The sequence below is a fragment of the Aedes aegypti genome, chromosome 3, assembly GCF_002204515.2.
Source record: "Aedes aegypti strain LVP_AGWG chromosome 3, AaegL5.0 Primary Assembly, whole genome shotgun sequence".
NCBI lineage: Eukaryota > Metazoa > Arthropoda > Insecta > Diptera > Culicidae > Aedes > Aedes aegypti.
In genome coordinates this window covers 240882214-241990648 of record NC_035109.1, presented here as the reverse complement: position 1 = coordinate 241990648, position 1108435 = coordinate 240882214, and the positions used below count along the sequence as shown (strand labels likewise).

Below are 1108435 nucleotides of genomic sequence, written 5' to 3'. Positions count from 1 at the left end.
ATATCATTAAACAATTATCACGATTTAGTTGAAATCAAATTTTGGATTTCTGACCAATGGAGGAACCACTGTGCGCTGAGTACCCGGCTCTGTCCCAGTCCAGTGGTGGAAAGAATCATGCCGTTTACGCAAAATGAACCAATATTAAGCAGGGTCCACGCTCACACGCTCACGAACCAACAGCGACCGATTTGGTCACAGATTCTTGCATCGGAGAACCAGAACAAAACAAATGTAAAAAGAGCGTGATTGCTGGATGAGCAGAGTCTGCTCACAGCCGTTCTTTTTTCCGTTTATAACTATTTCTGTGAATAATTGGATGGATCATGATTATAATAGATAGATTACAAACTAATGTACGACAGTATTGAGAAAATTGACCGATATGTGGTGTTATTGTAGAAATATCACACGGAATCGGAAGCGTGATTGCATGTCAAAATAAAATGTATATGATTCTACCCCATTACCCCGAATCCCATTACCCCGAATGCCATTAACCTGAACGCCATTACCCCGAATTCCAAAACCCCGAACGTCCCATCACCCCGAATGACATTACCCCGAATTCCAATATCGCGGGGAAATGTCATCAATATCATCATGTCATGATAATTGTAAATTCGGGGAAATTGCATTCGGGGTGATGGAATTCGGGGTAATGGTACATTCGGGGTAATGGAATTCGGGGTGATGGCAATCGGGGAAATGGCATTCGGGGTAATGGGGTAGAATCAATGTATATGTATATGTGTTCGGGCGATCGTGAGCAAAGAAAGCAAGAACGCAATCGCACAAAATGAACCACCGATGCGGTGGCATTTTTCTGGTGTGCATGAACAGACTCTGTTCACCGTTTTACAGCACTGGTCCCAGTGAGGACGTTAATGCCAAGTTGAAGGTATAATAGTATGAAGCTCGCAGATTTTCCTTGAGAAATCTCTTCAAAAACCTCGAGAGGAATTTCTATAGTAATCATCAAAATAATTGTAAGGAAAAAAATTTCGTCGGTCAGGATCTAGAGAAAATTATTTTTTATATTGTAAAGCAGAGGCTTGGTTTACCCGTACTACTAAATTTAAGAAAAGAAATTATTGGAAACATTTCATTGAAAATCTTGATAGAGACACTTCATTATCCACATTGTGGTCTGTAGCAAGAAATATGGGAAATTATAATAATTCTTCTCCTGTTTTATTGGAGTATTCTGATCATTGGATTGATCAATTTGCATCTAAAATTTGTCCTGATTTTGTTCCTCAATCTATAAATTTTAGAACAAAACAATCAATTAACTATTATCCGGAGCTTTGTTCGCCATTTTCGTTAGAAGAATTAGATATGGCATTATCTATTACAAATAATACAGCACCAGGTATTGACAATATTAAATTTATAGTACTCAAAAATTTACCTTATGAACGGAAAGTTCATCTACTTGCAATCTACAATTCATTTCTTTTACAAAATATTATTCCATTAGATTGACGTTCAGTTAAAGTAGTTAGTATACTTAAACCAGGAAAAGATGCTTCTTTGGCTGATATTCGTAGACCAATAAGTTTATTATCCTGTCTTCGTAAACTTATGGAAAGAATGGTTTTAAATCGTCTTGAGATACGGGCTGAACATAACAATGTTTTATCTTCATGTCAATTTGGTTTCAGAGAAGGACGTGGTACTCGTGATTGTACAGCACTTTTGGCTTGTCAAGTTGAACTTGCTTTTAATAAAAAAAAACAGGATACTATTTCTACTTTCTTAGACGTGTCTGGAGCTTATGATTCAGTACTTATTGATTTGCTTTTCAATAAAATGAATACTTATAAAATTCCTTTAATTTTATCCAATTTCATATACAACTTATTTTCATTCAAAATTATGCATTTTTATCACAATGGGTCGTCTAAATTTACTCGTAATAGTTATTTTGGTCTTCCTCAAAGATCTTGTTTGAGTCCTTTTTTGTACAATTTATTCACATGTGATATTTCATCTATTATCCCAAATGGTTGTTTCTTAGTTCAATTCGCTAATGATAAGGTTATTTCCGTAAGTGGACATAACAGAGAAATCATACGTCATTATATGCAAATTTGTTTAGATAATATTGGTTCGTGGGCTTTCGATAATGGTTTTACGTTTTCAGTGCAAAAAACTAAATATATTATATTTTCACGTAAACATTCCGCAGTAAGTGTAGATTTATTTCTTAATGGATATGAAATCGAACAAGTATTTGATTACAAGTATCTTGGTATTTGGTATGATTCAAAATTAAATTGGAACTTTCAAATTAAATACATCCAGAAAACTTGTTCTAAAAGGATTAATTTTCTTCGTACAATTACTGGTACTTGGTGGGGTGCTCATCCTTCTGATATGATTATTCTTTATAAAACTACAATACGCTCAGTTTTAGAATATGGTTGTTTTACTTTTGGTTGTGCCACTCAAACTCATTTTTCTAAACTTGAAAAAATTCAATTTCGTTGTTTAAGAATTTGTTTAAAATTAATGAATTCTACTCATACTAAATCTGTTGAAATTTTGGCAGGAGTGGTTCCACTCGAAATTCGTTTTCATGAATTAAATTGTAAATTTCTAAGTCAATGTTTCACAAATCAGCATCCTCTTATTCAAATTTTAAGTGATTTACACGGAATAAATCCTTCTAGTAAAATGTTAAACTCATTTAATCATTGTTCTAACGAAAACATATTACCTGGTTTTCCAAATACATTTTATAATTGTGATATTAATGTACATTTTTTTAAGACCTTTGTTGATAAATCTTTACATTGGGAATTAAATCAAATACCAAGACATATGTGTGATCGATATGCCAAATTATGTTTTGAACGAAAATTTTGTGGATTCGACCAAAAATGTATTTATTACACAGATGGATCATTAATTCAAAATAGTGCAGGTTTTGGAGTTTATAATATTGATGTAGTCCATTTTTACAAATTGAAATCTCCTTGTTCAATTTTTGTAGCTGAATTGATAGCATTGTACTTCACATGTAATATAATAAAGGATCATCCTCCAAATATGTTCGTTATTTGTACTGATAGTTTGAGTTGTATTAATTCCATTGAATATTCAAAATTTAATTATAAAACCCATTATTTAATTTTATTGATACGAAAATTGCTATACGATTTGCATTCTCAGGGGTTTATAATTAAATTTGTTTGGGTTCCAGCCCATAGTAATATATTTGGTAACGAACAAGCGGATTATTTAGCTAAACTAGGAGCTACTCGCGGAATTATTTATGAACGAAATGTTTTTCATTCGGAATATTATGCTAAAATCAAAAGAAATGCTTTAGATTCTTGACAAATTGATTGGGATTCTAGTGATAAAGGTCGATGGTGTCATTCCATTTTTCCAATTGTGGATGAAAGTACCTGGTTTAAAAAACTGTCTGTTGGAAGAAATTTCATTTACATGTTTTCGAGACTTATTTCTAATCATTATATTTGTAATAGTCATTTATATCGTATTAACATAATAGATTCAAATTTATGTGATTGTGGTGAATCTTATCAAGATATCGATCATATAGTTTTTTATTGCAAAAAATATATTTTGCCAAGGAATAAAATAATAGAAAAATACAAAAATTTACAAATTACAGTACCATTATCTGTTAGTGATATTCTTGGTAGCAAATCACTTCCTATGTTAAAAATTTTATACAACTTTTTCAGAGATATTAGTTATATTGTTTGATACTGCTTTGCTTTTTATCTCTTTCGTTTCAGAAATCAAGAAAATAACCTTCCCTTGTACCCTGCAATAATCCTCCCTTTTTGGTTACTTCCTTTCCAAGAATTCGGCTCTGATATGGATAACTTCCGGTTGAGCCTTTAGTTTTAAGATTTATGTTTGTAACGTAATAAGAAAAGATAAAGAGGTTTTGTGCCCTTTTGAGAACGATTTCCAATTGATATCACTCAAAGGGGTTTTTCCCTCTTTCAAAATTTTTAGTTCAATAAATAAATAAATTAAAAACTTAGTTCTACGATTTTGGTCATAACAAACATTTTTTTTACTTCCATTTTGTATCCAAGGTAACGTTGATCAGTTTCTTGGATAATAATTATAAATTTCAAATTTCAAAAATGGCCTATGTCATAATTGACTTTATGCACCCAATATTGCCAGTATATACGTGTTTAGTCTGATTAAAATGAATATAAATTTTTGGCTGACAAAATCGAGCAAAATAGTATGCTAAAATCGGGGTAGACAAAATCGGGTGAAAAAAGGTGCTAAAATCGAGGTAGAAAAAATCGGGGGCTGACCAAATCGGTTCATTTTTGTATTACGTTTCATGCAAAAATAAGAAAAAAAACTGTACGTTTTTGAGGAACATGTAAAAAGTTGTCGTTTTGCGAAAAAATATGTAAAATGACACTGCGGAACAATTGGTTGTCTCAAGCTCCTAAATACCGCTATTTAACTGTTGAAAATGTCATAGTACATCTAGTTTTTGAGTTACTGATTATTCAAAATGCTTTATACATAGAGATCACAGTGAACTTGCATGCAAGTTTACTACAATCTGGTTGTTGATTTTTGTGCATAATTTTCTACAGAAAGCAGTGTTTTGGTACTGAAGAATACGAATCATAGTTTGTTAAAAATGTGATCAAATCGATATTAAATCGGGAAATTCCAATAAAACTATGTCTCATATAGCTTAGCTTAGCTTTAGCTTAGAATCAACTAGAAGTTCGGCTGGGATTGACCATAATCTTCTTCAGTGTGCATAATTCAGTGCCTCTATTTATACAGGGTCAATAACGGCGCCGGCCCCGTCCTTACAGTCAGGTGGGATTGGGGGAAGGAATGTTAGTGTGTAACCTTTGCTATTTGGAGACCGCGTTTGCCTCTGAATCTCCACAAAGGCTACTGGGAGGGATGTTTGTTAATGGGGAGGATCTTTGGGTCACAGGATTCACTTTGAAAAGCGATTAGACCATGAGAAAAACATATTTGTGAGATATAAACATTTTTATATGTAAAAATAATATTTTCATTTGATTGAACAATTTCTATGTGTTCTATGTGTTGAGTGTTCTAACCACTACACCAGGTCCGTCCCCATACACTTGAAGTGTCGAACCATTCAAAGTTTTTTTTTTAATTACAAAAATAAAGGTAAAAAAATGGGGTGTCTTGAAAAAATAAATTAAACATAAATAATTCATCAATCAGAGTTTTTGTCGACACTTACAGTGACGAACCATTCATAGTATGTTGAAAAATCATATTTACGATTAAATGTGCAGTCATACATATTTCATAGATTATAAATAGTAGCATGAAACGAGCTCACCAATTGATCCGTCATCCTTGACTGAGCAGCAACAATCCACTTTCAGCTTCACTCGTTTGCTCAGCAATATAAAAGCACTCAGAGAAAATAGGCGCGCGACCCGAGAGAGAAAACAACCGACGACTTCTCGGGCTTTCTTGACGCGCTGCCCAGGAGCAAGCGTCAAGGTCGAAGGATCAAACAGTACTAACGGACTGCGCAATTTTTGACTCCTAACTACCGACGCGCGACATGTTCGATCCTGCCCTCATCGCACGCCCCCGCAGAAGCAAGCCTCAAGGTCGAAGGATCAAACACTACTCCCAATAAAACTATGTCTCATACAAAAGTTTAAGTCCTGTTTTGCAGACTCGGAGAATTTATTTACCGAAAATATTAATTAATCATGGTTTTGATTTCCTTTTAATCAGTATTTTATCGAACATGGTTTAATTTTCCTTTCAATCAGCTTTTTATGCAACCTCGACGACCAGTAGCAAAAAATTGTGACGTGCAGGAGCATTTCTGAAGGCGGTAACTGATTCAGCAACCAAAAATTTAGTGGAGACACATAGTTTGTACTTTGAGACACTCGAAAAGGTTATTTTTGTTCCGCTATGGAATTGAAGTTTTGAGGACCCTCTCAGATGAAAAACCAAACTACGACCATGCTAGGATACCCCTAAAAGTTCATTCTATGTTTTCTTGAAACTTTCTCAGCTAATTACTCCAGAGATTGTTTTGAAAATAACTGCTACACAAAAACAACAAGGCTACCCTTTCCAACTGTAGGCTACTGACTGATATTGCGGCCATGTCAGCAACTCTCTTTTATTCCATGTCTAGAAATCTCCACGGCAGGGTGTGTGATGTACCTGCTCTTCAAATGATTCGCCCGTTAAAATTCCTTTTCGATCCCACCAGATATTTTTTTAAGTATTCCTCTAAGAATTCAGAAGTTCTTCTAAGAGTAGTTCTTCTAGAAAATCTTTCAAGAATATAAGAATTTTCTATGGAATTCCTCTTGACTTTTTTTCGATCGATTCTCTGGATAGAATTTTCCAAGGGTACTTGGAGAATGGGAACAAAATTTCATCTGAAAACACCTCATGTATTATTGAATTAAATATTCCATTAGGTACCGTTTTGTCTCATATTCCGATCAGTGGTGATTTCAAGGGTAAAATTTGATATTTTCACAACTTTCAAATGTAGAAGATTTCAGACATAGTAAAATTGATCACCCTGTAAAAAAAATTGAGTGGCTTTCTTGAAAAATCTCTGTAAAAAGTGGAGTGTTCGGAATATCACTCATGTTCGGAATTTAGAAAAGAACGGTATTCTAGAAATTTCCTAACACCAGAAATAACTAAAGCTAATTTTTCAATTTGCATACCGATAGACTAAAATGTCAACACTAATTTCTGCCGCACGTGAGTCGCTACGTACGGATTGGGATTCGAAAGCTATGTTTGGGATGGTAAACAGCGCTTGAAGTTTTGTAGAGAATAGAAGCAGTTTGCCAAAATCGGAGCATTGGCCCTTGGTAAAGACAATTGATACTTTTTCCAATCATTTCGATCGAATGCGGAAACTTGTTGACAAGCTTGTAGAAGAAGGTCATGGTAGTATATATTTTAGCCATTGTAGCATTCCAATGTTAGAAGAGCGAAAATAACAGGGAGAAAGAGAGATAGCTTGGGTTGGATGACCGGGCGTTTGCTAGTATAAGCAATTGAGTACTAACAATTTCCAAGATCAGATCAAAACAGTGAACGCGTATTTAACGAACCTAAACGTCTTTGATATTCCGAATTGTGTTCGAGAAGTGCTACTGTTTGAGCCAATTATTGTCGATTAACGTCAAATAATATTAATATCGCAGACGAAAACATCGTCTAACACGTGTAACAAAGCTCCAAACACAAACAAATTCGCCTATTCTGGGAGAAAAAGCGGAGTGCCAGCAGATGGCCTTGTTGTTCCACTGTCAAGAAAGGTGACTGCAAAGGCTTCGTGTCGTGAGTCAAATGTGCAGGGATAATATCGAGAGATTTTTTCAGAGGGACGGAAGGCGATTGAAAGATGAAAGCAGCCTTACGATAAACACCTGAATGACGCAGTATTCACAGGTATAAAGTTTCATGGCGAGGAAGGTTAAGGAAACCAACCAGATCTTCTCCTTGCAGCATATCTTCCAGGGAAACATTGAGCACCTGATCCTTACTCATCGATTGTCTCTCACTAGAGAAACTCGGATGATCATCTGTCACCTCTAACATGACGAACTAATGCTGTTGTTAGTCGCTCCTAGCATGGAGTACAGACTCTTCAGGTTTGCAGACCTTTCCCTGTCAGCATACGACTGAAGTTCCACAGTAGTTTTCATTACTCAATCTTCTCTAAGGTTTCTCGTACTTCTGTCGGTATAGCCAGATGGTAGGGATAGAAGATGCTGAGCATAATGCTTAAGACACTGAACCAAGTCTAGGTTGTTCTGCACATAGTAACCTTTTTAAAACATATTGGCCTCGGAATTTGCATGAATTTTCTTTGTAAAAAGCGCATATTGATGTTGAATATCAGACTCTTTGTCCAACAAAAACCCATAATAACTAAGATAATAAAACTTTCTACTATAAGTAAAAAACAAACACATTCTATCATAATCTGGTGCCATTCGCATTTTGCAATTCCAGATGCCTGATGGCTCTAGCCAGGCGCTCAACGCATGTGTGTTACTTCTGATCCGATATCCGGTTTGCGCCAGCAGCAGCTTTGGGCGAAAAATAGGCAGCTAGTGAGTGATCGCACCCCGCCGTCGTCATTCTTGGCGTCCGCAATATTGATGGCCGACTTGCTCGGCGACGGCATCGTGAGTTACAGCTAAAAGAATTCTGCGAGGAACGACGGTGCATTTTTTTCAACATTCCTTATCCTCTACTCTTCCCGGTTTTAGACGTTCATCTCGTACTTACCAACAGAATGTGGAAAGTTGGCGAGGCTGTTGCCCAGTCTGTGCGTGCGTCCGGAGCGATGGGCAGATGTAATGTGACGGGGCCATCGTCGCGAGATGTTTTCGTCAAATGATGCCTTCTGGGTGCAAGAGTTTGAATTTCTGAACTATAGCCTATGAATGTATTGAGCAGCTTCATTTTTGTATATTTAATTATGGATAATGACATGTTATCATCCAGCATGTGTTCAGTTTGATATGTACTTATATCAAGCGTGACATATTATGAAAATTGCTATTATAGAATTGTAAGTTCCGTAAAACGGGGTAGCATCCATTTTGTTTCCTTTTGTTTTTTTTTTTTTGAAGAAAATACGATTATTTCTGCATTTTGTCTTAAAAATTTTTATTTTGTATTTTTGAAGTTATCTCGATATCACTTGAAATATTGCAGATCGAATAATTTTAAATGGACCTATTTAAATTGATTAATCCAATTCAAATTCAACCCAAATCCAACTAAAATTCGATTCAAATCCAATCTAAATGTAATCCAAATTCAATTCAAATCCAATCCAAATCAAAACTAAATCAAACCGAAGTCCAAATCCAAATTCAAACCAAATCCAATCCAAATTTAATCTAAATCCAATCTAGAATCAATTCAAATCCAATCCAAATCTAATCCACATTCAATTCAAATCCAATCCAAATCTTATCCAAATTCAATCCAAATTCACACCAATTCCTGTATTAAATTGAACCATATAAAACAATCAGACTTTACAAAAAGTTTCGATTTCTTGTGTTTCGCCTACGTAAATCAGGATTTAAATCGATACCAGTCCAACATTAAACGAGAAATATTCAAGTACCCGTCCAGCAACTCATATCTCGAGGAGCTTGCATTGATTTAATGAGCAAACATTCACTCTCATTCAGGACGTTCGCCCCGAAAATAGGTCAGATGTGTATATCAAAAAATGGTAATGTAAAATACGGCAACGGACATGCCGTTTGTGGGTAGCCACGTTGCCATAAATACTTACCCCGCGCCGAATTTCAGCCATATTTTACATCGCTGCGCGTTCTTGTCAACGCAAATGAGCTTTTACTAACATGGCTAACCACTTCCAATTTCCAGTCGTCTCGCGGACTATACGAACGCAGGAATGTGCATTCAGCCAACTAAACCATTCGCGGATGGGGACCCCTTTCTGCATTGAGATGACGAATATAACAAAATTTACAAAACTTTCCTCTCTTTTCTCTTTCAGCGGATGAGGAGCCCCGCGTCAACAATGCAGAGGGCAGCAGCAGAAATCCAATAAAGTATTTTCCGTCGTCCCTTCGTATTATAAAGTTGACCAGTCAGTGGTCTTCTGTCCGTCCGTCCGTCGTTGGGACCCATAATGCGATGGAATGTGCCCCATCGACTCTTCGCCTTGCATACGTACGATAGGGTGTCACGAAAAATTGAAAAACAAATTTTGAGTATATTTTCGATAAATTGTATTTTCTACAGAGTTTGTTCAGATTTTTAAACTTTACTTAACATGAAATGAAAAGTATGGTCTTATTACTGAATTTTGTTTGACTACTTGTGAAGGGGTAAGGTGATCCCATTTTGGTTCCATAACAACTACACCCGATTTTGTTTTTGCACGGGGGATGCGTACCGTGCAAAAAAAGTTTTCAGTTCAAAATTTCAAAAACCGTGCCGCTGGTGGTTCATCCTTCGCCGCCACACATCGTTCTCCTATACGCCGCCGAAGATCGTCCTAAGCACCCAGCGTTTGAAAACATCAAGCCCGACCAACCAGTCGTCATAATTCTTTATAGATCTTTGACCAACGATGGCTATCGCTAACGGTTCAAAACGAATCTATATCGATCGCTATCGAAAATCACTGACTGGTTGACCGGGAGAGCTTACAGATTCTCCTCGAGCATAGTGCACGTTTCATGCCCGTATAGGACTACCGTTATAATTAGCATTTTGTACATTGAGCATTCGGTGCGGGGGTGAATCTTTCTAGATTCTTCTGGTGCCCATAGTAAGAACGATTTCTACAGATGATGCGCTTTCGTATTTCACAAATAACGTTGCTGTCAGCCGTCAGTAAGGATCTGAGGTGAACGAATTCGTCAAGAATCCCCGTCTATCGTGACACTGCTTCCTAGGCGGACCCTGTCGCGCTCAGTTCCGCCTACCAGCATGTACTTTGTTTTCGACGTATTCACCATCAGTCCGACTCTTGTTGCTTCGCGTTTCAGGCGGGTGAACAAATCTTTCATTGTTTCAAATTTTCTCTAATACTATCCATCTCGTCTGCAAAGCAAAATTGTGCGAACCTAGTCAAAATCATGCCTCGACTGTTAAGTCCGGCTCTCCGCATGACACCTTCAAGCGCAATATTGAACAACAGGAACGAAAGTCCATTATCTTATCGTAGTCCCCGGCGAGACTCGAACGAACAAGATTGATCGCCCGAGATCTTCACGCAGTTTTGCACACCGTCCATCGTTGCTCTAATCAATCTTATGAGCTTCCCTAGAAAGCTGTTCTCGTCCATGATCGTCCATAGCTCTACAGGTAAATACTGTCGTATTCCGCTTTGAAATCGATGAACAGGTGGTGCGTAGCAACCTGGTACTCACATCAATTCTGAAGGATCTTCGGCACGGAAAAGATCTGGTCCATTATCGACCGTCCGTCGATGAAACCTGCTTGATAGCTTCTCACGAACTCGTTTGCTATAGGTGATAGACGACGGAAGATAATCTGGGATAGCATTTTGTAGGCGGCGTTTAGGATAGTGATTGCACTATAGTTTGTCGCCCTTTTTGTAGATGGGGCATATAACGCCTTGCTTCCACTCCCACGATAGCTGTTCCGTCTTTCAGATTCTGGCGGCCAGCCTCTCCGGGTCCATTTTGATGAGTTCGGCTCTGATACCATCCTCGCCAGCGGCCTTGTTTTTCTTGAGCTGTTGGATGGCATTCTTTACTTCCCTCATAGTGGGGGCTGCTTGGTTTCCACTGTTCGCAGTGCTGACGTAGCCATCAGCTTCGCTGTCCTAACCCTCTATGCCTGTGTCCTCTGCGCCAGTCAGGTCTCCATCGTAGTACTGCTTCCACCTTTCGATCACCTCGTGTACGTCTGTCAAGATGCTCCCATCCTAATATATGCATATTTCAGCTCGCGGCACGAAGCCTTGGCGTGATACGTTGAGCTTCAGAACTTCCGCGTTTCTTGAGAACGATATACAGCAACTGCATCTCATTCCACCTCTTCCAAGCGACACTTTTTGTCCCGGAATAGGTGGGTTTGCTGTTTCCGCTTCAGTCTGCATATTCTACTCCTCCAAAACGTCCTGGCACTTCTCGTTGAACCAATAGTTCCTTGAACTCCGTTCCACGTATCCGATAATGCTTTCGACAGTTCGTTAATGGCTGCTTTAACTGTCCTCCCGCAGTCCTCAAGAGGGGCTGCATGGAGCTTGCCCTCATCCGGCAGATGCTGCGCGTACACATTGGTGACATCTGGTTGTTTCAGTCGCACTAGATCGTACCTAGGCGGGCGTCGGTACTGTACATCGTTGATGACAGATAGTTTTGAACGCAGTTTCACAATCACCAGGTAGTGCTCGGAGTCAATAATGTTAGCGCCACGATAGGTTCTGACGTCGGTTATATCGGAGAAGTGCCGTCCATCGATATCCTTCGTCAGCCGGTTGACGCTGAACTTTTCAATCGTCAGTCCGAACTCCTTCTCCTGGCCAACCTGAGCGTTCAAATCTCCTATGGTGATCTTCATCTCGTGGCTTGGGCAGCGGTCGTACTCGCGTTCAAGCTGTGCGTAAAATGCGTCCTTGTCATCATCAATGCTTTCAGAGTGTGGGATATGCATATGTTGATTAAGCTAAAGTAAAATAATCGGTCTTTAATTCTCAAATTGCACATTATTTCGTTGATCGGCCACCATCACCATAAAAGCTGTTCCCAGCTAACGTGTGTTGTCGCAGCTCTGGTAAATGGTATGGTTACCTCTAAACGTTCGCTCCATCGAACCTGTCCAACATACCTCCTGCAGCTCTACAATTCCGAAACCGCGGACCTTCAGTATATCGGAGAGTATGCGTATACTTCCGCTGAAGATGAGCGATTTGCAGTTCCATGTACAGAGCTTCCAATCGCTATTCAATTTCCGTCTTTGCCGATTGTTATGGTCCATATTCTCTTGTTGACGTTCCTGTGCTGATGTAGTTTTACGGATGGCTTGCAGGAACTGACACCAACCCCCAACCAAGGTACGTGAAGTACCAATGGTACGCCATGTCCAACATTTTCCAACCTTGATAATATTTTTTATATCTTTATCCTTTAATGTTATCACATTGAAGGCAGACTACGTATAATTTGAATCAATTTAAAATAAACAAGTATGCTATAACAAATACCAATATCAATATATGTTATTGAGTAGGTACCATGCTGCTTTGAGTTTTTATACTAAATTCTGATATTTTTTGCTGGAATTCAGACCAGTTGACGAAATAATAATTTGTTGGGTGTCCGGGATTCGAAACGTCCGGGCAATTTGAATAAAAACGGTACTAGTAAACATATTTGTTTATTGAAATATTTTTTTTTATGTGAATTTGCGCAGTCTTAAAACTACGACAAGCTCACCCTAATTTTCATCCACTCATATATTAAGCTCTTAACTCAATGATATCTCCCCAAACAGCCAAGGGTCGACACTTCTGCTGTTGGTGGTTGCAAATCGCGACGAACATTGGTTGACTATAACCGTACAGTGTCGGGCAATCGGAACCAAAAAGTACAAACCTCGTATGAGATCGTTATTCTCATCTTTATACAAAAAAGGTTTATTTAATAACATCATAATAACATATTTTCAAGTTTTGTAAAAGCTAAGAAGCTAAGAAATCTTAATAAATTTAATATTTCGAGATATTTTAGATTTTTCTTAAATTAACATGGTAAGTACGCCATTCACCGCTTATTTTTCAGCATTTCAACATGTTAAATTCTTACGAACTTACAACTTTTTGCGCTAGACAAAAGATAAACATTTGTTTTTGTAGGAAAAATGTTGAAATGTGAAAAAAAATGTTTAATTGTACCGAATAACATGTATGTCAATGATACAGGTTTAATGCGCCATGCACCGCTCCTCCTTAGTATGAGGCCCTATATACAGCACTAGTTGGAATTAATTTACTTTTGGGGCCTTCCTTAGCCGAGTGGTTAGAGTCCGCGGCTACAAAGCAAAGCCATGCTGAAGGTGTCTGGGTTCGATTCCCGGTCGGTCCAGGATCTTTTCGTAATGGAAATTTCCTTGACTTCCCTGGGCATAGAGTATTATCGTACCTGCCACACGATATACGAACGCGAAAATGGCAACTTTGGCAAAGAAAGCTCTCAGTTAATAACTGTGGAAATGCTCATAAGAACACTACGCTGAGTAGCCGGCTCTGTCCCAGTGTGGGACGTAAATATCAAGAAGAAGAAGCTAGTTGATATCTTTGTACTATAGTACGACAACATATTAAACTGTGGCAGCTAAGAAGCATTTTTCGATCTGCCATAATAAAATCATTGTTAAACTCCTATATACCGCCTTAAACAGCCAAACTTTTTTTACAAATAATATATAATATGAAATCAGATAAATTTTATACTTATACAATCTATTTTGGTACACTTATACATGCTGATAACTTTCATTGCGAAAATTTGTTCAGATTTTTCAAAATAATTCAATGAGCGGTGAATGGCGATTTTACGGTACTTTTGTCCGCTCCTGTATCCACTTTCAATTGTGAATGCGTACGGAGGGAGAGAAATGTAACAGAACTCTCTCGTAAATATCGCTCGACAGACAAGTTTATTCCGTATTCATAAAAATCATATTATTAATTGATTTTGCGTCGTTCACTTTGGTGGTGTCCCTTATTTATACATATGATTCAACCGTTGATTGGAAGGCAATATTGTAAGCTGCCTGCCGGGACACAGTTGAACTTTGTATTGAAAAGCTGTATTTTCACTCTGAAATCTGATTCGCTTAAATGAATGTTGGGTATATTAAATATGTTTTGAAAACTATTTCAATGTTAATAGAAATTTCTATTGTTGATATTGATAAAGCAAAGCCATGCTGAAGGTGTCTGGGTTCGATTCTCGATCGGTCCAGGATCTTTTCGTAATGGAAATTTCCTTGACTTCCCTGGGCATAGAGTATCATCGTACCTGCCACACGATATACGAGTGGGAAAAATGGCAACTTTGACAAAGAAAGCTCTCAGTTAATAACTGTGAAAGTGCTCATAAGAACACTTAGCTGAGAAGCAGGCTCTGTCCCAGTGAGAACGTAATGCCAAGAAGAAAAATAAGCTATTTTTACACTAAAATTTAAAAAACAATATTCATTTCTTAGTATACTATATGCTCTCCTTAGGTACTACTTTTACTGGATGGTTTTTGAAGGAATTCATGAAAATATTCTGCCAATGAAGTATTACTATAAGGAATTATTTCTTAAGAGTCTACCATAAAGTGCCATAATTCAGTATCGCTGAGATCCTAATTAGCATTAACATTACCTACCTTATACCTTGATCGTCACAGCGTGCCTCACGCCATTGCCGGGCGTATTGCAGAGCTCCATCTTCGTCGGTCTTGGGCGATATTTCTGCAGTTGCCCCGAAAATTTAGGGTCGCCAGATTCTCTTCCACTGCGTACCGTCAGCCAGCCATGTTTTCCGCGAAGTCGCCGAACTTTACCTGGTTCCCTGCTGAAAATTATTTTCACAATTCTTCTGCCGTATTTCATTTGTGCACGTATACAACTCGTGATTCATGCATCTGCGCCACAAACTTTTTTCTAGTTTCCCACCGAGTATTGTCCGCAGCACTTCACGCTCGATAACACAGAAGACTTTTCGTTCTGCCTCTTTCAACGTTCACGCTTCCTGCCCGTAGAGAGCCACTGGAAGAATCCAAAATTTTATACGGGGCGAATTTTGTTTCCGTTTGCGAGTTGCGAGATCTATGCTGGTTACGTAGTCCATAAAAAGCCCTATTTGCAGCCGCAACACGTCTTTTCACTTCGTGGGACCTTGTCTGTAATCCGAACACTTAATTTCGAACCATCCAGCGTATCACGTATCAGCCTAATTACTTTCGCCGGAAAACAATGTTCGGACATTATCTGCCACAGCTCATTTCTTTTCACTGAATCGTACGCCACCTTGAAATCAATAAACAGATGGTGAGTCTGCAAGTTATTCTGCCGAAATGTATTTAGGATCATTCGCAAGGTAAACATCTGGTCCGTTTTCAAGCGGCCCTCACGAAAACCAGCTTGGTATTCGCCGACGAAGGACTCCTCGAGCGGTCTCAGTCTGTTAAACAGTATTTTGTACGCCAACAGTTTGCGCAACAGTATTTTGTACGCCGAATTCAGCAGGATAGTTCAAATATGATATAGAGGAGGTGAGGAGAAAGTCACTTTGTGCTTGTATTAGTAAGGTGCAAAATCAAAATAAACTTTGAGGGGAAGATTTGTGACGTCATACCGTTTCAATGAAATGTTATGAGTGGGTACAAAACGATCCATAGCATGGAAAAGTCAAGATCAGACCACAAAAAAATCTGCAACTAACGCCTAAACGCTAAACTCGTTCAAATAGATTTAAGGCGACACGGGAGACCGTGTTATTTTCCCTATCTTTCGTCTCACTCTAGCAATAATCATCAAAACTTTGTGGAAGCAAATCTCGAGTTTTAGTGAACCGATGAAGCTGAAAATGTATTGGCTTGTGCTCTACATATATAGAATCATAGTGATACATTTTCGTATCGATATATGGAGTGGTTCTTGGGATTTGCTTCTTGAAATGGATAGGGTGATTATGATGACGTCCCGTGCGGCCTTTAGGAATTATGTTTCTTGGGAAAAAATTCAAGGATTTAACTTCTTTTACTAATATTGAATTTCAACACTGCATTCAGGGACACATTATCTCACGTAAGATACTCGTAAAACTAATGCACATCCATCAACTACCAGCATTTTACGGGTTAGTATTTTACGTTGCCTTACATGGTTCTATCGCCTGGATTGTATTTTTCTTCCTAAAATAAAACAAAAATTTAAAACTATATTTGGTGCATAAATTACCTCCTGTGCCATCTCCCCGTGCCGATTTCTTTCCATGTTATTGTTTGAGTAACAACACCCGATCAGCCTTGGAAACGGAAGGGTGGTTAGCAACGAAGCCCCAGAAACCGTTCGTTAACGAACTGTATGACGTCACACATAGTCACAATGCAATGGGTTGCTGTGTGAAAACTCAAGCGACTCACTAATACAATCAAATAGTTATGTAATATACAGAATCATCTCCTCACCTCTATTAAAGCACATTGGGATAATTCCTCTGTAGTTGGCGCACTTCCTTTCTTGTAGATTAGGCATACCGTTTTGATTCATATTACGGACAGCTACAAATTCCGGACACTCTGCTTTGTATGGGAAAGATTTCACACGAAATGTTTCAATTTTTACTGTACTCACTTTCAAGGTTCGTTTTCATAAGCATTTTCTATAGATATCTATGAATATTTATAATGGCCAGCAACCTTAGGCGTCTCTCTAGTGGTTTGAGTATTTCAATTGATGATTTGACATTTCTTTTAATGATTTGTTTGACCTGTCCGGAATTCGAATCCAAGTGTCCGGAATATGAGGCAAAAGCAAGAGAGCGTCCGGAATAAGAATCATGAAAAGTCCACACATTTTCTTTAATTTAAAATTATTCATTCTGCGTATTCAAAATCTTCTCTCACCATTCGAATGTTAAGTGTTTTGACTGTTCGATAACGCGGAGGAATCATATAGAATGATTTATTTTACATGCTTTTTGATGAGTTCTACTTCACTGAGGCCTTAAGTGTCCGTAATATGAATCAAAACGGTATTAGACTATCAAACCAACCAGTAGGCATTTCTTCGTCCTCCCATACCTTCAGAAGTATTCGGTGTATCGACTGGTAATGGTCACTTCCGTGCTTGAGAAGCTCGACCGGGATTTCGTCCTTCCCAGCAGCCTTACAGTCCTTCAGCTCGCTGATTGCACTGCGGAACACGGTTTTGTCTCAAGCACCAAAATACCGCTATTTACTTAATTAAGGGTTGTGGCGGTACCACGAATAATTGAATTTAAAATGAATATTAGTTGTACAGAATAATTTCCGTATGTTGAATTATACCATTGAATTACCCCCTGTATATAGACCACTCACTTTGAGTGAAATACTGAATTCGAGTTCATTTGTTCATTTGCTCCACTCCGCATACCATTTGTAGAATGAGTTCCCTGTTCGATTCTGGCTCTGAGCGTAAATCGACAGCCAAGCGATCCTGTTGCCGAAGACCGTGATCTCGGTTCGAGGCTCGGGCATCGACCTGGGTTCAAGTTTCGTTGACCCCTTAAGTCTTTTATAAAACTTCGGGTGGGCAGCGAGTTGGATGATCCAAGGGTGGAGGGCGGCTGTCAACTGGGAGTAAAATTGAAAAGCCGCCAACCTAAGTCCAGAACCAGTTTTAAGGCTTAACGCGGAAAAGTGAAAAAAATAATTCGCAAAATTACAGTTAATCAATGTGCTTGAAAGATAATGTTTGTAAGCAGTTATTTGCTACGTGCTACTGCAGTGCGCTGTTGGCAATTTAATCAGCAAATTCGACTTAATTCCCAAAATAGATGTTTTCTGGAAAATTGATTACGCCTTCATCATTGTTTGGTCGGAATTTTGTATGCTTGTTTACTTTTTAGAACCAGCGACACTTTGGGGTAGCAGTAAAGAGCCGCCAGTTCCACCCTTGGGATGATCGTGCCCACTTAGGGAAATTGAATGCTTTCTCCCGACGGGTAGAGAAAGTAGTATGCGTGAAGGCGATTTTTGACCTTCGCGAAATTCTACTTCGTAGATTTCGCGTAATTTCCGGCGACGAAGATTTGCAAATCTCGCGCCTATTCTGAGGATCCTTGAACTTGACTCCTTCACTTCGTTCTGGTCTGCGGAAGAGGCGAGAGCGGTCCAAGTTTAGTTTAACCGCGCCGTGGTGTGATAGTTCAGGTGAACTAAAAGTGAACGTGAAAAGCCTTTGAATTTTACTAATTTAGATTTCTTCCATATCCCTCAAGTAGCTTAGAAAGGCAAAGTCAAGTGCGTTAGTAGCGATTTGTGCGAGTTGGCGGTTTTAGTGCGAGTAGTTGATGCGACAGGTAATTTTGGTGCTTAATAGTGTGCTTAGGGGGCAATTGCTAAAACTCACTCATCGTGTGACCGTATTCTTAATACAGATTTGTGGCAAGTTGCAAGGTCCGTCACACCACACCCCCAAGTTAGCGACCGTTTTCGACCCCGCTTTCCAGCTTCGGAGTTTTCCCGGCGGTACACGTGGGCCGGAGAGGGCAAGCGTACCATCATCCCGCGCCCTTGGCAGGGCGGCAACAGCGAGCGAGTCGGTTTCGGACCGACATTCATCAACCCAGCATAAACCCGTGCGAAATACAAGCAAAGTTCCGTCGAGCGTCCCGAACCGGTAACCCCCCGTGAGAGTCAGGCACGCTACCAACTGAGCCATCGTTGGTGACGACCACCGATGTGACGGCTGTACCCCGTCGAGCAAGTCCACGAATCCCGTGTGAGGCGCCGTTGGGAACGGCAACCTGATGAGCAAGTAGAAGAAGCGAAGTCCGGAGGAGATCCGCGTGTCGGCCACGTGAGGTGCCGCAGCAACAGAAGCAACCGCCGATGCCTCCACGCAAGTAACCGTTCAAACCGTGAGTACTCATTTTTCTATCCCATGCGCATGGTGAATTTCGCCCCTAGCCCGAGTTAAACCGCTAGCGTGGCCACACCGTTCATTTCGGCCCTACCGTTCGTTCCGTTTATGTGTCGGTAGTCGGCAACATAAATTGAATCCCCGATGAACACCACCCGTCGCACCGCACACAAATGAATTAACCGCACACAAATGAATTAACCGCACAGACGAGAGAAAGAGAATAGCTAGAGTAAAGAGGGAATGCAGTAGTAGAATAGGCCTAGAGTTTAAGATTGTAAATATGGAATTGTCGGTAAAGTAGAAGTTAAGAAATGAATTGAATATAGCATGAAACGAAAGGGAGGAAGTTTGAATTTGAAGTAGATGCGTTTTCAATAAATGAGTACACTACAGTCCAAAAGTGTTTTGAATAGCTTTTTCTTGGGAGAAATCTAGAAAGGTAAATGTAGAGGGATTTTCACGTTTCGGGTATCTTTGTTTTTGGTAATTTTTTTGGATATTTTACTGGAGAGGTTGACTCCGAACTCAACCAAGGGACCGCTCTTTAATCGAACGAGGATTCGTTCGAGGTGTTTGAGTCTTGTTTTCCCGTGATGATAACCATCGCGAGCACTACTTTGTCGTCGGCGAAAATCACCTTTACGCACTCTAATTTCTTTATTTGCACGACTTCGGTCGTGAAGCATTTCGTTTCCCTGATCAGCCAGCTTGTATCCCGCCCATTCATTTGGGAAAAACCAGAACCCTCCCCTGAAGGGTCTCAGTTCGGTCGGGCAACCTTTCAATCTCGGTAAGTGGTCTCCCTCGGGAGTGGCGCGTAAGCCATTTTTACTTGTTTCCGGGAAACTCGCAAGGCTGTCGGGTTACAGGGTTGCTGAATCCATTACCATTTTCAGAAATGTCCTAGCACGTCTAGTTTTTGAGATATTGGCTGTTGAAAATGCTAAATTTGACTATTTCAGGCAACTTGCATGCAAGTTTGCCAGCTTGTATGGCAATTTATTTACTTAATTCGCCTCAGAACTCTAAAATCATGTGTATAACAATACTTTTCTACAAAGTTCATCATAATTCCGATGCTCAAAAGTTATTTTTTGTTGGTTTAGAAAAGTATTGTATTTTTCCATATAAGAGAAACTAAGAACTTTATATGGAGACTGCAAGCATGTTGAAAAAATCGATTTAATCTAAATTTAACCGTGCAATTCCAACCAAATAATATATGAAATGAAAGTTATAGTCTTATTTTGCATGCTTGGTGGATTAGATAATAAAATTTTTCGATAAATCTTCGTTTAAATTATATGTAAACATCAATGAAACCAGTGTTTTATGCAACTTTAGCGACCTGTAGCTAAAAATTGTGACGTGCTGGAACATTTCTGAGAACGGCATCAGATTCAGCATCCCCAAATCTACTAGAGACACATAATTTGATCCTTGAGACACGCAAATATGTCATTTTTGTTCCGCTGTGTTGCCTTTTCAATCTCTGATACGGTCGGTGGGTCCACAGCTTGATCGTCGTCATCTGTGTTCATCATGTTTCTCGCTACATTTCCATTTTCACCGTTCAACAGTTGCTGAAAGTGCTCCATCTGGCAGCCACCGACGTTTTATCGGTCATCAAATTCCCTTCTCGATCATTGCACGGGGTCATGCACAAATCACGTCACGTGACAAAGGGGGGGGGGGGGTGTCAAAAAAGTTGAAATTTAGCGTGACATAATTTGTCCATCCCCACATGGCAGGCACTGGAAGGGTATTGTGCCGCGCACCATTGACCGTTGCATAGAATCTCCACATATCGTTCCGCTTCATGCTATTTTGAGCTTCAACTACACACTCTTCGTGCTGCCTTTTCTTTTGCGCTGATGTCGCTTTTCGTCGACTCTCGCTGCCCTGTACCGCGCTCTGTTCTGTCAGGTACCGACCACAAGCATACGGCTTCTGGCGACATTCTTCACGTCTGTCACTCTCTGGCACTCTTCATCGAACCAGTCGTTTCGTCTTCGTCGTTAATCAGTGCCAATCACTTCCAGCGCCTTTGTTGTCGCAGCTTTGTGGATAGGGTCCCACAGGCTGTTCACTTCGTTAATTCTTCCCAAGTGCTCGTCTAGATGTTGGCAGTACTGTGCAGCTATCCCATCAGCCGACAAGCCATTTATTTTGAGGCGCAGCGTTCTGTTAATTCTGGAACTTGTGACGCTGGATAACTGCGCTCGAATTTTAGCAACAATGAGATAATGCTTCGAGGTGATATTAGGGCCTCGAATGGTCCTGACATCCATGATATCTGAGAAATGTCGCCCAGCGACTATCACGTGTCCTATTTAGGCTCATGCATCGGAACTCGGATGTCGCCATCTGTGTTGGCAGATATTCTTGTTTCAAGCAATCTCCGTAGGCCTTATATAGGCTTTCATAGAACTCATCCTTCATGTCATCGGGCTTATCTTTTGTTGGCGCATATATGCTGATCAGGCTGTAGTTGAAGTACTTGCCCTTTATTCTCAACACACAGATTCGGTCGCTTACCGGTTTTCACCGAATAGCTCGCTTTATCTGCTTGCCAATCACTGGAAAGCCAACTGCACGTTCTGCATTTTCGCCGCCGCGGTAGTAGATGTGGTACTTGAATGAAGTGTTGGTGATGGGATCCATTGATCGGAATTCACGTTCTCCGGTTTTGGACCATCGTATTTTGAGCGAGGAGCTCTAGACGCGACCAAGGAAGTTCAAGAAACCCAAGATCAAGAAAGGTAAAACTAGAGCAAGCGGATTGATTTTACGACAAAAGACTTAAGAGCTTAAGAATCTGCTTAGAGGGTTCGAGGGCAGGGGATGGAATTGTTCACTTCAAATATGAATCGATACTTTATATTTATATATGTACTATTTTATTTACGATAATTTAAATTAATGCGACAAGAATCTTTACCTATACAAGCTGCATCTCGCATTGTAACACACACTCTTCCCTCTCACGATGCAGCTCGCGAAGGACACAGAACTTTTTTTCGATTTAGTAGGGGCGCATTTAAATTAAATAATGGTTCGCTTTTCTTTGTCTGCGGAAGGACACAAGGATGATTTAATAATATTTTAACGAAAAATAAAACATAGCTAACGGTTTACTTGGGCTACTCATTACTTTTACCACGTTTTTCGATGGATAATTGAATACAAATGTTCTCATACGAAACGGGACGTAAACCGGGGACAATAAATTCTGCTTAATTACTCAATGCTGGTTTGTTTCGCTTTATAGCCATACCTTTGCACGTGCACACACAGTTCTCAAAAGAGGGGTAGTGTTGGAATGGGAACGACATTCTTCCCATTGTTTGTTGCTCTTTTTTGTTTTGAGGAAGATATCTCGTCGATAGCAAACTATTTCCGAGACTGTAACGCATTCGCTAGCCAATCCATAGCCTGGTCCAATCCTTCACCTTTGGTAGCCGAGGTTTTAAATATTTGGAACGTTCGGTTTTTCAGCGCCTCCAGTCCGAGGGCTTGGTGCACTTCGGCCACACTCATGCATCCCTCCATGTCCTGTTTGTTCGCAAGCACTACCAAAATTGCTCCTGCCAGTTCGTCTTCCTGTTCGCGAAAGAATGGAACGATAATTTATGTTTATTTTATCAGAATCAAGGTACAGAATACAGAAATCAAACTCCCTGATATATTCAACCCTTACAAGATAATTACAGGTTCAAGAAACACTATAAAATGCAAAAATGATCATCAAATAGTTAATTTTGAATGACTGCTAATCCCTTTGTAAAGGTTATTCTTAAACGTATTCGAAATACTTATAAAGTCTACTATTAAATTTCAGTGTTTTCAATATAATGATTATTCAAGCTTTCAGATATTTGTTAAAATCCCTCTCTTTTTCATGGTAGCTCTAGAGCTACATTGGTTTTCGACGAATATGATTCCATAATCATTCGATCAATCAATTAACTGTTTCAATAGTTAAATTGAGCATGAGCATGAGCATGATTGTACCGCCCGCAGGTGCTACTCCGTTATTGCAAGAATATCTGTACTTACACAGGAAACCAACAGACACTACTCGGGATCAGTAGCATCCTCAATGAGTATGTACTGGTGCTCTCATTATTATAATAAACAATAACGGCGCCGGCTGCATCTGAGTGCAGGTCAATTTGGGATGGGAGGGAAATGTTACGTGTTACTTGCTTTATGTAAGCCGAGGAGTCCTCTGAACTTCCACAAGTAAACACTGGGAGTATGGATATGGAGGAGGGATTCGTTTTGGTAAACGATAAATACATAATTTGAAATGAATGCGTCTAACCGGATTCGCGATATTACTCGATAAACGCGTTGAACGCCAAACAAGTGTTTGTCACTCGCCCCCTCAGGAGCAAGCGACAAGATCAAAGGATCAAACACTACTAACACGTTCCGCGACCCGACACTATTCCACCGTGCTACGCGAGCGGCGCGCAATACAATTGGTCCTGCCCTCATCGCCCGCCCCCGCAGGAGCAGGCGTCAAGGTCGAAGTATTAAACAACACTCTCACTAGTTAAATCATTAATAAACAATCTATCAACTATTGAAAATAAAAAATATATAAAATGATTTAAAAAAATATCCTATTTAAAACATTGTTTGTTAAAGCACTATATATAAAAGACTTGTTTTTTTTTAACGAAATAGACGATCAAGGTCTTACACGCAAAAAATAAATGTGCTGTAAAAAATACCATCTTAGGTGGTGAACTTAAACGCTCGCACCGGCAATTTTCAGCAGAATAGAAATGTTGGAAAATGGAATAATATGCACCACGTTTAAAAAAATGCGTCTGCAGGATTTTTGAAAAAAAAATCCATAAGATATTTGTGAAGGAATGAATGGAGGAAAAACTAGAATAATTTTTATAGTATTTAATGTTGTGAAACCATAAAAGAACTTTTCTAAACTCCATTTGATTTTTTTTAGAAATTACTGGATAAATGTTGAAAATAACTGCCTGCTAAAATGATGGAGAAATACCTAGAGAAATTTCGGAGTGCACTGATAAATTACTGGTTGAATTTATTGAGGAATTACTGACAAAGTTCTTAATAGATATTATGGAAAAAACCGCTGAAAACTTTTGAGCAATTACTGGGAAAATTGGGGTTGAATTCTCGCGTAACTTTTCAAAACGTCCTAAGTAACAAATGTAAACAAATCGAGATTATCATTGCAAATCATTTGCGTTGCACCACTTAGCAGCACACTAGAACACTCGTTCTGATATATTAACAACAAATTAATCTATTCAAAGCTTAACAAAATGACCAATGTTCAAAACTGCATCGCTTTTAATCAATTGTTACATTGGACCTTTGATCAGAGAACCAACCACATGTCCTATATAACATTTATGAATAAACACGATTCTAATGTTACATTGGACATTCCTGAATAAAGCTTTGGAATGGAGTTTAAAAGGTAGAATGATTTGTAGAAGCGTGTCTGAGACACTACTTAGATGCATAGAATGCCATAATAACTGCTTCTCAATAATTTCAGTCGATATTTTCAGAGTCGCACTGCCTCGCAAAATTGAAAACGCTCAAGTGACAAAAAGAGAATGAGTTACACAAAACTGTATTTTGGTCTTTTTGCCAAACCATGTTTTACCGTTTCGCTGGATTGGATCAGCTGCAACATCTCTTTTCATATTATTACCGCATTGCGTGCATATAGGGGAATGATATTGAGCACAAGATTGAGCATCATGATGTCATTGTATCAATCTGATTCAGATGCATGGTCGATCAAGCATATAAATATGCTTCCCGGCAGCAACACGAGCAACGTACATGCGCGACTTGCTCACACATATTTGCAGAGCGATCAATCACCGAAGAGAGGAGAAGCTGTATGTATTTGTTAGACGTGGGCTCCTTTCTCGAGTTCCTACAACAAGATGGACGGCGTCGTCATCGTCATCATTCCCCACCGCAATTTCTTGTTTCAACCGACGGCTGCTGATTGCAACACAGCCATCACCACCACCACGTCATGCAGTGGGGAACTCTCACATGATCATGTGGCCGAAACCGTCATAAACACGGGGGGGAAATTAAGGGAGAATCAGTGAGAGAGCAAAATGTCCTACATACAGCTCAACGTTTCCCCTCCTTCTGTTGTTACATAGGCCACATAGACGGATGGGAAGAAGTGACGTCGTGGGATTGAATGAATCAAAACAAAGCACAGCTGGTGTCTCCGATTAGCACACCGCAACAAAATGTTGATTATCAGCGAATTGAGTGCATATAGGGAAATGATATTCAGCATCATGATCTTATTGTATCAATCCGATTCAGATCCATGGTCGATGAAGCATATACATATGCTTCACGGCAGCAACACGAGCAACGTGCATGCGCGACTTGCGCACATATATTTGCAGAGCAATCATTCACCGAAGAGCGGAGAAGCTGTATGTATTTGTTTGGCATTGGTTTCCTACAACACAATCGAACGGCACCGTCATCGTCATCATTTCCCACCGCTATTTCTTGTTTGCGCCGACGGCTGGTGCCGAATGCAACACAGTCGTCACCACCCGTCGTGCAGTGGGTAACTCACACACGAACAAGTGTGGGTGAAACCAGCATTGAAACGGTTCAACTTGAATGTTGAAGCAGTTCAACGCACGTGGATACAAAATGAAATAAAACATGATTGTTGTGTGCTCAAATCAAAATATCCGATGTTACTATAACTGAAACAAAATGACAGAAATGAATGTCCAATGTTACAATTGTTGAAACAGAACGACCTATGTGATTTATCCTATGTACATATTTTTGGTCAAAACGTCCTATCTGATGTTTTTATAGATTTCAGTGTTATTTCCAAATAAATTGACAAAATTTCATTTCATACGTTGAAATCTATTACACTGCTTCCCTCTACAAGCAACACAGTGGGGAAAAATTGTTTCGTTTTGATACAGTTTCAAAATATATTTTCACAACCTTCAAGCTCGGTTTACTCGAAATGTGTGAATTGTTAGATAGGCCGTTTTGAAAAGTTACGCGAGAATTCTTGAATAACATGACTAGAAATAAACTGTAGAAAAATTTTGATTGACAGCCTGCTATTGTAGCAAACGGTCACGTTTTTTATTCGTCCCCGTGAGTAAACACTTGTCAGGCGTTTGAAAGTTTAATTATCCGCTACGTGGACTATCATAACTCTAAGGCTATACGAGAAGAGAAACAATTCGCTTTGTTTTCCACGCTCAGACAGTGCACTCGGTGAGTGCAATCTCGTTCAATTCGGATCAATCCTCTTCGTGTGTGGGTAAATAGTAGTTCACGCATTAAGTTGCAGAATAATTGTTTTTACAGCACGAGTCGCACATTTATCCAACGAGGCTTGCCGAGTTGAAAAATTACGACGAGTGCTGTAAAAATTGAGTTCTGCAACGAGTTACGTATAACATCTTTTGCAATTTCGTAGAAGATGATGAAAAACAGCCTATAACGGATTTCACGCCAACTCGACACGCGATTGGCAGCACCCTTTCAGAATTCAATGAAACTTTATGGAAGTCAAAAGCATATTTTGTTCTTTCAAAATCGATCTAGACTAACATTTGGAAAGTTTTTTTTTTCTTTTTTTTATAAACCCGTATAACTCGAAAACGGTAAGACCTGAAAAATTTAAAAATTCGTTGTTAGCAAAACTTTTTTTCCTTAAATATGCCCAATTTGCAATGTATGGATGACGTTTAGTAAACTTAATTGCGAAACTTTTTGCCTAAGAACGATCAAAATCTGAAATGGCCTTTTTTCAATCGATTGTATAATATTGAAACATTGTTTTTTCAGTGTAGATTTTTTTTTTCAATATTTTTTTCTAAAACTTCAGGAATTTTCACGACAGTCACCCATACACCACTTTTTTGTAGATTTTACCGTTTTCAAGTTATACGGGTTTATAAAAAAAGTAAAAAAAAATATGACCCTATCCAAATGTTAGTCAAGCTCGATTTTGGAAAATAACAAAGTATGTAAAGTATCTTAGTTTCACATAGTCTTCACACCCAGAAAGTTTCATTGAATTCTGAAGGGGTGCTGCCAATCCCTTTGTCGAGTTGACGTGAAATCCGTCCTATGAGACATTGCAAAAAATAATAATACGTTAGGATTGATATCACCGAATAGTGTTTTGCTAATCTCCCGACATGGGATCGGGAACTGACTCCTTCTCCATTGGGGATATGGGTCTGTGTAATCGCCATGATCAGGAATTTACTGGGCCGCTCTTTTCCGAGTGGGGAGACCCTACTGGCAGTCATGGACAACTAGTGATGCTACGTATGGAAGCCGTTAATACTCCTACTATCATCCTAACAATAATCGGTACAGTTGTTCCGGAGAGCATCTTCATTTCATAGGTTGGATCCGATGTCGTACTCGACCATTTTACCCCTCACCAATGATCAGCTACTGTTGTTGACAGTTTGGGCACACCCGTACCCGCAAAACACGGCCAACCCTACATGTAGCAACTGCTCCGGCATGTGAGTGGTAAGGAGCATTCGTGTACAACTGGTGCTTTTTTCAAGAGATGCAATTCTGCGAGCCATTTAATAGCGAGTCGAAACTGCCCCGCCCACATCAAGAAAAAAGAAATTCAGCACATACGAGACGGCATTGGAATTTCATACACAGCAGTTAAAAGACAACCCGACTTAAGGCGTAATCCACAATCAATCTATCTACGATTCCCAAGATATCTCTTAATATTACAGCAAACAATACCGCAAGCCCCCCTGCGGCAGATTCCGAATCCTATGCCGTCAATAAAAACAACTCAACAAGCAAAAAAAAAAACGGTCAAACTTGTGCCTACGAACTACTTAACAAGCGCTCTAAAAAATGTGTCTTGCCAATAGATGCTCCGGAACCCACAACATCGCATATAACTCTTTGGTGGAAGAAAGGACTCCAAGGACTGTCCTGCCAGAACTAGCAAAATCCAACGCAGCAATATACGATTTACTTAAGCTAAACCAATAAAACATCGCCTTTCAAACAGCAAGCACTTCCGGTCAGCTCCTTCAAAAAGAAATCTTCGAAGAAAATATTCGGTCAAAGTTGTAACCCAGTCGACTCCAGACAGGCTATCGCAACCTACTACGGCTCGGCACAGTCAAAACGCTTACACAAAAACTGAATATGATCAGCTACTACAACAACCTAGCGGACCTAGAAGTTCTAATCAGAGGCCAAGAGCCGTTGGTCCTAGCAATACAAGAATCGCATAAAATTAGCACCAACAGTTTAAATCACTCTTTAAGAAGGAAATATACGTTGAGTCTCAAATGCAACCAAAATTTCTATCATTCAACCGCGATAGGATTTCTAGTATCTGTAATTCGCACGCCACATCAATTCCTATAGTGGGGGTAATACTAGGTTATCCGTGGCCTTTAACTGTTATATCGGGATACCCCCCCCAACGGTAATATCCCAGATCTGAAACAAAAACTCGTTTATTTAAATCAGGCCCTAGATACACTGATACTAAGTCTGTGGGACACCAACGGACCATCCTGACTGGGGAAGCGCCACTGCTAATGCCAGAGGTTCACTAATCTTGGATATTGCTCAAATGTTCGATTTAGTCGTCCTCAACGACGGAGCCCCATTCTTTATTAGAGGCGAACTAAGCTCTACAGTTGACATCCGTCTAGCTAAATCAAGTATGGTTAATCGTCTTTTTTGGGCATCAGGCGAGGAGTCAATTCGCTCCAGGGGGGGGGGGGGGGGGGGGGGGGGGTATACGCAACGAGGTGCGCCTACCGTTCATGTTTTGTGGGTGTGTTCATGTGGCTCACAACGCTGCTAGACTTCCCGCAGTTTGAGTGTTGAAAAGCATCAGCATTTGCTGCCTGGCATGGCCCGCGTTTTCGACCTGTGCTGTTTGGGTCGGCCCGCGTGAGAGATGATTGTTAGGCGAGCATTGTTTGTAGTTGACAGCCGTACACCCACCCTGATTCGCTCTAACGTAGGTACGGTGCTGCCATCTGGAAAAAGTTTACTCTATGCGTGAAGCGTCGAAAATTTAACCGGGAAAGTAAAGGAAGTGAAATTTCAAATGCTTATATAAAATTAATTACAATAGCTATTTAAATTATTTTCAGTACATGTTGATAGACTATTGATGGGCTACATTATAGACACATTATTTTGATTTTTATATTTTTTCTTCAATATTATGCGTGTGGGGTTAGATTCACCAAGTCTCAATAGCAAACTCGAGGTTGTGGTATGTGCGCTTTAAGCTAAAAATAAATTGTATTTAGTCATATGGATTGCATATAACTCAAGAAGGCTTACATATTTGGTGTACTGTTTGAAATTTGGAAGGGTCGTATCTAACGTCTACATACTAATTTCAGTTGATTTCTGTAAATACAATATCTTAGCTTCTAAACAAGTTTGTATGTAGTTCATCGTACTCACTTCGTTTATATGGAAACAATTTGTTTAAATAATGTAAGCTAGTCTCTTTAATGAATGTTCGAATCCTCTGAGCAGAATCTCAAATAGAGAAACTTCAAAGTAGATGGAGTTCCGTGTACCTTTTAATTCCGCTCCTAAATGCTTATCTTTGACAGATACGCGTATTTCGACTACCACTTGCAGTCTTCTTCGGTGTCAGTTACTCGTATCCACTCTACTACGAGGCACGAAACGCCTTCCTAACGACCACTCCTCCAAACATAACACGCTAAACTTGTCACGCTCAGAAATGAGTGCCGAGTACACAAAATCAGCCTCTCTTCATGCAGCACAGATTCTGTGCAAAGGGGGCTGTACACAGTTTTGTGCAAACGGTGGTAAACAAACCGAATGAGTGAAATGCGCACAGAGGAGGAACGCTTGGAATGCGGAATTCGCTTCCATTTTTGTTTTGCTTCTGAAAACATTAAAAAATATTGAAATTTTCAAGTTTTCAGAGATTTTTTCGTTCGAATAGCCGAAGTGTAAGCAAATGGGGAAAAAACTTCCACATTTGTGACCATCTTCCGGCTTTTCGCCTGAAAAAAATACAGAAAACTCCCCATCTTACCAACGGCCAACTGTTTGCTGCCGCGCGGGAGAGATTGACAGTTCTATTTCCATCGATCCCCGCACAGCCGAAGGCCAACACATCGGCTACACACAGCATGAGTGCGACTTATACAGAATTTTCACTCAGCCAGAGAGTCCTGCATTGGTTGCCTCATTCTGTGTAGTTTTTACACATGCGCTGCGTTGAGCAGGCTTAGCGTGAACGCCTTGGAGGCTTATCGCTCAAAGAGAAACTTATGTCGTCCTGATTTAGCAGGACCTGTGCTGAATTCTAGCTTTTTCGCCAAAAATTGTTTAACAAATGCAGTGTATCTTATCAAAATTTCCAAAAATGTGTGAAAATGTGTTTTTATGTTTAGTTAAAATTTAAAAAAAACTTAATACAGAGGTCTATAAGATTTTTTGAGGAAGAAGTTCGTTTCTTTGGTTAGTGACAATTTAGATGAATACTATCTCATAGGTTTTTAGCAAAACAGAGCCGCTTATCACACATTTATGAAGCTTCAGCCACAGCTGTCCAGAATGAGCCAGTATTTTTTTTTTCTAAAATATGTTTAAGGTGCAAGAAAAAATGGATCAAAAGTCAGAACTGAAAAAGCAGTTTTCTGCTTTCAAAACAATAAATTGATGAAAATGCAAACACACAGCCTTTTTATTTGACAAACAAAAGAGCTGTGTGTTTTTATTTTCTTCTATTTGTCTATTTAAAAAGAGAAAACTGCTTTTTCAGTTTGAACTTTTGCACCATTTTTACTTGGGCCTTAGATTCCAGCGCCCAAGTGTAAATCCATTCTATCATTTGATATGGGCGAATGTTCGAGTCAAGGCCTGTGAAGAACCTTAAGCCCTCAGTACACTCTTTGCCAAGTGTGCAAATTTTTCCACACGCATAAACTAACACTTCAATATCCACTTGACACTCCAGATGTTTTGTCATTGTTGAGACCGATTTTTGCATGTTGGTTTATGCGTGCGGAAAAATTTGCACACTTGGCAAAGAGTGTACTGAGGGCTTTACTCTACCGTTGAAGATTTTTTTTCTTTGTGATGATAGACAAAGATATTGAACTCAGTGGCTACATAATAAAATTTGAATTTTCCTCTCTAGTAAGGAGAAAGTGACAGATACAAATCATGTCCAAAACGAAAAACGAAGTCTAAAGAGATTCAACAATACCAATAATTAATAACTTTTTTTTTTCGTTTCCATTTTCAATATAAAAACTACCATATAACATGATAGTCGGTGAAAACTTTTCGTTAAACGAAAAATTCATCACTGGGCTACTGGGTGTTTCGTGTTGTCCGTTGCCTAATGTTAGTGATCGTTCAGTCTGTGCAGCCTATGTGCTGAAGACGGTGTAAATTGTCTTTTTATGATAGGGTGCAGAGCTACTTGGGCACCTCCATGATTCACTTTGGCATGGGGGGGTTTTTCTCGGTTGAATTGTCTGAAATTTTACCATAAAAAGCATTTCAATGTGACGCATATTGTATCCAAATATGAGCTTAGAAGCTTTCAAAAAACCCCGAAGTGCCGAAGTGAATCAAAAGTGCCAATAATAGGATCCAGCTCCCTATGACGATTTACGCATTTTTTCATAGACCATACTGTACAGTTGTCAAAGCTGTAGCTGATGAATGTATCTAACAGTATCAACTAATCCCCAAGAGCACATGGGCAAACACTATGACCGACTGAATGAATTCCTTGCTTTTCCCATAGTAATTCCCATATAAACTTCAAAGAGCTTGTGCTGTCTCAGTTTTCATCCGAATGAGCTCGAGGACACTCAGAATTTGAGCTAGAATAAAATGAGCGGTGTGGAGCAAAAATGATTTTTTGAACCACTCTAATATCCCATCGCTCCCATCGCTATAATCGCTCGATCCGATATTTTCCGATATCGATACAGGTATGTTCCGTTTTTATCAACACGATCGGCAATTTTCAGTTGATAAAAACGGAACCGTGACAAAAACGGAATAATTTTCTTAGACAAAACATTTTACAAATTTGAAAAGAAAATTGCATATTTGGCAGGATAATACATATTTTCATCATATTAATGTACAGTATTGATGTTTAGGAGCTGTGAGGAGCATTGAGATCGTTAATTTTTATATGTTCGTAATGAAAGTTGATGGCAGAATATGATTTTGTAATAAATCAATAATAGTTTTAGTTTTCTTGGTTGGAATTTTAATTATTGTAATATAGAATATTAAAACTATAATCACATAAATGTCCTTTGCATCATAAGGTGTGTCATATTTGTAAAAATGACTATTAGGAAGTGAGTCATTGTTTTTTTTTTAAGATAGTTCAAACAAGAAACAACTTCTTTTTCTACTGTTCATCCTCATCTTTCTGGTCCTTCTTCTTCTCTATGGCTTTACATCCCAACTGAAAAAAAGTCTTGTTCCCAGCTTCTTATAAATACTTCCGCAGTTATCTATTGAGAGCTTTTTTGCCAAGGTACATTTTCTGCATTTTTGGCCACACTATTGGTGATTAAATTTAATTTATTTATTTACACCATCTTCGACCTACTAGGTCGCACAGATTGCTTGTTTAACTTAGTTTAAATCATACATTGCATCAGAAATAACGAATAGAACACAATTGAAATTAAACATACGAATCACATATCACACGTTGGACAATACATTGTTGCAAAAGTAAATTAAACTGAAATTTGGGTTATTCGGGTTGCAGGTCGCCACGCTGAGCTGGAGATATCACGAAATTCCCTGCATCGTACTCCACTTGGCCAATTTGCTATCTTGAAGGCAGTTTCACGGAACTGAGCATCGACGGAGACTTTATACGAAACGTAGTTAAGGTCGGAAATATTCATCCATGAAGGCACCAAGCATTTGACACGCAGCACCTCCGGGTCTCCTACGGATTCGCATACCATTTTCTCGATCTCATGCTCGGTAACGTCCGGTGCGATATTAGACACGCACAAATGAAGAATATCGTTGCTCAATGTACGTTCTGCAAAATCCACCGCATTGCGTTTCGTAGAAGAAAGAGGCGAGCTGTGTTTGTCAGATGCAGATGTCCAGATGACGTAGACGGATTCGATACTGAAGTAGAGTTAATTTCAATTTGGGATATGGTTTCGCTAATCCGTTTCACTTCGGTTTTCAAACAATCCAGTTCACTCCTCGTTACGTAGCTACCATTCTGCTTATCATTGAAAGCCTTCCGAAAACGAGCATGCTCAATTGCATCCCGGCATGAATTGCACATCCAAAAAATGTTTTGGTGTAAACATGCGCATCCTTCGTCGTATGACAGCCCAACACATTTCGCATGAAAAAATCGTTGCACCTCACATAGTCCTTCGCATGACACAACTACATCTTCGGCAACTATTTCGATGTTGCAGACTTCACATTGTTGAATCATTTTCGGTAGGTATGATAACGCTTACTGTTCAACAGCTTCCAATATAGACGGCAGATCGATACGATTGAAGGCGAGCGCACCGTGATAAAACAAAGAAAATCGTTGCTTGTATTGTTTGGTAATGAAGATCGATGATCACTACGTTCTCGCACGATAATATCAAACAGGATGTAGCTTATGAATTACTCGATAAACTAAACGATTTTAGTACGTTTGCTTAGAGAAACAGTTCACACGATAGATGATAGAAAAATTGGCGATTTACGAGCACAACACACAACGTAATTTGCGAAAAAATCAAGCGACAAAACGACGTGGCGCTAACGACAAACGACTCACTCAACACTTAATGTCGAGATATTTTGCGAAAGTTTTGCAAACTAAAAATAATATTTTTGGTTGTCTGTGCTTTGAATTTCCAAAATCTTATGAGTTAAATAATTGTGGTGATCTTTCTTCTAAAGTTATTACTACTAACTTTGACAGGGATGCACTAATCGCCAATTTAGAACAGCGCCATCATCTTTTTTTAGCTTTACGTTAGATCACGAATAGACTGACAATAAAGTAACCTAAAACTAAGTTCTAGTTTTTTGTAAACTAAAATAATATTAAATACTAGTGGTCCCGTCAGTAGGCTGCTGAAAAATGACATGCAATCTCTCATACAAAACGACAGATTAGTTTTTAGTTGTTTTTCCAGTTATTCCAGAGAATTTTCTAAATCATTCCCTTCACTCAAACACATCGGAACACTTGACCAAAGCAACAGTGAAATAATCATGTAAGTCTATTAGCCCGTTCTTAAGTCTTTTCGTGACATACAAACACCATTTCATTTTTATTAATATAGAAGTTCATCAAAAACACAAAAGTATACAAACTCTAGAACAAGCATCACCAAATTAGAACTTTTTGTAAAGTTTTATGAATAAGCGTATGGCTGTTGGTATATGACTTCTTATTGAACTTTTAAACTTCATGTGGGGAAGGGGTTCTTGTCTGCTCAAAGATCAAGATCGCAGCAAATTTGGGATGGCAACGTGCGTGACGTAGGAACTTCCGGTATCAACAGTTTCTCAAATTGTCGGCCATTTCATCCCTTTACCCACTTCCTCGATGCAAACATATTGTATGGAGATAACAAATTTTTCTATAGATTGCTTAGTTTCGCTGGACCTCTTCCCCTACCTCTTTGAACAGGAGCTAATCAATGGCTGTTTGCTATAATATGTGCAATGCTATCGAGTATGAGAGATAGAAGGTAGTGTCCAAATTATGACGGGATCGACAGTCTTATCAAAAATAAAATGAACTCGATCATGTCTCTTGCCGTCACCTAAACATTCTTGACTTCATTCCCATGTGCATACTATATAAAAAAGAACTGAACATATATGGGTACATCCATTAATCTCGTAAGAGGTAAGGGGTTTGAGATATTTTACCTGCCATACAAATTATTTTTTATTTTCATACAAAAAAAACATACTTTAGAGGGAAAAGGGGTTGAAAAATCGCCAAAATTGCCTTTCGTAATTAATGGACAGCCCCTATGTCTATCAAATTTACGTAGAAAATTCTTTGATGCCATATTATATAAGAAAAAGAAGAGGTCTGTTCAACTCTCTTAGGTACGTAATCAACTATTCATCAATTCCAGTTGTTGCTAAGACGTGGCCAGAGCAACTCTCGATTGCTAAAGGATGATTCGATCTGGTCCAACAGACCATGCTAAGTTTGAAAACTCCAAATGATTAGTGGATAAGAAGAAGTCAAACCTTATTGAATCGTATATGACTTGACACCTACCATGTATCGTAGGTGCTCAACATTAACATAATGTTGAAAATTCAACTCTGAGACTATTGAAAAGCATTTAAATTGCTGGAAAATAAGTATTTAATTTATATTCTAAACATTTTGAAAATAAAAATAAAACTATTTTTGTGTGTTGATAAAAACGGAATAATTTGTTGACGAAATCGGAACGTGACAAAATCGGAGCGTGACAAAATCGGAACGTGATAAAAACGGAACATACCTGTATAACTAATGACGGTCCGCAGCTATTCAGCATGACCATGCTGAGGGTCGTGGTTTCGAATCCCGCTGGTCGAGGATCTTTTCGTAAAGAAAATTTTCTCGATTCCCAGGGCATAGAGTATCTTCGTACCTGCCGCACGATATACACATGCAAAAATGGTCAATCGGCAAAGAAAGCTCTCAGTTAATAACTGTGGAAGTGCCCATAAGAACACTAATCTGAGAAGCAGGCTTTGTCCCAGTTGGGACGTAACACCAGAAAGAAGAAGAAGAATGACGCTCCGATAAGGTCTCATTCGAAAATTTCATAACGCTGAAGGGGGTGGGTGGGTGTCCTCATGGGTGGTAGGTCATTTGGCATAAAGTCGATTGGCATAAAACCGTTTGGTATAAAGTCGTTTGGCATAATGAGTCTGAAACCACGAATTTCTTAAGATGACATTCGTTTTTACGTTATTGATGAAATATGTCCAAAGCAGGAATTGCGTTTCTTCTTCTTATATTCATGAGCTAATGAAAATTAAGATGTTTTCGTAAATTGCATTTACTTCATGTGTAGATTTAACAACTTTTTGAAACAACTATTTCAATGGTTAAGAATGACACTACTAAAGATTCATGTCTCACATAAGTTGTGCAAGCGATATGAACAAGAAAAATGTGATTCTTACTAAAAATGACATCGCCGAAAACGATTCCATTGTCAAAACATTCATAAGAATGTTCAATTAGGCAACATTAACAAATTACTGTTAAGAATGTAAAATTTACATAGGAAATTGCCTGTCTTTAGGCGTATTGCTTTAAAATAACTCAAAAAGTAAATGACTTGTAAGAGTTTGATTTTCATATTCGGCTTCAGGGGCCATGATTTCAGTAAGTAACGACGTTGTATCTGGGTGATCAATGTTACCCCATATTAGCTTTAAACATTTATTTAAACATACTTAAATCTTTAAAAAACAAAAATACAGCATATAGACATGAGCGGTAGGTACCAGTACTTGTTTTTAAAATACCAAATTTGCGATATTTGAATTTTCAAATGAAAAATTTAAGAAATATCTCAAAAACTGATCAATGTTATCCCGGATTACGGTATTTCAACAAATTTGGTCATAAATGGATAAATCACTAAAGTGTGTCAGAGATCGGTGGCAAATTATTGGTGGTTCTGAAGCTCTACCTTCAGAAGAATAGCAAAGGATTCCAACATACAATTCGTTCATAAAAATGAAGATTTTTGTTAGGCGAAACATAATGTTTAACTTTTAAAAACAGCTTTTTTAGAAGCTTTTGGAAAATGTATTTAGTTCTCCAATCAAAAGCGTTTTTTTATCTTTTAATTGCATAATATCGTGGAATAGTAGTTGAACAATGCACAGAAAACCGATTACGATTACATTAATAATTGGAAAATATATAGCATAAACAAGGTGTCCACTTCATAAAATGAACAGTCCATAGTACACGCCCTGCAGAATCTAGAAATTTACTTACCCTTAGCATGTACAAAAGTTCGTCCTTGGAAATCCCTATCCTATCCTTATCTGCTGAATCCACTACGTAGATGATAGCGTCTGTATTGCTGTAATAACATCGCCAATACGGCCTAGAACAAAAGGAGTGTTTTAAAATAACACTTCAATGTATTTTTTTTTTTACTCACCTTATGCTGGTCTGACCGCCAAGATCCCACACCTGGAACTTGAGGTTTTTGTATGTGACCTGTTCGACGTTGAATCCGATGGTGGGAATCGTCGTGACCACTTCGCCCACCTGCAGCCGGTACAGGATTGTCGTCTTGCCGGCGCCGTCCAGCCCCAGGATCAGTATGCGCATCTCGCGGTTCCCCAGAAGGCCACGGAAGTAGCTGAATAATCCTCCTGGAATCGGAAGTCAAATTAGTTTCAGAGCGACTCGATAATTGGTCCCCTCGAATTAAAGAGCAATGGACTCTGGTCGTCAGAGCATAAACGATACCCCAGCCATTGGAGGGAGAAAGCCCCACCGCGGTCAGACAACACTTTCCATCGCCACTCAGCGGAGGACTTGTAAACATTACTCACCCATATTTTTGCTGCTTGCAAATTCCCCAAATGCACTTTACTAATCTATATAGCCACTGAATCCGATAATCTACCAACCGAATTGGTCCGTACCGTGGTCCGGCTGCTTAAGGAGTTTTCCGGTAAGGTTCGGTATGTCGGGAAAATCCTCGGAAAACGGCTGGAAAGAAAAGAATTAATGACGAAAATCCTGATGCGACTGCAACTGCGCTCGGGGGGTGAACTTTTGACAGCTCCGGCGATGACAATTTGACGTGTTCAAAAATTGTTACTGCTGTGGAAGAACTTTTAAAAAGAGTCCGTTGTTGATTTTGGCGTTAATGTGTTTGGCATTAATGAATGATTCAAAGTTATTTTTGTTAGTTCAAACATGTATTTTAAAGCTGAAAAGTATATGTGGAACACGTTTATTTATGTCGAATTCGTTTTTGAACCTAGGTTGGAACTGGCGCAACCCGTTCTGAATCACAGTTTCAACCCCAACCCGATTCAGGTTCGACCGGACTACAATTTGCTTGACGTTTGTTTGTTTATGTGTTGATCACCGACCCAGTTCCTAAAAACGAAAACGACATTAGTAAAAATAGGATTTAAAGGGCTTATATAGTTCCAAGCTCTGTTACAAATTTTCACAAATTTCCAGTAATGAAATATTTTAGGCGGTTTTAGGATGTTATCCTGCCAAAGTAGAGCTGTGCGATATCATTGTTGTCAGAAATTTCTGCACTCTGCCGCGACATCTGAGAAGAGCGCGGTGAGTATTTGGTGGTCTCAGAGATTTCCAACTCAATGAATTAAGGTTCACACATTTCATAACGCTTTAAGGGCTCATTCATTTATTTCATAACGCTGAAAATGACCATTTTTGACACCCACCCACCCCTTCGTAGCGCTTTTTGTATGAATATTCTACAAATTTTGTATGAGCCGTAACATCGTGAGTACACCCACCCACCCCCTTCAGCGTTATGAAATTTGTGAATAAGCCCTAAGGGGTGGGTGTGTGTGTGTCCTACACTCAGGCAAAAGTACTACGAATATCCATTGTTTCTAGGCTGACCATACGTACCGTATTTAACGGGACAGTACCGTTTTCATCCCCTCGACGGACTGTCCCGTCGTTTTATAGAAAATGCTCGAATTGTCCCGTATTTTAGGAAATGGCGAATTGGCACATAATTTTCAACACCAGTAAAAAAAACAACAACATAACAAACAGTTCTTAGAAATATTTCAGAGTTTATTGTCTTACTCTTCTATTTTACAAGCAATAATTAGTTTTTCAAACAGAGTTAAACTTGATCCGTACATGCTTCTGCTTAACTTTTTGCGTATCTTTACTCATATTTATGCCAAATTTTGGTTGATTTCCAAAATACGGATCTTCACAAGATCATTATTCATATGATACTGAAATGAAAAAAGTTTACTTCTGATACGCAGTTGATTGTATTATCTGGTTCTGCTACTTTCGCTCGAATGGCGGTTTCCGAATGTCGTTCTCCCAACGCCAGTTCTCATAATGCTAGTTCCCCGAAAACTCCGTTTCCCCGAATAGCTCAGTTCTCCGAAAAGTTCTAACACTCATAATTGAACAATATGTATTTTTGGCAATATGTATTTAGTCGAGAATGATCGAATATCTCCTTCTTTGGTAGCTTATCGATCTTTCTAATTCAATACTATCTCACTACCCGAGCAGAAGCAATGTTCTGACCATTAAATCGAGATATTGATTTGATTGAAATAAGAGATAAAAGATCTGAAGATAATATCAAAATTTTATTCCTGGAACTTCTGAGCCATAGCTAAATTTTATGTTGCAAGATCTAAGGAATAGATCGCTGGTATTGGTGAGATCTTGTGAAAGCTAAATATGATATGCTAAGGGGTCGTTCAAAAATGACGTCCATCATTTGGGGGAGGGGGGAGTCTACGAAAGTGTGACAGCACGTGTATAAGGTATTGGAAAAAACGTGACAGAGGGGGGAGGGGGGGTCTAGATATCCAGAAAAACGATGGACGTCATATTTGAATCGTCCCTAATAGTATTCCAGAAGTAAATTTTAGATATTATTTTCGGATCTTTTATCTCTTATATCTTTCGAGTTAATATCACTTTTGTATGTCCATATCAAAATTTGCTATTACTTAGCTTTTTTCGCCTGCTCGGGTAAAGACTATTATTGCACTTTTTAGAGCTGCATTACTTTACAAGAAAACGGGTCATTCGGGGAAATGGCTTCGGAGAAACGGGTCTTTCGGGGAAATGTAGCACAATCGTATAATCTATGTCTTTTAAAATTGTCCCGTTTTTGTTTTTTATTTGTCCCGTTTTTATCTGGTTGGCTTATGGTCAGCCTAATTGTTTCCCCTTATGTTTATTTGCCACAAGAAATCGGTATGTATTTCATTGATTCACCTTATGAATTGAACTGAATCATGCCAATGTGGTGTCTTGCTTATTTTACAAAACAGCCTTATGAATATTGATATGATATTTTAAGAATTTCTTCTTTTAGTAGTATAAACTTCATTACTTTTCATAACACTAATTATTATTTCTTCATTCATTTTGTATACCTCGTGGACTATGCATTCCATTCTGAATATTTACAGAATTTCCAATGCGTTAATTTACTCAATATTAGGTTATTGATTACCTAACGTGCAGAAATCGAATTTCCACCTACTTTGACATGTTGCTGCTCGAATAATAATGCAGTATTATGCAGTAAAGTACTATATGGTACTATTGAATATCGAGCAGTGATGCGGCGAGAAATGAAAATTCGATTTCTAGTTAAGTTAGTTAAGCCATTTTCCAAGGTAAAATAGATATTAATGTAATATGCTATTGAATTGAACCATTACTTTTAATTTAATACTTTTTAATAATCTGTCTATTTGTTCCTTTGTTTTTTTTTTATTTGCACGATCATCCATTGCCGTATGCCGATCATGCTGCTCTCCAGTCGAATGACTGGTCTGTCAATGGAATTATACCTGAAAATTCAAATCCGTATTAATTTCAAATCCTCTGAAAAATAACCAACTTATTACCTTTTAGAATATTCTAAAAAAATATTATGCTTCAGTAAATGAATCCGCAATCAGCGTCCAATTATGCTTCCATTTGCAAATTTTCATAATAACAACCTTATGAGTTTTTCACACCGATGAGAGCTATGAGCTTCATAAGGTGGCTTAATGAAATTGATATACGTTAATGGGGTTTAACATGCTTCGCAATTATGGTTTTCATTGGACTAATATGAAATCTATAAAAGCCTTATGAAAGATGGTATCATTAAGGAAATAACTAATGACAGCAATGGAAATCATAAGGCGCGCAATGAAATTTGTGAACGTTCATTATACTTAACTATGTTATCAATTATGGTTATCATTTCAACGGTATGAAATCCATAATAGCCTTTTGAAATAGGTTTTTATACATTTTTCAATGCTTCATAAGGGAAAATTTATGAAATTCGTTAATTTATTTGCCTGAGTGTAATGTTGTTACGACTCATACAAAAATTGTAGAGTATCAATACAAAAACGTTATGAAATATATGAACAAGCCCGTGGTGGTGTTTTGTTTTGAGAGGGACCGAAGGACTAAAAAAAGCTAAGTATGCTGTTCCGCTCAAGAAAAGTAAAAATTTCTGCCCAAGAAATGGTCAAGAAATTTCCTACAGTGAACTCCATTTGAATAGACCATTTCCGTCAGACCTTACCCCATATTTTTATATTTTTCTTCGAAAGACGACCATTTTTAATGATTATTGGCGTTCCAATATCTAATTTATATGAAGTCCTTATTTTCATACAATTTTTTGAAAACTTGGAAATTCACCACTTTTTGATGTCAAAACTGTCGTGCGGCACAGTGGTTTCAACCCTGTGGGTATACAAAGTGGAGATTTTTCCACAACTTTTAGTCATACCCCTGCGTTGCGTGTTTGTAGACATGATGAAATGTCAATGTCAAATCGAACAATCACGACAATAGGCCTATTCAAATGACGTCTCAAATCAGCTGATCGGGAAGCACTTTGACATTTCTTCTATGAAAATGACAGGCCCGTGTTAGCACCTGTCCTCCACCGATGTAAACAAATGCATAGACGGATCTGTCACATGAAAAGGCCTATCAACAGAAATGGAAAAATCCATGTTTTGAATCTACTCAGATGGAGAAGATCATCGATGCGTGCCATGGTTCCTCGCTCTTATTCACCCGCTGTGCTTATGCCGCGCAGATTGTGACGTCACTATTTGCTCTGAATAAGCACAACGGAAGAATAAAAAAGAGAGCTAGTGGCTCGCATCAATTATATTTGCCACCTGAGTAAACCAGAACATTGCGGAGAAATCTGTCGCAAGCTCAGATGCATCTCTGTTATCGAACTGCCACCGGAAGGCTTTTGGTTCCGCTTCCTCATTTATTTTCCGGAACCATGAGAGCTTCCCCGTTTAATTTACCCCTCTCATAGGTCTTCCTGAAAAAAATGTAATTCTCGCAGTTTCTCCAGATGGTTTTCCTACACAACAAAAACCTTCACGATCACAACAAATATTTTCCCCGTCCGCAGCCGCTGCGGTGCTCCACAATAGTTCTCAAAAACGGTTCTGCTCCCCACCAGCCCCGTGGACGGCGGTAAACTGGAGGGAGCGACGAAGATTTCTCCATGCGACAGCATTTTGTTCTGGTCACTTAATAACCATGCATGGAAGCTGGGGGAATCTATACTGAATGATGGATGTGCCAATCGAGGACATCTTGTATAGTATTCCGGATTAACAGTTTCAAAAAAAAGTAAGAGGTTGTTTCCGAGATACGACCGCCAAGTTGACGTTGGATAACGTTAGCTTCTTTTATTTTCTGGTTTGAGACCGTCACGAACCTATGGAAGATTTGTACTGCTAAAAATCTGATCAATTTTCACATGTTGCATGTCAATTTTGACGTATTGAGGACAGGCTTGATAATACTCCTCAACATCATCAGAGTTCGGTGACATACTCTAATGCCGTGTGCTGCCTTTGCCTCTTTGCGAAAGAGCAAACAAATTTAAGCAGAGAGGCAACGAAAATTGAGCGAGGAAGATGTAACACAAAACACACCAGAGTCAAATTCCATCCAAAAAGAATGCTCTCACAACTCCCCGAGGACTGCCTTGTTCGGGCTGGGTGCTCAAGAGTTCTTTTGAAGCATGAGTAAAGGTGAGCATCGCAACAAGAGAAAGAGAGTACCAGAAAAAAATTCTCGCATGTTTTTGCACTCTCATTCGAATCCAGGTGCAGAGTTTGCGAATCGTGTGTGCCACAGTCATCGTTGTTGCGGAGCTGCTGATCCGCAAGTTGTCATTTCAGCGCCTGGCCGTGAAATATCTACCAATTAGCTCATAGGTTGAAATAATTAAATATTTGTTAGATATCAGGGATTTCCTAAGGAAATCGCCTATTTTTAGGCGTTTTCATTGCTATTCATTATTTCTTTGTATATTGCATTATTAAGAATTTAGCAAGCATTTTCGGATTCAGGGAGCTCATATTCATTATGTAGAGTCGTTTCAAAACATAACAACAATCGCATTAATATTTCACCCCGAAATGGGATTCCCCGATTTTTTATTTAAGGGATGAGTTTTAGCACTAAAAACACATTTGTTAGAAAATTTTGGCACATGAGCCAAAGAGGCTGACCGTCGTACTTCTTTTCCTGCATTCAGTTGTTTGGCATTTTCAAAACAGACAAGAAAAACCATGAAAAATGATCAATTTCACCCGAAATTACGATACATGTAAACTTTAAAACGTCAAAACCTTATAACAGCAAGAAAATGTGCTTTTATATGGAAAATAAGACATGCCTCGATTTTTACCAATTTTTCAATAGTTTAGTCATGAAAATCAATAGTTTTCATTATTGGAATCGATTCGTAGAAAGATTTCCAATCGATCGGTGCAAGAATCTCGAAAATCTATCCGGGCGTTAGTATGTTATTAACAGTCAAAATCTAACCACTTTTCGTGACGCGAGCGATTTTCGTTTTTTTAAATTGTACCCCAGTATGTTGCCGTAAGACGTTATCCAACGTCAAAAGGTTCAAACATTATGGTGCTACGCTCATCGCCAGCCCCCGGTCGACCACAAAACCGGAAGAGAGAGTTCTTCGTATATCCAATTGGAGCATCACAGCAGCTTCAGGCAAGGAGATGGTATGATCGCGAAAGATTTCGTCGTGATCTTTCGCGTCCACCAAATTAGTCACCAGCAAACCAAAACAGCATCTAATATATAACGTATTAAAACATGAATAAAGCTATAGATGGTTGTACGGCTGACATAACCTCGAAACTCCAACATTTCCAGCAGTGAATGGCAACTCCTTATAAAAAAAAACAATTTCAGCAGGAAAGTCAAAGAGCGGGACAGTCAATACAGGTTAATGAAAGAGGGACTAAGATGAAAAGTTTTCCGTGATGTCACCATGCATACTGTCTCTATCATGATTGATCCGAACCAGCTGATCAAATCTCGCGTAACTTTTCAAAACGTCCTAAGTAACAAATGTAAACAAATCGAGATTATCATTGCAAATCATTTGCGTTGCACCACTTAGCAGCACACTAGAACACTCGTTCTGATATATTAACAATAAATTAATCTATTAAAAGCTTAACAAAATGACCAATGTTCAAAACTGCATCGCTTATAATCAATTGTTACATTGGACCTTTGATCAGAGAACCAACCACATGTCCTATGTAACAAGTATGAATAAACACGATTCTAATGTTACATTGGACATTCCTGAATAAAGCTTTGAAATGGAGTTTAAAAGGTAGAATGATTTGTAGAAGCGTGTCTGAGACACTACTTAGATGTATAGAATGCCATAATAACTGCTTCTCAATCATTTCAGTCGATATTTTCAGAGTCGCACTGCCTCGCAAAATTGAAAACGCTCAAGTGGCAAAAAGAGAATGAGTTACACAAAACGCCCAGACAACCAGAAGTCGCATAACAGTTTACGAACAAAGTCGTTTATTTATACAAATTGCATCACACCCACACTACATGGTGGATGAAATCGTTTGATTGATGAGTTTCCTCGCATAATACGTTATTTTATGAGTTCATATGTACATTTTGTTTCCTCCCGTATACTCGTACAAAGTTAGTCCGGGGGACGGACCTGGTGTAGTGGTTAGAACACACGCCTCTCACGCCGAGGACCTGGGATCGAATCCCATCCCCGAGATAGTCACTAAAAATTCTGTGACGACTTCCTTCGGAAGGGAAGTAAAGCCGTTGGTCCCGAGATGAACTAGCCCAGGGCTAAAAATCTCGTTAATAAAGATACAGTGGGAATTCGCTCGTTGGGGGTCCGCTACATGGAATGACTCGATGGTTGGATGTTCGCTGGTTGGAAAAAAATCCAACTAAAAAGCACTCGAATGTCAGGAGAAGATGTCAAACTAACTTTGACGTCTGACTACCGTCGCATTGAAATCTCCATATATAGAACAAATGTGTATGTATATGTGCGTTTCGTGACGATTTGCGTTCCGGATGCGTTAGTCTGGAGCAATTTCACCAGCTGTCAGTCGTTCCAACTAACGGGTCGGATTCGTTAGATGGAAGGCAATCGTGTTCCAACCAGCGAATCCCCGCTGTAGAAAAAAAAAAAAAAAAAAAGTTAGTCGGATCAATCCGTAGCAGCTGTCAAATGAACTTTGTTATCATAAATTAAGTCGCATAAGAGTACAGATTAGTTCGCAATAAAATCGATACACTCGCATTGCATGCTATTTTCCATCATATAAAAATGCACGTATATCGCCTCCACTTTTGTACGTATAAGGCCTTTTCACACCATCTTATACGTGAAACTTTTCACATATAAGCATCGCATAATCCAAAAGGTGATTCCGTTATACGTACATTTTGGTTGTGTTGGCGGTATTTTGGTCTTTTTGCCAAACCATGTTTTACCGTTTCGATGGATTGGATCAGCTGCAACTTCTCTTTTCATATTATTAGCACATTGCATGCATATAGGGGAATGATATTGAGCACAAGATTAAGCATCATGATGTCATTGTATCAATCTGATTCAGATGCATGATCGATCAAGCGTATAAATATGCTTCCCGGCAGCAACACCAGCAACGTACAGCGCGACTTGCTCACACATATTTTCAGAGCGATCAATCACCGAAGAGAGGAGAAGCTGTATGTTGTTAGGCGTGGGCTCCTTTCTCAAGTTCCTACAACAAGATGGACGGCGTCGTCATCGTCATCATTCCCCACCGCAATTTCTTGTTTCAACCGACGGCTGGTGCTGATTGCAACACAGCCGTCACCACCACCACGTCATGCAGTGGGAAACTCACACATGATCATGTGGGCGAAACCGTCATAAAAACGGGGGAAAAATTGAGGGAGAATCAGTGAGAGAGCAAAATGTCCTACATACAGCTCAACGTTTCCCTTCCTTCTGTTGTTACATAGGACACATAGACGGAGGGGAAGAAATGACGTCATGGGATTGAATGAATCACACCGCACACCGCAACAAAATGTCGATATTTTCAGAGTCGCTCTGCCTCGCAATATTGAATACGCTCAAATATTAATAATAATATTAATATTAATAACAAAAAGAGAACGAGGTACACAAAACTGTATTTTGGCACGGCAGCAAAACGAGCAACGTGCATGCGCGGCTTGCGCACATATAGGTATTTGCAGAGCAATAATACACCGAAGAGCGGAGAAGGTGTATGCATTTGTTTGGCATTGGTTTCCTACAACACAATCGACGGCGCCGTCATCGTCATCATTTCCCACCGCTATTTCTTGTTTGCGCCGACGGCTGGTGCCGAATGCAACACAGTCGTCACCACCCATCGTGCAGTGGGTAACTCAACACGAACAAGTGTGGGCGAAACCAGCATTGAAACGGGGAGAAGATTGAGAGAGAAACAGCGAGAAAGCAAAAAGTCCCATGTACAGCTCAACGTTTTCCCTCCTTCTGTTGTTACATAGGACACACAGACGGAGGGGAAAAAGTGACGTCGTGGCATTGAATGAATCAAAACAAAGCACAGCTGGTGCCTGCGATTATCACACCGCAACAAAATGAGCAGTTCAACTTGAATGTTGGAGCAGTTCAACGCACGTGGATACAAAATGAAATAAAACATGCTTGCTGTGTGCTCAAATCAAAATGTCCGATGTTACTATAACTGAAACAAAATGACCGAAGTGAATGTCCAATGTAACAATTGTTGAAACAGAACGACCTATGTGATTTATCCTATGTACATATTTTTGGTCAAAACGTCCTATCTGATGTTTTTATAGATTTCAGTGTAATTTCCAAATAAATTGACAAAATTTCATTTCTTACGTTGAACTCTATTACACTGCTTCCCTCTACAAGCAACACAGTGGGGAAAAATTGTTTCATTTTGATACAGTTTCAAAATATATTTTCACAACCTTCAAGCTCGATTTACTCGAAATGAGGGAATTGTTAGATAGGCCGTTTTGAAAAGTTACGCGAGAAATATTCACCACGACGTGGAGAAAAAATCATAGGGCAAAAAGGGGTCGCATAAAAATCGGAGAGAAATAAATTGTAGGGGACCGAGGGGTGAACTAACGTGCCGCAAGTTTTTCATTGTTTTCTAATAGTTAGAGGCTTCAAAACATATCGGTTTCTTTGGAAAGTCTGTTCAGTAAATTGACAGAAAGCATATAAGCCAATAAAAAATTTTCACGGAAATGGTCTATTGACATTTCTTTTCAACTGCGTACTGCGATCAAAGAAAAATGCTTTTCTTGAGCATTTCTTGCAAGAAATTTCCCACGCATCGAGATAGGCGATTACTTTTCTGTTGAAGTGCATACTTCGCTTTAAACCTGATTTGCTGCAGAACAGGAATCGCTAAAGAAATTTCTCGCCGATTCCTTGCAGAAATTTTCTACAGCGACTCCCGTTTGAACTGACTTCCCTTTGCAACTGCATAAATACTGCGATCAGAAAAAGCACTTCCTTGCAGGAATTATGCATCAAGATAGGCCAAGAAATTACTTGTCAGCAGCGAATCAGGCTTTAAGCTAGGTATGCTGTTCGGCTCAAGAAAAGGAAAAATTTCTGCCCAAGAAATGGTCAAGAAATTTCCTTTAGCAAGCTCCATTTGAGTTTGCATTTCTTTTCAACTGCGTACTGCGATCAAAGAAAAATGCTTTTCTTGAGCATTTCTTGCAAGAAGTTACTCACGCATCGAGATAGGCGATTACTTTTCTGTTGAAGTGCATACTTCGCTTTAAGCATGATTTGCTGCTGACAAGTAATTTCTTGTCCTATCTTGATGCATGGGAAATTCCTGCAAGGAAGCACTTTTTTCTGATCGCAGTACGCAGTTGAAAATAAATGTCAGTTCAAACGGGAGTCGCTGTAGAAAATTTCTGCAAGGAATCGGCGAGAAATGTCTTTAGCGATTCCTTTTCAAAAGCAAATCAGGATTTAAGGCCGGTTTGCTACTGACAAGAAGAGGATTCGCCTATCTCGATGCGTGTGGTCTCTGAAAAAACTCCTGGACTTTTGAAGAAGTCTGGGAGGATTGTATAGACAAGACTTATATCTGGCCACTTTCTTCAAATGGGCGCAATTGACATTCTGGTGAAACCGAGAAATCGACCATTGAAAATTCTCAACCTAAAATCTATTAGCTATTTCCTATGAACATATTTTTTGACCTGTATTTTTATCTAACACATTCAATATGAGTTACTTAACAATTTTACCAAATCCTATAGTTTCAATTCAAATTCTACATCTTTTATTTAACAAAAACATCGCTGCGTCCTTTTTGGAACATCGCATTGATTACGCCCTTTATGATTACCGCCTTTTGACAAACCTGATTCCTATTAAGCCCGCTAGTCGATTCCAATTGGAATATCAGCTGTCAATGTCGCCCCTTTGTTTTGTCTTCATGCTATCAACAATGTTAAGTGCGCCCTTCTGCGCAAAGTTAGTTTTTCGCGTTTTTGGTGTTTATTAGCCTAGGAAAAGTTCCGAAAAAGAAATCCGTGCTCATTTCCTGCGAAGGTCAAACCGTGGAGCAATTAAGGAGAAGGAAAAAAACGTCTGCACCTCCAAGAGCAACGATTGAACGTCTGTATCTTGGTGGTACTTTAGAAAAGTCCGCTCTGATAGTTCTGCTGCTGTTGAGGATAAGCTTTGGGTTCCGGCCGATGACCAAGAGAATAGCATTCCAGACTCCTACATTATATAGTAGGTTGAATGATATAGGTATGTTGTTATATGAAAACCAAAATGCAGTGCAGTGTCCGTAAAACCCTCCCAATCACTCCCACACCATTCAGCACATTCTCATCGAACAGTCGATTATTTATGTTAATGCACCAACATTTTGGTATTGACAATCATTCCTCATTTATCGGATAAATCCGTATTCTTGCTGTGTGGTATTCAGGGACGATTGATCAATACATAATTACTATGTTACGTACGGTGAGGTGTGGGAGGTAATAACAAGTGCAGCACAGACGTACCTCATGATGTTATTCACAAAAACGAAATTATGGGGGGCCCAGTTACCAATACAATTGAAACAATGGTCTTTACTATCATTAATACAATTTATGGATCAATTATTGAATATATTTGATGCAAATAGACACAAAAAATGCCAAGTGCCCAAAAATGAACTGGTTTCCCAGATTAGCCCTTTTGCTGCTGTTGGTTTGGTATGCAAAACAAAGGGCGAAACATCACTCTAAGACATTTTCACTCAAAGTTCAATTGCGCCCATCTGTTTTTTATGTTTTATTAATGAAAATTTATATAAATTTGAAATTGCGTGGTATTGTATTGTAACTACGTAACAAGCAGATTGCATTTCTGCTGCTAACTCATTTTGTTTATTTTTGTCAGTTACGCCCCTTTGAAAAAAGCGCACAGATATAAGGATTGAAAAATACAGGCCAACCTCCATCAGTCGATATTGAAAGGACCATCGACTCATGGAACAGATATTCTTTGGAAAGCTGTTTGAGGGGACCATCATAGTAACCATGTTTTTTTGAATTTAGTGTGGTTCCATGAGTCGATATCGAGTAATGGAACATTGACTCATGGAGGGTTGACTGTATTCAAAAATACATATGAAAGTGGTAAAATAATACTGTGAAAACCAGCGCAGAAACTTCTGGAGGAACACTTGTAAGAAACTTGTTTCAAATGATGAGGATTTTTTGGAATTTTCGGAAAATATTCTAAAGTTACAACAGGATAGTGGAAAAATCTCTGGAGAAAATACACCCGATTCTGTTTTTGCACGGATTTTTTTACACGGCCGTGCAAAAAAAGATTTCCAAACATTTTTTCTCGGTCAAACTTTTTTTTACATGAAACGTCGACAAATGGGGTTACTTTTTTTGCACGGTTTTTGAAATTTGGAACTGAAAACTTTTTTTGCACGGTACGCATCCCCCGTGCAAAAACAGAATCGGGTGTACTAGGATAGCCCTGCATAAGTTTTCAGGGTAATCCCAGAGGACATCACTGGAGGTAGTAGTATTGGAAGCTCAAGAATTTTTCGGAATTGATTCTGAAGAAATTCCTCAATGAACGAATTCCTGGAAGAATTGGTGATGATGATGATGATGATGATTATTTAGCCACCATCAGCGCAAGGATTACCTATGGCTGCAGAATCATACCGGGATGGAATGATCTACCTGATGGTTTGTTGTAGCAGGACTAGTTAATATCTTTGAAGACCTTTGGAAGACAACACTAAGGCTGTTTTCTCATGATAAAAGGCTGGCGACCCCACGCACTTTCATCCAGTCAACAGTTCAATTAACTCCCTTAGGCTACCCCTCCCCAATACCCAATATATAGTAATATATCATATATAGTGTTATTCAAGTATCTTACCTCTGTTATTAAAGTATCTTACCTCTTCGTACCTACAGTTTAATAATATGAAAACTGCGTACATAGGTACAACCAGATTACCACTATCTACGTGTCCAATACACAAATTATATGATTACTTTCCCCCCATGAAATGAAAAACGGCTGAGTAATCATGAGGATAATCCTCACATGTTTCATGGAATGTTTAAAAGCAATTGGCACGACCTGGACAGCTTCCGGTGGTGTGGCAAAACTTCGAATCTCTGTAATGTCCGACTTGTCCAAATCGGACAGGGCTAGTCGGGCTATTTCCAGAGCAGGGAGGGCCGCCGCCAAGGCTTCCTCGGCTTCCGCCTTTTCGACGGTAATAATCTTTTTCTGATGTTCCACCTCGATGGATTTCTCCGAAGCCTCAGCTTTTTTGGCATTGGCCTTCTCGGTAGATGTTTCTATTCCGACGAATTCCTGGAAGAATTGGTGTACAGAAACACTTTCTGGGACTGAAATGTCTAGAGGATTTCTGGAGCAGTCTCAGAAAGTGTTCTCAAGAAATTACTAAAATTTCTATAGCTATTCCTTGGGCTATTCATTCGGACATTCGCTATAGATTGTAACAAATCCATCAAACTCTTTCTTCGAACCCCCTTTGCAATTCATCGTTCAATCGACAGTCCAACGAAAAATTCTGCACTCGGGAACGCAAAAACTAACACGCTGGTTTGGGTTCACATTTCGAAACAATCAGACACAACAATTATTTGTATAACACATGGAAAAAACGTTGCTTTATTGAACGCCACAAAATATTCTTACCACAACGACACCGCGTAATACTCGAAGAAACTCCTCTACCAGGACGGCACTCCGAATCGCGCCACCCGCTTCTGCTGCGTGTCCAACTCCATCTTGATCTTCGTGCGCATGTAGAAAATCGGACAATCCCTGCTGGTGCAGATGACCTCTTCGTGGAGCGATCCCTGACAGCGTTGGCACTGCGTCCACAACCGACAGAACCGATCCTCCAGCGAACATTGGGCCGTAAGTTCGTTCTGGTATAGGACCGCTTCGCGCGGTTTGCAATGCGAACACAGCGCCTGTCCTTCGTAACCTGCCGGGAGGAGGGCCTTGCAGCCTAGACAAGCGTCGCGTTTCTTCGTGAAGGCTGCCAGGGCTCCGACCTTGGACGTTACGACCGATCGGGTGCGGGTGTGATCACCTCGCAAGAGAATCGATTCCGCTTTGTCGCCCAGGATGGGCTCGAAGATTCGGAGAAGAGGCTTGGACAGTTGGTTTTCCAAGTAGTACTTTGAATCGATCGGCACGCAGTTCTCCAGGACGTAGATCGGATCTTCGGCTTTCTGATAGGCGGGGGTGTTTTTGGCCGCATTTATGATAACGTAGGGCACGCGATCGCCCAGTTTGGGGGCACTGCCGGGGTCACGTTTCTTCATCTTGTTGGCCAGCTCGACGTGAGCTTGTTTGGCGGCGTAATCGCTTTTGGCCAGTTCCTTCGTGATGACCAGCTGGGATATGTCGATGCGATTGCAGAGCAGGTCGGCGATCGTTTGCTTGGCGAATTCCACGGCGCCTTCCGGGTTGCGCTCGATCAGTAGCTTCTGGAGACATGAGTTCATGAGATTCGCCACTAGGGGAGAATTGTCACGGCGGACAGTTTCGATACCCTTGCAGTCCATCTTGTCGTACTTGTCGGGACGGGTAAAGTACAGCCCGGCGTAGCGTTTCTTGTTGATCAAGAGATACGGATAGTAGACCTTCTCGAACTCCAGCTTGATAGGTTTGACGAATTTGTGGCTGACGAATTCGGCTGCTTCCCGGCCCAGTTCCATGCTGCGCTCGAGCGTTTTAACGCCAAAGTTAACCATGACGGAATCGGTATCGCCGTAGATGACTACGGCGTCGTTTTCATACCCGTTCTCAACCGTGTAACGTTGTTCGACTTCCTGTTTGGTTTGTTCGATCATGGTTCGACCGTAAGCCGTGACGGAACCAGAGATTTCCAAACACGGGAGTTTACCGACTTGAGCTCCGGTGAAACCGTACACAGAGTTGGCGGAGATTTTCAGAGCAAGCTGACGACCGTCCAGAACGGAGCGCTTGAAGGGATCTGTCTCGACTTTAAGATCGGCCTTGGCACGCTTACGAGCCGCAAGGAGCGATTCGAGAATTTCCGGAAGAATACCTTTCCGAACGGAGGATTTGACGAATACGTTGTTTGTCGGTGTTCGGGTTATCTGGTCATCGGTGAGATGGAGTTTCTCCTTATTGGCCGGCTGAAGTAGCGTCGTGTAGCAGAGATTGTGAGCCATCATTATACTGGGATACAGTGAGGCGAAATCCAACGTCGAAATTGGATCCGCGTAGTACCCTCGCTTAGGTTCGATAACCGTTGCTCCTTCGTACTGCTCGTCCGAGCCGGAACCATGGTAAGACGGAATGAGATAGCCACATACTTTCGACTTGCGAAGAAGCTGACTCATGACTTTGATCTGTTGGCCACGTGTCAGGAGGCAACTCAGGGGAACTCCGGTGACACGAGCCATTTCCATGTAATTCACCACGCACATCAACTTGTTCAGCAATCGAAGTGGGAGATAGGCATCCTTGAGACAATACATGGCTAATCTTCTACGGGTTTGCTCGTTCTCGTTCTGAAGATCGGTAATAATGCTGTGATGGACATCCTCTTTCTGCTCCTGCAGGAAATGATAACTCACGGCATTCAACGTGTAGGAACGCAACTTGTAGTCTCTGAGCAGAACAAACAGCAGATCGAACGGAACGCGACCCTCGAAGTTCACGTATTTGTTCTCCCGTTTACCCATCTGCTTGGATTGAATAACTGTTTCCTTAATCACCGAGCGAATATTAGTGACCCGTCCCAAATATTCAAAGTTCTTCACTTTGAGATGACTCGCCCGATTCAAGAGATAAGGGATATCAAAGTTATTGATGTTGTAGCCGGTCAAGATGTCCGGATCCAATTCTCGCACGAAACTTGCCCATTTGTCCAGCAGTTCTTGCTCCGTCTTGTAGCTCAGAACTTGAGATCCAACGATCGGAGCGCAAGTATTCAATGTGAAAACGTTCCTCAAGAACGGTTCCTGATCTCCCTGTCGGATCACCATGTTCGCTATCTGAATGACCGGGTCATGCTGCGGTTCCGGAAATATACCCTTCCTTCCCGCGCACTCAATATCGAAACTCAAGATTCTAAACGGCGCCACTTTGCTCCACTCTCCTTCCGGTTCATGAGCAATAAACACATTATAAGCCACATCAACTTCGATCTGACACCTTGTCTCCGGCGCTGGAATCTTACCCTTCTGCCTCATCCTCCACGACCCAGCCGGAAGTTCAATCCAGCTGCATCCCACAACACCGGTGTCTACCATAAACCGGATGTCGAAATCAATATTACTCTCGTAAACCCTGCAATCCTGGAAATCCATCGACGGCAACATCTGTTCCTTCTCCAGCAGTCTCTTCACCGCCGCCAGCAATCTGGGAAGGGCCACGGTCACCTTAATAAACGTAAACTTATCCTCCCCATTGTACCCCAGAATCGATTGCCTCTCAACCAACTCCACATCCAGCACCGCTTCCTGGACGTTCTCCTTATTAGACCTCATATCGTTCATCACCGACTTGTCCAGCGCCTTCCGGAACTCGCACAGATGCGACCGGTCGAATCCCCGCGGAGCGGCCACGTACAAATACGGCGCAAATCCATGCACGTGCGCACAAACCGAATTGCCTTCTTCCGTGATGCCGAACATCCGCATCACCGGAACCGGTTCGATCTGCAACCAGAAAAAAATAAGTCAATTCCCATCTTTCTTTCACGAAATGGTAACTTTACTATGCTGAGAAGCAAGCTCTAGCTGAGCACCCTGAAAACCCGAACTAACCTGAGCTCCGGGCATTCCCGGCAACGGTTTCCCCACATAGTGGTCAATGTCGATCTGCTGGAACACCAATTTGTCCTCATCGGGGCGATATTCCCGTGGCTGCGGACGGCTCCACCGGGCACATGTGTTTTCCGCTTCCGGTCCCTGTCCGATCGGAGCACTGTCCACTCCGGCCTCTTCCGCCTCCAGGGCGGCCAGCTCGGATTCGAAATCCGGCTGATCGAAGTCTTCTTCGTCGTCATCACCGCCTCTGAAAAGCGGAAATGAAATCCAGTTTTATGGCGGCTCCATACAGCATTTATCCCGCATTACCTGAACTTTTTATTGAATCCCGATGCCTCATTGGGTTTGCGTTTCGTATTCATGTTGATTTACTTAGTAAAAACGATTTTACAGACAAAAATTAACAAAACCGCACGATTCTTCTGCGTCTGAAGTTGAGAAAATTCGCTTCTCGCGCCAAACAACTTCGGAAAATGCAAAACACAGGAACCGGTCTCGGTCAAATAGGTCAACACACTGATAAAAATCCACACGCTCGATCTGTGTGTTTAAAATTATGGATCGATTCATGAACGTCCATATCGATTTGCTATGATTTTCTTGCAAACTTCGTGTGTGTTACACATTAAACTCCTTTGTTTTGCTTCATGGATTGATTCATCAACCGACAACAGGGATTCCATATTTTTTCCACATAAGTTCCCGAAGCTTTCTCTTCAGATTCGTATGTGTCAACCTATGGACGCATAGATCATCACTCCAACACGGATTCAGTGTGTTTTGCTTATGGTTATCTTGTGTCATAATCATCATGTTCAAGTTGGTCGATTCATTGATATGCGCAATGAGATTGTTATGATGAAATCCATGAGCTATGCTATCGATTTCCATGTTCAAAGCTTCTAAATTGTTTGTGATCAACCCATGGGATGCATAGTGAACTGAATTGCGGTTGAACCTCGTGTCGAACGACAGTCATCATCATGCTTCCAAAGAGAAGAAGCAAATTTTGAAGCTGAAAGTGTTAGATGAAAATTTGTGAATTTGATTTTTCTTTTATTAGTGAAGATGACCGATGTACGAGAATTCTACCTTTCTATAAGAAAACATTGATTATAATGTATAGTTTAGTAGAAAAATCGGATTCCACTAACAGATTTTCCTGGCTTTCAGTTTCGAAAAAATGGAATATGCTTATCCCTGGCTTCCCAAATTATGGATTTGCGGCGCCCCGCTTGTTGCTGGCTCACGGGTTTGAAAAAAAAAATCAAGAGAGCTTGCGACAAGCAGAGGAGCCTCGGATCCATATTTTGGGGAGCAAAAGTTCTTCTACCAAATTTCTTCTTTCAGTCCCATGACATTTATGTTCTATCACACATGACTATCTAAACCTACTACATTTCGAATTCAATAAGCTAATCAGTTGGTTTTCATGATTTAATATTTGGAAATTAATGTTTGTTTCACATGACAACCTAATGTTGATACACATGTTATCATACCGTGAAATCAATGATGAAATCCATATGGCTACCACACTCAAATCATGTGGTTTTCCTCATTGCGCAAATCTATAAGTAAAACACACGACCTTGACGTGTAGATTTTTCTCAGTGCAGCATGGATGTTTTACTTGTCTAGCGTAACAAGTGGAAAGGGTGTCATTAGCATTGCATTACGCAGATTGTTCAAACACTATGGCACGACGTGATAATGAACTATCTCTCATCGCGTGTCTTCTCCGTTATGAGTTCCATAATGATAATAAAAGTACATGAAAACTGTTTCAATTTACGTTTTATTCTCGGTATGAATACGGAATATTCAAATACAGACTCGTCATCGAATTAAGTCTCCGACAGGAAGTAGTTCCTGCTTCTAGCCCGGATTGTGAACGGCCAATTCGTCTTCGAACAGACGTTTTTCTTCCTGGCATTGGAGATTCATCTTATTTGCAGTTTTGTCCTTCATGGCTATCGGTCTTGTGTCTTTCTCGGGCGAATATTGTCCTTGCTGGATTTAATCTTCAGGCTTGTCACTCCGTAGGCGTAGATGCGGCAGGATAACCGTTTGATAGTTGCAAAAAGCATGTTTTTCACACTGAATCCATTGCTATATGCGGCTAAGACATTTTTCCTAGAAAAAAATAATCATAATAAATTATTGAAATTTAAAATCATATAAATATGGATTAACTTACTTTACAATCAGATATTACTTCAAAACTTTTCATCTTCATTATTTATCGCTGTTTAGATTCATCAGACTGAGTTTGGGAACCACTTTGCCAAAATCAAGATGATTCAAGGGTGTGAATTTCGAATCGCAAATTCCTCAGAGTTGCTCAGAGCTACTCTGATCTGCTCCAGATTCACTCTGCTTTGAACACTGTCTTGCCCCTTGCAGTGCCCCTTGTTTGCTTACAGGCATGGGATCGTTTTTTGCAACAGGTGTTTACCTATCCAGCTTTTTACGCTAGCCTTAAAACAACCAGGGATGATTCGACTTCGAAGTTTCTTGTGTACAGGTTTTATGGCTGGATCTTAGTAGGCCGTGATTCTAGTTTGGGGTCGTCCATTAATTAGGTAAGGGTTTATGGGGGGAGGGGGGGTTTGAGATTTCTTACGCGCCATACAAATTATTTTTAATTTTCATACAAAAAATCTTACTATGGGGGGAGGGGGGTCTAAAAACCGCCAAAATTGTCTTACGTAATTAATGGATCGCCCCTTTGTTGATAGAATTGTCATATTTTTTCATCAATATTTGTTTCGGATATTTTCATATCTCAAATCTTATATTCTCATTTCTAATCTCACGGAACGGCAACGGAAAATGGAACCAATTCGCCAGCATGAATCACACCATCTCGACCGACCCGTCAACGAATGGAAGTGAACCAACACAAAGTCGACAAGCATGTTGTAGTTCGTGCTGGCGAACCGATTCCGCTTTCCGTTGCCGTTCCGCGATCATTACGATAGGGCCTAAAAGGTTTTGGTTACTTGAGAAGTTTAAGTGCAATTTTGGCTCAGTGCATCCCATTAGGTCAACAGATCCTTAGTTGAATCACCCCTCGCTTTTGTTTTTCCATCAACGCGAAAATGTGTAAATTTTTTACTGTGCGTTGACTGGCTGTCATTCATCGCGCTGCTCTCTGCTCGGTTGTCATTCATCATCCATCAGTCTGGCGAGAAGTGGGGGAGCAGCAGAAAAAAATCGAACTTTTTCGCGAGATTGATAAAACGCTATTATTGTGGACGGATTTCCGCGAGTGATTACAGAACAAAATCTAATTGTTGTTGGAAGTCATTGTTCTAACGGGTTAGCAATTACATGCCCTAATTGTGCGTGTCGTTTTCGCTTCGCTAGTGAAAAATCCGCTCACAGGCTGAATGGCGATCAGATTCTGAGTTTGTTTTGGGAGTGATTTTTCTATCGGGAGTTTCTCCGTCGCGAAAATTGGCGTGAAAAGTGACACTTCCCCTGAAAAGTAGGACAATTATCGTGGAAAGTAGAGAAACGCAGCCGGAACAATGTATCAGAGCGCCTGCAGTGCCGCTGCTGGTGGCTGTGCGGAACCGGAAAGAACCGATCGGGATGGGTTGATAAGTCACGAATCGGCGGTGGCCCCGGTGGAACACGATTACAGTGGATTCGACATCGTAAAAGCGACCCAGTACGGTGCCATTGGTCGGGTGAAGGAATTGATCGAAGCCGGATGGGATGTGAATCAACCGGACAGCGAAACGGTCACACTTTTGCACTGGGCGGCCATCAATAACCGGAAGGACATTATCAAGTATTTCCTGGACAAGGGCGCAATAGTGGATGCCGTGGGAGGGGAGCTGAATGCTACACCGTTACATTGGGCCACTCGGCAGGGTCATTTGGGAGCGGTCGTTTTGCTGCTGGCAGCCGGAGCCGATCCCAGTTTACGAGACGCGGAAGGTTGTTCCTGTATTCATTTGGCGGCACAGTTTGGACACACGGCACTGGTGGCCTATTTTATCGCCCGAGGAGTTAATCCGGATCTTCAGGACCGGGGAGGAATGACGGCACTGATGTGGGCCGCTTGGAAGATCTCTGCCTTGGATCCGGTGCGATTACTGCTGACCCTCGGAGCAAACCCAAGCCTTGCGGATCACACTCACGGAAATACGGCCCTTCATTGGGCCATTCTTGCACGCAATGCCACTGCCGTCAGTACCTTGATCCTGAAAGGCAAAGCGAGTCTGGAAGTTCCTAATTTGCGAGGGGACACCCCACTAACGATGCTTCAACCGCACCTGGGTTCAATCTGGATCGGTTCGAAAGTATCGGAAAAAGTTCGAGACCTTACCCAACAGTCCCAGCGTCGCAATTTCATCGTCCGCTTCACACTGGACAAGCGATTCCGCTGGTGGAGCATGATTGCCACCCCCTTCCTGGTGTTCTACCTGGCCGGATTAATCTTCTGCGCGGAAACCCTGATCATCATCAAAGTTTTCCTCCTCGGCTGCTTGTACGCCCTGTCTCACACGATCGGTCAGACGCTGTTCGACGAAACGCTGATGGCACTGCTGCCCCTCAGTGTCTACATGGCCACCAAGGCGTGGTTCTACGTGACCTGGTTGACGTATATTGCGCCCACTGTATCCTTTTTGGCGTCGCTTTCGTTCCTAACGTGCAGCGCCGGGTTGTGGGTGTGCTTCCTGAAGTCGTGGCGAGGCGATCCGGGCGTTATTCAACCGACGCAGGAGCAGAGATTCCGAGTGAGTATTTTTCATTTTCTTGTGATCAGAGATTCCTTCAAAGGTTCCTATACAAATTATTCAGGATTTCCTCCACTGATTCCTTCAAAGATCAATCCAAAAAAATCTTAGATGATTTCTTCAGAAATGCTTCAAGGAGTAAGCCAAGGCTGCCTCCAGGAATTCCTCAACACATTATTATATCAATTTTAAAAGATTTTCAGCGATTCCTCTACAAGTTAGTTCCAAGGATACCCTATACTACATCACGCATTACCCAGGAATCACATCACGAATTCTTTCAAAGACTCTTTGCAAGGGATTCCTCGAGAAATTCATCACTAGAAATTACACCAGGGATTTAACCAGGACTTTTTTAAGGGCTTCCTTCTAGGATTCCTCCAGGAGTTCCACCAGAAATTCTACCAGGAATATCTTCTGCAATTCCTTCTAGTAATATTTGTAAAGATTCATCCGGTTTTTGTTTTAATTCTAAGGGAGTTCTCCATTGCTTCATCTATAACCATTTATCCAATGCTTCCTTCAAGAATTCCAGAAAAAAAAACTTCCAAATTAAGAATTTCTACAGCGAATCTTCGGGAATTCTCAAACAGATTATGCGATTCAATCAGGCATTCCTCTAAAATTGCTTAAATAGATTGCTCAAGAAACCACCAAATTTCACCAGCAATTTCTCCCAGAATTCCTGATGAAATTTATCCATCAATTCCTTCCAGTATTTCTTGCAGTTTTTTTTTTTCATCCAAGGAATCCACCAGGAATTATTTTAGAGAAACCTCTAGTTCTTCCAGAAACATATTGAGGAATTTCTCCAGTAATTTCTTTGATGATTCCTTCAAGGACTTCTCAAGAAATTTCTCCATGCATGTTTTTTCCAAAAACATCTTGGAATCCCTGGAAGCTTCTATAAACTTCCAACAAAATATTCCTAGCAAAACCTTTAAAGTATTGAGTATTTTCGGGTAGAACTTCTAGCGAAACAATGGTAGATTTTTCTGGTGGGAGTGTTAACCCTGAACAATTCCTGGTGAAATTCTTTTAAAAATCCGTCTCTCGAAAAATTACTGGTGAAATATTTAAAGAAACTGATGAAGTCCTTGAAGGGAATTACTGGTGGAATTTTTTAGAGATGTACCGAATATTCGGCCGACCGAATATTCGGGCCGAATATCTCGATTATTTTGATTTTGCCGAATATTCGGTCTGCCGAATAATGAAATCTGTTATTCGGCCGAATAGGCCGAATAGTGACCGAATAATAACAACATAAAATAAATTGTAACAAAACATTATGTTTCATACGAAGGAAAATTAAAAAAAAAACGATTAATTTATTCAAGTGATAATACATCAAATTTTCCCTTTGGTGAATTCCATGGATGGAGTTTGATACTAAATGTTTAAAAATGTGATAATTTTTCCGTTCTACGGCATTGCGATGCTGCTCAATATACAAGCCATTCAATATTTCACTCATCTTGCATGGATTGTATTGTGGCATTATTTTTACGTAAACTGAAAGTGCTTTTCACCTGGGTTTTGTAAAAAATATGGAAACAACGAAAATTCAAACTTTTGCTTTTATTACCGCTTGTGCCTATAGGAACACATGCACTATTTCTAATTCCTGTTCCAATAGCTTTACGGCGTAGGCAAAACAAAAAAAAAACAAAATCATATGTTTATTCAAAAAAAAAACAAAGTTTCTCTACTATAGGAACAGTCGGTGTACTATAGGTGCAAGGGAGCTAGAATTTTAAGCATAAAATCATTTCTTGAACAAAATTGAGCTGTGAATCTATGGTACTTAGATAACTCCTGACATTCATGTCAAAAAATATTTTGCAACGATTTATAGAAAACGGTCGTAAAAAGCTACTAGTGCGAATATAGGGGACTGACTAAGGAAACACCGACCCTATGCGATGTATTAGCTCTAATTAATATGAAGCACTTCCAGAAGTCGGATGAGAAATAAAGCGACGTATTAACCTAGTTCCTTAAAAAGTTAAATGGATCAAAACTGCAATCAAAAAGATACAAATCCCTTACTTTAGAAATATAAATCCTCAAAGCTTTTGACTTTTGTTTTTTCTTCGCACGGTTTCAAAAGCTTAAAACGATCATTCCGATCAATTCTTCACCGTAGAAGCTATCCCTATTTAAAAACTAGGTGTTATTCGACCGCAATTAACGGTTTTATACGGCCGAATATTGAGTCATTATTCGGCCGAATGTTTAAGGGCAGATGTTTGCGAATCGCATCGAATGATAGCATTTCCATTATCGTTGAAGAACACATCTTTAACGGCATGAACGACGGGGTCCAAATCGCTTTTTATCTCAGATTTCGTCGTGTCTACGTCCTGTGATACTTTCGGTACCATTGTCCCTCATCATTTGTAACGTCATCATCAGCAGAGTTAGGTTTCAGCTTCTTTGCAGAGTTTTGAGAATAAGTATCAGCTACCTTGCGTTTGTAATTTTCAGTTCGTTGGGATAAGGGCACTCCAGTTTGAACCAAAGCAGCATACGAAGGACCGGCAGCGATGTTAGGTACAGCATGTTGGACATAGCTTTTATATCCTGGAAATAAAGAATAAAATAATATGTTAATCAGTCCACAGTCCGGGAAGTCTCTTTTCTGTGCCTACGGTAGTCAGTATTTATAGCTCAGAAATTCCGTAGGTACGAACAAGTGCCAAGGGTACCAGAGTCATAAGGAATATCACTTGAGATAGGTAGACATGACAATAGCAAGCAGAATCACAGAGGTCGGTTAATAATTTCTCAATGTGCAATTTTACGGTTCATCGAAAAGCTACCGCAGCAATCACATCACTGATTTGCACTGGTCAATCTAAGATACCTTGGATACCCTCTTGATGATTGTTGTTTGTTGCTATTTTCATAGCGTTTTCCCTTTCAAGCATACTATGATTGAATTGTTTGCTTCAATGATAGAATAGCTGTGTTCAATGACTTTGATCGAACTTGCTCGGGGTTGGTTGTACTAGCTCGTATTTTTTGTCAACAAATAACTGTCAAAGCTACTTCGAGCAACTCCAAGCTGCTTTCTCAATGAACGCTCTTTTTCGGTCACCTTCGGTTTGTTATGAAAAACTGTCACTCTCCGCACTAATTTACCGGAATTCCACGTGAAAAAAAATTCGCGCACTTAACAATCCGTATCGCTTCGGAATTTTGCTTTTTTTTCTCAATGTTTACGTTTTGAACGTCAAAAACACGAGCTACTGCGAGCTGGTTGAACTAGCTCGGAGTCTAGCTTCCAACCTGTTTCGAGCGACTCCGAGTTGGTTGGACTCGGCTCAATGAACACAAACCCGAGCGACTCGAAGTAGGTTGGAGTGGCTCAATGAACACCAAAAGCTGACTCGCAAGTGGTTGCAACCAAGTTCGAGCAGCTCGTTGAACACAGCTAATGATTCCGAAGCCTGCGGTAGAATTTTGACAGCTGTGGTAGAACGCTGCGGCTACTGCAAACTGGAAAATTTTCTTAACAACCGTAATATTTCGAAACATTTTTTTCGCAAGAACTTGATACCGAATCAGCAATAGAGCGCTCGAGATTAACGATCCTTTCAGTGGTACTTTTTTGTATGCTGTGCAGCTCATTAACGGATTTCAGAACATACTCACATTTACTTTGAACATCATTAATAGACAATTGATTCTTGCTGCAATCGAAGCAGATGTAACGAAGTGCTGGATTCTGTCATCGCTTTCGCTCCAGTTAAATTAATCTCAGCACATTTCTCGCATACTCTGAGATAACGCCCTAAAAGCCATTGGTAGCCACGTGTGTAGCTCGTTGTTTCTGAGCAAATGAAAGAATAAGCATCCAAACCAACCTCACGGGCAGGTAGATAATGATCCTTTCTTCCACATAGTGTTGTTAAATAACATGAAAATCCATTCAAATGCTCAGAAACAACGAGCTACACACATGGTTACCAATGGCTTTTAGGGCGAGATCAGAAGTTATGCGAGATTTAGAGTGCAAATTTTATCGTACACTGAAAGAAGGTTGATGGTGGAAATTACTACAATCATGGTTAGAATTGACAGACTCGCACCTACGATTTTCAACCGAAGTGATTTCATTATTGATATGAGAACAAGAATTGTATATTTTACCATTATGGCAAGCGTTTTTCGAGGTTGGTGCCTCTGCTAATAAATCTACTATGGCCCCGTTAAATATACTAGAAAAAACGGTTATCTTGATTGTGTTGCAGCATGGTAATATCATTATGGTATTTAATGATAATTAAATTGTTTCTTTGCAAATATTAAAACAGAAAACAGTTTTATTTAACTTTTTGTATTTATATGTCATAGTATTTAATAAACTTTTCGAAGTATGGTTAGCGTTTGTCGAGGAAGTGATGAATCCATCCACAACTTAAAAAATAACAATATCACTAAATCAGTGGTCATGTTTTTCTCTCAATATGCGAATCGAAATTAACTTACCATTTTATATTTATATATATATTTTTCATCAGCGTGTGTTGATAATAACTGCTATCTGCTCTGCTACGATCGAAGAGCGAACTGAACTTTATTTACTGTAAAGAAATATCGCCAAATGTATTCTGAGCTGAGACTAATCGAATTGTTTTCCTCTATAATTCGTTCACATCAACAAACAAATGAGGATTGAAGCAATTCCTACGAAATGTTTACTTACCAGCAATTACTGTATATTCTTCCCAGTCTGCGCTACTTATTGAAATGTTTTTTAATGTTTTTAAACACTTTTTAGATAAGAAAACTTAAAAGCTATTCCGGCGTTGCAATATTTACGCAACCAGATGAAGGACAAAATGGAGGACAATGTATGAACAAAAACGGATGAGAAAATTTATTTCGATTGTAAACATTGTCAAATTGAGAATTTCATTATTTTGTGAACAATAAAAATAGTTAACTGAGCCATAAATTGTCAAAATCTGTATAATGTTTTCAAAGACTTTGTGTTGTTAAATTTACCGTAATAGAATGACCTGAGAGAATGTTAAAATAATGAAATCATGATAATTTTAATTGATTTTATAGTAATTTCGACACCTTTTGACCATTGTTCATTTTACTACTCGGTGGTCGTTCATTTTACGATTGAACTAATTTCAGTGTAGCCAAAAAAGCAATACCGTGTACCCCCGCTAATTTGAACGGTACCTCATGCAAACCATCGGGGTTTATTTTTAATTTGAACATCTAGGTACCCTAGAATCGTGTTTCTGGTAACCTTTTTCACTGTTTTGTTTTGATTTTGCGTTCCGTTCCACAGCGTTCCATTTCACTTTACTCCGTTCCATGAGCTGAATGACGTTTGAACCATTTTTAATCTGAACGATGTGCAAATTAGCGGGGGACAAATTAAAAAGTGTTCAAATTAAATGTGGTCAAACCAACGGGGGTACCCGGTACACTCGATCGCTCTCTGTTGTGATTTTTTGCACACAAACACTGCAAACCACCGATGCCATGGTAGCAAGCGGTGATTTATTCTTTGCATCTTATTCGCCACACGGGCGATAAACAAAGCTTTTTCTGCTATGGACCAATGCACGGGTTCATTAATTTGACATTTGAGCAGTGCCAAATTCACTCGTTGCCATGACCACATAAATAACATGGCACCGCTCAAACGTCAAATAGTGAACTCATGCGTGGGTCCATATGCAAATCGCTTGTTTTGAATCGATCAGAACAGAATTTATTATAAAATCAAGTATCGTACATCCAGAAAACAGAAAATTATGATAACTTCACGACGCGCGTATTTAGAATGATTTTCGCTATCCAGTAATAAGTCATGTCACGCGGAAAATTCACGAATTCACATTAAAATCACACGATGAAACGACACAATAAATCACACCATTGAAGCGCGCTTTGTATTGTAGTTGATCAATTTCTGATAATATGCCTGGCGGAATTCCTTATATAATATAATTTAATTTCTAGATAAATTACAGGTGCAATCTCCGAAGGAACTTCTGATGGAATCCATAGTGAAACTTCTGGAAGAACCCCTGTAGGAACTACAGGGGTAATCTCTGAAGGAACACCTGATGGAATCCTTGGAGGGACTCTTGACCTGATGTCATCAATAGAAGAACTTTTGATGTATTCCCTGTAGGAACTCCTAATGAAATTCATGGAGGCACTCCTAATGGAATCCCTGGAGGAACACCCGATGAAATCCACGAAGGAATTCCTAATTAAATTTCTATAGGAACTCCTGACATAATCCCTAGAAGAACTTCTCTGGTGGAGTTCCAGGTGGAGTCTCCTTAAGAAACTTCTGATGTAATATGTAGAGGAACTCCTGATGGAATCTATATAGGAGGTCCTGTTGAAATTTCTGAAAAAAATTAGTGATAAGATTCCTGAAGGAACTTCTGATGGAATCCCTAGAGAAACCTCCGATGAAATCCCTAGAAGAACTTTCGATGGAATCCATAGAGGAACTCCTGATGGAATCCTTCGTGCAATTCATGATAGAATCTTTGGAAGTACTCCTGATTGAATTATTGGACGAACTTGTGTTCAAATCCTCAGAATAACTCCTGACCCAAAGAGGAACTCCTGATGAAATCCCTGGAGGAAATTTTGATGGAGTTCCTGGTGGAATCCTCACAATAACTTGTGAAGGAAACTCTTGAAATTCTCCTGATTGAATCCCTTGAAACCTGATGGAATCCCTTGAGGAACTATTGATGAAATCCCGTGAGGAATTTAATTTTCGGAAGGAATTTCTAAAGGAATCTTTAGATGAATTCCTAGTTAAATCACTGGATAAAATCTTGGTTAACTTTTTGGAGGAACACCTGGTGGAATCATGAAGGAATTACCGATGAAGGTAAAATTTCTAAAGAAAATCCTGCAGCATTACCTCAAGGAATTCCCGATGGAATCCTTGTAGGAATGCCTGGTACAATTCCTGGAGGAATCCCTAATTGCTCATGAGTTTTCGGTGGTCATTCCGGATCAGAATAACCATTCGTGCATACTTTTGGCAAAAGAAACCAAACATTAAAAATCATAAAATGTAGCGCCATTCATTTTGGTTTTAAGACATAAATACGGGGAATATTATCGAATTGTTCTACCGGAATTCCACGAACCTGTTCCGCATGGACCATGCTGGACCGAAATTTCCAGGGAATGTGCTCCGGTTACATGTTATCTATCAAACCATATGAGAACGGTTCAGATTACTTTTTTGGTTACGAAATTACAGGTGGAAAAAGTTAGGGTCACAAAAGGAACTTTTCCCAGATTAAGCAGATTTCCTGTGACGAAAGTGGCGAAATCCAAATCTCCCGAAGAGTTTCTGAAACTAGATATGTGTGCCTTTCGTTGAAGCCAATGGTGATCTTTGCAATCTTCAATAATCGGCTAAATCAGTTGAAAATCGCCGATTGTTGCACCGACGCTCATTGGAGATTAACACACTGTTCTTTTATGTTAAAGATTGATCTGGGCTAACTTAAATATTGACACAACCCGAACTACGCAGGTTTATGCTTTTAAATCTCAGCACTAAAAATAAGAGCTGCAAAAATAAAAACACATCGGTCTGCATTGAGACGCCAAAGGCAAAAAAGCTCAGAATACACTGTGTAACGCGTAATGCAAACCTTATGGGTGATAATTCAATAACATATTGATAATCTCACATACAACATAAATAACATGAAACTTTAATCAACCCACCTTTTACATAACATTTTTTTCACGTTTCGTTTCAGACCATCATCGAACTGTCCGAACGCGGTGGCGGAGGCTTCGAACCGTCCGCTTTCTGCTCGGCTTGCCTGGTGCGCCGTCCGGTTCGATCGAAGCACTGCTCCGTTTGCGATCGTTGCGTGGCCCGTTTCGATCATCACTGCCCGTGGGTTGGCAACTGTATCGGTAAGTAGATATTTCGTGAAATTGTATTATGCTATATTCATTCATTCGTATCATATCATATCCAATATTGTTTAAAATAAATCGTGTTAAGGATCGAAAAACAGGCTGCCAAACAATCCTGTAATTAGGAAATTTCATATAAAAAAAACTCAAATATTCAACTAGATAGAAATCGTGTTGACTGTAACACAATAAGGTTTGTTACAAACCCTTGAAACCAATCGCACTCAAAATCATCGTCACAAGAACATTATTTGCCCGATGCTAAAATGACAGTGTGTAAATGCTTAGCATGAACAAAGATGACTATCGTACAATCAACCGTTAAAAAAGTTGGTCAATGAATAGTGACAAGATTGCGACGTCTGTTTGTCTGTGGTATATCTTTCCAATTATTATTTCTTATTTTTTTTTTATCGTGTGATGTCATGCTTACACCGCGTTCACATCTAAATGGAAAATGAACCATTATACACTGATGCGAATCATCGTCCTCATTCTCATAAGATTTCGTTCTCAATGCTTGTTGGAAAATTTTAGGCGCCAAAAATCACAAATACTTTATGGGATTCCTCTGGATGTTGATGATCATGTGCGCATGGATGTTGTACGGAGGAGCGAACTTCTACGTTCAGGCGTGCAGTGTCAATATGGAAGAAGGTAGGCTTTGTGCGGACATTCGCCTTTGCTATTTTTGCAACTAGGTAGAGAAATTTATCGTTTCAAGTTTTGTCAGGTCTGTGGAACGCCATTGTCGCGATCGGGTCCTGTAATCCGTGGGTTGGCTGGGTAATGGCGAACGCCCTGCTGCACATGTCCTGGGTGACAGTGCTGACGATTTGCCAGACCTACCAGGTCGTGTGTCTGGGAATGACAACGAATGAGCGTATGAATCGAGGACGTTATCGTCACTTCCAGGCCAAGGGTGGCAAGAGTCCGTTCACTCGAGGTCCCATCAAAAATCTGTTCGATTTCATGGAATGCAGCTGCTTTGGCCTGGTACAGCCACTGAAAACAGATTGGATGCAGTATTTCGACTTCGACAAGCACGTGGAACACGAACCACTGCTTCGACCGGATAACTTTCAGTACGTCTGAAGAAAGCGAACGGAAACTGCGGCGGGAGAGAACGAAACCGAAAAGAAAGCAAACGAAGAAATCGCAACTGGAACAGAGCTTGGAGTCGGATCTGAAACGACTGGTAATCGACAGGATGCTCCAGAACGGTTTGAAGCGCAAACTGATCTGACAATTGCAGTTGCTGATGGAATAGCGATGGTTTGAGGGTATAGAGAAGGCATTTCGTTAAAGATTCTTTTTTCCTTCACGATTGCTTCTCGCTGCTTGGTTTTCCATTTAAGATTGTGATTTTAAGTTGTATCAGGTGAATGAAAGAACAAAGAAAGGCTTTAGATAGTATAGTAGGGTAAAGTTAATTGAATGTGCTTAAATGTGTAGAAATCTGTATTGAGAAAAGCCGATCAACCAAAAAGGCGAGAAAAAGACACGAAGTATATATTTGGTATATATTTATCGTAAATGATAGTACAGATGTTTAAGCAATAGAAATTTAGTTGTAGCACGTTAGATAGATTGTAAATGTTTTCCCAAAAAGTAGTTTTATTAGAAATAAAGACGTACTAGTTTTCAGTTTCTCTCAGAATTGATCACAGTACTATCCTTCTGAAATACATGTATTATGTAGAAACCGGCATATAGATACAGATACCTTTCCAAGAGTGACCATTCTAAATGCAATATACATATGTAAATCTGATTGACAAACCATAGCAACAGTCAAGTGACTGATTATTTGTTTCGGATGAATGTTTTATTTTTTACTATGCGATGATAGTTGCTTTGGCTTGGTAAACCATTAACGGTTTTGCGAATAAAATCCTTGAACACCACCTTGCACCTTTACTGTAATGATAGAAATTAAGTCTTTATCCATGCTTATATTTTTAGAATGTAAGGAAAAGCTGTACTGTATCTATTGCATCTAATCCATAAAACGTTGTGCTTAGGGAAGCACATTTTAATTCCCACTAGCCAGAGACAGCTAAAAAGAATGGAAAATCCAATTCTTCCGAATTCGTAGATCGTTAGAAGAACAGCAAATACCGATTAGCACTTTGATTAACACATAAATCTATGCGGATTATCGAATACTGTAATAAGTCCATGTTGAATGTTAGAAAATCAAGTGCGCAAAATAAGTTCAATTCCGATTTTTGTAGTTTTGTCACAAGACAGTATACCATTCAGAACAATGCGAAATCGGTGCCGTTCGACAATCAATAGACTGGCATAATTTCATTAGTGTTTTTTATTTCGCATTTTGAGTTTTGCTTAAGAACTCAAACGTAATATGATGTCGCTATGCAAATGATACTGGAGAAATGGTTCATTTTAGATGCACTGCAGACTGCTGAGAGGTTGCATTTATGATCATATTCATAAAGCAAACAAATTCGCAAAGCCACTTTGTCCAACGTTACACAGTCTAGTCATGTATGTAAGTTTTACACTGTAGATGCGGGTGTGCGTTATATGGATCGAGTAAAATATACAGACAAATATCGTTGAAATTTATCGCTAATTTGTGTACTGAAAACATCAATAAGATTAGATCATGGTGATACCCACCCATAGTTTTGCAAAAAAAAAAACTGATAAGAAAAGATCAAGAAATCACTATATTAAACAGAACATTTGTAAACTACAACTTAGTGTAAATTGAACCTTAAACAAAATCCTAAACAAAGCTACCGAAGAAGCAAGCAAAATCGATTCAAACGACACCACTCAACGAAAACCAACAGCACTCAACTCGGAAAGGTATATATCATAAAAATGAAAACAATTACAACAAAATAACATTCTCTTTACCCCCCAGTATATGTATAAACAATCATAGAATTGAATTCCTGACTTCAAGTCCACAATTTCAACTATTATGTAGAAAGTGAATTCATCACAGAGAGAAACATATAAATGCATAGTTCTACACTTCTATCCGCACATTGATTGCACACACGTATGTGTATAAGTTGAATAAAACTGAGAAAAAAACAGTTCACTTGTGGTGTTTCATTTGCTAGAGAAATTCTTTTCCCACAAAATATCCAGTTCTGATTTGTTTAACCCCTCTACCGGCAGCTTTTTTGGAAATTTTTGGCTTCGAAACATTTAAACAAAAAATAGAATGATAAATTTCAAAATATTTTTCATTCCAATAAAAAAGCTATTTCTACTAAATGTGTAAAGAACTCAAACAAATATGGCGAATATCTTTTAATTTTCCTGAAAACCAAGAATGTTTATCAAATGATCTGAAAGTGCCTTCAATAATCAAAGTCCGATATGAAGTAAATACATTGTCTTTTCGAACTTTAGAAATCAAATAGCCTTTCCCTAAAAATGGGATTCAGATTTATGGACATAAGCATCGCACCCAGAAAATTTCTCTGGACGCCGTTTTGTATTTTTGCATGGATGATATCTTAGAGTAATCAGGGTAGTGACTGACCGTCTTGAAAAAAAATCAACTTTAGAGACGTGTTAGTTGAAAAAAAAAATCAACAAACAAAAAGATATCTATCAGGAACCACGACATGAAAGTTTGATTCCTCATTTGAATGGGAAATTTTTAAGAGTACCTCTAAGATTCTTTTGAAAATTCCTCTGACATTACGACAATTATAACAGATCGCTTTGCTGTAGATTTCTTTCACATAGGTACTATGCCACTAAGTTTGCTATATGTTACAAGGGATATATGAGATACATCACGTGAAGAAATAACCAAAATTCATAAAAAATGGGCTTTTTTGCAAACTGTTTAGCTAGCTGGCGTACTAGGGGTCCACCAAAGGACTACCCTTAAGTTTTATCGAAAACTAGCGACGAATGACATAAATTAGGAATTCTAACGATGGGTGCCGATGGCGACCTGGTTTCAGCGAGAATTGCTCACTTCGATAGTCATTTTCCCCTCAAATGGTTTAAATTATCTTCGCGGTCAACCGATTTCGATTTTGACAGACGAATAATATTTCTGAACAAAGTTGACAAATGATTAGTTACTCTCAAATAACGGGGAGCAGAAAATAGCTTTTTAACTGTCAAGTTAAACCATGCTTCGGAGCATGCTTTAATATATAGTTGGCTTGTTTAAGTGTATCCAGTTTTTGACAAATTCTGATTCTACGTTAAAAATTGAGACAGAATCTAACGTTTCATAGTTTTCCGTGTCCTGTAACTATTTAAAACACATTTGAAGTTAGTATGGAAATCGTTTTTGAATCATCCCTCGTCAAATATTACTGCGGCACGAGCTGTCATTATGAAGGGCCTGTTCACAAATTTCATAACGCTGAAAGGGGTGGGTGGGTGTCCTCGAAATGTTACAGCTTATACAAATTTCGTAGAATGTTTATACAAAAAGCTTTACGAGGGGGTGGGTGGGTATCAAAACTTGCCATTTTCGGCGTTATGAAATTTGTGAATGAAATGAACTCAATTGAAATGTAATTGTATCTACAGTGTGAAATCTTCATTTATCATTTATAATGTCAAAATTAAGATATTGAAGCGCAATAAAATTCTCGCGTAACTTTTCAAAACGTCCTAAGTAACAAATGTAAACAAATCGAGATTATCATTGCAAATCATTTGCGTTGCACCACTTAGCAGCACACTAGAACACTCGTTCTGATATATTAACAACAAAATAATCTATTCAAAGCTTAAAAAAATGACCAATGTTCAAAACTGCATCGCTTTTAATCAATTGTTACATTGGACCTTTGATCAGAGAACCAACCACATGTCCTATGTAACATTTATGAATAAACACGATTCTAATGTTACATTGGACATTCCTGAATAAAGCTTTGGAATGGAGTTTAAAAGGTAGAATGATTTGTAGAAGCGTGTCTGAGACACTACTTAGATGCATAGAATGCCATAATAACTGCTTCTCAATCATTTCAGTCGATATTTTCAGAGTCGCACTGCCTCGCAAAATTGAAAACGCTCAAGTGACAAAAAGAGAATGAGTTACACAAAACTGTATTTTGGTCTTTTTGCCAAACCATGTTTTACCGTTTCGCTGGATTGGATCACCTGCAACATCTCTTTTCATATTATTAGCGCATTGCGTGCATATAGGGGAATGAGATTGAGCATCATGATGTCATTGTATCAATCTGATTCAGATGCATGGTCGATCAAGCATATAAATATGCTTCCCGGCAGCAACACCAGCAACGTACAGCGCGACTTGCTCACACATATTTGCAGAGCGATCAATCACCGAAGAGAGTAGAAGCTGTATGTATTTGTTAGACGTGGGTTCCTTTCTCGAGTTCCTTCAACAAGATGGACGGCGTCGTCATCGTCATCATTCCCCACCGCAATTTCTTGTTTCAACTGAAGGCTGGTGCTGATTGCAACACAGCCGTCACCACCACCACGTCATGCAGTTGGAAACTCTCACATGATCATGTGGGCGAAACCGTCATAAAAACGGGGGGAAAATCAGTGAGAGAGCAAAATGTCCTACATACAGCTCAACGTTTCCCCTCCTTCTGTTGTTACATAGGACACATAGACGGATGGGAAAAAGTGACGTCGTGGGATTGAATGAATCAAAACAAAGCACAGCTGGTGTCTCCGATTAGCACACCGCAACAAAATGTCAATTATCAGCGAATTGAGTGCATATAGGGAAATGATATTCAGCATCATGATCTTATTGTATCAATCCGATTCAGATCCATGGTCGATGAAGCATATACATATGCTTCACGGCAGCAACACGAGCAACGTGCATGCGCGACTTGCGCACATATATTTGCAGAGCAATCATTCACCGAAGAGCGGAGAAGCTGTATGTATTTGTTTGGCATTGATTTCCTACAACACAATCGACGGCGCCGTCATCGTCATCATTTTCCACCGCTATTTCTTGTTTGCGCCGACGGCTGGTGCCGAATGCAACACAGTCGTCACCACCCGTCGTGCAGTGGGTAACTCACACACGAACAAGTGTGGGCGAAACCAGCATTGAAACGGGGGGAATATTGAGAGAGAAACAGCGAGAAAGCAAAAAGTCCCAAATACAGCTCAACGTTTCCCCTCCTTCTGTTGTTACATAGGACACAATGTGTCTATGTCATAGACGGGGGGAAAAAGTGACGGCGTGGCATTAAATGAATCAAATTGTTGTTGTCAAATGAATAAAAACAAAGCACAGCTGGTGCCTGCGATTATCACACCACAACAAAATGAGCAGTTCAACTTGAATGTTGAAGCAGTTCAACGCACGTGGATACAAAATGAAATAAAACATGATTGTTGTGTGCTCAAATCAAAATATCCGATGTTACTATAACTGAAACAAAATGACAGAAATGAATGTCCAATGTAACAATTGTTGAAACAGAACGACCTATGTGATTTATCCTATGTAGATATTTTTGGTCAAAACGTCCTATCTGATGTTTTTATAGATTTCAGTGTAATTTCCAAATAAATTGACAAAATTTCATTTCATACGTTGAACTCTATTACACTGCTTCCCTCTACAAGCAACACAGTGGGGAAAAATTGTTTCATTTTGATACAGTTTCAAAATATATTTTCACAACCTTCAAGCTCGATTTACTCGAAATGTGTGAATTGTTAGATAGGCCGTTTTGAAAAGTTACGCGAGAATTATATTATAATTAAAAAAATCTCGCGTAACATTACTAAAGGACCTATCTAACATTGAGAGGCTCTCTTTGTTTACTTTCTCTTTCAATAATAACTGAGTCACATCAATCTCATCTATTGCGTTTTTTGTATGAAACGCTAGTCAAGGAAATTGACTTTCGATCTATAGTGAAAAACTTCCCAAAATCTTTAGTGTTCCACTGTTATAATCGAAAGAGAACGAGAGAGGAGAGAATCTCTCATTTGTACATAGGTCCTTTAGTAATGTTACGCGAGAAATGTGCTCTTTCAATCAATCTACGAAAACCTGCAAAGCGATGAGAAACGCTAAACAAGCCAATTACCCGCGGGTATCGCTGTAGAACTTCAGATCATCAGCATACATGAGCATCGTGCAAAGATCGTTGACGGATAGCACACCAAGGGTCCCAGGATACTGTCTTGAGGCATTCCGAAGCCAATCTAGAACAAATCTGAGTGCGTCTCACCAATTTTTTTTTGATGAACTGCGACCAGTGAGATAAGGAAAAAAATACATTTTGTCAGCCAGTCTGGAAGTCCCATTCTTTTGAGTTTTTTAGCTGCAGCAACGTGCGGTACTTTATCTAAAGCTTCAGCAAAGTCATCGTGCACAGCGAAGACTTGCTGTTTTTTTTCTCCATTTTGTCCAAAAAATGTGTATAACTCAGCATATTGGTCGTAGTTAATCGCTTCTTCATAAAACCGTGTTGATCAGCAGATAACGATATTTATGACGGACTGGTACGCAGAACATCATGCACTGAAGCTTTCAAAAATTTAAGTAAACAATTGAAAATATAGGTATATGTAAACAATTGAGAAACATATATGTTAAAATTCAGGTTATGTCTGATGTCCTGTGAAAATTTCATTCAAATCAGTTCATGAATAACTGATATCTAGCCTACCAAATTTGACCATTTTGTATGGAAAATCGAAAAATTTGCATATTGCGCATTTCTTTACATTTTTAAAAGTGCGGAAACGCTCATAAATTCACACTTTCGCACTTATGAGGCCGCACTTCACAGTTTGGTAGCGAAAGAAATACACAATATTATTGGCCAATACTGTATAATGCATTTGGAAATAAGAAGAACGCGTTTTGCGATATCTTTATATCCGGAAGCACAATTACCCTTTACACACTTTACCCTGTTCCAAACGATAGACGCATCCCCAAACATGAAAATCGAGTAATTCTAGTTCAGAGTGTTTTCAGAAGCGCGCAATAATTTTTAAGTTCAACAAAACTATTCCTATGTATCGAAAAGTGGAGGCATTAGTGGTTTTTTAATAGAAAATTAGTGTTACTGTGCTATTCTAATACTTCCTGATAGGCTATCATACAGGATTTTGAGTAAATCGTGAGTATTTATTTGATTTTTTCAGTGGCGATTCCCTAACCTCAAATCTACCTGTTCCACGAATAGAAATTCTTGGTTTTATGCAACCAATTTGCATCTATCAAGTGAAGATTTGCTAGAAAGGAACATTCCAATCATTTACTATTTGCTTTATGATCTCAATTTTTCGAAAAAGGCATTTTTAGATGCGTAGAACAGGTAAAAAGCACAGAGAAACAGACGTAACACTTAGAACAAATCCCGATCAAAATCATAGTCACGATGACATGTACGCCCAATGCTAAAATCGGTATGTTTGGCCGATGGACCAACAGATGGCGGTAGTGTGTAAACGTCAAACGCGAACAAAAACGATGCGAGCGCTGAGGGTGGTGGATTGGCCACCTACAATATATTTGAATCGGCCGTTAAAAAGGTGGTCGATGGACATCGGTGAGAGTGTGACGTCTGTTTGTCTGTGTAAAAAGTGAGGTTACGAGTCGCCTCTGGATTTTTTTATTTGATCGATAAAAATCTATTTCTTCCGGTGATGTCACGTTTGTGTTCCGTTTACCACCCGTTCCCAAGCCGTTTATTGCATTTTTCGTTTACTCCCGATTTTGACATTTCTCGCTGTCAATCTGTGTTTACGTTTTCACAAAAGTGCAAGTGCTGTTTGGTATCGTTTGCTTCCGATTTCTCACGGACACACCGAGTTTTGTCTTGATTTTTGGTTTCCACTACATTGTTGGTTGTGTAATTTCGATAAAATGCCGGCCGATATCTGGGGATTTGCCTACGCAGCAACGGTCGCTGCCGGTGGCATTCTAGGCTACGTGAAAGCAGGTAATAGGAGTGCTCTTATCTTAGCCATCATCTGGCACGTAACTTTCACTTATCTATTCACTAAACTTTTATGACCCAAGGTTCGGTCCCTTCTCTGGCGGCCGGCGTAACGTTCGGTGCCATTCTGGGTTACGGTGCATTCCTGACGTCGCAAGATCCGTCACGTCCTCTGCTACAGGTCGGCACTTCGCTGGTGCTGGCCGGAATGATGGGAGCCAGATGGGCCCGGTCCGGCAAATTCATGCCCCCGGGTATTGTGTGTGTGCTGTCCTGTGCCGTCTTGGCTCGGGGCCTGCTGTTTCATAATCGTTATCTGCCGATGATTGGCAAGAGCGATTAGAAGGGGGGCGGGATTATTCTTTTTGCAACGACATTATTGATGCATTATGGGTGGAGGTATTTGATAGTAAGAAATAAGATGACACAAATTCTAGACTTATTAAAATTGTATAGTGCATTTGTTTAACGAAAGAACGTCCTTGTTAGATTTTTTGACTACTAGTTTAGGGGTAGTAGGGGCTGCTTCGCCAATGCATTATAATTCAAGTCTCTAAAATCTATATTTATGATGGAAGGTCTCTGAAGTCTTTTTACATTGAATACTGATTCAAAATACTTGATCAGGAATTTCCAGAGGTTTTACCCTAAAAAAAATCAATATGCTGTCCCTGAATTTGCTTTACAGATTTTCCCACCAACTCCAGTTTTTCATCGATTTTTAAGTAGTGACTAGGTTTAGCAGATCTGAGAAAAAATATTCCTACAGGAGTTCTTCCAAGAAAATATCCAAAGATTTATTCCAGAGTTTTTTTTTTTTAAGAAATTTGTTAAAGGTTTATTAAGGGACCCCTACAAGAAAACCTTAAGTGGTTCCTGCTTTCGATTTTTTCAGTTAATTCTCTAGCCATTTTCTTCTGAATTCATCTACAGTTTAGATAAAACTTTTTTCAAAACAATACTCCAAACTATTCCAGGAAATATATTAGGACCTCTTCTTTATTAATTATATCATCATTAAGTTTCTCCAGACCTCTATCTATACATTTCTCAAACTTTTCATTCAGGAATTAATTCTGCAGTTCTTACAAAAAAATGCAAGTACCTAACTTTCCTAGTAAAATCTCAATGGATTCTTCAATGTTTTATCCGATCTTTTTTATACTCCGGCCAATTCTACACAAGTTTCTTCAGGGATTTTGTTTAATGTTTTTCAAGGCACGTATCCAGAAAATCCTGCAGGTTTTTATCGCACAGCGAATACTTAACGGATTCGAATAATTATATATCCATATAAAGTTTCTAGAAGTGGCCAGAGGAACGCAGTAATATTCATGTGGCCGGAGTTATTCCGGTGGGTCATTGGGTCAAGTCGGGCGAAAAAGGGCTAGTTTTTGGGACATGCCAGGTTATCTTCAATAATTTGCAAAGACATTCATTTGAATTCGCATAAATCATTAGGATCCGATATTCTACACTATAAATGGAGAGGTTTGCGCCATTCGGATGTTGCCATTCGAATTTAATGCCCTGAAGGCCCGGTTATAGTTTTGATAGATATTAAACCTTTTCAATTCTCGAAAACTAGAGATCAAACATAATAGTTCACTAAAATGCGTTCCAATAAGCTTGGCACACATGTTTAGATACAATTAGCCACTCGTAAATTTGAGGCGTTCCGGAGACCCGCAAGTGGCAAATTATAGGGCCAATCAAATGCAGGACACATGATTGTCTAATTCACTTGTTTTTAAAAGGTTTACGCAGATGCGTTTTTCTTGAAATTCCATGACTGTCCATATCTCTGTAACTACACGTCCAATTTAAACTCTCTGTGGTGCATTCAAAAGGCAATGAGTTATTCTTACTTCATATGTATTTATCCAAAAACCTTTTTCTGAATTTTGTATACTAAATTTTTACTTAAAGCTGTGACATTTTTCGAAAAACACTTCTAAAAAACATGGCTAATTTTCTCAGCATTGGATCGTCCAAAATTTTAAATCAATGTGTCAGTAGAATCGTAATCTTGTATTTTTTGAAGAGCGTTCACCAAATTTTGGCTAAAAAAACAGAAAACTTTTTAAAATCAATGAAACAGTCATTCAAGTCATCGTGCAAAAGTTTGGGTTCACCCCTCAGTATGGTGTATCGTGTGAAAGTTCGGGTTCAGCAAATTTCATAGCTTCTGAGAGTGTTGCCATATCGTTTGGCATTGGGATAGAAATGACGGATAAAACAAATATAATCCCATGCTCGTGTATCGATGTTAATAGAATGGAAACAAAATAGATCGTTGCACGCCTGACATAACCTCAAAACCCCATATAAAAAAAAATCAATTCCAGCAGTAAATGTCAACTCCTTATAAAAAGTTCTAAACAATTCCAGCAGTGAATGTCAAAGAACAGGACAGCCAATTGAGCGTGATGAAAGAGGGACAGAGAAGGAGAATTTTTCGTGACGTCACCATGCACTCTCCTATCATTTTAGCTGCTTTGGAATCAAATATTTTTGATGTTGGTATGTTGCATCAAATGAATAGTTCTGATATTTGACCGTGCAACGGAACTCTAGTCGTATCCTTGTTTCGCTATTAGATTATTCCCAGAAAAATTCTGGACAAAAGAGCTTGTACTGGCTTCCAATCTGATAGGTAAAATAAATTTTATTTCAGAAACTGTTACCAGTAACAATGAATTTGTAACACAAATCTTTGTATAACCTAAATATATTACCCTAGCCTGACAAACTACACTACCCACCATAAGTATGGAATCGCATATTGCAACACTCATACTGAATATTGCAGCACCTTAAAAAGTTTAGCATTACCTAAAATGAATATTATCTCGTGATTCTGAAGTGCTAGATCAATGTTTTTTTGAGGTCATCTTAAAAAATACGTCTTTGAGTCCCTGCCATTTTTTATTTTTGTTGAAAAAACTTTTATCACTGGATTTTGGGTGATGCTAAACATAAAAGTGCTGCAACGATTCCATACTTATGGTGGGTAGTGTATATCAGAGAGACTCGCGAAGAGGAAAAATATCAACGTCATATGCAGCCCAGAATCCCCTCTCACGAAACGTCAAATGCAGCCCACCGTTTTTATGGCTGAAAAAGTGAAAAATATTGTGTTCAAAGTAAACTGTTATTAAAAACCTCAATCGGCGGAGCAGTTTTTTCCAAAGTTGCTGATAAATCTAAGCAGAAGATTAATTATTTCTAATGTCTGCTACGTTTGCTGGCATGAAATTTCACTCAAACGGCTATTTATGATTCGATGTGATGCAAACTCAATCATTTTTTGCTAAAAGGTTCATGTGAGGATTTGAACAGCATGCGCATAATAGGTATAAACACAAAGTGGAATAAGAAAAAAACTCAGCAATCACAGAAAAGAAGACCGTCTTCGCGAGTCTCGTCTCAGGTATATGAGATTAGGGTTCAAATTTGTAGATCTTATCTTGTAAAGGAAGATTCTAATATGACGTCCTTCGTTTTTCGGGATTCGTAGACGCCCTCCCCATCCCGCCAACGATGAACGTCATTTTTGAATCATCCCTAACACATAACGAAAAGGTGATCTACCCGCATTACGGGATAAGAGGGTCGTTTGAGGTGAGACGAGTAGAAAGAAGTGACGAAAGTTGACTAGTTCTATTTGATTAACATAAGTCGTTTTAGGTCACCAATAAAAATTCTAGTAAAATCAACCTGACACTTGCAGTTCATGAACCGGGTTATGTCATAGATTGTTTGTTGGGTGTTATGAGTGTTATTTGGCGTGGTAGTGGACGAGTCCCGAACAAATGCCTATAATGGGACTATGTATAATCATCGTTTATCGTTGGTCTCTATATTACGGACCCTGGGGAAGACAGTATCAGGTTATGTTATGAATATCTTTTAAGTTTATTTGATTAAATTGAAATCTACAAATCACTCAAAATCAAAGGGGTCGCGTGTCTAAATCAACCACCTGTGTAACAACAAGAAATTCCTTCCCCGGATGTGTGGACATAGCATCTACGGATGAACAATATGTCTTTTCATGTAGCTACGAGTCTCTGGCCTCGGCTCGCAGTATCGTAACTACTGAATCGGTTCAATGGGCACTTAATAGCTTTGCTCCTTTAAAATCTCCAGGAGTGGATGGGATTTATCCTGTTCTGCTCCAAAAGGGATTTGAGTTTATCAAACATGTTTCGAAAAAGCTACTTGTAAGCAGTTTTGCTACCGGCTATATTGCCAGATCCTGGCTTGATATTACTGTAAAGTTTATCCCGAAAGTAGGACGTGCGTCGTACGAAGAAGCGAAGAGTTTTAGACCAATCAGTCTGACCTCTTTTCTTTTGAAATGGAAAGCATTATCGATCATCACATCCGTGATGTTCAATCATGATGTGAATCAACATGATTTCCAATCTGGAAAGTCCACTGTGACTCTTTTACACACAGTTGTATACGATATCGAGAAAGCATTCGCTCAGAAGCAATCCTGCTTGGGTGTTTTCTTGGATATTGGAGGGTGCCTTACGTGTCTTTCGATGCCATATTGGAAGCCGCACGAAACCATGGGCTACCTACAATGATTACCAATTGGATTCATCAAACGCTCAAAAACCGACATCTCTTTTCGACATTGCGTCAAGCAGCGATTCGAAAATTGAGTGCTTGCGGATGCCCCCAAGGGGGAGTCTTGACACCACTTTTTACAGAATTTCGTAGCAGATAGATATTGAGGCAACTCAATAATAGCGGTTTTCCCAGGGTGGGTGTACGGCTGTCAACTACAAACAAAGCTCGCCTAACAATCATCTCTCGGGCGGGCCGTCCCAAACAGCATAATCTCTCACGCGGGCCGACCCAAACAGCACAGGTCGAAACGCGGGCCATGCCAGACAACAGATGCTAATGCATTTCAACACTCAAACAGCGAGATGCCTAGTAGCGTTGTGAGCCAAACGAATACACCTACAAAACATGAACGGTAGGCGAACCTCGTTGCGTATACCCCCCCTGGGTTTTCCAACTTATGGATTTGCCGACGACTATCTAGCTTTGATAGTTGGTATGTGCATAAGCGCCCTATTCGACCTGATGCAAAGTGCTCTTCAGGTACAGCCAAATTTCGTTAGTTGCACTACGCTTAATTGCACTTCGTTTTAATTGGGCTCCCGTTAAGTGGGCTACAGCTCACCTAAAACGAAGGCAAACGTCACTTTCCGACATAAACCGAAATTTGTCAATGTTGGTAGCTCTGAACTTCTATTGTAATCGGTTATTTGACAGCTCAAAACTCAGCCCGATTAGTGAAAGTCTTTCACTAGGTGGGCCACGGGTTTAGTGCAACGTACGAAAGTTGACTGTAGTCGAGAGTTGGTGTCGTCAATATGGCCTTCCGGTTAACCCGAATAAAACATCTATTGTTTTTTTACGGAAAGACGAAACTGCGATGGAATTCGACCTTTACGTCTTTTTGGCACTGAGATTAATGTAACTGATCAGATAAAGTATGTCGGAGTCGTTCTAGATTCCAAACTTTCTTGGACACCTCTCATTGATTTCAGAGTCAAAATAGCTTGCATGGCCTTCGGTCAATGCCAGCGAACCTTTGGTAAATTCGGTAGGCCGAATATTCGGTACATCTCAACAATCATGTACCTTAGTCTAGTGGAAAGTCAAAGCAGATAGGCAGTAGCCCGAAAGTGCATTGATATCTTACATTAGCAGATTAGCTGATTGGTTTGATTCGAACTATTTTTACAATGTCACAGAATGAAATTTCGGATAAAATCACATAAATCGCTGTCATTGTCTAAATATACTTTATTGGTCATTTCCTTAAAATTAATCTTTTTATTACAAAAAAAATATCTCGTTCAAAAAACCGGAACGACTACTCAAATTTGTTGTACGCTTACTTGGTAGATTGTTCGTGGTCAATTGGTTGGCTCAAATCTTTACACCAGGTTTGTTCCCTCCCTAATGGGTAACTCATTTATTGCTTGTCGCTTATCAATAAGACACTTTTTCAAAGCATATAACCACGTAAAGCAATGGTATTCTTTTTTCGCCTTCTATCAAGGGCACCCAAAAGCTGGAAGGTTCCATGGGTTTGTCAGATGTGAAATTCGCTTACTCTCGGTAGAACTTATCCTGCAGCTTAAATTTAGATGGAATGACACGTATAACAATTCGACAAACGAAAAGTTGAATTATGGACTTTTGGCTTCTTACTTAGCGAGAGCTTTACATCAATCCCGAACAAAAAAGACAATGAAAATGTATTGTCACACAATATCTTATGAACAGTTTGGTCAACCACTAGAACAAACATTTAAACCTAATCCTAACCGTAGAAAAATGGTACTAAAGCTAGCAAAATGTGAATCTTTGAATGTGTTTCCTTGTGTTGATGTGTGTCTTCCCCTCGTTCTGGGTGATTCTCGTTCTAGACGAAGACCTAACCAGGAGGGACGATCTAGTCACGGCATCATGGCGATGATTTGTATGAAGTTGATCACGGTAATGGATGTTGTGATGGGGTGCGTGTGTGGGCGTGGACTGATGACACGATCCTTCGAAACTAAGAGTACGGTGGCGCTTAGCTGAAGAAGCCCCAAATCGTAAAGACCAGCTTGTACACCACTAGAAGCGCAATCACCTTGGTAGCTTGGTGCAGCCAGTATAAACTGTGAAGGAAGAATATCGAGGACATTAGTTAGCTGCTTCTGAAACTAAAATTAAAAGGTAACCTACCGATTCCATCGGACGAGCGCTTCCGGTACGGTTTCCATCGGGTCATTCAGCAGGTACTTCCGGATGCCGCAGAAGTACTGCTCCAGGAAGAAGTCCCAGTTGATTTGGCGCATATCGAAGAAGAACACCTTCTGGTCGGCCCGGGACAACTTCCGCCACAGTGCGTTGATGTTGTCCATCTTGAACTCCCACTGGCGCATGGAGAAGTACTCGATCACGTCCATGAAGCGGTGGATCTTCTTGTAGGTACGCATGAGCCTGACGGGTGAAATGGAAATTATTTGTGATTATTTAATCTAATCTTTAATGATTATTTACTGTTTTACTTGGATTGAAGTTTAATTAATTCTGTTCTTCTAAAACATCAAACAGAATTGCATGTGGTTGTATCAATTGTGATGCGTGTCTACCACCTATTAAGGTGTTAGCAGGAAACAACAAAACTAGATCGAGTACAGATTCTAGAATTGAATGTTCTGCTATCATTCCATAATGGGCGTGGCTGAATTATTTCCTCTTTAACAATGTGAACGCTAATTCCAGTTTCATTTCAATTTGTGCATGAAACAATGCATTGCAATGCTAGGAAAGTTTATTTTTGTTATGATGTGATAAGTGTCACGTGATAATCTCTTCACACTTGATAAATAACTCATTACTTATGCTGTGCACGCGATCGAGTAATTAATGGATAAGAGTTATCAATCATTTTGTTCGAAGTAGCACTTTGGCGAAATGGAAACATTTCTGTTTGCGTTTTTAAAGATGTAGTTAAATGATTTCAAACTTCTAGGAACTGTTTTGCTTTGGCGCCTTTATTGTACACTCATTGAATATCTACGAAGATGTACATAATAATCATTTCATACTAATGATTCGACATTGGCTGTTCAAGGCGCATGAGATGTCGAGCAGTTATCCAATAACTCCAATGGAAATTAAGTTGGTAAACGGCTCCATACAGACACAAAGTCGAAACACTATCATAATTATCAACGATATGACAAAATGATGACAGTTGACTCTTTACAGGATTGTAGACAGGTCTTTTTTCCAGAGATTTGATCGTTTTTAAAACACAATTTATTCGTAATGAATGGTATATGAAATTTATTTTTTAGACAAAAATCTTGTTGAATCAAGGAATTCATGTAAGAATTCGTGGAAGTATCCTTGCACAGGACCCTGGAGTAAATACTGGAAGCTCCAGATATTCTTACGTTCTCCAAGTCTTACAGGGATTTCTTCAAAAACAATGCTAAAGGTTTTCATAGGTAATATGCAGCATTTTTTCGACTGATTCCTTGAGTAATTATTGTCCTAGGATTACTCCGGAATATCCAGGGAATACTGCACAGGATCTTCCATGATTTCTTAATAGCCGCAATATTTTGCAAAAGTTTCTAGAATAATTTCTGAAGTAAATGCTCCATGTATTCTTCATGGCGCGCCATATGCCATTTACCATGGCGTTTAAACGGAATATGCGGCAGAACTGTTCCAGTTATTCCTTCGATTAAGCCTAAAAAATTTCTCCGTAGATTTTGAGGTTGTTGAAAGATTCCTTCAAAAAAATCGTTTGGAGATCGTCTATAAATGACGTATCATTTCAGGGGAGGGGGAATTCTACGGATTGGGTGACGAACCATGTCTAAGATGTGGGAAATCGGCTAGAATGGAGGAGGGGTGGCAAATATTGACAAAAAAAAACGCTTCGTCATTTATGGACGATCCCTTGTTAGTTTTATCTTCAATAATTCAATCAATTAACCTCCCACAGCATATTCAGGGATTCAGAAGTATCCTGCAGACACAGGGTTGGTAGCAGGTTTCTTTTAAGAGACTCCCTATTTTCTTCAAAAAGTCTCTATTTTCAATGGAAAATCTCAAAAGCCTTTATTTTAACCATAATGGTCTCTAAACTTTCTTTTTCCCTTATTCTGCTTGAATTCAATCCCAAGCAAAAACCTTCAGAGACTATAACGGGTCAAACAGGCTCTTAAAGAATTTCGTATCAGATTTTCAAAAGATGTTTAGGCGAATTTCTACAGAATTTGCTGCAGAAAATTCTTGAAAACTTCAGAGCTTCAGTTCCTCAGGCTTAATTTTGATATTTTTTTATCAAGATATTTTTTCACTAATCCTTCAATGAACTCTCCAGTTGTTACTCTAAGAGATCTTCCAAAGATTTGTCCCGAGGAAATCCTCAAAGGTTTATTCCAGAGTTTTTGAAAGAAAAAAACATAGAGGGGGTTTTCAAGAAACCCTGCAAGTAATCCTCCGTTGTTCATGTTGATTTCTTCAAGAATTCATCCACGATTTCTCCCAAAAATCCAAAATTCCTTGAGGGGTTCTTTGAACACATCTATTTTTTTTCTAGACATTTTTCCAGCATTTTATCCAAGTATTACTCCCGCAAATTTCCCAAACATTTTTTAAAAAATTAACGAAAATTCCCATGCAATATTCAAAAGTTTATTTATGTATTCAAACCAGTTAATATTACAACAATGTTCCCAATAGTTCCTCCGATTATTCGTACATAAAATTCTCTTAAGATTCTGTCCTATGATTTTCTATAAATTCCCTTAGAGAAAAGAAGAAGTTATTTCAGAGATTTTTATTCATTGAGGGTGACTTCAAAACTTACATAAGTTTTATCATTTTCTAACGGATTTATTTTTCAGAAACAAATCCTTGGCATTTCCCTGGAGATATTAATAAAAAAATTTTATAGACCTACTTGAGAAAATCTCAAAGAATTACTGGGAAAATATTCCGTAGAAACCTTAGCAGAAATCTCTTGAGCAAATGCTACACTGAAAATAATCCACACGTTCGATCCATATTCTTTTCAACGTGAAACTGTCGTGACAAATGGCAAGGTGAAATAACATGTAAAACTTGTAATTCTGTTAAGGTTTGTCTTTGGTTCGATAGCAAAGGCTTCTACATACAATTTCAACGTGTTCTACAATTGCGATATCAATCACGAATACAAACGTTTCAATCACGAATACAAACTTTCCAATTTACGAATACAAACTTTTCGAAAATTTGTAAATTAACGTGTTTTACATTTGAATTCGGATTGCCGATAGCAACTGGTTTTACACCATCGATTGATGTGTTTTACAATTAGTGAAAATTCACGTGTGCAACACATTGATCGAGCTTGTAGAATGTTGTTCTATAGATAAATCCCTAGTTGAAATCTTGTATAAATTCTGAAAGGCAACTTTATAGGAAATTCTCAGAGGAAGAACTTGTTGATTCATTTTTAGATGTTTTGACCGAGAATCTTGGATGAAGTTCCAGGGAAATCGATGGATGAATCACTGGATAAAATCTTGTACAAGTTAGGAATTTCTTGAACAATGTCACAAAAGAATCTTTGAAGGAATTATGATGATTTCTAAAGTAATCTTTGGAGAAATCCCATTTCTTTGATTAGCATATAGGTTGAATTCTTGTGGTATCCTAAACAAAATTCTTTGAGAAATTCCCTAGGAAAATTTGTCGTTTAGAAATTTCCGGAGTAATATCTGCACATTTTATTTAAAAAAAATACCCGATGAAATTTCTGGATAAAAAATCATAAAAAACAGTACCTAATACGTAGTTGCAAAAAAAAAATAGATCTTAGAGAAATATCTGCTCTGATGCTATGAAGAATCGAATCGAAATCTTATCTCCTGGCTGCTATTAGGTTTCGTTTAGTTCTGGCTTGTAAGTCACTTCCGGTGAACCAGGAGACAATCATGGATGAAGCTCAAAGCTAGGCATAAGACTGCTCAAACTTCATGAAATAATCTCAGCGTTGCTGTAAGAACCTGAGAGAGAGGAGACAGCTGGCTTTGATCACAGCAAACCCGAGAAACAAACATACATAATAGGCAAAACTAGAGTGCCTGTAAACAAGAGTGACGTCTTGTTCCAGTTTTGACAGGTCTCCTGCTCGATTGGAACGAGAATTTGTATGGAAATGACAGTCCGATGCTGTTCCTTTTGTGACATTGACGCCACTCTTATTCAAAACCACTCTGGGTAAAACTATACATGCGACTGTAAGAACATGCTTCTTGTCTGTTATGATATTATTTGTTTGTCTCCTGATTCTCCGGAAGGGGTCTCAAAATACGGTGTTTGTATGGCTATCTGAACAAAAAATCAATACATACAAAAAGAATGTTCCAACAAATTTACGTATGTTTCTGGGTCTCGGCACCTAACCAAAAAGTACTTCCGGAATCAGGTTCCGGCTTTCGTCCCGTGCAGGAAAATAAACCAAATGAAGATACTACTTATTGAGGACTTTTTTTTGGCTAATTCCTTAAAAAATTGTCCTGAAGGTATTTCTGAAGCGCTATATCTATAGTAATTCCGGCATAAAGTTACCAGTTGAATTCTTGAATCTTTAAGAAAATCCTATAAAAATCAACGCCAATCGACATATTTCTTATTGCTTTTTTTCCTTGGAAACTGGATTTTATAGAATTAGAGTTTCGTGGAAACTGATCGATTTCGCTCGAAAATACTGCTGCTTGAAGTATTTATACACATTGGCTAATATTCGGCATCGATTGATACAAAGCCAAACTAATGTTTGACATTGCAAAGTTTTTGTCAGAGTTGAAATTGATGTTGGTTTGTTGATGGCTGATGTATATTTGGCTATAGCCAAATATTCGCACATTTGGCAAAGCGGGTGACTGTTGGACTAATCGTCTACTAGAATATTCGATTGAGTCCAACAATTACACACCGTAACAAAAATGACTTTTTGCGAGTCTCAAGGATTAAATTATGTGTAGATTTTGGTTTGCTGAATCTGATACCGTTCTTAAAAATGTTCCAACACGTCACAATTTTGAGCTACACTTTGCCAAAGTTGTATAAAACACTGGTTTGATTGATGTTGAAATGATATTTAAAGTGTGATTTATCGAAATTTTTAATGATCTAATGCATCAGGCATGCAAAATATGACCTGGTTTAAATTGCATGATTAAATCGATATTTTCAACATGTTTGCCGTCGCCATACAAAATTCTCAGTTTCTCTAAAATGGCAAAACACAATACTCTTCTAATTCATCAAAAAATAAATTTTGATCATCGAAAATATTGTGAACTTTATTGTTAAGTATTGTTTTACACATGAAGTTTGAATTCTGACAATTCTGAATTGTGACAAATTAAACAAATATATTGCCTTACAAGCTAGTAAACTTTCACGCAAGTCAGAAATAGTCAAATTTGGCACTTTCAACAGCCCATATCTCAAAAACTAGACGTGCTATGATGTTTTTGAAAACGATAATGGATTCAGTAATTTTTAATTAATGGTATTTTGATGCTTGAGGCAAACACGCGTTCCGCAGTGTTATGAGGTAATTGCTCAGTTTAGAGTGCTGGTACTGTGTGCTTTGTAGATCATTGACTTCAAGCGTAACACGCGCCTCAACTGCATATCATTAGTGCTAACAAAATATATCATGCTCAATAGTTTGACCACACGCAACGTCAATCTGTTTACTGTTTGTTTTATAAACAAGCAGACTCCAGATAATGCGTGCTGAGAGGCATGAGTCCAAGCACTGAGACGCAAATAGCCCCTAATAACTGTTGATCGATGAATCAGAGTTACTTATGAAGTTTATTATCAGAGTGTCAAGATTGGCGTTGAAAATCTCGAAAGATTATTTTATGACGTCCTAGCAAGTTCATCGCTCAACTTCGAATTCTACAGGAAGTCCACTATTTTCTCTCTTTGACAAAACTTTTTACTTTAAGTGGAAAATCTTGAAGATTTTCTATTAAAAGCTTCTAAAGTAATTAAATGAGGAAAAAATCTGTAAAAAAATAGGGTAAATTCCGAAAAAAATATTAAAATATCTGAATGGCATCTTTAATTAATTGATAGAGATATTTCTTGATAAATTTGACGTGAATCATTCGTAAAATTATTTGAAGATATTTCTCCGGAGATTTCCTTCAAGAACTCCTCCGAGAATTAATCCGGGGATTTCCTTCCGTGATTCCTCCGGGGATTTCTTCCATAATTTTCTGCGATAATTCTGCCGAGAATTTCTCCAGAAATCGCTCCGGAGATTCGCTCCAAACATTCCTCCGGGATTTCTTCATGACATTTCTCCAGATTTGCTCCAGGAATTCATCCGGGGTATTGCTTCAGAAGTCCCTCCAGAAAATTGCTCCGGAGGTATGCTCCAGACATTCCTTCGGGATTCTCCAGTGATTTCCCCTAGCAATTCATCCGGAGATTTCCTTCAGAACTTTTTCATGGAATTCCGCCTGGATTTTTCCGAAGAACGCCTTTTAAGGCTTTCACAAGGATTTCCTTCGGGGCCGAGGATTTCCGCAAGTAATTTCACCGGAGATTTTTTCCAAGAATTCCTCCGGGAATTGTTTAGGAGCTCCACCAGGAATCCCTTTGGATATCCTCCATAGTTCCTCCTGGATTTTTTTTCGGAATTTCTCCAGAAATTCTCCAGAGTTATTCAAGTAATTCCTCGGAATTGCTCCGACGTTACACTATAAATTCTTCTGGAGTTACTTCGAAAATTCTTTCAGGTTTCCTCCATAGTTTCTCCAGGAATTTCATCGAAGTTCTTCAATCAATTACCTTGGAGTTCCTTGGAACGCTTTCGGATTTTCTCTACCGATTCCTACGCAGTTAGTCTTGGATTTTTTTCCGGAAAGTCCTTCGGAGCCCCACCGTTAAGATTTCCTTCATCCTCCAGCAATTCTTTCGGAGTTTCTCTTAAAATTCTTCCGCAGTTCTTTCAAGAATTCCTTTAGAGTTTCTCTGCTAGTTCTCTAAAATACTCCAAAGTTCCTCCGGGAATTCCTACAGAGTTAATCAGGAAATTCCTCCAGAGTTTCTCCACTTTTTCTAGCAATTCCATTATACATTCCTACAGCTCTACCGCGAGTTCCTTTGGAGTTCCTTCGGCATCTTGCTGGTTTCATCAATTCTGCTGTGCATTTCACTAGTTGTTTGTTTTTAGTGATCACATTCGAAATGGATCTAAAAAAATACTTCAACCGGTGCATGCGCGTGCGATTTGGTCTATTTATTTCTGACAGGTCCAATTTGGTATAAATTTTACGAAAAATGGACCATCGGTGAAGTTGTTGGAGTAGTTCTTGGAAGAAATTTACAGACGATTTGGATAATGCAGCATGGATTTCTGCAGACATTGCTGCAGGGAGTCTCAGTGTAGTCTACCGAGAAATGCCCTAGAATCCTTAGAGGAACCATGAACTGGCGCGTTGATGACGGTTATACTCATAGCGATCATCACGACTTAAATTTTCAATTACACAAAAACCCCATTTCTAATATTTTTTAAATTTTCACCATAGAATCTTTATAGTAAAAAGATGTTTGGGACAAAGTTTCATGATGGAAGAATTTTTAATAGAAAAGTTTTTCCAAGAACAACTTTTGGTCGATTTTCAAAATTTTGATTTTTTGTCAAAATAAATACGTTCTGATGATTCAGTAAGCATCGTAAAATGATTCTAAGCCATAATGATTATATGAATAATTTCTCTAAAAGTAGCCATTTTTGAATTATTTCGTGTCTAATGCAAAAAATATTGTTTTTAATTTGAATCGTGGTTTACGGCTAACCAGCCGAGTGGAAGTTTAACAACTACCGAAAAGCTAAACATTACATATAATTTGCAACTGGATTAGATGGACAAATTGATGTGAAGATTTGCGAAAAAGTTACACGTCTTCTCAGTGAGAATGGAACTCACGACTCCCCGATCTCTAGTTGGGGCGCGTTAACCACTACGCCCTGAGAAGACTCATGAACGCAGAATGTGTAATATGTAATGTTTAGCTTTTCGGTAGTTGTCAAAAAATATTGTTTAAATATTAAAACAGGTTATTTTCATTAGTTTTTTTTTAATTTTTCTATGAAAATAAAGAAAATATTTTTTCTTATAGTCCAAACGGTTCACAACAACTTCTTCATAGAACATTTTGCTCTAAAATCAACAGTTTCGGAGTTAGAATTTTTCAAATAAGTTGCATGCAAAAATTTATAGGCCATTTTCAAAATATACACTTGAGTCAAAAGGATCAATTTTTCTGTGGAAAACACTTATTCTACCATACCAAAAACATGTGCAAAATTTAATCCAAATCGAATGCTATCGAGCACGATTTTTATTTTTTTCAACTCATTCTGGATGGAATTCGTCTAGTGTAATACCAGGCGGGCCGAGGGCAGTGTGATGTAACTTGACCCAAGTCCGAGGTCGGAAAACAGCGCGCTTCGACGGCGAAGTATTTACTGAGTTGGGCATATACGGTGAAGAGCTAGTGATATAACGAGCGTGTGATGCTTCCATGCCGCGGAAAGCCTCTCCCAGAGAGGACAGGCCGCTGGTGTACTTGTGGTGCGAATCAATTGTAAACTTTCGGGCAATCTGGCTTCGTGCTAGACGGAGATTGCAACGCGCACGAACATAAGCACAAAGAGAACAATGCGGTGCAGCATTTAGAGAGGCAAAGTTAGCTTTCTAAAAGCAAATCAACAGTCGAAAACGGGCATGCTTTGATAGTCTATGCTAGAGTGTCAACTCGAGTCCGTAGAGTGACGCCTACAGAATGGTAATAGCTAAAACCAAAGGTGCCATAGCACCCAAAGAGAAGTCACCCGAGTTGCTGCGATCGATAATCGATGTACTTTTCCCGCATCATCCCACAAGTCCATGGCCCCCGGCGCCGTATGCGACAGATGACGGAGAAGAAGTGGCGAGAGTGACGAACGAAGAGCTGGCAGCAGTCGTGAAATCATTCGCGTCAAACAAGGCACCAGGACCTGATGGTATCCCGAATGCGGAATCTGAAAGCGGCTTTCAATGCGTATCAGAATCGCGATGCAACGCTGCATAGATCAAAGAATTTTCCCGGATGTATGAAAGCAACAAAAATTGGTGCTACTACCAAAGGCGGGGAAACCACCAGGAGATCCGTTGGCGTATAGACCTATGTGTGTACTAGATACGACAGGCTAGTACCGTATATGGAAGGTGCGGACGGCCTTGCCAACAACCAGTTTGGATTCAGGAAAGGCAAATCTACTCTGAACGACTGGATAGTCGGTCGTTCAGACAGCTGAGGTGGCAATCGAGCATAAAAGGATCGGCATTAGACTGGCCCAGCTCAGTATGGGAGAAAAATTAAGTTGTATTATTCCACGGGGCACCCCCAAGGATTATTCCTTAGGGTTAGAGGAAGCCTTCCTGAAAATTTCAGCTCATTTGGTCGTTTCATGAGCTGGCGCATTTGAATTGAAGTTAATATGGGATTTTAAGCACATTATCTCCTGTTTGGGTCAGGAAAATTTTTGATCGCGTTCAATTGAACCCAGAATGTCAAAAACACTACTCGATACCATAGCGAACAATATTGTAGAAGGTTATATGATGATTAAAATTGAGAAAGTTGGTGTTTTAACTATCTGAAGTAGATTTGCAATATTGCTTAGTATTTCTTCAACTTAGCTGGGTGGAAGCCACTAAGCGCATCAAAGCCACCTATGACGCTGAGCGAGATGCGGAACAAGGTGCATGCACAAATGTGATTGTACGGAAGTGCTGATCTAAGCCTAACTTTCAACAACTGAAAGGTTAATGAAAATTAGCCTAAATCCAGATACAACCTTCTGCAACTATGTTCATCAAAGTATCAACTAGTGAATTTGTCATTCTGGGCTCAATTGAACGCGATTAACTAGTATACGGAACGAAACAGTGACATAGGATCAATTTTCAATATATTTGAGACGAATATTTCATACAAACTTCGAATTGAATGCGCCAGCTGGGGGAGCAACCAAATGAGTTGAAATTTTGAGAGAGCTTTTTTCTTACCCTAAGGCACATATCTAGGGGGTGCCCCGTTAAGTTTTACAACTTTTTTGTTTAAGGGCCAGTCTAATCGGCATTCGTTACTGCGCGGTTGTCACTCTGGATGTACAGAATGCGTTCAACAGCGCAGGCTGGGAAGCGATGGCACACGCACTTCACCGCCTCAAGGTACCGGTGCAGTTGTGTAAGCTCCTTGAAAGCTATTTTGATAGTAGGATTCTACTGTATGACACAGAGGAGGTGCATAAAAGCGTTAGAATTACCGCGGGAGTACCTCAAGGTTTAATCCTGGGCCCGCTGTTATGGAATGCGATGTACGATGACGTACTGAGGCTGCCCCTTCCGGCGGGTGTTAAGATTGTTGGCTTCGCCGACGACATCACCGCAGTAGTCTATGGTGAATCGATGTAGGAAGTAGAGTTGACAGCAGCGTACTCTATTTCCATAGTTGAGGAATGGATGAGGTCTAGGAAATTGGAACTGGTCCATCACAGGACTAAGGTGGTGTTGCTCGGCTAGTCCGAGCAAAGGACGCTTATCTCGGTAGGTGATTGCACCATAGAGTTCAAGCGATCCCTTAGGCATCTTGAGGTATTGATTGATGGCAAGTTCAGCTTCGCTAGCCACATTGAATATGCCTGTAAAAAGCATCTACGGCTATAGCGGCGCTTTCGAGGATGATGTTGAACAGCTCTGCTGTTATTGCCAGTAAACGCAAGCTTCTGGCAGACGTGGCCATCCATACTGAGGTACGGAGGACCAATCTAGTCAAAAGCGCTTAGAACGAGCACAAACCTAAAGCAATTGGACAGCACGTATAGACTTATGCGCTTAAGAGTAGCAAGCGCATACCGAACGGTTTCTAAAGAGGTCGGCATCTTAGGCAGGATGATGACTATCGGGCCATTATCAAGGAGGGTGTTCAATGCTTCAACCAAAGAGGTACTAGAGGAGGCCTCATCCACAACTCGTTCAAAGGGACAACATTTAGATGTTGAGGAATGGGATAACTCCACTAGAGGTAGATGGATCCATTGGCTCTAGGCTGGTCCCCTGTAACAATGTTTATGTCGGCAAGGAGATGCAGTTTGCCTAGGCTAGTGAACCTTACCTTGGTTTCCGTCCGATGAAGAGCGCTATGACGTCGAAGAATATCGCCGGGGCGTAGTGCAGGAACAGTATCGACAGGTAGTGCAGGACTTTGTTCGGGTTGCTCGTGTAGCACAGGTACCAGATCGACTTGAGGGTTGGGTACATCGACCCGAACTTGATCGTCGTGTAGGTGAAGTCGCCCCAGGTGATGCAGTTGCTTCGCTCCGTGCAGAAGTTGTACACTGGAATGTCCGGGTCCGGCATGATTTCCCTGTGGGGGATGATGAGACGAAATGGTTAATCCACACTGAATCAGAATCGTAGTTATCCGAAAAGTGACTTACGTGCGAAACCGTTCGGCGATATCCCAAGCCGCCGAGATGATTCCGTTGACGCACAGATCCACCGGGACCATGTTGGCAACCTTGGTAGGGTCGGCTCGGAGCGTTCGCAGCACACCGGTGCCAGCACCGGCAATCACCCCCGTCGGTCCGTAGAAGTTATCGATCCATCCCGGTACCGGTTCCTGGTAGGTGGCGATGACTGTGAAAGTGAGAAATCAGAAAGAAATTTTGTCGTTATTAATCGCCGAATGACCTAATTGTTGGAATGACTTTCAAAAGAAATTTACTTTCAGTGCGCGTATTGTCGCCACTGCCTGACCATATTATCAGCTGTTGCCGTAGGGGCATCGTTTATCGATCGGGTGGATCAGAATGCGTCTGTGGGGGAGACGGTAGGCTCACGTCCCACGCTGAAGGCGAGAAGGGGACGACACTCACGCGCGGTGCGTTATTTATTTTCTTCATGTCGGTAATGCGGCGCGTTCGAAAAATAAGTAGCAAGGTGATGGCAAATACAGTATTGGCCATATAAATGCACGATATGCACGACTCGGTATGTTCCGAAACGAGTTTCGTCTAGTCGTGAGGCAACTGTTAATTGCGTTAGCAACTGAAGCGTGAGTTCTTAATGTGTCACCAGTTCTGAGCAAATGCTTTTTCGGAATCATTTCGCAAAACAGAACCAAACAATTTGGTTTTCGTTGTCGCTTCAAGTGTTGAAGTAAACAAGACTGCTATTCTATTATCGGTGATGAGAGATCTATGATTAATATGAATATCTTGCAAGCTATTCATAAAGTCTGGTTATTTTGAAAAATAAAATGTGTTCGATTCCCAATTCCATACATATATCTTGACTGGCATCCGCAAAAAAGTCTTAGTTCTAAGCTGATTTCGTTGAGATAAAGAGGTACATCAAATCGATTTAAAATTTTTGGACCATTTAAAAAAGTGACCTTTTGCTTGTCTTACTAGTGATGTTTAAAGTATTTCATTTTATTTTTTCTTCGCAAAGTGAGTGGTTATGTGAAGTGAGGTATTTAAAATTCAATTAGTGTTCATAAAAAACGAGTTAGCTTTGCCTTTTCATGATTTGCTTCTAAACGAAAATCAGTGCTGAAGCGATTCGCAAGACTGCGCTCCGATGCACATCAGAGATATGCATCGAAGCGTATTTTACAGGCGTTAGCGGCGAAGAAACCGTCTATGATACAAGTGTTTAACGTGGAAACCAACCAGCTTCCAAGAAACTGCTACCAAGAAAGATTCACCCCCGCACCAGATTCACGATACGCTCATAAGACCAGTAGTCCTCTCCTCTGTTCGAGGAGGATTTGCAAGCTCTTGGGGGTTTCGAACGCCGGGTGCTAAGGACGATCTTAGGCGGCGTGTAGGAGAACGGTGTATGGCGGCGAAGGATGAACCATGAGCTCGCCCAACTGTACGGCAAACCCAGTATCCACAAGGTGGTCAAAGCTGGAAGGACTACTCAACGCTTCTAGGAATATGGTTGACATTTTATTTCCTATGGACGAAAAACTATGCTTAAGCATATGATAATTGATTGCGATGCAGTATAGATCAATACTGCCCGAAGATAAAATGTGTTCTGCGTAATTGCAATTCTATTTGTTAAGATATTCTCCGTTTAATTCAACTCTGATCCGTATCTGTGTGCTATCTATAATTGCGGAACGACTGTATATAAATTCTATCCGATTTCTAACCTGAATTGCACCATTTGTTTTGAATATTAGAATATCCCAAAAAGTTTAGAGTCACTGGTAAGCACAAGTTGCTTCTGTAGTAATTTTCGAAGGATGTTGCAATATTCGATACGCTGCCTTCTATGTTCAGTACTTTGGAAGGTTTGGTACGCTTTCCGAATCCCCATTACGGTTCCAATTAGAATGCACACCACGTGAATCATCACGGTACCATTTAGACGCTTTGTGTCCGTGCATTACTTTCGGACCCCGGTGCACCATGTAGCCGTATATACGTAGGCTCGTAGAGGTACATATCACACGTCCGTTGTCGTAATCCGTACGCGACCGTTCATCCGATTTCGGGTGTCGAAGAACGTAGACATTGCCGACGTCCACCGCTACTTAATCCAACCCTGCAGGCCGTTGCGCCTGCTGGTGATGAGGTTGAGTTTGGCGGTCGCGGTGCAGTTCGTCCGCAAGACGTGTTTGGCCATGCCTGGATTTGAGTCATGGGCGTTAAATTGTAAACTTGACTTTTGCCTACGCTGCGCAAATTTATGGCTTTCGGATGTGCCAGCCAGCCAGCAGTGGAATGGAATGGAAGCGGAGATAGCTCGGGCAGTGATAATACCTGCCTACTGTTTTGATGGTTGGTTATGGAAATCAAGTCACGATTGGCCATCACAATTTCTAATGATTAACGCGATCAGACTTTGGAAGTATGAGAAGTTGGGAAAGATGTGGGGATAAGTTACACCAACACATTAGTATATAGGTATGTGTTTCATCAGATGCTCTGATAGCTTTTTGATAATCATGATCATTTCTGCTGATAATCCTGCTTCGGAGATAAAACAGTGTTTGAAACTGTTCAAAAGCATTTAACATGTGCTATTGTCGTATTCATAGGACTTCCCAACTCATAAAATACGACATCAGCACAGGCTTAATTAGGGGGTTTGAAGCAAAGGGGCCTTTAGCCTAGTCGTAAAGTCCGTGGCTATAAAGCAAAGCCATGCTGAAGGTGTCTGGGTTTGATTCCCGGTTGATCCAGGATTTTTTCGTGATCGAAATTTCCTGAGTGTCATCGTACCTGCCACACGATACACGAGTGCGAAAATGACAACTTTGGCAAAGAAAGCTCTCAGTTAATAACTGTGAAAGTGCTCATTGAACACTGAGCTGAGAAGCAGGCTTTGTCTCAGTGGGGACGTTATTCCAAGAAAAATAAGAAGAAGTTGTATTCATAGGACTTCCCAATTTAATACTACAACAGAACAGGCTAAATATTTTTGGAGGCTAAATGAGATCTGAATTCGGAGTCAAGAAAATAAATTCGTGAACTCTTCATATGAGTGCAAACTAGGAACTATTTTCTATTGAATGCTTGAAGTAATTGTTTGGGAAATTTTTGGTGAAATCTCTAAAAAAATAAGTGGAAACATTTCTTCGAAGAATATGTGAAGAAACTTGTGGTAGGTAGAGTCCGCAAAAGAATTTCTTGGGACATCTCTAGTGAAATTCCTCAAACAAAATTTAGTAGGAAAAAAGTAGGATTTTTTTGTGTTTTCAAGGAATTGCTAGATAGATTTTTTAAATACAGCTGAAAGTATTCATAGCGGAGTTCCTGGCAGGATTCCTTAAGCAGTTCCAGGAGAAGCCCTTTAAGCTCCTGGTAGAATTCCTGGAGGACTTACAAGAGTATTTTTTTTAATATTTACATTTACATTAAATGAAGAAATTTAAGGAGGATATTCTAGAGAAATTCCAAGATTTATCTTTGAATGAATTCCTGCAGAAACTGAAACGCAGGCTCCTTTACAGTTGGAACGTAATACAAGGAAGAAGAAAAATATCATTAGGGAAGCTATATCAGAAGCAGCTGAAAAAATTATTGGAGGAAATTCTTGAAACATCTTTGTAAAAATGATTTTCTTGAATATTTTTGTAAATAAATATCCTGTTGAATTTTCTACTGAATCTTCTATAAGTGGCCTATGATTTTTATTTCCTTAAAAACGGCAGGAATACCAAGACTGTTTGTGAAGTTATCGTAGAGAAAAAATATACGATTTCCAAAAAAGAAATTCTGAAAGAATTTGAAGTGAAATCTTTTGATTAAATCTTGGATATGCCTTGAAGAAACATAAACATAAACATATAAAAACTTTAAAGTTGTGTAAAGAAATTCACGAAAGAATAACTGGTAGTATACCCAAACCAATTTTATGAAGGAAACTTTGAAGATCTTTTTAAACGAATTTCTGCAGAAATTCCTAGAAAATAAGTTGATATAACCGATATAAGGAATAAGAAAAATCGATGCAAAATTCCAAATATTGAAAGAAAAAAAATATTCCGAAATTATTTGCTGAAAACCGGTACAACTGTCAACGATATCTTGGTTTAACTTACAGAATTTCGATTACATTTGCCGAGAACTCTGTAAAACATTTAGATGGTTGACAGTTCTGTAAATTAGATATCTAGATTCTGTGGTGAAAATCGCCGAATTAACGACTATATAGGGGTTATCGGTAACCCTTTCGGTCGAGGCCGACAAAATTGATATGTAACGAGTTTTTCCTAGATTCAAAATCATTTTCGGGTACAATACAAATAGAGAGCTGTTACTATCACCTTCAATAAGACATAAAATGCAACTGTTGGAGAATTCGGTGTAGTATTACACATTAAAAATGAAGATACATGAGGTGAAGATAAATCGAAACCAAACCACAATTTTCAAAAGCATACATCTTGAGAGATTTGGCTTCGATGCATCTCCACCATAAGAATAAGAAATCAAGCAAAATTTTTCAAAACGACGTATCTAACACTCAGAGAAAATACGATGCAATGTATTGTGAAGCATTCTAAATCCTGTTAAAAATATATTGCATTTTTCCTACTGTTTTATCTACTACAAGTTGAAAGAAGAATACTTTTTCTAATCACTACTAAACAATGCCGTTTTGTTTTGAATTATATGGTAAAATTGACATAATTATCAAATGAACCCTTTTGCTTTGTGTTGATTGTCAAATCACCTTGTTTGTTGCGAGAGTTTGTTTTGCACTTGCGCTACATCGGTATTTTCTTTTCGAATTTGCACATACGTCGGTTTGTAAATTCCCATTAAAACATAATAAAAATAGATAATTTGTCAGTTGCTATGATCAGCTACAACGAACATTAGTTTTCGAATGTTTCCAATTTCAACTCGACTATGGACCGCAAGGAGCCGTGAACAACAAAAGTAGATGGAGAACTAACATTTGTGAGAAATATTGCCTAGAACCGAATACTGGTGATGTTCCACATTAGTTAGCCGACTCGTCAGCTGTGGGAATCCGATTTCCAGCATGTTTAGTGATTCACAAACAGTATGTTTTGATTCTGCACATAGGTCGTTTTACTATGGGCGTATGTACGGTGTATGTGCTAGTATGAAAAATGTTGACAGTTGAGTCGCTTTGTATGTAACCAAATTAAAAACACTGAATAAAGTGCATTGTGTCCTACAATTAAAATTTATTAAAAAAAGCTATAAATGGTTTTTGGAATACTTTTGTAAGCCGTAGCGGTAAACGCGCAGCTATTCTGCAAGACCAAGCTGAGGGTCGTGGGTTCGAATCCCACCGGTCGAGGATCTTTTTGGGCTGGAAATTCTCTCGACTTCCCAGGGCATAGAGTATCTTCGTACCTGCCACACGATATACACATGCAAAAATGGTCATTGGCATAGTAAGCTTTCAGTTAATAACTGTGGAAGTGCTCATAAGAACACTAAGCTGAGAAGCAGGCCAGTGGGGACGTAACGCCAGAACGAAAGAAGAAAGAAAGTTTGTCGTTCTCATTTGACTAATTCATGAATGCGGTTCAGGGGTAGATCTTAACCCCGTAATGCATCACGAAAAGGTGATCTACGGCTAATGTTGGGTCATTTACAAATTACCATCTACCTGAATTGGTTTATGGTGGTATCAATGCCACAAATTGCGAAATCCTAAAAAAATGCATTCTTTAGATGCAATTCCAATAAAAGTCGTCAGGTCAGTTCGCTTCCATCTAAATGTCCTCTAAGTTTGAGATTCATCTATTTATACATCGCATCCCACATGCACAATCAACATGACAAGTTCATACGATACTGTTGATCGTAGGCTATTATGTAAAAGATGCTAACTGGTTAACTGGTTGGCTTGGCGTTGAACGACCGCCAGGGAATAAATGCCGGATTCGTCTGCAGCAGCAGCTTGCCGACGTCGCGTCGCGTGTGTGGTTAAGATGCAGGAGTGACGCAAGTCCAAAGTAGGTTTGTGTGTTATGGAACGGAATGTCCACCGCGCAGATTGCTTCAGGTTAAAACACGCTGATGAAAGTTCAAGTTCATTTCACGCGACGCGAGCCGAAGAAGAAAGTGAAAAGAAGCCAGTCGTTGTAGTAGGTGAAATACCTCGTACCGGTTGGAACGAGATAATAAAATTTGAAGCCTTTGGTATACTGAGTATACTGTGTACTGATCGTCATGTGTAATTTAAATTTTTGAAGTTAAGTTTTAATATTAGCAGATGTTTAAGATGACGTTCTTAGCTGACTCTGTAACGGTGGTTATCTCATCCAAAAATGACGTTGACAGAGGAGTGTGCTTGATTTATAAATATAGACCAAACGCAAAGTAAAATAAAGAACAATATTTTCTTCCATTAGCCCATCCCCCAAAGCGACCGCGGAAATATGCGAATAAGATTGTCAGTATATTTTGGGAACGCTATTCGTTGACAAGCCTACACAGATTCTTATCCTTTTCTTTTTGGCAGTTTTTAAATTCCTACTGAGATAGAACTCTCTTCGCAGCTTATTATGAGATAATTTGTATTCGAAAAAAAAGCAATGAAGATATGGTGTCCTAGAAAGTATGGGTAAGACTTCACCACACTGCCATTTCAAGACTAGTGCAGATAGAAATCTGATTTTCACATAATTTACTCTCGCACTCATCAAGATTAGATTTTGAATTTTGATCGATTTCGTCTGGGTTCGATTCCCGGTCGGTCCAGGATCTTCTCGTAATGAATTTTTTTTTTACTTCCTTGAGCATTGAATATCATCGTGCCTGCCACACGACATACCAATGTAAAAATGTAAACAAGTTAATATTATGTATCAATTTCATGACGCCTATCCGATTTAGATAAACAACTTAAAAAGGTAATCATCCGCTAAATTGTTTCTGCAAGGCATTCAAGGTTGCATCCCCTTTTTTGAGTAGGTGACCACCCGGTCGAAAGTGAAAGACGTTTCGGATGTGAACTTGAATTTGTTCGCGATGGATCGACATGCAACGGACTCTGTAAACGGCAGTGCCGAACATGCGAAATACTCCTAAAACTATAACTACCGTGGAGAACGATCTCATTTTTCGTCGCCACTCGCATAATAAGACAGTGCCAGACAGTTTAAACTATAAGTAGGAGATTCTTCATGGTCAACAGGAAGCGAACCTGACCTGCTCACCCGGTTCTTTCCGATGTACTGAACACTACCGCCTAGTACCCGTTTGAAGCAAATCAACAACTTTGAAGGCATGAATGAAGTTTAAGTTCGACACGGGGAGACGAAACCGAGAAATATTCGAGACTGAACCTTCTTTCAGCCGGAATCCTGTTCGGTGGTATTCTCTGATATGTTGAATTCGTAGATAAGAGTTTGATTGACATGTCATAATATAAGTTTGATTTGGTTGATTTCCTGAACTTGAAAAGTGAAAGTCAAATACATTTTTTAGCATGAATTAGGATAACGGTTGGAACATTTTAGAAAGAGATTCCTATGTCAAATTATTGATAGCACAATCTTACAAAGTTAATAAACATGCCAAAATGTAGAGTAAATCTTACTCTGTTTGTTAAAAAGGCTCACATGGTTATGTATCGTGCTACTTCTAATTACCGGACGCTTCAAAAGCCCAAACGGCAATTTTGGACAAAATCACGATTTTTTTCGCTTGAGATCTATAATTATAACGTCTTCTACATGCTGCATTAATAAAAGTTGGCAAAATCATACTTTTTGGGTGATTTAAACAGTGTTGATAGCCTCACACTCAAATATCAATAAATTAATTCTCCCGCGAAAGCAAAATTTAGAGATCTGCTCCGCAAATCTAACGCTTGAGATTTTATAATTTAACCAGGCTGACAAGAAATTATGGTTTTGTAGTAATACGAGTAATAAATACGAGAAAATGAATCAAACAGATGAGCCAACTCATCCATGAGTTTTTGACTGCTGAATTGCGTGATTGAAAACTCACACATGATAAACCTCAAGCATGAATTTGGAGAATTTGAGTTTTTTACAATTCTGGATTTAGAGCCACTCTCCGGGATTCGAAGCTTCCAGGTAATTTGTATGAACTCGGAGAAGTCTGACAATTACATTCTTATGGAGCACCTTTTTTCACTATTTTGAACACTCCAAAACATTTTGGACCCTCAAATTATTTATTTTCATTTGAAAACAGCCAGTTAGGTAATGAAAATCTGCTTTGACCATTTCTGCATTTGTATAACGTGTTTACCACACGATACTCTATACCCTGGGAAGTTGAGTTCTTTAGCTTTCTCGAGCTATACTTTCAGATTTGTTGCCAGTGTTTTAAATGGGTTCTGCACAGGATTTTCAGTGAATCAGTATCACAAAACATCCACCAAGAATGATTCGAAAGATCTGGTTCAGATATTATCTAGAATTACGAAATCGTTGTAAATCCTCTGGTATTCGGATATAAATTCCAAGAACACGACGGTTTTTCCTAAAAAAAATCACTCACAGTATCTCCTAGGATTCTTTTAGGAATTCCTCCAAAAAAATATTCATGGCTGTACTATTAGTATCGGACACAACATGCACAAGCAAGTACTCTAGCCTAGGTATTCTTTAAGTGGTTCGTGGAACATCCTCTTGGAGTAATTCCAAGAGGCAGTTCTGAAACATTTCCATGAGGTACCTCCAGAGAAGTTCCCTGTGGATTCTTAATTTTTTCGATCATTTCCTATTCTAAAAAAAGAAAAAAACAACTAAAATTTCAATAAAATTTTACGGAAATTCCATGAGGGACTCCTTAAGAAATTGTACTGAAATAATTCTTCAAGCAATGCTTTGAACAATTTCTGGAGAAATTCCCACAAGAATCGCTGAACGAATGCCTGGAGTATGTTCTAGAAGTATTCAAAAAGGTTATAAACAATCTTCGACCTGTTTAGTGAAATACCTATAAATAAATGACAACCGAATTTAGTACTACATAGATGATCCGATTTTGTCAGCCTCCTTTTTAAAACTTCTTTTTGCCTCCTCGCAGTAATTTATCAATGTTATTTTTTTCTATGTTATATGTATTCAGAGTAAGTTCAATAGGAAATGGCGACAACAAAAACTTCTCCTCGAAAAGGGGTTGGCAAAATCTGGTTAGTACTGTATACCGTTTAATTCCACTAGTGTTTGTATCCTTCGACTGATACGCGTATTTCCACCTCAACTGTACACGGAAAAAAACAGTTAACCTAATGCACCTGCACGCTGCACCTACCTAATGGAGGTAGTTTTGCCCAATAAGCTAAATTTGGGTAAATGGAGATCGTAGCAAGCTACGCGTGCAAACCCAAGTAACCATAGGCACTAATAATAAGCCCTTAATCAGCATCATAGATGCGTACATGCATTATAATAGCCCCACAAATGCTTACACACCTTATAACAGCACTTCCGCTGCATAGAAACTTTATTACAGCATCATTAATGCTTCTAAGCCTGATGCATACAGGCATTAAATAAGCACTATATTGGCTTTATATTCGAATACAGGGCATGTTTAAATGCCATCCAGTGTTTTGACAGATATACCACGTGCTTTGTGTTTGCATATAGTGGTAAGAGGGAGTCAAACATAAATCTTCTCACTGCTACAATTGCAAGTTTTATGACGGGGAAAAGTGATAGTTTAAATTGGTCACTTTTCTTTCCAATACTATTCATCTTATGTGGCCGTAGGAGCAAAGGAGCAAGACAACAACTCAACAATACAGGTGTCGCAGGTTCGAGACGCAAAATGAGGAATTTCATCATCATAAAACGAGGATCAAAATGTGGCAATTGCAAGTCCTCAAAAGGATGAAAACTACCAAAACGAATATGTCTGATACGGAGAAGTACTACCTGTATAATTTTATTACATTTTTGCATACTATTAGAGGTTTCCGATTTCATTCATTCATTTATTTACCTCGTGTACCAGTTGCTTGGCCGCATACGCAAAAGCTCTCTGGCTGCGTACGCGAAAGCACAAGATATTCGCCCTAAAAACTTGGCGAAAAAAACTGACGTTTCTAACGTGGTCTTATATCAGCATTAGTGGTGCAGAGAAGCACGGTTATATCTTGGCACTATAATGGCACGCTATTTCGCCTTTTCTGGCATTATAATAGCATTAAAACTGACATGCATCAAATGGTTACCCTATATGCACATAATGCTGTTACCGTGCCGCATTATCGTGCTTACTGGTTACTTGGGAACTGACGTGTTTTTGAATTTTATGTCGCGTTTTTTCTCGCTCCGCGTAAATTTTTGTTTCGGCTGCCGGAATTACGAAACGGCTGATGTGGGTGTAGAGTTTTACTAATCAAATTTCTATTAAATATTTAAAGTTCCATTTTTTGCGTTTTACAAATAGTGCTGTTTGAAAGTAACAAATATTTTTTGTCAATTGTAGTTTAATGGAAAGCACCGAGAATCGATTGGACTTCGTCGTTTTGTACCGCCGTGAGTGTACAAATTGATTTTGGTAATTGTGCGTTAGATTATAAATAGAGTTCGTTTGATAAAACCCAAGCAAGCGGGATCGTTTTATTTTTACTGCGTCGCCGGAGTGGTTTTTTTTCTCGGTTTCACATTTTGCTGGGCAGTGCTTTGCGAACGCCCAAGCCTAATAATTCGTTTTCGTGCGTCGTCGGAGTTATTTTATATACCAGCTTTTGCATGTTGATGCCGATATTGTTACTTCAGTCGTGGATGGATAACCAACTGGTGAGTTCGTTTCATGCTTGTGAATACAAATGTGTGTAATCAATGGCAATGTTATATTTATTTAATCATTAAACAATGTATGGATGGTTCGTCACTATAAGTGTTGACATAAGCCCTTTATTCTGTCCTATAAAAAATTAGATACACGTATCTATTCTCTTAATAATAATCGCTTTTACTAAAAATAACCTTTGAATAGTTCTACATTAAAATGTTGACGCACTGATAGATAACTATTTAAATTGAGGTTACATGCATCGCATCACTTACCTAGGTGAATCCTTATCATGTAGCTTTTGAGCCCTCCCACTAACAAAACTCCTTCCTGTGAAAACCATGGAGATGCAGTGGTGATCTCGGTCTCTAGTAGCAGTGGACGTCACACTAAAATCCCTTCCCTCCCTCAATGACCTAAGGGCGTGGCAGGGGCCGTTATTGACATTACTAAGTTTGGAGTTCTCGAAATTGTACATTGAAGATGATATGCTACTCCCAAGCTGCATCTGTTGATTCCCTATACAATTTTGATTATTCCGGTTAATCACGGAGTAGCATCTACGAATTGTGCGGTTATCAATGCTTATAAGCTAAATGTATTATTCTCAAGCTTGGGTTGAATTAATTCAATTTTGCGTTGAATCAAACCAAATTTAAGTAAATTTTTCTTATGGCTTCAAAGGCAAAGTACCTGATGGTGGCCTTGGAAATTTTACCAAATTTGGGTTATTGGGCTCAACTACGGTTTTTTGTTGAAATAACTCAGATTTGAGTAGATCCGCGTTGCCGTGTAAGGATTTCTTCATTGTCGTATACTAGACTCGACTCGTAACGAGCGGAAGAGTGCTAAACAGATAGGAAGAACAGATTTCACACCTACACAGGAAGAAGCTAGCTAATCTTTGATCCAAGACGACGGTAATCGCGTTCCTACTCTGGAGCATTTAGCATTCCACAGTGAAACAATTGACACACATCAAAAAGGGGTTAGGATATGCGGTGATTACGAAACCTGACGTGGAGAAAATCATCGTGTGAAACAGCGATTATGCAAACCGTTTCAGTGAAGGATCAGAACTTAGCAAGGAACATCGTATCAAAGGCCATTAAAACAGGACAACGCAGCAGGGCAGACCAGGACGAAACGACGATCGTAAAAGAACTTAAGGAGAAAGTTATATATCAAGGTGGATAAAGGCAATGTGATCGTCATCATGGACAAGACGGATTACGACGAACAAATGGAAAACATATAAACGAAGGCCCCTACCGGCATTTTGATCCACTACTCGGCCTCATCAGGCTTACAGACAAAACTCTGAAGGACTGCAAGGCGATCATTGGTGAAGCTCGTTTGAAAGAGACAACCCCCACCCCCTCTAGGAAAAGAGATGCGAGAAATCATTTCGGCATACGGATCCCCCACCCATTAACTGGCGTAATGTTTAGTCAAGGAATTCCAGAGTATGCCGAATCCCTTCCCCACTAGGTCAGTTACAAATACCCAGGAGTACTCTCAGAAACTATTAGAGGACACATAGAGGATGACGAGATGATGGTTTTCGACGTTGCGATTTTTTTCCCAGCGTTCCAGTGAAGGATTACCTAAATCTTCTCGAGGGCTGGTTATTACCCCAAAGACGGATGCAACATGGAAAGGAAAGGTCGGGACATACATGAGGTTGGCAAGGTTATGCATGGACGGAAACTACTTCCAATTTCTAGGAAACTTCTACAAGCAGGCAAAAGGAGTCCTCATGGGAAACCCTCTTTCATCGTTTTTGTGCGAGCTATTAATTGGGAATCTCGAGAAAAATTTAATAAGATGGTAGCATTTCACCACATGCTTCACAGGATGCAGACTCTACCTATCAGCGAAGACGGAAAAACTAAGGAACTGGAATATATTTGCGAGATGGCAAGCATCAACGGATTCAAAGAAAGGACCATGAGAGCTATTATCGACGAAAAGAAAGACAGCATATTCGTAGACACTCATTCCTATCACCGAACCCATGGCTCGATCTTATAAGACAGACACATCAACAGCTCTGCCCAAAGCTGAGGACTTTCGGAATCGATTTGGTGTTTTCCAGCAGAGACAACCAACTCAAGACTTCGTTAGGCTCTACCAAGGATACGGTTAACACACTGTACAAGGGTGGCGTTTGCAAAATCATTTGTCCCCAGTGCAGCAAAGTCTACGTTGGTCAAACAAGGCGGTCTCTCGATGTTAGTTTCAAGGAACACATAGCGGAAACAGGAAAAGCTCAAATGAAGATACACAAGTGGAGATGACTCACGATTTCAAATCTAAGGTAGCAAAACGTGTCGTTACAGAGGATCATTTGCGAAAGGTTTCTGCACCTTGAAAATTGGATGTGGTTGAAAGTCTGTAAATTTGCAAACAGGTCAATCAAGTCAAGGCAGCGGCAATACGTGACTTTTCAAAATAATACCTACAAATCGTTCCCGTGATGTACCTAACAGCTCTTAAATGTTAAGTTTCTACAAAAGAGGGAAGGAAATTAAACTAGATATAATGTTTAAATAAATAATGTGGGAATACGATGAATACGGATTTCCTCAAGTCGAGTCTAGTACACGACATTGAAGACGGCCTTAGAATTGAGGTCGGAATACGCGTATCTGTCAATGGAGCTCTGTTCAGGGAACTCTAGAGAGTCGTTTGCTTACTCAGGAACTCAGATTGATTTTAACCTATTACGAGCCTTGTGTATACCAGGATGATTTTATTGAGAGTCGATCATCAACGAAATATCAACCAGGAGAATCCCTATTCGTTGATTAATTTCAAGGATGTGTTCTACTCAGTGAAGAAAAATAAGCATACATCAAGGCAAACACCAAACAAATCCCCGGCCTCGAGTTTTTTGTCGGTATGTCCCGCATGGAGGTTCCAGAAAGGTTCCGGAAGATAAAGATGGACAAATTCGCGAAGAAGTACCTGTTGTGGCAGGCGATCTGCGAGTGCGGACGTAACAGTAAGCCGTTCGTTACGACCTGCACCATAAACGGGCAGATTTATGGAGAGGAATGCTTGCAGAAGCGCTTGCTGCCCTTCCTCCGCTCTCACCGTGGTCCCATGCTGTTCTGGCCGGATCTCGCTTCGTAATGGATTGGTACGAAGCAAAGGACGTTAATGTGGTCCCGAAGAAGTAAACATATTATGTGCATAACAGGTTTGTCGCGACTTGTTAATATTTCCTCACATAGGATTAAAAGGCATAACATTGAAAAAATAAAGAAAACGTGAGTGTCTAATACAGTCTCGTTCGATGGCACCGTTGCAAATCGATTCTATTTTTTTTTATCGAAACAACACTAAGCATCAAATCAAGTTTGTCGAACGAAATGATGAGATTTTGATTCATCTGCAACGTGCACTTTATCTCAATCGAATTGAACTCAGCGAGTTGCATGGCTCTAAAGAGTAACTTCCAAATTTATTTCTCCAAATACCTACGTTAAAATGACAAAGCTGTTTCCATGGTTTTGTACCGAGTTTTTCGCAAATGCATTTTCCCCCGGTACGATCCCAATCGTAATTATATCAATAAAATGACGTGAGATAATTTTGCTAAAAATCGGCCATCAATTGTCGATTATCATGTTTTTTAAATATCAGGAAGCAATCAGCCACAACTATTATTATTTTTCATATGCGCTGCATCAAAAACCACTCTTCGGGTTCCACCTTTCAATACAACTGCGTGTCCTCTACGGGTCTATACAGGGGGGGCACAATCAGCCGATCGAACCGCTCATCTACTTCCTTGCTGATTTATTACATTTAATTTCTTCTCCATTCACTTTACCACCAAGCAAACATATGTCCTGTACTGGGAAGTAGCCATCACCTTGTGCGTGTAAAATAATATTAATTGTGCATCGCGGATGCATCTAGAAGAAGCTTCGAACCACCACCAAAGTGCTCGCCGTCGATGCTTGCGATGTCCTTCCGCTTTTTCTTCTCGCTTGCATCTTGAGATGATTGGCTATAATTAGAAACTTATTGTTGAATTGCCGCTTTAAATGGCTAACAGTCGTAACCTCCCAATGTTTGTATTCCGGGTGGTAGTCGAACCGAAGATAAATTACCAGAAATAGCATGTGGGGTAATATCGAGAAAAAAAAGGTGTAACTCAACGCGTACGCAGCACACATCAAGTACCTATTAGTGATTGATTATGGAAATCCTTCACGCGCACCTCACGACCTGCATACATAAATAGACTCGGTTTGGATGCTGTAGAAGTGAAGGCCCCTGCTCTCCAAAGTCGATGGCACTTGACAGTGAAAAGACACATGCTGCTAGAAACAATCACGTGCCAGATGAACTGGACATCCGAGTTTCGTGAAACTCTAGCAAAATGTTAATTTTGGGATAGTTACGTGACTAGAGTGTGTCCGATGTGACGTAACATTGCTGTGCAAAAAAAATGATCGACGGCGTCGAGTACTGTATGAGCAAAGCACCTGATGAGTTCCCAAGGTTAAAGAGCTGTTATTGTTGTCTTAGCCGGCAAGTTTGGTAAAGTTCAAGATCAGCCTTTGAACTTCAAACAGAAAAGGCTTGACACGATCGGGTACTTTTACACGTATTACGCGTCGGATCGAAACTTGGGAACAGGTTCCCAAAGTCTATAATTGACAGGGCGAAATCTTAGGAACATACTTGTTTTTGATGTACGGAACAGGCGGCGACCACTTTTTGTTAGTCGCAACAATGAGAATCGTGTAGAAATTGGCGTGACCGGTTCTTAGCAGTTTTATTTATAATCATTAATTGGTATGAATAATTGTTTAATTTGAGTCCAAGAACAGTAAGCTTGAGAGTGGTCTTGTAGTAACGCAGTAGTTGATGATTGGGTCATCCACAAATATTTTGTAGAGATGGTCGGGTTTCACATGTTTCAAACCCGAACCCGACCCGTACCCGACTTATTTCATATCTTAAAACCCGGAATCGACCCGAACCTGAGACTAATTGAAAAGCAAACCCGGACCCGACCCGAACCCGAAAAATTTTCGCTGTTCAAATCCGAACCCGACCCGAAACCCGAAAAAGTTTTCTAAGAAAAATCCGAATAGAACCCGAGTTTGAAAAGATGATAAATTCATCGTTTCTGATGCATAGGGAAGCTTTTAGGTTGTTACTCTGTTCACCATTCTCACCAAACCCAACCCAAACCCGACTGAATCCGACTTTTTTCAAGCTCGAACCCGACCCGCACCCGATAATTTTGTAGCCTCCATACCCGACCCAAACCCGAACCCGAAAAATTTGAAATTTTCAAACCCGAACCCGACCCGAACCATATAAGAGGTCAAAAAGGCTATTAGCGAGATGAAGAACCGTAAGGCTGCTGGGAAGAACGAGATCCCGGTCGAACTTCTAAAGCACTTACTGAAGCACAGTTCTTCTGAAGGTATGGGAGGATCATGAAATGTTGAATGGCCTCATACGACCAATCTACATGAAAAGGCATGGATTGTAATGTGCCAATTACAGAGGGATTAACTTGCAGAATTTGGCGTACAAAATACTGCCACGCATCCTGTTCAACAGACTGAGACCGCTCGAGGAGTACCTAGTCGGCGAATACCATGCTGGTTTTCGTGAGGACCGATCCACAACGGATCAGGTGTTTACCTCTCGAATTTCATTCATTTATTTAGTTAACATCTAAACAGATAACACTGAATCAACAATTTAACGCCACAATACTCGGTTCGTGGCCGCATCTCTCCATCCTCGGTTCTGCCCCACGCTCACCAAATCGATACGCACTTGATCCGCCCACCTAGCTCGCTGCGCTCCACGCCTTCTTGTAACAACTGGATACAAAGCGTACTCCATATTTGTATGGTTGCTGTCCGGCATTCTTGCAACATGTCCTGCCCATCCCCAGTAAACACAAAATCGTATAAGATAGCGCATAAGAGTACAAATGTGGAGGCAATATACGTACATGCGCCATAAGGCTGCATGCAAGATGTGCGTATATCGCCTCCACATTTGTACTCTTATATCTCATCATTTACGATTGTGTGTTTACTGGGTCGTTTCCAGTTCCCAGCTTTGGCCACCTTCTGGATACTGGGTTCGCCGTAGAGTTGGGCAAGCTCGTGGTCCAAAGATCGTCCTGAGCACCCGACGTTCGAAAACTCCAAGTGCTTGCAGATCCTCCTCGAGCATCATCCACGTTTCATGCCCGTAGAGGACTACCGGCCTTATGAGCGTTTTGTACATGGTACATTTGGTGCGGGTGTGAATCTTTTTTGACCGCAGCTTCTTGTGGAGGCCATAGTAGGCCCGACTTTCACTGATGATGCGCCTCACGGCTAACGTTATCGTCAGCCAAAAATCTAAGGTATACGAACTCGTCGACCACCTCGAATGTATCCTCGTCTATCGTAACACTGCTACCTAGGCGAGCCCTGTCGCGCTCGGTTCCAACTACTAGCATGTACTTTGTCTTGGACGCATTCACCACCAGTCCGACTTTTGCTGCCTCGCGTTTCAGGCGGATGTACAGGTTCGCCGCCTTTTCAAATGTTCGATCAACAATGTCCATATCATCCGCGAAGCAAACAAATTGACTGGATCTCTTAAAAAATGTACCCCGGAAGTGAAAAGAAATGGGCTGTGGCAGTTAATGTTTGAACATGGCTTTCCGGCGAATCTAATTAGGCTGATACGTGCTACGCTGGAAGGCTCGAAATCAAGTGTTCGGATTGCAGACGATGTGTCAGCCTCGTTTGTAATGTTAGACGGATTGAAGCAGGGAGACGCACTTTCGAATGTACTGTTCAACATTGCACTTGAAGGTGCTATTGGGAGATCTGGCGTGCATAGGAACGGCACTATTATAACACTGTCGCAAATGCTCCTTGGCTTTGCTGACGATATCGTCCAACATTGCACTCGAGGGTGCTATTAGGGGATCTGATGTGCAGAGAAACGGCGCTATCGTCATCCGATATTGACCTTACTGGTATCGATCGCAGGTCAGTGGAGGAGGCCTTCGTGCCTCTGAAGAGGATAGGCCTGACCGTTAATTCTACCAAAACGAAATACATGGTTGCAGGTAGAGACAGTGGTTGGCCTAGTGGTGTTGGTGCGGAGGTAGATGAATTGCGGATGCGAATAGGGCCTTTTACGGACTACGTAGCCAGCTTAGGTCCCGAAACTTGCAAACGGAAACAAAATTCGTCATGTATACAACATTGATTCTTCCGGTGGCTCTCTACGGGCACGAAACGTGGACGTTGAAAGAGGCACACTATACCATAGTTGAGGGAATGGATAAGGTCTAGGAAACTGGGACTAGCCTATCATAAGATTGAGGTAGTGATGGCTAACAATCACAAGTCTGAACAAAGTGCGCTTTTCTCGGTAGGTAATTGCACCAAAGATTCCAAGTAATCTCTTAAGCATCACGGGTTAATGATCGATGACAAGATCAGCATTACAAGCTACGTTGAATATGCTTCAAAAAGCCTACAAGTATTGCTGTGCATTTGAGATTGTCCAGCATTTCTGCTGTAATTTTCAGTAGTCGTAAGCTCCTGACAAGCGTTGCGCTATCCATATTTAGAATTGGGGGCTTTGGTCAATAGCGCTTAGAATGAACAAAAATCTGAAGTGATTGGAAAGCATGTATAGGCTTATATGCTTGAGATTAGCAAAAGGATCTAATAATCAAAAGGATTCCGAAGAGTCCAACGGAACTACAACTAAACTACACGAACTTCCCTGACAAGTTTCGATTGCATCAAAAATCAGGCTGTAATTCAAGTAACCTCAGCGACCGTAACCACGCCTCTTCTAACTATGCAACCTGGACCTCACATTAGAGGAATTATATGGCTCTAGAGCTCATAGTAGGTCCAGCAACTCAGTATTGCAACGGATACCACTCCAGAGTTGTCGAACAGGATTTTCCGTGATCAGCGTAAGCTAGGAACAATAATGCCAATTCTCGAAGCTGATGCAGATCGTAGCAGAGTGGACAGATGTAGCTTTCTAAAGTTCTTTGGGTAAAGTTTTTGGGATAATGGTGAATTGTCGACTCATCACTGAACTCCAAACGAACAACAGACTGGACTCACGACAATACGTAAAAGTGTTGATTGTCAAAACTAGTATCCTTGTTCAGCTCTGAATGAATGATTTAATTGTAGCCCTCGACATATTGAAGGCCTCAACCAGGCCAGCTGGGAACATAACATTCTTCACACTTTGAAAGAATGGAAAATCCCCGATCGGATGATGTACATGTTGATAGATGTCTTCAAGTGTTCTCACAATGGTAAAATGTACCTTAAGTTAAAACAAACTTGGAGACGGCGCTCCTCAATTATCTATTTAGTCCGTTACGTGATTCCTGCTGGCCATGTAACCGATTTTCAACACTATTCCAACAGATTCTGTAATTATGTTATAGGTACGCTGATGATGTCATTCTCGAAAGTAGAGGGGAAGTGTTGTAGATATCTTTCCATCTAAATTCAAGTGACCAGACGACAGTACAGTGTCAATATTTTTCATTTCTATTATATTAGTATATAATATATTATATTAGTATATAACATGTCTTAGATCAGGCCTGCCCAACCTTTTTGGCTCTTTTTCGACATAAATGGTTGGTGCGTTCCCAAGAATTGATCGATATGGACAAAATTACTCTCAAATGAAAGCTTGGTAGTATATTTGTCTAATCCATGTTGCAAATTGAAAATTTATATCAACCTTTTTGCTACCGATGCAATTAAGTCCAAAAAATGATCCGGCCCGCGGGCTGGACTGATTTTTACTTTTGCTTGTATCGCTAACGAAGAGTTTGATATAAATTTAAAATTTTCAGCATGCATTAGACAGATATACTACAAAGCTTTCATTTGAGACTAATTTTGTTCATATTGGTCTATTTTTGCGAACGCACCAACCATTTTTGTCGAAAAAAAGCCTAAAAGATTGGGCAGGCCTGTCTTAAATTGAATATGAATGCAAATTGCACATCAAACATAGGCAGCGCTTCATTGGGGATGAAATCTGACAAGCGTCCTGGATATTTTCCGGGCCACATCTGATCACATTAATCTAAATCCATGTTCATACACTGCTATCAACAACGCCACTTTTTTCAGACTGCTTGAATCATAATTTACACCAACGTTGCCGTCATTTCGGGAGAAGCGATGCCATCGCAAACAAGTAGCAATCATGATTATATACCCTGATATCATGATTCCAGTTTGTTTTCATCTTATGGAAATTCACCATGATTTGGGCTGATCAGATTGCCGTAACGCAACACAAGCGTTATGTTTGTGTAGCTGATTCCTCAAAATCGTTCATCGAATGCACGAAAATTATGACTCGCACATCCATTTATAATCGGTCTATAGTTCTGTCAGTCACTCGATAAAATTAGAAAAAAAAACAAAAAATGCACCAGAGTGAGATTCGAACTAATAACCATTGGATTGAGAGTCACGTACTTTAACACACTACCAAATTGTCGTGTTGAATTGTGTATGTTTGATACGAATAAGTTTAGCAAAGCACAACGCTTAGAGTTGTCACTCTGGTTGTAACGCCTATGAAGAATCATGATTATGATTTCAGGAACCATGATTTGTCGTCCTGGTATCATATCCTAGCCAATTTATGAGTTTCATGGTTTGCGAATCATGATTTGGGAATCTTATTTTTATCCATGCAAAGCCATATTTCTGTAGATACACCAATTGCAAAAACCGTTGCTATCAGTATCAGTTTCCTAGCTCCTTCTGTAACAGTTTAGTACAAGTTTTCATCAGGTGCTTAAAATTTATGATGAAACCTTCCGATATGTTACCAAAACAAGGGTGCGTCAGCTCTGATAACTATTTGTGGTTTTTTTTTCTGGCATAAACTATTCTGTTGCATGGCTAAAATCCTCTATCAGACCAATCGAACTCAATGCCAAAGAAACCGACTCGCAGTTGCTTGGGCCTTTATCGTCCCGCTTCATATATCTTTGATTTGTCTAATTCATTCAAAAAAATTTCCGCAATCGGAGACAATCCTGCACATGACTAAATATAGCCGTGAATTGGTTTTGAATAAAACCGGATGGCATCAGCTGATGCCATGCGGTTCGTTTATGAGTATTAAATTCAGAAAAATCATACTAGAATGCAAATGAAGCGAGGGTCAAGAATTTTGAATTTTTCGGTACAGTATAAATAGATATCGCCTGACGGCCTTCTATCATCGAGTCTTTCATTAACCGATTTGATATGGTTTGTGCACAAAGTGTTGGAACTCTATGCCTAAAATCCTATCTGCTCATCATTTTATGTAAATAAACGCAATTGGACAAATGAATCGAGATATGAAATAAAAAAGGCTTATATCTGTGTAAAATTGATGATTTTCCTACATCATATGGTCGGTGTTCAGACAGACCGGACAAGATGATTTTTTGGAGTTCTAAAGATACGTTAAAAACTCCATCAGTTTTTATTTTTCCGATTTTATTTTGATACAGATTAAATAGATCAAATAGATAAGTTCCATTATTACAGCGATTAATATCGATTTGATATTTTGAATGCCTGGGGTACGTTTTCCGGTACCGTAATTTCGGGTGAAATTGATCACTTTTCACGGTTTTTCTTGTCTGATTTTTATAATGTTGACAATGCCAAACAATTGAATGCAGGAAAACAAGTATGAAGGTGAGCCTCATTGACTAAAGTACCGACATTTTCTACTAAATGTAATTTTAGTGTTAAAAAATATGTCTAAAATAAAAAATCGGGAGATCTCATTTCGGGGTGAAATTGATCACTTAATAAATAATAAATTTGAGCTCCCTGAATCCGAATATGCTTGCCAAATTCTTAACAATACAATATTTATAGAACTAATGCATATTCAAATTTCAAGAATAACGCAGAAAACGCCTTAATGTATGCAATTTCCTCAAGAATTTCCTGATATATAACAGAAATTCAAATATTTCAACCAAATCAACGAATTGGTACGAGTATTGGTTATGAAATCTAGTTTGGGAATATATCTTAAGTATCCTCATAAACTTTCAGGATTATACCATGTCCAAATCCTTGTCTAGAACTAGAAGTTATTGATGTTTGTCAACACTGCACCCTACAAGATTTTGAAATTTTACATTATTTTCATAGAAATGAACATTTTTGAACGCAAGAAAATCACAACACACAATTTGGACATACTTACGACAAACAACGTTCATTCACTGCTGGTTACATTGCTATTTGTGCTCCATTAGGAAGAAATAAAATCAAGTGACACAGTGATCAATTTCACCCGAATTTACGGTAATCATGAAAAAAACACGGTGCGGTAAATGGCTGGGCATGGCGTACCATTGGTACCTCGCGTACCTGCAGGAATAAAATAGACCCCTTTGTGCGGTCCTTAGCCTCTTGCCCAGCAACTCCTATCCCTACCTCCTCGTGGTACTGGCCGGGGTACGAGTAACCTTGGGGAAGATCGGGTAACCAACCCCCGGTGGGAACTTTGGTCGTATGCTGACAGGGAAGGGGGGGTTTGCTTTTGCAAACCTGGAGCGTCTGTACTCCACGTTAGGAGCGGCTCACAACAGCGTCTGTTCCCCATGTCAGGGGCGGCTGATCATCGTCCGAGTGCCAGAGAAGGACTCTAAGCTAAACTGCGCACTATGGCCCTCCGAACATTTAGGGGGAATGGTCCTCCGGAAATCTAGGGGGTTGGTGTCAGGCCCTGCAAGCCAGCCGTAAAAACACATCAGCACAGGAACGTCAACGAGAGAATACGGACCGGAACAATCGGCAAAGACCACAGCGACGAAAATGGACTAGCGATTGGAAACTCGGTACGTGGAACTGCAAATCTCTCAACTTCATTGGAAGTACTCGCATACTCTCCGATGTACTGAAGACCTGCGGTTTCGACATCGTAGCGCTGCAGGAGGTGTGCTGGACAGGAGCATTGGTGCGAACGTTTAGAGGTAATCATACCATCTACCAGAGCTGCGGCAACACACGCGAGCTGGGAACAGCTTTTATAGTGATGGGTGATATGCAAAGGCGCGTGATCGGGTGGTGGCCGATCAATGAACGAATGTGCAGGTTAAGAATCAAAGGCCGATTCTTTAACTTCAGCATAATCAACGTGCATAGCCCACACTCCGGAAGTACTGATGATGACAAGGACGCATTTTACGCGCAGCTCGAACGCGAGTACGACCGCTGCCCAAGCCACGACGTCAAGATCATCATAGGAGATTTGAACGCTCAGGTTGGCCAGGAGGAGGAGTTCAGACCGACGATTGGAAAGTTCAGCGCCCACCGGCTGACGAACGAGAACGGCCTACGACTGATAGATTTTGCCGCCTCCAAGAACATGGCCATTCGTAGCACCTATTTCCAGCACAGCCTCCCGTATCGGTACACCTGGAGATCACCCCAGCAGACAGAATCGCAAATCGACCACGTTTTGATCGATGGACGGCACTTCTCCGACATAACCGACGTCAGAACCTATCGTGGCGCCAACATTGACTCCGACCACTACCTGGTGATGGTGAAACTGCGCCCAAAACTATCCGTCATCAACAATGTACGGTACCGACGCCCGCCCCGGTACAATCTCGAGCGGCTGAAACAACCGGATGTCGCCAATGCGTACGCGCAGCATCTTGAGGCAGCGTTGCCGGATGAGGGCGAGCTCGATAGGGCCCCTCTTGAGGACTGCTGGAGGACAGTCAAAGCAGCCATTAACGACGCTGCCGAAAGCATTGTCGGATATGTGGAACGGAGCTCAAGAAACGATTGGTTCGACGAGGAGTGCCAGGAGGTTTTAGAGGTGAAGAATGCAGCGCGGGCTGCAATGCTGCAGCATGGTACGCGGCAAAACGTGGAACGATACAGACTGAAGCGGAAACAGCAAACCCGCCTATTCCGGGACAAAAAGCGCCGCCTGGAAGAGGTGGAATGCCAAGAGATGGAGTTGCTGTACCGTTCTCAAGAAACGCGGAAGTTCTATCAGAAGCTCAACACATCCCGCAAAGGCTTCGTGCCGCGAGCTGAGATGTGCCGGGATAAGGATGGGAGCATCTTGACGGACGGACGCGAGGTGATCGAAAGGTGGAAGCAGCACTACGATGAACACCTGAATGGCGCAGAGAACACAGGCACAGAAGGTCAGGACAGCGAAGGCGATGGCTACGTCAGCACAGCGGACAGCGGAAATCAACCAGCTCCCACGATGGGGGAAGTTAAGGATGCCATTCAACAGCTCAAGAACAACAAAGCCGCTGGCAAGGATGGTATCGGAGCCGAACTCATCAAGATGGGCCCGGACAGGTTAGCCGCTTGTCTGCATCGGCTGATAGTCAGAATCTGGGAAACGGAACAGCTACCGGAGGAGTGGAAGCAAGGCGTTATATGCCCTATCTACAAAAAGGGCGACAAACTGGAGTGTGAAAATTATCGTGCAATCACCATCCTAAACGCCGCCTATAAAGTGCTATCCCAGATTCTCTTCCGTCGTCTATCACCTATAGCAAACGAGTTCGTGGGAAGTTATCAAGCAGGTTTCATCGACGGCCGCTCGACAACGGACCAGATCTTTTCCGTGCGGCAAATCCTCCAGAAATGCCGTGAGTACCAGGTCCCTACGCACCATTTGTTCATCGATTTCAAGGCGGCATACGATAGTATCGACCGCATAGAGCTATGGAAAATCATGGACGAGAACAGCTTTCCCGGGAAGCTCACAAGATTGATCAGAGCAACGATGGACGGTGTGCAAAACTGCGTGAAGATCTCGGGCGAACACTCCAGTTCGTTCGAGTCTCGGCGGGGACTACGACAGGGCGACGGACTTTCGTGCCTGTTATTCAATATTGCGCTTGAAGGTGTCATGCGGAGAGCCGGACTTAACAGTCGAGGCACGATTTTCACGAGATCCGGACAATTTGTTTGCTTCGCGGACGACATGGATATTATTGGGAGAAAATTTGAAACGGTGGCAGATTTGTTCACCCGCCTGAAACGCGAAGCAACAAGAGTCGGGCTAATGGTGAATGCGTCGAAAACAAAGTACATGCTGGTTGGCGGAACTGAGCGCGACAGGACCCGCCTAGGAAGCAGTGTTACGATAGACGGGGATACCTTCGAGGTGGTGGACGAGTTCGTCTACCTCGGATCCTTGTTGACGGCTGACAACAATGTTAGTCGGGAAATACGAAGGCGCATCATCAGCGGGAGTCGTGCCTACTATGGGCTCCAGAAGAAACTGCGGTCAAGAAAGATTCACCCCCGCACCAAATGCACGATGTACAAAACGCTCATAAGACCGGTAGTCCTCTATGGGCATGAGGCGTGGACTATGCTCGAGGAGGACTTGCAAGCTCTTGGGGTTTTCGAACGCCGAGTGCTAAGGACGATCTTCGGCGGCGTGCAGGAGAACGGCTTGTGGCGGCGAAGGATGAACCACGAGCTCGCTCAACTCTACGGCGAACCCAGTATCGTGAAGGTAGCTAAAGCTGGAAGGATACGCTGGGCAGGGCATGTTGCAAGAATGCCGGACAACAACCCTGTAAAGATGGTGTTCGCCACGAATCCGGTCGGAACAAGAAGGCGTGGGGCGCAGCGAGCTAGGTGGATTGACCAGGTACACCAGGACCTGGAGAGCGTGGGTCACAGTCGAGGATGGAGAGAAGCGGCCATGAACCGAGGGAATTGGCGAAATATTGTTGGCGAGGCTTTATCAAGATAATTGATGTAAAGCCAAATAAGTAAGTAGTATGAAAAAAACACTTGGTCTAGTCTGTCTGAACCAGAGGACTGACACGGCTGTCATCCTGCATACATTTCGGCTCATCCTCACATCGTTTTTGAAACTTCGCGTTTTGGTTCCCACTTTCTGGTCAGTTTGCCCTAACTTGCTCCAGATTTTCGAGTATTCGGCTTATGTGCTGCTAGTGCTAATTTCTGGCAATTCAATATATTGCATTGAATCATCGTAATTGATGACGCTTTTCCTCTTTACAACATTTTTTTGAATGTTTTACGCATCAGTTAGGCGTCATTGATGTCTCCTATCCAAAAAATAATATGTTTTGTCAATTCCAAAAGAATCAAAACAAAGACAATGGACGCCATGTTGAATCAATGTTGGGTAGCTAATTATTAACTCATTTCACCCCCCTGGTCTGAACACCGACCATATGACAGTGAAAGACATTGGCAAACTTTGGGTTTCAGTAGTTGCCTAGAATAGATCCTCAAATTACTCATCATCGAAAGTTGTACGGATTTGTTCAATTCATTAAAACACCAGATTTTTTTTCCTTTTCAACTAAAAATGATCTATAAACACTATTTAACTTTTTATCTTTGCAGTGAAACTTGGTGCGAAATTCAAGAGGCTCCAGAGTAATTTCAGAGCAAAAGCTTAAGGAAGTCTATTAGCGATGTATCCAGAGATTTCATCTGGAATACTTCCAGAGACTTCTTCTGAAATTCTTTTAGACTTTTAGAGATTTTCCACGAATTCTCTCGGGAACCCGTACAGAACCATTTTGGCAACCGAGTTCCAATCTCAAAGTACCTTGAAAAGATATTTTAAAACGAGATTCAGCAATGTTTTAACTGCTTTCAGACGTAAGTTAACAATTACAACGCGCAATTTCGGTTCAAAATTCCCGCCTGCACAAGGTTTCCCACCCATCACGTTCACATCAGTTCGAAAAGTGCAAACATCCTCGACACTGCTTGCCCACGGTAAACAGCAGAAATTACCCTCTTAGTGAAAAAGCGCGCTTCAACATCCGCCGCCGATTGGTTGACATCGAACAAATCCGTAAGGTTATTGTATCTTTGCAATAGGACTGTCCAGCTGGACGTTGGGTGGTTTTTTTTCGCAACTCGTCGCATTTGTTTAATCTCGTTTATAAGAGGTGCCTATTCAGGGGCTGTTTCGCGGAATACGACAATGATGATCGTCGTTTTACTCATGGCTTGTCAAACAATCATCACACTTGACACAGTGACATACCGCTTGTGTGTCTGCTGATGGCTGAGTCGTAGCTAAAATGTGTCAACAAATAATATCCTAAGGATCGTGTTGGCGCTAAACACTTTGGAATGCCCATGCATCATCATCATTGTCGCCGTCTCGTTAACTCCGAGGAGTAGGGTGCAACTTATTTTTCTATAATTTGAATAAAAAAATATTCGTGTGCTTTTTGAATTAGATTTAGAGGTCGCGCTAGCGACTTGAAGGTGAATTTTTATATTAAAAATGTGACCTTCAGTGAAGTTTACAAAATTTGTTAGTTTTCAATCAGTTTTAAATCCTGTAAAACTATTTTCTTCAAAATTAAATTTGTAAAAATGTGTTTAATATCAATTGTTTAATAATAGTATAAGCTAAAAATAGTTTTCTTCCAATTTCTCCTAGTATTACGAAAAAAATGAATTTTGTTTGACCACAATTTCATGAATAATGAATTCAAATCTTTCCACATGTCTTAGAACATATTTCGATTGGATTTTAACAACTCGAAAATACCATAGATTTTAAAAATAGTTTTCTGATTTTCAGGCCCCTTCCCCTTGTGATCTTTTTTCATTACAAGTATTTTGAAATTTGTTTGGACCGCGGCCTTTGGCCAGACCTCCCTCTCCCGTGGGTTATGGACGGCCCCTTAACGATGAAAATGATAATTCTACTAATGTTAAACAGTTGATCGGCAAGATTGGAAATTAGTGTTAAAAATCTTTAATTTTGTATTTTGTTTGGTTTTGCTTTTGCCATCCAATGCAGACTTCTGGGTAAGCAGCATGAAGCACATCGAAACTTTGGAAGATTACTACTATGCAAATTAGGATATTCTTCACGGGTAGAAATCAGAATCGAAAAACATGATATGACTCATGATATCCTGATTCTAGTGTGTTTTCATCTTATGAAAATACACCATGATTTGGACTCATGATATCATGAGTCAGATTGCCGTAACGCAACACACGCGTTAGTTTTTTGTTGCTGATTGCTCGGAATCATGATTCAAATGCCAAAAATGCTGAGTCGCGCATCCGTTTATGATCGACAAAATAAAAAAAAAGTTAAAAATAGCATACATTGAGATTCGAGCCAAGAACCTTCCGATTGTAAGCCACGTACTCTACCACTCAACCGCTTCGTCATCTTGAATTAAGAGTGATTAATACCAATGAGATAAAGCAAAGTGCGCCGCATACTGTTTTCACACTGGATGTTACGCTTATGAGGAATCATGATTAAAACTCCAGGAACCATGATTTGTGATCCTGATATTATTACCTAACCAATTTATGATTTTCATGATTTGTAAATCATGGTGTGGGGATCAGATTTTTATCCGTGTTGGTAGCATATCATACAACAATATCGTAAGAAATCCAAGGTTCATACAAGTGATCAGCAAACTATTTTATTACGAATCCACATTAGAAGACTTTCGCAGGATATGTGCCAAAGGTTTCAGAAGTGATCCATCAAATATAAACTAAAAAAACAGTATATTTTTTATTCTAGAATCTTTCAGGAACAGCATGTGGATTTTTCAGAGCAATTCATGAAAAAATCGGATCGCCAATATTCGCCTTAGGACTTAAGATAAAACTTGCCAACAACATCAACAGTTAAGGGTCTCTCTAGAAATCCAGTAGAATACTAATGAAATTTGCTGAGAATTGCAAAAAAGTATATCATCGGATTGGCCTCTCGATGCATTTTCTAGGACTTTTTAATGAACATCGCCTGTAGCATCTACCAAATAACTTGTTAGAGATTTGTTAAGAACACTGGGAAAAGCTGTCGACGGTCTCAATAAAAATAAGATTGGTGGAGCAATTGCCAAATATCTTCCCACGGACATATACAGGAGCCCCCATGAAGTTTGTCAAAAAACATCCCAAAAAGGATGTTGCCAGAAGTATGGAAATACTGATATCTACTAAATAATATGCTGCTAAAGATTTGAATCCTATATAGTATAAATACTAGCCAATGGCAAGTATTGCCATATAAATAAAATAACAGGAGAGCAAATATTGACATTGGTACTGAAAAAGCAGAAATAATAACTAGCTTTGTTTGACAAACGAACAAAGCAATATTTAAATTTGTCATAATGAGAACAAACCAATGGCAAAAGTTCGGTAAAATAAGAACTGTAAAATAAACCATTAAAGTTAAGGATATAAAAATAGCAAAATTAGTTAACTTTTTGACATAGGAAGGGATTGTTCATAAATTACGTAGTTTTCTAGGTGGAAGAAAGCGTCTCGGATATTGTAAAGAACCTTACATCAGATATAGGAAATTATGATATTTCGAGCTTTTCGTGAAAGCCTTGAAAGTATCTAAATTAGTTCTGATAGCAAATTTGGTTATTATTTTGTTTCTGATTCGCCATTCACCTCTAATCGGGATTAGCTTTCTAAGCCTGAATTTAACACCATAACCTGATGGTAAACATAAAGATGAATCTACTTAATCCTTTCCCAAATATTCGCACGCGAAGTCAAAAAAAATTTACGAAGGATATCCCGATCAATCCAATTTTGAAAACATTCTGTGGTCAACCTCGCGACGACGAGAAGGTTAAAATAGAAAAAAGTGTGACAAAATGTTCTAATTGTGAATGTAAATGTGATTTTGGTCGAAAACCTATTATTAGCTGGTCAAGAATCTACCGAAGGTCTTGTAAGGAATTTGGGTGAGTTAAAACCTTCTTTATGTCACCAATAGTGACTTGCAGTGATAAGCTTCAAATTAGTATACCATCGTTTTCTTGGTATGATCTCGAATGACCATTTCTTGGTCTTTCGGAAAATCCGGAACATCCGTAAAAGTGGACATATCCTGAAAGCTGACGTAGAGAGCTGGGATTTTTAAAAACAAGTTGCAATGATGAGCTTCAAATTATTACATCAATCGTTGCCTCGGTATGATCTCGAATGACCATTTCTTGGTCCTTCGGAAGATCTGGAATATCCGGTAAAGAGGACGTATTCTGGAAGGATCAATAAAAGGCCATTCGAGGTCGTATCGAGGCAACGATGGTATGCTAATTTGCAGATGATCACTGAAAGCCGTTTGAAAAAAAAAAATCCCAGGCTTCTAGGTCAGTTTTCAGGATATTGACACCTTTAAGAACCTTCTAGATCTTCCGGAGGACCAAGAACTGGCAATTCGTAGTAATATCGAGGCAACGATGATATACTTATTTGAAGCTCATAACTGCACGACGTTCGAAAAAAAAAACAGCTCTCTAGGTCAATTTTCAGGATATGTCCACTTTTACAAATGTTCCGGATCTTCCGAAGGGCCAAGAAATCGTTCTTCGAGATCATATCAAGGCAATGATGATATACTAATTTGAAGCTCATCACTGCAAGCTGTTTAAAAACAAATCCCAGCTCTCTAGGTCAACTTCCTGGATATGTACACTTTCACAGATGTTCCGGATATCCCGGAAAATCAATAAATGGCCATTCGAGGTCATATAGAGGCAAAGATGGTATGCTAATTCAAAGCTTATCACTGCAAGTCATTTGAAACAAATCCCAATTCTGTGGGTCAATATTCAGGATATGCCAACTTGACCTTATGTTCCGAATCTTTCGGAGGACCAAGAAATAGCCATTCAAGATCATACCGAGGAAGCGATGATATACTTATTTGAAGCTCATCACTGCACGTCGTTTGGAAAAAATTCCGCGCTCTCTCGGTCAATTTTCAGGATTTGTCCACTTTTACGGATGTTCCGGATCTTCTGGAGGACCATTAAGTGACCTTGACCACAATCGGTTGCCCCACGGTATTACATTATTATCTGACCTATCCACCCGAGACGCGGTCAATTCATCGAAGTGGTTCGTCCATGAAGCGAGCTGGGCTACGTGTTTTTAAGGTCAGGAAGGCGCCAAACTGGACTGACAAGCAAAACACGGTGGCCAAATTGCGTGCGCGGAAGCAGTATCGTAAGTAGCTGGTCAAGCCAGGCTGTCTTGTCATGGACAACGAGACATATATCAGGACGGACACCAAACAAATCCCCGGCCTCGAGTTTGGTACGTTCCACATGGAGTTTCCGAAAAGGTTCCGGAAGAGAAAGATGGACAAATTCGCGAAGAAGTACCTGTTGTGGCAGGCGATCTGCGAGTGCGGACGGTACAGCAAGCCGTTCGTTACAACCGGCACCATAAACGGACATATGTATCAAGAGGAATGATTGCGGAAGCGCTGTTTGTCCGCTCTCACCGTGGTCCCACGCTGTTCTGGCCAGATCTCGCTTCGTGCCTTTACACCAGAACTTCTCCGATCGAAAAGTTTTTGGCGATAATGTAGGAGAAGTTGAAAAAAAGAGGAAAAACATTCAAAACCGACGAAGATTTGAAGACATACTGGGAGAAATTGAGTAAGACATCCATATTACACAATTTCTCCTAGTTTTTCTTCAAAGCCTCGCCCAAGATCTCATGAGCAGTGTTGGGAGAAATGTACAAGTATTCAGCTTGTGGGAGGAAATTCAATAAAAGAATTACGACAATACATAGCTAATACGGTGCCGGTACAAATGGTTGTAATGTACCAGTAGATTAGACTAAGGAATAAAACGTACATTTTTTGATAAAAACGACATGTGCTATTTTTGGTGAATAGATCGCCTCTAGTTTAGTCGATTTGCAAAATTTCAGCTTTCTATTTTATCAAAAAGTCATATAAATTATTAGGTTTACGCAAAAAAAAATTGCTGCCTTGCACCAGTAGTTGCCGCCGTGTTTTTTAAATAGATATAAAAAATGAAGAAATGTCTCAGAGATAATCTTTATACTTCATTCGAAAGATTTTAGTTGCTGCTTCGAGGGAAAAATGCCAAACCTGCGTAAAAATCAACTATTTTGTTCAAAAATCCTTATATCATTCCTAAACGTCTACTACTGGAGCGCTAGCGCAACTACTGGAAGACATGTACCAATAGTGGCTCAAGCGATTTTATACATAAAACATAATTTATCACTCTTTTTATATTTTTTTCATATAGTAGAGGTTCAAATCTTTCTGTTGACGCCAAAAGATCTCTGTTAAGGTTTTTAGTTATTATTTTATGATTTTTATTGCTTAGGTAGTCCACTAATGGCACCGGCACGCTATATAGTTATTCAATCCCTGAAAATTTAAGAAATATCCGATTTAAAATGAATTTTTGGTGATTATTTTTGTGTGTCTCACTTTTTTCGAGTCCAGTCTTAATTGGATTGAACTACTTTTAACTACTAACCAGCCGTATGGCCCTTTTGATTCACTTCAGCAGGGTTTTTCAGAAGCTTGGTTACAATTTGTGTCGTATTGAATTGCCTTTTCTGCAAAATTTTAAGCAAAAATCGTAGAAGTGTTTAAATAGCTCGTATGTCTACTTATTATTATTTATTTTTTTCTAATTATTCATTATTCTACTTCAACGCTTCCAAAAAATAAGCCGCACCCTACTGAGGAGGACTTTGGTCAGCGCGGCAAAACGGCTTCATTGGCGAAAGTTATATTGTGACAATAAAGAGGAAGCGATTTTTTCACTTGTCGCAAACAATGCGACGATTCGTACGACGGACCGATGACGACGCGGAGGCCTGTCCCACCACCCCCGTGCATTAACAACTTTCTCCGATTTGGGCGAAAGACAGTTCAATTGCTGGTACCTACTACCCATATAGCTAGGTGTACAAATGTGACGAAAAAAGGTGAAGGCGGCAATCGCGTCAACGCGTCAGTAACGAGTTTATTGGCCTTGGGTTTTGGACTTGAATTTCGCTCGTGCGATATATTTGGTCTTGAAAGCGGAATGCGGAGGAGTTGTTTACGAAACTGAAAACTACCCCATAACAAACAGTATTATGTTTATCAGTTTTTGTCGTAACAGTTTTCGTTTTCTCTCTTTTTAATTTCAGATTTCTGGAGAGACACTATTCAATTGAGGTAAGACCAGTTATGAGGATAACTTTTCCCAAACGTTTCTACAAGGGAAACTAGTTCATTGTCCTTTTTTGGTAACGGTGATGCGATACCTGGGGGTTCTCCAGAGACTGGAGCTGACCAAAAATTCGTGTCTTCAAGGACGAAAAACATCGCTCGAAAAATACCCGGCGCGCTTTCTCATCATGCATGCTCGAGAGGCCTATGGCCCAGAACCGGTTATCACAAGTCCTCAAGGTCCTCCCTCTGCGCCAGAAGATGTTTGTAGCAAGAGGGCCGATCATCTGGCCAATGATTTTAAGTAGTTTTCGTACACCTACCGGTTTGGATAAAAAAAAACGAAACCGAAAGTGAATGGATCCACACGACGTGCGACAAAAAGCGGTTGATGTTGTTGCGTTACAAGCGGTTTTATCGATGGCGGCTTTTCTGTGTACGAAGCATGAGTTGCAAAAATGTGATTTTTATAGCTAGCTACTGTTTGCCCTCATACGCAGCTCCTGAAATGGCGGGAAAGGAGGGTTAATTTTGAACATTCCATCGTTAGCAGGCGTTGCAGAATTCGCTCTCATTTGAGAATGAAGCATGATCAAAGCAAGCAAAGAAAAACATCCCATCTGTTGCGGTCCACGATCGTCATTGTATCGCAAGATGTAACAAGTCTGATAAATTGAAGCAGCGAGCGAGAGCCCCAACGAGAGAGCGATGATAAAATCCATTTTTCTCGCTTGTTTACCGTTGGGGATAGGTGTTTTTCTTTACTGGCACGTTAAACAATCCACGAACTTCCAATAACAACAGTGTCCCCCAGGCTTGGAGCATGTTTAGAGGGGTTTTATCATCCACTACTATCCCCCCAATCTGATCAAACTTGTAGCAGTATACGATAAACAGTCTCTCATAATGTGCAGCATGTTATGATAGTTACAGAGAGCGATACGTGAGAGATTCTCTCAATTTTCTCAGGATTCAATCCCTGATCGTTAGTCATCATTTGTAAACTTAGAAGAGAATAAGTTCTCAAATAGGGTGACTTGTTGTATCATGGAGTCGTATTCTCAATGCTGCCTACAAAGTATTATCCCAGATTATCCGTCGTCTGTCATCAACAGTAAATAAGACTGTGGGGAGCTATCAAGCTGGTTTCATCAACGGTAGCTCAACGACGGATCAAATCTTCTCTGTACGGTGAATCCTCAAAAAATATCGTACATACCAGCGCATGTTAATCAATTTTATATCGGCGTACGAAAGCATCAAGCGTAAAGGGCACAGCTTTCACGGGAAGCGCACAAAACTGAAGAGTAACTGTAGACAGTGTGCAGAAATACGAGAACCTTTCAAGAAAACACTCCACTTTGTTCGAATCCCGCCGTAGGGCTAAGACAAAATGATGGATTTTTGTGCATGTTCGAAAGAGCTGGAATGATATGTTGGACGAGGCATACAAGAAGGAGGGCTCTGTGCACGAAGGGCTGACCAGATGTTGAAATATTTATAATTTCTACTAAACTAAACATGACCACCTAAATTTGCCAGAGAGATAATGATGATCAAATTTTCGACAGTACCTTCTGATAGAGTTCTGATAGAAATTTCATTGGAATTTCCACCAGGAATAACGTTAATATAAGTTTTGAAGTGGGTAAGTCGGTAAGTGAGTCCTTGCTACGCCCCTTCATTCAATGCTCAATAAGTGGCCGTGCTGATAACCACACGTCGACCAACCGCGATCAGATGAATGAAAGACGTGAGGTTCACTCACTTGTCAATGTGGCCTTCACTTCATTGACCATATTTGCCGATTTGCCGCAAAACTGACCTTGAAGCGGCAGCGGCAACAAATTTGTTTGACGGGTTCGCCGAATGTGAAAAAGTGAAGTATTTTTTTTGCCTTCCTCACCTCTCTCCAGGCTGAGGTGCGATGCTGTCTGGTGATGATTTCCACAACATTCAAAACGAAAACACAGCCACGGGTGCTACAAGTGGCTCAATATCAATTTGGCTGACCGACCACGTTGTTTTTAATTGCACTCTCTATCTGCGACGCTGACAAATGGATAACGACACTGCACAGTGGCCGTACTCCATACAAATGTGCGTGGCAACGTTACTTTTCCAACAAACTATGTACGGTTCGTCACTACAAGTATCTACATAAACTTTATTCATATTTCATATAATTTTAATGTACACATACCTTTCTGTTTTCCTCATTACTAGTAATAATCTTTGAATAGTTCGAGATTATGAATGTCGACGTACTTTTTCAATCTTCTACCAATATCTTTACACTACAAGACAAAAATGCAAAACTACTTTAAAATAAGAGTCGTATTTTTCCTTCTTATCCACGAGTCGCATCATCGACCAAAGGTGATTCCCAGGTCTTTTTCCTCCTTCACTAATCGACACCCTTCCTGTGGTGATTGTTGAGATGCAGAGGTATTCTCGGTCTCTAGCTGCGACAATTATTCCACACTAACATTCCTTCCCCATCCCAACTAACTGTAAGGACTTGGCCGGCGTCATTATTGATCCATTATTTTAGATCTGCTGAAATGTACACTTCGAGAATAAGCGGAAAGTTTCATTTGGATCGAAGTGCAATTTTTACCAGTTACGATAAATGGCTGAGTAGCACCCACTGACATGTACAGTCAGTTTATGCTATGCTAATACTAGAGCAAGCAAAGAAAACCATCAGTAAAACAATTACAAACTTATTTCTTTAACTTTTGGCCAGTTATGGGCCACTGTGCACCGATGACGGAGCGGCTTGCGTCTGTTGGACAGTATGCTGAAATGCGCTGAAGGAGAGTGCGGACACATTGTGCAACATCATCCGAAGGAGGTAGGATCGCGGTACTCGGGCTTTTTATGCTTGGCTCACTCGTCAAGTTGGCTGTTTGCGGTTGTGATTAATGTGATCTTGGTACGGCGATTGCGGTTTTTTTTTGTAATATCGGTCAAGTTGAGTAAAAGAGGTAGTTCAATTAATGTGCGTGGTAATCAACGGGCTCATGAATCACTATCTGCATAGTAGGTAGGTGTCCCTAAATTGATTTTCAAAGGCAATTGTTTGCAGAGTTTAGTACACATAGGCGTCTTAACTATTGTGTCGTGAGATGAACCAAAATTTCACCTCGAATTTCCAGAAGCTCTGCTCTGGAAAAACAGACATTTTTTTGGGCAGAAAACTTGATCGTGATCACTTGGTGACCAACCAGTCATGTTTTCGCTTGATTGACCGTCGAATACCCAACCCCGCCTTTAGACGGGGTACACTTTGGAATTTGGAGTATTTTTTGGTACCTCGGAAATCAAAATAATTTTATTTTTTGTTTATACCATGGCTCATAACACGTATATTAGGTAAGTTTTTTTTTTGACTTTTTGAAAAATGTTTAAAAAATTGTATTTTTATTTAACCTACAATGCCTGGGTATCATACAACGTGTTATATAAAAAATCGTACCTTTCATATTTTTCTACAATCAACCTATTACAGAAGCAGAGCCTGTTTGTTCGTTAGGTTTAAAATGAAGTTTTTGAAATGAATGTATTGCTGTTTGCATTTGAGCTGCAAATCTCGACTAAACGTCCTCCAAATGCGGTAACACTAAACAATCATAGGACACCTAGCAACTATTATAGAATTCACCGCCCCCATGTATGAAAAATCTGTATTTGACATCGCATTTCTTGTGAGAAATCTTACCGCGTTTGGTATTCCCGCATTTGATATTTGCATTTCAAACGCACCCAGCAATATAAAAATGAAGAAAAACCCTAGAGATAATCTTTGGGGCCGTCCATAAATGACGTAGCATTTTTTCACTGATTTTTTAAACCCCCCTCCCCCCTCGTAGCATTTCGTCACAAATGCTGGTACTCCCCCCTGGAAAATACGTAGCATATCAAGAACCCCCCCCCCCCCTCTATTTTTATTTGTTTTCCTTAGTGACTGGGTTGAAACAAAAAATTGGAATGCAGAAGTTCAATACAAAGTTTGATATTAATTACTGACTGAAATGTACATAAGGATAATCTCACTGTTTCTCAACCTTGGTAACGGCGAAAAAACGACTCGCTGTAAGGTGTTCATTTCAGCGTGCTTTTTAAATGGTCGGGGGTCCGCGGACCCCCTGTTGAGAAACATGGAATCTAACAGTTTGATATATGTACAGTAGTGCTCAAAAGTAATTTGGAAAACAGTTTTAAATAAACATTTTCCTTGGTTTTAGTTTCAGTTTCATATAGGCTAAATTATATTACTTTTGCTGTTGTTATCATGAAAAACAAGTTTACTATAGAAAATGTGAAAAAATGTTTGATTAGAATGATGAAGCTCGTTACTGTCGAGTTAGGGTGCAATATATTTTATAATATATTGAACTAAAATTTCGTTATATAAGAGGATTTTTTTTTTAATTATTCGTTGTTAGGAAATAGATTTCAATGAAGATGACCAAGAAAATACCCAGTAAACACAAACTCTTATATGGTAGCATAAATGAGTATAAAAGTGGAGGCGATATACGTACGGGCGCCATAAGACTGCATATAAAATGTACGTATATCGCCTCCACATTTGTACTCTTATATACGTTTATATACGATTGTGTGTTTACTGGGTATTTTAATTTGAAATTAATCATCGTTAATATTATCCAATTCCAAATCCTTTTAGCAGACAGTGGCCAGATATATAAAAGATTACACTTGAAATATTTGGAATGTTTAGAAAATTTTTGCGATCATTATACAAATTATTATATTAATACAATTATCCCTATTAACATTGAAGGCATAATTCACGAAATAATTTTATTGTTTTGAATGTAATATTTGCCTAGAAGAGTATATTCTATTTTCTTGAAGAAATGAAGCCCCAACAGAAAATATGGATAAAACTAAAACGGCTGACTCTATGTCATGTTAACAAATGGCAAAACAATGTACTCCAAGTAGTTAAAGCATTAATTTTTAATCAGTTTATTAAACTTTTATTTTGTTTATTTATAAATTTATTATTTTAGACACGAATATGATATAATATTCACAAAATTATTTAAAGCTACAAAACATCTGTTTGATTGCATTTATCAAGAAAATCTAAAGTTTCATAGATATGTTTTTCAATTTTGTCATATGAATGTTTTGAAGCTTAATCATAATTTTATAACCCAAGTTTATAAGTCAAAAAAAAAAAAAGGAGTTTGATAAAAAATAATTGTATACAATGTTTTCAGCGCCTTTCTTTTTACGGACTTGATTCAAAATGCTACGTCCACTAACTAGGACCCCTCCCTCCCCCTCGTCACACTTCGTCATAAATTCGTGACGACCCCCCTCCCCCCTAAAAAGCTACGTCATTTATGGACGACCCCTTTATGCTTCATTCGAAAGATATAAATTGCTGTTCCGAGGGAAAAATGATAAACCTATGTAAAAATTTACCATTTTGTTTAAGGTGATTATAAAACGAAGCCACACCTCAAAATTTCAAGAGCACAAGACATGAGAATTAAACAGCGCTCCGCGTTGAAAATTTATCCCATTGGTCACCACCAGCAATCAAGCAGTTTGATTGATTTTCAACGCGAACTGTTGTCAGATTCTCCAGTCTCGTGCACTTGAAAATTCAAAGTTTTATAATAACCTTAAAATTCATTGTATTATACCCGAACGTCTACTATTGGAGCACTAGCGCAACTACTGGAACACGTGTACCAATAGTGGCTCAAGTGATTTTATGTTAAAAAATTAGTTTTATCACTCTTTTTTTTATTTTTCCAATATAGTAGAGGTTGAAATCTTTCTGCTGACGCCAAAAGATCTCTGTTAAGGCTTTTCGTTATTATGTTATGATTTTTTATAGCTTAGGTAGTCCACTAATGGCACCGGCACCCTAGTTACACGGAAAATAAGTTATTTTTTTTTCTATCTTTATTAACGAGATTTTTAGCCCTGGGCTAGTTCATCTCGGGACCAACGGCTCTACTTCCCTTCCGATGGAAGTCGTCACTGAAATTTTTAGTGACTATCTCGGGGATGGGATTCGATCCCAGGTCCTCGGCGTGAGAGGCGTGTGTTCTAACCACTACACCAGGTCCGTCCCCCAAAATAAAATAAATTATGTTCCAGGGCAAAAAAACTAAATTTAATATTTTTAAAACTACCGTAAAAACTCGAATTTTTATTATTGCCAAAAATCAGTAACAAGAAGAGGCTTCAAGAAAAAATGAAACAGGATAGGCATGTTCAAAAATAAAAATTATAAAAATCAAAAATTAAAATTCATATATTCGCAAACAAAAATAAATCATTTCCCAGAACGTGTTTCTAAAATCGTTGAAAACGAGAAATGATATTTAGATCAAAAATAAAAATTTGGGTATTAGAGGATTAACAATCATACTCATCACAGAGTTCATAAACAAGTTGATTTTCTTCCTATCCATGCTGGCCGGGGAACCGTACGAATTTTGTCAATTCAAACCTATGCCAATGTCGCTGCCGGTACACATTATCTGAATCTCGCCTCTTCACCAACGGAATTTCCCCGATTTTTACCATAAGTAGGTAACATGTCTGTCTCTGATTCTGATACCTTATCTGAACAATTGCAACAAATGGTCAATGTGCATGTAATATGGTCATGTTCTACCAGGTTCGTTCAGAAGCTTGAAAGCAATTTGAGGCAGCACTGTTTGGTTAACAAATTTGCTGCTACGTTTTGATAGTTTGGTTACAATACATTTTAGGTTTGAGTACAATATATTTTAGGTGACATCGGGATAGTGTCACCCACCGTAAATATGTAATCGCTCCATCAAGTACTGCATCACTCCAATTGAACATTTTCAACACTCTTAAAAATCACTAGGAGGATATGTACGATAAAATATCTCAAAACTTTTATAATTTGCAATGTTCTGGTTTTGAACAAACTTTACTAGAAATGTGGATTCAAAAGCATTATGCATAATTTTGTCGTTTCTCAAGCGACATTTCATGATCCTTACTTCCCAGTTCTAGAAGAATAGTGCTTTTATAATAGTTCTTCAGAATATCGACTTGCAAAAATAAAGTAAACTATAGCTGTTATTCATATAAAATGGTTTGGAGATTTTCAGGAATAACTTGTAGTTTAGTTTATGAAAAACTAATGAAATCCTGTTTAACAATGTTAAAGATGTTAAAAATACCATTTTGAGTGAAATGACTAAATATTCGAATTGAAATATATTTGAAGTACGAATATTTCGAAGAAAAGATGTTTCTATGGGTATCAGGTCACTAGTATGAGGTCATTAGCGCCACATAGCGACAGAATTGCTAACTAAACAGTGCTGACTCAAATTGTTTTCAAGCTTTTGAACAACTTTGTTAATGACATGAACTTTCTTGGTTCCTGTCCACCATGTGCTAGAGTCTACGGGAATATGACCAAAATACATGCACATTAGCGCCACGTAGCGGCAACAGTGCTGTTTGATATTGCTTTCAAGTTTTTGAACAACTTTTCTGAAGACACGACACGATGTCCGATACTGAATGGTCGAGATCATGAGCTAGAGCCTACTTAAATATGACCAAATCCCATGCACACTAACACCACGTAGCGGCAAAATTACACATTAAAAATTACCTCTCGTGAACGCCATAAGGCTTCTGAATAACATTGCTCAAGACCGCAACTTGAGCTTGAGCTTGAGCTTGATTTGCCGCCCTTGGGTGCTATTCCAGTATCGCCAGATCAGCTACACTTACACAAGGAACCATCTAGATGACTGCTTGGGACTAACAGGTATCCTCAGTGTACAAGTGTTGATCTTTTATTTTTAAGCAACAATGGCGCCTGCCACGTCAGAATGCAGACCGATGGAAGGGGGAGTAATTGATGTTGCACTTATACTGACCCACTGTAGACCATGGAGTCCGAATCCATCTACGCCAGCTCTTGCGGTAGTGTATGGGTTGGGGAAAAGGTATGGCAGAGAGGTTTGCTGTTTGGTTAGCAGAGGCGGAAGGGAAGGCGTGCTATAATGATAGAAAATGAAGCGTAGGGAAACGGTTTCTTGTCCGAACCACCAACCCCGTCTAACTTTGCTGAAGAACGCAGCTTTGTAGAAAGCATGGATCCCGAGATATCACATTATTAATATTATAGTTTTTTGGTGATGTCAAACATTTATGGGGGTACTGAAATATTCAACTGTGGTTTTACAATACTAAGTGATGCAATTTCATACTTATGGTGGGTAGTGTACATCTTTTATGTGATTTTTTTCCCGGGTTCAATGATTCTCCTGATTAGGACTTTGTGTAATCCTGCTAAAAAATCTGTAGGAACCCTGCTCCAAAAACTCTGAATATCTTGCATAAGTTTTTTTTTCAAATTAATATCAAAGATTCTGTGAGAATCCTACGCTAGAATTTGTGAGAGGTACATATACCTTATATTCGTGAGAACACTCTCCAGGGATTCGCACAAATGCCTCTAAAGATTGTGTCAAACTGCACAAGATTATGGTAGAAGTCAGCTTTTACTCAGTAGGAATGCATTTTCTTAATTTAGACCTTTTGTAAATTTAATTTAAGGTCCATAAATTTTATCTATCAAATAAAGAAGGAAGCTTAGGAAGAGGAACAGCTCTTGTACTCCTTAAAACAGTCAATGACCCTGAAGTCTTCGCAGGCAGCACTATATAACATTGTGACAATACCTTGGGCAGGCCTGACATATAATATCATATAAATTAACATATAAGATGTACCATATCCGTTTCCCATACAAAATGCTCATATAACCATGTCCCCGCCGTTTCTTAACCAATTATTTTCATTTTTCGGTAACGAACTGTCAGTGAAAACTAATGAATGTCAAATTAGTTTGATGTCTTATGCACATTTGTTCTTTATCACGCAATAGATAAGTGCCATGGAGACACCAAGATGATTTGACGCCTTGATTTTCTGTAACTTCACTCTTTTTCTTGGTGCATAGATATAGCTAGCTGATCTTTTTGTATGTAAAAGACATATTCACATTACACACATAATGAAAACAAAGTTCTAAATGCAGTTCTTGAATGTCTTGGGTTTTGACAGATTAGTTAAAAAAAAAATGAAGTTACGCCCTTTTTAATGTATAACTAACTCCGAAAAAATTGCATTTTTTTACAGTTTTTGGTCATTATTGATGAACCGTTTATATTTTAGCATGACTGTCTTCCACAAAAATATACTCCTAACCAACATAAGCAACATTGCTAAACATGTTGATTACTTACAAACGATATGATCAAAACAAGAAAAAGGATCGTTTGTAGCTTATCAACATGTCCAGCAAAGTAGCAAAGCATCTGATGTTTAGGAGCATATTTTTGAGAAAGACAGTCATGCGAAAATATAAACGGTTTATTAATTTTCGCCAAAATAATGTAAAAATGCAATTTTTTGGAGTTTTTGTACCAAAACATTACAAAAAATGAGAATACTACCACAACATGTTCACAAAAGCTTTTCCTCTAGTTTTAATTTCCTAACTGAACAATTGAATCTAATGATTGATGTAATGTTCAAAACCAACACTATGACTGAAGCAGTCCAAGTTGGTGTAACATTTACTAATAAAATTGTTATTGAATTATGTTTCTCCCTTGGATGCAAATATTTTCTTTTAATATTATTTTAAACTAGTGGTCCCGGCAAACTTCGTTTTGCCATCAAGTAGGCTGTTGGAAAACGTCAAAAAATTCCCCATACAAATTACACCTTAGTCTTCTCCCGTTTTCCCGATAAACCCGGCGACTTTCCTACATTTTTTCTTCGCACGAACACGTCGCATCCCTTGAGGAGTGCAACAGTGAAAATCTTGCGGTAATCCGTTGGACCGTTCTCAAGCCATTTCGTGACATACAAACACCACTCCATTTTTATTTATATAGATTGGAATGGTCGTTCTTTGAATGGTAAAGAGCATAATCTGTTTATTTTTCTACCAGCAAATAACATACATATAGCAGTTATTTCTGAAACTTATTAGAAACCTGGTTCCAAACTTTTTTGTTTATCGTAATGATCGACTTGATGGGGCATGTGGGAGAGTTGTAATCATCATTCATAGGCGTATAAAACATCAACTTTTTTCGTCATTTGAAACTTTAGGCGTTTCTGTTGAAATAGGGTCGATGTACCAATAGTCGCATAGCTAAGAACAAATATTCGTATAAAATCGAAAAATAACGCTAGCGTTATTATTTTTACATTATCTGAAAGCTTTTTATCTTGGTTTTGTGGGAAAAATATGAAAACTGCGAAAATTCATATGTTTGTATTTATTATCGCTTGTGCCACTATAGGAAGACATGTGCCTATAGTAGCACTATTTCTAATTTCTGTTCCTATAGTAGCACCAGCATCACGGCGTTGGCAAAATACTAATCAAAACCGTATTTTTACAAAGCTTTTATATTTTTCCTTCAAAGTGTGGATCAAAAGCTTTCGTTTGATGTAAAAAAGTACTTAATTCATTAATTATTTGGTATAATAAAAAATAGTTTCTCTCAGTAGTGCTACTATAGGAACAATACGTTAACTATAGGCGCAAGGGAGCTCAAATTTTAAGCAAAACTAATTATTTCGATCATTTTTTGAACAAAATCAAGCTGTGTATCAATGGTACTTAGATAAATAGCTCCTGACCTTCATGTCAAAAAATATTTTGAGAAGATTCATAGCAAAACGGCCGTAAAAAGCCACTAGTGCGACTATAGAGGACTGTCCACTAAGGGAACACTGACCCTACAGCTTAGTAAATATACTTTCTTAGTTGCCTATTTGCTTTTCCAATGCTCTGGGCAGCAAGTTGATTTGCTCCAAACTGACTAGCGAAAATTGAATCGCAATAAGTCATTTTTTTATCATTGGTGGCTTTAATGCCAAACATCGCTCATGGAATAATTTGCAAAGTAATTCCAATGGTAAAATTTTATTTGATGAGTGCTTTTCAGTATATTTCTCAATTCAATACCCTGAGAACCCTACTTGTTTTTCCTCTTCAAGAAACCCTTCTACCATTGATTTGGACTTAACCGACTCTAGTCATTTTTGTAGCCAACTGGTTATACTCATGCTGATTTTGATTCTGACCATGTCCCTGTTACATTTTAAATACCTCATGAAGCGATTCTCAAAGCTCCACTTTCAATTTTAAAGAGCCGGCTAGAATACTTATGACCTAGACATTGATAGTAATCTTGATGTTAAAATTTCTTTGCCAACAAAATTTGATATTGACAATGCTCTCGAAACATTAACAAATTCCATTGTTGAAGGAAGGGGTATTGCAATACCAGAATGTGAGCTTGTCATTCTTGGTTGATATATTTAACAAATGTTTTCAATTGGCATATGTTCCTGACAAATGGAAAAATGCCAAAGTTGTACCAATTTAAAAACTAGACAAAAATCCTGCAGAAGCTTCTAGCTATCGTCCAATCAGCTTGCTCTCCTCCAACAGTAAACTCTTTGAAAAAGTCAAAATTAACATGGTTGCATCGTGCACTGAATATACGCACCACGAAAACATCCGCTTGTCCATACACAGCTGACGTGACCGCTCTTGAGTCCATAAATCTAAGCGATTACAATGTGGTTCCCAGCTCAGCAACTATCCAAAAACTGATGCAACGTGACTTCGATCACGCCATCCAGCTTCCCGAACCGGATCTAGGTTCGACTTTCTCGATGCCTCAATCAAGCTCAAAAGTGGCATAGTAACCCAAAGTTGTTCCCTCCTGATGTTCATCCAAACCAGCAGCAACTGGTCAGGCTGTATCCCATTTCGATCGGTATGCAAATTGAAGACGCACCTGATTTCGGCCAAACTAATGATGCCGTGGGAAGAGGTCCTCTGCATCTAGATAGATATTAGTGAATGCATATACGATCCGAATTTCGACATTTCAGAAAGTGGAAAAAACGGTTATATGACTTGCGAATTTCACTGTTGCAAACTGGTTTTACTGCATCGCCGTTCTGAATGTGTCGCGTTGCTTTGAAAACCGTTTCTCTAATGGCTCGGGTTGAAACGAAAGTCATGGAAAATCATACAACGATATCGACACCGGACAGGTATATTTGTACCGTTTTGATTTTGAATCCCTAGAAATTCTAATATTGTCAATCAATGAATGAATTGGTTGAAGACATATAGCAATCGCTAGGAATGACCAGTTTTTTGAAAATGAACTGTCCGCGAATTGTGTCTACTACGGTACTTGTGTGCGTTCTCCATCTGTGGAGGTAATCGAAAGTTGTTCTCCGTAAGAATTTCCCAAGTTGCTCACCGGGGGAGAAAAACTCGTTTCTCCAAGCAAATCATACCGCTCAAGAGTTTGAGGCAATTACAGTACATATATCAACAGTAAGCTTAAGAAAGAGCGCGGGAATAAGCATCCCATAAAGTTGCTTATGGTTAGATTAATTATTCGATCGGTTGTGATGCAGAGGACTTTTTGCCACAGAACCACTCGTGGTAAGATTGCGTTCTTTTTCTTTTCGATTAAAAGGAAAATGATCATGGTTGCGTTCGCTTTTGTTGCATGTTATGGTCAGGCTGTTGACGCTTGTTCGTAAAAAACAGGGTCTCTACTTACCGATGCCCGGTCGGAACATGCCAATAGGCATACCCCTGCTGTTCTGTCGTACCACATCCTCGGCGATTGCCTTCGTGAATGTGTAGGTATTTGGCCACTTGTCCAGCAAGCTGTAAAAAAATCGAAAAGAAAGAAATCGTGAGATGTTTGTTTGATATGAAATTGAAAGCTTGTTAGTCTTTTCGAACCAAATCTTTTCGAATTTTAACAATGTAATAGTTTTAGATAATTTTTGATTTATACTGTGAAAAATTTGAATTCGATGATGGTTCCGGATTTATAGTTGTGGTCAGAATAATAATAGTGAAAGCCGATTTTCATACAAAATGCTCATCGTTGGCATACTGTAACTTTATTTCCACACGGGCGATCGGCATGAAATTTTGGCAGAGAACTAGAAATATCAATTTATTATCAAGATTTTCACAGCATCGTTTAAAAAGTTAGGCATCAGGTGAAATCGCTCAAAAAATAATAATTTTACTTTTGTAATTTTCTGTTTGTAAAAAATGCCTTGTTTATACATTTATAGCTTGAGTGAAACTTGTTGAAGCGATATGTAAAGAATCAATTAAAAACTCCAAGTAAAGTAGATATTCGAATTATTAAAACTGTTATTATTTTAAGCGATTTCATCTAGTGCTTAACTTTTTGAACGGTACTGCGAAAAACTTGTGTGATAATGGAGTTAAGGATATTACTAGTTCTCTGCCAAAATGTCATGCCAATTGCTGACAAGGAAACAAAGTTACAGTATGTCAAAGTTGAGCATTTTGTATGAAAATCGACTTTCACTACTGTTACTGAACACAATTGGTAACCCGAGTTGTTTGGGATACCTAAAGTCTGTTCCACTTAGAGTTTAGAAGCAAAAAAAAAATGAGTGATTCCTCCAAGCAAAAACGCACAAAAATCTTACAAGTACAAGCTTATAACCCCATAGTGAAAACTCATTCTTCAAACCTTAACCCTCTAATACCCATTTTTTTTTATTTTCAATCAAAACATCATTTTTAGTTATCTAAAATTGTTCTAACCACGTTTTGGCAATGATTTATTTTTCGTCGCAAATCTATGAGTTTTGGTTTTTGATTTTTATAATTTTTATTTTTGAACATCCCTTTCCTTTTTTGAAGCCTCTTCTAGTTTTAGCAATAATAGAAATTCAAGTTTTAACGCTACTTTTAAAAATATTAAATATTAAATTTTTGAATTTTGAATGACATGCAGTTTTTGGGGCAAGAATTCTTTTTTAATGATCAAGTGAATATATTTGAGCAGAAATAGTCATTTTTGGATACACTCATTTTTTTTTTTTACTTAAATACTATGAAAAAACTTATTTGTTTCAATTGTGTGCCTTTAAAACGAATATCAAAGCGCCGACATGTAGTTTTTCTACATACATTTTATAATACAAGAACAGAACATATGTTCGAGCAGAAAGAGGAAAAAGACTGAAAACTTTTTTTGCTTAAAAAAACAACTAAATCTTTAATTTCAAACCTATTTGTCTGTAAATCAGGATTGAAATCTACGAAATATAGTTTTTTAGCATTAATTTTTTTGTAAGTTTCGTTAGTTAAGCCTAGAACATGTTTAAGGTGAAATAGACATTTTTTGAAAATACCTGAAGGTCGTAGACACAAAAGTCAATTTGACTTTTGTGTCTACGACCTTCAGGTATTTTCAAAACACTGTCGGCTGGTTAAGCCGTAATAGACATGACAACCCTAGTTGAGTAGACATTTTTTGTTGCACTCAAAATTTCAACAATTAAAAATAACACTCTTAGTGCAGCGACTTTTTAAAATTGTTACAGCAATGGATCCAAACTTAATTCAAAATGAGCGCACACTTAAAAAGTTCTCGGAATAGGCCGTCTATCTTATGTTATTGAGCTGAACTGCCGTGAATCGCAAGTCAGTCCCATCTGAATTTTCGTCAAAATTGAGTTGAGTTCAATTTTCAACATACTTTCCAATGCTCTTTCAGCTGCCCAAATGAGATAATAAGATTTGTTCGGAAAAAGTAAGTCAGCAAGTCAAATTGTCCCATAATGAAAAGTAATCGCATATCAGTCCCACTACAGAATTCCGCACCGTGTAACACAAAAATGAACCGTGTTTTGATAATCTTTATATTTTTCTCAGAAAGACATCGTAAAGAAATGCAAATTGTGAAAGTTTCATTAAGATTTGAAAATATTTTAATCCTCTGGGATTTTTTTGAATATTCGTATGGAAAACGAGTTTGGAAATTTCACACCCCATTTTATCAATGCTTACTTTTTACAGATGAGACTAACTTGCGATTCAGAGTCCGATTCATTGTCGCGCGCTCGAAGTGTTTTTTCGCTGGCTTCGTTCGTTTGCCCAGTGCTTTGCGAAGACCCGAGCTGTAGGATTCATTTTTCGCTTGCTAGCCCTCGTGCGTTAAAATACACTCAAATAAAGATTTAAAAAAAAAAAAAAAAAATTTTCGCTTGCTCGGAGTGTTTTTTTTCTGTTAGCACTTCATTTGCGCGCCATCGGAGTTATTTTATATTCCAACTTATACGTGTTGTCGCTGCGATTGTAACTGTTCAGTCGAGGATGGATTACCAATTGGTGAGCTCGTTTCATGCTTGTAATAACACATTTGTATCATAACATGTATTTTTTTAATGAATTTGTGGAACAAACTATGAATAGTTCGTCACTTTAAGTGTTGACATAAGCGCTTATCCATGTTTTATAATATTTCGAGATTCAAACCTTTGAATAGTTCGATGTTTAAGATGTCGACGCATTGATAGATAACTTTTTAAACAGAGGTTACACGAATCCCATCACTTTCCAAGGTGAATCCTGACCATGTAGCTTTGAAGCCCTCCCACTAACAAAACTCCTTCCCGTGGCAACCATGAAGATGCAGAGGTATACTCGGTCTTTAGTAACAATGGATGTCACACTAACATTCCTTCCCTTCCTCGATTATCGTAAGGACGGGGCCGGCGCCGTTATTGACATTACTAATTTCAGAGTCCTCGAAAATGTACATTGACGATGGCATACTACTCCCAAGCTACATCTGTTGGTTCCCTGTACAATTTTGATGATTCTTGTCAATCACGGAGTAGCAACTACGAATTGTACGGCCATCAATGCTCATGCTCATGCTCATGCTCATGGGACTAACTTGCGATTCACGGCAGTGAAGGTATTCCCTAATTTTATCCGCTATGGCACAATTTCAACAATGCAACACCATTCCAAGCCATGAAATGTGATATTTGTTGATAGTTGAACATGTTTGGAAGAACAAACACATTTTTAGATTAACCTCAACGTTCGCTTTACTTAAATCTAATATTTCAAACCTGTATGCCTATGAAACAAACTTTGAACCGATAACATGTAGTTTTTTTTTGTTTCAAGTTGTGGAAGCCCAGCGAACATGCTTAGGACGAAAAAGAAATGTTTGATTACAATCTGAATTTCTTTTAATTAAAATACCACGAAAATCCATAATTTCAAACCTGTTTGCCCATATTAACATATGTAAAGCGATAAAATGTAGTTTTTTTTTACATAAATTTGAATATAAAAGACTTGTGAGTATGTCTAAGCAGATATAAATATTTTTGATTCCATCTTGAAATTAATTTACTTAAAAACTACGGAAACTCCTATTTTTAAATCCTTTTACAGGTAAGTCAATATTACTAGCGAAAACTTCTTAGGGAGCTGGATCCTATTCTTGTCACTTTTGATTCACTTCGGCAGTGAGTTTTTTGAAAGCTACCGAGCTCATATTTGGCAATAATACGCGTTGTACTGGAGCGCTTCTTATTGCAAATTTTCAGACAATTCGCCCAAGAAAAACACCCCATGCCAAAGTGAATCATTGAAGTGCCCAAGTGGTTCTGCACCCTACAGGTCCGTCCCACTCGGGCTCAGATAGGGTACCACTTCTAGTGTTGCATTTGGTCCCTTGGCACTGCAAAAGGTACCCAAGTTTGACAGATCGCAGTGCTCTAATACATTATGTGCCATAAAATTTTGGGCAACTCCAAGGGACATGGAGGTCTTTGAAATTCATGAAGCATATTACAGGGTGTCCGCAAATTATCCGTACAAACTTTGAAGGCATGGCTCAATACAATTAGGTTGAAAAATTTCAGTATTCTTGCATGGTATAATACATTGACCTATTATAATCTTTAGCAGTAAGTTTCACTCATTTCCGATTTCGAATATTTGTAAAATCAAGATAAAAGCGTTGAAAGGTCTTAGAGAGAGCCGTTTTTAGAGCTTTTTGACGGAAGATAAAAGTCCACAGAACGCACAGAATTTGAACTGATTCATTTTCTAATTCCAGCCTAGCTTGAAGCCAAGGAACTGTAGATTACTTCAAACAGTAATAGAAAATTTGGAATAATCTATTTCAGATTTTAGGGAGAAAACATCTCTAAAATGACTAGCGGCCCTCAAGAATAACGTCTCCGAAAAATTAAAATTTGCGTATCTCAGAAAGAAGCAATTATTTCTAAATTATTTGAAATTCTATTTTGTGTCAACATATGGATGTATTAAAAAAGGTACACGGTCATTGATTTTTTATCGTTTTAAATGTAAGATCATCTTTCCCATATTTTGTTGTTCGGATAATTTACGAACACCCTGTATACTTATTTTGTTTTACTACAAATTACGAAAATCTTACTTGTAACGACTGTCTGTTTTCTGTAAGTTTAATTTTAATGCGATGTCTAGTTAAAATTTTTATTCAGAAAAAAAAACACATGCCATCGCTTTGTGTTTTGCTTCACAGGCAAACAGGTTTGAAAAAAAAAAAAAGAATGGTTCTTAGATTTTGAGTGTAAGAAATGTTGAGTGCAATCTAAAATTACAATTTATGCTCAAGGAAATTTTAGAGATTGCCTTAAAAGTTGATGTTTAAGCAAGTTATTTATGAATTCAAAGTGTATTAAAAATCTATCATTGCAATCTATTTAATTTTGAAAAAAAAAAAAATACATGTAGCAATTAATTTCGAGGTTAAAAACAAGGTTAAACAAAATTGCTTATTTTTTTCTATGAAGAAACTTTGAAGTATACTTTAAAATTTCTATTTTATCCCAATCATGTACACTGGACTATTGCAACTTAGTTGGTGTCTTCGGCAAAGCTATTTACCAGATTGAAGGCTATCTAGCGGTGAAGGAACTGTATTACAGTTTATACGCTAGGTGGCGCTAGTGACAAATTTTCTTCAATTGTCTGTATCTTAACATCCATATCAGCTAGGAAGTTGGTGTCCTCGGCAAGGCTGTTCAGCATATGAAGGGATATCTGGCGGTGATTAGAAATTCTTGAGATACATGCAATTGTAGAAAATGTGTTGCTAGCTTCATGGCTAGTAGATGGTTGAAGTACAAACAGTTCAAATTGAATATAAGTACACGGGTAAAAATGCGGCACCCAAAACAAGGTTAGGTTTGCACGAAAAATGTCATTCCAAACATCAGTTGAATTGGCACATCGTCCCTGGGCTGCAAAACGCTTGTGGATTGTATTGGCGATGGAAAAATAAACGACTCTGCGGGCGTGGAAAGTGGTAGAGATCATCCGGCTGCCGAAGGTTTGTGTGAGCTGCTCTATTGTAAGATGTGGAGAATGCATCACACCGAAAATTTAAAATCGCCGACGAATTTGTCAAGCAAAACCTTCGTCAATCATTGCCCGGTACGGAATAATCAGTGTGAAATCTTGCAAGTACATTTTCGCACATCTAATAGCAATGGCAGTCATTGGGTCATCGGGAATGTCATCGATATGATGGCAAAGTTCCGACGAGCATGATATTCTAATTAACCTCTTCCGTAAACAAAACTTATTCATAATTTCACTGGAAAAAAAACACTACCGATCGCAAAAGACGTGTTGACTTAAATGAAAAAAGTGACAGTTGGATTTATGTAACGCCCTGAGCACACAAATTCTTGAATAATAGCCATGGTTTCATGACTTGTAGTCATGATATTATGAAACATAAAATTTTATGATTTCATGACTTTTTGTTCATGATTCCGGCAACGGATTTTTTTCCGTGTATAACTAAATTTATATTGATTTCGTGGAATTGAACCATTGTAGACATCTGCTGAATATCTTTGCCGAAGACACCAACCTTCTAGCTGTTGAGAACCTTGAAGTATTGAAGATTGTAAATTTCTTTTTACCAGCGCCATCTAGCGGATGTATTCTTAATCAAACTGTTCTCCGCAGGATAGTCCTTCATATGCTGAACTTCTCTTCCGAAAACAAAAGCCTTCTAGCTTTCAAGGTTCTTAAGATACACACAATTTAGGAAAATTTGTTGCTAATGCCACCTACTGGATAAATTCTCAATCAGGCCCTCTACCTGTAGCCTTCAATCTGGTGAATAACTTTGCCGAAGACATCAACCTTCTAGCTGATAAGGCTCTTGTGGTAGAGAATATTGAAGATTTCTTTTAACTAGCGAATAAATTTCTAATGAGACTTCTCACTGCCAGATAGTCCTTGAATTGCTGAATAGCTTTGCCGAAGACACCAACCTTCTGGCGACAGAACAAACGACAGAATTTTGAAATATGTATTTTCGATGTCGGCATCTAGTACTGTAAAGGTTAACTAAGAACTATGTTTGCCAATTCAAGCGTGTGCTAACAGTAACATGATCGATTTCTCTTCTGCGAATGTAAGTGACAAGATGCAAATTTATTAGCACATTTTTACTTTAGGACGCTAGTTAGGGAAGCAATATTGCATCCATGCCAACAAACTTGCAGAGTGATGTTTATACTTGATAAAAGGTCTATTTTTGCTTACGGTGTTGGCTTTTCAGTCTTTTAGGATCAATCACAGCTATATTTTCCTTTTATCCGATATTTCGGTCCTTAATAGACCTTTTTCAGGGGCATTTAGGTTCTTATTAGACATTTTTTGACGTTTGTTATTTTGTCATTATTGTGTTTTTTTTTTGAACATTTAATCGTGATATTGCAGTTTGCGCTACCGCGAAAAAGTGCAGTGCGAATTCAAATTAGCTTTCTAATTTATTTTTTTCTGAAAGTTAAACACACGAAACAACAGACACATATGACGCTTAAATGTCCAGAAAAAAAAAACACAATAACGACAAAACAACAAACTTTTTTGACTCCTTGAAAAGGGTTCAATAAGAACCGAAACGTCGGATAAAGAAAAAAAATATGGCTGTTTTCGATCCTAAAAAAATTAAAAGCCAACATCAGAAACAAAAATAGCACTAACAGTCGACAAATTAGTGATCAATCCTTCGAAACTGGAATAAGAATCAACTACAGTCATACATTGAAATTGTGATTGGTATACTAAAAAAATTCTTTGAGATATTTGTAGCCTTCCCAATTCACGAAACAGATTCCTCGAAAGATCCTGATGAAGTTGCAAGATGAAGTCTTGCATATAATCTTTTTTGGACATGCATATCAGAGAGATATGCATAACTAATAAACATGAAAATGAATGATATTTTTGATCTAGCGTAGACATTGATTAATATGACATGTAAAGAAAATTGTAGAATGGCTATTGTTTGAATATGAATGGTCAATTATTCAATTGAAATAGAACTTCCCGGGAAATACGCACCCAGCACCCCACCACAAAACAGCCCAATCTTTCAGAGATTCTTAGAGGTCGATACAGGGACGTTCTTCCTCTGGATTTTTTGTTCTGTGATAAATTGACTCTCTTCGTATAAGTTTCCCAAACTGAGTTTCTTTGCATGCTGGATCAAGGTTTGTTAATATTCTTACGAACAAGCACAACATTGCTGCCATGTTTGTTTTGTGGGAAAATATCGATATATGAGGTGATGAGTCATAATTTAGCTATCAATCGCTCATCACGGCAACTCACGAGCGAAAATGTTCAACTATGAGATTTGAACTTTTAAGAGTTTCAACGGTAAAAAAGTGTTGCCCATCAGGCTGTTTCTTTTATCTATCAAATCTACGACAAATGGTCAAAACACTATGCGTTGACAGGACAAAAGGTCGAATGGAAAAAGTTGAAAAAGAAAAAGATGGTAGAGGAAAAAAGGAGTGACTACAGGTTTTTAAAACCTTTCTAAGGAAGTTTCTCTCGCGAAGTATTTAACGATTTCGACGTTTCATCTTTTGTCCTCAAACCTTGTTGATGGAAATATAATTTAACCATTTATGAATTGATATTCCTCGTCAAGATAGAATTTATGACAAATGGTCGTAAGACAAAACATCGAAAGGACAGAGGATCGAAAGATATAAGGACGAAAAGTGAAAAAGGAGATTATTCTCAAGTTCATGAAATTTTCTCTCAAACAAATACTTTTAACTTTTTTTTCCTTTGGCCCTTTAGTTTTTGAACTTTAGTTCCTTAATCATGTGCTTTGAAATACTCGAATTTCTCTGTATCGATGGTAGTAAAAACCTTGGATTTCTTCATGGCAAAGAAGTTTCTTTTACATTTTTCAATTATTCATAGAAGACATTACAGTTATAAGGTCAAGTTGGAGAATTTACGTCAGAACATTAAATTTTAAACGACGGAAGCTAAAAAAATTACCATTTTTAAATACTTAGAATTGGAGATTTCTTGAGCTCGAATATTGGACCAATACAAATCAAAAGTTTGTCGACGTCATTGTACATTTAGGGCACCTACTGAAGATTATTTCGGTTACGCATACCGCACCTACAAGAATCAGCATATTTGTTTAATTCAATACTCGGAAGATAGTTCCCATACGTGTCTAGCACGCGTGGCACCACAGGCAATCGCAATCTCCAAGCAAACGAACAAACCAATTCAAATTAGCAGCAAACTGTGAAACTATGACGACACGGTGTTCTAACTTGAATTTACCCTCAAATCAGTCGCCCATGCCTTTCTGAAACGCGTTCCCCGGATTAGCTTCCTACCCGACCAGAGTCACATAACAAGAATTTAACACTTTTCTATCAACAACAGTTAAAAATAACAGAATTTAACATGATTGTGTTATAATGGCATTGTTTTTAACTTGTTACATTTTTTGGAACATTTATTTTTGGATTTATAACAACATGTATCATAATTTTAACATGACATTTGTACGATTGTTGTACACAATATCCGGAGTTGTAAACAGTAACATAATTTGAAAATTTTTTATACCAATTACGGATTTCCATACTAATAGAAAATAAGTGCTAGATCGAAAATTGGAGCTCCTATTTATAACAATTGGTGATGTATAAAATCATATCAGAGAAACACATTCTATCATAATCTTGTTTCTCTCATCTGTTCGGGTATGTATAATATACTCACATGGGTGTGATGTTTTCCATCATGGTATCGCTGACGCAATCGGTGAGCGATATCATCTTCTTCGAGTCGATCGGCGGTTCGTAGAACCGTTCGTCCACCACCTTCTGCGGGCACTGGGTGTAAGCCGTCGAGACGTAGATGACCGACTTGAGGTGTTTCATCTCGTAGCACAGGTCCAAAATGTCTCGGCAGGCCTTGACGTTGATCTGCATGGCGGTTTTCATTTTCTCGTCGAAACGCACGGTGGCTGCCAGGTGGAACACGATGTTCACATTTTCGACCAGGACTTCCCGATCGGAAGGGCTGATGCCCAGGTTTGGAAGCATACAGTCGCCGGCGATGGCTCGGATTTTGTGGTCGTACTTTGGGCAGGCTACTTTCATTTTGTCGAACATCTAATGATGAGAGGGAAGGATGTGGGGATGTGTATTAGTTTAAGACCTTGTTGGTTTACGGGTTCATGGATTTAGAAACTTACGGCATCGTCGAAGATTTCTTCTACACGTGAAAATATGTCTTTCCCGCGTTTACTTCGCACAAGCAGGAATATGTTTTCAATGCCCGGACAGCTTGTGAGCAGTTTGTAGATCAGTGCTGAAAAGAAGATAAAGCGATTCATTAGAATGTATTATCTGAATCTACAAGAGTTCAAATTTCGGGAAGCGTATAGGGTAGGTCCGGGTAAGATGACAATCAGGACAAGATGAATGAGAAACCTTTAGTTTAGCGTATTTTTGGTACTGATGGTTTTTGAGTATTTTTTTCCGTAATAAGGTGTAACGTCGTATCTGATCAATATTATCAGATACGACGGGTTACAGACTGACGGATACTACAACTGGAGAATATGAACATTTTTCGTTTGAAATAATTGACTTCCGTTGATGACAATTCACTCTTTCCTGGTTCTTTTGACTTAACCTTCCAGTCGTCGCGTGGTTGATCACCGTCATAACCACGACGCTGCTGTTGTAAACGAAAAGCGTTTTTTTTACCAGTGTTGTACAAAATACAACAACGCAACGACTGAAGTGTTAAATAGTGTTCAATTTAATCAAACTCAAAGCACAACTTAAGTGTATGAAAGGTTCCAGGCTTGTTACAAAAATATAATAACATTTTATCAGAATTTTATATCGTAATATGATATGCTTTTGTTAGCCTCCTTTATTCACAGAACATATAGAAACAAAAATATAACATAATGTGTTTTGTTTCTGCTGAATATATTTTTTTGTTGTTTTTAAACAATTTCATAACAATTTCAATAATATACAATGAAAGGTTCCAGGCTTGTTACAAAAATATAATAACATTTTATCAGAATTTTATATCGTAATATGATATGCTTTTGTTAGCCTCCTTTATTCACAGAACATATTGAAACAAAAATATAACATAATGTGTTTTGTTTCTGCTGAATATATTTTTTTGTTGTTTTTAAACAATTTCATAACAATTTCAATAATATACAATATTTAAAACTTTTTCTTTTCTTTTAAACTAAAAATTATTTGATATTAAAATGTTGTATCCATTTCATTCAACTTGAGGTTTTGATTTACAAATCGAAATACCGCTCACTTGTACATTAAACTTCAATTTAAATAAACATGTTTAACTTTATCACTAATTCGATCAGTGCATATCACTATTTAAATCAATTATTGATAAATATCTGGACAAACATTTCAGAAGGGCACATTGACATTGGTAAACATTGGCTTTGCAAGACGCTGTTGAGCCCAATTCAACTCGGTCACGCTCACCAATACCACTATCAGGAAGAGCTAACACCAATCTTTCTGATAGTGGTGTGAGTTTGCGTGGGCAGGTTGAAAAGGGCTCAACAGCAACGGCAAAAAAGGCTTTAGACCTCTTGGGCCCTTGTCCAGATATAATCAAACATTTTGAGCAAAAAAGTGTTAAAATTAGAGTATCTGTATTTTTCAGTGCCGCGCTCATTGAAAATGACAGAAGCGTCATGTTGTTGATGTTTTGGTTAAGAAGTTAAGTTCGCATAATTAAGCATTTTAGTGAGTTTTCTTCGATGTTGAACCATAAATTGTTAACATGTGAGTAATTTTACGCATAATACTCGATAGTACAGTGTTCTTTATACGATGGAAACGTTTTTCATGAGTTCAAATTGAAAAAAAAAACGATGAGTGGTTTCTGGGCCGTCGAAAAACTAACTGGTGCTAATTGCCGCTCAATGTATGTTTCGTTTTTATTAAACAGGATGCCGGCAACTAAAAGAAACAAAATACACTGTTCAAGCAGTGTAACTTGCTTTGGATACAGCAAAACGTGGTACATCTATAAGACAAGCTGCGGTCCGCTACGGTGTTCCAGCAGGAACCTTGCGGGACAAGCTTCGTAACGAGTATCGCAAGAAAAAAAAGGATATCTGAGCATTCTAACTGATGGTGAGGATACTCGCATAGTCAGCTGGATGAAGCTGGCTGCTCGCACTGGATTCCCTGTAACTGAGAAGCACCTGAAAACAAGCGCCGCGCAATTCGTCAAGTTGACGAAGAAAATAATACCATTCAAGGATGGTAGGGGCTCCTGGGGTAATATGCACTGCCGAGGCAAAACGCACCCTGTCAGTTTCTCTGAAATCAACGAGTTTTGAGAGAAAAACACTATGCGAATCGATGAAACGTTGCAAATTGTTGACACTCTGAAAATTTGATACATTTTGGAAAACTTAACAAGGAGATAGAGCAATAAATTCGAAAAGCACGATTCTGATGTAACTTTCCAGATCTTGTTGTTTTGAGAGCGATGAATTGAGAATTTTCACAACCTTTCACCATAAAACAGATGATTAGAGACTGGGTAAGTTGTTGACTACATGATTTGGCGAAATAACACAACGATTTCTATTTTTCATAACATTTTGTGTTAAGCGCCCGGTTGGGGCAACATGCACTCCATCGGTTGGGGCAGAACGATCCAGTCCAAAATAAACTACAATCACGAAAGTTAGGTTATTTGAAGTCTTTACCAACGTATTTATGCACAATTATATCATCTTATACACGAAAACTATCAAAAACTCGTGTTTTTACGATAAATAAAATTACGTTTAAAACACGATGGTGCATCTTGCCTCATTGTTGTGGTGCATCATGCCCCTTTGTTTAGGTGCGTCTTGCCTCAATGTTGTGGTGCGTTCTGCCCCAAAAAGCGGTGCATCGTGCCCCGCATCAATCTTAATTCACGCAAAATTAGTGTTTGAAAAAAGTTAAATTTTCCAACTATCTAATTTAATTAGGATGAAAATTCGCTCAACACCAAGTAGGGTGAACCCAAACCAACTAGATTCGTGTATTAAAACACTACATACATGTTGTTTAGTGTTCATTTCGGCACATTTTCCTTAAGTGGTGCATATTACCCCAGGAACCCCTATACCAGGTCGGAAGTGGATTAGGTTGTTCATGCGACGACACAAGGAAATTTCGCTGCGAAAACCTAGTGTTTTTGCAAAACATCGAGCCATTGTTACCGAATCCCAAAGTTCCTGGAAGTTCAAGACTACTTGAAGGAAACGAATGTAGAATATTTATTGGATCAGTCCGCACGAATTTTTAACATGGACGATACAGCCTTTCAACTGGTGGTAAAGAACCAAAAGTGCCGTGCCCTAAAAAGCCTGCGGCACTTGTATTCGATTAACGCCGACAACGATAAGGAAAGCTATACTGCACTGTTTACGGCGAGTGCCGACGGCTGCCTTCTTCCTCCATTAGTGCTGTTCCCTTGCAAGTGTCGACTTCCTGCAGAAATTAGTGCCAGATTGGGGAATTGGAAAAACCGCTAGTGAATGGATGACCAGTGATGCTTTCTACGATTTCCTGAAAAATATGTTTCAACCGTTGCTTTTGAAAAAAATCATACAACTACCGGTTATCTTGTTTGTTGATGGGCACAAAAGCCACACGACCCTCATGACTTCGGAATTTTGTAAGAAAAATCAGATAACACCCGTTGCTCTGTTCCCTAATTCAACCCACCTAACTCAGCCGCTTGATGTCAGGCAAAGCCAATCCCTGAAGTTCCAGGCAGAAAATGGAATGGTTCCAATCAGCAAATCTAAAGAATGCTCTCTGATGCAAAATGCTCTAATTAGTTTTGCATCAAAAAAGCAGTTATCCGGAGCGGCTTTATGCGTAGTGGAATTTATCCGTGGTCACCCTATGCAGTGGATTACTACTCTCTACCATCAAATGCGAATAAAAACGAATCCGGAAATGAATCGCTGCTTTCAGATTCACCAGAGAAGAGGTTGATTCGACTGTTAGAAAGAAGACTCACCATGGAGCAATTTGCGGAATTCCAGCAGCACGAGGAATCGGTTACCTGCCCGGCAATATCTCGGACACCAACCTTTCATACGTATGGTGGAATTTAAAATCAGTTGCAATGATCTCTGCAGCAATGCTAAGTCTGACAATGCGGCCAATGATGAAGTACAACAAATAAGGGAAGGCGAACTTACGGATGAAGAGAGCGATTTCAAGGGATTTTTAAAGGATGAAATGAATCGTTTTCAAAAAAACCAACGGATTTAATATTTTTCAATCTACCGCAAAACGATTCTTCCCGTATTACATCTCTAGCTCGTCCACCCATGAAAAATGCTGAACCGGAGCAGAACAACAGCGATAAGGAGAACGACGTTGATGATGTGGTATTCAACAGTTCGTTCAGCCTACCGACGACTACGAAAACAACTCAAAAGCGGAAGGTTTTGCGTCCACTGACTGTTGCAACAAGCAAAGAATTTGCTTTATTCGTGGAAGCAAAGGTGAAGGAGAAAGAAGCAATCGAATTTGGAACAGCGAAAACGAAACGAGCGTGAAATTGAAAAAAACACAAAAGCTAGCAGTTAAGGAGGACAAGAAAAGAAAGCCTAAGAAGCCGCGTTCATTTTCGAAACCACAATTGCACAATGTGCGAAACTGAAAAGGCTAACAGAAAAAAATCTAAAAAGCCTTGAAAACAGCTTCCACAGTCAAAACACAGAAAATCGTACATTTTTGTAAAGAAACATTTGAAATGTTTTAAATAAAAGTTAAATAAATAAGTATTTTGCTACTTTACTTTCAAATTACAGAAACATCATTAGACATCAAGCAAACAGACAATATTGGTATTCCTGTTATTCGGGTTTAAAAGTTGTATAATGTCGCTACTGAACAGTTGTCTGTTGAGCGGAAACGGGTACACTGATGGTATACTTTATTGTGTGTCCTTGATCACTTTGATTCTTCATTGTTTAAACATTTACACAAAATTTAAATCTATTTTATTGTTGATCACATCATGTAACTTTTTGATAAATATTAGCTAAATGAAGATAAAAATGAGTTACTTTGTTTCATTTGGGAAGAATGAAGAAAACCTCTTGGATTTGCCAAACTTTCAAAGGATTCACAGAATATTATGATCCTTAACTCGTTGCGACATAAGTCCAATTTTAAATTGCTTATTTTACATCAAATCCTACAGTTTTCTGTCAATTGCACCAAGTATCATGCTTTGTTTGAATTTGTTATATAAATCAAAATATAAATCAAAAAGTTTGCAACTGAATAAGTTACTCCGTATATTAGACAGTATTATAATTTTGATACTTTGTATCAAACATTTTAACTTGGTTTGATATAATTTTGTTAGAATTAAAACACATTTTGTTATGTTCATGTTACCATATATTCGTGTTTGAGTGCTGATGAGCGCTCACTGAATGGCAATACATCCGATGGGATGAAATATCGCTGATGCTAGGAAATTACGAAGAAGTGAAACGTGTTGTACGAGAGAAGTTCCCTGTTGGTCATATTCCACAGCGTTCGTGGAGTGTACATGAACGTGAAGCACCGCTGGCGATTTATTTCCTCAATTGGAAAGGTTATGTCTTTTACATTGGAAATAAGGAAAAATGTTTTATTTGTGCTCAAGAAGGACACAGAACGGCGTCTGTCCCAGGAAAAAGATTCAACGTTCTAATATGGTTGAGGAAAGGACCTAAGCTGGAGTGCTGAAGGTGCGATGGATAAGGAAAAAGAAATGGAACTTTCGGAGATCGAGGTCTTAGAAACGGAAAGCATTCAATCGGAAGAAGTATGTATGGAAATGCAGGAAGCTGAGGAACCTAAGCCTGAACCGGTGCCGATAAGATTTTGGAGGTCCAATGTGAAATACGTAGTATGCAGGGATTGCAAAGATTAGAGTGGAAGACGATACAGAACCGCCGAAAAAACGGGACTTGAAGGTCAAGGCGTCAAGGAGTTCTACACCATCCAACGAACAAAAGCAGAGAGATTTTCCCGACTATCTTCTATCGACTCAAAGTCCGATATATCTGATTAGTTCACCTGTTAGTTTTATTATAGTTTATTTTCTATTAAATAGTATGAAAACAATATGATTTGAAAGAAAATTGGCTCCGTAAAGTGTTAAACACGCATGAGCCCAATAAATAAACATCAAGAAAAAAAAATCGTCGGGAACTAGGTTAATTATACGTTTCTTAATATCCTGATCCATTGTAACTTGTCATAAATTACGGATCTGTTCACTTTTTGTACAAAACAATTTCGTTTACAATTGATGAAATAGTTTGAAAAGGATGTATATGTGAATTTGTTCTGGAATAACTTTGTTCACAATATTCCTAATCTATATTTCCCCGATCTTCGAAAATTCATTCAATTGACTTATGCTCAAATACGATCAATTTTAAATTTGTAGGTTTGTCAGCCCCGTAGCCTACGGGTCAACAATGCCTGGAATCATTACTTTAGCTTGATTGTATCTGTTGTGTAAATTGTTTATAAAATTCTTGTAATAGGAAAAATGAATTTGAGATTTCACAAGTGTAAATAAGTTCAGGTGAACCCAAACTTTTGCACGATTTGCATCATACTGAGGGGTGAACCCAAACTTATGCACGATGACTTGACTGACTATTTAATTGATTTTGAATACTTTCCAGATTTTTCCGCCAAAATTTCTTGGGGTCTCTTCAAAGAATATAAGATTACGATTCCAATGACACTTTGATTTAAAATTTTGGTCGACCCAATGCTGAGGAAATTAAATTTAATTTTCCAGTGTGTTTTTTGAAAAATGTAACAACTTTAAGTAAAAATTTAGTATACAAAATTCAAAAAAATGTTTTTGGAAAAATACGTACGAAGTAAGAATTACTCTTTACCTTTCGAATGCAGCTTAAAGAGTTTCAATTGGACGTGTGATCACAGAGATATGGACAGAACACTTTTGTATGTTTTTGAGGGGGTGAACCCAAACTTTTGCACGGGAGTGTATATTTTACTACGCATTTTTAAAATAACACACTTTTTTGAAAATGTTCTGGTAAAATCTGGAGTTGTTGCAGTCCCATATTGAAAAATAAAGGCATAACAGCCTCTATATGAACTTTCAACCCAAATAACAGCTGCAAAACGTGAATTGTATTCAAGTTTATATATTTTTGCTGGGCAATAGAAGCAAAATGAGGTTTCTGAGCGGTTGTTTCAAATGGATATGACATACAGAAATGTGCTAGAAAATTATGAACATTTGTATGAGAAGACAAACTTCAAAACTTTAACGCTATTATATCAATGGGACAGTTATGCCTTTATAGGCAGTATTTTACCCGTATAATAATCCTATAATTAGCGAATTAGCGGACTAGTGGTTACTTGAATAGTGTGTGCCGATGCTAAAATCGGTTTGATTGGCCGATATTCTCACAGATGGCGGTTGTGGGTAAACGTCAAACGCGAAAAAAAAGTCAATGGAAAATTATTTGTTTGCCTGGGTGTATAGCTAGATGTAGGATCATCTTCCTCTTCTTGGCGTTACGTCCTCACTGAGCCAGAGTCTGCTTCTCAGCTTGGGTGTTCAAAGAGCACATCCACATAACTGAGTGAGAGCTTTCTTTGCCAAAGTTGCCATTTTCACATTCGTATATCATGCGGCAGGCACGATGATACTCTATGCCCTGGGAAGTCTAGGAAATTTCTATTACGAAAAGATCCTGGACCGACCGGGAATCGGACCCAGGCACCTTCAACATGGCTTTGCTTTGTAGCCGCGGACTAAGGAAGGCCGATATGATATGCGTATAAATGATAAACCATTAGTAGTTAAAAGAATGTAATATTATGGACTTGCTCAGAAAGGTTATTCAGCATGCCCGCAGCGTATTTAAGCCAAATAAAAACAAACAAATTGTGTTTATTAATGTTTGAGAACATGATAAAGAAAAGAGTTCAAATAATGTGAAGAAAAAATAATAGCAAACATTGCTAATATTGCCCCGTCCTCTCCTAAACACGAGATATTTGTTCAAATCAAAAGCATACCGAAAAACTTCCGATAATCACAGTTTGAGGCCCATTCAACTGATTTCGGATGATGACTAGCTAGTCGAAACAAGCAACATTTTTATCGCCAAATTTTTATGGTGGTCCAAAATCGCGATAGCTCCGATCTCGTTAGCAAATTTACAGCCTTGTATGCTTTATAATATACCCCCATCGTCATATCTGTCCTTGAATGTAAATTTATTTCTTTGTCTAAAGTATATACCGCGCTTTACAGTAACGCTCTGGAATCAAATTTGCATACATTAGCCAACGCGGGGTAGATTTGTTATTAAACAGGGATCTTTTGATCAGCGAAAAAGTTGAATGATCTTTCAGGCAGGCCCCCTTCTTCGGAAGATGTGCGAGATGGGCGCCCATCCGGAATCGAAGGGGTCATGTACAAATTCTGTCACGCTTTAAGGATGGATTTGTTCTTGAAGAAATGTTTCGAGAACATATTATATGTATAAATTTTGCGTGTCGCAGTTTGTGAATCGTCTCAAATTATGGAGATGATTATTCATTAACATGTGTTTCCTCATTTACTGCGATTTAGTTGCTGTGTCCATCCAGATTAAAGCGTCCAAAAATACCTGCGAAATCGAATCGCTGCATGCAGCGAAACAGCCACAAAACGACGGCGATTGTGGCTGGGAAACAGTCACGCCATACTGCGCCAGTTTGGGGCCCCGAAACGGACTTCCCGGTTGGTTCGTTTGCAAAATGTAAATTTCCTTCTCACAAAATGACATATGACATCATGTGATACCGGTTTATTTGCAAACTTATACGCGAATATTGGACATAATTCCATCACAGGTTGTCTGAAGAAAGGATTAGCGACGAGATTTACGACTATTGCGTTTCAGCATTCAGGAAAGTCTGGAACGGAAATTTCCAAGAAAAGGGACCGGTTGAGACTGAATGATTTTTTGCAATAAACTTGTTTACTTCACACTTAAAATCACCTTAACCCGTATAGGCCTGAGTGATAGCAACAGAGGCGAGTCGTAACCTTACTTTTTACCTGTTCTTTGAATCTAAAAATGTTTATTTTGGAAAATTTAGATTATTGCATTACACTCTTAAAAATAATGAAAATTACTGCGGACGTTTCACATTATTACTGAAGTGATGAAATTACGTAAAAATTTGTTTTGAAAGATGTATTGAACGAAAAATGTAATTTTACATGATGAAGGACATGAAAACAATGGCACTATGATTGATATTTCCCGAATCAGACACCATCGTATTTAAAATGTGACACAAATTCACGTCATTTGACTCGCTTCTTTTATGTGCATCCAAAAGACGTTAAATCACATGATTTTTTTGGAGTGTGTGTAGATTTGCATAAATCATCAAGATCTGATATTCAACATCATAAATGAAGAGGTTTGTACCATTTAGAATGTACCGGATGTGGCCACTAGGACTTAATGCCCTGAAGAACCGGCTACAGTTTTGATTCCGGAAACCATCTACGACTTGAAATTAGCCTATCTATAGGGGCAGAAAAGCACAGCACCCTTTTCATCCGACCTGACCCAGTTAATGAAATAACTTTGGCCACAAGAACATTCCCTAGATCCTGCATATTTTAGCTGTTTTTTCTTAGGTTCACTTCTAATGGTTCATTTGCCGTATGGAATCTCTGTGAAAATGTATTTTCATAGCTTCTTCAGTCCCAAATGATCCCTTCACTTACCTTCACCCATCTACACAGATATCCAGTTCTGCATACCGTGATCTCCCTATCGTTATAATCCACTCAATATCAGGATGTGGAGAGTCGAATTCAACAAAAAAAATCGTTTCGGCTGTTAGCCGGCTATGAAGTCAGTGGAAAGTTCCATAGCCTGCCAACGTAGGTCATTAACCACTTTGCTCGACCTGCTATCAATCTTAAGCGAGCTCTATCATGTATGGCACTAACCCTTCCAATCCTCTCTCATACCACCAACGCAGACCAAACCAACCAGCGCAGGTGTCAAAAAAGGTTCCAAATTTCGATCATGCCATATTACGAGAGTGCCGCACATGGGGTCGGTCGATGTTGTAAGTAGGTAAACCGATCCAGTTTGGATCGAGCTCACCTTCGCCAAGTCGGTTCGGCGGTTCGTGTCATAAACCGGCCACCGATGCCGACCTTGAGCAGAAAGTTAACTGCAACCCGTTCATATCCGACGGCTATCATCGGCGCGTACTCGTCGACGTTTCGTCATTCGCCATTTCGGAGAAGACCCTCGCAAATTGGACTCTAACGGCGGCCTGTCCGTCACATACCTACCATACACCGAAAGCTGAAAATCCGTTGGCCCAGGTTTCAACCACTCTGTGCAAATTAGCCGTCGCACCGTGGTCGCGCTCCATGCGAATGTTGGCCAAAAGTGTAAAGCTTACTTGAAGAGTTTAAGAAATTTAATTCATTGGCAAAACATGGTTATTGAAGGCAATTTTATGGAAACGGTAGATGAAACAAATAGTCGATATTTCATACATTACACAGTGGTCCAGCAAGCAGATTTACATGGAGAGATGCAAAATAATAACAGTTGTCATACAATGAATGATATTCATTTTGAATTTATTGTTTTATTGTTTACTAGTGGTCCCGGCAAACTCCGTCTTGCCATCAAGTAGGCTGTTGAAAACCGCTACGAATCGTCTCATACAAACTGACAGTTCCGTTCACTCTCGTTTTTCCGACTTTCCCGGTGAATATCCTGGAACTTTTATACACACAAACACGTCGGAACCCTTGACGAACAAAATGCAGAAAGTATCATCAAAATCCACTGACCCGTTCGTAAGCCATTTCGTGACATACAAACACCATTCCATTTTTATTTATATATTATATATTATATATAGATAACTCATTCTACACACTTAGCTCTTACGGTGAATTTCACCGTAATCTCAACAGCTGAACAACGTGCCTAGAAAATCCGGATCTATCTCATTATGCCATCAGCAGAAAGCTGGAAATGGTAAATTCTACGGTGTCTCGTGTTTTAAATCGGTACCATGAACGTAGCTTTTTCAACCACAAATAATGGCGCGTACATGATTAGGTTGAAATATTACAGAATTTTCGCGTTTTCGGTAAGTTCAGGTGAACCCAAACTTTTGCACGATACACCATACTGAGGGGTGAACCCAAATAAGGGTTTTGAAGAAATGCCTGTACGAAGGTAGATTTCCAGAATAATGGAAAATTCAGAAACTAGTACTGTTGCCGAAAACCGCCCGGGGATCCAGGATCATATAGGCCTATATGTTTGGATACACTCGATAAACTCTTGGAACGGGTTATCTCCAGCAGGGTGATGACATGCACAAAGAGCGAGAACGGGCTATCGGAAAGGCAGTTTTTGATTTCGGAAAGGAAGGTCGACAGTGGACGTAATCCGGACAGTGCTGGAGAGGGCTGAGAAAGCATTGAAACAAAAGCGTAGAGGGGTTTGTTCTGTGCCGTGGTTACGATAGATGTGAAGAACGCGTTCAACAGCGCCAGCTGGGAGGCCATTGCGCTGCACAGAATGCAGGTTCCCGACTACTTGTGCCAGATTTTGAAGAGCTATTTCCAAAACCGTGTACTGAGGTATGAAACCGACGCCGGCCCGAAGGAGTTAAGAATAACGGCTGGAGGCCCACAAAGTTCCATACTGAGACCAACGCTGTAGAATGCGATGTACGACAGGGTCCTATCGCTGGAGCTACCCAAGGGGGTCGAGATTGTCGATGACGTCGTCCTAACGGTAATAGGCAGGAGGAGGTAGAAATGCTGGCAACGGACGCAAATGGTCTGGTCGAAGATTGGATAGAGGGAGTCAAGCTGAAGATAGCCCACCGCAAAACGGAGGTGCTACTAGTTTAGCAACTGCAAAGCAGTCATGCAGGCATGCCATAACATCACAGCAAAGCTGAAACACCTGGGGCTAATGCTAGACGATCGGCTGAACTTCAACAGTCACGTCGATTATGCATGCGAGAAGGCGGCAAAGGCGAGCAATGCGCTCACAAGACTTATGCCCAACATAGGTGGTCCTAGAAACAGTAAGAGGCGTCTTCTGGCTATCGTATCAACATCGCTACTAAGAGACGGTGCGCCAGCCTGAGGCGCGGTGGTATAGACCAAGCGAAATCGGGACAAGTTAAACAGCACGTTCCGACTCATCACCATGCGTGTGGTGGGCGCGTACAGGACTATATCGTCAGAGGCGGCGTGCGTAATCGCTGGGATGATCCCGATCTGCATCATCCTGTCCGAAGACATCGACTGTTATTAGCGAAAAGAAACCAAGCAGGCGAGGAAGTTGGCAAGAATTCGTTTGCTGGCTAAGTGGCAGTAAGAATGGGATGCCTTCGAGAAAGGAAGGTGGAGCCACAGGCTCATCCCGAATCTATCGGCCTGGGTGAACAGTGTTCTTGTCAAGTCACGGCAGTATTTGTATCGATACGGCCATGCGTCTTCGCCATTCTGTCCTGAATGTATGGAGATTGAAGAAACGCCAGAACATGTTGTCTTCGACTGCCCGAGGTTCAACATAGTACGAAACACGGTGTCGGCTGCTTTTGGTGAGTACTTCAGCGTAGAAGATGTGGTACAAAGAATAATAAGCGATCCCCATCTTTGGAATATGATGACCAACATGGTGGTGCAAATAATGTCTGGCTTACAGCGCAACTGTCGAGCAGGGCAGCGAAACGAACACAGAGAGCAGCGCTTGACGTCGGGTCGTCGGGGCGCTGGTGAACCGGAAGCCAACCTACCACCGGAATTGTCGGACCGACCTCGGCACTCGACAAGTCAGTCTGTTGATGAGAGGAGACTATCGGGCGCGATCGAAGTAGGCTTGATCCTCCGTCGGGGACTAGACCGAGTAGAACGAGCGTGACGTAGTCTCGGTAATAAGTCGTTGAGGCGCCTGTGAACCGGAAGTCACCCTCCAACCAGAATTGCAGAACCGGCCCTGACACTTGACCGACCACCATCGAGTCGGAGTTGGCTAAATCCTCCGCTGGGGACTAGCTGAGTAGATCGCAAAACAGCACCGGTAAATGGTTGTCGGGGCACTTGCGAACCGGAGATTTCCTTCCACCGGAATTGCAGGACCGACCCCGGCATCTGCCCGGATAGCTTCGGTTTGGAAGATCTTCTGCCGCCGGGGAAATCTTCGTCGGAGTTGGACAGATCCACCGTTGGGGTCTATTCTAAGTAGTACGAGCGTATCACCGGCTTGAGTCGTCGGAGCGCCAGTGACCGGAAGTCATCCTCCAACCAGAATCTCTGTGCCGACTTTGGCACTCTACCGGACAACAACGGAGTATGAACAACGCGTAACGTTAACGGTTTCGGGAGATATTCCTCGGTCGAGGTACTCTCCATCGGAGTAGGGTAGCTTCATTGTCGGGAACTACGCCGAGTAGTATCGATCACGACGAATTGTCGGAAAAGTGGCATTGTACAGAGTTGTTTTCCCCTTTTTTTCTCTGTTACCGCACTCGAGACGTGCATCCGCAGTAGACCGTTGAGTAAATAGACCGTAAAAACCATTAAGTGAGAACCACATAGCCTAAACCCCATGTTCTCCCCAGATATCCGGGTTAGGTAAAAGTTTCCAGCTTTGCTAGAAGTGCGAAAATTCTATCAAAAAAGGCGCTTAATTTCGATAAACGGCAGAATACGGTAGGTAGAACACAGAACCACATTGCCTCGTTATGGATGATGAGATGCATGTAAAAGCAGACTTACGGCAGCTTTCGGGGTCCAGATTTTCACTGCTCATCATAAACTCGATGTCCCTGAGGACATTAGAAAGCAGAATATGTCAAAGTTTGCTAACAAATATATGATTTGGCAAGCAATTTACTCGTGTGGAAAGCGGAGCACTCCATTCATGACAACTGGACAGGTATACCTAAAGGAATACCTCCAAAAGCGTCTAATTCCTTTTCGTAGGTCACACGATGTTCCTACGGTTTTCTGGCCGGATTTGGTGTCGTGCCATTACTCGAAAGAGGTTTTGGTGTGGTACAAGGCTAAGGAGGTGAATTTCGTGCCGAAGCATCTCAACTCCCCGAACGCCCTGGAACTGCGGCCAATTGAAAAGTACTCGGCCATCATGAAGCAGGCATTTCCGAAGCATCCTAAGAAAGTGAAATTGGAGGAAGATCTGAAGAAAAAGGGACTGTCACGCAAAAAAAAAAGATGGTCCAAGTTTTGTACAAGACCTTATAAGTAGTGTGAAGAGAAAAGTTCGTGCATTTGGATATGGAATTGAAATTGAATAAAACAAACATGGGAAAATATCCATAACATGTTTTATTTTACTCCCTGAAAGTTTCAAGATTGGTTCAAGTGCGAATTTTCTAGCGTAAAGTTCTTCTTCTTCTTCTTTATGGCGTTAGGTTACAACTGAGACAGAGTCTGCATCTCAGCTGTCACAGTTATTAACTGAGAGCTTTCTTTGCAGATTCACCGTTTTTTTATATCTTTCTGCCTAGGGAAGCCGAGTAAATTTCCAACCTGAAAAGATCCTCGACTGGTAGGATTTGAACCCTCAATCCTTAGCTTAGTCTTGCTGAATAGCTGCACGTTTACTGCTACGGCTATCTGGCTCCTCTCTCTCGTAAAGTTAGCTAAGAGAATATTTCAAAATTTAAATTGGGATCTAAGGTTTTGTATGCTTCTGATGAGTTAAACATATTTACAAAATTCTTTATTAGGACAACGGTGTGAATGTTACGCTTATGTATTTATTATTTTATTCTTAGTATGAAAAGAATCTATATACAATTTTTTTCGACTTTTGGCCACCTCTGAACCACTGTATGCGCATATCGGACCCGGGCGATGGTGGCGGTGGTGCCGATGTGCGAAACACGTTACGAAAGCCAAAGCGACGGTTTCCTCTTCACCTTAACCCACAATTGATGACAAACTTGTGTGTGTAGGTCGGTGTTTGGTATTTACAAATAAAGTGGTTTGGTGGTGCATGCCCAAAGCACATGCAAACCCGTAAGAAGATACCTTCATTTTTCGACACTGACCCTGAACTGGAACACTGTGGCCGCCGTCGCCATCATCGCTGTGGCCGTTCCCAGCATCGATGGTAAAATGTCGTTGTCGCCAGCAAAACGTTTCACACCGTAATAATAAATGTTCGATCCATTGCCGTCAAGGTCTTATTGGTGGAGATTTCGATTTGGTTTTCGGTACGTGGTGGGTGACTTTGCCAGCCGGTTCGGGTGGCTTAGACTTCCTCAATGATATCGAAAGAAATATTGACAGATGGTAATGTGAGCGATCTTAGCATCGAGAACTTCTCAAGAACTAATGAATATGCATTGGGTATTTAAACCACAATCTCTCGGTTCTGTAAGTGCAGTTCAAAATATTTGCCATCGCCGTCTTTAGCTGATGAGATCGAGTCGGTGGTCGATCCAACAGAGTCGCTCCAATTCTACATACTTTGCAGTTTTGTGGGTCTGTCTACCCATTAGGGAAAAGTAAACTGTTTACGGTTGGGATAATAATTATAAACAAAGCACGAAATCAAAATAAACAGTTTGTCTAAGTTTTGTTTTCATTTCTTCAATTTTCTACGACGTCTGGAATTGGCTTGTTGTGGATACGTCCAGTTGACGAGCGTCAATCGCAGCTTGTAATTCGTTAGCATTTATACCTCATCATCAAGCGTCAACATTACTATTTTGGATAATTTATTAGCGTCAAACTTCATCTGCGTAATAGCCTCAATTTGGAGACCAGATCGAGCTGATTTAGCACCGCTGTAAAAGGAAACGTTAACGTAGGTCGGACAGCAGTTACAAACTGCACAATGCTTTGTGGGAAATGTAGTTTGACGATAAGGATCGGTGTGAAGAGTTGGTATGAGTATTCGGCATGTCATAGATGACCAGAATGTAGGGTAAAATGATCCAAAATGCCACTTTACGGATTTGTGTCGTTTTCTTCCTAATGAGATCCACATTTTAACGCCATTCGAAGTCTTAACAGTAACTTTACAATATTTGCTAGCTACCATAATGAAAACATTTCCCAAATTTGAACTTTTTTACGGTTTTAAATCGTGTCGAAAAGTTGGTTGAAAAATGGGGGGTTCAAAATGATCAAATGGGTGGGGTAGAATGCCATTTAGTATGGAGATCGAAGAGTCAGCAACCATGCTTTCCCATAAGTTTGCTCTGTGGCATGGAAACGCTTATTTATTTATCTATCTATCTATATAAATAAAAATGGAATGATGTTTGTATGTCACGAAATAACTTGAGAACGGGTGATTGGACTTTCATGAGTCTTTCACTGTTGAACTCGTCCAGGGCTCCGACGTGTTTGTGCGAAGAAAAAATTAAGAAAGTCTTCGGGATAGTGGGGAAAACGGGAGTAAACTAATCTGACATTTTCTACACGGGACTTGCATAGTGTTTTTTCAACAGCCTACTTGATGGCAAGACGAAGTTTGCCGGGACCACTAGTTTGTTAATAAAATCATCGGAAAAGCTTACGACTTAGGCAAAAAAGTGAAAATTGTGGAATTTCACCGGGAAATCAAAGGAAAATCTATGAGTTTATGTCCAAGGGTTGTAGCGGCAACTCTTGGGGAATTATATTTCAACATCGTTTGGTAAAGAATACTGATTGAAACATTCTACGAATGATTTAATGAGGCAATCCATATCACCCAATCAGTGCGTATTGGGCCATGTTCCCCTACGTTTATTGAAATCACCTTTTGCGTTATGCGATACTTATGCATATGTGCAAAGTTTCCGTACAAGAAGTCGTCAAAAGGCCGTACAAAAGTGGAGGCGATATATGGGCATATTTTAAATGATGAAAATTAGTATGCAATACGAGTGTATAGATTTTCAGTCATTTTATGCGACTTAATTCATCATAAAAAGATATATTTGACAGCTGCTCCGCGTTGGTCCGACTTACTTTGCACGTGTATGTGGAACAAAACAAATTGCAGTAATGAACTCAGAAAATGACGTCTTATGCGAGAAATATCGTCAATCATCGTGATGTGCGGGCGCGATGAAATTTATATCGTTAAACGACCTTTTACGTATTTTTTATGCGACTTCTGGTTGTCGTAAAAAGTCGTTCAATTATACAAATTGATCACATTCGCACTACATGGTATATAAAGTTGTTTGATTGACGATATTTCTCGCATGAAATGATATGTTCTGAGTTCATTCCTGCACTTCTTTTTCGTCCCATATATTCCTCTTCTTCACCTTCTTATTCTTCTTCTTTTACTTGGCATTAGGTTCTCATTGGGACAAAACCTGCTTCTCAGCTTAGTATTAAATGAGCGCTTCCACAGTTGTTAACTGAATGCTTTCTTTTTTTAAAGCCGCCATTTTCGCATTCGTGTATCGTGTGGCAGATACGATAATATTTTATGCCCAGAAAAGTCAAGAAAATTTCCATTACGAAAAGATCCTTGAACGACTGGGTATTGAACCCAGACACCTTCAGCATGGTTTTGCTTTGTAGCTAAGGAAGGTCCCGTATATACGTATAATGTATACTGTTGGATGGCTAATCAATTGGTTAGTCAATTATTGCTTGTTAGGCATCTAGTGCTTTGTTAGGCATCTGCATCTAGTGTAGTGCGAAACTTTAGGCTTGGATTCAGCTCATTCACACCGAATGTACGAACTAAGGTTTCGATTTACTTCGTCGCAAGCGCTAATATTCGTCGTATCCAATAAGAAATGCTCCACTACGGCGGGTATGCGAATATAGTTTCATTTTCCAAGTGTAATTTTGTGAAAGCTCTTATGGTTCGTCCACTTGTATACCATAAATGCAATAAAACTACTGTATTTCGATAAATAACTTCAGTTCAATTATCCACTTTGCACTTTTTCACCGAAATCGCATGGACGAAGAGGTACCGAGCGCAATCAGCGACCACGCCACATTAAGATTTCTTCCCGCCCACACAGTCACACAGAGGATTTACTTCACCGGGCATTTATTTACACTATGGAAAATCCTCGTGCACCTTAACTGAAGGATTTCATTCCAATCTCACACCGTAAATCTTCTATAAGAACGAAATTTTGAGAAATTCCCTCAATGACCGCATATAATTGAGAACGTTTTTCATCCGTCAGGATTGAGAAAATATCTTGTGTGAATCAATGTGTGCGTGGTGTTCGGCGTAAAACATGGTTCCTTTAATTGAGGTGTTTTTGGTGTGAGTAGCTGCTTATGATTGTTTGGTCAAAATAAATTGTGCTTATATGGTTATGTTGCATTATGATGGCGCCAATGTATTTTAAAGGAAATTCATATATTTAATTATGCGGAAGGAATGGAGGGAGATGCCCGTAGATCTAGATATTGTAGTAAACATTTTATTAAATATGACGTTGAAGAATTGTATTTTGACTCCTCACTATATCACAATGAGCCGTTACCTAGTTGTGAGACGAATCAAAACTGATTACGATCAATATAGAAAAAATAAACGATTAGGATTTATCAAAACCTTTTTGCACAATGCGAAAGCCGACTTTTTGTTCAAGCTTGAACAAAAAGTTTTGCAATTGCTCACTGAATTTTGGGCATGTTTTTTCTACAATTCTTGATAATTATAATGCCTAAAAAATAAAGCACATTTCTCACAATAGTTCGGATAGTATTCTCACAGAATCCTGGTCATGAACTTCAAGGAAAACTTCGAAAACGTTGAATTCCAAAACTTCGAATGCCAAAATGTCGAAAGGACAAAACATCGAAGGAACAATACTTCAAAAGGGTAAAACTTCAAAAAGAAAAACAATGGAAGGGAATTTTTTTTTTTGAAAGAATGATTCTTTCTTGAAAGAATAAATAATTCGATGTTTTGTCCTTTAGAAGTTTCGTTTCTTTAGACATTTCGGGATTTCTTTTGTTTTTCGACATTCGACATGAGACGAACCAATGTATTCATGTTGAGGGCCCACATAGGCCTTTTCACGTGACGTTTCAAACCAGCTGACTCAGAAGCTATTTGACAGTTCTTCTATGAAAATTCCAGGCCCGTGTATGAATCGGTCCTCCATCGTTGTAGACGAACCTGTCTCATGAAAAGGCCTATAGCCGTATCGCAAACAAGATGAGAGTCGTGGGTTCTCAATTTTCTCGACTTCGCAAGTTATAAAGTATTTTCCTGCTTGCCACACAATATAAAATGCAAAAGTGGTTATTTGGCGAAGATAGTTCAAGTTCATAATAAGCTGAGAAGCAGGCTCTGTCTCCGACGGTACGTAACGACAGAAAAAAAAACAGAGGAAGATGATACCAAAGAATTTTCTTTTGATATATTTTAAATTAGCTAAATTAGCCTACAATGTTCCAAACACTTGAAAGACAATAAGTTCAGAACTCTAATGTAACGTAGGGTAAGGGTCGTATTTTGGAATCTTAAGGAAGTGATTTTGGATTTTTGTATCAATTTATGATTTGCACTGTGTAACCAATTTTGGACCCTCAAAGTATATATTTTGGACCTCCGGCATTTACATTCGATTGGAGACAAAGCCAGAGAAACTGTTTGTTTAGTATGCTTGCGCATAGACAAATCGACCGATAAACAATGGAAAACCGAAGGAATTTTGCGCTTTTAGCCCAGAAATTTCAAAAAAGTTTTTTTTACGCTCGAAAAGTTTTTGACGGCTTCGATTTTTTTGCGTGTAATGTGTTGTAACGGTAGCATGGATGAACCGATTGAATTAAGTTAATTTCAGTCAGAACATAGACATTTTCCATAAACAAAGATTGATGCAAGTGAAAAACAGTCTTATCTATCAAGACAAAATGCGAACTAAGTGGACAGTTTGATTTGAACTGGGAAATTTGATACAAAATAGACCAAAGGGTAGAAAATATATAGGTTACCCCACGGTGTACTATATTGAGAAGGTTATATATTCCGAAAACTGACAGCTACTTGACGACGTCATTCCTATCCACCTCGAACAAATTTGCGAAGAAAAATGATCTAGTGGTCCGGATATGGTGAGATAGGAGTGACGTCACATGTTTACAATCAATGTTTCTAAAACCCTACACCTAATGTAGATGATCGTATCCGATCGCCAATTTTTAAGGGACTGTAGCATGACGTCAGCAATTTTAATATTTGCCTGTAAATCTAACTTTTCATTAGCATACACGCTGGGCTCGTATTGTTTGATTAGTCAGGTCATTAGCCTGGTAGTAGAAAAATTTGCACGTGTGGCGCCATATTGGTTATTCATAAGAACATAAAATTTATTCTCAAGGCTAGTCCATTCAAATTTTCAAGATGTATCTTCCTGAAGATGACGGGATCATTTATGGTCATAAAACATTAACATCCTCTGCAATATTCCGTTTTCGTAGACGGAATAGAAACTCTTCAGAACATGCATCTTGAAAACAATGAACACCTCTGTTAGCATTGCCCAATTAACATGGTCGAATGTGCGACATCGGTTTTCACCGAAGAGGAATCATTCCACGAATTTGCGTCGCTTGTGCGGAAATAAAAGTTTTGTTTTTATCGCCCTTGGGAACCGGTTCCCGGGAATGAATCTCTTTCAGAGACTAGCAGACGGGACAAGACTGCTTGACGACAGAGAGGCATGTTCGATTAGTGAGACGGTTTGCCTGCCTGGCTGGATTGACGAGAGAAACTACTGGTTTTTGTCTAAACCAGATTTGTGAAATTAGCACCTTCCTCGATCTGCAGGCGTTTGACATTTTGGGAAGAGATTTGAGAACAGAACGGAACATTTCGCCGTTGAATTTGCTGGCGGTGAAGTATTGTGATTTGACTTATGGTTGCATGCATTTCATCCTAGGTGTTCAAAGACCAAATTTCCTATTTCTAAGAGATTTTAAGACCAGAACTAGTTGGTTACGGGATTAGTTTCATTTCCGCATGGCTGCTAGTAGGTCTCCTACTAGAGACTTTGTCACAATTGAAATTCTCATATCAAGAAAGTTCAGTAGTGCCATGTTATTGAATTTCCGTGAATTCCCCACCCCATCCCCATCTTGCTACTTACTTTTTCCCAGAAATCCGGTGCCACCGGTGATGAAAACACTCGTTCTCTCGTAGAACTGCTGAATATCGGTCAGCTTCTGCTCGACCTGTGCCACATTGGTGATGATGGTTGGGTCCACTGTTGTGGGTTGCAGCTTTGACGCCGCTGCCCCGTCCTGATATGCTGCCACGGTCATTTTCGTAGATGTGTGCTTTCGCTGTTCTTCTGTACTGTTTAGCAGTGGTTTTTTTTCCTTCCTCTACTAACCCCACTACTTTTCGTGCCGGTTTGCAATTTTCACGGTTTCAGTACCCACAAACACTGGAGATTGTATGACGACACGACTAGTAAATATTTTTTGTTTTGTCGTCTTCTCGCACACTCACTAGACTCACTTTTTTCTCTCTGCCTGCCTGCAAGATTGCACCAACGAGCGAAGGTTTCGAAAATTCGTATGTGTAATAAGTCGCGCGCACTCTTGGATAAACTTTCAACTCTTGCGCTTCGCTTCACTAATTCACCACACTCGAGTTATAATTGCTGCGATTTTCTTCGTGTTGGCATTTCTCACAGCACCGGCGACCACCACATCAACGATTCCGACACTAAGTTTTTCCTTTGCTCCTAAAGGCGAGAGGTGGACCCAGATATGACCACAGCCAAAGGGGGTGTTGGATTACTGGGGTTTCTGTTTCTGTTGCCAATGTCGAGTTGTCGTCCCGTCTTGCTGCTGCTGCTGTTGTCGCTGTTGAAGAAGAAAATTAAACATGTTACAATGGCTTTTTAATGAGTGTGCTGTGTGCGGGGCAGCTTTTATGACTTAACACTTAGGTTGGCTCAATCGGTACTGGTGCCTGGTCATGATCTATTCTATTTTCTTTAACACTGTTAGTTTCGGGGTTTCGCAAATTTTTATGCAGAGTAAAGTGGGGTAAAAACTTCTTTTCAATATTTTTAGTGCAATTCAAAACAAATGTTACGAATGTGATGGCTGTTCGAATGTTATTCAAGTAAACTTTCACTCATTGGTTCAAAGTATGTCTGTCATAAAAGTATCGATATTTAGCGTTTCTACCAGTGATTTTTTGTCCCACTGGTAGGGCAAAGGTCGTTTAAGATATTAAATTTTAGAACTGTTATAACTAAAAGGGATAAATATTTTGACCCAAATTTGTTTAGCATAATTTTAGCCAATGTGTTAAGGTCCACTGTGTGGTGGATACGAGTAACTGATACTGAAGAAGACTGCAAGTGGTAGTCGAAATACGCGTATCTGTCAAAGATAAGCATTTAGGAGCGGAATTAAAAGGTACACGGTACTCCATCTACTTTTAAGTTTCTCTATTGAGATTCTGCTCAGAGGATTCGAACATTAATAAGAGTCACTGTGTGGTATTATTTCTTTTCAACTATTATAGTTTTTTCTAAAAACATTGATCATTCCTTTAAGGTCGAACTTTCGCTCCACCTTACTCTACCCCATCTAGGTAGTTGTTGCCCGACATGGAAACCATTGAAATCAACCGCGACTAAACCGCGTAGATGAAGAACGTCCTAAATCGTAGGATAGCTGTAAACAGATTCTACACATTTTGATTAGGGCAAATTTATCGTTCTACGAGATTTGTAGCCCCTTTTTTCCCCTCTGTTACCTTATTTTTCAATGAGGAAGATTCCCCAGTACCAGACATGTAAGCGGACTTTATTTTGCTCATCTTAATCTGATAGATGGACTCGTACGCTCACAACAATTTTGAGTCAGCATTCGATGTTCATTGAATAATCCGTGACTGAGAAAGTGGAGAGGAATGTGGGCTCTAGCCAAATGCACATCTTTCATTTGACAGCTCTTGCTTACTGCGAAGCTCTGCAAGCACATCATCATTGCTTTTGGGATGAACTGAGGTTGGTTGCTCCGTCAACGCAAGAGCAGAATTTCTCGTTCCTCTTTACTATTTTGAGCAAAGAGCTGTAAAGAGACAACGAAGAGCTGTCTGAAAAGGGAAAAAACAAATCTTTTGCTCTTTGGAGCACTGGGGTTGTAAAACATACTCTTCACAACTGTGGGAATGAAAATAAGCAAACACAAACGTGTAAACTCTTCATGCCTTAGAGTACGGACGCTCAGTTTGTGTGTGGGTGGAATCGCTTCTCTTCTGTAGTTGATCGTTCAAAGGGGGTGAAAGAGGCTAAATCAAGAGCAAGGAAGAAGCCGAGTTTCTTGAAAGCAAAAGCAATATCAACAAAGGGCTTGAAAGCAAGTCTACTGAAATTGCTACAATCAGTCTTAGCTGAAATACAGGACTACGAGAAATGTCATGGCAGAAAGCTGAACGGGCACTACGTCGTGCCAGACTGAAGTGTTTTCCGCTACTGAGAACGTGTTTCTCCGTTACAGATAAGATAGTTCCGCGATCGAGAGGACGTGGCAACAGTGAAGAGACCAACATCAAGTCTTAGATCAAGAAAAACAGCCCGAACTAGACAGCGCTTCCACAGGTACCACGGGCACAAAGCAATTGCACCCCGCGTATACGAGTTGAAAGGATCGGTCTTGCAATTCTGGATGGAGGATGATTTCCGGTTTGCAGGCGCCTTAACGATTTATTATCGATACTACGCTACGCCCGCTCAACTCGGTTTAGTGCACGACAGAGGATCTAGTCCACTCCGGTCGCGCCCGTTGGTCTTCTTCGTTTTCACGCTCCAACAGACTGATTTGTCGAGAGCCGGGGTCGGTCCGACGATTCCGGCTGCCCCAACGACTGAGAGCCATGTGCTGTCCGCTGCGTTAAGTGCCGCTGCTCCTCTCACCATCTTCGTTGTAACAGAGACATCAGTTGGACGATTGTCCTGTTTATCGCGTCCCATTTTTCTTCATCAGCACACTTTCGTCGGACAAGATTGTGAACATTTACGTCATTGCCGACGACGGATCTCATCTCGAATCGCCCATGCTCGTAGCGCGGACTTTCGAAGAGCACGTGCTCAGGGGTTTCCTCAACATCGTCGCACCCGTTGCATAAAGGCGAACTTGCGTGTCCAAACCTATACAGGTATTTCTTGAAGCAGCCATGACCAGACAAAAACTACGTCAAGTATTTCCGTATTTCTTGTTTACCCACATCGACAAGCACGAATTAGTCGGTGGGTCCATCTACCATTCTCAGCGCTATCCCACTGCTGTTGCCATTTCCTCATGGTTTCATCTCTTGCTCTTTTCCGAATTCCGCGCGAGCCTCGGTCCCAGTAAAATTTGCTGTCCTCTTCGAGTTGACGGCTTATAACAATCAATTCTGCAATCACATTATACTGCCTTCGATGATATCGTACGATCTGCCTGAACGTACCCGTATTCAGCCTGGAGCGATTTCTCTTCGTATGCAGTGCTGTCAGCCACACGGGGCCAGCGTATCTAAGTATCGATGTTGACACGCTCGCCATTAGTCGTTTCTTGCTGCTGCTGATCGCTGAATTGATGGGAATGATCCGGGACAGAGTTGTTAAGTAGCCTTCACGACTCTCTCACATGCATAATCGACATGGCTTTTGTAGCTCAGCCGATCATCACTCCCTGGTGTCTGACTTCTGAGTCGATGAGTAGCTTCTTCCCTCGCATTCATTCTTCCACTGCGTCTACTGTCTCAGTAGCAAGTGCCTCTACTTCCTCTAGTGATTCGCCGATGACCACGGTGCTCGTACCACGTCATCCGCAAAGCCGAAGATCTTCACACCCCGGGGGAAGCTCAGCTTCAACACTCCATCATACATAGCGTTCCAGAGAGTCGGGCTAAGAATAGAACCCTGTGAAATGTCCGCCGTGATTATTGTACACATTTTCCCAGCAGTGATGGAAAGTGGATAACATTTCTGCTGAACTGAAACAAAAACGCTCCCGAGCGTCAGAGCGTTGGTATACTCGCATCTGTCGTGCTCCCGAGTAACCGAAGCTAAAAGTGATTCGTGAACGTGTTCGGAGCTATTCAGAGTCATATTGTGCTTTTAGGAAAAAGCTGCCTCTCTTCTGCGATTTGTAGTGTCCAAGGGTTTTTGACTACAAACTAGTAGTTTACTGTCAAATTGATGGTTATACAATTATTTTGTCTGACAAAACCATAATAAATCACACCTTGCTCGGTTACTCGCGAGTAAACGTTCCCGAGTTTGTTGATACTTTTTTTTGGCATGTTCTCCCGAGCAGACTGGTGCGGACTTACTCAGCCAGTTCGGGAGTCTGTGATGTTTGTTAAGCGTTAGTATACACTCGGGAGCTGCTTCATGATGCGAACTTTTCCATCACTGTTTCCGAGCGTCTGTTTCGTATAGCAGTTTACGATTTTGAAAGTAGATTCTCGAAATCGCACAAAAATACTCGGGGACCTCCAGTCTGTGCAGCGATTCGGCGATCGCAGCCCACTGGCACTGTTGAAGGCATTCTTTACGTCTACCGTGACTACTCCGCAGTATCGATCATCTTTCCGCGCCGTTCCCATAACTTCTACGACCATTTGAATGGCATCAACGGTGGATCTACCCTTCAAAAAGGCATTCGTGTGCATGTCGATACCGGCTCCTTCCTGGTTTTTAAGGCTTTCGCCACCGCGATCAGGTCATCGTTCGTTACCTGGACTTCTTCTTCATGGATATGCTGAGCTTCGTACGGTGTCGTCTGTTCGTGCCGCAGGAATAGCGCTTCAATGGTAGTCTTCATCTTCTCCGGACACCTATCGAAATGTAAAGCTGGGTCCCTTCACTTCGCCATTGCAACTCTATAGGTGTCACCTCACGGATTTGAATTGGCAGGTTTCCCTGCTGTGTCTGATTACCCTGTTGAGAGCGGTTTTTGCCACCTTGTACGCTGGTCTTCGATCTGCTCTTTCAGTCTCGTTGCGGAATCTTTGCATACTTCTCCTAGCCCGAAAGCAGCTTGTACACAGATCGGCAATCGTCGAGTTCCACCAGTAGGCTGGGCGGCGACTACGTCTCGGTTTACCCTCCCTCGGCATGGTAAGCTCGTGCTAATGTCGCTGTCAACTCATTCACAGTAAAGCGCTGAGCATTGCGCTCCAACCTCAACTCCTAAACGAACACCTCCTTGTCATACTGCGACGTTTTCCATCTCCGCACCTTTGATTGAATCGCACGCGCTTCCAACTGCCGTCCGCTACCAATATTGTACCGAATCGCTGTGGGTATACTTCTCACTCACTCGCCAGTTCAAACTTCCTGACAGCCCAGGACTACAGAAGGTTACGTCATTAATTGTGTTGTGTTCGCTGCATGCTGCATTCGCTGGACCTGTCTCGTTGACGGGAGCGTCATTGTGTTTCTTGGAATCACCCGATTTTGCATCTGCATGATGCTCTTGGTCTCTTCGGCATGAAAGGTACGCTTCTCGTCCTCTGGGCTTTGTCCCTCTTTGCTTTGGTTTCCCTCGTAAAAGTGATTGGCGTCGCCGTTTATTGAGTCGGCGCTTACCATCTTTCTAAGGCAGTCTTGAATGCCGAAAACTCTGCCGCTTTCTGTGCAACGGTCGCCCATTCCTTGACAGCTAGTCCAAGGGTGCCTTGGATCTTGTCGTGATGTCTTTGTGCACATTGCTTCTTTTGTCGACGAACTCGTCCACCAGTTTCTTAGCTGCTGCAGCTCTCGGTAGCTTTGGTACTTTCGACCATGCATTGGCTTGAGCCTGTTGCTGCGGCTCTTGATGCTGCTGCTGCTGTTGAAGCAACTGTTGCTATTGCTCCTGATCGCACTGCTAGGGCAATAGCAGCGATGGTGGTGATCTTACTAAGTCACCTTTAGCGAAAGGGTTCGCAGCGCCTTCTCCGATTTCAATTAGGCTCTCTTCCATACTTCAGGGTCCCCCGTCTAGGCTACTATCATTTCCAGCCGTACGTAGTCGCCTTTCATGATCCCATGGTTATCTATGCAAGCAGGGAGGCCACGCAAGGGTTGGCACGATCTCTTATGAGAATCGTGTTCATAGCCGGATTGGCGTAGATCGGGGTTTGGCCATCCGAGCCCAGCACTCATCACTCACGACAGATGGGTTCTGAACGTATGCAGAGGCCTGTCAAGGTTTTACCGGGACAAGGGCAATCGCACTATTAGCCTACTCGCCGTAACCACCAGGTGACCAGTCGGCGTATAGACCTATCTGTCAACTAGATACAACGGGCAAGTTATTGGAGAGGTTGATTCTCAACAGGCTAGTACCGTATACGGAAGGTGCGTACTGCTTGTCCAACAACCAGTTTGGATTCAGGAAAGGTAAATCTACTCTGCTATCCAGACGGTCGTTCAGACAGTTGAGGTGGCAATCGAGTATAAAATGAGCGGCATCCGTTACTGCGCGATTGTCATGTGGATGTAGAGAAGGTACCGGTGCAGTTGTGTAAGCTTCTAGAAAGATGTTTTGATGGTAGGATTCTACTGCATGATGCAGAGGAGGGACAGAAAAGCGTTCGAATTACCGCGGGAGTACCTCAAGGTTCAATCCTGGGCCCGCTGTTATGGAATGCGATGTACGATGACGTATTGAGACTGCCCCTTCCGACGGGTGTTAAGATTGTTGGCTTCGCCGGCGATATCACCTTTGTGGTCTATGGTGAATCGATGGAGGAAGTAGAGTTGACAGCAGCGCACTCTATCTCCATAGTTGAGGAATGGATGAAGTCTAGGAAACTAGGACTGGCCCATCACAAGACTGAGGTGGTGGTGGTCAACAACCGCAAGTCCGAGCAACGGGCGCATATCTCCGTGTGTCGGGAAAACGCCCATCGGACTCATCATTAAGCAAGATGTTCATTGCTTCAATCAAAGAGGTACCAGAGGAGTCCGCGACACGTGTAAAGGGGCAACGCTCAGAAGTTGGCAGCATGATTAAGATGATTCCACTAAGGGTAGATGGACTCATCGGCTAATACACAATGTGTCAGATTGGTATTATTCATGGGGAAGTGAACCTCCACCTGACACAGTTTCTATCAGGACATGGTTGCTATAGACAGTACCTGCATAGGTTCGGACACTCAGAATCTCCTGCGTGCCCCAATTGTGCTGGAGTGGAGGAAACAGCGGAGCATGTCGTGTTCGAATGCCCTTGTTTCATTGTTGTGAGAGTTCGCATGCTCGCTACATGCAGAGGGGACACGTCCCCCGACAATATAATAGAGGCTATTGATGTGTGTAGGCTGGTCCCCTGTAACATTGTTTAAGTTGTCTAGGAGAAGCAGTTCTGCTACATGTGTTGTGCTATATGCACTGGTTCCTCCCGAAGAAATACCGTAAGGTGGTTCCGAGAAGATAAGGGTCTGAAGCCAAGGATAATGTCAATGCACTGTACACCACTTGAACAGTTCAAAAAAAAAAAAAAACTCAAGTACAGTGCATGGGCTAGTTTTAGCTGGTCGTCGTTGGTGCGTCATCCACGCATTCCCTGAGTTACCTTCTCAGGGGGTCTATGCGACTTGGAGAAAATATGTTTTATGTTTACGTGTATATTTTGAGCGAGTTATTCGATATTGAACGCCAAACTGATCCATAACTGCATGTGACCCACAACTGTGCGAGCATGGTACCTATTAATGTTTGTGTTATGAAAAATATTCGCTCAGACATGCCAAGCCTATTTTTTTCACCCCAACAACCTTGATGTCTTCAGCAACAGGAAAATGTGCAGATTCCACTTGACTCGAATTCGGACAAGAACTATCTAAATGTTATAAAAAAAAAGAAAACCTGTCTGAAACTTGAATGTATTGAACATTATTTTAAATGTTATACCTGGTGCACGCGGTGCAGGGATGAATCCAAAGTGCAATTGACCTTCGATCATTCTGAAAGCCATCCGTTTCTTAACATTGTCACCGTACATTGATCTTGCAGTGCAATTGCCCAATCCCATACCAATCAGAGTTTTCCTCCGCTCACAAGCCAGGTATCGCATTCAGTCCTGACCGACCAATCTCTTGGTCTTCGCTCTTGATGGTAAGTTCATAGTCCGACGATCGACGCCGCACAGTGGTTCAAATAAAAAAAAAAATCATTACTCAATACTTATTTTCAGTCTTGAAAAAAGCTTTTGAAACATGATTTCGCGTCCAGATGATGATGAGACATATTTTTCCATTTAAATTGTAGATGAATTGCGTTCATACCAACTTTTTTCAAAACTGGACTTCTGTTCGCCGCCGGTCGCTTTCATCAACAGTTGGACAGCTCGAAGAAGCAGATCAGTAAGGTAAGGTGGATTGTTGTCTTTGCCACTTAGCATAGATCGTACCTCAGTAGAGAGGTGGTGACAGCCCAACCAACGACGACTAGCTGCGGTGCGCTGTTGATATTTGCAACTTTTACATAACCGATATTTTTGCGGTGTTTGGCCTGATCTGGCCTGACAACAACCACTAACTACCTAGTAGAGGTCGGCTTCGTGGTCCGATTGCTCAAGTGTAATGGATGTGTGTATGATGAAAAGTGACTGTCAGGTGCACAGCACTAGATTGGTTTACCTAGGTGACTATTTATTCTAGGTATGGATTAGCGATTGAAAGCAATCATCAAGAAAGAAAGCTCAGAAAAATACAACTTTCCGGATGTGGTAACGATTTTGGTCGACTAATTACAGTACTTAATTCGGTTTCAATGTGCTTATAGGTATTCCACAAAACAGTTAGGAGATTTATTAAGAAAAAGGTATTACAGTAAACTTCAAAATCACTGATTGTATTTAAAAAAAAACTGTTCCATGACTGTACGGCTCCTGCTTTGTCTTGGTTGGTGATGATTTCCAATAACCTCGTCCAACGTCATCGGAAGCGCAAAATTGTAAATTAATTATTTTATATGTGCAAACAGCGTATGTACACATTGCACTACAATCGCCGATGCCGCAGAATGACAACGAGAAAAAAACGACGGTACAGCCTTTCCATCGAACTAATCACGAACACCATCTGCAATCGCTTCCTTCTTCTGGTTTTTAGCACATGTCAGTGCGTGTAATTGCGATTTATTACACCGGACCCCCTCTCGCGGGGGACGGCCCAAAATTCGCAAATAACACCATAACTGCTGGATTTTTTTCCTTCATTGCTGGAGTTGTAGACCTTCGATGGACCGGTAAAAAGTGATTACTGGTTGCGCACATCCACCATTAGTGCTGTATAAAGTGTTCGTTCCAGGATGTGGATCGTATAAATGGATATATTGGATCAAGAAGGTCTCAAATCATCGAATCCGAAAGATCATACCACTTGACTATCTGACCTCACACGGGGAGTACAACGTCTTGAAGTTATAAAGACGCTAAGTTTATGAGCGTCAACTTTTGAAGTGTTCATAGAAATACTGGTTATAATTTATAATAATTAATCATATTGGTGTTCATGATCATTTTTTGATCATGTGTGCGCTTGCTTTCAATTATATACATCACTCGATATTGTAGAGCTGGTGTCGACTTGCCTCCAGCATATCCATTCACTTTTTTGTATTTTACTTCTGATTATAAATTGAATTCGTGAGTACTGACTATTGGACCGTAATGATATTGAGCAGTTAATTGATATCGAATAAAGAAACCGTGTTGGGAATTCTAATCTTCTTTTTGTTCAGTGCGTTCTTTACAAGCTAGACGATATCAAGAGGACATTTATTTCTTTGCTTATAAAATTATCCCCCCATATGGAACAGTGATTGGTACCCCGTGAATGGAGTACAAGTAGCATATAGATTTGGGTTTAGGGGGAAGAGAGTGTTGTGTATACAGCGATAGGGGCTGATAAGTATCTCAAAAAAAGATCCCACCAAAATTCACTAAAAATCTTGCAGGTCAGGTAGCCATGCCAACTTCCGCAAACAATTTGTCAATAATATTTAAAATAGGGTGATTTCTTCAAGAATCATCACAAAAAGTTTTCATCAAATTTGAATACGCTGCTGATAGATTCGAGAGAATTCCGCCATTGGTGAAAACAGTTAAGTATTTCGAATTTCTAAAAACTCGCCAATAGTTCACCAGAAAAACTTACAAGTAATTTTTAAAGAAATCTGGCAAAAAATAGTCAAGTATTAAACTAAAAATTTTCCTTGTGTACCTCTAGGAATGTTGTAAGTAACATTTTCAAATTCGCACTGGAATAATATACAAGCACAGCCGATGAAATGAAATAAGACTCGAAATTTCTTGTTATATGATTTTTTATAGTTTCGGCACCATTTAACTATTATCGGAAACCAAATTTCAAACGCTAAATACACAGTATTTTCTCTCAAAACATTAAAAATGATTCTTTTCTTTGTTCTGTCTGCTTCCCGCTGACGAGATTTCCGAGACAGAACAAAAAATTTGGCCAGAGTTGTCATCTATTCAAATAAAGGCGCCTAAAATGCGGCTGATTCGAAGCTGCCGAAGTGATTTGCCTGCAGTTTTTATGGGAAATCTGCCGAAGAACGCAATAGGTCAACAATATGGATACAAATCAGATTTGAACCGCGTTCCTAAAACGTAAGCATGACTAATTGCTGTTGACTACTAGTTTGAAGCGAAACAGTTGAATTAAACAGTTTTAATACAAAATTAACTTAAAGATTCCAAAAAAATGGTTTCAGAAGTCTAGTATTTGTACCAATTATGGCGATAGCGTTCCAATCAGTCGACATAAAAGTGTATCAATTATGGACTATCGAATATTTGCACGAAAGGAACTCAACTGCCATCTTGAGCGAATGATAGTGCAACTCTAATAAGTAATAAGGTTCACGCTAGCAAAAATAAATCGAAAAGGAGTCGAAATGCATTGAAAATCCAAAATATGATACAAAACAGCATTAATGAACTCACATTACCTTTCAAGTGCCTAGTTTTGAAATAAAAAACAGCGAAAATTAAAAAAAATCGGTTACCTTTGGAACAGCCTGTATGATTTATCTTCAAAAACAAAAAGATGTATTATTCCTTTGAATGTTAGCCGTTATATTCTAGTGAAACAATCAGAAAAATCTCTTTCTGTTCTCACTATTGCCATAATTGGTACTTCTACCCTTATTCATCTGCTGATGCCCGAGAAAATTACAAAAGAAGCGTGGCATCCGCTTAAACTGCTGAGAATATGTAAATTCCCTTTGTACCTTAATCCGGGGACAAACCGATCACTACTTTACAGCTTCTGTTTATGTTGTCTTTGGGATTTCAAATGTTGTCAGATTGATTTCGAAAAAAATAATACTTCATTGATTTTTATCAGTTTATGTAATCGATTTTTTATGAATAACATAAGCATTTGATTTCATAAAATTAGTTTTAATATCAAAAATAGAAAATGACACTGGCGAAATTGATCACCATATAACAAAACAGCTTTGAAGTAAAAAAAAAACTCTATTAACTAAAATTAAGGTCTACTGATACTGAAAATTATGTCAAAATTCTTAAAACTCGTGCACTTGATGTACAATAAAATTTAAAATTTAGCTTTGAAAATCTGCATAATACACCTACATGTAGACCATTTCCCTTGAAAAAAGCACGTTATTCAAGAATAAACGGTTTTATGAGAAACTTGAGGTCTGTAGTGAATTTGTTCAGAAGATGGAGCGCTATCTGACGGTACCTCATTTAACTCGGAATTTGACCACTAGGTGGCACTAGTTTTTACTTCTGTTTTGCAGATATCCCAGGAACCTGTTCATTTAGAAAGACGGCGTCATCGGAAAAGTAGTTCAGTAACTCAAGAGCTCAGCGTTGACAGACACTCGTTCAAGTCTCAATCAATGAGCTCTCCCGCAAGAGCAAATTCATTGGATTATCTTGCTTAAGTTATTCGTGCAAAATTACTCAATCACAATCAAGCCGTCAAAAATGATTCATTCAAAAACTCGTGGAAACCGAATGTTGTAGTTTACATTGGATAGGATTACTATAATTCTACTAGACTAACAAGAAATCATTGCTTTGTGTGAGTAAACTGTGGAAATATAAGAAAATGAGTGAAATGGATGAGCTAACTCATCCATGATTTTTCGACTGCTGTGTAGCGTGATAAAAAAGTTCAATCGTGAGTAATGATAATTTGAGTTTCTCACAGCACTTGAAGGGCTATAATTCAAAATTTTGCCACCAGGCAGCGCTAGTGAGCATGAAACTTTTGTTTTGCAGATATATCAGGAGCCTGTCCACTTAGAAAGATGACGTCTTCAGCAAAGTTGTTGAGTAGATCAAGAGCTATCATTATTTTAGCCAATCTCTAATTTCGAGACTTAAAGAAATATACCGCTTTAGCTACTGAACAACGCTGCTCAAGGCGCCATTTTATTTAAATGGTCGGGCTTTTGAGATATTTGCAAAACAAATGTGTCATGTTCACATGGTGGCAAAATTTCAATTCAACTAGCTATATCAATAATTGCCCTTGACTTATTAAACAACTTTGCCGAATGCGCTATCTCAGTATTCTAGAATATCTGCAAAACGAATGTTTCATGCACACTAGCGCCACCTGTTGGCACAATCTCGAATCTGATAACCCTTGTAAGACTGAACAACTGTGCCGAAGACGCCACATTTTTAAGTGGCTTTCAGGCTCCTGAGATATTTGCGAAACAAAAGTTTCATGCACATTAGCGCCGCCTGGTGGTGGAATTCCGTACCTGAATGACCTGAACATAAAAACCAAGGGCGACTACTCGCGTTATAAAAATTTGTGCGACAACCTTACGTTAAACATCCTAAATTTACTTATAGGCTTAACACCATTTGCGGATTGTTTACTGCCCATATTTGCATAGTCGACGTAAGCGTCAACATGACCAACATGCAATTTTTCATAGATATGCATTCTTTACCTATTAATACACTCGTTTAACATGCAAACGACAATTATTTGTTCTAAAATATTTGTCTTACTGATATTAGCACAAACACCAAGTTATCCGAACAAACACCTGGTCTTTATTCGGATAGTTTAGCATAGGTTGATATGATAGTGACCCGGTGCTTACGTCAATTCATCCATATAATCCTCCATCAAACTCACAGATTGGATGGATAAAATGATGTATATGTTTGCAGATGACAAAAGAAAAAAAAAATGACCGAAATTGTTGAAAGATTCAAGAACGCAACGGGGGAAAGAAAAACACATTACATGGGCTGTTTCACAGTTCAGTTCAAACATCCGATATTTCCAACAGTATTGCTTCATAAATTGAATATTTTTATGCAGAACTGACCTTAATTAAAAAGGGGAGAAAGGACTCTCATAAATTGTTTCCACCTGACCGAGGAACGATTTTTTTTAAAGACAGTTTACTCCGTCTTCAGCCAAAGGTTGCTCAGACTGAATAATCACGAACATTAGGCAACGGATAACACTAAACACCCAGTAGCCCACCCAGTAAACACACCCTCGTAAATGATGCTATACAAGAGTACAAAGTTGGAGACGATATACGTACATCTTGCATGCAGCCTTATGGCACACGTGCGTATATCGCCTCCACTTCTGTACTCTTATGCACTATCGTATACGAATTTGTGTTCAATGGGCAGTGATGATTTTTTCGTTTGTCGAAAACTTTCCACCGACTTGGGGCGGGAATTGAACCCACGCTTCGTGGCACTCACAATACGCCTAAACGACTGACGCCGCTAACCGCACGGCCACGAAATCTGGTCACGCATAGATTTGATATTTAAACTTTAACTTGTAATGCACTTTAGAAAACACGTAATGTGGATATCAATCAGTCAAGAAAAACATTTTTTTTTTTAAATGGCATCGCGGACACCTTGGGAAGTCGTCACGGCCCCCTATGATACCGCGGACCACCGATTGGGAAACCCTAGCGTAGATAAAGTACGTCCCTCTCGGGGGATAGCTGTATTTACGACGAAAAAATACAATTTTCATATTCAGGAAGTACAGTCCATGATCTTCATTAAGGCAAACGTGTTTGCATTCCACTTTTAAGAGGTAATTAGTCATCGGTTGAGAAAAAATGGAATGTGTGAATATGTACGACATTAACCTTTTTTTTATTGTGCGTTAACATTAAAGTGTGACGATTAAAAGGCAATTAAAGGATGATCTTTTCCCTTACAAATTGACCAAGGGTGCCGTGTCGTGTATAACATCTTCTACTTTTGTTTCTTAACATAAAGCTTGTTCACTAATTGCTACACAGATATAATCAAGAATTTCTCTACGTAGATTCCCAATTATTAAGTAAAAAATCTACTATAAATTCTGGAAGAATTGTCAAAGAGTTAATTTGAATTACTCCAATGATTCTTAAATCTTAAAAATTTTCATCTGTTTGGTTTTAAAATTTTAAGTAAAATTGTCTGAAATTCGGCAATAGGAAACATATACGTAACACATTGTAGCCAATTGAGCGTCCAACCGCATTCGAAAAACCCCCATGACAACCCCCACACAAACTGCCGGGATCCGGATTTTCTCGCAACCATCATAAATTTTGCTCTTCTTTTGGACACTTCCGTGCTTTTTTATGCACTGAATCCAAAAAGAAAAAAAATCACCGGCCGTTCGAAAGAAACATGCAAATTTATCTGCCGTAACCTGTTTCTTTCGGATGATGGCAGCAAGAAATATCCAAATATTCAAATGTTTTCCGCATTCTAAAATGGCGTCCAATCGCCCGATATTGCATTTTTAATTTTAGAAACAGCAATTCACTTCCTCATTTTTTTCCGGTTTTGTATTTAAACCAAAATGGACAGTTCGCTCATCTTTATTCTCCTATCATAGTCAACTCTCCATAACTTGACATTAAAGGGGGCATTGAGATCTTTTTTTTTTCTGGCGTTAAGTCCCAACTGCGACAGAGTCTGCATCTCAGATTAGTGTTCCTATGCGGACTTCCACAGTTAGGGATCCGGATACTATTCTTGATACTTTTGATTCACTTCGGCAGTGGGGTTTTTTGAAAGCTACAGAGCTCATATTTGGCCACAACATGCGCATCTTATTACAAAGTTTAAGAAAATTCGTTATTTTCGTTGTTCATTTATATGATGCAGCGGCGTAGCCAGAAATTGTTTCTAGGAACATTAGGGGTTTTGAGAACAAAAAAAAAAATGACCAGCGCAAACAAAAAAACCCTTTTTAAAATCTCCCTTTTTGCACCTGCGTCCAAAACTGATAAACCATTCATATTGTATATCGCAATACTAAATTATCTCAAAGTTATGCATGAATACTGAAAAACAAGAATATAGCCTACACCCACAAATCAGCGCAATTATTCCATGTATTTTAACCAATCTAAATTACAGTCGACTCTCCATAACTCGATATTCAAGGGACCATCGACTTGAAGAATTATCGAGTTATATAACATACCGACACAGAAAATCCTAAAATAAAAATATCAGATTTCTGTATTTTTAAAACTTGTATGATCATTTTTGTAGAAAAGCAATATTATTTTGTTGATAGTTTAAAAAAAAAATCAATACTTATTTTTAATGCTCGAAAATCACATTTTTTTTACTGAAAGCCAATATTTGTATTTTCATATATTTTTAACTTTCATTACAACTTGTAAGTTTTTATTCAATTCCAAAATAAAAGAAGTGCTTCTCTGTATGAGTTATGGAGGTAAATTTGCTTCACACATGACATCGACTAGTGGAATCGTGTTATGGAAATATCGACTTATGGAGACCATGATGTATAACAATTTGAAGGGACCGAAAAATCCATCGAGTTATAGAAGATATCGGGTTATAGAATATCGAGTTGTGGAGAGTCGACTGTATTCGGACTTTAATTTAATGGTTGAATTATTTGATAAGTTGTTGAAAAGTTGGAACCAAGCTGTAAGAACGCAATAATCGTTTAAAATTTTTATGGAGTGAGATTGGTCAATATAGTATAAACAAACTATTCGCATCACCTGCAAAACATATTTTTTTTATTGGTAAATTTTAAATTCATGGTTGGTAATTTTTCCATTTGACGTAAATAGATAAAATTCATTACTTTTTCAAATACGATTGAGTTCTCTAAATAGCATAAAATAGCCGATACGATCATATCAGCAGTTTAACAGTAGCCAATGATATTCAAGCTTCCTCATTTGGATACTCATGGATACTGGTGAAACCATTAGAATATACAATAGATTATAATGTAGTTTGAAACCATGGAGGTTTTTTCTGCATACATTTGCCTCTGTCATAATAACAGAAGCATAAGAAATGAACATTTTTTGAACTAAAAATTGAAAATATTTTTCCTGTTAACGGTTTAGAATCCTATTCATTTCCACAGTGTTGTGTATTTTGATTATTTACATAATTTTGTAGAGCATTGTTACCAACAAAAAATCCAAGTTATGGAACCATTCGAATTAAACGGTATTTATTTATTTATTCCTTTTATTAAATATCTTTGTACTTTGCTAGGGTGATCAGATAGAGAGTTGGTGTATTCATAAAACTTGTTTCAATTTCATTGATTATCAATTTTGTTAAAACCTGCATATTTGAAAATTGTAAAAAAAATAAATGTTAAGAAGTTTAAACATATTTTTTCGACATACTTTTCATAAAATCAACCAAAGACACTTACACCTTATTGCTTTTGAGGTTTAACATAGTATTAATGAGTTCATTTTGTTAAAATAATAGAGTTTCTGTGACACATTTTGAAATTAACAAAAAATATACGCACACTTCGGTATTTATTGTAGTAATCTAGAAATTCAAATTATTTCAATGTATTTGGGTCGATCTCACAAATTATTTTATGCTTTTAAGTGATGTGTACATTCTCAAAATACAATTCCACTGATTTGTTGTTCCATTGCTTGACAGAATATTGTGAAGCCTTTCAAAATAACGAGCATATGACTTAAAAAATGTGCAAACGCCTAAAAAACCTGAAATTTGCAAAACCTGTGCGAAGATGGCTGATTTTTTTTTAGAAAATTGTGCTTAAGGGTCATGCACAAATTACGTCACGCTTCGAGGGGGGAGGGGGTCAAGCTAAGCGTGACAAGCCTTACAAAAGTTTCGGAAGACTCATACAAAAAACGTGACAAAGAGGGAGGAGGGGGTCCAAAAAGTTGAAATTTAGCGTGATAGCCGGACCACATCCGGCGACCTCATTTTGTGTGGCCTGCGGAGGGATTGAAGATTCTTCTCATATTCTACAAACTTGAAGTTGGAAGATACTTAATTGTTAATTTTAAATGTAAGTTCAAGCTTAAACATTTTCTCTAATTATTTTAAACACATAATTTATAATTTATTCAAAATATGATTTTAAATTTGAAACAAACTCTAGATTGTTTCGAGTTTTAATAACGGTAAAAAGTTCTACATATAAATCTAATTTGAGTAAACATATTTAAGGTTCATTATAAAAAACAAGTTTACGAAATTATCCTTGTTAGGATTACAACATTTTATAGAATGCTCACATAATCAAATAGCTTTTTAATTCGCTATGGGTGCGAATATAGGGCTATTATTGAGCTTCAAAATGGTGGAAAAGCGGGCTTGGTTGACTTCCGTCATTATTTGACAAATAATGCTTGAACAGAAGTAATGATCAAAAGACTAAACAGTCCTACATAATTACATAGAATCATAAGCTAACATTCCCACACATTCCTAGAAATGACGCTTACCAAATTCTGGGAGTGATTATTTTTGCATATTTTTGGCAGGTTTTTAAAAAATAGACTATTTATCACAAAATCTTGGACACAAAATCAACGAATTGTGGACACGACCTTCACGGATAACATGGTCAGGATTCCCACAGAATCTTGAATAGGATTCCATAGGCTTCCATTATTTCATAGAATTATGAGCAGGTTTCTTTTGAAATCCTGAACAGCATTCTCAAATATTTCAAGTAAGAGTTTTGGAATAAATACTGGGGAGATTCTGAAGGAATACTGGGCATAATTGTAAAATCGTGGACAGAATTCTCACTTGATTCGAACGAAAAGCTTTCACATTTTTTTGATCAGCATTATCACACATTCCGGATCATTATTCCCAAAATAACCTACGCAGGATTTCGAATACTAGACGGGATTCTGACAGGAGTATGGTTTTCATAAAATTCTAGGAAATATTCTCACCGGATCTAAAGTTGGGATAGATTGTTCAAAATATCCTTGGTAATCTTACTCAAATTCGAAGCGACTTTCCTTAAATCCAGCAGAATGTTCTGTTTTCGATTTCTCCAAAAGAAAATTGCTTTAATTACTGACTTTTGTCAGATTTCATGCGAATTCATTTAAAATCATGGCCCACCACATAAAATCTGTTCTGCGATTTGGCCTGCGGTCAAAAAAGGGTTGGGCAGGCTTGTGCTAATCATATGGCAAAATTTTTTTCATCAAAAAAATTTCATTTGCATATTAGCTCTATAACAAAAAATTGAAGAAAGTGCTATTTTTAACACACTTCTTTATAGCTACTGTATTGATTCACGTATATGATAATAACGACCGCTTAACAGGAAAATAATGTGTTTTTTTTTCATTTTTAATTGAAAATTTTTCCTAATATATGCTTAAAGCAAGAGCAAAAAACGACTGCATTCAACTGTTTTAGTTGGTTATAATAGTTGAGGTCCTACACAGATTGGAATTTTTCAAACCTATTTTTAGTGGTTTATAAATTGAACATAATTCCATTTTTCAAATTTATTTTCGTGTAGCAATTAGTTAATGAATTTCCCGAAAATCACAATTTGTACAAATTTGAAATGGAGAGAATCGGCAAATCTAAATCTATGTCAATACAACAAATCTTTTCATGGTGAAAATGAATCAACGCCAAACCTCATTTTGTCAAGAGTACAAATCTACAGATCCGAACACCGCGAACAGGCTGAAAACTTGATCAATTGGTCATTCGCTGGTAATGACCTATCGATCAAGTTGTTATCTAAAACGGATGTTCGATTCTCTCTGGTTTGGCTTCATTTCATCACCTTATGAAACTTTATGCCCTACCGAGAAGGTTTGCCAGAAATTTTGGTACTAACAGATGCAGTAGGCTTGGAGAACAAGCATATTGAATGTTGTTATTTTCGATCGGTTCTAAGCAAACATATTTAAATTTAAGGAATTTTTTATCATAGAGTTCAAACTATCTTCATTTCATCGGATGATCACTGACCAATTACCATGAAGTAGGATCCATATTTTTTGCTATTTTAAACATAATTTTAGCACCAGATTTGATGCAAAATTGCTGTACATAAACCAATAAGGTTGATCTCTGTTCTTATTTTCCTTTATAGTATTTGTTATAATAGATTACATTTAGTATACATTTGTTTTGATAGATTACATTTAGTATACATATAAAAAGCATCAGATAAAAATAAAATTGTAAAGGGGAAGGATCATTGTTCATAGATATAGATCATCACTTAAGTAGTTATCAGATTTATCATTCTTTGTTTATCACTCAATTATCATACACAGTCTCTTTTTTGCCATATCCCAACATATTGCATCATCTTTCAGCTTTCTTCATTGTACACATAATTTTTGATTTTTTTCATCGCTCACCATAGATTTCTATCTATTCAGATAGATATCGGTTAAGAGTCTTAGTTTCTCTGTCACTCTAAGATATCACAGTTCATTAGCTTATCACAACCATCATTTTATCCACCACCATTTGAATTTCTTACTTTTTATCAAACTGGGAAATCACAAACTGTATTGCACATCCAGTAGTTTGCTTTAATCAGTTCCAAAATGTCACAGTAGAATAGCCGTTTATCTTTTGTCACTGTCATTCACCAACAAACGCTAACACTGAGGGCAGATCAGAACTTCAAATAGCTTTCGAGTTCGCCTCAACTGTCCAACAAAATCGCAAATCGATCACCCTTCCGCACGCGCGTATGCCAATCGCAATCGAATCGCACTTCCGAATTAGCAAAAATGAGAGCTGCTTGCTTCACCGCTAGACCGCAACTGTCTAGAACGGACAACAGCCCGTCGGATCTTATACTGCGATGTAGTAGATCGATAATACATGCACGCGAATCTCTGACGCAACACAACACTCAGCCAGCCAGGAGACTTACGCACGATTGAGCCGAATGCGAGCTTCACCTCAACAGCGGAGGACGACGACGGAAGTAAGTTTGGCTGTCCGTGGACGGAGACTGAAGAGACTACTGAGCGCGGCGCGAATCGCTGAGACGATCTGATCGACAGTTGGTCAGAAACTGATTGGGCAGGCGGGTGGGCGACAAAAACAGCTGGTCGCACTGCTCTGCGGTCGAAGCCGGTCTCGGAGAGTAGTCGCGCGTGCTGTTTTTGGCACGTTGGTGGTGGACAGTTTCGATCTCTCATGTATGTCTGTTCGGTGATTCGGCGATTTCACTGCGGTCGAATATGAAACAAAAGCTGGTCAAAATAGTGAACGACTTTAAAATATATTGCAAATGGCCATTCAACGGGTTCAGATATCATAAAAATAGTAGATGAAAAAACCGAATTTAGTACTATACCATTTAATTCCACTAGAGTTTGTATCCTTTGACAGAGTCTAGTACACGACACTGAAGACGGCCTTACAGTTGAGGTCGAAATACGCGTATCTGTCAAAGGATACAAACTCTAGTAGAATTAAATGGTATAGTACTAAATTCGGTTTTTTCATCTACTTATAGGTATTCTACTAAACAGCTCGAAGATTTATTATAAAAATAGTATTTGTTATATCAGTGCGCATCGTACCCTCGTGCTGTGCGTACACAAATTCTTTCTACTCTCGGAAGTTTTTAAAACTATCTTATGTAATACAACAATACTTTTTAGTGCTACTTTTCTAACTATTGATCCCTTTTCGATCCTTGTTTGGATTCTTGCCTTCGATTTTTCATGGGACTCTTTAGTGAAAGTTAGTGGTGGTAATCCTTCTTGGACAACGTCTTGAAAAAAAAAACTCTTAGAAGGTCACGTCTTTTTTCTCTTATTCACTAAACATGGTTGCCACCACGAACAAAAGGAAGGGTGAATCTCGAAATTGGCAACTTCCTTCCAAAAAAGTGGTATTCAAAACTGTCCATTAACGCAAAGCAAAAATGGAAGAAAGAACGTTTCTCCGGAATGTAAACTTTCTTTCAAAGTTCATATGGTTAATGTTGATAATTGCATCGAAATGACATATCAGTTCGATGCTTAAGATAAATTTTCCGAAAACAAATCGAAGCAGCGCCTAGGCTCTTTGATTCAAGGGACGAAACAAAGGGTGCCGCCAATCATGGTCAGTTGTTTCGAATTTGGAGGATTTTTTTTTTTTTTTTTTTCCTTCTAAGCAATGGGGGGATAATCTGCTCAACAGACTCCGGACCGAGGTCCGGGAGTGTGGGGTTGGGGACCATTTACTACGTACAAGCAGTAAACAGGACTACACCCCCGACCCACTAAACCATTTCCATTGCCGCCAAACCCTTCGTCTCTCCGGGACCACCAAGAAGGCATTGCTTCGGAGAGGGGCTATTGCACATCGCATCCTCCAGGTTAGCTGCGTAGCCATGCAGCAACGAACATCGATGACACGCTTATGGGGGTCCACCAAGGTAGCATGCTGGCGCATTGCCAGCTTCCCGGGTGGTCCTCACCTCCCGTTGTCCGCTGAAGGCGGGCAGGGTCGACCACTAAGCCCGCGCCCAGCTGCACCGCAGGTATCAAGAACTGATACTGCGGGCTTCGCAATTTGACCTACTGAAGGCTCAGGCCCTATCAGCTAGCACCAGCTGGGATTGCTGACGAAGGGGCCTCCACCTGCCCCGAACAACCAGAGGCTCGTATCCACCCAGTAGGCCGGCGCCACGACAGCAGCGCTACCAGGATGTTCTCCCCGCGGCCACTTAATCGCTGTAAGGGTCGATTTCGACCGTAGGGCACCGGTATGACCTACGTTGCCGACTGCGAACCCTTGGACCACCTGATTAGCGTCTGCACTAGTCACTCCTCGAGTCCACACGCCACCTCCTTTGGAGTTCCGAGACGATGTGGGTGATAGCCGATGAAACGGCATTCCAGCCAAACTCGTCTGCACACATCCTCTGGACCAAATTGTCCGGAGTCGTGTCCCGACCGCATGTGGCAAACATGCGGTCACGCATTGTGCGGAAACGCGGGCACACGAACAAAACGTGTTCCGCCGTTTCCTCTAAACCTGCACAAACTGGACATTCGGGAGAACCCGCATGACCGAAACGGTGTAGATATTGTCTAAAGCATCCATGACCCGAAAGGACCTGTGTTAGGTGGAATGTTAGTTCCCCATGGCGCCTATTGACCCAGATATCTAACCTCGGAATCAACCTGTGAGTCCACACTCCCTTGGTGGAACTGTCCCACGCACGCTGCCATTTGACCATGGAGGCCAGTCTGGCAGTCCTGCGTATGCCTCTTGTGCCGCGCATTTCGAAGCACTCTATGTCTTCCATGATAAGGATACCAATAGGCATCATACCGGTGATGACACAAAGTGCATCGTGTGACACGGTACGGTACGCGCTCGCAACCCTCAGGCACATTAGCCTATAAGTACTCTCTAGCTTGCTACGGTAGCTATCGGTACTCAAAGCCGTGCCCCAAGCCGGGCCACCATACCTCAGTATGGACGAGGCGACACTGGCCAGAAGCTTACGCTTGCTGGCGTACACCGCAGAGCTATTGGACATCATCCGGGACAGTGCCACAATAGCTGTGGAGGCTCTCTTGCAGGCATAATCAACATGGCTACCGAAGGTAAGCTTGTCGTCGATCATCACCCCCAAGTGTTTGACGGAGCGCTTCGAAGTGATTGTGCAGTCGCCTACACTGATCACCGCTTGCTGCACCGACTTTCGGTTGTTGACAACAACAGCCTCAGTTTTGTGGTGAGCCAATTCCAGTTTCCTGGAGCTCATCCACTCCTCCACAATTGCGATCGAGTGGGCTGCAGTCAATTCCACTTCTTCGATCGATTCACCGTAGACCTCCAGCGTAATATCGTCGGCAAAGCCAACGATGACCACACCCGCCGGGAATTTTAATCTCAACACCTCGTCGTACATGACATTCCATAACACCGGACCCAGGATGGAACCTTGCGGGACTCCTGAGGTTATGTGAAAGCACTTCCGACCCACCTCTGTGTCATAGACTAATACCCGATTCTGGAAGTAACTTCCGAGAATCTTGTACAGGTACTCGGGTATCCCCAGACGCAGGAGCGCATCGGCAATAGCCGCCCAACTGGCACTATTAAATGCATTCCTTACATCCAGAGTCACTACTGCGCAGTAGCGAATACCCCTCCTCTTACGCTGGAGTGCTATCTCAGCGGTTTTCTTAACCGTCAGAATAGCGTCTACAGTGGACCTCCCTTTCCGGAAGCCAAACTGGTTGCCTGAGAGACCATTTACACCCTCGGTGTACCTCGACAGTCTGTTGAGGATGATCTTCTCGAGCACTTTCCCCACCGTGTCAATCAAGCATATTGGTCTAAACGCCGACGGGTCACCGGGTGGTTTCCCCGCCTTTGGCAATAGTACCAGGCTCTGCCTCTTCCACGCATCTGGAAATACTCCCTCGTCCAGGCATATCTGCATAGCAGATCTGAACATACCGGGAGCCTCCAAGATTGCGACTTTGAGGGCCAGGTTTGGAACTCCGTCCGGACCTGGTGCCTTCCCCATGCTTAGGGATTTTGCAATCCCTACAAGTTCCTCATCAGTTACTCTATCCTCATCACCAGCCCCAATCCCCGGCTGTCCTACAAAAGGAGGCCATGGGCTAGGGTTGTGGCGCGGGAAGAGCCCCTCGATGATCCCCTCCAGCATCTGTGGAGACTGCTCCGTAGGAGCAATTGCACCTCTTGTCTTCGCCATTACGATCCTGTAGGCATCACCCCACGGGTTCGCGTTGGCACTCTGACAGAGTCCCTCGAAGCAGGCCTTTTTGCTTGCCCTTATCTCAGACTTCAGCGCGACTTTGGCAGCGGTGAACACCGCCCGTCGTTCTTCACGCTCCTGCTCGGTACGTGCTCGCTGCATCCGTCTCCTGGCCCGTAGGCAGGCACGGCGCAGGTTCGCAATAGCTTGAGTCCACCAGTATGTCGGTGGTCTCCCATTCCTAGGGTGGACTTTTCTAGGCATGGTCGCATCGCATGCACGCGTAAGCACCGCTACCAGTTCGTCCCCGCTTAGTCCGAGTAGGTTACGCTCACGGCGGAGCGCCTCCCTAAGTACTTCATCATTGAAGTACGATGTCTTCCACCTACGAGGGCTTGGCCTTGACCTAGCCGCTTCCTCAACCCGCTGCCTGCTGTTGTTGTAGTCGATACTGTAGCGAACCGCCAGGTGGTCGCTGTGAGTGTAGGCATCGTCTACCCTCCAGTTCGAACTACTCGTTAGGCCAGGACTACAAAAAGTAACGTCGATAATCGACTCCGCTCCGTTACGGCTGAAGGTACTTTTGGCACCAACATTAGCCAGATCGACATCTAGCACGGCCAGTGCCTCTAGCAGGATTTGACCTCGCTGGTTCGTGTTACGGCTTCCCCATTCCACGGCCCAGGCATTGAAGTCACCCGCTATTACAACTGGCCTTCGCCCTGTCAGCGCGGTCGTCATACAGTCCAGCATCTGCGTGAACCGCTCGGTCGACCAACTCGGAGGCGCATAGCAGCTACAGAAGAGGACCCCGTTTACTTTGGCGATCACGAAGCCCTCGTAGGTAGTAGACACCAACTGCTGGACAGGGTATTTACCCGTTGTCCATATCGCCGCCATTTTTCCGGATCCATCCACGACCCAGTTGCCGTTGCCGGCGGGTACTCGGTATGGGTCCGATATGATGGCGATGTCCGTCCCCCACTCAGCAACTGACTGGTACAGCAGTTGCTGAGCTGCGTCACAGTGGTTCAGGTTCAGCTGCGTTACCTGCACTGTGATTTTTCGTTGATGGCTCGTTTGAAGGTCGGGCACCTTGAGCCTCCCGTTGGGTGATTGTTGTTCACGGACTTGCCGGAACAAATCAAGCACTTGGGAGGGTTCTTGCAGCCTAGTGCCTTATGACCTTCCTCACCACAACGCCTGCACAACTTAGTCCTATCAGGGCCTTTACAGCCCCAGGACTTGTGTCCAGGTTCCCTGCACCTAAAGCAGATCACTGGTTGCTCATGTATGTTCAGTGAACATACTGACCAACCAACCTTGATCTTACCTACCTTAGCGGACTTATTTGCGTCTGCCACAGGTAGGTGTACTAAGGCCACCTGAGTACCTGCCGGACCTTTCCGTAGCTGAACGGCGGTGGTGGGCACCTGCACTTCGCACTGTTGCCGCAGTGCCGTGACGAGCTCTTCTGCGTTAGTGATCTCATCAAGGTTCATCACCTTCAGAGTCACTGACTGCGTCAGAGCCCTCACTTCAACACCAGCGCCAAGGACCTCTTCCGCCAAACTTTTGTAGGCGGCGCCCTTGCGCTCCTTGTCGCGCTTAAGCTCGAGGATCATTTCACCTGTACGAGTGCGTCTGACACTGCGTACGTCGGCTCCTAGATCCGCAAGCTTCGCGTCACTGCGCATCGCCTTCAGGACTTCCGAGTACTTGGACTCTTCCGTCTTGATGATGATCGCATCACCCTTTTCGCGCTTGGCACCTACCCTCCTACCTTTCTTAGGTCTGGTATCCCTGCGCTCCTGTTTCTCCTGTTTCTTCTTCTTCTTCTTCCTCACTACGGTTGTCCAGGGGGCGTCCCCCCCCTGCTCCGCCCTGACCTGTGGTGATGGAGGACCTCTCAAAGGTCGCAACCCCCTGTTCCCATCACTCCGTGAGGGGCCAGCCTTTTCGGGCCCACCCTTCTCGGCTTTCCGGGACGCCTGGCTGGGGTCCGATTTTCCGGCACTTCTGCCGGTTTTCGGGGTCAGTATCCGCCTGGCCTTACGAGCGCCGCCGGGTAGCTCCTCCCCTGACGGCTGCCTCGCGCGCTTCTGCGATTGCTTGCTGTAAGCATTCGCTTCCACGCTTTTGGGGCTGCCCGCGAAAACGAAGGGTTCCGTCTGGGTAGACTTCGGCACCTTCAGTTCCACGGGTTCTGCCGCAGCCACAGTCACCATGGGTTCAGCATGGTTCTGCTTGGCCGCCAACATTGACTTACGAAGTCTAAGCAAGGCCTGCTTGAGGTCCTTGCTGATGTTAGACTTCGAGGACGCAAAGTCAATTATGGAGTCGAGCTGCTGTGCAGCCACTTCCATCGCAGAGAGCCCATCTCTACTTTTATTGATGGCCCTCATCAACCACGCTCCATCCATAACTTCACCCGATGCGTTAGCCGGGGATGAAATATGGGTTCCAGCACTGGCACTACGTGCACTGCTGCCTCCTCCTGCTTCTACTCTCCTCAACGGAGATCTAGCTAGCCCACTTCTTGCGAAGGGGTTCGCTTCCCTACTACTGCTACTACCTGCACTACCACTACTAATTTGATTGTTGTTTGAATTTGTACTCATTTTGGATCCCACGAGTAGCACGGGAAAAGAGGTCAACCACGCCAGAGCCCTGCATTAACGCGGTAAGGGACAAATACTGTGAGGGGTGCCCAGGTGCCCCACAGGCTCCGTTAATGGCCGAACATCTTTTTCACCCCTTCGACCATTCATTCCTCAGCACGGTTTTTCGCATCACACCTTGAATTGGGGTTACCCCGTTTGGTGGACTCTTACCACCGGAACGGGTTGTCCGTAGTTCTATTCTGGACGCCGGAACTACACGGCCAGAATTTGGAGGATTTAGGCAGGAGCTTTTGTACTCCATTAGGAGAATCAAAGTTTCCTTCTAAATAGCAAAAAAAGGAGACTGCCGCATTTTGTCGGAAACTTTTAAAGATTGTGAACTTCGTTTCAAGCATCTTGAAGAACTGAAGATTTTTTACATATGACGACACAACTGAACGTTTGTTTAATCGCCTTGAGAGATCTTTCAAATGACTACTTATAACTAACCTGGAGAGATCAAAAATGACTTGTTTGTCCAAAAAAGTTGAAATTTTGCGTGACATAATTTGTGTGCCATCCCTAACGGATGCTTTCTTGACCCATAACCATTAGGTAAATTATAATGAGCATGATTAACAAGCTAATTTTCTTCCGTCGGATAACCGTTCAAATATTTACATTTCGAATTGTGTCAATTCGAATACTGTATGCATGGAAAACCCGGAAAGATCACCTACCGGTGAATATTCGAACCCATGTCCCTCAGTTTGATCTTGCTGAAAAGCTGCGCGTTTACCGCTAAGGCTATATGAGCCTCTCAAACATAATGTTATCATACTCGAATTGTCGGGGACTCTTCTAAGCATTCCTTCAAGAATATTTCTACAGGGTTTAATGCAGAGATGTCTTGAAGGCTTTCTCCAAGTTAAAACACGACGATTTCTTCAAGGAATACTCCAGATATTTCTCCAGAATATTCTCTGATAGTGTTCTCGAGATTCTTCTACGAGTTATTCCTGAGATTTCCTCCAGAAATTGTCCTGAAGAATATCTAGAGATTCTACAAAAAATAACTTCATGAATTCCTATATGGACACCTCAAAAGTTTACTTTAGAAATTCTCTCAGGCATGCATCCAGGAAATCGCTACATGAACTCTTCAAAGGATTTTTCGGGTTATCTTCCTTAAAATTTTTCCAGAAACTCGTTCTGGGCCTCCAAAAACTCCTCCGGGGAATTCTTCAAGAATTCCTCTAGAAATTCCTACATAGATTTACTCATGATTTCCTCCAGAGATTCCATCCGAAATTCATCCGGAATTTCATCTGCGTTTTTTTTTATAGATTCCTCTAGGAAATCCTTCTCTAAAAAAGTTTTTTTAATACCCAGATATACTCCTGAAGAGATTCCTTGAGCAATCCCTGGAGAAACTATAATTCTATAATTCTTAGGAGGATGCATGCATTATCATCCAAATATTTTTAAAACCTGTACTGGTTGGATGTTCATCGAATTATACAAACAAAATTTTGACAAAATGTAACCAAAAGCTTGAGCTTGAGCTTGATTGGCCGCCCGTGGATGCTACTCCAGTATCGCCAGATCAGCTGCACTTCACAAGGAACCAACCGAATGACTGCTTGGGACTAATAGGCATCCTCAGTGTATAAGTGCTGGTGATCTTCTATTTTTAGCGACAATGGTGCCTGCCACGTCAGAATGCAGACCAATGTGAGGAAGGGGGAGGAATTGATGAGGCATTAAACTGGCTCCCACGTTAGGGAGGGGCTTATTTCCAAAAATCTTCCGTAGTCAGGATTTACAAAGTGGAAAATGATCATCGGTCCCAAAATAACATCCTGTGAAAAAATGAGAATTTTCGGTGAAGGTTTAGAGGTGGCGCAAAGGGCGTAAGTGCAATTTTCCCATTTTAGTGAACTCTGAAAAAATTTGGTATGCTTTTCAGCTTGTTTTGGTGATTTTAGGACCCTTAAGGGCAAAAAATCACCTCAAAATTGCGATATCTCCACTCCTTTAGATGATATTTGACGAAATATATTTATGCATGCGATTTTTGACCCTTGTATAGGTTACGCTGACTGATTACTATGAACCCGAATAAGCATATGATTAGCTGGGGAGAATTCCTATGCTAGTAAAATGGAGCGAAGATCAAAGAAGAATGAGAGAAAGAACAAAGAACACAGAAGAATGTAAGGTGGGGTGGGTGAAACAGTTGGGAGGGTGAAACTAGTGATGTGTTGAGTGTAACTGAGGAATCTTGTAAAATCTCGATTTTACGCAATGGAGAAAAGTTCCAGTAGAAAACGATAATTATATTGACTTCTATTTAATATTACCTACTTCAGAAATATTTCGAGCAATGTTTCTTCAAGTAGGGGAAGAGCACCAATTTTTGAAAAATTGCAGTAACGGCTAAAATGTCCTCAACTCCATGCGAAGTTTCATCATTATTCTCCTGGTAGGTATAGATAAATGCATGTCCACTTCACTGATTTAGTTCAATAACCGTTAGGTTTTTGTTTCCTGGATGTTGATAGCAATTTATTGAAATGGACCGTTGCAAAATATACATCCTGGAAATTCAGCCTCACACAGTATAAATTAAATTCATAACAAATTTATACAAGCATTTATACATACATAGGACATCCTGTGAAAATTCCTTCATGTAGCGCTGTCGCAATTCCTAAAAAAATATGTTTCAGAACTGTGAAGCTTAAATTTTGTTTAAATTCGAGAGGTTTTCAACCTGAAGTGCTTTATCTCTTGCACTCTATAGAAGCTCGTGCACTAATTTGAATTTTGACTACCGATTTTTTCCTTCTGCTGTTGTTTATATACATCGATTTCATATACAGATGTAGAACGATGTATTGAACTTCAACTGCATTTTCGTTTGTCCGAACTTATGTTGAAGGTGTTGTGGCAAAAGTGAGTATTGGAAGCCCAAACGCAATTAATTGTTGAAATGGCATCATAATCCAGAAATTCCTGAGGAAATTCTAAGAGGAAGTGTTACTGCTAGAAAGTAGAAATCATTTATGAATTTACCTAATAAGGATATATCGTGCGGGATCAAAATCCGAACACCTATGAAATGAATCTAAATCCTTCCACTTCATATAAAACTCCTTCTATTTGTATGAAGTGTACGGATTTTGAGCCTGTATTGGTTTAGGCCCCTCTGTAATTTTGTTCAGATTATAAAAGCAATTGCTGGAGTTATATAAAACGGGCATTCTAAAATACAAAATTAGTGTTGAACGTGCATATAATCACATCTCATACATCCAACCGAGATATTTTCATGGTTCCGTAGTTCATTCTAATATAATATCATCAGTTACACCTTCCCTTGTTTAACTCACCCCATCTTACATTCTTCTGTGTCCTTTGTTCTTTCTCTCATCCTTGTTTGCTCTTTGTTCCATTCTACTTGCATAGGAATCCTCCCCAGCTATTCATATGCTTATTCGGGTTCATAGTAATCAGGCAGCGTAACCTATACAAGGGCCAAAAATCGCATTTATAAAATATATTTCGTCAAATATCATCTAAAGGAGTAAAAATATCGCAATTTTGAGGTGATTTTTTGCCCTTAAGGGTCCTAAAATCACCAAAACAAGCTGAAAAGCATACCAAATTTTTTCAGAGTTCACTAAAATGGGAAAATTGCACTTACGCCCTTTGCGCCACCTCTAAACCTTCACCGAAAATTCTCATTTTTTCACAGGATGTTATTTTGGGACCGATGATCATTTTCCACTTTGTAAATCCTGACTACGGAAGATTTTTGGAAATAAGCCCCACCCTACTCCCACGTAGACCGTATATACCACTGCATCTAAGCCAGTTCATGCGGAGTGTATGGATTGGGGTAAGGCATGGCAGAGAGGTTTGCTTTTGTGGTTAGCAGACTGCCTATGTATCAGGCGTAAGGAAAAGCATGCAGGAAGAATGGAAGCGTTAGGGAAACGGTTTCTTGTCCGTCTCTGGTTCTAGCGTTTGCCATTAACGAATAGTTTGAGTGTGATAGATTTCGAATGGAAGACAGAAGCAAGTGAGAGATATACAACTACAAAGTACGAGGAAAGGGACGGGCCTGGGATTGAACCCATGACCTTCTGCTTATGAAGCAGAAGCGGTAGCTATCAGACCACCGACCCAGTTTTTGGTTATTTTTGAATTCGAATAGTGACTTTTTTGATATCTGAGATATGCTATTTACTCAATTTGAAGTCACTGAATCTGAATCAAGTCTTCAAAATCTTACAACTTGATGATAAATCGGTCAATTTTAAAATTCAATGTTGTGAATTACAGAATACACAACATTAAACTCTTAAAGATATGCAATTTCCTTTGAAAATAGCAACTCGCCCACAAAAAGAATATTATTTTCTCTGAAATGAATGTTCACCCTCAATGTAAATTCAAAATTTCAGAATATATCTGGAATGTATGTAACAATTTATCTAAATGGTATCTTGGTATAGCCTTGACAAAAGTCGATTGTTTCAATTTCACCATCGGAACACGTTCCTGACGAAAAGTTTACCGAACTGAAGCGGGAATCAAACCCGCACTCCTTGGTCGATGCGGCTTAAAGCTTTGTAATTCCTGAAAAATATCTAGAGTAACCCCTTGAGGAATCCCCGGGTAAATTCCTGGAAAAATCTCTGAAATAATTCTTGCAGGAGCTCATGGAGGAGGGAATCTCTGAAAGAATTAATTAAAAAATCCCTGGAAAATAAAATAAGCTCTTTGACTACGCTGTTTTTTTTTTACAATGGCTTTTTTACAATAAAGACTGTGTTGGCATTTCATTGAAATGTGCAGTTGATTTTCTATCAGCTCATCCCTGGACAATTTCTAGAGGAAATCATTTATAGAGTTTTCTGAAGCAATCCTTTATGATATTCCTGATGAAAAAGCTGAAGAAATCTCTGCAGGAATCGCTGTAGAGATTTAACTAGAGAAATCCCTGGATGAGCCTCTGAAGAAACTCCTGTAGAAATTTCTGAAGGGCTTTTGGATGAATTTCTGGAGAATCCTTGGAGAGATATTTCTGGAGAATTCCAAGAAGAGATTTCCCAAAAGGAATTAATGTAGAGCATTAACTGGAGGAATTTTTGTAGTGATTTTCCTAAAATAATCCCTGAAATAGTTCTTACGATAATCTCTGAATAAATTCCTGCAGAAATACATAAGAGAATCACTGAAGAAATTTCAAGAAGAACTCTTGCGAAGAATTTGCTTGAAACTGCCCTTGCGAAGAACTTGCTTGAAACTGCAGAAGCTAAATGACTTCCTGTAAGAGTTGGTGTTTCTCAAAGTAGCATTTTGGGACCAATATTATACATTATTTTCACATCTGACTTCCTAAGTTACCTAAGGGATGTTAAAAATCTTTGTTAGCGGATGACACAGGCCTCTCCGCCAAAGGACGAAGCCTGTGTGTCATCTGTAGTAGATTGACAAAAATGTTCGAATATGTTTTGAATCAATCAGTCGTTACAATTGTTCAAATGTGCAATCGAAATCAGAGGCAGACATCGTACCAGAAGTGAATACAATCAGAAGATTTTCCGTTGATGAAGAAACAGAACTGAAAATATGGATATACACTACCCACCATAAGTATGGAATCGTTGCAATACTGAGTATCGCAGCACTTTTAAGTTTAGCATCACCCAAAATCCAGTGATAAAAATTTTTTCAACATAAATAAAAAATCGCAGGGGCTCAAAGACGTATTTTTTAAGATGACTTCAAAAATACATTGATCTAGCACTTCAGAATCCCGAGACAATATTCATTTTAGGTGATGCTAAACTTTTCAAGGTGCTGCAATATTCAGTATGAGTGTTGCAATACGCGATTCCATACTTATGGTGGGTAGTGTACGCAGCAATATTTCCATAAGTAGCTCCGTTAGAATTAACAAAATTCGGACGATGTCTTTGGAACAACCGAAATAAACCATTCCTTCACTACTGTTGTCGTCAAGGGTTCCAACGTGTTTGTGTAGAATAATATTTGTGAGTTGTCTTCAGCCATTTAGACAGACTGTAACTTAACATTAGACAACGGACAAGCATGCTCCAGTGGAACAGCCGAGAAACATTCATGACGAAAAGTTTCAATGGCTGAAGCGGGAATCGAACCCACGTCACGATACGCTTAAATGCCTGACGACATGACCCGCACGACCACGAGCCCCACAAATTTTACGTAATGTACACAATTTTCTTCAAAGCCTGTAACACGACCTACTGGGCAACACAACGTTTGCTGGGTCAACTAGGGTACCCAGACAACCAGAAGTCGCATGAAAGTTTACGTAATAACTCGTTAAGTCATACAAATTACATCAAACCCGTAAAACACGGAGGATAAAATCGTCAGAGGAGTTTCCTCGCATAAAACGCATTTTTTCTGAGTTCATTGGTACCATGACCCCACAGTTATGGATCAAATAGTGTGGAGTCCAACCTATAAAATTCAATAAAACGACATGGAAAACGTAAAATTGTAATTTAAAAGCACGAATTGAATCGTTTCACATTGGAACTTCGGTTAGTAAACTGTTTTGTGTGTAATATTTACATAGGATTGCATAAAAATTAAAAATTGCATCGGTTTCTGAAAACCATATTATGGATCAATTTTCATATTATGGATCAAATTGTGACATATTACGAATCAGTGCGCAAAATCAAGAAATTTTAAACTCAATGCATCTGTATTGCATGATTTGGTGAAAGTTAACAATGTGTCTCATATTACTGCAAAAAATAGCATTGTTAGAGCTGGAAACAAGGGTAAAATGTCCTTTTTTGTGATATACTGCATTGTAGTAACTGAGGCATGAACTGTTTTCGCTCCACACCAAGTTTTCCACCCATTTTTGTCTGCTAAAAAATGAAATTTACCAACCTTGATGTTGTATTAGTTTTATCCTTAGCGCGATTGTGGGAAAATGTCGAATACAATGCTTTAAGGTGATTATGGAACGAAGCCAAACCTCAAATTTTCAAGAGCACAAGCCTTGAAAACCAAACAGCGCTCCGCGTTGAAAATTTATCTTGTTGATCACCACCAGCAAGCAAGCGATTTGATTGATTTTCAACGTAAACTGTTGTCAGATTCACCAGTCTTGTGCATTTGAAAATTCAAAGTTTGGCTTCGTTTTATAATCACCTTAAATGATAGAAATCTACATTATTTGCTAGTGATCCATAACCGTGGTAAACAATCATTTCCTGGTCCATATTATGGATCACTAGTTAGAAATGCTAATATTCGGTATTTAGAATCAACAATCAAGAAAACTGTTTTCTAAAGATGAGTTCACACTAAATCGAAGCGAACGAGCATGTTTAATGCTATAACATATGAATTTTACTACTTGTGGGAGCTTATGAATGCTGACGGCACTTCTTACAGAAAACGACCATATAATGATAGCTGTGTGGTACCAACTAAACATTTGTCAAATACACCATTATTAAGCGGTTGAATGTTATGCTTAACTTTAGAAATGCTAGAAGACAAATAGTATAACATGGGAAGAATATGTTTTACGTCAACTTTTATGTTTTGAGCGAGTTATGTTGAACGCCAAAGTGATCCGTCACTGTGGGTGATCCGTAACTGTGTGGGCATGGTACGTTTTGTTTCGTCCCGTACACTCGTACGAAGTAAGTCGAATCAATCCGTAGCAGCTGTAAAATAAACATTTGTTATCATAAGTTAAGTCGCAGGTTAGTTCGGTAGAAAATTTATACACTCGCATTGTATACTAATAGTCATCACGTAATATATGCACGTATATCGCCTCCACTTATATGCGTAGAAGGCCTTTTCGCGACATCTTATTAGTGACATTTTGGTTGTCTGGATAGTAGTACCGGTTTTGGTCACAGAACTATGTTTCACATTAAAGAGCTACATTCATTTATTCTACCGAATTCATTTAAATATTAATGTAAACAATTAATTTTCCTTTAAACATACACTCCTGTACACTTCGCAATGGTATTGCAAATTTGGCATTCTCATTTATTTTGGTATTTGCATTCTCATAAGGAATCAATGTGATATTAGAGCTTCCCATATAGGGTAGATTGTCAATTATTGCACACCACCCAATTATTGCACACTTGCCAATATTCGGGAAATATTACACTGATGGCAATGAATTGAATCCCTAATATTTATGCTAAACACTAATAAATACTGCATTACAGCTACCAGCAGTTTGTTTCTCATTAACAAGTTCAAAATCATGCACTTAAAACGAAATTAAACTATCGCGTACAGCGTTATTCAATTGGCACCCAAATTGTTGTAATGAATCAAATATTTCCCGCAATGAAATCGCTTCTACCAAAGTCAAATCTGAATGAATTTTCTTTTTGTTTCAACGAGAAAGAAGATTTATATTATGGTTTTATAATGCGAGGAGAACTTACTAGAAAAACATGGTTTTTCTTTGTAAAAATTAAAGCGTTCAATAATTGGCGCACCTCCAGCAGCTGTAGCCTAATTTATTGGCTATGGAGTAAACGCCGCGAGGTATGCAATGCCCATTGTTACAGAATATAAACAAAACCGACAGAACAAAATGGAGTTTTTTCTTTTAATAAAATCATTACTGCATCGAATTATCATGCAAACATGCGATTCGTTAAATGTATTGTTAAGAATGTTGTATCACGTAGTCTTCAATTGTACTAGCGAGTCAACTTCAAGCGAAAAGCAAAATTAAATATGTGTGTAATATTTGGGCTCAAAGTGTGCAAATTCCTGGGATTCATTTAACGTGTATTATAAAAAATCGTACCTTTTATATTATTCTACGATCAACCTATCACAGAAGAAGAGCCTGATGGTATTGAAACGATTTCAAATCTGTTTTTCCTTTAGTTACACGGAAAATAAAATATGTTCCAGAAAAAAACTAAAAAAATCATATTTTTAAAAGTATAATAAAAACTCAAATTTTTATTATTGTCAAAAATCAGTAAACCAAAAGAGGCTTCAAGAAAAAATTAAAAAGGATAGGGAACAATAAATAATAAAAATAAGAAAAAATCAAAAACCAAAATTCATAAATTTGCGAAGAAAAATAAATCATTGCCCAAACCGTGTTTAGAATGATTTTAGATAACGAAAAATAATATTTAGATCGAAAATAAAAATTTGGGTATTAGAGGGTTAATCGTGCAATAATTGGCAATTTACCCTATGCTGAAAATCAATTTTCTCTTGAGCTTGCCGAAACCGATGCTTCTACCCTAGTTGTACAATTAAAATTGCTGGAGATTATACCTACAGAATCACGGGTACGGTTAACGTTTGATTATTCACGCTAAGATAGAACTGCTGCACCTATGAGAATTTTTTTTTGTGTTAACTCAGTACCGTCAAGCTACCATTCACCGTGCATTGAAGAAAAAAATGCACTCCAAAAAAAAATATGACTTTTCCAAATAATTTGAAGCGTACTAGAATACAACTACGTAGCGTGCAGTTATATAATAAATCAGGGAAACATATAAAACTAGGGATGCATAACAAAAAATTACTCAAAAATTATGTTTGAAAATGTCATGTTAAGGTCGCCTCGTACCGATCTATGTCACCATTTACCGTGCACACTAGTGCACCATTCACCGTGCGTATAGTTTTTGTCATGATTTAATTTTGTATCTTGAAGAAACGTTGTTGATGGAGCAACTATGTTGCTAGTAGTGTGCGCACTCATTTTTAATCTTCATTTACAATAAAAACAATAAAAAGTTTAAAAATTGGCTAAATAAATATTTTTTCATTAAAATCGTTATAGGAGGTTTGACTGTATTGTCCAAACAATTCCATATTCACTCAAAAACTAAATATGAAGTAGTTTAATGACGACATAACAATAAATCTAATTTTGCCGAATAATTTCATGCCTTTTACACTAATGCACGGTAATAGGAACCATATATATTGAAAAGGATCCATTCACCGTGCATTTGGGTATCTACAGCGAAAACTTGTTGAAATTTTAAAAATTTCATACTCTATCGTTAAAATGAAAAAATGGGATTTTTTGGCGTTTTTACTAAGTGTTGAAAAATCTCATTATCAAACAGAATTCACATGATTTTGACTACATAAACTAGGTTTTTGAAAATGCTCCGTGACAAACACTACTTCATTTCATCAGTTTTATCTTATTTTGCTGATAAAAGAATAATTTGTGAAAATTGTATGAATATTCTGTAGGAATTTGTATATGTGCACGGTGAATGGAGGCCGCACGGTGACTGGTGACTTAACGGTATTCTTATCTCAGTAACGCCAGTGTCATTCAACGAAAACTATACAGCTACAAGTGGTTTTTGTTGCGATTATTGATATCGAACGATATTTAGTGATGTTATCACTTCATACACTCGGGCCACACGAACTTGGTCCAGTGAGAGAGATAGAGTGAAGAATTACGCGCCAATAATAAATAAGAGAGAAAGAGGGTCGAACACTTCTGGGACATTTGGGAAAACATGCTCAATGGAGCACACTCGAAACTTGCTCATAAAATGTTGAATGTTATCAGTACTAATTAGTGTCTGTATGACCATAACATCTGAATGACAAGCTTCCGAAAACTAGATCAAAAAACCCGTAAGTACCCTCCACGATCTCGTTAGGCAAAACGACTCAATCGTAATTTCCACCAATTCGAGAAATCGAGAGAGTGAGTTCCACCGCGCATGATCCTCAACACGTTGAGATATGCTCTGGGAGAGGGCACAGCTGATCACGATCACGATCGAATCTACTGGCCGCAGAGACGATCAATCTCAGACTCAGTGATGAAAACACGTGGATATGTGGTTGATGTGGGACCACGAACGGTGTTTCTAAACAAATTGATCGATCGTGATGTGAATAGGCAAAGGCTAGAAGAAAGAGTGGAATCACGCGATGCTGTGGCGCTAGTTGGTAGATTTTGGTGTTTGAACTAGGAGAGATAAACATAACTCTATAATTGCGGTAAACAACAGCGCGTTTGATATGCGTTTATTGAGATCTCTAGATAGATGTGAGTCGCTTTCAGTAAACAACTGATCATTTCCTGAAATTTTTCGATTAGTAAAGGAAGTCTATTTCTACTTGAAGAATTATGTTAATGGTTTGTCTCTATTAAAAAAGTTTTTTTTTCTCATTCACAATATCAGTCATAACATCAATTCAGCTGATTTAAACTATTGAGGATAATAATATAGAAATAGATCTTTACCTGATGTACAAAGTTTATTTTATAGAAAAGGTTTTGGAAATTTGAATTAGAATGCATATTAGTATGTAACAAAAGTAACACTTTTGTCACCTTGAGCCTGAACATATTGAAGCGCGCCGAAAGCTAATTCATATCTATTGCCCATTTGAGTCATCGAGACAACGTGTTCAACCATCGCATAACCGCGCGACACGTTGTGGTCGTTCGAAGTTGAATGAGGTTGATACCTACTTGTTCTATTTTTATCTGCACTGACAATCACTCGAAAATCAGCACAGTATTAAACATGCGGGAAACTTGTATTTTCGGCAGTTTTGTTTTCTTCTTCATGGACATTTTTTGGTGCACTGAGTCGTTTTAAATTCAGCAACGAGATGAAACGCTTTCATGCATCGATTATTAATGCAAATTTTACGCACAATAAGTTTAGGAACCAAAAACCCAAGACGAAGATAGTGAAGATGCCGGAAACAGGAAAAGTTCAACTTTTTCAAATTCATCGGTAGACTTTGATTTGGGGAAACCCTGGTTCTATTATGGTCTAGTATTCATGCTCGCTCTTCTGTAGCATCAGTTTCAATATTTATTGTGAGATTTTTTGAGCTCCAAAGCAGCTCGTTTTTGGGGGAGGGAAGGTGTTCATTAGCTTCAAACGTCAGCAATCAAGACTTCTTTTTTGCTAATATCAGCTTCGTCACTGATTTGTTTGAACATTTTTATTATACCTCTGTATCGGTGTTTTCAAGAAATACAGTGGATTGAATTGCAGATTTTTATGACATTTGTGTAGCTGTAAATGTTTTTCCCGGAACACGATTTATTTTTCGAAGATTTGAAAATCTAAAAAAAAATCCAAGGAGCGGAAGAGTTTGATGATGTATTCATTGATACTGTAGGCGAGACATACCGTTTTAATAAGTATTTTCCATAGATATCTATGCAAATATATAATGCACAACTACCTTAGACGTCTCTTTAGAGGTTTGAGGATTTCAATTAATGATTTGACTTTTCGATTTATGATTTTCATGAGCTTCGAATCAAAGTTTCCGGAATTAAAATTACGAAAAGTCCACACATTTATATTGTGGTGTAACAGTTCGTGAACCATAACAGTTCGTGGCACATCGCAATCGGATGTAAACATGTAAACATTCATTCTCTCGTTTGGTTACATGGCGCGAGAGCGTTCAAGAGTAACAACTCACACAGACTACGACAGTATCGAGCCGTGGTTTGTGTTTTGCATAAAAATGGTAAAAACCCTAAAATTTTCTGGTAATGCAGCCTTTAACAACCTAATTATAATCTATTGGATCATGGAACACCCCTTTGGTTCACGGAAGCACGGAAAATGCACAGTGTGGTGGTGGTATCTGTCTTGTTTTCGTTACCTTCCACGAACGATAAATGCAGGCGGATAAATGGTATGACCACGGTAGACACAACAAGGTAGGCTATTCCCACGTGTAAACAACGATTTTCCATCAAAAGATGTGTCGTCATTCCTATCGTCAAGCATGAGGCCTTGAGAATAGTAAAGAAGAGCAGGCCTTGCCTTCTTTTGCACTCGTTCGAGTTTGCGATAGGAATGACGTCACTGCCAAATGTCATTTTTCGGAGTATAATACCTTGCTTCTTTTTACCGTGGGTATGACATTATGGCTCGTGTGTCAATGATCGTTAAATTTTCCAAAGCCTGCTTGCTTCTATCTTCCACTCTTAATCTATTCGTTCAAAGCGTTTGCTAGAACCAGAAACGGCCGAAAAACCGCTTAGTGTAATTCAGCCGTATCTGCAGTGATTGATTTTTCTTCATCGACTTTCTCTTGCGATTAGTATTGGGAATTCAATCGATTATTGGAACTTTTTGCGATGCATTATGTCGAAGGACGATGAGTACCGTCTATTGAACCATAAATATTAGTCGAAAACATTCTCCCGGTCAAGTATATAGCTAAAGAGAAAATCGATAAAGAGGAATCGATCACTGTAGTTACACTCTTATGATGCTGAACGCAAGAAATGATTTATTAACTGTTAGGAAAATGTGCTAAAAAATAGCGTTACACAGATTTTTGGAGAGGCATAACTCTTAAACTACTCATTCGATTTTAAATTTTCTTTCACAGTCGTAAATCTTGACTCTTCAACTCTCGATCTCTTTTTCAAATCGACGTAAGTACCTTTCATACGGTTTCGAGAAAATAAATTAAGAAGAATCACAAACTAAACTGTTTTAAAATAGATCCCTTCTTTAACATTTTTGGTCTTGTACATCGCTTAAATTTTGTATGCAACCAACTCTCGTTAAAATACCAGGTAGGTTTCTATAATTTCCCACAAATATTGTATGACAAATGATAACCAGTTTCATTCAGTAACTTACGATATTTTTGTACCAGTGTAAAATCGACTCAAGTAGTGTCTTACTTACGCCGTTTTGTAAATACTGTAATTAAACGTCATAAAAGTGAGAAATCTTGTTGGTTCAGAGCAAAACGTGTAGAATTTCGGAATATTGGAATGTACCAAACCCATAAAAAAAAATATTTCGGTGCCGCTATGCAATCAATTTTTGATTATGTTTCACGATTCGACATTTCTAGTGTAGATCTGCGATAGGAAATACTAAACATAATCGTAGCTAGGAAAAACAGTAGTAAGTGGTTTCCATTAAGAAATTGCCTTATATATTCAAAAAATTATAATTTTATAATGAATAAACCGATTTTTGATTTTTTTGTTCACTATTAGAATGCTTAAAGTTATATCTTTCCGAGATAAATTGGTTCCGCTTGCATAAAAATCAAAATTCTAAGCGATGACAAGTAGTTTTTTCTCCATAAACTTGATTGTAGAAGTCAAGTTAATCCATTTTAACAGAAACATTTTTGAAAACTCATAATATATTTTACATAAAAACTACCAAAGAACCATTTTTTCACCTGTTTGTAGCTCAAAATTCAAAGCAATTACATACATGTAGTTTTTTATTTATGTCTAAAAAAATCTAATTGTAGAAGTTAAGTGATGATGTAGGAATCAAAAAAGATACTTCTAATTACACTCAAAAATTTTTTTAACTAAGAATGTGCTAAAATCCCTATTTCATAAGTCTATTTGCTTGTTTATCGTAATCCAAAGCAAAGACCAGTAGTTTTTTTTACATTAATTTGCTTATAGAAGTGAAGTGAACATGTTTGAGAAAAAATATAAATTTTCAGAAAACACTTCAAATTTAGATAACCTAAGGAACTATGAAAACCCCAATTTAATGAGCTTATTTGCCTGCAAATCTTAATTCAAAGCGATGGCACGTTGTTTTTTCGAAATAAATTTACTTATAGAAGTAAGGAGAACATGTTTTGGTAGAAATGGAAATTTTTCATTACACTCGCATTTTTTTACCCAAGAAAATACGTATATCCCTAATACATGAACTTATATGTTGGTAAATAAAAATTCAAAGCGATAGTTTGTTATTTATTCGACATTAAATTATTAAGTAGATGAAAACCAAAATTTAGTACTATACCATTTAATTCCACTAGAGTTTGTATCCTTTGACAGATACGCGTAATTCGACCTCCACTGTAAGGCCGTCTTCAGTGTCGACTAAAGTCTAGTACACGCAACTGAAGACGGCCTTACAGTTGAGGTCGAAATACACGTATCTGTCAAAGGATACAAACTCCGCGGACCCCCGACCATGTAAAAAGCACGCTGAAACGAACACATCACAGCGAGCCGTTTTTTCGTCGTTACCAAGGTTGTAAAACAGTGACTAGTGGAATTAAATGGTATAGTACTAAATTCGATTTTTTGTCTACTTTATAGGTATTCTACTAAACAGCTCGAAGGTTTATTATTAAATTGATTATAGTAGTCAAGATAATAAATTTAAGAAGTTATGCAAATTTTTGATACAGTGAAACCTCCAATGAGTCGATATTGAAGGGACCATCAACTCATGGAAATAACGAGTCATGGAACAGCAATCCTTTGTGAAGCTGCTTCTAGGGACCATCATAGTAACCATGAAATTTTGTTTTTAGTATGGTTCCATGAGTCGATATTGAGTCATGCAACATTGACTCATGGAGGTATCACTGTAACACCTTATTTTTTTACCCAAGAAACTATGTAAAACCGTGTGAAATAAACATAAGAAAAAATATTTATATTTTTAATTTTTAATATTTATATTTTTAATTTTTAAAAACATAATTTTGAGTTTTTACAAAAATGTAAAACTCTTTTCAATTTTATAAACTTGACATGGATGGACAGTTTTATGGAGAAAAAACTACATGTCATCGCTTTGAATTTTGATTTTCAGGCAAATGGAACTAAGAAATAGGGAATACCCCTTCAAAACCTTATATCTTGCTGCGAATATGTCCAATATTATTTTTCTCGGAAAGACTTTCACATGTTAAAAGAAAATCAAAAATCAGTTTGTTATATATTAATTAACATTAACATTATATTGCTATGATTTTTTGAAGATATTGGTCAATTTTCTAATGGAAATTTCTAAAATTCTAGTAGTGAGATCGCTGATGGCTGATTTATGTTTGTGACGAAGTTGTTTCAGATCGATGTTTGTTCGATGTATAATTGCCAAAGCTATCGATTGTTTTCGGAGTGAGAGCGTTCACGAATCGGACCAGATTGAATTGGTGAGATGGGTGAGATTTCGCTTAGATGCAGCACTGGATTTCGCATCGAGGGCCGCAATCCGAGAGGGAGTGTTTTTGATCGAGGAACTGTCACTTTCGGTTAGGGAACATTATAGTTAGCGAAACAAAACAGAACACACCGGGGCGGTCCATTTATTACGTAAGACAAATTCTGGGATTTTACAACCCCCCTCCCCCCATGGTAAGAGTTTTGTATGAAAATAGGAAATGAATTGTGTGGCGCGTGGGAAATCTAAAACCCCCCTCCCCCCATAAACTTTTACAAAAATTAGTGAACGTCATCTAAACGGTAGGTTGTATGTTTTTGCTCTAGTTTAATTCACACTTTTATCTAGCTTATAGCTGTTATGACAATTATAATATTTTAGCAAAAGATTCCGGACCGAATGGGACAACAATGTTTCACAGGGGAAGGAAATTGAAATAATGTTTGCGTAAAACGATCAGAGAAAAACATTTTACAGAAACTATGTATGGAGTGGTACACATTCTTGTCACGCTGCGTTGGGACTTCAAGCGTCTCGTTCTCATGAATGATTCCTTTAAAAAATATAGTTAAGACCGCCAAGAGGGAGCTGCAATTAGTATTTATATGTGTATATTATTTTTCAGGATGTATCAAGAAGTGTGATTCTCAGAAGACATCGCTGTAGAACAATTCTTATTATGTAAATTAGGCTAATATTTTTTTTTCCTTTCAGAACTAGTAGTTGCATATTACCTCATTCCTTGATACTTTGGTATTATTGTATTTAGTATTTAACATAACACGATCAAGGAATTAACGTTGGCCAGTCTATCCCAAAAATACAGTAGAGTCCTTGACGAATGGAACAGCAAAAGCACATTATAACATAAAAAACGCAGCCTCATTATATTATTTTTTTGGTTTATGTTATAATCTTATTTATGGTTTTACTTACAGGGGCATTATTGGATTAAATTCTCTATTTCAGAAACTTATTTCAGAATCCTGAACAAAATCATCAAAGATGCTGGTTAGTGACATACAAACATAAATACATATAATATTGTGTTAATTCTTATTATATCATGCTATCATAATATAATATTCACTATTTTGTTTTAATACATTAATGCTAGATTATTTATTTCTATTTTATATTGTTATTTTTGATATTTATATTGTATTACACCATATAGTTTTTTTATATTATTTTGCATTGCGTTATATTACATCATATTTGTTGCAAGGATCCAATTATATAGGTTTTACTTCTTGAAGAATTTTGATGTTTACATATTGGTGATACCAAATTAATGATTGCTTTGCATCTTTCAGCTCTTTGTTCATCAATACGTTCATCTGTACTACGTACTTATTTTGGAGTGTGATCAATAAGGTTGAAATCGTCATATTCATTGATATTCATATATATCATATATGAACATAATTTACATTTTTATATATATATCTCATTACATTTATTTCATTTCATCATATGTTAAGATTTGGGAGGGTGCAACAGAGCATTATTTAAGTTGCAGCTGGATGCTGGAGTGGAGAGCCAGCCGGATTCTAGGAGAATGTGCCCGTAGCATCCTTGTAGATGGATGCGAATCTCCAACAGTTGCAATGGATTTGGAGCGCCCTACTTATAACAAACCATCTCGTGGAAAGATGGACAAGTATTGCAATTCTCTTATTCTATTTGTTGGATTTTATTGTTGGAAGGAGATTCTCTTTTCGCAGCAGGTTTCACGTAAGTGTCTCTGCTTACGGATCCACCATACCCCCTTTTAGCCCTTCATTTAACGGTATTAAAAAAAAATGAAAATTGACTCTGCTATCCAGTGGAACTGCATGCAGAGCAAGACTCAAGCTATCTACATACATACATACATTGTCATTGTTTTTTCTTTCAGGCTTGTTGGAACAATCTGTTATTGTCTAATTAATATCAATCATCTTTCATTCATAGATTCTAGGTCAAACCATCGAGTTATAGCATGATTTCCTAAATTTGTATATATTGAATTATTGCAATTAATTCTATTACATAACAATCATTTAATTGAATCATATAACATGGGTGATATTGGGAGGGTGCATCAGGGCATCATTGAAGTTACAGCTGGACAATGGAGTGGAGTGCCAGCCGGAGTCAAGGGTTGAAGTAACCGTAACATCCTTGTAGATGGGTTCTTCTATCCCAACAGTTGTAATGGATTTGACGCGCCCTTCTTATAACAAACCATCCCGTGGATAACTTGATAGGTATTGCAAATTTCATTATACTTTCCGTTGGATCATATTATTGGAAGGAGATTCTCTATTTCCCGCGGGTTTCGCGTAAGTGTCTCTGCTTACGGGTCCGCCACACCCCATTTTGGCCCTTCATACAATGGTATGTTGAATTCAGATTGATAATGAAAATTGACTGTACTGTTAAGTGGAACCGCATGCAGAGCAAGACTCAAGCTAGGATGGTGGCTACCTACATACATACATTGGTCAATTTTCTAATGGAAACCCCTTATTACTGCTTTTCGTAGCTACGACCATGTTTAGTATTTTTCTATCGAGTCGTGAAACAAAAAGTGCTATGCATTCACCGAAATATTTTTTTTATAGGTTTGGTAAACATTTGAAATGGAAGGCTACCATTCTTCATTTGCCTTGCTACGGCTCTGTTTGAAATTTTTCCCTGCAATGCTGGTCTTGAATGTGTCCAACGGTGAAATAAAATTATAATATTTTGTCTGATGGCTGAGATAGGAGCGCTGAACCATTGTAACGCTGTTTTCTAGGGTTGCTAATCTTTGATCAGCCCCTTACGGATCGTCTACCTTGCTACGATGCGCTAGAAGGATGCTTCTTTTCTGTCGCAAAGCACATAAAATGACGTTCTCTATAACCGGTAAACACATTTGGCTAAGTTTTACAATTATTTGATATCAGAAATGTGTCACACTTAGGTCAAGATATTAAACCATTTAGGAATGTTCTTTTTTTCATCTGGTTGCATTGCAGAAACTCGTGATAGAATTTTAAGCGATATCCCTGTTTAAGAGATATTTACTGGCCATAATTTATTGAAGATTTCGAACGGAGATCGCAGTAGGCAGCGCGCGCGAACGGATGTGTTGTAAATTGATCTGTCAGGTTTTTATCGTATCCGCTAATTATTAGATTCGGCTGGTGCAGTTTAGAAAAAAAGTGTGTATAGCGGAAATTAGTCGGTTTATTCTACACGCGTTCTGTTGGGCAGTGCTTTGTTAAAGCCCAAGTAGAAGGTGGAGATGCAAACCTCAGATTTTCGGAAGCACGAATCTGGAAAGCCGGACTGAGGGCTTGATGGATTGGTCACTCGCTGGTGGTGACCAGTTGATTAAGTTTTCGGCTTGAGCCGCTGTTTGTTTCTTTAGATATGTGCTCTTGAAATTTTGAGTGTTGGGTCCGTTTCATCATCGCCAAAAAAAAAAAAAAAACAAAATCGTTTTGTTTTGCATCGTTGTTTTTTTCGCGTCTCCGGAGTGATATTTTGCTTTTGTGAAATGAACACGCTGATCAAAGTAGCTCACAGCTGCTCAATCAAGGATGGATGATTAATTTGGTGAGCTCGTTTCATGCTTCAATTTTATATGTACAATTTATTAAGAAACGCATTTTTGTCATGACAACGGTGGGAATGTTACTTAAATAAACTGATTTAACAAACTATGAACAGTTCGACATTGTAAGTTATTTTCGGCATAGACTCTTGTACATTGACATTAAAAACCTCATACCTTTCCTGATTTTTATCATTACAAAAATAACATTTGAATGGTTCGACGCTAAAAGTGTCGTCGTACCGTATGTTCACGTTGGCCTTAGATTACTGTTAGGTGGTTTTTTGAACTGAGGTTGTATCCCAAGGAGGAAAAAATAACTCGCAATAACTTATGCATACCATATTTTGCTATCATACCTTAATTAGGTATTGTTCAGTTGTCAATACCTCAACACCAGGATTATGATGGTATTGGAAAAAAATGTTTAAAACAATTGAACTACCCGAGCAGAAGAAAATATGTATGAATGAGCCCTGCATAAAAGATTAAATACCTCAAATTATATCTTCTGTATATTCTGCAAACACCAAGCTGATTGAAAAATTTCACTTTTATATGAAAATCCATCATGTATTATTTAGGTATTACAATACCTGATCTAGTTATCAGCTTGGTGTTTGTAGAATATGCAGAAGGTATAATTTGAAGTATTTTACCTCTTATGCAGGGCTCATTCATACCTCATTCAGGTTGTAAGTATTGGAAATTATCTGGTATGGAATACCTTAGTATGGTATTCAACAGTTATTCTTTTCTGCTCGGGATGGATCGCATCACTTACCAAGGTGAATCCTGATCATGCTGTTATGATGCCTCTCCACTAACAAAACTCTTTCCCATGACAACCATGGAAATGCAGAGGTGATCTCGGTCTCTAGTAACAATGGATGTCATTCATTCCCTTTCCCGATGACCGGGAATGTTTGGAGTACTCGGAGGTGTACATTGAATATTGAAAGCTTCTCCCAAGTAGCATCTCTTGGTTCACTGAATATTGGTATTTTGGTGCTTGAGACAAAAACGTGTTCCGCAGTGTTATCGAGATATTATTTAGATAGTGGATGCCATCCACTAGCTCAAGAACAACAAGACGGCTGGTGAGGAAGGTATTGGAGCTAAACTCATCACAATGAGCCCGGAGAGGTTGGCAGTATGTCTGCACCGGCTAGTTGTTAGTATCCGGGAAACGGTACAGCTACCGGAGGAATGGGAGCAAGGGTCCGCATGCCCCATCTATAAAAAGGACAACAAACAGAATTGTGGGCATTGTCGTTCGATCACTATCATAGTTGCCGTCTGCAAAGTGCTATCCTAGATTATGTTCCGTCGTCTATCGCCAATAGCAAATTAGTTTGTTGGAAGTTATCAAGCTGGTTTCATCAACAGCCGCTCGAAGACGGAGCAAATCTTCACTGTCTTGCCAATCTTTCAGAAATTACGTCAATACTAGGTCCCAACGTACGACTGCATCGACCGCATAGAGCTATAGGAAATTATAATCGAGTACTGCTTTCCCGGGAAGCTTACGAGACTAATAAATGCAACGATGGACGGTGTGCAGAATAACATGAAGATTTCGAACGAAGAGCGAACAATTCAGTTTTTTCGTATCCCGCCGTTCGTGAAGGTTGATGTACTCTCGTGCCGGCTGTTCAACATCGCGCTAAAAGGTGTTATGTGGACGAGTTTCACAAGATCCAGCCAATTTGTTTGCTTTGCGGATGACGTGGATATTTTCGGCTGAACATTTGAAACGTTGGCAGATCTGTACACCGGCATGAAAAGTGAAGCGACAAAAGTCAGATTGGTGCTGAATGCGTCCAAAACAAAGTACAACTTTCGAGATTGTTGATGAGCTCAACTACGTCGGATCCTTGCTAACGGCTGATAACAACGTTAGTCGGGAAATACGGAGGCGCATTATCTGTGAAAGTCGTGCCTACCATGTACATAACGCTAGTAAGACCGGTGGTCCTCTATGGACATGTAGCTTGGGCAATACTAGAAGAGGACCTGCAAGCACTTTGAGTGTTTGAATGATGGATGCTTAGGATTATCTTTGGCGGTGTGCAGGAGAATAGAGTGTGGCAGCGGAGAATAAACCTCAAGCTTTCCCAACTCTATTGCGAACCCAGCATCCAGAAGGTGGCCAAAGCTAGAAGGATACGATGGGCTGGGAATGTTACAAAGCTACCGGTCAACAACTCTGTATAAGAACTGTCCATTAATTACTTATTTTTGGGTTTCATACAAAAAATCTTACCATAGGGGAAAGGGGATAGAAAAATCCCGAAAATTGTCTTACATAATTAACGGACAGCCGCATAGATGACGTTCGCTTTGAATCAAGAAGGCGTGGATCGCATCGAGCGAAGTGACTTGATCAGGTGCAACAGGATATAGAGAGCGTGGGCCAAAATCGAAGTTGGAGAGACACAGCCATGGACCGAGTGAATTAGCGGAATTTTAATGATGTTTTATCAATTTAATTGATGTAATACCAAATAAATAAACAAAACGGTATAATGAGTAGATTTTAATACAAGTACAGATTTAATGTGAATCTGTGTTGACCTTATAGACCTTCAAGTACTGATATTGCTTATAGTTTGGATGGCGTATGAAATCCAACAAATGGTTAAAAAGTGTAGGGTAAAACCATCTTCAAACAAATTTTCAAGCCAGTCATGTTGTTGCCGTATCAATATGAACTAGGAAAAGTGTACCAGTTATGGCCATAGTAATTATCTATTTGGCCATATGTGAATTTTCCATAACTTTCACATTTTAAATCTTTTTGAATATTTAAATATTAAGATATATATTAAATCTTACTACTACAACACACAAATCTTTTAATCAGGCTAGCATGTTTTGGTAAGGCGTTCAGTAATTTATTGTCGTGTCTTAGTCTCAGCTGTTCGCAAAATACAGTACATTAGTCACCCGCAAATGTTAACTGTCACTAGCCCGACTAGATATAATTGAACGGTAGACACTGTTACCCTTCAAAACTCCAGTCTGACAAGTTCATACCATTCCTCTCAATGCCATGAGTATCAGAGGGCAAGCAACTGATTCTTTCGAAATATCCGCTTGACCAAAATGCGCTCTGAGTCTCGTTGACCTTGGCTTTGCCGCTGGCTTACCAATCTTAATGAGCTTTGAACCGATAATCGATATGGACTATTTAAGTGCATACGCATTTCTATCTAATTGCGCATTCTAATTCTAAGGCTTGCATAGCGTTCTACAGAGCATTTAGCTCTTTCATAGCGGCTAGCGACTTTGCAACAAGTTGTATGCCCTGTGACAACCTTCGGTGACAGGTTGCCATTAGACGAGAAAACTGGTTCTCACAACCAATGCAAACGCGACGATGACGACGATGGATTTCTTTTTTCGGTTCGATGCACCCTTTCCACTAGTTGTACGCATAAGGTCACGTAGGCACGCCGATTGCATTGGAAATAGAGAGTTCTAGAACTATCTGTTCAATCCGTTAGTCATATTAAATTGCTACTTGGTTTATTATCTCACAAGCATCTCTTGGTGATTGATTTGACATTAAGACAGAAATAAGGAAAACGTTTCCACAAAAAGATGCTAAAAGCTGAAGATTCTTTTCCGCATTTATAAAATTAGCATAAATTCGAACACTTTCATTATCCAAGGCTAAGATTTTATAGTGTGCAGACAAGGCACAGGTGAAAACTCAAAAGAACTCGCACTTCCTCCTGCTGGTGCCCAAATCAGTCGAGAATCCGATTTTAAAGGTTAAACAGCGAAACCATCGAATCCAATGGATCCTCAAATTCTAAAGGTGAGCCAATCAGCAAAGAACAGAACGCCACCAAAAACTGCAACTCATCGTGAATGGTGAGCTCTCAGCTTGTCTCTCTTGGATTAACAAAAACTAAGGCGGAATTTCGTCCTGTCTTCTGCAGGTTCGTTGGACGAAATGTGCACAAAGATAGAGCAATTAGGTATACCGCGTTTTTTATCGCGAGATTTTATAATTTGATCGCTACGGCGAAATAAGCACAGCGTGTAAAGGACGGCGTAATGCAGCGATAATACGTCAATGTAGGGGAAGGGGTGGTAAAATGAACACCTTAAGGAAATCATCTTGTTTCTGATAGAAAAACGAGGAATTTGTATAGTTCTATCGCACAACATCAAAAATAGGGATGTAATCTATAGCAGCGACATGGATTCAGACTAAAATAGCTAAATTTTCACATATTTTCATCGCTATCAAAAAGCGATGCAAATGTTCATTTTACCAGCACTATGTGGGTAAAATGAACAGCGGTTGGTGGTAAAATGAACACCACGCAAAAAAACGTGAGCAAAACAAATATTTCTGAAAGTTTTCATTGCCCTACCGAAAATACATCCATTAATGATTGTAACCCATTCAAAAAGAATTCTAAAGGTATCAGATTTGACATCATATCATAACGATATTCACCTCACTGAAAAACCTCAAGTCTTCCGAGCTTAAAGTTACGTCAGTTCTAATTTTAAAACGTGTTTTTTTTTAAATCTAAATTTTCATAGATATTTTCACTTCAATTGACTTCCGTATCAACTTTAATACTCAGATTTATGCTCTAAATCGTCCGTGCGTGGTATAAATTCATCGAAATTTGTTTTTTCTCGGTAAAAGGAACGGTGTTCATTTTACCACCCCTGTTCATTTTACCACCACTTCCCTTATATCCGAAAGCAATTTGGTATCGAACAACCTGATTATAAGAATGTAGCCCAAAGCGGATAATTACAGATGGAACATTACTTATTGCTACGTACAATTTTGCAAAGGCCAGATGAGAAGGCACAAAAAATTGCTGACTAACCATGTTTAGGGTTTTCCCAAAACCAGTGTGTAAGTCATGCTGTGTTTGGTTTTTATCCACGGTTTCACACCTTAGTTGTTTGGGAACTTTGTTTGTGGTCACGAGTAATCAATGTTTCTTACTCAGAGAGTATGGTCTGAGTAAGAAAATCAATATAAGCCATTGAACGGCGATTTAACTAGTCACAAAAACGATCCATATCGTGGAAGACTAGTTTCAAGAACCAATTTATTATGAAGGTTATTTACATTAACTCATACGCACATGACTTATCATGGTTCTTTTTATACACTCTTAATCCCTGAAGTTTAAATTCCGTTGTCCCCCCCCTTCGAGCGTTACGTAACTTGTAAATGCCACCTTAGACTTATTTATCGGAATAATCGATTAGTTTCCCATTTTCTTGGATTTGAATTTCAAATTTTCACTAAATTGTGTTACTTTTGTCCAGTTATTATACGGCGGGTGATAAAAGTGAGTTATTCGAAATTATTGGACTTGTCGGCAAGTGGAGGAGGCTTTACTGAATGTTATTGTATTTCGTATACTATTTTCAGTTCTCCTTATTCGTCAATATCAGTTACTCTTAAAAACACCATTTCTTCGTTTGGATTTTTTTCAAGATCTAGAGAATTAAAAGTTGCAAAAGGATCATTTCACAATAGAAATAAAATATTGAATTTGTGTGTCAACGTTAACCTTCGCAATGCATTAAGAAAGGGTTAAAATTATGCATTCAGGGTAAAAAGTGGTCGATGACCTAAAACGCTCTTGAAAATATTTTTTTCTGGGCGATTTTCATTACGAAACCCTGATCAGTTTTCGAAAATATGTCAATTCTGGACATAAGGGCACTTGGAACCTTTTTCAGAAGAAACTAATACACACCATGTTCGATGTATCGAAGTTCAGAAGTAAAAAAAACGTAAAACCGCTAATCCGTCAAACTGTTAGCTGTCGGTTCCAAATAGACATTAGATTTATCTCAAAAAAAGATCCTTGAGAGGTTTCTCAAGAAATTCCTCCAAAAATTTCTCCAAGATTTTCACGGGAAACGCATTAGCAATCCTACCAGAATGTCCTTCAATAATTGGTCGTTGTTCAGACAGACTGGACCAAGTGCTTTTTAATGGTTTCAGTAAAACATACCCCAGGCATTCGAATTATCAAAATATTTGCATTATTTGCTGTAATAATAGAACTTATTTATTTTATGATATATCTGTAACAAAAGAGAATCGGAAATAGAAGAATTGATGGAGTTCTTAACGTATCTTTGGAACGCCAAAATATCATCTAGTCCGGTCTGTCTGAACACTGACCAATTCTACCAGATATTTCAATTGGATTTTCACCACGATTTCTTACAGGAGCACTATCGAGGATGTATTTAGTAATTCCACCAGAGATTCCAACAAGAGTTTTAACTGGTATTGCTTCTAGAGCTTTAAACGGTATCGTTTAGGTATTCAGCCAAAGATTTCTCCAAGAATCCCATCAGAGATTCCTCCCAGAATTCCATTAAGGATTCCTCCTGAAAATTCACAATGAATTCCTCCAGGATTTTCACCATGAATTTCATCAAGTATTACACTAGAGATTCCTCCAGAAACTCCACCAGAGATTTCTCCGAAAATTCCATCTGGAAATCCTTTAGGTATCCCTACAAAAAATCCTTTAAGAAGTTTCTTCAACATTTCCACTAAGAATTCCAACATGGAATTCTTCTTGGGGCTCTCCCAGCAATTTCTATCAAAATCTATCTCTTCAAGAATTCGTCCAAGTGTCCCGTAAAAATCTCTTCAGAGCTTTTAACTGATTATCAAGAAATTCTCCAGTGATTTTTCAGGATTTCCTCCAGAAAAACCTTCAGTGATACGCTCAGAAATTGCTCTAAGTGTTTTTCCAGCTATTCCTTCTGGAATTACTTCCTAAGACTCCTACTAATATTTTTTCATGATTTTTTCAAAGGTTCATCCAGAGATTTTCGTCAGAACCTATCGCGGCGCAAACATTGATTCGGACCACTACCTTGTGGCGGTTAAAGTGCGCTAAAGACTTTCCGTTATGAACAACATTCGGTACCGACGCCCGCCGTCGTACAATCTGGAACGACTCAAGCTAACTGAAGTCGCAAGTGATTACGCGCAGAGCCTTGAAGCAGCGTTGTCGGATGAGGGAGAGCTCATCGAAACCCCTCTTGAGGACTGCTGGAGTGGTGTCAAAGCAGCCATTAACAACGCAGCGAAAGGTGCCATTGAGTTCGTGGAAGGAAATCGACAGAACGGTTGTTTCGATGAAGAGTGTTTGAGCGATTTTGGACTAGAAGAATGCAGCGCGGGCGATTATGCTGCAACAAGGCACCCATCAAAACGTGGAACGATACAAACAGAAGCGACGACAGCCAACCCATCTATTCCGCCGCCTGGAAGAGTTGGAGTGCGAAGTGATGGAGCAACTGTATCGTTCTCAAGAAACGCGTAAGTTCTACAACAAACTCAATGCATCCCGCAAAGGCTTTGTGCCGGTATAAGAATGGAAGTATCTTGGCGGACGAACGTGAGGTTTTTGAAAGGTGGAAGCAGCACTACCTGAATGGCGCAGAGGAGGAAGACCAAGGCAGCAGGAGGAATGGCTTCATCAGTACGCTGGATGAGGGAGTCGTGCCAACTCCCACAATAGGTGAAGTTAAGGATGCTATCAAACAGCTCAAGAACAAGAAAGCAGCTGGAAAGGATGCTTTTGGAGTGGAACATATTAAAATGGGCCCGGACAGGTTGGCTATTTGTCTGCACCGATTGATAGCCAGGATCTGGGATATAGAACAGCTACTGGAGGAGTGGCAGAAGAGAGTAATATACCCAATATACAAAAAGGGTGACAAGTTAGAATGTGAGAATTATCGAGCGATCACCGTACAGGCCTGAGTGAAAGCAAAAATTCTAAAACCCTCACTGTTGAGCGAATTCTTAATGGATTCAAATGATTTATTGTCAGTGTACTGGCATATATATCTAGTTTCTATAGGTGGACAAAGGAACGCGGAAATATTCCTGTGGTCGGAGTTATTCGGGTGGATCACTGGTTCAGGTCGGGTGACAGTACCCTTACTTTTTTGCCCCTGGAGGTAGGCAAATTTCAAGACACAGATAATTTCCGGAATCGGTTATAATGTGGCCATTACATGACGGGACATTTTTGTGTCCCGGGATGCCTCAAACTTACGATAAAGTGGCCAATTTGTATCTGAACATCTATGCCAAGCTGATGGGAACGCAGTAGTACACATGTTTGATTTCTACTTTTCGAGAATTGAAGCGGTTTAGTATCCGACAATTCTATGGCCGGTTCTACCGGACATTACGTCCGAATGCCCACATCCGGTATATTTTTAACTGTGCAAAACTCTTCATTTATAATGTTGAATATCAGATCTTAATGATTTATGTAAATTAAAATGATTGTCATTGCAAATATATAAGAATAACTTGGCATGTCCCAAAAAACAGGCTTGATAATTTTCCTCAACATCATCAGAGTTCGGTGAAATACTCTAGAGCAGCGTTCTGCCAGTGCCTCTTTGCGAGGGAGCCAAAAAATGCTAAGCAGCGAGGCAACGAAAAATGAGCGAGGAAGATGCAACACAAAAAAAAACCGAGTTAAATTCCATCAAAAAAGGGTGCTCTCACAACTCCCCGAGGACTGTCTGTTCGGACGGCAGACTCGAGAGTTCGTTTGAAGTGTGAGTGATGGTGAGCATCGCAACGAGAGAGAGAGAGTGTCCGAAAAAATCCTCGCGTTTTTCTGCACTCTCACTCGAATCGCTTGAGGATCTGTGTTGAAAATTTTGAGTTTATTTTTTTCTCCTCAGAAAAACGGCAAAATAGCCTCCTCTTTGCATCGCAGAGGAGTTTCTATCAAGCCTGCCCAAAAAATAGCCCTTTTTTACCCGACTTGACCCAGTGACCAACCGGAATAACTCTGGCCACAGGACTATTTCCGAGTTTCTTTGGCCACTTCTAGAAACTAGATATGTGGGCCAGTGAACTGACAAAAAAACATTTGAATCCGTTAAGAATTCTCTGAGCAGTGAGGGTTTCAGTATTTTTACTGTCGCTCAGGTCTACACGGGTTAACGCAGCCTATAAAGTGCTTTCCCAGATCATCTTCCGTCATCTATCGCCGTTAGCAGATTTGTGGGAAGTTAACAAGCTGGTTTTGTGGACGACCGATCAACAACTGACCAAATCTTTATGTTGCGGCAGATCCTCCAAAAGTGTCCCGAATATTAAGTCCCTACGCACCACCTATTCATCGATTTCAAAGCGGCCTATGATACCATCGACCGCGAAGAACTATGAAGATACCGGGTGCGTAATCGGACCCGTTTGAAACACGCAAAGGACTTCGACAAGGCGATGGTCTTTCCTGCTTCTTGTTCAATATTCAATATTGCGCTAGAAGGTGTTATGAAACGGGCGGGCTTCAACATGCGGGGCACGATCTTCAATAAATCCAGCCAGCTCATCTGTTTCGCTGACGACGTGGACATTGTTGGAAGAACGTTCCAGGTGGTTTCTGAACAGTATACCACGCTGAAATGTAAAGCAGACCGGGTTTGATTGAAGATAAATACGTCGAAGATGAAATATCCGCTGGCTGGAGGAACGGAGTGCGATAGAGCTCGCATTGTCAGACGCGTGACGATCGACGGAGATATCTAGATGAGTTCGAGGAGTTGGACGAATTTGTCTACCTCAGATCATTGGTAACGTCGGATAACAACTGCTACAGAGAAATTCGAAGACGTATCATTGCCGGAAGACGTATCATTACTACGGACTCCATAAGACCTTACGGCATGGTAAACTTCGTCCCCCGTACTAAGTGTACCATGTACAAGACGCTGATGAGACGGGCTTGAGACGTGGAAAATGCTCGAAGAGGACCTGCAAGCGTTAGGAGTTTTTGAACGACGTGTGCTTATGAGGATCTTTGGCGTAGTATGAGAGAACGGCGTATGGAGGAGAAGAATGAATCACGAAATTGTGCAACCCTACGGTGATCCCAGTATCCAGAAACTCGCCAAAGCTGGAAGAATACGATAGGCGGGACACGTTGTGAGAATGCCGGACAACAATCCCGCAAAAATGGTGTTCACCTCGAATTCGGCCGATACAAGATGAAAAGAAGCGCAACGAGCTAGGTGGTTTGACCAAGTGGATCAGGATCTTGGAAATGTAGGGCGATCGAGAAACTGGAGGTTAGCAGCATGTCTTGAAGGACATAGCGCCATCAAAAGTAAAGTGAGTAATCCAGGGATTGTTTCAGGAATTTTTAAAGCGGTTTCTCTTATGATCCTCTAGAATTTCCTTCTTGGATTTCTCTTGGATCCGCTTAATAGGAGATCAATTTGGGGGTGTTGTTGAATATCATACACCAGCACAACAGTTTATTCAGCTGAAATAATATTTAGAGTGGTTTGATGAACTGTTATTTCACTAATATGTTTGTTGGGTATATTTGGAGATTGTTGGAAAATATCAACGATCTCCAAATATAACAATCGCCGGTGACTAAAACCCTACAGAAGATGGTGGAAAATTATCAAGCCGACTTCGTGGACAGCCGATCGACAACGGCCCAGATCTGCAACTGCTCTGCCTACCTCCTCGTGGTACTGTCCTAGGTACGAGCAACCTTAAAGAAGATCGTGGATACCCGGGTGGGAACTTTGGTCGTATGGTGACAGGGAAGGGTTTTGCTTCTGCAAACCTGGAGCGTCTGTATCCATATTAGGAGCGGCTCACAACAGCGTCAGATCATCCCCATGTCAGGGGCGGCTGATCATATTCCGAGTGCAAGAGAAGGACTCTAAGCTAAACTGCGCACTATGGTCGTCCCCGAACATTTAGGGGGATTGGTTCTCCTAAAATCTAGGGGGTTGGTGTCAGGCACTGCAAGCCAACCGTAAAAAACCACATCCGTACAGGAACGTCAACGAGAGAATGCAGACCGGAACAATTGGCAAAGACCACAGCGACGGAAATGGACTTAGTATGCGACGGATTCGAAACTCAGTATGTGGAACTGCAAATCTCTCAACCTAATCAGAGGTACACGCACACTCTCCGATGTACTGAAGGTCCGCGGTTTCGGATTTGTTGCGCTGGATAGAATCGAGGGTGCGAACTTTTAGAGGTCCCATCTACCAGAGCTGCGGCAACACACGTGAGCTGGGAACAGATTTCTAGTGATAGGCGATATACAAAGGCGCGTGATCGGGTGGTGGCCGATCAACGAAAGAATGGGCAAGTTAAGAATCCAAGGCCGATTCTTCAACTTAAGCATAAATAACCCATACTCCGGAAGCATTGATGCATTTTACGAGCAGTTCGAACGCAAGTACGACAACTGCTCAAGTCACGACGTCAATACGATTAATATATTGCGCCGCCTCCAAGAATAGCCATTTGTAGCACCTATTTCCAGCATAGCATCTCGTATCGGTACACCTGGAGATCACCTCAGCAGACAGAATCGCAAATCGACCACGTTTTGATCGATGGACGGCACTTCTCCGACATAACCGACATCAGAACCTATCGTGGCGCTAACATTAACTTCGACCACTACATGGTGATGGTGAAACTGCGCCCAAAACAATCCGTCATCAACGATGTACGCCCTCGGTACAATCTGGTGCGACTCAGACACCCTCACGTCGCCAATGCGTAGCACTTTGAGGCAGCGTTGCTGGATAAGGGCGAGCTCGATAGGGTCTTGAGGACTGCTGGAGGACAGTCAAAGCAGCCATTATCGACGCTGCTGAATGCATTATCGGATATGTGGAACGGAGCACATGAAACGATTGGTTCGCCGAGGAGTATCAGGAGGAGTATCAGCGCGGGCTGCAATGCTGCAGCATGGTACGCGGCAAAACGTGGAACGATACAGACTGAAGCGGAAACTGCAAACCCGCCTCTTCCGGGACAAAAAACACCGCCTGGAAGAGGTGGATTGCCGAGAGATGGAGTTGCTATACCGTTCTCAAGAAACGCGGAAGTTCTATCAGAAGCTCAACACATCCCGCAAAGGCTTCGTGTCGTGAGCTGTGCATGGGAACATCTTGAGTGACGGACGGTCGCTAGGTGATCGAAAGGTGGAAGCAGCATTACGATGAACACCTGAATAGCGCAGAGAACACAGGCACAGCAGGTCAGGATAGCGAAGGTGACGGCTACGTCAGTACAGCGGACAGTGGGAACCAACCAGCTCCCACAATTGGGGAAGAAAGTTCAACAGCTCAAGAACAACAAGACCGCTGGTATCGGAGCCGAACACATCAAGGCCCGGACAGGTTGGCCGCTTGTCTTCGTCGACTGACAGAATCTGAGAAACGGAACAGCTACCGAAGGATTGGAAGTAAGGTATTTTATGCCCCATCTACAAAAAGGGTGAGAAACAGGGATTTTAAAATTATCTTACAATCAATATCGTAAACGCCGCCTACAATAGCACTTTGTTGCACCCAGATTCTTTTCCGCCATCTTTAACCTATGGACCGATGCACGAGTTCACTATTTGACGTTTGAGCGGTGCCGTGTTATTTATGTGACCATGGTAACCAGTGAATTTGGCACCGCTCAAACGTCAAATTAGTGAACTCGTGCATCGGTTCATAGCAAACGAGTTCGTGGGAAGTTATCAAGCAGGTTTCATCAACTGCCGCTCGACGACGGACCAGATCTTTTCCGTGCGGCAAATCCTCCAGAAATGTCTTAAGTACCAGGTCCTTACGCATCATTTGTCCATCGATTTCTAGACAGCATATTGACCATGTAGCGCTATGGAAAATCATGGATGAGAACAGCTTTCCAGAAAGCTCACAGAATTGATTAGAGCAGCTTTGCACACCATATTTCCGAAAATGGTCATTTTCAGGATCATTCGAATGCAGAAAACGTGGTTATCCAATTTAATATTTTTTTGAAAGATTTAAACTGGTGCGTTTTTTTAAATTCTTCGATATAGTAGCCACATTATAACCGATTCTGGACTACCAGAGCCCATAACTACCACAGCCCATAAGGCCAACCATACCACAAGGGTAAAACCGCTATGAAATCAACAAATAAAACAAAACAACCTAGCAAACAAAGATGAAGGACCACTGGGTCAACCACTTGAATTGTAAACTATTACCTCCCTCTGTAAATATAACCGATTCTGGAAAATATTTTCTTCTTTTTCTTCTTATTCTTCTTCTTCTTGGCATTAACGTCCTCACTGGGACAGAGCCTGCTTCTCAGCTCAGTTTTCTTATGAGCACTTCCACAGTTATTAACTGAAAGCTTTCTTTGCCAAACTTGACATTTTCGCATTCGTATATCTTGTGGCAGGTACGATTATACTCTATGCCCAGGGAAGTCAAGGAAATTTCCGGATCGACCGGGAATCGAACCCAGACACCTTCAGCATGGTTTTGCTTTGTAGCCGCGGACTCTAACCACTCGGCTAAGGAAGGCCCTGGAAACTATCTGTGATTTGAAATTTGCGTGCCTCCAAGGGCTCAACAGCACAGCACCCTTTTTGTCCGACCTGACCCAGTGACCCGCCGAAATAACTCAGGCCACAGCAACATTCCTGAGATCGTTTGGCCACTTTTAGAAACTAGATATGTGTACGAGGATTCTACCCCATTACCCCGAATTTCATCACCCCGAAAGTTTCGGGGGAATAACATTCTGGGTGATGGCATTCGGGGTAATGAGGTAGAATCGTTTACGAGTATACTGACAAAAAATAATTAAAATCCGTTGAGTATTCGCTGAGCGCTGAGAGTTTTAGTATTTTTTCATTCACTCAGGCCTATACGGGTTAACAGCTCCAGTCAATTTGTTTCCGTGGTGGTGTAAAATTTTTCATCTGCATTAAACGTAAACCCCAAAGCATCGGTGAATGCGTTGAAAACAAAATAAATAAGGAGCGCGACAGGACCCGAAAAGGATGCCGTGCCACAATATAGGACATGGCACAAATCTCCCAAATGGCGCGGAACATGCCTCTGGAGCTGGCCTTCTGATACGTAAAACGCTTATGAGATCGGTGATAATTTTGAGAATGAATCCTGAACCATGTTGAAGCACTTGTAGTCTTTGAGTGACGATTTGTAACAATCATCTTTGGCGATGTGCAGGAGAGTGGTTTGCGGCAAAGTATGAAGAACAAACTTGCTCAACTCTACGGTGAACCCAATATCTTGGAAGAGTAGCATATACAATATTATACATATGATATACATGCCATATAAAAAAAATATTAAAAGAGGTATTGTTAAAAACTGATTTTTTTATGAATAACTTTATGCTTTGAATACAAGCCAGAATTTTCGAAAGACATAATTACTTCAATTTATCCACCACTGTAAGCCCATTTCACACAGCAACACCTATGGCGAGGGAGAAGGAGAACTATCGGAGGCACGCGAGCAGGGTCCACTTCGATTATGTAATAGACCTGATCGCGCGCCCACAATTAACGAACGAAAAGAGAAAAAAAAAACCGGCGTCGCGAGACATACCTATACATTGCATCGCATTGCGGTTCAGCGGAGGTGAAGGTGCCCGCGACGTCATATTAACCTGATGTCGAAGACAACGACGCTGGTCAACGCATTCATGATTATTGTTGGAGGTTCACCACACCGCGCAGTCAGTCAAAAAAGATTTGTTTTGTTTGTGGTACGACGAGTGTTTACAGCTGGACGGACACAAATATGCACATATTTTCGCTGATGTTGACCCAAATATTATTCACCGAAATATGCGTCATGCTGCAGCAGCGGAATGGAGGTGGAATGCGGCGTCGCCATCGACGTCGTCGACGCTCAGTTTTTGAATGTCGCGGTGTTGGTGATTTTTTGTCCACTGATGACGCAGGACATGTGATGCGCTGGTCGGAACCTTGACGGATGAAGCAATTTCTTTGTGCAAGGCAGTCGATTGATTGTTTAAATGACAAATCAATTACCTAATTACATTTGTCCGTGGACCAAACGGTGGTTTTGAAAATTTGAAGAGACATATGTTCATACGTTCAGTGTCTTTGGGATAATGAGTGATTTAAATTTCACTTTAATGATATAATGGAATATAATGAGTGATAATGAGGGGCCCAGATAGCCGTAGCGGTAAACGCGCAGCTATTCAGCATGACCATGCTGAGGGTCGTGGGTTCGAATCCCGCTGGTCGAGGATCTCGCTGAAACCAGGCCGCCATCGGAACTCATTGTTAGAATTCCAATTTTATGTCACTGATTGCTAGTATATGCTAAAACTAAAGGGTGGTCCATTCGGTTTTCTCAAATTGGTGGACCCCTCGTAAGCCAGCAAACAAAGCAGTTTGCGAAGAAGCCCATTTTTTGATAAATAGAAGGTATTTCTTCAAGCGATATGTCTCATATTTCCCTTGGAACACATAGCAAACTTGAAGGCATCGTATAGAGAATGGATATAGCTTTGATCTGAGACTAAAATAATTTAAACTTTCAATTGTGCACATTTTTGCTGAAGCCACCTAGAGCTATCTCGATTGTTTGTCAAGATATAGACGTTTTTCGTTCAAGAATATATTATCTAATTCCGGACACTTTCATTTAACTGAAATGCTCATAAATTTTATCTATATTTCAGTCAATTGGCATTTTGCGCACTTCATCAAAGACACTTTCACTAGTTTTCGGTTTAAGTTTCAGTCAAATTCACTATCATACAGCCAAAAATGATGTGAAAGATGAGGGTGAATTACACAACTCCCATCAATAGCCGCACTTGGTTTCACGACATGCCTCATCTATTCCCAGACAACCAGAAGTCGCATAAGAATTTACGTCAAAAGTCGCTTACATGTACGAGTTGCATCACATTCGCACAATACAGAAGATAAAATCGTTTCATTGACGAGTTTCCTCGCATAAAACGTTTAATTCTAAGTTCATCTGTGCATTTTGTTTCGTTCCGCATAAACGTACAAAAAAAGTCGAACTGATCCGTAGCAGCTGTCAAGTTAATTTTGTTATCATGAATTAAGCCGCATAAGATTACAGATTAGTTCACAATAAAATTTATACACTTGCATTGCATGTCAATTTTCATCATATAAAATATGCACATATATCGCCTCCACTTTTGTACATGGCATTTTGACGACATCTTATATGGAATCTATGCAAATATAAGCTTCGCATTACGCAAAAGGTGATTGTGTTTCACGTACATTCTGGTTGTCTGGATTATATAACAGGTCACATTTCTTTCGAATAAATATACCAAAATGAAAGGCACCGCTTGAGGTTTTCGCTTTAAAATTCTTGGGAACATTTCTGTGACGAAAGGCTGTTTCTGATCATTTTGGTTCAAATCAAGCCACATATTATTCCACAATCACGGGTGTCCGGGTTTCGAAGCAGCTGATAATCATGCTCCGTAATACGGATACTGGCATTTAACTTTAAATAACGACATTTTATCGTGTTTATCAAGTAAATTTTACTAGTTTTGCACGAAAATACACATTCCTCGTTATGTTTATCACTTTTTATGGAAATGAAACAGATACTGGCTATCAAAACACTGTGCACATATCCAAGCACCATTCTTAGAAAAATGTTTACCAGGCTAGAAAATTAGCAGATGACTTGACACGAAATTCATTTTTATTTTTATTTTAACGTTTTTGAAGCCTACTGCGATGAATTGATATTTACAATAAACTTTAAAAATAAAAGAATCGACCTGTGAAATAATATTACAGTTACATTTACTAAAACTTTACAAAAACATAAGAAAATGTACAAGGTGTCCTGCTTTCGAAGCGTCCGGCAATTCGAAGCAAAAGCATAATCTTCACCCACCATTCGAAAGCTAGGTGGTTTGAAGGCTCAATAACGCGAAGGAATCATACAGAATTAATTAATACAGATTAATACATACAGATTAATTTTATTTTTATATGCTTTTTGATGAGTTATACTCCAATGAGGCCTTAAGTGTCCGTAATATGAATCAAAACGGTATTCTCTTCTAAGAAAAAACGTCCTCACAGTTTTCTCACCATTAACAGAAAAATAATATAATCTTTCTTATGACTTAAAGGTTTAAAATCCGTTTGTTCCTTTTAGAGATATCGACATTTGAAGACAACCATTTTTTCGAAGAAATTCTCTGATAACTCTGCAACTATGAGAGAAAAAAGTTGCGAAATCAAAAGTACCAAAAGTGCACGGAACAAAATTTTGGCGAGGGCTTATCTCATATCTATAAAGTTATCGAGGAAAAAACTTATTTTTCAGTACCACCCTAACTTATTTGTTTATAAAAATTATAGCTCGTGAATCATAAGAGAAAGAAATTTGGGTTCTTAAGCAAAGTTGCTCCAAATCGATTGTTCTAAAACATTGTAAAATAATTCATTGGTCCAAATGCTCCAGCAAAAAAGTGTATATTCTGATCTCCAAAACTACTTGGGCCACATTAATTTCACATCACTGAAAAAAATGTCTGAAACATATGGAGAAACTTTCCCGAATTCACCATATATCTAAAACTGACGGTTTAGGCGCAAAAAAAAATGTCTTCCTAGATGTGCATTGGCAGACTACTAAATATTGATACTTTTATGCTAGGAGTTATTTTTACCAGCAATAAACCTTGAGTTATGTTTGAGTCGTTTGCTCCTAAGATTTTACAAATGTTAGACTACCTGAACACAACTTTATCTATTTTATCGTGAGATACAGTATGGACCTGAATTTGTCAGCTTTTAGGCTTGCATTTTAATCATAAAATGTTTCAAGCTCCTTATACCACTAAAATTTGAAACTGTGGCAAAAAGTCGAAAGCCAAAAGGTTGAAGGACAAAACGTAGGATGAAAAAAGTCGAATGGACAGAAGGTCGAATAAATAAGAAGTCGAATGGACAAAATGCCGAATGAGAAAAAGGTCTAATGGACAAAAGATCAAATGGACAAAATGTCGAATAGTCAAAAGATCGAATGGGCAAATGACAGGGAAATTGTACGCACAAAATATGAGAATAACTAAAACAGGCACTGATAACTTGATAACTTGATAACTTGAGCCACACATTCGCCGGCATTATACACAGATTCGGATTACAAGCCTTTGCTTAAAACTAGAGAGGGCAACAACGTGAGTATCCGATTGATTCGAAGACTTCCTCGAGTCTGAGCTCTTGCTAATCCCAAGTTTTTGGTTATTCTTACATAAACATACACAATCAAAACAAAACAGAAAACATTAATTCCGTTTTTTTGTGCATATCGGACAGCGCCATAACCCCAAATTAAAAAAAATGTTTTTCAACACTCTAGAGAACATTTAATTTTGAAAGAAGGAACAATTTCTGATGAAAATATTCGCAACCAAACTTCATAGCGTGGCTCTAACAAACATGACACTTAAAACAAATATCAGCTTAAGTGTCAGCTATCATTCTAAAGCGTATCTCCAGAGAATAGCTTATGTTTAAAAGAATTACATAACTCACAGTTGAAATGCCATTAATATTTTCAACAATATTGTTTGAAATAACAACCGTTGTCAAAAGTAGCAAAAATCTGTTAAAACTAATAGCAATCACAAAACTTCAAATCAGTTCAATAAATTTGAATAAGATCAGCTGTTCTGTTGAAAAAATAATAGTCTTAAAACCAATGATCTTTATGAATTATACAACTATAGAACATATTTTATCTAAAAGAGAGAGAGAGAGAAACTTTTGATGAAAACTTGTGCAGTCCAAGATGTCAATTACCACAATAAAGCTTAGCTTAATGCAACATGCCAAATTAGTCAAGAGCAACCTCTCCTTCCTTTGATATCACAAATCATGATCCAATATAATTTTTACTATTTGGTGGAAGACATATCTAACTCTTAACTTCCTGGAGAAACATATTTAGACGTAGAATTCCTACTGCAAATTATTGTAAGTTTAGCAGTAATCGCATCGATAATTTCTCTTAGTGAAAAAGGAGAAATTATCGATGCGATTACTGCTAAACTAACAATAATCTTTCCAAGACCCGCCTATGTACAAAGGAAGGATAAATCTTTGAGTAAAATTTAGCAATCACTTTTATTAACACATTCAACACATATTTCCCTATCATTTCCATTGTGAGCTTAACTGCTCATACTCGCATAACAGTCCCATATTCTATGAGATCTCTTATATAAATAAGACTGTTATGTGAGTATGTCTGTAATGATCTCAATTCCATCAGGAGCTCATTCACAAATCTTTTTCTCTGAAGAATTCGTCATAAAGTAGTCCAGAGAAATCTCTGAGTTAACTTCTAAGAATTCTTTTAAGCTTTTTTCCAGAAAACCAAGAAATCCTTTGAGAATTAGAATTTAGAATTAGAAACTGTTTGGAGGAAAAACATAGGGCAAATGTACCATTAGTGGTGCACCTAAGGGAAAACTGCTAAAACAGGGTGATAAAATCATAAAATATATGATTTTAATGCATCAGTCGATAGATTTCAAATCCTTCTATCATTCAAATGTATAAAATCACGATTCATTGGAAATTTACCTGCAAAAAGCCTTGCACCAATAATAGGAACACTGTTCCTTTAGTGGAGGTATGTTTTAAAAATGGTTCCTTTAGTGGCGCAATCCATTGATTTCTTATGGGATCCTCCACTATGGGTACTGATGCACCACTATAGGTGCAAAGGAGCAAAAATCTTAAGCAAAATAATTGTTTTATATAGTTTTACGATTAAATTCCATAAATATTATTCGATTACTTATATTATTTTCGCATATTACATCACAGAAAAATATCACATAATCATTTATTATTGCGTAACATGCCAAAACACACTACCTGCACTATTGGAGCTACCTCCATTAAGGGAGCGTTTGCCCTATGTAAATCTTAACTTCCTGGTGCAGAAACATATTTAGACATGTTGTTGTAGTGCATGTTGCTAGTTCTAAGAAACCGTGATTTTTTTTATAGAAATATCCAATTATCTGAGGTTACCTGACATTTGTTGTAAAATGCATAAGAAACACTTCATGCAAATTCCTAGTAGAATCCCTACAGTAATTTTCAAAATAATCTTTGGGAAAACTCTGAAGGATTTTTTTGGAAAATCACTCCGAGTAATGTTGGGAGTGGATCCTTGAGATAATTGTGGAATGATTTCCTGTAGAAGCCTTTCAAGAATCTTTGGAAGAATCCTTGTTTGAAATAATGTGCCGAAATAGGATTTTCTTGTACACTTTTTTGACGAATTTAATATTTACCCTTAAAGTAATTGCGTAAATTCAAACAGCATGCAAAAATAACTGTGTTGACCGAATTCAGTTCTATTGGGCTTAAATGAAAGGCACACATGTTTAGTTTCAGAAACCCTCCCGGAGATCCGGATTTGGTCACTGTAGCCACCAGGAACCTGCTACATCTGAAAAAAGTCCCTTTAGAGACCCTTACCTTGACAACCTGTAGTTTAGTAACTAAACAAGTAATCTGAACCTTTCTCATATTATTGAATAGGCATTCACGTGGACTGTGAATAGAGATTCTCAAAACACTTAGTTATTCATGCCCGGTTCCGGAAACCGGGAAAATCCGAAAAGTAAGCTTCCATCGCAGTTTTGTATATGTAATTCACATCGGTACTATTCGGTTGATGGATATTTTGGTATAATTTTTTTTCTGTAATAAGGAACCAATTACCGGCGCAAATCGGTGACAAATTCGATCCAATATGGTCCATGCGGAACCGGTTCCTGGAGTCCCGGAAGGTGGCCTAAACCAAATGAATTGTGTACAATTCTTTATGATTATTTTATGTTTGGATGTATTTTGCCAAAAGGATGAATGGATGGCTTTCTGGTCCTTTTGGAGCACCGCAAGGGCACCAGGAAACCCGTAATATGGGACCACTACGTCCCAACACCAAAAGTAGGCAGGCGACGGCTCAATCTTCATGATTTTGAATCTCTGTGGCTCTTCTAGTTCAATTATGGATAAATTACCATTTTGGTTCTTTTGCACCACCGAAATAACCAAGGAATGATAGCCGTATTGTAGGACATTTCAGTTTTTGTACCAAAACTAGGCAAGCGACGGCTCAATCTTCATGATTTTGAATCCCTGTGACTCTGGTAGTTCAATTATAGCTGAATGACCACATTGATTCTCCTGAAACACCAAAATAACTCAGGAATGGCCACCGGAGATACTCGTATTGTGGGACATTTCAGTTTTTGTTCCGAAACTAGATATGCGACGGCTCATCCTTCATGGTTTTAAATACCTGTGACTCTTCTATTCAATTTTTAATGAATGGCCACTCTGGTGTATTGTGACCACCAAAAATGCCCTGGAATGGCCATTGGAGATACCCGTATTGTGGGACATTTCAAGTTTTGATGACGATGATGCTATGGTTCTACATCTATTGTAGCAAGGCATCTGCCTATAGCACTGGAATAATCTGAAAAGCGATTTGATCAAGATTGTACTTTTGTTTGTGAGCAGTCAGTCTTCTGTATGAAGGGCCAAAAATGGATGGGATCGCACATCCATTTTTGGCCCTTCATACAGAAGACTGACTTGCACGAAACCCGCGGCAGGGGAAAAGAATCTCCATCCAGAAGAAAGTTTTCACGTACAACTGTAAAATCAAGCCCTCGATTGACAGAATACTCCCAATAGATGGGGTTGAAGAGCCCGCCCTCAATCCATAAAATTTTAACAACAGGGATGAGGCAGTCCCAGGCTCCCTGTCCAGATCGCTTCAATCGGGTGCCGTGTTGGTCCCTCCCGTACCCCGTTATTTATAGTAGTACGTTTATGTAATATACAGTCGGTTACAATTCATCTTACCTTTATTTGTGTGTATTTAAGTACGATTGTTTTGTGGGACTTTTCAGGTTTTGTACCAAAACTAGGCATGTGACGGCTCAATTTTCCTGGTTTTCGAAGCACGTGACTCATCTCACATAAAAATGAATGGATGGCCAGTCTAGTCCTTTTCTGTCACTGAAATAACCCAGGAATGATTACCGAAGAAACTCGTATCGTGGAGTACATTAGTTTTAGTACCATAACAAGACATTCGACGGCTCTGCAGAATAGTTACCCGTTCTGTGGCGTAGTTGGTTAAAGCGCACAGTTTAGCGTATTGGGAGTCGTGGGATCGAAGCCTATCAGAACGATTCCATTATTTTTCACAATTCTACATCTCAATTTGTCCAAATTGACTTTTGTGTCTATGAGGTCAGGTTCAGGTCACAATTAGGCCAATCTGGCGGTCATTCATCCATAGTTGAACTAGAAGAGCCACAGATATTCAGAATCATGAAGAATGAGCCGTTGCATGCCGAGTTTTGGTGCTAAAACTTAGTGGTCCCATATTACGGGTTTCTCGGTGCTTCAAAAAGATCAGAATAGCCATCCATTCATCCTTTTGGCAAAAAAACATCCACACATAAAAAATAGTAAATAATTGGACACACTTCATTTGGTTTTGGGGCATGAATCTGAGTAATTTCATGGAATTGGCCAGATTGGCCACCTTCCGGGTCTCCAAAGGGACTGTGGTGGCCACAGTGGCCAAATCCATTCCATTTCATTCAAGCCCAACATAACTAAATTCGGTTAACACACTGATTTTTGCGACCTGTTTAAATTTTCGAGTCAAAAACGACCCTAAGTCACAATTTGTCTCGCGATCCTCGGGAGGCACCCCACTTATTTGCGTTGCAAATTCAATTGGATTACGTTTAGAAGTTCTCCTAATTGATCAACAATAATATGATTGTTTTTATCTGAACAAAAATGTAATTGCACGCCATACTTGCCGTGTAGTTTTTTATCATTGTTGCTGTTTAATTGGTAAAGTCGCAAAAGTCGCAGGCTACAAGGTGCCGCGACATTTGCGAAAGGTGTCGATATAGACATAAATACAATTCGAATCTTTTATCTTTACAGCGTCCTTGAAATATTCACGAGAGGTGCTAATTAATTATGCAGTTGGAAAGTTAACACCTACGGGATAATAATGAAATTTGTCTTTGCTCTGTAGATCCCACTCGTGATCAAGGACAAATAGCCTATATCGATCCGGTGGTTTTTCTAAGATGCTCTTATTGATTGATTTTGATGGTTTCGGATTGGAGCTTAGCGTTGCACAAATCAAGCGTGTGCTAGAATAAGATCGTAAGTAACGAGATCGATTTCTCTTCGTCGATCCACTCTTTCGTGAATAAATGTAACAAGATGCATGTTTTATGCTATTTTTCAAACCAGAATACAAGATTGTATCGTTGTCTAGCGTTCTAAGATGAAAAAGCTTAATTAAATTTGCATCTTGTCACCTTTATTCACAAAAAGAAGAGAAATCGATAATGTTACTTACGCCCTTATTCTGGCATACACTTGAAATTTTTGAATAATTGTAATCAAATCAGTTGATCGATGTTGTCATCATATTCTTAAGCATTCTACCATTCATCACTAATTACTCTGTAGAACGTATAGGTCATTAGGTTGTTCAATTCTTGTTGGACGCTTCACATTCTTTCAATCGATTAGTAACGGGTTTTCCAGGTAGTTTCATTCATCCAAAAGTCTTCAATACTTATTACTTATTCCCAGCAGTGACACATTCACTGACCAGTTCCATTGAGCACTAACCGCACTTTCAAACCGTAAGTTTCCAATTGCAACCACGTGCCCACCCGTTGCTACCTTCTGAAATCATCCCCATACACTAAATACTATTTCCAGATAAGGGCTCTTACACTGTTAGGCAAATACGCAGGCACAGCACAAAACGAGTTAGACCTCTAGTCTCGACGCACTCTCTGTTCTTCCCGTATGGCTAGACGACCTGTTGCGCACACACTTTTCACTGTAGAACGAAGCTCACCAACAGAGGGACGCGTAATAACCGAAAAACTTTTCGGGCAAATTATGTTGTTATGCTCGAACACCAGTTCACCGCAAACCAGAGACACTTAAAACTGAGGTTGGGGGTTATGAGAGCACGCGTCCGCACCGCGACGAAGGAAACTTTCGACTGACTCGGGTCGACCCGGTTGAGGTCCAGAGCGCGAAAAATTCGACAACCGCCACCGCCATACATTAATGCATTACCGGGGGACCCTTGCGGGGAATGTTCGAAGCGGTGACAGAGACGGACGGACCGAGGGTGGTGTCAACTTTTCTTCGTGTGCGCAATGCGCATAAGTGGACCAGCCAAGTTTGGTGCAGTTAGTAGCAGGGCACGGTGCTCTCTGAAACGTTGTTATCAGAAAAAAAAATCACCATCAAACCCTTGCTCATCGATTGTTTTCTATGGCTAGATTGCATGCCTGCGCAAAATTTAAAAAAATAAATAAAGTAGTGGCCGTTTTAAGTTACGCCCTTATGATATAATAAGTCCAAAAACTATCAGAAGAAGTAGGTATATCATCAAAATTGGTTTGAAGTTGGTTTCGTTAGTTTATTGAACCTTTGGGAAAAGTTTTATATAAGAAGATCGACATTTTTTTAAGTTACGCTTTTAATGTAGCATACCAATAAGGCAATAATTTTAGCCAGATCGCAAGAGCTGCAACGTCTTCTTATATTGATGAACTGCAAGAAAAAAAATCATAAATTGTGATAGGGATTCCTCATGAGTTTCCTTCAGAAATTCTCCCAGTGATACCAGGAAAATCGCTACATGAATTATTGTAGGGATTTTTCCAGGTAGGGCAAACGCTCCCTTAGTGGAGGTAGCTCTAATAGTGGAGGTAGTGTGTTTTGACATGTTTCGCACTTTTTTATGGCTATGTGATATTTTTCTACATCATAGAAATGTGATAATGATACAAGTTATCGAAAAACATTCATGAAATTTAACCATAAACCTATTTTAAACAATGATTTTGCTTAAATGTTTTGCTCCTTTGCACCTATAGTGATGCATCAGTACCTATAGTGGAGGGTCCCATAAGAAATCAATGGTTTACGCCACTAAAGGAACCATTCTTAGAACATACCTCCACTCAAGGAACAGTGTTCCTATTGTTGATGCAAGGCTTTTTGCAGGGAAATTTCAAATGAATCGTGATTTTTATACATTTGAATGATAGAAGGATTTGAGATCTAGCGATTGATACGCTAAAATCATATAATTCATGATTTTATCACCATGTTTTAGCAGTTTTCGCTTAGGTGCACCACTAATGGTACATTTGCCGTAATAGAGATTTCATCCAGCGTTTCTCCCGCCTTTTTTTTAAGTGGTGCCTCCAAAAACTCCCTTTCTGTATTTTTTTTTTTGAGAAATCTCTGGATAAGTTCCTGGAGGTATTCCTGGATCAATCCCTGGAGGAAAAAAAATCTAGTGTAATTCCAAGAGGAATTCCCGGTTAAGTTTCTGAAAAAAATCCCTGCAAAAATTTTTGTAGGAGCTAACTGACGAAACTCTGAAGGAATTCTTGAAGAAATCCCTGGGAAAGCAAATATGCTTTTCAGCTTCGCAGTCTTTATTTTTTAACGGCTTTGTTTATAATAAAGAGACTGCGTAGACGGAAAGCATATTAAATTAAAATATACAATCGATTCTCTACCAGCTCATCTCTGGAAGAATTTCTATGAGATTAAAGAATAGAGAAACTCCTGTAGGAATCTCTGAAGAATAAGTCCAAAAACTATCTGAAGAAGTAGGTATATTATCAAAATTGGTGTATCCTCAAAAATGGTACAAAGTTGATTCTTTATTTATTTGTAACCTTTGAGAAAAGTTTTATATAAGAAGATCGGCACATTTTTGAGTTACGCCCTTTGTTTAGTGCACCCGTAAGACAATAATTTTAAAAGTCAGATAGTAAAAGCTGCAACCAATTCTTGTATCGATGTTCTCCGTTCAGAATATAGAAAAAGTACTTTGAAAAATTTCAGATTTTTATTTTAGGAAAAAAATGGACAAAAATCTCAATAATTTCATGCCATAAAACTAGCAAAACCATAACCATAGACCGTAAAATTCGTAGTTGTTAGTTGTTATTTGTTAAATTTGCTTTGGTATATCAGGAAGATAAATCCTGGTTCCTGGAGTCATAATCATGATTCTTCAAGAGTGTTAAGGCCCAAACGCAATGATAGCGGAACGGCAACGGAAAGCGAAATCGGGTGTTAACATCCAGAGTGACAACACTAAGCGGAGTGCTTTGCTTCAAGTCATTCGTATCGGTCACCATAATTCAATACGACAAATTGGTAGTGTTGTATGTAAAACGCCAGCCTGCGCGTTTCGAGGTTTTAAGTAAGGTGGCTTACGCGCCACTCCTTTCGGAGATCACCTACCAGTTTAGGGCTTGCCCGGCCGTAGAGACCCCCAGGGATTGGGTCTAATTACTCCCGATCAGAGATATTTACGAGTCGGCTGACGTCCAACTTTGGGAAGAACAATTAAAGGGGAAAGGGACAAGATCTCAAATTACGTGAAACATACGAACGAAACGACAACGCAAAACTAACTCGCTAGGTTCTCATCACTGGCCGACCTGACAAATCATCGATCTAACCAGAGGAAAAATAGGGAGCATCAATGGTTGTTTCGGGGAACCGCCCCAGTAAAGTTAACATAAATTAAATACAAAAAACTACGACTGAATTAACATGCAAAATCTTTACGCAAACATTTATTGACGACTCTTCACTATTCGACACTAAACAACATAAATTTTACTATAAATTTCGCCTACATTTATTCTTCCCACATTACTCTACAACATATATTCTGCCGTTATACGCATAATTGTCCCATGTTACTTTTTGTGCATTTTGACTTTTTGTCATCAAACAGTTTATTTTTACGTATAGTTTTTGAAAACACTTACCAAAAATTAACTTTGTTCGGAAACTCAATGAAAAGCAAGCCAAGTCAATTTGTCCCATTGATGAATTTCCACGCATAACTGTCCCACTACGGTATTTCTACGCATAACTGTCACACTATACAATTCGCTGCGCTGATCTCGAACAAAATATTCAGTAGGAAGTTTTTATTTCGCTGGAGTTTGGGAAAATCGTTTTGAATATATTCCTACGTTGGATTTACAACCCATGTGGAAAACAACCTGTTTTATGTGTTTGTATTATCGGAATGCATTCATCATTCATGCGAGCCCAACGTCAAATTTGATTGAAATTTTTCAATATCAAAATATTATTTCCCATCCGTTTTTCAATTAATTTCAGTTGGATTTTCAGGGTCAAAATTCTAGTTTTTGGAACCGTGGTCATCGATTAGAAATTTACCGTAATTTTGAATTCATCGCGGGGAGTACTGAAATAATCCCACTTGAAGATTCAGTAGCCATTTTAATTTCGAGTCCATCGCTTGCGACCTTCATGATTTAGCAAACCAAGTCTAAATTAAAATGGTTTTACCATTTTTTGATGACTTTGCCACATGCTGGGTTGTTCCGAATACCGGTTCACTGGTGGAAGTGACCATTATATTGGCGAATCTGAAACCTGGCTTGCGACATATCAATTTTCATGAATTTTCAAATTAAATCTAAAGGTAGTTCAGATGTATTTGACTGACTTGACCACATGTCGGATTGTTCCGAATTCCCGGTTTCTTGGGGAAATGGCCACTCAAGTTCCCAAACTTTATGAATTTGCAAATCAAGTCAAAAGAAGAATAGTTTAAGAGGTTTTGGATGACTTGGCCACATACTGGGTTATTCCGGATAACTGGTTCTTCGGTGCAAGTGGCAAATATGTTGGCGGTTCTAAAACTTAATTTTCGATGATTTTGCAAACCAAGTCCAAAGAAATGTCAAATCGTGTGAAGATTTGTGTCGTGAATTTTGAGTTGAATATTTACTCCGCAGAATAACCTGGAATTCGCCAATGAGTTTCTGTCAAGCCTGCAGCTGGAAGAGCCGATATAGGAACTTAGTACATCTTATAAACTCTCTAACTTACTCATCCACTCTTTCTTTCATTAACTCATACATTTTATCATTATCACACAAACAGAGAACTTTGCTTTCCATCCCAAACTATAAAATCATATTTTTTCACTTCCCCACACGTGGCTCCGTTTGGCACATGTTACTTGAGCCTTCATTAGGTGCCTTGACGTAGTTTTGAGGAGATACGTCCTCTACTTTCGGTACAATATATGCATAAGAACGGTCGTCTACAGCAGTATGCTTAGCACATAATTGGTCACTACTATCAGTGGGACTGTTATGCGTAGAAATTCACCAAAAACCTCGTATTTCTAGGCATAACAGTCCCACTATGAATTTCGTAGCTAAATTTACGTTTTTCCCATAACACAAACTCTTGGCTCTAATGAATACACTATTGTTTATACTATTGTAAAGATTTCAATTTAATTTACCACACACCTGGTCAATACGAGGCCTAAATGTGTTAAAATCTTTAAACGCGTTTTTCTCGATTGCACATTTTGGAACATGGGACAATTATGCGTATAACGGCAGTATACAGCATAACATATATTCATTTGCTCATTTTATTCTCCCTCTCTTCGCATCTTCATTACACTAGCCTAGGCCTACTCTCTGCTTTCCCTTCTATCTTTCTACTTTTCTGTCGTCGTCATTTGGATGGTGTGTTCATCCAGGGGTGTGTGTGTGTGCGTGCTCAGAATGACTACCGGCGTAAGCGCGGGAACTAAGGGTAGTCACCCCTGATTCTTACAAAAGGTAATATTGTAACCTTGTCCAGGGTTTCAGAAAATTACATTTTGAATCCGTTGAAAAAATAAAACCTGACAAGAAGCTCATGGAATCCTGTTGAAGATTTTGTGAGAATCCTGCCCATGTTATCAGTGAAAGTCGTGTGCAGAATTCTCAAAGAACCAGTTCTAGATTTTGTAAAAAGCCTGTTTCATTTTATAGGATTAGCGGCTTTGGGGCCCAGATAGCCGTAGCGGTAAACGCGCAGCTATTCAGCAAGACCAAGCTGAGGGTCGTGGGTTCGAATCCCACCAGTCGAGGATCTTTTCGGGTTGGAAATTTTCTCGACTTCCCAGGGCATAGAGTATCTTCGTACCTGCCACACGATATACACATGCAAAAATGGTCATTGGCATAGTGAGCTCTCAGTTAATAACTGTGGAAGTGCTCAGTAGAACACTAAGCTGAGAAGTAGGCTCTGCCCCAGTGGGGACGTAACGCCAGAAAGAAGAAGAAGAAGAAGAAGATTAGCGGCTTTTCAGTCTCATGGAGAAATCAAGGCGCTACGTTTTTTTTTAATTCAACGTTTCGACCATTGGACTTGGCCTTCTTCAGGAAAAAAAATCCCTGAAGAAGATCAATGGCCGAAACGTTGGATTTAAAAAAAAACTTAGCGTTTAGATTTCTCCGTAAGACTGAAAAGCTGTTAATTCTAGAAGTTGAACAACAGGTCGACACTTATAGTGACAAACCATTCATAGTTTTTTGATTAAATATACGTAACAATATAAATAACAATCCTTTCGTTTCCATGACAAAAATTTGTTTTATAATACATTATACATTTTGAATGAAAGCATGAAACGAACTCACCAAATTGATCATCCGTCCTTGCCTGAGAAGCCATAAGCTTCTTCATCAACATGCTCCCCCAGAAAAATCTATACAGGGATTTTTGCGCTTGTCTTCAAGGATTTCTGCAGGTTACAATGCGACATTTTTTTCATTGATTACTTCAGATAGGGTGCAGAACCACTTGGGCACTTCCATGATTCACTTTGACATGGGGGGTTTTTCTCGGCCGAATTGTCTGAAACTTTGCAATAAGAAGCACTTCAGTACGACGCATATTGTGGCCAAATATGAGATCTGTAGCTTTCAAAAAACCCCATTGCCGAAGTGAATCAAAAGTGCCAAGAATAGGATCCGGCTCCCTAGTTCTCAATTTCTCTAGAAATTCCTCAGGTAGTCCTCTCAAGATTCCTTACAAGGATCGCTCCCGAAATTCCATCAGGATTTTTTTCTGCAGATTTCACCGGAAATTCAACAGGGGATTCTACAAGAAATTGCTTCTTGAATTCATAGAGGGATTCCTGAAGAATTTACTTCAGAATTTCTCCCATTCTATTTTAAGGATTTCTCCAGGTAATCCTCCAGCGAATCGTTCTGGGCCTCCAAAAAATTCCCTCTGGAGGAACCTCAAGAAAAAAATCTAGAGTGATCCCTAGATGAATCGCCGGTTAAATTCCTGGAGAAGTTCTTGCAGGAGCCTATGGAGGGTTTACCGAGGAAATTTTTGAAGAAATTCCTGGAACATCAAATATGCTTTTCGGCTCTGCAGTCTAGCAGTAGACGAAAAGCATATTTTGGTGGAACCTGGAAAAAACCTCTGCAGAGATTATTCTGAAGAACTCCCTGGAATAATTATTGCAGGAACTACGGTGAAATTTTTGAAGAAATCCCAGGAAAAATCTGTGGAAGAATCGAAGAAAAAAATTTTTTTAGCGTGATTTATGTATAGATTTTACTGGAGAAATGTTTGTAGAGATTTTATTAATGTAATCCCTGGAACTATTTTTAGGAAAATTTTTGATGAAATTCCTAAACAATCAATAGCAAAAAAGAGAGCGACATTTATCTGAATGAAATAAGTATATTTGATAAATGGTGTAGTAAAAGCTTACTTAAATTAAACGTCAAAAAATGTATTCTAATCACATATAGCAGAAAACGTAATACACCACAGATTACTGTATTTTTAGAAAACCAAGACGTTCAAAGGTGCGATAAGATTAGAGATTTAGGTGTTATATTAGATTCTAAACTTACATTTACTGACCATTATAATACTATTGCCCATAAAGCAACCAATATGTTAAGCTTTATTAATCGTTTTAGCTTCAATTTTCGGGATCCATATACGATTAAAACCTTGTACATTGCTTATGTAAGATCAGTTTTAGAATATTGTAGTATTGTGTGGTCCCCACATATGAAAACACATGAGGATAGAATCGAATCAGTACAGAAGCAATTTCTTTTATATGCCTTACGCAAATTAGGCTGGACAACGTTTCCACTGCCATCATACGAGGCTCGATGCATGCTTATTGACATCCAAACTTTAAAGGAGCGTCGCGAATTAGCCATGATTTCATTTGTCAATGGTATAGTATCGCATCGTATTGATTCCACCAATCTCTTATCTAGTTTGAATTTCTACACGCCCGCTAGACAGTTGAGGATTCGGAATTTGTTCGCATCAAACAATCATCGAACTAATTATGCCAAATTCGGCCCAATAAATCAAATGATGTTTCTTTATAACCAGCATTACACAGAAATTGATTTGACCATGTTGCGAACGAAGCTTAAGCAATATTTTAATTCCCTTAGATATTGTGTGGTATTGAATCTGCAGTATTACAATTCTATGCTTACAGTGGCGTTCTGATTACTCTAAGTGGCATCCTAGTAGCCAAAGAATGTGAAGTTGACACCCGATTATTAATCAGGCAATCAAGTAGGCATAGCGAACAAACCAACACCTCACTCTTCCAGTAACGTCAAAGCAAAGCGTCAACCTTCGGTGGCGCTCCCGTTTGCCCACATCTATACTGAACCACACATTTGGCGAATCCTGCCAGTTATTTTGTTACGGTAACAAATTCGAGAGTTTCCAAGGAACAATATTCATCACCCATGAGCAAACGGGAGCGTCCACTTTTTTTTTTATGATGCTGTGTTCAAAGGAGAAATCGTATCGAGAAAAGATAAGTGAGTGATGTTTTAAAGAAAAAAAAAGTGAAAGTGGGTGTCAGTGAAGTTGTTTTATGATGTGTGATTGAGGATCATTGGCAGTTACGTGAATATTGATAGTCAATAATTTAACCCTGGGTAGGCAATGGCCGACGAATCGAAATGTGGTTTTCGTAAGTAAAAAAAAATGTGCTTCCCCTATTTTGTGTAACAAACCTGAGTGAAACTATGATCTGTTGATTTTTTTTAACGAAATATGACATTTTAATGTTTTGTTATTGTGTTTCAAAGTAAAACGCCAAGAATTATGCATTTCACGGAAATCCTATACTTCATGATATCATCAATCACCACATTGACTCACCTTATGATGAACTTTTTCTAAAAATTCCGAAAGATTAATACGGAAATTTGGAAATTATGTCAAACACGCAACAGGTAGCCGTGCGTGCAAGCAGCCTACTTGGATAAGTTTATTTTTTAAACACGGTATGATCATCGTCGAGAAAAAAAATTGAAAAGCACGGTTGAAAACAAGTAGATAATATTAATTATGAACAGTAATTTAGATCGACCATTTTAACTTTTTCTCATAATTGAAGGAATTAAAGAAATGCTAATATAAATTTCTGATAGAAAAGTCGAGTTTAGAAGAAACAAAACTTGTTCTTAATACTCCGATATATATTTTCATCATCTGGATTAGTTTGACTGCTGGAATAGTTGGATTTTGCTTTACTACATAGATTATCGACAGTTGAATAGACAATAATCACTTATTGCGTGAGTAGCTTTGTTTTAATTTCACTTCACATTGAGATTCTGGATATTTTTTTTTCTGAATAGTGAACAGTGAGATTATGTCCATCTGCTTACGTCGAGCCATTTAGTTTATTCAAATGTTAGCACATTCTAAACTAGTTACACAATGCTCTGGTCATTTGAATAAATTATTTAACAGATACTAGCAATTATATAACAAGCTACATAGCAAACTTTTCGGTTCAACTTGATGGAGCAGAATAAACCATCTTGAAACCTGTTGTAGGTAAAACAGCTGTCTCTAGGTTATATTGTTTTGTATTATGCTTAGTTACTACAAATATTTCAAGTATTCATAATATCGATTGGAGAGAATACTAGATGTGATTAAATTTCATCTAGAAAAAAAAAAGAAATTAGGTGTACATAGTTACATCTCCTACAAAAGTACATCTCCCAAAAGCATGGATGAAGTTTTTCAATAAATCATAATAAAATATTTATAATAATAAGTGGCCGCAGTGTTTAAGTAAAAAATAATAATAATAATAATAGGGCTCTGCACTGTTTTGATTGTGTATGGGATTTTGACGTTTACTGGCCTTGTTGTTTACACATTTTATGTAAGAGTGAAAGAGAGAGGAAGATTTTTGTGCAGTGACCCATACATTCAAAAGGTGATTGTTTGGTGATGATAAATAGTGTGTTAAACATTGTATGTTGAAAAAAAAAAATAATGTAGATAGCATTTACATTACATTTGATTGTTTGAATAATGTTAGTGTTTGGATTTTGATCCGAATAAGCTAATCGAACAATATTCAGAGAGTGTAACAGTTCGTGAACCATATCCATCGAGGTAGCTATGGAAGCCAACTCTTAATATGATTCCTTAATTCGATGTCGAGATACGATATATCAAGTTCAGGAAAATTGACTAAAAAGTAAATATGTAAATATATTTGAACCCACATGATATGCAAACACAGCAGATAGAGAAAAAAAAGTTCTAAAATTATCGCCGCGGAAACTTGTTTCTAGAAAATATGTTTTTCAAATTTTAACGGCGACTGCTAAACGCAAATTTATTCCTTACAAGTGTTATTGATGTTGCTAACATGACTGGTGGTCGCAAATTTGTTCTGAGCAAACGTTTCTGATGTTGCTAGTGCGACTGGTGGTCAATGGTGGTGTACACTTGCTACCGCGACTGGTGGTCGCAAATTTGTTCTGAGCAAACGTTACTGATGTTGCTAGCGCGACTGGTGGTCGTATATTGATTATAAGCAATGGTGGTGTACACTTGCTACCGCGACTGGTGGTAGCAAATTTGTTCTGAGCACACGTTACTGTGTTGCTAGCGCGACTGGTGGTCGTATATTGGTTATAAGCAATGGTGGTGTACACTTGCTACCACGACTGGTGGTCGTAAATAAGTTCTTAGCAAGTGTGATTGATGATACTAGCACGACTGGTGGTCGGAAATTTGTTGCTAGCATGTGTTATTGATGTTGCTAGCGCGACTGGTGGTCACAAAGCAAGCGTTGCTGATGTTGCTAGCACGACTGGTAATCGTATATTTGTTATAAGCAATGGTGGTATACACTTTCTACCGCGACTGGTGGTCGCAAATTCGTTCCTTGTAAGTGTTATTAATGATAGTAGCGCGACTGGTGATCGAAAAATTTGTTATAAGCAAAGGCGGTGTACATGTGCTACCGCGACTGGTGGTCGCACATTTATTCTTATCATGTGTTATTGATGTTGCTACAGCGACTGGTAGTCGCAAATATGTTTCTAACAAAAGTGATGTTCACATTCGTGCGAGACTGGTGGTCTAAAATGTATTCATAGAATAAAGGATGTAAGCCAAATAATGTGTAGAAACTTAAATTGATGATCAAATAGAACTAGATATGTTATACCAAAACAAGTAACAAAAGTCAAACAAGTCTTTGAGTGATTATTTCCGTAAATGTAAGGCGGATTGTATGTCTAGCAAGATGAAAGTCAAACGCTGATGCTACTCTGTTGAACACGAATTCCAGTCCATTAGTAACAACATTTTTCCAAAAATACTTCATCTTAGATACAGTCGTAGCATATAATTAGCCTGCCGGTTCTAATGAGTGGAACGACATTCAAACGATTTAATAACTTCAACGCCGTTCTGATTGCGTGGGTAGAGATACTTGAGGCAGAATACATAAAAGAAGTCCTTAGCGATGTAGAGGATATATCCTTAAGGTGACACGGGAGACCGTGTCCCTATCTTTCGTCTCGCTCTAACAATTATCAACAAAACTTTGTGGAAGTAAATCTCTAGTTTTAGTGAAGCTGAAAATTTTTTGGGTTGTGTACTACATATATAGAATCAAAGTGATACATTTTTCGCATCGATATATAGAGTGGTTCTTGGGATTTGCCTCTTGTAATGGATAGGCTGATTATGATGACGTCCCGTGCGGCCTAGAAGCTTTCGCGATGACGTAGGACGAATGATTGTTGAATGTTAGTTGGGCATCCAGAATGATACCCAAATCCTTCACGTCATCAACCCGTAGAAGTATTTTTCCAAACAAATGGTAGTGTGAATAGACATGTTCTTTTATCAGAGCACCATGCAATCGAAACTACACCATCCAACAAAGGCACCAAATTAATTTGCAAAGTCATAACATCCCGAATAGAACGGATACGGAGATATATATATATATATATATATATATATATATATATATATATATATATATATATATATATATATATATATATATATATATATATATATATATATATATATATATATTATATATATATATATATATATATATATATATATATATATATATATATATATATATATATTTTTTTTTTTTATCGTCGGCATAGGCTAGTCATGGACCTTCAATTACATAGTTCGGATACAGAAATATTCTAGTTAGAATGGTTCCTGACTAACAATCCTTCGACTTTGAGGTCTCGATTTGAAGACACTGAGAATATTTAGCTAATTTCGAGTCACGTCCATTGAATCTTTGTCAATTACGGAACAGCAACTAAGAACAAGGTCATTTCTACTCATCTCATGATTATCTCACCGATTGAAACAAAGTAGTCAACAATTGTTACTCAGTTATTTATCTTATGATAATTAATAGTATGTTCCATCAACAGGTAAAGATAAACTGTTTTGATTCCTATCCTTGGAATAACCGACAATACTTCACCCCTATGTGAAATTTTCAGAATGTTAAGAAGGATTTCTCGTAATCGAATGATATGGCTTAGGAATCAATCATCATAATATATAAAAAAAGTTTATTTTCGTTCAAATGTAAAAACAAATCTTCATGAAAACCATTTACTGCATTTCAGTTAGCAAGTAAGTATTTAAGTATTTCAAGTAGTGATTTGAAGAACATAGCTTCAAATTATGAAAAACAAGAAAACAGCATACTGGTTTAGAAAATCCGTAAAACGATTAATTTTTTTTTTTTTGCATTTTAAATCCTGAGAAGAGGGAGGATGTGTGGTATTGAATCTGCAGTATTACAACCCTATGCTTACAGTGGCGTTCTGATTACTCTAAGTGGCATCCTAGTAGCCAAAGAATGTGAAGTTGACACCCGATTATTAATCAGGCAATCAAGTAGGCATAGCGAACAAACCAACACCTCACTCTTCCAGTAACGTCAAAGCAAAGCGTCAACCTTCGGTGGCGCTCCCGTTTGCCCACATCTATACTGAACCACACAGATATAATACAACATAGTATTAAGCAAACATGTAGTCTACAATTGATTGACGAAATAAATAAATAAATAAATAAATAAATTCATGAGAGAATCACTGTAAGCATTTCAACAGGAATCACGGTGTGTTTCGTAGAACAACTTTATTACAAAAAAATAGGTAAGTCTGAAACTTCGCCACAATAAAGTCTAGGTCTCTCGCGTTCATTTGCTGCCAAAACCAAAATAATCGGTCGGGGGGTCTGGAGTAATTTTTTTTTGTTTGATTTTGAGTGACTTGCACATATGTTTGTATTTGCCTATCTATGTGTTTATGTACATTAGGGCCATTTAAAATTTAAAAATGTTTGAGAATCCAATCTCCCATTTGTTTCTTACCATCCTTACTATAAAAATAGTGTTCTGTGAAATTTTCAGCTTTCTAGGTGGTGATTTAAAGGTGGCCCAAAGATAATGTAGGTTTATATGGAAATTACTATGAAGAAATTTTGAGATTTGTTCCAAACATGCTTGTACTGTAATGTAAGTACAAACTCATTATCCCATTGTAAAAACTCAATCTTCAAACCATAATAAAGAAATTTGCTGAAGAGAGAAATTCAATCCGACCGATAGCAGAAGAAATATTCATGAGTTTGATTGGTATTACGGTTAACTCTCCCTTACTCGATATTCTGTATCTCGATATCGAGTTAGAGAACCATATTAAAAGTTGGTTTTCATGACTAACTCGATGGTCCCTTGGATGGCAGTTTTGTGTTCTGTTACTCGATATCTCTCTAACTCGATGGTCCCTTCAATATCGAGTAAGGGAAATATGACTGTATTTAGCTTAATGTGGGATTATAGCCCTGCAAACATGTACACAAATCTTAAACCCATTTTAGCCTCATGTTAGTTTCTTATCTTTTCATAAACACTGTGCCATTAAGAAAATAACGTAAAAAATATAAGATTTGAAGCTTTTGAAATACCATCCAAAATAGTATATTTTTCAGCACCAAGAGGCAAGTATGTTACAAGGTTTATCACATGCGGAGCTCTCTACTGGTCAATTCGAATAACTGAAATTGTGTTATTTGAAAGGCGGATAAGTCACTTTTGTAGCTACGACTAAAAAGAGAAATCTCGCATAATTAATGACCTCGTCCTAAAAGCCATAGGTGTGTACCTTGTTATTACTGAGCAAACGAATGGATTTACCGTCAAGTCATTGATCAGCGTGCACATATACAGATTCCTACAGAATATTCATACAAATTTCACAAATTATTGTTTTGTTGGCAAAATAAGATAAAACTGATGAAATGATGTAGCTCTAGCCGCAATGAATTTTAAAAAATTTGGCTTATGTAGCCAAAACCATGTGAATTCTTTTCAATAATGAGTCAAACCTCGAATTTTCAAAAGCACAAGTCTAGAGAAGCAGACAACCGGTAACTCAGTGGTCACTCGCTGGTGGAGACCAATCAATAAAATGTTAAATGCAAAAGGTTGTCAGGTTCTCTAGATTTGTGCTCTTGAAAATTCGAGGTTTGTCTTCGATGCATCTTCACCTTAGGACGAGATCATAAGTATTGCGAGAAATATTCCCTAATAACTTCTAACATCATTATGACCAATATAATTATGCTTATTACAGCTCTTTTGACCAAGAACAATTTTACCTTCCATGCCAAGCTATTCAAATGGTTTGATCTTGCAGTTTGTTCCGTATCTCCATACGTTCAACGCAATGTGCGTCTGTACAAAAACACATAGGGAGTCGGATCCTATTCTTGGTACTTTTGATTCACTTCGGCATTGAGGTTTTTTGAAATCTACTGAGCTCATATTTGGCCACAATATGCATCGCGTTGGAGTGCTTCTCATTGCAAAGTTTCAGACAATTCAGCCGGGAAAACCCTCATGCCAAAGTGAATCTTGGAAGTGCCCAGGTAGCTCTGCACCCTATCCATAAATACTTCACACAAAATAAAAAAAAATGTTCTAGACCCCCCGACCGATTTTTTTGATTTTGGTCTCAAATGAAAGAGCAAAGTCTAATTGTTTTTAGTTCGAAATTTCAGACTTACCTATTTTTTTGTAATAAAGTTCCTCCACAAAGACACCGTGGAATTCTTGAAGGAATCCCCGAAACTAATCCCTGGCGAAATTTCTGGTAAATCCCTGCAGGATAATCTGCAAAAAATCATTGGAGTAAGTCATGTAGCGATTTTTCTGTGGGAAAATTCCTGGGGAAAATTCTTGAAAAATCCTTTGAGGAATTCATAAATTCTAAAACACCTAGAGGAATTCCTGGTAGTCCAAAGTCAATCTCACCGGAATAATTCCTGGACCTCGGAGAAAATTCTAGAAAAAATCTATAGAGAAATATCTTGAGTAATTCTTGAAGAGCTTGTCCTAGTGTAACTCTTGGAGTAAGGCTCGAAGATAACTATGCAAGAATCCTTGTACAGATTTTTCAGTAGAAATCCTTGGAGGTTTTCTAGAGGAATCTCTGAAGGAATACCAGAAGAAATTGCTTGAAAATTCACTGGAGAATCGTCCGGATAAACTGTGGAGTATTTCTGGAAAAAATCCCGAAATGAACCTGAGGCAATCCTTGGAAAAAATTCTGGAAGAATCACAGTAAAGATTGTACTGGAGGAAACACTGGAGATATTACTGCAGAAACTCCTTGCGTAATCTTCAAAGGATATCCTGTAGATATTTTCATGCAGGAAACCTTAGCCGAGTGGTTAGAGTCCGCGGCTACAAAGCAAAGCCATGCTGAAGGTGTCTGGGTTCGATTCTTGGTCGGTCCAGGATCTTTTCGTAATTGAAATTTCCTTGACTTCCCTGAGCATAGAGTATAATCGTACCTGCCACATGATATACGAATGCGAAAAAAGCAACTTTGGCAAAAAGAGATCTCAGTTCATAACTGTGGAAGTGCTCATATGAACACTAACTTGAGAAGCAGGCTCTGTCCCAGTGAGGACGTTAATGCCAAGAAGAAGGAAGCTTAGCCATAGAAAACAGCTGGTGAACACAGATTTGAAGAAGATTTTTTCTGATAACAACGGTCTGAGGAGCACTGTGCCGGTCGTCAGTCGTCGGCCCAAAACCAAGAAGCATTCGCAAGAAAGCAGCACTCTGAGAAATTGCAGCTATGCCTCCTGGCGGCGGCGGTTGGTGGCGATAGCGACGAAAGCGGCGAAGTTGTGGGATGAATGGAGACATAAGGCATAGTACGGCAGCTAAATAGTTGTGATATGCACAGTCAACCTCGATGTATGAGGTCTCCGAAGGGCTGACTGGGTGAATGGGTGAAGGAGCTGCTGTTTTGTATATGGCACACTGTGACAGGCTGTTTGCACTGCGTTCGATTTTTTGTTTTGGGCCAAGGGAGCAGTGCTGGCAGAGAATATTTGTAGCGCGACAATACATTTTCCACTAAGTCTAGAGAGACCCCTAAGGCACTCAACCAAATAATAGTATTTCTGAAACGATTGTGAGTTTAGAATGGAAAAATTGATTAAATTTGGTTTCATGTTTTTGTTTAGACGCACCGATGTAGCGTCATACAGCCATTCAATAAAAAACCGATCTAGTGGGTCACCGAATTCCGTGAACATTTGCTATTTTGTTCCTTATCCGAAATAAGGATACACGTGTTTTTGGATTTTTTGATTAGAGTGACCATTTACGAAAAAGAGTGACCAAAAAAACACGGCTTTGCAAAATTTTTATTTTGAACCGCTTTACCGATTTTCAATTTTCTTGGACGAAATGAAAGCTTAACATTTTAACTTTTCAAGAAAAATATAAAATTTCACAAAAAATTGTTATTTTTTACATAATAAAATAATTAAAAATTTCCGTTTTTTTGTGTTTTGATGGCCTTGGGACAAGACTAGCTATTACTGCTCTCATTGTTTCTAGAAAGTTCAGAAAATTTTACGTTTACTTTCAAATTTTCAGCGATGTTTGTTTTTTTTTTAGTTTTTGAGATATATTTTTTAGAAAATAAACAATCACTCATTTTTTATCGGCACACACTGTAGGCGTGTGCGCATTAGATTTTTTTATTTAAAAAAAAAATCATAACTTTTGATTTTTAGAATTCAATTTTTCAGAAAATATAAGTTGCGGAATGGCTACAGTTTTCCACGAAATACTCTTTATAATAATCAGTCTTTAGGCGGCATCCATGTATAACTTAATACTAAAATTGACAATTTCGACCTCCTCCCCCCGTACGTAACGCTTTTTGTATGAAAAATTTCAAATTTTTGTATGAGCCGTAACGCTTGAGCCAACTCCCCCTCCCATTAAAGCGTTACGTAATTTGTGGATGGTGCCTTACAGTTATTAGATTTTCCTATTGAGAGCGCAATTAGGCCTAATAAGGTACAATGGGGTAAGTGGATACAGAAAAATCATTAGTTAACTTTATCTCTATACTCGGCTAACGCAAATAATGTAGTTTTTTTTTTGGTTGATAACAAGTAAGGGACTAATATACTTCAAATCGTTATTTTTTGATTTTTCTGATTGATCTGTGTTGAGTATGAGCAACTTGCCCCACCATGGGGTAAGTGGATCACCAATAAAAAAATAATCTGTTCTCAAATCAAATGTGAAGTAATTATGAATAGTGAAAATGATATTACATGTTTTATTGAGCTGCTGTATGACATCCTTAACTTCTTTCAATGCTCTAGCAGATTGATTTATTTCTTCCGCCGAGCTGACGTAATTATGTCCTCCGCAGCCGTGTCTGTGTCCTTTTTGGAATGTGTTTAGCTTAATTTCTCGTAGAACCTTCGCGTTTTTTTGTGAACGATGCAGAAGCACCATTTCTTGACATTCCGCTTTTTTCCGGCTACGCTATTTGTCCCGGAATCAGGTCAGACAATCTTCGTCGTCTAATGGAAAAAGTACAATAGGACTTCCGGTTTGTGGCAGTCTTTTTGATTGATTGGAAAATCTTTGAATCAATTATTCAACAAATTTGTCAAAATGCAATTGTCGGAAATGCAATTAGAACCGTTTTGAGGATTTTTATATATTTGACAGATTTTTTTCTGGCAAACTTCATGCTCGATTAGCCCCTCCTTAGAATTGATGGATTCTGCTCAAATTTTCATAAAAGCTGTTTGTAGTCTGACCATTAAGGGCCATCCTAGTAAACACAGGCTACAATCTTTTGTAGCTATTCAGTTTTGCTGCAAAATACAATTATAAAAGTCAAGGGTAATTTACTGGTATACTTGTGCTTAATCATTCTACAAAATTACAGGGTGTCCGCAAATTATCCGTACAAACTTTGAAGACCTGGCTCTATACAATCAAGCATAATAAATTCAATATTCTTGCATGGTTTTAAACATTGGCTTTTTATATTCTTAAGAAATAAGTTTGACACATTTCCGATTTCAAATGATTGCAAAACCAACCCAAATGTATTGAGGTGTCTTAAAGGGAGCTGTTTTCTGAGCTTTATGACGGAAGAGAATTGTCCATAGAACTCACTGGAATTGAACCGTACAATTTTCTATTTCCAGTCTAACTTGAAGCCACTAACCTGTAGATTACTTCAAATAATAATAGGACATTTGGATTCATCTCTTTTAGGTTTTAGGGATAACACATCCCCAGTATGACTAGCGGCCCTCAGGAAAAACGTCTCCGAAAAAATTAAATTTGCCTATCTCAGTAACAAGCAATCATTTCGAAATTTTTTAAAGTTGTGTTTTGTGTTAACATATAGATGTATTATAAAAGGTACATGGACATTGATTTTTCATTGTTTTCAATGTGAGATCATCTTTCCAATATTTTGCTGTTCGGATAATTTGCGGACACCCTGTACAGAGACAATAAACCTAAGAAAAACAGACAATGTTCAAAAGAGGGTGAATATGCAGAAAAAAAAAAACAAATTCCATTAATATATTTTGTGAATACAAAGAATATTACACAAATGTTCATAATCCTCTCAAAAAGCAACTAGAAAGAGCAGACATTTTTTAAAGAAGGAAGAATAACTATGAAAACAAAAAACTCCAATTGCTTGGGTCAAGTTTGATCATAAAACATAGTATGTTATATGTAAGAGCAGCTAATCTTGAACGGTTGTGCTACTCTTCCCTGAATGTCATTTCTCCGAATACTCCGTCTCCCCAAAAAGTCCAGTTCCCCGAAATGTTTTAACTCTCATAATTATCATAACATTTTGTGTTTCAATGTGGTGAACGAACGGGCCATCTGATATGAAACCTTCTTTACATGGTTGGCGGTTCTTTTGAGTGTCACCATCCTCGGTATTTTTGCCAAGATGTGTTTATTAGAGGATGACTTTATAATTTATAATATCTCCTTCTCTTGATTGCTTATCATTCTTTCTAGTTCACCACCTTGTTCCTAAAGACTATTCATGTACCTGTTTGAGCTGTATCTCTGTTTGGGGCAACGGGTCATTCGGGGAAAAGTGGCACAATCTGAACACATAAAAACAATACTCAACAGCTTTTAAATAGCGTTTTCCCCTTAAGATATTGGTCGGGTATGGCCATGAACCACGTAGTCATTTTTTTGGACTTTCAAGACCATCTCCTTGACCAAGTGGTATATAGACGGCCCAATAGATTGTTTGCCTGAGGCAAGGGAAGCTAACACTCGCCTTTTAAAAGTTTTTTTTTTGACTCAGTTCCAATTGTATTCGCTTGAGATCTATAATAATGATTTTGGCGAAATAATATTTTGGATGAATTGACGTCAGTGTCCGGGATTCTAAGCTTCTGGATATTTGAATCAATTGAGTAGGTACAGGTTTAAACGAGACAAAAATTAAACTAATTTTTTTCCCGCTCTTTGAAAATGCATCAAAACGATTCTGGGGAATGTCCTTTTATGGGAAATGATTTTCTGATGAATATCCCATCCTGGAGAATGGGATTCTGGGGAATGTCGTTCTGGGGTTTGACTTTCTGGGAGATGTCCTACAACCGCTACGTTCGGTTGTGTTAGTTGCGCTATGGTCTACCGAGTCGGGCGTCGGTACCGTACATTGTTGATGACGGAGAGTTTTGGGCGCAGTTTAACTCCGTTTAAGCTTGCAAAGTCTGACACCAAGCTTATAGATTTCTGGAAGACTATAGTGAGCAGTTTGAAAGACACTACACGTTAATGCTTCCAGTGGGCTATTTGCCCTTTGAAGGAAGCACCACACTAGACAACGGACTAGCATGCAACGCCCAGTGGCACAGTCAGAAAACATTCCTCTCGAAAAGTTTTCGGCCTGAGGCGGGAATCGAACCCACACTCCTTAGCACGATGCGGCTAAATGCCTTGGTGACACTAACCGCACGGCTACGAAGCCCACAGTTTTGCTTAGAATTCCTCGCTGGTACTCGAACGATAATCAGCCGCCCTTGACATGGGGAACAGATGCTGTTGTGAGCCGCTTCTAACATGGAGATCCAACGCTCCCCTTCCCTGTCAGCATACGATCAAAGCTCCTACTGAGATTGATTACCTCATTTTCCCTAAAATTGCTCGTACCTCGACCAGTAAAGCGAAGAGGTTTGAAAAAGTTTGAAAATCCAATCTCCCATATATTCCTTTCCATCTTCGATAAAAATTGAGGCGTTGTAGTTTAATATGAAAATTACTATGGAGAAATTTTGGAAAATGTTCCCATTTCGTTAGTACTGTAATGTAAGAACAAACTTATCATCCCATAGTGAAAACTCATTTTTCAAATCATAATAAAGAAATTTTCTGAAGAGAGCAATTCAATCCGACAGATAGGAGATGAGATATTCATGAGTTTGTTTGATATTATTTTCTTTCACATGAGATTATAGCTCTGCACACACCTATTGAAATCCCAAAAAATATTTGCTCAAAATGGATTTGTTTCTTCAGCAATATCCTTCATTAAGGTTTGAAGAATGAGTTTTCACTATGGAATGGTAAGTTTGTACTTACATTTATTACTGGAATGTGTTTGGAACATTTTTCAAAATGTTTTCATAATAATTTCCATATAAACCTTAATTGTCTTTGGGCCACCTTTAAATTACCTACTAAAAATTTCACAGAACACTATTTTAATGATAAGGATGAAAAGGAAGATATGGGAGATTGTATTTTCAAACTATTTTTAAATTTTGAACCATCATAGTGGGGATATATGTTGCTGGGCATGTGGCTAATGGCCACTCAAAGGAAACTATTTTATATTTCTGCAGTTGAGCAAGGTATCAATGGTACGCCATGCCTAGCGTTTATCATCCATTTATATATTGTAATCAAACTTTTTAAGAGAAAATTTTTAAACGCAATTATCTATGAAAGAACAAAAACGCAACACCCGATGCTATTATTAAATTTGTTTTTGTTTCTCTGTCTTGGCTTCCCCGTAGTCTTTGGGCATTTATTAAAAGCCTCCCATAAAATCCTTCCAGTAATTGAAATACAAATACGTATCGATTTTTATGAGCCTTTCATTCACAGCATAACCGTATTCACACACGGCAAAGTAATTTCCCTGCCGGTTTGCAAACACTTGCAAAATAAACTGCCGCCAGCAACCCTGCCACTGCCAGGTCCTAGTTATGGTGCGTTTATGCCACTCTTGAAAGTAAGAAGGCCAAAGGCTTTCAGCAGTAGGTACCGAGAGTGGTGTATGCTCTGCAAGGCACCAGTGACCACCAGCCAGTCAGCGAGTTTAGTATGTTGCAATGGCAGTGGCTTTTTTCATTTTCGTCGGATTTCAGCAATGCCATATACTGACCAGCCAGCCGCCAGTCAGTGGTTGGTTCTCATAATTGCCAACTCTGTGTGCTGATCGTTTTGTGGCACTACAGTGTTGATCGAATGCTGACTTCTGTCGGACCCACACACGCGTGCACTACTGTCGGCAGAGGTTTGAAGAGGACGAAGTGGATTCAGCTGGTCAACCACGCGACCCCAGCAATAGAGTGTTCGAGAATTGCAATTGGACATAAAACGTAGGCGGTTGAAGAGATTCTTAATCCTATCAGCTTAATTTTTAATTATTTACGAGACGACTGGAACACATATGAAACATATATCGGTAGTAATCTTGATGTTAACCTTTCTTTACGAACAAAACTTGATATTGACAATGCTCTAGAAACTTTTACTAATTCCATTGTTGAAGCAAGGGGCATTGCAATTACAAAATGCGAAGTAAAATTTGAATCCGTGATTATATACTATGATATTGAACTATTGACCCATCTAAAAACATGAGGAGAAGGCAATTTCAACGCACTCACGATCCTGCTATGCAAATGATATAACAGGATCTGCAAAAAGAAATTAAAAAACGTTTTCTCAATTAAGGAACAAAAATTTTGAAAATAATAATTAACAATTGGACACACAATTAGAGCCCTTTTTGGAAATAATCTAAAACTTTGGAAAAAGTTCAGAAGCCAATTTCGACCTTGAAAGAGGAAAACAAATTGTTACTAACTAATTGCGAAATAGCCCAAAAACTTGCTATGCAGGTTTAAATGGCGCACAATTTTAATTTAGGTCCAACAAGTCCAATTGAAAACCAAGCTACTCAGGATCAATCAAGAGAACGTTTTCATAAATTCCTGGAGACTGATTAATAACTGTAGAAGTGCTCATAAGAAAAGACGAAACGCAGGCTCTATCTCGGTAGGGACGTACCGCCAGAGAGAAAAAGATAAGGAAGGCAACCTTTAAACGTCAATGTACAGAGTTTCTCTCATACAAAAATTTGTTTGTAGCACCTTTAACTATGTTTTGATGATAGAGCCCCCAAGTTTCATTAAAAAGTGCAATTTTGAGACACCCTATCCTGCGATCACCAAACCGACTTCGATAAGTCGGTAATAAACTCTAATACGCAGTGCCCTCAGTATTGTGATTGCGTAAGTTTTCAAAAATACCACTCGCTGCTCTCCGCGCCAAAATATCGCCGACCGAAAAACAATGACCTACAATGCGGATTTTTTTCTCCTCGCACTCTCGCCTCGCTAGGCGGCAATTTATGATACCAGTCTTGTCGAACAGGATTGGCAAATTTATGTTCGATCAGCAAAAAAAAAAAATGATCAAAGAATCATAACCGTTGCGGCAATACGTACTCGTTTATCGATTTACTGGTGGTCCAGAAATTGATCCAGCTGAATGATTCCGTTTTAATATTTGAACAAGTGCATTCAGAAGGTGGTACGGTTTCGATATTTTCGGAGAGTGGATATTGATGTAGTGTTCAGGGACACCACCTCGATACCACCAGCAATTCTAGCGAAAAGAGCATACATCGTGCACCACTAAAACATGATCTCTTGTGCCAGACGTTCTAAAATTTTGGGCAACTAGCTCAAATTGTTCCTATTCAAAAGGTCTCTCCGCTTTTTTCATTCATCCGAACTGGTCTGTACTATCGGCTGCTGTGAGTTATCCACGTTACGACAGAATAATGTGTCGATGATGAACGTAAAATTAAGTGAATGAGTAGAGTAAACAGAAAAGGTGAGACTACTGCTCTTTATTCCGCCAGCATCATTCTCTTGGCCTGTAACTGAATCTCTGAATGGCCGAAACGAACAAAATCACTTCGGCCGAATGATAGGGGCTTAGTGTCAAGCGTAGACGAAATAAACTATGGTCTAGAATTCAGCATCACACACAATCACAGAAGAAACATTATTCAATTATGATAAACTTCCCCAGCCGTTTAATTCAGTTATGCTTGACAGCTTCGGTGTAACACATATGCATTTTAACAAGTACGTCATCGCGACCGGCTTAAAATTATGCTCGGCAGATCCCATGTGCCTGCCTTAGCTGAGTGGTTAGAGTTCGCGGCTACAAAGCAAAGCCATGCTGAAGGTGTCTGGGTTCGATTCCCGGTTGGTCCAGGATCTTTTCGTAATGGAAATTTTCTTGACTTCCCTGGGCATAGAGTATCGTTGTACCTGCCGCACGATATGCGAATGCGAAAATGGCAACTTGGACAGAGAAAGCTCTTAGTTAATAACTGTTAATGTGGAATGACCACCAGAAATCGACTCCACGCAAATAAAAACAAAACAACATCATGTTCCAATTAAGTATCATCTGCGTAGGCGTAGATGCCGTAGGAACAGCGGGCTAGCCCCCTCAAAATCATCCCCTCCCCCAGAATTTTGGATGATAATAATTATAAAATAAACATCATTTTACATGACTGTATTGTAAAGAAGAATGTTTTTCATCAATTCACATAATTTTATATGATTGATAAAACAAATTTATTTACTCTGTTTTTTTTGTACAATAAATGTTTTAACTGGAGGTACTCGTTGATGATGATTTCTCTTAATAGAATGTACTCGAGAAATCCGTGTATGTATAATGTCCGACAAAATTAATTGCATAAGGCAGAATTACTCAATTTGGCGAAAAATTTGGCTTAAATCAAAGATCTTTCCAAAATTTTTAATCTGGCTAAGTTTTCAACAGAAGGATATTTTTTTGCAATTTACTCTAATGTAAAAAATCCTAAAATTTGACCATGTAGAATTAAATGTTAGAATTTAAATAACAATAAATTTATTCTTTGTTCTCGTTTTTTAAGTTTTGAACTACACTTTTTTCAAGAAATTCCGAATCAGGTAATACTAAAATTCTTCAAGAAATAACGAATATTGGCTTCAGAAGTTTGTCACAAATCTAGCGGGAGTTAGTCAAAAAGTTTTGTGAGATTTGTTCAAACTTTCAACGTTAATTCTTCCAGCAGGTCAGCCATTCTTTCCAACTAGAAAAATGATACCTTTTAAAAGTTCAATAGTTTCCTTCGCAATTCCTGTTCATCCCAAGTTATGTTAGAAATTTTCTTATGAATTCATTAAAATGATGTTTCCTTCCGAATTTCATCAAAAGTCCTCCAGAAATATTTACAAAATCATCAAAAATTCATTTATGGCTTTTTTGCGAATTCAGCTTCAAATCCTCGGATTATACAAGCAATATCTACAGAAATGTTTTTGAAATTTCTGCTAAATAGTTGGCTTCGCATTACGTTTTGCTGAGAAAAAATATTTTAAAACTTCAAAAACGAACAAGAAATTTAGTAAAATATTTTATGACGAATTACACCATAAGACATGTTTTTATAAGAATACCGCCAATATATACGACCTACACTTGGACTTGGAAAAAGTTAGGTTGAAATTTCCGCAAGCATAGAAAAAAAAAATTGTTTACGCATCCATCTATCTATTTGTCATAGTATCAGGGAACTTATGAGCTCTTGCAGAAAATATGCTGAGTTATTAGATACAAATACCTTTATTTTTAACGCCACTCACAATGTTCGGAAAAAAATAAAGTTTGAAATGGAAGAAATATGTTATCTGAACATGTTATTTGATGTTTTTATTGTTTCAGAAGGAACTATCCACAAACCACGTAATTTTAGTTGAAACGATTTTTAAAACTCGTTTTTATTCAAAATGCAAACAAATTTGCTTGAAGGCAGAAATTTTGTTTGTATTTAATCAAGTTTGATCAAAATGCGTATGAAGAGAGGATAAATATATATTAAATTATCTTAATTAAATTAACTTGAACTAAACAATATCGTCAAAATATATGTGGAATATTGAATTATTCAATTATTCAGCTCTAACTTGCAAAGCAGTAAATTTCTGCAAAAAAAAAATAAACGTTTTTTGTAATATATAAGGATGATTTTTGATATCTCGCGGAACATTACTAAAGGACCTATGTACAAATGAGAGATTCTCTCCTCTCTCGTTCTCTTTTGATTATAACAGTGGAATACTAATGATTTTGGGAAGTTTTTCACTATACATCGAAAGTCAATTCCCTTGACTAGCGTTTCATACAAAAAACGCAACAGAAGAGGTTAATGTGACTCAGTTATTAATGAAAGAGAAAGTAAACAAAGAGAGCCTCTCAATGTTAGATAGGTCCTTTAGTAATGTTCCCGAGATATGCATTACTCGAAAAGGCGGTGACATCACGCGACATGAGTTGTTTTTCATGTTGAAAATCACCAAAATTACATAAGTGAATAGTAATAAAACTTCACCAAATATCTGTTCCAATGTTATGCTCGATAAAAGTGTTGAATAATAAGCTTTCAGATATTGCATAACATTAGGGAAACATTGCAAAACTAAATTATGAATTTTATAAATTCACATTTTGTCACATTTTTAAATTTGTTAACTTCAGCCAATTTGACGGCATAAAATCAAAAAATTTTTAAATTTTGGTTCAATTTTGAACCAGGGTCATAAAAATATAATATAATACTCAATGTGGGCATCGTAGCCTTGCGGTTAGCGGCGTCAGTCGTTTAGGCGTATTGTGCTACGGAGTGTGGGTTCGATTCCCACCCCAGCCGGAGAAAACTTTTCGTCAAACGAAAAATTCTTCACTGGTCCACTGGTCGTTCTGTGTGTCCGTTGTCTAATGTTAGTTATGTTCAGTCTGTGCAGCCTATGGCTGAAGACGGTGTAAATTGTCTTCTTTTAAAATGATAAAAACATGAAAATCTCAAAATTATTTTCAGTAGTTTTTACCGCCTCTTTATATGGAGCCCGACCAATGCACATTGGGAAAATCCGAACCCAAAGGTGGAAAAAATTGATAGCTTTCTTAATTGAAAGATTAAAAATAAGTTTTATAGCTAATTCTAGAGGAAATTTTCTCAAGAATCGATTGGTGATGGTTTCATGTACGTGGAAAAGCTCGGAGATAAGCTATGATGCCCGTTTTGCACCCTTTCCTTGGAAAGGCTAGATTTCATGTTGTATTGTGTGAAAATGTTCCGGAGAATCTTCTTCTTCTTGGCATTAACGTCCCCACTGGGACAGAGTCGGCTTCTCAGCTTAGTGTTCTTATGGGCACTTTCACAGTAATTAACTGAGAGCTTTCTTTGCTTAAGTTGCCATTTTTGGATTCGTATCTCGTATGGCAGGTACGATGATACTCTATGCCCAAGCAAGTCAAGGAAATTTCCATAACGAAAAGATCCTGGACCGACCGGGAATCGAACCCAGATACCTTCAGCATGGCTTTGCTTTGTAGCCGCGGACTCTAACCACTCGGCTAAGGAAGGCTCCCTTGGGTTATGTCAATATTTTATAAATAATAATGATGACAACAAACTGGATTCGTAATGCCTTACATTGCATAAGCCTTTGAAAAATTAATTTATTTTGACAGACGTTGGCGGAATGTAAGTGCAATGTGTCATTGAAAACATTGAAATATGCTGAAAGATATTAGAATGCTAATTATTCTATTTAATATTAGTGTTTTCAATGGTTACACTTCAAAAAAGGGCGTAAATCCAAAATTCGTCTATTTTCTCATCTAAAACTCCGCCCAAAAATTACAAATAACTAAATAAACCAACTTTGAATCAAATTTTGATGGTACATTTCTTCTGATCCTCACGGCTGAAACCCCGTTTAAATATCACAGATTTACTTTAAATGTGTGAACTTATACAATGAAAAGGGCGTAATTTCAATACGGGCCCTACGTTTTTTTTTCTCAAAATTTTGCCCAGAAATGCAGCTTAGCGGTAGAAAACGACAGTACAGATTCGATGAAGATTTTTTCTGATAATAACTGTCAGAGGTGCACCGTGAACGTCACTGTTAAAATCTGTTGTGCTACTTTTCTTCGAATGTCGTTATTTTTAGATCATTACCCTACCACTAAAGAAAATTCTTGCACTTTTTCAACAGCATCACTAAATGGAACTAAATGGAGATTCGGAGAAAGAAGTTCGGGAGGGAGTAGCACAATCGTTAAAATTATTGTTTATCGTAAAAGACTAATATCTTTAGTAAGTCCAACCAATCACCTCAGTCTATCTGCGGAACATATCTGCAGGAATTTCGTCCAGAAGCTCTAAAAATTCTAAGGTAAATTGAATTTTCCGACAGGAATTTTGTATTTTTTCGAATTCAATTTCCACTGAAATTCCTCGCAAAATTATCCAACAATCCCAGAAAACTTTCCGAAACTTTTATTTATTTGTTTCACTCTAAAAATGTATTATAAATAAGAAATACTTAGAAAATGTATGGAGTAATTCGCTGAGTAATTTGTTTATAAACAGCTCAGATATTGTAGTAGCAGTTTTTGAAACAAAATTAGGACTGAAAGGATTTCCAGAACAGCTCAATATATGTTTCAATACACATTAGAGTGTACTGCCTCTCTGTAGTAACCATGTCGTCATTTGAATTCGAACGACACGTTGATAGCCTTCCCACCATCTTATACACTTCTCCAATACAGTTATTGTGGAAGCGATAGGCAAAGAGTTTCAATACTAAATAAATCGCACTCGCTCTGTGCGCATGTGTAGTATACATGAGACAGATGGATATGAGTTATGAAAGGGTCTGCGTGAACTGTTGAGATTTGAATTAGAAACTTGTAATATTTTTTTTTCCTTATTTTATTTAGGTGTTTTCTGCCGTAGGCAGGTTCATCCCCAGTCCGGTAGACAGAGCGAGCCAGAAGGGCTCGTCTGGAAACAGCTACAAAGTTTTTTAACTTAATTCTAGAGTTTTCACATTCGCAGCGTCTTTAATAGATAATAACCAAGACATAAAAATTACATAACAACCACACATTGACTAAAAATCGGAACGAACAAGAACTAAAAGGGCTTAAAAAGTACAGGGTAACGTATAACGGGATAACTAAAGCAAAACAATAAATTCGGCTGCCTAAAGCTTAAATTTTAAAGTGTAATCCGGCGTCTTTGACGATGTATATTAACGATGCCACAGAAGATGGGTCGTCTTAAAGGGCATCTCGAATGCTGCCTGGGATTCCGTACAATTGTCTAGAATGTTTGTACAGCGGGCATCCGCAAATGACGTGCTCGACTGTATTATTTGTGCTGCAGACCTCGCAGACCTGGTGGAAAGGTACCCCTCCTAGGTTGTGGGAAACCCTCGTATGACCCGTTCTTAACCTGGAGATTAGTTTTTGATCCTTCAATGACTTTACGTCTGCCATGCTCGGCGAAGTTACGCCCTTTTGAATGTGTGAGTTCACTAATTCAAAGGAAATCTGAGATATTTAAACGAGTTTTCATTGGCCGTGATTATCAGAATAGATATAATATAAAAATTTGAATCAAAGTTGGTTTATATAGTTATTTGTAACTTCTGGGAGGAGTTTTGAATGAGTAGATAGACGAAATTTGGAGATAAGTCCTTTTGGAAGCGTAACCATTGGAAACACTAATTTCCAATAGATTAATTAAGCATTCTTATACCTTTGAGCGTATTCATATTTTTTTAATGGCACATTGCACTTATATGTTGCCAAAGTATTTCACAATCAACTGATTTTCCATAGGCTCATGTGTTTTAAGGTATTACGGAGCTAATTTCACCATGTAACCAAATTAGTTCTTGTAACACAATATTCTGGCTAGTTTGGTGAACCCATGTACTCACCATTCAGATTATTTTACATGCAATTGTTTGTTACCTGTTGTACATGGAAGCTAAGTATATGTCAATACTTTACGAGTAAAGTTTTCGGTTATGGGTAACAGTGTATGAAATAAAATAAAATTAACAACGTAGAAAGCAGCGATACAAAATGGAAGAAAACAATGCAAAGTTTAGAACATCCGTTGTTATTTTGTTTAACCCATTAACGCCCGAATTATTTCACATTTGTAGTAATCACCTGATTCTTTCTGGAGTATCGCATTATGATAAGAGAATACTCAAACCGTCATTCAAATGGAAATCTACAGTCACATTTTGTCACAGTACACAGTGGGTCATATGTACGCAAAATATTGAAAAAATTGAAATACTTGATTATTTTTGCAAATGTTTGAAGGTGGTATGGTGCATTAAAAAGTGACAAGATATTATGAAAAACATAATGTAAGCGGTAAGAACATGATACCATAAATATAAATAACAAAACGAGGCTTATTTGAAAACTACACCACAGAATGATGCTGAATGTGACACGCGTACGAAACACACACACACGATCACATACACGTACATGCACAACACATACTCGTTTGCACATACAAACATGCATACATTCATACACACATAGCCGCAGTAGTCGCATTCTCCTCCTTTATTTTACGCCAGGCTCGTTTGTATCAAATGGTTACGGGGTACACACTTATACTAATTTCCATGAATATGATATTTAGAGGAGAATATCACAAAATCCCCATTGGAATTTTTCCAGGATGCTCATGAAAAAACACACTGAATTCTCATAATGTTGACAATTCCCGCAGTATTTCTACACAATACCCAAATAATTCTTACAATTGACTCTTACCAATAAGACCAATCCAAATTCCCAAAGTATTTCTACGTGATTCTCTTAGGAATACTAACTGTTTGCCATATAACTATAAGATAAGATTTCAACAGGGCCATCACAAGAATCTCAGCATTCTCGTTATATTCCCAATGTATTTTAAAACTTTTTGCTCACTATTTTCGCATTTTTTTTTACAAAATTTGCACAGACTTTCAACATAACTCCAACAGGATTCCCTCAGTATATCCTTGGGTTACCATTTAACAATTCTCACTGGAATGCCAGAATCCTCACTGGAATACAAGCATCTACACTAGAATCCCAAAATCCGCACTAGAAATCCATGATCTATGCTGGAATCCAAAGATCCACACTGGAATTCAAGAATCCACACTGGAAACTCAAACTCTTCACTGATATCCATCAATGAAACTCTAGGATCCACATCTAAAATCCATACTGGAATATGCCAGGATCCGCAGTGAATTTCAAAGATCTACACTGGAAATGCATAATCTTCACTGGTGTTCAAATATCTACATTGAAATCCTAAAATCCACACTGAAATCCCAGCATTCACATTAGAAACCAAGGACCCATGTTCCAATACTGCGGTTCACACTAAAATCGCAAGATCCATACTGGAGTATCAAGATACTGAAACCCCAAGGTCCCTACTGAAATCTCAGGTTTCACATTAGATTCACACGACCCATGTTACAATCCCAGGATCTAAACTGGAATTCCAGGATTCAATTCCAGGAATTTATATGCACAAAAATACAACAAACCTAGTGGAATTCTAATATCCACATTAGAAACCAGGGATCCACAATGCAGCAACACTGGATTCCCAGAATCCACACTGGATTCCCAGAATCCACACTGGATTCCCAGAATCCACACTGGATTCCCAGAATCCACACTGGATTCCCAGAATCCACACTGGATTCCCAGAATCCACACTGGATTCCCAGAATCCACACTGGATTCCCAGAATCCACACTGGATTCCCAGAATCCACACTGGATTCCCAGAATCCACACTGGATTCCCAGAATCCACACTGGATTCCCAGAATCCACACTGGATTCCCAGAATCCACACTGGATTCCCAGAATCCACACTGGATTCCCATAATCCACACTGGATTCCCAGAATCTACACTACAATCCCAGCGTCAACACTGAAACCCAACACACAGGAATCCCAGTATTCTGCACTAGAAACCCTGGATCCACTTTGGCATCCCAGGATATATTCTGAAATCTCATAATTTACTCTGGAATCCCGGAATCCACACTGACTTCCGGCACAGGAACCATTCTATAATTGTTCAGGAATCTCTGATTTGCAAACTCCGCTTATGGTAGTGTAAGACGAGTGTGGTGATGCCGACAAGAGCTGGTGACAAAACAGAAATGTATTATGCTGATAGCGCAACCTAGTGGAAGAAATATGAATTATAAAACCTGTCATTAGACTGCCCATAATGTCTTTCACAACTTTGCCAAAGATACCAACCATCCATTTTGTCTAAAAAATTAATCGTATTCAGAAATGTAACTGATCTCAAAATAGATCACTGGGCGTTCGAGGCATCTGATCTCAAAATAGATCACTGGGCGTTAATGGGTTAATGGAGTTCAAAATTGTAGCATTTACAGAGCTTAATTTTAAGTGTTTGCCTTTGTCAATTTGGAAAACTTTGTGAAGCTCCTACAAAATATTTTTTTTTTCGTTTGTGATTAGTCATAGCAGCTGGTGAGTTTTTACTTCACAAGCACAGTCTGCGATGGAAAACAAATAAAAGTTTACATGGAAATCTTCAGTTTGTGTAGGATTGAAACCATATTCTTATACAGTCAGTGATATAAGTTAGTAACCAAATGATGTTTTTCCATACAAAATGCCCAAGTTTGGGGTGCTGTATATCAGCTTCTGGTGGATCGTATTGGCTGAAATTTGGACGACGAACTACAAATAACTTTAAGTTTTGCCTGTAAGGGAATTATTACATTGCTGTCATTTTACATAGAGTTTCAGAGGGTTGTTCAATGACAAAAGTAAGTAACCGAGAGACTTTTTAATTTAATTCGAAAATGGTAAGTCGTGGAAAGATGGAGTGTTCTGCAAATTTGCGTGACTTCTGAAATTGAACAACTTTGTGGAACATACCAACAACCCACAACTTACCGTTTACGAATTAAATTAAAAAGTCTCTCGGTCACTTACTTTCATCTTTGAAAAACCCTCTGAAATTCTATGTAAAATGACAACTATGTAATAATTCCCTTACAGGCAAAATTTCAAGTTATTTGTAGTTCGTCATCCAAATTTCAGCCAATTCGAACCACCAGAAGCTGAGATACAGCACCCCAAACTTGGGCATTTTGTACGGAAAAACATCATTTGGTTACTAACTTATGCCACTGACTGTAAGTAGACCAGCAGGTTATCAACAAAACCACAGAACAATTTACGATTTTCCGGTAATCAAAACTGGAATTTACGTTAAATCCATGAACAATTCTGATTTAACCATATTTTAATTTTGTTTTCAAAATTATACCCCTTGACTTTGAACTTCATTACCGCGAGTACCCGAAGACCATCTCCACTAGTTCCAGTTTCTTGAATGGCATTACTTCGAATTCCATTATCACGGGACAATGTCATGCAAGGTTCGGGACAATAGCATTCAGTGTAATAGTACGTTCAGGGTGATGACACTCGGGTTAATGAAATTCGGAGTTAAGGTACAGAATCTTCTCAAGAGAGTTTGATTTTCAAAAGAGACATGTAACATAAAGCTCTAAAAGTGTTATGATTTTATTGACCATTGCACGAATTTTTAGATTCTAATGCAATTGTTCATTTGCTAGATACAATTTACACACTCACTAAAACCAGTAGGCGTGTGCTTAAAGAGCTATGACGTTTCAAACCTGATCAAAGTAATAAGATAGATTTTATCAAAACTTGTTTATTTTCTCGGACATTTTCACTTTAGCATGTTTTTTTTGGAAATGTATTAAACTCATATTTAATCGCAATGTGATTCGTATTGAGATTGGTTAATGCTGGGCATGGCGTACCATTGGTACCTCGCGTATTTGCAGGAATTAAATAGACCCCTCCATGTGGTCCTTAGTCTTCTGCCCTGCAGCTCGTATTCTTACCTCCGCGCGGTAATGGCCGGGCTACGAGCAACCTTAGGGGAAGATCTGGTAGTCAACTCCGGTGGGAACTTTAGTCGTATGCTGACAGGGATGGGGGAAGACTTTGCATCTCCAAGCTGGAGCGTCTGACCACCATGTTAGGAGAGGCTCAAAAAAAAAGCGTATGTTCCCCATGTCTTAGCATTCTCCCGGCGGCGTTTCTGGCTAAGTTCATTTTGCATTCCAAATCTTGACGATGATGACTAAAACAAAATATGAGAGTAAGAAATCACTCAAAACACATCGAATTGCAAACGAAACACTTACCACTATAGCGATCATCAACCCAATAAAAAAAACAAAACAAAGACGGAAAACGTTGGTATCTTAGCAGCTGTCAACTGTTATGCAGGTGTATGTGTGAGGTGTGAAAATATTCACTGTGCAAAAATTTTCTGCACAGTAGTCTAATAAGGTGCAAAATGCTCAATAAATTCAATGAAACCAAATAATAACGAAAGTTTCTTACTTTTCCCTTCACAAATTAGAATGTGAATGGATTGACTGATTTTTACAATTTTTTTCACTATTGTATTTATACAGAGTTTTAACATGTTTGTGTAATCGAAAAAACCGAGAAACCCAAAGGTAAAATTGTAGATTTTTGAAAAATATAAATGTAGTAATGTAAGGGGCCCAGATAGCCGTAGCGGTAAACGCGCAGCCATTCAGCATGACCAAGCTGGGGGTCGTGGGTTCGAATCCCACCGGTCGAGGATCTTTTCGGATTGGAAATTTTCTCGACTTCCCAGGGCATAGAGTATCTTCGTTCTTGCCACACGATATACACATGCAAAAATGGCCATTGGCATAGTAAGCTCTCAGTTAATAACTGTGGAAGTGCTCATAAGAACACTAAGCTGAGAAGCAGGCTCTGTCCTAGTGGGGACGTAACGCCAGAAAGAAAGAAGAAGAATGTATGCTACAAATGATCACAAAAGTATTGACAGTAGTCTAGAGTTCTATTCTATCTATATTCTACAAAAATAGCTGCAATAGCCGGTAGCTTCTGCTTCTTCTTATTGGCATTTCGTCCCCACTGGGACAGAGCCTGCTTCTCTACTTAGTGTTCAATGAGCACTTCCACAATTATTAACTGAGAGCTTTCTTTGCCAAAGCTGCCATTTTCGCATTCATATATCGTGTGGCAGGTACGAACATACTCTACGCCCAGGAAAGTCAAGGAAATTTCCATTATAAAATGATGCTGGATCGATCGGGAAATGAACCCAATCACCTCCAGCATGGCTTCGCTTTGTAGCCGTGGACTCAAACCACTCGACTAAGGAAGGCCCAAGGTAGCTAGTTGGGCCATAACAATATTTTATGAATAATAATAATGACACTAAAATTGCTCCGTTATGCCTTACAGCGCTTGAGCCTTTGAAAAATCAATTGTGAAAGACTTTGGCGACATGTAAGTGCAATGTGTCATTAAAAACATTTGAACATGCTTAACAGAATGCCTGCTTAAAAGAAGAATGCCTAATTAATCTATTGAAAATTAGTGTTTTCAATGGTTACGCTTCCAAATGGACGTAACTCCAAATTTCGTCTATCTTTTCGTCAAACTCCTCCCAGAAGTTACAAATAACTATATAAACCCACTTTGATTCAGATTTTTATATTATATCTATTCTGATAATCACGGCCAATGAAAACTCGTTTAAATATCTCATATTTCCTTTGAATTATTGGACTTACACATTCAAAAAGGCGTACCTTCAAAACGGGCCCTACGATTGTTTTAAAATTTTGCCCAGAAATGCAGCTTAGCTATAGAAATCGACTGGTGAACACAGATTTGATGGAGATTTTTTTCTGATAATAACGGTCAGGGGAGCACCGTGATTAGGCAACGGACAACACGAAACACCCAGTAGCCCAATGAAGATTTTTGACGAAAAGTTTCCACCGACTGGAGCGGGAATCGAACTCACACTTCATGGCACAATACGTCCAAACGACTGACGCCGCTAATCGCACGGCCACGAAGCCTACATGTATGTTTATGCCTCGTATGTTTATTGGAAGAAGTTTCCAAGGTTTTGTTTTTACACACAAACAAATACAATCTCTACAATGTATGCAAACTACGAAATTTGTAAAAATTGTGATTATTGGAACCGAAAAACAGAAACTTGTAATCGGAAGGTGAAACCAGCACTTCGACGAACACCTGAATGGCGATGAATCGAGCCCAGACACCTTATGCATGGTTTCACTTTGAACTAATAGATGAAGGGGGGTCCCAAGAGAATAATAAATATTCACAAGAATATCAGATTTTCGCCATTAGATGGCGAGACGTTTCAGAATCTTAAAAAATGTAGTTTTATTAGACATTGTACCCAATAAGGTTAAGATTACAACCTGCATTGCAGAGTGTTCTTAAACATCAATCAATAAATTACATAAACAATGACGAGTATTGAAAAACTTTCAGTTTAACATTTTTTGAAACTCAACAAATAAACGATTGCTACAAGATTCCGCCGAGAAAATCGTTGGGTACGAATTCACACAATTTTCGTCGAATTCAGGAAACTGCAAGGAACCATTTCTGAGCAACTTCAATTAATTTGCATTGAATGTTTATCATCCAACATAAAGTCCATTCATGGTAACATCAAACAAACCTAACCTGGCAAGAAATAGCAAGCTGTCCCACTTATAATCAATTCGCTTTATTTGAAGTACATGTTCGCACAAAAACACTCTTCTCTCGTCAACGCATCCCCGATCAGAAAGGCATATCAAAAACTTAACAAAATTATAACAAGGTTTGATATTTTTATCAAAGTATGTTATATTTAGATATTTTTTTAAAATGTGATGTGAAAATAGTTTTGAGTCGTATCAAAATTATATCAAAATGAGTTATATTTTTGAAATATATTTGGAATTGCTTTATATTAAAATTTTAACAAGTTTAAATTGCTTTTTATTTGAATTTAATGAGTATGGGGTTGTGCATAAATTATTTTATACTTAAAAGAGAGAAGGGTAGGGGGGTGGTGGGTCATTTATGGATCACCATTTCAAGCGAAGGAAGATATTGCGATACAAAACATAAACCATTTTTGAACCGACCATGCATGTCGAGAATTACCAAGGTTTGCGTGATACAATAAGACATTTAGCCATGAAATAATTAGAATCGTTAACACCTTTTTCCTGAATGCTCAAATTTATTTAATCTACTTGCGTTCTAGATTTACAAATTGAAATAAAACTTTTGTTCTCGGAATTTCCGTCATTCGGCTTTACTGTTACGCTTACACATTGTTTCAATGTATTTGTAATTCTAAATAGTACAGTGCCTTCTGAATATTTATAAGTAAACATATTACCGTACAACTTTTTAGTTACTAACTTTTGTCCCAAAATATAAGCCTTATCGTCGTTATCAATTAGAATACGTAAGATATGAAAGAATTTATCGTTAATATTTACGAACGAATCGTCGTACGAAAATCTGGCACATGTAGACTTAGTGCAAATTTTGAACCCATTACAGTACCATCTACCAACATCGCTAAATACTTTTTAGGATACATCTTCATGACATTTCATGTCATCTGGGAGCACAGATTTAATTTTATGATTATATGCAGGGTTTTTCCGAGGTGAAGACCAAATATTTTTAATCCAATTTTTTGTAGCGCTGTTGCTAGCTATTTGTGTATGGTGACATATGCGATTCAAAATAAACTTTGAGGCAACTTGGATGACTGGATGAATGTTTGACGTATGGAAATTAATGAGCATGCCATTCCCATTTTCGTAAGGAAAAAGAGAAGGGTTCCACAGTGCTCCCAAATTCCTAACTGACTCTACTAAATGAGTTGCCAGATGAATGTTGTAGACTACATTTTCTACACCAAAAGTTTTCTGAAACTCTTTGACAAATTTAACTAGATTTTTTTCACAGTTTAGCAAAGTACTATCAGAAATCTGAGATTGTAGGAGCTCAAAAATATATATTTTTCGAATTTCTTCGAATTTTCAATATGAAAAAATAAGCGGTAAATAAAACATAAACGAAAGTTAAATATTTTTTATCTGTATTAATTGAAAGAATATTGAACCTAGAATTTGATCTCATTTATAACAAAATTAGTTATAAAATGTTTTATCAATCCTTGATATAATGTTGTTATTTTAAAGCAGTTTTTATATCTCATTTGTAACAACAGTTGTTATGACTGCCTTTTTTCTATTTGGCGTATCATATCTCAATATGTTTTAAATTTGATAAAATTATATCAACGCTTGATATAATTTTGTTTCTCGTAGAGGTTTTTTTGTTATAATTTTTGATATTTTATCATCTAACGAGGTATACTTTTTATCAACCTGTGTTATGGCCGGTACGCTGATCATAAGTACTGTGCAAAAGGATAGGACAAGAAACGGTCAAGGAATGATTCCGCTACCGAAATTACTTGAGCTGTACGCTGCTGAGAAGTAGAGCTGATTTCATAACATCGGTAACGCCTGCTGTACAAATCAAATGGAGCTGTCACTTTTCCGTACGGAAAAATGTGCCGCTCAATTATTCCGCAAGTAAAAGTGACATTTCGCTCATACTGGATCAGCTGTCAAAATTACTTCGGTAAAAAGGAGAAATTTTACTTGAGCCGTTTACGTTTCAGGTGCATACTACGCATTATAAAACAATTTTTGATAAAAATATCTCAGGTTGTTATAATTTTGTTATGCCTCTCTGATCGGGTCCATCCACTAATCCAGCCGCCTGCATCGATCTTCTCAGCACCTCCTCAGTTCACGGTAGGCGAAGTTCAAAACGAGAAAGAAGGCAATCTGCGTTCATTACGCTTCAGACATGTGTCATAACACATCTTTCTGCGGGCAACTAGTGAATCAACCAGCGCCGTTTGGAAGACGCTTAGAGTAAGGTGGAGTGAAAGTTCGGCCTTAGTGGAATAATCAATGTTTGAGCATAGATGATTGTACAATTCGTAGTTGCTACTTCGTGATTCGATTCTCAATGCTCAAAATTTAAATGTCAATAACGGCGCCGGCCAGGTCCTTACGGTCATCAGGGAAGAGAAAGAATGTTAGTTAGACAACCATTGTTACTAGATATTTATGCCAATCTCAATAGATTTCTATAATGTTTGGCGTGGAAGTCTTTTATTTCAATAGCGTTCCACGAATCACAATTACCTCTGAAACATTTGTTTTAAATTACCCCATCTTACCCTACCTGTAATCTATTTGCTCGGCCCGTGGTTACTCTCCACCGTTGACCGACCACTCGACGGCTAGGCCTTAGTTTTATCAATTTTGCAATTGAAAGCTGCTGGCTGCGTTCATATGATCCAACAGCAGAAGAGAGGTGATAAACGAAAAGTTCGCATACCTCCGGGTGTGGTTGGCAGTGGCCTATTCTGCTGTGCCAAATATTAAATCTCTTCGGTAACCTTCAAAAAGGTGGTTGACACCATAACCCAAGTCGTCGTCGCCGTCGTCGCCATTCACTCACTCGTTCGAGCTTCACATAGACCACGTCAACTCTCGCCCGGCCGGACCCGTTAACAGTGCAGCTATCACACCAATTAGCACCGATCGGCAAAAACCACCGCCGCCACCGCAATAAAGTGAACAGACCAGTGAAATTGCAGGAGATCAAAATTTGTCGATGTGTGAAACGAAATGAAACTTGAGGCTGCCTTCGGTTATCCCCACATGATTTTTACCCGCCGAAGTACTAGTTACTCTCTTATTCGTATCATTGGACGAGGTGGGGAGTTGTCTTCACTGTAGACATGCTTCTAAAAATTACTGATAAGAATTTCTGCACAATGAATGATGATACACTTACATTTAGCTATTTTAAAATACCACATTTACAATCGCTGTGGTTTCCATAAATTATTTAGATTATTTTCGCACCATTTTCTGCAGCATAAATGGCTTGCAAGTCAGCCATAATGTATAAGGTACCCCGGGGCAAGTGGGACATAAAAAAGCGGTAGTTCAAACAGATTGTTCAATATAATTTAGATATGTCAATTTTTTGCAAGTCCAACAACATGGTCACATTTTGGCAACATATTTGCTGGTGTGTGCATGAATTTGATCGAATAATTTAAAAATTGTGAAAACCTGAGAAGAAAGATGGACAATGAGCCATTAGACGCAGTTACCTCGCTGAACGGGGCAAGTGGGACACATCCAGTTTCAAGCGTCAAACCACATCAGTAAGTCAACCATTGAAATAATAGGGTTGATAAATCATAGATTTTCAATTTTGAGTACATATTTGATGCACATAAGGGATCAACCATAAAATACGTAACGTTTTAGGAAGAAAACGTAAATGTAAGGTTATGTCACATCGCATATAATTTTAACTGAAAATTCCTCACTAAAAGCATAAAGAGGTATAAAACATATTCAAAATACATCATTTATAAGTTATCAATCGAAATGCAGCACGTAAACTTTCAACAATTGACGAATTTTTGAATATTTTGTTATTATTTGTTACAACTGTTATGCAAGGCGGAAAACCATTTAATGGGATGGAACTGTTTTCCGCAACTAGTGAATTTAGTAGAAGTATCAAATAAAGTGCAATAAAAATAGTATAGTAATTGTTCTCATGATGTATTTTAAATTTTAACTCTGCCTTTGTTCAATTTTAAATTCATATTTGAAAAATAAAAATAAAAAAAAATATTTAGAAAAATTGGTCATTTTTTCTCCCTATTCAACAATTACGTAATATAAGATAATTATTTGTTGATAAAAATCATTCGTTTGAATGTTTTAGAGCTACTCTTTATGAAAATGTTTGAAACGTGTAGGAAAAGTTTTGATTCTGGTGCTTGTTTCGATAGGTCCCACTTACCCCAGGTACAAAGAAATTCTAGGGTAAGTTAGACTATAGAAATTTTCATATGAAATGAAAACAAAATACCTGTTTAACGTAAGCAGCTTGTAACAATACTTAAAGTTGTAGCTTACCGATGGTAATTCGATTTATAGCACAATTATTTTTTGCGAGCCAATGCAGAACGTGTAACGTGTCACAATTTATCATGCAAGTTGAAAATAGTGCTGAGCTGACAATTGTTACATGGAGCACATGGTATTAAAATTATCAATATTTTTTGTACTAAATACTTTCATTATCATTGTATCTTCTACTTTCTAGAAGAATACCCCCTTAAAAAACTTTTCATAAACGAGCTATGACGGAATGTCCCACTTACCCCAGATTCTCACTTGCCCCGGGGTACCTTAGCTATAATTGACATTTAATATGACCATTTGATGGTGCAGATCATGCGTCCTGCTAAGAATGTGTAATCAATGCGATATATCAGGAAGCCGGTTCCTTTGGCACGTTCCCCTTCATTTGAAAGAATTGAAATATCTATGCCATAGAGAACTCCTCTTCTACTTCTTCTTCTTTATGGCGGTACATACAACTTGAATGCAACCTGCTTTTCATTTTTTTTACGAGGGGGTAATCTGCAACCAGACCCCTAATAAGATAATTCAGGAAGTGTGGGGATGCCGCACCACCAACGATTAACTAAATCAGCAATTACATGTGTACATAATGCACAGACATTACCCTTGGAATCAGCCCTTTTCTCCCCTGAACCACCTTGAATTTCTTCGGGAGGGGCCAGTGCATATATCACTTAGCAAATGTAACAGAAGCTTCCTAGCCAAACTGCTCCTTCTAGCCGACTTAAACAATGCTACAGGGGATCAGCTTCGGAAGGGCTAATCCTCTGCATCCAACTCTTGATCGGCACGCCATTGGCGCTGCAATTCTTGCATAATTTGAGTGCCAGCCGTAGTTACTACATTCCAGCACTCGGCATCCGCAAACATTCTCTCTATTATATTGCCGGGGAACGTGTCCCCTCCGCATGTTGCGAGCATGATTCTCTCACAACAATGAACACGTGGGAGATTCTGAGTGCCCAAACCTATGCAGGTACTGTCTGTAGTAACCATGTCCTGACAGAAACTGCGTCAGGTGGAAGTTCACTTCCCCATGGTTTCTTCCATACTGTCAGATTGGTATTAGCCGAAGGGTCCATCTACCCTTAGTGGAGTTATCCCTTTCCTGCTGCCAGCTTCTGAACGTTTCCTCTTTACACGTGTCGCGGACTCCTCTGGTACCCCTTTGGTTAAAGCATTGAACATCTTTCTTGATGATGAGTCCGATGCGCGTCATCCCGGCTATGATGCACACGGCCTCTTCGTTTTAAGCGCTTTTGACCAGATTGGTCCTCCATACCTTAGTATGGATAGCGCCACGCTTGGCAGTAGCTTGCGTTTGCTGGCAATTACAGCAGAGCTGTTAGACATCATCCTCGAAAGCGCCACTATAGCCGTAGATACCCTTTTACAGGCATATTCAACGTGGCTAGCTTGTCATCGATCATTATGGACTCTATGGTGAAATCACCTACCGAGATAAGCGTCCGTTGCTCGGACTTGCGGTTGTTGACCACGACCACCACAGTCTTGTGACGGACCAGTCCTAGTTTCCTAAACCTCATCCATTCCTCAACTATGCAAATAGAGTGCGCTGCTGTCAACTCTACTTCCTCCATTGATCACTAGGGTCGATTCACCATCACTAGGGTGATATCGTCGGCGAAGCCAACAATCGTAACACCCGTCGGAAGGGGCAGCCTCAGTACGTCATCGTACATCGCATTCCATAACAGCGGGCCCAGGATTGAACCTTGAGGTACTCCTGTGCACAGGAACCATGGTTCGAACGCTTTTCTACCCTTCTCTGTATCATACAGTAGAATCCTACCATCAAAATAGCTTTCTGTCGCTTCCATACATCCGGGACAAGATTCTCGGAAGTTACTTCCAGAATCGAGTATTAGTCTATGACACAGAGGTGGGTCGGAAGTGCTTTCACATAACCTCAGGAGTCCCGCAAGGTTCCATCCTGGGTCCGGTGTTATGGAATGTCATGTACGACGAGGTGTTGAGATTAAAATTCCCGGCGGGTGTGGTCATCGTTGGCTTTGCCGACGATATTACGCTGGAGGTCTACGGTGAACCGATCGAAGAAGTGGAATTGACTGCAGCCCACTCGATCGCAATTGTGGAGGAGTGGATGAGCTCCAGGAAACTGGAATTGGCTCACCACAAAACGGAGGCTGTTGTTGTCAACAACCGAAAGTCGGTGCAGCAAGCGGTGATCAGTGTAGGCGACTGCACAATCACTTCGAAGCGCTCCGTCAAACACTTGGGGGTGATGATCGACGACAAGCTTACCTTCGGTAGCCATGTCGATTATGCCTGCAAGAGAGCCTCCACAGCTATTGTGGCACTGTCCCGGATGATGTCCAATAGCTCTGCGGTGTACGCCAGCAAGCGTAAGCTTCTGGCCAGTGTCGCCTCGTCCATACTGAGGTATGGTGGCCCGGCTTGGGGCACGGCTTTGAGTACCGATAGCTACCGTAGCAAGCTAGAGAGTACTTATAGGCTAATGTGCCTGAGGGTTGCGAGCGCGTACCGTACCGTGTCACACGATGCACTTTGTGTCATCACCGGTATGATGCCTATTGGTATCCTTATCATGGAAGACATAGAGTGCTTCGAAATGCGCGGCACAAGAGGCATACGCAGGACTGCCAGACTGGCCTCCATGGTCAAATGGCAGCGTGCGTGGGACAGTTCCACCAAGGGAGTGTGGACTCACAGGTTGATTCCGAGGTTAGATATCTGGGTCAATAGGCGCCATGGGGAACTAACATTCCACCTAACACAGGTCCTTTCGGGTCATGGATGCTTTAGACAATATCTACACCGTTTCGGTCATGCGGGTTCTCCCGAATGTCCAGTTTGTGCAGGTTTAGAGGAAACGGCGGAACACGTTTTGTTCGTGTGCCCGCGTTTCCGCACAATGCGTGACCGCATGTTAGCCACATGCGGTCGGGACACGACTCCGGACAATTTGGTCCAGAGGATGTGTGCAGACGAGTTTGGCTGGAATGCCGTTTCATCGGCTATCACCCACATCGTCTCGGAACTCCAAAGGAGGTGGCGTGTGGACTCGAGGAGTGACTAGTGCAGACGCTAATCAACAGGTAATCCAAGGGTTCGCAGTCGGCTACGTAGGTCATACCGGTGCCCTACGGTCGAAATCCCTTACAGCGATTAAGTGGCCGCGGGGAGAACATCCTGGTAGCGCTGCTGTCGTGGCGCCGGCCTACTGGGTGGATACGAGCCTCTGGTTGTTCGGGGCAGGTGGAGGCCCCTTCGTCAGCAATCCCAGCTGGTGCTAGCTGATAGGGCCTGAGCCTTCAGTAGGTCAAATTGCGAAGCCCGCAGTATCAGTTCTTGATACCTGCGGTGCAGCTGGGCGCGGGCTTAGTGGTCGACCCTGCCCGCCTTCAGCGGACAACGGGAGGTGAGGACCACCCGGGAAGCTGGCAATGCGCCAGCATGCTACCTTGGTGGACCCCCATAAGCGTGTCATCGATGTTCGTTGCTGCATGGCTACGCAGCTAACCTGGAGGATGCGATGTGCAATAGCCCCTCTCCGAAGCAATGCCTTCTTGGTGGTCCCGGAGAGACGAAGGGTTTGGCGGCAATGGAAATGGTTTAGTGGGTCGGGGGTGTAGTCCTGTTTACTGCTTGTACGTAGTAAATGGTCCCCAACCCCACACTCCCGGACCTCGGTCCGGAGTCTGTTGAGCAGATTATCCCCCCATTGCTTAGAAGGAAAAAAAAAAAAAAAAATACATCCGGGAAGATTCCATGATTTATGTAGCGTTGCATTGTGGTTCCGATCATGCCCGGATCCGCATTCACTGCCGCCTTCAAGGCAACATTCGGGGTACCATCGGGTCCTGGTGCCTTATTTGACGCGGATGATTTCACGACTTCAACCAGTTCATCTACCGCATACGGCGCTGGGGGCCATGGGCTTGTGGGATGATGCGAGAAGAGTACATCGATTATCGATCGCAGCAACTCGGGCGACTTCTCTTTAGGCACCAAGGCGCCTTTGGTCGCCACTCTCAGGACGCCACGGGTTCGAGTTGTCACTCTGGCTTAGACTATCGAAGCATGCCCGTTTTCGACTTTTGATTTCCTTTTTGAGAGCTAGCTTAAAGGCAGATTGCTCAAAGATTTACACCACCAGTACACCGGCGGCCTGTTCTCTCTGGAAGGAGCTTTTCACGACATGGAAGCATCTCCGGTCGCTTGAGTTGTTCTGAAAGAGTAAAAAAGGGGAAAAATTAAATCACACCACATATAATCGGCTTTGGAAAGAAGCCTGTATGTCCCCCCTCGTGGAACTACCTTATGGTATTACTTCGGGAGACGCGACTTCAAATTTTTAACGCAGCCATACGTTAAGCTCTCCGCTTCTGTTTATTGCTTTCTTAAGCTGGCTCCCGCTCGCTCTCTTTGATCCTTCTATCTCCCTCAGGCGACGGAGGCTGTCCACTAGTTCCGGTGGGGGAAAACGGCCGCACTGTGGGCTCCGTCTACCGGCGGATATCGCAGGGGAAGTTTCATGCTTCATCGCTGTTCTACTCTCCACTTCCGCTGTAGTGCCGACATTATCTGTGTCACTGTCCTGTTCACCGCATTCCACTTATCGGCGTCGTTGCACATTCGTTGGATGATATTGTCAGCGTTTACAACGTCACCAAGAATGGTTTTCATCTCCTCTCGTTCCAGATCGTACTGCAAGCATGCAAAAATTATATGCTCCATTTCCATGGTGTTTATGCATTCGGGACGTCCTTGTGTGACCGAACATATGCACGTATTGTTTGAAAAAAAAAAAAAAAAAAAAAAATATGTCCAGACAAAAACTGCGTCAGGTGAAAGTTTACTTCACCATGTGGTCTTCTTATCCACATCGACAGACTTGAGATAAGATTATGTGTCTATCTGCCAGTCGTAGCTTGATCCCACTGGTGTTGCCATTTCCTGATGGTGTCAGCACGTACTCTTTCTCGGACTCCTCTTGTGAGGCGCTCCCTGTAGCATTCGCTATCTTCTTCGAAAAGAAGGCTGATAGGTATCATCCTTTCTATCACACGGACTGTCTTCGATGAAATGGAGCGATACGAACTTGAAACCCGCATAGCCATCAACCTATACGTGCTGCTCAGACGATATCGATTCCTTTCGGTCTTCCATGCAGTCACCCATACTGCATCTACATATCTGATGATCGATGTTGTGACGCTCGCTAGTAGCTGCTTCTTGCTGCTTTTAATCGCCGAGTCGTTTGCCATGATCTGGCATAACGCAGCTATCAGCTTCGCCGCTTTTACACAGACATAGTCGATATGTTTGTTGAAATTAAGCCGATCATCAATCATAACTAACGTCGCGCTTCCGGTCGATGATACAACCACCAACCGTGATTTTTGCCTGTTGCACTACCTTACGATTGCTGATCATAATCACTACAGTTTTGTAGTGGGCTATCGCCAGCTTCTTGTCCCACATGCAATCTTCTACAGTATCGATCGTCTCGGTGGCGAGGACCTCCACCTCCAATCTTGATTCATCGACTACCAGTAGCACCACGTCGTCAGCAATGCCAACAATCTTTACGCCTCTGGGAAGATACAATTTCAAGATACCATCGTACATAATATTCAACAGAGTCAGGCCAAGAATAGAGCCCCGAGGAATGCCCGCCGTAATTTGAGTACTTTTTACTCCTTGGTCTGTTTCGCACATCAGTAACCGGTTCTGAAAATAGCTCTTCAGAATCCGACAGATGTACTCAAGTACTCCGATTCTATGCAACGACTCGGCGATTTCATTCCAGCTAGCGCAGTTGAAAGAGTTCTTCACGTCTAGTGTGATCACCGCACAATAACGGTTTCCTCTGCTTCTGAGTTGTCTCCATAGTCTCCTCAACAGTTTGGATGACGTCCGCTGTAGACCTTCCATTCCGGAAACCGAACAGCATATTCGACAGCCTGTTCTCGCACTCCGCATGCTTCTCAAGCCTGTTCAGGATTACTCTCAAGCAGTTTGCTGGACGTATCCAGCAAGCATATCGACCTATACGCTGAAGATTCGCCAAGCTGTTTAGCCGGCTTTGGCAGCAGCACCAACTTTTGACGCTTCCAGGAGTCTGGAAGGTTGTCAACGACAATGCAGTTCTGCAATGTGGTCCTGAACATATCGGGGTTCTCGAGGATGGCTGTTTTCAGAGCCAGATTTCGGATTCCGTCTGGTTCTGTGGCCTTCTTTGTGTCCAAGGCTTTCACCACACCGATCGACTCCTCATTTGTTACTCGAGATTAATCGTAGTCTCCATTCTGCACTCCGTAAGGCTGTTTGTCGCAGATTTCTTGAAGACAAGCTTTTTTGCTAAGCCTGATTTCGCTTTTAAGTGCGTATCTTGCCGCTCGAGTGCGACGAGCCTACGTTTCTCTTTTTTAGCGGGCTTCTACATCTCTTTCTGGCTCGGAGGTAGCTTCCACGTAGATTGGCTATGGTCGAGTTTCACCAATATGCTGGACTGCGACCGTTAGTTGAATTCCTAACTCTCGGCATGGTTGTATCGCACGCACGAGTTAGTGATGCCGTTAACTCGTCTGCACTTTGATTCAAAGTGATGTGTTGAAGTCTAAGCACTTCGATGAACACGTCCTTCTTGAAGTTCGCCGTTTCCCACCTTCGTTCGTCTGTCAGACTTTTGCAATATACTGGCTAGAGCCTGCCCTCGATGCGGTACCGGATAATCTGATAGTCCCTGCCAGTATACTCTTTGTACACTCTTGTAGTTCTTGTGTCTTGCTAGCCCCGGGCTGCAGATAGTGAGATCGATGATGGACTCTCTGCTTTCCCGACGATATTTATTTATTTATTATTTTATTATTTATTATTTCACAATTCTTGCGACGTAAGACCTAGTCTTTTTTGTTGCCACAAAATGATTTCAAAGAAGAAAATTTTCAATTCAGTAACTTAACATAACATTACAATATCTAGTTCCTGAAGGTTCCATATAATATCTAATTCATATTGGCGAATCTGGAAAGAAGTTCCCGTTTAAATCCAACTAATGATGTACACGATTTGAGACTAACTGGTAACGAATTCCAGTGTACAATGCTTCGCACCAAGAAAGATTGCCCATAATATATAGTAGTGTGTTGAGGTATATTGAAGTTCATGGTCCTTGGTAAGCGTGTACGAGTTATTTTAGAAAATAAATAGTTTGGTGTTTCAGAATTAATTATTTTGTAAAAAGTCAGACATATTCTATATTCCAAAAATCGCCAGAAAGAACACCCGAGCAATATTTTGTGGAAGTGCGATACTCTTGAAAATCGTGACAAACAATAAATGTAGCGCACACATGCATTAAGAGCCAAACGCAACTTGTTCATTGCAGCCATAGATGCATTACTGTAAACAAAGTCACAATAGATGAAATGTGGCAGTATAAGCGCTTTGAAGAGCTTAATCTTCGTTTGGATGTCCAGGTGCCTGGTTGTTAAGTTTAACTGTTTTAATGCGTAATATACATTTCTACACTGCTGATTACCTTGAGCATCCCACGACAGGTTTGAAGTCAAAATCAATCCTAAATTTGAAACTTGATCTACAAATGCAACCTTTTCACTGTTTAGAAATAAGTCTGGGGTTCTTATTGTAGAACGCGATCTATTAATTAGCAATACTTTTGTTTTAGTTTGATTTATCATCAAGAGATTTCGTTTAGCCCATTCCAGTAGTTTTTGAAGGTCGGAATTAATTTGCTGATGGTACCTTCGTTGGCTAGATGAACATCTAGATATTCTAATGCTTCTAATAGACTGCATCCTCTTGCGTTGGTGAGGCAGCTTCCCAATCGATCGCCCAAGCATTGAAGTCGCCGGCTATGACGAATGGTCTACGATCGTTAAGTTCTTCCGTTAATCTGTCTAGCATACGGTTGAATTCTTCTAACGGCCAGGTGCGTAGCAACTACAGATGTACACACCATCAACTTTGGTGATTACAAAACCTTCTTCTATAGGCTCACTGTTTCTCCATTGTGAAAGGAAGAAAACAAAACTTGTGGTTGCTAGAACTATGATTAAATTTGCTTAGTACGATTGGAAGGATTGAAGCAAATCTATGCCACAGAAGGACTCATGAGTCGTAACTGACTACAAACGCAATGCATAAACCCCCGGTCAACAACTCATTGATTTTTGATAGTGATTGATATCAATTTGTTTTGAATCGTTGGCGATCGCTATCGTTGCACGAAGGCCTATAAAGAAATTGTAAAACTGGTTGATCCAGCCTCTGCAGAAGTGAATAATTGCATACATTTAGGTTGTACTTATTAAACATTGACTCAAACGTCATTCGGCCAAATGACCCTTTCGGCCAAATAGCATTTGGCCAAATGACACTTTCGGCCAAATGACGTTCGGTCAAACGGCATTCGGCCAAATGGTTCTGGGTCCGTACAAACTATGGTAAAAGTGACCCTATAGGTTAAATGTGTGTCTCGTTCAATAAATTCTCTGATTTTTCGACTTTATGTGTAATAGATCCATGTTCAGGTGTAAGATTGATATTATTAGGGTTTTACACAATTGATTAAAGATCATTGTTCAATTAGACATAGGATTGTTCATTGAATGTAAGTATATTGTTGTGCTGTTGTTATAAAGATACAGGTTGTAGAATCCGGTTTGCTGTTTTTTTTTCCTGTCACAGAAGAAAACGAATAAACAAATAAAATGATCAAATCATCCAAATCTTTTGTGCGAAAATGGTATCAAAATAACTAAACTTTTCACTTCTCGTGAAGTCCTCTACAACGGACAATCATATTCAAAAATCTTATTTTATATGAAACGTGTGTTTTTAATTATTTAAGGTTTTTCATTGCATCAGGATGACAACAGTGTTCAGATAGAGCTGTGGTATTTAGCTGAAGTTTTTCGCTAATTCATCCGTAACGTAAACAAAAATCGACTCTAGAAAATTGCCGAGTCCAAAGTCCAAGACCTGCCCCCAGAAGCTGCTCGCATCACGTAGCACCTCGACGTAATGGCTCAATCTATGGAAGCTTCGAGGAGCATTTTTCTCTCGAGCCGATCGCCACTCCGGTACGTATTAATCAGCATTACGCGTTGTCTTTGCCATACCACAGTCCGTTTCTGCATCACTGTCGGCAAATTGCGAATCTGTTATTTGCGTTGATTGAAAATGTAGTAAAGCAGCAAGTGGTGATTTTTTCAAGTTGGCCCTGGCTGATGCACAGATGCAGGAACATGCAGAACTGATGCTGTAGAGCACAACGACCCACCTCAACAATGATGCACCGCAGCTTGTTGGCAAATGGCACTTAGAAACCATAGCCACAGATTCATTCTGCTCAATCGGATGACAAAATCGATCTGTGGGGCAGAAATGGTTGTGCTTTGGAGCGTTTTACGTGTTGTGCACATGAGAGAAGAATAATTATTCAACATTTTCGAGACAAAGGCTCATGATATTGCTTGAAATGAAATGAGGAAATTGTGGGCAAAGAATTTTCTTTTCATTGTCATCTGGTATTGAATTATGTAGCGTGAGTGTCGTTAATTTTTAAATTAACTTTTGCGATCTTGCTAATGGTGTCAGTGCCAAAATATTTAAAGAAAAAATAACATGTTTTATGAAACCATCTCGCAGAAGAATGTCTTATATACAAATGCAAATCTATTTGGTTTTGAATGAATTATACTTTATTCTTATAAGAAAATTCAGAAATACTGACTACGACTGACGGCACGCTTTGCATTTTTTTTTCTATTTTGTCACGTTCAAAGACAGTTCTAGAAGACACTTTTTGGAAATTTTATTTGATGTAGGGTAGATGTACCAGTATTCGTCATCTAAGGGAAAATATTTGATGAAAATAAGTCATATCACTTTTGTATACTGTTGATATGGTTAACGAAAGCTTTCAATCCATGCTGAATAGGAAAAATACATAGTTAGCAGGTAATAAAATAGTCATAAACATTGTTTTTGTAGTCAAAAGTGGGCTGCCAAATACTGGATCACCTGCACCAGTATTTGTCATGTTTTTAATTTCTGTTCATGAGTTCGCCTCCTACGTTTATTTCTTATGTGAGATAGAGAATTTAAGAAAACCATGGCGTAAAGAAGTTAAAATTCCAAGGAAATTTTTTTTTATTTTCTAAACAAAATTTTAGGTTCATTGTCACATTATCTCAAAGTGGTGAATTTAAAACTAAAGGATTTTTTCTACTATCATCATGAAACGTTATTATAAAAGAAAATTGTCCATCAAATCTGAGCACAGGCCTCGATTCCTGAGGTCATTCTGCATCTCCGGGCCAATTTAAAAAAAAATAACTAGGAGGAATCTAAAGAAATCTTGATTTGAAATTTTTGACTAAAAATTTCAATAGTCCTTAGGGTTTATTCACAAATTTCATAACGCCAAACTGCTCATTTTTGACACCCACCCACCCCCTCGTAACGCATTGTGCATGAATATTTTTCGAATTTTATATAAACTGTAACATCATAAGGACACCCACCCACCCCCTTCAGCGTTATGAAATTTGTGAATGGGCCCTTATTGAAATTTCGCAATAGCACTGAAAAATCCTACAAAACACTCAAAAAGGTCAAAACTGTTCGAAACTAGTATAAAATTGTTACCGTTGTTATAATTAGAAATATTTACAACTAACTAAACCTACCGGAGTGGCTTAAGTATGTTTTGTTTCCAAAGTTTACTGGTTTAAAAATTAAACTGATTGTTGTTTTCTATGTTGACCCGAACAAAAGGCAAAACTAATAAATTGACAATTAGCTAAAAAAAGCTATGTGATCACTTTTATATTCGACTAGAGCTAGTATCAACCGTTTGTTTCAAATCTGGAATGATTTGGTTGCTCTGGTACGCTCACGTCAATATCAGAATGAACATACGCGGATGTCTTCCACGGGGCTGCTGATCTCCACAGTATAGAAATGTCGTTCTCCTATGCAAGTTGCAGGTCCCTAAGCTGGTTACATAATTCGTAAAATGAGAAAGACAATTTACACCGTCTTCAGCCACAGGCTGCACAGACTGAACAATCACGAACATTAAGCAACGGACAACACGGAGCACTCAGTAGCCCAGTGATGAATTATTCGTTTGACGAAAAGTTTTCACCGGCTGGAGCGGGAATCGAACCCACACTTCGTGGCACAATACGCCTGAACGACTGAAGCCGCTTACCGCACGGCCATGAAGCCCGCCATATTCGCAGCTAGAACACGTGTTTTTACAACACGGGAAACATTATTATCATACGTCATAAGTGTTATATGGCTCTTCAATAACTTCAACTACATATTCATCAAGCGCTGCCTCAGCACCAACACATCTGAATCTGCTTCTTTCTCTACATGCAACCATATACGTTTGGGTAGAGTTAATGGCATTACAAGCTTACCCTAGTTGCCCATCTTTAAAACAGTGAAACCCTGCTTTACTGCATTGCGATCGATTCCAAAGAAGTCATTGTCTGCAAAATCAAGGAATATATGGGACAAAACGCAATATTGAATAATAATTCTGGAAACTCATTTCCTTTTCATTCCATGTGATTTCACAAAAAATAGGCTTCGTCTACAATTCTTACACTTGATTATATTTATGAGTTTAATCAGCTTTAAGTCTTGTTTAAGTCTTCGATATTACCTGCCACAGATAGATTTTCGTTACTGAGTCGAACGCGACCTAGAAATCAATAAACAGATTGACGATGAATTAATACGAAATAAATATTAGCAGGTTTAGAAAGTGGAAGTCCTAGTGATGTTGATACTTAAGTAGTACTTATTGGAGATTTGATTGAAGTTGTTAATGTTAAAGTTGTTTGTAAACACAAAAGTCAAAACACCGTCAGCTGGTTTAAGCCGTAATATACATGACCCTAGTTGCGTAGAGTTGTTAGTCAATCTTCGAACGCTTGTGACATATGACAATCCTGTTTCCCGTGTAGTTTTAATCCTGTCGTGGCTTAGAATATTGAGCAGGATATTTGTTACGTAGAATGCTGAGGGCAATACTCGGTGGAAAATAGACGTAAATATCTAGTGTAGTACCTGATGTACAAAGATGCATCCAAACACAATGCTTTCTACTGTATATACAATGCCTAGCCGAGAGCGTATTATTTATTAGGTATTGAAAGACAACGCACTGCTTGCCAACGAGTGGAAATTTTAACAACTACCGGGAATTCGGACAAAAAGCGAATGTTTTGTATCGACATATTCAGGATTTAGCCTTAATTTCCTGTGAAAAGTTGTGGTTGAAGTCCTGGTAAAAGTGCTTGTGAGAATTTCCAATAAGAGTCTTCTACTACCTTATAATAATTCGAAATATGAGTGCGCGGAAAATACCTGAATTGAACAATTATACAATAAAACAAAACATCACTTGAGTGGATTTTACACCGGTTAAAAACGTCACAAGTAATTGAATAAAACGGAGTTTTATGCTGTCACCAAATTTTTCGGTAAAATCCCTAATTTTTGAACGCGAACTGTTTAGATGTCAAATTTAAGCGATATACACTCCCGTGCATAAGTTTGGGTTCACCCCCTAAAAACATTCAAAAGTGTTCAGTCTATATCTCTGTGATTACACGTCAAATTGAAACTCTCTAAGCCGCATTCGAAAGGCAAAAAGTTATTCTTACTTCGTATGTATTTTTCCAAAAATATTCTTTGAAATTTGTATACTAAATTTGTACTTAAAGTTGTGACATTTTTCAAAAAACACACTGAAAAAACATAGCTAATTTCCTCAGCATTGGATCGTCCAAAATTTTACAACAAAGTGTCATTGAAATTTTAATCTTATATACTTTGAAGAGCACTCAATAAATTTTGGCGGAAAAATCTTAAAAGTATTCAAAATCAATAAAACAGTCAGTCAAGTCATCGTGCAAAAGTCACGATTCACTCCTCAGTATGGTGTATCGTGCAAAAGTTTGGGTTCATCTGAACTTACATAAATCTATGAAATCTCACACCAATCATGTATGCGCCATTATTTGCGCTTAAGAAAGCTTTAAACTATTAAAATCGGTTGAAAAATGGCCGAGATGTTGACAAAAATTATGTGCGTACGGATCAGGTGAACCCAAACTTTTGCACGATTTGCATCATATTGAGGGGTGAACCCAAACTTTTGCACGATGACTTGACTGACTGTTTCATTGATTTTGAATACTTTCCAGATTTTTCAGCCAAAATTTCGTGGGTTCTCTTCAAAGAATATAAGATTACGATTCTAATGACACTTTGATTTAAAATTTTGGTCAATCCAATGCTGAGGAAATTAGATATGATTTTTCAGGATGTTTTTTGAAAAATAGAACAATTTTTATTAAAAATTTAGTATACAAAATTTTAAAAAAATGTTTTTGGAAAAATACATGCCAAGTAAGAATAACTCTTTGCCTCTCGAATGCGGCTTAAAGAGTTTCAATTGGACGTATAATCACAGAGATATGGATAGAACCCTTTTGTATGTTTTTTAGGGGGTGAACCCAAACTTTTGCACGGGAGTGTACATAGAAAAAATAAAAGGGGCCCAGATAGCCTTAGCGGTCGTGCTGAGGATCGTGGGTTCGAATCCCGCTGGTCGAGGATCTTTTCGTAAAGGAAAATTTCTCGATTCCCAGGGCATAGAGTATCTTCGTACCTGCCACACGATATACACATGCAAAAATGGTCATTCGGCAAAGAAAGCTCTCAGTTAATAACTGTGGAAGTGCTCATAAGAACACTAATCTGAGAAGCAGGCTTTGTCCCAGTTGGGACGTAACGCCAGAAAAAAGAAGAAGAACACAGCAAAAATAAAAAAATAAAAAAGGGTTTCTGTTTAAAACAGTTTTGGAAGACACCATATGAAAGTAATTTACATCGATTTGAAAAAGTAATCGAGAATTGGTGAGCTCGTTTCATGCTTCTATTTCCATTGAGTGAAGTGTGTCATTGTGAAAACGATATCAACACTAACATTCCTTCCTTTCCCTGATGACCATATGAACGTGGCCTGCGCATAGGGAACCAGATTCAAAAAATCATGGCATAAATTCCACATTCTAAAAAAATATTAGTTTAAACCCTAAAAATGTATTATTTAGGGTTCGAGACTCTATTTTGGGCATAGTAATTTTTTTCTTGGTTCTTGTAGAACAAAATTCTAGCAAAATTGCTGGAAAGGCTGTCCTTTAATGACACACAGCGACAAAAATGACATTTTTGCGTGTCTCAAGAATCACATTATGTGGTAAATGAGTGGTTGTTGGATCTGATGCCGTTCTCAAAAATGTTCCAGCACGTCACAATTTTTAGCTACTAGTCGCCAAAGTTGTAAAAAACACTGGATTAATTGAAATTTACATGAAATTTAAGGTATTATTTATCAAACTTTTGAAACAAAACAAAACTATAATTTACATTTTAGATATAGTTTAATTTAAATTGCACGATAAAATTTAGATTGAATCGATTTTTTTCAACATGTTTGCAGTCTCCGTACAAAATTATTCGTTTCTCTTATATGGCATAATACAATACTTTTCTAAACCATCAAAAAACAACTTTTGAGAATTGGAAGTATTATGACCTTTGTTGATAATGATTATTATACACATAAAGTTTTAATTCTGTCGCATTGAGCAAATAAATTGGCAAATTTGCATGCAAGTTGGTTGAAATAGTAAAATTTTGCATTTTAAAAAGCCAATATCTCAAAACTAGACATGCTATGATATTTATGAAAACGGCAATGGATTCAACAAGCCTTAATTAAGTATTTTGGTGTTTGAGATAAAAACCTGTCCGCCGAATTTCAGTGGATTTTTATAAGATTTCATTGTTTCTAATTAGCACGGTAGAAAGTAAATTATTAACAGATTTGTCTAACGTACTGTTCATCGTGAAACTATTCAAATGTGTAAGTTATTGCGGCATTTGAACGACAAAAGTATTTAGTTTGGTTGAAATCTATACTTTTTGGGGCCACCTATTTGGAAAACTAAAATTTTTGGAGTGAAATTTATGAAAATGAGAACATCATCAACAAAATCAAAATGATGTACCAGTAGTGTTTTCTAAAGTATAGTAGGGGAATAGCTGAAATTTTTGCTCCCAATGTGATTTTTTCTTCAAATGTTCAATGATAACACGTTGTTCGGCGTGGTTACTACTGTTTTACTTGTCTACATCAAGATTTTACCGTTATTCAGTGCTGATGTAGTTTAAATGTATACATATCCGCCGTAATAGAAGAGTAATTAATATATCGTATTAAATGGAGATAAAAATAACCATTTCAATTATTCAAATTCACAAGAAGAGAGTTCTGCATTTGATGAACCTTGTTATAAAGCATCCTCGTATGACAGTAAACTTAAAATATTTCTAAATTATCAAATAGCCTCTGCATTGTAAGTAATATTATAAGGAAATAAAAAAAAATCATTACAAGTAGAATTACATGCGATGTTCATTCGGTGGTCGTCTTGCCCCATAGTGTTGAAAAATAAGTTATTTTGGATGATATTTGAAAAGCTCTAAAACTAATACTTTTTGAAGATATTTTCTTTTTAAATGGCACAGTGCCTATGAAAAGATGCGAAGCTAACATCATGAGACAAAGTTAGAGAGAAATTTGCTTAAGGTAGCATACTTGCCCCAAATCCCGCTAAGAATGAGTCATCGAGCAGAAAAAAATATGCTGAAACCCAAATTTACACTAGTTTCAGTGATGATGCATTAGTTGAGTTTTGGAGCAAAAGTTAATGTTTATGGACATGTGCAGCTATGTAGCGTCCAAATATGTAGAACATTATTTTTCATTCTCAATTCTCGTATGCGTGCTTAGTCATCTGATATTGTAGATCAACATTTGACTTTTTTTTTCAACTTAAAACTAAGTTGAAAAACTAGGTTTTTACCAGCTTTTTTTAACTAGAATTTTGTGCGTCGCCGTTATTGACTTTATTATTTGGAATTCTCGAAATTCGACTCTGAAGATGATTAGCTATTTCACAGTTCGGTCTGTTGATTCCTTGTGCAATTGTGATTATTCCGGTCCATCAAGGAATAGCAACTACGAATTGAAGGTCATCAATGCTCATTCTCATGCTGGAAGTAATGAATACTGGATCACCTGCTCCAGTATTACACATGTTTTTAATTCCAGTTTCCTGCCATCTACGTTGATTTCTACGCGATTTTAAAGAGAATTTATGGGAACTATACGGGTTATGCCTATTTGCATCATAAAACGATTTATAATCTAAGGTGGTGAGTACCGGTATATTTACCCAAATTATCAAATGAAGGATTCCGGAAAACGCGACAGTTTTTTTTCCTTGAGTCTCAAGATCTCCTGCCTAAATTCATCAAATTCGAAAATCCTGAGCACGATTAGCGACACCCTTTGCTTCTTCACTTGAATCGAAAAGCCAAGGCTAAAAGCTCTAATTGTACATGAAACGTTCTTTTAGATCATATTACGCAAACAGATGAAGTGCAGTTTTATCAAAAATAGTTCCCAAAGCACCATGTTCGATTGCTAATTAGAGTAATTCAAAGCACGTGAAACGTTTTGACTTGAATGCCATTGATGCCCGTATAGAAGATGATCGGACACCCGCCTCCGAATCGTGGTCCAATCCCGTACTCTGTAAAAGCACGAAAGGTAAAGAAGTGGGGAGGGGGTTTAATACCGATTTGTAGTTATGTAAATCGTCATCGGTATGCTCTCACGCGCGCTCACACACCCAATTGCCGCTATCGATGACGGCCGGCGGCGACGTGTTCGGTTTCATTGCTCGCGCTGCTCTTCTGTGTCGCATTGAACTTCTTTCAATTTATGGCCGTTCTTTTTCTTGTCAGCACTATATTGTTACTCTCGCGTTGTACCATGATCTCATTCACACTTTTTTTTTCGCAAGCAGTAATCGATTTTATTTTGGTTCCATTAATGGCAGAGTGTGTGGTGTGAATCGCGTCTTATCCTTGACTTACCGAACGGCGCATATACAAATAGGCACCTACCTTATGTTGACCATGTTGCCCCTTGAGAGAGCTAGTGTTGTGTTGCGTTTAAGTCGTTTGAAAATGTGTTTACCTATGTCTCGTTTGATTGGCGCCAATATCAAAGTGCTGCCATCTGATGGAAACGGGCTTGAAACAATAATCGGACAAAAGCGCTTAGAAGCTCAAAATGTAGCATTTAAAAATGATGAAATTGCATACAAGTGACCATGGCCTATTTTTTATTTAGCTTCAAAAGGGTTTATTTTCTATCGCTTGTAAGTTTGGGTAAACGATCATTTGGGGTTATGCACAAATTACGCCACGCTCCAAGGGGGGGGGGTCAAGCCAAGCGTGACAAGCCTTACAAAATTTTCGAAGGACTCATATAAAACGTGACAAAGGGAGGGGGGTCGAAAAAGTCAAAAAGTGTGACAATTAGGCATCCAAATAGAAATGGGTTTTCGTCAAAAACTTCAAAGTTCGTGACATGAGCAGAATTGCTTGGTTAAGAAATTTTCCGACGTTTGTTTTAATCCAAATAGCTGAACGAAGTCTGCAGCAAATGTTTATTTTTAAACCTATTTTAATGTGTTTAAATGGAATAAACACAACGTGGGACGTTTCGCATAACTTTATGTGTGGACGTTTCGCATAATGAACGTTTGGCATAAATAAAATTATAAGGCTTCTTTAAAATGCTACCTGTTCTTATATGAAACTGCTTCATGCGAAACGTCTTTATGCGAAATGGGTCACTCCGAAGTTCAACAAGTTAAAAAACATTCATTTTTTTATGCGTGAAATATTCCTAATTTTGTATCACAGTGTCCAAAATTCGTGTTCCAAAAACTGAATAGACTTCAGTGCCGGTATGAGAAGAACAGAATTTTTCTCCTTTACATTATTTGGAGTATGAATTTTTAGGAGTGCCATCCATAATCAAGGAAATCATTGTTTCGAAAAGATGAAAAATTTACACATGAACAAAACTTGTTATTAACTTGTTAGAAAAAAACAATTTTGCAGCTGAAATTGCCCTATACCATATGTATGGAAAAATTTCAACGGCAGAATATGTTAACCTTCCTACAAAATCATAGCCCAAATGCAGAACGTTTTCGTAAAAGTACCCAAGGTAAAGTTCGGTGAAAGTTCGATAATGTCGTCATTTTGGCTCCGTATAAACTGTGTTTGGGGCTGTTCATTAACCTCGTGATTATTTTTTTTTTAATTTCAAGTACCCTCCTCCCCATCCCCCGTGGTAATTTGTTTATTCAAAATTTTTAAAATTAGTTTTTTCGGATAATAAAAAAATAAAAACACCAGCAGCTTTTGATTTTCACTTCAAATACTTTTGCAGTACTGTTTTCAATATTCGTTTCTTTATTTGTGGATATATTTTACATTGAAACGATACAAGATTCTTCCCTACAAAACGTCACATTGCCTTTAGGGGTTCTTCTATCTATTTTTGTATGCGTGTTGCACATCCATTCTCTTCTCTTCTCAGTTTCTTCTCATAGTTCTTGTATTTTGTATGTTCCAGCACTCTCTGAAAGAGAACCTTTCGCGGAGACAACCTCTCTTAAAGCAGTACGTCTTTTTGTGTAATAGCTTTTCTCCTTCCGTCTAACAACTAACAGCGCTTAAAAGTGATAAATTAAAGATATCTACCTACAGTATAGTGGAGGGAAGGGTTCTAGGGTGTCTTGTGTTTGTGTGGGGGGTGTTTCCGTCTTTCAAGATTAACAAAAATACACATCTTCACCTTAAGAGCAACAAGTGTGCCCTCTTCTTTTTCCTCAGGAGCCACATGCATCAACATGGGATTGGGTTTTGCTTTTTCTAATTTGTTACTTTTTGTGCAGACTTTTTTCGTTGTTTTCGTTTATTTTTTTTTATTTTCTTAATTCTGTTGTTCTGAACTTAGTATAATGATCGTGTTGTCTCATTTTTTTTATAAAAATTATAATCACTAACAATTGTTACATATTTACAAGGGGTTTGTTGTTTCAATAGATTTTTTTTAAGTACAAAAGAAATAACAAGACTTCACGAGTTTACGTTTGGGTTCTTGAAGATTTTGTTGTTGTTGTTGCGTGTGTATTTGTGTTCGTTTGGCGGGCAGTTTAGCAGTTACGTTAGTATACTTATACGATTCGTATTTTTTGTACAACACAATAATACCGAAATCAACGTTAAGGGCAGTTTTCAGTTGAGAAAATGACTCTAGAGTCAAGTGCCATTGGAATTGTTCGGTGGTGGTCGAGGCCAAACGCAGTAACAAAATTTGCTAAGTTGGCTGTATTCGGTTTCGGAGTGTCGGTGCACTGTGGGTTGCCTACGTTGAGGCGTGACGATCACATTCAGTGGTGAGATCTGTCAGTGGGGGTTTGGGCTAAGATTGGGGCGTTTTTGTTCGTTTGTTTGCGTTCGATGTAAAATCACAGTAGGCCATCGCGTTGAGTGACAGACTTTCTTTGTTGAATTCTACAAATTATGGCAATGCTTGCTACGATGACACCGTGCCTTCACAGCGGGTGATCGTAATCGATTTTTACATTTTTTTAAATTTCTTAATGACACGTCAGGTTGTTTGCAACTGAGAAAGATGAGTCAAAATTTTTTAGTTGGATATTGGTCAATAGTCGATACCGTATTCACATATTTTCTAAAAAATTGAATTGAATGAATTTTTCCGGTGTTGTTCCGAAAGCTCAAAATCACAGATAATTAGTTGTATAATTTGGGGCTCATCTTTCGACGGTGACTAATTGGTTCAAATAGTTGCATTTCGTCACACTTTTCGTAAATCGGTTCTATACGGTTGCTTTATGTGGAAATGTTTCGCTATGTACGTCAATAATGCGATTAAATCGCGATCATCTCAGACGTTTTCTTAATCCTACAGTGAAATGTGACCACAATTTCTCAAAAACTGTGTCACTTTGTTTATAAACTACAAAAATAATATGAAACAACTATTCTGTAGAAGTAAATAGTTTCTTTCGCCTATTTGCACAATTTTATATCACAATTGTATTTTGAAGATAGATTCTGCTTTCTGTATAATTTAACATTTCGTGTGGATTGTATTTTGCGCGTTTGAACAGTAGTTGTTGAAGTGTGACTTGTGACTCGATAGTTTACAAATGATTTGCTGTCACTTTCTTCATAGAAGAAGAAAATACAAAACAAGAAAACTAGCAGTTTTTTATATTTCTACGGGTGGATATCGGATGGACTTTGGGTTGGCAGACTGCTTTGAAAAACAAAAATCCAAGCAGTTTCAGATGGTTTCGAACTCGGGTCAGTCTCCTGTGTGGCCTGCCGCGATCTAAGAAGATGGTGCTCTGCGCTGCCTACTTATCCATGGTTGCCAATTTATGTTTCTTTTTTATGGTACAGAAGAAAGACAGAATTCTATTGGTTTCGGGGGATCTGCTACTCTAAACTACTGCTAATTACTACTGCTGATTGCTGACAATTTCCTGCTGCTGCAGTTGCTCCTTTAGGTGTTGTAATCGCTTTCGTTTGATGGCATTCATGAAATTCTTGTATCGTCTGTCCTCATCATCCACTGTTGGAGTCACGAAAGAGAAAACGGAAATGGAACGGAAGAAAAGAGAAGACACATGATTAGTAAAAACGAATATGATGTCGGATTCCACTAAATGAGAGTAAATATGCTGGTTTTAATAGCGGCGAAAAACGAGCGAATAGATTACATGGCAATATTATAATGAAAAAAGGTTGTTTTTGATAGGAAACTGTTATATTGTATGCTACGAGATTGTTCCTACTGGCAAAAAGTTGGGTGTACGTATTACTTCTACATGGGTATAATAGTGTATGTGTGGAGTTCTAATAAGTTTTTTGCTAATTGACTACTACTAGGATCTACTCAAGTGCGTTTGAAGTATACGGAATTGTAGAGTTCGAACTAGAAGCGAAGAAGTTTATTTGTTACAAAGTACAGATAATTGGAAGACTATTTTGAGATATTTTTGTAAGAGAAAGAAGATACTATACATTTTTAATTAAACTTAGTTCAATTTCATGCACATGGTAAGATAAATTGTTATACTGATTACAATAATATGTATCTTATAACTAGTTATCAAAGTTTTCACAGTTAATATTCATAATCACTTTTGAGATCAATTTTTTCATTACAACGTACTTTGCAAGCATTTACAGCATCAAATAAGTAACCTGGCATTATATAAAAGTAATTTACAGTTTTCCCGAACTTCAAATCTCCTACAGCGTAAATGTGAAGCAATAAATTACTTATGTTCTATAGCTTACAATTTAAATTTAAGCTTTATTATTTTTGTACAATGGGAAAATGAAGATCGATGTAAAGTAACGATTATCTAATTTTATTTGATTGTGTAAGATTTGAGTCTAGGATGGATTGCCAATTGGTGAGCTCGTTTCATGTCATCTTTTCAAATAGCTGAAAATTTTATATTTAATATGAAACACCAGCACACATTTTCGCTATGAAATTCTTCTTCTTCTTGGCATGACGTCCTCACTAGGACAAAGCCTGCTTCTCAGCTTAGTGTTTTTATGAGCACTTCCACAGTTATTAACTGAGATGGTTTGACTCTTTATTAAGGAGAAATTCAGCCCGAGGCCATTTTCGCATTCGTATATCGCTATGAGATCTTTTTACTAAATAAAACCAGAGACTGTATATACAGAGTTGCACGTAGAGACTTCTTCGAAAAATTATTTTTCTTCGTCCTCTATCTGTTTTGCTGGTATGTTTGTTAACCCTTCCATTACCAACCCCCCTAAACGAGTGTTGGAAAAAACACGTTTTGGGCTGTAACTTTTTTGTTTTTTGATATTTTTATACCAAATTTTGACACAAGAAGCGCATATCCTTCTAGTTTGAGGGCTTGGACAGAATTTTAGGATTGGTCACCTGGTTCCGGAGTTATTCCGGAATCAAAATGGGTGTTTCGAAATGGCCACTTTCGAAAAAGTGAATTTGCAATATGAAATCAGCTGATTTTTTACAATGATCAGCTCTATAACGATGAGGACGGATGTCTACAAGGCCATCATGGTCACTGCGTGCCACGGATCACAATTTCCAGATGTTCCGGGGAACCGGTTCCGGGGCCATTTTTGGAAGCAAGTAAATACTATCATGCGACACATCAAATTTCATGATTTTTCAAATAATTGCATTCCATGACTAAGCTGCACAGTCCAGAACCCATTTGGCCACTTTGGAACCGGTATCCGGGTTTCCGAGGAACCGGTTCCGGGGTCAATTATCAAAAATCAGTGAACATCGTCATGCGACACATCAAACTTCATGATTTTTCAAATGATTACATTCTATGGCTGAGTTGTACAGCTCAGAACCCATTTGGCCACTTTGGAACCGGTATCCGGGTTTTCGAGGAACCGGTTCCAAAGTGGCCATTTATTAAAAATTATTAAGTTTTTAAGTTCCGGAGTCAATTATTAAAAATCAGTGAACACTGTCATGTGACACATCAAACTTCGCTATTTTTCAAATGATTGCATTCTATGACTTATCTGCACAGTTCAGAACCCATTTGGCCACTTTGGAACCGGTTCCGGGGTCAATTATTTAAAATCAGTGAATATTGTCATGCAACACATCAAACTTCGCGATTTTGAAAGCTATTACATTCTATTGGTGAGCTGCAACGCTTGGGATCTATTTGGCCACATAGGAACCGATTTTCGGGATACCGGTTCGGGGACAATCTTCAAAGGCGACTGCACTGTTCAGAATCCATTTGTTTACTTTGGAACTGATATCCGGGTTCCCGAGGAACCGGTTTCGGAGTCAATCATTGAAAATCAGTAAACAATGTCATGCGACATATTGTTATTATTAATATATTGGGATTCTGTGGAAACGGTTCCGGAGTAATATTATTTTTTAGATGAGTCATCGAAGGTAAGTAAATACTGCCATACATCAAACTTCATGATTCTGCAAATTATTGCATTTTATGGCTGAACTGCACTGTCTTGACCCATTTGATTTTCAAGGAAGCGAATAAATCTTTGTTAATTTTTGAAGATGAGTACACGCTGTTATGTGATACATTCTGGGGGAAGAATGCTATCAAGCGACACATCAAACAAAATTATATACCAACAATTTTTGCGTCATATGAATAGCTTGAGCTAATTCTTGAAATTGCAACACAAATTGGTTCAAAAATTCATCAGGGAATAGCTTCAGGAATCTTTTCAGGAATCACAAAAAAAATCTCTGATTCTTTATATAGTTTTTCAAATATGACATCTTGCAATCTAATGAAATTTGACTGCAGATTTTTTGCAGAAATTCTAAACATACCTTAAATAAATCATGGAAATTTCTGAAAACATTTCTATAGAATTCTGAATTATCACTTTTAGTGCTCTAAAGAATTTCTAAAGAAATTGCTTCACAAGAGAAGATTTCTCTATAAGTATTTCTAGAGGAATTTTTCAAGGACATCTTTGTAAAACTGTGATACAGTCTACTCTCCACATCTCGATATCGAAGGGACCATCGATATAGGGAGAGATCGAAACAAAGAACATTTGTGTAAATGAACACTCGATTGAAAATCACTCCGTTACCAGGAAAATGATAAACAAACAGACGTCATTTCGTATTTGAAATTTGTTTTGGATCACTATCTAGTAACCTTTGATAATGGGCATATCGGTATATGGACAGAAAACCTGGAATGAAATTCACATCAAGATAGGTACCCAAGTAACCATGCTGCTCAAGCTGCAATTTATGCATATAAACTGTGTATATAAAGCTAGCATTACTATATATGTACAATTAAAGTTGATTTAAAGTGGGAAAAGGCCCCACTAGAGCCATATTGAAGTTATAGCTTATAACATTAATTCGACATTTGTGGGGCCCTTTCCCACTTTAAATCAACTTTAATTGCACATATATAGTAATGCTAGCTTTATATACACCGTTTATATGCATAAATTGCAGCTTGAGCAGCATGGTTACTTGGGTAGATATCGAGATATGCAGAGTGAAAATGTTTGCAAAATGAAGGGACCGAATCATCGATATAGGGAGAGATATCGAGATGTGGGGAGTCGGCTGTAGTTATTCCGAACAATGTCATGATCAGCTGAACTCTCCTGATTAATTTCCTAAAATTAATTCAATTGAGGGTGTTACATGTTTTCGACTAAAAAGTTTTAAATTTTGCAGTATTGCTACAGTATACTAAAGTGAAACAATTTGTGGGCTTCGTGGCCGTGCGGTTAGTGTTACCAAGCATTTAGCCGCATCGAGTCAAGGGGTCCACACCCCTTCGCTGACCCCTTTGATTCCTGCTTTAGTCCGGAAAATTTTTCGTCAGGCGTTGCATGCTAGTCTATTGTGTAGTGTGTTGCTTCCTTCAATGGGCAAATCGTGCACTGGAAGCATTACCGTGTTGATGTTAAAAAAAACAGCTACACGGGTAAAAATGCGGCACTCTAAAACAGGAGAAAGAGTCATGATTTCGGGAGGAAAGTGTGTTTTCAAGTTATGAAAATACACCATGACCAAAAGTCATGAAATCATGAAGCATTTTACCGTAACGCCGGCTGTACGTTACGTTTTCAATTTTTAGCGAAGAAAATGGCAATTAAAATCCTCAAATCATGAACCATGTATGCTGGAACAAAAGAACTATTCATGGATTTAGTCATCTGTCATTTATGATTTCTATTTTTGATACGAAAAGTGGCAATTTCGGTCATGAAATCATGAAGCAGGATCTGATATCATGAACACAGGTCATGAAAACATAAGCACTTTTCATGTTTTCAGATGCCTGTCATTTATGATTCCAATGAAAAGTGACAAATTGAGTCATGAAATCATGAAGCAGGATCCCTGAATCATGAACTCAGTTCATGAAAACGAAACATTATACGTCAATTAAGATCTCAGTTTATATTTGCCATTGGTAAACAAATAAAATAAAGACTGAAATTGTTACTGTTTTTGTGCCGATAGTTTCGTAATAAACCATGAAAACTTTCCGCAAATTTCAACCTAACGAGTGTGACATCTTTAGCAGGAACGCGAACATTCGGTGGCTAGGTTTGTACGCAAAATGTTGTTTCGAGCATCAATTGAATTGGTAAATGGTCCCTGGGCTGGTGGATTGCATGAGTCATGGAACACTCCTTAACAACGGATGTGGAAAGTGGAACTGGAACATCCGGCTGCTGAAGGCTTTTTGTGACCTGTTCTGTTATAGGACGTGGGGAATGCATCACTTTTGAACAGTTAAAATCGCCAACGAGATTGTCAAGCAAAATCTTCGCTCAAAATCAAACATTGCCCGGTTCTGCAAAGTCAGGATTAAGTAAGTACATTGATTGTGTCGTGAAACAATGTGGGAACTCACGAGAATTTCACCAAGAATGTCATCGATATGATGACAAGGTTCCGAAGAATTGAAACTTTTTCAAAAACAAAACTTTTTTTTATAATTTCACAAGAAAAGATCACCGATCGCCATGAGACACGTTAACTAAGATGAAGAAAGTGACAGTTAGATTTGTGTAACGCCCTGAGCATACGAATTCTTGCATAGTAGTCACGATTTCATGACTTTTAGTCATGATATCATGAAACATAAAATTTTATGAAATCATGACTTTTTGTTCATGAATCCGGCAACGGATTTTTTTCCGTGTATATGATACTTGAAACAGAAACTTTCCTATGGAACCTGCGTTTCAAATTCTCAAGAGTGAGTTAAGGAAGATCAAAAAAATATATAAGACATCCATTAAGTCACCAGACAATGTTTACTCACCTTCGAGACGGTTCCTCGGAAACCCGGATATCGGTTCCAAAGTGGCTACATAGGTCCCAGACATTGCAACTTATTCATGAAATATACTATCTTTAAAAATTTTAATGTTTGGTGTATCGTATGACAGTATAAACTCATATTTTGATACCGCAAACGATTCCCCAGAAACCCAGATAACGGTTCCAAAATGACCATATGAGTTCTACGCTATTCAATCCAGCCACGGTATGTGAAATTTGAAAAATCATGAAGTTTGATGTGTCGCATTGTAGTATTTAGTCACCTTTGAAGATTGACCACGAACTGGATTCTCGGAATCCTGGAAATCGGTTCCAAAGTGGCCAAATAGGTCCCAGGCGTTGCAGCTTACCCATAGAATGTAATGACTTTCAATATCACGAAGTTTGAGGTGTCGCATGACAATGTTTACTGATTTTTAATAATTGACCCCGGTACCGGTTCCTTGGAAACCCGGATACCGGTTCCAAAGTGGCCAAATGGGTTCTGAACTGTGCAGCTTAGTCATAGAATGCAATCATTTGAAAAATCATGAAGTTTGATGTGTCGCATGACGATGTTCGCTGATTTTTAATAATTGACCCCGGAACCGGTTCCTCTGAAACCCGGATACCGGTTCCAAAGTGGCCAAATGGGTTCTGAACTGTGCAGCTTAGTCATAAAATGCACTTATTAGAAAAATCATGAAGTTTGATGTGTCGCATGATAGTATTTACTTGCTTCCAAAAATGGCCCCGGAACCGGTTCCCCGGAACATCCGGAAATTGTGATCCGTGGCACGCAGTGACCATGATGGCCTTGTAGACATCCGTCCTCATCGTTATAGAGCTGATCATTGTAAAAAATCAGCTGATTTCATATTGCAAATTCACTTTTTCGAAAGTGGCCATTTTGAAACACCCATTTTAATTCCGGAATAACTCCGGAACCAGGTGACCAATCCTAACATTCTGTGCAAGCCCTCAAACTAGAAGGATATGCGCTTCTTGTGTCAAAATTTGGTATAAAAATATCAAAAAACAAAAAAGTTACAGCCCAAAACGTGTTTTTCCAACACTCGTTCAGGGGGGTTGGTAATGGAAGGGTTAAGTTGACGATTTGATATTTCGATAGGTAGATTAGTTTTCATTCGTTTCACGACTATTCATGTATTGCATCTGGATGAACTCATCACAACTATAAAACATTTGAGGAGATCCGTGGAGATAATATCAATCTTTATGTCACACTAGCATTCCTTTATTTCTCCAATGATCAAAAGGATGATTTTTTTCTATCATATTTAGTGTCGTAAAAATTCAGCCGAATGATTCACGATTAGCGCGAAAACAAACAGCAAAAAAAAACTCCGCTAGCACAAAGCCAATTTGACTATGAGAGCGAATGCGACGAGAGAGAGGGTGGGTGCAACACACGCACACATTCAGTTTCACCCACTGTTGGTGTCATTTCAATATTCAATTTCACCTAGAAGCACTGAAATTGAGAATTGAATATAAAAAATACAAATGATTTTTTTGCAATTTCTCATCGTAATAGGCTGTTTTTCATCACGCCCATCTGTCATGAAACGGCCTACATTCCTGCACTGAAGTATGCAGTGCGGGAATAGTCATTACGCAACTGAAACCAATGCTGTAATGGTTCATTACGCAACGCTTTCTCGTTAAGCAACTGTTTTGAGATGCGTAATAAATCATCGTAAATAAATCATCACAACATTTTCTCCAGAAATTGTAAAATAATGCTAAATGCATTCCGATATGGTTTCTGGTACCCTCAAGTGGTCTTCTACGTAATTGCAAAAAATGTTGTACGCAACTTGTTGCAGAACTCGATTTTTACAGCACACGTCTTAATTATCCAACTCGGCAAGCCTCGTTGGATAAATGTACGACTCGTGCTGTAAAAATCATCATTCTGCAACTAGTTGCGTGAACTACTATTATATTACTGGTGTAAGAAAACAGCAATGTCAGTATCAGGATTGCAGAACTGAAAACGCAGTTGCCTGTTCAGTACTGCGACCCGGATCGTTTTCGGATTTCTACTCCCGTATAGTACCCGAACGGGGAATTCGTTTTATGCTGTTGGACAAATGTTGTCTATGCTGTGGGCAAACGATAAAACGGAACACAGCTAATCCTTGAAAAAGGCACAATAAATGTGTCCGAAACGTCGGATGTAAGCAAAAATCCGTTTTTGAGTTTTATTTAAGACTGAAAGCCATGACCTCAAACATCAACATAACAGTCGTACCTCCAAGAAAATAACTACTGAATACCAAACTAAGGTATTCCATACCAGATAGTTTCCTATACTTACAACCTGAATGAGGTATGAATGAGCCCTGCATAACAGGTAAAATACCTCAAATAATACCTTCTGCATATTCTACAAATACCAAGCTGATAATAAGATCAGGTATTGTAATACCTAAATAATACTTGATGGATTTTCATATAAAAGTTATTTTTTTCAATAGAAGTTCAATACCTCCAGCAGTCCTCAATAGCTATAGAATACCAAAATGAAGTATTTTTAATTGTTTTGAACATTACCATTATAATACTTAAATGAGATATTGACAACTGAACAATACCTAGGGGTCTATTTTGTAATTCGAGCGGATTCTCGTGACTCGTCTGAAGTCATTGTCGATCAAAGCAAGCATGCATATTTCAGATGTCACCCGTCGACTCCCATACTAATCCAGTCACATAGAGAGACAACAGTCGATAAACTCGAGTGACAGAGTCAAGTCGAGCGAAATTTTTGGTCGACAGTGACTCCAGTCGAGTCGTTTTTGATCGACTCGACTTATAAAATAGGGCCCCTAATTATGGTATGATACAAAAACATGGTATGCATAAGTTATTGCAAATTTTTCTCCTCGGGTACTGAAGCTCAAGATAGCATAATCCGGAATGATATGCGGAGATTTTATGCAAAGGTTAATGGCGTGCGGCACAATACCGTACTAGTGGCAGCCATGTGCAATGATCGAGAGGGGAATTTGTTGACCGATGAAACGGCGGTGGTGGCTGCCAGGTAGAAAGAGTACTTTTAGCACCTGTTGAGCGGAGAAAATTGAAATGTAGCGAGAAGCATGGTGAATAATGATGAAGACGGTCAAGCTGTGGACCCACCGAACATTGGAGAGATTGAAAAGGCCATCAGCGAGCTGAAGAACTGCAAGGCTGCTGGGAAGGACGAGATTCTGGTCGAGCCTCTTAAGCAGCTTAACCAGTCGATCCATTGAGTTCTTCGGAAGGTATGGGACGACGAAGAAATGCCTACCGAGTGGTAAAGTGGCCCCATACGCCCAATCTACAAGAAAGGGCACAGAGTGGTGAAGTGTGTCAATCACAGAGGTTTTTTCCTGTTGAATTCGGCGTACAAAATATTGTCATGAATCCTGTTTAACAGACTGAGATCGCTCAAGGAGTCCTTCGTCGAGTACCAGGCTGGTTTTCATGAGGGCCGCTCGACAACGGACCAGATGTTTACCTTGCGAATGATCTTAGATAAATTCTGGGAGTATAACTTTCAGATCCATCATCTGTTTATTGATTTAAAGGTAGCGTACGATTCATTTCAAAGAAATGAGCTGTGGCAGATAATGTCTGAATATGGTTTTCCAGCGAAACACATAAGGCTGAAACTGGCTGGTTTGAAAACCGTGATCGAATTGCAGATGAGTTGTCAACCTCTTTTGTGACGATAGACGGATTGAAGTAGGAAGACGCATTTTCGAATTTGCTGTTCAACATTCCACTCGAGGGTGCTATTAGGAGATCTGGCGTGCAGAGAAATGGCACTATTATCACAAGGTCGCACATGCTCCTTGGCTATGCGGACGATATAGACCTAATTGGAATCGATTGTAGGTCAGTGGAAGAGGCCTTCGTGCCTCTGAAGAGGGAGACATCGAGGACAGGCCTGACCATTAATTCTACCAAAACGAAGTATATGGTTGCAGATGGAGGCAGAGGTAGGCTTAGTGGTGTTGGTGCTGAGGTAGTGTTCGATAGGGATGTGTTTAAAGTTGTTGAAGAGTTTGTTTACCTTGGAACATTTGTGATATGTGAAAAACTTGCAAACGAAAACAAAATTCGCCCTGTACAAAGCACTGATTCTTCCGGTGGCTCTCTACGGGCACGAAGCGTGGACGTTGAAAGAGGCAGACCGGAAAGCCTTCGGTGTTTTCGAGCGTAAGCTGCTACGGGTAATAGTCCGTGGTAAACTAGGAAATGGTGCGCAGCGCATGAATCACGACTTGTCTGAAGTGTATAAAAGTGCGAATATCAAATATTAAACGTGTAAAATACGGCAGACTTCAGTGGGCTAGTCACTTAGTGCAGATGTCGGAAAAAAGAATTGTGAAAATAGTGAAAAAAAATGGTGAAAATTGTGAATAAATTCGTGGAAGACCACGAATACTGTACCCAATGGAGAGGATCTAGAGACCCCAAACGTTCGGAATAACTGGAGCAGTATCATCTAAGTCTGACGAAAATGGATCTCTATGGTTTCAATGTATCCGTTGAAAAAATAATTGGAGGAATCCTACGAAGAAGTTTTTGTGGAATGCCCGTAGAAGTGCTAGAATGATTGCTGGAAGAAAAGCTGGAGAAAATCCCTGCCCCTAATTTGTTTGAATTCTTTGCAGTTTTACTGAAAGATATTTTTTCTGTTGTAAATACCAAAAAACCATGGACTTCTACTATCTGCCGGGATCTGCCCCTTGCCGTGCCGTCCAGATGACCGCGGCTGCCGTTGGCGTGGAGTTGAACCTCAAGCTCACCAACCTGATGGCCGGTGAACACATGAAGCCCGAGTTCCTCAAGCTGAACCACACTGGTGGACAATGGCTTCTCCCTGTGGGAATTCCGCGCTATCATCGCCTATCCGGTCGAAAAGTACGGCAAGGACGACAAACTTTATCTGAAGGACTCGTGAACCAGCGGCTGTACTTCGACAAGGGTACCAGCGCTTCGTCGACTACCCGCAGGTCTTCGCTAAGCAGGTTCCGTTCTGGACTACGAGAAAAAGATGCTGGACGCGGTGGAGTTTCTGTACAAGTTCCTCAAGGACTCGAAACACGTGGTCGGTGATAAGCTGCCGATCTGAGCATCTTGGCGACGGTCTTCCTCCTACGAAGGGGTCAAGGTTGACCTGAGCAAGTACCCGAATGTGGCCAGCTGGTACGACCGGCTGCGCAAGGAAACCCCGGGAGCGGCCATCAACGAAGCCGGCTGCAAGGAGTTCATCAAGTAGTTTGAGAAGTGGTTGAGTGGTTGTTGGATGTTGATTTTGTGTACAGTGACCCCACAGTTATGGATAGCACACAGATATGGATCAGAGTTGAATTAAAACGGGAATATCTCATCAAATACAGCTGCAATTTCGCAGAACACAGTTTACCTACGTGAACCATAAATCTGTACAGCACCACAATCAATCAAAATATGTTTAAGTATATTTTTTCCGTCAACCTTATTCCCAGAAGCGTCGATCCATATCTGTCGGGCATTGAAACCCATACCACAGTTATGAATCAATGATAAGACGATTCCGAAAGAAACGCCAAAACGTATGCTTTCACTAACACACCATTTGTTTACCTCGCAGATAAATTGCTGTTATAGTGTTTTGATCCATAATATAAGTTGATTTGATTCATATTAGGGTTCATTCAAATATTACGTAACGCAAAATTTGTCAATTTTAGACCCCCTCCCACCCCCACGTAACAGCTTTTGTATGGAAAATTTTAAATTTTTGTATGGACCATAACACTATGTAAAACCTCCTCCCTACCCCTGTTGCGTTACGTAATATTTGAACGGCCCCTTAGGGATCCTCCTCTCCCACTGATCCACATCTGTAGGGTGAACATCGTTTGAAATTTCTATTTAAATCGACACTTTTTGATAAATAACCGAAAATTTTGAGCTGTGTTCTCAAAAACAACTATATTTGTAGCGTCAGGAAGGTAATTTCAATTTGTACCACGACACCATGTTTTTTAATCATATTTTGTTCTGAAAAATGATCCTTAGTTGATCCATAACTGTGGGGTGTCTGTATGTTAAGTTTGAAAATAAATCTTCATAGTTTGTGAGAGACTAACAGAGTTTCCTACGCATTTCTTCAGGAATAGCTTGTGTAAGTTTTATTGAGATTCGTTCAAATATTCGTTCAGAAATCTTCTCCAGCGATTCCGCCAGAAATCCTTTTAGAGAATTCTTCATTGATTCTTTCATGGATTCGTCCATAAACTTCTCAAATGGCTTCTCCAGGATAAGGAAATCCTTCAAATTTTCCTACTGGTAATCCATTGATATCCTCGTCATCTTCATCGCGGTTGCTTTGAAAATTCCTTAAGAAAGACTTCCAATGATTAATTTTAGGGTTGATGTTTGATCTATTAAAATTTCAATATGTAGAATAGACCGCGACCGCTGAAATCAATCAGAGATAGAAACAAGGTGGTTGGTGAAATTTACTGGTTTACCATACCACTTTTATGAGAAGAATTGACACAAGAGAGATCGGCGACTTCAAACTATCCTCCATCGTTCCAGATGGCGAAATCGGCAGCTGAACGAGAGTCCATGAATTTTTCGTCCAATACCGGCGATGTGTATAACATCAATATTACCCTAGCCGAACTTCAGTGAGCTCTCGACAAAGTGCGAGGTGTCTCAACAGGTGCCGATTCGATAGGGTAGCCTCTTCTTCAACGCCTACCGTTGTCTGTGAAGATGACCCTTCTTGAGCTCCTCAATAAAATCTGGCGAAGTGGCTATACTTTGCTGAGCTAGAGAGATCGCTGCTAAATATCGACGAACACTGCTTGATAGCTTCCCTAGACTTGTCAAAAGCATACGATACGACATGGCAACACAGCATATAACGTATACATAAGTCGTGGCGAATACGAGGTCGGATGATCAACATCGCAAGCAGAAGAAAATAACTACTGAATACCAAATCGAGGTATTCTATACCATATAATTTCCAATTCTTACAACTTGAATGAGGTATGAATGAGCCCTGCATGAGAGGTAAAATATCTCAAATAATACCTTCTGCTTATTCTACAGAAAACAAGCTGATAACTAGATCAGGTATTGTAATACCTAAATAATACATGATGGATTTTCATATAAAAGTGAAATCTTTCAACAGCAGTTCAATACCTCCAGCAGTCCTCAATAGCTATCGAATACCAAAATGAAGTATTTTTAATTATTTTACACATTTTTTTTCAAATATCATTATAAAACCAAAATGAGGTATTGACAACTGAACAATACCAAAACATGGTATGAATAAGTTATTGCGAGTTATTCTTTCTCCTCGGGATGCTGCACAAGTGGCTTCCAGGTGGCTGTTGGAGGACGATTGTCCCTCGAACACCAGTTGGAGAACGGACTGCCACAGGGATCAGTGCTATCCGTGACGCTGTTCCTCGTTTTACGATTCTATGGTGTCGGCCAGGGTAAACGCGTCACGCGAAGCGACGCGAAAATTACCTGGGAAGGAATAACAATTATTAATAATGAAATGTCAAACTCCAAAGGATTTCCGCGTCGCTTCGCGTGACGCGTCTACCCTGGCCGCGCCATAATGTAGCCCGCATGCGCGCCGGGAGCCGGCAAACGAAAACATTATCGATTGGACTGCCTTCCCGAAGATTCTACCCCATTACCCCGAATCCCATTACCCCGAATGCCATTAACCCGAACGCCATTACCCCGAATTCCAAAACCCCGAATGATCCATCACCCCGAATGACATTACCCCGAATTCCAATATCTTGGGGAAATGTCATCAATATCATCATGTGAAGATAATTGTAAATTCGGGGAAAAAGCATTCGGGGTGATGGAATTCGGGGTAATGGTACATTGGGGGTAATGGAATTCGGGGTGGTGGCATTCTGGGAAATGGCATTCGGGGTAATGGGGTAGAATCTTCCCGAAGCCCCATTGGCAGAAGATCCTGGGTATTACCATGAATCGAACACTAACGTTCAAACCTCACCGTCAAGCGGTGAAGGAAGCGTGCGTGTGTCGACTTCGGATTCTGCAAATGATCGGTGTCAAGCTTCCCCGTGGCAATCGATCTATTCTACTGCAGGTTTGTTCTGGCTTTACCACAGCGAAGCTGACCTACGGGATAGGACTAGTGAGCCGAGGAGGACCAGCAACTCTGCAGATTTTCGCTCCGGCTCATAACAAGATGGCCCGGTTTACTTCCGATAGTATCGGTCATGGCCGAAGCGGGAAATCTACCATTCGAACTTCTAGCCACACAGCTCACAGCTTGGACGGCAAGTCGAAACTCACAAAAAAAAACATTGAGTGAATGTTTGAGGAAAGCGCTGTCGAATATCAGCGAAAAAGTAACGACTACCGTGATTGCGTATAACTCTTAATAACATGTTTTTAAGTAAACTGATACTTTTTCAGCCAGGTCGGTGTTTTGAACCAACTGATTTTCATCAATTTTTAATTGTGGGATGAATTCGCCACAATCATTGACTATGCGTACAAATTTCAATGACGACCTACTTCACCTTTTCGGCGAACCATTGGAATTTTGACCAACTTTTCATACTAAATCGAAGAACGAATTTCTCAAGATCGAAAGTAAGCTGCCTACAGAGAAAACCTATTCATTCGTAAGATAATCTTATGACTAAATATATACAAAATTTACAGTGAACTTTTTATGTACAGCGGAGTTTTCGACAGTTCCGATTGATCCTTAAGCATCTGCTGCAATTTCCGTGACAGGATTCTTTATTTTTCATGCAAGCTCCAATAATTTAAATGGATGTTTTCCGCTTCCGATACATTTTCTCCGTTTTTTGTTGTTCTTGCAGTTTTACAGAAGCTTTGTGTGTTTGCTGAAGTATCCGCCGATACATATGCATCTGCTACAGTCTCTACAATACTATTCTACAGCTTCAAAGGGGGTGTTTTACATTATGTTAGTTCTTGTGAGCATCTAGTGGTGTTAAGAAGCGCTGTGTTATCATTTTTCAATGGAAAATTAGTTAATTGAATCAAGAAGCGTGAGTGCGATAATTGTGTGTTAGACTTACATATTTTTTGTTTTATTTTTGAGTGGATTAGTCAGTAAAAGTAAAGTGGTCAGTGGAAACTATAGTTTGGTAGAGTAGAGTAAGGTTCTAGTATCGGGTGCGTTTTAGTCAAGTGAGATAAAGTGGTAGTTTTCAATTTTAGGTATATTCGTCAGTTGAAGTGCTAGTTTGGAAATTGTTTGAAAAAGTGTCAGCTTGGTTTGACAGATTGGGTTCGTTAGACAGAGTCTGCTTCTAGAACGAGACGATGGAAAAAGTTTGGAAGACTATCGAATTGAGAAGAATGCTCAGTGGAAAATGACTTCAAATCTACAAGAAGAAATTGTTGTTTGATGAAGTTTCGAAAGGCAACTTCAATGTTGGAAATAATAGAGCTAGGTAAGAGGAAGTGCCAGACGCACTCTCGAGTAGAAGATAAATGTTTCGAAATGATGCTAAAAGAGACAGCATGTAATTCTCGGTGATATTCTTAAAAATAGCAAAGTGCAATTCTTACCCGTGATGCGCTTGTGTGTCATAGATGTAGTGGTAGAAGTCGTAATATACCGCGCGTGTGTCATTCTCTTACATTTGTGAATAATGTGTATGTGAAAGCTCTATTTTTCGTAATCCCGCGAAAAATATGCTTCTTTTATGAAGGAGTGCACTCTCTCTTCCTTTTCTTACTTTGCTAAGGTAATTAAAGATGGCAGACTTTTTCATTATTTGTTCAAAAGACGAATGTGTGCTCAGTAGATTATGGATTTTAAATGTTAGATTAAAATTTCTTTAGCTTAAAAAGTGATTGATTAGTACTTTTTCAGAACGCGTAGAAAAAAATAACATTGAACACGAATTTCATAGAAACAAATAACAATGCATTTTAACAAAACAAAAAAGTTCAACAAAAACGAAAAGGTAACTCAGAGAGAGAAGAAGAGACAGAAAAGCGGCAGTGAACACACAAACATATAGATAGATAGTAGGGAAATCATGGTTCCAACTTGTTTGAATTTGTGCATTAGCGTTCAACAGAACAATGGCGACGCTGCCTGGCGCGTTTTCTATTTTTCTTGTGTAAAAAATGTGTTCTGTTGGCTTGAGCGGGTATCGAACCCCGGTGCGTTTACTGCAAACCGTGTGCATGCGCGTGCTTCTACTATCCACTAACAGATCCGCTTCCACCACTACTACTGTTGGGCGGCGCTTGACGGTTGGAGCTGATTTGGCTGTTGGCTCCTACGTAGTTCAACGCATAGTTTGGACTCTTGGTCGTGCGTTTGACGTAGAAGCTAAAATTGTACGGATTTCGCGTCGTCGTCTGAGCGATCCGATTGAAGTACACGTCGAACACCGGATGATAGGTGGACTTAGGTTTAATAGTCGTGGTGGTCGTATGACCATTGTTGTAAGCACCGTCACCGTGGCTTTGCTGGTGCTGATTGTTGTAGTGTTCATCCCAGTACGGAGAATGTGCGGTGCTAGTGCTAGTGGTGGACGGTGTCGTACTACTCGCCGTGAACTGACTGTAAGTGTACGGGCTCTTGGTCGAGCTGAATGTGTATTTGCTGAACACGTACGGGGTCTTGGTCGCTTTCGTGCGGTAGTAGTCAGATTCGGTAGTCGAATGTTGTTGATTATCGTTATTGTTGTGGTTATAGTGATTACTGTTACCATTATAACTAGAGCTAGTAGAATGGAAATTACTATGATATGTACTCGTGGACTTGTGGTTGAAATATTGGTAATAATTCCTCGTCGATGTCGGTGGCGGCGGTGGTGGTGGTGGTGTTGTGGTGGTGGTTGTCGTTGTGGTGGTGGTGGAGGTGGTGGAGGTTGTGGACGACGTGCTACTAGATGATTCATAATATTCATCCTGCTGACCTGACTTGTCGTCGTAGTTATATCTAGAGAAGTTGATTCGTTAAAATTTGAACGTTTATCATTTTTTTTCTTGAGATATATACAACAACACTATCAACGATATCTACGCTTGATGATCACTAACAAATGTAATGCAATCGCTATTTTACTGACAATTTCAACGATGATTGAATACAAGTTCTATCACAAACACAAAGAACATCTCAAGTAACCACTAGCCCGCGTATTCGCCTTTTCGTACTTATAAAACTATTATACGGCTGATATAAAACATGTCAGCTGTACAATAATACTATATTTGTACTCAGAGTGAATTAGAACGCTGCTTGGATACTTGGGATTTACCAAATAAAAAAAAAAACTATACATACTTGACTGGTTGTTGGTTGAACCGCGCGTACGACGGTGTGTGCTGTGAATAGTCGGGAATTATGTTCTCATGTTCGGCAACGCATCTACCATCCAAACAGTGCTAAAACGAAACGACCCAGAATCAGATAACGTTCACCCGACAACATCAATCGGACAAAACCCTTCGTCCTAAACCCCAACTCGTAGATCTCTTACTTGTCCATCGCCGCAGGTGGATCCTTCGGCGGCCGGTCGGTATGCCACACAGTACCCGCTGGCCGAGTCGAAGCAGAACAGCTGGGCGCAGACGCGTTCGTCCTTGAAGCAGGCGGAGGTCCCCCGATCCCGCCGGCACTGGGCGTCCAGCGAGAGGAGCGTCCCGGGCAGGGTTCGCCCCAGGGCTTCGTCCTCGTGAGGAGGGTTGTGCAGGCAACTGGCGGTGTCACCACTGTGAATTGATGGAGAAATAGAATATTAGCTCTGGAATTATTGGGGTTTGTGGTTAGGGGCCGTCTATGATCCACGTGGACATATGTGGGGAAAAGGGAGAGGTAGATTGTCCAGACAAAAAAACACGTAGAGGAATGGTTTTCCAGAAATCCAAATATTGACCACATGGTTTATGGGCAACCCGTTAGGTAATGTAATAAATAATTCTATAACTTAACTAGAACTTTGCTGGAATCTTTTGCAAAGTATTTTCGGAATGCTGAAATAGAACGATGATCTTTCAGGGTTGGAGATTTTATCAATTCTCTAGACACAAAGCCAATAAATATAATTAAGCAACTGCTCTGGAAATTAAGAAGTGGGTCACTGTGAGAATGTAATGGAATTCCGATAGAATTGTTGCCCAGAAATTTGATTTAAACTTTCCTTAAATTCTAAGATAAGATACAGTTCTTATTTCAAATAAAACATTTTTCGTACAAAGTAGAATAAGTTCTAAAAAAGTTACCTGATAAATTGTCAAAAAGTCTAATCAATAATTTCTAAAGAATTTCGCCATAACAAATTTTCTCATTATCCTGAAAATTGTTTTTGTAATTGTGCTTTTTTTCCATAATCTAGGAAATTTGACAAAGAATTCCTTATGTAAAACCTACCTAAACCTGTACACTACAAGATAAAAAAATGTAATATAAAAGGCCAAATTAAGTTTTTAAGAAAAAGGGTGCGATAAATTACTCTAAAGATTCATGGGGTGCTTACAAGACTCAAATGGTTGTCTAACAAAATACTTTCATATGAAATCCAGATTCTCAATTGTTGAGATGCTTTTAGGGCGCTTATAGTATTTTTCTAGTAATTACTTTCAGGTTTCTTCTAGACAGCCATTAAGATGAATCTTGAATGGTTTGAGGCAACTTGGAAAACACGTTTAGGAATGCTTCCAATATGTTTCTAGAATTTGTTCAAGATTCTTCTAGACAGTATGCTTCAACGATCTTTCCAGAATGATTCCTGATAGCCTCCGGAATATTTCGAATATTATCCGAGGATACAGGGGATAGGCAAAATGATTATAAGTTATAAGCATTTGAATTTAGACAAAATTTTGCCTATCTCAGTCATTTTGCCTATTTCCTGTACATCTAGGATTCTATCAAAGTGTTTTCAGAACGCTTAAACGGTTGAAGCACCGTGAATTGCTTCCATTATTCTTAAAGGAGAATTTCATGAGACTGCCAATGATTCAAGGATTATTTTTGAATAGATACTTGTTCAACGATGTTTTATGAATCCACAAGGTACTTCGAAGACGTTTCTTTGGATGGTTTCCATAAATATTCAGGATTCTTCTAGACAGCTTCCAATATACAGCCAGAATACTGTCCATAACTGCATATTTGTAACATTCGACAAATTGAGTAAATGGACTACCAAGTGTGCATTTTATGGCAGTATGGGTGGAAACTAAAATTTCTAAAAATTACCAGGAACTTAAAAGTGCTTATTTGAGGTTGATATTTTGTACAACTCATATCGCATACTAGGTGAATTGTCAGATAATAATTCTGATAGAAATTTCATTGCTATTACATTACGAGGCTTATTTAAAATCTCAATGTGACTGTTATGCGATTATATTTACCAATGTGACAAAACAACTTGGTATTTTTTCGAATTTTCTAGAGTTTGTAAGTTGATCGAAAGTATTTATCAATTGATGACTCTCCATGGTATTAACACCAATTTGTCAAAAATGTCGAATGTTACTGTTATGCAGTTATGGGCAGAATACTATTAGCATGTATCCAGGTTGCTTGATTCCAATATTTTCCAGATGTTTCTTGAATGCAGATAAAATAAAATTAAGCCAGCAATTATGGATACACTTTGAAAATTCCCAGTGACTGCTGTTTCATGCCGCTGATAATATTTTCCCACGCCTATATGAATAGGATGTGAGCAATGCCAATGGACAAATGGTCTGTGTTCAGACAGACCAGACTAGATGATATTTTGACGTTCAAATGATAAGTTAAAGACTTCATCATTTTTTATTTTCCCGTTTCTATTTTGATACAGATGAATCATCAAATAGATAAGTTACATTATGCAATTGAATGATGCCAATATTTCTACATTTCTACACCCTGAAACCATTAAAAAAAAACACTTGGTTCAGTCTGTCTGAACCCCAACCAAATGATTTTAAATATTTAGATGGAGAAACTAGATAGAGTGCTATATTCATAATTATCTTTAAAGAAGTACTTATTTTGCTGGCACGAGATACTTGTCGTGATTTTTGAAGGAACTTTGACAACAAATAAAATCTTAACCAAATGCCTTGTAAAATATCGGCATTTTTTTAATATCATTCACGAGACTCTTAACCCGCATAGGCCTGAGTGAAAGCAAAAATACTGAAACCCTCACCGCTCAGCGAATTCTTAACGGATTCAAGTGATTTTTTCTCAGTTCACTGGGCCACATATCTAGTTTCTAGAAGTGGTCAGAGGAACTCGGAAATATTCCTGTGACCGGAGTGATTCCGGTGGGTTACTGGGTCAAGTCGGGTAAAAAAGAACTATTTTTTGAGACATACCAAGTTACCTTTACTTATTTGCAATGACAAGCATTTCAATTTCATAAATCATTAAGATCTGCTATTCAACGTTATAAATAAAGGGTTTTGCACCGTTTAAAATATACCGGATGTGGCCATTCGAACGTAATGCCCGGAAGAACCGGCTATAGATTTGTTTCAATTGTCGAAAAGTAGAAATCAAACATAATTGTGCACTGAAATGCGTTCCCATAAGCTTGACACAGATGTTCAGATACAAATTGGCCACTTTATCGTAAGTTTGAAGCGTCCCATGACCCGAAAATGGTCATTTGTAGGATTAATCAAATGCAAAACTCATAGTTATCCAATTCAATCGTTTCTCAAAAGGTTTACACTGATGCAATTTTCTTAAAATTCCGCCATGTAGTGGCTACATTATAGCCGATTCCGGAAATTATCTGTGACTTGAAATTTGCCTACCTTCAGGGGCACAAACGCACAGTACCCTTCTCACCCGACCTGACCCAATGATCCACCGGAATAACTCCGGCCACAGGAATATTTCCGCGTTCCTCTGTCCACTTCTAGAAACTAGATATGTGTGCCAGTATACTGACAAAAAATCATTTGAATCCACGAAGAATTCGCTGAGCGGTGAGGGTTTTAGTATTTTTGCTTTCACTCAGGCCTATACTGCCCATAACTGCATAACAGTCACATTCGACATTTTTGGCAAATTGGAGTTAATACCATGGAGAGTCATCAAATGGTAAATACTTTCGATCAATTTACTAAAATCTGTAAGATTGTTCTAGAAAACTCGAAAAAATACCAAGTTGTTCTGTCTCATTGGCAATTGTAACAGCATAACAGTCACATTGAGATTATACATGAGCCTCATTATGTAGTAGCAACGAAATTTCTATCAGAATTATTTTCTGACTGTTCACCCAATATGCGATATGAGTTGTACAAAATTTCAGCCTCAAATAAGCTCTTTTGAATTGTTAATGATTTTTTGAAATTTTAGTTTCCTCCCATACTGCAGTGAAATGCAAACTTGGTATCCCATTTACTCAGTGCCTACTTTTGTCGAATGTTACAAATATGCAGTTATGGGCAGTATACGGGTTAACGAACTCCAATAGTGCATATTAATGCACATTTTCGATGGATTGATATATATCAAATTTTCGCAATATCGTGGAACTTACGGCTACGCAGTCTTGGAATGATTAAAACGAGTTTTATTTCAATTCAACGTTTCGACACAGGGATTGTGTCTTCCTCAGGGGAACTGTAATTTGTTTAATTTTTAATAGTGTTTTACAAATTTTTGTTATTTGACTTACATTAATTTGTCGTTTGTTGTCTAGTGTATGACCTAACTTTAACTGTCCTATGTTTAAATTTTCGTTGGTACATGCTGTGAAATAGATTTTGTGCGTTATTGCGTTGTCTTGTCCAAAAGAATAATTTACGCTATTCGGAACCACTTTCAACTAACGTAATTCTTATTTGGCAAATGGTGCAATTTTCCATTAAGCTCAACCCTCCTTATGTGGCTCGTTTAATTTATAGATATAGCAGTATATAGATTTAAGTATTAACATGTAGTCTACTTTGATTGACGATAATAAATAAATTTTGAAATGTTTGCTCCCCTATGCTTAAACGTTTTTTATTATGGTAAATAGCATCCTCCCAAAGTTTGAAGTGATTGGGGAGAAATTTGACTGTGCACACGCCATTTGAAGTTTACATGGAGTTTACTATGGAGAACGCCAATCTTTTGTGTTCAGCTCTCTATCTCTTCGTCATAATATTTTATGGAAAAGTGAACAAATTCTTCTAATGCGAAATTCTCCCAGCTACAACTTTGCCGAAGACCACTTTTTGATTGGACGTCAGGATAAATTGTTATTCATCATCATAAAGTTGGTTTGCATGTAGCATGCTCCACAAACTATTCGGCAGGCAACAGTGGTGCTTCTGCCGGGAAGAATAGATCAAAGTAATCCAGGCTACTATGTTCTACAGCAAAAAAACAGTGTTACTCTGAATGTAATTGAATGATCATCTCAGCATGATTTAGACTTTGTTATCAATAATAACAAATTATCCTTACGTCCTATCAAAATGTGATCTTCGGCAAAGTTGTAGCTGGGAAGTTTTCACATGAGATGAGTGTGTTCACTTTTCCATAGATCATTATGACGAGCAGTTAGAGGACCGAACACAAAAGGTTTACCTTTCCCATAGTAATTTCCATATAAACTTTAAATAGCGTGTGCACAACCAAATTTCTTCCGAATCGCTTCAAATTTTGGGAGGATCATTTTCATCATAATTGACATCGTTTAAGCATAGGGGAGCAAAAACTTCAAAATTTGCATCAGTCTAATGCTAAAATCTTTATTCTATGAAGTACTGTACTTAGGTTATCTATGTCTGTTCGTTTGTTGACTGTTTGTTGGTGTTTTTAAAATAGCACATTCCAAGAAATGGAAGTGTAGATTGTTTGTAGCCGTGATTTATAATTTGTGTTTATTCTAAGGACTGTTCATTTTATAAAGTGGACACTTTGTTTTTGCTATATCTTTTTTATTTATTGATAAAATCGTAATCGGTTTTCTGTGCATCGTTCAACTATTATTCTACAATACTATTGAAATATAAGATCTTAGAAAATGCTTTTGGTTGAAGAGCCAAATAGTTTTTCCAAAAACTCCTAAGAAAAGCTGTTCGTCAAAGTTTAACATTATTTTTCGCAAAACAAAAATCCTAATTTTTATGAACATATTGTATGTTTGTATCCTTTACTATTCTACAAAAGGTATAGCTTTAAAAAAATCAACTATATTCCACCATTCTCTGACATTAGGTAACTTTAGTGATGCACCCATTTATGGCCAAATTTGCTGATACACCATCCTTTCACTCCCAGCAAAAGAGGAAAGTAAAAAGCGTGTTCAAAACTGGTCTGGTTTACTAAATAAACTATATTTGTGTAAACGAGAGCCAAATCGTTCGTTTAAACCACAGTCCTAAGCACAAATTTTACTGTTTATGGTAGTTTTACTAAAAAGTCTCATACTTTTAAAATTGTGTACGCATATTTATCGATCTGCAGCAAATTGTAAATGGTTTTCTCCGAAAATTTCAATTGGTAATCTCAGAATAACATATTACAAAAATAATAGGTGCAAAATGAAGTCGATTTTATTACAGTAGTGTTGCCAATTTTGATGATTGTCAATGTACTTTGAAAGGTCTTCTAAGAATAAAGCAATTGTGTATCTATTGTGCTTTAAATGTCACCTGGGGACTTAATAAGTAACTCTATGAAGGCGTAAGTCATTTTTCATATTAATACTATATTAGGACTTCCGTCAGGACGTACTTTTAACCAAAAAAATTCTACTCATACCGATCCCCTTCAATTTTAAAATGGTTTTCTCTAAAAATATAGGGGGAAAATGATGTTATTATATCTGTAAAATTGTTGTTCCAAAAATAACTTGATTTTTTCCATCAGGCTTCTAGTTGATGATACTTTCGAACAACCCTAGTAGCACACATGTTACAATTGATGCAGAATAGCTCTTATATAACCATATCTGGTCATATAAGAGTTATTCTGCATCAATTATAACTTGTTTGCTACTCGGGAACAAGCCCTTTTTGAAAATAAAAAATATAAATTGTCGAATTTTCCAGCCAATTTCTAACAATCATTGATTTTGATAACCTCCAAAAACCGACCGTTCTAATCGTTGTTCCATATTCGTGTGAAATTTAATTAATTTTGGAGAATTTTTATTATCACAACCAGTGAATCAAATTGTCATCAAAGGAGACGAAAAACAAACAACAAAGCAAGTCGCTCACAACCCGTTTATCTATACTGTTACGGATAGGGATACAATCAGAAGCAAAATTGTCATGACAATCACAGGACGCAACATTGTTGCAACCTTTTCAACTCGAGATTAATCAGTTATTTTAAACACAAAACCAAATTTGTTTTATGCATGCTGTTCAATAATATGCCAATGGCTACCAACACAGAGAAAGTTCTCGAAAATTGCAATGTGAAGCCAAGAAAATCGCTGCGCACGTGGTGATCGATCTTTGTCATATTCTATTCAAGTGATGATAAACTCATGTTGTAGAATAAAATTGTTGCAACAAGAATAGAAGATGATAATGTCTTTGTTGTTGGGTGTTGGGTGACAATTTATTCACTGATCACAACATTGTACAATACTAGTCAAACGATGTGCAGAAAACCGATTGAAATTTCATTGATAAATTAAAAAGATACAGCATGCACAAGGCGTCCACTTTATAAAATTAACAGTCCTTAGATCGAACCTGTGATTGTGTTCAATGCAATGTTCAGTTAATGCTGTTGTCGTTTCTACAAGTGTGGCTGTTGCTGCTCTAGTATTGGTGTTATTTTAGTCCATCAGTTTGTTTACATTTGATTCATGGCCAGTTAATTTTTGGCGTAAATTATTTCTAGTCATACATATGAAGCAGCTATTGCAGTCATTACAGGGAATTTTCAAAATTACATTATTAATTTCGTCTTTTTCACCGGATATTTCACATTTGTGTGTAGTTAGTGGATTGTTTGATGTTGTTTGGTATTTTTCAAGTTGGTTTTCTCTACCCTGTTGATGTACGGTTCGTTTTCTGCTCAAAGCTCGTATACACATATAAAGGAATCCACAATGTGAGCCGCCTTGTCATCTATACTGAATAAAAAATGGTTTTCGAATTTCTTGTTGTCGGACGCATTTATTGCATCTGCTGTGGTATGTCCACAGTTATCATCCATGTACCGGAAGAAAGAATGTTGTATAGCTGCCATTGTAGAATTTGTGGAGGAATCGACTGTATCTTGTAATTGTGGAATTTACGGCTACGCAATTCCCTTGAGGAAGACATAATCCCCGTGTCGAAACGTTGGGTTAAAATAAAACTCGTTTCAGTCATTTCAAGACGACGTAGCCGTAAATTCCACGATTAAAATATACAGTCGAGTCCTCCACAAATTCGTATTGAACCTATGTTGGTGTCCTGGTTAATGTATATTGAAAATGTATATTTATGTGAATACACTCTAGAGTGTATTCAACACCCCATAAACATTCAGCAGCAACTGGCAACACTGCTGTCGAATTAATAATCAGTATTAAAACAAGCCAAAAGGCTCCCTTCTGTTTTACATCTCGAATGAAAAAGTTGTGCTTCCACCAAGTGAAAATAATTCCCCGATTAGTTTTCTAGTGTTCTTATCCTCCTAGTTCGGTTCGCCATAACTGTTATATAACTTAGAAGTTCTTCTTCGATTCCGTCGAATTCTGGAAAGTACTTCTGAAGAAAACCTTGGTATATTTTCTACCATAATATTGTTCGATTATTGAGGAGATTCTGGTATTTGATCAAGGATCTAGTAGCAAGTTCATAACAAATCCCTCCATTAATGCAACAAGGATCTCGTCGGTAAGAACATAAATATTTCTTGAAAAGTTCGTAAATAATTTACCACGGATTTTCTGAGAACCTACCAGACATTTAGTAATGATTTTAAAAGAAATTGTTCTTGCTTCACTCCAAAGATTTTGAAATAAATACAACACTATGATTGCACCAATTTTTACCAATCGTTTAAAACTAAAAAACTTTGATCACTATGATCTTCAAAATATTCCATATACTCAAGACTTTCCGAAGATTGTTTCGGGCACGCTCATAGGAAGAATTAAATGCAATCTGCAGTCATCGAACATCTGGTTTAAGATTTAATTATTTTTTGTCTTTTTGGGAGGCAATATGATTTAATCATAGTTTCTTAAAACTTTTTCGGTTGATTCCATGATTTTTATTTTATAAACCAGACCAATAAGCTCAAAGTTCAGTTTAAATGAAAAATATGATTCTAATGGACATTTCATTATCATAAGCAACTGATTTTTCTACTTCATCAAACAAGCTTTTCTGCGAAAGTCTAATACTATAATACGGCAATGAAATGTTACTTCTAGAGAGCTGATCATGAGTACCATTATGGTTTAGAATAACTTATGATTTTCATTCTATCACCAACATAAATTTATTTTGACGGAAAAGCAAATTTTTGAAAATATATCAAAAGTTGGTATTAGAAAAACTTTTTAATTCAAAGCTAAATTTTGTCCGAAACATCTGCTTCCTATAAAAAAAAGTATTAACGGGGTTTTTGTAAAATTTCAAATTTAAGTTCTATTATGAAATTTTCATGAAAAAATTCATCAGTATTTTTTATTGTAGTCCAAACGGTTCCTTGCAATTTCTCCATAGTATGCAAACACTAATAGGCCATTTTCAAAACTTAATCTTGAGTCATTGTTTATCTTAGTTTATTGTTGAAGTATTCAAATATTTCTGACTATTGTAAATAAGTATTATCCCTATGACAGCCTTTGCTTCTTTCTACTGTTAAGTCCTAATTAGGACAGATTCTGTTTCAAAGCTAGGAACATTCCGGCAGTCATAAATTGAAAGCTTTTTTGTCAATTGATCAGAAAATTTCCAACCGGAAAAGATACACGTTCGACTGGATTCGAATATGCTACCCTCAGCATGATCTCACTAAATAGCGGCATATTTACAAGGATTAATTTACGTCTTTTGTCACGAGTTCAATAGATAGTATACTCACTTGAGGAAATGATGGAAACTTTGAACACTGCACGGTGACCACCGGAAACCCCGCTCGGTGTGTCGCAAATCGGACATGATGTAGCCGTCCTCCCAGCGGCACTTTTCCGCTCCCGGTCCTCCGAGGTAGCTGGGTGGGGGAGATCCATCGTGCACTGCTCCCAGCCTACAACAGGACCACGAGATGTAAAAATTTTAGAAAAGTTTTCTTCGTAAAGATAAGCGAAATAACGAAACCAGATTGGAACTAGTCTTACAGATGACCAACTTCATGGGCCGCCACAATGATACCGCTGAAACCGCCGGTGTCCTCGATGATGGCCACGCTGTTGACCTTCTCCAGGCGCTTGTTCACCACGCAGGCTCCTCCGACGTATGCGAATCCTTCATTATCCAGAAATTTCCCGCGCCAGACACGACGGATGGCCATGTGCCAAGTGGAGGTAAAACAAAAACAAAACGAGAGCAGGAACAAATTGAACAATCGATGTTAGTGATTCGGTTGCGAGAGTATGTACACAAACACGAGAATGGGGGGAGCGGGGTTTTTGGTTAGGAATTTCGGGTTTTTAGATGGGTTGCTCACTAGGATGGCCCATATTTGTATGAACAAAATTGAACTGTTAAAATCGTAAACTTCACCTCCAAATTTGTTGTTTTGGACCCCCCCAAAAGCTACTGTGAAAGTTTGAACGGAGTTCTCAAAGCCTAAGGAATGGCTCAACGAGTTTTGTAGTTTGTATGGAGATAATGGAGTGAATGTATAGAATATTGATGAATTTCTTTCGATTTTGATTTGACCCGTGAGTGAAAAAAAAAATGAAACTCTTACCACTCAGCGAATACATAACGGATTTCAGTTATTTTTGTCAGTTTACTCGTACACATATCTGGTTTCTGAAAGATCTCGGGAATTTTCATGTGGCCGGAGATATTCCATTGGAGCACTGGGTCAGGTCGAGTGAAAAAGGGTTCTGGGTTTGTGTGCCCCTGGAGGTAGGCAGCCCTGTCGTCCTGCTTAGTCGCGCTTAGTCGACGACTAAGAAGCTTTTCTCAGATTTTTTTTTACAATTGTCGCCTTGATTCATTAAAAATAAAGGAAGAGTGATTCATCATAGCAAGTTTAGGTGCACCCCAACTCCCTGTAAGTCATTTTCAAACTATATCAACACCCTGGAGTAATTGGACTTTTGACGTAGACCAGGTGCATCTGAAACATGACATGAGCCCTGGAATAAATTGACTATATACCTAAATAAGATGCACTTCAACGCCCAGAGGACATTATTCGAAAATTCCAAGATGTATAAGCGCCCTGCAGTTATTTGACCTTATTCTTCGTAGATTAGGTGAATCTTGACGCCCTGTAGGACATCAGTTTAAAATTATAAGCTGTATCAACCTTACCCTTCGTAGATCAGGTGTATCTTGTCGTTCCTTAATATATAAATGAAATTATAAGCCATATCAACGCTCTGAAGTAATTCGACCTTATCCCACAAAGACCAGATGTACTTAACGCCTTGTATGACATCAACCGAAATCAACGCCCTGGAGTAATTTGACTTTGTCTCACGTAGATCAGGTGCGTCTAAATCCCCTGAAGACATTAATTGAAAATTGCAAGCTATATCACGCCCAGGAGTAATTAATCCTAAGTAGATCAGGTGCATCTTAACGCCCTGTAAGACATCAATGCAAAATTTCAAGGTTTATCAACGCTTGGACATTATCCCACCAAGATTTGATGCATCTTGACGCCCTGTAGGGCATCAGTTGCAAATTATAAGCTGTATTAATGCCCTGGAGTAATTTGACCTTATTCTACGAAATTCATCTGCATCTCAACCCACCGAAGACATTCCAAGTTGTTATCAGCGCTGTAGTAATTTGACCATATCTTAAGTAAATCAGGTTCATCTTGACGCCCTGAGAGCAACTACTGAAAATTATAAGCTGTATAAACGCCCTGTAGTTATTCGACCTTATCCTTCGTAGATCAGAACCATCATGACGCCCTGTTCGACATCAGTTCGAAATCATAAGCTGCATGAACGCCCTACAGTTTTTCAACCTTATCCCTCGTAGACCAGGTGTAAATAACCCCCTGTATGACATCAATGGAAATTTCCTAGTTGTATCCACACCCTGAAATAATTTGACCTAGCCTCACGTAGATCAGATGCATCTCAACCCCCTGAAAACAAACATAGCTAATTTCAAGCTGTATCAACGCCATGGAGCTATTTGTCCTCAATAGATTAGCTGCATCTTAATGTCTTGTTGGCCATCAATTTAATTTTCCAAGCTGCATTAACGCTCTGAAGTAATTAAATCTTATGCTTCATGGATCAGATGCATCTTGACGCCCTGTAGGACGTCAAATTGGAATTATGTGATATCTCAACACCCTGAAGTAATTTAAATTTATTCTACGTAGACCAAATGCATCTTAACGCCCTGTAAGACATCAGCTTTGGAATAATTTGACCAGATATCACGTAGATCAGATGCACCTCAACGCCCTGAGGACGTTACATGAACATCACAAGATGTAGATCACAAGTAATTTGAAGCTCTGTAGAACATCAGTTGAACACTATAAGTTGTATCAACGTCCTGGAGTAATTTGACCTTATCTCACGAAGACCAAGTGTACTTAACGCCCTGGAGTAATTTAATTTCGACTGATGTAGATAAGATGTATTTCAACCCCCTGAGGACATCAATTGAAAATTGAAAGCTGTATCAACGCCTCGGAGTAATTTATCCTAAATAGATCAAGTTGAATCAACAATGGTGTAATACAGTAATCTGGAATTATTTGACCTTATCCCACGAAGATCTTACGCCTCTTGACGCCCTCAGTTGAAAATTATAAGCTATATTAAAGCCCTGGAGTAATTTGAGCTCATCCCACGTAGCTTAACTACATCTCAACCCCTGCAGACATTGATTGAAGTTGTTTAAACACACTGGAGTAGTTTGACCTTATCCTAGGTACATCAGGTACATCATTATGCGCTAAGGACAACTGTTGAAAATTCTAAGGTGCATCAACGCCCTGGAGTTATTCGACATTATACCATGTAAACAACGTCTAATTGGCCTTATGTATGACATCATTGACATACGGATATGCATGCCCTGAAGTTATTTGACCGTAACTCAGGTCGCCCTGAGGATAGCAATTAAAAATTCCAAGCTGTATCAAGGCCCTGTAATTATTTGATCTTATCCTAAGTAGACAAGGTGCATCGTAATACCCTGAAAACCATCAGTCGAAATTTCTAAGCTTTATCCACGCCCAGAAGTAACGTATCTCTCGTAGATCATGTAGATGTTGTTGATATATCAATGTCCCTCAGTAATTAAATATTGCTTCACACAGATCTTCTCGAGGTAATGAGCCCTAATATATTCCGGAAATTTTATTGTTGCATATGATTCTGCACAGTTCTACGTAAGATAATTAAATATTATCCAAGTGTGCTGATAAAGCTGAATAAACGATTGTTTATTGGACAACAGAATGCACCTGACCCCTTGAATTTATCAAAATCATTTAATAAATTTATGGTTCAATCAAGGTACCGTGGGGTAAGTGGATACAGCAAAATTAAAAGTCAACTTCATTGTTATGTACAGCTAACGTGAATAATGTAATTCAAACTTTTTTCTGTGGATAACAAATGAAGGACTGATAGGGGCCGTCCATAAATGACGTAGCATTTTTTCACTGATTTTTTACACCCCCCTCCCCCCTCGTAGCATTTCGTCACAAACGCTGGTACCCCCCTTTGGAAAATACGTAGCATATCAAGAACCCCCCCCCCCCTCTATATTTTTTTTCCACTCGTTTTCCTTAGTGACTGGGTTGAAACAAAAAATTGGAATGCAGAAGTTCAATACAATGTTTGATATTAATTACTATCTAAAATGTAATGATAATCTAATCTTACAGTTCGATATACAGAAGCGCTCAAAAGTAATTTGGTAAACAGTTTTAAATAAACATTTTCCTGTTTAAGTAACATCATTTTGGTTTCCAGTTTCATATAGGCTAAATTATGTTACTTTTTCTGTTGACAAGTTTACTATAGAAAATGTGAAAAAAAAAGTTTGATTAGATTGATATAGCTGGATACTGTCGAGTCACAGTGCAATATATTAAACAGAAATTTCGTTATATCAGATGATTGTTTTAATTATTTTTTGTTATGAAAAAGATTTCAATGAAAATGATCAACAAAATATATTAATTTAAAATAAATCATCGTCATTATTATCCAAATTCAAATCCATTTGCTAGACACACTTCCGTGCAAAAGTTTGGGTTCACCCCCTCGAAAACATACAAAAGTGTTCTATCCATATCGCCGTGATTACAAGTCCAATTCAAACTCTTTAAGCCGCATTCGAAAGGCAAAGAGTTATTCTTACTTCGTATGTATTTTTCCAAAAACAGTTTTTTAATTTTGTATACTAAATTTTCCCTCAAAGTTGTAACATTTTTCAAAAAACACACTGAAAAATCATATCTAATTTCCTCAGCATTGGGTCGACCAAAATTTTAAATCAAAGTGTCATTAGAATCGTAATCTTATATTCTTTGATAAGACAACACGAAATTTTGGCGGAAAAATCTGGAAAGTATTCAAAATCAATGAAACAGTCAGTCAAGTCATCGTGCAAAAGTTTGGGTTCACCCCTCATTATGATGCAAATCGTGCAAAAGTTTGGGTTCATCTGAGCCACACGCACATCATTTTTGTCAATATCTCTGCCATTTTTCAACCGATTTTAATAATTTAAAGCTTTTTTGAGCGCAAATAATGGCGCGTACATGACTGGTTTCAGATTTCACAGATTTAATTAAGTTCAGGAACCCAAACTTTTGCACGATACACAATACTGAGGGATGAACCCAAACTTTTGAACGATGACATGACTGACTGTTTCATTGATTTTGAATAGTTATCAGATTTTTCCGCCAAAATTCCGTAGAGTCTGAATAGTCAAAGAATATAAGATTGTGATTCTAAAGACACCTCGTTTTAAAATTTTGGTCGATCCAATGCTGAGGAAATTAGTAATGTTTTTTCAATGTGTTTTTTGAAAAATGTCACAATTTTAAGTACATATTTAGTATACAAAGTTCAAAGAATGTTTTTGGAAAAATACATACGAAGTAAGAATAACTCTTTGCCTTTCAAATGCGACTTAAAGAGTTTCAATTGAACGTGTAATCACAGAGATATGGACTGAACACTTTTGCATATTTATTAGGGGGTGAACCCAAACATATGCACGGGAGTGTACATTAAAGATTACACTTGAAATTTTTTAAATGTTTAGAAAATTTTAGAAATTATTATACAAATTATTCATCTCTATTAATATTTCAGTCAACTTCTTTATCGTTTCCATACTGAAGTAATCTTACACAACCTAAATTAAAACAGTTAAATAATAAAAATGGGGGCCCAGATAGCCGTAGTGGTAAACGCGCAGCTATTCAGCATGACCAAGCTGAGGGTCGTGGGTTCGAATCCTACCGATCGAGGATCTTTTCGGGTTGGAAATTTTCTCGACTTCCCAGGGCATAGAGTATCTTCGTACCTGCCACACGATATACACATGCAAAAATGGTCATTGGCACAGTAAGCTCTCAGTGAATAACTGTGGAAGTGCTCATAAGAACTCTAAGCTGAGAAGCAGGCTCTGTCCCAGTGGGGACGTAACGCCAGAAAGAAGAAGAAGAAATAATAAAAATTCATCAAATTACCGAGTTATTAGGAAAATTGAATGATAGGGCAATTTCGATAACACTCGAATCTGTTGTCCTCGTTAATGTTCTGACTATTCCATCAAGAGCATTGATAAATCAAAACAAATCGATGAGTTGACTGGGTCGAGATCTCCTGCAACATTAAATGCATAAGTTTACGGAATAAATATCTTCTTTTAATGTAATATTTTCCTAAAAGAGCATATTTTATTTCCTTGAAGAAATTGAATAAAGCAAATAAAGCCCCAACAGAAAATATGAATAAAACTAAAACGGCTGACTCTATGTCTTGTAAACAAATGGAAAAACAATGTACTCCAAGTAGTTAAAGCATTGATTTTTAATTAATCTATTGAACTTTTATTTTGTTTATTTATAAATTTATTAATTCAGACACGAATACAATATAATATCCATTTAATTATTTAAAGCTTCAAAGCATCTGTTTGATTGCATTTATCAAAAAAAATCTAAAATTTCATAGATATTTTTTCAATCTTGTCATATGAATGTTTGTAGCTGAATCATCATTTTATAACCCAAGTTTATAAGTAAAAAAAAGAAGTTTAATAAAAAATAATTGTTTGTCATTTTTTTCAGCGCCTCTCTTTTTACCGACATGAATTAAAATGCTACGTCCACTAGCTAGGACCCCTCCCTCCCCCTCGTCACACTTCGTCACAAATTCATGAAGACCAACCTCCCCCCTTAAAAGCTAAGTCATTTATGGACGACCCCATATACTTCAAATCATCGAATATTTCTATTTTTCTGATTGTTACGTATTAAGTATGAGGGACTTAAAAATTTGCGCCAAATGATTCACTTGCCCCACATGGTGGGGTAAGTGGATCACCAATAGCAAAAATCCGTTCTTTAAACGAATGTGATGTTATTATGTATAGTAAGAATGATACTGCTCTCGTTCTTGTTATTAATGCTAGTAATGGTGCATTTTAATACTATTAAATTAAAAAGTATCATTTTTTAATCAAAATATATTGATAAATAAGTATACATTAGTTTACACTAATTCGAACAACAACAAAAAACATTGTAACTAGAATAATTTGGAGAAAATTCATTCATTTATACACAAAAGGTATACAGAAGTATTGTAGGATTATTCCTAACAATGTTTTCGAAAAACACTCGTAGTTTGAAAATATAAGTTACATTGTTTTTTTTTTTTTTTTTTGTCTTTATTTAAGAGGCTTTCAGCCGAACGCTGGTTCACCTCTTTAGATACTTATATAGTTAACTTATTACTATAAACATCAATTAGATTTTTGTGTACAAATCGGTTTTCTTCAAGAGTGCTATCAATTTTGTTTCTTCAGCTTCAGAGTTTTGCAGAATGCCCGCGATGCTGGTTTGTAAATTTATAGTAGTCCTATCTAATTCTAGTTCCGTGCAATTTACAAGAAGATGTTCCACAGTAATAGGCACTGCACATGCCGGACATATTGGCCTGCAGGTGTTCGAAATGTAGTGTGGATGTGTTACTCGAGTGTGTCCGACTCTGAGTCGCGATAGAATTTGTTGTTCCCTGCGCAATTTTCGATCATTCCACTTCCCTATGTCTACCTTTATTTTCCGAAGAAAAAGGTCACGATTCATGAACCATTGGTGCTGCCACGATTCGTAGACACATTGTTGGATACTTCGTCGTGCATCAATTCCTGGAATGCTTAGGCTCCACATTCTAGAGTTTCTCCCTTGGTCAGCAAGGCGGTCTGCCTGCTCGTTACCTTTGATACCACAATGTCCAGGTATCCAGCAGAGCGTGGTGTTGGATGAGATTGCAGCCTCGATTTCTTGGATGATAGAATGTTTCTGTTGTGGGTTCTCTAATGCTGAAAGAACACTGGCTGAGTCAGTGAGGATAACGGTTGGGACTGCAGGATCGTTTATTAGATTGATAGCAAGACGAATTGCTGCGGCCTCAGAAGAAAAAACGGAGAACTCGTCTGGAACCCTTCTAGCTACGCTCAAGTTATCGCTGTATACGCCAATACCAACTTTCCCTCTAGCTCTAGATCCGTCCGTGAAAATTTTTTTGTGACTGGTGTACTTAGTGTTCAGCAAATGGTTGAGTACCGCCGATACTCTAGCAGCTGAATCTCCTGCTCGAATAGTCCGCTTCACTGACCAGTCAATTGTTGGGGCTGGTTGATTCCATTTTCTGTCTCCAACCCGATGGACTTGTGCTATCGGTGGGAAACGTATGTTCGCATTCTCTGTGAGAAGTTGTTTGGCTTTCTCGAGGACGAAAACATTTCTGCTGTCTCCATATGTTTTCTCAAGAAAGATGATTGCCCTGTTAGCTGCTGTAATTGTCAGAAGATAGTGGAAAGGTAGTACACCAGCTTCCACACATGTAGCTAGAGTAGGAGAACTGGGAAGTAGGCCAGATGTGAGACGAATTACTCTGTTGTATACTGGACTAAGGAGATTAATCAAATCTATGTATGAGCGCACGGTAATTTCTAATCCATACAAGAGTTTGCTGATAACTATGCTACAAGCGATATTGGAGAGAGATCTTCGGTTGTTTGATTTGTGCCTACCGCTTATTGCTTTGATTAGTCTTATTCTGCACTCCGTTTCCTTCTTTATTTTATTGAAATGCGCTTCGAAATTACATTTCCTATCAATTATGACACCGAGTATTCGCAGCTCTTTTTTATAGGGTATTTCACATTGTCCTATCGTTACTGGAGTTTTCCATGGGTGATGTCTGAAGGTGCAGCAGTGTGTTACAGAGCATTTTTCAGCAGCCATGGTGAATCCAACGTTTTCTGCCCATTTAGCAACCGCTCGAACAGCTGCTTGTAGTTTCCTTCGAATTATTTTCGGACTTTTTCCAACGACAACTATTATTATGTCATCTGCATAGACAAATATGAAAATGCCTTTCGGTAGTCTATCGAAGATAGAATTCATGGCAATTAGAAAAAGTGTTACCGCCAGGACGGAGCCTTGTGGCACTCCTGTCTCCTCTTGGAACATTTTTGAACGCGTGTTTCCTATCAACACTTGAAAGGATCTCTGCTGCAGAAAGCCTTGAATAAATTTTCCCATATTTCCGACGATGCCCCAATCTATGAGCTGTCTCAGAACTTGTGGGCGCCATACTCTGTTGTAAGCTTTTGCGAGATCCAGAGCAGCGATATCCACATGGAGGTTATTCGAAAGAGCATCGTCAATTATTTGGGCAAACGAAGCAAAGTATGAACCCGTACCCCTACCTTTAAGGAATGCATGCTGCCTTTGATCAAGTTTATCCTGGAGTATTAACGTTAGGCGCCTATTCACCATACGTTCCATAATTTTAGATGCGCAACTGGTTAGCGCAATCGGTCGATAGTGACTTGGATCACTTGAGTATGTTCCCTGCTTGGGTATAGGTACCACCAAACTATGTCTCCATCCATTTGGAAAAAGGCCCATAGTCCAGACGTTGTTGAAGCTTTCAAGAAGGGATATCTTCACCCGGAAGGGTAGACGCTTGAATAAAAGGTAGCTAAGTTCGTCAGGTCCTGCTGATTTGCTTTTTGTAGAGTCGAGGGCGAATAGCAATTCTTCGACGGTAAAAGGCATGTTGTAATCGTGGTTGTTGGTATCATCGGGGATTGCTATGTTGATGCTAGGGTATTTGCTCTTTTTCTGGGTGGCCAAGAAATTCGGCGGGTATAGCGACTGCGATGAGATTTTTGCGAAATACTCTCCGATGCTGTTGGCTACAAAGGCAGGATCATTTGAAACGGTATCGTGTTGTCGTATAGTGATTCCTTGTGATCTCCTTTTCCGCTTAAAGCATTAACTCTCCGCCACATTTCAGTGGTGGACTGGTTGCTATCGAAACCTTCTAGAAATTCTTCCCATGAATTCTGTTTCGCTTTTCGGATGATGTCTCTGCATTCGTTTCGAAGTAGTTGGTACTCTTTATTAATGTTACTCCAGTCTGGATGATCCTTGGGAGTTCGTTTTCGTCTGCGGAGGGCTTTTCTGCGAGCTTTCACTGCTGCTTTCGTTACGTCGCTCCACCAATGTAGCGCTTTTCTTCCTGGCTTACTGCTCGTTCTTGGAATGTTGGCCTTAGCAGCATCTAGGATTAGTTCGCCTAGCTGCTCAGGGTCGTACACGTGTTCTGGATTTATCGAGGTGAGTAAGTCCTGCTCATAAGTCTCCCAGTTTGCGTCGTCGAGTCGCCATCTTGGTCGCCTGGTGATTTTTGGTAAGACCTCGGTACTTAGAATTTCAATTGGATGATGGTCACTGCCCATTGGATCTGTATGGATAGTCCATCTTAAAAGTCTAAGCATTTCACAAGAAGCCAGCGAAACGTCAATACAAGATTGATAACTGCAACGGGAAAAGGTTGCACTCCCGTCGTTAAGGACGATTAGATCGTTTTCTTCGGCTACTTGTAGTATGACACTTCCTCGTTTATCGGTTTTCGATGATCCCCAGGCATAGTGATGGCTGTTCATGTCACCTAGTATTAGTACTGGTTTTTCAAGTTGGTTAAGCAGATTTTGTAGAAGGGTTCCTAGTTCGTCCACACCGTTTTGTGGAAGATATATGGAAACAACTGTATGTGGAAAGGGAAATTCCATTTTCACAGCAAGAGCGATAAGAGGCGTATTGAGTTGAACTGGAGTATGTGGAGCTGAATGGCGCACAGCGATTGCGACATTCTGAAAGCGAGTTGAGCCAGTTTTGATGTACCACTTGTATTGCCTCCGAAGAAGCTGATTAAATGCATCACCATCCGATTTTCTGCAGTGGATTTCCTGTAATGCTAAAACTTGTGGGGGATTTTCATGCGTCAATAGTTGCAGGTCGCTGAGGTTGTTGAAAAGTCCATTTATGTTCCATTGCAACGCCAGTGGAGTTGCAGTTCTGCGACTAGTCGAGGTTGTTGATGCTGAAGAGCTTGACATTCGTGTAGATTCGCAGTCTTCGGGTCTTGGTGGAGTTGGGTATTCTTGTAGAATAAGGTCACTATGCGTGACTGTAGTATGGCTGGCACTCGCCGTCTGTTGGATGTGGAACAGTCGATCGTACTCTGCGGAGTTTGATACTACTGTCGATGGTAGTGGTGCTCGGCTGCTATGCAGAACTGCTTCCTCGGGTTGATTTGGCTGAACATGGTCGGGTTTTCGGAGCGAGTGATCTTGAAGTCGATCCTCCAAAGTATGCGTGGGGACTGAAAGGGATGGCGAGACTACATACGGTGGTTCGGTGGCTTTATTGAATGTACTTGCCTGAGATATCAGGCCCCCCACACCTACTGCCGCCTGGAATGCTTCTCGGGGACGTCTGGTGATTTTTCCAGGCAGGGTCAGTGTGGGGTGAGGCCTAGGGTTTTCGAAACCCATGAAACTTTTCCGGATCTGGTCGTTTGATTTGCTGGTTACAGGGGTTGCATTTGTTCTCGTTACGATTGGTGGATTTAAAGCGTTGTCTTCTAAGGCCGCTCTGAGGGATTCCCCGTCTACGGGTTGGGGTATGGCTTCCCGGACAGTTCTTCCTCTCAGATGCGCTTCCGCTTGTGGAAGTGGGAGGGGTACTGCACTTTCCCCTCTCCCAAGCCTTTCCTCATTTGTTTGACTGATGTGATGTATAGGGGTTTCTGCGTTTTGGGCGGTGAACTGACTAGGTGCGTTGGTAGGGGTAATATTACATGCTTGTGTTTTCGTCTTGAAGAACTTAAATGGAGGAGGTACTGCTTTCTGGTGCTGGATCACCATCAGAGATATCCATAATTTCTTCTTCATCGATGTATTCTATCATTGGGTCTAGTTCCAAGTGGGATATGGCGGACTTCATCGTTTTCTTGGGAGGAGATCTTGAGCCTTCAGTAGAAGTGTTGAGGACACTCCTCATTTGTTTCAAATGTTCTTCTTCTTTCTTGGTCTTTCGTTTGCTGATTCCTTTGAGACTGCTTGTTGTAATGACAACTGGTTTCTGCTGGTCGCGTGATTCGTGTTCCGAACCCGACGGCGGCAGGGCTACATTGTCAGTTTGCTTATTAGTGGGGGTGCTGAAGTACGGTTGTAACGCTTCCACCTTTCACTCAAGAGATTCCAACAGCGAGTTTTTCGTTTTCATTTCTTCGAAGAGTTTCAGTATCATTCCATCTTTCTTCTTGTTGTCCTCAAGTAATTTTGAAATGGTTTCGTCTTTCTTTTTATTCTCAGCCATTAGTTCTTCGAATTTACTGGCATCCAACCGAGATTGGGCAGTGACTTGCGCGTATGAACCTTGTCCTTCCTCGATACGTCTTCTGGCCTCTGGGTAGGTTAAATTCCCATCCACCTTCAATTTTACGACGGCTGCTTCTTTTCGGTATACTGTACATTTCCGACTGCCAGGGCGATGATCACCTTGACAGTTGCAACAGAAGGCCGGCGCTTGGCAGCTATCACCATCGTGTTCCTCAGAGCAGTTGTTACATCTATTCGGGCCTGGGCATCGTAGTTTTGGGTGGCCGTATCGGAAACAAGCATAGCAAAGAAGGGGATTTGGGTAAAACGGACGAGTTGGGATACGCAGAAGTCCGATTTTCACGTGATTAGGGTAGGTGGTTTGATTGAAGGTCAGTACTAGAGCTGGGGTGTTGATTAATTTGCCGTTGTCGTTCCGTGTGATTCGTTTGACGTGTGTTACATTTTGGCTGCGCAGTTTTTCGAGAGCTTCTGCCTCCGAGTAGTGGATGGCATCGAACGACGAGATTACGCATTTGCTGCTGTTGAGCCGAGGATGAGGTACTATGGTGATTTCCGTTCCGTCGAGTAGAGTGGTTGTGTTGAGCAATTTGGTCACGTGAACTGGATTCCGAACACGAAGAATGTAGCGTGAGCAACGTTCTTCGCTATGTGCCGATTCAATCGCTTTATTTCCCACTACTGCTTCAATGCTCTTCCCTATCAAATCAGGATCCACGGGTAAAGCAGCTCCATCTTTCCCAGTCATTTGCAAAATCGTTAGTCGACCGAATTCGTTTTGTGGGTCCATGAAACTCGGGTATCTTGGACCCAACGACCCTTCGGGGTCGCCCCCGTAGGGAGTTGACATTGTTTCTGTCTTGTCAGCTATGCGGTAGTTTTTTTCATGCACTCGGAGATCGAAAACGAGCCAATGATGGGTAACAGTCACCTGTTACCTACCCCAATATAAATTGGTCAGTGACCAATTTTGAATTCGATTTCTCCCACTGTTCGGTCGATCGTCTGGTCTCTATGTGTTTCGTATAGCTGCAAATGATGCGCTGAATACAGCGATGGTCACTCACAACTCAGTCACACACGGTCAAAACGTTGAGTTGTAGTGATAACAACACTATCACTGTGAACGAATAAACCAACGTTCGGTGTCGACGAGTGTGTTGTAATGGACGCGGATCGTACACTTGTTTAGAACAAGTGGAACCGATTTTGCAACCACTAAATAGTGATTTATGGTCGATTCGACCAATAGAGACACTAGCGAAATTGTCCGCGGTCGGTAGATCTTTGCGTCCGGTTGGAGCAAGAATTTTTCCACGACGAGTCACGGATAATTTTACGAAAAACGTAGGTGAAAAGTTCGCGACGTATTTACGCTTTGGCTATTCACGCACACTCCTACATTGTTTTTGAATAACAAACTGAATTTTGTTTATTCTATTTATGAATATGTTCGTATCATCTGTCTAAAATAATCTATATGGTCAAATAAGGTGTGATAACATGCTTTCAATTGGAGAATTTGTATATTAAGCTCTTTTGCAACTCAGCTTAGATGAACCACGAAAAGTTTCGTGTAAGTTTTGAAATTATTATTATTTTTTATATTTTTTTTTATACCAGAAAGGTTCAACAAACCTTTAGGTGGATTAACTCAATTTCTCTATGATGAATTTGACAAATTAAAGCTGGGAATGAAAAGAAATAAAGGAAAACAACATTTGCGGATATTAAAACTTATTAAAATTCTCGTAAGCAGTCTGCCAATAAATGATAAATACTTGATCCACTTACCCCTGCCCATTAAAAAGTAGGCGTAAGTGTACCATGTACAATATATCTGTATTTATTTATAAAAATCACATATTTTTCATTGTGATTCATTCAATCAGAACTGAAATGCTCACCGTGTGTCGAAAAAACCAATAGTTTTCGATTTAAGACAGAGATACAATGGAATTTTTAATCATGGAAAACCATTTTAAAATTAATTAATTTTTGCAGTTAACAAGTTTACTTGTGTTAGTGTACGTGTAGTACCATTTTTACAATAGTATCAGTGTGGACGTAAGAATATAACCTAAAATGGAGCAATGGTGCGAAAACATTCAACATATTCAAGTATTTATGCTTAATATTGACGAATGATCCACTTACCCCACTGATACACTTCCCCCACAGTACCTTATCTGAATAGATATTTAGAAAAAATAAACCACGTAGTCTTTAAGACTAGGATTGAAAAATGTGTGGACAAGAACCAAATTAAGTGGTTTATGGACAGAATGCTTTGTAGGAAATCAAGAAGAATTTCTGGGTCAATTCAGATAAATCCACGTCGGCAACAATAAATTGTATACTATTGAAGGCGACCCATATTCGTACAAGAACTCAGTAGACAATAAACTCCTGAGTAGGAGTTGCTCTTATATCTCGTTTGATTTTTGATCAAATTGTGGCATGCAATTCAATATTGTATTAACGAAAATTAAGAATGTGTCAGGAAATCTGGAGCCTCCTTGAATTAGATGTGCATTTTACTAACAAATTTTTGCATGGAGCCAACTTAAAAAGGCGTTCATAAATTACAACGGTGTGACCTTTAAAAAAGGGTTTGGGGATATGTATTACGAAAATATACGATTTCTTAATACATTCGCTAAACAACTAAACTGGAATAATAATTGATATTTATCATCTCAGACTTATAACAATATTGTTCAAGTAAAATATTGTCCATATAGTGTTAAAAGTTTTAATGCATGCTAAAATCTACTGTTGAACTGATAAGAGGAGTGCAATTTTGTAAGTGTTTGACCTCTAAAACGGTTACATTTTTTTTTTTGCGGAAATAAACCGACAAATGATTTTTGGGCAACTCTTGTGATTCAAATAAAATTAAATCCGTTTCTCTTCATATAGGAACTATCATAGAAATTTTTGAAAAGAATAATCCAATTGGCATAATCCGACAATCCAAAAAAGAAATTATAACCTCGAGGAAATCAACAATTTTTGTTTTATTTTATTGACAAATGCTAATCATGAAAATATAAATAAGAGCATCACATTGCGATTCCGTTTGGCACCGTCTTTTGGGCAGAAATTTTCTTGAAAAATCTCTGCACAAGCCTTGTTTATAATTTTTGGTTATTTTTATAATCTTGATCATACTTGTAATTGGTGAAGTCATGAAAATTAGTATAATAAGATATTAGAATGATATTTGAATTGAAAAAAAATGTTTAGAGGTCACATCATGTCACAGTATAACTTTAATCAAATGTTTGTTGTTTAGCTGTATAGATTTTTATAATACAAATCAGAGAAAGTATAAAAGTACAGAATGATGTTCTTATCAGTTCTAATTATGTTTAACAAGTTCAAACAACCACTTTTGGATTAGTGAACACCTGTCACGTAGCAGCCTTATTAAAAATTATCGATTTATTTTTGGAACCGGTAAATTTAAACAGCATTAAGTTACAACTCCAGGAACACCAGCACAGGTCGAGAGACGTCTGGTTCCACATCTTTAGAATAATAAAGGGAGATTGATAGTTTAAAAATCAACGAAGCCGCCGGATCAGATATTCGTTAGTCGCCAGTTGTTGCAGAATTGCCGGGAGTACAATGTATCCACACATCATTAAACAAATTTTGTTCATCGATCTCAAATTGCCTACGATACATATGATCGAGATAGGGCAGATTATGCAAATATATCAGGAACACCCTCAAGTCTCTTCGAATCTTGCTGTTCAACATTAATTTAGAGGGTGCGATAAGAAGAGCGGGGATATGCATTTTCATGCGACAAGTCCGTCTATGCAAAAATTTACATTGGTGGAGCTCCGGTGCAAACACCCTGGCATCTCCATAGAAGAACTGTCAAATTTCTTTAAAGTGAGCTGATTTGAAACGACTCGTAACATACATGAGTGGTAAGATCTTCAGAAAGTTCGTTCAGCTACTTAGTTTCGCCGATTATATTGGTATTCTAGCACGGAAATTCGAGAAGATGGCGGATACGTACAACTGATTGAGGTCTGAAGCTAGGCGAATCGGACATCATTGTGTCGAATAATTAATGTGTACGATAACCAGGGACTCAAAAGATGCATGCCCCAACTCGAGGTCATATTGATGAGGATGAAATCGAGGTGGTCGGAGAATTCGTGTACTTGGGCTCACTGGTGACCGCCGACAATGACACCAGCAGAGAAATTCAGAGACACATCGTTGCTGGAAATCGTGCCAACTTTGGACTCCGCAAAACTATTCGATCGAGTAAAGTTTGTCACTAAGTTAACCATCTACAAGACGCTGAATAGACCAGTACTCATTTATGGGCACGAAACATAGACCCCTCGTACAGAGAATCAACGCGCCAATCGCAACGCTTGGTATTTTCGAATGGAAGATTTTGCAGATTACTACGGTGGAGTGCAGATAAAAGACGTCCTATAGGCGAATAAACCATGAATTGCACCAGCTGCTGGAAGAACATTGCAAAAATTGGGAAGTTATGATGGGCGGCATGTCAACAGAATATCGTACAGGTACAACCAGGTGAAAATGGTTCTCGAAAATAATCCGACCGGCACAAGACGCAGTGAGCAAGATGGGTCGATCAAGTTGAGGATCATTTGTGGATTCTTCATAGAATGCGTGGCTAAGGACCGGCAGCCATGGACCATGTAAAATGAAGACGTTTCCGGCCGCCCAGGCCTTACCCTTACCGGTAAGGTAAATTAGTAAATTCCAACGCATTGATTTGATTGAATTTTTGATTGAACAAATAATGTATTGCAATTGTCCATATAAAATTAAGAGATAAAAACCTGTCTCTGTCCTTGTATGGACAATGCACCAGAAGAATAAAAAATGATTTACATTATTTATTTTGTCTGTTTGATAAAGCTAAACAGCTTCATGTTTCTTGATCTGAAATTACACTTCACAAACGAACTCATAAGCGCCTGGGAGTAGTAGCGCCCTCTGTATAGTAACGCCCCCCAAAAAACAAGGCGACTAAGTAGCTCAAATTTAACGACGACAGGGCTGGAGGTAGGCAAATGTCAAGTCACAGATAATTTCAAGAAATTTAGTATAAAGTTGCCTATTTGTATCTAAACATCTGTGCCAAGTTTATGGAACCGAACTATTATGTATAATCGTTACTTTCCGGGAATTAAAACGGTTTAGTATCCAACAAATGTAAAGCCGGTTCTTCAGGGACTTAAGTCCGAGTGGTCACATCCGGAAATTTCTATAATTTTCAATCGATTTCAATAGAATTTTCAATATTTTTTTTAATCAGCCCTGAATCAGAACGTCCCTGAAGTACTTGTAAATGACACTTCGTTGCAAGAAATTATTCAATTTGCGTCATATTATACTTCCAGTTGAAAAAAATTGAAGATTGATGTGTCGCATGATAGAGTTCGCAATCATGGAATTGTTATCCTATTCTAGAATCCCGGAGTACTTGTAAATGACCCTGTGTTGTAAGAAGTTTCTCAATTCGAATCGTATTATACTTACAGGAAAAGAAACTTGAACATTGATGTGTCGCATAATATAGATTGCAATCATCGGATTGATGTATTTTTCTAGTGTTCCGGAAACGGCTATATGATATTCCGGAAGAACTTGTAGATGACCCTATGTTGCATACAATTACTTAATGTGCATTGTATTATACTTCTGTTGTAAAATCTGGAAGATTAATGTGGTCCCCAATTGATGCCCTAGGAATTGATTCAATGAATCCGGAACTGATCAGAATGGTTCCAAACGAGTTGAAAGAGTTGGAATACACTAATAGTCCATGATTCAATCACCAACACTGTAGTTTAGTTTGATCCATGCAAAACAATTATGGAATTGTCTCAAATGACCTTTGCATAGACCCCACGGCACATCCGTATTAATCCGGAATCAAACGTCCGACTGAGGTTCCTAGTACAGGTCACGAAACTTGAATAGTGTTGTGGTGTTGTGTCAAAATTTTATTGAAATCGATTGAAAATTATGGAAATTAGGGCCAAAAGATCACGAAAATTCGATTGTAACAATTGGTCGGGGACACAAAGGAGAATGACAGTTCGTTTAAATAGCTGTTCTAGAGTGATTTCAAAAAAAAAAATCGTTGGACGAAATATAAAGTTACACCTTTTTGAAGGTGCAACCGTAATAAAAAGTTGGTTTTAATACATAAACGTTATATTTCTATACCGAAAGTCTATTTGTTTTCAATCATGTATGATAATTAAATCTAGTAAAATCTTTACAAAATCAATTGAGTATTAAATCGTTTTTGATATTGAAATACAACGTTTATGAAATTTAAATCAACGATTTTGTCAGCCCAAGTAATCAATAGCCCGCTAATATGCCTTTTCGACCTTATAGGGCTATTATGCGGCTGAAATAGGGCGTGAAGGCTCTGTAATGGCAGTATTAGCACGGAAGGTGAAATAAAGTGCTATTTGATTACTCGGGAGTTCACTATGGTCCAGAAATGTCATTACTAACTTTCTTATTTGTAAACATATAATATACATGCTCCAGCAAAGTTAAAGACCATTCAATTTCAAGCAACTCTGCCAAACCAAGTTTTTTGTAACTCTCAAATTTACCGATTCTGAGCTTTTTCCCATAGGGCATAGAGTGTTCCAACGTCAACTGGTTTTCTGGCTCCAGCGTTCTCAATTCTAATATCTTATCGATGTCGTCTATGAAACACTTGGAGCTTTATAAAAAAAACGTAATTTGGTAAGCTAAGAAACTCGCTGTATCTTTCCGTTTGAGGGTTATGTATTCTTGTTTTTCCTACAAAAACACGCCTATTTTGATTGTGAATATCTCTGATTGCGGCAAATATAAAAAATATCTTTTGAAAGCATTCGAAAGACAAAATAAAATGGTATATTATTTTAAACAAAACAGATGCGTTATTTTTGTAACTCAAATAAAAACCAAAAAAATATCACAAATACTTAAATGACTTTTGAACCGAAATAGGTATCAACAATCTATTTGCATAAAATAATAGCGTTTTATTCAGTTCTAAAAGTCGTTCATAGACTACTTTGACGAGAAGTTGATATTGGAAAAAGTAAAGTTAAAAATGCTCTTGATCGGTTATAGTCGTTCATAGCGTACTTTGAAGAGAAGTTTATATTGGAAGTTAACAAACCTAGTTTTCTTGGACCACTCTACGTTGATTGGTGAAAAATGTTCTAGATCGGTCAAATTTTGAGCTATAGGAAAACTCATTTTGGCGAAGTTGCTTAAATTTTGACGTTCTACAATAGGGTGCGGCTTATTTTTCGAAAGTTTTTAAAACCAAAAGTTCTTCTTCTGAAGTCAAATCACATAAAATGGGAAACTTTTGGTTTTGAGCCAAAAATATTAAGATTTGAACTTCTAATCGCTTGCGCCACGAAGGTGAATTTTTAAGTTATGAAGTATGACCTTCAGTGAAGTCTTCATAACTTTGTTTTCCAACCAATTTTGAAGCACTTGGTATCATTCTCTTCAAAATTAAATTTATGAAATGTTTGTAGAATATCAAATTTGTTCAAAATGAAAAGTTTTAGTTAAAATTATTTTTTTCTGAATTTTTCCTGTTTCCTGAATCCACACTGTTTAACCAAAATTTCATGAATTTTCATCCGATTCCAGATCTTTTTACAAGCTTTCGATGATTTTAAACTGTATATACAACAAATAACAAATATTCAACAAAATCTACGCAAAAGCATGTTTATTTTCAATAAAAAAAACAAGATTCTTCAAAATTTTGATTTTTTTTTCGTCAGAAATTACATTTTTACTGTTAAACTGAAATGTATATAGCATCTTGTTTTAATTACGAGTTCAAGTACATATATTTAAAAAATAAATAAAAAAATGTTATAAAATGTATGAAAAATTATTTTTAAGATCGTTTTGAAGGATTTACAAATTAGAGAAACCAGTTTCAGCTTAAGTATTAACGTTGCTATCGGTTAGCATTTTTGTCGAAATTTCATACATTTTTGCCATTTTGTTAAAATAACTAAGTCAAAACTATTTTTAAATTATTTTGTTGTACCCACCAGCCTATTATAGTTTTTATTTTAGAATTATTTGATATTCTACAAACTTTTCGTAAATCCAATTTAGAAGAGAATCATGTTAATTGCTTCAAAATTGGTTGGAGAATAATTATTTACCAACACGAAGAAGAGAACACGAATTTGTGGTTTTGAGAACTTTCGAAAATTAAGCCGCACCCTATTCTACAACTTTGCCTTAGAAGATATTCCATTATTCTTGCATATAAGAAAGTTGATTATATTTTTATGAGAAATTGAGGATCACCCTAGTTTAAGGTAACATTAAATAAAAACAACAATAAAAAATGAACATATTTTTTAAATCAATTTTGTAAAAGACCATTTTTGTCGAAAATTTCATTTCCATGTTCTAATTAAAACAATATAGAAAAATTTTAACAGCTTACTTGATGGCAAAACGCCGGGACCACTGTTTTTTGCCATTTCTTTTTTATTCCAGATTTCTTACCAAAGAATTCTATAAATGACCTTCAGAACTTAATAAAGGGAATTGAGAAAATTTAAAACAGAATATTGTTGATATATATTTCTGTTCAAAAGATATCGAAGTTTTTTGATAAAAAATCTTTGCTTTTCAAGCCATTTAATTATTACAAAAATAAAACATCTGTATTTTTAAATAAAATTTACAATTTTATTTTGTCTTTTCAATGCCGTCTAAAGATATTTTTTTATGTTCGTCCCAATTGGAGATATTCACAATCGAAATAGGCGTGTTTTTACGAGAAAAACAACATTAACTCTCAAACGGAAAGATTTTTGTAGCTAACCAAATACCGTGCACCCCCGCTAATTTGAACGGTACCTAATGTAAACCATCGGGGTTCATTTTTAATTTGAACATCTAGTCACCCTAGAATCGTGTTTCTGGTTACCTCTTTCACTGTTTTGTTTTGATTCTGCGTTCCGTTCCACAGCGTTCCATCTCACTTCACTCCGTTCCATGAGCTAAATGACGTTTGAACCATTTTTAATCTGAACGATGAGCGAATTAGAGGGGTACAGATTTAAAAGTGTTCAGATTAAATGTGGTCAAACCAACGGGGGTACCCGGTAAAGCATTTTTTAAAGTTCTAAAACTGTTTAAAAGACTACTTTGATAAGATATTAGAATTGAAAACGCTGAAACCAGAAAACCAGTTTTCGTTCGGGGGACGGATCTGGTGTAGTGGTTAGAACGCACGCCTCTCACGCTGAGGACCTGGCATCGAATCCCATCCGCGAGATGGGATGACGTAAGAAGTTATGACGACTTCCTTCGGAAGGCAAGTAAAGCCGTTGGTCCCGAGATGAACTAGCCTAGGGCTAAATATCCGTTTATAAGCAAAAAAACTTGTTCTTGCTAGGTTGCTTTACCATTCAATCTACAACTTTGCTGAAGCATATATACTATAATTTCTAATGAATGAGAGAGTTAGTTATACCATTTCTATGAAACTGTGGACCACCCTCTAATTTCAATAATACTTTACAAATGGCATAAATTATACACACAGCCTTTGCAGAAGACCGATTTCTTCTAATGTTTCAATCTGAAGCTCAAAATGCATCTTCCACTGTGTACTGTTGTACAAAATAAAATGGCGTAATTATTGAAGTGTTAAACGTGCAACTGATTAAAAAAAACATTTTTTAAGCTTCCGATTTGTTGCAGTTTTTTCTATTTATTGTGGAATGTTCAACTCATTAACGAAAAAAAAAATGACTATAGTGCCATATGGCCGAAATACTAATTTTTACATAAATTTTCTCGATTTTTGCATACAAATTACGAGCTTGTTGAGATCTCCCTTCTTTGGCTTGATGGATTTTGTTCAAGTTTTTACAGTAGCTTCTGGTGATCTAAATGAACAAAACTCGGTAGATGAAACCTGAGATTTGCGCTTTGATGATAATGGGCCACCCTATTGCACACAACATACGGGGAGTTTAACAATTACCAACAACTTATTTGCTAGGAAACAAAGTGTAAGTTCATGCAAGCGGGCTATCGTATGGGGTTTTAGTGTAGGGTTTATAAGTGGTAAAGTTATTGCTAAAGATACATTATTTGGCATCAGAACAGTTCTAAACTACTGTCATTAATAGATGAAGTACAGTATGATAGTGTGAGATGAAAAAAAATTCAAACAGAAGTAACGGAGCGTTACTTACCAGCGTTACAAGGAATAAGGATGGAGTGTATACTACGATATGATATAGTGTTCGAGTGTTAGTTTTGTGAGTGGATGAGTACGTGATTATTGAACTTCTATATAACTACTTTAAGATTAGTGAACAACGTCGTGCAGTTAGGTTTGGTCAGTTTACGGTTGGAAATATTCAGAAAAGTTATCAATAAATCGTAGTTGTCAGTTTGTATTGAAAGATAGGTCAGAAGTACGCATAGGTACTTGTTTGAAGGTTGATGTTTTTTTTACTCGAGGTTACTAGTAGATTTCAAAGGAAGTCAAAGCTAGGAAACATTATCTCTGCTGATGAACAGTTTTAGGTTTACAGATTTTAGATCCGCAAGAGAAAAAGAAGCTTGGAAAAAGTTGTTGTTATTGATTGAAGATTTGGAAGTTTTAAAGAATAGATAAGTGTGATGTGTAATCATCGCTAATCTCAGAGTTCGGAAAATTTGAAAACTGAGAAAACAAGTGTTTTAAACTTGAATAATTGGACCTATAATGTTATGTAAATTATGTGTTCCAATTAATACGAATGTCTGTAGATTACTTGTAACGAATCGGATATTTATCCAAAAACACCAGTAGTTTATTTTTGAAACTACTGAATTTCTGTATCTGAGTTTTCTAATCTTTCAAATATATTTCTGTTGTTAAATGATTATTTTATTATTCAAGATAATTAACACTTGAATTGACTTTCAACTATTTGCAGGAATATAAAACACATCAAATGTGTAGTCGTGAATTTTGTTTTCCACATAAAAACCTTCAGTATGCTGCAGTTTAATAAAAATATAAAAACCTTTTGTGTGCTGCAAAAATAAATATATTATATATATATATATATATATATATATATATATATATATATATATATATATATATATATATATATATATATATATATATATATATATATATATATATATATATATATATATATATATATATATATATATATATATATATATATATATATATATATATTTTTTTTTTTTTTTTCTGAAAACTACAATATGCGGCCCTACTTTACTTCCTTTTGAGTGAAATTGAATAACAAACTCTTTAAAGATTTACGGCTTTGCTTACAGTTGAACTTTGTTATTATCGATTACAAAAAAAAGCTATTACGAGTCAAACTTTTTACACAGAATCCAATAAAGTCACGTATCTAATTTACATCGTTCCTAGTTGTTGTTGTTGAAAGTGCAAACAAATTCACCAGTGTTTATGCACACGTGATTGGATCGAATTTTTACACGATGATTGAAGAAATTTTGTACACAGTGAAAGAAAAAAAACGCGCCAATTCAGATGACTAATTACACATGAAAATACACACTCACACACACAGAGAGGTGCAGATTGTTTTGAACTGTGAACACTGAGAAAAGAGGGAACACGATCAAAGTGGAGGATTGTACAGTGTATAGTGATCTTTCAGAAGACAGACTTGGCGGAAGTGTTTATGAAGTGTGAGAAGATTGAATGGCTTAGTGCAGATTTTCTATCGGAAATGAAATGCAGTTTTAGAAGTGGATGCATTTCTGCGGAAGAAGCTTTAAAGCGTTCGTTAAAATTGAGGATTTGCATAGAAGAGTTGTACATTTTGCTAGAAAGACAGAAGTCGAAATTCGACGGCAGAAGTTATAAGCTCACAATAAAACTTGACAGAAATCGGATAAGAACTTGAAGAAATCGGAGCAACGCAGAGATCTGCACGAAGGGTTGAGAGAGAGAGAGCGGAGCGTTTGAAGTTTGACAGACGTTGTTGGTGCTCTACGAAGAGGACGTGTTTGTGTGGGTGTGTAGTTGTTGTTGGGTTTGCGGTGGAAAGAACAATAGCATATGAAGAGAAATCAAGAAGTAAAAAGTGGAAGGAAATTGTTTTGCCGACTTGAGGGCCGATAATTACCTGCGGTACCGCGATTACACGCGTCATTTGCATACTGTCTTCTACACATATCTAGTCTGTGAAATATAGGTAATAATTTCCAGCTTTTAATAAACAGGTGATTTTTGGTGTTTGAACGAGTGGGTTTTGTGATATAAATTCGTGGGTTTCGTTGTAGTAGTTCGTGGGGTGTCGGGTAGTTGTTCGTAGTTGTGATTTGCGTCCTTACTGACTCTCTTGTGTATTTTGGTTTCTTTTCGTTTCAGGCGTAGCTAGAGAGAGGATTCAGGTAGAAGGGATCACAACTCGGATTCGCACACCTATACGCAGTTTTGTGTGCAGCGGGACGTCGCGCTTTTCAGTTATTTGGTTTGGCGGGGTTAGTGTTTGTCCAGGTAAGCCGTTATCGTAACATTGTACTCGCTAGGTTAGATAACCCTATCTGGATTGAAACTAGGGTGGGACCGAACAAAGCCAATTGTGCTGATGGAAGCTTTCTTTTTAGTAGGTACTGGATCAATTTTTAGAAAGTTTCCATCATCGAGGTGATACTGCGTTTCAAGCGAAATAATACTTCAACCGATTAGAGGATATAATGCGATTAAGATACGGAATTAGTGGTGAGAGAAGGATGCCTTAGATGATACAGGAAATGTCTGCTTTTGTTTTGCGGCAGTTATGCAATAGAGAGGAATAAGAGAGGGCAAAAGAATGAAACAAGTTTGATTACCAGCTGTGCCTTTCGTACAACGACCGCCTTTCCTTCTTCGGCACATATCATACCTGCGAAAGATCTCAATTATAGTTAATCAAACAAATTCCGACAAACGATTCGGTACATTTGGTGGATTGATGTGGGTGGGCGTTGAAAGGTCAAAACTTGGTACAGAGACTAGTTTATGATGAAGATGATGTACGGGTCGGGAAAAAGTGGGAACTTGAAAAGAGTAGGGTAAGTTTTAATCGTGAGTGTTGGGATGATTCTGATGAAGTTAAAAAGTTTCGGTGATAGTCAAATTGGGTCAGACATGTTTCGCAACGATACGATTCGCCCAACCCTCGTCTTATGTCCTGAACGTGTGCCAAGTCCGATCGAGTGTACGTGTGATATGGCAGTTCCTAGTTTGTGCATAAATTGTCCTCGTCCTTCGGCAGAAGAAGATAGAGATAAAGAGAGAGAGGTTTCGGACACTCTGTGAGGTCCTTCCCACTGGATGTCCACTGCACTGCAGCACTGAATGGCACAGACACAGGCTCCCGGAGGTGATCTCTTCTGCTTTCTCTGCTTCTAAGTGAGCGTCGTCTTTTTCTTGGCGTTGATTGCGTTCGATTCGATTCGATTCGGTTCGGCTTTTAGGACCGACTCACGGGACTCGTATACTTACTTCGTGATGGCAACGGCAATGTCGTACACCGGCAGTCTTCGCTCTCGGAACAGATACTTGCCCATGTCGGTGAGGGCGGCGGCAGAATCGATCGCATCACGTCCCACGCGGTTCCGCTCCAAGTACGGAGTGGCATCGCGACCCTGAAACAGGATGGAAAGGAAAAGTCAGGATTGGTGTCATTTATTACGATTATTTACGCAGTGTTTGGTTGCATAGTTGAAAATTTCTTTTGCTTTTGATTCGTAATGTGAATCAGTAGTATACTCAGGAACAGAGATTGAATTCTGAGAAAATTGAGAGAATCTTTTATTTATCGCACTCTATAACAATTATGATTTGTTTATTGTTATATATATACATAACCAGGCATAACTCGAGCAAAGTTGGGTAACAAAAAGATAATAAGTTCTGTTATCCGATAACAAGCATTTGATGCCATAGTTTGTTTTCATTTTCGTTGAATAAGCAGGCAACATAACAAACGTAACAAAAGTTTATACTAAAGTAATCATTTGAACACATTGATAATAAGTTTTGTTCTACAGCCAATTTCCCTTATTTATAACTCATTATGTTATCAATTAGTAATAAAGATCGAATTATGATAACAAACATTTGACGTCATTCACCCGTCGATGCCATCCTCGATCTGACAGCTCAAAATTCGTTGATAACAAGAGTCTTCATATTAATAACAAAAAATAACAAAATGATTTCAAGATGTGCTTCTTGTTATCACTATGTTATGCGATTGTTATTCGACTTTTCTCGGGAATGTTGCTCCAATGACGCTAAAAATAACATACATAATTGATATGAAATTACAATCCCGGAACAAACAAATTAAAAAATAAAATAAAAAAGTACAGGATATATCAGACATCTTTGTCAGCATGCACAACAGAAAATTTTCGTCGAAGGACATTGCGGGACAGATGGAAGTCAAATTCAGTAGCCACTTGGTTAAACACGCGTTGCAACCCATCAAGAGCGTTGTCCGATACATAATTAGTGCTGTGTTGAGGAAATCTTAATATTACATTGTTTCGCAGGGGTCGAGGACGGGCACTCAGGTTGACAAGCTCGAGAATGGTTTCGCATTGGCAAGGCAGGATACATCGGCAATAACCAAGGCTCTATCGACATTTCAACGGACTCGCAAAGGATCAAGGTTGATCAGTTGACAACGGCTTTCGTAGCTTGGAAGTCGATACTGGTCTTTTCACGGCAGGCTGCGTAACGCAAAGCGAAGAAATCGGCGTTAAATTGACTCTATTCGGTCTACTCAGCTGTATTCCATGGATACGCAATGGCAGGCAATACTCTAGCGTAGATCTTACTATCGAGCAATATAGAAACTTCAGGCAATACACATCCGTAACCTTTTTGGCGTTTCTGAATATAATACCGAGCGCTCTGGAAGCCATTTCAACAACGTAGAACATATACTGCTTATAGGTTAATTTTGAATCCAAAATCACGTCTAGATCCTTCACGTGGTTTACACGTTCGAGAATCGTTCAAAGTAGTTCATAGTTGAAGACGCCTGGCTGTTTCTTCAACGTGAATGACGGAACATTTTGCCGGGTTGATCACCATCCGATTTAACGTACATCAACTAGCCAAAGCATTAAGTTGCTTCTGAAGAAATACACAGTCGTTAGCAGATCAGATTTTCAGATAAATCGTAAGGACAACTGCATATCTTCAAAATAGAAGAAAAATACGAGACGTCCCAGATGACTGCCCTGTGGGATTCTGGATGACACACAAAAACTGGTTGATCGACAATCTCCTATAGTAACCACGAGTTGTCGGTCCATGAGATATGAGCGGAACCAGTTAAGGATATATACTACCACAAATGCCAACACTGTCAAGTTTTGCAATAGCGGTGGCATTGTTCACTTTGTTGAAAGCTGTAGAGAGGTAGATATAGCTTACATCAGTCTGGATCCGCTCAGTCATTGTATCGGTGATACATTATGTCAAACATAGCAGGTTAGTTGTTGTAGAACAGCCTTCGGTGAACGCATGCTGGTCAACCCTTAGATGTTATATGCAGTGTGACATCGCCGGTTCCATCACAACCAACTTGAACAATTTTGGAACAGTGCTAAGTGTGTTGATGCCACGGTAATTGTTGATATCGCGTTCGTTTCCCTACTGGTGAACTGGAAACATTCAAGAGTATTTCCAACAAGTCGGAAATGTGCCGCTTGAGGTAGATAGCTAGAAAACACGAAGTACAGGGAGAAAAACAGCAATATAATATTTTAGAAAGGCGGCTGGAACTCCGTCGGGTCCCGTATTAAACGTGGGTTTAAGTTGCAAAGCTGCTTTAGATATCGCATCATCGATTATTTCCACGTTACCGAGCGATTGATTCTCTGTTACTTCATCAAGCACCATGGATCATGGTAGACCGAATTCCTTACGCTGCCCATTGACGTAATTCCAGACTAACTTCGGATGCGACGTTTACGTTTGAGTTTTAGTTTACGTTGGATTCCTCTCTGGTAGTGTCTAAAGCTGGATTTACTTAGACGCTTGTACTCCTGATTTAGCCTCACGTACAGTTGTTTTAGAGGAAGCGTGCGGGTCTTTGTTAATTTCTTGAAAGCGGATTTTTAAGCAAGCAGTTTTCATGCATGTAGCATGACCGCAGTTCGCTTAGCATCCATGGAATACGAGAACTTTCCCGGATTGTCTTCTTCGGAACGTGTCTGTCGATAACATAAGCCAAGACATGTGATAGAGTTTGTGAAGCGAGATTTACATCTTATGCGTCCAGAATATGGTCCCAGTTCAACTGTGAAAGCACATCTTCGATACTACTATGATGATCGGAAGTCGTACGCTACAGCGTTAGAGCAATGACATAATCATGGGGCATCTTTTCTTGAAACATGACCTGCAGGAGAGGATGGTGAGGAACGATTTTCACTAACGGTACAGGAGCCATTGAAATGGGAGGAGCCGGATCACGACCGCTAATAATGCAGAGATCCAGTGAGCGATTATTCTCATTCGTAATACCGTTGATTTGAAACAAACTCGAAATGCTGTAGCCATCGAGAAGCCTCATGGTTCTTATATAAAACAAAGAAGCTTCATGATCGGGACAGAAGAATTCACTATGGGTCTGTTTCCAATATTCCGAGTTTGACCAGGAGGTAAGTAGATGCCACAAGCAAAAAGTTTACAATCTACAAGCTGAATTGCTAGCCAAACTTGTTTGACTGCGCTCCACGAGGCATTCTCGATGGTTTTCGCCTTCAATATGGAGCTGACTGCGATAAGGACTCCTCCATCTGTAGATTTTCTGCTATTAAAAGAAGACCGATCGCAGCGAAACACCTCGTAACCCTCTCCAAAAACATAGCTAGACACGGTGCGATTATCGAACCAGGTCTCGATGACGTCGTAATATTGATCCATGGCTAAAGTCTTCTACTGAGGAATTTATTTCAGCGACGTTTTGAGACAAAGAGACATCCGATTTCAGTTGTTGAGGAGCTGTTGTGCAGGAGATTGGAATATTATCAGGTAGGGTATTGCTTGGAAGATGATCGTACTAGCCGAGAAGAGGAGTTCGGAAGACCCCATTCCCCATCGGATCATTTGATCAGCATGGATCAGACAAAAAATCCGGATAAAGAATGAACCGATTTTACTTCGTTCGTTTCTCTGCTTTATTATAACGCTTGATACGTGCCTTGCTTAGCGCGCCACGGTACACATGCAAACACAGTTTGCTGCAGCTCCGCACTATCAGCATACCTAGCCAAACAACTAACTTGCTCCGCTCACTTGCATACAAGCATATGAAACATAGAGAGAAAAAGTGCCCACTTGAATGATAAAGCACATTTTGCCTCTTCCTTTTAGGGGTAATCAGCCGAGTATATCGTGAGCTTTTGGGAGAAAATGTACAGAGAATAAGAAATCGAAAGATACAAAAGGCACGAAGCATGTCGCGCAACAGAGAGAGAACCGCTCTGTTTTCCGTGAGTTCGGTTCAGTTCGCTCTTCCTTTGCGAGCCGCTGAGCCACTGAACCGTTCAAAAGATCCGATTCATTGATTTTAGTGATTCCGATCGGATCCGTTCACAGAGATTAAACGTTTTGCTCATCTCTAATGTAGCATGTCATGAGAGCCTGCTTATCGTATACTGCTACAGCTATGTAGATCGGGGAGATGGCAGTGCATGATAAAACTCTGATCACAAAGAACGCTATACGACAACCTTACACATTTGGTAAGATAAATTCGATTACTTCAAGATAAATACGATTCTTCACGAGTCAGGATATAAAGTTCTAGGGTTAGGAATGAGGAAAGAAGTTGGAAGAGAAGCAGTTGTAGAGAGAGCATTAGGACAAAACGATTCATTGTTGTATAAATTTTATAATTTATATTGTTACATGTATGGTTTTGACATGGGTTTATGGCAGACTTAAAATTGGTCTATAAAATCGTAATAAAATCAAAATTCTTACTGGAACTGTTAACATCGTTTTGAAATGCCGGCAAAAATCGAAAAGTTCAGACTACAAAATTTTGAATATTATGTAGTATTTCGTACAATGTATACTAGAAGCTGGATACCTGAAGTAGACGTCTTCAAAGTGTTGCTTCAGGATTTACTGGAGAAATATCCAAGTGAATACACGAAAGCATTTCGGGAACAAAACGCGAAAAAGTCCTGGAGAAATTGCTAAAGAAATCTCTAAATTGATGTGACAATTTGTGTTGTAATTCCTCAAAAAATACAGGAGTAATCTCAAAATTCTGTAGAGGAAGTCCTGTAGAAATCCGGCAAAAACCTCAAAAATATCATGAAACATTCCAAAAAGAAAACTTGAAAGCCTTTCGGGAAAAATATGTAAGAGCTTTGAGAAATCCTTGCAGGAGTATTCACTGGAGTTTCTTATGGAATTACTGGAAAATAATTGTGAAGGAATATCTGAAGAAATATTTAGATAAATCCTTGTAGAAATTAAGAAAATGTTTGGAGAAGATTCCAGTGGGAGCACTGGATAAGTTAGTGAAAAAAACTAACAATTCTAGCAGATCTAGCTTTAACCCGTATAGGCCTGAGTGAAAGCAAAAATACTAAATCCCTTACCACTCAGCGAATACTTAACGGATTCAAATATTTTTTTGTCAGTATACTGGACCACATATCTAGTTTTTAAAAATAGCCGAAGGAACTCGGGAATGTTCCTGTAGCCGGAGTTGTTGCGGTGGGTCACTGGGTCAAGTCGGGTAGAAAAATGCGATTTTTTTGGGACATGCCTAGTCACCTTTATTTATTTCCAATTGCATTCATTTTATTTTGCCTAAATCATTAACATCTGATGTTCAACATTATAATTTAATAGTTTTGCATCGTTCAGAGTGTACCAGATGCGACCACTCGGGCTTAATGTCCTGAAGAACCGGCTCTAGATTTGTTAGGTATTAAACCGTTCCAAATCTCGAACATAATAGTTCACTGAAATGCGTTCCCATAAGCTTGCAATAGATGTTAAGATACAAATTGAGCACTTTATTTTCATTGCTGGAATTGCAAGAAGAATTCCTGATAGCAATTGCTGGTGAACTTTGGCTGAAATTTCTTGTTTCTCATCTGAAAAAAAAAATGAAAAATCCCTGAAGAATCTTTGGAAGCATATATAGAAGGGTTTCAGAAGGAACTCCAAGAGGAATTTCAAAAGAAATTAAGTGTATCCAGGTTTAATCTAATCTCTGCCTCTAGCAGAACTGCTAGGACGCTATTGGAGCTTAGATGTCGTCAAAAACGCTCTTCAGTATAACATTTCAATGGTGTCTCTATAATGACGCGTTTTGCCCGTTGACGGCTTGAAATTCATCGCCCGTTGGCTGCTAATTATGCTGGCTGTATGTCGTAGTTCTACGACAAGTTGCTACCAGGCTTTGGGAACTTTAACGATCATTTACACACGAGCCATTAATCCCCATTATCCGCCTGCATTCATACAACACGCATGACATTTATCGTTCGTGGAAGATAACGAGCAATGAACGAAAACAAGACAGACACACATCACTCACTGTTTGGTGCCGATTACTGTGTGCCACCACTTGTAACATTCGCTGGCACACACTCATTCTGATTAAGAAACAGAGGCGAATATCATCCATTTTCTGTGCTATGTTTACTATCAAAAGAGTGTTTGATGATCCAATAGATTATAATTAGGTTGTTAAAGGCTGCATTACCAGAAAATATGAAAGTTATTACTATTTTTTCTTGCAAAACATTAATCATCCGAATGGCTCGATACTGTTGTACATAGTCTGTGAGAGTTGCAGCTCTTGAACGCTCTCGCGCCACGTATCAAACTAGAGAGTGAATGTTCATAGGGCTCTCCGATTGCGATGTGCCATGAACCGTTATGGTTCACGAACTGTAACACTCTCTGAATATGGTTCGATCGGCTTATTCGGATCAAAATTTTAACTCTGATTACTACCAATTCGCTGCTTCTCTATATCTCCAGGTTAACCCGTTGGATACTGAGATCAACTGATTCGCTACGCATTTCTTTTTAATTTTATACTGGCTGATAGGAAGGCGAAGTCGGTCTAATGATTCGGGGTAGAAGATGACTTCTGGTTCACTGATGCCTCGACAACGACGTACTACTCAGAATAATCCTCGGCGATGAATCTATTCTAATCTGACGAAGAATTCCCCGGTGGTGAAGGACCTCTCAGGCCAATGCTCTCCAGACCCTTATCCTGGTCGATCCTGTGATTCGTGCAGAAGGTAATTTCCGATTAACAGGCCCTCCTGAGATGCTGTTGCTGAGAACAGCAACGGCGCAAAGATTTTGCGCACTCACCTCGAAAATCCGGATCCGCAGAAAGCTGGAAATGGTACATTCTACAGTGTCTCGTGTGTTAAATCGTTACCACAAACGTTTGACCATCGATCGGAAAGAAAAAAAGTGGCAAAAATGGATCTCCGTATAGTGTCAAGGATCACAAACGGGTAGTTCAAGCTTTCAAGAGGAATCCCAACAGTTCAGTTCGAGATGTGGCAAAGAAACTGAAGCTATCTAAACTTTCGTGCAAGATGGGAAAAATGTGAGGGACTACATATGTACAAAGTCCATAAGGCGCCTAATCACGGTGAACGGCAGAATATGGTAGGTAAAACACGTGCACGGAAGCTTTACACCCAGATGTTTACGAAACCACATCACCTCGTTATGGATGATGAAACGCATGTAAAAGCAGACTTCCGGCAGCTTGCGGGGCTCCAGTTTTTCACTGCTTATCATAAATTCGATGTTCCTGAGGACGTTAGAAAACGAAAGCTTTCAATGTTTGCCAAAAAATGTATGATTTGGCAAGCAATTTACTTGTGTGGAAAGTGGAGCACCCCATTCGTGACAACTGGGCCGGTCAATGAGTAGGTGTACCTAAATGAATGCCTCCAAAAACGTCTACTTCCTCTTCTGAGGTCACACGATGGTCCTACGATTTTCTGAACAGATTTGGCCTTGTGCCACTACTCGAAAGAGGTTTTGGAGTGGTACAAGGCTAAGGAGGTCAATTTCGTGCCGAAGCATCTCAACCCCTGACCAGAAGCACATAACAAGATTATAACACATTCCTAAGGGCAGCAGTTAAAATAACAGAAGTTGATAAAATTTTATTGTCAAGATGACTTTGTTCTCAATTTGTTATATTTTTAGTAACACATTTATAACAACATTTGTTATAACGTATTTATAAGTTTGTTGCAAATAACATCCGATGTCATAAACAGTAACTCAGTTTGCAATAATTTTGTTATTGTGTAACATCCTTGCAACACATTCTGTAATAATATTGATAAAATTGTAATAGGGTTTGTTATTTTAGTTCAATTTGCTGCAATTTTTGTTAGAATTTTTGTTATTTTAACTACTAACGGTACATGTTTTATAACAACTGGTGATGTAAAAAAAACCTTTCAGGGGAACACATTCTGTTATAATCTTATTTCTTCCATCTGGTCGGGTATAGATGATGATTATCGATGCGAACCACGGACATTAAAATGACAAAAGATAGATAAACCATGAAAACAAGACAGTTTGCAACTTAACTGATTTATACAAAACAATTGTAGCTCAATATACTTGCTGACTGGTTTTGCTGACAAGGGATCTCTATTATGCTCAGTATTGTGTCTAGATTCGCGAATCTTATAAATGAAAATTTCAACAATATAACAAATCAATGAAGTAGAGATAGGACAGTTAGTGATCTAATCCTAAGCTCAACAGCTGGAGCCAACTCAAACGAAGACATCATTTATCATATCTTACAATTTCACTCGCAAACAAACGTCCTTCGCACGTCACCGCCAACTGACTCCCCAATAAGGACGTTCTCCACATCCCACAGCGAGTTCATTACTCTGTCATCTTCCTTCTCGGCAGTATCAGCAGCGTGTGACCTTAATTGTATAATTGACTGCATGTATCGAATCACGCCTCGCCCCGGGACCCTTACGTAACCCGATCTTGGGCAGGGGTTCCAGTCACCACGAATACGAAAGAGATGGAGTAAAAGGGTACAAGTTTAATGGGGTCCTGCCAACCTATAGCCAACGGCCGAGAGCTTTCTCAGAAGACCCAAACGGAGTGCGGCGATGAAGAGTTGCTAATTCGGGTTGGACCTGCTGTTGCTAATTTTGTTTTCGCCGCACCGCGTTGACAACATCGAATTTATGCGTGTACCAACCAATGTTTGGGACTGCCAAAGGGTGCAGATCAAAATTTAATATGTGTTATATTAATGGAATCTTATGTGCTGATTGACGCATACGGAGAGCAAGCAACGATAACAAAGTGCTGAGTCCGTTGATTATTCGTGTGCTGGCGAATATTGTGCCCTGTTGGAGACTAATGAGCGAGTCCACATAATTTGCATAGCCGATCACCTGTGACTGGTGATAAATTAACGGACTTGTACAGCAGGGCAAGCATATAAATAGTGGCGTTTTGGCAATAATGAAGGTGTTTGCGCAAATTTCAATCGGCTGATAATCCTCGTTTTATCGACGACATGCTAGGTTGATTGAACCAGAAGATTAAGGGATTAGTGTAGAACAGTTTACAGATACCGTGTGAGCAACATTTTAAACACGAGATTTAATTACGCGGATAAGGCTCACTTGTATAGTGTGTGCATCGAGTTAGGTTTGACATGCCATGCATTTTGGTACTATATTGGATGGTTTAGGCTGGGTTGGTTTATAATCTGCTGACTTATGACGAGGTGAGGTCGATTTCCTGTAGTCAGTTTCGATTTTTTTGCGTTGAATAATTTATTTATAAAAGATCGTTCAAGCGTAAGGGGAAGTCGTTAAAAGTTTAACAAGGAATTGCATTATCCATAAATAATAATCAGGACCGAACTACCCAATTAAGAATGTACGGTGCTCGTTTCTGAAATTAAGTTATCAGTGATAACACGATTAATTTAACAACGATAAGCTCCGAGTAAGAATACTATGGAGACACTACAGCCTACCAATCAGGAAATCAGCTCTGACTTACACTTAATTCACGATTATTTTGGCTTATATGTCAGAAATCCAAAGTTATCATGGTTTTGTTCTTCTATTCTTCGAATATTCATTTGCGAAGACAACCAATAATGGCTTATTTAAGATGAACAAGTAGGGCTATCAGGGTATTTAATTGAGAAATATCCTGAAGAGCACTCATCAAAGAAATTTCTGCAGCTGGAGTTGCTTTGGAAATTATTCCATGAGCGATGTTTAGCATTGAATTCATCAATGACAAACAAATTTGATTTATAGCGAGTCAGCTGAGGCAAATAACTTGCTGCTCAGTGCGTTGAAAAGGCAAATAGGCAGCTATAAAAGTATATTTACCAAGCTGTGTTTCAACAGAAACACCCAAAGTTTCAAAAAATTTGGTTTTAAATTACGATAAACAAAAAAGTTTGAATCTCTTTTGAGTTTGGATCCAGGTTTCAAATAAGTTTCAGTGATAACTGCTATATGTACGTTGTTAGCATTAAAATGGATGTGGAAATGTTCCTACAGCGAAGTAATGACATAAAAAAGACGAAGAAGAATGAACTGTAAAACAAGTGTTTTTGAGTCAACATTTTTTATTTTGCTTGTGTGAAGAACAAATGCTTCCTAGCATTACATAATAGGTTTCAATGATCAATTGCTACTACCGTGACCACGGAAATAGTTTCGAATTCTTTTCCTATTTTCTCATTAGTTACGACATCACTCACCACGACCATACCAACCATACCTTCTCTAAGTAATATTTCTAACCGCAAGTTCGTTTTCTCACCTCGAACGAAACCATTCGCGAACCTCATCTATCTTCGCCAGCCTTACTGACACATATTATCAGCAAAAAACACCGGATTGCACTCAACTATCTCTCCGAGTGCATTCCAACGACAAGAGCAATCACCGTCATCGCATCGAATCTGACCACTACTGGGTATGGGACTCACAAGAAAGAGACACCTTGTAGGTATAGTGGCACGTGACTAATAGCGGAAGAACAAACCACACAAACTTCAGACGCGAGACTGGTTGACGACGAACCAGACCGGATAGGACCAAACGTGGAGTGCCTTCGGTACTCCTATGGTGCGCCCGCACCTCCTTCATCTAGGAAGTGAAAGTAATTGCTATTGGGCTATCAAATTGCCATTTTTACCGCCACACGTTGCACTGCTCGTGCCGGAGTTCCTCTCATCTCTCCCGATTCACCGAAGACGACGACGACGACGACCAGACCGATGCGCGATTACTCATCTGGGACTGCAACTTCAACAAAGTCAAACTCAATTGGCCAAGTCCAATAGTCGTTCGACTCATCCAGTGGAAACTACCATGGGTGTAGCCAAGATGGGACAGGTAGAGGGGGCTGGCCTCTACCTGGTCGAAGACAATCTGTGTTTTGTTTAAAAAATAATAATAATAATAATGAATTTTGTAATAATTTTCTTCAGCATTCATATTTTTTATATAAAATTGCGTCATGATTAACTTTTTAAGGTTATTCCTTGGAGTTCAACTAAAAACCAGACTTCTGCCGAAGATTTTTCCAAATTTTTTTCAAAGGTTTCAGAGTCACCCCTCCCATTGGTCGGTGAAAAAACTTTATAACAAAAATTATACTTTTGTTTGAATTTTTCAAAAATTGTCACCACTGCTCATGTTTGCATAGTCGACGTAAGCGCCAATATGACCAAAATGCATTTTTTCATTAATATGCAATCTTTACTTGATAATACTCGTTGGACATGCGAACAGCTTTTTTGTTCCAAAAATTTTGAACTATGAGAAGAAAACGGATTGGCATGAGCACATACATCACCTTATCGCTTTGCCTACTGTTTATTTGGATATTTTAGCGTATAAATCAGTTTGCAATGCCTGTGACCTGGTGCTTACATCAATTTATCTATTAGGGCAGTTCAAATCTTCCTTGCCATCCTTACCATGAAAATAGTGTTATGCAAAATTTTCAGCTTTCTAGGTCATGATTTGAAGGTGGCCCAAAGGCGACATAGGTTTATATGGAAATTACTATGGAAAAATTCGGAGAAATGTTCCAAACAAGTTAGTGCTGAAATGCAAGTACAAACTTATCATCCTAAAGTTAAAAATCATTCACAGGGAGATTTGATTTTAAACATTTTTAAATCTTGAATCGCCGTTTTATCCATATATATCGTTCATCAAACTCACTTCGAATAAAATGAAGCTTTTGAATATCAATTTTTTAGAAATGCACAGATTATTTGTTAGACATTGTTGAAAAATTCAAGAATGCAGCGGGGAAAACAAGAACGCATTTTCCCAGCAATTATAGTGCTGGTGGTTACGTCGACCATGCAAATACGGGCATTCTAGAATTTTAGGAATTCATCTTACAATCAGATCACTGCTAAAGATCAAATATTATTCGAACAATGTCAGCAATTTATTTTGAGAGGAAAAACCTTAAAACAAAATTTGTTGTGTAGTTCAAAAGGTTTTTGTCAAGTACTTGCCAAACTATCTTAAAATGATTTCATTCAGGAATCATACAATAATGCGACAAGAAATTAAAAAAAAAAGTTCCTCATAGTCGTTGGCCCTTGCTTTCTATTTATAAACCTCTCCATATTTTTCTTCAGATTCTTCAAGAAATTTCTTCAGAGTTTTTTCCACACATTGTATCTGAGAGTCGTCAGTAATACCCCAAAGTATTTTGGTGAATGTTTATAAAAAGCTTTCTAGTTTACTTTTTTGTGCATTGGCTGTTAAAAATGCATTTTAGTAAACTTGCATGCAAGTTTGCCAGATTATATGGCGATTTGTTTGCTTAATTCGCCTCATAATTTAAACTCTATGTGTAAAAGCAGCGGTTCCCAACCTTTTTGAAAGCGTGGGCCCCTTTAGACTTTACCAAACATCTCACTTCTTCTTCTTCTTTCTGGCGTTACGTCCCCACTGGGACAAAGCCTGCTTCTCAGCTTAGTGTTCTTATGAGCACTTCCACAGTTATTCAATGAGCGTTTTTTTTGCAAAAGTTGCCATTTTCGCATTCGTATATTGACCATTTTTTGCATGTGTATATCGTGTGGCAGGTACGAAGATACTCTATGCCCTAGGAAGTCGAGAAAATTTCCAACCCGAAAAGATCCTCGACCTGTGGGATTCGAACCCACGACCCTCAGCTTGGTCTTGCTGAATAGCTACGCGTTTACCGCTACGGTTATCTGGGCCCCGCGGCTATCTCACAGACCCCTTGAAATAAATGTTCTTGAAATTAAAGTGAATTTGTTCAGATCACCAGAAACAGGCCAAAGAACTTAGATTGTATTAACGTCTGTACCTGAAATTATTTATTCCACCGAAAGAGATGCAAACAAATGTCTTTCCAAGAGTACGATAAGAAACAATCATCTTCCTAAAATCCAATAGAAAGTCTTGCAGACCAAGAGGATAAAATTTCAATCCTTTCAGCATCTCATCCAACATTTAAAAAAAATTCGTTGAAGATTTGAGAATTATACTCAAAGATTTTCTCAAGATTTGAAACATTTTCCTAATTATTCCCAAAGAATTTCACCATAAATCCACGAGGATTTCTCTAAGAATTTTTCTAAAAAGTTGTGAATTTCTGTTGGAAACTTGTATTAAGATGTTGAGAAACGTGAAAAGAGCATCTCAGATTTCGTTTGAAATTTAAGGAATCTTCAAATAATTTGTCAAAAATCCCTCAATAATCTTCCCATTTGTCAAGTACCACTACTACTGGTATTGACCAAAATTCTTACCTAAAATCTGGCTGATAGCCTCGAGAGGCAAGCATGGGAAACATTCACTCAATTATTGCGTTCCTCTTGCACACTTGCACTCGCAGACAAGAGCGAGATTGCCGTTTCTTACAATTTCCAATGCGCTTTCTACTTGTTTGCCGAGCGACAAGTTACAAGAACAAAAACGGCAACAGAATGATTCACTACCGACTACGTGTGCCGAAGGCAAATGATTCTTTACATTCCGATTCCGTACGAGTGGAATTCATGTTTGAGAGCTAATGAGCGCTCACTGACTGGGAATACACCCGGCGGAATGATTCAGTGAGCGCGAAATCCGTACATTCCGTCTCCCATTAAAGAGCGGATTGGTGCTCTCTCCGCTCCGTGAATCTTTTGATTTTCGGTTTATCTCAATCGTTTGCGATTCGTCGGGATTGCGCTCATCCTAGTAGCGTTCCGCAGTCACTGAACATTCGGTAGCAGTAGATACTTTGCAAATATCTTATCGGTAGCGTTCGGGTGAGTGAATTTTCCCATGCTTGTCGAGAGGATTCTTCCATTAGTGGAATTTTCATTTTTAAGCTTGCACTACAAATCTTTAAACAACGTCGGTGACGCACAATTAACCACAAAGTTCAATTAAAATGAAGACAACAACTAACTTAACTAACAATTAACTTTATGTGTTAACTTTTTTAACACACAAAGTCTAAATTACCACAGAGTTTACACTTTATGTGTTAACATATATTTAATTACAAAGTTAATATTCTTTTCAATGCTTCAAAGCTCTTTTCGATGCCTTAAAAAGAATTGTATATTGCCATATAAGAGAAACGAAGTATTTTTTATATAGACTGCAGGCATGTTGAAAAAACTCGATTTAAATGAAATTGAATGAACCAGAATCATGTTATTTGAATCAAACTTGAAAGTTCAATTCTGCTTTGATTATCATAGTTTAAATTACATTCAATCAATAATAATAGCAGTACTTTACCCACCTTTGCGACCTATTGCTCAAAAATTGGACGTGTCTCAATGCGGCATTTAGATTCAGTAACCACAAATTTACAAGAGACGCGTGATTTGATCCTTGATATAGGCAAAAATGTTTTTTTGTCACGCTGTGCAATTACTTCAAGACACATGCAGTAATCCATTCAGAGAACGCTGTAATAACTCGCTTCAAAACACAAGCAATTGATTTGTGAATTATTTCAAGAATTTTAGCAAACAATATACTGGGAAATTTTATAAATATTCCCCAAGTATCCGTCTAAAATGACACCTTCGAGAAATCTTCTGCTCACTTTCATAAATTTCTAAATGTATTCCCTGACTCCGGAAGAATTCTACTTAAAGAATATTTTTTATGAATTTAAATTAAACACGCCTTTTTATCTCTTGTAATGTTTTTCCAGGAGTTCTGAGAATTCCTCCGAGAACTCTTTTAGAGATTCTTCCAAAAATTCCACTTATTTTAATCTATGACATGTTAAATAGTTACCCAACTGATTGGTTTCAGATCTTTATGGTTAATTTTACCAGAAACTTCCAAGGTTATAAAAGGATTCCTACAGGGTTCATCTCAGAAAGAAACATCTTCAAGCATTGTCCTAGACATTCACGATATATCTACCGGATGATCTGCAGAGAACCCTAAATCCAAACCTCACCATATACTTCCTTCAAAGCTTTTGGCCGCCTCGAATCGCCACGAGTACCTCACTTGGCCCCATCCCATTATAATTTTGGTATTGAAAATGTCAGTTAATTGTAAATAATACGAAAAATAAATTTCGGCTCCATAATGCGTAAAAGGCGATTGAGCCTCAATTAAAATAACTTGTAAAAAAACGTCGCATGCAAGGATTTCCCACGAAGTAACTCCAGAGATTCTTTACAGTTACTTGCCTTAAGAGGTTTTAGATAACACTATAGGAGTTTCTTCAGGAATTCTTATTGAGCTTCAGAAGCATACAGAAAATCTCAGATAATTGGAATTGGTTTAGACTAGAACAGGACGGATAGATCAACAAAGACTGTCTTATTGTTTTTCAGTCGATAACCTTAACGATACAAAAGCCAGTGCTAGTTTCTTGCACGCTTCACTCATTCAGTGAAATAGAGGATGCCAGCTTTTTTCTAAATCAAGTTAATGTTCAAAACCAGTGATATTGTTCAGAGGAATTTGACAGAAATTCCATTATATTACTTTCAATTAAGTATTCTTATTTATTTTAGCATTCTAGGATCACATGCGGTGAACTTGACATCAAATATAAATAGATTGAATACAAAACAAAAAAAAACATGAACAATTTTCATACTTTTAATGAAAACTCTCACATACGAACTAGCAACACGGTCGGGCTAACAACAAAGTGCCCTGTTGCAATCCAACTCAATGATGTGGAAGTAGGCTTTTGCTAAAACGATCAATGAGAAGTACAGATACTTTATTCACAGACTGGCGAATCGAAAATCCCAAAGACTGGCAAGGTGGAAATCTCACTAAAATCGCTGAGAGAAAATGTTCAAGCCTTTAAGTGACCATCTTATTTGAACAATGACAAAAATATTTTTTTTCTATCAACCAATGAGTTTTATTGAGGCCAAATTTCGCCGAATATATTTGAACTGCATTTCCTAATAATACCGAGAAAGTTTTGTTAATTTTTCCTTTAATGCGAATTATGTTTGTGTTTTTTGTTGATTTATATATTTTTACAGTCATATACTGCCCACCGATTCAAGCACTCTCTACCTATCATGTCATGCTCCGATAGTCCTATCTGCCTAACTGTGAAGAGAGTGGCTGTAATGAGAAAAGGTCTTTTTTGGGCAAACATGTGGTACTTTGACCCGACAGTTTTAGGGTTAAGGTATTTCCCCTATACAGTCAAACCTCCTATAAAACGCTGCCACCCACTTTCCTCCCACCGCAATTCCTCAGCTGTTTTCAATCGGGCAAAGCTGATTTTTCGATTGTGACTGGGGCCAAGTATGAACTTATTACTTAGCAAATTTTAATCGAATCAATTGAATGTCAGCTGAAAAATAGCGGTGGGCGCAAATTGGGTGGTAGGGTCTTATAGGAGACATGACTGCATATTTTTCCAAGCATTTTTCTCGGATTATTCTAGAATTTACTCCGGACAATACATAATAAATGATACTACTGCAATTTTTCTAGGCAATTCTCTGGAAATCCGGCAAGGCTTAGAATTTCTTCTTGAAATTATTCCTTAATCTTTTTATGCTACTGCACAAAAATTTCCTCAGAAATTCTTATAAAGATTCCTTTAAAGATACGAAAAATAATCCAAGAATTAATGCAAAAGTTTCTCAAGTATTTTCTTTGAATTTCCTCCAGGAACAATATTCAACACATCTCGCTTGCAGAAATGGTTAAAGAAATATTTTGAGGAAACCCGAAGATAAATGTTCGATTGGAAGGAATCTTTAAACAAATTCTCGAATTGATTTTTGAAAAGAAAACTTAGTATCCCCGAAAAATCTTCGGAGGGTTCCGAGAATAATTCTTGAAGAAATTTAGAAGGAAATTTATTTGAAGCCATCTGTTGAAAAATGGGAGGTATCATCAGTTAAACTGTTGAGAAGAATAATTAGTTGAATCCAGGAGAAATTGAGAAATCTTTAGGGTAGTTTCCGGAGAAGTAATGTCAAGTAATGTCAATATAAAACTCATGAACTCATGCGTTATGTTTCCAATGCTTTACATATAGAGATATTAAGTGTCAATAATATCTATCAATGGAAAGGACGGTCACTGGAACCACCACCAATCGAATCATCGATTTTTTTTTTATTCCTAATTTTTCAAGCCGTTTAAAAATACAACTGAACCAATATGCATTTCGGAATAAACTCTACTCTGTGTAAAGGAGGGTGAATGTCCTTCATAAAGATTGGACTTGGAAAAATGCGACACTTTGTTTTGTGTGTAACTTTTTATTGCGTGATTTGAAATGAATGCAGTTTTGGGCAATAGTTTAGAGTGTTATGTTGATGTTTATCGCGATCTGTCAATTAGTTTTCAAGATGCATTTGAAATAAGAAGAACTACGCCAGCAAATCTTGGACGGTGATCGATAATCCTGGTCAGCCGCACTGGATCGGTAAAAGGCTTGGAATGAATCTATGACAAAAGGTCGAAAGACAAAAGGTCGAAAGGACAAAAGGTCGAAGAGCAAAAAAGGAGGGATACAAGGACGAAAATCTATTTTCAAAGAAGGATAAATATCTCACCAAGCAAATCGTTTTCGACCTGTTGTCCTTTCGACCATTTGTCTTTCGACCTTTTGTCCATGAACCGTGGTGTATAATGATCGTTTTACGTAAAAACTTTTGAATGAACTTTTAAGGTTGCTCGTCCCCACTAATGGAAATCCTGGCTACTACCATGGAAACTACCCATCTTGGTTAGTGGTTAGAGCCACCATCGAAGTCTAGTACCCATCCACCGACTACAACCGGTGTGGTTAAGCATCATTAGAGGCTCTTGCTTCATTTGGCACTGCTGGCTGGTACTACTATTGTGTGTTTGACCGAAAGACTCACTGACTTGGATTCCTGGTATTAAGTGGCATTGAGCTCTTCTTCCGCCCGATTCCAAGTCGGTGAAGTTAAGGCCCGCACTCCAATACGTGAGATTAGCGATCTAATTCGCGCCCTTTAGTTGCGGAAAACGGTGTGCTGCGCTAGAGAGTGGAGTAACATTCACGAGCTCTGCTAATTTGTGACTCTGAAATTGTGGCTTCTGTTTATGATGAATAGAGTGCGGTTTGGCTTGAGTTACGAGACTCTGATTAGGGAGTGTTGATCTTTATGGGCGCGGAAGTAAATGGGTTTGGTAATTGCTAGGTGAGAGGTGTTACAGCATCAACGAACAATTAGCATTTTTATGGTTTGAGATGTTTAATAGAGCAAAGTTTGATGGGTTTTAAAACCCAAATTTGAAACTCGGTTGAAACACAATTTAATTATATACTCAGAGTCGGAAAATGTCAAAAAGAACAGTGATTTTCACATTTTCTATTGGAGTTCAAACTTTGAAAAGCATTGTCAGCTTTAGTAATCTAACATCACACTGATAAAGGCTCACCAATTATTATTTTTTCAGGGGGCGATGAAATTCAAAAAATTTAAATGACATTTGAATTGAAATTGCCTTTACAATGACAGCAAGTTCATCGCTTCCAAACCCGTTGACAGTTTGTATGATCGATGTCGTTGTTGTCGTCGATGTCACACTTATCGACAATCTCCTACCAAGTGATAAATGATCGAACCGCTGATTTACAATCTGTTTTTTGAACCCTAATCCACGATCGCCGTTGTCACAAATACTTATCTATCACGATAACGACCGTCGTCTAATCCGAAAAGAACTCACGACCTGATTCTCGAACTCATGTGCTCCTCATTGATTGGTATCTAGTTGAGAGCTACTCAATTAAACCTCTATCACGACGATACCACTCAATTATTGAATCATTTTCCATCCTCTTCTCGCTCGCAGCAGTCGTCGGAACAACTTTACGAGCGGATTTAATCCTCCGCGTGTTAATTCATACCAATTAGGGGCTTTGTTGGTAAAGCACAGGGCACACACTGAGATACAAAGCGCGTCTCGCTCGCGACAAATTGCGATTGTGAAATAAAACATTAGTAAAACAATAAAGTAGCATTTTACGACGGAGCGGCTACGGTGACGAAAAAACTGGTTTATAGGAGCGAAGGGTGGAGATTCAATCTGCAGCTCGTTGTGTTTGGAGGGGTGACCGGATAAGAGCAATTTCCATTTGCTTAGAATTATCTCAGTGATGACCTCACGACAATAGGTAGTTATTCATAGTTTTCAGTGTTATTTAGGTGGGTTGGGTCAATGACAGAACTTCAAAAATATTCTGCATATCGAAAAAATTCAAGAACTACAGTCAACTCTCCATAACTCGATATTGAAGGGTCCATCGAGCTAGGAAAGTATCGAGTTACAGAACACAAAACCAGTACAATTGCTATCCAAGGAACCATCGAGTTAGCCATGAAAACCAACTTTAACTATGGTTCTCTAACTCGATATCGAGATACGGAATATCGAGTAAGGGAGAGTTAACTGTATGTCTTGAATTCAACTGTACATTAATACCAAGAAAAGAGTTACTTGCGTAGTGGTTAGTAAAGTAAGTTCAACTAATTGGAGCTATATAACTTTCTAGAACATCAAGCTTGAAATCATCCAATTACATACCGTCGTGCTAGAACCATCTGCCAACATGTGTCACCCACCACCGAGGGAACCACCAGACCCACAAGAACATTGACCTCTTGCTCACCACCAACACAATACGCAAATTAGCAGCATTCTTCAAACGAGCTCTCAAACACTTCACGCTTGAGGTGTCGAAGAGGTGTCGTCGTCCGTGGCTCTTTTCCGCCGTATTTACACTGGTCTCGGCACCATGTAGAACAAACAAAACTCCTCATTTCATCTACGAACTACAACTCGGCACCACCACCACACCTTCCAAGCAAAGGGGTGCGGGAGGTCACCCGGCCAAACTTCTCTTCTTTATCATATTTACGACTCGTTGGAGCGTTGTCGTCTTCCCAGTCGGTCAGTCGGAGTCATGGCCAGCAGATGAAATTTATCGATGCTGACATTGTTGCAACTCTTCCTCGTAAATCTCCACAACAGTGTGTTCCGCCGCAAAGGGCGGGATTTTATTGAACGGCATAACTTTGTCGACTGTGGGACTTCTGAGAGGACGGATAGGAGTAGAGGAAAGTTCCCATATTTATCAAAGAATCGCTTCAAGGACTTCGAGTGCTGTTCTCGTCCCTTTTCGCACCATGAGAATGGTCGTGGTCGGTTTCACGTTGTAGTCCTGTAAATCAATTATCGCCTGTCACACACTTCGATAGAGGTAGTTTGCCGACACACGGCAAAGTGCAGTGAACCTCAGTTTCAGGGTTCGTCGCTTGAGGTCCGTTTAAGTCTTTCGTTTATTCAGTTGTCTCATCGTGGTTTATTTGTCATTAGCCAGACAGGAAGGAGGCACAGTTTGTCGTCAAACCTTAGCTTTAAAAGCAAACTAAGTCAGAGACGACAAATACGTCCGGTGGGAGGGGTAAGTGGCGAACCGAAGTAACTCGAAAAGTTCATCAAGCGCCGTTACCTACGTAAGAATATATTGTCAACTCAGTAGCGGGATCATTTTAACTTTTTTGTTGCAAATTTTATGACTTTTTTCGGCTTGAATGACGACAGCAAACAGTGAGCTAATTAAATTTGAAAGACATTCGTCCGTGGAGATGTTTTAACCCGGACGGTCAAAGATTTACGGGTGGAAAATTTGACTATAATAGGGCATAAAATGCTACTTTGCGTACACTATTTATGAGTGAACAGAATATTATGAGCTGATCCGATGATTCTCTGGCGCCCATAGCTTTAATTTGTTTTCTTAGACAGAAAGAAATTATTAGCACGAAGCTCAATTCAGGTAAAATTCAATGGACTCAAAGTGCTCAAGGAATCGAATGCAAGTGGTGTCCTCGTCCGTGGGATGTCCAATAGACTGATGCAAATTTTGAAGTTTTTGCTACCCTATACTTAAACGGTGTCTATTATGATGGAAATCATTCCCCCAAAATTTGAAGTGATTTGGAAGAAATCTGGCTGTGCACACACCATTTGAAGTTTATATGGAAATTACTATGTAAAAGCCAAACCTTTTGTAATCAGTCCTCTATCTACTCGTCATAATAATATATGAAAAAGCGAACACACTCTTCCCATGTAAAATCTTTCCAGCTACAACTTTGCCGAAGACCACATTTTGTTGGGACGTAAGGATAATTTGTCATTATTAATTCCAAAGTCTAAACCATGCTGAGATGATCATTCAATTAATTTCAGAGCAACACTAGTTCCATGTTCCTTAGGGCGGTTCAAAATTCAAAAATGTTTGAAAATTCAATCTCCCATATGCTTCTTACCATCCTTACCATAAAGATAGTGTTCTGTGAAATTTTCAGCTTTCTATGTTGTGGTTTAGAGGTGGCCCAAAGACAATGCAGGTTTATATGGAAATTACTATGGAGAAATTTTGAGATATGTTACAAACATGCTAGTACTGTAATGTAATTACAAACTTATTATCCCATAGTGAAAACTCATTCTTCAAACCATAATGAAGAGATTTTCTGAAGAGGGAAACTCTATCCGACGGATAGCAGAAGAGATATTAATGAGTTTGTTTGCTATTATTTAGCTCAATATGGGATTATAGCCCTGCAAACATGTACAAAAATCCCAAATAAAAATTAGCTCAAAAGTGATTTGTTTCTTCAGCAACATCCTTCATTAAGCTTTGAAGAATGAGTTTTCAGTATGGGATGATAAGTTTGCACTTACATTGCAGTACTAGCGTGTTTGGAACATTTCTCTAAATTCCTCCATAGTAATTTCCATATAAACCTACATTGTCTTTGGGCCACCTTTAAATCACCACCTAGAAAGCTTAAAATTTTACGGAACACTATTTTCATGGTAAGGATGGTAAGGAGCATATGGGAGATTGGATTTTCAAACATTTTTAAAATTTGAATCGCCCTAATGTTCCTGTTACTTTTCAATTTTTTCATGAAATCATTCTAATAATCCTGTATGTTCCACTTACAATTATCACAGAGCGAATTGGGATGCATGTAAAACATACAATTGTTTAATCCTTTTGCATAATTTTGTGTGATAAATCTGATGTTTGCATTTATGATTGTTAAACTGATTCTAATAGCAATTTCAAAACGGTTGAACAGCTTGGGAACAGCTTTAGCTGAAATATTTAATTGGTTTTTAAATTATGTTACATCGTTGTCACATTCCCCCGCCCGTAAAGGATTCCCTTGGACCGGTTTACGTTCTTCCATGACGTCGAGTAACGCCAGCTTCGCAACCGGCCTACGGAGTGTTCCTTGTCCGTACCCATGCTTGACGTGTCCGCCAATCTCGGCCGCACACCACACGTTCCACCAAATCCAAATCTTCGACTTCCAGATCCCTTGAAGGGTGATACGGTCAAAATTTGGTCTATTTTTCAACTCGACGTATTTCTTTCAACTTTGTTGAAAAACCTGAACTCCCCTCATTTGAAGGTGTGTCTATAGAACATTGCTCATATTTTTATTTTGAAATTCACTCTTCAGTTGGCAAAATGCCGTCCAAGTAAGAAGAGCAGCGTATCAAAATTTTTCTCCCGCATCGCTAAAATCCGAGCTACTCGCATGCAAAATTAGCAAAATTGCGAAATCAACCGTTACAAATGTAATTAAAGTATTTGGGGAACGTTTGTCGACAGCCAGGAAGCCTGGATGGGGGGAAATCGAAAACCGGAAGCCGCTGCGGCAACAAAGAGATGAGTTTCAAGCGGAACCCCAACCTCTCTCTTCGAGATGCCGCAAGTAAACTGGGTATGTCATCTACAACCGTGCATTGAGCCAAAAAACGAGCCGGACTGTCGACTTACAAAAATGTAGTGACTCCAAATCGCAATGATAAGCAAAATACGACGGACAAAGCGTGATTTCGGAGGCTGTACACGACGATGCTGACGAAGTTTGACTGCGTAGTAATGGACGACGAAACCTACGTCAAAGCCAACTACAAGCAGCTTTCGGGACAGGAGTTTTATACAGCAAAAGAAAGAGGAAAGGTACCAGATATTCTCAAGCATATGAAACTGTCGAAGCAAATAAATATCTGGTTTGGCTAGCCATCTGTACCTATGGCTTGAAAGGCAGCATTTTCATAGTAACTGGGACTGCCAACCAAGAAGTTTACGTTTAGTGTTTGAATAAACGTCTGCTTCTTTCCTGAAGAAACACGCTTGTTCCGTACTGCTTTGGACGGATTTGGCATCTTGCCATTACGGTAAAAAGGCCATGGAGTGGTACGCCGCCAACAACATGCAGGTGGTTCCCAAGGACATGAACCATCCTAACACGGCAGAGCTCCGTCGAAATATTGGGCTATTGTCAAGCGGAATCTAAAAAAGACAAAAAAATGCTAGTGACGAGAAGCAGTTTGAGGCAAACTGGAGTTCTGCGTCGAAGAAGGTTCACAAGGGCTGTACAAGGCCCGGCAATTCGGATTTGGAAAAGCGGAAGCAGGTTCGTCCCAGTCAGGTTCAGATTGAGTACCACTTATAGTACTGCATTTGGTCCCTTGGTACTGCAAAAGGTACCCAAGTTTGACAGATCGCAGTACACTTTTCACGGCATTCTAGATTTTGCTCTATTACCTCATGTGCCATAAAACTGCCATAGGCAACTGCATGGGACATGGAGGTCTTTATTTCGTCTTTGACGGAAGCCTAACTGAATATTTTCCTGAACTTGAAAAAGAAAAATAATTTTATTTTCTGAAATAAACGATTTTACCAATTTACACGCATTCTCTTCACCAAAATTTTGACCGTATCACCCTTTACTTCGTCGAACCACTTTGGACGCCGAGCAATCACCGGAAGATACTCTTTCAGCCAACAGCTCCAGAAATCATCTGTCAAATGCTGGATAAGTTTTGCAGCCACTTCATAGTGTCTAGTGGAAGTCTACTGGTTCGACTGGTAACTGGTAACTGGTTGAACTTTCAAGCAGAGAGTGGTTTGGTGTAAGAGCATCCTGCTCAGCGTATTCAAGTGGGATGTACGTCAACGGACGGCAATTGATCATAGACTCAGCATCAACCATGACTGGTTCTTATACTTCGTCATCTGGTCGGCGCTGAGTCTCTAGAATAGTCCCAAACGCTGCTTTCACAGAACGGACTATCCGTCTTCAGACTTGATGTTTCCTGTCCATTGTAGGCCTAGGGGTTCCGTGGAACCATCGAATCAAGCTGCTTGGCAGCGACATCCTCTAGTAGAGTACGCTGAGACCCTTCGTTGAACGTAAACACGTTAATCTGACATTCGTTTCCATACCATAGAATGGACCATTGATCTATTGAAGTGCTTCCATATGATTATTCACAATGGCCACGAACCGCTGATGGAATGTAGCAGGGTATGGTGTCTCAGCCTACAGTCTCCAAACTCACACCCATTCCACGTTCCACAACACGTTCTACGTAATCCGTTCTGCTGCACCACTTTGTACCTTCCGTCTATGTCAATTCGCTTGTATGTGGTACAGCCTCCGACCTAGTGTCCTTGTTCATGGCAAACTTCACAACATTTCTTCGAAGTGTGCTCGTTGGTCGGAAATTATTTGCTTGATGGTGATTCAGAATGCGCATGTAGAAAAGCACGCTCCTTGGACTTCGATTGATTTACTTGTTTGATGCTTTTATTCGAAAGGACCATCATCCGCCACCTCGTATGCTAATTCCACCGTAGTGGACATAAAGTTTCCAAATGCAGTGAGATTTGTTTGGCGCAGTGAACTCTTGTACGTCGCCCACTTTAGACGATAGTCCACGGGTAGCTTGGTAACTAGGTCGTGGAGCAAGGACGGATGAAACACCTGTGCGAAATTCTGTAGATGCTCTACTAGGCTATTGACTGCAAATCCGAATTCAATGATACTGTTCAGATCATTTATTCTAGGGGATGACAGCTGACGAATACGCTCTGTCATCATACGTATCAGTGTGCTGGGACGTCCATACAGCATTTTTAAAGTCCTGATGACATGAGGTGCACTACTGGGGCAAAGCAATTTACCTCGCACTGTTTCCAATGCTTCGCCTTTCAAGCAGCGCTTCAGTCTGATGAGGTTACCATCATCTGAGAAGCCGCAAGTTGTAGTCGAACGCTGAAAATTGCTGAACCATAATGGCCACTCCTCTGGTCCACCCGAAAATGATTGTAGGTCTTTATTCATTACTTGGCGTGCGGACAACTGCCGATTTGACGGTCCGTCATACTCCTCAACATATTGACGACCACCACTGGTATGTAAATGAGAAGCGTTCAGTTCAGTTTCCAGAAGGGTTTCAACAGGACGATTTCTAGGTGAATCCTGAGAGCGAGATTCGTGATGAGTACGGAAATTGAAGCATGGGATCTGGGCTGTTCATATGGAACAGCATTTGCAGTGACTCTATTCAAATCCATACACGCCATACTTCACTGATACCTCAAATCCGGAACTATTCTAGATTCTGTAGGTGCTTTTTTACCCGAAGCTTGTTTGTATTGTTATTGTAGTTCGTTATTTCTTCGAGAATGCGTTGCGTTCACATCAGGAGCTACGGCTGACGAGAAAGCTTTAGCTATGCCATCTGTCTACCGGTCTGATTTCTCCAACCACTCATCAACACATTTCCTTGAATCCAAAACGCTCAATATTTCACCTGTACGGCTGCTACCATACTGCGAAATCTGCTGACCCAAATTTGGAAATGCTTTTCTGCAAAATTGGTATGACAAAAAAGTTAGACTTGCTTTCTTGTGTTCTCTCGTATGTTTTAAGTTCTACAATAGTTCTTCGCATCGATTCAATCCAGGTCGATTATATCAATTTGACCTTAAATCATCATTTCAGTAGCCTTTTTAGGAAAACAAATCCAAGTCATCTCTCACGATTCGCGACCTACTCCAATCTTTCTAAAAATTGTGTCCAACCGTCACACACACTCCCGATGATTAATGGACATCGTAAACAAACCGTCCAATTTGCGATTACAACATTATAAGCCGTAATTATCGTCATCGTCCATTTGCATCAACCGCATAGAAGCGAATCAATGCTCCTCTCGACAAAAGGTCAGCCTCAACATCCATGAAACGTGGTAATTTGTCCATCATCCGAGAGCATAAAGCCCATGAGCACTTCCAACTATCCAGCCTCTGGGATCAATTTGAACTTTTCAGAATTGCATCTACATACGCTTTCGATGTCGCCAACCGACAGCCAGGGGGAGACAAATGTTTTCAATCCATTTATCGTTGCATAATACAAATTCGTTGATCTTTTGCCCGGCCACATGTCGCATGTCGTCGTTGCTACTGCCGCCATTAGTGGCGGTTATAAAGGAGATGAGGCTGTAAAACGCAGTTGGAAATAGAGACTTCACTTATTCCAGTGGTTCCAAAGCTTTTCAACGCTGCGGACCCCTGTCAAGTTTTACAAAAATCTCTAAATCAAGTTTAATGGAAACAACGGAGTTGTCTGAATTTTTAGTGTTGAGTCAGATTAGTTAATAAAAGGTCACACTAATGATCTAATAGAACTGAATTTAATTACTCACTGTTTGTTATAAATCCTTAAAAAGTGTACCATTAATTTTCTTAGGATCTGCCAAAAAAAAATCTTACACGTGAGACTTTTGGAAAAATTCTGAGAGATCCTGCCACAAATTTATCAAAGGTTTTCCCAGGAATTCGTTGATTATTAACTCGAAAATCATCTCCAGACAAAATTTCAAAGGTTTCCATAAATGTCTCTAAAGAACATCAGCAGAAATTCGCAAGGATCTTGTCACAAAATTTAGTTTAGTTTTTTTTTTTAATTTAGCGATAAATCATCTATGGAGGCTCCTGTTTAAAATTGTATGAATTTTGGTTATGGGCCTAATAGTAATCTATTATGAATCGTAAAAATGATCCGTTAAAAATCTTGCCAGGAGCTTTCCGAGGACGTTTTCATATATCCGCCAACAATCTCATCAGAAAGTTTGATGATAACTTTGAGTGGATACTGCCAACGGTTTAAATGAACTAATTGGAGAATTTTGAATTCCTTCAATCTTTCCCACTGATTGGAAAATATTGCCTCCTAGGGATCCGCAGACCACCGGTTGGGAAACCCTGCCTCATTCAAACGACGCGACGACTCGGTCCTTCATCTCGGTGCAACCTCGCATTGATTTTCACATGTCATTTCCAAGTCTTTGTCACGTTTTCATCAATCAAACTCATTCATTCCTACCAACGAATCCCTCCAAATGCTTATATATATGGGTTATATATGGGGATGCTGTTTTGGAAAGGTAGCTAGTCGTCCGCCGATTTGGCACACACACGGGATTATTGCTTCACTTGCACTCTTGTTTGGCATTAGCAGCTCTGTTTGCAAAAGTCGCTCCGGTTCGTTAAAAATTGAAACAATTATTGGCAGTGTCTTGGCAGAGCGAAGCGCTTTTGTCGGCTTTTGTCCAGAGTCAAGTTCGAGCCTCCAATTTGGATCGAGTCGGGTCGCCGATGAAACGAAAGGTTCAAGAGTTTATTGACAGTTGAACCGAACCTTGAAGTTCAGGATCGTGTGTGAACACGATGAGTGCGAGTCCACCGTGAATTTGTTGCAATAGAGATGAGCGTTTTGACGGATGCAAACTGAAACGAATCCTTTGTTGTGAGTAGGTGTCCAATTAAAGTGATGGCTTGCAAACTGGCGTTGGACCGTTAGGGTTTGGAGTGAAAGGCGGTTTAAATTTCGAGGATAATTAAGTGGAGATTTGATCCGCATTGATTGACAAGTTAAGGTCAAAAAGGGATACATGGAATGAGGATTACAACATGTTTAAGGCATGATTTCTTCCGAACGGATCTTGTGCTTTCTAAATTTGTCCCAAGGGCGTCTGATGGTCTATACGATGAATGATGAAATATTGTTCTTAACTTTGCTTCCTATTGTTCTTCGAATTACGAAACTTTTAATATACATAAAATCGAGTAATCTTGCAACATGTCCATAGAATCTTTAAGGAAGTTATGAAATTTAGCCATCTTGCTAATTTTGTAGGCTTGGGCACTACACAACTATACGGGATCAGAATCATTTGAAAGTTTTTATATTTCTTGTACGGAAAGGTTAATTGAAAAGGTATACAGCAAAGTCCATATTTATGCTCATTGGGAGCGTAAAGAGGAGTGAGTAAATTCAAAATATAAGCGTAAAAAATATCCCTTTTAAAAAAAGTGCTTTCTAAAAATTTTTCCACAAACTTCATTACAAAGGTTGACTTTGAGATCCCCTTACGGGTTTCCATACAGGTTTCAACAACGCTTTCAACAGGGATTTACATTAAGTTCGTAGCATAGGAATCCGTAATGATTTTTGTATGAGCTCTATAGGGGTTTCCACAAATAGCACAAGATTTTCCACAGAGACTGTACAATGACCGTCACAGGGGCCTTCACAGATATTTCTACAGAGTCGCCCAAAGTATCTCCACAAAAAAACTTGTTGAATAGGTCTACATAGATTTCTTCACAAAGTTTTCCACTTTCCATTCCACAGAGATCTTTTCAAAAGTATCTATAAATCCTAACTTAAGTCTCCATAATTGTTTACACAGAGGACTTCATAAAAGTCTTTTCTGAAGTTTTCATAAAAGTCTTTACAGAATGAACGTGAATTCCGAGTTTCTTCATTCAAATACCATATCTCCTCCTGCGGTGGCGACATAGCAGAACGTTGAGTTGCCTTCATAGTGATTTGGAAGCAGATGAAGCGAGTTATTCGGTGGAAACCGGTGAGCGACCGATTTTGTGTATTGAGAAGAAAAGGGCAAGTTCTTCAACTACAGCCCAATCAGCATATATGCGCCAACAGGGGGACGGACCTGGTGTAGTGGTTAGAATACTCGCCTCTCACGCCGAGGACCTGGGATCGAATCCCATCCCCCGACATAGTCACTTATGACGTAAAAAGTTATAGTGACGACTTCCTTCGGAAGGAAAGTAAAGCCGTTGGTCCCGAGATGAACTAGCCCAGGGCTAAAAATCTCGTTAATAAAGTCAAACCAACCAACCATATGCGCCAACAAACGATAAGCTCGGTGACAAAAACAATAATAACTCCCAAACGGAAAGAGATAGCGAGTTTCTTCACTCACCAAACTACGCATTTTCAAAGCTCTAAAAGTGTTTCATAGACTACTTTGATGAGAAATTTGAATTGAAAACTCTAGAGCCAGAAAACCAATTTTGTTCGGACCACCCTATGTCACCGTAGTAAAATAGCTCTAAATCGGTCAATTTAAGAGATATAATAAAACTTTTTTTGGCAAAGTTGCTTGAAATTGAATGGTCTACAACTTTGCTGAAGCATGTATAGTATAATTTCTACAAATAAGAAAGTTAGTTACACAATTTCTATGAAAATGTGGTCCACCCTAATTTTAAATAACACCAAACAAAGGACCTTACTAATACAAACAACTTTGTAGAAGACCGTTTTTGTCTAATGTTTCATTCTAAAGCTCAAAATTCATCTTTCCGCGTAAAACTGATTCCTGGACCACTGTGCAATGGTACTGGGCTGCGGCTTGTAACCTTCATTGCTGCTTGAGGGATGGCAATCAACAATACCTACTTTGCGCGCAAGAATACTTTGATGCCTGCTCCCAAATCAACCATGTGCTGGTTGACGGGCGACATTTCTCAGATGTCATCGATGTCAGGACCATTCGAAGCCCTGATTCCGACTCGGATCATTATCTCGTTGTAGCTATACTGCCCATACTCGCATAACAGTCCCATTCATATAGGAAATCCCATATAATATGGGACTGTTATGCGAGTATGGGCAGTATAATTCGGGCGCATTTATCCAGCGTCACGAGTTTCAGAACTAACAGAACGCAGCGCTTCAATATCCAGCCAGCAGCTAGATGGGCAGATGGGAAGAATCAACCTATCTGGAGATATCGACATCCTGTGGGACCCTATCCACGAAGCTGTGACAATAACGACGCCGGAAGTGATTGGCACTTGTCAACGACGAAGACGAAACGACTGGTTCGATGAAGAGTGCCAGAGAGTGACAGACGTGATGAATGTCGCCATGAAGCCGTATGCTTGTGGCCGGTACCCTACAGAGAGCGGTTCAAGGCAGTGAGAGCCGAAGAAAAGCGAATCCGCCGCAGAAAGAAAAGTCAGCACTAAGAAAGTGTAGTAGCTGAAGCTGAAGATAGTATGAACCGGAATTATATGCGGTCACTGGCGCACGGCACAATACCGTACTAGTAGTGCCCACCAATAAACCAACAAAACCGATAAAACTGCGGTGGCTGGCAGGTGGAAGTAGCACTTTCACCAATTGTTGAACGGTGAAAATGGGAATGTAGTGAGAAACAGGACATTGACCGCTGTTTATCGGCTCATATGAGACATCCACTGAGGCGTGCGGATTTACGGACATCGGAAATCTGGTGGGTCTCCAGAAGAGCCTGAAAAGACTAGCGTTGGAAAGTGTACGAGAGCAGCTACTATATCCGAAATCCGTTCCGAAAGTGACTATCTATCTTCGGCAGCTGTTCGGTAATCCAGAGCAATTAGTTCAGTGCCATTTGGATAAAGTGCGCAAGTTAGAGCCGCCGAATGCTGACAAGTTGGCGACATTCAATCCTTTCGAGACAGCAGTGGAGCAGCTCTGTGAACACCTGGACGCGGCAGCTTTAAAACATGATGAATACGTTGCTAGTACAGGACCTAGTATATAAAGATCCGGCTGGCGATAAGCGCGAGTGGGTACGATATAAGAAGAGGAAAATCACGGTAATGCTTCTTAAATTTATCAACTTTTTTTCAGGTATTGTCGCCAAAGCCTGACGTTTACGTCCGATGAATTCCAGTCAAAGTTAAGATCAGGGAGCTCCGGTGCTGGTAAAGGAAAGTTTCAAGAACGAGGTGCCGTATACAACCATAGCAAAACAGAGTCCGGCGACAATGATGTCCAGTAAGTTTGTAAAGCTAATCGCACGGATCATCGGCTGAGATTTTGTCAGGATTTTATGATATATGACTCCAGTGGAAATGTGTTAACTTTGTGTGGAAGTGGAAGCTTTGCGAAATGTGTCTGAATGATCACGATAGCGTGGAGTGCAATTTTAGAATGCGGTGTACGATAGGCGGATGCACGGAGAGGCATAATCCGTTGCTGTGCATAAGATCCGCAATAGTTGTGATGAATATCCCCATATGACTGAACAGTAACATCAAGTTTCGAATAATTGCAATTACGTTATTTTTCCGAGACAAGTCCGTGACCACGTTGGCGTTTTTGGGCGAAGGAGTTTCAAGTACCATGGTGGAGAAGACACTGGCAGACGAGTTTGGAGCAGAGGGCGTCCAGCAGAAGCTCGAAATTAGACGGACCGGACATGTTGCCCACGTCGAGAAGGACTCGAAGCGAATAAGTCTATATCGGGACTGGGAGGAGAACATCAATTGGTGATGAACGAGGTAGGAGAATTGGCATTACCGGAACAATCGCTAGCTGCTCATGGGATGGCAGAGCGATACGACCACCTCCGGGACATACCGGTTACGTCCTACAAATGTCGCCCAAGAACTCTCATTGCACTAAATAACCTTCATGGCGCCAATCGTTGCAAGGTTAGTAAGATCAGGAGAACCGATAGTGGTCTAATCACCGTTGGGGTGTACATATATAGCCCATAGAGCAGAATCTTCCAATACTCATATTGTTGGTTACCATAAACAAGAAACGCCTGAGGAATTCGATTTGCCGAAAAAGTGGTCAAATAAAAACGAACGACTGTCCCATGTCGGACTACTACAAATGAAGACTTGATGAACTCAAAGCAGCGAACAGGCCTTCGAAGTCATCTTTGCCAGAGGTGACCAACCGTTTCCGGAATAAATGGTAAAATCGATGGATATGTGTTTGTATAGTTGAAAAATAAGCAGATGAGTAAAATGATCCCGGAGAAACCTTCCAGGATTCTTCCAGAATTCTTCTGGGATTTTTCAGAATCCTTCTGGGATTTTTCTAGAATCCTTCTGGGATGCTTCCAGAATCTTTCTAAGAATCTTCCAGAATCCTTCTGAGATTCATCCAGAAACCTTAAGGGAATCTTCAGGGAATCTTCATAGATTATTCCAGAATGCTTCTGGTATGCGTCCAGAATAATTCCGGAATGCAATGATCCTTGATTTTCCTGGAATGGTTTTGGTAAGATCCTGAAAGCATGTTCGATTAATTAAGAGGAGTCCTGAAGCACCCCAAAAGAACCCTGAAATCATCTAGGAAGGGTTCTGCTAGGGAGATCCTGGAGGCATCTAAGAAGGATTCTGAAAGCGTCCTAAAAAACGTAATTTCTCCTATATGCATTTCGTTATGAAGCAGCACAACTCTGCTGGAAAAACTCATTCAGGGACGGATTCTCTCCATCTTTATTTGCTCATAGGTAATACATCATAACCAAGCTGTGGAGCTGTGGAGCATCATGACAACCAAGCTGTGGAGCTGAAGAACTGTAAGGCTGCTGGGGAGGACAAGATCCCGATTGAGCTTCTCAAGCACGGAAGTGAGCAGCTTTACCAGTCGATCCACGGAGTACTTCTGGATGTATGGGAGGACGAGAAAACAGACTGAGATCACTCTAGGTGTCCTTCGTCGGTGAATAACAAGCTGGTTTTCATGAGGACCGCTCAAAACCAGACCAAACGTTAACCTTGCAAATGATTCTAGATAAATTTAGACTTTTGATTTTAAGGCGGCCTACGATTCAGTGAAAAGAAATGAGCTGTGGCAGATACTGTCTGAACATGGTTTTCCGGCGAAGCTAATACGACCGATACATGCGCTGGATGGTTCGAAATCAAGTGTTCGAATTACAGATGAGGTGTAAACATCGTTTGTGATGTTTGACGGATTAAGGCAGGGAGACGCACTTTCGAATTTACTGTTCAACATTGCTCTTGAGGGTGCTATTAGAAGATCAAGCGTGTAGAGAAGCGGCAAAAATTGCTCTGTATATAATGGCATGAACCAATTAGAGATTAAACTGCCAAAGTTGCACACTTGCAGCATTTGTGATTATTTCAATTATTTCAGATATTTCAAAGATTAATTCCTCAATATTTATTGGAGGTGTTTGTCAAAAATCGTAGGATAGATGTACCAGTATACGACATCCTACAGAAAACATTTTTTTTGTCAATCAGTCAAACGACGTTTGTAGTATATGCATTGCTTAATGTTCCAATTAAGCATTCCATCAGTAACAAACGGAATCAATTATTTTACTGAGGGTGGGAAATTTCGTTAAATATTAGGCGTGGACGTTTCGCATAATGGATATTTGGCATAATACGAATTAATTATCTCATAATGCTATCCATTCATGCGTGAAACGTCTTTATGAGGTACATCCATTATGCATTTTTATGAAACGTATTTATGCTGAATAAGCCACCCGCACTGCAATCGCTATCATTAAGAACCGATGAAACAATATCATCTCCATCCGATCCTACCCAAACCATTCATCACCCTCCAAGCCCATTTGGGTAATTGTGTGCGAGCACGCATTTCAGTCACTTCGAATTACTCGGAATAATTTATGCAAATAATAGGTCCATTACTCACCCCGGCACCTCCCATACATATGCGTGTACAACGCAGAGGAGGAAACTGCGTGCAAAATGATTTCAGATTTCGACTCCACCAGAGCCATATAATTTTCGGTTGGAATGACATCATTCGCGGACTCGCACGAAGATTGGATCCCTTTCGCGAAGACGACACGACTCGATATGGACGGGTACCGCCCTACATTCATATGTAAATAAAGTACCCATAAAGGGGCCCATAAAAGTACATAAATTAGCGATTATTATTGAGAAACGTGAGAATCTGCTCTCGGTCGAGTCGGCGGAGGGCCTTTCTTGGCCTGGTGGTAACGTGTGCGGATTGCAAGCAAAGCCATGCTGATCTGGGTTCGATTCCCGGTCGGTCCAGGATCTTTTCGTAATGAGTTACTGAGCAGGAGTCTATTCGTACCTGCCACACGGTATGCAAATGCATGAATAGTAACTTTGGCAAAGAAAGCTCTCAGTTAATAACTGTGGAAATGCTCATAGAACAAACTGAGAAGCAGACTCTGCACCAGTGGGGACGTAATGCCAAGAAGAAAATGAAGAGCCGGCGATATTGATTGACGCAGTTGTTCAACCCGGCCATGATGCGAAGCATGGTCGATCAGATCGAACTAGTTTGACCATTGGTGATTCAAACTACCGTAATCCGGGGTAACATTGATCATTTTTTTGAATATTTCTTGAATATTTGGTTCGAAAATGCAATAGTTGCAAATTTTTTATTTTTAAAACAAGTACTGGCACCCATAGCTCGTGACTTTATACTTTATTTTGTTTTGTGAAAGGTTTAAGCATGTTAAAAAAATGTTTTAAGTGATTTTTTGATTTAACTGATATGGGGTAACATTGATCACCTATGTAAACAACGTTCGGTAATATTGAAAATGTCGTTACCTACTAAAATCATAGCCCCTGAAGCCGAATATGAAGGCTAAATGCTTACAAGTCATTTACTTTTTGAGTTATTTTAAAATTAAAAACATCTCGAACCACCGATTACGCCTAAAGGTAGGCAAATTTCTAAGAGAAAGTTACATTCTTAACAGTAATTCGGTAATGTTGCCTAATTGAACATACTTATGAACGTTTTGACAACGGAATCGTTTTCGGCGATGCCGTTTTTAGTAACAACCGCATTTCCTTGCTCATATCATTTACAGAACTTATGTGAGACATGAATGTTTGGTAGTGTCATCCTTAATCATTGAAATCATTGTTTCGAAAAGTTGCCAAATTTACGCATAAGGTAAACGCAATTTTCTCAAAAATCTTCACTTTTATCAGCTGATGAATACAAGAAAGAGAAGCACCATTCATGATTTGGAAATGTTCCATCAATAAATGATAATGCGAACTTTTTATGAGATGGGTTATTTCGATCAATGTTACCCCGCTGATCAATGATACCTCGGATTACGGTACCAATCGAGTGGAAACAGGTGGATCTTTGGGGTTGAAATCTATATTTGAGTAAACAAATTAGCAATTTCTAATAGCATATTCGTCACCCATCAACAATTGGCGGCTCATTTTTGTCCGGGGGCATTCTGGTGGTGTGGAAAATGATGGTAATGAAGCCACCTCAGTCTATTGTTGGGTGGGCGCGATTTTGACAGAGTTTGACGGCTGAATAACTTTGTTTACATTTTGGGGAATTGATTATGATGTGCCATTAGGTGCGATCATATGCCATAAACATTAAATCTTTATCGATCATGTCTCTATGAAGAAGGACATAGGGAGAAAATGGACAAATTTCTTGATAATGATCTTGATCGTAATAAAATAATGTTTAAAAATAGTTTTTCATTTTGAACTGATACTTTCATGCTTTGCTTCGGCTTTGATTTGCTGTTACCTACTGGATTTTTTTACACAAATTCTTTCTATTCGCAACGAATGCGAAACAAATCGCACAAATTCGGATTGAACACCGATTTGGAAAACAGACCGCTGTTTTCCTAGCAATTGTGTTCTGCTGCGAAATAGACGACAAGTGGAACGTCTCGTCAAGTACAAGAAGATCTGTCACCTCGTCGTGTAGGTCGTCCATTCAAAAGATTGACAAGCGACGAACCCCCAGTTTCAAGTAAACACGTGCTTTTAGTCAAAGTAAACACTTGTTTCACTTAGCTTTATTGCCAGAGAATGGAGGTTGTTTTCCCGCGCACATCGTCGCTACCAGAATCAGGAAACATACATTTCCAGTGAATCGCGCAAGAGAATTGCGCTCATCGTCGCGATACGTCAGCAGTCATTGATGAACAATGTGCTAATTGTTTGTTTTGATTTATCTCGACGTAAGCTGTTCGTTTTTATGGCACTGCTGCTGCTGCTGCATAGCAGTGCATGCAGCAAACAACGCTTCGTAGTAATGTAGGGAGTTTCCTCCTCCTGCTCATGTTTGAATGTAAAATGAAGGAAATTACCGTTTATAATCCGGTTATTTTAACTGCTGCATGAATTACTGACCGGGAGAGTTGTCAATTGGAAATGATATAACCAGACGATTGCAATTTTATTGGCTTACAGAATATTATTTGTTTTAATCCGTATAATTACTGCTTTTCCTGTGTTAGCATACTGGAAGCATTTTCGTCACTTGAAGCAAAACGCCCTTAAGGTTTGAGTGGGGACGTAATTATTTGTTTTAAATCAATTAATGTTGTTGCAAATTACTGCCCTCTTCATCAATTATTACTATGGCTTTTAAACAAAATCGTTACAATCTTCTATTGCCACGATTTAATGCGTTATATGTTTAGGTTAAGTTAGGTTAAGTAAATTCAAAGGTTTTTTTTTCTCTTATAAGCAGGTGAAATCAACTCACCTGTAAAAAATCTGAACTGCTACAGCAAATGAAATGTAATATGTTGTTAACAAAATGTTAAATTTGTTTTACCAAATTAGGATGATAGTGTTGTCTAATAACACAAAACACCTAGATAAAAGAAATGAATGTAAAGTTTGGATTAATACCAATAAAGAAATTAAATTGAAAGGAATTATAGGGAGGATATGGGAAATGGAGCCCTTGTGTGATGTCTGTTTATCTGAGGCTGTATTGTTCCCCCTGTTCCTATATAAATTCCAACAAAAATGTCTTCAAAAATGGAATTTTTCCCTAGAATTTTCAAACAACTTCTCTAAAACCACTCCAAGAAGATCCTTTATGTAAGGCTCCAAAAAGTTGTGTAGTGGTTATCCATGATATTTCTTTGAGGAGTTTACAAGCTACCCATTCATAAATTTCTCCATAGTTCTATTATGGGATTCCATGATTTTTTTTTGTCTAGGGATTCTTCTGGAGATTTCTTCACAGATTCCCCAATGAAATCTTCAGAGATTTCAAGACAGCTTCAGGAATTTCTCCAGAAACTCGTTTTGTTATTACTGAAAAAATCCGCCAACAATTTCCTCCAGAATTTCACTTGTACCGTAATGATTCAAATTCCGGACAGCTTTTAGTTCCGGACATTCACCAGTTGTGTAATGAGAAAGCGTTGCGTAATGAATCATTGCAGCACTGGTTTCAGTTGTGTAATTACTATTCCCCCACTGCATACTTCAGTGCAGGAAAGTAGGCCGTTTCATGACAGATTGGCGTGATAAAAAACAGCCTATTACGATGAGAAATTGCAAAAATAATTTTAAATAGCAATCCATGAATTGTCCGGAATTCGAAATAAAGTGTCCGTGAAATGAAGCAAAAGTGAGATTGCGTCCGGAATAAGAATCATGGAATGATTATTTATTTCTATTTATTTTAGGTAAATCAAGCAGTGAAATCAGAATCTTCGTCTACCGTTCGGAAGGTAACGCACAGGTTTCAAACATTATGTTTCAATTTATATGCTTTTCAATCGGTTATACTTCACTGAGGCCTTAAGTGTCCTTAAGTTTTCGAATCAAAACGGTATCTTCCCTAGAGAAATTGCTTCATGTCAGGAAATTTCCATGAATCTATTCCAGAAGTGCTTCAGGGATCTCTCCGAAGATATTTCAAGCGATTACTTCACAAATTTCTTCCACATTTGCTACTGGAATACCTCCAGAATTTTTAACCAGGAAATGATTTATTTTAATTGCATTGAAAACTTAAGTAGTCTTATGAAAAGTGGTTATGTGGTTAAGTGGTCTAATGAAAAGGGTGCGCTCTTTTGTACCAATTGAAGCATTACTGCGTTTTTATTATGATTGTATTCACTCCATACTACAATATTTGATCATTGTGTGAGGTCACGCTGCCAAATCAAAACTAAAAAAACTCCAGTCATTACAGAACAGATGTTTAAAAGTAATATTTGATTTGCCACATTTATTCCCAACGGGTTTACTTTATAATTCCTCCGACCACATAGTCAGCCCTATTTTAGGCTTACTTGATTCTCAAACAATTATGTTTGTACATAATACATTAAATAATACAAAATTTCATCATAATCTTGTTTTCCCTACTAGAGTCAATTCTCGATTAACTAGGCAGGCCAATGAACTTCTGAGAAGCAATGCATGCACCAACTTAGGCTCTGTGCGGATTACCAACATTGGTGCATTTAAGTTCAATACACTTCTCAATGATTTAAAAAGCATATCTAGTACTATTATTTTCAAAAGCAAACTGAAACAACATATCTTAAGAAATGTGAATGAATATATTCCCTAATGTTTTTAACCTTTAGAACAAGTCGTTCTTCTGGCTGTTGCTAGTTTCTCCCTACTTTTTAGTTTTTTGCTTAAAGTCTTTTTGTTTCTTTTTATATTATTAGTTTGTAGCCACAATTGTTATCACTAAGTAATTTAATTTAGTTTTTGTTTCGTGAGTCCCTTCAAAGGAACTAATGTTCCACTGGGATGTCACTTTAGTTTTTGTCGTTATTATTCTCTCCGCGTTCTTACATTTAATTATTTAGTAGTGTCCACGACCAGGGAGTTCTCTGCGAACTGTTTGGTGTGGGGGTCAGAGGAGGGTGAAAAAAAGAAAAAAAAGTACCGTTTTGATTCGATTCCCGGACAGTTTCAAATATTTTACTTTGTATGGGAAAGATTTCACTCGAAATGTTTCAAAATTTGCAGTGAAAAAGATTCCAATTTAAAAGATGATTTTAATAAACATTCTCTATAGCAAGCCATGGAAATTTACAATGGACCAATGCATGAGTTCACTAATTTGACGTTTTAGCGGTGCCGAATTCACTGGTTTCCATGGTCACATAAATAAAACGGCATCGCGCAAATGTTAAATAGTGAACTCGTGCATTGGTCCATGCTCAACTAGTTTTGACGTCCTAGTGGTTCAGTTCGTTTAAATCATGATTTAACTATTCTAATAGTGTTTTTCAAGAGCTGTCCGGGATTTGAATCAAAGTGACCGCATTATGAAGTAAAAGTGTGTTTGTGTCCAGAATATAAATCATGAAGAGGCTGAATATTTCGATTTATCAAAGTGATTTCAAGGTGTGAAATCCGAATCTTCACCCAGTATTTGAAATTTAAGTGTTTGTAAGGCCTGATTACGCTAAGGTGTCATACATAATGATTCAATTTATATGCGTTACAATTAGTTGTACACCCAAACCTATTTTTACGCCCCTCCTTTTACGCTCTAAATTCCAACTTACGTTCTTTTTACGCTCGAAATTCCAAATAACGCTTCCTCTTTTTACGCTCCAAAAAATTCAACTTACGCTTCTGCCTAAACGACCCACGAGAACCATGTGGTATGCGTATTTCTGGAACGGGACCGATGAGGAGATGACGGAAATCGATGTCTGACGCCATTTTTGGAATCCAAGATGGTGACTTCCGGTTTTTAAAAATCATTTGAAACCCATATAATATGGGTATTTTTGGAACGGGACCGATGAGTAGCAAAAACACCCATATTACATGGGTTTCAAGTAATTTTCGCAAATCGGAAGTCGCCATATTGGATACCAAAATGGCGTCAGACATCTATTTCCGTCATCTACTCATTGGTCCTGTTCCAAAAATACCCATATTACATGGGTTTCAAGAAATTTTCACAAACCGGAGTCGCCATCTTGGATTCCAAAATGGCGTCAGACTATGGTTTACGTCATCCCTATTGGTACCCATGAGAAGAATCATGGATAAATCCCATCTTTTCGCAAAACTTCTTGGGAATTAAAGAAAAGCTTCTTTACGCTTCTAATTCTTTTTTACACTCCAAATTCCAACTTACGCTCCAATTCTTTTTGCGCTCCCTCAGTTAGGGGCGCAAAAAGATGTTTGGCTGTACTTCACAGAAGCCTTAAGTGTCCGTAATATGAATCAAAAAAGTTTTTTTAATTTTTACTCATAAAAAAATCAATATTTTTATTTCTAACATTCTCTTTAGAACTATTATCAAAAACAAAATAAAGACCTCCATGTCCCTTGCAGTTGCCCAAAATTTTATGACACATAAGGTAATAGAGTTGTTGGGGATAAACTATTCTGTGAAACCGGCAACACGGATTGACGATGCAAAAGCGGAATAGTATAAAATATTATTGTTGGTAGGAGGTCCATTTGAAGACAGCGCGAGTTAAAATAACTTGAATTTCAGCATTGAAGCTGCTATTGAGAATGCTGCTCTCAGTCTTTGGTTTATCGCGGGCAAATGCGGCTTCCTCCCCAACAAGAGTTAAATCTAGAATGCCATGAAAAGTGTGCTGCGATCTGTCAAACTTGGGTACCTTTCGCAGTACCAAGGAACCAAATGCAGTACTAGAAAGTGGTACCCAATCTGAACCCGAGTAAGATGCACCTGTTATAATTCTTTCTAGAATTCATCAAGAAAATAGTCATAATATTAGAGTTTGAGCATAGCATTGGCTCAATAATTCTGTAATAATTAATTCAGACACTTTGAAAAGATTTCTGCAGGATTTTTTTAAAAGTATTCCTAAAGTTATTCACCCAGAGAGTCCAAAAAATGATTCAAAGGATTTCTCCCAAATTTAACCAGAAATTGCTCTCATAATACCTGAAGGATTTTTTTCCATGAACCTTTATAGAGATCCATCCGCACTGGTGATTCAAAGGATATCTTTAACATTTCAGTCAAGAATTGCTTGAGTTTCATTCTTATTTCTAGTGCATCATACAAGTATTTCAGCAAAAATTTAGGATGCGGCTGTCGAATGCCAGGTTTGGGTATAAACTTGAATTGTTTTATACTACGGATTTTAAGTGACCATTTCAAGGTTATCCTAAAATCAAAAAAGCTCTGAATGGTTATTTATTCATCATTGTTTGAAATAGGACACTTGCTCGGTCGAGAAAGGCGAAAGACCCACAAGCGTCATGATTATAAAAATTGATCAGTCGAATTCCTAGGATTTGTGCTACAACTGGTTTTACGGTAGTCCTTTCAGTGATCAAGTAGGAGTTTTTTTTTTCTATCTATTTGGTAACAGACTACCAGTGAAGAAAAATCCTATCGATTTAGACGTCATTAGACGATTTGGGGCATACATTCGAACGCCTTAGATTGGCCTCCTTTCGGGACCTCAGAAAATGGTCTCACGTAGGAATAATTTCAGGGAAGGTTTTAGAGAGAAAATCAAACGAATAGTATCAATCAAAATTACATACACAAAACTACAATGGGAACTAACACAGATGTTGGCATTAACCAAATTCATAGAAACATAAATAATATTCATGGATTTGAATTTCTATCATCCACGGTTTTTGTTTTGGGTCTGAAAATCAAGAAGTATCTGATCTGGAATCATGTATAAAAGCCATATAAAACAAACATTAGCCAATTTATATAGCAGTTTATGTTTGTTATAGGTAGGTAAATGAATACCATAGGCTTGATTGAATTTATGAAGGTTTTTGCTCCGGTAGTTTTGGATTGATATTTCGATTCACAATTGGTAATATATCGGTTTCAATCTCGGTACAAGGTATTTGTATTCAAAAAACTTACTGTGATTCATAATCGGCATGCAATCGGTTAAAGTTTGTGTTCTTACCTGAAATGAAAAAAAAAAATAAATAAAATTAGACTCAGAAGGTGAGGAATTTCAGTGGCGTACCAAATATTTTTTAAGAATTTACTAAATTAATTGGAATAAAACGTATTCCTGCCATCCTTAAAAAATTCAGTGTTCTTTCGGATTTTGGAATGTTTGCTTGTAGAAATTTTAAAGTAATAATAAAGAATTGTCAATTTATTTGGGCTTCGTAAACTTGATATTTACAATTTACAATTTTATCAAAAACATTCTCGTACTAAGAAATTTAATTTATAAATAATTGTTAAACTTAAAATGCAACACGAAAAATGTATATTGGATGGGCCTTAATCTCATGATAAAGATCGTTTAGGGATAAAAGGTCGAAAGACAAAAAGCCGAAAGGACAAAAGATTGGAAATGATTTGCTTGCTGGGAAAAGTTTTCTTTTTTTTTGAAAAGAGATGTTCGAGCTTTTGTGCTTTCTTTGTTTTTCGATCTTTTGTTCTCTCGACCTTTTGTCTTTCGACCTTCTGTCCTTTCGATTTTTTGCCATAGATTTGATAAAGATGAATATTCATAGCACGAAAACTGACATTTTTTTAAATTGTCATTGATCAAAAACCTAAAGATTTGTTGAAAAAAGTTCGAGACCTCAATTTTGATGGATAGTTTAAGGACTGTTCATTTAATAAAATGGAAACCTTGTGCATGCTATATCTTTTAGATATATTAATGGAATCGCAATCGGTTTCCTGTACATCGTAAGACTAATATTATACGATGTTGAGATTTAAAAAAAATCACTAAAATGATTATATTTCACATGAATAAGAAAACCGTTTAGAACGGTTTATTTTTCAAGGTTATCAACATCAATTGGTCGGCGTTAATTCAGAGTGGACCAAGTAACTTTTTTCATATTTTGAGAAAAATTGGCTTAAAGTCTAACGCTCTGTAATATTTTAACTCGTTTAAATTTTGGTTCAATATTTCTACAAATCTTTGTGATTCTTTCAAACAATAAAATGTGAAGTGATAATCATGAAAAATCATAATCCTAATAGAACGATTTTTTGGTGGACTATGTATACATGGTCCACTCTGACTGAACTAAAGACCATTCAGTGAGTTGGTTCACTCTGACTGAACAATTTCTAGGAAAATAACAATCATTTAATGCTTGCATGGTCATACTGGGTGCATTTTTCTAAGATAAAGAGATTATCAAGACCTTCGACACTAGTATCGTAAATGCTTCAATAATCCATATCGTCAATACAGAAATCAGTGTTATGCTTGAAAATTAAGGTTGTGCAGGGTCAGGACATTGCACACCAGAAATATTCAAATATGTTTTCAGTCAGAGTGGACCAAGTGAAAATCTTGAGTACCGATTAAAATATTCAATCCAATAAGCGTGATCTGGGATAATCCATACATACACCATAGAACTACCATAAATCTCTATCAGACTCTGAAATTGATTCAAAAAATGCAATTGCTTTTCAACACATGGTCTGCTCTGTCTGCACAATTTCTGACCACCCATCCGAATATGGTGAATGGTAAAAAATCAAAATCAAATGCATCGAATTAAATTATGTTTATAAATTTCTATTGAGTAGAAGAATCATTCTAAGTCGAAAAATTTGTCTAATCTCTTGAAATGTTTTTCATTTCCTCGCATTCCTCAGCGCGCTGGTTATTTTCGCTGTTATGATAATAAGCCCTTGGTCCACCCTGACTGCATATTTTTATCGATTTTTATTGATCATTCAAAGTCAATTAATTACATATCTCTCGCAGTTAAAAGCATTCATCAAATCTGATCAAAGAGAAACGGAGGTAAGGTAATTTCGCATCTAATGAGAGAATAATCCAATATCCCTAAGTTTTGCATTTGGTCCCCTCTGACTTAACGCCGACCAATCATTATTAGAAATTGGCTGAAAAATTTGACAATTTAGATTTTTTTTTATTTTTAAAAAGAACTTGTTTAAGAAGCCTCATGAAAATTTCATGTTATTTTTGGGGCTACAATTTTCCAAATATCATAAAATCAAATTTAAACCGATTTTTTAGAGAAAAAAATCTACATTTAAAAAGAACTTAAAATAAGTAGAGTTTGTAGATTTGAAGTATGTCCTGACGGAAGTACTAGTATAGTCCTTTTATGAAAAATAATCATATTTAAGACAGAATTAAGAAAGAAAATGCGTTGTTTTCAGAAGTTTTTTCAGACAACAATGAAAATCATCAAAATTGGCAACACTGCTGTAATGAAAATCGAATTTATTTTCCATGTTTTATTTTCCTATTGTGATTTGATTTGATTTTCTTTATCATAGAGGCTTTCAGCCTTAGGCGAGTTCACCTCTTATTTTCTTAATTATGTTATTCTGAGATTACCGATCAAAATATTTGATAAAAAAATGCTGTAGATCCGTAAATATGCGTAAATGTTTTTAAAAAATATGAGATTTTTCAATAAAATGATCACTGAGAAAAAAAATATATTTGAGTATGGCAGTTAAAACTCACGATTAATACAAATATAGATTCTTTAGTTGTCTAAACCAATTTTGTACACGCTTTTTTCTTTACTTTTTGCTGGGAGTAAATATGATATTTCAGCAAATTATGGCCATAAACGGATAAATCTCTTGAGCGACCTAGTGTCAGAGATTGGTGGTTGTTTTAAAGCTCTACCTCCAGTAGAATAATAAAGGATACCAACATGCAATTTTTTCATGAAAATGAGGATTTTTGTTATGCGATAAATGTTGTTAAACTTTGAAGAAGGGTTTTTTTATAAACGTTTTTGGAAAACCTGTTTAGTTCTTCAATTTTATTAATAAATAAAAACATATAGCATAAACAAGGTGTCCACATTATAAAATGAACAGTCCTTAGTTTACTGTAGGAACACATATTCTCCCTCAATTTCAGCACAAATGTTCGCAGCATTCCGCTTCCAAGTCCTTCACCTTGAAATTAAGAAAAAACGGCAAACACAGATTAAGCACATCACTTCAGCTTCTAGTAGACGGACCAAGCCCTTAAATAATTCTAACATATCAATCCTCCGGGTAAAAACAAAAATCGAATAAACATAATCAATCTTCACGGTGGCAGTTCGGTGTTTATTCAAACTCACCCCTCAAAAAACTATCCTTTGCTCACTTTTGCGGCGAGGATCAGACCATCATCGGTCAAGAGGTTTGTTTTCAATCGCGCCCGATTTGATGCTTCAATCAATCGTCGGTCGCCGACAACTGTTGCTTTTACATGCGATCGTGTACATCCAGGGCTGGTAGCATTTCTTGAAATGTCCCGATTTTAATGGAAGGTATTTAAACTCGTTTCCTTCGTATTTGAACGCGAATTACTTTAAAAACTCTCCTGGTGATTTGACCAGAATTTTTTTTCAAGAGATAATTAAAAGAAATTTAGTCAGAATTGACTTCAGAAAATCTAACGCAAATATCTCCTGCACACAAAAAAATCCGATCTCGTATCCGTGAGCAGCAGACGTGAGCTCGTCAACAAGCAAAAATACACCGTGAACTAGATCATGTTTATGTGACCATTGGTAGTAGTTCATGGTGTATTTTTGACAGTTCACGTTTTCCAGAACTCTTTAAGCGTGTATAATTTTCACACTATTCAAGAGTTGCTGTTAACATTTTTCTATCAGTTTTTCCACCGATCTGTCCAGTCGTTACTGAAGCAGGTGTGCCAATGATTCCTCATCCTCATTATTAAAGAGTTTTTGAGACATTCGGTAGAGTATGTTTCCAACAAACCTCTACAAGAATTCCGATAGGAATGCCACGTTGTTTTTTTCATTTATTTTTCCAGCCATTTTCTTCCGGATTTCCTTCATGAATTCATTAACGGATGGCCTCGCTCGAAAATTGTTCCAGAGATTATTCCAGAAATCTTTTTTTAATAAATTCGAATCAGGGATTCCTTATTAGGTTCCCCTAGTTTTTTTTACAAAATTTCACCACGAAATTCAAGAATGTGCCTTGCACTTCTTTTATTTCCTAATCAAAATCTCCATTTAATTTCAAAATTTTGATTATGCTTTACATCGAAAAATACTACAGATTTTTCAGGAATTTCTCCATTTTTTTAAAAGGCCTTGAAAATACTGATTGATTTCTTCAAAATGTCCCAAATGAAAATCTTAGATAAAATTGTAGTAAAATTCTATGGAAGAATCATTAAACGAACTCTTAGAAGTATTTGGGGTAATTTCAAAGAAATTTTTGGTGGAAATTTTTGATTGTAATCTTGAAGGAGAAATTCATAGAGGTATTTCTCAAGAAGGCTGTTAGGAAATCAAGAATCATGAATTCCTAAATAAGTCTTCAGAATAAAACCTTAAGAAAATTTTTCGATAGTTTCTGATGAATCTCCTGCAAAGTATTGTGAGAAATTGCATGCAGTAATACTAGCAATATATTTTTGTGATACTAAATAAGTTGAAATATCCATGAAGAAATGTCTGGCCTGATTCTCTGAACAAAGGTGAAGAGTCTTACATCCTGGATTCTGTTTATTTTGTATTCTTGGTTTCTGTGTAGTCTCTTTTTGAACCCTGTCGGTCCCTTTTTACAAGCATGATTCGTAAGACACTCCGTCGCTACCAGCCCTGCACATCGGTCACGATGCGTGCGTGTTTTCCGACGATCATGTGTGTAAACCTATGTCTGGCCATAATCTTGAAGATGTTGACGCAAGGCAAGGCGGTGATGAGATGTTTACACGAGATCATCCCCGCCCTTACGCTAGCTGTAGTACAGTTGAGGTTTTCAAAACAACTTCAAGGGGATCGATTCGATCGAATGGAAAGAATACGAAAAGGCGCGGAACTTGTGTTGTTTTGTTTTATTGGTGAAACATAACTTCCTCATGGAGCCATTGAAGCATGACCTCTTCGGACTCCAATTCCATCGAACGTTAGAGGAAATCGATTAGTTTGGCGAGAGATGCGGCGATCCTATCGTAAGGTGCAGCTCTTAATTGTGTGCGGAATGATCACGGCGATAAGATCGCTGCGGTTTGGTGTTTCGTGATGGATCATTAGGCCACAATGGCGATGGTTGTTTTCCGGATTTAGGAAGATTGATTCTGATCGAGAGGCGATTGTTATCGCACAGATTATCGTATTCATTAGCGTTAAATCGATCAATGGCGGTGCCCACCATGGGGTGCAAATAACAAATTCATTGAAAGACTACTTAATAACACTGACGCGGAATTGTATTAGGAATAAACATTTATCAGGACTTGTACTCTTTTTATGACCATGATCCCTCGAGCGAAAACATATTTTTAAACTTCTAATCTCTTAGAATTATTCTTCTTGAGATTCATACAGGTACTTTGTCCATAAAATCCTCAAAGCTCCAATAGAAGATTCCTGTCAGGGGGTATCACATGAAAATACGTAGTAGGGGAAATTACCAGTTATGGCATAGTGGTTCCCTATTTGGCCATAGCACAATTTGAACAACTTTTACATTTTTAATCTTTTTGAATGTGTTAACATGAAGATTTATCCTTATTTCACTGCTAAAATATAAAAGATTTTTTCAAAATGTGAAGGCATTCTAGATATCACGTATGGCGAATAGGGAACCACTATGGCCCACAACTGGTACACCTACCTACATGTGTTCAAAAAGGATCTTCTATTGGAGCTTTGAGGGTTTATGGATGATGTACCTGTATGATCCCAGAGAATCCTGGTCAACGGCACCAACTGTTGGATTTAATCCAACGGGACTTTTCCGAAACTATAATTCTCAGTTGGAAACGAAATGAAGACGCGTAATCCGATTGTCGTTCGACAGATAGAGAGAGAATATAATTTTCCTGTAGATGATATAATAGTTAAACTTAATAACAACGAACTACTTTAGTCGTATGTTTCGTGAAAGCTGACTTGTGAACCACTGATTCGCAATATCAGGCAGCCCAATTCATATTATAATAGGTTAATGGCAACTTACGTTTAGTTCCCTTTATGTGTGTTCAAAGAATGTACAATCACGAGTTTGGTGGACGAATCTAATGATTAAATGTACATATTTAGATTTACCTTTTCGAAGCTATTCTTTAGCCTTTATCTTACCGGTAGTAATATAGTGTAGAATGCTCAGGGCATATATCGAAGGGATGACTATGTAGTGCGATTTAGGTTACCTAGTATAAGATTAGCATTAAGTTTCTTTTTGTACAATATTCATGTAGGTAATCTCACCAGTTCAGCATGTAAATAGTAGATAGTAATACAGTATTTATAATTCACTAGGTTTAGGTTCAAATTCACCGGTATTTGCATTAGATTTTAGCTAAGTTTAGGATGGAATCGTATTCACGCTTTTCCCTTAACACTTGGTCCTTTTGTTTCTTCACTCACCTGGTGACAGGTCGCATACCTGTCACTCCTATGTCATATTACCACAGCCACAGTCTTGCACGCGGGATTGCAAGCAACATAGAGACCATGGTGATAGACGTGCGCGCTGGCCTAATAGGGTAGGCCAACAGTCCCCCGGGTACGCCAACTTCTGGTTGGCTTACTGCTCTACGCGTGAACGTCTAGAACCGCCAACTTTGCAACGGGGCGCTCGTAGACTCCGGTGGCTGTCTGTACTGTCGCTGATCGGGTCTGTCCGTCTCGGCTGGAAGTCGTCGCGATGATCCTGCCTTTTGGCCAACAGTTTCGTGGGGACTTCGGGTCGACGATGACGACGATCTCCGGTAGCTAGGGCTTTACGGGTTGGAACCACTTCGACCGGCGAGTGATTTCCGGTAGATAGTCGGTTACCCAACGTTTCCAGTACCTGTTCGCCAAGATCTGGGAGGTGCACATGTTCTGCTTCAGGATATGACCTCTGTCATCCAAGTTGACCAACGGTTTCGAGCCACTGGAGGAACCGAGTAGAAAGTGGTTTGGAGTAAGGGCTGGGGCGGAGTCTTCGTCCAGCGGAACGTGCGTAAGAGGACGGGAATTAACGACGTTCTCGATCTCTACGAGTAGATTGCGAAGGACTTCATCTGTAAGAGATTTTGTGGTGCAGACTGCCATCAAATTATTTTTGACGGTGCGTATCAGCCGCTCCCAGCTGCCACCCATGTGCGGTGCCAACGGAGGATTGAACACCCACTCGGTCTGCTCCGTTGCGAACTCTCGCATCATTTCGTCGTGATTAATCGCACTCTGAAGCCGTTGTAGTTCGCGATCTGCACCAACAAAGTCGGTCGCTATATATCTTACGAGGTTGGCCACGACGAGCGATGAAATTTCGGATGGCCATGATGCATGAATCAGTGCTGAGTGAGTTGACAACCTCGATGTGTATGGCTCGAGTGGTCAAGCAAGTTGTTAGCATTCCCCAGCGCTTCTCGTGCCTTCTGCCGACAACAACTTCGATGGGACCGAAATAATCGATGCCTACGTGAGTGAACGGACGGGAAAATGCTTCTAGACGACCAGGTGGCAGGTCGGCCATCATCGGGATGCTTGGTGTTGCACTTTCATTCTTGCATTTCTGACAATTTCGCCGAACTTGATTGTAGCAAGTCCGTAAGCGAGCGATCTGGTATTTCTGACGCAGCTCATTTATCACCGTTTCGTGATTCTGATGGTGGTAGCGATTGTGGTAGTGTTGAATTATTAGTGTGGTAATGTGGTGCTTTCTTGGAAGGATTATGGGATTCTTTGCGTCCTCGGTGGTGTACTCGCACGCCGCAATGCGTGTCCTCATTCGCATAAGGCCGCGGTCGTCGATCCATGGCAGGAGTTTGTACAATGCATTTGATTTTGGAAGAAGTTTGGCAGTCTGTAGGATGCGTAGCTCTTCAAAGTATTCGGCTTGCTGCACAATGTGTATCAGCCGTACTTCGGCTGCGCGGAGCTCATCGCTAGTAAGAGGACCACTGTACGTGGGTTTGCGTTGCGACTTGAGGCGACAATTTGACACAAAACGTAGTATTCGTGCCATGACGTACTGCAACCGCTTCCAGTTGGAGAACTTTTGTACGACGATGACTGGCTGCGGCGGAGTATGATGAACCAGTAGACTTGTCAGTAACTCCGTGGTTGTCGACTCATTGCGAACGGAAGACGTTGGCCAACTTTCGGGATCTTTCCACAAAAAATCCGGTCCCCGGAACCACCTACTTCTGGTGGACATATCAGGCAAGCCATCCCACTTGGTTGCATCGTCGGCAACATTAAGCTTGCTTGGTACGTACTGCCACTCGTGAATTTCGCTTGACTCCAAGATTTCAGTGACGCGGAAACCTACAAATTGGCTGTAACGACGGTGATTGGAGTTAATCCAGCATAAGACGTCTCTGGAATCGGTCCAGTAAAACCTTTGTGTAATCCGGATGGATAGTGTGTCAAGCACAGTCTTCGACAGCCTTGTTCCAATAACTGCCGCTTGCAGCTCGAGCCGTGGAATCGATGTCAGCTTCAGAGGAGCGACTCTAGCTTTAGCTGTAACTAATGAACAGTAGATTTCTTTGTTTTTCAGGACCGCAGAAAGCATACTGCTGCCATTCCGTCTTTCCAGCGTCGACAAACGTATGGAGCTGGACATCATCGGCTGTATCGATGAGATGGCGGGGCCACAAGCATCTAGGAATTTGTAGTTTTTCCACCTGCGGTAAAGCGCTTAGCCAATGCCGCCATTTCTCGAAGGCATCTTCGTCGATTTCTTCGTCCCATGTGATACCAGATCGCCAAACGTCTTGAAGTAACACCTTCAAATAGGCGAGAAAGTGGGCAATCAGTCCTATTGGGTCGAATATGGTCATCAGCACTCGCAGCATCTCTCGTTTTGTAGGACGTCGATCGCCCTTCAACAAATCCGCATCGTATCGATTCCAGCCAATCTTGTAAGTAAAGGCATCAGCTGTTGTATTCCACCACATGCCTAGGACTTTCTCAGTGGCCAGTTCAGTAGACAGGTCTAAGCTTTTCTCGTTATCTACGCTCTGCTTCTGCAGCGCGTTCATGACGTTTTTGGAGTTACTGATCCAATTCCGTATCTCAAAGCCTCCCTGGGCGTGGATGTGCCGCACATCCTTGGATATTTGGATCGCTTCTTCCTCTGTTGCTACGCTAATCAGCATGTCATCGACGTAGTGCGATTTCGCAATTGCTTCACACGCCTCTGGATGACTTCCGATAAACCGGTCAGCATTGACGTTCTTGACGTATTGCGCGCTACTAGGAGAGCAGCATGCTCCAAAGGTCATCACTGTCATGGTATAGATCACCAATTCGCCCTTTTCATCCGTCCAGTAAAACCATTGATATTTCTGATCTTCTCGACGAATGTTCACCTGATGGAACATCTCGCGGATGTCCCCCGTCCCGCAATAGGATGCTGTCGAAAGCGCAGCAAAATGCCAAGAAGAGAGCACAGCAGATCTGGGCCCTTCAAGAGAACCGAATTCAACGATACACCGTGAACTTTAGCGGCTGCGTCCCATACTATTCGAACTTTCCCGGGTTTGTTTGGGTTGGTCACTGGAAAGACGGGCAAGAACCATGCGTTGCTGGATTGCTGCTGAACTTCGTCCTGCGAAAGTTTGCGGATGTACCCTTTGACGATGTAGTCGACTATCTTCTGCTGCAAGACTTCTGCGAGTTGAGGATCGTTTGCCATGCGCTTCTCCAAGCTTCGGTGTCGACGAAGAGCCATTGGCCGGCTATCAGGCAGACGGACGTTGTCGTAGCGCCAGAGCAGGCCGGTCTCGTACGATCGCCTACGAAGCGTGTAAGAGATTTCAGCAGCGTCTCGGCTCTTTCATCTTCGGCTGACAGAAGTGCTTTGGATGAACTATTGATTCCTAGGCTGTCGATTGCGAAATAGTCCTTCATCGCTTGATGCATATCATCATCGAACCGCTCATTCAGCGAGCTAACGTGGAAGCTGTAGTGAAACATGCTTAGCGAGTCTCCGGATCCCAAATTGCCACAAATGGTCCAGCCTAGGCGTGTTTTGGTGGCGATTGGTTCTCCGAATTTCCCTTCTCGACTCTTCAGGGTTAATCCCAGTTGTGCATGCTTGGTTCCGATCAAAATCCGTGGGCGTGCATCGTGGTATGACGAAATTGGTAACCCTTCCAAATAGCGGTATGATTGTTTCAGTTCATCGAAATCTAGGGTCTGCTGCGGTAGGCGTAGCTCGGAAACGGTTTGAACCTCCTCTAAAGTGAATTTCGCTGCACCTTCATACTGTCCTGCGACTTGAAGTCGAACGATACATGAATCCTTCTCGCACCGCTCTGTGCCGCCGGTCCAGCGTAGGCATATTGGACTAGGGCTGCCGCCTAGTTCAAGTTCGTCGGCCAATTCTTGGTCCAACAGCGTTGCTCCTGACCCTTCGTCGAGGAAAGCGAAGGTATGAACCATTTTTGCCGGTCCAGTTAGTACTACAGGAAGGTAGCGGAATAGGACAGTACTAGAAACTGCTTGGTGCGTATTACAGACCAGATCGGCGTCGCTTGTTGTCGGCGGAGTAACTGGATTGTCAGCCGTCTGGCCGATAGTTTGCTGTTTGAACTTCTGTTCATTGTGCAACAACTCGTGATGCCTGAAGGAGCATCCATCTTTGCCACATGGTTTTGCCTTGCACAATCCTTTGTGTTGGCGAAGACAAGTTCGGCAGAGACCAAACTCTCGGATGACAGCCCATTTGGAATCTCTCGAAAACTCCAAGAAACGCTTGCATTTGTCCACGGATTTACAGGATCCTTTGCAAACCGGACAGGTATCCTTCGCCGGCGCGGTTGTGGGCGTTGGCATTGATTCAGCGGCCGGGATGGAGCTAGTGATGGACTTCGTTGGTGTTTCTGAGTGGGCATTGAGGTACGCTCCTTCTTTTCTTTTCGGCGAGCGTCGTTTCGGATCGGCTTCGACTGCAACGGGTCTATCGGAAACGTTACTGAGCTTGCTGCTTCCGCTAGCGAGTAGATCCATTCGCTGAAGGTCGCCAGGTTGGCCGTTAGCTGTGTCTTCCGGTGTTGCGCCCAATTCAGCTTAATCGAAGGCGGTAGCTTGGAAACAAGCTGATGAAGAAGGGTCACGTTATACATATATTCCTCCAGACCACACGATTCGACGGTTGCACAGAAATTCTGGACGTTTACAGCAAAGTCCACCAACGTTTCAAGACGATCTTCCCGAATTGGTGGCAGAGAGCTGATCTTACCAATCAACGTGTGTACGATGATCTCCGGTTGGCCGTATAACATTTTGAGGGTATTGATTATACCTTGGACATTTCCCGGATGCATTAACCGACATTTGACTGCTTCGTAGGCTTTTCCCTTCAAACTCTTTTGCAAGCGTACGAGGTTTTCCTCCTCTGTATATCCACACATAGCGGTCGTACTATTGAGCATGGATAGAAAGATCGGCCACTCCTCCGGGTTACCGGAAAATGATGGCAAGTCCCTGGAAACCGCTTGTCTTGCCGCAATTTGAGACCGTGATAACTGGAATGCATCGTCGTTGGCAGCTCTGCAAATGTAGGGTTGTGACCTGAAGTACCACCATGAATCTGCTCTAGAATTGTGGAATTTGCCAGAGTTCGCGGAACTCGGACCGGCGCTGAATGGATTCGCGTAGATTGAGGTTGTATATTTGGATTGAAGTATTTGGACATTCTGATAGGTGTTTGCTGGCGTTGTTCAAACTCCTGCGGTGCTGAACGCTGGTCTTGGTGACCTCGCATCTGCTGTGCTGGTGGTTCATGGAACTGCTGCGCTACCTCCAGATGACATTCCTTCTCAATCCAATTCTCCACTCGTCTCCGAGAGCATTCACTACCGGAACGCCTACTTGATCCGCTTTCGCTCGCCAATTCATCGAGAATTTTGTACTTTCTCTCCAGAAACTCTCTGTGCTTCTCCGCTTCTAGCTGTTCGGCTGCCCGCGTCGCTTGCTTGCTGCTGTTCGAAGGCTCGTTCTTCTTCCAGCCGCTGCAGCTGTAATTTAGCGCGATTCCTAGCGGACCGCTGTGAGGAAGTACAGGACACTATCGATGATGCTTCGTCCAATCGGATGGTTGGCAACCCTGCCAGCTTCGGACATACAACTCCTTCCCAGTCCCTTTTGGAGCTGATGGTTTCAGTAACTCTGGTATACCGCTCGATGAACCCTGAATCCCGGTTGGAGAGGCCTGTTTCGGCAATGGAGTACGCTTGGATGGAAGCGTCTTGCTGGACTCTTGCTGCGCTGATCTCCGCCAGATGCTGCCGTTGTTCGCTGGTTCCATGTAGCCGTCTTGCAATTGGCACAACTCCAACTTTGATCGGCAACTTCGTCCGTTACACCAACGCACCCATAGTGATGCCAACCGTCACACTTGTCGCACTGCACCATGTCATCCGTATCAGGTCCTCTACATCTCCTGCAGGTGTGTCCATCGACGGTCTTTTCCATCTCTTCCACCACCACTACCACATCGTTTTCCACATTATCAACCACTTCACTATTATTGGCCCTTTGCCGATCGCTCTTTCCACTCACTTTACTACCTTTTCCGTCGGACTTCGAACCACGACTTGACATTCTCGCGAAGTGATAATTCGTAGTAAACGAAAATTATATACTGTTGGATTTAATCCAACGGGACTTTTCCGAAACTATAATTCTCAGTTGGAAACGAAATGAAGACGCGTAATCCGATTGTCGTTCGACAGATAGAGAGAGAATATAATTTTCCTGTAGATGATATAATAGTTAAACTTAATAACAACGAACTACTTTAGTCGTATGTTTCGTGAAAGCTGACTTGTGAACCACTGATTCGCAATATCAGGCAGCCCAATTCATATTATAATAGGTTAATGGCAACTTACGTTTAGTTCCCTTTATGTGTGTTCAAAGAATGTACAATCACGAGTTTGGTGGACGAATCTAATGATTAAATGTACATATTTAGATTTACCTTTTCGAAGCTATTCTTTAGCCTTTATCTTACCGGTAGTAATATAGTGTAGAATGCTCAGGGCATATATCGAAGGGATGACTATGTAGTGCGATTTAGGTTACCTAGTATAAGATTAGCATTAAGTTTCTTTTTGTACAATATTCATGTAGGTAATCTCACCAGTTCAGCATGTAAATAGTAGATAGTAATACAGTATTTATAATTCACTAGGTTTAGGTTCAAATTCACCGGTATTTGCATTAGATTTTAGCTAAGTTTAGGATGGAATCGTATTCACGCTTTTCCCTTAACACTTGGTCCTTTTGGTTCTTCACTCACCTGGTGACAGGTCGCATACCTGTCACTCCTATGTCATATTACCACAGCCACAGTCTTGCACGCGGGATTGCAAGCAACATAGAGACCATGGTGATAGACGTGCGCGCTGGCCTAATAGGGTAGGCCAACAAGAATATTTGTAGAAATATCTACATGAGTGGTATCTCTGGTATTGGCACAAAGAAATGGAGATCTCGTTTTCATGTTCCAAAAGAGGGTTTTCAGATATTCCCTGGGATCCCAAGAACTTCTAATGATTCTTGAGGGATTTACAGAGTTTTCTGGGAGTTCCAGAAGCGTTTCCAGGTTTTCCCAAGAATTTCATGACGGTTCCAAAGGTTTTAAGGGATTTCAAAGCATTTTATGAGATGCCCACAGGTTTATTAGTGATACCATCTGATTTTTAGTGATTTCTGAGGGTTTCCAGTGATTCCCGAAGCATTCCTAGTTATTTCGAAGCAGTTTCTACTTATTTCCAATGGATCAAAAGAAGTTTTTGATTATACAATGGGATTCCGTTATTGGCATGCTCCATTTGAGGCACCCCGATTTTGGCAACAAAATGGATCCGTTTTTGGCAACATTTTTGAAAACCATAAAAAATGTAAGTTTTTGTAAATATCTTCGTGTCTGTTGCTTTTGTCGTTTCAACAACAGCTCAGAAACAGAACGGCTGCATTCCAGATCTCCATCGACGTCGAGATACTTCCCTTAATCCCAAACTACTAAGGGCTATCGTAGGCACTTATTTACTTCGGCTCATTGGTCTTGCATTCACAATGTATTATGAGGTCAATAATCTCCATCAGTATCTCAACTAGAGACCAACCTTTGTTTTTAGGAATTCGTACTGTGTGACCAGCCCACTTGAGTCTGTCAGTATAAAAAAGCACATTTATTTAGATTTGAAACAGCTCGTTTGAACAAAGCACGAGCACTGGCACAGAAGCGTTAGCGTAGTAACGTATACTTCGTTAGGGCGGTTCGAAATTTAAAAATGTTTGAAAATCCAATCTCCCATATGCTCCTTACTATCCTTACCATAAAAATAGCGTTCTGTGAAATTTTCAGCTTTCTAGGTGGTGATTTCAAGGTGGCCCAAAGACAATGTAGGTTTATATGGAACTTACTATGGAGAAATTTTGAGAAATGTTCCAAACACGCTAGTACTGTAATGTAAGTACAAACTTATTATCCCATATTAAAAAACTCATTCTTCAAACCATAATGAAGAAATTTGCTGAAGAGAGAAATTCTATCCGACGGATAGCAGAAAGAGATATTCATGAGTTTGTTTGCTATTATTTAGCTTAATATGGGATTATAGCCCTGCTAACATGCACAAAAATCCTAAACAAAAATTAGCTCAAAAGGGATTTGTTTTCTTCGGAAACATCCTTCATTAAGGATTGAAAGAATGAGTTTTCAATATGGGATGATAAGTTTCTACTTACATTATAGTACTAGCGTGTTGGAAACATTTCTCAAAATTTCTCCATAGCAATTTTCCATGTAAACCTACATTGTCTTTGGGCCACCTTTAAATCACCACCAAGAAAGCTGAAAATTACTCAGCACACCATTTTTATGGTAAGCATGGTAAGGAGCATATGGGAGATTGAATTTTCAAACATTTTTTAAAATTTGAATCGCCCTAATACTTCGTAGATCGAACACTAGCATAGGAGCAATAAAAAGTCTCTGACTCACGCAGAGTTTCAATCGACAAATTTCGCTCACCTTTTCAGTTCACAGTTCTTATTAAAACGCAATTACATACATTGCTTATTCAAAAGCACATAGCAATAATAGTAACAAATCAAGTAAAAGGCGTAAGTCTTAACTTTTGAGGAATTTCATAAAATTGCGTTATTCTAGTGAATTGCAGAAGTGCAAACATATAATCCATAAAAAGTATGCATGTTTCACTATATTCTATATCATTTTTTAGAACTCCAATGCGCCATTCAATATCGACTCCATGCGAAATGCGAGCAAAGTCGAAACTACATTTTATTCACAAAAATATAATTGAAGCATGCGATTTAAAAGTGTTTAATTATTATTTTTACAATTTTACAAATTATTAGAGCTACGTTCACTCTTTGCTATAGATTTTTAGAGAGACGATTCAACATTCTATACAAGATTTTCAATCAAGGATTGAGGTCTCATGAAATTATCAAAAATGTTCCTTACGAGCTGCGTTTATAAGTTTCCTTATTGTACCCTTGAGAATCCTTAAGGGATTTTTGGTTTTAAGGGAGCTTCTCAGAACATTCAAAGGATTCTTGAGGATATCTGGAGATCCCTATGAGGCACTCAGAAAGTTCTTGTGGGATTCTGAGAACGTATAAATGGTTATTCGGGATGCTGAGAAAAATATGATAATTCCTAATAAACAATTAATATTTCTAAGGGCGTCCTGTGAATTCTTAGCGAGATACTGTGGATTTTTATTGGTAAAGAGTATTTCTGGCAGCAATTTTGGGGGCTTTGAAAAGGTATCCAGTTCAATTTGTGGAGTGTAGTGGTAATATGGAAAAAATAAACTGGATCATGAGATGTAGCTGTTTATGTTTGCCCCATTGACTGCAGTTAATCCATTCGTTATGAGATGTTTTACGTTTGTCAGGCAACAATAAATTAAAGCAGCCTTACTTATCGACTTTTGTCAAATAATTTTACGAGAGTGCCTTAAAGCTGAGCTAGTCTTAAAAGTTCAATAAATTAAAAAATCTCATGCAGTCTTTGTTTTTAAATTCAGTAAAAGATTTCATTGTTTCTATCGTATTTTCAGACAGTTTTAAAGAAATGTCTAGTTCTTTAATAAAGGTCACTTATGCGATTATTGTTTAGCCCATCCATACAAATAGTGTGCATAAAGCATATATGTACAAATCATTGAAGACATTTAAGTTATAAAAAGTGTGTAGAACGTATGTCACAATTAACATCACTAGGCTATAGATTCTCAGCATAATCCAACCCTACGGAAATCAGCTTCGAAGAGGACCATTTCGTAGCCTCGATGTCATTTGATTCCATAAGGGTGATGTGACAATATTATAATGATGTTTTAAAAACCTACAATTGAAAAATAAAATTAAAAAAATGGGTTCCCTTTTTGGCAGCTGAAAATTTCGAGTTTGTTGCCAAAACGGAATCCCACTGTATTTTCAGCAATTTACTTTGTTGGGATGTTCGAGTCACTGTTTACACTGAATGGGACTTTTGTGAAAGGTATGTTTTCAGAGATACCCAAAGATAACAATGGATTTCCAACAAGTTCACAACGGTTACAGAAGCTACCCAAGGGATCCTAGTAGACTGCGGAAATTGGGACGACGGAATCGATCGTCATCATCGAAATTTGAATGACCGGACTCAAACTGCTGTTTGCTCATCATAAATTGGAGATACCGTGATATATCAATACCCGGACGCTTAAGACGACACACATGTTTGAACTATAATATGAGTGTGTTGTTTTGGGACATTCTTAATGTAATATTGTTTAAAACATTGTTTCAAGCTAGATCTTCACGAAAGTGATGAACTTTTTGGTAAAAACCTTGATTTTAATATGAAAATCATTCAAATATTAGAGCATGTCTTGTCTATAAATACGGACACCTGATGGAAACGATGTCTTTAAATCCGGACACTTTTGAATCGATATCCGGATATCGGTATTATAGTATGTAATATTCGTTCAATTCAAATAAAATCATATCAACACACAATGAAATATCAATGTTTAGTAAATTTGATGTGCACGTTTGCCCTACAATTTGAAAAAGAATGGCACGTTTGTAATATAAGTGGTTTGTTTACCTGAAACGAAGAACATGTTGCTTGAACTGCACTCGATGTGACTCAAAAAGTTATCATGAACGTTGTGCACAATTTATTTCACAATAAATTGAATTCTGATAACTCACTATGCTTCCCCTAGTTATTTTTCAAGTTTTCTCTGAAAACTCACACTAGTTGTACGTTGGTCTTCTAGACGATGTCCGGATCTTAAAACCAGGGACGAAAAAAATCATGCTCACTATACTCAATTCACTGAATTTATGCCACCATCAAAGTAACCGCACCACCACCAATATGATTGTACCAATGAAGATGGCACAAAAGTAGATGGGCAAAACAAACAACGATTCCCGTATGTCGTTGGTGTTTTTGATTATCAGAAGCAGAAGAGTATCAATTTTAGAAAATTGATTATCAATGAGGTTCAAATTATTTAAGAAATATGCTGCTATACGGGTAATGAAGGATCCGATGCACGGAATGGATTATATTGACGCGTCTTTAGTGTGCCTCGTGCAAAAATTACAACTTCCCAAAGCGGAATGTAAAAAAGTCAAGCTGGTTAGAATGAATATCATTTTTTATTTCCGATTATCAAAAAGCGGTTGAGTAGCAGCAGGTTAAAAGGAAATTGACAATCTTGCGCAAGCGCTTTGCCAATCTGTGTTGTGTTGCCAAGGTGAGGATAAAAACAAATAAAAATCAACGAAGATTCTACCCAGCAAGTATAAATGTAGGCGAGGGTAGATTGAGTATTTTCGTCCCTGCTTAAAACAATGGATCGTAATCCCGGACAGTCTTTTAAAACATCGATAAATATATATTTCCAACTTATTTATAACAGTGGAGTCCCCAAACATCCAAATTATCTCTTCTAAAACACTTATGGTTGGAACTTTTTATAGAAATATAGTTCACAAACTTTTTCTGCACTCAAACGATATTCGCGCGTTCATCGATCGTAAAATTTGAGTTGGAGTTGGACCGCGACGAGATGACGTCCTACACGAACAAACTATTTGTTTTTATTTTTATTAATTACTAGTGGTCCCGGCAAACTTCGTCTTGCCATCAAGTAGGCTGTTGAAAAACGCTTTTGATTGTCACATATAAAATGACAGTTTCATTCACTCGTTTTTTCAACTTTCCCGGTGAACATCCTGGGATTTTTATACACACAAAAACACGTCGGAACCCTTGACGAACAAAACTGAGAAAGAATCATTCAAATCCGTTGACCCGTTCGTAAGCCATTTCGTGACATACAAACACCATTCCATTTTTATTTATATAGATTTGACAATGGTTACTAGATCAGAAATAAATGTTAAATGATTAATATTGTTAAAAGTAAAGGGAATGAATAAAAACCAAACATCTTCTTCTTCTTTCTGGCGTTACGTCCCAACTGAGACAGAGCCTGCTTTTCAGCTTAGTGTTCTTATGAGCACTTCCGACAGTTATTAACTGAGAGCTTTCTTGCCAATTGACCATTTTTGCATGTGTATATGGTGTGGCAGGTACGACGATACTCTATGCCCTGGGAAGTCGAGAAAATTTCCAAGCCGAAAAGCTCCTCGATCGGTGGGATTCGAACCCACGACCCTCAGCTTGGTCTTGCTGAATAGCTGCGCGTTTACCGCTACGGCTATCTGGGCCCCATAAAAAAAACCAAACATATTATAACTAATTATAACTTTAATTTATCAATAGCACCAGAGTGTCCGGATATTGGTACCGTCCGATTATGCCTGTGAGAAGGTGGCGGAAGTAGCTAACAAAGCAGCGTCTTCTGGTAACCGCATCATCATCATCCATACTGTGGTACGGAGTTCCTGGAGAATATTATAAGCACATTCCAGCTTATGGCGAGCTTCTAACACATCGTACCATCGGAAGTATGCCTTATGGCCGAAATGAGACCCATCTTCAACAGCAGTGGGACATTAGAACCGACCTGCTTAAAACTCGAGAATATATCATGTCAATTTACGGATATATGAAGCAAGATACTGCCAGAAATCGAAGGCATTTTGATCCTCAACAACTAAATCTAGAAGAGCGGGCGTAACGTGATTTGTAATAGGTCGTCAAGAAATTTGGGAATTGAAAGCCGTCCGCGAACTGGAATTGCAGGACCTACCCAATCGACCAGTTCGATATAATTGTTTTGGAGAACTTTTCATGGTTGGAAATTCTATGTAGAATGGACTAGAGCTAAATTCAAAGGATAAATTCAGTAGTTACACTAGAAAATGGTCATCGAGGCACCTCTGAAGTGTAAGTTACATTCCACCAAATTACAGGACCAACCTTAACCCTGTTCAGATAACATCGACTCGGAAACCCAGAAAACTCTTCGTCACAGTAGGATTATTTAGCAGGAATCACTGGACGCGGCGTTCAACTGGTTAATCAGGAGATATCGAGATAAAGTGAACTGTCAAAACTGTCGCTGAGGTACGCTTCTCAAAGGGTTTTTTTTTATAGATTTCCAAGGAGTTCCTAGAGATTGCCAGATTGTTTCCAATAGATATATATACGGAGTATCCCTCAAACTTTCATATATACTCTTAGAATTGACCAGAAATTCGAGGGCACCTTTGGAAACCTTTGTTTCGAATCTTTTGATAATCTCGAAAAACCAATCTGAGGACCCCGAAGACCACTTGAACACTCTTTTGGGAACACATCTTCTTCTTCTTCTTGGAATTACTGGGACTCCTCACTGGGACAGAACCTGTCCCTCAGCTTAGTGTTTTTTATGAACACTTCCATAGTTATTAACTGAGAGCTTTCATTACCAAAGTTGCCATTTACGCATTCGTATATCGTGTGGCAGTTACGATGATACTCTATGCCCACGGAAGTAAAGGAATTTTCCATTACGGAAAAGATCGTAGACCGACTGGGAATCGAACACAGACACCTTCAGCATGGCTATGCTTTGTAGCCGCTAAGGAAGGCCATGTCAAACCCTTTGAAATATGTAGGAATACTTCGGAAACTCATGGTGAGCTTTGAAAGCCCTTCAATATATTTTGAAACCATTTGAGTAGCTGCAGGCTTGGGAACTGTGACCACAATTTATCACAGTTCATCGATTCTGCCAGTCAACCAAAACACAAAGCAGCAGCAGCATCAATATTGACTGCTGCGCTGGATAGGATACACCGCGCGTAAAGTTGTAAAGTTTCCAAAAACTCGCATTTGCACAAAATTCCACGCGGCGAATGGTTAAGGAAAGGAACAACCGCGTTTGGTGAAACACCGCAATGTTAACCCCCATAAGGATGTTCCTTTCCTCTGGGATACGCCGCGTGTCCTTTTGAGCAAATGCGCCAATTCCATCATGCGTTGCGCTGCCTACGGTTCACAAACTGCTTGACTGTTATTGTCTCTCCACTGCGATCGTTTTCGGGCAGCTATCCCGAGGTGAAAAAGATGTTAAATAATTCAATCGCTGATATTTCGCTGGTGTTTTCAACTAATTGAAATCTATTAGCGCTAACAAGAAGAGCACATTCATTCCATTGCGATACATATAAATAAGTTCAATTTTATGCTGCCTTTATCGGGCAAAAACGCAATGCCCCCGAAAACCGGAAAAAATCGTGTCACCACTGTGCTCGAGTCTTTTTCGCATTCGGGTTTGAAAAAACGTTGGGAAGAAGAAGATTACAGTTTTGAAGAGCCGCGACATTTTTTTGTTTTTGAACGATCATGGTTTGTTTTGGATTTTGATGGTCGTGTAGAAAGATGTAAATGTAGAGGCGGTAAATGTTTGCTCCAGTACTTTTCCCATCCCTGAGTAGCTCTGACGTAGCATTTTTTCACTGATTTTTTTACGGGCCCCCTTCCCCCTCGTAGCATTTTGTCACAAATGCTGATATCCCCCTTTGAAAAAATACGTAGCATATCAAGCACACCCTCCCCCTTATTTTTTTGAATTTATTTTCCTAAGCGATTGGGCTAAAACGGAACATTAAATCCAGAATTCAAATTATGATATTAATTACTAACTGAAACGTCAGGATTATCTGACGATAGTTTGATGTATCGTTGCGCTCAAAAATCATTTGGAAAACAGATTAAACTAACTTATTTCCTGTTTAAGTTACATAATTTTGGTTCGCAGTTTTAATTTAATTTGGTTGAATTTAGATTAAATTTGATTTGTAGTACTTTTGATATTGTTAAAACCTAAAACAAGTTCGGATTGACAAATCTAACAGCAATGAGAAAGGGTTCAAAACATTTTAAATATATTCAACAAAAATTTTGTTACATTAGAGGTTGTTTTTTTAATTTTTCGTGGTTAAGATACAGATTTTAGTGAATATGATCAACAAAATACTTCAATTTGTTAAGGTCCGTAGTTATTCGCTAAAATACATATTCATTCAGCAAACTAGATAGAAAAAAATAACAATTGTAATATTTGAAATTAGCGATTTTTATACAATCAACTTTACTGTACTTTTTTTCAAGTACAACCATCTTTATTGGAAGAAAATTATTAAGAAACACTGGAATAAATTTGTGATGAACCACCTAAAAAAATAAAATGCTCAAAAATCCTGAAAATAATGGTAAAAGAGGATTCTGGTAGTCCTTGGAAGATTATCCAGATTATCATTGTCCAGGCTGTTCCATCAAGATGATTGATATATTAAAACGAATTGTTGAATTGACTGAACGGAGATCTCTTGTAACACTTTTATATCTTGTTTTACTATAGTAACGTTAATATTTACCTAAATGAGCATATTATATTATTTTGAGGAAATAAAACTCCAACAAAAAATGTGAATTAAATAAAACAGTTGATTCTATGTCTTGTTGATAAATGAAAAACAATATTTTCCAAAGTCAATAAAGCATTGATTTTTTACTTAACTTATTATACTTTTATTTTTTTAATTTATAAACAAAATGGTTTGGACACAAATTCAATATAAAATTTACGTAACGATTTAAAGCATCATAAAATCTGTTTAATTGACAGCAAAAATATTTTTTTTTTAGAAATTTTTTGAATTTTATAGTACATATTAATGTTTGAATATTTGAATTTTTAACTTAAGTTTGAAAATTCAGACAAAGAAGTTTGATTAGAAACCTGTTTGTCATTTTTTTTCTCTTTTTAACGAAATTATTCAAAATGCTACGTCCACAAGTTGCGATCCCTTCCTCCCCCTCGTCACACATCGTAACAAATTCGAGAAGCCCCCCCTCCCCGCTGAAATGCTACGTCATTTATGGACGACCCCTTAGGGATTGCCACAAAAACAATCGATCCACTATCAATTATTATTCTCTTTCGAGCAATAATCCAATCCATCTTCATTATCCCTCTCATTGAATAACGTTTTACCTCGCGTGACGTCACGCAGTTCAACCATTCATTATACAAGTGAGTGCTGCGCATTACTCAAATTGAGCGTGTCATACCGGCAAAGATTGCGTTTTGGCCACCCGCCGGTTTTGTTGACAGTAACAGCAGAATTCCACGCCACAACCTAGAAACCCTCTTATCCTAATTCCTTCGGTTTGCGGGCGGTGGGTGCTGCTGAGTTGAACTCCGTGTGTCGACAGCGCGTACTAAATCTAGCCTGGCCCCATTCAATCGCGGGCGTCATGAATTGATTTCTGAGATTTGTCGTGCTTACCGCTGGCTCGGTGCTAGCTGGGACGCCCTACCGAGTCGGAATTGATTTCATTCGCATTTCAATTAATCACATGTTCACCGCGCTTTGGCTGTACAGTAATGTGGGGCAAAATTTCGAACTGGAATAACCAATGTGTTCTGGAAAACTATAACACACGAATTCGTAATGCGAAAATGGAAACTTTGACAAAGAAAGCTCTCAGTTTATAACTATGGAAGTGCGCATTGAACACTAAACTGAGAAGCAGGCTCTGTCCTAGTGAGGACAAAATGTCAAGAATAAGAAGAAAAAACTTCCATGAAACCACAATTACAATTTTTTACGTCTAAAAAAAAAATCATAACTTTCCCATATCTTAATCGATTTCTATAAATTTTTGAGTGAAAGTCATTTGAATAGCACTTGAATTACCATGTCGTTCATCATCATTATTTTAATTGAGCTGTAAATTTTCAAAATGAAACTAGTGTCCCACTCGAACTTTCACCCCACTTTACTCTATGGAAATATTACGGTCAAGAGTGAAGTATTGCTTTGGAGAGTGTAGAAACCGAGTAATTTATTTTCTCGTTTTGGCAGATCATTTGGTGTTCGGTGTGCGTACCCAGAGGACATACAGGACGGTAATAATGTCATCGACAACGTCGGATTCCACGAAGGCGGCCATCCTAAAGCTGCTCGACGAACGGCAGCGCCCTCTCTCGCTGTCCGACATATCGAGAAGGTCAAGGAACTGGGAAAGTCGTCCATTCAAAAGTGAGTTGCTCGGCCGCGTCGGAGTCAGATGCAATCTGTATTTGTTTTTTCTTCGAATTACAAACATAATTAAACGGTTGATTGTTTGTTTCATTTCGGACACTGGACACAGAGCGTTGGACAGTTTTGGTGCGCCGCGGAAAGATTATCGAGAAGGTGTACGGTAAACAGAAGATCTACTGCATTGCCCAGGAGGACGAGGGACCGGAGGTGAGTGACGACGGGAAGAAGGGGTGTTGTTTTGGGGACATCTGAAATCTGAACCAGAGTCATTGTTTTTTCTGAAGGAGATTTCGGTCACTGCAGTTGCACTGTTCGCGGTAATGGCAATAACCAGAGGTGGTAAACAAGTTAGCTCGCAAATATGCTTTTTGAAGGCAATTGATTTTTGCAAGTATGGATTACGCGCCATATATTTCATCGTAAACTACTAGTGGGACTGTTATGCGGGTACTTTCAATATGGGACACACCTGATTGATATTTTTTTCGCATTTCGTCCACACAAAAAATCAATTTTAGGTATGATACTAGAAGTACACTAAAAATAAACATGATTCACGAAGGTATCTCAAAAGTGATGAAAATTCAAATGGACTGTTATGCGAGTATGGGCAGTATAGAAGGCTTCTGATTGCCTCTGTGGCATACATATTTTGGTTTGAGGAGATATCTGAAATGTTAAGCACGAAGTCTCATTATTACATAATGCATCTAATATAATAAAGATACGGACACCGTCTTAGGCCATTTAGCTGCACAACCTTAAGGGTCCTGGAGATCCTTCCAGTGTGTTAATATTCCCTCAATACAAATTGATTCAATTTGTTTCTCATTCACTAGTGTATTCCAGTAACTGACACTGAAGAAAACTGCAAGAGCTAGTCGGAATACGCGTATATGTCAAAAGATAAACAATGTCTGTACTAGAAAAAAGTTACCTTGTCTTTGTTTTTGGGGTCATATTAACCACAAATTCTAATCGCGATAACTTCGTCATAATTAAAGCAAATTTTATTCAGTTTCACTAAAATATTAAAAAACAAAACTCAAAAAGGAAATGGTTTATCGTGAGGAAGGGTTATTGTGATAAAAGTTCTAAAAACAGCGAGTTTTTGAAAATTTGGGTATTAGCGTCTCAGAAAGATTTCTATATAAAATTATACTTTTTTCGGTGAAGATTTGCAACAGGGAAAAAGCTACTTTATTTCACATTGGTTAATTGGGAATTTGACCGCATGATGGCGCTACTTAAAGTATGATTTTCTGATTCCCCTAAGCGTCTTATGACGTTCTGTAACTATATCTGAGGGACAATGAATCAAATTGTCATCAAAACAGTCAAAAACAAATAACAAAACAAGCTCGCTCACAACCGTTTGTCCCAACCCAAAATTGCCATGACAATAATAGGCCACAACATTGTTGCAACCTTTTCAACTCGCGATTAATCAGTTATTTTAAACACATAACCATTTGTTATTGTTTATGATTTGTTTTATGGATGCTATCGATAATGTGTCATTGTTTATCAATACGTAGAAAATCGCTTGCGCACGTGGTGATCTATCATTGTCATATTCTGTTCATTTTGTGATAAACTGGTGTTGCGGAATAAAATTGCTGCAACAAGAATAGGAGATGACAATGTCCTTATTGCTGCGTGTTTGGTGACACTTGATCCTCTGTCTTAGGATGCTTCTATATTCTGATGATTTGATGTATTGATGTCTTCGGCAAAGTTACTCATTAGTCTCAAGGGTAGACATGAAATGTTTGCTTAGTTCAACATTTTTTCAACTAGGAAGCGCTAGTGAGCTACAAATATTTCTAACGCACATATCTCACGATGCAGAACAGCTAGAAAGTCGGTGTTTTCGTCAAAGTTTAGGACTATATGCTGCATGCTTGACTAGTTTGGCTTACTATAACTAGGAGGCGGTAGCGAGCATTTAATTTAGTTTTGATGGAAGGTTGTTGTTTTCGATAAAGTTATACGTTAGATCAACGGCTATATACTGAATGTCTAACATGTTATGCATTATACCGCTAGGAGTTGCTAGTGAGCACCAATTATGTTTAACTCATATTTCACGATGCAAAACAGTTGTTAAGGTAATGTTTTCAGCAAATTTGTTGTTAAGCTTCAGGATTATGTGCTATTACTATGTTCTATCACGCAGTCCTGAACCTAACAAGCTAGTAGCTTTAACATTTAAACTTTTATAACTGCCAATGCAAACCAGTGAGAAGGTTGGTGCTTTCGGAAAAGTGTTTGAATAGGCAGACTTTGCGGTACAAGTCTGATTTGTTCGATTTTTGGCTAATGAAGGGAACCAGTGTGCAGATTATTTTCAAAATGTTGTGTATCGAAATGCTGATAACTTAATTGTAGGTGTTGTAGACCAAAATGTTCGTTGCTTCTCAGTTGGGAATCTATGATTTTTGTGTTTACGGTTTTAGAAACCTTTTATTTTTGTTTGTTTCACGTAGAGTTCTCTGCATCTTTCTTAAGTAGGTATTCAATTAATGATTCCTTCCCATTCCTCAGCATCCGCAAGGATGTGGCCAGAACAGATTCCGACTGTTGGAGGATGCGTCAATCTTGCCTAAGAGTCAGAGGTTGGTTCCAAATCTTCGACTTTGGTAACGGACGGGAAGGAGGCAACCCTCATACAACGGTCTAGGACTGTACAACCTACGAACTTGTGCGAATCGCTTTTTTTTTTTTTTTTTTTTCTTCTAAGCAATGGGGGGATAATCTGCTCAACAGACGCCGTGTGGGGTTAGGGACCATTTACTACATACAAGCAGTAAACAGGACTACACCCCCGACCCACTAAACCATTTCCATTGCCGCCAAACCCTTCGTCTCTCCGGGACCACCAAGAAGGCATTGCTTCGGAGAGGGGCTATTGCACATCGCATCCTCCAGGTTAGCTGCGTAGCCATGCAGCAACGAACATCGATGACACGCTTAGGGGGGTCCACCAAGGTAGCATGCTGGCGCTTTGCCAGCTTCCCAGGTGGTCCTCACCTCCCGTTGTCCGCTGAAAGCGGGCAGGGTCGACCACTACGCCCGCGCCCAGCTGCACCGCAGGTATCAAGAACTGATACTGCGGGCTTCGCAATTTGACCTACTGAAGGCTCAGGCCCTATCAGCTAGCACCAGCTGGGATTGCTGACGAAGGGGCCTCCACCTGCCCCGAACAACCAGAGGCTCGTATCCACCCAGTAGGCCGGCGCCACGACAGCAGCGCTACCAGGATGTTCTCCCCGCGGCCACTTAATCGCTGTAAGGGTCGATTTCGACCGTAGGGCACCGGTATGACCTACGTAGCCGACTGCGAACCCTTGGACCACCTGTTGTTTAGCGTCTGCACTAGCCACTCCTCGAGTCCACTCGCCACCTCCTTTGCAGTTCCGAGACGATGTGGGTGATAGCCGATGAAACGGCATTCCAGCCAAACTCGTCTTCACACATCCTCTGGACCAAATTGTCCGGAGTCGTGTCCCGACCGCATGTGGCTAACATGCGGTCACGCATTGTGCGGAAACGCGGGCACACGAACAAAACGTGTTCCGCCGTTTCCTCTAAACCTGCACAAACTGGACATTCGGGAGAACCCGCATGACCGAAACGGTGTAGATACTGTCTAAAGCAACCATGGCCCGAAAGGACCTGTGTCAGGTGGAATGTTAGTTCCCCATGGCGCCTATTGACCCAGATATCTAACCTCGGAATCAACCTGTGAGTCCACACTCCCTTGGTGGAACTGTCCCACGCACGCTGCCATTTGACCATGGAGGCCAGTCTGGCAGTCCTGCGTATGCCTCTTGTGCCGCGCATTTCGAAGCACTCTATGTCTTCCATGATAAGGATACCAATAGGCACCATACCGGTGATGACGCAGAGTGCATCGTGTGACACGGTACGGTACGCGCTCGCAACCCTCAGGCACATTAGCCTATAAGTACTCTCTAGCTTGCTACGGTAGCTCTTGGTACTTAAGGCCGTGCCCCAAGCCGGGCCACCATACCTCAGTATGGACGAGGCGACACTGGCCAGAAGCTTTCGCTTGCTGGCGTACACCGCAGAGCTATTGGACATCATCCGGGACAGTGCCACAATAGCTGTGGAGGCTCTCTTGCAGGCATAATCGACGTGGCTACCGAAGGTAAGCTTATCGTCGATCATCACCCCCAAGTGTTTGACGGAGCGCTTCGAAGTGATCGTGCAGTCGCCTACACTGATCACCGCTTGCTGCACCGACTTTCGGTTGTTGACAACAACCGCCTCAGTTTTGTGGTGAGCCAATTCCAGTTTCCTGGAGCTCATCCACTCCTCCACAATTGCGATCGAGTGGGCTGCAGTCAATTCCACTTCTTCGATCGATTTACCGTAGACCTCCAGCGTAATATCGTCGGCAAAGCCAACGATGACCACACCCGCCGGGAATTTTAATCTCAACACCTCGTCGTACATGACATTCCATAACACCGGGCCCAGGATGGAACCTTGCGGGACTCCTGAGGTTATGTGAAAGCACTTCCGACCCACCTCTGTGTCATAGACTAATACCCGATTCTGGAAGTAACTTCCGAGAATCTTGTACAGGTACTCTGGTATCCCCAGACGCAGGAGCGCATCGGCAATAGCCGCCCAACTGGCACTATTAAATTGCGTTCCTTACATCCAGAGTCACTACTGCGCAGTAGCGAATCCCCCTCCTCTTACGCTGGAGTGCTATCTCAGCGGTTTTCTTAACCGTCAGAATAGCGTCTACGGTGGACTTCCCTTTCCGGAAGCCGAACTGGTTGCTTGAGAGACCATTTACACTCTCAGTGTACCTCAACAGTCTGTTGAGGATGATCTTCTCGAGCACCTTCCCCGCCGTGTCAATCAAGCATATTGGTCTATACGCCGACGGGTCACCAGGTGGTTTCCCCGCCTTTGGCAATAGCACCAGGCTCTGCCTCTTCCACGCATCTGGAAATACTCCCTCGTCCAGGCATATCTGCATAGCAGATCTGAACATACCGGGAGCCTCCAAGATTGCGACTTTGAGGGCCAGGTTTGGAACTCCGTCCGGACCTGGTGCCTTCCCCATGCTTAGGGATTTTGCAATCCCTACAAGTTCCTCATCGGTTACTCTATCCTCATCGCCAGCCCCAATCCCCGGCTGTCCTACAAAAGGAGGCCATGGTCTAGGGTTGTGGCGTGGAAAGAGCCCCTCGATGATCCCCTCCAGCATCTGTGGAGATTGCTCCGTAGGAGCAATTGCACCTCTTGTCTTCGCCATAACGATCCTGTAGGCATCACCCCACGGGTTCACGTTGGCACTCTGACAGAGTCTCTCAAAGCAGGCCTTTTTGCTTGCCCTTATCTCGGACTTCAGCGCGACTTTGGCAGCGGTGAACACCGCCCGTCGTTCTTCACGCTCCTGTGCGAATCGCTTAGTGCTAATGCTAATGCTAACTGCTTCTGAGATATTGCGTCCATTGTTTAAAACAATTCGCTGTATTTGGACCTTTTTCACAATAACCCCTCCCCTCGATGAACCATACCCCTTTTGAATGTTCTTATATGTTTCAGTAATGAGTAATTAGTAGCCCAATTAAATTTGCTTTCTCAAACTGCAGGAAAATTAAAAATCCGTTTGAATTTCGCGAAGTTATAGTTATAGTTATACAGTCACATCGAAAATTGAGATCGATATTTTATATGATAAATATCAAAATTGTAACATAATATATCTTTGATTGCAAATCCTAATTAATTATGCTATTTTGAGTTGAAACTGTTAGGATAATTAATTAATTCGTCCTTTTGAATATCGCAGGAGTACAAAGAAGGCAAACTAAGACAGCCGTGAATATTTGTACGTCAGTGCGGACGATAAAAATTATTTAGCTACAACTGGCTCTATACGAACATCTATGATGCTAAGGATTGTGCAAGGAATTTTATTTGGCTGGAGTAACATTTTGCCATAAAAGATTTCATTAATAAGAATTTCTGGAGAAACAATTTCTGTGGGATTCAAAGTGCTTAGAATGAGACAAATGAAAAAGTTCAAATTATGATTTGTTATTAAACTCCAGCAAGTAATCAGGCTTAACGGTCGAAGAAGTTGAAAACCTCGTAAACATTTTTCATACTGGCGTTTTCATCTATTATGTCTAGGCTTCAATGCAGTAAGATTTACCTATGAGTACTTTCGCTGCCCCGGGATAGACCTTTTATTTTTATTCGACTGGTGCTCAGAAACAAATTAAACTTATTATCAAATGCGAGTTTCACTACAATCGATGGGATGAGTTAGACCTACTGCTAATAGAGTTTTCAAACCGGAAGTTCAGGTCTGGACATGGTTTTCAACCGGGAAGAAGTGTTTCCTAGTCACATTTTTTACAACTTTCGCAACGATGGTCGAAATTAATTTTTATTCTGTTTGCGCGTTTCAGCTGGACGGTTGAAAAAAAAATCGGCGGTGTGTAGTGTCATTCGATGTTGTTTGCTCTTACGGGAGGGCGAGAGCCGGAATCGTGATCAATCGTGTTCGTTTTTTGTTGTTGTACGGTAACGAAAAAGCATCGCGAAGTGTGTTGTGATGTTTATCATTGTATTCTGTTGCTTGCCCCTACGGGGACGGGAGATGGAATCAGTGATCAATCAGTCGTTTGTCGCAATGTTGGCCATGCGTAGTGGCATTTTTTTTTGCTCGGTTTATGCGTCGTGGACAGCCTCTCGTTTCGTGTAATTTAAACATCATTTTTCTTTCTTTTTTTTTTTTAGGAATAATCCGATTACCTTGGAGGGATCGGTTCTGTTTTTTCTGAGCAGAATGTAACTTCCGTCGAACGCGCGATCATTCCCTTTTTTCACGGGAAACAATATTTTTCATACTGTAAATAAAGCACTGTGCCTTTCTTTTGCATGCCGGCATTCAAAAGATTCAATTTAAAAACAATTAAACATCAAACGCTCTGGGTATATCGGCAGCTTTTCGGGCGAATCCTCACCTAATACCTTTCCCAACCCCATCTCCGTAGCACTTATAAGGGCAGCGCTGAGTCGGTGGCCTCTCATTAAGTAAGTGCTACATCAACATTTCCTCTCCCTTCCCGACCAACCAGTCTTTATAATTCTTTATAGATCTTTGACCAACGATGGCGATCGCTAACGGTTCAAAACGAATCTATATCGATCGCTATCGAAAATCACTGACTGGTTGACCGGGTTTCCTAAGTTACGGTAAAGATGGGCGTGGCCGGGAATAGCGATATTCATGGTTTGGTATGTTTATCTTCTGGTTCACCGGAAGTGACCCTACAATCTAACTTTGGCTATATAGTAAAATAGTAAATTTTGAGAGTTAATGTTTTGCATTGCGTTTCTGAGATGATTCCATGACGATCAAGTTGCCGCATGCCGCATATATTGCTTCGGGCCAAATTTACACTTGTTTCTTAGACCCGGTTCTTACCTTGCAAGTACTTTCGGCTTTCATCCCATGAAGAAAAATGAACCAAATGAAGCATTCTTGCATTGGTCCGTTACTTTAAGTCTAAAAATGGCGGAAAACCTATAGTTTAACATTGGTTTACTAAAATGTGTGTAAAATGGTGTAAAAATGTGACTAGGGAACATTTTTTTCCGATTGTAGTGAAAACCGCATTTGAGTTAACTTATTTGTTCGAAGCACTAGTCGAATAAAAATAAAAGGGCTGTCCCGGGGTTTTGATAGTAACTGAGAGCTTTCGTTGGGGGCGATCCATTAATTACGTAAGACAATTTTTAGGGTTTTTCAACCCCCCCCCCTCCCCCCATGGTAAGATTTTTTGTATGAACATTAAAAATAAATCGTATGGCGCGTAAGAAATCTCAAAACCCCCCTCCCCCCATAAACCCTTACATAATTAATTGATAGCCCCTTGCCAATTGACCATTTTGTATGTCCGCAAGTACGAATAAAAAACTCTCCTGAGATGTCAAGAAAATGTCCAAGGCTAAAGGCCCACGACCTAACGAATCCGCTGAACCCGGCATCATCACTGGATAGCTACATGCTCGCCGTTACGGCTTTTTGAGCTAGCGAATATAAATTCCCCGATGGAATCAAATTGCTCACCATTGTAAGCGCCATTTATCAGGTCGCATACCAATCGGTGTCACTGCAATGAGATCGATATTGGCACTTCGGACAGCGCTATTCCCATGCCAATAACTAACAACAAGCCTAATTAAAAGTCCACCTTCGGGCCTTTACTAATATAAATCAGCGCGACTCACTGAACTTGAACTGATAAAGTCCAACCCACACAAGTGAACCCGCCATCCAATCGCAGCGATAATCTATTTAGCTGCCCCGAGCTACCGTTTTACCAACCGAACCTATCACATGTAATTACAGCTTTAATGGAATCCAAACGAATGTAATTCTCTGTTTTTTTCCTCCGAACAGCACGCCGAGCTTGGGCGCAAACTGGACATGGATTGTGCTCGCCTGCGCGAAGAACTGACCCAGCGCCAGCAGCAGATCCGTTCGCTGGAAGCCTCACTCGTCACGCTATCCTCGCAGATGACTGTTGGAGAGGCTCGCGAGGAGATTGAGAAGTTGGAGGACGAAATCCAGCGTATGGAGAAGGAACTGGGGGAAGCGCAGGGTCAGGCTTCGAGCTCCCACGAGGCGACAACCGAAGGAGGACAGCTGGACAAGGATACGCTGGAGAAAAAGTACAATCTGTACATGGCGGCGTATCGCAAGCGCAAGCGGATCTGTACCGAAATGATCGAACACATCATGGAGGGGTACCCGAAGAGCAAATCTCAGTTGCTGGAGGATATCGGGGTTGAGACGGACGAGGCGGTTGGATTTAAGTTGAAGGAGAATTGAATAATGTCGCTAATCTGATAATACATAATTGAAACATAACGACGAAATCTGAGAAAAGAAGGAATGGGTGGTATGAATGGAAAGCGGTGAACTTTACTACTTGTAACAGATGCGAATTTCCTCATGCAAAAAAAAAGATTCAAGTCGTTGAACTCAAGAGCTGTTTCTTAAATATTATAACGATTTATTCATTATAGTTTTATTCATACCACCCAATGTGTTCTTATTAGCAATTCACCCATTTCAAAAACAACATTACTCTCTGATGGTGCGCGTTATTATGACATCCTCATATTAATAGACAACAGCTGACGCACAAATGCCATTGACGCAATACGATTTATGAAGCATTATCTTGATGTTGTATGTATTACCCATAAATGTCCATCCGACGCAGTTAATGTCGTCCCTAAGGCAATTATTTTGCAACTTAAGCCAAGCACCAAAGAATTTCGTTTCAAGTGGTGCTTTCCGGCGATATTACAGGTGATAATGAAAGAACGCCCTCATCTGCATCACCGTACAAAACTCCATGTTGCTTCACCACTGCTGCTCATCCAAACTGAGGGGTCATCTACCGGATGATTTATCACGGCTATAAAACCTAGAATTGCGTAGATCGCCGTAGTCGGAGCCGATCCTTTTTGCTGGTCGCATCTTATAATCGTTTCACCCTTTAATGGCCCGTTCGGGTTGCACAAATTCTTCGTATGCAGAGGCTGATTACATTGTATAGGACATAGATTCTCAACCTTTCCGGATGCGCGAATCGACTTGCCGTCAGATTTATATGTCGCGACCCATCAGTAAAATGGTGGTTCAGGTTTGAAGAATGAACAAGGAATTTTTGGAAATGTTTCATTGAACTAGAATGTTATGGTTAATTTTGTTAGAAACTTGCTGACCTTTTCTAAGTGTACTATCTAACATTAAGCGATTATCTCTCCTCTTCCTCACTTTCGATTATTACAGTGCAATAATAAATCTTTTGCTAACTTTTACGCCATAGACCGAAAAACAATTTAGTAATTAGATTATTTCCGCAATTCCCCTTTTATGGGGTCACGACACCCAAGGGGGTCACGACCCACTGTTTGGGAATGGCTGTATAGAAGATGGCGTGATGAGCTTGTCTCACCGCAAAGACTTGTGACACCACTGAGAACGCACACTGCTGGGGTCATTCCGAGCTCCGGGTGGTGAGGTCCGAGGGTGACATACTGGACTATTGCAGCAGAAGGAAGAATTAACGAGATGGCTGATCGGTCGGTCCGCTTGATCTGCGAGATGTGGGTTCGAAGGGTGCTGCTGCTGCTGGTTGGAGATGATGCATTTTCTACTCGCATGGCATATGAATTATTTCGTAATCTTTGAAGAGGAGAATCACGGAGACCACCGCAAACCGGACAAATTGTGGAACGAATGTTGTGGGGTTTTGTGGGGAGAATGCCATCGCCGAGACGGGGTACATCTTAATGCTAAATGTCATGCCTGATGGCTGTAGATTTGTGTGGATTAAACGCATGATGGACGGCTTTTGGAATAATCCGTTCTTGGGTGACGGTTGGGTCAGCGTGTTCCAAGCGTTAAATAAATTACTTGTGGCGTGGGGAATGGATTATTATGAAAAATTGAAAATTAATTGCCTTGATTGTTTATGTGAGTCTCCAACAGTTCTTGGATTAAGATGTGATATTGAAGAGATTCTCGGTGATTGTTGATGGGGGGTCTAGACAGATTTCTTTTGAACTAGGACAAAATAATCAGTAGGGAAAGTGTACCAGTTATGGCCATAGTTGTTCCCTATTTGGCCATATGTGAAATTTTCATAACTTTCACATTTTAGATCTTTTTAATGTTTTAACATCAAGATATATTTTAAATCTAACTTCTACAACACACAAAAAAATTCAAAATTTGAAGACGTTAAAGTAATCACGAATGGCGAAATAGGGAACCACTATGTCCATAACTGGTACACCTACCCTAGTTAACTGAAATAAGACCAACTCGGTAACACACAATCTAGGTTGCAAGGAGAAACAGGACAGGCATTTATGCAGATTTCTTGAAATATATCGAAGGATACATTGAAAACCCGTTGGTAGATCGTGAGATCGTGAGCAAATTTCTTGTTAGATTTTTACTGGCTGAACTATTTCCAAACTGCACAATGATCAAATGGCAGTCTGTTGAGGAAGATTTTTGGCAAAGGATTATACACCTAATGAAATCTTTGCTTAATCTTTGAAAATCAGATCGAATTTTATCATTGTAAATTTTCTGTAAGGTCTATATAAAATTACTAATGTGCCTACTTTTTATGGAACATTCTGAAGTTGATGTTGCTGCTCAGCCAGATAGATTATTAGATTTTTTTTCGTAAGGCTCCTTATGATTTCCATGCAAGGCTTTTTATGATTTTTTTGGGCTATACTTGACAGATTCTACCAGTATGTTTAATGGTTTCACAAGCATAATTTTGACGGAATTCTAAAAAGATTTTGAAGATTTTTTTGTGAAGTACTTGGTAGGATCCTTGTTGATTTCTCCGTCATTCTAGATCATCGAAGTTTTTCTTTCGATATAAGATTATTGACGTATAGGAGAAGGTTTCGACCGTGATTGTTTTAAATTATTATTGTTTCATGGCTATATCGGTCATGCGACTCAAAGGTAAAGGGAGTCTATAGAAGTAAATGATGGAAACGAATAGGTGCATAGGCGTCGCAAGGGAGCGACAAGATTGAAATTTAATTAGGTGGTGAAAATTGAGCAAGCCATTTTAAAGTCAGTAAGCATCGAAGCGTCCTGTATTTTGCCTAGCTTCTCTACTGGAAAAGGGTTGGCTCAAAGCTTTGAGCTTTGCTACCAACACAGGCAAAATACAGGAGGCTTCAATGTGCTCATATACTGACGGCAATCAACCGAACGGTTCTATCGATCGATGACTGATATTGGGAATTGACACGCAGTCAGAGAATTTGTCTCTATCATGTGTGCTCTTCCCGCCAGTCACCACATGATCCAGTTAGAACTGCATTTTCTTATTAGCCAAATTTCATATATATAGGAGAAGGTTTCGACCGTGATTGTTTTAAATTATTATTGTTTCATGGCTATATCGGTCATGCGACTCAAAGGTAAAGGGAGTCTATAGAAGTAAATGATGGAAACGAATAGTAGAGTAGAGTAGATGGAAACGAATAGTCCAGTAGAGAAGCTAGGCAAAATACAGGACGTTTCGATGCTTACTGACTTTAAAATGGCTTGCTCAATTTTCACCACCTAATTAAATTTCAATCTTGTCGCTCCCTTGCGACGCCTATGCACCTATTCGTTTCCATCATTTACTTCTATAGACTCCCTTTACCTTTGAGTCGCATGACCGATATAGCCATGAAACAATAATAATTATTGACGTATTTCAGGGAATCTTTGACAGTTTACTGAAATTTTGAAATCATGGTAAGATTCTGCATGTATTCTTTGTAAGATTCACATTTTTACTGAGGAATCTCTCTTATTGATTTGGCTGATTAGTTGTGAGATATTGAAGTTTCCCCCTTCTGGTGAGATACTTGGTCAATTGTTCATTGTTAGGTTTCTGGTGAATCCCACATTTGTTGGATGTCTGAATATAGTTTTGGCAGAGTCTTTGGTAACTTGCTAGCCATATTTTTATAAACTGCTTTGAAGAGTTTTGGCGGATTCTTTAAAGAATTTTGAAGAATTTACTGCTGTATTCGTTGATGCTATTCTAAAGTTGTTCATGAAATAAAATCCCTTGAGAGATTATTGACTGCTCTCCGAACAGATTTGTTTTTTGTTTCTAAGTAGTTCTTTGATTTTTTTTCAGAAGATTCGAACCTAGAATAAATGGCAAAATGGATTTGTATTTTGATTTGTTTATGCAATTTCCTTGTGAGATCTTTAGCTGAAACACAACAAATTGCTTATCAGATATTTGACGCAGACTCGATAGAAATAATAGATTTATAGGATTTATGCAGAGATCTTGAAGTATTGTGAAGAGAAACTACTGACGATCTTGTCGGGACCAACACTCATAGCCTCGGGATCAAATATTAGATGTACCTAAAATTTCAAACTGCCATATCTGAGCAATGTTTCAACCGATTTTTAAAATTATTCCACGTATATCATGTCGATATGCCATAGTTTAGTAGGGTTGGAAACATTTTTTTTAAGTTTTCAAACTTCCCCTAAAGCAAAATAACCATTTTTTTTGCACGTTAAAACTGCATGAGAATCGTGACAAATCTGAAGGCAAATTTTATTATTTTAGGTTTCTCAGACCCGAATGACCCTAGATAACTTACAATGCATGTATTACAAAATATTTCGAACGTCCCTAACGAGGCACATTTGTGTAGATCGTTGATTTTGACAACTAAAATTTCTAATGCTCTGAACATGCATACTAGAGGTTTGGTATCTTCGACAAAGTATTTATGAATAAGTTGCACTGTATTTATTTATTTTATTTTCCCTAAATAGGTTTCTGACCTAGATCAGTTTTATACAAAGAGAAAATTTATTTTATTTGACATTTGTTCCAATGTTTCAACATTGGATATTCTATGTAACTCATTGGTACTATACCAGGGAGGAAGCCTTAAAATCATTTTCAATTTTTTTTGAATTCTCTGCAGAGCTTTCTTCCTGGTATTACAACAGCTAGTCCATATTGGTACAGTATGCAACATGGCTGGCCTGAAAATTTGTTTGAATATCAAAAGCTTGTTCTTAAGACAAAGTTTTGATTTTCTATTTATAAGGGGATAGAGACATTTTACATTTTTATTACATTTGGTTTGAATGCCCTCAATGTGATTTTTGAAAGTTAAATTCTTATCTAGCATGAGCCCTAGATACTTAACTTCATCTGACAAATTTATTGGAACCCCTCTCATCGTGACAACATGTCTACTTGAAGGTTTCAAATAAAGAGCTTTTGGTTTATGTGGGAATATTATTAGTTGTTTTGGAAGCATTAGGAGAAATCTTCCATTTTTGCAAGTATGAAGAAAAAATATCCAAACTTTTTTACAAGCGACTACAGATGACACGCACACTTCTTCTTTTGGCGGAGAGGCCTGTGTCATCCGCAAACAAGGATTTTTGACATCCCTGAGGTAACTCAGGTAAGTCAGATGTAAAAATATTGTATAATATTGGTCCCAAAATGCTGCCTTGAGTAACACCAGCTCTTACAGGAAGTCTTTCAGATCTGGAGTTCTGATAATTAACCTGAAGTGTACGATTTGACAGATAACTTTGAATTATTCTAACAATGTATGTTGGAAAATTAAAGTTTTTTAATTTTACAATCAAACCTTCATGCCAAACACTGTCGAATGCTTTTTCTATGTCTAGAAGAGCAAGACCAGTAGAGTAGCCTTTAGATTTGTTGGAACGGATCAAATTTGTTACACGTAAAAGTTGATGAGTGATCGAATGTCCATGGCGGAATCCGAACTGTTCATTGGCAAAAATTGAATTTTGCGTTGATGTGGGCCATCATTCTGTTCAAAATAACCTTTTCAAAAAGTTTACGATGGAGGTTTTTTCCAAAGTAATTTTCACAACTGATCTACTATGAGCGAAATGTCACTTTTACTTGCGGAATAATTGAGCGGCACATTTTTCCGTACGGAAAAGTGACAGCTCCATTTGATTTGCACAGCAGGTGTTACCGATGTAATGAAATCAGCTCTACTTCTCAGCAGCGCACAGCTCAAGTAATTTCGGTAGCGGAATCATTCCTTGACCGTTTCTTGTCCTATCCTTTTGCACAGTACTTATGATTAGCGTACCGGCCATTAATTAGGACGTTTCTTTCGAAAGACGGAGCTTACCTAGATCAGTTATTATTTATCTAGATCAAAACCGGAGCGAAAGAACATCTAGTTTGCCACGAACTGACAGCGTGAGTACCGGGCATCAAAGTGTCAAATTAATTATAAAAACCAAAACAACAACGACATGGTATTGAACAAACACTGAAAAACCATGATTTAAGGTAATAATAATTAAAATCAGTTTTGTGACAATAGCGCCACTAGCGTTCTACTACAAACATTTCTATTGTGCGGGGTGAAGTATTCTGTTGGTAGGTAGAAGTGTAGGGTTACCAGACGTACTCTTTTTAGAGTACAAGTACTCTTTTTTCCCTTAACAATTTGTGTACTATTCTTTTTTGCTAAACGGGCTCAAGTGTACTCTTCTACTGGCTGAATTGAAGTGACATGATAACCTAAAAATAAGGCTGATACAAATATTAATTTTCTTTTATGTCCCCCCCCCCCTTCGAAAATCCTAAAATTTTGAAGGGGAGAAAAAAAAAGATTCATCATATTTTTTGACATCAGTTAGGTTTTTTTAATTTACAAAGTAAAAAACAAGTAAAATAATGAACCAGAAGACGATTAAAAACAATTTAACAAGTATCATTAAAAATAAAAAATCAAAAAAATAACTTTTTTTTCATTTTTATTTTTTGTTCCTTATTTATTTTTATCCCCCCCCTCGTGCCTTCCAAGTGGTCTCGGACATAAAAGAAATTTAATATTTGTATCAGCCTAATTAAAAATAAAATATACGCTTGTAACCTCACTCAACACAGTTAATGATGAAATTACTGGTATACAATCAACTAACTATCAATTTTCAATTAAAAAAAGTCAGTTGAAATTCAAAATTATTTTATTTCGAACAATTTAATCTCATTGAGCCAACTTTTTTTCATCAAGCAACTTTTTCTATTTAATCAATCATGTTTCTTAGTTCCATAATATTGTAACAAGTCATTAATAAAACATAAAATCAAAGAAAATGCTTGAGCTTGAAATCCACGTTTCAGTCTTCTCAGTTCTTCTGGTTTCTTCACAAACTCATATTGTTCTACATTTCCCTAAAAATATTCTTGGTAAGTACTGAAGAATTTGAAAGACAATATTATTACAAAAAGTCGAACGAATTTTAAAATACATTGATTGAAAAAAAAAAATCAATGTTCAATATAGTAAAAAAAAGTATATTACAGAATTGGTGCGAAAAATAAGAGTTAAATTTCGTAAAATCTTTGATGAAAAAGTGAAAATAGTGCCTCCCTGAAAAACTTAATTTTAATTCAAATGTAGAAAAAGTGCCTGTGATTGAGAATCAGGCATTTTTTCCAAAAAATTGTCGACATTATTAGTCAGCCATAAATTTAAAATTTTTCTAGGTTGGCTAAGTGTACTCTTAAGTACTCTTTTACATAGTTGAAAAAATGTACTCTTTTTAGTGAGAGCAAATATGGTTACCCCTATAGAAGTGATAGCTGGCGGGTTTGTGTAGGAGAAGCATTTACCTAAGAATGCTATTGTCGCTACTGTTCGTGTTACCAACATCTAGATTGCCACGCGCGGACAGCCTGAGTAATGGGCCTCAAAGTGTCAAATCCTTTTTGAAAACAAAAACAGATCATCCTCTACGACACGGCATTGCACAAACAGTGAAAAACCATAACTGAAGGTAATAATAATCAAAATCAGTTTTGTGAGAACAGCGCCACTAGCGTCCTACTATTATTGCAATTTCAGAGAAAACTTTCCGTTTTACGGTTCAACCGAAAGCTACCGCAGCTTTCACATCACTGATTTGCACTGGTAAATCATCAGTAGGCTTCAATGATACCTTGGATACCGTCTTGATGATTATTGTTTGTTGGTGTTTTTCATAGGCCAGGGGAAGTGGTTCACCTAGAGTGAATTTATGTCAGAGAAAAAGTAAATTTTGCATGAGAATTGACAGAAAAATGAATGACAAGTTCATCCACTTCTCCTGGGGTATAACGCTTTCTCTTTCAAGCATACTTTGATTGAATTGTTTGCTTCAATGATAGAATGATTTCGAAGCCTGCGGTAGAACTTTGACAGCTGCGGTAGAACTCGGCGGCTACCTCAAAACGGAAAATTTTCTCCACAACCGTAATAATATTTCTATTGTTTGTGTACCGTTTTGATCAATATTACGGTTAATATTATGGTTTTGTTTCATATTACGGACACTTAAGGTGAAACAGTTTGGAGTCAACTTGTAAGATTGCACTGAAACTTCAAAGGCACAAATCACACGAAGAAAGCATCCAACCAGAGGCGCGTCCACGTTCGAAACCATGGGTAGGACAAACGTTGGCAAATATTATTTAACCCTATGGATTCCTGGATATTGAAAGCTACTAAGGGGTTGGATCGCAAAGAGTGCCACACGACTAAGCAAGCTTTTCGTCTTTACAGGGCTGGTAGCGACTGAATACCATAAAAATAAGATGTTAACGACCTGTTGCCTGATAAAAGAAGCCTAAAAGGAATCAAAAAGAGACTAGAAAGAGACCAAACGAGAAGCTAGAAAATAAAATGAAACCCAATTGGAATCAGCAAATAACAGTTTGATTCTTTACACCATCAGAGCAGATAGTTATCTAAGATCTAACTCTTTTTTGAGAATTCCTAGTGAAATTATTGCTTATATTACTGTTTGTGTTATTTTTTCATCAGAAATTATTACAAGTATGTTTAGATATTACTTAGGAATTTTCTGAAGGTGTACATTTAGTCATTATTTCCCCAGGAGTTTCTCCAAAAATGTACCATAGAAATTTCTTCAAAGATTATTTCGAAAATCATGAAAACTCCTCCAAAAATTCTTTGAGATATTTTTCAAGAAAGTCATTCTATTTCCAAGATGTTATCCAGTAATTCATCCATAGATTTCTCTGGGACATCCTCCTGGTCAGAACTTCTTCTAAAATTCAATTTATAATTTCTCCAGAAAGGCCACCTGGAAGTTCTAGTAGGGATTTTCTATGAAATTGTAAATCAGGATTTACATAAAATTTTAACTAGTATTTTTTTCTGAAAATGCCTTCAGCAATTGCTCTAGAGCTTTCTACTAAGAATCCTACAGAAATTCCTCCACTATGAGATTCTAAAGTGGGGTCATGCACAAATTACGTCACGCTCCAAGGGGGGGGGGGGGGGAGGTGGTCGAGCAAAGCGTGACAAGCCTTACAAAATTTTCGGAGGACTCATACAAAAAGTGTGACAAAGGGGGGGTGGGAGGGTTTCGAAAAAGTTGAAATTTAGCGTGACATAATTTGTGTACCATCACAAGTATGTCTTGGATGTTTTTTTTTTCAGAATTGCTTCCAGAAATTACTCCAGGAAATGCTAAGAATTTATTTCTGAAAAATAAATCCGTTAGGTATTTCTGATGAAAATTCTAAAGTAACCTTTGATGAAACCTGTGTAATTTTTTAAAGTAATTAAGAATGAATTATCAAAGAACTCCTGGTCTTTCGAAGAAGTTTAAGAAGATTTCATAGATAATTTGCTGAAATAATCTAAAATACAATCAATCCAACCTCGGGGTAGTATTCCGCAGGATTTTCTGAAGAAACTTCTCGAAAAACATTGGCCAGAATCTCAAAAGCAATTATACAGTAATGATTGGATGAATTATTGGGAAAATTGTTGCAGTATTAACTGGTGTGAAAGCTTAAATAGACTTTCTAAGGTTGCATGGGAATGTTTTGAGAAACATTTCAAGCAATATTTGGCAATCTTCGGGGGTAATATTTAGATTCAATGCTGGAGAATACTTGGATGAAATGCTAGATAAATTATTAGAAAAACTAGTTTTGTTCGAAGAACCCCTCAATGAATTCCTGGATCCCTGGGTGGCAACTTAGATGAATTCTTGAAGGAATCCACATAAACAAGCGGAGGAATTTTTGCAGTGTTTCTTGAGAAATCCCTTAAACTATTTTTTCAAAAATTCTGGAACCTTTGTGTATTTCCTCGGGAGAAATTCTATGCAAATCTTAAGAAGATCTCCTACGGTAACAAGAGGAGAATTCGGTTTAAGGATTAGTGAAAAATTTCCGGAGGAAATTCTAGGATAGTTTTGGAAAAAAAAAATAATACCTGAGGAAATTATTGGCGGCAATAGATTTGGAGTTCTCAGGGATTTCCAGGGATTAAAGTAAGTTCTGGAGAAATTATTCTAAGCATGCTTTGAAAAATTGCTGAAAAAAAATCCTTCTAGAATTGGCAATGAAATCTCTAGAAGAATGGAACGGGAGATCCCTCTAGGAGACAATGAAATTAATCTAAATATAATCACTATTCATTTCTGAAGATTTGAGATATAGTCTCTGAAGCTTTCTCTGGAGGCTGTACAATTTTTTCATCAGAATTCAATGCAAGCAAAATATTAAAAAAATAACTTTAGAGAACATTTTGGTTAACACAGAGACTTAAGGAAACTTCCATTAAAGTAGAGAAGAACCGAAAATATCATTTTTCGAGAACTATCTAACAACTACTTCGAGAAATTTCTATGGCAATTCGGAATCAGCCAAGAACTTGTTGACTGAAAATCATCAAGAGGTTGTTGCAATGTTTTGATAGATTATGTCAAGAGTAATCGCACGCAAATTGCTGGCACCACCACACTCGTGCTTTGTATAACACGATGCGACTGGTCTTAGATTAATCTATAGTGACTTCCAAGAATTTTCTGATCTTGGAGGCGAACCAGCCTCTGGCTAAAAGCCTCACTCATAAAGAAATAAGAAAAAAATGTGATCATTTTCTATTGATGTTTTAAAAATTTCTCATGAATTACTTCCAGCAATGCACATATACAGGACTGATCGTTGATATTTTTAAGAAACCATTCTTTGATACATTCAGAAATACCATAGAAGATTGCTCCATTAGTTTTCCTAACAATTAAAGAAGTTTCTTGTAACAATTCTTACAGTTAGTTTCCCAAGCCTTGCACTATAGGTATTTTGAATCGTTCTTCACACGAGCCAGGATTTGTCAGGGGTCATGCACAAAACATGTCACGCTTCACTAGGCATGAGAAACCATGAAAACTCTTATCGTGTCTACCATTCTCCATAAGAACTAGTACGTTGATCGAGTTTGTATGTATATTGAACAGATGATAAATAGTTTAATTTATTTTCCAAGTTTTCTGCTGATCTTGTTTTTTTGTTGAATCGTGGGTAGGACAATCCTTTGACTGTCCTACCCAGGCTTTTTTGTGCGTAGTACATGTCCTACCTGTCCTACCCACTTCCCGCGCCACTGCATCCAACAACTGTGAACAGAAAGCTTAAAATAAGAAGATCAGAACCGTTTGCCAACTATTTCTCCAGTTTTGTGCTTTTGAAAACGTGAGTAGGGGCACAAGTCGGCCATTGTGACGGCCATCTTTGGATTCCGAGATGTTTCACCTTAAGGCCTTAGTGAAGTATAATAAAGCATAGAGCATACAAAATAAATCACTCTGTATGATTTTTCAGCGTTATCGTGCGTCGGAAACCCGTTTGGCTTTGGATTTGATTTTGTTAGGATTTGAGTTTGAATTTGGCTTTGGGATTGAATTTTGCGTTGAATTTGTCTTTCAATTCTCGTTTGGACTTAATTTTGAATTTGGCTTAAGACTTTGGATTTTTCTTTGAATTTTGCTCTGTATTCGTTTGACATTGTATTTGACTTTGGTTTTATATTTGAATTTGGTCTTGATTTACATATGGTCTTGAATTTTGCTACGAATTCAGCTTTAATTTAAATTTGGATTGGATTCAGATCAGATTAGAATAGGGCAGTATTCAAAATTAAATTGAAATTAATTAGATGGCTCTTTTCAGTGACAGTAAAAACGAAATCATGAAGCAACGAAAGCACCACGGAAGATGAACTAAAAACAAAAAGTTATGTATTCACATAACGCTTGATTTCGAATCACAACATTTTCGATCCAGCTTCCCATAAGTAATTTGCGTTTTTCATTAATATCCATACGTTTTGACAGTTCTCGACTACCATTCTTCCATGCGCTTGTTTTGGAAGATTGAGAAATTTGAGAATCCAGCGTAGCGCGAACAGTGAGTGGAATACAAACATCAGTGTCGCCGCTCGGCGGCCAGTGAGAGAAATTGAATATTCGGAAGGTTGTTGTCTGTACTTCTTGAAGCTGGCGCCAATTGTTAGCGTTTGAGAACGAAATAAACAGTCGTTTCCCTATTCATCGAATATTGAATGTAGTGTATGAAGTACCTTTCCAGATTTAAGCCAAAGATTTACCCAACTATTTCAAAGGTTCTTAAGCCCTCAGTACACTCTTTGCCAAGTGTGCAAATTTTTCCACACGCATAAACTAACACTTCAATATCCACTTGACACTTCAGATGTTTTGTCATTGTTGAGACCGATGTTTGCATGTTGGTTTATGCGTGAGGAAAAATGTGCACACTTGACAAACAGTGTACTGAGGGCTTTAGAATAAAACCATCATTCAATGAAATTGAATTTGGAATCGGCTTTGGCCAGGTTCACCCCCTAAAAACATACTAAAGTGTTCAATCCATATCTCTGGGATTACACGTCCAATTGAAACCCTCTAAGCCGCATTCAAAAGGCGAAAGAATATAAGATTACGATTCTTATGACACCTTGTTTTAAAATTTTGGTCGATCCAATGCTGAGGAAATTAGCTATGTTTTTTTAGTGTGTTTTTTGAAAAATTTCACATCTTTAGATAAAAATTGTGTATACATAATTCTTAAAATGTCATTGGAAAAATACATACGAAGTAAGAATAACTCTTTGCCTTTCGAATACGGCTTAGAGAGTTTCAATTGGACATGTAATCACAGAGTTATGGACAGAACCTTTTAGTATGCTTTTGAGGGGGTGAACCCAAACTTTTGCACGGGAGTGTAAATTGAATTTTCCCTTGACATCGTCATCGCCAATTACCCGCAATCATAAAACCACATTTCCATTCAACGGTCGACCTCGAAAGCAATCAACCCATCGTCATATCCGTCGAAGCCTCTAGCAACCAACCAGCAGGTGAATCTCAATAAGATGAAGATGCACTTTACCACGTCATCGGTACCTTCTTACCTAGGTCACCACTTGCACATGATTTTATTTTTATTTCTGTCCAATCCACATCATCTAGGTACCAGTAGCGAACAGGTAATCTTAAAGGCCAAGCAGCTAAACTTGCATCAACGGGTCTTAAAAATGTTTACTGACGCCTCGGGCTGGATGTCGCCGGCAAAACCAAATGTCGTTTAGGACTTGGTTCGTTAGAGCAGGAGCTCTAACCGGTCAAAATTAGCCGCGGATTGCGATGTTCATTAGACTGGTTTATGAAAATGCTAGGGACTTATGCTAGTTGATACTAGTGATCCTTTATAGAGAGATAGGCGGATGTAAAATGGAATGATTTGACAACAGACCAGCAGTGCTGATTTTGCTCGGCGTCGAGAATAATATTGTAACACGGACGTGACTTCCTCATTGCTACAAAGTGTATTTTGTTTCGCTATAGATCTTTGAGCTACATATCAAAACTAATAAACAGCCGAAAAAATCAAAAACTAAAAATCGCATTGACAATAATTCAAAAAAGTAAAACATTTCATCTTTTTGCTTCATGCAAAATTACTTTTACCGAGATAATTTCAAGCGGATTACATTACTCCTCAAGAAAAGTTCAAAACAAACATAACACATTTTCTTCTACTTGGCATTACGTTCTCTCTCAAACAGAGTCTGCTTCTCAGCTTAGTGTTTAATGAGCACTTCCACAGTTATTAACTGAGAGCTTTCTTTGCCAAAGTTGCCATTTTCGCATTTGTATATCGTGTGGCAGGTACGATTATACTCTATGCTCAGGGAAGTCGAGAAAATTTCCATTACGAAAAGATCCTGGACCGACCAGGAATTGAACGCAGACACCTTTAGCATGGCTTTGCTTTGTAGCCGCGAACTCTTATCACTCAGCTAAGGAAGGCTCCTACTAAATTGATTAATTCCAAAAGATCTCTGCTACAACTTTGAACCATTCTAACGTTCAACCCAGTGTGCGATAAAAGTAAAAGTTTCATCTGCTTCGCAGTCTCCGCGACTGCCACCCCTTCTGGAGACTAATCGGTCAGGCTCTCGATTCATGCATTTATGCCTTCTTGGCGGATGGCGAGAAGATAACGAATCATTGGCGGCGCGCACAGCCGGTGGTGGTGAACCCGACCAGACGGAAGAAACAAGATTATTGCAGAATGTGTTTTTCTGATATGATATTTTATATCATTGGTTGTTACAAAACATGTACCATTAGTAGTTGAAATTTTAGAAACTTCTAGCAAGATTTGCACCAAATGAAACAAGAATATAACAAAATTATGTTACTGTCCATAACCTCGGATGTTTTTTACGACAAACATAATGTCAAATGTCAAAAATATAACAAATGTTGTTAGAAATTTGTTATAAAAAATAAAACAAGTTAATACAAAGTTATCTGTTATTTTTAACTGCTGTTGATAAAAATATCTAAAAATCTTGTTATTTGCTTCTGGTGGGGAAGATACAAGTGGTTGACATTGAGAATACATTTTCTTGCGTGTTTGTTCACTTGCATAAAAAGTCGTTTTTATCTGATGATGTGACCGGACTCTGCGAGGATGGTCGTGAGAACTCATCTTGGCTTGCGCTCGGTGATGATTTTTGATCGGCGTTGATCGATGCCAGGCGGGGGGTCACATTGGAACTTGATTTGGTCAGTTGAAGGGTCGCGAGAATATTGGGTAACATCGACAGGTTAATTTGAAAGCCAATTTGTATTAGTGATTAGCTATGCCTCAGCTTCTTCTTCTTCTTCTTCTTCCCGGCATTATGTCCTCACTGGAATAGAGCCTGCTTCTCAGTGTTCAATGAGCACTTCTACAGTTATTATCTGAGAGCTTTCTTTGCCAAAGTTTCCATTTTCGCAGGCAGGTACAATGATACTCTATGCCAATGGAAGTCAAGGAAATTTCTGTTACGAAACGATCGTAGACCGACCGGCAATCGAACCCAGACACCTTCAGAAAGCCATACTTTGTAGTCGCGGACTCTAACCACTCGGCGTAGGAAGGCCCCTAATGCCTCAGCTCTTTTTATTTAATCCTGCCTCAGTGTATCTTATTGTATCCATTTTATTATCTTTCGTCAAAAAAAAGAGATTCCTGAAGAAGATTCAAATTGGGATCGAAACGTTGGACCCAAAAATAAAACATTCGTGTGCTCCTTATAAGGCTGCAAACTAGCGAGGATTATCTTTATTTAATAATCAACCCAGTCAAATATCATTAGCTTAATAAATGTCTTCACAAAAACAGTCCGGAGAATCCTACAGGTTATTACCTAGAAATCCAATTGATTATTTTTTCAGTTATCTTAGCGATTTAGGAATTACTTTCTCAAGAGCCCAGATTATCTGTCAGAGATCCTTGTAGGAGTTACTTCAGAACTAACATAAGTTTCATCAGAGGTTGCTTTAAGGTTTTCCTTGGAAATACGTAAAAAAATCCAATAATTTCGAAAAAAATTCTTGTGTATTTCATGAAGATATTCCACAATAAAAACCAAAAAAAAACTTTGATTTTCAAGAACAAAAACTTGGAGCAAACTTGAAATATTCTCTGGAATCCTTAGAGGCATTCCTTGTTGAAATAAAAGATGGTTAAAGGATCTTTTAACCATATTTTTGAAATCCTAAAGAAATCCTCCTTTGTAGGAGCCGAGTTCCATACTAAATGAGCCGAAAAAAAAAATAAAATAATTAAAATCGTCTTCGATGATCTTCGATTTGAATTAGATTTTACACATGTTTTCAGTATGGTAGAATAAGTCTTTTCCATAGATAAATTTATCATTTTGACTCGAGTAAAACTTTTGAAAATGGCCTTTGAGTTTTTGCTTACAATTTATTTGAAATGTCCTAGTTTCGAAATTGTTGATTTTGAATAAAAATTGTTCTATGGCTACAGAGAAAAAAAATATACACTGAAATTTTAAAATAAGACCTAGATTTCAGATTAATCGAAAACCCCATTTTCAATTTTTGGCTCTGCAATGGATAAATGCCGCCTGAGTCTATAGAATGTTATATTATTATTATTACCATTTTGTAATGTTATTTTGAAAAGACAAAGAGGTTTTATGCCTTTTTGGGAAGAGTTTAAAAAGGAAATCACTCAAAAGGGCTTTTCCTTCTTTCAAAATTTTAGTTAAAAAATAAATAAATAACCCCATTTTCAATATTTTTTATACTTTCACTATAAAATCTTGATAGGAAACAGATATTTTAGACAAATTTTTATGATGGAAAAAATTTTAATAAAAAAGTTTTCGTAAAAAAAACGATTTTCAAAAATATGTTTTTTTTTTGGGTGAAATACATACGTTTTAATGATACAATTAGCATCTTGCAATTATTTTCCATCAAGAAAAAAAAGTACCGTTTTGACTCATATTCCAAACACTTAAGGCCAACAGTGACTTCAAGCGCATCTGATAGGCATAAATTATCTGATATTTGTAAAAATTGTAATTTCTCCACAAAGTCTAATTGGTAGCTGTTGGGTGTACCGATTAAATTGTTAATTTAAATTTATTCAGTATTGTTTTTACGCAAAAGTATGAAACAACATTTTGATTAACACTGTGTTCATTCTGTCTCATATTCCGAACACTTTGATTCAAAATCCGAACAGCGCGAATAAAGCATATTCAGATGAATCATTTCGCAATTGGACCTATCTAAGCTAGTTTTACTGGTCTTGAACTAGAGAATCATCCCTAGGTGTAAAATAGATTGGAAGTTAAAATTTAATTGCAATTGCCTGCCATTTCCTTGTAATTTAATGACATATTTCAGCGAAACATTTCAACCGAATCGCCATACATAAACGGAGTGTTCGGAATATGAGTCTGTTCGGAATTTGAAACAAAACGGTAAGTACAGAAAAATATGGTCTATACTCTCAAACACTTATTTTTCTTCACGTAGAATCGCGAATAACTAATAAAAATGAGTAGATGAAAAAACCGAATTTAGTACTATACCAATTAATTCCACTAGAGTTTATATCCTTTGACAGATACGCGTATTTCGACCTCAACTGTAAGGCCGTCTTCAGTGTCGTGTACTATGTCGTGAACTATTCATGAAGTTTATCATTTATCATAATTCAAAATTCAAACATTATTTATTTGGATAAATTTACAAATTCTTTTAAAAATTCATCTACTTTTTCAGTGATAATTACAAGCTTTTTTTCAGTGATTATTTCAAGAATTCCCAGAATTTTTTTCTGGAAGATTTCTTCAAGGATTCCTGCAAGCAGGTGTTCCCCAAAAGTATTACACAAATACACAAAAAGTATTCACAAATTCATTTAGATATTACTGAAGAAATTGGCGAAACAAATCTGAAATAAAATTTATGATTATCCTTGGATGAATTTGAAGGACTTTAATAGACATCCTTTGATGAAAAGGTATTCTTATAAATATTCTTAAATGAATTTTTTAAGCAATCCCGGAATCAGTTGATAAATCCCTGTAAGAGTTTCTGAAAGAAACTTTTAAAGGATCCTCGTTAGATTTGCTAGATAAAAATCAGATAGAATCCAAGATTTTTTTTCATACGAAATTCGAGAAGGAATTGCAAGATAGTGCATATGTTATAAAACATGAAATTATATCCAAATGTCGTGGCAATTCAAACAGATTTTGGCAGTACCCTCTCAGATTTCAATGAAACTTTCTAGATGTATAGACCTTGACTTAGTTTCCAAAATATATCTGACTACCTAATGGAAAAAGCCAGCTCCTACAAAAAAATGTTGTATGAATGACTTGTTGATAATTGTCTAAATTTTTGAATAACAATATTTAAAAAAATCTCATTGGATGCCTACACTGAGAAAGAAATGATTTTATCTCAATTCGGTCTAATCAGTTTTCTCTATTTTTTTTTCAGTATGGGTCACACATGTGTCAATATCATATGGTATTCTCAATAATTAAAAGCAAACTCTTCAGATCAAATTTACTCGCTTATTAAGCACTATTGTGACATTCAGTGGTTTAGTTTGGTTCGCAAATGTTTTTTTAAATACAAGAAAAAGTTTTTGTTAGAAAAACTTTTTTCCTTTAAGCCAATCGAAGCCAATCCTCAAATTTTCAAGAATACGAATCTGGAGAACCAAACATCCGTTTAAGCTGAAAACTTAATCGATTGGTCACTAGCTGGTGGTGACCAATCGATTAGGTTTTCTGCTCAAACGGGTGTTCGATTCTTCAGATTCGTGCTCTTGAAAATTTGAGGTTTAACTTCGATTCATCTTCACCTTAAAGTGCCCATCTTGCGATGTGTTGGTAGTAAACATAATTACCTTGTTTGAGATAATTTCATTTAAATAAAATGAGGCATTTTTTTAAACGATTTTAAATTTTGAAAATCTTTTTTTTTTCAGTGTAGGACACATTAGTTTTTTTTTAATATTTTTGTTCAAAAATTTAGACACTTATCTACAAGCTATCCATACAACACCGGTTTGTAGGAGTTGCTATTTTCCGATTACATTATTTTGAAAAAAAAAAAACAAAAATGGTTAAAAAAGTTTGTCCCTTGCCAAAAGATAGAATACACACATTTTGAAAAAAAAAAAACTAAGTAAGCAAAGTGGCTTACTTAGTCAAGGTCTACACATTCAGAAAATTTAATTGAAATCCGCAGGGTGCTGCCAGTTCGGAGTACGATTTGACGCGAAATGCGTCAAATGTTTTCAAAATTCTGAAATATTTTTTAAAATATCTTGCACTACACTCAAATGTCCTCTTCAGAGTAATCAGAGCTGCAACATTCATCAGAGGGTCAACATATTTAATTTGTGAACCGGAAAACCAGTTCGCGGTAAATTCATCAAAAGATTCATCCATAGTAAATCGTGATTCCTTCGCCTAATAATCACTCTAATCTCTTATCAAGCGGAGCCAATCGCCGTAACGAGTATCAAAACAGTAGCTGAAAGGAACTCCACTGTAAAATGCGCGATCAACAACAATCTAACAACAATCTCCCGCGCCGTGCAATGTAATGGAAGGAGGAAGTCTTTGTCCGCCGTAACCAGTGTCATAAATTATTAATCGCGTCAGTCTGCGCTTAGGGGCAGCTTCCCAAGTACTGAACAGCGCTCAATTGTCGAGAAATTGAAAAATTGAGGAACCGTCAAAAATATCAAAAGAAATCAGAGTTATGATTTTTACGGCATAGGAGTCCGATACTGGGGGAACTCCCCCTATATCTCAAACCGAGTTTAACGCTAACCAAGTAGGTACTCACCCGCGAGATGATGATACCGGCGATGCTGATGCGAATCCGGGGCCCTTTTAGCAACCGATAGCGCAGATCCACGCCGTTCCAGAACGAGACGAAGTACCGCTTGACCTGGACGTTGTCGCCGCCGTGTAACCGGTAGCCGTCGTAGTCCACGATGACCAGGATTTCCGGATAGATGGTGGTGTCGATCGCCCGCGATGATTTGTAGTAGGCCTGACGCTTGGAGCGAAATCGCTTCTGCAGCCGGTCCGGTTCCATGAATGCTGTTTTGGTTTGGGGGTTTTCCAATGGATTCGGGGTGCGAGAGCGGAACAAAAGGGAAAGGTGAGTTGATATTAGTTCGGTTCGGGTCAGGATCTAGATGTGCAACCTGCAATGGCTGCGAGGTGTAATATTTATTGTTCTGATAGCAATCGAAAGCGTGTTTTGGTCGGAAGACAGGTTCTGGCACAGCAGATTGTAGTGCAGGCTTGAAAGGTGCCAAAGGTCAATAGACGTTGTTTCGTTAACATATTCAACATTATTCTGGTTCTATAATCACAATGATATTAGCGGTTATCCGCAACGGGTGAATCAAAAAATAAGCTTTTAGTTTTTGTACATGGTTGATGGTACGTTTCGCCGATCAGTGCCAATAACTAATAGTATTCTACATAAACGCTTGAACTCAGATACGGGAGATCCTCGTTTGAAAAACAAACAAAAATATTTGAAAATTTAAAACTGGTTCAATAATATAATTGTACATGCTTCTAATAGTTATGTTCAAGATGCTAGATTTAAAATTAGTCAAATGTAGGGCCATAAACCTTTTTTCTAATCATATGTAGGTTGATACTTTCATATGAGCAATTTTCGCTGAAACCAGACCGCCATCGGCATACATCATTAGAATTACAATTTTATGTCACTGAAGGCCCAAACGCAATGATAGCGGAACGGCAACGGAATGCGGAACCGGTTCGCCAGCATGTATCACAACATCTCGACTGAGCTGACAACGAATGAAATTGGATCAACACTGAGTCGACAAGCTGATTATAGTTCATGCTGGCGAACCGGTTCCGCATTCCGTTGCCGTTCCGCTATCATTGCGTTTAGGCCTTGATAGTTAATTAACGCTAGTATCGTTTCGGTTTACTCAAATTGATGGACCCCTCGTATCCCAACTAAAACACATAGCAAACTTATACGGAGAAACATATTTGAGTATTTTTTAACTAAATGTTGAGTTATTTTTCTCCCTATTTTATTCGCTCCTTCTTTTGTTGTCAAAGAGCAAAGTGCAAAACAACTCAAACACCGAACCTTAGTGAGCTAACTTAAAATTGAGTTAGTGGCATAGTACTGAAAGTTGAGTGAATTGATCTGCCGGTTGAGTGAAAAGAACCAAACCAGTAGGTATTTTTTCGCATGGGCTCAAATGAAACCAAATTCAACCTCATTAACTAATGCACTAATCCCTCGCATTGAGTGGTTTGAACTTACTTTTGAGTAGTTTGGTTTCTCCGTGTAGCGGCATCATGGGGCTCTTCACTGTTTTGAATTAGTATGGCAGTATGACGTTTGCTGGCCTTGTTGTTTACTAATTCATGGAGGTGTAAGAGAGAAGGTATGACTTTTGTGCAGCGCCCCATATGGGTCTCTGCACAAAAATCATCCTCTCTCTTTTATTCTACCATGAAAATAGCAAACAACTAGGCCAGTAAACGTCAAAATTCTATACAAAATCAAAACAGTGCAGAGCCCCATTCACGACTACGAAGCAAAAAGAGATTCCACAAAGCACTCGCACCAACGGAAAACCTCGTAAGGAACTGTCATCGTGTGCGTGAAAAAAAAAGCAAAAAATATCTCTCTCCTTGTTTTTCTCACAGAAAACCAAAGAAAACATCAGCAGCTTCGTATTCGCGAATAGAGAAAGGATATAGCTTTCCGTTGAACAAATTGGGGGTAGTTTCAAATATGACTACCATATCTAATTCAGTCATCAAAACCTTATTTTTTCAACATTAGTGCATCGCTCAATTTGAATTCTGAGATCATCATCAGAAAGATGAGAAAAACTGAGTAAGAGCAGCTACAAAAACTAAGTGAGGTTCCCTATCAAATTAATTATTTTCTAAATTATGTTCTACGATTTTCACTCATATTTATTTGACGTCAAACATGGAGGGTGCAATGAATGCAAACATATTTTTTGTACAACAAAGAAATAATCTTTCAATCGTTGTTTTTTTCTTCGAATCAAGTAAAGAATGAGAGTAGTACCTTGAGTGAAAAAAATCTGGCGGCTATCTTGGATTTTGACACCTTTCTCACGCTTAAATTATAAATATTTTATATTCTGAACATTTTGCCGCGGATTATGTTCTATCCCATCATTCAAATAGGTGTTTTTGATAACTTACTCTTGAAATCATCTGTCATTCCAAGTATTAAAATAAATAAAAACAATCGACAATTTGAGGTGCCACGAAAACTACTGCATCGAGGAAACCGATGATAACTTCGGTGCAGCTGCACTTGGACGTTTTGCCTCGGTATTTACTCGAGCTCCCTCTTCTTGGACTAGTGTGTTAACTTAAAAAAATAATCCGTGTTTTATACAGGCTGACCGCAACGGATAGAGTAAGTGCGAGAATGGATTGGCTAAACCACTTCCTAAACAGGAACCCTTCTTTGGCCTCCGAAAGCCAGAAGCAGCACCAATGGACTACATCGAAGGATTCAATCGACATAGTGTGAAACGGTTTTCTGATCTTCTCGAGGAGACATTTTCTGAGCATGATTATTCATCTAGTTGAGTGTTGAAAATCGATCAAAATTATTACCAAGGAGAGGCAAAGGCATATTGCAGAATTCCTATCCGCTGAAAGAGGGATCACAACGTCAGTAGTATTCGCGATGTCGGTAGCTGGTAATTAATCGCCACCGTTGGTTTGATCACTTCACAATGCACGTCAAGCCAACTGAACAATCTCCGGTACTTCTGATCTAGGACTAGAATGTAAGTTACACCAGAAACATCAACGTGTTGGAAAAAGCTAACAATAATTAGGTCCAATTTTTTTCGATGCCTTCTCATACATCATGTAAGTTGCAACCCCTGCACGTTGCGTTTATGGGACCACTAAAAAGTACATGGCAAGGCTGTTGGAAGCGATTTTAGGAATAATCTTGGGCAAGTAGCTACGCTCAATAGTATTGCAGTTTGTTTCCTTAGATACGATCCGGTAGGGAAAAATTACACGAAGGGAGATACTTTCGAATTTGCGGTTTATTTCAAACTTATATGAACAAGACTTTGGCCTTTCATTTTTTATTGCACTCTTCCCTATTTTTCTAATAGCTTATTTGCATACAATAATGTATTGTTGCCTAACCTTTGACTATAAATAATCTTTATTTCTGTTTTTGTCGATGATTTATATACTCGAATTACAAGTGATACAGGAAATCCTTTAGTGTTAATTATATTATAGAATGATTTAAGATTTTTGGCAAATTGTCTGTATATTCAATGTTGAACACATATGTGGGTTCAATTAAATTTGCGAGAACCTACTTAAAACTACTATTTACAACTCGAATCTAACCAAACCTACTATATACTTATTGCTCATTAAAGCATATTCAGAGAAAAGACATTTCTGCACAAATTTATTTGGAACAATTTGCCTCCTCATGCAAGTCTGTGATCCTTGTGCCATAAGGGATCAAATGGCGGGGAACGTGCCACTGGAGCCGGCCTTCTGATGCCTGACGCTTTTCGATAAAAGCTCTACGCGATAATCGCCCGCGCATAGTTGCTTTTGCCTTTCCTAACAGTTGAGTTAGGAAAGGCAAAAGCAACTGTGCGCGGGCGATTATCGCGTAGAGCTTTTATCGAAAAGCGTAGGTGCAGGCGAAAGCTAGTTTAAAAAGCCACGAAGAATGATACGCACAGATCATAGTGGAACGCCATTAGAAAATTTTAGACGATCACAAGTCGGACAAGACACCAATACACACAACAAAACGCAGCCTCTAAACCATTGAAGAAGGCGAAATAAACGCCGAAACGTCGGAGAAGTAGAAGCAAAAGTCGTTTTAGCTGCCTTAAGACTGATAGAGCCGATAAAACTTTAGAAAGAAATTAGTCATCACAGTCAAAAGCATTCACCAAAATTTGTGCACATGATTCTCACACCGGGTCTTCATAGAATATTGCAGAAACAATTATTTGTTTGAAGACTGCCAGTTTATTTACCCTTGAGAGGCGAGATCAACGGCAAATAAGTGTATAAAGCTTCTGGTCAGGGCGGAACACTTAACTAAAATTTTGTCGATATGCGAGCGGAACAAAAGTTTGTCGTTGTACAGCAAGCTGAGGTAGAGTACCTCTGACCACTCAACCCTTGTACCATCCATTACCACAGTGCAGTTTGTTGGGAGTTTCAGTCTGTAAGACTGACGATGAAGGAACATTATAGTTTGGGTTTTGGAAGCATTGATCTTGATCTTCCAGGTGGAAGCATATTCAGAAAAGACGACAAGGCATCGTTGAAGCTTGTTTTTTTTTTCGGTAGTCATCCTCTCTTCGAAGGCTATCGCGGTGTCATCTGCGAACAGAAGGAACAAACAGCCGTCGCCAAGGGAAGAAATGTCAGATGCATGAATGCTGTAGAGTAGTGGGCCAAGCGGTCTACCTTATGGTACTCCTGCTGGTACTGGGAACGCGTTAGACAAGCAGCCATTCAAAGATGCTCTGAGGACCTTTGCTGAAGGTAGCTTCAAATGATTTACAAGTCCGTCATGCCATAGATTCTCAAACGCCTTCTCGATGTCTAACAAAGCCATGGCTGTGGACTTGGGTACAGTTTTGTTACTTTTGATGGTGTTCATCAACCTCACAAATTGGTGAGTTGTGGAATGCCCTTTTCTAAACCCAAACTGTACCGTCAGGAGAATGTTTCGTTTATCGACAAACTTGGCGAGTCGGTTGAGGATGGACTTTTCAAAAAGTTTGCTCAGAGCAGGCTGATATGCCTATAGCTCGATGGTAAAGTTGGGTATTTCCCAGGTTTGCGAATAGGTATGATCTTTGCAGTCTTCCAGGAGCTTGGAAAGTAGTGTAATTCCAAGCATCTGTTGAAGAAGGCGCTCAAAAGTTCGTAAACTTTGATGTTTAAATTTTTGAGGATGAGGTTGAAGATCCCATCAAACCCGGGGGCCTTCATGGTTTTGGTTTGCTTCAGCGCTGAGCAGATTTGTTCATAGGTGATCCTGTTTACTGGTGGGACAGCACAAGGGGATGTATCTATATCGTGGACGCATTGCGCAACCTGAACTTTCTTCGGACTGTAGATTTGCGATCCAAGCAGATGGGATGAATTACCGATCGCATTGGCTTTCTCGAGCGGAGTGATCAGAAGCGAATCACCGACCTTGAGAGGTGGAACAGGTTTTGGGTGGGATTTCCGAACTTTGGCACCCTTCCAGAATGGTTAAGATCGATCATAAAGGTTCTGGATAACATGTCCAAAACTTTCGTTGCGGATTGAAGCTATTCTGGAAGCAATCTGCCTATTCAGATCGGCCATTTCACTTTGTAGCCTAACTGTTGAACGCCTAATGCATATCTTAAGGGACGAGGGTTAAAGTCCCTCTCAAACAACAATAGCCTTCTCGACAATGTTCCATTCTACGCACCCAATCGCCATTTGCGAGAACGGGACTTGCTACTCATCAGACGGCATAGAACGTCTTATGGATTCAACAACCCGCTGTCCAAGTGCCTTCGTCTGTTTAATAGTGTTAGTGCTTTGTTCGATTTTAATGTGTCTAAGTATGTTTTTAAGAATAGGATTAAGGATTTAGATTAAGAAACAGTCTGTGGGATTTCAATAATTCGAGACAGTGACAAATAAATAAATAAATAAATAAATAATGCATATTGCAGAATCTCGTGGAACAGTCAAATAATGATTGTTACAATCCCGGGTAGAGGTGAATAACAAAATAATCGTACAATAAGAACAAATTTTGCAATCATATCTAGTTTAACCATTATTATGTTATTAATATATGACATAAATATCATCAATAGCAAAACATACAATCATAGCAAAATTTGTCATTGGTATGTTATACTTGAAAGTCATGTAATAACTAATCAATAACAAAATATACTATCATGGTAAAATTTGTTATTTGTGCAAAAATACTAAAAACACATTAAATATCTAAAGAATAACAAACATCGCCATCACAGTAAAATATGTCATTATTTTAATATTTGAAAACTTTATTGAAATAATTCATGAGAACAAACCAACATCAAATTTTGCCATAATAGCTCAATTTACAATTCGTATGATATTCATTGAAGATTTAAAAAGCAAATGTTTTTTGCAGGAAAGCTAAAAGTTTATTTTTCAATCATGCTCAATTTAGATATTAAAGTCAAAGAACTAAAATTACCATTATTTTGATTTACTCGTGAATAGCTTATTTAGTTATTATTTTGTTATCAATATTAAAATAATAACATATTTTGTTATTTACTGTTGCCCATATTTTTACTATTATTTTGTTATTACAATGGCAAAATATGATATTATTTAGTTTTTATGCCATATAAACTTAGTTATTATTTTGGTTATTTTATCTCTTATTTCAAACAAACAAAGAACAAATTTTGCTATTCAAACATTCTATTTTAATGGTAAGTTTTGTTATTCTTTTGCAATTTTCCTCTACCCGGGATGCTGCAATGGTATACAATACTGATACACTTTCTTTCTTGTTTCTATGCTCACCCTTTTTCACGCTTAAAAAGAACTATTGAGTGACCCGTCCGAACAAAACAGGCCTCGCGGAGTTGTGATGGTACTCGTTTTTGGTGAAGTTTTTCTCTGCACGCTAAGCCTGCTCAACGCAGCGCATGTGTTAATACTACACAGAATGAGGCAACCAATGCAGGACTCTCTGGCTGAGTGAAAATTCTGTGTAAGTCGCACTAATGCTATGTGTAAGCGATGTGTTGGCCATTGGCTGTGCGCGGATCGATGGAAATGGAACTCTCAGTCATCTCCCGCGCGGCAGCAAACAGTTGGTTGCTGGTAAGATGGGGAGTTTGCAGGGATTTTTCCAGCGAAAAGCCGGAAGATGGTCGCAAATGAGAAAGTTTTTTCCCCATTTGCTTCCGCTTCGGCTATTCGAATGAAAAAATCTCTGAAAAACTTAAAAATCGGAATGTTTTTTTTAATGTTTTCAGAAGCAAAACAAACATGGAAGCGAATTCCGCATTCCAAGCGTTCCTCCTCTGTGCGCATTTCACTCATTCGGTTTGTTTACCACCGTTTGCACAAAACTGTGTACAGCGACTTTTGCACAGAATCTGTGCTGCATGAAGAGAGGCCGATTTTGTGTACTCGGCACTCATTTTTGAGTGGATGAAGTTTAGCGTGTGTTGTGTTTTGTGTCGCATCTTCCGCGCTCATTTTCGTTGCCTCTCTGCTTAGTAGTTTCTCACTCCCTCTCAAAAAGACAAAGACAGCACGCTGCTCCAGCGCATGCTATCTCTAGAACTTTGGTGATGCTTGGGAGTACAATCAAGCCTGCATGCATTATAAGCAGAAGTACTCGTAAACGCATTTCATATTGATGTATTATGATGAAATCATATTTAAAATGAACACATTTCTTAGGAGGTGCATCTTACCCATCTCTCCCTTAATATGGAACGATTCAGATAGCCTGAAGTCGCTACTGATAACGTGCACTGCCTCGATTCAGCGTTGTTGGAAGAAAGAAGGCTATTGGAGCTACTATTAAAGAATTCCTGAAAAAGTTTTAAGTAGCCGTTTACAGCGTAGTAGAGACATTATTGTTGTAACGATTGATTTAACGAGAGGTGTAAAATGGTTTTGAATAGGAAAAATGCAGCTCAGGCAATAATACACACTTAATTATTCTACAGGAATCCGTGAATTTCACCGTAATCTCAACAACTGAAAAGTTCGGTTAAATAAATTAACGGATTACGGCAATTTTTTCCATTTTTCGGTAAAATTTTCATTTTACTGAACTGTTCAGCTGTTGAGGTTACGGTGAAATTCACGAATTGCGGTAAAATTATTTTACTGTGTACTGCAGCAAAAAATGAGAACAATAGAGTCATATAAGAATACAGCGAATCTATATTTTTTTAGATAAGAAGAGATGGAACAGCCTTTAGGGAATTCTATAATTAAATCAATTCATCATAAAAGCTACATGTCGCTAGATGAAATATGTCGGGATAAGAATGAAGGTTCCATGACGGATTAACGTGATATTGTTGAAAGGTGGACGCAACACCACTATATGGCACAGTCGAAATACACTCCTGCGAAAAGTTTTCTGGATTAAAGCGGGAATCGAACCTACACTCCTTGACTCGATACGGCCAAATGCTTGGTAGCACTAACCGCTCGGCCACGAAGCCCACATATTTGTCGGCAACCTGGCGTTAGACGGTATACAAGATTCTTCGAGAGTACCGTAAATATTAATTTCCTAAGCACCATCTATTCGTTGATTTTGAGGCCGAAAACGCTAGGTGGATCAACCAGGTGGAGCAAAACCTAGGAAAAAACTTTGAATCGAGTGATTTGCAGAAATATTGTAATTAGTTGCTGTCTTAAAGTATGATAGGCTAGCAAGACTAAGATAAGGTAGGTAAATATTCATTTCTTTAAGCTTTCAGCACCGGGTGACGTAAAACATTCTGATTATCCTAAGTCAATACGATTAATACCAACTTTTCGGAGTCTTCATACACAAAGAGTTACATAGGAGTGATCGTATGTAGGGAATGTCCAAATTTTGCTTCTGTTAATATGTGTTATTCATGAAGGTTCCCAAGTTTGTCCGTGTGGTTTATGAACAACATCTGGCAAGAAAATATGTCATGAGAGATGTTATTTTCAGCAAACTATCCGTAATCCTTTTCAGGAGTCGTAGTTCTGATGTGCATACTGATCATAATCAGCAGCCATATTTCCCAAAACACGCTTATCGATGCCGTCATAAATTAGTCAAACCCGAACTTACCATAATCGCTCGCATGGTCGTTGTGTTGTTCCTCTGACACGGTTCGCTTAAAAATAACATGATGAACACTACCGTCCTCCGCCCGGGAGATGTCGGTTGGCACTGGTTTTATCACAAGTTCATGTCCTATACTACCCTCCTGAAATGGGAGAAGAAGAAAAAACTTGTTAGTGGCGGGCGACGAAAAATCCAATAAAATCGATAATCGCAGTGAGAGGCTTCATTCTGAAAGGTTGTCTCGTGGGCTGGGAACAAGAATGCTCCGAAGGTCGTCATGCTCCGGGTGTCCTTCGATTTCCCTGCTGAGCATCATAATCCGGCTGCTTATGGAAGCGATTGCATTAACCAACTCCGGTGACAGGACGTCCTTGCACGACTAACTGCAACATATCGAGATCGAGAATCTACATTCTCCAAATAGTGGAAGGTAGAGGGTTCGGTATCGCATCGAAACTTACGAGCGTTTGCCAAGGTTTGTGGAATTTTTTTGCGCTTCTTCCAAAGTGAGACTTTCATGTGAATGTCGAAGATCATGTGCTAATGTGCGGACCTGCCTCTGAGGTCCTAAAGATCATCGAACCGAAAAATTGATATTGATTACCATTTCAGCGACGACGCACTATGGGGTATTTGGATAATCTTACTGGTCAAAAGCATTTTGAGACTTTTTTTTCGCATTCTTTATGTTCAGTTAGTAATAAGATGGTTTATGGGCAAAACGTCGAAAGGATAAAAAGTCGAAAGAAAAAAATCGAAAGGACAAAAGGTCAACAAAAGTTTGATTAGTAAGAAATGTTTCCTACTTCAGAAATAGATTTGCAACCTTTCGTCCCTTTTTCCCTCTACCTTTGAATATAAATTTTAGCCAGCTAGATTAACCAAACATCCATTAGTGCGACGGATACTCAAATTGATTCTAGAGACTGGCTAGACTGACGCGATGAACAGATGCACCACCAGTGTAGAATATCGTTTAGTGGCTAACTGGAAACGGTATCGATTTCGTGGCATCATCGGTAGAGATCATGCTCGGGGAAGACAACCCGAATGATTTATTGACATATAGGCAATACTGGGGGCAGAGTAGTGCTGCTGTGATGAATGGGGATTGCGAAATGGTTGTTCGTTGGGTCGTCGGTTGCGTCGATATGACGATATGTGGCATATTCATGGGAGATCGTGATCTTGATTGAATCACCATGGACGGAGGAATGATGATGGCGTCTATTAACGATCGTTTACTTTTTTGTGTGTTGCAGATTTGCAAATTAGGTGATGGATATCTTCGGAGGTGAACCCCGACAGAATGGATCTTTGCGTGAAAGGTTAATTGGAAGCGTGAGAACTGCAGGTGTTGGATTTACTTTCGGATTGTTGAGGTTAAGCGAGGGGATTCTATAAATGATGTTTATATTTGCATTCGATTTGGAGGTATATCTTAACCAAAAGAGCGTGTTCTATTTTTGGAAGTTTAGGTGTTTCGGACAAATTGTCTGAAATTCAACAGCAAGAGCTGCAAGGTTATATGGCAAGAATTCTAACAGTTATATAGACGTAACACATAGAACTTTTTTTTTTTTTCAAAATCCATCGCTCAATTTACACCATTATTACAGACTGTATCATAATGATCTGTTGTGCATATTGCACGAAACATTGTTTTGTCTAACAAGACCTGAAGAACACCTTAGTGTGAAATGACAAACGCGAAGAAAAGCGATGTCTGCACCTCTATTTGTGAGGTTTGAAACAGCGAATTTGAAATGATTGTTAAATGTGTGGCCTATGGAAATCTCGTCAGTGTTACGTGTGTTATTGACAGAAAATCATTGGGCATAAGGATTTTAGACATAATAGGGCGATATTATGTTATGTATTCACATTACGTTTGATTTCTAATCACTACTTTTTCGATCCAGTTTCCTAATGGCTACTAATTTACGTTTTTTCATTATTTTCCATACGTTTTGAAAGTTCTCTACTACTGTTCTTCAATGAGCTTGTGTTTGAATTTTGAGAAATTTGAGAATCCAGCGTAGCGCGATTAGTGAGTGGAATACACACATTAGTGTCGCCGCTCAGCGGCCAGTGAGAGAAACTGAATGTTCGAAAGGTTGTTTTCTGTACTTTTTGCCGCTGGCGCCAACTGTTGGCGGTTATGAACGAAATAAGCAGTCGTTACCCTTTTGTCATTAGATACATATACATTACGTATGATGGCACTTAGGCCCGAAATACGTTAGGCATAATGGGCTTTTGGAATAGAGTAATACACAAGTATGAAACCTCCCGTAACGAGGGTAGATAACCTTTCCGTGGTGCGTTACGGGTTAGCTGTTCTTGGTAATGCTTGTAAGTTACGTTCAGAAGAGTATAAGAGAGTAACAAGCCAATAAGACCACTCAATTCGTCCTAGATGATGAGGAGGTCGAAGTGTAAAAATGTCTCAATCAGCATCTGAGGTTAGTTACCAGTAAATTACGAATCATAATTAGAAAGTCTCTGAGGATGGTTTAAATTCATTAGACAAGTTCTTTCCGTATTCAGTTGCTTATCTTTCGACACCTAGGAGGTAAATCCAAATCAGTGGAGTAGAAGACCTTATTATAACTTATAAATTAAGCTTCTTGTTTCTGATAATCCAATATGGCTGATGCGATGAAACCTGTTCACTGTTATACTCTGTGTGATACTCGGCTATCTCAGAGCTTAATCTCAAGGTCGGAACTCACTTAGTGGAAGAAGACCCACAACACCGTTTCCAAAGAAACAACCAACGACGTCCCATGAAAATCTAGTCCTCCTTCTATCAAATGAATCAACGTAACACAGGGGGTATCGTTCTGCGGAGAGGTGCGACAAGGTCCATGGGCATGCAGGAGAGAGAACATTGTTTCTTTAGGCACTTGCGTGCCGTCTAATAGCGTTGAGTCTAATAGCGTTGGCGCGGAATCCAGGAACGTGGTCCCGCTTGCTCGCATCTACTGGCTGGCGGACGGCCAAGGGAGTGCAGTTTATATTCCTGGGTAGGCTACCCTTCGTGGGGATCCTCGGTTGTTGAATGACGGGTAGAATCCCGGCTATATGAGTCGATTATAAGCAGAAGTCTTGGAAGTTGACCACGATGTCTTGCTTCCTAGGGTCGGCTTATGGCTGGTGGATTTTTAAGCCGGCTGCCGGACACTTTTCCTGGATGATCCGACGGACAATTCGTAATGTCTGGTCCGATTCTTACAGTGACATCAAGAGACTCGTGCGCGGGTGATAACTCATCGGATGTTGGGCTGCCACCCGGCCTCACAGTAGTCCTTACCTCCACAACTACGTTGCCACTTCTCCGCCACATGTGGTGCGATAATAACTTGGAGCTTGCCGGCCCCTTTGCTTCGAACTCGGCACCAAACCACCGTACTTGTAACTCGGCCACGTGGAGGAACTTCATCGACAATACTGGCCATGGAGTTGCCACGTGTGTCGGTGTCACCGTCTACATTGTTACTTACGGTGAATCTCCATTCAGGACTCCTTCGTTATTCCGAAAATTTCCGTTTTCCGTCGATCTAATTTACCGTTTTACGTTTTCTTTCTACAGGTTCTTCTTTTAGCTTCTGGAAATCAACTCCTCATCCCAATCCAATCTCTTCCCCACTAACCGTTTTCTCTCATTCTCTCTCCTCTCAGTGTCCGGAACTAGGGCTTTCAACATTGGTAATAGGGAAATTTACGGCTTCGGCACTATTGGACTATTATCGGCAACCGAATTTCAAATGCTAAATACACAGTGTTTTTCTATGAAAACACACCAATGAAAACATTCAGATGATTCTTTGTTCTGTCAGCTTTCCGCTGACGAGAGTTCCGAGACGGAACAAACAATATCGCCAGAGATGTGATCAATTCAAATGAAAATGCCTCAAAATGAGACTGATTTAGAGCTGCCGAACAGATTTGCCTGCATTTCTTATGGAAAAGCTGCCGAAGAGAATGAGGCTGCCGACAATAGTCACACTGACAAGCAGTGGCGTAGCTAGGGCTTTCGGGGCCCAGTGCGGAGTCAGATTTGGAGGCCCTGTTAAATATTCAATTAACATGTGACTAGTCAACAGGGCTGGTAGCGGCTAAGTAACTTAAAATATGAACTTAAAGACCTTATGCCTCAAAAACGTGATAAAAAAAAGACTGACCAGGAACCACGTTTCAATAAAGATTCCTCAGAGTAACCGTTCATCTCTCAGAGGGTCTTTTTTAAAATTTCTGTGAGGATTTCTCGTGACGTTACGCCAAATATTACTACAGTGGGATTCCGTTTTTGGCAACAAAGTTGAAATTTTCAGTTGCCAAAAACGGAACCGTGCCAAAATCGGAACCCATATTTTAAATTTTATTTTTCAACTATTGGTTTTGAAAACATTATTAGAATGTTAATACATCATCTTTATGAAATAAATAAGCATCGAGACTTCGAAAAGGTTCACTTCGAAGCATTTTTCCGTAGGGTGCTACTATGCTATGAATCTATAGCCCCATAATGTTAATTCTGGCAAACATTTTTCTGATGGCGTTTTTACGCCTCAACGTCTTAAATTATTTTTTAGAAGCTTTATGTACACTTTTTGTATAAGTGGCCCATGTAAAATAATAATCGCATAAGTGACCTTTAATCAAGAACTGGACATTTTCTTAAAAGTATTCAAGAAAACGGGTTTATTTTTGTATTCTTACAAAGACGTTTTAACGAAACTGAAGCGACATGAGCTTTCTTCTGATTTAATGAACATTCAAACTTAATTTAACTTTTGGACTTGAGCTTAAAACGGTGTGTTTAGAATTGCTTCTTTAATTTATGTTTTTAATAAAGTAAAGCATCTAATGATGATTAATTGACTGCAATCAAAACGACATACATAAACATAAAATGATCCATAAATGCGACTTGTAATTTTGTAGAATTTAATTTTTACTTGAAATAATTTTTAATTGAGCTTGATGTATGTTTTACACCTACCTTATGATATTAACAGCAATTTACAAGATCCTGTAATGAAACCTCAAGAGCCAGATAGGAATCAGGTTTTTATAAGGAATCTACAGAAAAACGCTAGGTCTCTGAAGCATCTTGCCAGGCATCAGTGGGATCTCGCCTAGAATTCTCAGGATCTTGCTAATGATTTTACTTGAAGTTAACATCTTGGGATTCCGCTGCGATATTGCTGAATATTCTCAAGTCTCCGATGAAAATTTTCTAAAGTTTGTTATTGTGAGGCTACCACTAGCACACCTAAAATTCCTCTGGAATCCTTTTCAAAATCCCCAAGCTTTCACCGGAAATACTCATGATACCAAGAGAAATTCACATTATCCCGCTTAAAATTTACAGGACGCCTAAGAAAGCTTAATAGTTAACTCGGAATCACCAGATTTTGGACATAATCCCCCATAACCAATTATACATTCACAAGATCCCTAAAAAAACAATCAGTGTCCACTTGGAATCTTCAGACATCATCATGAATCTGTTAAAATTTCTGAAAAGTCCCCTAAAACCAAGAATCTAAGGATTCTCCAGGGTACAGTTAGGAAGCTCATAGACTCAGCTCGTTTGGAACATATTGATGATGAGACCCGTATCCTTGATTAAAAATTTTGTACAGAATTCTGGATCTTCTCCTAAAAAATCTTACACCTTACAGAGTCTTTAACAAAGAGGGAACGTAGATCTAAATAGTTTACGCAGAAAGATATACACACCAATACCACAGACATAAAGTTAAAACACCCTCTGTCGTATTTATCGCACGCTTCAATGACATAATTGAGAATAAATTGTAGTTTGGACTGTGTTTGTCATGAAGCTGGTGGAATTCTCACAAAATAGTATACATTTTTACAATATGAAATCTTTTTATGGATTATATGTTGATGAGACTTCTGCAATTCTCCAGCATAACGCAATTTATTTAATGAAATTTCTTGAAAGTTATGATACACGACATTTTGTTGTTTTTGTATGTATTACTGCGGTGTGTTTTTACACTGGTGTGAGTCATAGATTTTTGGTTGTTCTTGTCTGTGCTTATGCTTTGTTGAAACAAGCTGTTCCGAATATGAAGAAAAGTGTTTTTTATTGTATCATCTACTGGCAGACTCAAGTGGGCTGGTCACTCAATATGAATGCCTTAGAAAAAAAGTTGGTTTCTAGTTGAGATACTGGTGGAGATTGTTGTCCTCATGAAACGTTGCGAAAACATTACCAATGACCATCCTGAAGTTATTATGCACCAGTAGTTGGCCTTAGTAGTTGATGAGATTTGAGAATATCGACGAAAATTGAGCACTTGAATGTAATCGGTGTAGATTTGACATGCTATTCAAATGACTAAAGCAACAGACATGATGATATTTACAAAAATTTACAAATTTTAATGGTATTGAAAAATGTTGCCAAAATCGGGGAGTGCCAAAAATGGAGCTGCCAAAAACGGAGCATGCCAAAAACGGAATCCCACTGTATATGTATTAAATTATTTCATGACAGCGAAGTTCAGGTATTTGCTTAGAGTTTCCCTCAGTTGAAAGTTCAAAAAAATTCTTCAGTTGTCCATTGACCGATTCCAGCACAAATGTCACAAAGAATTTCTTCCAGATTTTCGTTCAGGATACCTTGAAGAATTTAACCAAGATTTTTTTCTAAGATACCTTCAGAAATTACTCCAGGGATTCCTGCAAATATTCGTTTCTCAAGGAAGCGATCTCTCTCGGTACTCATCCAGCGATTCTTCCAGAGAATTCAAAAATAACTATCGCGATTCAGCGTTTCTTTAGTATTGCAACTAGGAATGTGTAGATTTATGAAAAATAAAGGAATTTTTCAACAGATTCTTTCAAAAATGTCCCAAAGAAGTTCTCAAAGAATTATTCAAGGATTTCCCTAAGAACGTATCCAAGGAGGTGCGAAAGAAATTACCCAGAAGAAAAAATATATTCTACATATATAAGGTTTAATCAGCGCATGACTTTATTTTTATGAAAATTTATTGGCTTTTTTCGGTGAATAACAATACTTATACTCAGAGTGAAAGGGAGTAACGAAAGTAATGAAATGACATGATGGATAGAATCGCAAGCGAGCGACGAGAGAAATGAATAGAAGTTGAAAATTTGTTTTAACAGAGGACCATAGGTATTGTTATTCATCGAAAAAAGCCAATAAATTTTCATAATAATAAAGTCATGCGGTGATTAAACCTTATAAATCATAATAGGAATGTTTTGAAAGTAGTTTCTGGCTTCTAAGGCTCAAGTTGAAGAGGGCCCCGGATATTTGATGACACGTCGTTATTTTAAAAAATTACTGTTCCATAAGGGACAATACCAATTCAGTTTCCCTCCAAACCCGATTTTTCCTTCCTGTATATGTTTTAGTTTGTTGAAAACTGAATTTCTATTACTATGAGAAATTTTCACCATGATTTCGGGGCCCCTAGGAAGCCCGGCGTGGATCGCACCCATCGCACCCTCCCCAGCTACGTTACTGTTGACAAAATATGTTCGAAGCGTTGTAAAAACGATTCTAGAGCAACGCATAAATGTAAAAAGACAAACACGTTATTTATCTGTTGATGTCTTAGAAAATGACAAGAGAAGCGCAGTATCGGCTTAGACTGCCGAGAATACGTAAATTTCCCTATGTGTGAAGACTTGGAAAAAATGGTTAAAAAAATGACTCTTTTTATCGCGTGGGTAAAAATAATGAAATTACCCAAAATACTTCTTTAGTGTGTTATGTTTATTATTTTATCGTATTTTTCAAGATGCATTCGAAACAAGTAGAACTACGTCAGCAAATATTGGGCGCGGTGATCGATAATCCTGGTCAGTCGCACAAAGGGATCGGCAAAAGACTTGGCATCCACCATTCTACCGTGTCCCACGTTGTGAAGATGTTCCAGGAGACGAAGACCATCGAGCGGCGTCCTGGAAGCGGCCGAAAACCGAAAACGTAATACCCAGAGAAGGCGCGGAAGATAAGGTAGTACTTTATGAATAACCCGAGTTACCCCAGACGTGGCCAAAATGGTCAATTTGTCGAAGTGGTTCGTACAGCATACCATGAAGCGGGCTGAGCTACGTGTTTTTAAGGTCAGGAAGGCGCAAAACCGGACTGACAAGCAAACCACGGTGGCCAAATTGCGTGCGCGGAAGCTGTATCGTGCGTGGCTGGCCAAGCCAGGGTGTCTCGTCATGGACAATGAGACATATGTCAAGGTGGACGCCAAACAAATCCCCGGCCTCGTGTTTTTTGTCGTTACGTCCCGCATGGAGGTTCCAGAAAAGTTCCGGAAGAGAAAGATTGATAAATTCGCGAAGAAGTGCCTGTTGTGGCAGGCGATCTGCGAGTGCGAACGATACAGCAAGCCGTTCGTTACAACCGTTACCGTAAACGAGCAGATTTTTCGAGAGGAATGCTTGCAGAAGCGCTTGCTGCCCTTCCTCTGCTCTCAGAATGGTCCCACGCTGTTCTGGCCGGATCTCGCTTCGTGCCACTACGCCAAGCCTGTAATGGATTGTTACGAAGCGAAGGGCGTTAATGTGGTCCCGAAGAAAGCGAACCCGCCAAAAATGAATTTTTGGTGATCTATTTTGTCTGTCTCCTTTTTTCCGAGTCCAGTCTTTATTATCAATGATACCTCGTTTTACGGTACTGCATTTGCTGTTGATTTCCAAAAGATAAAAAATCAACACATTTGATCGCTTGCCAGAACATTAATTATACAACTTGCTACGGATATTGATATCCAAGATGTGGTTTTCAAATGGTTGCGGTTGTTATCAACATAGGAATGCTTATGACTTTCAAAAACCTTTATCTACATCTACGATTACCAACTCAGTGTAAAGTCTAATCAATCCATGACAGGTTGGTCCACCTTCTTGTTTGGTGCTCGCCAACAAATCCATCTTCGTCCAAACTTTAATCACTGACTATGACCCCAACCAGTACAAATTGCATCAACAAACAGTTATTCCTCGAAACACCGTGTCTTTAGCGATCGATGCCTGCGAGCATCGTCGAGACTCGTCTGGGTGTCCTTGGTAGATCCAACAAAAATACTCAACGCGACATCGGCCCGGCTATTCCTCGTAGCTCGCTGCATAGTAAATACCTGGTTGATTAGCTTTTTTCATTCTTTCTCTTTTGTGTATTTCTAGCTAATCGATTCGTTCAAACTCCTATGTCCATTCAAACACATTGTCCGCTTGTTGATGGCACACGGCGACTTCGTCGCTGTCTCCCCCGACATCGAAATATAGTCGTCTATACGAGCAACCACAATGCATAATTAATAGCCGTTTTGCGATGCGTCTTTCGCCTTCCATCCAACCTACCCAGATGAAAAACACAATGCATTCTCCCCGAAGTTCCTTGTTTGGTTTCTACGATTTTGTGCAATCTCCACGCTTGTGTTATTCTCTTTCTAGCTCCACAATGATAAATGGGTTTCTGATGGATTTCCTTCGTAATCCAGCAAACGAGCGCGAACTGACCGCGGCTGATTCGATAATAACTGTTTACATTTTTTTTCATAATCTCCAGCAGTAACGACCCGTTCGCGTCCAGTTAAGGGATATATTACTTAATCGGACGCTACAGCAGCAGCAGCAATCCTCTGCATTGCTGCCTAGAACGTGACTTGGAGCGGGTTTCAACCGGGCGGCGGTGATTATGTATGATGGATGCGCGCTGTTGGATCGGTGACCGATGGCTATCGAATGTGTCTACTCTACTGGGAACAACAGTGCAATGCTAATGATTGGGGTTTCTTGTTCAAGTGGTGAGTTTGTTCTCGTCGAAAACTTAAGCGATAAATAGATTTTTCTGGTTGATACCAATCGAAAAAAGATATGATTTCCATTCTATGCGCGTACTGGGTAATTAAATTGGACCGAATTCGTCATTTGGAGTTTTAAGTGACAATTTTGTTTGTCTTCCTTATTGTCTCTTGGAATTTTCGAATCGCACTTTAATCTTTTGATGTGGACGATATCCATAACAATAATCGTGAAACAAGGATTTTTTTTTCTATAAAAGCAGTATTGAAGGTTTTATCAATTAATATTAAGTAGTATTAATACATTTTGTGATAATATGAATCGGATGATAATACTTGATGATATGTTAAGACAGTGTTGAAATTTTTCTCTTATTTTTTACTCAATATACGGTCCATTGTGTACGAAGGATTAGTAATTGTGAATTCCATGCTTTCGAGAGTACTAATAATTACTAAGTAACAAAATAAGCAACTTTACAGATCTTATGCCTGAAAAAAGTGACAAAATAGGGTATAAAAAGTTATCACGTAAATACCTAATGTTGACTAGAGCATTGGCGCAGAAACAGGGAGGAAAAATGGCCAGCTCCGTCCAGAATCCCAAATTCTAAAATCCGGAATAGTTCATATACCTAAGAAGCTAGCCTTTCTCAAAGGATTTTTAGAGCTGGCCAAGGGGTTATCAGTTTTTCAAGAGAGGTGTTTTGTTGTTTAAAAGATAACCAAAGGGTTATCAAACACTACCCAAGGGGTTGACGAAGTTTTAATGCACTATTCAGGGGTGCGAAAAGCATTCCCAGAATATTCGACAAAGTTCCCATAAGTACCCTGAAAATCTTAAGACGTTCCTTTATGATATCAGAGGCTCTCAAGGGATTCTATAGGACTCTAATTCTAATTTCTATAGGAAAGACAGTGTTTCCGAAACCTTTGGTTTATACTTAAAAAGTTATGAATAGCTCTAATATCTTTTGTGAATCGTATATTAAACACCAGGGAAACACCTAGGAAACGCTGGAATTTTTAGGCACTCAACTAGTAATTTCTGGAAACGCTTAGGGAAAACCCGATTAACTATCAACACCTTTTATAATCTCCTTAGATCCTTAAAAAATCCTTAGAACTTCTAGCTCATACTAGAATCATACATACTGACTGCGGAGTCTAATAGATATGGAAAATATCTGATTTAGAAATTCCCGAAAAACTATGAATAATCATTAGAAACACGTGAAATTCCCTGGAAACCACTGAATACCTTAGGAGATGTCTGATGATGATCAATGTATCTATTCAAAATCCCTGCAAACTTTGAAGAGCTCTTGCCCTATTTCCATGCAAATTCCTGAAAAGCTTCTAGGCTCTTCTAATGAGCTCTGAAAAACTTTATGGGTCAAATGAGGAATCTTTCTAGGACCACTGTAAACTTCTAACAGCTTTTTTCTTGAAAATCCTTTTTTAAAACAATTGAAAACTTTTTGGAATCTCCTTCAGAACCATTAAGAATCCTGGAGATTTGATCACTTTTAGAGTCTTAGTGATCTCCAAAACCAACGCAAACCCAAAACCCTTAGACATTTCTAGGAATCTGACGAAAACTTCTGCAAACTCTAGCAAGTCTTCGGAAATCCTTGGGAACCACCGAGAATCAATGAGAACTCATGAAAACTTCTGAGAATGCGTCAGAAACACGTGAAAACCTTATGTAAAACTCTGGAACCTGTTTGAGTTTTCTTAGAAATCCTTTGAAATATTTTGAAAACCTCTGAGTAACTCCAAGGTTCCATTTCGAAACACTTGTTAAACATCTTTAGTAGTCTCTAGGAATGTTTAGAGGAACTCCTGAAGGGCTAAACCTTAAAAAGAGCCTGAAAATGCTCCTTGAACCCCTTGGTGACTACTACAAACATAATGGAGCTCACTGAAATTTCAAGGTAATTCAATCCAGAAAGAACACCTGAGAACCATCGATGGACTACTTGATACACTGTAACCTTAATTTACGAACTAGATCGGGGGTTCGTGAATTGAATCAGTTCGTAAAATAATGTTCTGCCTTTTGTCTGTTCGCAAGAAATTCATCGTTATTATTTCAAGAAATTTTGCTTCCTAAGAACAAAAAGGAATGCTAATCATATTATTGTTTTTTGTGGATCTTAGTTAGTAAACATGTATGCAAGTCTTCCAATAATTTCTTGGAGTTTTTGATTCTACCTGAGCAAATGAAGTACTTCTAAATATTTCTAAGCATTAGAACATCTCATAATTCTGGTCCCCGTTTCGATAACTTGATGAGTACAGCAGGTGTTCTAGTTCATACAAAAACTTCCTTGAATATATACCTACAATATACTGGTGTATATAGCGATCGTTTGATTGTTTTGATCTGGCACAAGCCCTTATCTATTAAAATCAGTAAACTGAGTATTGTTTAAATTTGTACCGATGTCCTTGGTTCTTCTCTTCTCTTTTTCCTGGCGTTACGTTCCTACATGGATAGAGCCTGCTTCTCAGCTAAGTGTTCTTATGAGCACTTCCACAATTATTAACTGAGAGCTTACTATGCCAATGACCATTTTTGCATGCATATATCGTGTGGCAGATACGAAGATACTCAATGCCCTAGGAAGTCAAGAAAATTTCCAACCCGAAAAGATCCTCGACCGGTGGGATTCGAACCCACGACCCTCAGCAAGGTCTTGCTGAATAGCTGCGCGTTTACCGCTACGGTATCTGGCTTGGTCCTTCAAAGACTCTATTTAATATAACCCTTAGGGTCTACAAGCATGAGTAATGATCTATTGATAGTTTTCAAAAATGGCACAATGCTTAATTTAATTCATTGGAATATTGTATTTGTTTGCACGGACATGTTTGTTCCTCCAAGGACTTCACTGAATATAGGCCTTGGCTTCTACGACCGTGATAAGTGACTTGAAGTCAGTTTACAAATACTTCAATAGTCGCTAGCCATTCATGTTTGTAAGTGGTGTATTTTATTAATTTGTGCGGATTTTCTTGGTTCTTCAAGATCTCTATCGAACATAGACCTTAAGATCTACAAGAGTAACTAATTTCTCATAGATAGTTCTTAAATATTGCGAAGGCCCCTTACTAGTCATATTAGCAAACGCAGAATTGTATAGATTTATTTCGATGTTCTTGGATCTCCAGGGACCCCACCGTATACAGACCTTAGCTTCTACAAGCGTAAGCAGTTGTATATTGATAGTATTTAGTTATGGCATAAAATCTTAACTCTTTTCCTAAGTAAATAGAGTAATGTACTGATCAGTACTGATGTTCTTAATTCTGCAAGGACTCCATGTAGTACAGGCCTTGGAACCTACAAGTTGCACCAGTGCTCTTGCAATAGTTTCTAGTTGATCCTTCATATAATTAAACCTTGTACTGTACTGATGCATACGCATGGTCTTGGTCCTCCTTGGACCAATATAGGCATTAGGATCTACGAGAGTAAGCAGCTGTTGTTTGATTTGGCTGTGATGGAATTTAGCTATGGAATGAAATCTTAATTCTTCATATGAGTAAATGGACTATTGTTTAGATTTGTACGGGCGTTTATGCTTCTTAGAGGTCTCCATACAGTACAGACTTTAGAATCTACAAGCGCAACCAGTGCTCTAGTGATAGTTTTAGCTATGGTATATAAGCTTGATCCTTTATATAAGTAAACGGAGTATTGTACTGATTCATTAGCTTGTTCTGGGTCCTCCTAGAACTACATGGAAAATAGGCTGTAGGATCTACAAGCATAAGCAGTTGTATATTGAAGATATTTAGTTATGGCTTGGAATCTTAACTCTTCATATGAGTAAACGGAGTAATGTATTGATTTGTAGTGATGTTCTTGGTTCTCCTAGGACTGAATAGCTTCTACTTAGCTAGTAGATCTTGTAGGTCTTAGTACCTGTGTGTCTGGAAGTTCTTGGAACTTTTGAAGGAATGATCAATACACGCAATACTTTTTTTAAATATTTTCTGAGCATGCATTGAAATCGAAGTTCTTCAATTCATATCAAATTGTGCTCATAGATTCTAAGACCTATATTTCAGGAAGTTCTTGGATGTGATATACGATTTGGAAAACAACAATACAACAACAAAATAAAAGCAACATGTTGCATTGGACTTATGGCATTTTCAACGTTTTCTAATGTTCCATAGATCATGCTTGAAGATATGGGGACATTTTTTTATCTTTATTAACGAGATGTTTAACCCTGGGCTAGTTCATCTCGGGACCAACGGCTTTACTTCCCTTCCGAAGGAAGTCGTCACTAATTTCTTTTTTTAGTGACTATCTCGGGGATGGGATTCGATCCCAGGTCCTCGGCGTGAGAGGCGTGTGCTCTAACCACTACACCAGGTCCGTCCCCCACAATATTCCAGAGTATTCTGGAGAATAGTGCAGGTGTGACCAATAATATGTATCATTATTTTATAGGCTCAACATGTGTGAACTAAACTACAAAGCAAAAGGTCAAAGCATATCACATTATTTCAGCGATAATAGTAATTCCAATCAATCATTTCCCATGGGATTGTCTTAACTTAATATACGAACAAATTAAAAAAAAACTACGTACATTGAATTTACGTGAAAAATTACCTTGTAAAACGAGATTTTGGTGTAAATCACTGGTCGAGAATAGCACCCGTTGAACTCATGAATTCATTTAGCTCAATAATATGAGTCTACTGGACGTGCGCTATTTATCAAAAAATCAGGTGTTATGCTAGTTGATTTGGTAGATCTTATGGCCTATCTTTTGGGAAGTTCTTGGATGACTTAAAACTTGTGTTTTGATCATCGATACTCGCAGTTAATTCGGCTCTACCCCATTTGGCAAAATGCCATTTGGCATAATGCCATTTGGCATAACGCCATTTGGCATAATGGTCATTTGGCATAATTTGAAGAAGATATTTCCACATTTAAAGCTACTGGATTCGACACTGCAGTATTCTGCCGTGAATCCCATCTGCATTTTCGTCAAAATTGAGTTGAGTTCAGCTGCACTAATGAGATAATATGATTTGTTCGGAAAAATAGAAAAAAAACAGCTAGCCAAATTGTCCCATAATGGCAAGTAAACGTGTAACACAAAAATGAACCATGTTATATTCATCTTCATATTTTTCTCAGAAAGATATCGTAGTGAAGAGCAAATTGTGAAAGTTTCATTAAGATTTGAACATGTTCCAATCCTCTGGAATTTTTTGAATATTTGAATAGAAAAACGAGTTTGGAAACTTCACAGCCCATTTTCTCAATGTCTACTTTTTACAGATGGGACTGACTTATAATTCACGGCTGTATTGGGAATCAGGATTTCTCCAGATGTTTCGACTTTTTTTCCAATTTTTATTCTCAACTTTGGGCTCGATAATGAATCTGTATATCATCTTCGACGATAGATTTGCATCACTTCCTAGTTCCAGTGAAGCCTAAGAATAAACTTGAAGATTTATTTAATATATTTGTGTACGCACTTGAATAAGAATGCCGATCTCAGCTATGAAAATCTCAATTAAAGTTCGTTTGCTAACATCTCAGCAAAAGTGACGTTTGATGTTAGCGGCCCCACTGCTATAAAACAACTTGATATTTTGCTGAAATACCAGACATACCCCGTGTAACACCATCGTGACCTTCCCTTGTCAGTAGCATATGGGATAACTGATTTTAATACTGTTCAAGTGTGGTGAAACACAAATTTCATCTTCTTCTCAACATGAATTGTTCTTTTGTGTTTGCAGTTTATTGAGTCACAAGTCTTAAACCAAGGCCACCCGAAGTAAATGAACATCTATCTTGTCATGCCTTTGAATTGCAAAGCGGAAAGCTCTGAAGAACAGTTATGTTTGGAAGAAGGCAAAATTTTCAATAGCATAATCGCCAGTTGTTGAACGGCTAAAATGGTCATTAATTGTAGAACTCGCCATAAGCCATAACAATATATACAAGTAACATATTGCTCTGAACATCATTGCATGTGTAAAGATTTTCGAAAGGTTATAGATCACGCTCGTAGATTTGGAAGCTATATTCCAGAGCATTCTGGAATTTAAGGTAGGAAGGGGAATTCGGGGCATAATGACACATCAAGCAAATGCTTGTTTGAAGTCCATACAATGAAATTATTTTCAAATTACTTCCGGCTAGTTTTCAAGCTTGATATTAGTACGACGTGCTACATTCATTCATGGTAATAAAAATCAAACCATATGCCAGCAAGTGAGATAGAAAATTAGGTCCAAAACAATGCTAGTAAAAAGGTATCTGGGCAAAATGAACACTTGCATGAAATTCAATGATTCTAAAATATTTAATATCTGTCAGTCGTTTATTCGTTCAAAAATTATATTCTCCCACCGCCTGGCTTATGCCAAATTGAAACAGAGAAAAACTTAAAGTCAAATTTCAAAGGACAATTCAAGCAAAACATAAACTTTTTTACCGTCAAACATTTCAAATGCAATACAGATTTCATACAGTGTATGAACTTTTGATGAAGTATGCATATTCTCAGAGATTGACGGGGTATCCATTTTGCCCCGGGTGTTGATTATGCCCCTTTGACCAAAACTATGTTTTATTATTTCGTTAATTAATTATTGCTGTGTGCGTTTGAAATGCAAATATCAAATGCGGAAACACCAAACGCGGTAAGATTGTTCACAAGAAATGCGATGTCAAAGATAGATTTTTCTAGCTAGGGCGGCGGTGATTTATATTATCGTTGCTATGTGTCCTTTGATTGTTTTGTGTTACCGCATTTGGAGGACGTTTAGTCAAGATTTACATCTCAAATGCAAACAGCAATACGTTTGAACTGAATTATAAAGAATAAGTTGAAAATACATCACATTATACACGCGAATCTAATCATTCTAATATATAATTTCCCATATGGTCGGTGTTTATTTAGAACGTTAAAACATATCATCTAGCAAAGTCGCCTGAATACCGACCATATCGTTCGAACTCAATTTACAAACTTCGTAAAATAAGTAACGTAAATTGAATTCAATTTTTTACTAAAGTTTAATTAATCGAGGTTTTAGTTTACCGCTTTGTTCTTTTGAGGAGACTTTGTGAACCACTGATATGCTCTTCATAAATATTACAAGAATCCTAAATGTTTCAGAGGTACCGTAAAATCGGGTGTAATTGATCAGAAGGGTGAAATTGATCATCGTATCCCACGATTTTATATATTCCTAATGGAGCATAAATATCAATGTAACCTGCAGTAAATGAACGTTGTTTGTCGTAACTATTGTCGAATTGTGTGTTGTGATGTTTTTTGCGTTAAAGAATGTTTATTACTATGAAAATAATGTCAAATTTCAAAATCATGGACGGTGCAGTATTGACAAACATCCATGAACTTCTGGTTCTAAACAAGGATTTGAACATGATATAAACCTGAAAGTTTGTGAAGATGCTTGAGATATATCCCCAAACCAGGTTTAATCACCAAAACTCGTACCAATTAGCTCATATGGTTGAAATAATCGAATTTCTGTTAGATATCATTGAATTCCTTAGAAAATTGCATACATTTAGGCGTTTTCCGCGTAATTCTTGAAATTTATATATTAATTATTTATATAAATATTGCATTGTTAAGAATTTGACAAGCATATTCGGATTCAGGGAGCTCAAATTTATTATGTAGAGTGGTTTTGAAAACTAACAATAATGTCATTGACAAGTGATCAATTTCACCCCGATATGAGATCCCCTGATTTTTTATTTTGGAGATATTTGTCAACACTAAAATGACATTTGTTAGAAAATTTCGGTACACGAGTCGATGAGGCTCCCCTTCGTACTTGTTTTCCTGCATTCAGTTGTTTGGCATTGTCAACATTATAGAAAAAAGACAAGAAAAACCGTAAAAATGATCAATTTCTCCCGAAATTACGGTACACTACTGTAATATGGCGAAGTGATGTACGCCAGTAAAATTACCAGCAATATTTCGCTTAGAAATACAAACCATTGATTTGTCGTGGAAATTTATCCTCCAGAATGAAAAATGAGCATTAGTGTTTGTGACCTCATGTTTCAGAATTACCACATTTTCATAATTTCGGTTGATGTATTGTAAAATAAGCCGAAAATTATTCTGGCGCTTATGTCACTCGTCACTCCATCTTACAACGGCGGTATTATTCGACTGAGCTTTTTGTTGTGTTTTTCTTTAACCATCGAGCATGATCGTTAATAAGACCTTAATATCTAATATTTTTGGATGAATACTTTCTGCAATTGATTGACTGAAACATTTTCAACAGTGGTGAAATTTTTCGCAACACGATGCATCTCCCGAGTGAAAACCAACGCAAAACAAACATGACAGACTCGCGAACAGGATTTTCGTGAGTAAGTTCGCACCCGCCTGCTCGTGAGAGCATGCCAAAGGAGCAGAAAGTTCACGAACATTTACTCACGAGTAACCGAACAAACTGTGATTTATTATGGTTTTGACAGACAAATAAATTGTTTATCCATCATGTTGACAGTAAACTATCAATTTTTAGTCAAAAACGCTTGAAAAACAGAAATCTTGGAAGGGAAATAGCTTTCCTCCAAAAGCGGAATTGTCTCTGAACTGCTCCAAACACGTTCACGAATCATTTTAGCTTAACATATGCGAGTAAATCAGCACTACAATGCTCGCGAGCATTTTGTTTTATTTTTGTTCTGGTTCAGCAAACATGTTTGCCACTTTCCATGACTGATCTTAACTCCATATGTCTCCTAGAATAAAGTGGATTTCAAAAACATCGAATAAAACCTTATTGCTTCATATTTATTGAAAATAATTCTATTGATTGAACCTTGCAATTCCTGGAACCCCAGCAAATGAGTGCAATTTGCATTAATCCTCAAAGTTTCATGAATTCAGGGAGCTCTGGAGTAAAAAGCAGACAATAATGTTTATAATTTTATTGAGTATTTATGTGGTTCGAATCAAATCGCTAACAATAAATGTTATACAATATATTTAATATACTCTCAAAACTCGCGTTCAGTATTATAAGCGCGTAACTGATGTGATCGATTTTTAACCATCGATTTTCTTTTTGGCTAATTACTTGGCCAGATGAATGTTTTCGGCTGTTATTTTTGATTCTGTAGAAACTACTCATCGTTTTTTTGTCATCCTACATAGTAAAAAAAATATAAAATAGTTTGAATTTCGTGTAGAATCAAAGAATGTGGTTGAAGAGAAATCGATCACTGTAGATGAGCCTGCAAGATGCTAAACGCGAGAAATCAACAAAGCGTTGTTCACTCGTAATTTTTACTATTGACAATGACAATTAGTTTTGTAAGCCATATTCACTGTGATCACCGTATTAATTCACAGGTGAAAAGTCCATAAAAAGACTGCAGGAGACATTTTGATTAATTTTGAGTTTATAACTGAACAGTTTTTCAGTTTGCAAGGATTTTATCAATATTTTTATCTTTTACGTCAGATAGGAAAAAACTTAAATTTTGAACATGGTCGAATAGTATGTTTTTATAATCTCCCTGTTCCAACCCCCTCTGATCTATCTATAAGCGCTGTTACTGGAAATCCAACATCTCAACTTAATCAGCTTAATTATCATGACAGCTTCTAAATCAAACCAAACAATTATCATTACAGCAGCAAACATCAAATATCCATATCATTTCAAGGGCTGTCATGGATCCCCGTTTTCAAAACCCGTGATACCGTGTCACTAATTTCAAACGAAACCACTCGCTCGTCCCACACAGTCTGGCTGTGACAGAAGGAAGCCAGGGTCGAGATTACGAAACCATTGCGACTGCTGCTGCAGTCATTCCACAATCGTGTTCCCATAAATTCACGGTCAAACTCTGCTGCATGAATAGCTACACGCGATCTCCAATAAGTTTGGCGACAAACAAGTTTCGATCTGTGCATCGGATTCGGTGTCTCCTCGCCCTTTATTTGATGGATGCGATACATTTCGACACCCAGTTCAAGCCCTTTGAAACTTGGAGTGTCTGGCTCTGGCGACGATACGAGGGTTGATTGCCCCTTTTTTTCGAAACATGCATCGGTTGGGAGCTCGGTTTTGAAGGCCGAATAGATTGTCCAATCTAGACTACTGCAAACTCCAGTAGCCGTTCGATATTTATGTACCTACTTCTGGTTGACCTACTACCTATCTAGTTCAGCAGGAGTGTTTGGGCGTAGCAACTTTCTGTCGGATCTGTTGCAAGCAGCAATCAGAAATCCACAGCTGAGATGAATTGTGAAACTGAGTTGCAACCCTATGTGAAGCCGTTGAGATTGTCATCGTTTCATCAGTAGGTGTCAATTTTGGTTGTTAATTTCTAGACGCATCGTGACGACTAAATTGTGCAACTTTTTCCGTTGTTTACTCGTCATATGTTTATTTCTAACAGCACAATAGCACGATTTTGAATTCCACGGGTTTGATCAACTGTGCGAAAAAAATCCAAAATCACAAGTTACAACGATGAGCTTGAAAGCATGGATCTAAAAAACCGCTGAACAATGACCCAATCCAAGCAAAAGTGTTCAGCTCATTGAACCTAGAACAACCCTCATTCAAAAATATAACACAAGCCGTACAATTTTAATTTTTACGATCCATATCCGTTTGCCGTAAAATTCCAAAAGTAGGCAAACTGTCGAGCGAAACAGAAAATTTGCATTGCTTCTACATCCGGTATCTGGTATGCTGCAGAATGGGGCAGTGAATCAGAGAAATCTAATCTTCCATCTTTGGAGCTGTTTGTATTAGCTGCTGATGCTCGCTAATTTACCTAGCGCGGTTTATCCGATGACTTGTCGAAAGAAATAGCAACAAATTGCAACAGCAGATCACGGGCGGGTAACGTAAAGTGCAAACGGAAGTGACACGATCGCAATTCACACCCCGCCGCGAAACGGATTACTCAAGATGGATGTGTGGTCATTGAGGCAGATAAGATGCAATATTTATACGTCTGATCGGAGCGGTATTAGCGGAGCAGAGGTTCCTGAAAGGAGCCTTTCTTAGTCGAGTGGTTAGTGTCCGCGGTTACAAAGCAAAACCATGCTGAAGGTGTCTGGATTCGATTCTCGGTCGGTTCAGGATCTTTTCGTAATGGAAATTTTTCTTGATTTCCTTGGGCATATCATCGCACCTGCCACACGATATACGAAGGCGAAAATGGCAAGTTTGTCAAATAATGCTCTCAATTAATAACTGTGGAAGCGTTCATTGAGCACTAAGCTGAGAAGCATGCTCTGTCCAAGTGAGGACGTAATGCTAAGAACAAGGTTTCTAAAATGTTTGTTTGTCAATCCTTAGGGTCATCGAGGAAGACAATCATTGCTATTTAAAACTGAGTAAACCTCTGCATATCCACAGTTGTCATGGGAAGGATATTAGGTAAGTGGGATAAAGTAAGGATATGGGAGTCATCCATGATTGATGTTGCGATTCTGAGTGTAATCAAACTTAACCGGATTTGCAATATATTGCCCCCGCAACTGGTAAGAATTGCATTTCGATCGTAATAAACAAGCAATTGAACTTTCGGCGCCAGCCAAATCCTCACAGTAAGCTGTGATGGGGAAAGAATGTTAGTGTGTAACGATTGTTTCTTTTAGAGATTGAGAATACCTCTACATCTCCACAATTACCACGGGAAGAGTGTTTATTGGTGATGGAGAAAATGATCTCTCTCAATATGAAAAGTTATTGGTAGAAGATTTATAAATACGTCAAAACTCACAATGCTGAACTATTAAAAAAATAGTAATGGCGGATAGAGAAAAGTATGTGTAGGGTAGAAGTGCCAATTAGCTGGTTAACTAATATTTTGAATTTTTGCGCCCTCTCATATCGGTCCACTCTTATGAACATTGTCACAAAGGTGTCCCTCAAATACTGAAATGTGTACCTGAAATACTGTTTTGTTTAGTAAAATAATAAATTGCAATTAACAAACATCGCCCTCATGACACAATTGAAATTTTGTCGCAAAAAAAATAAAATCGCTGTGCACTGAGCACTCAGTCCACTACCCTAGCTCTTGTCATGCGTGCTATAAATGATAATTTCTTAATAGAATATGTGTCCTTTGATATCGTTTTCAATAGTATAGGCGTCTTCAATTGCGTTTACTGGAGAAAATTTATGTATTCATAAATGAAGCCTTCCGTTCGTGCGAGCATACTTCCGCGATTCTGATTAGGCCAACAATAATTGAAATACAATTAACAATATTTACAATTGATTAGACTATTGGAAAGGCTTTCTGCGATGTTCTGATTTGAATCTATAATTTGTTGAAAGTTTTTCTGAGTGTTCAATAATTTTTTTTTATATAAAAAGCACCTGTCGTAGATTTTCATTGATTGTAAATATGTTTCAAATATAATAAAAACCTGCAAGTGCTCATGTTACTTTTTAACGGAATTTTCATTGGATGATATACACTTTTTGAAAAGTTAATGAAAAAAAAAAACTGTAATATTTCAAGAAGCAAATGGAGCAATTTTCATCACATTTAATGGGATAATAATTCAATGGGAGAGGTGGATGACAAAATAGATTTATTGTTCTAAGATAATAGGTGCGTTTGTCATTATCCCGGAATCAAAGGGGCGCAACTTTTACAAAATTATATTACTCCTTAAGGTGGGCGGAAAAGATGTCATATTTCCTCAGTCGCAGGGGCGTAATTTTCATTACATGATAATTTTCAATAAAGAGAGGTGAGCTAAGCCGTGTGATTAGCGTCCGCGGCTACAAAGCAAAGCCATGCTGAAGGTGTCTGAGTTCGATTCCCGGTCGGTCCAGGATCTTTTTGTAATGGAAATTTCCTTCATTTCCCTGGGCACAGAGTATCATCGGACCTGCCCAATATACGAATGCAAAAATGGCAACTTTGACAAAGAAAGCTCTCAGTTAATAATTGTGGAAGTGCCCATAAAAACACTAAGCTGTGAAGCAGGCTCTGTCCCAGTGAGGACGTTAATGCCAAGAAGAAGAAGATGACCTGAGAAATTGTCATAGTTTCTGAACCATGAGAGCGCAATTTTCATTACATGCTATTATTAAGTAAGGAAGGGGGTGAAATAATTACCATTCCTGGATTATATTAGTGCAATTTTTGTAACATGAAATTTGTTTATAAAGAAGTGGACAAAAAACTTGTTATAATCTCTGGGTTACAGAGGCGCCATTTTCTTTACGAGATAAAATAAAAGGCCATAAATACAGAATCATAAAGGCGCCATTTTCATGTTATAAGAGAATAGAGAATGAGAGAATAAGAAAAGGTGAACAGAAAAATTGCCTTTATTCCTGAATCGTGGGTCGCAGATCTAATTCAATGACAGTTTTATATTGTGCAGTGAAAGGGGCGCATTTTTTATTAAAAGAGAGTACCCTTTTGAGAAGTGAATGAAATAAAACTTTAGAATGCTTCAACTCTAGGGGTGAAATTTTTCCTGCATGATTTTATACAATGAAGAGCTGAGCGGAAATATTGTCATAATTCCTGGATCATAAGAGCCCTAATTGGATTATAGAACCCCTAGAAGATTATAGAATCTTCTTAAGACGTGAATTCCAGAATAATCATAGAATCATAATCATCATAATTTTTATTATACGACACTTTTCAATAAAGATAGGTGAGTGGAAAAATTGACACAATAACTGAACAATATTCGCGAAATTTTCATAACATGATAGAACCCTTATTGATAGTGAATGAAAAATTTCCTGAACTTTGGTGTTCCATGGGACAATTTTCATGACATGATATTATTTAATGAGGAGGTGGGCGAAGAATTTTGATTAGTGGATAGTCCAAAATACCGAGTTCCATAATCATAAAAGCGCAATTTCCATATTCGATTTAAATTTTAAAGGGTAAGCTGGACGGAAAAGTTTAACATGCCTGAAGTACAAGGGCGCAATTGTCATTAGTTGATTTTACTCAATGAGTGTAGATGGATGGAAAAATTGTCTCACACTATGAATGATAAGAGCACAATTTGTACCCTATAAATGGTGGAAGGAGATTTTTTACACTATTCCTGTATAATTGAGATGAAAAACACTTGATAGAAGAACATTTTTGAACTGTTTGAAATGGGGCGTAATTTTCATAAGATTTTATTTTACAATAAGAAGGTGGACGGAAAAATAGTCATAATTCTTTGATAATAGGGGTGCAATTCTTATTAGATTACAGTGACCTGTTGAGTAGCGGATGGGATCATAGAAGCGCAATTTTCATAATACAATATTACTGAATAAGGAAATGGACGATAAATTTTCCAAATTCCTGGATAATATGGGCGCATTTTTTCTTAAATGATAATGACGCTTCAAGCAGTCAATGCATAATAAATAATCACTTAATCGTAGGGGCTTAATTTTCATAATTTGAATGAACCCTGTTGAATAGTGAATGAAAATATCGTCATTATTTCCGTATCATGGAACCGCAAATTTCATTACATGATATTCATAAGGTGGTTTGCGAAAATTGTAATTGTAATAATTCCGGGCATCAAACGTGCGCAATTTTTCTTAAATGATAATGACGTTTTGAGCAGTCGATGAATAAAAATATAATCACTTAACCATAGCTTGTATGAATCTTAAGGGCGCAATTTTCACTACATGATATTATTCTTCGCGGATGTAGGCGCAACATATTTCGTAAAGCTTGAGGCGCAACATTCATCACATGATTTTTTAATTTTGGAGGTTGACGGAAGCTTCAAAAGGGCGCTATTTATTTTACATAAAACCTATCATGGAATCTGTACAACTCATTTTTTATTTTCCTACAATTATTCTAGCCTACCCCCTAGGGCGGTAAACTTTCTTATCATCCGAAACAATAAGAAGGTATGGGGCACAATATGTTACATATGATATTACCCTTCAAGGAGGTCTGCGCTTTTATATTTTTTCCTTAATCACAAGGGCGCAATTTTCATTTCATGTTTTTGACTATTCAAAGGTGGGCAAACTCATTTTTCCAAAGGTTTTCCAGAATTATAGGGGTACAATTAGCATTAGATGATACTTATCTTTCAAGAAAGTGATGGAAGAGATTGCCATAATTTCTGAATCATGGGGGCGCAATTTTCATTCAATGGGGGCGCAGTTTTTTTTGACAATATTTGGGAGAAGTACTCATAAAGGCATTCTTCTCATTACAGTATGTTATTTCTCTAGGTTCTAAGCGAAATAAAATGAAATGAACTACACAGGGAAAATACTCATTCTTTGGGATGAGATCCTATTACTCTACTATTTTCATCAATTTATCATTTTTTTTTTTTAATTCTGCTAAACTTTTTTCACTCTGAAGAGCTGGTTACTCAGTGAGTAACTAGGAGTAATCACCATGACACCTCTGTAACGAAAGTTATGTTTTCATCCGGTAAAACTACTTCAACCAATAAGAGTATGTTACCTAGTGAAAACGAAAGAAATATTTCAGCAAAGAGTGTATGATAACCCAATTATGACGATATTCTGATATTCTAAAGTTTTTATTGGGTTTCCTGAAAGTTTATGGCATTCCTTAAAAATATTAAAGCTTGACAAGTGGCAAAAAGTGGAAGTGCTCATTCATACTCCATTTTCATTACCCCACGTAGGTTCGAAGTAAAAGCTTTGTCTTTGCGATGAGTAACGAGACTGGATAGCCGAATCAATCACGATCCTTCAATCTACTGGAGTAAAGACAGAAAACACTTTGAGAGATTTCCGAAAGAATTTCTGGAAAATACTTTAGAATCAACTGAAGTCAAACCTATAGCAGAAGAAATCAAAAAAATCGTGGAGAAACATCAATGAATAGATTGGTTTAAAAGGAGTTAAGAACGGAGTAAGACCGAAAGAATGCTACGCGAGCTTAGACAGTGCCGCAGATAACCCGTCGACATGTTAACCATCTAATAACCAACCCCGTCTTCAGCCGGGGTACACTTTGGAATTTTGTGTATTTTTTCTCAGCTCGGAAATTAAAATGATTTTATTTTTGGCTTATACCATTTTTGGGCCATAACAAGAATGTTACGATGTATTTTTGAAAAATGTTTGGAAAATTGTATTATTTTATAACCTATAATAGCCTGGGTATAATTTAACGTACGTTTGTACGTTTTATATTTTTTTACAATCAACCTATAACACAAGAAGAGAATGGTAATATAATTTTAAATCGATTTTTCCGTTAGTTGCACGGAAAATTAAATATGTGCTTGAAAAAAATAAGAAATTTTATACTCTCAAAAGTACTGCAAAAACTCAAATTATTATTGTCAAAAATCCGGTAATCGGCTTTAATAAAAAATGAATAAGGTTTAAGATGCTCAAAAATAAAAAATAGAAAAATCAATAACCAAAATTGATATATTCGCGAATAAAAATAAATCATTGTAAAAAAGGGGGTTAAAACGATTTTAAAATAAAAATTTGGGTTTGAAAGGGTTAATAAGACAGCAAATCCATCTTCTGGAAGATTTGGACTCTGAAGAATTGTGTAACTATATCGCTCTCAAGAAAGGCGCAATTTCTACGTTAAGGATAAGAATGGAGGTATGTTTACGGGTGAATTCTAGTTGATTGAAATGTGAAAGTAACACTTTGATGAACATCTGAACGGCACAGAGGCAAACACGATGCATACGTTGAGTCAATGTAATATAGCATTACTTGATAGCTTAATAACAATAGAGCAGCTGGATGAAATGAGCTTGGAAGAGGAAATTATCAGGATGGGCGGGGATGAGTTGACTACTTGTCTGAACCGATTGATAGTTTGCATCTGGGATACAGAACAGTTACCAAAATTTAAATCAGTTTTGAATATGATGAACCAGTTAACACAATTTGTCGTTACACAGCCAATCAACAGTGTAAATTTATGATTTTTAGATATGGTTAAATTTTCACTTCTAGATTTAATCCAGTTGAAAGAATACTCTTCAAAAATCCCAGGGTGAATTCTCCTGAACAATCTTCCAAAATTGTCAAATAATTCATCGTAGAATTCCATTACTGGGGATTCGTAAATGATCTAGAAAATTCATTATTTCAATGGTACTTCATGGAAGTTTCTCAAAAAATTCACAGGATTACCAAGATTTCATAAATAAAGAAGTCTACTGTGCGTTGTATTTCACCTTCCTCATTTCATCTCAACCTGACAACCCATGAGCCAACACCGTCAAACCATCGTAGATTGATTGTACCAATTTAATGGTCATCGTTAACATTCTCTCCGCGTGCTTGCACGGATGGATCGTATCCGTGTGGGGACCAACTTTTTAAGGAGATGTTGTCGCACCAAGCTGATCCGAGGCAATGAAGCCCTCCTCATGAGCCGCTGTAAATCCCAATCAGACCCGGCAATGTGCGAAGCAATGCTTGCGCTTGCATTTCAGAAGGAAGCAAAATAAAATCTCCACAACCATTATTAAAACCTTATCGATTGGCCTCAATTTTCTTGGTTTTCACCTTTTTTTCGCAAAAGGTACTGCGCGCAGTTACGTAACCGCTCGCTGCAGCTGTTGCAGCAGTGGTCAAGTTATGTCATAAGAAGGATTGAGTTCCTGTTTCGATCCGAAATTTGTGGTTGGGCACAAATTGTCAGAGCACGACAAAGGGGTGATCTTGGATTTGACACGACTTCGGTCGTCCAAATGTTGACTCACATCGTTGGTTGTCAACGAAGCAGAAGCAATGTTCTGATTCATTGTTGAAATGACAATAATTAGAGCATCGGTGATCATGACCTTTGCAGGTGCCGTTCATTATGGATTTGGAAATTCGTAAATCCCATGGGATCGAATGGAATTTCAAGATCGTTCGTGGCCATTCGTGGAGCTATTATTAAGCTTTTTGGATCGAGGTCTGATCTTCAGACGTAGGGTTTGACACCGACTTATGAGGGGCCTAATTCCCAACAAAATCGTAAAACGGCTATACGGTTAATTATACAGTCTTATGGGACTGAACACTAGGCCAAACGGACGTGAAAGGATGCCACCCATCGAACCTCCTAAGACTTTTCAGTTCCCATATTGTCCAAAAGCTTGAAGACTTGTTTCATTGACCGTTGATCTAAGGCGGGATGCAAAATTATTTTGATCGATGTCGTGAAATGATCGGATTTGAACCTTGAAATCTATTCGACAGGATTCAGATAACGGCTCATGTGTGTTCAAAATTAGTAGCTAGCTCGGATTTTTCTCACCAACTGTTTTTCACAGATCGATCGTGGCTATTTCTAACAACCTTCACGAGTTGGCGAAGTTCACTGTCGTTTGTGCGCTGTTCGCGTGTGTTAATGACCCGTTGCACACATGCACCTCTAACGAGGTGGTAGGAAATTGCATCCATGTAATCATTAGGTCGATATGCTACCTTGTCTAGCTATCGGAGAGTTAATCGAGTGAAGCTTACGTACGATTAGCAGTCTATTTATTTGCGCAATATAACAATTAAGGGCCCATATAGGCGAAGCGGTATACGCGCAGCTATTCAGCAAGATCAAACTGAGGATGGGTTCGAATCCCACCGGTAGAGAATATTTTCGTAATGATAATTTTCTTAGCTTTCTAGGGCATATAGTATCATTGTATTTGCCACACGATATGTACATGCATAAATGGTCAATCGGCAAAGAAAGCTCTCAGTAAATATTGTGGAAGTGCTCATACGAATACTAAGCTGAGAAACAGGCTCTGTTCCAGTTGGAATGACTTTTAGTTTTAAAATGACAACAGTTGCGATTTATATGCTATCATTTTGCAACAAAGATATCTATCAACGCCAAGCCAAAATATATTCCTCAAGAATCTTGTTAAGAATAATATTCGACAGGTTTTGTTTACAGTATGGCCCATTATAATGCGGTAAAATTAATTAATGAAGTCGCTTTATAATGAACGCACTATATACGGTTTGAGCGGACCACAATTTGAAATCGGTATATCTCAAAATCCAGATAATTCAGAAACATGGTGTCTTTAGTAAAGTTGTTCTGAAAGTGAAGCGCTTTCTGATGGTACCTCATTTAATTCGGAATTTGACTGCTAGGTGGCACCAGTGGGCATGAAACTTTAACTTTTGTTTTGCATATATTTCAGTATCCTGACCATTTAGAAGGATGGCATCTTCAGCAAAGTTGTTCAGTACGTCAAGGACTATCATTGTTTGAGCTAGTTGATTCAAAAATTTGCCAGGCGGCGTTAGTGAGCATAAAATTTTTGTTTTGCAGATATCTCAGGAGCCTGACCAGTTTGAAAGTAGTTCAGTACCCAGACAACCAAAAATCGCATGAAAGTGCACGTTACAACTCGTTTATTCATACCAATTACATCAAACCCGCACAACACCGTGGATAAACTCGTCAGATTGATGAGTTTCCTCGCATAAAACACTTCTTTTCTGAGTTCATTTGTATATGTTATTTCGTCTCGTACACTCGTACAAAGTAAGTCGAATCAATCCGTAGCAGCATTTGTTATCATAAGTTAAGTCGCATAAGATCACAGGTTAGTTCGGTAGAATATTTATACACTCGCATTGTATGTTATTATTCATCACATAATATATGCACTAGAGTGATGCAAATTTTGAAATGTTGGCTCCCCTATGCTTAAACGATTTATATTATGATAAATAGCATCTTCCCAAAGTTTGAAATGATTCGGAAGAAATTTGACTGTGCACAAGCCATTTGAAGTTTATATGGAAATTACTATGGAAAACGCTAACTTTTTGTGTCCAGGCCTCTATATCTTCGACACAAAATTTGATGAAAAAGTGAATAACCTCTGCTCATGTGAAATCCTTTCAGCTACAACTTTGCTGAAGACCACATTTTGTAGGACTGAAGGATAAATTGCTATTCTTAATCATAAACTGGGTTTGCATTTTGCATGCTTAACCAACTGCTCGGCAGGCAACAGTGGTGCTCCTGGCGGGTAGAATGGATCAACGTAATCCAAGCTACTATGTTCTACAGCAAAACAGCAGTGTTGCTCTGAAAGTAATTGAATGATCATATCAGCATGATTTAGACTTTGTTATCACTAACAACAAATTATCCATACGTCTCCTCAAAATGTGGTCTTCGGCAAATTTGTAGCTAGGAAGATTTCACATGACTAGAGTTTGTTCACTTTTTCATAAATTATTATTACGAGCAATTAGAAGACTGAACACAAAAGGTTTGTCTTTTCCATAGGTGGCACAAGGGCTATCATTATTTGTATTTGAGCCAAGATATAGCATAAAGCATACTTTGCCACTAGGCGGCGCTAGTGAGCATGAAACTTTTGTTGTACGGATTTCAGGAGTTTTTAGAGAGATAGCATCTTCAGCAAAATTGTTCAAAAGCTCATGGGCTATCATTATTTACCCAATCTCGAACCTTACGGATTAAACAAAGAAAGCATTTGAACCACTGAACAACTCTACTGAAGACGCCATCTTTCTAAGTAATCAGGCTCCTGAGATATTTGCAAAACAAATGTTATATGCTCACTAGCGCCGCCTGGTGTCAAAATTTTAATTCAACTTGCTCGAACAATGATAGTCCTTGGATTATCGAACAATTTTGCCGAAGACGCCATCTTTCTAAGTGGTCAGGCTCCTGGGATATTCGCAAAACCAAGAGTGTTGTACAAAGTACAACGCGCAACTACTCGCGTTACAAAAATTCACGCGACAATCGAGAGGTTAAATTGACAATATCTTGACGTCTATTTCGCCTTCTAAAAGATGTAGAGGCACAATACAGGCCAAAATGTTGCTAAGTTGAAGCTAGAGATGGGCAAAAAGAATCGGAGCCGTTCATAAGATTCGGATCATTCAAAAGAACGAGGTATCCATGGCTCTTTTTGGCGATAGTCGGTTCATTTGATCAGCATGGATAAGAAAAAAAGTGATCCGGAAAAAGAACGAGCCGATTCTTTTGTCCTATTAGGCATTTCACGGGAAAATTCTCTCTTCATTAAAACTTGAAAACAATGGTGTCAATTTTGACAGGTACTGGCACCGTTGTTTTCAGATTTACCGAAGGCGGGAATGAGAGCGATTTTCTGATGACGTCACCGTCATCAATTCTCCTTCATTCGTTTCTTGACTTTATTATAACGCTTGCTTTGCACGCCATGGCACACATGCAAACACAGTTCGCTGCAGGTTCATAGTCTCAGCAGATACAGCCAAATAAATTTGCCCCTCCCATTTGCATACAGCTAGATGAGAAATAGAGAGAAAGAATGCCCATTTGAATGGCAAAGTTCATATTCCTTCTCTCTTTTGGTTCGGATAGGGGAAATTGGCCCAGTATACCGTGAGTTTCGGGGGATGAATGTACGAATAATGAGAGAACGCAAGATACGACAGATACGACGCATGTCGCGCAACAGGGAGTGAACCGCTCTTTTTTCCGTTCGCTCGGTTCAGTTCGTTCTTCGTTTGCGATCCGGTGAGCTGCTGAACCGTTCAAAATAATCGGTTCACTAAAATGAGTGATTCGGGTCGGATCCGTTCACTGAAATGAGCCACTTTGTCCATCTCTAGTTGAAGCAAAAGTCATTTTAGCTACTTGAATACTGAAAGAGTCCATGTATATTGTCTGTTTCATTGACAACAAAATGCGCCGCCAATTTTCAAACAGACCGACAAAATCGTCACCAGCAAACGAATCAAAGGAGACGATTTGCCGTTGTGTTGGTAACACTGATAAATCGTCAAATTCACAGCGGCTGGTTGGCTGGCGGTGATTTTGGCAACGGTTTCACCGGCGACGATTACAAATCGTCGCGTTCGATAAGGTGCAAAATTTACAACAATATCTAGAAGAAATAAGCAATCAGATCCATAAGATCTGAATCTTCATAATCATAATTATCATGATCACTCTAAGCTGCAAAGCAAGATTACGAGAGAGACAAGGTGCTACTTGGCCAGAAAAGTCACTAAGTTGAACTAGACTAAAGCATTTTCTTTCGTAGGTAACTATCCAATAATGTCAGATGACATTATTCGATGCATGTTGTAGGGAAAAGTATTTTCAAGGAATAAATACGTTGCGAAAAGACCCATAATTTCTAAGGAAAATGCGTTCATTAGTGTGGGAAAGCGGACATGAGCTGGATAGAAGAAGGCCCAAGAAAAGAAGTCCTTATACGGTGCCAACAGGACAGCACGCTGCAGCGATCCTTCAAGAACTGTGAGAAATAGGAAAGTAATAAGAAATTTGAAATTGATTACCAAGATGTGGTATCCGGGGATGATATTTGAAGAATTTATGTAAGTGAAAGTAACACAATTATTTTATTTATTTATTTCAGTGTGAATGATTTGTTTGTAAGTGTAGAATATATTTGACATGACTAGAATCTTTAGCGGGGCCCAGATAGCCGTAGCGGTAAACGCGCAGCTATTCAGCATGACCATGCTGAGGGTCGTGGGTTCGAATCCCACTGGTCGAGGATCTTTTCGTAAAGGAAATTTTCTCGATTCCCAGGGCATAGAGTATCTTCGTACCTGCCACACGATATACACATGCAAAAATGGTCAATCGGCAAAGAAAGCTCTCAGTTAATAACTGTGGAAGTGCTCATAAGGGTTCTCCGACATTACCCGGAAAACCATTACCCGGAATGCAATTTACCGGAAGACCATTACCCGGAAAACCATTTACCGGAATGAACCATTACCCGGAAGGACCATTTACCGGAAAAAAATATATCTCCATTTCTCGACTTTTTTCATTAACGTCCTTTAAACTGTTTTATGGTCATTCATGTCAGTATGTTGACTTAAAAATATTTAAAATTACCACCAAGGATAAGGTTCTTAATTCAAAATAATAGAAGCATTAGCCGTAGAACGCTAATGTCGCGACTGTTCGTGTGACCAACATCTAGTTTGCCACGCTCTGACAGGTTGATTACCGGGTCTATAAGTGTCAAATCAATTTTGTCGACCAAAATAAAACATTCTCTACAACATGGCACTAAACAAGCAATCAAAAACTTCAAAAGTAAGTAACAATAATAAAAAATTATTTTGTGATAACAGCGCCACTAGCGTTCTACTACTTATATTTCTATTTTAAAAATGCACCAGAGAGGAGTCTAAGATATCTTTATACTTGATCATGTCAATCAGGGTTGTTAACGTTAATCAACGATTAACGCCGTTTCGTTAATTCGTTGACGTTAACCTGTAACGGTTAACGAAGCTTGCGTTGATTGCGTTGAAAAACAATTTAACGATAACGTTAACGTATAGCGTTGATTCAACGTCAACGACTTCGTTATTTCTTACGTTAACGAGTTGAAGATTTTAATATCTAAAAATATATATAACTAAGACACTTAAACATGCCATGTTCAAAAACGATTACAGTCGACTCTCCACATCTCGATGTTCTACATCTCGATATCTCTCCCTATTTCGATGATTTCATAAGTCCCTTCAGTCTGCATACATTTTCACTCTCCATATCTCGATATCCTCCTTTTCTCGATATCTCCATATCTCGATGTGTTTCTGTTGATTGTTTGTTCTCAATTTTCTCTCCGTATGTCGATATGACCAATATCGAAGGTTACTAGACCAAAGTTTTGGGATTCTAAACAAATTGGGAGCGCGAAATGACGTCTGTTTGTGTATTACTTTCTTGGCAACGGAGTGTTGTTCAATCTAGTATTCATCAAAGATTTGTTCTTTGTCTCGATCTCTCCCTATCTCGATGGTCCCTTCGATATCGAGATGTGGAGAGGCGACTGTATTTAGAAGAAGAAAAAAAAAGCTTGATCTCATTACAGGTTTTACGGAATGTTAACTGACTTTCTCTTAGTCGGATTTGGTGGAAAATGCTGTTCATATTAGAGCTCCACAATCTCGAAAGTGGGAAAATTTGCTCTACGACCATTGCAGCTTTCGATTGCAATGAAAGCTTTTGTCTGCCATAGTATGTTGGGGTATAATGGCAAATTGTATTTGAAAATGAGAAGTTGGATCATCCTGGGGGCGGTCACGCAGAAACATTTGGTTGTTGGATGGGTAAAAATAGGACGCCGTGTGCTGGCTGGAGGCAGAGGAAGCCGCTTTCAAGTAAAGATTTCAGCCCATTGTTGTAGGTTACTGGAACGGCGGGAGGTCGTAGGACGGATACATTATTGCTAAGAAAATCTTTGCAATTTGTAAAAGTTCTCCCAAACAATCACAAACTGACGTTCAAAGAGGCTGACTGTTGGATGCCAAATAATTGCTCTGCACTGTGAACTTAGATTTTTTTATCAATTTTCCATGGATACGGGGTATCAGCATAGAAACGTGTTGTTTATTACAATTTTGAAACATTCTCGGAGAGCCTGTACGAATCATAAAATCAACGCTTGGGTTAGCGGTGATCGTTGACGTTGATTCAACGCAAACACGTTAACGTTGACGCTAACAACAATGAAAATTAACGCAACGCCGTTGACGTTGATCCAAAGCACAATCAACGTTAACGTCGTTTATCGTTGATTAACGTTAACAACCCTGATGTCAATATGCACCATCTTCATATATTTGCATTTCATAAATGATTCACCCTTCTTTTAAAAATAAGCTGTTCTTTCAACTTATCTTTTCAGCTTGTCTTGGCTGAACTGGCTTTATTTGGCTACAACTATGTAACTTTACGTTTAATATTCGACCGTCGATGTCCAAATGTTAATATATAACCAATGATTAGAATTTTTAATACTTTTAGCCGAGTGTCAATTCGCCGAATGGCATTTCCGCAAACGTCATTCAACCGATTGTAAATCCCCGGTATATTACTTTTTCTAGAATGACCCATTTCGGGACCCATGGCGGTTCTTTCGAGTTCCACCGATCTCGGCATTTTTGGCAAAACGTGCTTATTCGAAAATGACCAAATATCTTATTATTTTGATTGCTAATTGTTCTTCCTTGTTTATTACACTGGCATTGAATTCGGGGTACAGACATTCAGAGTTATAACATTCGGAGAAAAATAGCAATCAAATTCAAAGAAAAAAGAGGTCTATTGAGGTTCCAAAGATGGACGTTACAATGGTCAATAGTGTCCCTACTCTCAATCACCAAGGCACTCTTAGTTTTTGTCTTGATTTTTTTAGCTTTCCCCAAACCATAAAGCTGACATGAGAATTGAACTGCTGTATGTTGCTGTCCTCGCAAGATAAGTGTTTTTTTATATTTTGGTCAATATTAAAATTGGATTCTGATCTGTTCTAACGTAAAGGAATAAGAAAACTATCAAAACTCCAAACATTTTTAATTCTGAGATGTTCCATTTACTCAAATGGAACCTACCTCATTTGTTAGACTTTTTTCGATTTCGATGTATAATGATGGTACCTTCCAAGTGGTCTCGGACATAAAAGAAAATTAATAATTATTTTCATTCTTTCTATCCTTGCCTGTAATAATTAGTTTTATAGCCTAAATTTGAAGACATAGTTTTCCGATCTATATAAGGCGATTCTTTTATAATTAGGTCGCCAATAAAATTACATGTTCAATAAAATTTTGGTCGTGATATTCGTTCATAGTTTAAGGTTTACGATGCGGTAAAGTGAGGTTATTCAGTAAGATCAAGCTGAGGTTGGTAGAATTGGATACCGCCGGTTCAAAATTATTTCTGGATGACAAATTTGACAACGTTTTAGAGCTAGAGTACTTACATACTTGTCAAACTATGAACGAATGCAGAAATGGTCGGTGGACATAGGCTCTCAGCTATTAACTGTAGAAATGCTCCTAGATAGAACAGCTGAGAAGCAGGTTTTGTCCCAGGTTTTGTAACGCTAGCAAGAAGAACAACATATTTGGCCCATAGCTGTTTGGAGATGTCTTTTGAAATAATGTTTATGGAAACCGAGGGAGTCGAGAATGTCCATGGTTAGCGTGACATAATTTGTGCTGCGCATCAATGAAAGATCGGCGAAAATGGAAGATTTGGCTTTCCGGGTAATGGTGCGTTCCGGTAAATGGTACATTCCGGTAAATGGTTTTTCCGGGTAATGGTACATTCCGGTAAATGGTCTTCCGGTAAATTGCATTCCGGGTAATGGTATTCCGGGTAATGGTATAGAATCGCTCATAAGAACACTAATCTGAGAAGCAGGCTTTGTACCAGTTGGGACGTAACGCCAGAAAGAAGAAGAAGAAGAATATTTTGAGCGTGATCTGAATTGACAGTTCAGAAGACAATATGCGAAAAACTGTTTGAACTTCATTGCGCGCTTGAGAACTCAGTTTTATGAGTGATTTTGTGGCTTATGGATGTGCTGGTTTGTATTCAGCTCATGTATACTCCGGACACTACTGTTTTGTAATGTCATATTTGCTCCAGATATCACACAAGGCAAACCGAAACCGAAGACATTAAAGCGTAATGACAAAAGCAAAGCCTTCGCATTAAAAAAGAGGAGGTAGGGTACGCCGAAGTCTTGAAATCGATGATTAGCACGGACAAGCTGTTGGACACAAACCTGCAGAACATGATGCAGACTTTTTTTTTAATAGAATTATCGTAGTTTTAGCAAAGCTAGAAACTTTCACCTAACCCGGCTCTTGAGGAGTTGATGGGGCCTAGGCTCTGTGGTTCTCACTGAACGGTCTATTACGTATGCACGTCTCGAGTGCGGGTAACAGAGACAAAAGGGGAAAACAGCTCTGTACCACGCTACCTATATTTATCATGCTCTTCGAGCGGACCGGTTGGATACCGAAGTTGGTCTCGACCCAAAGCCAGTGGTTCATCGTTAGCGATACTACTAAGCGTAGTTATCGATGTAATTGTCGATCCTACGAAGGAATATCTCCCGAAAACGGTAGCGTTACGCGTTGTTCTTACTTCGTTGTTGGCCGGTGGAGTGCCGAAGTCGGTCCAGCGATTCTGGTTGGAGGATGGCTTCCGGTCCACTGGCGCTCCGACGACTCAAGCAGGTGATGATACGCTACGTAATACTCAGAGTACTCTCCGGCGGTGGACCTATCCTACTTCGACGAAGATTTTTCCGGCGGCGGAAGATCGGTCCTGCGATTCCGGTGGAGGGAAACTGCCGGGTCACAGGCGCCCCGACGACCTTTTACTGAAGCTGTTTCGCGAATCCCTCAGCTAGATCCCGGCGGTGGACTCAGCCTACTCCGACTCAACGTTGGTCGGCCAAGTGCCAGGGTCAGTTCTGCAATTCCGGTTGGAAGATGCCTTTCCCGACGACTTATTACCGATAATATGCTAACCTACTCTATTCGGAGGATCTAGCCTATTCCGATCGCGGCCCGGATCTCTCTGGTCTTCACGCCATCTCCTTTGCATAGATGCGTTATCCCTCTGTTCACCGCATTCTTCACATTCCTAGTGTCCCTTTGCTGGTACCATGCAAGGTCCTTAGCCAGAGTGATGCAGATGGAGATTATTCCAGCGATAACGCACACTGCCTCCGACGATATAGTGCGGTGGGAACTCGCTACCCGTATAGCCATGAGCCGGAACTTCTCTCGATTTGGTTATCAACGCTGCAGCCCAAGCCTGGACTCCGTATCTCAGTATGGACGATGATATGGTCGCCAGAAGACGCCTCGTGCTGCTTCGTGTTCCTTCAATGTTGGACATGATCCTAGCTACAGTGCTAGCTGCTTTCGCTGCCTTGTCAGAGGCATCGGCTACGTGGGTGTTGAAGTTCAGCCTGTTGTCGACCATTTCTCCAAAATGCTTTGGAGTGCGCTTCGATGAGATTGCGTGTCCTCCGACGTTGATCTCGAACTGCTAAACTGCCTTGCAGTTGCTGATCACCACCTCCGTTTTGTGATGAGCCAACTGCAGCTTGACTGCAGTCATCCACGATTCAATGGTGTCTAGCGATTCTAACGTCTCGCCAGTTATCGCATAGACGACGTCATCTGCGAACCCGACTATCTCGACTCCATTCAGCAATGTCATGGTTAGCACTCCAACGTACATCATATTCCACAGTGTTAAACCAAGTATGGATACATGTGGAACTGGTTGACATATGTCCTTGGTTGGTGTCGTAAACCAGTACCCGGTTCTGAAAGTAGCCCTGAAGAACTGTACACAGATTTTCAGGGACTCGCATTTTGTGTAGGGCTGCGGCGATAGCCTCCCAACTGAAACTGTCAAATGCGTTCTTAACATCTCTCGTTACCACTGCGCAGTATCGATTACCTCTCGCCTTCTGCTGTATGCACTGGCCACTCTCCGAAAGACTACCGTAAGCTAGTTCTGGGGAGATAAGGGCCTGAGGCCAAGGTTAATGTCGGTGCACTTTGTACAACATTTGAGCAATTCAACAAGAATCGCTCAAGTATAGTACATGGGGTGGTTTTAGTGGATCGTCGTTGGTGTTGCATTTGAGGGGTGTTTGGGCACGTCAGGAGTTAATCATCAATGTTAAACTCCTTTTCCCAAACAGCCTCGATAGCCGCGTAGTGTCGGTAGCGGTTGTTTCAATTGGCTAAGAATTAATACTACGGAATGCCTCAAATATTGGATTACTTATTATACGAAATCGCCCAATCTTCATGGTATCTAGAGAAGAAGTGATATACATAATGCTCTGCTCTCCGTCCATTGTCAATCCTAGTGATTTGGATTTTTCCACTTCTGGTGGATTGGGACACAATTTTCCTTGCTCTCACAATCGCTTGTCCCCTTCCTTATAGCAAATTTTCCACACAACTCCCTTCACGGGAAGAGTGAACGTCTGGCTATCTGTAAAGACATTTGTCAGATAGTCAGGCTGCTTCAAAAACGCTTGCTTCGGCTAACTCAAGGTCTAAGCTTGTGTTCACGTGTCGAACTCAATTTGAGGAACTGAATTCAGTGAACTCTGTAAATTTTGTATGGGTTCTGGCTATTCTTCCATTGCTGGGAATGAATTGGCTAATGAATTAGCTCGCAATGGAGCATCGCATGACTTCATTGGCCCTCAGACAGCTATTCCAATTTCGAAGTGCTGAGTGAAGCTTCAGAAATTAGGCAACTCTACACAAGCAATATTGGAATAATTTTGAGCCATGTCGTCAAACAAAATTGTACATTACTGAGCCATCTCCGAAGGTGGCTAAGTATTTAACGAACCTGTCAAAGCAGAATTGCAGTCTTTTGGTCACAACCTTGACTGGTTACTGCCGACTCTTCTATCACGTAGCAAATATTCAGCGTGCTGACTGATTTGTGTGTGGTAGTTGTGTGTCCAATTATGGAATTACGTATCATCTGATATGTATCTGTCCATTTTTCGCGTAACTGCGATTTCTTTAAGTGAAATGGAAATGAGAAGCCTTAATCTTCAGGACATTATGTTATTCTTAACCCGCTGTGGTAAAGAGCTATAGGCTCTGTTCACGCTCATGCGTTTTGCAGAGCCTTTCTTAAAGCGCTGTTCGAACCCTTTGTGGTATGGAGCTACATGCTCTTTTTTCGATTATGTGATCTTCCATCTTCAAGGGACCCCACTCCTTTTTCCTCCCATCTTTCTCTTGCCTATCCTCTCCCATCAGGTAGATGACGAAATAGGTTCAAGTATGGCGATGGTACAAATCTCCCAAATGGCGGGAAACGTGCCTCTGGAACTGGCCTTCTGATACCAGATACAATCACAACACCGCGAGGTCTGTTTTGTTCGGACGGGTCACTGAAGAATTCTTTTAAAGTGGAATAAGGATGAAAAGCAAGATAAAAAGAGCACTATTTCTTGTGCATGCATGCATGCATCCTCGCATTTTGATGCACTCTCAATAGAATCGTTTGAGGATTCGTGTTGTGATTTTGAGTTGAATTTTTACTGCTCAGAAAAACCTCGAAATCGCCTCATTTTTGCATCGCCGAGGAGTTCTTGTCAATGTGTAGCAATAAAAAAACATTCTACTGCAAGACCAAATCGTAGGAAATGAACTTATGATTATTTATGAATTTCGTATTTTTAGTGTCCTACAGAATCTATGGGATACAACTACAAGTGTCTTTTTTAAAACCCAACGTTATCAACGTTACGTAATGAATGTTTATCCATACATTGTAACCACCTTTCAAAATTGTCTTCGTAAGCCAAGAAGCACAACGTAAGAAAATTACCTCATGAAATTGGCGCCAACCTACCAAATCCATTCCAATCTCCTGAAACGCCATCACCGATAGCAATCTCCGTTTAAAAACCGATTATCATTTGTTTTGAAAGACCCTCCGAAGCTCCGCTAAAGATGTAATCCAATGGAGCGATTTGTCTCGTTTGTATAAATTACGACCATGATTATGCAGAAGACGAACCGCTTTTCTATCGACCTTGAACCTTTTCCCAATCCGTCGCCATCGGACGAATGACAACTTAACGACGACGACGACGCCTCGGGGAATTAACCCAAAAACTCGCCCCATCGTGTAGAGTCCGCAAAGGTAGCTTACGAGACCAGCCAAATTGCCAATCGAGCGATTGACCTTCAGCTGGATGCAACTTTTCGAATGCGCGACTTGGCTGGGTTTGGGATTTGGGTCCGCCCGTTATCTAGAGCATCCTAATAAGCATATGCATTGGTGTCAAACTGCATGTGCCCGAGACCCCTGAGTAGTTTTCATGTTATCAAAGAAACGTAAGCTCAGACACCGACGCACAATGGGACCATATCAGGAAAAAAAAATCGATCGAAAACTTTAAAGCGTTTTATAATTACGTACCGTAAAACGGGGTAAATTTGATAATGCGTGTAACTTTGATAGTGCGGGACCCCCATCATATTAAACGAAATAACAAAGTTTCTGTCAATCAGTTAAGAAAAACGAATGCAAAACTAAAAAATATCAGTATGACACTTCATGTCAAAGCTATTTTCATTGAAATCAAGTACAATTGACGATTTTTATGCAAATATTAAAAATTTACAAGATTTTAGCATCTTTGCAACGCTTATAAACAATCTGTTCTACGACCACTATTTGATAAAGTCATAATGAGTTCGTCACTTACCCATGACAGCCTAGTTATAGTAGAACATGAATTCGGTCTCAAATCTCTTAGCGAAAACCATTTTTACAAACTGGGACCGTTTTTGTAATCTAAGTATGAAATTTCCATATAGCGTTAAACGCCTAGAGGTATGCAACGCTCTATGTTATATTCCGTAATTCATTCAATCTTGTTCGATTTATACTCCATTATCAAAGTTACCCCAAAACAGAAAACCGACTTTCGATTATATGAAAAATTATATATCCATTCAGAATAAATCTTTTGGCAATCTATCAAGTGCAATCGATAGCTAGGATGTCAGTACTTGTTTTAAAAATATAAATTGTAATTCTTTGAAACAGCATGTAGAAATATTCAAGTTTTCTTCGAAAAAACTATCAAAGTTACCCCGTTTTACGGTATTACCAAATGGCTACAGTGAAGTTCTCCTACATGTTTTTACCTAATTATTTTGAGTTTAAGCCAAAAGTAACCCGAGTAAGAAATATGCGTTTCGAAAAATGGTTGTAGAATATTATGTTGGAAGGCTCCACCTTGTACCTTTCGGACGATAACCATTTCTGCCTGTTTCAGTTCATCAGATGTGAGGAATCCTTTCTTTATTTGCGACTTCGATGACCGCAAGGCATTGAAGAATCGAATCCAGTACGCTGTTATTCGCATCATTTTAGTATACGACGAAAAATTGGCTACGTAATGATCGATAAAGGCTTCTTCTGTCGATGCGACGCATACATTCCTCTGGGATCTTCTTTCTAATTCCTCTGGTTCAGCATATTCGTTGCGTTGTTTTGGCCATCTGCTTGAATCTTCACTCAACCACGTAGGTCCAGTCCACCATAGGTTATTCTCCTCGATTTCAGCAGGTGAGATTCCTCTTGAGATGAGATCCGCCGGATTTTCAATGCCTGCAACATGCCTCCAGGTGTGTTCGCTGGTAAGTGATTGAATTTTAGATACCCTATTTGCTACAAATGTAGTCCATGTACTAGGGGTGCTTGCAATCCATCTCAATACACACGTATTATCGGCCCACAAAAAGGTTTTACAGTTGTCCTTCATCGCCTCCTGTACCTTTGACAACAATTCTGCTGATAACAATGCGGCACATAGTTCTAGTCTAGGGAGAGACTGTATTTTAAGAGGAGCGACCTTTGATTTGGACGTGAATAAGCGAACTGTTATTTTGCCATCCTGATCCTGGCCTCTCAAGTAAATGCAACAACCGTAAGCCTTCTCGGATGCATCTGAGAAGCAGTGTATATCCAAAATTTTTGCATGGACATCAAGCATACAGCGAGGAATACGCAGTGAATTTATAGCAGGAAGTTTTGAGCAAAATTCGCACCATTCGTTTACAAATGTTTGTGGCAGAATGTCATCCCAGCCAATTCGACGTCCCTTGTCATCCGAAAGACTCCAAAGATTCTGCATAAATATTTTTGCTCTGGTTATCACTGCTCCAACCAGACCCAACGGATCGAATAATGTTGCAATCAAAGAGAGAACTTGTCGTTTTGTAATTAGCTGCCCGATGTTGAATTTTGGCACTTGGAAATTGTATCTCAGGCAATCCGATTTGGGCAGCCAATCTAGTCCCAATGTGCTGATTTCCGGTTCAAGGTCTTCATCCATATCCATTATGTTTGGTATAGCTAGGGTTTCCTGGGCTAGGCCGTCCAAAACTGCCGAGTCATTGGACACCCATTTCCGTAAATTGAAGCCTCCTCTTTTCATCATATCGTCCAACTGCTTTCGTAATTCAATCGCTGCTTCAATGCTGTCTGCTCCTGAAACAACATCATCCATATAGACATCTTCTTCGATAGTCCGCGCAGCGATAGGGAAACTATTGCGTTCATCGATTGCCAGCTGTTTAAGAGTACGTGTTGCAAGCCACGGTGCCGACTTTGTACCGTATGTTACCGTCATCAACTCATAAATTTCCACTGGTTCCTCCTTAGAAAATCTCCAAAGAATACTCTGCAGACACGTGTCGTGTTCATCGACGTCGATCTGTCTGAACATTTTTTCAACGTCAGCAACGACCATAATTTTATACAATCTGCTACCAAGCAGGATTGCTCGTAGATCACGTTGTACGGTGGGACCAGCGTACAAAACGTCGTTAAGTGATACGCCTGTGGATGTTTTGCAAGACGCATAAAAAACCACCCTTAATTTCGTAGTTGTGCTCGCTTCCTTCAAAACAGCATGGTGTGGTAACAAGCATCGTCCAGGTTGATCTACCACATCCTCGGACACCTTCCGCATGTGCCCAAGCTCCAAATATTCCGAGAGAAAATCGTTATACTGCTGTCGTAAATTTTCATCACGATCTAATCTCCGTTCCAACGCATGTAACCTTTTGAGAGCGATTTCCCTTGATTCTCCCAACTGTGATACGATCTGCTGATTCATTGGAAGTGTGACGACGTAACGCCCGCTATCCTGCCGCCGAGTTGTGCGCCCAAACTGCTCCTCGCAGTGCGCCTCATCTGGAGAATAGTTGCCAAGGGTTCCTACTTCCTCGCAGGACCAAAACCTTTGGAGCAAATTCTCCAGATTATCTGATGTAGCCAGATTGCAGATTGTTTGCGAGTTTGTGGTGATAAACGCGATTTCTCCTGACACCACCCATCCAAAAACGGTTTGAGTGAGAACCGGTAAGCCGTCACCTAATGAAATCTCTTCTCGTGCGTTGAAGAAACTGAAAAATCCTTGGATTCCTAGGACCAAATCCACTCCACTTGATAAGAAAAATGAAGGGTCGGCTAATTGAACTCCTTCTGGGATGTTCCAATCCGCTGTCTGCACCGTAGCAGTTGGTAAGTTCACCGTGATCCGTCTCATGATAAGAAAATTCATCTCTCGCGAATATGAAGTTATCCTCGAGCGAATGGTAGCTTGAATCCTATGTTTGACCGTAGTTTCAGCTTGTCCTATCCCACTTACGGCAATATTGACCTTTTCTCTCGACACTTTCATTCTATGGCACAGCCTCTCTGTGATGAAATTGCCTTCTGACCCGGAGTCCAGCAAAGCACGAGCAGGATACTTCGTTCCACGTTCATCCTCGATCAAGACCACTGCGGTAGCTAATAACACCTTCGATACAAGACCATATGCAACATTTGCAGTAACGGTATCCGCAACAGATGCTTCCGCAGTCCTTGCTGTTGAAGTAGAAGCTGAGGGTCTGCCTTCAGTTACCAAGATTTCCTTATCTTCGGCTAGAGGATTAGAACTGCTAGTCCCATCTGCCTTGAAACAAACCATAGTATGATGACGACCTTTACACCTGCGACACGAATATTTAGATGTACATTCTCTTGCTTGGTGGCCATTGCGAAGGCAATTGCGACACAAGCCTCGTGATCGTAAAAGAGATTCTCTGCTTGAAGTTGACATCCGTTGAAATGAGGGACAACGATGAATCCAATGAACTTCAGAACAGACAGGACATTTTCCCGAAATAGACTGCACAGCATTATTGCTTACACGCACCGGAAACGTCCTTTTCCTTTTGGTAGGAGAAGTATCACGCCGAAACTCTGTAGTATTTTTTGAAGGTAAAGATTCCAGAATACGAATTCTTCTTTGAATGAACTCCGTTAAGTCCTTCAAGGCATCTTGTTCTTTAGAAGCTGACAGCTCCTCCCAACCACGACGTGTTATTGGATCTAATCTTGAACTGAGGATGTTTATCAGAAGCAGGTCTTTGTAGTCCACTGGTTGTATGACCTGATCTAGAGTTTGTGTAATGCGCTCGAAACCTTCTAACAATGAATGTAAACTCGCAACAGACTCTTTGGTCAACACCGGCAAGTCGAAAAGAGCTTGTATCTGCCTTTTTTTCAACAACTTACTGTTATTGTATCTTTTCAGAAGCATATCCCATGCTATCTGATAATTACCCTTGGTGATTTTTAATGGGTCGATGAGTGCCCTTGCCTCTCCTTCCAAACAGCCCTTCAAGTAATGGAATTTCTCCACTTCAGGTAAATCCGGCTTCCAGTGGATTAACGAGGTAAACAGATCTCTAAAGCTGAGCCATTCGTCAATGTTTCCATCAAAACTCTGCAGTTTGATCTGTGGAAGACGAACGTGATCGCCAACTGTCTGGAGCGAAGTGTCAGCATGCCTATTTGGTGTATCCTGCCCTTGAAATTCACTACTTCTATCCAACAGAAATGATTTTACATCGAAAAATCGAGTCTCAAATTCTGACCTTTCCTTTAAAAATGCCTCGCTATCCAACTCAAAATCTTCGTGAGCCTCAATATCAGAAATTGTGTCATTCACCTTCTCCCAAATCTCCTCAAGTCTAGTCAACCGGACTGCCACCTGATTGGCAGTGGTGTCATCCTTGAATTCATCCACGAACCTTGCGATGTTGTCGAACGATGTGTTCAAACCCTTCAGTTTGGCCAGCAGAGTTTTGAGTGCTGGAACCCTTTTTGTTGACGTAGACGTAGGCGGCATGGTTGGTCTCGTAGAATGACAGAAACGAAGAGAGGATGTAGTTTTCTGAAATGTTTAGCCCCGGCAGGACATATACTGTTGCAGCTCACCTAACCGATTAAATGTTGATACCTTCGGTCTCCGTTACACTGCACACAGCACAAAAAACAGCAACAATTTCTCAGAAAACGCCACCAATGTTCATCGAGGGAAAGGCAGAAACTGTAGTATCCAAAAGGGTAGCCCGGCAGGACATATACTTTATGTTTACCTGGAGCAACGTTTGATGATACCTCAACGATTGGGCAGAATGATGAACTTGTGTGAATGGAAATAGACATCAATGGACTCGACACGTCTCAACAATCAACTCAGCATAGCGATGAACCAGTACAACGAAGAAGAAAAATGCCGATGTAGTACCAAAAAGATTCCCGCTTCGGTAGACATATACTTTGCCTCACCTGGCGCAACAGTTACTAGCAGTCCAACAGAAATTAAATCCAAATGGGGCCTTGCGAAACGCAAGGATAGGGAATTGCCTCCGAAATAAGCAACGATCCAATGTCCACCGAAAAGGCCACAATTTATTAATAGGCAGCATCACAAGTCCAGATGGGGCCCAGATAGCCGTAGCGGTAAATGCGCAGCTATTCAGCAAGACCATGCTGAGGGTCGTGGGTTCGAATCCCGCTGGTCGAGGATCTTTTCGTAAAGGAAATTTTCTCGATTCCCAGGGCATAGAGTATCTTCGTACCTGCCACACGATATACACATGCAAAAATGGTTAATCGGCAAAGAAAGCTCTCAGTTAATAACTGTGGAAGTGCTCATAACAACACTAATCTGAGAAGCAGGCTCTGTCCCAGTGGGGACGTAACGCCAGAAAGAAGAAGAAGAATCACAAGTCCAGCTACGGCTGGGCATACACGTTATAATAAATTTACCTGACAACGCATTATGATACACTACGCCCAGTGTAGAAGCTGCACATTGTATTTGGTCGAAATTGTGACGCTCGTTTACGGTTTCGGTCGGCTTCCATCAATCGAATATACACGCTGGCGAACTTTAGGAACCGTGCTGTTTGCCTTGGTCGACCAACTGATCAGCTTGGTAGTGAGAGCTCTCGTCCAAAGGTATGATGCGAGGGAGAATGACATCGAAGAAAGGCGTTAGAATGATGCATGCATGGCTTCGGCTGGACATATACAGTTCTACTAACCTGAACGGCTAGAATAATGCGCCGATTATTCTATTGAAGATGAGTCGATGACCTGATGAACCTGCTGCAATGTCCAGCAATGGCACCCTCGTTCTGTAAGATGGCGAATCCAATTTCCCTTGACGGCACGGTAGTGCAGAACAAAGCCTCTTGATGACCGTGATGGCGTACAGCGTCTTTGTTGGTAGGTATCCGATGGCGTCGATAGTTGCGTCTGTTCCCGCCTCCGTGAATCGTTCGTCCACCGTTGAGCCACCAAAACGAGCAATCCGGCTCGAAGGACCAGTTTTGTTGGGGACTAACCTCCTCTGGCTGGCGTTGATGTGGGGTGAATGAACCTTAGTTGCCGTTTGTGTAGGTTGAAAGGGAAACCCTTGTGATCCTTGGGTTCCAAAAGGGGTGCCAATTCCTTCCTGAGGTAGGGTAATTTATCCACAATAGTCCACCTTTCCTTGGTTATTCAATACGCGACACTTTATCACTACACAACAAGACCTTTATTCTTCTTAAGACTACACATTTATTCTTCTTAAAAAACTAGGAACAATTCATCTTAATAGCTAGCACTTATTGGATTTACGACCGTCCAGGTCAACGATCAGTTGGTGACTAGTCCTCTCTAATCCCCAATGGTTCCTCTCCGAAATTATGTGATGGCTCCATGTATATCCCACAGAAAACCCATGTAGTAGGTAGTGTTATATCGATGCCCGCTTTGGCTCATTTTAAATCCGACAATTGACCACAGTTGATAAACCATGGGCTGCGTACGATTCGCCTCATTATTTGCTACCTAAACAATTACATTTCAAGAAACTTTGCTGGAGATACTTATATAGGGTAAATTTACACTTGAAATTATTGTTAGGTAAGCTTAAAACCATTAAAATTTTAATTACAGAATAATTTGGTACAAAAATGAAGAAAAGTATTATCTGAGACACAGTCACACTTTAAAGTCGTATAAGATCATATTAGGTTTTGATCATCTTTTTTCCTGAAACAATTCCATAGTGCGCCGCGAAACGGGGCTCACCCAAATCTAAAAATTGAAAAACTTGTTTCGGAGTTTTGGATCGGCAGATCAATGGGCGCGCGCGCGAGCTTGTGCCCAAATCGATAAGGTGACCCACCCTCTCAATCAATGACCACTGACTGGTTCTGTGTGAACGCACGCAATGATGAATTTTCAGCCGTCTGCAATCACCAGAGGCGAGAAACAAGTTTCCATAGCAAATTGCGAATACCAACGACGGGTTGATCTTTCACCGAACTTTAACTACAACGCGCCGGTTCAGCTGATAGATCGGCCGATGTCAAAATACCAAATGCGATGATTTCGTCATCTGTTTGCGTTTTTTTGTATTGGGTGACACCGGGAGATTGTGCGACGAATGTTTTATTTTTTTTTTCGCCTGTGGGGCAGAGGCACCTTTACAACCTTAGAGCTAGGGCGTGGGTCTACTACTGAGCTGCTGTCCGGGTTTTGTAGTGCGATGTAGTTTTAAGATAAGTGGGGTGCTTAAAATTGTCGGATTGAAGTTTGGAGACAGTTTTATTTGCGGAATGGGTTTTTCATAGGAGCTTTATGCCACTTAGAAAGGGGAATTAGGCAGCAGTCGCACTTTGCTTACATAATTTGGCAAAATATGGCATATGAGATTAAGTCAGTAAAGGGGATTATTTTTTGCAAGAGTACTGCCTAGGGAAAATGGTAACCATTTATGTAACTCCAGGAGAATGCAGTACGGAAATAAATCTTTAAAAACTAATTGAGGATCCTGTTGCGTGATTCAAATCCAGCTTCGAACAGACACGTTCCAGATGATTGGTCTGGAATATAATTCCAGTCAAGAATATAATTCTGGTCAAATTTTGGGATTACCTTTTTATCGGAATCTTCAACAGGATTCTTATCGGAATCTCAAATAGGATTCTTTTTGGGATCTTAAACAGGATTTTGTATAGAATCAGTTAAAATCCTTGAAAGGGCTTCATCGAATTCCTTAGCATGAAATCAGCATGAACTCTGTCGGGTTTGGAAAAAAAGCTAGTATACTGATAACGAAAAAAAGATCTTGTCGGACTTCTGAGCAGGATTCTGTTGGAATCTTAAGCATGATTTTGATGGGTTCCTGAGCAGGATTTTGTCCGAATCTTGAGCAGAATTCTGTCGGAATCCTGAGCAGGATTCTGTCGGAATCCTGAGCAGGATTCTGTCGGAATCCTGAGCAGGATTCTGTCGGAATCCTGAGCAGGATTCTGTCGGAATCCTGAGCAAGATTCTGTCGGAATCCTGAGCAAGATTCTGTCGGAATCCTGAGCAGGAATCTGTCGGAATCCTGAGCAGGATTCTGTCGGAATCCTGAGCAAGATTCTGTCGGAATCTTGAGCAGGCTTTTATTGGAATCCTGAGCAGGATTCTGTTCGAATCCTGAACAGGGTTCTGTTGGAATCTTTAACAGGATTTTATCGGATTACTGAGCAGCATTCTGTCGGAATCTTTAGCAGGATTCTGTCGGAATCCAGAGCATGATTCTGTCGGAATGCAGAGCAGGATTTTGTTGGAATCCTTAGCAGGATTCTGTTGGAATCCTCAGCAAAATGCTGTCGGAATCCTGAGCAGAATTCAAATGGAATCCTGAGCAGGATTCTGTCGGAATTCTATGCAGAATTCTGTCGGAATCCTGAGCAGGATTCTGTCGGAACCTGAGCAGGATTCTGACGGAATCTTAAGCAGGATTTTGTCGGGTTCCTGAAGAGGATTCTGTAGGAATCCTGAGCAGAAATCTGGCCAAATACTGAGCAGGATTCTGTCGGAATCCTGAGCAGGATATTCTCGGAATTTTGAGCTGGATTATGTCGGAATCCTTAGCAGGATTCTGTCGGAATCCTTAGTAGGATTCTGTCGGAATCCTTAGTAGGATTCTGTCGGAATCCTGAGCAGGATTTTGAAAGAATCCTGAGCAGGATTCTGTTGGAATCCTCAGCAGAATGCTGTCGGAAACCTTAGCAGGATTCAAATAGAATCCTGAGGAAGATTCTGTCGGAATTCTAAGCAGAATTCTGTCAGAATTCTGAGCAGGATTCTGTCGGAAACTGAGCAGAATTCTGACGGAATCTTTAGCAGGATTTTGTCGGGTTCCTGAAGAAGATTCTGTCGGAATCCTGAGCAGGTTTCTGTCGGAATCCTGAGCAGAATTTTGTTGGAATCCAGCGCAGGATTCTGTTGGAATCCTCAGCAGCATGCCATCGGAAACCTTAGCAGGATTCAAATGGAATCCTGAGCAGAACTCTGCCGGAATCCTTAGCAGAATTCTGTCGGAATCCTGGGCAGGATTCTGTCGGAATCCTGGGCAGGATTCTGTCGGAATCCTGGGCAGGATTCGGTCGGAATCCTGAGCAGAATACTGTCGGAATCCTGAGCAGGATTCTGTCCGAATCCTGAGCAGGATTCTGTCGGAATCGTTAGCAGGATTCTATAGGAATCTTGAGCAGAATTTTGTCGGAACATGAGCAGAATTTTGTCGGTATCCTGAGCAGAATTCTGTCGGAATCCTGATAAGGATTCTGTCAAAATCCTGAGCAGAATTTTGTTGGAATCCTGAGCAGGATTCTGTTGGAATCCTCAGCAGAATGTTGTCGGAAACCTGAGCAGGATTCAAGTAGAATCCTGAGCAGGATTCTGTTGGAATCCTAAGCAGGATTCTGTCGAAATCTTGAACAGGATTCTCTCTGAATCATGAAGAGGATTCTGTTGGAATCCTGGACAGGATTCAGACGGAATTCTGAACAGCATTCAGTCGGAGTCCTGAGCAGGATTCTGTCAAAATCCTGAGCATGGGAGTCCTGAGCAGGATTCTGTTAAAATCCTGAGCATGGGAGTCCTGAGCAGGATTCTGTCGGAATCCCGAACAGGATTTTGTCGGAATCTTGAGCAGAATTCTGTCGGAATCCTGAGCAGGATTCTTTAGGAATCCCTAGCAGGATTCTGTTGGAATCCTGAGCAGGATTCAGTCGAAATCTTAAGCAGGATTCAGTCGAACTCCTGAGCAGGATTTTGTTGGAATTATGAACAGGATTCTGTCGGAATTATGAACAGGATTCTGTCGGAATCCTGTCGTTATCTTGAGCAGGATTTTCTCTGAATCCTGAAGAGGATTCTGTCGGAATCCTGAAGAGGATTCTGTCGGAATCCTGAACAGGATACAGACGGAATTCTGAACAGCATTCAGTCGGAGTCCTGAGCAGGATTCTGTCAGAATTCTGAGCAAAATTCTTTCGGAATCCTGAGCAGGATTCTGTCGGAATCCTGAGCAGGATTCTGTCGGAATCCTGAGCAGGATTCTGTCGGAATCCTGAAGGAATCTGAAGCAGGAGTTTGTTGGAATCCTGAGCAGGGTTCTGTCGGAATCATGAGCAAGATTCTGTCGGAATCCTGACGGAATCTAAAGCAGGATTTTGTCGGAATCCTGACCAGAATTTTGTTGGAATCCTGAGCAGGATTCTATCGGAATCCTGAGCAGTATTTTGTCGGAATCCTGAGCAGGATTCTTCGGAATCCTAAGCAGGATTCTTCGGAATCCTGAGCAGGATTCTGTCGGAATCCTGAGCAGGATTCTGTCGGAATCCTGAGCAGGATTCTGTCGGAATCCTGAGCAGGATTCTGTCGGAATCCTGATCAGGATTTTTTCGGAATCTTGAGCAGAATTCTGTCGAAATCCTGAGTAGATTTCTTTAGGAATTCCTAGCAGGATTCTGTAGGAACCCTGAGCATGATTTTGTCGGAATCCTGAGCAGGATTCTGTCAGAATGCTAAGCGAAATTCTGTCGTAATCCTGATCACGATTCTGTCGGAATCTTGATCACGATTCTGTCGGAATCCTGAGCAGGATTCTGATGGAATCCTGAGCAGCATTCTGACGGAATCCTGAGCAGCATTCTGACGAAATCCTGAGCAGCATTCTGACGGAATCCTGAGCAGGATTCTGTTGGAATCCTGAGCAAGATTCTGACGGAATCTGAAGCAGGATTTTTTTGGAATCCTGAGCAGGATTCTGTTGGAACCCTGAGCAGAATTCTGTTAGAATCCTGAGCAGGATTTTGTCGGAATCTTGAGAAGAATTCTGTCAAAATCCTGAGCAGAATTCTTTAGCAATCCTTAGCAGGATACTGTTGGAATCCTGAGCAGGATTCTGTCGGAATTCTGAGCAGAATTTTGTTGGAATCTGTTGGAAACCTTAGATTTTTTTTGCAAATTTGTGTATGAAAATTGTGATGGTTGCTTTTATTATGTCGCTTAAAATAAACGTGGTAACATATCGTTTTTTCGAGCTTCAAGAAATTAATATTTTTTTACAAACACAACCTGTGATATTTTTTGATTATGCCTAAGGCTTCAGAAAACGACTTGCTTAGGTGGGCGGTATGACCCCGTCTTCCCCTATATACAATAAATCCTCCATGCTTCAATATTGAAGGGACCATCGACTCATGAAAATTGTCGAGTGGAACAGATATTCCTTAGAGTCGATATCGAGCAATGGAATATCAACTTATGGAGGTTTGACTGTAGCATTATTCAAAACTTGAATAGTACGGAAATTATGCAGCAAATTCCTATATCTGTCAAAATATTTTTCTCGGAATTCGACGGTTCGTTTAAACTTATTAAAATCCGAATTTACTGCATAATGATGCAATAATGGCATCTCCCCACTGCACGTAATCCTCATTGCCTTTGGATCCGAAATCGTAAGGTGTTGTTACCTCACAGTTGAAAGGGAAAGCAACCGACTTCCATCGTCTCTGGGTCAAGATGCTATAAATCCCATATTTATAATCCGTTCCACCAAATGTGACGTGACAACGTTTAACTCTCATTGGTGACAACCATCCACCGAACCGAAGACAGTGCACCGAACCAGGAAAGGCGAAGGTCATATTTTCGCATCTGCAACCGACCAGACAGACACCACTTACGTACACCTAGGTATGCGCCTTCGACGGACCGCATAGAGAGACACGGTAACCGAGAAAGGAAATGGGAGCAAAAAGTAGGTAACTGCGGTGAATGACGGCCATGCGGTGGTGATGTCCCTCGCCTCCTTGCCCCAGTGCACGGTGGTCCAAAGCCGGACAAAAGTTAAGGAATATGATGTTTTCAGATTTTTACACTGATATCCGGAAGATTAAGATCAATTGGAAATTAATATGATTTTTCAAATCATGTGAGCAATAGAGGTGTCAGCTGAAATCATTTTTTTTTTAATTTTCAAATTTCTTAGTAGTTTTACCGAAGTTGGTGTTTCTGTATTCAATCTCAATTAAATCTAGCTCAACCGGTCCTATTTGATAGAAAATACCTTATTTTTTGTTTAAAAGATATTTTGAATCGTATTTGACATGTTAATAGCGAATCAAACCATTTTTTTTTGATCATCACCATAATTTCAAAAAAGTTTGACTATTTCGATCAAACTACTTTGAAAATATGTTTTGTCAATGTAATAGGGTTTTCGAACAATTTGAGTGAGTTTAGTACTTTCGGCAACTATTCGCATGGCCTGCTGCCACTGTGCACCCAGACTCGGTCAGTGAGTTGTCGGTCGAACCGAATGACAAACTACCCAACCATTCGGGCGCCGTCGTCAGTTTTAGTGATTTAAATTGTCCGAAACGATCACAGCGCCGCGGTTTTAGAGGGTGCAAAGTGTAATGTCGGTTTTTTTCCGTGGTTGTTTTTCGGGCATAATTTGTTTTAATTTTCTCATTTGCGATGCACGAGGGGTACCACAACCGCCTATATGTGCGGAGAAAGAAGAGAGTCGCGCTGCGCTCATTTTTATGGCGTATGACGACGAGGGGTACTAATTTGCGGTGAATTGCTGCCGTTGTCGGATAAATGGATGGATGCATTTTGGGGTCTTTAATTTGGGGGACCGTTTTACTTCTGTTTAACATGCAAATGATTGACGACAATTAGGGCCGCTGTTACAACAGCAGCCCGAGTTGATTACGAATGAAGCCCTCTCTGTACTCACGAAAATCGTTTTTTTTTTGTTGTTGTTGGGGTTTTTGCTCAATTGGATTGCAGGGCCGAAGGCACTCACCTGGAAAGAGAAAGGATTGGGAATTATTATTTTTTTTCGGGAAAATTGTTTATTACGTAATATGATGGTTTATGCATATTTGGCATATTATTATGTCGCACTGCTCGGGCCTTGGGCTGTTGTGTAGACCACGTGCGAATAATAGCGGACTTGAAGAAATGCAACTTGTTGTTGGCGAGTTCCCAATACACAAAGGGCGTAGTCAGGATTTCCATCAAGCCATCCATCCATAGCCACTGTATCAAGAAATCCGTCAGGATTTTATATCGGGACTTTTAAAGAGATTTCCTCAGAAATTATTTTAGATAATCCACCTGGAACTTGAAATTCTCATAGAAAAAGATCTCAAGCTATTGCACATATTTCTTCGATCATTGACAGAGATATCTAAAACAAATCTATTTTGAATGCCATGAAGAAATCGTTTTGATTTCCTTCCTGAATTCTTCAAAAATTAACTTCTCTCAGATCGCTAAAACTCCTAAAGTATTCATTCAAGATTTTTCTCATGGATTAGGATTAAGAAAGATTTTTAAAATATTAACAGTAATTGGCTTAGAAACTCCTCTTGAAATTAGCGTTAGCGTTAGCGTAGTTACGGTATACTTCGTAGATTGGATACTAGCAACATTCATGTTTCTTTTTAATAATCTCATCCTGACTACTTTCAAGAACAAGGCAGGGGAGTATACCTTGTTCAAATCATAAACAAGAATACTAAAAGCATGAATATCGCTATTCTCGGCCACGCCCATCTTTACCGTAACTTGGGATAGGGGAAGGAAATGTTGATGTAGCACTTACTTAATGAGAGGCCACCGACTCAGCGACACCCTCATAAGTGCTACGGAGTTGGAGGTTGGGGAAGGTATATTGTCAGGATTCGCCTAGAAAGCTGGCGATAGACCATAAATATTTGTTGTTTAAGCGTTTTCAAATTAATCTTTTGAATGCCGGTAATCAAAAGAGAAAACAATAGCTTATTTATAGTATAAATAGTATTTCGCGAAATGCTTGTCGATTGTGCAGTAATATTTTTGCTCAATAACCAGTAAAAAGCAAAACCGATCCCTCCAGGGTCATCGGATTGTATAAAATAACGATACGCGTAAAAAAAAAAAAATCACGCTTATTGAAAAACTGTACTGTGCCCAAAAACTGTACTGGGTGGTACTGTATTTTTAGATAATCGAAAAACGAAAGGAAGCGCGTTCGAACTAAACACTCTAGGATAACACAGTCGGTTTTTCTGCTCAAAATTATACGAAAAGCAGAATCGATCCCTCCAGGGTCATCGAACGGTTAAAAAGCATCCACAACCGATTGTTAGTTGCGTAACACCCGCCCGGACAGAATGCGCAATCTGAACATAATTATCAAACTCCGAAAATAACATTTTCCGTTCAAGAAACGATCAGAAGCTCCACGACGCGGACAAAAACGATCCGGAAGGCTCACAAAAGAAAAAGTATCATACTGGAACAAACTCACCGGATTGATTCTCTAAATTTATGTGCTGCCTGTCACTTCCGGTGGTTCGGTAAACTTAGGGCAGCCAAAAACCAACAGTACTGAGGACACAAATCAAACAAATCACTTTTTCATTTTTCACTTTTCACTATTTCATTTCTGAATGTAAAAACTGTCCTGCTTGGGCTTCACGAAGCACTACCCAGCAAGACGCTCCAAAACAGAAAAAAAACTCCAGTGACGAAAACACTCGCGAAACCGTGAGCTAAATCTATCGGACGACGCAAAACCGAACTGTCCTGCTTGGGCTTCATGAAGCACTACCTTAGAAACTCCTCTTGAAATTCCTCAAAAACATTCTGTCGAAATCCTGAAACGGATCATTTATTGAATCCTGAGCAGGATTTAGTCGGAATCCTGAAGAAGATCCTGCCGGAAACCTGAGTTTCAGGGTTCCATCAGAATCTTTCTGGTTCGCATATCGTTTAGTTTACAGGATATTGCTCGGAGATTATTAAGTAAAACTATGGTTTTGTGTATGGTTTTCACGAAATCCTGGAATTTATTGGTTTATTGAAATTCTTGGCAGACTTTTAACGAAACCATGAACAGGATTCTACCGGAATCTTGAGCAGGATTCTATTGGAACCCTGAGCAGGATTCTATTGAAATCCTGAGCAGGATTCTATTGGAATCCTGAGCAGGATTCTAAAGAAATCCTGAGCAGCGTTCTGATGGAATCCTGAGCAGGATTTTTGAAGGAATCCTAAGCAGGATTTTTGAAGGAATCCTAAGCAGGATTTTTGAAGGAATCCTAAGCAGGATTCTAACGAAATTCTTAGCAGGATTCTGACGGTAATTTGAGCAGGATTCTACCGGATTCTTGTGCAGGATTCTACCGGAATCCGGAGCATGATTCTACCGGAATCCTGGGCAGGATTCTAGTGGAATTCTGAGCAGGATTCGATTGGAATCCTGAGCAGGATTCGAACGGAATCCTGAGCAGGATTCTGGCGGAATCCCATTAGATATTAAAAATTTCTTGGGGTTATTTTTGAAAAATAAGCATAGCATAAGCATAAGCATAGATGACCGTACAATTCGTAGCTGCTACTCCATGATTGACCAGAACAATCGAAGTTGCACAGGGAATTAATGAATGGGGCTTGGGATTAGCTTACCATTCTTCAATGTGCACAAATCGAGAGCTCAAATTTTAAAAGTCAATAACGGCGCCGGCCACGTCCTTACGGTCATCTGGGAAGGGAAGGAATGTTAGTGTGACTACCGTTGTTACTAGAGACCGAGATCACCTCTGCATCTCCACGGTTGTCATGGAAAGGATATTGGGTTAGTGGGTAAGGTATAGATCTGGGAGTCACCAATGGTAGGTGATGCGATCCATGATATAATTACGCCTAACCGAATTCGCGAAATAATATGATAATCGCATTGTACGCCGGACAAGTGTTCATCGCTCGCCCTCGCAAGAGCAAGCGATGCGATCAATAGATCAAACACAACTAACGGATCACGCCACTTTTCACTTCACCCGACCGACGCGCGACATGTTTGATCCTGCCCTCATCGCCCGCCCCCGCAGGAGCAAGCGTCAAGGTCGAAGGATCAAACACAACTAACGGATCACGCCACTTTTCACTTCACCCGACCGACGCGCGACATGTTTGATCCTGCCCTCATCACCCGCCCCCGCAGGAGCAAGCGTCAAGGTCGAAGGATCAAACACAACTAACCTCTTGGGGTTATTTTTGAAAAATAATCAAAAACAAACCATTAAAGATCTCCAGATTTTGAACTAGCTGGAGGAACCCTTCGGGGGATGTTACTAGAAGAAATCCTGAAGAAACTCTAAAAATTCAGGTGTAACTCTTGGAGGAATTTTTGGATTCGTTGCCGAAACCTTGGAAGAATTTCTGGAGATGACCTTTTCAAATTTCTAGAAAAAAAAATCCTTAGTAGTCTCTAGAGCAACGTCCGTATGAATCACAAAAAAAAAAAAAAAAAACGATAGTCATTCCAGATAGAATTTGAGGAACAAGTCATTTTGAGAGAAGGAATATCTAGAAAAAATATAGTATGGATCTTAGAATTTGATTGAAAGCAAAATCCCTGGAGGAACTTCCGAGAGAAATAGATAATGACTACTTTGGGATACTTTGAAGAATAAGCGATGAAATATCTGGATAAATAACGTAAAAAATTCTGGAGGAATCTCTGGGGCAAATCCTAGAAGTATCTCCTTGCAGAAATCTCTTAAAAACTAATGAAATTATCCCTGAAGAATTTTTTGGAAGGATTCCTGAAGTAATCTCCTGTGATATCCATGGAAAAAATCCTGGTTGAGTTTTCAGAAGAATTACTGGTGGAATTCTTGAAAAAATCCGTTTTGGGATTTCTGGAGGAATCCCTGAAGGAATTTCTTGAGGAAGCCCTGGTGGAATTCCTGGAGGAGTCATTGATTGAACTCCTGTTGGAATTCCAAGTATAATTCCTGAAAAAAAATCTGTTTGAATTCTTGAAGGAAACTACTGTGAAATTCCATGAGGTATCTCACTTGGATTTCTGGACAAATTTCTGGTAGAATTCCTGAAAGACAACTCTGGTACAATTACAGGATTTATGATCGGTGAAGTAATTAATAAAATCCCTGGAAGGATTCCGGGAGAAATCCTTGATGAAATAACTGTTGAAATCTCAAGAGGAATTTTTAATGAAATTCCTGGTAATGTTCCTTATTAAAACTCTGGTGGAATTCCTTGACGGACCACCGATAGAATATATTGAAAAATCCTCCGCTGCAAGAAGGTTCAGAAGAAAACCTTTCGGAATCATAGGTGGAATTGTTAAAGTAATCCCTGATTGGATTTCTTTTCGAATCTCTTATTCAATCTTTTGTGGAATAACTAAAGTGTTTCTGTATCATGATCCGTCAATTATGTTACTATATGATATGATCATTTCAAAGTCATATGTGATTTATGGCCCTTAATGCATAATATGAAACTTTTTCTTGACGCATTAGGAAGATTAAGAATGCAGTTGAAAACAACCATGTTTCAAAGAAAAATAAGAATAATAATAAGAACAACTCTGCAACCATAAGATATAGAACAGTAGTTACTTCGGCAAACAGTTGTGCAATCAAAAGTTCTAAAAGTGCTCGGAACAAAGTTCTTGCAAGAAATTATTGCATTAAAAGTTATCGAGAAAACTGATTTTTCACGACCACCCTAATTATTTGTTGAAAAAATCATAACTCGCAAACCATACCAGATAGAAATTTGGGTCCTTAGGCAAAGTTGCTCCAAGTTGGTTGTTTAAGACATTGTAGAACATTGTATTGGTCAAAATGCATCAGCAAAAAAATCATATGGGCTACCCTTATTTCACATCACTAAAAAATGGCCTAAAAATATGGAGAAACTTTCCTGAAGACTCCAAATATCTTACACTGACGGTTTTTTAGATGTTGCGGTGAATGCTGTCGGCAAAGCAGAAGTGACGGCCGTTGAATGCGCTGGCAAAGAAGAACTCTTAATTTAGCGCATTGTCGCTGGTGATATTGAGACTACCACTACAAATACGGCAACGAAATGCAACTTTTCGGTCTCAACAGATGACCGGATGATGGGTCGCACGCTGGTAATCACATGCGTCGGTGATGGATGACGCAGTTGACGACGGTGGGGATCGTCGAAGACTTGACTCTTCACTCTTGGCCTCTGCAGTTTGTAATAGAAATGGTGGTGGTCGCTCTGTCAGAACGCTTTGTTCCCTTCCGGCTTTCCGCTCAAACCGGGACTTTTGAACGCTGAAGCGTGGGGTCGAGAGCAGTGTTTAGCAAGCTAGGGCCGTAGATCGCTAGACGTCGATCCTGGATAGAATGCCGTGCATTTTATTTTGAACTGGGATATTGAATTTCGCATATATTTTAGTGGACTATTGAATTTTAGTTAATTTTGACATGATTAATATGATATAATTGAATGAAAAATAAATTAATACGAATAATAAATTAAATTAACTTTGAAGAACATGAAAAAAAAGTTTAATTTTATTACAATTTATGTACAATTGTGAATTTGCCAAAAAAAAGGATCTACAACATTAAAACATGTTCCATAACACTTTACATGATCCAAGCTTGTAAAATAGTATGAGTCTGTATTTTTTGCCATGATTTTACATATCTGGACCACTGCCTGGAGCTGCCCTACATATGTTTAACTGCATGTCTAATCTCGTTTACTTATTTAATAGTTTATGATACCTATGTAACAATGAGAGATTATCTACTCTCTCACTCTCTTTCGATTATAATAGTGCAATACGAAAGTTTTTAAAAAGTTATCACTATATTGCGAAAGACAATGTCCGCAAAACAAAAAACGCAACATAATAGTTTCATGTGGCTCAGTTAATGATTGAAGAGAAAGTTAACAAAAAGAGCATTTCTATGTTAAATAGGTCGTTTTGGAAATTACCTTTAAATAGTTGTTGGCCTCAAAAATAATGGAACATAATAAAATTAAACGCTATGGGTAATAACTTTGTTCATAATCCTTCAAGAGATACACAATTATGCTTGCAGATCTGATCGGATAGTTAGGAAAATTAGCAATTAAATATACCATGAACAGTGTAGCAGTCTTCAACAAATCCACAAATAGTAAAACATGGTTGTGGACGATCGATGTTTATGAGTAACAGGAGGAAGTTACAGGAATCGTTCAGCATCTGGTGCCATCGATGTTCAAACATAACATTTTGACAATGCAACAGTTGTGGGCCTGCTATCGTATCTAAAAGGCATAATAATATAGAATTGCAATCGCACTAAAAATTTACGCTGTATACCCAATGGAACTGTTTTGACTAAAGTACCAATCGCCACTATTAATCACTACCCATTTATTTACGATAGCCATAATCCCTTAACCTAGATTTCAGAACATTCCAAGCGCCGGTAAACGTCTGCTGCAAAATTCACCCATCCAAGGTTTATTACGCCCAATCGCCCTCCCGCTTCATCATCCAACAGCAAAACGCTTATCCATCGAAACCATTTAGCTCCTGACAATCAACCGCCTCACAACTCATAACCAGATCAGACGCCCGTAGAAAGCCACTAAACGGCTACCCGAGTAGAAAAACGAGGCAAACGAATAGCATATTATGGTATTTAAATTAAAACAAAAGGTGCCGCCAATCGTGTTGAGTTGTTCCGGATTTGGAGGATTTAGGCAGGAGATCTTGAGCTCCATTAGGGGAATCAAGGTTTCCTTCCAAATCGCAAAGAAAGGAGACTGTCACATTTTGCCGGAAGCTCTTCAAGATCGCGAACTTCTTCTCAAATAACTAGAAGAGAAGAAGCACAAATTCTTTGCTAATGACGACCAGACTGAACGTTTGTTCAAGGTCGCCTTGAAAGGTCTCTCAATTGATTATAAGTCACCTGAGGAGATCAAAAATGGAATAAATTATTTACTTAGATTTTCCCCAGTCCAAGTAATCATTACGAACAAGAGAACCCAATCTGACATTCGTCGGAACGGGCTTTCTCAAAAATATTTTTAAGTTCACTTTAACAAAAGTGATCTGAATAATATTGAAGCTTAAGAAAAAGCAAGACCTATGTTCGATGTCCATGTGACATGGGAACATTTCCAGAAACCTGGAGGAAATTTCCTAAACTTCACTCAATACCGTCGGGGCCAAAAGTGGAGTCATGGTACTAAACATTGCCGCATGGATGATATTAAAGCTCATTATGGCATGTAACTGTTTCATGCCTTCCTATTTTTCTCTGATCGGGTACCACTGCCACGCCGGCAGCTGAAGTGGCAATCGCTCGGAGTCGGATTGATTAATTTCAATTAATCCTTCATAATTGCCGTCCGTCAAAAATATGGCACACCGCACCCGTTCGGAGTTGGGGTTGATCCATTTTCCAGCAGCAGGTTTGCTGCACTTGACCTGGCGTCGTGCGCTTGTTGCCCTGAAAAATGTTGTGTTTACAAAGATTTTTGCTAAATCATGTGCCGAAGTGGGAAAATCAACGACTGGAGCTTTAATTTCATCACTGCTTAAGTAGCTATTTGAGGTAATGTGCTTACTGTGAGGCAGTCACGCAGCACTGCTCGAGTGCGTCTGTGATTTGAAGTTAAGAACTATGCCTCCACAAGTGAGGCAATCGAGCAACTATGAAAAGTACCTGCACTTTGCAATAAATTACTTAATTATTTATTGTTTTTCTCAATCGGCCAGGCAGCTGTGTGAGCTAAATGCAGTTGTACTTGATCTCTCACAACAGCACAACAACAACAGCAGCGCACTCTGTCCGATGAATTCGTCTTGGGAAGTGGACTTGCGTGAGTCGCTATCTAGTCGCTAGTTTAGTGCTGACTAATGGTTCGGAGACTGGTGGGGTACATAGGTGTAGTCAGAGGGGGGCAAACAGGGAAAAAATCAACTGGTTTGCTACAAATGCTCATATTTTCTTTGAATTTCTTAAAAATTGTGTCCATAATTCATATGAACATGATAATGATTGATCATCCGCAAATGCTAATTCGTTTTAGCAAGAACTGCTGTACTTACACAGGGAACCAACAGACGCAACTCGGGATCAGTAGCATCCTCAATGCGTCCGAATGTAGGTTAATTTGGGGATGGGAGAGATATGTTGACGTGTTACTTGCTTTATGGACGCCAAGGAGTCCTCTGCACTTCCACAAGAAAACACTGGAAGTTTGGATATGGGTAAGGGTTCGTTTTGGTAAATGATAAGGATATAATTTGCAATCAATACACGGATGGCCTAGGGCATCAGTAAATACGCGATCCGGACATGATCCCGATTTCGTCGATCGCCCACAAAGGAGCATGCATCAGTTTCAACGGATCAAATACTACTCAGATTGTCTCCAGAATTCATATTCATGAAAAACTAAGGCATTACATACTTATTCAAGAATCCTTGTAGTTTTACCACAATTCATAGCGTGAAGATGGCTTTGAGTCTTGACAAAATCCAAAATCATATATTGGACCTTCTTGAACATGCAAAAATCGTCAATCGGCAAAGAATGCACTAAGCTGAGAAGCAGGCTGTTTTTCAGTTGGGACATAATGCCAGACAGAAGAAGAAGGACATTTTCAAAGTAATCAGTTTTTGCAGATTATTGAAAAACTTTTTTTAAGATTCGTCAAGACTGAAAAGCAATTATCACGCTCACTGTCAGATTTTTTAATTACTAAAAATTAGGCTTCTGTCAAAGATATTACCAGATAGTTTAAAATCCGCAATGGATCTTGCCAGCAATCTGCCGAAGATTAGTTTTACAATGTTTTTTTTTTTCAGAATTGTTCCAAAATACTTTTCTTGAGCATTTTTCAGAAGTCGTTTGAAAAATAACGCCAGCTATTGTGTCTGATATTAAGTTCAGACAATTATTCAATATCTTTAAATAAATTCCAGCAATTTCTCCATGTATTGTCTAAGGAATTGTCCCAAAAAATCTTCCACGAATTTCTCCGTGAGTTTTCCTGAAAAATACAAGAAATAAATCTGAAGACATCTCTAGGGATTCATCTGAGAAATTACTTTATGACATTTTTCAGTAACGTAAGCAAATATTCTTTTGGAACTAATTTTTCTTCTAGAGATTCCTTCAATTTGCTCTACACATACGTTTGGTAATTTCGGGACCCATATAAAGGAGCGGCCAAAACTACCAAAAACTATTTTGAGATCTTTATGTTTTTTTTAAATTGGTGAAGCCAAAATATTTAAAAATGTTATTTCAAAATAAAGTACAAAATTCATATTTTAGAAAAGTAATTTTTCTCCAAAGTTAAGCACTATCGGAAAGCTTATGGTTCAACCCTTCCATCGAGCATGAGTATGGAAAACAAATATTTGGTGTAAGTTTCAGTACTATTCAATATTGCACTCTAGTAATTTTGATGATTTTGAACAAGAAAAATCACTCTTGTCGCGTCATGTCGTTACCATTTCGAATATTGCACATCAAAAAGCATTAATAGATCCTACAAACAACGTTAATTTTGTTGCAAAAATTTGCTGATTTTCAAGTCAGAGCTATATAAATAATTCAATATTTTACATTTATTTTAACGATATTTTTCATACAAAGTTTATTTAAATCATATATATTCACTCTTCATACACATATTGATCTAACTCGGTCAAATACAAACAAAATTTGTATTTTCAGCCAAGTTTGATTGCATTTCTAATAAAAAAAACGTTAAAAAAAATTAAAAAAGTTACGTAATATGTGAATAATTCTTTCTGAAACAAAACATAAGTCGAATAACATATTTGGATTACATAATTCATCGATTGAGACAATAAAACTAGTTTTAACCAAACTTCGTTTTTTTTTGTCGACCATTATGCATTGGTCCCAAAGCCATATCTAGGAAGACAAAAATGTTTGCACCTTACTAAAGGGTCCGTGAGTAACAAACAAGAAAACTAATCATGCGCATGCGTTAAGGCTCAACTCAACTAATCGAACTCGAAGAGAAGGAAATGTCGATAGAAGTAGATTAGAAAATCCGCACACACATATTAGGAAACGAACACACTGAATATGAATAAAAACCCTGGTTATAAGATTTGAGGAAACGACCAAATATTTTGCTGTGTTCAGCCCAATGCAATGTTTTTTTGTAATGAGCTAATACTTTCCCTATAACAGTTTTTTGGTTTCCGAGATTTCTCACGTTTTGCGTCGTTCTACCTGTTTCTTCTTCTATTTTTTTTTGTACACCAGGATAGACCGCCTGGGAAATTAGTCTCTCCACTCACGTGTCTGAAGCGGACAGGAAAAATTGAATTAGTGAGTTCTTCCAGTGATGGTACTCGTGAGTGGTGTCCTTGTGTGTCGGTAGAACGTTGGTCAGCATCAACTATTTTTGAGAATCGCTTAAGGCGACCTCTATATCTGAGAAATCTTGATGTACCATTTTGCTATTCGGATTCTCATTGAACAAACCCTCCCTGAGGTTGGGTTTCTTGCCGGGCAACATACACTACCCGTCATAAATACGGACTCACTAAAATAAGTATTGCAACACTCAGCTGAATATTGAATCACCCTGTAAAGTTTAGCATCACCTCAAAACAGGTTAATTCACATTGCTATATTTCGAGATCCTTACGACTTGCAAAGAAGCGATCTTCAGCAAAGTTGTTCAGGGGATCAAGGACATCCGGAAAGCGAACAGTTTAGTTCGCGATTTTGCCGCTAGGTGGCGCTAGTGAGCATGCAAAATTGAGCATTTTAAACTAGTTCTAGCTTGTGATTCATAAGAGATAGAAATTTCGGGTCTTCGGCAAAGCTGCTCAGGGGTTCAAGGACATCCGAAAACGGGTATGGAGAGAACTTAACTTGAATCTATTGAATATAAAATGAATCAATCCTGAGTCACTTGAACATGGAGTGAATTTGACATGATTTCTGTTTACTCCATATTCAAGTCAAACCTGAATTTTCTGAATATAGAGTGAATCAAACCCGAAAGACATGAATATAAAGAGAATAAGACATCAATCACTTGGATATGAAGTCAATCAAACTTGAACCATGAAGAGACTCTGACTTGAATAATTTGAATATGATGAATATGAGTCCTGACTGAGTCACTCGCACATGGAGTAAGTCATACCAGAATCACTAGAATATGAATCTGATATGATACACTTAAATATACATTTGATCAGACCTGAATCACTTTAATTTAATATGATTCCATCCCTAATCACTTCAACTTCCAAATGTCAAAGGATTTCTGAACAGAATTCTGGAAATTCTACCTTATCAAATTCATAGTGTTTAGGTACAGTCATCCCTCCAGAGTAAACTGTTCCCTGGATGCCCTTGACTTTCCGAACAACTTTGCCGAAGACTCAAACTTTCTATCTCATCTGGCTCGAAAGATAGAATTTGTTTCATACATTTAATTAAATATGCGTACTAGTGCAACCTAGTGGCAAAATTAGGAACCAAAAAATTTGATATTTGGATGTCCTTTACTTTATTTCTGTTCTTTACTTACCGAAGACTCGAACTTTCTATCTCTTATGGATTGCAAGCTAGAACTAGTTCAAAATACTCAGTTTTACATGCTCACTAGCGCCACCTAGCGGCAAAATCTTGAACCAAACAATCTGTCTTCCGGATGTCCTTGACTTCCTGAACAACTTTGCAGAAGACTCGAACTTTCTATCTCATGTGGATCAAAAGCTAGAACTAGTTTGAAATGCTCAATTTTGCATGCTCACTAGCGCCACCTAGCGGCGAAATCTACAACCTAACTTTTTGTCTTCCGGATGTACTTGGCGTTCTTAACAACTTCGCCGAAGACTCGAACTTTCTATCTCTTATGGATCACAAGCTAGAACTAGTTTAAAACGCTCAATTTTACATGCTCACTAGCGCCACCAAGCGGCAAAATCGCGAACTAAACTGTTCACTTTCCGAATGTCCTTGAACCCCTGAGCAACTTTGCCGCAGACCCGAACTTTCTATCTCTTATGGATCACAAGCTAGAACTCGTTTGAAATGCTCAATTTTACATGCTCACTAGCGCCACCTAGCGGCAAAATCGCGAACTAAACTGTTCTCTTTCCGTATGTCCTTGAACCCCTGAGCAACTTTGCCGAAGACCCGAACTTTCTATCTCTTATGGATCACAAGCTAGAACTAGTTCAAAATGCTCAATTTTGCATGCTCACTAGCGCCACCTAGCGGCAAAATCGCGAACTAAACTGTTCCCCGCTCGAGTGTCGTTGATCATCTATTTTCAAGAAATTACTAGTTTTTGATCCAAATTCCTGTACTCATTGGACTTCCTAGATCTATACTCCAACGGGTTTGTGGCATAAATTACGAAGGATAAAGTTTCCTTCAAGATGCTCTTTTTGTTGAAATAAAGATAGTTTTGCATCTCTAGTTAAAAAGGATCCTGAGGCCGATTCGATAAGAGATCACAAGAAAGAAGAACCAGGACGGGAAGACAGGAACTGGAGGTGGAGGCAAATCTTCGAAGAGGAAGTATAATCTGGGGTAGTCTGGACGAAGAGGTAGCTTGAATGAGGAACCAATAACTGAAGGACAAGATGCGATGAACGAGGAACGGACGAGGACTAGTAAAAGTTCAGCAGCTAGAAAGAGTTAGGTGCCTGGAGGACTTCGAAGATCATACAAAGTTTAATGGCAGATTGTACGATTCGAAGACTGTGTTGTTATGAGGAGTGAAGGTGCATTACACACCCTATAGTGAATATGTCTGGAGACTAGTAGCTACAATTCGTAAACAGAATAGACAAAGACGTAGGCAAGGTGCTCCCCTGACCGTTATTATCAGTAAAAAATCTCCATGAAGTCAGTGCTCACCAGTCTTTTTAAAAAGTTAAGCTGCATGTCTGGGCAAAATTTTGAAAAAAATCGTCCCGCCTTGAAGTTTCTTTTTTTTGATTGTATGAGTTCACAAATTCAAAGGAAATCTGAGGTTTTTAAATGCGTGTTCATTGACCGTGATTATCAGAAGAAATATACCAATAAAAAATATTTAAAGTTGGTTTTAGCTTTAACTTTTTTACTTCTACGCGGAGTTTTAAATGAAGATATTAATAAAATTTGGAGTTACGCCCTTTTGGAGGCGTAACCATTAAACACACTAATATTAAATAGATTAACTAAGAATTCTAATACTTTTAAACATGTCCAAATGTTTTCAAAGACACATTACACACTACAAAAGTCTTCCGCAATCAATCGATTTCCATAGGCTCGAGTGTGATAAGACATTACGGAGCCAATTTCATCATGTGACCACATTTTGTAGCACAATAATCTGGATAGTTTGATAAGCTCATGTATACACGGTTCAGATTATTTTACATGCAACTCATGTTGTATATCACAGCGCAAGTACACGTCAAATAATACTTTCGTACTTAAGTTTTTGGTTATGGGCACAGTGCTGCAATAAAATGAAATTAGTGACGTAGAAAGAAGTGATACAAAATGGAAGAAAATAATGTCAGCTTGAAAAAGTTTGTTTAGCTCTCAGAGTATGATTTTTTTTTGTTTTTGTTTTTAATCAGTGAAGTATAGCAGCTGGTGAGTCTTAACTTCACGGACACATTTGCGATAGAAAAAAATGAAAGTTTACAGAGAAATCTTCAGTTTGTGTAAGATTCAAGCCATGTTATGGTAAGTAGACAACGATTGTCGATTTCCCGGTAACAAAAATTGAAAGTTAGAATCTTACGTATTTGTGAAATCGAAAAGTTCTGGAAACCCGCAGGTAAAAATGTAGATTTATGGAAAAAATAAAAGTAGATTTGTTTGCTATAAATGAACAAAAAGGGTTGATGATGGTCTAGAGTACCATAGTTTGGCCAATAGTTCATTACCCAGCAATTGAAGTTTAAGTTATGGGACAGTACAAAGTAAGCCGGAAAAGCCGGAGGCAGCTAGTTAGATTATAACAGTATTTTATGAATAATAATAATAACAATACACAATTGGCTCCGTAATGACTTATATCGCTTGAGCTTATGGAAATTCAATTAACTGTGAAAGACTTTGGCGGCATGTACACTCCCGTGCAAAAGTTTGGGTTCACCCCCTAAAAAACATACAAAAGTGTTCTGTTCATATCTCTGTGATTACACGTCCAATTGAAACTCTTTAAGCCGCATTCGAAAGGCATAGAGTTATTCTTAATTCGTAGGTATTTTTCCAAAAACATTTTTTGAATTTTGTATACTAAATTTTGACTTAAAGTTGTTACATTTTTCAAAAAATACACTGAAAAATCATATATAACTTCCTCAGCATTGGATTGACCAAAATTTTAAATCAAAGTGTCTTTAGAATCGAAATCTTATATTCTTTGAAGAGACCCCACGAAATTTTGGCGGAAAAATCTGGAAAGTATTCAAAATAATGAAACAGTCATTCAAGTCATCGTGCAAAAGTTTGGGTTCACCCCTCAGTATGATGCAAATCGTGCAAAAGTTTGGGTTCACCTGAGCCGCACGCACATCATTTTTGTCAATATCTCTGCCATTTTTCAACCGATTTTAATAGTTTAAAGCTTTTTTGAGCGCAAATAATGACGCGTACATAATTGGTTTGAGATTTCACAGATTTAAGTAAGTTCAGGTGAACCCAAACTTTTGCACGATACACCATACTGAGGGGTGAACCCAAACTTTTGCACGATGACTTGACTGACTGTTTCATTGATTTTGAATACTTTTCAGATTTTTCCGCAAAAATTTCGTGAGTGTCCTTCAAAGAATATAAGATTACGATTCTAATAACAGCTTGTTTTAAAATTTTGTTCGATCCATTGCTGAGGAAATTAGCTATGTTTTTTCAGTGTGTATTTTGAAAAATGTCACAACTTTAAGTAAAAATTTAGTATACGAAGTTCAAAGAATGTTTTTTTGAAAAATAGATATGAAGTAAGAATAACTCATTGCCTTTCAAATGCGGTTTAGAGAGTTTCAATTGGACGTGTAATCACAGAGAAATGGACTGAACATTTTTTCATGTTTTTTAGGGGGTGAACCCAAACTTATGCACGGGAGTGTAAGTGCAATGTGTTATTGAAAATATTTCAACATGCCTAACAGTGTCAGAATACCTAATAAATCTTATTAAAATTAATGTTTATATAGTAACAATTCAAAAAGGGGGCGCAACTCAAAATTTCGACGATCTGCTCATTCCAGACTTCGCCCAGAGGATACAAATAACTAAAAAACAACTTTGAACCAAATTTGGATGGTTTATTTCTTCTGATAATCACGGCCAATAAAAATTCGTTTAAATATTTCAGATTTTGTTTGAATTTGTGGACTTATACAATCAAAAGGGCGTAACTTCAGAATTTTACCCAGTCATGCATATTAGCTATGACTGGTGAGCATAAATCTGGTGAAGATTTTTCTGATAATAACGGTCAGGGGAACACCGCGGTAGGTATTTATGCAGTGTGATATACAGCAAGATTTAAAATTTTCTCGTAATACGGCCCGAAATCAACGCCCTAATTATATTTGGGAAACACTGAAAATCACGGTCAACAAGCCGATCATTTATTTAAAAGAACATGGTTCTCATGCGAAATTATAGAGATGCAAATTCTACCAAATGGCATTCGGAAGTTAGATAAACATTACCGGACCAAAACTCGATACTCGTCTAGGACCTGAAGAGCTGAATACTCACGCCATGTTGGCGGTAATCTTAACCTTCCAATACCCAACCCCGCCTTTAGACAGGGTACAGGGTGGAGTTTTGAGTATATTTTTGTAGCTCGGAAATCAAAATGATTTTATTTTTTGCTTAAACCATGACTTAACGCATATAAGAAAAGTTTTTTCATGACTTTTGAAACTTTTTTGTATATTTGAAAATTGCATTCTTATAGGCAAGTATAATGCGCCTCCACCATAGAGGTAGCGGGAAATTACGAGAGAAATGTAACTGAAAATGTTTGTTTACGTCAAAAATTCAATTTTCAACTAAAAAATTATAGGTCATAATGAATCGACTATTGAACTACTTCATAACGTAAATTGCCAAACATATTTTTTTCCATTTTATCCCACCAATCGTACATGAGCACTGACTGGATCTGTATATTTTCGAAGTTTATTGTGTTTTTCAATCCTCTCTGATCATCTACAAAATAACTTTTTCACGAAAAAGTGTAAATTGTACGCCCCTTCCTATACTACACACGGTGCGTTCTCAACCCAACCTCTTTTTTGACGGTTCTTCCACTAGCCAGAGTCAGAGTGATCGTTAAGCTTTGAAAATATTTTCCTATATGACCAACAAATCCCTGGGGTTCATTTAACGTGTAATATAAAAAATCATACATATTATATATTTCTACTATCAACCTATCACAGAAAAAGAACTTGGTGGTATTAAAATAATTAATTACTCGGAAATTTAAAAAAATCCCGGAAATTTTTTTTTTTAATGTGTTGTAGTAGAATATACTAGTAGAATTTTTATTATTACTAAAAATCAGTAACTAGAAGAGGCTTCTAGAAAAATTGAATAGGATAGGGATGTTCAAAAATAAAAATTATTAAAATGAAAAATTTGCGAATCAAAATAAATCATTGCCCAAAACGTGTTACGAACAATTTTAGATAACTGAAAATGATATTTCGATCAAAAATAAAAATTTGGGTATAAGAGGGTTAACATTTTGGGGGGTCATCCTATGGAACTATGAGCATTGTAGAGCGAGAAGTGAAAACTACCCAATGACGACGCCTTAAAGGTTGGTTCGATGAAGAGTGTCAGAAGGTGACCGATGAGAGAAATGTGGGCAGAAGTAGGATGTTAGTAGGCTATCGATCGGAATGGTGCAGTGAAACAATAACGGTTGAGAAATAAACTAACTGTATTAAGAAAATGCACTTTGGAGATGTCGATTCTAAGGCGCAGGATAGCTGAAACACCAAAACAGGAAGAAGTTTTATGAAACTATTAACGGAGTGTGGAGAAACACAGAGCTGTGTCACTGCATAGACAGCGTAAGTCACTTGCTGACAGATAAAACCATGGTAACTACCTGATGAGCAGAGCCCTTCGAAGCATGGTTGAAGTGAACATGGACGTGCCTGAGCTAGATCGAGCTATTTGACCCTTTACGGTAGAAGAAGTTTAAGGATAAGGAAGTTAGGGTAGGTAGCCTGCTGCATGAGAAGAACTTCAATCTGAACTTTTTTTTAGCACAATAGCGAATAGCAGCACAAAAAAAAAAATCATGCTCTGTTGAAGATATAGGAAGCAGAAGACCTGCCCAGACAACCAAAATGTACTATAACGAAATCACCTGGAGGCTTTTAATGTGCAACATTTCACTTATAAGATGTCGCGAAAAGGCCTTCTACGTACAAAAGTGGAGGCGATATGCGTGCATATATTATGTGATGAAAAATAACATACAATGCGAGTGTATAAATATTCTACCGAACTAACCTGTGATCTTATGCGACTTAACTTATGATAACAAATGTTGATTTGACAACTGCTACGGATTGATTCGACTTACTTTACACGAGTGTACGGGACGAAACAAAATGTGCAAATGAACTCAGAAAAAAAGTGTTTTATGCGAGGAAACTCATAAATCTGACGAGTTTTTCCACGGTGATTTGCGGGTTTGATGTAATTAGTATGAATAAACGAGTTGTAACGTGAACTTTCATGCGATTTCTGGTTGTATGGGTGGCTGGAGTATGCCAATTATCTCAATTTGGAGTAAAAAAATATGTCACATATTCTTTCAAAACGATCTTGTGTGCTGGACATCGTTGATCAATATTATGCTGGCTTCAGTGAGGGTTAAACAACAAGAGTTCAGATGGATATTTTGCGACAAATACTCGAAAAATTCCTGGAATACAATAACTTGCAGACTCTCTTTTGTTTATAGATATCAGAGTGGCGTACGATTCAATAATAAGAAACAACTTGTAGTAGAGAACAGGGTTTGCTGATTAAGCGGATTCGGACGAAATTTTATATCATCAGCATCCCCAAAAATATTAGAGCAAGATTATGTGGTATAAAATCTTTCAAATATTGCTCTTAAAACTTTTAGAAGTTATTCCACTTTTCCACAGTTGTTGACTTCATTCTTTGCTAATTGACCGTTTTTTTTAGAATACCGTGTAGCAAACATCGAGAAACTCTAGCCTTGAAAAATTAGAGAACTCTAGACTATTCTCAACCAGACGAGGTTAGAACCCAAAAACTTCAGCACCGCCTCACTGTATAGCTGAGCGTTTATCGCTACGACCATTTAGCCATTAGAAAACATCGATTTATAATCACTGATCTTGCCTGTGACATTATATAAAAAATCTCACACCTTATAATCATAGACATGTAATAACATAACCGCCTTCGTTTACTCAGTCGAGTGACAAAAATGTCATAAAACACCCATTCAACGCCTCGGCGACCCACCATTATTCAATCTACAATGTGCACATTAATTGCTACGCACTTACGCAACAAAACCATGCAATTAACGCTCTCTTATCGATCGAACGAGAGCCTTTCGCACAGCTTTGCTATCAAGATAGTAGGTAGTAGCTCACACCTTCGGTGCTCTACTTTAACACTAGAGCAGCAGCAGCAGCAGTTTCGTTTTTCGATAGAGAAGTTGTCATCGTCTGCACGCACTTTCTAAGTGGCAAATTTATGACACATTTGTCCAACAACCACTTTCCAACTATCACCGTATCGCACAGTGGCGCATCTTCTCACAAGAGTCGCACAAAATCTCAAACAAGTTTTCAGGCAGTATTGGCGCCTGCCATGTCAGAATGCAGACTAATCAAGGAAAAGGGGAGGACTTGATGTAGTATTTAAAATTGGCGCACTGTAGACCGGATACACCCCTGAATCTACTGACTATGCGGAAAGGTTTGAGGGTAAGGTAATTTAATGGCAATGATGCTTGCTTTTGGTTAGCAGGCTGCCTATGTATCAGGCGTAAGGGAAAGCGTGCTATAGTGATGGAAGAATAAAAGTGATGAGAAACGATTTCTTGTCCGACTCTGGTTCTAGCGATTGCTATGAACGAATAGTTCAAGTGAGATAAATTTAGAGTGGAAGACAGAAGTGAATAATAGATACAATCAAAAAGTATGAGGAAAGTGACGGGCCTGTGATTGAACTTAAAACCTTCTGCTCATGAAGCAGAAGTGGTAGATAATAGATCATCCACCCCGTTTACAGTTGACTTATTCACACTTAAATCATCATTGAAGAGTACAGATATCTCAAACAACTATCAACAAGAAATTATCACAACTTCAATTTCTGAAGTTTTGTCCGACCTTGCGCCACTATGCATCGTCGTCAGCCGCGTAGTCGCAATCGATTACAACATCATCGCCAAGCCTAATTACACACCGCGAGTAAGTGTCCCAATCTGTCTCGATATACCTAGTTAGACCCACGAAAATATCAACCAGCTAATTAACACTTGTTGTTGGGCGCGCTCATAGCAGGTATGATAGCATGCGGTAGACAACTTGTCTGGGATTCATTTCACTTTCGTTCGCAGCCTCACATTTCTCCCTTCGGACACGGGATGGCTATAAAACTAGTTAGGTACCTGTTGTCACTTCGTTAAGTAGATCCATGTAAAAAAACATCGCCATCAAGACCTGAAGAGGAATTGTGATAATGCTCAAGACTCTTGTAGATGACTCCGCGTAGGCTTGCCCGAATTGTACGAGTCTCAGCCTGAAATACTTGTAGGTATACAAGAAACGTTGTTGTCTTGTCTTCGCCGTCGTCGTCAGAAACTGGTTCGCAATCTCGAGAGAAGAAGTGAGCCAATGGTACCTGGTATCGAATGTGGTGTAGTACTCTATCGAGCCTCAGTCGGGCAGTCAGTCAGTCAGTCCGTCGGATTGCTCCATTTTGAGGGAAGGCAGAGAGCAATTATTATTGGTTGGTAGTAACAACAGATATTGCCCGGTTGGATTACACTTGTTTTCAGTTGTTTTATATGGTCTGTCTTCCGCAGCAGGTTCGGTGGAGCAAGTTAGAGATAAGGGAGGGAAAAATTAATGTAAGAGAAAGAGGGGAAACGAAGGGGTGATATAATCAAGTTTTATTAAGCCGAGATACTTGTTTTATTGGCATAGGTTATTAGTGTTGGAAGGTAAGTGGTTGAAAATGAAATTGTGATCGATAATAAGATTGACGAAGAAATGTTATGAAATGAATTACCGATATCAGAGGGCTTGTACTTGATAGGGTTTTTTTTTTGGAATATTACAATGCGTGAGAAATTCGAGTTCACCGTTTTCGCTCTGATTTTAAGATTATGGTAAATTTTTGAATGAGCAGTTACACTATGAAAAACAGCCACCCTTTTATTTGCGCAGCTAACGAATTCGAGCATGGATCGCAACTCAGTTAAATTTCACTTTTGGGGTACTCTCGTGTTACATTTCAGAAGAACCTATCTAACAATGCAGTAGCGCAACCAGAATTTGCCTCTAGGGGGGGTTTTGAACGATAAAACCAGAATCTAAGTATAAAATGGAAATGTTGATGTTAAAGCATTTCCAGCTTGCAGACGAATATTTCAAAATTTATATTTCTTAAGAGCTTATCTGTTTTCATCGATTTCCCTTCATCGTTGCTCTTTTTCCGATTCACTTCTCGTTTTCGTTAAATACAATAAAGAATCACTAAATCTTGTTTCATGAACAAGAAATATTACAGATTGCTTTTGTTTTTAATTTGGCGAAATTATTAGCAAAAAAGGTCGTAAAATTTGGCTGAATGCTGCGTCAACATGAAGATTGTTGAAGCTTCGGATGTTACATAACTCAACTGTTAAGAATCCCACTAATCTACTTGTATGTTTGACAAGCATCTGAAAACCTCTGCGCAAGCAATACAAGAATGTCAAAATAAAAAAAGTGAGAAAATTATGTTTCATTAAAATTTTTGGGGTCTATTATTGAGAAGGTCACAATTTTGAAAAATATGACTGATAATACAACCTATCAATACTAGGTAGGTCTTTTTGGAAAGTTACGCGATAATTCTTCAAATTACTTACATGTGTGGACCATCCAACATTGGAAACAGAGTGATACCTTGAATGATGACGATTTTATCTACCGGAGACGTTTTCCAGATTCGTTATTAACCCATATAGGCCTGAGTGATAGACAAACAACTTAAATCCTCAGCGAATACATAATGGATTTCAATCAATCGTACATATATCTTGTTACGAAATAGGGCCAGAGGATCTTGGGAATGATCCTGTGGCCGGAGTTATTCCGGTGGGTCACTGGGTTAGGTCGGATGAAAAGGGTGCTGTGCGTTTGTGTTTGAAGGTAGGCAAATTTCAAGTCATAGATAATTTCCGGAATCGGCTATAATGTGGCCACTACACCAAGGAATTTCAAGAACATCGCATCAGTGTATATCTTTTGAAGAAGAATTCGCTAAGCGGTGAGGATTTTAGTATTTTTGCTTTCACTCAGGCCTATACGGGTTAAGTTCTCGAAGTATATTATCGATATCAATTAGCTATTGGTTTACTTCGAATAGTTCATGCAGTAGAACCTACGTATTAAATCACGCTTTTTATGCTTCTGTTTTACGCTCCAAATTGGAACTAACGCAACGCTATTGGCGTTCCAAATTTGAAGAATCCTATGAAGACTTCTTTAAAGTCTTCTTGGAAACCTTCTGGGGGACATCTCTAGGAGTTTGGTGAACACTTCTGTGAAAGTTATGTGATGTCTCTCGCTCTTCAGAAATCGCTGTGGAAATCCATGTGTTCATTGTGGAAACCCTTGCTTTGACTCCTGTGGAGCATCTGGGAAAACCATGGTGAACACTTCTGAGTAGACCCTCATGTAATTGCAATATAAATCCTTATGGAGATCCTTGTGGAGAACACTTTAGAAGCCGAGAAGATCCCTGAGGAATTTGGAGGTCGTTTCTGCGACGCGAAATACGAATACAAAAGAGATAGCTTTAGGAATAAAGTGATCGCTTAATAAGTGTGGACGTGTAGTGTGTAAAGAACTCTAAGCTCTGAGCAAGCTTTCTTGTATTTATAATGGAATATTTCGAAACAAGAAAAGTAGACAGTATTAGTCTAAAGGTCATTACTATGCCATTATCTTATTTCTTACTTCATGTTTTCTTTCAAGGCAGTGGTCACCAAACTGCGGCCCACGAACAATTTTTGAACATTTTCTAGAAATTCTAAAGATTTCTTAGCTTCGGAAAAACTCTTCTTTCAGCTCATTATTGGCATTTAGATTCTTTTATAGCAGTTTATTCAGAGTTACAATAAAAAGAGGATCTTAGTCTAAAATTCTCCTATTAGACTAAGATCCTCCTTTTATTCTAACCCGAAGAACAGAGAAATTTGCTCTAGCCGTCCTTCTTAGTGGTTTGATTTTATAGACATACTTAATCAGTGCCTCCCAACCTTCTTGGGGCTGCGGACCCCTTAGTTCTACAAACATCCCGCGGATCCCTTACATGAACAATCTCAAAAAATAATGGAAACAATTGAATGACAAACAAGGATTTGTATGGGGGTGACCCATTTCGCATCACGACGTTTTGCATATGGATGTTTCACATAAGGACGTTTCTCATAGAGCAGTTTCATACAAGGACAGGTAGCATTTTAAAAAAGGCTTATAATTCACATTATGCCAATCTTCCATTATGCCAAACGTCCTCATGCAAAACGTTCATATGCAAAATGTCCCACCCCTATTTGTATGTATTACCTACAATTACTGCAAAGAAAAATCGTCTGGTAGTTCAAAGCGGGTCTCACAAATACATTACCAATGATCTCATCAGGCATTGAAGATCAATTTGTCAAGGAACCTGTTAAGGATTCCAGGAAAAATCTGCCAATGTTCACAAAGTAAATTAACAGATGTGCTTAGATATAATAATAGATCAAATTAATGGTCGCAGTGAATTGTACCCCGTTTGGCATGAAGTCGTTTGGCATAATGATTGACTTAGAATGAATATCGGCATTTTTTAAGCTTTTACAGAGATCAACACCATTGAGCCCATAGCAAACAAATTTGGTAGGTTTTCAATAAGCATAGTGTTCGTTCAGAGATTTTCCAAGCTATGAATGTCAAAAATTGTTGTGACATTAGAGAGCATAACTAAATAAAACTCATAATGGCTCTGGTGGAAGATCTTTTCGGAATGATATTTTTTTCTACATCTCAGAACTGAGAGTATCTTTGAGCTTGTTGCGATATACATATTTGAAATTATAAAATTGGCAAAGAAAGTTCGCAGTAGAAAATTTCGCTCATAGAATATTTTGCTGCAAATCAAGCTCTGTCCCAATTCGGACGTAACACTTGACTAAAATTACTTGACAAAAGAAAAGAAAATTTATTTGCAGAATATTTAAAACTCTAATCCAAAGACCAGCATAATGCAAAAATAGCCTATATTCGAAAGCATATAATTTTACGTTCAAAATGTTTGAGGCTCTAACGCAAAAAAAATGTTTCCGCGGCATAACTCAAATGAACCACACATTTCAAAAAAAAAAATGTGTGGAAAACCTTCTGAATGATTCAATATAAATTTTAATTTTTGAAGTGTACGTCAAAAACATCATCTATTAAGGGATATGAGATCATATATTCGCAAGAAAAAAATAAATATGTTCATTATTGGCAGGATCTAAAGTAATTATCATTCTTACAGCACGTCTAGCAAGAATGGATAATACAGCAAAATATAAAAATGATTTACATTTAACTTTACTAAATAATAAAAATAAAGAACAGCCTATTTTTAAAAGAAGGCAAAATTTACGATTGAACAAATAGAAGATTGGATGCCAAAAACAATCGCGGCATAAACGAAAAGACATCAAAATTTGCGTTCAGAATCATCGGTTCCCCGAAACTCGAAAGAACCGCCAATTAAATAAAGAAGGGTGCATATTAGATGGTTAGTTTGTTCACCACCTTGAAATGTATAAAGTTACGACAATTATGAGTGTTAAAAACTTTTCGGGGACGTGGGCTAATCGGGAAAACGGGATATTCATGGAACTGGCATTAAGAGAAACGACATCCGGGGAAAAGTAACACAACCCATCGAAGTTACTGCAGTAATCGATTTCTCTTTTCGCCAATAACTTGAGTAGATCAATGTTATCGATTGCCGCTCTTCTGTCAGTTGGAAACAAATAATATCTACAATATAGCTCCAAAGAACAGCCTATGTATAAAAGAAGGTGAAATTTATTTAAATTTTAAATCTACACTCTTTATACTTTTAATTATGGCTATATCATGTTCAGAGAAAAAAACATAGAATGTTGGAAAGAAGGGCAAATTTGTGCTAAATATATCAACATCTTCAGTGCAAGAAAATATTCCTATAGCGAAACTCAAAAGGAGCATTAATATTTGAAAGAAGGGTAATTGCTGGATAAATAATAAAATACTTTTGACAATAACTTTCTTAATATGCCTTAGTTTATTCAAGATCGTATGGAATGAAGTGTCATTTTGTTTCAATTGACTCCAAAACAAGCCTGATGCCATCAGAAAGATTTATTAGAAACGTTAAAACGAATGACATCTTAAGAAATTCTTGGTTTAAGACTCATTATGCCAAACGACTATTATGCCAAACGACCATTATGCCAAACGACCATTATGTCAAACGACTTTATGCCAAATGACCATTATACCAAACGACTTTATGCCAAACGGCTTTATGCCAAACGACTTTATGCCAAATGACCTACCACCGTCGCAGTGGTATCATGTCCCCACAAAGGAAAAAAAAAACAGATATGCTTGACATACACATCCAAAGACTACATCGGAGATTCCAACAAAACATCCCAACAGCATTGCGTGAAAATCTTTTCCAGTAATTTGTGAAAGGTTGTCTCAGGAATAAAATCAAAGTTTTATCTAAGTTTGCCAATAAAGGTTCTGAAAATATCGTTAGAAAACCAACAAAAAGTTTGCTAGAAAATTTCTGCTGAGAGCCTTGCCAGATTTTCGCAAAAACCTTGCAAGAAAACTACCGTTTTGTCTCAAATTCCGAACAGACTCATATTCCGAACACTCGCTTTTTGTATGGCGATTTGGTTGAAATGTTTCGCTGAAATATGTCACCAAATAACAAGGAAATGGAAGTCAATTTCAATCCAATTTTAACGTCTCCAATTTAATTTATACCGCGGGAGTAGTGATGATTCTCTAGTTTGAGACCAGTAGGATCAGCTCAGATAAATTTATTTTCGAAATTATTCATTTGAATACGATTTATTCGTGCTGTTCGGAATTTGAATCAAGGTGTTCGGAATATGATACAGAATCAACCCAGTGTTCGGCATTTGAATCAAAATGTTGTTCCATACTTTCACGTAAAAACAATACTAAAACTAATTAAATCAACATTATTATCGGTACATACACCAGTCAACAGTTGGGCTTTGCGAAGAAATTAAAATTTTCACAAATATCAACTAATTTATGCCAATCAGATGCATTTGAAGTCATTGCTGGCCTTATGTGTTCGGAATATGAGTCAAAACGGTACCAAGATTCAATACTACAAGCAAATTTATAAAAAAAAAACACAAAAAATCTAACAGGGGTCCCATTAACTTTAAGGAAAGTACGTTGTTAGTTTAAATGGAAGAAGTGAACAATTTAGAATTTCCCAAATATCGTAGATTTTGCGCCTAAGAAATTTTTGAGATTTTTTAAGGGTTTCGTCAGAAATGAACACTGAAAATTTGACCAAGAATTTTCAATGGATACCTCCAGAAACGATCTAATTTTAAACTTCCAGTCAGGGTTGGGAAAAAATCTGATATTCACTCTACAGTAGCCAAACAAAGCCAATCACAGTCAGCGAAGCCAGTGAAACTCACGCCCATCGCTGCTGTAGGCAAAATGCCTTGAAAATAGCAAAACACCCGTTGCTAAGGGCAACCCAAAACTACTGTAGAAAAATGTTCTACTTCCCGCTGCATTTCCCGCATTTAGAGCCTTCAATGACACTCATGATTTAGAAAATTCGTGCACCCAACATAGGCTACTTGATGAGATTCACGTTTTTGAACTACTGTACTGGGAGAGCCACGTGATTTTCGCGAAAATTCAAGCCTACTACTATTACCATTCCCAGCACTGCTTCCAGTAAATAAAATATATGTGATTTAATTGATGCCCAATTATTTCTACAGATATTCTCATAAACTCAGGTGAAATTGTTATTAAAATTTCTTCAATTATTTATGTAACTGTTATAAAAATCACCATATGATTTATGAGTATGAGTATTTTCAGGAATAGGTTATATTTAAACAAAGTTCCAGTTAATAAAATATATGTGATTTAATTGATGCCCAATTATTTCTACAGATATTCTCATAAACTCAGGTGAAATTGTTATTAAAATTTCTTCAATTATTTATGTAACTGTTAAAAAAATCACGATATGATTTATGAGTATTTTTAGGAATAGGTTATATTTATACGTGTGATTCTAACTCACAGAGGTACATATATTTGATGATGAAAATATACACAGCAATACTGACAAACTTCACTTATTTAAAAAGACTTCGCGCACATCTTGCATTTTTTCAGATAAAAACGTTGTGTTTAGATTCAAAAGCTTGCCTCGCCTAAAGATAACCATTAGTTGAAATTGAATTCCACGTTTTCGGTTCCTCTTGTGGTGTTGTGGGTAACGCGCCTGTCTGGCGAATTGGGAGTCGTGAGACCGAGTCTCACCGTGAAGAGTTTTTTTTCGTTATTTTCACTTCAACTTTTTCATTTGATCCAATAGTAAAGTAAACTTATTGTCACGATTTCAAGGCTGAATAAGTATTAAATAGGATAAATAAGTTATTTTTTCAAACCGTCTTCAATAGATTCTTCAAGAAAGCGACCTGATAACCTAAACAAGTGACGTAGACATCCTACTGAAACCCTTAGAATTAACTCTTCTGTGGTCCGCTTCGTGTTTTGAAAGCGGTTAAGAGTCCCACGTAATAAATTAGGTTGAGTACCACTGCTTTAATGCCTTATTCAAGATTTTGACTAAGGACATCTGCAAATGTTGCAAATTTAATATTTTTAAAACAAGTACTGGCACCCATGGCTCGTGACTATATACTGCAATTTGGTTTTTTGGAAGATTTAAGCATGTTTGAAAAAATGTTTTAAGTGATTTTATGATGTAGCTGATGTGGGGTAACATTGATCACCTATGTAAACAACTTTCGGTTATATTGAAAATATCGTTACTTACTTAAATCACGGCCCCAAGCCGAATATGAAGGACAAATGCTTACATGTCATTTACTTTTTGAGTTATTTTAAAATTAAAAAAAACTCTTCGAACCACGGAATACGCCTGAAGGTAATTTCCTAAGTGAATTCTATATTATTTACAGTAATTCGTTAATGTTGCCTAATTGAGCATACTTATAAAAGTTTCGACAACGGAATCGTTTTCGGCGATGCCATTTTTAGTAAGAACCGCATTTTCCTTGCTCATATCGTTTGCAGAACTTATGTGAGACATGAATCTTTGGTAGTTTCATCCTTACCCATTGAAATCATTGTTTCGAAATGTTGACAAATTTACGCATAATCTAAATGCAATTTCCCCAAAAATTCTCACTTACATAAGGGGCGATCCATTAATTACGTAAGACAATTTTGGTGGTTTTTAGACTCCCCCTCCCCCCATAGTAAGATTTTTTATATGAAAATTAAAAATAATTTGTATGGCGCGTAAGAAATCTCAAACCCCCCTCCCCTAATAAACCCTTACCTAATTAATGGACGACCCCTAAGCTTATGATATAAGAAAGAGAAGCACCATTCGTGATTTGTAAATAATCCATCAATAAATTATGATACGAACTTTTTACGGGATGAGTCATTCCGATCAATGTTACCCCGCTGATCAAAGATACCACGGATTACGGTACCTTTTGAAAGAAATGATGAGGTTCATTGTTGTCGTTATAGTGGGATTCTACTGTAAAAAAAAGAAATAATTCTAACACAAACATGTATTTCTGAAATCTTTTGAAGAAATTTTGAAGGCTTTACTATTGAAATCTTTGATAGGAAATATAAAGGAAATGTCCAAATAATCTCCAGAAAAAATCCTGAAGAAATCCATGAGGAAATCCCTGAGATTATTGGCATAAATTCGGAAATAACTATTTTAAAAATCTCTGGAATAGTTTTTTTAAGGATATATAAAATAATTCCCAGAATATTTTTTAGTGATTTCTTCAGATATTCCCAAGACAATTTCCTGGAAAATAATGGATTATGAAGAAAGTTTTGTGATGATCATCGGATGTATTCTTAAAAGAATCTTTTCAGTAATATACGGTGTGATTACCTTACTTGAAATCTCTGGAGGAATTTCTGGTTCTGAGCTGAAGAGTGATTTTAGCGTGATAGAAAAAAAAACTCGAAAGGATTGCTCAAGAAAAACTTTGAAAGTAGCTTTTGTAGGAATGACTGGAAAAATTAAGGAAGAATTTTCTAGTATTTCTTGGAGACATCCTTGGTGGAATTGCATGTTAAACTTTGAAATTTTTCGTCGAAATATCTTGTGGTTTATGAAAGATACAATAAAGGACTTCCTTAATAAAGTTCTTCAAGAATTTTGAGAGTTATATTTTGACGAATCGTACGATAAGCGTTTAAGAAGCTCCTGGAGGAAATTCTAAAAGGGGACTTGTTCCCGCGGATACGATTTGATAGGGAATAATTACACGAAAGGAGAAACGTTCAAATTCACGGTTTATTTCAGTCTGATTTCATACAACTGATGATATTCTATTTATATGTCACTCTACCCTATAGCATTTTAATAGAATATTCTCGAAGTGCATTGTTGTATGCAATAATGTGTTGTGTCTAAACTGTTATACAATTGACGGATTGAATATTCTCGAACTGTCAGAGAGTAGAAAGATTGTGATGTACAGTATGGCCCATAAAAAAATGCGAAAATTGTTTGAACGTGAATACAGCAACCACAAGCGTAATTTTCATTGTTTTTGATAGTGAATGTAATTTCTGATTAATGTAGTATATTCTGACACAACTTCGCTAACCAGGACAATTTTTGTCATATTTTTCTTACTGTCCTAAATTTGATTTTTAACGCAAATAAGTTCAAAGGTTTTGTCTGCCCGAAGCTAGAAGCAGCGTCTGATTGTCGTATACTCTGGTATACTTTCCATCATCAAAAATCACACTTTATTGTTGAAAATTTTAGTTTGTTTTGTATCAGAGGATGGAGGAGTTCTTAGAGAACGTGTTTTTCATGATCACAATAAAATATTTTGCCTTGATCATAGTTTTGAGGGCGTCTTATAGGTTTGATATGCCTTTATTTTTTGTTAAGGTTGAATAAAAAAAATAAATACGGAGGCCTATAACAAATTTTTGAGGATGAAATTTGCTCCATCGGTTAGAGACAACTTATATCAATACTAGCTCATAGGTTTTGAGCAAAACGGAGCCGCTTATCACACTTATATGAAGGTTCAATCAAAGCTTTCCAAAATGGGCCGTTTTTTCAAAAATATGTTTAGGTCTCCAATTACCCAGGTATGAACCAATTCTATCATTTGATATGGGCGTATGCTAGAGACAAGGCCTGTGAAGAATCCCAAGCCATCGTTGATGTTTTAGAAGCTTTCATCACACAGATATTGAACTCGACGTCCGCATGATTAAATTTGAAGGTATGCTTCCAATTCCTCTCTGGTAAGGTAAAAGTAACAGATAAAAATCATATCCAAAGCTTAAAACTGAGTCTAAATAGATTAAACAATACAAGTAATGAATAATATTTATGTTTTATTCACATTTTCTATGTAAGAACTACCATAAAACATGATATGACAATTTTCGCATTTTTTTATAGGCCATACTGTAAATAAAGAATCGATAGTTTGTATTCGATCTGGAAAGATTGAATTCTTATCTAATTGTTATTTTCCTTTCAGGTATGCGTAATGAGGAATGATATTACAGGTGAGTAGAAGTGTTGCTGGTTTGATGGTTTTGATTGATTAGGAATACTGCGTCTACTGGTATGGGGAGCAGACCTGAACAGGTTTTTTATATATACCTCTGCAAAGAGCTATGTGTACAATTCTTTGAAATGCGAGCTATCTTTGGAAACATCTGTGAAGAAAATAGTCTTCTTTTTGGAAAAAAATACTGGAAAATTCTTGGAATAGTGAAAATGTTGAAATTTCTCTAATATCACATGTTCTGGAAATATGCGTTTTTGGAGGAATTTTTGGATGAATCTCGGAAAAAATCCATCTATAGGAATTCCTGCGATAATTTATGGAGGTATTTCTGGAAATATTTCCAGTTGATTTGGTCGGCGTTAAGTCAGAGGGGATCAAGTGCAAAATTCGATTTTTCTTTCATTAGATGCGAAATTACATTACTTCCGTTTTACTTTGATACGATATTTGATATATGTTGTAAATTGCGAGATGTATTATAAATTTACTTTGGATAATCAAGACAAATCGATAAAAGTATGCAGTCAGAGTGGACCAAGTGCTTTTTACCATAACAGCGAATATGATCAACGCGCTGAAGAATGCGAGCTAATGAAAAACCATTTCAAGAAATTTTTCAGATTTCTCGACATCGAATGATTCTTCTACTCATCCATCAATAGAAATTTATAAATCTCGCGCAACGTTTCTTAAGGACCTATCTAACATTGAGAGGCTCTTTTTGTTTACTTTCTCTTTGATCTGAGTCACATTAACCTTTTCTGTTGCGTTTTTTTGTATGAAACGCTAGTCAAGATTATTGCCTTTTGATCTATAGTGAAAAACTTCCCAAAAGTTTTAGTAGCGAGAGAGGAGAGAATCTCTTATTTGTACATAAGTCCTTTAGTAATGTTTAGCGAGAAATATTACTTAATTTGATGCATTTGATTTTGATTTTTGACCATTTACCATATTTGGATGGGTGGTCAGAAATTGCAACAATTTCTGTGCAGACAGAGAGGACCATGTATTGAAAAGCAATAAACTGATCGATTATTGCATATTTGAATCGATTTCAGAGTCCGATAGAAAGTTTATGGTAGTTATATGGTGTATTTATGGAATGTCCTAGAACCCGCAAATTGAACCAGTATAGTTTGGTCGGTACTCAAGATTTTCACTTGGTCCACTCTGACTGAACGCATATTTGAATATTTCTGATCTTCACTGCCTCGACCCTGCAAAACCTTGATTTTAAAGCTATCGTGCTGTCATTGATTTCGGGATAGACGATATGGATTATTGAAGAATTTATGACACGGGTGTTGAAAGGTCTTGATAATCTATTAACCTTAGAGATATGCACCCAGTTTGACTATGCAAACATTAAATGATTGTTATTTTCCTGTAAATTGTTCAGCCAGAGTGAACCAACTCACTGAACAGTGGTCTTTTGTTCAGTCAGAGTGGACCAAGTACACATAGTCCATCAAAAAATTGTTCTATCAGAGGTTTTGGAATATGATTTTTCATAATTATCACTTCACATTATATTGCTTGAGAGTAACGCAAATATGTGTAGAAATATTGAACCAAATTTTTAACGATTTGAATATATGAAAAATGTCACTTGGTACACTCTGACGTAACGCCGATCAGTTAATCATGCTCTAGACGTGTGGACCTTCTGAGTTATTGGGTCACTAAGTGGCTCGGTAGCTTAGTTGGTAAAGCACTCGTCTGGCATACAATAGTCGTGGGTTCGAATCCTACCTGAGCACGTGGCTTTTTGTTTCATAATATCACTCATAATATATCCATCTTTACCACGCGTAATGAGTTAACTAATTTAAAAACTATACCGATTGCCTTACCAAACAGTTGTAAAAGTTGTTAAGAATAATAGCTTTTGAAGTTGAACTTAACATCAACTTTAAGTCTGTGAGTAAACTAAAAATGTTACTGTTGAAGTTGAATTGATTTTAATTTGTTTTCGCGACGATCTGGTTTGTCAGTATGAAAAACTTTTTTGATAAGAGAAACTTAAAACTACTTCTAAGTTTCTCTCATGAGATTCTTCTCAGAGGATTCGAATTCATTAAAAAGAGTTCTTAAAAGACTTCGAAGAGATGAACATATTTCCTAATGGCAAAGATGTTACATGAACCCTGATTGAGTACAACATTGTTCTCACCAATAATAATCAACCTAACTGATTCGCACAGCATTTTACAATAACAACAAATGTACTTTTCAATACTCATACTTGTCCGAAACGCTCAGTTCTACTTACTCTATTACTTTCCCATTGAGAAACAATCCATTTCAGCTTTGTATGTACATCTTCAAGAACAATCCAACAAACTAGCTTCGAGCACCTCAAACCGAGGCCCATTCCCCAACCCAAGTACCATACCTTGTACATCTATTTGTTCACGGTTTGCAACATTTATTGTTGCTGTTTTCCCATGGCGATCTGTTTGCCTTCGATTTTCGAAAGACCTTATTAGCAGCTCCCTCACCGGCCGAATCGATGTAGTGAACCCCTCATTGCTAATTTCAATGTGTACCAACAAACAATGTTGGAAAAAAATGTGCTATGTCCATTGTTACAATTAAAGCTTGAGAGCCTTCCGCAGAGAGAGGCCGCATTTTCCTTCAAATGCTGATTGGTTGCTTTTTTGTCGGTGATCGATGGAAAGTCTGACGGCGCAGACCAACCTTCTAACAATGCATAGGACGATTGAATTAACGAGCTGTTCTGTGTTAGCCCATGATCACTCAATGATTCTGGTTCTTGGCTAACCTTTTTCAAGACGGATGGGTTATATTGACCCAGACGTCCAAATATCCAAAATACTTAGGATTTTTTTGGTATTGAAATGGTCGGTGTTCAGACAGACTGGACCGAGTGTTTTTTTAATGGTTTCAGTAAAACCTACCCCAACCATTCAAAATGTAAAAATATTTGCATAATTTGCTGTGATGATGGAACTTAACTATTCGATGATACTTCTGCTTCAAAATAGCATCGGAAAATTCTGAATTGATGGAGTTCTGAACGTGTCTTTAGAACGCCAAAATATCATCTAGTCCGGTCTGTCTGAACACCGACCAAATAATCACGTAATTCTGGATCAGGCATTGGAGAATTCGTTCTCATTTGATTTTGAAGCACGATCAAAGTAAGCGAAGAAAAACAATCCATCTGTATCGGTCCATGATCGAGAATGTTTCGCAAGTTGTTGCAAGCTTGATAAATAGCAGCAGAGAACGAGAGCCCCAAGGAGAGAGCGATGATAAAACCCGTTTTTCTCACTTATTCCCAATTGGAGATATGTGTTTCCTTTTACTGACATGATAAATAAACCCCGAACATCCTATACTAATAGTGCTCCCCAGATTTTAAGCTTCTTTAGATGTGTATTATCATGCACTATTATCCCACGATCAAATTAGGGCTGTAGCAGAAAATGATAAACAGACTCTTATTGTGTGCTGCGGGAATAGAAAGTAGTAGAACGCTAATGGCGCTGTTCTCACAAAATTGAATTAGTTTATTATCATCTTTAACTGTATAGTTTCATTGTTTGTTCGATGCCATGTTGTAGTGGATGATTTTAAAATTTATTTGACACTTTGAGGACCGGTACTCAAGCTGTCAGCGCGTGGCAAACTAGATGTTGGTAACACGAACAGCAGCGACATTAGCATTCTTAGGTTAATGCTTCTACTGCTGCGGGTCATGATTGTTACAGAGCGCGAGAAATGAGAGAATATTTCAATTCTCTCAGAATTAAATCTCTTTTCTGTCATGATTAGTATATATTTTTGATATATGCAATAACTGTACAAGCCCAACAATATTTTGTATGCCTATCTGAGTTTGCATAACTCGTATCTATTGAGATGTTCTAGGTCCATCAGATGATCTACTTGATCTATCAAGGTTTTCACTCTGTTTTCTTTTTAACAGTACATTTCTAGCCTCGGTCTGTGATGCTGTAATATGCAGCAAACCCCATTAATGTTCCCATATTTCACCTCATTAGTAGGTCGGAAGCCACCCGAGTACCAATCGGTACAGCAAAAACCCACAGAGGGAACGAGTTTTCGCCCTGTCGTCTCTTGCGATTAGCAAGCTTGAACTTGATCTACTTTTCGGATCGCGCCTCCTGCGGCCCTTTGGCAAGGTGCTAACCACGCACTCGCCATTTACCGACCTGCACAGGTGCAAGGTTGAGTCCTAAGTAGCTAGAATGGCGCCACTTTAGCACCACTTTTTCTATGATCGCTTTGGCCCAAAAGGAAACTCCAGTTCCGGGTGTTGCGAGTTGGCCGCTTATCCTCTGCGGTATCGCGTTGGACTAAGGGATGCGTGCTTAATCTAGTTGGCAAAAAGTATTTGTAGCAATCTTGATAAACCGCAGCGACTGAGGAGAGCACCAAAGAGAGAGCGACGAAAAAGCCCATTTTTCTACCTTATTTATCATTGGGGGTAGGTGTTTTACTTTACTGACACGATAAACAATTTCCGAACATCCTATAGCCATAGTGCTCCTAGGTTTTGAGCTTGTTTGGCTGGGTTTTATCATGCATTGTATCTTCCCGATATAATCAGGGCTGTAGCATTGGACGATAAACAGACTCTCACGATGTGCTGCGGATCACGATTGTTGCAGAGAACGATTAGTGAGAGATATTCTCAATTGAGAATATCTCTTTGATCCGAAACAAGAATCAGCTTAATCCGCTTTTTTCCAAACTCTGATTTTGAGGTGTTGCAGCGCTAATACAGACTTGAAGAAGAGAAGACTTAATTGTCTTTTGGCCATCTAGATTCGCCAAATAACCCTTAGTGCGTCGCGTGCAGCCACTTCGGCATGGCGGCAGTAAAGTGCATTTCAAACAATGATTATTTTTATGACTCAGCTGTCCGTCCGGATCCGGAGCCACAATCTTCTCGGATAGATAAATAACTAGTCGTAAGGCAGCTAGCTCTCTGTGGTATGATTATGAATGAGTTGGTTGCGGTCGTTTCGTTTTCTACTGGTACTACTACTGGGCTTATAAACCGTATATTTATTGGGCAATTATTGTGGCGTTCTCCAGCGGGGCTACGTTTGTGAGTTGGGAAAGAACGTTCCGAACTATTGTGACTCGAGTCGAGAAGTGTACCAGAAGGTGGTCGTTATTTGCTTGGCCTGTTAACTGGATGGACATTGCTGGATAGTAGCGTGGCGTAAAATGGTTAGAATTCGCGGCTACAAAGCAAAGCCATGCTGAAGGTGTCTGGGTTTGATTCCCGGTCGGTCCAGGATCTTGTCGTAATGAAAATTTCCTTGACTTCCCTGGGCATGGAGTATTATCGTACCTGCCACACGATATACGAATGCGAAAATGGCACCTTTGGCAAAAAAAAGCTCTCAGTCACTAACTATGTAAGTGCTCATAAGAACATTAATCTGAGAAGCAGGCTCTGTCCCAATCCCATTTCACATTTTTTTACCAAACCAACTATGGAATAGAAATTCCTTTAATAATTTGATTAACAACATCATCCATCATTCTTCACAGCAGTTGCCACATGTTAAGAAACATACCCTTACCTTCTTTGGGGCTCCATCGTTAATTAACGTCAATTTGCACATCAACGCATCATAAATCACCATGAGTGTGCGCGTGGGATGAACGGATTTGTTCAAATTTTACCCCACACATATTGACACGGCGCAAGTTTTACAAGTAACATAACGACAGGCCAAGATGAAGTAAAACAACCAGCCGAAAGACGGAGTCTGTACGGCTGGCTTTTTTCGCTGTTGCACACACAAATCTGGTTGAATAATTGATGAACTTGAAAGCGGTGCGCGCTTTGTTACATGGCTTTTCGAAACCGAAAGTTTGCGGTTTTGCCCCTCCCTATACACGAGTAATTCAATTGACTGGGTAATTTGTATAACCTTCAATTGTCGAAATTGATGTGTGCCATTGTTGTTGTTGGCTGTGTTGTGTGCGGATGGATAATAATTTCGGAATGATTGCGTTAAGACCACCTGGCGTCTCAAAACGACGATTCTTTCGCGGTAAGTTGAGAGCCAAACCACATTAACAGAGCATTACAAGCCATTGATCAAAAGTGGCACCTGTTTGAATGTCTTAATTTGAAATGGAAACGTAAGGTATAGCCGAGCAATAGGGTTGGTAAACCAATTGCATTCGTTTGTAATTAGTAGCATAATGGGGCATTAAATTGGATTCTTCGTTTCCTCTCTTTCCGTTTTTTTAATTCTTTTCTTAAGTATTATTTTGAACATTACATTCATTTCTTATATCTAGGTGTTCTATGTAAGGCAACACTATCATCCTAATTTGGTACAGCTTAAGTTTTTATGAACATTTTGTTAATAACATATTACATTTCATTTGTTGTAACAGTTCAGTTTATTTTTACAGGTGAGTTTATTTTACCTGCTTATAAGAGCAAAAAAACGCTTTCAATTTATTTAACCTAACTTAACCTAAATTTATAACGTAGAATGGAAGATTCCAACGATTTTTGCCTAAAATTATTAATTGTTTTATTTTACATTTGTTCCAATGTTTCAACATTGGATATTAAATGTAACTCATTGGTACTATACCAGGGAGGAAGCTTCAGAATCATTTTCAAAATTTTATTTTGACTTCTCTGCAGAGCTTTCTTCCTGGTATTACAACAGCTAGTCCATATTGGTACAGCATACAACATGGCTGGCCTGAAAATTTGTTTGAATATCAAAAGCTTGTTCTTAAGACAAAGTTTTGATTTTCTATTAACAAGGGGATAGAGACATTTTACATATTTATTACATTTGGCTTGACGACGTCAAGATCATCATAGGAGACTTAAACGCTCAGGTTGGCCAGGAGGAGGAGTTCAGACCGACGATTGGAAAGTTCAGCGCCCACCGACTGACGAACGAGAACGGCCTACGACTGATAGATTTTGCCGCCTCCAAGAACATGGCCATTCGCAGCACCTACTTCCAGCATAGCCTCCCGTATCGATACACCTGGAGATCACCACTGCAGACGGAATCACAAATCGACCACGTTTTGATCGATGGACGGCACTTCTCCGATATTACCAACGTCAGAACCTATCGTGGCGCTAACATTGACTCCGACCACTACCTGGTGATGGTGAAACTGCGCCAAAAACTATCCGTCATTAACAATGTACGGTATCGACGCCCGTCTCGGTATAACCTAGCGCGACTGGCCCAACCGAACGTCGCTGCCGCATACGCGCAGCATCTCGAGGTAGCGTTGCCGGAAGAGGGCGAGCTTGACGAAGCCCCTCTTGAGGACTGCTGGAGCAACATAAAAGTAGCCATCAACAACGCAACCGAGAGCATCGTCGGGTACGTGGAAAGGAGGACATGTGACGATTGGTTCGACGAAGAATGCAGTCAGGTTTTGGAGGAGAAGGTTGCAGCGCGGGCTGCAATGCTGCAGAAAGGAACGCGACAAAACGTGAAGCGATATAAAAGAAAACGAAAGCAGCAAACCCGCTTATTCCGGGACAAAAAGCGCCGCCTGGAAGAAGCGGAATGTGAAGAAATGGAACAGCTGCATCGTTCACAAGAAACGCGAAAGTTCTACGAGAAGCTTAACGCATCCCGAAAAGGCTTCGTGCCGCGAGCCGAAATATGTAGGGATAAGGACGGAAGCATCTTGACGGACGGACGTGAGGTGATTGAAAGGTGGAGGCAGCACTACGATGAACACCTGAATGGCACGGAGAACACAGGCGCCGAGGGTCACGACAGCGGAGGAAGTGGCTACGTCAGCACGGCGGATGAAGGAAACCAACCTGCCACGTTGAGGGAAGTTAAAGATGCCATCAACCAGCTCAAGAATAACAAGGCCGCTGGTTAGGATGGTATTGGAGCTGAACTCATCAAAATGGGCCCGGAGAGGTTGGCAACCTGTCTGCACCGGCTGATTGTCAGAATCTGGGAAACGGAACAGCTGCCGGAGGAGTGGAAGCAAGGGGTCATATGCCCCATCTACAAGAAGGGTGACAAACTGGAATGTGAAAACTATCGTGCGATCACTATCCTGAATGCCGCCTACAAAGTGCTATGCCAGATTATCTTTCGTCGTCTATCACCAATAACAAATGAGTTTGTGGGAAGTTATCAAGCAGGTTTCATCAACGGCCGCTCGACAACGGACCAAATCTTCACTGTACGGCAAATCCTCCAGAAATGCCGTGAATACCAAGTCCCAACGCATCACTTGTTCTTCGATTTCAAATCGGCTTTTGATTGCATCGACCGCGAAGAGCTATGGAAAATCATGGACGAGTACAGCTTCCCCGGGAAGCTCACAAGACTAATAAGAGCAACGATGGACGGTGTGCAGAATAGCGTGAAGATTTCGGGCGAACATTCCAGTTCGTTCGAATCCCGCCGGGGACTTCGACAGGGTGATGGACTTTCGTGCCTGCTGTTCAACATCGCGCTAGAAGGTGTCATGCGGAGAGCCGGGTTCAATAACCGAGGTACGATTTTCACAAGATCCGGCCAATTTGTTTGCTTCGCGGATGATATGGATATTGTCGGCAGAACATTTGGAACGGTGGCAGACCTGTACACCCGCCTGAAACGTGAAGCGACAAAAGTCGGCCTGATGGTGAATGCGTCAAAAACAAAGTACATGCTGATAGGTGGAACCGAGCGCGACAGAGCCCGCCTGGGAAGCAGTGTTACGATAGACGGGGATACTTTTGAGGTGTTTGATGAGTTCGTCTACCTCGGATCCTTGTTAACGGCTGATAACAACGTTAGTCGTGGAATACGGAGACGCATCATCAGTGGAAGTCGCGCCTACTATGGGCTCCAGAAGAAGCTGCGGTCGAGAAAGATTCACCCTCGCACCAAATGTACCATGTACAAAACGGTGGTCCTCTATGGACATGAAGCATGGACCACGCTGGAAGAGGACCTGCAAGCACTTGGAGTGTTCGAACGAAGGGTGCTTAGGACGATCTTTGGCGGAGTACAGGAAAACGGTGTGTGGCGGCGGAGAATGAACCACGAGCTCGCTAGGCTCTTCGGCGAACCCAGTATCCAGAAGGTTGCGAAAGCCGGAAGGGTGCGCTGGGCAGGGCATGTTGCAAGACTACCGGACAACAATCCTGCAAAAATGGTGTTCGCATCGAATCCGGTTGGCACAAGAAGGTGAGGAGCACAGCAAGCGAGGTGGCTTGATCAGGTGCAACAAGATCTGGAGAACGTGGGCCAAAATCGAAGTTGGAGAGACACAGCCATGGACCGAGTAAATTGGCGTAACATCGTTAACGAGGTTTTATCAAATTAATTGATGTAATACCAACTAAATAAATAAATAGCATTTGGCTTGAATGCCCTCAATGTGATTTTTGAAAGTTAAATTCTTATCTAGCATGAGCCCTAGATACTTAACTTCATCTGACCAATTTATTGGAACCCCTCTCATCGTGACAACTTGTCTACTTGAAGGTTTCAAATAAAGAGCTTTTGCTGATAATTCTAGGTTTTCCTGGTTTTTACAGGCAGTAGACACCCTGTTATAGTCACTTGAGAGAACCTGCAAGACAACTTTGAGCAAACGTTCAGTTTTGTCGTCAGAAGTGAAAAAAATGTGTTTCTTTTCTTCAAGATGTTTGGGAAGAAAATCGCGATGCTTAAAAGTTTTCAGCTAAACGGTACAGTCTCCTTTCTTTGCGATTTGGAAGGAAACCTTGATTCTCCTAATGGAGTTTAAGAAATCCTGCCAGAATTCCACAAATTCGGAGCAACTGACCACGGTAGGCGGCTCTCTTTGTTCCCTCACTTGAATCAAAGAGCCTGGGCTAGAGGCTGCTTCGATTTGGTGTTCGGAAAATTTGTCTAGAGCATCGAGCTGATTGCTCATTTCGATGCAATTATCAACATTATCTATTTCGCTCTTGGAAGAAAGCGCGCATTCCGGAGAAACGTCTTTTTTTCCATTCTTGCCACGTTCAGTGACAGTTTTTCACACATACAGAGATTTACCCTTCCTTTCGTTTGCAGTTGCAAGTTGCAACCATGTTTAGTGAATAAGCGAAAGAAGACGTGACATTCTAAGAGGTTTTTTTTTTCCCAAGACGGTGTCCATGAGGGATTACCTCCACTAGCTTTCACCAACGGGTCCAACGAAAAATCGAAGGAACTGGTCCAAACAAGGATCGTAACGGGATCAATAGTAGAAAAGTACTGTTTTAGTAGCACTGAAAAGTACCGTTTTTAATTTTAGCACTGAAAAGTACTGCAATAGCTTTAGGTACCGTCGATGGGGGTGACAATGGGTCTGGGGGGTGAGATTGGGTCAAAACGTAAAAATATGATTTATGAAATATTTCAGCTAATAACGGTGATATTACTAAAATTAATAATTCATATGTTAGGGAACATATTATTACACATAATTCATCACAATATACATTTTTAGAAATAGTAGTTTTTGTTTACTATATCAATAAACTTGTATGTTGATATTAGATAAAATTTACAACATTAAATTTCTCCTGTGCAAAGTATCACGCATGTACTTTAACCTCTACCGTTATATTAGTAGAAGGTTTAAAGTCTTTTCATTACACTTCACACGTATTTTCCGGAATGTATTTGATTTGTCAACAAAAATTTTATTTTTTTCGGTACGGTGTCTAAAACATCAAAAATGGGGGTGAGATTGGGTCAAGCAAGAACGACAGTAAATGAAATTGCAAGTCCACTTTTTTGACATTTTACGGTGCCGGTAGTTCTCTTTTTCATTAAGATGTGTTTATTCTTTCTAAATACAGCATCTCTGAAACATCAAACTAGTCTACTTGAGGATTCCACATTGGACATTGAATAACAATGCAACGCATTTTGACAACTTCTCAATCCAGCAACTGTGTTTCGTGCGCAGCAACATCGTAAAATTTTATCAAATGGATTATTTTTTTTTAATTTAATTATTTATCAGTGTTTTCATATTATAGAAACATCTCCTGGAAGTACAAATGAGTTGGAGCACTGAAATATCGTGATTATGACATCAACATCTGCCTGAAATGTATTGATCGTGGAATGTCGCTCCAAAATTTAACTATTTGCGAAGAATTAAAATAATCACTGTTTCAGTACACCTTTGGGGAAACTGAATAGGCTTCATGGCAATGGGGATGAGACTTTGAAGACAATTCGAGGGAAAAAAATAGAAAATGTATGTAAACTTGACGATGAATGTTGTGTTTACATACTTTTTTCTCATAGCTCTTAAATTTTTTGGTATAATCGTTCTTTTAAGTGGGTTTATCATACTTGTGAAACATCTTAGATATCTTTTCATCTTGTTTGCATCGTATTTCATCAATATTCTTCAGCTGTGAATGGTTTTGCAACCATATTATCAAAAACAAGTTATTTCAATTACAGTGACCCAATGTCACCCCCTCTATGGGGCGAGATTGGGTCATTTTTCATTCACTTGTGGTGCCGCTGTGAATAAATATTTTTCTTGAATGTTTTGAACAGTTGTTAATGTACCATCAAAGTACATACACACCAAATTTGAAGTTTATTGGAGTTAAATTGCGATAGTTATTCAATAAATAATTCGTACACATCCCTTTTTGACCCATTGTCACCCCCAACGACGGTAGTTAAAAAAAACTTACAAGAGCAAAGAAAATTCGTTTACGCACAGCACGAAGGTAGGGTAGATGTACCAATAGTGGAGGTACTAAGCACGATTGAAATTCATTTAACCGCCTTAATTCAAGAAGCTTAATTAATGTACATGCTAGTGTTGTAACGGGAAGTAACGACCATTGACTTAATGAGAAAAATGATTTTATCGTAGTAATCCACGGCATGTCAGTGAAAAATAATACCTCCACTATTGATACACTGTTCCTTTAGTTGCGGTATATTTTTAATTTGTGTTCCTATAGTTGCGGTATCCGTGGTTTTCTTATGGGATCCTCCACTATAGGAACACTTTACCGCAACTATTGGTACAAGTAAGAAAAGTTTTACCAAAATTAGTGAGATTTCATCAGTTTTGAAGCAATTCGAAAGCTTTTTTCAACTATTCCGTGTATCAACAAGCCAATACGTCGATTGGCAGTGTCAGTTCTGTGGCTAATATAATAAAATCAGTGAAAACGGCACTACCGCCACTATAGGAACACCCACAACTAAGGGAACACTTACCCTACGATGCGTACTCTTGAACTAATAATTGACATCATTCACAGCATCGCTTCGTCATGAAACCATTCTCATCATTTATCATTACTCATTACTTCACTTCAAGCTTGAAAGCGTTCCAAGGCATCGGTGACCCATATTTCCTTCACATTTTCAAGATCAAGATCATCTCACTCAGCCCAAATGATAAATTACTCATAACTCATTGAAATCAGAGCACCTCGCATTCGAACCACACACCGAGTGCTGCAACTGGTTGACATTTGGGTATTGAGAAGGGTCGATCGGAACGAACCAACAAGCGCCATCCAAACCAATACCTATATGGTCGGCGTTAAGTCAGAGTGGACCAAGTCACTTTTTTCATATTTTGAGAAAAATGAGTATAAAGTCTAACGCTCTGTAATTTTTGAACTCCTTTAAATTTAGGTTCAATATTACTACACGTCTTTGTATTACTTCTAAACAATATAATGTGAAGTGATAATCATGAAAAATCATAATCCAAATCTCTGATAGACCGTTTTTTTTTGATGGACTATGTGCACTTGGTTCACTCTGATTGAACTAAAGACCACCGTTTAGTGAGTTGGTTCACTTTGACTGAACAATTTCTAGGAAAATAACAATCATTTAATGCTTGCATGCATGGTCAAACTGGGTGCATATCTCGAAGATAAGTAGATTATCAAGACCCTTCGATACACGTATCGTAAATTATTTTATATTCCATTCGTCAATACCGAGATCATTTGCATTACGATAGCTTGAAAATTAAGGTTTTGCAGAGTCAGGGCATTGAAGACCAGAAATATTCAAATATGTGTTCAGTCAGAGTGGGCCAAGTGAAAATCTTGAGTACCGACCAAAATATACTGGTCCAATAAGCGGGTTCTAGCACATTCCATACATACACCACAGAACTACCATAAACTTCTATCGGACTCTGAAATTGACTCAAAAAATGCAATAATCAATCAGTTTATTGCTTTTCAACACTTGGTCTGCTCTGTCTGCACAGAAATTGTTGCAATTTCTGACCACCCATCCAAATATGGTAAATGATCGAAAATCAAAATCAAATGTATCGAATTAAGTAATATTCATAAATTTCTATTGATGGATAAGTAAAAGAACCATGCGATGTCGAAAAATATGACAAATCTCTTGAAATGTTTTTCATTTCCTCGCATTCCTCAGCGCGCTGATCATTTTCGCTATTCTAGTAATAAGCACTTGGTCCACTCTGACTGCGCACTTTTATTGATTTTTATTGATCATTCAAATTAAATTTGTCACATATCTCTTGCAGTTTACAAAATTCATCAAATCTGGTCAAAGTGAAACGGAGGTAAGGTAATTTCGCATCTAATGAGAGAATAATCCAATTTTCCCATGTTTTGTACTTGGTCCCCTCTGACTTAACGCCGACCATATGCAAAGCAAAGTGATTTACGATGACGGATGTCGGTCGGTCTTGTCCCACTGACTTGGGAATTGTCAATCACCCGTACAAAATCTACAGAGGAAGATCAAGGGGGCATAAAGGGTGTCCACGATGAAATTGCCACACACAAAATTGATTCGCAAAATTCGAGTTTTCATCCGATTGCCATCAAAATTTCAGGGACGGTTAACGGTTAAAAAGTTAGCGCAATTTCATAGTGTGGCAATTTAATCGTGGACACCCTTTAATCGCCGGCGGGCGTTATTGGCAGTGACAACCCCTTGCACGGACGATGTTGAGATAACCGTCGAACTTCTCTCAAGTACTGACAGAGTGTCGGGTAACCCCCTGTTGATGAAATCATACCTATCCCATCTAATTTCGTGGTAATTCGCACTTGGACACGCAATTCCGGTGCATCGTTTATGGGAACCAACTTTACTCTCGTTGGTGGCAGGTGTCCGACAGCCGTAACTAGATCTAATCTGTTGAGAAGTGGCCGGAGAGAATCTAGCCGGATCACACGTACGTTAAGTTCAATGTCGCGTGGAGATCCGCACGTTTTGACGAGGAGGGATGGCTAATGACCAAGACATTTTGATGCATGGTAAAATTTCAAGATCACGTTTAATGGTGACGATGGCGACGATGGACGGGCGTTACGCATGATCGATAGAGTTCGGTACGGAGCCCGCAAAGAGTGCGTAAGTGATCGATACAGAGAGCGCCGGTAAGCCTTCGTTGGTTGGTGTAATTAATCATGTAATGCGCCGCCGTGGCCAAGAAGTCTCGGTGCAGATAATTGAGTTGGCGCTGAGCGCGTGAGATAAGTACTTTGTGAGTCACCACGCTACATGAGCAGACAGACTTTGACGAATCTTGTTTGGCAAGATTGCTGCATAGCCATACATGGTCAATCAAGGATGCTCGGCGATCGGCGAGCATCAAAGGAGACGGTATCCTTGAGGTGGAGAAGCTATCAGAACCATGTGGGTTGGGAAGATTTTTACCATGCAGGAAAAACAAGGTTAGGGATATGACATGCAGTTTTATCTTCGCATCAGAATGTTTTTGTGGTATCTATGATGTATGAATATCACCTGGTATGTTTTGATAAGACTCAGGAGGTTTTTTTTCGTCTAAATATTAATAAGGAGAGTCGAACCACATAGCAGTATAGACAACTAGCAGGAAAAGGCATTCTTCTATCTACAACACCTTACTTTAGTTTTACAGTTGACTCTCCACAGCTCGATGTTCTACATTTCGATATCTCTCCCTATGTCGAAGATTGCTTCGGTCCCTTCATTCTGCATACGATTTCTCTCTCTCCATATCTCGATATCCTCCTTATCTCGATATCTCCATGTCTCGATGTGTTCATGTTGATTTTTTGTTCAAAATTTTCTCTCCATATGTCGATATCAACATTATCAAAGGTTACTAGACCAGATTTAAGTGATTCAGAACAATTTGTCTCGATCTCTCCCTATCTCGATGGTCCCTTCGATATCGAGATGTGGAGAGGCGACTGTAGTTGCAAGATATTTTCCCAAATGATCCAGCTACGATCGACAGTCTGGCATTCAATAGAATGATTCATAGCCATCCATTGCAATCATACAGGGTATTTGTTTCCGGACTTTGGATATTTTTAAGGTAGTTAGGCCATCAAAAAACTTGACGAATTGCCTTAAGAACATCGGGTCGGAAATCATTACTTACTGAGTTACCGTTTTGCCTCGAAATCCGGAACGATGGAACGATTATTGCAATAGGAACGCTTTATGTATCGTTTTAGAATTACTTCACATTAAGGCGTCGATAGACGTGTGGCGCACGCACGGTTCTATTCATCGAAAGGTTGTTAGTTCGATCCCTGATTGTCACAAAACTTGTTTTGTTTTTAAATTTTGGTTCCATAAGGCAAGTTTACGATTTTCAATCCGATTTCTTGTGGCGAATTTTTATTGAAGATTCCTATTTGTTTTTCGATATTTTATATGCCTGAGTGCGGTATTCTTACAGGAAATTCCTAGTAAAACTTCTTGAGAAGTCCTGGAAGAAGTTTTGATTTGCTTTTTATTGATTTCCAATTCTTTGACAAACTAAAAAAGGAATCGCAATGAGAGTTCTTGGAGAAATAGCTGAGGTAATTAGGTTAATATAAAATTACTTAAAGTAAAACCTCAGTTCTTCTGAGTTTCAACATCAAAAAGTTCCTCAGGATTTTGTCTAAGAATACGCTCTGGAGCTATTTTGAATCTCCTCCTGAATATAAATTATAATTTACTTCTTTATTTATTCGTTTATTGCTATCCCAGTGATTTCTACAGAAATTTATCCATTAAATCTTTATAGAAAAACTTCTTGTAGAAAAGTAGTTTAGAATCACAAAATTAAGTACTGGGAGATTACCTCAAGGAGCTTGTTGAGGATCTTAAGAACGATTATTTTTTCTAAATTACTTTAAAATGTTAAAATGATCTTCTGATGAAATTCTTGAAAAACGCCTCATACGAGTTTCCCAGACTTCTTAGATTGTCATTGAGAAAAATTATACAGAATTTATGTAAATTTTACGTGTTCTCAAGGTTTCTTCAGGGATTTCTCTAGATATTTATACAAAAATTCCTCATTGAACTCCTTTAGTAAATCTTCCAGTAACATCTTTAGGTATTACTTAAAATTTTTCTTCTGGAATTTATACAAGGATTTCTCCCAGAGAATCCCCTTCTAATTCATCCAAGAATATCCTTTATAAATATACCCAAGCATTTTAAGGAACTCATTCTGTTGATCCAGATGCTTCTATACTAAATCTTCTAGAAGTTATTCCATAAATTTCTCTAGGGAGTCTCCTGGAAACTTCTCCAAGAAGAACTTCCATAAAAGTTTTTCTGAAATTTTTCGAAAAAAAATTCGAGTTATGTTGTTATGATTTATCTGTACAAATGTCACGAGGAAATTATCTCAAATATGCTTCGAGGATTGTCACAAATATGCTTCAAAATTTTCTGAAATAGCTTCTTTATAGAATTCACGGGAACAAAAACATCCCTTGGAATTTCTCAAAGAAAACCCTTTGAGGCCATTGAATAGTTTTCAGTTCAACAGATTAGGTTTGCACTAGAGATAGGCAAAACGGCTATTTATAGTGAACGGATCCGATCCGATTCACTCATTCTAGTGAACCGGATCATTTGAACGGTTCAGTGGGTCAGCGGATCGCAAAGGAAGTGTGAGCTGAACTGAGCGAACGGAAAAAAAGAGCGGTTCACTCCCTGTTGCTGCGCGACATGCTTCGTATCTTTCGTTCTCTCATTTTTTTACATTCTTACTCAGAAACTCACGACAAACTCGGCCGATTGCGTTTTGCTCTCTATCTTTCCTCTGCCTGTATGCAAATGGGAGAGGCAAATTAGTTGTTTGGCTGCGTATGCTGAGAGTGCGGAGCTGCAGCAAACTCTGTTTGCATGCGTGCCGTGGAGCGCAAAGCAAGGAACGTATTATAAGCGTTATAATGAATCAGAGAAACGAACGAATAGAATATGGGAAAATATTCGGTTTATTGTTTTCCCGGGTCACTTTTTGTCTGATCCGTCTGATCAAATGAACCGACTCTCGCCAAAAAAGAGCCACAGATCACTCGTTCTTTTCAGTGTTGAACGGCTCTGAATCTTTTTGCCCATCTCTAGTTTGTACTGTGTACTATGTTCTTGTGAACAATGCATCTCGATTCTATCACACAATTGCCCTGTATGACATTACCCCAATCCAATGTTATTGGGAGCTATGGAATTCGGGGTAATGGTACATACTGAGAGAAAGAATGCAGGATCATGGCAGTTGGCGTAATCGGGTAAAATTTATATCTCGTATATAACACTGCGGAACGAGTTTTTGTCTCAAGCATCAAAATACCACTATTTACTCTATTAGGGGTTGCTGAATCCATTGCCGTTTTCAAAAATATCATAGCACGTCTAGTTTTTGAGATATCGACTGTTAAAAATGCTATATTTGACGATTTCAGCCAACTTGCATACAAGTTTTTCAACTTGTATGGCATTTCATTAGCTTTATTTGTCACAAAATTCAAACTTCATGTGTTAAACAATACTTTTCAACAAAGTTCATAATTCTTCCACTGGTAAAATGTTATTTTTTGATGGTTCTGAAAAGTATTGTCTTATGCCATATAGAAGAAAGAAGAATTTTTTTATGGAGACTGTAAATTTGTTGAAAAAATCGATTTAAACTGAATATAATGGAAAAGTTTACAATCAAATTATATCTAAATTGAAAGTTCAAGTCCTATTTTGCATGATTGGTGGATTGAATCACAAAAAAGTTGGATAAATCATACTTTAAATATCACGTAAACATTAATAAAACCTGTGTTTTATACAACTTTGGCGACCTGTAGCTAAAAATTGTGACGTGCTGGAACATTTCTGAGAACGGCCTCAAATTCAGCGACCCAAAATCTACTAGAGAAACATAATTTGATCCTTGAGACACGCAAAAATGTCATTTTTGTTACGCTGTGTAATCCAATTGATGACATTCAAATACCAAAACATCGACTTAGATTGATTTCTGATTGTCAGTTGAATATTGTGACCAACAAGTTACATCGATAACCGAAAGCAGTATGAGGTCAGCAATTTGTGATGTCAGAATGTCAGATAGAATTGTGATGAGCGTTGCAAAAATCTCAAATTCTCATTTACCATTCTTGGGTTGAATCTTGATTGAATCGTTTTTTACAACATGAACGTGAACAAATTTTGCTTCAAAATTTCAAGCGTGAGTTTTGCGACGCAGATCTCCAATGAGTTTGCTCTACCGGGAGAACTCAATGATTGAGATTTGAGTGTGAGTCTACAAAACCCGGATGGAAGTCCTGATGGAGTTTAATGTTAAACAGCTCAATTCAAATTAAGTAGCTTCTGGAGAAGTTTTAAGCGCGAAAATACATTTATAGCAGCATTGTTTTGTGCAATAATAATAATATGGTGGAGTTTATTGATTGTTTCTTGGTGTAACTTCTGCTGAAATCTTTTATAACAATTATTTGTTGAGATCTTGTAATTATGCAATCGAAGAATTAAAACAAAAACTATGCCAGAAAAATCCTAGAAAAAACCCTGGGGAAATGTTTGACGAAATATCTTCTAAATTTGTTAAGACTGTGATAGAATTATGTTTAGAAATAATTATAGGAAATTTTTTAGCGAGAATCTGGCTGGTACCTGGCCAGAGGAAATTTCCGAAGTTTTTCTTCTAGAATTATTCTAAAAATATTGTCAGAATTTCATTCTAGAAATAACCAGGACTTTTCAAATTAAAGTTTTAAGCTTAAGTTCAAGTATAATCAGAATTTCGTTCGAAAAATAACCAGAATTTTAAAATTTAAGTTTTGTTTTTCAATTTTTTATTATTTATTAGAATACGACTGTTGTGTAACTTCTAATATTAACGGCTTTTCAGTCTTACGGGTGAATCAAAACGCTACGTTTTTTTATGATAAAAAATCAAATAGTTTTGCAACGTATATTTTTTGTAGTCAAAAAAGTTTACTGCAACTGCTCCATAAAACATTTCTCTATAAAATTAACAGATTCGGAACTCAGCTTAGACTGACTACACTTATCAGTGATTGCTATTCCGTGATTGACCTAAGTCAGTGAAAATGCACATAGAATCAACTAGAAATTCGGCTGAGATTGACCATAATCTTTCTTTTTCAGTGTGCATAATTCAGTGCCTCCATTTACATAGGGTCAATAACGGCGCTGGCCACGTCCTTGCCCAGTAAACACACAATCGTATATGATAAGATATAATGGTACAAATGTGGAGGCGATATACATACATTTTGCATGCAGCCTAATGACGCAAGTACGTATATCGCCTCCACTTTTGTCCTCTTATGCATTACCTTATACGAGTTTGTGTTAACTGGGTGTAGTCAGGTGGGATTAGGAGAAGGAATGTTAGTATGTAACCTTTGCTATTTCTACACCGTGTTTGCCTCTGCATCTCCACAAAGGTTACTGGGAGGGATGTTTGTTAATGGGAAGGAACGTTGGGTCACAGGATTCACTATGATAAGCGATTAGACCATGATAAATAATTATTTGTAACATATTAACACGCTTTTAAATATAATATTTTCAATTGATATGAAATTATTCCAAGTAGAAGAAAATAATGTCGACACTTAAAGTGAGGAAACTATTCAAAGTTTTTTGAACAAAGAGTCAAACGCACCATTCCTACAGCTGTCAGAACGAAAGCATGTGTTATCATATATGACTCATATGAAAACAAAAAAAATCGATTGGCTGGACCATCACAAAACAGTCTTAGGCCAACGCTTACAGTGGCAAACCATCCAAAGTTTGTTGAATAAAGTAAAACTTTTGCTAATCTACACTTATAGTGTCGAATCATTTAAAGTGTTTTTTTAATTACAAAAACAAAATTAAAAGGAAAATGGTGTTTTGAAAAAAAATGTAAAACATAAATAGTTTATAAATAAGAGTTTATGCCGACACTCATAGTGACGACCCATTCAAAGTTTGTTGAAAAATCATATTTACGTCTCACTGCTAAATGATTAAATGTGAAGTCATACAAATTTTATAGATTTGAAATAAAAGCATGAAACGAGCTCACCATTTGATCCATCATCCTTGACTTTGCAGCCGCAATCCACTTTCAGCTTCACTTAACGCTACGAAAAAACTCATGCTTGCTCGGGCATTTCAAACCGCACTTCAAATAAATTGCATGCAAAAACTCATAGGACATATTCAAAGGTTAATCTTGAGTCAAAATGATTAATTTGCCTATGGAAAACGCCTATTCTACCATACCGAAGATATGTGCAGAATTGACTGCAAATCGACGATAATCGAGTTTTGTGACTGATCGACTTGACATGGAATTCGTCTCTAGAAAATCGAGTAATTTAAATATGTTTCAGTCTAGTCAATTTTTCAATACCCAATACATGGTTCGTCACAAAATCGTCCTCCTCTTTCCTAAAGTGGTACGTCATTTATGGATTGTGCTCAAGATTAGTTTGTTTCTTAAACTTACAGTTCAACCTCTCAGCTTACTTGTTTGAATATATACCAGATTGGAGTCTCTTCCCTTAAAGGAACGTTAGCTTACCTGAAAGTATAAGAAATGAAAGGAAATTACACAAAACTCATTCAAAAATGTATATGCATGTTCTGCTAAACCGCACCAAACGCCAATTTTTTCAAAAATGAGTTATTTACACTAGAGGATTCAGATTATCATGACCTATCTACATTTAAGATATCGAATAATTTGAACCATCCCTCGTTAAGTAAATTCAAAATTTTTCTCTAGCAGGATATGTAAAACTGAAATTGTATCCAACCAGAGCGAACCATAAACCTTAGCTTGTCACCGAAGGATTTTAGTATGTCATGTAAGTTAACGGCTTTGTAAAATACAGTATTGTTTCGGTGGTGCTGATCTAATATCATTGTAATTTTGTTCAGCCACACCGCACCAAGTACCATTTATATAAAAATCGTGTTTTTGTATGAAGAATAGATATCAACATTCGCATGACGCTTTATATATAATATGTCGATGGGTCCATGCAGGAGCCATAATGAAATAACAAGACATTTAAATTTGATGTTGTCTGAATAATTTGGAAGCACTTGGTGCGCTTTAGCTGTTCAGAAAATGACGTTTTCACCTGTTTTCATCATCAAGCCTCCTAGATCAGATCGCGCACAGCCTGTTTCGAGTTATTCGCTCTCAATTCAACAGTTCTAAATGGCCGAGAGGCTGCACGCCTTATCACCACTCGAAGGACACGAGTTTGAATCCCGATTAATATTTGTTTACGTTGTTGAAACGCATGCTATTCTTGGTATCCACTTCACATAAAATTCAATAATCGTGAACTTGTTCAGCCAAAGTGTATTAAATGCCAGTAACTTGGTGCGCTCTGGCAGAACAAATTCATGGTTTTCTTCGATCGGCACATTCTTTAACTACATCATTATTGTCTTTTTCGAATCTTTGAATGCGTGAGGGACTTGGTTCATAAACTCTTCTGTTGAAATAGATAATCCATCAAGAGAAAGTCGATAGAATACGTTAGAATACGAATTGGCTTGTACCAATTCATACCACAACATTAAGGCCAGTTCTATGGAAAATTACAAATCTTTTCTGTTCACAGTGCATAAACATTTGTGACAAGCATTCCAACATGCATGGCGATGATATGAACCCTTTTTATTTCTTTCTTTTTCCTGTGTTCCTGGAAAACATGAAACACATTTAGCCATACCAAACTGAAAACCATTTTCTCCAATTTTGTTTCAGCCAGAGTGAACTGAGTACCTCTTGATTTGAAATCAAATCTAATTAAATGGAAAATAATTGATGATTTTTTTGAATATTCTATCTTGAGTTACTTCTTGGACCCTGGTAGTCATTTGTGAACGGTGAAATTTTCAAAAGAGTCATTTGCGATTTACTCGCAGATAAAACCAAGTAGATATCTATGAGGCTGAAAAGTATGTGGCTCTTTCATATAATTTTCGAAAGTTCGGGACAAAAAACTGTACCACCACATATGAGGGGGTCAGAATCGAGGGGATGTAAGTAAATTGTAGGGTAGCCAATTAAACAAGCCAATCTTGTGTGAATTATGTTATGGTTAACTGGAAAATCATCTAAAGATATCGTTAAAAAGCTTGAAAACAGTAAAACTTCATAGTACACTTAACTCAAAATCGACCAAAATTTCACATGAAGTACTTCCTTACAAAATAAAACTCTACAAAGTGTCAATGTACAAAGCAAGTTTTGAAAGATATTTTAATGAATTTGATCACGGAATAGTTGCTGAATGCAATAGAACAACTTATTACTTATTTACTGAACCTTTTTGAAATACGGAAATTTATATAGCATTCCTATATATATGACTGGCAAAGTAGAGTACCGAATATGCTAATGTTGCTGCACAAAAGTCATTTCTAACAGCGCTTTTTGGTGAACTAATTAGAGGCTAGACTGTTTTGGCTTGGAATTTGGATCCATATTGTTAAGCCTCCGTCTTGACTTAAGCATGTAGTTATTAACCCCTCTACTGGCAGCTTCATTTTTTCACTATGCCAGGTAATAAAAAGCTATTCTGAATAAATCATACAAATCGTTTCAGTATTCTTGGAGAAATATGAAAATTACGATACACGCTATGTCTGAACCAGACGATTATAAAAATCGAATGTACATCGGATTTTTTTCTCGCTGTAGATCAGTATTTGGTCTATATTTTCATAATCGGAAGGTTTTGAAATATTCTATCGGTGAAATTTTTTCCATACATTTTGTATGGGCGAAAATGCGTTGAAAACTTGATTTTCATGGAATTTAGTATGAAAAATGGCTAAAAAGTAAAAAAATCAAAATTTCACCGATGGAATATTTTAAAACTTTCCGATTATGAAAATATAACCCAAATACTAAACTCTAGCGAGAAAAAATCCGATGTTTCGATTTTTATAATCGTCTGGTTCAGACATAGCGTGCGATATGAGGTTTTTAAGAGACTCCAGCGTGGTATCAGAAACATAAATGCTCATTACTCAAAGACGGCTGCACCAAATTGCTTCATTTTTTTCACAACATACTCGCATTAATGTATTATTCCGAGAAGTGAATATCCGAATACGATAAAAATTCTGTAGCCTAAGATATTTACATGGGTTATGGCTACGCGTCAGTCCCCCAAGGAATTTCGGAATATCTTCGGATCCAGATGATCAATTATTAATATCGACACATATTCTAGAACTAGAAGAGATTTTTGAGAGCTTTGGAAAAAATGGTACAAAAATATTGAGAGACAGAAAAGTTATCGCGATTTGAAAATATTTTTAGCGGTAAAAAAATGAAGCTGCCGGTAGAGGGGTTAATGATGAACATTTGTGCTATTGCACGCGGGTTTAACTGAATTAATTTGTTCTGTATTAGATTTAGAAGGCTCAATCACGTAACATGCAATCAAAGTGGGATACTCCAATCTGCTCTATTGTTCCTATTCTCCCCATCACAATGACTCAAAGCTCTTTGTATCACCAAGTGAAGATGAAAATCCAGCTCTCATCACGCTTACTGGAACAAATGTGAGAACCAGAGCCGCCCCAAGAAAGCCCCCGGTAATGAATTAATGAAATGGAATTGCCATCTGGACCCAAAGGCCCCCCTTTGGGCCGTCTCGTGCAATGGATGCGTGACATTTACAACTTCACAAATCAATTTTATAACTTTATTGTATCCAGAGATCTTCGGTTGTAAGATCAAAAGACTTGCAAGCTAGTAAGCGACGAACCCCATGACGATGAGCCGAACAAGGAAAAAGTACAGCTCAATGACGCATCACTTCACCATTGACACAGACGCACAGGAAATGATTATGGGTTGCACTCACAGACCATAATTTCATTTCCTTGGAACCGATTGAAGCCTGGTTCGTGCTGCAGATCTGGGTTTAGCGCAACGAGAGGCGATCGATACCATAGCGATAATCCCCGACGAAAGGTATCGTCTTTCAAGAACACTCCTTCAAGACCCGTGACGATATTATCGTCGCCATCAATACCTATTATTACACGCTTTGATGGTTCAATTTATGAGAATAAATAAAATCGCTCTCGGTAAATCAAGGGGGAACTGTGGCACGACGATGACGACAACCGCGCGGACCTAGAAGATGGCGACGGAGAGTGAAATTTCCTTAAAAGGTCACGATCGAAGGTCGGACCGCCGCCGCGCGCAGTGCCAATCGACGACGATGACAGGACCGACTAGCGGATGACGGCGTTCCCGAGTAGGAGAACATGAAAAATGAATAGCATTTATGGTTTTCAAATTGAATACCACCGTACTACAGTATACTTTTCATAAGAAGTCGCAAAATATAAAAAATTCAATACCAGAACAGAATAACACCTGTACAACAACAAACTGAATAATTTGATACTTAATGCAAAATTATATGTTCAAAATGCTTGAAAGAGCTCTATAAGCACTTCAATAGGTTTTGAATAACAAATTGATTGAAGTGAACAATACCATACAAAACCAAGTATTGTAAATTTCAAAAATTTAGTAGATAATTACCTTATAAAAGCTGAGTTAGATTTTATCTTCATTCAAATTACAGCAAATCCAAAAATTAAGTCAATGTATTATATCTTAGTTTGGTGAGTGATTGTTATAGACTTGCTATTTTCTTTTGATCGCGTTGCACCGTAGCCCTCTAGCCAGATGGAATCTCATTAATCATTAAATTTCGCCGGGACATTCGCGAGGGCTGGTGGTGGGCAAAATGGGACGCACGAAGAACGGAAATGGGACAACTCGTTTCCATCGAAAGTGAAACCGAACCCGTGATTAATGGAGGTCAATGTCATACTGGTTGGTAGGCAGGCTAGTGGTCGCACCATCGATCGGGTGTAGTAATAGGGGATACTCTTTACTATGAGGAAACGTATGGTGCACCGCACACACATGAAAGCTGTGTGTCATGTGCGTAGCCAGAGTTTCCCTCATGGGGGCAAGCGACCTAAAAATTAATTCACATATTTTTCGCAAAAACTATAATTTGTGACATCTTCTTCATTTTTTTATATGATTATTCTGAAGGCCTACTGCAATCCTAACACAATGGAGAACATTCATTCACAGTAGGCAAACTGGACTTTGAAATGCGGCTTTGTTGTATAGTCAACTATCCCTTCCTCGATATTTTGTATCTCGATATCGAGTTAGAGAACTAGTAACTTTTACTAATTTTCGAGGCTACCTCGATGGTCCCAAGGATCGTAGTTGCACTGGTTTTGTGTTCTGTAACTCGAAACCTTCCTAACACGATGTTCCCTTCAATATCGAGGTATGGAGTAGTGACTATATTTTTAGACTGATTTCCAGGTAACGACTTCCACTACTTATTATTCAAAAAAAAAATAACTGAAGAGTCCCATTAAACGGCCTGTAGGAGCCACTGGATATATATGCGTTCTCTGTGATATATGACGGTTAAATCATATTAAGCTGTCAATACAGGACACAGCTTATTTAAGTATTCTCTAGGATAATTCCTCCAACATTTCTTTCAGGATGAGCAATAAATTTCTCCAGGAAATAAATAGTGTTTGATGAATTTTTTCAAGAAATTTGACAGGAATACCTTCAGAAATTTATCTTCGAATTTATATAGAGATCTTGCAGAAACTGTCTCAGGTACTTGCAACCAGAATTATATTTTAACTTTTGCGTTGAAAATACTAGGAATTACTTGTGCGGTTCAAGAAAGGTTTTTCTCAAAGATTCCATAATAAATAATGTCAATTTAATTCACGAAATTTTCTAAGCTTCCCATTAAATATTTGTTGTCTCTTGAATTCACTTTTGAAGCCTTCAGAATTTTCACCAAAATTTCATTCAAATGTTTCGTCTTAATATTATCAGGGATTCTTTTAAAAAACAGTACCAAGGCTTTCTCAGAAATCAAGTATTTTTTTTTCAAATACGTGTATTTTAAGCATTTTTTACGGTGGCGGACATTACCCCTCCCCCTTGCCTATATCTTACTACGCCTTTGTGGGTATCCCAACATAAACGTAAACGATCAATCATAAGTGTGCTATAAGCGTCCGCTTGCTGATCCGGGGGTCAACGCGATGCAAAGTGGTTTCCCTACCCTACACGGACAATGTATGTGGCGGGCGGCTGCCTCACAAGTGGAAATGTTCAAGAGGAAGTCTCTTTCGACCGTCGTCGTCGTCGTCGAATGGGAAAGACATGTTTGAACAGAATCAGAATGGTTTTACGTTTGAAGTGCTACACAAGATCGGAAACGCGCGATAAGTTTGGACAGGTGTGATTAGAAGTCAACACAGAATATATTGGTCGGGGAAGGGGAGGGAGAATGTCAAATGGTTTGAAGTTGTTGGGTGGGTTTTTTTTTCTAAACAGGATGAAGTTTGGGGTCATGACTACAGAGTGTGGCACTAGAGTTGTTTTGTTCTGAATGAGTGTACACATCGTATGATAGATAAAAATTCAAACAACAAAATGGGTCCAATTATTTTATTTGTAGTGTAATAACGGACGTTTATTAAAAATGAGAATGATTTTCTGGAATTAAAGTAAAGGACGTATTTGTTTCTCACCATGAGCATTTATCGCCCCCGAAAAATGGGTGGCATGTTTCTCTTCGCTCGGGTGCTCTTAGTTCAATCGAAGATGGCTTCGAAACAGCAAGCACTGTGGGAGCGTGTTTTACGGTTGTACGAGACGCCATATGTGCCGATATAAATGAACCCGACCAACTTGCCCTAGTGTCGTCCCATTTAGGGATTTTTTTTGGCTTATTTGCCCTAGTGTACAAAAATAATTGGCCAAGGATACGAAGCAGTTGACCTCGAGGATTCTGAATTGTATCCGGAAGATGGACGGTAGTGCCGTCCTGAGCTCTTGTGAGAGTATTGCGATTAAGTTGCGTCGTACGGCTGATCAGAACCCCTTCTCCAATATTCGTTGACGTTTTCTTTTGAAGAATAAACGTTATGTTTTTAATAAAAAAAATTGAATTCGTTGAAATTTATGAATGAGAAAATTCTTATTTTTTATTGAACATCCGTTATTCCATCTCGGACAAAACCTGCCCCTCATTTTATGTTCAATTCTTATGACTACTTGCACAATAATTCACTAAAGATTCCATAAGTATAATGTTGAAATGGTCGATTTTGAGTAGAGCGTGCCGTTTTGTCCGAACATGACTCATATTCCGACCACTTGACTTTTTGTAGCGATTTTTCAAGAAAATCACCCAAGGTTCTTCATTGAAGTTTTCTACATTTAAAAGTTGCGAAAATATCGATTCTTACCTATCAAATCGCCACTGGTTAAAATATAAGTCATGTTCAGAATTTGAGACAAAACGATACAGAAAAATTCAACTGTTTTCAAGATTTCCATTAGTACTTTTCAAAGTTTTTTATCATCCTACAACAAAAATCACACAATTCGAAGATAAATGGCTATGTAGTTTTATATGTTGTCAATGGATTATCAAAACGTAACATTATGGGCGATCAGGTGACCAACAGCCAACCAAAACACAAAGCAGCAGCAGCATCAATACCATCAGGCGTTGCGCTGCTAACGGTTCACACACTGCTTGAATGTTTTTGTCTCTCCACTATGATCGTTTTCGGGCAGCCATCTCGAGGTGGATGATTGAAAAAAATGTTATTCAATCGCTAATAATTCGCTTGTGTTTTCAACTAATTGAAATCTAATCGCTTATAGCAAGAGCACAATCATTCCGTTGCAATACATATAAACAAGTACAATTTCATGCTGCCTTTTGTAGCCGACACTGGCCGATCTGGATATAAATCATGCGGTTTTAGCGCCACTCCGTGAGGAGACCGCACGACAAGTCTAATATTGCCCGGTTGAGACTCGTTCAGGGCGAGTCCATTCGAAATCTTCAAAGAAAATTGAGATCGAGCCAGTTCGCCTACTAACTAGACCAAAACTAGGTACTTTACCCTACACAACCAACATAACTTCTCAATTACAAAACTACGTCTCCAAAGAGCGGTGAGAGATCACCCGTACCTAAAGGCGATGCAACATTAAGGTGTGGCGTTGCACGCTATGCTCTCATCATTGGCAGCTTCAACTACTTCCAACCAAAGTGGAAGAGACAAATTCAAACAACGTCAAATTCCAACACGCGGAAGACATTCAACGAAAAGGACACGCACCGAAACAACGTGGAACTAGAATCTTTCTCCAAACTATTAGTTGTGTAACAATTTTGTCTTGCGCTTCACATCTTTATTCAAAAACAACACATTCAACGTATAATGGAAAAAAAAACGAATCATTCAATTACGGATAATTATCACATGCATGTATGTATTTCGATTACCTATCGTTCTAGTCTTCTATGTGCGTTTTTTTTTCTACTCCTATCTAATCCTGTTCTCCTGTGCTCGTGCTAGTGTGTATTCATTCTCATCTCATGCAGGTTTCCCTCGACGATGCCGGCAGACGAACAAAATGCTTGGCACCCGGGTGACTAATAGAAATTTGGTTGGGTGGTCAGTCAAAAATTACGTGCGCACGTTTATAGCATATCGCACCCAACCTTAAAATTTCATGGACGCGCCTCGAGGCGACTTGGCAGTCCAATCAAAATACACGACCTTTGGTCGGCAAAAAAAATCCTCCGCGGCGTCCTCACCGGACGCCGCCCTTCACAATGAAAAAAGCAACGGACTCACCGATAACTGCAGGCGCTGGTATTGGTTACCTACGGTAGCGGTGGATGATGGCGATCGTTTACTGTTGGTGGTTCTGCGCTCTTGGTCCTAGCGCGCGCGGACCACGCCGGTGAAAAACGACCTTTGGACCCGCGGTCGACGATCCACGTGGAATTTGGTGGAAGATGGGCTCGTGGTTGGCTTGAGTCCTTCTTGGGCGGCACTTGGCAGCCGCGGTTGACTCCGAAGCGATTTGGTGACGGATCGCTTCCTTCCCGACGGAATGACGGTTGTCAGGGACTTTCGTTCCGAAGATGGCAATGTCGCGTTCGCGGACGTTGTTCTTGCGGTTGACGGCTGTTACACAAAGGAATTAGCACAACGCACGGAATTTGGGAACGGGACGGACACACTGAGCACATACCTGTATTCTGGTTAAGGAAACGCACAAACTTGCCTACAACGCACAACTTGAATATTCTAACTATTAAACTAGGGGCTAGAACAAAGAAAATAATCTGGATAAAGGACACTATTACCACGTTGCTTAATTTTCTTCTTACAAATTCAAGGACACGATCACGATCACACGCGACACTTCCAATTGGGTTGACGGTTCGGACGAAATTGAATCGAAGCCGTGACCCTCAGATTAGGGAAGGTGACCTCGTTCGAGTCCAGCGGAAGCTCGAAATGTCCCACGAACTTCTTCGAAATAGTTCGGTAATTAAGAAGAATATGCTGGCCGATCGCTCAGGTTTCGCGTTCGGCCGCGACCTTTTCTCTCTCGACTTTCTCTGAAGATTCCGAATGAAACTTGAATTTTCAGGGCCGAATATGTTTCTTAATAACGTCCGTAACCAAAATGTCGGCAAATTTGTGTTATTGACCGGTATACTTTACGGCGCAGTGTTGATCATAAGATTAGATCACTTTGAGTGATATTACATACTATATTTCTATCAACTTTTAGTTTACATGGAGCAAAGGCTACACTTTATCGAGCAGAAATGCAAAACCCCGAAAACCGGAAAAATCGGGTCACCACTGTGTTCGAGTCATTTCGCATTCGGGTTTGAAAAAACGTTGTGAAGAAGAAGATTACAGTTTTGAAGAGCCGTGACATTTTTTTGTTTTGAACGGTTATGGTTTGCTTTGGATTTTGATGGTCGTGTAGAAAAATGTGAATGTCGAGGTAGTAAATGTTTGCTACCCAAGTAACACCGAAAACATCTTTCTTGGCAGTAGATAGAAGATATTGTTATATAGGAGTTTTATAAGTGAAATCTATAACAACGTTGGTAATTTTAAAGTTATAGAATAGTTTTCAAAAAACATATTTTGCCCAAACGTCAAAAAGAGATGGAACATATAGACTAGGTGAAAATATAACTCAAAGGACATTAATATAACTTATATAGGATTCATATTGCACCTTTTACCATCAAACAACAATAAACTTTACAGATGTATTTTCAAATGGGTTTCAACTTATTCTTAACACCATGATCTATGACGTAAACTATGAACTGCACAATTATTAACCACTCCCGTTTGCCGGTGCTTAATAACAAAATTCTGAAGGCTCTGTCTCGCGATGGCGATAGAATATTATCTCCAGCTGGTAGGAAAACAACAGATAACAATATGGCTGTGTATCTTTTGGAAACATTCTAACACCTGCAAGAGTTTTATTATAAGGTGGAGCTGCTGGATGCTGGCATACTGAATCATACAGAAAATGGAATGTAGTGTACTACACAAGAGGCGTTTATTTTTCAATGGCATCGGCATCTAATCCATAGGCAAGCGTTCTCGTCCGTCAATGGCTTTTTGTTGGTAACATACAGCTTTCCTTCGAGATTGAGGATAGAACATGAATGACTTTCCTGTGTATCACTATGTTCCATTTTATTTCCAGCAGTCCGCTTCGTTCTAATTCATTGAATATTTACCTTTTTACAGAGAATCTCAAAATTACTATATACTGCACATCCTATACATTGATTTAGGAGCCGTAGTTAGTGTTTTCGCGATCTAAATGCAAATTAATTTGATGAAATTCGAGCCGTTTTACTCATTGCGTTCGTAATTTTTGCTGCATTATTTACAAATAAAATAAATTTTGACATTTGTTTGTTTTTGATTCACTGAAGAGGAAGCTGTAATTAAGTTATAAAGATGTTATAATAACTATCGCAAAACAAAACAATAACTTATTTGAGAGTAGCTTGCAGACATGCTCTTATGATGTATTATTAACGTATATTATAAGTTTTCTGTACATACTTTATAACCTCTCAATCTAAACCAGATTTACTGTGTTGAATGAATTGACACATATGACAGTACCGTCTAAAAACATAAAACATTGCCAACGAGTAAGAAATACTGAAAATTTAAGGTAAGGGAGCTGTATTCACTCTGGTTATGGGGTCTGGATATCGAATAATTTTGATCAAGACAGTTATATATGGAATAAATTATAAATATGAATAAATTTTAGGTTGTTGGAATGAGTTATTAGTTGGGATATATAATTCATGCACATGAACTATTCTAAATATTTTCAAACGGCACTGTAAGCTAGGTGCCATATTGTTTTTTTTGTGAATCAAAACAAATTATTCAAAAATAAGGATTTTTTGGCGATTTAACATTTTTGTTTTCAATCTTTTTAATGGCGCATGAATTTTTGGAGAGTAAAATCAAAAGTTACCCCAAACATCTCGAACCGCATTGGAAAGAGGACCTTCATTGATGATTATGATACCATGTTTATTTTCATATTTTATGACATATAACTAGGAGTCTTCGACTTCATCACTCGGAATTATTTGTTGGCTTTAAGAAGCCATGAATAATCCAAACATATTTTTATATCCTTTAATTTACTCTGCTTTGCACGTGGTTAATTTGATTACTAGTATAATTTGATGTACAAACGTTTTCTGCAGGTTAAATCACTTGAAAATAGCTACATTACAACTAATACATTATGCTGTACTATAAAAGTATTTTGAAAGTTATATCACTTGCAATGTACTCGATTACAACATATGCATGTAGTTGAAATATAAAAGTTGCATGTTAGTATTTTTTGCTGTCAAAAAACATAATTATGACTAATTACTATTTTATATATAATCGTTACTTCTATTATGCTGAGAGTACGTTAACAGATTGTTGATTGAACAAGATCTTAGTTCTATGATTTTGTTATGAGACATCGATAAGATGTTATATAAGCCGCCATTTTTTGCGCTTTTTTAGCTTTACAAGTGTTTGGTTTCAAGTCAGGAATACTAGAATAATACAACCTAACATGTATAAATCGTGGACTTTAAATTGTTATATAACAAGTTGTGTTACTTGGGTACAGTACATTTCCCATCCCTGTTCAGTAGTTCTCTATGAGTTTTCAAAGGGTTTTCAGAGGTTCTAAAGAGTTACCTAGAGGTATCCAAAAGTTATCATTTAGATTTTCAGAAATCTCTGGGAGCTTCAGGAGAGGACTTAGCGTTTTAAATCCCTTACTGTTTGCAAACTTCTGAGATTACACTAGGTTTGAACCGGGAGAATCTTTATCGGCTTACAGTCTTCGTGGCAATAAAATCGGACATTTTTTTCTACATCATGCGTTTCGAACTTTATTCAATCTATTTTTTAAGAATTAAGTATAATTGTGGTCAAGTTATTTGTATTTTTATGAACTTGAATTAAAGTTCCCGAGAAACGGAAAATCTAGAAAATGTTTCACTACAAAATTTCTTATTGTTATTTCGTGTTATCTCAATCACAATTTTCTACCAATATAGTCTTGAAATTTTCTAAGAAGCCTATGAGAAAACATTGAAAACCACTTGAAACGTTTTTGAGTTACGAATTCCTGTGAATCTTCTGAAAATCCCTTGGAAAACTTCGGAAATATCGGCATTGTTTTCGTTAAATGTTTCTGCAGGAATCGCTCGGGTTTTTTGAATCAGAATACTCTCTAAAAACTAAAAGGAAAAACATATAGAGCTATGCAAGGACTTTTTTTAAGGAAAATGGATAGAAACATTTGAAGCAACAACGAAAAGCTTGGATGGAAGTTTAATGGTTTTATGAAGGCCATTACAACAGAGATTGAACGATCTGTAACGTTTATTTAGAACAGCATTTTACGAAGAATCCTTAAAATTTCTAGAGGTATTCCTTGAGATGTCTGAACAGTTGTTCTGGAAGGATTTTTCCATTAGATTCAACTTATTTAACTGTAACGTAAGTTTTTTATGGTGCCATATTTTTTTATTTTTTTTATGATATGAAAATGAAAACAAAAAGTAAAACATGGGAATGTAAAAGAAAACAAAAAAGTTGCCAATTTTTGAGGAGGGTCAGCTTGCTTGGGCCCTTCTTGAGGATTGCTAGAGTACAGTGAGAGCAGTTATCATTGATGCGGATAGGAACAACGTCAGGTATGGTCGAAGGAGTCGATAAAACGATACTACAACAAGGTTCCAGCTCAATATAGAACATCATCAAATAGCGGCAGCTATGATTTTTTCAAGAGTTCCTCAAGTTCTATCAGAAGTTCAATGCATCTCGCAAAGACTTCAATCGAATATGATCGAAAGGTGAAAGCAGTACTTCGATGAACACCACAGTGGGACGAAACTAATAATTGACGGTGAAAACCTCTTAGAGGCGTTTTTGCTTATAGGTGTCTACGGGATATTGTATTGAATTGGCATCTCGAGTAATCATAAAAAAAAATTTTTAATTTAAACTGAATAGGGCACCCGAGCAAAAATTTTTTTTTTTTTTTGATTTTTTTTTAAGGTAATCTTTATTGAGTAAAGTTTTACATCTTTTTCAAGGTAGGTAGTTTTTTTTTATTTTCAACAACTTTGTTGAATATACTTGATATTTTTGGCTTCGTTTTCACAATAAACTTTTAAAATTTAGCCTTTTTTATACCATAAACATCAGTTTTTGACCATTTCTATGCTCAATGTGCAATTTATGAACATCAAATGTTCTACAACATTTTATATACAGCAATGTCCCGATTTTGTTAGCCCCATGCTGCATTTAAGGTTGACAAAATCGAGAAAAAGCTAAAATCTAGAAAACAAATTTTAACTTAAACACTTAGTTTTATGATTTTGTTATTAAAAATATTTTTTTCTACATCCAACCAACCAAGGTAGCATTGATCAGTTTCTTGAATAATTATTACAAATTTCAAATTTCAAAATTTCGGTCATTAGATGTTTATATAGACGTGGCCAATGACATAATTGACTTTATGCACCCCGTACTGTCAGTAAAGACGCCTTTAGTCCGATTAAATTAAATATAAATTTTAGTCTGATAAAATCGGTCAAAAATGATGCTTAAATCGGGGGTAGACAAAATCGGGTCAAGTTTGCGTTCCAGTTCAAATTTTTGAACGAGGTTTCAAGTAGGCTTGAACATTGATCAGTTCAAAAATTTGAACCCGTAGGAGCTGAAAAATGAACGCCATGAACATTGATATTATGGCAGATGCACAACATATTTCAATTTGGAAGATTGAAGAAAGATATTAAGGAGCATTTTACGTTTCAAACATTTTGAGTCAGTTGAACTCAATACACATCGATATAGTTTATTCGAGTTTATTCCATTGTGCATTTTGAATTGAACGGGCCGTTCATGAGCAGTGTCAGAATCTTACACGAGGGTTCAATGTTTGCTGCGTTCTCGTGCAAAATTGGAACGCGTTCAGTTCAGTTTTGGCTCGCGTTCAGTTTGAAATGCATCACTGGATATAATCGGGGGTAGACAAAATCAGGGGCTGACAAAATCGGGTCATTACTGTATTACAAAAATACACAACTTTGCCGATTATACCAAAACTGTGGAATCATCACATCGAAAGATATAATGAATTTATGGTAAAATTTATATAATTTTCGACCATTTTTCTAGGCAAGTTTCTCCTGAATCAGCACTTTTCGGCAGCCATATTTAGTATACTTTGATGCCTCATCATATCAGCTAAAGCCTCATGGCAACAGAATGACCGGTCTCATAGGGTACATTAATTTCAATTATTGTTTGACTATCATAGAATTTCGATCTTTAATGGTTTTTGACCTAATTCAGAACAATATCCCGAAGACACCTATGAGCTAAAACGCCTCTAGAGGTTTTAACCGTCAATTTTTAGGTTTGTCCCACTGTGGAGCGCAGGCAATGAAGGTCAAGCCAAAGGAGAAATTGTTTCCTTTATTTCAACGAACGATGGAGACCAAGACTTTAAGGGAAGTTAAGGATGCCATTCAACAACTGAAGAACAATAAAGCAGCTTGTAAAGATAGGATCGTCGCTGAACTTATAAGGATGAATGCGGAAGAGCTGGACATTTTTTTCCACCGTCTGATAGGTACAATCTGAGAAACAGAAGAGCTACCAGAGAAGTGGAATGAAGGGGTAATTTTCCCAACCTTAGAAAAGGCTCCTTGGAGTTTGAGAACTTTCGAGCGTTATTTTAAATGTCACTTAAGTATTTTCAAAGATCGTCGGACATTATTTGTAGTATACTAGTTTGAGAGAAGTTTACTCGATCGACTTCGTTGAAGGCCGATTCAGATTTATACTATTACGACAAGTCTTTCAAAAATGTCTCCAGGTCCCAACGCATTACTTTATTTTTATCGATTTCATGATGTCATTCGATAGCATTGACCACGTAGAGCAGAAAAATCATGGAGTAAAACAGCTTTTTCGGAAGCTACGAATATCATAAAAGGGATGAGCGATAGTGTGCAATTGTAAATTTTAACTGAATACTCTAAATCGTTTGTATTCGGTCCAAGACTACGATGCCCTTCTTAATATACTGCCTTTGCATCAATTCATTAAACTGCAAGCTGCAAAAAATGCCTTGCAGTTTATTCGTTATAATAAAATACTAGATGATGATTTGATTGGTCACATGAAAATCATCAAGGAATTCAATTTGAATTCAGATAACAAAACAATAGAAGATTGGATGACAACGAAGACCAACTATGATGTTCCCTTTAAAGTGGTTAAACCAAGCCGCTATACTTGGGATTCTGGTGGGCCAAGTTTACGTGCAGGTTCTATTGTGTTTTATACCGACGGGTCAAAGATGGGCGACAATACCGGAGCTGGAGTTTTCGGCCCTGGTATCAGCAAGGTAATCGCTATGGGGCGCAGTCCCACTGTGTTCCAAGCTGAAATACAAGCCATCATTGACTGTACAAATGTTTGTCTCAAAAGAAACTATAGGTTTGCAAAGATCTGTATTTTCTCAGACAGTCAAGCAGCTTTGAATGCTCTAAAGGCATTCACATGTAGATCAAAGTTAGTGTGGGAATGCATTCTTTCTTTGAAGCAATTGGCCAGTAGGAACGAAGTTACATTGTACTGGGTGCCCGGCCATTGTGGAATTGAGGGGAATGAAATCGCCGACAATCTAGCAAGACAGGGTGCAGCTTCGAGCTTTGTCGGCCCTGAACCGTTCTGTGGTATTCATGAGTGCACTCTCAGGATGAAACTGAAAAATTGGGAAATGTCCATGGTAGAATCCAATTGGAACGCCACGGATACATCCAAGCATGCGAAAAGATTCATAAAACCCAGTCTAGCTAAAGCCCGGGCTATACTGAATCTTAATGGAGGAAATCTTAGGGTAATTACTGGCCTGATGACCGGTCACTGCCCAAGTAGGTATCATCTTAAAAATATAGGAAAAATACAATCCTCTGAGTGTCGTTTTTGTCAAGCTGAAGACGAAACTGCTGAGCATTTACTCTGCAACTGCGGAGCATTGCTTAATCAAAGAACGTTAACATTTGGAAAAGGGTTATTAGAGCCCTTGGAAATTTGGCAAGGTAGTCCTAATAGGGTAATAGACTTTATAAAACGAGTTGTGCCCAGTTGGGACAGTGTGACACATCAACCAATGTCTATCACATCTCAATTGTGAAAGGATATTTGATGAGCACCAAATAAAATATGGGTCATACCACAATATTCCTAAATAATGGAAGCAGTGGTTAAAAGGCTCTACAGATGAGGGAAAAAAAAAAGACTACGATAGGGTGATTGACTTTCGTGCATGTTGTTCACATTACGCTAGGATGTGTCATGTATAGAGCCAGGTTTAACAGCCGAAACTTGATTATCAACAGATCCAGTAAGTTTGTTTGCTTCGCGGATTATATAGAAGATTGTCAGCCGAACATTTGTGCATTTTTTGATGCAAAGTTCTAAAATCGTTCAGAATAGGTGAATATGACATCGGCTGTTTCCAGTAAATAGAACATTCACTTCAGAAAAAAAGTTTCTACGCCAATATGGATAATCCACTCTAATACTCATCTTTGCTGAATCACGAACTCCATCAGACCTCCAAACAAACGCAAACGAAAGTGTAAAGAAATGTCTGGCCTCAAACTTGAAACCCCTTAAATCACCCCACAAAACAATACAGCTGTTATGTTGCATCCACTGGACCTGATGGTGTACGAACGAGTTGAACCCCGATGGACATTGCCGGCCCCAGGTCAACCAGAGAAGTGACGACAAAGGAGATCCCAAGCCGCGCTCCTATGTCGCAATGATGCGGCACAAACTTGATATTGACAGTGAAAGTTCAGAGTCACCACCCGACCCGGACCCGGTTTTGGGGCTTGTGCCCGCGGGAGGGTCAGACCATTTTTTGACAGGTTCAAGCGCTTTCTTTACATCGCCCATAACGAGATCTGGTCCTCGGAGGGGTGGGTAGGAGAAAAGTCTTGCTTTATGGCAGTTTTTATTTTCTATGAATTATTCAATTTTTTCGGTTTGCGTTTCGGTGCGTGGTTCGGAAAGTGCATTGTTGGGGTGTTTTACGTAAGCATCATCGGCGCTATTGACGGGTGGTGGCGAGGATTGTTTGGACGAAGATGAGGAAGACCGGAACGACCATAGCCGGTATCCGGTCTACGCTCAGAGTCTGGTGATAGAGAGAGACGGTGCCCGGGGTAATGCGTCATTAGTTCGTTTGGGGGGCTTTAGCTATTATGGGGCAATAATCGAGACGAGTTTATGATCTGCAACTGGTTTCTTGGCGTCGTCTATGTTGACGACGTTGAAGCAGTTGTCGATTTGGCCCGGAGGAGAGAAAATCATGTAATCCTATTAATCTTATCCGATTGGGGAGGTCGCTGTCAACGATGACGGTACGGTTGTGGGGAACCATTACTATCCATGGTTGAGGTTGAGGTCAAACGATCTTCCTCGATGTTTCGATACGTAGATCTCGAACTCGGAAAGATGAATCATCTCTGGGGTAGGAAAAGAGCAGGGAGTGTGTGTTCGTTGTCAGGAAATGTGTTGTGGTCGTTGGATCAGCTTAATATGTTCCATGCAAATGCTGTTCGATAAATCATGCGTCATTGGATGAGCCGTACACGATTTACTGGATATTCTTTCATTGAAGTACTTGTTCAGTTAATCCTTACGCATGTTAGAAACTCTGTGCGAGTAGGGATGGAAATGCTTCATGTTTATCATAATTTTTTGGACTTGCAACTGGGAACAAGATGTAGCATAAAAAACAAGAATTAATAATAACATCAAGACGAATCCACCGTTTATCAAGTCACGTCTTAACTGGACGCTAAGCTTGATTGAGAATCAGAAGCACTCGCCAGAACTGCTAATCCGACTTCGTCCGTCAACGCACCAGCACAAGACGCAGCAGCGCTCGAAAATCCGTTGATTCACGTTGATTGATTTCCGATTGCGTAATCGCAGCATCACTCAACTTGTGGTGGATGCTTGACATGGTGAAGCACGTGAGCGACATCCATCAAAATTAACTCCGCTGCTGGTTCTGAGAAGACTCCGTCACCGACACCGACTGCCCGACCGGACCGTCCTCGGATGGTGTAGAATTGTAAAATTGGATTAACCGACTTTGGGTCGACTCTGAACAAACATCAACATCGAAACGACTCATTAACACGTGCTTTTGGCCCGGAGGAGACCGCACGCATTCTGTCGCACCTCGAGAACCGTCCACCGGATGATGTACATTCGTCTCAAACTTGTAGCTACCGCGGTGCTCCTCGGACCGTTATTGCCAGGAAATAATTTGTAAAAATAAGCTGTGCTCACCACGTTTCCTATTGATAACTTGCATGTCTGAGCAAAACTTCGAAAAAATCATAGGGCCTGTTATGAAAGTATGCTTTTTTTAGAAGAACAAGTCCACAAATTCAATTAATCAATTAAAAATAAAACCTTCGACGATTACACCGCGATATATGTATGTGAATTCCTTTGAATTTGTGGACTTCTACCATCAAAAACCAGTAAGGGACCGTCCATAAATGGCGTAGCATTTTTCACTGATTTTTTACACCCCCCTCCCCCTTCGTAGCGGTTCGTCACAAATGTGGACCTTGGAAAATACGTAGCATATCAAGCAACCCCCCCCCTCTATAACTTTTTATTTGTTTTCCTTAGCAATTGGGTTACAACAAAAAATTGGAGCAGAAGCTCAATACAAAGTTTGATATTAATAATTGACTGAAACGTAAGGATAATCTAACGAATAAAAGTTGGATATACAGTAGCGCTCAAAAGTAATTTGTAAAACAGTTTTAATTGAACCTTTTCCTGTTTAAGTTGTTGGCTAAATTGTATTACTTTTGCTGTTGTTACCATGAAAAACAAGTTTACAGCTAGAAAAGTATAAAAAGAAAGGATAAATCTTTGCTTGGATTGATGAAGCTCAGTAACGAGTTAGGGTTCAATATATTTTATAATATGTTGAAAAGAAATTTCGTAATTTGAAATGGATATTGGTCATTATTATCCAAACTCAAATCCATTTAGTAATCAGTGGCCAGATATAGATAAGATTACACTACAAATTATTCTGATAATCTGCTAATATCAACGCACCCCCTAGCCATGGCCAATCTGCGTTGTTTAAACAAACATCCCTATAAACCCCACGCTGGGAAATACGTTTACCGAAAAAGGCGTTATGAGGTTCTGCACTGCATTCTTGTATTGCCCTTCTACCTATTTTTGAGATAGGCAGTTCTGTCAGGGTGTAAATAGTTATTATTATCCATGTAATCAAATTGTAATGCACCGATTTACGACCTTCTACGTGTTAAATAAGATTACACTACAAATAATTATACAAATTATTCATCTTTATTAATATTTCAGCTAAACGTCACTATCGTTCCTCATACTGAAATAATCTTACACAACCTATAACGAAACAATTAAAAAATAAAAAGAATCTTTTTTCTTCAATCGGACTCGGTAATCATTAAGAAAATTGAACGATAGAACAAATTCGATGACACTCGAATCTGTTGTCAAGGCTATTCCATGAAGTTGTATTCATACTCTAGATGGAAGCATTGCTATATCAAAACAAATCGATGAGTTGATTGGGTGGAGATCTTCTGTAACGTATGTATTCACAGAATAAATATCTTGTTTTGATGTAATACTAGTGGTCCCGGCAAACTTCGTCTTACCATCAAATAGGCTGTTGAAAAATGTCATGGAACGCCCCGTGCAAATTGGAAGTTCCATTGACTCCTGGTTTTTCAACTTTTCCGTTAAATATCCTTTGCTTGAACACGTCGGAACACTTCAGGAACACAACTATGGAGGAATTTTCAAAATCCGTTAGCCCGTTCTCAAGCCATTTCGCGACATACAAACACCATTCCATTTTTATTTATATAGATGATTTGCCAAAACGAAGATATGTTTTTTTTAAGAATTAAATTCTAACAGAAAGTATGAATAAAACAACCAATGTTTCCAAGTCGTTACAGCATTGATTTTTAATTAATTTAATTTACTTTTAATTTGTTTATTTACAATTAATTTATTTAGATAAGAATACAATATAATGTTCACATGATTGTTTGAAGTTTTGAAAAAATCTGTTTGATTGCATTTATCAAGAAAATCTAAAATTTCTTAGAATTTTTTCAATCTTTTCATATGAATGTTTTGAAGCTGAATCATCATTTTATAACTTAACTTTATAAGTCAAACAAAGAAAAAATAATTGTACGTCATTTTTTTAGCATCTCTCATTTTAACGACTTGATTCGAAATGCTACGTCCACAAGCTAGGACCCCTCCCTCCCCCTCGTCACACATCGTCACAAATTCGTGAAGTCCCCCCTCCCCTCTAAAAAGTTATTTATTTTTTTAAATCAAGCTTTTTTTTGGTATCAATGGTCTAAGGAGCACCGCGTGCTAGCGAGAAGTTGGTCCGCGCGTTGACATTGAGCATCGGGCATCGTGTGGTCTGCGCTGCGTTCTCGATGCAAGTCCACCGCGCGCGCACCAATCAAAGCATCGCATCGGCGCGGCGGTCGGACCTTGAATCGATGATGGCAGGAATTTCATAATGAGATCGATTTCGTTTCAATAATGAAAATCCAATGACGGCCGGACAGATTGACTCTTCGCTTCGGGGATCTCGCTCGGAGCGCATGATGATGATGGTGAGATTCTTGGTGGTCACAGAAGTGCGTTTGCGAAAGCGGTGCCGGCAGCCGCGTTTCTGCGAGGTTTCTTCGAGTGAATTCCGTTGCTCAGTTAGGACGGTCAATAATTAGCTGCAAAGTGGTGCTCTAATTTGATAATTGACCAATCAATTAGATGGCAAGTAAAAACAGAGAAAATGGGTTTCTTTTGATTTTGTTTGTACACATGTGTTTTTTGAGAGGAAAAATCCGGCAAAATTGCAGAATAATGATTATGACTCATGATGCCATAATTCTAGTGCGTTTCTATCGTATGAAAATACACCTTGATTTGAAATCAATAATCAATAATTTTATTACCGTAACGTAATAGATGCATTATGTTGAAAATAAAAAAAAATCAAAACATTTCCGATCGACCCAGATTTTATTTTTCAATCTTTGAAGTGCAATTGTCAATCTTATCTTGACGCTAATTCGTAGGAGAGGTAGATTGGTTTTCAATGTGTCTTTACAGCGAACTGTCAATAAATGCCCAAATACCGTTTTGAATCATATTACGGACAGCTTCAAATTCCAGACACTACTTTGTATGGGAAACTTTTCACACGAAATATTTCAATTTGTGCTGTTCAAAAGTTCTCACTTTCGAGGCTCGTTTTAATAAGCTTTCTCCATCAAAATCTATGCAAACTTTTAATGTCCTGCCTTAGACGTCTCACTAGTGGCTTGACGACTTCATCTGATGGTTTGACTTTTCTAATAATGATATCCATGAGCTGTTTAATTTATTTAAAATAATTCATGTTGCGGAAGCGTATTATTTACCCACCATTCGAAAGTTAAGGGTTTCCGACGCTCAAAAACGCTGAGAAATCATACAGAATGATTTATTCTGTATGCTCTATGCTGAGTCAAACTTCACTTAGGCCGTAAGTGTCCGTAATATGAATCAAAACGGTACACCTACACAAAGACTTTTCACTTCAACATCTAGTGCTTGTGGCAGTAGAGCTAATCAAAAGTAAGAACTTTCCAAATCCTGGAGATTTCTAGAAAATTACATAATTATCGTAATGCCAGAATTTACACGGATATTACAAATTGCTACTGCCGATAATCTAACCGGAATTTCAGAGTTAGCGCGTCGAATGTTTTCGTAACCTCAGAATTCCTAAGCAAAACTCAAAATAACTTCCGAAATATCAAAACTCATATAGTTTTCCCATGAATTTTACTCAAATCTAAATTATTCTATTCAATTGCGCAATCTCAAAGCATGTGTAGCAACCTCTGAAGCTAATCACCAGTAGCTTTATAGTAAATGCTACCTTTATTCATAGCAACGCGTTGTTGTAGTATGTTCGAAAGGTGCAGAAAGGAAAATGACACAAACATGTTCCACTCGTGTTCCACATGTAGCGTTTACTACCGAGAATGTAGTTAACTCAACTTTACGACATTTCATTCATACCGCCCAATAGGTCTGAAGATAATATAAAAAATTGAATCCTGGAACTTCTGGGCCACACCAAAATTTTGTTATTTGCAGATGTTATTAATAGCTTGCTGCTTTTAGTAAGATCTTACAAAAGCTATATATGCTATGCAAATGGTATTCCAGGAGTTAATTTTAGCAGAAGCGTCTGGTCAGTCTGTTCTACCTGTTCATTGAACAGGTAAACCATTTGAATCAAAATCGTGCAACTAATTAAAAAAAAGCAAATCAAATTCAACAAATATATAACCACAACCACAATAAAACATTATCTACAACTTGACACTAAAAAAACAATCAAAAATTTCAAAAGTAAGTATTGATCAAATAATTCTGTTTCGTGATAATACACAGATAAAAAATCCATGTAAATTTCAGCGCAAAATCATGCACACGAAGGGAATGCCAGAAATGTCTCAAATTTACACGTCATATCGTGTAAAGTTACACTAACATCATGTATGTTTCCGCTTTACATCGTGTAATCTAGCATGGATTCTAACCGATTACACGACAATTGGCATAAATTTACATGATGTTGATGAAATTTTACGCGATGTGTCATGTAAATTTGCAAAAAATCTGGCATTCACTTTATGTGCACGATAGAACGCTGAAATTTACATGGATTTTTCTTTCTGTATAGCGCCACTAGCGTTCTACTACTTATATTTCTATTGTAAGACCAAATCCGAACTTGTCAAACAATTTGGGGAATACGAATTCGCGATCAGTCTAGTAATCCTTGTGTATGTTCAAAAACTGAACATGAACTCGAGAGCAATCAAAGGAACATTTGTGAACGCTCACAGAACATGAGCGTTCAAAATGCATCTCTGGCATAAAGAGATGTAATTTTTCTAGCTGGTCTGTCACCAGCTTTGGTCAACATCACCACGCTCGTCTTATGTTACAAGAAGCGTGGTTTGCAAATCAGAGATTCCTGAAAAATTGTAAAATGGATCATGAAAGCCAGTGTGAATTCTTAGATTTAAAAATGGATGCTGGGATTCCAATGTGAATGCTATTTCAATGTGAATCCATTGATACCAGTGTGGATCCTGGGATTGTAGTGTGGATTGTAGGACTTGATTGTAGACTTTGGGATTGTAGTCTGAATCGCAAAATTCCAGTGTCGATCCTGGGATTCCAGTGTAGATACTAGAATTCTACTTGTGATCCCATCCGATGTGGATCCTGGTATTTTAGTGTGAACCTCTTGGGATTCCAGTGTGGATCCTGGGATTCCAGTGCACATCATAGGATTCCAGGGTGGTTTCCTTTGATTCCTGTGTGGATCCTGGAATGGTAGTGTTGATTGTAGGGTTTCACATTAGATCTTGAAATTGTAGTGTGGATCGCAAAATTTCAGTGTCTTTCCTGGGACTCCAGGGTAGATCCTCGGAATCCAGTAAGCATCGTGGTAACCCAGTGTGGATCCTGGAATTCCATTGTGTATACAAGGATTCCAGACTGGATACTGTAATTTTCTTGTGAAACCAGGATTTTCGTTGTAGATTCTGTGGAGTTTTCAGTATGGATCTTGAGGATCCAGGTTTAATATTGAGATTCCAGTGTGAACCTAGGTATTCCAGTTTGTAACGTGGGCCGTGGAATTCCAGTGTGGAACTAGTGTGAATCTTGAGATTCCAGTGTATACCTTGGGATTCTTACCTAGATCTTAGAATTGCAGTGTGGATTTTGCGATTTCAATGTGAATCCTGGTATTGGAACAAATTCTTAGTTTCCAAGTTGGATCCTGGGATTCTCATGCGGAACCTAGGATTACGGTGTGAATTCTCGGATTCCAATATAAATCTTGGGATTTTATTATGGGTACTGGATTTGCAGTGTGTATCCATGGATTTCAGTGTCGATATTAAGTTACCAGATTTTGAGTCTCCGGTGTGGATCTAGCATGTCTAGTGTGGATGCTGGTACTCCAGTGAGGATTCTGGAATTTCAGTGGGAATGCTTAAATGGAAATCCCAGGATTCCAATGAGAATCTTGGTCTTTCAGTGGTTATACTGTGGGAATCCTGTGAGAGATATGTAGAAATACAGTGCAGATGTTGTGGAAATACTGCGTAAATAGTAAGCAAATCGTTTGAAAACCTTGTGAATGATTCGGTGCGAGTGCGGAGGGCATCCTATGATAGTTATGTGGCAAACAATTTGAATTTCTGTGCGAATCCTGTAAAAATCTTGGAGGGGGAACCATGTAAGAATCCCATAAGAGTCATGTGATAATTCTCATTGAACGAAGTGTGAAATATTGAGGCAGTTGTGAAAAATTTTAGGAAGACATGGTAATCATGGGTTTATTTCTTTGAGCATCCTTGGGAAATTCCAATGGAAATTCTGTGGAAATATGGTGGATATACTTTGAGGACCTTGTGGGAATACTGTAAGAATCCTGTTAAACTCCTAACATTTGCTAAAAATTAAAGTTTTTTTCGCATAATTTTATCATATTGCGATACTCCAGAAAGAATCAGGTGAATACTATAAATGTGAAATAATTCGGGCGTTAATGGGTTGAGGGACTCTGCTAACAACCTCTTCAAAATCTTTCCATAAATATCAAGTGAAAGCAGAATTTAATCTCGGCTCATGACATCCAAAAAAAAACTCCCAAGATATCCGCGAAAATCACGCAAGTAAAACAGTTTGCGGTTGGCCAAGCCAACCATGTTGGAATTGATCTACCAAGCAAGTAAGATGGGATCTCTATGAACATACAGGGTTTTCAATAAGTTCGAATACAACGTTTCATCGTGGTTTAGGTGTGCACCATGTGCATTTTGTGTTTGGTATTGGTGTCAGCTTTAGGTATTTGGTGTCAGCGGGCCCAGATAGCCGTAGCGGTAAAACGCGCAGCTATTCAGCAAGACCAAGCTGAGGGTCGTGGGTTCGAATCCCATCGGTCGAGGATCTTTTCGGGTTGGAAATTTTCTCGACTTCCCAGGGCATAGAGTATTTTGGTACCTGCCACACGATATACCATGCAAAAATGGTCATTGGCATAGTAGGCTCTCAGTTAATGACTTTGGAAGTGCTCATAAGAACATTAAGCTGAGAAGCAGGCTCTGTCCCAGTGGGGACGTAACGCCAGGAGTTCGCAGGTCAGGAGTTCGTGTTTTCTGATGAGAAACTCTTTGTCTTGCAAAAGCCGTACAATGTTCAAAATGTTTAGCTGAGGTCGCCGACGTTCGCCAGCATCCCCCTGTCCCTCATAAATGTCCCGCGGTTTCAAAACACCGCTTCGGTGATGGTTTAGGTGCCGTATCCAGAAGTGGGAAGCTCCCACTGGTGTTTATCGAGAAAAACGTGAAAATCAACGCAGCGTATTTTTAGACCAATGTTCTGGGGAAGGTTGTCGCCCTGGCACTTTGGAACTTCTATGGAAAGGGTCATTAGGTCTTTCAACAGGACGATGCACCATCCCACACGACGAATATCATCCAAGCGTGTTGTCGAAAGAATTTGACTGATTTTCTCGATAAGACTTTGTGGCCTTCCAGCTCCCGGACATCAACTGAACTTTTATGTATGGTCGTACATGCTGGTGAAGCAGAGCGAACATCAAGTATTCGTCTGAGCATTATCGACCAATTAAAGAAGCTCATTTCCAAGATTTGGGATGAGATGCCGGTGGACCAGGCGCATTCCGCGTGTGATTCTTGTGATAAACGTCTAAAGCTCGTCATGAAGCAAAAAGGGGGAGTTTGTTCCCAGCTTATATGCCCTACAGATTCTTAATAAACATTGCTTCAATAGATATTGGCTTAGAAAATAATATCTTGTATTTTATACACATTTGCAAATTGTATTTGAACTTATTGATAACCCTTTAAATAATTAAAATCCACTTTGAAATTGACCTTAGTCTTAAAAAGAAACTTAAGTTTTTCTTGAGTGATATATTTTAGTTGATGTAGAAACCGATTCATATAAAACACGCAAAGAAATTTTGGAAAACAACTCCAAGACATTATATCACTAATAATGTCCATATGGTTAACGTTGAAGGAATTATCTTTCACTCAACGCCTAAACCGCGACCAATTAACGAAAAGCTCAAACCGTTTATTGTTTGTTTTATTTTTCCAAAATATTACGCAATTGCCTCCTCGGCAGCAGCCATGCACCGGTCAAAACTTCAGCTATTTACTCCTACAAAAATCACACCCGGACTGTGGTTTCTGTTTTTTCATCCATTCACAAGCCGGGTATCAGTTGCCATACAGCCTTGAGTAAGCAATGCATGTGAATTGAGTTACGTCCTCGGGCCCGCTGTCAAGGTAATTTTATGCTTTCCTCATTCGGGGCCGACTGATCATCATCGTCTGTGTTGGTTCGCTTTTGTGCATTGTTTGCTCGCCTTTCGTCAGCCGGCGGCGATGGAACGAGATGTTCAATGCATTTTGTTCGCGCCCCGTATCGATAGCTGGTTGACCATTGTATGTATTTGTCTACACATGTGAACTAGGCATGATAAGCGGGATAGTCCGAAGACGAGCAACGCAACTGTGGTTCGGACCGTGAAGCAGAGCGGCGAGTGGCGATTGTTTGGTGCGAACTTTATGGCTCAATCGTGTGAATTCAATTTATTATGTTTTCTTTGGGGAAATTATGGAATAGATTGGCGAAAAATAACTTGATAATGTTGAAATAAATTTTGATGGAGAGAAATTGAAAAGTAAGTTACTCTTGTACCGTTTTGTCTCAAATTCCGAACAGACTCATATTCCGAACACTCTGTTTTTGTATGGCGATTTGGTTGAAATGTTTCGCTGAAATATGTCACCAAATAACAAGGAAATAGCAGTCAATTGCACTTTAATTTTATCGTCTCCAATCTAATTTTTACCACGGGAATAGTGATGATTCTCTAGTTTGAGACCAGTAGAACAAGCTCAGAGAAATTTATTTGCGAAATTATTCATTTGAATACAATTTATTCGTACTGTTCGGAATTTGAATCAAGGTGTTCGGAATATGAGACAGAATAAACACAGTGTTCGGCATTTGAATCAAAATGTTGTTCTACACCTTTACGTAAAAACGATACTAAAACTAATTAAATCAACATTATTATTGGTGCACCCAACAGCTAACAGTTAGACTTTGCGAAGAAATTAAAATTTACACAAATATCAGCCAATTTATGCCAATCAGATGCATTTGAAGTCACTGGCCTTAAGTGTTCGGAATATGAGTCAAGACGGTAGTTTGAAGCCAATCAAACCTCTGCATTTTTGTTCGTGTTGCGAACTAAATATTGATGATATTCTTTCTCTCCACCATCTCCACCGAGACAGAGATTGCTTATCAGCTTAGTGTATTTCTATTAATCGTGGAAGTTCGTGGAAGTTGTCGATTCCACAATTATTAACTAAGAGCCCTTTTTCAAGGTTTCCATTTTCGCATTTGTTTTTATGTATGGGAATCGAACCTAGACTTAGACAAAGCCGTAGTTGTTACCATTTAGCTAAGGAAGGCCCCAAATATAACTTGATATTCGAGTTTGTTATTAATTTATTATAATTCATCACCCAAAATTCCCAAACCGGATATTCGGAGCAAACCTTATTGCCGACTGTTCTCATAAATTTTACAACTATCAACTCGAGAAAACAAACCATTAAATTCGAAATAGCCGTTCTTCATCATCCTCATCTTCATCCGCCCATTAAAACAATCCAAAGCAACTGGATCAAGGCCCAGCATCGCGTGACCACACATAAAAAGGGTCCCATCCCTTAAGGTGCTGAAACGCGTTAAAGCCACGCTAACGACAACCTTCAACTTTCGATCGATTCTACACGCAATGTTTTCGAACTCGAAGAAGACAACTCAATCCGAACAATCCACAACAAGCCGAAAAACACGCACTTCAAATCACCCATTGTCTGATCGTCATTCTTAAGGCGCAAACTCAAGAACAACTCAACAACGGGATGATACGGCAATTTTCTCTTTCCTTTACGCATTCATAATTTATACAATCGACCAATGAAAACAAACTGCCCCAATGCGATTGTTCTGATGGGCGAGCGAACATCTGGACGGTTTTTTTTACGGTTGAAAAGGATTTTTTGTCGAATCATTGCTCGCGGCAGCGATTCATCCATTGTTGGATAATATATCGGATTATGTCGGAAGGAATCGTACAAAAAAAAAAAAACAGTCTGCAGGGAAGAAGGTGTAAATTGGTCTCCTGAAAATAACAGTATGTTCAAAAGTAACCTATAAACTTTGAAACCTTTATAAATTTTTAGAACGACTTTGCCCATACTGTTCTGCGACTTCTGGTTACCTGGGTATTAATGTTGATTAAACTAAAAAATAAATAAAAATAAGGAGTATTTTCTTAAAAAAGGTACAGTGAGAGGCAAAATAAAGTGCCCACCTTACCAGTTTTCGAATTTCTCTCATTGATTTGGTTCAAATTAAAGTTAACACACCTAAATCTTTTGTGATATTTTATTTTTGATGTTCTTTTAAAGTTGCACTTACGAAATTTTGATTAAAAAAAGAATTTTACTTAAAGAAAAAGAAAATCAATTTGTATTGAAAAAAAAGTAGTGACAAAAATAAGTGCCCACTTCCTTCTTGGCCCCAGAAAAGATGATTTAAGAAAAATAAAAAGCAATTTAATAGTTAATGTGTCCTCCTTTGGCCTTAAGGACTTGCTGGAGGCTCTTCGGCATGCTTTTCACCAGGTTTTGTAGGTGTTGTGGATCTAGTTCTTCCCAGGCGCGCTCCAAGGCTTCAAAATAATTATTTTTGTTGGTAACACCAGTTTTTTCAACCCTAGCATCGAGAATCGCCCACAAATTCTCGATGGGGTTGAGGTCTGGGCTTTGTGGAGGCCATTCCAGCGGTTTAATCCGACAAGACCGGAAGAAAGACTTGGTCTTCTTTCCAGTATGCTTCGGGTCGTTGTTCTAGAGAAATATGAATTTCTCTTCAAGGCCCGTCTGGATCAGCGAAACCTCCAGATTTTCCAGCAAGATGTTAATGTAGGAATCTGCCGTCATTATTCCGTCGATTTTCACGACGCTTCCTACTCCACTCCATGAAAAACACCCCCAGACCATCACATTTCATCACATCACACTTCCATGCGTCACCGTTCCTTGGATGTGGCGCTCCTGAAGCTCGAGCTGTCTAACCGAGAGCGGCGGGCTCGTGTGTGATGCAGAGCACCACATCCAAGGAACGGTGAAGCATGGAGGAGGAAATGTGATGGTCTGGGGGTGTTTTTCATGGAGTGGAGTAGAAAACCTCGTGAAAATCGACGGAATAATGATGGCAGATTCCTACATTAACATCTTGCTGGAAAATCTGGAGGTTTCGCTGATCCAGACGGGCCTTGAAGAGAAATTCATATTTCTCTAGAACAACGACCCGAAGCATACTGGAAAGAAGACCAAGTCTTTTTTCCGGTCTTGTCGGATCAAACCGCTGGAATGGCCTCCACAAAGCCCAGACCTCAACCCCATCGAAAATTTGTGGGCGATTCTCGATGCCAGGGTTGAAAAAACTGGTGTTACCAACAAAAATAATTATTTTGAAGCCTTGGAGCGCGCCTGGGAAGAACTAGATCCACAACACCTACAAAACCTGGTGAAAAGCATGCCGAAGAGCCTCCAGCAAGTCCTTAAGTCCAAAGGAGGACACATTAACTATTAAATTGCTTTTTATTTTTCTTAAATCATCTTTTCTGGGGCCAAGAAGGAAGTGGGCACTTATTTTTGTCACTACTTTTTTTTCAATACAAATTGATTTTCTTTTTCTTTAAGTAAAATTCTTTTTTTTATCAAAATTTCGTAAGTGCAACTTTAAAAGAACATCAAAAATAAAATATCACAAAAGATTTAGGTGTGTTAACTTTAATTTGAACCAAATCAATGAGAGAAATTCGAAAACTGGTAAGGTGGGCACTTTATTTTGCCTCTCACTGTATTTTTATACGTTTATATGCCTAATCACAAATTTAACTCTGATTTTTTTCAACAATAAATATTGCCTTACTAGTGCAATTGATACCTGTGTCTCCTACGAACGAATTTCCCATGAGTAGCATTGAACTACCTAAATTAATTAAGGGCACATTATCACACGGATTTCCTTCACCCTATACATATTCCCAAACAAATTAAAATTTAGCTATTTTCAATTATGTTTCCAATTATTATAGGACTGAAGATTTTTAACAAACAAGATTTTATAAGACCCATTTCATGCCAAATCGAATTTCGAGCTGGTAGCACCCTCTTAGATTTCAGTGAAATTTTGCGGGTTTGCCTACTGAGTTTTTCCAAAATTAATCTATCATTTGAAAATGGTCAAACTTTCTCATCTTTTTTTTTTTCAGAATGATGTAATCGGAAAATGGTAACTCCTACAAAAATGTGTCAGTTACTTTGCATACTAAGTATTTCCAAAATCGATCTGGACTATCGCTTAAAAATGGCCAAAAATTTTGGTCCAAAGTTCATAAATGTGTTTTTTTAGTAACAAGGTTGTACCGTTTTGATTCATATTACGGACACTTAAGGCCTCAGTGAAGTATAACCCAGCAGAGAGCATACAAAATAAATCATTCTGTATGATTCTTTAGCATTATCAAGCGTTGGAAGCCCTTAACTTTCGAATGGTGGATAAAGAATTCGCTTCCGCAACTTGAAATTATTAATAAATAAAAATGTGTGGCCTTTTCATGATTCTTATTCCGGACGCTTCCTCATTTTTGCCTCATATTCCGGACACTTTGATTCGAATTCCGGACAGCTCATGATAATCATTAATGGAACAGTCAAATCATTATTTGAAATCGTCAAACCACTAAAGAGACATCTAAGGTAGTTGGGCATTATAAATTTTCAAAGATATTTATGGAAAATGCTTACTAAAATGAGCCTTGAAATCGAGAACTTTTAAACGGCAAAAATTGAAACATTTCGTGTGAAATGTTTCCCATACAAAGTAGAGTGTCCGGAATTTGAAGCTGTCCGTAATATGAATCAAAACGGTAACATAATTTGATTGCATTATTGTTTTGCTATAAAGCATAGTTTTGATCTGATTTATTGCTGCTTTCGTTTATTTCAATGTACAAATATCTAACTAGTTAGACAAAAACATAGATAAAAATTTGGCAAACAATTGAAATATCACAATGTTTTTTTGAAATTTCGTAAAAAAAATTTGTGCTAAAAATTTGCTTGTTTTTTTTTTTGTGTTGTATTGCTGTGAAGTGAAATTCACAACATATTTATTTTTGATTGATTCAATATCCCTGTTCTTATTATTTTTGAAAACGATTTGTAATCTAAAAACAATAATGTTTTTATAATTTACAGCTATTAAATATGCAACAAAATTTTATATTGTTTATGTTTTCAGGTTTGCTATACCTCAAGTCAAATCCACAACTGATTATCTCATGAGTGTTATCTAAATTGAATCAATACACGTGCCTTGCCAAACGCAGTGTGAAACGTCTTCATCATAAATAACATAATTTGCATTAACTCCTATCCAGTTCTCTGTTCGCTCCCGTCCTCTCCTCCTGCCGGCCAAGGAAGCGCGAATGAATAATTGGACATGGATTTTCCTGATGAGTTCCACTTAATAAATCGGATGGAGTTGAGAGGGCATGTGATTTATTGGATCATTCATTGCCACGATCAGACGATCGTTGAAGGTGTTTTTGTTTGCCATTCCAGTGGAGCAGATCATAACATTTTCGTGGGAATATTGAAATAGATGAAACCAATACGACTTACCATCATTAGATCGCCGCTTTCCAGATGCTTTCGCATCAGAACGGCCGCCATGTTCTTTCGGTCTTGGTAAATGTTACCAAATGAGTCTTCTTCCGACGGATTCTGCAATAAGAAGTAGAAAAATGGGATGCGTAATTAGTGATTTGATTCGTTAAATTATGGTTCATTACTATTTAATTTGGCATTGTTCTCTGTTTCCGCATTGCTGTTTGAGGCATAATTAAATAAGCTTGTAATTAGGGAACCCTGTCAAGGTTGTTGATTGAGTCTCTAGAAATTTAAGTGAGGCCTATTCCTATTAGTAGTAAGGAGTTGTTCCGCCCTTTTCAAAGGTTGGTTCAGATTTTATTGAATTCTTACAGCATCTCCAGAAATGTTACAAACCATATGACAGGCTACATTTTTTTAAATTCATCTAATGATTTGTAGCTCTACTTGAAACATCCTAAGAATTCAGTTAAATCTTACGTGACTTTTCAAAAGGACCTATGTAACAATGAGGGATTATTTCCACTCTCGCTTTCCTTCAATTATTACAGTGCAATACTAAAGCTTTTGGGAAATTTTTCACTACAGATCAAAAGAGAATGTCCTTTGCTGGCATTTCATAGAACAAAAAAAATGCAACAAAAGGGATTAATGTGGCTCAGTTATAGATGAAGGAGAAAGTAATCAAAAAGAGCCTCTTAATCAGTGCTATAAACATTAGACACTGCAGTCATTTTATTTTTCTGCATTCATCCGCTACCGTCACACAGCACGTGCGGTAGAATGAACATCAGAACTGTCAATTGAATGTCGTCTGACACGATGACATTTACTTAAATCATAAGTTTAGTATGGATCTCAGACACATCGGATCAGAAACAATAAGAGTAGTTTGAACTTGCTTGAAGTTTCGAATGTGACACAAAAACAATGACAGCAGCGCCTATTACAAAAAATGACAATGACCGTGACATTTCCTACCAAAGCTATCGTGGTCAGAGGCACTCAATTGACATTTTTTCCGATATTCGTTTGATCGCTCGTGTTGTGAATGTTTGAGAGAAGCGCTGGAGAATATTAGCGAAAACGTGTTAACTAATGTGCTTACTTACAACACTGCACTTAACCCTTCCATTACCAACCCCCCTAAACGAGTGTTGGAAAAAACACGTTTTGGGCTGTAACTTTTTTGTTTTTTGATATTTTCTTCTAGTTTGAGGGCTTGGACAGAATTTCAGGATTGGTCACCTGGTTCCGGAGTTATTCCGGAATCAAAATGGGTGTTTTGAAATGGCCACTTTCGTAAAAGTGAATTTGCAATATGAAATCAGCTGATTTTTTACAATGATCAGCTCTATAACGATGAGGACGGATGTCTACAAGGCCATCATGGTCACTGCGTGCCACGGATCACAATTTCCGGATGTTCCGGGGAACCGGTTCCGGGGCCATTTTTGGAAGCAAGTAAATACTATCATGCGACACATCAAATTTCATGATTTTTCAAATAATTGCATTCCATGACTAAGCTGCACAGTCCAAAGCCCATTTGGCCACTTTGGAACCGGTATCCGGGTTTCCAAGGAACCAGTTCAGGGGTCAATTATCAAAAATCAGTGAACATCGTCATGCGACACATCAAACTTCATGATTTTTCAAATGATTACATTCTATGACTGAGTTGTACAGCTCAGAACCCATTTGGCCACTTTGGAACCGGTATCCGGGTTTCCGAGGAACCGGTTCCAAAGTGGCCATTTATTAAAAATTATTAAGTTTTTATGTTCCGGAGTCAATTATTAAAAATCAGTGAACACTGTCATGTGACACATCAAACTTCGCTATTTTTCAAATGATTGCATTCTATGACTTATCTGCACAGTTCAGAACCCATTTGGCCACTTTTGAACCGGTTCCGGGGTCAATTATTTAAAACCAGTGAATATTGTCATGCGACACATCAAACTTCGCGATTTTGAAAGCTATTACATTCTATTGGTGAGCTGCAACGCTTGGGATCTATTTGGTCACATAGGAACCGATTTCCGGGATACCGGTTCGGGGACAATCTTCAAAGGCGACTGCACTGTTCAGAATCCATTTGTTTACTTTGGAACTGATATCCGGGTTCCCGAGGAACCGGTTTCGGAGTCAATCATTGAAAATCAGTAAACAATGTCATGCGACATATTGATATTATTAATATATTGGGATTCTGTGGAAACGGTTCCGGAGTAATATTATTTTTTAGATGAGTCTTCGAAGGTAAGTAAATACTGCCATACATCAAACTTCATGATTCTGCAAATTATTGCATTTTATGGCTGAACTGCACTGTCTTGACCCATTTGATTTTCAAGGAAGCGAATAAATCTTTGTTAATTTTTGAAGATGAGTACACGCTGTTATGTGGATACATTCTGGGGGAAGAATGCTATCAAGCGACACATCAAACAAAATTATATACCAACAATTTTTGCGTCATATGAATAGCTTGAGCTAATTCTTGAAATTGCAACACAAATTGGTTCAAAAATTCATCAGGGAATAGCTTCAGGAATCTTTTCAGGAATTACAAAAAAAATCTCTGATTCTTTATATAGTTTTTCAAATATGACATCTTGCAATCTAATGAAATTTGACTGCAGATTTTTTGCAGAAATTCTAAAGGAATACATACCTTAAATAAATCATGGAAATTTCTGAAAACATTTCTATAGAATTCTGAATTATCACTTATAGAGCTCTAAAGAATTTCTCAAGAAATTGCTTCACAAGAGAAGATTTCTCTATAAGTATTTCTAGAGGAATTTTTCAAGGACATCTTTGTAAAACTATGATACAGTCTACTCTCCACATCTCGATATCGAAGGGACCATCGATATAGGGAGAGATCGAAACAAAGAACATTTGTGTAAATGAACACTCGATTGAAAATCACTCCGTTACCAGGAAAATGATAAACAAACAGACGTCATTTCGTATTTGAAATTTGTTTTGGATCACTATCTAGTAACCTTTGATAATGGGCATATCGGTATATGGACAGAAAACCTGGAATGAAATTCACATCAAGATAGGTAGATATCGAGATATGCAGAGTGAAAATGTTTGCAAAATGAAGGGACCGAGTCATCGATATAGGGAGAGATATCGAGATGTAGAACATCGAGATGTGGGGAGTCGGCTGTAGTTATTCCGAACGATGTCATGATCAGCTGAACTCTCCTGATTAATTTCCTAAAGTTAATTCAATTGAGGGTGTTACATGTTTTCGACTAAAAAGTTTTAAATTTTGCAGTATTGCTACAGTATACTAAAGTGAAACAATTTGTGGGCTTTGTGGCCGTGCGGTTAGTGTTACCAAGCATTTAGCCGCATCGAGTCAAGGGGTCCACACCCCTTCGCTGACCCCTTTGATTCCTGCTTTAGTCCGGAAAATTTTTCGTCAGGCGTTGCATGCTAGTCTATTGTGTAGTGTGTTGCTTCCTTCAATGGGCAAATCGTGCACTGGAAGCATTACCGTGTTGATGTTAAAAAACAGCTATATGATACTTGAAACAGAAACTTTCCTATGGAACCTGCGTTTCAAATTCTCAAGAGTGAGTTAAGGAAGATTAAAAAAATATATAAGACATCCATTAAGTCGCCAGACAATGTTTACTCACCTTCGAGACGGTTCCTCGGAAACCCGGATATCGGTTCCAAAGTGGCTACATAGGTCCCAGACATTGCAACTTATTCATGAAATATACTATCTTTAAAAATTTTAATGTTTGGTGTATCGTATGACAGTATAAACTCATATTTTGATACCGCAAACGATTCCTCAGAAACCCAGATAACGGTTCCAAAATGACCATATGAGTTCTACACTATTCAATCCAGCCACGGTATGTGAAATTTGAAAAATCATGAAGTTTGATGTGTCGCATTGTAGTATTAAGTCACCTTTGAAGATTGACCACGAACTGGATTCTCGGAATCCTGGAAATCGGTTCCAAAGTGGCCAAATAGGTCCCAGGCGTAGCAGCTCACCCATAGAATGTAATGACTTTCAATATCACGAAGTTTGAGGTGTCGCATGACAATGTTTACTGATTTTTAATAATTGACCCCGGAACCGGTTCCTTGGAAACCCGGATACCGGTTCCAAAGTGGACAAATGGGTTCTGAGCTGTGCAGCTTAGTCATAGAATGCAATCATTTGAAAAATCATGCAGTTTGATGTGTCGCAAGACAATGTTTACTGATTTTTAATAATTGACCCCGGAACCGGTTCCTCGGAAACCCGGATACCGGTTCCAAAGTGGCCAAATGAGTTCTGAACTGTGCAGCTTAGTGATAGAATGCAATTATTTGAAAAATCATGAAGTTTGATGTGTCGCATGACGATGTTCACTGATTTTCAATAATTGACCCCAGAATCGGTTCCTCGGAAACCCGGAACCGGTTCCAAAGTGGCCAAATGGGCTCTGAACTGTGCAGCTTAGTCATAGAATGCACTTTTTAGAAAAATCACGAAGTTTGATGTGTCGCATGATAGTATTTACTTGCTTCCAAAAATGGCCCCGGAACCGGTTCCCCGGAACATCCGGAAATTGTGATCCGTGGCACGCAGTGACCATGATAGCCTTGTAGACATCCGTCCTCACCGTTATAGAGCTGATCATTGTAAAAAATCAGCTGATTTCATATTGCAAATTCACTTTTTCGAAAGTGGCCATTTTGAAACACCCATTTTGATTCCGGAATAACTCCGGAACCAGGTGACCAATCCTAAAATTCTGTCCAAGCCCTCAAACTAGAAGGATATGCGCTTCTTGTGTCAAAATTTGGTATAAAAATATCAAAAAACAAAAAAGTTACAGCCCAAAACGTGTTTTTTTCCAACACTCGTTTAGGGGGGTTGGTAATGGAAGGGTTAATGTTAGATAGGTCCTTTTGAAAAGTTATACGAGAAATCTCTATCAAAATGTGAAAAATAAGGAACGATTTCTTCTAAACAATAGTTAGATAGCTTCTCCAAGTAGTTTTGGTCCAATGAATCTGTTGTATGCTCCTTTTTGAGCGTGCGACGAAATCAGGAACGTGTCCGGTTCACATATTGCGGTTACGAAAATAGTATCGGTTATCTATGTTTGTGCTCACGTATTCATTTCAAATTATATCTCTATCCTTTCCTATATCCAAACTCTAGGGTTTTCTTGTTGAAATGCAGAGGACTCCTCGGCTTCCATAAAGCAAGTAACACGTCAACATTTCCCTCCCATCCGCAAATTGATCTGCATCCGGACGCAGCCGGTGCCATTATTGTTCGTTGAATAATAGAAGCATCAGAGATCACTGAGTATGCTACTAATACTAATGAGTAGCGTCTGTTGGTTCCCTGTGTAAGTACACTCCATTGTGTTTTTTCACGGGGAATGCACACCGTGCAAAAAAAAAATCGGTTCAAAATTTCAAAAACCGTGCAAAAAAAGTAACACTATTTCTCGACGTTTCATGCAAAAATAAGATTTTGGCGGAAAAAAATGTATGAAAACTTTTTTTGCACGGCCGTGTAAAAAAATCCGTGCAAAAACAGAATCGGGTTTACTGTACATAATGTACTAACGGAATAGCAATCATGCTCATGATCAAAACAGTAACTCTTTATGTTTGAAATAGTATTTGCTCACTGAAAATCATTAGTTAAGTCAAAAATTGATGTTTCGCCTGATTGGGACTTGTGAAAACTGTAAAATTTCTAACATGCAGTAAACTTCGAAGCTGCTTAAGAGGCTAACAGTAAACTTGTCAAGAACTTCTTCCGAAAGATCTGAAGAAGTCCATAGTAAAACCCTTATTAAGCTCGAAAGCTGCTTAGGATGCTCCTCCAAACTTGATTGGAATTCAAAAATTCCTTCAAAGTTTTTCCAAGAATTTCTTCGAAGTTGCCTCTTGGAAATATTTTGGGGATTCTTCAGAAGATTTCTACAGATATTTCTTTAGTATATCTTTTCCAGAATCTTCATCAAATTTTCCAAAAAACTTCTTGAGAAATACTTCAACATATTCTTTCAAGGAGTTCTTCAGATAATCAATCAGGGATTCTCTTAAGATTCTCTCTAAAAATAATCTCCTATAACTCTTTCAGGGATTCATCCAAGAAATCGTTATAGAATTTCTCAGAATGGATTTCTCAAAAACATTACCATGACTCAAGCAAACCTTGATTGTATAATGATGACTCCCAGATCCACTCTTTATTCAAGTAACACAAACTTCTTTCCATGACAACTGTGGAAATGCAGAGGCGTCTTCTGACTCTAAAAACAATGATTGTCTAACTAATAATCTTTTCGTTTCCCTGATAACAGGAAGGACGTGGTCGTTATTTACTTACAAATTTTGAGTTCTCCATTTGTGCACCTTGAGTATGGTAAGCTAATCTTACGCACTAGTAATTGAATCTTCTTCTGATCAATCATGAAGAAGCAGCTACAAATTGTTCGGTCATTCTCTGCGTCATTCCCACTTCTTCAGGATGATTTCTGAGGATTCCTCTATAAACGCTTCAAAAAATTTGGGCTATCTCAAAATTTCACGTACTTCCTATAGGATTTTTTTCTGAGACACCTTTCTTTGATTCATACGGCGATAGTCCCGGTGGTTTTTACAGGAAACAATCAAGGGATTTAATCAGATATTCCTCTTATTTTTCCTCCTGGGATTCCCTGAGGAACTCATCAATTTTTCTTCCACCATCTTATCAAGGGTTTTTTTCCTACAGTCCTTCTGAGCATCACTTCGGAGCTTTCTCCAGAAGCTCAGCAAGAACTTTCCGAAGGAATGTTTCAAGTACTTTCTCTGGAATTTCTCCATGGATTACTCCAAACATCACTTGAAAGATTCCTCCAGCTTGTATTCTGAGGATTCAACTAAAAATATTCAAACAGTTTTTTTTCCAGAATTACTTCTAGAGAATACTTCATGTATCTCTCAAAGGCTTCTGCCAGAAGTAAATCTTGGAGCTCCTTCAGAAAATCACTCTAGGGATGTTTTTTGAATCATTTGAAGAATTATCAGGAAATATCTTTTAGAGAGTTTATGGCGATTTTGGGTGGTAAATGACTGGGCAATGCGTACCATTGGAACTTCACGTACCTGCAGGTATAAAATAGATCCCACTTGTGGTCCTTAGCCTCTTGTCCAGTAACTCCTATCCCTACCTCCCCGTGGTGCCGCCTGGGGTACGAGTAACCGTAGGGAAGATCGGGTAACCAACCGTGGTGGGACCTTGGTCGTATGCTGACAGGGAAGGGAGGCTCCTCTCTTCTGAGGGTGTAGCTTATCAGAGCGTCTGTTCTACATGTTAGGGCGGCTCAAAACAACGTCTGTTCTCCATGTTAGGAGCGGCTGATCATCGTCCTAGTGCCAGCGTGGGACTCTAAACAGTGCTGTGCACGATGATCCTCCGGCGAGACAGGGGGTTGGTGCAGGCCTTACAAGCCAGCCGCAAAAATCATCAGTACAGGAAGCATACAATGTAAATTCGGACCGGAACAATCGGCATAGACCCAGGCATCGAAAACGGACTTACGATTGGAAACTCGGATCATGTAACTGTAAGTCTCTCAATTTCTTGGGAAGTACCCGCATTCTTTCCGAATTATTGAGGGTCCGCAAGTTCGACATCGTAGCGCTGCAGCAGGTTTGCTGGAAAGGGTCGACGGTACATACGTATAGGGATGGTTATACCATCTACCAGAGCTGAGGCAACAGAAATGAGCTGGGCACAGCTTTTATCGTGATGGGTGAAATGTAGAGGCGCGTGATTGGGTGGTGGCAATTTGACAACAGAATATGCAAGTTGAGGATCAAAGGCCGTTTCTTCAATATCAGCATAATCAACGTGCACAGCCCTCACCTAGCAAGTGACGATGACGATAAGGACGCTTTCTACGCGCAGCTGGAACGTGAATACGACGGCTGCCCAAGCCATGATGTCAAAATCGTTATCGGAGATCTCAACGCTCAGGTTGGCCAGGAGGAGGAATTTAGACCAATTTTAGAAAAGTTCAGCGCTCACCAGCTTACGAACGAAAACGGCCTTAGACTGATTGATTTCGCCGCCTCCAAAAACATGGCCATACGTAGTACCTACTTCCAGCACAGCCTCCCGTATCGATACACCTGGAGATCACCCCAGCAAACTGAATCGCAAATCGACCACGTTTTGATTGATGGAAGACACTTCTCGGACATTATCGACGTCAGAACTTATCGCGGCGCAAACATCGATTCGGACCACTACCTAGTGACGGTTAAAGTGCGCCAACAACTCTCCGTTGTGAACAACATTCGGTACCGACGCCCGCCACGGTACAATCTGGAACGACTCAAGCTACTCGAAGTCGCAACTGATTACGCGCAAAGCCTTGAAGCAGCGTTGCCGGAAGAGGGAGAGCTCACCGAAGCCCCTCTTGAGGACTGCTGGAGTAGTCTCAAAGCAGCCATAAACAACGCAGCGGAAGGTGCCATTGGGTTCGTGGAAGCAAATCGACGGAACGGTTGGTTGGACGAGGAGTGTCAGATGGTTTTGGACGAGAAGAATGCAGCGCAAGCCGTGATGCTGCAGCAAGGCACCCGTCAAAACGTGGAACGATACAAACAGAAGCAAAAACAGCAAACCCATCTATTCCGGGATAAAAAGCGCCGCCTGGAAGAGTTGGAGTGCGAAGAGATGGAGCAGCTGTAACTTAATGCATCCCGCAAAGGCTTTGTGTCACGAGCCAAAATGTGCCGGGATAAGGATGGAGGTATCTTGACGGACGAACGTGAGGTGATTGAAAGGTGGAAGCAGCACTACGATGAACACCTAAATGGCGCAGAGGAGGAAGACCAAGACAGCAGGAGGAATGGCTTCATCAGTACGGCGAATGAGGGAGACGTGCCAACTCCCACAATAGGTGAAGTTAAGGATGCTATCAAACAGCTCAAGAACAACAAAGCAGCTGGAAAGGATGGTATTGGAGCGGAACTTATACAAATGGGCCCGGACAGGTTGGCCACTTGTCTGCACCGATTGATAGCCAGGATCTGGGATACAGAACAGCTACCGGAGGAGTGGAAGGAGGGAATAATATACCCAATATACAAAAAGGGTGACAAGTTAGAATGTGAGAACTATCGAGCGATCACCATTCTTAATGCAGCCTATAAAGTGCTTTCCCAGGTCATCTTCCGCCGTCTTTCGCCACTGGCAAGCAGATTTGTGGGAAGTTATCAAGCCGGTTTTGTGGACGGGCGATCGACTACAGACCAAATCTTTATGTTGCGGCAGATCCTCCAAAAGTGTCGCGAATATCAAGTCCCTACGCACCACCTATTCATCGATTTCAAAGCGGCCTATGATACCATCGACCGCGAAGAGCTATGGTAGATTATGGACGAGAAGGGTTTTCCCGGGAAACTGACTAGACTGATCAAAGCAACGATGGATAGTGTACAGTGCTGTGTGAAGATATCGGGTGCATTATCGGACCCGTTTGAAACACGCAAAGGACTTCGACAAGGCGATGGTCTTTCCTGCCTCCTGTTCAATATTGCGCTAGAAGGTGTTATGAAGCGGGCGGGCTTCAACATGCGGGGCACGATCTTCAATAAATCCAGCCAGTTCATTTGTTTTGCTGACGACGTAGACATTGTCGGAAGAGGGTTCCAGGTGGTTGCTGAACAGTATACCAAGCTGAAACGTGAAGCAGATCGGGTTGGATTGAAGGTAAATACGTCGAAGACGAAATATCTGCTGGCTGGAGGAACCGAGTGCGATAGAGCTCGCATAGGCAGACGCGTGACGATCGACGGGGATAAGTTCGAGGTTGTGGACGAATTTGTCTACCTCGGATCATTGATAACGTCGGATAACAACTGCAGCAGAGAAATTCGAAGACGTATCATTGCCGGAAGTCGTGCTTACTATGGACTTCACAAGACCTTGCGGTCTGGTAAACTTCACTTTCGTACTAAGTGTACCATGTACAAGACGCTGATAAGACCGGTAGTCCTCTACGGGCATGAGACGTGGACAATGCTCGAAGAGGACCTGCAAGCGCTAGGAGTTTTTGAACGACGTGTGCTTAGGACGATCTTCGGCGGAGTATGTGAGAACGGCGTATGGAGGAGAAGAATGAACCACGAGCTTGCGCAACTCTACGGTGAACCCAATATCACGAAAGTCGCCAAGGCTGGAAGGGTACGATGGGCGGGACACGTTGTGAGAATGCCGGACAACAATCCCGCAAAAATTGAGTTCAACTCAAATCCGGCCGGTACAAGACGAAGGGGAGCGCAACGAGGTAGGTAGTTTGACCAAGTGGAGCAGGATCTTGGAAGTGTGGGGCGATCGAGGAATTGGAGGTTAGCAGCCATGGACCGAGTTAGTTGGCGTAACATTGTGGCGCAGGTCATGTCTTGAAGGACGTAGAGCCAGCAAAAGTAAAGTAATGGCGATTTTTATACGAATTCTTTCCGCGACCTCTAGTTGGATCTTCAGAAACACATTTGAAAATTTTTTAATATTTATACAAGCCCCGGAAGAAGTGGAAACCTAACAACGTGTTAATAATTTGTTGTTGGTGAGATCTTTCTGTATTGCTGTATACATAAGACAATTCCTCAAAAAAATCTGTAAATTTTTTGAGATGCTTGCCTAGAAATCTTCCAGGAAGTTATGATAAACAAACATTTTTGTTGAATGAGTTGAAAAAGTAACTCTTGAACATATTGTGACTGAATAAACTGTTAGAAAAATTAAGGAACAAAATAATAACAATAAAAATAAGTTATTTTTTCGAGTTTTTATTTTTAACTATAGTTGTTGAACTTTCATTCGTCCTCTAGATCATTATTACACCTATTTTTTGCTTTAAAAATTCAAAATGTAAAAAAGAGATGGATATTTTTTCCTCCCCTCCAATATTTTCGGATTTTTGAAGGTGACATAAGGGGTCATACAGAAATTACGTCACGCTCCAAGGGGGGGAGGGGGTCAAGCCAAGCGTGACAAGCCTTACAAAATTTTCGAAGGGCTCATACAAAAAGAGTGACAAAGGGGTAGGGAGGGGGTCGAAAAAGTTGAAATTTAGCGTGACATAATTTGTGTACCATCCCTAAGAGAAAATTAATATTTGTATGAGGCTAATTCATGAAGAAATAACGGAAATTATATTTTGGATAAACCTTATTGGATTCCATTAAGAATTTCAGCTGCAACTAATCAACAGATCCGTTCAAATATTCCTGCAATAATTTCCTCAAATTATTTCAGTGTTTCTGACGAGGATTTGTCCGAGAATTCTAGAGAGTGTATCCAAGGACAACGCCATGAAATCGTCCAAATGTTTCTGACAGAATATCTTTCGTAGTTCCTCCGGGAGCTCTATATCTCGTTGTAATTTTTCTTCCGCAATAAGCTGTTTTGTATTGCAAATATGCTAGGTTTTTTTTTGTACAGAACTTCCATGTACTCCTTGTCAAACCAATCGTGTATCATTAAAAATTCGACTGTTGATATCAATAAATTTAACTATAACAATCCGTTAATTTTAAACTTGAGATTGATTGGCCGCCCTCTGGTTTCGACTTCAGTATTACCAGATTAGCTGTACTAACACAAGATATGCTTGAGCCTAAGAGGCGTTCTCAGTTGATAAGTGCTGGTGATCTTCTATTTTTTGGCAACTTTAGACAATAGCCGGTAATACCACTGCATCTACGCGAGTTTATGCCAGAAGATACAAATGTTGGGGGTAAGGCGATTTATGGCAGAAGCTTCCTTTGGTTAATAGGTTGCCATTGTATTAGGCGTAAGGAAAAGTAAGGACGTAAGGAAAAGGATTAAGCTTAGAAGCGTAAGAAATGGTTTCTTGTCCGTTTCTGGTTCTAGTGATGAATGCTAACAGAAAATAGTAAGTGTTTTATAAAATGTAGAAAGGGTAAGTGAAAAAAAAGAGCAGATTTTGAATCGAATCAATCAATTTCTGTTTAAAAACCAGAAGCATTAGATTGCCATTAGACCAGCAAGCCTGTCTTCATCTGCAATAAGCTATTTGCGACAAAGTGATACTCTGTATGAAGCAATTTCTCCATTTCCGGTTTCCTGAACCCGAGGTCACCACTTTACACCACTTGAAATCCTCTGTATGTAATAGATCTCAACCCATTACAATGTTCACAACCCTATCAATCACCTCTCAACCAATTTCAATAACGAACGAGTCATCCTTCCGACCGACCGCCAAAAGAATCAACATCGGCAATTACAAACCCGGACACCCACTGCTGAACTCCATCACACTTATCCTATTATCATCTATCTCCAACATATTCGCAAACAATCCAATTCACGATCGGTGGCGGCGGTCCGGATTACTTCATCGATCCGAATGTTCGCTCTGATTCAGCACAAACGAGGCCAACCATAATAGGTCCGTAACACCGGAGACAGTCAGTGTGCGAATTTTCTTTTATGATGTCACACCTGACAGATGAAAGGCTCCTCCTGGCCTGGTGTCTGCGCTCCGTCTATTCCAATAGGTAGTGGCAGACTACCGTCGCGGAGTCATGTCCCAGAGCTGGTTATCCATCTGAGCAAACAATACACGCTACTCCTGGTTTGATGTTGAATGACACCCCGTCGTCGACGGTTTTGCTTGGTGGATAAGCTGTGTGTGACGCCTAATGACAGAGGCCAACTATGCTTCACATAGCTATGTAGAGAGGTGCACAGCAGAGCGGTTCCGGAGTTCCGTAGTATGACGACGCGACGACGATCATGGTCTTTTAATAAACACATCCGCCTACGTCCTGCGATAGTAATGTGAGACCGTGACAGTCCGTCACCAACAACCGTTGTAAAGAGTGTCATGTTGGAATGGTTTTTCGCGCTAGCACCAATCAATGCTTTCAACCAAGTGGAAAGGAAATGCAGATTGGACCATGGATTTTCACGACGAATTGTGCCTTGTCATGTGATACAAGAAGTCTAGCGGTTTGTGACGAACTTTGTGCAATTTGAAGGACAGGTCGATAGTTACTTTGAAAGGCCAGCTGACCGGTCATCATCGCCTTTACTGGAATCGTGACTGGTGAAAACGTTGTGGTCAGCTACTAGCGTTACTTAATCGCATTTCGGGTGAAATGCGGGATGTGTGAAAGTTTCCGTTCAACCCCGAGTGCGACCTCAGGAGACACCCCAGACAGCTGAATCAACGCCACTAACGCGAGAACAATGCGCCCCCATCACCAACTGACCGCTCTATAATCGTATGGATATAGGTTTCCTAGCTCGCCCAAGCGTAACCAAAGCTGCCGGTGGTGATCAAGATTTATGACCAAGTCACCAACAAATGGAGCAACAGCAGCCACCACCGCCACGTCAATTCCTGTCATTTGATATCAAATGAAGAAATTATACCCGTTCTGCAGAGAACTTGAGGGTCTTTATATCGCATAAATAAAGCAATATCTGACTCGCGGTATTCAGCCGGAGATGTTAAGGTCAACTCGATTCTACACCGGCTGCTGTGTGCTGCGGTGGTGATTTCTGTGGTTAAGTCAATCGCACATATGAATTCCATTGCGAAATTGGTTGACTTTGAATCGAATGCGAGTGGTATTGTCTCGTAAAACAGGTGGCCTAATAGGTAATTGGACGCCCGCTGCTCAAGTTTGCCAGTGATCTTGAAGTTATTTGAAAAATGCGTCGGCGATTAAGTTGTGATTGGTTTTTATTTATTGCCCGACCAGTTTCGATTCCGAAATGATCGATGTCCGCTCGCATAATCCAAGTCGTTAAGTTCAGGGAAATACGACGGAATCGGGGTTCATTACTGTCGACAGCCGATGTGCTGACTACGGTTGGCAGAAAATGGACACGTGAGGCCTTATTCTCATGCACAAAGGGTTGAACTTGGTAGTCGGTAAGTCGGTTTCAGCGCACACTGCAAAGCGTTATCCAACCCGGTCGATATCGAAACCCGTCAAAACTTTCGATTTTGTTTGAAGCGTAAAAGTTAAGCGCCGCTGACTGAAGGATTAACCTTCTGTCTGTGCTGGAAAAATGTTACGTTGTCTGTGCCTTGGGGTCTTATTGACCCCAAATTCAAAAGGTGATAACTTCGCAAAATTTCAATGGATATTGGTTTTTTCAACTGTTTTGAAAATAAAATTTATTTCAGCTTTACTTAAAAATGTACAAAAATCAGTTCCAAAAAGGGGTTGAACTCATCGCACTCATCGCAATGAGGCGTTATTGGGAGAAAAAGATTAAAAAAACGTGAAATTTAGAAACTTTGAACGCTTACATATCAGAAACATGTTTATATAAAACTTTGCTTTTTTTTGGTAAAGGTTTGCAACAGAGAAAGAGCTATAATGTTACACATTGCTAGTAGGGAATTTCACCGCATGATGGCGCTAGCTAAGAAAATATTATTTTCTGATTTCTCTAAACGATTATTTATTATTCTGATGATTTGGAAAATATATGTCTTCGGCAAAGTTGCTCATTGGTTCAAGTGCTATACGCTACATGTTTGCTCAGTTCAAAATTCTACAAGTAGGAGGCGCTATGGAGCCACTAATGTTTTTAACTCATATACCTCAGGATGAAGAACAGCTAGAAAGCCGATGTTATTGGTAACGTTGTTCGTCAGGTTCAGGACTATTTAGTTAGCTCCATACTTCACCACTAGAAGGCGCTAGTGCAAATTGAAAATTTCAAGTTTATATATCTGCCGATGTAGATCAGGCAGAAGGCTAATGTTTTCTGTATAGTTGTTCATTAGACTAAGAGCTTTGCGCTGCATATCGAATATACTAAACATTCCACTCCTAGGAGGCGCTAGTGCGTATCAAATGCTTCGTACTCATATCTCACGAAGCAGTACAGCTAGAAAGCCAATGTTTTCTACAAAATTTTTGTTTGACATTGACGTAGCTAGCATTTATTTTCTGGAGAGAGGAGGGATGAGGGCCAGCAAATTCTTGTTTTTTAGAACTAATGTCGGCCGCAATTATCACGATTTTCACAAATTTTGTGGTTCCCGAAGAATATCCCTAGAGATTCTTCCACAAACATTTCATGCTCAACCTTGTGCTTTTAAAAAATTCTCTGAGAATTTCTACGGGGATTCTTCATGAATTATTTCTGTACTTTTTCAGTGCTTTCTGCAAGAACTCCTTTACAAATTTTCACTCGGCTCGTCCGGGGATTTCCACGGAAAATTATTCCAGTGATTGGTAGTTATTATTCAATGAAAATGGCCTGCAGTTTTGTTGATTCTTAGTTTGGAGAATCTCTATCAAATTGCGTAAAAAATCTTCGGAAGAGTTTCGCCAGAGAATGCTTTAGAAATTCTTTCAAACATTTTTCCAGGAAGGGCCACTTCGTAACCTCTCGTGGCATAGGGATAACGCGCCCTTTCTAGAGAACAAGGAGTCGTGAGTTCGATTCTCACCGAGAAGACGTGTAACTTTTCCGCAAACTTCACATTAATTTGTCCATTTAATCCAATTGCAAAGTATATGTAATCTTTAGTTTTTAGTAGTAGCCAAACATCCACTCGGCTGGTTAGCCGTAAACCACGAATAATAATTAATTAAAACAAGTCTTTAGAGTTTACACATTGCTTTCCCAACTTAGCCGTTCAAGTTTTTCCTGAAGTTTCTGTTTGGATTCTTTTAATAAATCTTTTTTATAATCGCTCGGAACTTTTTCAAGAACTGCCTGAGAAATTCAAGGACTTCCTGCAAAAAACACATCAAGGACATCCTGCAAAAAACACTAAATGATTGTTGTGGCAGTTTCGCGATTTCCGTTGGAAATGGAACGGTGAATAAAACGGCCACTTACTGTAGCTTAGTAACTATGCTCGGCGAGTGTAGCGCTACCGACTACTTCACTAGTACAAAGCTCACAAGGTTCAATTAGGAAAATGTTCTTAGTTTCTCAGAGAGTTTCCTTTAAAAAATAATGATGTTGCCGAAGGATGTTTTTTTACTGTACTGTTGCTGAGATATAGGCGTTCAAAATTTTGATGATTATGGATTTCATTCTATAGACACCTATCTTTTTGTAGCTTGCTCGATTTGAATGTGGGGTCAATATGACTTCAAAGCAGAGAAGTTTTATTTTCAAGAAAATTACTCTAGAAAACTGTTTTTCAAGATATATGAAAAAAATCATAATCAAAACAAAAAATCTTGCAGAACGCAACGAGTGAACAAATTTCACAAATCAAATCACTAACAGAAAAAAGCTAACTCTTCAAAGTGCTCTGGGGGGTCACATTGACTCCCAGCGCACAGACAAAGGGGCTAAGCCGCCTTCGCTGCGTGCTTGCAGACAACAATCGCATCCAAGCGCTTCGCATTCAACCCGTCTAATGAAGATTGACGTGGTTGGGCCGTGGCGGCCGAAGAAGATTAATGGCGTGTGAAAGGGGCTTTGGGGGACGACCAGCTGATTGGAATTGATACGTCTGCCGATACCCTGCGGAGAGAAAGAGGGAGTTATCTTCGCTCTGAAGACAAGTCACGAACCAATGAAAGTGAATCTGCTGCTTGATCCAAGTTAACTGTTGATGGGCCCGAAGGCATTGGCCATCGGTTGAATAGGATGGTCCATTGTAGCTGGGGAAAATTTGATGGACAAAACGCTGCGCGTAGGAAATCGTCTTTTCACTGCGAATTAGTGAACGATTTCCGAAGGCATTTCCCATAAAATTCGGGTATTGGAAACGGCAAAAGACATGTCTCTCCCACAATTAACGTATCATCTTTTAAGATTATCCAATGTGAAGTCGTGCTTCTTCTTCTCGTCCTCACTGGGACAGAGTCTGCTTCATAGTTTACTGTTCAAGAAGCACTTCCACACTTATTAACTGAGAGCTTTCTTTGCCAAAGTTGCAATTTTCGCATTCGTATATCGTGTGGCAGGTATGATGATACTCTATATGCCCAGGGATGTCAAGGATATTTCCATTACAAAAAGCTCTTGGACCGACCGGGAATCGGAGTCAGACACTTTCAGCATGGCTTTGCTTTGTAGCCGCATCCATTCTAAACCAGTCTATCGTCCAAATCAAACCCATTCTATTTGATGGATGGATTCGTTCCTTAAGGAACAGGTTTCCCTCTCCGAGTGCATCATACCTCTAATCGCTCATCTTCATCAAACCCGGGAAACTCCACCGCATCGTACCCTCTCATCTTAACGGTTCCTATATAAATCCTGTTAACCAGCCCCCAAACGCCATACTTCGGCATACCCTTTAACGAACGTTACATAATCCCATCCGATTCTTTGATGAAGCGCTCAGCTGCTTGTTCGTTAGTTGACGTGCCCCCGCGGTGTGCAGAGTCAGGTCGCTGGGCCGTATCAATGGCTTGTTACGCTTTCATGCGCGGATCAGCCCTCCTCCTTCGATTTCCAACCAAATCGAACCAAATTCAATCGGAGCCGGAAGACAGACCTTCAATACCGTAGACAAAGTGCGACGGCGACAGAGGCGGAGACCTGTGTGTCTGCATTCAAGAACGACTTGAGTCGGGAAGTTGAGCGTCACCTGGAACCGTCGTCGTGAGTTATAAATTTCGAACTGCAACAAATCCCACCAACGCAATGCAACCTGCAGCAGATGATGATGGCGGTAAAGCCGAGAAAGAAAGTAAAAGTGAGTGCACGGTTTGTTTCAACTTAGGTAGGTACTCTATCGCGTAATAGGATTTCAATTATCTCGTTTGCCGGAGGACGCGGGGAAGCCACCCACCCACCAACCCGTTTATGGTGCACCAGCATGTTTGTGCACATATAGGCACTTGTTTCGGAAATTTTCGTACGTTTCCGCACTCGGTGCTGAAGTCAGCTACTAGCAGCTTTTAAGCGAAACTGATTGCAGATTTTTAAGGCTAGATGGGAAATTGGTTTTATATGTTACAATTTTCAACCCATTTTAAAGCCGTATCGCTGTCGTGGATTCTGTGAGAAAATGTTGTTGGATTCGAGTTTTATTCGCACAGCAGTTAGGTTCCGGATTTGAAAGTTTTGATTCGCAGATTTATTAGAAGGTAAATCATGATGGTTTTGATTTACTAAATGATTCGTAGCTGTTCTGGGGGGATTCATAGCTCAACAATAAGAGAACCTTCTTCCCTTTTTCTTCATGTTATCAATTGTAGTCTTTGAAGAAGTTTCTATCCTGGTCTCATTATATCGCATTGATTACACTGCTGAACACGTTTTTGTCTCAAGCACCAAAATATCTCTATTTACTTATTCAAGGGTTGCTGAATCCGCCGTTTTCAAAAATATCATAGCACGTCTAGTTTTTTGAAATATTGGCTGTTGTAAATGCAAAATTTGACTATTTCAGCCAATTTGCATGCAGGTTTTCCAGCTTGTCTGGCAATTTATATGCATAATTTTTCATAGAATATATAGACATGTCTGTAACAAAAGCTATCAACGAAGTTTATTATATATTCGATACTCAAAAGTAATTTTTTGATGGTTTAGAAAATTATCAAATGTTGCCATATAAGATCAATGAAGAATTTCGAATATAAACTGCAAGCATGTAGAAAAAATCTATTTTATCTAAATTGAATCGTGCAATTCCAACCAAATTATGTCTGAAATGAAAGTTTAAGTCATATTCAGCATATTTCACAGGTCTTTGATCACAGTTTTGATCACAGGTTTGATAAATCATAATTTGAATTTCTCGTAAACATCATAGAAAACAGTGTTTTATACAACTTTTGCGATCTAGAGCTAAAAATTGTGGCAAGCTAGAACATTTCCGAGAACGGTATCAGATTCAGCAATCCCAAATCTACTAGAGACATGTAATTTGATCCTTGAGACTCGCAAAAATGTAATTTTTGTTACGCTGTGTTATCAAAGTGTTAAAAGCGGTTCTCAAAATAGTTACAGAAAGTTCTCAGAAGTTTGAAAAAGGGATTCAGAATTTCAAAAGTGGTTCCTATAGGTTTTCAGTGGTTCCAAAAGCTCTAAAAGAAGTTTCCAAGGATTCATGTTTAAAAATTGTTTTTAGTGCTTCAAAGGATTGGATTCTTTGGATATCTCTGATATACAAACTTCAGACTATTAAAAACAAATCACGTGGGAACACCTGAAGAACTGTGATCATCACTATTAAGCACCATAAAACACCATGGGAATCACTGAGAACCACTTAAAGGCTCCCTGGGAATCGAGAATCTCTTTTAATAACAGAAATATCTAGAAAAAAAACTTGGAATTCATAAAAAACCTCTTGGAATCCCTAGGAAACGCTTGAGCAACTCTCGCGCAACTTTACAAAAGGACCCATGTAACAAAACACAGATTCCCTCCTCTCTCTCGCTCTTTTTCGATAATATGTCCTTGATTAGCGATTCATACAAAAATGCAATTGAAGAGGTGAAGATGGCTCAGTTATTGATTAAAGAGGAAGTGAAATAATCAAAAATAAGTTAGAAGAAATTTCAGCCCGAATTTTACAGTAATTTCAAGATAAACACTCGAATGTTTTTAATGATAATTTCCAGCATCAATGTCCACAACAGATTATCAAAGAATTTCAGACTGATTTCTGAAAAAAAATCCTAATAGGAAGAATTCAAATTTTAATTCATTGTTTAATATCAGAATAAATTGCTGATGAAAGCCAAATACCAGATAATTATATGAAAATTTACAAATAAATTCCCTCTGGGTCAATGTTGTGAAAAATACTCTGAGGGAATTAAAAAAAATCCTTTGAGAAATTAAAAAAAAACCTTCTGCAACTAAATGAATAACCAAATATGTATTGCTGTGTGCGTTTGAAATGCAAATACCAAACGCGGAAACACCAAACAAAGAAGGCGATGTCAAAGTTTAATTTTCTTTGCTAGGATGGCGGTGATATGGATCATGGTTGCTAAGTATCCTTTGGTTACTTTGTGTTACCGCATTTCAAGCACTGTTAGACTGGATTTGCACATCAAACGCAAACAGCATTAATAAAAGAAATCAATTCATTTGCAGTTACCCAAAATAATATGGCACTTGTAATATTACAGCAGAATCGAGAATGCTTAGAAAAGTTTACTGCAATCAGTCAAGCTTGGGTACCAAGTGTTGTACACAAGCTTGAAAGAAACTCCTCTGCGAGCAATTTCTGAGGCGATTTCGGCAATTTCAAATTTCGATTCATTTGAAAGTGCATCTAAATGCGATGATTTTTTTCTGATACTCTTTCTCTCTTACTTCTATGCGCACCCTTACTTACACTTCAAAACAACTCTTGAGTGACCCGTCCGAACAAAACAGCCCTCGCGGAGTTGTGATGTCATTCATTTTTGATGGAATTTTTCGTCCGTTGTGTTTTGTGTCGCATCTTTCTCGCTCAGTTTTCGTTGCCTCTCTGTTTAGTATTTTTTCCGCTCTCTCACAAAGATCAGCTCTCTGCTCTAGAACATAGGTACTACCGAACACTGGTGATGAGGAGGAGTTTCATCAAGCCAAACCAGAGGAATGTAGTACTCGAATGCAAACCAAAAAATTCGCAGTTTGGCCAAGATTAGGACCGGAAAATTGTGGACTGCATTAAGCAGTGGTTCCCAACCTTTTCGAAGCTGCGCTGCGACCCCCTTTGAAGAACTTTAACCATCTCGTTGATCACTAGACATGAATGTTCTCGTAATGAATGTTCATGGAATCCATACGAAGGTCTCAATATACATCGAAATTCTCTAATTCTGAAATCTAAATTTGTCAAAATGATTTTATTTTTGGTTCATACCTTGGGCAATAACACGCATTTTCGGAAATTTTCTTACGTCTCTTGAAACATTTTTGTATTTTTGAAAAACGTTTGAAAAATTGTATTATCTTACAACCTACAAATGCCTGGGTCGAATTTAACGTGTAATACAAAAATTTGTATATTTTTTCAAGTACAATCAACCTATAGCAGAATAAGAACCTGGTGGAAATATAAATAATTTCAAATAGATTTTCCGTTAGTTACACGGAAAATAAAATATGTGCCTCAAAAAATGGGTAATATTATATTTTTAATAGTATTGCAAAAACTCATTTATCTTATTATTGTCAAAAATCGGTACTCAGAAGAAACTTCAACAAAAAATTAAAAAGGATAAGGATACTCAAAAATAAAAATTAGACAAAACCAAAAACCTGAATTGATAAATTTGCGAATAAAAATAAATCGTTGAGCCAACTAACGATCTTCAGAAGAATTCCTTGAAAATTCACCAGTGTTCTTCAAAAACCTAATCAATGAGCTCTCAGAAAAACATCATTCGAATTTAGCTTCCAACGAAATTTGTTAGCTCGAACCTTCTTGATTGATCCAAATTGAAAGCAATTATACATGTTTTTTCTGCTCTCGTCGATATAAGCTGTGTAATGTCTTCAGAGAAGTTATCGTAATTGAATTCTGCATCTTCTAAAAAAAAGTTGAATTGGGTGGTCCTTGTTTGAAGAAATGTGTGGTTGCGCTCTTTAGCAAACTTTAAAAAAATATTATTATGTACAACTGACCATGACACTTTTGACCCAACTTTTCATTTGACCATAGGGTGGACCCAAAAAATAAGTTTTGTTGTCTAACTTTTTGTTTTTAGTTTTACGTGAATGTGTCCTTCAGAATAGATTTAGAAGAAGCAAGGATACACATTTTTGCTGAACATTGCATGTTTGTAATTCTTGTCATTTTAACGTTATCAGTTGATTTGAGTAAAAACTATGAAATTTTTAGATGTCCATAAGGGATGGTACCGTAATCCGGGGTAACATTGATCAGCGGGGTAACATTGATCGGAATGACTCATCTCGTTAAAAGTTCAAAGAAAGATTTATTAATGAAACATTTTCGAATAATGAATAGTGCCTCTCTTTCTTATATTCATAAGCTAATGAAAATTAAGGTTTTTGCCAAAATTGCGTTTACTCCATGCGTAAATTTGTCAACTTTTTGAATCAATGATTTCTAGCACTTTCACTGACACTACCAAAAATTCATGTCTCACATGAGTTCTGCAGACGATGTGATCAAGAAAAATGCGATTGTTACTAAATATGACATCGCCGAAAACGATTCCGTTGTCAAATCTTTAATAAGTTTATTCATTTAGGCAACAATAACTAATTACAATTAAGAATGTAGAATTTCCTTAGGAAATTGCCTACTTTTAGGCGTATTCCGCGGTCCAAGGTGTTTTTAATTTTTAAATAACTCAAAAAGTAAATGACTTGTAAGAGTTTGGTCTTCATATTCGGCTTCAGGGGCCATGATTTTAGTAAGTAACGACATTTCTAATATTACCGAACGTTGTTTACTTGGGTGATCAATGTTACCCCATATCAGCTGAATCAAAAAATCACTTAAAACATTTATTCAAACATGTTTAAATCTTTCGAAAAACAAAATAAAGTATAAAGTTAGGAGCGGTGGGTGCCAGTACTTGTTTTAAAAATATAAAACTTGTAACATTTGTGTTGTGAAATGAAAAATTTGAGAAAAACTCAAAAAAATGATCAATGTTACCCCGGATTACGGTACACAAATTATGTCACGCTATATTTGGGCTCTTTCGACCCACTTCACACCCTTCGCAGCGCTTTTTGTATGAGTCCTCTAAAAATTTTGTATGGCTTGTCACAATATAAAATACCACCTCCCCCCCTCCCCATGGAGAGAGACATAATTTGTGTACGACCACTAACTCATGAAGTTCGTTCGATAAAATTTTTCTTTAAGTATTATTCGAAAGACCATACATTTGACAATTTTTGCTATTAAAACTGTGACGTCATTTTTGTTTAAATAAGAACATTAACCTCTAAAATAGTTTGCTCGATCAAATGAAACTAATCTTATTGGACTAGAGTAAAAAGTTACAATAAAATTAGAATTATTGAAGGATTGACCAACATAAATCTAACTACAATGTTTTTATAAAAATTATAGGGTCAATTTGAGCTTGTAAAAAATCATGATTTCAAATGGAGTACTCTTAGGCAACAATTGTATTTCAAAATGTGCTCCGCGAGCTAAACAGGCTGAAAATCCCTGGCATAGATAATCTGGTTGAATATGTCGATGTGCAATCGGCAGAAACCTCTCAATCATACAAAAAAAAAACAGTTATTGTATTAGAACTTATCAACACATTGAGTCAAAGAGACGAAAAAGCGCAATAATTATTTTGCCACTTTTGAGTTACATGAGCGACAACTCCTGCATGAATAATCTTAAGAGTGAGATGTTAAATTTCAGATTTTCAGAAAAGAATTTCAGATTTTTTAGCGCTGGTTCAAGGTTTTAACTTAGTGCCGTTTTGTATCAAACTCCGAACATGACTCATATTCCGAACAGCGACGATTTCAAAGTTAAAAATTGATATTTTCACAACTTTCATATGTAGATATCTTGAATCATTAAATTCAATTTGATACAAAACGGTTGTCATGATTAAGTTGTCACTGTAATAAAAATCATGCAAAATCTATGAGTTTTTTGTATATTCATGTGAGTTCACCTCCAAGCGCTAGTTCTCCTTTAAAGCCAGGAAGCTTAATTACTTATCATGATCTGATAGATGGAGCAAACTCGTACACTCACAACAGCTATGAGTGTTCATTTAGTAATCTGTGGCTGAGAGACTCTCCATAAACGTTGGCTCCAGCTTAATCCACGTCCTTCATTTGACAGCTCTTGATTACTGCGAAGCTCTGCAAACACCTCATCAGGGGTTTAATTCTGAGAAAATTGAGAGACTCTCTCACTTATCACTCTGTGTCACAATCATGATCCGCAACACTGTCTGTTTGAGTCTGTTTCTGCTACAGTTTTGCTTATATCAACAAGCTCCAAACCTGGAGATCACTATTGGTATAGGATGTTTGGGGATTGTTTATCATGTCAGTAAAGTAAAACACCTACCCCCAATGGCAAATGAGAGAGAAAAGTGGGTTTTATCATCGCTCTCTCTTTGGGGCTCTCTTTCGCAGCTGCTATTTATCAAACTTATTACAACTTGCAATTCATTTCCGATCATGGACCGATGAATCTATGACAAAAGGTCGAAAGACAAAAGGTCGAAAAGACAAAAGGTCGAAAGACAAAAGGTTGAAAGGACAAAAGGTCGAAGAACAAAAAAGAAGGCACAAAAGGTCGAAAATCATTTTTTAAAGAAGGAAATTTCCCACCATGCAAATCGTTTTCGACCTTTTGTCCTTTAGACCTTTTGCCTTTCGACTTTTTGTACTTTCGACCTTTTGTCTCTCGACCTTTTGTGCATAAACCCGAGCAAAAAGCTGCAAAGAGGCAATGAAGAGCGGAAATGCTCTCCCTCGAATTTAAAATGGAGAAAAAAAAATCTCTATCTATGAAGTACTGAAATTTTTAAAACAAAATCTTTACAACCGTGGGAATGAAAATAAGCAAACACAAACGTGTAAACTCTTCATCCGGCAGAGTACGTACTCTCAGTTTGTAGGTCAAGAGCAAAGAATCAGCCTGGTGGTCATGGCCCCTAGGGATCTACGTACACCGGTTGGGAAGCCCTGAAGTAAAGAATAAACACGAACTGAAATTAATTTGTGTGGTTCAAATAAATAATTATTTAAACTACGTGATTTAAGCTTTCTCAGACTTGCTCAGACAGACAGAAAAATCAAAACGGTGTGTTTTGCATTGTTCGACGTTTCGGTTTAGTTATTAGATTTATGGGAATAATGTTCATTCTATAGAAGGCTACAAACATAATCCAATTTGACAGAAATCCAACTTTATTCCAGCATACAATCGGAACACATGTATCAATTCCACAAACGATAGCCCCATATAGGAGAACAAGTGCATCGTATCTTAGTTCCCCCATGTCACCACATCAAACTTTATCGCACTGCCATTTACGTCAACTATTTCCAGCTTACCTACATGTCACAGCCAGGCAGCTTTATTTCCCCTGACGACGACGACATGTTCCAAGAACCAGAATAGAACGAACGCTACTTAGACGCAAACCATGTCGAGGTCGCGAAGGTCGATTCTAAACTAGTTGCTGGCAGTTGGCAGTTACCCGTGTCCGGTCGCATACAACTCCACAATTTATCAGCGAGAGACCCCCACTTGAAGGAACAGAGTTGGACTTGTTCTCACAATGAATGCGGGGCATGATTTGCATCCAGAAAGGAAAAGAACTCGGAGCAAAAATTTATCACTTTTAGCATTCCATTCGGTTGTATCTATGGTCCATCGCCTCCTTTTTTTGTTCTTTTGCATAAACTTCCAAGCACCTGAGTCTGTGTCGTGGGTTCCGAATCGTGGGCGGGCGGCTTTGGAGAAACATTTTGTTCTACACATGTTCCGAGGATTCTACCCCATTACCCCGAATGCCATTCACCCGAATGCCATCACCCCGAATTCCATTACCCCGAATGTACCATTGCCCCGAATTCCATCACCCCGAATGCTATTTCCCCGAATTTACAATTATCTTCACATGATGATTTTGATGACATTTCCCCACGATATAGGAATTCGGGGTAATGTCATTCGGGGTGATGGGTCGTTCGGGGTTTTGGAATTCGGGGTAATGGCGTTCGGGTTGATGTCATTCGGGGTAATGGGAATCGGGGTAATGGGGTAGAATCGTTCCGAGCGCTGGAGTCTGTTGAAATGCTAAAAAGCATTCGCCCATAATCTCACTATCGCTCAGAGTGGTCGCATTCCAAACAAATGTTGGGCAAAAGTGCGAATTGTACAAACATATGTTTCTAAGATATCATGAACAATCTTTTTTGAATTTCAAACAAGGTTTTTCTGGAATAAAACTTATGAAATTAAAAAATCAAAAGAGTCGCTCTCAGCTGACATCTCTACAGTTCAATCGAGTTCAAAAACAGAAACATACACAAATTGATCTAAAATGTTGTAGAATTACTATATTTCAATGATTTAGTTTGCATTCTCTCTAATGAAGAGAAAGCAAAAAACATAATCAGTGAAATATTTTGCAAACTTTATTTTCTAACTTTTGGTTATTTTTGGGCCACTGTGGACCAGGTTGGGCGATGGCGTCGACACTGACGCGGGTGTCGCGATTTGCATAAATGATTAACGGGTGCTGATAATTCGGGAATCGAACTCTGGCTTGACCTTGAAAGCGCTAATCTAAAACTTCCGACCACCGCAAGCGCCAAGAACTAAGTATGTAGTTCGAATCGTGCCGCCGTAAAGGAAGGGTTTTATGACCATCAGGGCGGCAGCGGCAGCGTTACGTAATGGGTCAACCTTGGACTTGGGTGCGGTTTGATAGCTAGCTGACCGGCGGCGCGGCCCTTTCTAATCAGCTCGAGCCGTTACTAACACGCGGACATGGCAATTAAATCAATCAGCATTGTTGGAGCGGACTTGTTGGATCAACGGCTAAGGGTATGCGATATGCTGTTTCTTCATGTCGATACGGAATAAAACGAGGTGGTTGGAGTCCGCGGCTACAAAGCAAAGCCATGCTGAAGGTTTCTGGATTCAATTCCCGTTCGGTCCAGGATCTTTTCGTAATTGAAATTTCCTTGACTTCCCTGGGCATAGAGTATCATCGTTCCTTTCACACTATTTACGAATGCGTAAATGTCAACTTTGGCAAAGAAAGCTTTCATTTAATAACTGTGAAAGTTGTCATAAGATTGTAAATGTCGGTAAAAAATCCGAAAGAACACGTAATTTTTCTGAACGGAACGAAAATTTTGATTTTGTTTCGCAAAAGCCTTGCAAAAAAAAGAAAAATAATTGTGTTTTTTAGAATATTTCTTTTTCATTCTGGCAATGAGAATTTTTTTGAATTGAAAACAGTTTTTCGATCTATTGATTTTATTTTAAAAAGTTTTAATCTCAACATAACAATCTAACCCTTTTTTGTTATGGATTTTTCTCGATATGGTACTCTGTCTTAGATCTGTCAAACTGTACTCAAAAGTTACTGAAGCAAAATTGAGCCGTATTCTTGGCCCGAAACTTCAATTCGCCTACGTATTGGAACCGTCTGGAAAGAATCTCTAAAATGAGAATTAAACATAGATTTGAGTATTGAATTAATAAAATTCTCTTTAGAAACTTCAATGTTTATTACAGGCTTAATAATACTCCTCAACAGCGACAGAGTTCGGTAACACACTCTAGAGCGGCGTGCTGTCTTTCCCCCATTGCGAGAGAGCGAAAAGATACTGAGCAGAGAGGCAACGAAAAATGAGCGAGGAAGAAGCAGCACAAAACACAACAGAGAAAAATTCCGTAAAAAAAAAGTGCCATCACAACTCTGCAAGGCTTGTTTTGTTCGGGTGGGTCACTCAAGAGTAGGGCTGTGCACGAGGACGATTTATCGGTATCGCCGATATCCAATTGATTAAATATCGGTATCGGCGATATATCGGATTTGACATTATCGGTGTCGAACCGATACCCGATAATTTTTAATAAAGGGATTTTCAAGCAATATCGACTATTCTGGCTTCATTTGACACCAACTGTTGTATTATGAAGTCAAATAATTGAATTTTGTAATTATCGTATGTTACATTTCACGGATATCCGTTAAACTAGTTTTAACAAAATCATTGAGTGTTGCCCTAATTATCGGACGGACAATAGTTTTATCGATATTGGAAAATATCGGGTCGACAAATATCGGATATCGTATCGATAAAATCGAGCCGATAATATCGATATTTGCACAGCCCTACTCAAGAGCTATTGCAAAATGTGAATAGAGCTAAGCATAGCAGCAAGAGAGAAAGAGTACCGGAACCAATCCTCACATCAATGCACTCTCACTCGATCCATTTGAGGTTTTTTTTGCATAACTTTTCAAGAGGACCTATGTAACACTGAGAGATTCTATCTAGAGGTCAGTGTGGATTTTTTTTTTGACACAAGAGGTTAATGTGAATCAATTATTAATCAAAGAGAAAAATAACAAAGACAGCCTCTCGATGTAGATAAGTCCTTTTGAAAAGTTAAGCAAGATTTGTGACGGACATGATGGAAACTCTACGATGCAAAAATGAGGCTTTTTCCGGGTGTTGCTGAGGAGTAAAAATTGAACTCGAAATTCACGAGTGTGGCAGGTAGCGTTGGGCAAATTTGTCCAAGACATCGATGTTACTGAATCGATTCACAATTGAACTGCCGAATCGCTTCACCGATTTAATCGAATCCTTTGAATCGATGTTTTTGAATCGATTCGAATTCATATTGAAAATTATGAAGTTTAAAATGAGACCAAGTGCATTTGCTTTCGATTTTAACATCCTTTAATTTAATCAGTTTTGAAATATTATAGTAAAGATTTACTACAGTATGACTAGTTTAAAATTAGACTTATTTCCATCAGTTCGTTAATAAATATCCTTCAAATTCAACAAAATGAATCGAATTAAAAAATCGAATGAAAATAATCGATTCATCCAATTTCAGACGCTTCAAACATCGATTCAAAAAATCGATTAATAAAAATGAAAACATCGATTTTTGGAACATCGATTCAAAATCGCCCAACGCTAGTGGCAGGCACGATGATACTCTATGCCCTGGGATGGGGAGAAAATTTCCAACCCAAAAAGATCCTCGACCGGTGGGATTCGAACCCACGACCCTCAGCTTGGTCTTGCTGAATATCTGCGCGTTTACCGCTACGGCTATCTGGGCTGATCTAGCTATTGATTGATGTTTAATTGCATGTTTGAAAAGGTGCGGCTTATTTGTCGAAAGCTCTCAAAACCAAAAATAAGCAAGCGCACACTAACCTGAAAACAAATCACATAAAAAGAGAAATCTCACTGTTTGAGTCAAACACATTAAGATTCAGAAGTGGCTCAAGCGTCTTTATGATGTATTTTCAAGTTCTAAAAAAATCCTTCAGTGATGTCACCATAACTTATTTTCTAACCAATTTTAAAACTTTTAACCATCATTCTCTTCAAAAATAAATTAATGAAAACTTCGTGCACCATCAAATTTGTCTAAAACCAAAACTAATCTTGATTAGGAGTAGTTTCCTACAAAATATTTTTTTATTTTACTGTAAACTAATCTTTGTTTGATCATAGCGTCATGAGTACTCAAGCGATCCCAAAACTTTTAACATGCTTTTAAAACTTATTTGGTTATTTTTTAACTGTATAAAAAACACAATCAACTAAAAAATGGTTTCGATTTTATTATTAGACAAAATATACCCAAAAATTTGATATTTTAATGAGAAATTTGACTTTTGGTCATCCAAGGTTTTTTCGCCTGAAATTACTTTATTACTATAAAACTTATGTTTTCATAGCATATTGTTTAAAATACGAGCTAAATAGTTCATATATTTTTTAATCATGCAAAAATATTTTCGTTACAAAATTGTTTGAAAACCGTTACAAATAATTTTCCAAAGATTTAACAAATGTGAAAACCTTGTTTTAGCTTGAGAGATAGCGTTCAACTGACAAGAATTAAATAAGTGCATTTTACGTTCAAAAACATGGTTTTGCGCAGTTTTTATAAAATAACGATCAAAATCAAAAAACGATCAACTGATGGAACATACACTTCGTAGTTGCTACTCCGTGATCAATCAGGATAGTGGTATTTGCACAGAGAACCACTTAGATGGGAGCTTGGGTTTTTTTTAAGCTTTTTACCATCTTCAATGTGCATTTACACTATCCTTGATATTTCTAGATTGATAACGGCGCCGGCCACGTCCTTATGCCCATCGGGGATAGGAAGGAATGTTAATTAGATAGTCGTTGTTACTAGAAAACCGGAGAATCTCCTGCGTTTCCCACAGCTACCTTGGAAGTAGGAGTGTTTTGTTAGTGATGGATGGGGGTATTCGACCGTATGGATACCACTGTGGTAAGCGGTTAAGTCGGTTTATTCAGTTCTAGCGATAGATAGAACCGATAATGTTTGCGTCATAACGGCGCAGAGAGATAGAGAAAGATAGCTATTAGGTAGAACGTTACAAAGATGAGAAAGGGACGGGCCTGGGATTGAACCCACGACCTCCTGCTTCAGAAGCAGAAGCGATAGCCATTAGACTACCAACCCCGTCTTTTTGCGCAGTTTTTATAAAATAACTAAGATTAACCCATTTTTAAGTGTAATGTGTTGTATACACAGTTTGAAAACAACCACGTTAGCTTTTAAAGCATGTATAAAGATCGGTTTTCAGTAGATTATTCATGAGGTTATGATCAATCCAAGAAAAATAAATTTAGTAAAATGAGAAAAAACTGGAGAAAATTACTTTTAACTACAACTAATTTTGACTTAAGGAAAATTTGGTATTCCACAAAGTTTTTATTTGATTTGAAGAAAATTACGTCAACATTTTCAAAATTGGTGGAAAAATTACAATAATCTGTATATTTTAAAATTTACCTTCAAGTCGATTGCGCCACCTCTAAATGGTATTGGCCCACATTTCGAAGTTTTTCTTGTTATGTGATTTGAATTCCGAAAAGCACTCAAACGTATGGCTTTGCGAACTTTTGAAGCCGCACCCTAATGTGTAGTCTGCGATATCAGCTACTCGAGTAGAAGCCATGTACTGATACCGACATGATTGAGAAAAAAATGGAGGTCTTAAAATAATATTTGAAGAATTTTATAAAAAATCGGTCAGTAAAAGAGCTTGACCCTTCTGATTGGTAATACATTTTTCACTTGTTTCCGGTAGGTGGAATAATTTTTTTTTTTTTATGGATAAATCAGTTAATTTGACTCAAGTATAACTTTCGAAAATGGCTTATGAGATTTAATTTAATTCAATTTTATGGAAATTTAATTTAACTTAATTTAGTTTAATGGAAGATAGTTGATTTTTAAGAAAAATGTTCAATTGAGTAGTTGTAGGAATCTTTTGGACTACAAGAAAAAATGAATACTGAAAAAATATTTTATATTTGAACTGCATTTTCAATAACACAGAAACCCCATTATGATTATTTTCTTATTTTTTACCATAGAATCTTGATGACAGACAAATGTCTAAGACAAAGTTTCATGGTGGAGAAATTTTTAATGAATAGTTTTTCTAAGAACAACTTTTGATCGATTCCCAGAATTTTGGTTTTACTTAAAAATAATTTTGATGATAATATAAGAATCCAGTAATTATTTCAAACCGTGATGCTCATACACTTCATCTCTCTATACAGCCATTCCATAAAAACCGATCTAGTGGGTCACCGAACTCCGTGAAAATTTGCTATTTTGTTCCTAATCTGAAATAAGGATACATGTGTTTTAGGATTTTTTGATTTAGGTGACCATTTTCGAAATAGGGTGTCCAAAAAAATCGCGATTTCGCAAAATTTTATTTTTTTATAAAATTATAACTTTTAAACCGCTTGACCGATTTTCACTTTTCTTAGACGGAATGAAAGCTCAAGATTTTGACTTTGAAACTTCACAAAAATTGTTTAATTACATGAAAAAAAAATAAATCTCCGTTTTTTCGTGTTTTAAAGGGCTCGAGACAGATAGCCGTAGCTATAAACGCGCAGCTATTCAGCAAGACCAAACTGAGGGTCGTGGGTTCGAATCCCACCGGTCGAGGATCTTTTCGGGTTGGAAATTTGCTCGACTTCCAGGGCATAGAGTATCATCGTACCTGCCACACGATATACAAGAAGCAAAAATGGTCAATTGGCAAAGAAAGCTCTCAGTTAATAACTGTGGAAGTGCCCATAAGAACACTTAGCTGCGAAGCAGGCTTTGTCCCAATTGGGACGTAACGCCAGAAAGAAAAAGAAGGTCTCGGGCTATTGCTGTTCTAATTTTTTCTTGAAATTTCAGAAAAAATTTACGTTTATTGTTTTTAGCGATGTATGTTTTTTAGTTTTTGAGACATATTTTTTTGAAAATAAAAAATCAGTCATTATTCATCGGCCCACACTGTAGGCACATTAGATTTTTTTATTTTAAAAAAACTAACTTTTGAACAGCTCAACCGATTTCCAATCTTTTTTTTTATGGAATCAAAGCTTGAGCTTGAGAAAAAAAAAAATATTTAAAACTCTGAAAAAACTTTTTTTTTAAATGAAAAAATATAAAATTTTCTTTTTTTTATATATTTTCATGTTAAACAATATTTTTTTTAACGTTTTATATTTATTTTGAAACTAGAAGCTATAAGCTATAGGGTAGAAGCTAGGAGCTAGAAGCTAGAAACTAGAAGCTAAAAGTTAGAAGCTAGAAGCTAGAAGCTAGAAGCCAGAAGCTAGAAGCTAGAAACTAGAAGCTATATACTATATATTTTCATGTAAAAAAATATTATTTTTATCGTTTTATATTTATTTTGAAACTAGAAGCTATAAGCTATAGGGTAGAAGCTAGGAGCTAGAAACTAGAAGGTAGAAGCTAGAAGCTAAAAGCTAAAATCTAGAAGCTAAAAGCTAGAAGCTAGAAGCTAGAAGCTAGAAGCTAGAAGCTAGTAGCTAGAAGCTAAAAGTTAGAAGCTAGAAGCTAGAAACTAGAAGCTAGAAGCTAGAAGTTAGAAGCTAGAAACCAGAAGCTAGAAGCTAGCAGCTAGAAACTAGAAGATAGAATCTAGAAGCTAGAAACTAGAATAGGGTAGAAGCTAGGAGTTAGAAGCTAGAAGCTAGAAGCTAGAAGCTAGAAGCTAGAAGCCAGAAGTTAGAAGCTAAAATCTAGAAGCTAAAAGCTAGAAGCTAGAAGCTAAAAGCTAGATGCCAGAAGCTAGTAGCTAGAAGCTAAAAGTTAGAAACTAGAAGCTAGATACTAGAAACTAGAAGGTAGAAGCTAGAAGCTAGAAACTAGAAACTAGAAGCTAGAAGCTAGTAGCTAGAAGCTAAAAGTTAGAAGCTAGAAGCTAGAAACTAGAAGCTAGAAGCTAGAAGTTAGAAGCTAGAAACTAGAAGCTAGAAGCTAGAAGCTAGAAGCTAGAAGATAGAATCTAGAAGCTAGAAACTAGAATAGGGTAGAAGCTAGGAGCTAGAAGCTAGAAGCTAGAAGCTAGAAGCTAGAAGCTAGAAGCTAGAAGCCAGACGCTAGAAGCTAGAAGCTAGAAGCTAAAAGCTAGATGCCAGAAGCTAGTAGCTAGAAGCTAAAAGTTAGAAACTAGAAGCTAGAAACTAGAAACTAGAAGGTAGAAGCTAGAAGCTAGAAACTAGAAGCTAGAAGCTAGTAGCTAGAAGCTAGTAGCTAGAAGCTAGTAGCTAGAAGCTAAAAGTTAGAAGCTAGAAGCTAGAAGCTAGAAGCTAGTAGCTAGAAGCCAGAAGCTAGAAGTTAGAAACTAGAAACTAGAAGGTAGAAGCTAGAAGCTAGAAACTAGAAGCTAGAAGCTAGAAGATAGAATCCAGAAGCTAGAAGCTAAAAGCTAGAAGCTAGAAGCCAGAAGCTAGAAGTTAGAAACTAGAAACTAGAAGCTAGAAACAAGAAGCTAGAAGCTAGAAGCTAAAAGCTAGAAGCTAAAAGCTAGAAGCCAGAAGCTAGTAGCTAGAAGCTAGAAGCTAAAAGCTAGAAGCCAGAAACTAGAAGCTAGAAGCTAGAAGCTAGTAGCTAGAAGCTAGTAGCTAGAAGCTAGTAGCTAGAAGCTAAAAGTTAGAAGCTAGAAGCTAGAAGCTAGAAACTAGAAACTAGAAGGTAGAAGCTAGAAGCTAGAAACTAGAAGCTAGAAACTAGAAGCTAGAAGATAGAATCCAGAAGCTAGAAGCTAAAAGCTAGAAGCTAGAAGCCAGAAGCTAGAAGTTAGAAACTAGAAACTAGAAGCTAGAAACAAGAAGCTAGAAGCTAGAAGCTAAAAGCTAGAAGCTAAAAGCTAGAAGCCAGAAGCTAGTAGCTAGAAGCTAGAAGCTAAAAGCTAGAAGCCAGAAACTAGAAGCTAGAAGCTAGTAGCTAGAAGCTAGAAGCTAGCAGCTAGAAGCTAAAAGCTAGAAGCCAAAAGCTAAAAGCCAGAAGCTAGAAGCTAGAAGATAGAAGATAGAAGACAGAACTTCTCTACTGGAATTATCGCATACCCCTACCAACACCAGTCGAGATATCATTCGTCAACGTGTTCTGGTTCGGCTGGAAAACAATGGACCCTGCGGGGGTCTCCATTTGCAGCCAATGATGAATATTATTCATTGATTTTCCTATCGGGCGCAACGAAAATGGAACGAAGCCGGGATTTGCAGCATCGTATAATGAGCCGGCGTGTAGCGTTTAGGATTAGCGTGGATAAGACGCCTACGGCACAATGGAATATGCATGCGATAAGATGCAACGGTGGTGCAACGAAAGGCCGCCTTCACTTATCGACAAGCTATTAATCAACAGCGTGTTGTAAATTGATTAGAAATTCTGCTAAAGCTCCGTGTTGGTAGATGGTGTTAATGAGGTGTCGATAAGTGTTCGGAAATTCGCGTTACTAACTAGGAAGTTTCTGCAGTGATTGATCAACACCAGGTTCTCTGATTGATGAGCGATTATCGCGAACGACTCAATCAAGAATTTTCCGATGCCGGTTTTTTGATATTTAAAGTCAAAGATACTTCATCAAGTTGTTGGAAGAATGAACAATAAGTCGAAGAATAATGATCCATTTGAAGATGTTAGAATATAGATATCAATCTTCAACATGACTTTTCTAATCCAATCGTACCGTTTTGATTCATATTACGGACACTTAAGGCCTCAGTGAAGTATAACCCAGCAGAGAGCATACAAAATAAATCATTCTGTATGATTCTTTAGCGTTATCAAGCGTTGGAAGCCCTTAACTTTCGAATGGTGGGTAAAGAATTCGCTTCCGCAACTTGAATAATTTTTAATAAATCAAAATGTGTGGTCTTTTAATGATTCTAATTCCGGACGCTTCCTCACTTTTGCCTCATATTCCGGACACTTTGATTCGAATTCCGGACAGCTCATGATAATCATTAATGGAGCAGTCAAATCATTAATTGAAATCGTCAAACCACTAAACAGACATCTAACGTAGTTGAGCATTATAAATTTTCAAAGATATTTATGGAAAATGCTTACTAAAACGAGCCTTGAAATCTAGAACTTTTAAACGGCAAAAATTGAAACATTTCATGTGAAACGTTTCCCATACAAAGTAGAGTGTCCGGAATTTGAAGCTGTCCGTAATATGAATCAAAACGGTAATACTAATCAAGTCCCATATATCAGGATGACCTTATATGGGACCCATACAGCCGTAGTGGGTAATGGACTACTATCACCAAGACTACGCCGAAGGTCGTGGGTTTGAATCTCAATAATCTTCATGCTTGCCACACGATACACAAATTCAAACATCGGCGATTGGCAACGAAAGCTCTCAATTAACAACTGTGAAAGTGTTCATAAGAAAACTAAGCTGAGAAACAGGCTCTGTCTCAGTTGGGGCGTTACGCCAGACTTCCAGCTACTTCAGGTAATGAAGCCATCTAAACAAGAAATTTTCTCAAAAATTCCCCTGATTCTCAACCAATTTCCATAAACGGTAATCTATTTCCCCTTTTAAGCTGATTACCGTCCAGTGGAACGAATCGTCGGACGACCAACGGTTGTCGATTTCAGCTCGAACCAGTATGCACACCCTATAACGCTTAGTCGCTTTGATTTATCATTGTCACGGCGGTGACACCGCCACCAAGAGTCTCTAACTCTGGGATGATACACAAATTATGTTACGCGAAATTTCGACTTTTTAGACCCCCTCTGCCACCCCCCCTTTTCCCGTTTTTTGTATGAGTCCTTCAAAAATTTTGTAAGGCTTGTCACGCTTGGCTTAACCTCCTCCCTCCCTTGGAGCGTGACGTAATTTGTGCATGACCCCTCTCTGAAACCGTTCAACAGAGGAGACAGAGGCAAGGTACTATCGATACCTTGGAAACTGAATGCGAAATTAGCGGAACATCTTTCTCCTACGCCCACCTGGCGTCGGCCTCAAGGTTAGGGCTGAGAAGCCGAACGAAAAAAACAGTTTTGGTGTCACGGTCCTAACGGTTGTGAAACTGACGACAAACACATTAGCGCTAGAGGTAATCATCCTTGGCATTATCATATTGCTTGAGATTAAATTTGTTTGGTAGACGTCGGCGGTAGAAGATTAGTCGAGCAGACTGCGCTTCTGATGCACTTCGATAACGTCCTGAGAAGTTCAAACTAATGAATTCAGTTTTTTGTCCAAAGAACTTGTTTCGTCTTTGATGAAGATTTCTGGTTCAAATGCATTGTAGCTTGCTCAGGCACAGGAGATGCATTATAGGTTGTAAATACCAAGGGCTACGTCAATGCGGAATCTCTTTAAATACAATATTTCACCACTAGCACCATGATGGCTACAGCGTAGCGTTACGCTATTGCTGGGCGTATTGCAGAGCTCCATCTTCGACGGTCTTCGGCGATACTTCTCCAGTTGCTTCGAGCGTTAAGGATCACCAGGTCCTCTTCCACTGCGTACAGCCAGTGTAGTCGTTGTCTTCCACGAAGTTGCAGACCTCTACCTGGTTCCCTGCTGAATATTGTTTTCACAATTGTCTCTTCCGACATCCGCAATAAAAGACCAGCCTACTGAAGTCTGCCGTGTTTTACAGTCCTACCTCTATCTTTACCTGCAACCATGCACTTCGTTTTGGTAGTTTTGGTCAGGCCCATCCTCGCTGTCCTTTTCTTCAGAGGCACGCCTGCCTCCTCCGCTGACCTGCGATCGATTCCAATAAGGTCAATATCGTCCGCAAAGCCAAGGAATATGTGCAACTGTTTGAAGACTACCGTCGTTGGGGGTGACAATGGGTCAAAAAGGGATGTGTACGAATTATTTATTGAATAACTATCGCAATTTAACTCCAATAAACTTCAAATTAGGTGTGTATGTACTTTGATGGTACATTAACAACTGTTCAAAACATTAAAGAAAAATATTTATTCACAGCGGCACCACAAGTGAATGAAAAATGACCCAATCTCACCCCATAGAGGGGGTGACATTGGGTCACCGTTATTGAAATAACTTGTTTTTGATAATATGGTTGCAAAACCATTCACAGCTGAAGAATATTGATGAAATACGATGCAAACAAGATGAAAAGATATCTCAGATGTTTCACAAGTATGATAAACCCACTTGAAAGAACGATTATACCAAAAAATTGAAGAGCTATGAGAAAAAATATGTAAACACAACATTTATCGTTAAGTTTACATAAATTTTCTATTTTTTTCCCTCGAATTGTCTTCAAAGTCTCATCCCCATTGCCATGAAGCCTATTCAGTTTCCCCAAAGGTGTCCTGAAACAGTGATTATTTTAATTCTTCGCAAATAGTTAAATTTCGGAGCGACATTCCACGATCAATACATTTCAGGCAGATGTTGACGTCATAATCACGATATTTCAGTGTTCCAACTCATTTGTACTTCCAAGAGATGTTTCTATAATATGAAAACACTGATAAATAATTAATTGAAAAAAAAAACAATCCATTTGATAAAATTTTACGATGTTGCTGCGCATGAAACACAGTTGCTGGATTGATAAGTTGTCAAAATGCGTTGCATTGTTATTCAATGTACGGAATCCTCAAGTAGACTAGTTTGATGTTTCAGAGATGCTGTATTTAGAAAGAATAAACACATCTTAATGAAAAAGAGAACTACCGGCACCGTAAAATGTCAAAAAAGTGGACAATTTCATTTACTGTCGTTTTCGCTTGACCCAATCTCACCCCCATTTTTGATGTTTTAGACACCGTACCGAAAAAAATAAAATTTTTGTTGAAAAATCAAATAGATTCCGGAAAATACGTGTGAAGTGTAATGAAAAGACTTTAAGCCTTCTACTAATATAACGGTAGAGGTTAAAGTACTTGCGTGATACTTTGCACAGGAGAAATTTAATGTTGTAAATTTTATCTAATTTCAACATACAAGTTTATTGATATAGTAAACAAAAACTACTATTTCTAAAAATGTATATTGTGATGAATTATGTGTAATAATATGTTCCCTAACATATGAATTATTAATTTTAGTAATATCACCGTTATTAGCTGAAATATTTCATAAATCATATTTTTCCGTTTTGACCCAATCTCACCCCCCAGACCCATTGTCACCCCCATCGACGGTACGTAATTTCTTTGCACACCAGATCTCCTAATAGCACCCTCGAGTGCAATGTTGAACAGTAAATTTGAAATTGCGTTTTCCTCATTTAATCCGTCTAACGTCAGAAATGAAGTTGACACCTCGTCTGCAATCCGAACGCTTGATTTTGGACTATCCAGCGTAGCACATGTCGGCCTTATTGATTTCGGTGGGAAACCATGTTCAGACAATATCTGCCCAGCCCATTTATTTTCACTGAATCGTACGCTACCTTGAAATGTATAAACAGATGGTGAGTATATAAGTAATACTCCCGGAATTGGTCCAAGATCATTCGATATGTAAACATCTGATCAGTTGTCGAGCGGCCCTTACGATAACCAGCTTGGTATTCGCTGTCGAAGGACTCATCGAACGGTTGTCTCAGTTTGTTAAACAGGATGCGCGATAGTAATTTGTACGTCAGTTTCAGCAGGTTAATCCCTCTGTTATTTGCACACTCCAGTCTGTGACCTTAGATTGGGTGTATAAGGCCATACATCCAGTCGGTGGGCATTTCTTCGTCCTCCCATACATTCAGAAGTACTCGGTAAATCGACTGGTAAAGCTGCTCACTTCCGTGCTTGAGAAGCTAGACCGATATCTCGTCCTACCTAGCAGTCTTACAGTGTTTCATCTTGCTGATAGCCTTTTAGACCTCTCCTATGATCGTTGTGTCCACAACTCGATCATCATCATACATGGTCACTCTGTTTTGCTACGTTTCCAATTTAAACTTTCAACAACTGCTGAAAGTGTTTTTGCACCTGTCAACCACCGCCGTTTTATCGCCAGCAAATTACCTTCTCGATCATTACATATGATGGGTACTGGTACAGTATTGTGCCGCGTGCCATTGCCCGTTGCATAAAATCTTCGCATATCGTTCCGTTTTATGCTATCTTGCGCTTCAGCTACCACACTTTCTACGTGCTTCCTTTTTTTTCTGCGATGGATTCACTTTCTTCCGGCCCTCGCTGCCCTGTACCGTTCTCTGTTCTGTAGGGTACCGGCCATAAGATCACGGCTTCTGGCGAAACTCTTCACGTCTGTCACTCTCCGGCACTCTTTATCGAACCACGAAAGTTTCGTCGTTGACCTGTGTCAATCACTTCCCGCGTCGTTGTGGTCACAGCTTCGTTGAAAGGGCCAGCTTGTTGAGATCTCAAGAAACGTTGGTTATTCCCAACAGATCGTCTAGCTGCTGACGATACTGTGCAGCTATTCCATCTGTTTACAAGCGTTGGATATTGAAGCGCAGCGTTCTGTTATTTCTGGAGCTCGTGACGCTGGATAATCGCGCCCTCAGCTGCAACGATAGCGCCATCTTAAGAGTTAATTCCGGTGATATGCATCGTAGTCGTTGAAAAGTTGCTATTTCCAAGCGACTTCAGTTGGAGTATATGCGCCACCCGGTGAGTGAATTCTGAACTCTTATGTCCTTTAAGTGAAAAATCATACATCTTTGGCTGATTATTTCCAACATCCATAGCATTTTTCTGCGGAACAATATACTTAGCAAATATCTTGTAGAATCATCATTCAACCACAATAATATCTTTGCTGAAGAAATATTTACTTGATTTTTTTCGACTTTTATTAAATTTTTGAAAAAAATCTTACTTTTAATTGATTTCTGCCAGACGCTTGGCAAAATTATAGTGAAATACTTAGCAACTTTCAATAGAATACGGAGTCTCATGAAAGATTATTTGAGGTTCTCTTGGTAGCAGTGGCGTAGTGAAAGTTCTGGGGGCCTGGTGCGGTGCTGAATATGGGGGCCCCCAGAATAGAGACTAATATTGTGGCTGTACTTATTTCAAGCAATGTTTCCACTTTTTTGTACACGAGGTTTCTGTGCTTCAAATACTGGATGCCGATGGTGTAGAAAGGAAAGGCTTCCCGGTTTTTGAACTGATTTACATATTATATTCTTTATTTGAACGCTATAAAAATCATCATGTTAACATATTGCTAAACTTGTTTTAAGTTGAAGAAATCGCTTATAAGTAGATTTGTGTGCCTATAAAGTGTGAAAAAACTTGTAGTAAATTAAAGAAATATGCCATTTTTACCGAACTCTTCAACATCTTTGCGAAAAATTTTGGTGTTTTATAGTTCAAAAATTAAAAAAAAAAAACTGCTGAAAAAAATCATCTAGACAAGAACTTAGCCAGGATTTTTGTCAGAAAACAATTTTTAGAGCGATATCTTAGGGAATCCAAATAATATATTTGTTTCGATTGCTTCAATGTTTACATTTTTTTAAGAATCTTGAAGGTGTTCTTGAATAACTTTCTGTAGTTAGTCTTGAAGAAACATACATGGAAATTTTTTTGGAAATGTGCTTCCAGTTATTCCTAGTTGAAATTTTGAAAAACTTGTGAAAATATCTTGGGATTATTTAAAAGAAAATATCTGGTGAAATCGCTGTTTAAATTCCAAAATATCTGAAAAATATATTGAAAACATTCAGAGAAGTAAAAATAAGTTTATGAAACTCTGAAGAAATTCCTTAAATTATTGAAAAAATTTCTTCAGAAATTCCTTGTAAATAAACTCTGAGAAAACTCTTTCTTAGATTTATACCAGACATAAATCGTCAGTTAATTCTAAAATAACTAAATAATTTGTATGAGAATCCCTGGTGTTAATCGTAAAGGGAATCTTTTGAAAGGATTTTTCGACTTACCTTCGGGGAAAATTGTTGCTGGTTTTCGTTAATAGAATTCTCGTTTGATCCCTTGATAAATTCCAAGAATGATGGTTGGTTTGGTTTGACTTTATTAACGAAATTTTTAGCCCTGGGCTAGTTCATCTCGGGACCAACGGCTTTACTTCGTCACTATAACTTTTTTTTTACATTATAAGTGACTATGTCGGGGATGGGGATTCGATCCCAGGTCCTCGGCGTGAGAGGCGAGTGTTCTAACCACTACACCAGGTCCGTCCCCCAAGAATGATTCCTATAGGAATTTACAAAGAATCCCAGAAAAAATGGAAAAAAGCGGGACATAATTTGTGTACCATCCCTAAATTAAAAATCTAAATCTTAGGCTTATTCATTCTGCAAAATTCTTGCCTTGGAAAAAATATTAAGCTTAGAAATCTGAAAAAATATAAACTTTAAACTAAACCCTAGTTTTTAACTATTTTGAAGGTTGCTGTATTATTTTAAAAATGTTTCTGTAAGGATTTTTAAATCTGGGGTCCTAAGGCCATGGTACCCAAGGTCCCCTTAAGCGGGTTCTTGTGCCTCACCGATCCAAGTATCCCCCAAACCTTTTTCAACTTGTAATATTAATTTTCATTTTGGGGTCTTATAAACTGTCAATTTCCTACAAGCTGTGTCAAAGCATTCAAACTATGAGACATCCACAAACCGATTGTAAGGCCCTATGAGTTCGAGTCCCGGTGCAGCCACACCCCCCTAGCTACGCTACTGCTTGGTAGATTCTTAGCAAACTCAATAGAACCTTGACAAATAAACTACATGATAATTGGAGTTTTCCTGACGTTTTCAAGTTTTTTTTTTTTCGATAGGTACGGGCCACCAAAAAGTTCCTGGAGCTTTCAGATCTATAAGTTCAATCAGAAGATCCTCGACGTTTTATGTGGAGTGTATAACCGGGATGCTAGCAAGCTAGGTTGGATGAAATAGAACACTCTTGGACATTCCTGGAACTTCCTGAAATACCTATCAGTTTTAACATCAACTAGCATAATTTGTTATTTGATTTATAATAATGACAGCAGTATTAATCTCATAATATTTTGAACATAACAGAAGCTCTAAATTTTACAAGAACTTTTTTTGTGAAGGTCAGGTCCGTCCCATTCGGGCTCAGATTGAGTACCACTTCTAGTACTGCATTTGATCCCTCGGTACTGCAAAAGGTACCCAAGTTTGACAGATCGCAGTACACTTTTCACGGCGTTCTAGATTACCTTAGTTTTGGGCAACTGCAAGGGACATGGTGGTCTTTAATTTGTCTTTGTTAAGATCTTAATATCAGCTAAATACATGTTTGATGACTTTCTAAATTTTTAAGGAAGTATATGTCCAAGATTTTTTGAAAAATTAATCTGGAAGGATTGACTTATATTCAACACAAAGATCTTCCTGGGGATTCAGATATATAAATCTACATGTGCAATAGATATTCTATGCCAAATCAAAAGTGAGACCTAGTAACTGAGCTTGAAAGAAATGCCATCTCAAGTATCACAAACCTTTCTTTTGGTAACCAAGTTTGACAAAACGCAGTACATATTTTTTCACTCAATAAGTCATTTTTAGGGCAATATACGAGAAATAAAAATCTTACCTTCGGTACAAGTTCACTAAAATACTCAAAATAGTACTTTCAAGATTCAAAATTGTATTGGAATTTGGACAAAGGGGACCTCTAAATGAATTTGAATCACGAAAAAAAACCCCTGTTGAGAATAAGCCATTGAGTATTTCTGTTAAAAAAAATCTGGGTAGAATCAGATTAGAGTGTATTGTTTACACTATATTCTTTATCGCTGTCAGTTTCTCGAAAATTGGAAAAAGCAACATAGCAAATTCATTTTGTGCAAGTAACTAGAAAATACTTTCTCCTCGGGACATCAGAAAACAACTCAGAATCGTGCAGTCAACGGTGAGTCGTGTGGTTAAACGTTACTACGAAATTCTGAACATCGATTGGAAGAAGAAATCTAATCAGAATGGATGTTCTATTAGTGATCAGGATCACAAGCGTATCGTGAAATCGTTTAAGCGGAATCTACAAGAAACTCAATGCATTCCGCCAAAGGTTTGCGTTGCGAGCCGAAATTTGCCGGGATGAGGATTAAGGTATCTTGACGGATGAACATGCGATGATTAAAAGATAGAAGCAGCACTACGATGAACACCTGAATGGCGTAGAGGTGGACGAAAAAGGCAGCGGAAGTACGGCGCATGAAGGAGACGTAGGAACAATAGTTGAAGTGAAGGTTGTTACCAAACAGCTCAAGAACAATAAAGGAGCATAGGAGGATGGGATTGGAGCGGAACTTATTGAAATGAGCCTGAACAGATTTGCCACTTGTCTACACCGATTGATAGCCGGGATCTCGGATACATAGCAGCTACCGGAGGAGTGGAAGGAGGAAGTAATATGCTCAGTTTACTAGAAGGTGTTATGAAACGGGCGAGCTTCAACATGCGGAGCACGATCTTCAACAAATCCAGCCAGTTCATCTGTTTCGCTGACGACATGAAAATTGCCGGAAGAACGTTCCAGGTGGTTGGTAATCAGTATACGGGACTGAACGAGGAGGAACGCGATAGAGCTCGCATTGCCAGACGTGTGATGATCGACGGAGATGAGTTCTTGGTAGTGGAATTTGTCTACCTCGGAACATTGGTAACGTCGAATAACAACTGCAGTAGAGAAATTCGTGCTTACTACGGTCTGGTTAACATCACCTCCGTACTAAATATACTATGTACAAGACGCTGATAATACCGGTAGTCCTCTACGGGCATGAGACGTGGACAATGCTCAAAGATGATCTGCAAACGCTAGGAGTTTTTGAATGACGTGTGCAGGATAATCTTTGGTGGAGAATGTGGAGGAGAAAAATTAACCACGAGCTTGCGCAACTCTACGGTGAACCCAGTATAAAAAAGTCACCCAAGCTGGAAGGGTACGATGGGCGGCGCACGTTGTGAGAATGCCGTACAACAATCCCGCAAAAATGGTGTTCACCATGAATCCAGCCGGTACAAGACAAAGAGGAGCGCAACGAGCTAGGTGGTTTGATGAAATGGAGCACGATCTTGGAAGTGTGGGACGATCGAGAAACTGGAGACAAGCAGATATGGACCGAGTTTGTTTGGCGTAACATTGTGGTGCAGGTCAAGTATTGAAGAGCCACCAAAACTAAAGTAAATATAGGCTGACAGCTTCCGGGGCCACTGTCTGATTAATATTCCGGAGGAAGTAAGGATGCAGAAACTTTCAATGTATGCAAAAAACACATGATTTGGCTAACGATCTGCTCTTATGACAAACGGAATGCGCGCCGTTCGTCACTATCGGGACTGTAAACGGGGATCTCAAGATATGTCTACAGGTGGGCCTAAGATCTTATAGCCGAATGTTCAAGTTGTCTTGGAATGGTACGAAAGCCGACGGACATGATGTCCCACAACGTATCCGAACTAAGTCCCATCGACAAATACTAGGCTATTATGAAGCAGGCATAGGTAAATCTGAGGAAGACAATGAGAACAAGTGGGTTTCCTTACAGAAAAGGCTCTAGCTTTCATATTACTGATCAATAACTGCACCGACTAAGTCCTCACAGTCAGTTAAGAAGGGGAAGGAATGTTAGTGTGCTATGATTGTTGCTCCTAGAGACCGAGAATACCTCTGCATCTCCACAATCACCACGGAAAGAGTGTTGATAATTAGGGAGGAAAACGATCTTCTTCCTCACACGAAATTTCCCTCGTATGTCTTTTTAGGTAATCATGTGGAAAGCTAGAAAGAAGTATATCAAGCCTTCTTATGCACTTAGAGCTCCCTTTTTGAATGCAGAGCTGATGTTAGTGTATATTCTCGTGAGCTTTAGCTACTTTAGTCGCATCCAATTGGTAGACACTGCTCCACTTTTCAGGTGGAAATATGTATGCTTTTGGGAATACTGAAATCAGCACTTAATGCGTAAAGTAACACACTGCTGTTCAGATAGGCTGCTATCGAAACTATATCTTCTGCCAACTCAAGACCGAGGTTAGCTATCGCATGTCAAACTTACATTGAGGTACTGATTTTTGTTAACTGTAGAAGCTGGTTATTATTGCATTGCTGGAAGCTATTGGCTTTCGAATTATCTAAGAAGCATTTATATGACTTAAGAAGTACTGAAGTAGTTTGGAGTAATATCATCGAACAAAATTGTGTATTACTCATACACTTCCAGGGGCTGACAATGAAGAAACAAGTTTATTATATAGCGATGACACAAATCTTCCAATTGGTGGAGAACGTTCCCCTAGAGCCACCCTTATCAATACATGCAATAATTCAAAGGTTCCAACGTAACACGATTCGTAGCCATGAAAAGTGAATTAGAATACTGAAGCTGGCCGAGTAATCCACCAATGTAGCCTTTAGCTAATCCCCGATCTTGTTCTTTACGGCGTACAACTGGAACACCCCTCGTGAAGGTCGCTTCCCTCACTCGGTAATTGCCCGATTGCGTGCGAACAACCACTAAATATCAACAACGATCGGTCCAAACGTCGAACATTCCTTCAGAAAACCCAACGACACGGGACGGGACGGGCTGGCAAGTGTTCAAAGTCTACACATTTGCTCTTTTTTTCTTTGCTTTGGACCTTTTAGGGCGTCCAATTGGAACACATGCAAAACATGAACGCCTCCGCTAATTAGAGTCTGTGTTTTTCCAAAGCTCGCAGAAAAAAAGCCTAGTGACGACGATGCCAAACGAGGTTTTGTTTCGCTTCTCAGACGTCGTCGCTGAAGTAAAAAAAAAAGAACTGCAAACGCTTGGAAGCTAGGTCAATGCACACGGACGGCTGCAAAGTGCGCTTGTAAGCCTTTCTGCCAGTTGCATAATGTCGCCCTCCACACGGCATTGTCTTGGGCGTTTCTGAGAGGGTGGTTGGGTGGTTGGGCGATGCAACGAACATTCTTTTGCATGTAATTCGCATCGGGCCGTGTTTTGCAAACGCTTTGTAAGACGAGCGTTGAAGAATTGGGTTACTGCGCGAGATCGAGACATACCTGGTCCACTAATGATGGGCAGTTGCTTTTCGGCCGAAAGAAGTCGTAAATCATGTTCTTGATTGATAGAGTGTGTGTCCACTCGTGGAGGCAGTAAAAACGTGGCCTTCGCGGTGACACGGTGACACTAATGAAATGGGTTGACCTCCGGACGGAAGAAGCGAATGCGAAATCGAATCTTCGGCAAGTTGTTTGTCGGAGATACAGTTCTATGACTAATACTGGAGATAACAAGGCTCGGAGCGATCAATGACTAACTCTAATGAAATTTTAACTAGAATGAAAGTGTGTCATGGATTAGCAGCCGACTTTGAGTGGGATTGACTTCAAAGGAAACTGAGGACTACTTCAGCCAGCATAATCCAAAGCTCGATGATTTCACTTTCAACAGTCGTCGCCAGCTTGGTAACAAGTTTGCTTTATAAGATCACATAGGCCGTAGCGATCGAGTTTCAGATCAACGACGGATGCAATAATACTTCCAATGAACTTAACGACCAAGCTTCCTTGTTCCCTCTCATCATGTGTACTTCCAACTGTATTAACCCTCTGTCTGTGACCTGGGGCCAATATGATCCCAGAAAACTTTGGAACCCTGTCTTAAAAATAATTTTCTTTAAAATAGTTCGTTGAGAGAAGGGTGAATCTCTGAATGCACAACATTTAGCTCTACCTTTCCGTCCAAGGACGAAGCCTGAGTGTCTATACATTAAAATTTTGCGAAATGTGTGGTCAATATGACCTCAAGGCACAAACAACGTTACTTTTTCTTTGGCACAGAAAGCGGGATAAATGAAATCGAGAGTAGATCACCCATTTCGCCTGCAACACTGTTGGTAGGTGGCTGTTTCATGCGATCACGATACCCGATATCCACTCGATGCACTTGCTCCATTGGCACATTGGTCCCATTACCTTCTTGGGATTCGCTGCCGGTTCAGTTGTGCAACTCTACACCTACCCTCAGTCATGGGTAGGTTGACTTGGCGAGATGTTATCGCTCTTCGCTGTATAATGCGGAAATGCACTCCAGCCAACCCAATTTCGATCAGCGCGCGATCACCAACTACGAACATGAATCATTCATGTTCGAACCTGGGGGGCCGCAGATCGGAATCAGCTAGTTGTGCTGTCCGAGCATCTACTACACCTACTTACTACACTAGTAAAACATCATCAATCGATCGACACTAACCTGCAAAGAGAAAGAAGGAAAACTGGGTTTTAGATAGCTGTCTTTGCGATATCATGTAGTAAGAAATACGTTCGATTCGAGAAATTGGAATGCAAATTGGTGCCACGCGACTTGATCAATTAGAACCACTTCCAGTCGGTATTTGTATGGGAGTCACACAGATCCATGCGGAGAAGAACGAGATCGTGCAATTGTGAATAAATCAATCCGGACCTGTCGGGCTGTCGGTAATGATGTCCGCCAATTACCGCCCATCGCCGACGGGGTGGATCGTGTGTGACTGTAATTGTGCCCTGGTATTATCAAAGTTGATTCATAGAGGTTCATGCTGGCGTCAGGTAGTAAAGAGGTGGATATGTTTCAATCAATGTCAATTATACTGAAAATTAGGTGTAGATAGTGGAATATTCAAGATCCTAGTATTGTAGCTTCGACTGAATGTATGGTAATTTTCATGACTTTCGATTGTTTACTGGAATTATATATTTTATCTTAATCCAGATACTCCTATGACCTGTTTATTTAGGGTCTTACAATTTTGCATATGGAGATCGATCTGTTCTTCAAGAAAAAAATAGTAAATTCTAAATTTTTCCGAGAGAATGTTTCTTGAAATTCTCCATGATTGATTCATAAATTCCAACACAACAATTCTTTATTTTTTGTCCTAAAATTCTTCAAAAGCACTCCAAAGGATATCTTCTTTATTTCCAGCGACAAACTCTCGCATAATTAAGGACAGCTTTTTCGGTGGTAATTTGAAGGTGGCCCAGAGGCAATGCAGTTTTTTATGGAATTAATATGGAGAAGTTTTGAAAAATCTTCCAAACAAGGTAGTATTGTAACGTAGGACAATCTTATCATCCCATACTGAAAACTCATTCTTCAAATCTTAACGAAGGATGTTGTTCAAGAAACAAATCCCTTTTGAACTAATTTTATTTGGAATTTTTCAGATATTTGTAGGGCCAAAATACTATATGAAGCTAAATAATAGCAAACAAAATCGTGAACATCTCTCGGATTGTAATGCTAACATATTTGAAAGATTTTTCATATTTTTTCCATAGTAATTTCCATATAAATCTACATTGCCTTTGAGCTACCTTTAAACCACCACCGAAAAAGCTGGAAATTTCACAGAACACTATTTATATGATAAGGATGGTAAGGAAGATATGGGAGATTGGATCTTCAAACTTTTTCAAAATTCGAACCGATCTACAGCTACACAAGTTACCAATAGCTTTTAGGGCGTTATCCTATGATATGCGATGCATATGACTTTGCACTCCACACATAAGTGGTAATAGGTTTTTTTGGTAGTGTTATTCTAAAAACACACCAAGCCCTTCCCATAGGGGACGTTCGCCACAAGGAACGACGTTTCAAGTAACAATGTTTCATATGGTACGCCCTCTTCAACATCTAATCCAATTTCTCTCGCCGTTCCCTTACGGTCCCTATCCATCTAGTATTCATTGCTTTCTTCTTCATGCTCCCTCTTACTTCGAGCAAAATAGACCGATATGCCGATAAACAAATTCAAAATAAGTGCTAACATTTCTGCCTGAAAGCGGTGCAGTGTCTACCAAAGTAGGTAAAATTCATTCAGCCTTAGCTCACGAGAATATACACCAGCACCAGCTCTACCTTCAAGAAAGGAGCCAGGACAATTTTGTTACAATTCACTAAAAGTGGAAACAACGAAGTACGTGTAGATCTACGATTCACTGGATTCCTCTCGAGTAGATCTAGTACCCATAAACGGTAAGAGCAAGAAAGTGCTTCTTGTTTAAGATGTATGCGTATACCATTAGGCCAAATTACGTTAGGCCGAAGTTCGTTGGGCAGTAGTACATTAGACCGAATGAGTCATTTTGCCGAACGTGTCATTAAGCAGGACGAGTTAAAACGAAGAAGGAGTAGCCTGTGCTAAAAGAAGGATAAAATTTTGATTTCTGTTAAGATTTAGAGTTTCGGCCTAATGACCCTTTCGACCTAATGATCCACTCGGCCTAACGTACTTCGGTCTAATGACCTGATACCGTATTGAACACATTTTGTTCTACTTTTAATTTTTCGCTACAGTTTTAACTGCTATCCCCCAAGGATCAACGGACTATTTCTAGAAGCTTCATTTTTAAACATTTTTAAAATATTCAAACAGCGATAACTTTTTTGTTTTTCGATATTTTTGCACCATTTTTTCACAAGCCCCAAAGAAAATGATCTTGGTGGTAAAAAATTAAGCTGCTGGTAGAGGGATTAAACATACTTTTTTAATGCTGACCTGCAATATTGGAGCAAACAAAATCTAAAATTTAAAATTTTATTAAGATTCAAATATTGTTTGTAGTGAAAATCGAAGGTGCCGGTAGATGTGTTTATTTGTACTGAACAAGAACATCTTTGTTCTAGAGGACGTAGTCAAGATTTACAATTTTATTATTTAGATTCACTTACACCGTATGTTCTAAACTTTGTTGGACTAAAGCTCTTTTGACGCCAAGCGTTTCTTAAATCGCCTTCCAGGTATATAATTCAACTGTTTTGTATTAAGTTTTGCACTGTCCTTAGCAGTGAATCGTCAATGAAAATAGACGATAAGAAAGACTTTAAACTTAAACCGTGATTCTACGGAGAAAGAATACGAATAGCAAGCAAAAATAACCTTTTAAATCATAAATAACTATCTCGGGGATGGGATTCGATCCCAGGTCCTCGGCATGAGAAGCTTGTATTCTAACTACTACACCAGATCCACCCCAGATAAAGTTGAAATGTGTTCACTATATTTTTTTTTATTTCTTATCTAACGCATTTCATTTTCTCAACCATAACCACCCAAAAACATCAACATATGCATCATTTTAAAATAACGGTTGTGCTAATTTTCCCCAAATCTTCCCATTTCCCCGAAAAGTGATTGGCATTCATAATTGCGATAACTTCATCCATTTCAGGATGGTCATCTGACATGCACCGTTTTTATTTGACTTGCGGCTCTTTCGAGTTTTAACGTCCCAAGCATCTCTGGCAGTTTATGTTTAGACCAGAATTATCAAATAAGAAGGAACGATCGATTGTCGTTCCTTCTAGTTAGCCACTATGAAGACTGTTCTGGTAAATTTCTACACTGCACTACAGGGTGATTACTATTTCCTGTCAGTAAAATAAGTAATCGTAGAAAAAAGGTGGTTGTATGAATTTTAATTACCAGTGCATATCCAGTTTTGGACATCTATAACATTTGTCTTCACTGTACATAGATAACATATTTATTTTTTTAACCCTAGTTTCCAGTCACATGCGTTGCTTCAGAAGCATTACAGTTAGTTCGCACGTTATTCAGAAGCATATATTTCAACCAAAATATACATATTTTTTTCGCTAAAATTTTCCATAATCAGTCTTATTCTATTCTCTAGTATGTCTGAAAGGTTGGTGGTAACATACTGTTTCAATCAGGCAATTTTTTCAGCGGAATTTAGTCAAAACTACATATTTGTGGAAAACGTGCGTGCCAGGTGTAATGCCTTTAAAACAACACATATGATTAAAACTAAGGTAAATGATAAAAGATTTATTCTTTACTTTGTCAAAACAAACTTTATAGATGTACAATACAGGATGTACACTCGAAATTAAAATTCATACACACATCCTTCATCTACGATCATTTACTTTACTGACAGGAATTAGTAATCACCCTGCACTTTACGGGGAAACGGGTCATTTGGGGAACTGACGTGCAGGGAAACGCGGGGAAATAACGTTATTCAGAAGCCGTCATCTTCTTCTTCTTTCTGGCGTTACGTCCCAACTGGGACATATAGCCTGCTTCTCAGATTAGTGTTCTTATGACCACTTCCACAGTTATTAACTGAGAGCTTTCTTTGCCGATTGACCATTTTTGCATGTGTATATCGTGTGGCAGGTACGAAGATACTTGTATGTTCTGGGAATCGAGAAAATTTCCTTTACGAAAAGATCCTCGACCAGTGGGATTCGAACCCACGACCCTCAGGCTGAGGGCCTCAGCATGGTCATGCTGAATAGCTGCGCGTTTACCGCTACGGTTATCTGGGCCCCACCAGAAGCCGTCATACAGCTCTCAAATTATTAATATTTTCAAAGTTACTTTAATGTTCGAAAAAAATGGAATTAGTGCATTTTTTCACGAACTGCATTATTTTCTACCGCATTTCATAGAACAGAAATCATATTAAAATTATTTTTGTTACTCTAGTAGGGTCGATGTACCAATAGCCGCATAGCTAAGAACAAAAATTCGTATAAAATCGAAAAATACCGCTAGCGTCATTATTTTTACATCATCTGAGAGCTTTTTATCTTGGTTTTGTGGGAAAAATATGAAAACTACGAGAACTCAAAAATTTGTATTTATTATCGCGTGTGCCACTATAGGAATGCATGTGCCTATAGTAGCACTATTTCTAATTTCTGTTCCTATAGTAGCACTAGCATCACGGCGTTGGCAAAATACTAATCAAAACCGTATTTTTACAAAGCTTTTATATTTTTCCTTCAAAGTGTGGATCAAAAGCTTTCGTTTGATGTAAAAAAAGTACTTAATTCATTAATTATTTCGTATAATAAAAAATAGTTTCTCTCAGTAGTGCTACTATAGGAACAATAGGTTAACTATAGGCGCAAGGGAGCTCAAATTTTAAGCAAAACTAATTATTTCGATCATTTTTTGAACAAAATCCAGCTGTGTATCAATGGTACTTAGGTAAATAGCTCCTGACCTTCATGTCAAAAAATGTTTTGAAAAGATTTATAGCCAAACGGCCATAAAAAGCCACTAGTGCGACTATAGGGGACTGTCCACTAAGGGAGCACCGACCCTACGTAAGCTCTGGGCTCTACATAATGTTCTGGGGGTTTATTTCCTTCCTTTCCAGGATTTTTTTTCCATGCACTCGTTTAGTAATTTTTACTAGAATTCCTCTTGGTATCTACAAAACTTACTCGAGACATTCATCCAAAAAATGTCATAGCTACTCCTCATACATCAATCAGCGATTTATCTATGCACCCCTCCAGAAATTCTATGAGCGCACCAAAATTTCAGAAGAAATTTCAGTTTAAATATCTTCATCAATTCATATTACATATGTATACTGATTATATTCCTAAAAAAATACATGGAAATACTTTGAAATTTGTAATCTGCGGTAGTGTAATTAACTCACTATGCATTAATTAGGTTAAATAGATAAAAAGAAAATAAATAAATAAAACATTATAAAGTAATTTTTTAAGGGAATTTGAAAGTTTTTTTTTTAATTTTTGAAATGAAGCTTCCAAAAATTCTTCTTGCTACAGTGCTTCAGTAATCACACCAGTTTTTTTTATCTTTTAGCAGACTACCACCAGGAATTTCTATGGAAATCTTCAGGATTCAAGGACTCTCTCCAAAATTTGTTCATATTCTCATCTTATGATATGTCTTCTTGTATTTCAAATTTTCTTAATTGTGATAATTTTTGGTAGATTGGTAGATTATATTGAGAATAACTCCAATAATTGCACCAACAAGATTTCTGAAGAATGCTTTAAAATCTACAGTTTTGCAATTATGATAAAGTTCACATTAATAACAGGAAATTGGCAGGAGACCACCCAAATCCAGCCCCCCCCACCCCCAATCTAGTTATTGAGAGAATTCCTAAAAATTTTCCCTTTTTTCAAGCTCCATCAGAAACTATTATGGGATTTTTTTGAAATTCTGCTAGACTTTCCTTCAAGAGTAGTACAGAGAACTCCTCATGATAAGTATTCATTCTTGATTTTCTAGAGAAGTGACACCAACAATAATTTCACCGTTTGTTTCGAAAATTAGCGTTTCCAGATATTTTTTCAAGTACCTTCGCCGACTTTTGAAACTTTTCAAATCATTAGTAACAACAGAAGAAGAAATAACAATAAAGAGTGACTAGAGGAGGGATTGCTCTGTGAAATTATGCAAGCGATACGTTCTCGAATTTGCCAAGAATTTTTTCAAGAAAACCTGCAAAAACACTTCTACAGAATTTTTTTCTGGAATATCTCATACAGTTTTCCAAACATGTCTTCAATTATTCTTAGAAAATTACTTGAAATTCTATGTTCTTTAAGAATCTTTATTAGCATCTACTTAAGGGTACTCCAGGGACTTCACTTAGAATACTGTCAAAAATTTACTCTGTAATTCCTACAGGATTTATCCCAAAGATTCCTCAAAGGCATCCCAAAACTACCCAAAGTAATCCTCCAAAGGATCACGACAATTTACGTTATGAAATATATGCAAAGGTTTTCAAATCAATTTCTCTCAAATACTAACCATGATTTTCAGAGAATATCTCTTTGTGTTTAAGGATACTTGCTCCATTCATATATTTATTTAGAGATTTGTATAAGATTTTTCCAAGGATTCTTAGAAATACCCTTTGTTTATGCATAATCAGAATAGAACAGACCCACTGTACATAATTGGTAATAGATCATTGATAAATGTCAGCATACATGCAGTAGCTCAGTAATCGTGTCATAATCAGCTTTGTATTAATGTCTTTTTTGTTACATACAGTATTGGACAACACATTTGCAACTTTTTCGATTTTCCATACAAAATCACCAACTTTGCTAGAATAAGCTAGATCTCAGATATTTATGGACCGAATTGAATGAAATTTTCACAGAACATCATACATAACTTGAATTTTAACAAACATTTTCGAATAATTTTTCCAATCACGAATTTAAATGTAAAAACGATTTAACTAAAGTGACATTTTTGACGAAAAGCTTAAAACTATTTATCTTAAAATCTTATAAAAAATCGTCAAAAAAATCACTTCAGTTAAGCCGTTACTGCTTTCAAACTCATGATTAGAAAATCATTAAAAATATATGTTGAATTTCAAGTTATGTCTGATGTTCTGTTAAAATTTTATTGAAATCGGTCCATGAATAACTAAGATTTAGCTTATCAAAGTTGGTAATTTTGTATGGAAAATCGAAAAAAGTTGCTAATGTTTTGTCCAATACTTTATGCTTGTTCGACCATATTTATTGTATTTAAGAAGTATTAAACCACCATAGTAAATAGGCTCAGTTCTTTATATCTCGTACTATAAGTGACTCAAAGTTGAAACATGCGCGCAGTATAAACCGTCGATAGTCAAAGTCATTTCAAATTTGTGCCCATACAGTTGAACCGCAATAAATCAATGTACATAGAAGAAACCGGGTCATTATAGTCAATGCAATAACGCCCATTTAGACACGAATTCTCGAATCACTTTTGCCAACTCGGTAGCGATCCAAACTAACAGACATGCTTATGTGCGTTAACAACCTTAAAAGGAAATTGGGCAAATCTGGGCCCGGAATGTACACAGATGACCCATATGTCATTTGAAAGATCTAAGTGAGACAAGAAAAAGTTTGTATGGTGTCAAAAATATTCGTCGTGGGAGAAAAAAGTTATTCCGCATGGTTTAAGATGGAATATCTATGTATTTTTATATTTTTGCTATATGTTTTATCGAACAAAAATAAAAACATATATGTTTTCTGCACCTATATGATGATGAAAAGCTCTTTGTCTTAAATAAGTGAATTATAACTTTGGTTCAGAGATGAAAATATTACATGTTAGACCATAATAACATTAAAATCGTTATAAAATATGTATGTATATTCAGTTAAGTTTTCTACCAGACCCTGCTACTCACATTTTTCTAATCGCAGTTTTTTGACTGACCAATCCTTTTTTTTTCGCAATACTACACGACTTGTTTTTAAATAAAAAAAATGTCAGCCTCATTCGATGAAAAATAATTGGGAAACAGCGGTGATAGAAATGTGGGTGATGTAATATAAGAGAACTGACTTAATTGCTTTTGCTAAAGTACATATTTCTCCAGAACCGATTTTGCGAAGAAATCAATAAACTATCAGCTCAACCTCAATGAACAACATAATCAGCCTTAAAAAACGATAAATGTGAATTGAAATGCTCATTTGAACTTATCAGTAACATATGCGTAGTATTAGGATTTCATGTGGTTAAATCAATGACAATCTATAAACCATCTCACGCTGTATACTGCATACGTGGACCTTTAGTGTCACATGTACTTCTACATTATCTAATCAGTCTTAAGTTAAAATGTCAATCATTATCGTTTTGCGAGTTGGTATACGAAAGCCGTGGAGCCAAATGATTAACGCACAATGATTCCACCTGTGAGTTGATAGCTACTTTTACTGTAGTAGAACAACCAAGAAGGGTTTCAGCCAGCAAAACCAATTCCGGTAACGACTGCTCGAGATGCGAAGTGATGCTGTGGCGATATCCTTCTACTTCGGTCGCTGAAGGTCTTGCTGAGGCAGGCGTCGGTACCGTTCGTCGTTAATGACAGGGAGCTTTAAGTGCAGTTTTCTTATTATCAGGTAGAGGGTAGAGTAAATATTAGCACCACGATAGATTCTGACGTTGATTATGTCGGAGATGTGCAATCCATCAATCCATACCTAATCGATTTGGGTCCATTTGCAGTAGTGATCGCCAGTTATATTAGTACGGGAGGTTATCTTGAAAGTAGGTGCTACGAATGACCATATTCTTGGAGACGGTAAATCAATTAAGCTTAAGACATTCATGTTCGCCAGTCGGTGAGCACTGATCTTCCCAATAGTCCATCTCAATTCCTCATCTTGGCGTTCTAATCTCCCATGATGATCTTGACGTGGAAGCTTGGGTGGCAGGCCTACTTGCTTTCGTCGTCGTCGTTGCGTCTTTGTCATCATCAGTCCGTTGATCCTCAACCTGCACATTCTTTTGTTGATCGACCACCATCTGATTTTATGTTTTTGCATGTCGTTCATCACGATGAAAGTTGTTCCCAGCTCAAGTGTGATTTACTTCAAAACATTCACATTATTGTTATCCTCATGAGTGTTTAGCGATCTTAGGAAGCATTTGTGGAGGCACATGTGCTCAGGCGTCGCCAATGGAACTGACATTGATAGCAAACTGAAATGGTTCTGCTCGGATTATTGGCAGTTTATACACAGCAAGCAGTCAAATACTACAGTTACTTCCAGTTCAATGGATTCTCTTTTCTGAGAGGCAGTAGCATGACAGTATTATGTTATTGATATCAAAGATAGAAGTGTGGTAACTGTCGCGCAGATTTCGAGCACGCTCAAGCTGTGTACGACAAGTGAGGTATTTCTACCAGTGTAAAACAAAATCCAACAACGCAACCACAGTAATGTTAAAACGGATATAGTCTGGAAATTCCTTCTTGAGTACATAAACCGCTGGTTTATACAAAAATATTACTAGAACACTGAATTAGGATAATACGATTTGATATTTGTGTCCTGTTACCTAAAGCGCCGTGTTTGTCAATCGCACATACCTATATCCTTATTATTATTTTTTTATCACCGTATGTCTTAATTATTCACATTGCAGCAATACATCTGATCAATCTGTGTCAAATCACAATATTTGAAAAAATCTAAACAGTTTAAATAAAAACATGCATAAGTACATACATACGCACGAGTTCAAAACATTTGCGCAAGAAAATATTATTTAATAGAAAACTGTTCAAAACATACCCCTTTTCACATCTTTCCAGCAAACATAACTTTTTTCTCCCACGACGAATATTTTTGGCCCCATATCAACTTTTTCTTGTCTCATTTAGATCTTTCAAATGATATTTGAGTCATTTGTGTACATTCCGGGACCAAACCCCATAAATTTTTGCCCAATCTCCTTTATTTTTAAATGAGGCCATACATTTTTGGAGAGGTACCTACTCTGAAAACACTAAGATAATGCTAGAACATTTCCAATTTGGATTTATCTTAAAAATGTCTCTATAAATTTAAAAATGTCTTCATAATTTATTTTGGAGATTTTCAAAGGAGGTTTTGAAACTGAAGTTTTTGTCATGTCAACTACTTGAGTGATTGTCTCAGGGATAACTTTAGAAATGCTTCCAAAATAGATTTTCCTTGACTTTTTAAGATGTTGTAGTGATATTTCAACGAAATGCTCCCAAATCTCTTACAGGGAATTCTCTATATAGCTTATTTTAATATGACTTCTCCAGAGATTCGTCAAGCTTTCAAAAACAAACAAATAATTCAAAAATAACACCAGAAATTGTTTACATCATTTCTAACGGAATTGCTCCAATATTTTGTGTAAAATTTCAAAGATATAGAGACATCAAAAATTTGTTTAAGGTATGGCCACATTTATGAAGAAGTTGCTTGATGTACTAAGGATCGTTAAAGAATCAACCGGTAGAACCGAAGTTACGATTTTGAATTGATTGACATGAAACAGTGATTCTAAACTTTTTCGAAAATAAACCATTTGTCTTGCACAAAGGCCGAAAAATAAGAAAACTTTAGAATGAACATATTTCAATACAAATGCTCCAAACTAGAAATGGGCCAAAATAATCAAAAGATCCGGATCACTCAAAAGAATGAGTGATCCATTGCTCTGTTTTAGCGAGAGTTGGTTCATTTTACTAGCGCACGGATCAGACAAAAAGTGACCCGGAAAGAGAACGATCCAATGCTTTTTCCCGTTGGATTCTATTCTTAGCACTTTTAATTCACTTCGACAGTGGGGTTTTTTGAACATTACTGAGCTCATATTTGGCCACAATATGCGTCGTGTTGAAGTGCTTCTTATTGCAAAGTTTCAGAAAATTCGGTTGAGAAAACCTCCCTAAGCCAAAGTGAATCATGGAAGTGCCCAAGTAGCTCTGCACCCTATTCCCCTTCATGCATTTCTCTGTTTTATTATAACGCTTGACACATGCCTTGCTTTGCGCGGCACACATACAAACACAGTTTGAAACAACTTATTTGCTCCGCCCACTTGCAAACAGGCAGATAAAAGATAGAGAGGGGTAGAGAAAATTGGAGAGAATGTACGAAGCAGGAGAGAGCGAAAGATTCGAAATGTATGACGCATGACGCGCAACAGGGAGCAGTGCTGCCACATAAACATGTTGATATTCTGTTATATATTTTTTTCCGGTTCTGGCCTACAGATATCTGTCATCACAGATCATAGATTTTTGATAAAAATTAAAGGTTTTAAATTTTTTTTTGGACATAACACGAGTTTTGGGTACGATTTTGCAACATTTTAAAAGTAAATGCTATTCTTATGCCAAATTTTTATCAAATAGGGTAAATTGCCAAATGTTGAACGGTTAGATAGACGTTTTAATGTTATTTGATTTTTATGGAAATTCTGATGCGTGATTTCAATCATGATATAAACAAACAAACGGTGGCATTGATGCCATAGTGAAGATGGTGAAAATCGAAAAAAGATTCAGGATATAGCCAGCAATGCAATTTATTATACTTTACTGAATCGCGTTTTTCACCATTGCAACAGACACCATTATAGGATTTTTTATAATAATTATTCAACAGATATTTTAAGTAATAAACAATACTATATTGTGTAATGCAATATTCCATTTAAGGTGTTTGGTATGAAAATAAAAAATCTGGCAATACTGTAGATGAAAAAAAGACCTTCATAAGTAGATGAAAAAACAGATACGCGTATTTCGACCTCAACTGTAAGGCCGTCTTCAGTGTCGTGTACTAGACTCAAGTTACACTACACACCTGTCAAAGGATACAAACTCTAGTGGAATTAAATGGTATAGTACTAAATTCGGTTTTTTCATCTACTTATAGGTATTCTACAAAACAGCTCGAAGATTTATTATCAAGACCTTCATGTTATGCTAGTGTTCAACAAATGAAAAATGTACGTGAAACGAAAGTGCTATTGAAAATGTTTTTATGTTATTAATAGGTACGAGTAAATTGTACGGATGTTTAGAAAATAACTAATAACAGGTGCTTAACCTAATATATGTAGCATGTTTTACCGCACAGCTTATTTCATAGAAGCCCCAGCTTAAGTTTTTTTTTTAAGAGAATTGCAATTTTCGTTTCACCTACCGATAAAAATTTTCAATATATATTTCGTTTAAGAAATTAATGTGCTTTTGAAATTTATTGTGTCAAATAGTACAGCTAACTTACAAAAAAAACTGTATAATTTATTGAAACTTTTTGAAAATGGTTTAATTTCCCGTTTTAACATGGTTTCTACAGATCGTTTAACATTTGGGTAGCGTTCAACAATTAGCGAATTACTCTTCTTATTTTTTTTCCAAAATAGGCTGGATGTGCTTGCAAAACCTTTCGATAACCTAATTTTTTGGATTTTGTTTTTTTTTTTGCAACACGGATTTTTACCAAGATTTTTAAGGATAAATTAAAGATGAAAAAGATTTTATCAGTCAAAAATACAGATGAGAATTGAAACATATGTGGCAACACTGACAGGGAGTGAACCGCTCTTTTTTGGTTCGTTCTTACTTTGCGAGCCGCTGAACCACTGAACCATACTAAAGATCTGGTTCACTAAAATAAGCAATCTTCTTAAACATTGATACATTTGCAGTTTGTATCACTATATCACCTTCGACTCAATATTTTTTTTTATTACAAGCTGAATTTCAAAAACAATTCTGCAATAAATGGTATCTTTTTAGAAAATAACCATGATTCATTCACTCATTATTGACACTTTTGAATATTTTTTGAGTGAGTCACCCATTTCTATCTCTCATCTATCATTGCCCACTACCACCAATCCTAAAGAATTTAAAAAAGGTTCTTATTCCACAAAATTGTATAAGATATCCTCAAAAATCTCCCAAGGGTTCACAAAGATATATTAGATACCTTGAAAGATTATTCCAATATTTCTGGCGATGTCCTTACAAAATTCCAGTAGAATACTTCGACAGATTCTCTGAAAGATTCTTGCAGATCTCAGGGATTTAAAAATTCCGTCAAGTATATTCTTAGAAGTTTCTTACGGCGTTTTATAAAGACTGAAAAAAATTGCGAAGGTTTTTGCATGAAATAGTTTTATGCTGTTATAAACTAAGCCATAGAAATAAAGTTGAGCTTGAGCATAGATGACCGACCAATTCGTAGGTGTTACTCCGTGGTTGACCTGAACAATCGAAATCACACAGAAGTTTAATGAATGGGGCTTGGAGTTAGCTGACCATTATCAAAGTGTAAAAATCGAGAGTGAGAAGTTTCAAAGTAAATATCTGCCCGGGTACGCCCAATCGGTATACGGGGAAGGGAAGGAATGTTAGTTAGACAATCATTGTTACTAGAGACCCTAGAATCTTCTGCGGCTCCACAGTTGTCATGGAAAGGATATTGGGTTAGTGGGATACTGTAAGGATCATGCGATCAATCTTACAATCTCGCCTAAGCGGATTCGTGATATTACTCGATAAACGCATTGTACGGCGAATTAGTAAGTTTTCATCACCGGCCCCCGCAGGAGCAGGGATAGCGATCAAAGGATCATCATTAGATGATCTAAAAATTATTGGACATAGAGTTTATCACAAATGAGACGTAATACAAAGAAAACTGAAAAAGATAAAAACAAGTAGTGCTGCTATCAAATTGCTGGCGAAGACGGAAATAAAGATCTCTTTTCCTAGGAAAAGTTAGCTCACGTAGGTGTGTTCACTTCTAGATATCTTCATGGATTTCTTCCTCGCAAAAAAAAAACTGTTACGCTTTCAGGAAATGTTGCTTGCATGAAGACACATATACAATCGCGGAAATTTGTTCTTGGAAAAAAGTTCTCCAAAAGCCCAAGTACAACACGTATCATGACAACTTTCCAATCCTGAAACGTGTTCAATCGAAGAGATGAATTCAAACGGCAGGAGCACTTTTTATGCTCCTGACCATGGACATTTTCCATGAACAAGGAAACCCCTTTGATGTCGCTTGATCAAAAGAAAACGTGTGAAAGTGCATTTTGTGAGACGTGTGATATTCGCGGTTTTTGTGGATGCATCAATGCAACGTCTGCAGTGTTCTGCATTTTCGTGATACAACTGCGGTTAAGCTTTCCGAATTCAATTTAGGCTTTAAGGTTGATAAGAGCTGCCATCGAGACTGTTGGATTAGCCATTATAATGAAAAAAAAACAAAGGTGGAGATATGTAAATGAGGAATTATAACTTGTTATGGTCAATCTCTTGCAAGAGGTCAGAGTTTCCTAAAATCGGAAATCGACCATTCAGAACAACCACACGTAGAAGCGTGTGCAACATGTGTGTCAATTTATGTTGATGGCTTTCCGTATTGCTGCCGGCAAGAACTCAGACATCGATTTTCGACTGGCTACGCATGAATGATGCTGTAAAACTCGATCCAAATCGTGTGTTGTTTCACCATGAAGTTGAATAGAATTCGATTCGATTTTGTCGAAAGGGTCCTTGAGCATGACGAATTGATATTGATCTTCAATTTCCAACCGAATCAAGCGATTAAATATTATAATTTCTTGTTAATTGTTTCGATGGTTTCTGTTGGTGATTGACAGGTGTATGCCATTGAGCTGCGATAAAATCAAACTTCACTACTTCGAAATATTTGTGAGTGAAGTTGCTGAGAGCTCGATGAGGTGGAAACAAGCCTTCAATCACTTCCTGAATTCTCGATGCCTAATTCTAAGCATTCCAACGGCTTTTCGCACCCAAACTCAAACAAACACAGCTCAGTCAACCAGCTTCGCATCGCCCGACAGGCCGAATTTCCCACAATTAAATCCCACCGGCTGCGGCACCGAGATAACTTGCAAAACATTTCCCTCTACCTGCTGCCATTTTTCATTCACCTGTCTAGCTGTTGGAGAGTGATCTTACTGACTGACTAACTGAGTGAGATAGTTTGTTTTCCCACCTGAAACCCCCTCTCTTGGAACACCACGTCATATTAGCGACCTTCCTCAACCGAGCAGCAACAACTTTTTCAGATAATCGCTTCCTTCATCAGCTTTTGCGCGCCTCTTGTTTCTCTTCCCATTTGGGGTTGCAGGTTTGCGCGATTTTTCTTTTTTGCTAGACGCGCTTTTCCTATCACTTTTTTCCGCATCATTATTTTGCACACTTCCCATCGCCACCATAAATATGGCATCCAACTTTGCCCGACGACCATCGCCACTGTAGGCCAAAAGTTGCTAGGAATAAGAAAAAAATATATTCCACAAAATTTCTTAAACAAATATATTTCTCCTATTTCTTGAAGAATTTCTACTCGAACTCGTTTAGAAACAACAACCGGAATTTTACAAGGGTTAAAGTTCTTAGTAATCACCTCTTAGATTTTTCCGAGGTAACATTATTTTTTCCCTTACAATATCGTTAAATCTCTTAAGAAGTGCTTTGGAAAGCCCAAGTGTTCAGTCGAGGATTGATTACCAACTAGTGAGCTCGTTTCATGCTTATAACACCATTTTTTTTTTCTTGAAAGCGTTACTTATATGTAATTTTCAAATAAACTATGTATGGTGTTGGTAATACGAACATGCCTTTATTTCTTCGTCATTACTAAAAACAACCTTTTTCTTCTTCCACTAATCAACACCCTTCTCGTGGCAATTGTGGAGATGCAGAGGTATTTTCGGTACCAAAAAGCAACAATCACTACACACTAACAATCCTTCCCCATCTCAACTCACTGTAAGGACTTGGCCGGCGCCGTTATTGAATAATAATATGAGAGCTGCTAAAATTTGCACTTCGAGAGTAAGCGAAAAGTCCCATTCCGTGTTCATTTGAATCGAAGTGTAATTCTCACCATTTCCGATCAATCACGGAGTAGAAACCATTAACATGTCTATGTTATGCTATGCTTAAACGAAGTTCAACTCCATAAAGTGTAATGAAGCACATGTTCTTTATAATGAGAAACTCATCTCATATGATTCATTACAACATATTTTGAATTTTGTCTGAAAATTTTGATTCCTGTCCCATAGTGCATCTTCGCGCTGCAAAGCAGCTGCTCAACGGATGATGGCATAAAATGTGGGTTTCTTGGGCGGCATTCCAAACCACCCAGCCGATTATCACACCATCCTTCGGCTGATCTACATATCATCAACGCCAAAGCCATGGCATGTAGGTCAAATTTTGCGCAACTCTAATGACTGCGCAATCATCTCCGCACAATGGGCCCTTACGATGTGTCTATTCCGAATCCAAATCCCCATCCCAACAAGGGGTGTTGCGCGATGAGCGGCAAATGGCGAATTGTTCGTGACCCATTGAACGAATCTCCGGTCCGAGACACACATGGGGTCACTTGTGTAAGAACAGCAACCGAAGGTATCTTAAGCTTCCGGTGGTTCAGCACTTATCGGTTGCAGAACAAATCTCGACCCCTGAGAATGCACCACGGTGCATCAGTAGGGTAGTTCAAAATTCAAAGAGTTTGGAAATTTCATCTCCCATATCTTTCGCACAGTTCTTCTGATGAGAATAGAGTTCTGTGAAATTACCGTCGACTTTGGCGATGATTTGAAGGTGGATATGCTAGTTTCACTGAATTATCGCAAGAATTGTAAGAAAGATATGAATGATATAATCTTGTTTTTGTATTTTGAAACGCCCTAGTTCACCAGTAGTACATACTAATCAGGTATATTGCTGGTAGTTGTTCAAATGTCAGCTCGCTTGGAAGGGCGTTTGCTTTATGGAACATTGGTTCCCTTTGGAATTTCACGCTTTGCAAACTGCTAGAACCTCCCCCTCGTGAACGAGCAGTCTGATGCTGCTATGAATGAATGAACAAGTGTCGTTGGCTGCCTTGAAGAACTTAGAATATACCTCCATAAACCAATTGGGCTGCTGCTGGTGTATATTATTAGTTTGAAGGCTGTAAGTTCGACGGTAGCAGGCCTTTAGTTTTTCTGTGAGAACAGTAGCGACCCTCTAACTAGCAGTTTAAATGCTCTAGTAACGATTGATAAAGATCGATTTGCATGTGGAATGGGACCGTGGAAGTGGAATTTGGTGCCGATTCGAAGCCGAGCTGAGAGCTGGTGATTAGCATATAGAAGCTTGGTCACAGATACAAGAATTGGAACTTATCGCAACCACAGTTTAGCTTCAGCAAGAGAAGCTTAATAAAAGGTTGTATCTACGAGGAATACCTCAGGTTTGTGCCTTTGGTCTAGTGATGGGCAAACGAATCGGAGCCGTTCAGAAGATCCGGATCACTCAAAAGAACGAGCGATTCGTGGCTCTTCTTTGGCGAGAGTCGATTCATTTGATCAGCACGGATCAGACAAAAAGTGGCCCGGAAAAAGAACGAACCGATTCTTCCCCTATTCTCTTTCGTTCATTTCACGAATTTATTATAACGCTTGACATGTGCCTTGCTTTTCGCGCCACGGCACTCATGCCAACACAGTTTGCTGCAGCTCCGCACTCTCAGCATACACTGCCAAACAACTAATTAGCCCCGCCCACATGCATACAGGCAGATGAAAGATGAAGAGAAAAAGTGCCCACTGGAATGGAAAGCACACTTTGGTGCGGGTATCTGGCGAAAGAATGTACAATGAGAGAACGAAAGATACTAAAGGTATGACGCATGTCGTACTACAGGGATTAAACCACTCTTTTTTCCGTTCGCTCTTCCATAGCGAGCCATTGAGACTGAACCGTTCAAAAGATTCGGTTTACTAAAATGAGTGATTCGAATCGGATCCGTTCACTAAAAAGAGCCGTTCTGCCCATCTCTACTTTGGACCATATTAAAGTATATCCTGCATGCTCTGGTGCATCTGATTTGAAATTTGTATGGGAATTTCTGTTCAAACATACGAGGAACGTTAATTTAGAAAACTGATCACTTTGGTTTCAGAATACCGATTTTTATCAATAGAAAACATTATGCGTAACAACGTGTAACACCGTTTCAGCAAATGGAACTTTTAGAGGTAAAGTTAAGATATTCTGGACGCTTAGGGGCCATTTTGGGGTTTGTTCAGAAGCTTCAGCAGTATCTCCTCAGGACTCTTATTGGATTCTTCGTAGGATTCACATAAGCTTCTTCTTAAAATTCTCTTCAAAATATAATGTATGATTCGAGGATTCTCATCAGAAACTTCTCAGGATTCTGATCAGAATCCTTTCGGTATTTTTATCAGGACCCTTTCAGTTTTATTCTCAGAATCCTCTCAGAATTCCCATTAGGATTCTTACCAGATTCTCATCGAACTACTCTCAGAATTCTCATCAAAATCTTTTCGAGATATTTGTCAGAATCTTTGTAGAGCTGGCAAATGGAATCTCCACAGGATTCTTATCAGAATCCTTCCAAAGTTATGATCAGAATCCACGCAGAATACTACCTTGGTTTTCATCAGATTCCTTTCCAGGGCTCTTATACAATTGCTTCTGCTCTTCTCAAGATAAATAATTCACGATTCTTAGCCAATTTTTTTATTCTATTCATGTAAATCTTTCTGAATTCTCATCATTATCTGCTCAGGATTCTCATTGATTTCCTCGCAGAATTCATATAAGAGTCTTCGCAGGTTTAACGTCGAATTCCTCTTAAGATTCTCATAAGAATCTATTCGTTATTCTAATAAGAATTCTCGTAGGATTCTCATAAGAATTCCCAAATTCTTGGAAAGATTCTCATCAAAATTCTTTTTAAATTCTTTTCAGAATCCTCTCAGAATTCTCAACAAAATCCTCTTAAGATTCTAGTCAGAATCCTCTCAAGTTTCACTTCAGAATCATCTCAAATTTCGCATCAGAATCATCTCAAGATTCTTACTAGAATCATCCCAGGATTCTTATCATTATCTTTCAAAGATTCTTTTTTAATTATCTAAGGTATTTCATTAGCATCCTCAAAGAATTCACAGCAGACTCGTCACAAGTTTGTATTACAATTCTTTAAGAATTCTCTTTAAGACTCATGGTTTCCCATCAAAAAGTTCTCAGGATTCTTATCAAAATCATCTTTCAACAGTATTCTAACCAAAACCTTCTCAGGGTTCACATCAGAATACTTTCAGACTTCACATCAGAATCTTCTCGGATGCTCGTCAAAATTCTCGTAGAGTTGGTATCAGAAATTTTCCCAGGATTCACATCAGAATCCTTTAAAAATTCTCATCAAAATCCACTCATGAGTCGAAACAAATAAAAATCGTGCTCGATAGTCATCGATTTGGATTGAATTTTGCACATGTTTTGGTATGATAGAATAAGTGATTTCCATAGAAAAATTGATCTTTTTGACTCAAGTGTAACTTTTGAAAATGGCCTGTAAATTTTTGCCTGTAAATTTTTAATAAAAAAGTTGTTCTGAGAACAACTTTTGGCAGATTTTAAAAATTTAGATTTTTTGTCGAAATAAATACGTTCTGATGATACAGTTAGCATCTTGGAATGATTCTTTATATGAATAATTTCACTAGAAGTAGCCATTTTCGAATTATATCGAGTTTAATGCAAAAAATATTATTTAAATATTAAAATAGGCCATTTTCATTAGTTATTCGTGATTATCCATCAAGGAAAATGAGTAAATGGAAATAAATATTGTATTCACTCTCGAATGCGTATTATTATTAATGAAGAAACGCGAATAACTTATGAAAATGGCCTATTATAATATTTAAACAATATTGTATGCATTAAACTCGAAATAATTCGAAAATGGCTATTTCTAGAGAAATCATTCGTATAATCATTATGACTTAGAATCATTTCAAGATGCTTACTGTATCATCAGAACGTATTTATTTTGACAAAAAATCAAAATTTTGAAAATCGACCAAAAGTTGTTCTTAGAAAATAAATTTATTTAAAATTTCTCCATCATGAAACTTTGTCCCAAACATCTTTTTACTATCAAGATTCTATTGTGAAAATTAAAAAAATATTAAAAATGGGGTTTTTGTGTAATTTAAAATTCAAGTTTTATTTTTGATTTTTCTATGAAAAAATACAAAATATTTTTTCAGTGTATATTTTTTTCTCATAGTCCAAACGGTTCACTACAACTTCTTCATAGAACATTTTTCTCTAAAATCAACAGTTTCGGACTTTGAATTTTTCAAATAAGTTGCATGCAAAAATGTATAGGCCATTTTCAAAAGTTACACTTGAGTCAAAATGATCAATTTTTCTATGGAAAACACTTATTCTACCATACCAAAAACATGTGCAAAATTTAATCCAAATCGAAGATGGTCGAGTTCTGTGACTGACCGACTTGACATGGAATCCGTCAACTGTTCCAGCACTCACATCAGAATCTCAACATGATTCTCATCAAAATCGAATTCCAATCCTAAAATAAATTCAAATTTCTCTTCATAATACGTCCATTGTTTTCATTAGAATCCATTTCAGGATTCTTATCCAATTTCTTCTAGTATTCTTAAAAGATTTTTTCTAGGATTCTTAGCCAAACCCTTCCGGGAATCACATCAGAACTCTTCGAGGATTGTAATAGAAATGTCTAGGGTTCTTGCCGAAATCGATCCGGCATTCTGATTACAATCCTTCCATCAACATTTTTTTTTTTACTAAATTTGGGTTTTCATCTACTTATAGATATTCTACTAAACAGCTCAAAGATTTATTATTTCCAGGATTTTTATCAGAAACATCCGAAGATCTCATCTGAAGTCCGATCATAATTCTACCAGAATTTTCAGAGAAATTCTTCCAGAAATCTCATTGGAATATTTCCATCAGAATTCTTCCAGGATTTTTTTCAGGAACTGTCTGGTATTGTGAGCAGAAACTGTCCAGGAATACAATTACTGTTAACGTTGTATTTTGTATAAAACTGTATAAGAAAACCATGTTTTTTTGTGTATAAGTGTCCGTATAACTTATTATTGACCCTATGAGAACCTAATAATATTTTTTTACCTTTATTTAAGAGGCTTTCAGTCGAACACTGGTATAACGTAATAACCTAATAATTGATGTATATGTTACATTACACACTGTATCTAAACCAGCAGATTATTGAAATTGAATGTAGCTCGGAATTTTTCCCGCTAGAGTTGAGTATTTGGGTTCTATTTTCTTAATAGGAAGGTCTTAAAATATTCCATCGGTTAAATTTTGATTTTTTTCCACTTTTTAGCTATTTCTTCATATACAGCCATTTGTCCTTTCATCTTTTTGTCTTTCGACCTTTTGTCATAGATTCGCGGAAGTGGAAGACGAAAGCCTTTAGCAAGAAACTATTCGTAGAGGCACTTCGTCAAGACGGCAATAACGAGGATATCGACGCCACCGGGCTAACACAAAGAATGGTAACGGCTTGTGACGCAACTATGCTGCTCAAACTAGAGCCGAGGAACAGACGGCGACCAACTTACTGGTAGAAAAACAGCTTCAGAAGCAGGGACGGAAACGGAGAGACGGGCGAAGGACGGCTTTTCGAGAAGCTAGGACCTTACTCAAACGGGAGATAACCCAACTAACAATTAAGAGCCACAAACAAGCATGCATGTTTAGTTATTGTTCAATAATGGTAATGGCAGCTGAATAAAAAATTTGCTCTATAAAGAGCTGAGAAGGTGCTTTTTTAACACAAACTTAGATCAATGTTCAACGTTATGCTTTAGAATGGACAAAAGTTGAATCGCCACTTATTAAACGTTTCCAAAGATTCTCATTCGACTAGTCAAGATTGTTCTACAAATGAGCTGAACAAGACATGTTTCCCCCAATTAAAAAGCCAATATTCCTCTGAACAAATGTATATGTATAAAAGGATATTCAGAAGACGAAATAACGTTTTACTTGCGTCGCACTTCAGCTATTCCCACATGTTTAACATAAGCATGAATAAGAGCTGAATAAGTATATTATAAAATCCTAATTCAGCTTCAGTATATTATAAGAACAGTTGATCCAATAGAGGCTATAATGACGATTAACAAACACATTGTGTAGCAATAAATAAGCCTTGATAAAGCGATCACACTATAGCTAAATTTCATAAAAAAGGACAAAATATCCGAAACTCGTGTTGAGTTCCGAATGCATTTCAAAGCTCATAAATTATGTTTTCTTAAAAATTTTGAAATAGCTGTTCAGAAAATAAACATGGTCAGTCTCTAGAAATGCAGAATTATTGTGAAAAACAAAAATAAACATTTAAGCTAAGTATTCCGAGTAGGAGCAAAGTACTGACAAACAAAGCGTGATATTGACTTGATTGACATAAGAGATAAAATATCTGAAGACAATATCAAAATTTTGTTCCTGGAACTTCTAAACCTATGAAAAATTTGATGTACGCAGATCTAATGAATAGCTCGCAGCTATTGGTAAAATCTTGCAGAATCTAAATATAACTTGCCAATTTTGTTCTAGTAGTTTATTTTAGATATTTTATATCATATATCTATCAAGTTAATATTACTTTTAGCTATCCATATTATATTTTCTATTGCTAAGCTTTTTTCGCCTGCTCGGGATGTTTTTCCGTACATGAAAAATGGAAATTTCTTTGACACAATTGATTAAATATATTTCTATAGCCATCTACATTTGAAATGACATTTCTTCACAACTGAATAAATACCGCGCTCTAAGAAAAATGATTTACTTGGCCATTTCCGAAAATAAAAATCGCATCAAGATATTCGAATATTTTTTATTCAGGTTGGTTCTGAGGACTAACCCTTCAAATGATTCAAATATATTCATACAGAGAACTTTTACTTCAATGCATATGTAATGGGTTTATGAAAAAAAAAAACAAATAAAAAAATAATCAAACCATTATTTATAAAATTATTTAAGTTAATTAATCATTTTTGAACAAACTAAAACTTATTTTGAAATTAGATTAATCATTTCAGGCTGTTTTTACTTTGTGTAAATAAACATTATTTTGACCAACATCGACATAAATTTTCTCACTGTACGCTAAAAATAGCCGACTGAACTCAGCTTGGATCAGCACTAAACAGCAGCTGAATAATATGCTTTTTCAGTTGCAGATTAGCGTACCATGTGTTGATTGGACGTTGTCGAATAGAAGCTCGAACATAGTCAATATTCAGCTATGAGAAGTTTATATTTTGCACTGGACGGTATAATCATCAATTCTAGGATGGCGCAGATGGCAAGGCATACCGCTGACGATTGGAAGGTCTCGAGTTCGAATCCAGTATACAGGCGATCATTAAATAAGATTGTTATACTATCATAATAATAGTGCACACTACATTTATAAAGTGCATAGAAAAATATTTTTTTGTTTTTATTAGTCTTCAATTATTTTTAGACCAGCCATATAAAAGCTGAACTAAATGCTTGTAAAACGTTTTTAAAGTTGAAAAATAAAGTTGGTATTCAACGACATGCTTTAAAGTTTCTCCCAATTTGTGTGAACAATGCTTTAACAAAGGTTGGCCATGGAAATTATTAAAATGTTATAAAACATTATGCTGGATAAAACTGCCATAATGGTGTTTGTTAAATGAGTGAATGTTAGTTGGGAGGTCTCTTCAGGAAACACGATCCGACATCCTGGCCACCAACGCCGTACGGTGAAGACGCTGGAGCAATTGCCGAGGACCGGCAAGTGTCTAACGACGAGCTTGTAGAAGCGGCGAAACGCTTAAGAGTCCAGATAGAATACGGCACTTGGCGCTGAAAGCTGCCATCTTGGCATATCCGGACATGTTCAGGATGGTGTTGTAGAAGTGTCTTGACGTAGGTAACTTCCCTGGAATATAAACGATCCAGAAGCTGATACTGCTGACATGGAAGCCACTACTGGCAGGGAATCCCATTTGCCTAAACGCTTGGAAAACTCATGGAATGAACCATCCTCAACAGGAGGCTGATGAAGTGTACGGAGAGTGAGCACGGGTTGTCGAGTATCGGCAATAGACGCAATTCGAACAGTTCTCGAATGTGCTGAGAAACCGTCAAAGCATAAACGAAGAGGAAATCGATAGGGGGAGATCCCTCAGTACCGGACAGCACCCAATACCGGACAATGTCAAAAAATTGAGAAATCATGGTCCAATCAAGATGGTGTATTAGAAGGAAAGGAAGTTATTATGGAGACTAATGTTTGCGTATAATAACACATCCTTGAAATATGCATGCCTTTTTAGAAAAGTAGAAAAGTTTGAAAATCTTAAAAAAATTAACGTATCGCCTTAATATTGAGCCTTTTTAGTAATTATTTTGAATATGAAAAACTGCTTTGGATCACGCAAGCATGTTGGAAAATAATCCTAATTTGATAGTTTAAATGTAATTTGTACCATAATTGAACCAAATACGGACAAATTACAATTTTGGGTTAAGCACCTCCTGTCCCCCAGTTTCGGACAGCTTGATTTGTTATATGTTATCTTTGTAATTATTGCACCAGTGTCTCAAAATACATTCATTTTTCATGGATTCCGTCGATCATGGTATCAAACATGTGATAAAATTAAGAAGAATGAACATTCAGAACAACATCGTAAAATGTGCTATTTTTCATCATATATGAAAGAGGATTTTGATGGACATCTTGTAAACTAAGAAAAACTCAAATTGTTCTTGTAAATGTTGCAAATGCATTGAATTGGCAATTGTATACTATTCCTATAGTAAACACATTCAATGATGTTCAAATTTACAGAATTCGACGCATTTTCAGATCGTGTCCGGTATTGGGTGCCACGTTTCAAGATCGATCAATTTGGTACTAAAATACATCATCAAAATGCAATGTCAAGATTGATATTTATATTTTCACATTTATTTTTATACACTATAAAAATGATAATATTTATCATAAATGGGTAACACGAGCTCATAAAACCAATATTTTTCGAATTATGAATTTAGTGGCTTAAGTGTCCGGTACTGGGGGATCTCCCCCTACTGCACCGTGGTTTTAATAGTAGCAGTACTACATAGAATGCAGATCCCCGACTATATGTGCAAGATCTTGAAGAGCTACTTCCAGAGTAGAATCCGGGTGTACGAAACAAATGAAGGGCAGAAGCCAGTGACAGCGCAGCAAGTGACAGCAGACATCCTTGAAGATTCAATTCTCGGTCCAAATCTTTGGAACGGGATGTATGATAGAGTCTTGATACCGCGGAAAGCTGAACAGAGCGTTTCGGCTGATGACAGGGCGAGTTGCGAGTGCGTACACAATGATATTGTCAAATACTGTATGCATTATAGCCGGTATTATCCCCATTGCCGAAGTGCTACCAACGAAGAGACGTCAGAAACGTACAGAAGATGGTCAGAGTGTGGCTGCGCGGAGAAAGGAAGATGGACCCACCGGCTCATCCCAAGTCTGTCGACGTGGATGGATAGAAAGCATGGAGAGGTGAACTTCTACCTGACACAGTTCCTATCAGGTCATGGATGTTTCAGAAAGTATCTTCTTAGATTCGGGCACGCAGAGTCGCCACACTGCCTAGATTGCCAAAACATCGAGGAGACACCGCAACATGTCAAAAACTCTTCCAAAGATTCGCGGAAGTGCGGAACGAAATGCTCGGAACCAGCGACGGGAATTTAAACCCCAATAACATCGTGCAGAAAGTGAGTGAACACGTTCTTGGCACGCGGTGAACAGGGCGATAACACAAATCCTGTCGTCGTTGCAACAAAAATGGCGAGAAGACCAGAGGGCGTCGAGCCGCGATCGGAACAGGCTAGATCCTCCGTCGGAAGTTAGGCTGAGCAGTTCGAGCGTCACGTAGTATCGGTGTTGGGTAGTCGGGGCGCCTGCAAACCGGAAGTCATCCTTCAACCGGAATTGCAAGACCGGCCCAGCACCTGACTGATTAACATCGTGTCGGAGTAGGTTAGGTCCTCCGGAGGGGACTAGTTGAGTAGACCGCGAAACAGCTCCGGCAAATGGTCGTCGGGTCGCCAGTAAACCGGAAATTTCCCTCTGCTTCCGAGCAGGCACTCTATTGGCCAATAACGGAATAAGAAAAACGCGTATCGTCACCGGTTTCGGTAAATATTCTTTCTTAGGGGAACTCTCCATCGGAGTAGACTAGCTTCACTGTCGGGAACTACGCCGAGTAGTATCGATCACGACGAATCTCCGGATTTTGGGTCGTCGGGGTGCTTTCCGACCTTGACATCCAACTTGTATGCCGAGCACCAACAAGGACAGGAGCAACTATCATAAAAAGTCTTACATGGTCCAGAGGTGTGGCCGGAGCGAATAGAGCAAGAGATGACCAAAAGGCGCTGAGGCATCAACAAACCCTCAGCTTCCTGAAGTAATACCATGAGGTAGTTCTGGGGGACAGCGGACTTGTAGCCCAAGCCAAATAAAGGTGGCGTAGTACAGAGTCGTTTTCCCCATTTTTCTCTGTAGGCTCGAGACGGAGGGTGGAGAACCACTATTAAAAAAGAACACAACAATTACAGAAAAAACACAACAATACAGGGGATAGGCAAATTATTGAGAGAGGCAAAATTATGCCCAAATTCAAACGCTTATTACTTGAGGTCTGCTATATTGGATGGGTTGTTCAATTGGTTCTAGTTTAATGGAAAAAAATTTAACATCTATAGAACTTGAGTTGGACATGACCTTGGAAAACCCGGATCAACTCTGGTGTCCGGTGGTCAATATGCATTGTCAAGCATAACTAGACCAAATTTAATACACAAAATTTTACCTATCTCAATCATTTTGCCTATAGAATGGTCCGCAGCTGTAAAGTACTCTGCAAAGGGATAGGACAAGAAACGGTCAAGAAATGATTCCGCTGTCGAACTTCCTTGAACTGTTCGCAGCTGATAAATGGAGCCGGTTTCGTAACGTTGATAACGCCTGCCGGATCAAATGAGGCTGTCACTGCATAAAAAGTAGAAGTAATCACAAGCATTATAACATTGCACGTATTCTACTGCATATCAACAATACTCATGCGGAATTGCTTTTATTCGACACATTTCAAGAGCTGTCAGGCATTAACGCTACATTACAAATGTATCATTGCATTAATATAACTTTATGAATTGATTGGTTGCTTATAAACATTATTGCAATAGTTCGACTATATAAGAACCCTTTTCCCCTTTTAAACTACTTTAATGGTAGGCTTACAGCAATGCAGCTGCTTTATAAAAGCAATTCTATAATGCTCCATGGTTACTTGGGAAGTTTTAACTGCGAGTTTTATTTGCCGTTCGACCATTTTTTCATGTGCATATCGTGTGGGAGATACGAAAATACTCTATGCCTTAGGAATTCAAACAAATTTTATCCCGAAAAGATCCTGGACCGGTGGAATTTGAACCCACGACCCTTAGTATAATCTTGCTGATTAGCTGCGCGTTTTCTGCTACGGCTATGAACTGGCTATCTGTATCTATGAGTTTATTGGTAAAATAAAACAGCTATAAAGTAGCATGAATCACCAAATTCGTAGAATATTTTGATAGCTTTTTGTACTACTGTAATTATGTTGTGCATGAACAATATTTGCGTGTAGAACTCCAATTACGTATTGTTAGAAAGCCCACGAATTCTTCATTTTTATTCTAACGAGCGAAATTGTTTTACGAGTAATTTTCACCACCCTTTCACTATTCCCACGCAAGTTCATGGAAAAGTGCACGCAGTCAAAGGTTTCAATGCCCAGCCGAACTCTGCCCCAAATGCAACGAATTAGCAAGATGGCATTACAATAAAAAAGCGCAACCGAGCACCTACAATGTCCGAGCAGCAATCAATTGACGCGTTAGCAGTATCGCATGTCAACTCATTAGAGCCACTCACCGCCACACATTTGTTGCAAATAGAGAAGAAAAAAAAACGCTCCGACACGACACAAAATTACCATTTAGTTTCACTTGTCACTCCACCAAGGGGGCGCACTATGGGATGTTTCCATAAAGTGACCAAAATATTGTTGCAATGTCATGTGATATTTCTAACCTTCTTCTTCTTCTTGGCATTACGTTCTCACTGGAACAAAGCCGGCTTCTCAGCTTTCTTTGCCAAAGTTTTCATTTTCGCATTCGTATATCGTGTGGCAGATACGATGATACTCTATGCCCAGGGAAGTCAAGGAAATTTCCATTACGAAAAGATCCTGAATCGACCGGGAATCGAACCCAGACACCTTCAGCATGGCTTTCCTGTGTAGCCGCGGACTCTAACCACTCGACTAAGGAAGGCCCCTATCATAACAAGTAATTTAATTCGAGTTTTAGCCACCTGATCGCCCATAGTGGGGCAGCCCTCTCGGTGTCCGTTTGAGGTTTTTGTTTTTACACCGCCGACGAACGGCGACGACATGCCATCGAACGAACGTTATTATTCAGATGCACGGTTGATCCGAAAGGTCTAAATATTTATTCAAATGAGCAGCCCGTGAGCGAACCGCATACAACATCGTCCATTACCATTGCCATAATCGTTACGAATCTTGGTCACTCCAGAATGGCACATTGCACCAACAGACCTGTAAACACCTGTCCGAAGAACAGCCGGGTAACAACGCTTCGAAGAGGGAGTATTTGTCGTTCCCAAGAATCGCCCCCGTCTCCGTTGCAAAATTGAAACATTCATCCACCTCCAGGACCTGGCTGCCAGCTCCTAACCTTCAATGTCATGAGCACTAGCAAATCAAGAACCTTCAAGAGATTCAAGAATCAGGTCTTCAACTATAACTTGTGTCGGATGGTGTCCACCAGTCTTCCACTGTGAACTAAATCACATGAACATAGACGTTTGCTACCGCGAGCATTTTCTGACAGCGACATGACTCGAGTCGGTGTTACAATTTATGCCGACGGTTACTCTGGTACTGGGATTTGAATAATTTGAATGAAAATTGGAAGCGAGTTTTGCATTCGCGGTGTAAATTGTCTGTATTTAAGCTGCGTTGCCATCACTTTAATTGGAGGTAGACACGAGTGTTTCGCATCGTCACCCCACGTTCAAACATTGATCATCAAATAGAGTATTCAGTTAATGTTGAAAATTACATATGAGCAACCAGTTCGATGCTTAAGACAAATTTTCCGAGCGGCAAACCTAAGCAAACTCAAGCCAAGACTATTCGATTCAAGTGAGGGATCAAAGGATCTTGCCAATCGTAGTCCTCCCCTTCTAATTGGCTTCCTCGGAAACTAACTTTAATAATTGCTACAACAAACTTCTTTAAAGCTTAGAAAACAAATGAAGCAATCCTCTATGGCATATCTGATTGATTCGCTTTCTTAAAAATATCTATGGAACTTTCGGATACTATTACGGTTACAACAGGCTCTTCAAGAATTTCATCTCAGAGTCTCCGAGGAATAATTTCAGCAATTATCATAGTGATTTTATTTTCAATACTTTCAGGGTCTCCTACATGATCTCTCCATTGATGCTTCTAGAGATTTCTCTATCAATTCTCCCACGTTAGGAGATCTTCCATATATTTCTACAGATTGTCATTCAAGGAATTCAACAAAGGTTTACTCCAGAGTGTTTGAAAAAAAAAATAGATTAAGGTTTTTTTTAACCCCGCAAGAATTTCTCCGCCTGTTCATGTGGATTCCTTTAAGAATTCATCCACGTTTTCTCCCAGAAATTCAAAATTTCTCAAAACAATCCCAAGTCATCTTCAAAAGTTTATTTAAGTTTTCACATTAGTTTATACTATAGCAATTTTTCCAAATATTTCTTCGATTAGTACATTATGGGCGGTTTCCATACAGACTCGCGACCAATAATATTTTTTCCATCTTATGTCGTATATATGAGTTTTGTGATACAAATTTAATGTTTTATTTTCAAAAACAGGTTTTCGAGACTAACTTTTGAATAGGACCTATAATGAAATTATAAGTTTTGTCACTAATGATACATATAAGCCATTTATGCGATGAACGTTGTGCAAACCATTATAAATGTTAGAACTTACATAGAAATGATGATATGAATGATTTAGCGGTAGCGGGATTTGGGGCAAGTGTGCCACCTTAAGCAAATTGTTCTCTTACTTTGTCTAAAGCTTAAAAAACCCACCAATTTAGCCTCACGATGTTAGTTTCGCATCTTTTCATAAACTCTATGCCATTCAAAATTTTTCAAATTCAAATTCAATTTTTCAATTTCAAAAAGTATTAGTTTGAAAAAAAAAATGCTTCAATTCAAAAATCATCCAAAATTATCTAATTTTCAACACTATGGGGCAAGTGTGCCATACATATGGGGTAAGACGGCCACCGAATAAACATAGCATGAAATTCTACTTGTAATATTTTTTTTTATTTTATATTAATATTACTTGCAAAGCAGAGACTTATTGATAATTTAAAAAATATTTTGAAGTTTACCGTCATAAGAGGATGCTTTATAACATGGGTTATTACATGCGGAACTCTCTACTAGTCAATTCGAATAACTCAAATGGTTATTTTTGTCTTCATTCAATACGATATATGAATTACCCTTTTATTACGAAGGATCTGTATAATATTACCCTGGATCAGCACTAATTAACGGTAAAATATTGATGAATAAAAGTAAAACAATTCTTAAAACGACTAAAACCATGTAATTATCGAATATTTGGAGGAAAAATCACTTTGGGAGCAAAAATGTTCGCTATTCCCCTTCTACACTTCAGAAACTACTACTGGTGCCTCATTTTGGTTCATTATTATGATTTTGTGGATGATGTTGACATTTTTATGAATTTCACTCCAACCATTTTTGTTAACCAAATAGGTGGCACACTTGCCCCAAAAAGTAAAGATATCAACCAAAATGGATTTCGTATGTGAAAATAAATATTGTTTTCGTCCAAATGCCACAATAACTTACACTTTTGTATAGCTTCACGATGTACAGTACCTTTGAAAAATCTGTTATTATTTACCTCTCACCATGCTATTTAAAAACAACGAAATCTTATAAAAATTCACTGAAATCTTATTGTTCTTACAAAAGTCGATGTAAATACTTGAAAAATAGAGCAATTTTCGTCAAATTTTGATCATCGTTTAATGAACTATTAGGGAACATATAGTTAAGCTCAAAGAAAAAATATAGTTTGTAGTTTTTATAAAAATAAGGGGTGGCACACTTGCCCCTATGGCACACTTGCCCCAAATTCCGCTATTCAGTTATTCTCTGAATTATTTTTTAGCTGTTTATAATAGTAAGTGGTTAAAAATATTGGAAAAATACAAAAAGCCCTAAATTAAAAAGTGCAAATTTGTGCAGCTAAATTCTTCACGATCCTTTAGTTTACATCTCAAAATACCTTTGGAAATACATTTCAGCCTGGGACAACTTGGGACAAAAAAGTATGGGATGTGTAAAATTTCGATATAGAATCAAATATATTTTTTTCAGTGCACTCCCCGTATTTTTCCGATGTAAAGTACGAATTTTCACATCATTTTATTTTTAAAAGATAGCTTTTTGAATAAGCTTTCGGCCAGTGTTTAAAGATCTGTATAAAATATTACGAATATGCAGTACATTGTATTCAATGTGTACCTTGTGTTTGCACTGAATTCTTCATTTTTCTCAAAAACTCTAACTTTGACCTACTGTATCAATTAAAATATAAAAGATCGTGCACTGATATTCCAGAAATAACTTAACCCTCTAATACCCAAATTTTTATTTTCGATTTAAGTATTATTTTTCGTTGTCTAAAATCGTTCTAAACACGTTTTGGGCATTTATTTATTTTTATTCGCAAATTTTAAAATTTTGGTTTTTGATTTTTATAATTTTTATTTTTGAACATCCCTAGCTTTTTTCATTTTTTCTTGAAGCCTTTTCTAGTTGTTGATTTTTGGCAATAATAAAAATTTAAATTTTTACGGTATTTTTAAAAATATTAAAATTTTAATTTTTTTTCGGAGCGTATTTTATTTTCCGTGTAACTAACGGAAAAAACAGGTTTGAAATGATTTTAATACCACCAGGCTCTTCGTTTGTGATAGGTTAATCGTAGAAAAATATAAAAGGTACGATTTTTTATATTACACGTTAAATGAAGCCCAGGCATTTGTAGGTTAAATAAGAATGCAATTTTTCAAACAATTTCTAAAAATACAAACAAGTTCAAAAGTCATAAAAAACTTTTCTTATATGCGTGTTATGAGTCAAGGTATAAGCCAAAAATAAAATCATTTTGATTTGCGAGCTACGAAAAAATACACAAAATTCCAAAGTGTACCCCGTCTAAAGGCGGGGTTGGGTATTAGAGGGTTAAAAGTGTTTACTTTGGAGTGATGTACAAAAAAAATCTATCAGAACAAGTCATTTTTTTGATTATTGGCCAGCTGATTGCCCACAGTGCAGTAGAGATCTTGTCCAATATTTTACAAGAAATAAATATTATCCCGAGATTCGATTGTTGATTTTTTGATTATCTTACGAATTTAAATTATTTCATCGACGTCAGTTATACTTTTCGCCTAGAACTCAAAAGCTAAGAATTCGGCAATTTTAAATGCCGAATCTCGGTACTCATTTAACCGAAATTTCGGCAATCCAAATTTTTTGGCGAAGGTTACCGAGATTCGGTAAACGTTTAATTACTTAAATTAATACTGAGATATAAGCTGTTAAATTCTCGGCGATTTCGTTTAAGTGTGTAGCAAGTTATTTGAAATATCTTCTTAAATTTCATCTAATCTCCTAGAGAATCGCAATTAACTAATCGCACTAAAAATTCCTCCTGAGTGGTTCTTGCTGAAATTTCTCCATAAAATCCTTCAAGGATTCTAGGCTATTTTGTCAAGCATTCCGACATAATTCTTCTAGGAATTCCTTCAGAAGTTATTACAGGACATTTTTAGGACATTCCTCCACGAATGATAATGGAACTGGAAGAATTTCATCAGAACTTTCTTAGGAATTTTCTTTGGATCTCCATAGAAATTTTACGTAATTTCCTTCGGATTTTCCTTTAGAATCTCCATCGGGATTTCCTTCTAAATTTCCTTTGAAATTCCCTTAAAAATTTTCTTCGGAATTCCTAATGAAATTTCTTCAGAATTTCCAGAAGAATTGAAAATTTCTTTGCAATTTCCATTGAAATTTCCTTAGGGATTCACCCCGGATTTTTTTTACCTTGTTTCCTTTGTAATTTTTTTTTGAATGTCATTTGAACATCCTTTGCATTTTCCTCCGGAATTTGCTTTGGAATTCTCTGCAGAATTTTCTTTGCAATTTCATTTGGAATTACTTCGAAATTCCCTTTAGAATTTACAATGAATTTTGATTTTTTTTTGTATTTTTTTTTTTAATTTTTCATTTGGTATTTTTTTATAATTTTTCATTTGGAATTTCCTTTGAAAAATCTTTTGGAATCCTTTAAAATTTATTTCTAAATTTCCTTTGAAATATCCTTTGAAATTTCCTTTGAAAATAACACAGGAATTTCCATTGGATTTCTCTTCAGAATTCCATTTGGAATTTCTTCGGAATTTTCTTCAGAACATCCTATGGAATTTTATTTGGAATTTTCATTGAAATTTCCTTGGGAAATTCTTTTTGATATTTTTCAGAATTTCCTTCGAAATTTCTTTCGAAACTTCCCTTGAAATTTCCTTCTGAATTTCTTTTGAAATTTCCTTCGGAATTTCCTTTAAAATTTCCTTCGGAATTTCCTCTGGAATTTCATTTGAAATTTCCTTTGAAATTTCGTTTGAAAATTCGTTCGGAAATTCCTTTGAAACTTTGTTTGGGAATTCGTTTTGGAATTTAGTTCGGAATTTTCTTCTAGGAATTTTCTTCGGAATTGCCTTCAATTATTTTTATGGAATTCACTTTGGGATTTCTTCAGGAATTTCTTTTGAAATTTTTTTTCAATTGTCTTCGGAATTTGCTTCAAAATTCCCATTGAAATTGGAAATTTCAATGCAATTTCCTTAAGAACTTCATTAGGAATTTTCATTAATTTTCTTCGGAGTGTCCTCTTTAATAAACATATGTTTTTTGTTTGGACTTTCGTTCGGAATCTTCTTCGGATTTTTCCTCGGAATTTTCTTTTAGAATTTCTATCGGAATATCTTGAAACTAACTTCGGAATTTCCTATGGGATAGTATTCGGAATTTCCTTCGAAACTCCTTTTGGAATTTCCTTTGACATTCGTTCCGAATTTTTCTTTCAAAATTTACTTTGGTATTTACTTCGGAATTTCCTTTGGAATTCCCTTCAGAATTTCTTTAGAAATTGCTTTTGACATTTTTCGCAATTTCCTTTTGTAAATTCTTCTGGAATTTCCTTCTGAATTTCATTCGAAATTTATATAGCAATTGAGTTAGGAAATTTCTTTTATTTGGAATTTTCTTCGGAATTTCCTTTAAGGATTTCTTTAGAAATTTCCATCGGAGTTGCTTGAAATAACCTTCGAAAATTCCTTAAGAAATTCCTTAGAAATTTGTTTTGATTTTTCTTACGGAGTTTTCTTTGGAATTCCCATCATATTTGCCTTCGGAATTATTTTTGTATTTTCTTCGGAATTTCATTTGAAATTTCCATTGAAATTTTCTTCGGAATTGCCTTTAAATTATTTTTCGGAATTTACTTTGAAATTTCCCCTGAAATTTTCTTTGGAATTCCCTGCAGAATATCCTTCGGAATTCTCTTTAGAATCAACATTGAAATTTCCTTAAAAATTTCATCGGTATTCCCTTTATAATTTCTTTCAGATTATCCTTTGAAATTTCTTTCTGAATTTCCTTTGAAATTTGCTTTGAAAATAACATACGAATTTCCTTTGTAGTTCTCTTCAGAATTCCTCTAGGAATTTCTTCGGAATTTCCTTCAGAACTTCCATTGAAATATCCTTAAGAATTTTCTTTGGAATTTCCTCTTGAATTGTTTTGGTATATCCTTTGAAATTTCTAATGGAAGAAAATGGCCTAATTTAATATTAAAATAAAATGTTTTGCACTAAACTCGATTAATTCAAAAATGGCTACTTCTAGAGAAAATATCTATATAATCATTATGGTTCAGAATAATTTCAAAATTCCTTTTGTATCATCAAAACGTATTTATAATGAAAAAAAAATGAAAATTTTAAAAATCTGCCAAAAGTTGTTCTTAGAAAAACATTTTTATTAAAAAAATTTCCATCATAAAACTTTGTCGTATTTACTATCAAGATTATATGGCAAAATTTAAAAAATATTAAAAACGGTTTTTTTTTTAAATTTTAAGTGTAAGTTTTAGTTTTGATTTTTTCATGAAAACAAATAAAATATTTTTTCAGTGTATATTTTTTTCTGATAGTCCAAACGATTCACTACAATTTCTCCATAGAACATTTTTCTCTAAAATCACTTCCGATACTGTATCGGTGTTAGAATTTTTCAAATAAGTTGGATGCAAAAATTTATGGGCCATTTTCAAAAGTTATTCTTGAGTCAAAATGATCATTTTTTCTATGGAAAACACTTATTCTACCCAGGCATTACAATCTCATCTGATCGAAGAGATCATCTTTATATGGTGGAAAGATATTATCTTCAATCCAAGAGCGCATTGGAAGAATTCCATCTTTCAATCATATACATCTAGAGATTATCTTGACAACTCTTTACTATGCAAATCAATTTACTGATGCATAATTATTCAATACAGTAATTTGTTGTAAGTGTTATTGTTCTGACTAACTTTGCCATAGATAAAATGATGCCTTGTAAATGCTAACGAATTTCAAAGCCAAAAATAGTGAAATAAAGAACTGGAATACAGCTAAATTAAATTGTGATGTTAACCTCTCTATGATGGTTGTTTTTGTTGTAAAGAGAAGTGAACACTTATATTGTGCTTTCTGTAAAACGGGTCAAATGAGGACTTCTACTTCATGGGGTTTGTGCTAACGTACGAATCTTTGCCGCGTAATTTATGACCACGTCGTGTATTTCTTATGAGTATTACATATGAAGGAATAAACCGGAATCTGTGAAATTTTAATTTCAGCTGATGAGATTCCAGTGAAAATTTACCGGAATTTTTTAAGCAAATTTAGTGAATTAATTTGCCAAACAGTGCTTAAAATACTCCTCCATTCCGTTACTCTAAATACTGGAATAGTTTTCCAGAGCCTTACAAGTTTATTGGCATGTATGCGGGAGATATAAGCAAATATGATATTACAGATTTGGAATTTTAAATAATATTTAATTAGAACATAGCTTCAATCCATCTAAAAAAACGAACCACAAAGAATAAAGTTTAAAAATAAATATATTCAGAATGTCCAGCTGAGGGGCCCTAGAACTGGCTTCCATTTAATTTTAAGTAGAACGCGCAACTTTGGTGCTACCCGTATCCTGTGTTCACTGTTGTAACATGCTGGAAAACCTATAAGAAATATAAATAAAGAACTGCTTTTCTTAAAAATGTGTTTCTTCCACTTACTTTCGTTTGTCGTTTGCCCTTCAATGCCATTGCCAAATGGTGGCATTGTCAAAATTGTTTTCCATAACCGCATGGATTACTGTGTTTGGAAGATTTCATCGAGCATCAAATGAGTCAAAGATATTTATCAAAGAACGATCAAAGAGCTCTAAGATGATATTGCATTATTCGATCCATATCTTTCTCAGATGATCAAGATGATCAAATGATGAGATGAAATGCAATGCCTGATTCTACCATACCAAAAACATGTGCAATATTGAATCCAAATCGAAGACTATCGAGCTCGATTTTTTTTTCGTCTTAAACAAAATACTTAGAGGAATCCACTGGAAAAATTGGTGGAGAAATACCTTGGAAAATATTCACCTAAATTTCCGGAGTATTATCTGAATAAACAGTAATACTTGTCCTAATGCCACGATGAATTCTTAAAAAAAGTAAGATCTTAGAGATATGTCTGCTCTGATGCTTTAGAGAATCAAACTCGTGTCTTCTGGTTGCTCCAATAGAAAATCAAGCAACTCACGACTTCGAAAACATTCTCAATCAAGAGAACGTTTTCGAGAATTCCTGGGAGACTTATTTCTAAGAAGTGAGAACTATTATTAATAAATCAAAAATTTGAAAACTCCTGGCGATGATGGTATTTTCTACATCCTCATCAAGAAACTTCCAGAAAGTAGCTTATCATTCTTAGTTGATATAGGGAGTCGATGCCGGTTATGGACCCTTTGCGTATTATGGACCCCCTACCGAAAAACTTAAAATTAACACTCAAAGCAACTTTATTCCTATGAAAATCCACCGGGGGAACTTCGATTACATTGTTAATCAGCAGTTTCAGGCAAAATATTTGGTTTGAGACGCATAAATATTTGATATTTGAACAGTTTTGTAAATGAAACCACACAAGAGGGTCCATAATACGCATTTCCAGGTGGGTCCATAATAGGCTCGTCGGCAGCGAGCCGGATTACATGGGAATCAAATGGAGGGTCCATAATACGCAACGTCAAATTTGTAAACAATCCTATTAGGGACCCCGGGAGGGTCCATAATGGGCATTCGGACAACAGTTTTTCAAATGCATATTTCGCTGGAAAAATCGAATGATTTTGTATGTTTCATAGACGTACTATGAAGTAAAGACATTGAATTTGTTGTTAGACTCCACAAAACGTATATGGGTCTGAGATATCATTGCGGAAACGCGTCTAGAATGAATTTCAGCTACTAAGGGGTCCATTACTAGTATTGAAACCCTATTTAACAAATGTTTTCAGTTGGCATATTTTCCTGACAAATGGAAAAATTCCAAGGTTGCTCCAATTTTAAACCGGACAAAAATCCTAAATAATCTTCTAGCTATCGTCAAATCAGTTTGCTTTAATCCTGAAATTTGTAGCTGCGCTCTTCTGAAAACTTTTATTAAATAATAAATCTTCGAGCTGTTTAGCAGAATACCTATAAGTAGATGAAAAAAACAGAATTTAGTACTATACCATTTAATTCCACTAGAGTTTGTATCCTTTGACAGATACGCGTCGAGTCTAGTACACAACACTGAAGACGGCCTTACAGTTGAGGTCGAAATACGCGTATCTGTCAAAGGATACAAACTCTAGTGGAATTAAATGATATAGTACTAAATTCGGTTTTTTCACCTACTTTTATTAAATGTTATTTTGAACAACTTTGTTGGAGACACTTTTGATCTAACTCTTCATTTGAGCTGAGTAAATTGATTCAGAATGTTTTCACTTCAGAAGAGTTGAAGAGGATGTAATAATCCTACATGAAACAAAAGTTCGTTATTTAAAACCTTAAAGTAGACATGTTGTCACGATGGAAGGGATTCCAATTAATTGGTCAGATGAAATTAAGTATCAAGGGCTCATGATAGATACAAAATTAACTTTAAAAAATCACATTGAGGGCATTCAAGTCAAATGTAACAAATATAAGAAATGCCTTTAGCCACTTACTAACAGGACATCAAAATTTTTTCTTAAGAACAAGCTCTTGATCTTTAAAGAAATTTTCAGGCCAGCCACGTTTTATGCTGTACCAATATGGACTAGCTGTTGTAATACCAGGCAGAAAGCTCTGAAATGATTCTGAAGCTTCCTCTCTGTTATAGTACCAATGAGTTACATAAAATATCCAATGTTGAAACATTGGAATAAATTTCAAATTGAATAAACAATAATTTTAGATGAAAATCGATTCAATCTTCTATTGCCACGGTTAATGCGTTATTTATTTAGGTTAAGTTACGTTAAGTAAATTGAAAGCGTTTTGATTTCTCTTATAAGCAGGTGAAATCAACTCACCTGTAAAATTTTTAACTGCTACGGCAAATGAAATGTAATAAACTGTTAATAAATGCTTTATTTTGGTTTACCAAACTAGGATGAATGCGAACATTTAGATATAACAAATAATTGTAATGGTTTGAAATATGACTAATAAATGAATTGAAAAAGTCCGCACTCACCTCTTCATGTATCTCCTCGTACACGAGACCCTGGGTGGCGTTCGGGTCGACCCGGACGTTCCACATGCGCAACGAGTGCGGCCCATCGCGGAACAGACCCTCGGTCTTCTCCAGCGTTAGGTTCAAGCTTTCGCCGAAAGCGCTGAAAGACACCCGGTGCTCGGCGATGTCCCGTATGCTGGCACCACTGATTTTTCTATAGCTATCACTATCACTCTCATTCACATCACCACTCGTGTTTGGCTGTCGTTGTTCGCTCTCTTGTTGAGGTTGCATTTCCGGCAGGATCGGTTCCTGCTCGACTGCTTTTGTCGTCATCGTTGTGGTAGTAAAAACTTCTTTCGCGGCGGTGCTCTTCTTGGCCGGAACTTGGCTCTCACTGACTTTCTCACTGAACTTCACTTTGCTCAAATCTTTCTTCACGTGGTGGTTACCGCCACCGGGGAGTAGACTGTTGCTGACACTTCCGCCCTTTGAACTGGGCGCTGTCTCTATGCTTCTTTTGCGGCGGTAGTGAAACGAAGGCTGGTTGGTGTGGTGCATCAGCTGGATCAGCTCGTAGTGCGGGACGGCGTCCGGGTGGTCCACGTGGAACACCTCCTGCAGCTGGGCGGTGCTCATCTGCCGGTGGATCTGCAAGGAAAGGGATTCGAATAATTACAAAAGCACAGCTAGGCGACGGATTTCAAATAAATTTGGTCTAAGTGCAACGTATGTTTGTTTCCGAACTAATTAAAGTGTCGTCGTTCATCGAAGTTGCTTAATTGATTGATCTTTCCACATTACAGTCATCACAGGGGGGGTACAAATTGCAACACGCAGTGACATGGGAATTTTGATTGCAAGATGTCTTTTTGCAATTTCCAACAACCTAGAGGTTCGTTGCGTAAGATCGTGAAGTGTAGGGTTGACGACGGAGATGGGCAAGTGTCAGACTGTCATCGGCGTGACTCAGGGTGACGAGTGACACCAGGTTGGCGGCACGCGGTCTGTTCGAATGATTCTGCAGGGACGATCATCGTCTATAGGTCGATATTGAACCATAATGTATTATGATCAGATTTAAGTAGCATTTGAAAACGGTATTAATGACTAATGAGCTTTGGGACATGAACTTCGAAAAAATAACAGAACAGCCAAAGAGCTAGAAAAGTGTATCCAAGGCACAGTGTGTGCAAGTGAGAAATGCATGTTGGTGCATTTTGCCAATACATAACGGTTAGCAAAATGTTATTTGCCAATCTCCAAGAATTATAATACATCCAGTATTCTTCCATTTCGAACATTTGAAGTATCGATCACGTAGCATAAATTAGTTTATTATGCGATGCAGGACGTCCAATGCGCCAACGTCTCCCGGTCTATGAAATGTAAACTTATCGAACACTAACTATGTATTTCTGTCACGTTTATGTTCAGTCTGCACCAAACAAGTCATCTGAAAGTTCATTAGAACGATTATCATTGTGGCAACAATCGTGTTCCTAGCTAGGAAGCTATTTCGAACGAAGAAGCACCTCTCCACCAGGCTATAAACGAACACCGATCGGAGATAAATCACAACCATTAATTATCTTGTCACCTCTAGTAAGCAGCAATGAGCATATTCCACCGTCGTAATTAAGTTCTCTTCTGTGTCCCACAGTCAGCTATAGCTTGTGGGAACTGCACTTTCGTGATGAACATTTACTTTGCATTAGGGCAGCATTTATCATGTTGTGATAGATGCTTGTCGCTTGTCGAGATTATTGAAATTAGCTAATAATGTACTCGGAGCTTATGGTGACAAAGGTGGTGGATTCTTCGAGAAAGAGCAAACTGTAGGAGATGAGGGGTGAATTTGATTCCCTGCTTTAATTCTACCCGAGCAGTAACGCATAACTAGAAACTTCTCTAACATACCATATTTTGGTGGTTTAGATGCAGAGGTATACTCGGTCTTAACAAACAAAAAAAAAATAAAATAAAAATTAACAGAAACGATAAGATGAGAGTTTTCACAAAGATTCCTCAGAGAGTGGGAGATTTCTGAAATACTGATGATGTTACAATTCATAGTTTGTCAGTATTACTGTGCGTTTTTTTCTAGAGTCAATTTCGGGGGCCCTTCTAAATAGGGGTATGTGCCAATCGATTAGTCAATAAATTGAACAAATAATATACTTTTAATCAACATTAATATTTGGGATTGAAAAAAAAAATGGACTTTGTGTTCATCTATTGTTGAAATCATTTTAATTTTTATTTAGTAGTCAAAATGTCAATTAATGGAGAGTTACGGTAACAAATATATTTTGAACCCTTATATATTTTGGACCCCCAAGGCCATTTTCCTGTAAATTTACCAGTTTAAATCGAAAGACCAACTTAATTTGCATGCCATTTGGAAAGGGGCCGTCCATAAATGACGTAGCATTTTTTCACTGATTTTTTACACCCACCTCCCCCTTCGTAGCATTTCGTCACAAATGCTGGTACTCCCCCCTGGAAAATACGTAGCATATCAAGCACCCCCCCCCCCCTTTATTTTTTTAATTTGTTTTCCTTAGTGACTGGGTTGAAACAAAAAATTGGAATTGAGAAGTTCAATACAAAGTTTGATATTAATTACTGACTGAAATGTAAGAATAATCTAATCCAACAGTTCGATATACAGTAGCGCTCAAAAGTAATTTGGAAAAGTTTTAAATGAACATTTACATTGATTTTGGTTTCCAGGTTCATATAGGACGAATTCCATCCAGAATGAGTCGAAAAAAATAAAAATCGTGCTCGATAGTCTTCGATTTGGATTAAATTTTGCACATGTTTTTGGTATGGTAGAATTAGTGTTTTCCATAGAAAAAATGATCATTTTGACTCAAGCTTAACTTTCGAAAATGGCCTATAATTTTTTACATGCAACTTATTTGAAAAAACCTAACTCCGAAACTGTTGATTTTAGAGAAAAATGTTCTATGAAGAAGTTGTAGTGAACCGTTTGGACTATGAGAAAAAAATATACACTGAAAAAATATTTCATTTATTTTCATAGAAAAATCAAAAATAAAACTTGAATTTTAAATTACACAAAAACCCCATTTTTAATATTTTTCAAATTTTCACCATAGAATCTTGATAGTACAGAGATGTTTGGGACAAAGTTTCATGATGGAGAAATTTTTAATAAAAAAGTTTTTCTAAGAACAACTTTTGGTAGATTTTCAAAATTTTAATTTTTTTTTTCAAAATAAATACGTTTTGATGATACAGTAAGCATCTTGAAATGATTGTAAGCCATAATGAATATATGAATAATTTCTCTAGAACTAGCCATTTTCGAATTATATCGAGTTTATTGCAAAAAAATATTAAAATAGGCCATTTTCAGAAGTTATTCGCGATGGGGTTTTTGTGTAATTTAAAATTCAAGTTTTATTTTTGATTTTTATATGGAAATAAATAAAATATTTTTTCAGTGTATATTTTTTTCTTATAGTCCAAACGGTTCACTACAACTTCTTCATAGAACATTTTTCTCTAAAATCAACAGTATTGGAGTTAGAATTTTTCAAATAAGTTGCATGTAAAAAATTATAGGCCATTTTCAAAAGTTAAGCTTGAATCAAAATGATCAATTTTTCTATGGAAAACACTTATTCTACCATACCAAAAACATGTGCAAAATTTAATCCAAATCGAAGATGGTCGAGTGACTGACCGATTTGACATGGAATCCGTCATAGGCCAAATTATATTTCTTTTGCTGTTCTTACCATAAAAAACAAGTTTACTATAAGAAATGTGAAAAAAAAATTTTGATTGGATTGTTGAAGCTCGTTACTGTCGAGTTAGGGTCCAATATATTTTATAATATATTTAACAAACATTTCGTTATATTAGAGGATGTTTTTTTTTTTTCAATTATTCGTTGTAAGGAAATAGATTTCAATGAAGATGATAAAGAAAATATATTAATTCGAAATGAATCATCGTTAATATTATCCAATTTCAAATCATTTTAGCAAACAGTGGCCAGATACATAAAAGATTACACTTGAAATATTTGGAATGTTTAGAAAATTTTAGCGATTATTATACAAATACAACGATCTCTATTTCAGTTGAATTTCATTATTATTTCCATACTGAAATAATATTACACGACCTATAATGAAAAAGTTAAATAATAAAAATTCTTCAAATTACTGAGTTATTGAGAAAATTGAATGATAAGGCAATTTTGATAACACTTGAATCTATTATCCTCATTAATATTCAGGCTATTCCATCAAGAGCATTGATATATCAAAACAAATGATGAGTTGATTGGGTGGAGATCTCCTGCAACATTGAAGGCATAATTCACGGAATAAATATTTTGTTTTAAATGTAATATTTGTCATCAAGAGCATATTTCATTTTGTTGAAGAAATAAAGCCCCAACAGGAAATATGGATAAAACTAAAACGCCTGACTTTATGTCATGTTAACAAATAGCAAAAAAATGTACTCCAAGTAGTAAGAGCATTGATTTTAAATCTATTTATTAAACTTTTTTGTTTATTTATAAATTTATTAATTTAGACACGAATATTATATAATATTCACATAATTATTCAAAGCTTCAAAACATCAGTTTGATTGCATTTATCAAGATAATCTAAAGTTTCATAGATACTTTTTCAATCTTGTCATATGAATGTTTTGAAGCTTAATCATAATTTTATAACCTAAGTGTATAAGTTAAAAATTAAAGAAGTTCGATAAAAAATAATTCCATGCAATTTTTTTCAGCGCCTTTCTTTTAACGGACTTGAATCAAAATGCTACGTCCACTAGCTAGGACCCCTCCCTCCCCAACGTCACACTTCGTCACAAATACGTGAAGACCCCCCTCCCCCCTAAAAAGCTACGTCATTTATGGACGACCCCAAAGATAAGACTTTTCCGCACTTGCATCAACTGTTTGTACACAGCAAATGTGTTTATTTTATCTGAAATTAATTTAATTCAATCAGTTTATCCATGCAACCGCCACAACACGTTACACACAGAAATTGAAGCCGTCAGAAATTTTTTAAATGTAAACCTTTTTTTATTATTTCTGTACTAAAAGTGTAGAATTTGTTCGGTTTGCCATTGTTAAACTGAAATAATTCCAGAAATCTTTGATAGTAAACATTTATAAAGAAATTAATTAAGAATTTGTGAGAATTCTTGAAAGAATTTATGGAGGAATTTCAGGGATAATCAATGGGGTAATAATTGAAAGATAGGTTCCGAAAACGGCTGGAAGTGATTCTGAAAAAAATCCATGAGGAACTTTTGAGGCATTTTTGTATGATTTTTCAAAATAATTTACACGAATTACATCAATCGTAGAATAAACCTTTGTTATTTTCGTGGGAAAAAAATCTGTAGGAATAAGATATCTCAGTTTAATAGGAGAAAAAGTAACAAGCATTTCTGAAAAAAAAAATCGTAGTAATTCTGTTGTTGGACTGCTGAAGGATTTTCTGGATCAAATTTTGAAAGAATTTCTCTTAGCATATCTTTAGAAATCATTTCAAATCATGGGAAAATTGCTAGTGGAATCTTCATAAGAATTCCTGGGGGGATCCCTGGAGAAGTCTTACTACGTATACATGAAAAAAGATCAGAATGAATCTCTAGAAGAATTCTTGAAGATGAAAATCTATTAACCTATGGATTCGTCGCGTAGTAATATCTGGAGCCTAAACAATTTACATTAAAATTCATTACATTGCGAAAATGGAACAATATACTTTAGATGGATAAGATGTTTTGCTTTTCTACGCAGACTCTAGAGACCTTTACCTTTGTTCGCATTATCGAAATGTGCTTTGGTACTTTTCAAGGATGTGTACAAACATTCATTTCGGCTTAGTTCAGGATATGGCTAATAATAAAATGTTTCCAAATCAGTTCATGACTTCCTCAGTCTCAAGTCATAGAGGCCCCCAAGATGTTCGATAATTAAAAGAACAAACCACGATGTACTGTTCAAAAGTGCTGCCCTTTAGTGTTGAAATAAACGTTGCCCTTATCAATATACTAAATGATATAGGGTCCCTTACTTATTACCAATTCAGGGCCTCACCAAACCTGATTTTCCTTGCCACGATGAATTTTAATTTGTGAAATACTCAATTTCCAATGCTATGAGAAATTTTCACCATGATCTCGGGGCGCTCTACGCTACTGGTCCGGGGCTACATAGTGAAGCCATTCAAATGTTTCATAAAATAAAGATTTTTGAAAGAACTCCTGGACTGTTTATGAAATTTTGAAGTATTCTGTTGAATCATTGCTCAGAAAATTATTGAACGAACAATCAATCGAATTTCTGCATGACTTTCTGAAGGAATTGTTTAAAAAATGTTGGAGGCAATTTGTATGCTGGTGTGAAAATTTGATTGAAATAAGAAGAATCCTTGAAGAAATTACTCGAAAAATGTTTGGAAGAATTGTACGAATAACCCCTGGAGAAATTCTTGGAAAAATTCGTAGAGAATCTCTCGTAGAAATTCAAGAAATTTAAGAAAAAGTTCATGATAGATTTCCCAAAACAATCTCTGGACGACTTTTTTGAAACAATTTGTAGAAAAATTGAGAATTAATTCTTCAAGTAATCCATATAAAAAAGTTGCTCTGGAACTCCCAGAGGATTTTTTCGTGGGATAAAAAAATTTCTTAAACGAAGTTTTTCAAAATTAACCTCCGAGGATTGTTTTAGGAGCTCCAGTAGGAATCTTTGGATGATCCCTTTGAGTCTCTATGCTGCCCATGTTTGCAAGGTCGACATAAGCGCAATTAAAGTTTTCAGTATGTTTTTGTTGATTGAACGATAAATAACTGATGTTTTAAGTTTTTTTCACGCCAGTATCTTGATTGGAGTGAGAACAAACCCCATCAATATAAAATCATATAGTATTCTCAATCACACGCTGAATAATGTAGTAAGAAAGCTGAAATTGACCATGGTGCTTACATTGACCTTGCGCACATGGAAAGTATAGAAAGAAGTTATTTGAATTACTTTTTATAAAAGAATATCAGTTTCATCTCCAGTGTAGATAAAGCGTTGAAGTGTTCAGAGATATCCTGGAGCACATTATTTTGGAATTCATTTAAGAAAATTTCTGAGAAAATTGGTGGAGGAATCACAAGAGCTGGGGTTGAATTCTGAGAAAATTGAGAGTATCTCTCACTTATCGCTCTGTGTCACAATCATGATCCGCAACACATCGCCTCCTGCTACAGCTCTCATTGTATCGAAAGATAACAGTACATTGTAAAATCAATCTTAACAAGCTCTATAGCTAGGTGCACTATTACTATAGAATGATACAACTTGCGAATCATTGCCGATCATGGATGCAGATGCGATGTTCCTCTTCGCTTGCTTTGATTGTGCTTCAAAATCATAAGAGAACGAATTCTGCAATGCCTACTCAGAATTGATCGTTCAAGATTGCTTTGAGATTTCAACAAGATTATATAACGAATAAATTTTTGAAGAAAATTCTGATTTATCTGAGTGGTTTTCTAATATTTTCAAAATTTTAGGATTTCTGTAGGAACTTATGGACTATTGATGAAATCTTGAAGTCTCAAATTATGTGTCTCCATTATATTTGGAATGGCTAAATCCCTAACTGCTCTCAGAAATGTTGCAGCAAGTCCGAATTTTGTGTCATACGTCATCAAAGTTGTATGAAACACTGGTTTTATAAATTGTTTCATGAAATTCAAACTATGATTTACTAATCTTTCTGATAAAAAAATCCACCGTGCGTGCTATACGGGCCTCAACATTTAGTATGAGACATTTATTATTTATTTAGATGGTATTACATCAATTAATTTGATAAAACCTCGTTAACGATGTTACGCCAATTTACTCGGTTCATGGCTGTGTCTCTCCAACTTCGATTTTGGCCCACGTTCTCCAGATCTTGTTGCACCTGATCAAGCCACCTCGCTCGCTGTGCTCCTCGCCTTCTTGTGCCAACCGGATTCGACGCGAACACCATCTTTGCAGGATTGTTGTCCGGTAGTCTTGCAACATGCCCTGCCCAGCGCACCCTTCCGGCTTTCGCAACCTTCTGGATACTGGGTTCGCCGAAGAGCCTAGCTAGCTCGTGGTTCATTCTCCGCCGCCACACACCGTTTTCCTGTACTCCGCCAAAGATCGTCCTAAGCACCCTTCGTTCGAACACTCCAAGTGCATGCAGGTCCTCTTCCAGCATGGTCCATGCTTCATGTCCATAGAGGACCACCGGTCCTATAAGCGTTTTGTACATGGTACATTTGGTGCGAGGGTGAATCTTTCTTGACCGCAGCTTCTTCTGGAGCCCATAGTAGGCGCGACTGCCACTGATGATGCGTCTCCGTATTTCACGACTAACGTTGTTATCAGCCGTTAACAAGGATCCGAGGTAGACGAACTCATCAACCACCTCAAAAGTATCCCCGTCTATCGTAACACTGCTTCCCAGGTGGGCTCTGTCGCGCTCGGTTCCGCCTATCAGCATGTACTTTGTTTTTGACGCATTCACCATCAGGCCGACTTTTGTCGCTTCACGTTTCAGGCGGGTGTACAGGTCTGCCACCGTTTCAGATGTTCTGCCGACAATATCCATATCATCCGCGAAGCAAACAAATTGGCTGGATCTTGTGAAAATCGTACCTCGGTTATTGAACCCGGCTCTCCGCATGACACCTTCTAGCGCGATGTTGAACAGCAGGCACGAAAGTCCATCACCCTGTCGAAGTCCCCGGCGGGATTCGAACGAACTGGAATGTTCGCCCGAAATCTTCACGCTACTCTGCACACCGTCCATCGTTGCTCTTATTAGTCTTGTGAGCTTCCCGGGAAAGCTGTATTCGTCCATGATTTTCCATAGCTCTTCGCGGTCGATGCTATCATAAGCCGCTTTGAAATCGATGAACAAGTGATGCGTTGGGACTTGGTATTCACGGCATTTCTGGAGGATTTGCCGTACAGTGAAGATTTGGTCCGTTGTCGAGCGGCCGTTGATGAAACCAGCTTGATAACTTCCCACAAACTCATTTGTTATTGGTGATAGACGACGGAAGATAATCTGGGATAGCACTTTGTAGGCGGCATTCAGGATAGTGATCGCACGATAGTTTTCACATTCCAGTTTGTCGCCCTCCTTGTAGATGGGGCATATGACCCCTTGTTTCCACTCCTCCGGCAGCTGTTCCGTTTCCCAGATTCTGACAATCAGCCGGTGCAGACAGGCTGCCAACCTCTCCGGGCCCATTTTGATGAGTTCAGCTCCAATGCCATCCTTACCAGCGGCCTTGTTATTCTTGAGCTGGTTGATGGCATCCTTAACTTTCCTCAATGTGGGGACAGGTTGGTTTCCTTCATCCGCCGTGCTGACGTAGCCACTTCCTCCGCTGTCGTGACCCTCGGCGCCTGTGTTCTCCGTGCCATTCAGGTGTTCATCGTAGTGCTGCTTCCACCTTTCAATCACCTCACGTCCGTCCGTCAAGATACTTCCGTCCTTATCCCTACAAATTTCGGCTCGCGGCACAAAGCCTTTTCGGGATGCGTTAAGCTTCTCGTAGAACTTTCGCGTTTCTTGTGAACGATGCAGTTGTTCCATTTCTTCACATTCCGCTTCTTCCAGGCGGCGCTTTTTGTCCCGGAATAGGCGGGTTTGCTGCTTTCGTTTTCTTTTATATCGCTCCACGTTTTGTCGCGTTCCTTGCTGCAGCATTGCAGCCCGCGCTGCATCCTTCTCCTCCAAAACCTGCCTGCATTCATCGTCGAACCAATCGTCACATGTCCTCCTTTCCACGTACCCGACGATGCTCTCGGCTGTGTTGTTGATGGCTGCTTTTATGTTGCTCCAGCAGTCCTCAAGAGGGGCTTCGTCAAGCTCGCCCTCTTCCGGCAACGCTACCTCGAGATGCTGCGCGTATGCGGCAGCGACGTTCGGTTGGGCCAGTCGCGCTAGGTTATACCGAGGCGGGCGTCGATACCGTACATTGTTAATGACGGATAGTTTTTGGCGCAGTTTCACCATCACCAGGTAGTGGTCGGAGTCAATGTTAGCGCCACGATAGGTTCTGACGTCGGTAATATCGGAGAAGTGTCGTCCATCGATCAAAACGTGGTCGATTTGTGATTCCGTCTGCAGTGGTGATCTCCAGGTGTATCGATACGGGAGGCTGTGCTGGAAGTAGGTGCTGCGAATGGCCATGTTCTTGGAGGCGGCAAAATCTATCAGTCGTAAGCCGTTCTCGTTCGTCAGCTGGTGGGCGCTGAACTTTCCAATCGTCGGTCTGAACTCCTCCTCCTGGCCAACCTGAGCGTTTAAGTCTCCTATGATGATCTTGACGTCGTGGCTTGGGCAGCGGTCGTACTCGCGTTCGAGCTGCGCGTAAAATGCGTCCTTGTCATCATCAGTGCTTCCGGAGTGTGGGCTATGCACGTTGATTATGCTGAAGTTAAAGAATCGGCCTTTGATTCTTAACTTGCACATTCGTTCATTGATCGGCCACCACCCGATCACGCGCCTCTGCATATCACCCATCAATATAAAAGCTGTTCCCAGCTCACGTGTGTTGCCGCAGCTCTGGTAGATGGTATGATTACCTCTAAACGTTCGCACCATCGAACCTGTCCAGCACACCTCCTGCAGCGCTACGATGTCGAAACCGCGGATCTTCAGTACATCGGAGAGTATGCGTGTGCTTCCGATGAAGTTGAGAGATTTGCAGTTCCACGTACCGAGTTTCCAATCGCTAGTCCATTTTCGTCGCTGTGGTCTTTGCCGTTCCTGTGCTGGTGTATTTTTACGGCTGGCTTGCAGGGCCTGACACCAACCCCCTAGATTTCCGGAGGACCATTCCCCCTATATGTTCGGAGGGCCATAGTGCGCAGTTTAGCTTAGAGTCCTTCTCTGGCACTCGGACGATGATCAGCCGCCCCTGACATGGGGAACAGACGCTGTTGTGAGCCGCTCCTAACATGGAGTACAGACGCTCAAGGTTTGCAGAAGCAAACCCCCCCTTCCCTGTCAGCATACGACCAAAGTTCCCACCGGGGGTTGGTTACCCGATCTTCCCCAAGGTTACTCGTACCCCGGCCAGTACCACGAGGAGGTAGGGATAGGAGTTGCTGGGCAAGAGGCTAAGGACCACACAATGGGGTCTATTTTATTCCTGTAGGTACGCGAGGTACCAATGGTACGCCATGCCCAGCCATTTACCGTGCCTAGTATGAGACATATTTTGATGAAAATTATACGACTCAATGTCGAACATGCTTTCATCCTTTATACAGAATTCGTCGTTACCAGAAGTTGTAATACTCTTCAAAATCATAAAAAAAAATCTTTTCAAAGACGAAAGTATTACAAACTTTATTAATCCGTTTTCTATATCACCTAAAAATTGAAATTCAGCACATAAATCATGCTTGCATGCAAGTTGACTGAATTTGATAAATAATTCAATAACAATCAATATATCAAACACCAAAAAACTGGAAAACTATTACAGGCTTCCTACGAAAAATATTTGAGAATACAGCATGGTAAACCCCTAGATAATACTCTGGAGACGTTTCTGGTAAAACTTCACAAGAGATCATTGTTCAAATGTATTGAGAGGGTCAAAGAAAAGTTCTGTAAAGGCTTCCCGAATATCAAGCGAAACATCTTTCAAAGAGATGCTTTCCAAAAAATGGTTTCAGAGATGTATCAATAAGAGCAACTGTAACTTACCTAGTTCTAGTTCCGGTGCATATTAGTATCAAGAGCTCATAAAGTTTCATTGCCGTTCCAATGGACTTGCATTTCTCCTCCCGTTAAACATTATTGAAACAACGAGACTTGCCCCAAATGTTCTCTGCAAACAGCATTTAAGTCAAGTTTATCAAGATGTATCCAGTAACTCTTCGAACAAACTCTTGCAACTTTTTTCAAAATTTTGATTTTAATGTTATGTTTCAAACTGCTTTTATTCGCTACATGACTTCGTTGCATGCGAGCTACGTTTCAATACCCACAACTCAAGAAGATTTATTACAGTTGCGAGAAAGTTGCACTAAACTTCGTATTTGACAGCTAAAAGTTTGTTTGTTTCATGCAAGTTGCAATATAGTTGAGTCGCACTTCACGTACCATGTAACAAAGAAAATATGTTCTAGCAACAGATTGTTTGTTTAAATGATGTTTCTCATATGTTGCGTGAGAGTTTTTGCAAAATCTTTAGTTTTCGTGAGGCGTGGCCTAATTTGGTCAGTTATTGAACTTGTATTTCGATGGGTGTAGTTAAGTAATAAATGTAGTAGATATATGTTCCGTAAAACATATTTGTAAACATAGTTTTTAATTGTAAATGTTTAGCGTGTCTAACGTTAAATCGGAATGCTTTAAAAACGAAAAACGAAGATGATGTATGGCACGTAACACGACCATAATATTCTCCTCTGCACAGAACGCCTGATTGCGACTTCGCGTTCGAAATCGTGTTCGGGTTGAGACGAATGTTAATAGCAGAGACCAGGGATTGAATCCTGAGAAAATTGAGAGAATCTCTCACGTATCGGTCTCTGTAACTATCATAACATGCTGCACATTATGAGAGACTGTTTATCGTACACTGCTACAACTTTGATCAGATTGGGGGGATAGTAGTGCATGATAAAACCCCTCTAAACATGCTATCATTTTATCTTTAATCCGTTCACAAAAAAATGCGGGCTCTACAATATTTAAGAACATATCTATTAGATGAGTTTTCTCCGAAAAAACTGAATATTACAATTTGATGTTAAAGATTTCAAGATCTTAATTCGGCCAGGGTGGACCAAATCACTTTAATTTTTCACAACACGGTTAAATTAAAATACTATTTCAAAGAGCTTGAGGAAACATCTGTATCCTATAATACATACATGGGTTAGGGCTATGCGTCAGCTCCCCAATGAATTTCAGAATATCTCTAGATCCATGTGACCAATGATGACAGATTCTAAAAGTTGAAAAGTTTTTTGAGAACTTTTGAGAAAACAGTTCTAAAATATTGAAAAGCTAAATAGCAATTGCAATTTGACAATATTTCTGTGGTAAAAAGCGATGCTGGTAGTAGATATATAATTTTGATTGAAAACAAGAGGCCTAATAAATCTTCTTTTAATCCTCAAAAGCCCATGACGAACCTTGAATTTTCAAATGGCTGAAGACCAGGCGATCAAATAATACAAAATAAATTTTTGATTTAATTCGGATAATTGGTCTTACAATCCTTGGGTGAGTCATCGCCTCGTCCCGTTCTCCTTTCCTTTTCCCCTGACGAAATACCTTGATATGGTATTGTGCACCATTTTTTCTCCTGTTCGGATATCAGGGAAACAGAATCTTGTTAAGTTTCAAATCCGTGTAAGATTGTTATTTTAAGAATTTTAAAATGACATCTAGGCTGTTAAAGGATCCAAACTATCTAGTTTCCTCTAGATAGAAACCGTTAGAATGCTTCTCGTCTCGTCCGAATCACATCGTTCCAATCTATGATCGTGCATGCTCCCGAGTCCACTCATTACCATTATCGATCTCCGATCGCGATAACCTTATCCTATCGCGTGCCTGCACACTGACTACAGCCAACCAGCTAGTAGCGTGGTAGAAGTACCGTACAACGTAAGCTAGTGAAGCTAACCGAGTAAGAACGAATGATTCGCACTTATCTGTGCATACTATATTTTAGTATTTTTAAGTATTTCACGTATTTAAAACAAAGACAAAAATAGAAGAAAGAAAGATAGAAGATAGAAGATAGATAGAAGATAGAAGATAGAAGATAGAAGATAGAAGATAGAAGATAGAGATAGAAGATAGAAGATAGAAGATAGAAGATAGAAGATAGAAGATAGAAGATAGAAGATAGAAGATAGAAGATAGAAGATAGAAGATAGAAGATAGAAGATAGAAGATAGAAGATAGAAGATAGAAGATAGAAGATAGAAGATAGAAGATAGAAGATAGAAGATAGAAGAAGATAGAAGATAGAAGATAGAAGATAGAAGATAGAAGATAGAAGATAGAAGATAGAAGATAGAAGATAGAAGATAGAAGATAGAAGATAGAAGATAGAAGATAGAAGATAGAAGATAGAAGATAGAAGATAGAAGATAGAAGATAGAAGATAGAAGATAGAAGATAGAAGATAGAAGATAGAAGATAGAAGATAGAAGATAGAAGATAGAAAGATAGAAGATAGAAGATAGAAGATAGAAGATAGAAGATAGAAGATAGAAGATAGAAGATAGAAGATAGAAGATAGAAGATAGAAGATAGAAGATAGAAGATAGAAGATAGAATAGAAGATAGAAGAATAGAAGATAGAAGATAGAAGATAGAAGATAGAAGATAGAAGATAGAGATAGAAGATAGAAGATAGAAGATAGAAGATAGAAGATAGAAGATAGAAGATAGAAGATAGAGATAGAAGATAGAAGATAAAGATAGAAGATAGAAGATAGAAGATAGAAGATAGAAGATAGAAGTAGAAGATAGAAGATAGAAGATAGAAGATAGAAGATAGAAGATAGAAGATAGAAGATAGAAGATAGAAGATAGAAGATAGAAGATAGAAGATAGAAGATAGAAGATAGAAGATAGAAGATAGAAGATAGAAGATAGAAGATAGAAGATAGAAGATAGAAGATAGAAGATAGAAGATAGAAGATAGAAGATAGAAGATAGAAGATAGAAGATAGAAGATAGAAGATAGAAGATAGAAGATAGAAGATAGAAGATAGAAGATAGAAGATAGAAGATAGAAGATAGAAGATAGAAGAAGAAGATAGAAGATAGAAGATAGAAGATAGAAGATAGAAGATAGAAGATAGAAAGATAGAAGATAGAAGATAGAAGATAGAAGATAGAAGATAGAAGATAGAAAGATAGAAGATAGAAGATAGAAGATAGAAGATAGAAGATAGAAGATAGAAGATAAGAAGATAGAAGATAGAAGATAGAAGATAGAAGATAGAAGATAGAAGATAGAAGATAGAAGATAGAAGATAGAAGATAGAAGAATAGAAGATAGAAGATAGAAGATAGAAGATAGAAGATAGAAGATAGAAGATAGAAAGATAGAAGATAGAAGATAGAAGATAGAAGATAGAAGATAGAAAGATAGAAGATAGAAGATAGAAGATAGAAGATAGAGATAGAAGAATAGAAGATAGAAGATAGAAGATAGAAGATAGAAGATAGAAGATAGAAGATAGAAGATAGAAGATAGAAGATAGAAGATAGAAGATAGAAGATAGAAGATAGAAGATAGAAGATAGAAGATAGAAGATAGAAGATAGAAGATAGAAGATAGAAGATAGAAGATAGAAGATAGAAGATAGAAGATAGAAGATAGAAGATAGAAGATAGAAGATAGAAGATAGAAGATAGAAGATAGAAGATAGAAGATAGAAGATAGAAGATAGAAGATAGAAGATAGAAGATAGAAGATAGAAGATAGAAGATAGAAGATAGAAGATAGAAGATAGAAGATAGAAGATAGAAGATAGAGATAAGATAGAAGATAGAAGATAGAAGATAGAAGATAGAAGATAGAAGATAGAAGATAGAAGATAGAAGATAGAAGATAGAAGATAGAAGATAGAAGATAGAAGATAGAAGATAGAAGATAGAAGATAGAAGATAGAAGATAGAAGATAGAAGATAGAAGATAGAAGAATAGAAGATAGAAGATAGAAGATAGAAGATAGAAGATAGAAGATAGAAGATAGAAGATAGAAGATAGAAGATAGAAGATAGAAGATAGAAGATAGAAGATAGAAGATAGAAGATAGAAGATAGAAGATAGAGATAGAAGATAGAAAGATAGAAGATAGAAGATAGAAGATAGAAGATAGAAGATAGAAGATAGAAGATAGAAGATAGAAGATAGAAGATAGAAGATAGAAGATAGAAGATAGAAGATAGAAGATAGAAGATAGAAGATAGAAGATAGAAGATAGAAGATAGAAGATAGAAGAAGATAGAAGATAGAAGATAGAAGATAGAAGATAGAAGATAGAAGATAGAAGATAGAAGATAGAAGATAGAAGATAGAAGATAGAAGATAGAAGATAGAAGATAGAAGATAGAAGATAGAAGATAGAAGATAGAAGATAGAAGATAGAAGATAGAAGATAGAAGATAGAAGATAGAAGATAGAAGATAGAAGATAGAAGATAGAAGATAGAAGATAGAAGATAGAAGATAGAAGATAGAAGATAGAAGATAGAAGATAGAAGATAGAAGATAGAAGATAGAAGATAGAAGATAGAAGATAGAAGATAGAAGATAGAAGATAGAAGATAGATAGAAGATAGAAGATAGAAGATAGAAGATAGAAGATAGAAGATAGAAGATAGAAGATAGAAGATAGAAGATAGAAGATAGAAGATAGAAGATAGAAGATAGAAGATAGAAGATAGAAGATAGAAGATAGAAGATAGAAGATAAGATAGAAGATAGAAGATAGAAGATAGAAGATAGAAGATAGAAGATAGAAGATAGAAGATAGAAGATAGAAGATAGAAGATAGAAGATAGAAGATAGAAGATAGAAGATAGAAGATAGAAGATAGAAGATAGAAGATAGAAGATAGAAGATAGAAGATAGAAGATAGAAGATAGAAGATAGAAGATAGAAGATAGAAGATAGAAGATAGAAGATAGAAGATAGAAGATAGAAGATAGAAGATAGAAGATAGAAGATAGAAGATAGAAGAGAAGATAGAAGATAGAAGATAGAAGATAGAAGATAGAAGATAAGATAGAAATAGAAGATAGAAGATAAGATAGAAGATAGAAGATAGAAGATAGAAGATAGAAGATAGAAGATAGAAGATAGAAGATAGAAGATAGAAGATAGAAGATAGAAGATAGAAGATAGAAATAGAAGATAGAAGATAGAAGATAGAAAGATAGAAGATAGAAGATAGAAGATAGAAGATAGAAGATAGAAGATAGAAGATAGAAGATAGAAGAAGATAGAAGATAAGAGATAAGAAGAGATAGAGATAAAGATAGAAGATAAAAGATAGAAGATAGAAGATAGAAGATAGAAGATAGAAGATAGAAGATAAGAAGATAGAAGATAGAAGATAGAAGATAGAAGATAGAAGATAGAAGATAGAAGATAGAAGATAGAAGATAGAGATAGAAGATAGAAGATTAGAAGATAGAAGATAGAAGATAGAAGATAGAAGATAGAAGATAGAAGATAGAAGATAGAAGATAGAAGATAGAAGATAGAAGATAGAAGATAGAAGATAGAAGATAGAAGATAGAAGATAGAAGATAGAAGATAGAAGATAGAAGATAGAGATAGAAGATAGAAGATAGAAGATAGAAGATAGAAGATAGAAGATAGAAGATAGAAGATAGAAGATAGAAGATAGAAGATAGAAGATAGAAGATAGAAGATAGAAGATAGAAGATAGTAAGATAGAAGATAGAAAAGAAGATAGAAGATAGAAGATAGAAGATAGAAGTAGAAGATAGAAGATAGAAGATAGAAGATAGAAGATAGAAGATAAGATAGAAGATAGAAGATAGAGATAGAAGATAGAAGATAGAAATAGAAGATAGAAGATAGAAGATAGGAAGATAGAAGATAGAAGATAGAAAGATAGAGAAGAAGATAGAAAGCTAGAAGATAGAAGAGAAAGATAGAAGATAGATAAACACCTTAATTTGGCACTATGCAGCAATTTCCCCTGCTCGGTAGCTCCCTTTCGGTGACAGGTGACCGCCGAATCGGAATGGTGACAAGGTCACGACGGAAGTCGACTAGCCGCCGCATTGTATAATCCGGGACCCCCAAAAACTGGCTTCCAGCAAGCGAAACTCGCCGCCACTTTTTGATTGGCGAAGGGTGCTGTCCACTTGTCTTCGCGGATTTTGCCGTATAACGTTTCGAAAGCACGTAAGGCGGGACTGCAAGCAAGTGGTCGCCGCCCGAGAGGGGACTAATTAGCTGATCGATCCGATCGAATGAGACTTCCCCTGAGCCCGGGCATTGTTGCTCTAGGCTGCTGCGCTGCGTGACTTCAGTAATAGTGGACTGTGACGCCCTAATGATCGCCATCTTCGGTGCAGCGCTGATGACGACACGGTTGAGGTTGCGGTCGTCGTCGTCGTTGGCCAAACAAATGAATCGTTTGTTTAAGGCTTCATCTAGCGCTTCTACACACGCGAGATAGATGATAGGTGGTCGGTCAGTGCGAGTGGCTGTAGTGGAACTGACCCGATTGAAGTCGAAGGGATTGCAATCGCCACTTGGAGGCCTTGCGTGTAAATGCCACGCTGATATATGTATCCGCTACGGGGTCGAAGCTACCGAGAGCAGGGGGTTGCACAATTCGAAGATTCAACGATGCTAATGCTGAGGTGCGAAGGAGCTGTTGAATCGTTGGAAGTGGGTTGGGAAATAGCAAGGGTGCCTTATTTGAGAAGATTTCGAAGTACGGTTTGTAACATACTTCAATGAGTGCTTTTGTTTTAGATGGAACTGAGACCTACCCTATGCCCTACCCTTGTGAGTGGCATAAAATTTTATCGGCAAGAACTGAGAAAGTTGTTTTTTTTATTTTGCATCAACCATATGATGTCTGTCATACAAGGGAATGTTGACTTGACTAAAGTAAACAAATCTCTAATTGATTGCCGACTTCAAGACAATTTCAAACATGTAATTAATTTCTAAAAGAATCACTGCACTCACTACATTACTAGTGATTTCAATTGATCCCATAATCTCTTAAAATCTCTTATTTCAAATTTAACTTTTACAAAAAACTACAGGAAGTTCTTGCACCAGATTCCTTTTACATCAGAGCGTGCAATTCGAGATGTAAGAAAGAGGGCTAATTCAAATTATGCAAATTTGGTTAAGTTTACCAAAGAGTCTCTACAAGATTGTCCCTAGGATCGCAACAGTGCAGTGGCGTCTAGAGGAGTTCCCAGGAGAGGAGTTGATGTTTTCAATTAAAATGAACGCAAACGATCAGTATTTCGCTTTGGTTCTTGTTCCTTATAGCAACACAATAAGTTTCAGATACACAATTTGTAGGCAAACATTACAAGCAAACAATCATTCATGTCCCAAGAAACACACCGGCAACATTTGTTACTGGCTCTTGGAAGCGTGAAGCAATCCACCAATTAGACAGGCGGCGTTCTTTTTTTGCCACAGCCATGTGATGTACATAGTACATGTCGCGCTATGATGACAATGCCAACGCGTAGAGACAAGACAAGGTGGCTGTACTTGAACGAAAGACGTTGCATAACACTGCGGAACACGTTTTTGTATCCAGCACCAAAATATCGCTATTCACTTAATTAAGGGTTGCTGAATCCATTGCCGTTTTCAGAAATATCATAGCACGTCTAGTTTTTGAGATATTGACTGTTGAAAATGCAAAAAAAGACTATTTCAGCCAACTTGCATGCAAGTTTGTCAGCTTGTAAGGTAATATATTGGCTTAATTTGCCACAGAATTCAAACTTTATATGTATAACAATACTTATCATCAGAGTTTGTAATACTTTCGATGCGGAAAAGTTATTTTTTGATGGTTAAGAGAATTGTTGTATTTTGCCATATAGAAGAAACGAAGAATTTTGTATGGAGACTGCAAGCATGTTGAAAAAATCGGTTTAATCGAAACTTAATCGCGCAATTTCAATCAAATTATGTCTGAAATGAAAGTTCAAGTTCTATTTTGCATGTTTGGTGGATTAGATTATAAAAAAGTTTGATAAATTGTATTTTAAATTTCATGTAAACATTAATAAAACCAGTGTTTTATACAACTTTGGCGACCTGTAGCTAAAAATTGTGACGTGCTGGAACATTTCTGAGAATGGCACCAGATTAAGCAACCCCAAATCTACTAGAGACACATAATTTGATCCTTGAGACACGCAAAAATGTCATTTTTGTTACGCTGTGTAATGGTTTATATTTATGCCTCCTGTTTGGCTCGGAATAATACCCTCCATTTGGGGTAGCATTTTCGGCACGCGTTATTACTCAATTTGCTGAAGCAATTGTCATTCGTCATCCGCGCCGTAATGAAGTTCTTGAAAAGGTGCTAATTGTCTTGATTGACGTTCTTGCCAATATTCTCTCTCCTCCGAACTGTCGCGATGTAGGGTTAATTTGTGTAAAATGCCACTTTAACAATTTATGTCGTTTTCTTCTAAGTGGTAACAGTAACTATATTTGACACTAATCGTGTCACAAAGTAAGTAGCAAACTGGACATGGAAACGTTTATTCGTTAATAAAATAAACGGAAAAACTTACGACTTAGACAAAAAAAAGAGACAAATTACTGAATTCTATCTGTAAATTAAGAGATAATATATGAGTTTATTTACCAGGGTGTAAGGCAAACATATTTTGATATCGTTCAGCATAGAATACGAACTGAATCCTTCTATGAGTGATTCAATGAAACGGTCCATTTTACCCTATCAGTGCGTATTGACCCATGTTCCCCTACGTGACATTGAATTATTCCAAACAGACGACAGCCTAGACCTAGGCCTACTCGAAGCATTTCGTACCAGCCAACATTACAAGCAATGGCGTGGCGGGAACTGGACATCCTTGCGCTTGCGTTGAACCTGTTCTACTCTCCACGGTCCACAGCAACCTTGCAAGCGAAAAACAACACACAGCAGGGTGGCTTATATCCTTTGCAGCATGAGGTGGGACCCGAATTTGGTAGCGACACGGGCAATTGGCGAAAAGTTGCTCCAACATAAATTACAAGCAGAAATCTGATCGCGGCGACAGCGCGCGGATACATCGTATGTTACAATATGTGCACACGAGGAGTAGAACAACCGAACCGGCAACGTGTGCATACTAGGGTGTCTCAAAAATTCACTTTGTCGGAAAATTTGAGGGCCCAAATGGTAAATGAAAATATCACAAACAATGTTTTGGATGGGATCAACTTCAAGAAATGTAGTTTAAAAGTTGCTTCGTTGAGATTTATGAAAAAAGTTCGATTTCTGAGACTGAACTACCGGAACCATGTTATTTTGGGTTCTTTTTTTATTTTAAATTGGCAAAAATCGGTATTCAGACTGGGTTACTAAGACGTGAGTTTCGAGAGCCGGAAATAAAAATTCTAGATTACTAGTGACAGTGAGTCCAATAGTGGATATATTCTCAATCAGGTTTGCCATTACCATACCGTCCTTGATCTGCTGAACAAGTTTGCTGAAGACACCATCCTTCCAACTTAAAAGGATCTCGAGATATTGAAATTTGAAGGAAATTTGTTGCCAGTAGCACCTAGTGGATAAACTTCCATTTAGTTTTGGTACTGCCTGTCTACTGAACAACTTTGTCGAAAACACTGATTTTTCTAGCTTATCATGATTTCGAGACATTGAACATTGAAGAAAATTTCTTACTAGCACCACCTACCGGATAAATTCCCAATAATATTTGTGACTGCCAGATGGGCCTTGATCTGCTGAACAGCTTTGTCAAAAACACCAACCTTCTAGCTCATAAGGGTCTTGAGATATCCGTTGAATGGATGATTAGGTCACCCAGACAACCAGAAGTTGCATGGTGGATGAAATCGTTTGACCGATGAGTTTCCTCGCATAAAACGCCATTTTATGAGTCCATATGTACATTCCGTTTCGTCCCGTATAATTTTACAAAGTAAATCGGATCAATCCGTAGCAGCTGTCAAATAAATTGTGTTTTCATAAATTAAGTCGCATAAGAGTACATACTAATTCGCAAGAAATTCTACACACTCGCATTGCATGTAAAGGAAACCCGTGTAGTTCAGAGCAAGGAATACTTTATTATGACATAGTACACTTATAATTAATCACAGCCTACTACAGTTCAGCCATCTTGACAGAACACATCGCTCTCGATGTGAACGGCTGCTGTAACAACATCTTTCATAAGGCTCCAACATTTGGACTCAGTCTTTGCTGTTGTAATGCAGGTTACTTCAGGGCAATCGTAGCTAATTTTCTCATCCCAAGCTCCTCTCATAGACCTTTTAGTACAAGAGTTATGCGTCATATTGATTCCGCTCCAATTAATGGCTTCACATTGTTGCTGTATCGCTAGCTCTGATGACTTGAAATTTTGACTATATTTTTCAAAACTCTGATAGTTCCATCCACCGACAACGTCTTCCAATCCTTCGTTGCAATATCTCGTCAATCATCAATCCTGAATTCTTGTGTGCACATTCCGGTTCACATCACTTTGAACGCCAACGGTGATGTCTCCGTGCTTGCCAACAACCATTGGATTGGTTTCGGCTCACGTTACGTCTTCTTCTCCGTTTTTCATATGAGGAAAACCAGTATTATCTCTCCATCCTGGAATATTGCGTAAGATCTTGATCCCACTTCTGAATTAAAGGAAACCCGTGTAGTTCAGAGCAAGTAATACTTTATTATGACAAAGCACACTTATAATTAATCACAGCCTACTACACATGTTATGTTTCATCATATAAAATATGTACGTATATTGCCTCCAGTTTTGCACGTATAAGGCACTTTCGCAACATCTTATACGTGAAACTTTGCACATATAAGGGTCGCATAACGCAAAAGATGATTTGGTTATACGTACATTCTGGTTGTCTGGGCAATTTTGAAACCCCAAGACAATCCGGAATAACACCGGAACCAGTTGGACCATACTCACAAGTTTTCCGAATGATAAACTAGAAGAGGTTTTCGGGATGATGAACCATTCAAAAGTTATTTCACAATGCTACGCTGAATAGAAGATCTTCATTTTTTTTCTTGGTGGAAATAGTTTTCATCTTTGGTCATCCATTGCTACACACTTAGCGGGGGATTAAAAAAAAGCTGAAACACAAAAGGTTGAATATCCATTAGTTTCAATTTTAATGTTTTCCATTTTTAATCATTTGATATCAAATAAATCGTGAAGTTGAAAATTTCCAAAGGTATTCCAAATATGAAAGTTTTCGATAATTCACATATAGTCAAAAAGGGAATCACTATAGCCATAACTGAACTTTCCTTAATCAATCTGTATTAGAATCTTTTATCTTATTACTCGTTATCAACAAATTTCCTCACTTGTTCCCGCACTTATTTAGCGGTAGGGTGAAGATGGTAGCATGGGGGTTTTACATGACGAATTATCTGAAACTTTGCAATAAAAAGCACTTCAATACAATACATATTGTAGACAAATTTGAGCTTTAATGCAAAAAAATGTCAAAAGTAATCAAACGTACCAAGAATGGAATCCAGCTCCCTATCATTACAACAACGTAGGTATTATGGAAGAACAGCATATAATGCTAAGAGCCCTTATATTTCCAGCCATTTGTGATTTTAGCCTTATGTGTTTAATCCTTTTGTAGGAAAGCCCTCCCCCAGAGGCTTCTTCAAACGTTTGAACGTCAAACATCAAGCCGTATGTCTGGCTCAACAAATTTGTAGTTTTGTCTGCTGAAAATTGATCAAATATATTGGAAAGTTGATCTCATGTGTGCTGAACAAGACCAAATGCTCATGAACATCAGAGGGCTTATTTACTCACACCTATCGTGCTCGCGAGTAAATGAAGCTAAAGTGATTCGTGAACATGTTTGGAGTTGTTCAGAGTCAACTGCACTTTTGGAAGAAAAAAAAACTTTGTCCCCTCCGAAGTTTCTGGTGGAGAGGGTTTTTTGGCAAAAATAAATGGTAGTTTAGTGTCAATTGGATGGATAAAGAATTTGTTTGTGAAGACCACAATGAATCGCACATCGTTCAGTTACTCACGAGTAAATGTTCGCAAACTTTTTGTTGTTTCTTTTGATATGTTCTCCCCAGCAGGCACGTACAAACTTGTAAGCTTGTTCGCGAATCTGTCAAATTTGTTTCGCGTTGGTTTAAACTCGTTGGGTGCTTTGTGATGTGAATTTTTACAGCACTGATTCTCATTACATTTTTGGTCGTAGATGACACTCTTGTCGATGAATTCCTTTCGTGATTTTTTTGTTGATTCTAAACGCAAACTTACAGTTTGTTGCAGTTTCTGTTTTTTTTGACCTAAGAATTTGCATGCCACTTAAGAAAGAAATTGATCGACAACAGCCCCACCTATGGCCGAAAATGTGAAGGGAACAGTTTTGTTTCATACATATGGTGGATATCACTATACAAAACTACAAGCTCATTGACCAGACCACCCTCCTTGAGGGTAAATGAATTGTTTTCTTAGAAATTTATTCACATATCAGTCCGATGATTTCTTCAGGAGTTCATTTTGTGATTTTTACAAACTTCCATAGAATTCCTCCAAGATAGAAGATTGTTTTAGATTCCTGCAAGTATTTACCCTGAATTTTTCTGAGGATAACCACAACAATAACGGAGGAAATGCTATCGGCTGAGATAACTTGCAGTGATTGTTTATTGGTGTTGCAGTCTGTAGAAATAAAAATATGATTCGTTTCCGACGTTTCGATGTACTTAACAACGTTTTTCAAGGATTCTAGAATTATAAACATTAAGGAATATACACAATTGGTCAAGGAATTTTACAAATCAAACAGAATCAATAGGTTCAAGTGGCGCAAACTGTTGGCATGAGGGGTCGTCCATAAACCACGTGGTCACTTGTGGGAGGAGGGGGGGGGTTGTCTGGCCTATGAGCACGGTCCACGAAGGGGGGGCTTCCTTAGCCGAGTGGCTAGAGTCCGCGGCTACAAAGCAAAGCCATGCTGAAAGTGTATGGGTTCGATTCCCGGTCGGTCCAGGATCTTTTCATAATGGAAATTTTCTTGACTTCTCTGGGCATAGAGTATAATCGTACCTGCCACACGATATACGAATGCGAAAATTGCAACTTTGGCATAGAAAGGTTTCAGTTGATAACTGTGCAAGTGCTCATAAGAACATTAAGCTGAGAAGCAGGCTCTGTCCCAATGGGGACGTCATACCAAGGAGAAGAAGGGGGGGGGTCTGGCATCCCAAAAAAAAAAAAGACCACGTGGTGAATGAACAGCCCTTCAACATAATATGCATTCAAATAAGCTTCCTGCAAACCATTAATCATTAATACTTGGTCCAAGTGTTCTTTTTTCTTTCCTTGTTTAGTTTTCTTTACCGTAAATCTATTTGTCCAAATGTCGTTTCGTTCTGAATTTACCATCCAATATTGTATGCAAGCCGGTTGTTAAATTTGGTTGTTTGTTCTCGATCTTTTTCGAGCAAATGACGTTTATCTCTCTCTGTGAAGTTGTGTTACTCATTATGTTTCAAATCAATCAAATATATAATTTATTTTGTTTTTTTCATAACCAAATTATAACAAAATGTGTTATAAGCAATTGCTTTCAGATTTTTATAACAAAGTGTGTTATAATTATGTTTTGAATTAAAACTGGTCTTGTTCAGGGATGGGGTGCGACTCAAATCTCTTTCGGTACTACACGCGCTGCTGCGAGATAGCACCCAAAATTCGAAAGAGACGTGCAGGAGTATTTTTCTCTGGACTGCACTCTGGCTGTGCTGACACGCAATGTGCTTTGGGATGCATGGTACCGAGTTGTCTCATTTTCACTCTTTGCGTTTCGTACACGCGTAAACAAATTCACTTGAATTCATTTCATTAATATGTGACTGCCACAACTCTTAAACACGTTGAACATAATTCGTCACCACCTTATGTTTCTGACTTTACCAAATAAGTCAAGATCCACAACAATAAGTTTTTGCAAAGCACTTATTAAGCTTGTCCGCTTTCAAAGCATACTTTGTTGAAATTATTCTAGAGTGGATTTTGTGCTTTCATGAAAGAGACTGAAAGAGTAGAGATTGTGCTTTGCTTTGTCTCGCACAAAAACAAATTGTCTCATGCGCATTGCTCTGAGTTTACTCGCAAAGAATGGGAGACGCACAATCAATTTCTGAGTGGCACGCATGTTTATGGTACTGCACTGAGTTTTCAGACATTCCCTGGTCTTGTTTTAATTATGTTACAGTTTCCTCCATTAACTCAAAGTGCCACTGACAAAAATTAAACAAAATTTGTTATTTGTAACAAATCTTGATATAACTGAACTAAAATATAGCTGTAATCTACTACTCAGAATTTTTCAGTGATATCTCCAGAGAAATATCAAGGGATTTTTTTTCTGAAATTTTAAAGAAATGAGAAAAAAACCCTAGCGATATTTTTAAAGAAATTCTAAAAGTAACCTCTTATGATAATCATATAAGTCTTGAATGAATTCTGCAACAAGAATACCAGAGAGAACTCCCGGTCTCATGATAAAATAATTGGAATTTGTTGAAAACCTTACGGAATTTCTGATTTTTTTTTACAGAAGTGATCGAAGGAATTTCTTGAATACTTAATCGCTGTGGTAGTTACCGAAATTAGTTTGAGAAAATAATCGATGAATGTTTGGAAGAACCTTAGGGGTAGTTTTTGAATGAAATGCTGGAGAAATTTCTCAAATAATATCCAAAGCAACGTTCTAGGTTATGGCTTGCAGTTTATTATGCTCAAAAACTGATTTTACGTTTTCATCCGACGTTTCGGACACACTTATTGTGCCTTTCTCAAGGATTTAACTTAAGTTAATTAGCTAAATTGCTTGAGAAAGGCACAAGAAATGTGTCCGAAACGTCGGATAAAACATTAAATCCGTTTTTGAGCATAATAGTCTGAAAGCCATTACCTAGAACATAATCATCATAGTCGTATCCACGAGAAATATTCAAAGCTACTTCATGAGGAATCCCTGGTCAAATTTATTAAGGAATTCCAGGAAGAGTTGTCAATAAGCTTTCTCGAATGATCATAAGATCAGTTTAGAACTAGAACATCTAGAACAACTAGAAAAATTGCAGTGGTAATCCTCAAACATTTTTCTTCAAAAACTTTGAAATAAACGTTTGCAAAGTTTCTAGAAAGATCGCTTGAAAAATTTTCTAATGTAAAAACTGGCCCAACCGATTAACAGATTAGTAGAAAAACATCTGAAACAAATCAAGACATAGTCCCTTGGAATATTTCAAGGGTAATCCCTGTGGAAATTTCTGTAGGTTGTTGTATTAAAGTGGTGAAAGGTTTCCTGGAAATTCTAGAGAAATTCTTCTATACATTCCTTAAAAAACCGATGAAAGAATTTCTGGGTGAATTGGTGGTGAAATCGCTAACGAAATTTTGAGAGTAATCCTAAAAGTAGTCCCTGGAAGTATTCCAGAAAAAAAGTCTAAAGAAATCACTGAAACTCCTGAACCTCGAAGAATCTGAGAACAAATTCTTGAAGAATATTTGAAATCGTCGCTTTGTAGGTTGATCTAGAGCCTCTAAAAATTTTGCACCAGGATTCGCTGTGACTTTAGAGACGATTTTGGTTAATTAGAGGCTTCCATTGAAAAGTGGAATTTTAGAGACTTTCATCAACATAAGATCGATCCCATGCGTGTACTAAGTACACGCACCAAGAAAAAAGCTCGCTTTATATACACAGCTCGAGCGAGGTGGTGCTGTCGATGACTGAATTCACGACCGCTCTAGAGTTAAAATAGTGACCAAGTCTCCTGTTACCCCGTCTGCTATTTACTTTACTATTATTTAAGATTATTGCAATTCGATCATTATTGAGCCACCCTGTCGCGCACACTGAAACAGGCATCGCGCGTGCGGCATTTTATCCGATGACGTTTCTCGTTCTGAATCAAGCACAAACCATCACTCACTCGCATCGCATCGCCAGCCATGTCCGCAGTGCTTGTTTACGATTCCGGTGATTAGATTCGAACGAACCACGCACAAATGTGTGGCCAGATTAAAGAAAAGGTGGTTGGAGCAGCGGAGCAGATCGGACTTGCAGTAAGCGTGCAGCCTATTAAATCGGTTCCAATGCCATTTGGGGTTAATAAGTATAATAAACGGCTGTTTAAATATAAAGCTTAACACCGATTGGATGCATAAGCATCTATCTGTCATGGTATAAGATATTTGAAATTTGTAATTTGTACTTTTTGGGTAAGGATTATTCGTGGTCATGCAATTTGCGAAAATGAACTCGGAAATTGTAGAATAGCACGTAAGGAAATATGGGATGAACATTGTATATCAGAGCTTTTTATATTCACATTCGGAATAAAACCACTTATTAAAATAAACTCTCACAATTGGGTCCTAAAATTTTTAATGAAATCTTGTTTTTATTGAATAACACGAAAAAGCATGTTACTGTAACTACTTTAGCAATTTTTCCCGCTCAAATAATGGCTATATCATGTTTGAACTTTAATTTAAAAATTTGGTCCATAAATGAACCTTGACACTTTTGATCATGTTTGACGTTCGCTTAGTCGACAAAAACACCACAGGGGTTTTAGTTCGACCACTGGGGTTGTTCCTATCTGACATTTCGTAAGGGACACGGAAATCAAAATACACCCAAAATTTGAGTTTAAGTCAAAGGATGTGACAAAATCTAAAAAAATGTTTTTTGGGCTTAAACCAAAGGAAAACATTAGAAAATTGAGTAAACATGTGTTTTTGGCCTAAACTTAAGCGTTTGGCTCTAAAATTGGGACAGGGCTTTAGGACCCTATTGACAAATAGTGTTGATCTTCTATATGGCTATTGGTCATACACAGTGTATTCTGTGCTTTTTCTCCTTTTGTGTCTTCCCAAAGGTACCGATCTGTGTATTACTGCTGTTTTTTTGTTTATCGTACTGATTACAAATTGTAATTGCCATCTCCAAAGAATGTGATTGATAGCGATGAACCGGGACTTCTCAACAACTCTCAAGCGTGTAGTACACGGTATCAAATAGGTCTTTTCAATGTAGTTTACACCACACAATTTTATGATCAATAAAGTCACACCCCTAACGAACAGTGCTCGAAATGGTCGATGATAATCTCAATAATACATATAATCCGATCCAAAAACGCACAGATTTAGACAATCGAGGATATTTGATCTAGAGCTCGTGTGGCAGAGCAACATGGTCTCACCGGGGAGACCACCCAACCGATATGGTCACCGCAGCATACAAACGATCGATTCAAGAAAACTCCCCGAGATATCTTCGATCTCAGCGTATAAGAAAAAAAAATCTGTAACGTACGAGAGTAAGTAAATTTATAGCGCTCTTAAATTCTTGTTAATTCCGAAGCTGATCTTGACACTCGCCCGTTGCGACCGGCTGTTAGCGTCAGTTTGCAAATATCTCTCGAATTGGATAACGATGATGACAACGTCGTCGTGACAATTACATCCACAATTACCACACGGTCGATCGGTATGATGAAATGTTTTGATCGGGGGTTTCAATGCAATTCGTTATTACCACTACCGATCTCGATCGGTGTAGGTTGTTCTGTTTATGGAGTAGAACGATTTATTTTCGATCGTGGCACGCTGTTGTTGGTGAAGCTTATCGGCTTGATCGAATCAAATCGAAACCATGCACCAGGCATGGAAAGGCTTGAAATGGAAAATTGGATCATTATTGGATCTAGCCAATCTATGGGTCGGATTATTGAGCTTGAGATAGTCGTAAAGTAACAATAAGCTTTAAAATGTACGGTGCATGTGAGAGTTCTAAATTGAAAAAAAAAACGCAAAATTTTCTAATACATGGATACAATACAAAAGACAGATATCTAGATGTTAAGACAGAGACAAATCAGAAGCAGACACAGATGTAGGGTAAACAGGTATAATACGCCCCCCCCCCCCTAAGGAAAAACTGCTCTATCGCAGTGGCAAATGCATTACTCCTATAGTTTTTCGTGTCAAACTGTTATTTACTAAGTTGGTCATGATCTGCATGCAACTTTCTCTTACCAGATAGCTTCTAAAAAGAGTACAAGTCGTTTTCTGTAAATGGTCCAAATCTTGACGTTTCAATTATATTTTTGGCAACTACCGAAAAGCTAAACATTACATATAATTTGCAATTGGATTAGATGGACAAATTGATGTGAAGATTTGCGAAAAAGTTACACGTCTTCTCAGTGAGAATCGAACTCACGACTCCCCGATCTCTAGTTACCACTACGCCATGGGAGGACTCATGAACGCAGAAATTAACCTGAATTCGATTTCAGCTCAATAATCACGTGGTCTTTTTTCGCAAAGTGCACCTCTTTCGGAAGAATAAGATGCCCATCCAAACACAAAGCTTTCTATTTATATCCAATGCCTAGCCCGAGTGCGCATTATTTTTTAGGTAATGAAATAGAACACAACACTAGCCAGCAACTGTACCTTGCCAGTCACAGACACTTTACAGTGACCAAAGAAATCTTTCACATCCCAGAGAAAATACTCAACAAAAGTTAGAACATAAATTTTCATAGAAATTATCACTGAAGTCTCCACCGACCTATAAATATATTAATCTGTGGAAGTCTCTGTAGTAATGACAAACGGCTGTTGATAATGTCGTAACTGCTACTTTCGCGAATAATGTCTCCACAGATCTCTGTAGAAGCTTTACAGAGATTTCTATAGATATTCCCACAGAAGTCTTCAGATATGGCTCCAAATAGATTCCAGATCTCCATAGTTTTCGTGGGAATTTTAGCTGTAACGACTTTTCAAAGCGCTACTCACATGAAACTCTACCAATCAAGATACCTTAATGGCTACAACATAGCACGTCACGTCATTTCCGAGGGTATTGTAGAGCTTCATCTTCGTCGATCTTGTTCGATACTTCTCCAGTTGTTCCGAACGTTTAGGGTTGCCAGGTTCTCTTCTATTACGTGGTCTTCCACGATGACGCTGACTTCTACATGATTCCCTGCTGAATATTATTTTAGCAATACTTTTTTACACTAATTGACCACCTCATTGAAGTCTGCCGTATTTCACACGCCAAACAATAATCGCATCTTCGTACGCTTAATACAGCTCGTGATTCTGCAGCACTTTACGCTCGAATACACTGAGAGCTATCTGGTCTGCCTCTTCCGATGTCCACGCTTCGTGCCCGTTGAGAGCCACCGGATGAATCAATGTTTCATACAGGGCGAATTTTGCTTCCGTTTGCAAGTTGCGGCTATGTTATCTATAAAAAATCCTATTCGTAGCCACAACACGTCTTTTCACTTCATGGAAACGTCATTGCCCAATGTCACAAGTATTTCAAGGTAAACAAAAATTCTTCAACAACTTCAAACACTACCTCAGTACCTACACCACCAAGCCTACCTCTATCTCTACCTTCAACCATGTACTTTGTTTTGAAATTGATCGTCGGGCCTAACCACGCTATCTCCCTCGTCAGAGGCACGAAGGTCTCCTCCGCTGACCTGCGATCGAATCTAATAAGGTCGATATCGTCCGCAAAGCCAAGGAGCATGTGTGACCGTGTGATGACAGTGCCGTTTCTCTGCATACCAGATTTCCTATTAGCACCCTCGAGTGCAATGTTGAACAGCATATTAGAAAGTGTGTCTTCCTGCTTCAATCCATCTAACGTCACAAAAGAAGTTTACACCTCACCTACGTAGCACGTATCATTCCAATTATTTTCGCCGGAAAACCATCTTCAGACATTATCTGCCACAGCTCATTTGTTTTCACTGAATCGTACGCTGCCCTAAAATCAATAAACAGATGGTAGATCTGCAAGTTATATCCTCAAAATTCATCTAAAATCATTCGCAAAATCTTCAAAAAGTCCCTATATAAATCTCTACTGAAAAATACAATGAATAAAAATAATAAATTAAGAGAATAATTAAGCAGGGAGACACATCAAACTGTTTCACACCAGAATCCGTTAAAATTTAATTAGCTGTTACACTGATATTTTATACTGAGATTTTATAAATTAGTGAATAAAACGATTTTTTTTTACCGAATTTGACATTTTTTCCTAAGAATCATGTCATATCATATATTTTGCTGATAAATATACAACAAACACAAGCTCTGGTGGAAAAAGTTTAATAATACGACGCATAAAAATTGAGAAATAATAAAAAAAAAAAACTTGAAAAATAGAGCAATTTTTCACCTAAATATCTCCAAAAGCGCGTTCGAGTCTCGTCCCCGCCGAGACGACAGGGCGATGGACTTTCGTGCCTGTTGTTCAATATTGCGCTGGAAGGTGTTATGCGGAGAGCCGGACTTAACAGTCAATACACGATTTTCACGAGATCCGGACAATTTGTTTGCTTCGCGGACGACATGAATATTATTGGGAGAAAATTTGAAACGGTGGCAGATTTGTTCACCCGCCTAAAACGCGAAGCAACAAGGGTCGGGCTACTGGTGAATGCGTCGAAAACAAAGTACATGCTGGTTGGCGGAACTGAGCGCGACAGGACCCGCCTAGGAAGCAGTGTTACGATAGACGGAGATGCCTTCGAGGTGGTAGACGATTTCGTCTACCTCGGATCCTTGTTGACGGCTGACAACAATGTTAGTCGGGAAATACGAAGGCACATCATCAGCGGAAGTCGTGCCTATTATGGGCTCCAGAAGAAACTGCGGTCAAGAAAGATTCACCCCCGCACCAAATGTACGATGTACAAAACGCTCATAAGACCGGTAGTCCTCTATGGGCATGAGGCGTGGACTATGCTCGAGGATAACTGGCAAGCTCTTGGTGTTTTCGAACGCCGAGTGCTAAGGACGATCTTCGGCGGCGTACAGGAGAACAGCGTGTGGCGGCGAAGGATGAACCACAAGCTCGCTCAACTCTACGGCGAACCCAGTATCGTGAAGGTAGCTAAATCTGGAAGGATACGCTGGGCAGGGCATGTTGCAAGAATGCCGGACAACAACCCTGTAAAGATGGTGTTTGCTACGAATCCGGTCGGAACAAGAAGGCGTGGGGCGCAGAGAGCTAGGTGGATTGACCAGGTGCACCAGGACCTGGAGAGCGTGGGTCACAGTCGAGGATGGAGAGAAGCGGCCATGAACCGAGTGAATCGGCGAGGCTTTATCAAGATAATTGATGTAAAGCCAAATAAGTAAGTATGTCCAAAAGCGCGAAAAATCGCAAGCTCGAATTTTGAAGCAACATTGAACATTGCGATTGTTATATATTTATCAGCAAAAAATATTATATGACATTGTTCTTAGGAAAAATGTCAAATTCGGTGGAAAAAATCGTTTTTTCACTAATTTTATTTAATTTTGCCAATAACTCGAAAACAGTAGGCTGTGGAATTTTGACGTCTTCGAGAGAGTTGTTTATTTTATATAAATGAACAACTTGCCGAACAACAAGTCTCTAGAACGTCACAGTAAAAATTAGATTGTGGCGCCACCTATGCGGACGATTTACGAACTATACGTTTATGTCAGTAGATGGTCCTCTTTGTTACAAAAAACTTTGCCGAAGGCACCAAATACCGGAAACGCTATGTTACCGAGATATTAATTTTGTCCCGCCAGATTGCGTCCCTGGCCCATAGCGCATTAATCAATTCGTAGGTAATACAGTCCTAGACCGTTGTATAAGGGTTGCCTCCTTTCCGTCCGTTGCCAATGCCCGAGATTTGGGACTCAGATGCAGATACCTGAAACTAGATTGACGCATCCTCCAACAGCCGAAAACTATCCTGGCTACGTCCTTGCGGATGATGAGGAATGGTAAGAAGTGATTAACTGAACACCTACTTAACACTTCAGTCGTCGCGCTGTTGTATTTTGTACAACAGTGGTGAAAAAACCTCGCTTATCGTACACAGCATTAGCGTGGTGGTTCTGACGGTGGCAAACTGCGCGACGACTAAAGGGTTAAGAAAGATGCAGAGAACTTTAGAATCTCTCATAGGTGTTACAGGGTATTGTGGAATGTTAAGGGAAGGATAAGGCCATAGGGTACGTTCTGTAGGCGTTCTGGCCAGAAAGATAATGTATGCTCCTTGGCAACTGATCGGAACAAACTCAACAAATTCCATATTCGAATTCTCTCCTTGACAGAAAATTTGAAACGCAATCGCCCGGCATGCTGCGATCCTCGGGTTCTAACCAGCACAATCGTTCACCACAAAATCATTCACAAAAATCCCATTAGGCTGTGCGCACTTCAATGTTTTTTACTTTCACTGCGAGCCTTGTTTTCAATGGTACTGGTAGCGACACAGCACCATCACTGTGCTCGCAGAAAAAGTAAAAAAAAAAAAACAAATGAATTACAGCGGAGTACACAGCCTAATTCATGCGACAAATCTGCAAATCGTTTTCGCGTTTGGTGCCTTTCGTGCTGTCACTTATGCACGCTCAAAAAATCCAAACACGCTCAAATGATTCTAATACACTCAAACAAAAGTAAGAAGTACTCATGAGTAATGTTTATTCAACGATTACATAATTCATCAACTCTAGCCTAGTCTAATAATACATAGCCAGTACTTGATATAACTGGAAATATCATGAAAGGTGACAGAAACCTCAGCAAAAATCTATATACAAAATTCCACATAAGTCTGCAGGAAAGTCTTTACTTAAATCTGTATGAAAATCTTAAAAAAAAAAAACTTCCCTATACCTGTCCAGAGAGCATTGGACAGAGGTCTGGCGCTGGCGTGATCTCCAATGAACACTCCATAAAACTCTTCAGAAATTTAAATGAGAAGCTTTACAGACTTCTTTACAGAAAAAAACAACATTTTTCATATGGTCGGTGTTAAGTCAGAGGGGACCAAGTACAAAACTTGGGAAAATTGGATTATTCTCTCATTTGATGCGAAATTCCCTTACCTCCGTTTCACTCCAATCAGATTTTATGAATGCTGTAAACTGCGAGAGATATGTAACAAATTTATTCTGGATGATCAATAAAAATCGATAAAAGTGTGCAGTCAGAGTGGCGAAAGCGAAAATGATCAGCGCGCTGAGGAATGCGAGGAAATGGAAAACATATCAAGTGATTAGTCAGATTTTTCGACATCGAATGATTCTTCTTCTTATCTATCAATAAAAATTTAAAAATATTACTTAATGCATTTAAAAATATTACTTAATGCATTTGATGCATTTGATTTTGATTTTTGACCATTTACCATATTCGGATGGGTGGTCAGCAATTGCAACAAATTCTTTGAAAACAGAGCGGACCAAGTGTTGAAAAGCAATAAACTGATTGATTATTGCATTTTTCGAGTCAATTTCAGAGTCCGATAGAAGTTTATGGTAGTTCTATGGTGTATGTATGGAATTATCTAGAACTCGCTTATTGGACCAGTATAGTTTGGTCGGTATTCAAAATTTTCACTTGCTCCACTCTGACTGAATATATATTTGAATATTTCTGGTCTTCAATGCCCTAAACCTGCAAAACCTTAATTTTCAAGCTAACGCAATGCCACTGATTTCGGTATAGACGAATGAATCATTGAAGAAATGACAATACTGGTATCAAAGGGTCTTGATAATCTGCTTATCTTAGAGTTATGCATCCAGTTTGACCATGCAAGCAATCAATGATTGTTATTTTCCTAGAAATTGTTCAGTCAGAGTAAACCAACTCACTGAACGGTGGTCTTTAGTTCAGTCTGAGTGGACCAAGTGCACATAGTCCTTCAAAAAATCGTTCTATTAGAGGATTGGATAATGATTTTCATGATTATCGCTTCACATCATATTGTTTGAAAGTAACACAAAGATGTGTAGAAAGGGATGGTACTCAAATTATGTCACGCTAAATTTCGACTTTTTCGACCCCCTCCCCCCCCCCCTTTGTCACACTTTTTGTATGAGTGCTATGAAAATTTTGTAAGGCTTGTCACGCTTGACTCGACCCCCTCCCCCCCCTTGAAGCGTGACGTAATTTGTGCATGACCCCAAATATTGAACAACAATTTGAGGATAAGTTTGAGTAGACTATTGTATTACCATTCTTTTCTTAGGTTATGTGCCGAAATTTGCTAGAAATTTCAAAATTAATATGAAATATTGCGGTACAACTAGAAAGTGCGGAGTATTCAAACCTATTTTTTGCTTTTTTATAATTAAACAAACAGCAAAATGTTTGTACATGACAAAACTGTTCACGATTCTAAACACTTAGGTATCCAAAAGGAGCTTTTAAGTACTATTTTGAAACTTAGGAAGCATAGTCTATGAAAGGATCATCATTTGCAGACAGGTCGTCAATTACTCCTAGATAAAAAAAAAAAAACATTTTTTCTCGATTTTCCACATCCGGCGTAGAATTTGCATTCACACCATTACAAAATTGCATTCTCAACCTTCAATATTCAATCAGTTTACGTTGAAAATAACTCATCGTGCCTTCAAACCATTACTGACACTGATCATTAAACCAATCCAGTCTTAATTACGCACACTGGATTCGGTAGCCACTTTACCCTGAGCCGCATAAAACTTGACGGATGACTTAATAATCCCTCTCAAGTACCTTTATGCACCATTCTCCTCCAAAACGAGATTCCATCAGCTCGCTCGGAGAGATGATATCAGGAAGAACGTCGTTAAAATTCAACTTTGTTCATCACCCGATAAGGCGTCGTCGACGATTACAACCGCGAACTTCCATCTTCCCCAGCTAATTTCTCGCGTTTACATAATTCCTCTCCGCCAAGACGACGATGAAGATAATGAGCTCCCATTAGGGCAACTCCGCACTCTCACTTTGGGGTGAGCTGTTGGGGGTTATGGGCCCAGATGCTTTCAACGACTCCGGTGGCGCAGATCATCGCCGACAGGGCACGAAGATCAAGGTGCGCGCGTACATCACATTTGCATCGATAAAGAAGAGTTAGGAGTCGAGCTTGCAATTAGCAGCTACTAAACGCACGGGGATGGGAGATTTTATATTCGACGGATTAATTTCCCTAGTGGAGTTGATGATGTTTGTTGATGTCGAAAATATCTCAGTGCGTTACGGAAGAGTTTTGTTCAGCTAGTTAGTTATCCCGTGAAAAAGATTGAGTGCCTTAATTTCTTTGCTCGTTGTTTTCCGTTTGCGAGAATTTCAAAAAGTTTGCTTGTCAAAATTTAGGACAAAGGTTTCGAAAACGTATTGATTTTCAGCACGTTTAGTTGTTTCAAGTTTTATATACTATTTTTTGGTGTTATAAGCCATAAGTTCCTGTCAAAATCAAAAAACTATTTTTATGAATTAAAAAAAAATATTTTTAAGTTTTTGATTTGTATTGCTGCATTTGAAGAGTTTTAGTTAGAATGATTCTTACTTGTTCTTAAAGAAAAGCTTTTAAAGAATTAAACTATTGACTATGTCAATGTTATGATTCGTTAGAGTAATCGATTACCAAATTCAAAAATTTCAAAAATTCTTGCAATATTGATGCATATTACTGGACAATCGTAAGTGACGCAATTCGTAACACATTCCTCTACATTCGAAAAATCTTCAATCAAAACTTCAAATTTAGCCAATGAAGTGAAGCTACAGCCATTCGATGCACGCATAAATCCACATTACGAAAGAGCAAATATGTGGGTAATTAGCTACGATGTGCCTACGAGCTGCTGCCGAGTCAGTTTCTCACCAATGAACAACATCCGAGATTCGTCTAGCTTGGGATGGGCTCAGCTGAGGAAGCACAGAAAAAAAGCCATACACCTGTCTCACTGGTGGCGTCGACGTCGTCGTCGTCGTTTGTAAGGCAGCTTTTCTTTCCGGTATGAACGTTCGTCGGAGTGAGTGGAGCCAAAGTCAGGCAAATTTCGTGTTTTGTTTTTATCGCATTCACTCTCCGAAGGGGTTTGCAGTTGTTGTTGTTGTAGATGTTGTTGCTGTGGATGTTGCCGTTGCGTTTACGTTGCGTTGAATGTTGTTTCGTTATTTTCGCGCGAGGTTACGTTTAGTTCCGCACTAATGGAGGTATTGGAGTGGTGGGTCCGATGGATGATGGGTGGTGGAAGAAAATTACACGTGTGAGGCATGTATGGAATTTCTTGCTTGTGAACTCGGTTTAATGGGTTGCTACCGGCGGCCTGGGACCTCGGCTCGGCAGTGTAGTGGGCATGGTGAGGAGACTCGGAGCTCTAAGGTCACCGAGGCGGGAGATTAAGGTGATGGATCATTTGTTAATGGATGACGGAGCATGTCTGTATGGAAAATGTTACGGTTCGTAGATTAGCAAGAGACCTTCCGGTTAATGACGGACTTTTCAGTACCTTGTAAATGATTGGTAATTGTGTGTTTTTTTGTCTTTCTTGTGTATAAAGATGTATCGCAAGGCTATATGTTCGAAAAACGGATTTGTGATGAAAGCCTAGGAGAGTTAAATTGCGTACCAATCGATTCCTACTAGAGCTGATTTCTGAATTTGTGTGTATTATTACAAGGAAGAAATCTGTAACCAGACACCTGAGACGATAACTTAACAATAACAGACTTGACGTCATGTCTAATATAGCATAAGAACGTCGAGAGAATGGAAGAGATAATTAGTTTCCTTAAACCGCACCTCTGAACTGGAGCACATTAACATAGATGCCTTCTTACAGGCATAGTGAACGTGGCTAGTGATCAAAACTAATTTCTGTCATATGATGGGCGTGTCTCAGTTTTCTGGACGTCATCCATTCCTCATCTATGGAGATGGAGTGAGCTAGAGGCAACCCAACTTCCTTCATGGATTTGCCGTAGATTATCAAGAATTAAGTCTACAGCCTATTGAAACTCCTTGAGGAAGGCAGCCTCAGTACGTCGTCCTTCGTTGCGTTCCTTAGTAGCGAACCAAGAATAGTATCTTGTCCACGGTTATTCGAAGGCTTTTTCCACCACCCTCCCTGCCGTATAGTATTACTCTACCATTGAAGTAGCTATCGAGGAACTTGTAAACAGAGACCGTCAACATATAGTGCAACTTATCCACCTATTTGGTAAAAATAATCAAACATGGATTCATCTCTGATCCAAATCCTTAGTAGGTGAAAAAAGCTTGGAAATATCAAATTCAAGCTGACTACTGACATACCATTAGCATACCATATTAAGCTTTTGTGAGATCTAGCCAATAGCAGCGAGCTATTCATAAGATCTGCATGTATCATGCCTTAGCTATCTAAAGATGACTCTTTCACTGTTCGCTGACGACACTTTAGTCGTATACAGCGGTACAATAAAGCACTAACCTCTCGACTCAAAAGAGGTCTGAATAACTTGTCACATTACCTTACCAACTTTGCGATTTGTATCAACGTGACTATGATCATTCCTTCTCTTGTTCCGACCGAATATAGGAAAATCAATCTTTGTGGAACAACGGTGGAATAGTCCAATGTGTACGATTATGTTGTCTGAACCCTAGACATCAAGTTAATCTTTAGCCAAGAGGTCGATAAGACGGTCGCCATGTAACATCTTGCTCAAAGCAATCTACTCTTTATTTAAACGCAATCGTCCTTTCTTCCAAAGAATATGCTTGCTGTCTTCAAGCTAACTATCATTATAGTTATTGAGTAGCTCAAAACAACAAGTCCCTACGGATAGTTCTCAGCATACACCGAGAACGAGAACCTCGACGGCTCATTTCTCTGGTCAAAATAAGTACACACGATGAACGCACTGGTCGACAGGCTTGATAATACTCCTCTCAACACTACCAGAGTTCGGTAGCATGCTCTAGAGCAGCGTGCTGTCTTTGCCTTTTTGCGAAGAAGCAAAAAAATATACTAAGCAGAGGGGCAACGAAAAATGAGCGAGAGAGATGCGATACAAAACATAACGGAGGAAAATTCCATCAGAATACAGTGGCATCATAACTCCGCTAGTCCTGTTTTGTTGGGACAAGTCACTCAAAAGTTCTTTGAAAGTGTGAAGTAAGGTTAAATATAGTAGCAAGAGAGGAGTACCAGAAAAATCTTCGCATCTCGATACACACTCCCTCGAATCGTTCAAGGATTCGTATTGTGACTTTGAGCTCAATTTTGACTCTTCACAAAAGTCTCGAAATCGCCTTATTTTTGCATCGCAGTGAAGTTTTTGTCGAGTCTGTTGGTCGATTCATTAAAAGGTACAAGGGCTGTTGTCGAACCTCCGACCAGCAGCTCATCCAAGGTCTTGTTCTCTACTACAAGGGTTTAAAAATGTTTTCTTATTCTTGAAAATAGTAGTGCCCTAGTTAGTTCCATAGTTAGGACCCCATTTCTTGAAATTCATAAGTTATAAGTGTTTGTAACACTGAACGAAAAAAAGAAACAATATTCATTACTTAAGTGCTTTATTGAACTAGATTACAGTTAACCCTCTAATATCCACATTTATATATTCGATCTAAGTTTAATTTTTCGCTGTCTAAAATCGATCAAAGCTCATTTTGGACAATGATTTATTTTTATTCTCAGGTTCATGAATTATGGTTATTGATTTTCCTAATTTTTATTTTTAAGCATCGCTATCCTTTTTCATTTTTTCTTGAAGCCTCTTCTGGGTACCGATTTTTGACAAACATAAAAATTTGGGTTTTCGCAGTATTTTTGAAGATATAATATTTCTAATTTTTTTCTTGACCATATTTTATTTTCTGTGTAACTAACCGAAAAATTGTTTTCAAATTATTTCAATTCTAACAGGCTCTTCTTCTGCGATAGGTTGCTTGTAGAAAAAAAAATAAAACGTACCGTAAAACGGGATAACTTTAATAGTGTTTTCGAATAAAACTTCAATGTTCATGCATGCTGGTTTCAAAGAACTACAATTTATATTTTAAAAGACGATAATTGGATTTCGGCTTTCAGTCACGAATTAAGCGTTGATTATTTTAAATCATTGCCAAAATAATCAACGCTTAATTCGTGACTGAAAGCCGAAATCCAATTATCATTATCAAAGTCCAGTAAATCTTTATTTATATTTTTAAAACAAGTACTGCGTTCTAGCTAACCATTGCACTAAATAGATTACCAAAGGATTTATTCTGAATGGATGTATTATTTTTCATATAATCGAAAGTTGGTTTTCTGTTTTGGGGTAACTTTGATAATAGAGTATAATCGAACTAAATTGAATTAATTACGAAACATTTATAGGGCGCTGCATACCTCTAGGCGTTTAACACTATATGGACATTTTTGTCTTAGATTGCAAAAATGGTCCCAGTTTGCAAAAATGGTTTTCGCTAAGAGATTTGAGACCGAATTCATGTTTTACTATAACTAAGCTATCATAAATAAGTGACGAACTCATTATGACTTTATCAAATAGTGATCGTAGAACAGATTGTTTTTAAGCATTGCAAAAATGCCAAAATCTTGCAAATTTTCAATATTTGCGTATAAATTCTCAAATGCACTTGATTCCAACAAAAATAGCTCTGACATAAAGTGTTGTACTGATACTCTTTACTTTTGCATTCGTTTTTCCTAACTGATTACTAAAAACTTCGTTATTTTGTTTAATATATTGTGAGTCTCGCACTATCAAAGTTACCCCGTTTTACGGTACACATTTTTGTATTACACGTTGAATAGCATCCAGGCATTTGTAGGTTATAAAATAATACAATTTTTCAAACATTTCTCAAAAACAAAAAATGTTTCGAATGTCTATAAAACATTCCTAATATGCGTGTTATGGTCCAAGGTTTAAGCCGTTAATGTTTTGATTTCTGAGCTAATAAAAAGTACATGAAATTCCAAAAGGTACTCCGTCTAAAGGAAGGGTTGGGCATTAGAGGGTTAATATAGCAACGATAGGAAAGTGGGACTAAGCGGTGATATATAAATAGTCTATAATTCTTCAATTCTTTTTTCACATGAAACCAACAATACAAATCCAGAAAAGATTTTTTGTTGAGCTTAAATATATAGATTTTTAACACATTCCTGCGATATTTCAGCATAATCACAACAGCTGAACATTTGATGACAGATCATATACGTGATATCAGATGGTCCCGAAATACTTTGACAGTTCTTCTATGGGAATGACAGGCCCGTGTATGCACCGATCCTCCATAGATGTAAACAAATGCATGCACGGGCATGTCACATTAGGGCGGTTCAAATTTTAAAAATGTTTGAGAATCCTATCTCCCATATGCTCCTTACCATCCTTACCATAAAAATAGTGTTCTGCGAAATTTTCAGGTTTCTAGGTGGTGATTTAAAGGTGGCCCAAAGACAATGTAGGTTTATATGGAAATTACTATGGAGAAATTTTGAGAAATGTTCCAAACAAGCTAGTACTATAATATAAGTACAAATTTATTATCCCATATTGAAAACTCATTCTTCAAACCATAATAAAGAAATTTTCTGAAGAAAAAAATTAAATCCGACGGATAGCAGAAGAGACATTCATGAGTTTGTTTGCTATTATTTAGCTTGATATGGGATTATAGCCCAGCAAACATGTACAAAAATCCCAAACAAAATTAGCTCAAAAGGGATTTGTTTCTTCAGCAACACTCTTCATTAAGGTTTGAAGAATGAGTTTTCAATATTGGATGATTAGGTTCTACTTAAATTACAGTACTAGCGTGTTTGGAACATTTCTCAAAATTTCTCCATAGTAATTTCCATATAAACCTACATTGTCTTTGGGCCACCTTTAAATCACCACCTAGAAACCTGAAAATTTCGCAGAACACTATTTTAATGGTAAGGATGGTAAGAAGCATATGGGAGATAAGATTTTCAAACATTTTTAAAATTTGAATCGCCCTAATGTCACATGAAATGGCCTATGTTCAAAGAGTGTAACAGTTCAAGATGAACAATTGAGAAGGCCTCAAGTCAAAAATGTAAACAAATCGTACTTCTGCCGATTTTACTGCAATAAAAATAGCGTTTTTCTAAGAGGCCTCGTCTCATTGTCCACTAACCAGGATATTCATCGCAAATGCGGCTTTTTTCCTAAAAAGGCCTTATATCTTTATTTGAGTGAAACCGAGTTGAACCCTAAAACAAACATCAAAATTGCAATGTTGATTACGAAAAACGTTTCAAATTTACTTAATAGATGCAAGTTATTGTACGGAGTAGCCTCTTTGTATTATTTCACACAGCGATTGTATCAACGGCGAACATTATCAAATTTTCCGTCGGGTTCCGGCAGACTGATGTATGTATCATATTACCCGATAATACATGTGTCCACCTGTCTGTACTTCACAAATTATAAACAAAAACACGAATTGTTTACAATTGGATGAAAAATAACGTTCAACTGCAATGGTAATCCAATTGTACTAATATTTCCATACAATTTCTTGACGACAAACTCGCCTGGTATGTAAATTATGTTTATGGATGAGAAAGGGTTCATTAAATAACAAATCTAAACGACCACACGAATCTTCTCTTGCTGTAGAGATGTGCCCATTTACCTTACTTCACAACTTGAAACTATTTTACACTTCAATTTTCTTATTTCATCATCAATTTTGAATGATTTTCAAAACACCACGTCTGAAACTCGCTGACACATATCAAAAAGGCTGAAATAAAAGCCTTATTTCATTGAACTCGATTTTCAGTAGGTTTTTTTTTTGGCAAAAATGATAGTAATGAATATTGATTATACATGTTTCTGGTTTTGCACGGATTTTTTTACACGGCCGTGCAAAAAAAGTTTCCATACATTTTTTTTCGTCAAAAACTTGTTTTTGCATGAAACGTCGAGAAATGGTATTACTTTTTTTTGCACGGTTTTTGAAATTTTGAACTGAAAACTTTTTTTGCACGGAACGCATCTCCCGTGCAAAAACAGGATCGGGTGTACTATGAAACACTTCATTAAATGACTTTTTGGACAGTAAAATAGAGTACAAAGCTTAAATATATATTGTAAATTTGATTTATTGTTTTAAAATCAACATTGCGGTTTTCTCTATGTTTACTTTTGGAGATGAGGCCTTTTCAATTGTACATCTCGATTTCGTGAGTCATGAGCCTTTGAACGTGCCATAAATTCTTATGTTCTATTGATTTTTACTGTACGCCGTGTGTTGGTGCTGTCTCCCTCACTCTGACGCGCAACTTGAAAACAGGTATCACAGTAAAACTATGTAAAATACGAATGCAATGGAGTGTACCGAAAATCAAAAGTGCAGAAGGAAATCCGGCATTGAAACTCGAGAGAAGCAGTCCGATCAGGCCACTATCACCATTCATAGAAGACTTTGGCGTTCTTCGTATAGCAGGTCGAACAGAAGCTTCCCCGTTGGCTACATACGATGCGAAATTCCCAGTAACCCTGCCGAAAGATCATCGTGTAACCGAGCTTCTAGTGGACTGGTGTCACAGAAGGTTCGGTCATCAGAGCAATGAAACTGTGGTCAACGAAATCAGTCACACACTTCGGATGGTGAGCCAAGTAGCAAAACGCTGTCAATGATGCATCGTATAAAAGACGTGTTCTGAAGTGCCTAGAATGGTGACTCTACTGGAGGCACGTGTAACACGGTTTGACCGACCGTTTTCGCTGGTCGGGATTGATTATTTCGGCCCATATCTGATAAAGAGCGGGCGAAGCCAAGTGAATCGGAAAAACCTCTTTTTATGGATTTAGATGGATTTTACAACAAATGTAGCGCTCTTTCCTTGCTTGGTCGTGAGAATTCAAGAATCTTTGCCGATATGTTCTGGATTTGTTTTGGACAAGATGGATTCGAGAATATCTGCCCATCCTGACTCGGAGAACCAAATGGCACGAAGATGTGAAGTCCATTGAAGAAGGAGATATTGTTTTTATCGTGGGTGAGACAACAAGGAATCGATGGCATCGAGGTAAGGTCATACAAGAAATCCCTGGAAATGAGAGTCGTATACGGCAGGTACATCCAAGGTAACATTGGTAACTGAATAACAGTTTATTCAGCTGAAAAGAGCCTGTATAAACAGCATTTTAGCTGAATAAGCTGTTATTCAGCTACCAATTCTACTTGGGATGTTCAGACTGGGAATGATGTTCTTTGTCGTCCTGCAGCGAAACTTGTCGTGATCAACGTTCTTCTGGCAGGTAATCCTGCTGGACCGGAAAAGATTTACGGAGAGGGTAATCTACCGGGCGGGTGTTGGAGCTGCGGCAGAAATACCCAAAGGGATGCTGCAAATCTGACGGCTAACCTGTCAACTGTTAGTTCTGCTAGTATGAGAAAAAAAGGATTGTTGATGAACAACAAATAGTGTGATCTATGAAAGGCATGTAGTAGATTTTATTTTATTAAAATAGCTGAATTTAGTAGTTAAATTATAGAAAGCTTCCACATAAAATGTTTAATTGGTGCATTGAAATCAAGATAAAATCAGGTTGTTGGACGGTTGCTGAAATTCAGCCTTAAAAAATTAATTATAACTGAATCACATTCACATAAACAATTTCAGGTTAGATTCCATGCACAGTTATACTCTATTCAACGAATTGAAACTTAATCTAAACAACATTCAACAAGTACGGGCTGTGAATCAATTTATGCCTAGGACTATGACTTTGGCCGTTAAGGGAAACACTGGAAAAAAGCGTTAACATTAGCGTTATAGAATGTCAAAAACGCCAAACGCATTTTGGCTAAAAAGAACGTAAGGATGTGAATTATTTTTGGCTAAGAGAGTTAATAGACCGAAAATGTAGTTGAATTAAAAGAATTGTTAGACTAAAAGTCAGGCTAACATGATTGGCTCATGAATCACGCCAAACCAAATAGTTTAGAATTGAATGGCACTAGATCTCAGTTTAGCAATAAAACTACTGTATTTCGATAAACAACAACAATCTTCTCACCGAAATCGCATAAACGAAGACGTACTGAGCGAAATCTAATTAGCGATCGACTGAGCCATTCAAAATTTGTCTCGCCCTTCTTTGTGACTTACTTCACCGGGCACCTATTCACAGTATGAAATTCCTTTGTACATCTTCACTGAAGGATTTCATTCCAATCACACGCCGTGAAACATCTTTGGTTCTCGAAATTTTAAGAAATTCCTCAAATGACCGCATATATTTGAGAACGTAAACAAAGTTTTTGATCCGTCCGGACAGATAAATAAACTTGTACGCATCAATGTGTGCGTGATGTTTGGCGTACGGAACGATTCGTTTGATTGTGGTGTGAAAGATTGTTTCTGCTGCTCTGTGAGCCGTCATGCATTGTTTCGGTCAGAAGTAATGGATCATTGAAGGTAGTTTTTGCAAGTGCTCACCGCACCAAAACAAAGGCGCCACTGTATATGGGATTTAACATTGTGACAGCATTGCTGTTCTGTCAAACACACAAGGCTACGGTGGCGCTATCTATGTATGTTTTCCATAGCGGCCGTTTTGGTTATTTTAATGATCCATTATGCTTCTATGTTTGGGCTGTATTTTGATGGGGCAAATGAATTTTAAGGGAAATCCACATATTTCATCATGCTGTGGGAATAAAGAGAGCTGCCCGTAAATCTAAATAATCTAGCTAAACATGTTATAATAACGTCTTTGTGGTGTACTTTGACCACTGTGGTGAAGTATAGTGAGCCGTTAGTTGTGAGACGAATCAAAACTGATGACAACTGAAATGAAAATGGATACTACGAATGTAGGCAACGGTCAGTAATAATTGCATTGCATTATTTCCAATAAACGATCAAGATTTTCAAAATCTTATTGTACATTACGAAAGCTTTCTAGGGAAAGAATATTTTGGCATCGGTTTGTATCAACATCATTGACTGCAATACTGAGAAAATTTAAAGTTCTCACTGATCAGAGCTTAATACGATTGATATTAGCACATCACCCTATGTCTCTGAACTATACACACACATTCTTCAAATTCCATTAGGAAACAATTATCGCCCCAATCTAACACGTGGCACATTCATTGCTTCACATCACCACCTTTTATGCTTCCGATCCGCTGCGAAAGGCCAGGAAGCACGTTTCACTAACTCCGGTAATAATGCTCGCTCTAGATATTAATTTCGCTAAATCGATTGATCCATTCCGTTCAACAATCAAACCACGGTCGTCCGTCGCTGTCGTCGTCGTCCGTCCTCGGTGGCAAGGTATGCAAACCATGTACCTATTCAATCGAGCCCAAATTACCTACCCTCAAGTCGAGGAGAGGGCGGCACGGCAACCCCAATGCAATAAATGTTGCATGCAACTAGTAACAGTGCACCACTTGCACAAACTTCCACGTGTGTTCAGCAACAGCATAGCCGTAGTCAAAGTGCTGTATACAAATTATTCGAGCTCCCTCGGAGACCCGGCTTGGGTGGGCAAACAATGCACCCATATTGAGCAGTAGGTTAAACTGAATGAACGCTTTGCTTACACTAAGTTGTGCGGTAGAGGCAAATGTGGCTGGATTCTTGCACCACACTCGTGTCGCCAGGAGTTCCCAAATATGCATACCACGAACAAATGGAACGGTGAATCAGTTCGATGCTCTAGACAAATTTTCCGAACACCAAATCGAAACAGTCTCTAGCCCAGGCTCTTGGATTCAAGTGAGGAAACAAAGAGTGCCGCCAATCGTGGGCAGTTGTTCCGAATTTGGGGGATTTAGGCAGGCGATCTTGAACTCCATTAAGGGAATCAAGGTTTCCTTCCAATTCGCAAAGAAAGGAGACTGTCGCGTATTGCCGGAAACTCTTAAAGATCGCGAACTTCTTTTCAAACATTTTGAAGAAAAGGAGCATACTTTTTTTTACTTATGACGACAAAACTAAACGTTTGTTCAAAGTCGTCTTGAAAGGTATCTCAAGTGACTATAAGTCACCTGAAGAGATCAAAAACGGAATAAATGGTTTACTTGGATTTTTCCCCGTCCAAGTAATCATTATGAAAAAGAAAACCCAATCTGGCATTCCTCGGAAAGGGATTTCACCCATTTTGAAAAGTTTATATCCACCAACGTTGAGAACCCCTGCCACCATGGGAGTAAGATTAAGTAGTCGCGGGCCGAAACCGCACAGATTATGCAATCTGATAAAAAAAGGGGTTGCCTTGTTGCAGATTTACGAACACAGCACAAACGCACTTACTCGCCGCACCGCCACATCGTCCAGCTAATAAGTGAGTTATGTGGTTTTTGTTCTAAGTTTTGCTGCAATTTGCTTCGATTTATTTCGAACAGGGGGTCGTCGTCGTCCTCGGATCGGTTTGCACTGTGCAAGTAGATTTTCCAATAATGATATGCATGGGTAGACTAATGCCCGCCGAAGCCCTTACTTTTTAGCTATTGCTTACTATATTTAAACTAAGTAGTGCTCGAGTTTCATTTTTCTCATTGAATATCTCTAGCTCTTAAGTAGGCAATCTCTCACCGGGACGGGGAGGAAATTCTCACGGCGTTGATTGTAATTACGCTAGGGAGATACTGACTGCACAGTAAACTGAATGGAGCGATATCGACCTAAAGCCTCAAGTTTCAGCAAACTGCAACTAAACATTGAGTGCACACACTTTCGTTCGTTCGCTGGATCGTTCTCCCAAGTCTCGATCTGATGGATAAGATATTTTAATTAGACACTCGGACAGTAGGCACTTGAGTCCGGAGGTGATCATAGTTATTAGTGCATACTAAACACGGCTTCGGATCAGGCCGGACAGCACTAGCAGCGTGTTCTAAGATGTTTGTTGAGGAATGTTTGTTCTACTGTCTATTGGGATACTTACGTCTGGCATGGCAACGCTGTAGGTGCAAAATAACGTCCATGACGCCGCTATATACAGGCCAAGTCGCGTCATCTTGGCGGGGTGGGTCTGAAATGAGGGCAGAAAACGAACACAGGTTAGTTTAGATTCGAATAACAATGTAGAAAAAATATTAACAATGTTTGAGTTACGAATCATATTCAAATTTAGTTTTACACTCACTTCAAAACTTAGATTCAAATTCAGAATCAGATTCAGATTCAATTTTAAATTAAAATTTAGATTCAGATACATATTCAAATCAAGATTCAGATATGAATCTGAATCTGAATCTGAATCTGAATCTGAATCTGAATCTGAATCTGAATCTGAATCTGAATCTGAATCTGAATCTGAATCTGAATCTGAATCTGAATCTGAATCTGAATCTGAAATCTGAATCTGAATCTGAATCTGAATCTGAATCTGAATCTGAATCTGAATCTGAATCTGAATCTGAATCTGAATCTGAATCTGAAATCTGAATCTGAATCTGAATCTGAAATCTGAATCTGAATCTGAATCTGAATCTGAATCTGAATCTGAATCTGAATCTGAATCTGAATCTGAAATCTTGAATCTGAATCTGATCTGAATCTGAATCTGAATCTGAATCTGAATCTGATCTGAATCTGAATCTGAATTGAATCTGAATCTGAATCTGAATCTGAAATCTGAATCTGAATCTGAATCTGAATCTGAATCTGAATCTGAATCTGAATCTGAATCTGAATCTGAATCTGAATCTGAATCTGAATCTGAATCTGAAATCTGAAGATCTGAATCTGATCTGAATCTGAATCTGAATCTGAATCTGAATCTGAATCTGAATCTGAAATCTGAATCTGAATCTGAATCTGAATCTGAATCTGAATCTGAATCTGAATCTGAATCTGAAATCTGAATCTGAATCTGAATCTGAATCTGAATCTGAATCTGAATCTGAATCTGAATCTGAATCTGAATCTGAATCTGAATCTGAATCTGAATCTGAATCTGAATCTGAATCTGAATCTGAATCTGAATCTGAATCTGAATCTGAATCTGAATCTGAATCTGAATCTGAATCTGAATCTGAATCTGAATCTGAATCTGAATCTGAATCTGAATCTGAATCTGAATCTGAATCTGAATCTGAATCTGAATCTGAATCTGAATCTGAATCTGAATCTGAATCTGATCTGAATCTGAATCTGAATCTGAATCTGAATCTGAATCTGAATCTGAATCTGAAATCTGAATCTGAATCTGAATCTGAATCTGAATCTGAATCTGAATCTGAATCTGAATCTGAATCTGAATCTGAATCTGAATCTGAATCTGAATCTGAATCTGAATCTGAATCTGAATCTGAATCTGAATCTGAATCTGAATCTGAATCTGAATCTGAATCTGAATCTGAATCTGAATCTGAATCTGAATCTGAATTGAATCTGAATCTGAATCTGAATCTGAATCTGAATCTGAATCTGAATCTGAATCTGAATCTGAATCTGAATCTGAATCTGAATCTGAATCTGAATCTGAATCTGAATCTGAATCTGAATCTGAATCTGAATCTGAATCTGAATCTGAATCTGAATCTGAATCTGAATCTGAATCTGAATCTGAATCTGAATCTGAATCTGAATCTGAATCTGAATCTGAATCTGAATCTGAATCTGAATCTGAATCTGAATCTGAATCTGAAATCTGAATCTGAATCTGAATCTGAATCTGAATCTGAATCTGAATCTGAATCTGAATCTGAATCTGAATCTGAATCTGAATCTGAATCTGAATCTGAATCTGAATCTGAATCTGAATCTGATCTGAATCTGAATCTGAAATCTGAATCTGAAATCTGAATCTGAATCTGAATCTGAATCTGAATCTGAATCTGAATCTGAATCTGAATCTGAATCTGAATCTGAATTCTGAATCTGAATCTGAATCTGAATCTGATCCTGAATCTGAATCTGAATCTGAATCTGAATCTGAATCTGAATCTGAATCTGAATCTGAATCTTGAATCTGAATCTGATCTGAATCTGAATCTGAATCTGAATCTGAATCTGAATCTGAATCTGAATCTGAATCTGAATCGAATCTGAATCTGAATCTGAATCTGAATCTGAATCTGAATCTGAATCTGATCTGAATCTGAATCTGAATCTGAATCTAATCTGAATCTGAATCTGAATCTGAATCTGAATCTGAATCTGAATCTGAATCGAACTGAATCTGAATCTGAATCTGAATCTGAATCTGAATCTGAATCTGAATCTGAATCTGAATTGATCTGAATCTGAATCTGAATCTGAATTGAATCTGATCTGAATCTGAATCTGAATCTGAAATCTGAATCTGATCTGAATCTGAATCTGATCTGAATCTGAATCTGAATCTGAATCTGAATCTGAATCTGAATCGATCTGAATCTGAATCTGAATCTGAATCTGAATCTGATCTGAATCTGAATCTGAATCTGAATCTGAATCTGAATCTGAATCTGAATCTGAATCTGAATCTGAATCTGAATCTGAATCTGAATCTGAAATCTGAATCTGAATCTGAATCTGAATCTGAATCTGAATCTGAATCTGAATCTGAATCTGAATCTGAATCTGAATCTGAATCTGAATCTGAATCTGAATCTGAATCTGAATCTGAAATCTGAATCTGAATCTGAAATCTGAATCTGAATCTGAATCTGAATCTGAATCTGAATCTGAATCTGAATCTGAATCTGAATCTGAATCTGAATCTGAATCTGAATCTGAATCTGAAATCTGATCTGAATCCTGAATCTGAATCTGAATCTGAATCTGATCTGAATCTGAATCTGAATCTGAATCTGAATCTGAATCTGAATCTGAATCTGAAATCTGAATCTGAATCTGAATCTGAATCTGAATCTGAATCTGAATCTGAATCTGAATCTGAATCTGAATCTGAATCTGAATCTGAAATCTGATCTGAATCTGAATCTGAATCTGAAATCTGAATCTGAATCTGAATCTGAATCTGAATCTGAATCTGAATCTGAATCTGAATCTGAATCTGAATCTGAATCTGAATCTGAATCTGAATCTGAATCTGAATCTGAATCTGAATCTGAATCTGAATCTGAATCTGAATCTGAATCTGAATCTGAATCTGAATCTGAATCTGAATCTGAAATCTGAATCTGAATCTGAATCTGAATCTGAATCTGAATCTGAATCTGAATCTGAATCTGAATCTGAATCTGAATCTGAATCTGAATCTGAATCTGAATCTGAATCTGAATCTGAATCTGAATCTGAATCTGAATCTGAATCTGAATCTGAATCTGAATCTGAATCTGAATCTGAATCTGAATCTGAATCTGAATCTGAATCTGAATCTGAATCTGAATCTGAATCTGAATCTGAATCTGAATCTGAATCTGAATCTGAATCTGAATCTGAATCTGAATCTGAATCTGAATCTGAATCTGAATCTGAATCTGAATCTGAATCTGAATCTGAATCTGAATCTGATCTGAATCTAATCTGAATCTGAATCTGAACTGAATCTGAATCTGAATCTGATCTGGAATCTGAATCTGAATCTGAATCTGAATCTGAATCTGAATCTGAATCTGAACTGAATCTGAATCTGAATCTTGAATTCTGAATCTGAATCTGAATCTGAATCTGAATCTGAATCTGAATCTGGAATCTGAATCTGAATCTGAATCTGAATCTGAATCTGAATCTGAATCTGAATCTGAATCTGAATCTGAAATCTGAATCTGAATCTGAATCTGAATCTGAACTGAATCTGAATCTGAATCTGAATCTGAATCTGAATCTGAATCTGAATCTGAATCTGAATCTGAATCTGAATCTGAATCTGATCTGAATCTGAATCTGAATCTGAATCTGAATCTGAATCTGAATCTGAATCTGAATCTGAATCTGAATGAATCTGAATCTGAATCTGAATCTGAATCTGAATCTGAATCTGAATCTGAATCTGAATCTGAATCTGAATCTGATCTGATCTGAATCTGAATCTGAATCTGAATCTGAATCTGAATCTGAATCTGAATCTGAATCTGAATCTGAATCTGAATCTGAATCTGGAATCTGAATCTGAATCTGAATCTGAATCTGAATCTGAATCTGAATCTGAATCTGAATCTGAATCTGAATCTGAATCTGAATCTGAATCTGAATCTGAATCTGAATCTGAATCTGAAATCTGAATCTGAATCTGAATCTGAATCTGAATCTGAATCTGAATCTGAATCTGAATCTGAATCTGAATCTGATCTGAATCTGAATCTGAATCTGAATCTGAATCTGAATCTGAATCTGAATCTGAATCTGAATCTGAATCTGAATCTGAATCTGAATCTGAATCTGAATCTGAATCTGAATCTGAATCTGAATCTGAATCTGAATCTGAATCTGAATCTGAATCTGAATCTGAATCTGAATCTGAATCTGAATCTGAATCTGAATCTGAATCTGAATCTGAATCTGAATCTGAATCTGAATCTGAATCTGAATCTGAATCTGAATCTGAATCTGAATCTGAATCTGAATCTGAATCTGAATCTGAATCTGAATCTGAATCTGAATCTGAATCTGAATCTGAATCTGAATCTGAATCTGAATCTGAATCTGAATCTGATGAATCTGAATCTGAATCTGATCTGAATCTGATCTGAATCTGAATCTGAATCTGAATCTGAATCTGAATCTGAATCTGAATCTGAATCTGAATCTGAATCTGAATCTGAATCTGAATCTGAATCTGAATCTGAATCTGAATCTGAATCTGAATCTGAATCTGAATCTGAATCTGAATCTGAATCTGAATCTGAATCTGAATCTGAATCTGAATCTGAATCTGAATCTGAATCTGAATCTGAATCTGAACTCTGAATCTGAATCTGAATCTGAATCTGATCTGAATCTGAATCTGAATCTGAAATCTGAATCTGAATCTGAATCTGAATCTGAATCTGAATCTGAATCTGAATCTGAATCTGAATCTGAATCTGAATCTGAATCTGAATCTGAATCTGAATCTGAATCTGAATCTGAATCTGAATGCTTGAATCTGAATCTGAATCTGAATTGAATCTGAATCTGAATCTGAATCTGAATCTGAATCTGAATCTGAATCTGAATCTGAATCTGAATCTGAATCTGAATCTGAATCTGAATCTGAATCTGAATCTGATCTGAATCTGAATCTGAATCTGAATCTGAATCTGAATCTGAATCTGATTGAATCTGAATCTGAATCTGAATCTTGAATCTGAATCTGAATCTGAATCTGAATCTGAATCTGATCTGAAAATCTGAATCTGAATCTGAATCTGAATCTGAATCTGAATCTGAATCTGAATCTGAATCTGAATCTGAATCTGAATCTGAATCTGAATCTGAATTGAATCTGAATCTGAATCTGAATCTGAATCTGAATCTGAATCTGAATCTGAATCTGAATCTGAATCTGAATCTGAATCTGAATCTGAATCTGAATCTGAATCTGAATCTGAATCTGAATCTGAATCTGAATCTGAATCTGAATCTGAATCTGAATCTGAATCTGAATCTGAATCTGAATCTGAATCTGAATCTGAATCTGAATCTGAATCTGAATCTGAATCTGAATCTGAATCTGAATCTGAATCTGAATCTGAATCTGAATCTGAATTGAATCTGAATCTGAATCTGAATCTGAATCTGAATCTGAATCTGAATCTGAATCTGAATCTGAATCTGAATCTGAATCTGAATCTGAATCTGAATCTGAATCTGAATCTGAATCTGGAATCTGAATCTGAATCTGAATCTGAATCTGAAATCTGAATCTGAATCTGAATCTGAATCTGAATCTGAATCTGAATCTGAAATCTGAATTTCTGAATCTGATCTGAATCTGAATTTGTTTTGAATCTGAATCTGAATTGTCTGAATCTGAATCTGAATCTGAATCTGAATCTGAATCTGATTTTTTTTTTTTTTTTTTTTTTTTTTTTTTTTTTTTTGAATCTGAATCTGAATCTGAATCTGATCTGAATCTGAATCTGAATCTGAATCTGAATCTGAATCTGAATCTGAATCTGATCTGAATCTGAATCTGGAATCTGAAATCTGAATCTGAATCTGAATCTGAATCTGAATCTGAATCTGAATCTGAATCTGGAATCTGAATCTGAATCTGAATCTGGAATCTGAATCTGAATCTGAATCTTGAATCTGAATCTGAATCTGAATCTGAATCTGAATCTGAATCTGAATCTGAATCTGAATTCTGAATCTGAATCTGAATCTGAATCTGAATCTGAATCTGAATCTGAATCTGAATCTGAATCTGAATCTGAATCTGAATCTGAATCTGAATCTGAATCTGAATCTGAATCTGAATCTGAATCTGAATCTGAATCTGAATCTGAATCTGAATCTGAATCTGAATCTGAATCTGAATCTGAATCTGAATCTGAATCTGAATCTGAATCTGAATCTGAATCTGAATCTGAATCTGAATCTGAATCTGAATCTGAATCTGAATCTGAATCTGAATCTGAATCTGAATCTGAATCTGAATCTGAATCTGAATCTGAATCTGAATCTGAATCTGAATCTGAATCTGAATCTGAATCTGAATCTGAATCTGAATCTGAATCTGAATCTGAATCTGAATCTGAATCTGAATCTGAATCTGAATCTGAATCTGTATCCGGATCTGAATCTGAAAATAAATCTGAGATTCAGATTCAGATTTAGTTTCAGATTTAGTTTCAGATTCTGACTCTTTGTTTTTGCTTCTTATCTTGTCTTTGTCTCTCGTCTCGGCAAGACATATACTAAAATTGGAACGGTACAGAGAAGATTAGCATGACCCCTGCGCAACGATGACCAGCAAAATGGTGAAACTTTTCACATTTTTCCCAGTATACAAGGTGAAGAATAAGGTCAATGAACTCACCCAGTTCGTCAAGGACCGGCACAACGTGCAGACCGCGATCAAAAGCAAACTTACCCTCTGTCAATGCTGCCATGAACGAGCAGAAAGCGCTGAGCATGAGAGCTGAGCTTGCCTAACAAGCACTGAAAAAGATTTCCGTGTAAGCAGCGGCTGACAAGCTTAGAACGCCGAAGGTACGACGTGACAAACCAACGATGAAGCGAGAAAGAGAGTAACCAGGAGATGAGGAAGTCCCAAAAAACAGCGCAACAACCAAGGAAGAGGTGTACGGGAAAACGATGGAAACGATGACGGATGGCAAACCTTCGTCAACGCCAAAGAAACAAAAAAGAAACAGAGGCAGAGAAGCAGAAAGCGAAGAGACGCCCGTTGCGTGAGTGTTCGAAAGCGGATGCCATACTTGTTAAGGCGAACAATCGAACGACGTATTCAGATGTCCATCGAATAGTTAAGAACCCAGTAATCAAGAGCTCGGCCTACCAGGAGCTAGTCACGAAATCTTTGCCGAACAAAGCGGACGAAGAAGCACTTACTCAAAAAGCAATTGTTGAGTGCAGATATTTGGACGAGATAACAACCAAGGACGAGGTGCGTAAGCAATGCAGCCTTGGAGAGAAGGCCATGGCAATCCGTCTGAGGAAGTCGTACGACGGCACATTGCACACTGGTCCAGGAAGCTAATTTAGGCGGACATGAGGTTTTCGTCAAGATTTATTGATTTTAGAGCCATAGTTTATTCTGAGAATATGTTCAGAATTGTCAGTACTACAAAATGTACGGAACAAAAATTTGTTTACGGTGATCGCAAGAGTGACGCATACGCCAACTTTTTTGTTTTAACGAATCGTAAGTTGGTATGTTCAGCAAAGTTGTAGCAAATGATCATAGAAACAACTTTGCCGAACAAACTTTTTCTCGGTTTTGCTTCAGAGCCGAGATAATTAAGTATTTTTAATAAAAAATCGTGTTTTGCTCTTAAGTGTTTTATTTTTTAGTTTTATTGGCCTACTATGTTCTACAAAGTTTTTATACTTATCATTTGCTACAACTTTGCTGAACATACCAAAGTTGTATTTCTAATGGTTTTCATGTTATTTGAGTTTTTCATCTTAAAATTAGCTATTTTGTATGCCTTGTATCTCAACTATGAGCACCTCAAAAAAATATATCTTTCCACCAAATGATTTTGCAGTCTTTCAAGTACCTGTGAGCAAAATTTGGAGAAGATGATATTTTTCTATCTCGTTTAAAATCGATTTTACTAATAGACGATATGAGATAAATCCATATTTATTGAATATTCATACATGTTCAACTCACAAAAGTCATGGCTAACTAAGCATATCAAATCAAAAGTAACACGTGTATTTATATAGGAATATAAAGCACATCGTTTTTCAGTTGTTTTCGATTAACTTGGAAGCTTCTGCAAGAAATTCATCGTATTTTTCTCTACCTGTATTTAATCAATTCCTAAGCAAGATCACCGGGTTGGAAGTCAACATAAGCGGTATAAAATACTTATACAAAATTTACAGTCCGATTGAATTCTGTGGCATGATTTTCCCAGAATCTTCTGATGGATTTATTCCGCATTTTTTATGTTTCTTCGGCGACATGCCGGACAACATCACTCCATGCGAAAGTAGTTTTTGCACCGTTGAAGAGAGTACATACCAATCGTAGAACTGGCGATACTAACAGTACGTTTCTGACAAAAACTGTTCAAATGCCTCCTCGTTGATCTTCCGATTAAAGTTGACCACTTTTAAAATGATTGAGATCCGTGAAAAGAAGTTATTACAAGTGCGGAAACGCTAACAAAAGTGCGCAATTGAATCAAATCGGGTAGGTGTCTTCGGGGGACTTATTCTTCGTAAATCGAAGAATAAGTTCTCTGAAGACACCAACAGGATTCAATGCAATCCCTCACTTTTATTCACAATTTCGGACTTATGACGCCGCACTTCGCAGTTCAGTAGTGAAAGAAATACACAATATCTACGTCCCGTAAAAAGCGGCATGCCGTGTTACGACCATTTGAGTTCCTACCAGCTGGAAGAGGTTCGTACAGTCTCAGCCCTAACCTTCCTTCGAGGGCTTTTCGTGGCGATCCTTTAGAATGCTGTTACACTTACTGATACGTCTACAACTATTGCACGGAAGTGGTGTTGTTCGGCATGCCGCATTACCAAAGAAAAACATGAAACGTGGAATCCATCAGAAGATTCTGGGAAAATCATGCCACAGAATTCAATCGGACTGTAAATTTTGTATGTGTATTTTATACGGCTTATGTTGACTTCCAACCCGGTGATCTTGCTTAGGAATAGATTAAATACAGGTAGAGGAAAAGACGATGAATTTCTTGCAGAAGCTTCCAAGTTAATCGAAAACAACTGAAAAACGATGTGCTTTATATTCCTATATAAATACACGTGTTACTTTTGATTTGATATGCTTAGTTAGCCATGACTTTTGTGAGTTGAAAATGTATGAATATTCAATAAATATGGATTTATCTCATATCGTCTATTAGTAAAATCGATTTTAAACGAGATAGAAAAATATCATCTTCTCCAAATTTTGCACACAGGTACTTGAAAGACTGCAAAATCATTTGGTGGAAAGATATATTTTTTTGAGGTGCTCATAGTTGAGATACAAGGTATACAAAATAGCTAATTTTAAGATGAAATACTCAAATAACATGAAAACCATAAGAAATACAACTTTGGTATGTTCTGCAAAGTTGTAGCAAATGATAAGCATAAAAACTTTGTAGAACATAGTAGGCCAATAAAACTAAAAAATAAAACACTTAAGAGCAAAAAACGATTTTTTATTAAAAATACTTAATTATCTCGGCTCTGAAGCAAAACCGAGAAAAAGTTTGTTCGGCAAAGTTGTTTCTATGATCATTTGCTACAACTTTGCTGAACATACCAACTTACGATTCGTTAAAATAAAAAAGTTGGCGTATGCGTCACTCTTGCGATCACCGTAAAAAAATTTTTGTTCCGTACATTTTGTAGTACTGAAAATTCTGAACATATTCTCAGAATAAACTATGGCTCTAAAATCAATAAATCTTGACGAAATCCTCATGTCCGCCTAAATTAGCTTCCTGGACCAATGTGCATTGTCAGTGCCGATTCGGCTACCAGTTGGTCGGAAAGCCCACTGAGTCTCGTCACATGGGCAGGTAGGCAACCAATGCGATGCTTCAAGTGCATGGACTTCGGACATCCGGCGGAGAGCTGTAATGGTCCGGACAGAACCGCACTGTGCAGGAAATGTGGAGAAAGACATCACTATGGGAAAGCCTGCAAGAATCGACCAAGGTGCTTGCTCTGCTCACCGGAAGAAGGGAACACCCATTCGACGGGCCGTGCGTAGGCAATCGTTGCCCAACGTAGTAACGGAGGTAAGGCAGATCAACCTGAATCACTGCGACACCGCACAGTAACAGTTGTGGCAGTCGACAACAGAAACTAAGTGTGACGTTGCGATAATAGCTGAACCGTATCGAGTACCACTCAATAACGCCAATGAGGTGGCGATTGTCGGCTCAAACGCGGGGTTCGTGATCGCCAAAACCAACGGAACCTTCTTCTACAGTTGCTACGCGTCTCCAAGATGGACGCTTGAAGAATTTAGTCGGATGTTGGAGGAGTTGACCGACGAGCTAGTTGCCATAACCAAGGATAAACCAATGCCAGAGGTTACAATCTACTGGAGAGTATATCAAAGCCAGACGTGCGATTGTGGAACGAAGGCACTGTTAGCACATTTCGGAAATATGAACGGGAGTCGATCGTCGACTTAACTTGTTGTAGCCCATCATTAACGGGTAACATGAAATGAAGGATAAGCCTAGAGTACACCCATAGCGATCACCTGGGGATACGCTACAGGATTGGCCAGCGGAACACTGCGGCAGTGCAGAAGAAAACACAATTGGCAATCGGCAGTGGACGACGAAGGCTTTCGACAGAGATCTTTTCGTTGGGGAACTTCGCACCGACAGTGGTGCCCTGAACTGGATACTTGGATGTGGTAGGGCTGACAACAGCGATGGCAAGGGCATGTGATACAATGATTCCTCGAAAACAGGAGTCCCGCAACGATCGACGTCCCGCGTACCGGGTGAAAAGAGGCACTCAATGCCCTCCGCGCTGGTTGTCTTAAAGCCAGGAGGCGTTACCAGAGAGCAAAGGACGAAGATGTTAAAGAGGAACGAAAGGTCGTATTCCAAGCAGTCAGATAGCGCTGAGAAAGTCCGTGTACTACAAGCAGCTGTGCCGAGCAGCTGAGGCCAACCCCTTGGGGGACGCTTATCGAGTGGTCATGGCGAAAGTCAAGGGTCCACCAATGCCGGTTGAAACGTGTGCTGAAAAGTTGAGGGTTATTGTCGAGGGTCTCTTCCCAACACATGATCTAAAACCGTCCACACCCGTATGTCGAAGAAGAAGTAGCAAACGCCGAAGATCTTCAGGTCTCCAATGACGAGCTTGTACCAGCGGTGAAAACATTGAACGTGAGAAAGGGCCACGGACCGGATAGAATACCGAATGTGGCACTTAAATCGGCGATCGTAGCGTACCCAGATATGTTCCAGAAGGTGATGCGGAAATGCCTGGACGAAGGCAACTTCTCAGATATATGGAAGATCCAGAAGCTGGTGCTGCTACCGAAGGGATGGCTAAATGTGCGGAGAGCGACTATCAGAAAGGCAGTTCAGATTCCGGAAGGGGAAGTCGACGGTAGATGCTATTCAGACGGTCCTGGAGAGGGCCGAGAATGCATCGAAGCAAAAACGTAGAGGAAATCGATGCATAGAATGCGGGTTCCTGAACATCTGTGCCGGATTCTGCAGAGCTACTTCGAGAATCGGGTATTAGTGTAGCTTCGCTGATGACGTCGTCCTAACAGTAATAGACAAAACGCGCTGGAGGAAGTGGAAGTGTAGTCAGCAACTGCAAAGCTGTTCAACACGCTGAGATTACCGTCGGGAGACATGTCATAGCTTCACAGCGGTCGCTCAGACGTGATGATAGACGATCGGCTAAACTTCAACAGCCACGTCGACTATGCATGTGAGAAGGCGGTAGAGGCAACCGGCGCACTTACAAGGATCATGCCGAACGCCCATGGCCAGCAGTAGGAGGCGTCTTCTGGCTAGCGTATCATTGTCGGTACTAAGATACGGAGCTCCGGCATGGGGTGAAGTACTGCAAACCAAGCACAATCGCGACAAGCTCAACAGAACGTTCCGGCTCATGGCCATGAGAGTAGCAAGCGCATACAGAACAATATCGTCGGAGGCTGTATGTGTGAACATCGGGATGGTTCTGATTTGCATCACTCTGGGGAATATATCGGGTGTTATCAGCGGAGAGGCACTATTAAGGTGAGGAAATTCGGTTCGCTGGTCAAGTGGCAGCAAGAAGGGGATGCCTCAGAAAAAGATAGGTGGACCCACGGGCTCATCCCGAATGTGTCGACCTGAGTATACAAGAGCATGGCGAAGTAGACTTCCACCTGACACAGTTCTCGTCAGGTCACGGTTGCTTCAAACAGTATTTGCATCGGATCTTCCAAATGCTGTCACCGTCCTGTCCCGTGTGTAGTGAGAAAGAGAGAGAGAGGAAACGCCAGAACACGTAATCTTCGACTCCGCTCCGGGAAAGTCAGGAAAAGAAGGAAGCAAGAAGGAAAGAAGAGGATGAACGGCGGAAGGAGACAGTGAGAAGCGGAGATGAAAAGAAAAACGCCAAGAGCGTAATAAAAGTGCAGATGCAGATTCTGATTCTGATTTTGATTCTGATTCTGATTCTGAATAGGATTGGGATTGAGATTGCAAGGTCTTGGTAAAAGAACATAATTTGAACATCTAAAAAAAAAAATTGTTTTCAGTCCGCATTTAATAATTTTGAATATTTTTTTACAGTCAAGCTGCTGACTCGCGACGGTTTAGCTCAAACCGGAGCGACACCCTGACAATAAGGTCTGGAAGGAAGGTTTGTTGAACTATTTCTGAACACACCCACCTCAGGGGGCAACGTCGCTGTTGTAGACATTCCTACGTTCACTAGACTGTCACAGCACCGAGAACGAAGACCGGCTTCGGCACCGTTGATCGCTGTCTAGGAGTCACCTCAAAAAGGGTGCAGCAGCATCCAACTAACGGAACTATCACTCCTGGTCAGTGCTCCATTAACCGCGCACACCTGAATCATTGAGGTGTGTGATATTTGTGACCGATTGGTCCGTAGACGCATACTAGTAGAGAGAAGCTAGTATGAAGCTTAGCAGCAACTAAGCCACAGGTGTTTGCACCCATAAATCAGTCAAGAGGCGAAAGTTTACCGCCTTCAAACGAGAAGGTGTGTATAAGATCGTACTCCCGGTGAGTTGGATCTAGGGTTGCGGTTTCCAAATTGATTCCAGTTTTAAGTTCGTTTCGTACAGCTACGGTAAGCCAACCTTAAATCGAATCACCCGCCGATCAAAACTGACTATCGATTGAGGCAATCTACATCACGATTCCGCATTTGAAATCGATAATTTAAATGTAATTGTACAGTTTTTTAGGAAACAATGTAAAATCTCTAGTCGAAGACCTCCGGAGTTGTGTTTCAGCTAGCCGATCTGGAGTAGCCACAACCATTTCCTCAAGCAGTAAATATCACGTCTGTCTGACACTTATTGCTGACCCAACCGCAGCGCAAAAATGAGTGTCTGTTGGGGAGGATCGTCATAATAAGCAAACAACAACAAAAAAATGCTCCACAACATTTTGCATAATTTAGAGTGCGCAAGCACACATGTCTGGTATCACCCACAAAAACGCCAACGAACACGAGTTCACCGCTTACTGGTACTCTTGCTCTTTAAAATAAAGTTACACAAAATTGGGCTCTTCAGGTGAAATAGATTTTCTCTGCTTAGTGTACTGATGAGCACTTCCACAGTTATTAATTGATAGCTTTCTTTGTCAATTTACCATTTTTGCATGTGTTATCGTGTGGCAGATACAAAGATACTCTATGCCCAGGAAAGTCTTGAAAAAATAGTCCAGAAGAGCTCAATTTTGTGTACCTTCATTTAAGCGTGCTGGTACAACAATCAACAACGGTCGAATTATGGTAATCGAACGAGCGTTTTAATGCCTTAATGGCCGTATTTCATCTCGCTCGGCCCCGTAAGTCAGTGCCCCGTCCAGAGTGATGCTGCCGTTGCCGTTGCCGTTTTGGGGGTACCTACTTCTGTGCGCATAACCGGGGTTCGGGTCAACCCATCACGGCTGGTAACCACTTGATGATACATACATACCAAAGGTTTGTGCTCTCGATGGACATCTGTTCGCCCACCCCGAGTTGATGCTGTTTGTGCACAGTGGGATTTTCAGGAGGACAAACATCAAATGTTAGGAATTTGTCTTAACGTGAGATCCTCGTCTTAGTTAGTAACTGTGGAAGTGCACGCAACAGGAGATTAATTCTGCTAAAATTGAGAGTATCTCTCACTAATCGCTCTCTGTAACAATCATGATCCGCTGCACATCGTGAGAGTCTGTATATCGTCTACTGCCTTAGCTCTGATTATATCGGGAAGATAACAGTGCATGATGGGGTTTAATCTGAATAAGCTTCAAACCTTGAGCACTATTGCTATAAGATGTTCGGGGATTGTTCATCGTACCAGTAAAGTAAAACACTTACCCCCAAATAAGCGAGAATATGAGTTATGGTAAATGATAAATAAGCGAGAATATGGGTAGCGCTGCTTAACTCCAAAAATCCGATGAATATATTTTTTTTTTCAAACTTATAGTTTATTTATTAATTCAGAAAAATAGCATTCTCTTTCGAAAAAAATAATAGAAAAACCTCTGAATTTATGAATTTTTCAAATTCAATGGATTCAGAACTTTTGAAAATAAATACTTCAACTTCTTTTAGGACTAAATATAATGCTAACAACTTATTTAATAAATAATCTATATCTCTACAAAACATCTCATTAGATGGTCATGATGTTTCGCAAGGTTGTAAAGAAACTTACTGAACATCTTGAGCTGCAATAAAAGCATATTTCATTTGTTAGATGACAACACTGTTTAACTGTTCAAAAAGTTTGAAATTATGCGCTAACTAGCGTTTGGCGTCTGATGTTTGGCAACATTGTACAGGCAGAATCAAAGTAATCATTCAATAACTGTTCTGGCGAAAGATAACATGGCAAAATTTGGAAAAATATTTTCGACTGGTGTTAAGCTTTTATTTTCAATAAAAGATTTCGTTTTATGATTTTGTTAATGTTTATAGTGTTTTTTACTTTCATTTTCCATGTACCGTAGCATGGAGTATCATTTATCAGTTTCTTGGGTAGTTATTAAAAATTTCATTTGCAAAGTTTTATATATTTAAAACAAGTACTGGCATCCATTGCTCGTGTCTATATACTGCATTTATGTTTTCTACAAGTTTTTTTTTTTTAATTTTACAATCAAACACTGTCGAATGCTTTTTCCATGTCTAGAAGAGCAAGACCAGTAGAATAGCCTTCAGATTTGTTGGAACGGATCATATTTGTTACTAGTAAAAGTTGATGAGTGGTCGAATGTCCATGGCAGAATCCGAACTGTTCAACTGTTGATTTTTTGTTGATGTGGGCCATCATTCTGTACAAAATGACCTTTTCTAAAAGTTTACTGATGGAGGAAAGCAAACTGATTGGACGATAGCTAGATGCATATGCAGGATTTTTGTCTGGCTTTAAAATTGGAACAATCTTAGCATTTTATGTTTAAAAATGATTTATGCGATTTCTTGATGAGGCTAATATGGGGTAACATTAATCACCCATGTAAATGATGATCGGTTTTAATCAATATGTTGTTAATTCCTTTAATCGTGGCCCCTGAAGATGAATATGAAGGCCAAACTCTTACAGATTTTTCGATTATTTATTATAAAAAAAAAAGAATTTTTGGATTATTTTTTATAAAAAAAAGCCTATATGTAATTTCCTAAGGAAAACCAGCATACTTCATGATAAATCGTTTTCAGTAAAAACAATATTTTCTTTGCCTATATCGTTTTAAGAACTCAAGTAAGACGTGATTCTCTGATAGAAACCATTGATTCGAAAAGTTTAAAAATTAACCATGAATAAAACTCATGATTTCCAAATATCTTATTTTTATTAGGAAAGAGAAACCCATTCATGCATGTTTTGAACAATTTCATTATTCTTTCTCCGAAGCAGAATTACACAAAATCGGGCTGTTCTTGACCAATTTTTAAAAATTCTTTTAACAATTGATTGTGTGCTAATTTATGCTTCGTTTTCTCACACGACACACGGAAATTTTAAGTATTAACAAACTTCTTTATGTGTCAAATATTTTTTGAAAAAGGAGTGTTAAAGAAATCTTTTTATACATCTTAAGGATGAGTAAAAAATGACACATTTGGAGTAAATCGCAGTATCGTATTTGAATCACCAAATATGAACTGTAAACAAAAAAATTACAGATTTTCCTGTGAAATCCACTATTTTACCGGATAAATTTGTGAAACAAAACAAATTTACTGTTATCCCGTTGAACAGTAATGAATAGTTCGGTGACAGCAGTATTTTCATCGAACTTCTGTAAAATTATTCGACAGCTGCACTGGTTGTTTAAGTTTTTGCACACTAGTAACAAGCGGTAGAAGCTGGCTTAGTGGTAGCAAGGCTGCTTCTTGATCGGTAAGTCGGGAGTTCTATTCCGGGTCAGAACATTTTCTAGTTTTTTCTCAATTATTTTACAGATTGTTCAGTGATTTTTTCGTCGACCCTTCAGCTGTTGAGAATACTGTGAAATTTCACAGTATTCCGTAATATATTTTAAGTATGTTGATATTAGCGTTAAAACGCACGTAAATACTGATTTCCTCAACTTATTTCAGAGGTAATTGCCCTTGCGACGAATAAATTCTCGCATGACTAGTGATCTCGCCGTAAAAGCCATTGGTAACCGAGTATGTAGCTTGTTGTTACCGAGCAAACGAATGGATTTACACGTTATTCAACAATGCTACGATAAAAAGAAGATCCTCCTCTATCCCCCAGTGGTGATAGTTTTCATCATGAGCCATCCATTTGCTTAGAAACAAGGTGCTACACACTCGGTTACCAATGGCTCTTAGGGCGAGGTCACAAGTTATACGAGAATTAATTGATCAATCCCTAGACAACCCTTTAAAGAATTGCCGAGAAAATTATGATAGCACAGTTCAAGGATCTTGATAAAATCTAGAGAAATATGTTGGATGAGTTGATGATATTCCAGACTCTTATCTACAAGATATCAAGGTAGATATTTGAATACAATTTCCATTTCTGGTGTACTATTAGAAGAAAAAAAATCAGATGATGTTAAAAAAGAAACTCACGAAAAATCATACTTAAGGTGTCCCTGAAAGGATAACGTTGATGCTTTCGACTGATTGTAGTTCACATCGCAGGATTTTTCGGCTTTTAGTCTAATAATAGCGATCAAAACGTTAATCATCGCATAGCCCATTGAAACGACGGGCATAGAAAAAAAAACATAACGTTTTAATTGCTATCACTTTATTGTAAGCCGAAAAATCCCCAATTGTGAAAGGATTACATGAAGCAGATATTTCTGGATTATTCTGTGGAAGAAACTGCATGGAAAATTAAAAGAAAGTGCTGTGAAAATACTGGAAGACACTTCTAGGAAAAAATTTGAACAGCTTTTGGAGAAGAATACTTGGGAGAACTTTTTCTTAGAATAATTTTGCAAAAACAAATGAAAAGTTTGAAGATGAATTCCCAAGAATTTGTATGAGAAATTCATGGAGTAAAAAAAGCGGATTATCAAGTAAATTCTTAAAAAAAATCTTAAGAAATTCTAGGTGACGTTTCTGGAAGCATTTGTAAAGTCATTTTTTATGAAATTTTGGGTGTTATTAATGTGGGATATTTTTGTGAGCACTGAAATCTTTGATGTATTCACAAAAAAAAAAATGCACAGAAACATATTTACATTGTAAAATTATGTAGTATTCAGTTGTTTGATCCGATATGTAGAATCTATGGCATTTGGTCGAATGACATTCAGTCGAGAGTAGATTTGGTCGAATGGACATCTCGTTGAATGGACATTTAGTCGACAATTTAAGGATCATTCAGATTATTTTACAGAGGGACAATTTGACATTGTTACACAAAAATTGCTTGAGGAATGTTATTAAGCTGAAAGCCACAATAATCCAATTGGCCAGAAAAAAAGAGTTACCGAAATTTAACATTCCCTTAGCCAAAAAGTTTTCCTTAATGTATTTTTTTTTCTGCCGTTCCGTTCAAATATCTTACCCACGTCCGTAAGACCCGGATTTCAAAATATGAACCCGAGCAGTCTGTCGAAATGCTTCCATCAGATGACGATCATCAAAGTTCATTACAAAGAACGATGACATTTCGAAAGAATATTAAATTCCAAAAATCACAATGTTCATATCGAAATTTAATTAATAGCTTGTTGAGCATTGTTTTGAAATTATGTTATTTAAAAAGAATAATACATTAAATTGAGCTAAATAATTCATTCAATGTACATAAAAAAGGACTTCCTAAAAGTTAATTTGAATAATCATCGAAATCCTAGGTATTGGAATAACTTCAAATCTCGAACAAATTGATGTATGAACAGTTAAAAATTCAGATTATTAATAAGAATATGTTATCTTACAAACTTTGCAAAAGTTAGACAACAATAATCAGTTTTACCAAATGATCTTCCAATGGAATGGTTACCAATTAAGCTTTCTACCAAATGTCCGTCCAACTAACGTCATTCGACCAAATTTTATTCTACAAAATGTTTAAAACTCATTCGACCAAATGCCCATGTCAATGTAAATGTCATTCGACGAAATGTTCTAAAGCCGATATATTGAAATATACTTATAATGCTGAACAATTTTGAGAGCTTCAAAACATTTGAAACACTGAGCTAAATCGAATTGAATCGAATTCAGCATTGAAAACGACTGTTATTTTATTTCTACTTTGCTGAATATTCCATTTTTGATTTTGTAATTTTTTCATGATATTTCTTAATTTGAATGTATATGATGATATCTCCCCCATAACGCGGGTAGATCACCTTTTCGTGGTGCGTTATGGGGTAAAGATCTACCAGTGAACCCTAGTCCTGACTGCTTCAAACGAAGAGAACCGGATGTTATAGTAATCAAAGGAACACTTATTAGTCCTTGTTACATTTTAAACCTTGTTGAAAGTGACAAGTCTCGGTTTTCCCAGTTGCCGAGAATGATCTTGAGACAAAGAAAAAAAAAAGTGTCGAATTCAACAATTTGTTTTCTAATCTTTTATTTATTTCGTTCTTTAATTTGAAGAAGTAAGGACTAGGATTCTGATACATGGACAATATCGGTGTAATTTCTTGGCTTTATCGAGGGATCCGATTTTGCCTGATAAAGGGGCGCGCCTGTGAAGAGTGCATGCACCACACTCTTCGAAGGGTAGGAACCTTTCAGTTAGAATCCTTTCCTGTGATCAAGTTAGGAATTACAACTGTAAGAAAACCGAATGCTTTATCACTTCTCGATAGTGACAAAGTAAAACGACATGGACTACACAGAGGACACGGGATATACTACAATAGATCAAATATTGGTCGCAGTGGTTTATGTCCCGAACAGAAAAAAAAATATGATGATATGATGAATGGTCATTTTGTAAATTTCTCAAACTATTCAGGTTTGCGGAATATCTTTAATTTGTATCTTGCCATTGGGTGTTGCATTTTCCAAAAACGTTCTTCTTCTTCTTTCTGGCGTTACGTTCCCACTGGGGCAGAGCCGGCTTCTCAGCTTATTGTTCTTATGGGCACTTCCGTTGGGCACCGTATTGATTCAAATCCCAGACAGCTTCAAATTCCGGACGCTTTACTTTGTATGGGAAATATTTCACTCGAAATGTTTCAAAATGTGCCGTCAAAAAGTTCCCAATTTCAAAGATGATTTTTATAAATATTTTACATAGCAATCCATGAAAATTTACAATGTTCAACTAGTTTTGGTGTCTGTCTAACGGCTTAGTGCGTTTAATTAATGATTTAACTATTCTAATTGTGTTTTTCAAGAGCTGTCCGGAATTCGAATCAAAGTGTCCGGAATATGAAGCAAAAGTGTGGTTGTGCCCGAAATAAAAATCATGAAGAGGCCGAACATTTTTATTGGTTAATGAGAATTAAAGATGTGGATTCCGAATCTTCACCCACCATTCGTAATTTAAGTGTTTGCAAGGCCTGATTACATTGAAGTTTTGTACAGAACGATTCAAATTATATGTGTTTTGATTAGTTTTACTTCACTGAAGCCTTAAGTGTCCGCAATATGAATCAAAACGGTAAATAAAAACTAAATTTAGTACTATATTATTGAATTCCAACTGGAATTTGTAAGCTTTGTGCTAGTAGATGACATTGAAAGCGGTCTTACAGTTGAGGTCGAAATACAACGGAAGGAAGGGTTCTGATGACATTTCAGTGTAGAATCGACGCGAAGAACAAACAAATTCAACAGTTTCAACGTTCATCGATTCAATTAAATTTAAATTATAATAACAAATAAAAATTGTAATGAAAGTTCAATCTAAAAAGAGATATAAATTTTGGGAAAATGTACTTACGTAATAGTTGAATGACTCTTCAAACCACACAGAATTGATTCAAAAATAGTTGTGACCACCTTTTTACGCGAAATTTTCCCACAATGTGGAATTGCAGCCGCAGTGGGTGCTCGCGGCGACACTACGTGGAAAATTGACGGGAGAAAATTGATTCTTGGCGTTTTTTTTTTCTTGCTTCTGATACCATGACGATTTTGGGGACTGCACGAGTCCCACAGCTCGGTCCCAATTAGAGTGCATAAATCGCTGTTGACATGCCGTTTTAAATTATGAGTTTTTTTCTTTTCTTTTGGGGTTTCAAAGGTGGTGCGCGGTCGGTCGCCCATGTCGACATTTATGGACAAAATCAATTTTTGATAATCATACGCGAAACAGTTTGTAATTGGTGGGTTTGATCAGGTTCGAGTAATTGAGTATTTTGCAACATGTTTTCGGTCCAGCCTCAATCATCACCGGTTTTGGTCTCTCGGTTGATGGAAGATGTCGGCAGCGACATTGAACTTATTCCAACGCTGAAATGATGTTGAACAGCCTTGAGTACAATTTAATAAGATGCAACAAGCTAGCGGCTCTGTGTTCGCGATGAATGAAATTATTGCCATCAAACATCATAAGACTATGAACAGAGGCATCATCTTGAATCTATCATAAAAGGTCGAAAGATGAAACGTCGAAAGGAAAGTTGTCCTTTCGAACTTTTGTCTTTCGACCTGTCATCAGAGTTACTCGTTGTCATTATCAACGCTGAAAATTTGCTTATTTGTACAGGCCGACTTCGATACAATTCGGATCTATTTATATCACATCAACATCATGCTGTATACTCCATCACCAGTGCATTGATGGCGATAGATTATGGATATCACTGATAGGGTAAGTTTAACCTTAAATAAAACAAATAAAATGGCAATTGATAGGTACGATATTTTCTGCATGGCTGTGGATTGGTTGAAACTATGTGTTTGTCACTGAAAAACATTAAAAACATTGATAACTATCACGTGATCACTCATTCTGCAGTGATTGTGATCTAGAGTGCGATGTCGCTTCACTGCTTTAAGTTGTCAAATCAAAGATATATTGATGGCTCGCAAGTGATATTGATAGTTTAAGAGCATAAGCCATCAGCTGATATGATAGATATTAAGCAACTCTGCCTGTCATCATTTCGATATTTTTTATTTCTAAATTGTTTCCCTAAACCATCGTCTTCGACTCAGCTGTGTCTATGTGCGAGATATCATAATCTTCGTCGCGTCACCTCTATCTACCACGGTAAAGAGCTAGGCCGGTTTCCACCTGTCTGCTTCTCTGAGTAGTTATTATGCATTAATGGTTTGTTGTTTTCCGTTAATACTCGCTTTTTGACGTATCATCGCCAACAGCTGATGGTACTCCGTCTCGTCTCCGTTAGCTAGACGTATGAAGTTATCGCACAGATATCGACGGTTTGGTTTCTTTCTCTTGTTGGCATTCCAGCCAACAGCCTCTCCGTTTGTCGAAAGTGAGAGTATTTTCCGTATTTTCACTTCACCGGTTGTCCATCCGTTTCGTCACCGGTGTAGTCGAATGGAGATAACCATCACCGTGACTTCCAGTGTCAGGTTAGTGTTGATGCAATGCATCCGCGTTTGATAAGACTGTTGTGCTCCACAACAGGATAGTAAACAAGACACAGTGCGACAAAAATTCCGTTCCCGGGTTACAAAGATCAAGATCGAGGTTGCCGTTATTTTGAGACTTGCAGAACGGTTCAGCTTGTTGTCGTCGCGAGTCTTAATTCGAGTTAACAAATCAACGAGCTGCATCTACGGAAGTCAGGGGCATACTAAGCTTTCTCACTTAATTAAAATAGATCACGCAATACGTTCCGTTTAACCCCTGAATCCGACCCTGGTGGAAGTGGAGATGTAACCTGCACCTTGTGGCGGTTGGCTTTGAGCAGTTGTGAACAAATTGAAATTCATTTTCAGAGACAAACCGCGTAGGCTGTGGTGGATAATAGGGCTATCAAACATCTTTTCCATGAAGGGAATTTGAAAACAATGATCTTGTGGCTCTGAAAATTTAAGAAGTTCATCGTTTCTGAACCATTGTCCTGTTAAATGGAATTATATCATTCCGTGACATTTGTTGAGGTAATGTGAAGTGATGATGTTTGGCAGTACAGGCTTTGAGAACCCAAATAGTGGTAGCGATTAAAGTTCAGCTTTTCAGCAAGATCATGCTTAGGGTGGTGGGTTCCAATCCCAGTGGTCGAGGATCTTTTGTTGGATTTTTTCTCGACTTCACAGGTGATAGAGTATTATCGCGTTCGACAAACGATGTACACATGCAAAAATGGTCAGTTGGCAAAGAATGCTCTCAAAAATGGATTGAATTCAGAGAAAATTGAGAATCTCTCGCACTTATAATTCTCTGTAACAATCATGATCCGAAACACATAATGAGAGTATGTTTATAATCTTATGATTTGATTAGGAGATAACAGTGCATTAAAATCTATCTAAACAAGCTTCAAACCTTTTTTTTTTTCTATCTTTATTAACGAGATTTTTAACCCTGGGCTAGTTCATCTCGGGACCAACGGCTTTACTTCCCTTCCGAAGGAAGTCGTCACTGAAATTTTTAGTGACTATCTCGGGGATGGGATTCGATCCCAGGTCCTCGGCGTGAGAGGCGTGTGTTCTAACCACTACACCAGGTCCGTCCCCCAGCTTCAAACCTGTTTATCATGTCAGTTGAATAAAATAGCTACCCGACTAGAGGCATATAACAAATATATAATAAAATTTTATCAGAATATGATATGCATATCTTATTATGATATAATTTTGTTAGGCACCGTTATTCAAAGAAAATATTAAAACAAAAAAAAATAACAAAATATGTTATGTACATTGAATATATTTCTATTTGTTTATTTTTAACAATTTTATAATAAAATTAAATACCTACATATGGGGGAGCATGAGAGAAAACGACTGAGTTTTATCACTTTGAAATGTAAGCTGAAAAGTCATCATTGTTGCCAAAACGAAGGACGGGCTACTTAGCTTTAATTATTGACGAAATTGCAAGTGATTGAAAATTGACTTGTTGTGCCATAAGCCCAATTTCAAATTGCTTTTTTTTTATATAAAAACATACATTTTTCTGTCTATTGCTCCGTACATAAAGTTTTGTTAGAATTTTCATAAAATTGATCAAAAACTCGTAACTGGATGTGTTATCCCGTATATCAGACAGTATTATAGTTTTAATACGTTGCATCAAAAATTATAACTAAGTTTGATATGTGTTTGATAGATATAAAACATATTTTGTTATATTTATGTTACAATTTAAAGAACTTTTTGTTATAATTTTAGTTATTTTAACAACATCCTGCTTCAAAATTGTTACAACCTACAGTATCGGACATACAAAATGCACCAAAGCCGTTTTCCCATACAAAATGGTCAACTTCAGATAGCTATATCTCCGCCGTTTCTCAACCGATTCTTTTAATTTTTTCTGTGACAAACTTTTGATTTTCTCAATTTTTGATAACTGTTGGAAAAGTTGTGTGAAAACTTTTGGTTTAAAAGTTACAGATAGGTTAAATTTTGACATAAAAAATGCATATGACGAAAAGTGATGTATCAGACAAACTATGCGTCGTATCTTTTTGGTGTCTTCAGCGCATTTGGTCCTTGTCACTCAATAAACAAATGCGCGGAAGACACCCAGTTGCTACGACACATGGTTTTTTCTACATCACTCTGTGTCTTGGAGCGTTTTTTATGTCAAAATTCAACCTATCTATAACTTTTGAGTCTATACAGTCGACTCTTCATAACTCGATATTCAAGGGCCATCGACTTATATCGACTTATTAAATACAGTACATTCTATAATTATCGAGTTATAGAATGTACTGTATTTCTAATACATAAATAATAACCTCTGTAAGAAAGTTATATTATTTTGTTGATTGTACTTTACAAACTATTATTTAAAAACTTTTTTTCGAAATGCTCGAAAAATCAAATTGTTAAATGCCATAATTTTTTTTTATTTTCATGTTTTTCAACTTTTATTACAACCTGCAAGTATTTTTTCATCTACAAACAAGAATAAGACCACGTTTCCCCAAATAAGAAAGATTTTAAAATAGATATTGCGGGGAAATTTAAAAATTTGGATTGCTTCGCGGAAATAACGCGCAGCTATCAATCCCCGCACAGAACAAATTAATCACAGCAACCGTTGAGGTTCTAAATACAATTCAAATCGTTGACAACTTACAGCATATCGATTGGTGCAGTTCGGCATGTTGTTGGAGAGATTCTGCAAAATAAAAAACTCATGCTGGTTCGTAGTTGCTTGATTTTTGTAGACTACGGTTTTGCATGTATACGGTTCAACTACTCATAACTACGTGCAAGACCAACGTAGCTGGAAACCGTGGATGAAGTGTTTCCTACATCGGGAATTGTGTCACTATCCATTTTAAAGAATGATTCTCAATGGTTTCCCCCTCCAAGTATTTTCTATGTATTTTCCATGTATGCGGTATACCTATTACTAACATGCATGCAGCTGTATTTACAATTGAATCATTTTTGAAAAAGATGTACTATCAACGAAAGCTAAACCTTCCCATCAGCCCTTTAGGATGTAATGGCGCAATTAATGCATGAGTTCTGAACTAGCGGGATCTCCTCTTCATAGTGGTTCTCCACAAGTTCTCGTGTGAGAACCGAAAGGGTGAGAGATTAAACAAAATCTGTCGAAATCATCGAATTCATTGTGATAGTTGATGCAAAATAAACAGCCATAATATAATCTTTAAAGTCATCGTTGACTATGATAATTTTGTTGGAAAATTTGGCAATCAGTAGCTCTGGATTTTCCATGAATCAAAATTTTTCTTGCAACGCGTAATATCGAGTTATGGAGAGAAATTTCCCTTTCACGTGACATCGACTAGTGGAGATATCGAGTTATAGAAATATCGACTTATGGAGAGCACGATGTATGGAAATTTGAAGGGACCGAAAAATCCATCGAGTTATAGAGTATATCGAGTTATAGAACATCGAGTTGCGGAGAGTCGACTGTAGTTTTCACACAACTTTTTCAACAGTTATCACAAATTGAGGAAATTTGTAGTTCATCACGGAAAAATGAGAAGAATCGGTTGAGATACGGCGGAGATATAGCTATCTGAAGTTGACTATTTTGTGTGGGAAAACGTCTTTGGTGCATTTTATATGTCCGATACTGTATGTTCGATGAATATAATAATCATAATATCATAAGGTGATATAATTTTGTTATGTACCCATACTGCCCATAACTGCATAACAGTCACATTCGACATTTTTGACAAATTGGAGTTAATACCGGGGAGAGTCATCAAATGATAAATACTTTTGATCACCTCACTAAAATCTGTGAGTTTGTTCTAGAAAATTCGAAAAAAATACCAAGTTGTTTTGTCACACTGGCAAATGTAACCGCATAACAGTCACATTGAGATTATACATGAGCCTCATTATGTAATAGCAACGAAATTTATATCAGAATAATTTTCTGTCTATTCACCCAATATGCGGTATGAGTTGTGCAAAATTTCAGCCTCAAATAAGCTCTTTTGAATTCTTGATGATTTTTTGAAATTTTAGTTTCCTCCCATACTGCAGTAAAATACAAACTTGGTACCCCATTTACTCAATGCCAACTTTTGTCGAATGTTACAAATATGCAGTTATGGGCAGCATAGTCGGGTATCCTCAAATATAAATAAACTAGAAAAACGGATTTTATCATCGCTCTCTCGTTAGGACTCACAGTTGCTAATGTTATTTATCAATCTTGTTACAACTGGCGAAACATTGCCGATCAAGAACCGATGTTTTCTTTCGCTTGCTTTGATCGTGCTTCAAAATCAAAGAGTGCCTCGCAAGGTTTGTTTTGTTCGGACGGGTCACTCAAGAGTGCTTTTTAAGTGGAAGTAAGGGTGAGCATAGAATCAGTAGAGGAAGAGTTGTTGAGTTGAGTTCAATCGTTACTCTTCAGAAAAATCTCGAAATCGTCTCATTTTTGCATCGCTGAGGAGTTTCTGTCAAGCCTGCTTATAACTTATAAGTTATAAAATTTTGCTTCAAATTCCGTTCAACTGTGAAACAAAAAATTAAATATTAGGGGTATTCACTTAAAGCTGCGTAAAACGTAATTCTGCGTATCTTTAGCAATGAAATATTTCGCATGAAATATTCCGTTTCAAATGTCAAATGTGAGATTAATGATCTAGTTAACCGCTGAGAACGTCAACCATTCGATTGGAAAGTTGTTGTTCTGACCCAATAAAATGTTTTAAATTTCTCTTTTTAGGTTCATTTTGGAAATTCTAATCATTAAAATTCAAGCACTCATCGTCCTGTCTACTTGTCAAACTGGAGGAGTTTGAATAATTAACTGTTGGCTCACCAAAATTTTACCAGAAACGACCAAGTTGGATGTGCAATATTGTTTGACCAAATGCACCTTCAGAAATAATTCGAAGGGTACTTGCAGCTAGCTCTGGATCATCGGATATTTTCACTCATCCAAACAAACATTTTTATGGATTGAGAGTTGTACAAGTCACTCTCAAGCATATTACAGCTGGAAAAACTGAAACTCAAATTCTAATGTTTCTTTAGTTGTAATTTGTTGAGAAAAGACAGCCCGATCTGCAGCATTTCGCCTTCAAACGCTATTTGACGTGTCAACCTAACCAGTAGAAGCATTAACCTAAGAATACTAATGTCGCTACTGTTCGTGTTACCAACATCTAGTTTGCCACGCGTAGACAGCTTGAGTACCGGTCCTCAAGGTGTGAAATCAATTTTAAAATCATCCAATACAACATGGCATCGAACAAACAATGAAAAGATACAGTTAAAAGTGATAATACACTAATTCAGTTTTGTGAGAACAGTGCCATTAGCGTTCTACTACTAATATTTCTATTACCTAACCTAACCTCTTAGACAATTGTAAAACCAAACCTCGTTCCATACACTTATTCACGGAAGTTACATGTTCACGGTTAAACTACGTTAACAAAACTCTAGACCAAAGTTAATGGACACTTTAAAGACAACGAATACCCCACATGGTAATGCGCTATACACATTTCAAAATTACTTAGCTTTCCCTATTGGTTATCTTTATTTGCTCCAGATTTCTAATGTCCTTCCTTTAATTCTCAGCAATTTTTCGCAACCGTTCATAAGAAAAAAAAAAGGAAAATGATTGTTTGTTTGGAGTTTTCTCATTACCATTTGTCAGATATATCAAGGCGCTCTTTGATTGATTAAACATTGGATTTCAAGATTCTGAAACGTTTCATTGACAGTATATGAAATGTTTAAATAATCAGTTTAGTATGACTTACGCAGTGGTTTACGCTGTTAAGTGAATCCCCTTATTATTTGAAGATTGATGATTACAAAGATAGTGTGTTAGAAATGCGGGGAAACTTTCCAATCAACCGATGGTATTCGCCGTATAGTGCGGATATGGACAAACTTTCACGTTGATGTCTCTGAAATACTCAACGATTGGCCTACATGTTTTACGAGCAGTCTCGTTTATTGCCAGTTTTGGTTCTAAATCGAGTGTAAAGTATTTTTAACCTTCTTTCGGCCAACATGCTTTTCACATTCTTAAAATCACACTAAAATGTGCATAACTCTTTTGTTTCTTGGTGGATTTAGTTCAAATTTTTAGAATTTACCGAAAAACTCTTTTAGTTTATGGTTCAAACACTTCGGTAATATGGTCCAGGCGGTTCTGGATTGCTATTACCAAAATGGGCTAAATAATCCATTCAACAAGTACAATATTTAGGTAACATTACTCATTGAATTCGAAAACCCATCTCAGTAAAAATAAAAAGTTCCAAAATGGACAAATTTCCGCACGCTGTAAATGTTCAGCGTTTTTAGCGTTCAGAAGAAATCGATTACAAACTTCTCATAAGAGGCGTCTTAGATGAAAAAGTTACAGCTCTTGATCTGACAGGTAAACAAAGGTATCTTCGAACTTTGTTTAAAGCAGATGTTGAATTTGAACTATTATTCTCCGTATAGCATCTCGGATGAGTATGACCGTATCGACGCTAGGTTAACGGATCTGGAACACGCGTTTTAGCGCTATGGCGTGGAACAACGGTACATTTCTCGGTTGTTACATTACTATTACCGTGCAAAAAGGTGTTTGGCTGATCAGGAAAATGAAACGCAACTAAAGCAAAAGCTTGTTCGTTGCATCGAAGAATGTATGAAAGAGTACAATCAGGATCAAGGAATCTACCAGAGAATCCAGGGAAGGAAACAAACTGGATTCTCTGGCAGATTCCTTGATCCTGATTAGGGCTCCTTAATATAAGTTTCAAAAGCCTCTCGAATGTCGGCCAATCCTCGAACTCGTCCACAAAGGTGAAAAAGCAATTGAATGCCGATCCCTCTAAAAGAAGATGGATGTTCCTCAGTGTCTGTCCGGAACTCCCTCTAAGTCCCCGAGTAGAGTCATTCATGACATTCGTCACTGAAATCTAGAATCTTAACCGTATGCTCAAAACCGTTGTCAAAGACAAGAGAATTTGGAGTCATCTGGGACAACATGAGGAAGCATTACCTGTCGAAAATATCCATTGTCGAAGTGAACGGCTTACAGCAGCTTGTCAAGCTGAAATCTCAGATCAATGAAGCAGATCCAAGACTGCAGCAGACCGGTGAACCACGGCGTATTGTTCACAATGTAGCGGTCGAGGATGGATCGGACTACAACAGTGATGAGTCAACAACGATAATTAACGCAATGCGACCGCGTCCAACCAGAGAAAACAGACAATCAACCCAGAAAGCACCGAACGTACAGCAAAACAACAACTCCAGGCAATCGGTGTCCAATGCTGCGGTCCAACCGGCTCAACGAGCTTGCTGGATTTGCCAGCAGAACGGTCATGGATGGAGGGACCATTCTAGACCTTAGCTAATATTCTGCGGGAATCTTGGGAGGATGATCCATTGTGGCGAATGGTGTTTAGGAACATCGAACCAGAGAAACTGAGTTCGAGAAGTTGGGAAGGGGCTCGAATCACTTCTCAAATCAAAAAGGTTCCCACACCGAACAAGACAGAGATTGAGACACTTTTAGATTTCCGGTACCGGCATCAGTGTAATCAACTCTTCAAATTTGGTAGAACAGTACAGCTTGAAAGTTCAACCGGCAGCCGTGCGTGTTAGTACAACAGAAGGAATACCATTGTTTGGAGTACCTGAATGTACCATTCACTTACAAAGGAATGACTAAGGTAGTTCCTACGATAATCGTTCCCCAAATCTCTGATTCTCGGAGCGAATTTTTGAGAGAGCTTCGGAATTCAACCGATGATTGACGTGGGGTATGGGCCAGAGAGGATCGAAACCCTCAACGAGATAGCAGGACCGTACCTCTGCTTCAAGATAGAGCCATCCGACAGAGCCGATACCAAAGAGCGTCGATACTGAACATGGATTGACGGAGAGAGAACGGCCGTGACTGATTGAGACCATCTAAAAGTTCGAGTTCACAGCGCCGGAAAGTCGCAAGGCTGTCGGGTTACATTTGGTTTCAAGGAACCTCAGATTTTTAATCTAATAAGTAGAAGTACCAATTTGATACGCTAGAGTACCGATGCTTTTGAGAGTTTAATAATGACAAACTATTTTCTCCAAAAGATATACATAGCTGTACCATTTTCTAAAGAGGCTCTATGAAAAATGGTAAGGGATTATGATCGTATAAAAAACGACTACTTCATTACTTCTCAATAGTAATGGAGTAGAACGACAGACACTAAACAAAGGACACGGACAGACCACAACATATCAAAGAAAACTGGTGGTTCATCCCGAACAGAGCACAGATCCATTCAACGGATATCTCAAGAACTTGGTGAGCTAGAATAATGGTGTCTTCGGCAAAGTTGTTCAGAAGATCAAAGGCTATTTGACAGTGGCCAAACTCATTGGGAATTCATCTGCTAGATGGCACAAGTAACAAATTTTCTTCTATCTCCTTATCTCGAGATTCTGATACGCCAGAAGGTAATACATCAACCTTCTGGCGTATCAGAATCTGAACAAAGTTGTTCAGCGGATCAGTGCTATAAGATACCATTTTAAATTGATGAAACAGTATACAATAAACTTGCTAGTTCGCTGTTGGAGCTAAGCGCTCCTCACCACGACTTTTCTACGGTGTCTCTGTGACTACTCCTTTTGCCTAAATGGTGGTTAAAAATCTCGCTAGGACTTTGCACAGCTTTCTGTGCGACGACGCATTCTACTCTAGCGCTGACCTCACGTCAGAGCCCTGTTAAACTCATGTGCACGTCGCTACTCTAGAGCGACTCGTTTTTCGCTGCTGCTTTTTGAGCTCTTGGTTGACCAGTTGGATGCCGAGGTTGGTCCAGCGATTCCGGTGGAGCGCAGCTTCCGATTCACAGGTGCCTCAACGACCATTTGCCGGTGCTATTTCAAAAATTACCCAGTTGGACACCGGCAGACTCAGCCTACTCCGTTGGTCGGCCACGTGTCAGAATCGGTTCTGCAATTCCGGTTGGAGGATGACCTCCGGTTTGTAGCCGCCTCGACGATTTGTTACCGATACTACGCTACGCTCCCTCTACGCGTTATAGTTCCCGCCGGACAAGGATCTAGCCTACACCGATTGCGGCCCAGAGATCTATGGTCTTCACGCCATCTCCTTTGCAACGACGACATAATCTGCGTCTTCCTTCTGTTCACCGGATTTCAAGTGCTTTCATGATTGCACGATGTTGTCCGGATTTTGGACACTTGTGGTTTCCTCGATACTTGGACAGACCGGAGACTATGCGGATCCGAATCTGTGAAGATATTTCCGGAAGCATCCATGGCCTGACAAAAACTGGGTCAGGAAAAAGTTAACTTCTTCATGTTTTCTGGTCGTCCACAACGACACGTTAGGAATGAGCCTGTAGGTCCACCTTCCTATCTCCGAGTTATTGCACTCCTGCTGCCAATGAGTCATTGTATATAATCTGATGGTATTCCTCGCATTCCTTGTGTCCCTTCGCTGGTAGCATGCTATGCCCTCACCCAGAGTGATACAGATGGAGATCATTCCGGCGATAAAGCACACTGCCTTCGACGATATAGTGCGGTAGGTACTCAGTCCAAGTGCAGCCCAAGCCGGAACTCCGTTTCCAAATATGAACGATGATACGGTCGCCAGAAGACGCCTCGTACTGCTTCTTGGTTCTCCAATGTTGGGCATGATCCTCGCTACAGTGTTAGCTGCTTTCGCTGCCTTTTCGCAGGCATAGCCTACGTTGGAGTAGAAGGTGTACTGTTGTACATTAGTGTGGGACAAAATTTAGATTCTCGCTCCAGTCCACTTTTTGGATTGCATTTAGGTCCCATAACAACCGGAAGCTGTCAATCGGTTTTTTTTTGAAGGTCGTTTATTTATTTATTTCGTCAAGCATAGGTAGACTACATACAATAATTACAATACTTTCTTACATGCTATGGATTACTTCTATTGTTTTTTAGTCGTGTTTTAAGCTGCTCTTTGGACATAGTAATGCCAATGAATTCGCAATGTACATTATACTGACGCATCATACGGTTAATTGGTCCGTTTTGAGCATAATGCGTCCTGCATGATTTTTCTGAAAATAATTTTCTTGTTCTTAAATGCCGAGAGGGTGTGTAGAAGTAAAGTTGAGAAAGAAGTGCAGCAGAGTCTACACGGTTTGAAATAATGTTGTTTATAAAGAGAATCATTGCGAACTCCCGGCGTTGCTTAAGTGTTTCCAAGTTGATGAGCATGCAGCGTGCTTCATACGACGGAAGTGGCAGTACAGTCCAATTCAATTTCCGAAGGTCGTATAAAAGGAATTGCTTCTGTACTGATTCTATGCGTTCTTCGTGTACGACATGGTACGGGTTCCATACTAGGTGACAATATTCCAGAATTGGTCTTACATATGTAATATACAATAGTTTAATAGTATATGGGTCTTGAAAATTGTTACTGAACCTCTTAATGAAGCCAAGCATGCTGTTTGCTTTGTTTATTATGGAATTATAATGTTCTACAAAAGTGAGTTTAGAGTCTAGGATTACGCCCAAATCCCTTATAATTTTACACTTCTGCACTACTTGATTTCCTAAAAATTCTTCGATTGGAGGTGTGACATATTTTCGACTGAATGCTATTGAATTACATTTTTTGATATTGAGTTGGAGTAGACTTTTTTTGCACCAAGTGAAGAATAAGTTAATGTCATTCTGGAATTCTTCTGCATCGCTAGAATTACTTACTTCCATGAAGAGCTTCATGTCGTCTGCATATATAAGAAATTTTATTTTTCTAAGTAAAAAGGAAATGTCGTTTACATACAAAATAAAAAGAAGTGGGCCTAAATGAGAACCTTGGGGTACTCCAGAGGTTACAGAAATGGGTGCTGATAATTTATTTTGAAAGCGCACTATTTGTTTCCGATCTGATAGATATGACTGGATCCAACTCAAGAGTCCTGGCTCCATTCCTATATTTGCAATTTGAAGATTAATAATGGTATGTCGATTCGGTCAAATGCCTTACTGAAGTCAGTGTAGAGGGCTTCTACGTGCTTGCCATTGTCCATTGCGTTGAGAATAAAAGATACAAATTCTAGCAGATTGGAAGATGTTGAGCGGCCTTTAAAAAAGCCATGCTGCCTACAAGTAATTTGGTTTTTTACTTGCTGGAAAATTTTGTCGTTCACGAGAGATTCGAAGAGTTTGGGGATACAGGAGATAATGGCAATTCCGCGATAGTTCCGTATGTTAGATTTTGTACCTGATTTGAAAACAGGCACCAAAATTTCATTGAATAACTTTTTTTACAAGTATCGGATTGCTTTGCGGTCTTCGGAAATGTTGTTTATCATACAAATACCTATCAAGATCTGTGTTCAGAATTTTTATAGAGGTCAAAGGGCGGCCTCTGGCGATTTTTCTTTGCAAAAGTAAGTTTTCCCATAGTAAATCCCATACAAACTTTGAACGGCTGGCGCTAAAATATAGTTTCTCCGATCGAGCTGAAATGTTGCACAGTTGTTATGGGACCTAAATACAATCCAAAAAGTGAACTAGAGCGAGAATCTAAATTTTTCATATAGAGTAAGGTGGGCCAAAAGTTCGACCTTAGTGGTACAGTCGCCTCTCCACATCTCGATATCCAAGGGACCATCGACATAGGGAGAGATCGAGACATAGAACAAATTTTTAACGAATACTAGATTGAAAATTCCTCCGTTGCCAGGAAAATCAAAAACAAACAGATGTCATTTCGTCTTCGCAAATTGTTTTGAATCTCTAAAATCTAGTCTAGTAACCTTTGATAATGGGCATATCGACATACGGAGAGAAAATTGGGAACGAAAATCACATCGAGATAAGGAGGATATCGAGATATGGAGAGTGAAAATGTATGCAGAATGAAGGGACCGAAAAAATCATCGACATAGGGAGAGATATCGAGAGGTAGAACATCGAGATGTGGAGAGTCGACTGTATAATTAAAGTTTCCAGAAAAACAATAGCAGTTAAAACAAAACAAATACCATACAGTGAACCTTCAACAAATTGGCCATAATTTTGCTGAACAAACTTGTTTCAAAATATTTACCCATTTTTATTTATAACAGTTTCAAAATTGATTGTCTTTTTCGAACTTTTGCCCCACCGGTGGGGCAAGAGTTCGAATCTAGTGTGGGGCAAATGTTCGCTGGCTAAAACACAAAATATCGATCCTTTTATGACAGGCATACTTTACACTAGCCGTAAACTTAAGAAAAATACACACTAAATTTTCATCAAAAAATGCCAAAAACCGGGTTGATTGTAGTATATTCAAAAATAGCAGTTTTTCGCAAAACTAAGTGGAAATGTAAAATTTTGGTGACAGTTTTCACACGATCAGACTAATTTAACTAAATTTGAGGATAATATGTGGATTTTAGGCAATTTGCAAATTTTTCCGTGATTTTATACATGGGTCGAACTTTTGCCCTGCTGATTCGAACTTTTGCCCAACTATGGGCCAAAAATTGTTTTCAAGCATTTATGCAAAAACTAATACACCTCAAAGCAACCTTATGATAGGCCTAGAAACGCCCTTAAATAAAATATTGAAAAAGATTTTATCTTCAATTGGTTCCATGCAATGAAAGTTTGACCAAAAATTACAATATTCACATCGAAAAACATTAAATAGCCATAACTTTTCCAAATCTCAATCGATTTTTATGATATTTGAATTGAAAGTCTCTTACTTACATAGCATTCGAACCACCATGACATTTACAAGATTTGTTTTGAATTGAGCTTGAAAACTTAAAAAGAAACTCTTACCCCACTCGAACTTTTGCCTCACTTTACTCTAACCGTGTCCCAGGCTTTTGTGTTCTGAGGGCTAATAACAACATTCTAGATGTTTTCCTTACAAATGATGCTTGAGAAACTCAATACGGTGGTGAATTTTGAAAGTGTGTTTCGGGCAAGACTGATTTTGGCTCATAAACAACGATAATAACTGTACGTTAGACGTCAACTTCGTTTGCATTTAGAGAGCTGCGCTGGACACAAATCTCACAAATTATTGAGAAAGTTTATGTGGAGCTGACCTTTTTCATCACACAGCCACCTGTGCTCCTCGGGTTCTTTGTTCCGTTGAAGAAGAAAACAACGAGTATACGCTCGATTATTCTTTCTACGATACTGAAGACACGGTGTTCAAGATCACCCAGAAGAAGAAGCAAGCGAAGAAAAACATCGCGTCTGTATCGGTTCTCAATCGGCAATGATAAATAGCAGTAGTGATGGACAGCCCCAAAGAGAGAGCGATGATAAAAACCATTTCTTCCACTTATTTACCATTGGGGTAAGTGTATTACTCCGCTTTCATGATAAACAATCCACAAACATCCTATAGCAATAGTGCTCCCCAGGCACGGAGTTTGTTTAGATAGGTTTTATCATGCACTATCATCCCTCGATCTAATCAGCGCTGTAGCAGTAAATGATAAACAGACTCTCATGGTGTGTTGCGGATCAGGACTGTTACAGAGAGCGATAAATAAGAGATACTCTCAATTTTCTCAGAATTCAACCCTTGATAAGGTCGTGTTAGGAGGTTGCTCTGAAAACTTGTTTTGTTATGATGTTTTCTACCGTAGACACAGTACATGGCTGCAGGTAGAAACGGAGGAAAGCCTTATTGTGTAAGTTCTAAAGTAATATTTGATGGTACGTAACTACGTACGTACGTAAACTTCGGTTCCAATCTTCAAAGATCTGCAGAAGCTTCTCAATGTACTTCCTGGTCCAAATTTCATCAAACCCATTTTGTGTTGATTCATATAAACTACATGTTTTAAAAAAATTAAATTTTTGAACTAAACTACAAGGTTTCAAAAATTCGTTTATGGTATCCACATATATTGAAAAATAAAAACCAATTCTTTTAACTCAATCGAATTGAAATGTTGTACCCTTTCGCTGAAATTCTCTACATTTACACTTCTCAATTCAGTTCCAAAAGAGTAAATTCACGTTCACTGAGCTCCGCGCAGTGCTGGTATGGAAGTTGGTATCTGAATCACAAATCCCATCGATCGCAAGCCGACTGTAGTGTAGGGTAGATGTACCAATAGTGGAGGTACTAAGCAAGGTTGAACTTCATTTATTCGCCTAAATTCAATAAGCGCAATTAATGCACATGTTTATGTTGTAACGGGAAATTACAACAATTTACTTAATGAGAAAAATGATTTCATCGCAGTAATCCACGGCATGTCAGTGAAAAATAATACCTTCACTATTGGTACACTGTTCCTTTAGTTGCGGTATATTTTTAATTTGTGTTCCTATAGTTGCGGTATCTGTTGTTTTCTTATGGGATCCTCCACTATAGGAACACTTTACCGCAACTATTGGTACAAGTAAGAAAAGTTTTAGCAATGTTAGTGCTATTTCATCAGTTTTAAAGCAATTTGAACGCTTTTTTCAACTATTCCGTGTGTCAACAAACCAATACGTCGATTGGCAGTGTCGGTTCTGTGGCTAATGTAATAAAATCAGTGAAAACGGCACTACCGCAACTATAGGAACACCCACAACTAAGGGAACACTTACCCTAGTGGTACATAGTACACACCTTTTTTCGATAGTCGACGCCGCGACTATGACAATTATCCACTAGGAGTGGAGCTCCCTTCGGCGAATGGCGCTTACGCACCTCATACTGGTATTTGTAACGCCAGCATTGAGGAGAAGTCCACCGCAACGTATTTCTCTCGAAAGAACATTGAGGAAGAACCTTGACTAGACCCATGAATGCCGTTACGTTCACCAGCAGTGGACAATGTCGAGATTTTTGCGCCACGTGGTGGTTGATTTTTTAGTGCAAAATCCCACATCTTAGAAAATTTCTCCACATCTTATTGTTTAATGTTCCGTTTGTTCATCGCCGAACAACTCTTTTGTTGAAACCTTTGGTCTCATCACGATGGAAACCTAAAAGCATTCGGCAACCTTGAAAGCGTTCTTTCGGAATAGGATGCCGCACTTGGTGTGAACTCACTGAACATCTGTCTACGGTTCCAATCGGTAGGGGTATGCGTTATGGAGTTTTCTTATGTCGAAGCGAAACGGTACACGGAATTTCTTGCACTCATGATGATGAAACGAAACGAAATATGAAAATGATTCGTGAGCTCCGACACGAAATCCGATATTGCGGTGAATTTTCAATGCAATTCGAAACTAAATTATTACTAAAAAATATCGGTGCAAAATTTTCAATTAGGTGAAATGAAAAACCCAAATACAGTTTCAACCATTAAATATCATTGAATTTCGTCTCAAACACGAATGATTCCGAACTATCGCACATACCCTTACCAAATCGGAGAGAAAAGACCGAGCTGGAGGAGGTTTGCAATCTGATTTAGCAAATCCCACAAATAATTGCAACTCGCGCTCTCAGCACTTGATGGCGTGAATGCTCGTCGCGGTGATTATTACTAATGGATTATTGCCTCATCACATCGCATCGATGATGATGATGTGTGTTGGTTGGATGGAGAGCGGTCTGCCGCGGTCCGGATTTGGGAAGGCCGGAGGCAACATGGAGGCAATGGCTTCTTCGATGGCCAGGTCAAGACCGTGTGACACCAGAGCCAGCCGGCAGCCGATCCCAAAATTTATTTACCAATCATTAGGTTAAAGAATGCTTGGTCAGTGGGGATTCTTGATTCATCGTGCGCATATGTGAGAACCTGTGGAGCTACTTGGCAGAATTGTCATGTTTCAGCATTTTATTAACCTTTGCCAATCGTAACTTTCGGGATCATTGGTAATCTGGATTGAGGACAGTGGCGATTCCATTTGTTACGGATTAATTTGAGCTAATGGTGAGTTAGGAATGGCATTAGAACCTTTCAGCAATGTAGTTATGCAGGTATTTGCGAGTCTGTTAGAAAGATATATTTATGGTGCACGAAGTGGACAAAGATTAGAAATTGTTAAAATATATATTATTGAAACTTCTAATTTTTCAGTTTGGATCATAATAACGATGCCGTATTTGAATTTACATTTAGAATATTCCTATAAAAGACTCATTCACGTAGGTTTCACAAAAAAAAAACTCACAGACGAGTGTTCCGGAAGATACAATTTTACAGGGCACTGAAGCCCTTTAAAGGGGGAGGAATTCATGATGCATTAAACTGGCTCCTACATTAGATTTTATATACCACTGCGTCTACACCAGTTTATGCGGGAAAGTGTAGGGCTGGTATATTTTTATGGCTGGTTCTAGCAAATGCTATGAACGGATAGATCAACTGTGATAGATTAAGAGCGGAAAATAGAAGTTAGTGAAAGATACAATTATAAAGTATAAGGAAAGGGACGGGCCTGGGTTTGAACACATGTCTTTATGTATATGAAACAGAAGCGGTAACCATTAGGACATAGTTTCCCAAACTGTGGGTCGCGACCCCCTGGGGGGTCGTGAGCCAATCTTTGGTGGGTCGCGAAAAAAAAATCCAAAATACACAAAGATTTTTATGTTTCCTAAATTTTTAGCCACTGGTTGGAACTTACTCATTATATTCTTACTTAATCGCTAAATCAGTTTTTTTTCAGTTATCAAGCAAGTGATCAGTTGGCACTATCAATACTATTGTTAGGCTAAGATCTAAAACAAAGTTCCAAGGCTAAAATATTTGAATAATAATTAGATAAAGTGTCGTCAATAATAGAAACCAGCCTTCTTTAGTTTTCCTTTCTGAATAAACCATACTTATTCTACAGTTGAACTTCTATTAGTCAAATAGATTGTCGGCCAATAGAAATATCGAGTTATTATTTTTTGGCAAGTTGTTTGACATAAGCCTCATAGTACTCTTATTTGTTTTTTTTTAGTGTGGTACACGGTGTCAAAATCTCAATTATTATCGAACCTTCAAGCTCTTCCGAAGTTTCTACGAAAATGGTTAGCATTTGAGCTTAGATTTTATGGCTGGATGGATAAAAAACATTCCCATACATTTTGTATGGGACAGATTAGCTGTAAAATTGATTTTCTTTAATTAAATATGTAACATAAGCCCTTAATTTCTAAAACATCAAATTTTCTCCGACAGAACATTTTTAAACTTTCATAGTTTGAACATATTTGTTCAGGGTTTGGAGGAAATTTTCATGGTAAAAAAACGCATGTACATGCAACATCGATTATAATCGAAATATTGATGCCGTTGATTCTATGAGTCAATATTGAGCAATGAAACATCGACTCATGGAGGTTTGATTTAATCGGAAAGTTTTGCGAGAATACACTTAATTCTGTATTGAGTTTTGATACATTTCTAGACATTCAAACAATTCTTAATGTTGTTATGAGAGATTTCTGTGTTAATTTTTTCAACTTGTAACTAACAGTTGCAAATAAAAAATAGATTTTTATTCACTGTAGTTTTAATCAAGCATCGTGCATGTCAATGTCAATTACGTTTTGTAATTAGATCCCATTCCCAACAATGTAAAAAGAGACCTCAGAAGCTTCAGTACAAAACTTGCCTCTGAACAAATTTCCACTGGTGGGTCGCAAGGAATATGCTTTTTGGCTAGGTGGGTCGCACAACCAAAAAGTTTGGGAACCTATGCATTAGGATAAAGATTTTATAAAAAAAATTAGGCCACCGACTTCGTCAAATAAGCAAAACATTTATCAATTCTTGTAAGCTATGTTAAAGTTAGATGTTATGAATTGATTGAAGATCGAATTAATTTTTGGTCGAAAAGCAAAAAGTTGAATTGTATGATCGAAAAAGAAGAAATAAAAGTTCTAGGGTCAGCGTTCCCTTAGTTGTGGGTGTTCCTATAGTTGCGGTAGTGCCGTTTTCACTGATTTTAGTACATTAGCCACAGAACCGACACTGCCAATCGACGTATTGGCTTGTTGATACACGGAATAGTTGAAAAGAGCGTTCAAATTGCTTTCAAACTGATGAAATATCACTAAAATTATTAAAACTGTTCTTGCTTGTACCAATAGTTGCGGTAAAGTGTTCCTATTTTGGAGTATCCTATAAGAAAACAACGGATACCGCAACTATAGGAACACAAATTAAAAATATACCGCAACTAAAGGAACAGTGTACCAATAGTGGAGGTATTATTTTTCACTGACATGCCGTGGATTACTGCGATGAAATCATTTTCCTCATTAAGTCAATGGTCGCTACTTCCCGAGTAGTGTTTGATCCTTCGACCTTGACGCTTGCTCCTGCGGGGGCGAGCGATGAGGGCAGGATCAAACATGTCGCGCGTTGGTTGCTAGGAGTGAAAAAGTGCGCGGTCCGTTAGTAGTGTTTGATCTTTCGACCTTGACGCTTGCTCCTGCGGGGGTGAGCAATGAGGGCAGGATCAAACATGTCGCGCGTCGGACGAGTAAAGTGAAAAAGTGCCGCGTTCGATTAGTCCTTATATGTATATATGATTTTTCAACAAACTATGAATGGTTCGTCACTGTGAGTGTCGACATAAACTCTGATTCATGAATTATTAATATTTAACTTTTTTTTTTCAAAACACCCCTTTCTTTTTACCTTTATTTTTGTAATTAAAAAAAACTTTGAATGGTTCGACACTACAAGTGTAGACTTCCGAAAGGTTCACTTTATTCAACAAACTTTGGATGGTTCGTCACTGTAAGTGTCGGCATAAGAATAGGAGTGTTAGGAATGTTACATTTAGGTATTTGTTCAACAAACTTTGAATGGTTCGTCACGTCAAGTGTCGGCATAATCATGTTTATATCTCACAAATAATTATTTATCATGGTCTAATCGCTTATCAAAGTGAATCCTGTGACCCAACGATCCTCCCCATTAACAAATATCCCTCCCAGTAACCTTTGTGGAAATGCAGAGGCAAACACGGTCTCCAAATAGCAAAGGTTACACACTAACATTCCTTCCCTCAATCCCACCTGACTGCAAGGACGTGGCCGGCGCCGTTATTGACCCTGTATAAATAGAGGCACTGAATTATGCACACTGAAGAAGATTATGGCCAATCCCAGTCAAACTTCTAGTTGATTCTTTGTGCATTTTCACTGACTTCGGTCAATCACGGAATAGCAACCATTGATATGTGTAGTCAGTCTAAGCTAAGCTAAGCTAAGCTAAGCTTAAGTCAATGGTCGCTACTTCCCGTTACAACATCAACATGTGCATTAATTGCGCTTCTTGAATTTGGACGGTTAAATGAAGTTGAATCGTACTTAGTACCTCCATTATTGGTACATCTACCCTACACACAGTTTGTTGAAAGGAAGAATTACCTTCTTGGAAACTAGTTTTGATATTCTGTTCGTTCAACATTCATATCGACATTTTTCTAGCTGCCCCAATGGATCTTTCATTATACTTATCTTACCAACAAAGTCCATCGTAAAACTGATTATTCATTTTTTGAACAGTTATCCTGGTTTGCTTACCTGAAACGAAATAGAAAATTCCTAATTAGATTAATTTTGTATGGCGAAATCGTTTTAAATAAAAATAATGTATTGAATTATTCAATATAGAACCATATTCAAATCCATTTTTATATGAAATATCCTGAAATAAGTTTGATGATTAATAATCATTTACGTAAAGCATGGGTATAGTTAAACATCAAACGGCGATCATTTCATCAGTGTACCCTGTGTAGGCATAGTAACTGAAATGAGTCATCGCCAGCAACGTTCTCTCGAAAATTCCGTTCGATTTTCCCTTCTTGAATGTAAAAACAAATCACCGCCCCAGTGTTGTCGAATGAGTCTCGCCCATTCGAAAACCAGTTTCCAAAGGTCTTTCCAAACTCACACTCTCACACACAATGCCAAATATCCCGCAAAACTTTCAGCCTCAACAACAGCCGAACCAGACCATGTGATCTATTCCCACTTTTCCGAATCAAGTCCAAGATATCGCCGAAAAGGCCAAAGGTAGCAGAAGCATCCCATCCACAATCGACGGGATCATCACTCCCCTGTTGGGGTATCAGATGCCGGTAAGGGAAGACGGGGTGATATGCGCCCCCCTTATGGGGAAAAACTAAAATTTGTGATTTTTTTTATGTATGGGAAATTTAGAAAAAGACAAATGTTGAGAAGGCAGAGGTCTTCTACTTCTTCTTGGTATTACGTCCCCATTGTGAAAAATCATGTTTCTCAGCGTATTGTTCTTATGAGCACTTCCACAGTTATTAACTGAGAGATTTTCTTTGCCAAAGTTGCCATTTTCGCATTCGTATATCGTGTGCCATAGTACTCTATGTCCATCGAACCCAGACACTTTCAGCATGACTGCTTGGTAGCCGCGGACTCTAACCACTCGGCTAAAGAAAGCCCCGGAAGAGATAGAGATGCCGTATTTTCATCCCCAGCAACACACATGTTATAATCAGTTGATAAGATATATGACCAAAATTAGTCATATATAAGTTGATAATACACAATTATAACATGTTTGTTGCTCGGGATACGAATTTGACTAAAACATCTTCCATCGTGGAGATATTGCGGTGGCACATTTCACCCTAAGCTCTCCTATTCTCACAACAGTTCACGAAAGACTGCGACACACTTCTGGAACAATGGCGCTGCTGGCTGTTGCGCTGCTTTCGAGTGCTGTAAAATTTTGCATAAATTTGCGATCAGTTTTTTCGGGGTGCGACAGTCTCGCTTGTGCCCAGCTTTAGCATCATCAGCATAAAGTATGATATGGTATAGACCGGCAGAACCAGAAATGGGTTTTATCGGTCGGTGAGCCACACAAGGGAATGGGCGTGGTGATGTTGGTGGTGTGTGGGATCAGGGAAGATATGGGAGAATGAAAACTTGCCCCGAATACGGTCGATGGTTGTGCACAGTGGTTTAAAACCCAAAAAACACGATCATCAGCTTTTTCAGTAACAAATAGTGAAACTATTGACATACTATATTCGGCAAAGTTACTGCATATGTTAAGCAGCAACTTTAGACATTCACAAATTTTTGATTAATTTACTCATAAGTAACATAAAAATTTTATTTTCTCTGTTTGTCATTAAAATCAATTGGTGTCTTCAACAAAGTTGTTGGAATTGTTAAATGAAGAAAAGTTGTCGAAGACACTTTAACTCTATCTATTGAAATAAAGGATTTATAGTGATTTTCACATATAAACCACTTCAAAAGTACAAATACTCACTTAACTTTTTTCGCAGCGATGTTAATGGCTTACAATGTTCTAGGACTATGTATATATTTTCAAAATACAAAACTTTGCTGAATATACCAAGACGATATCTTCATTTTTTCTATGAGTTTTGAGCATTTTATTGTGGAAAATTCACCTTTTTTACACTAAAATATCTCGAAAAGTTGCAAAAAGTTGCAAACAAAATTACATGTATTAGGAAGACCAACATCTCTACTATTTTTTCCTGGTGGACTCATCCGTGTCTTCGCGTGCCTTTGCCACTTTTCTGCCACTTGAAAAATTGAATATTTTTACTTATAAGTATTGATTATGCGTATCTGAGCACTATTTATAACTACGCATAATTGAGATGATGTCAATACTGAAATACCAGAAATTTGAAAAAAAAAAAAGAGTTATCTACTATCTATTAGTATTTTGTTACGATGTGGAACCATCTCCACCGTTTAGTTTCTATGGAGTAGTTCCACTAACATGCTTTTTCAATTAACAAGTCTGCTTATTTGCCCTCCTACTTTTTAAAAAGGTTACAATTTAAAGCAAGCTTTAAAGCGACACAATTATTATCCTTTGATCAGGATTTTGATATTACAAAATTACGTATTTCAGGGCCACTGAACTTTCCTTTAATGCTCATATAAGACATCAATCAGACGGTCAAAATTTAAAATACTGCAATAGTAAAATCATCCACATAAACATCTCTGACTGAAACTTCTCTGAAATGCAAGAGTTTATCTTCTTAATCGCATGCTAGAGTCGTCGGATCTAGTGGTGACGAGCTTATGGAAAGTGACATTGAAGTTTTCTCAACTATTAGTATCGAATAAAGCGTACATGCAGAAACTTGATTATTCAGGTGAGGAGGGAACTGAGTGAATCAAATATGGATGTTTCTATTTAGTACATGTTTCTATTTAGATAAGAATAATTAATTGAATAAAATGAATTTGTTTCGCCCATTGTATAGTACACATATACACGTAAAACATTTGTGCGGTAAGAACTACCATTTTAGGGAGATCACTTGAGCGCTCGCACCGTCAATTTTTACCGGACCAGAAATGCGCTTGATTTTACCATGCCTGTAGTCGAAATCAGATTGATGAACTTTATTTTTGTCAAATGTACCAGTTCACTATTAACGTAGTAAATTGTTCTGAACTACCATGGTAGTTTAAGGAATGGGCATAGTCAGCTATAATTGTAATATTTACCAAAGGATTTTTTCCAATGTACATATGTAACAAATAAACTATTAACATGAACAAAATAATAACTTTACGTTAGAAAACTTTAAACTTAAAGCTTTCAAAGATAGTTATCTCAATTATGCGTGGTTATAAATAGTTATAAGTAATTATAAATAGTGCTCAGATACGCATAATCAATACTTATAAGTAAAAATATTCAATTTTCAAGTGGCAGAAATGAGGCGAAGACACGCGAAGACACGGATGAGTCCACCAGGAAAACATAGTAGAGATGTTGGTCTGTCTAATGCATGTAATTTTGTTTGCAACTTTTTGCAACTTTTCGAGATATTTTAGTGTAAAAAAGATGAATTTTCCACAATAAAATGCTTATAACTCATAAGAACAATGAAGATATTGTCTTGGTATATTCAGCAAAGTTTTGTATTTTGAAAATATATACATAGTCCTAGAACATTGTAAGCCATTAACATCGCTGCGAAAAAAGTTAAGTGAGTATTTGTACTTTTGAAATGGTTTTTATATAAAAATCGCTATAAATCCTTTATTTCAATAGATAGAGTTAAAGTGTCTTCGACAACTTTTCTTCATTTAACAATTCCAACAACTTTGTTGAAGACACCAATTGATTTTAATGACAAACAGAGAAAATAAAAATTTTATATCACTTATGAGTAAATTAATCAAAAATTTGTGAATGTCAAAAGTTGCTGCTTAACATATGCAGTAACTTTGCCAAATATAGTACGGCCATATTTTCACTCTTTGATACTGAAAAACCTGATGATCGTGTTTTTTGGGTTTTAAACCACTGTGTTGTGGTCTGACGTGTTGGACGGGAGGAGTGGAAATAGACAGTGAGAGCAAATCTTCTTCTTATTTCTGGTGTTACGTCCCAGCTGAGACAAATCCTGCTTCTCAGCTTAGTGTTTTTATGAGCAGCACTTCCACAGTTATTAACTGAGGGCTTCCTTTGCCAATTGATTATTTTTGCATTCGTATATCGTGTGGCAGGTACGAAGATAATCCATGGGAAGTCGAGAAAATCTCATTTTCGAGAAGATGGAACCGGTGGAATTCAAATCCACGACTCTCAGCTTGGACTTGCTGAACTGCTGCGCGTTTAACACTAAGGCCATCTGGGCCCTGGAACAAATCTTACAACTTAAAAAAAATTGTCGATCCACTTTTTGAAAAGAAAACTTTCCTTCTTCTTGTTTAGAAAAAAAAAACAAGCTGTCTAAGGATTGTTGAAAATCCTACTAAGAGATTTTATGAGAATCCTGTCTATGAATTTATAACTAATGGTATCAGCTTACTCGTAGGCTCCTGATCATGTGTGAGTCTCTTCCAGGATTTTGTAAAATTCATGTTTAAGATGCAATGAAATCATTTTCTGGGATTTGCTTGGAACTTACTGAAGTTGTGTATGACAAATTTGGTTGTTACGCTGAAAATTTCATTTTTCAAAACACAAAAAGGGTTATTTCATAGACATTTCGAATTTGCTTTACATTTCTAATGAATGTTGATTAATTTCCAATTTGTTTAACAGATTGACCAATTTTGGTCCCACAGTTACAGTGGTTTTGTGTTATCTGAGATCTAATAAAAGAAGCTAATTTTTGGATCAAGATCATCAGGACTACCCGTTAGCTCCAGGCACCAATTGGAAACTCTTCTTCACCCATGGATCCTACACTCCTTCAAACCAAAACAACGATAAAAACCCGTTTTTCTGCTTAAATTCGCGCAAAATGTTTGTTCAACTTGTGAGAGAGACGAGGCTAATCGCGAACACATGTGACCAATTCTTTCCCAGCTGCCCCGGGTTTCAAATTTGTTGTTGTTTGAGGTGGTGTAAATCAAGCGATTTTTCAACATTTCGAAAAATAAAATGGTCACTTTGCGATCGTTCCTCAGATCCATTAATGCTCTCGATACCGCAAACGGTATAGTGCAAGACGCAGCTGCTCCATTAGCGGTTTTATCGTGGTGGTAGCATTGTCGTTGTCGCAATTAAAACGAGCACATTAAGAAGATTTTGCAAACTGGTTAAAGTGCTGCTCCATGTGAATGGGAATACCGATGCTTTTCAAGCACCTTGAAATGCTACCGTGGAATGTGGGAATCGAATCGAGACTTCTTGGGATAATGATGAATTCCGTCATTACTCAAAACATCGACCACGATTACAAAATTTTGGATTTTTCATGACGACGACAGACAATTCTTAAGGATATTTAGCTTGAAATAATATAGAAAATTGAAACCATAAGATAATAAAGCCAGATATTCCTGATAAAACTTTTCTTAGGAAAGTCAATGTTTCTAATCAAAGAGGAAACTAGAGTTTGATCATTCTCAATTAGAATTGAGAACTGAAAGCAGCAAGTGGAAATGATTAGATTATACGTACTCCAGAAAAAAATGAGCCAAGCGATTTTTTTTAGGCAGCTGAAAATTAGTAAGCGAATGAAGAAATCTAATTCTCTAATTGAATAACGAAGTATTCAAGCGTTATACAGGATCCCAAATGTATATACACTCGTGCAATAGTTTAGGTTCACCACCTAAAAAACATACAAAAGTGTTTTGTCCATATCTCCATGACTACACGTTCAAATGCAACTCTAACGCATGTATTATGCACCAAACATTTTTTACTAAATTTAACTTAAATTCGAGACATTTTTAAAAAACGCCTAAAAAACACTTGGCTTATTTTCTCAGCATTGGATCGTAAAAATTTTTAAATCAATGTGTCATTAGGATCGTAATTTTATATTCTTTAAAGAGCACTGAGGAAATTTTGGCAGAAAAATATAAAAACTATTCAAAATCAATGAAACAACCATTCAAGTCATCGTACAAAAGTTTGGGTTCATCTCAACTCACTTAAAACACGAAAATTCTATTAAATCTCAAACAAATCATGTACGCGCCATTATTTGCGTTTGAAAAAGCTATAAACCATTAAAATTGGTTAAAAAATGGCAGAGCTAATGACAAAACTGATTTGCGTGCGGTGGTCCAAAACTTTTGCACGATACATACATCATACTAAGGGGTGCTGAGGAATGCTGAGGAAATTAGCCATGTTTTTTTCAGTGCTTTTTTTTTAAAACGTCCCAACTTTAAGTAAAAATCCAGTACATAAAATGTTAGAATCGCTCATTGCCCTTCAAATGCGCCATAGAGAGTCACAGAAATATGGACAAAACACTTTTGTATGTTTTTTAGGTGGTCAACCCAAATTTTGTCACGCGAGTGTATCTAGGGATCACCAAACCGTTTTCCGAAGTTCACAGCAGTAAGAGATTCTCAGGAAATCACGGGATCCTCCGTGAATTATAACAAACCTCGAGAATAGGTTAGGAACGGTTTCAGCGAATGAACTTCTATTGAATCTTGGGAAGAATAAAAAAAATACTCGAAGGAAACTTCAAAATCCGTAGAAACTTATTAAAACCTGAAGCATTCTTGAAAACCTTTGATAGCATAGCATAGCATAGACTGACTGTACATGTCAATGGTTGCTACTCCGTGATTGATCGGAACTGGTAAGAATTGCACTACGATCCAAAAGAATAAGGGATGGGAGTTTCTGCTTACTCTCGAAGTGCAATTTTAGCAGATCTAATATTATTGATCAATAACGGCGCCGGCCAAGTCCTTACAGTCAGTTGGGATGGGGAAGGAATGTTAGGGTGTAATGATTGTTGCTTCTAGAGACCGAGAATACCTCTGCATCTCCACAATCACCACGGGAAGAGTGTTTATTAGTGAGGGAGGAAAAGATCTGGGAGTCACCTCTGGTCGGTGATGTGATCCATGGACAAGGGGGAAATATACGACTTACATTTAAAGCTAGTTTTGTATTACTGTCTCGAGAAGTTTTTGGTAGAAGCTTTAAAAAAATACGTCAACATCTTATGTCGAACAATTCAAAAGACGTTTTTATTAATGACGAAAACTGAAAATTACATGTATATATTTTAAATTATATGAAACAGGAATAATGCCGACACTTGTAGTGACGAAACATACATAGCTTGTTTGAAAATTACATATGAGTATTACTGTGCATTTTGTCTCGATATGGTAGAAGTTTTAGAAAATACGTCAACATTCACAATGTCGAATAATTCAAAAGATAATTTTTAATAATGTCAAAAAGAGAAAAATATATGTATATTGAAATTGTATAAGAAAAAAGCATAATGCCGACACTTATAATGACAAACCATACAAAGTTTGTTTTAATATTACATAAAAGTTACGCTTTCAAGAAAAAATGTGTTATCATAAGCATGAAACGAACTCACCAGTTGGCATTCCATTCTCGACTGAACACAAAACTGACACTGACAGCAAAACTTCTTGGCGTCCCGAAACCAAACCGTCTTGCTTGGGCCTTTCCAAATACCTACCCAGCAAGACGCTCCAAAACAGGAAAAAAAATCTGAGGCGACGAAAACACGCGTGAAACCGTGAGCAAAATCTATCGGACGACGCAAAACCGAACTGTCCTGCTTGGGCTTCACGAAGCACTCTGAAGCATTCTAGAAAACCTTTGATGTCTTCAAAGTAATCCTTGAAAACTTCCGGAAACTCTCAATACCACCAATATGGTAACCCCTATCCCACCTAGTGGATTTGACAGAAGCCAAGATCCATTAGAAATCCACATTGAAATGCATTTGATGCGATTCTACAGATGCTTAGAACATCTTGGAGAACCCTTGGGACCTATTGGAAATCTTCAGCCGATTCTTAGAATTCCTTAAGTATGCTTTGAAAATTCTTGAGGAACATTTAAAAACCAGTTGGCATCCCTGAGAATTCATATAAAGATTCAGGAAACCTCTGGCAATAGTTGCTTGAAAATATGAAATGGGTAACCTTTGCAAACCGGTTGGAAACCCTGACAATTCTTATGAAATTCTTGGAAATATCTAGGAATCGGTAACAGGAAAACCTCATAGGGTGCTCTTGGAAACTTTGAAAATCCCTCAAAAGCTTAGGGAAATATTTTTGAATCCCTGGGATTGTCTAAATACGTTTGGAGCATCAATGAGGAATACCTGAGAAATTCTTCGGAGCCTCAGAATTTTTATTTGATCCCTCGTATTTGGTCTGAGAATGCATCAAAAAGCACAGGAGAACTTCTGAGAACTTAAAAGGAACTTTCGAGCTCCAAAGTTTCTATGGAACCTTTTGGAATCGGATTATGATCGCCATACTCTTTCCAGTACGGAAGGGTCATTCTATCTCGACAAACATGTTCTTCAGAAACGTGGTCGATAAAAGAAGTCTACTTCATGCGGTTAAACCACTTCCAATCCCTAATCCCTGTGGGAGCGCGGTACGAAGGTCCAAGCGCTAGAGTTTGCTTTCGCGCGTCCGGAGTGTTTTGTTTTTTTATTCGATTTGTGCTTCGTTCGTTTTCGAGCGGAGCCTGCATTTGTTAAGTGAAGCTGAAAATGGATTGTGGCTGCTTAGCCAAGAATCAATTAATGAGTTCGTTCCATCCTTTTATTTCAAATCTGTAAAATATGTATAACTGCAAATTTAACCGTTACAACAGTGAGACGTAAATAAGATTTTTCAACAAACTTTAAATGGTTCGTCACTGTGAGTGTCGACGTAAACTCTTATTTGTATTTTACATATTGTTTCACACACCCCTTTCCTTTAACTTTAACTTTCCTTCCTTCAACTCTCGTTAACCTCTAACGAGAGAGTAAACTCATTTGAGATCTGCTTCGCAAAACTCACGCATGAGATTTTGTTGCATAATCATTCGCTCACGCTCATACCGTCAAAAATAAATCGATCATAAAACCCATCAAAAATCTGTCAAAACCTAATGTTATTGGTTACATAAGAATGGTTTGTTATATTTCTAGCAGAAAAACAAAGAATTTGTGCTTTGCGTTAAAAACTGTGGAAATACAAGCCAATAAGTTTAACGGATGAGCCAACTCATGCATGATTTTTTGGCTGTTGAGTTGCGTGAGTTACAACTCATGCGTGAAAAATCTCATGCACGAGAAATGAGAATTTGAGATTTTCGTAACGCTGAATACCACTTATATTCGATTCCTAACATAAAATACAGATATTGGAGCTACTAGTTTCGGCGCTGCAGTCTTGGGTAATCAAAACGACTGTTTTAGATTTTTCCCGACGTTTCGACTCTAATCCGAGTCTTCTTCAGGGGAGAATTCTGTTTAGTCGTATTTCGTAATTCTCCCCTGAAGAAGACTCGGATTAGAGTCGAAACGTCGGGAAAAATCTAAAACAATCGTTTTGATTACCCAAGACTGCAGCGCCGAAACTAGTAGCTCCAATTCTCCCACATCAGTCGAAATCTCCTCGCTTAAATACAGATATTTTATTAAGATTTACGAGTTGCGATCACGAGATATAGAATTTTTCGTCGGTTTGCTACCTTTTTTCTAACTGAGCATAGCTTCAAAAAAAAAATTTGAAACAATTTTTGATTGCTTTTGAATTTAAGACTGTACTATAGTATTGAATAATAGTCTTGCAATTTTCAAAACAAAATAATCGATTTTTTAAGGTTAGATCTTAACTCTTAATGAACGGATTTTAACGAAACTTTCAAGGCACTAACTTGAATGAAGTTATCGCGGAAATGAGACGAAAATGGTCATTTTTCAAACAACCCGACAATTCGTTGCCGCCTTCATTTACGGGAAACAGATTTCGTGAACTGTTAGGGGAAACGTACTAATTTTCGACCTAGCACTAATTTTCGACCCATTCATACGATTTAGGCCTACTTTGTATGGAAATCCGAAAATTGGCACAGAATTCTTGTGGGTCGAAAATTAGTACTTTTCCCCTATAATTATTAATCATAGTACTGACGATACGTCAAGATCGATCTGATCATTCTCACTGATCCAAATTTATCGACTCTTAACTTATCGCGATAATTATCAAAAAGTAAATAATAAAAATTATTGCACCTGTTGAACCCATGTCCATTGACAAAACGATTCCTGAGCACGTGCACCATAACCACACGATTATGGTATGGATTATTTTGGAACTACAACTTTACTGATGAGGCTGTTTCCCTATATATTTTTATGTCAGTTAACTTATTCAGCGGTTTTCATATCGTGCTTTGCTGAACACATGGTGCTCCGTGACAGTTTTGAAAATATGTACTGATGCCTTGCAATATCTCAACTTTTTGCATTAAAACACGGTTTTAACTATATCAAGCCATACCTAGAATTGTTAAGACTACAAATTTAAAGAACAAAACAATTGCGCAGAAAAGTTGATCTCCGCTGTTTTGTTCTCTATATTTGTACTCTAGAAAATTTAGAGATGGTGTTGATTCATCTTCGCCTTGCGTTATTTTCAATGTTCTGTCATCAGTTATTTGGGCTAAGATTTTTTAATTGGATACATTTTGTATTCGACTGATTTAGCTTCAAAATTGGGTTTCTTGAATCTAGAATGAAACACAGCACTGAGAGAAGAAGAAATCCAATTTATCTCAACAAAAAATGTTTAAACTTTCTGGGTTTAAAAATTTTGTCCTCGTTGAAAAAATATCTGAAGAACATACAACTTCGATAATAATTGAAATTTTGATACCGTGATACAAATTTACAAATATTGCATGAGTTTTATCAAAATTCTGAATATTTCCGTGAGTGCAAAATTTCTGGGTAATGCATGTAAAAGCATTAAACTAGACTTAGAAATTTGTCGCTACAGAAACTCGCTCAGTTATTTGAACTAAAAACTGAAGTTCGAAAATTTTTTAACCAAAGCAATTGTGCCGTTTTCATACTACTAATTTTGAATTATTTGAAGAAAAATAAAAAAAAAAGTTTTAATCAGATGACAAATTTTTACGCTTTGAGCCTAAAATAAATAGTTGAAGTATCAAGGTTTCTTAACCAAATAAAACAAATCTTTTTAGATTAGAATTGAAAGTTTACAAAAAAAATAAAATAAAGGTGAAGATGAGTCGAAGTCGAACCTTAAATTTTCTCGAGTACAAATCTGGAGATCCGAACATCCGTTTGGGCGTTTGAGCAAGTGCAAGTTTCTGGCTTAAAAGAATATTTTTCTCTCGAGATATGTGTTCTTGAAAATTTCAGATTTAGTGTTCATATAAATGGAAGATTGGCCGACATAAATCTTTCTTCAAGATTTTTAGGGCTGCTTTAAATATAGTAAAAGCTTGTCATAACGACACACCAAGGGACAATAGTAGAGACAAGTTGTTATAGAGAATAGTCATAACATTAAAACAAATTCAAGGGACTGGTAAATGTCACTATGAAGTGTGTTTTTTTATAATTAAAAGCTGTCGTTATAACGAGCATCGACTATATGTAAAAGTCCAAATTTCAAGCAGAGTTGTGAGTGGTGCTCCATGCAACAATTTGTTAACAACATTTGTGTTGTGTAAAACTAAGATTTAAAAGTTGAAGTGATCATAACTGTAGAATGTTACAAACATGTTAAGATAAATACAGGTTTTTTTATCAAATACGGAGCTTTCAAAATGAATAAATCAAGTACGTATGACGATAGTATAACAAACTGAACTAAAGATAGAATTTGAATGAAATAATAACATTCAACCAGATTTTGAACAATACCATCAAAGAAAGCATTATTATCAATTATTCAACTTTTCGTCACAATTTGACATATATACTGATGACAGAACTAAATTTCATGTGATAATCTATTTTTTTCACAAAATGTTGGCAAATTCTACCCAAAACTCGCACGCCATCTAAAACCATCATCACCTGTTTCTCCTCAAACAGGTGCCCAGATCTTCAAGACGCAGAATCAACTTTTCGGTCTCCCAGCACAATCCCGTCGCGCCGCCGAACCAGCTCGCAGACCGTGTGACATAAGAAAGATCAATAAGTTGAGATTTTATTTAATTTTTATTCATATTTGTTCTGCTTTTTTTTTCTTCCTCCTCGGGGAGCGGTCACAGATCCCCACCATTTCCGATCAGCAGCAGCACCAGCACCGCAACCGGTGAACGTTTTCTGTTTTTCAAATATTTGCTAGAAGAACAGGTTTCCGGGCGCACGGACTCACGATTCGGTGTTTTCCAGAGACGAGCTAGTTGTTTTTTCTCGTTTTTTTGGAGGGAAGAGTTCTTTTTACGGTTTTTTTTTCGTCGGCTTGGTGGTGCTTTTCAGGTGATAATTTTCTGAGGAAAGATGATACCACCGGCTCTCGCACATGGAACTGACTGGCTTAGTGAATTTTAAACAGGAGGAGAGCTGGTCTGATGACGATGATGGCAACTGGTTTGGGTGGTGATGGTGCTGGTTGCTGGTGTCAAGAAAAAGCTGGAACAAATTTATGGGATGGCACGTGTTGGGGGTTTTAGGCACTGTCGCGAAGCAAGGTTGGCCATCCAGTGGAGAAATGAAAAATGGCGGAATATTAGTGCCGATTTGTTCGGTGAATAATTGAATTGATTAGCGTTTGAGGGATGAGTCAGATGGTTAAGGTGTTGATTGAGACGAATTCTTCAAGAATGAGATGGAATCATTAGAAAACGTGCAAGATAACCATTGATCGAGTCCACGGCTACGAAGTAATGCCATGCTGAAGGTATCTGCATTCGATTCCCGATCGATCCAGGATTATTTTGTAATAAAAATTTGCATGACCTTCCTGGCTATAGAGTATCATCGTATCTGCCAAACAATATACGGATGCGAAAATGGTCAATTTGCAAAGTAAGCTCTCGGTTAATAACTGTGGAAGTGCTCATAAGAACACTAAGCTGAGAAGCAGGCTCTGTCCCAGTAAGGACGTTAATGCCAAGAAGAAAAAGATGTTTACTGAAAACGTTTGTGAACTTTTACCCAGATCGAAGATGATCGATTAATTTCAAATTCGTCTTAAATTCTTTAATTACTGCGTCTTGATTGCATGAAGTTGTCGAATATCAGATAGCAATAAATTACGTCAAAGGCACAATTTTTATATAACTGCGTTCCCCCGCGATAAGCACAAGACTCAATCCATGCCGTGCCGACAACTCCTTTATCAAATTTGCCAACCATTAACAGCTAAGATTCATTAGGATGCAAATCCAAACGGTGCTTGTCGATAATAAGTCCAGTGTCTGGCGGGAATTGCATAATTATCAGCGCCAGATACTTGCCGCATTTACCCGACATGGACCGACACCCAAATCTCCTTTCTATCGGTCCAATTTAACTACTTGAAGGTATACCTCAACTTCCACGATCTTGGCAACCTGATTTGGAGTCGGCCTCGACTCTAAGACCAGCAACTAGTTCTCCCAATCCGATCACTGCCCTGGCTGCGTTTTGGTTGACAACTCGCTCGCGCGTAAATATTATCAAACACCTCAAGATTGGCACACGCAAAAGCTGAGCTTCGGAGATTGTCAAACGCCGAACGGTGATACCAGATAACCGCAAAACAGCATGTGGTGACCAACCAGAAGTTTACCAAACAACTAGTCTAGTGGGTCAGATGTGTGGTTTTTGTAGTGCGAGCCCATCCTATCCACTGAATGGCTTCGAAGGGATTATGCAAACGACGAGCTATAAAATGTGTCTCCAATCGAAGTCTGTCGTAAATGCGTGACGCAAAGCAATGTGATCTAATTTTAACGCGAATTTGCGTCGGTGGGTGAGTCCCTTTAGCAGCAGGGTTGCTGTTTGGAACGATTTATATAAACATAGTTCAACCTTTAGTTTGTAATAAGTTAAAAATAATCTAACGTACATTTCTTCACCGTGAGCGGAAATAGGAACAATTAGATGCAGAAACAAATGCAATTTAATAATTTGTTATGAAAGTTTTTCTAAATCATTTTATTTTGCTCAATAGTTATTTTATCATGAACATTTGAACAGATAACTTCCCTTAAATGAGCGAGATATGTAATTTTAAAAAGACCTTCTACAAAATGATAATGGAAAATAAATGTATTTTGAGCTACTACTTTATCTTAAGCCTGTTGATTTTATGGAACTATAATTGAATTTCACATAACTTAATCATAGAACAATTAGTTCCGACTTTGTTATCATTGAAACCTCTGTTATGCTTACTCTGCCCACGTTCTGACATATTTTATTGTGCTTAAGGCTGAGGAGCCCTTTATTTGTTCTGGAAGCCATGTTGGCTTTTCAAGTCATAATTTAAAAAAAAAATCACTATATGCAGAAAGTATTTTGATACTTATTTATAGCTATCAGAGCAAAACCGACAGATTTTCATTACTTAGAAATCGTGAAATGAATTAGCAACAACCGCCAATAACTGCGAGAAAGGAAACAGCTCATTGACAGCTGGCTTGTTAGCTTAGCTTCTTTGATTTCCTCTTCTCATGTTTGGGTTGTGCACAATGGTTCAGCAAGCACAAACTAGATCAAATTAATTTTCACATCCCATTTACTATCAAAAATATCATATCATTAAAACATTTCAAAAGCAATTTGAGTCCAATCAACAATGTTGAATTATTCATTGAACAGCTTGAATTTTCAATCGCATCTACTTGAAGTTTGGCCAAATTGTTATGCTCTGCGCAACCAATGTGCGGTTTTCAATGACATTTGATGACAGATTTGCTATGACTTTTGGGAGCTCACATTCCAAGCCAGCTGTCTCATCACTCTCAGGTCAGTAACACGTTCAAATGCCAATGACAGTCTACTTCGTCTTAAAGTGAAGTAGTGTGGAATCCAATTCCAATGCCATACCATAACTCCAGAGCCACAAATCTCACGAAAAAAAGCAACACACAAGAGTCATTTTTTTATTTAAGCATTTTGCACTAGTTAAATCATGATGTAAGAAGATAAGATAAGATTGGTTTGAAATTTGTTTGTTTAGAGCTTCTAAAAATGTTAAAAAAGGCACGATTCAGCCATTGTGATGGCCATCTTTGAATTATAAAATGTTTTACCTTAATACAACTTCATATTCGAAACAAATTGATAGTATCAATCAAATGATAGTTTTCTCATATAATCTGAGCTGTGTCAAACAGTATTGCAGCAAGTTGTAACAGACGTCAGACCCCACTTAGTAAAATAGCCAAGGTTGGAAACGTGCTTTCCAGTCACGCTGTTGTATTTTGTACAACAGGGGTGAAAAAACCTCGCTTATCGTACACAGCATCAGCGTGGTGGTTCTGACGGTGGCAAACCGCGCGACGACTGAAGGGTTAACAAGGTGGCAACATAAATTTCTTATATGAGTTATATGACGTTATATGACGACTAAATACAATTTATATGGTTTAACGCTCAATAACACTGGACGAACGTTTAACTTTCTTTGGATACCAATAGATAGATTAATTTGAAATAAATTTTGAAGTACATGCGGATAGTTGGTCTAAACATCCCTTCTGACCGCTCCCCCTTTTCTGGGTAACGGAAAAAGCGTGAAAATTGACATTACACGGATATCTAAGGATCCCGATGAGCTAGAAAGTTGGTGTCTTCAATAAAGTTGTTTGGTAAATCAAAGGCCATATGGCGATGAAAAATCTAATTGAGAATTTATCCGCTAGATTGCGCTAGTGTAAAATTTTATACAATCATCTGTATTCCAAGATCCTTATCAGCTAAAAGTTTCATGTCTTCGGCAAAGATGTTCAGCAGATTGAAGGCTATCTGGATTATTTTGTTTCTTTTAAAAATTTAATCCGCTAGGTTGCGCTAGTAACAACTTTTTTTCAATCGTCTGTATCTTAAGATCCTTATCAACTAGAAAGTTCATATCATCAGCAAAAATGTTCAGCAGATCGAGTGCTATCTGAAGGTGAAAAATATAATCGAGAATTTATTCGCCAGAAGGCGCCAGTAACAAATATTATACAATCTTCTATATTTTAATATCATTATCTGCTGGTAGGTTGGTGTCTTGAGCAAAAAGTGTTTTGCAAGTGAAGCGTTATTTGCTGGTGAAGAGACTGATTGAGAATCCGTCCGACAGGCGGCGCTGGTAAACAAAGTTTGAATGTTCTGTATCTCAAGAACCTTGTAAGGCAGAATGTTGGTGTCTTCGACAAAAATGTTCAGCAAATCAAGGGCTACCTGGCGATGAAAAGTAAATGATTTGGAATTCAACCGATACGTGACGCTATTAAAATAATTCTTCTATCTCCAGTATCTCAACATACTGACAAGCTAGATGGTTTGCGTCTTCAGCAAAGTTCTTCAGTTATTTGGCGATGGAATCTGATTGGAGATTGATCCGATCGATGGTACTACAGTCATCTCTCCATAACTTGAAATTCAGACACGAGTTACAAAACCATAGTATAATCGGGTTTCATGACTCACTCAATAGTCTCTTGATGCGCAGTTGCATTGCTTTTGTTTCTTTATATTTCGACGTTTATCTTACTAGACATTTTCTTTAATATCGGGGTCTAAATAGTTGTCTGTAGTTTGAAGTTTATACAATATTTTCTTTCTGGATAGTTGGTGTCCTTAGGAAAGTTGTTAAGATGAACAATATCAATATGATAATGATTAATTTCAAATATGTATTTCGAATATGTATGACATTAAAAATCCTGACTGTCTGCTTTGACAGCTTCATGGCCATGTGGCTTGTGTCATCAGACACTTCAGTGGATCGTGTCATGGTTCAATTCTCGCTTCATTCTTTGAATGTTTTCGTGAGGAATATTTCTCGGCTGTACCTGTCCGTGGTCTAATGTTATGTAAAAGTCTGTGCAGCTTAATTGCTGAAGACAATGTCTATGGCTCTTTTTTTTATTTTTGAATAGATATAATATGGCACCAATAGTCATACAGTAGTCGTCGGTAAGTAAAGCGTGCGTGATCGGCATCAATAGATGTATGGATTTGATGGAAAGGGTATGATATTTTGAAAATCACAACACTAGTTTTGAGGTTTAAATATTTATAACACAAAAAATAATGTTTACATCCTAAAATAAGTTGTGAACCTTCATTTGAACGTTTGTAGTGTAGACACCAAACTTTTAGCTCATCAGAATCTTGACATATAGGATTCTGAAACAAATTGTTATTAAAGCTACTAACAGATGAATTTTAGAATAAATTTCTCCCTGTTAGAAAACCCTTGATCTGTGCTGAATAACTTTGCCGACGTCACTAACCCTCTATCTTATCATGATCGTGAGATACCGTTTTGATTCATATTTTTTTACCTCCATACAGCGTTTAATCTTTTAGCTGATGTGTTTCTCGTAATACAACGATTAAAGAAATTTTATTACTAACGCCACCTAGACGATGAATTTTCAATTATATTTTAAAATGCCAAAGACCCCTTAATATACTCTGCCGAAATCACTCACTTTCAAATTTATCGCAATCTTGAGATATCCGTTGAATGTAACATAAGATCAATTTTGGTGCCACCAATCTTTTAGCTTATAAATATCTTGAGAAACAGAATGGTAAAGAATACAAGCACCAGCGGATTATTTTCCAATTCCAATTCCGCCAGATAACATCTTTGTCGAAGTTCATTTCCAGATGCCCCTTGATCTGCTAACAACTTTACCGAATACACCAAACTAGAGATGGGCAAATAGATTCGGAGCCGTTCAAAAGATCCGAATCACTCAAAAGAACGAGTGATGCGTGGCTCTTTTTTGACCAGATCCGGTACATTTGATCAGCACGAGTCAGACAAAAATGACCTGGGAATAGAACGAATCGATTCTTTTCCCCTAATCTCCTTTATTCGTTTCTCGGCTTCATTATAAGGATTAATACGTGCCTTGCTTTGCGCGCCACGGCACACAATCAAACACAGTTTGCTACAGCTCCGCACTCTCAGCATACATAGCCAAACAACTTATTTGCCCCACCCACTTGCGTACAAACAGAGGAAAGATAGAGAGAAAAAGCGCCCGCTTGAAAGGCAAAGAACAATCGGCCGGGGAAGAATGTACGAAAAATGAGAGAGCAAAAGTTACGAAAAATACGGCGTATGTCACACAGATGAGAGTGATTCGCTCTTTTTTCCGTTCCCAGGTTCAGTTCATTCTTCCTTTGCGAGCTGCTGAGCCACTGAACCGTTCAAAAGATCCGGTTCACTATAATGGGTGATTCGGAACGGATCCGTTCACTAAAATGAGCCGTTTTGCCCATCTCTACACCAAACTTCTAGCTGATAAGTATCTTGTGGTACAGGCGATTGAAAACTATTTGTTACTGGTGTCACCTAGCGGATAAATTCTTAATAAGATTTTTATCGACCTTTATCAGCTGAACAGCTTTATTGAAGACACGAACTTTCTAGCTTATCGGGATCTTCGAATATGTAATGTCAATTTATTACCCTCGTGTCCACGCGGTTTTATACCATTTCCCTGAAAGACATTTTCCAGAAATCGTTTCTCGGATATCCCATTTCCCGGAAAGATATTCAAATATAATTAAAATAATCAACGTGGAACACACCTTGAAAAACGTCGCTCGGGGTGACATTAGGCATAAAGGTGACTATGTACCACTTCTTCTACAGCAATGTAATACAGTTCTGATCCGATTTTGTCAGCCCCTTTTCTTTTAAGGTATTATCAATAGGCGTTACAAAGGGTAGAAAGAATGATGAATTAATTGTATTTTAAAGGGGAACTAAAAAAGGGCTTAAAAAATCGGGTCATTTATGTATCAGAATCATGAAAATAATGTGTCAAATTTCAATAATACTTTGTAACTAGCCACTAGATTGTCATAGATTAGTTTTGATGTTCATGCTACCAATAAAATGCATAGGAAAAGTCAGTCAAAGTCACCCCCTAGACCCAATGTCATTCCGTATGGCAGTAACATTTCATTGATGTATCGTTTGGAAAATATATGCTTAATTCCACTCTCACTTTTTATGTTGAATTGAAATATCTAAAATAATAAAATAATTTAGTAACAGACAACATAATTTTACCTTTTTTTTCTATTTGATATTCTGGTTCTAAAAGCAGTGTTACCGGCTTATTTCGTAGCACATTACTAGGACATATTCCTGTGAATGCCCTGTAAAAATATTTGAAATTAAATTAATTAAATGATTCCATCCACCATATTTCCAATTAGTGAGTAAGGATAAGGGTCGGGCTAAATTTTAAATCAAATTGAAACATTTTATGGGTGGGACTTTTCCAAGCAACTCGATTGCAAGTTTAATTTAGTCTATTTATGCATCATGTAGACCAATTTTCTAGATCTTATATCCCTTCGAAAGGTTACCAACTGTAATCTTACTTTTAGAGTAAATAATATCAAGACATTTCAAACCTCTGTACCATCTATGTGCAGTCTGTGAGGAACTTTTTGGCCGGTCTATTTTCATGTTATTCTGGTAGAGTTATTTTCATTGAGTAATTGCCCTTCTTTCATTTATAGGCTATTCTTTTGAGTTATGTCATTAATACAGATAGTAATGTTCAAACTGATAAATAAATCCATCAATATGAATAATAATTGTAGTAGAGCCATTTTCATAAAGAATCACCCTCCTTTTGAAAATTTGCCATTCTTTCTAATTATACTGGCGAGAAGGCTGCTAATATAAGTCATCATAAATTTTTCCATTTTTGAAACAAAGGTATCCTATTGAGTCATTGGATTATACACAAATTATTTCACTCAAAATTTTGACATATTAGACCACCTCCCCCCTTGTCAATTTTGTAAGGCCTGTTCACCCTACTCCTTCCTCACCTTTGAAGCAATACATTGGCATGGGCTTTATGCTCTAATAGTGTTTATTTTATATCATTTTCTTCTTCTGCTTTCTGAAATAACGTTCCAGCTAATGAAGTTAGAAATAAAAGTGTAAGTGACAAAAACCTAGACTTTGAAGTTTTCTCAGCAAGTTTTTATCCCATACAAATTTTATGGGAGTCAAAGAACAATCCAATCTTCTACAAGTTATTTTTTTCAGCTTGAACGAGAAATCGCCTAAAACACCGTTGAAAAGGTTGTAAACTGTAAGTAGACTTAACTCAAAGCCTACTTCTCGGCTCAATGTTCATATTAGCACTCCCACATTAATTAACTGAGAGTATCCTTCGCCAATTGACAATAAACCCCATATCCTGGAAAGTAGAAGAATTTTCCAAACCGAAAAGATCAGCGACCACTGGAATTGGAAACCGCAAAACTAAGCTGAGTTCTTGCTGAATGGTTGCGTCAACCAATAGCATGCACTTTAAAATTTATTTCAATTTTATTGATCTACTGGTCTCCAAATGGTGACCATTTGATAATTCGAGGCTAGTTCCGGACTTTGAGGGATTAATTCACAAGTTCTATAAATCAAACTACAATAAAAAATACTTTAGAAAATGTCATTATCGCATTCCTAGTAATCTATTTAGGGAATTTTTAAGAATATCTGGAAAAATTCCCTGAGAAATTTCATTCGAACATAATGGATCAATCTTCAGGAGAACGTCTGGATAAATTCCTAGAGAAATCTTTGGATGACTTGGAGTGAAGTCTGAGAAGGAATAGTCAAAAAATGCCTGGCAAAGCACCTGTTCAAGCAACTCAAACGTTTGTGTAAAACAATTGGAATATTTATTTCCAGAATTTCCAAAGGGAATATCTGGCGGCCTTGGTGGATTTGATGAAGATATGCTCATAGAAGAACATATCCACAATGTGGAATCCTCATACATGAGAGATACGTCACTTCTACTGGAGATTCTGGAACTCCAAAATAGTGAGGTTTTGTGCTGATTGGGAATGTGTCCACATAATGTGGTAAAGAAAAAATACACAGTTTCTAATTGGTGTTAATGTGTACTACAAATTGAACTCAAATAGTGTTTAACAGCATCTAATAATGATTTAGCTTCTGTAATGGTCTTATAGATGACTTCGAATAAAAATCGATCTTCAAAACTATAATAAAACCAAAATAGTAAAATGACTAAACCAAAAAGCTTACTTGATATAATGACAGTTAACTTTAATGAATTGTTATTTCTTAGAAGACCTTAGAACAATCCAATATACGTAGATCTCAATCGTAACCAATTGTGACATACCGCTGGGTACATCTTACGTCAGTTTCCGTACCGGGTTCGTCACTTTAGCAATTCAGTTTTGAAGCCAAAGCCGATTCTAACGATAATACCTCTCCCAGCCCTGAGCCAGACCCAACTCTTCGTCACGTTTCCTTGCCAAAATGTCAATTCAGCCCGTTTCAATTGGATGCCTCACCTTCTAACGCTGCTGTACCAAGCTCCCCAAAGTGGGTAAGGTACCTTGATGCCTAGCGTAAGTAAGCCTTCGTGAAAGAATCATCAACCGTAGCAAAGCAGCGATTTCGTTGTTTGCAAATAGGAGCAAATACATAATTTAACATCGAATACTGAATTGAAAAAAACCGTCAGCTATTCCTCACCTTAAAACAAAACATGGCGCCCTCCATTGCCTTCATGTCGTTTGCTGTGATTCCATTCATTATAGGCAGGTTGTCACCACCAGTCATACCAAGTGGTGGTGGTTCGGTGCGATTTTCAACACTCGCGAAGAACTTCGCCGCCAGCCGCACCGAAATTAACGTTAAGTAATACACTCCGTCGTCAACACAAAACAATTGCTGCGGCTGCAATATAATACACAATTGAAATCACGGTCGAACTTACCCAGGGTCTTGCGGCAGCAGCTAGCTACGAAAACCAACTGTGGAAATCAACGCCGTCCACAATCAAGCGCTTTTGGGGCCGCTATTTCGATATGGCAACTCCTTCTAAATGTCATCCAGCGTTCACGTTAGGGGGGCAACAGCTCTAGCAAGTAAGCAATCTCATTGAAAAGTGTTTGTTCAAGTGAGACATGATTCTAGGCAAGTTGGCGAGACCGACCGGCGGGTATGCGTATATCTACGAGAAGAGTCAGTGATCAGACGACACAAAGTTCAGCCGAGTTCCATCCAACCATCCATGTACGACACGCGTGAAGTAGTCTCCATTTACACCGGCTGCGCTGCAGAGCAGAGCAGTGAGACTTTTCAAGTGCCATGATAATAAATCCACTTAAGCCACCGCGCGATCGTCATCCACTGACTGTTCGCAGTGCCTAATCTGCAGCCTAAAGATGCTGGACTCCGGGGTGGGTTCACTTGTCATTCGGTAGCGTTAGTTTATGTGCGAAGATGACATTCAAAGCGCAGAGGAAAATGAAAGTGACTCCACAACAACTACCTACCAATCGATGGACGGTCAGCTGGTGATGGTGGTCGATGTCTCACGACGACCACAGCCAGTGTGCACTTAATGAATCCCCCCGCAGATGGAGATGGTCAATTGACCGCCCCTGGGGGCAATATCTCGTCGCGAGATGATGCGTAAAGTGCTGATTAGTGGCTCTGTGAGTTAGCTCCAGACGCGTGAATGCCATCCACCACCACCGCGCGTTTTGCCTGTTACTGTGTGAGACTTCGATTGGAGGAGTTCTGGTGAATGGTCTATTGGAAACATTCTCAGACACCGAGAAGACACCGATGAGGTGCCGCTTTTGATCGTAAAATTTGATCACATCGTAAATTTTGTTAATAACAAGCGTCCATTTGGAGCGGAAGAATTATTCTAATCGGTGCCCTTCGCGGGCAGCAGTGTTGCCAGATTGAGGTTGGCTTTTGATACAAACGAAATTGGTATGGAAATGTGGTTATTGTACAGGTGGGCTTTGGCCACGCAAAATTGTTAATATGAGTTTGACTTCGGTCAGATAGCACTTATGACTCGTAGTATCTTTTGGCGATTACGATTCTGGCATCAATGTGATGTTAGATGTTGAACTCGAGGTCTCTGTCAGACTCTCCATATGTGATAAGTGATTGCTTAGGTCCTCAACTTCTTTTTATGCAGCCCGCTGACTTTGAAAACTTTTCTGATATCTGAGCTATTGGATATTCTATCAATTCCAAGTAGCGTTAGTGAAGTAATTCTCAACCGGTGCTCTGTAATGACTCTTCAGGAGGTTTACCAAACAATTGCAAAGAATTGTAGGTGTTTTTAATTAATAATAAAATTGCAGTGCGTATAAGTTTGAAGTTTTTTGAGGTAAAACAGCTTAGATCCCAACTTCTAATATTGCACCAATACTACAAAAGCACTAATCTCGCAAGGAAAATTTCTCAACAGTAGAACACTTTTTATTATGGCTTTGTACTCTAGCTGAAAGCTTAATTTAAGAAGATCAGAGACGTTAGCATACATTTTTTTTCAGTTTACACACTCAACATGTTCGGTAAAAATAACTGGGTTTTTGAACTACCGAAAAAGTCAGTAAACTAAAAAAAATGTCAGAAATCGAAAAACTGCGATTTTTTACTGAAATTTTGCAGAGAGCATTCTTTTTATATCATATATCGATAAAAAATACAACAGGGAGTCAGGGAGACACTACTCTCAACTTTTCAAAGTATGTTTTACGAAAATTAACTTCATTTTTATTTCACTTACTTTGTAAGATGCTTGCGTTTTTTTTTTTTTTTTTTTGTAGCAATATTGTCCTTCACATTTGTTCCAGAATTATATTTGTTTGTATTTCTCTTCTCTTTTTTATTATGACTTTTGCAGTCAGCTATTTTTATTTTTAGGGGAAAGGTATTCAATATCGGATAGAGATATGTTTGACAAATTAAGTGTAATTGTGGTAACATTGTGCTAAAAGAATATGTAGCCGGCGGGACTTGAACTGTAATTCCCATTTTGTACACGGACGCATTATCAATTCTCGAAAACTTATTCATATAGACTCAAGTCAAAAAATATAAAAACTTACTTCATCGATCCTACGTGTTTCGCAGACAAAATTGTACACGTTTCGCTCAGAACCAACTCGATTTTTCACTTTTAGAACGTTCAATTTCCGGATTTACAAAACGACGAAAGTAAGATTTTCAACGTTCACAACCTAACCACTACTTTCGCCGCCCCGCTGTATGAAGAGACAAAGTGAAAACCACGAATCAAAACAAAACACAACTTGAGTCGATTTTACACTGGTGGAAAAACGTCGCAAGTAACTGAATAAAACGGCTTATCATTTTGTCATAAAGTTCTTGTGTGAAATAAAAGGAACTCAATAGTTTTTGAACGCGAGCTTATTGTATGCAAAATTTTAGCAATGTACACGTCGAAAAAATGTTAAAAGGTGATTAATTTTAAAACAGTTTTAGAAGACAGGTTGTGATTCTTCTGAATTAATTTTCCTAAAACCGTATGGAAGTTACTTACGTCTATTTGAAAAAGTAATCGAGAATTATACTACAGCTACGCTACGGTAAACTGAAGTATTTGGCTAATGACCTTTGTAGCATCCCCAAGCCCCACAATCTTACTAGTCCAATATACCATACTTATCCCTCACCATATCTCTATCTGCCGGCATTGAATACAGTCGGTGAGAGAAACCGCAACACTATTGTACCAACATTAGCCTGCCCAGACAACCAGAAGTCGCATAACAGTTTACGAACAAAGTCGTTTACTCATACAAATTGCATCACATCCGCACTAAATGGTGGTTGAAATCGTTTCATCGATGAGCTTCCTCGCATAAAACGCTATTTTACGAGTTCATATGTACATTTCGTTTCGTTCCGTATACTCGTACAAAGTAATTCAGATCAATCCGTAGCAGCTGTCAAATAAGTTTTGTATCATAAATTAAGTCGCATAAGATTATAGATTAGTTCGCAATAAAATCTACACACTCACATTGAATGCTATGTTTCATCATATAAAATATGCACGTATATCGCCTCCACTTTTGTACGTATAAGGCCTTTTCACGACATCTTATAGTGAAACATTGCACATATAAGCATCGCATAACCCATAAGATGATTTCATTATACGTGCATTCTGGTTGTCTGGGTGGGACACGGTTATATGAAAAATTTAGATTCTCGCTCCAGTCCACTTTTTGGATTGCATTTTGGTCCCATAACAATTGTGCAAAATATCAGCTCGATCGGTGAAACTATATTTTAGCGCCAGCCGTTCAAAGTTTGTATGGGATTCACTATGGGAAAACTTACTTTTGCAAAGTAAAATCACCAGAGGTCACCCGTTGTCCTCTATAAAAAATCTGAACGTAGATCTCGGTAGGTATTTTTACGATGAACAACATTGTCGAAGACCGCAAAGTAAAAAATGTAACACGGTAAAAAATGAGCATCATTATATAAGGAGTTCTGCACTTGGATTTTCACTACTGTTCAATCTTGGCAAAACTAAAGAAACATTCGTTGAATCCAACGTTGCATGTTTTGATTTGAAAAAAAAATCAAATAAACGTTTCCACCTGACCCAGACTTGGACCTTCATCCTTCGGAGTGCAAGTCTTGTGTCCTACCTAGACACCAACTTGCATCTATTATAAGGGATTGAATTAATTTCAATCACTTTCTACAACTAGCTGTCAATGATTGCTTTTATATAAGCGACATGATGTTCAAAATCAATAACTTTTCATTTCAGACTCTTGTGCTAGAGACAGTTAAGCCAATCCGAAGTTAGACCTCTTCAAATCATGGTGATTGGTATTCTGAATTGAGTCAAGAGATAAATCCTTTCAATCGAACGTGCTGATTTTATTACCGTGTAGCAGAGCAAAAGGAATAGGAGATATACTAGGTAGAAGGGTGAGTGTGTGGGTAGATGGAATTACTAGTAGATTCTTCGAAAAGGAGATGAAAGGCGCGTAAACTTCAGAGATAATTTCAATAATAGCGTGTAAGAAAGAGATAGTTTTTGGGTTGAGGTTTCGGAGAAGTTTACGAATCCAATGAACACGGTAAAAAACGAAGCTGCTTGCAATTGTTCCTTAAGGTGAAACACCTTGGATTACAAAGATGGCCGTCACAATGGCCGACTTGTGGCCCTACTCACGATTTCATAGGCACTAAACTGGAGAAATAGGTGCCAAACGGTTTATGATTTTCTTATTTTAAGCTTTCTGCTAGTGCACAAAGCCAAAATAAGAAGTTCACTGTTGTTAGACGCGAGATTTGTGCCTTCGAAGTTTTAAACTGTTTCACCTTAAGCTATCAGTACACTACACGGATCCACAAATCAACCCAACTTTGACTTGTTTTGACGCAATTCGCCTTTTCCAACCCAAATTTGAGTTAACTGACATATAGCTATTATTGGGTAGTTATCGTTTGACAACAGCGAAAATAAAACTCAGTGCAAAACAAATCTAACCAGTTTTAGCTTTCGAAGTCTCCGTAATGGATTATAACAACTAAAAGTTAGGTAACTCAAAAGAACCCAAATTTTGCATATTCCACTGAACTTCGACGATCGGTCAGTGTGTCTTTCTTAGTTCTTGATAACATTGCTGTTGCGAGAGAGGCTAAACAACCCAACCGTGTATTGAAACTGGGCTTAGTGGCCGTGCGGTTAGCGGCGTTAGTCGTTTAATCGTATTGTGTCACAAAGCGTGGGTTCCATTCCCGCTCCAGTCGGTGGAAACTTTTCGTCGAACGAAACATTCATCGCTGGGCTACTGGGTGTTCCGTATTGTCCGTTGCCTAATGTTCGTGATTGTGCAGCCTTTGGCTGAAGACGGTGTAAATTGTCTTTTTAAATGCAGTTTACCAAATTTGAGTTTAAAGAACTTATTTTTCTGACATTCCATTTGTTTAGAACATTTTTCAAAATTTCTCCATAGTAATTTCCATATATATCTACATTGTCTTTGGGTGGTGATCTAAACCATCAAAAAAGTTGAAAATTTCATAGAACTTTATTTTCATGGTATCGAAGGTTAGAAATATATGGGAGATTGAATTTTTAAACATGTTAAAAATTTGAATCGCCTTACTCCACACCTTTGTGCAGCATTCCAAAATAGAAAGAGAAAACGAGGTATACCGTGAACCGGGGTAAATTGCTCACTTATTTACATCTCTTTGCTATATTACCCTCAAGAATTCAAATATTGTCAACATAATTTTGACAGTACTTCATTGACCAGTATCAGTTTATGTTACCGATATATTATGAAATCACATTGAAGGCTTAATAAAACTACCTTGAATATTAAAAATTTAAAGCGACACATTGAGGCGAAATTGATCATCATAAAACAAAACAAGTTTAAATCTGATATTACTCGTGTATTCGACCATTTCATTACAAAATTAAACTTTGTAAATCAGCATAATACGCCTGAATATAGGAAAATCCCCAGGATATAAGATTTTTTTTATCAAAAATAAACGGATTATTCAGGAAAAATCTATGCTGGAAATACTGTATGATTGCAAAAATGAGTTCAGTAGTTCACACTTAAGTTTACGTAACACTCTAAGCTTGAAACTATAAATATATCTACGCAAAATTAAGCTTATTCAACAGGCTCAAATGACTGGTTCGTTCACCACCGTGAAACATATAAAGTTATTTACAGTTATAAGTTATATGAACTCTTCAGGGAAACTGACAATTCGGGGAAGTGGCATTCGGGAAACCGACATTTAAGGAAAAGTAGCCCAACCTCTGAAAATACATCCCATAGTTTTAGATGGAAAAAAATGTGTTACATGTACTCACAGTAAATTCATTTCGATGTTTTTGGTGAATTCCTTGTGTATTTTTAATTAGATTCAAAATGAAAATTACATAATAATGCTTTTGAAAATGTCTAGACCTTAATACGGTCAGCGTGGTATCAAATACAATAATATCCACCACGCAAAAAGAATGGATCAAATTGCTTCATTTTTGCACAACATACTCCCATTAAATTATTGGTTTGCAAAGCAAATCACCAAACGCGAGAAAGACTCTGATTGCCTGTGGGTATACCTCCAGAACCACATGACTAGAGATCAAAATCGACACAGATTCTTAAAGAAGAAGTAGTTGATTAAAGCGCCGGTCTAGCGTACACGGAGTCGTGAGTTCGACTCTCACTGGAACGCGTATTTTTTCGCAAATTCATGTCTAAATTTGTCAAGCAAACACACTGTGTCTTCTGATTACAAGTTTCCAAAACTATTCCGATACTCCTTGAGGGACCGACACTTTAAATATAAAATTTCTCCGGACGCCATTTTGTTTTTAGTCAGTGTACCAAGGAAATAAAATGTCGGCTATACAATGTCAGGCAATCGGGAGCTTCTTCGAAAAAATCATATAAAAATTAAAAAATCACAACATGATGTTTTTTGAATTCTCCAAGATTATTTTCGGTTGGAGTAGTACCAATATATAAATGCTCCTTGCTTAAAAACGACTGCACCAATTGATTCATATTTTCACTCTTATCAAAGTATTGTTTCGAAAAACGTATAACGGAACATTAAAATCTGTAGCCTGACATATTCACGTGAGTTATGGGTACACGTCGTTCCCGCAAGGAATTTCGGAATATCTCCAGATTCAGATGCCAAATGATCTAAATCGACATAGGTTCTAATTCTAAAAGTAGAAGGGTTGCTTGAGTAGTGTGGAAAACAGTGTGCTCTAGAAAATTTTAAGTTCGGCTTCGATTGATCTTAACCTTAACAGTGAATTACAACATTTTCCAAAGTTTGGCCTCGATATAGAGTCGGATTTTCTAAAATTTGGAAAGACTTTTTGGTAAAGGTCAGCGACTAAATCTGTTTTTAATCTGCTTGATAAGTAAATAACAGAAAAAAAATCTCAAATGCTTCTTGATATCATCGCTTGGAAGTTAGAGATCATTCTTCAATATCACTTAAACAAGAATGATAAATGTGAGAATAATATGATTGATTTTAAAACGGTGAAAAGGTGAATAGTGGTTTATTCGATCATTGTTGTATTAGTTGCTTGATTTCAAGATGTTGAATGATGGAGGGCTTAAGAAACATAGCACAAAAAATCAGCAAACGGAAATAAGAGCTTGTAACTCTACTCCCTACAAAATCATTGAGAATATTTCCACATTGGTCTATTATTGCAATCGATTTTTATGCAAACGAATGAGTACTGCAATATCCCGACTCGCTTTCATTTCCCCTCAACTAGCAAAAAATTTCTCAATCCAAGCCGATCTCATTCTGAGCAAAAACAAAAAAATAAATCGAAAGCTCCATCAACAACAAAAAATTACCCGTAGCCCCGCGGCTTACCTTGATTCTCTCTTAGCCGTCTGGGCCTTGCCCAACCGAAAAGTCAATTTCCTTCGATTTCCTCAATTTGATGACGATCGTGATCGATGGATCGATCGGTCGCACCAACACCAACAACTCTGGTTCTCTGTCAATCGCATCAGAGCTAGCGCCGTGGCTCAATCAAGTGCGAATGTTTTCCCTTTTTTGCTTGCTTGCACATTACACTACACTCACTTCCATCGATCGATCGGGCGGACGACGGTCGGTTGCGAACCTACAACGGCAAAACGTCCCGCCCGGTGCCCCTCCGCACACCGCTATCAAATCGATCGATCCGAGTGTATGTAATCGAATCGCGCAACAGTAACAACAACCAACTAGGCAAAGCCAAAGCCTCAAATCCGTGACGTCATGGAACGCGCACGTTGTTGGTGGACTTTACTTTCATTTTCAGCGGATTTTTGCTTTTAAATTTTGCGCGACTTTGCTGCTATATAACGATCGCCACGGCGATCGCGTGGGCTCGTTTTCTAAGCGTGCTGCGTCGGGGGTGTATTGGTGCGGTCTTGGGCTTAGTTGCAGCTCGCTCGTTAGTATGTGGCGCAAACGCATGTGTAATATCAACTAGAGTAGGTATGCCTCAATTATATTTTTTTGCTTCTGCGTGGTGCTGTTTTCCTTATTGGTGATAGGCAATCTGCATACACAAACAGAAATGTTGAGACGGTCAGGTTACAGCATGCGTGTACTTGTATATGGGCACGAGGCATCGAATTCAGATCGATCGATTGGGTATGGAGGCCAATTGAGACGCCGATTTCTGTTTATTTTGATTTGTGAGCGTTTCAGCCTAGTTTTTTTTTATTGGCATCTTTAATTGATAACCAAAGGGGGTAATTCCGCAATTAATTGAATTCAATAAACGAAAAAAAACGGTTTAATTGGGTTGGGTTGCAGAATTCGTGGTTTTTACTATCGATTGAAACATCGTTTCAGAGTGCTAGTTCTCTAACTCAACACAACTTCACCAAGTGCACGATGACACTTCAAACCACTCGCACCTAAGAATCGACGCCCCGGACTTGACAAGCTGTTGAAAGTCCTTCCGACATGATCTGTAACCCAAGAACACAATGGCTGACAATACTCGTAGACGTTGTCTCGCATGGTCCTCGAAACCATCGCTGTAAAGTGATCTTCAGTATCAAAACGAAGCCGCGCATCAATTAGTGTGCTCGTTTGGCATTTGTCGAACGTCATTCTCTTGAAGCGCCTAAGCAGAAGTGGCCCATCCTTCCTTTCCAAGACAATACCGATTTGAACTTTGCATTACCGCACACGGGAGTAATTGGGGTTAAACATGGCCAAAATTATCTTTTACAGTTAATGTGCTTCTTGTGTCCGAATATTAATCAAAAATTGTTTTAACATAATCATGATTGATTTCAAACCGCTGCAGATATTTTGAAAACAACAACTGACTAATTTGTTCCAGTTACTCCTCTGCGCACCGTCTTTCGTCCAAAAACCACCCATCAACGCAGCCAGCAATGAACTTTGACTGAACTTTGAAGTAGCTTGTTGCACGACAAATTAGTGGGGTATTTGATGCGATTGCGGAAACGATCGAATCGGTGATCCACAACATGCGCCATAATTCGGCACATTGTTGAACATGACTTTCAAGAATCTTTCCGGTGGGGTGGTTAATTGACTGGCAACTGTTTCATGGGTGGCACTCAACCAGCAAAAGGGTTACCGCACCCTGCACAGAGCAAGAGTTCAGCTAAAGTTCACGTCTTTGTCGCCGTCGTTGTCTAGCGGAATGTCTCGCCGGATCACGTTCTACTTCACCAACACCACCCAACGGTTTTTTGCACTTAAATCGACTTGAATAGGTCCCTCCGAGTACCATTTGCGCCATCGTCGTCTCAGAATTGAATCTAAGTACATGCATACTTCAGTGTCAGTCGCGGTATTTACCTGAGAGTGTACATAGTCGTTACCCACCCACCTTTCGGAATCTTGATTATACACCATATTGCAGTGCATTTGGGTTTGGAGCAACGATTTTCCCTCGTCTGGCGCCTAACAACCGCCATCGGATCCATCCAAGTGCGAAATTGGGGGGGTGGGTATTGTGCTTTTTTGCGCAAAAATGCCTCAACATTTGGCTGTGTGGCCCAACAGCGTCGTATACCTTCATGTATGTGAGCTGGGATCAGTCCGTTAGGTGCTGGCGGAAGGCTTGGCCCATGTTTCATGGGGTCTATTATTTCGTTCGCAGCTATTGACGAAGGGTTTTCCACTACATGTACATTGTACATAGAGGTCTTAGAGAATTTTTTTTCTGACTGAAACTGCTGAGAATAACTATAGTGAAGTTTTGTTCTTTAGGTGGTAGAACTTACCAGATGATAGTCAACTATATATAAGATTCTTATGAAACACAAAACGTCCGATATTCACAAGAAATTCTTATCGTTATCATTAGAGATCTTATGAATATCTTTATTTTCCTAAATTCAAAGAGCGATTCTCTAAATACATAATGGTCCTAAAGAATTCCATAATTGATATCTATGATCCTTCATAAGAGTATCTTATGATATTATACCTATTTGTATTATGAACGCAATGATCGATGGAAGTTCACAAGTTTTTCTTATGAGTCTCATTAGATGCTTCTTATGTCTTTATTCCAAAATAATTTCGTATGAAATTCTTACGTGGTTTTTGATAGAAAGTCGACTGTTTTTCACAAGTGTTACTAATCATTGTCATACGCGCGCTTATGGATCTCAATCGTGAATATTTTGTTATTAGCATCTCTCCACGTAATTCATAAGACTTTCGTATGAAATTATTAAGAAAATCGTACTCCATTAGATTGTCTTATGAATGCCAATGATCAATGCGTTTGATATCCAAAATGAGTTTCTAATGGAATTATATCTGTCTATGTAATGAGTGTTATTTCATAAGTCTGTTGTGGAATGTTATAAGATTCTCGAATGAAGAACAAAATACTTCTTATGTCGTTATTCCATAAGAAATTCTTATGTACCTCATACGTTCCGTTTCCTCAGTGTACGTATATTCCTATAACACGTTATCGATGTATAGAATATCAAGTTATGGGGTCATTCAAATATGACGTCCATCTCTTGGGGGGGAGGGGTGTCTACGACAGTGTGACAGCACGTGTATAAGATATTGGAAAAAGCGTGACAGAGGGGGGAGGGGGTTTCTAGAAATCTCGAAAAATGATGGACGTCATATTTGAATCTTCCCTATGGTCAGTTGACGGTATACCGTGCTGCATCAATTTGCCGGACGCTTAGAAAGCCGGATACTGGCCTTTTTACTGTGTTTTTAGATCCAATCCCATTTTCTCTCCTAGAATCCATAATTACGATGTCTTCTACATTCTCCATGCATGAAAGTTGTCGAATAAAGAATTTTTGGGTGATTCAAGGCGATTCGAAACATCAGGACACTTCGAATCAACACGGTAGAATAAAATAGGGTGATGTGCTAGTATCCATCGTATTAAGCATTGATCAGTGAGAACTGCAATTTTCCCAGTATTGCAGTGAATGATGCTGATACAAACCGATGCCAAAAAATTCTTTCTCAAAACGGCTTTAGCATTGTACAATAACATTTTGATAAATCTTAAAAAAGACACGGACACCGTCTTCAGCCATTTAGCTGCACAGACTGTAACTTAACACTAGACAACGGACAAGCATGCTCCAATGGTACAGCCGAGAAACATTCCTGATGAAAAGTTTCAATGGCTGCATGCGGGAATCGAACCCACACCTCATGACACGATGCGCTCATTGCCTTGACGACACTAACCGCACGGCCACGAAGTCCACAAATCTTGATCTGTTTTTGGAAATAATGCAAAGAACATGCATCTTATCGTATTCTCAATCCGTCGTATCGTTTTCAACTCCGTCGCAATCAGTTTCCAGATTCGTCTCACAACTTAAGGCTCACTGTGATGTATTGAGTGGTTAAAACACAATATCTCAACGCTATAATAAAATATTTCACTGGATTATATAGATCTCCCTCCATTCCTTCAGCATGTTGGAATATATTAATTTCCTTTAAAATTAATTGTTCGTCATCAAAATTCAGCCCAAACATACGAACACAATTCCTTTTGACCGTACAATTATGGCATTTGCTCACAGTACAGCGAAAACAACACAATCAAAGGAACCGTATTTTTACACCGAGCATCTCGCACACATTGATGCAAACAAGATTTTTTTTCTCAATACGACGGATAGAATTTTGTTTACATTCTCAATCATACGCGGCGGTTGAGGAAATTTCGTAAAATTTGATGATTTTTTGAAGTTTTACGGCGTGTGATTGGAATGAGATCCTTCAGTGAAGAAGTACGAAGGTTTTCCATAGTGAAAATAAGTGCCCGGCGAAGTAAGTCACCCACGGGGGCAGGAAGAAACTTGTGTTGGAAAGTGGTGTGGCTGATGTCGATCTCTAAGCATTTCTCTCAAATCGTGTTCAGTCCATGCGATTTTGGTGAAAAAGTGTAAAGTGGATAATTGAACTGAAGTTATTTACCGAAATACATTAGTTTCTTTGCAATTTTGGTGTACAGGTGGACGAATCATAAAATCTTTCATAAAATTACATTTGGAAAATGCATCTATGTTGCAGGTAAGTTGGAATATCCGCCGTAGAGGAACATTTTAAGTTTGATACGACGAATAGTAGCTCTTACGACGAAGTAGAATGAAACCCTAACTGAAAAATAATCAGATGTATCCTGGCCATCCATTTCCCACTAATTCTCCAAATGCCTGTGACACCTAAGAGAAGATGTAGACCGTAGATTGGATATAAACCTGAGTCCTTCGACAAAGAACACCCTATAGCTCCACAGCTCCATTCCGCAAAATTCTGCTTTTAAAAAGAGCCATTCAATTGTAGCTCAAAAGTCTATAGGGCGCTTGCAGCAAACAAAAGTGTGCCCAACGGCCTCCTTTGATTTTGATCTTAAAAGATTTTTCAAAAGATTCAGTTTCAGTTAGTAACCTAAAAGCTTCCTGTCACAGACGATAGTATCTATAACATTCATTAATGTTTTGTAGCAGTTGTCTTTAGATTCACAACTTCAGCTAGAGATCTAACGGTAAGTTCTGGTAGATATCATATAGGGGTTTGTATATGTTTTAGATAGTGTAAAGAATTCTGAAACATAATCAACAGATTCTTGACACTCAATAGAGGCAGAATATGCTATATGTTGGAAAACATTCACTAGTTCAATCGAGGCCATCAGTACCCAGTATTCTTAAGAAATACACAAAGTTTTATAGATATATTAGATCACACTGATGACCCCACGTAACCATAAGTACTAAGAATAAGCTTCAAATCAGCATCATAGATGCGTACAGGCATCATAATAGCACTAGAAATGCTAACACGCTTGATAATAGCCTTTCCACTGCACATAAACCCTATTACTGCCTCATTGAAACTCCTAAGCCTGATGCATACAGGCATAATATATGCATTATATTGGCTCTACATTCACAAATAGGGAATGCTTCAATGGTTGACAGTGCTAAGTGTTTTCATATTGTGGTAAGAGGAAACAAAACATAAATCTTCTCACTACCACAATCGCAGATTTTATGGCGGATAAAAGTTATGGTTTGAATTGGACTCTGTTCTCCACAACAATATTCATTTTCTGTGGCCGAGGAGCAAAGAAGCAGAAATTCAATTTAGGGGTTTGACTTCCATGCATGTTCGTTCACCTTGATAAAGAAGATAATCCAATCAGGTCAGCCATCAGATCAGCAAGCGCAATCAGTGATAATGACGTAGCAAGTGGTTTTGAGGCCCGGGGCAGAGTTCGATTTAGGGGCCTTCAAAATTAAGGTGAACGACATCTAAATGTAATGCGTCAATGTGAAATCGATTGTTGAAATAAACGATGGACAGTGTTTGCATAACTATGACTAAAGTGATGGAACTTGTGTTGATATGATATCGTAATTTCGGGTGAAATTGATCACAATGTCACACGATTTTATTTCTTGGTAATAGAGCACAAATATCAATGTGACACATAGCAAATAAACGTTGTTTGAGTTAAATATTGTCGAATTTTGTGTTCGTGTCCGTGACGGTATTGACAGATATCTGAAATCTTCTAGTTTTAAACCAGGATTTAGAAAAGGTGTCAACCTGAAAATTCGGGAGGATACTCGAAATATATCCCTAAAATAGATTTTAGCATCGAAATTCGTACCAATTTGCTCAATTCATTCGGATTATTGAATTTTTGTTAAATATTGAAGGATGCTTTTAGAAAATGCCAACAGTTAGGCGTTTTATGCGATGATTTGAATTGTAATTGTTAATTATTTTCATAAATACTGCATTGTTAGAATCTAGCAAGCATACTTGGGTTCAGGAAGCCCAGAACTGGTATGTAGAGTTGTTTTCAAACCTAACAATAATCGTTTTGACAAGTGATCAATTTCACCCCGAAATGGGATTCCCTGATTTTTTATGTAACTGATGATTTTCAGCACTAAAATCATATTTAGATGCATGAACAAATGAGGCTCACCTTCGTACTTGGTTTTCTTTATTCAGTTGTTTGGCATTGTTAACATTATAAATTTCCTTCATTTTTGCTGGGCTGAAATTTTGACAGCATATCAAGATTTCAGTCACACTCTGTTTACATTGCAAAGAAGTTTTTGGAGGCACGTTGTTCGATAAAATTATACTGTGTTCTTCCATGGAAGTGAACGTCCTTACTTGCGAAAATTTGACGGTCCTGGAGGGGGAGAGAAGAATTTGTGCGAATTCTCCCGCAATAGGGTCCTAAAATGTTTAATGAAATCTTGTTTTTATTTAATAACACGAAAAAGCATGCTACTGCAACTGCTTTAGCAATTTTTCCATATCATATTTAAACTTCAATTTAAAAATTGAGTCCATAAATGAACCTTAACACTTAAGACCATGTTTGGCGTTCGTTTAGTCGACAAAAACACCACAGGGGTTTTAGTTTTTGCACTGGGGTTGTTCCTATCTGACATTTCGGAAGGGACACGGAAAACAAAATACACCCAAAAATTAGAATTTAAGCCAAGGGGTGTGACAAATCTACAAAAACATAAAAACAAATTTTTTGGGCTCAAACAAACGAAATACATAAAAAAAATGAGAACATGTGTTTTTGGCCTAAACTTAAGCGTTTGGCACTAAAATTGGGACAGGGCTTTACTGCCCATAAAAGCATAACTGTCCCATATGGATATTCGAACCAGCACCTTTTGCCATCGCAACATTCGTGTTTTCATATATATAATTTATTGTGCATATAAAAATTTACGCACTTTGTTTAAAAATGTTGTGGAAAAACATGAAGCTGGTGCAGTCCCATATTGAATAATAAAGGCATAACAGTCTCTATATGAACATTCAACCCGAATACCTACTGCAAAATGTGAATTGTGTTCATGTTTATATTTTTGGCTGATCAATAGAAGCAAAATGAGTTATTTGTGTTGTGATACTTAAATAATTTTTCTGAAGAAAACCATATAAGTTACCTCATACCTCATGAATTCCTCAAAATATTCTTTCAAAAATATTTCAAGAAAATCATAAGAACTCCAGGAATATATCCAATGATTTAATAATTGTTTTTTTTTTTAATTTCCGCCATGATTCCCGTTCTCCAGGGATTTTCTAGAATTTCCTTCAAAATTATCGTTCAGATTTCAGCCAGAGAATTCTTTCAAGCGAAGTATGTTCCTATGATTCCTTCAGAAACAGAACTTCTAGTCTTATAAAAGTTTCCCGAAGATGTCTGCAAAGAATTTCCTCAGACCTTTTCCCAGAAATATCTCCAAAAATAATCAAAATTTCTTTTTTCAGAAATTATTTGTGATTTTTCTAAATCCACGTGTTATTTCAGGAGAAAAACGTAAAATAACATCTGATGGAACTTAATTATGTTGAAAGCAACCATTGATGAACTTCTACAAAATATTCTGAAAGAAATTCTGGGCTCTTGAGGATTTCTTAGATAAATAACATATATAATAGAAATAACAAAAACAAATATTGTAGTATTAAATGCTGTGCAACCGCAGATAAACTTTAGAAGAAACCATGAAGATTGAAGAACTGCAAAAGAAATATCCTTTGAAATAATGGAGAAATTTTTCTGGAAATTTCTGGAGGAACTTCACGAGAAATCTCAGGTAAAATTTCTAGAGGAATTCGTAGAAGAGTATTAAATATATTTCGTCGGATAAACCCTGGAGGAATTTACGGAACAATTCCTATGGTAAATGTAGATGAATCCTTGAAGGAATCCATACACAAATTCTTGAGAGGGTAACTAGAGTAACTGGCATAGGAATTCTCGTTGATCTGGAAAATCCCCAAATGAATTTCTGTAAGAACTGTAGAATGAATATTCTACATATATATATATATATATATATATATATTTTTTTTTTTCAAAAAAACTCTTGCAGGACACTTTGGAAGATCTCCTATAGTTATAACTTGGGAAATCAAAATTAGGAAAATTAGGAAGAAATTCCTCTAACCATCCCTTGATACAACGCCGGAAGAGTTTTTGGGAGACTTGGTTATGGAATCAATAGGGAAAGTTCTGAAGGAGAAAGTATACCTTAAGAGATATTTGTAGACATTACAAGATGAATTCCTCGAGAAATCTGAAAAGTAATTCCTGAAGAATCTGTAAAAAAATCGCGTGATAGTCTTTAGAGGTCTATCTGCAATTTCATGAAGCAGGATTCAATGCAAGCAGAATAAGAAAAACGTGACTTTAGACCATTTTTTCTAAAAACAGAGGCTTTTGAGACCTTCCGTTAAAAATCGAGAAAATTTAAAAATGGACCAAGCCCCTAAAAGGAGATCTGCTACCAGCCTTGAATGTGTATAAGCCATGTCCCAAAGATGGTAATTGTTTTATGTTTTCAATTATAATTGAAATGAAAATCGGCTTGTTTAAGAATATGTTTTGTAACATACCTTCAAATAAATTCCAGATATGATTATGAGCCCCGCGCATTTAGGTGAATTACTAAAATAAAAACGGGTTTTCGAGAGTGAATTTCAAGTTGGTATTCAGGCTACTCTAATGACTAATATAATTGATCATGGGGCTCCACACATTGCCGATCAAGGTCAGCTTCAAACTGTGCTTGTTAACGTGTAAGTTTTCTAGAATTCATATTCAAAATATTAAATTTAATTCTTACCACAAATGACTAATGCAAACGTCAAATATTCGAAGTGCTAAATTCGTGTTGCTGATCTTATTTTGATGTGAAGACCTATGAGGCATAAATGAATTTGAAATAACACGTAATTTACAATCATCGTCTCTAAAATATGGTTTACAATTACTTCTTTTAATCATACAAGAACCAACTGAGAGCATCTTAAAATCGGTCTAGAGCTGGCTTGAACATTTAATAAACAATATATAGAAATTGAAATGGGATTCGAACTCTGGTCGTGAATGTTGCCTCCCGATTATTTCACCCGCCTGAGAGAGTATAGCGTTAGAAACTAAACTACTCAAGTAACCATGAAGCATTTAAACTGGAATTATTTCAGTATATTATTCATCTCAAAGGCATAGCATAAAGTGCTTGTCAACCAGTGTTTGGATTTTGATCAGAATAAGCCGATCGAACAATATTCGGAGAGTGTTACAGTTCGCGGACCATAACAGTTCGTAGCACATCGCATTCGGAGAGCCATATGAATGTAAATATTCACTCTCTCGTTTGGTACGTGGCACGAGAGCGTTCAAGAGCAGCAACTCTCACGGACTGCAACAGTATTGAGCCATTCGGATGATTAATGTTTTGCATAAAAGTGTTAATAACTATCATATTTTCTAGGAATGCAGCCTTTAACAAGCTAATTATAATCTATTGGACCATTGAACCATTTATTGCAAATATACCGTTTTGATTCATATTACGGACAGCTTCAAATTCCGGACACTCTCGTTTGTATGGGAAACATTTCACACGAAATGTTTCAATTTTCGCCGTCCAAATGTTCTCATTTTCGAGGCTCGTTTTATTAGGTTTTTTCCATAAATATCATTGCAAATTTATAATGCCCAACTACCTTAGACGTCTCTTAAGTGGTTGAACGATTTCAATTGATGATTTGACTGTTCCATTAATGATTATCATGAGCTGTCCGTAATTCGAATCAAAGCGTCCGGAATATGAGGAAAAAGTGAGGGAGCGTCCGGAATAAGAATCATGAAAAGGCCACACGTTTTGATTGATTTAAAATTATTCAAGTTGCGGACGCGTATTCTTTACCCACCAACCGAAAGTTAAGGGCTTCCGACGATGGATAACGCTAAAAAATCATACAGAATGATTTATTTTGTATGGTCCGAACTGGGTTATACTTCACAGAGGCCTTAAGTGTCCGTAATATGAATCAAAACGGTAGCACAACAAATTAAAAAAATATTCGCCTCTGTTTCTTGATCACAATGAGAGTGGATCAGCGTTGACATACAGTAATCGGCGCCAAAAAGTTGGTGGTGTGTGTCTGTCTTGTTTTCGTTCATGGCTCTTTATTTTCCACGAACGATAAATGTCATGGATGTTGTTGAATGCAGGCGGATATATGGGATGAAATTATGGCTCGTGTATCAATGATCGTTCAATTTTCCAAAGCCTGCCTGAATCAACGCACGTTTTGGCGATATAACGGGTTGTCGCCTTCAGCAACCTGGGTGCTGCGAACTTACTCAAAATGCTTGTCAATGTGAGCTAGAACGCATACAAGTTCTCCAAAGAGAGATCAGAGAGCGAAATTTAATAAACAGAGAATTTAAAGTGATGGTTAAGGGACTAAGACGACAAACCCAATTCTTCAAAAGAAACAAGATTTACTTGAAAATATAAAGGGGTTTAGTTCGCAGCACCCAGTCAGCGACAATTCACTGTAGCCGTCAAAAAGCGTAACGTCTCGGTGGTATCCCGACCAATGGATTGCAACATAGTTGTAGCACAATTATATCAAATTTCGTTACAAATAACAAATTATGTTTAATTTTTGTAAAAAGCATTTTGGGTTGATGGAGGAAATTATAACATAATTAAAACAAAATCAGTTATAATAACAAAGGCTGTTTCTAATTTGTTCCAATTTGAAACATAATTATAACACAATTTGTTATAAAAAATTATTGATATTACTTATGACAAATTTTGTTGTAATCAATTTATAGGTTATATTTTTGTTTGACTTAAAATATAATGAGTAACATTTTTGTTTAAATTGTATCATATTTTGTTTCAGCTTCGTTTAGTGTAGAGGAAATTTTGTAAAAAAAAAATAATATTTTATCTACTAACCAGCTAAAATTATAACATATTTTGTTTAAAAAGACGCTCTTAGTAAGTAACAAAATCTGTTACGACTCTGTTTGGGATAGAAAATATCTAAACAAACATATTTCAATCACCGCTCCATAAGGCAATCAGACGATTAATCACCCTTCTCTTTCCGGTACACACACGCATGTGGATTGTTTTCATAAGGACAAACAAAAAATCCCATTTACTCTTGTTGCTGGAAAAAGAAGGCTGAGAGAGCGTTATAGCTGCTCCTGCTTCCGCACGCTTTCAGTAGTTTGGTTTTTTTTTTAATTTTATTCCGTTTTATTTCGTATTTATACCATCGTTTTGTTCACTGACGTTATACGCATAATTGTTCCATGTCCAAAACATGAAGCCGAGAAAAACGCGATTAAAGATTTTGGCACAGTTATGTTCCGTATTGATGAAGGATAGTAAATATTTGAAAATAATCCTTCACAGAAATATGAGAAGATGATTTTTGCAATGAATTCCTAAGATTTTATTAAAGCTTATGAAAGTGACGGTAACCAACATGCATGTCCAAGTAAGCTTTTAAAACTGTATCAAATTTGCCGTCGAATGCTCATCCAATTTTATCATTTTTAAAAAAGTATCGAGTTTTTAAATTTAGGCAAAATGTCGCCTATTTCAATCAATTTGTCTATCCCCTGTACAGTACCATATTGTTATTTATAGTGTTAAACAGGTAATGTTCTACATAGGATGGAAAGCCAAACCAAAAACATGATATGAAAACAATTTACACAGCCTAATAAAACCTATAAATTTAGCACTTTATTTGAAATTCGTGCAGAGAAATACATAGTGGGTCAGATATGCGTAGAAACTCAGTAGCGAGACAGTTATGGGACAAATTGACTAATTAAATTGTTCTCTAATAACATAGGTAATAATAGACAACTTGGCTACAAATACTCAAAAATAACGAAAAGTAACATGTGATAACTATGCGTATAATAGCAGTTCATTTCTTCTGTGTAAATCAGTCTTATCTGTAGAGCAGGGTAATCTTGACATGAAAGAAGTATTCCTCAGGTCGACAGGTTCTCATGATTTGAGCTCTTGAATATACGAGGTTTGGCTTCCGTGCGTCGTTACCTTGATGAGCTGGTTAACAGCCAACAGATTTTGAACAGCAGTGCATATTCTACTTCTAGACAGCTAAGCATTCAAACTGCTTCAATACGACATTAAGCACATCAAATGTTAATCTGCGGCTTATTCCAATACTTATTGATTACCTGTGACATCAACCGAGATTTAAATTGCAATTCTTACATTACGAGACTATCGGCTGCACTGTGTCGAAGCGGGGTCCGAAACCTATCTAACCATTAAATTGAACCCTCATTGAGGGCTATGCAGCCCAAACTACCCCAACATGGAGGAAAACTGGAGGTTGGTTTGGGTAGACGATGCAATTTTCTTGCATGACTCACTTCGTGATCGATCAACCATGTTCACGGGTCGCAAAATCGCAACATAAGTCCACCAATCGAAACCGGGTCCGATGGTGGTAGTGGTATACCCTTTGGGGCCATCAGTTCCGAGGTACCTCTACTAACCTCAACGCCACTGTTGTCTCATCGATCGTTGCTTGTTAGTTTGGCTTTTTTTGTATGAATACCTCTATTGAGTGGAGTTGCACTACCCGGCAACGGTTTTGTTTGTGCACTTTTGTAACGTGATTTGTTTTGTTTATTTACTTTTCCAAGTGGATTGCCTACGAAGTGCTGCTAGTATTTTTTTTGCCCGGAGTCATAGTGTAGTAGTGGCTCTTCCTTGATCGGTAGTTCAGCGAGGGGTAGAGTTGCAAATAGTGGCGGCGGTTGCATCGTGATTGCCTCAATTTCGCAGTATAATTTTGTGAAAGATGGTTCAATTTTCAGGGCAATTTATGTAATTGCAGATGAAGACATGTCTCGATGTAAGGCAGAATGGCGGGACCTTCAAATCAAAGTTTCCGTTAGGCCTACAATCGATGGAGCTATCACAGAAAGGAAAGTGCTTTTTTGCAATCATAAGATTTGAGTAATTAACAGTGCTATTGATGGCTTCGATCAATGCCGGTTACCAATCACAGCATTTGTTAATATACGCCAGTATTTTTTTTTTTTTGTATCGTGAGCTCAATGAGTAATTTCATCGATTTATTCAATTTCTAAATCCTATGTCGAAAATGTTGCTAAATAGGTAAATATATCAATGCAAAATGGTTCATCAAAACTTTGGAAATCAATTCACAAACTTGTCCTATTCCGTCCGAATCCTAATCTCCAAAAGCGCGAAGTTAATCAGTTTTGAACTGTATCGACACTGAAGAGCAAATGTTATCAACTAATCCGGTGCAATAAAATCGCTTCTAGTGGAGAAAACCTGTTCCCCAGGAGCCACAATCAGAACAATAATCAAGCCCCAAAATGTTACCAGAAAGCTTTTAAAAATCCGTCCAAGGTTTCCGCCCTGGTCACCGATCGCGACACAGGTTATCATCTCGAGCGTTTAACTTTCCGACCCGAACGAACGAAGAAACCAGTTGGATTGACTTCCAGCTCTCCTCCGATCGAAGTCAAGCCGGATCTCTACCATAAGGTGATAAATATAAACGGTTCGTCAATTCGATCGAACGACAACGATCAAACACAACCCCGGATTGGTAACCGTCGCAAATGCAGCCATATCCAGTGTGACCGTGAAAGTGTTTGTTGACACCGTGGAAGATCAAGTGGACTACAAATGGGTGATGAGTGTCTCAGATGGGAATTTATGAGGCCGAGATTATCCGTTTGTCATAGTTTAGGCCTCTGAGGTGTTTTTGATCCGTCAATATTCGATGTGTGTGAGAAGAAATTAAAAAGAAATCTATTGCTTCTCACGGTTTAAGACAAATGGTCAAAAGACAAAAAGTTGTTATTTGCTTGGGAGAATGTTCTACTTATTTGAAAAAGTACTTTTCTTTTCGATAAAATATTGGATGGACAGGTCTATCGTTTTATGTCGATAGACCTGTTCTTAAGACATTTTGACTGTCGTCCCATTGTCATTAATTGACAATGCTTAAATAGTTGTACTGAAAAACCAGTGTCTTTTCATATAGAACCAACTTTTGACACCGTAAGATATTCTTACAAATCACAATGTTTCAAAATTTGCATATCAGAAAGAAATCAAATTTGTTTTTCGCTTTGCATTTTTTGTTAAGTATATTTACGAGAATATTTATGCATATGACCGCACATTTATTTTATTCAATTAAACCTCAAACAAGTAATGAATTTCTAAAAAAAATCAGAAGGCTCAAAAACCTTTGGAATTTTTAGAGTGTCGAAAAACTTCATATATCGACTAGTTGGCGGCTTTGATATATTACTACTAAAACAGACTAAACTATTCGAAATTTGAAAACGAACATTGTCGTAGGAACAGAGAGGCACTTCGAGACTGACAAGTCACAATGACATTTCTGTTAGAACAATACAATTGTTTACGTGAATTGATTTTTCCTAAGGATTGACAGTGCTGCCAGCAACAAACATATTATTACGTATGGTGAAAATATGGAGCGAATACACCAATTCCACGTTATTTTGCTTTGAAAAACATTATAAATTTATAAGCCAGTCTTTCCTCCGAAACATGTACCAGTAAGAGAACTGTTTTTTACCGTATTAGCACGTACAGGAAGTGTCCTGGAAAAAGTATTTAACTTAATTTGTTTCGAGAACCACTCGTCAAAGATCTATAACAGAGTTTGGATTTTGATCCGAATAATCCGATTGAACCATTTTCAGAGAGTGTGACTGTTCGTAAATCCTAAAAGTTCGTGGTACATCGCATACGGAGAGCTCTATGAATGTTGGTATTCACTCTCTCGTATGATCGTATCAGAATGAGAGACTGTCAGTGAATGTAACATGTGGTAACACACAGTGATCATCACCAAACAGAGGTTGATGTGTCTATTTTTTTATATCGGGACAATTCATTCAGGCAATAAAATTATGGCTTGTGTGTCAATGATATTTGAATTTTCCAGAGCCTTATTTACAGAAATGACGAGTTAATAAATGCCATTTTTAAAGATTAGCTTAACATTTGGTCTTTATCTTTGTCTTAAGCATAGAGCTTACTTATGAAGGGTTCATTCGACATATTTGATAAAAGAACGCCAAAACATGCGTTATATCAAAAAGTAACTATACTTTGTAAGAATTTTGCTAAGAAAACTCTCAGCAACATTCTCTATCTACGAATTTGCAATCAAAATTAAATTAATCAAAATGTTTTCCTTGAGAAAGACATTTCTAAAAACAAAACATGTAGATGTACATTTTTAAGTTAAATTCTAAGTATTCAATATTTTCTTGATGAGCAACATTGTTCCGGATGATTGGAGACAAGTGAGAATTATTGCCATCCAGAACCCAGGAAAGCCTGCGTCAGACCACAACTCGTATCGCCCTATTGCGATGTTGTCGTGTCTACGGATTGAAGATGATTCTCTTTCTACTGGACAAATGGGTAGAATTGACTGGCCTTCTCTCAGATACTCAGTTTGGTTTCCACAGAGGTAAGGGGACGAGCGACTGTCATGCGCTGCTTTCTACAGAAATACAACTAGCCTTCGCTCAAAAGGAGCAGTGTCAAACCCATTGATAATTAGGAATTTTGAAAAGCTAATCGAACGTAATCGGCAAACATGATTTATGAATCTGTACTACTTATACATGACTCTGGAGATTAACCCTTCTTCGAATGTTTACAACCGTAGTTGTTTCCCAAGCTTCTATAATATCTCTATAGTTTTTGATCTGTCCATGAAACGAGACACATGTGGAAACATTTTTGCAAGCAAGTTCGATCAAGTCAGCTGCGACAAAAAGTTTTACACCGACGGGTCAAACATAAATGATTCCACTGGTTTTGGTGCAAAACGAAGTTCATAGCGCCGCTCACTTCAGAACCCTATGTCGCGGAATTAGCGGCTATACATTATACATTACAGCGAATTGCCTCTCTTCCCTCTGATCAATACTTCATTTTTACGGATAGCCTCAGCTCCTTAGAGGCTATCCGTTCGATGAGGCCGGTAAAGCACTCTCCGTATTTCCTTAGGAAAATATGATCTACCCTGAGTGCTTTGTCGAATCAATCATAAAGGGCGAACACGAAATCATTGCGACACATTCAACAGGGCATAACTTTTCTACCATTGGGTAAAAATCAACCAAATTTTACACACTTTCTCATTCATGTGTATTGTTTACATGCTATCAAACTCGTTTTTCGATTCAACGAAAATAGAGGTGAACCAATGCGAGTCGAGAGAACAAATTATTTCCAAACACCTGGAATTTCCTGACCTGTCGCACCGGCAGTTGGGAAAAATGTTGAACAATCTCCATTCAACCGTCTCCAGAGTGTTGAAGCGGTTTCAGGAGCGGTTGACGTTGGGCCACGGCAAATGAGCTGGAAGAAAACCGGGACTGGAGAACAAAAGAAGGAGGGAAAGGTGAAGCGGATGATTAAAGCAAATCCCAACGTCTCAAACCGTGATTTGGCTAAAAAGATCAGCATGTCGCAGAGCTACGTCCAGAATGCAAAAAAGAGAGCTGGACTACATACATACAAGGTACAGAACTTCCCAAACCGCGATGAGCGGCAACAATCGACGGCACGGAAGCTCTACGAGAAGATGCTGACAAAATATGGCTGCTGTGTGATGGACGACGAAACGTATACAAAAGCCGATTTTAAGCAAATTCCGGGGTTGGAGTTGTGGACGACAAATTTAAGAAGAAGAAAATGTCGTAGTTCGCCTCCAAATATCTCATTTGACAGGCCATCTGCTCTTGCGGACTGAGGAGTGAGCCTTTCGTGACAAAGGGCACAGTAAATGGCGAGATCCTCAAATCTGAGTGCCTCGAGAAGCGCCTTTTGCCGTTCTTGCAGCACTATGCCACTTTTCTAAAACTGTCCTGGAGTGGTATGAGGACACAGAATGGTCTTGGAATTTTGTTCCAAAGGACATGAATCCGCCAAACTGTCCGGAGCTGCGCCCGGTGGAGCAGTACTGGGCAGTAATGAAGCGGGAACTTCGGAAGAGCAAGAAGACAGTCAAAGACGAGAAGGACATGTTGATTCTAAACATTGTAAGAAAATTCGCATGACATTTTCGGTGTCGCAATAATTTCGTGTTCGCCCTTTATACTATCACCTTGGTTTGGATCCCTTCCCATTGCTCTATTCCGGGTAATGAGAAACCGAACTCGCTCGCCAAGGTAAGCGCTTTAGAAGGCGATATTTATGACCGACAAATCGCCTTCGATGATCAAGGTAATGTGTCGCCTGATGTCCAACCACTATTCTTTCGGCTCAAACTTCTATCGAATAGGGACAGACAGTAATCGCTGCAGCTGTGGTGCGGGCTATCAAGACGCCAACCTTGTGGTTTGGGATTGCCCCGAACATGAAATTGTTAGATCAGAATTATGTGTATCCTTCAGGGCCCAAGGGAAATCAGAGAAGGAAGACATCAGAGATGTGTTGGGTAATCTTAATCTGGACTATATGAAGCTCGTGTACGATTTCATCAAGAAAGCCGAGATTTCTGTTTGATCCCTCCGTCTTGTCGTTCCACTTGTCCACCTTGTGTCCCCCCGAAACCCGTCTTTTAGTATCGTTACAGGTTGTCATTGTCCACTCATCGTTCGATCAGCAGCATAAAACAACTCTATTCTGCTCGATGTCAACGTATAGCCCCAATATCCTATCCTTTCTTGAATATTATTGTTCTTCCCAACCTTGGCCAAACCGCGAGTTTTACGGTTCCTCAAAACTAACCTTATTGTTAAGAAGTAAACTTTAAATTGTAAAATAAGTTTCAAAGAAATCGGCTCCGTAATGCTTAATGACGCATGAGCCTAATAAATAAACAACTAAAAATAAAAAACAGTTTTTGATTAATTTTTCATGATAAATTCACTGAGACCGACCGATTATTTACACTGGGAAGGAACTGCATTCGGTTAGTCAAATTGATGGAACCATCGGTAGTTATAATAGCAAGTGAGAACTCTTTCTATTTGGATTATTCTTGGCTCACTCAAACTGCCATAACTTAGAAGCTTCATAGACAACCCCTTCATAATCATAAGTGTTTGAAGTTAGAAGACACAGATGCTTGATTTATGTGATGCCAAAATCTAACGGAGAAGTTTAAAAAATCAAACTGTGTGAAAATCGAACGGTAAAGTTTTCCGTGTTAGAAACCAACCGTAACTAAAATCGAACCGGCACTATACCGATAATATTTACACCCCGTTTGTGAATTAGCTAATCAAATTATATCAGCACCATTATAACACCTATGCTAATTTTCTGACTAGAAGATGACGGCTGGCCTAGATATGGGATAAAACCTATTATTCCTGAATCCTTAGGTTATCGTTTGATGTTTAAAATAAGTTCGCACAAAAAAAATTCTGAAATAATATTGGTTTTTCTTGTCCACAAACCTAAACGTAACTATACATTACTGATTTGCCTTTAATTAAAACTATAGCTCCACAATCTTTCCACAGTTTTTTAAATGGCTCAGAAGTATCATCATGGAGACTTATTTGTACAAAAACTGATTGAAACAGTGGTTCTCAACCTTTTTGAAGCTACGACCCCCCTTTGAAGGTCTAAAACCATCTCGAGGACCTCTGAAAAAAGATATGAACGGATTCTTGGCAAGCTCATTAAAAATCACATCTATAATGCACCAAATAAAGCAAGCATTGTGCTATGATTTTCTGGAGAAGTCCAGTTAGTATTCAGCCTGATGTCTACCTTGTATCTACAAGGATGCACAAATAGCAAAATAGCTTAACATTGGATTCTTTTCAGTGAATTTGGCTCTACTGGGGATGATCAAAACAGAGTGTCAAAAGATTTAAGTAGTTATCTCAAGGATTTCACCACAAAACGGCAAAGACCTATTCTAAAAATTGTTCAAAAAATGTTGTTGTCTAATCATCACCATTGGAAACAGCTATGAATATGTGAAAACCATCAATTGAAACACTTGGGCACATAGTGTCGATTGTGGAAAAATCTAAAAAAATATGGCCAGAAACTGTCACTAAATCTTGTTTGATAATTCTGAAGTATCTTTGCCAAAACCAACTAAGGATCTCTACTACGAATACGATTAAATTCTCTATTAGAATGCAATAAAATTTATTGAGTGGAAACAGTGAAGAATTTCAAATATATTCAGTCCCTGTAATAGTTCGTTAGAGTCTCTCCAGGAAGCAGGTGAAATCTACAAAAGATTGAGCCCAAAATATGTCTGGCGTTTCCTACAGATACCTCCAGAACAAACCTAAGTTTCGTTTTTAAGCTCGTACAAAAAATTAAAAAACGTAAGAACATAATTTAAAACGACACGTTTCTATCATGGCTTTGCGGACCCCCTGAGAAGTTGATGCGGCTTCCTAGGACTCTTCAGACCGCCGGTTGGGAAACCCTGGATAAAAATAACAATATCTCTAAATATCGAAGGAATTAAAAAAAAAACTACCAATGTACTCGAGACGACTGATCTATTACAGATGTTGAATGTGTTTAAGACTTTCATTTAATTCTTCAGCATTCGGAGAAGATTATGAACAAAAATTCTGTTACCACCAAAAATGCTACACCTGGATTTGCAAGTTGAGTAAGAAAAATATTGCATGCAATAACGAATTCATTTATTTAAACATTTTCAAGAAGTATTTAAAAATGTGATAATAATATTACCAGGGCTGACAATCAGGGTGACCAGTGAAAAGTCAATTTCAAATTCCCGGTTTCCTCCCGGTTTTTTCCCAATACTTCAAAAATATTCCCGGTTTGATGATATGCTAAGAAACATTATTGCGAATTTGTTTACCATTTCAAACGACTTTTAGGTACGAGTTTTTTTTGTCCAAACCAAAGCATTTCTATTAGGGGTAGACGGAAATCAAATATTTTGCTGCGCATCCAAATTTTCTGGGCTCATACTGATTCTGCTAAATTTCAGTTTGATATATGAAACGATATTTTACGACGGTCATTTTAGGTCATCGTAAAATTTGTTATGAAAAAGTTCAGTGCTAAAAGAAGCTTGACCCTTGTTTATATAATGGGGTCGAGTCAATCTTTGAATGAATCATAGTTTAAATTTTAAACGGTCACAGGTTTGGTAGACATAAAAATGAATTTATCAATTGTTCAACATTTCGTTCCATGGTTTTTTGTTATGTTTTATCCCCACAAATCAAAAACATTTTCTCAGGGCAATTATTTCTGATAAAAAATAAAGAATATGTTCTTGGCTTTGTTGACTAACTTGGGATTCGAATTCAAAAACTCTAGTAAAAATCCACTAAAGTATAGATCAGTGATTCCCAAAGTTGGCGAATTCACCCCCCTGGGGGCGATTTTCAGGCTCAAGTGGGCGAAAATTTGTAAAACAGAATTTGGGGGGCGAAAAATCTAGAAAGGGGGCAAAAAAGCTAACACGGAAGCATTTGAAAATAATTACTTAAAACCTTTGGAGGACACATATCTGATGGTTAATCAATTCCAATCTTAACTATTTCCAGGACTATTCTACCTTAAACCGTTTAAATATACAACGGTCATCATGGTCATTTTCAAATTATGATAGACAACACTTGATGATTGTGTTATGCATTCAGCTTTTTTAATATCATGTGAGTTTTAAAAAACGGACAAAAAAATCTACTGTACCCTTTTTGATGTTCCGGTTGCACTCTTTTTCATTAAATATTATGGTACAAATCATTTTAGAAACAAATTTTGAAAAATTTAGCAGACAAAAATCGGGTTCCAACGATTCCAAAGACGTAATTTCTTCAAATGTATTTTTAAAAAGTATTTTAAAAATTCATTTGAAGAATTTTCAGAGATGCGTCAGATTTGAACTTTCAGAACGTCCGAAAATAATCCAATTTTCTTTGTGTTAGAAAAATTGCATTGAACAATGAGTTGAAAAACATTCTGGATTTTCATATACGTTTCAGGGTTTTTGGATTGGAGATAAATGCGTTCCCAGAAACATCAAACATTTATTAATCACAATTTCTGAAAATTATTGCAGTAATTTTAGACATGGCAGATGATGGAATGACAATCAGTCAGTAGCCTGTAATGCACGCAAGATATTGTTAATATTGATATTATAAATTACAGTTCAATAAATCATTTATAGTAACTGTGGGTTATCGATATTTAAGAAATTTTTTTTTTTTTTTTTAGAAATTCCTCAGATATTTTAAGAAGAACATCATTAAGTTGTATAGATTTGCGATTTTAAAAATTCGAGGCATGACTTCTCAATCTATCAAATGACCTCATAAAAGTGTCCTATACAAAAAACGGCTTGTCTCAAATTCATAGGAAATAACATAAAAAAAACATCATTTTGTCAAGTTTGCGCTAATATAAATAAATATCGACAGCAAACTATCAACCATCAACCGTCGATTTCAAATATATTCTTCCCTAACAAGTTTTCTTGCAGATGTGTATCATATCTTCATAAAAATCCCATTCCTTTCCACGGAGCCACAACGATGAACATGTATCGCGTATCGATCGACAAGCTGAGAACTTGCCACCATCATCGGCAACACCCTTCTTATCGCCGATCTGATAAAAGTCATCACCCCTTGACTTTCCGTCAGCCATCGCACACCTCAGTTTGCTCCTCTAGCTAATGATGATGGAATCCAAATGCTAAACATTCCTCCGTCAAGATGTGTGATATTTTTTTTTCCGATTCGGTTGATCAAAATTCCTTCTGTCTTTCATTTGAGTCCGGTTCGTCGCAATTATTAGCATAATTTCGGCAAAATGCCGCAGCATGTGCGACGATCGATCCGTTATTACCTTACTCGAAGACCGCACTACCAGTATTAGTGCAAGCGGCGGCAACTCTTTGTTTCTACGGGGAAAACGAAACCAAGAGTTCCGTATTGTGTGGATGAGCTTTTTTTCGAGCAGGTGCATAGACCCGATCAGAAAAGCATAACATAACTATATCTTCTACTGTAGGTCAGATCATCTAACATCAGATCATTTGACATTACGTCCTTACTGGGACAGAGCCTGCTTCTCAGCCTAGTGTTCTTATGAGCACTTCCACAGTTATTATATGAGAATTTCTTTGCCAAAGTTGCCATTTTCGCATTCGTATATCGTTTGACAATGATACTGGATGCCTAGGGAAGTCCAGGAAATTTCTATTACGAAAAGATTCTGGACCGATTTGGAATCGAACCCAGACACTTTCAGCATGGCTTTGCTTTGTAGCCGCGGACTCAACCACTCGGCTAAGGAAGGCATTACTCATTCCAAATGCGTTGATTGTTGTCATAATTTTGACAAATAGAGTGCTTCAAACAAAAATGGAACAAGATTTGTTACTTGTCAACAATTTTCATGTGATTGTGATACAATCTGTCGTGATCCACTGGTCGGGACAGTGCGAATCTTTTTTAGCGCAACTTGGAACGTTATCACCCCCGTGCAACTGTGTTCAACATTGTCAATTCAGCCATCGAAACAAAACAACGGTCGATAGAGCACGTCCTGGTCGGTTTGGCGTGTCAATTTTCAGCGACTACCGGAGCGGACGTGCTTCCATTTGGACAGTTTTTGCCGTCAAAACATCCGAAGGTGAGATACTCGTTCGCAAAGTGACACCAATCTGTATTACTGTATGCGAAGATTTGCGTTTGTTGGGGATTTAGGACGCTTAAACTGCGCTTGATGACTCCCTCCGACTAATTGCTGACAATTGGTTGTAATCTTGTTGTTCCGGGAACATATTGGCATCTCACTCAGGGTCGCAGGTCCTCAAATGTTGAAAAATGTTGGATATTCAACTGTTCGTGTTCTTCTAGATGCAAAAAATCATATGAAAGTATACGAAAGTATGATTGTTAGATTAATCCAAAGTTATCTGTCAAATCGTACATTTCAGGTTAATTATCAGAATTCCAAGTCTGAAAGCCTTCCTGAAGAGCTGGTGTTTCTCAAGGGAGCATTTTGGGACCAATAATTTACAATATTTTCATATCTGACTTACCTGAGTTACCTCAGGGATGTCAAAAATCTTTGTTTGCGGATGACATAGGCCTCTCCGCCATTTGACGAAGCCTTCGTCTCATCTGTAGTAGATTGCAAAAGAGTTTCGATATATTTTCTTCATTCCTGGAAAAATCGACTTCCAAAACTCAACTTATAATATTCCCACATAAACAACAAGCCGTTTATTTTAAACCTTCAAGCAGATATGTTGTCATAATGAGAGGGTTTCCAATACATTGGTCAGATGAAGTTGAGTATCTAGGGCTCATGCTAAATAAAAGATCAACTTTCAAAAATCACAATGGGGGCACTCAAGCCAAATGTAACAAATATGTAAAATGTCTTTATCCACTTACTAACAGAAAAGCATAACTTTATCTTAAGAACAATGTTTTGATCTTCAAACAAATTTTCAGGCTGACCATGTTGTACCAATATGGACTAGCTGTTGTAATACCAGGAAGAAAGCTCTGCAGAGAATTCAAAATAAATTTTTGAAAATGATTCTGAAGCTCTCTCTGGTATAGTACTAATGAATCACCTTCATAATCCCAGTCAAGTATGTATGGATGCTCTGTATGTATTAGCATGTGCCGATACCATATTGAATATAACATTTAAATATTATAAGACACACCGATCTGCTGCGGTTGACGTTGCACATTTTTAGCATCCTCAGCAGCAACAGGAAAACAACTTTCACTCAATCGAGAAGTGGTGAACCGGGACGACAACGATGACCATCATTTATTGTTGTCGTCACTGAATGGCAAAGATTTCCAGACGATTGCGACACGACGGGTAGCAGTTCAGAATCCCTTGAAGCAGCAACGTCTGAAATTATTTAACACAATCCACGAAGCTGCTTTCGACGGGAACCTTGAGTAACGGTCTCTATCCGTCTTGTCTGTACAGTTTCATTTAGGATAGGATTCGCTCAAAACAACTCACACGCACACATATTTGCATTGGATTTCTAACCTGGCTAATCGAATTATATCTGCATCGTTAGGATGGGGATGCTAATTTTAGGATGAGTAGATGGCGAACTGACGTAACCAACTACGGGTGAAATCTGGTATTTCACCGTAAGAGTTGGTCAACCAATCAGCAAATGAGATTATTCACCTGTGCTTCACGCAGTCGTAGAGTGTTTCGAATGTTAGAACACATTCAGTTTTAGATTGGTAAGCCAGGCTTGGAAAGAAATGCTACGGTTGATTGAGATGTTTTTCGTGATCCTAGGAATGGATGAAAAGGCAATTACTAAACCTCTTAGGTATAATATTTCTCCCGATGATTGGTTCTATTATGGCTTATGAACCAATTGACAGAGTTTGTGGTCTAATGGCTACCGCATCTGCTTCACAAGCAGAAGGTCATGGGTTCAATCCCAGGCGCGTCTATTTATTCGTCTATTTATTAATCGCTAGAACCAGAGATGGACAAGAAGCCGTTTCCCTACCGAATTGACATTCTTTCATCGCTATAGTACGCCTTTCTACACGCCTGATCCATAGGTAGTCTTGCTAATCAAAAGCAAGCCCCTCTGCCATTAAATACACTTTACCGCTATACTTCCCTACATGAAGTGGCGTATATGTAGGGGTATATCTGGTCTACTATGGACCAGTTTAAAATGCAACATCAATTCCTCCCCCTTCTCTTCATTGGTGAGCTTTCTGTCGTGGCGCCATTGTTGCCTAAAAAATAGAAGATCACCAGTACTTATACACAGAAGGTGTCTGTTAGTCCCAAGCAGTAATCTGATTTGTTCCTTGTGTAAGTGCAACTGATCTTGCGATTCAACCTCAAGCTATTATGGCTTTATGAACCAATTTTTGAACTTATGACAGTAAAGAAACTTTGACAAAACCTTCAATGTTACTTATGTTGTAAACAAGTGAAATCGATAGCTATTAAGAACCAACGACAAAAAACTAAATAAAACCATATTTATTTCTTCGATTCTGAGGAATGTCTCCAGAATAGGGGAATGGTTTCCTGGGGAATGGATTTCTGGGGAACGTCATTCTGGGAAATGTCCTACAACCAAATTACAAATGTTTAATATTAGAATGATAAATTCATGTTCAAAGATTGTTTCAAATTGATCCAAAAGCGGGTAGGAGAATTGAAAACCACTGATTGAAAGTGGTAGTCGAAATACGTGTATCTGTCAAAGATAAGTATTTAGGGCGGAATTAAAAGGTACAAGGTACTCCAGAAGAAAAAGGGGGCTCTGAGTATCCTTCCATTTTTGGCGAAATAACTACATTATTTTCCCCAGACAACCAAAATGTACGTATAACGAAATCACCTGAAGGCTTTGTATGTGCAACATTTCACTTATAAAATGTCGCGAAAAGGCCTTCTACGTACAAAAGTGGAGGCAATATGCGTGCATATATTATGTGATGAATATTAACATATAATGCGAGTGTACAAATACTCTACCGAACTAACCTGTGATCTTATGCGACTTAACTTATGATAACAAATGTTCATTTGACAGCTGCTACGGATTGATTCGACTTACTTTGTACGAGTGTACGGGACGAAACAGAATGTACAAACAAACTCAGAAAAGAAGTGTTTTATGCGAGGAAGCACATCAATCTGACGAGTTTATCCACGGTGTTTTGCGAGTTTGATGTAATTAGTATGAATAAACGAGTTGTAACGTGAACTTTCATGCGATTTGTGGTTGTCTAGGTCGGCTCGTGGTTTGTAAGTCTCTCCAAATAAATGAGGAACTCTTTCCAAAGAAGGGTTTTTTTCGGCATACTACTTAACTGAGATTGACCAAAATGTTACTTTCACACTTTTATGAAACTTCAATGCACTATGGTCCAGGAATCAGTTTTACGCGGAAAGATGCATTTTGAGCTTTAGAATGAATCATTAGACAAAAACGGTCTTCTACAAAGTTGTTTGTATTAATTGAGCCCTTTGTTTGGTGTTATTGAAAATTAGGGTGGACCACATTTTCATAGAAATTATGTAACTAACTTTCTTATTTGTAGAAATTATATTATACATGCTTCAGCAAAGTTGTAGACCATTCAATTTCAAGCAACTTTTTCAAAAAAAGTTTTTTTGTATCTCTTAAATTGACCGATTTAGAGCTTTTTTTCTACGGTGACATAGGGTGGTCCGAACAAAACTGGTTTTCTGGCTCTAGAGTTTTCAATTCAAATTTCTCATCAAAGTAGTCTATGAAACACTTTTAGAGCTTTAAAAATTGCGTAATTTGGTGAGTGAAGAAACTCGCTATCTCCTTTCGTTTAGGAGTTATTGTTGTTTTTCTCTCAAAAATATGCCTACTTTGATTGTGAATATCTCTGATTGGGGCAAACATAAAAAATATCTTTTGACTGCATTCAAAAGACAAAACAAAATTGTATATTATGTCAAAAAATTACAGATATGTTATTTTTGTAACTCTAATAAATCGTCTTGAAAATCAAATATTTTTTATCACAAAAACTTTAATAACTTTTGATCTAAAATAGATATCATCAATATTTTTGCATGAAAATTTGCGTTTTGTTAAGTTCTAAAAGTCGTTCATAGACGACTTTGACGAGAAAATAATATTAAAAAAACTAGAGTTGAAAAACTTATTTTTGTTGGACCACCCTGCGATGATTAGGAAAAAATGCTCTAGATTGGTCAAATTTTGAGATACAGAAAAACTTTTTTTGGCAAAGATGATCAAAATTTCAAGTTCTACCGCTTTGCCTAAGAGCATATACCAGTAATTTTGCAAATAAAAAAGTTGATTATATAATATGTGTGATATTGTGGACCACCCTAGTTTCAAATGACACAGTATGTAAGCTTACATTTTTAGAAACAATTTTGTAGAAGATCATTTTTGTCTAAAATTTCATTTTCATGCTCAAAATGCAAAATAGTAAAGAAATACATACTATGAAAATCTTCAAAATAGTTTTAGAGCCCTATCTTTCTTATTTCAGATTTCTCGTCAAAGCGGTATATGAACGACTTTAAGAACTTAACAAAACGCAAATTTTCATGCAAAAATATTGTTGATATCTATTTTAGTTCAAAAGTTGTTAAAGTTTTTCTGTTTAAAATCCTTTGTTTTTCAAGACATTTTATTAGAGTTACAAAAATAACACATCTGTAATTTTTTGACATAATATACAATTTTATTTTGTCTTTTGAATGCAGTCAAAAGATATTTTTTATGTTTGCCCCAATCAGAGATATTCACAATCAAAGTAGGCATGTTTTTGAGAGAAAAACAACAATAACTCCTAAACGGAAGGTGATAGCGAGTTTCTTCACTCACCAAATTACGCGTTTTTTAAAGCTCTAAAAGTGTTTCATAGACTACTTTGATGAGAAATTTGAATTGAAAACTCTAGAGCCAGAAAACCAGTTTTGTTCGGACCACCCTATGTCACCGTAGGAAAAAAGCTCTAAATCGGTCAATTTAAGAGATACAAAAAAACTTTTTTTGAAAAAGTTGCTTGAAATTGAATGGTCTACAACTTTGCCGAAGCATGTATAATATAATTTCTACAAATAAGAAAGTTAGTTACATAATTTCTATGAAAATGTGGTCCACCCTAATTTTCAATAATACCAAACAAAGGGCTTAACTAATACAAACAACTTTGTAGAAGACCGTTTTTGTCTAATGTTTCATTCTAAAGCTCAAAATGCATCTTTCCGCGTAAAACTGATTCCTGGACCACTGTGCAATGATCATCCAAAAAATTCAAAATAATTAAACACCAAATTAATGTTGCTTTACATTTTAATAGCTCTTCAAATACCGTTTTGATTCATATTACGAACAGCTTCAAATTCCGGACACTCTACTTTGTATGGGAAACATTTCACGCGAAATGTTTCAATTTTTGCTGTTCAAAAGTTCTCAATTTCAAGGCTTGTTTTAGTAAACTTTTTCCATAAATATCTTTGCAAATTAATAATGCCCAACTACCTTAGATGTCTCTTTGGTGGTTTAACGATTTCGATTAATGTTTTGACTGTTCCATTAATGATTATCATGAGCTGTCCGGAATTCGATTCAAAGTGTCCGGAATATGAGGCAAAAGTGAGGAAGCGTCCGGAATAAGAATCATGAAAAGGCCACACATTTTGATTTATTTAAAATTATTGAAGTTGCGGAAGCGTATTCTTCACCCACCGTTCGAAAGTAAAGGGCTTCCGACGCTCGATAGCCCTAAGGAATCATACAGAATGATTTATTTTGTATGCTCTATGCTGGGTTATATTTCCCTGAGTCCTTAAGTGTCCGTAATATGAATCAAAACGGTATCTTAAATAAAAAACTTGGTTTGAACCTTCAAAAAAATCTGGGTTTTAATCAAATGACACCTATTTACCTGTTTTCATTATAAGCCAGCGTTTTCTACATTTGTGTTATACGGACAAAAACTATCAGCGGTTGAAATGTTTGCTTGAAAGTTTACATTCAGTTTTAAATGGGAGAATTCAACGTATCGCCTAATTTTAGGCGATTTGTATGCTTTATTTTTAAAATATTTTTTTATGTATTGGATTGTTTAGGTGAAACGACCATTATGATAAACGTCTCTACGTGAAATGGGTCATGAGTAAAACAGTTCGGAATTGAATATTGAGTAGGTAATACAGTAGGAAGCCAACTCGAAATCAAACTGAAATTTAAAAGTGGCTCGAATATGAATGAATGACACACTCCATTTCTGAAGGGTTCGAAATCCTCTTGAAATGAAATGAAACCAATATTAAGAAGCTTCTATTTAGTATTACAATTTGAGAATCATTTCATGAATCTATAATATGGCTCAAGGCATTTAAAGTCACTCGAAGGTAAAGTGAAGCTACCTGAACATGTTAAATGGCATGAAATTCGGAATCTATTAAGTAACTCAAGCTTGAAATTCTCCAAAAAAAGTGAACAAGGGTTTACAATTATAAAAATATTCACATATAAAATTCTTTGAGATTCAGATATTAAAACGATTTTATGGATAGCTGAAGCTTGAATTGATATCAAATGGCATTGTATTTACTCCAATATCTAGGAGCCATTTGTATGTAGAGCAAAATAAGAACTGATTTGTGCTGAAGGAACTTCAATTTTGAGTTAATCAGGTCTGGATAGTTCGAAATAAGCTGATTGTACAATGATCCACTTTGGAAAGTCTAGAAAAATTTCAATGTCATTTCGTTCCCTGAACTTAAGCTAAAAGTAAAAAGTAAAATAATCTTTTTTCTAAAGCCAACAATAAATTATGCGAAAAAGATCCGGAAATCTCTTTTATAACATAAATAACAGGAAAATATATGAACATATAATAAAAACGACCATTTAAGTGTATTGTGAGAGTGAAATAAAAGATGTTTAGGATTTTGGTATAGTAAAAAATGTGCTTTCAGAATTGCAAACGTTTATGTGCGTCATTCTGCGTTCAAACTAAAATTTTTATTATTAATTGAAATCGATCATTTGAAAATGATTATTTTACCATGATAGAAAGAAAGTTTTAATGTTTAGCCATGAAATGTACTGTTTTGAATCATATTACGGACAGCTGCAAATTCCGGACACTCTACTTTGTATGGGAAACATTTCACACGAAATGTTTCAATTTTTTGCTCTTCAAAAGTTCTCACCTTCAAGGCTCGTTTTAGTAAGCTTTTTGCATAGAAATCTATACAAACTCATAATATCCAACTGCCTTAGACGTCTCTTTAGTGGCTTGACGACTTCAACTGATTATTTGACTTTTGTATTAATGATTTCCGTAAGCTGTCCGGAATTCGAATCAAAGTGTCCGGAATATGAGGCAAAAGTGAGGAAGCGTCCGGAATAAGAATCATGAAAAGGCCATACATTCCGATTTATTTAAATTTATTGAGGTTGCGGAAGCGTATTCTTTACCCACAATTCGAAAGTTTAGGGGTTCCGACGCTCGTTAACGCTGAGAAATCATACAGAATGATTTATTTTATATGCTCTATGCTGTATTATACTTCACTAAGGTCTTAAGTGTCCGTAATATGAATCAAAACGGTAGTTTTGGTAGTAAAAAAAAACTATGAACATTATATAAATGTTATAAATATTTTGAGATTTTGAGATAAAATTACATATTTTGCATTAAGGTACACCGGGAAAAGATAAAATGGCAAGGTATAATAGTGAAATTGAATGACAATGAGAAATTTTTAGAAACATAAAGTTTACTGATTAAACAAACATTTAGTGAACGAAATTCTGAAAACATTTACTAGCCCATATTCAAAAATTCTCAAACCCTCATATAAGATGTAGAAATTTGGGTTTTCAAATTATCGCCCTTGTAGTCAAGGTGTCTAGAAGGGAGATAATCCAGTCTACCAGATTCTTCGTTCCGCCATTGTGGAATAACAAATGACAGATGGCAACTTTGTTTTGGTTGAAGTTCAAGCCACGACAAGAAGGCTCATGAACGCGCGAGAAATTTTTCACTCAACTGCTGTTACTAGCCCTACTCTTAATAATTCCATAGAACAAACCTGAAGTATATAGGTATATTGGTTTCAAAGTGATCCATTTTGTAAATTTTTAAAATTAGGTTCGTCGCATTCCTTAATTGTGCAGAGTTCTCTCACGTCTTGCGCGTTCCAACATAGATAAATTTTGCAAATATGTATGAATCTGCATGAAATTTTTATCACTGGATTAACCATTCGTCGTAGCTACTCTAACTTTTGCGCCACAGTAATTAAACAAAAATGGCCAAATACTAAGTGGATCAGACTTTAAAGCAACACACATATAATATTGCTCTACAAGGGCCCACTTATATTTTGCTTCGGTAGTTTCCTTTTTTGACTCCTGATATACACATTTGCTATTGAGAGCTCTCCAATTGATTAATTTGAAGATCCTGAATGATACCGTGATGCATCATTACCCGGACACTTAAGCAATGCCGAAACTTTAAACACTATTTTGAATATGTTTCTGCAACTTCTGGTATCACTGTTATTGTTATTCACATAGATACACATTAAAACTTTGAATCTTGAACTAAAAGTTTAGTGGAAAAGGCAATTATAACATGTAAAATGTTAAATTGATGAAGCATATCGTGTTTTTAAATCCGGACACATGCATCAAAATGCCGGACGCTTTTGAATTGAAATCCGGACAAGTGCGTTTGGGTTGAAAATACAAATGAAAAACTAATAAAAAGCACTTCACTTTAACTGAAAATCTCCAATATAATATTAGATGCATACATTTGCATACATGGATCAAACTATTGGGTAAAACTATTTTTGTTTTACCTTCGCTCCTGCCAACATCCTGCACTTGAGGTTCACGGAAATGATCATCAATATTAACACTTTTCTTCCGCAAATCCATTCACAAGAGATTGATAACACTTTTTGTAATGTTATTATACAACTTTTCGTCAATTCATATTATGTTTGTTTCTCTAAACGCGCTAAATATAAGGTTTCCATGAAACGTCCGGGTTAATGATAACTTGCCTATAAATCCGGACAGCATTTGAGGCAGCCTTTCTTCACACTAAAAATGCTTATTTACACAGAGTTCCCCACTCTTTCGTGCGCACACTTGAAAATTATTATACCATACACTTCTTAGAGACGTACAGTACCAAATTTATGTAGTTTAGGAAACTAATCGTAAGTCAGAAGTGGCTGATTTTGTTGCCGAAATTTTGACTGTAGAATTTGGTTCTTTGCAGGAATGACGCCGAACTGGTGCACCCAATTTGTTTTTATTTTTAATATTTTATTGCAAATGATTACTAGATGAAACAATGAATTAAAATGAACAGCAACATTGAAAGTTGAGAATATTAAATACAAACCAAAATTTATTGCTCGATTTCATATTTAATTTGTTAAATAGAACCAGAGTGTCCGGATATTGGTACCGTCCGGCTTTTGATTCACCACGGTAGTATTCAATAAAACTATGTTCTCAAGATTATACCGTGGTGCATCAATACCCGGACACTTAAGACGACATGAATATTCAAACTACGATTTAAGTATGTTTAGTTAGAATTTTCGTAATGTTTTATTATGTAACACATTCTTACACTTCAGATCTTCATAAAAGTCATGGAATTATTGGAATTATTCAAGATTTTTACAAATAAATCAATAAAATATTGGAGTCTATCTTGTCTTCAAATCCGGACACCTAATGCAAATTATGTTTTTAAATCCGGACACTTTCGAATCGAAATCCGGACACATATGATATAATATTAAATATTTGTATATCTTTTCAAGAAAACTTCACAAACTTGTTTAAATATCTTTCTTATATCAATTCGATGTATGTATTTTCCCTATAATGTCACGAAGAACAAAACGTTACTATAATTAGAGCTTTAATTACCTGAACCAAATCGCGTGTTGTTCGAGCCTTTTTACGTGTGGCTTGATTGTGATAACGAAAGATATACACGATTAATCTTAAATTGTCCCGTCTTCTGATAACTCACAACTGTTTATGTACTTTTCAAGTCTTCTCTTATTTTATCTTCCATGGAAAAAAACAGTTCCACTAGTGAAAAGTGGGTCTTTCACACGCTGTCCGGATTTAAAATCACTGGCTCGTAATCCCGGACAGTCCCTTTATACACTGTTAAATACACATTTGCAACATTTTTCACACCAGTAGTGTTATCGAACATTGAAAGTATCACTTTGCACTTAATTTTGTTCAAAACACTCCACAAAATTATACTTCACGCACTTTTCATTCAACTCGTTGTTCGTGCCTTGGCTCATGCGTGCAGAGATCGTTAAACTTGATCTAAAATGAACCGCGATGGAATGACGTCCGACAGAAACATTTAACTTATTGTTATTTTTAATAATTATTTGGCAATGTTAACTAGATTGAAATGATAATTAATAATCTTCAGTGTTTAAAGTAAAGAGTAAGAATAAATTTCAAACATGTTAACATTCAAATTAAGCTGAAATTAATGAATATTAACAGAGTGTCCGGATATTGGTACCGTCCGGATTTTGATTCACCACGGTAGCTATTAACAATAGGTTTTGTTCGTAACCCTAGCAACTGTTTTGGTTTCATTATGGTTTGAAAAACACTTATTTTGGGTTAAATCGGTTATAAAACCATCAGAAAACCTGAAATGCTGCTTGGAAAGGCAGCTTTTTACCAAAAAGTGTTAGATTTATTTCAAAATATCACACTGTATCACGAAGAGGATACCATAACATTTTGTTTAACCTCCTACAAAGTTGTTAAATTTTGGTAAAATTTGATATTTGACGCGAACGATAAGAGGCAATTTAGGGACAAATAAAAAAATGTAAAATTCATCAACAATATCTAAATTTATGAGCGCATTTTTGCACATACAAAGCAAACCTCACGTAACGCCATAAACGTATCATAGCAAAGCAAAACACTCCATAGCACCACTATCTCTGTTGGTGTTCCGTTCCACGCATGGCGAACTTGCTCGCATTTCGTTTCGTAACTGCTGACCGTCCCTCTCTGTACACAAACCGAGCATTAATCCTCCCGCTTAATTCGCCGGCCGTTTTCTACAAGACTGTGAACTTAAACCTAAAACTTACATTTCTCTTAATCGGTCCGAAGCACGATGCTCATCGAGGGGGCGCCTTCAATCTTTCGGCTGGCGTTGCGTTTTTTTGTTGTTTGTTGCTCTCCTCCCTTGCGTCGAAATCTTTCGTCGAAATCACACCGACTCGTTTCACTGTCGTCTTCAAAAGAATATTCTTCCACACTTTTTTTTCTCGTTATTCAACCATCATGATCATCAGAATCAAAATCACTTTCGGTTTTGATGCCTTCTTTTTCTGAAATTACACTCAACTCAACAACTTGTTTCAATTGATAATCACTTCCACTCGGGTTCTCTTTTGTCGCTTTCTTTCGGGTGCTAGTAGGTTCCTGAACCAAACCGATCGATCGGATTTAACCCTTCCGAATCTAGAGCTAGACGTTTTCACTCAGTTATTATTTCACTCCGACGCTTACTGTCTGTGTAAACGTAACTCCGATTACTTTTCCGGTTCGCTCCCAACCTTCACGCCTTTGTTGCAGCTATGTTTAGGGTTTTAAAAAAACAGTGCTTAATTTTCCATTAATTAAGAGCTTCCCATGGGCTTCTTTCTCCGGCGTTTGCGATCCTACTTTGTGGGTCCTCTGCTTCTCGGCTAATGCTTCTCGAGTCTCGAACGAGTCAAATTCACGAATTACATAAAAACCGAATCGAGACTCGGATCGCGATCGCGCCCGCGCCGAAAACAATGCCCGGACAAACACCACTCGGAACGCGACTGACTGCAGCCTCCCCAAGTCCCAAGGCCTCGCCGACGAATGAATATTATTTTGTTCGAGTTTTAATTGATTCACTTCACTGTTTCTTTCGGTGGTTGTCTTCTTCGTCTTCGTGTTCTTCGCAGCTCCGCGTGGAGATTCACTTGCGTGCCTTATGATTCGGTTAAGTAACGATCAACGTTCGAATGTTTCTGAGCTGTCGAAGTTTTTCCTCGTCGCAGAAAAGTTTCAAATTGAGCCTATTCGGTGTTTTTTTTTTATTGGGCGTATTAGAAGGTGAAATTTTTGCAATTCGGGCAATTTCTTGAGTGTTTGTTGATGTTGGTTGATTTTTCTAGAGGCGAGAGGAAAAAATTGCAGCCACCATGCGGGCACCGAGTAACTTGTTTCGCGAACGGCGGTCAGCCTTAGCTGGTTTTACTGGAACTTGCCCGTTTCGTCGTCGGTCCAATCGTTCGTTCGCTCGTTGGTTAGTTTGTCCGTCTGTAGTCGTTGTGCACACTGCAAAAAGCACGATTTTACGTCCGTTGGTATGGCTTGGCTGTGTGTTATTATTATTATTTTATTTTGCCTTCACTGGCCGCGGAGAAAAAGTGCTCAACTTCACTTTTAATTGTAAACCGTATTGCTGGCCACTGGTTAGTGGCCTACGCTTGAGAGGCAAAAGGTGCCACTCGTAGCGATCCGCGTTGATGAGTTTTAGAGGTAAAACATACACTCACTCACTTTGTTTTACGTTTATCGAGAAGCTCCGTCGAGAGGAAAATCGATTCACTTTCTCCCTCCGGGGTTACCGCACGCTATTGCTTCACTATCCAATCCCCAGAACTCGACGGATCTCGATTACGTCCAAAATCACCCTTCACTCAAAACAAATCACAACACTTCGTCAAACTGTTCCAGCTACGATCTGAACTGATCGAGCCACTTTTCAAAATCACAACCGAACTCCGATCACTAAAATCAGAACTAAAAGTTCCCCGCAGTGTGTTGCAACTTGCACACTACAGTACCGCACACGGTGCCACTTCAAGAACCAGAACCTCGGAGCTTGTTATCGGTGTGACGGTTAAACGCTAACTAATCCGAAAAAATCTGAACCCGAGCGGAGACACCTTTGCTTCTTGGCCACGCGCAAAAAATCCTACAATTTTTTTTGTTGGCCAGAGGCAAGTTGCGCGAGATCGATTCGCGAACGCTCGCAACAGTCTACTAAGCGATCAGTCGGTACAAGCGCGCGCCTTTGGACTCGGCGGTGATCGGTGGGCACACGTACGCGATGCACAACTACCAGTGCACACGGGCGCGTAGTATACTGAGCGATCGCAACACGTAACACGCGCTTCTGACTCTGAGACCAGCAGGGAGAGAGAGCGAGAATCGATCGAAGCTTTGTTCTACGCCTTTGTGTCGCGCGACTCGATTGCGATCGCTCCGAATGCGACACCCGTTGTGTGCGATGCGAGCGTTCAGAGGTCACTGTGAGAGATCGGTTGCAGCAGCAACAAACGACTACGGATCGCTTCAATGAAACGAAAGGAAAAGCTCGCGATCCCTCCCACCGTCGCGGACTCTCTCGATTGATCCGTGGGTCCCTCAAGAGACTGAGAAAGTTATAGTGGTGAAAATTGAACGCGACGCGACAACCAGCGTTAAGGTTTTGAATGCGTAGAGAGGTTTGCTGATAAATCGAGATCGATAGACACTATGCAATATTGGTATTGAACCGTGTGAGGTAATATAGAAATGTGATCGTGATTTGCACATTGTGGAGAAATTGATGATTGATGAAATGTGGTAGCAGACATGGCGATCTCATAGTCTTATTTATTGTACCTACACACATAGAAATAATCGTGTAAATATTAATCATAGATGCCCAACATATTAAAGCGAGTGAAATGACGTTAATTTAAGTCACTAATAATGTGATTTTCCATCACTTTGAACTTAATATTGTTAATACCACACAACATTCCCGTCATATTGAACGCAATTTAACGAAAATTCTTTAACATTTTGAGGGCAAACACTATCAAATTTATACATTTCATATTTTTACTTTTACTACTAAAATGAAATTGGGGCCTTTTTTAGCCGAGTGGTTAGAGCCCGCGTCTACAAATCAAAACCATGCTGAAGGTATCTGGGTTTGATTCCCGGTCGGTCCTAGATCTTTTCGTAATGGAAATTCCCTTGACTTCCCTGAGCATAGAGTATCATCGTACCTGCCACACGATATACGAATTCTAAAATGGCAACTTTGGCAAAGAAAGCTTTCAGTTAATAACTGTGAAAGTGCTCATAAGAACACTAAGCTGAAAAGCAGGCTTTGTCCTAGTGAGGACGTTAATGCCTCCCTTGCGACGCCTATCCACCTATTCATTTCAATCATTTGTAAAAATCTTCTATAGACTCCCTTTAGCTTTGAGTCGCATGACCGATATAGCCATAATATAAAACAATCACGGTCGATACCTTCTCCAATATAATTCAAAAAAATAAAATAAATAACAATGAAAATATATTAATACCAAACAGTGAACCTTAAACATATTGGCTACAATTTTGCCGAACAAACTTGTGTTGAATTGTTCGCCTTGTTATAACTATATATAACTGTTTTAAAATTGATTGTCTAAAACGAAATTTTGCCCCATCGGCGAGGCAAGAGTTCGAAACTAGTGTGGGGCAAAAGTTAACAGAATGAAATACAAAATATTGGTACTTTCATGACAGAAATATTTTATATATCCGATATAAAATAATGGTTGCAAATGTACATCAAAATGTGCACAAACTCAAAAACCTCAAGTAAAACGTGAAGTTTTGGTGACTTTTTTCACATGATCAGGCATACTGCGTCAAATTTAAAATAAATATGTGGATTTATGGTAATAAAAGTTTTTTCGCTAGATACCCAAGTAACACCAAAAACATCTTTCTAAGTGGCAGGTAGAAGATGATGTTATATAAGAGGTTTATAAGTGAAATCCATAACAACTATTGCAATATTGAAGATATAAAATAGTTTTACAAAAACATATATATCAAGAAGTGACCAATTGCCTTGGTAAAAATAAAGTTCTATGAGCGTTATTATAACTTCATAAGGTCTTGTTACCATTGAAAAAAATAACCTTCAAAGATTTTTGTTTTTGATTGGTTGGTTACCGAATGCATAAACATGAAAGTGATTTGCCATCAGATAATTGTTTAATTTGACCTGCATCATTTTTTACCTACTCCCGTCTGCCATAGTTTTCTTCTAAAATTCTGATAGTCCTATCTCGCTATAGTAATGGAAGATCAGCTGGTAAAAGCTAAAAAGACGACACGAGAGAAACAACTCACTTTTCGCAGTATTTTCACGTGTGCTAGGTCAACATCCTCGTTAGGTTCAAATTACTTACTTACATACTGTAGCATCCTGGAAACAATAGTGTACTACACAAGTCAAAATGTTTTAAAGGCGTTATGCTCCATCAATGGCTTTTTAATATGGTTTCCAACAGCCCGCTACACTTCCGTTCGAATACATTTCTGTCGTTTTTTGAAAGTCCTGAAATGGGTTTAAAATCAAAGAATATTTGTTTGATGAAATGGAAGCTGTTGTGTTGTTTGCCTCCATCATTATTACTGCATTGTTCACAAACAAATAATATTTTGACGTTTTATTTGGTTTTGAAAAAGAAGCTATAATTAAGTTATTAGGATGTTATAATGACTATTACAAAAAAAAAATAACTTGTTCGATAATATTTTTAAACTTGCTATTATGATGTTTTATTAACGTATATTATAAGTGTTTTCACATACCTGTTATTAAGCTGTCATCATTGAAGATTTATTGAATCAGAAAAAATGCACATGGTAGCTAGGAAAAAATATGCAACTATGGTAGCTAGGAAGATATACCCCAAACTTTAGATAAGGCTATGCGGTCCAGATGTGTGTTTTTTTTTGCAAATAAGGAACATTATCCTATGGAATAAATATGACCGATTCAATATCCAGTTATTAAAATGTATTGTTAGTTCAGATTTATATTTCATACAAAAAACTGCAATTTTGATGATTTTGTTTTCCATTATTCCATTACATCAAGGGCGTATGATCATTTTGAGAGTCTAATTAAAAACTGCACCGTATTTCTCGAACCGCATTGGAAACATGACTCATCATAATGAAAATAGTGCATTCTTAAATAATAAAATCAAATATTAAAAAATCATCGACATCATTACTTAGAAATAAATTTTTGGGATAAGATGGCCGAGTATAACCCAATATGTGTGTTTTTTTTCATTTATGTGTACAATCTATTTTGATTTCCTCGTTATTGAACTTGATAATAAGCAGTTTGTTATATTAATGCCCTCTGCAATTTCAATCACTAGCAAACAGCTACATTGCAACTGATACACCTTGCTGTAATATAAATGTGCTTTGCAAGTTATATTGCTTGAAATCAGCTTCATTACAACAAATGAAAGTAGCTTCCCAATTCACATATTTTGTTAGCATGTATTGCTTACAGAATACCTTATTACAACTAACTGCTGTTTGAGATTCAGTCGTTTCTTCTGTTATGTTCAAAATACGTCTATAAATCATCCATTGAACGGAATAAGGGGAGGTGGTGGTAAAATGAACACCTTGCCTTTTATCGAGAAAAAACAAATTTCGATAATTTTTTATCACGTACGGGCGATTTATAGCATAAATAAGAGTGTTCGAGTTGATACGTAGGTCAATTGAAGTGAAAATATCAACGAAAACTAAGATTTAAGAAAACCATGTTTGAAAATTAGAACTGACGTAACTTTTAGCTCGGAAGACTTGAGGTTTTTCAGTGAGGTGAGTATCGCTATGATATGAGGTCGAATTTGATACCTTTAGAATTCTCTTTGAATGGGTTACAATCATTAAATTTTCAGAAATATTTGTTTTGCTCGCGTTTTTCGAATGATGTTCATTTTACCACCAACAGCTGTTCATTTTACCAACATAGTGCAGGTAAAATGAACATTTTCATCGTTTTTTGCTAGCGACAAAAATATGTGAAAATTCAGCAATTTTAGTCTGAATTCGTGTTGCTGCTATAGATAACCTCCCTGTTTTTAATTGTGTGGGATAGCACTATACTAATTCCTCGTGTTTCTAACAGAAACAAGATGATTTACTTAAGGTGTTCATTTTACCACCCCTTCCCCTATAAATGCTCTGGTTTGACTACGAGACACCTGTAAGATGTTATATAAGCCGCCTTTTTTTGCGCAGTTCGAGCTATACAAGCGTACGATATTAAGTCAGTAATTCTAAAAAATAACAACCAAGCATGTATAAAACGTGCATTTGAAACTGTTATATGACAAGTTGTGTTACTTGGGTTAGAACTTCTGCCCGCTGCCCAGTGCGTTGGTGCTGGATAAAAATCAAAACTGGATCATATTAGCACCATGGTATGAAAGGGAAAGTTGTTTATGGTCAAAAGATCTACAATTTGCATTAATGACATATAATATACACATAATCGTTATAATCGTCCCAAGCGCCGATTTCCTTGTGTTCAAAGAAAATCATTGCAATTTGTACTTTTATAGTTCTGCCCATAACTGCATATTTGTAACATTCGACAAAAGTAGGCATTGAGTAAATGGAACATTAAGTGTGCATTTTACGGCAGTATGGGAGGAAACTAAAGTTTCTAAAAATTACCAGGAACTCAAAAGTGCTTATTTGAGGTTGATATTTTCTATAACTGATATCGCATACTAGGTGAGTAGTCAGAAAATAATTCGGATAGAAATTTTATTGCTATTACATTACGAGGCTCATTTATAATCTCAGTGTGACTGTTATGCCAGGTCCGTCGCACTCGGGCTGAAATTGGGTACCACTTCTAGTACTGCATTTGGTACCTCGGCAGTGCAAAAGGTACCCAAGTTTGACAGATCGCAGTACACTTTTCACGGCATTCTAGATTACCTTATGAGCCATAAAATTTTGAGCAACTGCAAGGGACATGGAGGTCTTTAATTTGTCTTTGGTTATGCGGTTATAATTACCAATGTGACAAAACAACTTGGTATTTTTTCTCGAATTTCCTAGAACATTCTCACAGATTTCAGTAAGTTGATCGAAAGTATTGATCATTTGATGACTTTCCATGGTATTAACTCCAATTTGTCAACAATGTCGAATGTGACTGTTATGCAGTTATGGGCAGTGCTCATAATGATGAAAGTTATTCGCAAATATGTCTCTTCTCACTCGTAGCTGCAAAAGTGACTTATACGCCTTTATGCAAAAAATCGCATTTTCCAGTTTTTAATATAAAATTTGAATACAATCTTCGACACTACATTTAAAATATATTGTTTTAGCATCCACTTGCTCTGGTGTAGTGTCTGGTTGCGCCGAGACCACATAGCGTTGCACGTTTTTGGGTTTTTTTTATCACAAACAACTCATTTCTAAACTTGTGTTGATTAAGGAGTATACCTAAAAATTGTAAAAAATATCGAAGTATTGCAGGGAATTGCATCTGCATATTTCAGACCCATTAGAGGGCACTCTAAGAAACATTTCTGTGATTTAGGGTGGAACTCGGTGGAACTTTTTTGAATCGATAATCAAAGTTACAAGTTAGTATTCCATAAGTTTGATTTCATAACCAACTCAACGTGCCGTTTTCTTATACTCAAAGTTAAAATTGGTTTTCTTATCCAATCAAATATACTTTACCAACCTTCAGCCGTGTTCTCTTTTAGATTTTGATTGATTAGATTGGTTTCAACTCTCTCAGTACTAGTTAAAAGGAATGCTGAAAACATGCGAGAAAATTTGGTTTTTATGATACTCCGACAACTGTCATATTCGACGCTTGTTGTAGTAGTTTTAGTGCTTTGGGTAGCTTATCAATACTTGTTTCAATGACAGATGTTATCTATAAACACTTGTGGATACTTATTATCGCCGGATAAAATAACTTGAAATTTGATTTTTGTCTATGGAGCAACGCACTGCTGATTCGAACTATTGTCACACTATGATCCAAAAATGGTTTCCAAGCATTTATGCAAAAACTAATACACTCCAAAGCATCGTTATTATGTGCCTAGCAACTGAAACATATTCATGGTGAAACCTTCTCGGATTTATAAAAACTATATTCTTCAAATCTATAATTTTAAAATATACACAGCAAACAAAATAAGTGTAATTTAACGTCGCTCTAAATACACAGCGTCAACGTCTCAATTGTAATGCAATATCACCTTACATTGAAGTAATATTTTTGTATTGAAATAATAACATGTAATGTAAATTTAATATAAACAAATCAATATAATGAAATACATTCGTATAAATTAATCAATCTCTTATTGTAAATTTTGCCCTTTATCGAACGCGGCGATTGGTATTAGTCGTCGGTGAAACCGTCACCAAAATCGTAGCCAGCCAATCAGCTGTTGCTAATTTGACGCTTCAACAGTCTTATCAACATAACGGAGGAAAATCACCTCCTTTGATTTGTTGGAGACGATTTCGTCGGTCTCTTTGAAAGTTATTGGCGCGTTTTGTTGTCCATAAAACAAGCAATATTTTAAATCCTTTTTAGTGATGCAGTCTCAGAATACATGACAAGATAACAGTAGAAAGGGAGAAATATTCATTGTGTTGGCCTAACAATCAATGGTGCAATTCAATCAACCCATTCCAATAATGATGAGAGGGTTTAGTCACAGAATCATTTACCGTGTGAGAAACTGGAGTTCGCATCTAATCTCTAATATTAATGTTACAGAAATTACTCACGATACCGATTTTAATCAATGTTCGTGATTAAACTTCACGAAACAGTTGTTTTTCACAATTTTATTTATCATACGAACAGGAGCTACAGGATCTGACACCTAGAGTTACATATTTCTCAGGAGCACATAAATGTATTGACGAGCCTCCAACCAAACCGTATCTCAGCTCATCGGAATCTTAGTGTGCTGCGCTAGATGGAGGCTCACGAAAATTTTAAGAGCGCGCGCTAGGTGATGTACTCTCGGGGATACTCGTCTAATGCGCTGCTCGGTGCTACGGCTCGCCATCGGTATCCAAGTTGTGAAACAAAGTAGTAACAAAGAGCCTCTACAACTATTTTCGCCTCATTATGCAAGTGTTTAGATGGTCTACATGATATGGTCGAAGATTCGCGATCCAAGAGTAACAATTTCGATCCTCGTTGAAAACTTTTGTACCGTTAAGTCACCAGTCACCGTGTGGCCTCCATTCACCGTGCACACATACAAATTCCTACAGATTATTCATACAATTTTCACAAATTTTCTTTTGTCATTAATATAATACACAACTGATGGAATGAAGTAGTTCTTATCACAAAGCCTTCTGAAAAACCTGGTCCTAGTAGTCAAAATCATGTTTAATAATGGGATTTTTTAAAACTCTTAGTAAAAACGCCAAAAAATCACACTTTTTAATTTAATGCTAGAGCATCATTTTTTTCAAAATTTCAATAAGTTTTCGCCGTTGATACTTCTAGTTACATCGTATGAACCATGAGATTTTATGCAAATTATTTTTTTTGTGTTTCAGTCGAAACACAAATGCACGGTGAATGGACCCTTTTTAATATTTATGGTTCCTATTACCGTAAATTTGTGTAAAGGCTTGAAATTATTGGGTACTATTGGATTTATTGTTATGTCGTGATTTAACTACTCCATATTTCATTTTTGAGCAAATATGGAATGGTTTGGACAATACAGTCAAACCTCATATAACGATTGCAATGAAAAAATAATGATTTAGCCATTTTTTCAAATTTCTATGGTTTTTGGTATAATTGTACGCCTCGTAGTGGTATTCTAGTTAACTTTAAATTATTTGGAAAAATTATATAATTTTTTTAAGTGCAGTTTTTTTTTGAAATGCCCGGTGAATGGTAGCTTAACGGGAATCACTTCAATTATTGCGATGAATTTTAAACAGCACATGTGACGGAGCGCATAAGACCGCAGTGAGACGCATCTAAAAAAATGAGGCGCACCAAAAAAAGGTCTCACAATGTACAGGGCGCCAGTGCGCTTGCAAGCAATGAGGGCTCCTGCACCTAAGGCTACAGCACGTGCACAGTAACTCTAAGCCCGAAATTCAAAACCCTGAACGACCATTTGGGGAAATTGAATTCGGGGTAATGGGGTAGACTATCCAAAATCCCACGGGTCTCCGTGTACGCTTCCTACATGAATAAAAAGTTGTAGTGTTTTGAAAAATTGATATATATTTTTGATCGCTAGCCAGATGTTGTTGGTAACGTTGAATGACAAGAGAAACATAATTTGTCGCGCATTCTGTGCTTTTTCGAATCTTTTTTTTTTTTTTTTTTAAATTTTATTGTAAATGTTCAATGGAATTTACAGGATCTAAATGCTACATACAGCAGCAAAGTTTCTAAAATTTTCAATCATTTTGCCTTAAAAGCAAAAAAGTTATAGCTATTTACAAGTGATGCAATTACAACGTGGACCACCTTTAATCGAGAGTCGAAACACAATTCTCCATTGTGACGTCCATCTTTGGATTCCGAGATGGTGCACCTCAACAGATCAACTTTTCCTTTCTACTTCACCTGATTGTGCTATTTTAACCAAATGTCATATCTGTCAACGTCTGTTCCCCGTATTGAATTTTAGGATTATAAACTAGAAAATCAATAAGCAAACATAAGAACATCTTTGGTTATTTTTGACTAAAAACATATTCCGAAAATGCCGAGATCAGTGAATCTCAGAAGAATCACCAATCAGCTGATTATCAGATGATCTCAAATAGGTCATTCGAAGAAAAGAGGTATTCGGGGATTCATCGTTTGCGGAAACATCATTCATAGAATCGACACTCGGGAAATGTAGCACAACTAATTAACAATTATTCACATTCGGACACTTAAAGAACTGAAGGTCGAATGTAAAAATAAAAGTTACATAGTATTAGCTATATTGAACCAGTTCAGTTATGACAAGCTGCACAGATAAGTTGAAAGAACAGCTTTTTTTAAATAGAGAAGGGTGAACTATTTATGAAATGCAAATATTTGAGGATGACAAATATCGACATGATCAAGTATGAAGAAATCTTAGACTTCTCTCCGATGCTTCTGTATTATGAAAGAAGAATCTCTCCTGTCCATTCCAAATATTTTTCAGTCATGATTATAGAAACATAATTTTCCGGTAAATTGCATTCTTGGTAATGGTTTTCCAAGTAATGTCGGAGAACCGGAATGTGTTTGTCTATCTTAACGATAAGTCTCGTTAAGGCTCCAATGGCTCCACTTTCCTTCCGAAACAACTCATAACTATAACTCGGGCACCACATGATATAACATTTTATATTTTGTAATAATATATAAGCAGTTTTTCAAAGGATGATGCTATTTTCAAATAATTATAAATTCATTTAAGCAAAACCCTGAACTACTTTTGCAAATATAATTTAAATAACTTTTGAAATCTTAAATATTTGCATTATATCAAATTACTTACAAATAGATGAAAAAAGTTAAAAAATAGGATCATCATACAACGCGCATAGCACCATATCACAATACATACTGTTGGCTTAGACAATTATTTATTTTTGGGTCTAGGTCATTTTGTTATTTTAATATATTTTCTATTCATCAAGCTCATAAGAAACATAACTTATATTGGAAAATGGAAAAACAAACTCTTTGAAATCGAAATGAAGCCTTAGCTCAATAAGCAATGGTTTGTTTGCTCTCCTGATCCGTGTCAAAAACCTAAACGCTCACGCCAATAAATGTACAGACTCTTTTTCCCAATCAATCAGTCATACTAAGTGATAATGTTTCACTGCAACTGTCTTCAAGACCCTCTGCATTCGCTGCATGCAACGCAACATCGATTCCAAAAAGCTCACGCTTCAACCAATGCGAAAGCTCCGATCAGTCAAGCTGCAGGCAAAACAAGTCTTTTCCATTACCTATTGCATCACCCACCAATCTCAGCGCAGCATTGCGCTCTACCAACTGTTGCATGGATGATGATCACCCACCCAGCTCTTTTCATAGTGCTTCTGCACAGAGACCACATTCCGTGCGAGAGCGAAAGTGATTGCGCTCGCTCTGAACCATCGAGTAATGCTCCAGCGGTGGAGCTATGCAACACGAAGAAAACTAGCACCAGACAGACCACGAACTACAGCAGCAGGTAACTAGCAATAGTTCAATCGAAAGTAAAAACACCTTCATTGAATGGAATATGGATACCGATCGTCGGAAATAAGGTAAAGAGTTGAAATTGGAGAGCGAAAATAGTATGGCGAGAGAGAATGGTGGTGATTTGAGCAAGATTTTCTATACGAGATACACTCTGATTTCATCTTGAACAGTGGTGAGTAACTCTCAATTTTCGTGGAAGAAGGCGATATGAGCGTGAATGCTAAGCAACCATTCCTCACCACTGAATTTTCTCAGTTACTTACGCGAATGCTATCAATGAATTAATGAAAGAATCAGTAAGTACATAACGCTAACTAAATTCGTTTTCATTTGTTGTAAAAATTTTGTGACCAAACCCAAGTCTTTCTTCTTACTAAAGACCTTAACATGCTTTGAAAATGACCGAAGAAGCACAGGTTAGAGCCAAGCCCATGGTTCGTTCAACGACTCAGTAGTTATATTCACCACAGCAGCATAAGTGAGAATAATTGAGAGTCAAGCTTTAACCGAGGGGCTTGACAATGCTCTGTTGGATATTACAACATATTCAATGACAATTTGAGGTGCTAAGAGTATAAATAAAAAATCTTCGGCAAGCTTATGGTATAAGTCCTTATTAAATTTTACGAATTTTGCCCCAAATTTCAATTTTAAGCCCCTAACTATTGTTATTAAAAGTTAGTGATACATTGATTTCTGTCCAGTTGTTCTGGTTCAATATTTGTTGGTGTGTGGTATTGATCCGCTTTATTGTAACCCTATGCTCCCAGTAGCATTATGATAACTCTTATCGATAACATAGTAACCAAAGAATGTAAAGATGACACTCGCTCGTAAATCAGGTAATCTAGTAGGCATAGCGTTAACCACCAGCGACTCTTCCAGTAACGTCAAAAGCAGAGCGTCGAGCTTTTGGTGGTGCTCCCGTTTGCCAACATCAATTCCGAACCCCGCAGTTGGGATCAAATAGCCGTAACGGTAATCATAAGCAATAGAGAGTTCAGAGAAACGATTTCGATTCCCACTCATAAAATATCTTACTGCACATGACATGCAACATGAGTATTTTAAATGCTACATGTGATATTTTTGTTTGATGAAATAATCTTGTAAAATTGTTAATTTCAATATTTTTTCTGGCCAGCACAGTTCTTATTTATTGTTTTGATGAAACATAACTAGTTAAAAAAAACATCAAAATCTTTCGACAGAATGAGCGCAAGTACAAAGTATCTAACACATTTCACTTACATTTTCTTTAGAAAATCCATTCGGCTTTGCTAGAGAACACATAACAGAATGATATGATTCGATGACGATAGTGGAATGATAACATTACTTATTTTTGTCTCCACATAAGACAACACCACGAGTCCATAGCTTTTCAGATTTACTTAAGATTAACATTTTAAATTTACTGAAGAAGAAAACAGCCGTCATTTTTACTAATTTTCTTAAGCATTTTTTCGCTCAGATACAATGTTTATAAAATGTTTATAAAAAAATATCACTGCATTGCGGCGGTCCATAAATCACGTGGTGATTAGGGTGTGATTTATTTTTTGAAAGTTCACTAAACTTAAATTCATGTATTCCTCCTTCACACTAGAAATCCAGGATCTATACTGTATTCCTAGGATTCACACTGGAATCCAAGGATCTACACTGGCAACACAAAATCCCCACTGGTATGCCAACATTCACACTGAAATCCTAGAATCCACATCGGAAATCCATGACCCATACTGAAATTTCAAGATCTGTACTGTAATCCATAGATTCATACTGCAATCTCAGAACCCCCTCTGGTATCCCAATTTCTACCCTTAAACTCTAAGATCCACACTGGAATTCAAGAAGTAATCATGGGAACCAATGACCCATGTTTCAACCCTAGGATCTATACTGAAATCGTTAGTTCTACACTGGATTTCAAGATCTTCTCTGGAATTCCAAGGTTCACGCTGGAATCTCATGATCCTCATTGATATATCATTAGGGCGACTCAAATTATAAAAATAATTGAAAATCCAATCTCCCATTTGCTCCTTACCATCCATGTCATAAAATTAGTGTTCTATGAAATTTTCAGCTTTCTAAGTGGTGATTTAGAGGTGGCCCAAAGACAATGTAGGTTTATATGGGAATTACTATAGATAAATTTTGAGAAATGTTCCAAACACGCTAGAACTGCAATGTAAGTAGAAACTTATCATCCCATATTGAAATATCATTCTTCAAACCTTAATAAAGGATGTTGCTAAAGAAATAAATCCCTTTTGAGCTTATTTTGTTAGGTATTTTTGTACATGTTTGCAGGGCTTTAATCCCATATTAAGCTAAATAATAGCAAACAAACTCATGAATATCTCTTCTGCTATCCGTCGGATTGAATTTCTCTTTTCAGCAAATTTCTTTATTATGGTTTGAAGAATGAGTTTTTACTGTGGGATAATAAGTTTGTATTTACATGGCAGTACTAGCGTGTTTAGAACATTTCTCAAAATTTCTCCATAGTAATTTCCATATAAACCTACACTGTCTTTGGGCCACCTTTAAATCACCGCCTAGAAAACTGAAAATTTCACAGAACACTATTTTTATGGTAAGGATGGTTAGGAGCATATGGTAGACTTTATTTTCAAACATTTTCAAATTTTGAACCGCCCTAATATACCATTTTACATACTGGAACTCCACGACCCTCGTCACAATTACAGGATCTAAACTGGTTTATCACACTGCTATCACAAAATCCACACTGACATAAAGATCCACACAACAGTCCCACGAACCGTTCTGAAATCCTATCAACTACACTGGAATCCCAATATTGACATAAGAAGCCTAAGATCCACAATGCAGTAATCTGCCGTTATACGCATAATCGTCCCATGTTCCAAAATATGCAATCGAGAAAAACGCGTTTAAAGATTTTAACACATTTAGGCCTGTGTGGTAAATTAAATTTAAATCTTTACAATAGTATAAAGAATAGCGTGCTCATTTGAGTCAATAGTTTGTATTATGGGAATAAAGAAAATTTAGCTACGAATTTCAAAGTGAGACTGTTATGCCTAGAAATACGGGATTTTTGGTGAATTTCTACGCATAACAGTCCCACTGATAGTAGTGACCAATTATGTGCTAAGCATACTGCTGTAGATGACCGTTCTTACGTATAGATTGTACCAAATGTAGAGGACGTATATTCCCAAGACTATGTTAAAGCACCTCATGAAGGCTCAAGTGACATGTGCCAAATGGAGCCACGTGTGAAGAAGTGAAGAAATACGATTTTATACCTTGGGATGGACAGCAAAGTTTGTATGTGTGATAATGAGAAAATGTATGAGTTTAGTAAAAGAAAGAGTGGATGAGTATGGTAGAGAGTTTATAAGATGATATAAATTCCTATATTGACTCTTCCAGCTGCAGGCTTGACAGAAACTCATCTGCGAATTCAAGGTTGTTATGCGGAGTAAATATTTAACTCAAAATTCACTACACAAATCTTCACACGATTTGACATTTTTTGGACTTAGTTTGCAAAATCAAATTTGATACATCGCAAATTGATTTTTAGGACCGCCAACATATTTACCACCAAAGAACCTGTTATACAGAATAACTCCATGTCAACCAAAACCTCTTGAACTATTTTTCTTTTGACTTGATTTGCAAATTCATGTAGTTTGATGTGTCGCAAGATAGATCTCAAAACCACCTATATAATGACCACTTTCTCTGGGGAACAGGATACCCTGGCAACCTGGCATGTTATCAAGTCATCCAAGAACGTTTGAATTACCCTTCTTTAGCCTTGATTTGGGAATTTATGAAGTTTGATGTTACCAGCTAGGTTTCAGAACCGACAGATTAGTGGCCATTTCCCCCAGGGAACCGAGAATTCGAAACAATCCGACATGTGGTCAAGACATTCAAATACATTTGAACCACCTTTTGACTTGATTTGCAAATTCATGAAAATTGATGTATCGCAAGCCAGGTTTCAGATTCGTAAATATAATGGCCACTTGCACCAGTGAACCGGTATTCGGAACAACCCAGCATGTGGCCAAGTCATCTAAAAACGGTCGAACTATTTTTGTTCAGAATTGGTTTGCAAAATCATGAAGTGCAATTGTCGCAAGCTATGGACTCGAAATTAAAGTGGTTACTGCTTCTTCAAGTGGGATTACTTCAGTACTCCCCGTAATGAATCCAAAACTACGGTAAAGTTCTAATCGATGACCGCATTTCCAAAAACTAGAAGAATTTTGTGATCGACCCTGAAAATTCAACTGAAAATCGTTGAAAAACGGATGGGAAATAATATTTTGATATTGAAAATTTCAATCAAATTTGACGTTAGGCTCACATGAATAAAAACACATCCACATGGGATGTAAAGCCAACGTAAGAAGATGTTCAAAACGATTTTCCCAAACACCATCTAATTAAAAACTGCCTACTGAATATTTTGTTCGAGATCAGCGCAGCGAATTGTGTAGTGTGACAGTTATGCGTAGAAATACAGTAGTGGGACAATTATGCGTGAAAATTCAACAATGGGACAATTTGACTTGGCTTGCTTTTCATTGAGTTTCCGAACAAAGTTAATTTTTGGTAAGTGTTTTCCAAAACTATGCGTAAAAATAAACTGTTTGATGCCAAAAAGTCTAAATGCACAAAAAGCAACATGGGACAATTATGCGTTTAACGGCAGTAATGCAGTAGTAACACTGAAACTCCAGGATTAACACTGGATGTCCAGCAATAATACTGGAGTCCCAGTATCCATACTGAATTCCCAAAATCTCTACTGGATTCCTAGGATCCATACTAAAATCCAAGGATCCACACTGGAATGCCTGGATCCACTATTAAATTCCAGAAACTAATATGAAATCCCAGGATTCACACTGGAATCACAGTATCCGCTCTGGAATCCCCTGATTCGCACTGAAATACCAGAATTGGAACTAGAAACCCGGTTCCACATTGCAATTCCAGGGATAAGACTTGGATTGGCATATCAAATCTGGAATTTCAAAATCTGCTCTGGATTCCCAATATATAAAATCAGGACCCACACCAAAATACCAAAAGCCACTCTAGAATATCAGGATCCACACTGAAAAACTACGATCCACATTGGAATCCTAGCACCAACAATGGAATATCAGATCCCACACTGGAGTTCCAGGATCCACACTGGAGCTCCAGAATACGCACTGGAGTCCCAGGTTCCGCAATTGGTTTCCAGGAACCACACTGTAATTCCAGTATCCATACTGCAACTCCAGGACCAACACGAGCAGCGGTCATGAACCGAGTGAATTGGCGAAGCTTATTAATGTAAAACCAAATAAATAAATAAATAAATAAATAAATCATACTGAAATATTTGGATCGACACTAGAAAATGAACACAGAAATCCAAGGATCTACACTGGAACCCCAGCATTCACACTGGAATTCCAAGGTCCTTATTTAAATCACCAGAGCCACATTCCAATACCGTTTTACACTGGAACACGAAGATTCTTAGAATCTACACTGAAAAATCAAGATCCATACGGCAATCTAAGGATCCACACTGGAAACCTCTCGCAGGAAGATCTCTGCCAAAATCCACTGAAATTCTGTAATTCACATTACAATTCCAGGACCCATACAAAATCCTACGATCAGTCCCTGGATCTACATAGGAATTTTAGGATCCACACTGAAGTCCAAATATCTATATTGTGATTCAAACATTTTCACAATTATCAAGAGATCCACTTAAATGCCAGAAGCCAGACTCTAATCTCAGGATCCACACTGTAATCCCAAGATCCACACTGGTATTCAAGTATCCACACTAGAATACCAAAATTCAAACTGTCACCCTACGATCCATATCACAGTCCCAAGATCCACTCTGACATCCTACGATCTATACAACAATCCCAGGATCCACACTGAAATAACATAATCCACAGTAGAGTTCTGGCATTTTCTACACTGGAGTTCCAGCATCCGCACTGGTATTCCAGGATCGGCACTGAAGTTCTGCAATCCACACTACAATACCAGGGTCCACGCTGAAATCAAGGGATCCACACTTAAATACAAGAACTCACACTGGGGCTCCAGGATACACACTGGCGTTCAAGAATCCACACAAGAATCCTAGAATCCATGTTTAAACCTCAAGTTCCACACTGAAATTCTGCGATACACATTACAATCCCAGGACCCACACTGAAATCCTACGATCTATTCTATGATCCCTTCGTCCACAAGGGAATCAAAAGATCCACACTGAAATACCAGGATCCACACTTATATGCTACAATCTTAAAACTCATACTGGAATCGTTTCACACTGAAACAACAGCTAAAGACCTACATTACAATCCCAAGATCCACACTGGTTTCAAAGGATCCACCAGCATCCACACTGGAAACCCAAAAGATCTACACTGAAATTCCAGAATTTTCCCTGGAATTTCAGGATCCACATTGGAATCCCAGGATTCATTCTGAAATCTCAGTATGTTTCGGTAAAAATTCATGTTCTTGGGCCATTTTTTTTAAATCACTGAGTCAAAACGAGTCCTTGACTACATGTGTTATTCAAGAAAAAAATGGAGAAAACTACTTATTTTAAGACTGGTATTGATTTCAGAAAGATTTAATGTTCTACAAACTTTTCATAACCTTTGGGCCGTCAACAGTTTTCGTTTACAGTATGGTCTTTTATAATGCGGTTAAAACAACAAATGTAAATAAAAATCGCATAATTATCAACGCACTACATGGTTTGAGAAGACTACAATTCAAAATCGATATCTCTCAAAATCCAAATAATTTTGAAACATGGGGTCTTCAGCAAAGTTGTTCTGGAGGTGGAGCGCTATCTGGTGGTACCTCATTCAATTCTGAATTTAACCACTAGGTGGCACTAGTGTGCATGGAACTTCTACTTCTGTTTGCAGATATCTCCAGATCTTGTTCGAGAAAGTTGATTCAAAATTTGGCCACCAGGCGGCGCTAGTTAGTATACAAATTTTGTTTTGCAACTATCTCAGGAACCTGCCCATTTAGAAGAATGTCGTCTTCGGCAGAGATATTTATCAGCTCAAGGACTCGAAGATTATTGTATGCAAGAGATTCGAGATTTTACAACCAGGCGACGCTAGTGCGCATGGAATTTTGGTTTTGTGGATATTTCAGAAGCCTGACCATGAAGAAAGATGGTGTCTTAGGCAAAATTGTTCAGTAGCTCAAGGGCTATTAGTCAATTTCCAATTTCGAGGCCTAAATAAAGAAAGTTTTTGAACTACTAAGTGATCGGGCTTCTGAAATATTTGCAAAAAATAAATGTTTCATGTTCATTGGTGTCACCAGGTGGCAAAATTAAGAATCAACTAGCTCGATCCATAATCAATAATCTTTCGTGTCTGGTCAGGCTCCTGAGATATTTGCAAAACAAAACTTTCGAGCAGCCTGGTGGTGGAATTTTGAAACTGAATAATCACCGCATATCAGCCCTTCATATTCAAAACAACTTTGTCGGAAATGCTTCTTCTATATATTATCTTGATCGCGAGGTATTTCTTGCTGAACACGAAAAACCAAATGTGTTGCACAAAGTAGGTACAGCGTACGACTACTTGCATTACAAAAATTCGCGCGACTTCCGTAAAGATAAACATAATTTTGAATAAAATTATTTTAAAAATTTCAGGTTTAATTGGACAAAGCAATGTTTTCAAATGCGTAGCCTTCACTGAAGGTCATTATTTCTAACTTGAAAATTCACATTCAAGCCGTTTGCGCCACCTCTACATCTTCGCTCAAACTTTGAGGTTTCTCCATTGGTGTGATATAAAGACGATTAATAATATCAATAATTAGAGTAGGTGCACCAGTTATGGACAAAATGGTTCCCTATTTCGCCATACGTGATAATTTGATTATATTCAATTTTTCAATCATTCTGTGTCTTCAAGTAGTTAGATATCAAATATATCTTGATGTTGAAAGTTTTCTATGAAACACATAAGACCAAATTGGGAACCACTATAGCCATAATTGGTACACTTGCCCTAGTTAATTAATAAATAATTTACAAAAAATCTTGGAGAGCCATTGTGAACTCGTTCAGGAATATAACCTCTAATTTCATGAATATAAGAAACATGTTTATTTTTTAAAAGTCTTTTCTTTTATAACATTTAAAATATGTAAATTTTATAAACTTCTTATTCCTCAAAAATCCCTTTTCTGAAAATTTGCTCTGAAAATTCATGATGCTCAACGCTGCTTGACGAAGCACATAAAAAATCCAATCATTCCTTCTTGGATTCTTCTAGTAATTCCTATAGGAACAATATCAGAGACGAACCGGCCGTGGGCCGAAAGTCTCTTTAGTAAAACATAAAAAACAGGAACAATATTTAAGAACAAAAAACTGCAGTGATTCTTTCCGGGATTTATTCCTGCCAGTTTTTATATGGGATTCCAGCGGAGATTTTTCAATTATTTTCTGGAGTTCTCTTAGAGATTCCCTTAAAACATTTTTACAGAGTTTTCATAAATTTTAAAGAGTTCGTTCGAGAAATAATCTATGAACTTAACCGAAGCAACGTATCCACGTAATTCTCCAAGTATTGGATATAGATTTTTGATGGAATTACGGTAAATTTTATTTGAAATATGCCACATTCATTTCTCCTGCAAATATTCCTACAATCTTCTTGAGGAAGGTAACCCGGGGCAAGTAAGAATCCGGGGTGAATGGGGCCTTCCGTCAAAGCTCACTAAGGAAATTTTTCATGAGGGTATTCTTCTAGCAGTTGAAGATACAATGACAAGGATTTTATTAAGTACAAACAATTTAGTTATTTCTATTACCATGTGCTTCAAGTAACAGTTGTCAACTCAGCGCTATCAGCGCTATTCAACTTGCATGATAAATTATGACACGTTTCACGTCTTGCATTAGCTTGCTTTAAAATAATCGTGTTATAAATCGAATTGCCATCAGTAAGCTACAGTTTTAAGTATTATTACAAGCTGCTAACGATAAACCGGCATTTTTTTTTTCCATTTTACATGATTTTTGATACGGTCTTACTGACCCCAAAATATCTTTATACCCAGAGTAAGTGGGACATATCAAAACAAAAACCAGAATCAAAAGTTTTCGTTCGTTTCAAACATTTTCCTATAGAGTAGCACTAAAACATGCAAACAAATGGTTCTTATCGAAAAAGGTCAACCAAAGAAGAAGAAAAAATGTGTAATTTTTCTTTATTTTTTTTATTATTTGTTTTTAATCATGAAATATGAATTCAAATTTGAACAAAGACAGAGATGTAATTTAAAATGCTTCATGAGAACGATTACTTTTCTGTTTCAATCTAACTTTATTTTTTATATCTACTGATTTTAGTAGCTACGGAAGACAATTCCATCCCATTAAGTGGTTTTCTGCCATGCACTTCAATAATAACAGAGAATATTTATAATTTCGTCAATTTCTGTGCTACTTTTAAGTTTATAACTTATGAATGATATATTTTGAACATGTTTTGTTCCTCTTTAAGTTTTTAGTGAGGAATTTTCAGTTAATTTTAAGTGCGATGTGACCTACTATAAACGTTTTCCTTCTAAAGCGTTACGTATTTTATGGTTGATCCTTTATGAACATCAAAAAAGTACCCATAATAAAAAAGCTATGATTCATCAATCCTTTGATAGTAATGATTGACTTACTGATGTGAATTGACGCATGAAACTAGAAGTGTGCCACTTGCCCTGTCCAGCGAGGTAACTGCGTCTAATAGCTCTTTCTGAAACATTCCTCAAAGGTTTTTACAATTTCGAAATACAGTCGAATCTTCATAACTCGATATTCATGGGACCATCGACTTATAGAATGATCGTGTTATAAAGTAAACCGACACAAAAATTACAAAATCGAAGGTAAAAATTTCTGTATTTCCAATGCATATAAGATCACTTCTGTAAGTAAGTAATATTGTTTTGTTGATAGTATTTTACAAGCTGTTATTTGAATACTTTTTCGATATGCTTGATAAATAACGTTAGTTTTACTGACAATATTTTTTTGATATTCTCATGTTTTTCAACTTTTATCACAAATTTGAAAATTTGAGGGGACCGATAAATCCATCGAGTTATAGAAAATATCGAGTTGTAGATAGTCGACTGTAATTTGATCAATTTCTTGCACACCCCAGCATACATATTGCCAAAATATGACCGTGTTAGGCTGATGCAAATATTATTTTTCTTTTATGTCACCCCCCCCTTCAAAAATCCGAAAATTTTGAAGGGGAGAAAAAAAAAGATTCATCATTTTTTTGACATCAGTTAGGTTTTTTCATTTTTTAAAGTAAAAACAAGTAAAATAATGAACCAGAGGACTTTTGAAAAAAGTTTAACATTTATCGTTAAAAATAAAAAATCGAAAAAATAACTTTTTTTTTATTTTTATTTTTTTGTTCCTTATTTATTTTTATCCCCCCCCTCGTACCTTCCAAGTGGTCTCGGACATAAAAGAAATTTAATATTTGTATCAGCCTTATTGTATATAAAAAATATTGACATTTGAATATTATATTGAACTACTTGTTCGAACTATCGTTTTTTAAGGTCCCGGGATACCTTATTCTTAAGTATTCTTCTTATATATTCAAACAGGAAATATTCAAAAGGTGAATGGAACTGTTTCACAGATTTCTTCAAAATTTCAATCGATGTACTTCATGATTTACTGAATATCTCCAAGAACATCGACGAAAAATCATCTGCAAAATCAAAAGCAAATTACTCAGAATATGGATTTGAATATGTTTCTGTAAAAAATATTAAAACTCCAAGGAAGTGTTAACGGAATTTCTCGGAAAAAAAATATGAAGGAATATATGCATGTATTTTGCTTCAAGGAATCGCACAAAAAGTCCCTGAGGAAATTATTGTTACTTTATGAAGGAGTTTCAAAAGAAATTCAGGGGAAAGTTCTGATACAAGGCTTTACAGGAATTCTTGTGTTTTGATATTAGTTGTAGGTATGCCAAGAAGAATTTCTGAAAAAAAGGGCAAACAGCATTCCAAAAGTGTTTTATGAATTATATGTTAATGAAAACATTTGGGAGAAATCTTTAGATGCTTTTAAAAAGGAAGCCCGTGAGTTCTCAGAAAAGAGACCAAAAAGGAATACTAAATTAATATATTGGAATATATATGGCACATTTCCGGAAAAAATAACATCAATTATGACTAAAGGAATATTTGTAGAATATTAAAAAAAAAAGAGTGCGCTTGGTGAAACTTGGCGAAAAAAAATCATTTTTCATTTTGTCAGCAGTGCGCTTGGCAAAACTTAGGAAGTGGTTTCCTGATTTTTCTGTGTTGCCAGCCGAGGGTAGAGTGCCAAATGGTTAGCTCGTTTCATGCTTGTGATAACACAAATTTTATCGTGGTAATGTTGCATGTATCCAATCGTTTTACAAACTATGATGGTTTGTTACTATAGGTAAGTGTCTGCATTAGCCTTATTCAAGTTTTATAGAAACAAATGATATACACGTACTCATTATTTTATTTATTTGTCCCAGGTACTAAAAAAAACCTTTGAATAGTTTGATATTAAAAAAGTCAACGCACTGATAGCTAACTTTTTAAATTGAGGCTTCATGAATCGTATCACTTACCAAGGTGAATCCTGATCATGTAGCGTTTGAAACCTAGCACTAACAAAAATCCTTCCTTTGAAACCATGGAGATGTAGAGGTGATCTCGGTCTTTAGTAATAGTAATGCACGTCACACTAACCTTTTTTTCCTTTTTTGAAGACCGTAAGAACGTGGCTGGCGTCGAAATTGCCATTGCGTAATAAGCTCCAAAGCTGCATCTGTTGATTCCCTGAACAATTTTGATTATTCCAATCAATCACGGGGTAGCAACTACGAATTGTACGGCCATCATTGCTTATGCTTAACATCGCAAAAAAGTAGAAACCCTTGGAAAAAAATTCGAGTGGATTTTGGATAAAAATAATAAAGATAAGCTGTATCCATGAAACACTCTCTCAAGCAATTCTGAGTATAATTAGTGAAGGATCTCAGGAGAAAAATTTTAATGGAATCTGTTCAGTAATTCCTGGATGTGTCATTTGCGAAACTCTTAGAGAAATACGTAAAAGAATACTTGAAAAAATCTTGGACCATTTTATGCAGAAAGCCCTACAAAAAATGTAATTAAAACTCTTGAAAAATGCCAAGTGCTTCAAAGAATTAAATTTGATAGAATACGTTGAAGAACTTCTGAAAGAATTCCAAGAGTAGTGCAATGTATCTAAAGAAATAACTGAACTGGTTCTGTCCGAGTGGAAAGTAAAAAGGAGAGAAGCTTTGACCAACAAAGCTCTCAGTTAATAACTGTAGACATGGTTACAGAATACTAGGCTGAGAAATAGACTTAATTTCAGTGGAGGCGTAATGACAAGAAGAAGAAGAAGAAAGGCCTCACATAGTTTAAAGTCTCATTATCATTTCAATTTGTTTATTCCTTTGACATTGCACTGCAACTGACAGTTTCCAGTAATATCATACTTAACCCTCAAGCCTGCCCTCCATAAATGTGCGTGCCACAATCTCGTAGTCAATTCAGATGCTCATTCAATCTACTGCAAGTCGTTCACTTTTATTGTAGCAATTTGCAAAAATCGCTGATTTGCTTCATTTTTCTCAGCCCCAGTGAACAGTGAAACTAAAACGCCATTCATACGTCTGCTACATGGCCCGGCTGGCATCTTAACAGAACGAACAGTTTAACCCCAGTTTTTCACTTATCCATTGCTCATCGCTTCGCATCATCAGTGGATTGGATTTCTAGTTTGAGAATTGGTCCACGAGGTTGTGAAAGAAAAAAAAAGAACCTATAAAATAGTCAATTTACTGTAAATTGGTTGAGAAAAGATGGTAACATGAGAAATTGAAACTGAAATGCTGCAGAACGAACGCAACTGCACTTCACCCTTCTCTCCGATGGAGTGGTTAAGGGCGAGACCTAGGTCTATGGGGGCCATCAGAAATGGTTAGCGCCGAATCGTCGATTTGCGGTTGGGCTCGAACTCATCAAACCAAATGTGGATTAGAACGTATGCGGCTGAAAATGAGTGAAAGCTCTTGCAGTGCGGTCGAATTGTTTTAATGAGCATTTCTCGAGCAGAAACGATATTTTTCCTTTATTAGTATCATTTCACACATTACATTTATTCTTTATATGTAGGTGTTCTGTATTAGACGATATTATTACTACTACCAGCCTTCGCAAACGGGTCCAACGAAAAATCGAAAGTACGGGTCCAAACAAGGATCGAAAAAGGATCAAGTAGTACTGAAAAGTACTGTTTACGTAACACTGAGAAGAACTTTTTTATCGTTTTAAGTAGTTTTAAAAACATCCGAGATCAGAAATTGTGAACGCTAATCACGAGGGTACGATGTGCACTGTTTCTGTATTCAATACTTTTTCCCATCAAAAGGTAAAATAAGGTGTCGGATTTAGCTGAACCGCTTGTTCATAAATTGCACTTTTCTTTCTCCATTTTTTGTTTCTTGCTGGCTTCTCATGCTGAGACTTGAATTGCAGTTTGCAACCAATGAGCCTTAGAGCAGCTTGTTTTGGGTTGTTTGAGCTAATTCTTTGCATGCACGCCACTGAAGGCTGCAAAAGGTAATCTACCGGCGCGTCGTATTCGTCGTCTTCGATGGTTTGGGGTGGTGTGCTGGTGATGCCGATGCCTGTTGGGTTAAATGAGATTATGCAATCGCGTTTTACTTTCAGTCGTCTCGCGCCAGCAGGGGGCTATTAGAGTAACTTGATCGCATTCTCGTGCACTCCCACGCGAAGGTTTGTTCCGCAACTCCGTTCGAATTGGGGTTTCCGCCTACATGAGGGAGAGATTGAGAGTGTGATATGAAGAGTGATTATTGCCGGATAAGCTGATAATGAGAAAATTAATTTGAAATATTTTAGTTGAGGTTAATGTTTGACTAGTTTGAATGAGAAGGAGAAGCAGAATACTTCCGATTACTATTGCTTAGCAAATGAGTAAGAAGGAGTTAGAACAATTAAGCAGGGAAGCTCGTTGAATTCTTTTGTTTTGGTAACGTTTGTGACGCTATATGTGTTGAATCGTCCATAAAGTACGTCACGCAAAACGTGCAATTTTCAAAAGTCTCCCACGCTTTTCCACGGTACACTTTTTGTAAAGAGACTTTAGAAATTTTGACCGATTCGAAAACGGGTTTCGACAAAGATGTGACTGATAAATGATGAGATTATTGTTCAAACCTTACTGTCTAAAGCGAAGAAAATTACGGCAAGTAGCGATGCATAACATTCATAAGACATCGAGGTCTTAATTATAGCACACAGAACCTGTTTTGGGAAGCATCTCAGAGTACTGTTTTTAATCAGAATAATGAATACTGCGATGGCATGTTATGATCAATATATCATCAAATGCTGGCCCTGTATAGCTACAGTTTGACCTTCTGTAATATCCAGAACATCCCTAAAATGGCAAATACATCAATATTCTTCTAGAGCGTCATGATTTTTTTTTCTAATCCATGTGTTTCACCAATGCTGAAACTTATTTATAAGCAAGGGAAACTTATTTATAAGCAAACGAATGCTCCTCCGGATGATCTGAAACATCCGTTTAAGCAATGAATACCATAAAATGGGGTGTTAAGGACTCGTGGGGTTTTAAGGGATTGAACTTCTCCATCAAGTTTGACAAGTCACAAAAACGTCGAAAGTCGATATATCAGTCATCTGAAATGCTTCATTTGTTCGTAAAATTGTGAGCTGCTTTATTTGATAGGGGATGTATATTAAAATAAAATATTATAGAGTCTAGATATTGAAAATGATTCAACACAATTTTGTTTAAATTTTATAGGCTAAATACATTCAACTACAGAACTATGAAACAATATTAAGAAAAATATGTGAGTAACTTAGAAGATAAGTATATATAATTAAGATCACAACGCAGACAAAAACTTTTGAAAATTTTATCTAGTTTTCGACTTTTGATATGTTTTATGGAAAAAGTCTCTTTTTGAAAATTAGTGGGGTGTTAGGGGATTATCTTTTCTACTTTTTCCAAGCTACTAAACTCATTCGATTTAAGCCGTAATATATTCCAATATACTTTTGGCTTGTTCCGTGAAGTAAAACTGCATTGAAAAAGTTAAGGGGTCTATTTTGTTTGTTACCAAATAGGGGGGCATGGGGCAAGAGCGACACCCGTGACAATAGTGCCACCTCTAATTTCACGTAGTTCAAATCAATTTTTTGATTTTAAACTCAGGATTAGAATAAATTGAGTACTAAGACGTGCGTTGGTTTATAGTTCGCTCTGGCTGAACAAAATTACAGTTTTACACGCCTATCCAGAGAAAGTTTTTGATGTAAGATTACAAGGGACTGTTCAAATTACTTGATATTTTTATGGTAAAAAGGTAATGATTATTTGAGTCCCCTGGTGTAAAAAAGTCGATTAGGGAAAAAATGGCACTTGGTGCGGTTTAGTAGAACCCCGACCAATTGAGGGTTGTGTAAATATTACAGTTAAAAATGTTTAGTACAAAATATTAGAAAAATGTCTTTAACTCACCAACGCGAAAAATGCGAAATATTATAAGAATGTAAGACTGGAAAACAAGGTTTGACTCCCAAAAAATACAAAACATATTGATTTTTCCACACAGAATTGATAATTTTCAATTGTTTAATATAGCTGTGAGGAATTTTTTTCGAAAAAGTCCTTTTGACATTAAGTTTTACATATATAAAAACAGTATGTCTTATAGGGCAAGAGGGACACCGCAATTTTCTCATATAAAATCAAATGAATTTTTATTTTTCTTGTTTAATATTGCATTAAATCAATGTTTCCTACTAAATAAAATCAAGACAAACCATCTTGGACATTCAAAATGGTTTCTGAAAATTTTTAATATTATTGTTACAGTCAAATAAGATGAGAACTAAATTAATTTCGTAAAATTACTTTTTAACTATAAGTCAACTTTTATCCTTCAGTTTTTATCTTTACTTACTCTAGAATTTATCGTTTAGGCAGGGAAATAATAATATACAAAATTTGTGGCATTTTGCTCTGGTGGTCTTCTTGCCCCATATGAGTGGCACTCTTGCCCCGTGCCTCGTTTAAAAACCTCATAAGAAGGGACATTTTCAAAAATCTCTAATCATAATATGTTTCTTATGTTTTTGAAATCTATCGATAACATTATTTAGAAGATTTCTGCTCCATACTGGAACACTTTTAGAAGAACTTCTTCAGTATTTTTTCGAACAAGTCACTGGCTATTGCAGATAAATACATTGTACTATGTGGTGTTTCATTTACAGGGAAAATTGGCCATTTGCATTATTTGAACTTAAAATTTGTTGACATTATCATTATAGATTATATATGAAGATGCTCTGCATAGCTTACAGGATTGGTAAACTGCAAATAAATATATTATAATACTGTTAAAGTATAAAAATCATTTCAAGACAATTTTACGATGTATTGATAATTCCCAAATAGCATTAATAACTATGAAAGATTTAGCAGTTATTAGCAGTTAAAAAGGGAACGGTGCATTTGCAGGAGTTTCAAGTTCAATAATATCGATGTATTATCTGATTGAGGTTGAACATAACATATGCAATTGAATTAAAGCATCAAAGTGATTGACCGAAAATATTATGGTTTGTTATTGTCAAAATACGGTTTTGTTTACGAAACTCAAATTCCTTAACACCCCACTTTGCATTTTCATAAAAAATCACACATTTTCATGATTATCACAGAAATCTGTCATAGGATCCTCATTATTGTATTTGGCTTCTGATATACACGACAAGAGAATGATAGGGCAGTCCTTTGTTCAATTATTGATACACTAGAAGTTGCTTGAAATTCGAGTCGAATTTTTTTTTCATCCCTTAACACCCCATTTTACGGTACCCAAAATTTGACCTTGGACGCCCGATGTTTTCCAAAACTATTTTTCTTGATTCAATTATGAAACCAATATTGGACCTTATTTTTCAATCTGTAAAGTCATTAGGTGCCCACCGCAGGAAGCTCCGGAACATCGGTTAGAGCAATAAATTTATTGAAAGTGTTCTAGTGCGCTATGACTTTTTCTATCATATTTTTTCACTATTCCAGGATGAAATTAGTATTGTGACTCACTTATCATCCTCTTTAATCACTGTAGCTCTACCGAACAATCCGGACCATTCGTAAAAATGAATTTAATGGTTTACTATCAATGATAACAGATTATTCTCATAATGTTATATCGACAAACGTATTGATGATATACGAGTGGTGGGTTCACTGTTCAGTTCAATAGAAGATTTTTGCGGATTGGAAGTTTAATGACCTACCATTGCAAAGAGTGTCTTCGTATTTTCCACTCGATATACCGTTTTGACTCATATTCCGAACACTTAAGGCCAACAGTGACTTCAAATGCATCTGGTTGGCATAAATTAGCTGATATTCGTGAAAATTTTAATTTGTTCACAAAGTCTAACTGTTAGTTGTTGAGTGTAACGATAAAAATGTTTATTTAAACTTGTTTAATATTGTTTTTACGTAAAAGTATGGAACAACATTTTGTTTCAAATTCCGAACACTGTGTTCATTCTGTCTCATATTCTGAACACCTTGACTCAAATTCCGAACAACACGAATAAATCATATTGAAATAAATAATTTCGCAAATAAATGTATCTGAGCTTGTTCTACTGGTCTCAAACTTGAACATTTTCACTACTCCCGCGGTATAAAAGATATTGAAGACGTTAAAATTGAAATGCAATCGATTGCCATCTCCTTGTAACGTGATGACACATTTCAGCGAAACATTTCAACCAAATCTCCATACAAAAACCGAGTTTTCGGAATATGAGTCTGTTCGGAATTTGAGACAAAACGGTACATATGCAAATTGTTAAAGAAAGTTTTCAGATAATCATTGTGAAAGTATACAAACAACACTGAGCTGATTAGCACGAAAGATTCTTCAGAGAGCAATACAATTTATCAAACTGATTCAAAACAGCATCAATCAAATGTAAAAGATTGAAACATTTGCTGACTGGACGGATTACTCCTCATCGAATTAATTGTATAATAAATATTCCCTCGCCATGTTACGATACAAATAATTGTAATTCGTAGGTATTATTCGTATTCAGAATATATAATGAAATTGTATCTGACGTAATTAAATAACACCACAGTGTTAAAGCGATCAATAATTAAATTGGTTGAACATTCTAACGTTATTTTCTGATATATAAATATATGATCCTACCGGATCAAGAGTGAATTGGTTAAATAAACCGGTTCAAAAAATTAACGTCAATTATCTTGATAATACCTAACCAACAGCTCGTGATTTATCCTTCGCCGCCACACGCCGTTCTCCTGCATGCCGCCGAAGATCTTCCTTAGCACACGGCGTTTGAAAACCCCAAAGCTTGCAAGTCCTCCTCGTGCATAATCCACGCCCCATGCCTGTAGAGGACTACCGGTCTTATAAGCGTTTTGTACATCGTGCATTTGTAAACGCGCAGCTATTCAGCAAGACCAAGCTGAGGGTCGTGGGTTCGAATCCCACCGGTCGAGGATCTTTTCGGGTTGGAAATTTTCTCGACATCCCAGGGCATCAAGTATCTTCGTACCTGCCACACGATATACGCATGCAAAAATGGTCATTGGCATAGTAAGCTCTCAGTTAATAACTGTGGAAGTGCTCATTGGAACACTAAGCTGAGAAGCAGGCTCTGTCCCAGTGGGACGTAACGCCAGAAAGAAGAACATCGTGCATTTGGTGCGGGGGTAAATCTCTCATGACCGCAGTTTCTTCTGGAGTAGGCACGACTTCTGCTGATGATGCACTTTCGTATTTCTCAACTAACGTTGCTGTCAGCCGTCAACAAGGATCCGAAGTAGACGAACTCGTCCACCACCTCGAAGGTATCCCCGTCTATCGTAATGCTGCTTCCTAGGCGGGCCCTGTCGCGCTCAGTTCCGCCTACCAGCATGTACTTTGTTTTCGACACATTCACCATTTGCTCGACTCTTGTTGCTTCACGTTTCAGGCGGGACAACAAATCTATCACCGTTTCGGATCCGTACGGATCTCGTGAAAATCGTGCCTCGACTGTTAAGTCCGGCTCTCCGCATGACACCTTCAAGCGCAATATTGAACAACAGGCACGAAAGTCCATCGCCCAGTCATAGTCCCCGCCGAGACTCAAACGATTTGGAATGTTCGCCCGCAGATTTGCACACCGTCCATTGTTGCTCTAATCGATCTTGTGAGCTTCCCGTGAAAGCTGTTCTCGTCCATGATCTTCCATAGCTCTACACGGTCAACACTGTCGTATGCCGCCTTAAAATCGATGAACAAATGGTGCGTAGGGACCTGTTACTCACGGCATTTCTGGAGGATTTGCCGCACGGAAAAGATCTGATCCGTTGCCGAGCGGCCGCCGATTAAATCTGCTTGATAACTTCCCACGAACTCGTTTGCTATAGGTGATAGACGATGGAAGAGAATCTGGGATATCACTTTGTAGGTGGCGTTTAGGATAGTGATTGCACGATCATTTTCACACTCCAGTTTGTCGCCCTTTTCCCTTTTTGTAGATACGGCATATAACGCCTTGCTTCCACTCCTCCGGTAGCTGTTCCGTTTCCCAGACTATCAGCCGATGCAAACAAGCGGCCAACCTGTCCGGGCCCATCTTGATGAGTTCGGCTCCGATATTATCCTTGCTAGCGGCCTTGTTGTTCTTGAGCTGTTGAATGGCATCCTTAACATCCCCCATCGTGGGAGCTGGTTGGTTTCCACTGTTCTCTGTGCTGAGGTAGCCAACGCCTTTGCTGTCCTGACCTTCTGTGCCTGTGTTCTCTGCGCCATTCAGGTGTTCATCGTAGTGCTGCTTCCACCTTTCGATCACCTCGCGTCTGTCCGTCAAGATGCTCCCATCTTTATCCCGGCACATTTCAGCTCGCGGCACGAAGCCTTTGCGGGATATGTTGAGCTTCTGATAGAACTTCCGCGGTTCTTGAGAACAGTACAGCAACTCCATCTCTTGTCATTCCACCTCATCCAGGCAGCGCTTTTTGTCCCGGAATAGGCGGGTTTGCTGTTTCCGCTTCAGTCTGTATCGTTCCACGTTTTGTCGTGTACCATGCTGCGGCATTGCAGGCCCGCGCTGCAATCCTCTAAAACCTCCTGACACTCTTCGTCGTACCAATCGTTTCTTGAGCTCCGTTTCACATATCCGACAACTCTTTAATAAATGTTCGAATCCTCTGAGCAGAATCTCAAATAGAGAAACTTTAAAGTAGGAGTACCGTGTACCTTTTAATTCCGCTCCTAAATGCTTACGATACGAGTATATGACACTGAAGAAGACTGCAAGTGGTAGTCGAAATACGCGTATCTGTCAAAGATAAGCATTTAGGAGCGGAATTAAAAGGTACATGGTACTCCATCTACTTTAAAGTTTCTATATCCGACAATGCTAAATACAATCATAGGTTATTGTATTTAAGAAAAATGTATGATTTCACCAACAATAGTGAATCAGGGCCTTTATTAGCCGTGTGGTTAGAGTTCGCGGTTACAAAGCAAAGCCATGCTGAAGGTGTCTGGGTTCGATTCCCGGTCGATTCATGATATTTTTGTAATGGAAGTTTCCTTGAATTCCCTGGTCATAGAGTCGCATAGTACCTGCCACACGATATACGAATGCGAAAATGGCAACTTTTGCAAAAAAAGCTCTCAGTTAATAACTGTGGAAGTGCTCTTATTACTAAGCTGAGAAGCAGGCCCTAGCCCAGTGAGGACGTAATGCCAAGAAGAAAAAGAAGAAGAAGTAAATCGGTAAAATTAACCGGTTCAAAAAAAAACATCTGAGTTGTACGACCAAACATCCATCGCCAAATAAACACTGACAGTCGTAATGGAATTCCAAAATCATGAACAAAATGCTTATAATTCCGGTAGTGATCTATGGGCATGAAACGTGGACGATGCTCGAGGAGGACTTGCAAGCACTTGAAGTCTTCAAACGTCGGGTGCTTAGGGCGACAATAATTTGTTTTCCTCTTTCATTGCCGGTATTGTCTTGTGAGGTTTTTTCAAAATTTGAGATAATTTCTAAAATGGCTTAGAGCCAGGATCCAATAGCGAAATTTTATTTTCATTTTTTTTTTGTTTCTTAATTGTGCAAATCGTTTTTTGATTTCATTCTGCAAATCCTGCCAAATAATTTTCAGGATCGCGAGTGCGTTGAAATTGCCTTCTCCTTACGTTTTTATGGCGGATCAAGAGTTTAAGATCATCGTCTATAACCTTCCGTCAGTCGCTCAAAAAATAGTTACACGAGCGGTCGCATCGTGTACTGAGTACACGCGGAGCAATTTTGATTGTAAATCTAAAGCTAGGCAAGATAGAGTATTGATGTCTTCGGCAAATTTCTTCAGTTTAACGGTACCAATCGGTCAGTGGACAAATGAAATATTGGAAACATCCTCACCCTTCAGTGGCCATCGGAATGTGTCCCGGGGGAACCGATGAAGTGGACATTTCGCAATGCAGTATCTCGAACACAAATATCTCAGGATCTAGATTTTTTAGCAAGATGGTGTCTTCGGCAAAGTTGTTCAGTAGATCAAGGACTAACATGTGATGGGATACTTGTTTCGGAATTCTGCCACCAGTTGTCGCTAGTGAGCATTTAATTTTTCAAACATGGATATCTCAGGATCATGATTACCTAGAAAGATACGGTCTTCGAAAAAGTTGTTCAGTTGGTCAAGGACTATAATATTATAGACCACCTAACTTAAAATTCTGCCATCAGATGGCGCTAGTGAGCATGCAATATTTCAATCACGAATATCTCATGATCCCGATTTTTTAGAAATATGCTGTTTTTGGCAAAGTTGTTCGATAGTTCAAGGACTAATATGTGATGATCTATTTAATTTGGAATTCTTTCACCAGATGACGCTAGTGAGTATGATATTTTTTTAACACAGATATCTGAGGATCCCGATTACCTAGAAAGTTGACTTCTTCGGCAAAAGTACTGAGTACGTCATGGTCTAGCATATGATAAACCACCCAACTAGGAATGCTACCACCAGATGGTGCTTGTGAGGATGCTGTATATTGATCGCGGCTATCTTAGGATACCGAAATACCGTAAGGTGGGTCCGGGGAGATAAGGATCTGAGGCCAAGGGTAATGTCGATGCACTATACACCATTTGAGCAATTCAACAATAATTGCTCAAGTACAGTGATTTGCTGAACCAATCGTGATTGCATAATCATGGGAATGATGTCTTCAACAAATTGGTTTATTCTTTCCAAGGCTAAAGTATGTTTAACATGTTATAATCCATTTGATTCGAAACTATGCTACCAAACGGCGCTATTCAGCATGGAAATTCCATAAGTACTTCAAAATCTTAACTACAGTCAAATTTCCAGTCGATATTTAAGGGATCATCGACTCATTCTTTGTCAAGCTGATTGAAGGGTGCATCATAGTAACCATGATTTTTGTTTTTGTTTCAAGTATGGTTTCATGAGTCGATTCGAGCTATGGAATATCGATTCATGGAAGTTTAACAGTATTTAGAAATATGGCGTTTTCTGTTCTCTTTACAAGCTGTGTTGGATTTTTCTTGAAACAAATATTATTCAACTGCTTCCGGGCTTCTATTATTGCTGTTTGACGTGCAAATCCAGTCTAAGTGAGCTTCAATTGCAGTAACACAAAGTAATCAAAGGATACTTACAAGGGAAGGTCACGATGGTGTTACTCGGGGTTTTGAACCGGATTATTTTTGTTAGATTCTACATGTCGAAATATGAAAAACCCCAAAGTCTTTCGGGTGATGGACCAGTGATGGACCAGTGGAGGAGCTCTAAAGGGGCAATTTTGTACGTATATTATATTATTTAGCTAATTGGAAATTTGACAAAAATATTTTTTTAGTAATTATTGTGATGGTAGAGAACAGAATTGACATTGATGTATGTTTAAAATGTATTTTTTTCATGCCATAGGCGCAATCGGGATGGGTTTCTTGTTGGTATATTATTTCAATAAAACCAAATTTGTTTTAGTGTCCATATTCCATGTTACTTAGTTGCGCCAATGACATAAAAATACATTACATTAATGTCTATTCTGTTCATTACTTTCGTAATAAATACTGAGAAAAAACTTTTTGTCAAATTTTCAATTGACTCAATAATATTATATTCGTACAAAATCGACCCTTTCTGAGCCCCTCCTGGCTACACCACTGGTCCATCACCCGAAAGGCTTTGGAGTTTTTCATATTTTGACATGTAGAATCTAACTAAAATAGTCCGGTTGAAAACCCCGTGTAACACCATCGTGACCTTCCCTTGTTAGCAACCATGATCCATATCACCGCCAACTCAGCAAAGAAAATCAAATTTTGACTTCGCCTTCCTTGTAGAAAATTTTAACGCGTTTGGTGTTCCCGCATTTGATATTTACATTTCAAACGCACAAAGCAATACAAAAACCATAAGAAATCTTGGATGAACAGATTAGGAAACACAGTTAGGAATTATATTTATTTTTCTTTCTTTATCAGCTGCACCAGTTTGAACAATTTTTATAATATTCGTCCTCCTATTCACTTTTGACATAGTTTTTTTTTTATAGAATCACTTTCCGAGTTGAGTCTTCGTCGAGTCTAGTACACGATACTGAAGACGGACTTACAATGGAGATCGAAATACGCGTACCTGTCAAAGGATACACACTCTAGTGGAATTAAATAATACAGTACTAAACTCGGCTTTCATTCACTTCAAGGTATTTTACTACAGTACTTGAAGCTCAAAATTATCAAGAAAGTAGGGTTTATCCACAGAATTTGTTTATATAGAGAAGCGCGAATACTGGAATCAAAAAACTGTCAAACGCGGTTCCAATCGAGCAATAAGCCTTTTCAAGAGATGTTTCTAATAAACTGATTCGGAAGGTCTTTGACAGTCTTGTATGGAACCAGTCCTCCACCGAATGGAAACACGGACCTCATGAAAAGGCCTGTCTAATGGACGGCAGAAAGCTGTTACGCAAAAACAATTGGATGTGAGTTAGTGCAAAGCGATATGAAAGTGACGTGACCGGTTAGCTCGGTCTATTATGGCAACTCACAGGATGACACGCGCACTACAACATTGTTCGAATCGCCTTGAATGTGATAGAAGAGTGCATGGTGACGTCACGAATAATTCACCTTCTCTGTCCCTCTCTCATCACGCTCAATTGACTGTCCTGCTCTTTGACATTTACTGCTGGAATTGTTTCGTTTTTTTTTTATATGGAACTGACGTTCACTGCTGGAATTGTTGACATATTTTTATATGGAGTTTTGAAGTTATGTCAGGCGTGCAACGATCTATAGCTATTGCCTGTGTTGTTTATAAATAAATTCAAAATGCTCTCAGCGCTTCTCTAGTATAATCATATTCTCTGGGTTTATCATTATAGTCAATGCTCCATTATTGCTCTGCTTATTGAAGCGATGATGGAATCATGGTAATATCGCGTTATGTACAGTAACACCTTGGAAAGCTGTTGTTGTTGATAATTACAGTAAACATGAAATTTGAGTTTAAGTATGGATCCATGAGTCGATATCGAGTAGCGAAAATTTGACTCATGGAAGTTTCACAATATACCAGTGCAGAGAAAGTTCAATGTTATTATGTATCCGGTAGAAATCAAGACCAACATTTGTTTATAATTATTGTTTTCTCGGGCCCCGTGCGTCGCAGCTAATAAGTGAATATTGCGCTGTGTTCATTATAATCATAAGAATGCAGCGCCACACTAAAAAACTGATTTCAAAATTCGGCGAGTTGAGGCGCGTCGCGAGTCTCACTGGCGCGATCCGGTTTGGTGGCGGTGCGACAATATTTATGTTGCTATAAACCGAAGCATGTCGAAATTAAACGATCTCTTCATGACTCATTTTTGTAGTCATATTATTTAAACAATAAAATAGAAAATCATCCTTCAACATGTGTTATATACTTTGTTCATAATTGATGCTATATGATAACAAATTTAGGAAACACTTTGGCATGGTGTCGAAACCGAATCTTACCAAAATCGAACAGTAATTATGTTGTGAAAAAATCGGTTAGCTACATCTCGGTAGATTATGTTCCGAGATACGATATATAAAATTACCGAATTCTCAGCTCTTGGGTTCTTGGCGAAATGTTTCGCTGAGGTCGGAGACATATTATAAGTGTGTATGGATCTTCATTCACCTGTATATCGCGTAGATATAGTGTGTCTTATGTGAGAAGAACTGCTTTGCGTTTTACGAAGTCTTTTCACGCAACATAATCAATGTATTCATCAGAAGTTCGATTAATAGGATAAATATAAAAATAAGATTGGTCAATTTGAATCTAGAATTTGAACGAGAATGAACTTTATATCTCTCATGTTATTTTGTGCTTGTCTATTAATTCACTGGTAGCGAAATATTTTCACATTTGACAAAACGTGCACTGATAGCCCAAATGATCAGCGTCATAAGATGTTCAGAAAATAAAATGCTCACTGGCGCCGGGATGCATAACTCCAAACATAATTGCCCATAATATGGCAAAACTTTGCTTACTTAATAACTTTGACGAAGCCGTCAAGTTTTAAAACAATCGGGAACTCGAGATTTTGTATAAGAAAAATTTGAATGAGGACCTCTAGCGTAGCCTGATGGAAGTACATCTAGTATCCCACTGCATTTTGAATTGAATGTGGAAAATTTTGAGTATATTTTACCCCTTATACGTTTGCCCGTGATATACAGAATAACTTGATCAAAGACGCCATCTTTCTAATCTAATTTTATTTTCAAAATTCAAAATATAAATATGTTTGAAAATCTAATCTCCCACATCTTCCTTATTATCCTTACCATAAAAATAGTGCTCTGTGAAATTTTTAGCTTTTTCGGTGGTGATTTAAAGGTGGTCCAAAGACAATGTAGGTTTATATGGAAATTACTATGGAAAAAAATTGAGAAATGTTCCAGACACGTTAGTACTGTAATGTAAGTACAAATTTATCATCACATAGTGAAAACTCATTCTTCAAACCCTTATGAAGGATGTTGCTGAAGAAACAAATCCCTTTTGAGATAAATTGTTTGGGATTTTCTTTTTTATGTTTGCAGGGCTATAATCCCGTAAGAAGCTAAATAAAAGCAAACAAACTCATGAATATCTCTTCTCCTATCCGTTGGAATGAATTTATCTTTTCAGCAAATTACTTTATTATAGTTTGAAGAATGAGTTTTTACTATGTGACGATAAGTTTGTACTTACAATCTAACGTGTTTGGAACATTTTTTAAATTTCTCCATAGTAATTTGCATATAAACCTACATCGTCTTTGGGCCACGTTACAATAATTACATAGAAAACTGAAAATTTCACAGAACATTATTTTTATGGTAATTATAGTAAGGAACATATGCGAGATTTTTTAAATTATGAACCGCTCTAATAATCACTAACACCGTGTTGTGGAAGAATTGCAAATCAAACGGCACATCACATGTTTGGTACTTGATCTACTTTACAGCTTGCCCTGATCAAAATACAGCATGCTCACAAGCGCCATCTGGTAGTAGAATTTCAAGTTGGGTGGCCTATCACATGGCATATCACCTTCTCAACACTTTTGCCGAAGACGTCAACTTTCTAGGTAATCGGGATCCTCAGATATATGTGTTCAAAAAATGTCATACTCACTAGCGCCATCTGGTGAAAGAATTCCGAATTAAATAGATCATCACATATTAGTCCTTGAACTATCGAACAACTTTGCCGTAAACACCATATTTCTGAAAAATCGGGATCATAAGATATTCGTTATTGAAATATTGCATGCTCACTAGCGCCATCTGATGGCAAAATTTCTTGTTAGATGGCCTATAATATGATAGCCCTTCACCTACTGAACAACTTTTTCGAAGACCGCATCTCTCTAGGTAATCAGGATCCTGAGATATCCATGTTTGAAAAATTACATGCTCACTAGCGACAACTGGTGGCAGAATTCCGAAACAAGCGGCCTATCAAATTTTAGTCCTTGACCTACTGAACAACTTTGCCGAAGATACCATCTTGCTAAAAAATCTAGATCCTGAGATATTTGTGTTCGAGATATTGCATTGCGAAATGTCCACTTCATCGGTTCCCCCGGGACACATTCCGATGGCCACTGAAGGGTGAGGATGTTTCCAATGTTTCATTTGTCCACTGACCGATTGGTACCGCAGAAGTGAAAAAAATTGCCGAAGACATCAATATTCTATCTTGCCTAGTTTTAGATTTACAATCAAAATGCTCCGCGTGTACTCAGTACATGATGCGACCGCTCGTGTGACGGGCCCGGTAAAAAAAAAGTTACACGAGCGGTCGCACTGGTGTACTGAGTACACGCGTAAAAACTTAGGTCAGAAACACAAAGTTTTCGAATACTTTTCGTTGATTTTTTCGAAAAATTTCTTCCCTACAAGCAAGAAGAAGAGTAGATCTTGGAATAGGACCAACACCCGGATCAATTTAAAGGGGTTTTCAACGTGTTTTTCGAGTTTTCGCAAAGTGCGTGTACTCAGTACACTAGGGCGACCGACGGTGGGATAATCACAGATTCAAATTTTATTTCACATTTTGGAATTGCTATGCTCCTGGCTTCAACAATGCAATTTGTTAAAGTTTCAAGGGCATTATCAACATCAAGTTTTGAATGTAAAGGAATGTTAGCATCAAGATTAGAGTAAATATATGTTTCATATATATTCCAGTCGGCTCGAAAATAATTGAAAGTTGAGCTGATAGGATTGAGAATCGCTTCATGGGATATTTGAAACTAGGGACGTTCCGATATTGCAAAGTATCGATATTTGATTCGATACGATTATCGAATCAAAGTATCGATACCACCGATATATTGAATCAAAATATCGATATATCGGAATATCATATGATATATCTGAATGAAGCGAAATTCCTAAATCGCTCAGAGACATGCCGTTTTGATTCCTAAGATTCGAAAAAAAAACTTTGAATACTAAAGATTATTGGTATTTTGGCCGATATGGACAAAAACATCTTCTGTTCAGGTACATTAAAGTACAATTCGAATGGTAACAATATTTTTAAATACCGTAATCCATGGTAACATGGATCAGCGTAACAACGTTGATCGCAATGACCCTCCTCTTAAAAAGTTCAATATTTTCAATGTATGAATGGTGATTTCCTTCCTTCTAAACATGAGCTTATACGCATTGAGGTTGTTGCGAAAATTGAGTTGTTTTCATGCGTAAATTTTTCAACTATTGGAAACAATGATTTTCATGATTATGGATGACATGCTCAAAGAATAAAAGCTTTAATAAATATGTTCAGTCAAGCATAATTCACAAATTACTATAAACAATGCAGAAATTCCTTAGGAAATTGCCTACATTAAGGCGTATTTCACAATTCATGGTGTATTTAAATTTGAAAAAAATGACTTGTAAGAGTGTGGTCTTCACATTCGGCTTCAGGGACCATGATTTTATTAAGCAAAGATGATTTCAATATTACTGAACGTTGTTTTCAAGGGTAATCAATGTTACCCCATATCAGCTAAAACAAAATATCACTCAAAACATTTTTTTTAAACATGCTTTAAACTTTCAGAAAACAAAATACAGTATAAAGATACGAGCATTGGGTGTCCGTAATTATTAAAAAAAATAAAACTTGCGACATAAAGCCTGTCCACGATAAATTTCGGACACGGATGGCGGGTGTACCACAGAAAGTTCGAGAATTTTACAGAAAGAAGGATTGACATCCTTGTCAACTGTTTATTTTGTAGATATAACTCTTTTATTCTGAAATAAACAATTGTTTTTGTTGAATTATGAGTAACTTTTTTTTGCTGCCATTATTTGGGTGTCCGAAATTTAACGTGGACAGGCTTTATGCACTTTGAAATTATATGTCTGAGGCGAATGAACTGGCTAATCAAGTTTAAAGCCTTATTTATGAGACTTTAAACTTGATGAAAAAAAATATATATATTTAAGAAATATCCAAAAAATGACCAATGTTACCCCGGATTACGGTACATAAAATTAATTATGAATGTAGAAATTAGAATGTACAATTGTTTCCTTATATTAATGTACGATATATCGGATATATTGAATAGGAAATATCGATACCGAAATATCGAATATCGAAAGCAAAATATCGATACTCCGATATATCGGAAGTATCGGAACGTCCCTATTTGAAACGTAACAGAGACATGATCAGAATCAAAATCAGCATGGGTAATCAGTTGGCTACAAAGATGACTAGTGTCGGTTAAGACCCAATCAATCGTAGATGGATCTCTAGAGGAGGAAAAACATGTGCGGCTATCAGGGTATTGAATTGAGAAATATCCTGAAGAGCAAGAATGGGTACTCATAGTATGAATAGGGGAGGAGTTCAAATTACCTGCTACGATATCGGCAAAGAATTTTCCGTGCAGAGATACATTCGAAATTAAAAGATTCGAACGGCTACCCAACGGATTAAAATTAGTTTGTGAATGAGCATGATTATGATCTTCCTGATGAGTTTGATTCATGATCAATCGATCGTTAACTGAAAAATGAGCATTAGTTGATACTCTACCAGGCAAATACTGGAAACGATCGTTATCGGACGACTTTGAACAAACGTTTAGTTTTGTCGTCATAAGTAAAAATTTGTGCTTCTCATGGGCGTAAATATCCATCAGACTTGAGGGGGGCCACGGCCCTTTCTCGTGAGAGATAAAAATCGTGAAAGATTTAGATAACTTTACAATTTTTGTTTCGATTATATTTGTGAATCGATTATCCAGGTTTTTAAAACCGCTAATGGTTTATCGTTTGATCCCTACCAGAAAGCGAGGCCATTTGCGGCAGCTCGTAAAAAGCTGGATTGAACGGACTCAAGCTAAACGTCAAATCGTTTAATCCATACTAAAAAGTGAGCCTGTTTGTGGCAGCCATTAGCTCGTAAAAAGCTGGATAGTGGCGCACTTTCATACAGAGCCTAAACCTAAAAATCACCCAAAATCGATTGATCAACTTTCTTTGATACCAAATGTCACTTTTATGGAAAAATAGTACACGTATTTAAAAATTTATTTCTTTTTGTTTTATATTGCCAAGATGACGTATTCAACCCAATCACATATATCTGGAATGAAATACAAAGATTTAAAAGCAGACTCTAATCACGAAACAAATTTACCTTTCCAATTCGATTTGAACTCGAATTTAAGCAGAGTTATAAAGCAAGATAAAGTTTTAAATGTATCTGTTCAATTGAGGTTCAAAATCAATATGAAAATCTAACCTCTTAAAGCCAAAATAGCAAAAAAACAAGCCTTTGAAGAAGAAAAAAAGGCTTGCTAATTTTAATTATTGTTGCTCTGTAGCGAGCGATTCTTTTCTCTAAACCTCTTGAAACCAAAATTTGAACATAGGATTAAATTATACCTTTTTTGTTAGAGTTAAAGACTTCACACCCTAAAACTTCTTGGCTATCACCATATAAAAGGATTGAAAGTTTTTTTTCTGAAAAAAGCTGTCGTATTCAAATTTGTATGAAACCAGTTGTTTGAAGAAAACAAGATGGAAGGAATTTTGATCAAGGATTTAATAATATCCAACTAGAGTAAGGTAGAACAAAAGCTCGACCTTAGAGGTTTAATCAAAATTTTCATAATAATAATTGCAGTTGAAAATAAATAAATACCACACAGTGAGCCTTCATCATATTTACTACAATTTTGCCGAACAAACTTGTATCAACATATTTACCCATTTTTAGTTATTACAGTTTCAAAATTGATTGTCTTAAACGAATTTTTGCCCCACCGGGCAAGAGTTCGAATCTAGTATGGGTTAAAAGTTCGCTGGCCGATACACAAAATACCGACACTTTTGCGACAGTTATACTTTATATCAGCCATAAACTTATTTTTACAGAAAAGTTGTATATCATAAAATTTCCCAAATCAGGGTAAATTGTAATATACCCAAAGAATTTTTTCACAAAATTAAGTGAAATTTTGGTAACTTTTTTAGTACGATCAGGCAAAATTCGCTAAACTTGAAGATAATATGTGGATTTGGGGCTGTTTGTATTTTTTTCCGCGAGTCGAACTTTTGCACCCCTTTGGGCCCAAAATTGATTCCAAGCTTTCATGAAGTAATTAATAGGCCTAAGAAAGCCCTTACAAAAGAAATGGGAAAAGATGTTATCCTTATTTGATTGACCAAACATACAAATTTTTACATCAGAAAGCAACAAATAGTCATAATTTTTCCAACTTTTGAACGATTTTTATGATATTTGTAGTGAAAGTATCTTACTTGAATAGCATTAAAATCACTAAGGTATTTATATGCTTTGATTTGAATTGAGCTACAAATCTTAAAAAGAAACTCCTGTCTCACTCAAACTTTTGCCCCACTTTACTGAACTGTTCAATTTTGGGCTTCTAAAAAACGAAAAAGAAATCGTACCGGTTTCAAAATATAAATGTACGACTGGGAAATATTTACCGAAAAATACATGAGCTCATTCAATAAGTTTTTATACAGGAGACTGACATACATAGATGTAAGAAAAGGTCGCCTAACAAACAGTCAAGAGAAATTAAGGAATTTTGTGATTTTACATGCATAAAATTCTAATGTTAGTGTTACATACAGAAAATTGTTTGCAGTTAGATTGGTTCAAAATTGCAATAAAACATAAAAAAGCATTACTCATCACTATCTCGTCATCAATCTAGAAGCAAATAATATCTATTTTTCTTACGTTCAACGTCTTCCAATTACAGAAATTTTACATGAAAAAAACATCTGAACAGAATTGATTTGGGGACAGACCTGGTATAGTGATTAGAAAACACACCGAGAACTTGGGATCGAATCCCATATCACGCGAAAAATAAAAAATGTTGCGTAATTAAAATAAATAAAAACTAAAGTCATATTATAAGCGCTTCTAGAAGAGTTATAATAATTTCTAAAAAAAATCTTCAGTATGAACAAGGTTTTAGGTTTGCTTTACAGAAACAAATAGTAACATGGTTTTATTATCTTATCAATCTAAATACTTCAGAAAATTGGTGTCAATACAACATTGAAAACAAAGTGTTGCGACATCTACGACTTTACACGGTTCGATGTATTTTACGAATCCACCACTATCTTACTATACGTAAAGGGATTTCAATGTTCACAGTTTTGCTGTCATTTCATTTGTATGTCTAATTAACAATACAACTACAACCAGTTCTGCTAATTCTGAAACATGCTTCAACAATTTAACTATATTGTAATTTCTTCTCCATTTCTTTCGTGGGGGCAAGCACATGATTTGGGGGGGGGGGGGGGGGGGGGGGGGGATCAGGCCCCCCTGGCCCCTCCCTATTTACGCCAATGGTGCTTCTTCTCTTCAAGATGTTTGAGAAAAAGTTCGCGATCTCTAAAAGTTTCCGGAAAAACGCGACAGTCTCCTTTCTTTGAGATTTGGAAGGGAACCTTGATTCCCCTAATGGAGTTCAAGATCTCCTGCCTAAATCCCCCAAATTCTGAACAAGTGACCACGATCAAAGAGCCTGGGCTAGAGGCTGCTTCGATTTTGTCTAGAGCATTGAACTGATTGCTTATTTCGATACAATTATCAACATTATTAATTTCACCCTTGGAAGAAAGTTCGCATTCCGGAGAAACGTCCTTTCTTCCATTCTTTCCACGTTTAGTGACAGTTATAAATCCCACTTTTTTGAAGGGAAGTTGTGAATTCATTGATTCACCCTTCCTTTTGTTTGTAGTTGCAACCATGTTTAGTGAATAAACGAAAGAAGACGTGACCTCCTAAGAGGTTTTTTTTTCCAAGACGGTGTCCAAGAAGGATTACCACCGCTAGCTTTCGCCACCGGGTCCAACGAAAAATCGAAGGCACGGGTCCAAACAAGGATCGTAAAGGGATCAATAGTAGAAAAAATAGTACTGAAAAGTACTGTTTTAGTAGCACTAAAAAGTACCGTTTTTAATTTTAGCACAGAAAAGTACTGTTTTATTGCTTTAGGTAGTTTTTATGAAAAACTTCCAAGAGCAGGGAGAAATCGTGTACGCACAGCACGAGGGTACGATGCGCACTGTTCCAGTGGGAATAATGTTTGGGATTACTTAGAGTAAGATGCTTAAGGCAGCTTTTTGAGAATTGTTAGGTGAATTTTTGCAGGACTGATTGTGGAATCCTTTCCTTGATGATTTCATGTATTTATTCATAGACAAATGGTTACAAAGTACAAGGGTTTTTGTACTTTGAGGAGTCATTTGATAATTATTTTGAGAAATCACGGTAAGGATCCACGATTGTGAAAGATTCAACACAAAACGACGAGAAACCAAAAAGTCTAAAATAATTTGCTTCGTGGAAATTTGTCCTTCTTCAAGTACTGCATTTTGACCTGTTATCTTTTTGTCCAAAATCGGATGAACTTAGGTATGAGTTTCTATCGGAATAGTCCAAAAAACAATTCTATAGAAATCCTTTAGTAAAATACTTAAAGAAGTTCTGGAGAAATCCCTGACAGAATTAGTGGAATAACAAAAAGAAACTTTAAGAGGAATATCTGGATATTCAAACGTATACATTTGGCCATTCCTGTAGAAACCTTCGGAGAAATCTCCTGGAAACATGTCTGGATGGATTCTAGTACAAATATCCACAAAACTATTATTAGAAACAAGAAGAATGAGGAATACCTGGAAAAAAACGTGCAAGAATTCCCGGAGAATCCTTTTTGCCAAAATGGAAGGGTCCCTGGCGAAATATCTGAAGAAATTTTTGAAAGAATCTCTGGAGCTAAACTGCAAGAATGTTCACAGAAACTCAATGTTCGATATTCCTAAATGAATTTCTGGAGTAACGCCAGAATGAATTATTGGGGCAGCACATATGGTATTACTGGAATCATGATGTATCCCTAGAAAAAAAATTCTGGAAGAATGTACAAATAAGTTAGTTACTCTTTAGATAACCTGCTGGAGTTCTGTTTTAAGACATTTGTAGAGCAATTTTTTAAGGATTTTTCAATAGAACTTTTGGAGGATTTTTTCAAGAAATGTTTCATAGTGTTTGCAGAACAACAGGGATTTCAAAATTAATTTTTGGTAAAAATTAGTTAAAAAGCAAACTTAAGAAAAAAAAATCACAAAATATTTGTTCTGGAGCCATGTCAGAAGCAGCCCTGTCGTCCTGCTTAGTCGCGCTTAGTCGACGACTAAGAAGCTTTTCTCAGATTTTTTTTAGAATTTTTCACCCGAAAACATAAAAAATAATGTATGAAATCAACAACAATCTAACGCCCCATAAGATATCAATCGAAATTTTCAACCTGTACCTACCAACGCCCTGGAGTAATTTAAACCTATTTGCATAGAAATTCATATATATCATGAGCATATCACCGCCCTGTAGAAAATCATTCGAAATTTACGAGCTGTCTCAACGCCCTAGAGTAATTTCACCACATCGAATGGAAATTCCAGGCATTATCAACGCCTTAGAATAATTTGACCTTATTCCACATATATCAAAATCGACGCCCTGGAGTAATTTGTCCCATATAGAGCCGTAACATCCTAACGCCCCGTATGACATCAATTAAAATTTCAAGCTTTTTCAACGCCTTGGAGTAACTTGACCTCACCTTATGTAGACCAAGTGCATCTTTACGCACCACATCACTTGAATGGTCCGAGCATGATCAACGCCCTAGAGTAATTTGGACTCATGCCATGTAAATCAATTGCATCTTAACGCCCTAAGTCAAGATGTCAAGATGTATAAATGCTCTTGACTAATTTTACCTTGTCTAACGTAGATGTGGTGCACCTCAATGCCCTGCATCGATTGAAAACTCCAATCTGCATTGACGCCCTAGAGTAATTTAAACTTGTCTCATATAGATCAGCTGCATTTTACGACCCTGTAGGACATTATTTAAAAAAATCAAGCTGCATAAACGCCCTGGATTAATTTGACTTCATCCCATGTAAATCAAGTGCATCTTGACGCCCTGTATGACATCGATAGAAACTCCAAGCTCTATCAACGCCCTGGAGTAATTTGACCGATCAAATACATCTCAAATACATTGAAAATTTAAGCTTTATCAGTGCCCTGGGAAAATTTGACCTCATTTTTTGTAGACCAAGTGCATCTTTAAGCCCTGTAGGACATCATTCGAATATTCTAAGATTTAATAACGCCCTGGAGTGATTTGACCTTGTTCCATGTAAATAAGTTGCATTTTAACGCCCTGTGGGACAATTGTCAAAATGTATAAACGCCCTCTACTAATTTGACCTTGTCTTACGCAGATCAGGTGCACCTCAATGCCCTGTATCGATTGAAAATTTCAATCTGTATCGATGCCCTGGAGTAATTTGACCTTGTGTCACGTAGATCTTAGATTAGGTGCACATTAAGGCCCTGTAGGACATCAATTGAAAATTCTATGCTGTATCATCGTCCTGAAGCAATTTGGACTCGTGTCATGTAAATCAACGTTATGTAAATCAACGCCCTGTTCGATATCTATTTTCCTTGTATTTTGACCTTGATGTCTTACGTAGATCATGTGAAACTTAATGCTCTGTTTCCATTGAAAATTCCAAGCTGTTTCAACGCTCTGGAGTATTTTGACCTCATTCTATGTAGATCAAGTACATCTCAACACCCTGTAGGACATAAATTATAAATTTCAAGCTTTAGCAACGCCCTGGAGTAATTTGGCCTTCTTTCACGTAGTTCAGAAATATCTTAACGCTTTGTATAACATCAAGTGATATGACTGAATTCCATATGATCTTTGTGAGATCTGGAGCATATTTACGCCCTGTTGAAAATCAATTGAAATTTCTTAGCAGTATCAACGCCCTGCAGTAATTTGACTGGAGTGACTGACTTATTCTATGATGATCAGGTACATCTCAACGCCCTGTATGACATTAATTGAAAATTCCAAGCTCTATCAATATCCTGCAGTAATTTAACCTTAGTCCACATTTATGAATTGAATCGTAACGCCCCGTAAAAATCAATCAATTTTTTTAAATCTGTATCAACGCCCTGAAGTGATTATACCTTGTTTCACGTAGATAAGCTGCAACTTAACGCCCTGTAGGAAAACAATTAAATTTTGTTTGCTTTGTGACCTTAACTAATGTATATCAAGTAAAGAGTAGTGTTTGGTTCTTTCCGTTTTATATGTTTTTTATAATATATATAGTTTGTCTTTACTATTTATCAAACGATTGTGCCACTTTTCCTCGAATGTCCTTTCCGCGAATGACAGTTTCTAGAATAACCCTTTTCCTCGAATGCCATTTTTCCAAATGGTTTGTCTCTTCGAGAAGTGATGCTGTTCATGAAGGTGCAAGAATAGTTCTCAGATGACTGGTGCGTTCACTACCCTGAGTTGTGAAACGGGATCCGTTAATTTAATGGATATTACTATGGCTGTATGTGCTTGATCCCTAATATTCGGTATTGTTAAAGAAAATGTTGGTTGAATTATCTCGAGAAATCCTTCGATAAAAGCACGTGATCATTAAGAAGCCCAAGACCACTCTCGAAGTTTGATGAAATATCGTGTAGTTTGAAAATGAAAGAATCTTCAACTTATATGTTCTTATGACAGTCAGTTAATACCCTTGTTTTTTTCTGGACCAATAATTTTCATGTGATAGTGATAAATTTCATAATCAAGTATGCACCACGAGCAGCATTTTTGTGTTTTTAAATTTGATGAAATAGGTTTGAAAACCAACTGGAATTGATACTTGGAAATTCCAAGATTCACTAATATATCTATCGAAAAACTACCGTTTTGCTTCGAAATCCGGACACCTAAGAGGCAGTGCAACTTCAAACTTGAATTTCATAAGCAAATTCTTGTATATATAGAAGCTATAAAATATTTCCACACCGTACATAGTTCAATTTTTGTTGCTGTGCAAAGAAAAATACAATGTTTGAGGAAAATCTCACTACCGTGATGAATCAAAATCCGGACGGTACCAATATCCGGACACTCTGGTAACTTCTACTGAATACATTGTGAATTTAAGGCGAAGTAGGCCGTCTTCGAAATTTGTACGCGTCGTTGATGATTGTTACATATTCATCTCTAGATTTCGAATCACAGAAAATCAGTTGGTTTTGCACTGACACAGCTGAAAAAGTATCAGCATACTTTATGCATGTTAGCGCGTACAGTGATACTTTTTCAAGTCAATATAAACTATCAAGACTGAGTTTTATCACTTTGATATGCAAGCTGAAAAGTCATCATTGATGCCAAAACGAATGACAGGCTACTTAGCCTTAAATAATTATGTGGTTTTAATGATTCACATCTGAGCTTTATAACATTGCTCATGATTTGACTACAATTTGATCTAGTAGCCATTGTCATATAATTAATAAAAATAAAAATAGAAATCAAACATCAGTTTGACACCATTATATCGTAGTGCAGTTTTCGTAGCTCAAGTCATTCAGCAAAACAAAGAGCGGTCAAGTTAACGATAATTAATTTCAATGACATTGTATGCGAATTGTTGCAAATCTCAGTTTGTGTTTAAATATGTTAGATAAATGCTTGGAACACTTCAAAACTGTGAAAACAAGTGTAAAAGGACATTTTTTCGTGTGATAAGTGAGTGTCCGGATTTGTGAACCATGGATTTGAAATCCGAACGCTATACATTTAACTTGTAGTTTGCTTGAGTGAACATCTATTTTGTAATAAAAATGCACCGAAAACTGAAATAAATGCAAAAAAGTGGATGGTCGTGTATGAAATTAAATTGTAGTGGAAAAGTCGACTTTATTATGACGATTATTGCAGATTATTTGCTCGCGGCTACAACCAAAAGATATGAGTAACCGAAATACAGAATAATCTTGATTGTTCATTTTTAAAAACATTATTATGTGCTTCCCTGTATTTAACAACAGAAAATATGATAGAATAGCCACATTTAAATTGGATTTTCTTAAATTTATTTGAATTAAGCTGGCTCAAACACGGATGTCCGGAGATTGATTCAAGAATGTCCGGTTTTTTGATTAACATGTCCGGATTTGAAAACAAGACATGTGTAATAAAAAACATTATTTCCATTTTATATTCGTTATTTTAACTAGAATATTTGCAATTATTATCAAGATAGAAGTCGAAACGATTCGTGACACGGTAGTGTGTTAATCAAATATAATTCAAATATATTGATATTGGAATTTGATCACGCTGCACCGCTTAAGCGTCCGGGTATTGATTCATCACGGTAAAATAAAAAATGTTCCATTATATGTCTTGCTTTGAAATCCGGACATCGCTTTCGAGCTGATTCAAATTCCGAACACATTTGCTTTGGATTCCGTACACTCTTATTTAAATGAAAACTCAAAGATTTTGTAAGTATTTCATTCGAATTGAATTTTTAGCACTTTATTTAAGGTTATATCACCAGCTTTCAGTATTGACTATTAAACAGTCAAAACTGATGTGAAAAACAAAGACAAATCACACAACTCTCTTCTATCGCCGCATGAGATTCAGTGACGTGCGACATCTGGAACTTAACGAGACACATTCTTTTCAAATTATTTTTCCGAAAAGGAAGATAACAATTTTTTTTTTACCGAATGTTCTCTAAATCACTTTTACAATCATCAATTGTCCATTTTGATCATTATGATCAAAATAGAGGCACATTTTAAATCACAATTTCGGATGTCCGGCTTTTGAAGCAGCTGGAAATCATGCTTCGTAATCCGGACACATGAATTTAACCATTAATAAAGAAATGTTCATATAAATACCGGTAAATTTCACTAGCTGACAACAAAAACACACTTTTTTCCTCCTGTTAGTCACGTTTAACAACACAGACACGTATATTGACTATGAAAACATCGAGCACATATCCGAGCACCAACCTTAGGAAATTGTTTATCAGGCGGAAAATCAACTGACGATTTCACACGCAGTTTATTTTTATTTTTGTTTTTATGATTTTAAAGCCTACTGCGATACGTTGACATTCACAATAAACATTTAAAATCAAAGAATCGAACTGAGTGTTACATTACAGTTTCTTAAACATGGCAAAAAATAAGAAAATGTTCAAGGTGTCCGGCTTTCGAAGCGTCCGGCAATTCGATGCAAAAGATAAAACCATTGCGAAATATATTGAAAACCAGAGAAATTGTTGACTTTTTTCCATATTGTTATCACCTCAACAGCGATATTTTATTTGTAATTTAAGCCATATATTTGGCTGAAAATCAAACACTTCTTCTTTATGTAAAAATTCAAATTTTCTAGATGTTCTGGTTTTGGAAAACTCAAGAAAATCTTAGTAAACTTAATTATTTGATTCATTTTTTTAAAAGAAAAAATATGACATATTTCTCTAAGTATGCCTCATACATTACTTTACGTATTTTAGTTTGAGTTGTCACTCAGCAATGAAAATTATCATTATTACTGATGGGTTACTAAGGATTTATTTTTAAGTTTCAGTTCAGTGGTGGTAGTGTGCTTGTGTCAAATATTTTATAGCATAACGAGCGTAAAAAGCTGGATAATCAAACATTCGAAACATCGAATCTCAGGTATTGATTTATTTATGTTTAACTTTAAAACTTTTCTTCGCATTCTAGTCAAGTCTACATTTTTTTCTGGTCTGACATGACTGAGAATACGCATAATATCTCGTTAAAAATGTTCCGAGTTATGGTTGAGTAATAATCGCTGAAACGCGGTTACCATCGGCATATATAATATGAATTACAGTTTGCGTCGTATTTTGCCTAAATTTTATAAAACTAGAGGAGAAGCATTTAGGTTGACTAAAATTTCTGGACCATAGCTTGATAGTTGGCAAAAAAGTTCAGTTTTTGATAAATTCTATGTATTTCTTCTCGTATATTCTTCTCATATATTCCCTGAAACACAAATAATTTGAGAGAGACACAAAAACGGTTCTATGTGGCTTTTAGATTGGCACTACATGATTCCTTTTACACTGAGTGATAGGTTCTACAAGACTAAGTTTATTTCATGGATTTTGATTTCTATTTGAATGGTACATCGTAATAGTATGACTCTAGGAATTAGTCACATAGCTTATACAAGGTAGATTAAATTGATACTAGGGCAAAATAACATTCACTTTTTACATCAGAAAACTTTTCAACTAAATAATGTTTAAGTTCATGTACTTGATCTCTTCGTCCCATATTTCAATAGAAATGGAACACAAACTAAATACGTGCAAATGCATTTTGGTTTTCGTTCGTTAGGAATATATTAAAGTATTTGTGATATTTGTAATTTTTATATATTAAAAGGTTGCCAAGGGTTTTTGGATTTCCGTTTATGATCTATATAAACTGAAAGTCGAAAACCCATAGCAACACAACCTACATCACAGTTGATCCCTATATATTAAAATATTTGTAATATTTCTTATGAGCCGACATCATTATCGTCTGGGATGAGAAGCGCCCTCTGGGCTATAGCAACGCCCCCCTCAAAAAGGGACGACTAAGAAGCTCAAATATTACGAGGACAGGGCTGGTCAGAAGTAATTCATAAATCCCTGAAGAAATTCTTGGAAATTTGTTTTGATATTAATTTGAAACACTTTGAAATATTCCTTCAAATAATTTTCCACGAGATTTTTAAAAATTTGAAGCCTGTAATTCCTACATTTATAGTTTTCGACAATTTTCAAATGCGATAGTTTTCTTTTTCACTAGACTATGGGCTCTTACTTAGCTGTTTTGCGTAACTTTATAGAGATGAAAGCATTATTTAACTAGTGCCGATCGCTCCCACTGACAGATTTGTTCATCTCCACATGATTCCAATTACATCCGCATCTGCACCCCACAAAATAATGAAACTGTCGTCCATAAATCTTTCCTCAGTACCGGCAAGACGACGACGTGACGTACACTGGAAGAATTACTCAACAAACGTGAACACGAGAAAAGACCAAGAACGTTAATCTCTCTCCACTTGAAAGCGAACCGCAGACTCCACCGGCATCAAGAGCATCACTTATTCCCGTCAGGTGTGTGCAATGTAGCTTTTTCTCATTGTCAAAACCTGGGATGTGGCCTAAAGTTCTTTGTTGTGTATCTTTTTCCGCAAACACTTGTAATCTGTATTCTACATCTCTCCAGTGGAGATCATTGCTACGTGAGTTGTCGTTACTTTTTCCAAGAACATAATCCCATCCGATCAAGTGGGAACAACTTCATAAAGTTCTTCTGTTGAGAGCATTACTTCTTGGTTCAAGAATGGATCCCCCTGGGTGCCGGTCGTAAACCGTGGTTATGAAGACGATTGGTTGTCGATAATTTGCGAACTTGAATGGTTATTGGAGCGAAGATAAAAGTCTGGAAATGTCTGTGTCGGTTTGGATTGGTAGAAGCATCTGGAAATAGAGGCAACAGTTAATTGATCTAGGATCGGTACTGATTCTATATTGGCTTATTTTAACGACCACCAAGTCAGCTTTGTAGCCGATATTCATTTCTGAAAGTTAAATGTGAAATTGTCAGAAAAGGCAGAAAGTTGTCGTGCTGCTTAACGATCCACTAATTGGAAATTTATGAAATGATAGAATATTCAAAATATCGGGCTTGGGGGGTAGATCGGATCAAACTAAAAACTTGTTTGCTAAAGAGATGACCATACGAAAATAAATCCTGATAGCAGCAGGTGCTGTGCATAACCTGTTAATGAGTAATTTTCGGGAAGTCAGCGAAATATTTCAATTTTTACGAAACAAATGACAATGGAATAATTTTTGATGAATTCGTTTAATCATGTACTACTCCACTGTTCTGAACACTGAACCTTGCCGTGATTCATATAAATGTTGCCATCATATTCCCGGCTTCGATATACGAAAACGATATTTCTTCAAAACCAGACATCTCATCGTCATCATCATGAGTGTCCCCGTCAATATCTTTGCTTTTTATCTCGGCCGTTAAGAAAGGAGAGGCCTATCATTATAAACATGTTAAGCAAACAATCTGTATGATATGGTCAGCAATTTATGGTAAATTATGCTTTCCAGCTAGGTGTCAGGTTACAACAGCACGGTCGCTGGGCTTGCGGAATACCGGTATTCCGAAGTTTAGTAAATTGCCAAATATTTTGATTTACGTGGAAAGCCATTATTTAGCCATCGATGTTAATTTGACCTTGGAGCTTTTTGATAAAGAACCGTTTATTGATTTGATTCCCAGGCAATCATTTTTGATAGTAAATAATACCAAACGAATTTAAATTCTTGGTACATTAAAATACCCATATACCTCAATTTATGAAAAAGTTTTATAAACTTGGACTATAGAAGCTTGTGCATAACCAAGGAAACTTTTTAGAGATAACTATATCCTTCATAATTGTCCAAGATATGCCGTCATGAACTATTTTAAGTACGAAGGTATCAAGATTTTCTAAAAGGTTATCAGTAACCAACGAAAGCCTTATCATTGCAATTACACTAAGGGGTTTTTTTACACGGGGGACTCTTACCGTGTAAAAAAAACAGACCAGTACAAAAAAATGTGCTTTCGAAATTCGCGTAGAGAGCCGTGATTATTCTGGAATCTGCATAAAAAAGACCGTGATAATTCTTAAATCCTCGTAAATCAGAAAAAAGTCCGTGTTTATTCCGAAATCCGTGCAAAACATAAAATACCTCATTGCGTAGTGGTAACGCGCCCCAACTAGAGATCGGGGAGTCGTAAGTTCGATTCTCACTGAGAAGACGTGTAACTTTTTCGCAAATCTTCACATCAATTTGTCCATCTAATCCAATTGCAAATTATATGTAATGTTTAGCCTTTCGGTAGTTGTTAAACTTCCATTCGGCTGGTTGGCCGTAAACCACGATTCATAATTAAAAACAAGTATAAAATACCGTGTAAATTCCGAAAGCCGTGTAAAAGGAAACCGTGCAAAAAATCGGGTAGTAAAAATTTTACTACAATACTAACGCAGGATCTAAAAATCGTGATCTTTTATGTTATAATTTCAAGCCTAAGTTATACGCCTGTAAAGTTATCCAAGTACTCGATTGAATATAATGAATATGTTTTACACCCTAAAAAGGTTCAACAAAATATTTTATCTCTTGCTTGCGGTTATCCATAAACAGGTTTGAATCTACAGGCGTAACCAAATATGTCTACAGGCGTAACCAAATATGTCTTCGGCTCATACTCAACGAGACTCAAACAAAAATAAATCTATCAAGATTTGAGTCCAAAGACTTACTAGAGTTATCCAAGAACTCCATTGAGTACAGGATTTTAGGTCACCAAACGCAACAATCATGTCAAACAAGTTCTCGTGTAAGTTATTGTTGAACTCTTTTGAGTAAAGGCCTTCAGATCTACAAGCATAACTAATGATCTCTTGAAGGCAAATGAGTGAGGGGTAAACTCAAACCCAACATATACCAATCTTAGATGAGAAATGCTCTTCGAGCTGAAGAACGATCCGGTGATCAAGAGCTCGGCCTACCAGAAGTTGATTGCTGGGTCGTTGGTTCGTTTGGTTCGATTAGTTCGAAGCGTAAAAGCTTTAACTCAGGAGGCAGTGGTTGAGTGCAGATATCTGAATGAGATCACATCCAATGAAGATCTGCAACAGGGGTTGCGATGCGATCACAGTGCGATATAAAAAATATGGTCATAACAATCCGACTTTCAAAGTCGTACGATGGTACACAGCTAGCGACGATTTGGCTACCACTGGTCGCAGCCAACAAATTGATGGAGAAGGAAAAGGTGCAAATTGGATGGTCGCTCCTTCAAGGTGGACGCTCGATTTATTCAGGCGGATGTTAGTGGAATTGACCGATGAGCTTGTTGGTCGGAAGCCAGTATTCATTGGAGGAGACTTCAATGCATGGGCCGTGGAGTGTGGTAGCAGGAAAACCATTGCCAGAGGTTACAGCTTGCTGAAGGAAAGCTAGACTGTGCAAGGTACCGTTAGAACATTTAGAAAAATCGGACGTGCATCGATCATCGATCTTACATGGTGTAGCCCATCGCTGGCGGGCAACATGAACTGGAGGGTAAGTAAGGAGTATACCCATAGCGATCACCAGGCAAACCGCGATACCGTTGGCCGACGGGACTGCACGGCAACGCCGAGAAACACGACTATCGTGCAGCAGTGGAAGACAAAGGCCTTCGACAAGGACCTTTCCGTCGAAGCACTTCGTGTAGAGAGCGATATCCCGGATCTCAATACGCTGACAAGGGCGATGGTCAGGGCGTGTTACATAACGATGCCAAGGAAATGGAAGCCATCAAACAACCGGCGTCCCGTATGCTGGCGGAACGAGGTACTCTTCAGTCTTCACTCTTCACGCTGCTTGTCTTAAAGCCAGGAGACGATATCAGAGAGTGAGAAACACGAGGAGGTCCGAGAAGAGCGGAGCATTGTGTTCCAGCAAGCCAGAGCGGCTTTCAAACGTGAGCAAGTCTTAAGCCCCAAACACAATGTGAACGGCAGCACGGTACAATGGCAAAATGGCAAGCCCATCTTGATCTAGATAATACTTGTCAAGGCCAGGATGAATCTGGTTTAGTCGACATTGATCAAAACATTGACATGTCATTCAAATCGGTGTTGCCGTTTTGCCGTTCTTGTCGTAATGCCGTTGCATTGTGTTTAACCCTTTACTGCTTCAAGGGCTGTGCTGAGCAGCTGATGCTGATCCTTGGGGGGATGCCTACTGAGTGATACAGGCGAAAATCAAAGGCCCGTCGACACCGCACAATGGTTGGGCTCCATATAGAGGGGCGGCCAAAACTACCAAAACAAATTTGAGATTTTCATGATTTTTTTAATTTTAAAATATACCTCATGTGTTATATTATTATGATCCTTAACTGAAATTGAACTAAAATTTAAATTTCTATGACTTTTATGACGGCAAACTGGCTGAAGTCAAAAATTGAAAAATGTAACTATAAAATAAAGCACAAAATTTATAATTTAGGAATGCAATATTTCCCCAAAGTTACCCACTATCTGAAAGCATATGGTTCAACACTTTTATCGAGCATGAGGATGGAAAAAAAATATTTGGTTGAAGTTTTAATACTATTCAATATTCCACTTTAGTAATTTTGATGATTTTGAACATGAAAAACAACTCTTGTCGCGTCATGTCGCCGCCATTTCGAATATTGCACATCAAAAAGCATCCTTAGATCTCACAAAAAAGCTTTAAATTTTTTGCAGAAATTTGCTGATTTGCAAATTAGAGCTTTTTGAGTAATTCAATATTTTACATATATTTTGACGATATTTTTCATACAAAGTTTATTTAAAATATATTTAACCACTATTCTTACACATTTTGATCAAACTCGATCAAATATAAACAAAATTTGTGCTTTCAATCCAGTTTGATAACAATTTTAATTTAAAAAAATCTTTTTTTCAGAGTTACGTAATTTGTGAATAACCCCTTCTGGAACAACAAAAACGCCAAAGAACATATTCAGATTACATATTTCATCGATTAAGGCGATAAAAATAGTTTTGGCCAAACTTCACTTTTTTCCGACCATTGTGCACCGGTCGGAGCGTTTGCGGACAAATTGAGAGTCTTCGTCGAGTGTCTATTCCCAAAGCATGACCCTTTAATGTGGCCGGCCACATCAAATGGCAATGAAGAAGTAGATCTCCAACGATGAGCTTATAGCAGCGGTGAATGCGTTTAAGCTGAACAAGGCCCCGGGTCCGGACGGAATCCCCAACGTGGCACTTAATGTAGCCTTCCTTGCGTATCCAGGTATGACAGAAATGACTGGACGAAGGTCAATTTCCAGAAATATGGTAAATTCAGAAACTGGTATTGTTGCCGATGCAAGGAAAAACAGCCCGGGGATCCAGGCCTAAATATAGGCCTACACACTTAGATTTTTTTCACAAGCTCGGTTGTGTGGATCTCGGTTTCCCGATTTTAACCGAGACTCAGCTAACAAATCGTCCGGTTGCTTAGCAACGAAGCACGATTTACTGATACTCGGCTTTCATTTGCTGAGATCCCAGGAAATTTGTTTGCCGACGACTCGGCTGTGCGGATCTTAGCTAGCTTAGCTTAGCTTAGACTGACTACACATATCAATGGTTGCTATTCCGTGATTGACCGAAGTCAGTGAAAATGCACAAAGAATAAACTAGAAGTTCGGCTGGGATTGGCCATAATCTTCTTCAGTGTGCATAATTCAGTGCCTCTATTTATACAAGGTCAATAACGGCGCCGGCCACGTCCTTGCAGTCAGGTGAGATTGGGGGAAGGAATGTTAGTGTGTAACCTTTGCTATTTGGAGACCGTGTTTGCCTCTGCATCTCCACAAAGGTTACTGGGAGGGATGTTTGTTAATGGGGAGGATCGTTGGGTTAAAGGATTCACTTTGATAAGCGATTAGACCATGATAAACAATGATTTGTGAGATATATACATGCTTATACGTAAATATAATTGTTCATATAATTTCTATGTAGAGGAAAATTATGCCGACACTTGAGGTGACGAACCATTCAAAGTTTGTTGAACAAATACCTAAATGTAACATTCCTACAGCTGTCAGTACGAAAGCATGTGTTATTATATTTTACTCATTTGAAAAGAAACAAAAGACTCAATTGGTTGGGACATCATAGAACACTCTTATTCTTATGCCGACACTTACAGTGGCGAACCATCCAAAGTTTGTTGAATAAAGTGAACCTTTCGCAAGTCTACACTTGTAGTGTCGAACCATTCAAAGTTTTTTTAATTACAAAAATAAAGGTGTTCTGAAAAAAAAATGTTAAACATAAATAAATTATGAATCAGAGTTTGTGTCGACACTCACAGTGACGAACCATCCATAGTTTGTTAAAACATCATATTTACATCCCACCATTGTAACGATTAAATTTGCAGACATACATATTTTATAGATTAGAAATAGTAGCATGAAACGAGCTCACCAATTGATCCGTTATCCTTGACTGAGCAGCCACAATCCACTTTCAGCTTCACTCGTTTGCTCGGCTAGCACTCAGAAAAAAAACAAAATAGGCGTGCGACCCGAAAAAAAAAACACGGACGACAGCTCGGGCTTTCTTGACGCACTGCCCAGGAGCAAGCGTCAAGGTCGTCGAAAGATCAAAAAGAACGAACCGATCGCGGCACTTTTAACTTACTCCAACTGAACTCCCCGATCACGCCACTTTTTCACTTACGAGATCGACGCGCGACATGTTTGATCCTGCCTTCGTCGCTCGCTCCGGCAAAAGCAAGCGTCAAGGTCGAAAGATCAAACAGAACTCCCGACGACTCGGCTGTGCGGATCTTGATTAAAATTCGCCGAGATTCGGCATACTAAACTAAGTGTGTATATGTTTACTGGATACACTCGGTAAACTCTTGGAACAGGTAATCTTCAACAGGGTTGTGAAATTACACAGAGAGCAAGAACGAACACTCAGAAAGGCTTTTTGGATTCCGGAAAGTAAGGTGGACGCTATTCGAATCGTACTGGAGAGGGCCAAGTAAGCAATAAAACAAAAGCGTAGAGGGCGTAGTGCCCTGGTCATGATAGAACGCGAAGAACGCGTTCAACAGCGCCAGCTGGGCGGCCATTGCTACAGCGCTGCACAGAATGCGGGTTCCCAACTACTTGTGCCAGATTTTGAAGTGCTACATCCAAAACCGAGCACTGAGGTATGAAACCGATGCCGGCAGGAAGGAGTTAAGAATAATGGCTGAAATCCCACAAAGTTCCATACAGTGTTGATGCTTACACTCAAATATCCATCATTGAGTGCTGCCGAGAGAGTAACCTCATTTGAGATCTGCTTCGCAAAACTCATTCATGAGATTTTGATGCAGAATCATTCGCGCACGCTCACACTGTCAAAAATGATTCAATCATAAAACCCATAGAAAATCTGTCAGAACCTAAAGTTGTTGTTTACATGAGGTTTGTTATATTTCTAGCAGAAAAACAAAGAATATGTGCTTTGCGTTCAAAAACTGTGGAAATACAAGCCAATGAGTATAAGGGATGAGCCAACTCATGCATGATTTTTTGACTGTTGATTTGCGTGAGTTACAACTCGAGCGTGAAAAATCTCATGCATGAGAAATGAGAATTTGAGATTTTCGCAACGCAGGTTCCATACTGGGTCCAACGCTGTAGAATGCGATGTACGATGGGGTTCTATCACAGGGGCTATCCAAGGGTTCGATAATGTCGTCCTGACGGTAATAGGTGAGACGCAGGAGAGATTCAAAATGCAGGAGTTAAGAATCTCGCGAGGGAGAGTTCTTTTTAAAAAATGTTCTACACGGATTCACTGCCTAACTACAACTAACTTTATTTAATCAACTGAATGTCACACTTCGATTATTGCCAAAATGCCTACGCTGCACCTTGGGTTGCCTGGTGCGTAGTCCGATCCATTGCCGTTGTTATCAATCGATGAATTGCTGATGATGCTTAACTTCGCGGCTGTTGCTGTGGGACTCATGTTGCTGACGTCGGTGAAACCATCGTTGGAATTTGGCAAAGTCCGGTTGACGATATCGTTAACTCTGGCAACGGAGGCAATTGGTCTAGTCAAAGTTTGAATGGAGGGAGTCAAGCTGAAGATAGCCCACCATAAAACAGAGGGACAACTAGCAGGGGGAGGGGTACGCATGCCATAGCATCACAGCGAAAGCTGAAACATCTGACTGTAATGTTAGATGATCGACTGAACTTCAACAATCACGTCGATTATGGATGCGAGAAGGCGGCGAAGGCTAGCAATGCGCTCACATTTTTTTTCCAACATAGGTGGTCCTAAAAGCAGTAAGAGGCGTCTTCTTGCTGGCGTATCAACATCGCTACTAAGATACGATGCGCCAGCCTGGGGCATAGCGCTACAGACCAAGCAGAATCAGGATAAGTTAAACAGCGCGACTCATCACTATGCGAGTGATCCACCTGACTCAGCTCTTGTTGGGTCACGGCTGCTTCAAGCAGTACTTCACCAGAGCAGCGAAACGAGATGCAGAGAACGCAGGGATGCTGATGAATTGGAAGCCAACCCCCGACCAGAATCGTCGGACCGACCTCGGCGCGATCGGAGTAGGCTAGATTCTCCGTCGAGGTCTAGACCGAGTAGAACGAGCTTAACTTAAGTAGTACCTCCACTCCTCGGCATATGCCAGGCCAGCTTCGGAGTAGGCAAAGTCCACCGTCGAGGACTAGCTGAGTAGATCGCGGAAAACTACCGGCAAATGATCGTCTGGGCGCCTGTGAACCGTAAGCTTCCTTCCACCGGAATCGCAGGACTGACGTCGGCATCTGCCCAGATAGCATCTTCCACCGCCGGGTAAATCTTCGGCGGAGTAGGATATATCCACCGTCGGGCGCTATTCTGAGTTGTACGAACGTATCACCGGCTTGAGTCGTCCGAGCGCCAGTGAACCGGAATCGCTGGGCTGACTTCGGCACTCTACCGGTCAACAACGGAGTATGAACAACGTGTAACGCTACCGGTTTCAGGAGATATTCCTCCGTCGAACTACTTTACATCGGAGTAGGCTAGTTTTATCGTCGGGAAGTATCGATCACGACAAACCGCCGGCTTTGGGTCGTCGGGCGCTTGCAAACCGGAAGTCTCCCCTCAACCCGAATCGCAAGACCGACCTTGGCATCAAACCGGTCCACCCGTAAAGCATGACGAGCAGAGTAACAAATCAATAAACTCAGTAACAACTATCGAAAAAAGTCTCGCATGGCCCAGGCGTGTGGCCGGCTCCAAAATGTAAGTGACGTTGAAGAGACAAATTACGGCCAGATCGAATTGAGGAAGCGGTGACGAAAAAAAGTAGAGGCATCAACAATCCCTCCGCCTCCTAAAGTAATACAATGAGGTAGTTCCTGGGGACATCGGACTTGTAGCCAAGCCAAAGAAAGGTGGCCTGGTATAGAGTAATTATCTTTTGTTTTCTCTGTTATCGCACTCGAGACGTGCCTCCGCAGTAGAACGTTGAGTAATAGACCGCAATAGACCGTAATAGACCGTTAAGTGAGAACCACAGAGCCCAAACCCTATGTGCTCCCTATGTACTTTATTTCAGTAGAATTAATAGAGGCCTCACTATTAATTCTACTGAAATAAAGTCTTCGCTGTAACCCTCTTCAGAGGCACGAAGGCCTCTTCCACTGACCTGGGATCGTGCGACCGTTTTTTGCTAGCCAGATGATGCTGAATAGCGCCCGAGAGTGCAATGTTGAACAGTAAATTCGAAAAAACGTCTCCTTGTTTAAATCCAGGGACGAAAAAATCATTTACTCAATTCACTGACATTTATGCCACCATCAAAGTGACCGCACCACCACTAATATGATTGTGGTGAATGAAGATGGAACACAAAGTAGATGAAGAAAACAAGCAACGATGCCCATTTGTCGTTGGTATTTTTGATTATGAGAAGCAGAAGAGTGTCTTTTGCCCAGCAACTCCTATCCCTACCTCCTCGTGGTACTGGCCGGGGTACGAGTAACCTTGGGGAAGATCGGGTACCTACCCCCGGTGGGAACTTTGGTCGTATGCTGACAGGGAAGGGGGGGTTTGCTTTTGCAAACCTGGAACGTCTGTACTCCACGTTAGGAGCGGCTCACAACAGCGTCTGTTCCCCATGTCAGGGGCGGCTGATCATCGTCCGAGTGCCAGAGAAGGACTCTAAGCTAAACTGCGCACTATGGCCCTCCGAACATTTAGGGGGAATGGTCCTCCGGAAATCTAGGGGGTTGGTGTCAGGCCCTGCAAGCCAACCGTAAAAACACATCAGCACAGGAACGTCAACGAGAGAATACGGACCGGAACAATCGGCACAGACCACAGCGACGAAAATGGACTAGCGATTGGAAACTCGGTACGTGGAACTGCAAATCTCTCAACTTCATTGGAAGTACTCGCATACTCTCCGATGTACTGAAGACCCGCGGTTTCGACATCGTAGCGCTGCAGGAGGTGTGCTGGACAGGAGCATTGGTGCGAACGTTTAAGGGTAATCATACCATCTACCAGAGCTGTGGCAACACACGCGAGCTGGGAACAGCTTTCATAGTGATGGGTGATATGCAAAGGCGCGTGATCGGGTGGTGGCCGATCAATGAACGAATGTGCAAGTTAAGAATCAAAGGCCGATTCTTTAACTTCAGCATAATCAACGTGCATAGCCCACACTCCGGAAGCACTGATGATGACAAGGACGCATTTTACGCGCAGCTCGAACGCGAGTACGACCGCTGCCCAAGCCACGACGTCAAGATCATCATAGGAGACTTAAACGCTCAGGTTGGCCAGGAGGAGGAGTTCAGACCGACGATTGGAAAGTTCTGCGCCCACCGGCTGACGAACGAGAAAGGTCTACGACTGATAGATTTTGCCGCCTCCAAGAACATGGCCATTTGTAGCACCTATTTCCAGCACAGCCTCCCGTATCGGTACACCTGGAGATCACCTCAGCAGACAGAATCGCAAATCGACCACGTTTTGATCGATGGACGGCACTTCTCCGACATAACCGACGTCAGAACCTATCGTGGCGCCAACATTGACTCCGACCACTACCTGGTGATGGTGAAACTGCGTCCAAAACTATCCGTCATCAACAATGTACGGTACCGACGCCCGCCCCGGTACAATCTCGAGCGGCTGAAACAACCGGATGTCGCCAATGCGTACGCGCAGCATCTTGAGGCAGCGTTGCCGGATGAGGGCGAGCTCGATAGGGCCCCTCTTGAGGACTGCTGGAGGACAGTCAAAGCAGCCATTAACGACGCTGCCGAAAGCGTTGTCGGATATGTGGAACGGAGCTCAAGAAACGATTGGTTCGACGAGGAGTGCCAGGAGGTTTTAGAGGAGAAGAATGCAGCGCGGGCTGCAATGCTGCAGCATGGTACGCGGCAAAACGTGGAACGATACAGACTGAAGCGGAAACAGCAAACCCGCCTATTCCGGGACAAAAAGTGCCGCCTGGAAGAGGTGGAATGCCAAGAGATGGAGTTGCTGTACCGTTCTCAAGAAACGCGGAAGTTCTATCAGAAGCTCAACACATCCCGCAAAGGCTTCGTGCCGCGAGCTGAGATGTGCCGGAATAAGGATGGGAGCATCTTGACGGACGGACGCGAGGTGATCGAAAGGTGGAAGCAGCACTACAATGAACACCTGAATGGCGCAGAGAACACAGGCACAGAAGGTCAGGACAGCGAAGGCGATGGCTACGTCAGCACAGCGGACAGCGGAAATCAACCAGCTCCCACGATGGGGGAAGTTAAGGATGCCATTCAACAGCTCAAGAATAACAAAGCCGCTGGCAAGGATGGTATCGGAGCCGAACTCATCAAGATGGGCCCGGACAGGTTGGCCGCTTGTCTGCATCGGCTGATAGTCAGAATCTGGGAAACGGAACAGCTACCGGAGGAGTGGAAGCAAGGCGTTATATGCCCTATCTACAAAAAGGGCGACCAACTGGAGTGTGAAAATTATCGTGCAATCACCATCCTAAACGCCGCCTATAAAGTGCTATCCCAGATTCTCTTCCGTCGTCTATCACCTATAGCAAACGAGTTCGTGGGAAGTTATCAAGCAGGTTTCATCGACGGCCGCTCGACACCGGACCAGATCTTTTCCGTGCGGCAAATCCTCCAGAAATGCCGTGAGTACCAGGTCCCTACGCACCATTTGTTCATCGATTTCAAGGCGGCTTACGATAGTATCGACCGCATAGAGCTATGGAAAATCATGGACGAGAACAGCTTTCCCGGGAAGCTCTCAAGATTGATCAGAGCAACGATGGACGGTGTGCAAAACTGCGTGAAGATCTCGGGCGAACACTCCAGTTCGTTCGAGTCTCAGCGGGGACTACGACAGGGCGACGGACTTTCGTGCCTGTTGTTCAATATTGCGCTTGAAGGTGTCATGCGGAGAGCCGGACTTAACAGTCGAGGCACGATTTTCACGAGATCCGGACAATTTGTTTGCTTCGCGGACGACATGGATATTATTGGGAGAAAATTTGAAACGGTGGCAGATTTGTTCACCCGCCTGAAACGCGAAGCAACAAGAGTCGGGCTAATGGTGAATGCGTCGAAAACAAAGTACATGCTGGTTGGTGGAACTGAGCGCGACAGGGCCCGCCTAGGAAGCAGTGTTACGATAGACGGGGATACCTTCGAGGTGGTGGACGAGTTCGTCTACCTCGGATCATTGTTGACGGCTGACAACAATGTTAGTCGGGAAATACGAAGGCGCATCATCAGCGGAAGTCGTGCCTACTATGGGCTCCAGAAGAAACTGCGGTCAAGAAAGATTCACCCCCGCACCAAATGCACGATGTACAAAACGCTCATAAGACCGGTAGTCCTCTATGGGCATGAGGCGTGGACTATACTCGAGGAGGACTTGCAAGCTCTTGGGATTTTCGAACGCCGAGTGCTAAGGACGATCTTCGGCGGCGTGCAGGAGAACGGCGTGTGGCGGCGAAGGATGAACCACGAGCTCGCTCAACTCTACGGCGAACCCAGTATCGTGAAGGTAGCTAAAGCTGGAAGGATACGCTGGGCAGGGCATGTTGCAAGAATGCCGGACAACAACCCTGTAAAGATGGTGTTCGCCACGAATCCGGTCGGAACAAGAAGACGTGGGGTGCAGCGAGCTAGGTGGATTGACCAGGTACACCAGGACCTGGAGAGCGTGGGTCACAGTCGAGGATGGAGAGAAGCGGCCATGAACCGAGGGAATTGGCGAATTATTGTTGGCGAGGCTTTATCAAGATAATTGATGTAAAGCCAAATAAGTAAGTAAGTAAGCAGAAGAGTGTCAGTTTTAGAAAAATGAGGACCAACGAAGTTCGTATTAATTTAAATATATGCTGCTATACAGGTAATGTATGATCTGATGCATGGAATCGATGATATTGAAGCGTCTATAGCGTGCTTCGTGCGAAAATTACAACTTCCCGAAGCGGAATGTAAAACAGTTAAGCTGTTTCGAATGAACTTCATTTTTTTGTTTCCGATTATCACAAAGCGATTGAGTATCGGCACGTATCAGCCTAATTAGTTTCGCCGGGAAACCATGTTCAGATATTATCTGCCACAGCTTATTTATTTTCACTGAATGGTACGCTGCCTTGAAATTAATAAACAGATGGTGGGTCTCCAAGTTATACTACCGGAATTTATCTAAGATCAATCGCAAGGTAAGCGTAAGGTCCGTTATCTAGCGGCTCTTTACGAAAACCAGCATGGTATACGTCGTCAATGGACTCCTAGAGCGGTATCAATGTGTTAAACAGGATGCATGACAGCATTTTGTAGTACGAATCCCGCAAAGTAATCCCACTGTAGTTGGCGTACTCAAGTCTGTGCCCTTTCTCTTATATTGGGCATATTAGGCAATCCAACCAATCGGTAGGTATTTCTTTTTTCCCCATTCCTTCAGAAGTACTCGGAGGATCGATTGTCAAAGCTGCTAACTTCCGTGGTTGAGAGGCTTGACCGAGATCTCATCCTTCCTATCATTTTCAGCTTACTGACAGCTTTTTGAATATCACTAATGGTCTGTGGGTCCATAGCTTGACCGTCTTCATTAATATCCACCCAGGCAATAAAAGGTGAAAATATAATAGATTTTTTTTCAAGTATTTTTAAGAAAATATTTGTAAATAAATTAAAGTATAATCCATAATGCCAACAATAAGTGCTTCAATTAACACTGGTGCTTCTATCCTAGAACAAGGTTTATACCTCTTTGTATGAAAAACACTCTGGGAAATGTCGCCATTGAATGAGTCTGCAGCAATCAAGAAATACTTCCAAAAGCCAAAATATTGCCACAACATTCGAACAACTTAGCAAAGTAACCACTCTAAAGCGATTCAAATTATTTCAGCACATACTTTTCAATGCGATTGTTGCAGATTTACTACTCTACAATTTGGCTAATCGACGAAATATACTGCCTCCCGCGCGTGTTGGATATACATATACATTTCTCGGTCGAATCAGAAACGGAGGATGGCAAGGCAATCATTCGGATGCTTCTGTTGGGTCATCTTTTCGTTTGTCGTTTCGCTGCATCAAAAGTACGCACCTTTTAACGGTGAGAAAAAATATACAAAATAGCTCTGAAGAATACGGCAGCCTATCTATGGCACCAATAATAAAGTAAGAGCGCTTCAAAGAAAATTATATATGGAGCAGGATTAAATCATCATTACAATTTATGCAATGTTCGATAAAAAAATGAGATCGCTCCATTAAACCACGAAAGTTTCGACTCAAAGTGAAAAGTAGTATAATGGATTACCTGCTTTGCTCTTGTTCACAGTTGATCAGCAGAAGTTTTCTCGTTTTATTTTGTATGAGGAAAGGCATCTAACTTCCAATTTCTCATAAATGAAAGCATTAATCAAAAAATCATTTGGTAAGCGTGATAGCCATCATCATTACGCACAACCGGTACCAAATATATTTTCGAAAATAGTTCCCAATTTTGAGAAATAATTCGTTGGATGCATTTCGCCATGCAAATATTTTTCGCGTTACCTTTTAGCGATTTTTGGTGCATAGACACTAGCGCATGTGCATTACTATGTGGTGAGTAGCGAATCAGGTCATGCATTATTAGTTAATAATTTCAGAATACATCACAAATTCAAATACATGACTCATGAAGAATGTCAAATGTTTAAATTTGTAAAAGAATACTCAATACAAAATGTCATCCATATAAATTGAAATAAAACCATAGCTATAATAAAACATCACCATATAAAAACCTTGAGAAAATCAAAATTCTATAAATATTTGCTGTTTTATGACCATTTCAACCAATGCCAATTAAATGAATCAACAAAACAGTGCCAGATCAACTGCACTTACTCAAAGAACCAACTAGGTAACTGCTTGGGACTAACAGAGACCCTCAGTGTATAAATATTGATGATCTTCTATTTTAGTCAACAATGGCGCCTGCCACGTCAGAATGCAAACCAATCGGGGGAAGGGAGAAGAATTGATTATGCAGTTCAAACTAGCCCACATTAGACCGGATATACCCCTGCATCTACGCAAGTTCTTGCGGGAAGATGTATGGGTGGTAATTTTATGGCAGAGAAGCTTGCTGTTTGGTTAGCAGACTGCTTATGTGACAGGCGTTAGGAAAGGCGTGCTATAGGTAATGATGGCAAAAAGGAAGAGTATAGAAATGGTTTTCAGTCCGTCTCTGGTTCTAGCAAATACTATGAACTGTGATAGATTAAGGGTGGAAGATGAAAGCAAGTGAAAGATACAACTACAAAGTACGAGGAAAGGGGCGGGCCTGGGATTGTGCCCATGACCTTCTGCATATGAAACAGAAGCGGTAGTCATTTGACCAATACCCCTTACTGAAAAAACGGTTAAGAAACGGCGGAAGCATTTTATATGGGAAAATTGATTTAGTGCTTTATATGTTCCGATACTGCCTAAATTACAAAGAAAATTAGGTTCGTTTATTAGAGAGCACTTCTCGATTTTCCATGGAGCATTTCAATTTTCTTATAGCCGTCAAAACCTTTTGCCGAAAAATACACCCCCCGCGCATGGCGACGCATGCATCACGACGACAGAGCGGTTCTCATTAGCGTGTAGAGGAAAATATTGCAAGCTTTTAATTGGCAATCGCACCAAATTGCTGTCTTGCTTGTCTCGACGGGACCTAGACTACTGTTCATACAAAAAGAGACCAGATATGGGGAAAGATGGTGATGCTCTTTGATGCGATGTTATGGTAAGAGCCCGGACGGCACTGATGATGATGATGGTGATGATCAGGCCAATTTCTAATGGCATGAGAAAACACCGCACTGGACGACAAATGGATGGGACTTGGACGTGGAACAATCGCTGCTCATGTCACTCGTTGACATAGTGACCTTTCAATCTGCAGACCATCCGACAAAAGTGATGAGCTTTTGATACTTTTTTTTTCTTGCGTTCGAAGAGCGCCCTGTGATTATCCAAATGCAGTTATGATGGGATTTCGACATGAGGAAAATCCAATAAATGCTTATAGAAATCTACGATTATTCACTCAGTGACGCGATATGAAACCTTTCAGATATATATTCAGATGATTTAGAATGTGTAGTGAAAGGAAAAAAAATGCGAAATAGATTCATAAATATTAGCAGAAAATCTAGATATTTTTTTTTTCAATTCTTTTATAAATATTTATATGTAATTGTTTAAACTTCGACGTTAAAACTGAGAGCATCCACAAGGGATAGGCAAAATGATTGAGACAGACAAATTTTTGCCCGAATTCAAATGCTTATAACTTTTTGAAAAACCGATTAAATTGGATGCATCTGGGAGCATTCAATGGAATTTGATTTAAGTTTCAGATCATGCATTATGTGCGGTGTGACGTTCTATAGATGTTAACATTTTTCCACGAAACTAGAAACAATTGAAGATTGAATGCAGATGGACACATCAAGATTCGTTGAAAATCTTCCGAGATATGTTCATTTCCGTAAAACTTGTTCCGGAAAATATGATCAGACACGTTTTTATTTCAAATCATGGATATATTTCAAATCATGGATATAATCGGAACTATATTCAAGTGGGCATCAAACTTCAAGATAATGCTTTCGGGAAAATATTCAGAGCCATGAGATGCTCTAACCAATCTACAGTAGTTTCCACGTGCCCTGGAGAAAGTGGCCAATTAGGAACATGTGCGGTACTACATAAATTCATTTATTTAGTTAGTGTCTAAACAGATAACACTGAATCAACAATTTCACGCCACAATACTCGGTTCGTGGCCGTATCTCTCCATTATCGGTTCTGCTCCACGCTCGCCAAATCGATGTACACTTGATCCGCCCATCTCGCTGTACTCTATGTCTTTTTATACCAACAGATCCGATGCGAACACCATCTTTGCATGATGTCTTTCTGGCATTCTTAAAACATACCTTGCCCATCGTATCTTTACAGCTATTGCCACCTTCTGGATACGGGTTTGCCGAATTGTTGAGCGAGCTAGTGATTCATCGCTCGTCGCAACACATCGTTTTCCTGCACACTGCCAAATATCGTCCTGAGCACCCGACGTTCGATGTCTCCAAGTGCTCCTCGAGCATAATCCACGTTTCATGCCCGTAAGGGACTTGGAATGGGTGGCAGCGTAGTGGGCATGAAATGGGTGGGAGTGCCTAAAAGAAGACCTGACTGTACATGTCTATGACAAACTGTGTTACCGTGATGCATCAATACCCGGACGCTTAAGTGGACACAAATCTTCAAATTCGAATATGAGTCTGTTGTTTTAGAAAAGCCCTAATTTAATATTGTTTGAAACACTATTTCAAATAAGATCTTCACATAAGTGATGGATTTTTTGGTAATCATGGGTTTAACATGAAAATCATTCAAATATTAGAGCATATCTTGTCTGAAATTCCGGACACCTGATGCAAACGATGTTTTTAAATCCGGACTCTTTTGCATCGAAATCCGGACAACTGTATTGTAACATGTAAAATACGTTTAATTTTAAAGAAAATCAAATCAACACACAACAAAATATAAATATTAAATAGGCTTGATGTTTGCGTTTGCCCTACAATGTCAAAAAGAATAGCACGTCTGAAATATAATAGGTTTAATTACCTGAACCGAAATGCATGTAGCTGAAACTGCAGTTGATGCGGCTCGAGCTGTTATTATTAAAGTTATGCACTATTTATTTCACAATCATTACTCACTACGCTTCCTATAGTTATTTTTCAAGTTTTCTCTTATTTTTACTTGCTTGAAACTCACTTACACTAGTTAAACGTGGCTCTTTTAAACGATGTCCGGATCTTGAAACATTGACTCGTAATCCCGGACAGTCTCTTCACATACCAATAAATATTTATTTCCAGATTATTCAACAACAGTGCAAAATTAGCTTAAAAAACACACTTCACGAACTTTTTCTCCAATCAAACGATGTTTGCGCGCTCATCAATAGTCAAACATGAGTTAGAATGGGTCCGCGACGAAAAGACGTTCAACTCGAACACATTATTTCTCGCGTTGAGTATCATACAGGCGTATCTGCAGTGATCGATTTCTCTTCGTCCATTTTCTCTTTGTATTATTACACGAAATTCAATCGATTTTCGAAACATTTCACGATTCAGTACGATTAAGGATGATGAATACTTTCTACTGAGTCAAAAAGAGCGATCGAAAACAGTCACCAGGCTAAGCTCAAGGCTAAAGAGCAAATCAAAGAAGAGAAATCGATCACTGAAGTTACGCCCTTATGATACTGAACACGAGATTTGTTTTTATTTTTATTAATTGTTTGACGATGGTTACTAGATTAAAATTATATGTAAAATGATTAGCATGGTTAATATTAAAAGGTGGGAATAAAAACCAAACATATTGTCACTCAATTCTAACTTTAATTTACTAATATAATCAGAGTGTCCGGATATTGATTCACTACGGTACTTGGATTAACAGTTCCTCTGAAGTTCGGCCGGCCACTTCAACCAACATTGTATACTTATGATTATTCCCAGGATTGTTATATGAGGGCTTTCCTCTTCCTGCCATAACTTGAAGTCGAAGAGTATTGTCTACAACATATTTTTTTAAATGGAGAATGATCCATCTGACATAAAGTGGTTTCGCATAAGAGCTTTTAGCAGTAGGCGCCATACACATATTACGGAAACTCTAGGAGAAAGGGGAGTGAGCTCAAGTGTTACGAATCTAACAATAAATATATTTTTTTCCAAAGCGTTACGAAGTGGGTGAGGAGATCAAACATCGTCGATTTTAGCGTTACGTAATGAATGGACCCTGCCAAATAGACGTTAGGGCTTATTAATCCGTTATTAAATTATCAGCAATCTCCAAAAAATAAATACACTCCAACCGGTTCTTTTTTACGACTGAAATTCAGATTAACGACCGTTTTTATTGATCAATATCTTAAAAAGTTTTCAAAATAGAGGGTCATGATGTTCAGCAAAAGTATTCAGTAGATTAAGAACTAACATGTGGTAATCAATGAAATTCGGAATTCTGCCACCAGTGAGCATCAACATTTTGTTTTTGTGATATTTCAGGATCCTGACTACTTAGAAAGATGGCGTCCCCGGCAAAGTTATTCAACAACTCAAAGAATATCATTGTTTGAGCCATGAAATTAGAGATTTTTCTACCAAGTGGCGCTAGAGAGCAAGAACCTTTTGTTTTGCAAATATCCCAGTATCCTGAGCACTTAGAAAGACGACGTTTTCGGAAAAGTTTTTCAGTAGCGCAAGCTCTTCAATTATTCTACCAGAGAAGTTTCGAGGTTTTGATTCTAAGTAATACTATTGAGCATGATACTTGAAGATATCTCATGATCCTGTCTATTTAGAAAGATGGCGTCTACGTATTTTGTTTATACCAGTAAAGAATTTCGTGATTATTGGAAATAATCATACTTAATGGTGCCGTCTGGGGTCAAACTATTGAATTGCATGGCTCCAACAATGATAACCCTTGACTTACTGGACAAATTTTCCAAAAGCGTCATTTTTTTTAAGTAGTCAGGAACCTAAGATATGTGCAAAATAAAAGTTTTGTGCTCACTTGCGTCACCGGCAAAATCTCGAACCTTTTGGCTAAAATAAACATTTTTTTCGGAAACGCCATATTTCTAAGTGGTGAGGATCCTGCGATATCCGCAAAACAGAAAAATCGTACTCACTAACGCCACCTGGTGAAAAAATTATGAATCTTTTGACTAGAATAATGATAGCCCTTTAGCTGTTGACCAACTTAGCCGAAGATACCATCTTTCTAAGTGATCAGAATTCTAAGATATCCGCAAAACAAAAAAATCATGCTCACTAGCACTGCCTGTTGGTGGAATTTTACTTGAGCAATGTTGCCAGCTACGACAAAAATTTCAACCCTTCATGAAAAACTGGATTACAGTTGAAGAGTACTGCTAAGCATTCTATTTTTTATGCTGCTCAAATTGCATGATTTTGATGTTTTCTTTATTTTTCTCAAACAGTGTTGCCAACCACATATACATTTGTGCTTCGGCCAACTGTATAGCATGCAACACTTCCTTCAACTTTGGTGAACATTCGGTATTGTTATCTTTAAAATTTATTGGTATCTGCATATCACACCCCCATATAATTGGCTCTTTTGATAACAATCGAGCAGTGTTGCCATCTATAACAAAAATATGAAAACTTGAATGGCCATTTTGGAAAGTTCTCAACCCATGTTTCAACTTTGCCGAACATCTCGAATCAGTATTTCCACATCTAGCCGTTGAATTTTATTTTGGGTGCTGAACAATGCGTACCATTGGTACTTCGCGTACCTGCAGGTATAAAATAGACCCCATGTGCCTCTTGTGCAGTAACTCCTATTCCTACCTCCCCGTGGTGCCGCCTGGGGTACGAGTAACCGTGTGGAAGATTGGGTAACCAACCCTGGTGGGTGGTATGCTGGCAGGGAAGGGGGGCTCCTCTCTTCTGAGGGTGTAGCTTAGCAGCGTCTGTTCTCCATGTTAGGAGCGGCTGATTATCGTCCTAGTGCCAGCGTGGGGCTCTTAACAGTGCTGTGCACGATGATCCTCCGGCGAGACAGGGGGTTGGTGCAGGCCTTACAAGCCAGCCATAAAAATCATCAGTACAGGAAGCATACAATGTAAATTCGGACCGGAACAATCGGCATAGCCCCAGGCATCGAAAACGGACTAACGATTGGAAACTCGGATCATGGAACTGTAAGTCTTTCAATTTCTCTTCGCATTCTTTCCGAATTATTGAGGGTCCGCAAGTTCGACATCGTAGCGCGGCAGGAGGTTTGCTGGAAAGGGTCGACGGTACATACGTATAGGGATGGTTGTACCATCTACCAGATCTGCGGCAACAGACATGAGCTGCGCACAGCTATTATCGTGATGGGCGTAATGCAGAGGCGCGTGATTGGGTAGTGGCCAATCGACAACAGAATGTGCAAGTTGAGGATCGATGGCCGTTTCTTCAATATCAGCATAATCAACGTACACAGCCCTCACCTAGCAAGTGACGATGACAATAAGGACGCTTTCTACGCGCAGCTCGAACGTGAATACGACAGGTGCCCAAGCTATGATGTCAAAATCGTGATCGGAGATCTGACCACTCAGGTTGGCCAGGAGGAGGAATTCAGACCGATTATAGGGAAGTTCAGCGCTCACCAGCTTACGAACGAAAACGGCCTTAGACTGATTGATTTCACCGCCTCCAAAAACATGGCCATACGTAGTACGTACTTTCAGCACAGCCTCCCGTATCGGTACACCTGGAGATCACCCCAACAGACTGAATAACAAATCGACCAAGTTTTGATTCATGGAAGACACTTCTCGGACATTATCGGCGTCAGAACCTATCGCGGCGCAAACATCGATTCGGACCACTAAATAGTGACGGTTAAAGTGCGCCAACGACACTCCGTTGTGAACAACATTCGGTACCGACGCCCGCCACGGTACAATCTGGAATGACTCAAGCTACCCGAAGTCGCAACTGATTACGCGCAAAGCCTTGAAGCAGCGTTGCCGGAAGCCAAAGCCCCTATTGAGGACTGCTGGAGTTGTCTCAAAGCAGCCATTAACAACGCAGCGGAAGGTGCCATTGGGTTCATGGAAGGATATCGACGAGGAGTGTTGGACGGTTTTGGACAAAAAGAATGCAGCGCAGGCCATGATGCTGCAGCAAGGCACCCGTCAAAACGTGGAACGATACAAACAGAAGCGAAGACAGCAAACCCATCTATTCCGGGATAAAAAGCGCCACATGGAAGAGTTGGAGTGCGAAAAGATGGAACAGGTGTATTGTTCTCAAAAAACACGTAAGTTCTACAAGAAACTCAATGCAACCCGCAAAGGCTTTGTTCCGCGAGCCGAAATGTGCTGCGAGGTATATTGACGGACGAACGTGAGGTGATTGAAAGGTGGAAGCAGCACTACGATGAACATCTAAACGGCGCAGAGGAGAAAGATTAAGACATCAGGAGGAATGGCTTAATCAGTACGGCGGATGAGGGAGACGTGCCAACTCCCACAATAGGTAAAGTTAAGGATGCTATCAAACAGCTCAAGAACAACAAAGCAGCTAAAAAGGACGGTATTGGATCGGAACTTATTAAAATGGGCCCGGACAGGATGGCCACCTGTCTGCACCGATTGATAGCCAGGATCTGGGATACAAAACAGCTACCGGAGGAGTGGAAGGAGGGAATAATATATCCAATATACAAAAAGGGTGACAAGTTAGAATGTGAGAACTATCGGGCGATCATCATTCTTTCCCAGATCATATTCCGCCGTCTATCGCCACTGGCAAGCAGATTTGTGGGAAGTTATCAAGCCGGTTTAGTGGACGGGTGATCGACGGCAGACCAAATCTTTATGTTGCGGCAGATCCTCCTGGAAGATTATGGACGAGAATGGTTTACCCGGCAAACTAACTAGACTGATCAAAGCAACGATGGATAGTGTTCAATGCTGTGTGAAGATATCGGGTGCATTATCGGACCCGTTTGAAACATGGAAAGGACTTCGACAAGGCGATGGTCTTTCCTGCCTCCTGTTCAATATTGTGCAAGAAGGTGTTTTGAAACGGGCGGGCTTTAACATGCGGGGCACGATCTTCAATAAATCCAGCCAGTTCATCTGCTTTGCTGACGACGTGGACAGTGTTTCTAAACAGTATACCAGGCTGAAACGTGAAGCAGATCGGTTTAGATTGAAGGGAAATACGTCGAAGACAAAATATCTTCTAGCTGGAGGAACCGAGCGCGATAGAGCTCGCATTGGCAAACGCGTGATGATCGACGGGGATGAGTTCGAGGTGGTGGACAAATTTGTCTACCTCGGATCATTGATAACGTCGGATAACAACTGCAGCAGAGAAATTCGAAGACGTATCATTGCCGGAAGTCGTGCTTACTACAGACTCCACAAGACCTTGCGGTCTGGTAAACTTCACTTCCGTACTAAGTGTACCATGTACAAGACTCTGAAAAGACCGGTAGTCCTCTACGGGCATGAGACATGGACAATGCTCGAAGAGGACCTACAAGCGCTAGGAGTTTTTAAACGTCGTGTGCTTAGGACGATCTTCGGCGGAGTATGTGAGAATGGCGTATGGAGGCGAAGAATGAACCACGAGCTTGCGCAACTCTATGGTGAACCCAGTATCCAGAAAGTCGTTAAAGCTGGAAGAGTACGATGGGCAGGACACGTTGTGAGAATGCCGGACAACAATCCCGCAAAAATGGTGTTCACCTCAATTCCGGCCGGTACAAAACGAAGGGGAGCGCAATGAGCTAGGTGGTTTGACCCAGTGAAGCAGGATCTTGGAAGTGTGGGACGATCGAGAAATTGGAGGTTAGCAGCCATGGACCGAGTTAGTTGGCGTAACATTGTGGCGCAGGTCATTTCAAGACATGGACGTAGAGCCAGCAAAAGTAATTAAGTAACTACTATTGAAAAAAAAAGTTTCATGGAGCTCATCATGTATTATTAAGGCATTGCAATACCTGATTCATTTATCAGTTTGTATCAGAATTGAAAATTATCTGGTATGGAATACCTTAGCTTGATATTCAGCAGCAATTTTCTTCTCCTCGGGTGCAGATCAATGGCCCAAATCACTGAAGATCTCATCATCAGGAGCGGAATTTTAAAGTTCAATCATGAGGACGTCTGGAGACTTTTATCGTGTTCTGATCTCATTTGTAGCACTTGCATATGATGAAGCTGCTTCTACTGCTTCTTAAGATTCATGATTTTTTAGAGCACTAATGCTTAAATGCCAAGCAGCTATCAGTATGCTAGTTCTGCTGGTTTGGTCATCGCTCTTGGAGTCAATAACTTCATAGTGTAGTGCCACGAACTAAATTATATTCTGTTTAGTATATGATGAACTAACACACAGCATCCATAGGAACCGTACTCATACCGAACTGGCATCAATTTGCACATCAATTTAGACAAATATTTATTCTGAAATTTAGCTTTTTCGACGTCTACCCGTATGATACAGAATACAGATACACAAACAGCGAAATAAGAGTCAGCATCCATCCAGCATCAAACGGGCAGAGGAGAAGTTTCAGTAGATTTGCAAAACTCTTCCTAATTTCGGATTCAGAAAAGAACAGCAAAACTCGTTTTCCATGTTGATTTAGACGCGACACATTTCCATTTCGTGCCTCTTCCCGCCAGCACGAGTTCTCTTGGACCTCTTCCACCATTTCGCAGTGGTAAGCGTTAGATAGACAGATTTCTATAGGGTAGAAGCACCAGGTTGGACCAGGCTAAAGGAAGAGGTTTTTTTTAATATATGGAAAGTCCTACATGTACTGCAAACAAGTCAAATGAAAGCTTTCTATCCACATTATGTTGTGTTTCGGCCAGATGTTTAACGTCGATTACTAAATAAGGTATGTGAGACTTGCCATCATAACGAAAATGAACAATTTTTTGCTAAATATTATTCAATTTGGACCAATAAATAAACGAAGCTCTACTATATGAATGTGGTCTATTGAATTCAAAACGTTCCATGCTGATTTACTATGTGAAACGGTATATAATCCACTAAGGCCATAACTGGCGATATGGCAAAAACCGGTGCTTCTACCCTACAGGTAAGATATATGTAAATGCGCTCTGCGGATCAAAGTGATTTCGGTTGCCGCACATTTTCCGTCAATGATCATATTTTGGAATTATGGACATACTTTGTTGCATGGATCGAAATTGGTGTGGTGCCAATGTTTGGACAGACAACTGTCAATCGAGGCATGTGTAATGTGCGCATGGACGGATCATCTTTTTCGGTTATTCATGAATGGAAACTGGCATGAATGGAAACTTGTAGAGGGGTACCGGGGAGAAGACAGGTGTCGGGGTGCGATCATCATTGTTGGATTTCGAGAACTGATTAGACATGATGGCGAGCTTAGATTTATTACGTGGTCGGGTCGGGTCATGAATTGGGGATTTGGTGCAGGTTGTTTGTCACAAACGCTGAGCGGATGCTGGCACCAGTGCAAAACGTTCAAATGAAGAAAAATCCAGCGGAAAGTAATAATTAGCCTTTGTTCTTTCATAACTGCTTCGATCGGAGATTTATGGTGATAGAATTTTAGCACTTGCAACCGTTAAAAGCAATTTAGCAAACGCCAACGAGCTGACGCCCATTTTAGGGAGCCGTAAATCATAAGTGCCCGGGTAATTCAAGGAAAATTGCATTAAGTGGTCATCGGTGAATGGCGATGAAGGATTTCAATGGAATCCAAGTGACGAAACTGTACTTCTACGAAATTCGTAGAAATTGTAGTCGAGAAAAATATGATACAAAGGAGTCACTGGGCAAATCGCTCTAAACGGTGTTTGTAATTTATTCAAATTTAAGATTTTTTTAGAGGTGGGTTGACTTTACTTGCTTATTAGAAAAAAAAAAGCTTTCAATTCACTTAACCTAACTTAACCTAAATACACAACGCATTAGTCGTGGTAATAGAAGATTGCAACAATTTTTGTCTAAAATTATTGATTACTTTATTTGCCATTTGTTCCAATGTTTGGATATTCGATGTAACTATTGGCACTATACCAGGGAGGAAGCTTCAGAATCATTTTCAAAATTTTATTTTGAATCCTCCGCAGATCATTCTTCCTGGTATTACAACAGTTAGTCCATATTGGTACAGCATAAGAAGGTCAAAAGCTTGTTCTTAAGACAAAGTTTTGATTTTCTATTAAAAAGAGGATAAAGACAAGATAAAGACCCTCTCATCGTGACAAAATGTCTACTTGAAGGTTTCAAATAAAGTGGTTTTGGTATATGTGAGAATATTATTTGTTGAGTTTTGGAAACATTAGGAGATATCTTCCATTTTTTCAAGTGTGAAGAAAAACTAACCAAACTTTTTTTGCAATCGACTACAGATGACACACAGACTTTGTCCTTTGATGAAGAGGCCTGTGTCATCCGCAAACAAAGATTTTTGACTTCCCTGAGGTAACTCAGGTTAGTCAGATTTGAAGATATTGTACAATATTGGTCCCAAAATGCTGCCTTGAGGAACACCAGCTCTTACAGGAAGTCTTTCAGAATTGTAGTTCTGATATAAACTTGAAGTGAAGCGATTTGACAGATAACTTTGGATTATTCTAACAATGTATGTTGGAAAATTAAAGTTTTTTTTTAATTTTACGATCAAACCTTCATGCCAAACACTGTCGAAAGCTTTTTCTATGTCTAGAAGAGCAAGACCAGTAGAATACCCTTCAGATTTTTTGGAACGGATCAAATTTGTTACACGTAAAAGTTGATAAGTGTCAAAAAAGTTACGATCTCTTTTGAGTTTGGATCCTTGAAACCTGGATCCAAACTCAAAAGAGATCGTAACTTTTTTGTTTATCGTAATGATCGACTTGATGGGGCATGTGGGGGAGTTGCAATCATCATTCATAGGCGTATAAAACATCAACTTTTTTTGTTATTCAAAACCAAAGTTTTTAAAACTTTCAGGTTCCAGTAATAACTGCTATATGCACGTTACTAGCTGTTAGAAAATTAATCTGCTCGTCCTCTTTTCCATTCAAAGAACAAGCATTCCAATTTAAAATATTTAAATTATTATTTATTGGCTCCATTAGAAAAACGTAATCCAATAACAATTTGATTAGTAAATTTTACACCAACTTGGACTGCTTCAGTCATAGTGGCGGCTTTGAACATTGCATCAATCATTAGATTAACCCTCTTATACCCAACTCCACCTTTAGACGGGGTACACTTTGGAATTTTGTGTATTTTTTCGTAGCTCTGAAATTAAAATGATTTTAATTTTGGCTTAAACCTTGACTCATAACACGCATATAAGAAAAGTTTTTTATGATTTTTGAAACTTTTTTGTATTATTGAAAATTGTTTGAAAAATTGCATTCTTATATAACCTACAAATGCCTGGGATTAATTTAACGTGTATTATAAAAAATCGTACCTTTTATATTTTTCTACGATCAACCTATCACAGAAGAAGAGCCTGATGGTATTGAAATGATTTCAAATCTGTTTTCCGTAAGTTACACGGAAAATAAAAAAATGTTCCAGAAAAAAATTAAAAAAAATCATATTTTTAAAAGTATAGTAAAAACTCAAATTTTTATTATTGTCAAAAATCAGTAATCAGAAGAGACTTCAAGAAAAAATTGAAAAGGATAGGGATGTTCAAAAATAAAAATAATAATAATCAAATACCAAAATTCATAAATTTGCGAAGAAAAATAAATCATTTCCCAAACCGTGTTTAGAATGATTTTAGATAACGAAAAATAATATTTAGATCAAAAACAAAAATTTGGGTATTAGAGGGATAAATTGTTCTGTTAGAAAATTAAAATCAGAGGCAGACATATCACTTGAAGTGGGTACATTATCTGATGATTTTCCGTTAGAATTTTCGGTAGACGAAGAGGCGGAGTAGATGTTATCTGTGGCGGCAGGGTTTTTTTTTCATTTTATTTAAAACATTTAGAATGGGTACTCGTAGAATGAAAAGGGGAGGAGTTCAAATTACCTGCTACGATATCGGCAAAGGATTTTCCGAGGGTAGATATATTCAAAATGAAAAGATTCGAACGGCTACCCGACGGATTAAAGTTAGTTTGTGAATGAGCATTAATATAATCTTCCTGATGGGTATAATTCCTAATCAAACGATCGTTAACTGAAAAATGAGCATTGTTCGAAACTGTACCAAGGAAATTCCGGAATCGACCGTTATCGTAACGGGTATTACCGTTCTTCTGCCTGGAACGAGCCTTGACGACTCGCCTACGCGAAGGGCAATCCCAAAAGATTGATTTATGAGGGCCCCCGCAATTTGTGCATACAAATTCTGTGGTATCATCCTTCATTGAACAGACGTCCTTAGCGTGAGAAGAACCTCCACAAATCATGCATTCAGCATCCATGCGGCAATGTTTGGTACCATGGCCCCACTTTTGGCACCGACGTCACTGAATAAGATTCTGAAAATTTCCTCCAGGTTTCTGGAAATTTGCCCATGTCACACGGACATCCAACATAAGTCTTGCATTTTTTAAAACATTAATATTATTTAGATCTCGGGTATGTGTACCAGTTATGAACGGTTGTGCTACTTTTCCCAGAATGTCAATTCCCCGAATGTCGTTTCTTCGAACGCCAGTTCTCCGAATGCCAGTTCCCCGAATATCCCGCTTTCCTGAATAGACCACTTCCCCGAAAAGTTTTTGGCACTCATATTTGTCATAACTTTATACATTTTACGGGGGTGAACGTACTGGTCATCTGATGTACACTCTTCTTTATTTGATTGGCGGTTCTTACCAGTTTTACCGTCCTCAGATTTTTTGGCAACATGTGTCTAGCCGAGAACGACTAAATACTTCCTTCTTTTGATTGCTTATCGTTGTTTCTAATTCATCATCCTGAAAACTCTTATAGCGCCTATTTGAACTGCTACACTTTTTGGGGAAACGGGTCATTAGGGGAAATGGCATTCGGAGAAACGGGTCATTCGGGGAACTGGCGTTCGGGGAACTGATATTCGGGGAAAAGTAGCACAATCGCCGAATCCATTCTTGATATGACATGGATCCCTTTCAGTGATAACTTCACCTATTCTTTCCAGCTTTAATAGAACCAAAACGTGAAGAATAAGACACCTTTCCCACAAAACGTGTAGTTTTATGAATCGTTATGAGTCTTTTGGATCCATTGGGACTAATAACATTCTATTAAATCCAATATAGAATCCTTATGCAAGATATATGGGCTGCCAAGATTGATTGGGATGACCTCATCAACAAGAAGCTGTGTGAATGGTGGCGGTTATGGGTCGGATATCTCTCTCACTCAGGAGACATATTCTACGCTTCAAATACACGTTTTTGTGGATGCTGTGAGTCTCCAGTGTAATATACCTTCGCGGAAATACTACTTCTGGACTAGATGTAATACTAGTATCAGCTAAATCAAAAGTGGCTCCGTTAAATATGCTATCAAATCCCTGTCTGTAGTGTCATTGCTATGAAAGGACTCCAGGTAACGAAACGAGTGCTCTGCACTGATTTCCGAACTTTCCTGACGAAGATAAATTTAGATCATTGCAGATATCACCAGTTCGTGGGATTTAGTGTTGCAGAAATTCTATCTACAACGGAAGCTGCAGAATGGCGGTAGATTCCCTTTAAAACAAACGTAGCTGACCTTGCAACAAAATGGGGTGTAAGACCCGATCTTGGCGATACTATTGTGTAATTCCGAAGCCCAGAATTCTTGCGAGAATTAGAAGATATGTGGCCACGACAACATCAAGAATCGACCTTGACAACTGAAGAAATCAGAACCTGTCAATTCCATGTTTCCGAACCCGAACCAATATTTGATCTGCTCCGTTTTAGTCGTTGGGAAAGGATCTATTGAACATTCGGACACGTTCATCGTTTTCTTGGCGTCTCCCAGATTCTGGTCAAATAGTGTCTACCTCCTCCAACATCTCCGGGCTCATCTTGATGAGTTCGGCCTTGCTGTTCTTGATCTGTTGAATGGCATCCTTAACTTCCGCCATCGTGAGCGCAGGTTGATTTCCACTGTTCACTGTGCTGATGAAGCCATCATTTTCTGCGCCATTCTGGTGTTCATCATAGTGCTGCTTCAACCTTTCGATCACCTTAAGTCCATCCGTCAAGATATTCCCATCTTTATCCCTGCACATTAGGCCGTCCATTATTTTTCGAAAATGCGAAATGTTATAAGTTCGTCATTGTAAAGTGCTCGTTTTGGTAAGAAAAAAAATCAGGTAAAAATTTGAAGTCCGTACGTGGACGCTAAGTGGTTCCCCAACGACCCTAAAGGTAGTAGGTGTAGATGACCCCCGTGCGCCAAATCAAGCTCGCTGTTCTAGTGTACGCAAGATAAGTACGAAAAGCCACTAGTAACAAATTGATAATCGGCATATAAATTTGAGTAAAATAATATTTTCTACTGTGGATATCTTCATAACACTGCACGCTGACATAAAATTCATAACCACAAAAGGATCGTTCAAATATTACGTAACGCAACAGGGGGAGGGAGGTGATCTTCCGTAGTGTTACGGTTCATACAAAATAAATAAATTTTTCATACAAAAGCTGTTATGTGGGGGGAGGAAGGTGGTCTAAAATTGGCAAATTTTGCGTTACGTGATATTTGAATCATCCCAAATAAAACAAATTTCTATGCGGATTATCAACGCGCGCAGGATAATTTGTTACCGATGACTTTTCGTACTCATGCTGCGTGCACAAGAGAAGCGAGCTCGATTTTGCGCACGGGGTCATTTACTCCTGATACCTTCAGGGCCGTTGGGGGACCACTTAGCGTCCACGTACGGACTTCAAATTTTTACCTGATTTTTTTCTTACCAAAACGAGCACTTTACAATGACGAACTTATAACATTTCGCATTTTCGAAAAATAAGGGACGGCCTACTGCACATGTCAGCTCGCGGCATGAAGCCTTTGCGGGATGCGTTGAGTTTCTGAGAGAACCTCCGTGTTTCTTGAGAACGTTACAGTAACTCCATCTGTTGGATTTTACTGTCCTCAAGAGGGGCCCCATCGAGCTCGCCCTTATCCAGCAACGCTGCCTCAAGATGTTGCGCGTACGCATTGGCGGCATCCGGTTTCTTAAGCCACGCTAGATTGTATTGAGGCTCGATTGTACTGACGTCGGTTATGTCAGATAAGTGCTGTCCATCGATCATGATCTCCAGGTGTACCGAAACGGGAGGCTGTGTTGGAAATAGGTGCTACGAATGGCCATATTCTTGGAGGCGGCAAAATCTATCAGTCGTAGGCCGTTCTCGTTCGTCAGCCGGTGGGCGCTGAACTTTCCGTTCAAATCTCCTATGATGTTCTGAAAAGCAGACAGTCATCTCATGTTCCGTGTTGCTTGCATATGCATAGGCCAAAAATCAAATCAGCAAGAGCATCGCCGTATATTAACATAGGAAGTAATTTATCAAGCCAATCTGAAAGATGACCTATTTGTTTTATTGACCATCATTCCGTAGCACGGTGAAAAAAGTCCTAGACGTCAAGTCAATGATTGTGCGAGTTCGAAATCAGGCTAGGCTCGTAAAATTTAAATTCGATTTAGACACACTTTAAGTCCCGATAGTCGTGGATGTTCTTAGGCGATGAAAGCGATCAGTGACGGGAAAAGTTTGGTTCTGCCATAGGAAAAGGATAATCATTACTCGTTCATTAAAAAGTAGCTAATAAAATAATTTAAAATTTTCAAAATTGCAATAAAACAAATTGACAACCAGCAGCACCTAAATATTAACAAGTTTTAATGGAAAAAATAAAAATAGCACCTAAAAGCTTATGAATAGGAATCATACATATTTTATTGTTTACAGGCTTGATTAACTTTTTTTTTGTTAGGATTTAAAAAAATTTCGATGTTTTAATGGTACCTAAACTTGTTTTACTTTTTTAACCGTCGATGAGAGTGACAATGAGCCAGAAGGGTAAGAATGGATCTTAACATAATTTGAAATATCTCATATTTTTTTTAAAATATCGATAAACAATTTAAATAATTTTCTCTTTTAAGATTGCAAAACATCAAGAAAAATGAATCTCTTGTATAATATGTTGATTTTAAATAAATTGTTGGAAAACGTTTGAAAATAACGCCTGAATAAATTGCGCATTTTAGAGAGTTTATAAACATTAATCTGTTAGAAACACTACTTTTAAATTTTATAATAATGTTTATTTATGATGTACAACAATGTTGCCTGCACAGAAAATAAAAGAGCCCTGGTAAAGAATTTCATGTTTGATATAAATCAAAAACTAATTACTGAGACGTCAAATTTCGGCGTTCTTCGGTAAAGTTGTAGCTGACGAATATATAACAGTGTCACCATAATTCTAACCCTCAAGAGCACATGGGCAAACATTATGACCGATTGAATGAATTACTTGCTTTTTCCAAACTTTGAATGGCTTGCACAGTCTCAGTTTTGATCCAAATGAGCTCACATTTTGGGAGGATACTCAGAATTTGATCTTGAATCGAATGAGCGGTGTGGAACAAAACGATTTTATCGTATCAAACTTCAGGACAAATCTTCATTATGCGGTGTTACGTGAGAATATAGCTTGTGAACCCCTGTGCAGTGTCGGAGTAATTTGTGTTGATGTCTATTGTTCGTGCTTTATGTTTCTCTGTCATGCCCCGTTCTGTCAACCAAGTCACATAAGATAATTAGTGAAAATAAGACACAGATCGGGCGCATGGAATTGGTTCTGTTCCAATGTGGAGAAATCACCGTAATTGTAAGTGTTTTGTATGTCTTATATATATTAAAATACTCAATAAAGTATTCTATAGCTTTGTAGCATGCGGCAAATTAGTTTTTTTATTTGCCCTGCTGAAAGAACGGTGCCCGAACCAATTCTGTTTTAAACATGCAGCAAAATTCCAGTTTTTTCTCATTGTCACCTCCTCAATGGGAAGAGAATGGATCAACTTTCAGAAATTTGGGAATCAGTGATTAATAAACGAATTTTAAATATTTTTCGTAGGTATACCCATACTGTAAATGTTGGGAAGTGGCCGATCCGGGGCTTAGTACACTGTATGTGGGTTGATGAGGTATTTCCCTACATCGCTTGGGGCCATAGAGTTTCCTTGATGGTAATGATGGCCAGGCCAAATCCGTCCTTTTCTCATTTTTCATAGCACCAAAGATTTACATTAACACTTTTTGGACTTAAAAGCAACATATATTTTACACTTAAATTCCTCATATATTTACAGGACTTTTAACGACAGTTAACATTTACTACTACACACATAAAGGTCCTAGACCTACTGACTTTATGTTCCTAGCTTTGTATCTTGGATGGCATTCGTGGATATTTGGCAACGAAGTTTTACGAAGAGTTTTCTTATCTTATACGAAACTAATTTTACTGAGTGCCTACACTACCGGTCGAAATAATTCTGATTGGAGTGAGGTATGCTACAATCCAACAGTAAATAAAAACAATTTGAGCATATAACTATTCGATCCATTGTCATCCTAATGAAGGTAGCTATGATTTTCTATTGCTTATATTAATTTTAAAAAAGTATATTGATTAGTTTTTAGAGCTAGCTTTCAATTAGTCTTATTTCGATCGATTTATCGAAAAATAATGTATTTTTTAGATCTTTCCTAATTTCGTTGATTGCATTTTATGTTCAAACTACTTCCTACCTCTAACTGTTTTATTGGCAACTTTTCAATAAAACACAGAGTGTTGGTCTACTTTAGATGATCGTTAGTTTTGATGCATTTCAATGATAATTCCACTTTCGTATTATCGAAGCGCATTTGCCTGAAACTAATACCCGTGTAATGTTATTTGTCAAAATGACAAGTTTACACAATAGCTCACTCAATGCAATTTTCCAATGGGTGACAGCCAGTAAATCATTCCGACATGTAGAAGTGTAGAAGTATCGCCCATTACGACTGGATCGAAAATCCTGTAAACCCTGGGGTTAATCGGCAGTGCCATCAATTGCTGCGAGTGCCGACCGTAGTCAGGGGCACACTTTTGAACTTGAATTTCACTTACCTTCGCATGTCGCATGATAGAGCTGTAGTCAGGCAGCCTACAGCAACGAGTTATTATCAGATCGAGAGGGAGAGATGAGACGAGAGATGCAATCGATTTGCATATTGATTGCAGGGGACAACGTGTAAAACAAAGAGTCCTCTCGAACAGTGACGGACCTGGACAACTGATGGCAGCCATTAAATTTGAATGATTTATCACCGCTGGCTAAACAGGAAGACAACCTAAACGAAGCAAGACATTTCACTTACGGACGAGGAGGAAGGCCATGAGCGGTGAGGTATTTTGAAGGTGAATTCTATTTGGATTCATAGTTTGGAAAATGTTTATATGTTCAAAATATGGACTGAAATGCATCAGCTAATGAATATGTACCTAAATTAAAACAAAACTTTGCAATTCAGGCAAGTAATCGTCCACGGCGCATTTTTCTTCTCGTGGTACCCGTCAGTTCACTAAAACAGAACTATTTTTTTTTTCTACTATTGAACCTTTTACGATCCTTGTTTGGACCCGTGCCTTCGATTTTCCGTAGGACCTGTTAGCGAAAGCTAGCGGTGGTAATCCTTCTTGGACACCGTCTTGGAAAAAAAAAACCTCTTCGAAGGTCACGTCTACTCTCGTTTATTCATTGCACATGGTTGCAACTAAAAACAAAAGGACGGGTGAATCTCTGAATTCACATGTTCGTCCCAGAAAAGCGGGATTAAAAATTGTCGCTAAACGTGACAAAAATGGAGGAAAGACGTTTCTGCAGAATGCGCGTTTTCTTCCAAGGGTGAAATAGTTAATGTCGATGATTGCATCAGTTCGATGCGGCACTTCCGAACACCAAATCGAAGCAGTGTCTAGCACAGGCCCTTCAATTCAAGTGAGGATGCACGAAGTACAGCTAATCGTGGTCAGTCCGAGTTTGGAGGATTTATGCAGGAGATCTTGAACTCCATTACGGGAATCAAGGTATCTTTCCAAATTGCAAAGAAAGAAGACTGTCGCGTTTTGTCGGAACCTCAAAGATCGCGAACTTCTTCTCAAACAGCACAGAAGCACTTTTTCATAAATTGACGCTTATATTGAGCTGTTCGGTAATCCAATACGCATGGTTTTTAAATTAATTAACTCATTACGCGTTGTAAAGATGGGTAAATGATGGGTGAAATTATGAAAAAAAAAAAACAACGTGCTCGGCTGGGATTCAAACCCAGGACTCTTGTATGCTAGACCAGCGCTTTACCAACTTTGGGGATTTGAAGTTGTAACCATCTGAGTTATTGGGTTACCAAGTGACTCGATACCTTAGCTGGTAAAGCGCTCGTCTAGCATACAAGAGTCCTGGTTTCGAATCCCAGCCGAGCATGTGGATTTTTTTCATAATTTCACCCATGATTTATCCATCTTTACCACGCGTAATGAGTTAATTAATTCACTCTTTTATTTATGGCAACAAAACTGCACGTTTGTTCAAAGTCGTCTTGAAAGGTCTCTCAAGTGGCTTTAATTCACCTAATTTGATCGAAAATGGATCATTTCAATAAGATTGACTTGAACTCTCCCCATTCCAAGCAAACATTATGAAAAAGAGAACCCAATCTGGTGTTCGTCAGAAAAGGCTATCTCAAGAAAACTATTCAGGGAAAGTGTACCAGTTATGGCTATAGTGGTCCCCTATTTGGCCATATGGGTTTTGCTCGAAAACTTTAACATTTTTAATATTGCTGAATATTTCAACATCAAGATATATTTATATTGAACTACTTAAACACAAAATATGATTCAAAATTTGAAGATAATCAAATTATTACATATGGCGAAATAGGGAACCATTATGTCCATAACGATTGTGCTACTTTTCCCCGAATGTCATTTCCCCGAATGTCAGTTCCTCGAACACCAGTTCCCCGAATGACCCGTTCCCCTGAATGTCATTTCCCTGAATGATCCGTTTTTCCGAGAAGTGTAGCAGTTCAAATAGGCGCTATAATAGCTTTCAGTGGCAGGATGGTGAATTAGAAACAACGATAAGCAATCAAAAGAAGGAGGTATTTAGTCGTTCTCGGCTAGACACATGTTGCCAAAAATTCTAAGGACGGTAGAACTAGTAAGAACCGCCAATCAAATAAAAAAGGGTATATATCAGATGACTAGTACGTTCACCCCCGTAAAATGTATAAAGTTATGACAAATATGAGTGCCAAAAACTTTTCGGGGAAGTGGTCTATTCGGGGAAACGGGATATTCGGGGAACTGGCATTCGGGGAACATTCGATAAAAAGAAGCACAACCGGATTCGACATATTCTTCGTCCTTCCCGGCTTTAATTTCTACATAGGCAATGATAGAGCACGTTCTGCGATCTCAGCTTTATTGGACAGGAAATTCCAAATTTCTAATCCACCTCTTGCGTGAATCTCTTCCTGACCGTCTACCACAGCGTCCCCTACCGTCCCGAAGCTATCTAGATTGTCGTCAACATAATGATGACGCACTACGGCATCGGCTGCTCTAGGGAACTCAATTATAAATTCCATCCGATTATTATGGAAGTTTTCATTCTTTGCTTCGGTATCATCAACTGACTCGGAGTGAGCCTGTACATGAACACGTTTTTTTTGGTTTCGGTTGCTGTTTAGATGTTACAATTGTCGGATGATCATCCACGACGTCAAAGGTTTGTTCATGAAGGTTTCGAAGATTCTCAGGTCGGCGTCCATTCGAGCGCCATTGACGAAGCGTGGACGTGAAATAGGCAGACCTGAACTGCCGATTTACTCATATTTGTCTCGCAGTAAGTAAGGTTTACATAGAACATGGGACAATTTGGCGTGGAAGGGCAGCGAAAGCCTTCGGTGTTTTCGAGCGGACAATACTGGAAAATGGTGTTATATCAAGCGTATATAAGATGCAATAATAATTAAACGTGTAAAATACGGCAGAATTCTGTGATCTGGTCACTCAGTGCGATTGTCGGAAGGCAGAATTGCGAAAATAATATTCAGTAGGGAACCAGGTAGAGGTAGGCGACTTTGTGGATCAGGAGAAGTATCGCTTGAGACCGACTTATACGGAGCTGTACAATACGCTTTGCAATGGAATAAAGCTACGCTGTAGCTATCGAGCTACAAAGTAGGTAGGATACTGGTTTATATTTGGATGAGCTTCGAATGAGGTTATGTTATTGAAACAATGTTGGCTGAGCAGTCTTTAGGGAATTAAAAACGTTATTTTTTATTTTTCCCGACGTTTCGGTCCGTTTAGTAAAGACATCTTGACTAGAAAACCGTAGTGATTTAACTCTTGAAAAAAGTTCCAAACAGACCGAAACGTCGGGAAAAAATAGCGTTTTTAATTCCCTGGAGACTGCTCAGCCAACATTGTTTCAATGATATTGGTATAATAAAAATTCATGTGGCTTCGAATAGTACATCTCAGTGAGTTTAGTCATGAAAACATTTTCTGAAGAATAAGAATACCGTGCTCCTTCGAATTGTTGGACGCTTCAAAAGACGGACAATCACTTTTGTTACGGTATTTTTGAACCAAATTTCGCCTTTTTTCACTTGTAATCCATAACTATGATGCTTTCTATATGTTGCATCTATAAAAGTTGACACAATAATATTTTTGAGTAGATTAATGTTGGTGTCCGGGATTTGGACCATTCGGGAGTTTTGAATCTTAAGAATACTATGTATTTTATCAAATTGATTCATTATTGTGATCCTTAGAAATAGATTTGTAGGTTGGGTTTTTTTTTCTATCTTTATAAACGAGATTTTTAGCCCTGGGCTAGTTCATCTCGGGACCAACGGCTTTACTTCCCTTCCGAAGGAAGTCGTCACTGAAATTTATAGTGACTATCTCGGGGATGGGACTCGATCCCAGGTCCTCAGCGTGAGAGGCGTGTGTTTTTACCACTACACCAGGTCCGTCACCACTTGTAGGTTGGGTCATCCATACAAAAATCAGAAAAAAAAAGTTTGAGCTAGTCTTCTACAAAAGCTTTTTTTTGTCCATATCTCTATGCAGAAAATTTCCAATCTGAAAAGATCATCGACCACCGGGATTTGACCAATCGACCCTCAGAAATAGCTGCGTGTATACCGCTACGGCTATGTGCCTTGTTTTCATTCCACAATATCATTGTGGAATTATTGTGCATTTCTTTCACCACTGGACTATCGCAGAAGTTTTTACAAGTGCGGAAACGCTCATAAAAATGCGCAATTGCATTAAATCGGGTAGGTGTCTTTGGGGGACTTATTCTTCGTAAATCAATGAATAAGTGCTTTGAAGACACCAACAGGATTCAACGAAATCCCGCACTTTTATTCACAGTTTTGCACTTATGAGGCCACACTTCGCAGTCCAGTAGTGAAAGAAATACATAATATATTGTCAGAAAAAGATCTCCCTTTTTGTTTGACGAGAAAAATCCTCTTACTGGAATTAGTAATCACATCAAGCCTAAACGATTGATGCACAATTGCCATAAGGCCAACTTCAGCATCAATCGCACCCTCACTGCAATCAGCTAGTAAAATACAGCCACCCAGTCCAATATCCCTAACCTCACGCTAATAAGGAACTGAATAGAACATGCTCCTTGAACCCCAACTTGAATGGCGTGATCAGTAGAGATTCTCCTGCCATCCTTCAACTTACACAGCCGGATGTTCCCCCCTTATGGATCGCCATCGTATCGCTTTGACATTCAGGTCACATCGATCGCTCCAGTCAGCCTAGACACTGGGCTAACCTATTAATCATCTCTGCTAAACTTCGTGCCACAGTCTCAAGTGTCAAGATAGTCATCGTCCAGCCTAGGAATATGGGAGGTGAAAATAGCCCAGCCATTCAGAGAAGCAACCGGTGTACGCCTCAGTGCTCTCAGTTTTGGAGGGCAAACACCTATTGAAAACTGAATTCATTCGATAGACGATCGACGCCGCAGTCAGAATCCGCGACCGGGGGAGATGACCACCGGTCAGTCGATTGAGGAAATTTCAATGGATTTGCTAATGCTATTGCAAATAAATCATTTTGCACGCTAGACGATTTCAATTACCATTGCGGCAATCGCGATACCCGTTCTCTAGCGTTGCGAGATGAGATGGTGTCAATACGAGGCGGCGCGATCTGCGGTGGCGTCTTCACATTATTGAAAGCTATTAGGAAATGTTTGAACGAACGAACGGTCAACGTTACTCAGCCTGCAAATTGAATGGGCATTTTCGACTGTCGGCATCAATGGAGGTGTTATTACGGCGGGAAATTACAGTTGCATTGTGTTAGAATAAGGACGATTATGGTGTTTCTGCTTGTGGAGTTGGCCTTTGAATAACGCCAGTTTCATGTGTCGCAATGTGAATTTTGTATGTGTGAAGTTTTACGAAGTTGTTCAAAAATTCTTTGCCTTTTAACAATATTTTTTCGTTATGGTAGATCTACACATGATCAATGTGTAGATCTACTTTTACGCAAAAATGCGTAAAAAGGTGAAACAATTATCGACAACAGTATTCACCAGGTAAAAATGCATCGAATCCGAATCTCGAACTAAGTTCTGGTTTTCTGATTCTCTTGCTTTGTGCTCTTGAAAATTCGATGCATCTTCACCTTAACATTCGTTGGAACGTATCAAATTTGTAACACGTAAAAGTTGATGAGTGGTCGAATGTCCATATCAGAATTCGAACTGTTCATTTGCGAAAATTGAATTTTCATTGATGTGGACCATCATTTTGTTCAAAATGACCTGCTCAAAAAGATGAATGAAAGCGAGTTTATTGTATGGTAGCTGGAAGCTTCTGCAGGATTTTTGTCCAGTTTTGAAATTGGTAGGTAATAACTTGGCATTTTTCCTTTTGTCAGAAAAATATGCCAACTTAAATCATTTGTTAAATCAACCAAAAATGATAAGCTACTTTCCGGAAGTTGCTTAATGAGGATGTAAGAATTCCATCTGCTTACATATTTATGATTTTTTTAAATAATTGTTCTCACTTGTTTCAAACCAGTTTCCCAGGAATTTTCGAATTTCTTGATTGAGAATGCTTTAGAAATCCTTGAAGAACTTGATTTTCAATTGGGCTAGTTAGTCCTAAATTAAAATTGTGCGCGCTTTCAAATTGCATAGCAAATCTTTAACCTTTAATCGTAGAAGGCTTTCTATAATATGGAAAACAAGTAGAGCTATCAGGGTATTGAATTGAGAAATATCCTGAAGAGCACCCATCAAATAAAATTCTGCCACGGTGTCTTTGTGGGGTAACTTTATTACAAAAAAATAGGTAAGTCTGAAATTTCGCACTAAAAACAATCAGACTTTGCTCTTTCATTTGCGACCAAAATCAAAATAATCGGTCGGGGGGTCCAGAACATTTTTTTTTATTTTGTGTGAAGTATTCATGGATATGTGTTTTTGTACCGACACATATTGCGTTGAACATAGATACGGGACAAACTGCAAGATCAAACCATTTGAACACCTTGGCTTGGAAGGTAAAGTTGTTCTTGCTGAAAAGAGCTGTAATAAGCATATATGACATATGATATACGCATAATTGCAAAACTGTCTCAAACGTCATTTTAGTTATTGTCCACGAAAAACCTTGAAAATCGTACTTAAATTGGTCATAACGATGTAAGAAATTATTAGGAAATATTTTTAATAGGTGAGATGCATCGATATCAAACCTCGAATTTTCAAGAGCTTGTTTGTAGATTTGTATCTTGAGAACCTGACAACCTTTTGCGTTTAACATTTGATTGATTAGTCGCCACCAGCGAGTAACCAGTGAGTTACCGGTTGTCTGCTTCTCTAGACCTGTGCTTTTGAAAATTCGAGGTTTGGCTTCTATGTATATTCACTCTCAAAACCATTGATAACCGAGTGTGTAGCTCGTTGTTATTAAGCAGATAAACGGACCAAAATAAAAACTGTCACCGCTGGGAGACAGAGGAGGATCTTCTTTTCGTCGTAGCATTGTGAAATAAAGTGTAAATCCATTCGTTTGCTCAGTAATAACAAGCTATGGCCCGAGATGAGCCAGCCTCGGGCTGCAAATCTCGTTAATAAAGATAATAATAATAATAATAACAAGCTATGGCTTTTAGAACGAGCTCATAAATTATGCGAGATTTCTCTTTTTACTCGTAGCGGATGGTACACAAATTATGTCACGCTAAATTTCAATTTTTTCGACTCCCTCCCCCCCTTTGTTACACTTTCTGTATGAGTCCTCCGATAATTTTGTAAGGCTTGTCACGCATGGCTTAACCCCCTCCCCCCTTGGAGCGTGACGTCTCTCTTATTTTCAGAATCTGTATCGGTTTTGAGCATTGGTCATCTATATTTGGAGATATTCCAAAATTCCTTGGGGGACCGACGCATAGCCATAACTTTCGTAATTATCTCTGGCTACAGATTTTTTCTCATATTCGGTTATTCGCTTTCCAAAACTTAACTTTGATGAAAGTCTATAATGAAGAAATTAAACAAATCGGTGTAACTGTTTTTAAGCAATGAGCTTTTATGTTTTTGGTACCACTCTAGCCGTAACGAGATCTTGAAAACTTATATGGGAGATCTTGAAAACTTATATGGGAAGTGTTGGTCCCCCAAGGAACACCGAAATATTTTTAAAACCAGTTGACCAATGGTCAATACCGACATAGATTCCAAAAGTAGAAGAATTTTTTGAGAAGTTGTGAAAAAATGGTGGAAAAATATAGAGAAACAAAAAAGTTATCGCGATTCAAATATATTTTTGTGCTGAAAAAATGAAGCTGCCGGTAGAGGGGTTAAGCTAAATAATAGCAAACAAACTCATGAATATCTCTTCTGCTATCTGTCGAATTGAATTTCTCTCTTCAGCAAATTTCTTTATTATGGTTTGAAGAATGAGCTTTTACAATGGGATAATAAGTTTGTATTAAATTACAGTACAAGCGTGTTTGGAACATACCTCAAAATTTCTTCATAGTAATTTCCGTATGAACCTACATTGTCCTTGGGCCACCTTAAATCACCACGTAGAAAGCTGCGAATTTCACAGAACACTATTTTTATAGTAAGGATAGTAAGGAACATATGTGAGATTGAATTCTCAAACATTTTTTAATTTTGAACCGCCCTAATGTACATAAACACATAGATAGGCAAATTCAAACATATGTGCAAGTCTCTCGAAATCAAACAAAAAAAAAATTACTCTGGACCCCCCGACCGATTATTTTGGTTTTAGCAGCAAATGAACGCGAGAAACCTAGACTTTATTGTAGAGAAGTTTCAGACTTACCTATTTTTTTGTAATAAACTTGTTCTACGAAACACACCGTGCTGCCGTTGGAATTGCTTTGCTAATTATTCCATGAGCGTTGTTTTGCATTAAAATCGCCAATGACGCTCTTTTTTTTCGAAGTTTGTTTTCGTTTTGCACTTTCCGCTTTTTCGAGAATTCGCATTCCCGTGACTGCTCCCCGGCGCTATCATTCCTCCTTGGTATGGCTATCGAAAAAGCTTCCCTGCAGCAATCAGCAGCAGACCATCCGCGGCCCATAGCATTTGCGATGGGTCGCAATCGAAAGCAGAAGGCGCCTCGAACCCTGCCCCGCTGGCCAAATACGGGCAAACAAGTGCGCCGAAGCGCGCGCGAAATGAATATGCCAACCATGTGGCGTACAATAAAAGGCTGTTGGCAGTTTGCCTCCCTATCAGTGGATCAAGTCCCCCAGAGGGTGAAGGTTGCCCCATATTCACCATGCGGTCTGAACTAGCGATCCAACAAATCAAGCCGCTGTTCAAGCTGTGCCACATCGGCACGAAGATTATATGCGACTCTGGTAGCGACTATGAGAAGGCCGGCAAGCTACTGAAGGCAAAGGGGTTGGAATTGTACAACCACGATGCCCCCGGTAGCAAGCCGTTGGAGGTGCTCATCCGAGGGCTGCCGGAATACACCCCGGAGCCAATCATCGATGAGATGATGGTGGCCGGACTGAAACCAACAAATTTGTTCTACATCCCACGAGTGGAAGGAGGAAGGCATCAGGACAACCTCTACCTGCCCCACCTGGAAAAGGGATCCATGACAGGCCGCTGAAGGTGAGAGCGCTCTTCAACATCATTGTTGAATGGGAGCGGTACCGCCCGAAGAAGAAGGACGTAACGCAGTACGGCAACTGCCTCGCGTTCGGTCACGGTACGAGAAACTGCCACATGAAGCCCCACTGGGGCAAATGTTCCGAAGCACACGCAATGACGACATGCCAGCCGATGGAGGCTATCGAACCGAAGTGCGCCAACTGCGGTTCCAACCACGAGGGCAGCAACAGTAATTGCCCCAAACGAGCGAAGTTCCTGGCAATCCGTCAGCAAACATCCATCAAGAAGCAGGAACGACAGCATCAGCACTGGCTTCCTCCACCGCTGACTGAGGAGCATTTTCCAACTCCCCGCTACCAGATGCCCAATCTGCCACCGCTTCCACCAAACCACCGGCAGGCATCCCACCAGTCGCCTTCCTCCGTTCAGCATCGCCGCTGCTCCACCGGTGCAAAAAGCCCTCCTGGGGAATCCTGTACCCAGTGCCCCGCCATTCCTCCCTCCGACGACGACTCCCTATACACTCCGGAGCAAATGTTGGTGTATACCAGGAACTTGTTGCAACAGCTGCGTGCCTTTTTTTTTTTTTTTTTTTTTTTTTTTTTTTTTTTTTTTTTTTTTTTTTTTTTTTTTTTTTTTTTTTTTTTTTTTTTCGTTAAGGCACTCCGTGCTCGTGGCCACTACTGTGCCGGAATCAGTTTTATCTGTATCTTCCTTACCGATACAGTTCTATTTTTAACTTATTTATATTTACATTTGCTTTCACTCTCTTCTGCTCTTTTGCTCTCACACCGAGCAGGTAGGAGAGTGCTCTGCTGTTGGTCCAATCGATTTCCATAAGCCATAGTCCGTTGCTCTTTTGCGGTGGTTCGTTTTGCCGTTTTCCTGAGTCGTTTGAGGCTAGCTGCCTGCGAAGTGGGTCAATTTGTCTCAGTCACCATCTGATACTGACGGAGGATGGATGTGCTCCCCTATGCACGGTCCTCCGTGCGGCGTCTTCTGGTGGCTGGACGGTTTATTTTTTGGAGGGGCTGGGAATTGAATCCATGACCTTCCGCTTATGAAGCGAAAGCGTAACCTCAAGGCTACGGACCCCCCTTAGAGCGCTTGTTTTCTACGGAACAAAGCCATCGAGTTCGTCGACTTCCTTGAAGAGAAAAGCATCGACATTGCCATTATCACGGAGACGCACCTCAAGCCTGAGTTGAGCCTCCATTCCCAACAATCGACTTGTTCGGCTAGATCGGACCGGCTCTGAAGGAGGAAAGTCACCATCGCTTTGCGCCACAACATTAAGGTGAAGATGCATCGAAGCCAAACCTCGAATTTTCAAGAGCACAAATCTGGAGAACCAAACACCCGTTTGAGCTGAAAACTTAATCGATTGATCACCACCAGCTAGTGACCAGTGAGTAGCATTTTCAGCACAAACGGTTGTCTGGTTGTCTAGATTTGTGCTCTTGAAAATTCGAGGTTTGGCTTCGATGCATCTTCACGTTAACTACTGCCGAGCCTGCAGCTCAAACTCATCGATCACCATCATCGCGGGGGTGGTACATCATGGCTGGCGGCATGTTGTGATAAGTTCGGTTTGCTGACATCTCGGTAGAATGACTTCCGAGATTTGTCATTGAAAATTACCGAATTCTCAGTTCTTAGGTATTCGGCGAATTGTTTCGCTGAGGTCGATGAAATAATTTAAGTGTGTAGGGATATCTGTTTACCCTATTCACCGTGTCATGGGAATTCATTCTACATGACAGCCGCGTAGATACAGAGGGTCTAATGTGGGAAGAACTTCTGCGCGTTTTACGAAGTCTTTTTACGCAAACATAATCAATGTGTTCATCAAAAGTTCGTTTGAAAGGCTAAATATAAAAATAAGATTGATCAATTTGAATCTAAAATTTGAACGAGAATTTTCCCTGTTGGAATAGCATGGCGCCACTTCTGCCATTAACGACAAGTAGCTAAGTGAGAACCAACAACTAAAACAATTCATAGAATAAGAATCTGCAAAGGTAAAGAAAACATGTAGATTACAAGTAGATGCTACTGAAGTCAGCACACAGCCAGAGAGCTGGAATTAATCAAATAAATACTCTTGGTTAAATTTATATTATTATCAAGTGAGTATGTCTAGTAAGTTGTTCAAAGTGTTGCAATTTAGTGTTTTAAACTTCCACAGCAAAAACCGAGAAGATCCGGCAAAGCCGATGCCATCTGAGTTTGGAGAGCTGGATGATAGGGCATAACTACAACTGAACAAGTACTGAAAAATTCTGCTTATCCACCAATTTGCGGAGTTTGTTTGATATGCTCAAAGATGTTCAGCACCCGACCAGTCGCCCTACCCTTCGGCAACATTCCCTATATATCTCGTTCTATTTTGTGCTTGCCTATTGATTCATTGGTAGTGAAATATTCTAACATTTGACAAAACGTGTACTGATTACCTAATCACCACCGTAAGATGTTCAGAAAATTACATGTTTATTGGCGCCGAGTTACATAAACCAAACATATTTCTCGATTGCTTTTTCAAATCGACGTAAGTCACTTTCATAAGGTTTTGAGAAAACTAATTGAGAAGAATCACAACCTATCTGGTGCTTGGTGTGTGTCGCTTCGCTGCCGATGGTTCTTTGCGCTTGCTCTCGTATAAAAAGCATTATTGTGGAAATTTAACGTTAAAAACGGTGTATTTGCTGTGTTCCATCCGTCAAGTTAACTGAGTTGTGTTCATTTGCCTACGAGAATCGCATTGGAAATTCATATTTTCACCAATGAACACATAACAAAAATTTCATCACGACGCGAATTCTACAAACTACAGTTGGTGCATAATTCAAAGGCTGTCGTCGTTGTGGACTGTTAACATTGTGTTTGGATTGCGGATCGTACAACCATCTCTATTCGAACGAGGCCACTCTACGTTGTCAACGTGTTGGAAGTATGGCACAAGAACAAGACTATGTCAAATGTAAAAGCGAGTGTCTAACATCCGAAACAATCGTTGTGTGTGAAGGGTTCTGCGTCGGTATTAAGCGATTTCATGCAAGATGCGTTGGACTCTCAGATGATGAAGGGGGCGTTTGTTTGCATCGAAACATACTGTGGATGTGCGATAGTTGTCGTGATTTGATCGAAAATATCAAATTTCGCGACACTGTTAATGCAGTCCGATCGCTTAGTCAGCCAGTTGAACAAGACGTTGAACATTTGAAAACCGAGTTTATGAAAATGAACGAGACAATTAAAAGCCTGTCTGAAAAAGTTATGAATGTGACAAACGAGTGTTCTGCAACTTCGATGACCACGTCTCGACCACCATCTGTTGTTCATTCTCCCCAGTTGAGTTCTATAAGACATGGTTCTACTTGCTCGGATGATGCTACCGTCAAACTATACTTGTCGAACATCGCCAACGATGTAACAACAGATGAAATAGTGAAAATGATGTCTGATTCTATCGGAGTTGATGAAGTTGTGAACATCAAATGTTTGAAGCCTGCTTGGAGGGATGCAGCTACCTTGGACTTCATCTCATTAAAAGTGGAAATACCCGGCTGCCATCGTACAAATGCATTGAATCTATCGAAGTGGCCGAAAGGAATCCGATGCCGAGAGCTTAGGGAGTTTGCGAATGCGACATGGGGACCTGCGCGTTGATAGATTGTTTATATGATTCAAATTTTGTTTCGAGTCTTTGTTATTCTTTATCGCTCTTAGTATTTCCTAAGTTTTAAATGCTTGAACGAATTTTCAAATGTTTGTCTCTATTTTTGAAATGTGTTTGTAGTTGTGTTCTCAATTATATTGATTATTTCTGTCAGTGTATTAGAATAAGATATTATCAATCAGTCTGTACAGTTTATCTGAAGATGTAGTAAATAAAATAAAATAAAATAAAACTGTTTTAAAATTAATCAACTTTGTCCCTTTTTTTCGCCGTGTACATGGCTTAAATTTTGCATACAATCAGCCCGCATTAAAAACTAGGTAGTTTCTATTATTTTCCACATGAATTTTTTGACAAAATGATAAGCCGTTTTATTCAGTTACTTGCGACGTTTGTGGAAAATCGGTTTGGTTTAGAGCGGAACGTGTAGAGTTTTGTCTGTGAGACTGTTTGAATAAGTTTTCGAGATTTGTTCATAGCATATCAGCACTTTGCATACTGATCATAAATAATCTGGACCTCGAGATATCTGTATTTGAAAAACTTGAATCAGGAGCTCTAGCGTCGCCTGATGAAAGAATTTGAAATCTAGCGTTCCATTGCATTTTGAATTGAATGGGGAAGGATTTCGAGTTATTTCACTCATCCAACATGGGCCCGTGATATACAGAACATCTTTTTCAAAACAATATCTTTTGACGTAGGGCTACGTCTTTCTTCTCTACACAGGAGTGAAATTGGAATCATATGCAACATCTTGTATATCCCTTGCCAAGACATCAGTTTCATATAGCCTATTTCCTAGATCAGAAAGGCCATCGGCCAAAGCCATTCGTAGAAGTACCCATCGTCATCGCCACCGTAAACCTCAACGAACGAGGAGGATTCTAACATGTGCGCCGTCAAAATGTGTGCCCGTGTTACTCGAATATCACCGTTCAATCAGCCCTTGTCAGGGCCAACAAATGTGTACTAAAGAGTTAATTGTGTAATATTTTCTAATGTGTATACCACATATTTGCTATAATCTGTTAATTCTTCTCGTAGCATTATACAATATCTAATTTGTCATTAACAATTTACAATTGAGGGATTCCACGGAGGCATGCAAGTCGATTCTGATCGACCATTTCAAAAATATCTGAAACTTTGCACAGTTTTTCAGTTCCATCTAAATCGTCATTTTCCGATATCAAATCTTCAAGTTGAGTCACGACTAACTTTACAAAAGGGTGTATGTGAAAATGGTTCAAAAATATTCAAAAAGCTGCACAGCAAAAACGGTTCGTTCGATTGTTAGACAACTAAAGAAACAAAGTTAGACAACTAAATAAAGATTCCAAAAAAAAATACACACAGTAAAAAAAAAAAATTTGCATTAAAAAACATCATTTTTGTCACAAAAACTCAAATATCTCAAAACCCTATCGGAATACCAACGTAATTTTTTGAGGGAAGCCGGTCCATTATATTAGCTATCTACCATATAAATTTGGTGATGGTAAGCCAATAAACAAAAAAGTTATGACATTTCAAATATTTCACAAATTTGACACTTAGTGAAATTTTTTTTTATTGTTAATTTTTTTTAGGACCGCAGTTTGTTGCTGATTTTTTTATTAAGGGTACACCATGAGGTTAACAAGTTGTTTTCATGATATTTTATTTAATTATTCATAACTATTATAGCATCTATTAGAAAGTTAGACGCGATCCAGTGTTGTGATCTAAAGTCTTGATAGTGTCATATTTTTTATTGTACGTAACTGAAGAAAAATTCTCTCAATAGTGTTGAAACCTTTTGATAAAAGAAACCTATAAGAAATCTAATATTGACGACAAAAGCTACAAAAAAAGTTTTCTATACAGGTATACGACTAGTTTACCTGCAAAAAGTTTACCTCGTAGAGAACAAGGCGGGTCTATACCCAGGTGATCTAGTATACGTAAAGCAGGTCGGTTTTCTCGGCGCTGGTTTTCTCCACAAAGTTAAAATCTGATTACACCTGGGTATAGACCCGCCTTGGTAGAGAATAGACTTTGTTAATCATATTTGGGAGAAAGCGAGTAACTTCAACAACATCAAAAACATGATAGGTACATACCTTTAACATACTCACGAAAAAGCTAAAAATATACTACCACTATGGTTATAAAAGATTTAATTGTAAAATTTTTCTTCAGTCAAGCAAACGACACCAAACTAGTCAGTAAAAACTAAAAAGTGCCGTTTAAACGTTGACAAACGGGCAATCTGTACATCATCGGTGGATCAGGTTGCAGGAAGTTCGAAAACAACAACAACTGAGGAATTACTAGATGCACCGACAACAACTGAGGAGTTACCAGAAGTACCAAGTGCAGATAGTCTTGCCACGGTACCATCAGCGACATCTGTTTCAACAAATCAATCAGAAGATGAGTGCATCCAGAAGGTCAACATCAAACGCTTCAACGAAGGGATAGCTGGAATAAAAGTGACTCCGATTAAATGGACGAAGATGGGTTACGTCAATTATCCCGAGAAAAAATACCGTGAAATCAACGAAGCTGTACGAAGAAACCTCTTCAAATTAGGACCTGAGGATGTGGAAAATACAGACTACGATGAGGTAATTATGAATATGAAGGAAAGGTTCTCGAATCTAGCCACGACAAGGAAAGAAAAATTATTGATTTTGTCGATGCTGCCAAGCTCGTGGCCTATTCAAGACGCCATTGATGAGTTTAAAACCAACAGAAATACAGCAAAAGAGGCAAAACAATTCAAAAATAACTGTCTTGCAACCAAAAATGCTAGGTCGAGTACTTCATTAACAGATGAGACAAAAGAAAAAATAATTCAATATTTTGAAGACGATGAAGTAAGTAGAGCTATGCCTGGCCAAAAAGATTATGTATCTGTAAAAAAAGATGGAAAGCGTCAAGCAATCCAAAAACGATTAATGATGACTACTTTGAAAGAAGCGTATACACGCTTCAAGGAAATTAACGAAAATATTAAGGTAGGTTTTTTCCTCATTTGCAAGCCTTCGTACAAGGCAATGCAAGCTTCTATCCAATTCAGGAACACATAATGTTTGTGTGTGCACAACACACGAAAATATTAACCTAATCTTACATAGTTTGAAAAGAATCAATTTATCAAAGGATATTAAAATGTTAACTGGTAGTCTTTTGTGTGAAAATACAACATCAAATTGCTATCTACGATCTTGTTCGGATTGTCCAGATTCTTCATCATTGGAAAATACTCTATTCGCTGAGTTTGAAGAAAATTATATTGATCAGTTATCATTTGAGCAATGGGTGACCACGGATAGGTGTGACCTAGAAACTATTGTAAAACCTGTAGATGAGTTTGTGTCATTTTTTTGGTTGAAATTAGAAAGTTTAATTCCTCACGACTTTATTAAAACAGAGCAATCCCGCTTTTTAAAAAATACGAAAAATACATTACAAGATGGTGAATTTTTAGTCATTTGTGATTTTTCTGAAAACTATAGCTTTGTATTGCAAGATGAAGTGCAGTCCCATCACTGGAACGTACAACAAGCTACAATTCATCCATTCGTTATTTATTTCAATGGAAGTACGCAAATTGAACATTTTAGTTTTATTGTAATTTCCGAAGATTTAAGACACGACTCAGTATCTGTAAATTTGTTCATTGCCAAAATGATTAACTTTTTACGCGTTGATAAGGATAAAGAAATCAGAAAGATATATTTCATGTCTGATGGAGCAGCATCGCAGTACAAAAACCGTAAGAATTTTTCGAGCCTATGTCAATTTAAATTAAAGTACGGAATTGATGCAGAATGGCATTTCTTTGCTACGTCACATGGCAAAGGTCCTTGTGATGCTATTGGAGGAACCATAAAGCGCATGGCCACAAGAGCAAGTTTAGCCAAAGAACGTGAGCATCCAATTAAAACTGCAAAAGAACTATTTGATTGGGCGAATCGCAGAAAAGAAGAAGATTTAACAAAATTATCATTTTGTTTTACTACTTGTCTAACTTTGTTTCTTTAGTTGTCTAACAATCGAACGAACCGTTTTTGCTGTGCAGCTTTTTGAATATTTTTGAACCATTTTCACATACACCCTTTTGAAAAGTTAGTCGTGACTCAACTTGAAGATTTGATATCGGAAAATGACGATTTAGATGGAACTGGAAAACTGTGCAAAGTCGAAATGAATTAAAAAATTTACCAAATTTTGGTGCTGTTGCTTGGAATTACTCAATTGCCAATTGCGGCTTTCCTTAGCCGAGTGCTTAGAGTCCACGGCTACAAAGCAAAGCCATGCTGAAGGTGTCTGTGTCTGTGTCCATGGTCGTGTCTTGTACACAATCTCCACTGATTTTTCAAAATATTTTGCTTTGAAATCCGAAACTCTGAAAAAGCTTCCAAACTTTTAAATCCATAATGTACTTGAACACTCACAATCACAGCACCTATCATCTGTCATCAAACATCGTATCATTTGCAAAAAAAAAACGACCGCACTGTTGTTAGAGTCTGACCCAGAACTCTAAACCCATTTTTCTCAAAGTATGAAACAAGTCGCTTGGCTCACTCTGACAAAACGACTACCATTTGATCGTTTTGAAAAGGCAAACAAAAAACCCTTCTATTTTTTGCACTGGCACTGCACTGCACTGGCTCTAATCGAACAAAGTTTACATTTCAAATCCATAGAATATTATCCATTTTCCATGACTGACGCAGATTACGTAATTCATCATAAACGTATCCCACGGCACTCGTACTCATCAACTTACCCGACATCATCGACGTCTCATGATAATTCAATCTGACCTCCATAGCCTGGCAAAGGATCAAGGAAACTCGTCGGTCCATTCACGACTTTCATTGAAATGTTCTTTTGATCTTGTCATCTCTCACCTTTCCGGAGCTCCACCGTTGCAACCCGACGGCACCCCACAAAACATAGTCGGAAATGCGATCCCCGTAATCGATCTGACAACGTTTCACGCCCAACAGACCCGCCTGCACTCGAATCCACCACGCGATCTTCCTCTGAAGGGTCCTCCGCATTTGGTAGGGGTGCCTGGGGTAATGTGCACTGCCGGAGCAAAACACACCACGGTGATTTCTCTGAAATAAACAACATTTGTGTGAAAAATACTATGCAAATTGATGCAACGATGTATAGGCATCGTAGGGGAAGGGGTGGTAAAATGAACACCTTAAGGTGAAGGTTCATTGAGCACGTAAACATAATGTTGGCACCCACTCGAGCCACCCGCTAAAGCACCCTCTCGAGCCACCCAACAAGGCGGAGCACAATGTTATGTGCGTCGGCTAAAAATAAATCATCATGTTTCATATATACCTCCACCAACAAAATTATGTAGGTAGTGTTACTTGCACACGTTTCATACAAAGGTATTATTGTCGATATGAATTCATCAAAAACTTCATAAAAATTCAAAATCACATTTTTTTTTCATTTGGTAGTGAAAACATGTTTTTTGACCAAAATTATAAACATTTTTCACACCATGCGTGTGTTGTTTACTATTTTTGGCTGTTTTCTCCTCTCTTCTTTCGCTTCTCACGGACGGAGAAAGTTGCCATCAGTATGCATTTGAATTCTACAGTCAATTGTACTGTATAATATCTTATATTCATTTTTGCTGTTAGATTGCGTCGTACATTGTTTTTCTCATGCAAAAAAATGTTTTGTAACACTTGTGACATTGTACACCTTTTGAGTATTATGAAATTGTAAAATACGTGGTTGTAGCAATTGTATGAATATCCAAACCATTCTAATTGCAAACATAAAAACTGGCATCACTTCCAATCAGTGAGAGCAGCGCATCCGAATCATAAACAATGTTGGCTCAGTGAATTCGCGTTCCGGTGCTGTTTTCGAGCACAAATTGATTAATATAATTAAAATTATTGCTCCTAGGAGCATCGTGCGTGAATAATCAAAGTGTTTCAAGTTTCGAGTTTTAGAACGGGCACCGAAAAGCCAGCAAACAATATCTCGGTGCGTGAAGAAGAAGTGATTCGGAAGTGCGTGGTATATTACAACACAAATCACAGCAATAACTACGTATTTGCATTCAAAAACTGGTGATTTGTGAAAAACATATTATGGAATGCTTTCAGTTAAGAAACCACCGCTCTACAATAAGGTTAGTAACTTCAAATAATCATTTTTTGTGATCGCTCTCCAAAACACTGTGAGAAGTGTGGGAGGAGGGAGCGGAAAGCGAAGGGGAAAGTAAGGTGCCATATTAGAGGCCATTTTGGTACTCATGGGGATATGTCCTTAAGGAAAACATCTTGTTTCTGATAAAAAAACGAGGAATTTGTATAGTTCTATCCCACAAGATCAAAAACAGGGATGTTATCTATACTGCCCATAACTGCATATTTGTAACGTTCGACAAAAGTAGGCAATGAGTAAATAGAACACCAAGTGTGCATTTTATGGCAGTATGAGAGGAAACTAAAATTTCTAAAAATTACCAGGAACTCAAAAGTGCTTATTTGAGGCTGATATTTTGTACAACTCATATCGCATAGTAGGTGAATAGTCAGAAAATAATTCTGATAGAAATTTCATTGCTATTGCATTACGAGGCTCATTTATAATCTCAATGTGACTGTTATGCGGTTATAATTACCAATGTGACAAAACAACATGGTATTTTTTTCGAATTTTCTAGAACAAACTCACAAATTTCAGTAAGTTGATCGAAAGTATTTATCATTTGATGACTCTCTCCGGTATTAACTCCAATTTGTCAAAAATGTCGAATGTGACTGTTATGCAGTTATGGGTAGTATAGCAGCGACACGAATTCAGACTAAAATTGCTGAATTTTCACATATTTTTGACGCTTGCAAAAAACAATGTAAATGTTCATTTTACCTGCACTATGTGGGTAAAATGAACAGCTATTGGTGGTAAAATGAACATCATGCAAAAAACTTGAGCAAAACAAATATTTCTGAAATGTTTTATTGCCCTACAAAAAATATATCCATTAATGATTGTAATCCATTCAAAAAGAATTCTAAAGGTACCAGATTTGACCTCATATCATAACGATTTTCACCTCACTGAAAAACCTTACGTCTTCCGAGCTAAAAGTTACGTCAGTTCTAATTTTCAAATGGTTTAAACAAATCTTAGTTTTCGTTGATATTTTCACTCCAATTGACAACTCGAACACTCTGATTTATGCTATAAATTGCCAGTGCGTGATAAAAATTCATCGAAAATTGTTTTTTCCCGATAAAATGCCAGGTGTTACCACCCCTGTTCATTTTACCACCACTTCCCCTATGATGCAAAAAGTGATTTTGTTCTACGTACATTATAGTGGTCTGGGATCTTTCTAAATGGGTGCATTTTACCCCAGATCCCCCTACGCATAAAAAGCAGACGCGCGGAGTGATCGATGAGTGCCGCAAGGTTTGCACTAAACGACATCTTTATCGCCGATTTGAGCCTGCCCGTACATTCTTCGCGTGCTCATCGCTCTCGTGAGCCGCCATAATCTAAGAATGTCTCGAGTGGCTGTCATTTCCTTCTCATAATAATAGCAATACCGATGATCGAGGATGGCATCTCGTTGGGTTCTGCGCGGAGGCAATTTGACCGGGAGTTGACTGTTCATGATCGTGTCGCTGACGATGAGCAATGCACGACATAGGCGTAGCCAGTGGCCTCGAAAGTAAATTCACAAACTTCAAGCAAAAACGATCATTTCCACCAACGCTTCAAGTGGACGATTTGCCCTTTGAAGAAAGCACCACACTAGACAACGGACTAGCATGCAACGCCCAGTGGCACAGTCAAAGTACATTCCGGGCGAATAGTTTTCCGGACTGAAGCGGGAATCGAACCCACACTCCTTGACTCGATGCGGGTAAATGCTTGGTAACACTAACAGCACGGCCACGAAGCCCACATTACCACCTGAGCATGAACATAGATGACCGTAAAATATGAAGTTGCAACGCATTCATTGACCAGAACAATTAAAGTTGCACAAATATTCAAATAATGGGGCGTGGGATTAGCTTACCATCTCAATGTGCTCAAATCGAGTGCTCAAAAGTCAATAAGAACCCCGGCCACGCCCTTACGATCATCGAGAAAAGAAAGGAATGTTAGTTAGATACCCGACTAAGGATACAAAACAAAATTATATCAGAATATGTTATTATGTTATAAGTTTTTTTCGAAGATAAGTTGTTACAAACTTGATGCAGGATGTTGTTAAAATAACAAAAATTATAACAAAAAGTGTATGAATAGTAACATAAACATAATAAAATGTGTTTTAATTCTATCAAAAACATATCAAACCAAGTTATAATGTTTGATACAAAGTATCAAAATTATGATACTGTTCGATATACGATAATATTCTATATTATTGAAATGCATAATTATCTATTTATGTTGTTATAAAGTTGTTAAAAATGAACAAAAAAATATCTTAAAGGGAAATAAAACACATCATGTTATATTTCTGTTTTATTATGTTCTATGGATAACGGAGCCTAATTAAATTGTATCATAATATGATATGCATATCACATTCTGATAAAATTTTATTATATTTTTGTTACAAGCCTCTAGTCGGGTAACCATTTTTACTAGAGACTGAGTATACCTCTGCATCTCCACAGTTGTCATGGAAAGGATATTGGGTTGAAGAGATTTATATAGCTCTCACTCCGGAAGCACTGATGATGACAAGGACGCATTTTATGCGCAGCTCGAACGCGAGTACGACCGCTGCCCAAACCACGATGTTAAGATAATCATAGGTGATTTGAACGCTCAGATTGGCCAGCATGAGGATTTCAGACCGACGATTTGAAAGTTCAGCGCCCACCGGCTTTTTTTTTTTAATTTCTTTATTAGTATCATTCCAAACATTACATTAATTTCTTATATCTAGGTGTTCTGTGTTATAAGGCAACACTATCATCCTAATTTGGTAAAACAAATTTAAGATTTGATTAACATTTTGTTAATACCATATTACATTTCATTTGCCGTAGCAGTTCAGTTTTTTTTACAGCTGAGTTGATTTCACCAGCTTATAAGAGAAAAAAAAACGTTTTTAATATACTTACCCTAGCTTAACCTAAACATATAACGCATTAATCGTGGCAATAGAAGATTGTAACGATTTTTGCCTGAAATTATTAATGATTGTATTTGACATTTGTTCCAATGTATCAACATTGGATATTCTATACCAGGGAGGAAGCCTCAGAATCATTTTCAAAGTTTTATTTTGAATTCTCTGCAGAGCTTTCTTCCTGGTATTACAACAGCTAGTCGAAATTGGTACAGCATACAACATGGCTGGCCTGAAAATTTGTTTGAATATCAAAAGCTTGTTCTTAAGACTAAGTTTTGATTTTCTATTAATAAGGGGATAGAGACATTTAACATATTTATTACATTTGGCTTGAATGCCCTCAATGTGATTTTTGAAAGTTAAATTCTTATCTAGCATGAGCCCTAGATACTTAACTTCATCTGACCAATTTATTGGAACCCCTCTCATCGTGACAACATGTCTACTTGAAGGTTTCAAATAAAGAGCTTTTGGTTTATGTGGGAATATTATTAGTTGAGTTTTGGAAGCATTAGGAGAAATCTTCCATTTTTGCAAGTATGAAGAAAAAATATCCAAACTTTTTTGCAATCGACTACAGATGACACGCAGGCTTCGTCCTTTGGCGGAGAGGCCTGTGTCATCCGCAAATAAAGATTTTTGACATCCCTGAGGTAGCTCAGGTAAGTCAGATGTGAAAATATTGTATAATATTGGTCCCAAAATGCTGCCTTGAGGAACACCAGCTTTTACAGGAAGTCTTTCAGATCTGGAGTTCTGATAATTAACCTGAAGTGTACGATTTGACAGATAACTTTGAATTATTCTAATAATGTATGTTGGAAAATTAAAGTTTTTTAATTTTACAATCAAACCTTCATGCCAAACACTGTCGAATGCTTTTTCTATGTCTAGAAGAGCAAGACCAGTTGAAACGGATCAAATTTGTTACACGCAAAAGTTGATGAGTGGTCGAATGTCCATGGCGGAATCCGAACTGTTCATTGGCAAAAATTGAATTTTCGTTGATGTGGGCCATCAATCTGTTCAAAATAACCTTTTCAAAAAGTTTACTGATGGAAGAAAGCAAACTGATTGGACGATAGCTAGAAGCTTCTGCAGGATTTTTGTCTGGTTTTAAAATTGGAACAACCTTAGCATTTTTCCATTTGTCAGGAAAATATGCTAATTGAAAACATTTGTTAAATATATCAACTAAAAATGATAAGCTACTTTCTGGAAGTTTCTTGATGAGGATGTACAAAATTCCATCATCGCCAGGAGCTTTCATGTTTTTGAATTTTTTAATAATAGTTCTCACTTCTTCCAAATCAGTCTCCCAAGCATTTTCGAAAACGTTCTCTTGATTGAGAATATTTTCGAACTCCTGAGTAACTTCATTTTCAATTGGACTAGTAAGTCCTAAATTAAAATTGTGCGCACTTTCAAACTGCATAGCAAGTTTTTGAGCTTTTTCGCAATTAGTTAGTAATAATTTGTTTTCCTCTTTCAATGCCGGTATTGGCTTCTGAGGTTTTTTCAAGATTTTAGATAATTTCCAAAAGGGCTTAGAGCCAGGGTCCAATTGCGAAATTTTATTTTCAAAATTTTTGTTTCTTAATTGAGCAAAACGTTTCTTGATTTCTTTCTGCAAATCCTGCCATATAATTTTCATAGCAGGATCGCGAGTGCGTTGAAATTGCCTTCTCCTCACGTTTTTAAGACGGATCAAGAGTTTAAGATCATCGTCTATAATCACGGATTCAAATTTTACTTCACATTTTGGAATTGCAATGCTCCGGGCTTCAACAATGGAATTTGTTAAAGTTTCAAGAGCATTGTCAATATCAAGTTTAGTTTCTAAAGAAATGTTAACATCAAGATTAGAGTCAACACACGTTTCATATATATTCCAGTCGGCTCGTAAATAATTGAAAGTGGAGCTGATAGGATTGAGAATCGCTTCTTGGGATATTTGAAATGTAACAGGGACATGATCAGAATCAAAATCAGCATGAGTAATCAGTTGGCTACAAAGATGACTAGAGTCGGTTAAGACCAAATCAATCGTAGATGGATTTCTAGAAGAGGAAAAACATGTGGGGCTATCAGGGTATTGAATTGAGAAATATCCTAAAGAGCACTCATCAAATAAAATTCTGCCGTTGGAATTACTTTGAGAATTATTCCATGACCGATGTTTGGCATTAAAGTCACCAATGACAAAAAATTTTGACTTATTGCGAGTCAATTTTCGCAAGTCAGTTTGGAGCAAATTAACTTGCTGCCCAGAGCATTGAAAAGGCAAATAGGCAGCTATGAAAGTATATTTACCAAACTGTGTTTCAACAGAAACACCTAAAGTTTCAAAAACTTTAGTTTCAAATGATGAAAACAGTTGATGTTTTATTCGCCTATGAATGATGATTGCAACTCCCCCACATGCCCCATCAAGTCGATCATTACGATAAACAAAAAAGTTAGGATCTCTTTTGAGTTTAGATCCAGGTTTTATATACGTTTCGGTAATAATTGCTATATGCACGTTATTAATAATAAGAAAATTAAACAGCTCGTCCTCTTTACCATTCAGAGAACGAGCATTCCAATTTAAAATATTTAAATTATTATTTGGATCCATTAGAAAAACGTAATCCAATAACAATTTGATTTGTAAATTTTACACCTACTTGGACTGCTTCAGTCATAGTGGTGGCTTTGAACATTGCATCAATCATTAGATTCAATTGTTCAGTTAGAAAATTAAAATCAGAGGCAGACATGTCATGTGATTTCCCATTGGAATTTCCGGTAGACGAAGAAGCGGAGTTACCTGTGGTGGTAGGGTTTTTTCCATTTGATTTGAAACAAGTAGAATGGGTACCCATGGATCGAACAGGGGAGGAGTTCGAATTTCCTGCTACGATATCGGCAAAGGATTTACCGTGGGTAGATATATTCGAAATTGAAAGATTCGAACGGCTACCCGACGGATTAAAATTTGTTTGTGAATGAGCATGATTATGATCTTCCTGATGGGTATGATTCATGATCAAGCGATCGTTAACTGAAAAATGAGCATTGTTCGATACTCTACCAGGCAAATTCCGGAAACGACCGTTATCGTAACGGATATTATCTTTCATCTGCCTGGCACGAGCCTCAATGACCCTTTTGCGTGAAGGACAATTCCAAAAATTGGACTTATGGTTAGCCCCGCAATTACAGCATATGAATTTGGTGGTATCTTCCTTCACTGGACAGTCGTCCTTAGCGTGAGAAGAACCTTCGCAAATCATGCATTTAGCATCCATGCGACAATTTTTTGTACCATGACCCCACTTTTGACACCGACGGCACTGAGTGGGGTTCTGGTAATTTCCTCCAGGTTTCTGGAAATGTTCCCATGTCACACGGACATCAAACATAAGTTTTGCTTTTTCCAAAGTTTTAATATTATTTAGTTCTTTTTTGTTAAAGTGAACTAAATAAAATTCTTGAGAAAGCCCTTTCCGAACAATGCCAGATTGGATTCTCTTTTTCATAATGATTACTTGGACTGGGGAAAATCCAAGTAAATCATTTATTCCATTTTTGATCTCTTCAGGTGATTTATAGTCACTTGAGAGACCTTTCAAGACAACTTTGAACAAACGTTCAGTTTTGTCGTCATAAGTAAAAAATTTGTGCTTCTTCTCTTCAAGATGTCTGAGAAGAAGTTCACGATCTTTAATAGTTTCCGGCAAAACGCGACAGTCTCCTTTCTTTGCGATTTGGAAGGAAACCTTGATTCCCCTAATGGAGTTCAAGATCTCCTGCCTAAATCCTCCAAATTCGGAACAACTGACCACGATAGGCGGCACTCTTTGCTTCCTCACTTAAATCAAAGAGCCTGGGCTAGAGGCTGCTTCGATTTGGTGTTCGGAAAATTTGTCTAGAGCATCGAACTGATTGCTCATTTCGATACAATTATTCATTTCACCCTTGGAAGAAAGTTCGCATTCCGGGGAAGCGTCCTTTCTTTCATTCTTGCCACGTGTAGTGACAGTTTTAAAACCCACTTTTTTTTAAGGAAGTAGTGAATTCAGAGATTCACCCTTCCTTTTGTTTGTTGTTGATACCATGTTTAATTAATAAACGGAAGAAGACGTGACCTTCGAAAGGTTTTTTCCCAAGACGGTGTTCAAGAAGGATTACCACCGCTAGCTTTCGCCAACGGGTCCAACGAAAAATCGAAGGCACGGGTCCAAACAAGGATCGTAAAGGGATCAATAGTAGAAAAATAGTACTGAAAAGTACTGTTTTAGTAGCACTGAAAAGTACCGTTTTTAATTTTAGCACTGAAAAGTACTGTTTTTTTAGCACTGAAAAGTACTGTTTTATTGCTTTAGGTAGTTTTTAAGAAAACTTCCAAGAGCAGAGAGAATTCGTGTACGCACAGCACGAAGGTACGATGCGCACTGAGCGCCCACCGGCTGATGAACGAGAACGGCCTACGCCTGAAGGATTTTGCCACCTCCAAGAATATGGCCATTCGTAGCACCTTTTTCCAGCACAGCCTCCCGTTTCGGTACACCTGGAGATCACCTCAGCAGACAGAATCGCAAATCGACCACGTGTTGATCGATGCACGGCACTTCTCCGACATAACAGACTATCATGGCACTAACATTAACTCCGACCGCTAACTGGTGATGGTGAAACTGTGCCCAAAACTATCCGTCATAAACGATGTACGGTACCGACGCCCGCTTCGGTGCAATCTAGCGCGACTGAAACAACCGGATGTCGCCAATGCGTACACGCAGCATCTTGAAGCAGCGTTGCCGGATGAGGGCGAGCTCGATAGGGTCCCTCTTGAGGACTGCTGGAGGACAGTCAAAGCAGTCATTAACGACGCTGCTAAAAGCATTTTCGGATATGTGGAACGAGGTGGTGAACGAGTTCATCTACCTCGGATCCTTGTTGAAGGCTGACAACAATGTTAGTCGGGAAATACAAAGGCGCATCATCAACGGAAATCGTGCCTACTATGGGCTCCACAAGAAACTGCGGTCAAGAAAGATTCACCTTCGCACCAAATGCACGATGTACAAAACGCTTATAAGACCGGCAGTCCTCTGCGGGCATAAGACGTGGACTATTCTCGAGGAGGATTTGCAAGCTCTTGGGGTTTTCGAACGCCAAGTACTAAGGACGATCTTCAGCTACATGCAGAAGAACGCCGTGTGGCGGCGAAGGATGAACCACGAGCTCGCTCAAATCTTCGGCAAACACAGTATCGTGAAGGTATACGCTGGGCAGGGCATGTTGCAAGAATGCCGGACAACAACCCTGTGAAGATGGTGTTCGCTACGAATCCGGTCGGAACAAGAAAACGTGGGGCGCAGCGAGCTAGGTGGATTGACCAGGTGCAGCAGGACCGGGAGAGCGTGGGTCGCAGTCGAGGATGGAGAAAAGCGGCCATGAACCGAGTGAATTGGCGAAATATTGTTGGCGGGGTTTTATCATGATAATTGATGTTTAACCAAATAAATAAATAAATATGTGAAAGCATTCCTGAAGATGAATCCTTTGAGCACAAAATATTTTTGGCAGATTCCTAACTAGATGCATTGGACACTGTTGATGAAACTTTGTACTTATTTCTTCTTAAAACCTTTGACGGAAATATATTTTTAGTAAAACCCAAGAATGTTCCAAAAAGCTTATTATGCCGGAATTTTCTCCAAAGATATAAATGTTGATTACAATTTTCGATAAAACAAAATCAACTATTAGATAAGTTGTTGTAGTAAGACAATTATTTTGGATTCTATTCCATCGGACAAGAAGAGAGAGGCCAAAGATGGTTAAAAGGACCTTCTAACCATCTTTGGTAAAACATTTTTCTGCCCACCCTTTGTAACGTCTATGATGCCTGCTTGCACATTGTAGCTAGCTACACCTATTTTGGATGGGATAGGGGACGTATTCGTGATCGAAATGAACTTTTGGGCCAAGTATCAAGTCATGTTCTTCCTGATTGATGGCGCTTAGGTGCGTTAGTAACTATTATATTCCTTGGCAATTGCAGTAGAATCAAACGGAACCGATAATCTTAGTATTCAACATTCAAAACATACCTAACCTATAATTAAGCGTGAAAAAATTCAAGTAATGCTTTGATTGATTGAGCAAACGGTTTTACCGAATGCTTATTTGTAGTACTCTTCTGACCACGCAACATCAGTGCAGCAAGCTAACCAAACGCAACACTCCATCGAAACTTTTTTTTTATTATTTGCCTGATAAAACCTGTGTAGCACACGATGATTATTTCGGCATAAATTAGCATATTTTTCGGGATTTTTGCGTTTAACGAGATGATGAAAATGTCGTTGTGTGAACCAGATGGTTTCGTCTCTGGACGGCGAGGTTGGTTTGGGCCAGTAGTAGTCCAACGCAGAGCAGGTTTTTCCGGTCTTTTCGGGCCAAGTTCTTCGATCCCAGACCGGCTCGGAGCCTAACGATATCTACACGGACAGGTTGCGCTTCGTTGGTGTGTTGACTTTTTTTTTTTTTCGGGATCCAATCTCCGGATGCTTCAGTAAATTTAAGTGGAATACTGCACTTGTCGCGAAGACAAAACAGGGGATTGTTGATAATAAATTTAGATGTCGAACCCAGTGGAGCAGCTTTCAATTGAGAATCGAAATCATTGCAAACAGGGTGAAGTATTTTCCTGCTCAATCAAAGGAAGTGTGCCGACAGGCAAAACCCACTGTAAATAGTTAGGATTTGATTATATTTCCAGGAATAATTTACAGCGTTTTATTGGTTTATTCGGTGACAAATGACTCCGTCACGTCTCCCAATATACAAGCAGCCAATAAAACACTATATGTTAGCTGAGCTCAGCGGCGTAGTTTGCCAACCGGTTGACTATATTACTTAGCAATATATTTGCCAAGCAGATTTATGAATGGAAACTGTGAATGGATTCAAATTCTCAGAATAATGTGGTTTACGGGTTCTCCGAAATTGGGCATGAATTATTATTTTGCGTTTAAAGTTAAAGTCTTTCTGAAAAATTCAATGCCAAAACAAGTCATCGAACTGATTGTTCTCTGAAGAAGCCCTTAAAAGTTATCACCATCAGTATTAATTCTATTCGTTCTAGAGGTTCTCCATACACGAAACAGAACAGAAGTCTAGACAGATGTTATTGGAACTAGTATCGTTTAGTCTTTATTTGATGTTTTGGAATCGTGGCGAGTAAATCTTCAACGGTCAGTAACGGTTGTTATTTTATACAGTGTATGCTGTGCTTTTTCGCCTTCGTCGGCTGCCTAGTTCGGATGGTGGCTACGGTTGGGAAGCCCTAATCAATCTTTGCAGACTAAGGCAAAATGGTACAGCCCGAATGGTGCTAGTTCTAGAATCTAAAGCCTTGCTTTGGTAAGGAAAACTTCTATCTAGATAAACTTCCGAATTCAGGTTTTGCTACTTTCAGTAAATTTGAAATGGCAAACTTGCATTTCATGTCTTCGTGAAAATTACCAAAGCAATCATTGCTACTCTCAGCGCTACTAAGAATGTACTGTCATTGATGTCTCTCGAAGTCAGTTGTTCCGAATTTGGAGGATTTAGGCAAGAGATCTTGAACTGCATTAGGGTCAAGATTTCCTTCTAAATCGCAAAGAAAGAAGACTTTTTGCCGGAAACCCTCAAAGATCGCGTACTTCGTCTCAAACATTTTAAAAAAACATAGCACATGTTTCTCAAAATGTATTTTACCTATGACTACAAGATTGAACGTTTGTTGAAAAATGTCTTGAAATTTCTCACAAGTGACTATAAGTCACCTGAAGAGATCAAAAATGTAATATATGATTAACTTAGATTTTGGCCAGTCCAAGTATTCGTTATGAAAAAAGGAACTCAATCTGGCATTCGTCGGAGAGGGCTCTCTCAAGAATATTATTAGGTTCAAAAGTGATTTAAATAAAATATTTAGTAAGAGCAAGACTTCTGTCTGATGCCCGTGTGACATGGAAACATTTCCAAAAACCTGAAGGAAGTTTCCAGAAACCCACTCATCAGAGAGACCTCTCCGACGCCAAAAGTGGGATCATGGATGCTAAATGCTTGGCTTGCGGAGGTTCTGCTCTCTACCAAAATGATTGTATGCGCTATTTACGGAGCAAACGTAAGTCTAATATTTGGGAATGCTATTCACGCAAAACCAGTGAATCAAATTGTCATCGAAAGAGACTAAAACAAACAACAAAGCTAGCTCGCTCACAACCATCTGTCCCTACTGTTGCGGATAAGAATACAATCAAAATCAAAATTGTCATGACAATCACAGAGCGCAACATTGTTTCAACCTTTTCTACTCGCGATGAATCAATTATTTTAAACACAAAACTAAATTTGTTTTATGGATACTGTTCGATACTGTGTCAATGTTTACCAACACGGAAAATGGTAATGCGAAGTCCAGAAAATCGCTGCGCACATGGTGATCGATCATTTTCATATTATGTTCAAGTGATGATAAACTGATGTTGCGGAATGAAATTGTTACAACAAGAAAAAGAGATGACAATGTCTTTGTTGCTGCGTGTTGGGTGACAATTAATTCATCCCCTGGCAGAATCTCCAACAATTCTCATTTTTCAGTTAACAATCACTTTATTAATAACCATACACATCAGGTAAAAATTTAATCATGCTCATTTACAAGAAAATTTTCTTCCGCTGGGTAACCGTTCGATTTTTTTTCAATTTGAAGGAAAATTCCTGAGATAAATCCTATGCCAATGTTGTTGCAAGCATGTTCCTCCCCTATTCTTCCTGTGAGTAACCGTTCAAATTGTTTCAAATCATGGAAATACCCCTGCTTATGCCACCGCAGTTCATTTTTATTCCGTCTCTTCAACAACGGAAAATCATCAGAAAATGCACCTACTTCTAGTGACATGTCTCCCTCTGATTTTGATTCTCTAACTGAACAATTTGATCTCATGATAAATGCAATGTTCAAAACTACCGCTATGGCTTACAATGCTGCAACGCAACGGCATGAATTCGACACAAGCATCTGTCACGATGTCCATCAGGAAGTCTGTCTGCGTTCGCAACGTCGTTTCGCCACGACCTCTTCGGAAGTGGACCCACTCACGCTCCTCGCGATAAGACCAATAACTTGATTACCAGTGGGTTAACAAGGTGTTGATGAAGTTCCGCGGCCTCCAGATGACTACAGAGTTGCTCCACCGTATTTCCGATTGAAACGAAGCTCCGAAGATTATCCGCTTTCTGAGATTGCAGCCTATCCAGAACCTTATCCATCAGGCTCTCGAGTAGTTGTTCTGGGCGGCCGAAATGTCGAAGCAACTTTTCGATGACTCTCGGGATCACTTTGGAAAACGGATGACCCATGATTCCCAATAGACCTGCGGAGGATGAAGCAGCTGGAGAAGCAACTCGAGAAAAACGATAACGTCTGTAGACAGATTGACGAGTACCTGCAAAATGGATACCCACACCTCGTCACCATGTAAGAGCTAAACGGTACTGCCTCCGATCAGGTCTGGTACCACTCGCTCCACGTCGTTCGAAATCCAAAGAAACATGAAAAGGTTCGCCACGTCTGGGACACCACGGCTGCGGTACAAGGAATTTCCCTGAACTCAAAACTGCTAGCAGGACTGGACATGCTGGTAAAAGTTCTTGCTGGTTTTCACGAATAGAGCATCGCTTTCGGAGGTGACTTGAAGGAAATGTTCCACCAGTTAAAGATTCGCGCCGAAGACAAACAAAAGCAGCGGTTTATTTTCCGAAAATATTTCGAGGACCCACAGGATGTCTACGAAATCGCTCCCGACTCCTGGCAACTGTGGAAACGGTGGACAGCCCTGTTATCGGTGGTTGAAGCTATTCGGATTCCCCACTGTAACATCAGTGGCGCTAAATCTACCGAATTAGATTCGCTGGAAGTCCACATCTTTACTGATGCCAGAGAACATAGATACGGATGTGTGGCATATTGGCGAGCAGTTTTCAACGCAGCGGTTCACTGCAGTTTGGAGATTTCTAAAATGACAGTCGATTCCCCGACTGGAACTGATGGGCGCTATCCTGGGAGCGCGAATAAACGAAACTGTGCTCGACATGCATTCGTACCAGATCTGCCGTACTGTCTTCTGAACGGATTCTTACGCCGTTTATAGTTGGCTACACTCCGATCAACACCGCTACAAACAGTTTGTTGCCTTCCGCGTCGCCGAAATCCAAGAGCTGACAAAAGTAACGGATTGGCGGTGGATACCAACAAAGCTCAACGTTGCAGACGTGCTAATAAAGTGGGGAAAAGGCTCTCCACTGCAAAATAATGGCGAGTGGTTCAACGGACCATTGTTCCTGTACCAGACAGAAGAGCAGTGGTCAACACAAGAAGCGACGATCGAAGAGACCCACGAAGAAGGGAGAGGCGTTGTATTGTTACACGGAGTAATCGACGTCGAACCGATATCACGCTAGGCGGAGTTGCTACGGGTGACAGCCAGCGTAGGGCGCTTTATTGCCAACTGCCAGCGGAAGAAAAGAGGAGAGCCGATCGTTACTACACGGGCTACGGCAAAGCAGTGACAGACGATCGGGGCGACAGCAGCGAATTACGTGGCGCTAAATGCACCACTGCAGCGAGAAGTGCTTCAGCAAGCGGAAACCTTGTTCTGGCGACAGGCACAGTGGGAAAGCTTTTCCGACGAGATGAGCGCGCTCACCAAAACCGTCAAGCGCCAGCCGGGCAGACCGGAGGAAAACATTAGGAAGAGTAGTCCGATCTACAAAAGTTCTCCGGTTCTGGACGACGAGGGAATGGCAGACTTGATAATTCAAAGGAGAGCGCCTTCGACAAGAAGCATCCAATTATTCTGTCGTGGACCCACGAAATCACGTAAAGTGCATAAAGGGCATAAAGGGCACGCCAATTTGTAAACCGTATTCAACGAGATGAGGCAGCGGTTTCAAATTCTGAAAAAGCGTCCGGCGAAACAGCAGGTGGTGAAAAATTACGTCTGGTGCAAAGTCAGCAAGTGTCAACCGAGATCACCGAGAATGGATACCCTTCCCGTCGATCGAGTCACCACTCAACATCAGCCCTTAAGCTCCGTCGGCCTAGATTACCTTGGCCCGGTGGAAATCACGGTAGGGCATCGAAAGGAGAAGCGTCGCAGTTTTTACCTGTTTGAAGCTAGCGGTACACCTCGAGGTCGTGCACAGCCTTACTACGGAATCGTGCCGGAAGGCCATCACGCAAATATGGAAAACCACATCAAATAAACTTCGACAATGCCACTTGCTTCAGAGGAGCGACTAACGAGATGGTAAAAATGGAGAAAATAAACCAGGAATGCGTACAAGCTGTATGCACGGTGTCCCGACAGACCGTCATTATGAAAAAAAAATGTCCATCAAATCTGAGCACAGGGCTCGATTCTTGAGGTTATTTTGCAGCTCTGGACCAATTTAAAAAAAATCCCTAGGTGGTATTAGGTATCAGAAGGCCGGCTCTAGAGACACGTTCCCCGCCATTTGGGAGATTTGTGCCATCGCCATATTTTAACCTATTTCATCATCTACCCGATGGGAGAGGAAAGGGAAGGGAAAGATGCGAGGAAATAGGAGTCGGGTCCCTTGAAGAAGGATAATCACATAAGCGAAATGAGAGCATGTAGCTCCATACCACAATGGGTTAGAACAGCGCCCGTAAAAGGGCACTGCAAAACGCATGAGCGTAAAGAGAGCCTATATCTCATTACCACAGCTGGTTAATAATAACAGAAGGTCCTGAAGATTCAGGTTTCTTAATCGCAAGTACAATTTTGTTTGACGACATGACTCAAAATTATTCCAATATTGTTTGTGCTAATTTGCCGCCCAAGAAGCTTCGTCCAGCACTTCGAAATTGGAATAGCTGCCTGAGGGCCAATGAAGTCATGCGATGCTCCGTTGCGAGCTAATTCATTAGTCAATTCATTCCCAGCAATGGACCTATGCACGAGTTCACTAATTTGACGTTTGAGCGGTGCCGAATTCACTGGTTACCATGGCCACATAATTAACACGGCACCGCTTAAACGTCAAATAATGAATGCGTGCATTGGTCCATGGACCGATGCACGAGTTCACTTATTTGACGTTTGAGCGGTGCCAGATTCACTAGTTTCCATGGTGACATAAATAACACGGCACCGCTCTAAAGTCAAATAGTGAACTCTTGCATAGGTCCATGGAAGAATAGCCAGGACCCATACAAGGTTTACGGAGTTCAATGAATTCAATTTCTCAAATTGAGTTCGACGTGCGATAACAAGCTTAGACCCTGAGTTAACCGAAGCAAGAGCTTTAGAAGCAATCTGACTATATGACATATTCCTTTACAAATAGCCAGACGTCCACTCGTCCCGCAAAGAGAGTTGTGAGGAACATTTCCTATAAACAAAGTGACAACTGATTCTCTTCGAGCAGAGTATCATGACTAACACTTCTTCTGTAGCAGATACCATGTAGGTTGGGCTATTTCCTATAATAAGTAATTCAAGATTTGAACTTCTTAACCATTCCATCTGACTGGAGCTTCTCAAATTGATATTTGAGCTGCTCTAGATGAAGTGACGACTTTTACCATCACTGTCCACAATCAGCAGAAAGCCTTTTCATAGGCAGTGTACGATAGCTCGTTTGAAATCATCAGTTGGGATGGTTCATCATGTGGTGAATACACCACAAAACGAAAGACGTATTTCCTATTGAGGTCACCAACAGAAATATCAATTGTGACAGCACATACATCTCTGGTTGTTAACTCAGCAATGAGTGTAGCAACGTTAGCTCTATTTACGAGCACGCACGCACGAGGCCAGGCACGCGAGTTTGCCATTTCATGTTTCTGATAGTAGCAAAAACTGGGTCCACAAGGTTACCTAGATAAAAGTTCCCCTTACGAAAGTAAGGATTTTGAACTAGCGCCACTTGAGCAGTACCATTTGAGTCTACAAATATTGATCGTTGCTGATGTTTTATGCTGAAGATTGATCTAAGCTACCCTAACCATAGCCACTACCCAAACTAAGCAAGACTAAGCTTTTCGAAATCCCAGCACGAAGAAGACCAACAGCGAAAAAACCAGATCGGTATCTCTTAAATTCGCCAAAGGCGAAAAGTGCAGAATACACTGTGTAAAACGCATAATGCGAAACCATGAAGTAAAAATTAAAACTAAATTACAACGTATCAATAATCCCACCCTTGTTTAGCCTCAGGCTTGAGACTAAAGAAGGGCAGCCAATTACCTCTGAGAAACACAAGGTCACCTACACCATTGCTCCGGGTAGCACAAGAAGGACATAATACTGTAGAGGGCGCCTTGGTACTCCACAGGCTCCGTTTGCGGTTAGGTTTTATTTAGACCCTCTTAATCATTTATACTTGGGCGCGCGGTAAGCTTAAAGCCGCATGAATTAAGGGTCACCTGTAAGGTGGACTTTTACCACAGGAACAGGCAATTCGTAGTGTTAATTCTTAGCCAATTGAAACAACCGCTACCGACACAGGACCAATTTAAAAAAAATCCCTAGGAGAAATCTCGTGAAATCTTGATTTGAAGTTTGTGACTTAACAATTCAATATAATCCATATTAAAATTTTGCAATAGCACTGTAAAGACCTACAAAAACGTTCAAAAAGTGAGCCAAATTATTCTCAACTGTTACTGTTGTTATAATTAGAAATATTTACTACTGACTTAACTTACCAGAGTGGCTTAAGTATGTTTTTACATGGCTTAGGGCCGATTTCTTCACCATCACTTAAGCCGTCAACCACGTTTACCCATACGATTTAACCTGGTTTAAGGCCTAAGCGGTGGTGAAGAAACCGCTTATTAAACCAGTAAGCTTAGTTTAATAAAATGAAATCTAAGAAACAAATTTCAATATACAATTGATGTTACGTTTGATAAACGTGAAACATTCAATGCTGAATATTATAAATTAACAGCTTATTTTTCGACTTCCACACTAAGTGACCAGCCCACCAAAGTCTGCCGTATTTATTTTGCATTATAAAATTAGCTTCTTTTTAATCTGATGCTTACGTTTAGTTTTCCATCGAGTATTGCCCTCAGCACTTTACGTAAAAAATACCCTGTTTAACATTCTAAGCCACAACTGGATTATAACTACACGGGAAACATGATTGTCATTTGTCACAATTATTCAAAGATTAACAAAGGTGATTATAAAATGAAGCCAAGCATTGAATTTTCAAGTGCACAAGACTAGAGAAGCTAATAACAATTCGCGTTGAAAACCAATCAAATTGTTTGCTTGCTGGTGATGACCAATGGGATGAATTTTCAACGCGGAGCTCTTGTGCTCTTGAAAAATTGAGGTGTGGCTTCATTATATAATCACCTTAACAACTTCAAACAAATTCCAAATAAGTACTTTTTAAGTATCATCATCACTAGGACTTCCCCCAGGACTTGCTTGATGAAGGCGTATCTGACTTCATAGTTAACAACATCGTCAAAACACCTCACGATCCTTTTCCGTACAATGCTGAAAAGTGTTTCGAAAACTAAATCAGTTTTCAATAATAATGCAAAGAAAGCAACGATGAATGCAAGCATGTCCAAATTAACCCTCTAATACCCAAATTTTATTTTCGATTTAAATATTATTTTTCGTTATCTAAAATCGTTCTAAACACGTTCTGGGCAATTATTTATTTTTATTCGCGAATTTTTGAATTTTGGTTTTTGATTTTTATAATTTTTATTTTTTAACATCCCTAACTTTTTATTTTTTCTTGAAGCCTTTTCTGGTTGTTGATGTTTGGCAATAATGAAAATTTAAATTTTTGTGGTACTTTTAAAAATATTACATTTTAATTTTTTTTCGGAGCATATTTTATTTTCCGTGTAACTAACGGAAAAACAGGTTTGAAATTATGTTGATACCATCTGGCTCTTCTTTTGTGATAGGTCGATCATATAAAAATATAAAAGGTACGATTTTTTATATTAAACGTTAAAATCACCCCGGGCATTTATAGGTTATACAAGAATACAATGTTTCAAACAATTTTCAAAAATACAAAAAAGTTTCAAACGTCATAAAAAACTTTTCTTATATGCGTGTTATGAGTCAAGGGTTAAGCCAAAAATAAAATAATTTTGATTTCCGAGCTACGAAAAAATACACAAAATTCCAAAGTGTACCCCGTCTAAAGACGAGGTTGGGTATTAGAGGGTTAAACATCATTGTCAATTTTCCCTGCATAAAACGCTCATTCTTGGCTCTCCAAGTACATTTATGTGAAAATAGGAGCGAAAACTATTGACCGAATAAAATAGGCAAACTTCAGTGAACTGATCATTTAGTGCGAATGCCGGAAGAAAAAGTTGCATTAATAAGGTGAAGGTAAGCGGCCTCGCGGAAGACATCCGAGTATGTTCATTCTGATATTGACGAGAGCGAACCAGAGCAACCAAATTATTCCAGATTTGAATAAACGGTTGATACAAGCTCTAATCGACTACAAAAGTATTCACATGGCTTACCTTTTAACTATTATAGTGCTACATTTATTATCAGAACTTTTTTAATAAAAAAACCCAAAAATTGAATCTATGTCTAACCCAAAAAAATAAATAAATTTGGAAGTTGTAAAAATGAAACCACATAAGTAGGTGCATATGTTTAAAAACAAGTTGTGGAAAAAAAAATTAAATATATTGCAGTTGAGCGTTGCTGAAAACCAATCAGCTGCTTCAAATTTTTTGGTTTCCCTTTAGGAACAGTAAATATTTACCTTTTCAATGCACTGGGCAGCAAGTTAATTTGCTCCAAACTGACTTCCACCGAGTCAAAAATTTATGTCATTGGTGACTTTAATTCCAAACATCGATCATGGAATAATTCACAAAGTAATTCCAACGGCAGAATTCTATTTGATGAGTGCTCTTCAGGATATTTCTCAATTCAATAACCTTATAGTCCTTCTTGTTTTTCCTATTCTAGAAACCCTTCTATGATTGATTTGGTCTTAACCGACTCTAGTCACCTTTGTAGTCTACTGGTTACTCACGCTGATTTTGATTCTGATCATGTCCCTGTTACATTTCAAATTTCCCATGAAGCGATTCTCAATCCTATCAGCATTACATTCAATTTTTTTGAGCCGACTGGAATCTATATGAAACATTTATTGACTCTAATCTTGATGTCAACCCTCTAATACCCAACCCCGCCTTTAGACGGGGTACACTTTGGAATTTTGTGTATTTTTTCTTAGCTCGGAAATCAAAATTATTTTATTTTTGGCTTAACCCTTGACTCATAACACGCATATAAGAAAAGTTTTTTATGACTTTTGAAACTTTTTTTTTTTTTTTTTTAAATTGTTTATCGGCATATCGGTCTATTTTGCTCGAAGTAAGAGGGAGCATGGAGAAGAAAGCAATGAATACTAGATGGATAGGTACCGTAAGGGAACGGCGAGAGAAATTGGATTAGATGTTGAAGAGGGCATACCATATGAAACAGTATTACTTGAAACGTCACTTCCTTGTGGCTAATTTCCCCTATGGGAACGGCTTGGGTGTGTTTTGAGAATGACACTACCAAGACAGCCTGACAGTATTTTTGAAAATTATTTGAAAAATTGTATTCTTGTACAACCTATAAATGCCCGAGGTGATTTTAACGTTTAATATAAAAAATCGTACCTTTTATATTTTTATATGATCGACCTATCACAAAAGAAGAGCCAGATGGTATCAAAATAATTTCAAACCTGTTTTTCCATTAGTTACACGGAAAATAAAATATGCTCCGAAAAAAAAATAAAATGCAATATTTTTAAAAGTACCACAAAAATTTAAATTTTCATTATTGCCAAACATCAACAACTAGAAAAGGCTTCAAGAAAAAATGAAAAAAGTTAGGGATGTTAAAAAATAAAAATTATAAAAATCAAAAACCAAAATTCAAAAATTCGCAAATAAAAATTAATAATTGCCCAGAACATGTTAAGAACGATTTAAGATAACGAAAAATAATATTTAAATCGAAAATAAAAATTTGGGTATTAGAGGGTTAACATTTCATGGAAAATAAAACTTGATATTGACAATAATTTGAAACTTTAACAATTTACATTATTGAAGCAAGGTGCATTGCAATACCTAAATGTGAGGTATAATTCGAATCCGTGATTATAGACGATGATATTTAAATCTTTATCCGTCTTAAGAACGTGAGAAGAACCCAATTTTAACGCACTCAAGATTCTGCTATGAATATTATATGGCAAGATCTGCGAAAAGAAGTAGAAAAACGGTTTTCTTAAATAAGGAACAAAAATTTCGAATATGAAGTTTCTCAATTGAACACTAACTCTAAGCCCTTTTGCAATTATTTTAAAATTAAAAAAAAAACTCAGGAGTCAATTTCGGCATTGAAAGAGTAGAACAAATTATTACTAACTAATTGCAATGCTGTTTGAAAACGCGAACAATTTTTATTTAGGACTAATTGACAAATTTACAAATCAACTTACTCAGAATTTTGTAAGCATTCTGACTCTAGAGAACGTCTTCGAAAGTTACTCGAAAATCCTATTTAAAAAGGTTATTTTATCAAAATTTAGCTCGGGAATGTGAAAAATGAAAAAAATGCTTTGTCATTCATATATGATAACTAGGTATTACCCTTATTCGAAGGTCACACCCAGTTCATTCACATGCGTAGTTACCCTTCCCTTTACTGGGACAGGTTTTCTATTTTATGGTCAATAATAGACATTTTGTCAATATACCACACTAGCAATAAAAATTAAATCTGCCGTGATTTATGGCTCTTGACCAATTCTGAACACCTTTCCGACTATCGACGCTCATCATCTAACCTCATGTGCTGCCTCGAAAGCGAAGCTTCGCCGCTTGACCAAATCGATATCTGAGAATGGTTTCTTTGTAAAAAGAGTGCCCGTCGGAGCTGCCACGGGGTGTGATTATCGCGGTTTTACGAAGGGCACTTACGCCCCATCCCAATCGCATCCGACCGCGCAGAGTGATCATATCTCACGAGATGTGCAATTCGATTGAATGTTTGTACGAGCTCTACCTAGCAATAACGATGCGGTATTCCATTATTGTGTCAGCGGGCGTTCGAACGATCGCATGAATGGACCTGACTGCAGTCAATTTTAATGAATGAAAGATTATTTCTTACAGACGGTGATTAGCATCGAACTTTGCATTTTTTTATTGAAATGTATCTGATTGGCCGCTGTTCAACTCTAGAGGCTAAGAGATTTAATTAAGGAAGCGAGATTGTGTCGTGCTGATTGCAGGACTGGTGGTGCCAATTTCAAAAGGCACTTTCAACTATTTGATCGCAAAAATACGCGTGGAAAAAGCAATCAGTTTTAAAACAGTTTTGATAAAATAATCACATATTTGAACAGCTTAATCAAACATGAACCATTAATAAGAGTTTATTTTCCTCCATTAGGACTAATTGCTGAGAGCCGGGATAATTTTTCAAAATTCTACTATTCCAACTCACCAGCGTATGACTGCGGTGTCATAAACTATCAATTTTGCCGACACGACTAGCATTCACGAATGATATACTTACCTACCAGGTGGATGAAAGCAATTTCATCCGTAGGCTCGCTGCAAACTGAACAGGTCACGCGCGGTTTTCGAATCGAATGGTGGAGAATTTCCTTGCACTCCATATGTAGAAAAGAGTTTCGCTCCTTTTCCCCGAATTTTTTTTTTCATCAAAAATGTTTTGGCACACATGATTCTATACACAGCTAAAAATATGTTGTAAATTTAAGTTTATTTTCATGCACATATTTGGAGCATCAAAATAAACTGATATGTAAACACTTATTCTTCAATCAAATGTACTTTAAATTTACAGGACCATGTAGCATTCAATCATCTTTAGTTGAAAATTAAACGAAACGCCGTGATAAAAGATGAATTGGATTTATTTTTACATTTACATTGGAATTTAAATATTTTTATCTGTGTACCAATTCCAGCTGGAGCTTCTATCCTTTAACAGATTCGAGTATTTCCATTTCAATTGTAAGGACGTCTTGATTTTCGGGCTCATCATCAAGGAAGATGCTCAATGCTTCAACCAAAGGGGTACCCGAGGAGTCCGCGACGCGTGTAAAGAGGAAACGCTCAGAAGCTGGCAGCAGGAATGGGATAACTCCACTAAGGGTAGATGGACCCATCGGCTAATACCAAATGTGTCAGATTGGTATAGTAGAAACCATTGGCGAAGTGAACTTCCACCTGACGCAGTTTCAGTCAGGACATGGTTGCTATAGACAGTACCTGCATAGTTTCAGTCACTCAGAATCTCCTGCGTGCCCCAATTGTGCTGGTGTAGAGGAAACAGCGGAGCATGTCGTGTTCGATTGCCCCCGTTTCATTGTTGTGAGAGGTGACATGCTCGCTACATGCGGAGGGGACACGTCCCCCGACAATATAATAGAGAGAATGTGTGCGGATGCCGAGTGCTGGAATGCAGTAACTACGGCTGTCACTCACATTATGTTAAAATTGCAGCGCCTATGGCGCGCCGACCAAGAGTTGGCTGCAGAGGATTAGCCCTGCCGAGGCTGGTCCCTTGTAACATTGTTTAAGTAGGCTAGGAGAAGCAGTTTGCCTAGGCTACTTCTGCTACACGTGTTTTGCTATATGCACTCTCTGGTCCCTCCCCGTAGAAAAACCGTAAGGTGGTTCCGGGGAGATAAGGGGCTGAGTCCAAGGGTCATGTCGATGCACTGTTCACCACTTGAGCAATTCTAAAATAATTTTTTTTCGCTCGTCACGCACAAGTGTCCATTTAATAAAATGAGCAGTCCTTATATCCTTTTGCTGACTGTTTATCGTTTTTCTTAGGATACCAACTTTTAACTGACAACCATTGTTACACCTAAATCACATTTCAGGGCAATGGGTCATACGGGAAAAAAGGTCATTCGGGGAATCGACATTCGGGCAAAAGTAACACAATCGGTGGGAGACGCGCGTGAGCCCACCAACTGCAACATGATTAGAATCAACACAGTGTCAGCTATTATTAGGCGTTTAATGTTGATTGATTTGAGCGAAGGCAAATTATGTTTGTGAAATATTATATCGGGCCTACCCTTTCTTTTACATAACGCCCGCTCGTCGCTCGTAGACCACCGAGCGCGGTGTACTGAACTGCAATCAATCGGTCGATTTGTTTCGCTGGCTGCTATCGGTTTGAGCGACACGCCAATTGGCTGTAATCGATCAATCGATGAAAATTGAGCTGCAAAAAGTATTAATGCTCGCTCAATCATAACCGCCACGCGAGATGTGAAAGCACGCATCTAGAGCAAACATTTCCAACCTATCTGGTGGCGAATGGTGGATTGCGCAGAGGTTCGATTTTCTTGTCACGTCTCAGATTACTAGTAAAATATTCTGGGAGCTTTTTCACAGTTCATAATTGAGAATTTCCTTTGCTGTTTGTTAAATTTTGCATATTTTTTTCTTGGGGCAATCCCAAAGATACTTGCCCTGAGAAATCAACACGACAAGATTGACAGCCAACAGTATTAGAACCCACTACCTTCAGCTTGGTCTTGCTCAATAGCTGACATCTCCAATTCTGAACTCGTTACATATTATTGAACAAATCCTTGAGCCACCGAACTGTGTTATATTTCGTCGATTCCATGCGCTTTTTGATTAACGCTCAAGCCGTTAATTTCAGCTACATGGATTTTTCGGAGAAGTTTCTTGGTATATTGAAGCGCATCTTTTGATAAAGAAAGTTTTGCGATCAATCCACCTAGCAGTGAGATAGAAAATCTTTTTTTTTTAACATTTAGATAGACATACAGTCGACTCTCCATAACTCGATATTCAAGGGACCATCGACTTATAGAATTATCGAGTTATAGAATGTACCGAAACAAAAAATCACAAAATCGAAGGAACAAATTTCTGTATTTTGAATACATAAATGATCACCTCTGTAAGAAAGTAATATTATTTTGTTGATTGTACTCTACAAACTATCATTTGAATTTTTTTTCGAAAAATCACAATACTTTGACTGACATTTTTTTTATTTTCATATTTTTCAACTTGTATTACAACTTGCAAGTATTTTTTCATCTCCAAACAAGAGTTAGACCACGTTTCTCCAAATGAAAAAAAAATTAAAATAGATATCGAGTTATGGAGAGAAATTTCCCTCTCACGTGACATCGACTAGTGGAGATATCGAGTTATAGAAATATCGACTTATGGAGAGCACGATGTATGGAAATTTGAAGGGACCAAAAAATCCATCGACTTATAGAGTATTACGAGTTATAGAACATCGAGTTGTGGAGAGTCGACTGTATTGTGTCTTCGAAAAAGTTGTAGAATTGGCAATTTGAAACAACTTTGTTGAAGACATGATTCTTCAATCTCTTATACTTTTTGAGATATATGCCGTTGCATGTGAATGGTTTTGATCGAATTTTTTCATATGACTCTGTTAAAAAATTCGTAACTCTTTTACCAGATTTTTAACACTTCTGTATGTTAAACAAATAAAAATACGTGGTATCCCTTTCACTTTCTTGGTGATAAAATCATCATATTAAACTCATTTGAAAAAGAAGCACGAAATGAGCCGGTTGATATTCCATCCTCGACTGCGCAACTAGAAGCTGAGATAGAAGTCCAAGAAATCTCCTATTTATACGATGTTTAATATATTGAGGTATACGGCTTCATATTTGTAAAGAGGGATGTCCTTTTTTTAAGTGATCTTGATTAGATATAATTAATCACTTTATTTACAGCTCAGAAACGTTTGTTCAGTAGGGTGCGCCTTACTCAATCAAAAAGATGTATTACATTTCAGTTTATTTTCATCCATAATTTGAAGCAACAAAATACACTGGGATTTCAATGATCAATCTATTTTTTTTTTTTCAATCGAATACATTTTAAACTTATACGATCATTTAAAAACTAAAGCTTCTTTAGATGAAAACTAAACGTGATGCTGTAACAATAGATGAATTTGGTTTATATTTACTACATTCTTCAGTTTACACTACATTGAAATTCAAATATTTTAACCTGTGTATTTTTTGAACGTTCTTAAATCCAAAAATGTACGTGCTTCTCAGAGGTTTAATCACATAAAACGAGAAACCTCAGAATTTCAGCCAATATTAAGAATGTAGACTGCAGACTTTACGGGGCCTTCCTTAGTCGAGTGGTTAAAGTCTGCGGCTTCAAAGCAAAGCCTGAAGGTGTCTTGGTTCGAATCCCGGTCGGTCCAGGATCTTTCCGTAATGGAAATTTCCTTGACTTCCCTGGGCATAGAGTATAATCGTACCTGCCACACGATATACGAATGCGAAAATGGCAACTTTTGCACAGAAAGCTCTCGGTTAATAACTGTAGAAGTGCTCATAAGAATACTAAGCTGAGAAGCAGGCTCTGTCCCAGTGAGGACGTTAATGCTAAGCAGAAGAAGAAGACTTTACTTTAAGTCATATTTTATAACTTGGCAAATCACATTCAAGTCTTTTGTGCCACATCTGAATCTTAATATTTTTGGCTGAAACTTTGAGGTTTATTCTTATGTGATTCGATTTCAGAAGAGCTCACGAATTTTTGGTTTTGGAAAGTTTCGAAAAATAAGCCGCACCTCATTGTTCTGACACTTGTTGATTATATCGAAGGCATAGTTAATCGTTAAACACTATTATTTGAGTCCAAGATAACTGGCATGTTTACACATTAAATTAAGACACCGATTACGCTTCCAATTGTAGACCGTGAATCAATCAAATCAACATCCCATTAATCAAAATTAGTTGAGATATCCCAGCGAGACGGGAACTAGAATAACTATAATCATCGCCCTATGTGGCGAGCAACGTTCAATAGAAAACCTTCAGGAAATTACGTATTATTGGTACCTTTGGAGCTGGTCCTTAATTTTATTGAGGGCAAAAGTGTCTTCACATTTAAATTCGTTCGCACGTTCAGCAGTAGAAGCCTTGCGATACGGAAGTTGTTCCGATCTGGAAGGAAATGCCCCTAGGGCCTAACATTCGTGGGTCGTCCGAACCTTGAATGGATGGTGCTCCTCACGTTCAAATATGGAACAAGACAATAGGCTCAAAGATTAATTCATACCCCATCGCCAATGTGTGCGACCTCATCTATCAAATTATCTAGCAATTTGTGCTGGACTGACATGCGCCCTCAAGCTCAGAGTAACCGAGAAACCCATTGACATAGTCATCCTGTGCTAAATCATCTTTTTCATAGCACTGACTACGACGACGACGATGACTGCGAATCCACTTGACCATGTCAAAGTGTTTATAATTTGATCAACCTTTTCACGTCTCCATCCTTAAACTTCAGCATGGGCTGCCGATTCCATCAGATAAGTTAAAGATCGGCACATGTTCGTTTAAGCCGATACAAATGAAATGTCGTGTTCTGAAAATTGCATGGATTAGTTGTCCCCTCAGGGGTTTGTACAATTTGAGGAAGATTCGCAAAGGTTTCGTGGACATTTCAGACGTGACTAAGATATAAGCAACGATAAGCGTGAAAATGGAAAGAGGGTGGTGATTTAACCCTTTCAGGACGACTTTTAACTACATACACATTAAGTACGGGTTTGAGTTTTTCTGTTCAAATGAATCATGAACGTTACAGATCGAAGTGTGATCCCAAAAGTGTCCAAGAAATTTGTGAACTGCGCGTGAAGAAAGGGTTATTACAGTTGAAAACCAGTTTTATTGAATTAATTAAACCGAAATGTATTAGAGAAAGATGGAATATTGACCAAAATCAGTGTTTTAAAATAGTTTTCTGCATTTTAAGCATTGACATTCTAACTCAAGGAAAAGTGTTAACACAAATGAAATTGTTTCTATTGGGCATATATATGTGTATACGCGATGCTTTTCTCCTCCAGCTGAGAAGATGTATATCAAGGCTGCCCAACGTACGGCCCGCGACCTCATTTTGTGCGGCCCGCGGAGGGTTCGAAGATTCTTCTCAAATATGGCCCATTGACTATCCTAGCAACCTGAAATTAGAAATTATTTAATTTCCAATTTAATATCAACCTTATAATTTATTTAAATTGTTTTGTTTCCTTTAAATCTTCTAAGCTACTTAATTCTAATTCATAATCTCAAATTATGTGTGTTTCAACCATGTTGCTACTACGACTTCTTTCGGCATTCAAAAATGCAGCATAAGCAAAACTTTTAGGCAAAGTGCTATGTTTCCATACATAATTTCACTAAATCATAGGCTAATATTTTCACAGAATCCTGGAAATTAATTTTACCTATACCTGGGCGTTATTCACGCAGATTCCTTGACTGGATTATAAAAAGACAGACTTTTTACAAAATCTTGAACAGGGTTTTCCGAATTCTGGACGACTATCACGGATAACATCGGCACATATTTTTTACCAGAATTCCATAGACTTCTAGCCTGAATTTACTGGAAATACTTTTTAGCAGTGTTGATAGACTCACATTCAAATCTCAATCAATATGCTCTCCCGTGAAAGCAAACTTATTAAAAATCTGCTTCTCACGCTTGAGATTTTGATGATTTCGCATTTTTTTTTTTTCAATCAACTCAAACCGTAAAAAATGATTCAGTCGCAAAACCCGTCAAAAATTCGTTGAACCCGAATATTGTTGCTTACGTTAGAAAGGATTAGTATAATTTTATAAGACTAACAGGAAATTATTTCCGTGTGTGTGAAATATGAGACATATAGTCAAAAAGGTGCGCCAACTCATCCATGATTTTTTTTTTTGAAAAACAACTCACGCATGAAAAATCTCAAGCATGAGTTATGAGAATTTGAGTTTTTCATAGCACTGCTTTTTAGCACTCTCAACGATTTCAAGGTTGCATTTCGAAATGATTTTTGAGTGAGATTCTGAAGGAATCCTAGGCACGACTCTTGTAAAATCCTGGAAATTCTGACCAAGGTTTTCGTAAAAGCTTGATCTGGATTTTAGCACATTTCGGGTCAGATTCTGACAAAATTAGAAGAATGATTTCTACAAAATCCAGAGCTTTATTTGCACAGAATTGAAAAAAAAATGGAGTTGATTCTTCAAAATATTTTGCACGAGATTACTAAATAGTTTTTAAATAAACTCTCACAACATCCAGCAGAATGACTTGCAGAAATTTTCCGTTTGTCGATTTCTCCAAATGAAATTTATTTCATCAACTGATTTTTGTCAGATTTTATGAACTTCATTTATTTACTTTTGTCAGACTTCATGCGAATATTTGTTTTATTTTTTTTAATTTGGCCCGCGACACGAAATTATTTTTGTGATTTGGCCCGCGGTTCAAAAAGGTTCCATCAGGAAAGATTTTTTAACCATGTTCCAATTCCTGGAACAAAAAATATAATTCATTTATACCAAAAGACGAACGAAGCATTTTTGCTAGTGAATTCTCAGATGCACATGAAAACCAAGAAAATACAGCATGCTTTGTTCTTAATAATACAAAGAAACGAAAATCTTCTGGTGTTAGGAACCAAAGACAATCTTCCCGGTTGAAAAAATAGATAGTATTAAGATGAAAATGTAAGTTATATACTGAATAATTGGATAAATAAAATTAAAAAAATAATAACAATAATCTTATTTGTTCCATAGAAAAGAAAGAATCCCATTTCAGTGTAATGAAAAATTGAGGCAGAAACAGTTTTTTTTTTCAGTTTTTCTTAGTGGTGTAATTTTTCATGAAAAAAAATATCATCCATTTCGACTTAAACTTCATTAAAACCAATCCCATATCTTTTTTTCAGATGTTTTAGAAAATAAATGAGAACTGCAATAGCCCCTTTGGTCCCAAGGCCTTCAAAACACGAAAAAATGATTTTTTTTTTGTTTTTCATGTTAAAAAAAAAAACAATTTTTGTGAAATTTTGAATTTTTTTTTTTGAAAAGTCAAAATCTTTAGCTTTTAGTTTGTCCAAAAAATTGAAAATCGGTCAAGCGGTTCAAAAGTCATGATTTTTTTTATATAAAAATTTTGCAAGGTTGCGATTTTTCTGGTCACCCTACTTTATAAATGGTACTCTATTCCAAAAATAAAAAAAAAACACGTGTATCCTTATTTCGGATAAGGAGCAAAATAGCAAATTGTCACGGAATTCGGTGACCCACTAGATCAGTTTTTCATGGAATGGCTGCATATGAAACATACATCGATAGTAATTATGATGTTAACATGGTTAACAAGCGTGGTAAATGTGGTACGTCTAAAAAACATAAGGTAATAGCAATTTCAATGCACTCACGATCGTGCTATGAAAATTATATGGCAGTATCTGAGAAACGAAATCGAAAAACCTTTTACTCTATTCAGAAACAAAATTTTTGAAAATAATACTTTCTCAATTGGACCCTTAATGGGATCTAACTAAAATAAAAAAATCAGAAGCCAATACCGGCATTGAAATAGGCAAACAAATTTTTACTAACTAATTGTGAAAAGGTTCTAAAACCTGCTATGCAGAATAAAAATGCGTTATTTTTTTCAATTTCAGAACATTCCTGGAACATTGTTTTGGAAAAATAAGAACTATTATAAAAAAAAAACAAAATTTTTGAAATCCCCTGGCTATGATGGATTTTTTTTTTTACAAAAAACTTCCCAGAAAATTGCCTGTCATTCCTGGTTGATAATTTAACAAATGTTTTCAGTTGGCGTATTTTCCTGACAAATAAAAAAATGCCGATTTTGAAAGTCAGACAAAAATCCTGATAGCTTCTAGCTATCGTCCAATCAGCTTGCCTTGCTCCAACAGTAAACTTTTTGAAAAGGTCATTTTGAGCAGAATGATGGTTTATATCAATGATATTCAATTTTTGAAAATGAACAGTTCATATCCCGACATGGACATTAAGCCTCTCATCAATTATTACGTTTTACAAATTCTATTTGTTCCAACAAATATGAAGGCAGCATTTTGTGACCAATTTTATACAATATTTTCACATCTGAGTTATCTGAGTTACATCACGCATGCCAAAAATCTTGGTTTGCGTATAACGTAGGCCTCTCCACCAATGAACGAAGCCTGGGTGTCATCTGTAGTTCCAAAAAAAAATGGATATGTTTTCATCATACTTGCAAAAATGGAAGATTTTAAGATTTCTCCTAATGCTTCCAAAACTTAAATTATAATATTCCCACATAAATCAAAAACTCTTTATTTGAAACCTAAAGTAGGCATGTAGTCACGATGAGAAGTGCTCCAATTTGGTAACAAAAAGTTAAGTATCAGGACTTTTAAAATAAAGTAAAACTTATTTATATTCTAGCTGCATAGCTTATAACTCGGGCCTTCCTTAGCCGAGTGGTTAGAGTCCGCGGCTACAAAGCAAAGCCATGCTGAAGGTGTCTGGGTTCGAATCCCGGTCGGTCCAGGATCTTTTCGAAAAGGAAATTTCCTTGACTTCCCTGGGCATAGAATATCATCGTGTCTGCCACACGATATACGGATGCGGAAGTGGCAACTTTGGCAAAGAAAGCTCTCAGTTAATAACTGTGGAAGTGCTCATAAGAACACTACGCTGAGAAGCAGGCTCTGTCCCAGTCAGGACGTAAATGCCAAGAAGAAGAAGAAGCTTATAACTGAAGACACAACATTGCCGAATATGAAAATTGTGTCAATACAACCCACCCGTCCTGAAAGGGTTAACGCAGTTCGGTCTTAGAAAATCGCCAAGTCAACGGTCAAGGCTTACTTGAAGCACTCAGATTTGTGAGGATTTCGACGCCTGCTTCATATATGGGTAAGAACTGTGACGGTTAAGGCACTGCCAAATAACCAGTCCACGCTGCAAAGCATGTGGCTCGAGTTAAGTGGGTAATCGCGCCGACCAACGCCATCCAATTATGATGGGTACATGGATGATGGAACGTAAGCCTCAAATAAACGCACGCGCTCTTTGTGGGCTCGCTTTATTGAATTGTTGTGCTAGGTTAAGCACTCCACAGTGCTCAGTAGGACGAATGCTCAAAATCATGAACTGGTTTCAATAGCTCCATTAACCCCTCTACCGGCAGCTTCATTTTTTACCGCTAAAAAAATATTCAAATCGCGATAACTTTTTTTGTTTCTCGATATTTTTGCACCATTTTTTCACAACATCTCAAAAAACTCTTCTAGTTTAAGAATCCGTGTCGATATTAATCATTGGTGATCTAGTTTTGAAGATATTCCGATATTCCTTGGGGGACCGACATTCTCCATACAAAATGTCTTTGGCGGCCATTTTGTTTTTGGTCAATTTATCAAAAAAATAAAATGTGTACTATACAATGCCAGGTAATAAGGAGCTATTCTGAAAAAATCATACAAATCGGTTCAGTATTCTTGGAGAAATCTAAAAATTACGATATGAGGTTTTTTAGAGTTTTCAAGATCTTCATTTGTCCAGCGTGGTACCAGAAACAAAAATGCTCATTACTCAAAGACGGCTGCACCAAATTGCTTCATTTTTTCACAACATACTCGCATTAGTATATAATTCCGTGGAGTGAATATCCGAATACGATAAAAATTTTGTAGCCTGAGATATTTACGTGGGTTATGGTTAGGCGTCGGTCCCCCAAGGAATTTTGGAATATCTCCGGATCCAGATGATCAATTATCAATATCGACACATATTTTTAAACTAGAAGAGTTTTTTGAGGGCTTGCGAAAAAATGGTGCAAAAATATCGAGAAACAAAAAAGTTATCGCGATTTGAATTTTTTTTTAGCGGTTGAAAATGAAGCTGACGGTAGAGGGGTTAAACGCGTTTTAATCGGTACTGTGAATTCAGATGAAAATTGAAAAAAATATATGGCGCTTTGGGTGACCAGAATATATGGTTTGTGATTCCACCACAGGTGGCGCTGTAAATGTAAACTTTTTAATATGTATAACGATATTCAAATATTGTCGCCATCTGTGGCAGAATCTTGAACCTATTATTTTTTTTATTTTTTATTCAAAGACACCAAACCTATAAAAATACGTTTAAACACGCTGCTGAAAAAAGTTCACAATGTGGAGCAGTCGTCCCACTGTGCATTGTGGTGGTCAGTAGGTCTCTGCTACAAGGCCAAAATGTCTCATTTCATGAACACCCAAATGGAGTCAGTTCTGCCGTCGGTTATGTTTTGAGACTACCGTGTGCCGTCGAGGATCGAACCGTAAGAGGATAATTGTTTTCGGTAGGCCTGATTGCTTGCGCCTGCACTGACTGTGCCATCGGATAAAATTGACGTGTTAAAACTATACCATTGCGCACATGCCAGACCAAGCAGTCCATTTAGTTCAATGTGTAGAAGGCTTTGTTTGCGATCGATAAAATCAATTGTTTTTTCTCCCTGTCGATGGTGGGCATGTTCGAATTCAATCACGATTCCGATGACTTGGCAGGAGGTCGATTGGACAGTGGAATTTTGGAAACACCTCCTGCTGATTGCCTAACCCTGACCGTGGTAATGAAAAATTGAAAAGGAAGTGATTTTACTTATTCTTGTCGATGTACTTTTGCTAACAAGACGACTATTGCATACTCTAACGAATAATCCCACACCTCTAATGAATTCTGTATTAATTATGATTAATAGCTACACATTGAATTAATTTATGAAGTAGGAATAACCGATACCAAGTTGTGGTTAAAGTGAAGATGAATTGAAGCCAAAGTTCAAATTTTCAAGAGCATGGAGAACTAATCATCTGTTCAAGCTGAAAACTTAATCGATTAATCACTAGCTGGTGGTGAATCTATGACAAAAGGTCGAAGGACACAAGGTCGAATGACAAAAGGTCGAATGACAGAAGGTCGAATGGACAAAAGGTCGAATGGACAAAAGGTCGAATGGACAAAAGGTCGAATGGACAAAAGGTCGAATGGACAAAAGGTCGAATGGACAAAAGGTCGAATGGACAAAAGGTCGAATGACAAAAAAGGTCGAATGAACAACAATTTAGGAAGAACCAAAAGCTATACTCTTTAGATAAAAAAGCAAGTTATCACAAGCGCTACAGCTAAAATAGACGCGAAGAAAACTCGCATATTTTCAGAAAGACTGAGGGAGGTTCAATTTTAGCTGGACAACGATCTTTTTGGGGTCAAATTTTGTTAGACTTTTCAGGGCGTAGTGCATCCAGAGTTACTGTGTACGTGCTGTAGCTTTATATGCAAGAGCCACATTCCTTTCATGCCCACCCGTGCACTGTACATTTTGAGACCTATGTTGGTGTTCCTCGCTTTTTTTAGGGTAATTTCTCAATACGTCTCATGCGCATCGTCACTCGCGTTGTTCAAAAACAGTACAATAATGGATGTGAAGACAAAATTTTGAAACGAGAATCGAGATTGGAGCTTCCGGATCGCGCGTCTTCGACCGTATCATGTAGACCATCTAGACACCTGCATAATAAGGTAAAAATAGCTGTAGAGACTCTTCGTTACCGTGCAGTTGTTTTACAACTTGGATACTGATGGCGAGCGTAGCACCGCGCAGCACATGCGTTGAATCTCCCCTAGCGCGCGCTTCTAGAATTTTTGTGAACCTAGCGCAGCACACTACGATTCTGATGCGTTGAAAAGCGGTTTGGACTCGTTAGTTCATTTATGTTCTCCTTGTAATTATGTAACTCTAAGTGCATCGAGGTGCATGCCACTCTATGTGCTATGTGTTGGGATGCCGAGTGCTGGAATGCACTGCGTCTGTCATTCAGATTATACTGGAATTATGGCATCTATGGCGTGCCGCCATGAGTTGACTGCAGAGCAGAGGGTTCGCTCTGCGGAGGCTGGTTCCCTGTAACATTGTTCAAGGCGGCTAGGAGAAGCAGTTTGCCTAGGCTTTTTCTGCTGCATATGTTAAAGTGCCCTCTGAAATAGAGTCCAAGAGCAATGTGTGTGTTTCTGTAAACCTCCATTCAGAGCATGGGTAGATTTCAGATCGTCGGTGGTGCGACATCACACCTGCATTCCTTGAATCATCTTCTAACGGTTCGGGTTGCAGATCATCTTCTAATAAAAAGCATGATGCACAAATGCAAAAATGATCAAATTATCAGAAAAGCTCTCAGTAAATGCTAGTGTATCTGAGAAGCAAACTCTACCCTAGTTGGGACCTAATTCCAGAAAAAAGATGATTATTTTTCCCTGATGCTAATTTAAATCAGACGAAACCAACAGTCAGATAAAACTCTAATACATAGCCCTAAAACAGCAAAACTTCAAAAGAAGGAAAATCCTTTGTTAGAAATGCAATTTAAATGCTCATAAACACTATAAAGCATGAAGAACAGCCGATATTTATAAGAAGGCAACATTTCATTTGAAAAAAAAAAACAGGCAAGATGTGAAAGTGAAAGCAAGATGTAAAAGTGAAATCTATGAAGAACAGTTGAGGTATAGAAGAAGGAATAATCGTCGATACAAGTGTCTACAACAGTAAAAAATTACTATAATGTATAACTCCAAAAGAACAGCCAATGTTACAAAGAAGGACAAATCTCTATTGAAAATGTATCAAATAAAAAGCTAATAATAATTACTTTATGCTTTGGAGTATCAAAATAATAACAACCGACATTCAGAAAATGAATCTTTTGTTTGGAAATAATAGCATTAATACAAATTATTGCTTCAAACGATAGTTCTGAAGAACAGCTCTCATTTAAAAGAAGGAAAAACTTCAGATGAGAAGGGAGGAATTTGTGATTAAAATGTTAGCAACTGAGTGTACGATAATCTTTTCAACGGTTCCTTTTTGGACCTTTCGTCCATTCGACCTTTTGTCCATTCGACCTTTTGTCCATTCGACCTTTTGTCCATTCGACCTTTTTTTCCATTCGACCTTTTGTCCATTCGACGTTTTGTCCATTCGACCTTTTGTCCATTCGACCTTTTGTCCCTTCGACCTTTTGTCCACTCGACCTTTTGTCCTTCGACCTTTTGTCATTCGACCTTTTGTCCTTCGACCTTTTGTCCTACAACCGCTGGTGGTAACCAATCGATTAGGTTTTCAGCTCAAACGGGTGTTTGATTATCTGGAGAACGCAGTGACAATTTTGGGAAAATGATATTGAGAATAGAATTGACATCGTCTAAGCATAATGAAGTATATTTTTAAACTTTGCAACAGGTTACCACAATGTTTTTACTGTTTTTCTTACTTTTGGCTAGAAGGCTTCTGTATTTTATCGTGACAACTACTCTAGAAGTACTTTGTCCGTTCTTACACCTAAAACATCGAATCTATTTTTTTTATTAGTTTTTCAGGAATTTCCAAGATCGGAATTTAAGATAGAATGTTAAGGTGAAGATTAATCGAAGCCAAACTTCAAATTTCCAAGAGCACAAATCTGGTGATCCGAACACCTGGTTGAGCTGAAAACTTAAACGATTGGTCACCACCAGCTAGTGACCAATCGATTAAGTTTTAAGCTCAAACGGGTTTTTGGCTCTCCAGATCCGTGCTCTAGAAAATTTGAGGTTTGGCTTTGATTTATCTTCACCTTAATTAAAAAAGAAGTACATTCATGTGTTTATTTAAGAAACATTCAAAAATGACGTCAATCATTTGGGGAGGAGTCGACGAAAGTGTGACAGTGCACCTCGAAGAATACTCTAAAATTAATCCTCCACGATTGCTCATGTAGCTTCATATTGTATCCTTCTCTAGAAATTTAACCACGAATCAAGGTATCTTTCAATTATTTCATGGAGTTCGTGTTGATCCTTCCAGTCATTATTTGTATACTTTTAGTCGGTGTTTGTGAATTCTAATTATAAAAGTGCAGTCTAGCTTGACTTAGCCATGTAAGACAATTTTTGTCATCATTTTTAAACAATCTAGTTCATTAACACCACTAGCGCATGACACCCCTTAGTAGCATGACCAAAAGAACTTGAAACTGTTGAGAACCAGAGCTACAGGTCCAAAGCCCTGATAAAGGTGGATGGTTGTGATGGCTATGACCGTGGTCATCATGTAAAGAACAAACGGACAATGCTGTATCGTGTAAGCACCGAGCAGGCAGCCCCTCTTAGCAGTGTTGATACACTCACACTCAAAATCTCAATCAATACGCTCTCCCGTGAGAGCAAACTCATTAGAGATCTGCTTCGCAAATCTCACGCTTGAGATTTTGATGCAAAATCAACTCAATCAACTCAAACCGTAAAAAATGATTCAGTCGCAATGCCCGGCAAAAACTCGTGAAACCCGAATGTTGTTGTTTACGTTAGAAAGGATTAACATAATTTTACCAGACTAACAAGAAATTATTGCCGTGTGTGATTAAACTGTGGAAATACGAGACAATGAGGTAAAAAGGTGAGCCAACTCATCCATGATTTTTTGACTGCTGAGTTGCATGATTGACAACTCACGCATGAAAAATCTCAAGCGTGAGTTGTGAGAAATTAAGTTTTTCACAACACTGCCTCTTAGGTGGCCTATCGAAGACTCCTCACCAACAATGAAAGGCAAACGGATTGATTTTACGGCAACAGACCCGGCAACGAATAAAAAACAATGATTGGAAAGTTGGATCTTGGAATGTGAGAACTTTGAATGAACCCGCGCGTGTTGGGCTTGGCAGCTATCCAGGAAATACGCTGACTCAAAACCGGAGAATATGAACTTCGAGCGGTGGCACTCCGTTGCTAACACTTCATTCAAGTACCACCACCACAGCGGTGGCGATAGAGCATAACTTGGAGTTGGTTTCATAGTTATTGGGAAGCATATGAAGCGAGTTATTCGGTAGAAACAGGTAAGCGACCGAATCTGTTTGTTGATAATGAAGGGCAAGTTCTTCAACTACAGCCTGATCAGCATATATGCGACAACGAACGAGAAGTCTGTTGACATGAAGGATTAGTTCTATGGGAGTCTGGATGAGGCCTACGGAGAGTGCCCAAAACAAGATGTCAAGATAGTCATCGGCGACGCAAATGTGCAGATCGGGTAAGAAGATTTCTTCCGACCCGTCATTGGAACGGAAAGCCTCTATCCCTGTGGCTTGTAACCTTCGCCGCTGACAGAAATCTGATAGATAGGCGATGAGTAGTTCCTACTTCGCTTGTAAGAGTATCCGCAAACTACAACTGGTGACACCCGAGTGGCGATGTCTGCTCCCAAATAGATCACGTGCTGGTCGATGGGTGACATTTCTCAGATGTCATGGATGTCTGGACCTTTCGAGGCCCTAATATCGACTCGGATCATGATCTCGTTGTAGCTAAAATTCGGGCGCAGTTATCCAGCGTCACGAGTTCCACAACAAACAGAACGCTGCGCATCAATAAACAACGCTTGTCGACTGATAGGGTAGCTGCACAGTACCGTCAGCAACTAGACGAGCAGTTGGGAAGTATTAACGTTGCTGGAGACGTAGACAGCCTGTGGGATCCTATCCACGAAGCTGACAACAACGGCGCTGGAAGTGATTTGCACTGGTCAACGACGAAGACGAAACTACTGGTTCGATGAAGAGTGCCAGGGAGTGACAGACATGTCGCCAGAAGCCGTATTCTTGTGGCCGGGACTCAACAGAACAGAGAGGGGTACAAGGCAGCGAGAGCCGAAGAAAAGCGAATCCATCGCAGGAAGAAAAGAAAACACGAAGAAAGCGTGGTAGCTGAAGCTCAAGATAACATGAACCGGAATGATATGCGGAGATTCTATGCAACGGTTAATGGTGTGCGGCATAATACCGTACCAGTGCCCACCATGTGCAATGATCGAGAAGGGAATTTGCTGACCGATAAAACGGCGGTGGCTGCCAGGTGGAAGAAGCACTTTCAGCAATTGTTGAACGAAAAAAATGGAAATGTAGCGAGGAACAGGATGAACATTGATGATGACGATCAAGCTGTGGACCCACCAACCGGAGAGGTTGAAAAAGCTTTCAGCGAGCTAAAGAACTGTAAGGCTGCTGGGAAGGACGAGATCCCGGTCGAGCTCCTCAAGCACGGAAGTGAGCAGCTTTAGCAGTTGATCCAACGAGTACTTCTAAAGATTTGGAAGGACAAAGGTTGGATGACCTCATACTCGCAATCTACAAGAAAGGGCACAGACTTGAGTGTGTCAAATGCAGAGGAATTACCCTGCTGAATTCGGCGTGCAAAATACTGTCGCGCATTCTGTTTAACAGATTGAAACGGACCAAATGTTTATCTTGCTAATGATCCTAGATAAATTCCGGGAGTACAACTTGCAGACTCACCATCTGTTTATTGATTTGAAGCAGCGTAAGATTCTGTGAAAAAATGATCTATGGCAGATAATGTCAGAACATGGTTTCCGGCGATTAGGGTTTAATTAGGCAGATACGTGCAACGCTAGTTAGTTCCTAATCAAGGGTTTGGATTGCAGATAAGCTGTTGACCTCGTTTGTGACGTTAGACTGATTAAAGCAGGGAAATGCTCTTTCAAATTAACTGTTCAACATTGCAGTCGGAAATGCTATTAGCTGTACCGTTGAGTCACCAGTCACCGTGCGGCCTCCATTCACCGTGCACATATACAAATTCCTACAGAATATTCATACAATTTTCACAAATTATTTTTTTGTCAGCAAAATAAGATAAAACTGATGAAATGAAGTAGTTTTTGTCACAAAGCATTTTGAAAAACCTAGTTTATGTAGTAAAAATCATGTGAATTCTGTTTGATAATAAGATTTTTCACTACTCTTAGTAGAAACACCAAAAATTCACATTTTTTATTTTAACGATAGAATATGATTTTTTTTTTAAATTTCAACAAGTTTTCATTGTGGATACTAATAGTAAGATGTATTTCATCGTATGAGCAATGAGAGTTTATGCAAATTAGAATTTTATATTGTGTTTCAGTCGAAATCCAAATGCACGGTGAATGGATCCCTCTCAGTATGTATGGTTCCTATTACCGTGCGTTAGTGTAAAAGGCATGAAATTATTCGGTAATATTAGATTTATTGTTATAACGTCATTAAACTACTTCATATTTAGTTTTTGAGTGAATATGGAATGATTTGGACAATACAGTCAAACCTCCTTTAACGATTTTAATGAAAAAATAATTATTAAGTCAATTTTTAAACTTTTTTATGGATTTTATTGTAAATGAAGATTTGAACAGTCTTAAACATGAGTGTGCTTACTATGAGCAACATAGTTGCTCCATCAACAACGTTTCTTCAAGAAACAAAATTCAATCATGGCGAAATCTATACGCACGGTGAATGGTGCACTAGTGTGCACGGTAAATGGTGACATAGAACGGTATGAGGCGACCTTAACATGAGATTTTCAAACATAATTTTTGAGTAATTTTTAGTTATGCATCACTAGTTTTAGATTTTTCCCTGAATTATTATATAATTTACGCTACGTAGTGGTATTCAAATACGCTTCAAATTATTTGGAAAAGTTATATAATTTTTTGAAGTGCAAATTTTTCTTAAATGCACGGTGAATGGTAGCTTGACGGTACATTACCGAAAGCAGCTAAACGATTAGTTTTGAAGAATCATCGTTTCTGGATATGTCAACAGCTAGTGAGGCCATATCCACGAAGTATAATAGGCAATGGTCAACGATGAAGGCGCAATGATTGGTTCGATGAAGAGTACAAGAGAATGAAAGACTTGAAGTATACGCAGTACCCGGCTCGTGCATCCGGTATTACAGACAGTCGACTCGTGAAGCTCTTTGTCGTCGGCGAATACCAGGCAAGTTCTCGTGAGGCCCCTCAAGAATGGGCCAGATGTTTGCCTAGCGAATGAGTGTTTAAGTATTCGGATTGTAGACGAGGTGTCAACCGCCTTTGTGACGGCTAACCAGCCGAGTGGAAGTTTAACAACTACCAAAAATCTAAACATTACTTATAGTTTGCAATTGGATTAAATGGACAAATTGATGTGAAGTTTTGCGAAAAAGTTACACGCCCTCTCAGTGAGAATCGAACTCACGACTCCCTGATCTCTAGTTAAGGCGCGTTACCCCTACGCCATGACAGGACCCATGAACGCAGGTTGGTTGTTAAAATAAATCGTTGGTTGTTAAAATAAATCGTCGACATTTCAGTTTATTTTGATTATCCAAATATGTGCATGGAAACAAACTTAAATTTACAAAAGCTGTGTATATAAAGAAAATTATTACAATTTACGGCAGATTTGAAATTTTGAAAGAATGGTTTTGAAAATCAAATTGACATCGTCTGCGTTAAGATTCTTACTAAAGAAGCATTTTTTATCTTTAACAGTTTATGAAAAATGTCTTTACTTATTCTATAATATTACCTGAATTACACTTTATACGTTTTTATCTACAAAAATGTCAAGTTGTACGCCTGGAAGTAATTTGTTATAATATTAAGTTTATCAATATAGATAAAGTGTAGACTTGAAGACTGCTTCTACATTGATCCTTCTACATTGCCACATCAACTGCTTTGTTGGGCTAAACTAAATGAGTAGGAAAAAGGAAAAAAAAGTACATTCCTGATCAGTGAAAGTAACGAATTCTTCAAGACAAGTAAATCAATCTCTTGGTCCGGTTCAATTCAAATTCCTAAGACTGGAGGTCCATTTCTTTATTACTGGGAACCGACACCAACAACGTGTGCCTACATACTCGTGATTTACGGATTTTGTCCCCATCGTGTACGTACCACTAACGGAACTCTACCAATTTTGAGCCAGCTGGGATGGTGATTAACGTTAGTCCCGTTTCAGTTTTCGAAGCATGGATTACATTTACTTTTGAATGTAATTTGAGGAAAAAGCACTATAACTTTTCATAAATTAAACTCAAAATTCATGAACGCTTATGTTCACATCATGAGAGAAATAAGTATGATGTGACCATTACAGTTAACCATAGGGGTTATGGATCATCAATAGAAACTTGATATTTTTCAGTCGAGGTAAAATTGCCGCTTTAATGTGACATTACTAAACACAATTAATAGATATTTCGAAGAATACCTTTCGGGCAGAACCCAAACAAATCACATAATCAAAACATGCGACCACGTTTATTTAACACCAATATTGCACGCTAAGCCTCATGCTGCCAAACCGTTCGAAAGAACAGACATTTACAGCTTGTACCCCAGGCAGTCACACTTAATCAACCAGTTAGGTTCGGTGGCACCAAGTCGCGCAGCCACATTCAAGTGTCCAAACCGCAACGACTTTCTTCCATGTGACTTAGGGGTGCCTGAGGTAATATGCACTGTCGATTTTCGACCTTTAGTCGCGCACCTTTTCGATTTCCTTGGGATAAGAAACTATTGGGCGAAAAATACTACGCAGAATAAAAAAAACTTTGTGAATTGTTCAAACTACATGAATTTTACACATTCTGAACAATTGAACAGGGAGATAGAACAATAAATTCGAAATACGGTTATAATGTAACTTTTTGACCATCTAATTTGTCGTTTTGAAAGTGATAAATTGTAATCTCTTACAAGCCTTGCTCATTAAACAGATGTTTTACTAGAGACTTGCCGATTAGTAATTAAATAACATGATGATTTTTCGTTACATAAAATTTTCTGTTGAACTTCTGATTTGGGGAAACAAGCACTGCATTAGTTCATCTAAAAATAAATAAAATAAAAATAAACTAAAATGATCAAAGCTTGGTCAATTAATCAATAACTATTATATCTTCTTATAAGCGAAAATCATTTTAAATTCGTGTTGTTTTTTCTCTAAGTAAAATTAGGTTTGAAATACGATGGAGCGTCTTGCTGTGATGCATCTTTCCCTATATTAATAAAATATTAACGTAAAATATGGGATTGGAAGTTTCATTTTCAAAAAATTTAACATTGACTTGATGAAGACCCGTGCAACACTATGCAAGGTGAACACAAGTCAACTAGATTCGAGTATTGAAACACTTGATACATGATGTTTGATCTTCGATTAGCCACATATTTCTTAACGGGTGCATTTTATCCTTGGTCCACCTTGGTTCTGCGCGTCCAGCCTAACAGCTCCAAACGCGATCAGATCTTTGGTGGCTAGCCAAAGGAACGCGACCATTGTTAGTGGTGTTGCACTTTGAGCTGGAAATGGCTACTGTTCGCGAGCGTGCATTATTTAAATTCGTTACTTAACCGTTCCTTTGGTGGTTGCTCGGGTTTCAGTTTAGGCAACATTCGTGTGATACTTATTTTTCCGGGTTTATAGGGCAATTTTCACAATCGGGACACATACAAAAGGCAATTTCGCATTCTTCTTCCCTTATTACATTGGCACGATTTATTAGTCACCTTTGCTCTGACAACGAATTCACTTGAATGGGCTTTCTTTCAATCTTCAACATTAATCAGAATGGCGACCTTAAATAACAAACAGGTCCACATTACACAAAACGTTTGAAAATCAAATCAACTACCATCCCACACGGTTCCCGCTAGGACGTAATTATTAAAAGAAATCCATCAAAACCAGTGAATCAAATTGTCATCAAAACAAACAACAAAGCAGGCGCACTCACAACCGTTTATCCCAACTTTTACGGATAATGATACAATCAAGAGCAAAACTTTCATGACAATCACAGGTCGCAACATTGTTGCAACCTTTTCAACTCGCGATTAATCTGTTATTTTACACACAAAACCAAATTTGCTTTAGGAATGCTGTTCGATAGTGTGGCAATGTTTACCAACACGAAGAAAGTTCTCGAAAATTGCCCAGAAAATCGCTGCGCACGTGGTGATCGATCATTGTCATATTCTGTTCGAGTGGTGATAAACTGATGTTGCCGGATAAAATTGTTGCAACAAGAATAAGAGATGACAATGTCTTTGTTGCCGCGTGTTGGATGACAATTGATTCACTGATCAAAACTAAGTACAGGGCTCGATTCCTGAGGTCATTCTGCAACTTTGGGTCAATTTTCACAAAAAAAAAACGTTGTTGAAATTTCGAAACATATAAAAATAATACATAAGAGAATTACTCAATAGCACAAAAAAAACACTATAAAATTCCCAAAAAGTTGTCTAATTTCTTTTCAACTGGTATACTTTGGTTACCATAGGTATATTTACAAATGTTTACAGCTAACTAAACTAACCAAACTGACTTTAGTATGTTGTTTCAAATGGTTTACTGATTCAAGTTTAGTATATTGTTTTTTTTTCTATGTTCAACTCTTCTACCGATAGCAAAACATTATCATCATGAAAAATATTCAAATCACAATAACTTTTTTGAATTTTTGCACCATTTTAGTAAGTTTGCAAACGACTCTTCTATTTACAGAATCTATCGACACTGACCATCAGTCATCTGATTTTAAAGATATTCCAATATTCCTTGGGGGACCGACATTTCCCATACAAAATTGTTTTGGCTGCCATTTTGTTTTGAGTAAATTTATCAAAAATCAAATGTGGGCTATACAATGTACATTGGTCCCAAAGCCATATCTAGGAAGACAAAAATGATTGCGCCTAAACCGACAATTTTAGATAAATGGTGTCTTCGGCAAAGTTTCTCCATATTTTTCAGACATTTTTTTCAGAGATGTGAAATTAGGGTGCCCCACATGGTTTACGAGATCACAATATAAACTTTTTTGCTGACGCATTTAGGACTACACAATGTTCTACAATGTTTTAGAACAACCGATTTGGAGCAACTTTGCCGAAGAACCCAAATTTCTATCTCTTATGGTTCGCGAGTTATGATTTTTTTTAACAAACAAGTTAGGGTGGTACTGAAAAATCAGTTTTTTCTTGATAAATTTTTATACCATCATTTCTCGCAAAAACTTTGTTCCGAGCACTTTCAGAACTTTTGATTGCGCAACTTTTTGCCGAAGAAACTACTGTTCTATCGCTTATGGTTACAGAGTTATCAGAAATTTTCTTCGAAAAAATGGTTGTTTTCAAATGCCGATATCTCCGAAAGGCGCAAACGGATTTTCAATCTTTTGTCGGCATTAGAAAGATTATTTTTTTCTCTGTTTATGGTGAAAAAAACTGTGAGGACGTTTTTTGTTTGAAAAGTTTGATAAAATTTTGAAAATGATATGTTTTCAACCGAAAATTGTCCATAACTTGAAACATATTCGAGATAGCTCTTTGGTGCCTTCAGCAAAAATGGGCAAAATTGAAAGTTCTGAAAGTGTTTCATACAAAGTATTCATAAAAAAATCATTGTTTTATGATAAATTCACCATAAACCGAATTTTGTATGGTAAAGAAAGCGAAAAAAAAGAGATATTTGCTGGAACAAACGGAATAACTGTATGTAAAGTCATTTAAAATTGAAAATATTTGTAATGAATTAAGATCGATCACAACCATGTCTGAAAAAAATTGAGTGATTTCGTAGTTTTTTTTTTGCGCTATTGTGTAGTTTTTAAATGGATTATTTTGAAATTTGTTTGCTAAAAACGTCAAATCAGATTCGTAGTTTTTTTTTACATGTTTTTTTTCATTGGGCCAGACGTGCAGGATTCGCGTCCGTGTTCATTTTTTATGAACATTTTTTTATGCTGACGGTCTACCGAGGTACCGTGCAACTAGTTCTCACGAGTATTCCAACATTGCCCCAAACTCCAACAAATCTCTTTTCTAGCTAAAAAAAAATCGTTACAACCTACGCCCACACTTTCCGGTTAGCTAACGCGAAACCATTACTTTTACTAGGAACACTTCACCTATAGTCTGACACTCTGCGTTCCACAATGTCTCTTGGGGGAACTCCCATTTGGCGTGGAGCACACTATGCAGCTCAGTTTTGTGACGAAAGTCAATCAGATCCGTGACAGGGTGCGAAATGGGTACGCACCCTTCGGTTATGTCAACAAGACGAACGATGGAATAAGCTACGAAACAAGAAAAACGATCCCAAATTGGTCCTCTTTCCCATGCTAGATTGAATATTTTGTAGTGGAGCCTTTTCGCAATAGCATTTTTTCGACTGCCATGCCATTTCAAGGAAGCAACAAATAATTTAAGTGCAATTTAGCTATCGTGCTACCCGGAGAACTAAGTTTTCCTCGAAGCTTTGGCAAATGCTCCGCGATGTCTTTGAGATAAATTGCATCTAGTTTTGGGAAACACAACGTGTTGAGCCATTTGTGCGTAATAGTTAATGGAACTTCATATTATCTGATATGTAACTTTCTTGTTTTATAATACCTAACTACGATTCTAACTACAGGTATGTTCCGTTTTTTTTTTTCAACACGATCGGCAATTTTCAGTTGACAAAACGGAACCGTGACAAAAACGGAATAATTTTCTTAGACAAAATATTTTACAAATATGAAAAGAAAATTGCTGTTTTGTCAGGATAATACACATTTTCATCATATAAATGCACAGTATTGAAGTTTAGAAGCTGTTATGAGCACTTAGATTGTCGTTTTTTATAGGTTTGTAATGAAAGTTGATTGCAGACTCCTATCAATCAATATGATTTTGTAATAAACCATTATTTGTTTTTGTTTTTTTGGTTAGAATTTTAATAAATGTAATATTCTATTAAACGGGGCCCAGATAGCCGTAGCGGTAAAAGCGCAGCTATTCAGCATGACCATGCTGAGGGTAAAAGAAATTTTCTCGATTCCCAGGGCATAGAGTATCTTCGTACCTGCCACACGATATACACATGCAAAAATGGTCAATCGGCAAAGATAGCTCTCAGTTAATAACTGTGGAAATGCTCATAAGAACACTAAGCTGAGAAGCAGGCTTTGTTCCAGTTGGGACGTAACGCTAGAAAGAAGAAGAATATTCTATTAAAACGATAATCACATAAATGTCCTTTGCATCAGAAGGTGCGTCATATCTGTTAGAATAACTACAAGAAAGTGGGTGAAGCCGATCATTGCTTTTTTTTTCAAGAAAAATTAAACAAGAAACAACTTTTTTTTCTACCGTTCATTCTCATCCTTCTGCTCTTTCTTCTTCTTTATGGCATTATATCCCAACTGAGAAAGAGCCTTCTTCTCAGCTTAGTATTCTTATAAATACTTCCTCAATTATCAACTGAGACCTTTTTTGCCAAGCTACATATTTTTGCATTTGACAATTAAATGTGGATTTATATTGCGAAATTTTTGCAAACTGAGATGAATATTTAAGATTTTTTGTGCTTTGAACTGCCAAAATCTTATCAGCAAAATGATTATGGTGATTTTTCTCCTAAAGTTGTTATTACGCGTTGCAAGAAAAATTTTAATTCCTGGAAAATTGAAACACTCAGGCTGCTAAATTTTCCAGGCTAAACATCTAAGTCAGCCTTGCTCGTCGTTAGGTGTGATTGTTTTGATTGGCGTGACAATCAGGAACAAATTTAGAAATCACATCTACGACGGTGAATTGTATGCTATGAACACGAAGCATTATTTCAAATTTGCATCCAGGCGTCAAACAAAAAGTGTTATATTTTTCATGAACATCTAAGTACTGAGAAGTCCGCTGTGGGGCGCAGTTCTACTAATATAAATTCGTCTAAGTTCGTGTTTAAAGTATTCAATTAAATACACAATCAAATCGCGCAGATGGGAATGGGATTTGAGCCTATTTCTTCTATAAGTAAAAATGTGAGCCACTATTCGATTCGTTATTTACGTTTTACGAACTTTAACAGGAAAGAGTTCATGAAATCAATGCCCCGTATCCCGTATACTGTCTTCATCTACGCGATTCCAATTAGCGTCCCCCATAGGTGCCTAAGAGCATTGGAATTGATTGGAAAGCTCAATTTTCAAGGTATCTCCTTGGGCATGATGAACCAACGTTGGGAAAAGTAGTTATTGATTGATGTTTTTTTTTCTCAATCAGCCTTCAACGCACACTATGTGATTTTTGTTCTGTGCGGAGATAGCCCACTGCGCATTATTTCCGCGAGCCTATCCAAATGTTTAAATTTCCCCGCAATACTACCAACTTCGACAGAGATGCACTAATCGCCAGAATAGCGCCACCATCGCCTTTCAGCTTTACGTTAGATCACGAATCGACTAACTATAAACTAACTTAAAGTTCTAGTTTTTCGTTAAGTAAAAATAATATTAAATACTAGTGGTCCCACCAAACTTCGTTTTGCCATCTAATAGGGTGCCGAAATATGGCATGCAATCTCCCATACAAAACGACAGATTAGTTTTCAGTTGTTGAAAAAGTTCCAAATCGTTTCCTTCACTCAAACACGTCGAAACACTTAACCAATGCAACAGTGAAATAATCATGTAAGCCTATTAGCCCGTTCTCAATCCTTTTTGCAACAAACAAACATCATTACATTTTTATTTATAAAGAAGTTCGTCAAAAGCACAAAAAGTGTACAAACTCAAGCATCACAAAATTAAAACTTTTTGATAAAAACGATTTTGTAAAATTTTATGAATAAACGTATGGCTGTTGGTATAGGACTCCTAATTGATCTTTTCCCCATGTGGGGAAAGGGTTCATATCTGCTCAAAGATCAAGTTCCCAGCAAATTAGGGATGGTAACGTGCGTGACGTGGGATTGTATAGTAACAGTTTCTCAAATTGTCAGCCATTTCAGCCGTTTACCCTCTTCCTCGATGCAAACTTATGATATGGAGATTCTAAAATTTTCTATAGATTGCTTAGTTTTGCTGGACCTCTTCCACTATCCCTTGGAACAGGATCTAATCCATGAGTGTTTGCTATAATTTATGCATTTATGCTATCAAATTTGAGAGAAGATAATATCAAAAATATGACGGGGTCGATCAAACAAAATAAACTTTATCATGTTTTCTTGAGTCTATTTCCAAGTGTATCCCTTATAAAAAAGAACTGAATATCTAATCGTCCACTAATAACCAGTCTTCAAAAAATCCCTCTCCAAGAGCTGCTGAGATCTAAAATCACCAGAGCAAGATTTGTTTCGCGCGCATTTTTGGTTCAAATCCAGGCATGCAATGAGCCTTTGTACGTGCTATAAATTCTTTTGTTCTTTTGACTTTTACCGTGCGCCTTGTGTTGGTGCTGTCTCGCTCTCTCTCACGGGTAACTTGAAAACAGGGCGCACAGTAAAAGTCAAACATTTCATAGCATACATAGGCTCATGAATCATGCCACCTGTATGGATGGATTGAATCCCAGGATTTAATCCCTGATCAATTGTTTGATGGTAAAATAAATCGAGTCAGCATTGATATTTCTGGCAATGTTAACTGAAAATTCCTGTCTGACAGGACGTTTGGGATGAGTCTATCGTCAATTTTTTGACAGCCTTCTGATCCACATATATGTACTTTAATGAGTTCCCATTAAGACGGTTTGAGCTATCTTACCACACCATAGGGAGAGAGGGGGTCGAATAACTGCAAAAATTGTCTTACGTTATTAATGGGCTGTCCATGTCTATGTCTATCAGATTTACATAGAAAATTCTTCGATGACATGTTATATAAACTGCAACTTTCTTAAGCACGTATTCAACTAATCACAAATTGCTAGAACGTGGCCAGAGCACCTCTCGATTGTTGAAGGATGGGTCAATCTGGTCCAACTGACCTCGTTAAGTTTGAAAACTTGTTTTGATTAGCGGATAGGAAGGAGTCAAATCTTATTGAATCGTCTATAACTTGACACCTACCATGTATCGTAGGTGCTCAACATTGCCATAATATCTAAAATTCAATTGAAAGCATTTTAATTCCTTCAAAATAAAAAAAAAATGTTTGTAGATAAAAACGGAATAATTTGTTGACGAAATCGGAACGTGACAAAATCGGAGCGTGACAAAATCGCAACGTGATAAAAACGGAACATACCTGTACTTGGTAAATTCTTATCAATTAATACTGATTTCAGAAGCATGAAATAACATTCTGTTATTCTCAACCCGCTGTGGTGAGGAGGTTCTCTTTACTAGGATAAACCCTATATGTTCGGCAGTACCTTTTTTAGGCGCTTTTATAATCCATATTTATGTAATTTTCTCTCTTTATGGGACCTCACCCTAATTCCACCTTCGGGGATGAACCAGCCTCGGGCTGAATTTCCCCTTAACAAAGAGTCAATCAATCAATCCTAATTCCACTTAGTCTAATCTTCCGTTTTCTTCATCAAAGTTGAGGAAATAGGATCTAGGGTGCAGAACCACTTGGGCACTTCCGTGATTCACTTTGGCATGGGGGTTTTTTCTCGGCCAAATCGTCTGAAATTTTGCAATAAGATGCACTTCAACGTGACGCATATTGTGGCCAAATATGAGCTATGAAGCATTCAAAAAAACCCACTGTCGAAGTGAATCAAAAGTGCCAAGAATAGGATCTGGCTCCTATATAAAGCAATTTCACAAATCTTTCAATTGACAGGAAACATGTCACTGTAATCGGCCTTTTGATACCAGGCACCTGATATACGATACGGGTCAAGGTTGTCTATACAATCAATGATCATTAATTACGTTTTTGTTAAATATATCTCTTCCAAATGTCAGCATTCGATTTAACCTAATATTTTACACCTGAATATTAAACACACCACTAATATATGTTTTTATTCCATCGGTCAAAACATTCTTCTCCATTTGTCCTGAAAGTTGGCATGAATATCGATCAATGGATCTCGATACGATCAATTTGGTCGCTTTTGATTGAATTACTATAATTACCATTATGGAAAGTGACTGTTCCTTGTGTAACCCACCGTTGCACAGTGGGAAAAAAAGGTAACAAACCGACAAAGAATTCTGTATTTTCTGAACGCAACGAGTAATCCTTGAGAAAATACCTGTATCTTATGTAAAAATGTCTAAGGAATCGAATGAAACTGGTTCTGATGGCCGCACGGATCGTTATCATGCCCATTTTACCCGAATTCCCCATTTTTATTGAGTATTTGATAGGATTTCTCACATTATATGCAGGGAAACTGTGTATGAGCTATCGAAATGATGATTTTCAAACGATAAGAATATGAAGATGTGGATGCAGAAGTTTGACCTGACCGCACGTATAGTTATCATGCCCATTTCACCCAATTTCCCCATTTTATCAACTTTTTCATATAATTTATCATATTATACGCAGGTAAACCGTTTATTAGCTATTGACATAACGCTTTCTTAGCGGTAATAGCCTAGAAAAGCGAGTGCATGAATTAAAACTGACCGCACGGAACGGTACCAAGCTCATTTTACCCGAATTCCCCCATTTATCAGGTTTTTGATAGGATTTCTCATACTATATGGGGGAAACTGTTAATGAGCTATTGAAATAACATTTTTAAGCGATAACAGTCTGATTAGGTGAGTGCATGAGTCTATGCTGACCGCACGGATCGTTATCATGCTCATTTCACCCAAATTCCCCATTTTATCAGCTTTTTCTATGCGATTTATCACATTATGCGCAGGAAAACCGTTTATTAGCTATTGACATGACGTTTTCTAAGCGGTAATAGCCTAGAGAAGAAAGTGCATGAATTAAAACTGACCGTACGGATCAGTGTCAAGCTCGTTTTACCCGAATTCCCCAATTTATCAGGTTTTTGATAGGATTTTTCATATTATAAGCAGAAAAACTGTTCGTGAGCTATTGGAACAATATTTTCTAAGCGATAACAGTCTGAGCATATAAAAGCAGGTGTTGAAACTGACCGCACGGATCGTCAACATGCCCATTACACCCAAATTCCACATTTTTATGAGTTTTTTTTCATGAAATTTACCTTATTATAGGCAGGGAAACAGTTTATAAGTTCTCGGTGTAATGTTTACTTAGCGATAATAGTCTAGATAAGGGAGTGCAAGAATTTAAACTGACCTCTTGGATAGGTATTATGCTCGTTTTACCCGAATTCCCCAATTTATCAGGTTTTGATAGGATTTCTTATATTATATGTATGGAAACTGTTTATGAGCTGTTCAAATTACGTTTGTTAGATAAAAGGAATGTAAAGATGTGAGTACATGAGTTGGACCTGACCACACGGATAGTTATCATGCCCATTTTACCCAAATTCTTCATTATATCAGGTTTTTCATGTGTTTTATAATATTATATGCAGGGAAACCGTTTATTATCTATTTACATATTGTTTTCTAAGTGATAATAGTCTAGAGGAGGAAGTGCATGAATTAAAACTGACCACACGGATCGGTAGCATTTTCATTTCAGCATGTCATTCTTCAAATTATCAGACAGTCTAAAGAAGTGAATTTGGGAATTAAAGCTGATCACACGGATTGGTAACATGCCTATATTTTGATCCAAATCCCCCATTTTATCAGGTTTTGGTAATATTTCTCATATCATGAGCAAGAAAATTTATTGTAAACGTCTTATAGGCAATTATAGTCGAAAGAAATGAGTGCTGGAATTAAAAGTTATCACAAGCGTCACAAATTCTCCATATATATCTGATTCTTGATTGGACTTCTTTTAAGATATGCAAAAAAAAATCTCTAAGCCGGTAACGTAATTCAAGCAACAACAGTCAAAAAAGTGAGTGCAGTAATTAAACTGAGCGAACGGGTTGTTGAAATGCTTATTCTACCCACATTTTCTATTTTAATCGCAATTGTAAAGCTATTGAAATAACGATTTGTAAGTGTCAAGAGCCTAAGCAAATGAGTGTAGGAATAGAAACTGATCGCAAGGAGGTTCGTTATTATGCTCAATTTATCTATTGGGAACCGTTTCTTCGGATTCGAATAAAAACCTATCGAGAGCAGTGTTCATAGTACACAGCTTCAAAGCCAAAATTTATTGGAAATATTACACAATTCTTTTACTTTAGAATACATTTAGAATAACTTACATTCCAGTTTTACTTCAAATTTCCCTGAGGAATAAACTCGCCACCATTTCTTACTCTATTCCAATTCACAACTAATCCACTTCAATACAGTTTTATATATACCTTGTTGTATGGTAAGTATTGCCAGTTTCACCAAAAATCTTTCGCAACATTATCCATATATCTCCATTTTCCATAGAAAAATTGATCATTTTGACTCAGCAATAACTTTTGAAAATGGCCTATAATTTTTAGCATGCAACTTATTTTAAAAATTCTAACTACGAAACTGTTGATTTAATGGAAAAATGTTCTATGAAGAAGTTGTAGTGAACCGTTTGGCCTACAAGAAAAAAATATACACTGAAAAAATATTTTGTCGCTTAGAAAAAGGAATTTCAACTTTTTATAAAGTTTAACTGTTTATATAAGAGCGAATATTAGCAGTCTTCGCAGAAGCCTGATCATATGGGGAATTTGGGTAAAATGAGCATGATGCCCATCCTGACCACACAGTTTAAATTCCTGCACTCACTTTCTTAGACTGTTGTCACGTATAAAACGTTATTTCAGCAGCTCATTATCAGCTTCCCAACATGAAATAACAGAAGTCCTTAAAAAAGGGAATTTGCGTAAAATGAGTACCGTAAAATCGGGTGTAATTGATCAGAAGGGTGAAATTGATCATCGTATCACACGATTTTATTTATTCGTAATGAGCACAAATATCAATGTAAGCTGCAGTAAATGAACGTTGCTTGTCGTAACTATTGTCGAATTGTATTTTGTGAAGTTTTTTGCGTTAAAGAATGTTTATTACTATGAAAATAATGTAAAATTTCAAAATCATGCACGGTGCAGTATTGACAAACACCTATGAACTTCTATTTATAAGCAAGGATTTGAACATGGTATAAACCTAAAAGTTTGTGAGGATGCTTGAGATATACAGTCGATGTTCTACATCTCGATATCTCTCCCTATGTCGATGATTTCATAAGTCCCTTCCGTCTGCATACATTTTCACTCTCCATATCTCGATATCCTCCTTATCTCGATATCCCCATATCTCGATGCGTTTCTGTTGATTTTTCGTTCTCAATTTTCTCTCCGTATGTCGATATGACCAATATCGAAGGTAACTAGACCATAGTTTCAGGATTCAAATCAAATTAGGAACGCAAAATGACGTCTGTTTGTGTACTACTTTCTTGGCAACGGAGTGTTTTTCAATCTAGTATTCATCAAAAAATTGTTCTTTGTCTCGATCTCTCCATATCTCGATGGTCCCTTCGATATCGAGATGTGGAGAGGCGACTGTATCCCCAAACCAGATTTCATCACCAAAACTCGTACCAATTAGCTCATATGGTTGAAATTATTGAATTTCTGTTAGATATCATTGAATTCCTTAGGAAATTGCATATATTTAGGCGTTTTCCGCGTAATTCTTGAAATTTACCTATTCGTTATTTATCTAAATATTGCATTGTTAATAATTTTACAAGCATATTCGGATTCAGGGAGCTCAAATTTATCATATAGAGTTGTTTTGGAAACTAACAATAATGGCATTGACAAGTGATCAATTTCACCCCGAAATGAGATCCTCTGATTTTTTATTTTAGAGATATTTATTAACACTAAAATGACATTTGTTAGAAAATTTCTGTACATAAGTCGATGAGGCTCACCTTCGTACTTATATTCCTGCATTTATTTGTTTGGCATTGTTAACATTATAGAAACCAGACTTGAAAACCCGTGAAAAATGATCAATTTCACCCGAAATTACGGTATGACAATGAACCGTGCGATCAGTTCTAAAATCATCACTCATTTGCTTAGGCTCTTGGCACTTAGGAATCATTATTTCAATAGCACATATTAAGTTTTCTTGGACATAGCACCAATAATACTTTAGGGGTCGTCCATAAATGACGTAGCTTTTTTTTAGGGGGGAGGGGGGCTTCACGAATTTGTGACGATGTGTGACAAGGGGGAGGGAAGGGTCCTAGCTAGTGGAAGTAGCATTTTGAATCACTTCGGTAAATTGAGAGGCGCTGAAAAAATTGACAAGATTGAAAAAGTTCAAAGAAATTTTAGATTTTATGAATAAATGCAATCCAACAGATTTTTTAAGCCTAAAATAATTATGTAAACATTATATTGTATACATGTCTAAATAAATAAATTTATAAATAAACAAATTGAAAGTAAAATAAATTAATAAATAATCGATGCTTTAACGGCTTGGAAAACTTTGTTTTAGTTTTATTCATATTTTCTGTTAGAGCATTATAAAAAAAATCGTTATGGTGAATATTACATTAAAACAAGATATTTATTCAGTGAATTATGCTTTCAATGTTGCAGGAGATCTTCACCCAATCAACTCATCGATTTGTTTTGATATATCAATGCTCTTGATGTTATCGAAATTGTTCTATCATTCAATTTTCTTAAGAATTCGGTAATTTGAAGAAAGATTATTTTTATTATTTAACAGTTTCATTATGGGGGGTCCGTAGCCTTGAGGTTACGCTTTCGCTTCATAAGCGGCAGGTCATGGATTCAATTCCCAGCCCCTCCACAAAAAAACCCGTCCAGCAACCAGAAAAAAAACTGACACTTATATTGAGCTATTCGGTAATCCAATCCGCATGGTTATTAAATTAATTAACTCATTACGCGTGGTAAAGATGGACAAATTATGGGTGAAATTATGAAAAAAATCCACGTGCTCGGCTGGGATTTGAACCCAGGACTCTTGTATGCTAGACGAGCGCTTTACCAACTAAGCTACCGAGCCACTTGGTGACCCAATAACTGAGTTGGTTACAAGTTTAGAATTCAAATCCCTACAGACCACGCGGACCCCTTTCATAACCAATATCCATCCATCTCATGTTCCTACACACGCGGAGCGAGCGAGTGCGATTTGTTTAGTGTTGAAACTGTTTGCCTATCGTACCTACATCGCTTCCACAACAACTGTATTGTGGAAGAGTAAAGATGTGGGAAGGCTATCAACGTGTCGTTCTCACTCAAGTGACGACATGACTACTACAGAGAGGCAGTACACTCTAATATAAACTGACACTTATATTGAGCTATTCGGTAATCCAATCCGCATGGTTATTAAATTAATTAACTCATTACGCGTGGTAAAGATGGACAAATTATGGGTGAAGTTATGAAAAAAATCCACGTGCTCGGCTGGGATTTGAACCCAGGACTCTTGTATGCTAGACGAGCGCTTTACCAACTAAGCTACCGAGCCACTTGGTGACCCAATAACTGAGTTGGTTACAAGTTTAGAATTCAAATCCCTACAGACCACGCGGACCCCTTTCATAACCAATATCCATCCATCTCATGTTCCTACACACGCGGAGCGAGCGAGTGCGATTTGTTTAGTGTTGAAACTGTTTGCCTATCGTATCTACATCGCTTCCACAACAACTGTATTGTGGAAGAGTAAAGATGTGGGAAGGCTATCAACGTGTCGTTCTCACTCAAGTGACGACATGACTACTACAGAGAGGCAGTACACTCTAATATAAACTGACACTTATATTGAGCTATTCGGTAATCCAATCCGCATGGTTATTAAATTAATTAACTCATTACGCGTGGTAAAGATGGACAAATTATGGGTGAAATTATGAAAAAAATCCACGTGCTCGGCTGGGATTTGAACCCAGGACTCTTGTATGCTAGACGAGCGCTTTACCAACTAAGCTACCGAGCCACTTGGTGACCCAATAACTGAGTTGGTTACAAGTTTAGAATTCAAATCCCTACAGACCACGCGGACCCCTTTCATAACCAATATCCATCCATCTCATGTTCCTACACACGCGGAGCGAGCGAGTGCGATTTGTTTAGTGTTGAAACTGTTTGCCTATCGTACCTACATCGCTTCCACAACAACTGTATTGTGGAAGAGTAAAGATGTGGGAAGGCTATCAACGTGTCGTTCTCACTCAAGTGACGACATGACTACTACAGAGAGGCAGTACACTCTAATATAAACTGACACTTATATTGAGCTATTCGGTAATCCAATCCGCATGGTTATTAAATTAATTAACTCATTACGCGTGGTAAAGATGGACAAATTATGGGTGAAATTATGAAAAAAATTCACGTGCTCGGCTGGGATTTGAACCCAGGACTCTTGTATGCTAGACGAGCGCTTTACCAACTAAGCTACCGAGCCACTTGGTGACCCAATAACTGAGTTGGTTACAAGTTTAGAATTCAAATCCCTACAGACCACGCGGACCCCTTTCATAACCAGTGTAGGAACATGAGATGGATGGATATTGGTTATGAAAGGGGTCCGCGTGGTCTGTAGGGATTTGAATTCTAAACTTGTAACCAACTCAGTTATTGGGTCACCAAGTGGCTCGGTAGCTTAGTTGGTAAAGCGCTCGTCTAGCATACAAGAGTCCTGGGTTCAAATCCCAGCCGAGCACGTGGATTTTTTTCATAATTTCACCCATAATTTGTCCATCTTTACCACGCGTAATGAGTTAATTAATTTAATAACCATGCGGATTGGATTACCGAATAGCTCAATATAAGTGTCAGTTTATATTAGAGTGTACTGCCTCTCTGTAGTAGTCATGTCGTCACTTGAGTGAGAACGACACGTTGATAGCCTTCCCACATCTTTACTCTTCCACAATACAGTTGTTGTGGAAGCGATGTAGGTACGATAGGCAAACAGTTTCAACACTAAACAAATCGCACTCGCTCGCTCCGCGTGTGTAGGAACATGAGATGGATGGATATTGGTTATGAAAGGGGTCCGCGTGGTCTGTAGGGATTTGAATTCTAAACTTGTAACCAACTCAGTTATTGGGTCACCAAGTGGCTCGGTAGCTTAGTTGGTAAAGCGCTCGTCTAGCATACAAGAGTCCTGGGTTCAAATCCCAGCCGAGCACGTGGATTTTTTTCATAATTTCACCCATAATTTGTCCATCTTTACCACGCGTAATGAGTTAATTAATTTAATAACCATGCGGATTGGATTACCGAATAGCTCAATATAAGTGTCAGTTTATATTAGAGTGTACTGCCTCTCTGTAGTAGTCATGTCGTCACTTGAGTGAGAACGACACGTTGATAGCCTTCCCACATCTTTACTCTTCCACAATACAGTTGTTGTGGAAGCGATGTAGGTACGATAGGCAAACAGTTTCAACACTAAACAAATCGCACTCGCTCGCTCCGCGTGTGTAGGAACATGAGATGGATGGATATTGGTTATGAAAGGGGTCCGCGTGGTCTGTAGGGATTTGAATTCTAAACTTGTAACCAACTCAGTTATTGGGTCACCAAGTGGCTCGGTAGCTTAGTTGGTAAAGCGCTCGTCTAGCATACAAGAGTCCTGGGTTCAAATCCCAGCCGAGCACGTGGATTTTTTTCATAATTTCACCCATAATTTGTCCATCTTTACCACGCGTAATGAGTTAATTAATTTAATAACCATGCGGATTGGATTACCGAATAGCTCAATATAAGTGTCAGTTTATATTAGAGTGTACTGCCTCTCTGTAGTAGTCATGTCGTCACTTGAGTGAGAACGACACGTTGATAGCCTTCCCACATCTTTACTCTTCCACAATACAGTTGTTGTGGAAGCGATGTAGGTACGATAGGCAAACAGTTTCAACACTAAACAAATCGCACTCGCTCGCTCCGCGTGTGTAGGAACATGAGATGGATGGATATTGGTTATGAAAGGGGTCCGCGTGGTCTGTAGGGATTTGAATTCTAAACTTGTAACCAACTCAGTTATTGGGTCACCAAGTGGCTCGGTAGCTTAGTTGGTAAAGCGCTCGTCTAGCATACAAGAGTCCTGGGTTCAAATCCCAGCCGAGCACGTGGATTTTTTTCATAATTTCACCCATAATTTGTCCATCTTTACCACGCGTAATGAGTTAATTAATTCAGAAAAAAAGTTTTATTATAGGTTGTGTAAGATTATTTCAGTATGGGGAACAATAATGAAGTTGAGCTGAAATATTAATAAAGATAAATAATTGGTATAAGAAGGCTGATACAAATATTAATTTTCTTTTATGTCCCCCCCCCTTCAAAAATCCGAAAATTTTGAGGGGGAGACAAAAAAGATTCGTCATTTTTTTGACATCAGAAAAGTTTTTTTTTCAATTTTTAAAGTAAAAAACAAGTAAAATAATGATTCAGAACGCGTTTGAAAAAAGTTTAACAATCATCGTTTAAAATAAAAATTCGAAAGAAATACTTTTTTCTATTTTTATTTTTTTGTTCCTTATTTATTTTTATAAACCCCCCCCCCCCCTTCGTACCTTCCAAGTGTCTCGGACATAAAAAAAATTATTTGTATCAGCCTAACTTGTATCCATTTTAAATTAAGATATATCGTTGACCATTTTCATTGAAATCTATTTCCTAACAACGAATAATTGAAAAAAAACCTCTAATATAACGAAATTTCTTTTCAAAATATTATAAAATCTATTGTACTTGTTACTGTTAGCTTCAGCAATCCTATTGAAGCTTTTTCCTTTTTTTCTACATTTTCAGCTATAAACTTGTTTTTCATGGTAACAACAGCAAACTACGTAACTTTTTAACGCTACTGTATATCAAACGTTTGCAAACCATTATTCGTTAGACTATCCTTACGTTTCAGTCAGTAAATAATATCAAACTGTGTATTGAACTTCTGAATTCAATTTTTTTGTTTTAACCTAATTGCAAAGAAAAACAAATAAAAAAATGATAGCGGGGAGGTTGATTGATATCCTACGTATTTTCCAAGAAAGGTATCAGAATTTGTGACGAAATGCTACGAGGGGGAGGGGGGTTTAAAATATTAGTGAAAAAATGCTACGTTATTTATGGACGGCCCCTTACAATTGTGATAAAAATAGAAAATGTGGGTAAAATGAGCATTTCAACAATCCTTTCGCTCAGTTTATATTACTGCACTTACTTTTTTGACTGTTGTTTCTCGGACAATGTTACCTAAATAACTCATTACAGGTTTCTTTGCATATACTGTTATCGTTTCATAGTTCATTATCAGCTTCCCTGTATATATGAGTCAAGATATATCAGGGTATCAGATTTATTATCAGAATTATCAGAATTTCAGAATTCAGAATTCAGGATTCAGAATATCAGAATTATTAAAGGATATATCAAGATCAATATCAGGGTCAGGCTTCAAGTTCACTGAAGAAGTCAAGAGACAATGGGGATTTTGGGTAAAATGAGAATGATAACGATCCATCATCCATTTGATTAATTGTAATTATTGTATTCCTTTTCGCTGACTTTTATAGCTTAAAAAACATTACTTCAAAACTTCACGAACAGTTGCCATGCATATATCAATATGAGTAACTATTATATCAGAAATCAGAACGAGAGTCTGATAATTTGGGGAATTTGGGTAAAACGAAAATGCTACCGATCCGTGCGGTCAGTTTTAATTCATGCACTTCCTCCTCTAGACTATTATCACTTAGAAAACATTATGTAAATAAATACTAAATGGTTTCCCTGCATATAATATAATAACACACATGAAAAACCTGATATAATGAAGAATTTGGGTAAAATGGGCATGATAACTATCCGTGTGGTCAGGTCCAACTCATGTACTCACATCTTTACATTCCCTTTATCTAACAAACGTAATTTGAACAGCTCATAAACAGTTTCCATACATATAATATAAGAAATCCTATCAAAACCTGATAAATTGGGGAATTCGGGTAAAACGAGCATAATACCTATCCACGAGGTCAGTTTAAATTCTTGCATTCCCTTATCTAGACTATTATCGCTAAGTAAACATTACGCCGAGAGCTTATAAACTGTTTCCCTGCATAAAATAAGGTAAATTTTATGAAAAATAAAAATGGCGAATTTGGGTGAAATGGGCATGTTGACTTTCCGTGCGGTCAGTTTCAACACCTGCTCTTACATGCTCAGACTGTTATCGCTTAGAAAATATTGTTCCAATAGATCACAAACAGTTTTTCTGCTTATAATATAAAAAATCCTTTCAAAAACCTGATAAATTGAAGAATTCGGGTAAAACGAGCTAGACACCGATCCGTGCGGTCAGTTTTAATTCATGCACTCGCTTTTCTAGGCTATTACCGCTTAGAAAACGTTATGTCAATAGCTAATAAACGGTTTACCTGCGTATAATATGATAAATTATATTAAAAAGTTGATAAAATGGGGAAACTGGGTGAAATGGGCATGATAACTATCCGTGCGGTCAGGTCAAACTTCTGCATCCACATCTTCATATTCCTATCGTTTTAAAATCGTCATTTCAATAGCTCATACACAGTTTCCCCGCATATAATGTGAGAAATCCTATCAAATACCTAATAAAAATGGGGAATTTGGGTGAAATGGGCATGTTGTCGATCCGTGCGGTCAGTTTTAACACCTGCTTTTATATGCTCAGACTGTTATCGCTTAGAAAATATTGTTCCAATAGCTCACAAACAGTTTTTCTGCTTGTTATATGAAAAATCCTATTAAAAACCTGATAAATTGGGGAATTCGGGTAAAACGAGCTTGACACTGATCCGTGCGGTCAGTTTTAATTCATGCACTTTCTTCTCTAGGCTATTACCGCTTAGAAAACGTTATGTCAATAGCTAATAAACGGTTTTCCTGCGTATAATATGATAAATTATATGAAAAAGTTGATAAAATGGGGAAATTGGGTGAAATGGGCATGATAACTATACGTGCGGTCAGGTCAAACTTCTGCATCCACATCTTCATATTCTTATCGTTTGAAAATCGTCATTTCGATAGCTCATACACAGTTTCCCTGCATATAATGTGAGAAATCCTATCAAATACCTAATAAAAATGGGGATTTCGGGTAAAATGGGCATGATAACGATCCGTGCGGCCATCAGAACCAGTTTCATTCGATTCCTTAGACATTTTTACATAAGATACAGGTATTTTCTCAAGGATTACTCGTTGCGTTCAGAAGATACAGAATTCTTCGTCGGTTTGTTACCTTTTTTTCCCACTGTGCGTTGGTTGCTGGAAAACGTGCCCTCACATGTCGAGAGCGCGTGAAAGCACCAGTCACCACGGGGACTTCTATAACGTACCTTAACCTACCTACCTATATTCGCTGCCCGGGGACGATACGCGACGTCGGGGTGGCGGTGAGCAAAAATTGAAATCTGTTTACAAAACGTGAGAAATTGATAGTTTTGCCTGCCCTGTTTGATTATTATGCATCGACAGAGCGCCCCGGTGATCCAATAACCGACTCACTGTCTGGTGGACCGTCTGCGTTGCGCCAAAACCACTTCCCTCCCTTTCTCCACGCCACATGGGAGAAGGTGCACAGTCGTGGGGGTAGCCAGGATTTTCACCAGGGAGGGGCGAACAGCCTCAGAGATGGTATTCGTCAGGTTCCAGGCTTTGGAAATTTAACCATCATTGACACACGAGCCATAATTTCATCCCATTTATCCATCTGCAGTCATACAACACGCATTACATTTATCGTTCGTGAGCAATTCTCGCTGAAACCAGGCCGCCATCGGCACCCATCGTTAGAATTACAATTTTATGTCACTGATCGCTAGTTTTCGATAAAACTTAAGGGTGGTCCTTTCCGTTTTCTCAAATTGGTGGACCCCTCGTACGCCAGCTAGCTGAACAGTTTGCGAAAGAGCCCATTTTTTGATAAATCTTGGGTATTTCTTCACGTGATATGTCTCATATTTCGCTTGGAATACATAGCAAACTTAGTGGCATCGTATAGAGAAGGAATATAGCTTTCATTTTAAATCGAAAAAAAATTGGCGGCCATTTTGAATTTGGCCACTATCTTGAATTTTGTTAGAAAAATCGTTTTTTCACCATTCGCACCGCTAGTTTTGAATTCTGAGATCACCATCAGAAAGCTGAGGAAAAATTGCGTAAGATAGGCTACAGAAACTAGGTGAGGTAATCAATACAAAAATCTTTTTTTGTACTACAAAGAAACAAGTTTTCAATCTTTGGTGTTTTATTCGAGTCGAGTAAAGACTAAGAATATTATTTTAAGTGAAAAAATCTGGCGGCCATCTTGGATTTTGACGCCATCTTGATTTTAAGTAGAAGAATGAATTTGTCACCTTGATAGCACTCAGCATGTCGAATTTAGTGGCTACCAATAAAAAAGGTTACGTATACTCTTCTTCTTATTATTCTTCATTTTGCTAACGTTACGTCCCTACTGGAACCGAGCCTGATACTCAGCTTTATTAGTTAGTTATAAATCCAGGTTATTAGACAGGAATTTTCTTTTATAATGCGATTTCTGACAACAGAATAATTCTACGACATATCTTTGAATTCAGTAATAATGAATAAATAAATTCAATAAATGAAAACCGGCCAATAACATTGATTTTATTGAACAAACATTGTTTTTACCATATGCATTGTTGTTCATTGAATGAAGTTTATAGATTGGGCAACGGGACATTAGTAAGTATTGTGGTAATATCTGTAGTTTTAACGTAAAACATTGTACTTTTGTACATTGATTTAGAATGGAAATCTCACATTTTGGAGCAAAAAAACATCCTTGATTTTCTGAACCATAAAGTATCATGCATGTGAAAAATAGCGAAATTGAAAGATGAGAAGCAGGTTTTGTTCTAATGTGAACGTAATTCCGAAACGCAGGTGTATTATTTCAAGTTTGGAAAATCTGGCGGCCATCTTGGATTTCGACGCCATCTTGGTTTTTAGCAGTTAAATTATGTTTTACCATATCAGTGCTCATCATGTTGAACTATGATGTCTCCGTTAAAAAATAACAATCAGATTATATTTTGCTTATCTTATCTCAGCTGTTCAACTGATTGTTCATTTCTATCAATGGTTTAGAGCAAATAAATGAAAGAAATAATGGTATTTTTCAACTCGAAGATATGCAGAAGAATCATTCAAGTAGCAAATAAGCTGAGGGGTTGGCTCTGTTCCAGTAGGGACGTAACGTCAGGAAAAAGAAGAACAAGAAGAATAATAAGTGTAATGGTAGCATTGAAATTCAACATGTTAAGTGCTAACAAGGTGAAAACTCATTCTACTACTTAAAACCAAGATGGCGTCAAAATCCAAGATGGCCGCCAGATTTTTAACTTAAAATAATATTCTTATTCTTTATTCGACTCGATAGAACACAAAAGGTTGAAAACTTGTTTCTTTGTAGCACAAACAATTTTTTTGTATTGATTACACTCGCCATATACGTCAAAATCGTAGAACATGATTAAGAAAATCGTTCATTTGATAGGGTAAATACCATTGCTTACCTAGTTTCTGTAGTCTATCTTACGCATTTTTTCCTCAGCTTTCTGATGGTGATTTCAGAATTCAAAACTAGTGGTACGCTAATGGTGAAAAAACGATTTTTCTAACAAAATTCAAAATGGCCGCCAAATTTTTTTCGATTTCAAATGAAAGCTATATCCTTTCTCTATACGATGCCACTAAGTTTGCTATGTGTTCCAAGCGAAATATGAGACATACCACGTGAAGAAATACCCAAGAGCTTGTAGCAGTCAGGAATTTTGTAAATAATTTTGTATATATTTTGTGTAAATAATGTGAATATAATAGGTTGTAAGAATATGCAGTCTTTAAGAATGAATTTGAATTTTGAAAGCATTCCCTTAGCGTAGGCAAACGAGCATTAAACAACTTGCAAACGCTTCCCTGGGTCGAAGCCATTTGTTTTCTCGATAAGGTGGGAAAGGGATGGCAGCACGACTAGCATACAAGTTGTCCAATGTAACTGGGTAGTCACGACAGTACACGAAGACTTTCGGGAAATGACGTACTTCCGGGTACGTTCGAGATACACTTTCCCTTATCTGAGGCTTCACAGACTCGATCATTTCGTCCGTGATCATCCAAAGAGTTGGAAGTGTCCGCGTTTGCTAAGTTAGTGTTTTCGTGTGCCAAAGTAGGTGTTAGAAAAGTGATGTTAAGTATAGTTAAATAGTTAAATTCATGTTTCGTTCTAGAAGTAGGCCAAAAAGTGTGCGTGAAGAATTGTATGTGCGAAGGTAGAGGCTAGAACCTAATAGTCAAGGTGAGAATTTGTGCTCTAGATGTGCTCTTTGTGCCAGTGCTTACGTTCTATGTCCTGCCAGATCGGCTTGTATTTTCCCGCCCGCAGTTCGTCGCACCCAGGCGCGGCAATTCCTTTCCCCAACGGACGAGAAGTTCCTGGTTATCGCCAACCAGCCAGAAGCGGACGGATTCGTCACCACATCAGTCCGAGGAGGCCCAGGAAACCTTCACGTGGACGGAATCCACCCGCTGGTTCGTCAATCGACCGGCAAGACAGTATCGACCACCGAAAGACCGCCATCGCTTGGGTAAGTCAACCGCCATTCTAATTTGTGATCACGCCGTGACGTGTAATATATCCACGACAGCCATCAACCAAGCCGGTGAGAGCATCGACCTGTCGAACAGGTCATCGACTGCCGGTTGCGTTCAACAACAGTAATCCGGTAGTCAAACCTTTCTTTTTTCGGAACGAAGTGCGGCGTCCGGTGAGGGCGCCGCGGAGGATTTTTTTGTGCCAGTCAAAGACTGAAGAACCAATGTGCCATTAGCGCCAAGAACCTGCAAGCGATTTTGAAGATCGAAACCTCTTTTCGATAACGTCTTGGGATCCGCCTTCGGACCCGTGAAAATGCGTGCGTGAGTCGTTTCGTGACCGCCGCAAAACAAGCTTATCACCAGGAGCGCAGACGGATATGTAGCTGAGCTTCCAGCACGTGACGTCACGTAGAACGTAGAGAGCACTGAGCACAGTAGGTTAGATAGGGAGGAGTTAAGAGAAAGCACACACAAGCTAGGAGGAAGGAAGAAAGAACGAAACACAAACAGATAATGAGTGCGAACTGAATCTCTAGAAATAAACATGTATGTTATCCTAAGAATTATCTGCCAATATATCTGTCCCCAATAGTAACCCCAATAAATGTTCTACGTTATGAGTTTCTTTCCTAGCCATTTGGTTGTTTAATTGTATTTAACGTCACAGCGCGATTTTGCAGTTAGATGTCCCGTCCCCCACATGATCGAGTTTGTTTTGGTGGGTTCTGATTCTCTTCCAGTACGGTGAGATGACCATAGGTGAGTTGAGAGAGTTTGCCGATGATGAGAACTTCTCTCAGGTGAGATGTTAGGGGTACGGGTGGTCTCTCACCGATTCTCTGAGTGTCGTCGTGCGTATACGGTTATGTTGCGATAATAGGGTTTTCCCGTTTGGCCGTTTTAGTTCGTAGCCAGCTGGAACGATCCATAAATCCTTTCAAGGAAATTAAATGGACTCGCCCTCAGGGAAGTCTCATCCGGGCAATTAGAAATTGGACGCGTGGTCTCCCTAGTGGAGTGGCGCTTAAGCTGCGTGTTTTTGAAGCGGATCACCCTGGTGGCTACAAATTGGCGCCCAACTAAGGTCTTCGGAATTATTTGAAAATTTATGTAATCTTTGATGTAGAGTTAAATTTTGTGAAATATGTATGCAGTATTTATGGATAGTTTTAGGTTCACGTGTTGATATTTTTGGAGTATGATTTCGTCTGGATTTTGAATTTTGTGGAGATTCTCTGAGTGTTTTGAGGATTTTGTAATTGAGATATATTCTTTGGAGGATATTGAGTTCTGTTAAAGATTGAATTGGGATAGTGTAATATAATAATTAATTTGTAAGATTTTTGTGATAGTTTATGCGTTGAATTCTATTTATTTTCTTTATTTCTTATTATATTTGAATTGAATTTACGGTTTTCGAAATGGCTGTTAGGCTTCCATTTGCGGATCATTTGATCAATGACGAGGTAGATTACGAGCTTACGATTAGAGGAAAAATTGAGGAGACGAAAAATGACGTTGAGGCGAAATATCGGTTGCTGAGGTACTTATTCAAAGAAGATGAGAAAGAAGGAAGGGTATATGAGTCTCCATTCACGATCGACCAAGAATTTGATTTGATCTGCTCTAGAATTTCGGAGTTGAGGAGTAAGTTAGCGAATGGGTTGGATGATCGATCGTTTTCCCGTTTGAAACACTACTGGGGTAGGGTCTACAGGATAATGACCAAGGATGGTGAGTCGGAACGAATGCGGAAAGAACTACTGAAGGATATACGAACCGAGTTGAGTCAATTTGAGGGAAGGAAAGAGCTAGCGCAACGGCCAGATCCGTTTAACTTTGAAGGTGAGGATCAATCCAAGAAAAACGGCGCAAAACAGAAAGAGCAGGTTGATCAAAACGGGAATCGGGAAGGGGCAGAAGATAGAGCTAGCGAGAGAGAGAAGGCGTTGGAGGCACAAGTTAAAGAATTGCAACGGAAATTGGAAATTTTGTTGAACGAATCAAAAGGGGCTCAAGGTGGTGACAAGAATAGCGATATGGAAAATGAAAGCTTGAAGGGTGTAAATGATGGTAGCCGAGGATACGCAGGTTCAGCGAGCCATATCGAGAATCAAAATGAGAGAGAGAGAAGGTAGACAGGGATTCTAGAGCTTCTCTAAGCGGTCAAAGCCCAAAACATAACGTAGAAAGAAACGATACAGTGAGGGAGCGATTTCAGGGAGATGATGAATGGGACAGCTATGACAGACGACGCGATGGACTGGGCTTCGACAGGTTCGCTAATGAACATTTGGAGCGAAGGAATGAAAGATTTCCTTTGAACAGAACGAGTCAGATGGAGCGAGAGGTAGTACAACGACCGTGGAACGAAGCGGTGACACGTAGAGCGGAGGTGGCTCGGGACAGGGATGGCTACCGAGGTCAACAAGCTAGCAATGCCTTCCGAGATGAGCAGATCGGACATCCATTCGAGAGGCGTCGCTCAAACGGACCTTGGAGACATCAGCACGACGGGCGGAGAAGCTACGATCAGCGTTGGTTCGATGAAAATGCAGAGCGGTATTGGAGTCGGGATCGAGACGAACAAATTAGACAAAGTGTTGGTAGAGAACCTGGAGTTCAGTTGGAGTTCAGTTCCGATGAATTCTCAGAAGACGAGAGGAGGTTTACCAGGAGACAACGCGAGCCGAAAGGTAACTTCAGACGAATTAGTGAGGCTGAGATTCGGGATGCGGATCGTAGAATGGAGAAATGGCATTTGAGCTTTAGTGGGGATGCACGAAGCAGATCGCTTGAAGATTTCCTGCTAAAGGTGCGGCGTCTAGCAAAAATGGATAGGATCGCCGACGACGTTCTCATGCAGAGAATTCATACCATTCTACGTGGTGAAGCATATGATTGGTATCTGTGCTACGCGGACGAGTTTCTCGATTGGGAACAATTTGAGGAAAGAATACGGTATATGTACGGCAATCCGAATAAGGATCAAGGGAATCGCCAGAAGATATATGAGCGGAAACAAAACCGAAATGAAACTTTCCTTAGTTTCAAAATGGAAATTGAGCGGCTGAACAAGCTTCTCAGCACTCCATTAGATCCACAGCGTATTTTCGAAGTAATTTGGGATAACATGCGCCCTCATTACCGTTCAAAGCTGGCATGCAGAACTGTCGATAGCTTGCGAAAATTGGAGTATTACGCTTATAGAATCGACGCGAACGACCCAATTTTCAAGAATTCTCGGGAGGGACCATGTAAGACGAATGCGGTCCATAATATTGGAGTAGAGCGAAAAGAAGATAACTCTTACAGCTCGGATTCGGAAGCGGAGAATGTAAATGTGATGGGAAGCAGGTTTGAGAGAGATAAAAAGCACAAAGATCAGCGGTCCGCAGGAGCGAATGGTAGAAGTGAAGGAGGGACTGGTCGGGACACTCCAAATACGGTACAGTTACCTCTATGTTGGAACTGTAGGAAAAACGGTCATTTGTGGAGAAATTGTCCAGAAGAGAAGAGACTATTCTGCTATCTGTGTGGCGCACAAGGGAAGACGGTGACTACGTGTGAAAACCACTCAGGAGATGCGAGAGTACGGGCTATGGATAACTCGGGAAACTAAGCCAGGAGTGCCAGCTAGGGGACGACAGCATTCCGGTTTCGAGAGTTCCCAGGGAGATGGAGGCGATTCCATACGTAGATCCATACCAAAACGTATGTGAGGTAAAAATTCACACGGACACGTGTCCGCATGTGGCGGTTACAATCTTCAACAAGACCTACGACGCACTTTTGGACTCAGGAGCGAGTGTGAGCGTAACGAGCTTGGCAAGCATAGCGGAAGAAAACGGGCTGACCGTGCACCAGAGTCCGGTTAAAATAGTGACAGCAGATAAGACTGTGCACAAGAGCCAAGGGTATGTAAACTTACCGATGGAATTTCGGGGTATTACGAAGATTATTCCGACCTTGATAGTACCTCAGGTTGCCAGGAGTCTGATCTTGGGGTACAATTTTTGGAAAACCTTCGGTATACAGCCAATGATTCAAGGGACAGACGGTTTTGAGCAAGTAGCGACCGTAGACACCAGTTTAGTAAGTGGTGAAGGTAGTCGTCTGATTGAGGTTCCAATTCTTCCGATTGAGACGTTACCGACGATCAAAGCACCCGATCCGGATGAGTCGTTGGATATTCCGGCATTGGAATTACCCGAGCCGTCGAAAGCAACTCCGGAAACCGTTGAAACGGAACATGAATTGACGAAAGAACAAAGGAAGGAACTGACAGCAGCGATCAAGGTGTTCCCATGTACAACCGAGAACCGTTTAGGAAGAACGTCGGTTATTCAGCACGAGATAGTATTGACAGAGGAGGCCAAACCAAGGCGTCAGCCGCTATACCGGTGTTCACCGGCAATCCAGGCGGAAATGGATGCGGAACTCGAGCGGTATAGGCGAATGGATGCCATTGAAGAATGTGCGAGTGAATGGGCTAGTGCACTAGTTCCTGTTCGTAAAGCGAACGGGAAGCTACGTGTTTGCCTAGACTCCAGGAGGATTAACGCACTCACGAAAAAGGACTCCTATCCAATGAGGAATATGGGCGAGATATTCCATCGTTTGGAGAAGGCGAAGTATTACTCCGTAGTGGATCTGAAAGATGCCTATTTTCAGATCCCCCTCAAGGAAGAGTGCCGAGACTTCACCGCGTTCAGGACACCCAAAGGTTTGTACCGTTTCAAGGTTTGCCCCTTTGGATTGACGAACGCACCGTTCACGATGTGCCGGCTCATGGACAAAGTCATAGGGTTTGACCTCGAACCCTATGTATTTGTGTACTTGGACGACATCGTGATCGCTACCAAGACTTTCAGCGAGCATGTACGTCTACTGCGCATCGTAGGAGAGAGGTTGGCGAAAGCCAAACTGACCATTTCTTTGGACAAGAGCAGGTTCTGTAGGAAGAAAGTTGCGTACCTTGGGTATTTGCTAACGGACAAAGGAGTCTCGATAGACAATGCACGAATTTCTCCGATTCTGGACTATGCACGACCGAAGAATGTCAAGGACATTCGACGACTGTTGGGTTTGGCGGGCTTCTATCAACGGTTTATCAGCAATTACAGCCGGATAGTTGCCCCAATGTCTGATTTGTTGAAGAAGTCGAAACAGAAGTTTGTTTGGACCGAGGCAGCAGAAGCGGCGTTCGGAGACTTGAAAGAAGCTCTGATAGCTGCTCCAATCTTGGGAAACCCAGACTTCTCACAACCTTTCTGCATAGAGTCAGATGCATCCGACCTCGCTGTGGGAGCGGCTTTGACCCAGCAGCAAGATGGTCAGCCACGAGTCATCGCTTACTTTAGTAAGAAACTCAGTAGCACACAACGGAAGTATTCCAGTGTAGAAAGGGAGTGCCTAGGAGTTTTACTGGCGATACAACACTTCCGTCACTTCGTGGAGGGCACTCGGTTTCGTATAGTAACCGATGCACGTAGCCTTTTATGGTTGTTTACGATCGGCGTAGAATCTGGCAACGCAAAACTGCTGAGGTGGGCGTTGAAAATCCAGTCCTATGACATTGAGCTGGAATATAGGAAAGGCAAGAATAACGTTTTGCCAGATTGTCTGTCTAGGTCGGTTGAAACAGTTCTGACGGTGAATGTGGACAAGGGATACCAGGAACTGGCGTCGAAGATCGAAAGCTGTCCGACACAGTACTCTAATTTTCGTGTGGTCGATGGAGAAATTCTGAGATACTGTAAATCGGAAGACAGAATCGAAGATGGACGTTTCCGATGGAAGAGATATCCGCCGAAGGCTGATCGTGTGGAGATCATTCGAAGAATCCACGTAGAAGCGCATTTGGGTTCGGAGAAAACGCTAGCGGCAGTTCGACAGAGGTTTTGGTGGCCGAAAATGGCGGTGGACGTTAAGCGGCAATGCCAGGCTTGCATGAAATGCCAGACAAGCAAAGCGTCGAACCAAAATACGACTCCACCAATGATGGGCCAGAAGAAGGTCGTAGAACATCCGTGGCAGTTCTTAGCGATGGACTATGTGGGTCCGTTACCCTCGTCTGGAAAGGGGAGAAGTACTTGCTTACTGGTAGTGACTGACCTGTTCAGTAAGTTTGTCATGGTGCAACCGTTCAGGGAAGCGACGGCGGAAACGTTGGCCCACTTCGTTGAAAATTCAATCTTCCTACTTTTTGGCGTGCCTGAAGTTGTGCTTACTGACAACGGAACGCAATTCGCGTCGAAGACGTTCGGGGAGTTGCTGGAGAAGTACCATGTCTCTCATTGGAGAACTCCCAACTATCACCCTCAGGTGAACGATTCCGAGAGGGTAAATCGTGTTATCACGACTGCTATCCGTGCTACCATCAAGAATCACCATAAGGAGTGGGCAAATAACCTGCAGCGTATCGCGAATGCGATCCGAAATGCGGTCCACAGCGCTACCAAGTACTCGCCTTATTTTCTGGTGTTCGGGAGGAACCAGGTGTCCGATGGTAGAGAATATCGGCAGATGCGTGACATGGGGTCATCGGACCAGGCAGGTCTGGAACCGGAAGAGAAGGAGAAGCTACTGGAAGAAGTACGGGAGAATTTGAAGGCAGCGTATCAGAAGCATTCGTCATACTACAACCTCAGGTCGAATGCGAATTGTCCGACATATTCGGTAGGTGAAGCGGTTCTGAAGAAGAACACGATCCTTTCGGACAAAGGGAAAGGGGTATCGGCTAAACTGGCACCGAAGTACATTCCAGCAGTCGTCAAGAGGGTAGTGGGTAGCCATTGCTATGATTTGGAGGGCGTGGATGGAAAACGGCTTGGAATTTTCCATTGCAGGTTTCTGAAGAAACTTGCCAAGCCAGGCTCTCCGTAGTTTGACCGATTTGGACCTTCAGCTATGTACCTGTCTTAGACAGTAACAAGGGCCAGTGCTAGGCCTGGTCTCTAAAATATTTGAAAAGGGACCTGTTTTCCAGCTATGATGCTCTTGGGTTGCACCCAAGAGTTACAAATACTCCGTTGAAGCAGTGCTCCGGGTAATGAAAACACTTGTTCGCCTTTGCAAAGCTTAGCGCTGATCTTCGGATCAGCTGCCGCCCCTACAAAACCTTTACTTACTAGGGGCATCCTTGGACTGTTTATCGGTTCAAGAAGAAGCTTTGCATTGTGCTTGATAAAGGAGTTCTCTAGATCTTTCAAAGTAGAACCGTTGGAAAGGAGTGTTTGTGGCTATACGTGATCCCCTCGACCAGAAGTCAGAGAGAGCCCTGGAAGTTTTCCCGGGCGATGATCTCGTAACTTAGAAGCTTAGAGCCGTAGTGCGTTGACGAGCAGTACCAAAGGGAAGTAAAAATCGTGAGTCTGATATTGGGGAGTATCAGATGCTGATCGAAATCAAGACTCAGAAGTCATCCATAAGGAAGGACGATGTTGAGCAACCCGAGTCAATCGAGCGATAGCTACAACATCTTCAGAAACGGGCTCTGTCTTGAAGGAATTGGATGTACTGCCATAGTTTGGGATGGACAAGGTCAAATGAAGGTTGTTTGAGAATTTAACGTTGAATGAGACATAAGGGAGGTTTCGAAATTTGTAAATGATGTTAGTGTTGTAGTTCACAAAGGTATTTCTTAAGGCTAGATTAGTACTTATAATTAATATCTTTAATAAAATAATATAAAATACAAAATAAAGCTTAAAAATATAGACTGAGTCCATAGTCCGTCAATGTTGTCCTCCAAATCTTCAGTCGGTTGTACCTAAAACAGCAAAACAAAGCATTAGTAATAGCTCACACACTTACTAGCATTTGGAAAGATTCTTTCCTGGTAGTCGATCCGCCGGAAGTTGCCAGATCGAGCCTTAAGCGGTCTTCAAAGAGAGGTCGTCGTGAAAGGGTCCGGTTCAGTGCAGCATACAACCGTCAACATCTCATTCCTCCGTCAATCTGTCTCGATGTCCATCGTAGCTCTAAATCTGCAATACCAGAGAACTTTAATATAAAAACAGTATAATAGATACCTTTTCCGTTAGTTTTTATTAAGTTTAGCCAATTTCCGTACGTAAATCAATGAAAAATTACCAGAAACTTTCACAATTTTTTGTTGCACTGCACTTTCAATGTTTATTTTTTTTACTTTGACGTTTATCAGAAAGGGTGGGTGGTTCAGTGTCGTGAGTGTCCGGGGAGAATTTCTCTGAGTGTCGTAATAGAGTTGGTATTGTTTGTTTTCATTGATAATGTTTCGTAAGAGCTGAGAGAGAGCATCGGCGTTTGAAACATTAGTGAGATGATAGTTTGTGAGAATTTATGTTATACACACATACATTGATGGAAGCCGGAGAACACTCTGGTGTGTCAATGTATGTAGTGCGAATAATGTGTGATATATGTTACGTTTTGTCCAACACAGAGACGTTGAGACCAGGTAGCAGGCTTGGTGGTTCTCTGTGAGACAGAACAGTTGCGGTGAGTTCAGAGCAGAAACATGTTACCAACGATGAGGATTGGTGTAGTTGAAGCCTGAATGAACCAGTCATGGAGATGTGAGTTGCGGTCATATAAGAGAGGCAGTTAACCAACAGAGAGGATTGGTGTTTGTCTCGCTTTATGTGTACCTGTTAAGTGTCGATTTTCGTTCATTGAGAATTTGTTCAATGATGTGTTGTTATGATTTGGCTTCTGCTGAGACTGAAAGGTTTCTGTAGTAATGCCGTTTTTTGAATTTTTGAGGTTTGAGCATTTGTTGGTATCTGTATGCACACCCATTCTGAGAACGTCAAAGCGCTCATATGTATCTTCGTTGGAGTGGACCTATATTTTGTATATATTTGTAAATAGTAATGATAGTTGATATGAATTAGTTTTTTTTGTTGTTGTATTTATTATGAATTATTTTGGTGAATAGGATAGGAACCCGGATGAATTAGGAAAAATTCTCAAAATAAGGGAATAATGAAATTGAAATACTTTGTACATTTGGTGTACAGTTTACCACTACGAAAATTTGGTTTAAATCCTTAAACCAAATTTTCGTAAATCAGCCCTGGTGCAATGTAGCAGTCAGGAATTTTGTAAATAATTTTGTATATATTTTGTGTAAATAATGTGAATATAATAGGTTGTAAGAATATGCAGTCTTTAAGAATGAATTTGAATTTTGAAAGCATTCCCTTAGCGTAGGCAAACGAGCATTAAACAACTTGCAAACGCTTCCCTGGGTCGAAGCCATTTGTTTTCTCGATAAGGTGGGAAAGGGATGGCAGCACGACTAGCATACAAGTTGTCCAATGTAACTGGGTAGTCACGACAGTACACGAAGACTTTCGGGAAATGACGTACTTCCGGGTACGTTCGAGATACACTTTCCCTTATCTGAGGCTTCACAGACTCGATCATTTCGTCCGTGATCATCCAAAGAGTTGGAAGTGTCCGCGTTTGCTAAGTTAGTGTTTTCGTGTGCCAAAGTAGGTGTTAGAAAAGTGATGTTAAGTATAGTTAAATAGTTAAATTCATGTTTCGTTCTAGAAGTAGGCCAAAAAGTGTGCGTGAAGAATTGTATGTGCGAAGGTAGAGGCTAGAACCTAATAGTCAAGGTGAGAATTTGTGCTCTAGATGTGCTCTTTGTGCCAGTGCTTACGTTCTATTTGGTTTAAATCCTTAAACCAAATTTTCGTAAATCAGCCCTGGTGCAATGTAGCAGTCAGGAATTTTGTAAATAATTTTGTATATATTTTGTGTAAATAATGTGAATATAATAGGTTGTAAGAATATGCAGTCTTTAAGAATGAATTTGAATTTTGAAAGCATTCCCTTAGCGTAGGCAAACGAGCATTAAACAACTTGCAAACGCTTCCCTGGGTCGAAGCCATTTGTTTTCTCGATAAGGTGGGAAAGGGATGGCAGCACGACTAGCATACAAGTTGTCCAATGTAACTGGGTAGTCACGACAGTACACGAAGACTTTCGGGAAATGACGTACTTCCGGGTACGTTCGAGATACACTTTCCCTTATCTGAGGCTTCACAGACTCGATCATTTCGTCCGTGATCATCCAAAGAGTTGGAAGTGTCCGCGTTTGCTAAGTTAGTGTTTTCGTGTGCCAAAGTAGGTGTTAGAAAAGTGATGTTAAGTATAGTTAAATAGTTAAATTCATGTTTCGTTCTAGAAGTAGGCCAAAAAGTGTGCGTGAAGAATTGTATGTGCGAAGGTAGAGGCTAGAACCTAATAGTCAAGGTGAGAATTTGTGCTCTAGATGTGCTCTTTGTGCCAGTGCTTACGTTCTATGTCCTGCCAGATCGGCTTGTATTTTCCCGCCCGCAGTTCGTCGCACCCAGGCGCGGCAATTCCTTTCCCCAACGGACGAGAAGTTCCTGGTTATCGCCAACCAGCCAGAAGCGGACGGATTCGTCACCACATCAGTCCGAGGAGGCCCAGGGGACCTTCACGTGGACGGAATCCACCCGCTGGTTCGTCAATCGACCACCGAAAGACCGCCATCGCTTGGGTAAGTCAACCGCCATTCTAATTTGTGATCACGCCGTGACGTGTAATATATCCACGACAGCCATCAACCAAGCCGGTGAGAGCATCGACCTGTCGAACAGGTCATCGACTGCCGGTTGCGTTCAACAACAGTAATCCGGTAGTCAAACCTTTCTTTTTTCGGAACGAAGTGCGGCGTCCGGTGAGGGCGCCGCGGAGGATTTTTTTGTGCCAGTCAAAGACTGAAGAACCAATGTGCCATTAGCGCCAAGAACCTGCAAGCGATTTTGAAGATCGAAACCTCTTTTCGATAACGTCTTGGGATCCGCCTTCGGACCCGTGAAAATGCGTGCGTGAGTCGTTTCGTGACCGCCGCAAAACAAGCTTATCACCAGGAGCGCAGACGGATATGTAGCTGAGCTTCCAGCACGTGACGTCACGTAGAACGTAGAGAGCACTGAGCACAGTAGGTTAGATAGGGAGGAGTTAAGAGAAAGCACACACAAGCTAGGAGGAAGGAAGAAAGAACGAAACACAAACAGATAATGAGTGCGAACTGAATCTCTAGAAATAAACATGTATGTTATCCTAAGAATTATCTGCCAATATATCTGTCCCCAATAGTAACCCCAATAAATGTTCTACGTTATGAGTTTCTTTCCTAGCCATTTGGTTGTTTAATTGTATTTAACGTCACAGCGCGATTTTGCAGTTAGATGTCCCGTCCCCCACATGATCGAGTTTGTTTTGGTGGGTTCTGATTCTCTTCCAGTACGGTGAGATGACCATAGGTGAGTTGAGAGAGTTTGCCGATGATGAGAACTTCTCTCAGGTGAGATGTTAGGGGTACGGGTGGTCTCTCACCGATTCTCTGAGTGTCGTCGTGCGTATACGGTTATGTTGCGATAATAGGGTTTTCCCGTTTGGCCGTTTTAGTTCGTAGCCAGCTGGAACGATCCATAAATCCTTTCAAGGAAATTAAATGGACTCGCCCTCAGGGAAGTCTCATCCGGGCAATTAGAAATTGGACGCGTGGTCTCCCTAGTGGAGTGGCGCTTAAGCTGCGTGTTTTTGAAGAGGATCACCCTGGTGGCTACAAGCTTGAGCTTGAGCTTGATTGGCCGCCCGTGGATGCACTCCAGTATCGCCAGATCAGCTGCACTTACACAAGGAACCAACCGAATGACTGCTTGGGACTAACAGGCATCCTCAGTGTATAAGTGCTGGTGATCTTCTATTTTTAGGCAACAATGGCACCTGCCACGTCAGAATGCAGACCAATGAGGGGAAGGGGGAGGAATTGATGATGCATTAAACTGACTCCCACGTAGACCGTATATTCCACTGCATCCACGTCAGTTCATGCGGGAGTGTATGGATTGGGGGAAAGGCATGGCAGAAAGGTTTGCTTTTGTGGTTAGCAGACTGCCTATATATCAGGCGTAAGAAAGGCGTGCGCGTGGAAGTAGGAAGCGTTAGGGAAACGGTTTCTTGTCCGTCTCTGGTTCTAGCGTTTTGCTATGAACGAATAGTTTTGAGTGTGATATATTTTAGAATGGAAGATAGAAGCAAGTGAGAGATATACAACTACAAAGTACGAGGAAAGGGACGGGCCTGGGATTGAACCCATGACCTTCTGCATATGAAGCAGAAGCGGTAGCCATCAGACCACCAACCCCGTCGACCACGTGAAGAAATACCCAAGATTTAGCAAAAACTGGGCTTTTTCGCAAACTGTTCAGCTAGCTGGCGTACGAGGGGTAAACCAATTTGAGAAAACAGAAAGGACCACTCTTAAGTTTTATCAAAAACTAGCGATCAGTGACATAAAATTGTAATTCTAACGATGGGTGCCTGGTTTCAGCGAGAATTGCTCTCGTGGAAGATAACAAGCTATAGGACTGGAGAAGTGGTGGATGAACTTGTCACTCATTTTCTTGTCAATTTTAATACAAAATCTACTTTATTTCTTCTATAAATTCACTCTAGGTGAACCCCTTCCCCTAGCCTATGGACGAAAACAAGACAGACACACACCACCCCCTGTTTGGCGCCGATCACTGTGTGTCAACACTTGTAACATTTGCTGACCCATTCTTATTCTGATCAAGAAACAGTGGCGAATATTTTCCATTTTCCGTGCTATGTTTACTACCGAAGGGGTGTTTGTTGATCCAATTGATTATGATTAGGTTGTTAAAGGCTGCATTATCAGAAAATTGAAAAATTATTACCAATTTTATACGAAACATAAATCACCCAAATGGCTTGACACTGTTGCAGTCTGTGAGAGTTGCTGCTCTTGAACGCTCTCGTGCCACGTACCAAACGAGAGAGTGGATGTTTACAATCATAGGGCTCTCCGATTGCGATGTGCCACGAACTGTTATGGTTGGCGAACTGTTACACTTTTCGAATATGATTCGATCGGCTTGTTCGGAATCCAGAGCTGCTCGCTGTCACTATCAACGCATAAAATTTACTGATTTGTACAGGCCGACTGCGATACAATTCAGATCAATCTTTATCATATCAACATCATGCTGTGTACTCCATCACAGTGCATTGATGGCGATAGACTATGGATATCACTGATGGGTTAAGTTTAGCCTTAAATTAAGCAAATAAAATGACAATTTATCAGTACGCTATTTTTGACAGTGCTTCAGATAGATTGAAACTATATGTTGGTCACTGAAAAACTATAATAGCATGGATAATTACCACGTGATCACTCATTCTGCAGTGATTATGATCTAGAGTGCACTGTCGCATCACTGCTGTTGGTTGTCAAATCAAAGTGATATTGATAGCTTGCAAGTGATATTGATAGTTTTAGAGCATCAGCCATCAACTGATGTGATTGATATTAAGCAACTCTGATCAAAATCCAAACACTGTCAGGTTCAAAAAAAAATGCGCGTTTTGGCACCTTTCTCCTTCTGGGTGAAGTTAACTATTGTGTAAGACGTAGCCCTATGATGCTTTCTGTTGACGTTAAAAATTTATTTTTATCTGAAAACCAGTACTTTCTCCATAAGCTCACCACTTTTTTTTAAATTCTAAGATTAGCAATTGAAGCATACGAAACGTAATCTTCGTGTTCATAATACTGGCGAAAAACCTGAAAACTATCCAAGATCAATAAAACAGTCAAGTCATCATGTAAGGGTTGTTAGTTACTCCTTACTTTGATGTATCGTGCAAAAGTTTTGGTTCATCTGAGCCGCATGCTTATCAATTTTGTTAGTATTCTTGCCATTTTTCAATTGATTTTAATAGTTTATAGCTTACTTAAACGTAAATAATTTTGTGTACATAAATGGCTCAGGCGATCTCAAACTTTTGCACGGCACACCATATTGAGGGGTGACCATAAACTTTTGTTCGAAAACTTGAATTTCTTCTTTAATGAATTTGAATAGTTTTCGGTTTTACCGCTTAAATTCTGCAAGAACTTTCTAAAGATTAATAGATAACGATTGTAATGCCGCACTGGTTTGAAAGTTTGGACGATCCAATGCTGAAAAAATAACCATGGTTTTTCAGTGTATCTTTTGGAAAATGTCACAATTTCAAGTGAAATTTGAGTAAACAAAATTTATAAAATGTTTTTGTCAAAATGCATAAGAAGTAAGAGTAAGATTAGTTCATCGCATTTCGAATGAGTTATAGTGATTGGCTTGTAATTGCAGAGATGTGGACTAAACATTTTTGTATGTTTTAAGGGGTTACCTCAAACTTTTGCAAGGGTGAATTGTGATGAATTTCAAAATTCATCTTTGACAGAAGCCTAATACATAATTTGGCTCTAAAAATTGTTCAAATCCTTGAAGAGTTATATCATAACGCAGTTGGTTTTTCAGATATAGGTAAATGGTGCAATCTTTGAAAATTATAAAAAAAATAAGTATCCTTCAACCAGGCAGTAGGAGGGAGACTGCCCAGCTGTTCTTCTCAGACTACGCCCATGTAGCAACCCGGCAGCCAGCGGTGGCGGCTTCTCCTTCGTTATGGTTCTCTACCGGGCGATTAATGTAAGTCCAAAATCAAAACACCGAACCAGATGCGACCGCAAACGAGAGAAGAAAAAAAAACAGAAACATAACGCCGCGATCGAAAGAGAGTAAGTTATGTAAAGACTTTGCCATCGGTTCGACGATTGACTTCTATCGCGAATCACGCCAACCAATGGCCCGGGATGTAGGAGAATATTAAACTTTATTATATCGCATATCACGTGAGAGCGCGGGTTCCTTCAAACTCCACACAACACATCGATCTAGGGACGGCAGTGATTTGATCTTAATTCTGTCCGTAAACATGTACAAATACCCCTTAGCTGCCAATCGCTGGCTTCGTTACCACAAGGCCTTTTCCCTAGCAGTTGGTCATATGGAGTTCAACACCGGAGGCAACGGCTGACCGTAGATGTTGAGCGAATTGATCAATTAGATCCTAAGTCCTGCGATTCGTTCGTGCAGCTAAGCGTTGGCGTTTACTTTCGTTTTATGTCTTTCGATACATTGCACGTATTGCTTGTGGTGTTATATCGTGAAAGTAATCTCAACTTTTAATAGTAAAAAAACATGTCCAGTGTTGACTTTATCGCATCTAGTAGTGATCTACTAGACATCGAGCTAGGAACAAAAATTGAGACAAAATCTTTAGACAAGTACCAGTGCTGAGATTTATCGATTATTTTTTGTTAGGATTTAAAACACTGATAACATAATGTTTCATATTGTTTTATTCTATATTTTTTTAAAACATGGTGTTCTATTTCAAACAATATATCATTCTCTGTCAATTACCGCAGCACACAGTGGTCAAAATTTCTTGACAAAATTTCGCATTCTCAATATTTTGCTATTTTATATCCTGAAAATGTTTCAGACAATGATTAAGGATTTAGACAAATTTGCTGTTTTTCATACATTTTGAAACAGTCTGCTTTTAGGAAATTTTGACAAAAGGAATCTTCTTCAATTGATTCCTTAGTTTCGAAAGTGGGTTTGAGCAAGATATCTCCGCGGGAGGTTGCGGTGAGCAAAATGTACTAGACTGGCCCAGTATGGGAGAAAAAAAAGTTGTGTAATTCCACGGGGCGCCCCCAGTATTATTCCTTTGGGTTAGAGGAAGACTTCCTGAAAATTTCAGCTCATATGGTAGTTCCATGAGCTGGTGCAATTGAATTGAAGTGAATATGGGATTTTCAACTCAAACATATAAGAAACAGCATATCACCTCATGTTTGGTTCACGAAAATTGTTTTTCGCGTTCAATCGAACCCAGAATATCAAAAACACTACTTGATACCATAGCAAACAATATTGTAGAAGGTTGTATCATGATTGAAATTGAGAATGTTGGTGTTTTAACTCTCTGAGGTAGATTTGCAATACTGCTTATTATTTCTTCAACATAGCTGGATGGTAGCCACTAAGCGCATCATAGCCACCTATGACGCTGGGTGAGCTGCGGCACAAGGTGCATGCATATAATATATTATGTGATTGTACTGGAGTACAGATCCTGGCTGCTTGGGCACGTCAGGAGTTAATCATCAATATTAACCTCCTTTTCCCGAGCAGCCTAGATAGCCGTGTAGTGTCGGTAGCGGTTGTTTCAACTGGCTAAGAATTAACACTACGGATTGCCTGTTCCGGTGGTAAAAGTCCACCTCACAGGTGACCCCTAATTTATGGTGTGATGCGTACCGTGCCTAAGAATGAATGGTTAGGGGGGTCTAAATAAAACCTAACCGCAAACGGAGCCTGTGGGGTACCAGGGCGCCCTCCACAGTATTGAGTCCTTCCTGTGCTACCCGGAGCAATGGTGCAGGTGACCTTGTGTTTCTCCGAGATAATCGGCTACCCTTCTTCAGTCTCTATCTTGAGGCTTAATAAGGGTGGGATTATGAATATGTTGACATTTAATTTAAATTATCACCTATATGGATTCGCATTATGCGTTTTACACAGTGTATTCTGTGCTCTTTCGCCTTTGGCGACTTTAAATAGATACCGATCTGGTTTTTTCGTTGCTGGTCTTTTTCGTGCTGAGATTGCAAAAAGCTTAATCCTGCCTAGTTTGGGTAGTGGCTACGGTTAGGTTAGCTCAGATCAATCTTCAGCATAAAAGAACAGCAACGATCAATCTTTGCAGACTCATGCAAAATGGTGCAGCCCAAGTGGCGCTAGTTCAAGAACCCTACTTTCGTAGAGGGAACTTCTATCTAGGTAACCTTGTGGACCCAGTTTTTGCTACTTTTAGCAAGCTTGAAATGGCAAACTCGCGCTCCATGCCCCGCGCATGCGTGCTCGTTAATAAAGCAATCGTTGCTACACTCATCTCTGAGTTAACTACCAGAGATGTATGTGCTGTCACAATCGATGTTTCTGTTGGTGACCTCAACAGGAAATACGTCTATTGTTCGGTATATTTACCACATGATGAACCATCCCCAACGGATGACTTCAAACGAGTTGTCGTACACTGCGTAACAAAAGGCCTTCCGCTGATTGTGGGCAGTGATGCCAATGCTCATCACATCATCTGGGGCAGCTCGGATATCAATTTGAGAGGCTCCAGTCTGATGGAATACTTAAGTAGTACAGACCTTGGATTACTTAACATAGGCAATCGCCCAACCTTCATGGTTTCTAATAGAGAAGAAGTGTTAGACATAACGCTCTGCTCGAATAGAATCAGTCACGAGTTGACGAATTGGCATGTATCCGATGAGGAATCATTATCTGATCATCGCTACATCTTCTTTGAACATTCAAATGTAACTGCGCAGACTTTGCGTTTTAGGAATCCCAGGTCAACAAACTGGGAACTCTACATTGAATTGGTTGCGACCAAATTTCATGGATATTCTCCGTCCATTGAAAATCCAAGTGATCTGGATGATGCCGTTGATACTACAACATCCTACATTATGGAAGCTTTTGAAGAAGCATGTCCTCTGCGGTCTGTAAAGACTACAAGAGGGACCCCATGGTGGAATTCCGTTCTGACTAGACTCAGGAAACAATGTAGAAGGAGTTGGAACAGACGCCGTTCAGCTGGATCAGAGTCGTTCAAGTCAGCTCGCAAGGCTTACAAGAAGGCTCTTCGTTCTGCTGAACGATCCGGCTGGAAAAACCTTTGTACAAATGTTTCCAGTTTGAGTGAAGTCAGTCGGTTGAACAAAATTCTTGCAAAATCTAAGGATTTCCAAGTGAACGAAATTCGCTTACCTAATGGTGGCTTTACTTCTTCCGATGAAGAAGTTTTAGAATGTTTATTCAATACACACTTCCCCGGATGTGTGGACATAGCATCTACGGATGAACCAAATGTCTTTTCATGTAGTTACGAGTCTCTGGCCTCGGCTCGCAGTATCGTAACTACTGAATCGATTCAATGGGCACTTAATAGTTTTGCCCCTTTCAAATCTCCAGGAGCGGATGGGATTTATCCTGTTCTGCTCCAAAAGGGATTTGAGTCTATCAAACATGTTTTGAAAAAGCTACTTGTAAGCAGTTTTGCTACCGGGTACATTCCCAAATCCTGGCGTGATATTACTGTAAAGTTTATCCCAAAAGGAGGACGTGCGTCGTATGAGGAAGCGAAGAGTTTTAGACCAATCAGTCTGACCTCTTTTCTTCTGAAATGTCTGGAACGCATTATCGATCATCACATCCGTGATGTTTATTTGGCAAACATGCCTCTTCATGTGAATCAACATGCTTACCAATCTGGAAAGTCCACTGTGACTCTTTTACACAAAGTTGTATACGATATCAAGAAAGCATTCGCTCAGAAGCAATCGTGCTTGGGTGTTTTCTTGGATATTGAGGGTGCCTTTGATAACGTGTCTTTCGATGCCATATTGGAAGCCGCACGAAACCATGGGCTACCTACAATGATTACCAATTGGATTCATCAAATGCTCAAAAACCGACATCTCTTCTCGACATTGCGTCAAGCAGCGATTCGAAAATTGAGTGTTTGCGGATGCCCCCAAGGGGGAGTCTTGTCACCACTTTTGTGGAATCTCGTAGCAGATACGCTATTGAGGCAACTCAATAATTGCGGTTTTCCAACATATGGATTTGCCGACGACTATCTAACTCTGATAGTTGGTATGTGCATAAGCACCCTATTCGACCTGATGCAAAGTGCTCTTCAGGTAGTCGAGAGTTGGTGTCGCCAATATGGCCTTTCGGTTAACCCGAATAAAACATCTATTGTTCTTTTTTCGGAAAGACGAAACCGCGATGGAATTCGACCTTTACGTCTTTTTGGCACTGAGATTAATGTGACTGATCAAGTAAAGTATGTCGGAGTCATTCTAGATTCCAAACTTTTATGGACAGCTCACATTGATTTCAGAGTCAAAAAAGCTTGTATGGCCTTCGGTCAATGCCGGCGAACCTTTGGTAAAACTTGGGGCCTCAAACCCAAATATATCAAATGGATTTACACAACAGTTGTTCGACCAATATTGGCATATGGATGTCTTGTGTGGTGGCAAAAGGGCGAAGTGAGAACAATCCAATCAAAATTGGGCCATCTCCAAAGGATGTGCTTGATGGCGATGTCTGGTGCGTTCTCTACAACTCCCACAGCAGCGCTCGAGGCCCTTTTCGACGTTGCGCCACTACACATATATCTTAAACAAGAAGCACTTTCTTGCTCTTACCGTTTATGGGTACTGGATCTACTGGAGAAAAATCCAGTGAATCGTAGATCTACACACACTTCGTTGTTTCCACTTTTGGTGAATTGGGACAAAATTGTCCTTGCTCCAAGTGATCTCACAGTTGCTTGTCACTTTCCTTACAGGACATTTATCACACAATTCCCTTCACGGGAAGAGTGGACGTCTGGCTATTTGGAAAGAAGTATATCAAACAATATAGTATGTTACACTGATGGCTCCCTTCTTGAAGGTAGAGCTGGTGCAGGAGTATATTCTCGTGAGCTAAGGCTGAATCAGTTTTACTCACTTGGTAGAAACTGCACCGTTTTTCAGGCGGAAATATTTGCTCTTATGTGTGGAGTGCAATCAGCACTTCAACAGCGCGTAATGGGTAAAGTCATATACTTCTGTTCAGATAGTCAGGCTGCTATAAAAGCTCTCGCTTCGGCCAACTCAAGGTCGAAGCTTGTTATCGCATGTCGAACTCAAATTGAGGAACTGAATTCAGTCAACTCTGTAAACCTTGTATGGGTACCGGGCCATTCTTCCATCGCTGGAAATGAATTGGCTGATGAGCTAGCTCGCGATGGAGCATCGCATGACTTCATTGGCCCTGAGCCGGCTATTCCAATTTCGAAGTGCTGGGTGAAGCTTCAGATAAACTCTTGGGCGGCAACTCAGCACAAGCAATATTGGAATAGTTTGGAGTCGTGTCGTCAAACAAAATTGTATATTACTGAGCCATCTCCAAAGGTGGCAAAGTATTTAACAAATCTGTCAAAGCAGAATTGCAGTCTCTTGGTCAGAGCGTTGACAGGCCACTGCCGACTCAACTATCACATGGCAAATATTCAGCGTGCTGACTCATTTGTGTGTGATAGTTGTGACTCCGATTATGGAACTTCGTATCACCTGATATGTAACTGTCCAGTTTTTGCGCAAATGCGATTCCAATTACTTGGTAAACACTTATTAAGTGAAACTGAATACAGAAGCCTGAATCTTCAGGACATCCTGTTATTCTTAACCCGCTGTGGTAATGAGCTATAGGCTCTCTTTACGCTCATGCGTTTTGCAGTGCCCTTTTTAGGGCGCTGTTCGAACCCATTGTGGTATGGAGCTACATGCTCTCATTTCGCTTATGCGATCTTCCCTCTTCAAGGGACCCCACTCCTATTTCCTCCCATCTTTCCCTTCCCTTTCCTCTCCCATCGGGTAGATGATGAAATAGGCTCAAATATGGCGATGGCACAAATCTCCCAACTGGTGGGGAACGTGCCTTTGGAGCCGGCCTTCTGATACCTGATACCACCTATGACGCTGGGTGAGCTGCGGCACAAGGTGCATGCATATAATATATTATGTGATTGTACTGGAGTACAGATCTAAGCCAAACTTTCAACAATTGAAAGGTTAATGAAAATGAGCTTAAATCCATAAAGAGCCTTCTGCGACTATGCCCATTAGGGTATCAACTAGTGATTTTGTCATTCTGGGCTCAATTGAACGTGATCAACTAGTATACGGAACGAAACAGTGATATGGGGTCAATTTTCAATATACCGTCGATGGGGGTGACAATGGGTCTAGGGGGTGAGATTGGGTCAAAACGGAAATATATGGTTCATGAAATATTTAAGCTTATAATGCTGATATTCCTAAAATTAAGAATTCATATGTTAGAGGACATATTATTACACATAATTAATAACAATATACATTTTAAGAAACAGTAGTTTCTGTTTAACATATCAACAAACTTGTATGTAGATACTAGAGAAAATTTACAACATTAAATTTATCCTGTGCGAAGTATCCCGCATGTACTTTAAGCTCTATTGTATTGTATCTACTAATGGTTGATAGTCTTTTCAATACACTTCACTCGTATTTTCCGGAATCTATTTGATGTTTCCACAAAAAATTAATTTTCTTTGGTACGGTGTCTAAAACTTTGAAAATGGGGGTGAGATTAGGTCATGCATGAACGATTGTGACTGAAACCACAAGTCTTAATATTTCTCCTTTACGGTACCTTGTATACTCTTTCATCATTAAGATGTGTTTATTCTTTCTAAAGCCAGCATCGCTGAACCACAAAACAAGTCTACTTGAAAATTCCGTGCATTGAATAACAATACAACGCATTTTGACAACTTCTCAAACCATAAACTGTTTTTCGTGCACAGCAACAAGGTATAATTTTAACAAATGGATTTTTTTTATATTTCATTATTAGTATTTTCTTATCATTGAAACTTCTCACGGAAGTACAAATGAGTTAGATCGCTAAAATACCGTGATCAAGACGTCAACAACTGCCTGAAATCTTTTCATCGTGGAATGTCACACTGAAATTTAACTATTTGCTAAGGTTTAAAATAATTATTGTTTCATCTTTGGAGAAACTTAATAGGGATTATAGGCAAAGTGTATGAGACTTTGAAGACAATTTGAAGGAAAAACAATAAGAAAGTCACTGTAGAAGAGGAAAGATATTCCTTAGTGAGTGACCATGACCAGCTGCTTCTACAAATCTTCGGCCACGCTGAAGAGATAGACTACAAGTGAGCAGCTCACACAGCATCACTGCTGGGTTGGGTAGGAAATGATTTTTAGTTTAATTTCGATCACCGCTGGGATCGGTACCTTTTGATTGGTTGTAGTACCGTTACTACGTACTTGTGAAAATACAGTCCGCTTAATGATTACAAGTTTAATTTTAAATCTAATAAATTGTTAGTGACCGTATCACCCGCGTTTTTAAAGCCTCTTCCGGAATAAGTATCTCGCGAGTGCAACGGGAAATCCAAATGTTGGGTCCTGACAAGCCGGATTTGCCAGTTTAGAGATAGCTTGTTCGCGATGTGCTTGGCTAGGGTTCGATTCGGTCATCGAACTGCTGACAATACGCTCTGTCCTACCAGCGTGGTGACGCTAATCGGGAAAGTGATTGTGTGATTGACCGAGATAGTCGAAGAAGTAACGTTCCTTTGTTGGTGATTCTATGCCATCGCTGCTGTGGATATTGGGATATACGTGTGTGGTTCCTGCATTTACCCAGAGGATCGGAGACATCGCTCGTTGTTACTGTGGACCACCGTTCCTGTACCCATAGCCTGGAGTGGACATCAGGAGATCACCGGAGGACGTCAGCTAAGTAGAGTGTATGTGTGGGATCAGTGGATGAGTTGTCTGGATTGGTCTGCATATCGCGCCAATCAATTCAAGTTCTACCGAAGGTAGAAACATAAAAGCTCTTGATGAGCATAAAGTTGCATGCAAGATTGTACCTTTACTTAGTAGAACACTGTCAAGAACGTGTTAGACATTCTCCGGGGTTTTTGATTTGTTGCCGTTGAAGGCACTAGGGCATTTTTTTAAATTATCGGACAGGTTTGGGCCGGAGGTTCTCCGATTTGCATGAAATTTTCACCAGAGGTAGAGCTAGTGGATACATGACCAAAAGTGAAATTCAAAAAAATTATAGTGGCCTATTTTCCCGGAAAACTCTAGATGAATTTTCATGATTTCTCTATATACCTCAAACTTTGAAAATTCATATCTCCTGAACTATGCATTGTAGAACAAAAGTTTTTTAGTGAAATCGAAAGGAAATTTTCTCAGCAATCTATTAAAAATATAAAAAGAAAAACATTTCTCGGAAAATTTTTCACCATGGAGAAAATTGTCGGAAAAATAGCGAAAAAACTATCGTCTGTATCATGGAAAATTTTCAAAAAAATATTTTTTGTTTCATCAATCCATACTCTAACTTTCGTCCAAAGACGCCAAAGTGGTATCTTTTACCGTTTAGGCGACAGAACTGAAAAACCGATGACCACCCGCACGCTTCCCATAGGAAAATGTGTTCTATTGTGGGCCTCATAACCGTGCGCTAACGGCGGCAGTAATTTACACGCATTGTAAGTGTAACACAGTAAACCATCCTTTCCTTTCCAGTCAGACGAAGCTTTTCGTCAATCGGACCACTCTCCATTGGTCAGTTGGGTGTTTTGTGTGCCCTTCATCAGCAACGTTATTTAGTATTAAAGCTAACAGCCTCTATGTAAGCCGCACGGGAAGTTCTTGTTACAATCAATCATTATGGTAACTTTTGAAGGATCAAATCTCAAGATCCTCTTTCTTTGAAAACTTATGAATATATTGTTAATATGTTGTTTCGGCCAGGACGTCTTTCCTACGTTGTGTCTTTTACGATACAATGGACGGCAAATCAAGCGAATGGCTTCACTTTAACAGATGTATAACCACTGAGAGGCAGCATGCCTACTTGGTGGAGAAACGAAAGAAACTACATTCTTACAAATTCAATGGGTGCGCCTTGTATAGGCGCACGATACGGCCAGACAAAACATACAATAATTATTCATTACGCGCGTACGCTTCTCAATACAGTTTGGCGCGCTGTTGGGTTGGCGCCAACTGTAGAGGCTGCACGCTGACTGGCAGTGGAATATTCCACAGCAGCCATCAATGGAACAATAGATAGCGTCCCTGAGTGTTATACAGTTCATTAATATTATATACATGCAAATACTATACTATATTCTTCCAAGGAACAATCAGAATTTACATCAAATATATCATTTTGTATAGAAAACAAAACTAAACATTGATTCGCGCGCTTTTAGTTAATTATCTAATCATTTGATAAATTGAACAAAATTTGAAAAAAGCAAGAAAATTAAAAATAGCACTTTATGTATGCATAAACATCCTTTTTGCTTGGTAACTATATGATACTGAGGGTCAAGCATGGGAAACACCTACTCAGGTCTTGTGTTTTCCTCATTCGCTTCCACGCACAGTCGGGAGCAAAAAAGCCGTTTTTTTACCAAGCCGAACGTTTCAATTTCCAGTGCCCATTCTGTTTCTTCAGAGAGCACTAAGCGAAACAAAAAAACGGCATCTGATCAGAATGCAATACCGAAATTTGGACAAAGGACAAACATTTGAAAAGGGCCCAAGAGGTCTTGAGCTTTTTTCAGAAACGTTGCTGTTGAGCCCTTTTTAGCCCGCCACGCAAACTTACCCCACTATCAGAAAGATTGGTGTTAGCTCTTCCTAATAGTGGTATTGGTGAGCGTGATCGAGTTGAATTGGGTTCAACAGCGGCTTGCAAAGCCAATGTTTACCAATGTCGATGTGCCCTTTTAAAATGTTTGTCCAGGAATGATTGTTTACATTCTGATTCCGTTAGAATGGCATTCGGGTTTGAGTGCTAATGAGCGTTCACTGACTGGCAGTCCACACCACGGAATGATTCAGTGAGTAGGAATCCTCTCAGTCAGTTCAATGCATTCGGCGAATGGATGCTAAGTGCATTAACTCGTGCCTCGCAGATACAAGTGTATTGGTATTCACTTCTCTTCGCGTTCCTTCCGATTATCGCTTTTACACAATCGGTTTCGACGCTTTCATGCTACACTCCGCCTAGGACGGTTCAGCTATCAATGAATGTTCGATAGCAGCAAATTGTTTGCTATTTTTCATCGGTGGCGTTCGGGTAAGTGAGTGAATTTTCCCATGCTTGCTGAGGGTCAGTTCCTATTACCTATATTATTAAATGTTAGGATCGTTTTCAATTAAAGACTGTTGGTCTCAATAGTAAAGGTTACGAATAAAGGACATACAAAACACCCAACAGACCAATGGAGAGTGCTCCGATTGACGAAAAGCTTCTTCTGACTGGAGAGGAAAGGATGGTTTACTGCGTTACACTTACAATACGTGTAAATTACTGCCGCCGTTAGCGCACGGTTATGAGGCCCACAATAGAACACATTTTTCTATGGGAAGCGTGCGGGTGGTCATCAGTTTTTCAGTTCTGTCGCCTAAACGGCAAAAGATACCACTTTGGCGTCTATGGACGAAAGTTAGAGTATGGATTGATGAAACAAAAAATATTTTTTTGAAAATTTTTCATGATACAGACGATAGTTTTTTCGCTATTTTTCCGACAATTTTCTCCATGGTGAAAAATTTTCCGAGAAATGTTTTTCTTTTTATATTTTTAATAGATTGCTGAGAAAATTTCCTTTCGATTTCACTAAAAAACTTTTGTTCTACGATGCATAGTTCAGGAGATATGAATTTTCAAAGTTTGAGGTATATAGAAAAATCGTGAAAATTCATCAAGAGTTTTTCGGGAAAATAGGCCACTATATTTTTTTTGAATTTCACTTTTGGTCATGTATCCACGAGCTCTACCTCTGGTGAAAATTTCATGCAAATCGGAGAACCTTCGGCCCAAATTGTCCGATAATAAAAAAAAATCCCCACTATTAAAGATTGCTGGGAAGTGTACTTCCATTTGATAATTAGGTCTGCCTTCAGTCAATTCGGTCGGTCGCTTGAGGTCTCCGAAGTGTGTTCTGAGAAGTTAGAAATTCAAGTGATTCCAGTCAATATGCCAGCGACTGATCTAAGAGTGTTTGTGAAGCAGGAGCGTCATGCTTGGATTACGTTAGAAAACATTGAAGAGTTTTTATTGAATTACGAAGAAGAACGTGATAGAGTTGTTTTGCAATTTCGTATGCAAAAATTAGATGAAGTGTACGATAAATATTGTGATGTACGTGTGAAGATAGAGGTTCTAACTGAGGATTTGGATGGTGATGAAGGTGCTGCGGATGGTGCTGGCGAAGAGATTGTCGACCGAGTTTCTATGACAGAAGCACGTCGGAGGGAAAACGAGGAAATCTTCAAGGAGTTTGAAAACAAATACTTTCGCTTGAAGCAGCAACTCTATACGAAGTCAGTCAGGAACGTTGAAATTGCAATGGACCGGCAGTTATGTGCGGAAGTGTGCCAACCATCACGAATAAAATATCCAAAATTGAGGATTCCTTCCTTTTTAGGGAAGCTCTCTGAATGGATTAATTTCTGTGACAATTTCAAGTCGTAGATACACGATAATAATCAGCTGAACATGATAGACAAATTCATTGAAAGATGATGACCTACTCCAAATTAACCAGATTCAAGCTACTGCCGCCAATTACACAGATTCCAGGGGGGACAATCCAAATATGAGAATCATAAACTCATTGCACAAGAGCATCTGAGAGCAATGTTCGCTTTGGCACCAATGAAATTCGAATGTTTTCAGGGACTGAGTCACATTCTAACGACGTTCAGGGTCAACCTCCAGCAGTTGGAGAAGTTGGGAGAGACGCCTGATGAATGGAGCACTTTGTTAGCATTCATGCTGGATGATGATACGATTCGTCACTGGGAAACGCACCATAGTTCTAAGAACATTCCGTCGAACAAGCACATGGTGTAGTTTTTCTAAACACATTGTGCAATACTGCAGTCTAAGTCCACTAGAAAAAACAGCGACTTTAAGCGATCTATCACGAATTCTGTGGTTCACGCAGCAATACCATCCAATGGAAATTGTCAAGATTGCAGTGGAGGACCGCATTCCATTGAGCAGTGCAGGCGCTTTGGAATGATGAAGGTCATTGACAGGAAGGCGACTGTTCGAAAGCTTGGCTTGTGCTTGAACTGCCTACGACCAGGGCACTTTTTTCGGATTGTTCGAGGGCCTCGTGTGGCAAGTGTGGACAACATCACCATCATCTTCTACATCCCTACATAGCCCCTGTGAATCAGGAATCAACTGCACATCAACCTCCAATCCCCCCCCCCCCCCCCCCTCAAGGCACACCGAGAAGACCTCACACAAAGTACATCTTCAGCGAATGCACGGTCACCTCAATAGAATTATTAGTAGTAGAACGCTAATGGCGTAGTTGTCACAAAACTGATTTCAATTTTTATTACCTTAAATTATGGTTTTTCATTGTTTGTTCGATACCATGGTGTTGTTTTGGTTCTTAAAATTAATCTGACACTTTGAGGCCCGGTACTCACGCTGTCAGTTCGTGGCAAACTAGATATTGGTAACACGAACTGCAGCGACATTAGCATTCTTAGGTTAATGCTTCTACTGTCACCTCCCACCAATACTCCAACTGTACACCACACTGCTACACCTCCTGGAACCAGTGCTGGGAATGGTAGGGTAGGTGTACCAATAGTGGAGGTACTAAGCACTATTGAACTTCATTTAACCGCCTACATTCAAGAAGCGCAATTAATGTACATGTTAATATTGAATCGGGAAGTAATGACCATTGACTTAATGAGAAAAAAATATTTCATCGCAGTAATCCACGTCATGTCAGTGAAAAATAATACCTCCACTATTGGTACACTGTTCCTTTAGTTGCGGTATATTTTTAATTTGTGTTCCTATAGTTGCGGTATCCGTTGTTTTCTTATGGGATCCTCCACTATAGGAACAATTTACCGCAACTATTGGTACAAGCGAGAACAGTTTTAGCAATTTTAGTGATATTTCATCAGTTTTAAACCAATTTGAAAGCTCTTTTCAACTATTCCGTGTATCAACAAGCCAACACGTCGATTGGCAGTGTCGGTTCTGTGGCTAATATAACAAAATCAGTGAAAACGGCACTACCGCAACTATAGGAACACCTACAACTAAGGGAACACTTACCCTTGTAGGCTTGAGTTTTTGCGAAAATCACGTGGCTCTCCTAATACAGTAGTTCAAAATTGTGAAACTCATCAAATAGCCTATGGGGGGGGGGGTACATGAATTTTCTAAATCAGGAAATGCGGGAAATGCAACGGGAAATAGAACATTTTTCTACAGTTGTTTTGGGTTGCCCTTAGCAACGGGTGTTTTGCTGTTTTCAAGGCATTTTGCCTACAGCAGCGATACGCGTGAGTTTCACTGGCTCCGGTGACTGTGATTCGCTACGCTTGCCTACTGTAGTGTGAATCTCAGAACTTTTCCCAACTCTGCCTGAAATACCGTTTTGACTCATATTCCGAACACTTAAGGTCAGCAGTGACTTCAAATGCATCTGATAGGCATAAATTATGCGATATTTGTGAAAATTTAAATTTCTTCACAAAGTCTAACCCTTAGCTGTTGGGTGTACCGAAAAAAAATTTATTTAGACTTGTTTACTATTGTTTTTACGTTAAAGTATGTATGTCTCATATTCCGAACACCTTGACTCAAATTCCGAACAGCACGAATAAATCTTATTCAAATGAATAATTTCGCAAATAAATTTATCTGAGCTAGTCTTACTGGTCTTGAACTAGAGAATCATCACTACTCCAGAGCTATAAAACAGATTTGAAGACGTTAAAATTTAATTGCAATTGACAGCCATTTCGTAGTGATTTGATGACATATTTCAGCGAAACATTTCAACCGAGTCGCCATACAAAAACCGAGTGTTCGGAATATGAGTCTGTTCGGAATTTGAGACAAAACGGTACACCTCCAGTCTAATTTTGCACTTTTATCAACTGCTATCGTAAAACTCGGTGATCGCCACGGAGATACCGTTTTTGCTCGTGCTTTGTTAGATGACGGTTCTAAGATTTGCATAATGTCTGAAACATTGTCGCAAAGGCTGAATTTCCAACGTCTTCGAAAAAATCTGCCTGTAAAAGGAGTGGGTGGTTGTTCCTCGATTAGTAAGCAAGCAGTACTAGCAGTACTACCATTCTCGTCGTGCAAATCATCATATGTGTCGTGTGAGCTGAAGTGCTTTGTGCTTCCGAAAGTAACGTCGAACCTGCCGCAGCAGAGCTTAGATGTTTCATCCTGGAACATACCGGACGGTATCGCCCTCGCGGATCCAACATTTAATGAGTCTGAAGTCGTCGATGTGATTTTGGGAGCAGTTATATTTTACAATCTGCTGTTGAATGCGCAACGAAAGCTGACCGACACGGGATTGATTCTACGGAATACGCTGTTGTAGGAGAAGCCGAGAAAATGTATCGAATGGTGTGGCAGAGTGAGTCAGATCAACAACTGCATACATAAAATCTACTGGAGAGATGCAACTCAAGATAAGCTAAAGAAGTACATGCTCACAACTGTAACGGTACCGTACGTTCTTCACACCGTATCTTCAGCACCGTATCTGGGAATTTTCATGGGAAAATTCCATATTATAGAAACATTTCACGGAAGTACAAATGAGTTGGATCGCTGAAATACCGGGATTATGACGTCAACATCTGCTTGAAATGTATTGATCGTGGAAAGTCGCACTGAAATTTAACTATTTGCGAAGGTTTAGAATAATCATTGTTTCAGTACACCTTTGGGGAAACTGAGTAGGCTTTGTGGCAATGGGGATGAGACTTTGAAGACAATTTGAGGGAAAAACAAGAAAATTTATGTAAACTTGACGATATTACGCGTTGCAAGAAAAAAATTTATTCCTGGAAAATTCAAAGCAATCTATCGGAAAATTTTCCATTAAATTCATCCTAGTCACCCGTGACATTGTTGCAACTTCTGTTTGTCACTATGCCGATTTTACCTGCTGTATCGAATGCTGTATCTTTCATGTATGAATATATTGAAAAAATAAACTTTTGAACCAGCATAGTTATTAGAGTGGTTCAAAAAATCGTTTTGCTCCACACCGCTTCGATGTTAGATAAAATTCTGAGTGTCCTCCCAAAATTTGAGCTCATTCGGATGAAAACTGAGACTGCACAAGCCATTTAAAGTTTATATGGGAATTACTATGGGAAAAGCAAGCAATTCATTCAATCGGTCATAGTGTTTGCCCATGTGCTCATGGGGATTACAACTACATTGATACTGTGAGATACAATCATCAGCTACAACTTTGCCGAAGACCGTTTTTAAATCGGACGCCCCAGTAATTAGTTATTGATTTTTGAATGAGTTGTAAAACTTTGGCTATAATTATTGGACCGCTCTGCAGGCATCCATGAATATATGCAGTAAAACATAGTAGCCATGATTTGTGCGTGCTATCTTTCGCGCCAGGTTCAGCAATGTTGCCTGTTCAGAAGTTAAATGAGCACTGCCGAAGAATTTGTGACTGCATTTAAATCAATAACTAATTACCGAGGCGTCCGATTTGAAAACGGTCTTCGGCAAAGTTGTAGCTGATTATTGTATCTCACAGTATCAACGTAGTTCTAATCCCCAAGAGCACATGGGCAAACACTATGACCGATTGAATGAATTGCTTGCTTTTCCCATAGTAATTTCTTTTTTTTTTTCTATCTTTATTAACGAGATTTTTAGCCCTGGGCTAGTTCATCTCGGGACCAACGGCTTTACTTCCCTTCCGAAGGAAGTCGTCACTGACATTTTTTTAGTTATCTCGGGGATGGGTTTCGATCCCAGGTCCTCGGCGTGAGAGGCGTGTGTTCTAACCACTACACCAGGTCCGTCCCCTCACACCATAGTAATTCCCATATAAACTATAAATGGCTTGTCAGTTGGCAACCGCTCTTCGTGCGCGATATACGTGTTTCTCCTTAGCTCCAGTTGTTCGAAATTATCACGGTTTCTTGTGTGACAGAATTTTTGCATCCAACGCAAAATGACTGCGCACAGGAAAAACACCCTCGTTGTGGACTTCAGTACCCTGCCAAAGCGACCGGTTTTGGACCAGGTGGAGGAATTCCTCAAGAAAAAGCTCCAGCTTGACATGGCCGATGTCAAGAGCATCCAATTGCATCACCTCGAAAATTGTGTGTTCATTGAGATGAACAATGCAAGCGTAGCACCACGTCTTCACAAGCAACACCATCTACGACACTCGTTTATCTACGAAGGCGTGGATTATTTCGTCCCGGTGTACGTGGACGGTCCCACCACTACTATCAAAATACACGACCTGCCGCCGCAGATGCCGAATTCAATCATCACTAAAAACCATCCAGAACGATGTTTGGAAAAACTATTTCTCGGGCGTTCCGAATGGTGTTCGCGTAGTTCGTATGAGGATGGAGAAATCGCTGCCGGTATACATTACCGTTGACGGCCATCGCAGCTACGTTAGCTACCCGAAGGAACAACAACGAACTTCGTCGAGTGCAACCGAAAAGCAAGCTGAGCCACACGCACCTAGCAGTGAGCAGAAGAGTAACGAAAAACGATGCGCACCACCGCCGGCTCATTCCGAATCAAGTGAGGATGATACTGGCGATGACGACGACGGCGACGACAACGATGACGATAATCGAAACGAAACAACAGTGGAGCCTAGCGGGAAGAGACGGTTGTCAACTGAGACTTCGCATAGTGGAACGACAGTTGAGAACGAGCCAAAGCGATCATGTAGTCAGAATGGTCAAACAGCCGATAAAAGGAACAACTCGGATTGGAAGGTGTACCAGACGCGATCGAGAAGAAAAAATGAGAGTAAACCAAAAATGAATTCAATTATGTATGATAATATTCCTTCAGACACGAATGCACCAAATGGTGTAAAGTGTCTTTAATAAAAAAAAAAAAAATTAAATGGCTTGTGCAGTCTCAGTTTTCATCCGAATGAGCTCAAATTTTGGGAGGACACTCAGAATTTTATCTAGCATCGAATGAGCGGTGTGGAGCAAAAACAATTTTTTAAACCACTCCAATAGTTATGCGTATGCAGACCTGCAAACTGATGTTACATATCCTCGAAACTAACTGTGTTGTCAGAAATGTATGAAATTGAAATGATTCATGAGAAGTTAGGAGGGTTGATTACGTCATAATAGAGGGTTGGGACAGATGAACAATTTAGGGGCCTATGGACCAATGCACGAGTTCACTAATTTGACGTTTGAGCGGTGCCGAATTCACTCGTTACCATGGTCACGTAAACAACACGGGACCGCTCAAACGTCAAATAGTGTACTCGTGCATCGGTCCATTTTGTAAATCGAGCAGATTCATGTGACTCGTCTGTATTTATTGTCGATCAAAGCAAGCATGCATATTTCAGATGTCACCCGTCGACTCCCATGGACCGGTGCACGAGTTCACTATTTGACATTTGATCAGTGCCGTGTTATTTACGTGACCATGACAACTAGTGAATGCGGCACCGCTCAAACGTCAAATTAGTGAATTCGTGCATTGGTCCATAGTAATCCAGTTACATAGAGTGACAACTGTCGAAAATCTCGAGTGACAGAGCTGAGTCGAGCGAATTTTTCGGTCGACAGTGACTCCAGTCGACTCATTTTGATCGACTCGACCTATAAAATAGACCCCTTATTCTTCTACAAATCATAAGGAGAATGCTGAATGGGTTATATGCTTCTCGTTAGAAAAGAACCGTTGGGGGAGTATTCCGTTTAAAGACTTCGATATCATTCGAGGATTCAGAATCAGATCACCCAACTTTAATTCCGATGACTTTTTGAATCCATGGACGCCCGATTGGCAATCAGAATCAGGCGTTCATGGATGTCATTCCCAGACTTTGTCAAAAAATGATAGCTTTAAGGGTCTATTTTGCAAATCAAGCAGATTCATGTGACTCGTCTGAGGTCACAGTCGATCAAAGTAAGCATGCGTATTTCAGATGTCTCCCATCGACTGTCATAGTAATCCAGTCACATAGAGTGACAACTGTCGAAAAACTCGAGTGACAGAGCCGTGTCGAACGAAATTTTTGGTCGACAGTGACTCCTGACTAGTCATTTTGAACGACTCAACTTAGGGCACTATTTTATAAGTCGAGTCGATCAAAAACGACTCGGCTGGAGTCACTGTCGACCACAAATTTCGCTCGACTTCGCTCTGTCACTCGAGTTTATCGATAGTTGTCACTCTATGTGACTGGATTGCTATGGGAGTCGACAAGTGACATCTGAAATATGCTTGCTTACTATGATCGACAATGACTCTTGACGAGTCACGTGAATTCGCTCGAATTACAAAATAGACCCCTTATAATATAGGTCCCTTAATGAAGGGAGAGGCAGAAAATCACTATGCAGCTTTTGCTTACTGTCACTGAATTGAACCTTCTTTCCTCAAGCCTGCAATGGACCAATGCACGAGTTAACTAATTTGACGTTTGAGCGGTGCCGAATTCACTCGTTGCCATGGTCACGTGAATAACACGGCACCACTCAAGCGTTAAATAGTGAATCGGTCCATGCTTGCTGTGGTTCATTTTCTCTATGCGCGTTATTTCCGCGAAGCAATCCAAATTTTTAAATTTCCCCGCAATAAATGTTGGATTTACATATTTTTCTCATAGCTCTTCAATTATCTTGTATAATCATTGTTTTAAGTGGCTTTATTATACTTACAAAACATCTTATATATCTTTTCGTCTTGTTTGCATCGTATTTCATCAATACTTATCAGCTATGAATGGTTTTGCAATCTTATTCTCAGAAACAAGTTATTTAAATTACAGTGACCCAATGTCACCCCCTCTATGGGGTGAGATTGGGTCATTTTTCATTCACTTGTGGTGCCGCTCTGAATAAACATTTTTCTCTAATATTTTGAACAGTTATTATTGTACCATCAAAGTACATACACACCAAATTTGAAGTTAATTGGAGTTAAATTGCGATAGTTATTCAATAAATAAATCGTACATATCCATTTTTGACCTATTCTCACCCCCAACGGCGGTAAATTTTATTTTGAAAGTGCACACCAAATATACTGTTTATTATCGAAAGAAGGGAAAATTTGTGATTTAAATAATATTTTTTCCAGCATATCTTGTGATTGCAAAAAAGATATGTAGAATATTGGCAGGTTCTAAAGTAATTAACAAAATTAACGATTCTACCAAAAGGTGATTGCACGCAAAAAAAAAATATTGCATCATAATAAAACGAAAATACATCAAATATTGCGTTCAGAATCATCGAAGTGACTGTGCTACTTTTTCCCGTATGTCGTTTCTCCGAATGTTGGTTCCCCGAATGCCAGTTCCTCGAATGACCCTTTTCCCCGAATGCCATTTTTCCAAACGACCCGTCTCCCCGAAAAGTAGTGCAGTTTAAATAGGTGGTATAATAGTCTTCAGTGGCTGTATGGTGAACGAGAAAGACCGATAAGCAATCAAAAGAAGGAGGTATTCTGTCATTCTCGGCTATACACATGTTAGCAAAAATGCTTAGGACGGAAAAACTCTAATGAACCGCCAATTAAATAAAGAAGGATGCATATCAGATGGCCAGGTCGTTAACCAGCATGAAATGTATAAAGTAACGACAATTATGAGTGCCACAAACTTTTCGGGGAAGTGGGCTATTCGGGGAAGCGGGATATTCGGAGAACTGGCATTCGGGGAACTGGCGTTCTGGATAACGACATTCAGGGAACCGACATTAGTACATAATACAACCCATCCAAGTAACTGCAGTAATCGATTTTTCTTTTCGCTGATAACTTGAGCAGATCAATGTTATCGATTGACGCCCTCTGTGAAATTCAAGAATATGCTAAACAATACCTACAATTTGCAATTAAGTATCTAATAATGAATTCTATTTAAAAGGCTGAAATATTCTCCCAGATCTCTCTGTTTTCACCAATAAACCAGTATAAAAGATGTGAATATGATTTTTTATTGTTATCGATCTCCTTTTATTTTAAATGTTTATTTATCCTATTTTAGACTTGTTTAAAAAAAATAAAAAGTAAAATACATACGCGACATGGTTGACAAACAATGAAAGTTTAAATTTAAACCTATTACCTTGTCCAACAGCATACTTTCATCTTACTGTTCTTCTCTGGTGAAGTTTGGGAATCTATGAAATATACTAATCCTCATCGGACTCCTTATAAATCCAATTCTCGTGGTTCACCATCCACTAACATCACTGCACTACATCACTACATTGTAGTAGTCCTTCGGATGAAATCGAAGCATAATCAGTGGATATCGAACCATAAATCACAGGCCTCCTTCTCGTTCGCCTATAACCTATACAATCCCGGTAATTACCGGATCTCAATGAACCCATAAGTATATTAAGGTTCAATCACGGAGAGTCACGCGACACAACTCGGCCGGGGCACAGGACTTGGAAGGCGAACTGCAACAGGCAAGTAACCTCGATCGATCAATCAATAATGTTTGAATAAAATTACAATCCATCTTACATAATGCATCCGTGAATGAGTACTACCGCCACTATCCAGCCCCTCACAAGGCGGAGGCAGAGCGGACGAATGCTTTCAAAAACAAATTAGTTAATCGAAACGGCAAGAAACTAGGAATCAGCAGCAACACGGCAGCAGCCAGTGTTCATCAATGGAATAAACTCTCCCCCACAATCTGCAAAACTTGTGTTGTGGTTTATTTTCGTCGTCGTCGTTTTATGTTTGCTTTATTGGGGACTCTAAAAGTGGTCCATCGTGGTTCTCTTGTCGGCAAGCCGGTTGTTGGTGCCGTACTGGGATATTTATGTATTTGGGACACGAGCGCCCTCGATTGGCGCGGGTAGCTTCAAGAAAAGACTTCGCGGATCCTTTTTTCGGATTTCGGTCCGACTTCGCTGAATGAAATCAGTATGGTATGAGACGAAAGGGGGAGAAATATAAGCCATTGATGTCGCTTTTATTTCTAAAAGAGGTATAATGTTTATTATGGCTCAGATCCAACAAGAATTGTTTGTTTAGTCTACTGAAATAAACATTCAACATTGATGCAGAGACCGATGCTCTTTCCACATGTGCAGTCTAATTTAAGAGAAAAAGATGCATGCAAGCTTATGCAAGAGAATACCAATACAATACAGAGTTGTGGTGGTTTTGAATTGACTCTTAAGTATCCATGAGAAAAGACCTACCTTAGGACCGACCAGGAATTGAATTCAGAAACCTTCAGCCTAGTTTTGCTTTGTAGCCACGGACGTTATCATTAGGCTAAAGAAGGCCCATATGGTTACATTTATATGAGACCAAAGTAGCCAACTCAAGCTAAATGTAAGACTTATTCTATTCATAATTCTTTGAAAGTGAGAAAGCCAACTGAAAATGTCGCCATTCTTGCATGGAGTTTATTAAATATTGTTGTGTCTCTATCGAAAATCAATTGTACCTAACCTAGCGTGATATTATCGCTTTAATCTGTCACAGCCTAGACACTGTATCATCAATACAGCTTGAAGTTCAAAATATACATAGACATAAAACATTACAAATATTTAAAAAAAAATCGAATATTAAATAGCCTTGATGTGCTACCTCAATCAATTACCCTGTAAATTGATTGAAAAGTAAGCCGTTAGCAAAAAAAAACACCTTAATTACCACCCAGCATAATTGATGAGGCAATGTATCAGCAGATGAGATATAATCTATTGTTGCAATTATATTTCGAAGCACAACATCTTACACTTACAATAATGCATTTAAAGAAGGCGTGTGGAAAATATTAGGCAACCGCCAGCGCCATCAGCATTGAACAAGAATGAAAAAGCGTTGAAAACTACCGCCGCCGAAGGAATCGTGACCATCCAACCCGCCAATGCATTCGTTTTACTTCTACCACCCTTTCTTCGCAGCCGACAATCATCTTTAGGATCAGGCCCTTTCGTCCAGGGGCTAAACACTACAAGACTGAAACACAAAACCCATTGATCCATTAACCTTACATGACCAAGTCAAAAGAAATGATCCGTTTACGTAATACTTTGGCAGGGCTCTCAAAGTAATGTAACGCTGAGCTACATCATCCTTAGAGCGACGAAGCTGCCTCAGATCGATGGCCTATGGGTAAGATATGATCAAAGGGAACTCCAGCATCATCATCATCCTGTTGCGAAGATCTATCGTCGTAAACGCCACCTTCATCTTCGTCGATTGCTGAAATGTTAAAAGCCCTAAGAAGCAGTAGCTTGATATTTGTGCGGTAACAAATTAGCTACAGCAAGAATATCTCCAAAAGCAAAGGCTTCAAATCGTGTAAAGCCGTGGATCCGATCTCAAAGCGCGGAAGATCACCATCAGATTAATGATTATTTATTTAGGTACCGTAAAACGGGGTATCTTTGATAATGCGGGTAACTTTGATAGTGCGTAACCCACCACATACTAAACGAAATATCATAATTTCTGTTAATCGGTTAAGCAAAACGAATGCAAAACTGAAGAATATTAGTATGACACTTCATGTAAGAGCTATTTTCATTTGAATCGAGAACATTTGAAGCTTTTTATACGGATTTTAAAAATTGACACAGTTTTAGCATTTTCGAAACGCTTACAAACAATCTGTTCTACGGTCACTATTTGATGTAGTTTTGAATAGTTGGCCACTTATCTTTGACAGCCTAGTTATCATAGAACTTGAATACGGTCTCAAATCTCTTAGCGAAAAGCATTTTCACAAACTGGGACCATTTTTGTAATTTAAGTCAGAAATTTCCATATAACATTAAACGCCTAGAATTATGCAATGCCCTACAAATGTTCGTAATTCGTTCAATTTTGTTCGATTCATACTCCATTATCAAAGTTACCCCAAAACAGAAAACCGACTTTCGATTATATGAAAAATTATATATCCATTCCGAATAAATCTTTTGGCAATCTATCAATTGCAATCGATAACTAGGATGCCAGTACTTGTTTTAAAAATATAAATTATGATTCTTTGAAACAGCATGCATAAATATTCAAGTTTTCTTCGAAAAAACTATCAAAGTTACCCCGTTTTACGGTAGCTGTCTTTTTTCTGTACTTTGCCGCTTTGATGCTTTAAAATGTACAACGGGTGCGGTACGTCCGTTAGCTCGTCCGTTTGTTCCTTTATTGAATGTCTGCAGTCCATGTCCACAAATCGGGGTCCATTTATTACGTAACGTTCAAATTGATGTTTTCATGCTGAAACACTTGTTTATGAGAAAATGTTTTTTATGATCTTCTCCCTAAAGCATTACGTAATTTGTGGAGGGCACCCGGTTGTTAAAGATAGTTGAAATCATAGACTAACACTGAGCTGAGCAGCGGGCTCAGTCCTAGCTGAGACGTGTATTAACATAAAAAAGAACTAGAAGCAGAAGCCAATCCGTTTGAATTACACAGCGTAACACAAATGATATTTTTGCGTGTCTCAAGGATCAAATCATGTGTCTCCAGTAGATTTGGGGCTGCTGAATCTGATGCCGATCTCAGAAACGTTCCAGCACGTCTAAATTTTTAGCTACAGGTCGCCATTAGACTGATGCAAATTTTGAAATTTTAGCTCCCCTATGCTTAAACGATTTTTATTATGGTAAATAGCATCCTTCCAAAGTTTGAAGTAATTCGGAAGAAATTTGACTGTGCACAGGCCATTTGAAGTTTATATGGAGATTACTATGGAAAACGCCAATCTTTTGGGTTCAGCCCTCTATCTCTTCGTCATAACATTTTATGGAAATGTGAATACACTCACCTCATGTGAAAACTTCCCAGCTACAACTTTGCCGAAGATCACATTTTGATGGGACGTAAGGATAATTTGTTTTTATTGATAACAAAGTCTATATCATGCTGAGATGATCATTCAACTACAGTAATACCTCCATGAGTGGATGTTCCATGACTCGATATCGACTCATGGAACCATACTAGAAACCAAATTTCATGGTTACTTTGATGGTCCCTTGAAACAGCTTTCCAAAGGATTTCTGTTCCATGACTCGATATTTCCATGAGTCGATGGTCCCTTCAAAATCGACTCATGGAGGTTTCACTGTACTTTCAGAGCAACACTGCTGTTTTGCTGTATAACATAGTAGCCTGGATTACTTTGATCTATTCTTCCCGCCAGGAGTACCACTGTTGCCTGCCGACACAGTTGGTGAAGCATGCTACATGCAAACCAAGTTTATGATGATGAATAACAATTTTTCCTGACGTCCAATCAAAATGTGGTCTTCGGCAAAGTTGTTGCTGGGAAGTTTTACAATGAGGTGAATGTATTCCCTTTTCCATAAAATGTTATGACGAAGAGATAGAGGGCTGAACACAAAAGATTGGTGTTTTCCATAGTAATCTCCATATAAACTTCAAATGGCGTGTGCAAAGTCAAATTTCTTCCGAATCACTTCAAACTTTGGAAGGATGCTATTTACCATAATAAAAATCGTTTAAGCATAGGGGAGCTAAAATTTCAAAATTTGCATCACTCTAGTCGCCATAGTTGCATAAAACACTGGTTTTATTAATGTTAACATACAAATTAAACAATGATTTATCAAAAAAATTTGGGATCTAATCCACCAAGCATGCAAAATAGGACTTTCACTTTCATTTCAGATAAAACTTGTTTGAAATTGCACGGTAAAAATTAATTTTAAATCGATTTTTTCAAGATGCTTACAGTCTCCATTCAATATTCTTCGTTTCTCTTATATGGCAAAATACAATACTTTTCTAAACCAACAAAAAATATATTTTGAAAGCTGGAAGTATTATGAACTATGTTTATGCATATTGTTGTACACATTAAGTTTGAGTTCTGAGGCAAATTAAGCAAATAAATTGCCATACAAGCTGACAAACTTGCATGTAAGTTGGCTAAAATAGTAAAATTTAGCATTTTAAACAGCTAATATCTCAAAAACTAGACGTGCTATGATACTTCTGAAAATGGCAATGGATTCAGCAATCCTTAATTAAGTTAATAGCGGTATTTTGTGTGCTTAAAACAAAACCGTGTTCCGCAGTGTTATTGGATGGTATACAGTGAAAATAGTGTTTTTGACGGATAGTGTGTTGCTTAATATACATATTTTCAATTTTAAAACCATCAATTAATTTTTCGAATACTTCTATTTCATGGTCTTTATCGAACATTTTACAGTCGAAAACACTTAACTCCCTTAGATGTTTTGTGCCAATCTTCAGAAATGGCGTTTCGCCAATCTTTACTGCGCAATGCAATAATAAGGTGGTCTGGGATTCTGATTAGGGGCCAAACAAAAAATAGACAATGAAAAAGATCGAAATAGTGTTGTCAGGTTACTCTTTTTCATTTGAATTGTTTTAATTAAACCACAAACTAAGCGAGCATTAAATAAATTAAAAATCCTTATTATTTAAAAATATATTTGAATACAAATTACTTTTCAAGTTGCAGTGTTGCCAAATATGCGGTATATGCCTTGAAAATCAAAGTTTTATGATAATTTGAATATATAATTCAATGATTGACCAAAGAGGTGAAACGCCTATTTATTATTTTGGAAATTAGCAAATCTTGCAACACTGCCATCTTATGTGTGTTAAGAGTGCACTTTTTGTCTTACGGCGCGTTAGCACACTACACTAGCCAGCAACTGCGCTGGCTGAGGTATCTATTGCAGTTGCTGGCTAGTGTTGTGTGCTATTCCTATACCTAAAAAACAATGTGCTCTCAGGCTAGGCATTGGATATATATAGAAAGCGTTGTGTTTGGATGGGCATCAAATTCTTCCGAAAGAGGTGCACTTTGCGAAAAAGAACCACGTGATTATTGAGCTGAAATCGAATTCAGGTTAACTTCTGCGTTCATGAGTCCTCTCATGGCGTAGTGGTAACGCGCCCCAACTAGAGATCGGAGAGTCGTGAGTTCGATTCTCACTGAGAAGACGTGTAACTTTTTCGCAAATCTTCACATCAATTTGTCCATCTAATCCAATTGCAAATTATATGTAATGTTTAGCTTTTCGGTAGTTGTTACAATTTCACGTTTTCCATGTCGTTTTATTGAATTTTATAGGTTGGACTCCACACTATTTGATCCATAACTGTGGAATCAGTCGAGTAAAATTACCGACCCGGATGACAGCGCCTCGCGGTTGACGGACCTGTACAAGAACAAATCCCGCAGCAAAGAACAGCACCAATCCGAACGCCGGCGAACTCTCATAGAGGTACAGAAGCGACTATGGTAAACCGAGGTGGACAGTTCCCGTCCCAGGCTGCAGGAACTGATCGAACCCGAAAACACAGAATCGGACTGCTCCATGACGGATCATCCATACGAAAGAGATTCCATCCGAAGGTTTTTATTATTTTATAAATTATTTGTTTTGGTGATCAGGAAGGGGCTGATTTTCCAAACGGCTAGGGAAGAAGAAACGAGTGACGGTTTTGGACTACTTCATGACCAAAGGCCGGATTTTGTACGCTCTGGATTTACTGGTTTAAAACGAAATGGATCTGGTGCAATGCAAATGTCAGTTTCGGTTCCAATGGTTGCGGTCCAAAATGGAGGAGGACAACCTGGAGAAACGGTTTTGTGCGAATATGGAAAATCCGTGGGAGCTGAAGCTGATTCCTAGGGTGGACTTCAAGTCTCCTGAACAATGTCTGTCCAACTACCCCATGTTTCCGGACACCCCGTTGAATGGATTGCTCTTCTATCACATGGAGTCGAACTACATCTACGGATGAACACCGCTTATCACGTGGGTGTTCCCCTTTCCTCGGGAAGTCCTCGGAAGTGAATGGGGTCACCTATTGAAGCATCAGTACTTGCAGCAGATTCCTAACAGTTATCAAAAGTTAGGCTACCGAGCTTACATGGACGAGTTCAATGCCAAGCTGGCGACGTAAAATTGACTGTTTTGTTGTTCAGGAAGTAAATTAAAATTAGCTGGTATGGTGAATTCGGCACCGCTTAAACGTCAAACTTGTGAACACGTGCATCGGTCCATACCGCAACCTGTTACTCCATCGGCCAACTACAGTGTTTTTAGCATTGGGCGTACATGTTTTCGCCACTATGATTTTGATCGCAATTTGTTCAAAGTGTTATGTCTGTTTCTCTGTGCTTCATCCATGAGAGGTGATCAAGTCCACAAATATTATGAGACGAAGAACATGTAAATTGGAGAAGTGATCAAAGTCAGTGAGTATTTTGTGAGAAAGAACCGGTCGATTTCGTTAGTTTAGGAAGTCCACTGAAATTTTTTGGTTGCGTTAACCGAAAAAAAAACTGATTGACTTCCATTCAGAAAATTGATTATAATTTCCTTGGAGTTGTTACCTTACGAATCTTTCAGAGCCTGACCTGTTTTATCAATACAAAGAATAGAAATATAAGTAGTAGAACGCTAGTGGCGCTGTTATCACAAAATAGAACTATTTTATTATTACTTACTGTTGAAGTTTTTTATTGCTTGTTTAGCGCCATGTTGTAGAGAATGTTTTACTTTGGTCGAAAAAATTGATCTGACACCTATAGACCCGGTACTCAAGCTGTCAGAGCGTGGCAAACTAGATGTTAGTCACACGAACAGTCACGACATTGGCGTTCTACGGCTAATGCTTCTACTATACAAAGTGAACGAATCAGAAATTGTTTTGCGATGAAGAGTAAGCACATAATGTTCAGAATGTGTTTAAGGAAGAATGTGATGTGTACATATAATATCAGAGATGATCAAAATCAGCGAATATCATGAATGGATGAATAGGACAATCCCATCAATTTAGGAAAATTACTGAAATTTTCTGGGTTTGTTACTCGACGGTTCGTTTGAAGTCTGGTAATTTTGGTCGATGCAATGGGACAAAAACCAGAGAAGAAAGAACAAAACCGATAACAAGAACTTGTAATTTTTAAAGTGATCAACATCGGAAGGAAGTACGTGCAATTTGCGTTTGTCGGCCAACATTATCAGAAGAATGATTAAAATCAGCTGATGTTTTGCGTGGAGGAACAAGACAATTTTGTTAGTTTAGGAAATGCACTGAAATTTACTGTTTTTGTTACTTGATTGATCTTTTTTTAGCCTGCATCAATAAACACTGCGGAACACTTTTTTGTCTCCAACACCAAATCCATTGCCATTTTCAGAAATATCATAGCACGTCTAGTTTTTGAGATATTGACTGTTGAAAATGCGAAAATTAACTGTTTCAGCCAACTTGCATGCAAGTTTGCCAGCTTGTACGGCATTTTATTTGCTTAATTTGACACAGAATTCAAAATTTATGTTTATAACAATACTTTTCATCAAAGTTTATTATACTTTCGATGCGGAAAAGTTATTTTTTATGGTTTAGAATATTATTGTATTATGCCATATAAAAGAAACGAAGAATTTTCTATGAAGACTGCAAGCATGTTGAAAAAATCAGTTTAATCAAAATTTAATCGTGCAATTTCAATCAAATCATATGTAAAATGAAAGTTTAGTTTCTATTTAGCATGTTCGGTGGATTAGATTACAAAAAAGTTAGATAAATTGTACTGTAAATTTCATGTAAACATCAATACAACCAGTGTTTTATACAACTTTGGCGACCTGTAGCTAAAAATTGTGACATACTGGAATATTTCTGAGGATGGCATCAGATTCAGCAACTCTAAATCTACTAGAGACACTTAATTTGATCCTTGAGACACACAAAATTGTCATTTTTGTTACGCTGTGTAAATCAATGAATGTTATGAGGGAAAGAACTTGTAATTTTAAGAAGTGATCAAAATCAACAAGAATTTTGCGAAATTGAATAAGGCAACAGGTTTTGTTGGTTTAGGAAGCCCACTGAAATGTTTTGGTGGTGTAACTCGAAAATATGTAAATGTTTTCTGTTCAGGAAATTGATTGTGATCTTTTCAGGGCATGATAAGACCCATCCATATAAAATTAAGTGTTTTAAGATGAGGAGCATACAATGATCATAGTAGGCAATAGTTTTAAAAGAAGACAATGCAAATTGGATTGAAATTTTTAAATATTTTTTAACACAGCCTAGTAAGCTGTGTCAAATTGAACAATAAAAAAGAGCAGAAATCTATCATTTTTTAGAGATGATCAAAATCAGCGAAAGTAAGTGAAGGTACATGACAATCTGTATAGTTTTAGAAATTCATAGTTTTTATTGGATTTTATACTCAACCTATCTTTTGAAGCTTGACAAGCTCAATTCTAAGCTATTGTTTTCGGAAATAACATAAATTTTGTAAGTTTATAAATTAGATTAAAAAAACAAATGTGTGGTTCTGATGATAAATGATCTGAAGACTGGTAAAATCGATTCAAGGGAAATGATTAGTGAGGTCTATAAAAAAAATTACCAAGAATCAGTAACTGTTGCTTATTAATGTGTAAATTTTTTTTTAATGGAACCGTTAAGTCACCAGTCACCGTGCGGCCTCTATTCACCGTGCACATATACAAATTCCTGCAGAATATTCATACAATTTTTACGAATTATTCTTTTGTCAGCAAAATAAGATAAAATTGATGAAATGAAGTAGTTTTTGTCACAAAGCATTTTGAAAAACCTAGTTTATGTAGTCAAAATCATGTGAATTCTGTTTGATAATGATATTTTTCAACACTCTTAGCAAGTCCGTCACACTCGGGCTCAGATTGAGTACCACTTCTAGTACTGCATTTGGTCGCTCGGTAGTACAACAGGAACCCAAGTTTGACAGATCGCAGTACACTTTTCACGGCATTCTAGATTACCTTATGAGCCATAAAATTTTGAGCAACTGCAAGGGACATGGAGGTCTTTAATTTGTCTTTGCTTTTAGTAGAAACGCCAAAAAATCATATTTTTTTCATTTTAACGATAGAGTATGAAATTTTTTGAAATTTCAACAAGTTTTCACTGTGGATACTATTAGTAAGATGTATTTCATCGTATGAGCAATAAGATTTTATGCAAATTAGAATTTTTTATTTTGTTCCAGTCAAAACCCAAATGCACGGTTTGAAATCTCAGATATTTTACGGATTTCTCGAAATATCTTTCGAAATATCAAAGCTGACATTCCCACCATTTTTACTCAAATTTTAATTATTCCGTTAAACTCAACCATCTCAAAGCATGAGATCTGAAGCTAACTACCAGTTGCTTTGTAGTAAATGCTACTTTTATTCATACTAACGCCTTGTTTGTAGCATGTTCGAAAGGTGTAGTGAAGTAAGCTGACACAAACATGTTTCACTCGTGTTCCACAAGTAGCATTTACTACCGAGAATGTAGTAAACTCAATTTTACTACATTTCATTCATACCGCCCATTGTCAAGCGCATAAAACACGGCTTACTGCGTTGGGATGGTCACGTTGTCCGTATGCCGGAAAAACGACAAGCAAAGATAATATTCAACGGAGAACCCGGACAAAACCGCCGACTTCATGGTAAGCCACGTACATGATGCCTTTTGCAGTTGAGGAGGACTTAACGTTCAGGGCGAATGGGACTGGAAGCAATTGACCCATGACTGAGCCCATTGGAGAAGGCTCATCCATGCGGCGCAGATTCATCGTAGCGAATTGTAGCCCATCAAGTATCAAGTAAGTTTTTTTTTTTGCACCGCAGTTCGAACACACTTCAGAGAATTTCAATAAAGAAAAAGGGAGAAGGTAAATAATTGTGCGCAAAAATTTAAAAACTCCATGTAGGTCAATATCTAAAATCGTGAAAGTGAAATGTTTTCCAAGAAATACTTTGTGACATGCATAGAAAAAAAACTGAGAAACTATTTCGCCGGATCGTAAGCCACAGAGCAATAATCGGGAGGGTACTGACAACAGTTAGCAGCGGGTTAAAGCTATAAGGAGCCATATCTTAACATTTCAGACCGCGATTTGACCAAAAAGATCGGTGCAGCACGTAGGGGGGCATGGGGCAAGAGCGACACCCGGGGCAATAGTGCCACCTCTAATTTCACGTAGTTCAAATCAATTTTTTGATGTTAAACTCAGGATAAGAATAAATTGCGTACTAATTAAGGGTTGTGTAAATATTACAGTTAAAAATGTTTAGTACAAAAAAATAGAAAAATGTCTTTAACTCACCAACGCGAAAAATGCGAAATATTATAAGAATGTAAGACTGGAAAACAAGGTTTGACTCCCAATAAATACAAAACATATTGATTTTTCCGCGCAGTATTGATGATTTTCAATTGTTTAATATAGCTGTAAGGAAATTTTTTCTAAAAAGTCCTTTTGACATTAAGTTTTACATATATAAAAACAGTATGTCTTATGGGGCAAGAAGGACACCGCAATTTTCTCATATAAAATCAAATGAACTTTGATGTTTATTGCTTAATATTGCATTAAATCAAGGAAACATTGAAATCAAAATAAGCCATTTTGGACATTCAAAATGGTTTCTGAAAATTATTACTATTATTGTTACAGTCAAATAAGATGAGAACTAAATTAATTTCGTAAAATTACTTGTTAACTATAAGTCAACTTTTATCCCTCAGTTTTTATCTTTACTTACTCCAGAATTTATCGTTTAGGCGGGGAAATAATAATATACAAAATTTGTGGCATTTTGCTCTGGTGGTCTTTTTGCCCCATACGAGTGGCACTCTTGCCCCGTGCCTCGTTTAAAAACCTCATAAGAAGGGACATTTTCAAAAATCTCAAATCATCATGTGTTTCTTATATATTTGAAATCTATCGATAACATCATTTAGAACAAGAGGTGAGCTTGCCCCTACACTGGAATAATCTTCAAAAATTGTGCTAATGAACCATGATTTGAACCTATATATCTTAAGGTGTCCTTCTTGCCCCCAGCCCCCCTAGTACCGTGCAATAGATTCAGCTCCGGGAATCAAAGCCTTCGGTCATACCATGTCTGCAGACAACCAAATAGGGATCCAAGCAGAGCAATGTAGCCAGATTCCGTGTCAGGAAACTGTATGGTCAAGTGTTGATCATTTTTTTTTTATTTTTTTTTTTTTTTTTGTTCTCATGATTCTTATGCTGTTGAAGAGCACATTTTTTTAATTTTCCCTCTGAAGCACACATGCAATGCAAAATTTTAGTTGAAACAGGATTCTTTTTTGTTAATTATTTTCAGAAATATGCCCAATTGTATATGTCCCAATTCTAACTGGGCTATTAATGATTGTTTCTTCTACAAACCCATTGACGCAATTCTTACCGGATTAGGTCAAAATCAAATCATTTGGTCACGACCACACAAGCCCGCTAAAGATAACGAGAAAATGAAGCACTGTCATTTTCTTGCCAACAACCGTATTGGTCACGTGTTGCCACTGACACTTTTTCCCGCTTTGGGTGCCCTACGCTATCTGATCTACATATGGAATGGATCGGCTACACATATCCACTCTAGATGGCACGATACCGTGCCCAATTGATTTGTAACACATTTTGACAGAAGCTTTGTTGCCGGTCACACTTTCAATTATAGACTTAGCCTAATTTGAGCCGCATTAGAAATGTTTTGGCTCCCCTTGCGTTTCTCAATCAAAGCAGAGGGTTTTAAGTAGCAAGTTGCGTCACTTTTGTGTGTACTGTGTCGTTGGAAATTTAAGGACCGAAGTACCATTTTCAGTAAATGACACTGTGGGGTAACAGCAGCTAAACATTCATAGTGAGCCAGCTTGGCGAAATAGATGAACATTCACACGTCTGGAACGGAGGAGGTTTCCGAGCCTAAAATATGACTTAACGTGCCAGAGTGTCGACTAGACAAATCGAAATGCTTTCTCATTAATCATTTCCAGTGTTGGTGAAGGGGCAACGGTGGAGTCCAAAACGTGATACAGACCCTTTTGTGGAAGTGGGTCAATGATATGATAGAAATCAGTTAAATCTTCTAAGTATCAGATGAGGCTTAAAAAGTTGAAGTGGTGAACGCGCAGCTATTCAGCAAGACCAAGCTGAGGGTCGTGGGTTAACATCCCACCGGTCGAGAATCTCTTGTAATGGAAATTTTCTCAACTTCGCAGAGCATAGAGTATCTTCGTATCTACCATACCACGATATGGCCAAGAAACCTCACAATAAGTAAATGTGGAAGTGCTCATAAGAACACTAAGCTGAACAGCAGACTTTAGCCAATTTGGAACGCAACTCCAGAACCAAGAAAAAGAAGTATCAGAAAAAACATACTTATTTCAGTAAAAAAATTAAGCTACCTCAAAAAGGGGGTACAAATATAATAAGGTATCTCGAAATCGTCATTTTTTTATTGGAAGAATCCAAAATTGTTTTTTGTTTGAGGTTGATATCGTAGGTAGCAGAATTTTAACTGCAAAACAATTAAACGCAAATAATTACAAAACACACCATACAAACGCTTGTGTACGCTTGACTTACACAAATTTCGAACCGGAGCCGGTTTCACTTCCATCTCCGCTTTTAACCAGTTAATGAATCAAAATATTCCAAACGAACCACTAAAGCATATTCTAGAGCTCTGTGTATGTGTACGTATAGACGAGTTTACCGACCCTATTCACCACGTCAAAAACTATATTCCATACCAAATCTGCGAAAATGTATAAGAATTATGCAAATTATGCGGATAAACTCCTTTATAGTTTACTGTTCCCATATACCGCATCTTTAGCACAACAGCAGCCAGCGGTCGTCTCAACCTGTGCGAGGCAGAATAAGACGGCCACCTTCGGCCACCAAAGAGTGAAAGCGAAGAACCTGTTGGTTCAACCCCTAATGACCATATGACATCATCTGCGGAAGATAGGTTATCTATAGAAAACAATCTGCTGGAAAGAATAATACTAGATACTCACGTATACGTTTCTAATCTAGTCTTTCCGTAGGATGATTTTCCGGTCGGACACAGGGAGTTAAATTTTGAGCTAAGTGTTGAACTGTAACGCAGGTAGATCACCTTTACATAGTGCGTTACGAGGAAGATCTACCGAACCGAATTGAGGGTTTTGCAGTATTTAGTCATGTTTACGGGTAACAGTCTTTGAATTAAACGTCAACTACGGGAGTTTACGTATTTTTGGCCGTTTTGATCTCTTCGTCGGGAGTTTTTGTCGACCATCTTTTGAAATTCGGCATTAATACATACATGCTAAAAGTTTTGATGACATTTCTTAGCCAAAAATCTTCTTGACGACAAGAACGAATGTGCCAAGAATTCAACAGGTCACCCTACTTAACATTGCTCATTGCTCCACGGAACGAAATTAAATGGAATTAATAAATAACTTGAAAAATATAAGAGATGGGTTTTGGTGTCTTCTGAACATTTGTTTGTTTGGTCAAGGCGCGCTATATGCAAAAGTGTCCTAAGCGCCAAATTTCATAGCTTTCGAAATTCACTCTCAAACTTTTTTATTTCAAAAAATAGCGTGACAAAATATTCTACAATATTGAAGATTATAGAAAATATGAAAACTTTGTAGAACATCATTTTTTTCTATGGCTGATAGTTTTAGAGATATAGATCACTTTAGAACTGTATGGTCAAAAATCGTTTTTTCCTCACTACTAACGAAAATATTAATTTTTCAGGCCTACTTTGTTTTAAAGAGTTTAAGATATGACCAAAATACACATTTTGCATACACTTTTCCAAACGTAACATTTCAAAATGGCGCTAGTGAAATTAAAAACTTTTCCCGCTACTTGAATAAGCATACCTTACAGTATATTTTGATAAACTTTGGTGATAGTATTTTTCGATTTTCTCTAATAAATGCAGTTTGAATTATTCCTCAATTTTACTTAGAATTTTTTTCCGACGTCTTGAGATACTTATTCAATTACAATTGAATTTTTTATAATATACTCATATATAATGAATTATTCTTAACGCAAACAAGAAAATTGTAGATGTTTATTATGCCTATTTTTGATTAATACCATCGATGGGGGTGACAATGGGTTTGGGGGGAGAGATTGGGTCAAAACGGAAAAATATGATTTATGAAATATTTCAGCTCATAACGCTGGTATTACTAAAATTTATAATTCATTTGTTAGGGAACATATTATTGCACATAATAAATCACAATATAAATTTTAGGAAATAGTAGTTTTTGTTTAATATATCAATAAAGTTGTGTGTTGAAACTAGCCAAAATTTACAACTTTAAAATTCTCCTGTGCAAAGTATAACGCATTTACTTTAATCTCTATTGTTATTTTAGTAGAAGGCTGAAAGTCTTTTCAATACACTTCATACGTATTTTCCGGAATTTATTTGATTTTACCACACAAATTTCATTTTTTTCGATACGGTGTCTAATACATTTAAAATGGGGGTGAGATTGGGTCAAGGAAGAACAATGGTGAATGAAATCACAAGTCTACTTTTTTGTCTTTTTAAACTAGAAACTGTTTTTCATGCGCCAACAACATCGTAATATTTTATCAAATGATTTTTTTTTTAATTTAATTACTTCTTAGTGTTTTCATATTATAAAAACTTCGCACGGAAGTACAATTGAGTTGGATCGCTGAAATACCGGGATTATGACGTCAACATCTGCCTTAAAAGTATTGATCGTGGAATGTTGCACCGAAATTTAACTATTTGCGAAGGTTTAAAATAATCTCAGTTTCTGTAAACCTTCGAGGAAACTGAATAGGCTTTCTGGCAATGGGGATGAGATATTCAAAGTCAATTTGAGGAGAAAAACAAGAAAATTTGTGTAAACTTGACGATAAGTGTTGGGTTTACATATTTTTTCTCATAGCTCTTCAATTTTTTGCCATAAGCGTTCTTTTAAGTGTGGTTATCATACTTGTAAAACATCTTAGATGTCTTTTCGTCTTGTTTGCATCGTATATCATCAATATTATTCAGCTGTGAATGGTTTTGCAATCATTTTCACAAAAACAAGTTATTTCAATTACAGTGACCCAATGTCACCCCCTCTATGGGATGAGATTGGGTCATTTTCCATTCACTTGTAGCGCCGCAGTTAATAAATATTTTTCTATAATTTTTTGGACAGTTGTTAAAGTATCATCAAATTACATACAGACCAAATTTCAAGTTTATTGGAATTAAATTGCGAAAGTTATTCAATAAATAAATCGTACATATCCTTTTTTGACCCATTCTCACTCCCAACGACGGTATTCGTAATAAAATAAAAAGACCTTGAATCGCGAAATACGCCTACAGGCGATTCCTCAAAACATTTCTGCATTCTGCATTAATAAAGGGAACGATTTAAGAACATTTCGTTGCAGATGGAGCTCTGTCCCAGTTGGGACGTAACACTCGAGGAAAATTATTTGGTAAAAGAATGGAAAAAAATATTTGCAAAATAATGAAAGCTCTAATCCAAAGATCTATTATTGCAGCATTATGCAAAAATAGCCTTCATGCAAGAGTGGATTTGCTTTCGTTAAAAATATTCAAGGTATTAACGCAAAACAAAATCTTCTCACTGCAACACAGTAACTCGAATAAACAATACATTTTTGAAAGAAAATATTTGTGACAAAATTTTTGAACGATTCATAAACAATTTTAATTTTGGAAGTGTAAATCAAAAACACCGTCTATTAACGAAAGAAGGAAAAATTTGTGATTGGAATAATATTTTTTCCAGCATATTTTGAAAGATATCATATGTTAGTTAAATAAAAATATATTGAAATATTAGCTGATTCTAAAGTAATGATCATTCTGGTAAGAATAAATAAAACAGCATCATATAAAAATGTTTAACATTTATTTTAACTAAATTTTATCTTATAACCGTATAAATATAAAGAGCAGCCTATTTTTAAAAGCAAGCCAAATTTAAGATTGAAACAATAGAAGATTGCACACCAAAAAATATTGCAGCGTAATAAGAAGAAAGACATCAAAAATTGCGTTCAGAATCATCGGTGTAAGTGCGAGTCATCGATTTCTCTTTACGCTGAAAACTTGATCAGATCAATGTTATCGATTATATCAGTACAATATATATCAGATATAGCCCTAAGAAACAGCCTATGTATAAAAGAAGGTTTAAAATTTATTAAAATTTTAGATCATCAGTTTTTATACCTACAATTATGATTAGAAAGATCATCCAATGTTTGAAAGAAGGGTAAATTTGTGCTAAATATTTAAAAATCTTCAGTGCAAAAATTAATTCCAATAGCGCAACGAAGAAGAATTAATAATTTAAAGTAAGGGAATTTTCTCGATAAATAATAAAATACTATTGGAAATAACTTTACTACTTTGCTTTAGTTTATTCAAGAGCATAATTGAATAAGGTATCATTTTGTTTCAAAATAAGCCTGATGTCGTCAGAAAGATTCAATAGAAGCGTTAAAATTAATGTCATTTTAAGAAATTCTTGTTTTCAGACTCATTATACCAAACGACCATTATGTTACAGGACTTTATGCCAAACGTCTTTATGCCAAACGACTTTATGCCAAATGAATAACCACCCGCTTGCAGGTCCTCTTCAAGCATTGTCCACGTCTCACTTGCCGGTCTTATCAGCGTCTTGTACATGGTACGCTAAGTACGGAGGTGAAGTTTACCAGCACGCAAGGTCACCACTTCGAACTCATCTCCATTCGACCATCACGCGTCTGCCAATGTGAGCTCTATCGCGCTCGATTCCTCCAACCAGCAGATATTTCATCTTCGACGTATTTACCTTCAATTCAACCCGTTCTGCTTCACGTTTTAGCCTGGTATACTGTTCAGCAACAGAGGGGCCTTCCTTAGCCGAGTGGTTAGAGTCCGCGGCTACAAAGCTAAGTCATGCTGAAGGTGTTTGGGTTCGATTCCCAGTCGGTCCAGGATCTTTTCGTATTGGAAATTTCCTTGACTTCCCTGGACATATAGTATCATTGTACTTGCCACACGATATACGAATGCAAAAATGGCAACTTTGGCAAAGAAAGCTCTCAGTTAATAACTGTGAAAAAAATCATAAAAACAGTAACCTGAGAATCAGGCTCTGTCCCAGTGTGGACGTCATGCCTAAAAGAAGAACTGTTCAGCAACCACCTGGAACGTTCTTCCGACAATGTCCACGTCGTCAACGAAACAGATAAAAACCTGGGTTGCAGATCGTGCCCCGCATGTAGCACCCCCCCCCCCTTTTCTTAACACCTTTTAGCGTAATATAGAACAGGAGGCAGGAAAGACAATCGCTTTGTCGAAATCCTTTGCGTGTTTCAAACGAGTCCGGTATCGCATCCACAGCACTGTAAACAATCCATCGTTGCCTCGATCAGTCTAGTCAGTTTCCCGGGCAAACCTGAGACGAGACTCGCTAAGACGGTCTTCTTTTTCTGTGATTGCTGAGTTTTTTCTTATTCCACTTTGTGTTTATACCAATCATTCGCAAGCCGTTCAAACCTTCACATAGCCTTTTGAGTGAAATTTCATGCTAGCAAACGTAGCAGACATTAGACATAACTAATCTTGTGTTTAGATTTACCAGCAACTTTGGAAAAAAATGCTCCGCTGATTGAGGTTTATAATAACAGTTTATTGTGAATTCAATACTTTTCACTTTTGCAGCCATTAAAACGGTGGGCTGCATTTGACATTTCGTGACAGCGGAATCTGGGTTGCATGTGACGTTGATATTTTTCCTCTTCGCGAGTCTCTCTCAGGGGCAAACCATTCTCGTCTATAATTGTCCATAGCTCTTCGCGGTCGATAAGGACTTGATATTCGCGAAACTTTTGGAGGATCTGCCACAACATAAAGATTTGGTCTGTTTTCGATCGCAAAATTGTGGTGTAAATTGTCTTTTTAAATAACATCCCTTAAACCTGCTTGCTAGCAGCGATAAACGGCGGAAGATGATCTCGAAAACACTTTAAAGGCTGCGTTAAGAATGGTGATCGCTCGATAATTCTCACATTCTATATTGGGTATAATACTCCCTCCTTCCACTACTCCGATAGCTGTTCTGTATCCCAGATCTTGGCTATCAATCGGTGCAGACAAGTAGCCAACCTATCTCGGCCCATTCGAATAAGTTCCGCTCCAATACCATCCTTTCCAGCTGCTTTCTTGTTCTTGAGCTGTTTAATGGCATCCTTAACATTACCTATTGTGGGAGTTTGCACGTTTCCCTCATCCGCCGTACTAATGAAGCCATGCCTCCTGCTGCCATGGTCTTCCTGCGCCAATTAAGGTGTTCATCGTAGTGCTGCTCTCACCTTTCAATCACGTCATGTTCGTTCGTCAAGATACCTCCATCCTTATTCCTGCACATTTCGGCTCGCAGCACGAAGCCTTTTCGGGATGCGTTAAGCTTCTCGTAGAACTTACGCGTTTCTTGCGAACGATACAGTTGCTCCATCGCTTCAAACTCCAACTTTTCCAGGTGGTGCTTTTTATCCCGGAATAGATGGGTTTGCTGTCGTGGATTCTGTTTGTATCGTTCTACGTTTTGACGGGTGCCTTGCTGCAGCCTTATCGCCCGCGCTGCATTCTTCTCGCACAAAACCTTTGACTGCTTTGACACTATTCTAGCAGTACTCAAGAGGAGTTTCGGCAATGCTGCTTCAAGGCTTTGCGCGTAATCAGTTGCGACTTTGGCTAGCTTGAGCCGTTTCAGATTGTACCGTGGCAGGCGTCGGTACAGAATGGTGTTCACAACGGAAAGTTTTTGGAGCACTTTAATCATCACAAGGTAGTGGTCCGAATGTTTGCGCCGTGATACATGCTTACGTCGATAAAGTCCGAGAAGTGTCAACCATCAATCAAAACGTAGTCTATTTGTCATTCAATATGTTGGGGGGATTTCCGATACGGGAAACCGTGCTGAAAGTAGGTACTACGTATACCCATGTTCTTGGAGGCAGCAAAGTCAATCAGTCTAAGGCCATTTTCGTTCGTAAGATGGTGAGCACCTAACTTCCCTATAACACTGCGCAACAGATTTTTGTCTCACGAATCAAAATACCGCTAGGGAAAGTGTACCAGTTATGGCCATAGTGGTTCCCTATTTGGCCATATGTGACACTTTAATAACTTTAAAACTTTAAGTCTTTTTGAATACCTTAACATCAACATATATCATAAATCTAACTACTACAACACACAAACAATTTCAAAATTTGAAGACATCAAAGTAATCACCAGTTTGATAGACTCAGACTCAAATCTCAATCAATACGCTCTCCCGTGAGAGCAAACTCATTAGAGATCTGCTTCGCAAATCTCACGCTTGATATTTTGATGCAAAATCACTCAATCAACTCAAACCGCAAAAATGATTCCGTTGCAAAACCCGTCAAAAATTCGTGAAACCCGAATGTTGTTGTTGTTGTTGTGTGTGAGTAAGCTGTGGAAATACGAGACAATGAGTCAAAAAGGTGAAATTGTTTGTGTTTATATCAGTGATCAGATGACCTACAAAGGTGTCAAACCATACAGTGTTCCTCATATGCTGTAAAACACCCACTGCAAACTTTTGCCCCGAATTTGTGGCTAGTTAGAAAAGTAAAGTCGTTTTATTTTCTATATGGAATTTTATATACAAATATATTCCACCTGCGGTGGAGGTGAAAATTCACGGCCAAATGTTAAACATTTGTTAAGAATTCCAAATGAAATCGAAAAAAATCTTTATCTGAAATAATATTACTTTGATTCAAGCCCATTTTCAAGCCCAGCATTTAACACTTGATTATCTAAGCGCTACACAATTATAAGGCGATTGAACTTTTAGCATTGTGATATCATCTCATCATCGCGATAGAACCGCGATGCTGCATTGCGGCAATCACGCAAAAGGTTAATCATTCATATTTTAAAACAAACTCATAAAATAATATCAGTTTGACCCTGATTGATGCTTCGGGGTACGTAAGCGAGCGTTTACCCCACGTGGGTACAGGAAAATTGATGACGACGAAGATAATCTCAGCTGGGTGCTGAACAACAGGTTAATGTTGACTACTCGGGTGTAATGCGCAAATGCTTCCTCATTCGTGACCTAGACCAATTCAAACTGCCGTCTGTTGAACAGATAGCACCTCAGCAAGCACATCAGCGAGCTTTGTGGGCGCGTTCGATGTTTATTTTTACAAACAAACTTGACCCTTTGTAATTGGGGTGTCGGCGTGATCAGATGCTTAGAGGAGCGAGAAGGACCACGACTGAGTTAAATTACTTGAAGTTTATATGGCCCTTAGGAAAACCCCTCTCCTACCGTTCTACTATGGGTCAGAAATCAAAATTTCGCGACAAAAGTCCAAAGACTTCTTCTTTAAAATTAATTATACGAGATGAATTCCTCATTATTAATAACATGGGTGATTGTGGGCCTTTCTTAGCCTAGTAGTTAGAGTCCGCTGCTACAAAGCAGAGCCATACAGAGGGTGTCTGTATTCCATTGCCAATCGTTCCAGGATCATTTCGTGGAAATTTTCTTAACTTCCTTGGGCATAGAGTATCATAATACTTCACACGATATACGAATGCTAAAATGGAAGCTTTGACAAAGAAACCTCTTCGTTAATAACTGTGGAAATGCTCATGAGAACACTAAGCTGAGAATCAAGATCTGTCCCAGTGGCGTCAATGCATGACAGAAGTTGATTGCACTTTATGGAGGTGCACTTTGTTCAAACGAAAGAACTTCATTTTCAGCCTAATTCAATAAAATATAGTTTGTGGTAAAAAATGACACTAAGAAATATTGTGTGTACATATTTGGAAAACAGACTTAATATATTTTACATTGCAGGGGTAATGTAATTTTATGGCGGAGAGACTTGCTTTCGGTTACTGGACTGCCTATGTAGAAGGCGTAAGGAAAGCTGTGAATGAAAGAATGAAAGCGTAGTGAAACGATTGCTCCGATTTTGACGCCTACACATTGACGACGAAAACGACGGCTCAATAGGCAGGAAAATAAATTGCAATTTATTGAATTGAATTTTCCTCGCCATTCGTAGTCGTTCGTTTCGTTCCGGAAGTAAGGCAAACATCTGGTTTATGGCCTGGAGTAGTAGAGCTGCATTTTTTGCGTCTAGTGTTGGGATCGGAATTTTCTAGTCACTTTCTTGTCGTAATACATTTTCCGCTGATTCACAATAGAGAATTATGGGTACGGTGATCGATCGATCAAAGTTGTTCAAATCTGCTTACTTGAGTAGAAATTGACAATTCGTAGTAAGGAGGAAAATAACCACCATCATTTTATAAATTTTCAAAACCAGTTTTATTGCTCAAAATCGAAGCAATTTGCATGAAAAACTATCATTGCATTGTACTGCCCATAACTGCATAACAGTCACATTCAACATTTTTGACAAATTGGAGTTAATGCCATGGAGAGTCATCAAATGATAAATACTTTCGATCAACTTACTGAAATCTGTGAGATTGTTCTAGAAAATTCGAAAAAAAAAACACCGAGTTGTTTTGTCACATTGGTAATTATAACCGCATAACAGTCACATTGAGATTAGAAATGAGCCTCGTAATGTAATAGCAATCAAATTTCTATTAGAATTATTTTCTGACTATTCACCTAGTATGCGATATGAGTTGTTCAAAATATCAGCCTCAAATAAGCACTTTTGAGTTCCTGGTAATTTTTAGAAATTTTAGTTTCCTCCCATACTGCTATACAATGCACACTTGGTGAAATTTTCGCCAACCTAACAAAGAAAAGCTACCTTGTGAAACATATTATCGCGTTTGGTGTTCCCGCATTTGATATTTGCGTTTCGAACGCACACATCAATACAATCCACCATGACCACAGTAAAAAGAAGCAAGGTATTATACTCCGAAAAATGACATTTGACAGTGACGTCATTCCTATCGCAAACTCGAACGATTGCAAAAGAAAGCAAGGCCTGCTCTCCTTTACTATCCTCAAGGCCTTTTTTTTTTTTCTATTTCATTTATTTGGTAGGCCCAACCGCCTGAAGGCTTTACGGGGCCGAATAAACCTATTTTTTCAAATTGAAAATAACAGAATTGGAATCACAAACACTATGTGATTCCTGAATGGCACACATTTTCTTCTTCTCTTTGCCACGCTTGGTTGACAGCCGTCGTTTGTTGTTGCCATCGTTGCATTCGCTTGGAGATGATGAACTGTCGTCGTTCGCGTCGTCGTTGTCGTCGTCATCGGTATCGTTTGTGCTCTGCTGTGTTGTTTGGTTCGTAGGTACTGTTTTCGCTTTGGTATCGTTCTCGGTGAGCGCTCGTTTGGCTCTTGTTACGATTTCGCCTAATGTGTCATGGGAAGATGTAGTTTGGTGTTGAGCTTTCTGAATCGGGGGAAAATCAGCCTCGTTGAATGATGATTCGTTTGAGGATAAAGGTGTTGCATCTGCAGTGGGTTTAGAATTGTTCTCAGATGCGGCTACATCTAAACATTTCTGGTTAGGATGCACCGCTCTAGAACAATATCTACACGTCTTAGACTGGTTTGGATGCAGAACAGTAGCGACGTGGTTTTCTATTGTTACAAATGATGGGATGGATTGTTTGAGTCTCATTTGCAGAACTCGCACTCCATTAAAAACTCCGCCGAAATAATTTTTCCATCGCTCATTTTGAATGGAGAGTACATCTCCAAACCGCAACATGTAATCTCCGACAGTCGTATGAGGCATGGAAGGAGGTAGATCGCACACTCGAACAGTCACTGCCCCGCTGTCCACGTATACGGGAATCTTAAACGGTTTGTCTTTGCAGACAAAAGAACGTTTGAGGTTGTTCAATTTTTCGTACCGCAGTGCTGTGTCGTTGTCCTTCATTTCAATATATACACAGTTGCGGGTGTTGTGTAATTGAATTGAATTAACGTCCGAAAGGTTTATCCTGATCTCACTTTCCAGGAAATGTTCCACTTTACCGACATCTGGTCGGATTGGCAGCACATTAAAATCCACTACCAGAGTATTTTTCCGAATACTACTCATGTTTGGCACAAGTGCGAAGAATACGAAGCGCGAGAGCGAAATGTAGACACGTCCGAAGGCTCTGAACAAAGGCTGTCAACTGTTCTCAAGGCCTTATGCTTGACGATAGGAATGACGACACATGTTATGATGGAAAATCGTTGTTTACACGTGGGAATAGCCTACCTTGTTGTGTCTATCGTGCACTATGACTATCGCATGAGTGCGGATGTCATACATCGATCGACTTGGGCGTGGACCTCGATAGTGAACCCAGACAACCAGAATGTACATATAACGAAATCACGTTTTACGTTATGCGATGCTTGTATATGCAAAGATTCCGTATAATATGTCGTTAAAAGACCTTATGCGTACAAAAGTGAAGGCGATATATGTGCATACTTTATATGATGAAAATTGACATACAAAGCGAGTGTATAGATTTTATTACGAAAATAACGTTCTATGCGGAGAAATTCATCAACCAAATGATTTCATTCACCATGTTGTGCGGGTGTGATGTAATTCCCACAAGTAAACGACTTTTTACGTAAATTGTTATGCGACATCTGGTTGTCTGGGAACTATTCTTCACTGAACATATTGACAAAATAATCGCAAAAGCTTATGCCATGCTTGAAATTATTAGACGGCTTGGACAAGAATTCGATGATTCGTACAAAATAATTTCTCTCTACGTTGGATTAGTTTGTTCGATTATTGAGTACCTGGGTATGCTGGGATAGTTTGGTAGCCATATTACGAAACGCATAAAACAAGGATCGAAAGTGTACAGAAAAAAATTGTTAGGTTTGCACTTCGGAACCTTGGGTGGAGAAACGTTTCGCCGGATTATAAATCAATATGCACGCCTGTTGGAATTGATTCGCTCGAAATTAGAAGAAAAACTGCTGATGCTTTGTTCCTAAATCTCGCATAATCTGGGTTAACGCCCTAAAAGCCATTGGTAACCACGTATGTAGCTCGTTGTTTCTGAGCAAATGAATGAATCAGGATCCGAACCAACATCACTGGCGTGTAGAGAATGATCCTTCCATCATCATACCGTTGTTAAATAACGTATAACTCCATCTAAATGCTCAGAAACAACTAGCTACACACATTATTACCAATGGCTTTTAGGGCGAGATCATAAGTTATGCGAGAAATTATATAATTGATGGGAGATATAATTCTCTAATATCTCTAATTCTAGCAGGGCAGATTTCATTATATGAGAGTTGAACAGGTTTGAGAATGTCAAGGCCGTTTCAAATTCCAAACTATGCTAAGAATGAACCTATATATCGTATGGTGTCATTTTATAATGCAAACCGTGATTGTTTAAATGTCGAAATGTCCAAAGAACAAATTAAGCATGTAATAAGATTTAATTTTAAGTTGTATTGACGGAAGAACATTGTAATTAGTTTAAGATAATGAGCAAATGCCTACAGTCACAATAAATCAAATTAAATCAAAACAATGCTAAAAAATTAAATTTTCCGTAGTTTTCAAGATATAATATATTTTGAGTGTAATGAAATATTTCTATATTTACCCAAACATAGTTGCTGGGTTTCTACAACCAAGTTCATATAGAAAAAAAAACTACATGTCACCGGGTCGAATTTTGAAAGGCAGGGGTTTTCTAGGTTGCTTGAGTTAAACAATTTTTGAGGGTAATCAAAAATTTATATTCCAACCCAAACATGTGAATTGGGATTCTGAAACTTATTTTATATCAAGAAAAACAATAAGTTATCACTTTAAATATTATCAGATTTCCTAATTTTTGCCACAAACTCGTACCTGATAAAACTAAGAAATATATTTTGTTAAAAAACTTCGGGTTTACCAGCTTTTTAAATAACCTTTACAGCCAAACCTCTTTTTGCGCTCACTTTTTTACGCTCCCTCTTTTTGGAAGGTGCCATTTACGCTCCAAATTCCAACTTACGCTCCTTTTTTTACGCTCGAAATTCCAAATAATGCTCCCACTTTTTACGTTCCAAAAATTCCATTTACGCTCCTGCCTGATAACGACCCACGAGAACCAATTTAGTAGCGTATTTTGGGAACAGGATCGATGAGTAGATGCCGGAAATCGATGTCTGATGCCATTTTGAGTCAAGATGACGACTTCCGGTTTGTGAAAATCACTTGAAACCCACTTAAGGTGAAGATGAATCGAAGCCAAAGCTCAAATTTTCAAGAGCACGGATCTGGAAAACCAAACACCCGTTTGAGCTGAAAACCTAATTGATTGGTCACCACCAGCTAGTGACCAATCGATTAAGTTTTCAGCTTGAACGGATGTTTGATTCTCCAGATCCGTGCTCTTGAAAATTTGATCTTTGGCTTCGATTCATCTTCACCTTAATATGGGTATTTTTGGAACATGACCAAGGAGAAGATGACGGAAATCGATGTCTGACGTCATTTTAATGGGTTTCAAGCGATTTTCCAAAACCGGAAGTCACCCTCTTAGATTCAAAATGGCACTCTTCCATGTAAATTGCATCGTTCATTGTTCCGGAAGTGATGAAAGGAGCGCTGGTTTCACCACATCCGCAAATCGCCTGCCAGATTTGAAACTTCTTTGCAAATTTCGATACTTTTTTTTCGAACATCCTCCAGAACATCTAACTTAGACTTGGCAACGAAATATTCTTGTCCAGGAAGTTGACGGAAGTCGGACAAGTTGCGTCTTCCATCACGAGGCAACAAGATTTGGTGAGCAACTTGGTGTAAAGTTTTCAGGCGCGGGTTTTCGCTGTCATGTTTTGTTTTTCATTCCGGTTTGGGGCTTTTTGCACCTTGTAAACATGTAACCCAGCACGTTTCATGGTTTTCTGCACAAAACCGACTGACATGTTACACTTCTTAGCAACATCTCGGATTGACATGTTTGGGCGGTTCTTAAACTGTTGCACCACTTTCCTGTCCATTTTCTTGTCCATTGGACCACTTTTACGACCACTACCTTCCTTCTTTCGAGCACTTAGACGCTCCTTGAAGGTTCTTATGACACGAGACACAGTTGAATTCGGAAATCCTAGCTCTTTAGCAATCCATCGGTGGGACGCATTTGGATTTTGATTATAAGTGCACACATTTTTCCACGGACAATATCTTGATTCAACGATATGGCCAGAACCTGAGACGAGACTCGCGAAGACGGTCTTCTTTTTCTGTGATTGCTGAGTTTTTTCTTATTCCACTTTGTGTTTATACCAATTATGCGCAAGCCGTTCAAATCCTCACATGAACCTCTCAGCAAAAAATGATTGAGTTTGCATCACATCGAATCATAAATAGCCGTTTGAGTGAAATTTCATGCCAGCAAACGTAGCAGACATTAGAAATAATGTATTTTCTGCTTAGATTTATCAGCAACTTTGGAAAAAACTGCTCTGCTGACTGAGGTTTTCAACAACAATTTACTTTGAACACAATACTTTTCACTTTTTAAGCCATAAAAACGGTGGGCTGCATTTGACCACTGACTAAACTGACGTGGTGGCTAGAGCATTTTGCTTCATGAATAATAGCCAAATATTTGAATGAAAATACGTTGGAACATTAACTCCACCTGGTGGTTTTTGTAAAGAAACACTTTGACGGACAAATCTTTAGCACTTCGAGGAAAAACTACACATGTTCGGGTAAAAATACGAGGAATATATTTAATCATATTTGGGAAATAGAGAATACAAAAATCTAAGCTTTCGTTTACGAAATAAAATTTTCTTGACTCAAATATATTGCTTTAGAATCAGACTCACATGATTGTCGATAGTTTTGACCAAACTAAAATGCATCATACGAAATTGATTTAGTTTATTTTAGATTTAGTATTTTACTCATACCTTACTAGTTTGAAACCAGTGTGTATTGTTTGGTTTGACTGATGAATATGCTTGTTGTATAAATGTCACCTTCGTACTATTGACGTTGCATCAGTTTGACATTTGCGACCACTCATCATTTGAATTGATCGTTGCATATTTTCGGTTACCGTCTGCAATCGAGAGTCACGTCAATTTAGTCAGTGATTTGACGTTTCGTGAGAGGGGAATCTGGGCTGCATATGACGTTGATATTTTTCTTCTTCGCGAGTCTCTCTCAGGCCAGAACTACTGTATGAATAAATTTGACAGTTGATAGATGCAAACAATACACTATAAAGAATATTTACTCCAATTTTCAGATTTTTTACTCATACGGTCCAAAAGATACAGAAAATTTTCGGTGTGCCATTTTTTTCGAATACACCCTTCAGCACCACAATAATGGTTAGAAGATAAGGCATTTGATTACTGTTATAGCCGATTAGATCTAATATTAAACGAAGATCTGGAATGATTCGATTGCTCTGATACGTTCACGTTAATATCAGAATGAACTTACGCGGATATCTTCGACGGGGCCGCTGACGGATATCGTCCACGAGACCTGATCATCACCTGATTGAGGCAACATTTTATTATGGCATTCGAACTAAATGACCAGCTCACTGTAGTTTGCCTATTTTATTCGCTTAATAGTCTTCGCTCCTGTTCTTAAATAAATGTGGTAAGAGATCCAAGAATCAGCGTTCAATACAGGGCAAATTGACAATGATGTTTCATTAGGGACATGCTTGTATTCATCGTTGCTCTCTTTGCATTATTATTGAAAACACTTTTCAGTGTTGTTTAATAAAAGATCGCGAAGTGTTTTGGCAAAGTTATTAATGAAAGATTGTATCAATGAAGACAGATAAGCCTTTATCAAACAACAGTGTAGAAATGTCGTTTCCCTTTGCAAGTTGCGGGTCCCTAAGCTGGCTATGTAACCCGAAGATGGAGATATTCGCAGCCAGGATACATCATTATCACACGTCACAAGTGTTCCCTGGCTCTTCAACAACTTCAACTACATCCCCATCAAGCACTTTATAAGCACCAACACAACTGAACCCCCGAGTTACACACATGATATAATTAAGGCATATCAACTGATATATGACTAAATATAGTCTTATAAGAGTTAATCTGCATCAATTATAACATGTGTGTTCCTTGGGCCTGCTTATTTCTCTTAATGCAACCATAATCTAAAAATAATTCATTTTGTTATTTTCCATAACTGAAATATAACAAAATTTGTTATATGCAATTGCTCTCAAATTTTTATAACAAATGTTGTTGTAATTATGTTTTGAATTGAAACAATTTCGAAACAGTCTTTGTTATTATAACTGATTTTGTTTCAAATATGTTATATTTCCTCCATCAACTCAAAGTGCTTCTATGAAAAATGAAATAAAATTTGTTATTAGTAACAAATATATACAATATATATAATAAAAGATATAATCGAGCTACTATTTTGTTGTAATCCACTGGTCAGACAGCCTTTTTCTCTGTTATTTGCACGTATATGTAGGCAAATTCCAGCGCGCATTTTCTTCAAAGAAAAGAAAATTTCTTCTCTTCGAAGAAATTGATCACCGGACTACACCTACTAGTCCGTCTGAAAGTTTTTCATTTTTCATGCACGAAAACAAACATCTGTATAATGGCTTACTTGATAGATTTAGCTCTTAAAAAATATTTTCTCAATATTAGTATAAAATATTAAAAGTTGTGTAAAGTGGTAAAAGTGTTTTATATTTGCAAACATTGAATTGTGGCTTGTGACATTTTGCGTCGTAGACTTTTACGTGATTCGGCTGGTGGTTCGGAACAAGGTATCTTGAAAGAAGGTACAACAATCTAAGCAGTCAGAGGGTTAAGGGTGAAATACATGTGTGGGGGACATGAAAGCAACAACGAACTGGCTAGCTGGTGGGTTTGTGTACACTGCAGTTCACTGTGTTTCACTCTACCGTTGCTGGGGTTGATACTGCAAAGAACAGCAGTTCAATGCTGCTGTGAGTGATCTTGCTATTAAGAGGAACCGTACGACATGACAAGTCCTGCACTGGTAGTGGCTTCGTATCACATCACATCACATCACATAAATGTTTAACCAAATAAATGAAATGCTACTACCTTGATAGAGGAAACATAGAATTACGATTAATATTTCTCAGAACTCATTCATAAACCACGTGGTCCTCAATAGAGGAAATAGGTGGATGACTACGTTCCAGATTCACCAATCATGTGTATGGTGACCAACATTGATACACAATAGTAAGTTTTAATTGTTCTCATAATAATCAAATTGTCGCCCCATCAAAACCGACATAAGAGACACACTTCACTGGCGCTGAGACTGCTGCCGGCGGACGATGAATGATGATGGCCAAGATCATGCGTTTCACTGCCTCCGTAGGAGAAAATGGCACAAAATAGCACTTTCAGTTTCATAAATGGTCGGCGTTAAGTCGTCCACTCTGACTTAGTGACATTTTTCATATTTTGAGAAAAATAGGTTTAAAGTCTAAAGATCTGTAATTTTTAAACTTCAATATTTCTACACATGTTTGTGCTACTTTCTAACAATATAATGTGAAATGATAATCATGAAAAATCATAATCCAAACCTCTGATAAAACGATTTTTTGATGGACTATGTGTACTTGGTCCACTTTGACTGAACTAAAGATCACCGTTCAGTGAGTTGGTTCACTCTGACTGAACAATTTCTAGGAAAATAACAATCATTTAATGCTTCAGTGGTCAAACTGAATGCATATCTCTAAGATTAGCAGATTATCAAGAACCTTCGACACCAGTATCGTAAATTCTTCAATAATCTATATCGACAATACCGAAATCATGGCATTACGATAGCTTGAAAATAAAGGTACTGCAGGGTCATTGCCTTGAACTTGAAGACCAGAAATATTCAAATATGTGTTCAGTCAGAGTGGACCAAGTGAAAATTTTGAATACCGACAAAAATATACTGGTCACAAAAGCGAGTTCTAGCACATTCCATACATACAACTACCATAAACTTCTATTGGACTCTGAAATTGACTCAAAAAATACAATAATCAATCAGTTTAGTGCTTTTCAACACTTGGTCCGCTCTGTCTGCACAGAAATTGTTGCAATTTCTGACCACCCATCCAAACATGGTAAATGGTAAAAAATCAAAATCAAATGCATCGAATTAAATTTATAAATTAAATATTTATAAATTCCTATTGATGGATAAGTAGCAGAATCATTTGATGTTGAAAAATCTGACAAATTTCTTGAATAGCATTTTCTCGCATTCCTCAGCGCGCTAATCATTTTCGCTAATGGTAATAAACACTTGGTTCTCTCTGACTGCACACTTTTATCGATTTTTATTGATCATCCAAAGTAAATTTATTACATATCTCTCGCAGTTTACAGCATTCATCAAATCTGGTCAAAGTGAAACGGAGGTAAGGTAATTTCGCATCTAATGAGAGAATAATCCAATTTTCGCAAGTTTTGTACTTGGTCCCCTCTGAATTAACGCCGACCAAATAATTGAACTAAAACACCATGTATAATCGTTTATTCGTATTGAAACAAACACATTTTGTATTCTTCAACAATTTTGATCAGATTGTGTTAAAAGACGAAATATTAAGACAAAAACAAGAAAGATTAACTAAACAGGTCATGTGAGCAAAGTTAATACAGTCAAGTTTCGCTAACTCGATATTGAAGGGACCACCGAGTTAGGAAGGTATCGAGTTACAGAACACAAAACCAGTGCAATTGCGATCTAAGGGACCTTCGAGTTAGCCATGAAAACCAAATTTAGTACTATACCATTCAATTCCACTATAGTTTGTATCTTTTGACAGATACGCCTATTTCGACATCAACTGTAAGGCCGTCTTCAATGTCGTGTACTAGACTCGACTCGAGATTTATTATCATGAAAACCAATTTTTACTATGGTTTTCTAACTCGATATCGCGATATGGGATATCGAGTAGAGGAGAGTTGACTGTATATTAAATGATTATTTCAACACATCATTAGTTTTATGCTTGAAACCCGGAACCTGGACCTTCTTACTTCTCATGGACATTTTAAACTACGATCCCCTGCACGAATGTTCGCTAACAGAAAGGAACGAGTCCAATGTCACTCGTTTTCATCGGCACTTGATGTATGTCGCACAAAAAGCAAAATCTGCTGGTCAATTAACCGGCACGCCAAATTAGTTTTCATTTTCTCTCCACCAACAGCAGCACCAGTTTACAGCACAAACAATCGATTCAATTTGGTCCACTATAACCATATGCATGCATGCATTGGATTCCGCATTGGGAACGATAATGATCTTGCAGTTTCGTAAGCGATTGCCGGAGCATATGAAACAGTTCCGTTCACTTATCATAAGGGAAATCTACAGATGGTTGACAAATGTACTTTCATTCAACCTCTGCCATTAGGACATAAGACTAGCTTGGGGGTTTTATCTCAAATACAAATGCAAATGCAATTTATGACGGTTCAACTGGCTTTGATGTTCAAATTTTATTATCTATCACCTTTTCAGGAGGTAATCTTTAATAGTTACTAACAAAAAATGATATAAAGAACAAAAAGTAAACCATTGTAAAATAATCGTTCTTCAATCTAGAAATAAATGTGACACGTTTCCAAAACACCTAGAAAACTATCAATAGACATACTAAAGGCTGGAGACACACAAAAATGATCACCAAAAATTCATTTTAAATCGGATACTTCTCAAATTTTCAGGGATTAAATAACTACACTACCCTGCATAAGTTTAGGTTCACCCCCTAAAAAACATGCAAAAGTGTTCAGTCCATATCTCTGTGATTACACGTCCAATTGAAACTTTTTAAGCCGCATTCGAAAGGCAAAGAGTTACCGTCAAACGGGGAATCTTGCAACAGGGGTGAAACTTGCAACACTTCGACATGTAACCGAATAGTCGTTTCGTTCAGCATTGAGTTGAATTATTATGATTTATTCCGCCGTTTATTGACCTTAGGTATACAACAGAAGGTTTTGACAAGGGTTTGGGTATCGTTTCTTTTTTGGTGAGTTTGCTGGAGGTGAAAATCATATTAAAATTTGGATTGTATAAAACTAATCTTGAAAAACGTTCTTCGTACCACACAAACGGTAGAAATATGTCATTCGAGGCATTTGCTATCAGTTACGGTACTTAGTAGTGTACAAATTGACAACATAAAAGTTTTGATAATTTTTTGCTTAAACATTATAAAAATTCAAAAACGTTTTTGACTACCCTTGTGGGGTAACTTGCAACAGTAATTTTAATCTCAATTGTTTGATATTTCCTGCCGTTTGTCATCGAAAACACATGAAAAGGCAAAATTGAACATATATTTGTACAGTAACATTGAAATGTTTGTACCTCAATCAATTCAATGCACTGTTTGTATAAATTTTTGAAAAATTTAAATAAATCGTATTATTATTAGAATTAGTCTTATTTTTTTCATAAAAATAAAGAATAATTTAGAAAATCTGCAAAAAAAATAACTTACAGATCCCTCATTGGGAACTCTCTAGATGAAATATGATGAAAGTTATGTCAAACCAATTTTACATATCAATATTTTATACGTTGCTTTGATTTAAATATGTCTAAAAAATAAGTTATGTGTAGTAAAGCCTAAAATACCATTGTATTTGTAAAAAAGTTGCATTAAAACGTTTTGATGGCTTTCCAATAACTGTCAAGACTTATAATATGCTAGAATTTTCCAGTGTGGACACCCTATGCAATGCCAATGAAGATTTTAATCAAATTGATCCAATACTCATAATACAATCGATAATAATGATTTTTCTATGAGAAAAGCAGTCTGTTTCTGATAATTATCATGCTTTTACTGTAGACAATTATTGAATGGCCATAATAACGCAATAAAGGATAATTTTTTAATAGTGTACTTCAGGTACCATTTTGTGTTGCATGTTACCCCACATCAGGGGTAGCATAAAAAATGCATATTTTTCGCCTCTCCTGATTCCAGAAAACTAAATACTGATAAAATAATTACCGCGTGGTATTCTTTACGTAGCAATTAGGGTACCAGATGGTTTTTGTTTCATCTGAATTCTCAATTTTTTCGTCCATATAGCTTTGAAGTTGAAAATTGTTGCAAGTTACCCCGTTTGACGGTATTCTTACTTCGTACGTATTTTTCCAAAAATATTTTTTGAATTTTGTATACTAAATTTTCACTTAAAGTTGATACATTTTTCAAAAAACACACTGAAAAATCATATCTAATTTCCTCAGCATTGGATCGACCAAAATTTTAAATCAAAGTGTCATTAGAATCTTAATCTTATATTCTTTGAAGAGCACTCACGAATTTTTTGCGAAAAAATCTGAAAAGTATTCAAAATCAATGAAACAGTCAGTCAAGTCATCGTGCAAAAGTTTGGGTTCACCTGAACTTACTTAAATCTGTGAAATCTCAAATCAATCATGTACGTGCCATTATTTGCGCTCAAAAAAGCTTTAAACTATTAAAATCGGTTGAAAAATGGCAGAGATATTGACAAAAATGATGTGCGTGCGGCTCAGGTGAACCCAAACTTTTGCACGATTTGCATTATACTGAGGGCTGAACCCAAACTTTTGCACGATGACTTGACTGACTGTTTCAATAATTTTGAATACTTTCCAGATCTTTCCGCAAAAAAATCGTGGGGTCTCTTCAAAGAATATAATATTACGATTCTAATGACACTTTGATTTGAAATTTTGGTCGATGCAATGCTGAGGAAATTAGATATGATTTTTCAGTGTGGTTTTTGAAAAATGTAAAAACTTTAAGTGAAAATTTAGTATACAAAATTCAAAAAATATTTTTGAAAAAATACGTACGAAGTAAGAATAACTCTTTGCCTTTCGAATGCGGCTTAGAGAGTTTCAATTGGACAAGTAATCACAGAGATATGGGCAGAACACTTTTGTATGTTTTTGAGGGGGTGAACCCAAACTTTTGCACGGGAGTGTATATATTAGGTATGTTTTGGCATAATTTATTTATTTTATTTTCCTGGGTTACCTCAGGGATGTTAAAGATCCATGTTTGCGGATGACACAGGCCTAATGCTTTCAAAATTCAACTTATAATATTGTCACATAAACCAAAAGCTCTTTATTTGAAACCTTCAAGTAGACATGTTGTCACGATGGGAGGGGTTCCAATAAACTGGTCAGATGAAGTTAAGTATCTAGAGCTTACCTTTCAAAAATCACATTGAGATTGAATGCTCTCAATGTGATTTTTGAAAGTTAAGCTCTAGATACTTAACTTCATCTGACAAAATGCAACATATATGTAAAATGTCTCTATCCCCTTATTGATAGAAAATCAAAACTTTGTCTTAAGAACAAGCTTCTGATATTCAAACAAATTATCAGGCCACCATGTTGTATGCTGTACCAATATGGACTAGCTGTTGTAATACCAGGAAGAAAGCTTTGCAGAGAATTCAAAATGTAAAGCTAAATGGAAAGCTTTGCAGAGAATTCAAAATAAAAATTTGAAAATGATTCTTGGTATAGTACCAATGAGTTTCATAGAATATCCAATATTGAAACAGTGGAATAAATGACAAATAAAATAATTTATAATTTGAGGCAAAAATCGTAACAATCTTCTATTGCCACGATTAATGCGTTACATTGTTAGGTTAAGTAAATTGAAAACGTTTTTTTTTTTTCTTATCATTCATTTAATTTATTTAGTTATCATCTAAACAGATAACACTGAATCAACAATTTCACGCCACAAAACTCGGTTCGTGGACGCATCTCTCCATCCTCGGTTCTGCCCCATGCTCGCCAAATCGATACGCACTTGATCCGCCCACCTAGCTCGCTGCGCTCCACGCCTTCTTGTACCAACCGGATCTGAAGCGAACATCATCTTTGCAGGGTTGCTGTCCGGCATTCTTGCAACATGCCCTGCCCATCGTACCCTTCCAGCATTGGCCACCTCTGGATACTGGGTTCGCCGTAGAGTTGGGCGAGCTCGTGGTTCATCCTTCGCCGCCACACACCGTTTTCCTACACACCACCAAAGATCGACCTAAGCACCCGACGTTCGAAGACTTCAAGTGCTTGCAAGTCCTCCTCGAACATCGTCCACGTTTCATGCCCGTAGAGGACTACCGGCCTTATGAGCGTTTTGTACATGGTACATTTGGTGCGGGTGTGAATCTTTTTTGACCGCAGCTTCTTGTGGAGGCCATAGTAGGCCCGACTTCCACTGATGATGCGCCTCCGTATTTCACGGCTAACGTTATTGTCACCCGTCAGCAAGGATCCAAGGTAGACGAACACGTCGACCACCTCGAACGTATCCCCGTCTATTGTAACACTGCTACCTAGGCGAGCCCGGTCGCGCTCGGCCCCACCAGCTAGCATGTACTTTGTGTTGGCCGCATTCACCACCAGTCCAACTTTTGCTGCCTCGCGTTTCAGGCGGGTGTACAGGTCTGCCACCTTTTCAAATGTTCGACCGACAATGTCCATATCATCCGCGAAGCAAACCAATTGTCCGGATCTCGTAAAAATCGTACCCCGGCTGTTGAGTCCGGCTCTCCGCATAACACCTTCTAGCGCAATAATGAACAACAGGCACGAAAGTCCATCACCTTGTCGTAGTCCCCGGCGTAATCCAAACGAACTGGAATGTTCGCCTGAAACCTTCACACAATTTAGCACACCTTCCATCGTCACTCTTATCAGTCTCGTGAGCTTCTCGGGAAAGCTGTTCTCGTGCATGATTTTCCATAGCTCTACGCGGTCAATACTATCGTATGCCGCCTTAAAATCGATGAAAAGGTGATGCGTTGGGACCTGCTATTCACGACATTTTTGGAGGATTTGCCGTACAGTAAAGATCTGGTCCGTTGTCGATCGGCCGTCAACGAAGCCGGCTTGATAACTTCCCACGAATTCGCTTACTATAGGTGACAGACGACGGAAGATGAGCTGGGATAAAACTTTGTAGGCCGCATTTAGAATGGTGATCGCTCGAAAGTTCTCACAATCTAACTTGTCGCCTTTCTTGTAGATGGGACATATTACCCCTTCCTTCCACTCCTCCGGTAACTGTTCTGTTTCCCAGATTGTGCCTATCAGCCGGTGCAGACAAATGGCCAGCCTCTCCGGGCCCATCTATATGAGTTCAGCTTCGATACCATCCTTACCAGCAGCTTTATTGTCCTTGAGCTGGTGAATGGCATCTTTAACCTCCCTCGAAGTGGGGGCTGATTGGTTTCCATCCTCCGCAGTACCGACGAAGGCATTTTCTCCGTTGTCCCGACCTTCATTGCTTGTGCTCTCAGCGCCATTCAGATGTTCGTCGAAGTGCTGCTTCCATCTTTCGATCATCTCACACTTGTCCGTCAAAATGCTCCCATCCTCATCTCTGCACATCTCGGCTCGCGGCACGAAGCCGTTGCGGAATGCGTTGAGCTTCTGATAGAACTTACGTGTTTCTTGAGACTGGCACAGCTGTTCCATCTCCTCGCACTCCGTCTCCTCCAGGCGGCGTTTTTTCTCCCGAAAGAGGCGGGTCTGCTGTTGCCGTTTCCGTCTATGACGTTCCACGTTCTGCCGAGTCCCTTGCTGCAGCATGACCGCCCGCGCTGCGTTCTTCTCCTCCAAAATCTGCCTACATTCCTCGTCGAACCAATCGTTCCGTCGACTCCGTCCCACGTACCCAACGTTGCTCTCAGCTGCATCGTTGATGGCTTCTTTCACTGTTCTCCAGCAGCCCTGAAGAAGGGCTTCATCCAGCTCACTCTCTTCCGGTAATGCAGCCTCGAGGTTGTAGCAAGTACGCTTTATTATTATTATAAATTCTTTGTTAAATTTAAGACTGTAAACATTACATGTTATTTTGTTATTTGTTAATTCAATATTTATTAATTGATTAAACTTTGCATGTCCATTCGTTTTTCTAAATTAAATCTCCAATTCAATCATCGCCAATTGCTCTCATAGAGAATATACGACATAGTTACTCACGCCTAAAACGAATGTCTTGAGTTCCCAATGGTCAGCTACCAGGAAAGCGCATGGCTTTGCAAGCCTGTCGAGCGTCATGACGCCACCCAAAAACCGCTTGGGTCGCGGGCAGTGATCCACATGCCTATGCTATTCAGGATGCGTTGACCTTTTCCTTGTTCGGCATTCCAAGCTTGTCACGAAGCTTAGCGAGCAAGCTGACTAGATGGTTTGAATAGTCAGTTGGAATGAGATGCGGCGAAATCAATCAGTCGAAGGCCGTTTTCGTTCATCGGCCGGTGGGCGCTGAACTTTCCAATAGTCGGTTTGAATTCCTCCTCCTGGCCAACCTGAGCGTGTAGATCTCCTATGGGGTCGTCCATAAATGACGTAGCATTTTAGGGGGGAGGGGGGACTTCACGAATTTGTGACGATGTGTGACGAGGGGGAGGGTGGGGTCCCAAGTAATGGACGTAGCATTTTGAATCATGTCGTTGATAAGAGTACGAAAATAAATATTGTGCTGAAAAAAAATGACAATCTGATATTTTTTTAAACTCCTTTGTTTTACTTATTAAACTTGGGTTATTCAATGATGATTCAGCTTGAAAACATTTATATGACAAAATTCAAAATTTTATAATAAATTTTAAATTTTCGTGATAAGGTAATCGCACAGATTTTAAGCTATCAATAGATATGTAAATAGTCTAAACTAATTTGTTTTTATAAACAAACTAAGCATTTAATAAGTTAATTAAAAATCAATGCTTTATCGACTTGGAAAACATTGCTTTCCAATTTGTTAACAATAAATAAAATCAACCATTTTAGTTTTATTCACATTTTTCTCTTCTTCTTTCTGGCATTACGTCCCCACTGGGACAGAGCCTGCTTCTCAGCTTAGTGTTCTTTGAGCACTTCCACAGTTATTAACTGAGAGCTTACTATGCCAATGACCATTTTCGCATGCGTATATCGTGTGGCAGGTACGAAGATACTCTATGCCCTGGGAAGTCGAGAAAATTTCCAACCCGAAAAGATCCTCGACCGGTGGGATTCGAACCCACGACCCTCAGCTTGCTCTTGCTGAATAGCTGTGCGTTTACCGCTACGGCTATCTGGGCGCCTCGCATTTTCTATCGAAGCTTAATTTCTACAAAATAATACAATATGCTAATTTAGACAAATATTAACGTTACTATAGTAGAACAAGATATTTATGTATTGAATTATGCGTTCAATTTTGCAGGAGATATCTACCGTTTTGATTCATATAACGGACACTTAAGGCCTCAGTGAAGTATGACCCAGCTTGGACCGTACAAAATAAATCATTCTGTATGATTTTTTAGCGTGGGTAAAGAATACGCGTCTGCAACTTGAATAATTTTCAATAAATCAAAACGTGTGGCCTTTCGGACGCTCCCTCATTTTTGCCTCATATTCCGGACGCTTTGATTCGAATTAAGGACAGCTCATAATAATCAATGATGGAACAGTCAAATCATCAATTGAAATCTTTCAACCACTTAAGAGACGTCTAAGGTAGTTGGGCATTATAAATTTGCAATGACATTTATGGAAATAACCTAATAAAACGAGCCTCGAAAATGAGAACTTTTGGACGGCGAAAATTGAAACATTTCGTGTGAAATGTTTCCCAAACAAACGAGAGTGTCCGGAATTTGAAAGCTGTACGTAATATGAATCAAAACGGTACTCAATCAACACATTGATTAATTTTTGATGAAATAGCCTCGATAATAATAAGGACCTAAAATTTGAGTGTTCTCAAAATTGTCCTATTCAGCTTTCTAAATCACTCGGTAGTTCAGGGAAATGGCTTTTTTTTATTTTTTTTTTGTTTAATTATGAGTTATGTAAGAATATTTCAGTGTGGTGAACAATAATGTAGTTTAGTTGAAATATTATAAAAGATGAATAATTTGTATAAAATTCGCTAAGATTATCTAAACATTCCAAATATTACAATTGTTACTTTTTCTCTACCTGGTCACAGTTTGCTGAATGGATATGTACTTAAATATAAATGACGAAGATCCATTCTTAATTAAGGTATTTCTTTTAAACAATTGATCAGTTTGTCAAGCACGAATAATAAAAAAAATAACATAACGAAATTCCGGTTTGATATATTATGAAATATATTTCACTCTTACTCATTACTGTTGGTTTTATCAATCCGCATTAAGGTTTTTAATTTTTTTTCTAAATTTTCAGCTGTAAACTTTGTTCAACAGCAGAAGACTTCAAATTAAATTTAACCTATATAAGCCTATATATACAGGAAACCAAAATTATATCACCTTAACAGGAAATCAGTTTGTTTAAACCGTTTTCCAAAGAAATTTTGACCGCAACTGTATATCAAACTATTATTCGTCAGATTATCATGCGGTTTTGAGGTTTTAGTCAGTTAATAATATCAATGGATTTTAATGTTTCGGTTTAGCCCAATCACTGAGGAAAACAAAGAAAAAATTAAAAGGGGGGGGGGTGCTTGATATGCTACGTATTTTTCAAGGGGGGTATCAGAATTTGTGACAAAATGCTACGAGGGGGGAGGGGGGTGTAAAAAATCGGTGAAAAAATGCTGCGTCATTTATGGACGACCCCTATGATGATTTTGACGTCGTGGCTTGGGCAGCTGTCGTACTCACGTTCGAGCTGCGCGTAAAAAGCGTCTTTATCATCATCAGTGCTTCCGGAGTGAGGGCTGTGCACGTTTATTATGCTGAAGTTGAAGATCCGGCCTTTGAGCCTCAACTTTCACATTCTCTCATTGATCGGCCACCACCCGATCACGCGCCTCTGCATATCACCCATCACTATAAAAGCTGTTCCCAGCTCGTGTGTGTTGCCGCAGCCCTGGTAGATGGTATGGTTACCTCTAAACGTTCGCACCATTGATCCCTTCCAACAAACTTCCTGCAGCGCTACGATGCCGAATCCACGGTCCTTCAGCACGTCGGCGAGTATGCGTGTGCTCCCGATAAAGTTGATAGAATTACAGTTCCACGTACCGAGCTTCCAATCGCTAGTCCCTTTCCGTCGCTGTGGTCTTCGTCGATTGTCCCGGTTCGTATTCTCTCGTTGATTATACGTTGCTTGATGTTTTTACGGCTGGCTTGCAGGGCCTGACACCAACCCCCTAGATTTCCGAAGGACCATAGTGCGCAGTTTAGCTTAGAGTCCTTCTCTGGCACTCGGACGATGATCATCCGCCCCTGACATGGGGAACAGACGCTGTTGTGAGCCGCTCCTAACATGGAGTACAGTCGCTCAAGGTTTGCAGAAGCAAAAGCAAAAGCAAACCACTCCCTTCCCTGTCAGCATACGACCAAAGTTCCCACCGGGGGTTGGTTACACGATCTTCCCCAAGGTTACTCGTACCCCGACCAGTAGCGCGAGGAGGTAGGGATAGGAGTTGCTGGACAGGAGGCTAAGGACCGCACAGAGGGGTCTTTTTTATTCCTTCAGGTACGCGGGGTACCAATGGTACGCCATGCCCAGCCATTTACCAACCTTTTTTACTATTATAAGTAGGTTAAATCAACTCACCTGTAAAAAATCTGAACTGTTACGGCAAATGATATGTAATATGTTGTTAACAAAATGATAATAAAATTTTAATTTTGTTTCACCAAATAAGGATGATAGTGTTGTCTAATAACACGGAAGACCTCGATATAAGAAATAAATGTAATGTTTGGAATGATACTAATCAAAAAAAAAAACAATTATCCAATACTTCTAAGCTCTATTTTACTGTGCCAACATAATTTTAATCATAAATATTGACTGCTAAGATCAGTGTGCGACAGCTCAAATTTAAGCAAAGCGTAATTTTCCAATAAGTTCCTACTTTCCAAATTTCAAAAAGTGCGGAAACTATCCATCGCAGAGTCTATTCCTCATTGAACTGGCCACCCGCGCATGCTCCAATTTTCTATTCCTTCAAAAAAATTAAGCCCGCCGCAAACGAGCTGTGAAGTGTCTATTTTAGGAACGGAATTTCTATCTCATTAGCTCGGAAAATAAATTTCCCATAGTTCCTTATGCGCGTAAACTCTGCTGCCGATATAGGCCTACACAACTGTGGGCACCCACCCGATCAGACGGAAGAAACAGGGTTATAACGGAATGTGTTTCTGTGATATGATTTTCTTATATCACCAGTTGTTATAAAACATATATCGCTAGTAGTTAATATAACAAATAAATTTGCACAAAATAATTCAAGAATATAAGAAATTCCTGATCATGGTGGAATTTATAACATAATGTGTGATAAGGATGTTCTAAAATAACAAAATTACTATTCATAACTCTGGATGTAATTGATATTATTATGTTATTATGTAGAAATGCATTGTCAAAAATATAAGAAATTTAATTATGACTCTGTTACAGAAAACATATCACACTTAAGAACAAAGTCATCTTGAAAACAAAATTATATCAATTCTGTTATTTAACTGCTCTTGTTAGAAATGTGTTATAAATTTGTTAATAGATTCGGGTCGAGTATCGACGACGGTCACCCGACAGAAGGAAAGCTTTTCGCGCGGTGAAGGAATTGTGATTTGGACATGGTATGTCGCAGTCAAACTGCATCAACTCTCGGCTGGTCGGTAGGTATATAGGTAGGACTCCCATAAAGTGGTTTCGTTTCGGTTACGAATTGCATAAGGCCCCCCTTCGGTAAAGGGAGCAAGAAAGTGGGCAAACGAAATGCATGAATTTCTTAATGATCTTAACCGACTGAAAAGTAATTTCAATAAAGGTTTTCCCATGATCGTTCGGGAGGTTGTTGGGCTGCAATGGCGGGTTGTTTCCTCCCTTTGAGTTGAACATATTACTACCAATAATGTGCCGACGACGGACCAGAATCAGTGAAATGCGAACCATGCGGTCTTTGCGGCTCCGATGAAGTAAATTGACGCTGACAAATAGCAATGGGATTATTGGGGTGGAAAAAATGACGCATGCTTTTTATGTCAGTGAAAAATTATGCTAAGAATATTAGACGGCCAGCAGATCCGACGCATATTTGTTTTTTTGCTTGATCACTTGTTGTCTTGATCCTTTTATTTGTCAAAATCCAATCTATCCGAATTTTTTCCGTAATAAATAGTCTGTTTATAATAATTAACAAAAGTTGAGGTAATTTGTAGTTCGTCACAGACAAAAAAAGAGTAAGTAGACCAGTTAGTATGAGAAAATGGCTTTGGTATATTTTATATGTCTGATACTGTAGTATTCTAGTTTCAGGTAGCCAATACCCTTAGAATTATCGCATTCGATCAGGTCCGAGCTGGTTATCAAAATGATGAAGTTTAACACCCAAATTTGCTGGTTGGGACCAATTCCTCGGAGGACCCATAAGGAATCGGAAAAAAATACCCAATACCAAAGCTATTCCCAATGTCCAGTTTATTTTTCACATGACGTTTGAAACATTGAAAACCAATTGAAATGGAATCAGATTTATACTAATTAGCTGGGTAAAAGTTGATTAAAGAGGAAGTATAGGTAATTTTTACTCAATCTGACCCAGTGACCCACTAGAATAACCCCAAGCTGGAGGACATTCCCAAAAATTACATTGACCCTCGAAAAATTAACATACCGAATTTATTCGAACTAAAACGAAAGCAATCCATTAAAAATTGCTGAAAAGGCAGCAATTTGAACTTATTCTTTTTTGCTGGGCGGATACGGATGAATGTACCAATTACAATTTCAATGTAATACACTCATTGGCTCTTATTCCACTGCACTATGCTGCCGTGAATCGCAAGTCATCCCATCTGTAAAAAGTAGTCATTGAGAAAATGGGCTGATAACTTTAAAAACTCATTTTCCATACAAATATTTAAAAAAAAAAACAGAATATTGAAATTTTTTTGAATCTGAATGAAACTTTCACAATTTGCTGTCCACTCCGATAACTTTCCGAGAAACATAGAAAAATAAAACACGATTTTTATAAGTGTTACACGGTGCGGAAACCTGTAGTGGGACTGATATACGGATACTTTTCAAGATTGGAAAATCTGACATGCTATTTTTTTCCTAATTTTACCGAACAAAATATGTTGTCTCGTTAATCCCGCTGAAATGTCATAGAAAGATATGTTGAAAACTGATATCAACTCAATTTGATGAAACTGCAGATGGGACTGACTTGCGATTCACGGCAGTATGGACCAGAGTCGCAATCTGGCGGGCCAAATCAATAACTCGGTGACGAAGCTTTTCCGGCATTTTGTGTCTTCGGTAAAGTTTTTTGATTAATTAGGAAATTAATCTGAATCCGTCCACTTCATACCAAACGCCTACTATTTGCATGAAGTGTACGGATTTTGAGCCTGTACGGATTTCGGTCCCCCACTGTGACTGTACACCATTATGTTGAATGTAGATTGAAACTGGTACCTACGTTTATGTTTCACTCAACGATACAAATGCTATAGTGTGCCATGAAAAAAATAGGATTTATTATAGAATTGTTATTTCTGATACAGAACATCAAATTGTAACACATATTCCTGTCGATATCTCTACTTGTGGGTGTTATACCCTTAACGATCATGCGCACTCCCCTGCGCGTTCGAAATAAAACGTCAATGATCGTTTTTTACTTCGGGAGTTCGATCTGCGATCGATCGGTTTACCTATGACTATGAAATAAAGCAGAAAGGCAGAAAGTTGTGAGACTCTGAACAAGCTACAAGTATAATATTTCTACTGCGTAAATATCACCGTGCTCAGGAAATAGTCCGCTGGTTATTCATCCGCTAGTTTCTAAGTCCGGTCGTTCTAAGTTTACCTTAAGTCAATAAGGAGAAATCTTGAAAGTGGCGACGAGGATGGGATAAAGTGGCCGAATATTTGGACAAATTAGAGAAACAAAACGTTATTACACCAATTGACACCAGCGAATGGGCATCCCCTATTATCATTGTGATGAAGAAAAACAACGATTTTCGTTTAGTAATTGATTGCAAAGTATCAATCAACAAATCAATTTTGTCCAATACATACCCATTACCTACGGCACAGGATGTTTTTTCGAATTTATCAGGATGTAGCGTTTTTTGCGCTCTTGATTTAGAAGGAGCATATACACAGTTAGAATTGACGGAGAGGTCCAGGAAATTTGTAGTTATTAACACCATGAAAGGTTTATATGTTTATAATAGGCTCCCTCAAGGCGCTTCTTCAAGTGCTTCTATATTCCAGCAAGTCATGGACAAAGTTTTACAAGGCATAGAAAACATCTCATGTTACCTAGATGATGTATTAATTGCGGGAAGAACTCTAAAAGAATGCAAAGAAAAGCTTACTTTAGTGCTAGAGAGGTTGGCAAAGGCTAACATTAAAGTTAATTTTGAAAAATGTAAATTTTTTGTTTCAGAATTAGTTCATTTGGGACATGTTATAACTGAAAATGGTTTAATGCCTTGTCAAGACAAAATATCTACGATAGAACAGGCAAAAGCTCCTAAGAATGAGTCGCAACTTAAATCTTATCTAGGTTTGTTGAACTATTATCACAAATTCATACCACATTTGTCATCAAAGCTTTATCATTTGTACAATTTGTTGAAAAATAACGTGAAATATGTTTGGGATGACAACTGTCAAAAAGCATTTGAAGAGAGTAAAACCCTGCTGGTTAATACCGATTTTTTAGAATTTTATGATCCACGCAAGGCTATCGTGGTAATTTCAGACGCATCAAGCTATGGTTTAGGAGGATTAATTGCCCATGTGGTAAATGGTATAGAGAAACCAATCAGCTTCACTTCTTTTTCCTTGAATGATGCTCAGAAAAAGTATCCCATTTTGCACTTAGAAGCTCTGGCTTTAGTGTGCACTATAAAAAAATTTCACAAATATCTCTATGGACAGCATTTTATAGTTTATACTGATCATAAGCCACTGGTTGGAATTTTTGGTAAAGAAGGGAAAAATTCAATTTATGTTACTAGGCTCCAACGTTTCATATTGGATTTGTCAATTTACGATTTTGATATAGTATACCGACCGTCAAATAAGTTGGGAAACGCTGATTTTTGTTCAAGATTTCCACTACAGCAGGAAATTCCTGATGGTTTAGATACTGATGCTGTGAGGAGTATTAATTTTAGTAAAGACTTACCAATTGATGCAGAGAAGATTGCTGAAGCAACCGGAAACGATGACTATTTACAGAAAATTAAATATTTCATGCACAATGGATGGCCAAAAAAGGTAGAAAAGCGTTTCGCTGATGTTTTTGCGAACCAACAAGATTTGGAAATATTAGACGATTGTCTACTCTATAAGGACAGAGTGATTATACCAGTGATTTACCAAAAGCAAATATTAGAACTTTTGCATGGCAATCATGCAGGAATAGTTAAGATGAAACAACTTGCTAGACTTATGGTTTACTGGTTTGGAATCAATAGTGATATCGAAAAATATGTAGACAGTTGTCTAACGTGCAATAGTATGGCCATTCCCCATACATCTAAGGCGACATCTAAATGGATACCTACAATAAAACCGTTCAGTAGAATTCACGTAGATTTTTTTATTTTGAACATCGGACTTACCTGCTAATAGTTGACAGTTTCTCCAAATGGATTGAAATCGAATGGATGAAGCAAGGAACAGATTGTAATAAAGTTTTACAGAGACTAGCAGCATTTTTCGCTAGATTTGGTCTGCCCGACGTGTTAGTATCGGACAATGGTCCTCCCTTCAATTCTTTTGGGTTTAACAGTTTTCTTGAAAGACAAGGTATTAAGGTAATGAAAAGCCCACCTTATCACCCTTCTAGCAACGGGCAAGCTGAACGCTTGGTTAGAACTGTAAAGGAGGTATTAAAAAAATTTCTGCTAGAACCCAAAATTGCGGTATTAGATCTGGAAGACCAGATAAATCTATTTTTGATTAACTTTAGAAACAACAATATAACGAGTGATGGACACTTTCCATCTGAAAGAATATTCTCTTATAAACCAAAGACGCTGTTAGGATTAGTGAATCCAAAAAAATCATTACAAAAAACAGCTTACTGTACCACAGCCAGAAGATGATATCATCCAGCAAGAGTTTGGCGGGAAAATCCCGAGGCAATCTAATGATGCACTGGACAATCTGATGGTGGGAGATGAAGTGTGGTACAGAACCAACAATCCCCACAGTCAGGCAAGATGGGTTAAAGCCATTTTTAGTAAAAAGTTTTCTCACAATGTATTTCAGATACATGTTGGAAACGTGGGAATAATGGCCCATCGCAGTCAGCTTAAGAGGAGCAAGGAGTGTCCGGTGTGGTCCCTGCCAAACGTGATTATCAGAAGACTGCGAGATGACGAACTAGAAGGCCTAGAAGTAGGAGGATCAACAAATGTTGACGAGGTCATGGACGAGATGCAGACTGACAATGACCACGAACCAGTAGACACGACTCCAAAGGGAGGAACCCACAGCAGAAAGAGGAAGATGCCGGATTCCGGAACCGACGCCGAAGGGCTCCGTCGGTCCAAACGATCGAGGAAGACCAAGCGAGATAAGGAATATTGCTACGAGTTCTGATTAGGTTTCTGATACTTGTTCTATATTGAACGATCGAATTGTTTATTTTATAATTAAGTAATGTTGAACTAGAAGTTCATTTGATTTGAATTCATATTAAATTGGCTGAGGCCTAATCTGATTCATTAACTAAAAGGGGGAAGAATTGTTATACCCTTAACGATCATGCGCACTCCCCTGCGCGTTCGAAATAAAACGTCAATGATCGTTTTTTACTTCGGGAGTTCGATCTGCGATCGATCGGTTACCTATGACTATGAAATAAAGCAGAAAGGCAGAAAGTTGTGAGACTCTGAACAAGCTACAAGTATAATATTTCTACTGCGTAAATATCACCGTGCTCAGGAAATAGTCCGCTGGTTATTCATCCGCTAGTTTCTAAGTCCGGTCGTTCTAAGTTTACCTTAAGTCAATAAGGAGAAATCTTGAAAGTGGGAAGACGGGGTAGGACCGCCCGCCTTAGCTATTCAATTCATATGTCAAAAACACGAATCAATAAATTCTTTTTCGACGCAGCATGTCGTTTTTTTTTTGAAGCCTTACGCATGATCAAACAGTACCGTAAAATGGGGTGTTAAGGCGATCGTCTAATGGGTTTGAGCGATTTGAAATTTGTATGGGAGCGAAGGCGTTATGCTGACTTTAGACCATTGGGCTGCTTAAACCAGGCCGAATTGGGTCATATAAAACCTTTCACGCTACGGGGGATCATGTTTCCTTCAAATCGTGGAAAAAACTTTTCCAGAATTTTCCCTCGTTTTTCCAGCTTACTTCGGCGAAACAAGCAAAGTCGGGAAATCTTTGCCACCAATTAGGTATTTACGTGATTTTCAGGAAATTTAAAGCGGTGACATATACTTTTTTTTACTCAGAAAGGTTTAAATGATCTCAAACATTGTCACTGTGGTATTTTCCGGAAAATCAGTTCTCGATTTTCCCGGAAAATTTGATACTTTAGTACCGTGGAAATGTGCCTAAATATGGAACGACTGGGCTGGATATAAATTTACAAAATATTTTCAATTACTAAATAAAGGGTAACTAACTGGATTCAGGTGATAAATTGAAAATATGAACGTTTTTCCCAAGGGTTTTCCCCAATTTTCCACAAACTGGTTCAAAAAATTGAACGCGTAACGCGTGCGTATACGGATCAGTGTATTGAAATGAATGATTTTTTCACCCTCTCATTCAAAGCTCAGAAACCAAAAATATACCCATATTTTTGTATATCCTGCACCCTCATATTCCCCTGCAGGTCATAAGCATAGTCGGGGGCCCTAATTTGAGCATTTTTGCCACCAAATTTTTGAAAAATTTGGCGTGACCCCACTTAGCAGCGACATATTTTTCCAGCCAGCTGCCGTGCGGATAGAGAAACGTCATTTGAGAAGTAACGCTGCCACACACGCCTGAAATAGGCAGGGCCGAATCATGTAGAATGCAGGATGCTATCGTCAGATCGTCACCAAACCAGATGGCGCACAACCAAATCGCGACGCGGCTCTACTCGTAGCAATATAGAATCATGTTTGAAACATTACGCATCTATCAGATAATCTTTGAATACGCAGCGCGCTGTTATTAGTAGATTAGTCGCGGTACAAGGGACTGGAAACAATATATTTTCATATGAAATGCCTTTTCGGATCTGATGATCGCTCATTTTATGAATGAAAATTCGATAAGAAGCAGTCGCGTATCGCGTGAAAGTAACAGCAATATCAGCAATGTTGAAGTTTTGCCAAATGGATTATCAATCATTGATTTAGATGCTTGATATAAACTTTGTTGAATACAATAATGTTTTCTTTGCTTGTATGATGTTGAGTAAACATAAAAAAAATCACAGTTATTCCAAGAGGAATATGCAGCTATGTGTCGATAAATATCAGAGAACCACGTTTATTTATAGTTTTGTTCATTATTTCGTTATTTCATTCAATTATTTCGTCAGATGTTTTATTTTTTGACAAGAAAATGTTATTAAAATTCGGATTCCAAACCCTTAAATATTTTAGAAAAAAGATTCTTAAATATTTAAGAAGAATGATCTGAGAAGTTAGTACACATTATCCCAAAATTCGTTCGCTAGATATATTTTTGACCAAGAAAAATTATTTAAAAATAATTCGGGTCGAATAAGGAGAACATGGGCTAAGAAAATAGAAAAGCATTTTCCCGATATTCGATCTTAGGCTTCTGAGCCTGTTTCAATATTGAAAAATTAAATGATATTTTAGAATAACATATTTGCAAAATTCATATTTTCAAACCCTCAATATTTTAAAGAAAACATTCTTCCCAGGGCTTATGAGATTTCATCAATTTGGGGTGTAGCGCAGTATAATCTTCAGCGAAGTTTCAGCACTCAGTACGATTTACATTGAGGGGATGAAGATCATCCTTTTAGTTGAGAACTAACTAGTCCAGCAGAGGCGCTTTTTCCTATTTGCTGACCACTTAGAAAGATGGCATCTTCGGCAAAGTTGTTCAGTAGTACAAGGGCTAACATTATTTGAGCCAAGAGATTCAAGATTTTCTCACCTGGTGGCGCTAGTGAGCACTGAATTTTTGTTTTGCGGATAGCTCAGTGGCCTGATCACTTAACAAGATGGCGTCTTCGGCAAAGTTGTTCAGAACTACAAGGATAACATAATTTGAGCCAAGATATTCAATATTTTCTCACCAGGTGGCGCTAGTGAGCATTGAATTTTTGTTTTGCGAATAGCTTAGTGGCCTGACCACTTAGAGAGATGGCGTCTTTGGCAAAGTTGTTTCAGTAGTGCAAGGGCTAACATCATTTGAGCCAAGAGATTCAATATTTGCCTCACCAGGTGGCACTAGTGGGAATTGAATTTTGTTTTGTGAATAGCTCAATGGCCTAACCACTTGGAAAGATGGTTTCTTCGGCAAAGTTGTTCAGTAGTACAAGGGCTAGCATTATTTGAGCTAAGAGATTGAATATTTTATAACCAGCTGGCATTAGTGGGCATTGAATTTTTGTTTTGCGAATAGCTCAGTGGCCTGACCACTTAGAAAGATGGCGTCTTTGGCAAAGTTGTTCAGAAGTACAAGGGATAACATAATTTGAGCCAAGAGATTCAATATTTTCTCACCAGGTGGCGCTAGTGAGCACTGAATTTTTGTTTTGCGAATAGCTTAGTGGCCTGACCACTTAGAGAGATGGCGTCTTTGGCCAAAGTTGTTCAGTAGTGCAAGGGCTAACATCATTTGAGCCAAGAGATTCAATATTTGCTCACCAGGTGACACTAGTGGGAATTGAATTTTTGTTTTGTGAATAGCTCAATGGCCTAACCACTTGGAAAGATGGTTTCTACGGCAAAGTTGTTCAGTAGTACAAGGGCTAACATTATTTTTGCCAAAATTTTCAAGATTTTGCCACCAGGCGGCGCTAGTGAGCATGTCATTTATATAGTGGTACAAATATTGAGATGTTCGGTAGTCTCATCCGAATGGTTATTAAATTAATTAATTCATCACGCGTTGCAAAGAAGAATAAAGTATGGGTGAAATTATGAGAAAAATCCACGTTCTTTGCTGGGATTTGAACAGAGAGTCCTGGGTTTTTTAGACAAGCGCTCTATCACCTAAGCTACGAGGCCATTTTGTGACCCAATAACTTAAAAGGTTACATGTTTCGAATTCAAATCCCCACAGATCACGCAGACCCTTTTTATAACCCATATTCATTCATCTCATGTATACTACACACGCGCGCAGAGCAAGAGCAATTTTATTTGGTGTTGAAACTGTTTGCCTATCATACCTACATCGCTTTCACAACAACTGTACGTGTTGTTCGCATTCAAGTGACGACATGACTACACTCTAAGAAGTCGTCAGATTTAAATCATTATCAAAAATATATAGCTTTTTTCCATATTGCTTTACACTAAACATTCATATTAATATCATAAAGAGCGCTCAATATTTGTATCCGATAACTTATATCTGAATTATATATGGAAATGAGAATCAATTTAAATCGCATTCATATACTAATTCAGATACTTTTTTATTTTATGCGCATATTGAACGTATTGGATTCTCTTACAATATTCATATCATAGTAATATAGTATATGTTATTCACAATATTTATTTTTATGGATTAATTCAAATACAATAGACACACAGTTATAATATTGCTCGAATCTGTTTTAATCGCCTTATATTATCTGGGTACATTTATGCACATTATCAACTGTCGCTTCGGCCATGAAGTATATGTCTTCTGGGCGTTTAGCATTTACTATGACGAACAGATCACTTCTTTGTAAAGTGTTCTGCTACAATCTAAAATAAGAACATAAAGTTTACATCACTATTATGTTTTGAAATGAACGCGAAAATTACCCCACATTCCGGATAAGTTGCAATACAGGCGTCACGAATTGAGATGATTGTTGTTCAGACGATTTGCACTTCATTGACTTGATTATCATCGATATTTTTTTTCATATTAGACAATCATATAACGTCTATCTGATTTTGTAATGCCTGATGAAAACACAGTCAGATGAAAATTGATAACTGATGCATACAATGTTTGTTTGAATTTTATTTACGATGCATTAGGAAATCGTATAGCCATTATTGGATGTTTATAAAGTTAATCATATTTCAATCGTGGAATGTCAATGTGATTTTCCAGATAAATTGAATCGGATCAATAGGGTCCTAAAGCCCTGTCTCAATTTTCTTACCAAAACGCTTAAGTTTAGGGCAGAAACACATGTTTACTCAATTTTTAAATGATTTTCATTGGTTTAAGTACAAAAAACATTCTTTTATGATTTTTGAGATTTGTCACACTCCTTGGTATAAACTCGAATTTTGGGTATATTTTGTTTTCCGTGTCCCTTCCGAAATGTCAGATAGGAACAACCCCAGTGTTAAAACTATATGCCCTGTGGCATTTTTGTCGAAAAAGTGAATGTCAAACAAGATCACAAGTGTCACGGTTGATATTTGAAACCATTTTTAAAATTGAAGTTAAAAAATTATATAGCCGTTATTTGAGCGGGAAAACTTGGTAAAGTAGTTGCAAAGAACATGCTCTTTCGTAAAAACGAGAATTCGTTAAACATTTTAGGACCCAATTGGTTCAGTCTGCTACAGAGTTGCAGTACACTCTAATATATATTGACGCAAACAGTCGACGACTCGATATTCTATATATGGATATACTCTAAAAATTGATGGATTTTTCAATCCCCTAAAATTTTCAAACATTACTTTTTATAAGTCAATATCTCCACTAGTCGATATCACGTGACAGTTAAATTTCTTTCCGTAACTCGATATTTATTCTTAAATTCTTCGCATTCGGGGAAACTTGGACCAATTCTTATTTGGAGGGAATAAATACTTGCATGTTGTTTTAAAAGTTGAAAAACATTAAAAACAAAACAAATATTGTTGGTAGAACTAATGTTATTCGTCAAGCATTACGCAAAAGTTTTCATATATATTTTTTTAATACTATCAACAAAATAATATAACATTCTTACAGAGATGATCATGTATGTATTGGAAGAACAGAATTTTTTTCCTTCGATTTTGGAATTTTTGATGTCGGTATATTCTATAACTCCATTATTCTATAAGTCGATTATCCCTTGAAAATCGGACTATGCAGAGTCGACTGTATATTGAGATGTTCGGTAATCCGGGGACTTGAATTCGTAACTTGCAATTATCTGAGTTATTGAGTCACCACGTGGCTAGATAGCTTAGTTGGTAAAGCACTCGTCTAGCATACAAGAGTCCTGGGTTCGAATTCCAGACGAGGACGTGATTTTTCTCATGATTTCACCCCATCATTTATTCATCTTTACCACGCGTAATAGGTTAAGTACAGTGGCAGAATCTCGAATCTCTTGGCTCAAATAATATTAGCCCGTGTGTCATTTAACAACATTGCCGAGGACGCCATTTTTCGAGGCGGTCGAGCTACTGAGTTATCTGCAAAACAAAAATTTCACGCTAACACCAAAATTTCGAATCTTTTGGCTCAAATCTCGCAAAATCTGAGATTACGCCCTAAAAGCCATTGGAAACCACGTGTGTAGCTCATTTTTTCTGAGCAAATGAATGAACAAACATTCAAACCAACACAACTGACAGATAGAGAATGATTCTTTCTTCACCATAGCGTTGTTAAACAACGTGTAACTCAATTCAAATGCTTAGAAACAACGAACTACACATTGGTTACCGATGGCTTTTAGGGCGAGATCATAAATTATGCGAGAAATAATTTTAGCCCTTGTGCTATCGAATAACTTTGACGACGACGCCATCTTTCCAAGTGGTCAGGCCATTGAGCTATCTGCAAAACATTCAGTAATCACTAGCGCCACCTGGTGAGAAAATGTCGAATCACTTGACTCAAATAATGATAGCCCTTGTGCTACTGAACAACTTTGTTGAAGAAGCCATTTTTCTAAGTGATCAGGACATTGAGCTATTCGCAAAACAAAAATTCAATGCTCACTAGAGCCACCTGGTGAGAAAATATCGAATCTCTTGGCTCAAATAATGTTAGCCCTTGTACTACTGAACCACCCTTGCCGAAGACGCAATCTTTCTAAGAGGTCAGGCTACTGGGCTATCCGCAAAACAAAAATTCAATGTTCACTAGCGCCACCTGGTTGAGAAAATATCAAATCTCTTGGCTCAAATAATGATAGCCTTTGTGCTACTGAACAACTTTGCCGAAGACGCCATTTTGCTAAGTGGTCAGGGCCACTGAGCTATTCGCAAAAACAAAAATTCAGTGCTCACTAGCGCCACCTGGTGAGAAAATTTCGAATCTCTTGATTAAAATAATGTTAGCCCTTGTGCTATTGAACAACTTTGTTGAAGACGCCATTTTTCTAAGTGCTCAGGCCACTGAGCTATCCGCAAAACAAAAATTCAGTGCTCACTAGCGCCACCTGGTGAGCAAATGTCGAATCTCTTGACTCAAATAATGATAGCCCTTGTGCTATTGAACAACTTTGTTGAAGACGCCATTTTCCTAAGTGATCAGGCCACTGAGCTATTCGCAAAACAAAAATTCAATGCCCACTAATGCCACCTGGTGAGAAAATATTGAATCTCTTGGCTCAAATAATGTTAGCCCTTGTTCTACTGAACCACCTTGCCGAAGATGCAATCTTTTTAAGAGATCAGGTTACTGAGCTCTCCGCAAAACAAAAATTTAATGTTCACTAGCGCCACCTGATGAGAAAATATCGAATCTCTTGGCTCAAATAATGATAGCCTTTGTGCTACTGAGCAACTTTGCCGAAGACGCCATCTTGCTAAGTGGTCAGGCCACTGAGCTATTCGCAAAACAAAAATTCAGTGCTCACTAGCGCCGCCTGCTGGCGTAATTCCGTATCAGAATGACCACCACGTGTCAGCCAGAACTACTGAACAACTCTTCCGAAGACACCAACCTTCCAAAACATCAGGATCTAGAGATATCATAGGTTACAAAGTTTGCATTCTTATTCCTCAAGGTTCATATAGGGCAAGTCAGAAAAAGGCGCCCCTACTGGACAAGTTAGTTCTCAAAAAAAAGGATGATCCTCACCTCCTACATTTAAATCGTACTAAATGCTGAAACTTCGCGGGAGATAATACCACAGACAAACAGACGTCACACTCTCATCACTGTCCATCGATCACCTTTTTAACGGTCGAATCAAAAATATGGTAGGTGGCCAATCCGCCACCCGCAGCGCTCGCATCAATTTTGTTCGTGTTTGACGTTTACACACTACAGCCATCTGTTGGCCTGTCGGCCAAACACACCGATTTTAGCATTGGGCGTACATGTCCTCGTGACTATGATTTTGATCGGGATTTGTTCTAAGTGTTACGTCTGTTTGTCTGTGATAATACTGTGCTGCACCCCAAATTGATGGAATCTCATATGCCCTGGGAAGAATTTTTGCTTTTAAATATTAAGGGTTTGAAAATATGAATTTTGCAAATAATTCTAAAATAATATTCGATTTTCAAATATCGAAATAGGCTATAATGTCTAAGATCAAATATCGGAATAATATGTTTCTATTTTCTTATCTCACGAACTTCTAAGCCACTTTGGTTAAGTTTGTATGCTTTTCCTTAAATTTGAATGATGTCGGATTTTTTCAAATATTTTTCCTGGTCACAAAATATATCTAGCGAACGAATTTTGGGATAATGTGTACTAACTTCTCAGATCATTCTTCTTAAATATTTAAGAATCTTTTTTCTAAAATATTTAAGGGTTTGGAATCCGAATTTTAATAACATTTTCTTGTCAAAAAATAAAACATCTGACGAAATAATTGAATGAAATAACGAAATAATGAACAAAACTATAAATAAACGTGGTTCTCTGATATTTATCGACACATAGCTGCATATTCCTCTTGGAATAACTGTTATTTTTTATGTTTACTCAACATCATACAAGCAAAGAAAAACATTATTGTATTGAACAAAGTTTATATCAAGCATCTAAATCAATGATTGATAATCCATTTGGCAAAACTTCAACATTGCTGATATTGCTGTTATTTTCACGCGATACGCGACTGCTTCTTATCGAATTTTCATTCATAAAATGAGCGATCATCAGATCCGAAAAGGCATTTCATATGAAAATATATTGTTTCCAGTCCCTTGTACCGCGACTAATCTACTAATAACAGCGCGCTGCGTATTCAAAGATTATCTGATAGATGCGTAATGTTTCAAACATGATTCTATATTGCTACGAGTAGAGCCGCGTCGCGATTTGGTTGTGCGCCATCTGGTTTGGTGACGATCTGACGATAGCATCCTGCATTCTACATGATTCGGCCCTGCCTATTTCAGGCGTGTGTGGCAGCGTTACTTCTCAAATGACGTTTCTCTATCCGCACGGCAGCTGGCTGGAAAAATATGTCGCTGCTAAGTGGGGTCACGCCAAATTTTTCAAAAATTTGGTGCAAAAATGCTCAAATTAGGGCCCCCGACTATGCTTATGACCTGCAGGGGAATATGAGGGTGCAGGATATACAAAAATATGGGTATATTTTTGGTTTCTGAGCTTTGAATGAGAGGGTGAAAAAATCATTCATTTCAATACACTGATCCGTATACGCACGCGTTACGCGTTCAATTTTTCGAACCAGTTTGTGGAAAATTGGGGAAAACCCTTGGGAAAAACGTTCATATTTTCAATTTATCACCTGAATCCAGTTAGTTACCCTTTATTTAGTAATTGAAAATATTTTGTAAATTTATATCCAGCCCAGTCGTTCCATATTTAGGCACATTTCCACGGTACTAAAGTATCAAATTTTCCGGGAAAATCGAGAACTGATTTTCCGGAAAATACCACAGTGACAATGTTTGAGATCATTTAAACCTTTCTGAGTAAAAAAAAGTATATGTCACCGCTTTTAAATTTCCTGAAAATCACGTAAATACCTAATTGGTGGCAAAAATTTCCCGACTTTGCTTGTTTCGCCGAAGTAAGCTGGAAAAACGAGGGAAAATTCTGGAAAAGTTTTTTCCACGATTTGAAGGAAACATGATCCCCCGTAGCGTGAAAGGTTTTATATGACCCAATTCGGCCTGGTTTAAGCAGCCCAATGGTCTAAAGTCAGCATAAACGCCTTCGCTCCCATACAAATTTCAAATCGCTCAAACCCATTAGACGATCGCCTTAAGAACTCGTGGGATTTTAAGGGATCGAACTTTTCCATCAAGTTTGACAAATCACAAAAACGTTGAATGTCGATGTATCAGTCATCTGAAATGCTTGATTTGTTCGGAGGATTGTGAGTTGCATTGTGTGATAGGGGATGTCTATTAAAATAAAGTATTGTGAAGTCTAGATATTGAAAACGATTCAAAACATTTTTGTTCGAATTTCATAGGCAAAATACATTTTGAAGCCATTGATCCTTTTAGTGGTAATCCTATAAAGTAAGTTAGTATAATAATATTTTGTCATTTCTCAGAGTCTATAAATGAAGAGTTGCGCGAAGAGTGAAACTAAATCAACCTATCGAACTGTCAAACCGCCTGTCTACCTATCGAGCAGACCAGCAAAAATAGGGGCTATTATTATTATTATTTATCTTTATTAGGGAGATTTTCAGCCCATAGAGGCTATTTTCGAAGACGAAGGAAACAATCATTCAAATAAGTCTCTTCGTGCAACTCTCTATATATAGACTCTGTCATTTCTGAGCTCTTTTTGAGAATCTTCGCGGCCTCGTTGGGCACTAGACGCATTGTGTTATAGAGTGAGCGTTAAATGTTCGCTCCATATTGGAACATTTTTCTTCTTCAGATTTTTTTGACCATGCCACCGAGTGCATGCAAATACTTTGTTTAGTGTAGTGTTTTATGTACAGGGCGAATTGGCCGTTTCCCATATTAAAACTAAAAGCTTGTTGAAATTATTCTTATATTATAGATTATTTATACAGTTGCTCTGCATATTTTATTGGATTAGTAAATTTTAAATATAAAGGTTATGATCCTGTCGAGTTTAAGTATAAAAATCATTTCAAGACAATTTAACGATGTATTCATAGTTTCCAAATAGGATTAATAACAATGAAATATTTAGCAGTTAAAATAAAACGGTTTTGCGTTTGCAGGAGTTCCATATTCAATAATATTGATGTTTGGTCTGATTAAAATTGAACACACCTTATGAAATTAAATGAATGCATCAAAGTAATTGAGCAAAGAGATTATATTTTGTTGTTATGGATTTATTTACGAAACTCAAATTAATTGACACCCCATTTGCATTTCCGTCAAATTCACACATTTTCATGATTATATCAGAAATCTGTCATAGGACCCTCATAATTGTATTTGACTTTTGATATACACGACGAGAGAATGGTAGGGCTGTCCTCTGTTGAATTATTGACATACTAGAAGTTGCATGGAATTAGAGTCGAAATTTGTTTTCATCCCTTAACACCCCATTTTACGGTCTCACAGTTGTTGCATTTGTTAAATTTTATTGATTACTTGAAAAGTAATTTCTTATCACGATTATTTTAGCGTCGGGGTAAAACCACCCTTCGACGGGGTAAAAGCGACCGCCTCGATTTTCGTACACAATTATGTGAAAAACATATCAGTTTCCTGTGATTTTAACTACAGTTCTAATTACATTGATTGAATCATTTTTCCGGTTGATTAATTCAAAAAACGTATAAAAAATATATACCGTAAAATCGGGTGTAATTGATCAGAAGGGTGAAATTAATCATCGTATCACACGATTTTATTTATTCGCTCAGGGAGCACAAATTTATCATATAGAGTTGTTATGGAAACTAACAATAATGGCATTGACCAGTGATCAATTTCACCCCGAAATGAGATTCTCTGATTTTTTATTTTAGAGGAATTTGTTAACACTAAAATGACATTTGTTTGAAAATTTCGGTTCATAAGTCGATGAGGCTCACCTTCGTACTTGTTTTCCTGCATTTAGTTGTTTGGCATTGTTAACATTATAGAAACAGACTAGAAAAACCGTGAAAAATGATCAATTTCACCCGAAATTACGGTACTTATCATAACCTTGAAAAAACCCATATTTTGTAAAAATATTCGGATTTGGCTTGTATTTTTAACAAAATTGATTTAAATTTACTTGAGTTGTAATGTACCACGTAGTTACAAATTTGAAAATGGTTTTAAAAAATTTCGGTTTAAATTAGGGGTGGCGATCTGACCCCTTCAGTGGTCGGTTTTACCCCGCCTGCGCAATTTTCACAGCATGGCCTTATTTTAAAGCTAAATATTTATAATTTATATTTCACTTCACTGAAGCATATTTCACATTTTTGGTAAAGCATGGACGGGTAATTTGTTATATTTTTATAAAATAAAATTCCTCGCGAAACCTGTAAGTAAGCATCTATTAAATTTAGATCAAATTCTAAATCGACGAGCAGAAACTTTGTTTTTAATATTTGTTATGGAAAACCCTATGTAAATATCACCGCAAATGCTTCGGAATGCAAAAAAAAATCAGGCGCTCTTACCCCGTCTTCCCCTAAACGTTGAAGCGCATGATCTCTAGTTTCACATGCTCTAGGAATCGTATTGAAACTAAATTTAATGGCTACTATGATGGCCCTTTTAAACAGTTTTCTCAAAGTTCCTTTTCCTTCGTTATTGCTATAAGTCGATGGTCCCTTCAAAATTGACTGATGTAAATTTAACTATACTGGAGAAATGAGGGGGTTAGAAGCAAAGGGTTGTTAGTGACAAAAGCCTAGTTTTGAGAAAATCGACTTTGAAGTTTTTTTTTCGGCAATTTTTCATTCCATGTAAGCTACCGTGGGGTAAGTGGATACAGAAAAATCAATAGTCAACTTCATTGTTATGTACAGCTAACATGAATAATGTAATTCAAACTTTTTTCTATGGATAACAAATGAGGGACTAATATACTTCAAATCGTCACATATTTCGATTTTTCTGATTCTTATGTATTGAGTATGAGGGACTTGGAAATTTGCGGCAAATGATCCACCTTCCCCACCATGGTGGGGTAAGTGGATCACCAATAAAAAATATCTATTATCAAAACAAATGTGGTGTAATTATATAAAGTAAGAATTATATTACTCTCGTTCTTATTTTGAGTGCTAGTTTTGTGGCATTTTGATACTTTAAAAATTGAAAAATAGCTTTATTCTATCAAAATATTATGAGAAATATTTATACAAGCATTCGCACTATTTTGAACAAAAAAACAAAATTGTAACTAGAATAATTTGGAGTAAATTCATTCATTTATACATGAAAGTTCTACAGAAGATTGTAGGATTATTCCTTACGATGTTTTAATAAAAATATACGTTGTTTGAAAATATTAGTTAGATTTACTTATTTTAGCAAACTGAAATCATTTTATTCTATTTATGATTGTATTTGTATCATCTGTCTAGAATAGTTTATATGGTCAAATAAGGCACGATAATATGCATTCAATTGGAAAATTTGTATATTTTGCTTTTTTGCAACTCAGCTTAGATAAACCACGAAAGTTTTTGTTTAAATTTTGCAATATTCATTCTTTTATATATTTTTTTACCAGAAAAATGAAAAAAAAACCTTTTAGGTGGATTAATTCAAATTTTTGTGGTCAATTTGACAAATTTAAGCAAGGAATGAAAAAAGTTGAAGAGAAACAACATTTGCGAATATTAAAACTTATTCAAATTCTCGTAAGCAGTGTGCCAATAAATGTCAATAATAATTGATCCACTTACCCCACCCCATTAAAAAGTAGGGGTAAGTGTACCATGTCAAATATATCTGAATTTATTTTTAAAAATCACATATTTTTCATTGTGATTCATTCATTTGGAACTGAAATGGTCATCACGTGTTGAAAAAACTACTATTATTCGATTTTAGACAGAGATACAATGATTTTTTTACGAATGGAAAACAATTTTCAAATCAATTTATTTTTGCAGCTGAAAAGTTTGATTGTGTTGGTGTACGTGTAGTACCAGTTTTGCAATAGTATCAGTGTGGGCGTAAGAATATAACCTAAAACGAAGCAATAGTGCAAAAACATTCAACAAATTCAAGAAATTATACTTAATATGGACAAATGATCCACTTACCCCACTGATACACTTCTCCCACTGTACCTTAAATCGTATAGGAGCCACAAAAACAAGCCAATCTTCTCCGATCTTTTCTATTAGACGAAAAAATCACCTAAAATTACTGTTGGAAAGATAGAACCGAATTTCGTAGTATATATATACTTCACGATTATAAAAATCGAATGTACATTAGGTTTCTTCTTGCTAAAGTTGAGTATTTGGGTTATATTTTCATAATCGGAAGGAAATATTTCATCGGTGAAATTTTGATTTTTTCCACTTTTTAGCTATTTTTCATACTAAAACCCATGAAAACCCCGTTTTCGACGAATTTCAGCCCATACAAAATGTATGGAAAAAAAATCACCGAGAGAATATTTTAAAACCTTTCGATAATGAAAATATAGACCAAATTATGATGTCAAGTGAGAAGAAACCCGATGTACATTCGATTTTTATAATCGTCTGGTTCAGACATAGCGTGTACTTCACTCAAAACCGACAAAAATGTCACTTACACACTTTTGCGTTTGGGCCGCTCAAATATAATCATTGTAAAAACTGGAAAAATCTCGAAAACACCAAAATTAACCTCTCTAAAATTTTGACATCATTTTCATTCAGTGTTGTTCTATGCTGCCTGAAAATTCTGATGTACGATTTTTTGCGCTTTTGGAGATATTCTAATTTAAAAATTGCACTGGTTCTCAGTTTTTTTAAATATTTTTTTTGAATTTATGCGTCATATTATTAAAATTCCTCCACTACAATTAGTGTGTTGTAATGTTTTATCAGTAAAAATATTATCGACATTATTCCTAAGAAAATATCATTATTCCTAAGAAAATATCAAACTCGGTTGAAAAAACCGTTTTTTTCGTAAATTTGGATTTATTTCGTTTTCGAGAACAAAATGATCATTACAGTAAAAAGTTAGATTGTGGTGCTACCTTCTTCTTCTTGGTATTACGTCCCCACTTGCACATACAAAGCCTCCACCTGATTTCATTATACGTACATTTTGGTTGTATGGGAACATAGATTCACTGGTATCAAATATAATATAGATGGAATACAAAGAAATAAAAAAATGTTTTATTTTTACGCTTTTGAGAATTTACTCGGGATCCCAGAAAATTACAATTTAATGTACCGTTTCCGGGGAAATTGGAAATCCTGTACTTTGTATTTGGGGCAGTCAGCATAGCAGGGTGGTGTCTTCGGCTGATTTCTAAGACTCAACAATCATGTGTAGTCCATATTTCAATATATTGTTTCCAATTCAACTTTTTTATTTAACTTAGGAAACATGATTATCGTTCGTTTAAAATTAGTTTGGGACCATGCACACATTACGTCACGCTTCGAGGGGGAGGGGTCAAGCCAAGCGTGACAAACCTTACAAAAATTTCGGAGGGCTCATACAAAAAAACGTAACAAAGGGGAGGGGGAGGGGGTCTAAAAAGTTGAAATTTACCGTGACATAATTTGTGTACCATCCCTTTGAACCAAATTCCAGCTCATCTGAAACTGCTCGAACTGCTTTTAACGTTCAAGAATCCGTCATCGTAATCATAGTCATCATCGAAACTTAAAAATCAGTTTTTATATTCTATACTTAACTTCATTTGACGATAATGTGTTTTCTGCGAGTGTACAATAAAACACAGTGAGCATATTTTCATGTAAACTTTCTTAATGTTGGACGGATGACGGATCCTTATCAAGTTGTATGGTGGGGATGCTGAAGAAAACAATGATCTAATTATATATTAAGCAACTTATTAATGATTACTTGAAAAAGTAGTACTCCGTACATTCGGAGGGCAGAACGTAAAAAACCGTCTAAATTCAAGGAACCTTAATTGAAATGTCTAGGTGTTTTTCGATGATTTCACATTTTAAAAAGTTGAATACATAAAAATAGTTGTGTGTTGGCAAACTGCTATTGATTGTTTCATATTAATATCCTTTTTCATAGCGAATGACATGAAGGTAATTTGATTTTGACCAAACTTAGTTCATCTGATCGTTGTGCACACCCAAAGAATTAGAGAAAGAAGTCAAAGAAGGCAAGAAAATATGCCAACTGCTCTGTATAAAAACACGGAAATGTCATAAAAGTAACATAATTCAAGTATTAATGGGTATACTGCTTTCGTTTTGGTGAAAATATAACCCACATTTTCTTTCTTAGAAAGATCATTTCGCAGTATAATTTATCACTTCACTAGCTGAAATCTCACTTCGAGCACTCGCTTAAGTATGTAACAAGACAAACTCGCCAAACGTCTGTCCGTGATGTGTCACCATTTAATATGCTGAACGAAACGCACTCCATATATGATTCCAAATATCCCTCAAGATCGATCATATCCACTCCTCAGGGTCCTAGATCATGTACTTCTCATCGGAACAATTCAACAATGTGACTCACTATCCCACGAATCGTTTAAATATGGTCATCCTTAAGGCTCATTTAACCAATGGCATGAAGTATCATGTTCGATCGCCACCACAATAGACTGACATCGAGCCGAGTCACCAATCGACCGACTGATTTATGACCACACATGCGGACCCTGGCACGAGATCCCCCCTCGTACAAGAAATGCTCTTTCAATAAAAACTGATCACAATGTTTAGGCTTACGCGCCAAGACCTAGACCTTGGTCAATCTCAATACCACCCTGCTAGTCAGCGCGATCTTTCCTCTATTTGGATTGAACTGGCCTGCTTTTACCCACTGCTCTGGCCCGAGAGACCTTTCAACTTGAGCTTAGCTTAGCTTAGCTTAGACTGACTACACATATCAATGGTTGCTATTCCGTGATTGACCGAAGTCAGTGAAAATGCACAAAGAATCAACTAGAAGTTCAGCTGGGATAGGCCATAATCTTCTTCAGTGTGCATAATTCAGTGCCTCTATTTATACAAGGTCAATAACGGCGCCGGCCACGTCCTTGCAGTCAGGTGGGATTGAGGGAAGGAATGTTAGTGTGTAACCTTTGCTATTTGGAGACCGTGTTTGCCTCTGCATCTCCACAAAGGTTACTGGGAGGGATGTTTGTTAATGGGGAGGATCGTTGGGTCAAAGGATTCACTTTGATAAGCGATTAGACCATGATAAACAATGATTTGTGAGATATATACATGCTTATACGTAAATATAATTGTTCATATAATTTCTATGTAGAGGAAAATTATGCCGACACTTGAGGTGACGAACCATTCAAAGTTTGTTGAACAAATACCTAAATGTAACATTCCTACAGCTGTCAGTACGAAAGCATGTGTTATTATATTTTACTCATTTGAAAAGAAACAAAAGACTCAATTGGTTGGGACATCATAGAACACTCTTATTCTTATGCCGACACTTACAGTGGCGAACCATCCAAAGTTTGTTGAATAAAGTGGACCTTTCGCAAGTCTACACTTGTAGTGTCGAACCATTCAAAGTTTTTTTAATTACAAAAATAAAGGTATATAAGGGGTGTTCTGAAAAAAAATGTTAAACATAAATAAATCATGAATCAGAGTTTGTGTCGACACTCACAGTGACGAACCATCCATAGTTTGTTGAAACATCATATTTACATCCCACCATTGTAACGATTAAATGTGCAGTCATACATATTTTATAGATTAGAAATAGTAGCATGAAACGAGCTCACCAATTGATCCGTTATCCTTGACTGAGCGGCCACAATCCACTTTCAGCTTCACTCGTTTGCTCGGCTAGCACCCAGAAAAAAAAAAAAAAAAAAGAAAAAAAAAAAAAAAAAAAGGCGCGCGACTCGAAAAAAAAACACGGACGACAGCTCGGGCTTTCTTGACGCACTGCCCAGGAGCAAGCGTCAAGGTCGTCGAAAGATCAAAAAGAACGAACCGATCGCGGCACTTTTTAACTTACTTCAACCGAACTCCCCGATCACGCCACTTTTTCACTTACGAGACCGACGCGCGACATGTTTGATCCTGCCCTCGTCGCTCGCTCCGGCAAAAGCAAGCGTCAAGGTCGAAAGATCAAACAGAACTAACTGATCGCGGCACTTTTTCACTTACTCCAACCGAACTCCCCGATCACGCCACTTTTTCACTTACTAGACCGACGCGCGACATGTTTGATCCTGCCCTCGTCGCTCGCTCCGGCAAAAGCAAGCATCAAGGTCGAAAGATCAAACAGAACTAACCGATCGCGGCACTTTTTCACTCACTCCAACAGAACTTCCCGATCACGCCACTTTTTCACTTACGAGACCGACGCGCGACATGTTTGATCCTGCCCTCGTCGCTCGCTCCGGCAAAAGCAAGCGTCAAGGTCGAAAGATCAAACAGAACTAATCGATCGCGGCACTTTTTAACTTACTTCAACCGAACTCCCCGATCACGCCACTTTTTCACTTACGAGACCGACGCGCGACATGTTTGATCCTGCCCTCGTCGCTCGCTCCGGCAAAAGCAAGCATCAAGGTCGAAAGATCAAACAGAACTAACCGATCGCGGCACTTTTTCACTTACTCCAACCGAACTTCCCGATCACGCCACTTTTTCACTTACGAGACCGACGCGCGACATGTTTAATCCTGCCCTCGTCGCTCGCTCCGGCACAAGCAAGCGTCAAGGTCGAAAGATCAAACAGAACTAACCGATCGCGGCACTTTTTCACTTACTCCAACCGAACTTCCCGATCACGCCACTTTTTCACTTACGAGACCGACGCGCGACATGTTTGATCCTGCCCTTGTCGCTCGCTCCGGCAAAAGCAAGCATCAAGGTCGAAAGATCAAACAGAACTCTCTGGCCCGAGAGACCTTTCAACTTGAACTTCAAAACTATTTTTGACGATTAGTTTCCTTTTGGTGCCGGTGTGCTGGCAAAAAGCATATGCTGGTTATGGTGGTCGGCAAACACTTCTGGATTAGACCAGACGTGAGGCCTTACCCTTGACAATGGAATACAAGTGCTGAAAATTGGAATGCGTTTCAAAATGCGATACCAACAGCTGATTTGATTGAATTTTTTAGGAGGTATGTACGGAACTTGTGACCATAATAAAACAAAATTTCGATTCAACGACCTTGTTTTCAACACGCATCTGGGCGCTCGATTAAATGTTTGATCAGATGAGGTTCTAGTAATACCTACATACAAACATACATGCGTCCGACAACTGAAGGGGAAGCCTCGTGAGGGTGGTTTCAGTTGCTAAGGTAATAAACACCTCCTTTTGGTTTGACGGGAATGACACGTCAAGTGGTGACCACGATCATTCTCAGGAACGTGCTGCACTCGGACAAGTGAAACTCGATTAGCAACATGAAAGGATCCGCATTTGTCCCACTCAGAATGCGGTGTGGTGAACAATCTGTTTGATCAGTTGCGTAACCATTCATCATCACACTGACTAGCGTCGTCGTCGTCGTTTTAGTGGCACTTGACCATGGCCGTGACAGACCACGACCATACACGTTTGCCGGTGAACCATCATGTTTCGCACCTACATGTGCAGCAAATGTAGAATATTCAATTGACAATTATCGATTCGTTGGATCTAAATGCACGAAGGTTACTGAATTAGGAGACCACTTCTGATATTCCTTTTCTACATCGTGCTACATTTACCATTTTTTCCGTATTTGTATATTGCAGGGATCTACACAGGGGCCTTTCTTAGCCGAATGGTTAGCGTCCGCAGCCACAAAGAAAAGCCATACTGAAGGTGTCTTGGTTCGATTCCCGGTCAATCCAGGATCTTTTCGTAACGGGAATTTCTTTGACTTCCTGGGCATAGAGTATCATCGTACCTGCCACACGATATACGAATGCGAAAATGGTAACTTTGGCAAAGAAAGCTCTCAGTTAATAACTGTGTAAGTGCTCATAAAAACACTAAGCTGAGAAGCAGGCTTTGTTCTAGTGAGGACGTAATGCCCAGAAGAAGAAGGGATCTACACAGGTCAACCTATTAGTTTCTATTCTAATCTCTTCAGAGACATATTGCCTCAAACGCGCAGCTAAGTACATATTCAGGAATCTATGACAAAAGGTCGAAAGACAAAAGGTCTAATGACAAATGGTTGAATTACAAAAGGTCGAATAGACAAAAGGTCGAATGGACAAAAAATATCTGTGGAGCAAAATCTCATACAGACTGCATTTAGGAAGGCAAGGTCAATAAGTAACGATTGAAAGCAATCCTTTGTATTTATTTCCAAACTAAGTGAACTATGGCATAGTGTTACCTGTTTCCTAATGTTGTTGATCGGGCACCTTGTTTAACACCTAATTGATGGTGATGTATAAACTACTGATTCGTCAAAAAAGCTTACAATATTGTTTTGTAGATCACTTTTCGTATCGGATCTGTGTATATTCTAAATAACAAAATGGATTTAAAGAGCATTTGCTGTACTCTGTTGATGAGAAAAAAAAACAACTTTGAGTTGCTAAAACGTAATTATCACTAAACCAAGCACAATAACCACAACGGTTCTAAAATGCCGTAAAAACTCCTAACAGTTAAAATAGACATAACGGAAAAGGCGCATCTATTCAGTAAAACCATCTTGAGGGAGGTTCAATTCAAAATCTTTTCATTGTGATTTTTTAGTAACAATTTAGATTCTTACTGGCTTTATTTATTTTTATGATAGTTTTATCGTAGATTTGCATATTCTTCTAGGTTTTATAGTGATTTTCACCCAGTAGAAATGATCTTGAACCGTTTTTGGTTTTAAATACTTCTTAAAGAACACTTCGGATGCATCACATAAAACTTCATTTTCAATAAGAACAAGTGACTTTGGCAACAGTTTTATGATACTCTCGTACTTATCTGTAAGAACGCGCTCGAACGAGAGTAAGAACTCTTGACCGAGAAGATCATAAATTTCTCCCCCATCAATCAAAGCACTAACATGTACATTATTGATTGTTGTATTATGAATCCTTGCGTGGATTTTTGATCTGTTCTTCACGGAAGTCGTTGTTGAACTCACGGCGCACAACTTACTAATAACGCAAATAACCAGTTCCTTTGGTGTTCCTCCCCTTGGTCATGATATAGGAGCAGAATTGGAACACTGGACACCTCCTTGCAAGGTGGACTTCTGGATGTGGTTAAATGTTTGCTTTCCCTGCTCAACATCTGGGCCTTATTAAGAAGTTATCCACAGCTGGTAATACTTACCTTTAGTCGTTTTGTAGCTTTAAATTTCATGCCGTAACAAAATCTAGCATGAACGCTTTTCTCCAAAAACGAAAAGTGTAAATAAACAAACGTCAAATTAGGCTCCTCTTGAATAAAACGAACGAATCTTATCACGTTCTTCAAGAAAATTAGTTTGTCTTCATCAAGATCACCTTAAGCCTAAGAACTCTCAAGTGATATTTGTTGCGCCTGCCCGAGTTCAGCAAAATTTATCATAGTTCTATGATGGTGTTGAGTAAAACTACCGCCATGATTGTAATTACCTATGCTTTAGCAAGGGAGCCATGATGGAAGAATCCATGTTTGCTGGATTGTTCAACATTTTCGGGCACCAAATTGATGAAATTGTTTTTCTGAAAATGCAATATTGTCGAGGCGCATTGTGCGTTTCGGGTGTTTCATGCATGATATTCACGATGTAATAAGCGTGACAACCGAAACACTGGTTGGTATCAAAAAAAAAAGCGGAAAGTTATCATCACAAATGTTTTAATTTGGATTGTGTTTTATTATTGATTGGTAATTTTATTAAGAAGTATTAATAAATTCGTTAGCCAAACCAACATGATAAACATATTGTGAGTTTAACTTGTCCTTAGAACTACTTGTGGAAGGTTTATTGATGTGTTGAAGATTGTCATAAGTGATGATTACAAGTTTTAAGAGATACTTGACAGTTGCTCTCCAACACCGTCTCTAGTGTGGGCCACTTTAGACTTATGAGAGGTTTATCATTGCGTTAGCGTAGGTTTGTAGAATTACAGGTTTTATTTCTAGTTTTATAGAATTGGTGTAAGAGAATACTTCAAGAATAGCATAAAATTAACTTTGCTACTTGGGTTGGGTTCACAGCTACTGTGCACGTTTCTTATCTGCAAGAGCCACATTGCACATTTTGAGACCTATTTCGATGTTCCTCATTTTTCTTGAGATGTGTATCTATGCTTCATATACGCTCCGTCGCATGTGCTATTTATAATTCGGCGCAACAATTGAAGTAATGACATTTTTTAAACGAAAATGGAAATTATAACTCCCGGATCGCACGTCTTCTAATGTATTATGTAGACCGTCTAGACACCTGAAAATAATATCCTAAATACTATTGCTTCAAATAGTATTGCTGAAGAATAGCTATCATGTAAAAGAAGGAAAAATCTCAGATGCGAAGGGCACACGCAGTGTTGTGAAAAACTCAATTTCTCACAACTCACGCTTGATATTTTTCATGCGTGAGTTGTCATTCACGCAACTCAGCAGTCAAAAAATCATGGATGAGTTGGCTCACCTTTTTGACTCATTGTCTCATATTTCCACAGTTTACTCACACATGGCAATAATTTCTTGTTAGTTTGGTAAAATTTGGTAATCCTTTCTAACGTAAACAAAAACATTCGGGTTTCACGAGTTTTTGCCGGGATTTGCGACTGAATCATTTTTTACGGTTTCAGTTGATTGAGTTGATTTTGCATCAAAATCTCAAGCGTGAGATTTGCGAAGCAGATCTCTAATGAGTTTTGCTCTCATGGGAGAGCGTATTGATTGACATTTGAGTGTGAGTCTATCAACACTGGGCACACGTGGTGCAAATGTTAGCAACTAAGTGCACAACAATCTTCTCAGCAATAAAATTAAAGATAAAAATGTGTCGAATTCATACTTCAAACAAGAGAGAATATTTTCTTTCATTCGACATTTTGTCCATTCGTCTTTTTGTTTTTTCTACATTTTGTCGATCAAACTTTTGTCCTACAGCACACAGAGTGCCTATATGTTTACTACACAATATTATACAAATGCAAAAATGTTCAATTGGAAAAAGGATTTGTCGAATATTGATAGCTTGTTGGCTACAGTGCAGCGACATGACAAAGCCGGGCTGTAGAGCTCCATCTTCGACGATCATTGGCGATACTTCTTCAGTTATCTCGTACGTTTAGGATTCCCTGGTCCTGTTCCACTGAGTAGAGCATTGCATAAAATCTCCGCATATCTGAAACAATTTTTGGCTATCTTGCAATCTTGTACCTCAGCTTCAAAATCAAAATCACAAGGCATAAAGTTCATGGTATTAATTCTAATTTACAAAGATTCCTTTGTAAACTAA

General features: G+C 38.5%; 7 protein-coding genes and 1 pseudogene across 13 annotated transcripts; 4 read left to right on the top strand and 4 right to left on the bottom strand.

The window, feature by feature from the left end:
* Window positions 1-22056: 22056 nt before the first annotated feature.
* LOC5563849 (ADP-ribosylation factor-like protein 1) lies at window positions 22057-38085 on the bottom strand. Its single transcript, XM_001648114.2, has 4 exons — window positions 37846-38085; window positions 37446-37662; window positions 37277-37388; window positions 22057-22782 (listed from the first exon to the last, which is right to left on the bottom strand). The coding sequence occupies exons 1-4, from the start codon at window positions 37847-37849 to the stop codon at window positions 22573-22575; spliced, it is 543 nt and encodes a 180-aa protein (XP_001648164.1). The 5' UTR covers window positions 37850-38085; the 3' UTR covers window positions 22057-22572.
* A 13494-nt stretch (window positions 38086-51579) lies between these two features.
* On the bottom strand, window positions 51580-55251 carry LOC5563848 (DNA polymerase delta catalytic subunit). The gene is made up of 3 exons (XM_021849720.1): window positions 55067-55251; window positions 54755-55004; window positions 51580-54646 (listed from the first exon to the last, which is right to left on the bottom strand). Exons 1-3 carry the CDS (start codon window positions 55117-55119, stop codon window positions 51674-51676), a joined length of 3276 nt encoding a protein of 1091 aa, XP_021705412.1. The 5' UTR covers window positions 55120-55251; the 3' UTR covers window positions 51580-51673.
* A 2663-nt stretch (window positions 55252-57914) lies between these two features.
* On the top strand, window positions 57915-70538 carry LOC5568388 (palmitoyltransferase Hip14). Of its 2 annotated transcripts, none has more exons than XM_021855392.1 (4): window positions 57915-59511; window positions 67299-67461; window positions 68002-68121; window positions 68198-70538. In XM_021855392.1, exons 1-4 carry the CDS (start codon window positions 58294-58296, stop codon window positions 68557-68559), a joined length of 1863 nt encoding a protein of 620 aa, XP_021711084.1. In that variant the 5' UTR covers window positions 57915-58293; the 3' UTR covers window positions 68560-70538. The 2 variants fall into 2 exon arrangements, with proteins under 2 accessions (XP_021711084.1, XP_021711083.1); XM_021855391.1 differs by having other exon boundaries at window positions 68189-70538.
* A 5647-nt stretch (window positions 70539-76185) lies between these two features.
* On the top strand, window positions 76186-76842 carry LOC5568387 (transmembrane protein 14 homolog). Its single transcript, XM_001658002.2, has 2 exons — window positions 76186-76397; window positions 76478-76842. The coding sequence occupies exons 1-2, from the start codon at window positions 76322-76324 to the stop codon at window positions 76735-76737; spliced, it is 336 nt and encodes a 111-aa protein (XP_001658052.2). The 5' UTR covers window positions 76186-76321; the 3' UTR covers window positions 76738-76842.
* A 5369-nt stretch (window positions 76843-82211) lies between these two features.
* Window positions 82212-191119, bottom strand: LOC5568385 (fatty acyl-CoA reductase wat). Its single transcript, XM_001658000.2, has 9 exons — window positions 190587-191119; window positions 170908-171631; window positions 149898-150013; window positions 149420-149814; window positions 140055-140164; window positions 94513-94711; window positions 94188-94439; window positions 83163-83420; window positions 82212-83095 (listed from the first exon to the last, which is right to left on the bottom strand). The coding sequence occupies exons 2-9, from the start codon at window positions 171080-171082 to the stop codon at window positions 83008-83010; spliced, it is 1593 nt and encodes a 530-aa protein (XP_001658050.1). The 5' UTR covers window positions 171083-171631; window positions 190587-191119; the 3' UTR covers window positions 82212-83007.
* Window positions 191120-299196: 108077 nt separating this feature from the next.
* On the bottom strand, window positions 299197-834607 carry LOC5568400 (A disintegrin and metalloproteinase with thrombospondin motifs 4). Of its 6 annotated transcripts, none has more exons than XM_021849517.1 (15): window positions 834539-834607; window positions 832664-832906; window positions 727449-727535; window positions 678802-679434; window positions 592727-592828; window positions 455928-456066; window positions 446850-447109; window positions 353408-353550; window positions 352044-352099; window positions 328056-328182; window positions 327800-327964; window positions 318285-318516; window positions 318089-318189; window positions 317541-317740; window positions 299197-301446 (listed from the first exon to the last, which is right to left on the bottom strand). In XM_021849517.1, the coding sequence occupies exons 3-15, from the start codon at window positions 727518-727520 to the stop codon at window positions 301334-301336; spliced, it is 2343 nt and encodes a 780-aa protein (XP_021705209.1). In that variant the 5' UTR covers window positions 727521-727535; window positions 832664-832906; window positions 834539-834607; the 3' UTR covers window positions 299197-301333. The 6 variants fall into 6 exon arrangements, with proteins under 6 accessions (XP_021705209.1, XP_021705208.1, XP_021705210.1 ...); XM_021849516.1 differs by lacking the exon at window positions 834539-834607 and adding an exon at window positions 834117-834499; XM_021849518.1 differs by lacking the exons at window positions 352044-352099; window positions 834539-834607 and adding an exon at window positions 352753-352805 and having other exon boundaries at window positions 832664-834499.
* Window positions 311290-312136, top strand: LOC5568383 (annotated as a pseudogene).
* Window positions 418469-427992, top strand: LOC5568394 (homologous-pairing protein 2 homolog). The gene is made up of 3 exons (XM_021849522.1): window positions 418469-418678; window positions 418791-418888; window positions 427146-427992. The coding sequence occupies exons 1-3, from the start codon at window positions 418552-418554 to the stop codon at window positions 427575-427577; spliced, it is 657 nt and encodes a 218-aa protein (XP_021705214.1). The 5' UTR covers window positions 418469-418551; the 3' UTR covers window positions 427578-427992.
* Window positions 834608-1108435: the final 273828 nt, after the last annotated feature.

Bases quoted from the DNA above. Each gene is read 5' to 3' on its own strand.
- LOC5563849 (XM_001648114.2), bottom strand. The intron at 37,389-37,445 runs GTGAGTAAAAAA...CTTTTGTTCTAG, and splicing joins GGCGGTCAGACCAGCATAAG to GCCGTATTGGCGATGTTATT. The intron at 22,783-37,276 runs GTAAGTAAATTT...TTTCGCGAACAG, and splicing joins AACTTTTGTACATGCTAAGG to GAAGACGAACTGGCAGGAGC.
- LOC5563848 (XM_021849720.1), bottom strand. From the start codon at position 55,119: ATGAATACGAAACGCAAACCCAATGAGGCATCGGGATTCAATAAAAAG. The intron at 55,005-55,066 runs GTAATGCGGGAT...TCCGCTTTTCAG, and splicing joins GGATTCAATAAAAAGTTCAG to AGGCGGTGATGACGACGAAG. The intron at 54,647-54,754 runs GTTAGTTCGGGT...TTCTGGTTGCAG, and splicing joins CGGGAATGCCCGGAGCTCAG to ATCGAACCGGTTCCGGTGAT.
- LOC5568388 (XM_021855391.1), top strand. From the start codon at position 58,294: ATGTATCAGAGCGCCTGCAGTGCCGCTGCTGGTGGCTGTGCGGAACCG. The intron at 59,512-67,298 runs GTGAGTATTTTT...GTTTCGTTTCAG, and splicing joins CGCAGGAGCAGAGATTCCGA to ACCATCATCGAACTGTCCGA. The intron at 67,462-68,001 runs GTAAGTAGATAT...GGAAAATTTTAG, and splicing joins GTGGGTTGGCAACTGTATCG to GCGCCAAAAATCACAAATAC.
- LOC5568387 (XM_001658002.2), top strand. From the start codon at position 76,322: ATGCCGGCCGATATCTGGGGATTTGCCTACGCAGCAACGGTCGCTGCC. The intron at 76,398-76,477 runs GTAATAGGAGTG...TTATGACCCAAG, and splicing joins TCTAGGCTACGTGAAAGCAG to GTTCGGTCCCTTCTCTGGCG.
- LOC5568385 (XM_001658000.2), bottom strand. From the start codon at position 171,082: ATGACCGTGGCAGCATATCAGGACGGGGCAGCGGCGTCAAAGCTGCAA. The intron at 140,165-149,419 runs GTGAGTATATTA...ATTTTTTTACAG, and splicing joins ATGGAAAACATCACACCCAT to CTTGCTGGACAAGTGGCCAA. The intron at 94,440-94,512 runs GTAAGTCACTTT...CATCCCCCACAG, and splicing joins ATCGCCGAACGGTTTCGCAC to GGAAATCATGCCGGACCCGG.
- LOC5568394 (XM_021849522.1), top strand. From the start codon at position 418,552: ATGTCATCGACAACGTCGGATTCCACGAAGGCGGCCATCCTAAAGCTG. The intron at 418,679-418,790 runs GTGAGTTGCTCG...CACTGGACACAG, and splicing joins GGAAAGTCGTCCATTCAAAA to AGCGTTGGACAGTTTTGGTG. The intron at 418,889-427,145 runs GTGAGTGACGAC...TCCTCCGAACAG, and splicing joins AGGAGGACGAGGGACCGGAG to CACGCCGAGCTTGGGCGCAA.
- LOC5568400 (XM_021849517.1), bottom strand. From the start codon at position 727,520: ATGACGCGACTTGGCCTGTATATAGCGGCGTCATGGACGTTATTTTGC. The intron at 456,067-592,726 runs GTAAGTCGTATT...CTCCCATTTCAG, and splicing joins AAAGCGGCGATCTAATGATG to GAGGGTAGTATAGGACATGA. The intron at 447,110-455,927 runs GTAAGTTCGGGT...AAACCAAAACAG, and splicing joins CGACCATGCGAGCGATTATG to CATTCATGGAACCGGACCGG.